We start from the raw sequence: 1,112,585 nt of genomic DNA, 5'->3' as shown, positions 1-1,112,585 counted from the left end.
AGGCATACTATATCTTCAGTATAGAGAGTTTATACATTTCAGGTTTACGTTTCCTTTCCTTGTTGCTTCTCCTTATTAACTCAAAAGGAAAAAAATCATTGAGAAAAAGTATTTAATATGATCAAAGTTAATATGATCAAAGAGTGATGAGGAAAGACAGTCTTGTAATAAATGCCCTGATTACCCCCTAGACATAGACAAATCATTTAATATTCTTTGTGATACCTGTAAGTCCTTTACTTCCAACTTTTCAGGGCCAGGAGCTACCTTACTTTCCAGGTCCTCTGCACAGAACACAACTGATTAAAGCAGGGCATGCAGTAAGACAAATACTGAGTAAAGCCTGCAAACGAGGACAAAATTTGACCAAGGGTCTTCAGTACATTAGCCTTATCTTAGTTACTGTATATAAAGGCTCAAATCAGAATGAAGTTCAGCATCAACAAGAAAGCATCAATTACATAAAACCATATTTTCCACAAACCTGGGACTTAGTGACATATTTACGTATGATATTAAAGGCAGGATACTACTAACTGACCATGCAAATTCCAGCATATCCCCACAACTGGTATGTTGGAATAGCACCTCGATGTCCAGCTACTGTGAAAAGTATTTGCATAGCATGCTGGGATGGATTAAAAAGGAAGGAAGGAGGAGGAGGGAGCTAACTGACTGGCCTACCACAGCTTCTCCATCACTTTCCTATCCCTATTTGGAGGGAACAGGAGCTTTCCAAATATCTGCATGCAGGAGAGGCTGTGGGTCTGAAGCCTACGTCAGCAATCTGTGCTGTCACCCCCTGCCCTGCCAGACACACACTGCCTGGTGGGAACCGACTTGTCGTAGGACCTGCTGAGTTTGTTATTTGCACTGCAGTGTTTAACACTGCTGCAAGGAAACCCAGGAGATGTTAAGCAGAGCTGTTCCTTCCCTGTCAAAATGTGTAAACATGAACAAATATGGGGTCTGTCTGGAGAACATCAAAGTCAGGTAACACTTAGCCCAGTGCAACACCCCATAGCTGTGGGGAGACCGAAGTGTGAAAGAGTTTTTGTTTTACATAGCTGCTGTGAAACGTCATGTAGCCCGGGGTTAGAGCATGTGTTGGCTGGGTTTCCACACCACAAACCTACGTCGTCCTTCTAGCTGCCTGAGGCCAGATTGTTTCAACCTTTGGGTTACTTTAGTGTCCTTCTGTCCTACCTTTCTTGAAACATCACACCCCCTGCATGGCAGATGCTGCTAATCGAGCGCCCCTGCCTTGATGTATATTCTGGCTTCATAAAGAATGAAGGGATCGTTTCTTCAATGTCACAGTTTGATGTTGTGCACAGAAGAGAGACAAATGAAGTGGACACACAATTCTACCAGGCTGTGGGGGTATACACGCAGAAACAGCTGCTGCTGTCTCAGCCCCAGACGCTTCAGCCTCCAAACACACCAGCAGACTTACACTTTCCACATCTCATAGCCCCACTTTGAACTGCAGACGTGAAATTATGGGGCAGATCTTAATTGTTATGTGAATAATCAGATGGACAAGTCATGTCTTTACAGACTGTTTATACAAGGAAGGTCTACAAGAAAAAACTGCTTGGATTTATACTTTATAAGGCTATGACATCCTATAGTCCAAATATGCTTATTTGTATTCAGGGCCAGATCTGTACTCTGATACAGCACAGCTGATTTTGGTGAAGTCATGCTGAGTAACAAGCTGGCCCTCTCTCATTAGTTCATCATTTTGATGTGCCCTTGCTATTTTAAAAGACCTGCCTGGGGTTTCCCACACCAGATATGACCTCCAGGCTGCCCTTTCTCTGTGATGACACAATAATCTCTAATCGCAAGCCCTAGAGAAAATTTTGTAAGAACATTATGCACCATTCTTGATCAATCTTCCCCTTACCTAGCTCAGGTTCAAAAGAGCTGGCTAGCGATTCAGCTGAAAAAAAATCAGCTAGAAGACTATACAGTTTTGTTATTATAACAGAAAACCTGAATCCACATACCACATCTTTCCTCCAGATGGGGAATTCCTTCTCCACAAAACTCTCTTTAAAGTGTTGATTAGCAGTTACTTTATAAGAGAAAGGAAAAACTGCTTTCCTTTAATCCTTTCTAGAAATAAGTTTGGGTTTTGTTTTTTTGGGGTTGTTGTTTTTTTTTTTCACAGCAATGGTGAGCTGCTGCATCTAGCAGGTATATCTGGAAACCAGTAATATTATTAATTCCCTACAGAAGTCCAGACCCCCTCTGACAGAAGACTCAGGCTCTCTGCAAATCCCAGAGGTCCTCAATGGGCAGGGTGGACAGAGCAATCACTTTGACAAATTTTTCCAAAGTGCTGTTGGAACAACAGGATCTCCTCCCGCTTCATCCCAGCAATGTAATAAAATAAGTGTGTGTTTCCTTTCCTGCTCACTCTTCCAGGAATGAGGAATGCTTTCATCAGGACACAGAGATGAAGGCTCTCCTTGCACCTTTTGTGTATATTTCACTGGAGAAGTTAGACCACCAAAATAAACCCAATGAGTGACAAGTAATGGTCTGTAATTGTGCTTGTACAAAGCCCACTTACCTACCTAAACTCCAGCATTTTCTTCTACATCCATTGCCAATTGGCCCCTCCATAGGATGTGCATTGTCACACAGCCAGTGTCACAGAGTCACCATTGACAAGTGAATGGAAGTCACATGTGAAAAACACTTTCTTAAATAAAAGAGCTGTAAGGGTGTAAGGGGAAGGGTTGTATATTCAGTAGCATTCTCACTCTAGGAGAAAATCTGCAAAAAATTCAGCTGAGGACTGGGGTAAGCTGTTTATCCTATTATTTCACTTCATTACCTTTGGCCAAGGCTTGAGGGCCAGAGCCAATAAAGGATTTTGATACTCACAACCTAAGTGGAGGCCCTGCTTCAGGTGTCTCGTCTCCCCCCCCTTCTCCCTCCCCAAAAGCTATAAAGTCTCGTTTTACCACTAGAAATTACAAAGGAGGTGAAATCAGTTAGGAAAATTAATTCCAGAAGATTTGTTTCTCTAATTGAAACAGATTTCTGTGTGGAGACCTTCGAGAAAACCACGTTCAGAGCAGGAATGGGTGGGGACTTCAAAGATACTGTTCAGATGAAAGATAGAATAAAAATGTTTTAAAGCAGATCCATTGCCACAGAGACCCAAGACTCAGAGTACAGCCTATGTGTGAAAATAAAAAAAAACCAAACCAACAACTTCTGTGAGAGTTTCTGAGCCTTCAGACCAAGATTTTGTTTCAAAATGTACCCATATGTTTACCAGGTGCTTGTTAGAAAAATACTGAAATTTAAATCCTGGATTAAAAGACAAACTGGCACCAGAAAATGTACATGGAAAACATAGGTAAGAACTCAAAACCAGTATACCCAGAACTTATAGCATCTGCTAAGGGAAAAAAAATCTCCGCCCCATACCTCATAGACTTAATTTGAATGATGAAGAGAATCAGTGGCTGGTGATACACCAAGTGGCCATCCTCAAAAGGGTGATGTAAAATGATTTAGGAAGCAGACTAGTTATAGGTGAAAATGTCTTTATGATACGCCAAACCCTGCCATGTGACATGTTGAATGTCAGGTAAGTGCCCGTAGTTACCCTTACTGAAAAAAACACTGCAGTCAAAAATCTTCAAATTCATGGATGTCAAATGAATTTTAAAGTTCAGCATATTCTTTAATAGTTTTGCTGAATCAGGGCCTGTATCACATAGCTATAGCAGGTGTAGAGATACAAGCGTAATGACTAACTGTAAACCATTTGAAATTATTGGTGACAAAGGATAAATATGAGTAAAAAATGCATTACTAAAGGTTCTCATATAATCTTAAGGTGAAGGTCATCTTCAATGGATCATAGTAATTTTTACTGTCATCCCGTGCCTGTGAATTCTCTGACACTGAAGAACATTTGGTTATTCTCACTCTATTTTTGCGTATTAAAAAAATGCTGAAGTTACACAAACAAATCTCTTTCCTTGCATAGGAAGAGAATTAAACATCACATTACAAACTGAAGAGAAGATGCTCAGTTACACTAATGTCTGCTTGAGCTGCCTGCCCTGGAAGGACAGCGAGTGAAATGAATGACTTAAAGCCTCCTTATAGCACCAGCTTTGTATGAACAGGCTTTATTACAAACTAGAACCACCACTTCAATCTTGTTTCGTACCTTACCCTTCCAAAGACATAGACACAGTTCACAACTGCACTGTTTACAAAACAATTTATTCCACCGCTGCAGATAAACCTACTAAGCAAGCAGAGCTGCTCAGCTGGGTCTACACCACTACAGCTAACAGCAAGGAAAGTCATGTTTGTCACCACATGGACACGTGTGTGCCACTGGTTTCTCAATTACTCCTCTGCCTAACAGGCTGGCACGCAGAGGGGAAAGGGAGGTTTGCTGCAGCGGGTTTGGAAGTAAGCTACTGCCTATCCATTCTGCGCGAAGGAAGAGATGGGGGCTCCAGCCTTGAAGAAGAAAAAAAAGTCACAAAACCTACTGCGAGTGACTTCGTTTGCTTTTACCCTCCTGTCGGAACACCTGCGCCGTACGGCCGGCTGACGCAGCATGGTGTGTGCTAGCAAACCACAGGCCTCCTCCACCTGCAACCCAGGTGGGTGGGTCAGAAGCGAGCAAAGCCGCAGCTATGACAGCCCAGCACGGGACCCGAGCTGGTACATCCCTCTCAGCACCACCTGGGCTGGCAATGCCATTTGAACAGGCACAGAGCTCCTTAACCAGAGCCGGCACGCGTCTGCCAGCTTAGAGCTCCTGCTGTACCCCTACGTGAGTGTCTGTTCCCATCTGCCCAGACGTTGTATGGCTTACCTTAATCCAGTTTGGAAGCAGATGAGCTGAAACTTCATGAAGGCACTCAGAAGAATCTCCATAGGAGGATTTACTGCAAAAAAAGCAGGAGAATGAACTTTAATGGCAGTCGTTATCGCCTGATAGAAAAGTCTTGAGCTAGTCTCTTCTCTGCTGCAACAACAAGTTAGTAATAAACTCCCTTTTCTCCGTGCTGCCTCCGCAGCTCTAGACTAGGTCACACTGCAAAACTACTTTCAGTAAATCCTTACTTCAAGCTAATGAAGCCCCAGCTACATTAAACTTTCTTTTCTTTTATTATTTTTTTTTTTCCGCTCAACACAGCAAATTCCACTCCCCTACAGATCCATGACCTAATTCAGTCTCAAAGGATCCAGTAGAAGCACACAGAGAAAAACCAACGAACAATGTGGAATTATGGCACTGTGTCTTTCACACAGGACTTAAACCATTTCATTCCTGATATGTTATTGTTACTCCCGACAGCTCTCTGCGTGTGATTTGTGGCACGCGGCAATGACACAGGGCATGATTGTGGCAAATGTTGCAGCAACAACTTAACTAATTCCAGTTAAGAGTGATCGAGACAACTTGACATTTGCAGAGAGCAGGATTAAGTTGCCTTTGTGTGATGCTCCAGAAGGCTTAGGAGTTCTTGACAACTGCTTGGAAAAGAGTGACTTTTTTTGTTTCCTAGGAACAGATTCTTAAGGAATAAAGTGTGTTATCTGCTTGTATGGAAACCAGACAGAAATGTCGCTGACATCACAGAATTCAGGATGAAGGAGAGGGCAGTAATGGGAAGCAGATGCAAACATTTTATGATTCAGGAGGCCAATCCAGACTAACAAAGTGGGTACACATTGGGCTGGAAAGGAAGCGGGAACATCTCCCAAAAATATTCTGCTGACTCGACTTCATGTCTGCTGGTGGTACTCATGAAATCCTCAATGGTTTAACGAGAGCTGTGGCAACAGCGGCCTTCAGGCTTCATGGAGATGACTGCACTTTGTGGTGGGACACAAAGCTGCCTCTCTGCACTGCTTTCTACTAAAAACCTACCTCATTAAAATTTTTCAGCTTGTGTAGCTGATTCAATTTCTTGATTTGGAAGACAGAACAGACTCTGAATGAAAAGTTGTTGTTCATATGTATTTTAGGAATCCCTTTCCTGCACTACCTATTTGCCTGGTAGCTTCCAAGAGTGTAGCCTGACTGTGTTCCTCCTGAAAGAAGGCAACATACTGCCTTCGCTAAAGGTATGAGACACAGGAAAACCAAGGTCTAGATATTTTGAAATAGAATGTTGACAGAAATTGGGCATCAGCCTCAAAAGCCTTTTTACCTTTGTTATTATTGACAATTTGTCCAGTAAAACTCCCTTGATATCTAAGGCCTTGTTTCCCCACTTCACAGAACAGCTCATTTAGGTCATGTACTGGGAAGGGCTCTTCCTAACCATGGGCTGCTTTGCCACTTTTCCACTGATGCGGAACAATCCCTCTAAAGCCAGTTTGCAGAGAAGAATCAGTCACTGAGTCGACAAAGCAAGGGTGGACATTGCTGACGTACTTTATATTAAACAGTGATTGAAATAAATTCAAATAAATAAAAAAAGAATTGGACAATTCTATCAAATGAAATAGAATCTCATCTGCTTAAGGAGTTACCGACTCACAAAGCCATCAGCACACATAATCCCTCTGTATTACATGCAAAATACACCAATTCAAATTGCCAAAGGAATACGAGCAGCAGACTAAACATTGATGAAAAATAATTTTCCACCTTGTATTGTTTTTTTGCTGATTCATTTGATAAGAAGTAACGCTGCGGAGGCTGTAACTACCAACTTTAATAATGTCTCACAGCCTCAAGCTCAGCACTCATGGCCTGAGGACCCCACCACTGCACCTAAGTGAAAGGCTGTGGAGAAGTGTTACCTTTCCAGTAACAGTTGTTATACTAACAAACTCTGAAGAAAGAAGCATAAGAGATAACACTAAGCTGATAGAAAATAGGCGTGTCAAACTGGGCCAGTGTGTCCTGAATTTTCCACATCCTTCCCCCCTTTTTTCCATCTGACTTCCCACTTAAAACCTAAAAGTTCTTCCAAGTGTTTACTGCACATTTGGCATACTTTATATATAGGTTAATATATTCTTGCAATAATAATAAAAACAATAAAACAGTAAAAGACACTAACTACCATAATCAATTCCCTAGTAGATCTGGAGTAAGTGGAACACGTCACAGCCCTCAGAGCCAAACCACACTGACAGATACTGAGGCAGAGAGAAGCACTCTGATTCTTAATTAGCTAAAAGTTTCAGCCAGATGATTTCATCTGATAATTTTAATAATTTCTGAACACACAAATTCTGTTTCATCTACAATTTCTCTACTAAAATCGTTTTATAGATCATGGAGACAAACCAAATAGATTACCAAAGAAATTATATGGGGTAGCATTGAAATAACAATACAGCCTTACAGAATTCATTTACATTTTTCAAGTGTAGCGACATATTTCACAGGGTAAGTACCATGAAACAGCTTGTGAACCCTACAGAAAAGATCTTTCTGTTGAACTGTTTTTCTGCCTGCAAAGCAAGGAACCTTGTGAGAAAGCACGTCCAAGAGGGCTGTGCCAGACCACCTACCGACCTGTTTAACACATGCCAGGAGCTGCAGGATGCCAAGTGGGCCAGTGGGTTTCTCTCCCCAGATGAACTGTTTGTGTCCCAGCAAGGGCAACAAGTTCAGCTTCAAGACAAAGGACCATTTCAGTTCTCCTGCTTTCCCGTTCCACTTTTGTGTCTGCCTATGAGTCTCCGTTGTTAAAAGCGAATGATTAATTGGGCACTGGGGAGCTGTCAGTGTTATCATTTTTTTTAACCACTGGACTTTTCTCAACTCAAATGTTAAACACTTTAAGATAATTGGGGATTTTTCCTGAAATTTTAAGGTTCTAAGGACATGGTTTGGTTTGAGCGTTTGTTGTTGGGGTTTTAAAATATATATATTATTTTGCTTTCGTTTGTTTTTTTAGAGATTCTTTATCAGAATGTATAGTTGACAAAGGACATTAAAAGACAGTGAGCCCTTGCTATGTATTAATAAGACAGTTACAGCCAAGCCCAGCTCCTTAACTACAGCATAATCCAAAACTAATTCTTTTCAATTCTGCAGAGAAGTAGCAAAACTAGGTACTGCAGCACAAATTAGAGTAACAGTAGTGCTGCTGCAATCTCTGCTGGGCAATTTACACCACCGAGGGGCGGTTTTGTCACTGAAAGAACCATCAAGACCTTGGGTGTTTGGACATGGCCTCTCCTTCTGGGACAGGTGGGCACAAACTTCAGCGCCTGAAGACTGCTCGTTCCCAAACTTCTACATGTTGCTAAAAGCAAATCAAGACCCAGGTCAGCCCCATGCACCTTTTCCACCCACTATGGCACAAGGGAGCTTCAAACAGGCTCAAAGTGTAAGTATGTGCTGTGGTAAAAAATAAATCTTTACTGCACACTCCTTCAAGTCTGCCTTATAAACTATAAGCTCTTCGGGATAGAAATAGATGCCTCTTGTACACATGGCCTGTGTTTGGAAGTGCCAATGGAATTCATCATTGCTATGGGGAACAGAGCCTTTTCAAATGTCCCTTTAGCCCTAAGCCAGAAACAGTAAAGTACAACCAAAAGCACAGAAGTGAAGTTCTCTGCCTACAGAAATCAATGAGAATTTTGTCCTTGATTTCACTGGAGCCAGGCTTTCATCCAATGTATTTGTACTTTAGGTTTCCCGTGGTGAATAAATAGAAATGAAAAGCTAGACTCTTGGCACCAGTGTTATGAGTCAGACAATCAAGTATGTGCACTGTGCGTTTCTTCAGAAGAATCGGGCTTTTAGGGCACCGGTGTCTAGATATACAGCCCTGTGAAAGGGGTAAGCTAGACAGCACGACTGCTTTAGCGGGAGCAGCCACCTCCTGCATGTTTTCTCTTGCAGACAGGGAGCCAGCAGGGTTATCAGTCTCACAGAAGTTGTACAGATAGAGTTGCTCTGGGAAGCATCCAGGGTGGTTTGGTATGCTGGGGAGAGAGGGCTATGAAAAGAATATTATCAAAGCTGGGACAGCCCTTGTCAAAAGCTATGATGTAAACACAACAAACAGTCCATGAAATGAGACTTCACTATTTTATAACCCAAAGCCAACGTGGTATTTGGTCCCAAGTGAGATTCCGCTCCCCACCCCCCCCCACCCCCCCCATAACTCAGCTGAGAGATTCTCTCCTTTGTAGGTATATACACCACTGTGCTGAAAAAGAGTAAAAAGTATTTCCACAACAATTTTCACAATTGCTAATAATTATCATGCTTTATAAACATGTGTTTGTCACATCAGAATTACTGTTCATATTCATTAACTCTGAGTTGTTTGATCCTACATTGTAATTTTCCATTAGGAACATCTGACTGGGAAAAAAAAGTAAAAATCAAAGATGAAGTGAGGCTACTATTAAAAAAATCTCTCTTAAAAGCTTTTACGATGCTCCTTTTGTTGTTTGGTGTGCCCTTTATCTGTTAACATAGTGGAGAAATTACAGCATTCCCATTTTGTATAAACATCTGTGGTTTGGGGTTGGATTTTTTTTCTTTTCTAATAAACACACCCACAACACACAACATGCTTTTACCTGTATATACCTGCACATGTGCACTAACCATCCCAGTTCCCAAAGTCACTGGCCATTTCGGAAAAAAACCAGGAGTAAGTGAAAAAAATCATAAACAATGTGCAGAGCTAGCACATTTCTAGGGTCTGTAAAACCAGAAACATTCTCCTATTAATTGCCTTTTATAGCTTATATCTTCTCGCAGGCAAAATAACACTTGTCTGCTTTGTAAAACGGGTGAAGGAAATATACCATTAAGAACAGCTTATACCAGTAGCCAAGAGTTCTAATGGCCAGGTTTTTCTTTTTTCTCTTTCTCTCTGTTTTTTGGGTTTGGTTGGTTTTTTTGGTTTGTGGGGGTTTTTTGTTTGTTTGTTTGTTTTTAAATAAATCACACACTGAAAGTCTAGCTTACTGCAAAATTACAGGTCTGTGGCATGCAGTTCTCTTTGCCATGTGTCTTTGAAGGTTGCCAGTCACCTGGGAGCATTTCCTTACTCACTGCCCTGCCTCCACGAGGTGCAGCTACAAAAGCTGTTACCGTGCTGCACGCACAAGTGCATCGTGCTCAGCACAGCTCACACATACCAAGGGGAGGGCTGGAGGGGCAAGAGCTGCACCAGCCTATTACAGGTGTCACCAGGAAATCCCGTACGAAGCAATGTGATGTGCTGCTTTAAGATCCCTTAAGGAGGATAAGTCAAAATCCCAGAGCTTTTCCTTCTTTAGGTCATCCCTATCTCCATCTCCTTTTTCCCCTTCTCTGCAGGGAGGTTGGGTCTCTGGCGCAGAGACTTTCCACGTCTGCAGTTGCTCATATTCGCTTGTTGTGGTTTCTTAGGAGCATTCCTGAACTGTGAACTCGTTGATTCTTCCAGATGAGAGCAGGGAAGCCAGTCCAAGTGCCTGGTATTCCCCCCTCGATGGGGACAGACAGAGTTCAGTTGGTTTGCACGTGGAGCCTGAATTCCAGAGAAGGGCTGAAGCTAGAAGCAGCTGCTGATACTATCACAACAGGACGCTAACTGCCCATTTTCATGTAAAGACATCATCACTTCAGAGCTCTCTGCTAACAATCCCAGCAGCTGGTTTTCTGGCTTTGTTGATGCAGATACCCCAGAATGAGATATATGGGTGCCTGTGCCCTTTTCCTTCCTCCAGACTCCTTTTAATATCCATTCAGTCATGTTCACTGTTTTCTCCTTAGTCCAAATGATGATTTCAAGCAGCTCAGTCAGATGCATGCATGGCTTTTTGATGGAAAGGTAGGCATATACACAGAAAGATGTTCTCTAACCAGCTTAAGGACTGAATAGTGTGGATACCAGGGCAGCTCGGGGACTGGTGATCCACTGACAGGCCATCAGTTTCAGCTCATTATTCACTTCGGATATGTGGACATGGTACCCAGCAGACAAGCAGGCGTTTGTGAACCTGAAGATCAGTTGAAGACAGCCACAAGCCCCTTGTAATGTAGCATGGCAGAGCTTTTGCAGGTACATACTTTTGACCAAGTTAATGAGGTCTGCGGACATGTGGCATGTGCTAGTTCAGGCACAGAGTCCTACGTACTTGTGTGTCTTTTGGTCAGTTCAGTGCATGTGGTAAAAAACTCATGTTTGCCTGCAGAAAGACAATGTAGGCATAACCTTAAATACTCTCCAAAACTGCAACCCAGGTCCTCGTTTTTCCTTAGGCTGTCTTGATAATTTTAAGGTTGCCATTGTTTGTTTTGAAATTGCTATGGTGATTACCTAGGCAGGTGTCTGATTCAGATGATCTATTTTAAAATTATTAGCCCAAGGTAATATTATATTCCCAGCTAGAATTAGTAAGTGTTTGCAAAATGTGCTTACCAAGCTTCCAGCTGTACGGTACCTCCTGCGCTTCGCACAGACCTCCCAGGCTCTCAGGGAAGGGCAGCAGCTGCCGAGGCTACGGGCAGCGGTGGCTGTTCTGATCACGGTGCTGATGCTGAGGCATCGGTTCTTCCTGAAGAGAGTTTGGTTAAATGTTAGGAGACTAAGAACCATACCCCTCCTCAACAGAGAACGGGAAGAAAACACGAGGGAAAACTTATGGGCTGAGATAAAGACAGGGAGATCACTTACCAACTACTACCAGAGGAAAACAGACATTTTGTGGGTTTGGGTTTTTTTGTTTGTTTTTAAAGTAAATTAATGTATTGCCAAGTTAAAATAGGTTTGGAAAACGAGAAACAAATTAAAGCCACCTTTCACCCTCCCCCGTCTTCACAGGCTGAATTTTACTCCCGGTTCCTGTGCTCCCCCTCATCCCCAAGCAGTGCATGGACACAGGGGACAGAGGGATATGGTCAGTCCATAACAGCTCCTCCCTGATGTGTGTCCCTCCTGACACTATTCACTTGTTCCAGTGTGGGTCCTCCATGGGCCACAGCTCCTGTCAGGAGATACGAGCCTGCTCCGGCGTGGGGTCCCCCCGGGGGCTGCAGCATGGAGCTGCTTAGCCATGGTCCTCTCCATGGGCTGCAGGGCACCACCTGCTCCCCCGCCTCCTTCACTGACCTGAGTGCTCACGGGGCTGCTTCCTCACACCGTTTTCCCTCACCCTCATTGCCTGTGTGGCATTTTGCCCCTTTTTGAAACATATTTTTCCCAGAGGCACCCGCAGTTATACCTGGCATGCCCAGCTGTGCCCTGCAGTGGGGATGCAGGAGCCGGCAGTCTGGCAACGGCAGCCCTGGCCTCTCCTCACAGAAGCCCCTACCTCCTCGCTATCAAAGCCTTGCCACCAGCACCCCATACACACGTTTATACACTTTTTTCCAAAATGGGATGCTGTTTTGTGGGGTTTTTTTAATAGATTCTTTGGCCCTAAAGCACAACTTCTCTGTGCAAACAGAGATGCCTGTGAAGCTTCCTCGTTAAAATGGTGGTGGACGACGTCCACACTGCGGATCAGACAATCGAGCAGCACATCCAGTCTGATCTAGGTTTCAGCCCAAATCTGGCTTTTGCCAAAGTTTGTAGCCAGCAGCCTCTATTCCATAATAACGCCAACTCCCTGCTCTGACGCACAGGAAATTAGGACGTGCCGATTCCTGCGGGAGCCTACGGACACCTTACAACATCCCATCCTGAAGGACGATGAATAACGCCGCGTTCATCCTGCACTCATCCTGCACAGGGAGCAGGCTGCAGCACTGCCAGCCCTCCCGCCAGCAGCCGGTGAGTCAGCATGCTGGGACGCCCCGCGCTGCCGTTCAGGCAGCACATGCTAACGCAAGTTTGACTACTATTTAAGGTCATTCTGAGCTTCTGCGTGGCCCTAGGCCAAATCATATTTGCAGGGTTTTAGCCAGCTCCTCCTCTGCAATGTTCCCCTCAGATGCAGGAGGCAGCCGTTTCCCCTGCATGTCCCCAGTGTCCTGGGCTGGGGTGGCCGCCGCCGCCTGCGCCACCTCCACACAGCGCTTCTGGGGCGACACGAACACCTCGCTCCCAGGAACACAGCTGGAGCTTCACTTTCTGGACCATGAAGTCAGGGAAATCACTCACAACTGCAGCTGGGGCTCCAGTCAGTCCATAAATGGGGAGCCTTTGGGCCTCGTTACGAGGTTTCGTTTAGCATTTCAACAATTGTTTTTATGTGACTATGCATCCGGTACAGAGTTTGTGGCACATGGTTTTCGGAATAGCACAGTCTCCTGTGCCTCCATAAATCACACAGGCTTTCTGAGTAATCCTGCCCGGGTGAATATACTCACTCTGACCCAGAGACACTGCCCAGATGCACACGATCAAGGTTTTCACTTAAGGTCAGACAAGAATGCCTCACTTCATTGCAGTGAAGCACATTTGAAGACACGGGGGGACCTTCCCCACCCTCCTTTTATGAGGGTAGAGGTAGATTGAAGTTCAGCGTCACCCTTGGTCATGCCTTTCTTGCTGAGCACACTTTGTATTTGTCATCAGCTCAGTGATGTCCCAATTGCTAACAGAAATAAATACTACTGTGAAAAAGAACAACAAACCCAACCCAACTACAACTTGAAATATTTAAAGATTGCTATAGGAACAGCAGAAAACCTTAGCTGAGAGAGACATTACCAGCATAGGGTTCAGCTTTGCTTAACCTTCATTTATTATTCTTCTTCCATATATAGAGACTTCACTCCAGAAATGAAGGCTTTAGACATTAAGGCACTAGCTAAAGACATGTGTTCAACACCTTCTCCGCCACCAGAAATCCCATGTGATTTCAGGCGACACACAGTCCTTTCATGCCACTCTTCCTCACCTGGAAAACCCCAACATCCTACTTCACAGCGGGTGTCACAAAGCAAAATGTTTTCAAGATTAGGAGATGCTGCTTTAAGATCAAACCCAATTGCTTTGGGAGCAAGAAAAGCAGGCAAACGTCTGAGCAAGCTGAAAAATATCACTTTAAATTCCACTTCTGTCTCATTTATATTTTTTCAGTTCTATTTATGCCAACACTTCATTTATCCCTAATCTATTAATGTCTCTAGCTGCAGCTGAGGTGAGAACCTTCACATTTAGAATAAAAATCTTCAAAGAACAAGGTAAATAAAGACAGGTTCTTGATCCTATGCCCAGCCATTCGCGATTACTGAGAAATGCAAACACTTAATTAATTGTCACAATAACAAAAGAGATCTCTCATAAGGTTTTGGAGGAAGAAGCCAGTATATCGAACAGCAGAACGTTAATATATTAAAAAATCAATAGGAGAGAGGTGGAGTCTGAAGAAAAGCCAGTGTTTAATTCTGGGCTGAAATGAGATGCTTATTTCCAGAATGGAGATAACACCCCAGAGCAGCTGCTAAGGAAGACTGTATCCAAGCCTTTAAGCCAGGCGGGGGGACGTCTTTGAGGCAGCTCAAAGCACTCTCTAAGTCCAGCTGCTGATTCAGACACACAAGCTAGAGAAAGCAACATCTAGGTTGTGAGAAGTACTAAAGCTTAGCTGTGAAAGGGCTGCCAGCTTCATTAGCATTGTCATGGATGAACATAAACTAGCAGCAATTTAATTATTCTTGGTTTTAGGAGTAAAAATTAAGATTCAGAGATTTGGGGTAAACCAGGGCAAGCTGGCAGCTGAGTGAGAGCATAAAGAATAACTTCAGTAGGTATGCTATAGGTTTACATGCTCAGAGGGACAGCGGGGTAACCAAGGTCCTACAGCTGATCTTCCTCTCCTGCCTGGAAATGTAAGATCAGGTTCTCTTGGATGTGCAAAGTCAGCTTTCTCAAGATTACGTGGTTGCATTTGTTGTAAGAGTAGAAGAATAATCTATCCTACTTTAACCATACCGAGATCCTAAGAAATATAATCCAGTAGACATTTTTAATTCTTATTTCAAACGCAAGTGAGTGTGAGAAGTTTTGCCCTTGGTGTCATCCAAGACAGAGCAGGTAAAAAAGGAACAGAAAAGTTACCCTATCATGAAGCCTCCTTTTTTATGCTCCTCCTCGTAACTAGAAAAGGATAGCGCAATTTCTTTAAGTTTTTTTGTCTGGACGCCTCCTCAGAAACATCAAAGCAACAATAAAAGCTGGCGTATATCAATATGCTAGCTGAATTTTTATGAGGGTTATTTCTTAATAAGATGTCAATTCATTTGTAAATTAAGAACATGGTTTGTTGTGCAATGTCCTTTTATGCCACTCCAACATCAAACACAGGAAACTAAACAGCAGCTTGCTTACTAAGAAGAGGAGAGCCTCTTCAATTCTGAAGAAAGTTGTTTTGTCTAAGGGTCAGGGTTTTTTTTTACCCCAGCATATGACAAGTGTGCCAAGAACATAAAAATAAAACACACACAATACGTACTTCAGAAAAATAAAAAGCTAAGGTTTGATCTGAATTTAGGATACCTATAAAGAGGTGATTCTTTTTAAGCTATTTATGGTACTCAAACTAGTTCCACACTCACCAATCAGAAACGCTACTGTCCTGGTTTCAGCTGGGATACAGTTAATTTTCTTCCTAGTAGCTAGTACAGTGCTGTGGTTTGGATTTCGGATGAGAACAGTTGACACCATGCTGAAGTTTTAGTTGTTGCTGAGCAGTGCTTACACTAAGTGAAAGAATTTTCAGCTTCTTATGCTGCCCCTGTTAGCAAGGATTCCGGGGGGTGCACAAGCAGCTGGGAGGGGACATAGGTGAGACAGCTGACCCAAACTGGCCAGAGGGATATTCCATACCTTACAACATCATGCTGAACAATAAAACTGGGGGGAGTTGGCTGGGGAGGGGGGTGGCAACCCACTGCTCAGGGACTGACTGGGCATTGGTCAGCAGGTGGTGAGCAACTGCATCGTGCATCACTTGGTTTATGTATTCCATTATTATTATTTTCCCTTCCTTTATCTCAACCCACAAGTTCTACCTTTTTTCCAATTCTCTCCCCCATCCCACTGTGGGGGAGTGGGCAAGTAGCTGTGTGGTGTTTAACAGCCTACCAGGTTAATCTCCAACACCTATGCAAAAAAAGCAAAGCTGCACAGAATTATTTTTTAATCTCTTTACTGTGGAAGTAAATGTGCAACAACTAGATCAGGCACTTTCCCCAGTGTTAGCCACAAATCCTTATTTCATTGAGAAAACGGCATTGTCTTTCAAGTAGCAACAGTGACTTACTCAAAATTTGTTACTGGTTTTCCCTCTGTCAGTACTGGGCCTGAGGAACACACATAGCTGCAAGGCTGAGCTGCAGGAGAACTGGAAAAACAACTCAAAGATGCAAGCAAGATATAACATAAAGGTTTATAATGAGGTGTGTACAGCTAGCTGCCTTCAGTAGTCAGATGCGCTGTACCCAGTAACTTTTAACGTAAAGCATAAGACTACAAGTTGCGTAACAGGGCGCAGGCAAAACATCTTGAGGGACAGTGAAAACTATCGTGCTGTGATACTCGGTGTAATTAGGCAGAACAAACTACTGGAAGAAATGGAGTGAAGAGATGTAGGAAAACATGCATTTCAGGAAACAGAAAGGCAAAGTGATCTTTATTACTCATAAATTAAACTCTGAGCCCAAGTGGTATAGACGCATGCCCATGAAGCCACATTTCTGTTCTCACAAAAATGGAAAAAATTACTTCCAGTGAAGTTTTAATTTAAAAGGGCTAGTTATCAAAGTCACTTTTGTGATGATTAAGCAAAGGCTGCCCCTACCGTGACTTGCAGTGCAGCTTTTCAGGACCCTGAGGTCTGTCTGGTGTCGGCTCATGCCTATACAATGGCTCCATTTGAACTCAAAGGCAGAACTCATCTCCCTCCTTACTCATTACTGATACCGTTCAGAGCTTGTAGCTACATCCATAGCGATCATAAATAACACGCTTGTTTTAGTATGAGGGGAACAATCTTATAACTCTTTTCATATAAGGTTTTTATTTTTTTTCCGCATGTTTTTAGAAGGGATAACACCACTTCATCTTTCCCTGTATTGTCCCATGTGGTTGCTTAACCTTCTCCAAATCTTGCTTCTACACAAGAAAGTGCAGGGATGCTCTGGCATGCCTACACACCATACCCTCTTCTCCTAGATGGAATGTTCTTGGTTATTAAAGCAAATAAAGTCTTGCCTTAATCTTTTCCATTGTTAGTAAATTAGATACATGTAACTTTCCAGCAAGGGATGCACACTCCATCTCAATCTTAATTGGATCCATACATTCAAAAAGAGCATCTTTCACTCCAAATGGTGCTTCAGACCTGATTTTTTTTTTTTTTACTTCTAGAAGAATCCTGCTCCTTCTGATTTTTCTTCTCCTTACAGCCTACTTTTTCCTTGTTCACTTGCTTTTTTTAAGATTGTATTCTAGAAGCAAAATTCTGGGCAGAAAAAACTCAGCTTATTTTTCACTTCCTTTATGTGAGATACTTGAGAATTTTCTCTATTTCATAATAAATGTCGATAAAACCCACAATACTGTTGCAACATTCACAAATTATTCTGCGAAATACCTCAAGACTTACAAATATTTAAAACAAATCAGTCCGAAGTTATTCTCTGAAATATTCTTCTAGCGCAGATGATGGCTTTGGCCCATTCTTCTGTATAAAGCATACAAAAATGATTTGCAGCAGCAATATATGTCACTGGAAATGTCTCAGAGTCCTACTCAGCTCTAAAGTCAGGCCAGCATGAAGATGCTTAACACATTACAGCAACAGGGCTAAACCGAGTCGGTGCTGCATCTGTGTAGGAGAGCAGGCTGCCTGTGGCAGTGAGGACACGGATGTCACTGACACAAACCTCTGGTAGTGCAAGTGGAACACTGGAAGGATGGTAAATCATGTCTGCCGTCCGCTTTCAAACCATTAATATTTTTATAATACAGATGAAAATGAAGCATGAGCTTTTGTGTTCCGGTAGCTAAATGAGAGATGAGAACTACCACTGCGCTCAGTGCAGTGAATCGCAGGCTGTTATCAAGATACTGACTCAGGCAACAAGCACTAGTCCCATATTCACAATATGTCCCATGCTCACATGTGCTCTGTAGCATGTTCTTGAACTTGCAGCAACATCAGAGCATTTCATTACAAAAGCTGACTGGAAAAAAAAAAAATCAAAACCATTTTATAGAGAAGGTAAAACTTCAAAGGTTGTTTTTTTTTTTCATGCCACATCAGGATAAAATAAAAACATTTTCATTCTATTCAGATACCAAAGTATAAACCCCCAAGAAATACTTGAGAAATTAGCGTCCATTCTACTCCCAAGAATTGTGCTAAAGTAGGCTCAAGTCACTGCTCAAAGTGTCAGATTCCAGGAAAGCATCTGAATCTGCAAGACAGCAAATCTTTCTTATCAGACCTGCATCACTTCAAGATAAGTAACTGAACACAGGGTTTGGTGACCTGGTCACCCTCCTAAATGGGACTGAGTTACCACAATCCACCTTTGCAAAAAGGATGACTTGAAGCTGACTTCCACTGCCCAGCCTGAGGCTTCCCCTGATTTTCACCATCATTTCCAGTTAGGGAGAGACAACTCTTCCAGATAAGTTTAATCAGAACTGCTCCATTTCCAAGAACAGCTTTGGAAACCTACCGAGTTTTTAATGTATTCCCAAGCAGCCACTCAGCCTTTTTCTGTTCGTAAAATGACTCTCTGCATGCCGCTGAGCAGGCAGCTTGTCAAGGGACTCCTGACAGCACTTGCAGCTTGACTGAGAAACCGACCACCGGCCCTTCCTGCAAACACCGTCAGCATTGGATGTCTGGGAATGTTTGAAGACATTGCTGCTAATAGAAATAAACTGTCATGCAAAACAAACCACTTGGAAAATCCCATTTCAGGAGGCTGGAGAAGAACTGTGGCCCTTTTCCCATCTAAAGATTAATAGAAGCCCTGTTTTCCTTATGATTTCCCTTTTTTATTTTGTTTTGGGTTTTTTTTGTTTGTTTGCTTGGGTTTTTAGAGGTGGTTTGGTGTTGGGGTGTTTGGTGGGGGTTTTTTTGCTCGTTTGTTTTTAAAATACCTTTATAAGAATCAAGAACCAGCTACTGGAATACAGCTGCAGAGAGGGCAGCGGTCACACCAGCAATGCAGATCAGCCTGTCCAGCAAACCTCACCACGTGGAGGAATCTAGTTTCAGGAGGCCAAAAAGTAATTATTGCAAGCTTCACATCTGAAGACTATCAAGCTCCTTTTATTATTTCAGGTTTATTTTATTTTAGTGTCTTGAAAAGAACCAAGCCTCCTTTGTCACGTAATAAATACATAAAATGGATTAAAGTCTTTGTGAAACAGTTCATTACCAAAATAAAAAGAAATCAACAAGCAATCAAAAACCATTTTTACAGCAACTTCCCTTGGGAATTTAGTGCTCTTAATTCTCATTTAACATTCATCATATTTTTTTCTTCAGTGTTGGGGAAGGAAATAAGAGTCTTGTCTTGTATTCAAGAGCAAAGTTGCTCTGAATGTCTAAACCAGCTATGAACTCTGTCACAGGATAAGAACAAAATGAAACAAATCTGATATTTTCCATTAAAAGAAGAAACTTGAAACCACAGTATTCTTCACTCCCTGCATTTACAGTATCTCCCCAGGAAGGTCTGCCATCTGTTTTGATCTGTAAACCAGCAAGTTGAGACTGTAGTAGTTTGCACTATAGTAGAAGAAATGAATGTTTCTGTGCATAGTCATCTGCTGCAAAACAAACTGCTAAAAACATACACGGATGCATACCCACCCCTTGGGCTTCACCACACAAGCAACAAGAAGAGGGGAACTCAGCAAGGATAAGCTCTGCCATTAATGCTTCTGTCGGCAAACACCGGGAGGCACAGATGTTATTAGGGAAGGTTCATGTTTGAGGCTTTCATCCTTATCACAAGAGCTGCTAAGCCCTACCTAGGTGCCTTTAACAGATGACTTATCTAGAAGATCCACTGCTTTAGTGCAGCAAGTTGCAGAATACCCTGGCAGATATAATCTCTTCCCAAATGCCACTCATCACTAATGCTGCTAGGTTTCGGCTACTTTTCACGACAGCCTGCGATGACAATCACCAGCACAACTTCGCTTTGCCCACTGCGCTTACAGAGCCTCCCCCCCAAGGAAAACCACAAACTCACTGCCTTCCCAAAAACTTCACTAACTTTTCTCAAAAGGACATGGCAGCTACATTTTGAAGACTTCTGAGGAAGAGAGGAGGACTGCATGACCACAAGGTATAAATTATTATTTCTCAGTTATTTCCTCATTACAGTTAATCAAGACCCTGGGGTACAGGCTCCAAGGCAGGCAATGTTGCAGGTGATGATTGATTTCAGGAGAACCAACTGTAGCTCTGGATTTGGGTGGGGGGTAAACTGGGGCAGCAGAGCTGGCAGGAGCTCACATAGCCCTCAGCACTCTCTCCTCTTTAGCTGATCGCTTACAATAAGAAAGCAGCAACTAACCCAAGCATGTAAGTACAGCTTTCGAGGAAAACAGCTCCCAACCTACAGCTCACTCGCCCTCTGAGCAGACAGGCAAGAAACCACAGCTTTCATACTAAATGCGAAAATCTAAGTATTGCTAAATAGGAGATTTTTTTTGCTAGAAAACTGAGGAGGTAATTAACTTTACAGTGTCTTCTACTTTCTTGCGACAGATGGTGAAACCCTTTAGTTGTCTGGTTCTCAATTTGCTCCATAACTCTGATGATAAAGCTATGGCCAGGCAGCAGCTCCCTATTTGCCTTGTTCTGCCTCCTGAGCTGGGGATGAAACAATCTAAGAAAAGCTAAGAAATCCAGCCAGGGGGACCAGAGCTTTGCTGTCACCTGCTTCCCAGCACAGTGCTCTGGAACTCTGAAACCAGGGAGCTTCTCTTCAGCCTTGCTGTGCCACACTGGCTTTTTGCTACAACTACAATTCCCAGCAAATGTGTTTAGGCTTTCTAACTCTTTGTCACAGCTGGATGTTAAACAATTTCCACCACCTCCCTTAAGGAAAATTTAGTCAGGAGTTTCTGGAAGTGCTCAGCATTGTGGTACCCATAATCAGTTTGTACACAGCGCACCATTTCAACTGTGAAGTTACTTTCCCAAGGAACACTCTGAGGTGTTTGCTTTAACAACAGCAATCCCTGCAAAAGCTATCAGCTATCTGCAGTGATCCTGCTCCCTCCTGAAATATTTTTCTGTTAAAGACATTACTGTCTCACAGGAAATCATTACCTTCCATGCATGCTCTACCTACCTCATACTTTTCAGTCACATTGCTATCAAAAGCAAAACTCAAAATTATGCCTAAGCTGGGATGATCATTACCTGTTTGTATAGGCAAAGTACCCTATTCATGTCCTGACCACACAGAGACACCGCCTTTGGCATAGGCTGGAAAATGCAAACACACTAGAACTGCCTTGTTTCTTTTAAAAATAGCATTTAATAAAGGGCTCCTTCATTTCAGGCAACTACATAGGAAATCAGAGCATTCTGTGACCCATTCCTTTGGATTACCTGCTAACATCTCCATTTCATTCAGAAAGCTGCTCTGGGTTTGGGCAGTAAGGAATGAAATTCCCCCCCCCCGCCCCCCCTTCCCAGCAGGAAAATAAATAGTTAGTGGTATCCAAAGCTTAACCAAAGGAAGCCACAAAGGAAGCCTGCGAGCACGTATGGGACACTGAGCAGCTCCCTGTGCAGCCAGCCTTTGCTTCCCCTCCTCACCTCTGTCACTTTTTGGCAGGGGAGGGTCAGAGAAGATCCTCAGCCACAGCTCCATGTCAGTAAAAGCATCACAGCCTGTAACAGACTCCATTACGTTTCCTATGCGGAACAAGGCAGGGGAGATTCTAAGAACCAGACTAAACTTCAGATATGGGTCCAAAACCTTTCTATGAATGTTCATGCACCCAGACATGCAAATATTATTTAGTCATATGTACTTGTCAGTATATACCAAGGTTACTATTTTTGTAAGAAGGAAGATGGCAAATGACTCGGATTTTTTGCTTTCAACCTTTTGCCCAGAATTTTACAGCTAGACTGCAGAAGTGGGAAATGCAAGTGCATTGCCAACCTTATAATATATGTGTAGCAAACCTTGTTTTAAAACCTTGCCTTAGAGTTGAAGTAGGTCACATCTGCATGGGCTGAGGCAGGTTTTGACTTACTATGAGTGGGTCGGACAATGGTTTTACCAGGACACAGAGCCCAAGTTGCCATGCCCTGCCTCTCTGTTGACATGAATCTGAACTGGCTCATGTCAGGCTTCCTTGGAGCACAGGAATTTCAAATAAGGTTTGTCTGCACTGTCATCGACAATGTGCCCTGGACTCCACACAGCCTGTAGAGAATCTTTTTACCCTTTGCTGTTTAGGTTGTGACAAGCAATATTACTCCTTTGTAAAGGAGAAGCATTCTCAGGAAGGCTAGGCAGAGGAAGAGGAGGAAGGAAGAGACTAGGGCAGGGAGAAACCAGAAGAGACATGAGCTTTATTGAGAAGCAAAACGTACAAGGAGACTGAGATCTGGGTCTGATGCAAGACTCCATAAGAACATGCATAGTCTGAAAATCAAACTGGAGAGCTGTTTCTGACAGGCCTGATTCTAGATGGTAGCATCTTAATGGACAGGCTGGCACCTTGCAGGGGCATCTAGCAAAGGTGAAAAATACAGATAACCTGACACAGAGGGTTACTGGAGGGTCTTTTAGGGAAGAGAAAACATTCTGGACCATAGAAGGAAAGAGAAAAATTTCAGGAGTGAGAGCTGAGATGTTATAAACAGACACTAGTAAGACAGCGTGGCAGAGTCACCACTGCTCACAAAGACAGAAAAAATGATTCAAGAGGTGAGGCACAGAGATGGCATAAAGGCCAATGGCAAATCTTTACTCTTAAATCTGTTCTTAGGTAATCTACATGTTAAAAAGCCTCAAAGGGGAAAAAGCAGTGCAATGTAAAGTGGGATACCGCATTAACCTTTTAGCATTTCCATTAATTCTTGCCTTCCTCTCTTTTGGCATGTTGGTACGGCCGGGCTTCAGGAGACCTGGCCCTTTTCTCCTTACAACATCACAACTCCCATCAACATCTGTAAATTAACCGTGCATCTGCCAAGCAAATGTAAACTTTTGTGGATAAAACACTTTGATGACAATACCAGTAACCAACTTGTAATTTGAAACACTTCATCCCATCCACTGTAACATAAGTCAGTCTGCAAGATTATGCCAGCTCTTGAAGATAGCACAATTCAAAGTAGCCTGAGGACAGATATGGAAAGGGAGGATAAACCAGATTCTTTAAAATTCTACACTAGAGAAGAAACACCACGAACAGCTGCCCCACCTTCATTGAGTACTAAAGCAAAGACTGTTTCTGCCACTTTGCTGTCTCTGCAAATCTCTTTCACTAATAAAATCCCTTCCCAAAGCGCTGCTGGCCTCAGCTGAAATATGTTTATTTATTTTTTCCTAGCTATACAGATTTAGAGCAAGGCGGAGAAGCATCATTTCACTACTCAGCTCATGTAAGACAAGCCCCCTTTTCAATCTCCTCCATCAAGGAAAATCGATCTCCACTAAATTAAAAAAAAACAGTAAAGCTCATTGATACCTGCCCCTACAGTCTCTAGGAAGCACAATAGGAACTGGAAATGAAAAAGTTTCTTATAAAAATCACAATCAACAATATTAATTTTTGTGTGGCAACACCAGCGGCTCATTGATTGAAAGAAACATTTGCTCTCACACAGAACACGTTTTGCATCCTTTGTATCTATCACTGTAAAACAGAAAAAAGCCCCTACTGGTAAACTCTCATCACCTCCTTACCTTTAGCACTCCCTCCCCTCGTGTTTATGTCGTTTGTGCTTTCTTTCCACCTCCCTTCTTGGCACCTTAGGGCAGTCACCTAACTTTCCTGTCGGTTTTGCAGCTTTAAGTCAGAAGTTTTGGATCCTTATAGGAATGAGGAGACACATGCCCAGTAATGACTATGAGGCAGCGCTTTTAATAACAAGAGTCAAAAAGCAGCCCTTCTTGTGAGGCAGATATAATTTACTGCATTTTGTGGAAACAGAGGCACACAGGGGTTAGATGTCTTGCCCTGGGCTTCAGTGAGTCATTCTAAAGCCAAAGGCTGGACTGGGAGCCCAGAGATGTTGCTCCTTTACCCTAATCCATTACCCGCTTTTCCTCTGCAGGATTTATTTCCTCTTTCATGACTGATGACTCAGTTGCTGTATAAGAGGGGCATTATATACTACTTCGTGATGAGGGGCTAATTCCTCCTTGACACATGCTGTTCAGTATAACATGACACAGTGTTACTGAGATAATCAGTCCATTGTCTCAGTATGTTAATTGAGACAAATGGTGTAATGAGTCATGTTTAGGTGTCTGCTTCAATGTTTCCTCTTTGTTTTCTGCTCCTGAGATTAATGCCTTCATTCCTTGGAGGTGATTGCTGATGTTCCCCCTTTCTGAGTGCTGCTGCTGGGATACTGTGTCTGCTTGTGTTATCTCATTTGCAAAATATTCTGCTTATTCAGATTTGCTATTTTTAGAGTCTTTGGAGAATTCTTTTTCCATGTTAACTGATTTTGAGGTTAAAAGCAAACAAGAAGAACAGAATCAAAGCAACAACTCCCCTTCCGCCCCCCTCTTTACACTTGAATCAGAAATGTGAACCCATCATCTATAAGAGTCGCCATTTGGGATTGTGTTTAAATGATTTTATTAGCTGAATATTAGTTCGGTTGTGAGTGGCATTTCTGTCTGAGCTTTCAATATGGGAGCTAGTGACCTTCACTCGCAGGACCATAGATGCAGGAAGAGAGGGCAAAGAGTGGTACCCAATTTCTTTACATCAGTGCCTGGTCTTTGGTATTTGCTGTGTTCATGTTTTCACCTTTGCAGGGGAGTCAGTTCCCCACAACCAGCTGCTTGAAAAAACACCATCTAAACCCTTCCTCCAGAGAGGAAACTCACTGCTCAAGGCTGAAAACACAGGCAGTTGAACCGTGAGCTAAAATCCTAAGCCAAGATTGTGACACTTCCTCACTAATGGATGGCTGAAACTTGGGTTCCACCATTTTATTTCTTGTTTAAATCCCAGTAGGTTGCAATCAAAGAACAGCAAAAGGATTTCCTTGGATCTCTTTAGCTATCCTTGTCCCGTTTCTCTGAGTGCTCGTCTGGCAGAGCACTACAAAGGCAGTCAGAGGGCACTGTGACTGTTACCCCATGTGTGGGACCAGTGGTCATCCTTTCACTTGCATTCACTGCAGACCCATTTAAACACTCTTTGCAAGCAGCCACATGCTTTTGCCCGTACGTGAGGCTGGCTTTACCTGCTTCAGGCTAATAGTCATATGAGCCCTTTTACACATCCCTCCAAGCCCCAGGCTTGTTGCCACATCAGCATGGCTGCACAGCTTCTAGACAGAGGCCAATTCATACATAGGTGGCTTAAGTAGGAGCTTAAATACATTCATAAAGCCACAGAGCCAGGGGTTCTGCATTTCTTCAGACAGATCTATTCCTCTGTTTCAAAACCTCACCAAGTGGGAGAAAGGAAATAGCCTTTATATAGAGCCCTGCAATTTTCCTCTTTAAGGGCTATATAATCCTACATATCATCTGAAAGCATTCAGCAGACTTGGCTGAATTAAGTAGTTGCATGTTTTCCCTCAGCTTGCAATCAGTGGTTACAGGTGAACAACTAGTACTCTCAAATCAAAATGTTGTGTAGTGATAACAGAGTAAGCTAAACATAATATTAAAGCTACAAGATTTTTAACATAGTGAAAGGCTTTGAAAGAATGCCTCATTCAGTGGAAATTAAAATCTTCCCTAAGACATCCACTGTGAATTAAGGCAAAGTGTGGACAGAAAAAACCCCAAACTATCTCACTGTACTGTATGTATCACTAGCTGCACTGTAACCATCCATGGTCATAACTCAGCATCAGTAAATTACTGCGTAACAGGCGTGGTCACAAGGGAGTTTATCAAATGTTGTTTAAGGATTTAACAAAAGGGCATAAGCCTGTGTATAGACAACACTCAAACAGGGCTAGCAAAGTCAATACCATGGAACTTATTGCTAAAGGCAGTAGCGAAAATAGTGAAAAATTGGCTCTTTTGACAACTTCTAAAAAAAATATTATGCTAGCTTTTGCAAGGTCACACATCTCATCAGAAACATCCAGGTTTCTATCAACTCATTTGCAGCTGGGCTTTCTGCAGGGGGGGCTAAAATGCAGTAGGATGCCATTGACCACACACAGGGCAGCAAATACGTTCTTATAGGTTACAGAGGCCGCTGAGGTACAAATGAAATAGCTTTATAAGAAGCAAAACATAGCTGTGTGCTTTGCACTCTCAGCTGAGACAGGTTAGAGGAAGACGGCACCAGCTGGGAGCATCCTCATGCATTTGGATATGAACAGCAGTTAATGATGAGGTAGCACATAAGCAGTGGATCCATTTTTACACAACTCTATTCATCAGGATTGTATGGAGGTGTTAAAAGCTAGATGTAGTGACAAATCTTGGTCCCAAGATAGAGCTTTAACTCTCTAGCAAAGTGCCACCCCTCCTCTCCCCATCATGAGGTAGAATACACCCGATGTAGATAAAGAGACAAGCTGCCTCTTGGGTGTCTCTGAGCTGCCCCCAAGCACATGGTTTCAGTTATGCCCTCCATAATTGACTAGATTCCAGACTTGTTTGGATTTTGTTCCCAGCCTGGAAATACAACACATAAAAACAATAGAATCACATTCAAAACAAGTTCTGATGAAGAAGTTTGTTTCCTGGTAAGTGGTTCAAGTACCACCAAAATATTTGGCTGCCACTGCAAAGAAATGTGTTCCCCTCCATGCTGGGCTAGCCAAAATTGAAAGACAGCTTTACGGGTTCTTTCCAGATGTTTAAATAAGGACTTGTCAGAAAGTTCCGTCTGAAACAACAAGAAAACGCTGTTTTTTTTCCCCCTCCCCATTACAGCTATCTGTAATTTCCATCTGACTGTTCAAGGCTGGTCCTCTGTCAGGAACATAAATACCCAAGGGAAGCTCTAAATATCCAGATATTACAAAGATATTTTATGTCCAAGAGTATTTTTCAGCTGATGTTCTTCTATAAAACCAGGCTGTTAGCTGCATAAACCACCCACCTCTATTTCAGTTTTGTCCCTACTGCTATACATCTCTTACTGCACTACACTGCAAAGCTGAATTATGGCAACACACCAAATTCTGAGCCTTGTTGTAGCTAGGGAAGAGTAAGCACTAGAATAATTGAACTTGAATTTTATAACAAGTAAGTTAAAGGTAACACCTGCTGTTTGACATCTGGAGTTTAATCAGCAGGAATTAGGAAAAAGCTAGGCACCCTATTACCCACTCCTTCCTTCAGCCGTCCTGTCATGCTGAATGGGCTACAGTGTGCACAACAAGCAGAGCTTTGCTACAGTGTATTCAAATTAAATTTGCAAACCCTTGAGGAGAGACCAAAAATATATCATTCCTACGCGCACAAATATTCTTCTTTACAGCGTTTTGGCCAAGTATGGCCATTTAAAGCCTTTCCTTGTTGCTGCAAAAACAAACACAATTCCTGTTTATTATTTGAAGAACTATCAAATTACATGTTACTCAAATTCTCACTGGATTTATCTGACCCTGCACAATGGCTTTTAAAAAAAAAAAAAAATCCAGATAAAACCAATTATACCAAAGGATTCAAAGGGAAGAGATAGAATGCAAGCTAGACAGATGAAAAAAGAGTTTCCAAGCCAAGGTCAACATTATTTTGAGAAATGCAGAAGTCTGAGCTGTTTCTCTTAACTGCTGCCCACCACTCTTGCCTGCTCCCCTGCCCATCACAGATTTCCTGTTGCAGCCTCACCAGTACTATAAAACATCTGCAAGGACCAGTCAACCTCCCAGTCGAGACCTATACTTATGAGAGAGGGAATTTGTTCTCTTTGAAGCCCTCCAGATCCCCTCCTCTGCCCCTTTTTTTTTTCCTTTGTCAGTTTTCAATGCAAAAACAGTTTTCAAAAAACAAAGGGTTTAGTGAATGATTTAACAAACTCTGCATTACGTAAAAACTAAACTGTGTCATACACTTAATTCAAACACCTAGAATGGATCTTTTCAATGGGCTTTAAGAGAAGAGGAAAGAAGAGGAAAAAATACACTTAATTCAAACACCTGGAATGGATCTTTTCAATGGGCTTTAAGAGAAGAGGAAAGAGGAGGGAAAAAAACCCCAAACCCAGGTAAGAGTTGTTTTAAAGACAGCAAAACTCTACTGCAGATTTCCAGAAAATCCATGGGGAAGTATATTCCCTAGAGGAAGATGAATGAATGGGGATTACACATTACACAAAAAATTTTATGGGGTGGGGTGGGGGAGGTGGAAGAAAAGGTGTTGGGTAAGAGTGACAGAAGGAAATGGTAGGAATTCAGGAAGGAAAGCAAAGCGCCAGTGAAGAAGAGATCTCTCCTGTCAGGGGCTCTGAAGAGCAGATGCAGCAATTCTTGCCTTGTGGATGCAGTGCAGCGTTTGGTAATTGGACGCTGTTGGAGGGGGTTTGCACAGTGAGCTCTTTATAGTGATTTCTTTAATAGTCTCCTATTCTTCCTGGGGCTGCTTGCAGAGGCTGGAAGGGAGGCAGAAGGCAGGGTAAGACTGGAGAGATTATTTCAGAGGGCTGAAAGACAGAAGGGAATAACAGCAAAATGTATTTCCCCATGGGCTGCAGTGGCAAAAACATACACCAGAGGTTTGAGAGCTTGGAAAGCTGAAGTGGAGGATTTAAATTCAAGGCGAGATAACATTTTCTTTTAGGAGCTCAGACTATTTACATTCCAGTGGTAGTTGTGAATGGGCCTGGATAACCCGCTGACCCAAGCACCCCTCCATCTTCTTGGGCTGACAGGCATAGCCTGTGCCAGGCAGGAGACTGAGTTTTCCTTTGGTTTCTGGTCCACTGTCACCTCTGTCCTGAGAAAAGCTGTATGCAGGTAAATCACTCTGCCAGCATCTGCAAAGAACACACTATCTCTCCTAGCACTTAAAAGCCCAGTTTCCCAAAATGTAACTGTTGGTTCTACACTGGTTCAATTCCTTTCTTTTTTTCCTTCCAGAGCTTATTTCAGTGAAACTGGAAAATAAGAGAAGCCTAAGGGCTCTATTGGATGTGTTCACCTTTAAAGAGGATTTGATAGAAATGGATAAACCTGCCACAGACTTCTGGGAGTTTGTTCAAGAAACTACACCCACCCCTTACTGTGTTTAGGTTTTGCAGCTGTTCAGATCCCATTATTTTCATCTTTGATAAATTCTGTAAGACATTTTGATAGCAACAGCTAAACTCTGAGTTTCTTTACTCCTTTTAAGGCACTGATGCTCTCTGATGCCTTCTCCCAACATACTGTCCCAAAATAAAGAAAAACATTCAGAACAACCGAAAGAATTTCAAAACAGATGCATTGTTCCCACACCCATCCCTTGCATCACCAATAAATCACCATAAACAGATTTTTTTATTATTATTATTATTATTGCAGGATATCAGTCAGCCCCTCCTGGAGATGCAAACAGAAGGATAACTCTAGCAGAGCATAACTACGTGTCACACCTCCAAAAAGGAGTTTCACTGATTTTAAAAACCTCCCATTTCCAAACACCAGCAGAGGACATGCACACAAACACGCAACCTGTGATAGGGAAAACACTTTGCTGGCTTCCTCTGGTCTTTGTTCAGTCTTGTGCTTGTGACAATTACCTCTTAGTTTGGATAATGACAACAGTTGCAAGTGCATATTCTTGCATCAACCTGTACTGCAGCTGCTTATAAACGTGGACTGGGGATTCAGCTATGTGCTGATACGTCCCGGTACCGTACCATGCCAGCCAGGTGTGCAGTGCCATGACCCCAGCTCTCACATACAGCCAGTTGCCTGGTCTGTCAATCTACCAGGCTGTGCCACGTGGCACACTCAAACCTGAGAGCAACTGTACCTAAGGGTGTACCAAAATCCGTGCAGATTGTCTGGTACTGTGGCTCCTGAGAAGAAAACGTGCACCATCAGGTATGTGCTGTGCTCAGGTGGGTCAAGCACTGGGCCAACAGCAGTTTCATGGTCTGCAGTAAGGAAGCATCCTGCTAAAGCCAGAGTTGCATCCTTTCATGTCAAGTCCCAATTTCTTACAAAAATGCCACCTTTGACTTTCTCCCATTTGGACACCACCTGCCTTTAATTATTCTTTCCTTTCTGCAAGTAAAAAATGTCAAGCTGTATTCCTAGTGAACACCAGAGCTACTGAAAACTTATGATCCCAGGATTTAGTCAGCTTCAACAGAAAGTACTAGCTGAGGGGAAAAAACCACAAATATCCCCAAAGACATAATAATGTGTGTTCCCTTTTTACATTTGTACATAGCCAGGTCAAGGGGAAGCAAACACACAGGGCCAGCAGTCAGGGCTCAACACCCTTCTCTGTCCAGTTTCCTCACGCCTGTGTTTAAGCTGGTCATTGTAACCCAGCAGGAACACCTCCATACTCACCTGTCCAACTAATCTTCCCACTTGGAAATCTTCCATGTTCCAGCAAGAAGAAATTGTGTTCCTCCACTTAAGTTACAGCCCGATAATAGATAATACCTCCTGCTTGGGTGCAGGAGATACGGGTCTGAATCTTTTCAGGAAAAAGAAAACCAAGCCAGAATCTTACAACTAACTGAATGCCCCAGCTGAATGTCGGCCTACAGAAAAGGTAGGATCACCACCTTTATGTGTCTCTGTTTTTCTTTACTTAGGCCCCAAGCACAACAAATATTTACAGGTTTTTTGTTTTGGTTTTTTTTAAGGGATGGTTTCAATCCAGAGAGATTTCATGCAGCTAGGTATCTGAATCTGGGCAAAGAATACATAGGCAAACAACTGCTCAGACAAGGCATCTATTAATCCATCCTGTTCCCAATTAAATCATCTTGGTTTTTCTTCTACTTCCAACCCAGTTTCTTTCTCCACACCCTTCTCCCAGTTTCCTGATTTCCTCTCATTCTTCCAGCTTCCTCCCAAGGAGCTGGGCCAGGCCACTGCGGCTGGCAGCAATGGGCTATACCCTCCCTTTGATGCGACTTGTGTCTTGTTAACAACTCGGGGTACCCTCATGGATCTACTGGACTCCTGCAAAACCTTGACCTGCTGGCTTCCCTGAGGCACTGGAGAATTTAAGGAGCAGAAACCTCTCATTTCACTAAACATCACAGTATTATTATTTTTCTTTTTTACAGGGACTGATGTCAGCTTGAACATGTGGCAATTGGAAAGACAACATTTGTACTCTGGGAACAGCAAAAGCTGTTTCCTTTGCTTTGTAATTAGATCTTCAAGTTGGCCTGACCCATGTGCTGCATGAAAAGGCTTATTCTTCTTTGCCTCAGTCACTCCAGTCAGGAAAAGAGGCTGTCAAATTACTCTCAAAGGTATCCTTAAGCCTGTTTTGTGGCATAAACCCCCAAAATTATCAACAAGTGGATCACATATCATTGAAAGTAGTCCAGCAGTGTTAGATGCTGGCTGTGGATGCCATGAGAATGGGCATACCTTCTGCAGCTCTGGAATGGGAATGCTATGAGACATTTTGAATCCAAAATTACCTGCCCCTTCACTGATAGGGTCAAAGTCATTCTCAAAAAGTAAGATAGTTCTAATTCTTCTTACATGTCCACCTAGAAGCATCAGTTCCCTTTACCCTCTATGTCCTAGCTGTCCAGCAACCTGTTGAGGCAAAACAAACACATCAGGGGGGCTGTGGGTGTCTCAGCGTCTCCTGCACAAAGTGTGGATATAGGTGCTAACCCCCTTTATGCGCTACAATGAAGAGTGTCACAGGAGGACATCACTAACAGGAGATGAGTACTTTCTAAGGTTTTGTCTCATTTTACAAAAAAGAAAAAAAGCCTGTAAGCTCCAGCCTGAAAAAACTTTCTTAATTGCAAGTTTTCTGTGAAATAGAGAAAAAACACTGCACAAGCCCATTCTCTCATTTTGTAAAAATAAATCTCCGTATGACATCCACATGGACTACATTTCCTCCTGGGCCATTCTTCCCCCACTGGGAACTAAAGCAGATTTCTAAAATTCTCCCAGCAGGAAACATTCTGTGATGTCTCTACTCCACCACAGCACCATCGCATCAGAAACCGTACAGTCCTTATGTCAAATTTCATTCTAACAAAGTTTATTCATGGGCCATCTAATTTTCATAGCAGAAGGAAATCCTTGAAAGCAACCCTGCGTTCAATTTCCTCATTAGCAAATTCAGTTTGAGATCACCCTCTTTCCCCCTTAATAAATTGTTTATAATGTCCTGGCCAGAAGTGTGTTTTGAGTTTTGGTTTTCTTGGGGTTTTGTGTTTTGGTTTTGTGTTTTATTTTTTACCTTCAGTTGTGGCAATGTAATTCTTCATTAGACTGGACTTTAAACTAGGTCTGTGAAGTGATCTGCAATTAACTAACCTAATATATGTGCCAGTGCATAAATCCATACCGCTTCTGTTTGTAACCCCCCCTATCCTACCCACCCCCACCCCCCTGCATTGCTTTGCTGACCTAGTTTAGAAAACCTCTGCTCCCAAAAATTTATTCAGTACAAGTGAGGACAAATTTAGCAGGGTGACAGTGTGTGAACCTGGGAACTTTCATCATGACCTTTCCTATGAGAAGAAACAGCAAATCATTAATTTCAAAGTATCTTTAAGTTCTGAGTCACTTCAAGAGGTTTCATGTGGATATATCATGCCCTGGCTTGTGGGCACACAAAATAAGTAATTATTTATTCCTTATTAAGAAGGCACAGAAATAAGAATCAGTGCTTCATCTCCCCTGGGAGGAAAGGCTGAGAGAGCTGGGCCTTCTAACCTGAAGAAGAGAAGGTTGAGAGGTATCGGTGTCAAGAGGATGGGACCAGACTCTTTGCAGTGGTACCCAGTGACAGGACAAGGGGCAACAGGCACAGACTGAAACACTGCAAGATCCATCTGAATATGAGAAAAAACCCTCTTCACTGTGAGCATGAGGAACACTGGAGCAGGCTGCCCAGAGAGGCTGTGGGGACTCCTTCTCTGGAGACATTCAAACCCCACCTGGATATGACTGTGCAACCTGCTCTAACAGGGGCTTGGACTGGAGGGTCTCCAGAGGTCTCTTACATCCCCCAAGGATTCTGTAATTGTGCTTTGACTAATTAGCAGAATAATTTCAAGAAATGCAACAATTCATCCAAGCTCAGAGTACAAAATGCTGAGTTTTCCCTAAAAATAACGTGTCTGCTTGTCCTCGTTTCAGCTTAATTAATAGAGTTAGTTTTCTTCTTAGTAGCTGGTGCAGGGCTGTGTTTTGGATTTGATGGGGGAATAATGTTGATAACACACTGATGTTTTTAGCTGTTGCCGGGTAATGTTTATACTAAGTCAAGGACTTCTCATTTTCTCAGGCCTTGCTAGCAAGAATGCTGGAGGGGTCACAAGAAACTGGGAGGGGACACAGCAAGGACAGCTGACCCAAACTAGTCAAACAGGTATTCCAATACCATGGGGCATCGTTCTCAGTATATAAGTATTCCTATTGACAACATTGTGTGTGTGCACACATGCATCACTTATCTTTTCTCCATTCCCTATGGATTTCATTCCTCTCCCCTTCTACCTCCTTCGCATTATAGTTGTTGTTAATACTATTATTGTTTTTATTTTATCTTCTTTCAATTACTAAATTGCCCTTATGTCAACCCTCAAGTTTCACATGCCTTCCCAATTCTCCTCCCTGTCCCCAGGCAGGGGGGAGTGAAGGAGCAGCTGGGTGGTGCTTGGGTACCAGCTGGGGTTAAACCACAAGGTTGCTTTCCTCAGAAAACTTGAAACTTCAATTAGAGCATGGAAAAGTTTCAACTGAAATTCTTAATTTTAAAGGTCTACCTCAAAAAATATGGGTCTTCCTAGAGAAGTATTTGCAGTGTTTTTCAATTATTTGAGAAAAAACTTCTGCTGGAAAATCTGACTACTGCCAGTAGTTACACAATGTCTCATTAGAAAAGTGCCACATCTGCCATCCATAGTGCCTTAGAACCATGATCTTGTTTCTGCCTAGAAAAAGTCATTGTGACAGATGTGGCAGCAATGTATGCACAAAAAAACCCACAGAAAACATACCAACTTTAGATAGATCAAGAGATGTAACAGCAGCACTTGTTAACGATGCACAGAAGTATCTCTGAGACACCTTTTTCCTTTTCCGAAAAAAAATAATAGCACAAGAACTCAAGGGAACACCTCCCAGCCACCATACTATGGGCTTAAGACAATAGCTAATTTTATCTGCACCATTCATATCTTTAGTTGATTTCATCTGAAGTAAAATAAAACTTAACACACCCAAGCTTGTTGCCCTGTATCACAATAAATTGATATGCATTGTACAGCACCGGCTGAGTAACAGGATTTAGATCAGAAGCCAGGAACCTTGCTCCAAAGAAACAGGCAAAACATCAGTAGTCAAACAGCATGACTTAAGGTTTGGGTTTCATTTTGTATTTAAAAAACTTCATGCAACTATTTAGCTTGCTTCAGATCTATGGAAACCAGAGGCCGGTCAGCAGGAGAACATCAAAATGTTAAGCACCGATTTCAACTCACTTCCAGCAGCTGAGGGTTTAGTGAAGAACGTTCCCTTGCCCCCAGCTTATCCTGGGGTACCAATTCCCTTGGCTCAGTATGGTGAGACTACAGTGAAACTGAGCATAGCTTCAGAAAGTAGCCATAAGCACTCTAAGAACCAGAGCAAATTAGCACAAGCGAAGGGAGGGCGGTTACCAAAGCAATCATTGCAGTTGTTCTCTTCTGACTTAGGGTGGCAAGAGAACGGGGCTGTTGTGCCACAGCCTGCAGCTTCACACGATATCAAGGGAAAAGATTAGCTCATCTTTCAGTGACAGACAGGAGCTTGGCCTGTGTTTTTTCACAAACATCACCTTTCCCAAGGGAGAGAGAATTTGCACCCTTGTCTGTCTCAAGCATAAAGTGTCAGTTATCAAATGCAAACCCGCCGCCTTCCAGTCAGCACTTCTCCAGAATGACAAGCAGCTGGAGGGAAACAGCACAATAACCCATTGAGTATGAGAAAGGGAAAGCTTTTTGCCACAGGGCAGCGTTACAGGTCTTTCTGAAGCTTAAGGAAAGGTAATTAGAGGTCTTGTAATAATCTATTCCCATCACATCCTGGCTGTAATGGAAAAAGGACTTCCACAGCTCTTCTAAGAAATTTAACATACTGCTGGAGACTCTCTTTACTTTAAACATATGGCATTTTCAGTGTAGTCTCCAATCATGAATACTGTGTGAAATACTTACAGTACTGGATGACCTTTCCAGTACAATGGCTTTGCAGTTTTTGTATTTCAAAACCACATAAAAGCTTACTCAGTTTAATGCCTTTTGCCATCAGAAAGCTGAACAGCTCTCAGCCAAGTCAAACTTCGAGTAGAAGACAAGTGAAGAACGTTTGCCTGCACTCGTGGTGGAGAATTAAACATTGCAAATGCAATCACAACTATTTTGGTAAAGGTACTGACAAAACAAAGAAGCAAGCCTGGCTTAGAAACTCAGCCTGCATCCATTGGAGTAAGCATCTAAAATACAGTTGCAAATGGATGCGAAAAATGAAGAAAAGCCAGTACTCCCTCAAAAATCCCTGCCACAACTGAAGTTTGTTAAAGGTATCATAAAAGGAAAAGTCCTAAAATAGGAAGATATCAAACACAGTGGGAAATGCAGTTTTCCTATGATAGAAACCCTTTAAAAAAGAAGTGACAAATTGATGAGTGCAACAAATCTAAGGAAAAACATTTTGGAGAAATGGCTTATAGCATGCTGAAAGTGCTTGGCATCTGCCAGGTACAACAGGTGTGGGGGCAAAGACTGATGTGTTTCCTTAAATATGAAGAAAAAGGAAGAGGAACAAACAAAAGAACAAATGAATGAAAGAAGAAGAAGAAGAAAAAAAGACAGAAAACCCAGAGCTAGTAGCTTTTAATGTTTCCTGGAGAAGTAGTAGCCAGTACCGTTGAAATGACGGATACCTCTCAAGAGCTTTTAAACACATTGAAAGTGATTACCTCTTCCCGGGAACTCAAAGGCTAAGCAGACAAGGTAGGTAAAGAAAGGGGTGGAAATAGGAATAATTATCAAGAATTTGTAGATGGGGAACAAAGGGACTAAGTTACTTGTCACACAATAGCTTGTGTTCCAAATACCTAATCCCACAGGCTAAGCAACACAGACCACCCTTTCCCTTGACAGTGTATTTTTAATTGCACACAATCTAAAGGAAAGGAACACTCTATAACCAAGTAGTATTAATCCTCCTAATTAACTGGAGCGGATGGAAAGCAGTTAAGAAAACAAGTGAGAGTGAAAGGAAACCAGCCTGAATAACACCAGAAATAAACACTATACTCTTTGCTAAATATGACACTTCCATCAGTCAGAGCCCCCAGGGGAGTGCAGTGCTGGAGACAGATTGGTATTTTTCGAGGGACATTAAAAGTCTGAGGAGCATTTGAAGCAGTTCAGTATATAATGGCACCAAGAGCCCCACCAGAGCAGGGTACAGCCAGCAGGAGGTCTGGATTGTATCCCTTCAGCTCCCACTGCCTGTAGTAATTTCAGGCTATTTACTTGATTTAGCATCTTCAGTAGAAATGACCAAATTTGAAAGCTTACCTTAAAATAAGCACTTAAACTAAAGAGATTAAAAATCAGTAACCACTTTGCAAGTGCTTTGCCCTTTGCTTCTGCATCCCAGTTTGTAAATAAAGAGAATGGAAACCACCATCTTCATAAAGTGGTCAGGCATCTCTGATGGCATAAGCAGCAGTGGGATGCTGTCTCGTAATTAAGATACTTTGAGAACTCCCTTATTAGTGTACTTTCAGTTCAGCAGCTGTACTGGCAAGTCACAGGCATGTTACAAATCGGTTCTGAGGGGATTTCCTCATCTTGAATGGGAATAAGTATTTTAGCAAGCATGCTCTGTTGATAGTCTTTGTGACTCTTCCTCTGCAACTAGCAAAGCTTTTGGTATTTCCTCCTGGTAATAAGGATTCATTCTGACTTAGCAACAATTTTAGTCTGATTTTCAATGTTTGTTAAGCTCACATCTTCAGGTCATGTACTTAGTCTTCACTGCATAGCTACCAGATTTTCTGTTCTCGTGTTTTCTGGTTTTTTTATCTCCCTCCTTTCTTTCAAACTTTTTCAAAAGCTTTACTTTTTCACATTTACCCTTTTCCTGTGATGCTTCTTGACCTCTACAACACCTTTCCCCCCACACCATTTGGGCTCTGCACTTAGTGATTGACGATGGCTCTACTGTTGCCAGTTGCATTCCAAAATGATTTATTTTACTGATTCTCTCTCTCTCCTTTGTTTATGATAAATATTCCTTTTAGTTTTAACATTTTGACCATGAATAAATTCCTAGTCTCCTCCAGAGCAGAGTCCTTGAGCTCAGCCACACTTCATTCCCCACTCCCCTTAGTGTATCCGTCCCTGTTCTTTTAAAACTGGTTCAGACCTACTTTTGCTTCATTATATTCTCAATCACTGAGAAAATGAAGTTGGTTGGAAACTTTTCTGCAGAAGGCATAAAAGCCTTTAAAGCCCTCCATTCCCAAATTCAAACAATGGAATAAGAAAAGCCCTGTTGCTTCAAGACTGTATAGGCAGCAATTCACAAATTACAACAGTGTATGAAGGTCAGTAATGCAGCCAGTCCTCCTCAGCTGGAATTCCTGACACACAGAAGCTATTGTCTGTCAGAAATGAGCAGATGAGAGTTACTGAGGATTTCTTCCTCTTTCTGAGTAAGCAAGGTCAAACGCGACCTCCAAGAAAACCCCCAAGTCAGCAAAACAAAAAAATAATTGTGTTCTTCCAGGCCAAATATGGCCATAAGGAAAGAAGGAAAAGGTCTTTTGACCATGGAAAGAGAGAGTTGTCAAAGATTACTTGTATTTTATTGTGATGCTGTTTCAGCACAACTGTATACACTGCATTTCTAGAGAGAAAAAAAAAAGCAACAGTAATTGCCAAAGAATTTAAGTTGAACAAACAAAATACCAATCAACTTCCCAAAACAGACTTCCATAAACTTTGTTTGATGCTCTGAACTTTTAGTGAGAAAAAGCAGAAAAGAAAATCTTCTCAACTAAGCATTCTTGAAGACAGGCTTTTGAGTCCAGTGCTCAAAATGCAGAGTATATTAAATCACAATACTTCATTTAATCTCAGTGACTTGGTTTCACAGGTACCTCAAGTTTTCTTTCAGAATGTGTAGTTTTATATTTGAAATCGAGTTATAACATGAACTTTCAAAGTAATGTTTTGAGACAAGTGTTTTCTAAACAGAAGTTACATTACTATCTTCGGCTTTCCCCTTCTGAACAGATAAACAGGAAGATTCTGTGCTCATTACAACAACTCAGCACTGACATGAGGGGCTGAGATGGTCAGAAAACACACTTTTATACACTAAAAGTCGTCCAGTAGCTGAAAAGCTAGTGGAATTGTGTGATACTGGCGTTGCTACTGAAAACACCCACAGCTTTCAATTATTAGTATTTAGTTTGATTTATTTTTTCTTAAATGCTGTTATAAAAACTTCATCTTTGAGAGATGTGGGATGAATTTTTATTTTTCTTACAGAAAGTCAATTTAATCAGTGAGGCATAAAAAGATCAAATTGCAGTACAGCATTAGCAAAAATTTAAATAGCATCTTTCTAGCATAATGCCATTTCAGAAAGTAGTACTGTGTTCCTCCCAGGAGGGCTGACATTTAAATATTTATAGGATCAAATGCTAATGACAGAAGATTTTCTCGACCTTCTCTTCCTGCAAAGAAAGGATACAGCTCTATCATACCTTTCCTAGTACTTTAACTGTGCTTTCTTTCCAGTCACAACATAACCAAGGATTTCTCCCATTGTCTTTTGTTGTGTTTGAGGCCAGGCTTAGCGGCTTGATCAGATTGTGGGCAGGGGCCTTATCCATACCCTCAGTGCAGGTTCCATCCAGAACTGGATGTGATTCTATGCAATAAAAGAAATTAACGAAGCAACAATGTTCTAATAGTTTATTATTTTAGCCTTCCAATGGCTCTACTAGATCACATTGTTACTGAAATCGTAAGATTTTCACAACGTCGTGTCAGTTAAGCCAGTTTTGCAGTGATTTAACACAACTGGATCTGAACACACCAGGGAGAATAATGATTGTTCAAACATCAAACATGAGCCCAAAGCGGTTGTAGATACACCAACTACAGAATAAATCCTTTCATTATAAAACACTAGAATGGCAATTTAAACAGAAAATGCAATTTTTAGGATGTCATCTTCCAAACTTCCTGGGTTTTTCTGAGAAAAAAATCTTATCCTAAAATTGAGACAAGTTCAGACTTATGTATTGCACGTATTCAACTGGCAAGACACAGAAAATGTTAAGCTAACAATTCTCTGCTGGAAAAGCTTTGGATTATCACTACAGGAAAGAAAAGTTCACCACATAGGGGAGTTGTTGTCGTTTAAAGTAATTATCTCCAATGAACTAGCATGATTTGAAGTCTTAGTGCATGTTGAATAAACAGCATCTTACAAAATGAAGCTTTGTCTACATAGAACAGTTAAAGTGATAAAAAACACCCATGTCAATGCATTAACTTTTTCTTTCCCTGCAGGAGGGGCACAGAAACAGTTAGCTTCCTGCTGATACTAATAAAACATCGATTTTAATGGTCTTCATTCTTCTTCAAAACATTGATTTCACACACTGATTTTTACTTTTCTCCACTTGTCTCTGTAGGAAGTAGGAATCTACTACTATTAAAGTCCTCTGATATAACTACATTAGGTATGGTAAAAAGGACATCAAGCATTCTGCAGGAACCAGTGGATAGATAGAGCAAGCAGGTAAAACACTGTTTCCCCTCTCTGATCACATCTGATCCTTGATTTCTTCACCGAGGTCTTCACCAGCATGATGCTGCTAAGCTTCCCTCCAAAGCAACAACAAGCAAAGCTGGAAGTTCTTAAGCACTTTTTTACCATTCAAAGCAGCAAATTAAACCCCTAAATACCTCCAGGGCCCTGGACCTGCATTCAGAGAGAGGCACTCAGCAACACCTTATTCAACTGAGACCCCTACTCCCTGTAGGTTAACTGGAGCTTTTACAGGTCAAGTCACAGCTATATATAGAAAAACTTACTAATTTATTGCCCTTGAGCAGTGTAGTCTTACAAGGCTCTAAGTATGTTTCTCATTAGAAGTGACATTTGAATTTCAGGGGGTGGTGGATGATGTTGTTTTGTTTCACATTTTATTTTTACAGCCATTTCTAATTAGCTGTTTATTAAATTGATTTTAGTGTTTGATGTATTCTGTATTTAAGCAGGACAGAATGTGTTGCACCTTAGGTGTCATTTCATGTAACACCATCTGAAAGAGATTCACATATCCCCTATACACTGTTGAGTCTAAACACAAACAAAACATATTAATCAATGACAGAGGCAAAAGAACTCAACAGAAACAAACTGGGCTGCATTATGGAGTAAGTGATTGCTACATGATACCCTGCACATAGACTATGAACTTCTCTTTGTCCTGGCAAAACTCATAAGTAGACTTTTATCATGACAAAGAGTCAGAGGGTTTCAAATGATTAAAGGCAAGAACAAATCACATCTTTCTCCCTCCCCTAAAAAGACTGATGTAAAGCAACTTGGGATTTGTCTACATTAAAAGCTTCATATAAAATAATTGTAAAAATACCTGACAGCATTTGTCAAACGCTGTCCTTTGAATAGTTTGACATATCTATTAAAACCTCTCCCAATTAGTATTCCATTCAGCATTAGTAAACGGTAAGTGTCAAGCAGTCACATTATAGTCCCAGCTGATGCATCTGAAAAAGAATCTAATGCAAAATTCCAGCAGGCTTCAGACGTAGTTTTAAAATGCTTTCCTTAGAGCCTAGCTCTTTATTTGCTGACAGATGCTTTTGTAGACCTGCTAACTTTTGAAGCCAGCAAACAGTAATCACCCAGGCAGAGGTTGCATCAGCAGAATAAGCACAGCAACAATGAATAAGACTCCGCATTTTAAATGAAACTTGAGCAAATTTGCCAATATCAACAGGTACCACACAATTGTTTCTTGGAGATTCATCTACTTGTGTAAGCTGTCCCAGTTCTCTCTGGCAAAAAGGAAAAGCTGCTTTCAAATTTCACCTACATCAGCACCAACGAGGACTAACACCACAAAAACAGAATTAGTTCCAGTTTATATCAAGATTACTGAGGCTGAAGCCCTTGAAATTTTAATTTTCCAGCCAGTGAAATGAAGACAGTAAATAATACTTGCCTACCATAAAAGGGAATTGGGCTGACACGTTAACATTTGCTCAGTGTTCAAAAAGTTTAGCTCAAATAATTCACATATTCAAATCTGCCGCAAGTTCATCCTGTACCTAATGCCAGTGATGTCAATCAACTTACACCAAAGATGTTTGGTCAACCTTTTTTTGCTTCAGGTGCACTGTATTTTCTGCTGCTGTGGCCAAATGCAACACAAATGGCTTCTCTGGCACGTGGCTAGACAGACATGGGTCTTCTTACCTGGCAGCAAAGCCTGATGCCAGTGCACCGCTCAGAGGTCTGAATGTATCCTCATATGTGAAAAACAAGAAACCACACAGAACCCAAGCTAAATTTTGTTTCCCTTCCTACTTGCCAGCCTCCAGGAGCAAAGAATTTTTGCTTCAGGCTTTTTAATTAGAGCTTCCCTTCTACAGCTGCACTGTGTTAGCACTGGACCTGTTACTTGGCTTGCAACACACCTGTAAAGCCAAGAACCATAGACATGGAACACAGAAATGTGTCAGACTAGACAAGGCGAAAAAGATGTTTGCTGGTGAGACTTGGATCAAAGACAAAAGAGTTCAGCTGTATTCTTCATTGTCAATACATATAAGCACTTTCAACAGAAGTGCAGAAAGGAATGGAAATTCCTGTACTGTTTTGGAGGTGTGCTTCATTGGCTGATCTATCAAATTATTAAGAGTTAAGAGGTTTGCAGATGCAACAGTAACAGGGAACAGTCAATAGAAATATAGTATCTATCATCAATAGGTTGCCAGTTGAAACTAATATCCATATTTACTTTCTTTCTTTATCAAGTGAGAAAACAGGCCTAGTGTTTTATTGTAGTTTTATGAAGAAAGTGACATGTGTTGAGTATTAACATTAACAAAAGAGAGCCAAACCCTTGTAATTTTGAAACAGTGTCCTGGAATGCAAGAGAAAATTTAGATGTATAATCAAGATGCATTTTCACAGCAAGTATTTCCCATTTTCTGCCAAAGAGGACAAAGGAAACAGCATATTTAATGAAAAATAAGCTGAAGCCCACAATCTCAGTGCAAAAAAGGGAAATAGACAATACCTAGAAGTGAATTACAACCTTTTGGCTAAGTTGTCATGCAGAAGAGGCCACACACGAAGCAACCCCACAGAAGCTGGGGCTGCAGTGCTGCAGGAAGTGGCTGCATTGAAGGAGGAAGGCGTGGAGGAGGGCTGGAACTTCTCACCGAGACAAAAGTACTGAATGCCAAGCTGTCTCTGCAGCTGGGCCTGGTGAATTACAAAATGCAACAATACATGATCCTATCTGTAGTACCAGGCACCTGATTGGGAAGCATATGAAAAGAAAGTAATGGATAATTAGCATAATTAACAGTAGAATTATGACAAACTTTAGCTGACTGTCAAGATGCCCCTTGTTTAATGGTAGGCACTTGCTTCCTCAACTCTCAGACATGTCTGCATTTCAACCCAGGTGCTTATTCTTTACCCAAGGTCACTGAGCAGTAGAATTTTACTACAAAATGCTACAAGGATTAATTTGAAAAGCACACTGAAGTTCCTCCACCCCCAACCAAAACAGTTTTACATATCCCAGTCCTTTCCCCCCAACCCCCTACAAAAGCCCATTATTTTTCCCGTTCAAAGCAAGGGCTTCAAAGAAATGGCTGGACTCACAGATACAAAGAATATTCAGAGTTATAATGTGGGGTTTATGCTATAGAGCCCGTATTTTTGAAACAAGGAGTTTTAATTTCTTATGGGCCAATTCAGAAATCAGCCAGCACATACTGAGTTTGGAGCACCCTCAAATCACTCCACAGCTGCCTACACACAGTTCTTCAAAACAGGTAGTGTGGCCTAGTTTAATTCAGTAGAAGACAAGCTTGGCATGTCAGTCCATGCATATATTAACCTCCTATACTTTATAAGCTGTCCCCACAGGTTAGCGTTTTTGAAATGGGATGTTATACCCTGAAGAATGCCCATCCTTCCACCTAACCCCTTTTCCCACAAACTGCACAAGAGTCCAAAATAAATCATCAACGCACAATTCTTACACAGGAGCTTCCGGTGCAAAAATGCTGACAAGGACAACGATTCACCTGAAGAAATGAGAACCAGGCTTCGCCAGCCACGCAAGAGCTTCATGCTGAGACTGACTGCACCATCTGTAAATCCCACCAAGGGCACGGAGAACTGAGCTACGTTTGTGGAAGCTGCTAGAAAGCTTGCCAAGGGCAGAGGCGGGTGGGCTGCGCCAGCGGAAAGGTGACGCTGGGGCGCGGAGGCCCCTGCCCCGGGACGGCCCCGGCCGGGCGCTGTCCGCCACCGCGGTGCTGAAGCGGGGCCGAGCGCCCCGGGGCCACCCGCCGCCACCCCTGCGCAGAGCGGCGCGAAGCGAGGGCTCCCCCCGGTTCCCCTGCCGCGCACAGGGGCCTCCTGAGTTACCAGAGCCGGGCTCCATTCGCTTGCCACGTGCTTAAAAGAAGGATGGTCCAAGACGCACTTTCCCACAAAGGAAGCCACTGAGATGAAACAAGATGTGGGGTTTTTTTGAAGTCATATCTAGGAAAGAAATCCTGTGGAACATCACCAGAAGTAGAAAACTGCACATCAGAAACTTTGCCTCTATCCCCAACTACCTACTACATCTGAAACTCCCGTTTTGTCCCAGTTCTGCTCCTTTTTTTGAGAGCAGAGAACCAATCACATCGCCAGAATGTTCATACTTTAGGGATGAAAATGATGTGTGTCAGCTTCATCAGGTGGCAGTGGAGATGAAGCTTTAAGGGCCATTATAAGCATCAGTAAAGGAATGAAACAATCTTATCTTTAGACGACTTAACATGAGAGAAGCAGAAAATACAGTCAGTCCATGTTTTCAGCTACAGTTCATAGTAAAACACTAGTAGAAGTAGTTATGAGTATGCAACCAAATTTACCAAGTCTTAATGCATCTCATCCCAACCATCTAGAGTTAACTGGAAAAAAAGCATTTTTATCAATTGGCCTAAAACCTTAAGGTATTTTCATTCCATGTTAGGACAAATACTTCAAGTTTTACTCTACAGCTGGAACATCTGTTGGACTAAACATGAGCAAAACTCAAAAATAAAGGATGGAAAAATCAGATCAAACTAGATATACAATGCAGTTTTAAAATGTATTTACATTCACTACAGTGAAAGCACCAAGAGGCTGATCAAGCACAAACACATTGACACTACAGCAATTGTAGTTTAAGAAAAAGATTCATTAAAACTGTTCACAGAAAATTCACATCTGCTAACAGTGATAAAAATAGCAACAAAAGAAAAGCTTGTTCTTAATTCTTTTACTGTTTGCCAGCCAAACCCTCTGTAGTTAAAATAACTTCTCTGAACTCTGCTTTTAAGCTGGATTGTATATATTCTTATATCACAAGTACTAAGAAAAGCCTGGTTTTGCTGTAATTTAACTTAACCAGTTGAGTGTAGATACTAGCCTATGCACACTGCTAATATCTTTCTCTTGCTTGTGGACTCTTCTGCTGAGAACAGCTTTGACTATGGCATCATCACATAGGTCTATCAACAGAACAGCATCCCCTTCTCTCTTTTTTTTTCCTGTTTCTCATGGCTTTTGGGCACCACTTCCAGGAGGTTTCAATGCAATAAGTAGATTTTAAAGGACAGCAACTCCTTGAGAGACTTAAACCACTGAAATTGCAATCTCTGAAGAAACAGCATAGGTGTTCTAATTATTTGTTAGACTCTGAAGAGAGCAGAGCTTGATCTCCTGCTGTGGTAACCACACATTAAGAACTGTGGTGAAGACATCTGTTATCTGACAGGCTATATTTGCACCTACTTTCAGTAAATTATTTCTCAGGCAATTTTTTCTTCTCATTACTTTACTACCTGAACACTTGTCTCCACAGAATTAATCCTTGCAATGCCATGAAAAAAGGGTAATAAAATTTCCCAGAAAGAGGTGTTTTCAAGAAATGTTTCAAGGAAGCAGAAGTTCCTTAAGAAATACCATTGAAACAGACTCTTCTCTATGTCCAAGAATTTTTTTTTCTTGTTTTTTTCTTTTACCATTTTGTAAAGCAAAGGCTTCTCAAATGCAAAACAGTATTTTTAGTCATATATATATATATTTTCAGATCAGGAAGAATAAATTACAAGTGATAATGGCACATATGACATGTTAGTGATGCAGCCTATTTTTAAATCTATAAAGAGGTTTTATTATGTGAACCTTAGGATTAGAATCAGGGTCCCAGATATAATGAGGATAGCTCTTAAGAAGAGCAATCAAATTCACTAGATCCCAGACAATCCCATACACTTTGAACGTTTGAGAATTTTTGCAGCAAAGGACAGAGCTGTACATAGTGCTAGACAATAATTTCTGTTCAGGCTTGGAAGTCAGAACTGTAAATGCTGTGAAGAAAAAAGTCCTATTGAAGATGCTGTGGTACATGGAGTCGACAGGATGATTTTTATCCCAATGTGCCACTGACTTGACCAACATTTTATGTCACGTAATTTCACCTCTGTACTTTAGTCTCCCATTAGTAAAACAGAAATTAGACATTTCATTAAGAATATAGTCTTAAGACCTGCAGATTTTGCTGTAGTCTTACATTATTGTCCCCATTATTGCACTTTATTATCTCTCATTTGACCCTGTGTACAAGTAAGACACTGTAACAGACTGAACACGAACAAGCTACTTTCCATGTGGTTAAGCAGGTTACTTCAGACCATCTTCAGCAGTGCATCTGTCTGCGCCCCAAAATGTTTCCTTGAGAAAAAACTTCAGAGCTCGCTCATGTTCAAATCGGCACTTTTTCCTCTCTTAAAGGGTCACTAGAGGCACTTGCTGCTACTGGCTGAATCTGGTTTTCTGCATTGCAATGGGTGGGATGTCCCAAATTACAAGTCTTTTCCACAAAGAAATCCTATACTTTCAGATTTTTTTTCCTGTGCGTCTTTACTTTGCTTCATAACACTAATAGTAGCTACCTCCTTGTACACCACCAAAATAGTTTCTATACTGTTCTTTTATTAAGCTTTTCAATAACTTGGGTATTACCCTGTCCCTAAACATATATCTGTTTAATTTCTCTAAATGACCAACCCCTTCGTCCTCCTGTTGGATCATTTTTCCACAATACTTTAATTACTCAGATAATCTGGCAAACAAACTTCCTAGACTATATCCTGGGTGTGCTATACCACAGCAAGAGAAAAGCTGGAAAGCCAACAATAATAATTGTTTTTCCACAGGAAAGATATCAACTGGAATGAAACCAGTTCTTTCCTGATAAACATCACTAGCTTCTCACCCAGAAGTGAGGAGTTCCATGGCACTTTAACTACACTACTGCAAATCACTCAATTTACTTTATTCCAAGTTAGTTTTGACTGAGATAATTAATCCTTTAAAGATTACATTTGTGGTCATATCCACATACTCTCTAGGAACTCACACATACAAAGTGCTTGTGGCTTCCTTTAAATAAGCATCCTCAGCGTAACTCCTAACTCTGGCAGTATCTACACTGCCAAGGCAGCAAAAGCTGCATTTGCCAAACTTGCTATAAAACAGCTATACAACACTGCCTGTTAAAAACTACCATCAACTTGATGTCGCCTGCTTTTCCAGGCCTTTAAAGCTTAAGGACATCTCAAGAAGTAGCTACCTAAGGAAGCTGCTGGTAGAAAAACCTGTAAATAACTATTCCTGGTGGGTTTGGTGTTTGGTTTTTGTTTCGGTGGTGTGGGGTTTTTTTATTGTTTGTTGTTTGGTTTTGTTTTGGGTTGGGTTTTTTTGTTGTTGTTTTGTTTGGGTTTTTTGTTATTTTGGGAGGGGGGTGTTGTTGTTGCTTTTTTTGTTATTGTTTTCCCATGAGAAAAAAAACCTGTGGCATCTTAAGACCCCACAGCATCTAACTCCAAGCTAAGAACTTGCACTTTTATGACTCCCCTTGGAAACTGCAATCTATATTTATCACACAAAACCAGTTTGCCTAAACTACACAGGACTTCAAAAAGCCAGTCTCTCCCCATTGTAAAAACACCTGTTCTTTCATGAGCTCTTCCCCCCACCTTACGTCCCCCTCCCAAACTTCTACTTTTATCTCCCTACCTCAAGCCGTTCACAAGACATCTCTGTACAGTCAATATTTGGCATTCATTTTTCTGCTAAACCTAATGGTGCTGGGAAGCCAGAAGTGAGCCACAGCTCCCAGAAGCCAGTTATTGATGACTTTCATCCCAGCTTTTTGGAAATGCATCTCGCTAGGACACTGTAATTAAAGATCCATTATGGTCACCAGGCTTGATGCCCTTCATATGTACATCAATTTAAGCCACAAAAGTCCACAGGAGAGGAAATTAGAAGTGGAAACAGTCATGGCTAGTAAATAATACCTAGCAAGTTTCATGCAGGGCTTTCAGCTACGCTGTAAATTCCTTACAGTTTAAAAACTCATTATCATTTGGTACAATGGCAGGTTATCCTGAATAAGAATAAGTTCTGAAACACTAAATAAAAATCAATGGGACATACACAGAATTAGGAAAATGCATTTTTATTGTTTATTATAACTTTTACTATTTGAGTTATTAGTTATTAGAGGAGACTAATTTTAACATCTATAAAAAGGAATCCTGTGCAGTTTTGCATTAGCTGACTGCTCACAGACAAAGAGAATCAATAACTCTGTAATCCTGATCTTGCAAGACTGCAAAGTGGAGTTCAGCAATGCTGAGCTCCTGTGGTTTATGTTTAAATTGCTAAAGCTTGCTATCTCTGCATTTCATAGCTCATTGACTTCTGTGACAGAAGACTGCATATCTGTACTTCCTTTTCTACAGTAGACTATCTACTTTCCACACACCTTCTGATGAAAAGCAGGCTCCAAGCCACTTCCATAAAGCAGGAAGGAAAATAGATACATCTGACTTCTAAATATCTAAAATTCTTAGACATACACTTACTGGATGGTGTATCTCTATGATTCACTGGTTTGAGTAGGCTGTATCTATATGATAACATAGAACAGGGCCATCACTTGGCCTATCAAAATTTAATGCTATAACTACAGAGACAAAATAGACAAATTTCTTTAATCCCTGTATATTTTCAAGGTGAAATTCTAGCCCAAAGTCACAAGCAAAGATTCTGAATAAATTTCAATAGAATTTCATCCTTTTAATCTCAACATCTTACAGATATATGAAAGATTTCTTTATAGCAATTCAACATATTTCAATGTCATTCACTCTACAGATAAGAGAATCCCATGGAGCATTAGGAGATTAATAAAGCTAGAGTACACTGCTCCTCCATCCATGACTATATAAAATGTATAGAAGTTTCCACTCCAAAGCCTGGCTAACTTTTAAATCCAGTGAAAACAGACATCAATCAATGGGTCCTACACATGTCACTTTTTCAGTAATGCTCAGTAGAGAATACTACTTCTCTAAAGTGCTTTAGCATGCAAGAGAGCGCCAGTGAACTGACTGAAGTGAGTTCCATATGTTAAGCACATCCTTCAACAAAATAGAGACTCCAAATGACCCTGTAATTTATGCAGTGGGAAATAAAAGGAGAGAACGACAACCGATACAATGAGGCTCTCTCCTAAAAGATAGGGCTTATCCACAGCCTACTTAAATCAGTGGGAATCTTTCCCTCAATTTGAAGAGGTTTTGGGCCAGATACCATAAAGAAAAGTCTTACAGCTGGACCAAAATACAGAGACCATGGGGAAAAATATTAAATCTAAAACAACCACTGCTTAAAAACCAGAAGCACGGATCCTCCCCAGATGTCACTGAAATACCTGGTACAGTTTCCTGCATTTAAAAGGCCCTCAAATCAACACTGTGTGCCAAGAAATAAAACAGAACTAGACCATATATTTCTCTGGAAACCCAGGCCAAGGTGCTTTGCCAATGTCTAAGTACTGGAGGTACTCTTAAGGAGTACATAAACTATCGCTAAAATGGACTGGCTCTCAAATCCATCTGCACATTGCCTATCAGACATTATCAATACAATCGTTCAAACTTGCACCATAAACACTGTCAGAATACATATATACAATAACCCACCCACTTGTGTTATTTCAGTATCAAATACCTTTTTACTCTGAGGTCTTAGTCTTCTGGTCAGCCCTTGCAAATGCCTGTATGGACCTGTGGAGGAAGACCTGAATGTGTCCTGCCACAGCAATCTTTGTTATAGAACAAAATTTTGTGTGTTTAAATACATTAGCTGGAATGGAAATTAGGGTCCTGTTTAGCTTTACAAATATGTGTATCTCTGCTTTAAAAAGCTGTGCATATCAATGTTTAAAATAAAAAATAAAAATTAAGTGAGCCTCAGCAATTCCCTCCAAAAGAGTTGAAGTCAGGTGAAATAGAAACCTGAAATCAGCTCGCCAATTCAAATATTTTGGAGAGAATTCTAAGCTTCTAGATTTCCAGCAGCTGAAGCTATCAGATGTCCAGAACTTCCATGCAAACAGCCTCGCTCTGTATGACATTCACATCTGGCACATCCCACACACTTACTTCGGTCCTGTGCAGGCACAGATAGATTCTCCCAAGTCATCAGCATGTGCGTTAACATGTAGCCCATTCCTTCAAGCTAAAGTTTGCCAGCATACAAATTTTCACAGAGTTGAAAAGTTTTTCTGTGAAAAGACAGAAGATTAGAGTTCTAATTCAGCAAGACTTTTAAACATGTATCTAATTTAAGTATGGCAAGTAATTCAACTGAAAGGCTGAAAACTGGGAATGTGCAAATGTGCTTTCCTTAATTACATCCAAAAAGTAGACCAGCACTGGCTGAATAGTAGACCCAAAGGTGATTAATAGTACCAGAAAGAAAAATGTCAGTCTCAAATTATCTTAATCGCTCTGTAGTTTTGTTTTGAACACGGTTTCTAGTTTACCTCTAACAGTAAGACAATTTTGAACTCCTAAAAATATAAAGTCTATCTGAATCTTAAAAATTTATTTACATAAAGAAATCCTTGTGTTAAAATACTTTTGCAGTGTTTGAGAGGTCCATGAGTCTACTTACATTAAACGTAGTTTAAACATACAAATAGAGGGATACGACCTCTAGACAGAACAAAGACAAAGGATTTTTTTTTGCTGGTTTTCCATTTTAAAAACTTCAGTCTGTAGCCACACTGAGTTAGCTGATGAGTTGCTTAAAAAACAGAGTCATAAGAATAAACATGTTATTTTAAGGGAAAAATCCGGTATAATTAGTTTATTCAATACATACCAGCTTCCTCTGATCATTTACTGCTGGGGATAGTGGTAACATCTGCTATGAAACCAATTATTTTACAGGAAGGGTAATCTTAAAGATAAAAGCATAGACAGCATCCATTAATGAACTAAAACAAATCATGACTTTATGATCAGAAGTACTCTGTGGTACTACTGTAATTTGTAATAGTATTCCTGAAAAATAATGCAATTAGCTCCAAAAAGATACATGATAATTAATTTTACCTTTTATCTTAAGTATATAGTAGCAAAAGCACATAGAAAGCTCTGCTTTCTACAGCTCCAAAGCCAAGGTGAAAGTCCACTGCAATAAACTACACCACCAGGTCTGGGATTTTTAACTACGTTAAAGTCGAGACATCATGGAATCCAGTTGGAGCCATTCCAGACTCTCTGCTCCATCACTCAGCCTCTAATCAGAACCAGTTGAGGGGAACCTGACTGCACAGCTCTGACTCAAACCCTTGGCATGCACAGAATAAATAGAAAGTAGCAAATTATTAATTTCAAAACCTACCCTTTCACAGAGGTGATACCTTAACAAATACAAGGAGATTTCAGAAGGATATATGCATGTAAATTCCCCTGTTGCTAAGGAAAGGAGACATTATATATGCAGTACGGAAAGCTCCAGGGCACAGCACACCTATTTCTTTCCCCACCTTCCCCTCCCTCTTTCTTTCTACTAATTGTCTAACTATGTATGTCTGAAGCAAGAGTTTGTCACAGTTTTCCATGCAATAAGCCAAGCTCAGTAGCTACACACATGAAATACCTGGGGTATTATTAAAGCAAAACTTGCATGCAAGAACACAGAAATTCAAAACCTGAAACTAATATTTGGACATAGGTCTTGTCTACCATGCATCAAAAGAGGAGCTTCCTTTTAATTGTATGTTTTTCCTCCTCCTCAGTCATATTCACTGCAGTATGCTCAAAACTTAAGCTGGACAGTGGGCTGTCTGCAAATTTGGTGCAGAACTTCTGCACCCACAGCAGGGCACGAAGTGCCTTAATTACTCATGTACGACAGACAGAAGGTGTTCTCCAGACCTGGCTGTCCTGAACTGGCTCTGGGCTGGTAACAAAGCAGAGAGATGTACTTTGAAATTAAATCAGTTCCCTGATGGAAATGAAAAATGTACAGCTTCGCACAGAATGCCTCCATTCCTCCTACCCCCAGCAGTGACTTTTGTAGTAAATTACTCAGATCACAACAGAGTCAGATCCAAAGCAAATTTTGAACTCCACTTCCTTTTCTCACAATCCTCCCTACCGGGAAATACAACTTCCCAGCAAACACCTACATGCTGCTGCACTGTGTCCAACACCTGTAGATCTTCACAGCAGCACATGTTCTTCCTTAGTGACCTGATGTTCTACTCTTCCCTTGGCAGAGCTTCCAAGGGACACTGCTCACCTGCTTACAGGTTGGTATTAGCAGAGTGGTTACCTCCAGTTGATCAGACAGACTGTAAATACACATACAAATACAAGCATATGCTGCTTCGGAGTTGTACACTCTCAGGTATCTGGGGTTAGCAGCAGGGGAAGTCACTTCATGCTCCTTGTCCCCAAAGGAGGGAACCTAGCTGAAAAATCATAAGAATGGAGAGGAAAATAAATTCTCACCATCTCAACTAATTACATGAAACTGAATTCCAAGACTTCAGAAAAAGAAATGAAGTTTCCAGAATCGTGGGACTTAAAACCAGATATTGAGAGCTGACAGTGCTGCGAATACCTCTGGTATTTCTTTGTTTCTACAAAGCACTGCGCTTGATCTAGGTGCCTGACATGGAAACCTTTAAATCATTATGAATTCTGTTGCTATGGCATTACATACATACGTAGGTATACACACTTATGTCCTTCAAAGTACTTATTTGTCTAGCAGGCTGGAAAATACAGGACAATGGGGGAATCTTTCTGGATGAGTCACTACAGGAGCTGCTTAGAACCTTCCAGGGCGGTCTGGGTATTCTTCTGGCTTTTAATGTATTTGAGAAAGGACTGTAAGGTTTGGTGTAACCTTAATGATTCTTTTTTCCCTTGGCAGCTTTCCACCTTTGTGAGGTAAAGACTGAGGTCTGTGAGAGCAGTAGGGGAAGAAGGATTAGTAAGTTATTTTCAATAACTCCCTAACCTCCTCCATTTCTTCCCCTCTTGGTTCTCATCATATCTTTCCCCACCGTTCCTCACAATGCACTTTAATTATTTTATTGTTGCCAGACAGAACCACAAAATCCCCGTTGACTAGTCTTCCACAATAAAAAAACAAACACACACACATATAAATACATACACACACTCTCTAATAACCCCTTCAAATCTAGACCTTAGAGTGATTTAAGACACTCTAAATATAGTACAGGCTGTGGCTGAAAACCTCATGAGTTTTATTTTTTTCCAGTCTAGGAAATAAAACTTTCATCAGCCTGAAACTCCAGTTGTAATAAAACAAGGAAGTGCCTTTCACTTAATGTTACCACTAATGCCTCAGGTTGTTCTGAGCACCCAAGGTACAGCACACGCACTTACGGATGAAAACTTCAAAGGAGAACCACAGCTTTGTAAGCAGGAGGGAATCCGCAGAGCTTTTGAGCCTCCTGAAGACAGTTTTGCATGAAGATGCTGGGCTGTTAACCATGACAGCAAGGACAAAGACATCCCATTCCAGCTGCCTGTAAAAGGCAGGACATCTGCCCTGGCTGAGGGATGACCAGAGAAAGCAGGAGCAAAATAACTGTTGATTCTACTAGATCTCAAGCTGCCAGTTCTCTAAGAATATGTAAGGGTAGACTCTCAAACTAACAACAGGTATTATTAAGAACCATATTGAACAGGAACTCTGTTGACCCAGCTCAGGCCGGTTTTAGCCTGATGAATTGCCTTCAGTAGGTCACCGAGGTTTCCTGTAGATTCTGCCTTTCTTGTCTAGGCTATGAGTACATTGTGACAGGGACTGTCTCATTATGTTGTTCTCAAAACACCTGTAAAAGCGGAGACTATCACATGGGGTTGACAAAACAGCTGAAAAAAATCAGAAGCATAAATGATTGGGCTGTTCCTCTATTTACCTCTTACCAACTTTTCTAAGCAAGAGAAAGTACATCCAGCTGATTCATGGATCTGTGCTTGGGGAAGAGCTCCTAAGGAACAGAAAGGACCTTTAGGCTACTGAAAACTCAGAAGCTATTAACTGAAATCTTGAGGGTTGGCTGAGTTTAAGGTGACTATCAAAGAAAAATTAGGCTTTCAGCACAAGAACAGTGCACAAAGTGAACAGCAAGTGACATTTTAACCTCCTGAATGCACCCTGTATCTTAATTTTCATGGTTTCTCTGTCTTGCAGTATTGTAGCTGATCCTGAAGGGCCACATATAACTCGTCTTCTACACTAAACTAGAACAGAGGACAAGTGTGGACCCAAAATCCTCCTCTAAAGCACTGTAAAGGAGATAAAATCCCTAGGGCATTAAGCCCTGATTAGCATCATGTGAGATTTAGCAAAGCAATAGGCAGAAACAGCAAAAGAGAAATGTACCAATACTTGCTCCCTCAGTTGAGGGGTGGAAGCAAGCAGCTTTTGCAATAGCTTTGAGGCAGCCAACATTCAAAACCTAGTCTAAGTACCACCACTTCCCCAGTAGCGCTCTCACCCGTAAAGCAATACAGACAAGCTACGCAACTCACTAGCCTGTAGCTGGCTACTGCAATCAACAAGTTTCCATTTCTAGCAGTGGCTTGCCATCAGGCCAAAATGAAGGCAAGGATGTATTCCCCTGCTGCTGAAGGTTTTGTCTGCCTGTTCCTTAACCCCACTGCTGTGAACTCTGTACTTCCCTCCCTACCTACCCCCCCCTCTTCAGTGTTTAATTTCTGTTTCAGCCTAATTGCTAGCTTGGGTGCGTGTGTTTGCTTTTGCTTTGATTTCTTGCCAAGCTGTGTCTGAAAACGTAGAGGGGTGACGGAACTGTTTAAAAACATATTAAAAGCTATTAAAAATCATTGCTTTTGCATGTTACATGGGTTGTTTCATCCTATTAAATTAAGCTAATGTTCTTTGTCCAGTGTTCTCCCTCACCTTGCCTCCCCACCTCTCCTCCCACCATGCCACTATAATATCCAGGTGTTATTATTTGATGGGATTCTGCTCGAGATCAGTCCATCTAAGTTTGTTAAAAGGAAAAAAAAAAACACAAACCAAAAAACCCACCCAACCACCAAGAAAGTCTCATTTCCCCCATGAAATACAAGAGGTTTACAGTGCAAAAGGATAAAGTATTTTTACCCAGTTGACACTCTTATAGAGCAAATCCCCATATCCAAAGTTAGGCAAGAACAAACTACTTGTAAGCTCCAGCTGATAAATACACCTGGATCAGCCCCAATTAAGGGGACACTTGCACTCAAACTAGTTCTGAGACATCATAACCAACAGATTACACCTCTGTTGAAAGGGCCAGGGCTTTTCCTGCACATTTCCTGAAAAAAACCTTCTTTCTCCTTAGTTTAGGATTCTTCAGCATCCAAGGTAGGGTTGCATAGGAATCCACTTTATTAACTCATTTTCTGCCCTGTAGCTTGTTACAGTTTCTGCTGTGGTTTTTGCATTTGGTTACTGGAGTCCTTGGTCACCAGAAGGCTGAGTGTAGCAGCAGAATGGACTTCAGGAGATGAGAACAATCCTCTTCAATCTTAAACTAGTCAGAGCACAGCAACTGAAATCATTGGGGCACTATCACACAGTGAGGTCACTGGCACAGATAGTGCAAAACAGCATGTCTTTGGGGATGAAATCTCATGTCCCAGCTTTGGCACGTGCCATTCATGTGAGTGTGCATCACTGGAGGGCACAGCCACATATTACATGAAGATTCTTCCATTCTTGGGAGCAGAGGTTTGTTTCTTCTCAGCACAGCAAAAGCTAAAGACTCAAGACAAACTCATAGCCACAAAGCAAACCAATTATGAAAGGCCAGTGACTAGAGGTCACCCTTCTGCTGACTCTCCTAGAATACAGTTTCTTCTCATTTTGCATGCATCAGGTTTGATGTTTCAAATCTCAGGCTTTTAGATATAAATGAAGGAACAGCAAGAGAATTTTGCCAAATTTTTCATATAAGTAATGATCAGAGAAAACCTGCATAGGAAAAGGAAATCCACAGGATTTACAAAACAAGTTCCAGTTTCTTATTGATTTATAGGAACAGTAAAGAAAGTGAAAATAGCAAGAAGATAGAAGGAAAGGTGAAGCTTTAGGCATAATGCTACATCTGCTGTTATGACAGATGCATGACTGTGGCAAAGTACAAACCTAAAGTTTTGCTAGAAGAGTAAAACTGTCCTGTACAGAAGATAGTGGTAGCCCCAGGACTAGCCTGATGCTGTTATGCATACTCAGAAAGTAAGCAAAGGCCACATCATCTTCTTCTGTAACCTTCTCTTTATAGTATCATATTTATATTTAAATAACACAAACAGAGCAGAAAACAGTCCCAAAATACACACTCCACTTTATATAGTGCTACCACTAGAGAGATGAAAGAGCAAGCCATTTCAAAGTTATTAGTCATGTAAGGCTATAACACTGTTTAAACACTACAGAAGTGAAAGTGCACCAAAAGGAAGCTAGTGGACTTGTTTTAAAAAGCCTGCTATCCCTAAACAAGGTCCCTCTTCCTCATTTTTCACCCCAAAAGAAAAAAAAAACCACAACAAAACCCCAAACAAACCCAGGCTAGTTTCCAAGATGTGCACTCTGAGCAAACAACTGGCTGTGAACACATGAGGGTACTGGTGGATTATCGGAATGATTCGATCCTTGTTGCGCTGAACACTCAGTACCAGGCAGGAACAGTTTGCATCTACCGTGCGTCAGCATATACAGAAATCTGCACTGAACAGAAAAGGTGAATTCTGCAAGACTAGTTTCTCAGAGCTCTGGATCTCCATAAATCCTTTACTGGGCATCACGGTTGATGCTAAATACTGGTTTGTTTCAAACAAGTAGAACTGAAGCTCCATCCCCCAGAGCTGCTATTAGGACAAGCTGTCTGGTTCTGAAAAGATGGCAAAGCACAAAAAGAGGGATCTCTGTGTTACATGGTCATGTTAAATGCCCCTCAGTCAGACCAAGTAACATGAGGGAAACTGCGGGGAAAGTTTCTGAAACTATCCCACACAGGGCTTTCCAACAGACAGCATCAAACCCATGTCTGTCCTGTTCCCTACTCTCCTATAACTATGATCCACAATTCCAACCTGAAATATTAAAACTGCTTTAAGGCGAATTTGAATCCATCTATTTATGCATACACACAAAATCTAGTCTTACATTTCCTAGATTCATTACCTTTGCAAATACTTCCCGTAACTTTCTCAGACTGGTATGCTGGGCCTAACTTCAGCCCATCTCACCTCACAGGCATTACAGGGCACAGTGATCTACATTTAAAAAGAAGAGTTGCAGCAAGAAAGGAAAGTGAGAGGAATGGAGAGAAAGCAGTTCTGCGTAACAAAATAATGCAAATGAACCATCACCCCATGATCATGCAAGCATGATCGGTTCATAGGAATACATAAGTATAGTCCAGTAATTATTACAACTCACAGGAGGTCAAAGCACAAAAAAGGGAAGCAGGCATACCCAGGTTACTTGTTAGGGTACTGTGAGATTTACTGTGCAGCCTGATGCAAGGAAAGTGCAAAGTAGGTCAACTTGCCATCATTGTGAGGCCACTCAGTCTCTTCTATGCCTTTGCAGTGCTGTTTCAGCACTTTCTTACAATACTTTTACTAGCTAGATCTCCCTTCTGCTTTAACAGCACACATTGCTAGTAATAAACACTTATTGTCTCTGTAGATCAGCATTTCCCTGGGGCAAGTACACTGCTTGATTTACATGACTTGAATATTCACCTCCTCAGCAGAACCACCAAGGCCAAAGCACCTCTTCCTTTACGCACACACAACCGCTTACTGTGAAGCGGAATACAGTATTAAAAGACAAATTCTTGCATGATGCTAGCGCCTCCATGAAAAGTTCACAATTTAAAGTACTATTGCTGAAACATAGTCATGAAATTTTAAAACGCTTGGGAAAAGAGACTCAAAGCAGTAATAACCTACTATGTAAGGCAGGCAAATGGAGAGTAACAAGAGTACATTAAGGCAACTATTTAGCCATGTGCCTTTAAATCACTACACAATACAGCTTGAATGCAGACCAAGTTCTCTGTTCCCCTGTTGTTAGGGCAGTAGCTGTTTAGCAGCCGTAGGTATTTTTCCACAACAATTCAGAGCAGTAGGAAATAGCCAAGCTCCTCAGAAGAAATTCTTCACTTACTCTACTAAATTTTACAAAGAAATATTGCACAGATACATTCTTGCCATACCCTGTCCTTCCCAAGCCCAGACATGCAGCAAACAGTAAGACTTGTGAACTGAATCCCAAAGCAGAATTCTTCCTCAGATCCTCCCTTTGAAATAAACCCCTTCTCTAATAGCATTAACTCTGGGGTTCTTCCAATTACTGCATGCTGGTACCTTTATGAAGAAAAGCTACTGAGTGTTAAATGACTTTTAAGCTACTACAAGGTAAAAGCTTACAAGAACTGACAGCTAAACATTAAGCCAGAAAAAAGGTAAGTTTAAAGGAAGGCACAGTTTCTTAGCAGAGATGGTGAATGACTTTTGGAACACAACATCCAAACAAGTGGTAGCATCATTCCCTCAATGCTCCAGGAGATGAGGTCAGCACCTCTCCCTCAATATCTGGAGATCAGTGGCTTCAGAAGAAATGCTTTAATTAAAAAAAAGTTACAAGGTTCCATACAGAAATAACAGGGAAATGTATATAGCCTGCAACACGTGCCATCTCTCTGACCTCTTACAAGAGCTCCCTGTAGCTTAAGCCGTGTCAAGCCTTTCTCCTGTCTTCCTTTCAAGCTCAGGCATTTGCTTGTGGAAAAAACAGCCCTGACAAGAACAGTGTAGAGTCACTCAGCGTAGAGTCCTGACTTTGCTAATTTGAACAAACATGAGTCTGGCCAAACTAAAGAACTATTCCTTACTGCTCAGTGGCAATTATGGTTTTCCTGAGGATTTGGTCAGCTTTGGAAGGCCAGACTATGCATTAGTCCACCTCCTCTGGCTTGGTAGCCAATTTATGCTTTCTTAATCATCACTATACTCTCCACGGGCAGCTTCCAAAGCCACCCAGTTGTCCAATGACATTTCTCTTGCCAGCCATGACTTAATGACAGCCTTCTCGGTGGCATTTCCATTTCAATGGCAATCAGTAATTCTCATACTTGCCTTGCCGACTTCCAGCTGCGCAGTTTTGTGCACACTCTGCCCATCAGTTTGGATCAGAAGTCCATACCCGCCTATCATTTCCAGCACACCCACAAATAGCAAGCAAGTTTCCAGAGAAATCAGAAGGACAGGCAAGTTCACCACTCAGCTTTGAAGTTGAAGAGGAGCAGTAAGGCTGAATTATAATAGTACAGTTTGTTTGTTTATGTAGCATTCTTTTGTCCAGCCTCCTAAAACCCCATAATGAAAAAAAAACCATTTCCTTGGACAAAATTTAGATGTTACACAGAGATGGCTGCCTAAACATGACTTCAGATGTTAAAATTATCTTGAGTTGTTCTGAGTGAGCATCCTACGGTAACAAAGAAACACTGCCTTTGAAAAGAGCTGTTTAATTGCAGTGTGCTTAGAGTACTGGTCAAGCCTTCTTGACTTGACTATATGCTTATAATTTGAATGGTCAGCCAATACAGCCAGCCTTAAAAAGAATTAATTGTGTGTCTCACATTTGTGCTCACGTGAGTGCAAAGACATCATTAGGAAAGAGCTAGGCTACAGGATACATCTCTTGATTTAAATATGCATGCTTCATGATGTGCTGTTGTACATGGGAAGTTATGATAGATCATGATGTTAGTGTCGTCACTGCTTTACTGGATGACAACACAGACACCATGACAGTCTCTCAAAGAGAAGAGTACCTCTGTTGGGGACAGCAGGTAGGATTTCCCTGTTAGCCATCAGCTATGGATCTAGAGAATCCTTTTGGATTCTCTGCTAATACCTGGGGCTCAGCCACAATACCATCAGCACATCACTGCAGAGAACAGGATTGCCTTATATGTACTACTCAGAAGTCAAACTAGCACCTTGAACTGAAGAAGTCTGCACAAGAGCTTTCTTCCTTTGTCACATAGGACACAGATTCCTTCTGTAAGTATATTTACAATATCCAGCAGCACAAGCCAAATACATTCTCATGACAGCTAGAAAAGACTTAAAACCAAGTTCATTAGGTTTTCAGGCTTGTCTCACTTGGTAATTTTTAAACACCGTCTACATAACCTGACACATGATATTGCCAGTAGAACTCTACAGTCCTTACGATGTTTGCTTTAGTAACTAAAGCCTGACCAAAGTGGCTATCGTTATTTGCCACTTAGAGCTCCAGGGCAACTGCTTTCTAGCCAACATACCTCTTTCAATATTTGAGGTGACTCCATTGTGCCTTATTGACACCTCAATTCTCCCAAAGCATGCCAAGCATCCCAACAAGCCTTACGGAGTTGCACCAGTGCCCATAATATGGGCATGGAAAGGAGAAGGCAGGATTAATTCCACACAATTTAGAATAGCCGATTCTGTTCAGAGTGTTATACTTTGAGGACTGTACAACAGCCAAATTTCTTCCCAGTGACATAGGAAAGTGGGCTTAGTTTCAGTTGCATGGATCCACCTTTCTCTTTCAAGCAAATTAGAGAGTTAAGATTTAGTACATTGTGCTGGTCCCTCCATTTGATATACTTCTATTAATAACTTTATTTACTTTTCTTTCTCAAAAAGTCTTCAACCTCAAATACTACCAATGACATTAACAGTCATCTTGAGTTACTTCCCTGGTGAGCAACAGAATGTAAAGTTCACAAGGAAGTGAACTTTCAGTTTTGGTCATCTACACCTTTGAGAACTAAAGGATTAATTATAACATATTTTCTTCTTCCAAATAGAGGGAAGGGAAGAATTATCCTAAATGTAGGTGTTTTGCTCTGTAGGAACTCAACTAGATGGATACTTTAAACGTCAATTCATAAGCCAACATAGGTTATAGAGAAATAGTTCAAAGCCGCACAAACCGAGAGGCTACTCAGGTGTCCACAGTTTCTTGCAAAGCGTCATCATGAAAGACTGCACGCTGCTCAAAGTGCAATGAACTGAAAAACTGGCTGCAGGTCCATAGCAGAGTAAAGCTAGTTCCTGATACAAATTAACATAGTGGATCAGTACAAGAACACAGGAGAAAAACATCAACGCAAAGAGCAGCAGCTGACTGGACAACACCTCCGTCACGGTGAAATGCTGTTCCACCAGTGAAAAAGGTTGGTCAGAAAAGTAAAGACATGAAAGTATTTCTTTTGGGGACTGATATTTTCTTACATAAATCTATGAAAGTTAGTTTCAGGAAGTTTTACTTCCATTTTTACTTCTTAAATTTTCTACTCCTATATACCCTCCCCCTCCCACCTTCTCTTTGCTTTCCCTCCTACATCACACATTTTCTTCTTTGCTAGTAAAATAAACAAGAAAAGACAGAGTAGCTTACAAGTTTGCCAAGCTTTCCAACACTCAAGTTTCATGACAGTATAAAATGAAAGAGAATATTTTTCAATATAAAAATCCCTAGAGAAGCCCTTTCCTAAGTCCAGGATCAGCAGTCCTTATTGTGCCAAGCAAGGTAACAAGGGGCATACAGCAGGCACTCCCTTCAGCTACCCGTATTACTGGCTCTGTCTCCAAAGAAGGGGATGCAACTTTTCCTTACACATACAAGTAAGCCTGCTAGGGCAGAAGACTGAGCCAACAGACAGCGTAAGTGGAAAGAATCGGACCTTGGAGAAGGCCACTAGCAGGGTTATATGCAAGAAGGCAATAAAGAACTAGATTTATGAACTCCTTTGCTGATGTGCTTCACGAACAGCAACTACGTGCTGCTTCCAACCCTCAGGACAGGCTGTACCGTGCTCTTCTCCACACCACTCCGTATGTTATACCCAAGGCTGCACAAGTATCCTGGAGACTTTGAGTGCATTGCTGGAGGGAGGAAGGGGGAGGGCAAGATGACTTATGAATAGAGCTATTCACCATATGCCATGGTGGGCATTCTTTTCATCTTGAAACAGCATCCAGGCTCTCCAACACTAACCACAGATGGAGACTCTGCCAAAAGAGATGCTGAGAGAGGGGAAAAAAATTCCTGGTTGATTTCTATTTAATCAAAGTAAGCTACTGCCAAGGCTCACACCATATAGGGACTTAAGATGCCTCTATGTTTTGAATAGTAGATGTTGCTGTTGATAACTAGACCTGGATTATTTTTTTCCATGCAAAAATAAGAGCAGCCCAGGCCAACCAGAGCCGTTTGTATATTAATGCCAAGCTGTGGGAGTAGCTGTGGGCAATTTTATTTTTTTTTTCTTCAAAACATCAATCTGTTCTACTGTTTTTGAGAGCTGAAGCCAAACGAGGCAGTACACTAAAGTCAGGTTGCCTAAAATTTAAAGGGTAATAATCCCAGAAGTATTTCCTAAAAGCCTGAGATGTTTATCAAGAGCAGTTTGATCCCAAAGGATTTTCATTTTAGTTCAGGAGGAAGCCATAAAAAGTTAAATGATTTGTACAACTCAAACACTTCACCAAGCCATCAAGAACCAGGGAAGCAGATTTGCCTAGGCACGCAGCTCCTTTACTTCTTTCATATCTGAGCAACATTCCTGAAAAACATCTTCCTCCTCTTGAGTGGTCTCTATTCTCTCCAGAAATCCTGCATTTCTCACAGAAATCAAATTCTTTTGAATGTTCAAGACCCAAAAGTTCAGCTGCCAGTGTCATGCTAACAACTGTGCTACTATGGGTAAAAGCTCAGATGGACTTCATCAAGACCTTTGTGGACTGTAAGACATCTGCTGCTTAGTGTAAGCTACACTACCACAAGAATGAAATCTAATACATTATTTTAGGGGAATGTTTTATAATTAGGCTGTTTCAAGGGGATATACAAACAGTGCCAAAATGCCAAATACTCTTTTCTATGTATCTCATATGTAAAAGCCTATTGCAGAGCTGGGAGTTACTGCCACACCCAGTGAGCACCTCAACTGTGGCTTGTGTAGAAAGATCTTGCCCTAGAATGCTACAACTATATTTTGCAACTGTCAGACTGTTAAAAAAGGAGATAGATGCTTCAAATGGAAATTTGTTTAGCTCAGGTTAGAATAAGTGATTGGAGTGTAGTCTAACCAGTTTTACCCCTGTTGCCTAGTTACTGTGTTGAATTACAGCAAGTTCATACCTGAAGTAAATCATACCTACTGGCAATAAACAAGGATCCATGTCTAATAATCGAAAAATGCCATGTCTGCACACCAGAGTGGTTCATACAAGAATGTCAAGTTTATTTGCAGAAAACCATGCAGAACCTCTTTTTGAGCATTCAGTATATACTTTATAGCATCCAGAATAATTTCTGAAAGCCTAGACATTTACGGGTCTGTAACAAGTTGAGCAGTTTATAGAAACCTAGTCCTTTAGTGCCAAGCTCTTTTAAGCAGCCCAGCTTACCAGTGATGTTCTTTAGAAGATTTTAAAGAGTTTGAGAGCAGATGTTAATATTGAAAACAAACAGATGCGCCTTCAGCAACTCCATGATTTCAGCTGTATTGTCCCCACTTCACTTCTGGTCATGATTCAACAGCAAAACATGGAAGCAGAACTCCAGAGAAGCAACTTCAATTTCAGCTATATTTCTGCATCAGTAAGGAACTTAAGCTTGGAAAGCAGAAACATATACATAACAAGCAGAAAATCCATGCTATAGCCCCTACTGAATGCAATCAGGAGCCAGGGATATAGCATTTGAAGGAACTGGCAAAGATCTACAGGACTGGAAGATGCACAATTTCCATCCCTAGATGAGAGATTTATTATAACACAGGCTTCTGGCAAGGAACTAGAGACCATATCAAACTTACCTCTTTAGAGAAAAAAGCCTTAAGGGGAAAAAAACCTCAAGAAGGCTTAACAATGAGGATACTAGCATATAGGAAATTACAAAACAAGCAGACACGTGCTCCTACTCTGGAGGTTTGTCCGATGGCAATCAGCCTCCAGCACAGAAGCTAGAGGTTGTTCTGCAACTCTGATCTGAGGAGTTACTCTGTGCACCAAGCTGATACCTCTGCTTCTGCGCTGCAGGGCAGGCAGCTTTAATTAGCACAGTCCAGATGTACACAGGCCTCTGATTAGATGGTTCATGACCCAGAACACAAACAGCTTTAACAAAGTACTAATTCCACTTCAAAAGGCAAGCCTTTTATTGAATTTATACAAGCCTTGAGGCTAGAATTACCATCTAAATATTACTGGCCTTAAAAAGGAGAAAGTGAAGAAGGGAGGAGATAGAAACATGGATAAATTGTAGTCAGGAGTGCTGGCACCAGATATATGCATTACCTGACCTGGTGGTTGGGACAGTGAAGCAGCTGGGGAAGTAATACAGAACTGATATATAACCTTGTTTCAGCTTCACAAGAAGTGCAGTGTTGCAGTACTTCAGGCAGATTGTAGCCTTGAAAACCAAGAGTGAGGCTTTGGAACAATTTAAGACAAACAATGATGCAGCTGAGAAAATGCCTTCACTGGGCCTTTAGCTCCCCAGCTGAAAGACAGCAAATGTGCAGGTGAAGTTCAGAGAGGAAAAGCCCAAGGCAGCATACCTTACCAGGCTTATTAGCTTGGGTTTCATCCTACAACTCTTTGCCCTTTTTGTTGTCAGGGTCAGATGAGCAGAGATATCTAGCTAGGAGGCAGCAGGGTCAACAACTGTTTAGCATTGATGGGAGCACCTAGATCTCCCTTCCCTACTCTGCCACTGACCTGATATACTGAGATAGAACAAGATAAGTATTAGTCTTTATATCATATATTAATCCCTATAAATACTTAAATCCAGATAATGGAAGGGACCGCCAGCAAAGTCTTTCAAAAAATCCCTCATATCCTTGCTGGCTGTTGGCCAACATGCCTCTGTACCTCACCCTCAGGAAGCCAGTTTCCTCCCAGCCGTGCCATGCTCCGAGCCAGCCAGACCAGCTTTGACCCCAAAGCCATCCAATTGTAGTGCAGGGCTAAACCTGAGACAGCAAACTAGCAACTCTGCCTCAGACACAAGCAGAGAAATCAGCCTGTCCTAATGTCCCAGGCAGGCAGAATAGCCAAGATGTGTCAGGAAGACTGTGACAAGTAAGAGCAATCTTTTATCCTGGGGACAGAAAGACTACTGCAGGGAGAGTGAAGGATCATATAAAAGCAGACACTGTCAAATGACTCCTGGCTCTACTGAGTATATAATTTTAATATTAGCTTTCTTGGGTATTTGACCATGCCCTTAGTTGCCTAGGTAGATGGCAATTACAGAGATCATCTGTCCATAAAAACATTTCTTCCCAATACTGCTTAGACCTGTTTGCCTTGTAAGGTAAAGGAAAACAGAAGAAAAGAGTTGTTAAATGGAACAGATCAATCGCACTTAGAAGTTTCTGAATTGCCTGTATGGAAATTCTAGCCTTCAGGAATGGTATGGATAACAAGTCAATAGAAGAGAGCTGGTGATGAGACTGCTTTTGCAGGGCTTTGGCACACAGGAGGAAAAAAAAAAAATATCTCCAAATTCCATCCATATATAGAAGGAACTTCCTTACCTAGTCCTCTCCAAGAGAATGATCACATGGACTGCTGGTAAATGCACTTTCTTTTCTTTCCTACTCCTGTCTTACTTTATTCCTACCATGCTTTAAATAAAAACTTCTTGCCACCTTAAATTCCTAGTATACATTTCTGCTTTGCCTTCCTTTTCATGCAAGAGCCCTGACAACTACAGCGTCATGTCCACAATATGTTCAGTGATCTTTCTGCCAAGACTGTTAATTAGTCCGTCCATTACCCTGCCTCAGCAAGTTGCATCTCACATATCAGCTTTGTTTTCTTACTACTAGACCTGAACCAAAATTGGCCCAACACAGAGATTATCCATAGTTCCATTTGTGTTAATCCTTTACACAGTCTCTATTAACATAGGGTTTACAAACTACAGTATTGAATGTGTTGCAACTATTAAATGCTCTTACCAGTTACACCAGCAGAAAACTGAGGCAGAGAATAAGCTGCATATCCACAAACCCATAGGAAATACACATAAAATAATGACTCGTTTTCAAGTCATTCAAGTCCCATGCAACAGTTACACTTCCTCTAAGTTCACATGTTACCATATAAAGTACTCTAAGACTGCTCAGGTGCATAAAATCAATTACAACCGCTGTTGATAGAAGACCCCCAAAATATATCATACTCTTCATTTGCTTAAACAGTGCTGAACAATGTAAAAACTCCTGTCAATAAGGCACCAAGCAACTTTTCCTACTGACAGTCTCACTGTTCCTGTATCAAGATGGTGAGCAATCTGCACAGCCTGCTCCCAGCGTGGGTGCTCACATCCACCACATCAGTAAAACAGACACGGAGAAGGATTGCCCAGGGTGGACACTGCACAATTTTAGTTGCTTGCATCCAATTACAAGAAATCTGCAGGGGCCAGAAACAAGCCATTTTCTTTCAAGACATTATCATGCTGTGCATCTGAATAACAAGCAAGCAACATGCCATGGTCTGAAATAACTCATGGAGCTGGCTGACTAGAAAAATAAGTTTTCTAAAAAAACCCTATATAAAACCACATGCCTTTGTCAGACTCTTACTGGTGGTAAGTCTACATCTCCCAGGACTTTTTTTTATGAAAACAAAAGCAAATATAATGCTGGCAAGAATCCCACACAGCTTGTATCTGTCCAAATCATCAGCTATGTTCTTGATTTAGCTGCAATTGAGACAGCCAACTTCAACATACTGAACAAGGCTGAGTTGTTTGAAAGATGCTCTGAAAGCAAAGGGAGAGAAAGGCAAACCATTCAGGAGCAAGAGCAGTGTGGTCAGGCAAGGCTCCTAGGACCTCTGTGTAAAGAGTGTTTGGTGTCTTCAGTGCTCATAGATCCTAAACAACTTGGGAAGGTGGGGAAGAGAACAGAACTTTTCCTGTAGAGCTGGGGATTTTTTATTTTATTTTATTTTTAATTTTGGAACAAAACCAGCATTTATCTTTTTATTTGTCCTTGAAACTGTGCAAGACCTCTGATCAATAGCATCTCCTTGTTTTGTCTCCTTTAGCACCGTCAAATGCTGTCTTTTCTGCACAAAACTTTGCTTATTTCTACAAAAGTGTGCAAGGGGCTCACATGCCCCTAAGAGCATGGGAAAAGAGGTGGCATGAAAATCTAAAGTACTTGAAACAAGTAAGCAAGCCACCAACAGAAGAAAGTGGAGGTGGGTGCTACATGTGGATGCAATTCATTCACCAAAGCTCAGACCTCACTTTCTGTGAAGAAGTGTGAAGTTCACATTAGAACTGTCAAAAAATAACTACATATTTTGCATTTGAAAGACACCAGAAAAAAAAAATTGTTGTGAACGTATTTTACTTCTAGATTACACCAATATATATACACTTACACTGCATGATGTTTATGGGTCTAACGTTAGCGTTGCTTATGAAAAAATGGTACCATTGCAAAGCATAAGGGAGAAATAACATTTGCAGTCACACAGCTGACCAATAAAACAGTCTCAAAAGATGAAAAAAGTGTTCAATAATTTTTTAGAAGGCTAAAGCAGACAACTGTTTCCATAAAGACCAACAACTAAAAAGCTGCCCTAATGTGCAGTAGCTATCACGACAGTCAGGCTTCTAGACTTCACAGCTGCTTATTGTAAAATCCAAAGCAAAGCCTTGACTGATAGGATCACACAGGACTCTGTCTCAAAGGCATGCAATAACCATAGCTCCACAGCACATATCAGCTCCTGTGGCCAGAAAAGTCACTTCAACATACATCCCATTTCCAGAGGGCAGCTCAACTTTCCAGCAGACATGCTCCAAGAGAGTCGGACTACTCAAGAGATTTGCATGGAGTTTGCTTAATGCACTATGAACTGGCAGACCACAGTCACTAGTCACTGAAAACCCACCATCTTTTTTTGTACTCTTAAGAGCCCTGGGACATACGGTGACCAAGGTATTACAAGGAAGTGGACTTCAACATTTGGACTACTGTTTTCTGCTGTTGTATAATTTTCTCTGCTTCTGCCTAAGCACTGCCAGCCATCCCCGACCAAGCTACTGAACTGTGAATTCCTAAACAAAAGAGCATAAGCATAGATCACCCCCACAATGGCAAGAGATGCACAGATGATGAGAAATGATGGCTGTAACTACCCAGGCTCTGCAGAGGAGTTTCCAGCACTCATCACAAAATGAAAAATATTAAAATACTCATTATGGTTTCTCTGAAGGCATTAGGGACTAGCCATGTAATCGAACACAGACATTCCTAGATTATATCTCGCTGCTTTCTTTTCAGTGTTCAGTTTTAGTTTACAGCATAGAAGTAACATAAAACCAACAACTGAATTAAATTTAGGACCTGGAGAAGAGTTTCAGCCATTCTAAAAAAGCTTTTAACAGGGAAGATGTTCATTTTAAGAAAAGCTTCTTAAGTTGTTCTTAATATTTATTGCTTTTTAGTAACAGGACTAGGAAAAGGAACAAGGGGCATGATTTCAACACAGAGAATACTTAGTGAAGCTGGAATCTGGAAGTGCTCGCAAAACCCAGTTTAAAAAACAAAACAAAGAACCTCAAAAGCAAACCAAAACACTTGAGAGCACATTGGAACCAGAAGAAAAAAGTGCCTGATGAGACATGCTCTTTTCTCTGTCAGGATTTTGGGCCATTTGCTGAAATGATGCAATGGTACACCTAACACTATCAACTATTTCAGACCTGTAACTGAGGCAGGCTCTTACTTTGCAGTTCCCCCTGCCCCCAGCACCATCTTGAAGCTGTGGGCTCTGTTTCAGCTCAACAGCCAGAGCACAAATGAAGCCAAGCTTATAAAAAATGAAAGATTTGATATCTCTGCAGCTGTGTTAGTCACGTTGACCTATGACAAGCTATTAGACCTCAGATGTACGTCACAAAATTCATGTGCAAGCATCTGTCTGCTTCCTCCCTGCCCATTTGACAGACTCCACTGTCCAGCTGTGCTGCAATGCTGCCCTTCTCTGAGAACAATCTGCTCACAAACCTGGCTGCACTGCTGCTTTCTGCTTCGTGATTTCAAGGAAAATCAGTATTTACTGTTAGGGTAGACACTAATGTACCATTTTTATCTATATGTTCTAACTCCTAAGTATCAATCCCTTTGCAGATCTGAGATAGCAACAGCCGTCCAACAGAAGCAACAGCCTTCGGGAATTCTTATATCTAAGTTCTACCAGCCAGTGTAGCCCAAAACACTGGGAACAACCTATTCAAGCATATAATTTGTTCTAAGATAGCTCTACAAAAGGTTAAAGCCTGACCTTCACCCTATTCATTCCTACCCTTAGTTCCTTTAGTTTTCAAAATCCATTAAACACTTCAATGAAGATATACAAGTATATTAATCATCTTTATAGCACCTGCCAACAAACAGTTCCTGTAGGTCATGAAAAACAGTCAAAATACACTGCTTCCACTGGATCCAGATCAAGTTTCTACTGATTTCAGTACAGCTAGGAGCTAACAGGACATCTGCAAGTCTGAGGACTGCTGCCAAAACAAAATTCTGCCTATTCGCCCTTGTTCTTGTAGATGCTTCAGTATTACAGCTTGCTTTAGTCAATGAACAGAATTGGAAGCCATCATTGAGTACCACCATACAAACAAGACCCATACAAAAACCACACATGAACCATCTGAGCAGGGCTGAAATAATTGTCCAGCACAAAGATCTTTCCTACCCAACCTGCTTTCAAACTGTAGCAACAACCTCATCCAGCAAGAAAATTTGGAAACAAGTCCTGGCACAATATCTTACAGAGTTTTCAAAACAACTTGCTTTGTTTGAAAGATCCTCAGTCAGCCCAAACAAAGTAACTGGAATCAACAACTTCTTTGGGGAAACTCCTGAGTCAGCAAGAAAGATTGAATTGGGTGAGGGCTTCCTGATTCAATACCTGGGTGCATTCAGAAAAGAAGCATTTTTCAAGGGAAGTGGCTTGCAAGAGATGACTGATCAAATATTATCAAGTCAACTGAATAAGCAGAGGCAGAAGGCTCGTACAACAGGGACTTCTGGGCAAGTAGAAGTGAGAGGTTAGCTACAAAAACCCCTCCACCATGCTCACAAGTGAGGCCATGAGCACCTAAGAAAAAATAAAAGGCAAACCGATATAGTATTTCCCCACAAAAGTCTCCCAATTTCAAACTGTTTCACCTCCAGTAAGTCCCCAGATTTGATGCTGTTTGTTATATCGTAAGGCAGCTGCACAGCCTGTTTTTTCCACCCTATACCTAACCTAGCTATTGAATCTCCTGGTCTCACACTGGTGCTGGATTACTTGACTTCTGTTCTGGAAACAGGCTGTTCAGAATTGGAATAATCTTTGTAAACATTTTACTTTCTACAGACCTACATTTCTTCTCACTCCCACAGCTTCTCAGAATCTTCTAGAATTGCATGCTAGTCTACCCCTGCTATGAGGTTATTACCCTTCATACCATAAATTGCATGCTTTAAGAGTCTTGTTTTCTTGAGGCTTTCCACCTAAACCCCAACTAAATAAGATTAAACAGCTTGGTTTTGCCTTTAATTGATGTTTACTTCCTGTTGGTGCACACACATCAGTATTTCCTTAAATTGTTCAGAGCAGTAGGAAGCATTACTAATTCTAACTGACATGAAGCAGTGCATTTATTTATACTAAGGCACACACACGTCACTCATTTTCAGTTCTTTTCAAAAAAAGGAATCAAAATAGGTCCATTGACTAAACAAACTGTCCAGTAGCATAAATATTTTGCCTCAAGTGCTTCAAAATGTTTGATTGTGAGACAAGAGGCAGCAGTTATTGCCTTCCACAGCCTTCACCAGGAACAAGACATGTGGTTCTACAGATGTGGTGCTCTTTCTTTCAGAGCCTAGAGATATTCCACTTGCTCAGAGGATGGCTCTCTGTTGCTTCCCAGCCCAGGCATCACCAACCACATCAGTTAGCAGGCACAGAAAAGACACTTCTAAAGTGTGCCCATACTGAGACATGTCAGGTTCTTTGATCTCTAAGGATCAATTTCCCGAATGCATTTTTGCCCTTTCTCAAAATTTACACACCAAGAAAATACACTAAAGACTTAAAAGAAGCCTTGCCCATTTTAGTACACCTCTTCTCCCTGAACATACACTACTGATCAGAAACTACATATACCTTTCTCAAAACCAGACAAATTTTAGTAAGGTCTGTTGGAAAGGACTTCAAGCTGTCTACCCCCTTTAATAGCCAGGCAATTTCGTCTATGTATGTGATAACCCAAACCTTTGAGCTGTATCTGCTAGTTTTGAGTAGATATTTTACAAATATAGTCCATTTTGCTTGGAGACACACACAGAGGCTTGATTTTTAATGAGGATGCATCTAGACAGTGTGAATTAGCCTGTACATTTGGGTTACACCAGTAGTGATGTACACTGGCAAATAACCAATAAACTAATTCTGTAGTGCCAATCCTGCCTCTTCAGATGGCACAGCATCAACCTGGACTGTCTGCTCATCACTAGTTCAGGAGAACTGATCATTGTTTTCCTTGGCATTGAAGTTTTCCAGTAAACTCTCATTGCTTATTTTTGCCACAGTCTTCAAAGACTTATTACTCTAGAACTATACAGTTTGAAGTCAGAGAAGGAAAAACAAGTATATTTTTAGCTTCAGTTTGCATCAATTCACTCCCCTTTTCCTTGTTTTCAGCTCAAATATGTACTTTAAACACACACTGCCAACGTTTCCTGGAGTATCAGTACTTGCAATTAAAAACACACCCTGACTTAAGCTCCCACGTATGAATCTCACCAAAGTACACACCTATGTGTCTTTGATGCCAAGGCTCCCCCCATTCACAATCAAGGAATGTGATTGAATTTGAGGATATGAAACTTTTTTCACAGTTGTTTCACCACATAACAAATACACATGAGAGTTTCCAATTGAATAGTTGAGAGACATGGGCAAGAAATTTAATCCAGGTAGGCAAGTTGCATATTCTTTCCTGGGTGCCAGACTGCATCCCTGTTCCTCCTGGTTGGTGTTCTCCCTCAGCCCAGCTGGACCTGTTGAGCATATCCATACATAAAAAATTCCTACATGAGAGTTAGAAAGCAAAATCGTCACTCTTCATACGATTGGCTGAGAACTGGTTATTTCAAGGCTTCCATATGAAATTCTTTAGAAATATGAAGTAATGAGTAAGTAAGTCTTGATCCAGATGGGATGTAGAGAGTCTGGCTGCACATGTATACCTGTCAAGGTCTTTAATGCTTCGAACTACAGGCAACTCCATGCCTGGTTTTAGTGTAATACTTTATATAATTTTAAGGTTTTCTAAGATCATGGAAGCTTCTGTGGAAATATACTTCTTTGACACAACTAATCAGAGTATCTGAGGGCTAGATCCCAAGCCGATTTACCAGCTTGGCTCCCTTTAACCCATCAGACCTTTGCATTGCACCACTTCCTAGTGAGTAGCTCCAGATTGCAACAAGAGGGATGTAACCAAACTTTCTGCCCCAGCTCTGGTAATGACCACCTGAGTTACACCAGTTGTCCTCAGATTCAGGTGCTGCTGCTGAAGTATTTCTGTAGCAACACATGGTCTTACTTCTAAAAAAATCAGCTGTGAAAAATTAAAGGATGATTTTTCAGAAGCTTGAGACACCCAGGAAAAATTAAATCAATTCATAAGCAATTGTAATATAGTTACTGGTGTCCTGCTCACATTTGACTTGCTCACTAGTGGCTGTGTCCTTTGGAAACTGAAGGACTCGGGGCACGTGCTGAGAATGTTACCAGTTCTAAGCCAATCCCATTTACACACTACCACAGCATCCTTGACTAAATTCAGGAGGGTGAGAAACACAGCTCTTCAGACACCCTTCCATGCTGTTACAGCTATTCCCACTTTTCCCTCAGCAAGATGATGGGGATGAATTATTTGCTACATGCTATGCACTCTGGGGTCAGAGCATTGGGACGTTTTAACAGTCCTACTAAGAGTTCCTGAAAGCTGTAACAACAGCTAATGGATCTGCCAGACACAACTGCTAAAAAATATCATCAGGCTGCCTAATGGAAACTCCAGCCCTCCTCTCCCTGTTGTTTCACACATATAAGTATAATTTCACTCATGTTAAATATAAAAATGCTGCCCCTCCATTCACATTTGATTCACTGCCAGATCTCCAGTGCTATTTCCAGGGCAATAAATTAAGCATTGATCAAGTTATGTTTACATTACCTCCTAAGGAAACATGGGTGTGAAAAACCAATAACAAAATATGGAGTGAAGTGTCTAAAAGTTATGCCTCCCCTTGGCCTGGAACAATGTATATAAAGCATTGCTTTGGGCATTGTTCCACTAGATGTAGGATAAGCTTGTTGTTATTGTGGCTAACCATACTGATATGTATGAAATACCTGACTTGAACCTTCCACCCCATACCTAACTCAAGCCAGTTCTCTTGTTATTGAAGCCCAGATACATTCCCTCCATCCATTCCAGGCTGGGACCAGAAATGTTGACACACCAAAAGCCCATTCTCTGCGGTGCTCACCCAAACCATATGGCTATACAGCAGATTCAACAAAATGGAAAACCAGGCTGCCCGAAAAAAGGTGCCCTTGCATTTCCTTTATAACAAATCTCTGCTCCAAAAGGCTTTTCAATGCTAGTTTTATATATTCATATTTCAGTATGCAAAAAGAATAGTAAAAGGATGAAAAAGTCCCTGAATCCACTGGTGAACCGATACTAGCACAGCCTCCTCCCACAGCTATAGTCTCCATCACACACCAAGAACCTAATTCATTGGTACTTCTCTTGCATTTAAGATTTTCCATTAAAGGAGACCTCAAGAACCTCAAGTTTTAAGCAGATGCACTACCAGCATAACTCAAATTCCCAGTATAGCCATGTCAATCATGAAATCTTGCAATCCAGACTCCAGATTCTCAGGTGCTCCCAGGGTCACATCCTTTCATTAAACTTGTTGCTTCAGATTTTGACTTGAGATCTGCGAAGGACAGCCTTTCTCTCATTTTCCCCTTCCCCCTGACTTTTGCTTACCATTTAGCTGAAACATTACAGCTGAAGTAAGAACTGTCACTCACAACAGAAGCCTAGCAAGCAGCTCTTAAAGCCTTACCATAGATTCCAAAAAGCTTGAATACTACCACTGGTTAAACCCCAAATCTCAGTTTAAATCTCAGTTTTGTACTGCACAAATCTAATCCAAACTTGGGAATTTTTATCTGTAGGAAGACTGGAAAGCTTTGAGGGCTCTGCCTGTTGCTAAAATCAGGCCAGCCTAGGGTAGATAACACCTTCACTGAAGGACAGTTTCTCCATCTCAAGGAGGGAAGAAAACACCAGCTGAACAGACAAAAAGAGGAAGATGTCTTTCAGAAGTTGCCTTTGCCACATGCAAGAACTCTGATGTCTTGTCTTTTGTGATTACTGTCCATCCAAAAATCATGCCAGGTTAGATACTTGGAAAAAACAAGTCTTTCAACACTCACTAATCCAGAGTTTATATTTCAAAACTTTTTTCCACTAACAAACTTTGATTACTTGCCATGGGTGGAGCCCAGTGAGTACTTCCTGATGAGCAGCACATGCCCTTGTTCTTCGCAGTACTACCGTGAGCAGTGAGCAGTAGAAGCAGCAACTGTTAGCACATTTACAGATCTGTACAAGCATCATACCAGATGGAAATTACCTCATCCATGCCAGTAAAAACTGGAGACTCAACATGTGCTGGGGCACTTTATTCCTACACTAGAATCTTCTTTCCAAAAAGCAGAGAGAGCACACAGGAGTGTTGTTGACTTAAAAACAGAGTCAAGGGGAGGCCCAGATGGCTGAGGCATTCCACAAGTCTTGTGTATATGCAGGACTGCATCACAGTTGTAAAGCATAAGGTGATACGAATATCAAACAAATGACTCTTTAATTTACTATGAAAAGCCAAGCATACTGAAGAGAAGTAGCACCAGCCCTTTCAACAGGGAAACATGTATTCACATCATCAATCTTGGCCTTGCTAAGAGCACACGGCAAGGATGGAGAACAGCCCTCTCCTTCACCAGATAGCATGTTCTCACACTCGTTTTTCTAAAGCTCTATTTACCCACTACACAATCTCACCAGATAGCCTCAGCTTTCACCAAAATCCAGGCAACCTTTCGTAGCACGGGAGGCAAAGTACACAGACTTTGCTTAATGCTTAATGAAGAGCTGACCTTATGGCTGGGTATTCAACAGCAACTGTAAAACAAAACGTGCACTCTACACTTCCGCAGAAATTCCTATGAGGCCAGCAAGGTCATTTACATAGTTTTAATCTTGCATGACAACAAAACACTTGAGTTTTCTAAATATTCACATAGATGTTGCTGGATTCTGAACTATAACTGATGCTAGCCTGAAAACAAACAGAAAATGAGCATTTTAAGGCAGGAGTTTAGTGGTCAAAGATATGCAAGCTAGAACAGTGCCTTATAGGCTAGACTGAATTACAAAAGCATTTCTCTCCTAATAAGGATTCTGTCATATAGTCTATGAAAACGTTCCAATATGGAAAGCCTGCTAGGGGCAGCAGGTAGAAGCTGCAGTCTAATTTGCTGCTGTATTTTATAGGGCCAATAAAAAAAATATTGAGGCTACCACCTCCTGCAGCCAGTTGCCACTGCAGTCCATGCCAGATATCCATTCCTGGAAACCCACCCTGGGCCAATTGCAAGCATAGCTGTTTCTCAAAGCATTGTGACAAAACCCAGAATCAATTCTCGATAGGACTAAGTGAAACAAAGGCAGTCAACAACTCCAAACTTCATCCCTTGAACTTGACACGTACTGAAATAAGGTGTGCCTTGCTGTTACTGACTTTCCATCTATGTCTTTCCACTAACAATTGGCTCAAACTCCCAATTCCAAAGCCAGCCAAAAATCTGGAAGATTATCAGACAAATCTAGATTTGATAGGCAGTGTCTTACTGGCAAAGCAAACGTTTTGAGAAGTTATCATCCCACTGTCAAATACATTGAATATGTTGATGGCAGCACTGGCGAAAAACCCTAAAGAACATCACCACAAAGCTCCCAAGGACAGATCACTAGAAAATACGGCCACTCAGTTGCATGAGACCTTTAGACTGGAACAATGGAATGTATTCAGACCTGAGGATAAAACTGATTAAAACATTAAGCCATTGAGAAAAAAGCACCTCCAGTCCATATTCATATTTACATATGTGAAAGATGCACACATCTAAGCTACCTGAAACTTAACTGTTTTGTAACTTAATCGCAGTTTCAGAATCAATGGGGTTAGGGAAACTTGTATTGATTCTGGATCAACAGTTAGTATTTAAAAACCTCCCTAATTGTGCTATGGCATAATCCTACACAAAGCCTTCACGAATCATGCAGCTAGAAAACCTAAGTAAATCAGCTGCTGCACTTATGCTTCATATTTCCACCAGGCCATCTTGGGTGAAGTCGTATGTTCTTTGAGACATGGGGGTGAGTACCTGATGAATGCTGGCAAATGCTCCCTCAGCTAAACAGCTGCTCTTGAGTAAGTTGTGTGGCAGCTCAGTGAATCACAGGCAAAAGGTAATCTCACAGCTGCACATCGTCATTTGTGCACATGGTTGTGGGAGAATATAGATGTGCCATAGGAAAAGGAGACAAAGCAGAGACGTAAAAAAAATTAAGAAAAGGTGTCAGATTGGAGAGCTGGGATGCACAGTGATTAGACCTTACTAATTTTTCTGGAATAAACTTTAAAAGATTCTGCGAAGTTCTGAGTTGGGAAGTTTCTTCAGTTCCTTTGGGCAGGCAAATTGCAGAAGCATCTCACATGAACAAGCACATATGCAAGACTTCTTGTAAGTCCAGTGACTGATCATCACCCGACTGACCCCTGGCAGTTTGGCTGTTAGATGTAGTTGGAAGCAGCTTGTTATTAGTATACCCATAAAGAACCGAGTGGGTTTACTGTCAGCATCAGTCTTTCAGCTTCCATTAAATAAATAAGCCTCAAAACAGATCTTCTGTTGGAGGACCACTTTAGGCTTTTCCTTGCCTCATGCACATATGCAAGCCCTGTCACCTGGAATGATTCCAGCAGCATACATGTATCCCTAACTCTCTAGCAGCAGGAACCTCTCAACAGAGAGAGATGATAGGAAACCTATTCTCAGTATCTTTCACTTCTGCATTCCAGCCAGCAGCATTGAGTGTCCTAGAGCATTCCACTGAGGACAGCATGGGCAAGCACTGTTACTTGGATAAGAATGAGAAACCACAGCCTGAAAAACAATCGTTTCTACTTTCTTATGTTTATATTTTTTAAAAAATCAGTTGCATATGGGCTTTGTTGTGCCAAAATCTCCACCAACATAATGAAAGAAACCAAGTAAATACCATTCAAAACAAGAGGCCTCCTACACACTGCATTAGCAATACAGGTCCCAAAAGAACACACTGTGCTTCTCCTGGAAGGAGTTATAAACCACCACATACACACCTCTTTCTAATAGAAATTTGGATTTTCCAAGGCACACTGGTGAGCTGTGCACACCCTTTCATATAAAATCTTATAGTTAGTCTAGCTCCTTATCACATCTGTGGCACTACTCAACATCATATTTGGCTGAATACATTCATTGAAAATGAACTTATCAAAGTTGTGGGTTTTGCCACTGTTGCCAGGTTAAAATATCTTTGCTCTTGCTGCCCACCCCCAGATAACAAGGACAGTTTATGTTCAAAACAAAGAAAACCTATCCAGTCACTCCAACAAAAACAGATGAATAAAATGTGTAGATTTTATCAGCTCTGATAGTTCAAATCTACCTGTTAAAATAAGCAAAACTGAATGCACCAAAACAGCTTGCATTTTCAAATTTAAACAGAGTAATCTAAAGTGCAACGATAGTAAAATATTATGACTTGTAAATACTGGGCATTGTGCAAATAACACAGGTGGACAAAGCATCACAGTACACAAGCATTCACAGGAGACTGAAGTCAAAAAGTCTAGTGTTAAGAAATGCCTGAATTTAAGATGGGCTTTGTTTGCAAGCTTCACAAGAACCTCACACAAGCATTCAAATGAATAACAGCTTCTTAAACACTGGAGTTCTCCTTTGAAATTTGAACAATTTAAGCTCAACAAGTGTTGTTTCCAAACTAAAACCCCACCAAAACAAAAAGACCCCAAACACAGAGACAAAGCCTTTTCCTCTGTTGATGTCATTTGCAACGACAGTGAAGTAGTTCGGTGACAATAAGCTAGACAGATAGCCCTTCTCTAAAGATTTTGATGGAAGGCATCAATTTGTAGGAATATAAATAAAAAGCAAGAAACTTTAGAACCAGCTCTATATAAGGAGGCCTATTAACCCCATTAATAATCTTTATTTATCTGTTTTCATAAAAAATCCAGACATTCAAAAACATCCTCATCTTTCCAGGGAGGATGACAGGAATAATCTAACTTTATATACTCAGCACATGTTATTTAGAAAGTAATATATACAAGCCACTATACCTAAGCTCAGCATGAATTAAGAAAAATATTAACTTGGTCCTATGTTAGTTTAATAGAACTATATTAGACTAAATCTTGCTTTCATTGTATAGAATTTTAAGTAGACATGAGGTAAGACAATGCAGCCACAATGAACAAGAAGCAAAATTTTAGTTAATGGGGAAAATGATACACTAATGCGCTTGGTGCTTCAGCTGCCATCAAAGAGGAAATCCTGGTGTAATTAGTAATCCCCCAACAGGTAGGCTGCAGGCACCTACTCCCTACATTTGTGCTTCATTCCTGTCCTGAGGTACTTTATGTGTTGTAGGGAAACCAAGCTTTCAATGCTCGGGAAGCATTTCTTCCCTATTTGACTTACGAACCTCTCACTCCAGACCTCATTCCCACTCTGTAAGAGATCTAGCAAGGAAGCAGGCACATGCTGGAGTAGCTGTAGAAATGTAATGGCTAGATGCAACACCAATTCTGGGAGTGCAAGTCTGAAGCCACATTCTCAGCTGCTGTCAGTCAGCACACAGAGCCTGGGACTCAAGGCCACAGCCGGTGTGTTATCAAAGAAGTTTTCTTCAATTTGTGCTGTCCAAACCAAATCAGGTCAATAACATAAATTTCCTATTGCTGATGTGATTCCCCCCCTCTCCCCCCCCCCCCCCCCTTTTTTTTTTAAGCAGTTCCTTCTAGTCTGCAGTTGCTCTCTTGCCTGAGTGCAAGGTACATCATGAGATGTAGAAGAAATACCCAAAGCCAGTTCTCTTTGTGAAACAGATTGTCAACTGCCTGTGGTCTATTAATTTCAAGGCCTAAGTTAATAGAACAGTTTCTGGTTTGGTTACATCTATTTACAGAACACTACACATGCGGGAATATTAATTTTACTCTTGCAGTCTGAGTAACTGTAATAATGCAAAAAACCATTTTATTTCAGTGCATTTACAGCACAGATGCTGTAGTCTGTCACCTTGACTACAAGCTGTCATTTAACACTTACGCAGAATGCTACCAGGCAGAACATTTTGCATCTACTTTATCCTTCCTTTACAGTGTTGTAAAAGTGCTTTGACGATCCTGCCCTCCCCTGAAATATTTCCATTACTCTTTTCAGTGCTTAACACTCACAGTAGTAATCCTCACAGCAGAGAACATCACTCTTTGAACTGAAAACAAACACCATTCAGAGCAAAAGACCCATCACAACACGAATGTGCAAGACTGATTGGCAACTGCTGTGGCACTGAAGGTTTAGGGCTAATACAAAGACCAGAAAGGAGATATTTATGCTTAGGGGAAAGCACATTCTCAGGCTGTTTCCCCACTGAGACTACAGCAAAGCAGACAACCCCCCTACTTCTGTCGAATAAAAAGACTCTAGAAAAATGAACTCATGCAGACAGCACACAGCAGTTGATCTTCCTCTCTAAAGTTCAGTGTGCACTAAACATTGTGATACATACATCATTACAGGACCCATTCAGACCACGATTCATGACACCAAGATTTTGAAGTTAAAAAACCTAGCTGTTTTACATTTGGCTGCCTTCTAAAATAGTACCCAGGATGGGGTGGAAAGGAAGACATGGCTCACAGATGCTTGCTCTGCAGACTCTTGAAGTTTTGCCTGCAACACTTAAGTGCCTATCCTACCAACTTCTAGTTGATGTTCTAAATGCAGTAGAGTGACTTCTGGAAGTTAACTGCTCAACTTCGGTGCTGGCTTACCTCAGGTTTGATTAAACTCCATAAGAATGAGCATTGTATTTTATTTTATTGCATGTATACCTTTAAGTGAAGTCCAATATAGAATTAATTTTATGCAACAGGAAACTGTAAAAATATAGAATCCAAAGCTGCAAGCTTTTACTCTGCTACTGCCATAGCTGGGAACGCTTCCAACAGAATGACACCTTCTGGAAAACTCATAATTAAAAAGGTGACCTTAAGTGATAATTTCTGAGAAAATGCACAAGAGTGCTAACCTGAACATACTTGATGATGGACTACCAAAAGAAAGCAGACAGCCTATTATGCTTTCTGCCAATTCTTCAGAAAGCCCAAAAAAGTGAAATGTGTTAAATAGTTAGAAAGAGAGTTTTGACACAAAAATCAGGGAGTTGCTTATATGCTAAAAATAGTGCAGCTGAAAGCTAATGGACTATTTTACTATGCAACCAGTTCAAATTCATGCCTAAGGAAAGCGGTCACACTTTACCTGCTGGATTAATCCATCGTGTTTAAGGTCAGCAGAAAGACAGTCAAACAGGCTCTGGAAAGACGCTTTGAAAAAACTTCACTAATAGTTTCTTTATTAGTTAATAGTCCTATGGCTTTAGAGGACAAGACACTGCTGAGTCACAGTCAGATGCACTATTGTACTTAATTTTGCACACAACAGCAGCAAATCACCTGCCTGATGAAATATGCCACAGCACAACCAGCTCTGGCAAAACTGTTGACTACTTAAGAATAACTATAACCTGGTGATTCACACTGTGTACCTAAACAGGTTGTGAGAAAGGCATAAATACCTCCACGCATCCTGCACAGCACACAAGCTTGGAACAGGATTATGACTCCAGATGCACCTTCGCGTCGTTTTGATCAAGAGAGGCAAACAGACAGAACTGAAAGTTCCAAGTTTTTACCATAAGAAATATGTATTTTGCTCCTGGTGAAAGCTGGCATACATTTGTAACCACCTTCTTTCTTTGTAGGAGGAGAGGATTTCTTTTGAAGGGAAGAATGACAAATTCAAACTACATCTTAGTACAGTACATCACACATACATCCCTTTACTCTACAATGCTACTGACAGATACACTTGACCCTTTAACCAAGCTAACGGTAGTTTGGTACAAGCTCCAAAGGAGATAAAGGCCTTATCTGAGTTATAACTAACCCAAAAATTAAAGTTAGCACAGGATTCCTTCTCCCCAAGCCTAGAATCATTATACAAAACATTAGCTTCCAGATTTTAACACACACCCCTACCACCTTGTTCTGGTTATAAACAATACACTGGTATAACTAGGAAAGTATCAGAATGAGAATTTATCAGCATCTTAATTCTAGAAAGGTTAACAACTAATTGATACTCCAAACGTATTTTATCCAAGACAATCAAACATAGGAAGTAGCAGGCACAGAAAACAGAAATAAAAAGGAATAAAATAAAAGAGTCTTAACATAAACAAAGGCAATAAGGAGACTTGCTGGGGCAAAGGCAGAATGCAGAAACTTACACTAATAATTATTATCTAGACATGACTGATTAATCCAATCCTATCTTGTAAGAGAAAAATACTTCCCCATATGTCATCTTCAGCACACGCTACTTAAATGTTTGCAATAAATTTAGACATGGCATTGCATTCCATCAATAGTATTCTCAGATCACTAAAGGCAAGGAAAGGACAGAAATGTTCAATTTATATTATTAGCTGGAAAGACATTTGAACAACTCTGACAGATCAGTGATAAATTACTATTATCTGGCTGCATATTCCCACCTACTGTCTCATGTAATACAGAAAGAATGAAAAAGAATACAGGCAGAAAGGAGCAGCACATAAAAACAACTCTCTCAAGTCTCCAGAGAGGAAAAATAAAATGCCTTAAGAGTGGTTTTGCATGGGCAGTAGTCACATTAAATGCACTGTTACACCACCATGGTGGATGCTGTAAGGTTTATACAGTTTCAAAATATCAGAAGACTAAAGATATCACCTTAGACAAGAAGTCCCTGGACACATCAACAAAGCACAGATTTCCTTCACTTTGTCAGGGAGCAGCAAGCGTTGTTAGTAACTGACCACAGAGCAGAGTCAGAAGCAAAAGGAGACAGAGACAGATCTGGTAACAAGGCTACAGCACAGGAGCAAGATCCATCCAAGATACAGAGCCAAAGACAGGACTGGAGACAAGCTACAGACATACGCTACAAATTACCCTGCCAGGAGATGAGCAACCTACCTCTATACATCCAAAGTCCATTGGGGAGGTAGAGCTAGAAGAAGGGCTGGCAATACACGTACCTATAATACAGCTCTAGGAGATGAGAAGGTCCAGGCCTAAGATTAAATGGTTTTTCTAGGCCCTGGTCAGAGTGTTGGTAGCGGCCCCAGGTGAAGCTGATCAGGGTTATTAAGACCAAGCAATAGGCTCAGGGCCCTGACACACTCATCACAGCTCAGCCACTATTTTTATTCCTCTAGATTTTGTTTCTGCACACCCTAAAGACATACACAGACAACATGGTTTAACATTAACACAGATATTTTGAATACACACAAGTGATCTAAGGTACCTCTGATTGCAACCTCACTTTATTTTTGAACTTTAATCTTCAAGTACAAGTCTGTGCATAGTTAGCCCACACCACCACCACCAAATCACAGCAGTCCAGAGTTAACATCGTTATGCTACTTGCCACTCCTGCTTCCTTTTAATCCTTTCCTCACAGAAAGGGAGGGAAAAAAAAAAAAAGAAAAAAAAAGTCACTCATGACAGCGCAACTGTTTCTGCAGGAGAAAGCAGACAAGAGGCCTGTCTCAGTACTCCATACTGAAGCAGAAGAACTTCTTCTTTCCTCTCAGCTAGCAATAATTTCTAGTCCGAAAGCCATTCCACAGCTCCAGGCTACTAAGAACTCAGCACAAAACATATGGACATGCTTTTACAAGATACAGGCTAAAACAAGCCACTGTCATCACCTGCAGCTAGCCAAATTCATAATCACCATATTAGCCTACAGGAAGAGAGTACCATACTATAGTTTTTCTTAGACTTAGGCAGTAAGCCTTCTTGCCACAAACCACCAGGCAGCATTTCTACTCCCTTTTAAGCTAAGCCTGATCCGCTACTATCAAAATGAAAAGCAAAAAAACCCTAACAGGCCTCATATCATTGACCAAGTCCAATCAGCCTTTTAATGAGCTTGGTACGCCTTTCCTCAGACAAACAAACAAAAGGTGGGGTTTGTCTAGTAGAAGAGACAAGGTGGCTAGAGTACCTAGAAAGGGTTGAGGCTTTAGATCTTCACCTGTGAAGTTGCCGTATCCTCTGTTAATGTAATGAAGGGTCTGATGACTGCAAGGCTTTTCAGGGAAAACTGTCTTACCCTAGGTGTTGTATAGATACATAACTGGGGAACTTTGTCAGTGTATTGAAAACAGTCTTAAAGAAACACATAAATAGCAAGCAGGACTATAAGCAAATTAAAACTTACCAAATAGAATCTGTGCGACAGTCTCACTAATAAAATCAAAGCAAAAGATCAAAACAATATTTCTTAGCTCCTACATGAGTGGGAAAGGCTGTCACAAGTTTGCACATGGAAAAACCTGCCTATCTCACAAGTTGTATGTAAATGGAATCACAGACATGCAGAGTTAATGCACTTACTTTTTAGATTCCTTACCAGTGTCAGTCTCTGACATCTGCTGGAGCAGTGTTTCAGATACTAGAATTTCTCAAAAGAAAAACAAAAGAGGAAAAAACATGCATGAGTTTAATGTACTGCTACTGTGAAGCTTCCAAAAATCGTAAGGCCGTTTAAAAGCAAAAGGCTGCTTGCTTTCTATTTTGGTAACTCCGCCTTTCAGATGCACTCAGTCATTACATTTGATTTTTCTTCCAGATGGACACAGGTTGGGGAAGTGCAGATTCATGGTAATGGTGGCTGAAGTGCTCAGATCACTTGTCAAGTCCTGGAGCTGAGGCACTACAAAAACCTCCAAATCCTGGGTTGTTCACATTTGTAGCACAGCTGTTGGCAGAAAAAACTCATTAGGGCTGGGAGAACACTAATGATTGACTGGCTTCACCTGACCGCAGCTGCGGCAGGGCTGTATTTAAGCCCAGGTGGAGGCACTGAGTCCTTTTTAGGCTGTGCATGGGGTTGTCTTTGGTATTGTTAGGGTTTTGTGTGGTATGCTGCTTTGGCCCTCTAGATCCTGCACTGTGGACTCACCTGGATGGACCTTAAACTTGTCTCATGGCTGTGAGCTCCCCTGCTGCTGTGTGCTTGGCTGTGCCCCCTGGGCTGGCCCTGCTGCCTTGGGCAGGTACGGTGGGGTGGGTGCTGCTGGCTGAGGTCTCTGCCCTGGTGTCCTGCTCAGCTGTTGTTCTGCAGGCTCAAACCACCCTGAGCTGGGCACCCTGGGGCATGGCCCTTCCCCTCCCCAGGGCTTGGGGCTCCTGAGGGCTACCTGGCCCCACTGTGGGCAGTGGGATCCCTGAGCTGGGTGCCCTAGGGCCTGGCCCTTCCTCCTTAGGGCTCTGGCCCTACCGTGGGCAGTGGGAGCCCTGAGCTGGGCACCCTGGGGCCTGGCCTTTCCCCTCCCCAGGGCTCTGGGCTCCTGAGGGCTGCCTGGCCCCACCGTGGGCGGTGGGATGCCCTGCCCAGCACCCAATGCTGCTGTCCTGGCTCTCCCCTGAGGCAGCCCCTAATGCCCCACAGCTCTCCAGCTCAGGTCTCTGGGTGGTCGGTGCCTACCCTCTGGTGGGGGCACCAACAAGCCTTCACAGCCCTGGCTACCCATGCTGGGGTGCCAGGCCCCACCCTGGCCCAGCAGTGCTGCAGAGAGCAGGCCTCCACCTCTGCCCCAGGTTGAGCTTGCTCGGCAGCCTCTGTCCCCTTCCCTTGCCGCATCTACCAGGAGGGACATTTTGTGGGCTGCTCAGCATTGCCAGCTCTAGGTGAAGGGGCTGTGCCCTGTGCTGGGGCCGGTGGCAGCAGGGAGGCTCCTGAGCAGGCAGGGAGCACAGGCGTTTTCTTTGTGGGTAATAACAGGAATCTCCATGCTCCTAAATCACTGTGTCCTACATCTGTGCTCTCCAGAGGAGAGGCTAAAACAGGCTGGAATCAGCAGAGATGCAAAAGATGGGGTGGAATGACTTTCTCAGTATGGCCTAGCTGAGGAAAGGAGTGAAGTGTCAGCTTGGCTTCTTTTGAATTGAAGCTCAAAGGCAGAGAAAGATAAGAAAAATAAACAGTCTTTGTGCTTTCATCCCACCAGCTGAAGAAAATTCACTTTGCATCAATCTATAACTGTTCTTTTGGACTTGTGTCTTTGTTTCTTTTAGGTGTTTACTCTTTTGAATGCAAAAAAAGAAAAAATGACTTAAAGCATTGCTTTTGAGTCAATATATATTCATTTTTCAAACCAGAAGATATAGAAAATGCAATTTAGAAAACAAAACAAATTAGGGTAAAACCATCACTTGGTAGCATTTTGATCTTTTTAAAGTGTTTTTTCCCGAATTATTCTGGCCAAAACTACCTGTTAAATTCAAGGTGCATTTGCAAAGAGCTTCAGCATCCCCTGAAAATCCTTTTCTTTTTTTACTCTTGGTCCTCTCATTTAACCAACTTCGAAGAGCAAATACTTATTCCAGCTCAACCACTGCTAATGGAAATTTTAAACACTCTCAAAGCATTTTCCTTCTAAATCACTAATTGGAAGGGAAGGCAGTAAAACTATTGAATTTATGACTAGCAAAAGATAGCAAGAAAAATTTTCTTGTTATCTGAAAAAGCATTCATCTGAACTATGAAAATGTCATTTATACTGGAAGCCTCTCCATGCTGCAACTGTGTCAAAATAATTATTACTCTGTTTTTTCCCTTGCTAGTTGGGGGGACCCTTTATGGTGTTGCCAAGTGTCCTTGTCCTAGCCAGACATAAACCCTGCGCTGTTTTTCTTGCAGAAGGATTTCCTGTAACTCTTCCCTCTGTCCTTCATAGGTTTTTAAGTATGGACTGTGTGGCAGAATGGGTGTGACATGTTATTACTAAACCACTAAATAAGCAGTCAAACTTCTGGACACGTGGTGTGAACAGCATTCTAAAGTTCATAATTTAACTTATTTTTTTCTTCTACCGACTGAATTTATCTAAGTTCACAGCTCTCATGATTTATCATGCATTGAATATTTGAGTTTTGCCTTCCAGCTCTGGTTGTTGGAGTATGGTATTTGAACACAAACATCTTCTTCCCTGATTTTAGGCATTATAACAGTGAGGATGCAAATCCTACAATTTCGGAAGCTAAAAAAAAAAAAATCTAGTGACTTAAGACAGTCTTGTGATTATTTGTTTTAATGCTTGGGCAAAGCAACACTGACTCACTGTAGCTATGTCTAATATCTCCTAACACCACAGACGAGGTTATAGCCTGGCCAAGATTTCTACTTAAAGTTCCAGCTGTTTATGAGGTATTTGTTGGGGGGGAAGTATGTGGCAATAATTGTGTTTCTTCTAACTGAAAAATGGTTGAAGGGATTTGCCTACAAATTCCTTAAAATAAGTGATCAAATCCAAGTGTGGACAGGAACAGAACACCACTAATTCACAGTAAAAATAATATTTAGGACTAAAATATTTCTGTACCTTCAACTGTGGATGTAGTTCCCCCGTGTATCCTGGGGGTAGCCTATGGAAACAGGGGTGATACTAGCTTTTCATCACAAAGGTGCCTCTGTGGATGATCTGTTAAATTTACTGTTCTCTAATTGTAGACTATCAATATTCTTGAGAATTTTCATTTCCACTTTACTTGGAACATTAAGACCAAGGGTAAAGATCTAAGAAAAGAACATGCATTATAGTTTTTGCAGATTTGGGGCACACCACTTATGCTATTTGCATAACACTTTCAGATAGGTCTTAGCAAGGCTTTTATGCAAATTGAACTGCCTGACTCCTGTGACTTAAAGACTGACCCCAGATCATATCTGGCATTGGATTCTGCAGAATACCCTCTTGAATCGGTGGCTGGACCTTAAAAGGTGAAGCCTAGAAATACTTGCTAGGTTCTGTCTCATCTGGCTCTATATCACATGTCCCTGTTCTAAAAACCCATCTGTCTACATGGTTGTCTTGGTACTGATTGGGGAAGATCAGGAGTAAAGTAAAAAGTAAAAAAACAAAAACAAAACCCCAAAACCCAACAAACTTACAGGAGTAAGCTGTAAAATTTCACGAGGTCCAAATGTCTCAGTTTCCTTCTCCTTCAGCTCAGGATTAGGTTTTAGCTTGCTCATTCCCCTTAAATCACATAAAGCATTTAGTACAGTAGAGAAAGTAAGATAAGCATACTCATTGTAATCATTAAAAAAGTTGCATCTCAACAATTTTTTTAACTCTCCCAAATATGTTAATGGATATTTTTGCAAAATTTGGTGAGGTATCTGAAATTTGCTCTAGGTTTGCTCATTTGTGCCTTTGCATGTTCATTTATACTAGCTGTGTATCTTGCAGAAGCTGTGCATCTCACCTCAGCCCAAATTAGGTTCTCTACGAACTCTTAAGCCCTGAACTGCAGATATTTGGCACATAAGATAGGTATAACCTAAGTTTGTTGTCTAGAACCTAGGTATTTAGTCAAAGTGGAATGTCTGGCTTGAATTACAGTCAATGAAGGATCAAGCACTTTAAAAGTTATCTATTACATTGAACTTGCAGGGCTACTTTGTGTAGGCAGTGAGGATCTCCTTATTGGGTAGAGGGGGCATTCAGATAACCATGGAGTGAATAATAAAGCAGATTTCTGCCATAGCTTATCCAACAATAAGAAATAATTGGGAGGCGCACAGTGATTTACATTTCCCTTTCCAAATGTACACATACAGATAAACCCCCCTTTAAGGATCAGTGTTTGATACCACAAAAATTCATGTTTCACTCTATGAAGACTGTTGGATGTGCGTCTTCAGTGTACATCTGGGTTTAAGAATCCCAGTGTGCAAATAAAGCAGCTTGGCTTGACAGACTAGCAGGCAGAAAGCCCACAGCATGTTTATAGCAACAGTTTTTTGGCTTGCATTTATCTGAAGGGTCCCACTTTTGGTTTAATTGCATGCTGTATAAATCACATATTTAAAACTGGAGAGTTCTCCTAATGCAGAACACTTTCAAGAGTGCTGCAGTTTCTAGAGAAAGAGCATTAGCCAGCCAGGGCAGACTGAGAAAAACAAACCTGAGCAATAACATAGACCTATGTGCAGGCAAAATTTGTGTCAGGTCCTGTTGGCTGCAGAAAAGGCCCAGAACTAAAAATTTTGGAGACCCTCAAGGAAATGTAAATGCTGATTAAATCTTTAATTTCTGGAGGTGCATTTCTAGCCTATAAGGTGTGCTGTCCTAGGAGCTCTAACAGCTTTTTTTACAGCTGAAGTGATTTCAGGGCTACTGCGAGCTACAGATGCTCTTACCTGAGGCTATCTTATCTCTGCATGTGATTCCTATGTCAGAAACGTGCATGCATGCACAGATGGCCTGCATATGTCCTACAAATTTTATATTTCAGGGACACATTTAAATGACTGTGAATGTTTTAAGGATCTGATATAGAGCAGACCGCAGAGGGAAATAAAGAGGAACCTCAAATTCTTGTATTTTGGAAGATGAAAGGCAGAATACAGTAGTATGGGGGGAAGTACACCAGGGTACCTTCACAAGGCTTGCTCTCCTTAGAGCTTCCATCTCGGCATTCACATCACAGGCTTGATGTGACTCCATGAATCCAAGCAGCTCTCTTCCCCAGAAGGTACGCTTTAAAGGCATCTTTTCTCCTGCCTCTTCCAAAATCTCTTTCCCAACTACTTTAAGCTCTGAAGGTGATATGGATAAATCCTTATCCCTAGGGCTTTCTCTAGCCTCTTGTTCCCTGGTATGCAGTGTTTTATTATCCATACATGGAAAGTGTAACTTTAGCTGAACCAAAGCACATAAGCTGGATCCAGATCCAAATGCTGGGCTCCCCTGGTGTTACCCGGCTCCCCTTGCCATGAGCACCTCTGGCAGTGGGTAGGATCCCTGTGTGTATTGGGGTGTGCAAGGCTTGAGTGGGGAGCTGCTGCAGGAGGATGGGTGGGTGTGATGATGGGCAGATTTTTTGTGCAAAGCTCACAGAGGAGAACACTACAGAGCCCCTTATTCCATGCTTTGTCCATGTGCAGAGATGCTCTGCACCACTGTTGCTATACCGTGGAGTGTGTGGGGAATTCCTGCAGGGGTTCCCCTGGGGCTGCTAGGGTGCAGGCTGTGACTTGCTTAGGTGCTGCCTCGGGGCTGGGCTAGTCTTACATTAGCCTCCTTGGGACTGAACTACTGTTTTCTCCGGGAGGAGGAAAAAGCAGAGCAGGCTCCCCTGGATGGGGTGCAGAGGGAGTTTTCATATGTGTCTTGTTGTATGATTGTGCTTGGAATGTTTCTCTATCCCAAAGACATGATTTTCCTTCACCTGACTTTCAATAGCACACAGTATAATGGAGCTCCCCCTGTATCTATGATGCACACCTAAAAGTAATAAATGGTCATGGTGATGCTGTAGAAGAAAAGGGGAGGTGAGAGCTGTTACCTTCTAATGGAAGTTGCTGCTGCTGCTTTTATTTTTATGGAAATGGCATCCCATTTGGAACCGATGAATCCCCTCATAACTCCATCAAATATTGTACAGTAGCCAGTCCTCTTTATTACTGTGCTGCTTCAGCATTTCATTATTGACAATTTTTTCTATTGTATGTTACAAATATGCATAGAAATAACTCATAATCCGATTAATTTTCTGCTGCCTGATACCCACTTACTTTTTCCCATGCATAAGAAAGTGCAAATGGGTGTGAAATACTACTTTATCAGTGTATAAGTTTCTGTAAGATGTAATTAGATAATCCAGGTGTAAATGAATCTGATTTTTTTCTTGCACAATACAGTTGTATATTGACTACCTCCAACATAAAATGTAAATTGCCGGTATAGGGGGAAATTAGGCAAAGTGCTATACAAAACTGTTACCTGCCAAGCTCAGGCACAAGGACTGAAAGTCAAATCATGACATTTTGCCTGACCTATCTTTTAGCTCAGAAAAGGCTGAAATGCAACATGTCACTTTGAAAAGTTGAAGGGGGGGGGGGGGAGGAGAGGAGAAAGTCTGTTGCTAAACTAGGCTGGGCGTTTTGTTCAGCAGCTTAAGCAAACAGAGGCACAGGGAGTAAAAGCATAGCACTTTGAGTGACCTAGCCCTGGCTTGGGGCTATGAACAGGAGCCCAGTAAAACTGGCATTGATTATGCTTAGGAGAAAACCTTGGAAAGGACTTCTATGGTCAGGGTGCAGGCACAGAAAAGGCGGGGGGGGGGGAAGGTGACTCAACTAGCTACTTTGAAGTCAAGTTTCACTCTGACTCAGAAAAGGAACTGAAAATAGTTCTTGCAGTTTTAGTTAATATATCAATGTTTTGGAAACAGTGAATGGAAATTTAGAAATCAGGAGCAGTGCACAAGGAGCTCAGAAAACTTAGACTAATGGAGGTAGAGGTTTAGGCTGTCAGTTAAGGTGAATGACTAGATCACCACAGGCTGCATAACTGTTTACATTAATCCTTATCTGTATATGACATTCCTCCTGGAGTGTGCATGCACAATACACTCCACTGAACAATCATAGTCATTAAAAAAAATGTTATGTTAAAAAGCATAGAAAATTGGATCTAAGCCTGTGAATGACGCCTCTGTAAATGGCTTCAAGAGAAGAAAAGCAGAACTTGATGTGAAAAGTATGTTTTTCTGTCCTGTCTTCCTTCTCTTTCATGGTGCAAGCTCAGTATAATTGATGTGATGCTCAGATGTAACAGGGCTTGCTCTCCGATGTGCTTGTGGAGCAGGATGGCAGCCATGTGGTAATGTCATCCAATCTGACCCATCTTTCTCATGTAAATAGATAAGTCTCTGCTGTAAAATTATGCCTACAATTTCCTCACCCCTAAACAAGGTTTTGTTTTCCATTTTCTAATCTTCAGCTGCCTCCTCGGAGGAAATAAGTTTTATTTTCAGAAGGGAAATAGGAAGTAATGGAAGGAAACCTATTTTGTGGTCAAAGTGGAGGAGTCGTTAGCATTTTGTTTCTTCTCTGGAATCTGGTGATATTGGATTTAGATGTCCATAGAGATATTTGACCTTGTAGCTTTTCTGGATTACTTAAATCTCATACAAGTGAGTGAAAAAACAGATGATCATATCACTTGCCCTATGCTTGTTTCATGTTCCTTTCTATTTGGGTCTCATCTCTTTGTCACTCACTCTCATCCAACTTGCTAATTAATCCTGATGTTATGTTGTGCATAATTTCTTGCCTCCCTTACCCACCCACCCCCATTTTAGCAAATAAAATCTGTCATGCCTGCTCTCATTATCTAATTTTTAAAGAGAAGAGCAATCAGGAAAGACTAATTGCACTGTCAAACCAGCAGAAGTGGGGAGGGGGGGGAAAGTGATAAGAGGACAAACATGCTTCCAAAAATGAAAGGTTGACTTAGGCTTCATCTACTGTTGACTTCAAAGAATTTAAACTCTGAGCTGGGCTCTGGTTAAAGAAGTTTTGACTCAATGCTAAGAATGTGCAAACATATTCAGATAAGATAAGCACCCTGAGCTTTCACTTCACAATCCTGAGTTTAAGTTGTATTGGAATAAGAAGTACCATAAGCAAACATCCTCCTGATATTGTAGCTGTTCTGAGGCTTTATTTGTCCCATTGTTTCCAGACTTCAGATCTCCTATATCCTGGGCTTCTTGCTTCCTGGTGGACAGGACTTCATGAATGGCAATGCACTTGAGGAGAGATGAAGAGCAATTGGAGGAATGCTAGAGGAGAAAAACAAGAATGATCAAAGGTTTAAAAACAACCATGACCTTTGGTGTATGACTAAAAGAATGGGGTTTATGAAATGTTGAGAGGAGAACTGAAAGAGGCGTAATGTTCTTTAAATACATCAAAGTTAGCTAATAAAGATTAAAATGTTCTCAATGTGCAGTATAAATAAGAATAGTAGTGAAAGATTTAAATCCCAGAAAAAGATTTTAGGGAATATGTTGTAAAAGATGTTCTAAAGAGACAGAGGCACTGAATTGCCTAGGGGTGTGTGGAATTGCTGTCACTAGAGAGTTGTAAGAACAGAAGAGTCCAACATTTCTTGGAAATGAGGTTAATTAATGCCAGTACCAAATCTGTAGGGGACAAAATCAGATTCTTTTAAATCAGTGGGATATTATGAAGAACATCCTTGTGTGGGTTTCCTTTCCAGTATCCCCCTCTTAAACAGAAGAATGTACTATAATAAAATCATTTTTAACAGCAAAAAGCCCTTTAAAATATTGTATTCCATTTTTTTGCAGAGATGGTGCTTAGTGTGCTTTTCAGCTTATGGTGAAAATTGAATTTGTTTTTTGCCTCCTGAAATAGATGTTGGCCTTACATCCCAAAGGGAAGCATATGAGTGTTTTCTTTCCAGTTCTCTTCATCCTTTAGATCAGTATTAGAATCTAAACAAGTCCTGTGTGTTTTTTCATGCTGGTGAATAAACCCCAGTGTTTTACTGAAGAGACACAAACTAGAGCTTTATCCTATCACATGCTGGTCATCTTCATGCAGCAAATACAACCTCAGGCCTCAAGAGGGACTTTGAGTATACATGTAGCTCCAATGGCAGATATTTTGGTCTCACAGGATAAGCTACCGACAAAGTTCCACCAAAATATTGGTTTGGAATGTTCTGAAGCCCTCCAGAACAGAGAGAAAAGGAAGGAGAGCTCCTTTCCCTTCCTCAATGTGTAACTGGCTATTAGCCTGACAGTAGCTCTGGCTAAAAATACCAGTGACAGGCTTAGGAAGAATAGACTTTGGGAGCACTGTGGACTGGGCTGCAGCAGCATCAGCCCTGTCTGCTGCACCTGAAATGCACGGAGGCGGCTATGGCCTCCCTTGAGCTGCAGAAGTGTTAGGGCTGTAAATCTTAGGCTGGTGGGTTGCAGGGCTGAGCTGTCTGACAGGCAAGCTCTGAGAATGGGCTTGGGCCCAAACTGCATGTGTAGTGTGAGCAGAGTTGTTAAGCGTTCTGGGTCATAAAAAAGGATTATGGTCACGACTGGTTGATGATTTTATGCAAAACACTGGTTTGTATCCTTTGATTGCTTTTCAATCCTTCTGAGCTGAGGTTTACTGATGTATTTGAAACTGTCATTTGGCAGCCCTCTGCCTCAGGAGCCGCTTGCTTTAGTGAAGTTACTAGTTTGTTCGTGTTCACAAAATCAGAGACTTATTGAGTTGTTCTCCTAAGTTCTTTAAAGCAAGGAAGAATATTTTTTAAAGTATTCATTATGAACAAGACTAGAGAGAGCAAGCTTAGTTGTGCAGCACTGGGAATATATTAAAAAAGGCATGAGCCCAAATAGCAATCTTCCTTTAATGTTTAATGTTCTCTCTGATGAGGACACTGTTTCTGAATCCTTGTCCTGAGACTGTTTAGGACACACCCCACACTTGTGTTGGGACAAGCCAGTGGGGTGTTTATGCTTGCCCTAGGCAACAGTTCAGCAAAGGAGATGTTTTCACCTATCCAAGAGTAAGGTTGGTGAGCAGCTGGGAGGATGCTGTTATAACTTGGCTTTCTGACAGCTCCTCATGTATCTGGAAAGCCCAGATGCAGTTTATTTGTTGCATGTCACTGTGGTAGAAGTCTGGCTACTGACTCTAGCTGCAATGTAAATAAATGATATATGCCTGACCAGTGTTTGTGTCATGAAGTATTAACTATTTGGCCCTAGCTGGCTAGGAGTTGAAATCTGGTTCTCTTCATTAACTCTTTAGTGAGAACAAAGTGCTCATGGAGAAAAATATATTGAATGTTTAGAATCTACTCAACTAAGAGAAAACAAATTCTCTGCATGAGCATGGTAAAGACACTTTAGAAAAGCAAGGGTTGTTTATGCGTGGTCTTGATGAGGCACTTAGCTTCCACTAGAGTCCTTCTGGGGAATGCTGGAGCCCAGAGGGGTATATGGATCCAAATTTTACAAATCATCTTAGTTTCTGGGATGGGCAAGAGCAAGACTGTGAAACTAAACATTTCTGACCTTTACAGAAAAGAAGCAATTGAAATCTAGCTGTGGAAACTGTAGCATCTGAAACTCAGCCCTTCTTTTAGTGAAACCTTTCCAAAGTGTTGAAGTTTGTTTTATTGAAAGTTTCAAAGCCACACTGGCTGCTGGATCATAGGCCTTGAGATATTGCAGTCCAAATGTGAAAGATGACTGGTGCATTTCCTGCAAAAATGATTTTGATTTTTATTCAGCTGGTGAATATGAAATTGCTTCAGTCTGGAGAGTTGGGAAGAAGGCAGTGCGGTAAAATGAACATAGACATTGACTGATATGGTGCTGTTGAAGGAACTAGGAAAATGGTCTTTCAAGGTCACGTCTAGTCTCTGGCTCTGTCAGGCATTCATATCATAAAGGCATTCGTAAATGCATCAAGATGGATTTTCAAATCAAGACTGCCTCCCACTATTTCTGTGAGGAGGCTGCTTCAAAACCTTAGCTATGATGATTAAAATCCTCCTTATTTCCAACTTTAGCGTGTTATTGTCCAGTTTACGGCCATTTATTAATGAAAGCTTTGAGCAAGGCTGCTGAACTTCATTTCATCAAGATTAAGTTCTTGTTCCAGCAGCCTTTTTTACCTAGCTCTGACCTTTCCTAACATTTATACTCAGGAATGCCACTCCAGATATTATGCCACCATGTTACATTGCTGAATGACACACTAGGGAATGGGATTAGTACAAAAACAAGCCCCTTCCCTCTGCCTTTTGATCTGAAACAATTTTTTAACCCTTTAAGTTTTCTTAAAATTTAAATTTCCTATTCCTCATTTATTTTATTCATGTTTTCCTCATCTGTTTGTGGTCTATTCCAGACTGTCCTTTCTGGAACATGAAACATCCCTATAAACATTCTTTTAGCTCTTGTTTTTCCAGACCAAACTCCCTGTAGTTCTGTTTGCACCTTATTCTGGATAAATCTCCAGAGTCCTCTGGGATGGGTAAATGCCTTTCCACTGTAAAATGGTCTCCAGCTCAGCAAAGATTTTTTTTTGGATTGGAAATATCACTAGAAGGGACAAATTTTTTTCAAGGAGTCTTTAACAAAATCCAGCAGATTTTTTTTCCAAGCTGCGTGTTTCATCAACTGGAATATTCCTTTGGCACCAAAGGTACGATTTTGTGATGTTCTCTGCCAGTATCTTGGCTTTTGGGAAATTCTAGAATTTCACTGTCATCCATTACTTCTAGAGCCCTTTCACTCTGTTAAATCAAGCTGGAGTGGTTTAATTTCCTCTAGGCCAGAGGGAGAATTGCATTATTGCCTCTAGTTTCAAATCTTATTTGTAATCCCCAGAATATCCTATAGATACTTTGTAGCTTCTCTAGATAAAGTGTTTACTTTTTGATGATTTTTTTTTTCAAGAAACATACATACTTTTTTAGTTTTTCTCCAAAGTATTCCTTCCAGTATTTAATTATTCATGCTAAGGTGGACAACGTGCTTCTGGTGTGGGCGTTTATTAACGAAGACATATTATTAACAGGGAGAAATTCCAAACATCAGAATACTTCTATATGGCAGAAGATCCCTTTGTTTTTCCCTGAACTTTGAACCTACTGAGAAGAAACAGAATACAATCTCTACTCATGGAATGGCCATGAGAACAGGGAGGCTTATTCTCTGTCTTATTGCATCACATTGCAGAAGAAGTCTCTCTATACCACCACATCTGTCCCCTCCTTGTGGGCCTGCATGCAGGGAAGCTCTGCTCTGTGCCAGAGGAGGAATTGTCCTTGGGAAAGGAACAGGGGAGAATGGTCTGTCTCCATCTGCCCCCTCAGCCCACTGCCATCATATAGAGGAGGTATAGGCAGGGACCAGAGGGGCAGGCAGGACCTGATCAGACATATTTATAGAATCATAGAATCATTTAGGTTGGAAAAGGTCTTTAAGATCATCAGGTCCAACCATTAACCCAGCACTGCCAAGCCCACCTCTAAACTATGTCCCCAAGCACCCATATCTATGCATTTTTTTAAACATCTCCAGGGATGGTGATTCTACCACCTCTGTGGGCAGCCTGTTCCAATGCTTGATCACCCTTTCAGTGAAGAAATTTTTTCCTAATATCCTATCTAAACCTCCCCTGGCATGACTTAAGGGTGTTTCCTCTTGTCCTATCGCTTGTTATCTGGGAGAAAAGGCAAACCCCCACCCATCTACAGCCTCTTTTCAGGTAGTTGTAGAGCAATAAGGTTCCCCCTGAGTCTCCTTTTCTCCAGACTAAACATCCCTAGTTCCCTCAGCTGCTCCTTGTGATACTTGTGTTCCCTCCCTTTCCCCAACTCTGTTGCCTTTCTCTGGACACACTGCAGCATCTCAATGTATTTTCTGAAGTGTGAGCCCCTAAACTGAACACTATTTGAGATGCAGCCTCACCAGTGTTGAGTACAGTGGGACAATCACTGACCTTGTCCTGCTGGCTACACTATTTCAGATACAAACCAGGATATCATTGGCCTTGTTAGCCACCTGGGCACACTGCTGGCTCATGTTCGACTGGTGGTCAACCAGCACCCTCATATCTTTTTCCTCCAGGCAACTTTCCAGCCACTCCTCCCCAGGACTGCAGCGTTGCACGGGGTTGTTGTGACCCAAGTTCAGGACCCAACACTGAGCCCTGTTGAACTTCATACAAATGGCCTCAGAACTTTGGCTCAGCCTGCCCAGCTCCCTCTTCAGCCTCCAGCAGGTTGACACTCCCCCCTGTGCCCAACTTGGTGTTGTCTACAAACTTACTAATGGTGCATTTGATGCCTTCATCTAGATCATCATCTAGATGTGTGACTGGCCACCAGTGGGATGTCACTCCATTCCCCACTGCTGCTGGGTCTCGGCTGGCCAGCCAGCCAGCTTTGAACCCAGCACAGAGTGCGCCCATCCCAGCCACGAGCTGCCAGTTTCTCCAGGAGGGTGCTGTGGGAGGTGGAGTCAAAGGCTTGAGTATGGTCCAGGTAGACAACAGCCGCAGCCTTTTCCTCACCCACTAAATGGGTCATCTGGTCATAGAAGGAGACCAGGTTTGCCAGGCAGGACTTGCCTTTCATAAACCCCATGCTGGCTGGCTGTCCTGCATGATGGCACTCAGGATGATCTGCTCTGTAACCTGCCCCAGCACCAAGGTCAGTCTGACAGGGCTGTAGTCTCCCAGATCCTTCTTCCTGCCCTTCCTGTAAATGGGCATCACATTGGCTAACCTCTAGTCCTCTGGGACCTTCCCAGTTAGCCAGGACTGTTGATAAATGATAGCGAGTGGCTTGGCATGCTCCTCCACCAGCTCCCTCCTTACCCCCGGGTGGATCCCATCTGGCCCCATAGATTGACTTCTGCATGTTATGATGCTGTAGCATTCCTAGCACCTGGTTGGTATGACACACAGCCAGAATCCCAGTACTGCTGAGGCATCTTTGTATGACTGTTACTATATAGCCTGTGCACTGGGGTTACGGAACTCAGAGTTCAAAATACGCATGAAGGCTCACAAGCAATCATCCTTGGGAGCCCCTTGGCTGCTGGCTGAACAATGTTCTCTCGTTGCTTAGTCTCTGCTGTAAGCTTTGAGGACATACTGTCCCACTTGCTCTGATTCTGGCCTGAGTTGGTTTGTGCAAATATTAACGTTGGCTTTCCCCTTTCTCAGCCTGCCTCCTCATATGGTAAGAGACCACATTTATGAATAATGTGACAAGCATTTCTTTTGGTGGGGTTGGAAAATGCAGCTTTCCTAGAGTTAGATCCGGAATTGGCAAGAGTTGCTGCTGCCACTCAGTTTTTGGACTTAGCAGAAGAAGCAGCAACCTCTTTTCATTAGCAAGCATCTGGGGCAGAGAAAAGGCTGCTGTAAGTCGATGGGCACTAGAGAACTGCGTTTGAGAGTATTTCAAGTCACAAGGCGCTCGTGCTGCAAAACGAGGGGTTCCCTCTGTGGGAAGACCGACTGCTCTGCTGCTCTTGAGCTGTGTGTGGTTCAGGCAGCCCCAGGGGGCTCCTCAGAGATGGCTAAATGACATGGCTAACTGTGGGAGGAAACACATAAGCAGGAGTCCCCTCCTAAATTTGCTTGTTAAAATCCGTTTGTGGCTATTCTGATGAGAGGGAACTACCTCGGCTATACCAGTTAATAACTGCTGGTAAAATGGAAACATGGTTGATTAATAAGAAAAAAGGTCAAAAAGCATATGAGTATTGTATTCAGGATTATGGAGCAAATCTTGACATATCAAACTAAATCTAATTGCAGCCATCTTTTTACAGGCTGGTTGGAACTTATTGAAAATAAAATTAAAGCAGCTTTGATCTTGGTCCAAACTTAAAGCTGAAATACTGAAATAGCATGGAAAGACATTTTTCTTATAGTAATTTCTGACCACACAAAAATAAGAAAGTACTACAAATCTTTCAAGAAAGCCTGACTTTATGAGATTTCCAGCATCATTTCCAGATTAAACAGATTTAGCTCAATGTTCAAGCTTCTTTAGGCTCATCCGAACCAAACACATTTTCTAAGATTTATGTCAGTCTGGGCTTTACTCCTTATATGAATCTTAAAGCAGATTTTTTAAAACTCTATTTATGGGTATATTTAGGGGAACTGTGCAAATGCTTTAGCCTGAATCTCAAAAGCCTGGATTATGCTTCAGCAGCAAACCTGGGATCACTGACCAGACGCTGAGTCTAAGAAACTTGGGATAAAGTGCCATAGAAAGGGGGTCCAGCTTGGATTTTAATTATGACTTAGTTTAGAGAAGAGAGGATATTGAGGAATGGGATGCTGCTGTATGATTTCTTGCTGTCTCACAGACTACTTTGATTTTTAAGATGGCTGTGTGACTTCTAAAAGCTATTTAGGTATCCAGTGGCTGTTGATTTTTATCAGAGGTAAAGGAAAACCTGGTGAGGGTTAGATCATTACTTTCTGAGCCAATGTCAATAATGATTTTATGATAATGCCTGAGCTGGAACTCTGTTTTGCAGAGTGTAGCTGCTGACGATGCTGGGACCATCCTACAAGTGTCTGCAGTCTGTGTTATTGCTTCTCTGCCCAGAGACATAAGTAGCTTATTTCAGACTCCAGCTGGTTAAAAAGGTTGTGACGTGGTCTAGTGTGTAGGAATAAGGTTAAGGGAACTGGAGACTGAATAAGATCTCACCTCTCTGCTTCAGGTCTGCCTGCAGCACAGATGGTTGGTCACTTTGGTATGCTAGAGTAGTGTTAAAGATTGTGATGTGCTTCCTTACCACTAGGATTAGTAGGACCATTTAAGGAGTTTTAGATTGTTCTGAAGAAAAAGCTATTGAATTGTGGACAGTTGTTAAAGGGAGATTTTTTTCATCTATTTGAGTATCAGTGGTATGCAGCATCAGAATCATGTTTCATCTAAGAAACCAAAATACTGTTACTTTTGATGTCTGTTGCACTTTTATGTATCTAAGCTCTGTCCAGGTTAATTTGGACATAAATACAGAGGTCACACTATGTAAAGGCTGCATTTAGCCCCCTGAGTGCCATGTTCGGCATCCATTTTGTTCTAAAAGCAACTTTCTGGATTGTAACAAAGGAGATGACTCCTGAACTTTATCTGTTTTCATTCATGATACTCTTGTAAAGAGCAGATGAAGCTGGACAGGATGTGTTTCATTCATTTTGCAGGGAAAAAGGTAAAATAACTGAAAGTCTCTAACAGTTTAAAACACCAAATTCTTGCAAAAATGGAATTGTCCTAATTTAGGTAAAAAAAGGCTTTCACCATAGTGCCCATGTTTCTGAAAGCAATAATGTTTACCAGATTGGTATTTTTGGCTTTTGTTTATCATTAAAAAATAAAATAAGGTTTATAAAGGAGATTTGGCAAAGATGTTACCAGTAACAAAATCTGATCACTTCAGATATTTTTAGTTTAATGAGTTCCATGCTTCTTTCAGAAAGATCTTTGGACTCCCAATGGGGAAGATGTTTACAGCTCTGGACCTTCAAGATTTTAACTTGATTATTTGCAGGCAACATAGTCTGTCTACTTATGTAACTGAACAACAGTTGTGTAATCACCACTGTTAAGTGAAAAGTCACATGATTTGGGTTTTGTTTAAACTCAGCTGGTTCTTGTTTCTTAATGGATTGCCATTCTCTTGTACGCACCCTCAAGGAGAGTGAATTTGATAATTGGAAACAGCATTTCATCTTTGTCTTTTCATGTTTTATAACTTTCCTATGGCTTTCAAAACCTCCCAGACTGCCAGGGAAATAGCTTCCAGTATTAGTTATCCGGACTTATTACATATTTCTGCATGGAACTGGTCTGGCATTAATGGTTCAACAAGAGTTTTCCTAGTGAGCATGTTTGCCCTTCTGCATGAGCAGCTTCCCACAAACCAGTTTGCAGGCTTCAGCTTTTAATGGGCTGCAGAGACTTGGACCACTCTCAAGAACATGGTGGATGTATCACAGGGGACTGGGAGGATGGAGGGTCAGGGACAGCAGTCACAAGCAAATGTACATGTGTGTGTATGATAGAAAATAGATTTCTTGAAGAAAAAAAACCTGAATGAGGTTCCTGGAGAGCTGGGAATGCAATAGTTCCCACAACAGGATCAGAGTATTTGAACTGAGTGCATGGTTAAGCATTGACCCTGCAGAATTTTAATGCCCATCTTTTGTGCCATAGCAGTTCCTATATTCTTACACTATTCTTTCAAACTGCAGGTCTTCTGGCAATAAAATAACAGAAAAAAACCCATCTGTTTTGTCCAGGGTAAGAAATGTTGTTGAACAAAATAACTATATCTCCTGTAGTGTTCCATTTGATGACTCTTCATAGTTGTGGTAAAAATCATTGGGAGATAAATTGCAAGTGGCAATAAATACAAAAAGGTTAATGAAATATGTGATTTCTGGCTCATATGTTGGAAGGGAAAAAACATAAGAGGTTTTGGTGTTTGGAATTCATGAGTATTTCTGTTATCTACCTGTGTCTCCTTTTTTCTTTTGCTCCTAGCTCTAAGATTCTCTTCTTCCTTTCCTGTTTCTTTATCATCCTCTTTTTTTTACTACTTCCACCGTACTGCCTGTGGCCTGGGAGAGCTCCTTTGCCCCACGCTCCAACTCCCCTGTTCAAGTGCCCTCGAGTTGTCTTGGGTTTTCTGCTCAGTCTTATACTTCTAGTGGTCTTTCTGGCAGATCTATTAGAATGTATTTAAGATTTGTTTTCTCTTCAGGACATGTTAAACTATATGAGGAGAGCTGAATAAGTATAGAAAACTGTTTTCATATGACAGTGGTGCTACAGTAGCTGCCCTGGGAGGTCTGTTGATAGTAAATGGCAGTTGAGGTGATCTACTAGTACAGGCTTTGTCTCATGTAAGATATGATGCCCTGTTTGAACAATCTGAAACTTCTGAGCATGGCTGTCTTCCTAGAGACAGGTTTAGCTTGGAAAGGATAAGTGTCATGGCATCTCTGTATGGTAGAGCTACTGCACCCCACAAACAGACCCTTACCTTCACTACAAGACTAGAACTGCAAATGTTTTCCATAGTTCTCCTGCCATTCTCTGTGTGGCTGTTACATTTCGTTGAGTGATGACAATGGCTACGTGCATGAGCAAGATGTCTATTCTTCAACCTCTGCTATAAGCTGATTTTGATTTTCCTTAATACAAAGCAGGCAGAGGACAATGGATCATATTGTGCTTGATTAAGTTTTCTGAGCAAATGGCTTAAGGTCCCCTGTGCACCATCTTAGCCAGGGTTACTTCACTATAACCACAAGAGAAAGCTGAATCAGCCAGCAGATTGAGCCACAGGTAGTGTCTGAATCCAGCTGTTGTTGGGAAACGAGTTTTTCCCTTCTTCCCAAGTCTTTTCCTGTAGCACAGTGTCCACTGGGATGGCGGTGGAGGCAGTATTACATTACAAGGACATGTGTCTTATTCTCTGACAGTCTTCCATGACTTCATAATTTACAGTGTAATAAGGCGAAAATCATGTTGCAGTTACTCCTCGTTGGAGTGGGCAACACAGCTGCTGCCTTGGGAGGCAGGACATCATCTCTGATTTCAGAAGCCATTATGAAAAGAAATAGAGGATTATTGAATATGGTTTATGTGGAAAGAAGCAAAGTCGCTACCAAAATGAGGGAAAGAAATCTATACGTGTAAAAACGCTAAACACAAACTGCTGTTTGGTTTGTATGTTTGAGAGAGACTTTATCCCTCTATTCTTTGCTTCTAATGCCTGAGGAATAGTATTTAATGAATGGGACAGACAGGGTCAAGCTGAGACATGGATTAAATTCCTTACCTCTATAAACAAAAACACATTTCTTGCTGAACTTTGCATGATAAGAGGGAAGAGACGGGGACAGGAATTTAAGATTGCATTCTGCTTACAAAAAAAGGGAAGGAAAATGTTCACAAAGGTGGTAATATTTGCAGGCATTTCTGCCTTTGGGCACTACTGTAACTGATATGTATTTGCACTATTACACTTGGCTTGTAGTGTATGCACAGCGCAGAAACAGTGCAGAGGGGATTATCGATGGATCTAACTGCTTCCCCTTGGATGTAGCCAAACTGCCAGTCACAAGGCAGACCCTGTCAAATACAGTAGCACATGCAAAGGGGGGACGTGATGGGAAGCTGCTCTGGAGGCACAGGATGAGAGAAGTGGTGGGAAGAGCAGCATGTGGTTGATGACAATGGTGACAAGGTGTGGCATTTGGTCACTTACATAGCTGGAGCTGAGACGAGATCTCAGATTTGGCGTACCAATTACTCTTGACAGACAGAGTGGTGCCTCTGGAAATAAAAGGGCAAAGAATCAGCAACCTCAGGCTCAACAGAAGCCCAAAAGTTGGTGTTTTAATGTTTGTGGATCTGCTGGCTCCTCCTGGTCAATCAGCCTTGATGTTTTGTGGTTCCCCATGGCGTCAGCTGTTCAGGGGACTGAAGATAATGCAGTGCTTTGGTGTACCTTTGCTGTACAAACTTATGTTATATGACAGCATATAGTCATGCATCTTCACACATAGATCTGTGCCAAATGTTCCAGTATACAATACACATATACTGGGGAGCTAATGTAAGAGAAATCTTTCTATTATCAGACAGAACCAGCAGCTTAAATTGTACTTGGTGACTGAGAGCCAAGGTGTTCAGATTTGATTGGTGCCGGTATGTAGCCTATATCCTAACCCACACGCTTGACAGCTATTTTGATCAGACTTGGGGGCATGGAAAATAGCTATATTTTTAATGTTTAATAGTCTGCACACAGAATCATTCTGCACCTAGGTAATTTTCTTCTTTTTAAACCTTGACTAACCTCTGAATAGAGACCTATTTCCCATCCCACTGGGGGAAGTTAGAAGGGCTCCCTGAGAACTGTGGAGTCTGAGCCACCTCAAGATTTCCTCAGTGCAGGGAGCTTTCCACTATGGAGCTTGCTTGGCTGCTCTGTTCTCTCCAGATATATTCCAGCTGCTTCCCACTTCTCAGCTGATGCAGGATCTTGATATTTCCATTGTTAGTTACAAGAAGCCAGCAAATCCATATCCCTTTTGCCTCCTCTTTACTCACACACACATGACTGACAGGAAAATAAGCACTAATATGTCATCTTTAAAACAAGAGGGGGGACATGGTTTCCCTATGAAGTAGTGGAAACACTGACATCATGTTTGGAACAGCTTTTTTCCCCTTTCCCCTTCTAATTGCATGGAGTTTTTAAAGCCACAGAATAAAATCTCCTCTGGAGCAGAAGAAAGCTCCCCAGAAGCTGCTGTTTGTCTGGGCTTGGTATGACTCATGCTGCTCCTTTTGCAGTTCATTGACAAATTACTAGAACCAGGACCTGGGAACTTCAGTGGCAAAGGGAGAAGGCAAGAAGTGCAAGTCAACTGGTGAAAGATAATGAGGAGGAAATATCATTTATGGAAAGTTCAGCAACTGGTTCCTTATTTCTGTATTATATTCTTTTTCTTTTCACTTTAAAGGAAATGGCTCCTATAGCAGGAATGACATCAGATGTTGCCATTGATGTGGGTTTGCCAGTTACTTATTATGTTAACCTTTTATCACAGCATGGTGCAAGTGCACAGTTCCAGATAAGACCACAGATGTGAAGGCAGAGGAGGAAAACAGTAGGGGGTGGAAAAAACATCGTTTATAGTCAGGCATCAGTCCTTTGTGTCTGCAATGAGAAGCAGCTCTTTGACAGCTGTTTCAGCTGACCTGAAATAGCATTGAGAGGTTTGTCCTCTGTAGCACTGTGTCCACACAGCAGCATGTGCTGACTTTCATGGGTTTAGAGTTCCATATCTTGACAAAGCAGAGGATGCTCCATCAGGCCTGGAGACAAGTCAGGTACAAGACTGTGTCAGGTCTCTCCACTAAACGTTTTTCTTGCTGCAGTACAGTTTGGCTGTGATAGCAGCTGGTTCTCACCTCTGCAGAGCTCCTCACAGATCCCCAAAGGGCCCCTAATTCTTCATTGGGGAGAATTTCACCTTGTGCCAACAGAGGCAAGGGAAGGAGAGAAACAAAAGAGACTGCAAGTAATGCAAGGAAGTGATCTTCCTAATTTCTTTTCTTTCCTCTCTCTCTGCCTCCACTTGATACAAAATGAGAGTGAAATACAGCAAAGAACAAATAAATAGATCAAGGTATGATGTCTGATCATTCAGTCTGAGGGAAGCCCAAAAGTTGCAAAAGAAGTCTGAGCTCAGCAAAGAAGAAAATAGGACGGTCTTCAGAAGACTAAATCCAGCTGACTTTGCTTTGTGTTTGTGTTGCCTGTTCTGAAATACTTGCACTTGCAAGTAATACTTGAATTTTCACTGTTCTGAAATACTTGCAGACAGCATGTTTTACACTTAGCAGTAACAAGGCTAAACCTAAGATGGTTAGTGTTAGGGATTTGATGTTACACTATCCCAGTCTACCCAATCCCAGTCAAGCTTCCAGCAGTGGCTAGAAGCTGTTCTGCAAGAAGAGCTGGCTGCTGATGGATGGTTCAGTAACACACCTGGCATGCTCTGAGTACCATGAATACACCATTGGTACATCTGTACTGCTAAATAAAGGAGGTCTAGGAGATGAGGGAGGGCAAGCAAGCAAGGACTCTTGGTTGTCTGTGCTGCTTTGTTAAGTCTCTTTTGGACTCTGTTTTGGACCACTTCAGCAAGCTTTAAGATAAGTCTGCTTTACAGAGGGCTGGCAGTAGGCAGCGTGGGTATGAGCCAGTAAGCAACATTTCATGTTAGAACTGGGTTTTAGTTCCTGGTCCACTCTATTCAGCAGAATAAATACAGTCTCTGGAGTAACTTAAAATCCATTGGCTTGGTTGACACAGGCTTTTTTCTGTTTTCCTAATTTCATCCCCACTTCCTTAGTGCATACACTAGAAGGTGCAGCACAAGACAAGACTGAGTCCCTTTTAATCCAAGCTGGCAGTTCATGTTGCTACTCATTTCATCTGTTATCTTAGGACTATCAGAATAACTACATCTGATAAAAGTTTGGACACATTTTCAAGGTAGAGTTGGACTGCTCTGAATTTAAATGGACTTGTCGCAAGAGCAGTAGTGATCTGCTTTCCAAAGAAACTAGAGTTACTCAGGAACCTTTGTTCTTATTTTTAGATCTCAGACATCTAGGGGTGTCAAAACTCAGTGTTTGAAGTTCAGAGTTTGCCACCTCTCAGATGTGCTGTTGTTACATTATTATGGGAGAAGTTCTCTAAAGTGGACCAGGGAAGTGATCATACTTAAAATAAAAGCTATTAAAAATGCTCTTAACCCAGATAATTTCATTTATTTTCTTTAAAACACGTTATTGCCACAACCTAACTGTTAGTGCAACAATTGGGAGGAAGAGAAATATGCACAGCTTGCAGGTCTAAGAGCTCTAACCTCTCAAAACATTGTTGATGCTGTAGAAGATGAGCATATGCATCTTGAACATTTGCGCAAAGGTACAAAATATTTCTTTTGGTGCTTTAGCCTTGCTAAGTAACTTACACTGTAATCAGAAAGGAGTAGAGCATGTAAGGGCGGTGCCATGACTGTAGTTAAACATCCTACAGAAAAACACCCTTGATAAGCTTTGGTCAGCGTGCTTTAGTCCCATTAGTGTTACTTTATAACTTAGATATTACACATGTCAGAATCATGCAGTGAACAAATCCCTTTGTTTTGGACAAAACAGCTAGGAGACATATAAGCAGTACACAGTTTTAATCCCTGTATCCAATATATCCAAAGTTTGGGGTTGTTTTTCTTTGAGTTGATGAAATGGAAATTCAAACGTTACTTTGACAGTGCCATAGGAAAGTCTAAAGTGAGGGACTGTAAATAAGAGTTTGAGCTGACATTTGGAAGTTAGGGGAAGGAATGAAGTGAGGCAGCCAGCATGAATGCTCACTTGAATCTTGAGGGAAAACTTAACATTTAGAAGACTTTTTTTTTTTCTACTGATACTGTAATTTGTAAAGCCACATCTGAAGGCCATTTGTTTTTTTACTCAGGATATCAGTTCAAAACACACTCTTACTTAACACAGAACTACTTGCCATCCTTTCTTACCCCGTCTCTCCATCTGCTCCTTGTCTTTGAATTCATTGCTGTAATTCCTGAATACAGGTTGGAAATGAAGCTATTTACCAGACTAGAAAGATGAAAAGATCTGGTAACAAAGCTTGACGTGCCAAACTTGGTGTCTGCAGTTAGGAGCATTCTTCATCGCTTTTTTGTGCACTAGCCTGGAGTTTTTAATTAAATCTGATAGAACGGTCACTCACAGCAGCCCTGTTGTGCTAGGTAGTATCACGTATCCAGAAACAGTGTGGGCAGTTGCTCTGCTTTTTAGGGCAGCACCTTGAATAGCCTCTGCAGAAGATGTTTTCTATAAGAACCTGTAAAGCAAAGCACTCTGAGGTGAAGGAGACACAGGATGCATGCCTGAGAAAACTCACTAGGACTGGAAAGTGGGAGAGTTGCCCGAAGATCTTTTCCTTTGCATTCCCTTTCACTGTAGTATTATAAACAATCATTAATATTTTTAGGCTTGGTAGTTCTGGGAGATATTATCCTCATTTTGTGCATAAGATCTTGGATGATCCGTCTGTCTAGAGAGGTACTGTTTTATGCTGGGAAACATTTGATCAAGCCAGGCTAACAAAGAAGTGCCTTTGGGAAGTTAGTAAAGCTGGCAGCCAAATAAAAGGCAATATTTCATCATGTGTCTTTCGAAAATCGCCCTGCTTTTGGGGTCTTTGTGCTCTTTCATCTTTGTGTTCCAGAGCACTGTGTGTGAGCCCTGCTTAGTGCTCGCTCCGGGTTGCTTCAGATTGCTATGACAAACTAGCTGTGTGCTCTTGCTTATTTACTACATCCTTGTTCAGTTCTTCACTTCTTTTAATTCCTGTTATACTGAGCCCATTTTCAATGGAAAATGACATTTTTATGGTCAAAGCTTTATAAGCTACTGCTGCTTCTGTAGTCATGAAGCCAGTGTGATTGCAGTTGTAGGACATGCCAGCTGGGAGATTCAACTGCAGCATGAATGGACAAATGTAATTAACTTAACTGCAATCCACTTAGGTAGTGGTATCCAAGCTAAAAAGCTGTAACAGTGACAGCCGTAACATCTTACCTGGTACCCCAGATAAATATTCAACAGCTGAAATCTGTTTCACTGGGATTTATTTGCAGTATGTCTCTGTGCTGTTTTCACGCTTGGTAGACATAACCCCCAGAACAGCCCAGGCTTCCTTGCAGACCAGCATCTTGAACAGCCTTGGAAGATGATGTTGACTATGGTCTAGCTGGCAACATCTTCAACAAGTTCCAAAGGATCTGTAACCTGCTTAAACAATGACTAAAATACTGTGTTCATTAGCTCTATTGCAACATATCCTCTCCACTGGGAATAGGTTCATCTATCAGAGCTGGAAAGGAAGCTGGTGATTTGTATCTGGTATAGGATATTCGGAGCATGCCTTCTGCTGCCAGTCTTCCCCTTCTATTGGTGAATGCAAATACATTTAACTTTCAAGCAAAATTTTAGCTCTAAGGAAAAGGCAATGTAAGAAATTCTACTGACATGAATGGAGACAGGATTTCAAGGGCGCATCTGCTTTGTCTGTGATCTGAGTTGCTCTCTCCAAACTGCAGGGTGTTTTGAAGTGCCATAAATATAAGAAATATCCAACAAAAAACTCCTGTATGTGGAATAATGCAAATCCTGGATGCTGGCTAATTCAAAAGGGATATGCAAATTCTTGTGCATTTAATGGAGAGCTATGACTATTTATTTAGTGTACTGTACTGGGAAGTTCTGAGGATCTTGACAAAGTTTGTTGTTATTAAAAAGTACTTTTTGGAACTCAACCTCACACACGTCACCACAGCTAACTATGGCATGGGTGTTCTCTCATATGAAAATCAGTATCTTTCCAGAATCCAAAAGACTAACAAGATGAAATCAAGTTATGTCACCAGTGAGCCTCATTCTGTTCATCTGCCTTTGGGAAACATCAAAAGCTCATGAACTTAGCCTGGAGATTATAGACTTTCCTGTATCATACTCATAGACATAGTTACAGCTCAAGTGTATTAACCAACTCAACAAACATCTGTTGTGTGATGGTCTCTCATCCTTTTGTCTCTTTCTTCTGAAGTCAATTTTCACAATTTTCAGAGAACAACCCCCAAATTGTAGTCCTTTTAGTATTGTATGGCTTGAAATAACTGTTTTCGAAGTGAAAATGCAGTAACAGCAAAACAGAATAGCAATGGGCAAAGCGCCCATTCCTTCTATCTTTTCCTGTTAAATATTTCCTTCCTATTCTAGTTCATGCATTGAGTAGCAAAACTTACTTGTAGAACATTCTTCCTTTTCCATCCATGGCTGCCTATGGAGCTGTGCTAGGAACCAGAGAAGGGGACTGATCACGTTGAATCAGTCTGCCTTGCAGCACAGGCATAACCACAGTTATTCTGAAATGTCCAAGATGGGAAAGAAGAACAAATAATTGATGTTGCCACTGGCTGCTCTTTCTCTCTTTAAACTATTTTCTTGTTTGGGATCACGAGAAAGCTATTTTCATGATATTCCATGGAGAGAAACAGCCTTCTGGCTACAGCTTGCGACCAGTGTACGCTTGAAGCACAAACCCATTGTCCTCGTGCTAGTGCAAGTTTTGCACATTCAGAACTGCATGGATTTCACTTCAGCTGGCCACGTGCCCATGAAAACTATTCACTGCCAGCACAGGCAGATTTATATTTAAGGGCTGACTTTCTGCCTAAAAGGCAAGGATTTAAAATCCTTCTGTTACCAACTGTTTGTTAAAATACTTGTGATCTGAGGGCTTTAAGAAGAGTTGTATCTTTGTATCTGAAGGAATTGTTTGCGCCAGTGTCTGTTGTAGGTCATGGGCTAAATTCATTCATGGAGTAGCCTGACTGAACTCAAGTCATACCAGGAATAAGCTATCTTGTTTCTGACTGTTGCTAGATGAATGAAAGATTAGAGGCATGTGGATGTTAATGCAACATAAGTTTGAGTGCAACTTTGCACCCTACCAACTTCCCTGTGATCATTCTAAACGTACCTCAGTACTTCAGGCTACACTATAGCATGAATCTGTGAGGGTACCAGCAACAATTATCACCACAGCCCAGCAGAACAACCTACAAGTACTGTTCATTTGTCCTCATTTAGTGTAAGCAACAAAGAATCTGGCATCAGAATGAGTATGCCTGGCTCTGTGTTCTGTCTAGGTCACAGCCCAGACATACCCAGCCTGTGGAGACCCACATGGTTCCCATCTGCACGGTCAGGCTGGTGAGCAAAGCTGATGCTCGTCACGCTGTGGGCTGCTGCGCAGGGATCTCTGCAGGCTGATTCACCGTCTGCAGGCAATCTGCGGTTGAGTAATTGTATCTGCTGCCACCTGCCTTTTTGGCTGAAGTTGGTCTGGGAGTACTTGAAGTATATTCACGTGTCCTTTAGGGAAGATCTTTAACATTAAAATAAACAGATGTCTTGGTGGTTTCTGATATAAGTATTCTTTCCTGTGAACTAATACTACTGGTATTAGGGGGGTTCATATCTATTCAAAGTTATTTTATTCCCCTCTCCTCCTTTCATCCCACATATGTACTAGTTTTCTAGCATCTTACACATTTCACATGTGTAAAGAACGTTGTTGTTGTGGCTCTTGTCAGTGTGTTAAGCTGCTCATAATGGGATTTCAGGGTCATCATGTGAGTCTGGGATGCATCTGCATGGGGATATGCTGGTCGTATGTCTCTATTAAGAACTCTGTTGACAGCTATAGGCTGTTGGACTTTCTGAGTGCATTTTTAGGCATGGACATATCCCAACAACATAAATATAAGGTTAGATTCTAAGCTGCTATGAAACAGAGGTATCAGAAACTGTACCTTGCAGGCATTCTAGGCAAGAAACTTGCAGGTGGGCAGAGTCTTCCCTTCTGAGTAGTTGTTTAAATAGAGGAAGAAATTAGGGATGGGGTAAGAACAGAGAGATGAACTAGGAAAGCGGTGAGAACAATCTGTGACTACGCTCTCCCTAAATTCTCGTAGTCCCAGCTGAAAATTGGATGAAGGTCTGCTTTTTCTGCGATTAGGACACTGTTTGAACAAGCCTTTCTAGGAAGCGCCATGAGGTTGTGACGCAGGAGCTGGACACATGGACAAAATCTTTTCTATTGATTTGGGGTCCTGAAAACCTTGTCATACTACCAGACTGTAGATTCAGAGTACAGCCTGTAGGAGTGTAAGCTCCTGGATTTTGGGCCTATTCTTCCTTGCTAAACAAATTATTGGCAGCTTGCTCATCCAGATGCCAAAGGACACAGGCTGGCTACATTCACACAGGTACAGCTGGGTTTTCTGTTGTGTGTGACTCTTAACACATAGTTATTACTTTTTGCATGCCTTTTTTTTGTTGTTTTGTTTTTGTTTTCAGTTCCAGATGCTGGAAGTGGTGCAAAAGCTGTGTTGTAGCCCATCAAAACAGTGTTGTCATAGTACGAACATAAAGATGCTGCACACCATGGGTTGTGCTATGAACACATACTGGGAATTCCTGAGGGTGCAAAGTCTTCTGGAGCAGAGTCAGGTAAGGAAACCAGCCTGGTGCATGCTAACAAGCTCTGGAACTTGTGTTTCCCAGAACTGAGTCTGGGTGTTGCCCCGAAGGCTGCTAGTTGGCACAGAACACAATTGTGCATGGGAGACAGCTAACGGATGCGTGGTATTGACCACAAACACCAGTGCCTGAGCCGCTGGACTTCCCCTGTTCCGTGTAGCAGTATAGCCACAACCTGTGCAGCTACAGGGGAATTTCCTGAAGCTGGAGTTATGCTGTGCATCAGGGTGCACTCTGGGTGTATGAGCTAAAGACAAACGCTGGCTATCTAAATGGCATAGTGCAGTGACACACAAAGATACTTGCCCTGAGCTCGGTAAGAGTTTCCAAGCTAGTATATCATTCCACTTGTGTTGCTTTCCTTTCCTTTCCCAAGGCTGACTGACATGGCTGTGCTAAGCTGGCCAGTACATTCTGCTTGGGAAGGATGCATTGTATTGTAAAGAAAAATCCACTCGTTAGTCAGCACTGTGCTAAATTCTTTCTCTCTTGTACTTTCTGAAAATGTCTCTGTGTATTTTGCTGCAGCCTTTCTCTAGGGACTCACCTTATTCTCATCTCTCTCCAGCCATATTTCTCCCTACACTGTTCTGCTTTCCAGTACATGCTTCCAGTCACCATTTTCTCAAATTTGCCAGCCCTGATCTCTGCTCATAGCCAGCCCACCCACTTACAAATGCAGCTGCCTTTTGGAGTATCTGCGGTCCTCACTGAGTGGCTTCCTTGCAGACAGTCCTCTGGGGAACACCAGTAAGCCTCTCAAAATGTTGGGAGGAATATCGAATTCTCTTGCTCTCCGTTATGAAATAGCCCCCTACTAGAAGCAGAAATAAACATTACTCTTACAGGCAATGTATTCATTATTTGTGCCTTCCAGGGGTTCCTTCTACTGATACTTGCCTCTGGGACACATAAATCATTAGTTTAACTTGATATGTGTGTTTTCTAGTCTTCTGTTTTCAGGGCAGTGAATATGTTGGCATCCATCCAGTCAACCTCCCCATAAGCAGCAGTTATTTTGTTACAGCTCTCTTGAATGTAGTGTCTGTACATTTGTTCACATATTAGATTATGGTAATGTTAAAAAGAATATTTAACCTTGTTTCAGTCAGGACTTAGAAGAATAGTCTGATTTATCTGCTTCACGGGTGGTACTTCAAGCAGTTAATTAACCAAAGCATAAACATTATTACCTTGACTGTCTCTTTGTGTCTGCCAATAATGTTTAATGTTTCAAATTGAAATTGGCCAGAGAAATGGAAGAATGTGCTCAGTGGCTTATTGTCCTCTAATAGGAAATTCCACTGGTTCACAAATTCATACTGGTCCTGATCCTCTGTCTTCTTGCACTACTTTTAAGCCAGAAATTAATGTGCTGCGTGTTGCAGAACCAGAAACGGGCACCAGCAGTACCAAAAGCTTCCACAGTGGTATCACAGGTCAGTGCAGGCAGTCTGCATTTCCTGGGGCAGTGGAACATTGCCAGGTTTATACCTTAATAGAAAATCTTTTTCTAGTCCTAAACGTGACAATCCTGGCCATCTGACCAAAACTATAGCTGATATGTAAAAAAAAAAAAAAAAAAAGGTAAAGACGTATTACCAACCTGGACAACTGTTCTACTCTGACTAGCTGGAAACAGCCAGAAATAGGACATCTGAGATTTAGCAGAAGGAAACAGAACTGTGGTGAGCTGCTAGGTGTTTGGAGCACGCAGAGGGCATGCTTCCTCCCAGACTCCTAGAGGCAAGCAGCAGCAGCCTGTCAGCATGGGATGGAATTCACTGTCACAACGAACATCGTAACAGTAAATCAGGACAACATTTATCAAAATTGTGTGATTTTTTCCTCATAGGTTTCCTTGTGTCAGCTCTGTAGATAGGCAGTACCTTTTCCTTATAGTGAAGGGCAAGTGTTTGTGAGAGAGTCCTTCTCACACAGTCATAATGTGAAGTTGAGAACTAATGATGTAATGGGAATTGAACTGAACTGGAACTCTGATCTGTAAGTTTCCTTTAAAATTCATCTTGTGAAAGAGTAGTCCCCATGAGTCTTATTCCAGATTTAACCCTTCAGAAAAAAGCTTGGGGATGCAGATTTCTGCCTGCGTGACTTGATGCAATAAATCCAAGTGGCTAGGTGTCTACCTTTGATTGTTTAGCCTCAGGGTGGGACTGCACATTTGCCTGCCTTTAAAAATTCCCCTTGATCTTGTACAGCTGAGGAGCCCTCACTCTTCTGACAAGGTTGCTTCACATCTTTACAAAAGGCAGCCTTGCCAGCATAGCTCTCAGAAGTTTCAGTGGTCAGTAACCATGTTTTAATGTGGATAATCAAAAGGTCAAACTCCATTTCTTATAATCCCTAAAACTGGACTACTTAGAAATGAGTAGGAGATATTCCATTCCACCAGAACAAAGAAAACAGCTGAAGTAGACACTTGCTAGACTGCAACCCAAGAGCACAGTGTTAAATTGCTGGTTCAGACAGGGACTTCTTGTGTGACCCTGGCTAAGCAGCTTCAGGACGGGAATGTCCTTTGTGATTATTCACCAAGTAGGATAATGCTTCTGTCCTTGATGAAAGTGCTTTGGGAAGAGAAATATGGTGGTTTGGGGGCAGGTGGATTACCTTTTGCTCCTGGAATCCGGCAGTGAAAGAACTATTATTTGTTCAAAATAACCATAAAAAGCAGTGAAGTTCACTGTGGAAAGGAAAAGTTTTGCTGTAACAATCGTAAGCCTCCTAAGTGACAGGCAGTATGCCAGTCTGGTCAGAAAGACATAGCGATGATTGTATCTAGACAGTACAGTAAGCACCATTCGGTGTACTTCTGAAGAACCTTCAAAAAAACTTTGTTAGATTTGATATGTTGAGCATGGGCCCAAACCCAAGGCATCTGTACAACTGCTGACTTCTTTATTTGGCATCCTTCTGGTGTCTGACTGCAGAGGCCAGGCTCCCAGAAGTAAACTGGGTGCCTTGGCTCATGCTCATCTCATCCATGAGATTTCTGTCTCCTAGTCTTAGCTCACTTGCAGTCTCTCAGTGTGTTCAAAAGGATGGGAGAATAAAAGGGAGACACAGCGGGGGGAGGAAATCCGTTTCAATTTAGAAACCATCTGGGCACCACAAATGCTATCAGAAAAAGATCTCAAGTAAGATCCAGGAAAAGGGATTCTTCACACTCAAGTAAACAGTTCAATATCCATTTGGAACATGTCATTTTAACTGAAGAGACTCTTGGCTTGCTCTGCACTTAAAGCTTGCCAAGGCCATGGGTGAAAGGGCAGCTTGGGAAAAAGATTGTTTGAGTTTGCTTGCTAACAGCACTTCAGAAATAATGGGTTGTGAATGATGCATAAGGTTGGACAAGGCCTGTGAACCATCCGTCATCTCGTACGTGGAGTCTTTCTGTGTGCAAGGTCAGATTAACATGGAGCCAAGATGAAATTGTAAAAGTGCTGAATACGCCTTAGTGTCCCTAAAAAACTTCTCTGGGTTAACTAAGTGCTCTTTTGAAGGCACCTAAAAGTCTGACTGGGATTTGAGTCATAACAAAAGAACTGGCCTGTGGTAGAAGCACTTATAAACCATCATGTATCTTCAGGTACTGCAGAATAAATTTTCTTAGAGTTTGTGGACAAAAGTCAGCTTTGAAAGGGCAGAAAACCACCCCACCTGCAAATCTTTAAAGTTTAAGTATAGTACTTCACTACAGGGTTTTTTTCAATCTTCTTTTGTAGGCTTTCAAGTATAAACCCATCATGTTAAATGAATCTAGAACAGCACTTGACATTTTAAAAGGCTGATTGACCTAAGTTGCTGGGGCTTTTTCAGACTGCAAGTTCATAAAATGAATTAGCATTTGCACTCTTCATTCTGATTTTCAACAGGAAAAGCATGTGATGTATTTAATGTTTTCAACAGACAGCAAGAAGACATCAGGGCAGAAAGACAGGGCACCACTTCCCATTAATTTCTGGAAAACAGAGGAATAACGAGACATGTCTTTTCCAGCAGCAAAGCTCATTGAAGACATTTCAAATTGCATACTGCCGTTTATATGCCTTTGGTAGCACTGAGACAACTGTCCACACATAGTTTTGAACAAGATTGCTGAAGTGATCTCATCCAAAAATAACTTTTGTTTAAGGAGTTTGAGCCAGGTCAGTGTGTGCCTTCGGAAGGCATCGTGCAGACCCAAAGGGAATGGGACAGGTGGTGGCAGCAGCCAGCAGTCTGGGTGGACATGAGACCTTCCTAAACTGTCCAGAAAAAAACACATCATCAGGCAACACTATAACTTTTTGATTCTTAGGCTACTCTGAGCAAGTGATTTCTCAGAAACTTGTCGTAACACAGTGGACTTCATTTTGTGTTTGCAATGGTGACATCTTCATTTTCCTTATTCAGAGAACTTCTACCTTTAACAGTGACATAGGTTGGAGGGGTATGTTCAGCTAGATCTCCAGTGTAAAATCTAAGGACGAGATTATGATTTCTTTATACATGTTCAGTAGTACTTGATTAACCATTAAACCTTCCCCTTGAAAAGAAGAAATATGTTCATGGAGTTCTACATCATGAAGGACAAGTATCAGCTTGTCCCAGATGGTGGAGGATCACTAGGAGCCAGTATCTTCAGACAATCTGCTTTGTGAGCCCTGGTTACAAATGTCCTGTCTTTGTGGTTTTCCTTTTGTTTTAGGAAACAGCTTTAGAATATCTAAATGTTCATTTTGGAGTTTTTAAGATTACAAATGTTAATGAAATATTTTACTCCAGATGGAAATCCAAAAGTGAATTACAGCGTGGGTAACATCCTAGATGAAAGTTATCTGGGAAAACAGAACAACATAGTGGGAATACTCACTGGTTAAGAATGCTGCTGCTGTCATCTCACATAATTTGTTAATGTTTGGTGTCCTCAAAAAGGCATAAGGGAAATAGGCCCCTAAATTCCATGAGGATTCACTGGGACTTGGTTACACTACTTCCATGGGCTGTTTTTGTAAACAAACCCCATTACAGTCACCTTTGCTCTTCAGCACATATGCATGGCCGTCTCCTGTCACTGCTGAGGAGATGTGATCCTGTGCAGATGTGGATACTTCTGCTTTGGCATACAGTGAAAGCTTGTTGTATTGCATTTTACATATGAACTGCATGGTAACATGCTATCAATATACTAACCCCCCAAGAACTTCAAGTTATTTCTCACGTAAGCTGAGAAAAGCTGCACTGTGGTGCTCCTTTCACATTACTGAACCTTGCTTACTTTATTCCACTGCCCTGCACAACAGAGATGCTGTAGCAAAAGCAGGCAGGCTGCCTCAGAGTCACTGACCAAGGGAAAGAGCAACTCAGGAATGCTCCAGCTGATACTCAGCAGGCTCCATGACCTGTCCTATTCTTCAACAAAAATACTTAAAGGTATGGGGCCTGGTTGCCTCACAGGCTGCAAGCAGCCCAGCAGCTTGCGGCTGTGTTCCAGTGACCAGCTTTGACCTGAGCCCAGGGAGCAAAGCGTGATGGTGTCAGCCCTCCAGCACTGCAGTTATTCCCTGTGGAGATCAGCTAGCATCTACTCTTGGCCTGTTTCAGCTCTCAATGCAACATCCATCTACAGGAAAGAAAGCTGAGAAATAAAGAGGAAGAAATAAGTCTGTGAATTATGAGGGTGAGAGCCCTGAGGGCACTAATAGCCTTAATGGCCCTGACCAGCCTCACCTGAGGCCTCTACTCTGCCCATGGGCTCAGGAGGTGGTTTAAGCTCAGATCTGAGACTTTGCTCCTAGTTTAAGTTATGCTGTAGGATGTCTGGTCTCTAGCTCAGCCTTGCTGAACTACGGACCTCATTGATCTGGACCCTGATCCATGAATCATCCAATCTGTGTTGTCATTATGGCCCTTCCTGCACTGTGTGGACCGTGTTTGCCATCACTGAACCGAACCCTGACTTGTACCTGCTCCTGGCTTGGCCTTGAACCTAATTGATCACTATGAATTTGTCTAGTGCTTGGGACTCTTGGGTGAACCTGTCCATCACCCCTTGGTCTGTCCTGCTCACCTTGCTCCTGCTCAAAGGCTCCTGCTTACTGGGCCCAGGATCACCCCGGCTTCCCCATCCCTTTGGAAGTAGCTGACACTGCTGTGTCCTGACAGAGGGGACTATGAAAACATTTGGATATCTATGCCAGCAAGCCCATGAGCTTGTTGGCCATGAACTTATGAAAGTGTCTCCATTACGAGTTTGCTTGCAGAAGCAGGAAGCCAGCCTTGATGACGCAGGTGATTCCTCCCAGTTGCATGCTGCTAAAATGCACAGGAACAGGATGCAGATGTATTGAAGGTAAATTCTGAATGACCTTGGATATCCTAAAGAAATGCCCAATGAAATGAGAGGACTGGCTATATTGCACTTACCACTGTGAAACACACCTTTATAAGTGTGTGTTTGATAAATTCTTCTTGTGAGATTATGGGGTACTTGGGAATAACTCTGCTGGTTTGCTTAGAAAGTAAAAACTCTGGAGAGTGGATCAGTGGGAGCTGTTTTTACTGTTAGCCTTATTCATGTTCCTAAGCTGATTAAATGAGGCTTTGGATAATGTGTGTCATGTCTCAACACTGTCAGGATGAAGTGTTTCATGAGTTTCAGGAGCCAGAACAGACTTCTAGTTACATCATAAGAACTCTGGTTACACTTTAAAGGCAGCTTACCTCTTCCTCTTGCTAGTTGTTTCTGCCAGCTTAAGTAATTTCTGTGGGTAGGTACTGTGGCCCAGGTTCCAGAAGGGGCTGGGGAATGCAGAATTAAGTCCTGCTATTCTGTATATATATACTGCATGGAAAGGTTTTGATGGTTCAGAACTGAGAAGGAGTTGGAGGGAGGGGGAAGCTCAGAGCAGGGAGCTATTGCCCCCAATAAGTCAGGGAACACTGGGGACAGGCTGTGTTGTACATCTCATTCCCTTTCTATCTTGAAAGTCTTTTCCAGTGAAAGTGAGCTGGTTTTCTTTTTTGTCTTGCTCTCTTCTTAAATGAAAGCATCCTCAGACTAAACAGTGCAATCCAGATCTGATTTCCTTCTCCAGCCACAAAGGCAACAGCTGATCCTCACCCGCTCATTTGTGTAATCGAAGAACAGTGAATGTTGTCTGCAAAGTGGAGCACCTTCAAGCAGAAGGAAAGTAAAACTTCCTTGCCCCTTCCCTGTGCTGTAGCCTGCTATTTCAGGCACTGTCCTAAGGAGCAAGAGCTCTGATTTCCAGGCTGCTAAAGTGGAGAAATGAATTTGGGAATGGAACTGAAAGTCACTGAGTTTTCTCCTTTCAGTACAGAACAGATCAACTTTTCATTATTTAGCATGCAGAAAGGAATGGAATAAACAGTAGATTAGAAACTAAAAAACCAAGATGTGTTGCCTTTCCCAAAAAAAGAATGATTATTTTAGATAAGGCACTTGGCAGAAAGATCATGCATGGTCTAATCTCGGAAGCATGTCATTATTTAGCCTCAGTTATCTCCCAAATACTGTTTAAATATTCTAGCCTCCTAGTAAATTCAGAATAAAGACCAATTAGCCTGATGCTGAAGGTCACTTTATGATACGTCATTGGCCTGTATGTGAGTCACAGGCTTTTCTGTGAAAGAAATCCATTTCTGCTAAACAGATTTTTATACAGAACGGATTTTTTTTGCCAGACTGGAGTGGTTTTCAAAATCACAACCAAAATAAAAAGAAAAATCCTGGAATTATGGGCTTATGCCCATTTCTGTATGATATCTTGCACTTAATTAATGTGGACATGTATCTACCTAGAAAATGGAGCAAAACCCAGCTGCTCATTTCAAATAGGCCACCAAAGAATTGTTGGCTCATGTCAACATTCATATGTTTTTTGCCTGTAACAAATTCGCTGAGAACATGCCTCGTTATGTCAATAATTCTGTTTTAATCTGTGTACAGAGGTCTCTAGTTGGACAGGGAGTTTCTTATAAGGCCAGATTGAGATATTCCTATTTTTTATGAAAAAGTTGGGGTCTGTTTTTTCTGCATATTACTTGCAGTGAAAAGAGACTTTTGGATTCCTTTGACCCAGTAGTGTATCACGTGCCCTTTGTGTTTGCCTTGTGAGAGGACAAGTAAATTCAAAACTCACTTCTGATTTCTTGAGGAGTGATTCTCTGCTTAAACCGGCTTAAGTTAGTGATTTCACCAGGATTATTCCTGATTTATCCTAGTGTTTTTGAGGGGAGAATCAAGATGGTTGATATTTACCTAGCTAAATAGAAACACGTGGGGGGAGAAGAGGGAGGCATGAATATACGCTTACAGAAATGTGGAAACCAACACTATTCTATACTTGTGAACAGACTACATAGCACTTACCTTTCAGTGCATCAAAACTCTTCTCAGTCACAACAAATAAGTCTAAAATGAGATTATAATACTTTCCTATTTTTGAAATCTTTTATCCAAGAAATACAAAGCTGAAGGAATTCTTTGCTGGAAGATTCGTAAACCCTAGAGTGGTTTGCATTGTGTGTATTTCCCCAAAATAATTTTCATATGAGTAATGGAATGCTTCACAAAATCCTCTGTTTGCCTTTGGGGATGTTCCAAAAGTCTTCCAGAAAGTCTAAAGTTTCAGGGCTTTTCTGGGATTATTTGACTTCAACTGGAACGTGCCTTACTTTACTCCAGACAGAAGAGAAATGAAGTCAGCATGTTTCTCCAGAAGCTGAGCCTATGTATATAAACACAGCCCTTCCACTGGTAACTTGTTGTTGTAGAATACTGTAAGCATGTGTTTGTGTACAAGAGAGGCCCCTTTGTCACTCAGATTAGCAAATCTTTATCATGATATGGAAAAAATTAATAAAGCCAAAGGAAACAAATTTATAGAGTAAAGAATTTTTTGCCTAAAGGGAGGTGGTTCACTGGCCAGTTGTTTTCCTGCAAACAAGTATGTCCTTGTCAGAGCTGGGTTACAAAATGGAAAAACAGTGGAAAGGGGAAAAATATGTGGGAGGACTAGCATACAATAGAAAATTTCAAAGATCATGAAGTCTAGAACGATGTATGTGACAGTTGAGGAAAATATGTCCTTGACTGCCAAGAGCCAGCTAGGAAACGGACTTCCATGGGAAGTGGCATGAGTCCAGCGTCATTAAGAAATGTGACAAAATTATTGTTTTACAAAACTCTTCCTCCATAACAAGATGACATTAGTAATGAGGCTCAATGAACCAGCAGGAAGAAGGGGATGTGTTTTTATGTAAAACAGAATGTTGTAGAGGAAAAGTTTTCCTTTGAGAAAAACACATCAGCAAGGGATGTAAATATCTAAAGAGGGGTTTTTTTTCAGCTGTAACCTGCCAAAATATTCATGAAGTATTTAGCCAGAAAATCTTAATACCTTTCAATTAAAAATGAATACTCTTCAAGATGAAAGCAGCTGAAATTCTTTTAAACAAATCTTATTTTTCCATTGAAAAACTGTAAGCAACACTACATACAAAAATGACATTTGTACTTGTTCACTGCACCAAGAATTGAAACCCATCAAGCAGACATTAAAACTTAGTAAGTGATCAACACAAGCAGGGAAATACCAAAGGTAACTATTAGCTCCCCAGTACAAATGTACGTGGCCCTACCTAATTCACTGAAGAGCTCTCCAGTGTTACACAGATTGCTTGAATGGTGCAGAAGGAAACATCTTAAAAATCCTTAAGCAGAGGAGTAGCTGGGACAAATTATAAAAGCTTAATAAAAAGTCTTTTCAGTCATGTATTAAAGAAATGGCAATTAAAACCTTCTGAATCAGATGGAAGTCTCTTTTTGAAATCTTGCTACTGCAGGATTCCCTGGTCTCAAGAAAAATGGGGAAAGGAAATAAAGATAGGAAGAAAAAAAAATATCTCCTCTTTCTTTAGCAATTGATTATGTTGCAAGACAAGTTTTGGAAGCCTAGTCCTGTTTCACCTTTTATCCCAAAATAAATGTAAAAGGATTTCAAAGCTTCAGTCCTCCTATCTGCACTGTACCTACTCTTTTTTTTTCTTTTTTTTTTTTTTTCTTTTATCTTACAATAAACTACCTGATAAGCTTCTGCCTTCCTAGCTTTGGTGGTTATGAAGGTCACTGTAAAGATATCTATTGTAATCTTACAGTTATCTGGAAATCTAAGCATGTCAGATTTTCCAGGTGCTTGTAGCAGTGGCTTGGCATGCACGCAGTAACTGAGCAAATCAAGCATCATTTTCCCCCTCCCAGACTATCATATACGGGGAAGGCTTACAAACACAGTAAGACTTAAAGTACTTTAGGATTACCTTTGTGGTGTACTGCATTTCACCTATATGGGTATTTAGCTACTACAAGCTGTGTTATACATTCTTCAAGGTTCTTTGTTATGCTTAAAACTTTGAAAGACCTGTGATGCCAGAAAGCAGTAAACTCATACTGGTTCCTAACATGGTAGCTCTTCATTTGGCAGGCTAATTGTTAACAGGTGGCGATGAACTACAATCAGAGTGTAAGGGTTTGATTATTCATTTCAAGAAGACTAAGGGGACCTTAGATCTTTTGGCATTTTGCAGATTATATACCAACTGGCTGATACGGGGAAGGGCTTAGATATCATGCAGGGTCAATGCCAATTGCTTAATGCACAGCTGTAGCTGAGCTGTATGTCCATTCACAAAGCCAGTATGCAAGCAGACCTCATTGCAAATTCATATATGTTTCAGGGACAAACAGACATATGAAAGATGCCTTTGAAAGAAAACCTAAAATAGCATTAAGAAGGTCTCATTTGAAAATATGTTACTGTATTATGGCTCCTGATCAGCACATCCCTTGATTCCACTCTGATGAGGGTGACATTTTCTGGTCTGGGTCATTTGCACAAACCAGGAATAGCCCAGCCTGCAGTAAAGGCTAAGGGATAGGAAATCACCAAGAGCCAAATACTGCTCTTCGGCAGCAGGAGCACTCCCAGTGACAGGGATGGTAAGGGCATACTGCAGCAGGGACAGAGCGAGCCTGCTTTCTACAGAAACCTTCAGCTGCAGCCTGGGAAAATTTCACTGGTCCTGGCTTTTTTCTTGAATGGCTGTATCTTGATGCATTTTCTTCTTAGACATACTGGTTTTCTCGAGATGAAACTAAAGATAAAAGGAAAAACAAATCTAACTAACTTGTTTATCTTACTGAATTGATTGCATAGTCTGGCACAAGTAAGGGTTTACTGTAGGTTATTTTGCCAAGTTAAAAATCCGCTTTCTAGATGCACCATGTTTCCAGTGCCTTTCAGAAGGGTTTCCTTCCTGCCAGCCTTTTTTTGTGATACTTACTCAGGGGAAGCAGTGTGTTTACCACAGTGATCCAAATTAATGCCTGCATAAATCCACAGAAGTCAGTGAAATTCTGTTGCCAGCAAAGAAAATGGTCTCTTCATTCTTCACAAGGCTTAGAGAAAATTACCTAAAAGTAGAAGAGTGTATGAGAAAGATCAGGATGTGACCACTAAACACAGAGTCCGCTTGACACACTTGCCCATTTTTTTTACTTCCTAAATTTCTTTGTTAGTGCTGGACAAGGGGTAATGGCTTCAAACTGGAAAAGGATGGATTTAGATTAGATATAAGGAAGAAATTCTTTACTGTGAGAGCAGTGGGCCACTGGCACAGGCTGCCCAGAGCAGCTGTGGATGCTCCATCCCTGGCAGTGTCCAAGGCCAGGCTGGACGGGGCTTGGAGCAACCTGGGCTGGTGGAAGGTGTCCCTGCCCATGGCAGGGGGGTTGGAGCTTGATGATCTTTAAGGTCCTTTCCAACCCAAACCATTCTATGATCTACCATATTATTAATCGTGTTGTCTTTCTACATCTTTTGTTCCTTATTGGTTAGTATTTACCTTGTGTGTATATACCTCTCCAAAGGGTGGAAAGATGGGTTTTTCATAGATGTGGTCATTCTTATGATTCTTCTGTTCAAAGTTCAGGATTTGGAGTACTTTAAGACATGCATAAGGTCTGCAGGGATTCTGCAAATGTGCGAGGGGAGAAATATGGCAGCTAAGCTGAATGGACTTTCTGAAAGTTCTTCCAAAACAGTAATGGATATGTCTGAAATGTTGTATTCTGCATTCTCTCACACTAAAAAGTGGGTAGCCTCTGGAACCAGAGAGTAGAAAACTTCACATTGGCAACCACTGTGAAGATCCAATTCCTACTATAGTGAAGTTGCAGCTTCCTTGAAGGTTAGTTTTTTTTAAATTACCGGCAATAGATAGGAAGGTGATGCAGCCCCTAGTTAAAGTTTTACTTACCTTCCCAGATCCCTCTTCTGAACCAAGGCTTTGCACTGTCATCTATCACTTACCTTTAACTAAAATATTTGTTGGTTTCTGAATCGTAGCTGTTTGCAGAGAACCGAGGTTGATTTAGTCATTCAGACAACCAGACATCCTTTCCAAACAGTGCTAACATCTCGCTTTGCCTCCCACCACAGAGGCACTGAGACATGAGCAAATAAAAGTAGGTCACTCATCTGTCACAAGCATGAGAAAATAACTCTGCCAGCATAGAAAATGAATGTGTTTGCATTCGGGTTTTATACTTTATTTTTGCATACAAAGCAACAAATAAATAAATAAAAAAAAACCCTAAAACAATTGGCACAATCTGACCAACAGAGTTCTTGAGCTTCATTTAATGTTTTAATAAGCTTTTCTAACTCTGAGTGAGAGAGTAAGCAAAGATGCATTTTTCCTGGATCTTTAGAGAAAACACAGAGTACTTCCAATGGAAAGTACCAATCTAGGAATTGTTTCCTGGAGTCCACTTAAGAAGACTTGCTTGCACTGACATCATGGAAGTTGACTGGGGATGCAGTGATCTGAGGTCAGAGGGGCTGATTTTGGTAAGGAAGCATTGTGGAATTCTGCTTTTGGAAAGTTAACTGGAACAGGTTAAGTATTAACATCTATTTTTAAATGACAGTGTTACCAGAAACAATCAGAATTATTATGCTTGTCTTCATGCCATTGCCTTCTCTTTTACTGATGGTTATTTCAGATGATGTGCATGAGTCTGAGAAAGGCTAGACTTTAAGTCAAGTGGTTAGTCAAACAAAGTTTACTAAACAGAAAATTGTTTACATGTATTACAAAGGCATGCCAGGAGAACATGCTTTGTGTGGGTATGCGGATTGCATTGGCTCTTAGTTTTGCTACAGATCCATATTTTAGACACTTAAGGGTCCTCAAATTTGATTCAGCTCTTTATAGACTGTGTGACAAGGTGCAAATCTAGATTCCAAATTCACCAGAAAGGGAGGAGAGAAAAAATCCAAATGCAACTGTACGTTAAACTCTTATGTGTCCTGACCACTGAGGTTAGAGTCTCCAGTGTGAGGGAAACGTGGGCTTGACCCTCTCCAGGCTTGGCACGGAGCTGTTTTACACCTTGGAGGTCTCTGAACATTGACTAGAAACAATCACATATTCTGTGCTTCAGAAACATCCATGACTGTACCTTGCCTTGGTTTGTCCTGGATGTAGAGGCTTTCCAAGCTGGTTACCACTCTGAAACCTGAGGAGAGCCATACTGTCTCCTGACCATGCTAATCGGTGACCTACGCTGCAGAGGGGGAGAGGAGGTGGGTGCTGGGGTTATAGAGCTCTGCTGCACCTCCCGCTTTGCCATTTGAATCCTTTTTGAGCATTTGATAATCTGGCTTTCAGAAGGCTGCACATGGAATCTGTGAATATTAGTGAAGAGGAATGACTCAAACCACAGCCTCCTGGCTTAAAAGCCGCTCCGTTGCCCTACTCCCCTGGTTGGCATCTTTATCCTCTTTCCATTATGCCTGAATAATTTTTATTTTTTTTAAGAAAAACTTCTTTTAAAAGCTACAAAGGACAGTTGAGATGCATTTCCTTGTTTTTGTAAAATATTTTAAAGCTAGAAGCTTTAAGAGTTTTCTAGGAGATTTAGCTACATTATAGTTACTATAGCCATTAACCTCAATGGCAAAGTCTCTGCCACCACTTGTATGTTTTGAGTGATTTTTATGTAAGTGTATTTAAAGTTGCAAGGCAAACTTTCTGAAGCTGGAAAAAGTCAGAATCATAGTTCCTGAGTAACCTGGTCTCTTAATATATGTACATTATGGTACAGTTTCAAAAAATATGATTTTTTTTTCCTTATGTGAGTAAATATTTCTCATGATGAGGATAAGTAACTACCCTTCTTATTGTTTAGAGCAGTTGCATGTTTTATTTACTGGATAATATTCAACTCCATTCTGAGTTTTTCTTTTTTTTTTTTTCCTATTGTTCCCATTACCACAGCATTTTAGCGTTTCTGAAACCCTCTTACATTCATTGCCATTATGCTTGGATACAATAGGACTGATGGGGAAATCGGGACACAAGATATAAGCAACCTCTAACTTCTGGTTGCTTATTGAGTGATCTCCAAAGGCTGGGTTTTTTCAGAGCACATTATTTGTTCCCAGCTCCCCTGGAGTTTAGCTGCAGCTGTGAGTACTTAGCACTTCGGCACATCAGGCTCCTGAGGCCCAGGTCAAACCAGGAACACCCAATAAATGGCCACCTGGCTGAAATGACAGCTTAGCCTGGTGGGGTACTCAGCGGCAGAAGCTGATACACAATCTAAATCTGTATCCAATTGCCAATGATATGAGATCATCTCTTCTTTTCCAGCAAATCCTTCCTCATGTAGCATGCGAGTCTTCCTAGAAATGAAGTAGGAGTCTTAAAGTTTCTATTGTTACACAGCGCTAATTCAGTGCAGGACATGTCTGCTTTTTTTTTTTTTTTTTTTTTTCTTTTTACCCACATGAAGTAACTTGGAGTAGGGAGTGGGAGGGATAGTGTGTGGTCATGGCACAGCTAGAAGAAAGTCAGCAGCTTTGCAGGAGGTAACCTCGTTAAGCGTAGGAATCAGACAGATGCATCTTTTCAGTAGGAGTTGCTAAGAGGAAGAGAGGAAAGATGTCTTAAACTTGTATCTGCCCCCTCAATGTTGGCTTTCTTCTGGTGTGTCTTTCTTAAGTATATACTACTCCTTCCTAATTTGTCTGCTTCCTGAGGGGGTGGAAACTCAAGAGGGATATGGAGTGGTTATCTCTGGTATTGATACACAAGGATGTCTGTTATGGGTCCTACTGTCCTGCTCTGTGTTTGCCATGGACTCCAGAGACATCCCTGGCACTTTTCTCTTGCGGCTAATGTTTTGCAGGTTGTATGCTTTTTTTCCCTGTGTTCCTTGAAAAACCTTGACAAGACACCCATTTGCGGTCTTTCCTCACTAGAAGCAATGAGAAATCTTCCTCTTTGGGGCAGGGGTTATCAGTGCTTAGAGATGCAGGGTTCTGGAGACATTTACTAGACCTTTAATTATCTTCCTAGAGAAAGAGAAAAACAAAGGCCAGTGTAAATCAGCTTTTGCAATTCTCTGTTTTCTTGGCTCTGTATACAGCTGGTTCCTACCACCATCCTACATTAGAGATGGAAATGTTTCACTGAGGACACTGAAACCTTCATGTGTCATTGAGAAATTCACAATGACACCCAGCTGTTCAAGTCCAGAAACTTTCTCAGAGGAGGTATTTTTCTTGATAATGAAATAAAAAAAAAAAAAGATATTTTCTATATCATTCCTTCTTGCTCTAGGAAGGATGGCTAGATACATGAACAGTCAGTCAAGGGATTGGTAAAAGGAGGAGAAGCAACTCCCCTTATATTCAAAGGATTATGGATAAGAATGGTCCCTATAAAATTTCTCATAACCTCCTTGACATGCTGTCTATTCTCTCATGGTTTAATATTTTGAGCTAAAAGTAGGACACATAAACTATATGCAGATGAGCTGAGAAGGCTATTTTTGTTGAAGATGGCTTAAAAATATTGTTCCTAACCATCATGCTCAGTTACAACTGTTGTAAGAACTCATATCTGCGGGTTTTGCTTCAAGTATTACTAAGGTATCCCAAACTTTCCCTCTTCTGCAAGGATGTCAGTAGAACAAAGTAAGTCTGATGCTTCTTGAGGAAGGACTGTATGTGCTGAAGGGGTTGTGTTGGTCATCCACTTTAAGAATATTCTCAGAAACTCAATCTAATAGTTGTTTAAGTGTCCACTTACAAGTGGCATATGAATAAGCTTCTTTGAGCTTTCTGTCTTATTCTGAACAAGCAAGCAGCACTATCAGTCATCTCAGTATTCAGTTTGCAGACTTTTGATATCAAAAGAGGCAGAAAGGTCAAAATACTGACTATGGTTCTGTGTCTTGAAATGTCTGATTCCATATATTTAATGCCAGCCACGCTGCTTAACTCTGTGATAATACTCTCATGCTACTTTGTTGTCTGTTCTTTGGATTTTTTTAATTTATTTTTTTTTTTGTTCCTGGGCCTCTAAACCAGTGACTAACTCACTTCTTTCTTTAGTGTTTGGCTGTCCTGCAGGTCTGATTCCTGTCTGGGAAAGCAATGATCAGTCACAATGAATTTAAGAGATAGTGGTGGCCATGTAAAGTTATTGGAAGGAACACACTGGGAGGGTGGGCGAGCAGAGCCTGAAGAGCTCTTCAGGGAACCTGTTTATTGTTGGGTTTACAACTGCCAGGCAATAGGAACCACAATCTGGCGAAACCAGACTGAAAACATTGTGCATCGTTCTAACAATGAAACACTCTGCTTAATAACTTACCAGTTACTGTGGTTGATTGTCTCACTGATAACCTTCAATCAAACACTGCTTTAACTTTAAGATCTGTTTTAACTAAAATAGCAATGAAATTGTGGGCAGGCTAGAGATGGCAATCATTGCCTTCAGCCACATCTGTGGTTCACCGTTTGGTAGGCTCAGACACTCCCTTGTTCAAAGGCAAAGCAGCCATGGTGAATCCAGGGAAGTATTGTGTTGGCTTTGCAGTCAGGTAACCTCAAAGCTTCTGGCATGGACTTGGAGACCAAGAGCTCTGTCTGTTTGCAGAAGGGGTAAGATCACTAGGTAGTAGAAGATTGTCCAGCCCAGGAGGCTCAGTTCTGTGCTAGTCTAGAGGTAACCTCTTCTGCAACAATTAATATAAAATAATACTCTTTTCTGAGACTGTTATTAAGGTGTTTGAGCTGACTTGCACAAGCAGCACAACGTAGACCTTTGGCTTATTCCTGTTTAGCAAACAAATTGTTTCCAAACACATAGTCTGTGCAGTTACCTAGAAATGAAAATTGTGTCTTACTGCTTGTCCCTCCTGCAATCTATTCCTTCCACAAACAGTATGTGTTTGTTGGAGATAATACTGTCCTAGAGAATTTTGACTCCAGAGAGTACTTGAACAAGCACATACTGACTTCCAAATCACAGCCGTGATGTTTGCACAGCTACTTTTATAACCAGGTATTCCAACCACGTTTACATGCAAAACCTTTCTAGTTTGCTTATGCTTATAATGTGATGCTCAAAACATCCAACTCCACAAGTGCTTTGACCCGTGGTGAAACCTGTAACTTCTAGGTGCTGATTCAGTCAAGAAGATGATGTGGTCTGGTAGAATACTTTCTGGTTTCAGCTTAGTAACGCTAATAATACCAATGACTTACTCAAGGCTTTGTTGTGTGTGTTGCATATTTTCATCTCCATCTTTCCATTCAAAATCATACTTTGTGAGAATAGAGGTAGGGTAGACTTAGGGTGAAGATCTAAGTAAATTTCCTACCCTTTGTACCTCTGTGGAATTTTCCTTTGTATCTTTGGGGAAATCGTTTCTGTGTCAGCTTCATTTGTCTTTCATTCCTTCCTTTTCCCTTTCTTTTTGTCTCTGATTTTTTTCTTGTTTACATTGATAGATGTTTAAATATGGGCAGTCAACTGTCACGAGTGTTGCATGCTGCCTACTACAGCAAAGTTCCTGGCTCCTGCTAAACACAGGGAAGGCCCCTGTTCAGCCAGCTGTGGAGTCTACAAAGGCTGAGTCTATAAATTTTGAGCAAGCTGAGTGGGCTAACGTGTCTGATTCCCCAGAGATCTTGGGAGATATTTGCCTTTTGACTACTTGCAAGATTTCTAACCTGTTCAGTTTTCTTCAATACCCAAGGATATCAATAGCTTGAGTAATCAGAATAAAACTGATTTCTAGTCAGAACCAAGTCACAGGGAGATCTTACCCAACATGTTCCTTTGCATAGGAGCTTGAATCCGTTCCATGACTTTGTCAGACAATATTTATGGTCTTCCAACCTCTTCCCCATGGCAGCTGGCTGAAGTTTGAAAGCAATTACAAGTCTGGGCTGATGTTTATCAGTTTGTAGGAGGGAGTAACTAAGTGCTAACATTCAAAAACAATCCACTTTCTCTGCCTGAAAGAGTCTGTTGGGAGAAGACCCTTTTCTCTAGGTCAAATTGTTCATACAGTGTAAGCATCAGAACTAGTTTGGGTGCAGTTCTGAGATGGAAAGAGCTTGTTCTGCCCAACTTCTGTCTCATGTTTTCTTCTTTTAGAGTCTTTCACAGAGAATCCAGATTTCCCCATAAATTTGTATCTAACCTTAGATACACTCTTTTTCTGAAATAGCAATCATAACATTGTGTTCCATGATAAGTGTCCAAATGTCTTTGCCCAAGATGTCCCACCAGCAACGTTCATCCTCCTCACTAGGCAGACAGCAGTATTCCTAAATTTATAACTGGATTTCAAGCTGGTGGGAAGAACAGGATACATTATCATTCCTTCATTTTAGGAGTGTTTGGGTAATGTTTTTGATGGTCATATCTGGGTTTGGATGGCTAAACGAATTGAAAGTAACTTTTATTCTAATAACATTCCCATTTCACTTTTTAAAGTCACTTTTTCTTTCTCCTAGTATTTCTCCTTCACAAGCAGACCCCACTGTACGACAGAAAGGAGCCGTTACTGCTTCACTGTACAGTGATCAACGGCAACAGTGATCAATTCATGCCAGAAATGCCTTGTTTCTGCGAGCCTTGAGATTGAAGCCATCTCCTTTCCAAAGCACAAGCTCTGCTCCTGTACTACCAATGAAACAGCTTTTGTTTCCCTCTCATAGATCTTTATTCTTGAAATCAATATGAAATTAATAACTGAACAATTCTCCGTCCTGTCCTAAATCCCTATGACATCCACTGCTCATTCCTCACAAGTGTTTGAGTGACTTCTGGGATGGAGATGGTCCTAAATTTGGGATCTGCATTCACGATTCGATCCTGGTCCTGACATAATCTTTACTGCCTCTTCCCTACAATATGGGATGATGGCAGCAGAAGAGCTAGTAGGTATCGCTTCTGCTGTGTGCCCTAGTGAATTGGAAATTGCTCCTCTCACTGACATCACTGCATTGTGGTCCTGGGAAAGAAGCTAAGTATGATTGCAGGGTAGGAAAAAAGCACTGAAAGAAAAATTACATTGGTTTGAGGTTAAATCCATGGTTGTAGTCCAAAGATGCCCTAGGACTGACTGTCCTTTCCAACAAGCCATTGAGGGGAACACTCACGCAGAAATCTGGCAGGAATCTTGAGATAGCCTGTGATAATCAGACCGAAAAATAAGGGAGTGGAGCCGATGGAAGCTGGCCTGGAAATATGCAATCTAAAAATAACATATGATTTCAATAAGTTACTTCTCATAGCTGCATTCTTTAAATGCCTGTTTATTTAGTACTATATATACAGTTTGTTCTATGTTCCACATGCTATACATAGCATATCCTGCAGCCTGAAATAATCTGGGGAGGGGGGAAAGAAAAAAAAAAAAAAGCTCCCCAAAGCATTCTACAGATGCAAATGTTCAGTTTAAGGAACTAGCACCAAACCACTAGGCCAGACCAACACGCCTGGAAGTTAGTAAGCACTTTGTGAAGTTTCACGTTATAACCTGCTAGTGCCTCTCTCCTCCCCTGCTATGTCATCTCTTGAGCTTCCCATCTGGACTCCAGAGCACCTCTGGATGCCTGTTTGAACACAACTGAGAAACACCTTTTTCATAGCTTTATTGAGAACTACTGCAGCAGACCTAAAGTGAGGAGCTGGTATTTTATGGTGAAGCTGACAATAACTTCACGCTTTTTTTTTTTTCTAGCCTAAGCAATTTTTCTTGTTGATGACTGATGAATGTATTTAGCATAAAGAGCTACAGTCCCAGAGCACCCAAGGAGGCGAGCAGGGGAATCCTTGTCTGCTCGTGAGCCCAGAACCTGCCCTCTTACAGGTTTTGTTTCTTCCTGCTCATACCCAAGGGCTAACCCCCCCAGTGTGCATTTCAGGTAGGGAACAGCATGGACAAGAGATGATGTCATGTTTTTCAATCCTTCATGGAGCTTTTAAACGGCTGGAAAGTCTGTATGAGTAATGAATTGTTAAGAATGGTTCATGTCAAGAGCTTGCTGGTGCTGCTGCAGGATGTGCCAGTGACTCAAAGAAAAGGCAAATGGCTTATTTCTTTGAGCAAGCAATGACTCATTAACATCTGCCTTGTTCTATTTATACGTGTGAATTCTCTCATTGACTTGCAGATTTTCCTTTCCATTCTCTTTTACAGTAAGACTGTTGCTATTTTAGTCTATTTTAGTCCTTCTGTAGGCAACTTTTTTCCACTGCCCACTTCTACTTCTTCCTTGGGAAGGACTTGCTGCTGAAGTTCCCTTTCACGGGGACTGGGGCTCTCTGAAGCCAGTTTGTCTGGAACCGGTGGTGTTAGGAGATCCTTCAGTGCCAAAGTCCAAAGCATTTCACAGAAAGTTTTTCTTAGAGGCTTATGAAGTGACTTCTGAAAGGGGTAGATCTGAAGTGATTGCGAGCTGCTATATAACCGCTCTCCTGTCTCTCTGGAAGGAGGTTTCCCCATCATTCACCCTTCTCCATGCTGCCAGGGTGGCTAACCCAGCGTGCTGCTGATTTTGTCAGTTTGGTCAGATCTATCTTTAGCTTCAACCTCTGCAGAAATTGGTCGGTTTTCATGTTTCATCAAAACACTCTGAATCAAATTCAAGCCTGTGATCTTTGGTTTGTGTACTTAGCTGTCGGTAGGGTGCCTGTGGATTTCTTTAATGACAGTCTTGGGCACATGCAGTTGTGCTGTGGTGTTCTGCTTCCAAGAAATGCTGTGTGTTGGTGCTGGCAATGTCTCAGAGGTGAGGGTATGCTGACAAGGCAGTGTCCCTCCTCCTCCTCTGGGCTGTTGTGGGCCAAAGTGTGGTGGGCAGCTCTCAGGAACAGCAACTCAGAGCCTGGGCACTGGTGGGGGACATACTCTTTTGGGCAGCTTCAAAATAAGATGGTTCATTTACACTTGTTTAGTGCTAATGCTTGCTATAAAATGGGCAGAAATGGTTTAAACTGAAGCTTTAACTGTCATCTCTCTAATGCATAGGCAATCCCAGACTTTGCATCCCCAGCAATTTCTGGACTCTAAGATCCATCCAGCTAAACTTTTCCAGACTCTTACATTCCTGCCCTCCCTCTTGTCTTGGCTGACTTTGGCCAGGGCCTTTGTGCACTCCCAATTCATTCAATTCAGACCCAAGTCTGAAGCTAGAGCTGTAAGGGTTTTCTTAGGGATGCTTATATTTGTGACCACAACAGGGAAATCGTGACCTCTATTCAAATAATAAGAATTTAAATAATAAGAATTTGTCTATGGTTTTAGACACCACAATATAGTAAAGGCTTGGATAGATGGTGGGCAGGGAATGATTGTGGAGAAATGGAGGGTACAAAAGTTAAACCAGGAGAAGAGCTCAAGCACATCCCCTCCAGCCACTTTTTGATTATTTTCCCAATAACAGTAGAGATTTGTTCGTTTTTTCTCATGTTTTGGGAATCATTAATCAGTCCTGTTCTCTGTCAAAACTGATATTAAAGGCAGCTAGAGTGTCATTGGGGTTTTTGTTTTACTTCAGGAAGTGAAGATTATGGTGATTAGTTCAGGTTTGAACAAAATAATACTGAAACCCAAATAAACTACTTTGAATAGAAACATTTTATCACATTTTAGAAAATTCAAAGAACATTCCTCTGTGAGCTAAGTTTTCCTTTTAACCAGTTGGTGCATGTGACTTCAAAATTACATTTTGAATTGCAATTGGAATTGCATTTCTTGCTGACCAACACAAGTTAAGACGTGACTCTGTTTTCCTCCTGCAGATCACAGTGTGCAGTCATGCTGCCCACTGTTGAAGGATTTCTATAGACGCTTTTTATGAGTGTTGTCTCCCAAGCCAGGAAATGTCCTTGGCTTTTCCCAGAACAGAGGTCTCATTTATTACATGATAAAGCAAAAATGCCACCGGGCAGGAGACCGCATCTGTATCCTGCTGCTGAAGAGCTGCACGTTGAGTTTAAATAGATATAAGTATTGTGCAAATGGGATGTGACTTTTCTGCTTGCTCTGCTTTTTACACCAGCATTATGTAGCAGGGAAAACTGATAACATGAAACACATGGACAATCAAGTGACACTGCTGCTGCATCAGGGGAAGTTCCCAAACCACAGGCTGCAGGGCTGCCTTCTCCTCTCCCTCTCCTTTCTGGATTTTCCCAGGGACACTTTCCTACAGGAGCAGATGAGAGACAGCTTCAGTATCTATGAATCAACAGTCTCTGGTGATCTCATAGCAGATGCATAAAAGTGTAAATTTCAGCATTTTTCAAACCTCAGGTTAGTTCAGATCTAACGAGTATGCTTCTGCCACCCGCAATGGAGTAAGGAAAGAAAATTTTCCATGCAGTCTCCCACAGCCAAGGAGCTCCTTGATGCTTCTGATGCAAAAGACCCCTGTTTGGTGGGAATAATTGCATTATAGTATCACCCATGCTTGTCTTCTAAATAAAGCTTTTGAATCTCTTTGGACTACCTTTAAGTTGAAGGCCAGATACTCTTAAAAATTGATGTAATTTGCTGAATGTCAATAGCTTTGCATCCTCAGCTGTTGTAAGTTAGCACGGCTCCATAAAAGTCAGTGTGCCTGTATTAATTGACATCAGCGGGATTTATGACGCAGAGTTTCTATTTCTGCAGCAGCTTGCTTTCATAGAGATGAGGGGAGAGGCACTTTCGTTGGGTTCACAGGGAAGGAAGCAAAAGGAGATGAGTTTTAAAAGGTCTTTGTGCAAAATAGCTTTTTCAGCTGGTACTTTTTCAGTGAGCTTAACAAAGAGAGACCACAGGATGAAACCGTCGTATGCTGCAGGGCAGGAGTAAGAGAACGGTGTGGTGTAGGCTGTGCTGCTGAGCATGGGATACCCTCTCCCTCCCTGGCTTAGCTTAGCTTTCATGCACATTGAACCTCTACTGCGTGGAGGACCATGTTTTGTGAAGAGCAAGATAACTGCCGTGAAGTGCATAATTTTACACCAGTCTGGGAGACAGAATCTGACCCATAATTTCCAGGGGAAAGGAATAACTCTAGCTATGGTTCACACTGCTGTGATGCTTTCTTTCCTCTTACGTAGTGTTCTAGGCAAATTATAAAATCATTTTAGAGATGTCACTCGGTGATTCAATGCACTTGCAGAAACAGTTGCATCCATAAGAGAGAAATGAGAGTAGGGCACTGCAAAGCCATGTGATCTAAAATGAATATTTTCCAAATGTCATAGAATCATAGAATTGTTTAGGTTGGAAAAGACATGTAAGTTCATCAACTCCAACCGTTAACCCAGCACTGCCAAGTCCACCACTAAACCGTGTCCCTAAGTGCCACATCTACACAACTTTTAAGTACCTCTGGGGATTGTGACTCAACCCCTTCCCTGGGCAGCCTGTTCCAATGCTTGACAACCCTTTGGTGAAGAATTTTTTCCTACTATCATCCTTGATGCAATGCTGTGACTGGCTGTTGTTCAGTGAGACTTTAGCCTAACTATGGTATTTAGTTGTGTCTGCACAGCAGCACTAAGGTCTGTAGGGAAGGAATCCAGGAGCACCAGCTGGCTGCAGGGTGGAGACCTCCATGAAACGCCAGTTATCCCAGCAACACCTGAATGGGAATGTAGAAGCTGCTTGTCAGAGTAATTCTCTTTAGTAAAGCTTGATTAACCTTGTGTTGCTCACCTATATTAACCACACAATGAACATATGTCTGTAGAGATGAGAGTATTTTCCTATTCCTGATTCAAAAAATCTTCTGAAGGATCCTTAAAGGTCACGTGGTGATCTAGAGGCTTCTTCATGGCCTCTGCAGCCTTTGCCTGCCACCACTGTCTGGCAGACTGATGTTCTACTGTGCCAAGCTTGGCCTTGGATGAGGTACGTGTGTCAAAACATTTCTGTTGAATGTGGCAAACTCCTCAGGTGATGTATGTTGCACTGCTGTCTAACGGCACTATCACAGACTTTGTTGCTTGGAAATTTTGATCAGCAGGAACTTTCATTTTTGTTTCTGGATCGTAAATGAGAGCACGTGAGCATCCTTGCCATTCAGCATTGCGTCTCAGCCACCAACCATTCTTGATATCTCACCCTGCTTGCTTCTTATCAGAATGACTACAAACCATTTGCAAAACTGTTAGAAATGCCTGAGAATATTGTGTATGCAGTACATAGGGTTGGTTTGTTTGAGTGGGGTTGTTTTGGGGGACGGGGGAGATGTTTTATTTTTTAGTCTTAAAACTCCTCATTTGCATCTAATGACATATCCACTGGATGCTACCCCTATGGCTGTGGATGCTCCTGCTGTGCTTTGGACCACTTGAGCTGTTGCTCACAGCTGGCTCTGCACTGAGGTGGATCAGGCAGGGATTGCAGGGTCCGTTCTGGTGATCAGCTGCTGGAGCCAGCTATGAGGACCAGATAGTGGTTAGCACTCCAGCAGTTTTCAGGAACGTGGATCCATCCTTTCTGAGCAAGTTTGTGGTAGATATATGCCAGAATCACTCCCTAAAGCCCACTGGTGGTATTGGCACTGTTCACCAACAGCTGAGTTGCAGAGAAGAGTGCTCACAGCTCGAACTTGCTTTGTCTTAGTTTTCCTTGATACCTAAAACATAGCGTTGAAGCAGGACTGAAACATCCCAAACAACTGCCCTTGCTGCATGCATTTTGTGAGTAAAAAGCAAGTTCCTCTCTCCTTGTCCAGCAGTCCCAGTGGTACTGGTGTCTGTCCTGCTCTTCTCATCCTCCTTTACCTGAGATGTCCAAAGAGAGGATATTCCCACTGCAATTCACTTATCTCCGAGGTGGAAGGTGGAATAAACTCTTTGAAACCTTTAGCAGTACACACAATTTGAAGGAATTCATAGAAGCCAGAAATTCCATACAGCCAGGAGCTCACAAAAGTTTAAAGGGATAGAAATATCACGTTAGACTTAACCAACATCCCTGATTTCTGGAGATATTCTGGAGCTTAATTTCTGTAAACTCAAATAAACGTTTGGTCTTAATGACACAGGCAGGCCAAAACCTCAGTTCACAAGACCCTGCAGGCATCAGCTGCAGCCATGTGGATCACTGTTTTTGTTCTGCAGCATGGTTAGAATTTACTTGAAATCTCATGGAAAAAGATACACCTGCTTTTCCTGGATTCCTCTCAATGGCTCAGCACATATGTAAAAATATATCTTCCATCTGCTGACTTCTGGTTGAAGTTTGTTTCTGTTCTTTAAGGTCTCTGTTTCAAACTCACAGAACCAGAGGAAGATCTGCTTCATAATAAGATTTTTAGAAGGTGGTTCTGTGGAAAGAAAGTTAAAGAAATTGCTCAGTTGTTCCCAGCAAGGAATGTTGGATGTAGTCACTTAATCTCACATTGGTATGTATTGCTGTGTTGAAATCAAGACATACTTAAACTTCCAAAGTGAATTAATTTATCTTCTGTTCTAAATTACTTGTTTTGCTTTAGGAAATATGACAACATTATCCAGAAATGTTCTTTTCTGAGTTGATTTGAGGGATGAGTTGCTGGAAGGTACCAAACGTTTATAACTCCAAAGGGAGACAGACGTTTATGAGTGGTAAGAAACTGTAAAAGCTTCAGGTATTGCATACTCCTGAAAGAGAAGGTAGGCATTGGTGATGTGTAAACAGTTTAAACGAAGTTTGTACAGGAAGGATGTGATGGCCAAGGTCTTTGCCTGGTGTAAAGCAATGTTGCTGTACTTTGTGCAAGCTGGTTCAGGACAGCTGAGGGTCTGCTTCAAGGGCAATCAGGGAACAGACTGTGGCAGGTACAGGGATTCGGTCTGGAAAAAACAAGCTCTCTGTTTAAACAAATATTTTGAGAATGTTTTCAAATATTTTTGGAGGAGGCAAAAATGATGCTGGAAAACTTAAGGTCTCTGTTTTATTATTTGCCTTTTTAATTCTTGGGTTTTCCATGTGTCCAAATAGGCTGATTGATTCTCAAAGGTAACCTAAACTATCCTAACTGTAGCAGTGGGAAGAACCTGGGACATCAGATATACCCACAAGAGAATTAAGAAGGCATCATCAATCAAGGCAGTTAATGGCAAATTAAACATGGAAAAAGCATCAAATTAATTTAAAAGTTGTTGCCCCTGATTTTGAGAATATTTTGTACTAGATAGCTTCCCTGGTAAATGTCCAAATATACTTGGACCTAAAGTGTTCCTAGATACTAGCCAAGCTGCCACAGCCTCTTTTAGTTTCCATGATCTGTCTCCTTTGCAGCTAATCTAGCACGTACTCCTTAATTTATTGACAGCTCTGTCACCTTTGGACTACTAGTCTGTGGTTAGCACGTGTGCACGTTTTTAACTCTCAGCAAAGGCACTGGGACTTGATGTAATGCAGGAGGAGACACTTTTAATAAGATGCTTAATTGAGGTCTGTCCCTGTCAAGGCAACATGGAAACAGATGTTAATATTCTTCTGTTCCTTCCTAAAATCCTGAATCATGTCATATTAACCAGGAAACACTTTTTCTTTCAGTGGAAAAAAAAAATTTATTAGAAGACAATTTGTTTAGCTAATTAACTATGAAAACAGAGATAGAACCAAGGAATAAGACTTGGTGGAATCTTTCAAATATGCACCAAATGTATAAACCAGGGGCTTATCTATTAAGTAATCTAAAACAGGCTGGTATCTACAGCTTCCACTCTTCTTTGTGTGGTAGTTTAGTCCAAGGTTAAAGGTAGCTAAGCTTAGTTTAGCTCACCATAGATATTTTTCTGAAGCTTGGCTAGACTCCAAATGTCACATGTAGACAAATCAAGATCTGATAGCCAAGACCATGCCAACTGCTTGATATTATTCTTACTAGATTCATCTGCCCATGTGACTTGCCTGTCACCCTGTCCATGGTTTAAAAAACATTGTATAAACTGCATTTTGTTATATAGTGTTGCTGGAATTCAGGCTATGAAATGTTGCAAGTCACATTGTGTTTGCACATGCTTCAAGTGTCCAGGGGATCTGAAAAACTCATTTAGCTCTTCTCTGTTTGGAAGGTTTTAAAACTCATTTGGCATTTCTGTTTGGAAGGTTTTTAAGTCGCTGTAAACTAAGCATAGGCTGAGAGACATCTCTCCCCTGAGTCTTTCTTTCATTTCTTGCTCAATCTGCCCATCCAGCCGATAAAGTTGTTCACCTCTTCTGAGGTCAAGAGAGATGGTAGACAGGGGTCCTGGGGCTGGTCTGAAATCTGCAGTAGGACTCTCCGTGCAGTAAGAGTAAGTGAAATGATTACGCTTATAACGTGGCCTTCTGCCCAGGAATAACTTTTCAAATCTCTGTATTTAACTCTTGCCATTTTCTAGCAAAATACTACTGAAAAGTCAAGGGGTCTGTGAACAAATGCATTTCATTTCCAGGGTGGAACGGGAACTCAAGGTACAGTTCCCTGGTCTCTGCGGATGGCAAGTCAAAATCCATATTCTCTTCCATTGCTCACAGCTAAGGTTGTATAGAATCTTTTATGTTGAAAAGACCTTTAAGAACATTGAGTCGCACCATTACAGCTCAGCTTAACTCTTACAAGTCTGCTCCCTCCACCTGGGAAGGCACAGGACTGGGAAGGACCAACTGGTCTTTGAGTCTGCGTAAACCACAAAACATCTCCCAAAGCTGTGAAACATGAATCAGAGTTAAAGACTAATAGTCATAACCAGACAGACCATGGCATAGGAGAGAGGACAATGGTGTAAGGTCAAGGGCCTTAATGCTTCAGGGAATTTGTCAGGTAAAACCTCTGTGTTGCCGTAAGACTTGGTTTTGTCTCATGTCACTGAAGAAAGTAAAACAGCCCCACTATTCCCTCCCTAATAACCTGACTTGGAGTAAATAAAAATATCCATCCTGCCTCCAACCCTGGTTGCAAGCTAGATAAAATGGGCATCTCGGGATGTGAATGAGGCCAGCATTAGTGGCGTATCCTCTGTACAGCCTGTCTGTAGGTATTGCTGGTTCCAGCAGGGCAGAGGATGAGTTTTGTATAAAGCAGAAGGGAAGGACTTCCTAGCTATGCTACATTCCTACCAGAAGAACCGAAGCGTGAGGTCCATACTGCGTAAGTCTGATAAACACAGATATCAGCCCCTTATAATACAGCTTATATGTACCTTAAAATATAATACATCTTATATTGAGCTCATGTAGAAGTTGAGGCAGCATCAAATTCAGATCTGGACCTGAAATCCTACTCGGTCTTCAGTGCATTTTTAAATTCCTGTACCACCTGGTGCTTTGGGGCCGGATTTAGGCAGTATTCAAAGGAAAATGGACCAGACATCAGATTCTGGTTCTTGTAAGTCACTCAGCACCTTACCACTGTGACAGCCTACCCTTCAGCTGCCACGTAAGTCTCTCCTTCAGCATAGTGCTTTTGATTCACCCTCCTGGCACTGTAGAAAATGCATTCAAACCTCACTGCAATGATTTGTTTTCCTTCGTTCAGTTTTGTTTCACCGGTTTTATTGGTGCCAAACAGAACCAGCCCTTTGAACACTTTATTTAAAAACCTTTTCATTGTGGCTGCCGGGTGTCCCCTCCAGAGCTGACCACCAAGCACCGCACATGGCCAGGCTTGCCAAAATGCTCTGAGAAACTGCTCTTCCTTGTCCTCACTCCCCATGCTTCCTTTTGTGGTTCCCTATTTAGAGATCTGGATAGAAGAACAGATGGAATAAATCATCTGGTGGTAGCCAAGTGACTGAACCACTTCTGGGAAATGCTACATCTCTTTTTCTCTTGGATTTATATGTGAGATGCCCAGAAGTTGCTGTTGTATCAGGAGTGTCAGGAACAATTTGCTTTGCAAGACACTAAATCTCCGAGTCTGTTCTGCTTCCGGGAAGGCTCCCCAGCAGAGATGCCTGGAGCCGCTCACAGGGAATTTCCAGCCAGCTCTCCACTAAACCAGCATCCATGTTGTTAGAGCATATGGGAATGAGGCCAAAACCACCATCTATATATCACCTCTGCGGATGTGGCATATAAGAAGGGGAAAAGGGGGAGGCACACATTAAATCTTACAAGTACCATTTTGTTTTCCCTTCCTTCTTCTCTTCACCGTCTTCCCCTCTCCTCCTTCTAACCTCCTACTTTTTTTCAGTAGCTGATGGGGGTGGTAAAATTCCAGGGGGCCAAGACAAACTGTTAAACATTGTGATTTCTAATGGTTCCTCTTGAAAATTGCTGACAGATGCTGCTCCTGAGATCAGAACGGCAGAGGCTGCCAGCGTGAGGCTTGGGGCCAGCCATTGATTCCCTTTTTTAATAGTGAAATCTAAATCTATGGTAACTCTCCAGGCAGACTATGTGCCACTTTTCTGAAAGTTTCTCCTTGTCCCCTCATCTTCTTTCTTTAGTCCTATTCCCTTCTCCACTTCCCCAGACTTTACCCTTTACTCTCCATTTCATAATTTTAGTTCGTAACTGTTCTGTGTGTGTGTGTGTCCCCTGCCCCTTTCTTCCTTCCCTGTTTCTTTTTGCCATCTAGCTACTGACTCTATGGATGTTTGCCCAGCTACAACTTAGAAAAAAGAACAGTGCAGGAGTTTGACTGATGCAGCAAGTTTCTTTTCTTTTTGGAACCTCTAATTCACAAGACTGCTTATGTGTGACTCAGAATAATGGAAGGATAGAGCCATTGAGGGAGATGGGCTGGGAGCTCGTTGGGTATTGAGGTCAGTCAGGGTCTTGCAGAAGGAGACAGAGGAAAGCTGCCAGCTTAGGAAAGGAATGTATTCTGATTCCAGCCAGACATGTAGCTGTGTTTGTGCACACTGTGGCTGTTGCATCCATAATGTGCCCCAGTACCTGGCATAGCAGTCTGGGCTTTTTCCTCACGTAATATAGGCTCCCTGTGACAGAATATTCCTGACTGGGAGTTTTGCAAAGGAAGAGATCAGCCACAATTTCAGTTTTGCTGGTAGAACTTGGAAAAGCACTGACCCAGTCCCAAACGTTGCCATGAGTTTAAGAAACAACAGCAAGCCCTAGGATGTATTTGTCCCTGGAGAAGTTAATGAAATTTGGATGGAATTGGAAATAGCTCTTCTCTAAGGCATGAATTTCTGCCAGCAAGCAGGGTTAAGTCTCCACCTTTCTTTTGATATGATTGCTGTGAATGTGGAAGCACTAGAGGTGCAGGGCTGAGTGTCTGGGAACGGGGTCTGCGGTCCTCACTGTCAAGTAAGTACATATGCACGGTCAGGGGACCAGATCTGCTTTCTTCGGTTACTTCTTTGTGAGTGTGCTACAGCCACAACTTGTGCTGTAGAATATTCATATCGGGCATGGAGGAAAACACGTTCCCTAGGAAGATAGTGCAGCACGGAACAGGTTACCAGAGAGGCCATGCCATCGCTGTCCCCAGAGGCTCTCAGCCTTGGCTGTCTTCATCTAGCACTAGCATCAGTCCCATAGCTGACTGGGAGATTGGACTGGAAACTCCAGAAATCTTTTCCAACCACCACTGCTGTGATTCTGTGATGTTCAGATGATAGTTGGTGTGGGCAGGATGTAAACAAAAGTAGGTAGAGCTCTTTCCCTGAAAATATTCACTGAGATACCCAACTGAGGCATATCCCTATTCCAACAACCTAATCATAAATGTAGTGATGTCTCCTCCTTACCTTTTATCTTCGACAGCAGTGTCAGTAGACCTCAAGACAGCATCACAAAGTTGCTTTGAGCCAGAAAGTATGACCCATGCAGAGTTGTGCTGCTTTACCAAGCCTTCCTTTCGCCAGTGTAGCAATCGATACATGGAAGCCATTTGACTGCTTTGCCTGCCTGCAAGGCAATCCAGTACATCCCCTCATGCTTATTCAACAAGCAGAAGTTGGAGACCGAGGTCTACCAGAGATGTGAATCCCTAGCTTCCTGGCTGGCAGCATTGATGGTCACACTTGCGGAGTGTTGTGCTGTCTTATTAGCAGCTGTCATCACCGCTAAGGGAATGCCTCTCACTCTGACCAACAGCCACAGGAGATTAATGTGTGTGTTCCTAGAGGAATTGTTTCTTCTGGCTGCTGATGTGCCACAATTAGCACCTTCATCTCTAAGCTGGTACTTACTTCTTTATTAAAAAAACGATTGCCGAGGATTTCCTTCCAGAGAGTTGGGGGAGTGCCATGTCAGAGAGGCAGTGGTGATGGCTCCGCTGAACAGAGGCACAGCCTGGGAGCTGTGCAGATATTGCATTGCTCATGTCACCACCTCATTAGTGTTGTTGGTTTTTATGGCACCATAAACATTTGGCTGCACCATTTTCCTCCCATTGCAGACAGCAAAACAAGGGAACTATCAGCACCTCTGAGGAGGCACTCAACATGAGGCAGGAGTGAGTTCAGTGCCTATACAAAGGATACCATAAAAGCAGCCCAGAAGTTTGAGCACAGGCATCCATACAATAGACTATGCATCCTCTCCTGAGGCTGGAGGATTATAACCAAGTTTCAAAAGAAAACCTCATCTCTAAAATGGGGATGTACAGCACTAATGTCCTTTTGTCTCGTGGTTCCAAAGCACAGGAGGTAGCCATGCTCTACGGTGTCTCCTGTTGCTGGAGGGCACTGTGAAGTGAGGAAATGCATCATCTTCACAGTTATACCTACACCACCACTACTGTGTAAGGCAAGATTCTTCTGCATTTTTAACAGGGAAAGTGAAAGGTGAAGTAACTATGTATGGGCATCCCCATAACTGGTTAAACAAAGAAATTCAAGGAATTAACTCACTGACCTGCATCCATTTTCACTGCGGTCTTCAAACCCTAGACAGCAAGGGAGAGCCTGCTCGAAGCTGCAGCCATTTCTGAATGATGAGCTATCCCCAGTGCAGCTTGTCCTCTCCCAGCTTCATGGGGACCACGTTCATTCTGTCCCATAATGCAAAAAAACAGGAATGACAGTATATGCTCTAGGTGAGTGTTGGTTGTTCTTCAGTGCTCTGCTTGCCTGTAGCAGGTATGGCTATGGTGCTGTTCTCTACCTTCTGTAGAAGATATAACTGTTTGAGATCACAGTGCAGTCTGTGGCAGTCGCAGATATTTCATTCAAAACCAGAAGGAATTCTGTTGCTTCAACCCACGGGCGCCTAACCACAGATGGGCAGTTAATTCCTAATGTCGGAAACATGATTTGAGTCTTCCAACTCTTAAAATCCAAGTGCTACTCAGAGAGTGAAAATACCAGCCTTGCCTGTAAGAACCAGTGAAAAAGTATTAGTCAAGTCATTTAACTCAGTAAGGAACAGAAGCAAAATAGCACATGTATGCAAAGAAACCCATTACACTGTTTGATATTTCTGGCAAAATACAGTGTATATGTCATTGTGTTTTTCATTGCCGAGTTCGCTTCCCAATCATAGCAAATCAATAATGCTAGAGGAAGTATCTGAGTATATATTTCTATAAATGTCTGAGTTATACTTGCTGTTTACCATTATAGTGTAGTAATACCTAATGCCATCAGAAATTGCAGCTGTTTTAAGCACTGCAGCCACACGTGTCTAACAGCCTTTGTCTTGCCATGCAACCTTAAATGAGACAGCCTTAAGACCTGAGGTGTGCTTGGAACGAGAGAATGAATATCATCCGTTAGCCTTAGATATTAGTTACTTAGTACTTAGATATTAGTACTCTGTCTGCCGGGAATGCCCCTTGTGAGGGCACCAAACTGACTGCATGTTCTGCAGAGAGGTGTTTGTATCTGGCTGTGGGAAATAGGTTATGAATGGGCACAGTTGCCAGAAAGCACTGTATTTCCTACGGTTGCTATACATGATACAAATTTCAGGTTCTCCTCTAAGCTTTAATTCTCTGTGCACAAACAGGAAAATGAAAATATGAAGAGAAAGTATAACACTGAAAATTAAGTGCTTTCATGTCACAAAGATGTAGTAAATATGAAGTCAGTGGAGTTTTTGACATTTCTACTGATCTGGTACTTTGCCAAGAGCTGGGCAGACTTAACGAAGTCCACCTAGGGAGCTCATACAGGAGGAGGAGGAAGATAGTGGTGTCTTTTCTTTGAAGTGTTTAGTTTTCTGCCTGGAAATACTCCCCTGCAGAACCAAGCTGCTGTGGGAGAGAGATGGGGAACAAATAGAGGTCCAGAATACATAAATAACTATGACAGGGCCTCTACGGAGCCAAATGACTTTGCATGTGGGAAGAACTAAGTGGGGTGAAAGGAAAAGCTATAGGTTAAAACCCAGGAGACTGTCTGTGCTAAAAAATGGCTCATTATTAACAACACTTGTCAAAAATCGGTCCCTTCCCCCTCACACAGGATTGAAAACACATTGGCTACTGAAGTGGATAGAGCCAAAATGTTTTCAGTACCTATTATAGAAAATGAATGAGACCCCTGAGCAGGAGATTTCTTTAAAAGAAGGTGGGAAAGGTTTGACTTTTTCTACCCTAACAATCAGCTAATTATCTAGGCAGAAGGTACCAAGCAAGAACTAATCTCTGGTATCTGTTTTCAGCCACACATCAGAGCCACCAATAACTCCAGAAAGAGCTCAGATTCCTGTCATGCACCAAACCGAGAGCTGCACAGAGCTCCCTGATGCTTTGGGTGACAAATGACAAGAGTGAGATCAGCATCTGACTCCTGCTGTCTTCCCTGGCCTGTATTTTCTGCAACTGTAGGAAAGTATAGACCAGTCCGAGGCACTGAGGTGGAGCCGTGAACACGTGCTGATTTGTGTCCAGACAGCCTGCCCGCTGCCCTGCCCTGCGCTCCCCTGGGCTGGTGCTGCCTTCGATGCACTGGGTCAGTTGGAAGGGGAAATGCTGAAATGCAAACCCAAGGAAATGATATTAACGTCACTTATACCCTGATTAGGTCACTGTATGGCTGCGTCTGTCTGGTGCCCTGCAATAAACTGCATTTCTTGTCCTCCTCAGGGGCTTGTTCAGGCACAGTTTAGAGCACTTCTAGGTTACGAGCTTGCCTTTCTTTGCATGGAAACTGAAGTGCAGGAAGGGCTGAGCAGGGTCGGGGCTTGGTCCCGTCACACAGTTAGAGCTTTGCCAGCATTTACACCTAGACCTGGGAGCCAGGAAGCATTCCTGGGTCCTACAGTATTGCCTGGCTTATTAATCATGGCCTCATAAACCTGCTTACATCAAACACCTTCTTAGTTCACACCTGCATCATGGTGAGATTAATAAAAATCAAGAGTAGGGATGTGAGAGGAATTCGTCAGCCTTTTGGATTTCAGAACTGGAGGTGGAACAGTTTATATGAAGCTTGCAGAAATGCAGGCTGTGTGGTCCAGCTTGGCTTTGTTGCTGATGGAATTTTCAATATTGGAAATAACAAAATTCACAATGAAATACTGAAAAATAACATTTATAAAGTAAGAAAAATAAAGCCAGAAAGAAGTTTTAAATAAATAAAAGAGGAAAACTAGATATTTTTTTAAGTAATCACTTTTAATGGCTATCTCATATAAACACTGTGGCTAATAATCTGTACTTAATTTACCAAATATTTTTATCAGTAACCTAAAATCACACCACCATCCTTAGATAGTTATCTTTCTTTTCTAGATGCTATTGTAAAAGTTTCAGAACTACCAAAGGAAGGAGGATGTTTCACAGGTCGTGGTGCCTGGAAAGAGCCTGTTCAAGTCTGGGTTTAACTGGGCATTTCTTAGGTGACCTCAGTAAAGGCACAGATGGTATTTCAGTCTGTAGCTGTGACTGATTTCCATGGAAAGGAGGTGCCTAAATTCCTGGCAAAAGAGCAAGTTACAGGATGATGACTGGCCTCTGCATGCTGTAACGTGAGAGCTATCGGAGGAAGCCTTTGGGGGTTACCTTTCACTTGGGGCTGCAAATCAGCCACACAGAACTTGGTGTCTCTGAGCCCTTTCGTTGGCTATTTCTCCGTTTCCTATTGTCGGCTATTTCTCTGTTTCCTATCGTCAAAATGAAGGTTTCCGTATTTCTTCCTCAGAGGGGAGATGAGTGCCCTTGCATTCATAAGGTTGACCTACATTAAAAAAATACTGGGATATATAAAAAAATGCCAGAACTGTAACACTGAAGTGGGAGTCTGCGTGGCTTATTTTGTGTGACTTGCTGGGAATGGGGTGCTAAAAGCTGAGCCCACAGGTTCACCTGGAAAGAAGAGTGTTCCTTGTTAATTATTAGTATTTTAATAAAGGTTATCAGCGTTTCCCAGTACCTTTTGGAAATGTATGAATAATTCCCTTATATGATGAGAAAACAAAGAAGTTATTCCTTCTGGTTCATATTTTTCTTCTACGTCTTGTTCTGAGTTGCGTTGATAAATGCTTTATGAAACTGGAGTGATGCCCTCAGGCATCAGCCCTGAGTCCCACAGAGGCTCAGGTTTGGGTCATTCAGCTTTTTGCAGATTCCTGGCCCTGAACAGCCCCTGGCAGGGGCAGCAGCCGCAGGTGACCCCAGGCCTTTGGGGGGGCTGTGGAGGTTCCTCACTGGTGGAGCCAGGGAAGGCAAAACCAAGGAATAACTAAACACATAGCTCAAAGGAGCAGAAAGTGAGTGTGGGGTGAAACCACAGTGGGGAAGGTTTGTTTGCCATTTCTGGGGCAAAGCAGCTCAGACTGGAAAAAAGTCAGAGAGGTGCATGGGGTGTGATGGACAACAGTGATGCACTGCATGACACGTGCACAGCAGTAGGCCAGGGTGGGTGAATGGATATTTTCAGATTTAGAGACAGTTTGTGTCTTTCTTGGAGCACAGGTAGAACTTTGAAACAGGTCTAGTTTGCTGAACCACTCAAGAAACTTAAAATCCTGTGATTCTCTGTGCTAGGTGCAGCCAGGAGCTGCTGACCATCTGTGTACAACCCCAGGCAGGGAGGCACCAGTGCGGGCCCAAGTGGCTCTATCACTAGAAATTATATTAGGATCCTGGAGGCTGAGTACGCATTGCTTCTCTAAGCAAAAAGGCATCAAACGCTTGAAGTATCTGAGCAGCCCTGCAGGACACGGGGTGTGCTCTGCCATTCCCACAGGGCCATGCTTTTGCAGGGCAGGTTACTGGCCTCACCAAGGCAAGCAGGAGCATGCACTGTCCTCCGTGGGCATGAGGAAGACAAGGGTTTGTGCTGTCTCTCTGGCTTACCTCTTTGCTGGATTACTTTATTTTTTTCATAAACAGCCTCTCCCCTGTCCAGGTCTCGGCGCATGGCTTTATGGCTGGGACTGAACGGGTGCTGGTCGGTCTGTTCATTCAGAGCTTTAATAATAATCGTCAGTCCACCCAACTCCTTGATAGTACCTCTGGATCTTCTTTTTAGACACAATTCACTCATCCATCAGGATTCTCCCTTTTGTTATTCCTCTTGAAAAATATCCCTCGCGTCCCAGTCTATCCCTGAGCAGGACGTGTTGCAGTGACTGTGGGGATCACGCCGGCTAGTGACTGCAGCACGAAATGCAGCCGTGCACTGACATGGCTTTTTTCCCTATCTTGTTTCTCTTTTTTCCAGTTTTCCCCACTGACGTTTGTGTGTAATTAGAGAAAAGAAAATGAACGAATAAATCATAGGAATTAAAAATGTCTCCAAAGCAGACGGATCCTATTAGCTATACTTCTCAGGCTGCAGTAGTTTTCCAGTGCTTGGGACAAAGTTCTGAGCAGTGAGATTTGCAGACGGGTATTGATGTGGCAATTACACACAGCATGTCAAGTGTCAGAGAAGATACATACCAAGGTAGCCTAGGAGAGAAAGAAAATCTTTCATTTCATCTTCATAGTAGGAATAAATCAACTGGTTTAGACAGATCAATCAAAATAATTATCCCAAGATTGAGAATACAAAAAAACAAAACTGACAAAAGGCTAAGCTCCCTCTTTTTTTTCTGTCCCCATTGCTTTTCATATTCTCTGTAAGGAAAACAGTTCCTCAAGGACCTGTACAATCAGATGTTTGCCAAAGTGCTGGATGCTCTGGGGTGGTTCGCGTGATGTTCCTTAGTCTTTCAGCTGCCAGTTCTCTGAGTCTGTGCCAAATCCTTCGGGCTCACAGTGTTGGGGCAGTTTGGCTTGGACATGGTGCTGGGATGCCCATGCCTAAATGGCACAGTTATATCCTCCTGACAGTGACTGAATTAAAAAAAAAAAAAAAGAAACAGTAATAAGATCCAAAACGTTAAGTGGGAAAACTCCTTAGTTCCTTTCTGTGGTTCTTAAATAAGGAAAATTCTCCTCAAGCAAATAGTCCATAGGTATCTACACTGCAATACAAGGTCACGGTGAAAAACACAGAGGGCTTTTCCAGGGCTGGTGGATGCCCTTTCTCCTTTCACGTGTGCTTGCCAGCATCACTGTTTGCTCCATTGTTTGTTTGGACATCTCAAACCAGCACCTGGGACTTGCTCCACGTTGCACAGCAGCCGGTCTCATGCAAGACAAAACCATTTTTAGCCTCAGCTGGAAGACAAGACCAAGGGCTGAATCAGGAGGAGACAAGTAATTGCAGAGAAACACATCAGGGAATATTGGACATGCCAGAGATTAAAATGTGTTTCAGGAAGCTCCAGAATGATTTAACGAACACACATGACATGACAACTATGGATAGCAGGTTTTCATATAACCTTTCAGGCAAAAATCAGCTGTCAAAAATCTTCAGCACACATTGTAAAATCTTTCACAAAAAACTCACTTTTCTGCCAAGACAAACTTTCTCCCTTTGAAAAGCAGAAACAGTTTTCAAAGAGCCTTTCTCCCATCATTTATTTGTTATGATTGATTTACATGCCACCCAAGATATTATGCCCTTGACTTGTGTTGTATCAGTGGTGACTGGCAGAAAGTGAGAGGCAGGGTGAAGGAGCCAGCCGGGACATCTGTCAGTGTCCCTCTCTGTGAGACAAAGAAAGTTCATGCTGGTGGTTTTGCATGTGGAGCACAGCAGGTCTGAAAGGGTCATTTGGTTCCTCTGTACAGCAGTGGTCTGGAACCTGAAAACAAAGGAAAGCATGTACATGAAACCCTCTCCTTCTAACTCCATTAACTGATCTAATAAAGTATAAATTATATGATTTCTCCCCACAAAATTTGCCTCACTGATGACTTGGGCCATCACTTCTGCTGTAAAACTGTTCTACTGTGAGATGTCGTTCTGGCACTGTAGGAAGCGTGAATACTTGTAAAAAGGTACCGAAGTTATGTGAAGGCTGAAAAAGTGCTTCAGAACAAGAACATAAATTGGTTAAATATGTTTAATAGCTATAAGAAAATATTTAGAGGTGAAGTAAATATGTAAATATATTCCTGGGGAAAAAGAAGTAGAATACTGGGCCATGCTGTGCAGCTCAGTTATCCAGTAGAGTAAGAAGCAGCAGATAGATCTGAAGCTTAATAAATGTGTAAGAAATCTTGTGTTACTGGATGTTTTCATACAAAGCCTTTCTGGAAGAGACATTTTAGGCAAAGACAAACTATTTGATTCTGAATAATTAGGTGAAATGTAATAGCCTGACCCATATGAAATGCTGGAGTAGGTAACCTAGCGATCCCCCGATTGCAATGCCCCGGAGCATCCTTTGTGGCTGCCCACACTATGAAGAGACACCCAATAGCTATGTGATCAGGGAGTGGGAGTGAAGGCAGAGGTTAAGTGACTTGTCTGTGGTCATGCAGTGGAGCAGGAAAGCAAAACCCCTGTCTCCTGACTGCCCTCGGCTCCCCTGTGTGCTGTCCTGCTCTGTCTTTCCAAACCATGTCTTCTCCTCCACGCATCCTGTCAGGACACTAAAAAAAGAAAAAGGCAGCTGGGGAGATTAGCCAGAAGGTCTGAGGTAGTTTCCTGTCCACAGAATGACTTTCCGAGCTGATGGGGCTGTCATCCTACCCTTGTAAAGGTCAGGAATGGAAAATCCTGAGTATTGATGTCCTCAAGCAGATCAGGACAAATCATCTGTGTATTGGTGGCTGGAGGGTTTGGTGGTACCCACCGGTGGGGCAGCCGGGTGTGCACCACCAACAGCTCTCACTGACCCTCTGAGGGCTCCAGGCTCCTGCGGGTTTTGACAGAACGTATGTCAGACCAACACGTGCTGGTTTACAGAGGTAGTGATGTGTCTTTTTTGCCATACAGCCAGTGGGGAAACTGAGGCACAGGGTGGCAATTGACTTTTCCAAGCTGTTACAGCAAGTTCCTAGCAGATCTGCATACGGCAACTTGGTACCTGGCAAATGGGCCGTTTTGTAATATTTTCTACATCTGACCCTGACAGAAGATCTGGGGCTTCCCCAACAGAAAAAAGGAATGAGGCTAAGAACAGAATGGGCCCTTTTATGAGACATCACTGATGGAGGACTTGGGTTTAGTTCCCAAGTCTGTGAATGACTTAAGCCATTTCTATTTTCTTTGCAGCTGTTTCCCATATCTCACAAATGAAAGCTGCCGGATACTCCTGATGGCTAAAGGAAGTGCCAGTGTCAGATAATGTGCAGTAAGAAGTCACCTCAGGATCAATACATCTTTCCCCTCTTTGGCTGGAGGGCACTTTTGTAGCCTTTTCCTTGGTTTAAAGCTAACTGATGCTTACAGTGCTGGGTACTTCAGCTCTCTGGTGGCTCGGTACCTTTGAGGGTGCCCCCACCTCCTGTGGGAGGCTCGGTGGCAGCGTGGGTCAGCCAGCACATCCACAGCTGCCCAGTTCAGGAGCCCTAGGGCCTTCTGCTGATGAAAATGGCTTGTTTGCCCTTGAGAGTGTGTAGGATCCTCTGGCCTCTCATCTCGGGAAAAAAGACTGTTATGGGCATGAAGGTTGGAGTTCAGGGAAGAAGTCATCTTTGCTGCTTGAGTGAAATGAAGACCCAGCAGTAGGAAAGAGTGAGAAATTGGGCCGCTCTGGGAGGCAAAGTCACAGAGTATAAGAATTACTATTATTATTATTAAATTAGAATTTATTATTATTTATTTTTCTCAAAGGAGAGGAAGGAACATTATGTGCTGGACAAGTTATGCACTACTACACAGTTTGTGAGAAGAATGTGGCTCTTGAAAAGCTGCTAACTAGGTTACAGGTGAGGAAGGAGACAAAAAAGATCACAAACCCATGTAAAACGGCTTAGTCAGGCTCAGCTCACCTTCTTACCTCCAAGTGTAACGGTGGCCTGAAATTCAAACCCGTATAAGCCAAAGCACAGATGTCTAAGCACACATGAAGGAGCATAACCCATAGTAATTTGGTGTTTCTTTCCAGGCTTCTCCATACCATGTCACACCATTAGCTCCCAGAGACAGTGTGTTAGGACACAGGTTCTGCCTGACTGGATCTGGAGCATCCCGTGGAGGGATGGGAGGAAGGGACAGTATGGGTGCTGATCCCCTTTGGCATTCCCACAGGTTTGGCCCCATGTTTCCACTCTAGTCCCCCCCAAACGCCCAGTCAAAGCTCAGGCAACGATCGTGGGAAGTGGTGGCACTCAGAGAGTGCAGCTGCGCTGAACTGGTCTGAGGTCCATCCTTTTTTGTGAGTTTTTACAAATGCTGTTGCTGCTTGTGATGGGCAAGGGGCTGAGGACTGCCAGAAGGAGCAGCCCAGCTCCACAGGGTCTTTCTCCTGAATTTATCTAATCAGACCATTAATAGTGAATAGTTTTGACTTTGTGTCCTGCAAAATGACACTCACCAAACAGTTTCTCAAGAGATGCTGCAAAGCCCGACAGGCAGCACTGGAGCTGTTTTTTCTTTTAATTTCTTTTTGTAAACTGACTTGAAGCCAATATCAATATTTATCTGCAACTAGGGAAGTGTTTTGCTGCCAGGAATTTGAATGTTCTGTTTTCCTCTAACTATAAATGGGGCAATTACTAATGAGAATATTTCCAAAATGAAGGAGTGGAACATTAATTTCCCCTTAGCCCCAGTCTCTAGTCATCCCACAAATAACCCTTTACATGTTTTCAAGTCTTATCTGATGATTAAGTTGCAGGTTCCATTACAAACTATGATTTTATTGAGATATTCTGGGTATTGCTATGCCTCAGACTTTCATATCTAGTTCTTTTGTCCACATTAACTCTTGTTGATGGGTACATTTCTTCTGTGTCCTTCACTATATATGATAGAAGAATATTATTTTTTTTAATCACAGATCATAGAAAAAGTCTGAAAGGTACTTTAAGAAATTATTTAGCCAGCCCCATGCCCAAGGCTGCATTGGCTATACCTGAACTGTTGTCTGCAGATAGCAGTCTGACCTGCCTGCACTCAGAAACCCACAACCCTGGCAAGGCTACAGCTTCCTTACACGAATTTTTCAGGGGCTTTACTGTTTCTGTGCATTCCCTACAGTTTCATCAAAACTTCCTCAGCTACACTTTAAACTTGTGACTTATTGTCTTTATCACAATGGACATAGTAAACTTTTTATTCCCTTCCTTTTTGCAATCACCTTCCAGATATTTGAACACTGTTATCATGCCTTTCCTTTGCCTTCTCTTCTCCAGCCTTAAATGCACCAAATCTTTTCAATCTTTCACCGCGGGTCACATTCTCTAGAGCTCTGATCATTCCTCTTGCTTTTCTTTGGACTTCTTCCAACTGATCTTCCAGTCTTTCTTGATGTGTAGTGCTTCGAACCGAATAGCCTGCCAGCTGGAGTCTTGTGGTGTGAGCAGACTGGCAGGTGATCTATCAGCTCACACAAAACAATAAAGGGATATAAAATAGAAGCTGATGACTACATGTCATCAGCTCCTAGTACATCCACTATCTGTTAATGTTTCTACTAAGTTGTGTTGTATACTGGTGTGCCAGCTGACACCCATGAACCAAAGAAGCCTTATGTTGCTTTCCACCTACACTTTGGCCAACTGTGCTGTGATTAATTTTCAATAGTGGGAGGTGAGATGGCTTCCAGACCTGCTCTTTTTAAACCATCTATCATTATTAATCTACTAAGCCAAATAAAAATGTTCTTTGATGGAAAGTTCTCATGGGGAGGAAAAGGTTGGAAGAAAAGCTGGAGAGAATGAGATATTTCATTAATTACCCCATAGCAACTTAGTGGGAGGCTGGATATTTTTCCTAAACTCCCAAGCTGTTTTGTGCACACATCCTCCCCCGCATTTTTTTCTACTTGGTACATTATTTCCATTGCTGTGCAAAACTCATGGTGTTGCCAGTTGCCAAGCTAGGATCTTGCAGATTCTCCCTCACTGTTGAAAACAGGGTCATTTCTATGAATCACTCAGACCGAGAGGAGTTATCACATGCCAAGATACTTGTGATGGATAGACTTTAATGGAAGCTGTGACTTCACATATTTATATGTATAGATCAGCCTCCAGCTGTGGAAGGATTCCCTCTTCTCTATCAGTTCATCTTGGGATGTGATCTCACCACATTATGCTTTCTCATGGAAGACCTCCAAGTAAAGCCCGGATTACTGTGGGAAGCTGTGCTGTAGACTTTGTAGTTGCCCTCTTCCATTTTGGCTTCCAAGCCAGTCTCTTATTGTAAAGTTTGCATGGCATCCATATAAATCACCATGCTCATGGTAGAGGATTGAAGCCAAGTCCCTCAGCACCAGTATCCGAGATCCTTGTAACTGTTGCCCGTAAAGTAGCAATTTAATAGAGCAGTTGCATTTCTCTTCCTAAAACTCAGACCTAACATTGCTAAATTAGTTCCTGATTTGCTATAAAAGTTGCTGTATTAGAAGAAAAGACGGTGCAGCCAGAGCCTAAGTAGGTGATGCCATACCTTTTAACATGCTTCATTAAAGCACGCACACAAATACCTCTTTGCATAATGAGCCCCTAAGATGTGGGGGTGATCCCGTCAAGAATGAGTCTGAAGTTCTCTGTTCTCTGCCCTGGGCTGTCTCAAAGCTGTTGTTGGGTGTGAAGTTGTTCCTTCCCCTTCTCCTTGCCCAGTTTATCAGACATTTTAAAAAGAGGAAAAAGCTGCTATTGTTCAGCATTTAGTTTCTTTAGGATTTCTTGCCTTTAATGTGATTTAAAGGGTAGGCACTGTATTATTGTCTTTGGATATGGGATTTGCACAGTTTAAAGCCCTGCTCCTAAAACAGTATAGATGAAGGCTGGATTATCCAATGTTAATTTTATGGAAAGTCAAACACTAACACTGGATATCTTACAGATTTTATCAATGTGCATTTTTGGATTAACAGCTAATTTAAAAAATCCCTCTGGTGTTCTTATTTATTCAAGTACATTGTGGGCAGGAGGTGAGATTCAAAAATAACCTCTCAATGATTCCATATTGAATTTCTGATTACAGATTGCCAGCATGAGTTCAGCAGTTAAATAGAAATGAAAAATAACTTATTTTTTTAAATTCTCTAAAGATCTAAATTGCTAATGGTAGACATTGCAAAGTGGAAGGAAAAATCATTAATGGTCTACATTCACAAATTAATGTTTTTCCAGTCCTAACAAAAGCTGAAAGAAATGCTGGGCTGTGTATTTTTTGCATTCACTTACTGTGCTCTCGGAGCACATTTCCCTTGTTGGAAGGAGACAGGCTCCTGATCAGCAGTGTGCCCACAGCTTCCAACAGTTCCAGATAACTCTGGCTTCATCTCATGGGCTCATGAACCAAAATTGTGCAGGAGATCTGACATTCAAATCCAGTCCTCAATTCCCTTCACGCTTAAAAGGCAGGAACTCTCAGTTTTGGTTTTGCCATCTCTCACGGCAATTGGTATCTAGCTATTGTTTGGCTCTTTGAAAGTCTTCTCCATCCCAGAATTTTCTCTTATTACTATAGCATCTTTACACCGCCTACTTTGTGGACAACGCATTAGACAAACGAAAACATCTCTGTTCTTCAGTGTATCTCCTAGAAAGGCTGAAAGTTGATGCTTGCTTTGCACAGGAGGTTAATCTATGTATAGCTGGAACAGCCTTGCTTCCTTCGGTTGTAAATACAATATCCTTCCTTGGTCTTAATGCCATGCCTGGCGTATGGCTCAGAACTACAAAGGATAGTTGTTGTATGTTTTGGGAAGCCATAGGCATTTGTTGGCGTTCCCAGGGATTGTCACTAAAGCAGACACATGCTGGGGAAGTTCAGATAATGCTGACTTCTTTACTTGACACAAATTTTGTCTCAAGCCCAGAAACCTTTCTGAACCCACTAGAGGTGATAATGTCACAAAGTTGAAGAAATATTTGAAAACGCACATAGTAAGTTCTCCCACCCCATTGAAGTTGGTGGCAGAAGTTCCTCTGCCATTAACAGGAGCACGAGCAAACCCCGTCAGAGGTGAAGGAGGGCTGCCACCTTCTCAGAAGGGACTTACTGAAAGAGCAACAATAAACAAAACAAGGAATAAGCGTGTGATTCACCCTCTGGGCTCGCCAGCCACTCAGGCCTGAATCACTGCATGTGCAGAGACAGATTAATTGGAAAGCATTTATTAATACTTTAAGAATAGGCTGACCCTTGGCTATGTGCTTATCCTTTATATGATAGATACAACTTTTTGGTGCTATGTAGAAAGGACTTGTTTTATGACTCTTTGTTGTCTTGTAGCAGTACAAATCACAGAACTGCAGACTCTAGCTTCATTTTTGTGGTGCATCTTTCAGCAAGAGTGTCTGGAAATTGAGGAGGCAATGTTATCCCGTTACAGAGTCACACAGCTATGCAAAAGGCAGCATTGTTCCAGTTCTAAGATTGGTCCATGGCAGATGAGTCTGTATTCACCAAGGTATCTTCACAACCCCATGAAAGGCCAGCAGATGACTGCTCTTTCAGCTCATGCTGTGGTTGGCAGAAATGATTACAGAGAAGCAACGCTGCATCAGCCTCAGCCATGTTCCCTGTTAGCTGCTTAGGAATGCAAGTCCTTTAAATCTGTACTCCAAAGCACGCTGAATGCTCCTCTTCTTCTAGGAAAGGTGTTAGAACAATGCATAAACTTCCTTATAGACAGGAACTTTGTATCTTCTTGTTTAGATAAAATTACCTTGAGCATGTTATCACTGTTAACAGTTGAAATAAAATATGCTAGTCCATCTTGCACTGCTGTGCCACTTAGCTTTGAGCTTAGCTCTTCTCTCTTTCCTTGCTGTGAGTAGTCCCATTGCAAAAGAATAGATTGACACCAGCATCAGTCCTATAGCAGGTCAGAGAAGAAATGAGATCCCTTGGTATGCTTCACTGTTGGCAGAGAAAGGGTTAAACCTAAAGATAAACCACATTGCCATGCTTACTGCTTTCTGTCCCTATCATTTTTTGAACTGTCAAGGGTAGGTGAAGGCACATATTTTTTTCTTATTGGTGCTGTTGCATTTAAAACTGTAGAAAGGAAGAGATTTACAGGGCAAGCAAAGCTCCACGTGGAAGCCGGTTCGAAGCAGTTCTAAGAATTGCTTCTAAGCTTTTAAAAACATATTATCTCTTCCCACTCCAAATGATCGATGAAGAAAAAGACAAAACGTTCCCTATCACACAACAATCACTCTCAAACACTGTTTCCTTAACTGTGTTTTGTATTACTGCCGACTCTCCCATTTCCATCTCCTCCACTTGGCACATACTCTCTGGATTTCCAGTGCCTAGGGAATGGTGTTATCATGATCAAGTAAGGAGGAAATTACAAAAATGGTATCCTGTAATATTTCATGCAGGAAGCAAATGCCGCTTTACTGTGAAGTCATCAGGTTTAGTCTATAAATTCCAGTGCATGTCAGAAGTTTAATTCAGTTACTGGATACAGTTTTTAGACTGGCAAGTAGATGTACATGAACTGAAGTGGATCTGATCCCATTGTCAAGAGAACTCCATCTTTATATGTCACAGCTGTCAGAAATTCACATGCCTCCAGAGAGGTATTTCTTTCTTTCACTCCAGGCAGTGGCAGATGTAGTCCTGGTTTGGCTTCTCAGCCCCTATATTGCTAGGGGTCTGGGCCCAGCCGTGCGCAGTACTGGAGGCTGACGATAACCCCTGCTTGTGCAAGGTGTCCTTAGTCTTTTAGTAAATCCTCTTGTTTGTTGAACAGGGAAGTTCCCACTTGCCACTTGGGTGAAGGATGGTAACCAGATGTCTGCAGCCTGGATCTCCGTAAGCAAAGGGATGAGGAGTGAGGGCACCTGTTAGCTTCTGCTGGGATCCCCAGACAGCTCGATCTGAACAGCACATCCAGAGTGAGCACAGCGAGTGCAGAGCAGTGATCTCCCCTTGCATAAAAGCCATGGTTGATCTGACCAGGCACTGTGGGCATTTCCCCAGAATTTCCAGACATACACAGACTGGTCTGAGCCACTGCCCTGCCTGAGCCGTGCGTTGGGGAAAGTCAAGCATCACCATTGCGCCTGGGAAATGCTGAGGCAGAGACAGCGTATGTATCTGGCTGGGCTTTCCCAGGCACAGGGTGACCTTTCAGCTGTTACATTTAAGCCACACATTCAAAGTTCTCCATCTAGGTCTGTCCAGATTTTTCATCCTCTGTAAATAGGCAGTGCTGGTTTCCCTTGGACAGTCTGGCCAGACTGCATTCTCAGTGAGGACAATTAAGTCTGAGGGCAACCACATTTGCTGATATCCCTGATGAGTCAGTCAGTGATTGATGCTGGTACTTGGATCCGTTGCATGCCTATTAGGAAAAAGCTCTGAGTTAATTTCCTCCAGAGAGTCAGACCTAATGACAGACAAAAGCACAGACGCTCTCAAGTGACACCAGGTCAGCATCCCACCAGCCCCACTCCTTCAGATCCATCCTGAATTCACAGTTGTTTGCAGGGAAAAGGCACATTCAGCACCCTGTGTTCTATGCCAGTTGATAGATGAACTCCAGCCCTGCTGCCAAGCTTTACCTAGAAACCTAGAGGCAAAAGGAGAGATGATCTGTTTAATTCTCTGCTAACACAGAAGAGCAGACTTTTCAACAGAGCTTCAAACCTAGTCCAAGCAGTCAGACCCCAGCAGCTCCCATTCGTTACGTTTCATGGGCAGTGTCTGAATTAATCTGAAATCTGACTTCAAAACTACTGAAAGGCCAAAATGACAAATAAGCTCTCTGAAAACCTTTACTCTCTTTGTAGCTAAAATTTGAATTTTGCAGCCTAGCCCTTTCTGATAAGCTCAGAGGTGAATTTGTTTGGGACTGGACTCACTGTGGGGTTAGGGGAGGATTTGAAGGGCTATTACCTTCTGCTGTTGATTTTGCTTCTTTCTCGTGAGGTGACAGAAGAGACAGAATCCCTCTTCCCCAGCCACACTGGAAGCTGGCCCTATCTTTCTTCAAATGCAACCCTATAACTGAAGTCATGTTCTGCTTTTGTAGAAACACAATTTGCTCTCAAAGCTAAGGCAAGCCGGTTCCACTGGCCTGATGGAAGCTGCTCCTCTGTGTAGTTTAAGAGACTAAGCACAAGATTTTTACAATAGGTTTCAGAGTGGATGGCTAAAATAATCTTGGCTGATCTCTGAAATCAATTCCTTTTTATTGACTATTTTGCCATTTTACTGTAGTTCAGAGGACGTTTACCTTCAGGAAGATCTAAGTACATAAAGCACTGTCAAAAGGGGAAGAAGTCCTGCAATTGGTTTTATGCCTCAAGGAAACTATTATTTTAAAAGTCTCTCTACAACCATACTTTTGAGGACCTTCCTATATTTTTGGTGTTAAGGCAAACATTTAGAAGTTGAAGTCAGAAGGGTCTGGACCAGGTTCAAACTGCAGGGAAGTTTTGCAAAGCAAAGCTGAAGATCGTGTGATTTCACAGAGGGAACCTGCAGTGATGTCTTTTATACTCTGGTACTGACACTGATCCAGCCTGTGGTTTAATTTAGAGCTGCTCGAGTTGTTTTCTGTCTTTACGTTATTATCTAGGCTTTCAGGATGATTCTCAGAGGGCCTGAAGCTACGCATCAGACCTGCATGGATCATCTCATATTCTAATTGTCAAATAGTGATTTTGCCATAAAACATGTTTCAGTGGTCCCCAAGCTGTGGTTAAGGCAGGCTGGATTCACAGCTGAGCTTTGGCTGGAGGAGCACCAGCACGGCTGGAGTCATGGTGCTTTCCCTTCTTTTTTGCAATACTTCACTGTCAAGCAAATGTGAATGCGATGGGGTTATGAGAAGCCTGGGCTTGTGTCTCTCCTCTGCCAAAGCAGGGCTCATCTTCGAGCTCTCACAAGTCTGTCCACTAGGCTATACAGTATTTAGGCTTCATCTCTCCAGCTGGGCTAACTCTACCTTCTATCTGGATAGGAAAGTGGAGAACAAGGTGGTGACTGTCCATGCAGGGACTGCCCAGGAAATGAGATATTACTTCCCACCTTCTGCTCCTGGTACCATATAGCAGAAGAGGATCCACAGCAGCCTCAGAGCACCCTCAGTGATGCCATTCCCTCTGGCTCACTGTTTCTGTGTAGTGGTAAGAGACAGGAGCACAAAACCCTCCAGGCACCGGAGGGAGGATTGCCAGGGCTGCACCCACGTGTCTCATATATGCCCGGAAAAGCCGGAGAGATTTCTCCACAAAGGAGAGCTCTTGAACAGGAGAAGCTGCTGTGTATTACTGCTTGGTTTGACACAATTAACAGAAGCCAGTTTAATGCTGTCATCAGTAACAGTGCTGCAAGCTGGCATTGTTCGAAACAGCTCTGGTGAATGTTGCCCCACTCCACAAAGGCATCCCACACTGGGTTCTTTTTCAGCAATGTGAGTGGTAATTCCCTGCCCATTAGCAGCTATTTCTTTCAGAATGCCCTGCTTATCTTTTCAAATAGTGCATTTAAATACATTTCCCATCTGGGAGAGATTTCACAGGGTGAGGGGAAGAGTTTGGGGGAAAGGATGAAGACCTAAGGAAAATAAATGCTGTGGCTCTGAAAAGGGAAGAAGAACAGACTGGGCTGTAGGTTTTATTAACCGTGTATTATATGCTATTATGCACCCCCAAGTGCACATAAAGGTTGTAATAATATTTTTGAGTGTCTCCAGCTCCACTTCTGTGTTTGGTGATGTCACCAGGAGCTTGCAACGGGTTAGAGGCAGAAGAAAGAGGAAAATAGAATCTTATTTCTTATTTTGGATGATGTAGGAAGCAGGGATGTGTAAAAGCAGTTCTTGGCACGGTACTTTTCTTGTAGACATGTTTGAGGTAACCTGAGCTGCGCTCCATGTGTTTCTTATCAGTGGCCTAAAAAGTTGGTTAAATCCATAAAAACCTTGAAACACCACCACGCCTACTCACTCTGGGAGCCAAGGGAGAATTCATTCTACTGCAGTGCCAGCAAAGGAGGGATGCTGTCATGCTTGTCTTATTTTTGTTAACTGCCTGCTTTGAAAGTTGCTTTCTTTAGGAAAGAGCAACCAAGCAAGTGCCAAGGCTTCATTAAGGCTGATAATTAATAGTCAACACCTGACCCAGGTAGTAATTACCACCCCTGTGTTACTTACAGTCTGTCCCATGAGTAGCTGGGTTTTTTATGGGTTTGGTTTGGTTTGGGTTTTTTTGCTTACCTGGACTTTATGGCCTCACATATTCCAAACTTAGCCTTGTCTGGAAGAAATTAGTTCTTTTCACCTCCGCTGCCTTCAGTATTGCAGTGTCAGGAAAGCTGGAGAAACCACTCTGAAGGTTTCCTCCTGAGCAGCACATGCTGTGTGTGCAGGGAAGGGATGCACCCGTGGGATGGCATGGCTCTGAGGGGATGACAACCTGCCATGAAGCTCTGCAGCTGTCCTGGGTCCCTATTGCCTGCCAGTGGCATTCAGAACCCTGTAACAGAACCAGAACATCACAGAACAAACACATCATAAGGGACAGTGCCTGAACTGAAGAAGTGACAGCCTAAATAAGCCATGAGCAGGAGGGGAAGCTGCCCTTGTTGAAGGGAACAGCCTGGCAGGTCAGTGGTGTAGCTACTCACAAAGCTGGCTGCCTGGCTTCCCTCACCATAGATCATTTGGGAGGGTAACCAGAGCAGGCCCTCTGTGAAACCAAGTGGGGACCTTCGCTTCAGCACCCAGCTACATGTGCATGATACATGGATGCCTGCTTTAGTGCTGCACGTGCTCAGAAACATGTAATTTCTGCTGTCACCCTGCAAGGACATGTCTGTGTGGCTAAACACTGCTTCCACTAAGTGGGATGGGATAGAGGAAATTAAAAGTATGTCTGCTAACAGTCAGAGGGAGAACATGATGTTCTCAAAACCATCTTGATTTTGTCTTCTTTTGGTAGAAATGGATTTAACCCACCTCTTAATGCAGAATGCTGCGGCAAAATCAGTGTATTGAGATAGCCTGGGAAAATGCTGCAGCCTCAGCCTGTCTGACTTGTCTCCTGGTGCCTTGCCCTGAGGATGACGAACGGGATGGCCTGTTATCTGTGATGGTCTGTAGCAGAACACTGCTTCCCCTGTCATTGACTCTGCTAATCAGCCACATTCTCCCTCTGTCTCACACGCAGAAATATAGACTTAGACCCAGGCTTTCACCCCATGAGCAAGCAGGGCTCTGTCGTCCCAGCTTTCCTCAAGCTCTTGGCTTTGGGGAAACGAGCGGAGCACAGAGCAATGTGCATTGAAAGCTTGCCACCTCCTGGACACTGTGGAGTACTGTGTCTGCCACAGAAAAAATAACTACAAAAAGGAAACTCCAGCCAGCAACTGGAAGTAGATAGGCAAGTGCTAGTGTATGTGTGTGACCTTTAGGAATGAAAAAGGAAAAAAGGTGGATGGAGAAGGAATGTGAGTTGCGTAGTACAGCACTCTAACCCAGCCTCACAGAGGCTGGAGTGTTCATTTTCTTCTTTTATGTTTATGTTGCTGATCTTGTGAAAATAAAGAATGGTATAGCACATGCAACTATGTGCCAGTATGCCTCCATCATCCATCCATCCATCCATCCATCCATCCATCCATCCATCCATCCATCCATCCATCCATCCATCCATCCATCCATCCATCCATCCATCTTATATCTTCCCTTTTCCAAGTCCCAGCTGCACACCTGCACAGTGCTGGTGATGTGCTGGCACCCTGTCCTCTCCCACTGCAACCTGCGAGCAGCAGAGCCCATACCCCTCTGTGACACGCTCCCCACCAATGTGTCCTTTGCCCAAGAGCACTAAGCTGTGCTAATGTCTGTGAGAAACCGAATCCAGGACTCCTGTGCTGTAAAACAAAGCACAGACACAATCCTATTCCCATTCATAATCCACCACGGTTTGAATTCAGGGCTCAGCAGATGGGAGGCCATGGAAGTCACCCACTACATCTAGCTGTCAGCCACATGCCACACAATTCTCAGCCATGGATTTCATATATGGGTAAAAATGCCCCTGCCCTAATGATCCTAGACTGAGAGCTATGGTTTCACTTTTTAATGAATAGGTACAGTAAAATAAAATCCCATGGTAATAATAATAGGCTCTAACCGTGGGGTTTCAACATGGAACTTCATCTGTGGGCATGCCATGCTAGAGCTAGAGGAGGGTCTCTGCTGCTCAGAGCTTCTTTTCTCTTCACTAGCCCACAGACATGAACAAATCCTTCTCCTACTAACAAATAATATTGCTGGGATGATGGGAGCCTGCCAGTTTTTTACCTGAAAGCAAAGCAAGACAAAATACAAAGTAGAAGATTTTCCTTTTTCTTTATTTATTTTATCTGGTTTTCAGATGAGCCCATCATTTATGAAGGAAGTCTCAGCACAGCTTTACTATGTGCCTGGACAACGAGAGCTCTCCAAATCCCCAGGATCTGAGAGCTCTCCAATCCTACCCTTTCATTGAAATTTCACAACGTGCACCAGTAATTCAACTCTCAACACAGGAAAAAGGCCTGCAAGCAAGCAGGTTTTATTTTTGTAGCTATATCAGATGTCAGTGACACACTGTGTACATGCACTGGATGTTTACAGGTCTGGGGAGCAGTGACATGGCTACCACAGTGTCAGTACCCTCAGCTATACCACATGAAACCCAAGGCTCAGTTTCAATGTCATTGTATTACTAGACGGGAAATCATGGCTATTCTTTCTGTTTTTTATGTTCTTTCAAATAATCTAATTCTTAAAGGTCAGAAGCTTTCAAGGATGTGTGATTAATGCTAGAACTCATTCTGGTGTTAAGGTGATACTATTGATACTAGTAAGAGTAGATTAAGATTTAGGTCAGCTATGTTACTGATGGAGGAGCTATAAATGTGGATTTTATTCCAAAGTAAAGGCCAGAGTTACATACTCTTGCAAGCTTCAAAAAGATTTCTGTTCCCACTGAAGAAAGCAACTGCAATAGAAAGTGATCAACAGATCAAGGAGGTGGTGGGGCTTTTGCCAGCAAGTATTGCTTTTACTTTCTTGCTGCATCCAGCATCTCTCCCAAATACTGGTACCTTGACATTCAGTTAAAAAGCAGTAATAGGCATCATACAGGATGTACAGCATCCCTAGTGTATTATGATTTTATTGCTTTGAACATTACAAATCACTTCTTTTCTGGCCCTGTTAAGCCTGACATGCCTGAAATTCAGTCCAGGTGACTTGTATAAATTCAGTTCCCCCTCTGTCACCCTCCCAGCCCAGTGCAGTGGCAGAAATTGCTTTAGGTATTTGTGTTCACATCCAGGGATGGTACATTTGTCCTCAAGAGCAAAAGGTCAGAAAGATGTTTCATTCCTCTCCTGCCTACAGTGCTGCTGCTTTGCTCTTAACTTTGCACATGTAAAAACCACATCTTGGTGTGCCCAGTGCAAACAAATGACGACCACAAATTGGGCTTTGAGAAACAGAAGACAACTTTTATACAAATAGACCGTCTTTGGGTCCCCAGGGACATGCAATCCCACATCACCTTTGGGATGCAGAAAAAGGTGTCCTTCTGCACCTTCAAGAGCAGCCTGAACCTTTCTGCACCTTCAAGTGCTGCCCGAATCTTGGTGCATTCTTTCCTCCTGCTTTTGCTTGTACATGTCACAGATGTGCTGGGGTCAGCGAGGTGGTGCATTGCACAAGCCGCCAGCAGTGCCTCCTCAGCAGGCTCAGAATTTCCCATCCCTTCCAGAACAGCTTGGCAGCAGCAGAGATTTTCCATCAGCTTCAGAAACAAATGCTGTTACAGCAAAGATGATGACTGCAACAACCATGCAAATAAGTAAAGTCATTTAATCTAGATTGGCATCATCTTAATTACAGCAGTGTGATCAATCTTCTAGACTCTCTTTTAGACTGTACAAATTGCCTACCAAAAACCTACAGAAAGCCTCAGGGCCCATTGGGCAGAGCTCAGCGCCTTCCAAGGAGAGGGAGCTCTAAGGGCAATGTAAAGGTGTGAGGTGGCATTAAGACCATGTGGTGATGTTTGTTTCAGCTTTGCAACAAATTGTTACTTGTATTAATGTTTGTTTCAGCTTTGCAGCAAAATTGTTACTATGTGTTATTATTTGTTTTCACTTTGCAACTATATTGCTACCATGTATTATTGTTTGTTTCAGTATAATCACTACTGAGAGATTGCTAACCAGCCTTGGTCCCGTAATTTCATGCCATGAGGAAAGGAGTTGTCTAAAACTTACGGTCGATGAGGAGACTGTTGTACAGGCAACTAATGAACCAAACACGAACAGACCAGATAAGGGAAGCAAATTGAGGTTCAGTGTTCGGTCAGCTGTAACCATAAGCTCCACTGTTGTTCCTAAGTCACCTTGGAAGACTCAAATACCTGTAAGGAGCATGTGCGGTGCTTAATTAACATAGTACCACATATTGAATTAATACACATTATTTTTCCAAGAAATGTAATGCATAAACGTATGTGTGGACTATATGATCTTGCTTGAATGAAACACGCAGTATGCATGCTAGGTGGAGCAATCCCCTGTGCATCCAGCACAATGATAAAGGAATGCCTGTTCTTAATGCTGCATTGGTGCTAAGGAGTTTTCTTATTCCGATTTTGGTGACAGCATCAGCTTCCAAAACTTGAGTTCCCAGCCAAGAGGGTGATTTGAGCAACCCCCTCCTGGCTGGGGATTCACACTGATCAGCAGGCATGATGCTGCAAGGCTCTGAGACCAGCAGCTGTAAAGGTGCGTGAGCTGGTTACAACTCGTCTGAGGCTCACAGGGTGCCCTGAATTAGAGGTATGCAACTGCTGCTGCTGTACGCTGTGTTACATCAGGTCTAGGTTCCTTATCCTTTTTGAAGTAATCAGGAATTGCATATCTGTCTCCCCATGCTGTTCTCAGTCATCACTAAATTGTTGTCTTGCTAATTACGCACGGGTAGTTGCTGTTATCACTCACCTTTTAGCAGGGTGTGTGAATTAAGATGCAACCTTAGGCAAAAGACTGACAGTTTTTGGGTTTCATCCCACAAAACAAGCTTCAGTCCCAGGATGCAAATGCAAAACATCGTGCAAATGCAGCAGCATAACCACCTGAAGCAACATCAGCCCTCCAACCCATCATTCCACTGTCTGAAGTGGTTTTGCATCCAGGTGTCCCTTTGCTTTGTCAAACCACCACGGCACAAAGCTAACTTCACATCTCACAAAATCAGGACCAGTCCTGAGATACTAGGGCTGGTGGCATTGCTGTCACTGCTGCTGAAACTCCATTGCAGGGGTGACACCAAGGCAAAAGAACAACCTCACCCTACAATGTTGCACAGATGCCTACAGCAAAACTACCACTGCCAGCCAGCATCTGCAAACCAAGAGAGATGTGTGAACCAATATCAGGCCATGGCAGAGCAACCTCCCAATTTGTAGGTCTTCCCTCCTTAGCTAATTGCCTTAATGTGCTCCACCTGATTCCCAGTAAGAGACATGACTATCTGGGTGCTCTGAGCCAGGTGATGTCTGGCATGTTCAAGGCTTTGTATTGCAGGCATTAAAGTCACCATAATGGAAGATTTCTTGGAATTTTCCACGAGCTGCAGAGAAGACTTTACTCTAAATCCTTGTAGTTCCTTTTATGTCTCTTTTCAGAAGACACCCTAAAATTACTAACATTAACCCTGTTCAAAATACTTTGATTCCTAGTGATATTAGCTACTGAATTTTGTGACTTACAGCTAATGCTCTGTACCTGGAATGAATCCCTTCCTTATTCTCAGGATAAGAAAGTAATCTCCAAAGCTTTTTGAATAAACCCGTCCTGTGCAGATTTCAGGCAGAGGCACACAGAAAAGCTCTGGCAGATGTAGTCTGGACAAAACCGCAGACAGAGGCTCTTGTTTGAAATAACATGTAAGTGCTTTTATGGCAGCAGTGGCATATTTGTACTGTCATAATTGTCGCACATTTATCTTTTATCTTCAACTTTCCCTCCACTGTGTCCACACAGCTCTCTCCAAAATCCTACTACCAAGAGCAGCCTCTTTAATTACATCCATTTTCCTCATGGCACATGCCTTGCCTTTACATTTCCACATACAGACCCAGCTCCTCCTTTTATGTTTTGCCCCTCTCTTTAGGCAGGGCCCCCAGACGGGCTGGAGTGACCCACCGAGCCCTGGCATTCAGGTTCCTCTTGTGATAGCAACGAGTCTTGGGGATCTGGTGGTGTCCCACATTGCAGAAGCAGCACAGTTGCCTCCCGTGGCCTTTAGCTAAGATAGAGCTTCTCTTCTTGCACGTCTTCTCCAGCTGCCAGCCTGTGAACACATCTGGTACTTCATCCCCAAACAGGCCAGAGGCACCCAGCACCCCTCCTCAGCCCTGCAGAAAACTTCTCCTCCCTCCTTTTCTTACTGTTACCATGAAAATATAGCCTTGGCCACACTCAGCATGTCCCTGGCCTCCCAGAGCTGTGCTCCCCGAGGCGCCGGGGTGCAGACAGCCTGCAGGGCACCTCCTCAGCCTGACTCAGGGTTAAGGCACCAGGGCTCAGGGCTAGCTGGCTGGCTGGCTGGCTGGCTGGCTGACTGACTGACTGACACCACCACCACCACCGCACACACCCCCCCACCGCCTGTCCCCCTTTAGACCCCGCAATCAGCTCAGCACCAAGGGTGCCGGGCCAGCCGGCTGGAGGGGCGGAGGGGTCCTGGGGGCCACCCCCCACCCCGGTCCCTCCCGGCGGGATGGGGCTGCTGCTTGGGCGCCAGGCTGGGCTGAGAAGGGTCTCTGGGCTGTGGAGGGGGGTCCCGGCGGGCTCAGGGCAAGGCCACGGCTGGGGCGGGGGGCGGGTTAGGCCCCACTAGATGGCGGCAGCTCCTCAAATTTGCGCGGGCGGCGCGGGGAAAGCGGCGGGTGGAAGGGTCCTGCCACCCCCAGGCTGGGCTCCGGGGACAGGCCCCAGCCCTGCTCGGGGGGCTCGGTGCGGTTAGAGCCGCTTGCCGGGGGGGGTCCCTTCAGGGCAGGGGGTGCTTGAAGACCTCGAACGTGCAATTTCTCGGCTAAGCGCTGCAAACCTGCCCTTCCAGCCCAGTGCAGGGGGCACTGCGGCCCAGCCCCCCACACCACGGCAGTACCCGGTGGTGGGCTTGGGGCTGGCCGGACCGATTCCCCCCCCCCCCCCCCAGGTGGCCGTTAGAGGAGCTGAAAGCCCCTAACTAGGCTCAGGTGTGCGTCTGTATGGGCTCTGCCTAGTGGGGGTGGGAGGTGTGTGTGTGTGTGTCTGCTGGGGGCTGGAGCCCCCCGGGGCTTGCAGCACAACCACCTTGAAGCAGCTCTGGCAGCTGTTGCCGGGACCTTTCGCTGTGTTCAAAATCGGTTTTGGGGAGGTCAGCCCGAGCCAAAGCTGGAATGGGAAGTAGCTTGTGGCCTTGGGACAGGGTAATGAACCCCCAGCTGCGCAGGACAGGGGATATTACACCCCAGCACAGGCTGGGTGACTCCTGCCTCCTGCCTTCCATCAAGCACATCCACCCATACAGGCCCAGGAGCCCTTTCCTGGGTGGGGTTGCCCAGCTAATGCAACTGACAGAAATAAGGATATAGGATTTGTGATTTCTATTGAAGTAAGCATACGGTGGTAAGAGGAAAGGGCGTTTTGCAGCCATCTGTGGCCACCGTGAAATCCTCTGCTGTGTAACTCTAAGGTTATTCTTTGTTCTAGTTATGCTATTTGGTAAATAGGAGAACTCGTATCTACAAAATTTATCAGACTTGCCTCCTGTCCTTCCCTGGAGTGACACCTGGTTGTGGACTACGTCCTGACACTGCTTTAAACAAATGCAGCTCACGTATGTGCCTTGTGTTGTGTGAACTTGGATATGCGTGCTGTGTGAAAGCAGTCCTGGCAAAAACCTTTACTCTCTACAGATGTAGCGCAGTTTTCATGCTACTCTATTTATAGACAGGATATAAATGACTTGATGAAGGTCAGGTGAGGAAGCTGTGGCAAAGCTGTGAGGTAAATAAGCACTTGATTCATGGGCAATGGCAAGGAGAGGGAGGACAGTTGTGTTAGCTGAGACATCTTAATTCCCTTTTCACTGCTGTTGCTGTTAGATTAGTCCTCCCCTTTTGCACGCTCATGTGTACCTCTGGTGTGCAGTGCACACACTCTTCTTTCCCAGGCTGCAGAGAGCATCCCTTTCCTATTGCAGCTGTGACACTTTTCATGGGAGCGAGCATTTCTGGGTGTTTGTCTGCTGTGTTGCTTCATGTGCAATGCTGGGAATAGAACAGCCTCCAAATCTTTCAATTTCTGGTTGTTTACAGATTTGCTGGGAAACTTTCAAGAACTGAGCAGTTTTTCCTAATGCTCAATGTTTCAGATTCACTTCTGTAGCTTTGCAGCAGAGTGTGCAGTTACCTGGGCATCTCTAGGCGTTGTATCAGGTGACAGGTACCATGGTTCTGTTACTGTCATTCCAAAAAAAAAAAAAAAAAAAAGGAATACAATTAATCACAGGTCCATTACTGAGAAACTGTGACTTTTGCTGTAACACTTCCCTAGTGTTAAAGGTGGCTGGCTGTGTTTGCAGTAGTCCGCATGCAAGACACCATTACCTGCAAGTAACTTAAAGATGTGCAAGCTTCCATTTGCTTATTTTGGAGCTCACCAGAGGGTATTTCTTCTATGATGCTTATCACACTGCCGAAGTGCTCACCCAACTGTGCTGGTGAGGTTTGTCCATCCAGATTCTGCTTTTCATGGGGCAGTCCTGCAGGACTGGGACAACTATTCACTGGAGTTCATTGTGTTCAATGCCCTTCCCATCTATGCTTCAGTGCAGTTTAATTGGGATGTGAATTTTAACCTTTTTCTGAAGTGCCATTTTCCTCCTGCTTTCCTAATATTGTATATAGAAGTGCTGGTGTCCTCTGGATGCTGTTACTTAGAGCCAGCTCCTTTCCGGAAAGCAAAAGGGAGCTTGTTAAGTCACCTCCATGTTTAATTAATGGTCTAACCTGATGGGATGGACACGCTCCCTTCTGCCCAGCACAGTTCTGTTACTGTGGTGTGTCGCTATGTACACAAATCTGCGCTGTGTCAGTGCTAAAATGGTAACTGTGCTTGATACAGACGTAAATGGGATGAATATTGGTAGCTTATGTGATAAACGCAGTCATGATTCATGTCAAAAATAGAATGTAGTGTGATAAGTGTAATTTTGTACCCTGTGTAAATCTGGGACCTGTATCGCAGCTGTGGTGAGTGGGCGCATGTGCTTCTCCTTTGAGACAATGTGATGGCTTCCCCTTCCCCTGAGGCAATTGCTGCTTGGAAAAGCCCGCTGAAGGAGATAGGGAAAGCCCGCCAGGGAAAGCCTGCCAAAGGAGACAAAGACCTTGAGATTTGAAAAAGCGCGCCAAAGGAGAGCCAATAGGAGGAGAAGGCGTACCCTAACGACCCAGTGGGGAAAGAGCGGGACGAACATCTGGCGAGAGGAGATTGGTCAAGATCTGGGCATAAAAGATCTGCTTTTAGGACTCAGGGGTGCGTGTGGTGGAACTAATTGAGTTCTCCGCGCACCCAGCGCTGTTTTTGCTTATTGTTTCTCAGCCTAAATGGATTGAACCCAAAATAAAATTGTTTTAATTGTTATCGTTTATAACGCTTACATGTAGCTCCTGATTCCCCTTGTGTGTCTGTGCTGTGAAATGTTTGGAGGGCTGAGATAAGGAAGGGAATAGGATAGTGAATTCGAGGCCTTTATTTCCATTTGCTGAAGTCAAATGACTGGAATTAAGTGTGACCTGTCTGAAAGCCAACCTTGTTTCCAAAAAGTGCATGGGGAGCTGAGATCAGAAGACACATTACAAACATTGCAGTAGCATAACTTGAGGCAAGTGCAATCATTTACTTGACTAATGAATCCCCTGGGCTGCTAGCAAGAGAGCAAATCTCTCATTCATCTTCCTAATTTAATAAGCAGAGGGGTTGGCCTTAAGGGTAAATGAAATGCGTAGTGATCCCATGAATGTTTCAGCAAATTGATGTACAATAAGATAAGGGAGATCCAGCAAATGTCTTGCTTTATTCTGAGAGACTGTCATTGGGCTTTAAGGGAAAGGGAGAGAAGCTGGAGCTGATAGCTCTGGGTAGTGCTTTTGACCGCATTTCTCTCCCAGTGTCTCCAATTTGTGCAGGCTGGAATCCAGGATTTCTGTTAGGATATCATCTGGTGAGCTTAGTACAAAAGTAATGCCTGTTGTGCTTGGTGCTGCACATCGGACAGCCATCGGAGACATCCTGGAGCTTGCTGAGCCCTGCAGCAGGTGAAAGGCTGAGCAGGGAATGTGACCTGTCTGCAGCAAATAACCCTCTGCTGTTTCACATGCTTGTGTGTACATACAGTGAGTTGTTGCTCCTTGGAAAGGTTCATGGAAGAGCTGGAGGATGCCCGTACTTGTAGGAACTAATGATGCTCATTCCTGTCTTTCATGCTCTTAATTACTTTAGAGAAGAAATCAATGGTGTGAAACAACAAGATGCCTTGATGGCTGGAACAGTGATTGCTGGTTCTGCCATCACAGCAACTGCTGCATGATCACCCGAGTAAGTGCTATGCATTAAGGAAACCGAGGCAGAGATTAATAGTATTTGCCATAGATAATAAACATTTTGCTATAAAAATAAAAACGGGGTAAGGAAGCTCCTGAGACATGCAACACATTCTGTAGTTTTAAAAAACAACAACAACAAATAAAAACCCCAGAAGGGAATACTTTTTAAACTTCAATTAAACCATGAACCATATAAAGTGACTTTTGGGAGGCTAGCTAAAGTATAAAGAAGTTGAAAATGGTAATGCTTGTTCTTGGCTATTGTTCGAGAGAGGATTTTGGGATTAGATGGTCCATTGCTATTGAAAGTAGTTCATTACTTATGAACTTCCAAGGCCCTTTACGATGAAATACAGAGCAGAAAGCTGAGCTGAATTATCAAAAAATTAGTGGCTTTTTGGCATATTGTGAAATTCAGAGTTCTTGAAATAGAATTGGATGGTCAGATTTTGTGTTAAAGAAGGTAAAATATACAGATATAATGAAGTTCATGTATTGCATTGGAATCTGAAATAACTGCATTTGTGAGCTCTGTCTAATTTGAAGGGATGGAAGCGACTGTAAGTATATGCATTAGTGTAGTTCTGTATTACAGTAAGATTGTTTATAATGGAGTGCTTTTGGATTCTGGCCAGTATTTGCAAGGCTGCTCTTCTGGAGCTTGGTGACTTTAAGAATAACGTGTAGCAAATTGTTCCTTTTAATTGAGGTAGCTAGTTGTCATGCGCTAAAAAAGGCGTTGGCATAATGTGAGCAGTATCGCTCTATTTTAGGGTTCAAGTTGCAGTTCTGAACACACCAAGGACTGAAGACCTTGAAAATCTCAGTATTGCAGCATTTATGCTACCACAAAGCATAATTTTTCACAAACACCAAACTGGTGACTGGACTTATTGTAAACACACACGAGTTCTTTTCACTTGGAAGCCATGCCAAGAGTCAGCTCATGTGTCCTGCTGTTCCCCAGGTGGTCAGCAGCACGGCTACCAAATGCTGCAGAGTTGCACAGTGCCTGCAACTTTGCCACCTATTTGGCGATTACTGTAGATGCCATGTGCAAGATGCTGCTGGGTCAGGGCACAGTTGATTTTGGTGTGTGGATAGCTTGATGTTGTAACAAAGAAAATCTGGCTGAATTGGACTGTTCCTGTTTTGTGTCCTTTGCTGTATTGTAGCTGGATGAGATGCATGTTGTAAGAAACATTTTTATTCATGTGAGAGAAAATGATAACCAGGTGTTTGGGTTTCAGTGAGCTGGGGCAGAGGGGAAGCTTCCAAAGGGGAATATCCTCATTTCCACTGCAACTAAATGAGAGGCTTTACATTAAATGGTCTGTGCTGTCAAGCCTTTTAGTCTGGGAACTAAAAGCTTTAGGTGAACATGTTGTGGTCAGCGCTTCTGCTCTTTCATGGAGCAGATAGTGCTGGGGCATGAAAGGAGCTGGTGCCACTCCCTTTGCTGCTCCCTCACCGGTGAGGTGACTTTGAACTGGTCAGTAAAGGCCAGACCCATCCCCAAATCAGACTTAACACATGAGTCCTGTTGGCATAGGAAGAGGAAAGAGAAGTGTCCTGGTTCTGTAGTTCTAGAGATGTGAAAGGTGGGTGATAAATGCCTCTGTTGGCTAGGAGTCCCCATCGTTTGGAGTACTCCTAAAGTCTTATAGATTGGCTGCTCACTGCTATTTCAGTTTAGCTGCTGTATCTTCGTTCCTTCTTGAGACAGGACTAATTTTATCAAAGGAACAACTTGAAGTGAAGGAAGGAATGTGCTGTGGCTGAGGGACACTTCGTTCCTGCTGGAAAGAGCAGGTCACATAGGTCTGCTCTTGCTCCTGGTTGTAAAGTCTACCGCTCCCCTTCTTTGCAGAGCTCATCAGATGTGTTGAGCTGATGCGCTTTGCTGAACTAACAGAATTATCCCTCTTGGGGTAACCCAGCAGACAAACTAGTTCTGGGTGCAAGTCCCTGGGTAAGGGACTTAAGTCCTTGCCCCTCTCTGCTTGTCTTGCTGTTTGGTGTGTATTTCAAAGCTGCTTGCTGATGTTATTTCAGCCAGACTAAACCTTTGATGCTTTAGCCTGTTTTCACTTGAGAGTAATTTTTGTGCTGGTGTATTAAATAATGATTTTTTTTTTTTGGCTGTACTACTAGCTGTTCCTTCTTTCCTAAGAGTCTGGGTAACATCTAGCTGTGTTAAGATGGGGAGAAGAATTAGTGGAAAGAGTAAGATGATTCAGCCCCTTTGTTCACATCTGCATGCAGTGTCTACACCACACTACAGTTTTGGTGTGAACCTGAGGAGCGTCGAGGTGAGAGACATTAGATTTCCAGTTCCCATTTTGGTGTGCATAGCTCACGCCACACTGGTGCCAGGCTATGAGAAACAAACCCTTCCTGCTGACAGACCCCAAGCCATCGGCAAACCCGTTGCGTGCCCAGTATTGGACTCAGAGTGTCCCATCTCCCAAGCACCTCCCTTGCTCTGTTGGTTCTTTGCATAATTCAGAAGCATCTGATTAGTGTGTTGCGCTGTTGTGTGCGGCTGGTGAGCAAGTGACTCCAGAGAAGCTTGCCTTGAAATGGAGGAGCTGAATGATAGGGATATGCAAGAGCTGTAATACCAGCCAGGGCCTGAATTTGTGTATTCCTGTGTCTCTGAGGGCAGCCGGTGCCAGATGCATCTGAGAGGTGCCAGAAACTCCTTAGTGTGCTTTTTTAAAATGTCAAACTCTTCTGTCTGCTCCACAGAGTGATGAGATCTTTCATGTCTTCAGCTGAGCCTCCATATTAAAAATGGTAGTTCTGTACCTCGTTCCAGAGCTTGCTGGGTTTCACTTGGCCAGAAGTCCAAACCTCTCCTGTACTCCTGCCCCAGGAGGTTTAGCCTTAATACATTTATCTGTGTGTACAAGGAGAAGGGAACATTTCTGTTTTTACAGATGGCGTGGATTCAGGAAATCCAGTCAGCTGGTGTGGATCTGGAAACCATTCTGCCCTTATTAACACCCTCCGATGATATAAACAGAGAATCCCCTAAGCAAGGAGCAGTCTAAATAAAACTTCAGGCCAAACCAGAACATCTAAGGTGTGCCAGATCTTGCCTCAGGGAAAGAGCGAGGATGGGAAGTGCCAGGAAAGAGAAGATCTTAATTTCTAAGAGAACAGCCCTATGATTAAGGAAAATCTGTACTCTTGCCTCGCCCAAAAGGGAGAGAGGGGAGCTGAGGAAGGGATATCCTAGAGAAAAGGCTTTTCTCTGCCACTGCCTTGTCTCTTCTCTTGGAAATGACTGGTGAGATCTAAGCCAGGGATTGTCTTAAGACAGAGGTTGAAGGCCAGAAAGCCTTTATAGCTCTGAGCCTGTTTGCTGTCTGCCTCAGTTTCCTGTCTGTAGTGCAGGAAGAACAACTAAAAATATCCAGCTGCAGAGCAGTATCTGTGCCTGTGCTGGGAGCCCTGAGGTCTTGCTGTATGACATGTCCTTCCTAGTTTCTGGAGGGATATCTGGTGGCTGCAGGTACGTTACATCAGGGCTTGGGGATGTGCCACTTGCCACTGGGGAGGGTGCCACGGCTCAGGATACATCTCTGCTGTGTGCCCTCACCCTGACTTGCATTTGTAGTGGAGAGTGGACTGTGGAGCGAAGTGGTCTCCAGTGGGGTGTTTCAGAGGCTGTTCTGTGTCCTGCCAAATGGACAGGAGCAGTTCTTCCAGGGCTGGTATCTCTGATCAAGACAGAAGTGAAGGGGCTAGAAAAATGCAGTGTGATGCAACTTTGAGAGCTGAAGTAAGGAAAGGGGTTTTCCTCCTTTCTTCTACTGTCTTATCTCTTTCTGCATTCCTATTATCTCTCTTCCCTTTTTGTTTGTGTCTGTTTTTTCCCCTGTAACTCCTCGTGTAAGTAAGAAAGAATTTAATATGCTGAGACAGGAGAGAAGTTGTTCCATGCGTTGCAGATGCACAACATGTCTTCATTAACTCCCCATGACATTCAAAATAGCTAGAGATAAAGACAAACTAAATCTGGGAAGACAAATATAAATACTGTTCCCCCTCCCTTCCTCTCGCCCCTGCACAGTGCACCCCCCCTAGGGCATGCATTCAATTACTGAAGATGAATGGAGCAAAGCAGCGCAGCATTTGGGATGCTCTGACTAGCGCTGCCTGCTGCTGCCATCAGATGGCCCCACACTTCACGGAATGTGCTCCGTGCCCCGGGTCCAGCCCGGGAGATGCTCCATGGTGCCCCCCATCCCTCTTTTCCCTGGTGGGGTGATAGCCTGCAGGCAGTCAGGGCAGGCTAGCAAAGCCCTGAGCAGGCATTGCTGAGTTTCCTACATCTGTGTTGTCTCTTTTTGACCTTTGGAAGGGAAGACCTTGGTGTTTAAGGCTCTAGATGGGGACCAAGGAGTCAGGCTTGCTCTCCTTTGCCCTGCGGTGGAGTTGAGTGGGTGATGTAGCTTCTCCCCTGGGGTGCAGACCCAGGCTGACGGCAGTGGGGAGCAGGAGCACTTGCTGGGGGAGGCTGCGTGTGTGGTTGCTGCTGCTCTCTAGTAAATCTAGATGGCATCATAGGGAGCTTGAGGTTCTGGCTAGCTTTTGTTTTGCTGAGCGTAGGCTGGAGTTGTTGTGTGCCCATGTCCACCCTGGCTTGTCTCCCTGGCACACAGAGGGTTTGTGTCTCGGAGCTGGGCCCGTAAGGAGAGCTGATGTGCTAAGGCAGTGCAGGTGCAGGGGGTCTCATTGTGGAATCCATTTGACATATGTTCCTGTCCTGTAAAATGGCTGTTAGCGCTTTAGGGGTCCTATTCCCCAGTGGTTAATGTGTCTGTATAGGGCTTTGTAACTCATGGACATTTGGACTTGAGGGTTTCTGGGGAGAAGTCTCTCTGCCCTGGGGTTTGCAGCTGGGTACCCGGAATGCCCCAGCTTGCTCTGACTCAAAGGTGCACAAAGAACTGCTCTTTCATGCATCCTTTCCTGCACTCTACCAGACTTCAAACTTTCCTTGTGTGAAAGTCCCTCTGATCTCTTAGAGCTTTTCTGTTGCTGCCGTGCTGCAAGAGTTAGGGTGAGCTCAGATTACTGCGAGCTGGGGTGAACAGCTTCCCAAGGAAGGACTTGCCACCTCTTTCCATTTTAGTCTTTTCAGTTCCCTACCTCTCGGTGCACAGCAGATGATCATCTCGCAAAAGCATTCTGGTGTTTTTTTTTTTTTTTTCCCTGTGTAGTTCAAATTATCCTTTCCTAAGTGCATTACCTTGCATTTGTCTGCACTGAACTTCATCTGACTTCATGCTGCCCATCCACCTAGCTTTGTTAAATGCAATTGAAATTGAGTTTGGGCTGGGGCTAGGCCTGAGGTTGATGTAGCAGAAAACCAGAGTCCTGTGCTTCCAGGGCTAAAGAAATACTGTGAGCTATTGCAGTTGTTGAGTCCTGTTAAATCCAGTTGTGTTCATGTTACAGTGAATTAAGTGAACATCAGAAACGAAAAGGCAGGGCAGAACCTCATCTCTGCTACACCAGGCTTAAAACTAGAAGAACTTGTGTGGATTTGTGTTTCATGCTCCTTTGTCTGAGGTCAGAATCTGTCCCTGGGAAATTGTCTAGAAAACGGCAACTTCTTTCTTTCTCTAGTAGAAGCAGGCTGAGAGAGCGAAACAGGGATTGTTCCCTCGTGTCAGAGGACACAACCCCTGAGGGTTCACTACAGCCCAAGCAGGAATCTGGACACAGTTTTCTCATTAAGAACAGTATCTGCTTCCAAGGACTTAAGCAAGTTCATCTACACCAACAGGCTGGTGAATAGTCTTACAATTTGCTCTGATTGTTTCATTGTTTAAATTACTCCAAGTAACTGGCTAATCATAAGAAGTTAAGCTTTTAATAGGAATAGTGGGGGTAAAGCCACAAACTACTGTTAAAATGAAGCTGCTTCTTGTGAATACAATTATACAGTCCAATAGATTACAATAGTGGGGGGCTGTATTCAGCAACTCAGGCAATACCTTTCCATCCCTTGCCTATTAAAAGGCTTTTGTGGTTTAAGGTGGCATGCTGTTGATAAGGCCCCGGATCTCTGTTTGGAGAAGTGAACTCAATGCTGTTACCTTTAGCTTGCATGCAGGTCAGGTGAGATGTGTACACTTTTTTTTGTGTGCAAGGAGTCCAACAGAAAATGTGAACTCTGTGTTTATTTCCCTGCCGCAGTCAGTGGAGGAAGGCATTTCAAAGGGTGGCCCTCTGTTCCCATGCTTTTCCTTACAGGAACAGCAGCCATAAATCACCTGCTCAAATGCTGTAATCAGCTTGGTGCTATAACTTGGATAGTGGGATGCTGAACCTCCTTTAAACCCCTTCAGTGCAGGATTTTTAAGCCTTGCAGCCCTGCTATGAGGAAGGGGTTGTGTCATCATACTGTATTTACAGAGCAGACACCTGAAACGGGGCAAAGTTCTGGTTTGATCCGCTATCCAGCACCAACAGAGATGAAATAGAGGGAGGCTGTGGGTGATGTGGGTTAGAAGTACTCTGTTTTGCAGCAGCGACCAGCCAAGTTCTGCTGGAGATCTCCCTGCTGTTCCCTGTACTGCCTCACCTTTCCCTTTGTTGGTGCTTTGTGGTTCTGTTCCTCTCTCTCCTCCCTGTGTTCCTTTTAGTGGTTTATTATTGCCTTAGTGGGGTTTTTCCCTCCTTCAGTTCCTGTGACTCACACAATGAACAGCTCCAGCATCCCTGTACATGACTAGCAGCTTCAGGTAAAGTTTAGTGGCAATTAAATGAGATTCTCCTCCCCCACCCCTGCCCCTTTGTTGAATGAATCTAAAAAGGCTTTTATGGGGGGGGATGCAGGGGGGAAATTAAAAGGGTTCATAAAAGTGAATTTTAAGAAAAGCCTAATGAAGGAAATGAACCTCCTGAGAGATCAAAGCTGAACCTGCTGTGCCAGTGCAGAGAGTTAAGGCTTTTTCTTATGTTTCCACTGGCGTGAAAGCACATGCACAAATATTTCTTCCAACAGCTTTAACTCTTGAAGTCCTGTGGGGTTGGCATTAAGGGCCTATTTCTGTTCTGTCCAGTGCTGGGGCTCAACTGTTTCATTAGAAATTCACTTATGTGAAGCTTCTTTTCACTTACGGAGAGGACTGGTCATCCCTATCGGGCCTGACAGTACAGGGATGCCACCTTCTTCTCCAAGAACCAGGCCAGCGCTATGCTTTGCTTTGTGGCACTGCTCCTGCCTCTTGCTACAATGGCTCTATGAGGAAAATTATAGGTCTTTTTTTCAACCTAAATGATTCTGAATGCTGTCCCAAGTAGAAGATTTGAAGGCAATACCCCTCCATTCCCCTGGCTGCCAGCTCTGCCTCGTGAGGAAGATTGTATTTGAAGGGGGAAATGGCCAATCACCTGGTCACAGTAAGTTATGGAAATGTTACGAAGTCTTAAAATTCCATTTTCCTTAAATTAAAAAAATAGGGGGCTCTCAATAGGCTCCAAGGGGGGATGGAAATGTTGACTGAGTTGCATGTAGGGGAAGTTCCATTAATCATGGAAAGCAAGCTGAAGGCTCTTAATTTTAACCAATTTTTGTAGGCCAGACTCCCCATACCCATAATTTTTCCATTACACATGTAATGTCCTTTCTGAAAAGGGCTAGGTTTGTTTAGCATCAATTTTTTTGGTTGTTGTGGATTAAAGACTGGATGGTTCAAATTTGTCAGGGGCTGGCTCTGGTCTCCTCTCCTCATCTCGTCACTTGTCGCCCTTGCACAGGTCCCAAGGCTCTTACTTTTAAAGTGTTTCCATGTGTTTGAGAACAGAATAAAAATGGGGCTGCACAGAGTGCCTTATGCACTCACAGCTTCCCAGAGTGCTAATGAGGAACATATTGGCAGTAAGTGGCTGAGTAGAGCAGTATAGCAGGAACAACAACTTGCACGCAGCCTTATTTATTGCAGGCCTGTTTCTCAGAGAGAGGGAATGTCAACCTGGATTTGGACTTTCACCTAATCTTCTCTGAAAGTACCCAGAGATATTAAGTGGCCACCTACTCAGCTGCTGGACTTCAGTTTAAAAGCAGATCCGAAAGCCTGCATCTACGAAAGCAAATTACTCGCAGGCACAGTGGTGGCTATAGGTCATGGCTGTAAGCCTCTGGCTCAGTGTAAAACCTCTGGGCCTGATGCTTTTGTGTGTAAGCTGAGGTGATTTTGCCATGATTGGAGTGCTGCTAGTGTAGGATGGGTGGCAAGGGCAGGAGGAATAATGGCCTTTTACTAGGAGGTGATATTAAAGCTTCTACAAGAGAGCTAGACAAAGTGTGGTCTTCCCAAAACCTAGCAGAGGAGGGAACGGTGGGCTTGCTCGGGTCTGCATGTCAGAAAACAAACCCTTCTGACTTCCACAGCAGCCTGTTTGTGTGAGGAGGTGGAGAAGAAAACAATGGGGACTGAAGTACAGACTCAGCGATGTGCACCCAGACTCGGGGAGCTTCACAGGCAGGTACATGCCCGGCATCAGAGCCTGATTTTTTGGGTTGGCCTGTTGCCTTTTCATATGGGTAGTGCTGCCTGAATGGATGAGAGGGAGGATTTATTCATGGACCAGCACATGTGTTGCATTGCTCAGTCTCCTTTATCTCTTTGACCTTTTTTGAATACAGTGTTCATAACCCAGTCTGCTGTGGGTGCTCCACTGTAGTGCCCCGTACTCTAGTAATACTCCTTGCTTAATACAGAAAGCAATGAAAAGTGTTCCTGCCTGCTATTAAGTCTCTATTCATGGGAAAAGTTGGAGATGTCTGACAGACTGTCTCCCCTCTGCTATAGGGTGCTTCCAAGAATCTACAGCAGTATTGAATTTGGTCCAATGAACATTGTTACACTTTAAAAAAGCTAGTCATTGAATTATTTTTATAACTAGCTGCCTGTTGAGATTCATGATTATCCATGTGCATTCTAATGACTTGATTAAAATATCTTTGAACCATGCTTTCTCTGCTTTTTCCCATTCTACCCAGATCCAATCAGACAAAGCCATGATGGAGAGCACTTTGCCTTTTACAGCACTGACTGGGTAGCAATTAGCTGACTGTTAAAACAACCTAAAAACAGTGTACAGTTTTGAAGGAGGCTTCTTCAAGGTGAACAGAAGAAATTTTTACAAAGAGTTAATTTCTTTATTAACAGGCTGACCCAGCTGCTTTGATAGTGCAAAATTGACATTGCTCTGATTTACCCTGGCTGAGAACTTCACCCTCTGCATTATATTACACAAATTACTATGAATATTGCAAACTACAGTCTGTCCCTTCCTGCCAAGGGATGAGCTCATGATTCTTCACTTGTGAGGGTTATGATGACCTAACCAGGACCAAAGATGCAAGTTCTTGCAGCTCCTTTTGACGGCTGTTCATAGCAGGAATGGTGACTTCTCTGAAAACCAACACTTTATCAGCAGTGATGTAGGAATGACAATTCCTTTGTTCTTCCTGGAGTTGGAGGAATCTTACTGGCATATGTGTGAGCAAGATGGGGTCAAAAGACAAGTCCTTGAGTGTCTGGTCATGTTATCTGGCTGGCAGAAGGTTATTTCTGATTCTGTGCTTAGTCTGTTTCTTGGTATTGCAAACAACATAGCTTCCCCTGGGGATGGTGGTTCCCATTCTAACTGGGTATGAGTTTTGTCCCGGCATAAACTTGCTTATTTGCTTCTCAGCCTTTTTACTGCTTGTGCAGGGAATGACGGAGCTGAAGCGAAGCCATCGCCTCGCTTATGCTGAAAAACTTTGTAGTGAAGGAGGAAGCTGGCTCAAATTGAAGCAGATGCTATGTGGGAACAATTACCTGAGAGAAACTCTGGGAGGGAGTGGAAGAGATGATGAAACACCTAGGGATTTGGGAGTCAGCTTTCCAAGGAGCAAAGGGGTTAGCAGTTTAGAGTTGGAGCTTGCAGCTGTGGTGAGAATCAGCTTCCCTTTCTCTCTGCTCCTCCTTTTCCCCCCTCTTTCCTCCCCCCTGGCTCAGGGGATGGAGGAGAAGGTGACCTTTGGATCATGAGTCACATTGCCAGCAAAGAGCCCCGGCTGCAACGGTGCTGTGCTCAAAATGCAACTTGCTGAGCTCAGCTGCTGCCTGCAGCCCTGGCCAAGGCAAACAGCCAGCGTGGGGGCTGCAGCAAGGATATCGCTGGTTCCTGACCCAGCAGCTTGTCAGCAGAGGAGATCTCTCCCTGCTAGACAGGGTGTCACTGTCACCAGATCCAAAGCAGCATGAGTGCTACATGGATGTGAACTTAATGCCCTGCGACTCCAGGAGAGCAAGAGCAGGATGGGTGCCCAGAAATCATCCAGCCACGGATTCCCTGGAGTCTCAGGCTTAGCTAGTTCCCCTCCCCTTTCTCTTCTCCTGCAGGCAAGCACTCCTATTCCATCAGCTCATCTGAAAGGGCCAGCTTTGTTTTCAGTTTACCTACACGGCTTCCAGTACTGTTCATAGGGGATTTAACATATATATTAATAGCAGGCTGAGCTGGGAGGACCAGAGGTTGAATAACACTTTCTGGGTTTCTGTGCCTGCCCTGCCAAAAGCCCACTCTTAAAGGCTGTTCCTATTCAATCCAATAACAAAAACGGAGTATGGACAAGTAGTCACTCCTGCGAGACAGCCTGCGCCGTTCGACATGAGTTGCTGCGCAGGGTTAGGCAACATCAGTAGCTCAATGGTGGAAGCAGCAGCCTTTGCCCTTGTAATGGACCTGAAAGTAAAAATAGGGCTAACTTTTAGCAGCTGAAGGCACCCAAGAGGTCCGCTTGCATCTCGGAGCCTTCATCCCAGTTTTGTTTCAGACTCATTGATCCCCTATCCTGTGCCCTGCTCCTTTCTGTGAGCCTGAGGGTAGAAATGCAGCTTGCCAGGGAGCTGTGCTCCTGCCTCTCCTCTGTGTAGTTGACTTCAGGGCCTAGTTTGAGGTTTTGCCGCTGCTACTGAAAGGCCTCCATGGTGCTGGCTGTGGGTAACGATTCCACCTTCTGAGTTATGGAACTCCTGAGCTGGAAAGAGAAAGTTTGAGTGTTAGAGATGGGTGATCTGTGAGAGATGGGCTGTGGCCCAGAGGTTAGATGGACTGAAAGACAAAGAAAAGCATACCAGGAAATTACTGAAACCACTGTTTTTCAGCTTGTGGTTTGTGACCACCTCTAAGGAGTTGCTAAGAAATTTGTAGAGGAACCTGTCATAAGTGTGCAGATCTGCCTTACAGGCGAGAAACCTGCGTTTTAGGAACTTGACTAATAATAAATATTACAAAACCTCACTTCAATAATCTAGGTCTGTAACGTGAATTTTTATGTAGATCTTGTCAAAACTGTCAAGTTTTCAATGAGGAGAGCTTCATCTTGTCTACTAAAAACCCATGTAAAGTGACATGTATATGGTTTGCTACTTACCTGTGTGTTTTTAACACATACTGAGGGTTCAAAGGACTGCACTGTTTCTAAGCCAACATGCAATTTGTCTTGATTCATATGTGCCTTCTGTTCTCCCACTTTAAATCTAAGCCAAGACTACAAAAGCTACATTGGGTACGTGCTGGAGGAGGTTTGAAATACTACTTTACAATAGAGGAGATTACACTCTCATTTTTCTCAGGCTTGATTAACTGGAGCTATCTAAGGCAATCACCTTGGCTCTGGGTGAAATGTGTCCAGTTAGCAGTTTCTGCAGTAAGCACAGAGAGTGCATCAGCAAAGGTTTGAAATGTCTCTTTGTTCCTATTTGTTATTGTTTCACCTGTCTTGAAATGGTAATTGCAAGTGCTTTGATTCATGGATTAGAATGCAATTTAGTTTCAATTGTTGCAGGCCTGTCCTACCCACCCCTGAGCCAGGCTTTGGAAACTTCCCCATCAGCACCCTGCAAATCCAAACCTACCCCCCGTTCCTGCTGCATGAGGAAAAGATGTAGGGAAGGTTATTCCTGTTAAACCAAGGCATTATGGTGATCTTGTGTCCTGCTTCCCCCATACACACCTCCCTTTTTAAAATTTTGCTATTTAGTGTATTTTCTTCAGTTTTTCATCCTCTGGAAAGAATGGGCCAAAACTGGCTTAGGGGGAGCAGTGGTATTACGCTGGTTGCAGCAGCTGAGCATCCTGCTTTCAATTTAGTCTATTGATTTTAGACACTTGTGGATTTTCTGTACCTGAAATATTTCTCATGCTGTAGCAGACCCAGCTTTAACTCAGGCTGAAATTTGCAGTTAAGACAGTGAGCTGTTTAGAAATGTTTTCTTTTCACAGTGATCAGGAGCCGCAAATTAGCGTTACCACTGGTGTTACCAGCAGGAGATACAGTGCTGGGGGTTGTGTATGTGATTGCCAGGGAAAAACTTTTGTATTTAGCTGTTGGACAAGCTTGTGTGTGATACTCTGAAAACAAGCCCCGGTGTTAATCGGAGAGGAACAATTCCAAAGCTGAACACAATAGCAACGAGCCTGGAAGGGACCTCAAGAAATCATGTAATTCAGCCTGCTGCTTCGAGGCAGGATCTGTTCTACCTAGCTTTTTCCTGACGTACCTGCCTAATCTGCTTTTAATTTGCAGTGAGGGACTACTTTAACAGACTGATTGAGGAGATTTCTGTCTTCCTAGTATTTCACCTTAATCTCCCATGGTTCAAATTAGTGTTGTTATTCCTTGTCCTATCAACCAGGAGCAGAGAGAAAAAACTGTTTTGGCTCCCTCTTGCCTAGTTGAAGACTGAGGGGAACTCGTTCATCTTTCCTAGGCAGGACACTCCCTGATTGTTCAGCCTTGTCTCTCAGTCAGCGTTTTCTAGACATCTTATTCTTAGTCATTTCCTCTGAACTTGCTCCAGCCCTGTGTTTTGCTTAAATTGCAGCACCAAACACTGGATGGAGTACCACTACCTGAGGCCCGAGCCAATGCAGGAGGAGAAATATTTGTGTTTTACAGTGTTCCTTTTTATGTTTATAGATGTTTAGCTTTTTTCCCTCCTAGGAAACCCATAAAAGATGCACAGGTCAGCTCTGTCTGGCCAGGCGGATTTGTATCTACCAAGTGATTCTACAAAGTTTCCGTTATTGGGTTCAACAAAAATCTAAGGTCACATACACAAAATAGAGATGCAGGGGATCCATAAAAGCTTGGAATTAGTGATATTCAGTCTTGCAGAAAGAATTAGTTCATAACTTGGACACTCATAGCAGCCCTCAACATATTGCTGCTACAATGCTGTATGCTTTGCTGTAGCCTGCTGCAGGAGAGCTGATTTGAAGGTCAAGTGCTGCAGAGCAATTAGCTTCAAGTCAGTCAAGCCAAAGTAATTCTGACACCTCGGCACAAGAGGGTGCAATAGGTTTGTAATAAAACCTACACATGTAGTGGATTCGTCCTTTCTGCTGCAATGGTGCCAATGGAGAAGTTTTCCTGAGTCTTGTCTCGCAGACCTAACGTACTGTTAATTGGTGGAGTTCGAGTTTGCCTCATTATTTTCAAGTCCTTTTCACTCTGAGTATTTCCATAATTATGGTAATTAAACTTGGTGGGTTTTTAATTATTTTTTTAAAAAATAATCAGAACTGTAGTTGAATTATGAGAGTGCCAAAATGAGCCTGGCAAATCATAATTTTAGTTTGCTGTGTTATAAATCAAAAGCAGACTTGATTTCCCAGCTTGCTGGCTGTTTTGTTAACCAGATCACTCCAGCTCTCCTGAGGCCTCGTATGCCAAGAGCTGTCCCTGAACGAACAATCAGGCTTTATAAATAGCAGCCTTAACAAGAGCGTCACTGCCAGATGCTGCTGAAATAACTTAGGGACTCGTGCACAAAGGAAACTCCCTCATCTGGGGGCAGCTGGGCTCCCATCCATTATCTAGGACATCCCCCTGCTTGTGAAATTTCAGAGAAGCTGTTAGGATGCGTGCAGATGGGGTCACAAGCGCATTCCCATGTTTCTCAGATGCTGGCTTGCCAGCAGCTCCTCCTGATATGCTTTGTGTTTACTACAGGAGTTCAAGATCTAAGTTTGATCTATTGCTTCCACCCATGTCTTGTATAGAAACAGCAGTAACTCCTCTCTGCCTAATTATCTCTAACCAGCGTGTAGCTGTGCTCTCCCATAGCACGACAGTGACTGAGCTGCCTTCTAAGGATCCCTGAATGTTTAGCAACAATTGCAAGGGGTGGTCCAGGCTCCTGTCTTTCCTGAAGAATCAAGTTCTTTTCTCAAAATCCTTACTTGTGACTATTGCCAGTTCTCTTGGCTGGTAACGCCTGCCTTTCTAAGCAATTAAGGTGAGTAGTGAGCAGCATACTCCAGTTTTCAGGTAAACAATGATTTTTTTAATCATTTTAGGATATGTGTGCAAGTCTACAGTAAGGCACTATTTAAGAAATGCTACATACTGAGATCTGTGTCAGAATATAGCCAGAAATTAGTCTTGGCCTTTCAGACTTCTGTGTAAGCTAACAAGGACCCATTGGTACTTGAACGCCTGAGGGTTTCATACGTAGGCAGATGTCTTCTTGAACAAACCATAAAAGACTCTCCAGAGGTGAGGTAGACAAGAAGCCCATAAGCCCTGCCTGCCTTTCCCCCCATAGCGTGCCTTGTTCTGAACACAGCCTGGCCTTTGCTGCTCAGGTTGGCAGACCAGCACGGTTGACATTGCAGAACTGGGACCTGCTCAGGAGTGTGCTTTGCAGGACAAGAGGGAGGAATGACAGAGGTGAACTCTGTAGGGTTGGGCAAGTCATTTGGGGGCAGTGGCAGCTTTTATCTCAGAACCAGAGCATGGCTAAATACTGTTCTGGATCAGTGTTTTCCTCAAGATCTGAGCCTCTTTGCAGTTTCCCATATATGAAGATGTCACCCCTTGCCTGAAGAAGTACTTTGGGTGCAATGACAGTGGACTACATCTAAGTGCTGTGGATGGAAAGGGAGAGCAGCATATTGCTGTGGAAGCCAGTGACTTCATAGTACAAGAGTGTTCTTCCTGAAGTACTCTCTGCCTTGTGCAGGGTCTGCCATAAGCCCTAATGTACAAGCTGAATGTCTTGCTCTGTCTCGCCAAAGGCTGAGAAATACGGGGGTTGGGATGGCAAGGACAACTTAAACTTACATGCTTTCATCTTTGGGCATCTCTGTGTATTAGGAATGTGTTGGTTCACCCCTGTGCTCTGAAAAATAAGCCCTTGTCTTTCCAGAGAACTGCAAATTTTGCAGCTTTTTGCTGGTTTATTTGAATGTATTCCATATTGCGTAAGCTATATAATTTCTATTTCCTGACTATGCCTCTGCTAACTTTAGTTTTCTGATTTCTAGGTAGGGGAAAAAGGGAATCATGGGGGAAGTCATCTCTAAAAAGGGAAGATAACGCTCTTTCACATCTGGAGCAGTGTTTCTCAGTGAAGTCAAACAGTTTGAGGCTACCTGACTCCCAGCATGTGGCATGCTAGGCTTCAGACATTAAAGGCACAGTATATCCCAGCTGCTGATCATATACCACAGGGTATGTAAACACATAACCCCATGGGTGGAAATATTTGGCTAAGGATTTGCAATCTTTAAATACGTGCAATAAGTGCACCCTGTGCTAAGCAGCAGCTTCTGTATGTCTTTGTCTACAGGAAGTTATCAAAAGGCTGAGGAAAATAATTCTCATTTCAGGTTTTTGTCTGAAATGAGTTTTATATGTATGTAGAACATATCTGAAAAAAGTCTAAAGACTGTATGCGTAGCAGTTGGGATCTGCAATCATTTCTGGGAAGATGCTGTCAACAGAAATGCATACATGCTTGCTTAGTCATAACCACTGCAATCTGTGGACTGCTCTGCTGCTCGGACAAACAAGAGCAGAAATGACCAGCTGGGTCACCACAGAGCTCTGAGGGCATCTTGAATTAACAATCAGAACATTCTCTGCCTTAACGTCATGACAGTGTGCATCATTGAAGTCTCCTGAGCGGGTGGTACGTGCGGTGAGGGCTGGATCTGTTCTGAAATGGTGGTGCAGAGCTAGGACCTGGGGACGGGAGTTTCTCTCATCCTGACTGTTATGGAGCCTGTTACATAGGACAAAAATGGAGATGTGAAGTTTTTTTCATTGTGCTTAACACATTTGCTTCCAATGACAGTGATTTCACAGACTGCAGGCCTGGAAGGTCATGGCAGGTGTGATTCAAGTCCTCGTTTCTGTTCTTCATTTTTCCTGGTATTCTCACCCATGCGGTTTGCCTATTTTAATGACCTACTGTTATGCATCTTGTTATGAAGTGAAATTCCTGGGTGTAGTGCACTAAAGAGAAGTATTCCACAGGAGGATCCACAGAGACTAGTATAGGGAGTTGGGAGCTACTAGTATTTCCTAGTAATAATTGCCCGGGGGGGGGGGGGGGGGGGGAAATTAATCCAATGAACTTCGTAGCTGCCAGAGCTTGAATTGGGCATTACTAAACTCATGTGTCTCTGGCCAGCACGTTTGCTCTTAGAAAACGGAGCAGAGCAATTCCTTGATTTAGTCAGGAACAAATGACAGTGCAGCTTGCCTCTCCAAACTCTGGAAGCTTTGCTTGCGTGAGTTTTGCAGGGAATGCGTGCATGTGTGAGTGAGAAATAGGGAGAAATGTGTTGGCAGTTCTTAATTTCTTACCATTAGGAATTGTGTATTTGATGGATGGCATCTAACCCTCCTGACTTTGCTTCAGTCTTCATGTTAGGTTTCTTAACTGGTATTAGCTGAAGAGTTGCTAATTGTGCCTTTTAGTTCTCCAGAACTGCTCTCGTGGTCCAGGAAATGTAATCTCTTTCAAATTCTCCTTGTGTTCTACTTCGTCCTTGTGTGCTCTCCCTTCAGGCTTGCACTGCTCTGTCTTTTTGATTTAGCTGTGATATTAAGCCCATCTAGTTCAGTCTGAGCTGGCACTTTTGTGATGGGAAGCAAACACCTGCGGTCACCTGCATCTATTGGATCCAGTTTCCATCTGTCTTTTGTGTGGAAGTTGATGATGTTTTCACACTATTGCAACTCGGACTGCAGTACAAGATGCTCCTTTACACCTCTCTCACAAACAGCTCATGTGATGCCGTGACCAAATTCAGTGATGGTGCAAATGCAGCTCTGTGAAACCATATGGAGCTAGGCTTCGCCCTGCGAAGCTTGCTGCTCATCGCACTTCGTCAGGGATACAGCCACGCTCATGGCATCCAGGGTGGAACAACTAGCTGCAATCCTTCCCCTCCCGATGAAACAACTCTCTTCGAAGCAAAGCGCTTACGTTAAGCAGAGGTCTTCAGCAAATCCTCTACTACACAATTGTGTGCATACGCTTCAACTCACGCACCCCACACATGCAATGGGTCACTTGGGGTTCTCACTAGGCAGCAGCTGCATTGCCTGCTTTCCTTCATTATGCTGTTCTCGGCGTCAGCAGTTCCTGTGACACTTATTCTTCTGCCACCCACCTTCTGTTTGGATACAGAATTCATCTCATCGGAAAAAGGGAAAACTGGATGACTGAGCTCATCCTAGTTTAGGGCTCTGATTCAATTGCCTATCTGGGCAGCCTGCAGATCGGACTCTTGTCCCTTGCCCCTTTCTGCATCTTAGGAGCAGAAGGGTGGAAGAAGGAATTAATTTATTAATGAATCCCCAAGCTCTGCTTTTAAAGGACAAGAGGACGGAGGTAATAAAAGGGTGTTGCCCAGGTGATGCAAGCTTTGATTAGCTTATGGTGGTTATTTCCTGCTTGCTTCAAGCCATCCAGCTGCTACTTCTACTGCCCTTTAACCTAATCACTAGACTTCCAAAGCTTGACAAAATCCCTGCAGTGTTACTGTACACAGCATTCTTCCAGTATACAAAATATTATTAGCATATGCTAAAAATATACCCTGGGTACTAAAATTATACCATTTTTTCCAGACAATCTTGCTAATTTCTGTAGATTTAGTACATGTCAAGAAGTGATTTGAAGGTCATCTCATTTCCTTATGTTTGTTTAAAAAGAAGTGCCAAAGGCTAACATTTTGGCAAATGCTTACTATGAGTTGTATGCTTTGTAGTTGCTGTGTTGTTTTGTTTTGGGAATTTTTGGATAATGGTGGGTTTCATTTTATGGAAGCAATCAAAATGAAGCTTGATTTGAAAAATAATAGGTATCACAATTTTTCTGCATATAGGTAAATGTAACTCCTGAAAAGGCAAGATGTATTTTGCAAAGTCTTGAACTAATTGGAAAATAAATTTTTTATCAGTTTCTGTCTCTCTGCCTTTTTTAGGCATACAAATTCTGAAATGTCTTTCTAATGGCTTGAATTACCGTTGTGTGACATCTGGCTGCACAGGTGTGGTAGCAAAATAGTTGATTCCTGATGGAAAGAAATGTGCATCTAAGTCATATGAGGGCATTGCTGAAGTACAGACTTTTGCCTTGAACTCCTCTTTACACCCTGTGTTTCTGATGCACAGATGTTCCATCTATCTGAGCAGCTTAGGTAAGAAGGGAGGATTTGCCTTTGTTATTTTGAACAGCAAGAGGAATAATTGGGGAATTGATGAACTTATCACAAACCCTTTGCAAGTGGGGGTGGTGTTGCATAGAAAGGAGGGAGAAAGGTCTCTATTCAATGGAGAAGTTTGCTGCAAACTTCACTGAGCTAACCCTGGCAGTGGAACAAGAACACAGGCAGCAGGCTGGCTGCAATGATAAGGCATTTTTGGATGCATGAGTTTGGTGTATGGTACTAAGCCAAATTCTACTTTCGTAGTGGTTCTGGAATATAACTCCATTTGTCTTAATAGAGATGTATTTTGGATTTACAGTGGTGGTGGAGGGAAGAGGGAAAAGATTATGCATAGAATGGGTGGGTGGTGGGAAAATTATTTTTTTTCCTTCTACCACAGTTCTCAATGAGAAATCATGTAGACAGCAGCTTCTAGACTGCCAATGCAAATTGAGACAAATTAGAGGGTAGATTAACTAATTATTATAATGTCATGGTGGCGATGCTACAGTTCAGGTTGCAGAAGGCATTCCATTATCAGCTTGCTCTTCACAGTTACCTTTTTAATTGGTAATGTATTTGTATATAAATTAAGGCAAGAAAGCCTCTAGCCTTTTGTTTTATTGTCACTAAAGAAATGCTTCAGTGGGTTTTGGACTAGAAGGAAAGAGGGACCCTTTACAATGATCGGAACAGACGGTAATGCCCCACAAGGGGGATATCTGTAAGAATGGAAATTCCTTTTTAGACCTCACAGTGGAATACAAGTTAGATACACATCTGATAAACAGGCTATTTTAAATCTCTGTTTGGGGATATGGGAAAGTGAACTGTGCAGCTGGCAAGCTAAATCTTGTCATGCTTCACTCCTTAGAAATAGACAGTCACCAAACAAAAGGCCTTACTACAGTTATTCTATAATAGCTAATATACATACCTGTATGTATATGTATATCTCCCTTCAGAGTACAGCTGCAGGAAGAAGCTGTGCAAAAAGATAGTTTGCATTTGCAGTGTTTTGGAGGTGACTGAAATTCTCCACATCTTTAAAAGACTTTGGTGCGCTCTTTAGGTGTAAACCGAGTTTCAACTTTTAACAAAAACTAGTCTAAATAAATCTGCTTCCAATGGTCTATTTGAGAGGTGCTACGGCCTCAGAGATAGAATTATTTTTATTTGAAATGTAGAAAATGTGTGCTATAGTTCTGATACTGACCTGTTAATATGGTGGGTCTTCTTACCTGTGTTCCCAGGCTTTATAAATTAAATTAAGGCAGGTAGGATCTTTGGAACCTTACCTGTCTCATTATGGGGATGCAGTGTGTGTGTATGTATAATAATCATCTTGGAATGATTAGGTGGGTTAAATGATTGTAGTGTGGGGAAAGCCTGGGTAGAATGTGACATTTTCCTTCCAGCCAGAACCTCAGTGTTTTATTTGACTTTTCAAAGAGGCTTTGGAGGGGCCTTGTACACCCTGCCTGTCTGCTTGAGAAGAGCTCAGTGGCTTGGGCTGTCTTGGTGACGCACCTTTGGAGCATCAGTTTGGTGAATTACCTTGGGGCAAGAGCACTGGGGGCTTGCTGAATGTAAAACAGATTATAGAAGCTGGAACCTTCATATTTATGTAGAGTTCCTTCTCTCTCTCAGCTCATCACGTTTATTTTCAAGGCACTGGGACCTGGCCATCCGATCAGCTAGGGCATGGGAGGTGGGAATTGTCTTGGTAGCGCAGAGGGCAAAGAACTGATGACTCAGGTGGGCAAATGGCCTGAGGCTGCTTTCAAAATGGACATGTTTTTGCAGTGTCTTGATGAACCGTTGCTTTTCCTCAAGAGACTAGCAAAAAGGCTCTCAGCTCCATACATAGTGTGCTTGCACTTAAAGTAAAAGCACGGAGACCCTTTCCTGCTCCTGGGAGCTTTACATTTACTTCAGTAGGAAGGACTGTTAATTTAAGTATGCAATTGATATATGTCATCCAAATCAAAACATCTTGCATGAATGTGATTAAATGAAATTCCTCAACTACATTTCTTGCCATCTGGAACAACTTTACCATATTTTGTTGTCTCATTGACTTTTCAAAATTTAACTGAAAATGTATTTTCACTTTTTTCTTTTCTTTGGTAATGCTTAGTTTTCATCTCTACTGTACTTCTATAAAAATCTGCAAATCATTTTGGAATAAGCATTAAGGGGGAGGGGAGCTCTTCAAAGTCAGAACACAATCCTGTTGAATACTGGAGGTTTCCACTGCACTGAGATGCCATCACATCCCATCTCCACCTCCGGGGACCTGGTTTCTCTCTGCTTTTAGCCTAGGAGTCCTATCCAACAAACTATCCACAGAGTTAGACGGAGAAGGATGTGTAGCTGATGTGAAGCCCACAGCCTAGGCAGCTGATGCCACTTCAGCCTTAGAAGAGGCAGACTGCCTGTCCCAGGTAAATGCAGTCCCCAAAGAAGCAGGAGACATAAAGCAGCCCCTATTTGGGATCAGAGTTGCACAGCCCTTGCATTGGACCATCCTGTTAGGAGCAGCAGCCTTCCCAAGTCAGTTTCTGTGGAAACTGGGGCCAAACCACTGTATGAATTCAGGAGTAAAATAGAAACAAACTCCTAAATGCGTGGACAACCTCAGACTTGTTAAAGTCTTGCTGCAAACAAGCTATGCGTGAGGTCAAGGCCTAGCTACGCAGAGGTGAAATGCCAAAGCAGGACTTGGGTGGTATAAAGGCAGAGATCGCCATGCTCGTTGCCTCTGTGACCTATTTAAGCATAGAAATACGGAGTTGTTACATGTTGCTGTGTATGTGTTTCAGGAAAAAAAGCCATCAAAAAAATCCTTCAACTGTGCTGAGTGTGGACTGAATTAGATGAAACCAGCTACTCTCCAGGTACACAGCCTGAGATTTTCAAATTTACCTGGATGGTATGGTATTTAATTTCTTTAATGGCATCTTATTATATCTGAATTATTTGAAAATCTGTAATTTTGCATTGTCTCAAGTTGCTTGATGTTTCTTTTTACTCAGTTTTGCTCTGGATTATTTTCAGTAAAAATCATTGCCTTTTCACTCCCAAAACTTGCTTAGTCTTGGGTGCTGGGTGGGTGCACTCTGGAAAGAACAAGTGGAGAGAACCAGCAATCAATCATTTAGCAGATTACAAATACTGAGGGATTCTGTCCTGCAACTTAAGTAGCTACTCATGTACATTTTTGTGATTCACTATTTCTGATGTGAATAACTTACAGAGATAGTAATGAGGGAAGATGAAATAAGGAGAAGTACAAGAACTGAAAAGGAAAAATCCAAAAGTTAGGTTCAACTGGAACTGTTTGCAATTTTCAATGGCAATGGGTTTAGGCAAGTTAAACATTTAAATCGGAGTGAGGAAAGACTGGCTTTGAGTGAGGAAAGAGAGTGCTTTGCATCAAACTTTGGACCTAAGGTAGCCTGATGAACTCATTTGAATTTTAGTGTTGACCTAAAACTGACCCTACTGAAGACAGTAGCAACATCCCCATTCCTATATGCCTGTCCACAGAAAACTGCACCAGTGCTTGTAAGTTCCTGCTGGTGGTAGAGATGCAGAAAACTTCATTATTGTGTAGCAGAGGGAGAAAAAAACCCTTCAATATCTGCATTAACTCCTTTTAACTTTTGGCACTTACTTCACTGACTAGGACACTGTAGTGTCCTACTATAGAGAAGAGGCATACAAGTAGGTAGACACATCCTGGCACTATGGAAGTTCTTTTTGAAGATGTTTTGCCCCTACACTGACAAATGAAGGGGTCTAAGGTGTTGCATGGCTCTGTCTGGTACCTTGGGAAGGATGAATGCGGACCCATGCCAAGGTGGTCAGAAGCTGAAGGGTGGTCTGCCGCTCATCACCATCCTAGATGGGCAATACAGAAGGCATTTCTGCCAGAGACTTAGGTGCTGTCGTCCTGTGAGAAAACATCTCTTGATCACCCCTCAGTCTCTTGACTCCTGAAATTGATACATATAAGGCAAAAAAGTTTTGGAAGTTTTGGCCCACTCTCCTGCTGCTGACCCCAGTGGGAGTAGGGTGAGTACTTCTGACATTCCAACTCTCAAAGTTCAAGCAACTTCCTTTCTTTTCCCTTGAGCCCTCACCACTGATCTGTTGTGAAGAAAATGATGAGAAAATGTTCCTGCATGTGACTACTTGTTAACGGTGGTAGTGCCGGAGCCGTGCTGTCATGTTGTCAGGTTTCAGCTTGCATTTGCAAATTTATCTGTGAGGAAAACTACTCGTGTCCTATAAACTGAAGTTTCTGGGGGAGGGGAACCTCAATCCATCCCACTCCTACCAATTTGATACCAGTACTAGCAAGAGTTGCCCAAAGCCTGGGGAGGGATCACAGGTCAGCAGAAGAGTGCCTGAAGAGCAGCCCAAAGGAACTCCAGCCAGTAAGGCAGCTTCTTCAGGGCCCAACTTAAATGTCTCTGTGAAACCGCATGTAGCATGGGGAAATAAATGAGTTGGAGACGTGTGCTTGCCTGCAGGGCTACGGTCTTACTGGCATCACGGAGATGTGGTGGGATGGCTCCTGTGACTGGACTGTTGGAATGAAAGGATACAGGCTCTTTAGGAAGGATAGGCAGGGGATATGAGCAGGGGGTGTCACCCCCTGTGTCAGCAACCACCTGAAGTGTATGGAGCTCTGCCTGGTGGTGGAAGAGGAGCTGATAGAGAAAGCTTATGGGTCAGGATTAGTGGGAAGGTAGAGACTGTGGGTCCTGGGGGAACCATCTGACATCATTGATCTGGACTTGTGCAAAGCATTTGACACTGTCCCACAGAACATTCTTGTTTTTAAACTGGAGAGATATGGATTTGACAGATAGGCCACTTGATGGATAAGGAATTGGCTGGATGGTTGCACTCAGAGTTGCAGTCAATAGCTTGATGTCCAAGTGGAGACCAGTGATGAGTGGTGTTCCTCAGGGGTCTGTACTGGGACCAGCATTGTTGAACACCTTTGTCAGTGACATGGACAGTGGGATGGAGCACACCCTCAGCAAGTCTCCCAATGACACCAAGCTGTGTGGTGCTGTTGAGGCGCTGGGGGAAGGGATGCCATCCAGAGGGACCCTGACAGGCTTGTGATGGGCCCTTGCAAAGCTCATGACATTCAACCAGGCCAAGTGCAAGGTCCCACACGTGGGCCAGGCCAGTCCCAAGCACAAATACAGGCTGGGTGGAGAACGGACTGAGAGCAGCCCTGAGGAGGACTTGAGGGTGTTGGTTGATGAGAAGCTCTACGTGACCTGCCAATGTGCGTTTGCAGCCCAGAAAGCCAACTGTACCCTGGGCCACATCAAAAGCAGCATGACCAGCAGGGCGGGGGAGGGGATTCTGCCGCTCTACTCTGTTCTGGTGAGACCCCACCTGCAGTGCTGCGTCCAGCTCTGGGGCTTCCAGCATAAGAAGGACATGGACCTGTGGGAGCGAGTCCAGAGGAGGCCATGAAGATGATCGGGGGCTGGAGCAGCTCTCCTGTGAGGACAGGCTGATGGAGTTGGTGTTGTTCAGCCCGGAGAGGAGAAAGCTCCAGTGCGACCTCATAGCTCCTTCCAGTACCTAAAGGGGGTGACAAGAAAGCTGGAGAGGGGCTTTTTACTTTAGTAGTGACTGGACAAGGGGGAAGAACTTTAAACTGACAGAGGTTGGGTTTAGATTAGAGATAAGGAAGAAATTCTTCACTATGGGGGTGGTGGGGCACTGGCAGAGGCTGCCCAGAGCAGCTGTGGATGCCCCATCCCTGGCAGTGTCCAAGGCCAGGCTGGACGGGGCTTGGAGCAACCTGGGCTGGTGGAAGGTGTCCCTGCCCATGGCACAGGGGTTGGAGCTTGATGGTGTTTAAGGTCCCTTCCAACCCAAAGCATTCCGTGATTCTCTGAAATAGAAGTGGCCAAGAATGGTTTAATTAGAAGTTAATTTACTGTTTGAAGTCTCCTGTTTGTGGTAAAGTAGTTGGAGTAAGAATTTTCCTGAAATACTCATCAGGAAGTTTCCTCAGGTTCAGAGCAGCTCTGTGACAGAGTTGTTGGCTTGGAAAGATGGATAAGGTGCAATTGCTTTTCTGATTAAAGCAGGCTGAAGTCTCTGTTCTCAACCATGTCAGTCACTCTCTCACCTCCCCCTAAATCTCTTGCAGAAGTGTTCTTGTACTGAACCAGTGATAAGGAATGGAATGAAGCTAAATTTCAAAATGCTGGGGGGGGGGGGCAGGGGGGTGGGTTTAGTGGGGAAGAATTGTTGTTCTCTAGCCAGTCCTCCTGCTATGTGAGTGGACTGAAGTCTGGGAGACAATAAATCTGGTTAGCACCATGCCCCCCTTCCCTGCTCTCCCCTCCCTCTCCCTGAGATCCTTACTGAAGAACAACATGGAATAGGAAAACATTGTGGAGCGTACAGTACTTGTTTAAAGGCTTTAAAAAAAACCAGGATACTTATTTATGTTCCTAAACTTGGATTTAGGTGGCCAGTGTTAAGCACTCATCTTTGAAAATATTGGCCTCAATGGACAAGCTGCAGGTTGTGTTTTTTAAGCTGCAGACAGATAAGTGGAATTCTGTTTACCTGTCTGGCAGCCTTGCAGAAATAGGATGGGCAAACCACAAAAGGAAAGAGATGTTCCATCACTTGGAGGGTGACATCATTTGCAAGTCAATGAATGATCTCCCATTTAGGAACTTTCATAAATGGCTATTAATGGTTGTTTGGCAGACCCTGCCAAACAGGGTCTGGATTAATGTGGTCCTTGTTCTAGATTTATTTTCCCCTTTTTTAAAGAATGCTCTTATATTCAAATGGAGCAGAGGCAATATTTCTAGTGTGAAGCATAGCATACTGATTTAGGGGTCACAAGTCAGGCGCTGAAATTACCATCCTGTATTGTGGTTTTCTTTATTGAAAAAAGTGTTTTAATCTGAACGGTAAGCGTTCCTTTGAACCTGCAACCTTTCTTAGACCTTCTCATGATTTATTTTTGAAAGACATATGTATGCTTCCACCTGGGCCAAACTGAACTCCTTTATCAAAGTTCCCTGAAAACTTGGGAAGTTCTAGTCCAGAACTGGATTTCAGCTTTGTGGCTTCATCCCTTTGCCAGATAATGTTAGCATTTATAAGCAGCACAAGTAGCTAGAATTTCCCTGTCAGTTCCTATTATAAGATCCTGATTTTAGTTGATTATAACTTTGCCAGATTTGTACTGTGGACCTGATGTTTTCCATACTTGATTTTTTTTTTTTTCCAAAAGTTGCAGTTAATATGGCTCATCTGTCTCATCGCAAGAGAGGGAGCTGGAAAATATACTGTTTTGCTCATATGCTCTTTTTTGAGCTAGCAATTTTAGAACTAGGAATTTGCCTGGTATAAGGAATTAGTTCAGATGTCAGCTTTATCATTTTTTGTGGCAATGATGTTGGCACTGGATGTTGGGGCTTGTACCATGTATGTAGCTGGTGTACAGGCTTATTCACCCAAACATCTAAGGAGGAGACACAAGGCGGGCAGATTCTGGTAGTGTGACAATTGCAGTTTTGGAATATCAAGCTGTTATAATGCTTGACTAAAGAGCTTTAGCCCACCTTATTTGTAGTTTTCACTTCAACTCTGGATTCTAGAAGATTGGTGTAGGAATCGTATATCTTGAAAATTGGGTATAAAACATGAAAGCTGAAAATGGTTTTGTGTTGGTGTTAGCAAATAAAGGGTTTATAGCTGTAATCAGGATTTTGTTTGAAAAAAAGTCAGTGCATTTAAATTCTATTTTGTTTTCATATAGTTTTTGTCTTGGCTGTGTGTTTTGGTGCTAATTGAATCCACTTTACATCTCTGGTAAAAACTTCAGAATAGCACCCTGTTTAGCACAATTCCAAAATGGATTTGGACCATGTTGTGTTCACTTCTGTTTCTAAATTATATTGCTGAATGCAAATGCTTGTGAAAATGCAAAGAAGCAAGGGAAATAAGAAGGAACCAAACTTATCTGAACTTTCAGGAAAAAACTTAAACCCCATTTAACTTAAAATGTGAGTTGACTGCCCAGGTCTGTTTTTATGCATTTGGATAATGTCCCTCTCCTTAATCAGAGCAGAGATCAGCTGCTAGTTTGTTGTATGTAAACTGTGCACAAGGGCTTACATCGAGGGCAAACTTGGGGGAATGATGTTCCTGGTCATAGAGCAATTAAACTAATATGTTCTGGAAGAAGATAGAAGGGAAAAGGGATGTCCTTTGGCTGGCGGTTACCGTTCCAGCTCTGTACATTATACGAAATGCTGGCTTTGCACCATACAGCTTTTCTCTTCCCCTGTCATTCCTCTGCAGCGCTCTTTAAAAGCGAGAATAATTTATCTTAGCATATGTAAGTTTATTTTTTATGTAATTATGTGTACCATCATGTTAACTTTGTGAAAAGGTTGCGCCTATTGTCCTTAGAAAACCAAAGTGATTATCATTGGTTTGTTTTGTTACACAATTGTTTAAATTATAATAAGTTACCATCATTGTTTCTTAAGTCCAGCTGTGTTTATGGATTAAGATCTACTGACTCAAATATTTACAGTGTTCCAAAAATTATGAGAACATGCAGTGCTGGGGGTTTTTCCATATGCTGCTTTGACTGAGAGAGTGCTCCATCACGACTGGAAAAGAAGTCTTGGTCCAGAAGAGTTTTATAAAAGGCTGTCGGGTACCTCTCACATCAGCCTGGGCCAGTGCTGTCTTTCACTGGTGTTGGTGTGTAGAGGCAATTCCAGGTTTCCAAGAGAGACCAGATCTCTGGCAGTGGTAGGTGCTGAATCCTCTGGAAACCGTGACCCCACTGGCTGAGCCCTTGATGTCTACCTAAAGCCAGTGATAATTTCATCGAACCTGCTCCCACTCCAGTTCTAAATCTCGTCTTGATATGGGTTACCTGTTTCTGCCAGTAGATCCATTTAAGCTCTGAACGGGGGCAGCCCCCAGGAAGTCTCTGGACCTTTTCAGAGCAGATTTGTGTCAAATTGGCTAAGGCAGACTAAGAGTGGCATTTGTGTTTGTATTGTCATTATGGGCCAGGTCTTTCTGATGTGAGGAACTGGTGTTTTTCACGGAAGAGCTGTGTTTCTTGCAGGGCAAGAACAAACCCTCATGACTTGAACTCCTACACTGCGGTTCAGGAGCATGGCTCTAGGCAGGGAAACGCTCCATTCATTGAAGCTTGTCGGATTTGAGCATGTGCCTGTAAGCCCGTGTTTAATGCTATGTTTGTGTTCAAATACTTCCTCACGCAGGGTCTGAGTCTGCTGCTACTGAAGCCATAAGCCAATATCAAATGGCAAGGGGATTAGGAGGAAGCTTTCCCCCTTGACTAGCTGTTCTGTAACTGCCTGCTGCAGAGCTGTTGTATTTTTCCTTTGACGCACTGAGTACCGGCTACTGTTGACAGCAAAGTATTAAATCTGTTGGGCCACTAGTCAGTCACCATGACAATCCCTATGCTGCTAAGAGGGGAGAGGAAGGCACGTAAGAGGTCGTTGTACTTTGCTGTAACTAGAGCAGGGTGAGTTTGTCGGAAGAGCTGAATCATCAGATTTGTCCTACACACCTCCAGTACGCCCTGTCCAGGCTGCTGGCGATCACCCTCCGTTCAGATTTTGGCTCTGGGCTCCTACAACTTCTATTGACCGCAACAGACCTCAAGTTATTTTTTGCACTTCCTTTGTATTTTTTGCCTTGGCAGTAATAAACTTATTAGTTAAGTGATAAACTTATAAACTTAAGCCATCATTTTGCTGTCATTCATAAAGCACGAGCTGTTTGAGAGCAAACATTGTGGCAAGCAGGTGAGGTGCGTGTATAGCTTACCAAGGCACTGCCCCAACATCGGTGTGGAGACTGATGAGATTAGAGCATTGTAGACCCTTTCACGGGTTTTCTCAGTCCTAGTACCACATCAGTTCTTAAACAGAAGCAGTCACTTCTAGACAGCCTTTGTCTGTGCCAAGTCTCTTGAACCAGTTCGCATAAGCATGTGCTCTTACCTTTAGGTCTGAAACTAAAAATATCTTCATTAATGTGGTACATGAGCTTTTTTGCTATGTATGTAACTTAATCTCAAGTGTTTTGCCAGACACCGGTCCTTTCCAACTTATTCATGTGACAGTACCTCCATCATGAGCAAACCTGTACAAGCAAAATGCTTTCATAGTGGTGGTGGGCAGACTGTTCTGCGCATGGCCTGGGAATCTCAGCAGACTGGCCCCTGGATTGTGCCCTGTTTGCAGAACCCTGTGCCTTTCCTAGAGCTGTGTTCCTTTTGTTTTCCATGTGTGATTACCCACAAGTCTGTCACTGGATCTCATGACATGAGTGGTGTCCTCCATGCAGTGTGCCCAGGCACACTGCAGGAATAGTCAGCACTCATCCAGTACTGCTTCAGTTGCACAAAACATTTATGAAGGATGTTTGTCTGATTAAAACTAAGATTATGGCAGCTTTTCAGCCAGACTGTTTAAAAAGAGCAAGTCCATTGTTATTTCTAGCATTGGAATAAGATACTGTCCATGTCTTCGTTCTCTAAGTGATCGGGCACATAAGCATGTGTTTAAAGTTAAGGAAGAGTTAAGTCTTGCCCTGAAAGAAGGCTTTGTGGTATTTTGTTTCATTAATAACACTGTAAACCCTGGTTTTTGTGGGTCTGAGGGTTTTTAAAATTCTCATCTCTATTGCACATATTGGAATAAAAGTTATTCCCCTGTGCATTGGAAATATCACTAATGGAGCTACAGAGGCTTTATTTTCCTCTGTATCGTGCTGAGAACTCACCTCATTGTGTCTGCCTAATTATAGAGTGAAATACAATCCTCCGTCTGTCTCTCTTTACTGTTAATTACTGAGTTTGGATAAAAATATTAACCCAAAGTATGAAGTAGTGTAAGTATGAAAGCAGTACGAAGACAAAGCGAGAAAGCCATCTGTTCTCTCCTTTTCTTCCTTCGGCACATGGAGGCATGTTCTATGGCTAAAGCCCACATATGCTTCCTGAGGTGTTTGTTTTGTTTCATTTATATTTGATTTTTTAATCACAAGTTTTTGTGTGTCTGTGTAGGTGTGAATATCTGTATAATGATACAATGGAAGGTGGTTGATAAAGCTGATGTGCTGAACAGCTGTGCTCTACCTGGGGTTTTAAAATATATTGAAATGTCCAAAATGTATTTACCGCCTCTGGGGCTTTATTTTTAGTACATTTTTGGAACTGCAAGATGAAACTGAGTAAAAATAATACCATCAACTGCTTTTAAGGTTGTTCAGTCCTGTTATTAATGGTATCTTGTGTTCAGAGGCTAATAAATTTGCTGAAGCAGTAGTCATTTGGGTAAATGCTATAAGCAGACCGATATTTTTCTGGAATCTTGAGACAGCTGATCTGTTTGACATATGGATAGAGATGAATGTTTTCCCCATATTTAAAACTGTATTTTTATCTGCAGAGGGTTGGAGTACATGAAATAAGTAGAAGGGTCCTGGTGATGGGTCATGAGCTCCGTCCTGCGGATGTAATGAAAATGTGCAGCTTCAGCCTCCTCGTCAGTGCAGGTCTGAAAACCAGCACAGCCCTATAAAGAGGTGTCCATGGAGGCTACTTCACGTGATGGGCATGACTTTCTCTCCTAGCACCAGCGCCATGCCTGTGTGGGTAGTATTTGGGAGCTTTTGCTTCCTGAAATGATGGTTTCCAGCAGAAAAGGCTGTGATGAAATGAGAGAACAGAGGATGGAGAGTTTGGAATAAATAAATGGTGGGGGAAGTTGAAGTGCTGAGGGAGGGGGAGAGGAATACATGAACATTGCTAGTCCTGAGCCTGATCCTGGTGACAGCCACCATGGTCATGTAAGACAAGCGTTTCACAGGGGTAAGCGGGGCTGAAGGTATAAACAGTCCAGTGTTAACACCTCAATGTTTGTCTTCAATCAGTTGCTATATTGTCTTTTTTTTTTTTTCTTTCTGCATATGGTGTTAAATTTAAAGACTGTTCTTGTGAAATCTAGTTCTTTCATCTGGGGTATTACAGAGATAAATATCAGCTTAACACTCCACTAATTATCTAACACACTTTTATTTTGCTGATTAGAGCTGTGAAACTTCTGAAAGTTTGCATCGAATTTGAATTGTTCATTAAATCTCTGTTGGAACTATGGCACAAGTCAAGTCTGAAGGTGACAGATGCAGCAGTTCGGTCATGCTTGCATAAAATTTGTTTGGCTTACCTGGATGATATCAAAGTATGTCTTTATTAAAAATACGGATATTTTTAACCCTGATGAATGTGTGAGAAACTAGCAACTTTAAAAAAATGCTATTTTGGATGATTCATTTAATGCTGAACACTAATGAGCGTTATCATGCCAGCTGTGCACATGAGATAAAAGAGAGAAAAGAAAATAACCTATAAATATCTGTGGTAATTCTTTAAAACTCCTGGTTTTATCGAGTTGTAGTGGATGAACGTTTGACCAGCAGTCACTGTGAACATAAGACAGAAATAGCATTCATAGAAATCTTAGATGATAACACATCACTAGCTTCATTGTATATTTTCCGTTTCATGGTGACTACAGAGGACCAGAGTCCACAAAACAGTCTGTGCTCATACAAAAGGCACCCCTGTATAGCAAATGAACAAAATGTTCTTGGATCGAACTCTGGGTTTTATTTTATTTCTTTTTAGGCCAGAAAAAGTTATTTGAATGCTCCCACAGCTTTCCTCTTCACCTCTTGTACTGTTACATCCTCTGACATCATACTGTGCTTCCAAGGAGAAGTTTATGGTGTCACGAAAAGGGCCTCAGAAGTTCAAGACGCTGTGACACTGAGAGAAAGTGTCTGTATGTTTTCAAACATTATGGAAATTGTAAGCGTTCTTTCCAAAACTGTCAGAAATATATGCTTTGAAAAGATGAATGCCTGTGTGGGATTAACTCCTCATGTTACACATGTACTCTGGAGTGTGTTGTTTTCTCCCACTGGTCTCTGGAGCCCAGTATCTCAAATGGAATCTGACACACCACACCAGATGCTAAATAAGGCCTTTCCAAATGGAGGTGTGTGTTTTCTGTGCTGAATGTAATCTTTCCAGACCTAGTTTGTGTAAGTCTGATGGGAGTTGTCCTGCTGTTTTGGAACAATTCACCTGGCTCGACCACAGCCCATCTTTCTGTGTGTTGGTGCTAACTAATGTGTGTGGATGTGCGCCTGCCCCCCCGCCTCTGCTTCACCCCCAGCCGATAGCTCTTGTTGGTGTAGTTGGTGTAGCTAGCTGGTGTAGATGTGGAGTGTATTTCTAGGAAATGTTATGCAAACCAGTTCCAAAAAAGAGGCAAGCATAGGAAAAATGATATTAATACTATCCCTAAAGCAGATAAAATCCATTTCATATGTTATTCCTCTTCTTTTTAAGAAAGGAGAAGCAAATAATTATAGCAGCTGTTTGTGCTATAACAAACTGGCGCTGTGTGTTCATAGCTAACACTAAACAGCTGATCTGTTGCAGATCCCAAGACTCTTCATAATAAGGTCATGAAAGACAGGGTTTACCTGGATATGAAACAAGAAATGCTCCACTAGCATTGGCACTCACCAACTCGGAGTACAAATGGCAAGTCAAAATGAGCATAACCAGCTGTGACAGGTCTCTGGCTCAGGCAGGAGATGGCCCATACCTCATCTAGAAGGAGGAAGGCCGTGAGATTGCTTAAGCTTGTGCTGTATAAAGTACTGATGTGGTAGATGGCACAATGTTGTCAAGTCCCCTCTTCATGGTTGATGTAAATATTTTGAGAAGGAAGTGCCCTCTTACTCTCCTGTTGAGGTTGGCCAGAATTTCTGGGTTGAGAAAGGAGGAAGATGGATGAATGTGCATTTTTTCTTTTAAATGTTTTTAGGCTAGTAATTAGAGTTCTCATCAAGCTGCACAGAGACCTTTTCTCCAGCCTTTGCCCCCCAGGAACTTCTACATACATGAAAGTTCACTAATCTTCGGGTACAATACAGTGCCTTTGCCACATTCAGCGTGGCACCGCTTGAATCTGTCTTTTGATGATGTTGAACTGTCTGTTACGCTGTCTTGTAGATAAAGTGCTGTTAACATATCATCTTTTAAAGCATGAGACTTCCACATGGCAGTGACAGGTAATATATATTTCTTTCCCTGAAAAAAAATCTTTTCCGTTAGCAATGACTTGCTGATTGCCTATTTATTTTCACAAACCTTCTCATGTCAAAATATTTTGATAAAAGTCTGGCCCATATTAAATAATCAAGAAAATAATTACTACTTCCAATTTCATTTAATTTTTGACTGTCAAATAATCTAACAAGCTTATTTTTAGACCTCAGGAATACATCTTGTAAGGTGCTGCAGTGAGTGAGCAAAGATGGTTTGTACTCAGCGGAGGTTGGGGAGCGGAGGGGAGCGGCTGATTTCAAAGCCTGGCATATGTTAGGATTGAAAGGCAGAGAGTGCAGGGAAGGAAGAAACACTCTGTGTGCAATCTTGACCCAGAAACATTGGGTTAATGATCACAAAGTGGCAGCCAAATTGGTTAATTAGAGAATAAGTGCCTGCTGTTTGCATCTGTCTCATTAAGTCTGAAGAATAAAGCTGCTGAGCAGAGGTACTGCAGGGCTCTGGTTAGCAGGGTGCTGGCTGTGGGGTGGCTGGGGCACTGCTCTGCTGGGATTGTTTCTCGAGTTGTTGAATGTGACCCCTGTGGTTACGGTATGTCTTGTCATACGCTCCACAAGTTGTATATGGGGTCAAGTGTTGAGTTGTAAAGATTTTTTTCTTCTCGGTTTGATAGGCTGGTCTGAAACGTTACTGTAAAACCTCTGCGTTTTAACGTGCAACAGGAATTTCCTGTATTTATGCCATTACTGTTGAAAATGTCGAAGTTGCAGAGAAAAGCTATGCAGAGAGGAAGGGAGTTAAGGTAGGGTGGGGAGAGTGAAATTGCAGGTGAAGGGGTTGATTTTTTTAAAGGAGGATGTGGGCTATTTGAACAAGTCTTTCAAGGCTGTCCCCAAACATCTGCCAAGTATGAAATTCCCCTTTGAACACCACCGTGGCACCGCTGGGACTGGCCGGAGAGTTTGTGTTCACTAGGCAGGATGAGATTTACAGGAACCAAGCCTAAGTGGATGGGACTTGAGAAGCCAAAGGGCTTGGGATTTTTTTTTTTTTGCGTATTTGTTCCGCTTTTGTAATTTCCCTTTTGGAAGATGAAAGCCAGTGAAAGGACAGTGAATCTGCCCCGACAGGTATCTCCTGGCTGCCTTGATGGGTACGGAGGGGGGCAGAAGGACAGAGAAGGCATGAGGTGGTGCTGGTAGAGCAGGGTCAGTCAAGAAAAAAAATTGGGGAGCAGTTGTTGTGTTTTTCCTGCAGTCCTTGCATGCACAGGATGCATGCACAGGTTAGGATTCAGGCAGTTATTAGATATGCAAAAGCCTTGAAAGGTGGCATGGCATGGGGGACTCCAAACCAGCCCTCGGTAACAGTGAACCGAGGAAAAACAGTTCTGCTGCCCGTTAACAGGCAGCTGCAATGTAAGACTATTCTCTTGTGATCTTTTTTTCTTTCGAAGGCTGAGCGTTAACTATGTTTGGAGGCCTGATACGGGTGAAATGATATTCTGCTTTATGAGAAAGATGGTAATTCGGGGCAGTTTCTGGAGCCTACCGAGGCCATTGGGGACCTACTCTCAATGACGGTCTTTCTCCATTGACTTTGAATCAGGTTGTTGCATCCTACAGCTGAAACTTCCAGCCCTCTCACAAGGATTTTGGACACTTAGTCCCCCATGGAAAATTAAAATGAGATTAGAAAAGCTCAGCCTGCTATTCTAAGTGGATTGATTCAAAAGTGGGAACAGGCTTGGGGTTTTGTTAACAATCAATTGAAACTTAATACTGCAATCACTTTCAGCATCCACAGGGAGGGAAGGCAATATCTCTGGAAAAAGACAGTATTGTGTATCACAGAATTGAATATTCTGCATGGAATATTTATTGGAAAATGATTTACATTCCCTTAATTTTCCCCTACAAATGTCTGCCCTTTTCTGGCTGGAATTGTCTTCATAACCACGTCCCCGTTTCTAAAACTGCTAATAGAGCTGATTTAAGTTGTTCATAAAAAATGATTTTCATGAAGAAAAGAATTGTTCTTAAAGTGCATCTGACTAAAATATGCCAAGGTTATTAGCACTTCACATTTTGCAAATGAATTCGTACCTTATTTAAAATTTTAATTGAACATACGTGGCTTGCTTTTTTTAATAACTTTCCTGAAAAGATTATTCTTTTCCTAATAAAAACCTGACTGTGCTCACTACAGAAAAATCTAAGGAAAATTTGAGCTAAATTACCCTTTCCCTCAAAAAAAGATGTTTGAAGAAATAAAGTAGAAAAATAGGTCTCTTTGGGCCTTTGCAAAATGCAAATATCTCTTAATGGGCAGGTTTTGCTTGGCTGTTAACTAGTTGTAGCTGTTCTTGCTTCATTTGGTTTGCATAACCATGGCCTAATTCAAACCTATTTTTTCCTGATGTACCCTTTTGTTACTATTTCTGTGCTAATATTTTGGCATTTACCTATTTCCTCGATAGCTTCATGTCTCGTCTCTGTTCTGCCTGGCCTGCTGGTGCAGCCAGTGGCAGTGGTGGCTGTGCCTGAGCTGGTGCCTGTCCCTGCCATGTGTCTCGCTGCTGGGTCATGAGGTGTTTGTCCCTCTAAGGACAAGGGATGTGGGGAACAGCAGGTAAGGTGCCCGCTCTGTGCCCCCGAGGGGTGGTGTAGGGGCACAAGAAACCTGGGGAGGCGGGACAGGCAGGGGGGTTGCGTGCTGGACCCTTGGGCGGGGAGATGGATGTGGTGGGCACCATGACCAGAGGTACGACACTCTGGGACCTTATCTGTCTAGCTTACAACCTACCTGAAAAAGCTCTTGCATTTTGTCTCCAGCAGCACTGCCAGGATTGATCATACCCTTGTGTTAGCTCTTCTAGCACAGCATTTCTGTCCACCTTTACAGGTGATGGCCAAAGAATTCAGCCTCTGTTAAAAACCAGAAAGATTAAAGCAGGGGAAGTCCAAAGAACTTTGATAGCAAGCATAAGTAGTACTCAGTTTCCAACAAATAGTTGTTCTGGATTTAATTCTTGCCATACATAAACAAGGGCTCCACCAATTATATTTGATATTAGAATTAGTTTGATTTGAAACCAACCAGAACACTTGTATCCTGGCAATAGATCACTTTTATGTTGCATGTGGTTCCATTAGGAGAGATTTGATGTCACTGTCAGGATAAAATTGCTGATTTCAATCTTGTCTGGTTTCCCTCTTTGCACTTTGGCAAGTAGAGAAATATTTTGCTTTTCTGTGTAGTTTTCCATTGAATAACTAGGGCATCTCAGTAGTTTCTTAGGAAAAAGAAAAAAAAAAACCAACCAACTGGCAGCTGCCATCTTAATGGTCTCAAAAGAGTAAAGTGTCTCAAAGATATATTTTTTTTTTCTGTGCTGACTTGCAGCTGCTGTGTTCATTTATTAAAGTGGGAGTCTATGGGATCCAGCCTTTAATTAAATGTATTCTGAAAAGTCTGTTGCATGGGTGCTGGACACTTTATCAGGATGCATGAGACGTCGTCTTTCTGGGATTTAACTCCAGCTCTTTGTGAAACTATTGATAAGGCGATATTGCAGAAAAGGGCAGACTTTCTGCTCTGAGACCTGGGTTCAACTGAAACACAAGTATGATGGGTAAAAGCAGAGCAGAAGGGGCATCTGGAGAAAGGGTGTTGTCATGTCATTAAAATGTGGTCCCAGTTTGGCATCATTCTTTACCAGTACCAGAAACTGCATGTTAAGCAGTCCCTCCTTCCTGTGACATTGTGTGACAATGTCCATTTTGACACTGTTTTATTTATTTTTTTGTCTCCCTCAAATTTGAAAAGGGATATAATGAATGCAAGATCCTAGTTTGTGTGACATTTATGACTACTGCACTATTGTTGGCACGTTGGCCTGTCTATTCTGAATAATCTAAGCTACAGTTCCTGCCCCGTGCAAAAATTAACTGTGCTTCCCACGCAGGGCTTAACCACGTTTTCCCTGACTCAGGCAGGGGGGATCTCTGAGGGTTGGAGGGTACTTCATGGGAGGCAACGTCCTGAGTGAAATATTCTGTTGTTGACAATATTTTTGTTAAAATTCTTCAGACAAATCTATGTGGAATATAATTGGTTTAGATTTACATTTAAAACACAAAACTAAATTGAACTTTGAATTTCTAGTCGCCTTTTAGGCACTGATAGGTTTTGACTCAGGCTTACTGCTTATGTGTCCCATTATTATCGGTGATATGTTAAAACCTTATGGCCAAGTACCATACTCCCTGTGATATATAAATATATAACATATTTGGAGTTCTTTTGCTTTTACTTCTAATCTTTCAGCAACCTTATACTTTCTGACTTCTCTCTGAAACCAAGGATGGACTTTTTTCTTCATCAGGGAATTCTGTTTTCCATCAAAAGGTGTCAGCAGCTCAGACTTCAGGGATACTGTCAAGTAGTGCGAGATTATTGATAATTTTGCAAGAATGACCACACCAAAACACTGTAAATGTTTGCAGATACTCTGAGTCTGTGGCAAGGCTAGGAGTAAGTGCTACATGTCATAAGATACATATGGGAGATTATTTTTTTTTTTTACTTAATAAAAAGTAAAGAAAACTCCAAGTCGCATGAGAAACAATTTTTCAAAATTTTTCTTTTGTTTCTTAAAGCTAAGCATAATGTTGTAAGGTATGGATCTGATAGAGAACCCAAATCTTTGCAAATACTGTGGAAGGCTTTCTTGGGGCTGGGTACCTGGCAGGAGCCCATTTCTTTTCACATAGTTCAGTCAAGTATTCAGATCCTGCAGTACTCATCCGTGTTGCACAGAACCCTTTTTGCAACTGGATGTTGGAAAATATTGCATTATTTCTCAGTGCAGGAGCTCAAGATGTATTTTACACCTGTTCCTCTAATACACCTGTTCTTCCAGGATCCTCACCAAATAGATGTAATTTATACCGACAGAAATGACTTCTGCTGATATTAGTTGATGATTATTCAGTGAGTGAAAAGTGCTAATAAATGTGCTTTTATATGACTGCGTTGAAAAAGCTTTTACTGGCACACATCACAAAAGCTGACCCTGTTCCTTACTTTAACTGACATCGATGGCCAGACTGGCAAGTTTCTTGTGTAGATTTAGGATCAGTGCTGGAATCAAATATCTTCGTGACCTTCACCAGGGCTCCAGCTCTCAATAATTTGGTGGGTCTTTTTTGGAAAGCCAGGACTTAAGCATGGTGTATGTGTGGCGTAGTGTGGTAATCCCCTTGCTGGTGCCAAGCAGGTTGGCTGCAGCTCTCCACCTCTCTGGCAGCAGCTTTGGTGGGCTTGAATTTAGCTCTTGGAAAATGTGCTGGGGAGTGGAAGAAAAGGAGTTTGGCGTTTACGGGGCCTTGAAAACAAAATGCTCTTTTTCACAGGAGGATTTTAGGATTGGTTTGGTGGAGGGAAGCAAGGAGCTTGTTGAGAGTTAAAGGGAATATCTCATTAATGATTTACTAATGAACTGTAAAAGTTCTGACTCTTTATAACTTCTGAGGATGGAAAATGTTTCTTGGAATGCTGCAGCGCCACAAAGGCTGGGGCAGATCCTGGCTGCCTCTGTGTAGGGTCTTTGATACAGTCTGACTTACCTCTTTACTCCAGTCCCTTAGGCCTTAGAAAAGATTAATCACAGTGTGGTGGGAAGCACATGGAAATAGCAAAGAGATGAGAAATGAGAGCGGGAGAGAGGAGGAAAAAGCCCCAACATGAAACACTGTTTTCTTTCTGGTAGGGCTCGGGCAGGAATAAATTGCCAATGATCTCACTTTCAAGCAATGTCAGTTTATTTGTACTGACTCTGAACTGACCATTTAGCAGGGGCTTCTCGCTCGGAGGCCCGACCGGCTTCTCTGCTCTGGCTTAAGAGGGAAGAGCCTTGTAACGATGCAGGTTTTCTGTACAGTGCGACAGTCAGCAGGCATTGCTCTGGGGGGGGCCAGCGCAGCCCGGGGCAGTCGGTGCAGAGGACACTGACTGCAGCCTCTTACCTCTGTCCCTATCCAATGGACTCACCTCAAGGTAATGCTGCTTATATCCAGCCCACAGGTGGGCTGAACATACACTGCTGTGGCTTATATGGAAGAAATGAGGCAGATCAGACCCTAATGAAATAGAGATAATTAACTGAAACTTGATAACTCTGAAATCAAAGTCCCTGGAGTTTTAAACAGCAAGGACTTGGAGGGAGTCCAATAAGGGCCAGGGTATGGTATAGATTTGCCTTTCCTGCAGTTACAATGCTTTCCTCTGTGTTATGTCTCTAGCTTGGAAGAATTTGGTTTTCTGCTGCCAGTTCTTGTGGTCTTTATTTCTCCAGTAATAGCTAAGAACGACATTGAGGTTAAGGATGGATCTCGAAATCAGTGTGCCATGGTTCAGACACCGGTTCTGCCAGTGACTGGTGCAGCCATCAGTAAGGCACCTGATGGCCTCTGGGCTTCGGTTTTCCACCTATGAAATGTGGTTAACAAAGCCTGTCTTCTCTTTGCTGTCGCTACAGCTCTTTGGGATGGGACCATCCATGACCAAGTGCATGTGAAGTACCTTGCAGAACAAGGCTGTTGCTTTGTTCAGACCTGGTGGTGTTTTTTAAGTGAAATATTAAGAATAACACAAGTTATTCCCAGTTGGAGTTAGCTGTGAAATCTCTGTGGCTTCCAGTTTGCGAGCAATCATTGCCAAGTAAGCACAGCACAGAGAGAGGCTGCGACCTCCCCAAAGCCCTGTGTGCACCTTTCCTTGCAATGCCTCTTGCCTGGGAACCACTCAAATACTGTAAATCCTCCTGCACGGGCAGCACTCCCATGTCCTTGTACAGTAAGGGAGAGCAGTGACTGCATGAAGGTGCTGCACATTCACAGCCTTGTCTTGCTAAGAGAAGTTGGAAGGTACCCAAGCATCCATCTAAGCAGTGTTAGCACTTTGTGTTTTCTTGATTTTAAAGCTCAAGTGTTTAGTTAATGTCTGCACAGGTGGTTAAATACAGTGTCTCCCTCTGCCAAGTTACAAATCCAAAGTTTACTGGAAAGAAAAAAAATCATAAAGTCAAAGTTTATTCATGGTTTTTGCAGGTTGTAAATGTAAGGAAATGAGACCACTCATGCAGATGTATGCCTAGCATGACACCTAAAAATGCCACTCAAGAATTATAGACCTTGATACTCAAAGTGGGCAGAAGTCCCCTTTAACATTGTAGTTTGAGACACAGTTTGCATTTTACAAACCACGTTCAGTCAGTGTGACTATATTTTGGAAGTGTTGTTGCAGAAAAGCCACTTAACAGCAAAGCACATGTATTTTAACCCAAGGCCCAGATGTCTTTCTGAAAAAGAGCTGCCATGCAGGGGCTGTGAGGTTGCTGGAAGTGGATTCTGCATGTGGTTCATAACAACCTCAGAAGTGGCACCCCCAGTAACAGTGCAAGCTGTGAGGTACTGAAGCTCAAGTGCCCCCTGGTTTTGTGGCTCTGTCATCTTGACAGTTCTGGGAGGAGCTAAATTACAAACACAAATCTGAATATCCTTTTAGGCAACAGGCAAATTTCCATCTCTTTCTGGATGCAAGAATGGGGATAGTTTACTACGAGTGACCTGTGAATTACCATGTGCATATTCTTTCCCCATCACTGATCATTCTAGGGGAGAGCTTCCTCCTAGGAAAGAAGGACCTAAAAGCTTGCAGGTACAGGGGTCCTGCCCTGTGCTCAGAGAAAGGCTGTTGATGGCTTTTTTTCAGGAGCTGAGCAAGCTCTGGGGTTGCTGGGACTGCAGAGTTGTATCAGGCTGTTGCAGACCCCTTTCACGCAGGTGGCAGGGAAGAGGGCAGCCAGCAGGTACCAGGCAGCCGTGTCCATCTTCCTTTGTTTAGCATCATGGAAAGAGGAACCTGAAGCTGCTGGGGGCAGGTGTGTGTGTGTGTGTCCTCTTAGGCAATGGTCTAAAATCATTTATCTGAAGTGTTGCTGGTATTGCTGTTGACCCACTACTGGTTCTAGTAGCGGGTCACTCCTCTAGTTTTCTAGACAGAAAAACATTGGTTTGGTTTTCTCCTGCATCCTAGTTTTCATGTCACCTTCAGTTTAGGCTGTTATGAAAGGAAGAAAAAATACATTCAGTTTCTGCAAGCTCTATATGTACAGTAACCTTCTTGCAATGTAAATACATTTGTATATTCATGAGTACAGGCAGTGCTGTGCATGGTTGTCAGGCCTTTGAAAATAAGACTTAATTTTGAAATACATGAGGATGTACTGAATGTGAACAGAACCCATTGACAAGCTGAGCTTCTTTGTTGGGGATGGGGGCCTATTATTATTGCTGCTAAATATTTCTTCTGAAGACACAGTGCTCAGTAGCTATGTGCCCTCCCAGCCCCTGAATGCCCAGTGAGGAGCAATGGGCCAGCTCTGGTACACTCAGGTACCAGCCAGGCATATTTCTATGGTCCACCTAGTCTCTGGGACTGTTTTCCCAGTAGACTAGTTAGGAGGCAAGGAGATACCTTCTCTGCCCTGGTGGACTTATCATTTAGATATCAGAATCTACTTGAACCCCAAGGAAATTATGATTAAAACATCCCCCAAGTGACATGTGTTCCTCTTTGCTGCTTCACAGTGGAAAGCTCCAAGGTCTGTTGGTGAGATAGAGCATCCTGCTGAGAAGTCAACTCAAGTTGGCTGGAGATTAAATAACACTTTTAAATGCCTGATACTGTGAAGCTTAAGGAAAAAAAAAAAAATGACATGCAGTGTCACCTAGGGAGTAAACCAAAGCTTTCTGAAGCACATGGAAAGGTTTCCATTGAATCCAGCAGGTATTGGAGCAAGCTGCCAGCATCATGCTGCTGTGACCTCAGGTTACAGCTGTGCCACTGCCACTAAAGGAGGTGGTTCAGGTTTGGAGTTCAGTATCCCAGCGAAGTCAAATGAAAAAGAACGAAAAGGAGTGGGACGGAATGTGGAGCTCGTTTTGGACACTTTCAGTGTATAGACTGGATTTATCACCCATAGCTGAAATGATTTCTCAGTGTTAGACACCTGCCCTTCCCCACGGCCAGCTCATAAATGACATTGCTCTTTAATATAATGGTTTTAAAGGTACAAAGGGTAAGTTGCAGCTGAAGCAATGTTTAATTTGGCTTTTGCGGTTCAGACAGCTAAGGAGCCATGGGCATGTCAGTTTGTATTTCAGCTGCAGTTCTGTCAGGCACCCAAACCCAGCTCGAAGCCTGTACCACTGTGCCCCCATACAGGGCCTCGCGCTTTAGGCAGCCCTGTACTTCAGGGAGCACTTAACATATGAAAGAATTTATTCCTGTTTTGAATTTGAGCAGCACTAGAGTGCATTGTACTTTATTACAATGCTTCTGAATTGCTTTCATAATTTCCCCTGTGCCACCACCCGAATGTAATTCTTCTCCTGTGCATACTCTGCTCTGGTTTAGCACATGGCTGTCTGCTGAAGCTCGCCTGCAGGCTCCTCTGGCGCAGCTGATGCTTTACATTCCCATATCATCTCTCAACCAGTCTGGATGAATTTCAATTCACAGTAGTCCTGCATGGGAACCAAGTGTGATTATGTCCTGTAAGTGAGGAAAAACAAGGTCAAGAGAGATGAACGCTGTGCGTGAAGCCAGTGGCAATCCATGGCAGGAGGAAAAGCTGCAGAGCTGCCAGCTGCCTCCTTCATTTGTGCTACTGGGTTTTGGTTTGGCCCATCGTCATTAACTGGATTAAAGGGAGAAAAATCTTTTGATTGCCTAAAGCTCATGCCCACCCTGGCAGAGGCAATGGGCAGCCTTCAGCACTCACATGTATTCTGGTTTTAATTACACATTTTTTGAGCTTACCAGTTTCCCTTGAGACGTGCATATTCTTCTGTTTGAACCTCTGGAAATGGAGGTTAAATGAGAAGTTGAGTTTTCTCAATATAAGTATCCTTCTGCTTGCTCTTTCTGTGAAAGTGCAGAGTCCTTCAAGGTGTTTAAACAAATCTGTCAGTGAGGTTATTAGTTGCACCTTGGTCCCATGGAAAAGTTGGGATTATTGCATTAGAAAAGTGCTTAGCATACAGAGACCCCATCCTCTGCTGTGATTTGAGGGAAGGAAACTGGATGCAAAGTTCCATCTTAATAAATGTGTCCTCATTTATCGTCACTTACTGTCTGTGGAAAATGAGAGATTGTTTTTCCAAGTGATCCTGCAGCATTAGGAAGACTTCTGCAGCTTTGACTCATTGTGATTATTCCCAAGTGTTGTCATCGATTCTTCCTGTATTTATGTGAAATTGCTGTTAGCCTGTGCTTGGCTTTCCAAGCTGATCACGTTCAGAAGTTCTTTGAATAGGAGAAACCACACATCCCCAACCCTGCTTATGGTATAAAATATGGTTTGCTTCATTTCATTTCATGCTGCTGGGAGATGCCAGACTGAAACTTCTACAGGTCCCAAATCTTCTGGTTTTCTTTGCTGGGCTGTGGTTCATGGTATAGGTCATGTATGTTGGTTATAATTTAGGAGAGGCTGAAAAGAATAGCATTAAATATGTACCATGCTATTCTGTTCTCCGAATGTCTGAACATGCTACGACCTGATTCTCTGTTGGCCCTGCATGTCGTAGTCACATCCATCAAAGTCATCTAATGTGTCACTGAATGGAACCGTGGGTGGTTACACTCACTTTAACATAAATGACTGATGCAGATTCTAGTCCTGCTTTGCAATGTGCTGTGTGGAGTTGTGTAATTTATGCTGCCTACATGCATAAAGTAGAATCAGCCCCACATAGCAGGCACTGATACGAACTATTACAATCCAGAGTCCATACGGTTAAGGATGAACAAGTCAGAGTGCAACTGCTTGTTACTAAAATTGAGACGGGGTGGCTCTGTAGGGCTACATACACAAAGCAGTCAAAAGAGAAGGCTTGTTAACCTATAGCCTCCGACATTCATTCTGCTGACGATGGATAGTTTCCGAAGTTCCCAGTCTCGTAAGATGTAGCAGGATCCCTAAGCACAAGTAGTGTGCTGAGGCAACAGTTGGAGTATTGTGCAGAGCCACACATGAAAGGTGAAGTTTATTTCTGTCAGGTCGGTTTAGTTTGGAGCTTGAGTGTATCTGCCTGTGGCAGCCATAATGTAAGGATGTTAATAATAACTTTCTGTGTGAACTGGGCATAAAAACTCGCTGTATTCTCTTTAGCAAGTAAACGCTCTCTTTTTAAACCAGTGCTTGTAATAAAGGCGCCTTTCTCTGATTCCTTCTCCATCCAGATGTTTCTCAGTTACCAGTGTAGCAGAGAAACATCTTCAGCTGTTAAGGCTACCATCAAAATATTCCCTACACCCCTGTCTTAATGTCATCTTTTCTGTTTTATTCATTCTATTCCAAGTATGTACTGTATTTTTCTTTTTAGAAAAAGAGTGCAGCTACTTCTAAGAAACTTCCTCCCACACTGAATGTCTTTCCCAAGCATGAGAACATTCTACCCTTTCATTTGCTCACCAGACATTGCATGATTTGCAATGGAAACTGGCAAGAACATTTACAATAATAAAAATAAAAATTGTGATCATCTTGGAACTGGAAGATGAGTGCATTTGCTTAGATATGCAGGGGTTTTGAGCACTGTGATTGAAGTCTCCAGGAATGTTAACTGAATTTTAACTTGTCAGTAACAAAACGGTATGTATGGAGTGTGTTAGAGGTCAGAAGAGGGTGAAGAGAGACTGAGCCATGCAGGGTAAATGCATCGCTTAGTGCACACTGAGCAGGTTTTTGGTTACTGCAGTTTTCAGACTTGTGCTTTAATCTTTATTGATTTGAATAGGGGTGCTCATGCAGTAATTAATGAGGCATTAGTTGTCCACAATACTGGAAAAGCTGTGTGTATATTAGCATTACTCCTGCTGATGTGGGATCTGCAATGACTGCTGGGGCTGGAACAGGCAAAAGTGTGTGTGGATCCTTGGACTAGATTATAAATAGCAGGTGGCCAGGAATCAAGTGAAGGGACGTTTGTTTCTGCATGTGTCTGCTTTTCCTATGTGCTTTGTGGGTGAATCCTTGAGATTTTTTAATTTTTTTTTTGGAATGGCGGTTGAGTTTATTTGCCTCAGTTTTTCAGGAACCCCTATCAGACCTTTGCTCTGGCTTTGTACAGCAATTTGTTTCCCTAAGATCTCATGAATTCTGGTTCAAAAGAAGTACACAATTTAGCTCCACTCAAATGAAAAATAAAGGATTCAAAGAAAGTGCTGGAGACAGCCCCAAAATTGAGGACTCCTTTTAAAATAATAATAACAAAAAAGGCTTCATTCCTTTCTGTAACTTTCTGAGGCCACAAGGTTGACCAGGTAACTCCGAATCAATTTTGAGGTGCTGGAAACTTCACTTGAAAAGGTCCTGCATATTGTCCCATGAAAGCAGCATTAGTAGCTGTGTGTGAGACCACTCAGAAACCAGTAGTGACCTGGTCTTTAATGGAATTGGCTTTTGTGTAAACATGCAGCTGAGCGGTACTTGTTCTGCTCTAACTTCTTTAAGGTCACTTTAAGAACAATTCTTGCAGCAGGTTTTTGTTTTGATACTAGGTGAGGATACTGGCAAGTAATCCAAAGAGCAGGTATACCTGAGGTCACTATGCTGAATCAGGCAACAGCACGCAAGTTGTGTGGACTTTTGTCATTCTATGAAGTCACCAGGGACTATTTTGGACCACATGAGTAGCTTTGCTGAGACAAAACAAGTAGAGCTGTGGGTTGTTTGCTGTAGGTAGGTCAAGGTGAATGCCTTCTTGTGAAACAAGCTTTTGTGCAGCTGCCCTTCAGACCTTTCTGTGTAGTGCACAGCATCCTCCGTAAATTGCATAGTCTCCTCCACTTTTGTCTCTAAGTACGTGAAGCTGTCATCTAGCTTGGGCATTCCTCCTGCTGTTTTGTGCTCCTGTGGTGTCTCCTGCCACAGATCTCCTGCCAATGAAGCACTGAGGAGGAAGGATCATACAGCAAAATTTGTCTCTGAATTGAGGCAGAGATCAAAGGGAGTAAAGGTTTTGCTTCACCAGCATTGTCAGACCTTGTTGACACGTCTCACTCAGTCCTCAATCCATAAAGTGAGACTAAAAATCCTCCCTAAATGCTGGCAGAAATGAGAGGGTGATTTCACTATCATTTGTGAGGTATTAAAACCCAGATCCTTGAAGTATTTCAGCATCTTTTTCCTATTTGAGTGTTGCTGAAATGAAGCATCTAAATAAATCAATCTCATGGTTTTGGGCTGGCTTTATTTGTGATTTTTGAGCTTTTTGGTTTGGCAAAACTGTGATAAACTTTTTGGATGGAGGCCACATTTCTCTTTGAAATCTTGTGAAGCAGCACACGAAGCTATGCGACTCTTTCCATGTTTCGCAGTAATAAGGGAGTGATGGACTGGGAGCTACGTGTAGCGGTCCAGCTGTTCCCACACAAATCCTTCATTTGGATGAAAGGAGTCTGTAGCTGTTAAAATGATAGCAGTGAATGGCATCAGAAATACGATAGACAGATGGATGTTAATGTAACAGCTGTAAAAAAAACATATGAGAAAACTGGGATAAAGGCTAATTTATTCTACTTCAGTTGTATTGCATTGTTTTTTTCTGAATGAATTGGGTACTTGGTGATCCAATGGCAACATAATTTCCAATTGTAAAGTGATAATGCACAATTGGTGAAGCTATCAGGTACTGCCAGCTGGAGGATGGGCTGCTGGGATCCTACTGTTGCCCAAATAAGAAGTGGGAAACTTCTTAGTAAGACACAGCTTCAGGCGTGAGTGCCTGTTGAGGTGCAAAAAAATTTATTCTTCCCTTCCCCTTCATGTTTGCCCCATTCTCCCACAGTACCGGGACACTGAACATGCAGAGCTTCAGTTCCTCAAGCCTAAGGGGGAAGATCCAGCCCAAAGCTGTTGAGATGATCGGGACCCTACAGTATGTGACCGAGCAAGGAGGTTGGCTGAGTTTGGCAGAGGGGCTGAAGCAGCTCCCTGCGAGCAATCTACAGTTAGCAAGACGAGGGAGATGTTAGTAGTGCCAGATAATAAAACAAGGGGGCAGTGGCTGTAAAACAGCTATTTGGAAGCTGCAAGACAAATATCAGGAAAATAGTTTTCCCTGGAAAGGAAGGGCAGGCCTGGGACTGGTTGTCTAGACAGGCTGTGGAAGCACCATCCTTGGAGGTTGTTGAGCCTTGGCTGGATGAAGCCGTGGCTGACCTGAGCCAGCGTTGGCAATGGGTCTGTGCTGAGTGGGAGGCTGAGAGGTCTCTCCCAGCCAATATTTCTGTGATAAGAGATATTGGAAGGGAAAAGCTCTATCTGCAAAAACACTTATTTTGAATAGTCAATGTTGGACAAAATTAGTTGAGGGACAGAAATCATGAGGAAGGCATTTCTTAAATATGTGGAAAAAAGAACAACTTAAAAATGTAAAAGAAGAATGAGAAGTTAAGACACTGCATTTTATTTCAGGCTTGGGGAAAAAAGTTCCGCAGCATCCTAACCTATAGCTACCCATACATGTAAAACCATACACCAGTGGATCTCTCAGCTTTTCTTCATTTTGAGACAATTAAGCATAGACTCTGTGGGTTTCTTATTTTCAGCACATTTACTGTATAAACAAAATTTGGTTTATGTTTACTCATTTGGAAAACAGCTAATACTTGGGTGCGTACTGTGAGATTTTTGTTTTGAACTCGCTTCAATATTTTTCCCTGTGTCATAATAGTTGGCTTGTAACAGCAAAGTGTAGTAATCAGCTGATTGTGGCTGAAATCGGAACCCATATACCAGAGGCTGGTTTGGTCTTTTATGTCAGTTATGGTTACTACAAAAATTTGCCTAAACGGTTGAATTTGAATATAGGAGAAAAAATTCTTGAGCAAAACCTAAGAATGCGTACTTGGAAGCCAACAACAGTGATAAAGCTTTTAAATCTTCAGGATTTCCCAGAGATTCCCTCTTCCTGAAAAGTGTGAGCTGGCTCTGAGTTTGTAGAGTCACGAGAGAGATAGGGGGTGAAGGACTGGCCGTGTTCACTCCCACACAACGGCAGTCCTCCTGCTATGTGTGTCTCAAGCAAGCAGATATCCTAGGCAAGACCAATAAATTCTGACCAAGCCTGGTGCTGATGCTGTAAAGGAAAGAGGGGATATTTTTCTGCAGACAGGCTTGCTAAACCCTTATATTGGATCGTCCCAAGCTGCAAAATAGGGAATAGAATTTAAAGGTCCATGTGAAATGGCAGAACTCCTGAGGCCTCGGTGGAGCAAGAATTTCAGCCAGATTTTCAATAACTACTGTCCTTCTCCAATTTTTCTTATAAGAGATCACATCTCTTGAGGGCATGCTTGTCACGCTGGCTGTGGGGAAATTACCTTGAAGGTGTTCTGCCAGAAGCGTAATTCTGGGCTGGTTCCAGTTTGCTTCGCTAATGGGTAAACGGTTGAGTTATCTTGGGAGCTTAGTCACATCAAGATATTGCTCATACCAAGCACTAATTCATTTAGTTGCATAGAAGGCTTTTGAGATGATGGCTTCATCATGAGTCAGTTATTCATTATCACATTCCTCTGACGTTACCCAGCAATATTGGAACTGCCACAAGAAAACAGATGAATGATACAAGATTAGATGGACCTTGTCTCTGATAATGGCTAACGTGTCATGCCTCAGACAGACACAAACAACCAGCACGTTGCATCAGGCTGCTCATGCGAGGGGAGACAGAAGCCGTTCTCAGCCCCTGCCTGCGGTTAGCTTATATATAGAAATGTGAAAGTGACTTTGCAGCTTGATTTTAGTTACTGGCATGGCAAAATTCCTATTCCTAACCATGTCTAATCATTCCTTTTGAAAATCTTGTTAAGGTATTCTCTTCAATTAGCACTTGTTTCAGTGAGCTTCACGGATTAATTAGATGTTGCATTACAAAAATAATTATGCCTTTTAACCATTTTCGGTTATTTACTTCTTTAAATGTTAGTTTTGTGAAGCAGACTGGCTTGGTGCCATAATCATCTGAGCAGAATCTAACACAGATTAATGAACAAACTTGAAAAGCAAGCAGGAAGTCCCCCAGCATTTTGTAATTAAGCAGTTTGATTAAAAACAACTGGAACAACTCTCTACCCTGAGAAACAAAGTGGAACAGCTCTCTGCATTGAGACCTCCGTAACAGCAAATATCAAACCCAGGTCTGAAAGTAATTTAGGTAGCTTAAAATTTTTCTTGGCTACCTCATAGTTTCCTAGGAGAGGCTTTTGAAGAGTGGGCATTTAGGCAGTGCAGATATTATTTCCTAACTTGCTACTTTGCAATCATGGAATGACAAAAGGATACAGCTGACTTTTTTTGAGGAAGGAGCTCAAATGCTTGTGCTGACATGCTTCTGCTGCTCTACAGACACAGCTCATGTAATTCAAAGGAGACGACTTTTTTTTTATAGAGGCTGAGAATTTGTGCTGTCAGCTTTAATGGAATTGCTTCTGCTTTACTGTGATGCCAGTGAGATCTAAACTGGGCCCTCTAAAAGTGCCGGTGGCTGTGAAAAGTTCTGTTACCCATGTTGGACCAAAGGCTTAAAATTGCTGCTGGGGTAAAATTCCAGCACTGATTTTTGGAGGCATTGTGTCGATTTACACCGAGTGACAAGGTGGCTCAAAGTAAAGCTGAGCGTAATAAGTAGTTTGGCTTTGAGTATCCTAGGGTTTCATCACACCGGTTCATGTGCATGTGCGAACAGTACTGTAATTGGTGTGAACAAGGCTAGTCTGAAAAAGCTGATGCTGCAGCTGAAGCACTAGGCAGTGCTAAATGTCGTTCACCTCGCATTAAGGGCAAGTCAGGTAGAGAGAAGAATGCAGACCTCCTTCTCTCCCTGTCCTAGCGTTGCCTGCCTGAGCTACATTTCTGTGGCAATGCGCCTGTCTGAGGCCTCAGACATCAATTTTCTAACCCATTTAGCTCTCTTCTTCACAGGCAGATCTTGTTTAGAATCGATAGCCCCCACTATCAGTCCCATTTAGTGTATATTCATTTATTGGATTTTTAAAATGGAGAGGAAGAAAAGTTAAAAGAAAAAAAAAGTTTTTTTTCATTTGAAGTCTAGAATTTGAAATGCAGACACTTTCTGTGGGCTTTTAGTAATACTACGTTATAAAACACAGTTAAAACCATTTATGCTCCAGCTTGGCTTATAAAATCTGTAAGCAGACTACAAAGATCTCTTCTAACATCTTCCATACCTGAGACACTAAATGCTGCTTGGACCCTTTTAGTCAGTCCTCTTCTCAGGTGCATCTTCTGCAAATTTGAAGCAGGTCATAAAGTCTTTCAGATCTGGCCTCTACCAAGCTGAAACCAATGACATGAAATGAATTCTTGGAGACATCTGACAGTGACCTGTTCCATCGTTCTGCTGCTTCTCTGCAGAAGGGTGGTCACCCCCTGTACTGAAGGCAGCTGAGATGGTACCTGCAGGGGCCAGTGTGCTGCTGGGTTGCCTGGGCTGTAGATTTGTCAGCTGTTTTTGCAGATTTAAAACTAATTTGTTAGCTTTAGCCACAAATTAAGAAACATCCTGTCTTCTAGAGAGCCTGCTTACAATTTGGATGTTTGGAGAAACAAAGTTTAGGGGAAGTTGTGTCCAGAGTGCTGTCCTTATGAGTTGGGCTTTTCCTTCCCATTGCTGCTGTGCTGCACACGACAATAAATGGGAGTGTAAAACTCCTACTCCTTTCAGGAAACGTGACTGAATGAAACATTTCTTTTATTGATAACGAAAGCTATATTTCTTTATCAATAATGAATCCCCCCTGGAAACGGACAGAGGAAGGAGTAACACCAACGTGGTGAAACAGACATGTTTTCACACTGTGTGTTAACAAGAAAGCCTGCGTGGAAAAACTTTGCAGACATTGGGTGACACTACTCTTTGTAACAATGTGCTTTTGTATGAGAAGATCAGACCAGACTGTCCCTAATGTAAACCTGTGTGGACACTCCTCTGTCTTTATAGTCTTATAAAACCACCAGCTTGATGCAGGTTGCATGTTTCCTTTCTCCATATTCTGTATGGAAATATTCTTATATTTTTATATATGTATATTTTTAATAAAAAATATTCTTATATATCTTATAAGGCATATAGATATGCCTTATAAGGCATGTTCTTTTGCCTTATTCAGGATTGTTTGTGCCTTCCTCTTCCTCAGGACTGCAGTGAGGAGAATGTGCTCATTTTCTGTCTGTTCAATTGGCAAAGTGCTTGAGGGAGTTGTGTGGGGATGGGGATGTAACAGCGTGATTTAAGTAGAATGTATTTAGCTTCTTCACATGCATGGAAGTAATTCCTTCTATATGCCATATATGTATATGCCATTGCATATACATACATGAAGTTCGTATTCCATTGCATATACATTCATATGCAGTATATGTATATTGCGGAACAGAGAGCATTTCTGAGCTAATGCCAGCCCGCAGGAAAATGCTTTGTCAGACAAAAGGGTAACCGGGAAACTGATCTCCTCAATAAACCAAACATAAATGGTGTGTATAGCTATGTAACCTGATTTTGGTACTGTTATTCCTGACTTGCCTGAGTATAGAAACAACAGTGGCAGGTCAGCGTATCCTCTCACACCAGGAATGCTGACAAGCTCCATGCTGGAGATCTGGTGAAGCTGGTTTTATTTGAGAAGGTCCAGCAACATGGGAGAGGTTATCTGCAGCAGGTAACTTCATCACATGTGGCACCTTTGCAGCCCTATGTGTCATGTAAGAGGGTTAAAGAAGAAATAATTTTAGTAATGTCGCTGTCTTAAATCTTGGGGGGGGGCAATGCCTGCCTGTCTGCACTGTTCTTATAAAAGGTCCCAAGAAACATGAACACTTAAAGCAGCCCCTGGTACCTAGGTGCAATGCAGTGTCTTCCCCAGGAACCAGGCCAAAATTCTTATTGTAGCATCAATTATCGAAATGGGCCAACACAGCTCTCTTCTCAGCAGCCTTTCTCCTTTTGGCGAGGACGATATTTTCTGGGTCCAGGGAAAAGAGATGCTTCCTCTTTGGCAGAGGCCTCAAACACATCAAGCACCACAGGCAAAAGTCTTTCTGTTGCAAAGCATCCAGCCCACCTGCTGGGCAGGCTTTCCATGATGTTGGAGGCTCCCTCTGCGTCAGATAGTTACAAACCATAACCCAAATGATCAGTTTGAGTTTTGGACTCTTCTTTTTGAGCTAGGTCTTGCTATCTGGGATAGGGAAGTATGGACACAAAAATAAGTTAATTCAAGGTAAGCTAAACTGAGCTTGCAAAATAGGTTCAGTGCAGTTCCTACAAGTTACCTCTTCTGTCCACGTTCAAAGGGACTCTACTTTGAAAGCAAACATGCGTGCAGCATGGCTGTAGTCCAGGTAGCTCAAGTGCTGATAGATCTGCACCTTAGTAGTACAGGCTTCAATGCAAGATGCACAAAGTGAATTTGAGAGGCTTTGTACAAGTGCAGGATTAATCTTTGCAGCTCCTTCTTCGCTGCTTTCAGTACTCAAGCAAACCAGATTCAAGACACCTTGTGTATCTTTGCTCTAACACCTCTCTCTGTCATTATAACAGATATATTTTTGTAGAGACCCACACTTACAATGGTGATTACTGTGAAACAATCACCTTCCCCCCCACCCCCACCCGCTTTTCTAACACATGCCTATCGGTTGTTTGACTGTGAGTTTCTTAGAGCAAGGTTTAATCTACTTAAATTTTTGGAAAGCATCTAGCAAATAATGGATGCAAGTGTGTACAAACAGTGATAAACTTCACCTGTTTTAGACTGCTTTTATTTTAATGTTTTCTACTCAGCATGGGAATCAAACCCAAAAAATGTTAAATTTCCTAAAGCATATATTATCTCCAGGCTCCAGTACAGTGGCCCTGAAGTCATGATTCTCAAACCTCCTGTTACCTGTAAAGCCCTGAGAGAGGTGATGCTGACCAGGAATGTGGAGTTGCCTCTTCTTTGCATCATGTCTTGTGCTTCACTGCTGCTGCTTATGGCTCCCATAGGTTAAGGGTCAATGCATGTGCATGTATGTAAATTCCAAGTCTGCGTTTAGGTGAAGACTTACACTGAAGTTATGCATAAACTGTTCTGGTCGGTATATTTTCCTATACTCTGTTTGTAATCTCACTGTATTCTGCTTGGTTTCTACCTGAGACTAAGACAAACATCCCTGATACTTTGGCCCCAAGCTAGTTGGGTTCCATGGCTCAACATGAATAAAGACTGCAAACCTGCCCTGCTGGTTGGATCCACCTTAAAACGCTCACATGGAAGTTTCATAGCACAACTACAGAATTTGCACCTTTTACTTCTGATGTGATAATGGGTGATATGAATTCTATTTTCCTATTTATCTAGAAAATACACTAATGTGAAGCAAAGAGGTGTGAAAAATATTGTAAGGATGGCCATCGTGAAGTTTTTCCCAAAACAGTAGAGTCTGCATGGACTAGTAATAAGTTCACCTTATTGCTAAGCAGATGAAGCTGCTAAATGTGCAAAGGCTCTACTCTTAAGCATTCCCTTAAGACTGAACAGCCCTTGCTGGGGAGGTTGAAATAATGGTCCATTTAGGCTTTTATTCAGAGTTTGTTTCACCTACCTCTCTCTGCTTGACTGTATCAAAATCCAGGCACTACTGAAATCCTCTGGAGATCTGAATGAAGATCTGAAGACCTGAATCTGAAGCCAGCCAAGAGGCAAAGGGACTCGGGAGAAATCTAGGCAGCCTGAATATGCTCTTTAGTGGCTATTTGCATCTCATATGTTCTTTAGCCAACAGCTTACATCCAAGAATGTAATATCCTCCTCCACTCTTTCCCCTCTTTCTGTCCAGTCCTACAGCCCTGACGTGAACTTTGAGTGATTCCCATCAAAGTCAGCTGGTTTGCTGAGTGAAGTTCAAATCCCCCTTGGCTCCGTGTAGTACAGCTTTAAGTCCTGGTAATAAAAGAGATTGGGGAATCTACAGAGAATTAGCAAACTACAGGCCAACTCCATATCCTGCTCACTGCCTCATCAGCCCTTTTCTGAAGAAAAGGTAACTCGCTGTCCAGCCTTCCCAAGCCCAGCAGAGAGCCCTTAAATAAAGCCTGCTACCTTCCAGCTAAATGTCTGTCTTGAGATCCTCTTCCCTGAAGCCCCAGCCAGTCCTAGAGGGGAGGTTAATGAGGTACTTTCTCAAGACTGACAGTCTTGACAGCCTTCACAGCATCCTTTTGATGCTCTCCTGACAATAGTTTCCAAGGTAGTAAATGATAACTGGACATAAAGCATTCTCTGAGAAATGAAGGCACTGTTTTGCACTTACCAGCTCTAAATGCAGAAAGAGGCAATTTTAAGCGACACACTTATCAGGATCAGCTTGAGCAATGATTCAGACTTCCAAGAAAGATACTACTTAAGTGGTTTTATTGCTTTAAATGGGATTCAAATTCACTTTTTATCAAAGCATCAAGATCCCTAAACATAGGCTTATATCAAGAATATTAGACTCTAACGACTGTAACCTAAGTTGTTCTATTCCTAACTCTAGTATGGAGCTTTTTAAATGAACCTGTTATGTGCTAAATAGAAGAGGGCAAATGTCTCAGAAACACGTTAACTGTTGTCATTGCAGCTCAGGGCACAGGACAACTTTTGAATTGTAGCTGGGTTTTTTCTCCCTGGAAGCCAGGTGCTTTTCGGGTTTGAAATTACTGAATTGTTAATTGTCCTGGTCTGACAACGTGTGTTGATGTGAGAGCATTGGAGATGCACCCAACTAAAGCAGATGAGAAAGCCCTTCTCCCTAACTTCAGGGCCTTGCCAGACAGATTTGAAAAAAAAGCACGGCGTTTTAGGCCTCCTGTATCGATGTGTCTGAACTGCATCACTTATTCTGACCAGCTTGGAGCTGGAGGAGTTGATAGCAATATGAATCAGTGTCTGGATCCAATATCTGTGGCTTAAGATCAGCTCACTGAAATACAGGCATTTCTGAGAGATGTTGTACCAAGGGATGAGAATAGGAAACTGCCAACTCTAATGTAGCTTTCTCTTCTCCCTACTAATTGTTTTAGATAATGAGGGAGACGGAAGCACTCATGATGTTTAAGCCTAGGGGGCTGAATCCCAGCAGGGTTGACTTAGTTATTCATCTTTGCAAAGCAGATAAGCTTGGTGGTGTGCGTAGTAGAAAATTAAGAGAAAAAAAAAAAAGCTTTCCATTATGAAAAAGGACTGCACCTGAACAATGCTTCTAAAAATGCCCTTCCCCTACTCCAACTGAAGGGAAAATATTGTTAGGAAAAATGCACGTATTTGGAATTGCTATTTAAACAGTTTTGACCAAACCGAAATAAAATGCTAATATTCACAGGATAAAAGAATCTACAGAATAATATGGATTTGCTTCCCCCTCCTTGCCTGCTTTGCAGTCCTGCCCCCCCCTCCAGCCTCGCTGCAGAGCTAGCTGTGCCCTGCGTGCACTGCAGTTGGCTCGGGTATAGCTCCCACTTCAGATTTTTAATTTCCTATAGTTGAAGGTGCTGTAGGGGATTATCTTGCATCTCTCATACATGCTGCTTTTATTTACTTTTCTAAAATACTTATCTTTGCTTAACAGACCGGATTTTCTGGCCCTGTGACAAACATGCTTTTGGTGATACACACGGAGCTACTCGTGTGGTGCGGCAGAGGAACATGCTGTATCGTGTAGCTGGATGCCAGGAGCATGTCCAACTATGTGACATGCCTGTGTGATCTGTCATGGTAAGAATGAGCTTTTTTTAGAGTACAGAGGTGTTGTAACAATATTGCCATGTGCAAATAACTCACCGGTGAAATCTGTGCTGCTGTGTGAAAGTGCAGGAGTAACCACACCAGCACCACGAGGTGTGATGGTGCAAGGTCAGCCTGATGATTTGGGTCCTTAACAGCCTCATAGCGATGCTGAGCAGGAATTCCTGTTTGTGAGCAAACTGGAGTAAGGAGCTGTAGAGCAAACGTTGCTGGATTGAGAAGTTACTGCTTGGGGAAGGACGCTGTGCTCTGCCACACAGGCTTGAAGCCGCGTTGTTGTGCGAGGCACTCCCTGGCTTTTGGGGGGCAGAGGCACTGCTGCCCCCTCCTTGCCCGCTGGTATGCTCATGGTTGTGACTCTGTAGCGACTGCAGGGGCTGTGTGTGGGCAGCACCAGGATGGCACCTGGCTGCCAGGGAAAGCTGAGTTCTCCATATCTACGTGGCCGTGCACACCTCTGCAGTGAACTTGTCAAAGCCTGGAGCTTTTTCCTATAACCTGGGGTTTCTTTGGTGTCTTTTCTAGAAGATTTTTTTTTTCAATAGAAAAATAGAAATAGCTTTTATTTTGTCCCAATTTTGTAGTTGTAACTCCATTATGGGAAGGCTATGGGACTTACCTAGCAGCCATCTTCCTCAATGGGATGCTGTAGGTCAGAGGCAAAGCCCTTTTCCCTATATATTTTGCTTCACAAATATTCCATTCTGGTTATATTCCCTTTGCCCCTCAGTGCTGACGTCTCATCCATGTTTATTTTTTTCTCCATTTCCTTTAGGGACTCACAGGAATGTGTCTATTTTCAATGGGGAGAGGCACCATTGTAACAAGTGTCCTGTTTACCCTGTGACTTTTTTTCTGAAAAAGGAAGAATTTTCAAGGAGGAGCAGGAATGTCATTAGGGGAATCCACTTGATCTGTCCCCACAGTTTTCATGTTTTCTTATCCTTGGAGGGGTTCTTACTCTAATCAGAACTGTGGATAGACATAGCTGTTTGTTATTTTTAGCTGCTTTTGAGAGATGCCAAAAATGGTGGTTTCCATTAGTCATTTCCCACATCGACCATATAAAGGCCATGGCAGGGCATGATGCTGCCCTCAGCCTGTTGCCAGTATCCCAAAATCAGGGTGGAGGACTCTCCCTACAGACTGTACATTAAGGGGAATTCCTTTTCATGGGTGAAGGTTCACATTTTTCCTCTGGGGCTGGGGAATCATCCTGTTCCCTCGTCCACAACTGCAACTATGCTAGGCAGCTTCCTCAAGTTTGCCATGCCTGGGGATCCCAGATTTTGATGGGCTTTGCTCAGGCACTGACTGCAGTACTGTATGGCTTGACGCTAGGGGTAGCGTTAGGTTTGGCATACAGAGTGAAAGAACCAGCATGGATGTAACAAGCACAGAGTAAGGCTAATCCAAAATGCGTATCGTTTCCTCTTTTGTCTTCTGTTCTGATTGTTTGCATTTCATAAAACTGTGGTTAGTTATTTCTCTGTTTTCCTTTTCTCTGTTGCTTTTCAGTTTTGCCAGCTGCTTTCATTCTTGCGGCATTCCTGGTACGAGAGGAAGGGTTTGTGAAACTGTTGGGAGTCCAAGTTGGATGAATATTCAAGTGTTTTACTTCTGTGAGCCTAATGATCAGTGCTGTGTCACTGAATCATAAGCTGTATGGAACATCCATCTACGCAATGATTTTCATTTGTTCTCTAAAACACTTAGTATGTTTTAAAGAGATAGTGGTGTTAGTAATAATAAAAAGATATATTAGGTTATGGAAGTGGTCTCTTTAAAGCAGAGAATACACTGATTGTGGTAGAAAGAACACTGTTGCTAAGTGGTAACTTGATATTGTTCTTTGTTCCTGCTATTACTACCTACAGCTTACAGCTTTGGGTGTATTTTTCTTGCTTATTTATTGCTGCTTGATGCCAGGAGGTCTTCAGATGAGTTGCATTACTCATAGCTTAGTAGAATCCTAGGTCTTTTATTTCTTGACACCATCAAAGTTTGTCGGCGCCTAATAGGCAGAAATGCTTGACCGATATCACTTGGTGTCAAAGAACATATGACTTGAACATAATGTGTGTTAGAGACCCTGAAGTAGCTCCAGCTCCAGGCACCCCTGTGCAGAGCGGACCCACTGGTGCCACCACCTCGGTATCCCTGTCTGGTAGCGAGTTTCCGATTCTGTTGTATGAACTTGCATATTTGGAGGTCTGGAGCATTTTTACTCTTTCTCTTTACCTGCTTTAGATGCACAACTTTCCATTTCCAGGATGGCTACCAAGCCCCGCTCTATACTGAAAGATAAGCGCTTGAGGCATCAGGGTAATGTGAAGCTGAAGGCTTTAACAAGTGGCTTCTGTTCTGGTGCACAGTTCTCTGCTATCAGTAGTATCTTTGCAGTGTGTAAGGAATATTTTTTTCTACTAATTGTGCATTCTAAAGAAATTGCAAGGGAATTTTAAGGACGATATAAAACAAACTCACCAAAGGAGTACCATACTTTAATAGATAATAATTGTTAGTGCTGAGGAAAGAAGAAAATTCAATGAGAAATTACTGCAAAGTCCCTGGAGTCAAACGTACAATTCCTCCTCCCCTTACTGCCCACCCAGGCCTTTGTTCCTATTAATTTCACTCTCACGTGCTCTTCCTAGTTCCTTATAATGACGTTATTTACCTGGAACTGTGGCTTGCTTAACAACTCGAAGCCACAGAAGTTGTTGGGTCTGCTATTTTCCAGGCTTTAGCTGAGGCAGAGTGAAAAGTGATACCTCCTGTAGAAGAGAGCGCAGCACCGCACGGAGAGCTGCTCGCAGCCTGTGCGGTGCCAAGTCACCTCCGTGGTGAGCCCAGCATGCCTGCCAGTTCCGCGGGGCTGTGAGTGAGGACATCCAGGGGGAAAAAGTTGGACATGAGCTTTAGCTCAGTGAAAACACTTCAAATTTTCTGGAAGTGCAGAATGGAAGATGTGCAAAATATTTTGTTTTTTAAAAGTCAGCATTGGTTCTGTTAATTTAAGTCTTTCGAGTCTTTTTTCATGTAGTTAACATTTATCACAGAGAGCAAAGACTTCTGGTGTTAATTTTCAGCTGGTAAAAATTAGTGTGTTTCCGTAGATGAATCTGCTCTGATTTACCCCAGCTCAGCATTTGACTTACTACAAATAACACAATTGTGAGGTAGGGATGTAAGGAAGAAATTAGCCAAGCTGCAGTTTGGCAGAAATCACTGAGCTGTTTTCAAGACTCCTGAATGCTGGAGACTAGAATTGGCCAAAACACTCATTACAAACAGTATTAACAACTTAATGCCTTTATAGTTGTTAAGTAGTGCAAAGCAACCCTGCTTTGCTTTCAGAGCGTTTGTTGTTTTGCAGTTAGTGGGAGGCAGCTCGGAGGGTCGTGCTCGGGCTTCGGGCCCCACTCTGGTTTCAAGTCCCACCGCCTGCAGTGTGCTTGCTTGCCCAAGTGACGTGGGGTTGTTTCTGCTCCCCAATTGGGCAACCAAAGAATTTTAAGCATGAGAATAATTAACAACATACTGCCCTGTTATGCTAATGGAAGCTGCAGGTGTTTGACGTTTCTGAAACCCAGACCTCTATAGGACATTAAAATTTATGAATGTTGTAGCTCTGAGGGACTTCTGCCACAGACAAGACCCCCCCGTTGTACTTGGCAGTGTTCAAATGCCGAAGAGATGTCCCCTGCTCCAAAGCATTTACAATCCAAGTAATTTTTTAATTCTATTGTTAAAAATTACAATGCATCGTGCCTTAGAACTGTGTAACACAATGTTCATGAAGCAGAAACAAAGATACGCTGAGAGACACAGTGCCCACTTGAAAATCGTACATCTGTCTGAAACACTCGACCTACTTTGTACAAATGACCTTCAAAGGTGCTGTCACGGATATAGATTTTGAAGGGGTAGGGAAAAAAGATTGCCTTTTTAGTTTGCTCGTGTTCTGTAGCTGAAATCACTTTGCATGCAGTCAGTTTTGCATCTGAGCTCTTCACTTCTCAGCCTCATGATGTCCATTGAAGAAAATTATTAGCAGTGAACTTTCATACACGAAGCATCTTTTAAAGCCTGGCGTTATATAAACTGTGATTCCTGCTCATGTGTGCTGTGTCTGTAAGCACGTAAAATTTGATTATCTTCGTGTTTCCAGAGGAGTATGCAATCTACAACTTCCAATTTATCGCCTTTATTCCCTCTTTATCATTCACTTTGTTTTCTTTATGTTTAGGAGTCATTGTGACAAATAGTTTTACATTTTTTTTTTGTGTCGAGTAGACATGGGGATTTCAAATTCGCCAAAGGAAAAGTGCTGCTTAGTTGCCTTAGAGAAGCTACCTGGGTAAATCACATTCCCATCTACCTCTTTCCTACAAGTCTGATGTATCTAGTTACAGTTTGCACTAAGCTGCTGCTCAAGTGGTACAACCTCAATTTTCCCCTCCCTTGGAGAGAATCAAACGACCCCGAATACATAAGAAAAAGGTAATTTCAGAAACATTTCTTCTCAGATTTTTTGATTAAAAGACAGGCTTAGAAAAAGTGTGTGTGGAAAGACTTACTTGTGGTCATTGCACTCTTCTGTAGCAAAGAAAAAGATCCCCTATTTGTTTCACTTCAAAAAGTTTTTTGGCCTTTGTATTTTTCACAGAGGCAAAGATAATTTTTTTTCTACTGCAGAGTTTTGTACAAAGCTCTGAATGTCTTCCAGAGCTGAGTGTCAGAGACCAGAAAACTGAAGATTGAGACTCTTGAGAGTAACCGGTAGTTGGGAAATGCAAAAGAAATATAGGTGCTCTACTTCATTTAATTAAATGCAATACTTAGAATGAGTGAATTGGCTGCGTGAAATATCTTTTATCTGTCATGTTTTTGTAAAGAGATGAGACAATTTAAAGGTATGCTAATCTTTCCCATTATTCCGAAGCTAAGCTTTCAATAAGAAAAACTGCCTTTCAAACACAAGTGTCATAGTTAACACCTCTTTATAAAAGATAAATGATAATGGAAAGGGAAAACAATTACCACAGTACTTTCAGCCATGAGGAAAGCCCTTGTGGATGGTAGAGGTTCTTAGCTGAAGATCATAACAGACAGTGCATCATAAAACAAACAACCAAGAATGAGGAAAAGCTAAACTTAAAGAAAATTACTTCCTTTTATTTTCATTTCACTTGACTTATTTTCCTGTGGCAGTCAAAATTGATGCTTCTGGTGGAATTAGCATGTCTGTGACACTCTATTTTTTGCTGTCGTAAATGTACTTTTACAAAGAGATTTAAGGATCCGCCGGAGCTCTGAATCACCCTGTGGAGGATCTTATCTTTTTCCCTATTGATTCTCTAAGGCAGAGAAACTTTCTCTGGTCCAGGCTGGTTTGATGACTCCATTGTGCCCTGCTGTGCAGTCTTTGAGCTGAAATTTTCAAGAGACGCAGTGGGGATTCCACATTTTTGGCAAGAATTGGCCATAGAAATACCTTAGACCCATTTGATGTTTCCAGCCTTTATGTCTTTAGTTCTCCGTTATCTCAGCATGCAGCTAGCAATGGCAAGGGTCAATCAGAAGGCCCAGATCCAGCAAAGCACTCAGGCATATGATTGCATTTAAACAGTAAATAGCAGTGGCATCAAATCATATGAATTAGGAAGAGGGATGATGTTGGTCAAAGCAATGAACCCCAGTGCCTCGGATTCAGATGGTGGGTCTGCCAGAGAATCCCTTATGACCTTGGAAAACCCCTAACCCTGCTGTGCATACCTGTTAATCACTCTATTTTCTTTATATCTTTATAGGGAATTAAAAAACAAATATGTGGGGCCCTGAGGTTTATCAAATTAGACATTTCTAACTGCAATAAAGCACATTGGTGTTTGCAAGTGTCTGCAGGCTTCCTCAACTCCTTCAGCATTATGGACAGATTAGTGATGTCTGGAAGTTGGTCTCTATCTGAAAATACAGCGGTTTGGAAGCTGGAGCACGTGTACAGCTGGCACTGCCTCCCCGAGAGAGGTGACGGTGTGGCATGTGGAGTTGCATCTGGAGACCCGCCCTAGGGCCATGCTGAGGACTGGGCTTGTGATATGCACCGAGCCCAGAAGGCTCAGCTGGGGTCAAGGCAGGCGTGGTCCTTGGGAAATAGTGGACCAGCGTTTGATTGAATATGCCTGGCTGCTCAGGTCTCTGTGAGATGGGCAGCGTGGCTCCCAGAGAAGCAGCCTGTGGGCTGCCCGTGGGGGAGTCAAGGACATGCAGGGTACAGGCCAGCTGCTGCTGTGTCTGCCCACCAGCCACAACCACAGCTAGGCTCTGCCTCCATCCTTAAGCTCCTGCAAAAATCCTACCTTGATTTTGTGCAGACTGAGAGGTACAGTACAAATCAAGTAACAGACTATGCAAATTCGTAAACAGTTGTGATTTCCCCTGGTATTTTCTCAGTGCAATTAGATGGAGTGACTGGAAGGAAGGAATATTGCTCAGTACTCATACGCATGTGAGATCTGACCAATAATACATTCTTAAGATAATACTTTCTTATCTCATGCATATGCTGGGAAGATTGATTAGTCTTTGCCTGTAATGTGCTGGGAAATGGGGAAGCATTATTTGCCATAAATGCTAAGTACTACTCTTACTGAGGCATCTGTGACTCAGTTCCTTAGTATTAAATAAATAAAAGCCTATGTCATTAATAACAGCAAAATAAATGTATAAGGGCTTACTCAACTACAAATCTGTAATTGACAAATTTGAATTGACAAAGCTTAAGTAAGTAAAAGCGTGAGCTGGAAAAGATCCTCAAACATCAGAACAGGCCTGAGATGCAATGCCGAGGACTTTTAGCTTTGTATCTTAATGTATGTTTTTCCTCCTATATCTTTGCAGGCCGGATTAGTACCTTGGATTTTATCTGGCCTCCTATCTAAACACGGGGATCTCCAAACCACATGTGAACATTAAGGCTTTCCAAGGATCCCATTCTGCAGTAGGTATCTGCAGAAGCTTGTATGCCATGTCATGTACAGAGCTTAAATTTGGAGCAATGTTGCGCTGAAACCCTTCCCAGCGTCATTAACCTGGAGAGTGAATGGGATGGGTTCAGAAGGTAGATGATTTTATTAAGGTCGTGAATCTTTAGCGAACACAAAGAAATGCTCCCGGGAGCGTTTCTTAGGTGGGGAAGGCTGATGAAGCTGCTCTACAAAAATCGTCTTTGTGGAACTCCTCTCTCTAAAGAGGTTGAGATTTGTAAAGAGCTGGGTGGTGAAACTTCTTTGCAGATCCTGTGCCTGTCAGGAAATGTCTTGTCCTCTGAGATACTGAGCAGCTTGAAAGGGCTTATATCCCTGCGGTCACTCTAAAACACGCATCCAGCAGGCAGTGTGTACTGCTTTCTGTTGGCTTCATGGAGTTTAACACTTCTCTGCCTCACGGTTTGTGTCCTTTACTACGATATCAAATGGTTAAGATCTAGCAGATTGGTTTTTCTATTTTAATTCCATAGATGGAATGATGAACAGCAGGTTCTACACACTCTCTCTCATGATTTTTTCAAGTGAAGAGATAAGCTCAGCATCTTAATGTGGTATTGATCTGAGCCCTCTGGAATTTGAATTTTGCTTGACTTTGTAAAGTTTGCATAGGTAGGATATCTGAACATCAGATACCTGTCAAGCTAGAGACTGGCCTGTTTGATCTGGCTAACTCATAATTAATTGAGCTGTTAATGTGAGTATTTGATAAGAACACCTGGGGGTGTTTGGCACAAAAGGTGCTGGAGATGTGGAGCTTGACAGATGGATGCTCTCCAGATTTAAATCAGGTAGGTCTTAAACAATGATTTATAGCTGGGGAGAGTGGAATGTAAAGTGATGTGATATTTTCCAAGTGAAGCAGTCTAGTCTTTCTTAAGATCAGGATACAGGATGGAAATGATCTGAGCTGTATGTTAACAGCCTTAATTTCAGCTGGAACAGACTTTTCTATTGTGCTTTTTGTGCTGAGAGTCTCCCTAAACACTTTGCCATGACAAACTGCATAATAGTTCAGTTTATGGAGGCAACAAATAGAGCAGTAATAATGCACGTACCTCAGTACTGATTTAGGGGTACACTTTGACTTGCTAGCAAACTTCACACCCTGGGAAAACTGCCTGCAAAGCCACAAAGCTTTCATTTCCAGTGATAGGTAGAGAGAATATGAAGAGCTTTTATTCTTCCTAAGTTACATCTACAGAGATCATCAATCAGGCACTGGTAGGATTTTTGAGGCAGCTGTAGCAATGTGTGCTGCAGCACACGCGTGTGTTAACCAGGCAGGTTTGCAGCACTTCTTTTCTGGGACGTAACAAGTGGGGTGGGAGAAAGAGGGTCAGTTTGTGCTTAAGGGGTGTGTATTGCTGGTGAGACTAAAGTGTGCCAGGGTTGGAAGTGACTGGCATGGTGTGTTTGCCTGGTTGCCTCCTTATTCTCTGCCCATGAAGCAGCTTTCCAACTGTAAATGCTGATTCGGTCACTGCATACTTCTGTGGGCGTCAGCACCCAGCACAGGAGCAGACCCACGTAGTGCTGTGCTAGCACACGGTTCCTTCTTCCTTCGACGTCTGGACTTGCTGTTGCTGGTTCCTTGCCATGCTGGGCTGTTCCAGCCTAATTTGGCAGAAGTCAGAGCAGACTGGCCCTTGAACCTGAGCTTGTACTTTAGGAAAAGAAAGAACAACTGACAACCTCCCCATCGACTGTCTTACTATGTGGGTGGAGGGGAATATACAGCAATAACTTATTATCTTTTTATTACATCATTCCCAAAAATTTTTAACCTCAGTTGTACTAAGATTGTACCCGGAGTTGATTGGAACACCTGTTTTAACACATTCTTGGCTTGTTTTGCTCCTCAGACTGGAAAATTCCTCTGGGGAATGAACGCATTGCTGGAGGAGGAGGGTGTAGGAAACAGAGGTTGTGCAAGGCACACCGAGCACCGCATTCCTTTTCTGCATAGTGTGTTATATATATACATATATATATATATATATATCTCCATGGGAAAGCTTACTGCAGGACAGCATTAAGGACAGAGCTTTACTGTTTGCTTTTGGATCAAACTCATCAAATACTGAGCTACCAGAAATATTCATTTACTCAGTAAACTTTCTCCCTTTGTGTCTGATTGCTGTTGAAGTTAAACCAGTGTCTGCCCATGCAGTTTTGGACTTTGTGCTGCGGCTGTTCAGAGAGGATCTGAACTAACCACTGTGCCATTGTGAAGAACATGTTAAAGTTGAGTTTCTCTGCCAATCTCTTCTCAATTGCTTTTGTTCTGTCTGTATCACCAAACCAAAGGCATCAAATTCCACTATAAAGAGTGTTTTTATTTCACAGGGGGTTCTGTTAAGTGTACTTACTGTCAGAGGCGCTGCTGTATGCTAAGTGACATAAAAAGGGATTTTTTTTTTTTCCTGTATTGAATTGTGTTCATATTCAAGTCATAGCATTTTTTAAATTCATTTCTGTTGCTAAAAGACTGGCTCCCTTTTCTCTTAGGAAAAATACTGTCTCAATAGAAGATGAAATACATCCTAGAAAAACTAGGCTGTGTGTGAGCGAGGGTGTCTGAGTGTTTCTGGTCCAACCCTCCTGCTCGCAGCAGGGCTAAGCCTGAAGCTGGATGGGGTTGCTTAGGGCTGTGTACCATTGGGGTCTGGTTATCTTCAAGGATGGAGATTGCAGTCTCTCTGGACAACTATGTTGCAGTACTTGCTCTTACTGTTATTTCCCCCTGCTTTTCTAACTGGAATTTCTCTTACTGCAACCTGTGTGTTCCCTCTTGCTCATTGTGCACCTTTAAGAAGAGCTTGGCTCCATCATTTCATTGCCCCCCATTAGGTGTTTGAAGACTCTGATAAGGTTCCTTTAGTCCCCAGGTAGAGCAAACTCTGCTTTCCCCACTGCTTTTCATACTTCATGTGCTCTGAATTACGCTCTGTTACCATTCTAGATGTTCTTCTCTGAGCTCAGTCCAGCTCAGCCTCTTGTTACTGACCTTGGTTCTCCCTCCATGGTTATGCCTGAGACCCTTTTCTAGGTTAATATAACTAACTTAAGGCTCTTTTTCTGTTCTTTTATTTTTGCTAAAATCAGTTTCAGCTTGACTTAGATGATTTGAAACTGGCTGTTGCTTCATGCAAATGCTGGGAGTGGAAATAGTGAAGAGTCAAGTACAGAGAAGTATAGAGCATTAAACTATTTACTCCGTAACTCAGTGCAAGCACCACAGTGAAGCAGGCATGAGCTTACAGAAGTACTCTGGTGTTTTGAACCTACCCAAACATATACGCTGTTATGGCTTCCTCGTCAAATTCTCATGCTTAATATCTGAAATATCTTTTAATCTGATCAGATCTGTTCTGTACAGTTGGCAGTTGTCTTTCCTCAGCCCCCAGTGAGGTTGGTAGCCATGTATCCTCGGAGACAATTGGGAAATAATTTAAATTTTGAAATCATCATTCAGGCAAGGGTGGAAAATATTTTTTATTTCCTAAGTAGCTGCGACAGATTTCACATGAGTGATTGCTTTCTTCTTGAAACCCTTTGCTTTTCTCTCTGGCCACTCAGTGTTCAATGATTCCCCTCAAAAAAACTGTCATCATCAGAAGCACAGGCAGCATTGGGGTATGTATATCAGTGTGGCAGGAAGGCAGCTACCTTCTGCCCCGAACACATGGATCTGTTCTTTCACCTTCTTTCATCCAGTAATATCAGTGCTGCAGAATCCTGAAGCTTTTTGTCATTGTTCCTCATCTGCCTCCCACTTTTTGGATATGGTGTTTTGTTGTTTGTTTTTTTCTCAGCTGCTCTCAAGGGTTAATGTCCGGAGCAGCCCAGCTGATGCCAAGCTCAACAGCAGTTCAGGAACTTGCTTTGGGGCATATATGTGGCCACATCCTGATTTGTGCGGGGGCTCAGCTCACCGGGCTCGTCCCCCCTGCCCAGTGTGGTGTGCAAGGCTTTGGGCACAGCCCAGCCAGCCCCACGGCACAGGTGACCCACGGACCCAAGCACGTTAGGTGACTTGGCACGGGAGACCTGTGTGCAGGCACCAGCGGTCCCCGGCAGCTCTGCACGGCAGCCCCACCATGAGCGCACAGCTCGCAGGATCCCACTGAAATCATAGTACAAAACTATTAGACTTGATTTAGAGACCTGAATCAAATTTCTATCTATATAATGTTTGTTGTTTTTTGGTTTGGGTTTTTTTTTTTTTCTGGCTCTGCTTGTAAAGAGTGGTAGAAGGTGGTGTTATATTTGGAAGTGACTTGGGTTGTGCAGAGTTGTCTGGTAGGAGCTGAAATACAACTGTCCCTTATTTCAGCTGGAGACATCTCCATATAAAAGCTTCTTTAACTTGTCACTGTATTGTAAATTTATTTGGGGGGGGGGTTAAGTTTGAAGTCTGCCCAGTGCGTAGTATTGGTGAGAGTGAAATTACATGAATGTGAAATGGAGGAGTTAAAATATTCAAAGGCCACTAAATGAATTAGGTTTCTTTCTCCCACTGAAGGAACTGTTCTCTGTGTTTCTCCCCAGCATTTTATGCCACACATACATTATAACTTCAGCCTAAGGATACATAATGCATTCAGGCACTATTTCCAGTTTCTCCTTTTCTTCAGCCTGCAGGGTCTCGCTTAGCTGAAAATCAATTTGTTATTACATGAATTGCTGCAGGACATAAAGCTATCTATATAACTAGCCCAATTAATTAATATTTTTGCACTACTTTAATCAAACATAATAGCCAGGCAGTTAAATATGGCCACTCATCAGTATTTTCCAATGGAGCTTATTTTTTGGTGATTACATTATTATTGCAATCTATCCTCGTACCATTCCACTACCCTCCTATTGAAATGAAGCGTTCTCAGCAGCGGCAGAGAAATACCGGGCAGTGAGACTAGTGAAGAGGTGATGGAGAGTCTGCTGAAGTCCTTTCAATGAACAAACTAGTCCTCAGTAAACGTGTAGCCCAACAGACGACCCTGAACCCATCTGTGAGCATTTTGGTTCCGTTTGACTGTCCATCTCATTATGGAAAATCACTAGAGCGGTGTCCTGGAGTCACTTTAAAGCTATCTTAAACGTGGTGTGTTCCTTGCAGGGCTGGTGGAGACACCTGCCCCAAGCCCTTCTGTAGGTTGCTTAATTTACTCCGTTTGCTGCACTTTTCAAAAGGGCATGATCCAGATGGAGACTGTGGCAATGCAGAACACCTAAGCCCTCAGGCCTCATTCCATTCCTCCTTGTCTCTTCTCACCCCTGAGATCAGGGATGAGTTTACATAGGCATAAATCTACCGGTACTGTGCAAGCACAGAAATATGAAGAGTTCATTGTACCAAGTCGGTTATTTTCCTGTCCCTGGTGGAGCAGAAGGGCTCAGACATAGTAATGTGTTCCATAAAAATACTGCTTATACCTTTGCTGTGCATTCTCCTGCAAGATAAACCACTGAGTTGGAAAATAGTCTTTGGGAAGTATTCTCTCTTTCATCTCAAGGCAAAGACAGGACGAGGCAAAGTGTCCGACCGGGAGGTGGGTGCTGTCAGTTGCTTGAAACAATGACAAAGCTAATATAGAAACAAGTTCCTGGAGATCATCACAGTAGCAGTTTGCACTTTAGGTACAACTCTTAATGACTGTCCCAAATAAATGAGTGCTTGTTGGATGTGCTGAACCCATAGGTGTGTGTGTACATGTGGCCAGTTGGAGAACCGCAGGAGATCAGGGCTGGAGAGGGCTTTGGTGTAGCCTTTGAGCCTGATAATTCACCAGCTCTTTTAACTCAAGGACTATCTTGACTCCATAAAAAATAAAAAAATAAAAAAAATCTGAAGACTATCTTGACCAGCTTTGCCACAGTTGTTTATTAAGTCAAGCAAACATTAAGCCAAACTGCAAATATTCATGTATTATTCTCTATTTGCATGCAGATGTGAATGTACAGGAGGTTTTTACAATTGCTTTTACCTACAGCTTCCAGCCCTCCTGAGGCAGACAATTTGGATTTGAAGGATTTCTTTGTATTCTTGTAGTCTTACTTTCTCTTTCCTGTCATTTTCTATTTTTATTTTTACCAGTTTAGGAGTACAGAGAGAAGGAAGAGATGGATGCCGTAAGGAAAAAAAGAAAAAAAAAAAAAAAGAGGGAGAAAGAAAGGAGAAGGAACCTGTGCCCAAACTAGTAATTACATAGAAGAGAAAATCCAGTTCAACCAAATCCTCAGTGTGTCCAATGTCTCAACTTCATTTTTGGAAACAGAAAGCAGTTTTGACTTTCAAGAAACGTAGGGTTGGTGTATTGAAACTTTGAATGAAAAAAAATTCTGTTAAGCATAGTGTTTTTGTATACTTAACATATATATACATAATAGAAAGACCCTCTACTGAAAAGTTCTTGAATGAAAAGTAATTTAATGGTGCAGGATTCACCTGCTGCTTCCCCAGCATCACGTGCCACACGGAGGTTCCCCAGTGCACGCATCAATCGCTGGTACTTTGGGTTAGCAAGTCAGATTGTTGTTGCTCCTCTTGCCTGCCACAAAACGCAATTACAGATCTTGCATTAATTAAAAAAGTGACCTTTTTACTTTCTCCAGAAGTACCGTCACTGTACAAACACAGCCTGAGAGATACTTCTTTTCCTCTCCCAGCAAAGATTGCATAAGGATTGCTAGCACGTGGATCCAGTGCGTGGTGTGCGGCAGCCAAATAATCATGGATTTAAGAGTCCCTCAGCACTCATTCACACGCCAGACCGTAACTGCTCTGATTTTCCCCTTTCAGCAGCTGCAATACCCAGGCACAATGGGGTGAGTTAAGGTTAAGGATGTCGTTTCAGCTTTAACTTGGAATGTCCTAGCTTTGATGGCCCCAAGCCAAATCCTTAACATTATTTTAATGTCATTTTTCTTCTTCGTTTTATGTTTGCATACATTGAAAAACAGAGCAGGGGTTACTTATGTCACAGCTGTGCATACTTTCTAAGGCCAATGGATAAATACAGGCTTTATACTCCAAGAGGAAATTTTTTGTAGGACCCAAAATACAAGTTGGTTGAGAGTTTGGTTGCTGGATGAGATTGGCAGCTGATGCAAAGAGCTGTGTCTCCCTTGATTTTGAAGGAATTCGGCTGATTTATCTCTGCCGAGGATCTGGCCCTCTGTTCTTCTCTAAGCTCAGAACTTTTTTCTGGCTACTTGACATATATTTTTGTTTGTATAGAATTATCTGTCTTTTCCCACCCATTTCCTACTTCCTGTCTTTCCAGATTTAGGGTTTAATTTTGCACAGACTGAATCTATTTATCTGATTTTTTTTTTTCCTAAAGAAAAATATTTATTTATTTTTAAGCCAAGCAAGTGCTATGTATTTTGCATTGGTACCCAAGTGGCTTGGTTGAAATCTCGGCTGAGTGAAGTTTTTCAATTTGTTTACTGGAGTCTTCCCCAGCAACTTGACTGAGTCTTCCTTTTCTGATCAGGATTAATGATGTGCTAAAAGGTGTTTTAGTCTGTTTTTCTGGTATCGAAGCATTGAGCCAGTATCTATAATACGAAGTGTCAAAGTACAAAAATGTTTTAGGAGAACCTTTCAAACATAATTCTTAGCTAAATAGTAGAGAAAAGTATTGTTTTGTTTTCTTTGGGATTTTATTTTTTGTTATTTTCTTTGTAACAGAATGGAGATTTTTAAGATCAATGTCTATTTTTTTTTCTTGGTTTCCTTGTTTTTATCCTGGGTAAAAGTTTCAACTTTATTTTCCTTACAACCAGAAAGGATTTGAAAATAGGGACACCACTGTTTCTGCCAGAACAGCCTGGGATTTTAGTGGACGAAGGTCGCAGGCACCCAACAACTACAACTTTAACTGTATTCATGAAGCTGTAATGGCAAAAGTAAATGATAGCAATCCTAGTTGAGACTACTGCGTTGTGTACCGCGGTCAAAATTCAGAGAGATCAGTGGAAGGTTTTCCACTGACCTTAATAAGCTTTGGGTCAAGCCTTAGACTTGCAAGATGAAATTTATTTCTCTGGCATCCCTCTATACGCTGCAAAACCACCTCACAGGCTTAGAAGCTCAGCAACAGCACATTTCCCCCCTGTACTGCGACTTGCTCTGCTTTCCTGCAGATCCCTCTGGAGCAGCAGAAGGTTTGAACGCGATGCTCATTTACAGATGCACAGCGTGGGTTCCACCCTGGAGCTCCTGCGTGTGGCTCCTCTCCTCCAGGGCCGGAGGGAGATGAAACATTCATGGCCCTCTGGCCCCCGAGTGCTGCTAGCTCCAGAAGTGGATATTTTTTAATGCAGTCACGCTATCCCTGCCATGCACAGACTTTTCAGGTGAGCACTAATGCTCAACCCGAAGACATAACTGCGGCATTTATGGTCAATGTAATACTGATTTGACTCTCCCGGCAGATGGATTTCAAAAGCGTTCTCCTTCGTGGCGGCGCTAGTGCAGCAGTTGCTCTGTTCCTAGGGGACAAAAATGTTGCGTACTTGGTTCTTTAGAAATCTGTATTATTAAAAATACATATTCTGTATTTCTGAAAGTAAGAAAGGGAGGAGGAGAGCACAAAGCAGCAAGAGGGAGAAAAGTCCTATTCTGAGCACCGGGAGGGTTTATTCCTTTTGGATGTTTTGTTCACAACGAATTCTTCCCGAGCCAAGAGCGCCGAGCCGAGGGAAGTGTGCAGCCCTGCCTGCGTGCTGCTACCCCTGTGATGCTGACTGCTAATGCCAAACCCTGCGTTTGTCTGAGTAGAGGGGGTATGTGAGGTAAAGCTTCAAGGGGCAGTTTATTGCTTTGCTGGAAAAAGGCAGAAAGATATTTTTAATCCTGTCAAACTGTATGCCTTTTGTCTTTTTTAAAATTTTTTTTATTTATTATTATTTTATTTCCCTGCTGCATCTTGCCTGAACCAGCAGCCGTGGGGCTGAAGCGTCCCCAGGAGCCAGCGCAGTGTGGGGGGGCTTGCGGGGCAGCTCAGCCTGCCCTTGGCTGGTTAAGCCCATCCTATTTTCACGGCACCAGAGGGTGTTGGCAGTTAAATGTTTGCGTTCCCCTTTGGAGCTGCGCCCAGCTTTGGCGAGCAGTTGCCCTGTGGAAGGGCAGGGAGTCGGTGGGGTGGGTGTGCTGATTAGCCACTGGTGTGCAAGAGCAGTTGAGTCCTGCCGCCTTCCTTCTCGGGTGCTCCTGGGTCTCTGTGAGCCGAGCAGCGATCAGGGCCGTAGCTTTATCTTCATGTGCTTTAGTAAAATGCACCAAAACTTACAAACCATTTTGAGTGCTGAGCTGTGTGCTGAGAGCTGTGCAGGTTTCACGTGCAATGTGAAACTTTATTCTGGGGGATGCTAAAGCTTGCTCTGGGAGCAGACTGAAGCATCCTTGCTTTTTAATATATGTGTTTATGATGTATGGTGCTTCTCTTCACCACCCAGTAATTTCTGTCTTGTGTAACAGTCACAGCTTTCATTGTCCTGACCCACCAAATAACTTCAGGGGTGTGAGAGAGCTGGGCATAGACTCTTGTCATTTCTACACATACATGCACATTTGTGCCTGGCCTTGAAGCTTAATTCTTATCTCTTGTGCACCCACTTCTGCAGATATTTCAGGGTTTTTCAGCAGTGCTTGCAGGCTGTGCGTGGATCTCCATGTTGCAATTGCAACAAAAAACAAGGAGGAGTCAGAGCAGGCAAAAGCAAACCAATCCAAAATCAGCACCGTGAAACCTTCATGAAGTTTTGCACTTCAATTTCCATGAGTTAAAGCTGCAATTCTTGTTCCCAATAGAAGCATTCAAAAGTGTCAACAATTTTCCACAAAATAAAAAGTGTGTTTGGAAAAGCATTTTCCCTATCAGAAAACTGTGTAATCTGAATAATAACTTCAGCCATCTCTAGTATGATACAAACTTCACTCTGCAATAAACTATAGTAACCCAAGCATGCTGGGGACTAAAAATTGTTATTCTTCTCTGAGAATACTGTATGTTTCTGGAAAAACAAACAGAAACCTGTTATACAGGTGCAGGCAACACGGACAGTATCTTTGTACAACTCCGCAGCAGGGGTGTTCATAATCTACCTTGCAGGATGCAAATTGTTAATCTTTTTTAGAGCCTTGCTCTTTAGCCTGCATAAAAAACCCCAACATTGTTGATGTGAGAATTAAATAAAAAAGCCATCGTTGATGTGAGAATGCTGCTTTTGAATAGTGGGATCCAGCACCAGAATTTGTGTCATTGCATCCTAATTTAGGAGGTGACTTTCGCTGTTAGAACTGACTGACTTTTTCCATGGCACATGGTTTGTGCGGGTGGGAAAGAGTATGTTACAAACATCATCTGGTGAAATTATTGCTTCTCTTAGGCAAAAGAAATTCACCCTAATTTACTGAATCCCACAGCAATTCTTTTTCTGAAACTGCCATGCTTGTGATGGACACAATTTTAGCTGTTAGTAGAAATTGAAACTATGTCCAAATGCTTGAAGCTATAACTGTGAAAGGAAAACTAAGAGCATGAATTACTACTTGGCTTAAACTAATATCCTTTAGCAGAGAACAGTCATGGAGTTGCATTTTCTGTGGGATGGACAAGTTCGACTCAGGTACCTTACGGAACAAAGGTATTTGTGGGAGATGGCGGCACAGAAGTGAATCTTGTCCTCATGTGAACTAAAAAGTACCATCCCAAATCAATCCCTAGTCTCGTTCTTAACTTAAGGAAGCAAGACCAGGGGCATACTGCAGATACATCAAACAGGGTCATTTCAAATGTAAGTTGTTTCAGTTGCAGCCCTCAGAGGCTGCTGAACTGTACCAGGAGTTAAGTCCAAGCTTGAACAAATACTGGGGAATAATAATAAGAATATTTCTAAACGCGAAGAAGTGTTATTATTCTCTTCAGTGGTAGCAAACAGATAGTATACTTACTGTGGCAATACTTTTTTGAGTTGGTTTGTTTTTTTGTAGTGGTGGAAAGTACCAATGATATGCTAAACTAGTCAAGTAAACTGTTTTTTGCAAAATGAGATCTGGTTAGATTGATGGCTATGGAGGGAATATTTGGCCTGATGACTAAATAAATCACACCAGCAAAATTTGCTGTCATTGTAGCCCTGATCAAAACCTCAAAATTTTCCAAGAAGGGAAGCAGATGGACTCACCCAGCGTTCCATCCATTTGCATCAGCAACTGAAATGTATCAGAGTCAGAAGTTCCATGGATAGAGAAATAACTTTTTTTTTTTTTTTTTTTTTTTTTTTTGACTAACAATAAAGTCATTCAGCTGAAGTGGAGACAAGTCATATCTGATATCATATTTTTATATCTTTTTTGCTTATTGTAATTTATTTTCTTCAGATTGATATTGCACAGAGAAATATGATGCATTGTTCTGAAATTAAATTTGAATCTGTATCAAGGCAATTTAATCCCACTTGGAGCTGGTGGATAAAGGAGCGAGCGTAACCTTCAATAATTCCTTTTCTCAGAGTTGGCTTTTTCTCATGCACAACAATTTAAACCAAAATCACTTTCTCTAATGAGAGACTATAAATTACTACTTTAATGAGACGCATGAAGTTTGAAGAGTTGAATTCCCATGTTCTTCTTATCTGTAAGCCTGGGTACCTCAAGGGAAGGGGAAAGATCCATAGTGCTGAATTTCTGTGTTATAACATTGTTCAGTATTAAGATGATTATTACAGTATCATTAAATCCCAGATGGGAATCTGGACTTCAGTACACTGAGTATTGTTTCCATCTAATGTGCGAGTCTTAAAATCCTCAGAATTGAAACAACAATTGGGAGGGGAACTTGGATCAGCCTAAAACCAAAGAGCAATGTGGTGACATAGTTTCTCACAGTTCCTCCTATGCTGTTCCTACAAGTGCACCGCTTTGTGTTGCAGCAACTTACTTCTTCATATAGATATTGACATCTGCATTCTCTCTTGCAAAAAAAAAATGCTATTTGGAAAGGATTCCTTACTTCCTTAGATAACTAGCAGGTTGTAACATGGCATAAAGAAGCAAGGATCAAAACCCAAAAGTGATCCTTGTGAAGTCAGTTCCCCAGATCTGTAGGACAGATCGTGGTAGCTCCACAAATTGAATCTCAAGGTATCAGGAAGTTGTGCTTTGATTTACAAATTGATAGAAGCGGAGACACCGGCACAGCCATCGGTCTGTTATCCTCATGGTTAAGTGTCCATAACGCCAAATCCAACCCTACTTTTCCCCATTGAGATGTCTGTGTGTGCTTCCAGGGGTCAGCAGGGCTGGTACGTGGTCCCCAAGGGCGGCGAATGCTCGGTGCCCGTGTGTAAGGGTCGAACGGGAGTCGCTGGCAGGGAGCATCTAGTCTGTGTGGCCGTAGGCTTCACATTGTAGCTGCTAACTTCTGCCTCTCGTGGGGTCACCGACAGCTTCTCTTCTCTTGACCTGACCTTGCAGCACATGACCAGGAGAGCTGGAGGGAAGAACCGTTTGCAGCATCAGCACCGTGCTGACTGCGCCATGTCCCCCATGGCTCCCCCAGTCTGTCAGGCTGGCTCCCCACTGGGCGGCTGGCTGGGAGGGCAGCACTCCCTTCGGAGGCTTTTGGAGGTCAGCTCAGACAGGTCCTGGTCAGGAACGCAGAGGTTGTGGGTAACGGCATGTAGCCACGCTACAGTCAGCACCAGTGAGACACGTACAGCATTTGACCAGAAGGTCATTCCCCAGGGAAATCTTTGAAGAAAGGCCGTATAGCACTTGTGGTGAAAGAAGCTTCTGCATCTATAAGGAACCACTATTTATGCATGATTATGTATTTATATAGATGTTTGTTTATTAAATGCATAGCACTCGATATATTGATCATGCAAATGCGGTACTGGCAAGCCCAATGTATTCTTTGCTGATGTTCTTCAATTGTAAGTAACGTCATAAGAGTGGGGAGTATGATTGCTGGGCTATTCTTCTTTCTTAAAGAAAGGCAGTCTGTTTCATTTATTCTCCATAAACTGCGTGGCTGCCGGTATGATAGCAATACAATTTAAGGTATTAGCATATTTATAAACCAGTGTGTGTTCTAGCAAACCATTTCTAGTTGGAGTCAAAACTATTACTGGTCCTTTGCGTCTGCCAAGACCAGCCCAAGGCAGAGCTGTCTCAGCAGACTTTATGTATGTGTCGTCTTTTCAGAAGATGTGTTCCTTGCGACATGGACTTTCATTTATTAGGTATTTATACAGCACTTGGTATCATGAAAACCGTGATCCAAATGATTTCTAGCACTTGGGCAAAAGAAACATTATGCAATAACACTCATTGTCCCTTGTTGCCTTTTCAGACACTTCAAAACTTAAGCAGGCTACATTCTTAAAAGAGGGCTAATTAAGTAGAGTTGTTCTGCACAGAGAACCAGTCTTTCTCAAATGCTTTCAAAACCATAAAACGATCCGTGAGTAGCCAACAAAAAGTATGTTAACAATGGCCAAATCAAACAGTGATTCAGAATTTGAATTTAAGGTCATAAAACCCCTGTGTGCATTAATCAATGAGCTCTGGTATGAATATTAATAGCAGCTGGGAGCTGTTGAATAGATGTTTTAGTTTAATTTTAAGCATTAATTAAACATTTATTAAAACTTAACTCTATAATAAATACTTTATAGCGAAAAAGCTATAATAAGGGCTAGGCTGGATGAAAGTATGGGCTATTAGTGCCTGTTCTTTTGAGTTAGATGTATCACCAGTAAGACTCAGATTGGTGTGAAAATACGATTTATGAAACCTTATTTGCAATATCTCAAAGAGCTATATATCTTGCAGTAAGGTCCTTGCAATACCAGACTTCAGATATTTGTGAGAAGGTTAAATTTTCAAACTACTGCTGCTACAGTTATCTAAATGATTCCTGCACTAAGGTTATATCAGGATATTTTCTTTCTGTCCTAACCCAGCTCTCAAGAAATTCTTTGTGGACAAGATCTGGTGCATGAGATAAATGGTAGCTGCTCGGAATAGATGGCTTAATGGCTAATTTTGTTCTCGCCTTTAAATCTGTGAAAAATCCAAAAGAAATACCAGAAAATGTGAGTCAAACATGTCAAATAATGTTGTTTACATTTGTGAATGTGCTGAAAATACAATTTTAGCTGGTTTTGCAGACACTGAACATTTCTTCTCTCTGCAGAAATATAAGCGTAAACTCTTCTTTACTTGGCACATCAGTGTTTCTACAGATCATAATTTCTTTCTATTTCTCCCTTTTGTTGTTACTGTAAATAATTTTACATGATTATGGTATAACACTGATACATCAGAAAGAGGGACAAAAGCTAGTTAGATAAACTTGGGGAATGGATAGAAATCACCCATGAAGTTAAAATTAACCTGTGGAAACAAAACCGTGTTTTAAGTGAGCAGTAGAAAATACTGCTCAGGGGGCTGGGAGCCCTGGAGCACTTCTCGGTGCATCTCTGAATTGCTAGACCATTACAGATGTCCAGATAGCTGTATTTGTAATACCTGACAAAATGGGGTTCCAATTTTAAATTGAGTCTCTGGTTATTTGCCTGATAAAAGCAATGGATATATTAATGTTAAGTGGGAAGGAATGGTACATGTCAGCAGACATCAAATGCCCTTTTCTAGTAATTGCACTTATTGAGGATAATGATCAGACAAAATTACCTAATATTGGTTTTTTTCCTGAATTCCTGTGCCATTCACTGACACGTTGTAGGGTTCTTTCAGTTGTGTTTCCTAATGAGCTGTGAGAATGCACAGGGTGCAAGCGATTCTTAGTTGACCCTGTTGGCCTGAATTCACGTTAGCTGGCGACGCTGTAGAGGTCAGTCCTCTGTTTTATTTCAGGAACTGCTCAATAACAGTTGTAGTCATTCACTGCTGTGAAAAGATGATTTAGTGTTTCAGACAAAAACACCTTGTCCTTAAAATGCACTGGATGCCTCTTCTTGGACAGTATGTGATTCCAGAGTTCCAAGGCTGGCTTTAAGAAGCAAGGGAATTTTACATGAGGGGTTACACACGCAAAAGACCTTGTGCATCTTGAAAATCTCAGCTCAAACATCTGCTGGCCTACATATATAGCCAGGAGAAAATGTGTTTTCTTTTGCCTAGCTTGCATATGAGCCTGAACCACGGCCAGTGGAGAACTTGGATAGAAGTTTGCAGAATGAACTATGCACAGGATGGATGATGGGAGCAGGAGTTACTGAGTAGCAAGACAGTCTTCCTTCCTTCCATCATATTTGATGCTATATTGACAGCACATGGTGCTATTGTTTAGGAGACATCTGATGGTAGGAGTTACCTTGGCAATCTGTAAAATCAAAATTCTACCCTTGGGTTGCGTAAACGTCTTTACAAGTGTCAAAGGCTTAGTCCTAGTTTACTGGCTGAATTCCAGAAGGCAGAAGCCTTATTTGTACCATGCCTTCTTTTTGCAATTTCCAATAGATATGATAGACTTGATCTATTCTGCTGTACCTGAGGAGCTGCTATGCTCGACCTTCACAGCAACCACATTTTGATGGCAGGCAAAGTGCTAAGTATGTTCCATTGGGGTCCTTCCAGATAGCAATGCCATGCAAATTTATTCTTTACATTAGATTTATTTATATCCCAGTTGACATGATAGTAGAGGAGAAGTAGATCCTCAGGACATGTAAATTAGTGAATGCCCATCTCTTTCTGCCAAGAATCTGTCCAGAATGTCTTCGGTCATACCGTTCAAGTCGTAATCAGACAGGGGCATATCTCAGTCTTCCAAGGTCTCTTTGTCAAGCACTTGGTTCTTCATTTAAACCACCTTCTGAGTCCAGAAAAAGTTTTCTTTGCTGGATCAAGAGATAGTTACCTTTAAAATTCCCCATTCTTGTCCAGCTGCCCTTCCATGTTGTTGCTAATCCCTGTGCTACTGCAGTGTGCTATTCTGTCAAGCACAGAGGGTGTTCTGTTGGGTGGAGGCTGAGACATCCTCGTGTCAGGAGACAGACAGCCTGGCAGCATCCTGCAGTGAAGCTGGTTGTCCTCCTCGCCAGGCAGAAATAGGAGAAATCACATTGTCAAGGGAAGGCTGCCTGCGCTTCCCTGTTTAGTGCAGATCTCCAGTACTGCAGCAAAGCCCACAAAACATGCAGTCCCCGAAAATCCTTTTAAGAGTCTTTTATTGACTCTTTTTTACTATTTGAATATTTTTTTGAATATTTTTACTATTTGAATATTTACACTATTTGAATAACTTAATGCAAATAAAAAATGTGTGAGAACTGAAAGGTCATGTAGGCTGCAAAACTGAGCATCTGAAACTTATGAAGAGCTCTTCTTCTCCATAAAGAGACAGAAATGGTTTGGCAAATTTTCAATAAAAATATTAATATCTTCATGGACAGGAATAATCTGGATTTTTCCAAATTTCTCATGAGAAAGGCTCTGTTTTTTATAGATATTATTTTATCCAACAACAAAGAATTCTAAATTATATAACTATTATTAAGCTAAATTTAGAGAAAGAAACATCAAGTAAAAATTATCTAAAGCAAAACAGGATATCTTTAATGTTTAAAAAGAGAGCATTCCACTTTACTCAAACTGTTTTTTCTCCCTTTCCTCATTAGTTTTTTGCTCCATACAAACTTTCTGCAATTTCAACTTTCTTTTGTCTGGTTTGGGCAGGAGGGTGGGGTGGGAGGCGAGGGAGGACCTTCAGAATCCTGAAAATCTTTGCCACCCAGAGCTAATGGTGAGAGAACCCACTGAAGGTACTCCAGAAAGTCTAGTCTACCTTTACATTAAGACAGAGGGAATTAACTTCCCTTTACCCCTGCTGCTGGTTCACAGTCTGCATTTCTCACAGCTGCTATTTTATGTGCATTTTAGCTAGATGAAGTACCATTACAATTAGTTCTTAAGACTTCCTGTGGAAGTTCCTTCATTCTGAGGTCAGAAAAGTTTTGCTCTGCTGAAAAGTTTCTGAGGAAGGGGGAGCCGGCAAAGTAGGGAGCTTGTTAGCAAGGCTGGTCTATACTTTGGATTGATTTTGTTTTCTCTAATGGGTTGATCATAACAGTTGCACTCTAATTTTTGTACAGGGTTGTGCACATTTCAGGCAATGTAAATATATACATTGGCATGCTTATTAGCTCTGCTGTTTACGTTACGGATATTTGATAGTGTATAATAAAACCAAGTGGTCCTGTATACCATTTGTCATGCTGAGCTTGGACTCATCTCTTGGTACTCCCACTCCACCCTTTCCAGCTTCATTATATTCCAAATGCTCCTCCTTGCTTGGAGCAAAATCAATCCTCGTTTTGCATTGGGTGGAAGAGGAGAAATGTGTGCTGGGATTTTTCTCAATGCACAGAGCTGCGTGCAGACTTCATACTCGCTTAAACGATAAGCATGGGGCTTCCCTGAGGGGGAACATTGTAAGACAGCTGAGGTCATGGTCACAGCCTCAGCCCCCATGTATTAAACTGCAGAAAGAAGTGGAAATATGAGAGGGCCCTTTCCACTTATCAGAGCAGCATACTACTGTGAATGCTGCTTCCCTGAGCCGCCATACGCTGCAGGCAAAATAGTAAGTCCCTGCAGCTCTAAGAAGTTATTTTTGTTTAATCATTTCTTCATTTCAAAACACCATTTCCCCCTCGGTAGCCCAGGCTGTGTTTCCCTTGCTGAGGGACTGGCTCGTGGCACTGGCTAAATGCATCAGGCCTGTGTTGGAGTGGTGGTAGAGGATGTATTTTTCTAAATGAGGATAAAGGTCACTAGGTGAGATGGAGAGAATGGTATTTATACCCACAGGACCTCAGAGAGGTTAAAAAAGCGTGGCTTTCAAATTCCACTGGGAGTTAGGTGCTGATTTACTTGTAGAACTTGCTAAAGTGAGATGCCAGCAGTGAAGCACAGGTAGGAGAAGCCCCAGTATACATATTAGAGGGTTACATGGTCCCCAGACTCTGTCCTGTCTTGCAGGAGTACATGTTCCATAGCTTATGCCAATCAGGAGGAAAACCTGCCCCAGACACCTTCTCCCTGCCCTGATGCTCCCAGTGTGGGTAGGTTATTGGGCTGTACATTTTTCTTAGGGGTGTCCTTTGCAACCCTTGCCCCCTTCTCTTCCCACAAAGACCAATGGCTCAGGCAAACCCTCAGAGTTTCACTCTGAAGGTCTTGAAATTACCCAGCATTGCCAAAAGAAAGGATTTGCTGACAGTCAGAATCCTATTGGCAAACCTAGGTGGATTTATGATCTTGGGTGGAAACCAATTTGAACTATTTTACATGAATCTGATCCCTCTCCTGAGCCAGGCAAAACTTCATGATTCTGGCTGATATTTCACACTCGGCTTTTGAGCACTTCTGTTCACATTTGAGCTGAAGATAAAACTCTGGACCTGTGATTCTGAGCAACCCAAAACTTCAAGCCCGTGCAAATAGATACAACTCTGTTCCCTGCTTCCTGAGGTCTCTACCTGTAGGTGGAATTTTTTGATGTCTCTTGCTTGGTTGCCTTTTCCCCAAAGGAGCACATCAGGAGTTACAGATATGCTCCAGGATATAGGCTGAGTGACATGTTTAAAGCATGTGTCACAGTCTTGTGTTACTATGACAATTGTTACAATTATTTAAAGCATTGCAATATTATCTCCCTTCTCCTCTCAGCTCCTTCCACCATTTACACCCCCACAAACCCAATGCTATTTGGGCAAGAGCAGTTTTGGGTATTCTGGGTTCGGTTTTGGCGTCTGCTCCAGATCCTCTGTGTGACCATGGAAAAGTACTTCAGAGTTGCCTACGTGCAGGCAGGCATAAGGGTTAAGTGGGTGCAGTCGAGTCCCCTGCAGACTTTCTGCATGTTGCAGCCACTGTTTGTAAACAGGAATACACATAATAGGTTGAGAAATCAGCTCCAAAACAACAGGCATTGTTTGTGTGCTGAGTAACTCTAGTGATCAATTAGGATCTGGAAAAAAAACATGTTGTGTCCAGATGAATGTAAAACCAGAGCCTCCCCTGCCAAAAACTCCCAACTGATACCTTTGGAAGTTCTGGAAAGTTTAGTTAACTTCTTCCCCCATATTTGATTTAACTTATGAGAGTATTTTTCTTTTTATTTCAGCAAACTAATGAGAAATGTTATAAAAATAATGAAATACCAAGTGAATGCTGGCTAGTTGCACCTCTCGCTGCATCATGACAGGAATGTGGCAGGGTTGTGTTCACACTGGTCAGAGCTGAGCCCAGGGAGCTGCGCTACTTGTGTTTACATCGGGCAAAGATGGGCTGAGGCTTGGTGTCAGGATACAGAGATGGATGGGCTGGTGTCAGGAGCCATTGGAGTAAGTGTTTCTCTACCATGCTGTCAGGTTCTGCGCTGTGCGTGTTGTGAAGGTGTCTGAGGTGGGCAGGGGAGTGTTAGAGGATGTATAGAGGACAACATACAGCATGTCCCCTTATTGGCAGGAGATACTTGTGGCCTCACTTACTAAGGTGTTGAGAACCACAAACCTGCAGTGATGTCTATCAGTGTAATGTGAGCACGCTGGTGCCTCGTAGTTATCTGGGCACTGATGGAAATCAGGCATTGGTGCTCCTGGCTGGGTCCAGAAGATGGGCAGATCAGCTGTGGAAAAGATACAGGTTCATACAAGCCACTTCCCTAATATTACAGGGAGCAGAGATGAAACATCTCTTAAAATTTCGTCCCTATCTGTAACATCTGTGGGCATCAGGGCTTTGCCCCTACCTTGCCCCCACATTGCTGAATACCACAGTTGTCTTCAGCCCGAGTTATACCTAGGGCAGCTCTTTCTGAAGCTGCACCGGTGACTTCAGAGCCACTCAAGGTCAGTGACCACGCAAGGACAGCAGCAGCATTGTTTGTGACCTGAGGAAAGTGCTTCAGTTGCTAAATGGATTTGATTTGAGTTTGTTTTTTATCATCCTGAAAACCCACTGCTCAAACAATTGTAATTCTTCTGATGTCTTTCTGGAAAACATTTGGCTTGTTTGGCAGTGCAGTGTTGTGTAAATAAATATGTACCAAGCATCAAAGTCAAGGAGGGAGGGTGAGTTCTCAAATAATTATGTAAATAAATCCACATAGTGTGCTCTGATACTGGCTACCACGTGCATTTATATTAATCAGTACAGACATTACTGACAAGTGAATGTATTCTGATTCATTCTCCTTAAGTTTTCAACATTAATGCTTCATTTTGCTCCTTATTTCCCTGTAAGGGATGCAGGGGGCTGCCAAGGCTGTCTTATTTCAGCATCCCCTTCAGGTGTCTCTGGGAGGCTGAGACCAATCAAACTTTGCATAAATAAGAGTACTCAGCATGAGAGAGTTTAGAAGTTTGATCCAGCACTTAAAAAAACACATTGGGAAAAAAATAAATACACTTATCTGCTGGAATGGCATTTATTTGTCGATCTCATCTTGACCTCTTTGGGGAGGCTAAAGGACATTCAGTGACTGTAAAGTGCAGACTTTTGTATATATCCCCAGATGAACTTTTTCGATACTCCATTGACAACATCTGTAACTCAGCCAACTCGAGTGGCTCTCCATTTCTCTTTATCCAAAGAACTCGTTTGTTTGTCCAGGATTTGGCACCCATGCTTAATCACAGAGTAAGTGAGAAAAAGCAGTTGCTCTTACTGCGCCTGGGATATTTTCCCACTGAAGTATTAAGCCATTGAAGTATACTGTGAGAAGATGGGAAATCAGGCAGCTTGGTGGTAACACAGACTACCTAAAGATCAGATCCTCGTTCAGGGTTCCACCAAACCTGGGGCTGCTGGCTGGCTATCCCTGTCCCTAAGGAAAAAGAAGATATGAGTAATGTGGCAGGAGGTAAAGATGATCAGGAATAAGGTGTGAGGGTTCTCTTAGAAAGCAGGGAAATAATGAAAATAGCAGTTGGAAGTGGTATTTTCTGTTTGTGAAGTTTGAGTTATGTGGCAATCAGCCCACTTGTTAAAGTCATAAGGGTGGGAACGAGGAGTGGGAGGTAGACAAATAAAGGATTGTTACCATCTTCTAATTCAGAGTCCCAGAACACTGGAACTTACCTCATGACTGGGGCACAAAATCATGGTAAATGAAAAAGAGCTGAGGTGTCTTACTGTTTTTTAATTCTTAAAGAGGTGACATGTTGCTTTCTTGGAGAGGCACATCGCTTCAGCACCAGAAGGGGCGAATGCCTGGGCAATGGCAGAGAAAGCAAATCCATGGGGCAGAGGGCTGCTCTGGGACCACGGGTGTTTCTAACACACTAGCTAGAATTTACCCAGCTTTTCTGTTTATCTTGGCAGCATTGTGGCAGGTTCCAGGTAATGTGTGATTGCTGATTACATTATAGCTAGTGAGATTATTTGCATTAGAGTACAGCAAGTGTAATAAGCCCTTGAACTAGAACAGTAGCGTAGATCCTCATGTTTCAGTTTTTAATTGATGCAGAATAGCTCGAGAAAGGCTGTGCATTATTTTCAATTCTTGGTGTGAGAATATCATACAGATTCATTTTATTCACGCTCTTGACTTTTCTCATTGCTGCGGATGGGGATCTATGTTCCCATTGTATCCTGAAGGTGAGCAAATGAGCACTGCATGCATTGTTAAAATTCACTACACCTCCAGTTGTTAAGATGCTGTGAGAGGAGCATTGGTAAATTGATTAATTAGATCGATTACTTAAGATTTTTTTTGCCCTCTCTCTGTGCTTTGCACAGTTTGCATCAAATACCAGTGTTCAAAATAGCACTGCCTGAGTTAGAGGTATGAATGATTACTGCTCTGGCTAGGTATCTCCTCTGGCCAAAACAGTCCACATTGTCAATTTGAAGTTATCTGTTCGATGCGCTCTGCCTAACAAACGGCTTTGGCAAACGTTGTGTTTGTACACAGTATATTGGTAAGCTAAAGTACATGAGTGTTCACAGAATCTGCTCTTACTTGCTGCTTGACACTATTTTTCTACTCCTACTCCTAGCCGTATTTTATTAAGTGCGTATTATGTAAATAAATATGTTTATTGATAGATTACATGCTTTTTACAAAGACTGGAAAGGCAAAATGAGTGTGTTGGTGAAAAATCACAGCAAAACTTAAAAAAAAAATAGCTTTCAGGAAAGCAAGGTAACTGGAATAGACTAAGAATTGGGAGAAAAGATCTCCTGAGAGGCTGAGCTAAGGGAAAGGTGACTTAAGGAAAGCCAGGAGACCCTTAGGGAGTCTTAAGGCCACGAGTTCAAGCTATCCCATTCGGGAAGTATAGTGGGGGACTTAATTGGTTTATCATGATCTCATCGTTGACCTCAAATGCAAGAAAGAAACGTGCAGTAAGAGGAAACTAGGTCAGGCTCCCAGAATGAGAACAGGAGTGTAGCGGGAGTATAGATAGACAAAATCAGAAAGGCCAAAGAACTAAATAAAGATATAATGTTTAAGAGCCATTGGCAGTAACTAGATGTCATTTGGTATCACTGTTACAAGAGGCTGTTCAGCTATACAATAGGGAAAGAAAGCTTTGACATATCAGCACTGAAGATAATTGTTTAATGTTTTTTCTTCATATGAAGTTTAACACTAATTAGATGATTTCTGTAATTAGGACTAGTTATAAAGCAGTAAGGTCCCAACCTAGATATTTGAAAATGGGTTAGGGCCAATGTGGATAATTTCTGTGTTTTCAAATTGGTTGGGATTGTGAATTTAATTTTAGAATACTTTTTTCAAAAAAAAAAAAAGAAAAAAAGATGGTATTTCAGTGCTGCAAGTGGGGTTAACTTGTTAAGGAGAGAATGGGAAGCCTGCGAAAAGACAAGCACAGTGAACATCCTTAAAAAAAGAAAAAGGAGCCTAGAGACCCACCAACTTAACATTGGTTTCTGGAAAAGTGCATGAACAAGTAATCCAACAACCTTTTTTAAACACTTGCAAGGTAACAGGGATAAGAATAACATGCCAAAAATCTCATCACAGCCATCTAACATCCTCATGCAGCATGGCAATAAGTCTTGCGGACAGAGAAGCAGCAGCAGAGTTATGTATTCAGATTTCAGATAGGTCTTTGGCAGCATCTCACTGACATCATAAGTAAGTTACAGAAACAGTGTCTTAGTCCATGTATGATCTTAATTACTTTCAGGAGGGCTTTTGTCTCTTTATTGATTAGAGTGGTGATCTAGAAGGCTTACCCTAGGCTTTACCTCCTGGACTTTTACTTAAAGGCTTCAGTAAGTGTATAAAGTCAGTTGGGACAAATCAAAGCCCGTGTTCAGTGCTGTCGCTTAGAGAAGTCTATTGGCTCCACGGAGTCTCCAGCAGAACCATGAATAGAGATTTCTTCATACTCAGTCCTGTGGGTACATGTTAAATGCTCCTGAAGGAGAGAGGGACCCCCTCTCTCTAGGTGATTTGTGCTTGCCTTGCTGAGCATGGGTGGAGAAAGGCACCTTGGTAGAGCAGGTGTGTATGTGTTAACCATAAGTAGTTCATACCAGCTTCTTCCCAGGTGCAAAGAGCTCCACGGGATACAGGGAGTAGGGAATGAAACCACTGCTGGGTTAGGGAGCTGGGGTGACACGGAGGTGGGAGCGCCTCCATCTAGCTTCTGAACATGCCCTGACTTGCACTGTTGATGGATTTAACCTTGTACTACCTCTTGTGCCCCAGCAGCCCAGAGCAATAGCCTGGTTGGTAAGTTTTAAAATCAGGCCTAATTGCAAACCAGGCCCAGTGGCCGAAGGACGAGAGTATTATGAATGCCAAATATTTGTGAGAAGCCAGCTTGTCCCAGGGAGGGACAGCTGCTCCTAATTTGCCTGAGAGAATCATATTTTAAAGCTTAAAAATACAATAATTTTTGTGCATAGCAGGGCAGCTACTCCCTACCCAGAAGGGTTTAGTATTTGTGTGCCTTGGCCTGCCAGCTGTGAGATGGGAAGAATACTTGTCTGCTCAAAAGGCGACTTTGAGACTAAATTATTTCAAAATACATCTTTGAAGCCTTCAGAAGAAGACGGCTGAATTGCCCTAGAGATTTTAGATACTGGACCCTGTGACAGGTTAACAGTGTCCAACTTCAATTAAGCCGGGTCTTGCAGTCCAGAGGGAGCTCAGTGCATCTCCCAGCATAACACAAGAAGGTAAAGGTAGTGGATGTCCGATATGGTGTTGGATTGTAAGTGCTATTGATAAAGGCACACGTTCCTAAAGAATGAATCTGTCTTGCGAGATGAGGGAGGAGGGAAGAGTCCAACTGGGCTGTTGCTGGCACAGCCAGCATCCAGGAGGGTTGGGAAGGACTGGAGCTGGGGCTTTTTGTTTGTAGCATGCAGCTACAAGCTCTGGCTGTAATTGCTGCTTTTACAAATGGGATATCTTCTCTCAGCACCAGTCTTTGTCAGGTGGCTGGTTCTACCTGGGATAAATTTTGCTTTGCCTGGGGAAGTCATTGTGACTGCTGTTCTTGAAAGGGGTTGTAAATCCTTGGTGGGACGGAGCCCTGCTGGTGCAAGAAGTGACTAATGGGCAAGTTGGAAAGCAGTACCTGCACATGCCCATGGTTATCAGGCAGTTGCTGCATGCTTGCAGCAGATGTCAATGCTATGGGTTGGGAGCGCTGTTTATGCCTTGGCTGCACGCTCTGGCTCTGTGCTTCAGCTGCTGCTGCTTCTCTAAAGGTCTTGTGTGAAAGGATTACAGGACATAAGAGACAAGGGTTCAGAAAAAAACCTGCATCCCTGTCCCAGGGAGACCATCTACCCACCTGCCTCCTGACAGCAGGTAGGGAGAGGATGTAATGAAATTAGCCATCACTGGACCAATGTAATAAGCTTCTTGTCCATATGCAAACATGAATTTGGGTCACTGAAACCCATACAGATCAAACACTAACTTCAAGAAAATGCAGGCATCTACAGATGACTTTTGCCCTCCTACATCATGTGTTTCTGTTGCAGAAGTAGTACTTCCACCTCTGGTCAAACTGACCTAGAATTTTGTTTTAAACGTTGGAACATGTATTTTAAATGTTCTCATTGTTTATAGCCACAAGGTGGCATTGCAGATTAAAGGGAAAACCTCTCTTGTTCAGTGAGATGTGAGGGAGGTGGGAGACTTGGGGAAAAAATTTGTACAGCCACCCTGAAAGTCTTCCTAGGTCTTGGAAATGCAAGGAAGACTTTTCCTTTCAACTCACAGGTCTCCAGTTTTGATAGAAATGAGCATGATGTTTGCTGTATTATGGTCATGAAGAATTTCAACTGATTCAGCATCTGCAAATATGTTTGAGCTGTTCAGAGCTGCTACTTTGCTCTCCTCCTGCCTTTGGGATATGATGTAGCTGTGAGAAAGGTGATGGTGTCACCATGTTTCAGTTTGTGTGTTGAAATCCTGAAGAAAACTATTTATTTCTTCCCCTTCCTACCCTTGCCCCCACCCCCACCCCCACCCCCCCCACTCCCCACCCCCCCATTCACCTTTCCCTTGGTTTCTGTGCAGACTCAAACCTGGGTGAAATTTGGGCTCTCTGAAAGTGTGGCAAGCTGTAGCAAGTGAAGCTAAACCCTCAAACCAAGGTTTGAGCCTAAACAATGTCTGAAGGGCTATATATTTGTTTACTTATAAAGAAGAAGGTGAATTGAGCATGTTGTAGCTGGATCTTCTCTGTACTTCCCAGGTTTTACTGTGATTCAGGGCTCAGCCTTTTACATTAAGGGTAACGAGACTTGGAGCAGGATGCTCATAGGTGTTTGTTTCACTGTTGAGCCTGGCCAAAATAACAAGGCATTTAGGAGATTTGAGTAAATCCTTTGGAAGCCTATTTTGCACCAAAAAAAGTTGATACCAAATCTCTTACTCTGGAAGTACTGACTACTTCAGATCAGAATGTGCTTCATGGGTTTATTTTCTTGTGGGTTTTTGTTGGTTTTTTTTATTTTTATTTTTTTGTTTTTTTATGCTGAGCCCTTGTCCCAGGGAGTGTGTCATTGTTGTGTGTGAGTACAGCTGTAATACAGTGAAGGGACCTGATATTTGCTCAGTCCCCGCTACGCTGCCGTAATATAGCTGCTGCATTGCTGATGGCTCCTTTCTAGTCCTAACTATTCTTATCAGTGCTTGTTGCCTTCATCTGTGTATGCTTTCCATGTAAACCAGGAAAAGTAGCTCTGCTGGAAGATGGATCTTCCCAGCAGTGGAAACAAGTGCTAAATTGGAGTGGGGGAGCACCAGGCCAGCAAAGGAAAATCTTACCTGTTTTGGAAAGAAAGCAAAAATAGTTTTATTTTTACCTCTGCTTTGGAGAAGGAATGAGAAGCGTATTAAATAAATAAATAAAAAAGCTAAGTTTTGCTCAAAAACCACTGGAAGTGTTTGTTATGAATTTTGCAGATAAATGGAAGATAATTGACAGTGTTTTTCACCAGGCAAGAGAAATATCCTTGTTCTAACTTTTCTGAGAAGGAGGAAAACAGTGAAAATTCTTCATCAACATTAATGTGTGCATGACAGCGGAGAAAAACATCATGCAGTTTTGCTTGGACAACTTTCACCTGGTTGAGAAAGCCAGGGCATACAAATACTTACAGATCCACAGATGTAGATATATTTATATACAAGCACATATGTATAGGAGTTTCTTGATATATTGGACATGTCTGATTCCTTTTGTGACCAGCTTTTTTCAGAACCACTTCTGAAAAATATTCCTAGTATTTTCAGCCATGTTTGCTTTGCTAATTGTCCATAAATTTATCCTAGTTTTCACTGTGTGTCTGCCTTGAGGTTACTGCGCTGAGTGGGGAGGCTTTTGCACAAAGCAGCTGTCCCCAAGCTGTGAAACTGGTTTCCTCCACAGTCCAAAAGACCATGGTGAGCTGGCCACAAAAGTGTCCAAAAATGTTGTTGCTCTAGGTAGCGTGGGAAACACTGATCTTGCTCCAGTTCCTTGTTCTTACAGCTAACTTTGCCCAAAATACTCATCTGTCTTTTGTCTCACCAGGGGCAGTGGTGCTCGGCAGCACAGGCTGGGCAGGTTATAGTCCTGCTTGAGCAGACACTGTCTCTTGCTATGTGTAAGGCATGGTCAGACTTGGACTGGAATATAAACATCAAGTATTTATTAAATATTGTGAATATTCTGTCCCTGACGTGTAAATAAGCAGTTGGCATTTCAATTTATGGGATGATTGACTGTGATAGAAATACGTAAGGCTAATGAGAGCATCCAATTATGTTTGGATAATTTAAAAAGGGGTTTATGCATCCTTCTGGGTGCTATGTACTTCTGGGTGTAAGCCAACTTCTAAACGATAGGGGTTAGGATGAGGCTAGCAAGAAACCTCCTCTTACCAAGGTTATTTCATAACTGCCTACTGCAGAGTTTCGTATTTACCACTGGAGCAGCTGGTGCTGGCTCAACTCACCTGTCAGGCAGGGTGCCGAAAGAGATGTATTACTGGACTGACCCGAATAGTGAATCCAATGTTCTTGGCATTTTTTTAGTCTCCCGACCTGAAGGGAGAAGTGAAGCTTTTGAAAAAGAAAAGTTCTACATAAAAAGTTCTGTGCAGTGCACATTTCCGGATGAATGTTCAAGCCAGCATTACTTAATGCTGAAATCAAAGCTTTGGGGATTCGTGGGCATTTCCAAGGCTGCTGTGATACCACAACCCCTGTGTCTAACCTCCTGCTTAAAACGGGACTTTTATTCACCTTGAAATTCTTTTTTTTGCTCTTCAATCTGCTCCGCTCTGGAAGGAGAGTGGGGAAGGAGCGATATGATTTAGCAGGATGTCTGGAGATGAGCAGATGCAAGTCCAAGTCCCCTGGAATCGAGACTTTCATTACAGTGATGGCTGTTCTTATTCCAGGGGAGCTAGTCAAAGAATCTGGGACAATACAAAGGTTTTCTGGGGAAAAGATGCTGTTTAAACTACCATCTGTGGGTAACTGTTAGCAGCATGCATCACAGCAGAAAAACCAAAATTTGCTCCGTCCTGGAAAACACTGTATGAACGTATTTGGTGGATGTAATCTAGTGAAGATGGGGTCTCTTACGCATTTTGCTGCTGACTGATAAGCACCTCGGGGCAGCCTCAGCCTTGCTGCTTCCTCAATGAATGCGCTGTTAATGGGAAAGTTGTACTTCTGCTCAAGGGGCTTGCTGAATGACACGCGGTCTAGCGTGGAGGTGCAGAGGTTCAGACACATATTCTGGTATAGAAAGAAATCACTAACTAGATTTCTTTTTCCTTTCTTCCTTCCTTCTTCTATTTCCAAGAAGGAACTTTGCTATTTTCCTCCACTCCCCAACCCAGTAAACTGTATGGTGCTGTCAGGGCATTCACGTACCGTGGCAAGTACTTGAATTCAGGTGCTTTCTGTAAACCAGACAGGTCTTCAGCCTGCACAAATTTGATTGTAATCACTCAGCCACTGCTGCTTAGTTTGAGTTAGGGGGCAGTAAGAAATATCTCTCTGCTTTTGCTGAAACAAATGGACCTCTGAAAAATATCTTTGACAAATCAGTATTTTCTTTAAAATATTTCTAGTGTGTTTTGCTGAGTTCAAATGTTAAGGCCTTCATCTGGAATGGCATTGAGTTTGAAAGATTTAATTTGGTCTTGAAATCTATAACCTGCTGACACACTACAAAGATCTGAGATGGCTGCCAACACCTAAGCACGTTTTCAAAGCGCAAACAGTGGCTTTAGTCATGGTTAAGTTGCATGAATCAGGCTGCTCTTCCTTGGACAGTCCTTCTGAAGAGGAATTTTTCAAAAATTTCTCCATATTATGCATCTGCAGTTCATGCTTTTGTACAGGAACAATTTTTACATGCGCACCAGACCTCAGAAGCTCTCAGGACATTTTCTAGAGCCTGGGCTGCTGTACAGAGGTGTGTGTGCTTACTCTGGTCTGTCCTTGTTCCTCTGGTTATCCTGTGCACGCCTCCCACTGATCCACCACCCTTGCCAGGGGGGATGAGAAGGCAGCCGAGCCTTACATGCACAGCAAAAAGCCCACAAGTATTTTGAAGGTGAGTGCTGAGGAGAATCGAGTCGATGGGAAGAAGTTTATACTATTGCTATTTTTGTTCTACCTGCTGTGTACATGTAGAGGAATATACTCTCATCAACTGTCAAGTTAGCAATTTCTGTTCTCAGTGGATTCGCTTCAAGGTTAAAGGCAGAGCAACTACTGCCCTTGATTTCCTTAGCATGAAACCAGTGGCAAAGGCCCTGACAATGTCATTTTGAGAAGAAAGTTTCATTTCCATGGCTTAAAATGACACCAAGAATTATGGGCATCTGTGCCCAAGGGATGCTGTTGGTGTTTCAGAGGTCTCTATTCATGCACTCTCTTCTCCCTGTCGCACCTGCGCTGGCTGCTTCTGCCCAGTTCATGCTCGATCACTTTGGTGAGCAGAACACATTGTTCTTAACACTCATCTCTCATCCGTTCTGTGTGAGATTCAGTTAGCTAAAAAGGCTTTATTCCCATTTGTTCTTGTGGAAATTAGGGCAGAACCAGAGCAGATCCAGATTGCCTGCGCACACACGGGGCTGTGAGAACATCTGGGGATGGGGTTGAGTGGAGCATGTGTAGGCAGCCCTCTTTGGGCAGTAGCAGGCTCAGTTCAGGAACCTTGAAGTTAAGGGTTGGGGTTAATATTTATGTTTAATGGAAAAGCCTTAGGGGAAGGAAATTTTTTTTATCTATTTTGACCAAAGAAGTAAAGATGTCAATTTTTCCATGGAAAAGAATTATTCCCATTTTAAATCTTCTTCCCCCAGTGCATTTAAGTCTTGGAATGAAATGGAAACAAGTTTGAGGGCACCTGACTGGTCCTTAAAAATCTGAACAGGAGCTGACAGCACAGGAATTTTGGGGTGATAACTGAGCGCTGAACTAGAGGCTACGAGCAATTACTCCTGAGAGCAGAAGTTGGTATCTGTACTAAGGTGTGGGCGCAGGAGCATAACATCTGTTCTTTGATTTTTATCTTGGTTTTGATTGTATCGTTTAAGAATTATGATTAGGAAACAAAATAACTCTTCTCATGTAATTAACTGAACAATTGCATTAGTTTAATATCACCAATTTGGTTTGTATTTTGTACTTCACTCCTTTAGAGTGCCTTTCTGTGGAGACTTTGGGCTCCCTTCCTCTTTCCTCTTTCCTTGCTCTTTTCATTGCTCTGTTGCTCATGGCTCATCTGGGACAGGCAGAACCGTGATGTTCTTTGTAGTCTCATAGCCCAGCAGGAGATTTTTCTGTGAGCTAGTCATTACCACAGACCTTGACGACTCCAAATAACCCTATTTGTAATCCAGTGATGTTGCATTCTCATAACTTCCTAGGCCACAAGGCACCCAGATCCATCCCTGAGCTGATGGCTGCCAGGTCAGTGGCTGTTGTTAGATAGCTGAGTTTGCCCTCGCGGCTCTGCCCATAGGAACACAGAATTGTTCATACCTATGACTAGCTCTTGTGGTTGAGCAGGGCTCTTTCTAGTGCATTGGCCATTCCAGAAGATGGTTTTCTCTTCTGTCTCTCCCTTCCCACTGACCTTCCCCACCATTTGTCCTTGACTAAATATGTAGTGCTGCACACGAAAGGAAGGAATTTAGAAGTGTGTGAAGTACTTGCAATTAAATGTCACGCAAGCCACTTGTGGTTTTGTTGCTCCAAATTCAGCTCATATAAATGGAAAGGATTACAAAATGAGGGAACAACTTGGTTCAACCTGGAGTATTAAACAAAATATGTTTTCCTACGGTAGCACCTTGGAGTATGTGATGCATTTTACCAAATGAAGAAGACTGTGTGGAAACCAAGTCAGGGGCTCAGGCGAGGTATAATTGTCACAGGACTAAGAATGCTGGCTAGTGTTGCTTCATGAGCCTTACTAGTTCTGGTGCTTGAAATAGTTGCTGCTTGCTTTGGCTTGCGCTGCGGCAGAGAAGGGAATGTTTTCCATGCCCGCTGTGACAGGACAAGGAGGAATGAAGGTAGGAGTCGGAAGTGAGGTCATGGCTCAGGCTCACTAACGGGAAATTAGGTAAAGGAGAGACGGGAACTGCTCATTTTGAGCCTTCAGTGAGCCAAAACTTTGGGGGCTCTCAGGTCTGTAAGATTTTTTTCCCTTGCTGGACCACGTAGCAAATGAGATATCCCCACATTAGATTTTATCACCCACCATTCCTAGGGAGACTGCTATAGTGTCTCACTGAACTCACTCAGATCTTTGACATTCCTGTGATCAGGAGATCAATTTAATCTCCCGATTAGGAAATTTTCCACTGGTTTTAACTAAGAATCGTTCTGTCCTGGTAGAACTGCTCCACTTTTTTTTTTTTTTTTTTTTTTTTTTTTTTTTTTTGGTGAGCCAAAAGGCCACAGCAAACCTGATACAGTCTTGTCATCTTCTGCACACCGAGCTCTGCAAGCTTTGGTAGCAATATCAGATGCAGCAAGGACGTGTGCCTTTTCCAGGAAATCTAAGGAGAGTTATTTGCTCTCTGTATCAGCAATGCCATTGCTTTTCCCAGTCAACTACTGCCAGCTGTGGAAGTCACGTTCCCTCCTGCCAGCCGTTCATTGTGCTTTTGCAGTAGGAAGAGGGGGGATGGAAGAAGGGGGATCTTAATTGAAAAAATAGGCCTAGGGCTTCAGGGACATAACAAAGTCAGTGGGAGTGTGTGAACAGCAATTTATTTTGTCAGTTCAAGTTACAGTCACTCTGACATGTGAAAATTGCAAATGCCAGTTTCTCAATGTGTCACTGTGACACACAGCATCCCAAATAAATAATGAAACTCTGGACTTGGTTTGCAGAGATTTGGAAAGCCTAAAGAAATGGGATATAAAAATTGGAGGATAAACTGACAGAGGTTTCTTTGACATAAGGGGCATGATCTTAGCTCAGCCTTTCTCAAGATTATCTTCATACCTTCCATTGCTTTCACAGAGCTTTCCTATCATCACTGTAGTCTTCATATAGTTTATGGCCTTCCTAGCATCTTCGGGCTTTGAAAATGGAGCTGTTTTCATGAAGAATGAAGCAGTCTTTTTCTCTTTAAACTGTAAAGGATTGGAAGGAGTGTGGCTGAAGTGTTGATCTGAGCCTGAGTAGACCTCCAAGGGGACTCATTAAGGCTAGGATCCAATTAGGAAATTGCCTGTTACCCTGGCTGCTTAGAAGCCTTCTAAATATTTGGGTTCTATTTTCTGTTCTTCACCTGTGAAATGAGAGCAATTGTGATATTTACATCTCCTGTCTTTTCTGACATAGTTTAGTTTAGATCTTTTAGGAAGGAGCTCTCCTTCCTATGTATTTCTGTAGCACTTAATATAATTTGGCTCAGCCTTTATTATGGTATATAGACATTCTAACAAATACCTTGTTTTGTGCAAATGAAGTAGTTGCATAAGTAGTCTCACCAATTAATATTTCGTCCTTGTGCTTACAGAAGTAGACAAATAGCCGTTACTGATCAGGTGACCAAGTTAGAAAAACGAAGGTTTATTAAAAGTTCAGTCAGAAAGAAACTGTCCTGCAGAGGCCCTTGGCAGGAACTTGAGTGGCAGCAAAGACATTCATTGCCCTTAAAAGAGAAGTCCTTAACACCATGGCAAAGCTATGAGACATTTTCTTTCCAGTTTCCCCAGATAAATCTGGGTTAGGAGTCGACAGGGTGGTCAGACAGAATAGGTGACTTCTAAGAAAAAATCCTGAATAACTAGATTTGTTATATCTAAGAAGAAATGAGTGACAGAGGATGTAAGTCTAAAATGCATAAAAGGCCTATGCATGCAAGAAGAAACATGTTACCTTTGGAGAAGAAGAGCAGCACGAGAAGCTGTAACCACAAATTACAAGACAGTCTGTGTCCAGAAGCTGAAGAAAGTATCAACAAGGCCAGTGAAGATGAGAGCTTGTGCATTATCTGTAGCAGGTAGTCCTAGCAAGCTGGGGGTGGAAGGGAGTTCGAGATGCTGTGTACCCAACCCTTGCTCTAAACCAACATCTAAAAGATAAGTGCTGATATTTTCGCTCAGTGTTTCAGGAAGCTGAAAGTCAATGCAGACCAGAAGGTTTATCTGGTTTCATGACTTTGGAAGAGCTGTTAAGCTGACACTTCTTACCAGTAGGTAGACTGTGCCCAGGAGTGTTTCATTAGTGTAAGAGGATCCCCCATTTGTAGAACAGTACATCACCTTCTGCTGTACTGCTATCTTTTTTTCATGTAAACTTAAAGATAGGGGATGGATTCTCAGGAACTGAAAGCCAAACTGTCCTTCTCATACAGCCAGGGCCAAAAGTAATTGTGGTCACATGTGGCTAAAGACAGAGATGTGGGATGAGCCAGAGAGGGATCAGCCTCTCACGGCAGATGAGCAAACGCAGTTTATACGCTTTCCAGGACATGGTTAAATCTGCAGTTCTTTTCCATGGAAAAGCATCCCTTGACTTTGCATCAATGTCCCAAGGGGAAGTCCTGCCTTGCTCACACTTCGAGAGGACCTTTTCTGCTTCCTTAGGAGCTACAGAAATTGCTTGAATTAGGCCGTAAGGAAATCTTAGCCATTTGACTGCATGTTCTTCATCCACGACCGCCCTGGTGTCACACTCTTCTGAGTACATCCCTAGATGGACAGACTTCGGGAGAGCTGATGCAGTTACTTGACAGACCACTTAACATGATATTAGCTCTGTGCTTGTCTCTACTCTTAAAACATGCGTCATTGTACACTGTAATTATAAGGAGAGCTAACTGGCAAGGAAGGATGATTGCATCATTAAGGCACTGGAACAGGAATAACTTAATTCTGCTGTTAACTCTTCATGTCACCCTGGCTATGACACTGCAGATCAGTTTTCTCATCTGAAAGGAATTTTTTTCCTACATTATTAATCTCATTTTATTGTATTGCATGATGTTGCTTCATCTACATAATATTTTGAAGGGACAGACATGAGGAAATTGTGTCTATGGCATGTGTGATGAGGATCAAATTCAAACTGGAATTTGAACTAAAACTATAGGTGTCCTACTATAAGAATTTTAATATCAATAATAATAATATTTATAATATAAACATTTACAAAGAGTTTGGAAGATTAATCATAACAGAAATAGCTAAAAGAAAAGTCTATAGTATATTATAGAACCTGGTTAATTCTTTGTGTCAATTTGCAACCCTGACATCGCTCACCAAGTATTCTGGCAAGCTCGTAGCTCTTTCAAAAAAAGATTTAACAGCCAAGTTACAGCACTGACATCTCATGTTGCTTTTAGTTTATTATTATTGCAAAATGCACTACTGAACACTTACTAGCGCATCATGAAATAAAATGCTGTGGAATTACAAATGAATTTTGCTTGTAAGAGGAATGAGTCTGTGATTTAGAATCTGATATCAGTAACACTGATGCTTTTATGATCAAGATGAATGCAATGACAGGAATGTCCGTTGGTTTTGTTTGTGTTTCGTTTTTTTTTTTTTTTTTAATTTGGAAGTTTTTGCACAATTTTGAAAGGGTAAATTTTTGGTGAGATTCTTTGTAATCTTTCTTCTTCCCAAGGAGTTCAGCCAGCTATGAAATAAAAGTGGTTTTGTTTGGTGGGGTTTTTTTTCTCCCTGGCTTGCTTCTTTTTCCTCCTCTACATCAAACAATTTTTATGAAATCAACACTTTTCTACCTCTGCTCCTACCTCCCACACCCTTTTTCATGTGCAAAATTCCACAGTCCCCTGGGGCTCTGTTGCCCATTGATGCTGTTGGAAAGAAGCTCCTTTGTCCATAGAAGCCGTTTTTTTGTGCTGTGCTCCCTGTGCCTCCATTTGTGTGTCTGTGTCACACTATAAACCCATGCCAAACTATCACAGCTGAAGAGCAAAGTCATGACTTCCAAATTCATAGTGCAAAGCAATAGGGATGTTTGGGGTTTTTTCTTCAATATTTCAGACACAGCTTTTGTCACAATGGGTCATTCTTCTGTCTAGTCAGTGTGCCTTTCCTGGCAGGGACCAGTTCTAGGTGCAAGAACTGCTGCGGTGGGCAGTAATGGATTAAATACATCCACTGTGAAAGAATCTTCCTTAATTGCATTAGTTTGAGGTTTATTTTATGTCCTGATATGTGGCGTTGAGCCAAAGAGACCACAATACACCTTCCTTTCCAAGGTCCGAGTGCCGAAAAGTATCCCTTTACAAGAAGGGTGCTTAAGTGCTTTTCTGAATCAAAGCCTGAGTCAGTGCTTTAATGTACTCTGTTCATGCTTGGAAATGGCTTATATTCCTCTGAGCAAATTTCCTTTAAAGAAGCTAAGCCTACTACAGTGTCTGAAGAATTCAATGTCACACTGAAAACTTATCCCCCAGATCTGTGTCCAAAGAGATCCTGCTTAATGGATGCTACCTATTACTTACTGCCATACAGCATTCTTCTTTCAAGCACTGAAACAGTCTGTTCTCTCTCCAGGCAATGTGTCAAATTTTCGTCTGGTTGCCTATGGTGTTTTCCATTTATATTCAAGGTTCTAGAGAAGGTCACTTCAGTGCAGCATCAATAGCACCTCCGTACCCATGATCTCATACATATATTTGAGGCTGGCTCTAAGGCAAGAGTATGGCAGGACTCAGACTGCCCACTGGAAAGTTTAGGCAGCCATCTCTTGTAGAAGAGTGATTTAGGGATATGTTCTCTTCACCGCTGCTGCTTTCAGCACAGTGGACCACATTGTCCTTTCAGAAAGTCCGAAGCAGGTGCCTGACCTGCCTGGAAATGCTTTATTGTGGTTCGTTTCCAGCCTTACTGCTGGTTCCTTTCTGACTATTGCAGTCCTCGAGGAAGATTCATCCCTCGGTCTTGCTGGGCTATTTTAAGGCAGTGCTTCTAAGTATCCATGTGAGCCCATATGCTTCAATTAGCTTTTGTCTGGCCTGAGCTGTTTTTGTTATCACCCTCTTTTTGCTGATAAAGCAGGAACATTTTTAGAGGTGATTTTCCCCCCGCCCCTGCAGGAGCCCTAGGATGGATGGGAATGAACTTTGTCAGGTGCTTAGAGTAAAAGGAATTGTCAGGATACCTGGCTCCCTGTCGGTCCTGACAAATCACTCGGGGCCCTTGTGTCTCAGGTTGCTCGATCTGCAAAGCAAGGCTAATATTTATTTCCATTATATATATTAATAGCACTTAGTAACTTTGAACAAGGTCAGGACTCCACTGCATTACATACTGTGCTAAGACACGCATATATTAGTCCCTGTCTCATGCCTCCTGTAAAGAAGTGATGTAAGAATGCAGTGCCTGAGAGATGCAAGAAATGAGCCATAATGCATAATGTATCCTGAGGTTCTGCCCTGTCACTCTGGCTCATCTGATGAAGTGCATTATGGGCGGGAGATAACTGGAGCTGGCCTTTCATAACTTGATTATCTTATTTCAGTGTTAATAACCATGATAAGCCTCCATGACTAAAGGGAGATGATGTCTGAAAAACCTCTGCAAAGTTCCGGTGACGTGAACTGGGAAGAGTAAAGCAGCAGTGCCAAAGCACGTGTACCTCCAACAAAGCTGACCTGTGTCTTCTCTAAATGTAAGCCTCTCAATTTCATCACTGCCTTAGGTACTGGAGTCACTCTTTAGATGATCCCACGGTGCTTCAAGCTCAGGCCAACGACTCTCTGAATTAATAGATTAGCAGACAACGGCTCTGTGAACCTAGAGCGAGAATTAACAAATAGGCTGTCCCCAACCACCATTAATGCATCCCAGATTTAGGGCTGCCTGACAAGCAATGTTCTGCCATTGCCACCATGACTTTGTTCTATACTTTAAACTTGGAAGCCGTGGTTAAAATAAAGAATAGTTTGGAACCTCTGGTTGTTAAATCACTGCAAGCTCCTATTGTGGATGTACAGTGACACCACAGTTGCTAAAGTATATAAAAGTGCTTTACAGGGCTAAGTTATTCTGTTGGGACCCACACTGTGTTCGTTCCTTTGAAGACAGGATGAGGGACATTTGTGTGCTGAAATGACGTGTTGGGGCAGCATTGCTGAGGTTACTGAGATGTGAGTTCGAGTCTGTGGTGGGATATGATTTTTTTTTTTTTGACTCCTTCTATAAATGGGCAATATTGATAAATGATGCTTCCTCCCCATATCATCATGCTCATATATTCTGGTTTCATACTTGGAAGCAATAGTTAAAGTTCAATGTAAGCACAAAGGCAACTGGGTGTGGTGTTGATCATGTAACTTTGTTGGTCACAAACAGATTGTGCTCGGTCCATGGTTGGACTACAGTGGAGTGGGTGCTTGTCTTTGAAATATTAAAGCAGGAGCTGCTAGCACTTGAAGAATGAGCAAAGTTTCCTCCAGCAAAACTGTAGTAAATTGCCATCCTCTGCAAGGCACAGAGATGGACCTGCAAAGCCAGCTCAGCAACAGGGCTAAAGCTTTGTGTTCATAGGGCTGCAGCGAGGCTGGTGATGTACCAATACAGCCGTCAACAGAACACTGTATACTTAACCGCAATGGTTGTAATGGAGCGAAACCAGGGTGCACAAGCTCTGAGAGCGGAGTGAATCTGAGATTAGCAATGCTGTATGGAGAGTTCGATCTTGATCTTGTAGGAAAAGATACATAAAATAATTTCTGAAATGAAAGCCCAGTTGTGAGATGGTAATCAGCTGCTGAACTGCAATGTTCTGAAGGTTTGTTTAATGCAGAATTAGTCAGAAATCTTTAAAATAAGTTGTGATTAAAATATCCTTTTAGCTTTCTGTTTATATCTGGTTTTATAATATCCCACTTTATAAAGTTTGAAAGTGAGGTACAAGTTTAGTGAAAGCAATGAATAGAGCTTGAGAGGTGCTGGCTCTTCATGCCTTGCAGTCATGCAGGGCAGTACTTGGGGGGGAAAAAAGGAAAATGATCCAGAGTCTTCATTCCAAGAAAGAGTCTAGACATTAAGCCACTGCATAAAAAGCTATTGGAAATTCAAGGATTTCCTTACAAGTGCTTGCATCTTTCTTTCCTGGCTTCTTCTGGAAATCGCAAAGAGGTCCATTGACTTCTCTGAGATTCACAGTACCACATAAATTAGATGGAAAGACTCCATGGGAACTGGGCCAAAGGAAAAGACAGTTCTTAAATATATTATCTGTGTCACTCTTCTCCTTTGTATGTTTCTCTCCACAGCAACTCTTCCTCTGTACTTAGTGAAATATGCTTTGAAGTAAGTTGATTTGCTACAAAAGTAAGATAAACTGCCAAAAAATAGTTAAGTTTTCATTCTCCGTTCTATATGAAAGCACGTACGACAGTACTGGTAAATACGTGAGTCATGTTACTTCCAGTGTTGATGCAGAGGGCTCAAAGGTCACCTCAAATTCTCTTGCCCATCTCTCATTAAGTGAGGAGGTGACAACAGTACCAAGCAAGCAGCAAAGCAAGCAGAAGGTCCTGTAGGGCGGTTTGAATACTGGGCCTTTTTTAGAACTAGTAGTTTTTTGAGTAAAGAAACTCATGGAATTAAGCCACAGCTGTGCAGCTGGTACCCTCAAAGAGTCCTTTGGAGCAGCGAGTAGGCTGGTCTCAAGTGAGGTGGCCGTGGTGGGTAGCAAGCAGGGGCTGTCCATGCCTGATAGAAATGTCTCTGGAAAGGTAATTTTTTCTATCAACTGCTTCAGGGTTTAGGGGTGTCAAATGTGGCTGTCTTCTGATTGTTAGAGTTGGCCAGCTTCCAACTGCTTTTTAAAGTTACTTATTTTTATAAATGTTGCATTTATCAGGGCGGATTAGCCAAGTCTATTGCCTTCAGTGCTTTGGCACAGGCTGTCAGAAATTATTTTTGCAATGCTCTGCCCTGGACAAAATGCATTTACTTTTCAAACTCTGCTCTCACTTCCATGTAATAAGCTATTGAGAGTTTCACTTACAGTCAGACATTCAGTGGAGTTCTTATCTGCAGCTTTGTTGTGCATCGGATTTGTGTTTGTTGAACTCAAAGAGAAAGGACTACTTCCCCCTAATGGCTTCTGGCTACCAGTAAATGGTGGCTATTCCGCAAGGAGGTATAAAGCACAGTAGGATGTTTTCAGAGAGGTAATAAATCTGCTGGGATTGTCACAAGGAGTGCCAACATCATTTGAGAGTGAAGAACTTGTGGCATTTCCTTTGATCCATCTCGAGCATCATCTCCACAGAGGCTTGAATACATGGGCCAAATGCTCTGCCCAGCAGATCGATCATTTTCCAGCACCAAAGGGCTGGGCCCACCCTCTGTGGATTGTTTAGGGTAATACCATGCTTTATTTCTGCAACCGGTGTTCTAGGGGAACTAAAAAATGGGCCCTTTTCTTGGGCAAGATGATTGACCTCCGATAGTACCTTCAGGGCTGTGAAGTTTTTAATGGAACATAGTCACTGTAATGTTGCTCAAGGTAGGGAAGAATTTAATCTGAAGTAAAGGCTCATAGTTTAAGAGATTGGAAATTGAATATCCTCTTGATGCCATTATCTCCAGGAAAAAGTTCACTGATTTTCTCTTGCATGACTTGGACTAACCTTTACATTCATACGTACCTTTAAAGTAAACGCGACTACTCGCTTCAGAAAGGTTTCTCACTTGTGCGCATTAGTTTGTTCATTCTCATAATAATTCCACTTGCCTCCCCTGTGGATGAATGTCACCGCAACCTCTGTGCTTCCATACTAAAACCTGATCTCGTCACTCACTTCAAAGATGCAATTCAGTGCCAAATACCTCACCTTCATCCATCTCAATCTAAACTCAGCAAAATGACCTCTCAAAAAGTACTCTACAGAGGCACTCTTTAATCAACATCTGTTTAGAGCTTTCCCTGTTAACTTCACATAGGCAGATTGTTTTCCATAATTAGACACAGATAGGCTTTGATATAACCAGCTGACATATAGAATACATATTCATTTCTCCCTCTGACTTCTTGAAGGATCTGAGTAATGCAGAAGAAACACCTAGTGCATTTAATACTAGTCTCAAGAGCTGCAGACTTGTCTAAGAGAGTCACTGAAGCACTTCAGGTAAAGCTCTCATCCCTTGTTAAAATGAGAGGCTTAGGGCAGTGTGACGCTCTTGATGAACTAAGAGGCTGTATTTAGATAAGAAATGGAGAGGAACTTGGAGCTCGTGTCCCATTGCTAGACAGCCTATAAGGGTCAGGAACGTTCTTTAGGGACAAGAAAATGACGACGTTAATAGAGCTATCGCCGCAAAGAGTTTATGGTTTTGTAATTATAGCCCTGAACAGGTACTTGGGGCTCACTGATGCTCGCTGCTGTGGACTGTGCTCGATCTGGATTGTCTTAGGCCATTTGTAGAGACTCTAGTTCAGATAAACACTTAAACATATGCTTGAAGTTATTCATATGTAAAATACGCCTTAAGCTCTTTGGGCTAAACATGACCTTGATCTCTTGGTGCTGCAGTTCCCCAGTGAAAAATAGAAATACGATAACAGCTTTATCAGTCTGAAAACTCCCAGCAGTCCCATGCTACTATTTCTCATGTAACATAACAAAACGTATCTATAAACGTGATAGTATTTACTGGCTTGATTCTGCCCTTTCCCTTCAGTGAAATTAAATAACAACTGACTCCAGAGGCAGGCTGATTGATTTCAGTGAAACTAATGCTACTACTCAACAAGAGCAAAGGCAGAAGTAGCGGAGTCAGGCACCGAGCAGGTTTTGTTATTCCCCTGTTACTGCCACAGAGCTCTGGTTATTTTGAGAAAGCCTGTTCGTATTTTCTGTTTTGCTGTCTCCTCCTGATCTTTTCTTGTCGCATTTTCTCAGCTTTGTAGAATAGTCTCAAAATTTATCAATTGACTGTCAGCTTTGAAATCTCCTACTTCTGGAATTTTCAGGTTCCTCAAGCGAGCATTTAGAGCCACTATATCTCCAAACCATCTGTTATTACTGGGGGGAAAACTCCCCTCCTTTAAAAGCTGACTTTCAGAAGCCTTTAGTAATTGCAGCCCCAGCAGAAATTATTGAGAACTAATAGTAGTCTGAAATGTTTTAGAAAGCCAAGGCATGGAAGGGTTCCTTTGCATTCTGCTGCCTCCAGCCCCAAAATTTTCTACTCTTTCTCAACGTGTTATTGTTGAAGGTATCAAAGTTTGGAGGTGATTAGAACTCGGCAGTTAGCTTGGTCTTTAGCATATTGTTTTCAAACATTTCCAACAGAAGTAAATGCTTAAATCCCATTAAATTGGACTGTAAATGCCTTAGGTTTCTTTACAAATCCTTCTGGTAGGCATCAGATATCAAACAGACAAAACAAAAAAATTAAGCTGAAGCCAGGGTATTTTTCTTTCCCTATGGGGAAAAGGGCATCCATTATGCAATGAATCTTTTGTAATGGTTTGGTGGCTTTGACAAAATCCATTTTATTTCATTGTCCTTTTACTTTACATAATGTCCATAAAATGGCAAAACAGAAGATGTTATTGCTGATCAGAACAATTAGTATAAAGCTCTTGAGTAGAATAACATTGCAAGAAAAGCAATCTTTTGGGCCAGAGCAACTTTCTCAGGAACTGCATGAAGAACTATGACTTGTCTCGTAGTTCCCCAAAGCAGTTTTCATCTGTTGTCTTCATATCGGGGGAAAAAATAAAAAAAAAAGAGAAGGAAAGAGCAGCTGGCTTAGTTCCCCTCACGTCGTAATACCCAGCACATTGCAAGATACCAGAATAAATGTTACAAGATGGGTAAAGCTTAATTTTACCATGATCCCAGGGGATGCTGGAAACTCTAGTAAAATGAGATTCTATGAAATTGAAACAAATAAGTGGGGTTTTTTTAACATTAGGCTGGGGAAGACCTGAAACAGGATCTGTTTGGGAGACCCTGCTCTCATACGGACACCTCTGGATTGCAGAGGGGAGTTTCAGCCAGGTGTAGGGGTGTACCCACACATATAAAGTTACAAGGAAACTTAAAGATCTTTTAGAGAAAACTATTAAACCTATAGTTCCTATAATCCAGGTTTACTTTGTAGTGCACAAGCCTTCCACAGGTAAATCCCTGTGGTGCAGAGGACATGTTTAAGAAGGTTGGCTAAGCCAATGCCCCAGTTCCCATTGATTTTTACTGCGAGTCCGACTCCTGCTTTTCTTTGATTATTGGCCCCTGGTTTACAATGAATATGACCACCCTGCTTTCCTGTGAACCCTGTTGTGTTCGCTTGTGGGCTCTTCTCTTCTGCTATGGAACCCTCTTGGTTGGCTTTGAGGAGCTGTGCCCAAAGCCCAGGGACGAGGGTGATGGGAGGGAGTGAGGAGCTTTGGCTGGCTTAATGGCAAAAACTCAAGGAGCGTAGTCAGGAGATGCTGAAATTCTTACAGGAGGCCTTGCAATTAGAATACAGTTCTGTAGATGGTTATTTCATTGGAGAGCAGTCCTTCATTAACACAGAGCCTCCAGAGCAGACTTTCCCATCTCTTTCTTCCCGTCCCTCCCCTCATGTATATGTCTATGCACATTAATCAAATCACTCTTCTGTTCCGTCCATGAGTTCAACAGGGGGACTGACTTTCTTGCCAGCTTATGCATAAGTTAAAGCCAAGGTATTTGATGTGTGAGAGCCGGCGGAGCTGCGGCACTCTGCAGTGAGCAGGTCTCGGTCCCTGAAGGCTCCCTCCCTCTCGCCATCCCTGATCCTTCATTTCCTCTGATGTCATCACTCCAATTTAAACAGAGGGGCCAGGCTAAACCGGCAGAAATATCTGTTTGGTTTTAACCTCTGGCGAGTGTTGGGCTTGTTCGGACATGTCCAGGGCGTTTAACGAAGTGGGAGTTCCTCCAGCAGACACAGAGCCTTGCTGCCCCCCTCTCTGGCACAAAGCTTTTTGGCGTAAGTTCCCTCTTCTGAAACCTCCGTATTTACACAGGCGCCGTGGCTGTGGCTTGCCCAGGGTCCAGCTGCTGATACTTATCTCCCATTTTTGGAAATAAAAGGTTGAAATCAAAAGCTACAGGAGAGTGCTTCTGCTTGTCATGCAGTTCCGTGTTCCCCCCAGCTGGCTCCACGTTAGCCTGTTTGCAGCCAAGTGGGGTCTCCCAAATATGCATCCAGCAGCCTGGCACAGGATAACAGCCTGAACAAGGCAGCGAAGGTGTTTGGAAAGCGGTGGCTGCCAGCCATGCCAGAGCAGGCCACCTCTCCCCCTCCAAAATCTTTGCATGCGACCATTTGAATACTGCATCTAAAGGGTTTTTTTTCCTGACGATCACACTTGCTGTTCAGGGACGCTACAGTCAGCACACATGTCCAAACGTTTTATAGGAGCAGTACAGAAGCTCAGGGGATACAGAAGGACCTGAACGGTATCCAGTGAGCTCTCCAGTACAAAAGGACAGTGTGAAATTAGCAAATATTTTTCATTAATATTTCTTATTAATATTAATAATTAATTAATATTAATATTAATAAATTAAGAGTAGAAACAGCAATAACTCTTCTAGGCCTGTAACTTATTTTATTTTTTTTTAAGAAGTGCTTCACCAACTTTCACTGAGTCTCTAACCTTTAATTTCTAAGTTTTTTGTGTTTCAACTTGGGATGGAGAACAGTAATTAGTCTTATTGGAGGTATAACTGTTAGAAGTTGGAATTTCTTGAAAACGTGGAGTTTTAACCAAAAATAGAGGGCTTTTGTCCAGAACAGGAACACCCTTAAATGAGAATGCTAATCTTCCAGATAAAAAAGAAATCCTATTTTCAAGTAATACACTGGAAAAACTGCATAGTATTTTAATGAAATTAAATCACAATGAAATGCAGAAGAACTAAATAGGTTGGCTGTCTAGTATAGCTGCTAATCTGTCTCATGTTCAGTGATCTGTTTCACTCTGTCTAATCACAATCCATCCTGCATATGTTGTTCCAGCATGACTACATCCCACAATATTTTGTAGCGTTAATTGAATGCAGCCCGAAATTCAAAGAAAAGGGGAACAGTTAAGATGTACATGCAAGCGATAAATGTATCGCTTTCAGGTAGAGCTTGGAAATAGATAAAAAGCCGCAGATCTATCAGGGAACTTTCTCAGAGCTCCTGTAAGATAATTCAATAGCTCCTGTTGGTGCACAGAGGATTTCAGTGATTCCAGGTGCTCTGTAATTTGGTTTCTGTATCTGGGGCGTTCCAGTTAATAAACAGGAGATGGAAGATGTTCCAACACCCTCCTATGGGCAAGCAAAGTCCAGTGGTCAGATTTCTTTTGTGCTGATAGGATGCAGCTTATCTGAAGCTTCTATATTAGCAATACTGCCTTGGAAATTAGCAGCATCTCCATTGCCTCCACTCCAGTAACATTCATTTACACCAGTTAAGAGATCAGGTTCAGACCTCCAAAGAGAGCTAGGCACCTAACCTTCTTTGAAAATCTAAGATTTTCTCCTAGGTGTTCTTCAGATCTTTTGTAATTGCCTGACTCTATTTCTCAAATGCCAACTTTTTTTTTTTTTTCTTGGCCTCCTCTGCCCCAGCCTCATCCTTTTTCCTTTCTCGATGCCTCTAACCACTTCTGAACCCATTTCTCTGATCGGAGTATATTTTGGTCCGAGTTTGGGAAGAAATTCTTTTTGATCAGCCTGTATCAGAAACACTTGGCCCTGTGCTACCAGTCCGCTCTGGTATTATCATTCTTAGCCAGGTTTATTCGAATTTGCACATAAGCCTGTCTTAAGCAGGAAATGGGGCAGAAGCAAGCCTTCTGTTTCCATCCAGGCACAGTGTTCAGAAGTCCTCAGTTCAGATTTCATCCATTTCTAATTAAAAGCTCATCAAACCTCATAAAACCCGCAGGGTTTCCAAGGATTTCTTGCTAATGGCTGCACTTGAAAAAAAAAAAAAAAGTACTTTGAGTTATTTTTCTTTCGAAGTGCACTATGTACTTTTGTCATCATCTTCCTTTTCTCTCTGTGACATCTGTGGACAAAATGTATTTGGAGATGATTTGGTCATTTAGAAGAGAAATTATATATCGAGCACATTAGCATATAAATTCGCTTTTCAAAATGCTTTTGATCATCAGCTCGTACACAGAGGCACAAGCATGCACGCATGGTCTTGTGTATTCCAGTTACACGATAAACTTTCTTAAAATAAAGCAGAAGCTTTTGCATATGTATTTATATTATTTAAACTTCTGTTAAATTCTAAAAGAATGTTGTAGTCTCTTTTTTTTTTTTTCTTTAAATGGCTCTGGGTTATTTTTGAAGTCAAAAGTTAGGCATAAACTCATTTGCTCACGGTATCTGAGTTTCTTGATAGCACAGATCCTCCTCTTGCATTATTTTATCCCACATAAATCAGTCCCTGAGTCAAACCCCCTTAAAAACATAAATACAAACATTAAAACAGCAAGTGTTAGGCTGGTTAGTCCATTACTTTAAAAGGAAGGAGAGAAAATAACGAATGATAAAGAGAATTAAGTATTCAATGACTTTTTTGGTTGCTTTTCCAAAGAAAAAAAAAAGGTTGATCGTGGTTCTGTATTAATGTAGTAAGTTTTAACAAGGGGATCATCTAAAACAGCAGAAGGCTATGCTGGCTAAAACGTAGATAATTTAGATGTTCTGTAATTCAGCAGGACCTGATGAAATCTGCCCTGGAGTACTTCAGGATCTAGCTGAAACTATCCCAGAGTGATTAGAGATTATCTTTCAGAGTTCACAGATGACCAAGGTAGAGCCAGAGGCCCAGGGAAGGGTAAACATAAGGTCTATTTTTAAATAGGGGGAGAATGAGGACCAGGGGGATTATGGAACAGTAAAACTAACTTCAATACCCAAGAAGTTTCTAGAATTAGCTGTTACAAGCACTCAGAGAATAAGAAGTTAATAAGAAACAGCAAATATGGATTTGTCAAGAGCAAATCATGTCAAACCGGTACAATTTCTTTGCAGAGTGGATGAACTAGTAAGTAAAACCTGAGAAGTGGATATGGTGGTGGTTGATTTTTAGTAAGGCTTTGAACACTCATTTGTGGCATCGTCATAGTCAAAGCAGAGGTACGTGCTCAGTTTCATCTTGCCACGCTGTGGGGGCACAGCTAGTTGTAAATTAAGGTTCAAAACCTAGTTGTAGATAGTTTCCCGTCAAGATTGGGGGGGAGGTGAGGGCATGTCAGGTGGGGTACCCCAAGGGTCTGCCCTGGGTCAGGAAGTGCTCAGCACTTTGGTGACCGTCTTGCATGATGATATGAAGTGCATACCAGTACAATCTTCTGAGGTCATGTTGGGTGGGAACACAGCGTTTTGGAAAGCAGAAGCAAAACTTGGAATTATTTTCATACCTGGTTATATGAAATGAGCAACTTGGAATGTGATAAAACCAAATCATAATGGTTAATGAAATAAATGCAAGTACAGAATAAAATGCAGAACAGAGGATAATTTGCAAGTGAAGCAGTATTAAAAATTTAAGACAATTGAGGATGCAGAGTGCTAGAAAATCTTAAACTGAATTTGATATAACACCATAAAACTGCTTCAGAAAAGACAGCTTATACAATGGAGAGTTTTAGTGGGACTTGTGGGTAAAAGACAAGGGGTAAATTTTGCTTTTCAGGCAACCTTCGTACAGCCTTGGCTGCGTTCCACTTCGGTTGTGCAGTTCAAGAAAAATCTTGACAAATTGGAGAGGGACTAAAGGAGAGCCGTAGGAATGATAAGAGGTTTGGAAAACGCAACCTATGAGGAAAGATTGAAAGAATTGGATTTGTTTAGTCTAGAGAAGGGAAGACTGACAGGACGTGATAACATTCCTCCAATATGTAAAACATTGCTAGAAAGAGAATCGTGATGAATTGTTCTTCATAGCAGCAATGAGTAGGAGAAAAATAATTGGTGTAATTTGTAGCAGAAAAGGTTTAGTTTAGATACTAGAAAAGCATTCTAGCTTCATGGATATTTCAGTACTAAAATAGGCTTTGTGAGAAGGTTCCTGGATCTGCTTCCTTGGAGGTCTTTAAAAGTAAGTTACTCCTCTGTCAGGGATGGTCTAGGAATATTTGGTGTTGTCTTCTGCATTCAGAAACAGGCTAGACTGCAGCTTTGGGTAACTTCTGACTCTTACATCTCTGTAATTGTAAGTGCATTTCAAGATTAGACTGAATAAAATATTAGCAACTGGCAGGTAGATGGAGTGTTGATCGTTTGTCTACCGTGTTTTTCAGAGCCATGATGCTGGTGATAAATCTGAGTTCTTACAATCATGAACAATTTTATTCATCCAACACTTGTGCAAGGTAAGTGACTGTTACGCTTCTTACAGTAGGTGAGAACAAGGTAGAGTGAGTAGTTCCATCAAGGTTATTCTGTGTTATGTCAGCTAACCGGTATATATAACCAGGCCAGGTGCCCTTTCAGCTAAAATATCCTTCAGGTGGTGTGAGAAGTGTTGTGCCCGTCTCATCTCTTGTTATTTGGACAGCAGACAACTGGGAATAACTGTTCAATATGATTGTAGCCTTCCTCAGCAGCTGCGTTGTGGTTCTCATACGTTTCTCAGCCTTTGTTTTACTTTTGTTCTTTATTGTGCTGTGATTAGTAATTAACGTGCCTAGGTTTTTAAATGGCTGAGTTTGTTATTTGACTGTGAGACAACTGATCGAGTGGGAGCAGTTCAGTGATACATACGCAGCTTTCCATCCCAAGCTCACCACTAGCCAGTGAACCTCCTGGGCGCCCAGTCCTCTCATTTGAACTCACTGATGACTTTTTGATACAAAAGGCAAAGGAGGCAGGGTTTTTTCAAAATGCCTGAGATGTCCAGACACTTAGAGCTTCCTGAGACTGATGAACACCTCATTGCTGAAACAAGGATAACTTAGGATGTAATCTTGTTTTCCCCCTTTTTTTCTAGACTTGTGAATAGAAGAATATAAATGTTACTGTATGCCATTAATTTTTCATGCATGAATCCAGAAATGTAAAAGGGACCTAAAAAGGGGTTTGAGTAAATGAAAGCGGCCTCTGGAGAGGCCAAATACCTAAAACCATTTGCATTTGAAATTTCATGTTGCTGCTTAGGAAAAAAACAAAGACCAAAGCACGCCGCTGGCCTTTCCACCTGCAGAGCTTTGTTGCGTTTCCCCAGTCCGGGTCTGGGCTGGCTCCGTGGGGAGGCTCTGCCCAGTGAGGTCCTGCTGAGCAGGGGCTGGCGGTGCAGTCCCCCATTATCCCGCTCTGAACTGCCTTTCCCCGGGGATCTCGTGGCCTCTGTGAAGCTCAGCTTGTGCAGTTAGGGGAAACGGAGACACAGCAAAGCTACCATCCCCACTAAATACCCACGGTCATTTGGGCACAGCAGTGCGAGGTACGCTGGGTACCTGTGGACTGGAGGTTAAGTTAATTTTTGTGAAGTGACCACCCTAACGACAAGTTGAGAGGAGAAGAGGAGGTTGGCAGCTTTTCTGCCTTCACAGCATCCTGTCTTCCCTTACACGATGTTGCTTTGTGTGTCTCAGCAGCAGGAAGCAATTGTCCAAGTAACAAGAGCTAAGTCCTGACCACTGACGTGTGTGTTTAGCCCTGGGATTGCCGTTTTTCATGTCTTGGGAGTTAAGATGCAGAATTAGGTAGCCTGATGGTAGGTTTGAGGGAAGTTGCACAGTGTAGCTGGCTGCCCCAGCACATGACCCTCACTAGGGCTGGACCAGTGTGATCCAGATGGGATGTTTTCCAGCTGCACCGACCAGTTCCCAAATTCCAGTTTTAAACCTGGGACCAAACAAAGTGATATCCAGAAGGTTTCTTGTTCGGGGCGTGTGTGTGTTCATGTGTGTTGTTTTGCTACACAGCTGCAACATCCCAGAATAAACTACCCTAACTAAAGAAAGAGACCTTATGGACCAGGGAGACCTCTGTGTATCTGAATCGGTGCTTACAAACAGCAAGCCTCTACAACCCCGCATTCACACTTTGCCTGGGGAACACAAAAGGTTAAAAGCCAAAGCCGTGTGTTACTTTCCTGCAGTGAATTTACTTCTTTTTCTGATAAAGATAGCAGGGGAGGTGTTCCCCTTCCCCACACACACCTTTTTTTTTTTTTTCCCCTTTTCTCCTTGCTGATCCCTTCTTCTCACCCTGCACACACCATTTCTTCTGCACCACATATTATAAGTGGGGGAGATTTCTTGAACCAGGGGCCTCCTGCTTAATGCACTAAGGATTCAGTCAGGCCAAAAATGCCTGTAGCATATGGGGAAGGAAAGGGCCAGCAGTGAGCGAGCTTGGACAGATGTGCAAGAAGAGGGAGTGTGGCGTTAGTGGGGGTGGAGAAAGCTCTCCCCCCGAGCCGTGTCAGGGAGGGGGGGCACTCGGGAGAAACAGACCCTTTTTAGGACCCCAGCAATCAGGGAGAGCCCCTGAGGCATTTTTGGCCAGGAGGTTGTGCACGCGCGCGCGCGCACACACACACACACACACACACACACACACACACGGAACAGTTCAGCAGCAGTCCAATCCCCAGTGACATGGAGCTTTTTCTTAATTCAGAGCATATTTCAGGCTTCAGTTTAAGGGGGGTGGGGGGGTGCACAACAACACCAAAAACCAACCCATAAACCATAAAGAATCTATTGAAACAATTGTAAGGGGAAAAAATAGAATGTGGCTGCAGCTGAAGTTGCTAGGGAGGAGATGTAGGGGAGAGATGAAAAATAAAAGAAACAATTACCATTTTCCTTGCTGGCCTCAGATCCGCCTGGAAAAGTACAGACCTGTGCAGGCACTTCCCCAAAACCCCAAGTGGTATCCCCCTGAGAAACGCCGCTGCTCTCGGGTGAGCTGCTGCTTAAGCTGGGCTCCCTGAGGGATGCAGCTTTGCTCATTCACTCCTACTCGCCTGGCAGCACCTCCTGCACGTCTCGGTGCTGGTTTTCAAACAGAAGCTTAAAGCCAGGTGATCGGTCATTTGTCTTGTTGTTTGTTCTTACTGAGCCTCATCATTTGGGGATCTCAAAGCACATGGGAAGCAAGAGGCTCACAAGCTTTCCGCTGAAGTGAGGCCATTGGTGAGGCTCCACAGGTGCAGAAACAGCCTCTTCAAAGCACTCAGGTGACTTTTAAAGGGTGCCAGGCAGGGCCAGGAAAGGCACCTACACACCCCCACCCCTTCCACATAGAATCTCCCTACAGGGTAATCTTGCCTGGCAACAATATTTTGTTTTGTTTGCAATTAGGAATTATATGCCTGGACATTGGCATCCTATCCAAAGAGCAATTGACTCAGCCCCTGCCCCAAATACCGTCCAGTCGTTGCTCTCAGGGACAATTATCCTCTAAAGGCAATTTAGGCGCACAAGATTCTTAGTACAGCTTCTTCATGACTGCCAAGGACCTGCAGTGCAGGATGCGTCTCCTCAGTTAACATCTGTTTTTTTGACCAAATTGCCTCAGTTTCTGCATGGGCCCACAGCTGATATAAAATGCTGAGAAATTATGACTATTTTTGTTGTTTGGGTGTTCAGATTTATTTATTTATTTTTTTAAAACCTGCAGTTTATTTTAGCATACTGAGCTGGATTTACTTACAGTTGTACCCAAACAATTATGATGTTAATGACTCGCAACTTACCCCAGTGCAGGAAGGTGCAAAAACAGGGGAGGCGTGTGTGTGGCTCGTGAGGGGAGCTTTGGCATCAGACCAACAGGAGCAATCAGCATTTGGAGGGAAAAGATGCATGTGCATGTTAGGACACAACATCTGGTCCTAGGGCCACATGTTTGAGTGCTGGCCTGGAGTCTGCTGCCACAAGAGTGTGATGCTGCTTCTGCGCCGTCCTTCTGCGTGCAGCGTGGGCCCCTGTGCAAGGGGGTCTGGGGCAAACAAGGTGTCTGTGTGGGAAGTTTAGGCACGCTGGCCCAGATCTTGAGTCCTTTCTCTCTGTCCAATAAGTCAAGAGGAAAGGAAGCAGGCAAACAAAGTCCAATTTTGGAAGGGAACTGGGCATCTAAGATATTTGTCGCTCCTTTTTTTAAATGTCTCTTATGCACTTAAAAGCTTAAAGGACGGTGTAAGTGCTTCTTTGCTGCTGTCTGGGCTCTAATTCCAATGCAAACCAGGGAGAAGTCAGTAAGAGTTGGGTGCCTGGAAATTTCCCTCCTTTTGAGGACTTGAGGTGGCAGGTGGAGTAATGCTGGTGTGCCTTTGACAGCAAAGCAGCACTTTGTCACGCAACATTCACTGTCTCCTCAGCCCTACAGCCCCATTCCAAGGAGTTGCTGTTATGGTTGTTTCTGACCGTATTTTACTGCTTTGCTGTTCTGGGTCTCCAGTGTTCCCCAGGATTGTCGAGGCGGACAGGAAGACTTTGAACTAAAAGCAGTAGCAGCAATTTCCTTGGCTTTAGTGGCAGCCTTTGGGGAATCTAACATTGGTTGTTTTGTCTACAGTTAAACTTTGGATCTGATGGCCCTGACTGAGGAATCCAGGTTCAGCTTTGCATCACCTAAGGCAATAAAATGCCTGGCAGGCTTGAAGACTAATTATGGAGATTAAAAGGAGACAATGTGGCTTGCTGCCTTTTCAGGGGATGCAAGACATGCAACCTCAAAGTAAAACGCCATTTATTGTCAGAGCCTGTCAAGTGAATTTGGAAAGCTTGAATGCAGGGCAGAAAGCGACCAAAGTACAAGGATGGAGAATCTCTTTTCCTTGTCCCTTACTCGATATTATAGAATGAGTTGTTAATTTTTATACTCTTCATTTCCTCACACCTTTGGGCATATTAAGCTTCTTTGTGTAAATTCCCTTTGGATCAAATCTGGGTTACCTGCCAGACCTACTCAGTTTAGATTTGACTCTGTGATGTGTTTGTAGTAGTATGCTGAACTCTGACTCCGGTTTTGCTTCAGCCCTACCTTCTACTCATGCACAGAAATCCTGATATAAGGTGAGCAGGACTGCAGGCTGAATCCATCTGGGCGATGCTGCTGCATGGAAAAGACAAACATGTGCTGCAGGTAGGGGTCAGGCAGCGCTTGGGTGGCAAAAGACAAATTCTAAGTCTGCCAGCATCTTTAAGTGCCATCGCCTCACGCCAATGTTACTGTGCGGTGCAGCCATCCTCACCTGAGTTGCTCTATGTGACCGAACTGTTGAGGAGACCACGTTGTAAGGAAATGGTGCTTCTCTCTGTCTGTCAGCAGCTTGTTCTCCAAACCCATGTCTCCTTCGATGGGAATAAAAGCTGAGCACATCGCTGCTGCCGGCCCAGCGCCTCAGCTCTCGGAGGCTGTGGTCACAGTGCTCTCCACAAGATAGCTCCCTTTTCTTGGCCAAGTATCTATGTGGGTAACTCCATACTTCCTTGCTAAGGAGTTTTATTTTGACTTGCATCTGTTCCTTGTGTGATACAAAGTTTTACTTTGTCTTGACTAGCACTTGCAGCCCCTCTGCCTCCCCCGTTGTGGTAAAAGCCTGAGTTTGGAAAGTGAGAGCTCCTGGGAAGGTGTTGCAGAACGCTACCTTTTCCCCAGTGCTCTTAATTTTCATCCATTGTCAGGGAAGGGGATGGTGACTAGACTAAATAGGCCCAAAGGAATTTAGAAAATGCAAAAGGAATTAAAAAGCCAATGCTTTCGCAGGTTAAGGGATGAATCTGGGATCCTCTGGGTATCCAGATCTCTGTATATACTGGTGAAATCAAAGAACTGTAAGTTCAAGTGAGTGTTTACAGGCTCCCAAATCAAGTTAATTTATGACACGATTAATATGTTTTTTAAAATGTTTGCTGTACTCAAGTAGTGACAATGCTTTATTTGGTCAGTAAAATTCCATCCTGCCTGCAGTATGCAAAGACCTGAATGTCACAAGGATGTTCTGTGTCTAAGGAAAAATATTAACTCTCATTTTAAACAGATACTATCAATTCTTCTCCTTTTTTTTTTTTTTTTTTTTTTTTAATAGAAACTTAAACCTGTCACTGAAACCACCAATAGGACTTCTCAATTCTCACCAACATTAAGGGCTATTTCTATGTTTTCTGGTTTCCATCCATTCTTCCTCTTTTCCTTTTTTTCTCCCCCTTTTTGTTTCTTTACCCTTTTTCTTCAGCATAACAAGATTGGAAATTAGTGCTGGCTTGAGGCCATGGCTGCATCTATGAGGCCATTTAAAGTTATTGCTCTCTACTCCCTCTGGGCCAGTAGGAAGTTCAGCTGTGATCACAGAGAAGAAAACCACCCTAAAATGCTAGAAATAATAATAATAAAAAAAAATCAGAAGAGTATGGAGTTGCTTTTATGCACTCCAAGTTTTGGGTGATAAGAATTGTGAAAGTAGCTAGAAATATTGAAAAGCAGCTTTTAATGCTGAGATTGCTCTGTTGAGATTTGTGGTCATGGCCAGGAGGGAGAGTCTGTTCTATTTTGGACTGAGTTTGGGCTTCTGGCTTCTGACTTTTACACAGGTATAATCAGGAATAGTCCTACTGAAGCTGGTGGGGCTCAGCTGCTGTGCAGTTGGAGCAAGGGTAAGTTCTGAGCATCCAGGCAGGTGGGAGAGGGTTTGAAGCTTTGTTCCCATTCTCGTTCTGAATTTTGCAAATCATCTTATGCAGGAACCTGACCTGAAGCAAGCCTTTTATTGTATCAGTGTGGCTTGGACTAGGATCTGGGAAGGTGGACGTAAGGTTGGTTTACATGGGCTACAATTTTAGTGCCAGAACCTGCTGCCTTAGAAAATACCCTCTCTTGCAAGCAGAAGACTGTTTGGCTGCAAACAGGGAGCTGAAGATGAACTGGCCTGTATACGTGTTCACACAGATAACTGCTTTGTACGTACAAGTTGATGGCTTCTCAGGCAGTTTGTGCACACATCTGAAATCATCTGCCTTGGTCTAGTGGGGAAGAAAGAAGCACATCCTGGCCTAAATGAGTCAATGGGCACCCCTAAGCCATCAAGCCATCATCCTCTTTTTTTTTTTTTTTTTTTTTTTTTTGTGAACTTGAATGACCTGGTCCTGTGAAATCTATTCCCACAAGCTTTCTTTCCACTTTTGTACAGCAGTAGCTGCTGAGCAGTATCTGGGGTAGTTCCTCTTGGGATATGAGTGGAGTTTTTGTCTTTGCAGATGGAAGAAATTTTCTAGGAGGGAAAGAAGGGATGCCTCAAGTACATTTACTTTCAGTGAAAAGGTGAAGGAGTTTTCAGAGCCTCTGTATGAAGAGGGAGGGATATTTAATGGATTTAGACATTCTCCCAGCACCAAATACACAACCTATGTCCCAGATCCATGAAATAAGTTGAGGGCAGGGAAATGATGAAACTTTTAAATAAATTAGCACCAGAATGCCTTGGATCCTCCTGATGTTTTCAGACTCATATTAGCTCTGGATTTTTATTCTTTGAAAATTTCAACTTTCCAGGCAACTGTGAAATGATTAAATCCTGGATTTAATTAATTAAATTAAGTCACTGCTGGAGCTAAGGTCCTGCTGTCTATTGCCTGCCTGAAAGGGTCTGCAGCTGAAAAGCAGCTCAGGACAATATGCGATGATTTGGTATTCATACATGAAGTTGATGTTCCTCCTTGCCTTACACTCCCCCCACCCCCCCACGACCCCTCCAAATTTACAGTCAATAGAGGTGAGGCAAAGAGAGTATTACATCATGTCCTTGGTTAGTAGCAAATCTAGGATGCAATACTTTAAGACCTCTTATCCTACAGCTCAATTTAATGCCATACCAATTTCTCAGACTATTTGAAATTAATGCAGACCCTCTCTTCACTGGACAGAGATTTCAGTATAAATTTTAAAGTTTAGGAGAATTCTTTACATTTCCACCCTTGGGTTTCCTATTTCTCCCATGGTTGTCGGTTGGCAGATCCCATGTAAGAAACTCCTTGCATTTCTATTTGTCATGAAGGGTTAAAAAATAAATAGCAGCATGTGTTCTGGGGTGCCAAACTTTTTCTTCTGCTCAGTCTCCTTTTGATTTAAAAGCTTTGTTTATCTCTCTGTAAAGTCACTGGCAGGCCATAAAGAGATATATTGCCTTGGTTCAGACAGCACAGACTCTGCTCCTGGGAAAGCAATGGGCTGTGAAGTTGAGGGTGTGTGTGTGTGGGCCTGCTCATAATTCAGGAAGGGTTCTCTTTTGGGAAGCTCCCAACAGACGCTGCCTGCAGCCGCTTGCGGCTCCTTGTAGGAGAAGCGTGCATGTATCCAGGAGGGTTGGTCAGGCTCACTGCTTTTGATGTTGTCATAAAGCCATCACTCTAAAGCCTGGAATTGCAAGACTATTGAACTCAGTCATAATAGAGCGGATAAAGTACTCCCGATGGTATTAAATAATAATAATAATAATAATAATAATAATTAATAATAATAAACGATGATGATTATGATAACAATGATAATAATAATAATAATTTTTTTAATAGAGAAATAATGTCATGTCGGAGCCCAGTTTGCTCGGGCACTCCCTGTTTAGCCGACATTGAGTAGTGAGATTCAACCTCAGTATCGCTGCTTTGCTTCACACCCAGCACGGCCCGTTGAACTGTGGGTGCATGCTGCTTTGCAGGAGCCGGGCTCGGTTGTGTGTCTCCGACCAGTATGTTCCCTCTGCACATCCCCAGCTGCTCCCATGGGTGCTCCTGCTAGCACGGGGGAGCAGTGCTTTTCAGTGGGATGGAAGGCAGGGCGTTTTAAAAGAGGTGGAATAGGTGAATTCCATCTGCCTGGCATTTAGACAGCAGAAACTACTTATTTAGTTGAGCAGAGGACGCCAGGGTTTAATCTTCAATGGAATTGACTCGTAATGTCCTTTTTACTTATTACCAGAGGAGGAATCTACTGAAAAAGAGGGCAGAGCACCAAATGCAGCTGAACAGCTGCCAACAGAAAGGTTATTGATTCCCTGTAAAAGGAGATAGGAAGCTGCCTCTTCCCTCTTTTAACAGCAAGCCATGCTTTGTGGGAATCCCCTTCCTGGAATCACAGATTTCCAAAGATGTGAGTCTCCAGAAAGGAAGCTGGGAAGCAGCAGATCCCTCTCTCGGAGGATTTTCTCCACATGGAGGATTGGCATGAGAATGGCAGATCATTTCAATCCCACTGCCTTTCTCGATACATGAAGTGACACATGGCCAAGAGGAGGCCCCTGAAGATTAATGCTTTCCACAAATTCAGTTTATCTTTGGAAACTCTACCAACATACGCAGAACATGGGCCCTCAGCCTGCCACCTCCGCGGCCCTGGCAGGCTGTGCCCACCCTGCTTGTCCTTGCAGCTGATGCGAAAGGGGTTCCAGACTCACTGTGTCTGCTGCAGCTCTGGGTCACTGGACTGAAAAGGCTGTTCATCACAGCCTCTCTGAAAGCTTGTTTGTCTAGGGAGAAATCATTAGTACCTTTTTTACAGTAAGGATAAATCTGAGAATTGCCTGAAAATCTGCAGGAAATTACTTTTCAAGTGACCGATGATATGACCTCTAATTTCCTAATGATCTAGAAAGAGTTCAAGCCCAAGTGCTTGTATATGCAGAATGCCAAATTTGTATATACAAAGCATCATAATTACTGTCATGGAGACTTACAGCGCTTTACAAATCATCAATAATCATAATAATAATATTTACCATAACTCTTTCTGGCAGATTAATTGCAATTCTCTTTGACCATCTTCGAACTACTTTTCTTACAGCCTCTTTCCCATTGGCATGAAAATGAAGTACGCAAACCATAATTTATTGACATAAAAGGTGGCTTTATTTGCATGTGTTTATTGGAGACAAAACCAGATATTTGCTATTGAAGTGAAAGCATAAGCATCAATGAATCAGCAGATCTTTTAAGACAGTGCTGCATATCTCTCCATTTCAGTATGGCATTACCAGGTGATGTGCTCTTAGGTGTTTGTGGCAGGCAGGGGGGATTCTTACAACTCCATTAAGGTATTGTTTGCAGTATTAAGTACATGGAAGACATACGTAGTCATTTGCATTAGAATCTTTTAGGTCTTTTGTGCTTGTTTTGGGGTGGAATATCCAGAGATGATAAATGTAAAGTTTAGGCTACACTGACTGATGTATAATTGATGGACTGAGGTGATAGAAATTTCTCATTCTTCTAAATACCATCAAGATTATGAGTTTTGGAGAAAGGAAAAAGTAAGAAAATGTTTTCCCATTTCCTCTGCTTTCTTACTCCTCAGTATACAGAGTTTGCAAGCAGTTTCAGGTGGCCTAGAAAATAAATATCAGTATGCAATAGCATTTTTTACTTGAAATTTTGTATGTTCATATATTTTCTCATATTTCCTTATATGTTTATAAGATAATAATCTTTATATACTATTTTATTGCAGCAGCTTTATGAAGTTTCCTGCCATTTTTTGACAGCATGTACTATTCCTGCCAATGCCATGGGTATTGTTTCTCTTTTATGAATTATTCTATCTAACTTTGGTTTTACCCATTAGTAGAAATCTGATATTAATAAACCTTTATCCTATGGCAGATTCATTAATTTGAAAGGGCAGTTAAATTATTGCTTACACTATTTGACATTGTTCTGTTACTTATTAAAAAAAAAACAAAAACAACAACACAACTCAGGCAGTATTAACAGTTTGTATCTTAGTTTCATGCTTCTCTTTGTTTATTTATCAAAAGCACATTTTGGATCTAAAATGGTCATTCCACTTGCTGTGGTAGCACAGCTGTAGGGTAGAAGAAATCATCTGTTTAATTGTTTACAGGAATACTACCCACTGGTTGATGGTTTAAAAAAGTCTGGCTCTAAGACGTACCAACCACTCACATCTCTGGTTGAACTCACCGGGAGCTGCGAGTAGCGTGCGTGAGTCGAAGTTGCAAAAACATGTAACCTCATATCAAAATACTGCTTCAAATGTATTATCATAGGATTATAGAATCATAGAATGGTTTGGGTTGGAAGAGATCTTAAAGATTATACAGTAATTTAATAATTTGTCAGATCAACACAAGCTTTAACTGCATTCAGTGTTGCCGCATCAGCCTCCCTGCTGAGGTACAACAACCAGGATGTTAGGAAAACTTACACAATGCGACAGAGAGACATCTCAGACACCCCTAACCTCAGCTCTGTCTCATCAAACTTTCATCTCTGGGAGACAATTACAAAAGCTCATGTGTTTTAATGCAAAATGTTGGACTATTAGTGCCTGCTGACATGGAGAAAAATGGTAATAGTATTTCTCTCCCACCTGCCTGTCCTTCAATTTAATTTTATAGCTGGTGTTCCATAATTTTTTTAAGTTTCCAAAAAAAGACTTGAAGATTTTTTTTCTAAAAGAAAGTGCCAAGCAAGCTAAATGTGGAAGTTGCTGCCAATTCTGCCTTTAATACTTTTAAAACAAATACAGATTTACAGGCATACTCATACCAAGGCTGTGTGCCAAAGGCCATCAGAACTAAATACACGTTTTAGAATATATACCTATAAAGTGGGTCTGATGATTTACATAATTTGATGCCTGGAGACAGAACACATTTACATTATATTTTTAATCTATTTCTAATTTGTGTGATGTTCCTTGGTCTCATCTGTTGGTTCCCCATGCCGTGTGTCCAGTAATAGATGGCGTGTGTTTGTGTGGGACACAATGGCTCACTTAACAAGGGCTGTTCTGTCTTTGTTCATATATTCTTTGTTTAGTGTAATTCCAGAGAGATAATTACCCATGAACGCGTTCTCCTTTCTCAAGTAAATGAAAGGGTTTCCCATACGGTACATCGTCCTGAGACCACAAGGAGTTTTCTGAGAATCTGCAACCATTCAGGTACCAGGAGACTCCCAGCTTAGCTGTAACCTCTGAGGTCCTTCCTATTTTTATACCAACACCTATGTCATCAATCCCATTACAGAAAAATTCCTCTAATCTGAAAACCCTGCTGGTGGAAAACCTGTCCTCATCCGATGAAAAGTAAGAGGTACCATGGGGATGTTTTTGTTGTTAGTGAATCAGATCTGGTAGGAGTTGTTTCTTTTTCTTATGCCACACCTCCAGCCCCCTCCATGCCGTTCAGCCAATTGCTTTGGCTGGAACAGCCGCTGGAAGGGTGATGTACAGTAATTGCTTCATTGTGCTGCCTTAGGAGGAAAGGAAAATAGCTATTACTGTGAGCAAGTGTTTCTGGTGTGTGTTCTTCCTCCCCTCCCCCCCCCCCCCCCCCCCCCCCGCCCCTTGCTGCTGTGTGTTTTGCTTATGAAATGTATCCTATGCCAAAACTGGGTTTTTTTGAGACTTTCTGTTGTTCAGGTGAAAGGTTGAGAATGGGCATCTGTTGGTAATGCAGCTGCTGATAAAGGGAGAAAACGTTGGTTTAGAGATATACTCTTCATTTATAAAAAGGGAGTGAAACTATTACTGATTAATTTCCACCCTGATCTCTTTATGGAAGGTAACAAATCAGCATAGTTTTATTCCTGGAAAGCATGCCGAGGCTAGGCTTTATGCCTATGTACTTTCATCTCATCTTCAGTTACATAAAAGTTAATGGAGATTTGACTTTTTAAATTACTGTACTTACTTGTTTACCCATTTGGCTAGAGATGTAAATATGGAATTTAATGGTCAGTCGGTGGCTGAGATCAAGCTCTCTAAATTCAGGGTACTGCCTGCGTTCTTCCATAAGGCTATTCTGAGAAAAACGAATGAAAAAAGCCCAGCTCCAGTAAACTGAGATCAGACCCATTACTGGAGATACCTAGAAATTTATGACTGGAAAAGGTATTTGGTTGTGACCTGATGGTCTCTTGCTGCTAAGGCTCCAAGATTAGGAAGAAGTGATTTCATTGCTATACGAAAGCTGCTGCCCTCATGCCTGGATTTTTTTTTTTTTTTTTTTCATTGAGAAGCTGAACATGGTATTCAGGACTTTAGAGGAAAAAAGGCCTTCTGACATCCACGCAAAACCTTATCACTGCCAGCTCCTCATCTTCAAAGACCCCTGACTAAAGTTCTGTGTGACTATGTCCACTTAATTCCTCACCTAAGAGAAAAAAGTAGAGTTCAGAAGTTCAGGGAACACTGTTGCTAACCACATGCTTGTGGCTGGCTGGGCTGCGGGGTGAAGAGTTAGGTTGAATCACCCAGTGTTTTGGACTGGTCACAGTCATGTAATGTCTTCTTTCAAGGCAATGAATAGCCAAAAAGGTGGAAGGCTTCACGTGCTGCTGGTGGGACCTGAGCACTCTTGGAAACGTAGCCCTAGGTGTCACCTTGGGAGCTGTTTGATGTGAAGTATCTGGGAGTCTCATCCCAAGTTCTGGGAATGTTTAGCCTAAGATTGTGCATTCACAGCCTTGACAGACTCATATATAATGTGCACAGCATCCCCCTTTCCTCCCAACCTGTGTAACTGTTAATAGTAGTAGTCTCCTATAAAGCTTAAAGTACATAAAGCATTTAAAGCTTATAACACTTAAGGATTGCTACGGTAGCAGGAGAATCAAGCTAATGAAAGGATTGGGTGGGTGCCCTGAATTAATACAACCATAATCTAATCCATTTTAACTTCTTTTTTGCTGCATGTGAAACCTTTCTCCCTCCTCCAGCAGCACACTTAGGGCCCAATTCACAAGCTCGTGGCAGATGATGGGAAGGTTCCCGCACAGTGGGCTGAGAGGTTTTGAGCAGGAGGCCCTTGGGAAGGGCAGAGCAGCAATCATAGAGACGGCAGAGCTCTTCTTTGGAGGGCAGCAGGAGGTCTAGGAAAGGGGGCTTTGGAATTTGAAGAGCGAGTAGGAGAATTGGAGCCAAGATGTGTAGATAAAGCAGTGAGTTTTGAAAGAGGCTCTCTGCTGTACTTTGAAATTAATTTTTTTTTCCTTAAAAATTTCCATAGTACAGAGCTTACTTAGACCCAGAGACTGTCTTACAGGCTGCTCCTTGGCATTTTATGATCATTTGGCATTTTACCCTCCCTCCTTTGCCCTTGCCATTACCTGGAGAAATTGTGTTTGGAGAATACTTCTTGTAGTTGTAACTCTAGGTGCAGGAAAAATGTATTTGATTGTGCTGTCTACTTTTGTTCTTTGTTTTCTCTCCATCTCCCATCAGTTTTGTTTGTTTCAGCCAAAAAGGAAGGATTATTAAGTGCTCTGTAGATCATCCCTTGGAAGCTTGGAGGGTGGGGAGGGAGCTCAGGTCCTGCAAGCAGTCAGGGTGAGGAGCTGGAGGGGAAAGCAGTGATTTTGAGAGTGAGCAAGGCATTGTGGATTGTTCTGACAGATTTTGTTGAACTGTGTTACTGCATTACTGAGTCTAGGAAAACATTACAGCACGTGTCCATGTAACAGCCAGTTCATGCTTCTAGCCTTTTCACATTCTTCTCAAAAGCTATGTACAACACTGTTTGCTATGTATGTACTTTGACAGCCCTTTCTATCTACTAGAGAGCTATGGGAATTACAACAATAATGATATGATAATCTAATAAAGGACTATCAAATTATTTTTCTTAAACCTGAATCCCTGCATGCTATGCTAGGGTTTCAGTAGCTTCTGAGTGCTCATAAGCTAAGGGATGGGCCTGTTCTAAGATGTGGAAAATTCAGTGAAAAACAAGGCATTAAAGAAAGTAATAGCTGGACACGATTGAATGAGGAGCACTGTTCTTCATGGACCTGTCCTGAACTCGTGCCCCAGCACAGTTTGAGGACGGGTGTTGTGCTTGGAGTAAACCTAAAACCAAAGCTGAAGCCACTTGCGCTCATTAAAAGAACCCATGGCAGCTTTTACTGTGCTGGATGAGCAACACCTTGCCCTGGTCAGACATTTATTTGAGTGAATCTTTTCTATGTGTTGGTTGCAGCTATTTATAACACCTTATTTAGGAGGCACTCTCCATCTCTTTCTTTCTTCATTGAGTCCATGAAGGAAGAGTGCATCTAAATTAAGTTTCTTTTCTTACTTGCCTTCTGGAAGTATGTTTTTTTCCCCTCACTAAGTATATAAGAAGTCTGGAGATGCTAGTTGCATAATGTAGGCTAAGATAGGTATCTAAAAGTAAGTGGTGCTTATGTCCCCATTCTCTAAGCATGTCCTGCATCCACATTCAGATAAGATATGCCTCGACCCTTTCTCCTAAATTCCTATGTCATTGAAGCATTTCCAAGGCATCTGCACACCTATCATGGTGCCAAGTGCTTCTGTGAATACCCAGATGTGTATGGGGGTAGTAAAATCTATTTTATCTGAAGGGACTTGCAAGCAGCAAAATACTGCCTTGAAGAGAGAAATGTCTGCAAGGATTTGTGCATACTAAAGGATGAGTAAGTATAAGCAGTTGAGGAAAATCATGGTTGCCCCCCAGGTAATACAGCTAGCAACCACTACTTGTAGATGTAGGGCTGAATTAAAGGTCAGAAGAGTGAATGCTGAGTTGTGCTGACCAGAGCTCCTGCTCCCAGCAAGGTGAGATCTGAATGGTGGGTTCTGTGGGGATGGAGGCGTTTCTCTGCAAGGACACTACAGGCATACAGCTATATGCAGTTTCTCCGTTGCCAGGCTCCATCTGCTCCAACCTGGATTCTGCTGTGAGGTGCACATGACAGATAGCTTTGACACCTCTTGGAGGGCTCTGTGTGCTGCCTTGAGTGCTGGTTCTTCTGCTGTTAGCCAACCTGCAGAGCTGTGGTGCTCATATACACGTCTGCCCACTCTGCGGGGTTGAAAGGCAAGTGGTCCAGTCCTTTAGGTCTGGGATGCAAACAGTGAATACCTACAATTAGCATGTGCTTTATTAATAATCCTTTGCATAATCCTACAGGTAATGCAGAGGCCTGACTCGGTGTCTACAGGGGATAGGAAACCACAGCTCTCAAAAGGGCAGTGTCAGGATTCATGGAATAGTCACCATAAAAATACCGTGTGGTATGGTGAAATACGCCCGTACCAGGCTGAAACCTGCTCATGTTCTTAGAGGAAGAGCCATGTCGTAGAGCCTTCCCTTAAAGTATCTTCAGGCAAAGCAAATCAGATCCTACCCCTGAGGAGCAGCTGCAGGGTCAGGCTTGTACTCTCCAAGCCATTTCAGGATGCATGGCGGAGCAAAGCTGGTCAGCCTGCAAATGTAATTATTTGTTTATTTACACAGAAACTCCCTTCTGTTCCCTGCAGAGCCCTGAAGCCAGAGCTTCATCAGGGAGAGTGCGTGCTGCTTCGGGCAGGAAGCATGGCACGGGGGGCACCTGACCTGGTTGAAAGACAGCTCCTCTGACTCATCAGCTGAAAGCAAAATGAGCTGTATGTATTTAAAGCAAAGCTCTATTTTAAAAATTAATGATCTGCAAGGGAGAGAGGAGAAACTGCTTCTCTGTAATGCAGAAAAAGGCCCTGATGACCGCAGCCTGGGTCCCTTTCCAGATGATGTCATCATCAGTCTAAATAATAAATTTTTAACGATGTGGAAAAAAAAAAAAAAAAGAGGAGGAAATAAAAAAAGAGGGGGACTGTTTCAATGAGGAGTAAAAGTAGCTGGTGGCAACAGGGTCTAAGGAAAATATATGGTTGGGTGAGGTTTCTGCCCTGTGTAATTAGATTATCCCAAGTGTAGGAGTGTGCTGCAAAAGGCACATTGAAATGCCAGTAATTGACTGCTCCGTGTCTTCCCCTGCCACATGCCCATGCAGAGTGGAAAGTTGGGGTACTTGGGATATACAAGGCAGAGGGGCATTCTATAAATGGGGTTGCTAATAATAGGCAGTTAAGATTAGAAGGGAAAGTATTGGCTCTCATCAACCCAGACTAGGGGATATTTTCCCCTCATAAATAACAGGCCACAAGAAATCTATTCAAACAGATTTGTGTTTGTTGACAAATGTATGCAATGTATTACCAATGGAGTACTCACACTGGCTCTTTAATGCAACTGGAATTACTATCAACACATTCATTTTTAAATGCACTTAGTTTTGTTTCGCAGTACCCCCCCTGGAAATCCGCTGCCCATTGCTGTGAGCGTGTTGTGCAGGTGAGGAGGGCTCGGGGAGAGCCGGGCAGGCATCAGCGGTGTGGCTTTGCCAGGGGCTGTGGCACCAGCATGGACTGATTGATTTTGTTCTTTCACTTCATGCTGGCTCCCCATAGTGGGGAGTCCTCAGACCTTTTCTGTGAGATTCCAGCCAGAGTTTTCACCAAAAAAAACCCCAACCCAAAACTTACCTAATAGTGGAATTGTGCAGGATGCTAGGATGTATCTGATGTCATTTTAAGCTGACCCAACTTCCAGATCCTGTTCAGGGCTGGAGCTCCAGGGCGCTATGTATTCTTGTAGAGATCACCCTCTCCATGAAGAACTTATGAGCTAAGGAGACAAGACGGCAGCTATTCCGACCTGGCAGGCAAGGGGGCTCAGTTGTCCAAAAGCAACAAAAAATTCATGTCAAAGCTATGGGCCAAAACTGCATTTCTTGAATCTCGGTCTTGTATTTTGCCAGCTAAATGTCTTAACCCAAACCAAAGTTTTCATGGACCTCGGCTATCTGAGCGTCGGGCCCTGAAAGGAAAAGATGTGTGTCATGAGGTTGGGGGGGTTGTAATGGGAGATTTCAATGGTTTTAATACCCAAATCTGCACTTTCTCTTCAACTGTAAGGGACAGATTTATGTCATGTTTTGTCCTGGGCTGATCCTAATACCCTTGTCGTGAGACAGATTTACTGTAGTTGTCAAGACTGATTTGCTGTAGAAGTCAATACCTCAGCCAGCCAGTGCCTTAAGGAAAAAAGACCTGGGTGTTTAATGCCATAAATATTTCATTCTTGCTCTGCCATACAAACCTTGCATGGCCTTTCAAAAACAACTTACTTCTATTATGCCCCAGTTTCTCATGAGTTAAATGGGGATAACAACACTTCTGAGAGTCAGTGCATAAGGCTGATGAAATAAGGAGACTTCTGAACACGATGGAAAAAAAAATGTCTTTTCTCTGCTAGGCCCTATTATCCTGTTTAAATGAATTCTTTCCTTTTTTTTGCTGTTTTCATTGCTTCTTAAATAGTCCCTTTAATTTCCTTTCAGTTTTGTTCTGGTACGCAAAGGCACACCTATTAGACACTCTTCAGCTTTGTGGGTAATTTGGTGCCTCTCTTGTGTTGCTGCTGCCGTTCCCTTAGCGAGGGCAAAAGACACCCTGGAAAGTTTGGAGGGTGCCATTCACAGGGCCCGGCAGAGATGCTGAAGTTAGCAAATTTGACATGGGTCTTTCTACAGCTGGCTGGTGGTAATGCAGAGGAAGATGCCAAAAATTCAGTCTTGACTGTCGAGTACTTCTGTCTGCCCTGGGTCTCCTGTGAGAAGCGCGGGCACTGCTGCACGCACAGCTGGGCTTGCTTTCCTGCTGGCCAGGCAGGAGGGCACCAAGCAGGACTTAGAGCCTCAGGTCACTGAAATGTCCTTTGTATTCCCACGTTTCTTCCACCACTGTGAAGGATATGTGCTTTGGGGTTTATGCTGGCCTAAAGACAATCTCATCTGTCTGAGTCTGCTACAATTTAAAACACAACTGGCGTTTCCCTGCTCTAATACGGACACTTACGGGCTCTTTGTTACTATTAGCTTGCCCAGTTTGCTGTGGGTGGGCAGTGTGTTAAATGCTGGCTCAGCTTGTGTCTTTTTGTTTCGATAGAGCTGGGTGCCCTATCAGTGAGGAGCGTATGGGGTAAACATGTCTCTTTTTGTACAGGGCAGCTGAGTCAGTTAATGAAAAAGATGAGCAATTTGGATAGAAAAAGGACATCGAGATGGCAGTGGAAACTGACAGTATGAGCTGACCCTGTTTGGTGGAAAGAAATAATGCTGGTGGGAGGACTGGAGTCACCTCACCATTCCTTGTGTGTTGCACTGGCTGCAGTGGAGGATTTTTGCCAGCACACTGGATGCAGAGCTGGGAGAAAAAGTGAACAAGTTGCCAGGGTCTGTCTGGATGGGAAGCGTGAGCCATCACACTGGCTATTTGGCAGTCGAGGAACCCATCTGCAGAAACCAGGCCCTCTCTGAAATGTGAGTTACACCGTTTCTCAAAACTGTATGTAGCAAGAAATGACTGGGAGGCCAATGATTCATTTTGGGTTAATGTAAAGGTACCAGAGGGGCTAATATAAAGGAAGAAAATTGATACTGGCTTTGCAGTGTTAGTGGTGAAGAAATGTGTACAAATGTTTCCCAGGGAAAGAGTGGACAATCTGATGCAATATTAAAAACAAAATATACCTACCCAACAACAAACAAACAGCCAGGGGGATAATAGGGGCTGGTAACAATGTTTGAATATCTGTAAATCAGTGCAGATTGCACAGGTATTCGCTTACTGCTACACATTTCATTGCAGCTGAAAGGAAAGGGCCCTTGTGAGATGGTAGAAATTGTATGAGAAAACTTTGCTTGAATTGTAGCACTGTGATTATCGTGTTAAATAGACTTTGGTGTGTATCCATGGGAGCTACACGAGGGACAGATTTGACCCTTTGGGATGAATACTCTGGGGAAATTAAATCTAGCTATAAAAGCTATATATAGTTGAAAAGGCTATGGTAACATTTAATACAGTATGAGCCATGCTTTATTCTTTACAGAAACCCATATCTGTAAAAAAGCAATTAGAAGTACTTCCCTGAAAAAGGGCAATTGAACGCAGTGAATGAACTGCAGGAATTGTGTAGTTTCCAGAAAATGGTGGTAGTGAAACATTTGTGGGATCCATAAAGTCACCATAAATTCCTAACTGAATATGGATTCACTCTCCAACTCTAAAACCACAAGATTTATTTCCTGCTGGCAGGGGAGGTGAAGCTCGCAGAGCTAGATCTGCCTGGAGCGTGCCAGCAGGTGGTGAAAGCACCGGTATCTTCCCAAGTGTGTAATGTTCCCAACATCACCGTGATTGGGCAAGTCCTTTCAAGACGGGAAGACAGGACTGGATTTTTTTCTTGTTGAAGATTTGTCTGTGCTTTCAACACAAGTAATTGTTTATGGGTTGGAAGGTTTTACTGGTGCGCAGCATGTTCTGTTGGAAAGGGATAAGGTAGTGGGTACACTGCTGGTTTCAATTGGGAAGATCCAATTTTGGCTCAAGCGTTGACTTTGAAGTGACCCGAGCTCTGTCTGTGTGGTGGGGATGCTCACTGGCGATTCACATGTTTTGCGGTACAAACTTAAACAGTATGGTAAAGGTTGCTTTTTTTCCTTTACGTGAAATTTTCTTTGTCCCCCAGACTGTGGACATTTCATGGACAGGTGCTTTCAGGAAGAGGCATTGCTGTGGACGATTTTGTGTTTTTTCCCCTCTCTGCTCATTCACATTATCTATTCCTCTGGGTCCTGGTTCCAGTGCAGCTCATTTCAGAATTCCTGCTTTTATACTGTGCTGGGCTTCTACTGCTGAGCCTCAGAAGGATACCAGCTCTGGCAACCGAATTTTAGTCGTGGACTGCCTGCAATAGTGATGGGAATATGTATATTAACGTGGATTTGGGGTGGGAAAACTGGAGGATAAGTCACAATTTCAGGTAGGATGAAGTAAGACAGGGAAATATGGACTAAAAGTCGCTGCACTGAAATGGAGAGATCTGTGGCTGCAGAAATTTGTAATTGCGTCTTGTCAGAGGTGAATGGCTATGTCTCTTGCTGAAGTCATCTGCATAGTTGGGTAAATGTGATTGCATTGATTTAGCATGTCTTCATGAGTTTTTTGCAACCACAGGAGCTAGAAATATCTTTTGTTGTTGTTGGGTTTTTTTTAATGAAAGCTGACGTTCTGGAGCACAAGTCAGCAGGAAGCGGGGGTAAGTTTATTGGCTGTTTTGGTGGGGCCTGGAGAGTAATTCTGCCTTTCTCCTGCCTTTTGTCTATTCAGACTGTAAATTCATTGAAGCAAGGACTGCTTTCTACTGTGTGTCTTTACAGCACTTGCTGCAATGGATCTGTGCTCTCAGCTAAATCCCCTAAGGCTTAACAAAATATAAATTAGGATAATGGTATAATAAGTTAAATGTTAAATGGTCGTGAGGGGTGGTTTATTTACATGAATTATCACCTTTAAAAAAAACCTAAACAAAACAGTCTTCTGAAATCCTGGTGGGAGTTTTAGCTTTGTGGCAAAAACTGTGCATTCTGCAGTGTTGAGAGGATGGGGTAGTCATATGGTGGTTGTGCCCCTTTTTAATGGAGAGGACACAGTTCTTATACCCGATAGCACTTTCCAGTACCTAAAGGGGGTGACAAGAAAGCTGGAGAGGGGCTTTTTACAAGGACCTGTAGTGACTGGACAAGGGGGAAGAGCTTTAAACTGACAGAGGGTGAATTTAGATTAGAGATAAGGAAGAAATTCTTCACTCCGGGCGTGGTGGGGCACTGGGACAGGCTTCCAGGAGAAGCTGTGGATGCCCCATCCCTGGCAGTGTTCAAGGCCAGGCTCGATGGGGCTTGGAGCAACCTGGGCTAGTGGAAGGTGTGCCTGTCCATGGTGATGGGATTGGACCTCGATGATCTTTAAGGTCCCTTCGAACACATGCCATTCTGTAGCTTTATAATGGTTTCAGACTTCCTGCACCCGAAGCTGTTCTGAGTTTGCTGTTAGCAGTGGGAAATTACTCCCTGCATTTCCTTGCTACAGACCTCAGTGATTGCTTTGGGTTGCACAGTGTTTTGGGCAGAGTTTTGACATCCAGGAATATATCCTGGAAAGATAAAATAATTGCTCCCTCCTTCATCTCCTGCTCAGAGGGATCTTCAATGCATTCTCTGTCTGTCTTGTTAAAGGAGAATGCAATGCTAAGGTGCTCAGGTGTGACAGAGTGGAAGAGTGCAACAGAGCTGCAGCAAGCCTGATGTGGAGTCATGCTGGTGTAGGATCTGTGCCTTTCCTTTATATGAGTGTAAATAAGGCCACAGATGGTAAGACCTTGGGATCCAGGCTGTTGGGCATGTGTAGGAGCTCAGAAAAAAGATGTAGAGTTGGTGAGATTCCTAAGAAATCCAGAGCAGATTTGCTCATCTATGTTCTATGAGAAATCTTAATCCTGCTCAGCAGTCCACCAAGTCCAAGCCCTCGCCAGGAGCTTATTCTCCTGCTTGCAAACCCACAGCCGGTCGTCTATGTCCTTGTTGGTGTTTTGTTTAGGGCAGTGCTAGGACCTGTGGGTTGATCCATAGTTCAAGCTAGTGGAGAACTGGTGGCTAGCTCTTGCTCTTAACGTAGTTAAGATCACCAGCAGCAAAACTTTGTGTTGCTGAGGTATTGGAAGTCCTCATGAATGTTAGTGGCCAGTCTGTCTGCCAGAGTTGCACTGGCTACCTGTGTTTTCAGGTCAGCTGGAGACACCATGTTCTAGGCTTTGTAGTGGGAAGCAGCCCTGAAGTTTGCAAATTTTACTACCACAAAACAGCTCTATTTGCAGGTTGCTCAGTGCAGCTCTGCGACACACATCCCATATCTCTACTCCTTGATAGTTCCTGGAGGCCAGAATACCCTGGCTGCATTTTAGCACTGTTTGATTCAAAAATTTATATACCTGCCTCTCTGAAGCACCCACTTCTGTGATAGATCGCCCCTGGTTTTCCACTTCCAGAGCAGACAGCACAGCTCAGACACACCAGAGAGCCTCACTCCAAACATAGACCAGCATAAGGGAGCAAACTGAGGCCAGTGGTCTGTCAGCAGATAGTCCAGCTTGGGAGGAGACAAACCCAGGATTTGCTGTCAGCTTCATGCCAGTGACAGCACCGCAACGTTACTTGCTATAGATTAATGTGGGAGAAGGTCCTTGCTGACAACCCCTGCAAAACAGTTCAGCTTCAAGTGGAATTACAGTGGTCCTTTTAGATAAGTATATTTTTGCCAGCTGGTCCCCCAACAGCACTCCCAGCGGTGGCGAAAGCCGAAACTATTACTGTAAATACAAAAGGGAAGACATACTTGGCATCCCTTTACATTAGAGCTGGCTCAGAAGAATGTCTGCGTAGCTGTTCCATTGCCAAGATGGATTTTAGTCGGATAGTACACATTGCAAAGGAACCAGAGCACACACTGAGATCTGTTGGTTTTTTTTTTTTAACAATAGTTTATTTGTGTTTCAAAGGGATAGTTACAGGAATCCAGATCAATATGCTTGTCCAGAACTGTGCCTTCCTATTTTAGGGCCTGGATGAATAGGAGGTTACTCGAGTTCACATGCATATTGAGGGATCGGTGCCTGCGGTAATGCAGCCTCCCAGGCTTGTTACTTTTCCTTTTTGAAAGTGAACGTGAAAGAGCTGCAAGACTGAAGTTGCCATTGTTCTGGTTCCTGGAGTTTTATTTTTTTGCATCGAAATCCATGTGGCGTTGCATGTTGTGAGGCTCTTTATGAACAGTGAGGTCGTGTCTCAACTGGAGGTCGTAGAGCTGAACACTCCCCATCCAAGGTGTTTAAATAGGCTTCAGCTGAACCATTGTAGATGCATGTCCTGAGAACATGTTACGGTTTGGACCGAATCAAACACTTCTGAAAGGGAAGGAAGATTGTCCGTTGCAGTTAAGTGTAATGATTTTTTATAAATGGAAATTTTGTACAAAAGTACAACTTTGCTTTGATTAAAATATGCTCAGCGTTTCCCAATACTAGGTTTTGAAACCATCTGTGTATTTTCATGGTTTCAGCACTCTGTTCCATTTGTTGGGACAAGAAAAATGGTTGGCTTATGGAATTGGTTGTGTGGGACCAAAAAAATGAAGTCTGGTTGGTTCTGTTTCTGAGATCTTTTGAAATGCTGTTTCAGATAATGAGTTGTAAGTGCTTGAGAATTAGACCTGTAATTGCTTCGAAAATCTTGGTTTCTGACCAGTTTTTTCTCTACTGATCTTGATAATATTTTTAGGGACACAGGCAAAACGGGAGTTTGAGGAGACACGGGTGCTTAGATGCTCAGGATAAGAGCAAGATGTTTTCCTGTATAGAATCAAGACCTGATTTATAGCAAGCAATAGTTCTCTGGCAGTTTTAAGCAAGCATGTACCACTGCTGCACCTGGGGTTTTGAAAGCAAAATTGCATCCATTATTTGAGCATATATGGTATCTAGCTGATGATGAATTATGCTGCTCATGCTCTGAATGGTGCCACTGCATTTTTTGTGAAGTGTAGACTCAACAAAGTATATCAGCAGACAGAGCCCATTTCTTCTGAATTTCAACCTATGACAACTTTCTCAACACACACTGGTCTACGTTGATCCAAGGGGCTATCTTGATGGGTGTGTTCCAATGCAGCAGTGCTTCAGAGTTCAAATCCCGGTGTCATCTGGCACATTTCTGATGTCTCTGGCTTTAGTGATGACATCCTGTTACATGAAGAATTTTGGCTGGTGCATGGTGTTCTCCTTTCAACTGTTTTGCATAGCTGAGGAAGACACCATGCTGACTGAGTCAGTGTAGCTTGCAGCAGTGTGTCTGGTCTTTTCTGTGAAAAGGTCTTTAGTTTTGCCTTACTTCTTTGCACTTTTTTCTCCTTCTGCCATGTGTCTGTGCATTGCCCTGCCTGAAAGGTGGGGCAGTCACTGGTGGTGGCACTGTTGCAGGAGCAGTAAGCACCGTGGCAGTCCCAGTGAAGGGCAAGAGGATGGAGTTATGGTTCAGCAGGGATTTCACAGCCCTTGTAATTGCATTAGAAGGTGGATGATTGGGAAGGTTATGAAAAGGATGTGGATTATCTTCTGTTTGCTGCTGGTTTTGTTGGTTTGTTTTCATCTGAGCCGATGGGATGGGGGAAGTAGGGAAGACTCTTCCTAGACACACCAGCACTATGAGGGGAAGAAATCGTTTTACAGGCTTTAAAGAAGCAAGGCAAGATTTCCAGAAATGCATGAATTAGGAACCAGGCATAATTGTAGGGGACATTTTGAAAGCAGAGCTCTTCCCAGGTCCAGGTCCCTTTAAGAAGAAACCTTTAGTGTGTTTTTGGCCCTGCAGAATTAGGGGACTTGTCTAACATTGCTGTGAGGAGAGGGACAATGAGAGCACAGTCCAGAAGATGCTTGCACAATCCTTCCTGGCCCTGGCTAGGGCTTCAACTCCCTTGCTGTCCTGAGCACAGTAGAAAACTGCACACTGACACTGCCTTGCAGATAACTGGCTGGGAAAGGATTTCTTCAGGGCTTATGCTGTACCTCCACCCACACTTGCAGTCCCAGAGTCACCAAAGAAAGTTTAAAAATATTCTGCCAAAAGTTTGCTCAGTTACATTTTAGTTTGGGGGGGGTTTAGGTCTTTTTGTATTTAACCCCTCTTTTGATTTCTGGTTTTTTTGGGTGTCAGTGTGTGTGTCCCTGTCTTCCCTTTAAAATGTTTCCCTTCTGGGGAATGACCCTTAGGATTTGGATGTGTAAGAGACTTGTACACAGACTGTCTTAGCAGTAGTCGCCTTGCAAGTACTCCCATGCAATGCTTTTCTCTGTGTACGTTTGTAATCTGGGAGTTTTATTTAGCACTTTTTGATGGGAATCAAATCGGGGTTGGATTTCAACATCTCTTGAAGACAGGGAATGCATGGCACAGACTGCATTGCAGGAAAAAATATCCCCAGCATGTCATGTGCTTGCTCACTCCCCGTTCTTTGCTTTGTTCCTAGTGTTCCTCGAGCTGAGGGACCAACCTCTATTTGTCTGTTCAGGAGTAAAGTCCCTGAACCAGAGGGGTGACTAAAAGCTAGAGGAGTTCTTGTTTTGGTGTAACAAGGGAGAGCTGTTCGCTTCTGCATTTTTGTGCTTTGCACAACTTTTGGAAGAAACAGTGGGCTTCCATGTTTATCATACCTGCAGCATGCTGTGATATCCCTGCGTGTAGTCTGCCTGGGCTTCTGGCTGAGGAGTGGGCGAGAAGGCAAAGCACAGCTTCAGGCTCTGCCCAAGTCACTTAATCAACCCCTCACCTTCAGGGGCTGAGGAACATGCTTGGGACATGCTTCCAGCCCTTGTTGGCTCTCAGATGTCCAGGATCATGGTCCATCTCAGCAATGGTTCCCCCACACACACATCCCCCCACCCCCACCCCCGCCCCTGCCCTGGGTGGTGGAAGTACAGTAACTTTGATGTATAGCCAGAGGTTCCTGTAGAAAGTTTGTAACCTGTCCATTTATCAAGATTTTCAACGTGTGCATGGCTGGAGATGGATGAAAGTAAGAGATTTATTCCTTTAGGAGGTGGGTTAATCCTGTTTCAGCAGTTCCTGGGTGGGGGTGGGTAGCAGGAGAGAGAGAACAGTTTCTGTACGTTGAAGGCAGCATGCTGCGAGGTGCATTTGGATGAGTTTCACCTCAGCACAAACACTGCATCGCCTTGGCTTCCTTAGCAGGATTGCTCTTCAACATCCCAAGAGAACCTCCAAACAAATTACCAATTACATTTTCTGCTTTAATTAAACAGAAAGGTGGGCATATGCTCCAGCTTCACCGTGAGCCACAGTGTTAAATAATCTCTTGAATGATTACAGACCCAGCAAACTGGGGCACTGCTTGCTGCTTTTCTTCACATATCAGTGACTTGACTCACCAGTTCCCCTGCGAGTGGTGAGTTCAGTGTCCTCCTAACCTGCCCCAGAGAGGTTTTGAGACATGGGGATCTATGAAAAGCCTTGAGCATCTGTTGAAATCAGAGGGAGCCCAGAGGGACCCCCATGCCATTAAGGGCTGGCTGAGAAATGCTCAGAATGCTACAGCATCTGGGCCCTGTGTGTAGGACCTGATATTAAAGCTAAGAGTGTAGCCAAAATTTGTGCCACAGAGGGAAGCATCGGCAACATGGCAGGAGCCCAAAGGTTGTGCTTCATTTGCGTGTGTATTTGCATAATTGCAAATGCATGAGATGCACATTAATAATCACTCTTGCTTCTTTATCATTCTCAATAAGTACAGAGAAAATTTCTTGCTCTTGGAGTTCATCAGCAATAAAAACCTGCAGTGTCCTCTTTCTGTAATTGCAGGGAATTAGGGACACCTTGGGAGGGACATGTTTTATTCGTTCTGTTGGATGTGTCTGTCCTTAAATCCGTAGTCCATAAAATTTAACTCTGGACTAGTTCTGGGCAAGAGAAATTAACAGTGAAGGGAAAAGTACCTTGAAATTTTTATACTAGTGGGGGTATTTTGAGAAGCCTTGAAAAGCTGGCACCTGGATCCTGTGGAATTTCAGTGGACGTTCTACTGCTGCTTGCTCTGTTCAAAGCCTCAGCAAAACCCTATGGGGCATGACCAAGGATGAATGTGATTCTTTTTTTTTTTTTGTGTGTGTGTGTGTGTTCTGTGTAAGGGCTTAGTGGGACTTGACTTAGAGTGGCATGTTGGATGGAGCTGATTGCTTTAAATGTATAGTCTGACACTGTGCCTGCCACAAAGACTTTATTTGTCAAGTAGGCAGAATATTAAAAGGATTGGAAGAGGGAATGCAGGGTCAGAGGGTTTTGCATATCAGAAAAAGCTCTTCTTTACCAGCTTGTCTTTTTTTAACCTTATCAACTAAACTTCTCTCATTCTCAGGCTTGTGTTTACGGCTGTTCCGACACCACTTTTCTAACATTATAATGTGATGTCATTAACTGCTGTAAACCACATTGGTTTTAGGATGCAGAGTGATTTCTTCAAGTGATTAAATGATGCAGATGTCTGTTGCAGGAGGGACGTAAATGTGATGGCCTTGACTTGATGGACCAGTGCTGTGTTCCAGCCTGGAAAGTCTGGGCTTTGCTCATGTACTTCTACAATGTTTTTGTTACAGTTGGCCTGAAAATAAGAGCTCAATTCAACAGAAAACATTTTTTTACTTTCTATTGTTTGTTCTCATTTTTTTCCAGATTTAAAACTATTAACATTTTTCAGGATGGGGGAGGTGGAAGTCTATGTTTACATCCATCTGAAACCATCACTGTCCAGTGGCTTGGAATGAGATAATTCAAATTCAGAGTCCTTCTTTTCTTTATTTGGGCCTTGAGTCAAATCTAGGTGGGTACCTTAATCATGTTAGAGGGCATTCTGGAATGGATTCTTGAATCAAATTTTGGTCTTCTTTCAAAACAATACCGTAACTGAAACTTATCACTACAGCATTTGGTTCCACAAATATTTTTTTTTAATAAAAACACATAAATAGCAATAGGGATTAGTGCTATTGTTCCTTTATGTCCTCTTCTGTATGTCCTGTAATTATGGAATATTACCTTAATTGGTAAAGACAGGATAGGTTATATATTTGCTGCTGCAGCATCTCAGCCTGCTGTCTCTCTTGGGATATTGGCTCCAGAGCTTTCTCAGTGAAAAGGGAAATCTTCATTAATTTGTCCTAGGCAGCAACAGCCTGCAAAGAGGGGGATAAGCTACTTACAAGCCTTGTTCTGCATGATGGGGGGTGGGGGTGGGGGGGGTGGGGTGGGGATGATTTTGCAACAAGCAATGCCAGGTTTTCAGGCACCTGCTTTGCCTCAGCAGGATGAATGTGATGCTGGTGAATGTCTGTTCCACTGTACAGTTTCTCAGGGATCTGGGAAACTGCTGACTTTTTGCATAATTGTCTTTACACTTCCATTTAGGATACCTTCAAATGTTTCTTAACTTAACACATAGGAGACTAAGCAGGCATTGATTGGTTTCTCTAAAGCAGAGATCTCATGTTTTTCTTCAACGGGTTTTCACTTTACCCTTCAAATAATGTTTGTGCCCTCAGAGTCATTGTGGCTTCCGTGCTTGCTTTGAAACTGTATTGATCATGTAATTAAAGTGTCTTACGACCGCCTCAGGAATCTAGCAAGATTGAGACCTAGGCTTTCTTGGCTGCTTTCAGAAACCTCAATCTGTCCTTCATTTTAATCTTAACTCCCAGCATGATTCTTGCAGTTACTTACAGATCCTGCAGCCTGTGCTCCTCAGAGTTTCCAACCGTGCAGAATTCAGTCAACTAGAAGATTTAGATGGATCTCAGTTCTGCACTGTGTTAATTCCAGTCTGGCATTGCAACCGTCTCATTTTAGTGGTAGTAGGCTTCTGTCCACAGGCCCCAAGGAAGACAAGGGGAATCGCTGTGCAAACACATAGAGGCACATTCCCTTCGCCTTTGCCAACTTCCAGCAAAACAATGGGAATGATTCTAGTACTTTTTATTTAAAATTATACACCTGATAGAAAGATTAATGCAATAATCATGATTTGCTGTTGAAAACCATCATTGGTTTATTCTGTTAGCTGTGCATAACACCAAAGATGCTTGCACAAAAAAACTGCTTTGGAAAGCTATCTGGTTGATTGACGATATTAAGTTAGTGCTACAAAGTAAGCCAATAAAATAGAAGCAAGGCTGTCAACCATTCAATCTCTTTTCATCTCTGCAGTATATTTCACTGCTGCTACTTCAAAGCCCTTCACAAATTCATCAATACTTTTCAAAGCTGGTTGGGATAGATAGCACAATTCCAGATGCAGCTGAATTATTTTGGGAAAGAAAGGGTTTAAAAAAGTTGTTTTAAGGAATTAAGTACACACTAGTAACAAGAGGAGGCAAGTCAAAAGTGAATGTGAGTACACTCTGAGAGAGCTTCCCAGCTGAGGAATATAATGCACAAGGCCTATTGGCCAGAAGTTTTTCTCCAAGATTTCCAGAGTCCAGCATTACCTATAATCTTCCAGTCTCTTGCTGATCCAAAAACCAATTTTTCAACTCAATTTCAGCTGAAATTAGAAACCCATGTAGAGATCTCAGACTGGTGAAAAAAGCCTGTTACCATGCATGCCAGAGATCATTCCTGCTGCCACATTCTGGACCAAGTGCAATTTCTTCTAATAAAAACATTTCTGGCAAAGCTGTACATTAAGAGTTAGTGTAATCGAATCTGGATGTGAGGAAAGCATGCAAACTTGCTTCCAAGTCAGCAAGAGTTAGGCAGGATTTAATCCTCCATGTATTTTTATTATGATATAAAAAGCTGTTATATTGGTATTTTTAATACATTTATCAAAAGGAAACTGCAAATCCAAAGTCACTTCCAAATTTCCCACTGATATAGGAATGAGTAGCTGAGACAATTCTGAAGTGAACTAAGGCAATGGGGTTTTGTAATATGGGTTTAGCTGCCAGTAGACCAGCACTTAGATTTGACTTTTAACCAGTTCACGCTAGACCTATGCAAATGTTTTTCCTGAACATTTGCTGTAGCACGAAGCTGGGTTGTTTTTTTTTTTGGATTGGGGTCCTGTTTGGTTGGTTGGTTGGTTTTGGTTGTTGGGTTTTTTTCCTGTTTGCTCTGCTTGTGCAAAATTTTCTGTTGGCTTTTCACGAATGTCTTAGCAACCCATAGGATCTCCTGGGATGACCAAGCAAGTCACCAGCCATGTACCAGCAGCTCCCACCACAGCCAGCACCACTTACTTAGAAGCCTAAGAATAGGAGGCGGCAGACATTTCTATTAAACCCTCTTTTTTAAAAAGAGCTTGGCTCTCATTTACTTGTCTAAATAAGGTCCAGATTTTCAGAAGAACTCAATAGATTGCGTGCTGAACACTTGTGAAAATAGAGTCTACATTTCACATCTACTCTGGGGCTCAAGGCTTTCAGAAAGCTGGCCTCAAATTTCTTGTTCTTGGACAAACAACGAATGTTTGGGGATACCTTGGGCTTGATTCTGCCTTCCTTGCCCTGGGGTTTCCAGTGGAGTGATGCCATCCAGTGTGAGTGTCCGGGCTGGTGTGACATCCTGCGGGATGCTAGAGGAGGAAGTGGTAAGGGGCCTCTGATATGGGAGATGGGCATTTTATTCCCTGTTCCACCACAGATGGCCTTCAGGGTCTTTGGCTGGGATTTTGAGGCTTCTTAATAGATATTTGAGGGTCAAAAGGAAGCAATTCAGCTTTTGAGTCCTAAAAATAAGATACTTTGAAAGAACCTGATTTTGAGACTTACCTCTGCTCTTTAATGTCTATCCCAAATTAGGTGGCGAGAGTGGAGGCACTCATAGTCATTGCTCAGGGTTTCCTTCCCAGTTGGTATGCTTGACTTCTTGGTTGGTTTGTTTGCTTTTTAAAATTCTTGCCTCCTAGGGATTTGTGAGGACAAATGCATTAATGTTATAAAAAGTGTTTGGGAACTAAGTTAATAGAGACAATGTTAATCCCATGTACCAATTCTGAAGCCCAATTTAGAGCAGCCTAGGGGCATCTCGCCATCTTTTTATTCCTTCTCAGTACCAATTACTTTTGGATGCTAAACAACCTGTCCTGAAGCCTGACTGTACTCCATCCATCTTTCATCCTTAAAACCCCTAAAACTACACAGCAAATATATTACATAAACCATACCGGGATCATTTTACTCATCTTTAGAAAGCAGCCTTTGTGGGTTTGGAAAGTGTGAGAACAGCAGTGTTATGCAGGAAGCATTATTTTTAATCAGGATGCTTTCATCTACACAGTGAAAGTCCCTTGCCAAAAGCTCTCTCATCTCTGACCCCTTATGCAGTGATATAATGTAGTTCCTCCTGGTGCATGATAGATGCTGAGGTCAGCCTTGCCATGTAGTCTGAATTACTGATATTAAAGAGGATAATTGGCGTTTCTACCACCTGGTACAGTTAATAAGACAGCATCCAGATCAACTGTCTAGAGCGCTGTAAAATAATCATAAGGAGAATACAGTTCTTTAATAGCAATAAAAGTATAATAAGGTCCTCTAAATAGAGTAACTAAAGTTGAACGAACCCAATATTAAAACACTATTTATTATTAGATTTTTTTAAAGTCCATAACAAGGAGATCCTTTGGCGCACAAGTACAAAATCAAATTTAACAAGCGAGTTAAATAAGCAATTAGGACTGGGGATTTTAAACTTCTTTCCAGTCTTGACTGCTCTAATTTAGCACAAGTGGAAATCTGCATTGTTTATTGCAAACCCTCCCTGGTGATGGCCAGACCTAAACAGTGGCGTTATCAGAAAGGCTGGCATTTTTAGTAAAGATTGAAGACCTGATTCTCATGGAGGGTCAGATTCCCTGAAGTGACCTGTTCTTACACAACGGCCCTGTGTCTGAATGCTCACCCAGGATGCTGGAGACCCAGATTTCTCTTCTGTCTGGGAGAATTCAGACTGAAGTCTCCTTTTCAGAGAGATCTCTGCCCAGGGAGCTGGTTGCTCTGCACTGGGTGCGTTTTCCAGCACTGCAGTTAGTTTTACTGGGCTCATAATAAGAATGCAGGAGTCACTGGATAAGGAGGGGGGTGGGGGGGGTGGAATCTGAGGCCTTGTAAAAAGCGCCTTTGCCAGTGGTAGGAGACCTGAGTTCCAGCCGTAACTCCAAGGTTGTTTAAGCGTTTTTCATGGAACAGCTGAGCAAGCAAAGAAGCAAAACTGGAGGAGCTTGGGGAGTTTAAAGGAACTGAGTGAGGTGCCTTTAGGGTTGACGGAAGTTTTTAGGTTGCCATTTTGAGCATAGGAATCTCAATTAGGAGTCTAAATCTGAAGATCCAAGTCCTATTTTGGCCTCATCCTGATGCACTCTCAAAAAAAAATAAATTACCTTTGTCTTAAAAAATGTGTATACACCAAGCAACAGGCATATTTTCTGTTGGATGAACCCTCCCAGGAAACCATAGTATCTTTCTAGCTCAGCCACTGGGATTTTACTGGCAAATTGCACATCAATGTGTGAGGTCCTCAGATGCTGTATGTTGGAGCATGGATCTCCATGACTGATACTGCTGGTATTCACATTTGCACCACTGCCATTTGAAGAATCTGGTCAATTATGGCCATAAAGAACACAAACTATCCTATCTGCTTTTCTAACTGATGAATCTGTTGTGGACGTCCTTAAAATAAGGTGGGATTTTTAAGCCATTCAAGTGTTGTTACAAGAGAGATTTTGCAAAGCTGGACTGGTGTGCTGCCATCCCTGGCAATTCTTTGTTGATAATGGACTCCATCACCTTTAAAGTCTCTGTTTCTGTAATTATTGGAAATGTCATGGATGGTAACTGACCAGCAAAGTAAAGACAACCAACTGTTTTGGAGGACTACAGTGTTTCAGCCACATTTTGCTTTGCCGTTTTCATACAGTATCTGTCTTGCTCAGGAGCTTGTCCTGGTTTAACTCTCTGCTCAACAGCAGCAGAGCAGCGGCACTGGCCCTGCAGTCAGCACTAGACATGTCCCTTTTCATTCTCCTTTGTATGACTGAATATTTCCCTTTAGCTATTTCATTCTTTACAAAGAAACTTTTTATCTGTAGCCACATGTGCAAAACTCTCAAATGGGCTGTTTCAAATCTAGTCAAGGTCATTGAAAAAAGATATTTTTAAAGTGGCTAGGGCTCTTAAAAGTCCTTTTGGATTCCCCAGAAGCAAAAAAGCAGCATTTACCCTGTAAGCCTTATAGATCAAGGACTTTAGTATCTTTCAACATCCTAAAGCCCGTGCAGACTTTAAACTGGTATTCCCAACTCATTTGCCAAAAGAAGAGGAGGAAAATGAAATGAACTGAAAGCTTTTGCCTTAAGGTCTGGTGCAATGGGCCTTCTGAAGTCTGGAGTCGGAATTGTTTCAATCTATGTAAATATCGGGAAATTAAATTCCATATGTCCCATGCCAGATGCTCCCAGCTGCTGCTGCTGTGTGGGGAACGGTAAGTAGACAGTTTAGCCTTGTCAGGCAGGGAGGGGGGAAAAAAATAATAGAAAGGGTGGGAGGGGGCAGATTGTCATTTTGAGGTCAGGAGGGTAATGTGCACAAGTGCCTATGCCAGTGAGCTGACAAGCCAAATCGCTGGGCAGTTGTAAGTGCCATGTGAGGCTAAAAACTGGAAGACCCCAGTGAGAGAGTCACAGGCCTTGGCATGAGAGCTTGACTTTAATGTACATTGTTTATTTCAAAGCATACAGAAATTGCATGCATATGGGAAACAGTCAGGTTTGGGCAATGAGTGGCTTGAGTGGGTAAACCCTGCTTTATTGTAGCCTGGGAAAAACAGCCCAGAGCAGGGAAAGGTCCCTCGCCAAACCGACCAGCCGTGGCCAGTGCCTGCACAGGCCACTTGCCACCAGCCCCTGTGCTTGTCTGTGCCCCACCATCGGCCCTGGTACTCAGCCCGGCTCCAGCCTTTCAGCCGGGCCTTATTTATGCCTTACAGCAGGCTCGCACGTTTATTTAATAGGTTTGTTATTTATATCACGAGCCTCTCGCCGTGGAAGGGAAAGAAGCAGAGCAACGCAACCACAATTTTAAATGACCTGTTCTTAAAAAAGCACACACGCCCTAATGAAACTAGAGATTCAGGAATCCTCGTGGAAACTCCAGCTACCTAAAAATAGGCAGTGCCCCTCTCGCGTCCGCATGGATCCCTCGCCGTGCTCCTGGCCCTCAGTGCAGCCATGCGGCGGCCCAGCTGGAGGTGGGTGGAAGTGCCGCCAGCCTGGCCTGGAGCAGCCCTCTGCCTGGGCCAGCCCACACGTGGGCGGCTGCTTCTGCCTCCCTCCTTTTTATTTTCTTTTTTAACGTGGTGACAAGTGGAATGGTCTCCAAAAAAGAGCGGTCTTGTGGCTTGCCCTGACATCGCTGCAGATGTTCAGTAAACATGAGGCGAGCCGGGGCGCAGGAGGGAGCGGGCGAGGAGGGCTGAGAGGTTACTCAGCATTTACTGTCTGAGAAGGTGAGAGTTACTGTGGAAAAACCCTGAAGCTTTATTGTTCTAACCTTTATTTAAATATAGAATCTATAACCTGTTTTTCCAGAGAATTTAAAATAGTGGTTTTTCTGCTTGCAACTACCCTGTCCAACTTCTGAGGTATCACATACTTATGCATTATTTTATGGAGCTGACAGAGGGGGAGTCTAGGGGGAAAAAATAGCTGAAATCGTCAACAGCAGCATGTGGAATAAACCCGTGAATGTGCATGTGCCTCAGGAGGAAGGTTGGCTGCTGCAAGCCTGCCAAAGCTTGTGCTTGCTTTTACAATAGCCCCCATCCTCCTCCCGTGGCTCCCCGGCATGGGGGGCTCAGGCCCTGGGGCTGCCAACAAAAAACACTGTTTCCCCACGCAGCGCCCGTGAGAAGGGCTCAGGGCAGCCGCCCTCGCCCCCGCTGTCCCGCCTTGAAAGAATTATTTGTAAACTTTGCCAGCAGAGGCATATCATTAGAAGTGATATTTTCTAGTGGCACGCCTGGAAAAAGAAGCGTGTGTACATGTGGGAAGAGGGTATCAAATGAGCATGGTGGTTTCCCTGGTGCTGCCGGAGCTGCTCAGTCTGGTGTAGTTGTACGCTTTGTGGCGGGCTTGCCGGCTTTCGGGGTGCAGGGCCTCCCCGCTGCTGCCCCATCCAACGCAGGCAGCAGCATCTGGGTTTCTTGTATGTCAGAGGAATCCCTTACACTGTCCGTTCCTGCTCCCCGTTCATTTCCTTTTAGCGTGTTTTAATACTTTGCTGAAGACTTTGGCCATATGGTTAGAGGCAGGGCAGCCGTGAGGAAACACCTCCCTTATTCTCAAAAGGCAGACCCGCCCGCATCTGTGGGGTAGCATTTACTCCCAAAGCTGGGCTTTTAAAGTCACAAATACTCATATTGCAGTAGTATCTTGAAGTCCTTGTGGAAATCAGGGCCTGGGGTAGGTCCTGCTGTTCTGACCTTCAGGTCTATGCTGGTGAGACAGATGAACCACGTGCAGGGAGGTTGGTGCGTCTCGTTGAGGGTCATGGCAAAGCCCGATGGTGGTGCTGGGCCAGCTTTGCTGCCAAACGTGGTGCCCGGAGGCTGCTCAGTGAGCTTGCACACTCAGTGTGTGTCTGTGTGGCTGTTTCTGCCCCATTCTCCCACGGTCAAGTGCTTTGTTCTGTAAAAGGCTGGCATTTTTCCTCTTGTAAGAGTGTATTTTAGGGCCTTAAACTGCATCAAAGCAATGAAGGTGTGCAGGTGGGTATACCAGCGGACTCTCAATGCATGCACTTACCACTCATGTATCTGTTTCCCCGGTGCTTCCCTCATGTCATAGGACTTAGTTCTTAATTTTCTGCATTTTTTGAAAGGTTAGCATTTTGAATTATCTTATGCCTGACCAAAAGTTGCCCATCTGTCTCCCAGTCATGAAAAATGAGGCTGTAGAACTCAAAACCTGAAAATCATGGCTGACAGGGCCAGGAAATATAAAATAAATGTAAGTTATCAAAAACTGTTAACCAAGGCAAAATGAATTGAAGACAGTGTGTGGGTGTGCTTCTGTCACATCAGAGTGGGATTCAGAAAGGTGAAGTATGTTTGTGGGGAAACATTTCATTGTTTTTGTTCGAAAAAGAGAAAGGAAATGTTTTACATCAAGTTGGTTATCTCAAGGTGCAACTGTAGTATACACAGAGCATAAAGGAAAAGTTTTCTTTCAAGAGTTTGAGATCTGTATGTCAGTTCTTCACAGGCAGGGTTTTTTTTGTAGCTAGCTAGGTGTATATGAAAGCGATGTTCCTCCCTGTCTGCCTGGTGTTTTACACGGTAACAGTTCTCTTAAGTGTAAAATTGCAAAGAAAATTTTCATTTTCTTTTCTTTTTCTTTCCACCCAGGTAAGGTAAAATCACCAATCTTTTGCCAGTCCATTTAATGGACCAAGTGTAGGCAGAGGGTGTTCACGTTTACTATTAATTCACAACTTGTATTACGTAGTATGACACTAAAATCTCTTTGATGCTCTCAGAATAAACTTTCAAACTGTTTCAAATAAAGACCATGTCAGCGTGTTAATCACTGGCTCAACGAATATGTTCTGATACAATTCCTTAGATCAGTCATGATTTACTATGAAAATATACAGAAGTGCTAAGAGTATTGTGTGCAGTGTCATGGACACATACAAATAACAAATAAAAGGAGAGTGCTAAGGTTCTAAACTGAACAGAAAGTGCAGAGATAGGAATAAGTTTGAAAAATTTTTTGAAAGTATCTGCCCCTGTGTTCCCTCTACTGCTGTTCCATATGGCATCTAAGGTATTCACGGGAAAAAGTGACTTTTTGGGGGAGTCCTTGTGTGAACATAAATTGCTCATAACATAGGTGTCTTTCTGACCAATGTCTCTAAATATGTGGAATGCTAATTGATTTTTTTCCTCAACTTCTAAAATCACATGGTATTTAGGTTTCCTTTGAAGTCCTTAGTGAAAGTTCAGGTTGGTTTTTATTTGCCATAACTTATTTACCTACTTTTAACTGTGAAAAAAAGGCACTTCTACCATGATGTCAGGGGGCCAGCCTTCCTCTCTGCTCCCCTCCCACAGTGTGACCATTATATCAACATATGGCAAACATTTCTCCTATTCTGTGTTTACTCCCAGCAGTAAAAATTCAGTAAAAAGCCAAGGGCCTTCCACAGAGAGAGGAAAACTCAGCTACAACCTTCAGGACAGGAAAAGCAAATACACTTTTAACAAGAAAGTTATTGGGACATTGCTAAATATTTCCAAGAAATAAAATAACAAAGGAGCTTGTATCCAAGAGGAGTCACATATCTTAAGAAAGTATAAGCATCATGGAAAAAAGTCCTGAAGGATTATTATTGAAACATTAGCTGAAATTAAAAGCACGTTTATGCAGCCAAAGGAGTTTTTGGGCTTTAATTCATTAGCTCAGGTTTCATCTACCAGGATTCCGCCCCCGGCACGTGTAATAAGATTAGTTCATTAATCGTTGAGTCCTTGGGAATTAACATACTGGAGGTGCTTTTCTCCCCCTCTGAAAAGTCCCCCTGGATATATAAACACAGCAGCGATTTTGTTGAATGTGGGATCAGAGTTACTCGTGCCAGGTTTGGCTTGATGAGAGTGACTGAATCCTATAAACAAGTGAACAGTGGGAGAAATGTATTAAGAAAAAAAACCAACTTGTTTTGTCTTTTAGAGTTGTACTGCAATGTTTGGCTGATTGCATACGGAAATCTAGTGTATTAGCTCTTTTAAAAGAATTTTAATAAGAAAGAGAAAAAGGAAATATAGAGTGGGTTGTTTTACAGGATAATTACCTTGGGATCCCTGGTCCCTACCTGCCATCCCAGTAGAAAAGTGAGGATGAAAGGTCAGAAAGGGACCCAAGCAGCAGCTGGGCAAGCGTGCACATCCTTGGGGCCAGGCTTGGGCAGAGCAATGGAGAAATGTTTCTGCCTCCTGGAGTTATGTTTTTTGTACATCTGTGGAAGGGACAGAAGCACTGTCCTGGGGCAACACTGGCCTTACTCACAAGGCAGGACAGACAGTCTAGTTGCTCATGCAGCAGTGTCTGATGGTAGGTGGAGGGGAGTACATAGTCAGCAATGTGGGAGAAGGATTTTGGGACTCTCTTCTTTCCTCCCTTCAGTCAGAGCCTAAACAGGGTCAAGGCAAGATGTGGCCCAATCCTTTCCATTGACCGAATGGGAAAGAACCACCTTTGTTAATAAGGTCTTTTAAAAATCACTTCGGTCATGCTCCCATTTATATTGTGCCATGTTGTCATGCAATTTAAGCAGATTAAAAACACATTTAACAAAGTGCAAGGAAGGAAATGCCCTGATCTCAAGTGGCAAGGGTCAGAAGTGACATGAATGATTAGGTGCGTTATTGGGTATTTTGATACACTGTTGCTTAGTTCTGAGGTTCTTTAAGGATGTTGAAGCAGGGAACGTAAGACATGAGGCTCTGGACTCATGGGAATTTTACCTGCCAGAGGATATTCGGATTTCCTTTTCTTGTAATTTCTGAATCCATTTTTTCTTCTCTCTGCAATCACATACAAGCTATTTTGTAACAGAGGCATATTTCTCTTTTGGAGCTATAGGAAAACATTTCTGACATTGGCAAAGGAGACCAGGGAGGGATGATTTATGAGCAGAAGACTAAAAGGAGCTAAATATGGCTGCTTGGTTTAAAATTACTAAGTAGGTATTATGATAACTATCTTCAAATACATAAATACTAGAGAGAAACAGAAACGTCTGGTTTGAGCCAACAGAGGCAAACCTGTAGGCAGTGGAAGGAAAATAAGAAAAATTCAGGCTGAAAATCAAGACAGAATTCCTAGTAGTGAGACCTCTCTAAAAATCTCAAGGTACAACAATGCTCCAGTTGTAATAATGTCATAAAAGTGTCCCAGTGCTACAAATATTGTAAAGAGTGCTGGGGATTTCCCATTTATTATGCCCAGGTGGGATTAAATAACCCCAGCAAAGGAAGGCTTGATTCAGTCATTAGCCCCTGCAAGAATCTGGAAGGAGTGCGGGAGCAAATAGGGTAAACCTCTCAGTGCCAATAAGTGGAGGGAGACGATGACCAAAGGAAAGGTAAATGTGAAATTATCCCATTTGGGCTCAAAGTGCAATCTGAATGGTGAATGCTCTTAATGAAAGCATGGCTGCTTTAGTAACCCAATACCTCCATTACTATTTTAGGCTGTAATTGTAGCTAATAGAAGGAAATGGATTTATATTTTGCTAGAATGCATTATTTATCAGTAAGAGTTTTAGGATTCATACAATGTTGTGGTGAAAACTGCTTGATAAAGAGAGCTTAAATAGACTGAGTCAGCTACACTGTATGCACTGGGTTTTTTGGGTGTAAATGCCTAAGTCCAGAACAAAGCAAAAAAAGAATAGTTCTGTATTGACATGGCCAGATGAGACTTTGTAGAGTAAATCCAGCAAGAAATCCAAGGTGAGTGTGTAACATCACTGTGGGTTATAGAGCCTGTAAAGAAGGAAGAGGGGGAGCAGAGAGAGAGCAGAATCTCCCGAATGTTCCTAAATCAAAGGGCAAATATGTAAGGAAGGACTGAAAAAAACCAGCAGTTGTAGGGCCCCTTTCCAGATCTGCTGAGCTCATGACCAAGCCTTCCCAAGATCATAAGGATCCAGCGGACATCTAATATCCTGGAGCAAAATCCTGTACCTATTTCCTTAAAAGAGAAACTGTCACCACAGGATAAACTGCTGCAATCCCAACAAGTTGAATCCTGTTGGATTTTAATACTGTACCACCCCATTGCCAGAGAGGGAGCACTATGGGGCTACAAAAATAATGGAGTAACATAGGAAAGAAATGTAATAAACCTGGTTATCAGGAAATGTTTACAAGTGAAGGGCACTGGGATATGAAACGGTCACGGCAGCACAACAGGGAATCCCATTGTCAGGGCTTTTTTAAAGCAATCTGGATAAAACCCTAGAAAACGTCTTTGAAGACAAACCTGTGCTGGCAGGGAAACGAGCTGGGTGATCTAACTGGACTTCTCCACCTCCAGCTCTGGTGATGGGAGCACAGCCTCCCTGAAGGAAAGCTGAAGCCCTGCTGCCTGAATCACTTCAGCGCCTGGGTTGGATCCGTGGCCCCTTACGCTCATGACGGGTGGTTCAGAGCTCTGCCGACACGGGTGGGACTACTGTGTCGGTAATCCTTCCCTGTGTAAGACGACGTTGCACAACCTGGCCCTTCCATTAGGAAGTGAGCCATCCTAATGAACAATTAACCATGCACATCCTTGATGCAATTTCTACACAATCATTGTTATTCTATCATCTGTACTTACGTTTTTGTGGCTGCTGCTTCTTTCAAAAACCAAAGGAAAACAAAGTGAGCTATTTTATATTTTGGTTTTCTTAGTAATGTATGATTAATGGGGTAAATCTTGGAGTCCCTACTCAAGGGATTTTCACTTTGTGTTAACCAGGCCTTCTGTTTATTCATGTTTTGTAACAGAAATAAAAAGTATTTCCTTCTAGCCCAAGACACCTAATCAGGATTAGGCCTGGAGCAGAATAGTTTGCATTCTTGCATTCCAGGAGTACCTTGATGTGGAGTTACCTTTTGTCAACTGTAGATTGAATATTAAATTATGCTACCCTTTTGGGGGGGGTTTGGTTGGGTTTGGGGTGGGGGGTTTTTTTGTTGTTTTGTTTGTTTTTTAATTTTTTTAAAGGTATTTTAGGGCCTATCTAATCAACTCACCCTGAGGACAGTTATTCTCTGCATCACATCTCATGGCTGTGGGTCTTCTTACAAGTTCATTAGCTGAAAGCTGACTGTTGTCAAGTAGAATTTAGTTTGTGAAGCTGTGTCTCTGTGGGATTGAGGCGTTGGGTGCCACTCGTTGCTGAGGGAGCTGGGCAGCGCCTGCTCATGACTGGCACACAGGGTTATGTGTTTGTCCTACGCTGAGCTCAGACTAGCAACTCGTGCTTGGTTTATGCAGTATCTGCGGCACTGGAGTCACCGTATCTCCTCCTACCTGTTGGCACTGCCTCCAGCTCTGCAGACCAATGAGCACCATGATGTTTACAAGAAGCTGTGATTTATGTGCGAAACCAAAGCTCTTTTGAAACAGCATCTAATTTACAGTTGCTTGAAATAACAGTCTTGTCCTTCCATCTCCAGTGGGTGAAGATGAGTGACTTGGAGGGAGATAGATGTCAAATCAAGGCGGAGTGTGTCCTGGATGCTTCCCAGTCAGCGCCTCATTATCAACGCTAAGCTGAATTGTAGAGCTTTTCTGCAATTACACTAATAAGCAGCTTTATTTAAATGTAATTGCTTTAACTGAAAAATCCTAATGCAGGTTTTTTTGTTCTGTCTGATGTTTGGAAAAGTCTCCATAGCTTTTAGTCACCTATTTTGAATTTTTAAAAGGTTTATGTTTAGTTACGGTACAGACGTATTATTACATATCGAGGTCTTAGTCATTCTGTTCTGCTCTTGCATCCTGGTGTGCTTATTCACTTTGGTTTATCTGAATAGGGAGGGAGGGAACCTGGAGGGGGTGGAAAGGGTACACACATTGAAGGAGAGGTCCCACTTACATTTAGAAACAGTTGGTCTTTACTTTTTTTTTTTAAGATTATTTTTATTTCATTCACTTACTCTAGGTAGTGTTACAATTGTGAAAGAATGAGAAGGACAGAAAGCCACTATTTTTTCCTAAGACAGCTTTCTGAGCTGTACACTGTATTGGAGAATCCCATTGAGTTGTAACATCAGATCTCAACTCTCTGAATAACTTTTATATTTACGGTGCATTATTTGTTTTTATTTTTATACAAGGGATTACTTGTTCCTGTATTATTATTATTTTTTCCTCTTGCGTTACTGTTCCTGTAACATACTCAGAAAGCTGGGTTGTTACAGTAGTGCTTGGCAGACCTTACTAGGAACTGAGAAAAACTTCCAATCCCTTGACCTTTCATTTTCCAAAATTAAAATTTGCAGCAGAAGTGTGGACGTTAGGCTTATCGCCTAAATATCCAAGCTGGTGCTGCTGGGTTTGGGCTGCAGTGAACCTCGTTATTCTCTGCTCCTTCACTTTTACTCCCCACCCTTCCTGTTTGAGCTGTGGTCTGTTCAGCCACGCAAGAGATGTTGAATCAGAACTCCTGAACCTCCTCTCGACCCCGTGCAGGACTCTACAACATGAGTCACTTCACCAGTCAGCGAAGTTTGGCCTCATTTCACCTGAATATCGGACAGATGACATCACTGGGCTCTTGGCGGGACAGCTGTGGTCTCTGGGTCTTCCTGGCCTGGTGAGAGAAGGGGTAAGATGACATGGAGGTGACGCTGCTCAGCAGAAACTGCCCTAGCATTGTCCCTGAGGCAGCCTGTGTGCCTCCCTGTGACTTTGTCTTCAGGCAGTGGCAAAATTAGTAAGTGTAAAAAGGAGGATTATTAAACAAAATTAATGTGGCAGAAGAACTGCTTAAGTCTATTATGTGGAGGAAAAGCATTGGCCAGGTAGAAGGACAGGGCATAGGAAAATGGGGAAGGACACATCTGTAAATTAATATAAAGAAAGGAAGCAAATTTCCTTTCGGCTTGTCCTGAGCACAGCTCTGTATTTGCTTGTTGTTGCTTTTACCAACAGGGAAGTCAGCCTTTTAAATCTCTCCCCGGCTGCGCAGGTGGCAGTGTAAGTAGCATAAAACAGAACTTGTCAAATCCAGGAATCTGGCTTGTGGAGAGCAAATCCCAGAAAGAGGGAAAAAAAACCCTCAAGCCCAAAACAAAACAAAAACACGATACCTAAACCAGACTTCCACTTCTGGGATCAGATCAAAACAACAAAAAACCCAGAAAGATTAAACTAAGCTAAACTCAAATTAGCTTTTTTTGTGTTGCATGTTTCTCGAGGCAAAAGAGTTTATTTTGGAATTAAAGCGCACACACAAAACACAGCCTTTGACTGGACATTCGACGTGCTAATAGTTTGCAGAGGAGTTCGGGGAAGTTGACTCTAAAAAACAGATGGGTGTCGAGAGGCACCGTTGAGGTCTCCACATTCCTCTCCACATATCAACATGAGGTTGTTGTGCTGAGATGGTCAGAAACTATGCAGCTGTTTGATTCCTCTGCTTAAACAGCCCTGCACACATACAGCCGCCTAACACCCTGTAGGGCCCTATATACCGTATAGAGCAGCCTCTGCCAGGGACCAGTCCTGCTGCAAACATGGGGAGGGGGTGGAGGAGAGGGAGGGCACTTTAGGGGGTTGGAGACCTGCTTAGGGGAAGGGCTCTCTCTGGGTGGCTCTTTCGAAGTGTGTCTGCCTCTGTCATTTCATGTGGCTGTGGGACTGTTGTGTGAGAATTCTCCCAAAAGTTTTCTCTTGTAGTGCTGGTTGGTAGCATTTTGTAATGTTTTGTCAAGCCATCTCTTGGCCACAAATAATTAGTGCAGAGGTGGCATGAAATTGAAAAATGAATTATGAAAATATTTGCTTTTTAACTTTCAGTAATAGCTCTGGTGTCGTGTTTGGGAATAGTTTCTGTTTTATTCCAGCTGGGTTGAAGTTTTTGTAGTTTTCTGAATCATTCACCTTTTCAGGTGAGAGAAGAGCATTTCTTTATGCAAGGGGTGTCCCCACAAGTCCAGCCCCTACATGTCCTTAGCGAATGGGGAAAACATGGGATGCCATGATAGGAAAGGGTCACTGTGAACCCCCTGTGCACTGGTCCCCTGAGGGTGCTGCTGTGTTCTTAGCACAATGGGGGCTTATGAGCCTGCAACAAGTTCATGTGAAATGATGCTTCCAGGAAGCAGTGAAGCCAATGGTAAAACATTTGGAAACCACTGCCCAAGTGACCTCTTCTACAGTGGCAGAGGGTGCAACCTTCCCTGTTACTCTGAGGACTGGCAAGGAACGGAGATACTACCAGTCTTTGTTTTCTATTTGATTTACTTATTTTTAAGGCTGCAGTCTTGGCAATAGGAAAATGCCAATGACTATTTGTGCAAGAGCTGCTAAGCTCCCTTCCATAGCACCACTGGGCTGTCTGCCCTGAGAAGGGCATTTCTTTTGAGGTCGTCATCTAAGGACCAAAGATTGTTCTGTTCAGATGAGGGACAGTCTCTCCTCCAAGGTTGCTTGGCTGGAAGCAGTGTACAGAAGAGCTTCCCAGTCTGGCTGACTGGGGGAGCTGGGATGTGATGAATGTGAATGCAAGGGCACTATGGAGAGTAGCAAGAGTGGCTGAGGTGGAGAACTGGCTTGTCTTTTGTTCTGCTTCTACTGGCCTACCTCCAAGCTCCATCTTTACCCCGTAATATCACCAAAGATAGAATTCTGGTCCATTTGGGGAAGACACAGGTAGGATTACAGGGCTCTCTGGGAGCAACTGAGGGCAGCCATGAGGCCTCTGACACCACTTCCTAGTTGCCTGCAGCAGCAAACCTCCTTTCTGCTCCACCTTCTCCAGGTCTAGGGAGTGCCTGGGCAGATGCCTGTGCTGGCTGGCAGCTAGAAGGAAGGTAAGAAGCAGTGGGTGAATGGTGGGTTGCTTGAAGATGAGTTTCTGAGAGGAAGAGCAGGTTAGAGTCCAAGGACAAGGTGTCAGAGTAGCACGATGCTTGAGAAAAGGATAGCCCGGTTTTCCTTAGTTTGTTTTAACATTTGACCTTTTGGTGAAGGAGTCCAGTCAGTTCAATTTCTTCCAGCATAAAGAAAAGACACTGAGTTTATTTTGTGACCAGCAGCAGAAGGTTGTATTTTTGGACCGGGGATGTATACTGAGGGAACTTATTAATTAGCTTTCCTAATATTCTGAATATTAGTTGCTGCTACTGCTTTATGATTCTGGCTTCATGTGAACAGTGTTTATGCTAGCACTCTGCTTTGATGGCATTGGACGTCTTTCCCAACAGCAACTCCGAAGGAAGGGTAAAACAAGATAAATAGAAGAACCTGACTTTGCTATGGCCTCATGTGCCCTTGACTGTCTTTGCAGTCAGTTGAGGAGTGATGTGGGGTTTCCCTGGCACCAAATCTTTGTGATTTTATACAGAGTTTGAGGCAAGAGGGGGAAAACTACTTGGTTGGTTTTGTTTGTGGTTTTTGTTTTGTTTTGTTTTGTTTTGTTTTTGTTTGTTTCTTTTTCTAAAGGTCTAACTCTTGAAAGAAGAGTAAGAATGAAAAGAGTTGTTAGTAACTACAGTGGGGATTATTAAGCTCACTTTTGCAGATGAGTGGTAACTGCACGGTTAGATCCTTTATAAACCATGGCTGGGATAATATGCAAATTTGAATTCGAACCAGTGGTTTACAGGTTTGGTGTTTTTTCTCCATGCTTGTGCTACTTGCTAGGGACTTGGCCATGAGAAGGGCTGTATTTATTGACTGTTATGTCCAGTCCCAATGAAAACAGGAAATCCTTAGGAATCACAAGAAATCCATCCAAATCTCATCCATTAAATGAGAATCAAGATAGTGAGAAAAGAAACTGCTGAGTCTTCCTGATAGCACATTGATGCTGGAGAGGTGGTCCCTGAAACAGCCAGAAGCTGATAGAAACTGGTGGACTTGAAGCTTGAAATTGGTGTTAGTAGGGCTAGGTGTAAGGATGAAATGTTTCTTTCTCCTTTATGTATCTGTTTACAATCAAACTATCTCCATGTGCCATATTGTGGCATCAGGTTTTTTAATTCCTCATTGATTTGAGGGAGGATTTCTATTTAAAAATCAGTGGCTCAGCGTGGCTTGTGAGGAACAGGGAAGGAAAGCCCGTTTTGTGTTTGTGTAACATTTACTAGAATTGGTTAAACAGACACACATCAAAATAAATGCTGTAACCTTTCAATAATGTTTAGTCTCCCTGAGAATGAACACACTGGAAGTATGTGTGTTAAGTATACACCACTAATAGTCTCTGTGACATTTGGGCTGGCTCCACAGGGGAGATGAAGGGCATGCACTGAAAATGGTATCAAAAGGGAAAAATAATCACCTCAAGTCACAGAAATAAAATTTACCAGAAGTTGCAGGAATAAAAATAGGTTATTTGGGTTCCCTTGATTTAATTTGATCTCTGTGATGTTGCCATCGGAGGACGCAACTTAGGTCCTTTCATAGCCCAGGCTTCCTCTCTGAAGTTGTGGCAGGAATAGGTCCAGAAATTCCTGGAGAAGCATTATAGATGATGGATAATTTTGATGTAGTTACTGCTAATACTTAAAGGCAGTATTGTTTTTTTCTTAAATTCTGGCTCTTTCTGTTGGTCTCTGTTGGTTTTGAATGTTATAACCATAAGCATAAATAGCTAAGGACAAATTCCTGATAAGGTGGACTTTGTCCACAACTGATTCATCATGTCAAAGCAAACTGAGAGTCTGCCCGTGGAAGCAATCTGCTTCTGGAAGCATTGAATGGTGAATGATCACAGTCCTCTGCCCTAAAACGAATGACAGCAGATTGGTGAGGATGGCCTAGATGTCAATTACGTAATTCCATGAAGGAAAAGCAATTTTGATGGAGAAGATGATAAAGTCAGTGAAAAGTTCTGCTAACATCAATGGCCTTGAATACAGACTTGGAAAAGCATAAACAGGATTTTTTTTTTTTTTTCTTGTTTCCTTTTCTTTCAAGCAACATGCTTTACCAGATCACTGTTATCTGTAACACCCCTGCCCAATGATTTGTTTGTTGTTTGGGGTTTTTTTTATGAGCTCAGTAGCACTAACTATGTAAGTTTATTTCCATTAAGATCGAAGCTGAAGAAGAACATGACTTAACTGAAACTCTGAGCTGTATCAAGTTTTGCTTAGGCTCCAGAAAGCTTGGTTATTCCCTTTTTATTAACTTTTCTTGTCTACTTTTATCTCTCAATGATAAGAATGGTTATTATTTCTGGACCATTGAGCTAAGACTATTTAAATTGTTTATTGGTGTATAAAGGCTGATGTGATTTCTGTGGTGGATCATATTATCCTACAATAAACAGTTAGATAAAGTGAGATGGGATGCTTCAACCTGGTGGATTAATGGTGAGTTTTAACAGAACAAGAGTTCCTTGTGATGTCCTGAAGGCCCCTGAGTTCACCCAAACCTGGCCATGGCTGCCTTTTAAGGCTTTGGACAGTCTCTAAAGATAAGTCACTAAGGATGGCTGCAGAGCATGCAAATCTGTATTTACAGTGGATGTACATTTAGTTTTGAGAAAAACTGTTTTTCCTATGGTGCACTGCCCAGCTCTGGGGTGCAGTTTGGGTGAATGTACTTGTCATGAGTTTATGTAACTCCACCGCATAAACTGTGTCCATCTTGCATTAGCCACAAGGTTTGATTTGACTTTTTTTCTGTGGCTGTTAACATAAACTGAACTGACAGAGAGGTGCTGCAGGAAAAAGCTTAGGGCTTTTGGAATACCCCTGGTAACAGGAGGACTGGGGAGTCAAATGCAGATCTATTAATTTTGTATCACCTTTGCGTCAGCCGTGGCCTTGGGGAATGTTCCAGGGTAGACTGGAATAAGCTGACTTGGGAGCAAATCGGGGCATGGCTCAGACAGACCTACATTTGGCTGTGGCTCTGCCGACAGTTTAAACTGGTTTTCCAAAAGATTTTATCATCCGTGTGACTCAGCATCATTAAACTTGAAAGCAATAACCAAATTGGTGATCAGAAAGAGAATTTGGGGACCATCACTCAAAGTTTGATCGCCCATAATAAGTCACAGTGGCATTTGGATGACTCATGTTCTTGCAAGTCTCAAAGCCAGTTTCTTTAAACACAGAAGGGGTTTGGATAAGCTTCTGAACCGGACCCAACCTTCCAATGGTTTGAGGTTCACCCATTACTATTTTCTGTCTAACTTAGGCAAAGGCTTAAATTTAGAAAAAGAACTTAGTGAGTAAACATTAAGCACTTTGTTTAAATATTAAGTATTAAAGTTGCAGGTTGGCTTTTTCACTTGAGCATGGAAATATGTAACCTAATTTGCAGAGGTGTGGAAGCCAAATCAATTTTGGGACTGGAGTGAGCTCAGCTCATTGCGCTTACGATGTGTGTGCTGCTTAGAGCTATAACCAAAACGTTTGCAATTTCACTCTTTGTCCTGAAATAGTCAGTATTTGGGATAAAAGAGAAATTCTTTGCAATTACAATATTCCAATGGTAGGGAATGGAACTGATAAGGTCTGACTACATATAAGAGGACAAAACCCCAATTCTGTGAAGGCTTTTGTGTGTAAACAAAACTTGGCATCCTGGGAGTAGCTGCATGAAACAGCAATCATAAGGTATATATTAATAATGTACATATGTCTTTACAGGCCTGGGGATGTAGATATTGTCCCTTTGAGAGCCAAACCAGAATGAAATAGAAGTATAGAATTCGCCACTGTGATGTTTGTTTGGGGCAATTTTGGAAAACAAGGAACTCTTGCATAAAAGTTTTCTCCTTGTTGAGGCTTGTGGTTTATCCTCCTCCCCCTCCAACAATAGTTTCTCAAGGGCAACCTAAGAATTGTTGAGTAAAAGTCATTTATCTAGTATGGTGTTCCCTAGGATTGCTTTTCAGTCTGGCTGCCACAAAGATTTGATGCTGGAAACTGCCCCAATTCATTGTAGAAGCAAGGTTATTAATACAGAGCTTGAATGTGGATGTTTGAAGGCAGTTGGCTGGAGAAAGAAAAGGCTTTGTCCACTATGAAGAAATAATAGCCTGGTTTACTTTGTTACCTCCTTGCTTGCCATATTGGTATCCAAAGAGCAGTAACATTTCTACAACTGGAAAGAGCAATGACAGCAAAATGAAAAATTCTCCTCATTTATTTAAAGCAGCATCCAGATCTACCTGCTTTGGTTTGGTTTGCTGCTTTTTTTACATGTTTGCTCCATGCACTGTGTAGATTTAGTAGGATTTGCCAAAGCAGACCTTCCAATGCTGCCGGCAGGAGAAAATCTGACAGTGCAGTGTGTGAAGTCAAGAGGGCTTTTCTAGCTCAATGAATTTTCCAGAGGTGCCCTTTCTACCTTGCAACCTCAGCAAAGCACTTTCCCCCAATTTGTCACATCTCCTGCAGTATGATATTCTTCCTACTAGTGCATAGATCTTTCAGAATGCGGGAATGTCCATGAGAGCTGAATGGAGAGTGACGTTTTGAGTCAGGGGCTTGGTTAGCTTTAGTACCATGTATCATTAGGGTGCTGTAACTGAGTTGTCATTCGAATATATCTTGGGTTGTGGGTGTCTGAACACCCAGGTAGTTTCAGCTCTGTATGAGTCAGAAGCAAACAAGCAAATCTCTGATGTTTGGCTGGCTTCGGTTGCTACACATTTAGGCAGTTTCAGCCAAAGAGTATTTTCTGTGTCTTTGTCGGTTCTCAGCTGCAGGCATTTCTCAAGGCCTGGACTTCAAGACTGGTTTGAGGCTGTGGGTATTTGCTTGCTTGTTGTGGAAGGCACCTGCGTAAAAGCTGTCATTTCCCAGATCAGAGTGAGCCTCGTAGACTCCCACTCCCTGTTAACTGCACCTTAAGCCTGAGGTCCCAAGGCTCCCTTAATAATCCAAAGCAGGCAGAGAAGATGAAATTAGGCTCCTGCTGGTTTTTCTGCAGGGTGATTCATTATAGCCTGCTCTCTGGCTATAAAGGGAGCCCAAGAAGGTTAACCTGATAAAGCCATGGATCACCTGTGGGAATGCCCACCACCATCACATGTGCAGCAAAGCCTTGCAGCCACTCTTCAGCGTTCAGGGTGGCAGCGCAAGGTGCAGGAACCAGAGCCGGTGGTTGGGAGGGAGTGGTACGTGCTCTGCAGCTGTCTGGACTGTACCTATTATGTGGATAAGCAATCAGCTCCTGTCTCCAGGGCTGTCAATCTGGAACCTTTCACCAGCACTAAATTCACTTTAGAAAAATAAAATAGAGAGACAGAGAGATTAGTCAGACTTCTAAAATGCTTCAAGAAACTTTAATGTTATTATCTAAGCAGAAAGATATCCAGCAATTCCTCAGCTATTTAACATAGTAGGCAGTTGCTGACAAACGACGTTATCGAGCATACACTTTTGAGTGAGGAAGAGTGATACGATCTTGCTTAAATTGTATTTTAACAAACATGCCTATCTAACAATTAAGCTGGAGCAATTTTACTCTAATAGATGCTTTTGCTGCTTAATATAGAAATTTACATGTTCATTTGTAGCCCCCAGAGATCACACAGCTGCCAGACTCCCAGCTGCCACCACCCTGTTCCTCCCCCTGTGGCTTGCTCTCAGCTTTGGCTACAAGCACTTGATCTAACGAAGCACTTTAAAATACAAATCCCACTGTTTTCTTGGCCGTGGAGCTGAGCTCACTGGGCTGTATTTGAAAATGGCTGTCTGCCAGCCAGACACCCTTACTCACCTAAGCTAATTTTACTCCATCTGATGGCAAAATTAGTCATTCCCCTCCCTCCTTATCAAAATTCTCCTGCATTGTAAGCAATGCAATGAAAGCCTGAAAGGGGCAATCCTCTGTGCACTTGGCCGCTCACCCTGTCCCTCCTCCTGTGTCGTGGCACGAGGGCTGTCCTGCCCGGGATCAGGGCTGTGGCAGCGGTGGACAGTTCGGGGCAGGATGGGCACCAGAAGAAGCAGCAGTTGAAACCCTGCCATCTGATTCACAAGGCATTTCCCAGATAAGGATTTTACAGTGGGAGGTGGCAACAGGCAAACTGGGCGCTGGCAGCATTTTTCCATTCTCCAGTTACTCTGTAGTTCAGCTTGGGACAGACACGAGCCTGAAGTAATACGCTGTGTGCTATTTCAAGGAAAGGGAGCCCGTGTCCTTCAGGCTAGCCCTCAGAAATTTCAGTAGATAAGAAATCCCACTATGACTGTTTCTTGCAGTCTCAGATGACAGAAATAGGCAATGCTTTCTTTTAACTCTGCCAGTGAAATGTAATTGTTTCATCTAAAATCCCAGAAGCAAGGTGCCCACAGCTCAGCATTTTATGTGCACACACACTTAGAGCATTGATCTAGCAGAAGGTGGCAGGTAGAAATGAATGCATGGCTAGCAAATGGAGAGTTGTTAGGGGAATGTGAAATCAGATGCCTGTGGACTACAATGCCAAAAGCCACATCGTGATGCAGGTACATGGCTTCTTTTTCCTCTGGGGTAAGGAGTGGAAGGCTCTGGTTTACCTTCATGTTGTTTTGTCACATGCATGAAGGATCTCCTGGTCCAGGTGCTGCCTTTTGCCCCCTGGACACACTTGGAGGCAGAATACTCAACTAGATGGAGACTGGATCTGATCATGAGGTTATTATTATGCAGAAACCAGAAAAATTATATCCCTTAAAGTAACTTGTCCAGCAACAAGAAAAAAGCCCAAACTTCTCTATGAAGTGATTTGGCATGAATAATTCTGTAAGCTATAGGCAAAGGGGCATACTCTCCAGTATAAATCTATTTGTTTTCTAAGGATTTCGCCTAGAACTTTATTCTCTGACTCGCATACCATTGTGACAGTTTTGTAAAACATTGTCAAGAATAATTCATTCTGATTATCTTGTATTATGATCAGCTGTCCATATCATAACAAGGAGTGTCCAAAAAAGTTATTTCCTCTCCCTCGATGAGTGATAAACCTCATACCAAAGGTGCCTGCGAGGGTTGGAAGGCCAGAGAATCTGTTCCATTTGTTTTTCCATTTGAAAAAAAAATCCCCACACTTCTATTCAACCATAATCAAGGAGGGACGCAACACCACTCCACTTAGCAAACAAACTTCTAAGTGCACTTGCTGGAAAAAATTATAGTTTGTTCCTGAAAAAATAGACTGAGTGTACTGATAGCATAGCACAATCTGACTTGTGCTTCCTGCGTGGCAAAGGGAATGAGCATCCTCCCTAAGCCTAGAGCTGACCTCTCTTCTGCAAGGTGGCAGGTGCCTTTATTGATAAAGAGGCCCAATTAGAATCAGGACGATAGAGCCGTACAATGAATTTGAGAGATTCCTCCCCTCCCAGAGGGAAGAAATGCATGTTCTGAAATACCTTGTGGAAGGTAATACGTTACCCCTGGAAGCAGTGATCCCTGGACTGCTCTAAGGACAGGCAAAACACCCCACTGAAGTATTTTCAGTGAACACCTTTTCCCCACTCTCCTGCGAGCTTTCCAGAAATGAACCAAAATGCTCTTGCAGAGAACTGTCCCATCTAACCAAGCGCTGCAAATGGAGGTCAGCATTGGACAGCTAACTACCAGAAGGTACCTCAAACCAACAATTTAGCCAAATACAGAGGTGTTAATGCAGGCAACAGTGACTGCATGGTCGAGGAGGATGTCTCTGGAGAGCATCTTCCAAACCACACCCAGAAAGGGAAAGCAGACTCTCAGATAACCAGCCTTGGAAATATTTTCCTCTGCCTAATGTGTGTCCAAAAACTCCTGGAAAGAGACTCCTGCAGATCTTGCATAGAACAGATTTCAGCCTGCAGAAAAGCTCTGCTGACATTTGTTGCATGGCCTCTTGTCACTGCCACCTTGTGAAGTGCCTTTTCCTCAAGATGTGGAGGGCATCAGATTAGGCAAAATTTTTTTATGTAGCTCAAAATAAAGCATTGAATGTAAGCCTTCAGTACTTTAAAAGTAAATGGAGGTAGATTTGGACTTAAAACTTCACATGGAGTGAAAACTTGAATACCATAATTTTGAAAAGTTGGAACTGAAACACTTGGACTCTTTCAAAAGCTTTTGTTTTCTGTTCTTTTTCATCTCTTTTGGCCAAAGCTATTAGCTTAATTTTATATAGCTTCAACAGAAATTGTGAATGATCCAGAATTTCTCTTACAGCTTAAAAAACCCAACAAAATCAAAACAACCTCCCAAACCTACCTTAAAACAAATGCCCTCAGGTGTAGCTGCTTCTGGGAATAGGCCATGTAACTGCCAAGGTTATGATTTTCTAGTGCTTTTAGTATAAAACTGGACTTTTTTTCAGTTACTCATGTAGGCTGAAATTTTTCCTGCTGGTTCATCTCTTAAAATGTTTGAGCCAAAGTAGTCTTCTCTTTCCAGGAACAAATTGGGAGGAAATTATTTTGTATTACCCATTAAAAAAACCCAAACAAACTCACAGCTCTTTCAATGTGAAACTCTCGAACCTCTACACAAAAAGACTTGACATTTGTTAATAGGACGTGGGGGCCTCACTCTGCTGATGTGCATTTTTCTGGTCATAAATTTGCAGCTAATTCTGTCTCCAACTGTGCGTGTTGCTTGGTTTTGGAGCCCCTGCTCCCAAGCTATCAGTGTATGGTAGAGGAAAAGCCCACCGTCAGTGCTCACATGCCAAAAATAGAGCTTCACTTGCTCTCCACCCCAGTTCATTCCTGGAGTAAGGATCTATGTACTGAGTGAGGCAGACCAAAGTGGCATGGGATAAAGGAGCATGTGATCGTAGTGTTGGGAACATTGTTGTAGTGTGCGTGCACATGGGGAACAAATATTGATTGCACATTCAAGCATAATTCAGGGATTTCCTAATCACTGAAATCTTGACTCTGCAACCTTATGAATTTTCTTCCATCTGTGGTGGTGTAATTCATTGCTGTAATTGCAACAGAAGGCAGGAGTTTTTTTAAACCATGATAAGGCAAAAAACTGAAATAGTAAAAAATTGAGAGTCTTGTGATCTATGATGTTATACACTGTGAAGAGTCAGGTTTTGATATGAATATACATTTGGTGTTACCTGGCTATAAAATGCAGTTTTCCTAATCAATGTTATAAAACTCCCTGCTTATTTTTTTATATAGCTCACAATTCACTACTTTCTCCTGGGTAGTGACCAGGTAGTAGGCACTTGTCACTGTAGTAGCTTTTACAGCTCTGCCATGGCAGCTTCATATGGATGCATCATCATCATCCATAGCCTGTCTACACTGAGTTGAGACAGAACACAAATGATAGGAAGGTATAATCCTGTCTGTCTTGCAGGCTGCAAGCTAAGGATAGGGGATACGAGCTTGGAGAAAGGAAATGCAACTTTTCTCCCAAAACTTTGGCTTAACTCAATGTACATTGTGAGCCCAGTGTTTCAGTGGAGATTCAAGTTACCTTTTCAGAAAGCCTCAGCTTCTATAGACCAATGCAGTTCCTGGCTTCACAGCACCAGGTATGCCAAAATGTCATGTCAGAGGCTGTTTTGATGGCATCATAGTTCAAACAGATGCAAGATGTAAATCCTAGGAAAGGTTTTCTGCCCTCCTTTGAATTTTGAAGAATTTTGGAGAGCCTAGAGCAGAGGTAGCAAAACATCTGAATTTTTTGAGAGAGTCCTTCAGAACCAAACCTCTGAACTTTTGAGGGATCGTAAGTGATTTAAGGAAAATGTCAGAGTTTACCTTATTTGATATTGGGATAAGCAAACTGGAGAAAACTAGAGAATGAAGGTAGGGAACAATCCCTCCCTCTCCAGTGTTGGAAAGAAATATTCCTGCTCTAAATTATGTCTACCCATCATAATTACCTTTAAATAGCTTTATAAGTTGTGCAGAAAGGGTCTGCCTTTTAACTTTGCATAGCAATTACCTAGAAGTGGTGTATTGATTAAAGATTATACTTTTTACTTATTGTTAATCGACTGTTGGTTTTGTGGCCTATGCTATTCCAAAGCCTTCTAGGTAGACACTATACGGGATAGTAGAGCAAATGGGGAAATGAGTGTCTGTATACTTTTAATAGCTGAAGGAAATATAACTAATGTTAAAAGCAAAACCAGAGCTGTTCACAGAGTGCTAGCAGGGCAGTGACATTAATGTGACATGCTGAACCCTGCTCAGTAGCTGTGGGAATGCAGGTTCTAAGCTTTGGTCCACGCTCAGGATCCTAGCAGTTGGAGAGGCAGCACAGGTAGGAAAAGAGGCCTTGGTGAGAGACAGCGTAAGGGCACGTCTAGGTACACGTGTACCTGCCCTGCTTCACTATGTGCTCTGGTACTGTAGCACGATCCTTTGAACTCTTTGTATTGCTGGTAGCTATTTGGTGGTTTAGTGGCAGATTCTTTGGCTGTATTATTTTTCAAGGAACAGAAGCCGTATATCAGGTGACATAAAGTTATGAGCCTGTGCTACTACAGATTTTGCTGGTCATCATGTGTTTCTCTTGTATGAAAGTTTTTGAGAATCATCACATAGAGGTAGGAGAAACTTGGGCCAGCATTACCCACCTTCTGATACAGGGTGTAGAGCTTTGCTAATTCTCCCTACTGCTCATGGAGTATGTTACAACTGCAGAGAATAATGGTATAAAACTAGCATTATTATTTTCAGAAGACTTTTTTTCACTCAATGCAATCAATTGACTTTATAATTGAGGCTGCCTGTGACATCCTATTAATCTAGTAATGGTATAACTCTGTAACACTCTATTTGAAATGTCAGCATTAGGGAGGGAAAGTGAGCTGGATAGCTGGAAAATGTACTCATTCCTAATACAATTATTAGTACTTTTAAATAACTTGTTCAAAATGAAGGAGTAAGTTGCTGACTGCACGTTCAAAGTTTTTTCCCCACCTTGGGATCCATTTTCATCCCTCGTGTGGAAGAAGGGAAGCCAAAGCAATGACATAGCTTCTGCCTTTAGCCCTTGCTAGAAAAACATCCTGTTACACCTAATATCCTCCACAGCAATCACTTCATTGGCCACAACCCAGAGAACCTTCCCAGTAATGCCAGAGTCTCCTGCATAACAATAACAGACATTGGTGACAGCCACTTGCAAGGTGTGGCTCTGACTCATGCTTCGTGTTTGCGCCACTTCCTCCTGCACGCCCACCCCGAAACATGTCTGTGGAGTGCGGCCCCACGGTGCCTTTGTCCACTTGGTCCTGCAGCCAAGCCCAGGGCCCGTTCCAGCGTGGCCAGCTGCTCCTGAGGCTGCTCCTGTGCTCTTTTCTTTTTCAGTTTCTTGAATCCCTTTTGGAGGCCTTGATATACCCTCCATAATCTCTGGCTGAAAAACTAGATTGATGCCCCTCAAAGGTGTCCTAATGGGCAGCAAAGGTGTGACTGGATGTCTCTGTGTCGCAGGGCAAAGTGAGTGGTTGGGAGCGTTGCATTCACTCCGTTTTGTGTGAGGACTGGTAGCCAACGTGATGGATTCAGCAGGAGCTGCCCTGCGTGCTCTCCCTTCCCCTGTCTCCTTTGGGTGCTGCTCTGAAAACCTGGGGACAGAGTACTTCTAATATGTTAATTATTTTTTTAATCGGTTAAAAAGCACAGGAGGAAAGCAGTAATGGTAGACTGTTGGGATACTTTTCAAACCGTGTTTTATTCCCTTAGTCAACTATAATGGGACTGCAGGAGGCTTTATGATGAGCTGTAAAAACTCACTGCTGAGTGTGGTGGTTTAATGGTCACAGGCATGTTCAAAAACGAATATAGTTTATTTTTATGTAGCATCCTTTAAAAAAAAAAAAAAGTAAAAAAAATATTTTACAGGGAGGATGTAAAATGATCAGTGAATGCTTCCAGGAGCTGGATGCTGCTTTGGACAGGGAAAGGGTGAAGTGGTATGTAAAGAAGGACAGGTACCATTTACAAGCAGGAAGGGTGAGGGGAGAGAATGGAATGTGAGACTAATGGGAGAAAGAAGACAAATGTGGAGGAGTTGGAGAGTATGAGAGGGGAAGGATGCAATTTATAGAAAGGGAAAGAAGAGGGGAGGTGAATGTTACATTGGGGCTAGATGCAGATGAACAGGTTTTGGCAGGATGACAGAGTTGATGGGTTTAGTGGGAGGCAGCTGCTGAGAGGGGCGAGGACTGTCAGAGGAGGGATGTTGGCTGGGCGAGACGTTTGTCTAGCTGAATTGGTGGCTTTCCGTGCTTCTCCTGGAGGTGATGTGTACCCTAGTATATGATTTCTGGGAATTTAAGGGAACACAGTTCTAATATTAAGTTCATTGGTCATGCCACTAATTTCTGGACAGAAGCACTCTTTCCAAAGATGTTCTCTGTAAGGGATTTGCAGGGAAAGAAAGATTGCTAAGCAGAAACACCCTCAGGTAGACCAAGCATCCAAACTCCTCTCTCACTGATTAAAGTATCCAAAGTTATCACTCTCAAAGATAGTCCTTTGTGGTTTTAATCCTAAGTGATTATATGGCAACATGCCCTCTGATGACAAACCTCAAAGAAAGGCAAGAACCCATCTGAGTGAACAGATTTTCTTGTATTCAGGGTAAACTGAGAAAGTAGCTCCTGTAGTCCCATTGAGCACTCAGACTACCAATACCCAGGCACAAAGGCCTGGCTTGTAGCAGGATTAGAAGGGCATAAAGAGACATGGTACCTCCAGGGTGGCACCTCCTGCTCTTCCTATTGAGGAAGGATTATCCCAACATCATTTTAAAGTCAGCATCCAACAACCAACCTGAAATACAGTACCAGAGTATTTCAGTTGCAGCCTGTGTCTACTCCTGTTAGAAGCTCATTGCTAAACCTTGATAGTGCTTTCCCTATTTCAAAGACCTCTCAGGCCTTTAAGAGATGTAAAGAGAGGGACGTCTGGTGCCACTGGCAAATTGAAACAAGAAATAATTTCCCTCCCCCTGAAGAATGCAAGTGAATGAATTTTATGGAGATGAAGCACTTGGTTTAAAAAAAAAAAAAAATGCACACCCACACACACCCAACAAACAAACAAACAAATCCCCAAACAAAACCCAGGATGTCTCACGAGTGGAGAAGGGAACAGTGAGAGAACATACCAAAGAGCCTGAATGCTGAAGAGCTCTTATTCCTCACTCTGAAGAAGTAGCATAGATTTAATGGTCTCAGGAGGAGGGATAAGGAAGCTACAAGCAACAGAAGTAATTATAGTAAACTGTTGTCATGGTTTAACCCCAGCTGACAACTAAGCCCCTCACAGCTGCTCACTCACTCCTCCCCAGTGGGATAGGGCAAAGAATCAGAACAGTAAAAGTGAGAAAGCTCAGGGGTTGAGATAAAGGCAGTTTAATAGGTAAAGCGAAAGTCATGCTTACAAGAAAGCGAAGCCAGGGACCCCCCCGCTCCCCACGGCAGGCAGGGGCGCAGCCACCCCCAGGGCGGCAGGGCTCCAGCACGCCTGGCGGGCACTGGGGAAGGCAAACGCCACCATCCCAGCGCCCCCCCCTTCCTTCTGCCCCCCGCTTCCCATGCCGAGCATGGCACCGCATGGCACGGCATAGCCCTCGGGGCAGGGGGGGTGGCTGTCCCGGCCGTGTCCCCCCCAGCCCCTTGTGCCCCCCAGCCTGCTCGCTGTGGGGTGGGGGGAGGGGCAGAGATGCCCCTGGCTCCCAGAGCTCTGCTGGGCAGGAACTAAACCATCCCTCTGTTATCAGCACTGTTTCCAGCATAAATCCAAAACAGCCCCATACTAGCTACTGTGAAGAAAATTAACTCTATCCCAGGCAAAACCAGCACAACTGTGCAGAAACTTAGTATTTCAGAATGGGGTTATGTCTTGACCATTTGTCAGTGAATAAACTTGGCTTCTGCTTTGGATCTTCCCAATCAGAGCTTCCTGCAGAGTGAAATTCTTGAAAACCCAAGTTTTCCTTAGGGTGCTGCAGGTTCCCCCCCAGTTCACTCACTTCCTCCAGGGAACCTCGTGCGGGGGCAGCCAGGAAGAGCCTGATGGACCATGGACCAGGGGTGCTCTTCGTGCGAGCCTTGGATGTTGAGCTGTAGTACAGCAATGGAAATGCCACTGTGGATTTCTATTCAGTGCCTTTTTGCCTGAGATGAACCACTGGAAAAAAAAAATAATATTCAGAAGTACTCTATTCCTCTGACCTGCTTCTTACCCGGGTATGTGCGTGCTGCCTACTGTAGACATTAAGGCTGTAAAAGCTTATTGTCAAATCAATTCTGCTCTTACTGAGACCAGAGAGATCAGGAGTGTGCCTTGAAAGACTTTAAATCTTGCCCCTCCCTGATGATTTGCAAAGTTTAATTTCTGTAATGGGCTCTGGTGGCAGAGGCATTCACTGTTTTTCCAACAGGAATTGCTGAATGTATGAATGACTCATTCTGTAGGCGGGAGATATAATGGCAGCCTTCGATATCCTGATCTAAGGGTGGGGAGGTTGTGTGGGAGGGGAGGAATGGGGTACACTTTAAGTTAAATTATCCACCTTGCTGCTCCTTCATCAGGCAGCCCCTCCTTCTCTCAAAGTCCCATCCTGGCCCAGTATCAGGATAATGCTGGAAGAGGGAAAGGGAAGGCTGAGGGACCTCCTGTGGGAGATGAAGCTTATAATATATGCATTTGCCTGGAAATGCCATAAGAAATTAATATTACAGAAACAGTGGGACTGCATTAATATTTTAATATTAAATGAATATTTAATTTGAAAGCTTTGATTTGAAAGTGAATGAGACAGCCATGACATGAACAGTTGTGCTGTTCCTGTTAAGAAATGTTAATGATTTATTGACAATGTCGGTAGCAATAACTTTACACTGTTTCAGTTACATAATGCCTTTGAAATATTGGTAAAGTGATTATTGAGAACAAAAAGCAGGCTGGCTTCAGCAGCCCTTTTGGGAAGGACTAATGTTACAGAAAAGTGTGATTTCCTCCAGAAAAAGGATCCCACTCGGGCCCCCAGAGCCAGGCTGGCTGAGGCATTGGGCGGCTGCCCTCTCCCCAGCATCAGCGTCCTACACCAGTTTCAGCCGTCTCTCTCGCCTGAGGTGCCCCAAGCCAGCACGTTGCCCTGGCAGTGGCTCCTGAAGAGTAAAGATGAACCTGGAGGGGCTGAGAGCTTCCCAGCCAGCTTCCCACAGCGACTCCTGCCACGGACCTCAGCGCCTTTTAGAGCTGAAAATGGCTTGTTCCAGGGTGTCTTATGGCTTTTCTGGCTGAAGATGACTCAGGGGTATCTATTAATTTTCATGCATTCAGTAATCTTAAACATCAAAAACATCTTAATTGCTTAAGCAGGTTTATTTTGTAAAATTTAAACAGTTGTTGAAGCTATACCTGTAGTTTCTGGGAGCTCTCTTATGGTTTTACTCTGGGTTGTGAAGGCAGTGAGGGAACAGAGGAAAGCAAACGGCTCTGTTGCCTCATGAGCATCCTGAGTTTAATCCTAAATTGCAGCTGAAGCTGGATGTCCTTGGCTGAATGTGGCTCCAGTGAACCAGAACTAGATGCCTACAGCGTGTAGGTACCGGTTCTGAGGACTCTTTGCCTATAGTTTTTAAAACCCCTCAAAAACTCTTAGAAAAAGCTCTCTTCTGCTGAATAAATAGGGATGTGGAATATTTTTGTGACATGGTCTGTTACCCATTAGCTCAGAACAAGGAAAATTCATCTAAAAAATAATTAAAGAGACACTTTGGCATGGTGTCTTGAAAGCTGTACCATGGTGTAGGTTCCCAATTCCAGAAATGTGTTTCTTCTTAAGGCCAATCTTTGCACAAAATTAAGAGAAAAATGAAACCTAAATTCACAATGTGACCCAATCTAAACAAACAAAGAGTGTTTTTCTTCCTTTCCCTAGCCCCCCTTTCCCCCCTCTCCTCTCTCTCACTTAGTTTCATGCCATTGTTATAATCAGCCTTAGTAAGTTAGTGGAATGAGGAAACAAAAACCCAATATAGGATGCGGTTTAAAGTACTGGTTCTTGAGTCTGATAATCTTTCTCATTTTCCAACTGCATTTTTCTGATGGCAGTCTTGGTGAATTTAGTGTTGGCAAAACATAGAACGGAGGCTTGAACATGTATAATGAGTGTCAGCACATGTTTTTGTCTGCTGGCCCAGTCCCTCTGATATCCCTTCGTACTTTCAGGTGGATTCTAGGTGAGGTTTTGAGGGATGAAGGCTCATGATGTCCTCCAAAAAATCAGGTCGTAGAAGGCAATCAAAAAGGGTCAGGTCGACTCGATAATCCTGGCCATACTTGACAAGGCTGGAAAAAGAACAGCTCGACTCGATAATCCTGGCCATACTTGACAAGGCTGGAAAAAGAACAGCTATCATTGCAACCTGGTACAAAGTTAGCAGTTAAACACGTAAACATCAACTGCTATGTAAATCCTTCACTTCCATTGATGTAATTCAAAATGTAGGCACCAACATACCTGTCTAGCTCTTGTTTTTGACTGATTTGCCCCAACCTATGCAATGGGGCTCATCACCCCAGTCACCTTTAGTGGGAAAGCTGCCTGCATTCCCCACGAAGTAATTGCTGTAAATTCCACATACAGCTTTTCCTATTAAAGTTGGCAATACATTATTTGCCACAAAGCATGTACTGTTTTGGAGCACATGACATTTTAAGGGCTGAAACATTATGAATACTCCTAAGAAAGCTGATTTCATTTGTGAACAAAAACCCTCCCTATTTTTCATAGTAACTGTTCGGTAAACTATTCTGACAACAACTGAAGTCTGATCAAATTAAAATCAGTCCATCGGGTTTTTTTAGTGATGAACTGAACTGAAAAGATTTTGGTATCCTAGAAAGAGTTGCTAACCTTTCTGGGCAGGTCCTATAGCATTTAATAGCAAAGGGTACCTTCTTGTATAATATTGTGAACCATGGAATTTAGTGAGATTTGTATTGTGTTATAGAAATGTACTTTAGAGAATTAATTTTGAAGTCTGTGGGTTCAAATGTTTTCTAAAAATAGTATTGACTATATAGAGGGCTTTGTGCTTCTATGCCTATTTAGTTTTGGAGAATGTTTTCATGTATTATTTTGTGCACTTTTCTTTTTCCTTGTTCTTTTTTTAAAGCATTGGCAGCAAAGGAATGAAAGGAGGCTATTTTTTGCTACAGGATAAATTTTGATATTTCAATTCCAGTTTTTGCCTCCTGAGGAATTTTCTGTTTTCTTGAGATTCTTAACCAGGTCATTCACGTACTCACCAGTTTAATTACCTTCCTTAGCAGTGTATCTGAGCTGCCATTTCAACAATCCCAGGCCATTTAGTATGTGGCCAATTCTGTGCACAGATGTACTTGTGCAGTTTTAAAACTAGCATACGTGAAATACCCTCCAACGCAAACAAGATTATAGTTTTCTCAGATCTAGTTCTCTGCAGCTTTTATACCTGTCCATATGATGTTTTCTGTTTTTTCTATACTAGTGGGCAAAAAGGGTTTAACACTCAATAGCGAGCTGTACTGCATCAGAGATCCGCTGCATTTCACTGGAGAACCGGGTATCACCTCAAAGAGCAAAGGGAATTTTTGGAAATCCTGTTAAATGCATTAACAATGAGCTGGGGATATAGTCAAAACCCTGCTTAGACATTTCGATTGAGAGTTGCCATACAAGTATAGCCAGTGGTGGGTCTTGGTTGAAAATGTATTTATACATTAAGGCAGAGAGAGATGGATTTCACTAGTTTAAACGCAGCTTTAGTGCAGACAAAAGCAATAGGGGGTGGCGGGGAAAGCACAGGCTGCCACCACTCTCACATATGGCAATTGTTTCCTATAATGCTTGCTATGTTGTATTTATTTCATGCAGTGACATATCACAGAAAGCCAATGATGCCAAATTCTTAACAAAAAAAATACCAACCCACCCCAACCTGCAGCATTTAGTGAGTGCTGTCCTCCAATTTATTTGTGCTTGGTTGTTGGTTTTCTTTTTCCTCCTGGTTTTCATCTGTCTGGTTTCTATTTCCACTCTTTCTGTTCTTTCCCTCTTCGTTTTGTTTTGTCTTGTTTTGTCTTTTTACTATATTTGAGGAATCTCAGTTTCATGGAGAAGCCTGGAAGGTATGAGTGGAATGTTTTGATTTAATAGATCCTTGCCTGAACTTTCTTTTGACAAATCAATTAATATCTGTGGATTCTGGGGGCAGAGTATTGGGGGGCACAGGAAGAAGAATAGCCAGCATGCAAGGTGGGTGGAAGGATGGGGAAAGTTGACAGTGGGGCTGGGATGAGGAAGGGAGGTCTCTGGAGCTTGCTTCAGGTGCAAGAGCATGAGAAAAAGTTATGAGATTTTTCGAATTCTGAAGCTAAGTGCATGACTGAAAAGACTAGATCTGTCTTCCAGGCAGGCAGGTAATTGCCTTGCTCTGCGATGCCAGATCCTGCCTTTTTCTGAACTTCAGGGTGAAGGTATAATCCACAGCTGGGCAGAGGGTGGCTCAGATGCCGGGTGCATTGTGTTTGCACTGACATGGCCTCCTGCCCCAGCCTGGGGCAGAAGTTAGCCTTTGTCTGTTGATTTATGGGTGAGCTCAAGAACCCAGGTCCAGGTGAGGATCAAGATGCCTGTTGCAGCTCGGGAGCATTTGAATCAAGGACTTGGGCTCTGCGTGCTGTAAAGACAGGACAAAGTGCTAATTGCAGAGCCGCTGCTGAAGGCTGTGACGGCCTGGCTGGGAGGGTTCCCCGCTTGGCTCTGTACCTTGTGTGCATGGGACTCTGCAGCTGTGTTTTTCAAATGCCATTCAAATGAAAGCAGAAAGGGGAAATCCCATTTCACTGGAAACAGCTCTCAAATGCAGAGAGAAGCTTTTCCTCTGAATTCTGTCTTTTGGCTTTCCTGCTGCAGAATGACACAGAATGTCTTTCTCTTGATCAATTTGTTTATCGTTTCCTTGATTATCCTCTTCAAAAGCAAGACAAGACAGGTTTCTTTTGTTAATCCTGTTAGTACTGGCATCGGAGCAGAAATTGAGTTTAGGAAAAATATTTGGGTATGTTAAACTTTCTTGTAGATGATGTCTGTGAATCCCGAAACATGGCCTGCTAGGTTTGAATTTTCTAGATTATTCCTGAGCCATGTATTTCCATCTGTTTCTCTGAGTCCTGCTCCTCGCCTCTTCCCATGCATACTTACGTGCCAGCATCAGACTTTTTCAGAGCAGCTTCTGTGGCTCTTCTGATACAGTACCACAGTGTGCTGGCTACACTTTGGGGGAGCTGAGAGAGCAGCAAGCAAAGCCCTCTTCTGCATCCCGATCTCCTGGACACACCTCTCCTGCAGTGGTCAATGCCACCTTGCCCAAGGGAGCCCCCCCCCCGGCATGTGGGGCTGGCAAGCCGCCCGCTGCTTCTGCTGCCTTCCTCCTTCAGGACAGCTGATAATGACCTCTCTCTCTTTAAAGTTTTAAAAGTTATGTATGGCTAAAGGAAGATGTCAGAGCAGAGCACTGGAAGACTAATGACCTCCCATGTATCTTCTGCACAGGTACCCAACTAGCAAGGGCCCCATGTGCCTTTCCAAGGGCCCTCTCCCCTCTCTGCACGCATGCAAGCTATTTATCTTGTGGGGAAAACATTACTATGCCTAAGAGGATAGTTTAGGCTCCAGAGCTCACCCAGTCCTTGACCTCTGGGCTGAGACTTGCGGTGGGGCAGTGACTAATTAACAGCAACTGCAGTGGTGTATTTTGTCTTGTGGATGCATGCCCCTTTGGGTGGAACATATCTGCTAAGGTACCATACATTTACAAAGGCAGGGGGTTCCGGTGTAAGAAGCAAGCCCCCATCTTTTCTTTTTTTTTTAGAGTTATTTGACCGTCAGGTGCTGTCTGATAACTCTCTGGTTCAGTGAAATAGTCTTTCCTTCTCTGCCATTACCCTCCTGATTTGATCTTGGTTGTTCTGGGGGCCTGAGGACCCTGTGCATCCCAGAAATCTATTTGAGGTGGCCCCAGCAGATGTCAGGGTGGGCTTGTGGGTCCTATCATGGAGACAGCTCTCTTGAGTTGCAGACTGCAGCAAAGCAGCCCAAACAAACCAAAAATGCTCAGGGGTGAATAAAGCAATGGCCCTGTGCAGTCTTCTTCCTGCAGGTCATAAGCCAACTAGCAGTATCTGCAAATCCCTAGATGATGCAAATCACAAGGAGTTTTTCCCTTCCTGGTCAGTTGACTGCTTCTCTTGTTCCCCTTTTCTTCCTAGCCAGGTCCAACTGTCCTTCCACAGCATTTGACCCAACCCCAGAAATACTGGAGCGCATTACAACATTTGGGTGAGATGGTTTGGGAATGACATAATACATCTCACATTCTGGAAAATCAGGGTACCTCCTCCTGCACTTTCCTGGGTTTTACCTGTTTTTTCAAGAGCAGCATTTGGTATCCCCTCCTCATGGCCCCTCAGAAATTCCTCATTGGGCAAACAGTGCAGAAGTGATAAAAACAGTGTTCTACAGTTCTGGGTCTCACCATCCTGGATTTCATCTGAGGTTCTTAAATCTCTGGGTGAACAGGCTTTTAAAATAGACATTAGATTAACCTCCTTAAATGAGAAGGGAAAGTGAGGCAAAGAGTTTTTTGTTCTTGTAGGGGTTTTAAACGCATGCAAGAGGGGCAGGGGGCTTGAAGTAGGGCTTCAGATATAGGGGCAATGCCAGGAGGGCTGGGGAGGGCGCTGGGAGCTCGCTCTTGCCAAGGATCCACAGGGGATGCCCCAGTGATGTGGGCTGCCTGGGTATGGTGCTGTGGGCACTTGCTGATACCCAGGAGGTCCGTCCTCCTCTCAGTATCTTTTGCTTTAGGCTGTGATTTTGCTGCCCCCATCAGTCTGCTGATTTAGGAACCTGCCTCCTTTGCCTGCGTGGTGCTCTCCCGCCTCAGGATGTGGCCCTGCAGCAGAAAGGTAAAGGGCCTGGTCCCAAAGTCATCCCACCTGACCCACTGGGGCTGCTCACAGAAGCTGTGTGCATCCTCACGTGTGTGTCTTGGATCCCAGGCATATGGCCTTGGAGTGGTGACTGGGTACCACGTAGGTGAGGTCTGTGGTTGTTCTCCTCTTCATGCCTGAGCAAGGATTTCATCTAGGCAGACCATCCCAAACACTCAGAATTACAGTATACAGTCCAAATTAAAATGGACCCACTGAATTAATTGGCATTTACATGGTTTAATTGAAGAGGAAGAATGCCTCATTGCTTACATCATCTACCGTGTCTTTTTGCTCTCACCACAGTGTTGTAGGATAGAGATTATTGACCCACCCCCAAGAATGTATTTCAAGAATGTGGTGGAAAAAACACAAAGAATATGTAACTTTTCTGGAAATACGATATTTCATGAGGGAAATTTGAAGGATAAAGTAACCGAATTCCAGGCAAACAGGCATCAGTATTGTTAGGAAATACAGCTCTCTGCAGGGCAAAAAAGAGTGGTATGCCAGGTTTAAATAGGAATTTATAGCCATTGACTGCAAATTACCTTATAAAATTACTGATACATTCATAAAGTCATCAAGTACATGTTTAGTCTTGATTGTCATTTATTGCACCTTTTAATTGTTCAGTAAACTTTTCTCGATTAGATGGTATATACAAATTGACATAAAGCTGTTTTATTGATGTAAATTAACATAGTGTGTATTTTACATACGGGATGTATGGGACAACTGGGGGGCCAGGAGCAGAAGAGTCTTTTACCCACTAATAAAGGCAATGTAGTGCTGGTGTTCTGATTTCTACTTGGGCTTGCATAGTTGTATGGAATCATGCATGTGCAGGCAATAGTTATAACGAACCCTTAAAATCAGGATTGTTCTTAGTATGGAGTGTGACATTAATGGTAGCACATAGAGTTTTAATCATTTGTCCTTTTTAAAATAGGAGGAGGAAGAACAGATAAAGAAAACAGTTTAAAAACTGGTGAATTTATACTGAGTCCAAAGTAGATCTTCAGTTCAATCTTTCCCAAGACAGAACATTTGACCTTTTTTTTATTGTTGGTTTTTCATTTGTTAGCATTTCTGCGTTTTCTTGAGCTCATGAGAAGCTGTAGCCACATTCTACCTAACGCAAACCCTGTCTAACTGTCATGACACCAAGCAAGTGGCTTTATCTATCTCCTAAAAGGTGCTGGACTTCACAGGATTCGCAACCTGGAATGCCCAAATCCCTTTTTCTTTGAAGCTATTCTTAGCTCTTTGGGTTTCATTCCTTGCTATTCTGTGGAGGCAGCGTGATTCCTATCATACCATTCTTGATTGCATAAAATATTCCCTGAATCCAACACGTTGCATTAAAATCTGGTGTCTGGGCCCTGCTCGATTCTCAACAGAGTAGCTGTTGGGTTGTGTTTCAGCACTCCTCAACCTAAGCCAAGTTCAGAGAGACCTGGCTGGGGTATCTGCGCGGGGTAAAACCCATGCGAACGTCTGCTGTGCTGGACGGAGTTTTGCACAGTGAGGACAAATATGTACAAATACTTGACTAAAGTAGCAGGGCCTCAATTCGGCTGTAACCGGCAGACTTTTCAGCTCGACTTTCAAGAAACATTGTTTTTAATTGACCTTCATGTGAGTAATTTGAAGAGCCAACACTGCTTTTCACAAGGAGAGTTTCAAGCAGTAGAACCTCCCATCGTATGTAAAATTAGTAATTTTACTATAGCATGAGTGATTAAACCTGATCCCCAGGGAGCCAAAAATAATGCTGTGTGACTTCCTTGCCTAATTAACACAGAACAAATGTGAAAATGTGTACATTACAGTAAATTGTGTGCTAATTGGCCTTAGAGAAATACTAAATATGAAGAAGAAATGGGCATATAATTTCTAACATATTTGAGAGGTTTTGCAGTCTGTTCACAAATAGGAGAAAAAAAAAGTCAAAATTTGACAAAACCATTATTTGTTATGATTTATTCACTCAGTTCTAGTCTTGAACCTGGGAGTTATTGGCAGCTTCAGCTGAGATTCCTGCTGAGTATTTCTACTTATAATGACTGCATACAGCATTTAGCTCAATGCTATTTTTTTGGCATGATATCATAAATATCTATTTTAATTCTTGTCTCTGTATGTGTATCTAGGGTTTGGTGCTTTTTTCCTTTTCCTTGTGAAAATACCTCTAGATGGAGGACAATATCCTGCTCCCTTTACTTAGGAGAATACTCCACTCGAGTTCAACAGTAGGATTATTCTCCTTGGGTAGAAGTCCCCCTGCCAGAAGGCCCGTACATCACTTAAGTACTGGCTTAAGCAGAGAATAAATGTCCATCTGTGCAGGGTAGAATTTCATCTGTTGTCAGGGAACTTAGAGCTGACCCACAGGCTTAAGGAATCCCAGATTTACTCACTATTCCTAAAACCACATCTCTTCCACTCTGTTCTTTATCGCTCAGGACTCAAGAGTTTGGGTATCACACTTTCTTTATGTTTTTACTATGTCTTAGAAATAAAACTGATCGAACATGTAACTCATGCACTGGAGGTAAATTCCATCTTTTCATATTTTCTTCTGCCTTCCATGAATACAGAAGGCTGAGCTTTGGCCTTTTTGTAACAAGAGTACCCCAGAATTTGTGACTGGAGCTACAGTCGGATACATTGAAGTGTTGCGTTTGGTCACAGTGAGACTTTGCTGGTGATACTGTATGAAATAGAAGGTCAAAGACATTCAAAGTGAAATGGTGTAGTGCCATTAAACTGAAATGTTTCAATAACTTTAATGATTTCAGCCAATCATAACGTCCCTAAGAAACATGATTTCACAGAATTAGCTTTTCCCACTGAAAAAACTGGAACCTGCACTACGTTAAAGAGCCTGTTCTTCCAGACTTGGTATGGGCAAAGTTCCTGAGGACATGGAGGGAGTTGTCAGGTGGAGAAAGCAGTGCCCCCAGCAGCTCCACTCTTCCTGGTTTAGCTCTTATTTGAAGCTGGAAAAGTTCACTTCTAATTTTTGAATTATTTTTTTTGATTTTTCACTCTCCTCTGTGTGTAGCAGTACTCTGATCTTAAATTGTTTCTGCCAAGCAGGTGCACATGCATAAATATCTTTTTTTGCATCCCTCGGAGCTCTTTGGGATGTTTATGGGAGTGTGTACCATGGTATAGTTTGTTTCCTAGCTAATAATTTCCTCTTGGTTGTTGAGAAAGCTTAATTGCCTTGAGTTCTTCTATTACAAATTTTGTAGATGTTGCCAGTATTTTGTGTCTGCCTTGTAAGCAGAGCTGTTGCATAGGGAAGGTCTGTATGGTTGGAGAGGGGCTCGTCAGCTGTTGAATTCTGGTGAGACTTTATGGATATGTCCAGCATCCCTGAAAATTCCAGTTGTACATTCTTGAGTGTTTGTAAATTAGTTAGAAACTGAAAACAACTATCTCTCAAAAACCTTTCAAGCATGCAGCAACTCTTCCTCACTGAAAAATTTACTTTCATTAATTGTATCATGTATATTTTAAGTGCAAATAGTCATAACAAGCACGTACTAATACAGTAACCTGCAAAAGCAGAAAGCTTACAGTCCCAGGAAAACACTCTTGTGTGATTGCTGTTAAAAGTTTATAGGAAAGTCAGGTGTGACACTCATTGGTTTCGAGATGAAGAGGATGTTGTGGGTTACTGGGTTTGTGATTGAATTCAGTGTGATTTAACTTGGTTTTGCTGCACTTCTGAGTGGATTAGTGGCCCGTAGATTCAGAGTGTGCTACTGCTAAGTCATTTCCACTTATTAAGTACTTAGAAAAATCCTTTTTGTTGCCATCAGGGGGAGCTTTTGAGATCTTTCAAGAGTGAAAAAAAAATATTATAAAAAAAAAAAAAAAGGAAAGGAGAAAAAAAAGAAACGTCCCAGCTCAGAAACAGAGATCTACAAACCAGCAAGCAGCCAGAACCTTACCTGTGGCTACAACTAAGCCAAGGAAGCCAGGGGAGCTGAATTGCTTAGACCAAAAAATTAGCAATATTGAGAGAGGATTTTTTTACTCGATCCACCAATAAAATTAATAATCTTTTTATTTATTATTATTATTTTTAAAAAAACCAGGAGTTTTTGGAGCATTCAAAAGCCAAATCCTGCTCTGTTGCTACAGCTTCTGGAAGGCAAATGCTCTTCAAAAAGCTTCTCTCCTTTTAGCTCCTGATGATTCGATGGGGACCTTTGATGCAACATTTGGATTAGCTGCACACAACTGCACTGAGGGGGACCACAAAAGGGGGAGCCTGGCTGATTGCATAACTTTAAAAAAATAATAAGAGGAAAAGAAAGAATTAGGAAAAGAGAGAGAGAGTGAAAAAGAGAGAAAGAAAGAAAGAAAGCAATTAAAAAAAAATATCTGAGACTCAAGTTTCAAGACTCTTTATGTGCTGCAGAGGAGCATAAGGTTTACCAGCAAAGTGCAACGGGGAGTCTGAGAGGAGAAATAGCTTTCTCTTTTGCCAAGAAAAAAAAATAGGAATGTGTGCTTTGGACTGGACTGGGAAAGAAAGCTGGGGAGATTGCAAAAAGGAGGGTGCAGGATTTTTGTCACATTGATCCATTCATCTCGATTGTCTTCTTTAAAAAATAAATAAGAGGGGGGAAAGTGATAGGAGGAAAGAGGAAGAGAGGAAAAGAAGGGGGGAAAAAGAAAACAGCAAAAGTGTTTGAACCTCTGGAGCTATCTGTTCCTTCAAGCTGATTGATTAGTCATGATCCCTGCAGTTTTAATGGGAATCATTCAATTGGGAAGGTGGAGCACCCTAGAGTAGATTAGCATATTCTTGTTTACTCATCTTCTGAGGGGCTTTTTCTCTTTTCTTTCATTTTGTGGAGAAGAAGGGAGGGGGGGAGGTTGGGGGGAAGGAGGGGGTTGTGGCTTATGTTATAAAGGAGGCCAAAAAAATAAATAGATTAGAGCATCATTTGGGGGGAGGGAAATCAGTGGGTCTGAGTCTTGGAGAAAGCTGGGGGGGTTGTTTTGTTTTTTTGTTTTGGTGTGTGTGTGTGTGTGTGAGAGTGTGTGTGTGTTTTTTTTAAAAAGAAAAAAAAAATAAAGGGAAGAAAATCCAGCAGAGAAAAGAAGAGGGAGAGGAATTCCAGCTGTGGAGGAATAGAGGAGAAGAAGACAGATAGAGGAGGAAGAACAGAAAAATACATTGCCACCAAGAAGGAGTTTTGATTTATTTTATTTTTATTTGTTTTAAGGGGGAAAAAAAAATCTATAAGCAGGAAAAAGAAAGAAAGAAAAAGAAAAAAAGAAAAGAAAAAGCAACTGAGAAGGGTTATAAAAAGAGCAAATACCAAGAAGGGTGAACAAGAGAAGAAAGTCAAGGCAAGGAGGAGCCCAAAGCTGGCAGATCGGGAGGATTTGCAGGGGAGAAGGGGGGGGAAGATTGGAAATGCAGCTCTGGAGTTTGCTGCTGCCTCTTGCGCTTCTCTGTACAGCCCTAGCCAGTGGACCCGAATGTGGGATGGACGAGCGCTCCCGCAGGGCGAGGAGGGACACCAGGCACAGCCGCCAGCTCCGCTACACGGCCCCGGGCACCTGTGCCACCAGGTTAGCCCGAGGAAGGCGCTCCACTGCTGGGCTGGAGCCTGGGCATGTCCCCCGCAGGAGGCAACAGCGGGAGGTAAAGGACGAAGAGGAGTCCCTTACCCCGAGCAGGGCGCTCTATTTCAGTGGACAAGGTGATCAGCTGCGGCTGAAGGCAGATATTGAGCTGCCCCGAGATGCCTTCACTTTGCAAGTGTGGCTGAAAGCTGAAGGAGGACAGAGATCTCCGGCTGTCATTGCAGGTAGGTAGTTGGTCGTGCCTGTGGCTGCAGCATCCCTTTTACGTTTCGGGAGCCAGCAGAGCAGCCAGCTGTAGGCGTGCGTGTGTATAGTTTACGTGTGTGTACATTTAAATCTGCGTGTGTGCCTTGCAACGTACATCTGTGTGCGAGTGCATGTGTAAACACGCTCGGGTGCGTTTATCGTATATATATTTGGTGAAATACCGGAGCTCAGCAAACTGTCTGAAAGTAGATGCTCGCAGAAAAAGTTATGTAAACTTTTGCATAGGGAAATGGCAGTATCCTGGGTAGTTTCTTTATTTCTGTGTGTACAGATCAAGATGCAGATAGGAGAGAGAGCTCTTATGGTGGGTTTTCACCTAATTTTCAGGTTGGGAAAGTGTAAACAGAGCATTTGAAAGTAGCTTGATGTATGTATGAAAAGAAATGTATGTGTCTGGTGTGTGGCTGCAAAGAAACACATATCTAAGATCCTTATAAGATTTCCTTAGTTTTATTAGCTTTTTAGTGTACTTCACTGTTACCTTTTTAGATGCAACGTTAGCATGTGGTTTCCAAAAAGCTATAAAGGAACTTTTGGCTATTGTGAAACCTCAAATGAATCAAATGAGTTTATAAAGTTCCCAACCCCTCGACACTCAGCTAGGGCTGGGACTAGCACTGCAGCTAGAGGATGTGTTGAGTATTTTTGTCTCCACTTAGAAATGGCAAGTGTAACACAAATGATTGTAAGGTCAAATAGCCCTATAAAATCATTTAGTACTCAAAGCAGCTACCAGTCTAAGCTGTCTGAGCTGAACAATAATGAGGAATATTGCACTTTTCTTATTTAAATTTTATGAGCCCATCGTGAATTTGGGTTCTTTCCCCCTGCATTCGCTCCCTCTCCCCCTCCCTCCCACCACCTCCCACCCTCCTCCCCCCTTAGTGATAAAGTGCAGTGAAGTTGTCGTGAAATCGGATACTTTTCGGAGGGTTACAAACCCTTATAAATGTCGCCACATCCATCTTTGCTCTGAAGGAAGTCATAGAAAATGGAAATGTCCTTTAAAAAAAACAGAAAACAAGCCAGAAAGACAAGGGGGGGGGGGGGGGGGGGGGTGCGCTGGGGGGGGGGGGGGGGGGGGGAGGAGGACATGTTTTACAGTTCTTTTGGCAAGGAGATTCCCTGAAAGTACAAAGTTTCCATGTCCTAGGAGATGCCTTAAAGAGACAGGGAGGATTCCCCCTTTCCCTTTAACTGGAGTCCCTTCCTACCAGGAGGCAGCGGGTGCTGGTGCCGGTGGCACCGTGGCTGCCCAGTGCCAGCCCAGCTTACCCCTGCCCTGCCACCCTCCCTGCGACGCTGGGCTCCATTGCTGCCCCAGCCCTGACCTGCACTACTCTGGGCTCGCCAGAAAGTTGCTTTGTCCTAAGGAAAAGAAAAACTAAGATGAACTCAGCAGTGCTTTTCCTTAACTTCCCCCAATCCCAGTTGCTCTGCTCGTTTGCAAGGAGGGGGACGTGGTGTGTGCCTGATGCCGGGGTGGGCAGGAGGTGCTGGGCATGGGCTGGTCCCTTCTGCCCTCGGGAGGGCAGGCAGATGAGCAATTTCATAGGTGAAGTGGATTATTACTTGCATTATTTCCTCTGACTTTCTCATGCTCCGCTCTCCTGGTTCCCAGTCTTCACTGAAACCCCGGGGCACAAAGTGTTTCCCTTTCAAGTTAGGAAAAGCGGCATTTGGGTTTACACAGATCTAATCAGTGTGTTTTCTAATGTGTTTAATCCAACACCTAAGCCCCCATGTCCGCCTTTGGTGCAAGTATCTCTAATTCATACAATAGGGAACCTAGACAAAAACACACAAAGATCATTTGTAGTAAAATACTTTAATTGGATGGGGGAGGTTGAGTTGTTGCCTGTATAAAACACTTGACCCATTTTATGCATGGAAATAACATTCCACTGTGAAAAATGAAAAGAAATGCCCCAGTTTTACACCACAGAGCTTGCAGCTCAGCTCAGGAGGACTTTGTGATTTTTATTTTATTTTTAAGCTCCCCCTACCCCCCTCGCATGCACTCTTGAAGAGAAGCCAGGTTTGGCTCTGTGTGTAAACACCTGGAAGAGGTCCAAGAGGAACTCACTTGGAGTATCCTCCACACACCACAGCCTCCCAGACCTGCAGCGAGCTTAGGGAGAGATTATGCTTCCCTCAATGAGGAAATCAAGGGTTCTGGCTGCCAAAACTCTTGGCTTTCTCATTTTCACTGTTTTGGGATGTGACAGACTCAGGAGCCTGGTTCTGCTGTTGAAGTTGCCTCTGTAGGACCCCACTGAAACCAAGAGCCCTTCTGGGTGTTTGGAGGGGGGGGTGGGGGGGGGTGGGGGGCAGGGACTGGGTGAAATTTGCTGACAGTGCCAAAAGTAAGTTTCTCCCCAACTTCTACCTCAGTTGCAAAGTGGGAAACTGTGTGATTGCACAGATCTGAAGAAGAGGGCAGAACTGACTGGAAGACATCTCTTGTTTGGGGGTCCTCCTTCTATCTTCTTCTACTTTCTACACCCTACCCTCTGACTGTGTTGACTGCTCCCCTTCCATCCCTCCTTCCTGGCATATAAGTAGTCACTACAAGTCATACAGCAGCCATATGTGTGCCTATAGGGGAAGCCTGTTGTTTTTGATAAAAATCTTATGTGGGACCCAAGTTGTTATCAGCTTCTGTGCCTGAGCCCTGCTATAACGGAGCTCTTCTGCTAATCCAGGCTACAGGAGTTTCTGTCTGGAGCCAACTCTCCTTACGTCACCCTCTGCTGCAGTATTCAATTTGTTTTCATAAATGGCTAATTTTACAGTGCTGTTAAGTGGGTTCGTCATTGTGCCGGGCCATGCCCTGTCTCTGATGATAGGCAGTCCTTGGTGCCAGGCTCTGCCAATTTTCACGCTGGCTGGCAGTGATGTTATTGCTGCCCTGTTTGACTTCTCTGATATCTGTTCTGGCATTTGTCAGGGAAGGCTGTTGGGAAACTAGAAGTCTGACCCATTGATCTGTGTTACGCAAAAGCTCGGAAGCCTTTTCGGAGCTGGGCTGTGCTTCCTTTGTGCGGCTCCTGCGGTGCAGCTCTCCAGCGGAGGCAGCTAGCAGCTCCTGCATACTTGCCTCCCTCCCTGGGCCACATAGTTCTTGGACAAACACTCCTTGGATGTGCATACCTACCACACAGCACAGTACATCCCTCTTATAAACACACACATGTGCACATGGTATTAATCATGCAAGTTTGCGCACTTTCCCCTGTACAGCCTTTGAATGCACATCTAGTTGTGAAGGAAGGAGTTAAGGTCCAGACTGTACTCAAGTTAGGTAATGCACATGCCATGCAAAATCAGAGGCTTCAAAGCACAGTTGACCTTGCTTCTGTTGTAATCAAAGATATTTCAGTCCTCCTGTGGAAATGCAACTCCATCCTAAGAAACAGGATCCTCCTGAGTCCCTGTCAGTGTGTTTTCTGGTATATGGCTCAGCAATGGGATAGCTCATGCTTTCATGGGAATGTGATGTTGACTCTTTGCTGGCTGGGAGCTGAGAGGAGCAGGATGAATGATTGGCAGTGGGAGCCGGAGTAAGAAGGCGTGCCTGCTCTGAAGAGTGAAAGTTATTTGTGTTTTGTTTTGGTGTGGGTTTTTTTTCTTCCCCCTTCTCAGTTTCATTCTCCTCTGTCTCTCTATTCCTCTGCCTGCCAACAGAGAGCATGATCCCAACTTAATAAAGCTTCATATGTAAGGGAGTGCCTGTGTTTTCCCAGCTTCAGTCCTTGATGAACATAAAACTGCAGTAGAATCCAAAGGGAAAGAAATGCCAAAATCAGCAGAGTGAAGCTCACTTAAAGCCACAGCTCTTGCATGTGAGAGACTGAGAAACATCTGTGTTGGGACCCAATAATTGGGCAATTATAAAGATATGTAATTGACACTGCATACGTCTGTTCCCTTCACAGGGTTTAAGAATATATGTTTACTTTTGGGGGTTAATTTGGTTCCCTTCTGAACTTTTGGAGCCTGATATTGATTTAATGCACTTCAGGTAGAATCGGTGAGGTAAGTCCTGTCCCTGGAGCTGATCCTTATAGCTGATGTGTTGGGAACTTGAGGATGTTTTCAATAGAGAGTTTACTCTGAGTTTCATTGGCATTAAAGTGATATGTAGATAGATAATGACACATTCTCTCATCTTCAACAGCCTGTTGTCTTTTAATTTCACTAATTTTCTTGTTTTGTTCTGTAATGAAGTATTAGAATTAAGGACTATAGAGTAAGTCAAATGTAAAGCTTGTAGTTCTGTCATTTAATTAGCACTGGCATGTGCCAGGTCCCAGGGTGATGGGCATGAAGGGCAGAGTGGAATAACAGCTGGACCACAATGACAGGAGCTTGAACACCTGCCCAGATGCTCCTTCAGGGTGAGAAGCCTCCAATACACCACTGCTGAAGCCTACAGGTAGGATGTACTGTGTGGTTTTGGCTTCCCTGTAGATGCGTTCAAATGATTAGCCACTTTGTGACTACGGATCTGGATAAGGAAGAGTCAGAAACTGGAAAAGAAAAAGATTGGGTTTTTTTCCCCGTAAGATGTGCAAATTTAATGACTCTTGTTTCATTGACCAGCTACACACTAGAGTCAGGACAGCAAAATCAGAAGAAAGTTTTCTGTTTGGTGTTTACGTTTTTTTCTTTTCCTTTAAGCACTTACAAGTAGGCTGCTCTAATTAATAAAATGGTAATAAAAGGGAGAGGGAAATTTGACTCTCTGTGTGTGAAGGTTGTAAATTTAGATTCCAAAATGATGCATGGCTGTCTCCTGTAGGCACGGAGATGTGTCCCAGGCTTGCCCCAGCTCTCCGAGCTCCATTTCGGCCTGATTTATTTCAAGCCAGCCTGTTTCAGTTAGAATAACTCACATGAGGCACAGAGCAAGCTGAGGGGATGGTGTTTGGAGAGAGAGGGGGAGCAGAGCTCTCCTCAGGGGTTCATGGAGACGTCTAGAGAAGCACAGAGCAGAGCAGTGGTGGGCAGATCTCAGTGGTGGGGTCAAAAGAAGCCCTTGGAAAGCCTTCACACCCTGAGACATCGCAGAAAGACAGACCTGATTGGTGATTCAGATGCCTGAATGTTATTGCATCAGGTTGAAGCTGCTCTCTGGGTCTCCGTGTCACCCTCCCATGCAGAGCCAGGGGAGTGCTGCAGACGGCCGAGGGGACACCAAGGCCACAGCCACACCAAATGGAGGTGCAGGTGCCCAGCATCACCCTAGCTACATGTGACATAGTGAGAGATGCGCTTAAATCCCAAATCCCAGAGGTCTCACTGAGCACTGAAGCAGCTGGGAGGGGGGATGCTGGCTCCCCAGGGACCCTAACTCAGACCCTCCCACGAAGGAAGCTGCCACTCACCTTTCTCATGAAGATCAGGCCAGGTCTCCATTTCCAAAGCGGGCCCAGGAGTTTGCTGATGCTGCTCCACGAGCTTCACATGTTCATCAGCCTTCGCCAAGGAGAGGAGAGATCTTTGGCCGGGTGCACTGAACAGCAAAGAGCCCAAGGGTGGCAGGTACGTGCCAGGGGCTGGACCCTTGGAGTGCTGCAGGGGCATCCAGCTGCTGGGGCAGGGATTTTTGGTGGAGAAATGCCTTCTTCGGAGTCCAAGTCTGGCTCTGTCAGGACATAGGTGCCAAGCTCCTCAGGTCTGGCACAAGAAAGGTGCAGTCATGACACCTGCTTGAGCAGCTTTAACACAAAAATACTGCAGGATCGATGGGTTTTAGGTGCTGTCAAGACCATGGGATTAACCAAGCGCTTTCACCTTGGATTTTCATTGCTCATGCTGGCCTGAGCTAGAAAAAAAGATCCAAAATATAGTGTCTTTTTTCAAAAAGATATATTGAAAAAACAAAAATAAACTGGGGTCAGATGAAATGTTCCTATATAATAGTTTTGCTTCCAATTTTAGCCGTTGTTTTTTCATCTCTTCTTTTCTTTTCTCTGATAGAAATTATAGGAGCAGGAGCAGAGAAAGGACCACCTGGGTTGCCAAATTCAGTCCCCTGCAGTGTCAGGGATATAACAGCAGATAATTAGTCCAAACATTCAGAGAATATCCACTCTGTAGGTTCTGATATAGCACAGGCCACAGAAAATTTCCCAGTGCTCTACTATAAACCAAAGATCTTTAGCTAAGACCAAGAGTCACCGCTATAATGTAAGACAGGAAAAGAGAAGGACAGATTGACAACATCTTAAGTACCTGAGATCCAAAGCGTTTTTTTAGAAAACTGTTAAGTATGAGAAAGAAAAACATTTGCTGGTAAAAGATATGAGCTTTCTTATTTTCAGAAAGTTAAAAAAGAATCAGGTGTTTTGAGAGTTATGAAACTTCTATTGAAATTTGAAGTTAGAATATTTGCCAGAACTGATCCTTTCCCACAGATAGTCTGTTTTGATTAATTTCCCTTTTTCCTGAGAAAAATATTTTATCAAACATATCCCACCCTTCTCTGGTCTTGGTCTGTGTGGCAGTTCCTACATCCCATCATAGTAAGAATGAACATGTTCACTTTATTACATTTTTACTTCTTCAAATCTTGTATTCCAGGTTATCCTGAAAAGGCATCAGAAAAGCCTTGGTTGATCAAAAGTCTCCGCATTTTTCTCTCAGCTATAACAGTTAGTCTAATATCATCTCTTTCTTCATTTAAGCTCCTCTCTCAGTGCTACCAAATTTTTAATTTAATATAGACCTTAAAGGATCAGTTTATGTTATTCTTTCTATTTTAAATATGCAAGATAAGTTGGGCTTTTCTATTTCCTAGGTTCTGGGTGTTTGCTTCATGCACTGTTCTGGACACAGAACAATTGACTGTGCTTTCCTTTTTGTTTGTTTATTTTCCCAAAAATGAGACTTTTAGAAATTACAGGGTACTTTTCTTCCGACCTTACGCTTACACTGTCTTGTGGGCATTTCCCTACCTTGGGGTAGCTGACACCTGAATATGATTCTTAGTTTTATTTCAGGTTTCTGCGGAGAAGAAATGCTTGATTGTTCTTCTCCTGATTTTTGCTTGTCCCTACATTTCTCTCCATTTTTCTCTGGTGTGAGAAGCATGCACATATGCACACAATTTCCAAAGCACCTTTGATTTTTTCCCAGATCAATAGAGCATTTAAACTCCAATGATCAAGGAAGAGCAGCTTGTTTATTTCCCCACATATTCTGACACAAGTGGCAGATCTTGTAATCTGCTTTGATTTGATGTTAGTGCCTGTTATAAAGTTTACTCTCTCCAAAGCCATCCATGAAGTTAAAGTACTCTTACTCTAAATGTAAGCAGAGCAGAACTCCAAAAGGTGAGTTAAAAGGAGAACAAGAGTAAATATCTTGTTCCGGAATTTTGCTTTCTGCTGTCCTTGTTCATGGTGATCAGAACAATTTGCTTAGTTGGGGATTGTTCAATATCCATAAGGCTGCCGGCATCAGGTGAGGGTGCAGTATATATCACAGTTAAAACTGAATAAATACAAATACAAATCAGATTATCCCTTGGTGAGAATGGGGCTGGATTCATAAAGTTAGATTTACACAAGCATCATGGATTTGATCCTAAACATGTTCAGGATCATAGGAAAAATACCATTGATTTTGGCTGATCCTGACTTAGGGTCTGATTTCAGAAAGTCTTCTGCATCCCTCCTCTACAGCCTGGACCCTTCCATAGTACTTTTTTTTGCTGCCCCTTCTTGCTTTGGATACAAGAGGGGGGAAAAAAAACCCAACAAAACCCAACAAAACAAAATGAAGGCCTTACGTCAGAGAAATTGGCCAGGGGAAGGGGACGTTTATTTTAGTTGTTTTTGGTATACTCCAAATCCCATTCTGGCCTCCATCTCTTTCAACCTTTCTCTTCTTTTTGGTTTTTTTTTTCCCAGTGTTAAAAAGAGCACTTATTCAAAACACACTGTCCAGTTTTCTGTTTTGCTGGGTGATGTAAGTGTGTAACTTTCCCATCCAATCTCTCCACCCTCTCTTATCACCATCATAGGCTCAGTTCTTTCTCTATTATCTGGTGTCCTTGATTCCCCTGTCTTTCCCTTCTTCCTGCTCTGCACAGTTGCTGGTTTCCTCCTCCCTAGCACACGCGTGCCGTGGGTGACCCTACACACTCTGTAGTTTTCATTTTCTTCTGCCGCAGGAGGGTGGCATCCCTTCCTTGCAGCCCAAGGGTGGGCACCAGGTTGGTCGCTTCAGCCAGCTTGTGTTGGAAGAGCTGTGGGAACAGAGGGTAAGCAGGCCATGTGTTTGTGTGCTTAGTCAGGCATATGCTCATGCACATTTTCCGGGAATTATTGATATTGTTCTGTTTAATATCCATCCTAGCAGTACACAGACAAGGAGCGAGCAGTTCTCACAAAAGAGGGAGTGAGGGTGAAGTAAAACTGAGAAGCATCTGGGATTGGCCTGGTGAAGTAGCATCTGAGACACATGATACCAGCTCATGAAAACAAAAGAACTGCTGTGTTAGAGAAGAAAACACTCTGTTCTTTGCTGATCAGCTCCTGGGGTCTGGTAGGCTTTCCTTGAGTCTTCCCTTCGAGTGATACTTGAGGCTCCTTTACGTCTTCTCCTTTCTCCCCTTGTTGTGTTTTTCCTCCTTTTCCTTATCTAATTTATTGCCTCTTTATTTGCTTTAAATCACTTTCCCATATGGATTTCTCTCTTCTGACCCATCTTCCCCTCGCTCATCTGATTCCCAGGAGTCCTCTGTTGTCATGGAATTGGGAGAAGAGCAGCCCTGTTCCTGACACCGAGCATCAGCTGCAGGCTCCTTTCCTCCTTCATTTTCTTTCTCGTCTAGTCTCTGCTCTTAGTGTTGGAAGCATATTCACACAGATCATCCATTGGATTGAGGAAACAGATCTTATCACCGTTATTTTGTTTGTTTTATTTAAGACAGGGAAAAAAAAAGGAAAGGAAAGGCCTTCAATGTTACGAGTGTTACTGAGTTTTGAATGTAGGGTTTTTTATCCTGTACTGATGTATTCTAGTACTGTTAGTTTCCTTTACCACTGCAGTAAGACTGATTTTGTGGTCCCAATAACTGCCTCAAAGCATTCTGCTGATGGTGGTGATGAGATTCTTAGGCATGACAGAACATTACCCTTACAATCAGGGAAACTGAGGAAAGGAGGGATGCTCTGATTTGTCCAAGATGTGGTAGGGTGGTGGTGACAGAGCTAGAAACAGAACCCAGCTTGGCCTTTTCTCAAACTTTTTTTTTTTTTTTTAAAGGGGCAATGACAGTTATTCCTTAGCCTAGGTTGTTCTCCATGTGAAGCCAACACACCCTAATTCCTGCAGGATGATCCTTGTAGCTGCTGAGGGTTCTTTGTTTGCTGTGCTGAGCTGATGGTGGTGACAAAATCGTTTTACCTGGTACTGCATTGTTGAAACCACTGGCAACACGGGGAGTGGGTGAGGAAGGCGGTTGGTGTTTGTGACATGAGGTCTTTGGAGATGGCAGAAAATCAGATTTTCTGGAATTACTATGTCTGAACAGACATGCTGGTGATGTTTGAATCAGCATGAATTACTGTATTTCTCAAATGGAACAGTTTATGCAGCCCATAATGGGAGAGAAAAGCAAACATCACCGAGACCCTTAGTTCAGAGTACTCTAAATTGGAATGCTTTGATATTTTTGATACTTCTACACATTGATTAATATATTGACTTGCTGAAACAGCTTGTGAAATGTGTAAGTTGCTCTTCCTAGGAAATGCTGCAAATCTGTCTCTGGATATCTTGGGTTATTAATTAAGGGTGAGAGCAACCTGTTTATCCCCTAGTTAAACATGGACCAGGTGAGAAGTTGCTGAAGGGGCTTTGCACACAGTGTGTTAGTGCCACAGACTGTTTTGGGGAGGGATCATAATCTAGTGCACACCCTCATGGCTAAACAACCAGTGTTTCTCTCGGGAGTGTCAACAGGGAGGCTGTACATCATGCAGTCCATGCGTTTTTTTTTCTGAATTCAGTAGCATCTGTGCCTGTAAAGTCTGAGGTGCTGAGCTTGCATTACTACTGTCTTACATTGCATCTGTCTTGTGGATAAACAGAGCAGCCTCTCTGAGGTCAAAACAGCGCCTTTCACCAGTGATAATTTAATGGGAATTATTTTCAGCATAAACTAGACAAGCATTGGAAGCCTCCTGTGCTGTAGCTCATGAATGGAGATGTTCAGGGAGAAAAGGAGTACTGGGAGAAAAAGCAAATGTTAACTAAATGCATTACGCACATGATTTTGAAACATGTACTTGGCAGAGGGAAGGGTGGGAAGTACAAGCCAGATTCTGCTGTTGAGCACACCAATGTAAACCTAGAGTAACTCCGTTGGAGAGGAAATCAGGGGGACTGCTCCAGACCGATGAACGTGTAGAATCTGGGGCAGAGACAGCGCATGCAATGGGGAAAATGAACAAGCTGAGAAGTGAATGTCATGGAGAACAACCTCCAACCACCGTCACCGCTGTTGATAGTTTAATTTGGGTGTGTAATGGTTATGGTGATGCAGTGGGAAACATTTGTACAGTGTGGGGTTGTTTATACTTTTTGGAGCATTTTCTGCATATACCTATCGTAATCCCTGTGGACTGTGAAATTAGGCGATACACCAGTTTTACAGTGTTTGTGTTTCCAGCAACAAACACTTCTGAACTCTACTCTCCAGTCTTGTGGCCCTAAACTCCTTCACCTCCTCCCATACGGTCCCATCTCCAGCAATAATATCCCCTCCTCTGTTTATAAACAAACACCCTCAGAGGAAGTTCACAGGAAGCAATGTTACTTAATGAAAATCAACGATATGCTCAGGTCCATGCTGTGGGCTGGAGCCAGCAGGGTTGCTGGATGTTTCCTACTCTGCATCTGCTTGTAAGAGTTTCTTTGATGAGATGTTTGCCTGTCTAACTATGTGTCTTTCTCTTCCCTTCGTCATGGAAAATATGAAAAAAGAGGGAGTAAAATTATAAAATCAGCATGGACAGTATTTGGGAACCCAAGCAGGGAGGCTAGCATCAATGAACTTGTAGAATTTCTTCTTAATATATCCACTGATTTTGTCTATTTATGTTTTTTTAAACACTGAAATCTAGATTCTGGCTCCTGGCAAAACTCTTGCTCTTGAGTTGCACAAAGGCTGTAAAAGGACTAAAACAGCCCAAAGGATAATTGTCCTACTGTAGTCTGAGCAGAAGGCTGATATATCTGGTGTTGCACATCTCTCTCACAGAACTACCAGCTTAAGGAGGTAGGAGTGAGCTAGACTCAAGTAAGTAGATAACACAGGACTACACCATGACATAGTCACCATGAGCTTGGAGCAAGGGACAGATCTCCATGTGCTGTCAGCTGGAAAATGCAAAATGCTTTAACTTGCTCCAGAGGTCCCCCAAACCCCTTGCAGCACAGGGGGAACCCAAGAAGAAATCCATTTTCTTGTGACTGCCCCTGGGTTGTGCCTTTAGTACTACACCTTGGTGGCCTTAGACAGGAGGTGAGGGAATTATGTGTTTGTTTCCTTCCAGGAGAAACTGGGATCCTCTAAAAAGCCTTTCTGCCTACTCAAAATGTGTGGGAGAATCACCAGATAAAGTAAAGTTCTGGGAATGAGGGAAGCAGCACTGGTCAGGACTGTGGTTCCTCACTTGTGCAGAGGTGTAGTATTAATGCAGTGCTCATGTCACTGTCCAGGCTCCCCCATTTCCATAAGCAGTGTCTTGGGAGGAATAAGGGTGTTTTTACAGACATAATAGATGTGAAAGCTGTAGTCCCACTTTTAGATGTAAGAGCCTTGAAGTTTTAGATGTGTTACCAAAGGTGTCTGCTGCTGGCAGAACCTCCATACCTTAAACTGTGATGGTTTAAAATAGCCTTATCTGTTGCTTTTTGTTGAAAAAGCAGTTTCTCTTATTGTACAAATATTTTGTCTTATCTATAAGACTGTTCCAGTGTGGTCTCTCCACCTCCCACCCCAATGGGGGGGAAGACAATCAGAAGTGAACATTTTGTATTCCAGCATCAACAGAGTTTATCAGTGGTTGCACAATCACTTTGCCTGTGAAGAGATTAAATAAAGAATTGGGGCAGGGTGGTGGTGGAAATGGACCTGATTTATATTGGTGAGTATCCTCCAAGAATTCCAGGATAACTATCAACAGTTTCTCCTAGGAGGAAAGTTGAGCGAATCATTCTTGCCCTTTGAAGAGCTCTGAATTAATGAAGAGCAGAGTATCTTCTGCTCTTTGTGCTGGGAAAGACCAGAATTCCCCGAAGTCCCCTTGCTAGAGATGGCTTAATCAAACAGACTGTTTACATTCTATGTCTCACCAGAGGCAATGCTCAAACGGGGGTGGTCTTCAGCTATACGCTGTAATACTAGGGGTTTATTTTTTTTTTGTTTGTTTTAAACGTCAGCATAGCACCAGTTTTACTGGGAAATGGCTGTATCCAAACACCTGCAGGCTCCATGGAACAGGCCAGAAAGGGAAGCAACAGCAGCTGAATCACACAGAGGCAATATGGTACCGCCAGAGGTCTGTGTTCCTTCTCCAAAGCTTTCTAAAGGGTTGGAGTTTGGCATCAAAGGTGGGCCAGGAGCACTCATACTCATGGAGGAAGGCACCTGGCAGCATTAGGAGGCTGAGCACTGGACTAGACTTTTCCCTCTGCTTCAAGTGCTGATGGCAGAGGTAGAGAAGCAATGGCCTTTCTGCCCCAGCCATGTGTTTTGTCTTACACTGTGAAGGCCAAAGTGTTTTGGCAAACAAGAAAGCACTAAATGAAATGGGAGCTATCTATTTCATAAGAGAGAGGGAAGAAGGAAACAAGATTAGGATAGCTCTTCCTACCATCCTACCATCTCCTGCCTCTCCCTTCCCTCAGAAGGAACGTCTCTTACACCTACATCAAGAAAACAACACTATTGCACATCTGTATGTCTGAAATTGACTATAAACCTTGAGTCAGGATCTAAACTTGTGTTCTGATACTTTTTTTTTAAAAAAAAATACTTTGGTATCTTCTGGAAGTGATGTATTTCCGCTCCCCATGCACAGGATCTTCTGTGCATCATTGAGGATGATGCACGTAAGTAGGCAATGTGGCCAACATTCTTCCAAACCCAAGCAATCCAACCAGCTGTTCTACAGGGATGTTATTTATTGAGAACTGTCAATGTGTTCAACACATGGTGTCCTTTGCACTAACAAACTCGCAGCTTGGCTTTTATGGGGTTTCTCTGACACTTGTCAAACACTGGTGACAGGGCAAGCTTGATGAGGCACTGGTTTTTACATGAAAATTATTATAGAAGGGCATTGCAACAAGATGTTCTGTAAGGAAAGGAGAGACGGAGACTAGTTGGCAGGAAGGAAAACAGAGGCAGTTGCAAAGGGTAGAGGTTTCTTTTTGGCTGGTGGTTTTGGGAAGAGAGTAGAGATTTCCTTCAGTGATAAATTAGAAGCTTTGGAGAAAGAAAGGGTGTTTGTTTCAGCAGTGATGAAACCGCTGTGTGAGAGAAGCCAGCTCCCTCTTCTGCCAGTTCAGGCTGCTTATTTTGTGGTGTAGTGGTTGGAGGTGCACAGGTTGTTCTGGGGTTTTAGTTGTTACTTTACAACTGCTCTGAGGTGTCTCCAGCTCTGTCCTCATCTGTGAAGGTGGGATAATGGTTCTCAGCAGCTGTCAGATAGGTGCTTTTTGTAAGGATGAGGTAATATCATCAGAGCAGTACTTCGATCATGTATGATGCTGTAAATTGTAAATGCCACTCCATTGTACCAAAAAGAAGGAATGCTCATCCCAGAAGTCCCATTGCCCAGGGTTGTGCTAGGTCCCTGCAGTGCTTCACTGCTATGAAGAGAAGACTGAGATTGTGGAATGCCAAAGAGACAAAACGACAGAGGCATATCTTGCCAATCTCCTCCTTATCTATTTGTCCCATCTTTTTTCTCTTGACTTGTGTAAGCTCGTATTCATGAGTATCACAGGTATTTATTTTCCCCTACTGAAAAACAGAGCTGTTGTCTGAACAGTGTGACTCTGGCCACATTCCCTCCTATTCAGCACAATTTAGTCTTGGCTTTTTACTAGTTAATATTTTCTGTCAACAACCTGCAAGAAAACACAAAATCAGTCCTGATAAAATTTGCAGATGTTGCAGAGTTCAGGGAGTGGTAAACAATGACAAAAACAGGACTCTCATTTGGGTGTTTTCAAAAATTGAGAACATGCAAACAGCATGCATTAGAATAAAGCCAAATGTGAAGTCATACATATAGAAAGACAGGCGGCAAGTCATACATAATAGATGGGTGGTGGGGGAAGGGTCTTTCACCTGGATCTGCATGTGTAGGAGTAACTGCCTGTTGGAATAGAGAAAGCGTGTAAATGTGAGCTGCCAATGTGTTGCTGTGGCCAAAGGTTTAGAGTCATCATTGGCTATGTAAACAAGGAAGCATTGAACAGGACTGGGGAGGTTGTGTTATCCTTGTCCTGACACTGGAGTAGCTGCTCCTGAAGTACTTTTCCTGGTTCTGGTGTCTACAGTTTCAGAAGGATGTTGTGTGACAGAGGGTTTGGAGGGAAAAAAATGAGCCATGACAATAATTATATGATTTGTAACAAGTCTTAAAGTATTTGCCTCAAGAAGATTAAGAGGTCACTTGATCATCATGATCTTTAAATATATGTTTGGGGAATATTAATCTGATAATTGGAGATTGGAAATATAATAATGGAGGATATGAGTAAATCCAGTGGATGCACATGGAGACTAAGCAACTTCAGAACAGTGAGAAAATATGGTATTTTAGCCTTGAGAGTAGTCAATCACTGAAAAAAACTTTTTGGTTAGAACAATGGGATACCTGGCACCAGAAATTTCACAGTAAAATTCAGTGTTTTTCCAAATTGCAAGGTCTTTAAAGAGAAGTCAATTCTGTTGTCACCCATGTGAGTGTCTCGAGTTCTTCTAACGTCAGATCATTCTGGGGTTTTCAGCTATAACTGCAAAAATAATTGAATCCCACTGTAACACACAGGTAGCACTAGGATGCTAATTTCAAATCTTCTGTTTTTCCAGTATTTCTATGGATTCTCCTTGACACTGGGAGGATATTCTAATCACCATATTTCCAGCTCTTTGTAGGGTTTCCTCAGGATCACTCTAGTTGAATTGTCAGGATCATTTTCATATGATGTTAATCTTGGTTAGATTTTGTCACCTTTAACCAGAACAGTGTGCTGAGCAATGCCTTGACTTTTCTCCTTCAAAACAGTCCAGTGTGCTAGTCTGAAAACTATCAGAAAAACAGGACTAAAATCTTTTCTCATTGAAGGTAGTTGACTTCAATGAAGCCAAGAATTTAGCTGTAAAATACAAACTTTGGGGAGCAGAATCATGGTTTCCCTCTGGAAGCTGGAGCATTGACACTGTCAGAAGTGTGAAGCTAACACAGCAGACATCCCTTAAAAACAAAGAAGTGAGTAAAACGAACTAAGCCTGGGGTGACTTTTGCTTGTCACCTTCTTGCTGGGTGGTCTGTCTCACAGTCTCAGGGTAGAACAGCGGTCCAGAAGGGTATGCAGGCTATATGCTGAAATTACCTATTCCTGTGACTTTGGCTGAGTTGCAAACAAAAAATATAGACCAAAGACCTGTTGAAGGTAATGAGTGTTCTGAGACAGGGTTTCAGTTCATTTGACCCACCCCCAGCTGGAGACCATTCCTCAAAATTCAAATTTAAGCCAAGTGCTCAAAATGCCCCAGTTTACTCCCTCAAACCCATGTGCACAAGTATATATAGGCCTATGCACAGAGAAAGCAGTACGTGTACATACTACTTTGCTAGTCTTCATTTCTTTGGTTCCAAATTTAACCAGAAGTGGAAGGGCTGAAATAACATATGAAAGGCTGGACATACGATACTTCCTGCTGCTCAGCTAAACACAAGAATTGCCAAAAATCTTCCAAGGTAGCTTGTTTCTTTTACATTTTTCTCCCAGATCTGCAGACTTGAGAAGGTCAATTACTTTTGAGAAGCATTTGACTTTGGCAATGCTTATGGAAAGCAAAGTAGAATTATGACCTTTTGGAGGTTTGCCCATCGTTGTCCCATCTTGTCCTTTAAGAACTAAAGGCTGAATTTTCAGCTACAGCCTTCAGTTTAACAGGTGTGAATTTGTTTCCGTACACTTCTAAGACATTGTGAGTGTCTGTCTGAGGATTTTCTTTTAGATGTCTATTTATTTGTGCTCACAGATCAAGTGATCACTGGTATTTGTAGAGCAGAAATACAGGCTCAGGTATTTCCAGAAGGAAAATCATAGCAAAACAAATGAAATTGGATTCAAACTGAGCAGAAAAATAGAGCTCTAAAATTATATACTTAGGTTAGTATGTGGTGACTACAGCCTATCTGGAATGCATACTCTAATAGTTATATCATGTTAGAGCAGCAGGTTTTTGCAGCAGGATGTTTCCTAGAAAGCAGAAATATCTCTGTGGTTTGTGTATGGGTTTGGAACTTGCATGCAAGTATGGAGCGGGGAATTTGAGGCATGAAATAGTCATGATTAGAGAAGGCCCGGCTCCCTTTCAAAAGCGACAGCAGAGAACAGGCACAATCAGCTGTGTTCTGCCTGCTGCTGTGGCATGCTGTTCTACGCACCGCATCGGAGACTTTTAAGGTTGGTTTTAAGGTTGGTAAATTCCTCAGTTGTTTCCATTAGTACAGGAAAGATGCAGTCATATGGGAAAGCCAGATGCAATAATATATTTGAGTCTGGATAAGATCTAAGATATTTTTACAATAAGATATTTAATTCTCACAGAAGCAAAGACCTTGCATGGTATAAATCAGTGTAAAGGTGCTGGAACTACTCAGTTTTGCACTCACAAAATATCTGCCCAAGAATGTTCTCAAAATCCAATTAAATAACTAGAACTGTTTCATGTGGAAATGCCCCTCAATTACAAAGACAAGTCTAAGCTATCATGATGTGATTTTTACAGTGTCCTCCCAGGGTGCCTTAGTTTGCATTCATGGAATTTTTTGTTTTTGTTTTGGTTTTGTAATAATGTGGATGTTGGCCATCTGTCTGATCCTGGAAAGGTTGTAAGGTTGTCCCCGCTCCCCAGGTCCTCTTCCCACTCCCTCATTGATCATAATGTTTGATTTAGGTGCCACTAGATTTCCTTCTTTGTTCTCTAGCCCTAACCTCCTCCCCACAAACACACGTGCATTGTGCAATGGTGTAAAAGCTCTTCTCTCTGCAGCTGGGAGCAGTAACTGCTCAGCTGGTTCCATGCTGCTGTAAAGGTCAGAGACAAGGGAATTCTAAAAGGCAAAACAAGCCGTGTTGTTGTCCCCCCTTCAATCCTGGCTGTGTATTTTGATGAGCATCACAAGCAGTCTCATACTAGACCTCCACTTCTCACCCCTCTGTCTTTCTGGCCATCGAGGGGGTTCCGTAGGGCAGCGCGTTGGGCATTTTTCCAGCACGACTACAGGCTTGGCCACTGCTACAGCTGATTGACTTGCAGTGCTTGTCAGGCACAAAGCACATTTTGAAAGGAAATGCCATATTGAACTCCTAGTGAGCTGATGGGTATTGTGTATGGTCATCTGATGGCACAGATGTGCCCCTAATAATCCTTCCAGGAGAGCGTTTCCTCCTGGGATGCTCTGGCCATCTGATCTGCTCTGAGGTATGCTGACCTGTCTTGACCCAGTTTATGATCAATTCTCTGTGCTGTTTTCTAAAAGGAGCCCAGAAATACCACTTTATCATTTAGATTGCCCGGAAGTTATGGGACTTACGTGTCTGTTCCTTCCATAGAAGATACTCTCTGTGTTTGCTCTCAAGCATTAACTCTTACAAAAGGAAGGAAAGTCACTCTGTGTTAGCATGCACAAGAGTAGATTTCTCTGTAGAGCTTTGATAGCTAATCAGTATTTGGCTAATAGCTCAGGGAGGAGGAGATGACGTGGAAACAGAGGTGACGTTTGTTCTACCAAGCATGTTGCTGGGAACATCCATCTGTGTGTGCAGGGTGACCCTTCTGCCGGTGTGCTGTTGTGTTTACGTCCTTTTTTGTATGTTCATGTGTTGTTCCAGTTTTGTGTGTTGTGCACGTGTCAGTGAAAGATGGATTTTCACGCATGTGTCTCGATCCGTATCTCTGTGTTTTGCAAGATCTGCTTTTGAAGTGAGAATGATGTTAATGCTGGATTTCTCTAAAGGTGAATGCACTGCCTCAGCTACAATAGGATGGTTAATTCGTAACCTGGTTCTGCTGATCAGTTAGCATAGATAAGCTTGGCAGTTGAGAGGTGTGTTAAGGCCCTTTTGAGCCAAATCAACAAACTTATGGAGGGCTTTCCATTCCCTATATTTGAAGGACATCTGGGTCTTCATAAACACTAAACTCTGCTTTGTTGTCAGGGAGCCACACTAGAGTGTGTACAACTGGCAGCCACCACCCTGAATTCTTGCCCAAATCAAGCCTGATGCAAAGCCTCCCATGTTTACGGCACACACTAGTGATTCTCTGAAGGAACATGCTGATGGCTGCAGAGTTTATGACTTGAAGTAGTATCCAAATGAAGCCTGCCTGTACTATCTTAATACTGTCCCTATATCTGCATGTGTTATCATCATCCCTAAAAACATGGACACATACTGGTTTTCCAAGCTTCAACCAAATATATTCAGTTGTTTCAGAGAACAAGGCAGGAGAAATAAATTGTTTCATAGATATTATAAAATCCTTACCCTTGTTCTCTGGAATGTTCCCATGGTCCCAGACTTTATAGCAGGGACTGCAGTTTGACCCTTGTAAAGGATGTGCTTTTTGCTATCCATCTAAAAGCCCGCCTAAACCTAGTTATTAGATCATAAACAGCCACAGTTTGTTAACCAAGTACCAGTCTCCACTGGTTCTGCAGCTTTATTGTGAAATGCTTAAAAAGATCTAGATAAGCCAACCTTCCCACTAATACTTGTTTACACTGATACTGTATACGAAGGAGCCCTTGCGAGAGCAATACCCGGTCCAAGAATGACCCTGTTACAATATGGCAAGGACTGAAGCTCGCTTCTCTGTGCCATCTGGTTATGCAGTGTTGTGTGTTCACTTACACCTCAAAATCCTCACAATCTAATAATTTCTCACTAACCCCAGCCTACCAGATCTGTTTGCAGTAAGCTCTTATATACTCTTAGCGGGTATATTCTCACAATAGGTCAGTGAAGTGTCACTAATATGATTGTCCATGCCAGCGGCTGCTCTGTTGCAGCCTACATGATTTTGTTATCAGAAGGGAAGGATTTATGTAATGTTCATAACTAACCAGCCACTACAAATTCATGTTTTGCTGTTTTATCCCTTGTTGTCTCCCTGTTTTCAGGCTTCAAGGTATCTCATTGAGCATATGAGTGACTGGGAATTTGAGAAACAGTACAGAATATATGCTTAATTTAATGCTAAATGGCAAGGATATAAAGATTTTGATATTTTAAAGAGCCTTAGGCCAAATTCTCAATGTTACAAAGCATAGCTGTATTAAACTCCACATTTCTACATGAAGATCTTGTCTTTCACGGCAAAACAAAAAGAACTCCATCCTTCTGTCTCAGATCTGAATCCTATCGCATAGCTTGTAAACGATACTATCTGGTGTGAATTCAGCTAGATTGATAGCAGCAGCAGCAAACATCCCCTTTTTGCTCGCTTAAGTAGTACATTGCCACCTGAGCAAGTCTCAGGTGGTTTGCTTGAGCCACTCCTCGTCTCAGGGGGCGACCTCAGGAGGACTCTTAGCTGTGTTGGAAATGGTATAGACAGAGATGTTGCCTTAAGTACTCTGGACTTTGAATTATTTAACTATTGTAGAAGGAAGTGGGGGTTGCAGGAAGCATGGCAAAGGAAAGGAGAGATTATTTCTCCCCTCTATATTGGGTTCAACATCATACCATGAAATACCCAGTGCAGAACTCAAGAACTGCTCCAGTGGATCTTCACTGACTTATCCAATTGCATGGAACATGGGGATACTTAACCCAAATCTGTCGGTTTTAATTATTTTCCTCTGGACAGATAAAAGCTTTCTATAGGTTCCTGTAGAATATTTGCTCTTTCAAGCGTTCCTCTGTGCTTTGATACTAAACGATTAAAGCATGCTAAAGAAAAAAACAGCCCCAACCTTTAGCTCCCTGTTCTTGGGCCCCCTGACTGCAGCTTTGATTGTTGACCTAAATTCCCCTTTCATAACTGAGTCCTGTCACCTCTGGTTGGAGTCTCCCAGCAAAACAGGCACAGCCAACTTTCAGAAGTGCAGGGCACTGTTTTCTGTTCTGCCTTGCACGGCTGTGACGGGCTCCGCAGCACACCTGATGTGTTCAAAGTCAAACTGACCTCCTTCTTCCCCTTCCCCCAGCCTCTTGGCTGCTGGAAAGGAAAGCATAACAAGTCTTTTTTTTTTTTTTTTTTTTTTTTGCTACCCGTTGCTCAGCAAAGTGGGGAAGATTGCTGTAAGCAAGATGCAAGAAACAGCACTGAAGTGAGGGAGGAAGGCCTGGAGTCTGTTATTGATAATATTAAAGTGGATTACAGCAGCTTGCATGGGCGACTTCGGCCTCTCCTCTTTCAAACTCTGCCCACAGAGTGCTACTTATGGCTCCAGCAGCCACAGCCTCTAGCTGTCAGTTCCCGTTTCTCTGTGGCTGCTGCTGATAAACATCTGCTCCAATCTCGGCATCACAAGCTTGGTTACAGCAATGCCTCGTGTCCTCACCCAGGACTTTCTTCCAGGAGTTCAGCCGCTGATACTACTGTGCTCGTGCTGCCAAATCCTGTCCAGCGCGCAGGGCCCCTGTGAAGATGTGGCTCTTTTTAAGTCCCCAGCAAAGTTCTGAAAACAAACTGGGTTATAAATCATGCAGTGGCCTTGGTTAGGGCCTCCTGGAGGAGGTCAGATGGACAGTTGTGTGCTGGACCAGCTGTGGGTCAGTAGCCAGAGAACTGAGATTTCACTTGTAAAAAAAAAGGAGAGACTCTATTTCTGGTTTTCCATGTTTGGCTTTTGGCTTTAAGCCTTTGGATTTTAATTTTCTAGCTTTCCCCACTCTTTTGATGCCTAGGAATTTACTTTTCCTATATGGGACAAACATGGGACTGGAAGGAGCCTCGTGGGCCATTGAAGTCTGTCTCTGACCAAGCATACAGGAATGTGGCATCTTGCTCTGTTCGTGCACCACTCCAAAGTTGTCTGCAAAGTGACTCATTCCTTTGTGGGGAAGGAAGGTTACCAGTGCCTCTTACTGGAAAGCTGAACTAGCTCCTTGGGCTTCAGGAACACGAGCTTTAGAAGGGAAAAACCCATCCAGACTAGGGAGTTAGAGGGGCTGTCAGTATTCTTCTCAGCTTTAGCTCCATCCCTTTCTAGCAACTCAGGGCAAGCAGAAGTGAGGAAAACTGTTTGCTGCTGTATGAAACGTGTACATATTTTTTTAATCTAATTGCTGTGGGGAAAACAAACATCAGTTTTATTTCGCACCATTTCTTGGCTCAGAAACTGCAGGCGTTTTTGCCAAATTGTGGTTTTTCAGTCATTGGCTTGAGTCTCATTTACCATGAGGCCTCTTTACACCACTTTTGGTTTGTAAAGGGATATTAAGTAGCTAAAAATGTCCCTTACCACATTATTGTAAAGAATTCTCAGTGTAAATGAGACTCTAAACTCTGTATGTTTTTCATGTAAATGTTGGTTGTGGTCACAGCTGAATTTTGAAATTCGGAGTGTCAACCATTGTGAGGGGTGATTTTGCTCAAAACCAGCCTTGCTTGGGGTAAAAGAGGCCTCCTCTTGTTTAAAATGTTCTTAATTATGTCTAAGAAATAACTCATGGCTATGGAACCTTTTACTAAATTGAAATAAATTGTGAAAACATCAAATTATTCAGTTTTCAGAAGTTCTGGCAATTATTTCACATGTCCCTCTTCCAATGGCTTTACCCTTATTAGTTGTCACAGAAGAAGTAATAAATTCTTTTATTATGACATCCAAAGTCCCAGCTGAAATTAGTTTCATTGTGCTGGGGACAAAACGGAAAAGTGACACTCCCATAGCCGGAGGGTTCTTAGTCTAAAGCCAAAGTGAGTGAAGGATTGGGAAAGTAAGTACCGCGTACAAGCAAAAGAAGGTCATAAATAAGCAGTGCAACTTGCAAGTTATAGGGAGTGTGGGTTTCTTATCCCTTTTCTTACTCTTTCCTTTCTCTTAAGAATAAAACAACTTGTGCTGCTGAAGGGATTCTGTTCAATCCATCTTTTCATCAAGAGTTGGATATCTATAATAGTAAAAGTTTGAGAAAAGAATACTGTGTGTGGCGTATGGATTCAGTAGTGACCTTTGCCCTAAACTAGCAAATGTAAGGAACTGGAATAGTAGACTGTTTTAGTTGAGCAGCTTTCATACTGGCGTGTTCCGTGGTGTCCCTATTGTCACTCGTTTTTTTTTCTTGTTCTGCCCTCCTTTGGCTCCCTGTAAATCTTGAATTGATGGCAGCTGTTTGAGCCAAACTCAAGACACGTTGCATCACATCAGGGTTTAAATGCTCAAAGGCAAGGGAGGATTGCTACTATTTTGTAGTATTCCTCCAGCAGCTCCATCTGTTCAGCTGAGGTCAATCACTAGCATCATGCAGCACTTCAGAGAGAGAGGAAGATGTTCTTTAAAGCTGGCTAGGAAACTGAATTTCCATTCCACGATTTATCAGTTCTTTGAGCGAATATTTCCAGCCCTGGTCAGTACAAAAAGCCAAAAACCTTGACCTTAAAGACTGCATGGTGGACTTCCCCAGAGCTGGAGAACCCAGAAGCCTGTGCCAGGATTTCCAGCCATCCATCCAACAGCAGGGATCTTGGATGCCTTAAGAAACAGGTGGAGCAGCTATTGTGTGTGCAGCTGCCCTGTCATCTGCAGGCCTGGAGAATTCAGTCGGCAAAGGTGGCAGGAGATGGTGGGGAACATGGCTGGGATGGGTTGACCTTCTGTGCTTGCAGTCAGAGCAGCTGAAGCTGTCCCCAGGCTTCTCCTGGCACGTTAAGGACCCGCAGCTTCTCAGAGAGGTTTGTTGGGACTAGCCCATTTCTGCATCACTTCTTCTGCTCTCGTTGTGTTGGCATTTCTTGGCAGGCAAGGGCTCTCTTACAAAATGTCTGACCAGCTCTAATGGTTTTATTACAATAAGTTGAGATTTTTATAGCTTTTTTTTTTTCTTTTAATGACTTATTTGGAAGAGGGACTTGCCTTGCCAGCTGTCTTCTTGTTCATTGCAGTATTATCCACCCAATATTGTTGGACAATACTTTCTTTTGAGATTCATAAAAATGCAGATTTTTATGGGTTCTCATACATCTGAAAATGAATGCTTTGTAAAAGTATTTATCCCATAAAGAAAAATTTAAAAATGCTTAAAAAACAGATTCCAGAAGGTCATTGGTAGCTTTGGCTTTCATATCACAAATTTCTCGGGTAAACATCCATCCCAGCAAATGTCTTTTTTTTTTTTTGTTTTTTCCCTGGCATATTTGTTTTTTCCTTGCCTGGTTCTCCTCCTCTCCTTTCTTGTGATCAGAAGTAGCAGTATAAACTAGAAGCTGGTCTCGAAAAGGTTTTGAACCGAGTGCACCCTACAGATGAATAAACACATTACCTTCCGAACCCTGGGATCTCTCTTCCAAAGGAAACAGGAAAAGGGGGAGCTCAGAGTCCTTAGCAAAATACCAGTGTGCAGAAAAAAGGCCTGTTTAAATTTTTTTTTTTACTTTCCCATCAGAAGATTTTTTTTTTTTACAGAGGTAGGAGCAGGAGAGGGGAAGGGTGTGAGGAGAGGGGGGAAGGTGGGTGCTGGGAGAGGGGAGGAAAAATACAGTGAATGCTCCTGTAACCTTTGCTCTGTTGATACTAGACAAGACTGCACTGTTAATGAGTGATTGTTAACAGATGGCTGTTGAGCAACTTAGTCAGAAGCAGAAGATGTTATTTGGTTGTAGTGCTGGGAGGGTTAGGGTGCAGGGGTGAGGTAAGGGGATATTTAGTCTTTTCATGAGGACTCTACTGTCAGAGATTTATGATTTTCTTGTAGGCTTTTGGAAGTGCGGGCTTGGGGGAAGGATTGTTTTCTATATGCTGATAGTAGAAAAGCCGTGTGGTGCTGAAGGCTCTAACGATTAGTTTTTCATTTGAGGGGTGCCCCTGCAGCCCTTGGCCTTTGAGAACTGAAAGATGGAAATGTCTTTACCTTGCCAAACCTCATGACCCAGACTGAGAAGGAGTGGGCTCTTCCCACCACACAGAGCTGTCTGAAGACTGGCTGGGAGCGGTTTAGGTGTGATCCACGCTTTGCCTGTGGGAGACATCATTAGTGTGTATTCCCTGCAGTGCACCAAATTGTTAATAAGTGCGTGTGAGAGGGGGCAGGAATCTTTTTGAGTGTGCGAGTCCATTTGTGCATGTTTCTTGCCCTTTTCTGGTGGGATATATACCTTGTTCAGCACATCCAGCATACCAACATATGCCATGTCCTCACCAGTTTTTAACAGGTATGGATTTGAAGGTAGCCTGGACACATCCTGTTCACTCTCTGTAGGATGTGGGTGCTGGAACCTATCAAGATTATTGCAGCTGCTGAGTGTTTCTCAGACTGTGCAGTACTTAGATTTTATACTTCATCTTTCTCTGGACATTTTGAGATACAGTGTTCAGGGGTATGAATATGAGTGAGACCAACAAGGATTGCTTCTCAAGAGTTGTTCTTATATTCAGCCAACGATGTATGGCTTGGGTGAAGGTAAGAACCAAATGCTCAGTACAACATTTTGCTAATAGGAAGTTGCAAAAGATTTTCGGTCTTTGGTCAGGAAAGGGACATTAGGACATTAGGACACGCCACTGGCAAATCTTGACCTTTAATAGCAAGTTTTAAGATAACCTCCCACAATCATGCACTAGATGATTTAATGTCTTTCTTGTACACGTAACTTTCTAACGTATGTAGGTGAGTGTGTATATATGTGTATAGATATATATTAATGTAATTTAAAGACTATTTTCTTTATTCTGTCATACTTATTTATTCATATTTCTTTTCTGGGGGCACATAGGACTATATGACAAATGTTCTTACACCTCCCGTGACCGAGGATGGGTCCTGGGGATTAACACCGTCAGTGACCAGGGGAATAGAGACCCCCGCTATTTCTTCTCTCTGAAGACGGACCGTGCTCGCAAAGTAACCACCATTGCAGCACATCGCAGCTACCTCCCCAACCAGTGGGTGCATCTGGCTGCCACGTATGATGGGCACCTGATGAAACTCTATGTGAATGGTGCCCAGGTGGCCACAAGTGGAGAGCAAGTGGGCAGCATCTTCAGTCTTCTGACCTTGAAGTGCAAGGTGCTCATGGTTGGAGGAAATGCCCTGAACCAGAACTATCGGGGTTACGTAGAGCACTTCAGCCTCTGGAGGACAGCCAGGTCTCAGAAGGAGATCTTGCTGGACATGGGCCAGGCAATTCACAGACAAGACACGCCTCTACCTCAGCTAGTTCTTCAAGACAGTTTACTGAATGTGAAAAACACCTGGTCTCCCATGAAGGATGGCAGCAGCCCTCAGAGCAAGTTCAGCTATCATCATGGCTATTTGCTGGATACCAGCCTAGACCCTCCTCTCTGCGGACAGACAGTCTGTGACAACACGGATGTAATCGCCAGCTACAACAAGCTCCCCAGCTTCCGCCGCAACAAAATTGTTCGCTACCGTGTGGTAAATCTCTATGACGACAAGCACCAGAACCCCACCGTCAGCTGGCAGCAGATTGAGTTCCAGCATCAGCATTTAAATGAAGCTTTCAGCCGCTACAATATCACCTGGGAGCTGGAGGTGCTGGAGGTAAAGAACTCTTCCCTTCGACACCGACTCATCCTGGCCAACTGTGATATCAGCAAGATCGGGGACGAGAACTGTGATCCTGAGTGCAACCACACCTTGACTGGGTACGATGGCGGAGACTGCCGACACATACGCCACACACTCTTCAACAAGAAGAAGCAGAATGGTGTGTGTGACATGGATTGTAATTACGAGAGGTACAACTTTGATGGCGGGGAATGCTGTAACCCAGAGATAACAGAAGTCACCAAGACGTGCTTTGACCCCTATTCTCCTTACAGGTAGGCAATTTCTTAAACAAGCTTGTTATGATTGTATTAATGCATACCTGTCTAGTTATTGATCAGCCTTCTGGCTGTTGAGCCCTTGTGTTGTTGCCATTATGGGCTTTGGAGTTTGTAATTAATTTATTTTGTCCTTAGTATTTGGCTCATGTTACAGTTACCCAGATGCAATCTCAGTAATGGCCTCAACAGCCTCATACCATTGAATTGGTATTCTCCATCTAGGCTAATAAAGACCAAAGTGGCCAACTTTGGGAGACCCATTAGTTGTTGGTAATGAGCAGTGTATTGTAGCATTGCACAGTTTTTATTCTAACCACAGAGTCTTAGGAGTGGGGATTGGATGTCATAGAAACTCATACGTATTTGGAGAGAGAACCACCCTTCAGGCATGGAACAGAACATAAACACTCTTAGGCAGACTTTAATTCTGTAGGAATTCTTTGAAGGTAGGTAGGTTATTCTATATGCTTAATGCTATGAGCTTTCTGTAAGCACTGCTGCAGACGGGCAGCTGAGTCCGTGGGTTATGAGCAGGGAGGTGGGTACCAGGTTCCTGGAAGTGCTGTTGTACACATTGGGTGCATAATTTAACTCTTCTGCACCCCTTCATACATATATATATATATATATATATAAAAATGGGGCTGAAGCCATTTATTGCAAATGGCAGAGAAACCTTCTGTGGGTGGATGAGAGTTTACAAAATCCTGAGATCCTCAGCTAAAGGCTTCCTTGTGTTGTAGTGTGAAGAGTGGCACCCTTGAATAACTTGCATCACTGGAGTACCATATACCTGCAATTACTTCAGTTTGGTTTTGGTCATCTTCAGATGCGCGTTAGTATGTTTAAGTAAAAGGTGTTCCCTGTGAATGAGTTTGAAATATAAACACACAGAAGATGAAGGTTAAAGCTGAAATTCTGTTGTCTGTATCCCATGTTACAGTTTTTTTAGGGCAGTTCATGGAGTCATGGGGGAAAACCTCTAGATGGTCAGAACACCCTGTGTTGTCAACACTAAGGTTCAGGTTAAGAAGGAAACTATGAGCTGTTCTGGAGTCCCTTCCATTATAGCAATTTAGGCTATATTTGTAACTTCCTTAGTAGAGAGAAGTTTTTAAACAAAATTATCAGCTCTACTGGAGCTTTAAATACACATAATTAAGCTGCAAAGAAATGCTTCCTTTCCATTTTTTTTTAAACTCCAGTGAGGTTGTTTTTGAAAAAATCCTTATAGCTCAGCTTGACTTCAGCCAGTTACCAGTGAACAAACCTCAAATGAGAAAATACTTTAAATACTGGTGATTGAAAATATCGAAAGGAATAATACCAATCTTTTAATAATGTTCAACTGGAGAGGAACACAACTAAGCAAATATCATCAAAGGCATAATGCAAATTGGATTGTTTTAACACCGTAGTTCTGAGAACTCGAGGTGTTAGTTATAACAGCTATGACAATTTTTAGAAAAATACTTTATTTTTAATCTGATAGTACCCTTTTATCACTTGTTCTGTGACCAACATAATACCCATACAAAATGAAACAAGAATAGCCTTGTAAATTTTAGCTGACAGATTTAAGCTTGTGCCTTAATGTTGTTCTGATGTACAGAGATGTTTCTATTTCAAATAAAGTCTTTTTGCTGCACAGATTGTACTTGCACAAACCCGAGCAATAAATTTACTTCTAAAATCTGAAGTTACCTCAACACAGCAGAGTTGCTTTTCCTATGTCGTTGTGTGTTCCTATTGGAGACAACCACCTTTCTGAACCTGTCTGAAAGATTTGTATTTCACCGCATTGAGCTCACAAATCTTCTATATGTTCATTGAGGTGGTTCCAGAAGGAGCAGCCCCTCCTCTTGACTGACACGCTGAAGTCAGTGAGGGAGGCCTGAAGGTCTTCTTCCACAGTGTAGAGCCTGAGAATATCCATGGATCCTCCAAATATTTTTTCGCAACAGTTAGCTTTTGTTTATTTGTCTTTGCACAGACATTGTAAGGCGGCATTTATCATTGGCAATGAAACCAAGAAGGGAGTAGAAGACACTCCATCTCTCTGGAGCCTTTATTTGGTGGCTGATGTGCTTAGGCTAAGCTCATGCCCACCACTATGATGGGTGTTTGCACTCAGTGTGGCAAAATAGAGCAATTAGCTCTGTGGACTTATTAATGAGCTTTGTAAAGCTGAACACTGAGTATTTAGGCTAACAAATACAGGTTTAGGACAGTGGCTTTGGCAGCAAAGCCTTCATTGACTAAAAGGCTGAAGATTCAAACCCTATGTTTGGCTTTGGTATTGCCCTCAGCATTGTCCCCTGAGAGAGGTTTCCATGCCAGCTAGTGACTCAGTCAAAATCTGTGACTCAGTTGGCACCATCTGGGCCCATTTTGCATCACCAGCCCCTCTTGTCATCACTTTCATTGGCAAAGAGTCCTCAGTCCTCTCTAGTGCAGGCCTTGCACCACATCAATGAAGACATCTCCACAGCCACCGACAACTCACATCTAATTCCAGGTATTTCCTCTGCCAAAGTTCAGTTTAACAATAGTAGAAGAAAAGGAAAAGAGCCTTCAGTCTGGTGAGGAAAGGAGGGGGAAAAAGATGCAGTGGGATCAATAAAAAGTTTCCTGAGCTTTGGGCTGTAAAGACTTCACAGTCTTCCTTAGTACTGGGGGGGCCTTCAGATGCTACTGGCTTTTGTTCCTCTGCATCCTTAGTGTCAGCAGTTGTAGCCAGCTGTTCACCATGCAGAGTTTATTCCTGAAATACTTTAGTCCTTTGGAACCAACCAAAAAATTCTAATGCTTGATTAATGTTCTTATAAACAGGAACCCTCTTCAGTGCCTCTTCGTCCCTAAAAAAGATGTATCCATTTCCAGTCACTCCCCTTCTTCTGACTGTCTCAGTCCCAGTCTACCAGGCCTGGGACTGTCCATCCTGGGACAAAGTTACTATGAGTCTTGTCACAAAAAGCTCTGTGGATGCTTCTCGGCTAAGTGCAACCACAGATGAGATATCACTGAAACAATTTCAAGACACCTCAGATCTGATTTATAAATTTCTTGTGATCCTTTTGGCACCTTGGGCAAAGTGCTCCAGTACTTTGATGGTGTCCTTCAGCCACCTTTGTGGTGCAGCTATGGGGATCTTAGAGCTGCTCCCAACAGCCGAACTGGTTTTGCTGGTTTTTGGTTTATTTCCAACCTCTCTTTCTCTTCTGGAACCTCCTCAAAAATATTTTTCTCCAAAGAGCTGAGATTCTGTGCCATAGTCAGGTAACAAGGATGGTGGAGCATGAAGATTTAAGTACAGTGACATATCCATAAAGAAGTTTGCCAGAGGGACAGTTCAGAGGGACAGCACTGATAGATGGGAACTCTGCTCTTAGAGCTGCTCAGCAGAAAAGCTGTAAACATTGTCGTACCATCTCTCCTCTTTTTTAGTAGCCTACAGGGAAAAAACAAAAGACTGGTTATCATTAGCCACACAGCAGGCTTTATCCAAGAATATGTGCCTCACTTCTTTTTATTAATTTTTTGAGTGGGACAAAATTTATTTAGTCCCTGCACAAGATTTGCAATTATTGTGCAGCTTTTCTTTATTTCTGCAATTCTGGGAAATTAGAACATGCTAAGGTCATACAGTCTGTCCCAATATAAAGGGAAGAAGCAAGGATAACCACTCTTGCCAGAAAGACACATTCCTTGTGTTATTTGGGATACTGTTGGTTACAAAATAGGGAGGACTTTGAGCTCATGACACCTACCATGGCTCCTTTTCAAAAAACTTGAAACAAACAGCAAGGGATCATAGGAAATCATGCTCTGTATGTGCCATTTGATGTGGCAAATTCTTGCACCATCCTATGGTTAACTGAGCTGTTGCTTTTATGTAATATTGGGCTTGCACATCAGGCTTCACCACAGGATCGCATGGACAGATAAGAAAGCATTCCCGTTGATGCTGCCTTAGGAAAAGGCTGATGAAATTCCTGAAACAGTAAAGACTACTGGAGTGTCTTCAAACACCCTCGATTCATACAATCTACTGTGAATACTTGCTGGAAATCCCCTCAGAATAACTGACCCTGGGGACTGGCTTTCTCAACATCCACATGTGTGCTCTGAAGGCTCCCACAACCCTTCAGTTCTGCCTAAACAAGAGGCAGGGATGAGCTGTACAACTCCAGAGCCTCTTTGCAGCACCTGCCTGCAGGCTCGGGGTGACACCGAAGCAAAGAACTGAGGCCCAGTGCCCTGCTGATCCAACCCTTTTCTATGGCCTTTTTCAACATTCGTGCAGTTCAGCACAGCTTAGCGTTGCATCGCATCAGTTCACTCAAGATTAAGGGCATCAGCACATTCCAGGCACGTGTAAATTGGACTCTGAATACACATTTGAACAATCTGTAGGAATCTCCATAGTGGTTTCAAAAAGCAATGGGTACGGCAGAGCCTTGTATGAAAAGCACACTGTGCTAGACCATACAGACCCCAGCAGTACCAGCTGGAGGTGGCTAATTCACAGCCAAGTCAGCCCTGTCGAGGTAACCGAGCTGTGGCTACACTTCAGGGCTCCTTCATGGAGTTTCAAATCAGATCAGCCTCTGATCGTTTTTTTTTCCTTCTTTTCCACTGGAAAACTTTTCATGAGGCTTCTTTGCAAAATATGGTCAACTTGCTCTGGAGGAGGGAGGCATACTTAATGTCCTTTTCTAGGAGCTAGAAGAGTTATAAGAAATATTCCTTGATTCTCAATAAAGGACTAATTTCCACTTAATCCTAAACACTAAAAAGAACAGAAGAAATTCATCAAAGCTCTTCGATTCAGGAAGTTTGAGAACTTAATCCCCTGCCTCAAAGAGATCATTGTGCAACTCTTGACATCAAGGATTCCTGCATTCTCACAGGTATCAGACAGACATATAGCAAATGCCTGATTTTTTGTCAAGGGGTTTGACATTAGATGTCCAGTTCTCTAATTTCCAGCCCCAGGGCTGTTTAGAAGGTGGAGAGGTAACATTCTAAAGGACAGAGATGCTGTGGTAGTTGTCACCGAAAAGCCAAGTCCCAAAAGGAAACCCTCTATTCTCTCTGTTTATTCTGTCCTTTATTCCAGATGTCAGGGATGTTAATCGGCTGCGAGGGGATGCATCTGCCCCCATGCTAGCAACTGACATCTATAAGTCTACTATTGAATTCTGATATAGACAGGGCTTCAGTACTAAAGAAACTATTTCTACATATATGATCGCACACCCTCAAAACAGTAGGAGTTTGCTTGATTTAGCTTGACCCACAGTCATCTTTTCCAACAGTTTTTCAGAGAAACATTTTTTCCCCAAGACTCATAGGACTCATGGCTTCATTCATGGACATTATCCATTATGTAAAAAGATCACTGTCTGGTCAAACTGCAGGATGCTTGGAATGAAGACAGCCTATAAAATCTATGGAGTAAACTATCAGAGATCATTAAGAATCCTTGTGGGAGACAATAGATTAAAGTATCATTATACTCTCCAGTGCTAATGCAGACCCATTTGGCTCTGGGGCCCACATGGAAGATTTGCAAGTGCAGAGTCTGTGGATTTGGCAAGGACTGAATTTACCCCTTGATGCTCTGCAGCACTGCATCCTCTAGGACCAGCTGCCCCACTGACACTCTCCAGCAGCCCCTTACCAGCCTCTGTTTCAGCAAACAAGGTGGAGCTCATCCCCTCCCATGTTCTGGAAAGTAGCAGTGTATGTAAGCTGTTTTATTCCCTTTGCTGATCAATTTAGATTATACTGTCTCACACACAGGCCTACAATTTGATCACGTCCAACATGCCTATTTCAAGTGCTGTGGGGCTTTGCATTAATCACTGTTTTTCTCCCATATCCATTTGTGCACAACCTCTCTTCACCAGTGGGTGTGAGGTGCCCTTTGCGTTTTTAATTAGCGGCAGCTGAAACCTTCTGTAAATTCAGGAGGTTGCACCTTTCAAACAGAGAAAGATGCAAAGCATGGGCTATTTCTGTGGCAAGCTTAGCCAGGTGCAATACTTACATTTACAATTCCTGTTCTGTCTTTCAAACTTATTTTTTGGTAGGAATTTAAGTCCAGTTCTTGCAGGCAATAGCTACCTTTTGAGGAAATACAGAGCAGCCACCTCTGCCATGCTCCATTTACAGCATCCATGAACATGATTCATCTGACTGCCTCTCACGTGGATTGCTGGACTTGGGCAAAGAGAACTTCAGTTGGGGTTTTTTTTGCCTAATGATCCCTTCACTATTGCTGCCAGTGGGAACGTACATAAATCTTTCAGAAGAGATGATGCTGACTTGTGCTATGTCCTGGGGGAGTCTGCTTTCTGCAGCCACACTTCAAATCCTCAGCATTACTGGGGCATTCACATAGTGGGTTCACAAGGTTCAGGAGAAGGGGTGAGAAGGATAAGGTGAATTTTCTTTATTCAGTCTCAGCTGAAAATGTTGATGTGAGCAGGGGCATGAATACTGGCCTAGCAGCTCTGCCTTTGCCCGGTATCTGTGAACTTAATGCCAGGGGAGAAAGCCAACCCCAAAATGTGATTACTCAGAAAATAGCAGTTTCTATAAGTAGTTTATATTTTTGTAGAAAGATACCTTTATGCCACAGAGGACTTTCCTGCAACCTCAGAAGATGGAGGATGGATTGATGGATGGATGGAAAGGCTGGGGAAAGAGATACAAGTTTTGACCAGAAGAAACAGATAGTAGTAGTAGAATCACAGAATGGTTTGATTTGGATATGATCTTAAAGACCATCAAGCTCCAAACCCCCTGCCATGGGCAGGGACGTTTTCTACTAGACCAGGTTGCTCCAAGCCCCGTCCAGCCCGGCCTTGGACACTGCCAGGGATGGGGCATCCACAGCTGCTCTGGGCAGCCTCTGCCAGTGCCCCACCACCCCCATAGCGAAGAATTTCTTCCTTATCTCTAATCTAAACCCAACCTCTGTCAGTTTAAAGTTCTTCCCCCTTGTCCAGTCACTACTAAAGTAAAAAGCCCCTCTCCAGCTTTCTTGTCACCCCCTTTAGGTACTGGAAGGAGCTATGAGGTCGCACTGGAGCTTTCTCCTCTCCGGGCTGAACAACACCAACTCTCTCAGCCTGTCCTCACAGGAGAGCTGCTCCAGCCCCCGATCATCTTCATGGCCTCCTCTGGACTCGCTCCCACAGGTCCATGTCCTTCTTATGCTGGAAGCCCCAGAGCTGGACGCAGCACTGCAGGTGGGGTCTCACCAGAACAGAGTAGAGCGGCAGAATCCCCTCCCCCGCCCTGCTGGTCACGCTGCTTTTGATGTGGCCCAGGGTACAGTTGGCTTTCTGGGCTGCAAACGCACATTGGCAGGTCACGTGGAGCTTCTTATCAACCAACACCCTCAAGTCCTCCTCAGGGCTGCTCTCAGTCCGTTCTCCACCCAGCCTGTATTTGTGCTTGGGACTGGCCTGGCCCACGTGTGGGACCTTGCACTTGGCCTGGTTGAATGTCATGAGCTTTGCAAGGGCCCATCACAAGCCTGTCAGGGTCCCTCTGGATGGCATCCCTTCCCCCAGCGCCTCAACAGCACCACACAGCTTGGTGTCATTGGGAGACTTGCTGAGGGTGTGCTCCATCCCACTGTCCATGTCACTGAAAAAAGTGTTAGTGTGCCACTGCTATGTTTTTCAGAGCAATGATGATCTTGGTGTAGCTAGGAGAGCTGAAGCTTACAAGCAAGGCAGGTTTGAGCAGTGGGGTGGGGGGGTGGGGATGTCTTTTCTTAAGGCAATTAATCATGCTAGGAGAAAAACATTATAAAAGAAAGAAGGGTTTACAAGCTTGAAAACTTGTCCTTTTTTCTCCCTAGATTAATCACTTGATCTGGGTAAAAAAAAAAATAAATATTTCTCCCAAGCAATCATTCCTTGCGATTTTTTTGTAGTCTTTCTTTTTTTAGTTTGTTGGCCTGTTGGGGGATTTCTGAGGTATGAGGAGTGTATGTCAGGGGATTTGCGTGTGTATGTATGTTTAAATTTGATAGCTGAAACAGAGTGAGGAGAGGATTAACTAAATGGAAAGGTGATGGAAAAAAGGAAGGTCTTGTAAAAGGTTGAAGGAGAAAGGATGTAGAGGTAGATCTGTAAGCAGCAGCATGAAGCACAGTCTGTCTATTGGCCCTTGTTTGAACTTCTTTGGCACTAGTTCCTGATGTTTTAAGTCCCTGTCTGCCTCCTCCCTATTCTGTCTTCCTTCCTTCCCTAAGGCAGATCATTCCTCCAGTATAGGCTCTCTTCTCTGCCCAGTTCGGGGACAGAGGTGGACATCTCGGTTTATCTTCTCTTAACTGCAGCAAGAAGAATCAACTGTCCCTCAAACACCCCAGGATCAGGACAGTATGGAGCTGTCCCATTGCTTTTGCCCCTGTCCACCACTAAGATATGCTTGTGCATAGTGACTGCTGAGGCCAATTTCAAAGTATATGCAATGTCTTGTCCATTAGCTATATGTTAAGACACCTCCTGAAATGGTGATAGAGTCCTAAAACTTTCTCTGTGTCCATGTGTGAGAAAGATGAAGCGTTTAGGTGATCAGAGGGGCTACAGAGAGCTGCTGGTAATAACTTCCTTAGAGCTATGAGGAAATACAATGATGCAGAGCCTCACAACAGACCTTTTTGGGATTACTGAGTTATGCTGGAACCGCTTCAATATTTGTAACATGTCCATAAAAGCTGTGTTGTAAAAAAGCATGATGCTGATAGCCGTAGTCATTTTTCATCCATTAGAGCCAGATTCATTGAGAAGTAAGCTGGATATATCTCCACCCCACAACACGGTAGAGTGTTTAGACCAGGAATACAAACCACTACTGTCAAAAGCAGTTCTGTGTTTGCTTGATGGCAGCCCTGGCTGAGGCAGAGTTACAGGACCCACATGCAGTGGAGGAAGATTAGTGCTCTGCTGTGGTCAATGAAATCCTGTCCTTCAGTTTTGTTCAGAGTAGATTTGCAATTTTGAAGTTTCTCAGGGTAACTCAACTGAAACTACCCAGTTTGCACATAATTTCAGCAATCCAAATTAACATAAATTTGCAAGAAGGTGTTTTCAGGTTCATTAGTAACATGTGGCTACACCATCGGAGGGCTTGTTCTCAGCTTCCAACAGAATCAGGGTGAGCTGCACTGAGGAAACTTCTTGGAGTACTTAAATGGTTGGAGTATGAAACTCTAATAAACCAAAAAGCCAGGAAATTTGGAGTGAAGGCTGAAACTCCATACCTAGTGCACCCTACTGGGTCTTTGTATTTCAGAACACGTTATGTTTGTTCGCTGAAATATCTCCAGTATGGAGCTCTTTAGGGTGGAGTTTCACCTTTAACTCTAAATTTCCTGGCATGTGTGAGTTTGAAGTACACGCTTAACTTTTCCCCAGTGCTGTTTTTCATTTTTAATTTCCTTTTTCTTTTAAAGGAGGGACCCTGCTAGAGGGACCCCTGCTAAAAAGGGACCTCACTGAAACCAGAATTGGAGGTTTTGGCCTAATTTGGTCTTTCTGAAATTTTTCAGGAGAACTAGGTTGAGCAATTTTTTTCTACAGTTTTTTTAAAGACTTTTGCGGCCAATCCACTCCAGTGAAAGAGATTGATAAAATCTGCACCCCGCAGACCAATTATTTTAGAAGGTACCCAGATGTCTGAGTAGATGTAACAAACCTTGGAAACACAGAGCATCTCATATAAATTCTAGTTAAAGATCTGGTCATGGCCATCAATATGCGTGAGCTGTTTGGTGTTAAATGTATTATTTCCATTAATTCAGTAATTGCAGAAGCAGCCGGTGTTTGCTGTTGACATTTGTTGGGTTACATCAGTGATGGTAAAATAGTGGAAACAGCAGTGGTTTGGAATGACAGCAGTGGCAATTACCTGCAATGCTTTTAAAAATAATTTTGGCCCTAGATGTTGAAAAGATGTGTCATCACTGATTTGTGTGAGGGCAGCTTCAGCAGGGTTGAATTACAAGACTTTGGAGAATAAAATTCTTTCTGCTGCCTCAAAATGCAAGTTTTGAGCTATATTGCCAGTAGATAATATGGAATAAATTTGCTTCTCGTGCTATAACCTTGTCGTGTCGATAAATTGAGGACTTCAGTGAGGTAGTTAGTTTCCCCAGTACAAGACTGTTGGTTTTTCAAGTCATTCCCATCAGCTTCACAAGGAGAATTTATCTTAGTGAAATGTCCCTGGGGGAATTGGGAAAGTGCTGAAGTTTGTGGCATTGGCTTTGTAAGTGCCTGCAGCCTTAGACCAGGTGTGCGCTAAGTGTGGAGAGCCAGCTCCTGGTTTCCAGAGGCATTGAGGCTCCCCCACCATTTCCCTGCCAACCCTTGCGATGGCTGTGGCATTGCACACTTTGCATGGAAGCCCCAGAAACTCAGCAGTCCTTGAGGATTTTCAGTAACTTTAGTTCATGCAAATGAAAATTCAAAGTGATATCTGGGGAGGATTCCTGCTGCCTGGAGCCAGGTACTTTGTCACCCTCTGTGCTGGGACTGGTACCCTGCACTGCTGAGAGGATGAGGAACTCCCTGTGTCCTCTGCTAAGCTGAATATTTCTCATTCTAACACATGAAAGCACTTTGTCACTTTACCGGGAGACAATATTCCTCTCTCCTTTCACCCTTTCCAGTATGGCCCCATCAACATCTTTGTGTTGGATTTCCAGCCTTGACTTTGTGATACAGATCACAGCTGGTTGGTTTGAATTTCCCCTGAGTTACCCAGGATGCTGCTGAAAGCACAGGAAGAGCAGAAATGCTTTAATCAGTTAAATCAATCAAACTAAAAAGTAGACAAGACCTTAAAATTTACCCCACGACCTTTGATACTCGCTGTGATGACGTCTTTGTCCTATTTCTTTAAGTGCAAGATTTTATTGGGACTTGGCAGAAGGGTGGAGTGAGGAAGACACGGGAGGGGGGTTTGCTGAGTTAAAAAAGGAAAATGTCAGTGAGAAAATGGAAATACCCTGATGTTTCTCCAGCCTAGCGCCGGAGTCGGCCTCTCTCTCCTTCTGTTGCAGGGAAGGGGCTCCTTTTCCGTTCGCTTGACTATGGCCTTATTTAATCGGTTTGCCCTGACATGGAGCCAAGAAAGGGCTTTGCTGTGTGATGCCGGGTCCTGCGTGCATTCAGGCATCCACAGCTGTTCCCTAGCAAGGGTTGGCTTTTGACTACTGAGGTATTTTTTTATAGCCACAGAGGGCAACTATTAATAGATGAGATTTACCAAAACACAGAGCTACGCAGCATGGTGTGGAGGGGAAGAGGGAAACCTGTGTGATTTATGCCAGGAAAATTCCATGTTGAAATTATAGTGAAAGACACAGTAAAAATGAGTATGCCAAGAGGGGGATTTAGTCTGTTATTCAGGCCATGCCAGCCTTTGTCTTACATTAAGGATCTGCCCCATTGCAAGAAGTACGTTGCTAAATTATTTCTTGAGCATTTAAACAACACAAATTATACAAAGGATAAAGATAAGGTGCATAGGCACAAAATACCAGCTTTTCTGAGATGTGATTAGACTCTGAAAGAAATACCAGAAGGAAGCAGAGGCATTCCTGACCCTGAAGACATTTCAGTTTGATCAGACATGGGATTAGGTGTAAAATGTGAAGAATTCCACATTATGTGGTAGGAATGAGCTGATCAGGAGTTTGCCTCTTTGTTTATTGATTCATTGCTAATTTCTGTGATATGATGTAATGAGACTTGTGCCCTTCTCAGACTTGCAAATTATATTAATGTATCAAAGATGACAGGTTAGGGAGCATTGAGCAGGAAAGAGTGAGGGTGTCAATTTAAGCTTCTTTTGTAGTCAGAGCTCAGATACTGGTTAAATAACATAAAATCCATCTTATATCAATTAATAGGCTCATTACTGTAATCATCTACACATCTTTTTCTGTACCTTCCAAAGACACAAAAGGGAATTATGTTCCCAAGACAAGACCATTGACTATCGGTACCATGTGGGTATCAAAATCCCCTTTACACTTTGAAAAGCTTTGCCTTAAGTTGTTTTGTGTTTCCTTGAGTCATTTATTGGTATTGTTTAATTAAGAATGAGACAGGGAAGATTAACTGGTGAAAAAATCTAAATTAATAAAGAAATATGATACACTCCTTTAGAGAACCTGGGTAAACGTCAAAAAGACCAGAGCTTAGTTTGCTTCATGTGAGCACCAGAGCGTATGGAAATGTTTTCAAACTGTCTGAACTGCTTAGGTTTGCAGAACTGGTCTAGAACAATTACAAAACAGCATTTTTCTGTGATCTTCTGATGTCCCCGAGTTTGATGATGCTTTATTTCTGTCTTCAATCCCAGGAAGAGCAAATGGAGACAAACATAGTCATGCCTGAGAAATACTAAGAATTACATAAATGTATATTATTCAAAATACCTGAATATGTTTGGGCTTGGCATTTCTGGTTCAGGGTTTTTATTTTGCCTTCACGTTTGGCTTGCTTTCTGTTAAGGACTAATTCTGCAAGTTGCTGATTCCTCCCCTGATGTGTAGGCTCAATGTTATTGCACTAAGTGCTGAGGATAAGCATTGGCTATTTGTAGTTGTTGTTGTTAGTTCCTTAGGGGAACAGTCATGCCATCTGCTCACAGCAGGTATAGACACACAGCATAGGTGTGATTTAGAGAATTAAATCTTAAAGTCTTTATAATTGCTGGAGAAAAGGTAGGTGCTTCCACGAGGATGCAGAGCACCTAGGTTAGAGGCTGGAAATAGGTATGTAAATGCCATACACAATTTACATCAGGCTTCCCCGTCACTGCACTCCTTAACAGTCATTCAATCTTTTCTATTTTTACATATATAATGTTGTCCCAAACGTATGTTATGCTTTCTGTCTGGACTAAGTCACATATCCCAAGCTCTTTGAAGTCCGCAGAAAGACTGAACTCCCAAAGACTTTGGTCTTTGGCTTGGATCTCTACATCCACAGCACAAGTGAGGTTGAGAGCCTTCCTGAGACGAAGGGCAACAGCTAGGAGGAAAGCTCCTACAGAACAACACTGTGCTAGAGTAAGTAAAAGAAATGTTTTGGGTAAGGAGTGATGGCATCAGTTCACAGCATTATGAAAATTACTTCCCTTTTGCCTCCAGCCTTTTACCACGACTGTGTCAGTGCCAAAACCCAGAACTCACTCACTAATTCTTCCAGAATTGATCGGTCATGATAAACTTCCAAACACAGAGTAAAATGCTTCCGTCAGACACATCAGAGTGTTTGTCCCAGTTTGCCTGAAGAAATCGGTGCCATTTAATTTCCCCCCTGCCCCCCACTGGATTCAGAAAAGGGCTAGGAGTTCCTGGCTTCCCCCTTATTCACTCAGAATTCCTCTAATGGTTTTACTTCTGGGCATAGATTTATTCATGTGGGGTTTTTGTCTTCAAAACATCTTATTTTGTCTTAAAAATGCAGGCTCAAACCTTTAGCTATCCTCATCTTGATCAGACACAAAGTTTGTTGTTGTTTTTTTTATCCACCTGGGAAGAATACCTGAAGCATTTCCAGGTTTTGATCTAGAAAACCATCGGGAGGAGATAGTCCAAAAGGTGCTTCCAGGATGGCTGCTCCCCCGCAGCTGAGCGAGGCGGGATGTCAGGTTTTGCAAAGTTCTTGAGATGTACTTGAGCTGGCAGCAGAGGAGTTGTGGAAGTGAGGGAATTCATAACACCCCCCTCTGTCTTTGACAGGGAGCTGCAAGACGTTTCACGCTAACATATGCTTTATAAATGCGGGTTTGTATAATTCTGGGTCTGTGTGTGGGAAACAGTGGACAAAAATGACAACCTGCAATTTTTGCTGGGTCCTTCGCAAAGCTAGTTTTGTAGTCATCAGGATCTTAAGTTCTCTAGTAGTTGTTAGTGACATGTTATCAATAAATTGCTGCAGCAAACCAGGGCGACAGTTGATGTGTGGTTGTGAGATGCAACTAGAGTGACAGAGGGTGCAAATGTTTGGGGAAATTAAACTGTGTGGCCTGTCTATAGCAGTTGTCCTCATGGTAAAAGTCGGTCAAGAAATTTGCTTACTGTAAAGGAAAATTAGAGTTTTCCCTGTCTTGCGTCTTGACAATGGAGAACAGATCTTTGCATTCTCACAGCCCTTTGCTAGAGGTCTGTGTTTGATTCAAGTGGATCCACAGGCTTGTGGTGCCAAAAGAGGCAATTTCTGCACTCCTGTCTGAAGGCCAAATATATGGGTATGATTTCCTATAGTTTACTGTTACATGCTGGATCAGTATTGTACGTTTCATAAGCTGCCAGTCCAATTTTGTAGGGTCTTGGGAAATGTGTCCTCTGGGGAATGCTTACAATCAGCCTTATGTTTTGGGCTGATAGTGCCTGTTTTCTGGTTACATGCGTTAGCAGATCCGTATGTGAGGCAACCTAAATGTCCTTCCATCCGACTAACAGCCTGGACATTAGATGTCCCTGCTGCCCACTGTTTTATCACGGGGTAGAGGATCTTCTGCTTGATATATCTCTCAGCTCAACCAACGCCTACTCCCAGAAGCACACACGTACAACGGTGTTTGCTTTACCTTGTGTCTATGCAGAAGCTGCAGGTCCTGCGTAGGTTAAAAAACCAGGAAGGCTGAAAGTTCTTGAGTGTTTGACAAAGCCATGTTTACATCTCTCCTCCTGCTGCTTAACTCTGGCTCAACAAAGAGAATCAAGGGACAGGATTTTGATGTCAGGGAGTTAATTATGTCAGCAGTATCTGTTACAGCCATTGCTTCCATGTTTCATCTCCCAATGGTAGTCACTTGACAAAGTCCTGATCTACTAAATCCTCTCTCCTGCTCTTTCTTTTCCTTTGTTTCTGTCTTCTTAGTGAACAGGAATAGAAATTAAAAAAAACCAATAATAATTTGGATTTAGAAAATAAACTGTCCACAATATTTTCTTTCTGCAGCTCTGGACTATTTTCATTGCAGCTGTGTTGGTGTTTCTACCAGATCACCTGGCAATTTACTGTGGATTCTGGGAACTTCAAAGCTAAATGTTCTTATATGAAATTTCTGTTGCAGCGGCTGACATTTTCTGTTTCCTTGTAATCTCTTCGTTGTTGGGAAAGAACAGAAGTAACCAGCTTTCATAGATCTTACAATATTTATTAGCTCTTTGAATCAGACTATTCAGTTGTTGGGGTTTTTTTTGTTGTTTTTGTTTTTTCTTAAAAAACATGTTCAGGACTTCAGTGTTGAAGATAAACACTAGCATGATCCATCAGTACCCCCTGAAAAAAACAGAAAATAAAAAGAGCTAAATATTAGTCCTTTGCTGTAACAGGGAGAAAAAAAAAATTCATGAACTTTGAAAACGTGAGGCTTTTAGTGCCAGAGCACAGGTTTTTCTTGGTTTTCCTGAACTGAAGTCTCCATCACCAGACTCTGTTCTTTGTGATCTCACTTTGGTGTCTCCTACCCTTTCCTGCATAAGATGAAATATGAGGAAATGTCAGCCAGTCTCGTTTGAATCAGGTTTTCATTTCTTTCTCAGAAAAGAGGAAAATTGGGATTATCCTAACCATAAGCCACTGATGATCTGCCCACTGCAGCAGGACCAACTTCATGCACAACCCTGCCAGGAGGTTAAGAAATGAGATTTGGAAGTCCATGAGTTATAAAAACAAAAACAGAAAAGAAGCGGCATCTCCAAAGCAAAAGTGATTGTTTTGCAAGATGCATATTTGGACTGGTTATTTTGGCCCATCAGCTCCAGAAGTATCTGTAATAAACATGCTAGGTCCTTTGTGGTTTTATATGATTATTTTTTTTTTCTGATGTCGGCCTGATTCCAAGTTGCTCTTCATTTCAATAGCAACGTATATCTCACTTTGTGGCACGGGGTTTATGTGTAGGGAGGATTAGCGTCAAAAAGTGAGATGAAAGGAGCAAAGAATTTGATCTTGTTCTTTTTTCATCCTGGATTTTTTACAGTGTGTTAATTAGAGAAGATGATAAAGGACCAGCCCCTTAAAGTCCCAGCTGCCCACCCCCACCCTAGCAGGGACGATGCCACGTGTCACCCTCCTGCAGGAGCTGTAACTGCAGCCTAACTGTGAGCCCCCCAAGGCCACAGTGCTCCCTACCCTGACCTGTGTTCAACTTCCTAAAGATCCCAAATACTCCCACAGTAAGTGACCCACCGGAGTCCACCCAGGAAGGACCCTGACCCATCCTGTCTGCCCGCAGTTGCCTACTGCAAGGGCGGGTGGTGCAGGTAGATGGAGCTCAGGACAGAGCAGTATCCACGCAGTAGTAACCCCATGATTTCCTCAGACTCTGAAGAGGGGACACAAAGCATTTCCCAGTGCTCCAGAGGTGCCAGGACCTGGGTTACTCCGGCCGTGACACCCAAGGGTCACGCCAGCAAGGCACTTGTTTGGGCAGGCTGCAGATGTGACCTCAAGTACGACCCCACAGCCACAAGGATGGAGATGAGAAAGACAGGCTGGAGTTAATATTAGTAGTGGAAGTTGTTAGACAACTTTAATATAAAGAGTTGCTAGGAGCTACTTCTATAATTAAAGAAAATTCTGTATCAAAGCCTCAGGTTTCCTCTTGATCTCTAACTTCCAGTCTGATTAACAGAGGATCTACCTAACTCTTGACCTGATTCAAGGGAGTGATGACAAGCTGCATTCCTGGTCTCTCTGGTGCTTTTCATAAAAAAAAAAAAAAATCAGGTTTGTTCTGGTGACTGAAACCAAAATGTCCTTTACTTGAACTATTGTGCAGTGTGCTATGCACGTATCTGTTGGTTGTTCTTGGAAGCTTTGGGATGCGAGGTGTTATGTAAATGCCAAATATTATTAGACCGGTGGCTGCTCACTCGTTGAAAGCAGAGTCCTGATTCCACCAGAAAATCTGTTTATGAAGTAAATGTGCTACATCGTCTTCAGGAACAGTGAAGCCGAGGGATGCAGGAAGGACCAGCTTATTTTAGGGAGCTTTGACTTTCCATCTGCTGAGCACTGGACCTTTAGGACTTTTTTGGAGACTGTAAAATATGAGTAAAAGGTTGTAAAATATGAGTGAAGCCTTATAAAATGTGATTAGTGGCCACCAGCAGAAAACTTAAAGGATCAGCAACACAAACCACTGCTTATTTAAAAGAAAGATGATCCATATTATCACAGAATGTAGGCTCAAGAGATCGAGTTTCTAATCTTTGCTGTCACAGTGAATGATTTTGTTACTTTGGACAAATTATTGTATTTATCTACCTCAGTTTTCCCGTTCAGAAGACAAGGAAAATTATTCCATTTACCTATTTCATGGCTTCTTCAGTGATGGTAAAATTCCTTGAGGGGAGGCCTGACACAAGGATTCCTGCGCCACGTTAGTGTCGCTTAAGCCCGTGGACGGGGTTTGGAGCGGTGCAGAGGGCTTGTGTTGGGGCTTTGACCAGAGTGGAATTTCTCTCTTCATGTTCAGGAAGTACTTTGAGGCCCAGAGGGGAAGCGTCGTGGAAGTGCCAAGCAGTTTAACTGATGGTTAAAATAGCCTAAAATAGAGATACCTTCCCATACTGATTTATATTCTTACATATACGTGAATGTGGTTTGTTGCTGGCAAAATGGGTTTTCATAAAGTGGCAAATCTGTTTTAACAGAACAGGTTCCTGAAAACATCCTTACACCACTTCTTTCTTTATCGTTTGACTTTTCTCCTTGTTACAATGGTTCAGCGTGTAGAGTCTGGAAAAACATCAGGGTAACCAGGGCAGAGGGAATATCAGTTGGAGATGAGGGATGGATAAGAGACAAATTACAGTATGTTTCTCATGGGTCATTTGGCTCTAGTCTTGAAAAGGAGAGAAAAAAAAATCCTGAAGTAGTAAAAGAAAGTAAAAGAGACAATCAAAACAAATAAACCTGCCAGTGGTGCTGATTTCAAAGGTCTGTGAAATGTGCATATATACTTCATAATGCTTTGCTATTTTAAAGAGATGCGTCTTGAAATGTTCCATGCTTTAATCCTACTCACTGTCTCAGAAGTTAATTGTACAGTAAGATCACAATTTCCATTGCCAAGGCTTTTCCTTTGTTTTCTTTTTTTCTTCCTGCAAGTTGGCCAGCCAGCATATCTTTTTCTCGTTTTCTGTGTAGTTGGTTAGCTTAATTATTTTTTATGGTCATGCAAGGAAAAAGGGCTTTTCAGTTCTTGCTACGCAAGTGAACTCAAATGTTGTTCTGCTCTCGAACGTAGACTCTGCAAAGGAAGAAGGCTCAGTGGTCACATATTTCTGGTCTATAGCACTGCAACTTTTTATAAACCTATAGATTTATAACCTTTTTATAAATCTATAAAAAGATTATATAAAGGTTGGGTCTCTACTATAAGAAGTGGGCAAAAAAGCCTGGGAGGATAAAGGGAGAGAGGAAACAAATAATTTTGTGTACATTACAGCCACCCTAAATTTTTGCCCAGAGCTCAGACAGAACATGTTTGACATTTGAAAATTTTTGCATCATCTTTTTCCCCATTCTTTATCCCTGAGCCTCTACTCGTCCTTATCCTGGCCAGAACCAGCAGCAAAAGTGCCGGGGAAAAAAATAAAATAAAATAATCTGTTTTCACTGTATTTCTGAATCTCAGCCCAGGTTTGTGAAGGATTTGGCAAGGATTTACAAATCTTTGAGAGAATCTGTGTGGAGATCTGAGGAAACCCGCCTCCCTTCTTAAAAAAGCAAGTTGTGTTGGCCAGAAATTGGGCAAAAATTGGTTGTTTCAACTGAGGTTTCCTTTGAGATTTTGGATTTGAACCTGAAGCTGTACTTTGGGATTCAGATTTTGCTCTGACTAACTCTAGATGTACACTGGAGCAACTGCATCACAGTGAGTACTGAGACTTGTGTGCAGCCCAGGGAGAACAGAAGTTGGCTCAAACTAGAAGCTTACATGAACCAAACCAAAAGAGGACCCAGAGCTAGGTTTGGAGTAGCCCAGCCAGCAGGTTTATTCCAATCTGTTGCTCAGCCCATGAAGTAGATACTGCATTTGCAACATCCAGAATTTATCTATAGGTAATTGCATAAAATAAAGCTGTATCATCTATTAGAGGTCCTTTATGAGAAAGTCAGATAGGACTGAGCAGGGGTGTGCCATTAGGGTTCTATAGATGATAATACTGATTTTTAGAACTTAGTAGCAAATAATTTCCTTTATGTATGGAGTGGTGGTTTTTTGGTGGTTTGTGTTTTTTTTTCCTTGCAGTTCTATATATAGTGCAAAATGTTATAGTAGAAATGTGCTTAGTTCTAGGACTATCCAGCTGGAAAGCCAGCATTTCAAAGCAAATGAAAGGAAACTGATGACTTGACAATTGTAAGAGTTCCTTACTGTAGACCAAGGAGCTGCTTTTGGTCTCTGTTGCAGAATAAAGAAAACCTAGACCCAAAGGTTTTCCCATGTTTTGCACAGTAAAACTCTTATTTTCTTTCTACATATTTTAATATATTTTTTTTAATAGGGTGAGTAAAGCCTTGAGTCACTAGCATAATCGTAGAAAAAAATCAATTTGGAAAAAAGGGCACCCTAGGATCAATGAACACCCGGACTTTTGTAACACATGGGCTTTTATTTTTTAATATGTGTTGCTTAGGGTTAGTCTTAACCATAGGACCTGCCACTGATGTAAAAGAACCTTGTCCAGCTTCAGCCAGCTAACCTGAATGCATTAGCAGTGTCACAGGGAACGATGCAAAGTTAAACACAGGCTACCAAGCCTACCCAAACCAAGCTGGGTTTATATTTGAACAATTATCCTAACTGTCTTTTCTTGGATCCTTATCTTTCTTTTTTTTCTTTTTTTTTCTTTTTTTCTTTTTTTTCCAAAACACTCCTCCATCCTTGCAACAGGAGACCAGATTTGGGGGCTGCAGAGGACATTTTGCTGCAGCAGATAAACCAGAATTCTTTAAAAGCTGCCAAGTCTGCGTGTGCTGACAGTGTTTGCAATTTATGCTTGTGGACATGACCTACTGACTGCATGGTTTGGATGCGGTCGGAATTACAGTTACACATTTGGATTTCAGTGTGAACACAGGCAGAGACCTGAATCTAAATGGGGACCTGAAGCCTTTCACTTGTAATATTCTGGCTCCGCTCTATTTCAGGCTCTGTCCCAATTGCTGAAAGATTTATACCTTTATCAATAAATTATCGTGACTTTTACTACACTTACACCACTGTCTTAAATTAACACTAAACTAAATGTAGATGAGGCACGCTTCCTGCTTCACAAGATTTATGGCAATCCATCTGAAATGAGGAGCAAAATTAAATTTGCCAGTTAAGTCAGATCTTTAACATCAAGTCAGACAAAAATTTTATTGTAAGTCCACTGCTAAAGGGGGTTTATAGGTTGGCTTTTTGATTCAGGTTTTTGACAGACCTGTAGCACTTTAGGCAAAAAAAAAAAAAAAAAAAAAAAAAAGAAATATTTGTAGGTCTGAAATCTCTACTGTGTATTTTCTGTCAGGTTGGAGGTGATAGACAGGACAAACGTAGCAGTTACATGGCACTGATAAGCTCTCAGCTGGAGGACTGTGTCCTCTTTTGATGACCTGCCTTTGAGAAAGATGTGCAGAGCGCAGATGAGAGCACAGATGAGAGCATCAGAAATGACCAGAGGTCTTAAAAAAATATAACCAGTGGGGACAGGCTGAAGGAATAAGGTGGTTTTAGCCTAAAAATGAGGTGGCTTACAGGAGATATAATAATCTTTCAAGTAAGTAATGGGCTTGGTGAAACAGAAGGGAATCATCTAATCTCCCTGTCTGTGAGGAATGGTACAAATAGTCACGCACATCTGCCGCAGCAAAAAAGACTCAGGTAGACATTCAGAGAAACTTCCTGACTGTAAATGTATTGAGCCATGGGCTGCAGGCTGCTGGGGCAGCAGCAGACGTCTTTGTCGTCTGTGGTATGAGCTAGATAAAAATTCCCTTGGTGTGACATACAGAGATGCCCCTGCTCTGGGGTGGAGGGCTAGCAGCAATGGTCTCTGGACATCCTTTCCAGGCTTGTTTTTCTGTGACTCTGTGACAGAAGGCAAAAGGCAGCTTATACACCGGTATCAACACTGCGTCTCCAGAAGGAGAGTCCCGTGTCTAACCCCCCAAGACTGAGAAATCACAGAGAGAAAAGGTAAATTACAGAGAGAAAGGTAAATTATGCCCTTCTGTCAAAGGGCCCCGTTTTAAAGTCAGGTTTCAGTGCTGTTGATGTCACGGCTCTTGCCACTGTCTTCAGAAAGAACATCATGTATCTCAAACCATCCTTGCTGTTGGCTGCAGATATTGAAAATCTCTAGGTAGACTCTGCACCCTAAAATGTTGGGCCCCCTGTGTTGCTTGAACAAACGGGACAGACAGTTGGTAAGTGTGCAGATACCAACTGGTGTGGTCTTTGCTGCTCTAACGAGTTATTGTCAATCCTGGGGCCAAGATCAGAGCTGGTGGGACCAAGGGAACGCCACCGAGAGCTATCAGCCACACCACGCTGGGAACCACACCTGGATCTGCCCCAGGCTGCTGGTGAGCGTTGCCAGGGCTGTCCAGAAAGGCTTTCTCTTTGTCTGCTAAACTGTATGCCATGGTTTAAGCTGGGCTGACAGCTGTTTTGAGAGCATCATATGAAAGTTGCAACAAGGAGTCTTGGGAAGGAGCATGATGTACTGGGTCCCTGTGATTCCAGCAGGTTTACTCTGTCCTGCCATACGCTGAAACCACTAAGTAAGTGATGGGATGTTTTATGTCAAGAGAAAAAATGAAGAATTTTACAGCTGACTTCCCAATTCAGAAGATGCTGGCATTTGGGGGGTTTTGTGGGCTTTTTTTGTTTGTTATTTTTAATTATGAAATGCAATGCCTTTTATTGCTAACAAACTCATCAGGCAGATGGAGACCATACTCCATAGTGAGCAGACAGCAAAGTTCCTACTCTGTGTTTGGGTGCGGTCTTGCGAGTAATCCCTTAAGTACCCTGTTTGTTTCCTTGCTGTAAAGCAACACTTGTCTTTGAAGGAAAAAAAAACCCACCAAAACAGTCAGATAGAGAGTAACTTAGTGCAAACAGTAGAAAACATTTCCTAACTATAAGGGCTGGAAGGCTTTGCGTTCCTTGCAAAAAACACCCATGAGTGCAAGAGGCTGCACCCCAGACACATTAGGGAAACACAGGAAAGCCACTCTCTGACCTGGAAGAAAATGGGGGAGAAGAATTTCCAACCCAGTTAGAAAACTGGTCGACTCTAGTCACAAAGGCCAAATTTAATGCGATTAGACCTGATATCAACTGAGTTTCAAAGCCATTGTCATCAACTGAGTTTCAAAGCCATTGTCAAATGTGTTTGTAGCTACGTGGCAGAGATTTGTGGCTGTTTTTGGCTTTGGCGCTGAGGGCCAGAAGGGAGCTCCTTGCAGTGGTCATGGTGGGCAGGTGGGGCTGCTGGGGGCGGGGGGGGGGGGGGTGGTGGGGGTGGTGCACCTCACCGCCCAGGGGCGAGTCCTGCTGCCATAGCCCAAATGGACAGGAAATGGGCAGGAGAGATGAGACAGGCATGGGGATAATGGCTCGGGTGACTGATGGGGCAGGCTGTGTGCCGGGTAGGGCAGTCGCAAGACAATGCTGGATGAGCTAAAGACTCCATTAGACTGAAACTGGAGCACTGGACGGGATACATATTACTGATTGAGGTCTGGGGCTTACTGGATAAGGGTGAGCTGCTGTACAGTATGGTTTCAGAGGGCTATTTACACTGCAGTGGAGGAAAAAAGCAAGCTGAAGCTGTGCATTGGAGAAATAAGTCGATGAAAAGATCTGGGTGGGAATGTGCACATTGCCTGATATGATTTGGTGTCCCAAATGGCCTTAAACAGCCCATAGAATTTCTATGTCTAAAACAGATTCCAGCAAAGGAGACCTTTTATGATGCACTAATAGGCTCACTAGGCTTTCTTGAGCAAGGCATGCTTACAGCATCGTATGTTTTTTCCATTACAGGAATTACACGTGTTTTGTTGTGCTTTGGGTTTTGTTTTGTTTTCCACATAGACTTGCCCTGACAGTTCCCTCATTCAGGTTTATATTGGAGGTACCATCTCGAGCCAATGAATTTTATGAAATATGTTGCTGGCACTCACGGAGAGATGCATAAAGGAAATATTCTAATGACAGTTGGAAAGGCTTTGATCCTTTTCCAAGACTGCACTCATGTCTTTGAAATGCAAGTTTGGCAGTGCTGGAAAGGCTGGGCTCTTTGGCTCCCTTTGGCACAAGCCCATGTGACAGTCATTATGTCCTCTATCAGGGGACCCACATAACCTTGAGAAGTGTAAGCAATGCTCACAGATTGCATTGGGTCAGATAGTCTGGGCTGATAACAAAGCAGCCGCGGCAGCAGGGGGGAGTCAGCCCAGTCCAAGGCAATAACTGAAAACTATTTTGACCTGGTAACTGTTGGGTCTGCTGCCTGCGGCTACGTAGTTGGACATGAACTGCAAAAGTAGTTAATTTATGCCTCCTTGAGTGTAGGAATGTGGTGATGATGGATAGGGATGGGAGGTTATTAGAAACATGGGGAGGAAGGAGAGGATGGAATTCCAGCTCATGTTTTTATCTCTTACACACACACACACGCACGCTGGTTCCTTTGCATACATACTCTTGGCTGTCTTGCATGTGTGCACAGTCCAAACCCTTGCTTACACACACCTCTGTTCATGCACGCACATGCAGGCGCATGTTCACACGCTTACAAGGGATTTGCCTAAGCTAAATGCTTGAACATGTTTTTGTGTTGAGGATTGCTGACTGCTTTTACAAAAGGGTTTGCATTTACTTCCTCCCAAGCACTATCTGTTTACACCTACTCCTGTGCAAACCTTTTGCTGAAAATCCTCTTAGCATTCTGCTCTTATACCGTTCAAATATATTCTGCTCATTCTCAGACTTTCCTTGGCTAGCAGAGTAGTGGTCAGAGAAATAATATCAAACCAAGTCCAATTGACTTAGTATGGTGGATTTACGTAAGACATGAGTTCAGTCTCGGTGATGCACTGACATCACTGGCCAATTAGTTAAATGCTGTCTGCTCTGGATGTTGTCTGCAGTAATAATCCATGTACAGAACAGCCCTAGATGTTGAAGCACATAGCCTGTGTGCAAGTGAGAGAGTGATTGTGGCCACACACTGAGGATGTAAATGGGGATTGAACTGTGTAAACAATAAGCAAAGAGACAGCTGAAAATAAAGAAATATTTGTTTAGATTATTTGAAACCATAAGAGAGAAGCGGGGATAAAAATGGTAATTTCCAGAGGGGAGTGTGATTATATCCTACAGGGATTTGCATAGGCCATAAAGCATCTGCATCCAGAGTCAACAACTGCAGTCTCAACACAGACAGGCGGCCTTTCCTTCCCACTGTGATACAAAACACACAAGCATTTTTCCACTTAAAGGTACGCAATGCTTCTGTTTCTGTCCTTTTCTCTCTTGCACGAAGTATCACATTGCTGCCGCATTCTCCCTTATGCTTTTGCTCACTATCTTTTACTGATGCTGCCATATGTGCAGACATACACATTGTCCCCTTCATACGCATGCATCCTCCATCCCATATTCCCCTGATGGGCTTACACTTTTATGTGGAAGTGCACATTAACTGTCACGCAACTGTGAACTATTGCTCGTGGACATGTATGTGTCTGTGTTTGGAAAAGATGTTTTCAAAGGCACAAAGAAGATCCTAGAAATAGGTTGCGCACAGCCTCAGAACATTGTGCAGATACATGCAGAACAAGCTTGAGGAGCTAAGGGGAAGATCTGTGTATTTTCCATAGATGCGTTGGGAACACTGGAGAGATGAGAAATGTGTAAAGGGTCACAGTGCTGACCTGTCCTTCAGGATGTCATCCACATTTGATTGGAAGATAAACACTGTATGGAATGGAAACATACCCTTCCACTGGTGTCCCCAAAGAGCACGTCTTCCTCGATGAGTCAGCGAGGGCCTGGGGACACCCAGCCATGAACTATTTTGGAGGCAATGACTTAAGCAAGTGGCAGGGGAAGCTACTGTGGAAATATGAATGTGTTTTCCATTGGGGAGTCCTCCAGGGAAGGACAGAAAGATCTTGGTGCTGAGCCAGTTCCCCTATTTTTTCTTCATCCTTCTGGGAACAAAAGCCTTGCAAAGTATGCAAGGAACCGTACTTGCTGAATGTGAGCACGTTTGGTTTGTGAGAGCTACGTGAGCCCCACACACCCATACACATAAGGAAAAGGGGGACTTTAGGAAGCAGGACTCAATCTGCTCAAGACCATCACGGCGTCCTTTCCTTACAAGCTACTCAACCATGCTTGACTCAGAGTCAACTCTCTGTTGTTTCCACCTGTCAAGTGAAGGTAGTAGAACTTTGCCGTGTTTTAGATCTGGTTTTAGTACAACACTTGATATCGAAAGACAATTTGAGCTAGAAACAGCGAACCAACGGGTTTACTCTTATGCTTCACTTTCTCCAGCTTTGCTCTGAGTTAGAACATCACAGTGCCACTGAAAGCAATGTGACAGCATGGTACGCACTTCGGCAGGTAGCTCCCGTATTCCAGTATTGACAAAGCCTGCTTCTTTAAAGGACTGGAAAAAGTACTTCCAATGGCCAGCAAGCTTAAGGGATTGGCTTTGCTTGCCTGCAAGCAGGTTGCTCTGTAATCTCCAGACATCCCAAAAGCTAAGAAGAAATGCTGCTCACCTGAGGGGGTGACCTAAGGAGCCTTAGGAATTTATGTCATGATATGGTACCACTCCTGCAGAGATCTCTTGCAAGGGGACCTCTTGGCACAACTTTGCTTGCTGAAAATAGCAATTCCCAAACGCCCACCCTATGTCAGGGTCGGATCGTGGGCATCTTGGCACAATACTGCCACCGCTGCTAAAGGAGTAACTTGGTGAGCTGGTGTTAGATGTTGCGCCAGCCTGAAGATGTGAAACTTGTTATTGTGAAGGAAAATTAGAGGTAACAATAATAAACAGCTTAGAGGAAATGTGTAAGATAACGGCTGATATAAAAAGATTTACTGACCATAATACATGCTTAATTACATTCATAATAAATAGATTCCTGTACTTACCTTAGGAATGTGGACAGCTTTATGTATTTAGCTTGGATTTTGTGGCCTTAGTTAATCAATGGCCTGAAGTCCTTAGATGAGATTCACTCTGTGAATGTGATGTAATTGAAGTTTGGGAGTGCGTTATTAAAATATTTCAGGTGACTGATACGCAGGATATTATAAGATCTTTTCCTGGATTGCAGCACTTCTTCAATACTTTGTTGCTTTTTCTGTCACCTTTTGGAAAAAATGCTTTTCTTTTTCTACAGAGCATACTTAGATGTCAATGAACTGAAGAACATACTCAAGCTGGATGGATCCACACACCTCAACATCTTCTTTGCCAATTCCTCCGAGGAAGAGCTGGCTGGAGTGGCAACTTGGCCCTGGGACAAGGAAGCCTTGATGCATCTAGGTGAGCAATAGAGATGTTTCTTCTTTGTAAAGCTTTCTTTTGAGGCGTGAAGAAGGAAAGATAAATATGCGTTAAGCTCTGTTCTGATTTCTTATCATTCTTCTAATATATAGTCAGGGGAAAAAAAGTATTTCACGATTCCCAGATACTGGCTCACAACCAGGAAAATATTAGGTTATAAACCCAAAGCATATTATGGTATTTGTAGATGATGTCAAGCTGAAAGAATTTCACCTTTTAAGTGAAGCTACTTTACAGGGCATTCACTCCATGGGAGCACTTTGCAAAGAAGATTGGGGGATAGGTGCAGGGATGCTAGACAGAAGTGAATTTTTAACCTTAGCCTGTTAGGTTCTAATCCTTAGTACATTACTTAGTAAGTGTTCAATTAGTTTTCCTTACAGACTTCAGTTAAAATTGTTGCTGTTTTTCTCTACCAATGTGCAAAAGAGCAAACCGCTGAGAGATTGTATTTCTAATGTTCATTTGAGTGGAACTGGAAAGAGTTCACTACCCTGCAGATTGCCCTGCATGTTTCATAACTAGGCTGCTGAGTATGGCTGCTGGAACGCAGGGATCCAGACAAAGCTGTGCAAACTCCCAAATGACTCATTGCCCTGACACCTGCCATGCCACCGGACCTGTGTTCCTTGTGAAATGTCAGATGAACCTCAAAAGGTTCAGAAGGCACCCACTGAGTCTGTGTGTACTCCTAACTGCACAAACCTCCCGCAGGCTGCAAACCCGATCAGGTCATCTTACAAGAGCAGGGATTCTCACAAGTTTTCCAGATATTTCTCCAGCTTGTCCAGGCCTTCCTAGGCTGGAAGTGAAATCCAGTTTCAGCCAAGTTCAGTCTTTGTGAAAGACTGTTTCAGCTAGGTTTTATATTACCCAGCCCCATATTGAGCAGAACAAAAAAGTTGTGGCAAATGTAAACCTAGATGAGGAGAGCAAAATATGGTGTTTATTATTCTGAAGTGTACTATGAGAGCTGAGCTACAGCTTGAGCCATCAGTAAGGGAGGCTTTTCCATGTTCAAAAATACATTACCTCAAAACATAGATGTTAACATCTCTTTATAGTCACCTGTCTCCGTAGCTGAGAGAGGCTCTGTGGTCAAACTAAGCAGCTGGAACTGGCTGCCCTACTTTAGTAGAAGTTTTATTACAACATCCAGCTCTGCAGCTGCTCTGGAAGAAGTGTGAGCAAACTTCCCTTCCCAAGGACCAGCAGTGACACACATCCAGTCTCCTGCCAAGCTAGGCTGGAAGTGAAGCCACTTCCACTCTGACTTGCCTCCAGCTCCATGTCCACGGGCTCCTGCTGGGAGCACCCAAACCAGAAGATGCTGTGAATGCCTGCCAGCGAGCATCCACCATGGCACATCTTCTGGTAAAACCAAAGCTAGATATCAATCCCATCCTCAGCCAGCACCCATGCCAATGTGATTCCTCTCACTTTGTAGTACCAGAGCTCCAGCACTAACCCCACAGTAACCGTTTGCTTCTGATTGTGCAACAGTATAGCTCGCTGGTGGGAAACATTAGCCCTAATGCCACTGCTGGAGTGAAACAAAGCTGCAGTAGAGCTGATCCTTCCCTAAATGAGTATTTTCACAGCTTCCCTTGGTGTTGCCATGGGAGGGAGCAGAGAACAAGGAGAGAGCTCCAGAGTGCCAAGAAGAACCTTCTGCAAGAAGGCTGGGGCTCGCCCAAAGTCCTGAGGAGTTCTTCTGTCACTTCGTTAAGCTAATTGTCAACATCATGCCTGAGCAAAACAATTTAAATTCAGCTGTATTGACAGAATTCATTGACCAAAAAAAGATCTCACGAGAAAAAAAGATGTTAGCCAACAGTTTAAAGTTGACTTGCAGTGCAAAAAGTAAAAATAAATAAATAATGGTCATAATTTCCTGTCATAATAGCCCTCCCAGACCTGTGCTTGGTCTGTAAGAATTCATCTTTAATCTTTTTTACTCTCTTCTATAAATCCAATATGTACTTAATAAAAAATATGAAATATGTCCTGTGGTGCAGATCTAAAGGCTGGGATAGAGATTGTCTGCGTGAGGGAGTTTATCTTTTCTGTAAAACTGCAATTGATTTAGATTCTTGACAGCTGTGAAAAATATAAATTTTCAACAAAGGCAAAAATAAAATCTCCCTCTCCAGCTGCCTCAGGGCTGTCCAGTGCCAGAACCATTTACCCAGCCTGTATTTTGAAGGCACATCCTGCTGAGGAATTCCACCAGTACTCTTGCCATTGGAAAACAAACTCTGGAATTATTTTTGGGAAAACAACCCCTACAAAACATACCAGGGTACTCTCTGCATGTAAATGGCTCCACCTGAGTAGAGCCCAAGCACCAGAGGAATCAGAGCACGTATTGTATAAAGGCGGAGAGAGGGATAGAGGGAACATAGGGGCCGCAGTGGCTGTGTACTGGTGGGTCTGTATGCAATTAATTGGGATTGTGGAGAACTAGTGTAAGGAACAGTTTAGTGCTGTGAAAAGGATGTGCAGATGCTACATGTGGTGTAATAGGCAGGGTGTTGCAGTGCAATTGATTTTATTCATTCTTTTGTGTTTGTATTTAGATTTTTAGTCCTTTTTTTTTAATACTATGTATGTATGTACACATGCCTGTGTGACTTTTCTTCACTGTGTTGTGTGTTGTCACACATGCCCCATGCACAAAGGGAAAATCTTTTCTCTATTGATCTTTATCCATGTGTCCGTGCAGGACATCCAAAGTGGCCCTTCCTCTCTCTTCAGCATTGATAAGATTTCAGCTGGAATACTGTATTGTGTTTGGACAATGTGTTTGGAGGAAGACGTGAGACAACGGGGAAAACCAAAGGGGAAGGACAGCCAGGGAGCTCCAGAAGAAGGATTGCACTAGAAGGAAAGGTTGAATGGATTCCAGTTATTCAGGCTGAAGGAAAGGATCCTGAAGTGGGGATGATGACAATCTAATAAAAGCTGATGAAAGCGGAGGAGCATCTTCTGCTCTTCCTATCCGTGTGAGGCAGGACTGAAGTCGTGAACTTAAATTGCCAAAAAAATCAGGTCAGATCAGATGTGAGTTAAATCCTTGCAGCTGTAAGGATACTGAGTGCTGAAATTGATTGCTGGGGCAGTCATGTCATCAGGGGTTGTAAAGGAAGAGATGTTAGGCAAATACGTGTGAGGGATTGTATAGACCTAATTGGTCTTATATTGTTTGAGAGTGAAATTTAGATGACTTAAGATCTTTTCGGTCTTATTTTTCACTAATTCCCGGGTTATTGCAACCAAGTCTCCAGGCAGATGAGAAGAAAGAGTCCACAGTGTGTCAGAATCTGATGATCTCATCTTCCCTGCACTACTGATAGTCACTGATAAAATTCCTCCTGCCGAAACATTTTTCTCCTCATCGTCACTAAATTATTGGTGTACCATACCTGAGATTTATTTTTCCACGATATCTTTTTTACAAAGCAGTCTCACAAACAGTTTTAAATAAAAGGCTTGGAAAAGTTGAGATCAACAAGCTAAATAAAGATGATATGAAACATATCATAAATCCAAAGGTACATCTAACTGAGCTAAAAATATAATTCTTATGATTAATTCAATATACTGTAAAGCCTCACTAATTTACTATTTGCTTATCTACACATTCTGTAATTCATACAACAAAAAAAATCACCATTAGTTTTCTTTGAGCACATTTAACAACCATGCAGTTCTTTTAGAACTATCACATTCCAGGATTTCATATTTTTTGACACATTAGACTTATGCATATTCATTAGTGGACTGTGCAGTTCAGATCAAACTAGGCTTGTCTGGGTATATGAACAGAGTGTGTTTCTGACAGTTTCTTCAAAGCTGTCTGTATGATCAGAGCACACCCTGCAAAAACTGTTCCAGCCTTGGATGTATTCTGATTTCTTTGTCCAGCTATTAGTTTGCAATTACTGGTGCAACCTACTGCAGTTTTTAGGGTGTTTCAGAAATTAAGAGGCTTCTCTTATGACTTTACCCTGTGGAATACAGAGAGTGCTCCAGGTATGTTTTGTTTGACTCTTGGTATCAGATACATTGCTTACACTCATCTAGGCAGAATCACTCTCTTTAAGCACGTTAAATTATTTGAAATCGCTTAGCATGAAGTAATTGCAGGTAGGATTTTTCTCTAAGTTAACAAACAAGGAAAACTGAACATATTCAGTTGAAAGACTGACTGTCACTGGTTTTTGGTTTAAGGTGTTGGGCTTTGTCCCACGATTCCTCATCCTTACAGCCCCAGATGAAAGGTGAGATGAAACCTTGCTGTGCAGTTTCTCTGAGCCAGCAATGTGCCTGATGGTGCAAAAAGCAGTCTATGCTATAGAGAATCCGATGAACTGCCAGTGGATCTGCTCTTTGGATTGCCTTCCTTTCCCTTTCTCTTGCTCCTCCAAGGAAGACAAGGCAAACATAGAAGCTATTCTGTTTTCCCCTCGCAGGTGGCATTGTGCTGAATCCTTCCTTCTATGGCATCCCTGGCCACACACACACAATGATCCATGAGATCGGGCACAGCCTGGGGCTCTATCACGTCTTCCGGGGAATCTCAGAGATCCTCTCCTGCAGCGACCCGTGCATGGAAACGGAGCCCTCCTTTGAGACCGGGGACCTCTGCAGTGACACCAACCCTGCTCCTAAGCACAAGCTCTGTGGAGATCCTGGACCTGGCAATGACACGTGCGGTTTTCACAGTTTCCTAAACACACCATTCAGTAACTTCATGAGCTACGCAGGTACTTGGGTTTCCTTGGTTTGCTGGTGGGGTCTGTGGTTGGGCAAGAACAAGGAACAGCACTACTAACTCTGATTCCTACAGTCCATCTCATGCAGGGCTTTATGCTGACATGTGTGTCCATTGGTCTAGGATCAGGCTTGATGAGGGAACAAACCTGATGGCCTCTTCCACTTATCCTGTTATGTTTACCCAGCTTCCCCAACTTTACATAGTTTCATGGGAAGACCAGGCAGAAGGTTTGGGGGAAGGAGGTAATTAAATAAACATTAAGAAAAGAGCTTCTAAAGGCTCTACAGAAAATTTGACACCCTTTTTCCCTGGGATCTGGATGCCTGATCTATGAGGTCTTCTTTGAAAACCCAAATTCAGAGATTGTTTACCTTCTCCCAAGGAGATATTGAATGTCAGATGATTATTGGTACTACCAAGGCTGTAGGATACACCTGTGCTAGGTAGACATCTAATGAGACACTGCTCATCCCTCCGGGTGTCTGTTCAAATACCATGTTTATTGTTTGATTTGGAGCCGCTGTGGTTCAGCTAAAATCACTCACATTTGTTTTTCATCATTAGAGTGTGAATACTAGTATAGTACCTGGATCAGGATTGCTTTTCTGGTCAAAGACTACCAGTGTGCTGTGCTGATTTGTGCTGGGACTATAGGCTAAAGAACTAAAGGCTCCATATCAGTGCCATAAAATCACCCCTCCAAGAGGAACAAGCTGCTTAAGCAAAAGCCTTATCTTGTAGTTTTAACTCTGCAGACTTCTGTAGGCACAACTGTGTTGTTCAGGGGTGCCGGTTCATGGCATTCAGCCTCAGTCTAGCATAATGCAAAGAGGGCATGAGCTCCTGTGACCCTTGCCTGTCAGATGGGGGTGGGGTACGGTCCTTGCTGCACCCCTGGAAGCTCAAGGGGAGTTGAAGGATTCTCTGTTATTTCCCAGAAAGAACAGGGAATACCTTGGGTCATATTTCCCCTTATTTTGGGTCACATCTAGCCCTGATGAAGGTCTGTGACACTGAGCTGACAGCATCAACAACATTTTAAAGGTGACCAATACACTTCTAGCCACTGAAGGGCACCTTTATACTCCAGGCGAAAACACAGATTGCCCACTCAAAAGGTCATAGGAGTGCTTATTCTGTAATAAAACTGTAGAGAAGCAAAGTGTTTAATGCCATCTGGGGCACAGATTGAAATGATTTATAACAGAAATGCTTTTATGCCCTTCATGGCACTAGCTAAAAGTGATGCTTAGTTTTCTCTTTATTTTTCTATTTGTTTAGAGGGTGTTTTCAGGGACAAGCATACACTCACTGAGTCAGTTCCTCAGCATGTTGTGCACTTCTGTGCATGCGGTAGGGCAGAGTCTTACTGCCTGATACAGCCTCCTGGTAACATCACATGGATAAGTCAGTGCCAGTCCAGATGACAATATCCCTCCACCAAATCTGCTCATGTCCGTGTGATGAGAGGTGGAGCATGCTTGTTTCCGAATGCTGAGGTCTTTTCTTCCAGCCAGACCTTGCCTTGCCAACTCTCTCGAGATCTTAAAGAGAGAGGCAGACCACAGAGATACCTATCTGCTCTGGGGAGCTACCTACCTGCTGGTGTTCCGAGCAGAAACCTTTTTTTTTTTTTTTTTTTCTTGAAAAATGAAGTGAAGCGACATGATGGGTATCTCTAGAGCTCATGCATGAATCTGTTTGCTTTTCAGTTGTTGCCAGTGGAATAAAAATATAGCAGGATATCAAATTGCTATAGAAATACCTTTGAAACGACTAGGTTGAGGTCATACAGCTGTAGACATTGCCTTTCTTTCCTTTCTGTTTTGCTGCTTGTATACAGCTTGGTTGTGTTGTGTTTATCTGTCTGTCTCTAACATCCATCTGTTCAGTTACCCCCAGCTCTGCAGCAAAGCACTGACTTAAGGAGTAACTGTTCTTTCCCTGAAATCACAAGTTACGATGTCCAGAAGATCAAGGAGTGTGAGAAACTGGACTTGTAAATTATTTTTACAAGTCCAAATAGCCATGGTGTTCCCAAATAAAAAGATAAGTTAGTTGTTTAGATGACTCTTCATGAAATCAGCAGTAGTTCTGCCTCTGAATTCTGTTGGAATAATCATCCCAGCAACATCTCTTGAATTTTCAAGTTACTGCTTCATCTGAGGATCTTGAAACTTTTTTGAAATCAAGTGATCAAGTGAGATCCCTTTCCCCCTTGCCTCCCCTCCCTTCCCCTCCCCCAGGACACAGCCTGTGCTGATGTTCAAACAGATTGAGAATGCAGGTCATCTTTCTCCTGTGCCATTGTCTCACTGCTTTGTCCTATATATATTTTATTGTTCCTTTATGATGGCTATTAAGGGCCTTTGTCTCCTTCTGTGCTTCCGTGAAGAATATTTATGGCTTGTACAGCATGCTTAGGGATAGACCATCGATAATTATTGAGGAAATCCAGAGATGTCATATTAAAGCAGCTTTTTGCATACCCACAGGGATTTGTAGATATTTTCAAGCTGCTGGTGTCTGTCTATCTGCTGTGCGTGTTTGATGAGAGGAGGTTCGCTGCTCAGTGGAATTAGGAGAGACACGGGAGAACATGTGAACTGACATGTCCTCGCTGTGGTAGGGCTGCATTCAGGGCTGTAGTCTGAGCAGGATCCCGACTGGAGCTGTCTCCTTTTGCTTGCATCTCTGGGAAGATGTGGTAAGGTTTTAAATTAGCCAGCAAAGTCACACTTCTCTTTGGAACAAATTCATATTTTTTTGTTCCCCTTGAGTTCCACAGGGCATGGACTTGAAGACATCTGAGCATCTAGTAACACTATTACAATATTGAACTGCCAACTTACACGCATGCAAGCAACTCTCTGAAAAGCCTTTGTGACCTGCATCTTCCCAGAAAAGTGTGTTACTTGACCTGTGCAAAACTGTCATTGTTTTTCGTATCACAGCAGCGTGCAGAGGTCCCATCTGGGACTGAGCTTTACTGGGCTAGGAACTCTGCCGGCACAGGGGAAACAACGCTCCGTGTTTTTGAGAGCTTTCCATCTGATGGGAAGAGTACCAGAAAACTGGTTAAAGAGCTAGCATTGTGTTATTCAGCACAGTGTTTCTGGGTGACTTTGCACAACATATTTATTCCTTCTGTGATCTGCACAATAGAGAAATAGTAATTTTCTACTTGTGTTCAGAGGACACTAGATGTGTTCTTGTTGCCAAATCATGTTTGGGAGAAACAGATGAAATGAGAAATTGATATTTATGGGAAATTATCCAGCAAAATTATTTCTCCATTTTGAATGAAAAACAAATTTGAAACATCAAAAACATTTATGAAAAGTTCAGAAAGGGGGAGATTTAAAATAGAAATAAAGTTGGTTTATTGCACCAAAAATTTACATTTTAAAGTAATTATTTTTTAAATTGATCTTTCAGAGCATTTTTATTTGTTCATCAGAAAATTTAAGGACTTTAAAAAATTATGTATTTTTAAAATTCTGTGTCCTTTTAATCTAAGGAATCTGTCAAACTCTATTGCACACAGTTTGCATGAATTTCAGGCAATCCTTTATGCTAATGCTAGCTGTTCTTTGCCCTTTTATCCTCTCTCAGAGATAATCTTTTAGACATTAAATTCTTTTAAGCCCAGAGGTCCACTGGTAGCCCCAACTGTGACCAGAAGGTGCTGCACTGGGGCTTTCTGCTTCTTCGCCTCCATGTGTCTCTGTCTCACCTAGGGATGATCTCTAGGTGCTTCATATATATCCCGGACAAGAGGGAGGGAAGGTTTATTTATTTATTTATTCCTTTTTAACGTTTGTTTCCTTTCACCTGCCTCCACGAGTGATGATGGCACTAATTTGTTCACAGGTTATTAACTTCCGAGTGCTGCGAGAACCCAGCCCAGCCCTTGCAAGGAGCTGCTGTTCACCGGGTTGTAATTCTCTTGCTCCTGCCTGATCTCCCACGTGGTTGATGTGGTTTCTGTTGTAATTTCAGACGATGACTGCACGGACTCCTTCACACCCAACCAAGTGGCCAGGATGCACTGCTACTTGGACCTCGTCTATCAGAGCTGGCAGCCCGCAAAGAAACCGGCTCCTATTGCAATTGCCCCCCAGATCGTGTCTCGGACCTCCACCTCTGTCACGCTGGAGTGGTTTCCACCCATTGATGGCCACTTCTTTGAAAGGTGATCACGCGCTGCTCTGTACTCCCGCACTGAACTGAATGGAGAGGGGAGAAATAGGGGGACAGCCTGGGGCCCCACTCGCGGAGCGCAGCTTTATCATGTGCTGTGCTCGGTCTGGATTAAGGGTCTTTTCTAAATTGGTTCATACTGAGGAGGTTATTGATCTGTTTTCTGCTCTTCCTTTCTCAGCCTGTAGCACTCAGCTGAGGGCCATTGATTTGCCATGTAAAGGGCAAATCTTTTTCCATATGTTATGGGAGTAATTTTCAATCAACAATTCTGGCCCTGTGATTCCTGCTGTTATTGCTGCTCACAAATACCTGTGGGCTTCAGTTCTGCTGGCACATTCCCCCCTCCTCCTTTTGCATGTTTCCTTTGCAAGGACAAAGTGAATCTTGTTTCTACTCCCGTGACAACACTGAGCTGATGGGCAATGGAGACTCCCAGGGCAAGGAGGTGGCAGGGCCGGGGAGAGGAACAAATGCTGCCTCCTTCCTTGAGCTGCAGGTCTGAGATGGGAATTGAGCAAGACAGAGCCAAGGACCTAAACCCCTGAATATCATGTGAGCGTCATCTTACTGCACCCTGTGTAGAGCATGTAGGTCAGAGTGTGTGTGTGTGTTTGTGTCTGACAGGCACGCAGTGATGTGGTACCCGTAACGACAGATGAACTGAGTGCAGGGCTCGGGACGGGAGTCACACCGCCTTGCAGTTCATAGCCGGTGCAGCTCTACCCCAGCATGACCTGAGCAACTGGGTACTTCATCTAAATAGTCTGATGCAGCTCTTGGATGAGCCGCAGGAGCTATGGGAGTCCTAGCACAGAACTTCCTAAATGGTTGATTCTCACAGTACCATTAACTCACCTTCCCTATTTGCATCTCTTCTCCAGTTTTTGCTTTGTTATTTTATAGGGAACAAACTTCGAGTGTCCTTCAGGACTGTAGCAGTACGTATCGCAGGAGGCTGAATTTACAAGCATATTAGCACCCAAAGAGCTGTCTCAGCAGTGCTGCTTTGTTCAGCGAGAGCACCTTGAAAGCCACTGCCTCCATGAGGGGTGAAACTCCTTCCAGCACAGCTAGTGCACAATGGCCATTTCAGTGGCCAGCCTGCACTTTATCTGAAGAGACAGATAGCTGGTATTTTCTGCCCAGATGAGATTTTCCACCTTTATTGCAAATTAATATGAGGAGGGCAATCAAATCATATTGGGAGTTGATAAAGAGGGGTCTCGTGCTCTGAAAAGTGTTTGCTTTAATTACAATTTTGTAACTGAATCCTTTTATTCCCTGTGTGTGAAAAGGATTTACGTGAAGTTCTGAAAATTAATTCAGGATTTTTTAGCCCATAATCATTTTTAGGTAAATTAAGTTTCTCCAATTTAATTTAGATTTCAGGAGATACTTATTATGTGTTAAATAAATACCATCTGCCTCTTAAAACACATTTATACAGCACTAATTGTTATGTAACCAAATATGTCTTTATTACATATTTCTTATAACTCAATCAATATGTTCTTAATAACCTCTAGTTAGTTGCTTCTTAAATAACATACAGTGGATAGCGTGGTAAATCTACAATTTCATAACAGAGTTATCATATGTTAAATAAATAGCAATTTTCTAGGAAAAAGAAGTCCTTTGGGTTTTCAAATCTGTGTACTCAGTATTACTGAAGAGATTTAAAGAGACAGCCCCAAGTACTTTGAGTCCAACTCCTTGTTAAAATGAGATTCCCAGTGCTAATAGATACAGAAATGTTGCTGTGACCATGTGAAAATGTTACTGAGAGAGATAAGTGATCCTGTCTAAAACATGCCCACATTTCTGATATATTAATCAAAACAAGGATGATAGTAGTATTATAGTGACTAATACTGGAAAAGCTCATGTGCTGAACTTCCAGCACCGATGTGCCCAGCACTGCTCGGTTAGAGCTGCATGCCTATATCAATTTGTAAAATTGGGTCACTGTGCAAGACAAGTAGGCGGTAAAATTGGCCGAGTATAATCTTATCTGTGTGTGGGAATACTGTAAATCTTTGCAGATATTTTTACACAAAGTGCACACCATGGCCCAAATTTTACTTGCCTCACTTGAATGAATAAACTCATTCACTTCAATGGGACTATTCATGTAAAAAACAGAAGACTGATACTCAACTGCTGAGTGCCTTGGGCCTGGTTTCTAATGCACAGAGGCCCCTTCCATGCTGTTTTGACAGTGTAGAACTGCCTTAAAAGGCTGAATGGCTCTGGCTACATTAGCAAGTATTGTGGCCCAATATAAGTAGATCTCCAGCGCAAAACAGTTGTTAATGAAAACCTGACGTCAACACTGTAGGGGTTTCGGGGGGTTGTTTCAGCCTGGCCCCATCAGCAGTTGTAGCACATCAGGTGTGGTCCTGGAGCACATGTCCACTCTGGATTCAGGCAGAAATGGGTCCAGCATCCGTGCACTAGGGCTGCTTTAAGCAGGGAAGATGAAGATTTTTCCTTCAAAACCTCGTTCCTCATCCAAATGACAATGCTACTGTAGGCACTCAGTGTAACTCAAGTTCCTTTTATGCCCCTTTTATTCTCTAGAGCTGTGCATAGGCAGTGACCTCTGCTTAGTGAAAGTTAAGAAAGGAAAATTTAGCCTTGTGTTTAAAAATGTAACACTGTATGTATGGGTGAGATCCTGACAGGTCTGCGGTTGAAGGGACATGAAGCATGGAAGTACAAGTCCATGTGCCTTTTCCCTGCTTAGATGCAGCTTTGTCACAGCTGCCACATATTAGGTGCTTTTCTCTTAGGGCCTTGGTTTTAGGAATTACATCATTAATTACATGGATTTGGGGACAGACAGTAATGCTAACTCATAGTTTTTGTAAATTTGGGGTTGGCTATCCTGTGTCCTCACACCTTGGCAAGATGTGCACAGGAGCTGTGTGCGGAGTGCTGTGCTTTTCTTCCTGATATAGCATCCTTACTTATTTAGTGTGTTCAACTGGTGTCCACTATATGACTCTAGAGAGTCATTTACCTGCACATTTGCCAGCATGTGTTTGACCCTAAGCTTCACCAGCTGGTTGAGCTTCTAAACATCTCTAACAATCAAATATATCAAGAACCAGCATTTCTTCTTGTAGCTACTACACACAGGATTGGAATGCCATTCTCCATCCTCCCATTAAATAAAAGCATGAAAAATGTCACATGTGCATATAATAATATTTAATAATAAAATAATAATAGAGGCAACAAAACAAGTGAAAACAAGGGAGAAAAAGAAAACCCTATTCATTTCCTGACCGCATCTATTAGATGCGTTCATCTGCTGTCGCTAAGCATCCATTCATGCGCCTCCTGTTTGATATGCGTAGGCAGGATGTAAACAGTTATTGTAATAGGGCTCTGCAGAAAATTCTGCTTGGACAGAAAAGTTTGAATGCATCTGGTCTTCCAAGTTTTCATTGAGGTGACTGCATTCATTTCCATGAATCTGATTCTATCTCATTCTTAGCAAGCAAACATTTTGGTCAGTATGGTGTCCCAGATCTAGATGGCTGGGCTTGATAATCACTTGCTTAAACCTTGCTGGGAAGTTTCAGTGCCTTAGAGGGGGAAAGCATCAATTCTGAATTTCAAGTAAGCAGATACAATTTAGTCTGAAAACAGGCAGTCTTTACTGAAAGGAATGATAGTTTTTTACTGGGTTTGAGTTCCCCACTGAACTGGTGCTGGCCCTGAAGAGAATTGTCTGTTTTTCACTAGTAATCTTCAGATTTTGAATCCACTACACTGAAATATCATGCTGTAGGAATGAATTCCTCCTGCGCTCTGAACTTCATAAACTGGAATTTCCCCAGTATTTGGCTTATTAGAAAACAGAGAAGTCTAGATTTTCCATCACCCTGCACTTTGGGGAGTCATGTGCACCAGTGTACAAGTTGTCAGATATGCTATTGTTAACTAATTAATAGTGTTTTGAACCAATTTACGCTCATTTTGTCTTGATGTCAGTGGCTGCATAAGGTGTAAGGATCTGGTTTAGAATTTCATAAGCCTGTAAATGTGATGCCATAATTAGTTTTGACATTCATGGCTGTTTGTAGGATTTGTGTGCAAGCGTCTGCAGACCAAAAACTTTAACCCAGGAGTCATCCCCTGTGTAACTCCTTTCAGCCAGTGGAGTTACATCAGGGTTGAGTTTGGCTCCCAAACTGGAAAAGTAAAAAGAGAAAGTTTGCTCATAGCCTTTCCCACATGATGCTCCTTGTGATTTCTCTTACCTCCAAGTCCTTGCTGGTAAAAGGAAATGTTTGTCCATAAGCCTACAGTTTTTTCCACCATGGCAGCCTGTGATGAAATTGTATAGCTGCTAATTTGAGTAAAAAGCAGTCCTAATTGTGGAAACTTGGCTTTCAAAGCCCTGTCTTCATCCAGGACCAAGTGCTAATGCAGGAGTCTCTTTGTAGAGAAACTGAGAGATTACTATTGCAGGGACTTCTATCCTGATTGTTGGTGGCTGCGTCTGAAAAACAACTGCACAATAATAATCCTACGTTTTGATTTCTCAGTACCTTTTATTCTGGATTCTTGAATACTTTTGCATATATTATTTAGACAAGCCGAGTTAGACACTTAAAGCACTGCTGAATAGACAGCTAAGAAATGAAGCAGGGAGACAGTGTCATACCAATAGTGCAGGTGGGTGAAGTGAGACAGGGAGAGAAGGTATTCGCAACATGCCCAAATTTGTTCATTACCGGTGCTACAGATCGTGCAAGGAAGAGGAGGGCACCTTTGCCTCCCTCTTCTTTATTCTACCTCATTGCCACATTTTATTCTTCAGATGTTTTCAGCAGGTGCATCCCTTTCTGCACTGTCTGCAAGCTCTGTCATTTACCATCTCTTTGTAGGGTGGCTGTGGGCCATATTGAAATGGATATGAGTTTTACCACCGGTTCCATTCCAAGCCCACCCTGTTGACAATCTCTGCTTCCGCCTAATTAAGCCAACAGAAAGTTGACTTTCAGATCGATCCCTGTCAACAAATAGGAGATGCAAAGCTGTGGAGCAGCTGAGCGTGTCATCCGTACCACCGATGGGAAAGGAGATCACACAGCCTGGGAGGGCTGCAAGAGTAGATTTACAGTCCTGGTGTCCTCACTGAGGATCTAGAATAACTTCTGCCTGAGGATCACAGTGCCCTTCGTAAAGCAGTGCTGAAATAAATTGCACAATGGGAGATGGTTAGAATTTGCATAGCTGATTATAATAATTGATGACTCAATCCATACTTACTTGGATAGCTTAGAGAGTACACTGTGTGCTACGCGCAGTTTGTTTGCTGAAAACTTCCATCCTTTCCTAGGTGCCTTTAATCATTAAGGTAATTAATTTTTTTCCTTTTGAGTGGGCAGTGTTCCTTGAAGCAGAACAATGAATTCTGCATAATAAACAACTTACTGGGATGAATAACTACACATTATGGGTCATACATGGTTCCAAATTTTATGAACTTGAGGAACGTAGGGCTGAACTGTGTGAGTTGCATCCTCAGGTGATATAAATCAGCTTAATGATATGGAAGATATTAGAGTTACTCAGATCTACATCAGCTTAAACCCAGAGCTTGTGAGTGTATTAGCAAAAATGTTTGTGAATCGGTGTTTGACTGGGTTTTCCTGTTCAACCGCTTCTGCTCATAGTACTTTATTGACTGTAGCTGGTACTGGAAGTGATGTGCAGGTGAAGTAACATTAGTGTTGGGCAGTGAAGTGCCGTTCTGAAAGCCATGTCATGCCATCTGATGGCGTGGAGCCATAAGATGTTCCAGTTCAAAGAGCCATCCACTGGTATCAAAGCTGCCAGGTGTTGAATCCGGTTTCCCTTGCATAAAGGATTAAGGGCATGTTCTTTTCTGTATGTTCAGAACCCACCCCTTTGCCAGGCTGGTGAGCTGGGCTGTGAGGTACCTCCAAAAGTGGCTCCTTGCATACTTAGCAAAGCTGTGCTTCACAGAGCAGCTCTGTCTGATGTTCTCAGAGCTTGGGACTTCACTCTCTCCTCTAATCACCAGTAAGCCCAAGGCCTACAGATACTACAAGTTCAAGCAATAAATCCATGGTGGGAGCAAAAATAGATCTGAAATCTCCTGAGGCCAATTTTTCTGCTCTAACCACTAAGCAACACGTATTTTCTTTTGTCAGGGTTTGATCCAGTTGTAGTGCAGGGGAGGAAGGGAAAAAAAAAAGATATAGCTGAGTGTGATTTCACAGGTTCCTGTCATTTCACGTTGGATGGCGGACTCACAGATGCCGTCTACACAGGCTGTTAGCCCAAACCTACAGAAGGTCAACGTCAGAAAACACTCTTGTCAGTGCCTTGAGAAAAGAGGGTTAAGTGAAACTGAATTCAAAGTCTTATTGCTTTTAATATAGTTGAATAAGCAGCTCATTCAGCTGTTACTAAGTTGGTGTGTTTTCCTGTTTTCCTGGCCTCCTAGAGAAGTGGGATCAGCATGTGATCTGTGTGCAGAAGGAAGAGTCCTGGTGCAATACGCCTTCAGCGCCTCTTCTCCGATGCCCTGCGATCCCTCTGGGCACTGGAGCCCACGGGAAGCAGAAGGTGAGTCACAGGGCTGGGGACAAAGACATGGTGAGGGACAAGATGGGCCAAAGCAAAAAAAGAGCCACAAAACCAGTGGGACAATCCGGGAGTGACTGATCATACCTGTTTGTAGCAGATCAAGTACACTGTGCCCTGAAGTAATGCCACTGGCTGAAATACCTGTGTTTTGGTCCCCGTGTCCTGACCCTGCCCATGAATTAAATGAATTCCAGAGGCTGAACCTGAATTTTAGAAAGCAGCAGAGTGCCAAGAAATGCTGATCATTCACATCTGCCAGATGAATTCCTCAGGGGAGCTGTTTACTCCTTCTACTCCAACTCCAAAAGTGAATAATTGCTTGGTTTTTATTTGGGCCTGATTTCTGCTGCCTTCCCTTCCATTCAATAGTAATGGGCTGCTCCAGCAGACAGGCTGAGAGGAGATGGCCCTCTGGGCAAGTACTCTGCAGCATGAAGGCAGGTGTCTACGTCAAGCCCTGTCTACTTCAGGTGTCATTCTTACCGTTTCTCTTAGAGCATGTTGGAGGGGGAACGGTCTGCAGGGCTGGTTGTACAGTGCCATTAGATCTCCATCATTAATCCTCCTCCATATGTACCTTCCATGATGTAAGTAGGTGGATGTGGTAGAGCCAGTGTGTAAGATTATACCAGGCAGAGGTCAGTAATCACAAATTACGGTTTGGGACAAGTAGAATATTATCTCAATCTGTCCATCACAAGCTGTTCCTCTGGGAGCAGCACACTCTGGGCCCAGACTTCACTGTAAACACACAGATGAGCTCAGTGAACTCAAAAGGCCAGTCCCTGGATTTTGCAAACTCATTATGCCTATACCTCCTTACATTAAGGGCTTCTGTGTCCTGCAGCTAAAGCACATGGCAGTTGCTCTACGAGGAAGATTATTTGTAAGCTAATACGGTGATATATGCAGTGCTGGAACCCTGGAGCCCTCCCTAGTCCTAAGGTCAGCAGATGTGGCAAGCTTGTGGTGGGCAGATTGAAATAATAATCTGCTCTTTCCAAAAGAAAGCTGCCTGATGGGACAAGACGTGTGAGTGAGTACGTCCTACCCTATGCACCCATCTCCCACGATGGGTGCCCAACAGAGATTATGGTTCACACCAACTCAACCCCCAGAACGGACATCCAAGGGCCAAGGCTGCTGGGCAGCACGGGAGCGAGCCTGCCCCTTGGGTGGATGTTGCTCAAGAGCTCTGTCCGAGGAAGCAGTGCTCCGGCTACAAGTGTGACTGGATTATCAAGTAAACAGGATTAGCTAAATTTGGATGGCTTGCAGTAGTAGTGCAGGGTGGAAGGTGGAATTTCGACTTAGCCAAGGATTACAAGACTTTGAAACCTGGTTGCATTTGGAACAAAACCTGAAACTTTTGAATTTGTCCATGAAGGAAAATTAAAAACAAAAAGTGTTTGAGGCCTGCCAAAATGTTTTGTTTAGCTCATATAATTCCTCTTTCATGAACTTTGGTTAAGTTATGACATTTGAAAATAACCCCTTTTAGTATATAATACAGGGCAAAAGCAACGTTTAATATCAGAATTAAAAGTGTTTCAAAGTCCAAAAATGTCAAAACACAGTGTTCCAATATTGTTAGAACTTTCTTCCCACTTTCTTTTTCAGAGTAAAATTTTGGCCAAATAAACGCAATTTTGCAAAGTGTTTTGATTTTGAGAGAACTACATATTCCATTGAGATACGCTGTTCCATCAAAATTTCTCCAACGAGCTCTGATTTGAAAACTTCTAGATCTCACACGTCTTGCCAGCGGCATCATTCCTAGAGAAACTAAGCTACTCTAAGATTTATTACTCAGCTGCATTTTGCATTTAATTTCCTCTTCTTACAGTGTGTGCCTGCATGTTCTTAACTATGAAGGGTGCAGTCTGATCCTTATCTGTCTCATTCAATTGCTGTTGTGCCGTTTGCTCTGGAAAGAAAATTTGGGAATCCTATCCTCTTACTATGTTAATGTGTTGTCTCCACTTTAGGGTAGAAATATACCAAGTGTATGGTATTTGTTGCTCTGTAATTTTCTGTCATCACTACCACACTCCCTGACATTCAGGATCTCTGCCTATTTGCACTTGGTCTGAGTTACAAATAGCACAGTTAGATCATTGTCTGGCTTCTTTAATTGTCTATCTGTGAGTACTCAAGCATGCAAGCTTTAAATTCACTTTCTGCAAGCGTTCATGTGTGTAAATCTCCAACTGCTTGAATGTTCATGGAAAGTGAATACAAAAGAGGCATAAGCATGGCCAAAATGAACTCATTTTAAAATTTGAGACGGCAGTCATGGAAAATGTTTCGTAGTACTCATCCAGCTTCTTACCAGAAAACCACATTTCTCACGTGTCTCTGAAGCAGCTCAGAACCTGGTTGGTCTGATTTCATTTTCCTGAAGTCTCACAGCATTGTTAACGTTGCACAGTTGCCCCAGGTAGCTGCCACCAGCTGTGCTCTGGAACACGTGTGAGCCGTGCCCATTGCAAAACTCTGCCGTGGGGACTGTCCCCTTCCTGGGTCCCTGCTTGTGCCCCAGCATGGTGGAGTCCAATCCCCTGGGCTGAGATATTTTGTGATTTTTTCTCAGAGCCAGTTGTGCCCCTTGTGTGAGGGGTTGTTTGCTGCTTGGCAGTGGTTGTGGGAACACACTGGAGATCAGGCAGTTCTGATTTACTCTTTGCCTTCACCATAGAGCAAGAAAGCTCTAACCTACCTGGATTCTCACCAGCAACACCAGCTAGATAAACAAACCTTACATCACCTTCACAACTCGGTCAAAGGAGTATTTTATGTATGAAAGGTGATTTTGGCTCAAACCCAAGTAGGTACCTTTGCTTACTGTGCAATATATGCATATATCAGTCAATTCCAACTGCCTGGCTCACTATTGACGAAGAGAAGTGTGAGAATATAATAAAAAATTTTGCTGCCTTAGGCTTCTCTAGTTTGCTGCCTTTCCCAGTGGCCAATATGTCACTCAAGAGCGATTCATTCTGTATTTGCAAGTGGAATTGTCTCAGCTGGACATTAGAGTCCCACTGGATGGTTCCTCTGTCTTGACCATCTAAGAAATGTGGCAAGTGATTCATAGCTGTGACAGTCACTGCATCCTGAGAGGCTGCTGATCCCAGCTGGCCACCCCAAACAAGAGTGTCAAGTCTCCGTCCATGTGCTGGGGCAACAGAGGGGCATTCATCCCAACCGCTTCACTTAACAGCGTGATGAAGGCTTGTGTTGACCCATCGGGCTGTGGTGGTGGCCAATGTTTTTGGGGAAGCCTCCCTCCCAGCCTGCCATTCCTGTTCTCTGACCAGGAGATGAGATTAGGCTTATCCTCACAAGCCTCACATTCACATTTTCTGTTAGGCAAGACGTGATGTTGTGTGAGATGTTCAGTGGCCCATCTCACTGACGACCTCATAAGCCTAAGGATTTTCAGAACCTGAGTTTACAGGGGCAGAATAGCTACTACACCATTCCTTTTTATATACAAATATTTGTAATTTGTGTAGTATATACCCATCTGTAGAAATCTAGAGTTACATGGAGTAAGGTTTCTGTCCTCTTCCACAATTAAATTAATGTTTCTTACCCAGGTCTAAGTGTTTGATGATATTTAAGAAAGGATCTCTTTAACCCAGTTTCGTTGAGGTTTTTAGTCTATGAATGACTACAGTCAAGATCACATTTTGGGGTAATGATATGCATTAAACTCCCTGGAGGCTGGGTCCAGTTCATGTAACTCCAGGATTCACACTCTGATCTACCAAAACATGTAGGTTTATTCTCTATTTAAGTCTTACAGAAGCCTTGAACTGGCAGAGGTGAATTTGCAGGGACTCAAGGGGAGCCCACTTTTGAAAACATTACTGAGCTGTGAGTCATTAATCAAGTCCATTTTCCTATCTGTGAGATGGCAGTGATAAGATTCACAGATCTTTCCAAAGCCCTCTGAGATACCAGGGTTAAAACCCACCTTCTCAGGGCTGCAGTCAGGAGCTTCCTGTATGTCCCAGCCAGGCACATGAGGACGGCAGTGAATGCTGTGAGATAACGTGAGCTGAAGGGGGTATTTGCTCTGCAAAATGATTATACACAGCACTTGCGAGCTTGCCAGGGGGAAAAAAAATTGAGCGTGTTAAATGGAACTCTGGCTTTCTTCAAAATATCTCTCTGCCGTGGTCTCTCCAGATGCTCAGGTTAGTGGCATTCCCACTGCTCTGTGGCATGCAGGCAGGAGAGGAGGGCTATGGCATGTGTGCGGGTGAGGGAGAAGCATTAGAAGTTGTGCATCTGCAGGACGATTGCGTTGGATGGCGGGGAGGGACTGCCTGAGATACCAGGAAACCTATTCTGCATCTGGGTTCATTTGGTATGAGCAGGAGAATTCCCTTGACAAGAGAGGCACATTTCTAACACTTCATTGGATCACAGACAATAAGAATAACCTTCACACGTTGCCCTTTTCTCTTTAAATTAGTAGTGATGTCCTGTTTGTTCATGTTTGCCCAGTACTTTATCTTCCTTTCTTCCTTGGTTGCAAACAGCTGTGCTCTTTTTTTTTTTTTTTTCTCTGCCCTCTCCATTTTCTCTCCTCTCGTTACCTTTCTTTATCTCTACTTTTCCCTTCCTTCTTTTCTGTACTTTGCCTTTTCCCTGGGCTGCTTGCTCCCTTTTCGTGTGATTATTTGTGAAAGAAGAGGGAATTTATAGCTCTCACTGGATTCTGTTACCAACTGTTCCACCCATCTGACCTCTCTGGATCTTGCAGTCCATGACTCTGTGCCAAATTGTAATGTTACCATAGTATTTGGGAACCCAGCAAGCATTGTGGCTTTCATTAGTTTTTAGTAGTACCTCCCATGTAGTTGAACATAGCCAACGGTGAGAAACGTAAAAGTACAAGTGCCTGTTGTTTCATCACAGCGAGCCCAAAGCTACAGCTCAGACCTGTGCTCCACGTGCCTCCAAAAAAAAGGGTTTTGCACAGCGTGCTAGATTAGCCTGTAAATGGCATAGGAGTCGCCCCTCAACAGCACAGTGCAACAGCTTCTTGGAATCAACAAAAGCTCATTTCTTGTCTTTGTTAAAGAGTGGAAGGTTGTACTTCAGAGTGAGAGGCAAGGGAATAAGTAGGGGCGCTGAGGTGAACTGAAGGCAAAGTGACTCTGTTTATCAGGTAAATTACCAAGTGGAAGGAGTAGAAAATATCATTGTTTGGCACAGGGGAAGGCACTAGAAATAGGAAATGCAGGGCAGATGCCCTGGCAGTGTGTGTTGTGTGGTGTCCAGTCCAGCTAGGCACTTAAACTGGTTTTGCATTTCTCACCTGGCCAGGAGACGTTGGCATTATAATTGTCCTCTCTGTGCTGGCCATGCCTGTTCTGCTCAAGTAAATAATTAGTTTCCTGGACAGATAAGCTCTTCTGTCACCAGTTTGTCTTTCAAGACTGATACTAATGATAACCCATGTTTTCTAAATTCTTTTGCTCCCTGTCTTTGCTTCCTTCTTTCTTTCCAGGGCACCCAGATGTTGAGCAGCCCTGTAAATCCAGTGTCAGAACTTGGAGTCCCAACTCAGCAGTCAACCAACACACAGTGCCCCCAGCCTGTCCTGAGCCTCAGGGCTGCTACCTGCAGCTGGAGTTTCGTTATCCCCTGACTCCAGAGTCCCTCACAGTCTGGGTGACATTTGTTTCCCCGGACTGGGACTCCAGTGGAGCGGTGAATGACATCAAGCTGCTCACCATCAGTGGGAAGAACATTTCTCTCGGGCCGCAGAACGTCTTCTGCGATATCCCATTGACCATAAAGCTGGATGCAGGACAAGTGGGTGAGGAGGTGTATGGGATCCAGATCTACACTCTGGATGAGCACCTGGAAATTGATGCTGCCATGCTGAGCTCTGTCCCCCACAGCATGCTGTGTGTAGACTGCAAACCCATCCAGTACAAAGTGGTTCGGGAGCCTCCTTTCCAGTCTGGATCTCCAGTTGTCATCTCAAACCTCAGCAGAAGATTTGTCGACACGTAAGTACTGCTTTCCGCTTTCCAGAGAGCCGAAGAACAATAACCTGTAATGTCCAGTATTAAAATTGATTTTTAGTATTTTGAACTAGATAGATGTAACAAGTATCACCAAGAGAGGATATTCTAATAGTTTCCCTGTGGAACAAGGACCATCACACTCAGGTGAAATAGCCTGAGATTTCACAAATGATTGTGAGAAATGTCAGGGCTAGTTGTGCAGAGATGCGAAATTCAGGCTTTCCTTAACCCAGAAGGATATGCAAACTCCCTAAGCTATGATAAGTTAAATGTTTAAGATAACCTAAATGAGGACCTCTGGAGTAACATGGTCATCGTTTCCTTAAATATAATTTGAAAGTAATATTTTGATGGAGGAGATAGATGGCTCTCAGTGCTGGAGCACCAATTAATTGTTCGAGAATGCGTGCAAAAAAATAGTATGTTCAGGTATATAAACGTATTTCAACCACTTTCATTTCCTTCTTTCATATGTCACTGAAACAAATTGTGTTGGAGTGAGATTGTTCTAACATAGTAAACATGCCAATGCACTAGTTTGTTGTAGAGACTGAGTTTCATCCCAGGTGCACTTATGCTCATCTGTCAAGGAATGCCTGACTGTTGAGGAAATATTCTTAAAAAAACCTACAAAAGATCCATGATCCACCCATAGGTATTCCAAAGCAGCAAGAAAAACATCTTTTACATAGCATGATTCCCTAGAAAAGATTCACTCATCTGTGGGAATAACATGAAGCTCTTTTGAAAAATGAACACCAGATAAAAGGAAACCTGCTAAGAAAACTGCACTCTAATTTAGAAAAGATGATCTAATTAGTACAGCTAATATCAAGGAAGCATACATCATTATGGTCTTCTAAAGCATGTTTAAATATAATAAAAATGATTAATTAACAATTCAGTAATCATGAGCTACCATCCCTTTCATGGCCCAATTATACAGCTCAGAAGATGCAAATTGTCCCTACAGATTTAAAAATTCAAGGTAACTAACAGCAATGAATATAAAAGCAAAAACCCAGGACATCACTGAGTTTACTCATGTGCTGAAAGTTAAGCATGTGCTTAAGTGCTTTCTTGGGTTGTAGCCTTATTCCAACACTTAGCATGAAATGAATATTGGCATATTGGAAACATGGAAAAGGGTGAATTTTCCCAAGGTTTTGCTGTGAAAGCATCTTTGCCTGAAACCTGGCCCACTCTCATTGGAAAATGGGACTGGTTTGGTTTGAAATATTTGCATACCTTAGCACAAGTTCCCACAGAATCAGGTCCAGTTTCGAGTTCATAACAGAGTGTGAAAGAAAAAAAAAAGAAAAAAAAATAGCCCAAAACATAACTTGTATTCTGAGTTCTATTTCCTTGTCTTTTATTATGATTTTGTGGGTCACTTCCAGCTTACAGCTAGAAGAAGTGAAAGAGTAATTAAATCAGTAGACAAGGATTAATGACGATTTTCCTGCATGTCATGGAATAAATCACAGGGGTAACGTTACTGTACCTGTTTGTATGTCTCACCTAGTTACACAGCCAGCTAAAAAACACAAAATCTGTTAGTCTTCTGGGCTCTACCTGTGACCAGGAGGCAGAAATGGATGCTCCTGGCGGCTGGCACAGCCAGCCACCCCGCCAGATCCCAAACAAACCCTGTAGCCTAGCTGGCCTCAGGTCACCTGTGTCTTTCCAGGGACTTCAGGGACAATCCTGCCAGTGATCTTCCATGAGACACTTGGACAGTGTAGCCTTTAGTTACTGGGCGAGGAGTCTTAAATACTTGTAGTTGGTTTTGATTGAAGACTTCCGCATGTGTTTGAAATTTTGAAAAGTGAGATGATTTGTTTATCCTCGTACGTACGCAGCATTGATCCATACCCTCTGGTGATGGGGTCACACAGATCCGTTGGCTGACGCTCTGTGTCCAGGCTGCTGCTGGGCCATACCTTGACACATGACAAATTCATTGAAACTGCATGGAGCTGCGGTTACGTGGTAGAGGCAAAAGCAAGATGAATTAGCACCTTGTGCAAAGAATAGCCACGGTCCTTATACGCCCTAAGCAGGAAGGGATGAAGATGCTTGGAAGTCGGGGACAGAGGTGCTGGGCTGTGCTCCTGCGTGGGTATGTTTGTGTGGAGGTAGATGCAGCCTGTTCGCATCTGCCTGCTTGTCTCATCCTGTACAGCTGGAATTCAGCATATCTGTGCAACCAGACTTTGCAGCCCCTTTATCTCTCCGTAAGCCCAAGCCAGTTACCCCTTTATGCTTTTGTGTGTTTTCCATATTAAATAAAATAACCCCCCCCACACGTGTTCTATGGAAGGTTATTTTGAAGGCAGTCGCATATCTTTACTCTTGCCTCCTCTGACCTTGATCTTCACTGTCTTTTTTTCTCCCAAAGAAAATATTTGCTTGCACTGTTATCTGTGAGCAAGACCCTTTCCCCAGGTGTGGCAATACTGAAAGAAAAATTAATTTCTCCTACCTTTTTCCCTTCAAAGAGAGGGAACTTCTCTTTAAGCTGAGAGGAGAGACAGCCTTTAATGGATAGCCCTTGCCTAGTCAGCACTGAGTGCTCCACAGAGGAGAGTAAATAACTAGAACAGTGGAAACCTTCTATTAAGAAATGCAAAATTATGCCAGACCTTCTGTTCTCAAGCTGGATTTTAATCTCAGCTCTTGGCTCAAGCTGAAGCTAACAATCTTTTCTAAGGGACAGGACCTTTTCCTTGGCCCTTACAGAAACCAGGCAAGATACACTCAATTCCACTGAGTATGAACAGCCAGAACTGCTGGTATCTGTGACACAAAATGAGAGTCAGAGCCTAGGAAGACAGCAGAAAGCTAAATAAATCAGTGGGGAAAAAAAAAAAAAGAGGTCAGGCCAGGTGCAGCACAGAACTGCTGAGTCTTCACACCACAGCGAGTGATAAGGAAGGAGCCTCATCTGCAAGTCTCAAAGTCTCAGCTCACAATTTAATCCAAAGTGTGGGTTGTGCTCATGCATAGAGGGTTGCACTCTGGCTGTTCTCTAGAAATAATGTGCAAGATAGTCACAATAGTGAATGTAGTAATTGCTTTGCCCTCGCTTTGCCCTCACTGTAGCACTTTTATGCTCACATCATTGCAGTTGGGATGTAATCATTGCTCTTGCATTTGTTTGTAGCAACCACTGGTTTTTTAAGAGCTCAGTGACAAGTGAGTGCCTATAACGAGATGTTCTCCTGAGGATGTCACAGGCAGTTAGGTGCCAGTCCCACTGGGACAGTCTGGGCTGAGCAGCCCGTGTTCCCCATTGCACTCTCAGAAGCCAAAGCTGCAAGCAGTGAGCAGCCGGGTGTGCTGGCAAGATCCGTGCTCTCCCCTCCAGCAGGCCAAGCTGAAAGACACCAAGATTAGTTTTGGAAAGTTGTCAGAATAACTGGAAAAGTTTCTAAGAATTGGAAATTTTCCCAACTTTTCTGCCACAGACTTCGTAGGAAACCTCAAAATGTGGTGGACGGTGACGGATCAGGTCATCTGTGTGGTGTAGTTTTTAGGCTTTTTTCAAGACAAAGGCTTTGACTGAAATAACCTTAGAAAGAATCCCAGCATGAAGCCCTGGTACGAGTTTTGGTTTTGCAGAGTTGAGTGTCATTGAGAAGCAAGTGTGCTGTCCTGTGATACATTCCTCTGAGCCATTCCTACACTGACTAGAGCTTTAGTACCTAAGTGACACCTAGAGATACTGCATTCGTACTTGAAAAAGAAAGAAAAGACACAGAGAGAGAAACTTGCATTTCCTCACATTAGGGAATATGCTTTTCTTCCGTGTTTGCCTATTTTACACCTACATTCTATGGCTAAACCTTTTCTGTTGCTTGATAATAGCTGGAGGGGACTGGTCATCATCTGAAGTAAATACAGTATTTTAAAATATTTTGTTAGAATCAGGAGTTCCATTCAGTGCTAAGCTTGTAAACTCCATGTCATTCACTGTGTTGTAACTCCTCACCTAAGACAGTGGAGTGTGGCTGTCACTCAGGCTCCGGGGCGTGATTGCAGAACGACTGAGAAATTACCCTCATCAAGACCACAGGTAGCTGGAGGGCTGCTGTCACATGGGTCCTCAGCATTGCACTTCAGCATTGTACTATACGCAAAATAATTGTTTCAAAATTTGCGTTCTTGATGCATTTGCCATTTGTTACTGGTTACCATTACTGTTAATCAGAAGGGCGTATGATCAGTGACTTGTTGGTAACTCTAGGCGATGAGTGGTTGAAGGAGTTCTATGAACTGAAAACAGTTCTTTAGTCTGAAGGTTCCTACAAATGTGAACAAGCAGAGAGGCTGGAGAATCAGCAGTGACTATTCAGAATGAGTAATAATTCATTACAGCCAATTATTGGTGTGCCTTTTAGCCCCTGGACTCAATAGGAAGACTGCATGAATATCACAGTGATGATATGTAAACCCGAGTCCCTGCCGAATACAACACTAAACTTTCATGGTGACATCTATCCTTATTATGGCATTCTTTCCTTCATCTTGAAGATCTATTCCTCTATTTTCTGAAGGTCTACCAGCCAGAGGAATGTATGATCTAAAGCAGCTGAAATGAATTGCCAGATCCATCTGTCATGAAGATAATTAAGACCATATTTCCACCCAAACGAGATACAGATCACTGGGTGGATGTTCTCCCAACACCAAAAAGCTGAAGCCCATATTATCACCATCTTCTGCTTACCCCTCCTCCGCAGTTACTATGCCAAACCTCTCTTGATATGCCAGGAAATACTGGGGAGTATCTAAGATAGGGCTGAAATGTTAAGAAAGCACTTTATATGCCCAGATTTATCTGCAAGAGCTGCTAGGTTGTCCGTGTGATATCGGCATGCTACACATCTGGATTCCCAACAGGCTTTAGAACTGTATATGGTATTCCAGATGTCCTTGTGCACGAATACTTAACCAGCTACCCTGGAAATGCTTTGCCTTGATGCGTGCAAGGACCTTGTATACTTTTTTTGTGGATACATCCCACTCATGGTTCATAGTTGTCTTGAAATTGAATAAATAACAACCAACTGCTTCTTCCCGTCTCACCTGCAATGAAGAGCTCCCAGTGTATTCTGAGTTTCTTGATCCTAACATGCATAATATTGTCTTATACCACCATATGCACCATTTTGAGACACCCAGTCCTGTAAATTAGTCATTTCTACATTATAACTCCATCCTTCTCTGCCTTGACTGAGCCTATTTGCCAGTTCTGTGTTGTCTGCAGATACTTGGACTTTTGAGGTTCAGATCTTTATTTGCGGGAAATGCTTATTAGTTAACCTCAAAGGGATAACTGAAAGGCAAATTTCCATTTTCATTCAAATTTCTCTTTCAATCCAACCTGTTCCAGCTACTAGAGTTAAGACCAGGACAGTGTCATCTCTTGTTGAGTCCCTAAGTATTTGATGCCTGCTCTCACAGCTAGCAGTACCAGAGACATGCCATTATTAAAAGCATTTGTTCTTTAGTCTGCATCTAGTTTTCTTTTCCATAACTGCACAATTCTTCATATTATTTCTCTCTAGTAATATATTAGAGATCCCTATCTGTATCCATATGAAAGTCTACAGCTCATCTCCAGTAAAAACACTTTTTCCAAGCTTCAACAGGAACAAATTTATTCACACTTTCTTGCTCATTCCTATAAGCTTCCCTAAGATTAGTTTGCAGTGCTGCATGGACTGAGCTATTCTGAGCATTCCCAGGAAGCAAACACCCTTCTGTCCCACCAGGTTTCCCTTATCCCTATAATTTCCAGTTTCAGGTGCAACACTAGCACTGCTAGTTTTCGTTTAGCTCTTCATCCACCGTCCTTGCATTAAGGAGTCACTGTTTCAGTTGTTGCTCTCTGACCCTAGTTTCCCAGCTGGATTAGCAGCCGTGCTGTCACTGTCTGAAAGCCTCCGTGTGTCAGTGAAGAGCTCGGAGTGTATCGGAGCTGCCTGTGGTCAGTTTTGGCAAAGTTGTGAAGTTTAATACTCAGCTGGTGTAGAAGAGTGTAGCAGTCCCGGAGCTTAGCGGAGGTGCTGGCAGTCTGCTAGCCAGCATCATCTGTCTTGGTGCCTCTCCCAGGCCCTGTCTAGCCTTGGCTGCCTTGGCAGCTCCTTCCTTGTGCAGCCAGTATTGATTGCCCTGTTTCTGCTTAATGAACCTGGAAATTTCTTGTGGTGAAAGAACAGAAAAGGATGGGACAATTGCCTGTCCCACGTGTTCCCTTCCAACACTGGGAAACTGGTAACAGCTTCATCTACGCTGATGGAGGTGAAATGCTGGTAGGAAGGAGACTCCTCCATCCAGCAGCATCTTCACTGACAACATACTCCTGGGAAATTATTTCCTTTCCCAAACCATGTGACCTCACCTCTGGCTTGCATGGCAGCAGGGAGCTGGGACTGGGCAGGGGTGACTGATTCTGCTCCCTATGCCAGACAGCAGCGTGTACACCTGCTCTGCACCGAGGGCTTGGCAAGCCGTTGAGAGGAAGCTCCTTTTCCATCTACTGTTTCTGCATCCTTCCTTCACATATGTTCTGCTGCTGAATACTGAGGTAGCGGTTGTTATTATTTATAGCTGCCAGTAGTGTGCCGGGCATTTTACAGAAGAAATACACCAGGTGCCTTCTTTCAGAGAGCTCACGATTAAATGTTAGAGGCTAGCAGTGCTACTGCTCTCGGGGATTATACATCTCCACTTGGCTGATGTGACTTGACAGCTGGAAGCCACACTCTGGTGGCTTTCCTTCTTTCTTGCTTTCTTCATTAAAGGTGCCAGGTTATCTTTGTGAAAGAATAAAATCTGCTTCCTGACCCCACACACAGAACAGATAGAGCAGTTTTCTCCCTTACCACCCTCTGCCAAATTGCCTTAACCCTGCCCTGGAGAAGAGAAAGAACAATTTGACGGTCTGTGCCAATTCAGTAGGCAGCTTTTCCGCTAAGCCTGTGCAAAGATGCCATTTGGTGCCAGCTGTAGTGATAGATTTGTGATTCTTCGCTGTTGCGGTTTCTTATGTAACGCTGTAACTATAGCTGGCACTCGACAAAATCCGTAGCTCCTGTTCTGGCTCGGCCGCACATGATGCAAGAATAAGGTAGTAAGGGTGGGTTGATATCTTTATGGGTTTGTGATCCTGAAACAGGGCAGTCCAGAGGAATTTTTCAGCCTGGGTCTATCTTTGAAGGGTGAGATTGCTCTGAATGACCCATAGCTGCCTCTCGCAAAGAAATGACTTGAGAGCATGGGAAGAGCCAGGAAAGAGGGACTGCCCCATTTGAGGAATGACGCTTGGCCTCGGGATCAGCTCTGCTCCAGCCAAAGGCTCCACAGGGACTGCTGCCACTTTCGATTCACATCTCCACTGTACCTCTTGGATGATATTTGCCTGATCTGTAGAGAGATCAGACCCATAGACTACAACTTAGCCATATGCAAATGTCCCTGAAAAAGCAAACATTCACGGCTGTCCTATTATTAACCAAATAATACTATTAGAAACTGATATATTTAATCACTCCCAGCCAGGGTGGAATTTGAACTCACGACCTAGAAGTAGTAGCAGAGTTTTCAGCTGCAGGGGAAAAAAAAAAAAAAAAAAAAAAAAAGAAAAAAAAAAAAAGAAGGTCAAACAGGACTTTTCCTGCTGGGCAAAATAATTTATTGCAGGTGAAACAGTCTCAGATATGTGGTAAATTAGTCTGTGCATTATCTCATGGATAATAATTTCTCTCTGATGTTTGCCTTCTTGTGTGCATCTTTATTTTGGGCTCTAAATAAGATAAGAAGCACCAGAAATCTCCCAGGAATAACAAATGCATTTTCTTTGCTTGATTGAGGAAAGAAATATTGGACAGACATGTGTTATGCAACAATTTAAAAATAACTCTCTTGTAAAACTTGGAGTGAGCCTCAAATACCGCAGAAGAAGCAGAAATGTGTTACCTACCTTTTTATCAGCAGTGTCAGCCAGTACAGCTTTTTTCAGCTACTTTTACTGAACTATTGGCCTGATCATTTCCTGGGCATTTTATTTTAATATATTTTCCTAGGAAATGAATTCCAAGTCTCTGTTAAATTTGGAGTGGAACTGCACTCAAAGAGGCAAGGATTTGGAAACAACGCTGCAGTGAGACTAAAATACCTGTGCTGTCCTTAATACCTCATTGGATACAGCGACAGACAAGACAGAAGCCTTTTAGGTGTATCATCGCATGGCATGGCATGAACTGAGCACACTGCGGGCCCAAGGCACCCATCGTGTGGTTGCTTCACCCAAACTTCATCTTAGCCTTTCTGGCCAGGAGCTTCTTCAATGCATGGTGACACTGGGCATCTGCCTGCTGCTGCCCCCATTCCAGCATTTTCCTGGAGCTTTTCGTGACAGGAGGGGCAAGCTGGAAGTAGAGCTCATTCTTCACTGAAAATTGTACCCCAGAGAGGGTGCCTGGAATTGGACACCCCAAATTATCAACCAGTACTAAAAATACTGGCCCTGAGAGCTCAGGGCAGTAAAGCAGCTCATTTATTCACAGTGGTACAGATTTTTTTTAAATGTAAGACCAGTTGCGGATGTAATGACAATAGGGGAAATTAGCTCATGATGGGATTTTAGAAAGAGGCTAGTGGAAATATGTTCAGTAATGTTCGGTTATTAAACCATTAAAGATGCCACTGGAGACCAGCTAGTAGGATTTCTCATAATCTGAAGTGGTTTAAGGCAAAACACAGAGCCCCTAAGGAGGGAAATGACAAACTGTTCCTTTGGAATAGTCACCTCATCTCCTCGCCCATCTCTGTGGGCTCTGCTGTGCGGCTTGTGTGACAGCACATACGTCTCGCTCATGCGTAGGCACGTGTACCTATAGGCTCCCTCCCTCCTTGTGAGGAGCAGTGCCCCAGCCCCCACGCCCTTACCCTCCCAGCTGGGGTTTCCTTGAGGAGGGGTGGTAGAGGTGAAACCAGAGAAAACTGCAAACATCTGTGTTCACTTGGGGCCCAATCTAAGCCCCACTGAAAATGCACATAATAACTCCCCCTGGCTTCAGGAGCCTTTGGATCAGGCTCTGTGAGTGTCTGCTCCCATGGCTCTGTTTACCATTTTGGTGGGATTACGTGGAAATGGGAGGGTATTAAGTTCTGAAAATCAGGTCTTGGCTCAGGCCTGTTGAAAGTAAATCCTAGAGGTCAGGTCTGGATTCAGAGAAGCTGAAAAACATTATTTTGCCAAGCTGATAGCCCTAAATTGGGAAGATGCTTCTGCCCACAGGGAGAGCTGAACCTGGCAAACTGGCCCGGGGCTGAGGGTGGCAGTAGACGGGCTCCCAGCCCCAGCAATGAACTGTCGCCATCCAAAAGCTGAGGGGCAGTTGTTGGGGTCCCAGACCCTTGTGCAGGGTGCACACCAGGCACTTCTGCGGTGTGGTCTGAACCAGCGCTGGAGCCTGCAGGGCTGCTGCTGCTGGTGGTCCTGCATGGAAAAGCCGTGGCACAACTGGGATGTCGATAACATTGTGAGTAATCAGGCAGTGCTCATTGAGAGGCACGATGCAACAGGCAGGGGGTTGCCAGTGATGATGACGGCCTTTAAAGCCATTCACCTGTCCTAACCTGCCCGCCGCTTGTGTTACTGTTTTCTCCCTGCCACGCTGGTGCATGGGAGCACTGTTCTCGGGTGGTGGATACTGGCACCAGTCCCTAGAAATCAATAGGGAAGTGCTGGTTTCCACCAGTCGGAAATTGGGCCTTCTGCATGTCGTGTCCCGGATCTTTCCTTCCACGGTCAGAACAGAACAGCCTTCCCTCCCATGGTGGCTGCATCTGAGCTTCGTGTTGAGAAGCGCTCCCATCTCAGCTTAAGCTCAGAGCGCAGCCGTGAAGAAGCAAACACAACAGATTTCCCCCCTCCTTCCCTGCTTCTAATAGCAACCAGGTGCTCTGACACTTAACCTGTGTGCTGCCGTGAAATTGCTTGTCTAGTGCAAACACCCATGTGAGGCCCTGGGCCTCCAGGATTTCCTTTATCCCAGGATTTGTAACCTAATCTCATTTAGATCCCCCATTTATATCATCCACCTTAAAAATTCATAGGTTTTGTTGTTGTTGTTTAAACATGAATAGAAAATTGCCTTTTAACGTGTAATTTTTTTTTTCTTTTGAGAAAAACCCAGGAAATATCTTTAAGGCCTTGGCTGCAAACTTAGTTTTTTATTAAATATGCTACTGTGTTTTAAATTGGTACCAGGCAAATACTTGGACGATTATATCAAAGTCTGCTGGACTTAATCAGTTACATATATATCTATATGCTTGCTACTTAAAAAACTTACAGTTCTCGCACGAAGGACAGAAGAAAATGATCACTGTAAAAAACCAAATGTGTTTGAGGTCCTAAGCAGGACCTGGCTTTCAGAGCGAGGTGCTACAGACCAGCACGTAGTCCTGTGCCAGGGCATCTTGTGCAGGCAGGGAGCTGGTCTGAGCAGCAGATGCACATGTTTGCAGCTCAGAGGAAGAGGTGAGCAGCTGAGCTGCAGTGATTTAAGCCTGGACTGTTTTGCTCAGGTCTCCTAAAGTTGCTTGAGTTTTACACCGGCGTAAGTGAGAGCAGAGCTGTAAACTAATGGCTTGTTTTGATTTTGTGGTGATTGTGAGAGTTGGTGATGACTTTGGTTCTTAGAAGTATTTAATGGAGCAAAGGATTTTTTCCTTTTCCTAACAGGCTGGTCCCTCAACCCTTGCCTTCAATCTTAAATAGGCGTGGTCTCCATGGTATCATGTAAGTGGATAAAGTGGTTGGTTTAGGCATTAGTAGAAATACCTTTCTGATAGAGTCAGAAGGAAAAGTTGAGTTTGGACACTGTCTTGATGCCACTGCTTTGTACGATGAGACTCAGGGCTTCAGACAGTAGAGACACCTGATGGTACAACACATACCTCACCAAGTATTCAACTGAGATTGCCTGTTCAGGTCGTTGGTAGCTCTGTCTTTCTTCCTCAGAAATACCCAGTCCAGGTTTAAGCTGGGTTTGGGAGCAGAAATCCACCGTACCATCCCCACTCTCCCATCCAGCCCATGAGCATTCATTTAGTACTTCAACCACCCTCTTCTGATTTGCTTGTAAACAAAACATAAACAATGTGCTGGAGGGCACAGAGCAAACCCACCACCCCTGTTGGAACCTGTCTCATCATGGATAGAGAGAAAAGCCTCTCCAAGGCTACTTCCTTGGCATTTATGTCTTCTGAGTCAGCTCAGTGTCTGAGAGAGAGGCAGGAGACTTGTTTTGAGGCCTTTGCACCTGCCATGTCACTGGGCTTATCCAAACAGCAAGAGATCGGATCACAGCTGAAAAAACAGCCCGTCGCAAGAGCTCAGGATTTTTGACATCCTTCTTTTGTTTACAGCATCCCACCCCTCCTTTCTCCCAACTGCAGAGCCAGGCAGGAATTCTCTTTATTATCTTCTGCCGTGCTTCTCATGCCATTTTTATTAAAAGAAGGAAAGGCAAGGCAAGGGGGAGCGTGTGTGAGAGAGGAGATAAAAGAAGAAAACAGTCATATTTGTTGTACAGTCAATGGCAATGCAGGAAAAAGAATGGGACCTGGGGAGCAGATCTGTTTGCGTTGTCCTAAACCAACCCCATCCCCTGGGTTAGTCTTTATCAGCTACTTTTGGAGCACCTGAGGCTGGGGGAGCCTGCAGACACTGCAGTGGTACTGCTAAGGGGTAAAATGCAGCACAGCATAATGACCGACTCTTAAGTAGCAATGAAGAGAGTGGTGTTAGCTCCTCCTAGAAACACCAAGCCCTGGTTCAGTGTCTAGGACTGGGAGGCTCTAAGCAAGTCTGAGAAGTGTCGTGCTTCTTCACTGAGTTAGTGGCTATTTGGGGTAATCCAAGACCTCAGTAAATGACGCTGGGTGTTCTGGCAGCTGCGAGCAGCTGATGGGGAGGAATTGGACAGCTCCAGGTGGCGGAGGACAGGACAGGAGGTGGCATAGACCTTCAGCTTTTTCGTGCGGTTGTATTCAAGTGCACCTCAAGCAGCTGATCCAAACCGTTGCAACAAGGGAAGATGTGGGGTCACTGCTGTTTGCCACCAGCAGATTTCCTGTTTTGCTCAGCAAGGCTTCCTTGTGATTGAAGAAGAGCAAAGGTGACAGTGTTGGAGGGCAGCGGGGATGGTGCTGGCAGACCGGAGCTTGTTCTGGCCTGCAGAGAGCTGTCCAGGAAATGCTGTTGTTTAGCTCAAGAGTTTGGTGGCTGTTCAAAGTCAAAGATGGGTCCTTGGTGAGGATGCTTGAGGTGTGGAATTTGCCTCTTTCACATGACACTGCCTGCAATAACCATAGTTTAACTGGGGATGCCTAAGACTTTGTTGTCCTGTCCTTAAGCAACAGGAATGCTGTCTGCTTTCATTGCTTTCTGGCCATTTATGTTTTCATAGGGCAGAAGCTGGGATCAGTCTTAAGTATATTTTCAATTTTGTTGGAAACAAGTCTTTGCTGTATAAAAACCCTCCCTGCTGTGATATGTAGTTGGAAAAACATATATGCCATTGTAGTAGGGAGAGAGGCATGGGATGTTTGCTTTCCCTCGGTGCTTTCATTGCATCTCAAGTGGGTCCTGTGTCCTCAGACGCTGAAGCCCTGCAGTGGGCACAGAGCAGATGGGGCTGGGGCACTGTCGGCCCTTGCAGGTCTGCTGGCACTCCAGGGCAAGCGTGTTGCTTTTATAAATTCAATGATCTTTTAAACTCACCTTGATCTGAGTAGAAAACAACTTCCAGAGGTGTAATTTTTTCCTGTAAGTTTTACAGGAACACCCAAACTAAAAGCAGAGATCTCTTGCCTGGGGAACACAGCAAGGTTAACTCAACTGCCCAGCCTCCCCAGTAAAAACAGGAAAAGAATTAGAGGGTTTTATATTCCTGACCCTGCATCCGTCACTTGCCACAGCAGACAGGAAAGTTGCCCTCATGGTATTTCACACGGCACATCCTAATTCCCCCTCTAAGCAGAGGGCTTGAGTCATTGCTTTTTAATAAGACTGCCTCCCCACGGGCGGAAGCTGCAGCGATCAATGTGGCTTACTCAGTTCTCGAAAAGGTCATTAAAAGACCATAGATATAAATTTAAAAGAGTGTTTGTTCACATCCTTAATGTTAAAGATGTTCTTCTCTCTCCCTTTCTTAAGTAGCATTGTACAAAGCTGCCGTGCATCGGACCTGCCTGACAGCAGAGTGGAAAGAGCAAGTTATCACTGCCGGGGTGCCATCAGCTTCGAGAGAAGGCAGGAGAGAAAATAAATGGTCAAAAACCACACTTGTATCACACTTGGAGCAGAGCTTACCTTACTGACATCTCCAGATATAGTCTGTAATATCGACCCTGGTGCCCTATAACTATATGGGAGAGAATGAATTCTTTTTTTGGTTTTTTCCCCTGCTTTGTTCCTGCATTCCTTCCTCCCTCCCTCACTATCGTACTGGATTACTGCCCAAAGTATTGCACATATCATCCCTTTAGCAGCTATATTTTTCCGAAATGTGGGTACTGTGAAGGAATGCTAAAACTCTCAGTTGCTGCCAATATGATGCATTTAACAGTTCAGGAGGGTATAAGTATCTCAGGTTCCAGTTGTGGAGACATGAAATGCCACATCCAGCTCAGTCAGGTTTTAACACTAGTTGCATCAGGCCAGAGTGAGCTGAAAGTGCTTGTGCCTTGATCTTTGCGCTCCTAACGTGGCTTTCTGGTGCTTCCATCCAGGCGTGCCTCCACCTATGGCTGCGTGATGCTGGATGGCACCCCTGGGGCAGGCGTGCTCCCATTGCTGACCTCCTCTGGGCACAGCTGCTTTGTTGGTGCTGCCCTGGGTGGGACAGCCAGGCGCTCATCTGCTGTCCTCAGCCAAGGGGAAGGTTGTGAAGCTCCATGTTGCTCTGGACTGGGCTGTCCGAAAGGGGAGCTGGGGGAAGAGTGGCCTCACAGCTCCAGTGGGGGTCTGGAGAGGTGGCTCCCCATCCTGCTGTTGCAGGGACCATATGTTTCCAAACATTTGTCTTCCCCTTCTCTATATTCTAACCAGGGACAAGGATATTACCCTCATAGTTCATGGGGTATCGTGAGCATAAATAGTTCAATAGCGATTTTGTACCCAAACTGTGTAGAAGTAAGGGAGACCAGGCTGTGCAAATACCTAAATGTATCTGTAAGGAGTCAGATATTTTGTTCAGCTTCTTTTTTGGAGAAGAAATGGATTTTTTTTTATTATTATTTTTATCACTAAACTATAAGAATCATTTGCCTTTCATGACATATCATTACACCAGAACTTTCTATTTTTGAACAGCAGGCTGTAGTTGGAAATCTCCCCTCCTTACACAGGTGACAGGATTAGACCAAAGCCCATTGCCACAAAGCTATCAGTCACTCTTCTCTGATGCCCACAAGGTCCTCTCTCCATACTGTTTTTTATTCACAATCCATATAATTAAATATGCTAGAGTTCTCCCCACCTAATAATTTTCATTTGCAGTTTTCTGTCTTATTCACCCCATACATGTTCATCTCCAATCACCTAATAATTCATAAACACCATCTTCTCTCCCATGCTTAATTTAGTTCTATGTCTTCTTCCATTATGCTCTGCCAACATCCCACCCTGTACATAAACAAATGTGAACTTTTCCTGTTTTCCGTTTGCTTACATGTATACACAGGCATACACAAACACTCCCACATACTAAACCACGCTCGCAGAGGCACACTTTCTGCTGTTAGCCGCATGCCTGCCCATCACTTATGGGTATCGGTGGAAATCACACCAAAATTCAGTATCTGAAAACTACTGGTTTACACTCATGCGTGTGATCTCAGTGCATCAGGAAGCAGCATGGGTTTATTTTGTAGCTGTTACAGCTGCCTGATCTATTCATTTGCTAAGTCTTTTCAAAGAATTGAAGCTTTTTTGTGGTTAGCAGATTCCCAGTGACAAAATCCACATTTATGCAAGTATACTTATTAATCTTAACTACTTTATGAACAGTTTTGAGAAAGAACTTGAGAAATAACTGCTCTTTAATAATCAAAGCTTGCCATTGCTTTGATTTTATCAGTATATATCAAAAACTTCCCATCTTAATAAGTGGATTTATCTGGGAGTGAAGTCTAGAGGAAACCCTCAGTATTATACATCGATGTGTGTTCGGCCACTGAAGTTTCTTCCTGTAATTTTTTTTTTCTTTGTTCTTTTAAACAGAGCCCAAGGGCAGAAGTTTGAAATTCTTCATTTTGAATAAACACTCTTACCAGTACCTGGGTAGATGTCTCCTCAATCTGTAGGTGAATTAAGAAACTGTTTGTGTGCTACCTGAACACTCAAATTTAGCTAATAGGAGCTATAGACTGTTGCTGACAGGAATAAGGTGAAAAAGCAACGAGAAAGCCATTGTGTTGTGTTTTCATTCCACTGAATTTCACTCCCCATTTCACTCCCATGTGCACTAACAAAGAATCAAATCCCAGTGCCATTCTCGTGCAATTCACTCAGTGGCAGTTACTTTGCAGGCATACTATCCATGAGAAACAGCTTTGTTATAAAATATAGTGTGTGATATTGGGGTTTAAGTCATGCTTGTTAATTTAATGAATGTTGTTAGGAGATACTTATTTCACAGTCTTGAAGATTTCAGTAACTACAGTCCATTGATATCTACTTCAATAGTTTTGTTGCTCTGTATGGTAGATATATCTCTTCATAGTACACACCTCATTAATAGATGCTTTTTTACCAAGTTCCTGTGACAAAAGGACATGTATATTACTGTCAGTAATTGGGGCAATATGAGCATAGTAAGGAGAAGATGGGCATGGGTTAGGAAAGAGCTGGGTTGTATTATGGGCTTTGCAATTAGCTTGATTGATGATTTCAAGAAAATCATTTTGCCTTTGCCACTCTGAGGCTTTACAAATCAGCACAACGAGGATAATGGTAATGAGTTTTTTTGTGGAACGTTTTGACTTCTGTTAATGTAAAAGACATTGTAAAAGAGCTAAATGTTTATATTAGGCTTATATTATTTCTATATTGCATATAAAAATGATTCCTCATTTTACAGATGCACAGAATTTATGTAATTATGGTTTTGCATAAATATGTAACAGTTTGCTAATTCCTTCTTTCTATTTTTTTTTTTTTTTTTTTTAGTTTATTTCAATGCTAATACCATGATCCAGTGCTGTGGTGTGAATCCTATTTTGTGTGCTCTCGTGGATAGGATGAAACCTTCTTTTTAACTACTGTTTTAATACTCATATGCAAAGTGGATAACTTATTTATCCATCATTGAAACATCCCCAGTCTAATTTTGTCTTTAATTCAATAGACAAATCCCCACTGGCTCCAGCAGCAGTTGGATCAAGCTCAGGGCTGCTCAGAAAGCAATGAGTGTTTACAGGGAACTTGAAGTTCCTTAAATGAACTGTGTCATAAACTTGCAGGTAACAGTCACTGACGTGGAGAGATGAGAGCAGAAGTGTCCAAGGCTGGACACAGTGAAGCACAGGGCTGGTTTCTCAAATGCTGCACAACTATCGACCATCAGTAAAGCTGTTACTGTTTGGTGAGGCTCGATACCCTGCCAGGGTGTCAGTGCTGTGCCATCTCTGCAGTGGGTATAGATGTAAGCAGCAACACACCGAGTTGCATGATTTTCATCAGCACATACTTTAACTTTCAAATATCCAAGAGTTGCACTTATTGCAGAACTGTGCACAAATCAAGCACGAACATAGGTAACACTGTTGGGCTCACAGGAAAAAGGCACCCAACCGAAAATTAATCCCACCAAAAAGAGGCAGGAATATTCTGAGAACCTGATGGAACTAAAATTTGCCTTTTGGGCAGCCAACTTCCATTTCAGTACCTCCTTCTCTGCCCTGTGTTACTGCCTTGGTTGTACTGATCACTTCATATTTCCTTTTGTCTTGCAGGGAACTGAGTGACAGGACTACATACACATACCAGGTTGTCATTGTTTCCGGGACGGAAGAAAGCGAGCCTTCCCCCGCGCTTGTGTATATCTCTGGAAGTGGATACTGTGGAGACGGGATTATCCAAATGTAAGTCTGGAGTGAGCAAACAGATAAATCTGGTCACATGTACACGGCCAGAACCTGAGACTAGAAAGGAATTGATGACCTCGGATGTCTTCTTAGTTTAGGCCGGCTCTCATCTGTAGATAATGACTCATGTGCTTGATGATTACCAGGATGATGACATTTAATTGGAACTTAGACCCTGCTATCCTGGCACCAGTAGATACAGACAGAGATAAGATAATGGAGTCCAGACAGCAGGATCGATACAAAAGTACGCTATATGCTGTTTATGCTGTTTGTTAGTGTATCTGTATCTTTATACATGTATATGACATTTCCTATGAGGAGCTGAAGTAAGTGCTGGAAAAATTCTCACAGCCTTTGATGCTCTCCTCACACGTGAAGTCCCATGTGTCTGGCAGCTGGTGGACAGGGTAAAACCCTGCCACATGTTGGGCCAGGTTCTTGGTGCAGCCTCTCATTTGACTGACCACTGGAGCTGGGATGTATTTGGAGGTGATAGATTTGGCCTCTGAAGGAGAGTGCTGGGAACTGCATGTTCTCAATCAGCAGCTCCCTCTCGCCAGCTGCCAGTCCCCAGATCCCCTGAAAACATAAAACAATTGTTCATGACTATTGTTAAGGTTTATTCTTTTACTATGTTGGTCCTTAAGGCTACCTGCTTCAAAGCTTCCTGGCATTAGGTAATGTAATTATTTAAACTATGAAAGTAACAACAAGCAAGTGTTTAATTCAGCCAGTATTATTTGCTTGAAATAATGCTGACCGGCAATCGTGTAGTACAGCTCTGTCAAATGATATACCTGGCAGCAAGGATTTGCAGGATGAGGCCCAACAGGCAGGGAAATCAAAGAGAACAATCAAATTACATGAATCCAGGGCAGTGTTGGAGAGAGAGGTGGAGAAAGACAGATTAATTTTGCTTTCCATAACTTTTCTCCTACTGTTATGTTTGCACATTCCTCAAACATCACTTGTGGCTTTGCAGCAAGCACTGAACAATAGCTGAGCTGCCTCAGGAGCAAGCAGGAACCAGGCTGTGTCACAGCTTGGTTGGTTGTGGCCCCACTGGCAGCTGCGGTAGCCCCTTTCTCATCTGGTTCACACTCTTCTCCCCACATGCTGCTGCAACCATGCGGGTGGGCACAAGGCAGGAAGGACCCCATCCCCGACACCGACTGCCCTCCTCCAAGTGCTGTCACCTGGAATAGCCCAGCACCCAGCTTTATGCCTCGTTATTCCCATGCTGGGGTCACAGGCTGGCCCTTCCAGATTTAATACAAAGAGTTTCAGAGATTCCTGTTCTCTTTTTCCCCACCTGCTGAGTTGCAGCCACATGAGCTATGAAGGAAGTTGCTCACATCCTCATCAGAGAACAGCAAGTGGTATCCACATGTGCAGGAGAGAAGTGGCCAGGCAGGCCTGTGAATGAGGAATGATGAAAGTCAGGGCTGGAGGAGAAAGGGAGAGGTATTTTAAGGGTCGGCACACAAAGCCGCTCTACTGGATTTCAGGGCTTTGGGGTTCTGCAGGGGGGGTGCAGCAATCGTCGGGGATGATGCCATTTGCCATCTAACTCCTTTTTGCATGTGTGTGCCCTGCCTACAGAGACTTGGGGGAAGAATGCGATGATATGAATAAGATCAATGGTGATGGCTGCTCCCTATTCTGCCTGCAGGAGTTATCCTTTAATTGCATTGGTAAGTCTGGCTCAGAGCCCTTCCACTCATGGTGGGCAACAACTCTATGCAGAGTGCAAGGAAAAAATAAACAGTATTTTCAGCATTTCTAGCTGAAGAATTGTCATGGAAGAGAGAAAAAACGGTGGAATTTGTAGGTTTGAAAGGCGAACATATCTTCCCAGCTTCTGGTCATTTGGATGGGAAATTGGTTCTGCTGGCTTTGAAACAGCCCAGGACTTAAGGCTAAGTCAGCCATTGTGGGACTGATCCAAAGCCCATTGAAGTCAGTGGGTGGTTTTCCAGGGCCTTCAATAGGCTTTAGATCTGGCTACGTGAGAAGACATGAACTGATTTTTTCTGGTAAACAGGAGGAGGAGCGAAAGGGGAAGGGACTGAGACCAGAAGCAAGTCCAGCTGAGGTCACACCTCCTTTGAGTTGCAAATCAATATCTGAGGATCAAAGGTCTAGCTAATCCCCTTTTTCAGAGGTGAAAACTACTTAATCAGATTTCATTTGCAAGCCTGGTTTGCTCTGATTAGCAAAACCTGTAAGCACAATGGCCGGAAGATGCTCGAGCTATCAGGGATAGCAGGGCTGCAGTTGTGAGCTTTACATATTTATTAAACTCTCTAGGAATGCTGGGGGCAGAGAAGGGAAATGGAGACCCATTTACACCGCACCTTCGGTGGGGCAGCCCTGTGCTGCAGGAGGGATTGTGTTTCCCAGCCAGGGCTCAACGAGGTCTGGGGAAGGAGGAAACACGCAGAGCTTCTGAAACCAAAGTTAAGGTTTATAAAGGGCTTTTCTCAAGGCATTTTATGAGATTCCTTATCTGGACTGACCAAGCAAATACCTGTCTAGTGATCCCATGCCTTCAGCTCAGGGCATCAGTTCTAAGCAGATAATATAATGTTGGCAAGACTGAAATTTGCTCTTTTTGGCAATCTGATGATTAAATCTTCTGCCTGGAACAACATATGAAGGACCTCACAGGCATCGTGTTTCCCTTGGGTGGTAAGCTGGGGGCTGCTTGTCTCGTAATAACGGCTACATTTTTACTTCGGCATCCCACACCGGCAGACTTGAGGCCCAATTCGGTGATGTACTTATTTACATATGTAAATAGCTCTATTGAAATCTGGGCATATTTATGGTCACCGTTAATTGTGACTATTGGTGGTCTGGAAGTTACGTTTGTGTTTCAAATAACTTGCTGCATTCAAGCCTCAAGCACTGAAAGATATTAGTCATAATATTTTGATAGCGAGATAAACACTTGCACAAATGTTTTGGGCTCTCCGAAGTCAGGCACAGTGCGAGGCTGGTTCCAGCAAGGGTTCAGGTTGGAGCTGAATGGTTACATCTGTATCACCCTGTTCAGCAGCAGGTCTGAGTTCCTTGCTCCAGGGCTGTACTTGGACCACATCTCAGTGTTAACGCTGAGATGTGACCCAGGTTATCCCCTTCTCCCCTGTGTATGTTGGTTCTCAAGGCAACTGGGTTGTGTGGGCTGGGGAGGAGCAGCACCGTGTTCCAGGGGAGTCCATGTGCTGGGGCAGGAGCGGGGTGTCCCAAGCCTTGGGCATACAGTGGTGTCCTGCAGCTCAGCGCCGCAGCCTGCTTTATACCTATGTACATCTTCATCTCCAGGACCTGCAATAGGGGTGGTTAAGAATGTGGAAAAAACCTGTCTGACAGCAATATGATTAGAAAATGAAGCAACTAAACCAGACACACAGATTTTTTCTACATCATTACAGAGGCAGCGATTTTTCAGATTTGCTTGTGTGGAAAAGGAAAGGGGAATTCCAGAGGTAAAAAGCTGTGTGTTTGTCGTGGGTTTGTTGTGGTTTTGCACTGATTGCAAAAGCAAATGAAATCAAATTGTGTGTTTAATACTGAATATGAGGACTCAGGTGAATCACACCAGCTGAATCAATGGAAAGGTGTCTGGACACAGACCTTACAAATGTTTCGTTGTGTGACTTTACAAGTGCATGTGTGTGGTGATGGCCTCAGCATGCAAGTAGGGTCTGTGAGGGTAGACCAGCTGCTATTGCTTTTGGGCAAACACTGCCTTCATCCAGTCCCTGGGAAAGGTTCAGGGAAAAATTCAGGACCTGCAGAACAGGTCCTATTGGCTTTTACAGCTGCTGGGTGACCATGGATGAGGACATCAAGAGCTAGGGAGAAACTGCTGGCTCATCTTTCAGACAGATGAACAATGCTGATTTGTATTCTGCTTTAACATAACAAGCATTAAAATCTCACCAGAAAACATAAAGGTGTTGAGGAAGCAAGTGGCAGTACATATTGCATAATAAATAATTAAAAAGAGCAGAAATTCAGCTAAACAAAAGTCATCTTTGAGACTGGCGGGGTGTTTTCTTGGAAAATACAGAAAGCTTGGGTCCCTGTTTGAGGAGCACAGAAAAATAAGTGTAATTTATTTCCGTGTTTACAAGGCTAACACATGTTATAATCCTGTAGGACAACAAGTAATTATTTCAGACAGTGTTATTTTTGCAGTGATGTTCTTGTTGCATTATGTAGCTCTTTAGAGCCCCGGGAATCACTCCCCTTCACCAAAGAATTCACTGAGCCTCAAACACATGTTCAGAGGCTTTGCTGAATTGGGGGCCTCAGGGTTTGATCTTGCAAATGCTTCCTTCCAGGCATGTTTCTGAACTACCACAAGGCATTCTTCAGACTTCAGCAAATCTAACCACAACAGTGAATGCAATGCTTGTCACAGATTGTCTGCAGGATTGGGTCCCACACGGCTGAGAATAATCACTCAACATTCTGTTTGCAAAGGCAGGGCTGAAGGGGTATGGTCGGGGGCGGTCCATAGCAGGACGTTTGATAGCAAAGCCCAAGTGGATTTCTTCTTTCCAAAGCAGAGACCATGCAAGTCACCTCACTTGGTAGAAAATAAATACAATGGAGCCCGCAAACACCATCAAGCTTTAGATTTAGAGCCATGAATCAGAACAGTTTGGGTTTGAAGGAGTCTCTGGAGACCTCTGGCCCAAGGACAGCCAACTTCAAAGTCAGATCCAGCTTCAAAGTTGGAGCATGTTGCTCAGGGCCACGTCCAGCTGCATTCTGGAGATCTCCAAGGATGGAGGCAGCCTTCTTGCAGGTGTCCCTATGCCTCTCTTGGTCCCTTTGCCTTTTAGGATCGTGAAGTTTATGTTTGGTTTTTTTTTCAATTGGTCCAACTTTCCTTTGAATAAATGGCACAAGGCTCTCAAGACACTTTGCACTAGTGCCTGTAATAAAATTAGACTCCCTCCTCCCCCCCTCGGTTTTGTTTTCCCTCCTCCTTTCCTCTCTAATCAGATAACAGTGGATCAATCTGCTCTGCCACGGGAGGAGGGGCACGGGGGATGGAAGGAGGGAGGCAGGGAAGGAAACTGTGTGGTCTTACTGTCAGGCTGTCCTGGCCTTCTCTGAACACAAAGCCGAGTAACAGAAAACAGATAAGATTAATAGCGTTTTCTTCCTGCAACATGCTGAAGAGTGACAGTGAGATTAATTAATTAATTAATTAAAGCATCTGGCAGTACTCCTTTTTTAAGTTCTGCAGTACACTCACCCTTCCCCATCCTGAAATCTATCATCTCTTCTTCCCCGCTCCCCGCCCCCCCACCCCCCCACCCCCCCGCCTTTGTGTAACAGATTTTGCACATTTTATCTGCTCCGCACAGAATTTGGTTCCACGGGGAAAGTTTTACTTTGCCTTTCGATTTGTAAGAGACAAGCAAATCACCGTCATGTCCGCTGTGACTGATGCAGCCCTCTCCTACCTCTTGGCTGCTTTGCTTTCACCTTGCTTTTGATTACTCCTGGGATAACCGATTTTTGCGATTACTGTGGATCTCAGCCAAGTTCAAGCCGATGCGTCCTGTGTAAAACAGGCCTTGGTTGTAAGAGTTATGATTTACAGTTGTGGGAACTCAAAGCTTTTTAGCACTTGATCCATTCCCACTGGACTGTTGAGAAATGGGTGTCTAACAGGCAGCTGAGCACCTTGTCCTTGGTGTGCACTCTCCCACACACCAACATTGTACACATGCATCTAGATATATGTGTGGATGCTGAAAAAGAGTGCTGCTTTCATTTGCATTCCTTTTGTTGAGTGTGATGTGCATTATGCATTGATTTAGCTCACCAGTGCTGAAGAAAGAGAAGGATATAATAAAAAAGATGCGGAGATCAATAAAAAAGAAGGGAGGGGGAGAGAAAGTAATATGAAAAGAGATGAGTAAAGGCTGATAGACACATTGAAACACAGCTGGGAAGTAGCTTCAGAACTTCTATCTACCCTTAAGTTTGCCTGGTAATTTATGGGGTTTTCAGTTGCGTCTTATTGGTGTTATTATTGCTACACTTTATCTCCTTTGCTTATAAGGGACTCTTTGCTAAAACCTTTTTACAGCAAAGCAGGGCAGAGCTTCTGCCAACTTCCACATGTGAGCAGTCCCCCTGAAGAATGCGAATGTTTCAGGTTAGACATATGTCTCCATGGTTTGTTGGATCAGGGCCTCAGGGATGTAAAATACAAAGAAAAGGCACAGAGTAGAGGAAAAGAGAAAAACATATTTAGCTCTTGAATTTACCACCGATTTCTGGCATGCTTGAAGCATAGTCGCCAGTGGTTGTTCAGAGGAAAGTATGATTTTAATTTGACAATGATCCTGAAACACCTTTCCTTTCACTCCTGCTTGGCCTCAAATTTTTTTTTTTGCTACCTTACAAATCTGGATCTGTCAGAGGCCTCTCCCTCCAGCTGTGAGCCTTACCTTTGTGGGAGCTCTATCCTTTACCTCTCCCATTATCCATAAATTAAGCATAGCACTTTCCCCTAATCTTATTGTTTGGTGGGCTGCATTGCATTCAGGGAAATGATTAATATTCATGAGCTTGCTATCTCTGTTTGGTGCATAATCCTCTAGGGAAATTGCAGTGTTAAATGAGTGACACAAACCTAATTTTATATGTCTTTTCTTTCCTTTCTTTCTTTTTCCTTTTTTTCCCCTTTTTGACAGAGAAGTAATGTGCTTAAAATAAATTGATGGATGACCATCCATATTCATTGTGGGCATGCTTTGAGAGCACTGCCGCACTCCCATCCTCTCCCCCTCCCTCCCTCATACCCCTGCACAGGAACACGGCTTTGACTGCCGAAACCGTGGCCCCACACAGCAGCTAATGGTGATTTTGCCTTCTTTCACCAAGATTAAATAGGCCTTGGCTGACCCTGCTGAGGGCTTTCAGTAGAACAACAGCATGGGAGAAACCCAGCCACCTTGCAAGAGAAACTCAGCATCTCACAGGGCATCAATAAGACTAAAGCCTTGACCAAGGAGCTTGGGAAAGAGCATTGCTGTCAATAAAGAAACTGAGGTTCTATAGAAGAATTTCATAGCAAACAGCAATGAATTTACTGACCAGGGCTATTCAGATGATGTTTGTGTGAATCCTTCAGCTTAAGGCAAATTCTTTGAAGCTGACTGTTTCCTGCATCTCATGGGAGTGTGGCTACATGTTCTAAAATGTCCAAGCACTCATTTGACAAGTTAGTAATCACAGCATTGTCATAAAGTCTCCTAAAGTGATTTTCAGACTGTTGTCATTAATAGTGCAATCTTAGCAGGGCCAGCTGAGCCACAGAGCAGAGAGAGCAGGCATCTCAGGCAGCAAAATACAAAGGACAGATGTTTTTTTGTGGGGGAGAATGTGGGCTGCAGTGGTATTTGCCTGCATTTTTCCCTAGGCCAGTGACTCCAGCCCAGCTCAATCCAGCTTTGGTTTTTAGGACACAGCTACAACCAGAGCCCGACAGAAGAATTTCTCCTTTGCTTGTTGCATGCCTCACGCATTACTGTCCATGGATCAGAGAGGCTTCCACGGCTGGTTGTACTTCCCTCCTTAGAGCATCCTCCGTGACTCAACGGCAACTTGCTGTGCTTACAGGGAGATGCTGAGCACAAGACCTGCCTTTGCAGTAACATCCAGTCACACACACAGACAAGCAGTCTGTTTGCCTCGATGAATGGCACCACTGCGTTTTTTCTCTTGGGCTCCTTCCCAGCCTCCCAGGCAAGTGGGCCAGGCGTGGAGGAGGGCCACGCTGGCCAGCCTTCTCGTGGTCGTGGCGCTTGCTGCCTTGTGTGATAGAAGCCTCAAGATTTTCAGTCAAACAGGCCACACTGGCTCCTGTTGGCTAGCCACAGAGCAGATAATGTCTTACTACCACTGCCAGAGATGGAAATATCCTTTCGCTTAAGTGACAAAGGCTCGTGTTCTTGGAGGTGAAATATCAAATTTTAGTGCCGGGCTCTACAAGGGAGTTGTAATTGTATCTGTCTGCAGCGCGCAGATCAATTGCATAATTATTGTGCTCCAACCGCTATATCATACCGATGAGCCGAGTCATGCCAGACAAAGGACAAGCCCAGGAATGTATTTCCACAAAGCAGCTGAATTACCAGGGAGCCACGATCCGCAGATGCATTATGCCTGCCTGCTCGGTTCAGGAGATGCTCAGACACAATTGTCATATTGTACAGAAAAAGCCTCCTGCGAGGCCCCTGGATGCACCACAGTAGATTGCAACACCCACATCGCCTTCATTTCCAAGGTGTCTGGTTTATTTCATTGAAGAAAAATGTCACATTTTATTGATATGCAACTTTATTCGGAAAGGCCTGCCCAAGCTCTGTGTAATGGTTTTCCTTTTTTCAAATCAGAACATCCAGGAAGGAATATAACTCTCGAATATTTTACTGTAGCAGGAAATATCTCTGTTTCTGGCTTATTCAATATTAAAGAAGAGATTAGCAGATATCCTGGAAGCAGGCCATGCTATTCACTCTCTTCCCACTGAAGCCAAAGGTGAAACTCCCATAGAAATAAATGGAGCAGGTTCTGCGATCACTCAGCAGCCGGCTTCATGTGATCTTCAGTGGAATTATTTCTCCTTTTGTGACAGAAACCTCTGGATACGTTTCTTCTCCTCTGTGAACATAAACACCAGCGCTGAAGATGCCGATCAAGTGACACGGTGGTAAAATCCTGCTTCTGCAGAAACTGCTGACACCGGCGAGCCTGTGATGTGGCCCTTGCTGTGTCTAAAAAGGCCTGCACACCTCTGCACAGACCCTTCAGGGGTTAAAATGTGAAGCTCGCTCTGTTCCAAGAATTTGTTACTCTGAAACAATGCTACTGCATTTTTGTGTGTGTGTCTGTGTGTCCCTTTTTTTTTTTTTTTTTTTTTTTTCGGACAAATAGTTATGTGGCATGAGGCTTGTTATAGTTGGAAACAGCCCTAAGTAAACAGCTGAGCTTAAAAATACTCCTTTTTTTTGTCTGGCCTTTTTAAAAAAATAGTAGTTATTGCACAAAAGAAGACTATGCTGATGCCAATCACTGCGCTCCAGCGGAAAACAGGAAGCCGCCCCGAGTGTCTGTCCCCAGCCCTTTGACTATACGGCTTGGACATTAAAAGCCTTGTCAGAGGATGTGCCCTGTGCTATGAATTGGATCTCTTTATCTTTTTTTTTTTTTTTTTTTTTTTTTTTTTAATGAGGTGGAAGGCTGCCTATCACAGATAAGTGTATATCCTGCATGTCTGCTTCCTGATCTGTGCCAGACTTCACTCATTTTGTGGGCGACGTGCTAGCCTTGCTTTGAACAGGTACCTGTGCTGGGGGGTTACCTGCTGAGCCACAGTGGGTCTGACTGGCATTCCCGGGCACTCCCTAAATTCTCTGCCTTACCTTGTGCATCCTTTCATTTCTGAACCCCGGAGGAGGGGGGTGTGTTTCAATACAGAAGGCTGCCTTTTGCACAGTGCTCGGGCAGCTTAAAAGGCAAGGAGAAGTGGAGTTTGCATCATTTTCTGGTGCGACACACAAGACCCCCAAGATCATTCTTGATCCTGAAGCCCAGCTGCACCAGTAAGCAGGCCAGGTCTTGCCAGTCTGTCTCTCTCAGATATCCCCCTTCTCCAGGCTGATGGCTGCCACAGAGGTTCCCAGGTGTCACAGAAGTCTTTGCTGAACCACAGACGGCCTTTTCCCAAAGCAAGGGCAAGAGAAGGACTTTGGTTTGGCCCCAATGATTTTGTGCCTTCGGTAAGAACTTTGTCAGGGAAAAGGAGCTCTGGCTGCCTGAATGAACACACATTCCCCGAGTTCAGATCAGGATCCTTCAGCATCTGTTGTCAGTCCCCAAGAGACATTGTCTCCTGCTGCCAGGTGCTACGCCTGCAGACATTTTACTGTTCTAGATTTAAGCTGGTTTTCCAGGCAACCGTTTTTTAATTTTTTGAAGTCAGTTTTCCTTGAGGACAAACCAGATTTCCGTCATGTTCCTTCCTCTATCTCTCCTTCAAATCAGATTCAGCCTTGAAGTGAGAAGTCCACAGTGTTGATGAGCATCGTCCATGACGCAGGGCATACGTGACCAATACATCACCATGTCCTTCACCAGCTCTTGGGAACCTACAGACCTCTGTGGAGACAAGAATTTTCTTGTATTACCAAGGCCCTGGGTACTTTTCGTGTCGCAGTAGTTGAGAAAAGAACAGAAAAGACATTTTGCACCATTATGGAAATAAAGATGTTAGCTACTGCTCCCTAGAAATATACCATTCCTGACACTGCCCTCCCCAGCTTTGAGTCTGTAGGACTCTATGGATTTAACTGAGCTGTGTTCACACCACTGTGGAAAGGGAAGCAGCCTGTTAGTTTTTATTCTGTGAGGGCAATCGTAGGAAGAAACAATCTGGTCGTTCTTCACTTTGCTTATGAAAATGTAAAGCCCAGCATGCAACCTATCTAGCATCCAGGACCACAGTGAGGATCAGGAGTCAGAGCTGGTGCTCTATCCCTGTGGAGGGAAGAGCCTCTACTGCTTGTGGGCAGCACACCCAGTGATGCACCACATGCAGCTGTGGTCAGTTGATGCCCTCATCACTCTGCTCACCGATACCTGGGAAGGATTTAAAGAAGCACACACACACACCCCCACACCCCCACACCCCGCCCTTTGCCATCGCTCAGAGGTATGGACCTCCTGGGCAGGAAAGGTCTTCCCTCTTCTCACCAGCGCTCCCCTCAAAGACTGACACTGCACGCTTTGGGATGGCATGTCAATAGTGGGACTTACAGATCTTCCTTAAAAGAAATCTAGAGCTGCAAAGCCACTTTCCCCCATCATTTCCCAAAGCACACAAAGCAAGCGGGTTCCTGATCTCTCGAGGGCCCGGCTGTGGTGGAGGGCAGGGCACAGCGGTGCTCCAGGACCAGCACAGCTGAAGGGCTTGTGACAGTGCAGTTCAGTAAGACTTTGTTAATCATTTAGGCAGTCTCCATTTAATTCAGACATCTCAGTCTCTCCATTCGGTTCCTCCCTCGGGTTTTGCAGACTCCGAGAAGACAGATTTATTGGGGTCTTAAGCATAATCAGGAACAAATTAGCCTCTGTTAGGATCACACACTGGCCTGGATCACAGCTATTCAAGGGCTGCCTTCCCATCCATGTGAATATGAATTAAGTCATCGGACTGGAGTAGGTCTTGAGTATTCTTTTATCCCAAACACATGATCTTATCAGAAGCCCATTACGTTTATCATCGCATTAGGAGGGAACATTTGGAGCCAGTGCAGGAGTACGTTGCTATATAAATGTTGTGCTTACTTCAGTGCCTGTTGTGGAAATAAGTCAGAGCTTCAGGAAGGCCAGGGAAACACTGGCTGAACGCATGTGCCTAAAATTAGGCTGTGAGCTTCTGGGTATGTGTTTGAATCAGTGGGGTGGCTGCTTTGGGGATGTGTAAAGAGAGTGTACGTGTGTTTGTGTCAATGCTTCTGTCAGCGTGGGTGTGGAGCAGGAGGTGCTTGGGTGCCGGTGTCTCACTGTAAGTGTGTATCTGACTGCATATGTTTATCAGCTGAAGGTTAAGTCGTTTTAATATGGTAGGTATTTTCTTTTTTTTTTTTTTTCTTTCCTTTTTTACAGAAATAAGCCCCTTTTCATAAAATGGCCAAGAATCTCTTTTCCCAAAAATACATATTTTCATATGTTTGGGATTTGTTTTTGAGGATTTCGATTGCTGACCACAGTCTTTCCAGAGCTGAATATTTCTCAGTGATTTCTGCTGAGACTCTCACTCAAACTGGGACATAGTGCTCTGAGGAGGGTGAGCTGATAGCTTTATCCTACTGCTCCTGGGTCCACCTGGCCTACGCTTTGCTACGTCTCTGCAGAGAGAGGAGCAGAACAAGAGATGCAGAAGGATAAGGTGAGGGAACTGAGAGTTTGCCTCCATGGCTGTCACAGTGACATCCCAGCTCTGCCCCTTCCGTGAGCTGGCCAGACACAGAGCGTGTGTCTCCCAGGGGTGCATGAGCCATGGTGTAGCACTGTGCCAGCAATAATAAGCTGTGCAGAGAAACAAGGTATGTTACAGGGATGTCCAGACTGAGGTGTCAGGGCACGTATGGTTCATGAGCTGTTCAAGCACACATTCCTAGCTGGGCCAATATCAGATGAGAAGTAACAGAGCCCTGCTGGCATTAAGGCTATTGGGCAATCCAGCTGTGGGAGGAGGCAAGGCAGCTGGGCTGCTGGGGCCAGCACTGCTGGGTTGCCTTAGGGCCCATCTGCACATCCACCCGAGCCCCCTCCCACCGTGGGCTAATGGGGCACCCCAGGGAGCCATTGTCATCTTTTGCCTGTGAAGCACTCTCCCGAAAGCTCCTCCTCTGAGCTCTTCGAGGTGTGTGGTATATGTTTGGTGGCTCCCAGCCATATGAAGATTTTAAGATGTGACATGTAGGGTCAAGAAGTTTGGCCACCCCAGAAATATTCACTCTGACGCAGGGCTGCACTCCTACAGCTGAACGGCTTCCAGCTTAAGCTGGCTCCTTTTCGCCCGCTCGGAGCACTAGCCCAGCAGATACAGTTCCCCACACTCACCCACGTACACAAGTTGTCCTCAGGGGTTGCGATGAAATGAAACCATAATGATATTGTTCCCTGATAGACTTCTCCATTCTTTCAAACTCACCGTCTCTCAAGGACCTGGAATTTTGCATGGGAGATTGGGAGGAAGGGAGGGAAAAAGGAGTGAAAGTCATTAAATAATTGAATTGCAATAAACTGATTTTTTCTGGCTCATGATGGTATTTCACTGTGTAAACTAGGAGGAAAAATAAACAGGGGATTTAGTAGTTTGGAAGTAGCTCAAAATTGAGCAGCCGTTGGATTTTCTGACACCTAGCTTGAGATAGTACAATGCTACCAACAGGACTCTCCTTAGGGATCGTTTCCATCAGTCCAGCTAGCAGCTCTGGCTAATTTCCTACCGTTTTTTCAGCGGGCTTATTTGCCAGACAAAAATACAACAGGCTGTCAGAACTGAATACCTCTGGGGACTGGCAATGATAATACAATACAAAATAGGATACCAACAGGTCAAAGGTTTCCATTTCACAGAGTACTCTAATGACTGAAAGTCATTATTGCTATGCAGTCTGTTTGAAAAGAGTAGATGGATCGCAGTTCAGTTTTTAATGGGCCAGTGTTACAGAAACAACCTCAAAAATTTGGCATCTTTGTTGGCAGTCTCATTAGAGAAGCCACAGAATAAATGGACAAGGGTAATAAAGTCTCCTGCTGCTTTTGATCCTTTCAGGTCAAATCTGAGTCATGTTGGTTGAAGCCATGTGTGTATGTGGCAAGCTTACCCTCACACTATGTATACTGTATCTGCTCTCTGGATAAACAGATCTGTTTGGCCCTTTGGTCACTACAACTGTGAACTTGGCAGTTTTCACCATCCCTAAATTCACAGTTGCTGCTGTTGTTGTTTTGCAGATACCTTTTAAAAACAAAAAGGGAAACAGTGTAGACCAGACCCTCTGTTGGCGGTTTTCCATCCAAGTTGGTGGAATTATGCCAACACCCACATTGTCTCTCTATGTATAATTTTCTATCTCTGCTTTCTTCTGTCTCCATCCTTTTAAATGGAGATAGATGAAAATAAGCAGAAACCCCCCTTACATTAGGAAAAAACTTGAGGGAATCACCCAATACAGAACTCAACTATTGTTGCTTGGCATTTTTAAAATCACCTTGCTGTTACTTAGAAGGGAGCAATGCTTTCACTTCCCAATGACCTGGTCCAGCAGATACACGACCACTGATGAATCAGGTCCTAGCAACTTGATTGCAGCCATGTGTAGCCAGTCTTTTGTGATTTCTTTTCTCTGCTTTCTTCTGGCAGATGAACCCAGCAGGTGCTATTTCCACGATGGTGATGGAGTATGTGAGGAATTTGAGCAAATGACCAGCATCAAAGACTGTGGTGTTTATACTCCCAAAGGCTTCCTCGACCAGTGGGCTTCCAATGTCTCAGTCTCACATCACAGTGACCAGCAGTGTCCAGGATGGGTGGTCATTGGTCAGCCGGCAGCAACCCAGGTAAGGAAAGCATACTCCCTTTCTTGTCCTGGAAAGTGAAATCCAGCAAGGAGCAACATTCATGAGTGTAGGTAGACAGTGCATAGCTAGACAGTCAGCTTTCATTTGTGATGTTGCCCCTGCCTGTTAACTTGCTGCTTCACCGAGGAAGGCCCCTGAGAGAAGTTTCCCTTTTTCTGAGCCTGATTAGCAGTGATGAGTTGAAATTCAGCTCCAGTCATCCAGCTAAAATCTGGCTGAAGTTGTGGCCGGCTCAGTTCCATAGGCTGTGTAGGAGTCACCTCGACTAACTAGCATCACCTAAAAGAGCAGACAGACTCTGCAAGCTAGCACAGGGTACTATCTCATGGCGATGAGTTCTGAAGGCTAATGCCGAATAATACAAAAGAATGTTCTTTCTTTTTTAATAGTTTTGTGTTTTCTGTCTCCCAGTTTCATAAAAGCACCCTATTGTTCTATTCTGAGAAAGGTCCCGTCCATTCCCAAAGCCATTCATTAGCTTCAACCCCCTTCTTACATGTCTCCTTTGTAACATAAATAGCTTCAGTTACCATAACTTTACCTTTTGTCTCCCTCAGAGAATTAGATCCAAATGAGTTCAAAAAGACATTAGATAAACGCCTGGAAAACAGAGCTGTACACGATGCAGATGCAACAGTCCAGATGCAACTTGACTCAGGAAAGCCCACATTGCTTATTATTGGTGGTTTAGAGGGTACAGCAGGGAAAAAAGCATCATAAGTAAGAGCTGCTTTGTATATTCCTCCTTCAGCATCCATTGCTGTCACTGGCTAGAGACAGAGCAGTAGATTAGGTGGACTTCTGGTTTGACGCAGCAAAGTTGTTCCTACAGTCGAATTATCTGGGGGATGTCTTGAGTAGGCAGTGCAGGGAGGAATGCCGTGTCACAGATATGACAAGCAGATTTTGCCGTGAATAGTAAACGCTAAGCATTTCCAGTTGGCTTGCAAGGGAAAACATCTTTATGCAAGAGACTTGGCCTCGTTCACATTGCACAAGTCTGTAACAAATTAATGACCAGGTCAGTTTTAAATGCACAAAGCGTGGTTAGCTGGCATAGTACCAAGACAGAATCCTGAGCCCAGTATTGCCTTTTTGTCATGGTCTCATTTATTATTTTGCGCCGTAAAAGGAACTTTCCCCTGGACCCCTACCAGTGCCTTCATAATTTCTTTCTCATTCGAGCTCCCTGTATCGTAGTACAGCCCAAAGCCCACTGTCTGCATTTCAGGTGCTGCTTTATGTGTACATCCCCCAGCACTCTGTCCCTGTGCAGCCACTATGGAGAGCTGCCCTGATTTTCTCCTAATGCACTGGTGGAAACACAGCCATGCCGTGCAGTAGGTAACATATGGTCCTGCAGTGGAAAAAACACCACCACGCGCACACACAACAGAAAGCCCTGCTGTGTAGCCACAACTCAGGCATGTTTGTTGTACCCAGATGAGATGAAGTTGTCACAGCCTTGTAAAAAAAGAAAAAAAAAAAAAAAAAAAAAAGGAAAAGGCAAAAAAAAGCTGTTGTATTTATAGGGAGAGCACTAGCATATCACACACTAGCAGAGTGAATGGGAACATGCCTCCTGTTATTGCCTGGCCCCTGGGGAGATAACAGTGTGCTATTTACTTCTAGCAAAAGGAATTTTTGCTTTAGCTCAGCTGGTCCTATTACACCAGTTTGAGTGCATGGGGTTCATTGACCTTTTTAATTGTATATGTTGAGAAAGTCTTTGTTTTCCCCAGGAACAAGACAGCCTCATCAGCTTGTGAAAGCACCTGACTTGTCACTCCGGAGAGGTTAGGTGGGGCAGCAGGTCATCAGTCTGTTAGCTAGCAGAGATGAAAATTAACCTAAGTTCTTCTCTAATCACTGCATGTAATGATCAGTGGTGTGTAAACATGTTTGGCTTCATTATCTGCACAAGCATTGAACCTTAGGGAGTTTTTGTATTGATGAAAGGAGCACCTTTCCTCACCCAGATATCTTTCAGAGTGGGTTGTGTGCTTGCTGGGCTTGTGCAAACTTTTCATGTTGTTGCTGGGTAGTTTCCTGATTAATCAGAGTGGTATTTGTGTTGGCTTCTCATCAAGAATGCCATGAAAGATATGTTTGAGTGCAGTGCACAGCAATATACAGCATACATAAACTGCCGGTTTGTAGCCATCCCCATTTCTCATAATTGCCCTGGTGCTCTCAAGGTGCTTTAAAGCATTTTAAGCCTGTCCTTCATGATTTAAAATGTTTCTCATCCTTACTAACACCCGTTTCTCTGCATGACTCTCATAGTTTTGCCTAGGCTGTTTCTAGGAGCAGCATCATGGGTTGGTTTCTTACTGTGGTGCTTCTCAGCAGCATCTGCTTGCGCGCACTTGTTTTCTGTTGGAAGATCGTTTCTGAGCACAAGCAGGAGAACACTTCCTTATTATTGTAGGGTTGCTTTTGCAAACTGACCACCCCACACCTGTTTGCCCAGTTAACCTAAGACATTGCCCCTTTCTGCAGAGTTGGTTGTTCCTTAGAAGTAGAGAAGAAGCCGCCGGTGCTTGCTTACTATTTTGAGAGGGATCTTACCTGCCAGTGCCTTACTTGGTATGAGGCTGCTCAACAGCAACATACTAAGGGAGGGGGGGAAAAAAAGTTCACAGTATAAGATTTGTTTTGAACAACAAAATGCTTACAAAAAATGACACAGTCTTGGCAAAGAGATACACATTTGAAAAATGGAAAGGTCAAACAGCCCACCCCCACACCCACACCCCTTTAAACAATCCCTCCTTCTGCAGAAGCAAGGCTGATAGACAGCCACTTCTACTTTCCTGGCAGCCACTCTTCAGTGCTGATTAAGAAATATTCTCGGTACTGACAGCATCATATTTAGAGCCAAAGAGGACCAGTCAGCAACATTGCACCAGCACAGAAATGCAAGCACTGATGCAGGGTATTTTTACAGTTTGACTTCTAATCTGGCATCCTCCGCAGATCTTGAAGCAGATGCAGCTCCGTACCTGTTGTCAGCTGCAGGAGGAATTCAGCAATAAGGGCTTTGCACACTCTTGGGCTGCTCTTTTCCCTACCGCTCTTGCTGTGAGTTTGTAAACAGCCTCTCCTTGCCATCCACTGTGTGTGAAATATTATCAGTGCTGATGTACTGGTTGTGTGGGGTTTTCTACAGCACTGTTTATTTCTCAGGGCCTTTCTTGTGCTAAAGATTATTGATGCTAGCATTAAGTCATCAGCTAGTGTATGCTGGCAAAGACTACAAACAGGCAGTAGCACTGGGCAGATTTATACTAGCTGAAGGACAGATCTGGTAGGCATAAACAGACAGACAAAGGGTGCTTCAGCCGATCTGTTTTGTGAATAGCTGTGATTTTTTTCTGTATTGGAAGTCCCCAGGGACTTATTTCTCTGACTGGTTTGTACTTAGCTAGGGTCAACCTTCTCGTTACCAGCCGGAGGGGGTAGGGCACGGCCTCCTGGCACCAAGGTAGGCACACCTGGGCTTGACAAGACATGAATTCAAAAAGCCAACTCATGGCCTTCCCAGACAAGCCCTGTTGTATTGTCACTGGTGAAGTTGTGTCAGTGAGGAGTGCTAAGCAGGAACGTGCAGGTTACTGTAAAAGTTTGCCTGTCTTGTAGGGTTCAAGAAACCAGGGTCTTGCAACAGCCTTAGCCAGCTCAGTCGCCATGCCTCATTGCACACCAACTTTGTTCTGCCACAGTTTACACTCGGTGGGCGCATTAGCTCATATGTTAGTCCCTCCTATGGTAAGTTGTACTGAGCAGGAAGGATTTAGGTATTTTGAAGTGTGTTTTCTATATAGATGTGCCTTTGGAGGAGGCTTCTCACAGGACGGTTTCATAAGGGTTGCTCCATGGCTTGGGTGAGAGGAGCAGAGGCAGGTGTGTGCAGACCAGCCACAGGCGGCTGGAGATGCCATTTCTCCTTTCTTGCCAGTAGCACTCCTGCTTCTGGAGAACCCATTCATCTGCAGTTTCCCTTTGGGCCTTTATTATAGTGATAAGGGACTAAGGAATTTTTAGGTGGCTTATTGCTGACTTCGTTACTCCTGTCCCAGCAATGTGTGCTCAAGACATGGGAAGTTGGTGTGTGCATTGCTCATGTAGAGGGCCAGTCCCCCAGGAATTATGTCTTTCATGCACTTCCTCCCAGTTGTGCAGAAATTGTTTAGGCCAAGTAACCACTTATATATATAAAAGAGGGGTTTTTTTCCTCCCTACGCTATTGTTTGAGTTTGCTTTGCCCCTGTATGGAAAAAGCCACACAGCTCAGGCACAGTTAACCAAACGGGGACTCTTTCCTGAGGCTGCTGGGCACAGACAGATCCTGGGATTCGTTTTCTTTCCCGGACTGATGAACACACCCTGTTCTCCTCTGGGTACCCCACAGGGGCTGCTATGGAGTAAGATGTTGTGGAAGAGGATTCTTATTACATCTTTCCCACAAACAGGCCCCCTCCTGCCCCTATTACAGTTCCCACAGTTGCACTCATCCAGACCCACTGCAACAAACTTATTCTTCCACCAGCAGCAGGAAGATGTCTAGAATTGCAGTATGTCTGAAATTGCCCACAAAAGGAGAACACAGGAGGACAAAAATATTCTGAATGCTAGGAAAAATAACATGGTAGAGCGAGGGCTCCAAGTCTGGTAAAAAAATACCATAAGAAAATTAACGAGAAAGATGATGAAGTTTTCTGCCACACAGTTTTATTCTGTCTAATAAATACAACACTGAAGATAATTCCCCAAAGAACCAGCAAAGCCAGCAAATAGAGTAATCTTGAACAGGAGTGGGAAGAGAGGAAACCTGCAACTTTTAATGGAGAAGCCATTCCTTTCCTTTGGGGTGCTCTTGCTGAGAAGAGGGAGGGTGTCTGTCTGTCGACTCTGCAAGTGGCTCTTTTTGAACTTCCCAATTCACAGCCAAGTCCTGTTGCTTTTCAACGGTAAGAGTTTTGCTGTGGTTGGAGGGATAAAAAAATCTCCATTTTTAATAAGATGATTTGCTTTGCAAATGTCTTTGTTATTTATAGCCAGGCCAGGCTTTGAACCACTAATCTCTGGAGGATGAGGGCAGAATCTCACTAAGAAAAACCATTAATGGAGGAACCATGAGTGATCAGAGACCAGTTCTGGAAAAAGATGAACTAGACAATGTGCACAGGCTGTTGCAAGAGGAATGTAGGTTTGCTGTACACATCTGAGCTCCTTTCCAGTACTGGCTGATCCACCAAAAAGCTTCAGCTTAGCTTACAGTGTCTCCAAGTCTAAAGTTAGTTCAAGGGGGTCCAAAGCTTTGTCTTTATTTCAGCCTTCCCCCAGATACTTCAGACCAGTCAATTTGGTCTTTTGCCTGAAGGCTGGAGAGTTACATCACGAGCCTGGCCCTGACCATCAGGCAAATTCAAGCTGGAATGCTCCTCCCTTGGCTTAAATGATGATATTTTACTTTTTTTTTTCAATGTGCAGGGGTTAATTAAGCCTTATCACAGCCACACTGCTCACTTTCTATTCCATTTAATAGAGGTGGAAACCAGAGCACAGAAAGGTAAAGCTACTGTTTGAGGATTAAACCTCAGTATCCTTCAGAGATGTTGCAGGCATTGGGCATTATTGAGCCTAGCCCCACCACCACCACCCAGGACGAGGAAGTTCAGGATGTCTTGAAAGGGAGATGTTCCTATCTTGGATAAAAAGAAAATTGTTCAGGGCCTGCTGAGAGTTGCTGTTGGGGAGCAGAGACCTGCAAGGGGTTTGTGGTCATTTTAGCTCTGTCAGCCACCTCATGTCTTCCCATTTGTGAATTAATCAGTCTTTATCTTAGCACAGTTTGGCTGTTCATTCCCAGTACAAAAAGACTAGAAAACTGTCCACCCAACTCCTCACTTTAATGGCTAGAAACCTTGTTTCCAACTTGTCTTGCTGGGAAAGCTGGATTTTGCAACCTCTCTGCTAAAGGCACTCTACTGGTCCCTCCTTACATGTTTTCATGGCTGCTTTGCCTCGTTGGAGTAGGTGGTCCACGCGAGGGGTCCACATCAAGGTGAGGAATGCTACAAAGATGTGTGCTAACATCAGTGCCATGGCTCCTGCTCAGGAGTCATCTCAGTATTCTGGGGAGGTCTCTAAAGCAAAATAAAATGAGAGATGGGATGTCTAGGTAGGCTGACTTGGAAAAGGCTCAGTTGCGGAGAGATGGCTGAGAAAGAGCATTTACCCTTAAAGTCAGTTGAGAGCTGGCTGGAGAAGAGGGGATGCTGCCCATCACCTGGCTGCCTTCTCCCTGCTAGGACAGACAGTGATTCCCTCCCTCTCACCCCTCCATCCCTACGTCTTCTAGTGTTCCCCTGCTCCTGGCAGTAGGAAACCAGCAGACCCCATGGCTGATGTCGTAGCCTCTGGCTGATTTTTGTAAGGGGAGGACAGAGAGAACACAATGAGATGTCAGAGGAGATTCCAAGAAATTTTGCCAAACACTCAAGGGATATTTTTTTTTTCTTTCCACTCCCCCCCCCCCCCCCCCTTAGTTTTGAGAATAATTTTTCAAGAGCACATATGCAAGTCATCTAAGGGAAACAGAACAGTGAGTACCAGGGGCTGGTACACTGTGTTCCCTTTGTGTACTGTAGAGAAAATAGATAAAAGAAACAAAGGATGATGCAGAGAGCAAAGCAGCCATCAGTACTCTCAGAGAGGTTCAATCTGACCTTTTCAGAGATGAAGGTCAAACCAAAAATCCTCAGGTGCTGGAAACTGGTCCTGTCTTCCTAGGACCAGGAGACATTTACCACTAATGAAATGAGAGCAGAATTCCATGCTGTTTGTTGTTGCTAGAAGCAAGAAGAAAGGCAAGAAAAGAATATTGTCTTGGATAATAATGAGGATTATGTGCTTCTTTAGGAAGTAACTTACCATTTTATGATCATATCTACTGTACACCCAGCCACCCACCCAGATTACATGCAGTAATAGAAAACAGCTTGGACCCCCCCCAAGCATCAGCGAGCTGGAAAGCCGGACCCCACAACCGCGGCGGTGCTCGTTAGCATGCACTCTTCTGAAAGGAGACCCCCCTCCTCGGCCCTTGCCCCTCAACCTGCCAGTCTCTCTGTCTGCTGTTGCTGCTCACAAGCCTTTAGATGCAGAGCATGTCCAGCCGTAAGCGTGGGATAGCTCTCCTGCATCCCATCCGGGTTGTTTGTCTTGGGTCCCTCTCCATTCAGAGCAGAATGATTTTGCATAAATGCATCGACACGTCTGCTTTGTTCATGCATGAAGGGTTCTCGGCATTTCTCATCCTGCCCCCACCCCAGCCATCTTCTCCCTACCCCCCTGGCATGTAGCTTCACCAGCTTTTGCATGATTTCCCTGTGCAACAGCAAATAAACCTGCCTGAAGCATTACCAGTCGATCAAGTGCAGTTAAAAATATCCAGCTGATTATTTTGGATAAAATTAAAACAAGTGATCGGAAGGAGGGGATGGAAAAGGGTTGCAAGAGTGAAGCTGTAGTGGCCTTTTACTATGTAATTTCATTTCATGTTCTTCACAAGAAAACATGTAAAATATGTAAACAGAGCTCTCCAGGATTGCAATGTAGCTACATAGCCACAGATAGACAGGCAGGCAGGGTGCTATTCTTCAGCAGAACGGAATGCCATCCCCAAAACCACACGATCATTTCTTTAAGCTGAAAGTAAACTTTCTCATGCCAGGAGTGGAGAATTTGTTTTTTTTTATTTTAAATGAAGGATTGTCTGCTCTACTTATTCCAAGTACCGTAGGCATTTTAGCCCACATTGTCACAAGAGACCTCATATTTTGAATGCCAATGAATTTTAGGGTGTTCATCTTGAGATGTCTCTAAAAGGCATGGTTTTTGGTGGATGGATGGGGAGGATACCCAGTACTGTCCACAGGTCTCTCGAGTCAATCCCTCTGTCCCTACCTGCAAATAAGTATCTGCTTTAAAAGGAAAAAAAATTAAAAACCAAACAAAAACCCCACAAACCAAACAACAAAACTGAGGACCATTTGGATAAACTCCTGAGCGGCTGTAAATCTCTCCTGAATCATGCTGCCTTAGTTGGAGCTGTAACTGTTGAGGTACCCCAAATCCGTGCTCATTTTTGGAAATACTGCCTGCAAAGTTAGAGGATTGCTGTTTCCTCTGAGGTAATTTTGGTGGTAAGTCTGATAAGAAGACATGATTCACGCGTCTGGTAAGCGGGCCCAGCTCCCCCTGCTACCAGCAGGAGCCTCCCCCGGGCCTGGGTTTCCACCGTAGCCTCAGGGTCTGGCTGCAAACTGCAATTCGTGCCAGGAAATGGTTATTTGCATGTTCAGTGCTATTATCTGCCTGCGCATGTACCTACCCACTGGGAGAAGCCCTCACTTCAGGAGAACATCAAGTTCTGCTTAGCCATTTTGGTCATTGGGCCAAAATCCTTACACTTGGCACTTTGGCCAGAGGATCTTATTTTCCCATTTTTTGGTAATTAACCCTTGCATCATTGCTCTCAGAGAAGACAAGTCTCTTTTCAGGGAGAAGCTGAAGCACAGGGTAGAGATGACCTTCCCTCCACCTTTCTCCAGCCAAATACCTTTCAAAAACCTGCTCTTCCAGCGGAGCAGATCTGTTCCTGGTGCACAGCACTGTGCACTCAGGCCCTTCCCGGCTGGAAAGAAAAGGCGCACTGTGTGGAAATGTAACTGTTTCCCAGGGTCTGTTTCTGGTGGGAAAGACTGAGCCTCAGCAGTTGTGAGTTCCTCCATCCCATCCTCCTGGAGCCTGCTCCTGGAGGGCAGTGAGGCTGAAGGAGCCATGAGCTTCCTCTTATAGATGATCTTCATACTTGAATCCCCCAGTAACTTCTTTTGGGAGCAGGTGGGAGTTTCTGTGAGCTCCCCTGCTAACCTGGGGCTTCACGAATGAAATGCTCCAAGTGGTCTTTTGGCTTAATTTGTTGGAGGTCGAGGTTTATCAGAGCAACAAGGGCTGTTCTGAGGTTAGAGGGAAGTGACAGGCTTCCCCAGACACTTGCAACCAAACCTTGACTTGGGTGGAGATGAGCATGGGCTGGAGGAAGCAACTGGCTGCTGTTCTGTGGACTTTCTCTGGCTGGTCAACTCCTTCAGAGGAATTAGTTTGCATGACAGTGGTTTCGTCACTGCAGCTTCAGTGGGAAAAGCCCGGTGAAGCAGGGGGGGACCTTCTGATTTGCATGGCACAAGCCGTGCCTTCAGGTATTAAGAAAAAGAAGCTACAAGGTTTAACCTTCACACACGCTGGTGTAGGGCCAGGTGGTTGGATAGGGCACCGAAAGGCTTCACCTCCCGAGGTGTAACTGCAGGCAGCTCCCCAGATGGCACATGGTAGCTCCACTCCCCCCGCTGCACTCCCTGGGAGCCCTGCTACAGCCTTCCCTCTTGCTGTTAAATTCAGGGCCTCTTCCCAATGTATCATCTCCCTGGATGTATCCAATTAGGGCCTGTTGACAGCCCAGAGCAGACTTATACCCTTAGGATTAGAGGCATGTGTATGTCTTCATATAGGGAAGGACAACAACTGGGTGGCTGGCTGGCTCGCTGGGAGTGCGGTGTGGGAAGCCGAGCAGCTTGGAGAGGGAAAAGGAGCCAGGGAGAGAGAGATTTGCACCCCCAGTTATCCTTGCATGTGGAAACACTGTGTGATGAGGGTTGCGTGTGGTTTACACAGCATGTTTACATGGTCCATAACCCTAAACAAAGCTGAAAAGCATGACTTTAACTCTGGAAATAAAAGTGCTGGAAACCCCTGTTTTTCTGCACATGAGAAAGTTTTGTTCTTTAAACACACAGATGTTTTTAAATGAAAAATCACTCTTTTGACCTTTCCTGAATGTGATCATGTGGTCAGAGCTGACATTAACCACTGCACGGCTGTTTGCTTCAGCCGCAGGCAAAGCTTAGCGAGCAATCTTCAGAGCTCGTGGTAGCACCTGTGTTGTTTCATCTCTCTTGGAAGCTGCTCCTGTGCCCCGTGTGGACTCGGGGTGGTTCAGGGGACGTGGGGTTAGGTAGGGGGCTAGTTAGGGTCTACTCCTACCATGCTGGAAAAAAAACCCACATTGTTGTTTTTTCCTGCTTTTAGCTGGAAATGTGTAGCTTAATATTCCCCACCAGTTTGTCTCTCTTCCTATCAAAAATGTTGCCCAAGTATTTCTAAGCAACCCTGTCCACCTCAGCCAGTGTGTTATCCTGATGGAGCTCTTCATCGAGCTGAAGTTCTTTAGGGATTTGTCATTGTTGCTTTTGGGCTTTCTTTAACTAGCTGTGTGCTTTCTTCATCCAAGCAAATTTATAGGACCAGTTTTGGAAAGGAAGGAGAGGATGTTACCAAGTAGATTGTAATAAGATCAATCCTGCTTTTCCTCACAGGGGTGCCAAACCAGCAAAACTACAATGAATCCAGTGAGTCAGATCTGCTAATATAAATATAAAAATAAAAATACATTTAAGATCCTTCTAAAGTGTGGTGAACATTCTGCCTTTGACAGTTTGATTTTCTGATGCCAGCTGCTCTCAAATGAAACACTCCAGTCAAAGAAATAAAAAAAGAGGAAAAAAAAAAGTTTTTCTCTATTCTACTCATCAGTGGTAAAAGCTTATGGGATGGGATTGTTTTCCTTTGCCGCAGCACCTCCCCGGCCAGCCTTGGCCCGGATTGTGTGTGAGCTTTGCTGGAGTGGACCTAGCTGGTTCAAGTTAGAGACAGGCAGTTTGGGAACCCAAGTGTGCAGCCAACAATAATGTTCTGGCTACTGTATTTGTTTAACCTTGCTCTCCAGTGGATGGATATACAGTCTGTTAAAGCACTTATCAGTCTATAATACCTTCACACTTTTGCGAGCAGAACTGTGGAAGTCATAGGCAGGAGCTTTTGCTGCAGATTGAAAATGTCTTTTAGCTTAAATGAGGCTGATGTTTGCAAAACTGAAGGTATAAGGTCTTGTTTGGGTGCTGTTTCTTTATGCTATCTGCCTAGCAGGTTGCATTTGGCTGCTCTTTCTGCTGGTAGATGTATTTGTGAATTTGAACATAATAGCAGAATGCAATTCAGCGCTGAGTCTAAGAATTATGCCTTGTAGGTGAGATCCCGGCAGTGCTGGGGTGGAAGATGCTGTTGTTTGAGAGCAGCTTCTTTATGTCCTACTGCTGTGTTGAAGAAATAGCAAATGTCTGATGTGAATAAACAGGAGCACATGGCAAATTGCTCAGCTACACTTTCATGTGCTTCACATGAGCCTGCATTCCACGCTGCTGTGCACTTGGAGTTATCACTTGATTTTGCATCTTTTCAGTGTGTGTTCCTGAACGGCGAATAAAGCAGGGGCAAGGAAGTTGCACTCAGGAGCTCCAAACACTGGTGTTTACTTGTGGGCTTGTATCAAAGTTGACTTGGTTATTAAATCCCATTAGTGCAATTAGTTCTTCTTTTTCTCACATTTTTTCTGTAGTTTCTGTCCCAGGCTCAAATGATGTCTTTGGGGTGATCCTTTGAACCATGCAAAAATCATCTGGTTAGGGTTTTGTTGTAGAATCAAAAATCTATGTTGTTTTTTCCACAGGTCCAGCTAGCATCCTAGTTATTTTGATTACACCTGGCTGGATGTCAAAGCCAATGTGGGTTTGGGATAGGGCCAGTTAGAACTGATTTACAGTTTTTTCAGGTATATCATGTGAAGTTTATGGTTTTATGTGATTTTGATTTGAACTCATCGGTTTTAAATGAAGCTTGCTTTGAATCTGGAGATAACAGAAATTCAAAGGAAAGCTCAAAGAATGCAGGTCTGCATGATTTAAAAATGGAAATATATTGTTCATACAGACTCTTTGGAAGTGGAATAACTGCATTTTTTGAGAAAGTTAAAGTTAATAACACATGTTGAATACACATGCAATCTGGGCCATCACCTAATGGAAACCCCTGTAGCTCCCATTACTTTCCTGCAACTAAACCAGCTTATATGACAAAACAAAACAGCCCTTGCATCTCCCACTCATTTCTGAATCACAGCCCTGTGCTACATCCAAAACTCTATCCAAGGAAATTTCCCTTTGGAAATGAACACCATCATTTTTATTGTAAAGTAGAGGAATTTATCATCGTGTCACATTGCAAACAAACTATTGATGCTGTGCCATATCAGCTGCAGTATTTTCAGACACATAAAGGTCACTTTCCAATGACTAAACAATTCAGCTGGAAATTGGGGCTCTGTGCTGAGAAAGCTGTAGTAACATGCTGATCGAATACTAAATCTGCAAGATCCAGAGACCATCAGCTGCTCCAGGTTGAAAGGGGAGGTGGCTGTGCTGAGGCTGGACATAGCAACCCAGCAACGGGGCTTTATTTCATCTTGCAGGAGATGTAATCTCCTTCCCAACCCCACAGCCAAATCCTGTTCTTCATTACACAGGTAAAACTGACAGATGAGATTTCCTCTTACTTCTGAGCCAACCAAATCTGGGAGTAATATAGCATCAGTGCGTTACCCCAGGAGTTTTATCAGCTTCCAGTTGATCAAACTTTTCTGTTGATCACCTGCCTGCATGCCTTTGTCCTGGAGCAGGACATGCTGCAGTTTTTCATCTTTTGCCATCAGACCTTGAAGTACCCCAATGAAAACAGGCAAAAGCAGACAAAGAGCATGAAACTTAGGAAAGCTGTGTATCAGACGCAGAGGACAAGGAGAGGTAGGAGCTGCAGTTTGTGAGCATCAGAAGTAAGGGAAAATTGCTGCTGGAGAAGAAGCAGCAGACTAGAAGGTAAGAAGGCTGTTGAAAGAGGGAGTACACAGCTTTCTCTCATCATCTGATGCTTATAATCTAGGCTGCTGAATCTTGGATTTGGTTTGGGCTTTTTTATTTTATTTTTTACAACAACAGGGTATTTTAAACTCATTGTTAGTGCACATAAAAACATAATATATGTACCAGTTTGGAAAAAGTAACTTTGAATGCTTTCCTTAAGTCTTAGAGGCCAACCTGAAATGACCCGATGATGACTTTCATAGTTGGGCAGACAACCGTTGACTCAGATCTTCTGATGAGACAAATCCAGAACACTAATAAAAGAGACTAATCCTAAAGCGTTTCTGACCAGAACCTAGAAGAAAACCCAGAGCAAAATTCCTGATGTCCCTTGAGTAAGCCTATGTCTATAATTTCCATCTGAGCTCTGTGGGCTCCTGAGGTTTGCAATGGTCATAGGAATTGGCTGATTTTTGAGGTGTTTGTTTAAGCCCAAATGGTGGCCTTTTTAATGGTTTGGTGCTCACTAATGCAGGCAATTTAATTTTTCTGGAACTCCAACCCAATTCCCAGCCTAAATGAGAAGAACAGTGCAACAGCTTTCAGAACAGATTGGAGGTCTGTGCTGCAGTCGGCAAACTGGGTGGTGTCCATGTGGCAGTCAAGCTGCCTTATAATATTGGGCAATAAACAAGCAGGAACCTTTCTGGTATTTAGCAACTGCACCATAGTATCTCATCCTTAGTAAGATTAACCTTAGGTCTGCAAAAACAATAGCATATTTAAGAATAAAAGGTCTGGGTGACTGCCAGCCACCTTGTCTGGCAATGGAGAGAGAAAGTTTTCATCTGTAAGGGATGTGTTAAAATGCTGCTCGTGTCATGGTTGGGATTCTCTGGCATGTGTTGAGTTAAATATAAATAACATTCTGCAGAGCAGTCAGCTAAAAATTGTAAATTAATTAGGTTTCAGTATTATGGTTGAAAACTGTTCTTTATCTGGATCTTCAAACAACAGAATAGGTTCTGTTGTGCCTCCACAGGTTCCGTTTCAGTCCATGAGTTTTTCTGTGGACTTGTACAACTTCACTTAGGATGTTGTGTGCTCCCCAAATAGACGGGGCTGTGGCTTTTACCAGCAGATCCTGTTCCTGATTGTTCTGTGGCTGCTGTTTTGCAAATGGGACACGGTATAGCCTGTTTCCCAGGAAGCTGTAGCGATCTGCCTGGGTGCAGAAGGGGCAGCAGCATGGTCCCCAGTAGGAAGGAGGGAGGGAGAGGCAGAAGCTGCGTGTGTGGGGACAATAGCCCCTCACCCTTCTCCCCCAGGAGGAGGTTGCTCCCTGCTGCCTGATGGAGAAGTGCTGGTGACAGCCCTTCACAGCCGTACGTAGCTTGAAGACATAGTCTGGAGGAAGCCCCACCATGGGACAGCAGATGGGATTTGGGGAGCAGACAGATCTGTGCGCTGGAGATTTGCTGTGTTTACAGCCGCCTGTGGGCATGCAGACAGGCATGTCCACTCCAGCCGCGGCGTCAGCCGTATGCCAGCACTGAGTAGGGCAGCATCCTAGTTTAAATAGCAGCTTTGCCTGTCAGCATTTAGAATTATTTTGATGTTACAGCGTGAGAGATGAGAACCACCAGTGTATGGAAAGCCTGTGGTGTCTGGCTGTGCTTGCTCAATGGGGAGGACAGAGTGGGATGGCATCTGTCTGTATTTAACCCACTCCTGGGGGAAGGTATATACTTCGTGCATGTATGTGCTAGTTTGTCCTTTCTCTTTGCAACATCTGAGCACCTTTACATGGCTAATGGCTTTTAAGCTCCAGATACCTGTGTGACGTGGGGGAATATCATCCTTGTCTTACAGACGAGGGTCTCGGGCCTGGAGAAGCCAAGTGCTGCCCAGAAGGTTGTAACGGGACCAGGCACCAGGCACGCCCAGGCTGAGGCCTGCTCCAGTGCCCAGCCTGTGGGATCAGTGACCCTTAACCTGTCGTTTGTCTGCAAGAGGAGCCCATCGGCACAACCTAACGTTGCCTGCAGCCATGGGTTGGATGGGGATCGTTCACCAGGGTGCCTCCCAACATTTGCTCTTCAGCAAATTCTTCCATACTGCTTTGAAGGAAAACGGTATGAGGAGATGGAGTTGATTGCAGCAGTAGATGCGTTTTAGATGTGGCAATGAACTAAGTGCTCCCGATATATCACTTTTCCCTGTCTGCTGACACGTTCCTCGGTCCCATTAAGAGAAGGAAAACAGGAGAGGCGGTTTGAAGAACATGTTGTCCCTGTGATTGACAAGAGGTTGTATAAATCAGTCAAAGGGAATCCTCCAGGCATTCCCTCTTGTGGGAAGATCCCACAGTGCTCTCTGGCCTTGTTCATTCTGTCTCTCGATGTTTGTGTACAAAATGTGTGGGTGGGAGACAAGCTGGATTAGAACCTCCAAGAGGAACAGACATCAGCAATTTTAATTGAAAGCAGCTTCCTAGGGAGGGGTATGACATGGGCTTCCAGTAAGTAGACACAAATAGTCCCCGCATACTTTGGAGCAGATACTAAACTCCTGTGGATTGCAATTGCTGTGTGGATCTGAGAACCTGGATAAGCCCCAGTGAGTGAAGTTTTTGAGTCCTGCATGATGCTGTCATTCTTCAAAGAAAATACTTGAGTGTTTGGTAACACCCTGAAATGTAAAGTACATCTATCCCTTCCCTCCGCAGCTGTCAGGTGCTTTAGCTGTTGTTTTGCATCACTGTAGCTAACGAGGATGTTAGGAAATAATTTATGTCTCATAAGCGTGAATTCCTGTGAATTTGTAGCCATGAGGAGAGATGATGCTCTGTCTTCCAGGCCATTGGAACTTGCAGCTTACAAGTGGTGGTACTGCAGCAGTAAGTGCCTTCACGCTGATGCTATCTTCTAGGGATTTAGAGGTGTGACAGACTCTCCCAGCAAATGGTTCCCAGGCTTTGCAGTTGTGGTGTAGCACTCAATAACAGGCTACAATCAAAAAGGAGATGTATTTACTGTGTGCATTAAAGCCTATTGAGGTGGTGGAGTCTGTAGGTGATAGGGGCTGTTTATCTAATCAGATTGTTATTACAAAACCCTAAAGAACTTTTTTGCCATTAGCTAAGTTTACTAGACAGCAGCTAGTGTAGAAAAAGCTCTTATGGCCACTCTGAATGTCGCGTCTGTTAGACTTTTCCCACACTTCCTGATTATACTCTTCTCCTGAAAGAACTTTTTTCCCCAGTACCACTTTGAAGCACTTGTCTGAGTAGCGATGGATCAGCCTCAGCAGGAGGAAGCTTATCTAACCTGTTCAAACCAGGGCAGTCCACTGAGCCTGCACACCTCAGCTCCACGTGTCTCAGACACAGGCTCTTTATGCAATATTAAGGTTTTTGCTAATATTCTCAGGCAGAAGTAGAAATGCACACAAATCAAACAAGGCATTTAAAAGCTATCAGAGATTTTCAACCCACCTCAACAGGGGTTTATTTTGAGTTTGATTCAAACTTTTGGTGAAGGTCTAGGTGAATTCTTAATACAGGTTTTCACTCATCCATTAAGTGGCACTTAAAATGCATCAAACATCAGTACTTTTGTTTCTTTCAGCCACCTTCTTGGACTAATAGAGGAGGAGATACAAGAGTAAGAACAAAATCATATAAAAGTAAGGAGACCTTTGTTCATGTCAAAGGGCTCTCTGACCATATAAATTGCAGATGTGACTACGATAAATTCCCTAGCTGGAGAGGTATTAAAATAAAAACCATGCTCCCAACAAGAGACAGGCTGCTGAAAATGCAAGGGAGAATTGCGAAATGGTACATGTCGAATTGCTGGCCTGGATTTCAAATGCCAAAGATAGTTTATGTAAAGCCTTGCTCTGCTGTAAAATGTAACACTATCTACTGGCTAGCCTCAATGAAGCTTGGTCCCAGTTGTTTAAAAAAAAAAAAAAACCAACTAAAAATCTTCCAGCCCATTAAAGCTGATTTATGTTTTGCCCATAGATTCCTCTGTGCTGGATCTTGAGGGACTCAGATGATGGAGGTGATTACCTCACTTTTAGCCAATCTGCTGTCTCATTCCCAGGCATCCCAGGCTCTCTTTGCATCGCCCAGACCTTGCCTGCTGACACCAAGAGGGCAGTTCCATGCAGAATTACCAAGTGGGCATAGGATTTTGAATGGTTAAAACCACCTCTGTTAATTCTCTTGTTTCACTTCAGGGGTTTGGTTTTGTTTTAATAATCGGGGAAATTGCTTATGGGAACAGCTTTACTGACAGCACGTCACCACCTGATTGCTCAGTTCAGACTCTGGTCTTGGAAAGAAATCCAATACTCTCCCCAAGAGTACATAGCTCCAGTTAGCACCTAGCACAGGTGGTCTGTGTGACCAGTCCTAGACTCTCCTGTGGCTCACACAACTGATGGAGGTGGTTTGACCTCCTGGGTTACAATCATAACTCCATTGCCACTATACTGTATGACCCCCGGGAATTCCCTCTATCCCTGTGATTCTGGTAATGACAGTCACTAAGTTCATGAAAGCTTTGGGAATCTTAATAGGTACCCGTCAGATGTTCTGAGAGCCTCAGCTGGAGGCATCCTTCTAAAGCAGTTGTAGCCTCTTGCATGGTGGGCATTTCTCATGTTTGCTGGGGGGATAAAGGCTATGGTCATGCATGTTTCTTTTTAGAAGCAGCTTTACTGAACAGTGCGTCTACCGTTTCTTGTAGCTTCATTTTCACATCTTACACACTGATGGCACTGCAAGGCTTTCTGGTACTTAGATTCTGGCATTTTTTCCTTTGAGCTTTTCATCCATGCTAGCACTTGGAATGCATTTACTCGTTCCTTAGTGGAAAGAGCAGTTTGCTTATACTCTCACTGCTGTCTGCCATGGAAGGTGCTGTAGGTGTAAGGAGAAGGTGATTCAACTTGCAGGAACTAGTTAACAAAACAAGAAACTAGTTTGCTTAAATTGGGTTGTAGAGACAGGACTTTCCTGGCTACACTTACTTCCAAGTTTACATGGCCATCTGTGGCTTCCCTGGGGTTTCAGTAACGTGCAGGTTTAAATAGGGCATTGCTTGAGTATGTGGAAAGCATCTGCAGACCCTCTGTGCTGTGAGTTGGTACGTTCAGAAGCGATCATCACTTTGACTCCAGTGGGAAGAGTCGTGGTCCATTTGGGTGGGTGCAAAGTTCTGAATGCTGTCAGAGACCTTGTGCCAAATTAAGAGGAAACTGTTGGCTGCCATCCAGCTGCTGTGAGTCTTCAGCTCCTTTTCATGTTTCAGTTTTTCTTATTGAGGTGGAAGACCTGGAAACGTAACTTTTGAATAATCTCATGGTATTTAGAAACGTCATTGTTGTGTATTATTTTATTCTAGCAGTGCACCTGGACTTTTTTCCCCGCTTTAAACAGTCATAATGCTTCCTTACTGTCATCTGCATCTGTTTTGGCATGTGTTTTTTCTCCTGCAGATGTGTCGAACTAAGGTGATTGACTTGAACGATGGAGTCTCTCAGTACGCCTGGTATCCCTGCACGGCCAACTTCCAGTACTCCCACATGACACAGACCATTTTCTGGCTGAAGGTAGGCAGCACACACGTCACTCAGAAGTCTGCTCTCTGCCTGTCTGTAGAAAGTTTCCTCAACAAGCAAAATACCGTGGGACAGCCTTCCCAGGGCCAAGCTGCTCCTTTCTTTGAAGTATGTTTAGTGCAAAATAGCAAAACAAAGTCTGAGCACTGTCTAGAGAGCCAGTCGTGAAGTGCCCTCCTGGGACGAGGCTATTGAATTTCTGAGGGTACAGCCTCCAGCTGCAGGGCTCTTTGACTGGAGTTTATCTAGTTTGTGTAAGAGAGGTTGGAAGAGAAGACTTCTGTGTGACCTGGGGTGGGAATTGTTATTTTAACAGTCCTGGACTGACTCTTGGGTTTCTTTAAAGCCCACCATGGTTCTCCACCTCAACCTTTGCGGGGCTTTTGTTTTCCCAGGCTTATTTTTCCCAGCCTATGGTAGCTGCAGCAGTCCTAGTTCACTTGGTCACTGATGGGACCTATTACCTGGATCAGAAGCAGGAGACCATTGGTGTGCAGCTGTTTGACACTAAAGAGCAAAGCCATGATCTTGGTAAGACTGTATTTTATTAAACTTCCTCTTTATTGCTTGCTTAATTTGTTGGTACCCCCATTCACAAACTGAACAATACTCCTGCTTGGTTTTTCAAGGATCAGATGAAAAAAAAAAGTGCTTGCTTAATGCTCTAGGACCTGAGTTTACTAGAGTGTGTTGAAAATGAGGCATCATTTTATACAAATGTTTTTCCATTCCTTTTCACTCTGTGTTTCGAAGTGGTTAGTTCCTCTTTAGTCATTAAATAAGCACTATTTCAATGTTTCACACACATCACCCCCCTGGAGAGACATTAACAGTGATACAGATAACTGCTGATAGCAGGGAGTGAGGGACCTGCCCCAGCTGCTGCATTCACCAGGTGTAGTCGGCTGGATCTCTAGTCCTGCTTGCAGGGAGGTTTCCATGGCTGTTTAATGGCCAACATTTTTCATGCAAAGCATTTCAGGTTTGATGAAGGTCTAATACCAGGGCTCTTGCAAACTCCTTGCATGGCCTCAGGCAGATGTGCCTGGCAGAGGCTGTGGACCTGCTAGTTGTGCTGAGGTGCCAGGGTGGACCATACCCTGGGCACAGGTACCTGAACCTGGCAATGTTGTGTCTGGTGCATTGATCCTGGCTGCGTTTAAGCTCCAGGACCAAGAGGCTTACCCTAGCTCCCAACTCCACATCAGGGTACGGCTTGCATAATCCCTTTTGAGCTGTCCCCTGCCCTTTTTTGCACTAGCCATGTCACCTCAAGAGCAGTTTTTATGGAAAGCATAACCCTGCTTCCCCAGCTTTCTGTTTTACCATAACTTTGCAATTTTGACAAGCTGAAACTCAAATGAACTTCCTGCTAGTGATGAGAAAGAAAAAGGACACACGCAACTGACAGGTGTTAGGTACCTATCCAGGGTAATATATAATTTGGTGGGGTGTGGAGGAAAAAAAAAGAAAATATATGTGGTGTCTGCTGTCCGAGAACAATCCAAAATTCATAGCAAGTTGTGCAGGTTGAGTCAAAATAGCTCCCAGTTTGCCAGAGCCCCTGGATTAATTTTATCCTCCTCCTTTTGCAAAACAGTGGCACATAGCTCTTTCCCTCTGAGAAATAAATGATGGAGACAAAAGCATGCCAACAAACACTTAATGCAACATTTCATGGAGACAGACAGATTGTGAGAGAAAGAGAACCAGAAAGAGGAGCAAAGAGGAAACTGAGGGTTAGGTTTTGAAATCCTCGATGAAGTTGCAACATGAATTTGGCATGGCTCAAACTGATGCCTGGAGATCTTCACAGCTAAAATGCTGCCTTCATCATTTCCAGAAGAGGCTGGCCTGGAGCAGAGAGGTGTAGGTGGGCTACCCCACAGTTCTCACTTTGGCAGAGCTCCTCGTCACTCTTCTGTCTGAGATCTGGGTGGGACATTAAGTCTTTGTCCAGGATATTGTATTTGATGTGTTTTAATTATCACTGTGGCAAGCTAGTAACTGCAGCTGAGATGCAAACTTTGGCATGCACTGGGTGCAGGACTGACTGCAGACGGTCAGTCGGCCTTAAGCAACAGCTGGTGGCAAGTATGTCCAGAAGGAAGTAGCAATAATTTAAAGCTTGATCGGTCCTCAGTGTGCTAGACGCTCCCATGAGCAAAACACAGTCTATCCAGAAGTGCAGTTTTCCACCTTGATCAAAGCAAATTTTTTCCATGTGAACTCCCAGAAAATAATGAGAAGCTTCTTTTGAGTCTCAGTAGGAGATGGAGAGGTTGGGACACCAAACACCTCGGTGCTGCTAGCTCAGAGCCATTGCAGACACTGGGGTTCAGCTGCCAGGTACTTTGCAAGAGCTGTTGAGCATTGAATAGGTGGATACAGAGCATGGGGACAGCTCTAGCTCCGCTGCCATGGGCGCATGTACTGTCTTGAGTGGCTTTTTGCTAATGAAGGCAGGTTAGTTAAATGAACCTGACCCATTCAGTCCCCGTTTAACTTGTCGGAGTCAGAAAGCACAAGCAACTGCAGCGCAGCTCTGAGGGTCTGTTTTGTTGTGGACACCACCTGAGTGTGAGGAATGAAATTGAAGTGAATAAACAGCCTCATACCATAAGGTCTTTCTTGGCTTTCCATCAGAGAAGGCAGAAACTTCCAAGGAATTTGGGAACCCGGGATTTTGAGTATTAACTGCACCTGTTTGTAAGTGAGAAACGTGCACCGTTCCACAAGGAGCTGATATCAAAAGACCTGTGGGAGGCAAGTAGACAGGGAGGTTATTTCAGGGTCAGGTAAAGACCAAAACAAAAAGACTTTTGCTTTTTTATTTTATGGGTTTTTTTTATTATTACAGGAAGATATTTTTTTTTAATTGGAGGGTGGGAGATAGATGTTTAAAGAGAGTGGTCAGAAGTCTGTCTTAATTCACAGGAAATCACTTTCTAAGGAGAAAAATGAAAACTTTTTTATTCCTTCACTTTTGAGTCAAGAAACCTGAACTGGGAAAAAAAAAATAATAATAATAATAGAAATCCCTGAGCCAGTTAAACATGCAAATATAATTTATTTTATTTCCAAATTTGTAAGTCTCAAAAGGTAGCCAAAGAGCCTGGGCCAAAGCCGTTGCTGGGGGAGCTCCAGTGAAGCGAATGGAGCTGGAGCCAAGCTGATCCTCGGAGTGATGCCACGGAGCCGCGGAGGCAGGGCTTTGCTGGCAGCCAGCAGGCCGTGAATCTCAATTAATGAATTTGAGGCCAGCTGACAGCTGTCTGTCCTTTGAGTTGCCCCTGAGATGGATTTGGCCCATTTGAATTCAATTTGCCTGTACCTGAAGGTGGAAATTTATTCCCAACTATCCCTGAGTACCTTCTCTGCTGAAGAAAAGGGATTAAGAAGTCTCCTTGTCATCTCTGGTGCTTCTGTGCACCTCGCTCTCTGGAGAGACTTATTTTCCCAAGGCACAATTATTTTCTTCTCATAAAAGAGGACCTGTAATACCCTCAGTGGGTCCATCACCCTTGTTTCTGTCTCCAGGAAGATCTTCACCTTTTTTTATCAAAGAACAAGATACCCTAAACCTGAAAACCATTAATAAAAAAATCAAAACTGGGCACATTTAGTGTAGAGCTCATGCAAAAAAAAGTTTTATGCTGAGTGCTAATGACATGCACAGCTACAAACAAGCCACTGGTGTGCTGGCCACGGTGCACAAAGCCACCCAGCCTGCCAGCACCATTTGATGCACGGTATAAAGGGTCCAACTGTCCTCTCAGACTGGTTTTACAATAGCGCGACTCCGCTTCCTCCGTGATGGTTGCTCCTGATTTAACAGAGCACAATAGGAACGTAGCTGTGGTCTAAAGAAACCGCTCTGAGAGCCTGCCGTGCTTGTGGAGAGAATGGCAGCCTTTCTTCAGCTGTCTGGAGGGATATACTTCTCTGTTAAGCTCTCCGGAGCGATTTGGGAAGCCCCTCCAGGCAGCTTACCATAACTTTTCAGCTCTATAGGACCGCTCCTATGGGTGAAATGCTTCTGAAGGGCCCACTGCTTCGGGAAGTGATTGTGTTAAGTCTGACCCTTCCTCTGATCTTGTCTCTCCTCTGGCAGGTGTCCACGTCCTGAGCTGCAGGAACAATCCCCTGATTATCCCCGTCATCCATGACCTCAGTCACCCTTTTTATCACACCCAGGCTGTCCTCATTAGCTTCAGCTCCCAGTTTGTGGCCATCTCCGGGGTGGCCCTGCGTTCCTTCCACAACTTCGACCCCATCACCATCAGCAGCTGCCAGCGAGGACAGACCTACAGCCCAGCGGAGCAGAGGTGAGCCTGTCAGCTTGCTTCCTTCTGCCTCGCCACCCACCGCCCCCCGTGCCGCCCGCCTGCGCCGGGGGTTAAGAGGAGGCAGGAGGGACACGGCAGCTGAACCCTGCTGACCCTTTTGTGTCGCTGCTAAAAAACCGGCAGTGTTCTCATTGATCAGGATGGATGAGACATTTAACCTGCATGGGATACTGTTAGCGAATTATTTCCTCTTCCTTTCTCCTCCCTCCATTATCCCAAACTTGGAATTGGAGCCAGTTAACTCTTCGTACATTCCCCAGTACGGCATCGTTTTCACCACTCACACACCGGCTCCAATCTAAACCGCTTTGTGCTGCTGAAGTGCTACAGGGACCTCCCATGGAAGCAGCCGTGCGGAGACAAAGTGATGCTTGTGCCCTGGCGGGGCCGGATCCTGCGAGGTGCTCAGGCCCGTGCGGCGGGTGCTTGGCTGCCGGCATTCGTGGTGTTTTTATGGCTGGGTAAGGGCCCTGAGTACCTCTCTGGATCTGGCCCATGCTCTGAAAAGCTCTGTGGGACCCCCCAGGATGAAAGGTTTATGGCTACCGTTTTATTCTTGTTGTTATTACAGACACATCAATAGATCACCACCAACCCCTCTCAGTCTCTGCTTTACAGCATCCCACAGAGATTGTGACCTTTCCTGGCCTCTGGTGCGGCAGCTTCATGGATCCTTTCAGCGAGGCAGTGAAAAGAAGAGGGGAGAATTTAGCAAAACCCCTGAAAGAATATTTTTTTTTTCCCTTTGTGAATTCAAAGTGTGAGCAGTCATCATGCTGTAGCGGCAGCAATAGTAAAACAAGTTGCATATCCCAGTAAACCTCTGCTCAGCCTCCCAAGCAAGCTGTCAGGTTTTTTGATAATGTTCTGGCTTGGTTTTAGGACCTGCTTTTATTCCAGGAAAGGCAGGAGGGTGAGAAGGGGGAGAAGGAAGGGAAAATAAAATTAAATTAAAAAAAAATAAAAAAAAGGAGTATATCTATAGCTAAATCAATCCAGTCAGTGGGTTCTGACCTAGATTCAAGGAGTCTGATCATTCTATGCAATAGGTTGTATAAATTCAGAGGCCCAAAGGCAGCAGGATCAAGTTTCCGAGGAGAAGTCTAGTTGTGGAAGTTTGGCCAAATCCCAGTGCAGGACTGGGAGAGGCAAAGGGTGAGAGAGACCCACTGGAAGGAGATGGCGAGAAGCAACAGGGAGCTCAAGAGGGCTGTGGCGCAGGACCACATTCTTCCCTCTCAAGTTTTCAGTAGGAATTGAACCATTTGTTCACTTATGAAATTAGAAGTGCTCTCTGTTTAGAAAGTTATTTCCTTAATAAAAAATTCATTCCCCTTAGGCAAAGCTTCAGTAAGCTTCTGCAGCCCGGCAAACTAACCTTTAGAAATCTCTTGAAGAAGAATCACCCGCCGTTTGCCTCTTCTTTTTCTTCTTGGGTTTTTTTTTTTTGTTGGTTTGGGTTTTTTGTAGGTTGTGTTTTTTTTTTTGCATTGTTTTGTTTTCATGATGCACTGAACCATCTTAGCCCCTTGCTCTCAAAAACCCCGTCAGAGCCTCGCTCGTTCAAAGGAATGGCTTAGGTTTTGCAGGTTACAACGCTGGATTGATCATAAAGTTTCCCATGTCAGTCAAGGAACTAGAAACTCCATGAAATAAAGCCCTGGTCCAAAGCTGATTGAAATCAGTGGGATTTTTTCCACTGGTGACAGTGCTGTAGTGGGGAGTCTCCTGTCTGCCTTGTGGTGGGATAGTTTGGGTGCCCATATGTGCTTCCTTCTGTACAAGTATCTCTGAGCATTTGAGGTGTCCAAGACGCAGCGAAAGCTGTGCATTAGGTCCTGCAGCAGGAAATAGGTGACGCCTTTGCTGTCCCCTGCCATCTTTTTCCTTTGTTATTTTACTCAATCCAGGAAGAATATAGAAAGATGGATTTAAAAAAATGTATTCTTAACCAGATCAGAAGCGGGATGTAGGTTTTCTGCCTCCCATGCTCACGGTCTTCCTACCAGACTCCCTTGGAGTGACAGCCCCACACTGCCTGCCCTTCCCTTCTCCCCTTTCCCCACAGTTGCATTTGCCTAATACAATGTTAAAATATTTATTTATTTTTTAAAGGAACTTTCCTTCCTTATGTGTAAGCATCAATTTTAACCACTTTCATTCTCCTTAGGTCAACATGGATATTTTTGCCTGCTCTTTGGCTTCTTTTTGCAAGAGATATTATTTCTCTCTCTTCGAGGAGAATTATTTTGGTTGGAGAGGATTTATAGCCAGATACAGACACTTCTAGGCAAGGGTGCAGATTTTAAATACGTAAGGGAAAAGAAATATATCGGCCCTTGAAAATTAACAGAGCATTTATTTTGAGGGTGAATGGATCACTCCCATGGGTTAGTGACAACTTAATAACTGAAAATAAAGCATGTACTCACTCTTTTTTCTTAAAACACGTATTAAAGTTAGTATTTTAGAAGAGAAAAAGGAGCTTAAATGGAAAAGTCCCATTGAACTTTATAGGTAGTTGTCAGCCATCGTTACCTCTTTTGAAAATCCATTCCATCCTTCTGAAGACATTTATAGAGAGGTTGAAAAAAAAATATTCTGTACTTTCCAGTTGTTTTTTCTGCTGCAGTTGACCACAGGCTCGGTTTTGTTTTTAGCAAAAGTTTACCTCACTGCTGGAGATGTGCTGTAAAAACAACACGCTTTATTTTCACATTGCATCCTTAGACCAGACATAATTGCTCAGTTAGTTTTTCTTCTGTGCTTTATAGCTCAAATTATTATACTTTTATTATTTCCTATTTAGCCTGGTGGAGCAGACAGTGAAATAGGGAGGCAGAGGCAGAGGTAGAACTGCCCACCCTGCATCACTCCGGCAACAAGCAAGCATGGTGCCTTGGGGCTGCCTTCAACGGCGGTTCCTCAGAAATCAGGGTTTTGTCCTTTTTGCCAGGTGCAAGCATTAGCTGAGGGCCTCCTATCCCTGGCAAGGCAGTTCTTGTGAAGTGCCGCTGTCCCTCGGTGGCATTTCCCTGCCATGTTCACCAGACCTGTCCCCTCCTCCATCCCGCCTGGTGCCCTTTGCTCCTCTCCTGGAAACTGCAGGCAGCGGGTGTGAAAACCCAGGTAGATACCCCAATTCAGCTGTCAGAATTGTGGATTTTAGGAGTTTCCAGCTTTCTAATCCCCCATTAACTCTGTGTTTGTAACGAAGCTAAGCCTGCACACCGCCGGAGCAGGCTCTGGCTGCCCGCAGCTCCCTGTTGTGCATGCCCCACGTCGCCAGCTCCCTGCACTCTCTAGCTAGTGTAGCAAAGAGATTTTCCTTTCTTTCATTTGGTTAAAGCTTGGCGTGAACTCAGCGTTACGGCTGCAAAATTGCTTCTGCAGGGGAGATTTTGGGCTTACCTTCCTCCATCAGTGTGCACAGCTGGGTGTTTGACAGCTGGGGGGGACCAGCACTGGAGACCAAGACTCACTCCTGGCCAATGTGCCATCGCCTGCCCTGGCCCTGGCCTCCGTGGGGGGCCATCCTCCTCCTCCGGGCTTCACCCTCTGCTGCCCTAAGCCAGCCCGGGGAGACGCAGCCCACTCCAGCTCTTCTCTTTGTCTTGCTCTCTCCTGCTGTCAGCTTCCCCAACAAGAAATGATGAAGATAAATCTTCAGCAGCGGAACAAATGCAACCGGCCTTTATAACTCTGGTTCTTTTTTCCCCCTTTTTATAAGGGTGGGGGGGAAGGGTTTCCTCTTTTTTTTTTTCTGGTGTGATTTAATGCAGCTTTCTCTTTCACGATTCAGCCGTCTTTCCCCTGCCCTGCGTTCTGTCATTAAAAGCAATCTCTGTCAGCTTGCTTCTGGTGAAATTAATGAATTTCTCGCAGAACTGTTAATCATAGAAGCTTTGGTCCGTGACATGTGTTATAATTCAGTGGGTTTTTAACCTTCGCCCCATTTTGGTAATTGGCAAACGGCATCATTTGGCTTTTATTAAAGTGGAAGGCGATGCATTTTCTTTGTTTGTCTGGACAGACTCTGGCAGGGAGACCTGCAGGGCTGCTGACGCCCAGGCACACGGTCCCGCTTCCAGGCTGGTAGGGAGGGCGAAGGAGCTTGGAGGCCTTTATCAGTTGAGTACGGACTCCCCCAGGCAGGAATCCCTCCCACAACGGGATGCCAACAGGCTCAAGGCAGAGCCAGTCCCCAGGGAGAACATCTCCCTGCCAGTGGTGGGGACGGTGGTCTGCACCAGGGAATGTGGCTAGAATATATATACGCTTGGATTAGAGAGAGAGAACCTGTTCTTGCCTTTGGAGGGATCTCTACAGAGGAGAAGACAAACCCACCATAAGGGTAAATCTGTTAGAAAAACCATCAGCAGCTACGCATGTGTGAGCTGTACATGTGGTGGTGTAGAACAAAACCAAAGTGTGCTTCAGATCTGCAATCCAGGCTGGCCTGGGCTGTGGAGAAGGAAGTTTTTCCTACGTACAATAGGTAATGGTGTGGCTTTTCTCATAATGAGTGTATACCCTGAGCTTTTATGCTCACTTATGCATATATATGTGCCAGAGCTATCATGAAGGAAACAAATAATTAGGGCATTATACTATGATGAGTTCTTGGAAAAGTGCTTGACCCCAGGGTTAGGAAAAGAAAGTTTGGCTGCTGTAAGCTTTTCGAAAGAGGAAGTCCTGGATTGTTTTTATGTGAGGAGGGAAGAGTTCCACTTAATTGTTATAATTCTCTATAAACATGTTAAAATACAAATGTTTCTAGGATTGTGTCACTAAGACCCCAATTTAGCAAAGCCCTTAGCTATTTGCTTACATCCCCCTGTAGTCAAATCTATCAGTGGGACTTAACTGTGCTTTTGAAGTTAAGCACATATTTAAGTGCCTTGCTGAATTGGGGCCAATATTGGCACAGAGAAATAAAGATTTAGAGGTTAATGACTGAGCTTATTTAGATTAGGGATGGGCAGAATGGATTTGAATAAAGGAAGAACTGGCTCAGAATGTCAGCCTACATATGAAGCTAACTCAGTTCAGGGCTTTTCACATCACTGAAATGGTCTGCCTTGATGGGTGTTTTTAACATGCCGCAGGCAGAGGAATGTGTGCAAGAAACCCACAGATCCTTGCACTCACCTTGGAGCTTGAGTGTTGCTTTGGGAAATCACACACCACCAGGGCAAGAACAGGAACAGGTGAATCCTGAAGTAGACCCAGTAAAATAAACACTGTCAGGAAATATCTGAGGCACTGACACTTGTTCGTTACATGTACGTCAGAAAATCATTAGAGTGGTCTGTGGGTGCCTTGCAAAGCTTTGGTCCAGACCAACTCACATTCCCAGGTGCATTCAGAGAGTTAGGATAGACCAGGGATGATTTGCAATAGGTAGTTTTGGATGAAGTCACCCAATTTGGATTGCAGGACAACGGGATAAACTGCCCTATGACAGGAATCAACACGAGTTAAAGTACAAGTGATTTCAGTCTCAGATCCTCTATATTGTTTCTTTCCTGAGGAATGCATAGTTTCTGGAGCCTGTGATGATTAACCACTGTTAAATGGCAGGACCCACAGTTCTGCAATATGGATGTGATGGGTCCTTTGTCTCAACTTCCTACTTGGAGATATTAATTTCTCCTTCTTAATTCTGCCTTTGCAGAACTCAATTCAGGATTGTGACTTCAAAATTCATTGGGATTTACGGCTGACAGTAGCTGATACCAAATTGGAACCAGTAGCTAGAGAACCAGAAATATTTAAATTGGAAACATTTGGTGGCAGTGGTTGGTTTTTTACAAAAAGTGAATGGCTGTATTGTTTGTCACTGAAGTCATTCATATAGAGTTACAGACAGAGCGAGCTGCCCAGATGATCTGCTAACTGAGGCATAATCTGGAGCCTGGAGGGGGGGGCTAAAAATGTTCCCTGGCCATTTAAGAAGACCACAAGGGGACTTGTAAACAGAAAGAAGAACATCACAATAAGTGTTTCTTAATGCCTTTGTCTGTGGCATTTCAGTTCTGTAGGACTTTTAAGCCCAGGCTTGCTCATCTGGTGCCCTGATATGAACTCAAGAAACCAAATTCTTTTTCCCCTTTACATTGATGGAAATGAAAAGCAATGCCACTGATTGCAGTGACGTTGCTCCAGATTTCCCTTTGTGCAAATTGCAAAGGTTTTCTTAGGCTCATCCTTCCCTCTGAAGCTGCTCAAGGCTGAACTCAGTGCTACATAGATGTGTTGCACATTGATTCACATAAGTATTAAATTAAATAGGTCTGCTATTATTTTGTTTTTCCAACTTTAGCGCACAAAGGTTTTCAGATTTTGCGGGAGTTTTGCAATGGGCAGTCAAGGTTCGCAATACGCACTTCTGAGAATGGCTTGGCAGTAGTGCTTGCTTTTTTCCTCAATGAGTCAACTTCCTCATTTCCGAAGCCCTGGCACGGGAGCAACTCGTTTTGCAGTCTCACCGCCTGAGAAACGGAGGGGAGCAAAGTGACAGTTAGCTATCATGGGTAGATGTAGCTGGGACATGTAGGGAGGGTTCAACAAGATGTCATCCATCATTTATGCTCTCACTCAACATCCATGTTCAGATGTTCTTGCTAACGCCACTGGGTGACTTAGCTAGCAGTGCTGCGGGTTAACAGTAAGGTACCGCTCTTCTTGAGAAGCCACAGCACGTGAGGCTGCCGGGGCTCTGCTGCCCTGGGTGATTCATGTTGGGCATTGACACGACGTTGCATGTGGCTGTTCTCCTCACCTCATTTCTCTGGAAGAGAAGACCACCTGGGCACGAGGATATGCTGTCCACTTGCTCTTCCACCATCGCATCCACAGCCTTGTTGACTGGTGGAAAGTGAAATTGATGGCAGTTCAAATTTGTATGTCAGGCTGTGAGTTGCAGTGACTGGAAAACATATGTGAAACCCTTGGTATGCGGGGTGGGATCCTGCTGAAAGCAGAATCACTCCACGTAGGTCAGCTCTGGCAAAGGATCACCCGTTCTGCAGAAGCAGTGAGTGTCACTGTTGTAGTGCTGATAGACAGGGCGCTGTTTGTTGCATAGAAGGGGATCGGGTTGGCCAAGACAGAAGTGGAACTCTCCTTCCTCAGTCCTATCAGCGGCGATACTTTGTGCAGAATGAGGAAATAAGATCTTTCTGCATGTAGAAATTGTTTATGGCTCATCGCACTCCAGGGAAGGGCTGCCACTGAACACGCAACCTTAAATTACAAGCAGCGGGCGCTTCCCCTATAGCACTAGTCGAGGGCAGAGAAATGAGTTGTGGAGGTACATAATAGGATCATAGAATCATAGAATCATTTTGTCGTCTGATCTGATCTAGAGCTCAGTAGAGACATGTACAGATGTGCTTCTCTATCAGTAACATGGGGATAACAATACCAGCACAAGTATCTCACAGGGTTGTCACGAAAATTAATTAGATAATGTCTGCTCAATGCCTTGAACACAGCAAAATACCATGTACATGCTAAGTCCTGTGCTTACTAAGGTGGATGCGATTTTTGTGGCTGTTAACCCTTTCTCTGGGAGAGGGGAATAACTTGCATGTAATCCATTTCAAAATATGTGTATTGGTGCATTGCTTTCCCCTTTTTATGTAACTGTCTGTTTTAGGTTCTTCCCTACCCACATAGATGGTGAAATAAGTCAAGGTTTTCCCTCCTCAGAATTAATTACACTGTATTTAATTTAAATTCATTTAAATTTTCAGCAGAGGCATATTATCTTGTAGGAATCCTTAACCTCAGAAATTTTGTCTCTAATCCAGCAAAAAATATTTGCATGTAGAATCATAGTACAATTTGGGTTGAAAGCAACCTTTAAAGGTCATCTGGTCCAGCCCCCGCCCCCTGCAATAAGCAGGGGCACCTTCCATTAGATCAGGTTGCTCAGAGCCCTGTCCAACCTGACCTTGAATGTTTCAGGGGTGGGGCATCTACCACCTCTCTGGGCAACCTGTTCTGTGTTTCACTGCCCGCATTGTAAAAAATTTCTTCCTTATATCTAGTCTAAATCTACCCTCCTGCTTCAAGACTCTCAGCATTTTCATTGCCCTTTAGCTGAGGGACTGCCCCATACTCACATTCGAACGTTTGCTATAATGTTTGACTGAGGTCATCAGAGATGGTGAAAGATTTTGTGTCAACCAGACATCTCTGTGTATACAAAAATAAAACAAACCCCTCTTTTTACAAGTTGTGCTAAATGTTACAATAATTTACTGTAGGGAGAGCAGACAGTTTCTGTCCAGGGAAACATTTTATGGATGGCAGGACAGCAACTGGAGAGATCTGAAATGACAGCATGCTGCTGAGCTTGATAAGAGCTTATCAACACAGCTACACAGCTGATGTTTGGTGTTCCTTGTGAAGTGGAATAAAATGAATGTGTTGATTTCAATCACATTATTCACTCGAGTTTCTCAAAGATAAGAATGTCTATCACAAAAACCCCTCCTCACACGTACACACATGCACGCTTATCACTAGCAATATCGGACACTCCTGAATTCAGCAGAGATTTTAAATTGGATGGGATGTAAGGACTGCTCTTGGAGGGAGAGTGCTTTTGTGGGATGAATAGATGGATGCACATTGGTACAGGAGTAGAAAAGCTACAGCGCAGGTGAATGTTGCAGAACGGAAAGTAATTCTGCAGAATTGGCAGGCTCTTCCCTTTTGCCACAAGACCTGTACTTCGCTTTCAATGTCATTGCCATTACCACTGTCCCTGTCCTTTGAAAGACATAATTAGACAGCGTGCTCATTGGTGAGGAGCCCTTTGCCACACTGGGTTCACTCTGTGGTCTGTGTACCGGCTGCCTGACAAGTGACGAGTTTGCCAGTCAGACGCGCTTGCTTTTGTGGAATGAATGATTAAATAATGAAAGCATCGCTTCTTGTCTCCCACCTAGCTGTGTCCACTACTCCTGCGAAGCCACCGACTGCCAGAAGCTGGAGATCGAGAATGCACTGCTGAACTGCACCGGTGGCGGGTGGTACAACGGTGACCAGTGCAACGTGAGCTGCAGGACAGGCTACATTTTGCAAGTCCAGCGAGATGATGATCTCAGCAAAAGCCAGGTTTGTTCTGCTGGTTTTGTATGACCTGCAAGACAGAGATGAGCAAACAGATGTGGTGAAATTGAGAAATAACCCAGTCTAACCCCCAAAATCTCAGCTCAGCCTTGGAACAAGGCTTTATTCAAACACTTCTGATCAGAATAGGAGCCATCTGACTCTGTAGGAAGAGGCACTGACAGTGAGCAAAGCTCAGATGTTCCCCAAATTCAGGAGTTTTCAACCCAAAAGGTTTAAATATGTGTTCAGCCCTTCTTTGTCCTCACTGTTTGGCTCTACTCACCCAAACAGTGTTTCTTAGGCTGGTTTTTGGAGGTGTGGTGGTTGGGGTTTTTTGCACAACTTGTTTCTGGGCAAAATATCTCATTTTTATTCCTTGGGTTGAGGCTAATGATGTCTTAACTCCTTTGTAGTGTTTCAGTCCATCTCCTCCACACCCTGACACTGCAGAAGTGCATGGGATCACAGGTGTGGAAAAAGCACCTAAACTTTTTTGCTTCCACACAAATCACCAAAAACCTTCCCCCATGCACCAGGGAGTGCTCCCCATCTTCTCTAAGCCATGCATTAATAATCCCGTTCCACAACAGCAACACGTCTTGATGCAGTGATTGGGGTATTGAGGGAAACTATCAATTTCTTTAAACATTAAAAAAATGCAGGTCCTTTGTGGTGGGGGAGGTGGATGTGCAGCATCCAGCCTTGGCATGCCTCTAGGAGCAGGGTGCATGGGATATGTGGGTGCAGGGCAGACACCCCAGTTTGTGCTCTTCTCTCTAATGCTGCCGGATCCCGTGAGTGCCACATGGGGGTGGTTTCCCCGTTGGCACCTTCTTGTGTGTGGTTGGGGCAGCGCACGCATCTGGGGCCGGGGAGGGCTGGGGGCAGGCAGCCACGCGCAGCAGCCTGGCTGTATTTGTGAAATACCATGTTCTTCATACGCTCGCAAAGTGGGGAGACAGAGTGGAGGTGAATGAGTCAGCCCTTTCAACTCAATTACAAAACAAATACAGGACCCTGTGAGCTGGGCCTCTTCCATCCTAATTGGCATCAGCACCAGAACCCCAGCTCCAGCTGAGCATTTTTACAGAACAGAAAACAAGTTCTCAAATGAGCCTGAATGGCTGAACCAGGAAATAGTTGGAAGGGATCTGTACGTTGAGCACACAAGAATCCCAAACCAAATAAAACAGCCTAAACATGGTTCACCAGCACTGTGATATTTAAACGCAAGAAGTACCTTTTGGGGAAGCTCAGCCAACTGTATATGGTTTTGCTGGGAGAGGTTTGGTTTCAGAGCCTTGATCAGACTCATATGACGGGAGCAGAGGATTTTAGCACCCCTCGCTAACGTGATTCACTGCCTATTACAACACGCTTCCACTCGCACTGGTCTGCGATTGCACTTCATTGTCTTTTTTCCACCGATACAAACCCTGAGGCCAGGGCTTGCTTTTGCTCAGCGCTGTGCGTTCACAGGGAAGGAGTGGAACATCTTAAAGGTATCCATGTTCAGCTAAGCACATTAAACACAGGCTTTAAAAGTTTATTCGTGTGTTTTGGAGATCCGTTAAAAAGGATTGGGCAGTTTCTTTCACTGTGTCATCTTGTTTTATTTCTTTGTGCCACGTACTTCAATCCAGAACTTGTGGAATGTGTAGGTAAGAAATGGATTATCTGAGAATGTCCAGAATCCATGGTTTGGGTTCCTCGTATTGTGTTGTACTGAATTGCACTTGGCTCCTTCCACAATTGCTTCCCAGCTTCAGCCCCTCTTCAGGTCACAAGTATTTGGAGATGAGATAGGGCCATGTGGCTTGTTATCTACGGTCAGAGGGACTCTCTTCATGATCAAGAAACCTTGCACGGAGCTGTTGGATGTTTCACCACTGTCATTTAATTGGATATTTAGCTTATTTGATGGATTTGAGGGCCCAGAGCTATTTTTCTCATTTAACTGACAGTGTGGGGGGACTACACGAGGAAGGGGAGGAAGGAAAGCAGCTTTGCGCATGCTGTTTCACACTCTCAGGTATGAACGAGGCTGAGGTGAGGTACAAAGTCTCGAAGAGCAAACTGAACATTGGTGGCCCATGACCACTGTGTGCTGCTGCTGATGGACAGACCAGTGAAACCATCCTGGTTTAGCATCTGAATCATATTTGTCTTCCCTATTTCACTGAAAGACAGAAAAAAAGGGTGAACAGAGAATTAAAAGAGAAATTTTCAAAAGCACCTCAGAGATGTAGGGGCACAAGTCACATTTCAAATCAATCTTTTATATCTGAGGGGTCTTTGAAAATCTTCTTAACAGTTTCTGCACTTTCTGGCCTCTGTGTCTTCTGAAGCCACCATTTTAATCAGTCTTAAGGCAAAAAAATCATTCATCTCTGCTCTCTGAGAAGCTCCCATTCCCAATTTCTGTTAAAACTCCATAAAATCACCAAACCCTAAAAACCATCAACACTATGTGCAATAGAAACTGTTTGCTGTTTGAAAATTAAAAAAAGCTGAGCTGTTTACAGACTCATAGGCTCTCTCTCATCCTCACTGAGGGACTTCAGCAACAAAACCAGAAAAGGGCTCACATAGTGATGGAGCAAAACCCTTTGTGTCTCTTTTTCAGAAAGAAGATCTCTGGATGTTTTCATTTCCCCCCTATTTCTTCCCACCCTCCTGACAACTCCATCGCTCTCTCTTCTCTTCTCTTCTCTTCTCTTCTCTTCTCTTCTCTTCTCTTCTCTTCTCTTCTCTTCTCTTCTCTTCTCTTCTCTTCTCTTCTCTTCTCTTCTCTTCTCTTCTCTTCTCTTCTCTTCTCTTCTCTTCTCTTCTCTCCCTTTTCTCCCTTTGTCTTTCACTGTTTTCCTCCCCCTTGCCCTTTGCTGAAAGCCCCACTCATTCAGTTACTTGTTGTCATCTCTCCTTGAAGCTACCACCACTGCTGCTCTGGTCAAGAGGTGTTATTTAAAACCCAGCAGCTCCCTAATGTTGTGCAAAGGCGTCATCAATCATGCCAGGAAAAGAAAGCGCGGCTCATGTGGGTTCAATTAGAGGCACAGTAGTGGGCAGAAGTGGAAGAATACTTAGAGGGGAGGGCACAGCTGTTCATTTTTAAGGAGAGGAAACTTCACACTTGAAGCATCGCTTGAAGAAGGAGCCGGCTGGGATCTTGGGCAGCAGGAAGGAGACATGAATTCTCCCAGGCTGTTAAAAGTCCCAAGGAACAAATCTTTCTGGCACCATATTTAACTTTGCATCATCTTCACTGTACTGCACACTGTATTTTTGGAGGCTCTTTTTTTTCCCTTTTTTTTTTTTTTTTTTCCTTCTTGCTTGCCCTCCCTCCTTGCGTAAGCCTCCTTTGGAAGGCAGGACATGAAGGGAAGCAGTTGCTGTGATGCCCGTCAGAGCAGCACAGAGTGCCCAAAGTGACAGCTAATAAACCAGAGGAGAAAGCCAAGTGCTTGGTACAGGCTGCTGTGAGCTGGGTGACCTTGTCAGATCAGACAGGTGAAACAGGCACGTGTCTGCTTAGGCTTCGGGTGGAAGATCTGCAAAGGCAGATGCAGATGCTGCCGCTAAGATCCAGTGCCAGGTCCGATGGCAGCACTGCTGAGGCTGTTGACTGGAAATACGCCCGAGGTGCAGCACGGTGCTGGGGAGAGATGGGCTCCTGCTCAGCAGGCTGGAGTCCTGTCCCAGGGCACTGCAACGATCCCACCTTCAGGTGGGATGTTGCAAGAGGGAGAAGCTGAAAGCTGGTGGGTGCCATCTGCCATCGTTTCTGTGGTAGGGCTGACCTCCGTGCTTTCTGTCAAAGCCACTAGTCTTTGTTTGCCTCCATTGCAGGGAACGGTCTCTGTTATGTTCTGCTGCAGAAACGCATGTGCTCCTATTGCTTGAAGTGATGACATGATAGACATGCTCTAAAATGTGCCATTATTATGTCTGACCTTGAAAACCTCAGCTTCCATCATACAAAGTGTGGAACAAATTACCGGGAAAAGCTGAGAATACAGGGTCTTGCCCACATGGGTGCAGATTCTCTGGGTGGGAATGGCCTTGCCAGTGTGCCAGGAAGAGGAAAAGCCATATGGGTCTGGAAGGAGGTGACTCTTCCAGATTTGGTTACTGTTTTTGTTGGGAAAGACCATGGGGAAAACCCTAGGGGATGAAAACATGGAGAGACTCTTTCTTTTTTTATTTTTTTTTATTCCCCCCCCCCCCCCCCCCCCCCCCCATCAAGGTCTAGAACAGGGGCAGAAATAAAGTGCAGTGGAGGTAGAGCTGTGATGAGGGATCCCTTCCTGGGAAAGATGACCCCAGGCACACTGCATTTCCAGCTGGCTGTAGTGTCCTGCAGCTTTCTGCTAGCAAAGACCACGGCTGCAGCTGAAATACTCTCACAAGTGTTGGGCTGGGCAAAACGTTCTTGCCCATTTTCTGTAAGGTGCTGTCATGCACAGATATTGCTTCTCTTTAAAACTGCGTGTTACATTCTGGATTCTGAATTTGCACTGTTTATTTGGTGTACATCAGAGGTAGATCTGATGTACAACCCTGTCATTAGAGAAACTCCCTTGTGCACCATGCTGTGTCTCAGCAGTCACTATCAGCAAGCAGGAGCAATCATTTATTCCTAAACTAGATCACACCACCATTAACAACTGAATTCTTGGAGGTGAATCTTCTATCACTGATAGATTTTCCCTGTGCTCAGCATGGATCCAACATCCAACAAGACACAGTGCAAGACCCATGTCTTTTCCATAACGTTTGGATAGCCCCTGACATCAATAGCTTGGTTTTATGTTTTAAGCTCCTGCTGTTCGAGGTGCCCAGCAGCCACGGTGCTGGAGTGTTATTTGATGATAGCATCAGTTAAGGGAAATGGAGGCTTTGCTGAATGCTGGAGCAGCCCAGTCCAGAGTGCAAATGTGGTGGTGATGCTGCTGTATGTATGTGTTATAAAGACATGGAAATATGCCGTATCATCCCTTCTCCTGTGGCCATCACACTGTAACTTCCTGGAAGCACATGCATCTTCAAGTCATCAACTGTCTACAGTATAGATATACCTTTTAATGGTGCAGATATTCTGTTAAGCCACAAAGGCAGAATAAATGGCCACTGGGGAGCAAAATGATTGAGAATGAGAACAGAGTGTCACTTCACCTGAGAGCTCCAAGAATCCCAGAATGTGCTACTCTGAATTTGTAGAAAAGACTTTTTTTTTTTTTTTCCATCAGCAGTGCTCCCTGTTTAAACAAACTCCATGGTCTAGAAAAGGGGTTTTGTGCCCACTTGGGAAGTGTCCAGTTTCTCAGCTCTGGGACTGCTTTTACCATTCTGAACGCAACCATATATCAAAGGGAGACAGGTCTGAACTTCTGTTGAAACCATTAGGGTGTTTTTGCAAAAAGGGAATCCAGGTCCCTTTGATGTGTGCTAGAAAAATTCCCCTTCCCTTTATAAACCCAGATCAATGGTCAGCAGTGCAAATCTCCTGTGAGCGTACCAGCCCTGAATAAAATATTCCCTGGAGGCAGAGGAGTGCTGCTGTATGGCTTGGTCAGATTCCTCGCCGCTATCTTCCCCTTCTCGTGTTTGGGTTTCTCACATTTCTTTTTCTTCTGTCCCTCTCTTTATTCTTTATTCTGGTATGGAGGGAAGACTCCTACTTTCAGATTCTTCACTTCCAGTTTGTAATATTTTTCCCTTTTTCATTAGAAAGTGGACATGTTGTTTATTCTGTTCTTTTTTGCCAACATCTGTTTGTCCTTCAGTCACCCAGTGAATTCTTCACCTTAGCTATGGATGGGCGGCTCCATTACCTACCCCCCCCCCCCCTTATTTTTTTTTTTCCCCTTTCCCTGGCACTTCAGGACTTGAATCTGCTCCATTGCTTGGACTGTTCCTCAAACCCATGGAAGTGTAGCTTCTGTGTGGCTATGATGGTAGAGTGACTTTAGGGAAGTCAGACTGTATTTGACCTCTCAAGTGCCAGGTGAACATACAGGGGGGACATGCTTGGCTCTGTCCATTGCAGACTCCTCCAGCAAAAAGTCTGTCCTCAGGCGTGCATGTCCCCAGCACCGGGACAGTGGGGCCCTGATTTCATTTGTAACCTTGGGGCACTGTGATGGTAAAGCCATTACAGCAGCTTTCCGTGTCTGAAGACAATGCTGACATGGCCCGGGCTACCTCCCGTGGTACCCCAGCCCTACGGGGACTGACACCTTGGGAGAGCCTCGGGTGGGAGTCCCAGATGGGTTCAGGTCAGGCTGGCTTTTCTTTCAGACCCAAGGATGAGTCCCACTGCTCAGCAGTGCATGGGCGTCCCCTTGGAGTGGCTGTGTCACAGAAAGGTGGCAGGATGGGGGACAGCTGGCAGCTCCCACAGCTCAGATTGCAGGCTCCTTTCTGATGGCAGGGCAGGGCAGTGGGCTTCCCGGTGGGCTCAGGGCGATGCAGGCAGGAGTCAGGTTGTTGGTAGTGCTCCACTCTTCACATTGAAGCACTTTGGTGTCTCACCCCAGAGGTGACAGAAATAGACGCTGGTTCTCTGACACTGTTTCTTGTGGGGCCTTGGTGGCTTTAGGAGCTGCTGTCCAAATGATGATGGTAGTGGTCAGGCCCAGTTTTGCTTAACTTGTGAGCCAAAATAAGGGCTGTTGTTGGGCTTGAAATGATGTTGATCTCTCCCTTGCCGGCTGTGGTGACTGTAGGCATGTATCTTTTTCCAGATGGAGGCCAGCATCACCATGACTTGCATGGATGGGAAGTGGAACAAGCAGGTGACCTGCGAGCCCGTGGACTGTGGCATCCCAGACCAGTACCATGTCTACCCTGCCACCTTCAACTGCAGTGAGGGGACCACCTTTGGCAAGAAATGCTCCTTCACGTGCCGCCCGCCCGCTCTTCTGAAAGGTATCAGAGGGTGTGCAGTGACCTGGGGATAGCTGCATGGCTAACACAGACTGCTCCTAGGAATATATGTTACTGGCGCTGGTTTTTAGAATTATTCATGATATTTTAAGTATGAAGAATTATGAGACTCTATGGGAAAGTTTATTTATATTAGAAGTTAAGTTCCTTTGCATCTGTCTATTACCTTCCTTTGACCTTTCCTTGATCACGGCCAACCAGGCAGTAACGACAGTGAATATTGCTTCCATGCAAACAAAACATGGAAAAGTCATGGGGATAAATCAAATTGAACTCTCTCATCTTCTTTCCCATGCCTTTTCTGTTTTCTGTGTCTCCCTTCTATGCCTTCTCCCTGTACTTGGAAAGGCAGAAGATGGAAATGTCCCGTGTCCCAGTGGCACAGTCCCCCATCACTGTTTTTCCTAATCCACCCATAACCTCTCCCCTTTTCCACACTCGTCTTGCTCTATCTCTGACCTTTCTCTCCTCTTCTTGTTTGGGACACTCTACTTTTTTTTTTTTTTTTTCTTAAAAATAACACATTCTGCTGCCTTTTTTCCTTTTCTCCCCCATGTTCTTCCCTGCTGCTTTTCTGCTAGTATCCCCATCATCTTAGCACCATCAACTCCTCTGCTTGCTGGCATATTACCCTTTTTGATCTGGTCCTCAGGAAACAAAAAAAGATATCATTGCTAATTTGAAGGAACATTAGAGCCAAATTAACTTGTCATCTTGCAAGTGGACAACTGCTGTTGTCAACTCAAGTACAAATGCTGTATAAGCTTTTTCTGTACACACGGTATCACCTTTTCTGCTAGGATTCAGTGCAGACCCCAGAAAAGGCTTGGGAAGTATTCTTCATTTTAGTGAAAGGATATGTTGATTTCTTTTATAACCAAATTTATAACTCCAATTTAGGAGGATAACTGCAAGCAGCAAACACACAGTGGAAGTTAAGACTTTAAGTTAAGACTCAAAAGGAAGGTTTTATCAAAGAACTCCCTATTTTTCTTCATATACTCAGAGGGTCATCTTCAACACGAGATGTTTTTTCATTGAAAGTGCCTGGAATTTTTTTGAGGGGGCGATGAAAATAGCGGTGCTCATTATTAGGACCAACAAGAGCTTCAGCTGATGACTCCGGCAGGGGCAGCTGGAGGGATGATAACCATCCCCCGTGGCGGGGGGGCAGCTGTGGTGCAGTATCACTTCACTTTTGCCCAGAAACTCTGTGAGCTGTGAGGTAAAGGCACCATTTGGTGTACAGCCACTGGTGATGACTAATAGATGTTGCCACTAAGCTTCTGGAGAGCAGCGTTCGAATGACTCATGCCTAATTCAATCACTGACGTCATGACAGCCACTGTTGGTCATGTCACAGCTTATCACTTTGCAGTGGCAAGTATGATATCACCGCGGCTGGTGTGCAGGGCTGTGGGTGAGTCAGAGCAGAGGAACAGGCTGGGGCACTGGAGCAGAGCTCCCCTCCCACTGCAATCCCACTGCAATCCCACTGCAATCCCTCTTGCAACCATCTGCAGCCGGCGAGGGGAGAGAAAGCCGAAAGCCGGGGCTGATTTACTGCAGCTTCTCTTATCTGTGCGGGTAGGGCAGGAGGGCTTTTCCACATACCTTCCTGAGCCCTCCAGAGCCTTTTGTTTTCTTCTTCTTTGAATTCCAGCCTCATGTCCCAGCTCTCTTCCTTCCCCCTCAGAGAGATGCCATTGCTTTGGGGTTAGGAGTTTGTCAGTATTATTTCGGATAACGCCGAAGTTGGCTTAGCGTTGAAAATATGCCTTGTGGGTTGAGAAGAGTTCCTGCAGCAATGCTCGGGGATTTCAATCGAGTATTAGGGATTTTTGAAGGGTTAGTGGCTCATAGCTGTGCTTTGTTTCTTAGGAAAAGCTTATGCCTTTTCAACATACAGTATAAAATAACAAAGAATGTAAAATACACTGAGACTAGGCTACTTTTAGCTTAACCTTCTGAAGTCAAGTAGGTCATAGCAGAGGCAAATAGATCTATTGTACCTTTTACCTTTGAGGTGCTGGCCAAGAAAGCTTCCTAAGGAAAATGAGTCTCTAATGAGTGTTATGAATCGTATTTATCACAGTAGTCCCCAAGGACTGAGAGTCCCCAGCTGAGAATGGCTCCTCATTGTGTTGGAGTAGTGAGTCTAAAACTAACAGATGCTGCTCCGAAAGGCTCAAAATTGAAATAAAAAGGACAAATTCAGGGAAGAGATATAACACAGAAGCAGAATGAAGAATGTAATGACAACAAACCCTCTGTTAATGCCATGACTTTGGAGAGGAGAGGGTGATGTATGAAGCAAGCTTCCTTTCAGAGAAGAACAAAATAAGGAAGAGAAATACAAAAGATTGCAAAGCCAGTGTGGTTTCCACTATGCTACAGCATTTCCTGAAATAAGCACTGTCTGCCTGTCACCTGAAAACAGAGTTCTTAATGATTTAATGGCATCATCTAGAAAGAGAAAATGCATAGGACATACACAGCTGAATTTGTCAAACCAACCGAGGTGGCTTTTGATATATTATGCGTGTAACTATATTTTGAAAAAAAAAAAAAAATATATAGTGCTGCTGAATGTTGTTGACTTTGCTCACTGTTCTTCTCAGGAAACAACAGCAACTTGACCTGCATGGAGGATGGGCTGTGGTCCTTTCCGGAGGCCCTGTGTGAGCTGATGTGTCGAGCACCCTCCATCGTCCCTAATGCAGATCTCCAGACTACTCGTTGCCGAGAAGATAAGCACAAAGTGGGCTCGTTTTGCAAGTACAAGTGCAAACCAGGTTACCATGTCCCTGGATCCTCCAGAAAAGCAAGAAAGTACGTGAAAGAGTAAAGCCATGTAGTCAGCATGATTCAGAGAGCCACGAGTTAAATGATTCTGGGAGAGGGATGGGCTGTTTAGAATATCAGGAATATCACTGAACAATTTCTTCACACAGATAGTTGTGCAGTTTCAAGGGGATTTAGGCACCTAGTTCACTTACGCTTCTTTGCAAATCCTAACCAGTGCTCAGAAAACAGACCTTACCTTAGAAATACCCCTTTGATATGCAGCCTGGGGAGTCCCCTTTGAAACTCTGTGGGAAAGGGTTAGTGCTATCATATACTCCTGACTCTGCACAAACCCACTTCAGACCAACCACAGCACAAAAATCTGGGAAGCAGAGTTTTTGAGAGATGTGTCCAAGGCCAAAAGAGGAGTTTAGGCTGGGCAACTCAATGTTGGCTTTGCAAATAATCATTATTTTTGCTCAGAGACTTCATGACGCAGATTCACAACTTGATCCCTAACTGCTAAAAGCTCAAGCACACCCATCCCCTTCAACCTGCTAGCAGAGCTCAGAGGCTTTAAAGGCTCTTAGCTGACTCAGCCACTCAATAAATGGTCTTTTTTTTTTCTGCACAAAAAGGCGAGCCTTTAAGATCCAGTGCACGCAAGACGGCACGTGGCTGCCAGGCGCTTGCGTGCCTGTTACCTGCGACCCTCCGCCTTCCAAGTTTCACGGGCTCTACCAGTGCTCAAACGGCTTCCAGTTCAACAGTGAGTGCCGGATCAAGTGTGAAGATGATGACAATCAGTCGGTGAGTCTCTCTTATCTAAATTATCTCAGCCCACACAATCATGCGTTTAGCATATGTTCCCTAAGGACCCTGATTTTAGAGGGGCCAAGTACCTTTGAGCTCTTCTGAGACCAGAGGCACAGAAATGGAGACGGGAAATACATAATTAGAGGGGGAGTGCTGCAAAGAGCCTGGAAATATTATTTTTATGATAGTAGTAATGCTGTTAACTATTACCTGTGGCCGTGACTGACTTACTGTTTCTGGACAGTAAGTGGCTGAAAAAATTGCCTCATTGGCTCTATGATGTACCTAGAAAATACCAAGTAATGAATGAAAGTAAATAGGATATGAGTTACCCTCACCCTGGTTGTTCATTCTGGTTTACCTTGCTTTCCTCTCCAATTCTTTTTCTCATTATCATTATGTCTATGTGTGCCATATGATAATTGAACTTTATAGGGATTGCCACTATTCAGGTGAACTGTCTCTAAACTGTCATGTTTCTCTGGCAGTGAAGTTGTCATTTGGCATCAGGGGTCAGATCCTCATCTGGCATAAATCAGCATGTTGCCTTTGACTTCCTAGGAGCTTTGTTCACTGACACGAGAAGGTCTGGCCTTTAATATCACGTTTGAAATGCTTAGTGTTCCTCGCCAGAGGTAATTATAGTTTGTGAGATCAGTGACTTCTCCCAGAAGTGCTGCTGCTGCTTAGTACACTTGGGAAGAGAAAGTGGGAGTTGTAGAAGCTGCTGCTACCACACGCACTGCAGAGAGCAGGGAGTGCCATGTCAAAGGCCTTTAACTTAATTCCACGTTCTGAGGACACATTAAAAAGAGACCAACCCTGCCCTAGGACCAGTGATCGGAAAGGCACCTCTGATACCTGCTCCAGATGTTAAAAGCCCATTGCTGCTCCTATTCCCTGCCAGGCTGGCCTGCCTCTTCACGGGGAAAACAGGCAGAGCCCTGGGGTTTTGCATCAAGGCACCTGGAAAAGTTCGACTTGTATAGCTTACATGAGGTTTTGAGCCTTGTGAAATGAGAGGTTGCGCATGTGGGTGCAGTTGGAGTGGGAGCTCTGGGATATGCCGTCAGTGGCTTTGTGCATCTACCACCAGCTCAGAATGGTCAGTGTGGCTGAAGACATGTCCTACTGCTGCCAGCGCAGGGAAACCAGGGCCACTGGGGTTATGAAAATGGTGTAACAGGCTTGTGTTTTGCTTTTAAATGAGCTGGATGTGAAGAGGAGCAAGCAGTGGAGTCAGGGTTACAGCAATAATGAAGTGAGCTCTGGAAAATGAGAGATACGGCTATGTCTCTGTTCACTGTAAGGAAAAGTGTAGTGACTGTTCAGCTGCGAAAGCACCTTGAGCAAAGGACATCTTGAGAAAGGGATTTGCAGAGAAAGGTATTTCCAGATATCCCAGAAAATAGACTACAGAAAAAGAGGGAGGACTCCTGGCACAAGCCAGAACCACTTGAGAGGTGTTAATTATTTAAGGATTAAACCCCACTAAGTCTCTCTCAGCTATATAAGGTGATAATGCACGTTGCATCCAAGCAAGAAACCCAGCAGGGATTTTCACAAGAGATTTTGCAGGTCAGGGAATGATGGACAGTATGTTACTATAGCAATGGATATCCTGGGATCTCTGAGTATGTTGCAGAAACTATACAATAGGACCCTCAAGCACAGCCAGCTCCAGGAACATAAATCAGGTTTCATGGCTCACCTTTAAAAAACATGCTTGAACCCTGGCATGCAAATTGCACTGGAAGTGCACCACGCTTGCTAAAACAGCAAATTGTGTTCAATTATCACTTAGTGATTTCTTCCTGAATTTGTCACCATGCTGAAAGATCATTACTCAGCTGTACATATGGCATCTCTTAATCACCAGGAACATAATGGTCATTTAAGCAGGTACCTCCCCTAGCACACAGAGCAAGGGTCTTCCATTTCTGAATATTGTGCACAAATCATATGAACAGTCAGATCTAAATTAATCAGTCTCTGCCAAACTGGCCCTTAGGTGAGAGTCACCAAGCTGGATCACACCCTGAGTCCATCTGGTCCATTATCTTTTCATATGATTTTCTTATTACTTCTGGCAATGGCCAGATGTCTAGAGAAGGGGAAGCAGGTCCCATGCAGTAGTCTGCCAATAAGACCACTTTGCATCTCACTAAATGTTGTGTTCATCAGCAACGCTGAGCAGAAAAGGCATTAGGACGTTAAGGACAAGACTGACACCAAAGGCTGCTCAGTCTTCCATGCCGGTACCAGGGGCCTGCGCAGATCCATGTGGGTTGTGGGGAAGAGCTCCTAAGAAAAGTTCAGCAGCCCTGCTGGGATTCCAGCATGGACAGCACACTAAAGGGCCCCCGAAGATACCCACCACAATCTCCAAGAGCAGGGTGGGCTGATTGCAGGAAACATGCTTGGCACATCAAACAGGCGAGGAGAAGCAGAGATCCTTCATGGTTCTCCCACCCAGCAAGGACCCCACGGGAGGTTTGGAGCCCAGCCACACCAGACGTCCTCCTGTTGAATGTCCCACATTACCCCATGGCAGTTAGGCTCACAGATCCTGCAGAACAGCTTGCGCAGAAATCCCCAATGCCACAAGGGTAGATCTGACAAAAGATTGCCTGTGCACTCCTTTGTTGTTTCTAAAGAGCATGATATTTCCCCTTGGACTTCGGTATTCATTCTTCAGTATCATACAGAGAATGTTTTCTATAAGAGAAATGTCATATTCTATTCCTTGCCCATTCCCACACCAGAGGATTTTTTTTTCTCCTTTCCACCTGCCTCTGCATGGCTGTCTCAGCCCCTTCGCTTGCTGTCATTCAAGGCAGCCAAGCTCTAAAGAGCACGTTCTGCCCTGCTAAGCATCCCTGCTTGTGTCCCGCTTTCCTTCCTCCTTCAGATGGCCATTGGGGATTCTTTCTGTTTTGAGACAAAGATGGTGCAACTAGTTAGAAAATGGGCAGAGGGGAAAGGTTGTCTGCATTCAACGTAATGTCTCAACAACAGCAAAGAAGGCAAATGGGGAGAATGCACCTTTATCACACCTGGAGTGGGTCTATATTAAGGCAGAGACCTGCAAGGCCCTTGTAAAGACATTGCGTTGCACAGAAGGGGCATGTATGTGTGTTTGTATGCAATGCAGGGTTTTTTTATTATTATTCTTTGGAAGAAAACTCCTCCTTGCCCCCAGGGCTGGCAGTCCCAACCTGGGGCTCTTCCAGCTCCAGCAGAACTTTGCTCCCAGCTCAGCTCTGCCCACTTCTCACTTCTCACCTTGGCCTTGCTGCTGGTTTTGTGACCATTCTCCTTATCTCCTTCTCTCATTCCCAGGGCCGTGGAAGCAACGTGATTCACTGCCGGAAGGATGGCACCTGGAGCGGCTCCTTTCATCTCTGCAGAGAAATGCAGGGCCAGTGCACACTGCCCACACAGCTCAACAGCCACCTGAAGCTGCAGTGTGCCGGCGGCTACGGCATAGGTCTGTGAGCACCAGTCCGGGTGCAGCTCAGAGGGGAGCAGCAAGACGGGAGGTGGGGATGAGGGTGGGAAAGAGAAGGGAGGAAGGAAGGAGCCTGCAGTCCTTGAAGTCACCTTCTCCTGTGGACCTCTTTGCCTGAGTGGGAGGCTGCTGCAGGAGGCTTTTCGGGGAACTGCTTTTAAGAAACATGAACCTTTGAGAGGCCAGGCATCATATAACATGCTCTGATTGCCTGCTCCTTGCAGCGCTTCCAGTTTCATCATGTCCCTTCTTGGCCAGCTGGTTTTAATGGGCAGCCAGCACACCAGACTACACCAGAGACACATCCAGTCCTCAAAACGCAGGGAGAGATTGTACCTGCGTTTGCTCTTACACCTTTGTAAGGTCCCCCTCCTTCAACCACACGCACACACGCACAGCCCAGAGGCTGAAAGTCAGGAAGCTGGCAGGGAAGCACAGCGCCAGGATAATTCAGGTCTCTCTAGAAAGAATATGAGATCAGCTGAGTTTCCCCTTTGGTATGATGGTTGTTTAGGAGCTGTTGTAACGGTATGGTTTTCCCCCTGGTCATTCCGCCAGGGGTGATGACTTCCTGTGCTCAGCCCCGCTTTGTATCACCCAGGCAGAGGGAGGGACAGACTGCACACTGAATTCTACACACTGTGTTGTATTTTCAGCCCCTGTTTTTGAGGTCTCCCTGCTCTAAGGGCTGCAACGGGAGCTGCACTGGCTGCAACCCTCACAGACCCACGAGGCCCCTTCCTGCAGCTCCAGCCCCTGCCAGCCCCCTCCTCCCTCCCCCTGTCCCTTTGAACTTGGAGACATTTCCTCGTTGCACGGCTCCCTCATTATATCGCAGCCATGCAAGGGACCACAAGCCTCCTTGTGTTCCCTCCCTGGGGAGGTGAACACAACCTGGATGAGATCACCACTCTGTAATGATGCCAATTACAGATCATATATCAAAACAAATCCGACCCACTCCTTTCCGTAAGTGTAAATAGCGTGGCAGAGCGCGGGAGAGCGAGTGGCGAGCAGACTGTGGCGACTCAATGTGGCGAGGCATTTTACCCTTGAGACGAGGTTACCTCCTGGGGCCGGCCAGGTTTTTGCAAGGAAAGAAGTACCGATTCCTGGTTTGGAGGGGAGCATCTCAGTACTGGAAGCAGGAGGGTCTGCAGCTGCCCACGCAGGGGACGCCTGCCAACCCTTAGTGCTTTCCCAGCCCTGCTGGGGCAGCTGTCAGCAGGTACCAATCCCAGATGCAAGATCTAGTGGGTTTGATCCTGGGATGGGACCACACAGCCATCAAGGAGGTGAACAATTAATGGGCTGGATCCTGCTTGGGAGCGTGGTTGTCACTGGAGAGAGAGGAATAGCTCAGTGAGGGCACAGCGGCCGTTGGCTTTTATCCTCAGCAGATGGAGACATACCACACACTTTGTTAGGCTCACCCAGCACCGCCTTTTGGGATCAGATTGTTGGGGTTTTCTTCTCTTCTTTGTGTTTTTGGAAGACTGATCGATGTCCTTCCAAGAAGGTGCTCCTCCCCTGCCACCCAGTTGCAATGGGGCTGGTGTCAGTGGGCCTAATCCAGTGGGTCCCTGGAGCCACTGCCACGTGTGCTGGGAAAGCAAAACAAACCCCAAGTTCTCCCCATCCTGCTGGCTCAACGTCCCAGGTCTGCTCTGCTCCTGCTGCCTCCTCCATGTGGGAGTACATGAGAAGGCAGAAGCAGGTGGGGAAAATAATAGCATCCAGTTGTGGTCACTATGAATCCCACACACCTTCGGTAATTCCTCAGACACCTAATCTGCCCTTCCAGGCTGAGGTGTGTGTTGAGCCAAAGGTTCAGCTCTCCAAACCAGTGCAGAGATTAATTCCTCCCCCAGCGCTGATTGGAGTGCAGAAATCCTAATGACATGTTTGCAGCAGCTGTGCCATTCAAGACTGATTTTCCAGGGGGGAAATGGTAATGGTCCAACGCACTAGGGCTTACGGTTGTGTCACCACAGGGCTCTGGGATATTGCTGCAGAGTATCGCAGCATGTTTTAATAAAGAAAGGACAGGATTCCCACTGGGCATGACAGTTAATCAGAGAAAAAGCAGGTTTATGTGTGAACAAAGCCATCATTACCTTTCTGCATACTTCTTATTGACTGTGGGACTTAGGTGATAGCTTGTCTGCAATATCATTAGGCTTGGTCACCCTCTGAAAGATTATTATTGAAGTTCTGTAAATGTGACAGATCAAACGGTAGGTTTTTGTCATGTCATAGGTGAGATGAGTTTGACAGCCTCTGCTTAATCAGTCCCATTGCTTGAAAGAGCAGTTGAAATAGGAAAACCTTCGTGTTTTCTTGATGATCTGAAAGCACAAAATCTGACCCCCTTCTTGGAGTTAATAGCCAGAGAAATACCTAGATATGCAGCTCATACAAAAAGACCCTGGAATATCTGCCACCCCCACGATCTCCTGCTGAGATGCAGGGTTGTACTCAGCATTTCATGTGTGTCTAGAAGATATGTGATAGTTATGGTTGACTGCTAATTGCAATTTAGGAAAAATGAGCCCTAATCCTGTCCTTCAGCTGGAAGGATGCTGAAAGGGTCAGAAGCTGCTTGCTTTATCCTTTAGCTTTATCCTCTCCCATGTTTTGTGCAGGCACGGAGTGTACCACCTCATGTCTGGATCACAGTCACGAGCCCATCCTCCTGCGTGTGAACGAGACTGTGCAAGACATCCAGCACTGGATGAACCCTCAAAGAGTGAAGGTCAGTGCCTGCCAGTTTCCCTCACTATATCCTGCTGCATGTTCAAGTGCGGTGAGTGAACAGCGCTGCCTGTGGTTCATGCGGGGAGGGGAATACACGGAGAATTCTGCCTTTTCAAAAAGAATGCCTGATGTTTGTTGTGTCTTTGTGTATTGTTCTGGTAATGCGGTGGCTTCCTCTCCAAGTTGCTTTCTCTCTGTGATTTCCCAGTGAAAGTCGGTTCAAGGTAAAGGTCCCAAATCGGTGCGCTCAGATCCACCCAGCACCTACAGTGGGTGTGATCTGGAAACAGGATTCACTACACAGGAAGGTGTGATGGACAGTGAGAGAAAGGGCACTGGCCAGGTTTTATTTTCTTCCTCCTGTTCAGTACTTTGCATTCTTTGGTGGCAGGGCTGGATTTTTCGGCACTGCTTTGGGATGACAAAAGCAGCTGATACAGAGGGTATTTCATTTCCCAAACCAGCAGAGCTGGCTGAGTCCTCCCCCCGCCCCTTCGCCCGCATGCAAGAGATGCCTGCTCAGCACAGCCCCTTCCAGAGGTCACCACTTCTTCCTCCTGCTTCTGCAAACACGCAGGCAGCATTAACTGCTCCTGGTGCTCTGTCCTGTGTGTCCTCCAACACCCGCCGGCATCTGTCTGCCCCGATGGGCACATGCACACCCATGCACAGCGCCCGGCACACATGCTCAGCCCTGCACATGCAGGCCACTTGCAGCAAAGAGCTGCTTGGTTTCATGCCTACACTTGGATACCAGCGGGACACGCTCATCTACCCCATTCTGAAAACCCTCGCGTCATCTACACAAATGTGCCCTCTTGCCTAGAAATGCGTGTAACCAGGTGCTTGTGCCTACGCAGTATTTCTGCAGGTGCAGATGTTTATCTGGACATGCTTAAGTGCATGTCGGAAGACGCTGGCACATCACGTGTCACCAGGGTGCAGGTTGCTGGTGGTGCTTGAGCAAACACTGTCAGCTTTTACATACTTGGCCCTGGCTTTGCAGCAGTCTGTTTTACACACTTGAACTCCATTTAGGAGGAGAACAAGCAGCCAGCATGTCCTGAGCAGCTTTGACAGTCTATTTGCTTCTCTACATGCCTAAATATGTACTCAAGGTTTGGGATTTTTGAAATCTAGCCTTGGCTGTGGATAGAGAGCCACTCCAAAAATCTCCACCACTTTGTACTTCCCTACTTCACACAGAGCAATAGAATAAATCCTGGAAAGGGGTGGGGAACCTAAATCCAGAGATTACAACAAGCTTGCAGTGTCCTTCCCAGCTTCCCATGTACTCCAGACACCGAGATTATATTACTGCTAAGCCTAGGCTTTGCCAAGTTTCTGGCATGGAACATAAAGAAAACCCCTATCTCTGTATTAGGGGCAATTTCTCACTGGCCCTTTCCCGAGTGCTAGACTTTAAAGTGGTTTTGTAATTCATGGTGAAATAAAGTGACAGCTTCCCTCCCGTTCTCTGCTGTGCTCCTTCGTTTATTGATGCGGGTACGCAGAGGGAGCTGTAACGAGTTTTATACCTGCAGGTCTCTGGAGGGCTCATTAGGCAGCAGGGAAAACATATAGTAGTAAAGGGATGAGGGGAGCGAAGGGTGGAGGAGAAATCATGTTTCCAAAAGTACTGTGGTAAATCGGACCTTTTTTGCCCTCATGGTGAGGATCTTGCAAGAGTTTTAGGCTGTGAGCAGATACAAGTTCAACCCCACAAACACTTTCTAATTAGAGGGTGAGATTTGGGCTTGAAAACTTGTGTTGGGCGATGGAGGGGAGCCTTTAGGAGATGAGTGGTGTGATGCTGAAACACGCTGGAGATTTTTTTGGTAGTTACAAAACATCCATTTTATTCAACTCTCCAGATAAAAGGACGTCGCCCATGGGGAGTGGTGCCTCGTGGGGTGCCACTGGGGGAAATGCTGCTGCTGGTGGGACTGGGGAGACCCTGGAGAGATGGGGCTGGGATGCCTAAAGGGAAGGTCCCCATGGCAATGTGCTCTGTATCATTAATAATACCTGTCTCTGTTTATGGTCAGTGGCAGCTTGCTGTTGTGCCATACAAGGAACAGGAGCAGCTGGTTGCATTTATGCAGCAAGTCTTTGTGGATCTCAGAAGGACTTGAATGATGCAAAGGAAACAGTTACTTAATTTCAGGCACAAGTAATGTACAAATGAGTGTAGTACGAGCAAATAAAGGCGGGACTGACCTGTGGAGCTTACCTTTGAGAGGACAGGCACAGATAAGACACAGGGAGAGCTGACAAGGAAAAAAAAAAAATATATATATATATATGTGTGTAGCTGTTCAAGCAATAGCTGTTATGGAAGCAAAGTGGCAAGAAGGAACCATCCCTTCTCTGGGGGTTGTTTAGAGTAGAGCTGTACAAATCACTTGATTTTTCGGTTCACTCAAAGTTCTGTCAAATTAAAAAAAAAATGTTTTCCCCTAATCAAAGCGACTCTTTTGTTGTTGTGATTTTTGGTGAACCAAAAAAATTGGAGAAAAAAACATGCTGGTTTGATCATAACGTAACATTTCATTTCCAAGGATTTTTTTTAAACTTTTTGTTTAATGCAAATGAAGAACTAGAAATTAAATGTCCTCTCAAAGGAACAACAACAGATATTTAATTTCAAGCAATGTGTAAATATTACTGTGTTTTTCAGAATTGGTTTAGGCTGAGTTGTTTTGTTGGGTCTGAAACAGTTTGCCGAAATCAGTGTAAGTTGGCAGTGTCTTCCAAATTGGTATTTTCAGCGGGGGCGGGGGGAAGGGAAACCAAACTGAAATCTTCTGTGCATCTGCTGTTCTGCAGTGGGCCGTGTTTGGAGCAACCATTGCTGCTCCTCTGATTTCCCACTTACTGTGCGTGCACAACGGGCAGCGAGCTGTTGAAGACACCTATAGATAGAGCTGCCAAGTTCGACTATGCAGGCAGTGGAGAGAAAAAAGTGAAACATCCCAGAAAGACAGCTTGACAGCTCTTTCTCATTGACTGCAGAGAAACAGGACAGACACCTAATTTCTTAGGTTGTCTGAATTTTGGGTTCTTGCCTTTGTGCTGAGCAGGAACAGGCCAAACACTGTGCAAGTGTGTGCATGCCTGGGGTAGCCTTCGAAGGGTTGGTGTGCCCGACTCTGCCTACCAGCGGGGCTGAGTGTGGCTATGCCCCCCCCGCATGCCTGGGACACTGCCCGACTGCTGGCGATGTGCTTTGCCATATGCACCGCAAGCCCTGGGATTTTGGATGTCCAGAAGTCATTAATGGGGATTCTCCTTAAATACTCCTGGATTCATTTTAGCTTTGCAGCTTCTCTCTTTCCTTCCCCTCTCCCCTTTCTGGGAGTGTTGGGCTCATTTTTCAGACAGGGAAACTGAGTCACAGAGCGGTGAGATGACTTCTTGTGGTGCAGTAGCTCAGCACCCTGGCAGGCAGGAGTTCCCACCCCGTCTGTAGCTACAGGAGGAAACAGCCACCAAGCCCAGTGTCTTTCCTCTCTCGGCAGCAGTGGCCAATCCCCTCACCACCACCACATTAAGCCCATGGTTAATTGTTTTGTTCTTTTAGTGCCTGAGGAGTGAGTTAGCTGAGACCAGTAGATGCCAGTCCCTGGGCTTTAGCCCTGGGGGACACTTGACCCGTCTAAGGTGGAGGAGAGCTCTCCACTGGCCTCTCTTGGGGAAACTTAATCCCCTCTGCAGCCTGCAAATGGTTGACATCATTGTGTTAGTTCCACCATGGGAGGGAAGTGCTGTGACCGGAGGCACTAGGTCTTCCCTCACAAGGAGAAAATGACAGCTGGATTTGCTTTCTTGGCTCTTTGTTACCTACTGTGGGAGCGCATCCCAGCTTCCTCTCCGTTCGCAGCAGATGGAGTCACAGCCACCAAACCGCAGATGTGGCTGGATGGCGTTTCTGAGATGGGGACAGGACCAAAGTCAATACACCCAGCTGCACAGCGTGGCCCACACGGGAGGGCAGCTGTGCTGCAGAAGCCAATGCACAAGGGGAGGTGGGACCATGAGGGCAGCATATGTCACCACAGCGGCTTGGAGCACGTGGCAGCACGGGGCAGGGTTGGGGCTTGCAGAGGCAGCAGCCGGATGGGCTTTATCTGCCATGCACCGCCTGGCACGTGTTGCATGTAGTCCTTCCATCCACCTCCTACTGCATCCCTTGTTGGCCCTGTGAGTCCACCTTCCTTTCTGTGGGCACTGATGCCATCAGACCCTGGTCATGCCTGCAGTAGTGCTGCCTATACCCTTCCTTGCTTGCTTTTTACACATTTGTTTATCTCAGTTGCCCCATGCAGCACCCCATGGCACCTATGTGCGTGTTTGCAGGGATGATGCCCAGCAACCCAAATCATCTCTGATTTCTCAGTCTTCCAGTTCAGTCTCTCCCTCTACCCACATCCCCCCTCCCATCCCATTGCACCACATATACCACAGCAGCAGCCTGAGGGTACAAGCAGGCTGGGCTGTGGGAATCTGGGGCTTGAAAAACCAGCAAGAGGAGCCAGGACCATGGCTGGGGGCCCTTCCCTGAGCACACCCCGCTTCCAGCTCCATGAATGTTAGCAAGATTGAATCCAGCTGGAGCACCTCTAATGGTCTCCACTAGCAAAATATCACCCAAGGAGAGGGCAAAGTAACTGGGACTAAGCTGTGGGCAGGTACCACTCCAGAGCAATGGGAATGTCCCACTGACCCAGTGATTAATCTAGCACAAGGTCAGCGGGCTTTCCTACACTATGGAAAGCGACTCAGGGCTGCACTCCCTTTCCCTGGAGGATGTCCAGCCCTGGGGATTGAGGATGACCCTAAGTGAGAGCTCCAACCAGAGTGTTGTCCAAGCAGAGCCTTCACCTTCCATCCATTCCTCTAAGGGAGGGTGCTGGAGTTTTAATACTGGGAGGTCAGGAAAGTAGTCGGCACATCTTCTGCAAGGGATTGCTCTCACTTGGAAACCTCCTTTCTTAGGAGCCTGTTATGGGGCTCTTTGGCTCCTTTTGTAAGCTCCACATGCCATGCTCACACACATTCACTCATATCGAGAGGTTTTGTAAATATTGGTGCTTCTTACCAGGGGAATGTGAGACGCTCTTTGTAAGTGCACTTCTACTCATTGTCTGGCTGGCCTTGGATACAGGAGGCAAATGCCTGGGGTTTTCTGCTTTGCTTTAATCCTTGGGTTCAAATGCTCTTGAACTGCTTCCTTTACTCTCCCCCTCCCAGTCTGTTGACTGGCCTTGTTTATTTTGAAACCTAGAAAAGTTTCCTTTCTTCTTCCTCTGAAGTGCAATAAACAGAAGGGGGTGGGGGGAATTATCTCACCATTTGTGGCAGGCAACAGCCTGGAAATCTCCAGCTGCCTGTCAAGAGCACACTGGGGGAATGTCTGACACTGCAGGGCCCCGGCACCTTGCAGCCTCCCTCCCGGGGATAAACAACGTCCTCCCCCCTCGCCCAGCCGCTCCCCCGCTCACACAGACGGGCCCTGTTGCGAGGCAGGTGGGGCAAGCCGGGCTTGACTAATAGCGGAAAATCCGAGAGCATCGGAAAGATAAACAGCCCAAGTCAGATAGTATAAAAGTCCTTTTTCTAGCACACGCCAGGTAAGCCTCAAATGACAGAAACTGTAAAAACAGGCTGAGGTTCCCCTGCAGATGGATTAAATTAGCCCTCAAATAAACAGGGGAAGGGATGGCTTGTGCGTCAGGTCTTCCCAAATGTTAATCCCTTCCTTCCCCAGGCCTCCATCCAACCCTGACCCCTGTCTTTGGGTGAGTGCCTATGTGTTCATTTCGCCCAGCTGGACATTGTAGTGCTCCATCCATGGGCGATAACCCAAAATGACTATTGTGCCTGATGTCCTGGTGAAGGATGGGAGTCCGAGCTCCTAGACCTCCATGGTATTGAACCACCATCTCCACTGACCGGCCAAACTTTTCATCCACTCCTAAAATCTAAGCTTCCACATGTACAGGTAAACAGTGGCTGCCCTGCGTGTGTCATCGTTGAGTAGGCTGGTCATCATTTTTGCCCAAAACTAAGGCAAAATCTAGAAAATCTATAAACAGAGTTGGTACAGATATTATTGAAAAGCTCATAAAATGCAGCAGATGATGCTGGGTTATAGCGAAGGTATGTAGTGGGAGGTGCTTTTATTTAAGATGGTGCCAAAAATGTATCTGAAAGTCCACCTTTAGCTGTTTGCATCTTCTAGAAGTACAGGTACAACGAGTAGTGAAAGAGAGCAATGCTTTGCAGCACCAAAGAAATCCCTAAATGGATTCCTAAAATGTCTCCCCCCTACCCAAAAGCAAGAGAGTGGACCTGTGCCTTTGCCTTTCCCTGCCACGTTCCCCCACCATGAGTGAAATATTGGACATGACATTTTAGGAGAACCTTAAATATTATTTTAATCTCAAATGTTCTGTTATTGCAAGTGTCAAGTCCAACACTTCTTGTAAATACCTGGAGGACAGCCAGGTCCTGAGAACACAAGAGGTGTTAGGAACTGAACTTCATTGGTTAAGTACAGGAGAGCCATAGGAGCCAGCATGCTGACTTTCTGTACACTGATTTCTTTGTCTTAACCTGTTGGTTTTTGGTTGGTGTTTTTTTTTTTTTTTTTCTTTCCTCCAGAGCGTTGTCTGCACGGCGGGACTCAAGTGGTACCCTCACCCTTCCCTGATTCATTGTGTCAAAGGCTGTGAGGTGAGCGCTCGCATTAGCTCCGGTGGTCCGTGCTTGCTCTCCTAAATGTTATGGTAACAGTCACTGCAGTCATGTAGGCTGTAAATGCTGTTTTCCAAGTGGGGCAAACAGACTTTTGCCCTCACGATCCTGTCTACCAGGCTGTGATCACTTGCATCAGTTCTTACACTCAGTGGTGAAGTTGGTGGTTTTCCTAGAGCTGATGGTTGAGTGATACTCACAGGACTGAAAGATCAAGTAGCTCAACAACATTGGTGGCCCGTCAGCGTTTCTGAGGATCTGGGAATTTCTGGGCAGCTGCAAATACCTTCAGTTGTTTTTCCTTGATTTTGACGTCTTATTAGAGGGCTAATTCTTTCCAAGGCCAGGTAGGTTTTGGGCATTGGAGTGTGCAGGTAAACTCTAAGAAGGCCAGAGGCAGGAATGATACTACCGGGTGAACAGCACAGCTGGACAGTGAGCAAATCACACATCCCTCCACTGTGCACTTCCATCAGAACTAGAAAAAAAATCAGAAAAGTGCAGTGACATTTCAGCTGTGATATTTTTTACAGTCTTGTATATTATTTGAAAACAGCAACTACTTTGAAGGATGTTGTTTCTGCTGGCAACAGTGTTTGAAAAGTCTGAAAAGTCTGAAGATGCTTCCAGTGGTTAAACGGGGCAGGAGATCTCTGGGTCATGGTGCTCATGCAGTTTCCTTCCATGCCTTGAGTATCTTACTCATGTCAAGGAGTCAATCCTTGTGGTACCTCTGTAAGGCTGAGAAGCTTCATGGCCATTTTAAAAATGGGGTAGCTCACAGGCAGAGGGATAGATGGCTGCTTTGGTTACATGGACAGGCGGTGGAAGAGCTGTGTCTCGACCCCACATCTCCTGCACTGGTTGTGCTCTCAGCAACCCAGTCTTACAAGCGCATTGAAGCTATTTGCCTGAAGAGGCAGAACATGGCACAGAAATCCCAAATCTGACACGGAACTCTAGACCACATTGCTGTGCGACATGATTTGTCTTCAAGTAAAAGACAGGTTTCCTTCGCATACAAATGTTGGGCCCAAGAGGGTAATAACTCTTCAACAATGTAATAGTTTCTGTCTAGTTGTTTCCTAAATGAAAAGCATTCTGCTGTCAGTGCTTTGAATGTCATAAGCCATCTCACGCATTGCAGTCATGCAGGCTGGCTAGGCGCCCCTATTCTCCAAAGAGCTAAAATAACATCCAGCAACCATTAAGAAATGCCATTCAGGTGCTGATGCACCATTGGGTATCCATTCTCCTGCTGTTTAAGGATAGTTGTTACTGAGGCAAACTTTGCAATGATGTAATAATTTACCAGAAGCCATTATTACTGACATGCTTTTTCTCAGCATTTTCTTCCCTTCCATCACTGTTAATTGCCAGACCCCTCTGCATCAATAGGAACTTTCTTCTTTTCATCATTCATCCAGCAGTGTCACCGCATCGCAATCTATCATCTTGGAAGGCTTTGCCCAGACAATTGATAATGGCCTGTAGCATCATTTTTAGAGCATGATTCTTCCAGGATCCACGAATGGGCCAGAGCTTGTTCTCTGGCATTAAGGTTTCAGAAGAAATGCCATCTTCACCAAGCCTTTTCACACGACTAGGGAAACGGGGATTAATAAGCAAGTAAGTCAATATTACTGGGCCATTAAGCTGACACAACCCCTCATGTATTACTATCCCTAGAATTAGGGAGGGTTCCCAAAAGAGGGCTGTAAGCAGGGCGTTATTTCACCCCGGGTGAGCGCGGTGGCACCAGCGTGGTGCTGCAATGTGATTTTTTGTCGCTCCCTAGTGGCAGGAACAGAGGTCTCCTAGTCAGCCCCGTACTCCGCCGCAGCTACCGTAGGTGTTTCAGTGGGAAAATAGTCCCTCTGGACTACCTGCATAGTCCTCCAAAAACACAGGAGCACTAAGATATGCATGAAGGCCTATAGAGACCTCACCCTCCACAGCCAGGCCTCTAAGGTCTCCCAGATGAGGATTTTGGTACCAAAGCAGAACAGATGCTCATTGTCCCGTTCTTCTCCTCCAAAGGACTGATTTGCCTACTCTGCCAGTGCTAATGAAAGGCAAACTCTCCTACAGGTTTCTTCTACTGATTTTCCAGTATTCATAGGTGTAGGTTACAGGCATAGGCATGAAAATTTAAGTCAAGCCTTTCCTGACCAGCAGACACAGCCAGGCAATACAAGGGAAACGTGGAGAAGGCTACAAGATGTCCTGGGAGGCTGGGCAAAGTTCACGTTTTTGAATATGACCAGGTTGGCATAAAAATACCTCTTCTTCTACTATATAAATCATTTCTTCTTAACTCTTAGCATATTCATTAATCGAATTGGAAGGGAGTTTGCAAGTCAAAGTCTTCGCCTATATGAATAAGTCATTCTCTGTGGAAGTCAGTGGAGCTAAGCCAGTTTACAGGGATAGGCGCCTCACCCTGTAACTCTGATTTCCTTGTCAGCATTTGTGGTATTTGCATGTAGCTAAACGAGTGAACACGATGAGTCAGTCACCTCCTAGTAGTCCTACTGTGGTGTGATATTGCCATCACTGCCTGCCTTTCCTGCACCCTGATAGAAATAGGTAAATTTGCAAAACACCAGCAGTAAAAGCGTGTATTTGCACCACTCCATAGGGTCCATTTCAATACTGATGAGCATGGCCAAGGGTCTGCCTGGGGAGAGCACATCAAGCTCTTACGGCTGATTCTTCAGGTATCTATCATCAGGGAGACTCTGGTACTGCAATTGCTGCAAAATCCTCCCAGGAAACATCCACAAACCTCTCCACCCTCACTTCAATGATGCTTTCTTGTAAGAAAGTCCCCAGCGTGTTTTTCTCAGTGCAGAACAAATGAATTTTCCAAAGAGCAGATAAAATGGGAATGGCTCCATGAGCCCATGTGTGTAAGAAGTGTTACAGAGATATGATTCTGCTCTCTGCTGAACATCCATTTTTCTGAGCTTTCATTGCTGCCTGGGATTCTCATACTGGGCACGGATCTTTTTTAGCATCAAGCACAGTTTTCACTTCCAAGAAAGAATTCTCTATTTGCTGACCAAGAGGGTTCCAATATGCAATGAAAAAACAGACATCAAGTCTTTTCTTCAGTTTCGTGATTATTATTCAGGTCCTGTGCAGCACATAGACTAGTGACCACATTTTCTTTTTCAAGGTGATTTATGAATTTCACTTAATAGCTTTCCACAACATCCCTCTGAATAATTGCCATTATCCCAGCTCTGAGCTGTGGAGTGGAGGAAGATTATGTGCCATAGCCAAGGTCACGTGCAGTCACTGGTGGTCGGAGAACAAGAGCATGTGGTCCCTGTGCTGAGCTCAGACCACTTCCATTTCTCTTTGTGGTATGTTTTGTGCCCTCATTGCTGACACATGTTGCATAGTTTGGAGAACCGTGGTGGAAAGTACAGCTATTAAAAGCAAGCCAGTTTTGCTGCTATACATAACCTTCTTCTTATCCCACATAGTTTTGGAAGGTTAGCTTAAAATTATCAAAAGGTGCCACAATTTTAGATGCCTTGATGCTGTCTCTGGGACTAGATAAATTAATATTCCTGAAGCATCATCTTATGTGGGATGTGAAAAGCCAACAAGGGCTCATTTCCCTTCCATCTAGTGTCCTTTTTTTTTTTTTTTTTTTATACCCGCTTTGAAGGGAGAGGGGAATAATTATCTCTTGCTTTTCGGGGCAGCTAGTAATGTTACAAACTATATGGCTGCTTCAAGCCTTCATGTTTTCCTTCCGACATACAGTTACAGGTTGTGTCCATGTCCACGCTCTCAGTCTTTTTTCTGCTTTTTTCTTTTTCAGCCTTTTATGGGGGACAACTACTGTGACTCCATCAACAACCGAGCCTTCTGCAACTATGATGGTGGGGACTGCTGTGCCTCAACAGTCAAGACCAAAAAGGTAGGGATGCCCCTTTCTCTTTTCACTGGGAATTCCTTGCTGAGTGCTCCTTTGCACCTGAATTTTTTTTTTTTTTTTTTGGCTGGAATAAGAAAGGTCCAAGATCTCAGAAAGACCTTCAGTCCAGGCATCAGCTCACCATAGGCACCGAGTTCTTGTGGGTTCATTTTGAAGTTCTCTCTAGGTATACATGTGCATTTCTCATCATAACCCATCTTACACCTGTGCAAGGCAGGTTCTTAAATAAACTGGTCAGAGACATTTATTCATTCTTATTGTAAATAAACTCTGGCTTCTCTATAGGCAAAGGCTGGCTCCCTCCAAAACCCTGGGTCACGTTCATTAGCAAAGCTGCATCTACTGCTCAGGAGACCTTCACCCAGAAACACCGAGAAGGGTATATTTGCCCATCCTGATGCCCACCCTCAATGCTCAAAAGGGAAACTAAAGGTTAGGAGTCATTAGGAAAAGAACAGAGAGAAAAATGAAAGCTTCATTGTAGGTGTGTACTTTGATCTGTGAGTACCTGCATGCGTGTGTCAGTGGGACAGAGACCATAGGCATGGTTAGTGGCAGAGATTTATAAAAACGTTATTTAACAGGAGGATGCTTGGGAAAATAAACCCCACTGTTTCTTATCACACAGCAATAAGGGGATGAAATGGTAATTATGTGGAAGCAGGATCCAAACAAATGAAAGAGGGTGCTTATTCACACAGTGTCTATTTGAATGATAGGATGCATTGCCACAAAGTGTTTTTAAGAACAAAAATATATTTGAAGTCCAAAAGAGAATAAACATATCGGTGAAGGTTAGCTCTATCAGTGGCTATTAAACACTGTGATCTGGATGCAATTTGTGCCTCAGGAATATCTAAACCATTGACTGCTTGAGCCTGGGGAAGGATCCTTCCACACATCTCCCTGTTTTATGATGCTTTAACACCCATTTCTGGCCACGGTTAGGGACAGTGACTGGAGCAACGGTTTGAAGCACTACATTTCATGTGTTTCTAACCTGGATAGATTTTGAACTTGTTTCCCAAAGAAATGAAAGGAAATTTTAGCCTCTGACATGTGAGATTTTTACGTTGTCTTCAAGATTTGAGTGTAGATCTGAATGAAAATCCAGCTATGTTAAGTATTTGATGTATCTCAATAAATAACAACATTTGAGGGAGCTTGGGCTTAGCATATGACATCATCCATATCACCCATCTGAGAAAGAAGGTCCTTTCTACCGCAGCTGAGGTACCAGTCCAGTCCTTTCTAAGACAGTTTTGGCTGGAGGCTCTTTTCCTTGGTTCAGCCAAAGATCTCTTACCAGTACAGCACCGTAGGTTGTCTCTGGCCCATCTGGGAACACTGGCGAAGGGAAGTGGACAGGTCTCGGCAAGCGGAAAGAGTTTATTTCTCCATGGGGGGAAAGGTAGTTTTCCTAAATGTGCTTTTTTGGGGGCAAATTTCCCCCCATATTGCTGTGTTTCTTTGCCAGTGGCTCTGCAAGCCAATGTGCTGGGAGGGAAGCATGGGCAGGTGAGCTTCTGCTCCCCAAAGGTGGAGTAGGGCATGGGGAGCCCCTCCGGGGCTCTCTGCTGAAACAGCCACTGCAGAGACAAGCAGGGTGAGAGGCAGCAGCTTGTCTTCAGTGTCATCTTCAAGAAGAGATTGCCATCTCTGGCTGATTTTCCACCTCCTTGGGAGGAGCAGCCCAGGGGCAAGCACAGCTTGCTCACTGACCTCACAGGCCCACCAGCTGGGAGGGCAGAACTGGAAGTGCCCAGTAGCTCAGCATGGCATTGGTCTTTACAACAGCCTGCCTGGGAAATTCATCTTGCTGCCTCCAGGCTTGAGAGCAGAGGATGAAAAATCCCAAGAGGTGCCAGAGGAGTGGAAGTGAGGTGACTGGGAGGGGACTGACCCAAACCAGCCCCATCAAGACAGGAGCTAAGGGCAAAAAGCATTGGTGGGTTGGGGATGGGAAGGACAAGGGATGTGAGTGCCAAATGGAGGGGGAGAGGGAGAAGATTAAAGTTTGGGAGCAGAATTTATTGCTGGGCAGGGAGTTGAGACAGAGTGGGATCTGCACAGAGTTGTGAGCACTTACCAGCCAGGCGAGTCACGCTCAAAGTATCTGCCGCTTCGCTGCCACCCAGAAATGAAGTGACCACCCAAGAGGGGGAAAGCACTTTGTAGCCCAGTTGGTTACTGGTTTCTGTGCTAAAACTGCCTGATGCAAAGGGCAAGTGGTTCAGAGCCAGGCAGCTGGTCATGAGTCTGATGCACTTCCCCCGTGGAGAGGGAGATTTTATAGCTTTTTGGAAATAAGTCTGCTTCTACCGACTTCTCTGGGAGCTGTATCTTTGTGACTGGGGGAATTCGGTTTGCCCTGCTTTGTACTTTAGAAACACCCATCCTAGAGATCACGTAGTCTGAGGACTGACCTGTGTTGCCCATTGCTTCCTCGGCACACACTCAGCTTCTAAAAAGTTCTCCTCTCTCCCAAAACACCAACAACATCCCAGGAGCTGAACAAGGCACTCGGGAGGAGTGAGAAAACCACCTTCTCCTGGACCTTCCATGCCAAAAGCAAGAGGCTAAGTCCCAGTTTATTACATTTATAGGGTAAAGGGGGGAATAATAACCCAGCCGGCAGGGCTGCAGGGTCAAAGCCAAGGAGGCGGCAGGCACCACCTCTCTGCCTGCAAAGCGGCCGCCGACACCTACGGCAGCAGCCGTGGGGCCACAGGTCTCAGCTCTGCGAGTTATTTTCCCGTCTGAGGCCTTTGACTGAGACCAGATTTCAGGCAAGGCTGTTCAAATACAGCCCTCCCTTTGAAGAGGTTTATGAGTGGAGCGTTACAGGAGATATTCCAAAGGGAAAAACAATGAAAGGTGAGAGAAAAGGGAGCTGAATAAAAATACTCCGCATACCAAATCCTTCCAGCACAGTTTGCCACCTACTTAAAAAGGCACATTTTTAAAATACACATTGGGTGTAAAAGCCAAAAACCTGGAGGAGACACAGGGAGGGGCAAGTCCAGCTCTGTTAATTCCAATACCAGATGAGGATGTATTTTCATACGGTTGGAGAAAGAGCGAGACACATGAAAGAGACTGCTTTGCTCCTTTTCTTTCAGGGTTACATACTATGTGGCAGATGTGTCAGTCTTTTAAAGCCCCTGCAAGTTTGCCCATAAATGTCTAACATTTATGCAACACCTGTTTTTCTCCCAAAATGTCACAGGACATTTTACAAGCTTTAGATTTATCATCTTTTCACCATTGCAGCCACTGCTGAGGTGACACATGGTTCACATTTAACAGAACATAGCAACTCCTCACATTATTTTAGGAAAGGGCTGAAGATTAACATTGCATCATGTGAAGATTCAGGAGTTAACAGTCAAGTAAGAGCTGGCTTCAGGTCTTTAATGGCCACGAACTGTCAAGACAAGTTTTACTGCAATCCCACTACCCTCCCAAATGCACTTTCAGCTGCACGCAATGCTGTGAACCGGGCTGCGTGAAAGCAAAATTATTCAACCCATGTTCACTTTAATTCTGAGCCTTCTTACTTAATGTGAGATTTTGCACGCTTCTGTTTTGTTGCCCTGCAAATGCACAAGAGATTTCCATGCAGTGGTCACTTAGGCTGTGTTTTCCCTTTGCATTTGAGTATTAGCAGCAAATGACCTTGTGCATTTCTGCAGAGAGAGGGGAACAGAGCAGGGTGACTTATCTGACCAACCACTGACTAATCAGCGCTGCTGCTTAGATAGGAAATAATGAGTATTTGCCCTGCTCTGTTCACAGTCAGGCTAGAGAGCTTAAAAGAAATCATTAAAGGCCTCTTTTGAATGCTACAAATGACAACAAATAAATTCAGTCATATTCTGGGCATAAATTTGAGGCAACTGCAGTCAGCAAGCGAGAAAAAGAGACATTCATCAGCTTAATTATTTGTTGTGCGCTAATTGATCAGCGTCCCCTGGCAGCGGGCAAGCAGCCAGGGCTGGCACAGGGTGCAGTGTCCCCCAGGGAAGCGGGGACGCACATCCTGTGGCGCCTGGCGGTGCAGCCCCAGGCAGGTGGGGAGCAGGGGGCGGCGGGGTTTGCACGCGGGGCAGAGGATGGGGGGCCCTGTGTGTGACCCGGGAGCAGCTTTGAGAGACAGGAAGGCCATTGCCAGCCAACCTCCAAGGGAGGGAAAGCTTCTGTTGTGTGTCTGGAGGGGATAAAGTCTTCCGTGAAGGACAAAGCAAAATCCCATCTCCTTTTAATCTTCCTGCCCTCCTGACCCAGCACAGGTTGCCAGCTCCCTTCTGCCTGGCTGCTGTAGGAAGCTGCTTCTTGCTTTGTATCCTGCCGTAGATAAAAGAAGATACTTTTTTTTAAAAAAAAAACATTAAATACGTGACACTTGCTAAAGTGAGAAAAATAAATAACCTGGGCTTAACTGGCTGCCTCGGGGCTGGCGGCTGCCTGCGAGGAACCCCTGGGGTGTGCGGCATGGCGGGGTGGGAGGCGATAGCTGTATCCCGAGTCGTTTCAGGAAATCTCTCCAGTCGCTGTTCTCCTTCACTTCTTTTCTCTTCCCCTTCCCTTTTCCAAGTTTTCCCTGGACAAGGCTGTCTAGAAAGGCCTTGCAGAAATCAGAAATGTCTCTCTTTAGGCTCTGCTTATGTACTTTGTTCAAGTCTCAGATCGCAGATTTGCTTAGTAGAAGATCCTTCAGTCTGGTCCCTGCAGATTTCACTACACAGAATGTGCCGTTTTAAAATTCCTCTAACTTAAACCATTTGAAAGGGCAAACTTTCATCTGTCTCTCCTCTCTGCTTTTCCCTTTTGTCGCATAAAGGGTAAACCTACAGCTCCCATGAGAAAAACCTGTCTCACTCAGTTATCACTCAGGTTTTCCCTTAACCACTTTGCCCCGTAGCACTTAGAAAAGAAAAAGAAGAATCGTCCTGCCCCTTCAGCCTCTTGACATTTCTGTCCGACACCTTGGAGAGGAAAACCAGCAAGTGCCTCAGCGGAAAACAAATGAGGACTTGCGGTAGATAGAGGACCGTGTGGGATTCATCCAAAGCTTTGCTTATCTAAGAGATAGGCAAGTTATCAAAAACTCTTCAGAGACTTTATGGCCGAGAATTCAAGGCCTAAAGAAAGGAGCTTTGAACTGAGGGACTGCTGCTGGCTCCAGCAGGGATTTCCAGAGACTGTCCCTGTCTCCCCAGAAAGGAGGGTCTGCTGCACTCCTACCCCTAAGACAACAGAAATAACTACTTCTTAGCATTTTGGAGAAATAAGTGCCTTCTCCCTGCTCTCTAACTGTGACGCAAACCTGTCTTGGGGCATCTCAGACCTTGCTCCGATGGCAGAACATGGGTTTGAGGCAGTGCGTGCAATTAGCAACCTAAGTGACCACCTCGGCTGAGGAAACTCGGCTTATCCGGAAGCATTGGTGTTCCTGCCATGCTGCTGCTCCCAACGACTTGAGTGTCCCCAGCTGGGTGTGTTTGTCAGCTCTATAATTAGCTGGTGAGATAGGATGAATGGTGGGTGACACGGAGGAAGGAAGGATACAATGTGGGGTGTTGCTTCATGCCCCTGGAAGCGGCTGAGTGCCGCTGCGTGCTCCAAGTGTGCTGGTTCGTCCAGGTGTGAGGGTGAACTTGCTCACCCATGAGCTGTTGGTCCCAGCACCGGTGGCTAGCTGTTTGCTGTGTGAGGAGCCTTTTCAGTCATGGTTGGTTGGGATGGGAACTTATTTTGGGGCTCAGAGCTTGGTTTCATAATTGTTTAGGGAGGCTTTTCAGGCAGTGATAAATTAGAAGCAGTGATGGTAGCAGCACGTCGTCTGTCCTGAGAGAACGTTCTTGGCTTCAAGGGACATGGGGCTTCCCACAACATACAGCATTCCCAGGGGACGTGCTAGCAGAGGGTGTTTGCTTTGCTATCCGACCTCACTTCATTAGCAAGTGTTACAAAAACCAGCGAACAAACCTTCCCTGCTCCACCGCCAGCTATTTGGCTTCTGGGTGGTCTGGCTCCTATTAAATCTTTGGTGATTATTTAGACTAATTACATTCATGTTTGCACAATCAGTAGCACGAGGGTAGGAAGCACAGCTGATTGCTGAGCAACTGAGCTCCGTGTGGTTTGGCACATGGGCTCGCTGTCTCCGCTCAGCGGGCAGGCGGTGTTGTGGGGATCCGTGCAGGCAGGGCTTTCCCGGGGATCCCTGCTGGCTTTGGGCCATCCTTCTTCCACCAGATCTGGTGAGGCTGCTCCTGATTTACACCCGATGGAGAGAGAGAGGAGCGTCTGTTGGGTTCAGCTGAGCTACGTCTTGTTACACCACATTTGCTGGCTTTGGTGGGGGAAAGCCAGGTTTATGGCAGGGCAGTTAACAAAAATTCAAGCCTTTCAAACTCTATGTGCTGCATGGAGAGGAGGTTTCCTATGAGCTTCATCTTTGCCTTTCCCAGGCCCTCTGGAGCGGTGCCCTAGGTGTGAACCTGCATACCAGCGCCCAGAGTTAAAAGGGAGCTTGTTAATTTTGTTCTGTTATCTCAAAACAGCCCTGGTGGCCTAAATGCCGAAAACCACTGAGAAGACCCTTACAAGATGCATTTTTGTCCCACAAGGGCCTTGTCAGGGAACAAAATACTCCCCGGCATCTGAGCTGCAAGGGTCTCAGGAGGCGCGGGGCTGTGACACTCAGCACAACCTGCCACGCTTATCTCGACACGCCGCGCTCGCCCGCAGAAGCTCTGTCTGCAGTGGGGCCTTCCTATTTCCAGTTAGGCCCATCTGGGAGATTTCGCAAACACTTCAGGGCTGAAATCTAACAACAGGCTGTTTCCCAACACTTTGCAGCCCTCCTCCCCTGCTTCCCCTACTGCCTCCAACCCAGGCCCTTCCCTGGGCCTGATTCTGCCTGTCCTGGTGCTGATGTGAGACAGCTCCAAGTGTGCTGAGTGGGAGGTACAGCCCAGTCAACCTGACACAGCCCATGTGAGGGGTGAGCTCCCACCCTTTGCAGAACTCTTTCCCATCCCTCCCTGTACCTGTCTGGGATTTCTCCTGTCAACATTCCCACCAGTTCCCTACAGGCTGGCCTTTCTTAGCAGGGATCTGTCTTGGGATGTCACCAGCCTCTTCAGATAGGTGCTGCATAATGAGGATTTGTGGCCTCTCACTCATTTCTTGACCTGGCTTCTGGTTCTGCATTGCTCTGTTGTACTGTTGTCTTTGTTCCCATAGTCAGGAGCATGGTGTCAAGGACAAACGCAGCCCTGTTTCCAAGTGGGAGTTTGGATTTTATCCAAGATCTCATCACCTGGCATGGGAGAGGATGCTTAGGGCTCCCATACCTTTGTGGAGAATGGAAGTATGGGTTCATAACGCTGTGCAGCATGGGTGGTGAGTTGGTTGAGGTGTAAGTGTCCCATATCTCCTGTGCAATATGCGCCCGATGCCCGTGCTAGCCTCCTGCCTAGCACAGAACCCTACACCTGCTGCAAATGCTCCTTTAGGTTCAGAGCAGTGTATGTCATGCAGTGCATGTTCCTGGGGTGACGAACATTGGTTAGGTTGTGTCTGTTTTCTCTTGAAGATAGACAGGTCTGTGGTCCAGCGTGGTTCAGGTGTGACCCACATTCCCCTCGGTGCTATCAGTCCATGCCATGGCTCTGTTCTGGATTGTCTCCAGGAGATGTGTGTGTGTGTGACGTGTGTGTAGGTGTACGGAGCTGTGTTCTTCAGTTGTGCCTTTTTCAACCTACTTCAGTTAGTCTGGGAAGACAATATCCTGCACTACATCAAAAGACCAAGCCAGGCTCTGAGCTTAATTTTTAGCTTTTTCTCCCTGCCCTCCTACATATTAGCCAGTCTTTCTACAAGGGAAGACAGATGTAGGTGAAACACAGAACTTGGTGAGTGGAAGGAAGAAAAGCCAATTCTTTAGTACTGGCTTTACAATGGGTATATCTGGAAATTTCAGGACAGGTCATATATTCTGTTAATTAGTTGGGCTTTCACAGACCTATTTAAAAAGAAAAAAAGCAGTTAATCTTGGAGTATGTATATCTGGGCTCCACACTTAAATGGGCTATCGTTCAAAAAAGGTTCAGCATTTATTACTTCTAGCACATCCAGCAGCTTTATTCATGGCTCTGCGCTCCAGAAGGCTGCCACTGCATGCGCCCAAGGCAATAGGCGGTCCTTCTTCTAAGGAGTCTTATGGTTTCTGTGAGTTGGGTACTTGTGACAATCCTAGAAGATGCTGTTTGGGGACTAGATTCCCTAAATACCTGTGGAAGTCAGGTCCCTGGGGAATTCAGTTGTTGTAGGTGTTGTTTAAAGTGGAAACCCTGTATTACTGCTAAGCATTTGCAGAATTTTGTCTGGTCTAATGTGACTGTGAATGTGCTCATTACCCATAGAAATCTCTGCCTTTTCACATAATAGAAAACGCATCTCTGGAGCTCACTGCCATAAGAAAAAACAATTCATCTATCTGGACAATAGCACTGTAAAAATTGAATTGCATGAGAAAACTCTGTAAGGGACATAAAGTGAATAAGGCTAATCTGATCAGGAAGAAACCCTCTTACACTCAGGCTACCCACTGCTATGAAGTTCTGCTGAGCCATGAAACTGCTCTCGGGGCCATGGCTCTGTCCCAGGGAGGCTTCTGTTCTTCTGTCCATGACCACTCTTAGGAGACCAGAGGGTTTCTAGAGGACAACATGCAGCAAGACGTTTCTTTTCTAGTGGCCCCATCTCACCAGAAATTGGCCACAATATAGGAGCTCTCTGGTCTCTTACGTGCACATTTGGATCAGGTTGCTCCAGTGCTGAGCACACGCTTACAGTGACCTGTTAGAAAGCAAAGGGGAAAAGCGGGACTCAGAGAAATGGGAGGAGTGGGACTGAAGAAGGTAGATCACTGCAAGGCAGCCTCAGACTCGTGCCAGTTTGGGTTTCTAAGGCCACTGTTTCAGCACAGCCCCCGGAGTAGGTTAAGGGAACGTGAACTGGTAGTTTGGAGACACAGTTGTGCAGGGCTTCCACTCCTGGCTCTGGTGTTCCTGCCAGTGAAATGGCAGCATCGCTGGGATCTTCATGCCTGCGACACATTTTGCTGTCCCACTTACATGGACAACAGCAGAGGCCAAGTGTAGTAAGATGTCACGGCTGTTTTCAGAAACGCCAGAGTTGGCTGTGTGGTTGTCCTGTGTTCAGCGCAAAACGTGCACCCACCTTCCCCGTGAGCCTGCCTCTCCCTTGAATGCAGGGGCCACTGCGTCACCTTTGTTAGACTCTCACAGACAAACGCAGTGAATCCAGGCCAGGGAGAGGAAAGAGTCTGATCAAGACAAATGAAAGAATCAGGTTCCCAGGTCTCGCCTCCAACTAGTAGCTTCGTTGTATGACAGGGAGGATTTTTTAAGTCAAAATCATTGCCAAATGCAGATTGAACTGAATGGTTCAGGATAAAAAAATAAAAATAGGGGAAAACTCCAGACAAATGTTTTGTTTGAGCATTTTCTAAGTGAAATAAGTTTTTATTTCAAGACATAACTTTTGCTGTGAAATAGTCTTTTTCATTTGGATGTCTTGGAGAGAAAGGTCAAACCTGAACTGTGGCAGATAACCTAAACCAAAATGTTTACTGCTACACTGAACAGAAAAAGACAATTTTTTTTCATGTCTCTTTTCTTTTTGCCTTTCCAGTATTTTAATTTAGTCATTAAACAATCCCTCCTCAGCCTCCTCCCCAAACCTCATTGTTTTCAGACTTCTCTATTTCCTATCTAAGAATATTCATAACACTGTGATATGAGACTGTCCTGCTCTGGCTGGCTTCTGTTGGATCAAGTGACCATTAAGCTCCTATTGTTTTCTGCAGTTTATAAACTTTAGTTTCCAATTATTTGATTTAATTTGTTTTTAACTTGTTGGACTTTCTCTTCTCTTTGCAACCTCCGCATTTGGACAACTGTAGATCCAGATTATTCACTGGTTGGTTATTTAGCTCGTAAGTCCCCCAGGGCATGGCTTGATGAAGAGTCATCACCTTATTCTACCTGGAGGGCCAGGTCTTCTGGGAAAGAAGGCAAAAGCAAGGGGAGGAGGCTCTCTAAATCCTGATTTGGTGATGAGCGTTGGCTATTTAATGCCTCTGTCAGCATGTCCCTGCCTTAGGCTCCCCAGTTGTGAAATGAAGATCCACACCCCTCAATCCCATCCTTATGTGCGTCAGGAGAAAGGCACGTTAGAGATGGACATGCAGGGACACGTATGGAAGGTCTAGGTGGAAATGACAGCTATGTGTTCACGCACAGTGCTTGGTCCACATTCCTAGATGTGCTGTTGATGATGCCTAGGGAACAGGCAGAGCCAGGCTTCATAGCCTGGAGAAACGTGTTCATGAAAGAGAGATCAAACGTGGCAGCAAAGCCAAGGGGAGCAGCTGGAGCGCACGCGTGCAGCCCTCGCAGGGAACATTTGAACAGGTTGTGGCACTGTCTTGGAAGTTGTGTAGAGGGGAATGAAGTCATTTGCTCTGTCTGTGCAGATGGGAGAAATTCTTGGGAATTCACTTCAGGGCAAGCGAGACAGTGTCCCACTGCCCCCCCCCCTCCCCCTCCTCCCCCTTTTCTTTATGTAAACACTGTGATGCAATAGTCCAAAAATCAACTTCCACTAGCCAGGCACTGCAGGCTATTGTTTCAGCTCCTTCCTACGCTTCTCCAGAGAGATCATGGACAGATGACGGATCATGCACGCAGTCTCTCACTTGCATACCTTTGCCATTCCTCAGTGCCCATTAGCTGCATCTCTTGACCTTAAACACCACAGGTATTTAGAGAAGTCTCTGCTGGACTGCAGCTTCACTGACTTGCTACATACTGCTTGGTTCAGTTCCTGACGAAATGAAGCCAAGAACATTTATAGTTAATACACCAATGGACATAGGCAGAGCAGCAGCACCCAAGCCATAGGGCCCTACTGCAGGATGATACCCTACAGAGGGGGCATTATGGCCCAGGGGTAGGGTTCACCGAAACCCCCAAGCTGGGGGTGGGTAGGACCCAGTAGCATTTGGTGATCATTTGAGTTGGTCATGTGAGATAAGGGTTTTGTAACTTTGCTGTCATGTAGTGTTTGCAGCCTTTGGGGTAAGGATAGCTTTTCAGAAGAGGCTGGCAGTGTAATGGGATGCCAGCATCTTGGTAAGTACCCCAAAAAGCCCCAGGGTTGCCTGAGAAGTACACGTCTCCCCAGCCAGCTGTGTTCATGTGCTTGATGTGAACTCAAAAGAGTATCTCCTGACCAGTAACTACATGAGTTGAACAGGTTCTTCTTTACAGTTTTCACAGCCTTTCTTATGGACAGGTAGCTCACCTGAGTCCTTGGTGCACCACCAGCTCAACATTACAATAAATCACTGTAAAAACAGGACATAGATGAAAACTGCAGCTAATCTCTGACTATGTCACTACAGAGATCTTGTTTGTTCTCCTGGATGCTGTAGGTGTGTTCCCTCCTTCATGTCTTTGTGTCTTTGGTTTCCTTCCCCAGGTTACTCCTTTCCCTATGTCCTGTGACCTACAAGGAGAGTGTGCTTGCCGGGACCCCAACGCCCAAGAGCACAATCAGAAAGACCTCCGTGGCTTCAGTCTTGGGTAATGCCAAGTGACGTGGAATGGAGGACCACACTGCTCAAGGCAGGCTAGGAGAGACACCACATCCCTTTTGGTATAGTTTTTAACATTTAGCTGCTCAACTGGATGGCATTTCTGCACCAGGGACCCTTAGAATTCAACCAGTCTGCCTTTAATTTTTGTCCAAGGAGAACTCAAAGTAGGGGTTTATGTATTAACTATATCTTAAATAGTGATGACGAGAAACAACCAACCAAGAGTCGAGAAGACTTTCATGTATCAAAACAGCATGTTATGCCCACCTAATTTGAACAGTTCATATCTAGATGCAAGGCGAGAAACAAGCTATTTATGTACACATATTTATAGAAATAAGTAGAGAAAGAGAGAAAGAGTGAGAGATTACATTCAACGCAAAAACACTTTCCCCTCCCCAGCACTCACAACTCAGATCGTTCACGGAAGAGGCTGTGCTCTTGGAGGACTCCAAGCTGAGCCTTTTCTGATGCTGAATGCCAAGGTATTGCATGCTCGGGGCACTGAGGTTGGGGGGGGATCTCCACAGGGCTGTGCCTCTTGGCAAGTGACTTGCCAGATGCCCAGCCAGCTCGAGACATGGGATGAGTCTGCTCCTCACAGGAACGCTACTTCCAGCCAGGGAGCTCAGCAGACTGAAGTGGCCTTTCTGTACAGCTCCTCCTTCTCCCCTTGCCCTCAAAAAGCCAACAAAAAGTCCCCTTGTAGCCTACATGCAAGCTGCAGGGCTGCTGGGATGTTTCTGTGTGGAGATGGGCAGGTGGTCCCATGGTGGAGCCAGGGAGTGGGGAGTCTAAGGACTGGCATCAAGGAATGTGGATGATTGCTTCTGAGGAGCAGAAAGGGTAACTTGCGCCTGCACTTGTCATTTGAGCATGTCTGCTGCTGCTACTCCTGCTGCTATGTCCCATACAACTAGTTTCCTTACCGTGTCAGGACAGGGTGAAAAACAACCCCATGCAACCAAACAGTCTGCCTTAAAGCTTACCTACAGCCTGCCTTTCAAACCCTCTGGTCTCTTCCTCAGCATTGGGGCAAGAAAACAGGACACCAGCCAGCCAAAGGAATCTGCTTTCTCGTTTCCACCCAGCCAAGTGGTTCTCTGGACCTTCTCCACCCTCCTTTGACAGTGGTCTATATCTAACAGCCACTTCATGCTCCTGTTTTCTCAGGAGAGGGGAAGAGGAGGAGGAGGCACATGCTATGGGGAAAGGACTGCAGGAGACAGTATTAGAATTTTGGCTATATTTATCAGTATTAAGCTTCCAGGCCAGTGGGTCAGACACTTTTGATAGATCAGGAGCTTAGCTGCTTGTAATCTTCCAGAAGGAAGGGCATTAGCTGCAGCAGACCTCACAATTCTCTGTCATATAGCTCCATCCTCCTGTTTCAGCCCAGAGGGGAACATGTTGTACCAGACCCCTGGGGACTCATTTCATTGTAAGGTTCATCATGATGAGTCACTGAGATGCCCAGGACATCTACTGCTGCCACTGCTGCTACAGCCCATCCCACGGAAGTCCCAGAGAACTTTCCAGTGTGGCTTGGGCTTTCCTCCTGCTGCTTCAGGGTCCTGCTAGGAAGAACACACATTCAAGAGAGCATCCTTCCAAATGTTAAGTCTTTCTGTTCCTTGGGTCTCTCCTGACATGTACAATCTACAGGTAAAGACAGGTTGGAAAGATTATTTTCCTACTTCTGCTTGATTGAACATATAGGCGCTGGAGCAAGGCAGAAGGGTAAGGAGAGGGGTCATTTAGGTCATGCAGACAAATGTAAAAGTGGGTAGGAGAACTAGAAATGGAAAACTGACAGAGCTGTAAGGCGCAAGGAGCCAGGCTCTTGTCACCCACTGTTGGGGTTGTTTCTGTTGGAATTAACCAGAGATGAATCTTGAAAACTAACATGTAGAGGCCTGGAGAGATGATTCTCATAAGAAGGTGAGGAGCTCTGTTTTATGAAGCTCCTAGTTATTCTTGGAGAAGTCCTGGCCATGGGAGCTGTGCAGATGGCTCTACCCCACCGGGCCGGGGTGGGGTGGGGTGGTGGGGATGCGTGTAGAGGACAGGGAGGCACAGTGGGATCAGGGCTCCTTCCATGGAGTCAGTAGAACGTCCTCCAGTGTAGAGACCAGTGGCAAAACTGGGCCTGGGCAAAACTTCTGCTTTTGCCCCTTGCCATCTAATTAATAATGGAAGTAAATAACTGTGAAAAGGTTGTTTCCTTCTGGTCCCTTCATCCTCCCCTTTTCTGTTGGCAGTTTGTTCATGTGCCAACCAGCCCATCAGAAGAGTCGACAACCTCAAAAGCCTTTCAGATTGCCAGCGCATCATGTCCTCGATGCCTGAGCTATTTTGGCATGACCTCCCTGCTCCACCCCACCTGGGTTTCACCCTCGCAGGGAGCCTCAGTTCAGGTCCTGTGTGCATCCTGATGGCAGCTCAGTTTGCAAGATCCCCTTCTCAGTTACGCAGCTCTGCATGGAGGAGATTTTTCATCTGCTTTTCCCACCTAGGACATTACCCAGGAGAGGCAGGTCTGTACAAGCATTATTGCCACTTGCTGCTGTGGGCTCCCAGGAGCTCAGAGCCCACTGAGCTCCTCTGCCTAGCCACCACCAGCCTCTGCTCGCCGAGTCCGAGTCCTTCTCGCCTCAAGGGTGACAGTGGCCTCTTGCCAGCCCAGCCTCACACCTCAGCTTCACTCCTGCAGTCCAGGGGTAATCCAGTTCCCTTTCCAACAGGCAGGCTTTCCATGCTGATTATTTTTTTCTAGCTGCCATGCTGGCACTGTCCATCTCATCCAATGGAGCTGATGGAACCAAGAGCAGAAGAAGTTCTGTTCTGTGTTGTGTCAAATTCAATAGCTTTTTTTTGTTTCCATTGGGAAAAGATTGCATTGGGGCAAAGCTTTGCCCTCTGCATTTCAGGTGCTGTACCATGCACCTGGCGGATGCGCAGAGGGGAGCTGTGGGGCATGGACACCTGCTCAGCTGTTATTCCCCTGTGCTCCAACCCTGCGGCAAGGCCAGCTGGATGGCCTTGTAGCTTCTACCACTTTAAGGGCCTTGAATGTCCAGTGGAGTACCTAGGAAAGACTCTCCATGCCTGTGATGGCCATTGGGTGGGAGTGAGAGGGACATTATCCACCATCTCCACCCACCAAACTAGTGGTGTAGGACAACATCAAATAAGTTTGGGGGAACGGGAGAGGGTGCTTATGCTGATGAAATTTAGCTGCTCATGAAGTCCAGGTCACATCAGTGCCAAGATCTCTGTCACAGACAAGGAGCCAAGGCTGCACCCTACCTGGGCCACCAGCCAGCCTCTTGGCTATGGGTGGTGTCCACAGCCAGCAGGGGAGAAAGCTGGAGCAGAAAGCGGTGAACGGTGCATGGTGGGGTGGGAAACTCCTATCAGCTGCTACCCCTTTCCCTCCCCACCCTCTCACACAGGGGCTGAGCTGGTGTCCTCCTGCTTTTCTTGCATCTTCCACTGTCCCCCCCCCTAGGCTGAGAAAGGAGGATGGCACCAGAGGACTCTTGGAGTCGGGTTCCAGCTACCTCCCTTCCGGTTTTGGTTTCACTTGGTTGTAACTGTCGGTTTGTTCTAGGTTTTACCTGTGTTCAAGAAAAAGAAAAAAAAAAGGGAAAAAAAAAAAGGAGAGAAAAAAAGAAAGCCCAATAGCCAACAAAAGTTTCTTGCTGCAACTGATTCAAGTGGGGAAAAAAATAACAAGTAAAGCTTTACAGAGAGGAAGAAAAGAGAAAAAAAAAAAAGAAAAAAAAAAAGAAAGGAGAAAAGAAAACCCGCATAATCCAAATTCAAGAAGAGCAAAGCCTATTTTTGTGTGTTCAAAAAGAAAACACTGATTCTGCCAGCTGAGTAGAGAGCTAGATACTTAATTGTAGATTTCCCTAGAAGTACCGTGAGGTTTTATAACATTGTCTGGTTTTGTTTTCCTTGTGCTTTGTGATAAGTCCAGGAACTAAGGCTAAGGTATTTTTTCCCCTGGCATACTGTTGTTTGTGGGGGGAGGGGGGGGTGGAGGTTTTTGGGTTTTTTTCCAGATTATTTTTTTAATTGTGTGTTTGTGCTTATTTTTACGTTATCCAACTGTACATACGCATTTAACCAGTATTTCACTGTGCTCTAATTACTGCACTCAGAAGCACTGCACAGTCTGAATCCCGAAGAGCTGCGAGACTGGGAGTGAGAGGGGGAAGGAGAAAGCTGCTACATGAGCAGACAGGTGATTCCCATCAGTGGGAAGTGGGGTGCCGACCATCCCCTTCCCACACTCCAGCCCATTATTTCCATTCAAGGCCAAGCTAGAAGACAGGAGGGTATAGGATTAAGCCAGCCGACGCTGGGATGCTCGAAGGGTTTTCAGAGCTGGTGATCTGGCTGTTGAACTTTTCTGGATGCCATGGAAATTCCCAGCCTTTGGGCAGTGGTTTGCCCTTGCCTGCCCAATCCCTGGATGCCCCAGTGAGAGTTAATGGGCAGGTTTGTAATCACTGGGAGAGGACCATATACCAGGCTTAGATACACTCTTGGTATCTTTGTGGTTGTGGGCCCCATTTTGGTCTCAGTGGTGCAACTGAGCTGATCTGTCTTGCGTTTCTTCCATGTCATGTCATCCCATCCTCTGGGGAAAGCCACCTCCCTGCCGGGGACACAGGATCACCCCTGCCTCCAGCTGACCGCATGTGTTGGGCACACAGGAGCCCTGGGGACAGTCCCCTTGCCACTGGAGGACCTTGACCACTGAGTTAAGTGGGAGTGTGACCAAAACATCAGCAGGAGCAGGTCCAGGTGGCCCAGGATGTATTTCTTTGGAGCTACGGTCAATTTGGGTGACAGGGATTTGGTGCTGGGCTGCTCCTGCCACCTGGGGAACCGGTGTTCCAAACCCTGGTCATTTCAGCGGGAGCAAAGTGAGGCTTGACGTTTTGTTTCTGTCTTAGTTTGGCAAACTGAATTTTCCCCTTTCCACCTGATCTACATATCCAAGATTCATCAAGAGTAATAACTGCTTCATCTGAGGCCAGAAATAAGAGCTTGGGTTGGCTTCAGGTGTCAGATGAAGAGTCTTGGTGCTACTTGTTGGTGGCATTAGTCCTGTTAGGTCAAGATACGGAGCTAATGAGTCCAAGCTGTCTTTGGTTCCCATTTTGGTTTGGTTTAGTCTTTTGGTTTTCCCTTCATTTGGTGAGGCCACAATTCAGCCACCAGTTTCCATCTTCTGAGTGCAAAGAACCAGGGCTTTAACGAAACATTTCACCAGCAATTAAAGAGGGAATTGGAACCATTGCGGAGTTTGCATTGTACGGCCTCTGTAATTACTTACCTGTCTGCAGATGATCGGCTGAATTTTGCTCCCATCAAGTCAACAGAGGGTTTTGTTGTTGTTGTTGACTTCACTGGGAGCAGGATTGAGCCATACTATATATATAAATATATATATAAATATATATATGATATATATATAATATTATATGTGTAATATTATATATATATATCAGTGTAATATTTACAAATAAAACTGTGATCTCGTCTAGAGAAAAATGTATTCATATTACCAACTGCTCTTCCATATTTATGTATCATATTGTATCTTTTTATTATTGTTATAATTATTATGATTATTAGGGTTATTATTATTATTATTATTATGGAATCTTTCTTGGCACCTTTTGGAAGCCACGTCAACCAATACTCCAATGAAGTGCTGAGGATCTATTTTCACAAAAATTCTACTGGTCTACTGTATAAAAGAGAAAAGAAAAAAAAAAAAAAAGAAACAAGCAAAATACAGTTCAACCCTTAATTCTGTACCTCACGCCTGTACGTTTGCTGCTCCAATTTCGGGTTTTATTTTGCGTTCGTTTGTTTTTAACGGATCTAATTTAAGTCTCCAAGCAATATATAAAGATGTAAATAGTAAAGCTTATTTATTAAGATTGTCATCTTTTTTAATTTATATTTACACAATTGTTCATCTAATTTATTTTTTTTTTCAATACAGTTTTTAACAGTTGACCTTTTTTTGGTTCATGATGTTTTTTAAATCATTTTCACAGAATTTCTTTATACAGGTTTTTCTCTTTCTTTTAATAAGCAACAACTTCCTCTGGTCTTTCAAAAACAGGTCATGTTTCACTCAAAAAAAAGTTACGTCAGATTCATCAGAAATATTTTGCCATTGTTGATTCCTATACCCTAAAGTTCTATATTATATAAATATATAATACCTTGTATGCTTAAATATTTAACTATGTGATTTTGTATATATCTTCATACACATGCTCACACACATATGAGGGTTAATGTCCCCAGATGTTGGGAGAACAGAGAATCGGAAACACAAACAATATAAGCTTGTATTAAAGAGTTCTGAACTGGACCGCTTGCTCTTGCCACGTCTCCTTTGCTTTCAGTTGAGCCAGCCCCAAGCATCAACAGGTACCTCGGGGAGGTGGTGAGTGTGGCTGTGGCTCCCACATCTGGCTGCACAGCTGCATGGGCCACCCTGTCCACAGCTCCCGCTGAGGTCCAGCACTTTGGTTTTGGGCAGGGGTTTTGAAAACCGTGGTGTTCCGATGCGTCCTGATGGGAGAGGGTGCAGCAGGTGGAGGGAAGCAGTGCCAGCCAGAGCAGCGTGTCAGCCCAAGAGCCCATTTCACCTCCAGTGGGTTTGGTTCTGCCAAGGTGGCTCAGGTCCTGCTTCACCTGGGGGTGCCTGGTGTAGGTTTTGGTGTGAGATGCTTGAAAATGTAAAGGTTGGATGCTTTTAATTTTACAAAGAACTTTTTTTTTTCTTTTTTAAGTTGTCCATGGTCTCTGCTCACCCCCACATCACATGCAGAAAGAACATGGTCATCCAGAAAATGAGTCCCAGTGGGAATTTTCCTTGACTTATGGGTATTACCTAGGAAGGAAGGAAGGCTGCAAGCTATGTGCAGCTACAGATCCAAACATCCCAATGCACAAAGCCTTTGGACACACAAGAAAACATACAGATAAAGATAAGGCAGTCTCCAGTGGTCACTAGATAGCTGGGCTTGCAGTCCCCCCACGCCAGACCACAGCCTTGTAAGGTATGCGCAGAGTGCACACGCACGGCTGGTGCTGATAAAGCCACACAGAGAGACACACAGACACGGACACAGACACAGACTCTCTCTCTCAGCCAGTCCTGGTCCTGGCCCCTCCTCAGAGCTGGCTCACCTGCAATGAAGGTGCAAGTCTTTCTGTGAGGCTCTGCAACCCAGAGACAGCGGTTCGGTCGGTGCAGTGGTGGACACATCTCAGTTGCACGCCCACAGGCAGGCAGAGGTCCAAGAAGACTGGGGTGAACTCCAACCACAGAGCTGTTGGTTGTTGCCAGTGTGTGAAATAGCCTGAATTGGACTAAGAAGCTTTCGGTCCTTCAACACCAAAAGTGTGGCTTTTCGCTGCTACGTCAGGTGGCTGTGGAGAGGAGGGTGGGCTGGAGGAGCTGCAGCTCCAGCAGAGCCTGCAGCGGCCCAGGGCTCAACCCTGCACATCTCAGGCAGCCCACCTGCCCCCAGCCAAGGGCAGCTTCCCTGGGCAGTGATGTTAACTATCATTAATGGGCACGTCCTTTGGCCCTGTTATGGCCCACCAACTCTGCAGATTCTTCCTCCCTTGAAGGCTTTGCCTCCCCTTGCTCCCAGCCACACTGGTCCTGCCACGTTGCCCCGCTTTGCCAATGGTACCCCCGCACCGTTACCGCTCTAGCAGGACCCCTACACCAGGGCCATGGTGTGGGACCCAGCTCAGACCCTGCTGTGGCAGGCAAGGAAGGGACTTTATGCTGCTGTACTGAGAATATGTATTGATTCAGCTTGCAAACCTGAACTGATTCAGCATCAACATCTCCAGACCTTGAGGATGAGCATGCAGTCAGGATAGGTACCATTTAACCCTGGCAGTTACTGACCTCCGATCCTAAAGAGAGCATTTCTAACCCAGTTAACTCCCAAACTCATTGATGATTTAACTCCCCAGGAAAGCCCCGGTAAGACGCAGAGGCTGGGAGCATAAGCAGAGGACAAGGAGGGGTTGCATGGGGGAAGGAGTGTTAAACGCCAGCTATGCTTATATTACACATTTCCCTTTGCAGCTGCTTTAGGCAGCGCTGGGCTACAGTGCCAGCTAGCTCTGCTTGCCATCCTGACATAGTTACAGTACTGGCTGCTACCACCTTGGCCCTTATAAAGCTGTGGCAGTAATACCATAGTGCATAAACAGCCTGTGGACTGAACCATAAATGAATTCCATACCACTCAATCTATGGGACATTTGGGGGCAATAGATTGGGATGAGAATAAATTAATTGTTGTTGGTTTTTTTTACACTAGCATAAATGAGTCAGTAAAAAAATGTTTTGCATTTTATGCAATATGTTGAGCAGGGGGAGAGAGAGACAAAAAGAGCATGAGTAAGAGCACATCTCGCTTTCTATACCATCCTTGTCTATGGTCAATGCATTATTAATAGGGTATAAGCAGATCACAAACAGCCCTATCAATAGAACACACTGTAGATAAAAAGGTCCATAAACAATGTATTAAATGGTTTGTGTCTATAGCAATAAACAAATCAATTGTTTCTGTGTTGAACTATCTATTAAGCATTAATAAGGACCTTAAGACGGGAGCAAGCCATAAAGGCAGTGAGCAGCGGGCAGCTCGTTGCTGCTGGGCTGCACTGGCTGCGCTGTGCTCAGCTCTGCTCCTCCCGCACCGCCACAACCACCCCAGTGCCAGCAATTGAAACGCACAGTCAAAACAACAGCTTCTCTGCCCAGTTTACATGTCTGCCTGGAAATCAATCACTAAAGAGAGGGAGAGGGAAAAAAAAAATAAAAATCAATACATGCAGCGAGCAAGGTCCTAAGCCACTGCCCTGCGAGATGGCAACAGGGCTCGGGGCCACCAGCAAACATTAAATCCAGCTGCACCCCAGCAAGGAAGGCAGCTTTCATACCTCAGCCCCGTAGCAATGACGCCAGTCACCTTGCTGTGTGGTGACCAGCCCAGGAAACCTCATGACACACTCAAAGTCACCCAGACTGGGCCACCAGCCTCTCCAAGAGACCCACGTGCTGAAGTGACTGCAAGGGACTTGTGGCAGCAGATGCGGTTCCCGTTGGCTGCTTTAAATCAAAAGGAGCTGACTGCATTAATTATATAAGAAAGCTGCGGAAATTGCTCTAAATTCATACGGCAAAGTCCTCTCCCAGCTGAAAGCCACAGCTTCTCAAACAAGTATGGCATTGGTAATTGTGGTAATGGGAAAATGAAGCTGTTAGCAACTTTGAACAATTTGGAAAAAAAGACACAGGCTTAAAAAAAGCTTCCACAGAAAGACCGGAATATAAAGGAAACTACACACATAACAGAAAACTACTTTCCATGCAAGCAAGGGCATCTGAAGAGTGAATCACCAGTCAGGTGTGTACGCTGGCAGGTGCGTGCCCATATGCTCTCCTGCTTACACACACACACAGAGGCACACAAACCCAGCAAACAGTTTCTGGCCCAGCACTGTCGTTCCCTGGGCTTGTTCAGCCTGCTTCCTCACCTTTCCAATTTTGAAGGCACACACCTGGGAGGTGAAGAAAACTGAGCAGCTCCCAGACCAGCATTCTGCTTTTTGCTGCTCATTAACTACCACAGCACTGCGATGGCCCCAAATTTCCCCTCTGCCCTGAATTTGAATAACCACTGCCCACATCATTCAAATCAACAACTGGCCGAAGTTCACTGATAAAATGTAGCCAAAGGGCCAGCGTCTCAAATCTGTTTTAAGTACAAGTGAGGCAACAGTGTGTCAAAATAGTTTTAAAGGTCTTGAGAATTTCTTGGCTGACTGCTCTTGGGACTGGGGAGGGTCATTAGTGGTTAAACCCAGATTTTATGAAATTATTATTTTTTTCTCAGATAAAAAGTTATTCACAACTTTCTGATTGTTTTACTTAGGATGAATGAAGAACTAGCCCAAACAGCAGCATGACCACTTCTAGCCACCCTCCTGCCCTGCTCGTAAGATATTATCTGTCAGTTTACCCATTTATAACTCACTCTCCCACTCATATACTGTTTAAAAACGCTTAAGAGCCCATATATAAGCTCACTGCTGTTCCTCTTTATAATCATCCAGCCCACAGAGATGAACCAACTAATGCTTCAGGTTTGTTGGCATTTTTGATGAAAGAGTTGAAATATGGGCATGGTCCTGGCTGAACAAAGCCCAGCTCTGTCTTTGGGCACTCACCTTGTAGCACAGATGTGCTCAAAATCATCAGGTTCTTTTCAAAATGTCACCCTAATAACATGGTCTTTCCTGAGCCCTGGCGCCTCTGTGTTTCCATAAGGCATGAAGGCTCCATGCTACAGTGGCTGCTAAATGGGCTTGGGGAGACAGGAGGGTGGGCAGGAGCAGGGGAGGGAAAGGGAATCCTTTCTAGTGCAGACTTCATTAATAGTGCAATACTCAAACTTTCCACCCAAGCATTTAAAGACTGCGGACCCGCACAGCACTATATGAATTGCCAAAGCTGAAGCACACCGTGCAAACTCCAAGTGTTCCTGAAGCCTTTGCAGCTCCTGGTGCCCTCGGAGCACAGCCTTGCTCGCCCCAGCCCAGCACTGTGAATGGCACTTGCAAGGCCAGTGTTGCCCAGGGCATGTCCCCTCACCACGGTGGGAATATGCGCTAGGGTCCCTCCTGGATTAACGTCATGGCCACCAACACTGGGGGAGGCAGACAGGCCAAGTGTGCATAAAAAAAAAAATAAAATAAAAAAAACACACAAAAAAAATCAGAAATCTTTTTTGCTTTGTGTCTCGCAGTGCACAATTAATTAATGTTAGTGATGCTCAGCTTTTGGAGAGCTAATCCCACCTCTGGCCCAAGAGGTACAATGTGCGGTTTACATCTTCCCAACAGAAAAAAACCCATGAGCTCGCAGGCCACTGAGGCACCCTTCACATCGCAGAGCATTGTCGTGATAAGCATCAGTGTTACTGCCGGGCTTTGTCCAGCCCAGCCCCACCCCCCCACCCCCCCCCCACTGGGAGGACTGGGGCTGCCCATGCTCTGGCACTCCCTTTGTTTCTTCCTCAGCCTTGCCAGAGCCTGCCTCATCCAACCAAGAATTAAAAAGGAAAAAAAAAAAAATTAAAAGAGGAAAAGCAGAAACCAAACATATAAATAAAGGAGCAAATGCAGCACTTGATTCTGGAGGCCTCTGCCGTGGGAAGAAGCTGTCCCAAAGCGGTGTGTCATCAGCAGCACAGCAACCCAAACAATCAGCCCCTCTGTGCACCGTGCCAGCTGCTGCCCGGCCTGGGACAAGGGGGGACAAGGGCGGTGGGGAACAATGGCCATGGGGACAATGGGGATTGTTCAGGGCTGCTCTGCTCCCCAGGAGGGACAGCCCACAAAGCCCTGGGAGGGGACCTGGGGCTGTCACCAGCTCTGAGCTGCCAAACAGGCAGCAGATTTAGGGTGTCCTTACGAAGGGCATGTGTCTGCTGGGATGGTCACGGAATGCTGAAAGTGGCAGAGCGTGTATTTGTTAAAAGGAGGAGTGTGAACACACCTACAGAGAAGAGTGAGCAGCCTCTGCAGAGGAACCACCTCTTGGTGCTGAGCTGGAGTTTATTGGGTGCTGGGGAGTGCATGGATGGTGCGAGTAGGGCTATGCTGTGCAGGGAGCAGCGGCCACCCTGCACTCACGCACAACTGCTCTACTGAGCCGTTACCTGCACATGCACTCACTGCAGAGGCACACAGAGGAGGTTGCTCCTTTTGACCTGAACTCATCCTAAAGCTGGTGACTCCATCCAGGGGCCACTGATGCCAGGTTCCCTGCTTCATGCTATCATGCAAATAATTTCAGCTTTGCAAATAGATGTAGGCAGTTTGTCTATCAAAACTGGAGGACGACACCTTTTTGCACCTCTCCCCACTCACTTTTCACGTTTCATGGACCCCTTGGTGCTGTCCCCACCCAGCACAGCATTGGCCCCTGGGCTGCCATAGCCTGGCCCATGGCACAGCGAAGCTGGGGTGCAGACTGGCAAGAGGAACCAGCTCCTGTGACAGCAGCAAGTTGCTTTGGAGCCAGGATCCCTTTTCCCGAAGGATTCCCAGAGGAATGGGGGTGGGGGTGGGGGGGTGTGTGTGAGTGTGCGCACACACACACGGGGCACAGGTCCACCTGCCAGCATTGCCAGGCTGTGACTACAACTGTTTATCTTGAAAGGCAGAGGGTTACATTCTCCAAAGTTTCCAGGGAGAACATACAGACCCTTCCTTTCAGCTGCGTGCTGGAGGATGTGTAACCTCGACGAATTCCTCGGTTTTGTTTGGCTTGGGTACACCGTGCCGGGTAGCATCACCAGCCAGAGGCACTTCTGGCTTTGATCTGAGAGCTAGGTGCGCTTCTCAACAGGTTAATAGTTGTCAAACTCCACAGCCTTCCTGCCCGAGAGTCTAGACTCTTCCACCTGCTCTGTACATATTAACACAGGCTTACACACAACTCCCTCTGTATACGTACCCGTATGCAACAGCCAGCCTCACCAAGGATGTGAAGTGAAGCTCTTCAGCAGCCTTCCAAGGTAAGCAGCAAGAATTAAGCCCCTGGTCTCTGCAGCAGACACAGCTGCAGCGCGGAGCCAGGGGGACAGCCAGCCTGTCCTTGTGCTGCCCCTGTTTTGTTCCCAGCAGAAGTCTGGGCTACCAGAGCTCTCCTTTCCATCACCGTCTGCAGCAGAACAGCCCCATGCTACGGGCTTTGCCCCTTCCCCTGTGGCCTGCCAAGGGAGACTACTGGGGTGGGAATCCCAGGTGCAAAAAATACCGCTGTGGAGGAGCTCACTGTATCAGGTTGGAAAAAAAAGAGCGCTGAAGGGCATCTAGCCAGCCACCCCATATTTTGGCTGGCATCTCCTATTCCTAATGCTTAGCACCACACTCATGACGGTCAGGAATCGCACGAGTAGCATTAGCCCCATCACACCTATGAGTGCCTCCAGTCCCGTCAGCGGTGTTACAGAAAACACAAGCAATTTGTCCATCGGGTCAGTCAACACCAGCCCTCACCTGCAGCGAAACCGCAGAGCTGCTCCCCATGGCAGCACACACTGCCCAGGGCTTTCAGGAGAAACGGATCATCACCGAGCAAAACCAAACAAAACCCAAATAAACCACCATGTTTGTAAAACGCAGGGAAAGGCAGGGCTGCAGGCCAAAGCCTTGAGAACACAAGATGGCTTCAGAGCACCTGGAGGTGCACACAGCACTAGCAGCAACACGCCGGCAGGCTGGGACCAGCTGGGCTCAGTGCGGCTGCTGCTGGCCCTGGCAGCCCTGCTGTGTGCCGTGTCCCACCGAGCATCCAGGGTCCTGTCCTGCGGGGCAATGGAGCTGCTGCCTGCTCCGCAGCTGCCAGGAGGGAAGGATCAGTGCCGGTCAATCTGTATCAGCGGCTCCAAAAAGAGGTTTAGGGTTTTTTTCCTCCAGCAGCGCATATGCCACGTCACGGCATATCATGGACTGAGTGGCTCGGCGTAACACCGTGCTGCCAGGACGCCTGCACATTTGCACTTCAAGGGTTTTGCTGTGTTTTGTTTTGCACAATAGCAAAGCTGAACAAATATCACTTCACCTCCTCTCACACCAGTGTCTCTTGTTTTGGGAGGTGCAAGATCTGCGAGCTCTGGCCATTCTGCAGCTCATAGAACTGGCTGCTGCACAGGGTGCTGGATATGGGTGCTGAGAGCCACACCAGGGCTTGACACCTCCAGCCAAGCAAATAGGAAGTCTACGTTCTTCTGCAGCAAGTCACAGTCATCTCCACAAGCAAAGTCGATGGCCACCAGCCACCTCCGGAGGGCAAAAGGACAGGTAACAGGCAGCAGCAGGGTGGAGGCTGAGAGGCTTTAACACACGTGGCATCATGGTCCCTCCACGGCTCTTGTGCTCAGTGCTCTACAAGCCTCACTGACACAGTGGCCACAGCCCAGCTCCATCACTGTCCTCCTCCTCTCCATCAGAAAAAGGGATTTACCTGAAACATTATGACCTCAGGCAACCTGCAATGCCCTGGCACTTGATCCACAGGCTGCTCCATAAAGGCAAAGTCTTCTGTGAACTCCAGCAGGACTTTGACCCCTCCCGAAGTGCAACGTCAGTTGGCTCAAGACAAATGGAGAGATGTAACCAAGGAGACGGAGGGAAAAGCAGTTTAGGAGAAATGATCAGAATTATTTGCATGGGTGCAAATCAGGCAAACAGGTCCGGCTCAAGAAGAAAAAGGTCTGTGGCTGAACCTCCTCCACATCAAATCCTGCACGTTTGTTTGGTTTCAAAACACTTCCATTTTGAAACTCACCTCCTGCTTGTTTGCTTTCATGTTAAAGGGTTAATTAACCTAAAAAACTAAACAAAACTATTTGCTTTAAGCTGACTGAACTGATTCATTCAACGTTTGTTCTTTTGCTGTAAAAAGAAAAAGCAATAGCTCTGAGCTGAGCTGATTTGGGATTTTTTTTCCCCTTCTCACCCTCCCGCACTTTCTGGTTTGGCTACCAGACTGAGAAATCCATTACCCACAGGGATCCCAGGCCAGCCTAAGCCACATCTGACAGTAAAAGAAACCAGATTCTCCATGTCTTTTTAGCTCCTGGCTTGCTTCTTGGGGCTTTCCCACACGCCTTCAGCTCCCACCAGGGCTGGTGGGCAAGCTGGGTGTTGGGGAGGGAGAGGACCCTACGCAGAGAGGCTGCACTTTCCCCTCCTCTCCACGAGTCCAGCTCTTGAGGTCAGCACTGTTTTTGAGACACAGCCCCTCAGCTCAGCCAAACCCCGGCATGGGGACAGCATCGGTGATGCCATCTCTGGTCCTGAAACCCTACAAATACCCAAGCAGCTGTGAGACGGTGTCAGGAAGAAACACCAAAGAGACAGCAAAGTGGACTTAATATGAATCTTTAATGCGCAGAACAAGCTGCCGGGAGCCTTGCAAACAAAGGCTGCGCACGGAGCCGGTCCGTCGACTCGGAGTGGTACAAAAGCCCAGCTTGCCTGCAGCATCCCGGCACCTGCCTGGCATCCCCCTCCGGGATGGGACCTTCGCTGGCGGCGCGGTGTCACCGGCCACCTGCGCCACCTTCTTCTGCTGTCCTGGGCCACCATGGCACCGGGGCCCCTTGCCCCACAGCTCCTGCCCCACGGCAGGACAGGCAGGGCGGGGGTCACCCTGTGCCCAGCAGCTCCCCTCTGCCTGGCCCTGGCCTCAAGCAGGTATCACCTGCTCCCAGGATTTTGGAGCATGTAGTCCAGGAAATTCAGTAAGAAAAGATTAAAAAGGAGAGGCTTTTATGCTGAGTCAATTTAGGTAATTTCTTTTTTTTTTTTTCCTCTTGAAAAATTAAAAAAAAAGGAAAACAAATTAAAGTCCAACTCGCTGATTGCTTGTTTCTCTGCCATCTGCGTGAGAAAGTCCTGTTTGGTCTTGCTTGTCCCCTTCCACCCCCTCTGAACACCACCCGACCCCTAACCCCACCAGCCACTCAGCACATCACAAGTCCTCGACTCCTCGGAGTCCCTTTGCCTCCCACAGCTCCAGGCCCGCACCTTCCCTCACCGCCCCTTGGACTCCCCGTACGTGTTGCGCAGCATGGAGACCATCTTCTCCTCGCACGTTACTTTGGTGTCCTTTAGGATGCTGTACCAGACCATGCCAGGTGGCCGGACTTCTTCGCTGCGGCAGAACAAGTAGGGCATGGTCTCGGTGCGGCTCTGGATGTAGGCACTGCGTAGCAAGGTCGAGCAGTGGCTGCTGACCTTCTCCAGCCTCCTCAGGATCAGGTGTGCCTTCCTGGAGGGGACAAACAGAGACAGAGACAGAGCAGTGCAGGCAATGCACAGAGGAGACCAGGAGCCAGGACTTCTGGCTTTCACCACCAACTCTGTCTTGTGGCAAGAACAGACAAGACCCATTGTCTAAGACATTGCCTTTCCTGTTTCAAGCAGAGAGAAGCTCTGTTTTACCCAAAAGTTCTGGGTATATCTACTGTTTCACAGCACCAAGTCAACAGGGCTGAAGGGACCTCAGGTCTAACCCACTAAATCAGCTTGAGTGCCCTGGGGACACTGTCTGCCCCTGGCTGGCTGGTCACCACCACCACCCCCCCCCCAATGTGCTGGCCCCCATGCACCTTGGTGAGACCCCCAGCACCTTACTGCTCCCAACTGATGAGCCCAGCCCTCCCTTTCCTGTTTTCCCAAGTCTCTAGGAGGCAAATGGCCCAAAAGGACTGACACTAGACTAGCGAGGATAAAAAGCACAACATATTTAAGACAAAACAAAATAAACCCATAAGAAACCAAGAATCCCCTTGTGGGAGTCTGCAAAGTGCTAAATCAAACAAAGGGAGGGGAAGAGGGTTTACATCAGTGGTCTGAAAGTCTCAAGATCACAGATTATTTCCTCTCTCTCTGGTGCCACAGGAAAGCTCTGGATTTGGGGCTAGGGGATTTCGCAGTTCCTCTGCAGGAATGTAAATTCCCGATAATGATATGTCAGGGGCAGCACTGTCAGTCAGTGAGACATAAACATGGGGATTAGTTGATTATGAGAGCTGTGCGGTGCTGCAGCTCGGGCTGTGAGCTGCCAGCCGGGGGGAGCGCCAGGAGCCCGATGCAGCCGCACACCACAGGCACCCGGGGACGGGATGCAGGGAAGGGCTGGCCAGAGTCACCCCAGCGCCAGGGCAGAGACAGGGGCAGGAGGCAAGAGGGCACCCCAGCATCCCCAGCCAGCTATGGATCTCTCCTTCTGGGGCAGGAAGCTGGGATGAAAGGCTGTGGGAAACCACACCACTGGTCCCCCAGAGCTGCGCTTGGAAAACTTTGCTGCTCCCCGCCAGGGGTGATGGGCTCAGGTCCCCAGGGGCAATGGGCTCAGGTTCAGCTTTCCAGGGGAAGGGACGAGCAAAGGCCTTTCCTGGACAACACTACATAGTAGCCATATATTGATTTAATCTATAAAGATGAGCCTGACTAGGCAATTTGAGCCTCGTTAACTACACACACTCACATATATAATAATGATATCATGGGCTGAGCTGTGCCCAGCTCTGACAGTACCTCTACTCAGGCTACTCTCCACAGCAGCCACCTGACCTTCTACAGCATCTGGTGCTCCCACTGAGCGTCAAGACCTGACACACTGCCAAGAACAGGTCCTTCACAACTGGAAATCTGCCTCCAAGAAGTTATGAAATTCTACGATGGCATTAGATGCTTTCAGTAACAGCTGATTGATTAAAGCTCAGCACAGCAGCAAACCAAAGCCTGCAGTGACTGTCACTACGGTTAACAAACGTCAGCAAATCACAGTCTGTGGTGCTGGAAGGGACCAAAAGTCATCATCTGTGCCACTTCCTTCCTGGGATCAACCTGCCTTGATGAATATCTGTCTAACCTGTTCTTAGAGCTAAGAGCTGGTGATCTTTCTAGTGCTCACCCATCCTAACGCTGAGAAATTGTTTCTTAACATCTGTGCTGATTCTCCCTTTTTGGTTTTTTTTTTTCCCAGGGAAGGCTGAGCAAGCACAGGGCCCACACTCAGCTCATAAGATGGACTTTTATGTGAGCTGACAGTGCTCAGGAGGAGAGTATTTAAGCCAGAATACCCTTTGCCTCTAAAAAGATGACTATCACCTCTCTAAGGCCATAAATCCATGGTCACCTTATTTATGGTAAATCATCTCTACTGCCAAAAGGGGGTATTGGCCCTTCCCCAGCCCAGCTCCTTGTGTTTGTGCAAGCATCTGTGGACCTCAATGCTGTGCCATCATGGAGAAGTTGTCCATCCAAAGGCCAACCAAGCAACCCATGGATTTTCCCCAGACTGGTTTCCACTCCAGCTCACCACAAGGCCTTTCCCAGCCATAGCATAGGGAGTGACAATGAGTGGCCATGACCAGCCCTTGAGGGAAACCCCAGTGGTGGATATCCACAGCTTGGCCCAAACAACACAAGGAGCGGACTCCCCAGCATGCGACTACTTGTGTCTGCTGGCCAAGCTCTTCTCCTCTCCTCCCCTCTCATCATTCACCTTTCTCCTACCCTCCATAGGTCTTTTTCTACCTCATTTCCCTTGGCCTCCTCTACCTTCCCATTTTCATTACTTCCATGATCTTCCGGATTCTGCTAAAAATCACTATGTTGTCCTTGCTTCCTAACATGTACTCAGGTCTCTTAACCAGGCAAACATTCCTATGTGTGAGGAGCAGCTCAATGTTAGCAAGAAGTCCAGAGGTCAAACCATCCAGACCTGCTGATGTGTCCCGTGCTGGAGGCTGGGCTCCTCGTGGAGCTGGTCTCCATACGTCCACTGCCTCTGCAGTTGCATTCAGCGCAATTGGTCCCAGGAAAGATGTTTAAGGGTGGGATGCAGCACATGATGGGTTGGCCCTATGAGGATGCTGAAAACACACTACACTGTGGTCAAGGAGGAGACAGGGTGATGGGGATGGAGGGAATCGGGCCCCTTGCTTTCCATCCAGTGCTGACGCCCCCATTTTGATGGGATTCACTGCTCTGAGTCACTTATTTTAGTGGGGTAATGAAGTCATGTGTAAATGTTAGATTTAGCTTTCGGCTGTCAGCTGTTCCCTCTTAAACAAAATAAGGAGAAAGCGAGACAGAGCGGGGCAAGGGGAGGGGTGAGAAAAAGAGAGAGGCTTTCTGGTGAAGGCTGGGTAATAAATTACGGGAGCAGTTCTTGGGCTGCCAATTTAACACCATAAATCAAGCCCTGGGTATTACCCAAGTGCTCCTTGCGGAGGACTGTCAGGTCAGAATGACCACCTTTTCAAATAATGGAAATGAAATCTTCCTAAATGCTGACCAACCTCATCCCTGCCAGAAACAGTGATTTATTGCCTTATTAAAGGGCAGGAATTGGGAGAGGACATTGGGGGAGTGAGCAAGGAGGGGAGTCACTCTCATGGCTGCCTGTGGCCAGACCCCAAGCTCTCAGACCCCAAAAGGGATGAAGCAGCCCCCTTCCCCCTCATCCCACAGCCCAGCCAGGCGGTGCCCCCATGCTGGTATGAGCCAGTGGTGCCCTCACACCTGCCACACGCCTTCTGCAGGGGCTGTCGCTTTAAGCTGATGCCAGCCAAGGACTGATTCTGGTCTTCCCTATGTGATGGATTTAGGAGGTCACAGCTGCAGTCATAAATGATGAAGAGGGGGATTTAAAAGTAGTGATGACTCTACGTGGCTGCATCCCTCTGTGGTGCCTCATGGCATGGTGGGGGAGAGGAAAGCGGAGGGGGGTGGGTGTCTACTGCTGGGCACTTTCCAAAGGCTCATGCTTGAAGCAGTGGTCCCACTGCAAGGGAGTGCAGCGCAGTGATTGCACAGGAGACAGGGCGCCCAGGTCGCTGGTTGCCAGTGCCAGCTGTGCAAGGATGTGCCCAAGAGCAGGAGACGTGTTACTCCTGCTCTGCCCAGCCTCAGGGGTGCTCCCACAGGGACATTCATCCCCCAGCTGCACAGCGGACAGCTATCACCCACCTTGATGGCTGGTGAGGGATGAAAACATATCCAGAGCCAGTAAAACCCTGCCCTATCTCACCTAGGAGGAAGGTACTAAAAGAGAATGAACCAGCATGAAGAAGCAAAGAAGAAATGATACCTGAGCTGGAGGGAAGGATGTGTTTACTGGGACGGCTGCAGGGAGAGGGTGGCTGTCTGGCTGCTGTTTTCCCATATGGGGTGATTTTGTCATAAATTCAGATTTTTACACTCTACTGAGAACTGACCTGGGTCTGTCAGACCCTCTTGTGAGAGGACGAGTCCAGGACTTGATGGCCTCTTATCACAGCCTCCCATCGGTACATTGCATTCCCCCTCGGTACCAGAAGGCAGCTGCTCTGGGGATGCACTTTGTCTCCTGCAGCCGTCCCGGCCGCCTGCCTGAGCGACTTGCTCGAGCAACGGAGAGGCTGGAAGTCCTGGCCTGATGCCACATCCTGACCCTGTTGTTGCTGGTGGCCACAAGTAGAGGCACGGAAGGAAGATAGTAACTAATTATTTGTCGTCCCCCCCCCCCCCGGCTCCAAACAGCCAGGCCCTGTTTGCAGTGGTCATAAGAATTGCCCTGAAAACACAGTAAAAGCAAATACTAGAGAAATCTTCCCGTTGCTGTGTCAGGAAGCGCTCTGGCTGCACAGATCTGAATGCACAGTAGCATTAAACATTCACTGGTTTAGACAGATTCTTCGGTTTTGTTGGAACAAATTAACTCCGTGAGATTCATTTGGTGTCTGTAAGAGGAACGGGGGGAGCAGGAAAGGGGTTGTTGTTGCTAAAGGAGACCAGCAGGATGAGGCAAGCCAGGTGCCAAGATGCTGCTGACCACAGAAAGTCCTGGTTTAGGGCCACCTATGAGCTAAGTTTTTAATGTCTCCTTAATGTAAACGGTCTGGTTGGGACATCTGGCTATCAGTGTGTCTTCTTGCAAGCAGCTGTTTGCAGTAACCTGTGGCTTTCATGGAAACTGGGCTCACGAGGACTCCAGTGTGATGTATTTATTACACGGAGGCAATCAACTTCCCTCTTGTCGCTCAGTTTTATGAGCGAACATTTACTGTGAAGCTGAGGCTCATCTGATAAACATTTCAAGGTACGAAAATGAATGTTCCCCTGGGAAGGAGAACAGTCTATCAAGTAAAATTGTGTTACGAGATGGTCTCCCCTGGCAAATCCTCACTCGCCTCCTGCTACGTCAGTGCCACTGTTTCTGTCCAAGCTCCCTGAGAAGCAAGGCTGGACAGCAGAGCTCTGCCCCTATCAAGAGCCTGGCACCAGCTGCTGCAGCGTCCATAGATGCTTCCCCTTGGCTTCAAATCACATATTTCTCAAGCACAGAACAGGGGCACAGGAGCACTGCTAGGAGCTCATCTGGCTCGGTGAGCAAGACAGACAGCAGCTAAATCGACCACTGGCTCCAGATGTAGCTTGGTACAGTCGGGCAACACAGGCAATTTAAATGTCACCTTGCAAACTGTGGGCTTGATGCAGGTATCAGGTTAGATAGCATCCTTCAGGAAGTGTGTTGGATCTCAAGTAACAGAAGAAATGAGGATGTGTTAGAAGAGATTGATGGTTCCCAGGGATTTAGAGAGAAAGGAACAATTGAAAAGGACAAACAAGTCTGCAGTTTCATCAAAGGAGGAGGACAGCAGTGGGAAGGATGAGCATGGCTAATGAACTACCAAAGAAACTATGACCAAGGTCATCTCTGGAGGAAGGCAAGCCGCAGGCTAGCTGGATTCATGTCCAGGAGGGGTGTAAACCATTGTGAGGAACTGTCTTGCTGGTATTATGGACAGATCCTCAGCTGCATCCAACAAGCAGATGGGAACAGTGGGGAGAGAAGGAAAACCTTTTCCAGTTATTCATGTACTGCAGGATGCCATTCCTTCACCTTCCTCTGCTCCAGCTTCTCAGAGATCAACATGTTAGAGGAGGACGCTGGATGAACCGTGTCTCTGAAAGCTTCAGAGCAGGTCAAGGCTATTCGAATCCTGTAAGAGATCTCAAGATGTCCAGAGAGATATGGCTACTTGTGAGCACTTCTCGAGGAGTGTTTCCCAAGGGGCTGGGTGGCAGTCTGGCCTATGCTGGGACACTGCCAGGACGCCGCCAGCTCCCTGGATGAACGTAGTTCATGTATCTGCGATCTCTTAGTGCCTTACCACCCCTCTCACTGTGCACCAGGGGCCTGCAGATGCAGTCCCTCTGGAAACGTTGCCCTTTACAGTCCCAGAAACAATCCCCTCCCAGCCCTTCTCAGAGGATGAAATGTAAAGTAAGGAGAAAATACTTTCAGCATAAAGCTATATATAGGTAACAGATGAGGTGCTGTGTGCTTGCTGGCATCCTCACATGGTGTCAGGGGCACCACAGAACTGAAATTTAGGAGGACCTTTCCATTGCCTACATCAGCAAGCTGAATTATTCTTCTGGGAGAGAAGGAAGGTGGAAAAAGGAATTTTGGAAATATTTACGGTTTGTACAGCAACCATATACCACTGTTAGAATAAATACATGTCAAGTCAGGTAGATAGAGAAATAAATAGAAGGAAGTGTCCATGAAACATACTATTTAGAAGACCCAAGTTTACTGCATATAGATTGCTCAATCACTGACCCCTCTGATGGTATCAACTAGTCAATCTACAGAAAAAGTAATAATCTGTTCACCACCACCTCAGCTCTGTCCTTCCATGGGCTCAGAACTGTTTTCTCATACAAATAATCCCGCTGCAGCAGGGTGTTTGCATGGCCACACATGTCCCCAGCCACACAAGGACCTAGCAGGTGCCCAAAGCCAAGCCTGGGGCGAGTAGTCCTCTCCTCAACTGTCCACAGGGAATATTGTCTAGGTGTGGAGGAAGCTAGTCCAAATGCAGGATGGCAGAACGGATCTCTCCTGGGTGTAGAATCCACCCTACTATGGGGGAGGCTGGTCCTGGAGGTCACACCATGTTCCTTGATACCAGTGGGCTCCACCAAAAACTGCCCAAGAGGGATTCTGCTCCCCATTACCCAGGTATTTGTCACGCACCAATACTACCCTAGAGGGATGGATTTGCTCTGCATTCCTCAGACACCTCCAAGGTATACAGCTGCCTCTGTACTGCAGCTCTTGATACCTAATGCTTGTCACTCTGCACACCACTCAACACACACCTGCTGCATTTGCGCTTCATCATCACCGTTTCCAGCCATCCACCCTGCAATGACTCAGGGCATCTCTGAACCCTAGGGCAGCCATGGTCTCACCTACCATGGGCTCTACAGCTGAAGAGGATGAGTGCTGGTCCCGGTTTACACTCCATCCCAGGCCTAATTTACACCCTTTCCCCCCACCCCACCAACTTTTCCAAAAGAGCCAGCTCATCTGCAGTATCACCCGCCCGGTTCAGGCTGGTTGCTAATGGTCCCACGAACATTCATCCAAGGGCCACCAAGCTGCCAAGTGGCCCATAAGCATTCATCCACAGACCACGCAGGACCTGGTGGTCCTATTGGGTGGGAGGACATTTTGGTGAACACCACAAGGGGACTTCTCTCAACTATGAGGAGAAGGAAATGAGGGTCACATCAACAGTGGCCAAGCAGAGGGGTGCTCCCGGCAGTGGGGCAGGGGAGAACGCCGGGAAGGGACAGGTACCTGGGCCCCAGCTCATCCTCACTGCGCCACACGAAGTCTCCAAACTTCTCATAGTGGGAGTTGTAGTGGTGCTGGACTCGGAAGAGCATGGAAGCGGAGACCTCCATCAGCGTGTTATAGGCTGTCTGCTGCTCTTTCCCACTGGTGTAGCCATTGTAGAGGTTGTAGATTTTGTCAGCTATCTCTGGAAAGGATCAGGAGGGAGGGATTAATGAACAGACAGACAGTACTACGGAGGAGGAGGAGGAGTGAAGCCCCTGGCAGGAGGGGTGGGCATCTGATGACTGCCAGTCCCCTGGGACTGCAGCAGGGTTTGGTGACCTGGGGAGCATTTTGCATTCCCTCTGGCTAAACCAACAGTGAATGCCCTGCATGAGCAGAGCGGGCCCAAAGACTCCAGCAGTACTCCATGAAGGAACGGGAGAAGGAGAGAAGGGCTGCCAGCACAGGCAGACACAGCCTTGTCCTCCCAGGTAGGGCAGGCAAGCTTTGCCCACACTCACCAAACAAAAAGCCATTGCACAGCTAAGATGCTGAAGGGTAGGAAGAATACAAAAATATTGATAATAAGATGGTACTTCAGCCAGAAATACAGCACATCATCACTGCATGTATCTACTGGGCAGCTCAGATGTATTAAACAAGAGGGTGCACTGATGCAGAAAAAAGATCTTTTTGGAGATGAAGAATGCACAAAACTCCATTTCCTTCCCTTTCTTTAGTCTCTCCTTAGCTCATTTTTCCTGGAAATGCTTATCAGTAACATGGAGCAAAACATTAATAAAAACTTTCCTTTGTGTGCTTTTCAAAACAGAAAGAAAGCAAGAAAGAAAACAGGTAACCTGCCTTGCACTTAGAAGAATCTTTTGAAATTTGAAAGCAGCCAAGCACTCAGGGCATAGAAACAAATCGGATTGGTTTCAAAACTGGAAAATGCAAACGTGCAGAAGTGGCTAAGCTTTATGGTATTTCTGTTTCAGAATGGAACCAGCTGCCACCAGCACCCTTTTAAACACCCAGAGCTGACAGCATCTAGCACCGCTCGCTTTTGCAGGAAGAGATCGCTGCTTCTCCAGGGGACATGCCAAACACATGTTACTGGCCCCCATGGCCGTGTGCAGGGAAGGATGCCATGGCACTGCGTGGCACAGGACCACAGGAGCTGCCCAGCCGAGGGGACTTTGCTACTGGACACTCTTGTTTGTCACCCCTTCCCAGAGGAATGTCCCTGTGCCCTTGGGTGAACTTACGGGAGCCCTTCACACTGGGAGAGGAGGGACTTGAGGGGCTTGCAGGAGTACAATGAATAGAGGAAAAGCAAAATCAGCAGGAAATGTCTTCTGTTGTGGAAGATGAGGTGCCTGAACACTGACCTTCTGCCTTGCTGTCGTCTACCAGTGGGCAGGCTGTCCTCAGGGTGACCGTGCTCAGCTCCGAGTGTCTCCCTCGTGTATCCACCGCATAGAGGGTAAATCTGGAAGGCAGGAAGGAAAAGGAAAATAATGCCTTTATCCCTCAGTCCCACACTGCCAGGTTGTTATGGGAACTGGCCTTCACAAGAGCAAGCAAAAATGTGGTCCAGGCTCCTATCAGTCGGTTTTGGCATCTCCAGAAGACATGAGATGAACTTGGCCTTAGAAGAGGAGATGACCCGGGGAAAGGAGCCAGGGCTGGGCGACAGGCACAGCATCCCCATGCAGCATCTGTGGACCTGCATCCCCTCTCCCCCTGCCATCCCTGGGAGCCCTGCAGGGCTGCACCCTGTAGCTGCCTGACTGCAAAGACTTGGAAACATCTCTGGGGTTGCTTTGCCATGCGCTGATGCAAACATCAGAACACTGTGGCATTTGCAAGCTGGGCTCCTCTCCCGCCCTCCTGAGAGCCAAGCAGTAATTCCTGCCATAAGTGGGCTCTGTGCTGACAAGTGACAGCTCGTACACATCCTGTGAACGGCCCTTGAGGTTGTTTTCTCCTTCATTTCCTCACCAGGGTGGGGTTGGTAAAAGGGTGGGAATGATAATTTCACACTTGAAGCTAATGGAGAGCATCTGACAGTAAAATATGGCTTTTGTGCTGAATGAAGCATTGAATAAACAGGCTGTGGCTGCATGGGATGTCCTGGGATGCTGAGCTCAGAGTCCTGGTCAGAGTATCAAAGCTCCAAACTGAGAATGCTTCTTCGCAGCAGGGGCTACAATCTTCCGTCCACTCTCCCAAAAGGCATCAGTTCATATTTATTCGCTCTGAGCCAGGCACGGAAACTCAAGCTGGCTTTGACAAAGTGCAGGAGCTGCCTTGAACCCCTTGGAGGTCTGAGATGCCTGGTGGTGGGGTACCCAGATCCCAAGAAATAACACAGCCCCGCTCCTTATCCTGAGGTAAAAGCAAGCAGCTCTTGCGAGTGAGTGCAAGGAGTACCATAAAAGCAGCTGAAGCTTAAATGGGATTGAGACCCTGAGGTATGTTTACTTAAGGAATGGTCCTAACTCCTTAGCATCCTTAATGGGAACAGAAGCAATGCCTCCCTTTTCCTCACCCCACACACGAGCACCGCCAGCTCCCCCCTCCTCCCCACTGGCCCTGAGCACCCCAGATGCAGCCGATAAGAGCTGACATTTGCACGGTAGCAATTCCCAGCACAGGACATACTCTCTCTGAGCAATTAGCATTAACAATACTTGCAGTCTGACAGGATGCCAGCAGACTGCCAAGGAACCCGCTTCTGCGTAGGGACAACTCCCATTGTCACAAAGCTGGGGCATGCAGGGGACACGCATGCTGAGCTCACTCACGGAGCCGTTATTTAATTCTTTGGCATGACATCATTTTCCTTAATTTGCAAGGAACGTTGCTCAGAGTGGGAGCATCTCAGGAAGGACATCCACACCGTGCAACTTCACAAGTACCACACACAGGCTGTTCTTCCGCTATAATTAAGGGACAGCAACAGAGCAACAGGGTAATATTGAATTCAGGGCAGGAGTCTAACTTCAGGGCTTTGCATCCCATCCCAGAGGTGACACCGTCCCTGCTCCTCCCTTCAACAGACGAGGGGTTCAAGGTGACTAAGGAGTCTCTTGCTGCGAGCAGGTAAGCTATGTGTCTCTGCAGCTTGGCAGCATGAAACCCTCTTTCCAGGTCCAGAAAGCAACAGCAACAGGGGCACCCACTGTTGGGTGGGGGGACCTCAGCCCCAGCAAGACAAGGAAAGCTGCAGTGGGAGAGCTGGGCAGACCCCAGGAGTCCTGCCGCCCGTCCAGGTGCTCAGCAGTGGGCAATGGTCTTCTCACTCATCAGCACAAGCACAACAAGCAGTAAGAGAGCTGGAAGTACAGGCTACTGCCATGAGCTGATCTCCATCCCCATTCTGGGGTCACTGGCTTAGCTACAGTGGCCATGCTTTTCTTTTTTAAATGGGTGAGCACAGCTAATGTGTAACCTCTGCTCTGCCCATAGCAGCTCAGTCAGTAAGGCTCCATTAGCTCTGAGGCAATCAGTGCCAGAGCACTTTCCTAGAAAAACAGAAGACTTTTATCACATTGCTATTGTAATGTTCGTTCAGCAATTAGTGCCCACATCACATATTCCATCACCAGCCGGGTCAAGAGGACTGGCTGGGTGTTAAAGCACATGCACCCACCCCTTTGGGTGATGTTCAAGACCTGCGTTAGCCCTCTGGCTGCACTTTTCCCCTCTGCCCAGAACACACAGAAACAAAGTCACTCGGCTGCCAAGAGCAAGAGCATCTGTACCGGGCAGGCCTGGGTTAAAAAACACATATCAACAAACAAGCCCTTCATTTCACCATTTTTTCAGATGATATAAGGATAAAAAAACCCAAAATGTAAATGACAAAACATCAGAATCAAAGTGATTTTGATGTAGTCAAAAGTTATTTTCTGAGAAGAAAAGTAATTGCTTTACTTCACCTGAAACCCGTCCCCTTTCAAGAACCGTAGAGGAAAGGATTGAATTTCCATTCATCCTGAATGAGACATTTTGGAATCAGCACCAGTAAATCCAGCTCTGGTGGAGGCTGGCAGCCCCGGCCACACGCAGCCCTCTGCACCGCTCTAACTCCTTCCAGCAAGTCATCTCAGAAGGTCTGAACATCAATTACGGTCCAAAAATCACCCTGAAGCACAGCAGTGCTAATAGCTCTGTTTTATCAATGGTAAACAGAGACATACGGGGTGAAGCATCGTGCCCTGGAGAGGCTCAGTGACATGAATGATTTGGAAACTCGGGAGATGGTGGCTTCCAATCTTCTTCTCAAACCACTTGACCACACAGCCTCTCTGCGGCAAAACACTTTTACAGCCAGTTAATGGCACTGCGCAGAGTGCTGGGGTTTATTTTTTTCTTTTATTCCCGGAAACAGACAATTAAGAGGAGAGAGTGCAAAGATGTGTGGCTAGTGTAAACCCGGCATTAATGGTCAGATCTTGCTTGCTACACCTGAGCGAAACATCTCTGAGCATCTGAGCATCCGGCAGATGCAAGCAAGGAGCTGCTGGCAGGGACAAGACCAGCCTGGGACCCAACAGGGCACCAAGAGGGTGGCTGGCAGGAGGAGAGGGACCACCGCTACACAGGAGGGATGGGGATGTCTGCACAGCAAATAAGGGGAAAACCAAAGTGAGCACGACTGAGGGAGGGAGCTCTGCAGGGCATGTGGTGGGCTGGAGTCCAGCTCTGCAATGCTACGTGGAGATTGTCCTGCCATACTTACATCTACGTACAGTGCTTTGGGCCAAGGATGAAAACAGGCAGCATCCTCATGGATGATGAGGAGCTGCACCTAATTATGCCAACCCTGGTAATTTGTTAAAAAAAAAAAAAAATGAAATAAAAAAAAAAAAAAGGAGGCCAAAGAGTGGTTCTGACTGCTTTGCCCGAGGCAGAGGATCTCTGGGGTAAAGTCAAAGCCAGAAACAAAAAGGTCCCAGACCCACACTCGGTGCATGAAACCATATCAGAAAACCTGGAATGCCATATGGTAGCTGTGATCTGGCAAAGCCTCCTTCATAACCTGGAGGTGTTTTGTTTAGCAATAAACTTTCCTCACAATGTTTTCTCATGTTCTCCCTGTGCTTTCCAAAGGAGCTTGGGGCTACCTGCTACCGTCTCACAGCTGATCCTCTTTTTCACCCGTGCCTTCAGTAAGATTATATACAACATTTGATATTCTAGAAATACTAATATATATATTTGCCCAAAGAGCTTCCAAAGAGCATTTCACCACTCAAAGCACATATGCTCTTCGCAGAGATCAGCTCCTCCATGCCTGGAAACGCCACCACCTCTGCCGCAAAACCCAGCATATAGGGTCCTATAAAGTAATGCCGCTTCAATGTTTACTACAAAATCCAAACCTATTGGGACCCAAAGGAACTTTTAGAGAGAGATAGAAAGCAATTAACATGTGGCCTCATGAAATGTCAACACCTTCCTCATAGATACCCCACCCAACGTTGGCTGGAGCCTGGATTTTATCACTAGGCTCAAGATGCTTCTTGAAGAAGGAAGAGAAAGTGGAGGGGCGTGTTAAAGCTTCGGTTCCTGGAATCTAACGACTGTGGAAGATAGTCAATTGTGTTAAAAAAAAAAAAAAGAAAAAAAAAAAAAAAGGAAAAAAAATATCTATCCCTTCTCAATTGAAAGAAAAAGAACCCCAAACACAAAATTCTAAAGGCATGAAATTGTAAGGCTGACGATGAACCCCCAGAACATGTTATTTATTTATAGACAACAATGTCAGCTCATGTTTTTTTTAACTTCCTCTCATGATGCTCATGATGTTTGAGTGCTTTACTCATGATCCTTATTTGTGGGAAGGGAGATAAGGACTTCTGCATCTGACCTTCCTCAGCTCAGCAGCTGATTTCTCTATATCCTACAGAGATACCACAGGCATTTCTGTTCTGCCTTGTGCACTGCTCTTCCAGAAGCCTCTGGGCTCATGCAGCTGCTGAATGACGTGCTGTACCACAAATGGGCTGTAGAGAAAAGGCTCCAAGAAGGAGTCCAACAAGCACTCCTGCAGCTGCCAAACACCCCGCTAAGTGACCGTGTGCCTATGAGTAGCTGGCTGCACCCAACAGCAGTGGCTGTTGTGGCAAACCCGGGCTGTGCTGAGGAGACCCCTGCACCGTGTAAATGGGGGACAGGGCAGAGACGCTGCTCCAGAGTGCAGCGTCTTGCAGAAATGCGGTCTCACGATTTCCAAAGTGGTGCAAGCTGCTCTCGTCAGTAGGGCTTGAGAGCTTGGCTGATAGGCCTGGGCTGGGCACTCTGCTCCTGTGGCCACGAGACTGTCCTGCTGCTAGCTCCTGGAGCTTGGTGCAGGGCCGAGCTGTCCGGGGTCACACATGTGGCACAACGGATGCTCTCGCCCCTGGCAGCGTGGTGCCACCACCATGATGCTGAGCACAAAACCACAAATCCTGACCTGTCTGAGGTTGCATCACCTTGGTGTTATGTGCAAGCCCTGGCATCACCCTCTGGTTGGTCACAGCTTGTCCGTGCCTTCTGCACAGCCCAGGGTCTGTGGGCTCGCACGCAACCAGCGCCACGCTGCTGAGGCTGGTCCAGCATGCTGACACACAAACATCACACCCCTGCTTTGCCAGCCCTTCTCACCTCCTGTTCCAGCTGAAAAACAATTTGGAGGCCTCTGTTTAAAAGCTCTCAATGGACCAGCTCTTGGCAATCCCTGCCTCCCCACTCCCCGGTGATTTCAACACGGGGACTGGGCACGAGGAACCCGGGCCCGCAAGGCTTGGGCTGTGCCCGGACTCAGGCACGGGCAGAGCGGAGCTGCCAGGAATGCTGCAACAAACACACATGGGTGTAAACACACTCCTCACACCCAGCACTGCACACCCTCATGCTCAGGAGACCCACAGTGTCCTCTCCCAGTCCTCCAGGGCCTTCAGCTCCCAGACACCAAGGTGAGGGGCTCGCTGAGAGCATGTGAGTGTTTCTTTGTGCCGATACAGCAGAGCATCAGTGTGGTGAGCAGCAACAAACCTTCATCTCAGCATCTACTGGCTACTAAAACCATCAATAAATTTACACAAAGAGTTTCCCTGAAAGACTATTTTGCAAGTTGGGAGAGCCATGGGGTGCTGTGGGTGTTCTACCCCCAGCTGCATGCCACAAGGTGTGCATGATCCATGGGGCCACTGGGCACCCACATACCCCTGTCCCCCCTCCATGGGCTCATACATCTCCTGCTGAGCCTCCCAGCCATTTTCATTGAAGGCTATGGAGCAGAAGCGGGGCTCGCCTGCCAGCAGCAGTCTGGGCAAGCACAGAAAGGGGGTGGGGGTGTTTAGTGCAAGCATTCCCAATTCAGAAACCATTACAATTTAAAAAGAAATAAAATCAAATAAAAAGCAGCCTGTCCACACAAGCCACAGGAATGCAGCTTAGCTTACTGGCGACTCTGTGATTTGGCATAATTAAGAAAGGTAAATGAAAACAACCCCCCCCAGTCTCTGCAGCAAATGCCAAGCAGACAATAAGCAGGGAGTGGTTTTTGAAAGGAGAGGACTTCTTGGTCTATTTGTTGGGCCCTGACTTTGGGCTGATCACTAAAGTCATGCCTGTGCCCATGGTGCCAGATAGCAAGCTGGGCTGGTACCCTGGGACAGGACTGGGCACACTGCATGGATGGGACTGACCATGCTGCATCCCTACCAGAGGCTCTGCTGGAGGCCTGGGATGTGGGCTGAGCTTTACAGGGCAGTGGATGTCCTTCTGCTGCCTCTCCAGGGCTGGAACTGTCACAAGCATTACAGCAATCAGATGCTCCTGTTAGGGCATTTGAATCCTGGCGGGAATGTGGAGCAGGGCTGGGGGGAAGGGGCTTGCTGTGACCTCAGGCTGTGCCATCACAGAGGGGGCAGCTCACCCTGGAAAAGGAGTTTCTGAGCAGCTCGGTGCCAGCTGCACGCTGGGGAGAGGCACCGAGGGAGCCACCACCAACCTGCTACCACCACCCACAAATTGCTGCTTATCTATCATACCTCTTCTGCAAAAGGACCATCTCCTTTTCTGCATTGCCATTATTGCTGGCTCTGCCTTCCTGCAGAAACTATACTGCAATAAGGAAGCAGTGGATAGTGCCATCTTGAAAAAACCCCATCTTTTAGAAAGCTCTCCTCACAGCTCTACCACCCAAGAAAAGTACCTTTTATAACTGGGCTTCTTTTAACCATCTGTGACAACAGACCTTGCTCCCATCAGCATGATGGAGGAACAGGTTAGCAGCAACGCTGGTACCACACCAGAGCATTGAAGCTTTGCTGTTACACGAATACATGAGGCTGTCAGTAAACTGTTCTCACAATTCACACCTTTTTTTCCAGGACAGCAAGTGCTGCGAGACTAATCGTTATCCTTCAACAGATGCCTCTCAACAATACCAGACCACAGTTGTCAGATGGAGGGAAATAAATGTACCTGCCACAACATGCCTCAGGTGTCTGATGCCTTTTGGAAGCATATAAAGCAGTGCCCATCAAATACTCCTGGCAGGAGGAAGAACACAGGCTGCTCTGCACAGTAAGAGGCTGCTTGTTCAAGAAGACCTCTGGAAAAGGGCAGAGGAGACCTGATCTCTGAGATGGTGAGGACAGGTGGAGCAGCTGTGGGGCTGGGAACAGGGTTGCACAGCCGTGGGTCCATCTCTGCTCTGTGGCAACCCTGGAAATGTCACCCAGGGTTATCTGCACTGCAAGTTTACTTTGAGTTGCAGCTGATGCCATGTCCATACTCAAAACCACTGACTTGAGACTGTGGTACTTAGGGGAGCTACCAGGGAGGAGAGCAGGTCTACTTAATGCATTACAGGAGTGCAGCACAGGACAGTGCCACTTTGGTGTCACGGCATCCCCCCACCGCACTCACAGAAGTGTTCTGCGGCACCCACTGCACGTACCACAAACCGCAGAGCTGCCACGCACTGCTGCTTGATGAGAGACGCAGAAACTAAAGCAGTATCAGATGCCTTCTTATCTGGCACCTGGATTTATCTGAGGCAGCAGCTGAGTGGCACTGAGGAGGTGACAAGAGGGAGTAGAGGCTCACAGGAGACTGCCGAGCATGTCTACATGCAAGGTCGACCCCCAGGTAGCACAAACAAGGTACCTTGGTGACAGTCTATCAGTTCAAGAGCTGACAACAGGAAAATACCGCTCCGTGACTTTGGGCACTGAAACGCTGTCTTCCCTCGGCACTGGGTCAGCATACTATGCTGCTCCAGGTTTCCTAGGTTTGTCCTCTGTCTCTCAGCTACAAAGCCACGGAGATTCAAAACCTGCAGCGGGGAAGGTGCGAGCACCGATCCCCCCGCTCCCACGGCAGACACTGCATGCCTGAGCCAAGCTACAACGCAAATTCGCTCAGCTCTCGCTCCTTACAGCACTTCATCAATCTCTTTGTGTTTCAGATCCCTGTCAAACAAGATCCAAAAAAAAAAAAAAAAAAAAAAAAGGATGAAGGGGAAAGAAATAAAATTAATTTTAAACCTTTTTTTAAATAAAGATCATTTCTTGCTACTGCCTGGATCCATTGCCTTCCCACTAGAGATATCCCCGGCAGGATGCTCACCTTCCCAGCTTCAGCTGCAGCGTCTCAATTTCCCAAGATTTCCCTCGAAACCCTGTCAATAAACCCCACCGGAGCAGCGATTCCCAGTACCACCATGGATGTGAAAGAGGGCCTTGATACACAGGCCACCATCTGTTCCCTAGAGCCCTGCTCCTGAATGATACCTGTGTTGGAGGGCCAAGATCCCACAAGGAACCCCTTTGCCAGACGGACACCTTGCAAGCGGCAGTGCCAAGATTGCCTCAGGTGAAAAAGTGTTTCACTGGAAATGAGGGAAAAATGCCAGCCGGTTTCAGCAGGGCCATGGTTTCACCCAGAAGGTGCAGCACGGTCACTGTAGCCCTCCTGGCTGCTGCATCCTTCACTGTCCCAGGGCTGGAGCACCAGCAGTGCCCCCTGCCACCCCCCCGCCATTTTCTCTGTCTTACAGACTTCCTCCTTTGTCACCCCTGCCCCTTGCAACCACTGGCAAGGAGCAGATAATTACTGCCTCACCCTCAATAAGGTTTCTATTTCCCCCGTGCATGGCTCACACTCAGAATACATCCTTTCAGGAGCAGCTTTACGCCACTGATTAGCAGAGCAAGCTTCTCTGTAGAGAGGGGCCGCTGCACTGCACAAAGCTTCAGCTGGAGACAAGACGTGGATGAGAGAACAGCTCCTTGGCACGGCAGCAGGACAGCACACCCAAAAAAAGCTGCCCTGACATGAGATAGCATTAACATTGCAACCCTGGGGCTTTAGCTCCTAGGGGTGCTCCGAGGAGCAAGAAGTCTCTTATTAGCTTGAAGATGCCCAGTAGACCCTCCGGGGTGTCCCACAGGGATGGTCCCTGAACCCTGAGGACAGGACAACGGCAGAAAAAGCAGGCTCACTCTGGAATTACCAGCTTTGGGCAAAACGGATAGAGGGTGTCTGAGGTCCGTATTTCTTGGCAGTTGTGGCCTTGCTTTCGTCCTGCTGGCTGCGAGGATGAAGATTCGCAGATGTGCTTATAAAGGCAATGCAGCAAAAATTGGCCCAGCTCTTTGCAGTCTCCACTGCCTGTCTCAGGGCTTGAGGCAAGTTGTTTCCCCCCTGCCTGGCAAGGCCAGAAAAAGGCCCAGGTTACCCAGGATGTGAATTCCAATGTCCCTCGGTGGGGTGAAGAACCAGAAGGAGGTGGTGCTGAGCCACTACGGGCTGCTGCTTTTGTCTCAGTGAAGCAAAAGCAGCCCGTATCAGTCTGTCGAGTGCCAGTGTCCCTGTTCTGCTGGGACTCACCAGGAGATCCCAAACAAAGCCTTTGGACAAAGGTCAAATGAGTTGCCTTTGACTCCCCGTGCTGCTGGAACAATTCCCCCCACGCCATGGCTCAGATTGACGCCTGAGGCTGCAAACCACAGGGGCTCATCCTGCTCCGGCTGCAGAGAGTCAGCAAGAGCTGGTGATGGATCAAGCTGTCCTGGGCACAGCACAGCCAAGGAGGGCTTTCCCCAGGCTCTGCATCCCACATGTTCCTCGGGTCCTGCTGCAGCCTTCACACGGGCACTGCAATGACCATCAATCCCTCTAGCTCTCCACAACCCCCCCACCGCTCCCAGGGCCAGGGTATCCCCAGGCAGCACCTGCATCCTCTTTCCCTCCCGCTGTAATACCTTCTGCTCCCCGCTTTGGCCCAGGACAACCCTGCCACTCTTCCCAAAGCCACAGTCCAGCCCACCCCACCCCCCGTTCCCCGAAGCCTCCAGCCCCAGCTTCATGAAGGTTATGTGTTGTGGGGTAGATCATTACTCCATTACTCCGAGGTTTGGCTTGTCTTCTTCACAGGGATCTATGGTAAGTGGCTTTCAGCCTCATCTAAAAGCATTAGTCCTGCATGCTGGGTGGGTGTCCCAGGAGAGATGCATCACTTCAGTACTTGGGCTGCTCCTAGGATGGCTGCCGTCCTCCTCCGTGAAGAGACAGCAGGGCTCAGGGAGGCTGCGGCTGCAGGAGACGAGAAGGCTGCTCAGAAGAAGGGAGGGAATAAATCAAACTCTTCCTCCAGTTGTGCCAGGGAGAAAGGAGAGACAAGCGAGGCCCTGGACCCCCTGCAGTGAGCTCCACAATGGAAATGTTCACAGCTAACCATACCAGCCGCTCAACCTACCAACACTCTGCCAGGCTTGGCCATCGCCGGCCCTGGGGAGATGGGGGGAGAGGAAGGTTGTGACCCTTGGCAAATTGGGAAACGCCTGCCCCTCCCAACCTCACAGTCACTCTAAACAAGAACCAGACACTCCACAGTTCGCTACCCCAGGACATCCCCTTGGTAGGGCTTGTTCTCATCCTCCTGGGGGCTTGGCTTCCATCTGGGCTGCTGGTTGAAATCCAGCCCAGGCTGGTAGTGACTTCAAAAGCCAGTGTCATCTGCAGAGTAGTGGGTGGTCCACGTCAAGCGAGTCGATGGCTGACTGTTCTTATATAAGCCACCACAATAGGGCCTCCTGCTCAACAGCCTCAGAAGAAAGGCAAAGGGCTGGCTGCCTCGACCACAGGGAGCGGAGCCCATCCTCAGCCCCGAGGGTGGTCCCACTGGTGCAGGACGAGTCACCTTAGTAGGCTGGCATGGGGGGGTGGTTGTGCATCCCTACTAACAGAGGCTGTCGATCTATCTACCTCTGTTGGGTTTGTCCTCAGCACCATTGGCCAGCCTCAGCTTCACCCTCCGCACAAAGCACAACAATAACCGCACACAAGGGAATGGCTTGGAGGAGGGGATCTCCTCTGCTAGCTGTGCTTGCAGCATCCCAGGCAGGATCCAAATGTGCCAGCCTCCGAGAGGCACCCACACCCTGTGCCGGGCTGCAAGAGCAGCAAGGGCAGCCAATGGGTCCCTGCAACAGCCCCACAATGCTGGCACAGGGATGGCATGGGGGGAGGATGGTGGCAAGGCAGGGATGCTGCGTGCCCGCAAGCCCCAGCAGAAGGACGCAAGCCAGGTCTGCTGTCGCTGCTGCCCGCTGGCCTCTTGCCCCATGCCCCGAGGCCCCCGAATCGAGGGGGGACAGGGCCAGGGGCTGGCAGTGGGCAGGAGGTTCTCACAGCTCTGGCAGGCAGAAAGGGAGGGCGGAGGGTAGGACAAGGCGGGGGGGCTCCGAAACAAATAATAAAAACAAAATCCCAGTAAGCACGTTAGAATTCGTTTGAAGTACAGAGGAGCTTTCAGGCAGGGTTATGTACATCTCCCAGCCCGGCGTGATTTACACATTCCTTGCAAGCAAAGGAATCTTCCCTGATTTGAAGTAAAACAGATGTTTTGTGTTTTTCTCCACTACGCGCCCCCCACCCCCCGTCCTCCCCAACTCCCAGTCTCCCCACCCCCTTGTAATAATTTCTTTATTGAAATGATGGCTATACAGCCAACCAGCCAGGAGCGAGAGCCCTGCTACCCTCAGCGAGCCTCTGCCAGGACTGCAGACCCACTGCCCCACATTTCGGGAGGGTGCCTCGCCATTGCGGTGGCCATGCTTGCAAGCATCCAGAGGTGCGGAGCCAGCTCCGCTCTCCTGCAAATGCTGCTCTGGGGTCATCGCTCCCTGCAGGTTTCTTCCCTTGCTTTTCCCTCTGCATGGAAGGATTGCAACTCCTCCTCTGCAGCTAGAGCTAGGACATGGACCCTCCATCCCTGCTCCACCAGCCCAGGTCCAGGAAACTTTCTAACCTCTACTGTCAGTCCAAGGCTGTGTTTAATGGTGGGACTTGCTCTGGATCCTACACCTTAGCAACACACCTCACCCTGGCTGGGCTCTGTCCCAGCAGTGTCGATCGAGAAGGGCAGTCTGGCCGATGCCCATGGACTGGCAGCAGCTGCATTGCTTGCATATCCCAAGTGGAACAACCCAGCACAGGGGATGGCGTTAGGCAGGCAGGCTGGAGCTGGGACTTTCTCTTGGTTTGAGGACTATGTGACCTCAGCCAAGTGACTTTACCCGTATTTTTGTCCCATGTTTTTCATACAGGAAAGTCATTTGGGGAAGGAGCTTCCTTTTCCCAGAGAAGTGCACAGCACAGAGCAAAGCAGGGGCTTCTGAATGCTGGTTGATGCTGCAAACTACTGGCACAGCCATGCCCTTGAGTTTACACTCAGAATAATAACTCACGGCCAGTAGCAAATCCATCTGGCTCCCCCCATCTTTCTTTTCTTTCTCTTTTCTTCTTCTAAACCCTGTTGTTATTTCTCAGTACTTCGTTGGTGGCAGGGTGGGAAGTTTTTTTGTAACACATTCTCGTACCACTGGGACTCACTCCCCATTCCCGTCTGGTACAAGAGATTGCACAAGAGAGAGAAACAAACGGGGATGAGGAAATGCATGTTTATGAGAGGCAGCACTGTCATCGTGAGCAAGGGACCCCCCGCAAGAGCCAGCCTGGGAGCCAGTGGAGAGTTTCCATTCCCTCCTAACACTCCATTCATGCCTTGTTTCATACCTCCCTGGAGGCTCCGCGACTGGCCACGCTCCCACAGCACGGTGCAGGACTCACACCCTCCATGTGCTGCCTTCCGCGATACTTGTTTGTTGGGTGGAAGGAGAGAGATGTTGTTGTCTCATAAAGATAATGAATTGAGAAAGAGCAGCGCCCTGCGCTGTTGCATGTGCTGCTTGTTTTCCTGCTGGGGTTTTCCCTCCTGCATTGCCCAACACCCTCCGTGCTGTGCACCTCGCCTGTGCCTGCTCCCCTCTCACACACACACACCCCTGCTGCTCATCCTTGCAGGGCTCTTCGTTAACACCCACCATGGAGGCTTGCATGGGCCTTCCCTGCTCGGTGTGCTGCGGTCGCTGTGATGAGCATCCTCCTGACCTGATCGGGAACCCTCCGTATAATCCAAACCACATTGCTGCCTGATCAGATACAGTCACCGGTAAATAACCTTGACTGCAGTGGTCTGGAAGAGCGAGGGATCCTATATCACTGCTATTAATGATTTAGGATCGTACATTGTTTGCAGATGACACAGAGAAGGTCTCATCCCTTGCTGCTCCCTGCCCAGGCACCTTCCCCACAATGGTCCCTGCCCCACCTCACTTCAGAAGGCTCTAAGTTAAAGTCACTGGGGTGACACCTACCCCTACCCCACGCTGGTGTGCATGCAAGGAACGGCGATGGCTGATCTCTGCACTCCCTTTTGCACGACAGAGCTCCCAGAGATGGGGCTGGGGTCCTCCTACAAACAGGTGGGGTATTAATAAAACCAAAAGCAATCGCCCATGCACACATACTACAACCCACCTGGGTCCCTCTCCCTTCTGCTCCTGCAGCCCCCTGCCTCCCCCCACTTTTTTTCACACACCTCAATTTCATTATCTCTCATCTTGAGCTGCCTGTTACGTGCTTTTTGCCAACATAAATATTTAATCCTGGTGCATTGCAAGAAAGGCCCTCATGGAGTTAATACTTCAACTCATGTTTCCACTTGGAAAACAATTCAGCGTGTGGCTGTGCAGCAGGTACAAGCCAGGGACAGAGCCAAAAGCCGGAGGTGGCCTGCAAGAGCTTGAGAGCCCATGTGGGGTGATGCGGGTGGGCTTCACACCGCGGGCTGGGCTGCATGGGGGCAGCTGTGCTGGAGCAGCGAGCGGGCAGGTTTGGCCAGGCAATGGAAGTGCCACAGGGACGTCACTGCCTGTGGAGCACGCTGTGGGGTACGCTGCCAAGCAGAACTCGGGGTGCGGCACTTTGCTGGGCTCCAGAAGTATTTAGGTTACTCCTTTCTCCACAGTGCTTTTGGTTGCAAAGACACTGAGGCTATTTCCATAACTGCGGGGGGGTGGGAGATGCTCAGGAGGGAAGAGAACGCTATGCCAGGGGCTGGCCCGCTGCAGAGGCAGCTCTGGTTGCTGCTGCCGCGCACTGCCCTGCAGCTGCCCTAGCAGAAATCAGGAGAAGAAAAGGTGGAAGAAAAGCTGCTGGGGGCACAACAGCTCAGACCTGAGGCAAGGTAAGCACCCAAGCCCACGTGACTGAGCTAGCGGGGCACCCAGTCAGTGGCCCCAGGTGTCTGGGCAGGCATCTCCCTGAATCGGGGCTCCCTTCGCACCCCCTCCTGCCAGGGCAGCAAGGCTCGGCGCCTGGCTCCACCAGCACAGCTAGTGAAGACGGGCCCCTGCCCCACCACCCCCTCCACCCACCACCCCCTGAACAAAAAGAAACCCTCAGACCCTACTTCTTTTTTAGAAACATTTAAATTATGACATAAGCTTTGGCTCCAAGGGTTTTCAGTGAAAGCCAGGGTATTTTCTTTCCTCTTTTCATAACAAAAACCATATTGCTGCATAATCAGATTTATCTCATTCCTGATGAGGGAAGTGAGCGTGTGTGCGTGAGGTGACCAGGAGTGATGAGGGCATGTGCGCTGGCAGCAATCACTCTAAAGGTACTCAGGGCAAATATCATACCCTTGGCAGTACGAGTTGGCATCAGACTGGGGAGACCAAGCAGAGACCAAGTGGGCCTTAGCTCCAGCAGGGACCACCTCCCCATGGCAAGTCTCACCTCCCCATGCAGATGCCACCTCCTCAACCAAGTAGCTACTTCTTGGCTTTCTCTCCCATTTTATTACGCTCTTCTCCTCACTACAGGAAACCTAGCAAAGGGGCTAGCTCAGTTCTAACACATCTGCTTTACAGCTGGGAAAATTCAGGAAGAAGCGGTTACTTTGAGGTTACTTGCTAACCTTGAATGTCTCCATTTTACACTGACCTACCCTGGTGCAAATTCAGCTGAAGCCAATGGGAGCTGTGGCTCTGCCAGCAAAGCCTGGAAGATGATGGTCCCAAAATGGAGATGTATGAATTCACTGGCTACTTTTGCAAACACAGGTTCTGCAGCAGGGCCTTGGCCATCTAAGTAGCTGGCCAAGCAACCAAGCCAGTTACTTCAGCCATAACCTAACCTGAGACAGGCAACGAGGGCTGCAAACCTGTGAAGTTGAGAGATTTCTAGCCTCAGCCCATACAACCGCAAAAGGCCCCCAAACGTGGGCACTCCTGACAAGTCCGCTTCCAAGCAAGAGAGTGAAGCAGCAGCAGCCGAGGTGGAGCAGTTGCAGCCATGCCCTACCACACTCCTGCTCCATCAGCAGAACCCAAGGCTGCCTGAAATCTAGGGGAGCAACATCTCCATCAACCACAACAGGGCCTGGGCCAGACCCCATAACCGAAGATGCGACCAGCACGGAAAAATCCAGATGCGCTCAATATCCACCAACTAGGAAAATACAAGCAAATTTCTTTTGCAGAGGGGAAAAAAACCCCACCCCCCAAGGAATAAGTTCAAGGTCACTTGAGATCTACTGGAAAGCAACTGACTTCAGCAATGGCCTGTGCAGGGGGGGTCCAGCACCCACACAGCCTCCCCAGGACAAACAGCCTTGCTCCGTGACCCGGACGGGGAGAAGGGGTGGCGGAGCTGTAGAGGTCACTGTGTGCTGATAAACTCCAGTGCAGCACAACCAGGAGGTGGGTGCTCACAGATGTAATGTTCTGTGCAGGTCCAAAGATTAAAAAAGATTTTTTTTTTTTTAAATACGCACCCAAAAATAACTAAAGGAAAATTAAGATAAAGTGCTCTCTGGGGAGACAAGGCTGGTGAGGGACTCTGTGCTGTTTAACAACAAGAAAAGGATGGTGTGGGATGTGCTGCAGGTGTTATTTAGAAAACTGAAACAAAACAAAGAAAGTTTAACTAGTTTTATGGACTTGCAGGCCATACATAAGATATATACACATTGCTGGTCTGAGCTGGGACAGATCTGGTAGGTAATGGCATCCAAACTTTGCCTCTAGAGTGTGGAGGAGAAGATGGGCAGGTAGGATTAGCTCATGACTTATCTTTTTATTTAGATAAGCATCATCTTTTGGGCCAAATATCTCCAGCTTTTGGGACCTGGGGTCCCATCCAGAGTCTGCGTGAGCTGATTTACTCCACAGGCTGTGGGTATGGCTCCAGGTTCAGATAAGACCTGTGGGTGCACCAGTATCTGAACACCTGGGCACCAGAGCAGCTTGTCACATCCTTCCTGGGGTCTATTTATGGATGCAGCTGTTTCGGCCTCTCCTTAAGGCTATAATTAGCCCATTAAAAACCTAAGTTGTCTGCAGTTATCAGGCTGAGCTGCTACTGGGTGCAGGGAGGCAGTCAAAGGAGAAGGCAGGAACTTCCCACCCAAACATCGAAGTGTTTACTAGTGACACATGAACCCACACGTGGCAAATCCAACCATCGTTTTGCAGGCAGAGTCTGCCTGGGGTGTACCAGAGCTATCCAGCCACAAAACAGTGCACAGTGAAGGGACAATCACCCTAACAGAGACCTGAGCAGGGAAACAACACCAGCACCATACTACAGAAAGTACCAGCTCCAATCCTGCTGCAGAGCAGCCCTGCTAGCCCAGGCCTGCACCCTGTCTGACACCCCCTTGCTCTCCTCGTAGCTTGGCAGAGCGACCCTAAAGCCACAGGACTGCCAAGCGAACGCGGCCATGCTGTGTCTGGCTCAGGCTGGCTCACAGGCAGTCTGCTTGGATCCTTCTGCATCACGCTTGCCCATAATTTAAATTCCAGGATCAGCATGGGCAGAGCTTGTTTTGGGCTGTGTGCACCCCAGCAAGACTGCAAGCAGGGCTCGGATCTGCAGAAGTGATGTAACACTGCCTCTTGGTGTCAAAGCCCTGGTGCTGCCCCCCACAAGGAGCGAGCATCGCTCCTGGAGGTGCAGCAGCAGGAGCTTCATCGGCACTTCGGAACAGAGGGGAAACTCCAGCTGGCAAAGGGGCATCACCTGCTGTCTCCAGGGCTGTGCAAAAATGTCATTTTGCCACCAGGTTGGTTTTGCTGGGAAAAAAAACCCCACCACCAACACACTGAGAATAGGAACAAGAGAGAGGGGAGGTGTGAGACATAAAGCCAGCCAGCAGCACTTTTGAGGGAGTGCCTCGGGTTCCTTGATGTGCACTCTCAGGTACCTGGGTCCCCAACGGCAGGCAGAAATTAGGAAGAGGAAACTGCATTTTTATGCAGGAGGTATTGCTTAATCCCCTGACCAAAAAAGCAATTCTCTTAAGTGCTTTCCTGAAGTGGGGCTTATGTGAAGTGTAACGAAGGGCAGCTCTTGACTCTGCTCAGCTCCAGCCCACTGAACAAACTTCAGGCATGTCACATAACCTCTCCCTGCCTCAGTTCCCCTTGCTAGGACATGGCCAACAAGAACAAAAGCACTTGCCCTTCTCCTGACCTATTCCTTCCCTACAAGATAAAAGAAACGTCCATGCCAAGCAGTGAATTCCTTGTGTCCTGGAAGGGGAGAGGGTTCAAACCTTGCTGTAAGAATGAAACCAACTTGGCCCCCAGCTTTCCAGCCTTCAGGAAAAAAGTGTTCTATACCACGGAGAACTGATGAACAAAGCCAATGACTCCAACGCAGTAGCACAATGCATAGCTTAGAGGCAAATCAAAGCCAGCAACGCCTGTGCGTTGATATTTATATTGCATCTCTTGTACTTGCTCTCCCATTAGGCAATGAGATAAGACTTGGACAGATGTATGTTAGTGGCATTAGATTTCTACACACTCAGAAATAAGAATACTCTCCAAGTCCGTAACTGTAAAGGGCTGCCGACAGGGGATGGGTGACAGGGAAAAGGTGGAATTGCAAAGGTCCATTTGTCTACCAACAAATGAAGAGGCCAAGCTCCTCCTCTCCACCCCGTTACCATTTCCAAGACGAATCCTATATTTGCACATTCCCCCAGCTGCAATACCCTACACAACGACCTGTCCATGCCTCCTCCTCCCTCCCCCGCTGCCAGCCTTCCTGCAGCCACCCCCAGAGAAGCAATACGAATGGGCCTGGACCCAGCCAGGTTTGGAGTTTGGATGCCGGGAGGTTTTAGGCCAAAACCAAGAATGTTGTATCAATCCAGATGTCCTGAGGAAGGGATGGGGAGGAGCCAAATGTGGGAGGCAACAAAGGCTGTTCTGTTTCTCTTTGTGGCATGGGGTACGAGCAGAAGCAGAGAATTTGTGGAGGATAACCTGATCTTTCCAGCGAAAAGGACGGAGATGTTCATACACTTGGCAGACACTAGCGTCATGGTTTAACCAGGACAATTAGGGAAGAAGGTTCCATAAGGTCAGTAGAAAGGTGCATCCTGACTCCAGATGTGTCCCAGGTGGCTGAATACTGGTGGCAGAGAGAGATCAGAAGGATTGAGGCACAAACCAAACTTTTAGAAGGGCGATGGCCAACGGATGCTGCAGCAGCACCTGGAAGCCCTGATCTCATTCACCCAGGCTGGGCTGTATGCAGAGATAGCGAAACAGAGCTTAAACCCTGTGCCTATGAAGGGGACAGGCAAACAGATGAGGATGAAAGTGAGACAAAGTGATCTGGTTAAATCACCCAGCAGAGCAAATGGCAAAGTTGGGGAAAGCCTCCAGCACTTTGACTGGCCCTGAAGAAAGCATGAATGTCTTCCTTACAGCTTTTTTATGTGTACCCTCCTAACACTGGAAACTTCAACGGGAACTAACCTTCTTCCATGCATGGGACTTCATTAATATCAGCAGTAAGAGAGATTGTCTCCTCCTTGTGCTGAACCCCTGGCCTCCGTGTACAGCCCATCCTTCCTGGCACCAACCCACCTCCACTGCAGTGATCCGTGCGCAGCCCAGGCGGGGCCAGACAGTTTGGTGCTGGGCTTCCTTCAGCAAAAATGACCACACATCTGATTCTGAAGCAACCCTAAACTGCTGAGGGAGGACAAGCCTGCATTTAGAGCACAGGGACTCAGCAAACACTTGTTCAACTGCTGACTTGCCTTGTTTGAGCTTCCGCAAGCCAGGAGTGCCTGAGAAGAAACTACAGCCATACACCACTCAGCTTCAGGAAGCTGGAGAGCATGTGGAATAGAAGAGGTGGATTCAATGAAGCAGCACAGCTCCTGTGCACACAGGGGACTCAGCCAAGGGCTGTAACAGATGTGTTTTAACCCATGCCACTGAGCTATTTGGGATCTGTCTCCGATTGCTCCAGTGCTCACTCACGTGTCTTTCTGATGGAAAACCAACAATAACAATTAGTATCATATAAGGAACAGAGGACTGCTGCCAGCATTAGCACACTCTTGAGCACCAAGGGTTTCCATTCCACTTTTTATCCCAGCTATGCACAAGGCAGAGGTCAGTCAACATTAATCAGCCTTGCTCTGGGCCAGCTCCTCCAGCACATTCAGCCTGCTGAATTGCAATTACTGTCTCTCTGTGCTATGATGCGTTCTCCCTACTCAACACCTTTGCTGCTTGTCTTAAGCTGGCCGAAATAAAAGGACGCTGTCAGCCAGCACGTGATGACAGAGGCTAAGCTTGGCCATGCTGGCGATGGCCTCCAGACCCTACAGGGGATGATGCTGTCTGGGCAGGGCTTGGTGGGTCTTGGCTGCAGGTGAAAGCCTTGTGTTGTTACTCTAAGGTCTAACTGAATCCCCTTCCATCTGATGGCAGTGTCCCATCTCCATCCCCTGGGAAGGGGTTTCCACCCTTCCAACACTCCCGAAACTTGCTCTCCCAGAGCCTTTGGGTTGGTTCAGGATCACCCTGGGCAAGCCCTATCAGAGCCAACAAAGGGAATGCAAAGTCGAGGCTCCTTCTTAGCACGTGAACACACTCCAAGGAAAGGCTTTGGAAGGGATCCTGATGACTTCCATATTATTTCCAGTAAATTTTGTGCTGATTCTTGGCACAAACACCGGAAATGAATAGGCTAGGTCAGGAATGTAAATAAAGTGAAACATTGGGATTTAATCTAATCTATAATTATAGTATCTGTGGCGCAGGGAAGGAGTTGGTGTGTTTGCACTGCAGCTCCACTGAGGAGCTGGAGGGGGTTTTCATTTCGCTTTCCAAAATTTCCCTTTTTTGGCTGAGGGATACTTGGTGTCTCCCCAAGTATCTGAAATGAACGTGCTGGGCTGGCAAAACCACTTTCCAGTGGCTGATCAGGTACAGCTCAGTGAAGAGGCATCCCCAGGCACTCAAGGAACGACAGGGTGAGAAGCTGAGATGGATGAGCTGGACCGAAGGCTCAGGGAGGCTGTGGGAAGCACAAGGGAAGCTCCTACCTCCACAGTGACGAGATCAGTTGGGTTTGTAGGATGCTGAGCTATGTAAGGGCCATGAGTAATGAAAGCTTAGTCCTTCCAGGCTGAGTTTGACCTCTGAGACAAGCGAGAGCCCTTCCTCTTGACTGGTGTTTGGTGCATCACAAGTTGCCTGTCACAGCACAGTGCTCCCAAGCTCCCAAACCATCAGTCTGACTGGTGTTAACCACTGTCCGGGCTGGCTGGTCCATGCAAAATGAGTACTAAACAGACACACAGGCATCTCTCCCTCTGCCTTCCTCACCCATCCTCTTCCAGTTCAACCCGGGAGGACACTTGACAGACTGCTTTCTAGCCAACCTCAGGGGAGAACAAACACCTCTCCTGCAACACATTTTGAAAGAATTATAAGACTTTGGGGTTTTAACAGCTTAAACCAAACTTGACAGTCTTCAAGGACCACCCTCAGTGTCCCTGTGTGTGTGAACATCAGCAGCAGGGATCCCCACACATGGGCACCCATGTCTGACAGACCAGCAGGACTCTCCACGCGCGTACCGGAGCCTACAGAGCACACACATCTTTGCTGACATGAGCTACTTTCCCTTCGAAAACCCTCCGTGCAGGGACACCTCAACCCCAAGGCACTACAGGCAAAGGGAAGAAAAGGGCTGACAGGCAACATACTTTTGTCAGACCGAAATTGCAAAGGACGAAGAAATTATTTCTTCTTTTGTTAGCTTATGTTTTGAAATTACAGAAGTCTCAAAAGCAAAGGAATCAATCTGACTTTGTTTATTTGTTTGCTTGTAGAGCATATTTTGGTTTTGACTTTCATACTTAAGCCCAGCTTTGATCTCAGGCTGGTAATACTCCAACTGAACGGTCAATGGCAGAGTGGAATTGCCTAGGTACTGGAGAAGAAAAGAGACAGAATGTCTGACACATTTACAGAGCAGAAGAGACTTCCACAATCTCACAGTTCTCTCTCGGTTTATGTGATACCCTCAGACTACTGAACAAGCATAAGCATCAGTGCTGCAGACTCTGTGTGCTCACCTAACAGCCTAGAGAAAAGCACAGGTCCCTGTTGAGTGGCTTAAATCAGGATTCTACGCAGGCCAGAGCCTTCCAAGATAGCTATTTTTCCACGGCAACAAATGAAACAAGCAGAAGAAATTCAATTTATGAAATGACCCTGTTCCCATGTTTCTGTTGTTGTTACATCTGCACGGGCTCAGAACAGAGTGTTAGCCTCACATTTCACTGTTCTGGCTTTCTTCATGCTGTGTTGCAACTGTATGGACATCTGAACAGAGGGATATTTGATGCGTGTGCCGATGAATCTGAGAACGCTCAGATGCCAAGTAAACACGTGCTGGTTAGGACGCAGGTTGGAGCAAACGTGTGTGTGTCGGATATGCATGCATCCACGGCAGTGCATGCAAACACATTGAGCAGTAGGTGTACCAGTGCATGCAGGTGTGCTGGGCGTGCAGCAGCCAGCGCTAAGAAGGGTGTGCTGTAGTGTGTGTGCATGCACACTTTTTTGGATGCCCAGGAGCGTGGGTCTATGCCCCACGGGTGCCAACACAAACATGTGTCCATACATGTGTGCTTAAGTGTGCACAGCCCTGGGAACAGCGTGCCAAGCCCTGCTGAGCATTAGCTGTGGGATGGAGCCAACACTGTGCGTCACCCCAGGGCCTGTCCCCACAGACGGATGAGGTCCAAAGCTCCTTGATGCCAGGGGACTGCTGCCTGCTGGCTGCCTGCAGCCACGGCTCCCCACAAAAACCTACTGTCCCTCACCCAAGGGCACCCACAGAGAGTCGGAGCTGCCCAGAGCACCCCCAGAACACGGGGCATGGCTGACTGCTTACCCCCTCCGTGGCCATGTGCCTCACAACTGCGAAGCAGAAGCCTGGCCCTGACGGAAGAGATGACAAGACTCTGGACAAAGCCTTCTGCCGTCCACCCAAGGCTCTCCCAGCCCTATGCAGACACCAGGAATTAGATAACAGAGCCCCTAAAGCGATGGGTGAGTGCAATTATCCCTGCCCAGCAGATGGGGAAGATGATTTGGCAGCCCAGGCTGCCCAAGAGCCAGACCTTCTGGCTCCCAGCTCCATGCACTCACCTCAGCAGCAGCCCCCACATCAAACCCAGCGGCTCTTCCCTCCCCCGGTGCCCCTAGCAGCCGTAAGCCGAACGGCTGAGAGCTCACAACCAGCTGATTTTATGGGCGGTGGGTTATTAGCAAGCTCTGCGGTTGCTCCAGCCTCTCCCTGGCACCTTTTCAGAGCAGCAGAGCTCCCAGAGATATTAATAATTGTATTTATGCGTTATATATATATATATTTAACAAGAAAAACATTTACAATTATTAAATGGCAAGAGGTATCACTTGGAGCCCACTCCTGGAGGCAGCCCTGCTCAAGAGATGTGTGATAAAGGCTGCTCCTTCTTCGGAGGCTGTCAAGATACTTAACCGGGGGGTGGTGAAGAGGAAGGCAAAGGGAAAGTATTAATCAAGGTCTTAAAAAGTTCTCACTGACAGACCATTTGCCAGCTCTCACTTTAAATGCTTTTGTGGTCCTATAAAAAGTTTCATTACTCACTACAAAATGTGTTTTAATTATTACAGTCTCTCTGACATTAAGCCCTGGGTGTTTCTTTCTCGTGTACTCTGTATCTGCTCTGTCTCCTTGCCTTATTTCTCAATTTTTTTCTCTCTTACTGTCCTGACTCCTGATATCCCCCTCAAGACAGAGGATGCCCTCGCTAACACAAGCCAAGTTGAAAAGCCCAGACCTCCTCCAAATGATAATGAAGGGGAAGTTAATATTCAGATTCTGAAATTATCCCTTTGCTTTGGACACTAATTACTCCACGTGATTCAAACAGACAATCCAATCCCACGTGCTCAAAGAACATCTCAGAAGAGGCAAGAGAACACCAGCACAGGCACGGCCAGCCACCCCTGCAGGGGGAACTGGGGGGCTGGCAGATGGACGTGGTGCCTCGCTGATCTGTGGTATGTGTCCTACCGACATAAACAGCAACTTATATAAACACTACCTATCGCACTTTAAATATCTGGCTATTTCAATCCACCAGGCATTTAGCAACTTGCTTCAATCTGATGATATTAGCACAGTTCATCCGTGACAGACGACCCTATCCACCCGGCATGGACCGGGAAGCTCAGGATGCTGAAAATGTGAGTTATTCCAGTGGAGTCTCCCACAGACTCCCAGTGCCTCCACCACTGTACTGGCAAACACTGGTTTTCAATTTTCACCAGCTGAGCAGAACATCCTACACAACAGAAAGAGTCTCCTTGTTTGCCCGGTGTCTGCTGTAACATCGGGCTGACCGAACAGATCAGTAACAATCAAATAATAGCATCGGAAAAGCCTCCTTGCCTCCAGACCCTCCCCACATGCCTCTCCTTACTTGTACAGACCATCTGGTTCCAGGCACTTGAAAATGACTGAGTAGAGGCTGGTTTCAGGGACATCTCCATGGCTCCTACCCGCTGCCACACAGGATGTTGCAAGGCCAGAAAGCAAATCATCCGCAAAGCTCAAGGATTCTCCTGGAGAGCAAAGAGATGAGCAAGACCAAAACATCAATACAGGTGCAAAATTACTGCTGACTATTTAAAAAACACTGTAGGAACAGCTCTACACAGGACAGGCAATCAACAAACTCTAGCTGTGGCTGGTAGGAATGGCCCCAAGTCTCCGTGGAGAATATAGTCTATGGACAAAGCAAGTAGCAAACACAACTGGGCCACCAGCTGTTGTCACAGCAAAATGTGTTTCTGCTATGTTAGATTATCAGGAAAGAAGACATTTTCAGAGCTTGGATAGAATTGCTCTCAATGTGCTCGAGGTGCGTGCATGTATGTTTTGTTTTGGTTTTTTTTTTTATTATTTTTATTCAGTGAATATCAGTAGCTTTGTTGAGGTGCACTCTGCCATCTCCTGGAGCTCTGACTGGAGCTCCTTCAGCTGTGCTGAAGAACACTCGACCCTTTACAAGCACTGAAATGAAAAAAAATACTGATTAAAAATGCTGAAAAACTTTCAATTTTTTTGGGGGGTGGTGGTGGTGGTGTGTGTCTTCTAGTTTATAAAGCTTATTAAACCTGAAAACACTCCATTTATTAATCTTTCCGGGCATGATTATCTACTGCCATGCAACCTGTCTCCTTGCAGTGGGCAGGAATGCTCATTGCATTCAATTCCCATTTTACATCAATGTAACTGAAAGCCCAAGGTACCAAGCTGTAAAAAAAACAGAGCAGCTGCCCTGGTTGTGCCCCCATTCCCACTGATGGGAATCAAAGGGCTGCTGCAGCTGATAGAGTTGTGCTGGGATAAGCAAACCTGGACCCACAGATTGCTCTGCCGGCTACCTTGTGCATGTGTAAATGTCAAGACACCACAGCAGAGGGAGGAGGAGAATTCCCTTCTCAGCACTTTATTTTTCTAAAAGCAAAAGTGACTGATGGCTACTGAAATGAAGCACAAGTCTAGGTTCTTGGTATAGACCGTAAGAAAGAACCCAGTGGTATGAGCAGCCCAGAATGTCTCACTGTGCAGCCAGATTACCCAGGTAAAAGAAAAAAAATTCCTCCTCCCTAGCCCCCCCAACTCACATTTGCGTCTTGTCTCAAAATACACAACTCAGTAACAAATGTCCCCCTTGGCTAGAGAAAAGAGCAGCAATAAATACTTTTCCTCCCTAAAGGAATCCAAGCCTTAATTATTCATTTTAATGCTCCCAGCACAACTCGTTCTTTCCAAACTTTTTTCAGGCAGCTCTGTCACTGGTCTCTGCAACTTAACCCAGTTCCCAGCCCCGGGTCCGTACCAGTGCACAAGCCAACTCCACGGGCATGTTGGGTTGGCAGCAGGAAAATCCCTGCTTGGAAGTCATGAGCGCTGAGTGGCTTTGAGCAAGCCCCTTAGCTCTAGATTTACGGTTTAAACGAACACACCAACCCTATTGCTCATTTCCAAACGCATCACATGATGCTCTGGGTTGTCATGGATCAGCCCTGCCTAGGTTGTGGGGTGCACTGCTGTCCCCCCGCATGGGGGAAACTAAGCTCTTGGGGTCTGCCAACGTGGGTTAAGCCAAACCCCTTGCAATAAAATCCCTGCAGGGGGAGGGTGCTTTGTGTTCAATCCTGAGCCTCTGGGGAACTTTCCTGTCTTGTTGGCCTTGCTACAATCAAACAAGAGCAAGGAGGTCGTTATGAAAATAGCAAAACAGATGCTAGCAAAGGTGCTGAAACCACAGCCCACAGACCGAGAGTCTTTCTGCACCTGTGTAAGCTGCAGTGAGGTCGCTGGTGGTGCCAGACTGCATGGACCATAGAGCAAAGATGGGGTGGGGTAAGGGACACACCAACTACCCCAGGCTGTCAAACGGCAGTGAACAGCGAGTTGTTTCTGTGCCATCCCCTGGGTGAGGCACAGCACACGGCAGCTTTATTTGTTCATCTTGCACACAGGAAGTCAGAGAGACTGTTCAGTCTGCAATGCTCTGAGAGCAGCTGAAATGAAATGTCCTTCTCTAGGACCAGGAAACAACTTTTTTCCCTAGACTAGGATGTTGTCAGTGGAATGCAGCTAAGGCAACAGGTGCACTTGCTGGCATTGCAAGAGGCCGATGGACCACTAATGCTGCCCTACCACGGAAAAGTGCCTTGGGATGTTGTAGCAACAGAGGAATACTGACCTAACTGCACAAGGTGAGAGCTCACTGCGTAGTGCTGCTCATCTGTGCTTAAGAACAAGGCATGGGGAAAGCAGGAGAGAAGGCTTCACAGGGAAATAACAAAAAGTGCAAGTTTACCATACAAGCAGAGCCGTAAAAAGGCAAAGCAGAGACACATGACTCTGAATACATCAACAGGGCAGGCACTCAGATGGAAAAGAAATATTTAGGCTAATGGACAGTAATGGCAAGAGAAAGTAAATTGGGTATGAACAAACGGTCTACTCTTGAGAAGGGCAAATAACCTAACTATCTTTTTAAAAGGAGTTTGATCACTTTATAAAAGGGATTATATGGATAAGTAGCTTGTGATGGAAAGCAAAGGGGCTTCTCTTTCCTGTCTGAACCTGTGTTCTCGCACACCCTGCCAGCAAATATCAAGAAGGATTTCAGCCTCCCAAAGCAGCCCTGAAGCACAAACCTTCTAGATTGCTGTAGTATCTTTGCTCGCATTATTAAATTTCAGAAAGAATCCAAAGGTTCTCTTCAGAGTAAATGATAGCTAAGTAGATCATCTCTGTGGAGTAGGAGATATTTTATTGACCAGACAGCCATCTGTGTCCTTCATTAATAGTAATAAATAATTGATGTCATGCTAAATAAAGCAATAAGCTGTTACAGATATCAAGGACAAATGACCAGATCCTGTGAGGATGCCTCACCTGTGTTCACTTCTCAGTAGTAAAAAAATCCAGACCGGAGCTCAACATGACCATGCTAAGTGCTGTGTACAGAGCAAAAGACGCTACTTGCTGCACACTGATTACAGGTAACGGAGCAATTGTGCTCAGCAATGGGATGCTGATCCTCCTACCTGTACGCCAAATCCCTGCAAGACTCTTTTTCCCCCTCGTTTCCACACAACCGCCTTCCCGGGACTGGTCTGGCCCAAACCGTTCGGTTCCCCAGGCAGCTTCTGCAAATTGGTCTCTGCTCTACTAATGACCGCCAGGGAGATGCAGCTCCCTCCAGGTGGCATTTTCCTTCCCTCTCCAGGGCAACCGCTCCCTACCACCTCATCCTCTCCCACAGACACAGCTGTGGAGTTGGGAAAACCTCCTCTTTTTAGTTTTTATAAACATGTATCTTATACTGATCCTGGTGTTGCAGTGAGTCAGAGCTCTCCCTAAACCAGAGGAAAATAACAGCATGCTTGGAGCTTGCCAAGGCGTTAGCCCCATTTTGTGAACATCGCAAACTTCTGGCAACAGCAAAGTATATAGGTCACCCCACCGGTGATGGCTTTGGGATGGCCACCTGGGAACTCAACTTGAGGGGTGGGAAAGCCCCAACTCAGCTGCTTCTCTGCAAGGCTGAGCTGGTAATCTGCTCTTGAGCGAGCACATTTCTAGTAGCAGGAAGCTCAAACAGGCAGGAATGGGGACCGAGGAACAAAAATGGATGGGAGCAGACTCAGACCGCTCGCTCGCAGCATTCAACAGTCTTAGTCTGCCTCAGTCCTTCTACCGCGACCTGTGCCAGCGCCCAGCAGTTGCGGGCGGCAGGCAGGATGAATCACCTATCAACCATCCCACCGAAGACAACAACAGTTACAGTGTTGAATTCAACCAGTCTAAACAAGAGAGCGAGGCCAGGAGGCTCCGGGAGGTTAGAGGAGCACAAGGAAGCTCTGGGACCCTCACCAGCATTCCCCCACCTTCAGCCCATGTCCCTGTGCTGAGAGCAGTACAGACAAAACCCAGGCGGCGCAAACCATGGTGGAAATGAAGATGAGAGGAGACCTCCCTGCTGTGATTCACCTTTGAGATTCCTAGAAAGAGCACAAAGGGCAAAGCAGGAAGGCACCACCATCTCTGTCTTGACAGCTTCTTTACTAGACTGGATGAAACCAACCCTGCAACATTACCAGCCACTTTCTTCTGTTTGTCGTTTTCTCCCTCCGTCTTTCTCCCTTTTGCTTTTTTTCAACCTGTTTTCAATTTACTCTTGTGGCATCTCTGACTGTGACCTCATTCTGGTACTTAAGGCGAGGGGGGGTGGTGCGTGGGGGGGTGAAGAGAGAGAGTGTCCTTTAGAAAAGAAATGAAAGAAATCATATTTTATTTAGCTTGGTTGGTTTTGAAGCTTTAGCAGAAGAAAGATTAACCTTTTCTGCCTAACTTAATGAAAACAAGGAGAAAGCCTGTATGGATAAATAAATATCTGTGTGGGTACGGAGCAGGCACGATCGTGTTACAGCCCCGGTGGAGCTGTAATGGGGAACAGGCGCGTTCCTGCACAGCGGCTCCCAATTCCCGATCCATTTTCAAGGAAAGAAAAACAGAGTAGAATGTCAGAGGCCCAAGTGGGCATACATGAGGGAGCCCGGGGAAGGCAGATGGGGCCCAGCGAGGACCTCAATCCCCGGCAGTGACCTCCGGAGCAATGCCAGTAAAGCAGATGGAAAAAGAGACCTTAGTCCACTTTGCTCTTGCCAGGTTTTGGTTCCTGAAATGAGGAAACAAATGGCATGCTCAGCCCTCCAGGTTTGTCACCTTTTGGGGGTCCTCATTCCATCTTCCTCCAGGGCTCTGCCTCTGGGGAGGGGAGGTTCAGAGGAGGGCTGTGAGCAGAAGGCTTGGGCTGGGATTTTGGATGGGTAGATGGGCAGCACAGGCTTGCAGGGTGGTTCCTCCACAACGAGGTTGTATCTGGGTTTAACGTGCTTTGGATCTGGTGCTTAGTGGGGGAAGGCAGCGAAAGGTGGTTTGTCCTGAAGACGATGGGCTGATTTAAATTACTGTAACATAACTTTAGGCGACGGAGCTGTTCCGATTTACATCAGCAGATGGTCTGTCTTGCTGCCTAGATCATTAAAAGCAAACTGTCCCTACTGATCCTGGTGGAAGGATGTCAAAACCTCCTTCCCTACATGGCTTGCCAGATTATAAAAGAAATAAAAAGGCCTAGTCATTACTAAAAAATCTTCTGTCCACATTCTGGGAGCATCCATGCATGCCAGCCTCTCACGTTAGATGGGAGCCTAAGCCCCGTGCCCAAAAAGCCTGCAGCCTCTGAAATAATTTCTTTCTCGTGACTTTTCTCAAAGACACATCCATTGGGAATCCCTCTGGCTGGGTACGGGTTGTCTAGGCTAAAACAGAAAAGCCAGTGAATGTGCTCTGCAACTTTGGGCACAGTTCCTGGCTCACTTGCCAACTTGTACAAAGGTGCAGATTGCAGTACTTCTGCGAACGACTTCACCTTGCCTAAGTTATGAATTCTAAGGGAATTTGCTTCCTCTGTCTGTATGCTACTAGACACATTAATAATGACGAAGAGATCTCCTCTGGGCTTCCCTGTTCCCTGCTGCTGGTGGAAGACCGCATTTGTAGATCGCTAAAACTAAAGGAGCAATGCTTTAGCTGAGCTAAGAGCAAAAGTTGCATTCCAGTGCCACCAAAGTCCCTCAAATGGCTTTGCTGGTGCTCTCCAGGGCTAGAACTTGCTGTATACAGAGTGACCACGTGGAACTGAAGGATGGGCTTTCTTGCACTGTTCTTATCAAGACAGGCAGTCAAACAAAAGGAAATGGTCTTAATTTGGATGAGCTACAATGTTCTAAAAACATGGTGCACAAGGCTAATCATGAGCGAACTCTTTCAGGGTCACCAGCAGGACTCCTTCACCTGAACTCTCCACAGACTGCTTATCACAGTTCTTTCACAGTCAGTATCTAAGATCTCAGAAAAACTGCTTCAACTCATATAAAAACACATCACCTCCTCCATCTCCCCCAAGGCAGTATGCTGCTGGAGGAAAGTGAGAATTAATGCATTTCATTCTGTGCTACGAGCCCTCCAGTATTTCTCAAGGTTCACTGGGTTGCTAAGGGTCAACCACAGCCAGACACAAGCTGACTCTGCTGTGCTTGGAGCCATCTAGGCATGAGCCAGTTCCAATCTCAAAGCCACGTATTCACATTAGCATGGTGGAGAGTCCAAGTGAATTTGTCTATTCCCTTGAAGGTTTTTTTGGGCTCTGCAGCATGTTAAAATAGTTACTTGCTTTCAAGGCAAAGCGGGAACCTATTTGTGCTGGGAGTTGTGCAGACACAAAGCAAAGACATGAGCTTTGTCCTCAGATACTTCTTGTCTGGCAGAAGATTTTGTCCATCGCCACAAGTCTAGTTCTCGCTCTCATCACCACAGGTCTAGTCCCCACCCTCATTATTGCTTTCCTTTCATTTGTAGCTTCTTTTAAATTAGAGATTTTTAAACAACACACCAGTGATCCAGACCATGTGGTGGTCCCCAAGGCCAGCAGTCAGCAGTCTGTAGCAGATCCAGGGGCTGCACAGAGCCTTATGTTCACCAGAAATCCCACCAGCCCTGCTACAGCCCCAAAGCACTCTTCTACAGCATAAACTGGTATGTCAGGTAGTTCTGAGATGGCAACAAAACCTGTATCATAACCTCTTTCCTCTTAAACGCACAAATCTACTCTTGCAGTTCCTAGGAGAACGAGCTACTGTCTGAAAATGACTCCCAAATTTTGGATGTAAAGATGGCACCAAGGACCTGGGCTCCATCAGTCCAGAGTACTGGGATGTTTCATCTTCTGCTGGGATTAAGAGAACTAAACCTGAAGGGGAACAACTTCCACCGTGAGACATGTCAGAGAAAAAATCCTGGGATCCTTCCTTAAAAAAAAAAAAAAAAAAAATCAATGACAAGGTGACTCTGGCCAGTCCAAGCGGGCTCTAGTGATGTACCCACAATGCTTGACTTACAGTAGCACACGAGCCTCCTAAGCTGCCCAGTACATGGTCTACGAAGAAAGCAGGGGAGACCTGCCAAACAGCTGGGTCGGGTCCTTCATTTCCAGCTCTGCTGAGCAGTCTCTCATTTATTTTCAGCTCTTTATGACCAGATACTCCAGTGGTTTAACGACCCACAAAACTCCACTCGCTGACTTGCACCCACTGCAGATCAAGCCTTACACACACATGCAAATATCAGGCTAGCAGGAGTGGGGAAGAATATTTCCTAGAAAGTAACTCAGTATGCAATTAAATGCTAAAACCACATTTATCTTGGGCGATTTATCGAATCAAATTAATGTAAACCTATGCTGAAAAACCATCATCCGGTTTGTGCTTCACTTCTTCCTTGCACTTACAGGGAAAGTGTTTTTTGGCTTCTTAGATCCAGCCAGTATCTTCTATATTGCCACTGCTGCCTGACCCTGATCCCCGTCCCTTCTTACATTTCATGGCTCAGTGCTGGAAAGTTGGACCAAACCACTGCCTTTAGTAGCAACCAGTTTAAAAAATATATTATTTTTTTTTGTCCCATTTATTTTTAATAGAGGTAACGTGCATAGATGCTGATGAATTAGTGATAAGACTTTGGACCAGTATATTCCAAAAGGCTCAGCACACACAACTGCAAACAAATCTGCAGCCTGTTAGCCAACAAACGCTTAGAAAAAATTAGTCCTGATGGAGACACCCACATGGAAGCAGACCTCTTATTTGGCCTAAATATGCAATTTTGGACATTTGAGAATGTGGGGGCAGATCCTCAGTTCATAAAATCTCCTGTAGCTCCCTTGAAGTCAATGGAACAATAACAATTTACACTAGCTGAGTCGCTGCATCCTGGCTGTGAGCTATTTGGAGCAACTACACCGTAATGATTATTACAGATATTTCAGATCACTTGTCTAAGACAGATAGGAGAATACCACTGCATAAGAAAACAGAGCTGGTTTGCTATGCTTTCCAAAGAATTATTGACCCATATCTTGCAAACATTTACACATGTTTAGCTTTATTCATGTGAGTTCCATTACACTCGTGTGCCAGATAAACTAATGTACATGCTTTGCAGGACCAAGGTTAAAACGAGTGCAAACACAACGAGTTCTAAATGTTTTTGTAGATATGTTCAGTTACCTCAGATTCAGACAGGCATGTCATTTGACTATGCCTCTTTTTATAACTCACCATTTATACAATCAGGTATCACGAGAGAAGCCAAATATGATAAAGCAGCAATGATCTGACCAAACTCAGAAAGCTAGAAAAAACCCCACTCAGTCAAGTCTAACTTATGCAAGAGTTGACATCAGCTCTTGAACAAGGAATTACCTGGGTTACTAGAGTATATTCACAACAGCTTGCTTAACACAGCTAACGAATCATTAACTTATTGATTTCCTCATAATGAAGTTAACGTTTTTCTTTACCATTTTCATAGAACCACAGAATGGTTTGGGTTGGAAGGGACCTTAGAGACCACCTAGTTCCACCCCCTCTGCTGTGAGCAGGGACACAATTTTGATTCATTAAAAGACACAAATCAGTGAAGAGGAGAAAGAGCTGGGAATCTCTTGGCCATGAGGAGTCTACTTCAGCATCCACCATCATATCAGCAATCACTGTCTTGTCCCCTGAGATGACAAGGTGAGACAGGATCTCCCACATCACTGCACAATCCCATTGCACACAAGAACAGAATACAATTTCTAATTTGTAAATTGAGCTGATTTTTTTTTTTTCCTTGAGGACAAAACATGTGTCAACAAGGTTCGACGCCCAGAGACTTCAATGCATTTCGGAAAGGCCACTAATATATCTGACGATGTGGCAGCATTTAAGTCCCTCAGCCAAGACACAAGCTCTGTTACAATATATATACCTGCGTCACGGCAGGCAAAGAAGCATGGATGCAAAGAAAGGAAATTGCTTTTTCAAGATAGCAGGCAAAAGGCAAATTTGAGGCTGTAATCCAGAGCCCCAGCCCAGATCTCTAAGCACTAATAGCTGGCTTTAATTTCTGAAAGACTATTAAAACTGTTTTTTACAAACTCCAGGCACTGAGGATACCTGCCATACACACACAGCAGGATGCTGGCATGGAAGAGCCTTCTGCTCTGAATTTTAAGTCACGTTTCCCAGAAACCAAGAGAAATCAATCCTGGCATCCACAGGAAAGGGGAGTTGTTAATAGCCAGGACAGCTCTGATGGACAACGTCCCCTGGGAACCCATCTCACCAAAGGCCCTCTATGGTGGGAACAGTTGTTTGACTCCTAGATGTCCTTGGCAAAGCAAGGTATCTGGGCACCTTTCCCACCCCCAGGATCACCGATCAGTCTAGAATAGTTAGTTGAAGACACGTCATCACCAGCGACTGTGCAACATCTGACCACTCAGACGACAAAAGACAGATTCCCAGAACGAACAGAGCAGGATTAAGCCAAGTGGTAAATGGATTCCAGGGCTGTTCCAGGATCCGTGCTGACGAGGGAAGCCAGTGCCAGGTAGCCAGACTGGAGCTCATATAGTAAGGTTATCACTTCCCTCTTTTCTTCAAATCCATAAATAGAACCCAAACATTGTTTGGGCCATGCCAGAGAGATAAGGTGAGTCTCTTCCACCCCTTGCAAAGCCTGGAACAGAAGCCCCACTACTCCCTATCCTAAGCATCAAGCGTAGGATGTTGACATTTAGCAGTAGGAAAAATTACCCAAACAATGAACTCTCTCAGGTTTCTCTTCTCCCCTCCCTTCCCCCAATCTCCTGGAAAATGTTCATAAAGTGGAAAAAAAAAACCCAAAACCAAAACAAAACACCAAAACCAACCCAAACCCCAACAACCAAAACCCAACCTTCCTAAGGCTGTGGAAATAACATGTAGAGAACAGTGAGTCAGGCTCTGCTGCACAAGGGTCACCAGTCCTGAAGGCAGAGATGATTCACCAAGCCAGCAAGAACTAGAAGGTAGAAGAGAACGAAAAGAGGGCACAGAAAAAAAGTTGTGTCAAAGAAGTGAAAGAAATAAGAAACTAAACTGTTCCGGGTTGCATGCACCCTGTTTTTTATCAAACATCACTGCTAGAACTGACCCAGCATGACTCACTTGACAGTGGCGAGATTTATTCCTTTAGTGCTTTGTCCAGACTTTCTTTATGAGAAGGCGGCAAAAAGGCTGTAAGACACCAATCCACCTCCATACCCTGCTCCTCCCTCTCTTCTTCCCCTCCCTGAGATGCTCAGCAGAGCCTCACCTCCCTGCTGCTGCTGCTTCGACCACTCCTTTCCCACACCCATCCCCTTTAAATTCAGCAGCATTATGGCACTCTGTTTTCCCTATAAAAGATGCCTTCAATGAGATGAGAAAAGCAGGGCCTGCTTAGGAGCACGGCGTGCCGTGGGGAGGCCCTCCTGGATGCCACTGGCACAGAAAACACATTGTCACAAGAGGTGAAGAGGAGGATGAGACTCAGGTGCCTGGGGAGAGTTCTGCCTGCCAGAATGCTCTCCTGCTATTCCTCCATTCATCTTTCCTCCTTGGCTGTCCCCCCGCTCCTTTTATCTAATAACCATAAAAATTCAAACACAAAAAACTTGCCCTGAAAAAATCCTAAGTAAAAAAAAAAAAAAAATAAAATAAATCCTCCCTCTGAAGTTCACAATGAGAGCTGTAAAACTTTTTGCTTGGAAAATTCTCCCGGTCAGTTTTTCCTACTGTTTAATCCCCGCTTTGAGTTACACAGAATGAGTAAACACATTTTATAAGGTTCTAATTCATACCTAACCCATACAGTTTATAGCTTAACATAGTAAAATATACACACACACACACACAGAGAAATGCACTTTTTATACTCCTATATATATACCCACTCACACACATATGTATAAAACAGCCTTGGTCCCACTCCTGCGAGCCTCCCAGCAGCAGGTCTGATTGCTCCGGCATGTGCTCTGCTCTGAAAGCCGCCTGGCGTGCTTAGGTGTGAGTTAGCTGTCCTGGGGAGTAGTTTCCACTCCAGATTCCTGCAAACTCCTTTGTAATAAATAATTAGCCAGTCTCGTTAAAGGAACGGCGGGATCCGCTGCTCCATCCTTGGAGGACTAAGGAACACCACCACGTGGTATCCCAGGAACAATTTTTGTCCGCTTTCTGCCCAGCGAACACCTGGAGCCAAGCCCCACAGAGGGAGGCAGCCGCAGCTGGGCTGGAGGAGCTGCGGGGAGCTCGGCTCCATGCAGCCATGGCCAGGCACTGGGCAAGGATGCACCCGGCTGAAAGGCAGCTCTCTGCTGGCAGCGATCAGAGACAACCTGAAGGCGGGCACCCAGAAGATGGCCTATGGTGTGAACGCCACCAGTTGTTGCTCTGGAGGAAGGTAGGCAGCCTTCACACCCAACTCCTGCACATAGCTGTGGGTTAGGGTCAGTCCCGATGGGACATGGCAAATGTCTTGCCCTGTGCCAGCCTCTGCACTGAGCTGATGGAGAGGTGGTTCCTCCTCAGCAGTGAAACTGCATCCTTAACCTTTGCTTGGGATCACGGAGGCCAGTTGCAATGAGTTGTGGATGGAATTATGGGCAAAGAGCTACCTGAACCCCAGTCTCCCACACCAGCTGTTTCAGAACCAACCTTCGCGCCGCCCTGGAGGCAGAGCTGGCTGCTCACCCAGTTAGATCTCAGCTCTGCTGCAGGTCCTTCTGCTTCTTCAGCCTTTTAACCCAGTTTGGGCAGGGGAGACTGAGTCCTCTTGACCAACAGTTAAACAGTTAGCTAATTCCACCCAGGAAAAATCCACTGCCTGACACAGAGCTTGTGAACAACAGCAAACCCCAGCAGCCCACAGGCAGGTCCACTCTACCACTTCTGATGGGCACCTGTGCACCCCCCGGTACTCCCAAGCACCCCCAGGGTGAACAGCTGTGCACATCAGCCCCAAAACCCTGCAACAACACTCCCAAATTCTGCACAGCAGGAACCTCCTAAACACTTTGAGCTGCCTGTCAGTGGCTTTGAACTTGGCTGTAACCTGAAGGCAGAAGATCTTTACAACTATGGACTAAGGAATTACCTCTACTATTGCTCTGAAGAAGCTTTTGCGTTTTGGGTGTTCCTGCTTGTTTTCTCCAGCAGCTTGCTGTTAAATTAAACTCAGTACCTTCTACAGCCCCATACTTCTGTCACAGAGAATTACTAGAAGTGATTAAAGTATTGTTTCTGCTGTACCTCTGCAAGGCCACACCAAGAGATCATTTCCTCAGAGGAAAGAGCAGAGACACAGAGAGCTGTGTCAGCGACAAAGCCGAAGCCTCTGCTGATACAAGCCACAGCAGCTCCGCTGACACCAGTGGGAATGAAGCAATTTGCACCAGCTGAGAGCCTGGCTCTAGATCATGCTTGGTGCAGTGCAGTTCCTCTGAGCAGGAAGACATGACCACAACAGAAACACCCACAAAACATCCCAGACACTGGATTTTGTAGTTCCCCAGAACAGCTTTTTTGCAGCATTTACTTTACAGGATCCCCTGCCCCAAACCCCATGTATTCCCCTGATGGGCTTTTCCCTCCCAGAGGGCATCCAACCAACCAGCAGAGAAATCAGAGTGACAATTAACTTATTGTCATTTCCTGACTCACTGTCATACCTCCCATCATCTTGTTTTTCCTTGTCCCTGCTTGTTTACCCCAGCCCCAACCCCTCTTCTATTCAGAAACCAAAGAAAAAGCAGGAATAAACACCCCCCCAAAAAAAAAGGCCAGGGTCCACTGGACACCTGCACTGCAACACCATAACTGCCTGGTCTTGATCTCCTCAATTTTGCCTTCTTGTCCCCCAGCACAGACCCAGCTCAAGCTGGAAGCCAAATCCCAGCAAGCAAAAATGAGTTGACCTTGGAAAGTTTTTGTGGTTTTGGTTTTTTGTTGGTTTTTTTTGTTTGTTTTTTTGTGTTGTTTTTTTTTAAAGTCAGGGTGGCCCTGCAACCAAGTCCTCGAGCAGCCTTGCACAAACGCCACCTCCTAGATGGGAGTTTGTCTCCAAAGACCTTGTTCCAGGTCTCTGCTAGCAACCACGGCTACGGCTGCCTACCCACATGCCCCAGGGAGCTAGCATCATTACCATCCCTCCTTTTCTCTCTCTCTATTCCTTCTGCCTGTTGCTGCTGTTAAAACCAAGGTTTCAATTTTTCAAGTGCAAAGATTGGCCTGAAGACTCAGTCTCTTTTTTTTCTGGGAACTTTCTGGATAAAACAGTCCCTCCAAGGGTGCAGAAAAGCGTTCTGGGTCATCAAGGTGAAATTGTGGGCATCATCCAAGGCCACCCTGGCCAGCTCTGCGATAACTTGTCACTTGAAGGCACAGACAAAAGCCATCGCTCAAGCTAGCGGTTTGAAGTTGCTTCCAGCCACACACAAAGTGAGATGTGGGCTCCAGACCCCATAACGCTATTTTCATTTTCCTCCTCCTCCAAGAAAATAAACCAAATGTTTGTTTCCTGAATGCTCTGGTCTGAGAAAGGGCAAAACTTTCCTGAGGGAGCCAGGTGGCTGGAAAGGGAAGGCAGAGGCAAATATTTGCCGAATTTGTCAATGAGCTCTTATTCCATTTTTCTTATTAATATTTATTTAGACATAATGTGAGGGAAACCTGCTCAGACCACAGCAATGCGGGAGATGCCACTGTTATTCTCCTTGTGCCAGCTGCTGGCAGGGAGGGAGGACAGAAGGAAAAACAGAGACAAAGAGAGTGTGTCAGGGAGTTCACAAGCAATTTAGAGAAAGTCATGGGCTTTCGTCTTGACTTAGCAGAAGATTGGATGCCTTGAGAACGTCAGTGCATCTGTGGACCACGTGATGGGTCAAAGAGGTTGAATAGCTCAGCATTCCTTGCTGATATTCAAGGCACAGGTGTAGGTTGGAGAGATATTTTTTTTTTCCCCTTTTAAAGGAAGGAATCATTAAAGACATGGAGACAAGGAGAATAAACTGCAACCCCAGGTTTAGTAAATTGTGTAAGACGAGCCTGATTTATTTCTTCAATGAGACAGTTCATTCCCTAGACATGAGAAGCATGATACAATCTAATTTATCTAGGTATCAAGAGGCACCATGACACATCATGGGTAATTATTAGGAAAGCTTGAAAAGATGGGAATTAGCAGAAGAATTACACAGCAGCTAAGGAACTAAGTAATGGACAAATGAAAATGGGTATGCTGGAAAGAGAGTGATGGGAACTGAGTTATAACTAGCAGAGTTCCTCAATGTAATCAATCTTATTTCTCACTGGAAATACAGCAGTGATTTTAGTACCGATGAAGTGGAATGCATTATTACCACACAGGAGATCAGAGGATCAGTCAAAAGAAATTAAAAGATCTTGAGGACTATAGTAATACAAGTAGAATGAATTTCAATGCTTAAAAATGCAAACTAACTTAAAGACAGACATTAAAATAGTTCTTTTGTTAGCAGGAACTTCTGCAGATAGAAACAAAGGAGGAAAAGGAGAAATGCATGGACGCACTGGCTGGTCACAGCAAGACCACACGTTGCCACTGGAAGAGAGCTGGAGAAAAGGAAAGGACATTCTTGGATCAGCTTAGAAAGGGTCTTCCAGTTGAAGTAAAGAAGCACCAAATCCCCTGATAGCAAAAGGCTGAACGTGGTGGCCCACCACCTGCCTTGCTGTTAGCAAGTCTCAGAAAGTCTGCAGTCCAACCTCTTCACCGTGGGGCCCACTGCAACGCCAAGGCATGGCTGCTTGGGCCTTTATCCAGTTTAATTTTGAAAATCTCCAGGGCCTTCTCCAAGAGCCACATAGCTGGTGTACAAATAACCACTGCTTGGCAGCAGAAATCCCACTGGGCTATGGGATCCAGGAGGAAAGACCTGGGTGCGTTTCTGCAGGGCTCCAAAGCCCCAGTGCTGCTGGCCCCCCAGACTGGTTGGGAGGTACAGGATGGTGAGCGTGTCCCCTGTTGCCCTCCACTGGATAGAAGGAGACTGTCGCACTGCTGTGTCACGTCTGGGGACAGCACATCCTAAAAGCATCTCCTCTTTCAGCTGGGGTAATAGTCTGTGCTCTGGGAACAGAGCAGCTGAACACTAGCTCTGTTTTTGCTCTGACTGTGTCTCATGTAGCAACAGCTGGGGGATATAGGTTTGCTCAAACCACAGCCAGACGATTGGAAATAAAAACAATATTCATATATTAATTAACATCTGGTTATTTGTCCAATTACATGATACAATGTGCATGAGTTCTTTGTTCCTTTCATATTTTATGCACTGAAAGAAAACTAAACAAATGTTGCAAAAGCAAAAAAACCAAACACTACCCAACTTTGTACTTATAACACTTACTGACACATCAGTTTAATTAACATGTAAAGGAGAACATGACTAAACAATGACGACAAAGATAGTGGCGACACAGAACTGGAATTAGCATCCAGCCTGATCCAACCTGGCCATTTTTCATTAAACTGAGCTTCACTTTACGCATATTCTTAAAAAAAAAAAAGTAATAATTTGTTAAACTGAGCAGTTCGGGGCTTGATTTAGCAAATTACTACTTAACCATTTTCAAAAGCCACTTTTAATGAAAACCGGCCCTAAAAATTTCAGCCGGACTGTAAAGCACCATCCCAAAGGAAATGAGCTGATGTCATCCTGCCTGCGCAACGCGTCTGACAGCGCCTGGTGTTCTCTGCCACACTTTGGGGACGGAAATAAAAAAGAAGGAGGGGGAAGGAAAGCCAGATTAATTAAGAAGAGTCATCACTTGGGTTGTCTGGCGGTAACACGTTAGCCAGCGCGTGTGGCGGTCCCCACGCGGCAGGCAGGGGTGAGTGGCAGGATGCTCTGTGACGGGAACAGTGTGCATCTGCATGAGGATGCTGGCGGGTGGGCAGGGAAAAGAAAAGCCGAAGGCTTGGCACTTGGTTCCAGGTTACATTTGGGTTTTTTGAGACAGGAGCATTGAGCGGGGAGGCAGAGGGGAGAGTAGAGTCCCTCCTCCCACCCCATCACAGGTCACCTGAAAGAAATAAACACCCAGCACATGCTGCCCCACTGAGAAATCCAGAGGCTCTTACATGGTTAGCCACTTTCTCAAAAAGGCTGCAGGCTTCGTTAAAAACACAACCACCATCCCACCAGGCTCACAAACTCCTTTCTCAATCCAACAGCAAGATCAGAGTAAGAGGAGCGTTGGGGCTGGCGGAGGTGGAAGGTCACTGGGTATTGGGAAGCAGCTGCCACAGAAGCAGGGCTCCCTGGCGCTCACCCCCCAGTGCCCACCCTGCTCTGACACCAGGCCAAAACATGGCTCTGTGTGATGTCGACACTACAGATGGAACATAAAGCAACTGCTCAACTTTTGGGTGGACTGGCGGTGCCCATGCTGGAAGCCTCTTGCCAGCACAGCAGATACGTATGGGTGCAACTGGGATATGAGCACCCATCTGTGATACGGGCTCTGAAGGGTTAACCCCACCTGCCAGCAGCTGGTGTCACCCCCAGTTTGCTAAGAGGGCCCAGAGGCAGAGGATGCCTCTCCTCACTCAGGTTACCTGTCCTCCCTGCAGAGCACCCGACCACAGGAGGTGCGACCAGCTCTTCTGCTCATTCACTGCAGCATCTCTGTGAAGGTGACTGGGCAGGGTCCCACCGGGAACAGTGATTTTCTGGTTAGCATGTGGACTCCCATAACCCAGAATAGAATAGATGTTTCTATCCCTTACTGCATCTCTACATGAGGCCAGACCCATGCTCAGTTACTCAAGAAGAGGACACGAATGCAAACACCCCCACAGACACAAGCAGAGCAGGTAGCATGGCCCCAGCATGCTGGGTTTGCACTTTCCGTATGCTCAGCTTCTACAACACTGCCAAACTTTAACTGTTTGGGTTGAAATTTTCCACACTGGGTATCTGCCTCAGGCTGAATTTTTTTTGGAAAGTTTCAGATAAAACAAGTCCAGCCAATTCCAACAAGGCAGTTTGCAAAAAAATATAGTTTTCCTCATGTTAAAAAAAATAATATCAAAAACCCCAAACCAACTTACTACTTCTGTTGTGAAGCCCCAGTGTTCAGAGCAGCAACTCAACATTTGGCAGAGAGGGTTGAACACTGCGTTAACGACACGGCTTTGTCACCCCTGTGGAAGTTTCATTCCACTTGGCAGCACTGCAGGGCCAGCAGCGCTTGGTCTGCACACACTCCGCTGGGAGGTTGGTTGGTTTCTCCGAGTTCCCCAGGATGCTTCAGCCCCTCTCAGCTCCTGCACTGGACCACACCACATACACATCCCTCCCGAAGGGTGGGTGAGCGTGCCCCAGCCGAAAGCAGACCCATAGCTTTTGTCACTACTTATTCAAGGACGGAAAAATATTGCTTAACACTTCCCAACTGTCTGATGCCTGCTGCAGCCCAGCGGAGAGGCAACGTGTGTATTCAGTGCTAATGCAACAGTAATGCCAAAAGGGCAGAGGGCGCACGGGGGCTGCAGGCGATGCTGTGCTGGGTACTGAAGAAGGCTCTGCAGGTGAAGGCACAGAGATATCCCACTGCGTGGAGAAGGGCCTGAATTAAAGGCCTTCACTCATCTCCTGCAGAAATGCACTGGGGAACACCAGAGACTTTTGCGGGGTGGGATTCAGCTCTTATAAAGGAAAAACAGGTAAAAGTCAACAACAAAATCCAGTAACAAAGCAATATAGATGCTTTTTGGCAAATTAGGACCTAATCTGCATGAATAGGCCTCGCTGCTTTGCTTGTTTTAGTGCACTGGGGTTTCTCTTCTATTAATTTTTTTAATTGCAAGTGGTAACCGTAACCACATGCTGTTATTTGCTCGGCAGGTAACCCCACTGGCACAGCACGCAAGCAGAAAGCAGGGCAGCTCTCCGGCTGCCAATAAAATCCCTTTGGCTGGGATTTACCTCCCTTTAGCCCTCTCCAAAGCAGGCATCTAGTTAGGTTCTTCCTTTAGTCAACAGGAAGGTATGGGTATCTCCTGATGGTGATTCCTCACACCTAAACACTGTTAATGAAGACATGAAGAGGGAGTTCCCATAAAGGAAACCTGTGCAGCTCCACCACCCACTGCGGGGGCTTGGGCCATGCAGGTTAAGCAGGTGGTGTTAATATGAGGGATGTGTCCAGGCCTAAGGATACAGCTAAACCATCATGGAAACAACCACTCTCATAGTCAGATTTTTCTACTGTACACACCCATCAAAGAAGCACAACTGAAAGGTGGACATGGGCTGAGCTCCGGAAAGGACGACCATGAGATGCCACCCCACAGGTCCACATTTCCATCCATCCAGTCCAACTACTCTGATCAAAATCGCAGCCAACACAACCCACCAGCACATCTCCTGCAGAGCCACGTGGACATCAGTACATGGGAGCTTGCACCCACAGACTAAGGAGCTCATCGCTCTGGCCAGTGGGCACCAACCAGGCCAGCAGCAATGCCCAAGACAACCCCGACCTCCAGGGCTACGTGCTTTAATTCCACCTTCCCCAAGTGGAAATAACAAGGATCCCCTGCCCCACAGATGGTTGCTAAGGAAAAAAACCACAAGACATGATAAAATACTGGTGGAATAACATCTCAGGTAGAGCAAAAAGTCAGATCTTCATCCACTAAAGCATCCCATATCCTCACTCCAATTCTTAACAGAATCTAGCACCAAGTAGGGCTTACATCTCACTCCCTAAACTGGACTGGGACACTTGGTAGGTAAGAGCTTGTCCTTTATTCTCTGCCTGCTCCATGGTCTTCAAGACTGCTTCAATCTTCCTGGCTACTACCCTCTGATCCTTCACCAGCATCAGAAAATACACCAGGAGGAAGGAACAGAAAGAAACCCGGAGGAGACAACTGTCATGTGAAACTCCAGTATGAATGGCGCAACGGTTGCATGTCAGGGGGCTTGGGAAGGGACGGTGGGAGCTGGCAGGGTGGGTAGTTGCTCAAAGGAAACCACAGAGGACTGCCCAAGCACTTGAAAGATTCCACAAATACCTCCCAGATATGCTGGTGTGGTTACAAAATCCCTGCCTGGATTGGGTGGCAGCATGCCCTTGGGGGGGGGGGGGGCGGGGGGGGGGAATGCAGGGAAGGAAAAAAGACAAGGAAAAAACAAAACCTCGAACAACCATTCATGGGACAGACAGAGGGCTGCAAGTCCTCCGCTTTAACTAGACGCCGCAGGCATTGCTGCCTTGGAATCTGGGCTATGCTTGCGGTCTGTGAGGCGACTTGTCGAAGCCTTTGGTCGCATTAAGCAACATTACATGATAATGCTGCAGCACTTCCAGGCTGAGGGAAAAGGAAAACAAAACAGATGACTCTGGGTGGAAAGGCATTGCTGTAAACCTGGGAGGGAGAAGAACATTCCTTCAGATACTCTTTTTGGCTGGTTGTGTCCTTCCCTCCCACCTCCCACCTCTCTCTCCCTTTCCCCCCCTCCTCCTCTTGGAGAATTGGTGACAGCAAGTTTTTTTACTAATATTTCTGTATTAAATAGAAAGGAAGAGTGTGAAAGGCCATGCAGAGTGGTGGCAGCTAGACAGTGGAATCTGCATCTGAAGGGTGGAGTTCGAGCACTGGAGAGGTGCCGGTTATTTATAGAGTATGAGAGAACACAAAAAATGTCTGGCCCCTTTAAGGCCCCTTAATCCAAACAACCAATGGAAAGGAAAAAAAAAATGAAAAAAAAAAATTTAAAAAAGGGAAGGAAAAAAATGAGGAGAAAAGGCATTGCTGCACCAGACTGCGAAGCATGAAGGAAGGCGGGCTGGTGGGCTGGCATGGTCCTGCCCCGTCCCTCCAGGCAGGTGGCCCATGGTGCAGAGCAGTGTCTGGCCCAGGCAGCGGGACAGAGTCGGGGCGAGGAGCCCTGTGCTCCCCAGGCAGCCCTGAGGCGCAGCTGCCTCGAGGGTGGGACGTGGCAGCTGCTTAAACCATGATACAGCAGTGCTGGACAGGAACTGAAGATGAACATCACGTTCAAGAGACATCAAAAGGGAGAAGCTGCGAGCATGGGGAATACGGGCTGGAAATTCCTTTTCTTTAGTCGGCATTCATGGAGCAAGCAGAGATCTTTGCGTTCTGATCCAAGAATAAAAGTCGATGAGATGTGACCGTTCACCGTCCTTACTCATTTTGGGATGCATAAACTGGAGAGTCATCTTTAAGGCCTTCTCACAGCCTTCTTCTCAACGCAGATGTGGATGCTCTGGGAAGGCCGCTGGTCAGACCCTTGTCACAGCTGGCTTAAGCAGGGTTATTTGGCTCTAGGCCTGAAGACCATCACTTCCAGCCCTTTCCTAGGATTCCAGAGCTGAGTAATGTCTTTCCTCTATGAGATGTCTTTCTTGAAGAGGAGCAAGAGGGACCTTGGTGCAAAGAGGTGCCACACTAACCAGAGCAGTTTTGTGCTCGAAATAAAACTTCTCCTTCCTTCTTTCCAAAAGAAACACATAAGGTTATGCCTATCCTTCCTAAGCAGGCGTAAGGGAATTACGCAGAGGTCCTGGAAGACACTCAGCACTTGGGTGATTTAGTGTACAACAAAGTGGATAAGTCATCAGCTTCGATGAATATACACCTGGAACCAGGGAAACTGAAGACAGACAATTCTGTGGATAGAAAGGGGTCAGTAAAGAGATTCAAGAGCTCGAGCAGATGACAGTGACACTAAATCCTCAGGTCTTTTCACAAGCCCTGCTCTTATTCCCTAGGATCCTGTTGAACCCATGAGCCTTCACTAATAGGTTTCATTCTCCTCTGCCAGTATCAAGTAACAAATGTCAGATCTCATGTGGGAATCACTAACAACATAAAAATAAGATTTACGTGGAAAGATGAACTTCAAAAGAACGGTTACAAAACCCAGAAAGGTTTTGTTTGTACCCAAGCACACACAAATAAAATCAAAGTCAAAACAGTGCTGTTCGGGAGCACGATCACCACCACCCGTGACCTTCTCTCACCGTCACTGCGATTTTGAATGCTGTACACTGGCTACAAATTAATTAGCTGAAACTGAGGAAAATGCTTCCCTGATGTGTAAATAAGAAAAGGCTAAACATGCATGAGATAATCTCAGACTTAGTTTGATCACTTCTAGGTCACACAAACTGCGTGCTAATGCTCCCTCTAGCTCTCTTTTTACCTAAAACAGGAGCTCTAGGGCTCTAGAACTGCTCCCTACCTTCCAGCCTCGTGAGAAGGGCGACAGCATTATAATGTCAAAATCCTCGACTACCAGTTGGTGACGCTGGTTTAGTTTTTCCGGTGACCACAGAAATGCCTAAAACATTGCAGATCTGGAAAAAATGGAGGCATGGAGAGGTGAAGTGACTTGGCCGCAGCAGGGAGAGGTGAATCCTCAAGAGACATAAATCATTACAGCTCTTCTGACGTCAGCACCCCAGGGAGGCTGGACCGGCATCAAGCAGAGCAGTGAGGAAGAGGAGGGCTGCGCCTCTTCCTGCTTGTCACAATGCCATTCCAGAAAACCTTGGACCTCGGCTCTCCTCCTGCTCTGGATTTCAGCCACCAGCTCATCCTGCTCAGAGAATCTGTCAGCACACCTCAACCCTCAAAAACTGGGGCTTGAGCCAAGGCCCTCAAAAGGGAGCAAACGAAGAATGGGAGATGGAGTCCAAAAGCGTCGTTCCGCCCTAAAGGTGAGCCCTTTGGAACAGGCTCCAGTCCCACTTGCTCTGCCTGGGGACCGCCTGCCAGTGGCTGTTTGATATGTGGAGTGAATGAAAACGTTACCCCCACGCGATGATGTTCCAGCACCTTTCAGCACCAACTTGTCTTTTCCTTTATCTTCTTTTGTTTTAAACAGAGACTCTCGGGAAAGCAACTTAGCAGACCAAGCTGCAAAGTGGAGACAGAATAGAATTGTCTTTTTTTTGGCTTCCCATACAAGAATGCAAAGCATTGTCTCTCTGGGAGGAGAATTAAGTATGGGCAAGTGTTTTGGCAAGAGAGCCACAGAGGAGAATGGAAGGCGAGGATGAGGCAAGGGAAGAGGAGGGGAGGGAGAGCTGGGGGTCAGATGGATGGTTTCGTCTTTTATAAATCTTGGATAGGGAAGAGGCACACAGATGGCTTTGTGTTTTAAAATTATTCTAATAAATCAACTCCATAATCACAATCAAAATGCCCTTGTCTCTCTTTTCCCCGCTCTTCCATGGATCACAGCTGAGCAACAAGGCTGGAGCATGCGCCTGGTGAGGGAATGGCAAGGGCTCGAGACAAAACCAGGCTGTGGCAAAAGAGCGAGGGGACACATGTGAGCGAGTGTGCAAACCTGCGTGCACGTGTGACCACAGCTGGGCGTGGGAGACATCACAAGCCCTTGCTATGTCAGCATGCGAGTGAACAAACGACACAAGCAGGGGAAGGAACAAGCACAGGAGGCTTTGCAGTATGCAACGAGCAGGCAATTTTCAGGTCAAGGGTGGGCACGTCCCTGTAGGAGCCTGGACCATTTCTGAGCAGCAATGTGCCCATACACATAGGAAGAATGTTCCAAGAGTGAGAGTGAGCCTGAAGCTATCTGCAGAGAGAGAACTATCCTGATGGTGGGGGAAGGAGTGGGAAAAGGCAGGGTCTCATCTCTCCCAGGCGGGAGCAGACGTGCCGGGGAGGAATGCTGCGTCCCCGTTCCAGTGCTCGGTCTTGGCTGTGAGGAAGGCGCAGCCTCTCCCCCTCCAGCAAGAGCCACTGGGCCTGGATCGCAGGGGGAGCAGAGGCTCTCGCTGTCCGGGTTTTCCATTTGGAGCTCCACGTGGCACGAAATCCCATCGGTTTCCTTGCCAGAGGGAGCCAGGTGGAGAGAACAATAAAAAGCAGAAGGCGCAGGGCGGGGCGGGATGGTCCAGAGCGGATGCAGAGGATGGAATTAATCAGCTGTCCGGGAGGAATATTAGAGCTCTTCGGCTTGTCGTCAACGCCTTCTCCTCCTTCCCAAAGACAGACACAATGAGAGACCAAGGAACATTTCCTATTGTTACAGGGGATTTGTCCATAAGGTCCAGCCCCATGTGGAAGTCATTACCGGCTGGGAGTGGTAGGTATCTCGCACAGAACATGCAGCTAAGATGAGATGGGGGAGGGCAATGGGGAAAAAGTTGAGAGACCAGAGTTGATGTGTCCCTGTCTAATTGATTTAGGCATCTCAAGGGAAACTGTCACCACAGCAGCCTGGCTCCCAGTCCAGGGATCAGTATGGGCTGAGCACAAAGTGTTTTGGTTAATATCACCCCTTGGACAGAGCTGAAGTCCTGAGTGCTCCTGCGAGAAGCCATCAAGGGTAGCTCAGCGCCAACAGGAATGGATCATGGATTTCACTGCTGCTACCGAATGGGGAAGGGAGGGACAGTTACATGAAGGTTTTCTTTTCCCTGCCTCTGACCCTCCCCAGACAGAACACTGAAAAGTGGCTTCAGCAACAGCTGTACAAAGCACGAGGTGACGAGCTGACTCCTGCCCACCTGCACATCCTCCTGCTCCAGCAGAACTTGGCCTTCAGGATCATCCGTGGAAAAACGTAATTATCCGTGGGTGAGAGCCCAGGACTGAGCGATCAGAGTCAACACCTCCATGCTCCCAGGGGAAGGCAGATCCTTCTAGACACGTTAGATCTAAGCTCAATCGTTTCACACTAAATCCTACTTAAGTGAGCAGCACGTCCAGAAGTGATGTCAACATCCCCAGGACAGCTGGAGGAAAGGGGCACCTCAGAAATCAATGGGAAATCCAACATCCTGACTCATTTGCTGCCACTTCTCAGCCTCCCTGCTCCTGGCCTGTTGGGTATGCAACAGGATTGAGTCAAACTGATGTTGCTGCAGGTAGCACAGTCCTGTGTATGACAAAGCTGCCCTCCCCAGGCCCACCAAGTTCACTCGTGACTTTCCCAGCCATGAAGGAGCAGACAGAGGCAAAGTCAGTCATGCATACTGAGGTAAAAAACAATTGCTTGAAGCCTAGTTGGGCCATCTGGTCTGACAGAAGCCACGTAATGCATTGCAAGGAGAAGTGAGAGTGTTGGGGTCCAGGGAACAAGCAACAGTCAACAGGCAGCTCGATGCTACCTGGGGCAGCAGAGCTGTTCGGGAAAGTGTGCCCAGAAGACACCTTTCAGGCTGTGTGCTAAATGCCACCACCTTTAACGCAACACTCTTTCGCCCAGGGATCTCAAGCCACATTGAACAAGCAGCCTTTAGGATCTCGGGAAGAGGAGGTACCATTGTTACCAGGATGACATTGGGAACAGTCACACAGCTCCTTCAAACGCTTGCCTCTTTTGAAGCAGGCTGTCCAAAAACAGTCAACATATAAATACACAAATGGGGAGCGATACCTACACTGAAGGTTGCCCCACCATACCCTAACAACGTTGCCTTCCACCTGGAAGCATGCTCTTTGACATGATTGATTTCTGTCAAGTTTCCACCTGGCCATGGTTATGGCTTGGACAGAGCTATCTGCAGGCTGCAGCTGGATAGAAGAGATGTCCATCTCCAGAAGATGCAATACCCAATCGCATACAATTGCCTTCACAAAACTGTAATATCTAGGTGGAAAGGATTTGAGACAGAATGTAGGGCAGGCACGTAGTCAAGGGGACTATGGGGACACAGTCAGTGGGACAAGCAGTGTCTTCTGGGGTTTTCAGAAGCTTTAACAACATCAGCCACAACTACCACACTTGCAGATGGGCACATGCCACTGCCTCAGACCACACGTCCCCTAACAGCACTGGGGCAGCAGAAGACCACTGCTGTGGGGGCAGACCAGGGAAACAAGGAACCAGCTGCCCTAACGTGTTGTAGGATATCTAGGACTGTGGCCCCCCAAAAGGCTCTTGTGCAGCACAGATTAAGTAGATTTCTCCAGCCTTCTGCCCTTGCTGCATGACCCTCCTGCTCCAGCTCAACACCACCACACCTTATTTCTTGCCTGCATCAAGTTCACTGCACACAGAAGCCCTCCCAAAAACAAGCATAGTGATACAATGCTGCACTGCTCTTTTTTTTTTTAAAGTAAACCAAAATAAAATAAAAATACTTGTTATGCTTCCACAGAAATGATCACCAGGAAGGTCAGGATGCTCAGGTCATTTATCTCCAAGGAACAACTTCTCAGCTGAGCAGGATGTCCCTCCCCACAGAACAGCACTCAGCTGGGTACTTTTGCCAGCATGAACACTGCGGCTTTTTCTTGTAAATGGTGTGAATATTCTCCTCTATTTATGTCCTACAAGAGCTCATTTTTAGCAACATTTCTGCATCATAACACATAGCCTTGGTCCTGCAAAATCCTGACACGGGCACAACTTGGTGTATGCCTGAGATCTCCCTGGTTTCAATGAACTATTCATCGACAGCTTGCTGAAGAGCTTGAAGCTGTACTTATGTTTTATGTATCTGGAAAAATTATTACATAGCAATAGGGTTCAAACAGGAGTCCCCAGATTCATCAGATGTTTGACTCACTTGGTACATGCAGTCTAAAATGGAAACGGGATGGGAAACATAATAAAATGTAATAAAAATGTCTTTAAATGTTTCAGGTTATTGAAAAAAAACCTCTTCATAAGTTCTCTAACTTTTGAAATCACAAACATGTATTCTCACAAAGTTAGACTTAGAAGTAGCTCATATTTAATTTAAAATTGCATTGTTTCAATTATACCTACGAAATACACACATGTACATGTATAAAATACATTATTAGACTACAAAAATATATATTTACATAAAATTAAAATCATACTGAAACTAAATGTATTTGTTTGCCATACGTCTTTGGAGGACATGCCATCCTCATTCCATAATACTAAAGAATACAAAAATAAAAGCTAGATACTGAAGTCATGTAGCACTTTTCTCTTTGATTTTTTTCTTTCTCTTTTTAAACATCAACTGAATTTTTAGGCAATATATTTAACGTCATGTACATGCTCTCCACTGAGGTACCAAAGATGATATGAACACAGTGTGGATTTGTCCTGTCTGGCAGGGGACCCTCCCCCCCCCCCGCTCCACCCAGCCAGGCGAACAGCAGCGAAGGCACAAGAGCTCAGCAGGTTGAAGCAGCCCCAACGCTGCCTCGTAGGCACCAGCGTCATCTCCTATGACAACGACGAGGCAACAGCCAAGAAGGGCAGACACTGAGTCCCCATCACCACCAGCCCACAATGCGGTGGCCTCCCCAGGCTCCTCTTTGCACAAATGCTGCTCGATGCAGCCTGTTCCCAGCACCACCTCTCCCACCTCCCCTCCTGTGCGCTCCCCCCACACACTGAGCTTTCCTTCTCCTTGCCTCTCTCTCTCTTTCACTCTCCCACCACAGCTGGTTAAAATTACGCTGGAATTTTGTTTTTCTGTCAAGTGAATTTGGACCTGGTAAATCCCTCCCAGCCATTCCAGTGGCCTCCCAACGAACATCGAGGCTGCATGTAATACACATGATTTAAGAAAGGTGCTGCTGGAGCTATTTCTGAGCACGTTCACGATACAGGGTTCAGGGCAGCCAAGAGGGGCTCCTGCGGCTTGCAGACACCCGGGGAGGGATGTCAGGCTTTCCACATGAGGAATGGGTAGTGGAAGGAGGAAAGGTCTGAAGGCATGTCGTGTCAGCTGGCGCAGCTCACCTTGCAAGGACGATGAAAAAAAATAATAATAAAACAACTGAAAAATAAGAAAACCACCAGCAAAAGAAACCAAAAACATCTGAGGCTTGGAGAAATCCCAGCCCCTTTGTCCTGGGAGCCCACAGGAGCAAACATGAAAACCCTCCAGTGAGCCAAGCCAACGGGGAGCTGTGGTACAGAAGGAGAAGGACATGTTCTTGGCTGACCTGGGGAAGCTAAGGGCTTGCAAAACCATATAATAATAAATTAAGGCTATGAGCGTGTACCTGCACACATGTGCTCATGCCCAACAGAGTGCAGGAGGCCCCCAAGTGGTGCCTGGGGGGGGGGCACCAGCTCTCAGTGGGGTTTGACCCACCTCTGCCTCCAGCAAGAGCAGGGGAGCTCCATGTATGAGGGGCTGCGGGTGGTGGGACCCAGCCAGGAGACATGCCCAAGCCCAAGAGCCTCACCTGTTCGCCTCCACAGCTTCTGTGGGGAAGGCAAAGGGTCCCGAAATTGGTGCCCCCCACAGTAAAAGCCTTGGACCATCCTCAGTGAACTGCAGGATCTCCCGAGAGAACAGGCTACAGTTAAAGAGCGGGACTGGTTAGGAATACTGGGTCAAAACTAGTTGTCCAGCAAAAATAGTCCTTCTGGTTAAAAATAACAGTTTAGAAACAGGCATACAGGACAAAAGTGAGGGCTGGGGGAAACAAATTGAGACAATCCCTTTGGTAGTGTTGAAACTGCCACATTACAACATTTTTGGAATGGAACAATGCAATTATAGCTTTCAAAGTGACTTTTTTAAAGACTATCACCAATGGTTAAGAATATTAAGTTTTTAAAAGGTCAGGAAGAGAGAAAACTTCTTTTTCACACAACAAAGCCTCTAAATTAACCCAAAGCAGGTTTTATGAGGGGGCAGGGAGGGGGCTGTAAAGGGGCAATTTTATTTAATGGAACATTTCAAATGATTATAGGAGGGGAAGAAGGGAAACTGTTCCCTTTGGTCATAATTAAATACTTGCATATTGTGTATGTATATATACATGGATATGCACCTCTTTTCCCTTCAGACCAAATATCTAGGCCTTCTGCGGCTTTAATTAATACCTAGTCATGCTGGACACGTAGACATGATCCTTGTCCTGGACAATTCCCAATCCCAAAAGAGCAAACCAAAGGATGAATTAGGATCTAAGGGGCAAAGCAACAGCTTAAACTCCCCCACCGGGTCAGCAGCAAACCCGCAAGCAGAATCCAAGGAGCTCTGGGTATCACTCACTGCATTACGCACTTGGCCAAGTACGTGAAGGAAAAGCTATTTATAAGGTGATGACTGAACAGTCGAAGAGCCGTCTACACGGGCTGGGCTGGATGTGAGCATGAAAAAGAGGAGAGAGATTGTGTGTGCACGCGTGCGTGCCCATAGGCACGTCTGTGCCCCCCTCCTGGATGGGGCTAGCAACCAGCACTGAAATTACCAAGAGGAGGTGTAAAGAAAAGAAACAAAATCAAAGACCAGAACTTGGTACTAGTCCGCATTTCTCTCCCCCCACCCTGGCCCCAAACACAGCAATAAAAATGGTAAATTAACTTGAAGGCATTTTTTTTTTACTCTTAGTCTTGTGTAAGCTTCAGATGATATGAGAAGTTTTTATATATAATCTAGATTTATGGCTTTTTTGTTTTTCCATTCAATGCTAGGTTATGAAAGAAAAGGAAGTCATGTTTTGGTCATAAACAGAAAGCACGCAAACAAAAAATAATTTAGATATTAATTTTGCAAACCTGATGCCTGCATTTTTATACTATATATACACACACACGACAAAGATATAGAACTAAATCCCATGCTTATACATCATGTTTATACACTATATCTATGTGTACTTATAGAGAAGCCACTTTTTTTGGTGTTTGAAAACATGCCAGTAAAAAGTCAAAATGTCAGTAAACACAGTGGATGTCGTCACTGTTTTCCCTTTTCAGGTTGGTTTCCCTGGTGTACAAAGGTCAGCTCCAGCTCCAGCATAAATTATTACTGCCTATTTGACTCATAATAACATATCCAAATAATAACCAACACATGCTGGATGCTTTATGGATAAATAATTCCCATGTCAAAGAACCGGCAATTTAACCAGTTTAGATGTAGCAAAACTGGGAGAAAAGTCTCATTGCCCAGGTGGTGTGGTAAGATAAAGCCTGTGCCCAAGGCAGCTCAGAAAGTTTCCTGGACTGAAGTGCTGCTGCCAGCACCTCCACACCTGCCCCTTGCCGGACACAAGGCAGAAGCAGCGCCCAGGGCAGGCTCATTGTGGTCCACTGCTAAAACCCAGCAAACCTGTGGGTGCTGTGGCTCGGCATAGAGCCGTTATGCATGGAGCCAGCTAGGCAGGTGGAGGGGGCGATGCGAGCGGGGCTGGGTGGGATGCTGCCTTCCCTTCGCAGGACAGCGCTGGGCTTTCACGCCTCCCTGCTCTGGCTGAACACGTGGCTGAGGTGCCACCAGCTCCACGATGCCCCGCATTTCTCCCACACGTGACAAGCACAAACCTGAACCGCTCCTAAGAGCCCATCCTCGGCCTCTGCTGGCTCCATCCCTGACATGTAAATAATGACATACCATTTCCATGGCTTTCCAGCCTATTACACTGCTCTTTGGACCTTGCCTCCCATCAGAGCAGAAAACCTGTATCCCTGCGTGACCCTCCTGGTGCAGCCAAAGCAAACCAACGTGCTATATTTGTTTTTCAAGCCCGGGCCAGGAACGATTCCCGTAAGGCTCAGCCTGGCTTAATGGAGCTGTGTCTGTGCTGTGCCTCTAAGCCTACATTTGGCTACAGAGCAGGAGCTGCTTTTTTGCCTGGCTCATGTAGAACACAGCAGTGTTTGCTGAAGGTAACTCCAAAGTGAGAAGCAGCAGAAAGCAATGATGGGGTAGGGGAAGAATTAAAAAAAAAAAAAAGGAGACAAGGGAAAACAAGGAGGGGCAACAGGAGGGTGCTCCTGACTTTCCCAATGTATTGTGGCTGTTCCGAGACAAACTTGGCTGAACAGCAGGTTTCCAGCAAGGAACATAGCAAGAAGACAGCTAGGAGTGCAGCCCATCGTGAGCCATCGCTGGGACCTCCTCACCACGCCTGTCACACTGCCATGCTCACCCACTCCAGCCTCTGCTCAACCGCCGCAGCAGCCGGGACGTTTCCCTTGGCAGAGGCAGCTTCTGCAGTTGTCTGGGGGCAGCTGCACTGCTGGTGACTGGGGGTGCCACGGAAAGCAGCGTGATACCAGGGGGCTGGTGCCGTGACTCGCACCCCACTGCTTCACAACAGCCCTCAGCTCCCTTGTGCAAATGGGGTTGTCCCCGGACCTGCCGCAGCTGCTGAGCTGCTGCCGTGACAAAGCATGGCATGGCACGCACCAAAACCATTGCAGAGCTGCATTGCCTTTCCCCACCAGCCCTTTACCCATAAGTCATGCTCTTGGGCCACAGCTACCCAACCTCCTCCCAGAGGAGCATCCTCAGGACTGCACACAGCATGAAAGATGCAGAAATCAGTTCTGGGTCCTTCATCACTACACGTGTAACTCCAGTCACTTATTTCAATCACTCCAAAGAGTGATGCAAAGATTCTTGCCCTAAGACAGACACATGACATTTTGAGCTTTTTTTTCATTGTAATAAAGCCCTGTCCTCTATGTCTTGTGAAGCCCCTTTCCACACTGTACAGAAACCATCCATGCTTTATTGCTATTTGGTCTGCAATGCAGAGAGTCCTGGATACTACCAGAGCATGACTTGCAGAACCCCGCATACAGACCCTCCCACTATCAGGGCACAGAGGGATTTATTTTTCCAGGAGATGCCTTTTCCCAGCAGAATTTCCTCACCCCCAGCACTCAGGAGAGGAAAAGCCAGTTGAGTGCATGGTCATAGCCTGCACTTAACAGACAGTAAGATACTAATTAGGGAGGTTCATAGAAAGTCTTACTAATTGTATCAGCGAGGTGCAGTTGTCCCGCTACAGTCAAGTCTGTACAGACTCCTGGGCATTTTGCCCTGCAACCTGGCATGCCCAGAGCCCTGTACACCAGAGCAAAGCGAAGGGGTTATACTGGGCTCAGCACACAAAACCCAAGTGTTTGACTGCTGCTGGATGGGAAAAGCTTTGGGAGGATGAGGAAAGCATGGCTGCTGGACCCAAGTGTTCTTAGTGCTGAAATGCATCCAAATCAAAGCAGGAGAAAGGAAAGAGATTGAATCGGCAAAGCTTGGCTTAAGAGCCAGAGCAGAAGCTGAGCTCGCTCTAAGTTTGGATGTATTCAGACTGGGAAAAAAAAATCAACTCCTTAGAAGGAGACTGCCATGAAGTTTGGACACAGAACTAAACTTCTATTGAGTTTGTATCATTTGAATTTCACAGGGTTTTGTTGGGAGTTGTAAACACTGCTGTCTCTGTCCTCTGAGGAAGCACCCATGGCTGCTCACAGGTGGGACCCCAGGGCAGCTGCACCCTCTGCACTGCAGCCCACCCAAAACACAGCCACTTCTGCGCATGGGGGAAGCAGGTAGGCTTCGTATCCAGGACACATGGGAGAGTATCAAAAGCCTTCACACTGTGGTCAGCACTACTCTGCATTCTCCAAACAGGCAGCCTCTGAGCCCAGCTATAACGAGGATGAGACACATCTTCCTCTGAACATCCCCAAAACCACCAAAGAAACATGTCCAGGAAGACTGGGTGCGCCCCCACATCCCAGCCTCCCTCCCTCAGGCAGGAGGGGAGACGAGCACCCCAAGGCCATCTTTCAACTGCAGTGCAGAGGGCTGGTGGGCTCCCGCTCATCCCCACCACGCAGGCAGGGTGGGCAGAGGTCTGAAAAGCTGCTCTGGCACTGCAAGGCTGCTGAGATCCTCCACCCCTGGGCAGCACGGGCAGGGAGGGAAGAGGCACCTGAACTTTTAATGGTAAATGTGAAAGGTTTCTACTAAAACAGAACCTCCACCCAGAGGGTATCAAACGACTCAGCTGTGCATTAAGGAGCCCTTCACCCTGGGGCGGTTCAGGCCAGCCCAGGCACTTAGGATCACAAGTCACCATTTGTGCCAAGGTGGTATTTAAGAGCATTGAGTCAAATTCCTGACCACGGCCACAGCCACCCGTGGGTTGCAGCTCTGAGGGAGCCACGATGCCCACAGCAGCATCTCAGAAACACCACCTCCAGCCAAGAGCCCCCCCACCCCCAGCACCCAGCAAGTGCGGGGGCATCTCCCATGGCCTTGCCATAAACACAGAACATCAGTTTCCAGCCAGGACATTCTGGCATCTCTCCCCAGCATGGTGCTTGGTGAGCTAAAATTCTGTCCCTGCCACCTACACCCTCGCCTGTCCTGCTGCGGGGTCAGGATACAGCTCCCGGGGGGCTGCAGGGCACGGCTGGGGCACCGTGTCAGAGATGCTGCTCTGGCTCTGAAAGCCTGGATGGGCAGGATGGGTAGAGTCCAGCTCCTGCCTTGGGGAGGGAAGGAGGGGGCAATGGTCCCTCACGCCCCTCGGGACCTGCTGGATGGTCAGAGGCAGCCAATGCACCGGTGCCCAGTGGGCACCACGCCATCCTGCCGGCACAGCAAGGCAAGGCAGGGCAGGCAGGGTGTGCACGGTGAATGGCAGGGCTGGGGCTGCCTGTGCAGAGCGACCCAGACGGGGCCCCCTCGGCTTCCCGGCCAAGGCAGGACGGAGCAGCCCAGCTGCTCGGGCTTGGCTTCTCCTTGCATGGCAGCTGCGGGGGAGAGCCAAGCACAAGGAGAGATGGGGAGCGTGTGCGTGCACAGGGGGCTGCAAACGCCCTCCCCTCCTGCCTTCCCTTGGCTCGGGGGAAGAAAAAAAAAAAAAAAGAGGGGGGGTTTTAAGAAATAAGGAATTAGTAATTAGAAGGTGAAATCAGGACATAAAAGAAGCAGAAAATAATCTCAAAGGTTGCTTTTTCTTTTTAAAGGTTTCACCAAGATTTTTGCTTTCCCTGGGGTGTCCTTTGCAAATCAGGCCTCACTGCAAAGGCTATTGGATATGACTCTGACGTCAGCAGGGAAAAGGTCCCCAGACTCTCATTAGAAAGGGGAAGAAAAAAAAATCTATCCTTTTTATTTTTTTCCTCTGACCAATTTAACCTTTTCAGAACAATAAACAGGCTGGTTACAGGACAAAACCAAACAAGCAAAAGGGTTGTGGGCTCCGCTTCCCAGGGATGAGGAAAGGCGTGTGGTGGGCAGATGGCAAGGGCTGGAGCTGGCACTGCAGCCAGGCAGCCCCCCACGCTCCCCATTCCAGCACCGAGGGGCTCCTGGGCAGCAGCACCCTGCCCATGCACAGGATTGTTTTTAACCCTCTGCTAGTCTGGAAACTGAAGCTCATCTCACTACCCGAGCCAGTGTGTTGGCATCAAAAAGAGGTTCTGTGACGATGTGGGATCAGGGGAGGCTGCTTGTATGGGGAGTGAGAGCAACCAGTGGTACCCAAAGGCAGCAAGGAATTTGGTATCTGGCTCTGCTGCCAATGCAGCCCACAGCGCTATGCAAACCAGTGAGCAGGGTGAAACGCTGCTCTGCCTTTCCCCGCACCCATTCCCCAAACATGCAGTACCAAACCGATTTATTGTAGCCCTGTCTAGCTGAAGGGGGTTGACAGGTGAAGTGCTGCAGCAGGGGGTCCCCAGCAGCTCTTCCAAATGCCCCTTGCAGACCTCCTACCCATTTTGGAGGATGCTTGGGAGGTCAAGGTTCTCATGATCCTTGCACATGGGTGCCATATAGGAGTAGCATTTGGTTACCAGCAGCTACACATGCTGGAAAGGGAGCAGCTCCACTGCAGAAGTAGAACACTAGTGTTTAGAGCTCTTGGCTGCCATTTCAGGGAACAACAGAGGTGTGAAAGAGGCCCTAATGGGCCAGGCTAAAACAAGAAGGGTCCCCAGCCATAGAGATTGTGCCCAAGAAATGTAACTTTTAAGATGGTGAAGGGTCACACCTAAAGGAAACAGGCTTTTCCTGAATTATAAGAATGAGGCTTGTCAGCGTGCAGCACATGGGTCAGTGCTGATGAAGCCTGGCCTGCGATACTCAGGATGGGCAGTAACCCAAAGGGAACATCTGCTCTTCACATGGTATTTTGGGTCCAGTTTTCCCAGCCTGGGATGGGCAGGTCTCGACAAGCACATCTGGCAGGGCTGCTCATGAGAACTGGGCTGCTGCCCCACCGGCAGGAAGCAGAGGACAAATTGCTCCGAGGTGGGAAAGAGACACCGCGAGTGGCAGGTTTGGCTGATGGAAGAGGGAGGACCAAAGGGCTAGGTAGCTTCTCCAGCCTCCCTGCTCCAACAGCTGCCTGTGCGGTGCCCTGCTGCTCCTCACCCCATCGGGTGGGCTTAGTCTCCTGGGGATGCTGCACAGCTCCCCTCTCCTTTATGGGTGCCCTTCTGTCCCAAGCAGCCCCTTTCCCTGGGCCTTGTACCATTTCCCATGCTGGCCATGCAACAGGAAGATAACTTTTCACCTGGCATGGCGGGACTGTGCTTTAAACCCTGCCCCGCACATCCTACAGCCACAACACACCCGTCCTGCTCACGGACTCCTTGGCCCTCATCCCACTATAGGGATGCACAGCACTTCTCCCGACTGCAGATGCCAGATCTACGCCAGTGCTAGATACCAGTTGCCCCAGCTAAGCTGTGCTGGCAAGCGAGAGGACAAGAGGTTTGGCCAGATCTCCACCCAGCCACGTCCCTCCAGGGTGGAGAGGGAGGAAGCAAGGAATCCGCTTGCTCCCAGCCTGCCGGCACCGAGCTTGGCTTGCCTACACAGGGGCGTGTGCAGACACAGGGCTCTTCCCTCTCACTTTTCCTTTCCATTTTGCACTTCGCCATCCAAGGCGGCAAACGAGGAGCCCGTCAGCCCAGAAAACTGGGATTGTTTTCCCATCACTCCCCCATCATTAGCACAGTCACATCCATCCCGCGGCACTGCCACCCACACTCAGGCTGGAGCCTCAGCCCTTCCCTGAGGTTTGGCGGGGGTGTGGCTGGGCTGGATGAGCTTTTGGATGGGCTGCAGGGACCTTTCTGGGACGGACAGATGATAATCCCTTTGCGACAGGGCTAACACTTCTGCAGGTTGTGTCCTGGACATTTTCTTAGCTGCTACTGAACACAGGGGAAGGTGAAGCTCAGCAGCCGCAGATAGGGAAAGCAGCATTGTTATTTTGGGGATTAGGATGCAATCCCCTCTAATTGCCTGCCCCTGCCCCAGTTCCTCCTGGCCCAGCCATGGCTCAGGACCTCCTCAAACCCCATGGATTTGTCAAAGGGCATCAAAAGGTGCTGAACCTTGTCAAAGAAGGGGCAGAAAACAACTGGAGGGGTCCCAGCTCCTATCCCTTGCTCAAACTCCAGCCTGCACCTTTGCAGACATTCACACCTCTGCTTCCCCTAGGCTCAGTTCTACCCTTTTGCTTCCCCGCCCTGGTTAAGCCCCCAGACCATCGAGGCCAGTCCAACTCAGACATCACTTTGATTTTACCCCACCAAGGCTCACGGGGGGATGCCCACCCGCCAGCACCAAAAGCAGCTTTGCGCTGCATGGGATAATCCTGGGGGGGTGGTGATAAAGATCTCCTCATCCCCATGGAAATCGAGCCATGTTCTTCACATACCTCCACTAATTCAATTTTACACTGTGTGAATAGACCTGCCAAACATTTATTATTCTTTCTCCTTGAGAAGTTTGCCGTGGAGGGGTACGGTGGGTGGATAGGAGGTCGGGGACACAAGGGAGGGCTGGGCTCCCTCCTGCCTCTCCTAAGCCTGGTCTCTGCAATAAATGGTCATGCTTGGTCCTTTTGAGGCACTTTTCACTAGTCTCCTTTCAACACATGGGGCTGAGGGTGAAGGGGAAGAGAAGTCTGAGGCAAATCTATAATTACTTAGAAATACCTGGGGCAGGAGGCAGTGGATTTTGGGCTCAGGTAAGTAAAGAAGGGCATCTGCAGTTCTGCTAGCATAGCTTAGCCTGGCCTGCAACTTGTCCCACTCTCACTCCCCACTCCTAAGATGCTCCAGTCGGGACTCCCAGCACCCACTGCCCCAGGCGCAGGTCTAAGCCCTCCCCCACATCAGACCCCCCCAGTCTCTCCCTGTGCTGCCCACAGCCTTGCCAGGGGCTCATCCAGGGTCGCACACCAGCACCAGCATGGCTGGTCACCGCAGCCTCCTCCGATCCAAGCCAGGGCAGTGGGGACACCCGGAGCTTTAGCACACACCTCTGCAGCAAGTGCTGGCTGTGTGGCAGGGACCTGGATCAGCAGGCAATGCTCGGGAGCAGTAAAAGGGCTGCAAAAGGTCCTTCTGATGTTCTATAGCTCCTTGTGCTGTGCAACAGCACCTGCAGCTATATTGCTCTGTAAAACCCTGATCGAGCATACAACATCTTACAAAACACGGGGACTGGTTGCAATTGCAATGCACAGTGGAAGAAAACCAAAGAGGTGCTTCTAAACAGGGGTCACCTTTTAAAGTCCATACATGAAAGGACCCATCGAGAGGATAGGCACAGGGAAACTGCCAGCTCAGAGTCCCTCTGAGCAGGCAAGATTTGCAAGTCTGCAAGGAGATTTCCTGAATGGGCAAACAATTGCATAAGCAAAGGGGTTTTCACAGGAGACTTGGTCCGCTGGAGCTCTAGGTCTGGTCCAGCTAGCACAGCTGCCACTGGAAAGCAGATGGGAGGTGGCCCATTGAGCCATCAGAACTGGAAATCTGAGCCTCGAATTGCAGCTTTCCACCTTGCAAGCCCCTCAGACATTGTCTCCTGCACAAGGCGGCAGGCCACCACCTAGAACAAAGATCACGGATTCTGTTTCCAAAGGGAATCTGCCTTTAAGCCCTTCCTCTCAGAAACGTATCCCAGATGAAACGCAGATAAAATGAGTTGAGTTGGTGACCAAAACCAACTGTTCCATAGGACTTGGGAAAAAGTGAACCAAGACACAGAAATTACAAGACACTAAAGTATAATGAGGGTGTGCAAATCTCGAGTTCCCATTCACCAAAAGATGAGGCAGGAGGGGATGAAATTTGGAAACTAATAAGTAAATACAGTTATTAGATACAAGCACACAGAAAAGATGGAATTCAGTACTGCTTGCAAGATTTTAAAAAATACACAAAAAACATGGCAAGGTCTAACATACACAAAGGCTAAAATTGAGGGCATTTAAAATTTAATTACTTCACATATTATTGAAGCTTTGGTGCATTTCATACCTCCAAATGGCAGGACCTACACTAAGTAGCTGTAATATCTACAGACTATCCTGGCTACTTGAAATGCAAATTAACAACATGTTTAAGTCTGATTTAACTTTCACATTCAATAACTCCAGCTTTTTTCCTTCTCTCTGCCCTTTTTTTTTTTCCTAATTTTGTTGTGAGATTACCCACTAGTTTTCTTTTAAACCTTAAATTACTCTTATGCATTCTCTACATTAGTTCCACACTGCAGCTATTTGTTTGGGATTAGTTATACTTACCTAACTCAAGGGGTGCTGGGAGGATTTCTGGGAGTTTGCAAAGGGCTCTGATGGTGGAAAGCACTATCTAAATGCTAAGTATTACGAAGTCAGATGAGCTATTTACTGACCCCGATTGGCAATATCCCCCCCCCCCCTCCAAATTTGACACAGAAATTGAAAGAGCAGAATCCTTTTTTCTGAGAGACAAATAGTGACAGAAGGCCAAGCCAAGGTCCACAAATAAAATAAATCCTAAAACATCACTTAAGGTCAAAAAAGGGCTGGGTTTATTCTCAGTACAAATAAGCACCAAGCAAGGGCAGACCCAGAGCAGGAGGGCTGCAGAAGGTACAAGCACACCTTACCAGATCTCCCTCCCAGCCTTTCCCAGTGCTTCCCCATTGCACAAAGCAAATACCCAAACAGCTCATCTGGCTACAACCTGCAGCCTGGCTCTTAAACAGAGGGATAGACAGAGATCATCTTTACAAAGACAAGTTTTGCTGATGCAATGGGAGCTTTTGCTGGGCAGTAGCGTTCGATCATTTCACTTTGCAGTAGCACCTCAAGGTCCCAAGAGAGATTAGGGTCTTGCTGGGAGGGATTTATACACATACATACGAGCAGACAACTTCTCTTTCAGAGAACTGGACTCTATGACCCTTATGGGTTCCTTCTACCTTGAGATATTCTGTGTAATACTGTCAGCATCATAGTCCCACACTGGCTTCGTGCAGACACAGATGGCAAAAAAAAAAAGCCCAAAGCAATCCAGGTCTTCAACAAATCTACCATGACTGTATTTACTGAGGTGGGAGAGTTAATCAGAGCACAGCCCCTTCCCTTCCTCAGCACAGACACCGCAGCCTGCACCTAGAGCTGAACCTCTCTCAGACAGGGCCAGGAGAATCCAGAGGGAGACGGAGGAATGAGGGAGAGGGGCGTGGGGATGAGGAGAAACCCTGTCTATACACACAGCAGCTTTTGGGGGAGGCTTTGAGCAAACACAATGAGGGGATGGGGACAGTGCAAGGATCCCTTTTTAGAAGCCTGTTATATAGGCAATAAAATTTAAAGTGCTGGGAAGAAACTCAGAGATATTTAAGAGGTCAACAGCAAAGGGAAAAAATGATGGACTAGCACTTTAGGGTCAAATACAGGCTCTGGGCTGGGATTCTTCCCCCAGAAAAGAGCCAGTACAAAGCCCCAAGCCCTCCCGTTCCCAAATCCTCAGCTCCTGGCATGGGCAGAGAGGGAACAGGCACCCAAACTCTGCCAGTGAGAGCCTCTACAGGGAGACACACACACCAGGACAGCCCCATCTCACAGGGCTGAAAAGGAGGATAAAGCCAGACCATTTGGTTTCTTCCCTCACCTTCCAACAGTGGTGATTTTTTCCCATTGTGCTGACATTTGGTCAAGTTGGATTAAGGGATCATGAATCACCAACATCTTGCAGTTGGTGTGGCTGTGACAGTTTTGGTGTTGCTTTGCTTGCCAGAGCAAACAGAGCTTGAACTGCCTCATCGGGGAAGCATTTAGATCCACCGAAAATTGTTTTCCAATATGGGCTGTAGAAAATTATTTTCTAATAATTGAAGATTACTTTCCAGTAAGGCCCAATAAGATCTTCAGACCTGGCTCAAGACTCTGGCTGCTCTTTGCCAGCTGCTTTGGCTAGCCAGCAGAAAGCGGCAGCACCACGCTTTGCAACCCAGATACCTGCAGGGCTCGTGCTCTGTGCCAAAACTGGAGAAACTCTCTCCTAGAAAGCCACAGCTAAAGGTTGTTGTCTCTAGGGATGAACCACTTCCCAAAAATGGGACAAACACTGCAGCTGTGTTACCCAACCTCCCAAGCAGAGAGATGACAAAGATGAGCCGGGTGAGAAACTCTACAATCAAATGCAACTGCACGAGTGACCAAAACACAATACCTCAACTGTATTTTGCACTGTCACCCACAGAAGGTTTGCAGGCTGCTCACTGGAGCTATTAGGGCTCAGCAGTGCAGTGGAGGATCCCAGAGGAGATGCGAAGCTGCTACCTGGCACATGAGACAAGGTGGGGGGAGCCCACTGTGAGAGACACAAAGATGCAAATGCAGGAAAAGATCATCAAAGGGGAAATTTGTGCAGAAAGAAGACAGGACAATGCATTAGGGCGGGGGGTTGGGGACCTGCAGAAGGATGGATCAGAGGAAGATTGTGCAGGTAACCAGAAGGGTACGATAGTGCTTGAGGAAATGGGCAAAAGTGGCAGAGGTCTTTCACCTCTCACATGAGCCATTAGACCATGAGGAGGGTAGGGGGATGGTGTTTGGGATTATCTGGTGAATACTGGAGGTCTGCATCCAAAAGCTAGTGCTTTTTCCCATTTCCTTCTCCAGGTATATCAGTGGGCCTAACCACAAGTATTACCTCCCCTAACAAACCACATTTCACTAAGTATTTCTCCAAAGTAAAATTCAGCAGGAAGAAGAGAGCACAAGCACCGGGAGCACGTCTTCACAGATGCAGCCTCTACCCCACGGCTGGACACTGCCACTGGGCCAGGAAACCTTCATTCATAACCAGCGGAAAAAGAGGAGAAAGCACTCCCCAAGCCCCACGCCTCACCCACCAGAGACCAACTCATCTAAATTGTTCTTTTCCCCAGCCAAAACTACACCAGACTTTGATCTTAACTTTGGTAACAGTTTGAGGGTGATGAACGTAGCTTCTTGACGTAGCTAATGTTTGTGAAAAAAACAAATGAAAAAAGAAATAAATAAGCAAACACCCAGCCGCAGACTGCATTGTCTCACTGTGGTGGATGCTTACAGCGGCTGTGGTGAGGATGACAAACCGGGGTGGCCAGCGGTGCTGCCAGGGCAGCTGGCCAGGGCGCCGTGGGCAGGGCTGTGGGGTCAGCGAGGGGCTGGGTGGGCACCCACCCTGCAGACACCCCCACAGCCTGCAGGCACCCCTCCTAGCCTGTAGTATCACAGCAAACACTGACAGGCTCCTCAGATCTCCAGGTCATCACAGTGGTGCGATGTGCCTGCCTAGGAATTCTTTTAGAAAGGCATGGGGTTAATGGCTGTATTCAGCTCTTAATTCCCTCTGGCAGAGCTAAAGTCCTGTTCTGCCCTCTGCCTGGCTTCCTACCTGACCTCAGGCAGGTCCCTCCATCCGCCCAGACCCTGGGCAAGGAGCTGCCCCAACACACACCATGGCTGGTGCAATGGGGCTGTCAACCCAGTGGGGACAGTCAGCCCCTAACAGACCCATGACACTGGGTGCAAAACTTTTGGGAAGGGCTCTTTTAATTATTCCTGAATCAAGACAAGCTTCCTAACTGGGAAAAGAAAAACTCTTGCTGGAGATGAGCTGCTGAAGCAGTGTTTTGCTTGTAGGAGCAGAGAGAAGGGGTATGCTCCTCACTTCCTCTGCAAGCTTTAAGAGCACGCAGAACACTGTTTGCAAGATAATTTGATGGTCACAGGGGACTGGGTTTTATTCCTGAAATGAAAACTAGCTATTAAACATCACTTAAAGAACAAAATAAAAATAAAACAGCAATTTCTTTTTTTTTATTCTCTCCCTATCATCATCATTAACCTTCTATCTGCATAATATCCCTTTGCCAAGGATCTTCAAATAAGTAATAAAATTTTAGTACTTAAACCTTATCAGTGCTCTGGAAGGGGGTATTCTTCTCATTTCAGAGAGAGGGAAACCAAGGCACAAAGAACTGAAATGACCTGCTCAAAGTCACACTGGAAATTATTAGTCGAGCCAGGAATAGATTCCCCGAGCCCTGAACCCCGGGAGGCAGTGCGCCTGCAGGTACGCTGCTCTTACAGCCCAATTAGCTTTTATGGAAACGTTTAAGGAAACATTTCTTTTCACAGACTCTGCCTGCTAATTTACTCCCAAGCTTTGTCATCCATGAGCAAAAGTGTATTAGTTTTAGGCTGTTGCGGAGCAACTCAGCCCCTTCCCTTGCTTGAGACAAACGTGCTTTCAGCAAGTACAGATCTGACAACACAGAGCACCCCACTACATGCTGGTTAAAAAAGGGCTGGAAGAGGTTTTTCTGTGGGTCCCTGCCTACTAATGAAGTCTGATTGCAGAGACTTTGTCAAAGCAAAGCACTTTGCACAGAGACACAATCACGGGGACCACCAAGGCTCTGGGTGCAGTGGCACGCTTTGCTTTCCAGCACGCTGCCCTGCTTAGGGCTGCTCAGTCGGTGGGGCACAGCTGATTTTCCACCCAGATCCTCAATGCCCCAGGGCCTGCCTTTGCAGGAGCCAGCAGGGAAAGGTAGGCAGGGGCAGAAAGGATGGCATAAGGCGGGCACAGCACAGGGAAAAAGCAGACCAGACCTTTTTTGTTTTCCATCACACTCTGCTGAGAAACAGTTAATAGGTTGCAAGGTTTCCACCCTTCCAGGACAGAGCCTTTTCCTCCCCTTTCGAGTGCCCCCTGCCTTCCTCCTCCAGCGACTGGGAAGCTGTGACTGCTCTACACCGCTGACACCTCGGCTGCTCTGGAAACCCATGAACTGTTTGAGAAAGGTCAGCTGGCAGCCGCTGCATCCAGCATCCCTTCTCCTGCCTTCCCAGCCCAGCTAGCCTTGGGCAGTGCAGGAGCCCCCTCTGTAGGCAAAGACCCACACTTACCAGCATCCCCTGCTTCTTGACATGTTTTTCCAGCAGCACCCCCTTCTTAGTCCACCCCAACCCAAGCCCCCACCATGGGGGTACCAACATGAGGCACTTGGGCCAGGGGAGAGCAGCAGCACAGGGCTCCACGCCAGCCGGGGATGGGGTCTCTGCTCCACTGCTCGTTAATAGCTGGCCCCGTTACACACGACACGAACCGAGGCTGGACATCCAGCAGGACAGCAGATCTGCCATCAAAACAACCGATGTCTTGCCAGCTTGCTGTTGGCAAAATAAAACAAGCACGCCTCTGTACGGCTCTGGGCTTCGGTATGTCTCCTTGGTCCAGAGCTGCCCTCTCTCCAGCCTCTGCGAAGCAGTCACCTACTTTTCTCTGGTCTCTTGCCAAACCCGAGCTCCCCAGTGCTGCACAAGCACTTTCCCAGCCTGTGTTACGGGGGCCTTGGTGCACTCCTTTCCTTCACAGTACAACAGAAGGAAATCATCCACCCCCAGTGCTTCTTCTCCATCCTCTCTCCCGCACCTCCTCATCCCACCACCACACATCATCCAGGCGAGGATCCCCAGCACAGCCACAGCTCCCTCACACCACAGACTTAAACCCAGCTCTCCTTCAAAGCAACTTCATTTGGGCCACTAGCTATGCTCCAAAATCCCCCTCCAGACACTTGCTGGGGCCAGCAGCGAATTAGGGCAGATGAATACCAGACTGGAAGTAACAGAGGCAAAATTCCTGCCTGGATGCAAACAAGCTCTGTCCTTCCCAAAAGAGGAGTCTTTCTGGGGGTGGGAGGTTAGCAGCTGAGTCAATAGCTTCTGGCAGTTGTTATCAGCCACTACTCCTACAAAACAGTTTGACCACAGCTTTTAAGAAAATGTGAATTTGCCCGAGTTTACTGCTCTCTGTCCTCACCAGTTACAGTGCCTCCTCAGAGATGCTCAGCCTGCGCTCACTACATCATTTTTTTTTAATTTTTTTTTTTTTTTTAACACAGCCAGCCCTTCCACATTGCTCCTACTCAGCTGAACATCCAGCGAATTTACCAGCAGCCTCATAAGGATTTGCTAACCTGGAAGAACCACCCCTCATTCTGGATGGTCTCTAATTGGGAGAAACACTTACTCTTACCCACTCCTGGACCCCTTCGTATGAAGCCCCAAGACATGCTGTCACTCACAAACACGTGCCCCATGACAAATGGGGGGGAAGACAAAATTAGAAAGGAAGATTGAGATATGAAGCCAATTCGTAGGCACCCTGAAATAACTTGATTTCTCCAGTGTCCTGGGAGCACTTCTGTCCAAGATGTAACATTACTCATTTTCATTTGGAAAAGTTTCAGCATGTAACAAAAATATCTCAGGCTCAGTAATGAGGCAAGAAATCATGCTTACGTAGCCGAACAAGTAACATCACTCAGCTTTCCTGTCCTTGTGGCAGAAGAAAAATGATTGGAGAATAAATTAATCCTAATAAATGTAGGATTCTGATCAGGCGTACATAACCAGGAGTGCGTCCGCAGGATGAGCAATTGATGAAGTCATTGCTTGAAAGGTGCCTTGATGCAATTAGTCACTTGTGAAACACGCAGCAGAGGAGAAAATCCCGCTCCTTTTGTTAAGGAGCATGAAAATGCTCCATGCGTTGGAGTGATTTATGGGTTACAGTGCAGTAAAATTAGAGTGTGCAGCAATTAGGGTCATTCTCTCAGAGATGAAAGGCTGGGGGGAGATGAGTGAAAGGATGGACAGGATGCAGAAGGGCCAGATGAAGGCAAAATGCCAACACAACATTTCTGTGCTGTTGATTTTTAACAGGGATTATTTCCCCTTTGCACAAATCATTGCTGGGGGAAAGCGGGCTTCACATGTAAAATTGGTGCCGCTGAAGATGAATCAAGTCGTTAATCACCATCATAAGTATCCGTAATTAGAGCTGCCGCAAGTCACAGGAGCAAGAGTCAAAGGCTCTAACAGGATTATGGACAGATCTAGATTGTTTTATGACTAATATTAGCAGATAAAGGGAATCTACCACGTGCTCGAGGAGGCCAGCTGATGAGCATGGGAGGCAGGGAGGAAGGCATTTCCCATCCCCTATTCTGCTACCCGGCTTCCGTGGCCACTGTACCACCTGCCCCCCGCTGTACACACAGAGGGGAGGGCAGAGGTTCACCCCAGCACCCTGCTTCTGGGGTACTCCGGGGGACAAGACCCTTCCTGCAGGCACAGCAGCACCCAGGATACAGGATCAGCCCACGGCTGCAAGCTGACGGGAGCTGGCTGACCCGGCCGTGCCAAAGCAGCATCAGTCCCAGCATGTTCCCAACAAACACACCAGCTGTTTGCAGCTGGAGGACACAGGCAGATGCCGAGCAGCCGACCCTCACGGTGCACAGCTGGGGTGAGCAAGGAGCGCCTGTCCAGCTACCCACTATCCCAGCCTTACCCGGATGAACAGCGTGGATTTCCTGCATCCCTCCCATCACAGGCCATCTCTGGCTCACACGTTCCTTTCCCCAGCCCTGATCCCAACAAGCCCTGCCATGCCTCTCTGCAGCTGCCTGCTTCCAGGACAGGAGGGAGCAGGGAGGTTGGGAGCTGGGGCCAAGCAGAGCAGGCACCAAAAGTCCTCCCGGCCCCCCCAGGAGGGGAACACGCAGCCTCTCTCTAGGTCTAGGGGCCCCAGCACCCAATTTTAAACAGCTATTGCTGCTTCCCTGAGCTTATCCTTGAGGACTGGAAAAGGACTGGGAGCTTTCACAGAAAGCTCCTGAGCTTAAATAAGGAGACAAGGGTCTCATGCCTTTGTCCCCAGAAAGCAGGGTGCCGAGATGGGGCTGTGCTGCCCGACATCATCCTGGGGGTGTCTGGCAGAGGAAGCTACATCAGCTGCAGGACTACAGAAGGACCCGAGCAAAGTCAGGATGCCGAGGGGGAACAGTCCCCACAGGGTCTGGCACACCCCATGACACCCTGGGATGGCCACCTCCCCATCCATGAGAGCTGTGCACTAGGATAGGGCAGACCCAATGGCTTCTTTGATGCCTGAGGGCCACCGTCACTCCTGCGCAGTCCCTGGTCCCTAGCAGGACAGGCATATTCACCTGGGTTTGACACTCTCCATCTACCAAGACGACACCAAGCTTTTTCTAGAGGAACTGGAAACTGAGATCTGAAAATAACCTGCAGCCAAGTGTGAACTTTTGAGGCTTGAGAGCACCAAGCACTGTAAATGTTAGCTGTACATGAACTTAGACCCCTTGCTCTTAACTGGCTCTTCTGGATTTAGAGTCCACACACAATTTTTGGCCGTTACTGCTGAGCCACCTCCATTTTCCCAGGCCACACAATGAAGTTGGTGAGATCTATCAGTTCCCACAGATGATAGCAGAGGATAAAGGAAAGCCAAGCATTATCTGTAGTTGTGCACAAGCTCTCCTCTCACAGCACAGCCATGCTGCTACCACCTGCACTCCTGCCCTCACTGTCCTTGTGAGTGTGCCATGAAGTGGGAGATTGAGAGCATGGTCCCTCAGCATTCCTGACTCCACTGTCAGCCCAAGCAGGAGTTCAGGACCAGCACCAGGGAAACAAAGAGTGAGCTTCATTAAAGCCAGCAAACTGACCTAGCTGCATAGGGCCATAGGTCTCTCTGGAGTGTAAATTCAGGTCTTCTCAGTGGGGGTAATGCTCATATTGGTGAGGCCAGGCCCAAGGACAGCCCAGCCAGGGATGGCAGAATGACTGTATGAGCCTGGCTGCTGTGTAGGCAGAGCCACTGCCACGCTCTGAGCTCCAGTGAGCTATTTCCTATCCCAGTGTCACCCTATTTCATGATGGTGAGTCATCAGACCACCACGAAAAACCTCAGGACCTTGCTTCTGTAGTCATGATCAGAAACTTCCTTTATTAAAAATTAATGACCATCCCCTGTCATCTCACTGTTAATAAAAAGAAAAGAGGGCTGGAAGGAGCGCTGCAGACCAGTGCCTGGAGCCAGGCTCGGATCAGCAGAACTTGTGTCCAGCAACACCGCAGAGCTGCTCCAGGACACAGCATGCAGGAACGGGAGGAGGTATTAACCCCCACACCAAACGGGTCTGTGGCAGAAATGTGGCAGGTTTCCCTTCTCCAGTACCCTTCAGGATGCTGCTTCAGTGCAGCAACCCTAATCAGGACAGCTCCAAAACACTCATTGGGTCACAGGGACAAGCTCATCTCACAGGCTCTGACTGGCCCCAGCCTGACATCCTTCCTCAAATACATCTCTCACATGGGACGGATGAAAGCATGCACTTAAATGCTTACTGGTCTAAGTGATGCCTGCTGGGATCTATCAACCCCTTCTCCACAACTGGCACGACATGGGCTAGCAAGGGAGGAAGATCTTATTTGGTCCAAAAAACACCAGTTCAGAATATGAAGCTTTTTCTATCCCAGGGTTCTCAGAGACATGATGCCCATTTGAAAAGTGATGCTCTTTCCTCTGCAAATCAGCCCCAGGTAAGCACCACCCACCCCTCTGTCCAGCAAAGGAGAGATTGTGGTCCTGTTCCCTAGAAGAGCAGGATTACAGGGGTGGAAAGAGTTCAGAGGCTGTTGCTCCCAGCAAAGACCAAGTCAACCTGATGCTGAGATAAGACCGCTCCTTGACCCCATCACACAGACCCAATCAGTGGGAACCCAGCAGGGAAACCCTGCAGAATATCCACACTATCCCCCATAACCCAAACTAGCCACAGCAGTATTTCCTATTATGTCTCCATAACCTAATCTGACCCCCTCTAGGGTCTCCAGATTAATATCTGAGAAAGCTTCCAAGTCCAATCTCCCAATTACAGGGAGGAAAGGTTTATCCTATCTAAACAGCATGAAATGTAACCTAGACCCAGTTGTCCCCTCACTCCTAAGAGCCAGATCTCAATCCCTAGCAAGCTGAACAAACTGGGAAGGAGTCACTGGGGAGATAAGGAGAGTCTCTCCCTGCTGTTGTATCATATGAAACCTGCAGGAGCAGCAGCTATTTTAATTGGCAAATCCCCTGACTCAAGGTTTAATCCCCCTCTGTTTTCACTTAACTTCCCCCATGTTGCTTCAGTGTGAGGAACAGATGATACACCCCACTTTGAGCCACTGCCCACCACGGGGAGCTCCCATCATCTTTGGGAAGGAGGCAGGGGACTGTGGTCCTCAGGACACACAGCGTACATAGCCCATCTTGGGAGATGCAGGGATGAAGGGCTGGTACCACCATGTGCCATTAACACAGACGTGCCTGAAGAACGGTGTGGGTTAGAGCAGCCCCAGTGCCAGCAGGGCAGAGCAGGCAATGGACAGACCACAGCCCAGAATCACCCCGATGTCCCCAAAGTCCCTCCTGCACCGCGGCTGAGAGGTTTCAAACAGGACAGAGTAGGCTGTCCCAAGGCAGCCTCTGTCCTCCTTGGATCCCTTCTCCATCCATATTTCCTTCCAGAGAAGCACAGAGGGATGCCGTCTAACATTTTGGATTGTATTTCAGCCACCTGAAAAAGCTGAATGCATGGGAAACCGCAACAGCAGCCAGAGGACTGGAAAGCAAATGAGATCCGTCCAGGATCTCATCTCAGGCTTTGGCTAGAATGAGAGGAACATGCAAAATCTCCAGGAAGATTCTAACCTGGCAGGGAATCTCAGCCTGGGTGTCATTCAAAGCCTATCCAAAGGGAAGACCCTGTACTTTGTGCAGCAAGCATACCCAAGTTCCCAACCAGAGCAGGGTTGTGTTGCATCCGTGAATGTCCCACAGCCTAAATTTTCCAAGTAGCTCAGGGCTGCATTGCCAAGCACCAGCTTTGCAAACACAGACTGAGCCTCCCTCCAAATCCCAGCCACAATTTATTGATTAGAAAAGCCTGTCTAGTCAATAAAGGCTTCTATGAAAAAGTTCCACTGAACTACACTCACATGCCATGATCTGTCCACCTGCGTTAGCAGCCTTTGCTTTTGATGTTTTTTGACAAGATGGATTTGTGGCCTTGACTTTTCCAGATCAGGAGAAACTTAATCCTAGAAGATAAAATTACAGACCAGTAAAAGTCTCCATGGCTGGCCTTGTTAACTGCCGTGTAAGAAGTTCAGAGCCTTCCTTGCTAGAAGAGAGCATCTACAGCTGTCCTTTGCCTTGAGAGAGGGAGCTCTGAGCAGACAGCACAAAGCTCTTGGCAAACACTGTGCTCTTAAAGTGCATGACACACTCACGGCACCATCCAGGCTCCTCCGTCCTCCGCAGTCAGCAGGGAAGGGGCAGACAGTCCCAGCTCTCCACCTATTAAGTGATTTGGGGAAAAGCAAAGATAATGCCCAGTTCTGTCCCAAAGGTGTCTGGGCAGATAAAAGTGAAAAAACCTGGAACAACCAGATGGAAATGTGAATTAATGAAATACTTCAGCAACTGGCTCAACCATAACTGAGAGCTGAGAACCCTCCACCTCCCTTCTGCTTTCCAGGATACAAAAATGACACTGGTAGGTGGAAATAACTACAGCTGTCCCAGCGGGAGAGAAATCAGTGCTTCACAGCACTGAGGGATAGCCAAAACTAAGCACTGGCTTGGTGCTATTACACAACATAACCCAGGAAACAGCTTCCAAAAACTTGACCTTTTCTTCAAAGACTTATTTTTGAATCATCTTTCCCTTTTCTAACAAGTGAAGCGGATTCAGCACTCAAGAAGGGCACTCTGGGTGTTGAAAACATCTTTACTGGTGCACTAGATCCAGGAGAGGCAGCAGCAATGACAGCTTCTACACAGCAGCCCTGCCCTGGCCATGCTCCCGCACGCAGGTGTTCCCAGATGAAGTTCTGCTGCATTTTCATTCCCAGCACTTAAGTGAGCTAGTCTTCACCAAGCCGTGGCTGTGATCATCAACCCCCCACCCATGGAGAAACAAGCCGAGATCCACCAGGCAGATCACCAAAGAACAAGCAAGCAGAGACAACCAAGCAGCGAGTTTAACACCGGCAATGGCAGGTCACCAGCTCCTGACCACTGCCAGGTCCTCCTCTACTTCGGTATGATGTTCAAGGAGCACTTTTGAACACAAGTCGAACATGCAGATGCTCCCTGAAAGAGCCACCTATCCCTCCCAGGCTGAGCACTAACCTTCCTGACCACAGCATCACTGCGCTGAGCAGTGGTCTGGTACCATACGTAGGGAGAGCAGAAAAAACTCTCCTGCAACCAGTGGGGACTGTGGTCTCTTTTCCAAGTTTCTGTCCGTGATCCACCAGCTGCAGAGCCTACGTACCCTGGGCCAACTTACAAATGAAAAATAATAAAAAAATGGCATCTCTATTAATACAGGTGTGATAGCTCACTCTCCAGAGCACACTTTGACTCCTCAGGGCTTTAGAGAGGCAGTCAATACCACTCCAGATCATTAGCATCTTTAGCCACAACTGGTTTAAACACTCAGGCTTTAACATCTTCCACACTTCATTGCCATGAATTAAAACTCTGGATGTTCATGTATTTACCCAACTCCTGGCTGGACCTCAAGCTTCTACAGGTTTCTAAGGGCAGCATCAGCTCCTACTACTCCCTCTGGTGCCCAGCCCGTCTGGAAGTCAGAACTCTAAAGATGATTACGGCATGTACTAGGAGTGCAACCTAGTTGTATGGTGATTGCATCAACTCCTTACCGACAGGCACAGGATTTGTTCTGGCCAGATTGTTTTCTCTGTTCGTCCAGCCTATCACTGGCTTTTGCGTGACAGCAGTGGCACAGCTTGCACACAAGAAGGTGTGCTGGAAGTGATGGTTGCCATAGCTATGTCTGTGCAGCCCCGGCCATCCAGACACATCAGAATGATGCTCTGTAGAACAGGGTTAAGTTACAAGATACTCTTTTGCCTCAATTTGGAAAGCAACTTGCAAGCGTACAAAACGCTAAGCCTTCTGGTCTGACCTCTTTCACTTTCTTTTATAGACATAATATGTACTGGAAGACTCCTCTCAGAACAGCATTGCTCCAGAGAAGCCTGTGACACTGGCGCAGTGACACGCACAGATTTTATATAACCCTACCCTCAATTTCTGTACACCATTCTACCCAGTTTATTCTCCAGACACCTCCCCAGCTAACCTGCTAGCTCTTCTCCACACCACAGCCCTGTATTTAGAGGGCCCTGGTATACCAGAGGGGTCCAACCAAGCTGCCAGAATCTGCATTCTCCTGCTCAGAGAGCTACATGATCTTCAAGAAGCTCATTCAGCAGGCTGTGCGCCTGTGCTCCTTTCTTTGAGGATTACAAGCTGTTCTGGATGACAGCTACTTCTTACGAACGTGATCACTGCCTAGCCAAAGAGATCCAGGAACAGCCAGGATCCCTCAAAGTCATGAGAAATAACAAAGCTTGGGAGTCTCTGCTCAGAGCTCACCCGTCTTTCTGGGACATGGCATCTCGTGACCAACAGCAGCACTGCTGTATAAAATCAGATGAGCAGTGTACTTTTCTTGTGCACTTTATTCAGCTAATACCCTACAATAGCCTCAGCTACACTGACTCAGCTGTTGACACATACCAAGGTGTAGGAGCAGTACCACAGAAAGGGAAGGAAACCATGCAGAACAGGGCAGAGGATGATGGGCTGGGAGGCAGATAGATCCTCACAATCCGTTCGTGATCTGCTAGCAGCAACACAGAGCAAGTGGCATGTTGTGGCAGCGTCACATTCACACCGTCACCCTCAACCATAGTGACAGTAAGTGACACTTCATTTCTCTGCACCTTCCCAGTTCTACCCACGTTGATACTGAAGCGCAAGCAGGAGGAGATGGCTTCACGCTCACAGAGCGCAGCTACTGCATGTGCTTTGCTCGGGTACAGGGCTGACCACCCTGGTGGTGGGGAACTACTGGGAGGTGCAGGGTGGTGCCACCATCAGCTCGTGGGTCCTGACAGAGGAGCCGGTGCAGGGCAGGGTACAAAGCTGGGGGCATCCAGGACCTGCACCCCTCTCTGCCCTCGGAGGCGAGTACTATTCGATGCCAAGGGTCTTGTGTTGAGGTTAACTCATTGCCCAGCTCTTGTTCCCTCAGGGAAGGCATTTTATCTCCGTCTTGGGTTTTTTCCCCCCCCTTGTCTGCACAGCAAGGGAGAGCTCACTCCTACCCCAGAGCGTGCAAGGTCTGACTTATCACCAGCAAAGTACTTTGAGATATTCTCACAGCTCACACACTCAAATCGCCACCTCCCCAGGCCCACCCCCATCCTGTGCCAGGGCAGTAGCAGCCACCCCCAAGCCCCCTACAGATGTGTGCTCAGAGACCCAGCAGCAAACAGAGACGTGGGCATGAGGGGAAGAAAACTGCACCAGGGAGAAGAACACTGAGAGAAGGACTGAGGAGATCTCAGAGCTACAAAGCATTGCAGCAGCCACACGGCTACCACCCCAGGAGCAACACAGTCCCCTGCCAAGCCCACAGACCCCCATCCATCACACAGTGAAAGTCTAGCCCCTCGTTCTCCTCCAGCCATCCCCAGCCCTGCCATGTACATGCTACAAACACATTCAAAACGCTTTTTTTACTTTTAAACCTTGCACTTTGCATGCTCACAGCAGCCACCCCAACCTGCACCTGGCCGCGGGTGGGTCTGACCTCCCAAGTGGGCCCCAGAGATGGTCCAGGTGGTTTTAAACCAGGTACAGGTCTGCTCATCCCCACCTGAGGATCTCACCCTTCCTCTTTTGGAAGAGGCCACCCACCTCAGCTCCTCGGTTCCTAACCCTACAACCAGGGCAAGGAGCCTTCTGTCCTTCCACCCATCACGGGCTGGAGGGCGCAGCGCTCCCCATGCAGGACTATCTCAGGATGCAGGGCGCAGCTCAGCCAGGGGACCTGCTGAGCCAGGGCCACCACAACCAGCAACAGCAAAACCCCAGGTCCCCCACCCGGCACAGGCAGGGACACGGCCTGGCTACGGCAACCAGAACCAAGACATAAAAAGCACTTTGCGCCACGGTCATGTTATCCCCTTGTCCCTCCCCCGCATCCCCTTTGGAGCTTCTTAACTTCAGAAACCTTCCTCTAGAGGAGTGTTGGAGTGACAGAAAACATTTTCCAAGCCTAATATCAGTTCCAGATGTTCACAGCCATTTCAGTTTGTACCTCACCCTGTAAAACACATTTCTCCCTCTCCCTCTCTCAAGTGCAGCGCCTGCTTCGTCCATGACATAATGCGCTGGCGGGCTTGGCCATGCACACACACACACATGCTTGCACCCTCTTCGAGAGCCCCATGTTCAAACAAAGAGCATCACTCAACTACAAAGCCGTTGCACACATGGAGTTATGAGTAATTTCCACAAGTTTTAATAAACAGTTTGGGATGTAATTGCTCTCCGTCTTCTCCGCTGGCTCCCGAGTGGAGAGCCGCTCGCTCCCCACGCGCTGGTGTTGAAAGCATGGTTTGTTTCGCACACAAGTTCACCTCCTATTAGCCTCAGATGGTCCAAGGGCTATGTTTTTCTAAGCACCAGTAATAAGCCTCTTTAAAAAGCACATACAGCCAGGGGCAGCTGCCCCATGTGAGCTCCTGGCTCCTCCTGCCCCATGCCGCAGCATCACCACCCCGCACAGAGCCTGGCAGGGAGCAGAGGGGATGCACACCAGACCAGCCTCAAAACTCTCTCCTGACTCTGCTCCAAGAAGAGGAGCAAATATTCTCTGGCTCAAGGGAAAAGCTACATCTTCCAGTTGCAAAGCAAGGAGGCAGTCGAGGAGTTTTGCAATGGGGAGAGACTGGAGGCTTTTGTGGGGGCAGGAGGAAGGCAGGGGCCAGGTACCACCTAGCTTGTCATGGGGCTGAAGAGCCGGTTGGAACAGCTCTAGCCCCAGTCCAGCACCAGAAATTCCAACAAGAAATGGCTAAAACTGCAATAAAACTAAACTTCCCCCTACAAGCACAAATAACCCATACATTTAAACTCAAGAGACCCAAGGGATGAATGGCAGCAGGCTCCAGAGCCCTCCAAACTTGCAGGACCTTCCCAGCCCAATAGTGCCACACTCTGCAAGCACCCATGGTGCACCTCCAGCAATGGCAGCAGCCTGCTCTTACCTGCCAGCAGCCAGGAGACTGATGGGGAAGGAAGACCTGCCAATACCCATCAAAAGCCACCCAAATTTCATATCCTGCACACACCCCTCCCAGGGTTGAATGAATGTTTTTGTGGATGCTGCTTGGATGTAATGGAGATGTGGTGCAGCACGATGGGTGGGCGATGGTGGTGAGGGGACACCCGCGGTAGGATTTTTGGCTGGGTGAAGCATGGTACCAAGCAAAGCCTTAGAGAGATGCAGCAATCAGCATCTCTGTACCTGTGCAAGGTATTTGCAAGAATCAAGTCATCTGGCATTAGAGGCCTGTAGGGTAAGAAAGGAACGAAGGCAGGAATGTTGTTTGGTTATAAACAGCATAGAAAAAAGGGAAAGGTTTAGGATTGGCTTTTCTCTTTAATTGTTAATGGGGTCATTCTGTCCCAAACAGTCCCCCAGAGCAGGGAGAAGGGAGGGCAGCTCCCCACAATGAATTCAATCACCTGTCAAACACATGGCAGTCATAAAAGGAAAATAATAATAATAATCTGTATTTCCTACTCTGGCTGCCAGGCAAAGATCCAGCCACTTCAAAGGAGAAACCCCATGTTTCCCCGGTCTGGCCTCACCTGACTGATGTGTGAGCAATCTGGAATCCCCATCCAAAACAAAGCCCCTCCTTTGGTGGCTTGTTTTCCTTCTCCATTACTGGAGGGTGCCCCTCCAAGATAAAGAACAAGCCTTCTTCCACGCCGGGAAACTAGAAACATAACCCAGGGGCCATGGCCACATCAGGCAGCTCTGGAAGTGGATGCTGGCAAGGTATAGGAGAAAGCTCCTGAGGGACAGGGCTGTTGTACAAGCCAGGAACCAGACCTCCTTCTCACAGGGGTCTCCACAAACAGCCAGGTCCCCCCAGGATATAGGTCTCTGGCTCTCTCCAGCAGGAAAAGTGCAGCTCATGTAGGACAAAATTTTTAAGGGCAAAAACTTCCCTGGGGCTGTGAGGTGGAGCAGTTTGCTCTGTGGCAGTTCATGGGAGCAGAGGGCTTGGCTCAGGGGGTCTTAAATTAGTGAGGAGAAGAAAAAGCCACCACCACAAGCTAAGAAAGCTTCCGACCAAGATCTAACAACTGCCTGCATGCAACTCCCGATCCAGCTCTGAATGATCTTCCTGAGATGGCCTTCCAACAGGGACACACAGACATGTCTCACCAGGATGCCCAGGCAGCAGGGGAGCAGCGAGGTCCCCTGCAGTGCCAGCCCTGTCCCTACCCTCAGCCTGGCTCCTTGTCCTTGCAGCAGCCCGGAACACACATGCTTTGCATAAGCTGACCAGACTCCACCTCAGAACAAATGAGGGTTTTAATCACCCAAAGCAGTAGCAGCTGCAGAGCTTTGCTCCAATGGTGGGTAGAAACCTTATTCCTATGTTTCCTTACCTAGAGACAGCTGAAATTAGATATTGCCAGCACCTGGGGGAAGGAGCCTTCACACAAAGCTAAACCTTTGCTCCGGTCAACAACACTGGCTGCCCCTGACACACAACATGATCTTCTTAAACTACATCCAAAATCCTCAAGCAAAAAACAGTATGAGGTTTTGCCTGGCTTTCCATGCAGCAGTAGCATCACTCAAGGTCTCCAGTGCTATTTTCTGAAATACATCATTGATTCACCCAAATCAAATCCCATCCTTCACATCCCTACACCTTGCCCAGCAGCTCCTGGAGCATGGCTTAAATTGCTGACAAAGCCTTTGCAAAGCACAGGGCACTCAGCCCAAGCCTGAGCTGGGAACCAAACTCCAACTCGGGAGAGTTTCAGGCTCCCCTAGAGAAGTTTTGTGCTGCTTAAATGATCTCCCTTAATACCGTAGACTTAAGTCACTTCAATAGGTGCACAAAGCAACTTAGAAGTGTCCTTTCAAAGGCTGGCAGGTAATGCAGTACTCACTGGAACTGAGCAGTAAAGCCCTCAAGTTGTTGAGGGCTGAACTTCCTCCCACACCCACCATCCTGCAGCATATTTCAGACTAATCAGGTCAAACAGTCACTTCAGTCAGAAACTTCAACTCATGGTTCTCCTACCCAAAAAAGGCAAATAATTTCTTCCTGCCACACTGCATTTTTGCATTTCTCCTTCCACTTAAACACCCGTGTCTGCAGAAGCCTTCAGAAACCTCTCCTGAACAAAGCAGTTTTGATACCTCATACAACACCTTGGCTTTATGCATCATTCTCCACAACAGCAGCAGCTCCCAACCAGGCAGAGCACAGGACACATCACCGCGCACACTTTGCACCAAGGAGAACTTGCCCTCAGCAGTTGCACCCACCTGTGTAGAGGTCCGTGTCTGTGTACTCATCCACCTTCTTGTGCTGCAGAACATAGTCGGACACCTTCGTCCCAATGGCAGGCTGCACGTCCAGCCACTCCAGGGAGACCACGGTGCTGGAGGGCTCCACGTTGGGGGAGAGCCGCAGACTGGGCAGGAGACAGGAAAGAAACCAAATAAGACATCAGCTCTCCTTCTGGGGAGGAACCCCCCTCTACAAGCAGCACAGCCCCAGCTCACGCTTATACACAGGAACGTGCACACAGACCCACAAAGACAGACAGCACAAGGGGAAAGCAGCAGGTAAGTGCAGAACAACTTCCAGTTGAAGATCGGTTAGGTTCAGCCTACTGCAGAACGTGTCCTTACCTCCCAGTGTTCCTGGTAAAGCCCAGGTCATGCAACCACAGGAACCCAAACACTCTATCTAAAGGAACCTTCATCTCCTGGGAGAACTACTAAGCTTCAGCAGCCCCAGAAGGACCCAAGGACTAGCTGCCCAGGAACACAAAAGGAAGAGGAGGATCCAGCTTAACCTTTATGCAACCCAGCTGGGCTGAATCTGCAGGAGGGGGAGGGTCTAGTCTGCATCACCAGTGAGCAAAGGCAAAGGCGGGTGGGAGGGAGCAAAGGGGCAGCTGTGGCTGTGAATTTACCCAGCTGCAAATGGGCAAGCCTCTGATGGGTGTGAGCGACAGCCAAAGCAGGGGCAGCTGTGCAGGAGTCCTGCCCGGGTCAGGGACGATGAGGGTAGGTGTGAAGGCAGAGCAACTTTGTGCTCCTGGCCATGCTGGTGCAAAGGTGTCAGCTCTCTTTGCGCTCAGATAAATGACAATACAAAGTATGGGGCTATGAAGGGTCTGGTTCCAAACATATGAGTGTCTTTGTTGAACTTGGGATGGGAAACAAATCCCCTCCAAGGATATTGGCTCACTAAGAAGGTGTTCTGCTCCTTGTGGCTCACTGGAGCCAGTCTTCCTGCCTTCTCAGCTAATTACCCATCAGTTTGCTCCTGATTTGCTCTTGTTCTGACAAGCCACAATGAATTGCACCGTAATTCCATTTCTTTCAGCATTTGAAATCCCATTCTACAACCCCTGCTAATCAGGTGATGAAAATCTATAAGGAAACCTTCCAGGGCCACAGCCGGAGCCAGGATATCCTAAAGGCATCAGTCACACAGTGAGGAGTGCTAGACTATGGCCCCGGGGCTTGAAGATGAGAGGAAGGAGATGCCCATGGCCTGAGCCTGCAGGAAAGGGGCTGGGGGCTGGGGCCGTGACCTGCGGGAGGGGCTCACACCGATACGTACACAGGTGGAGGGAGAGGGCTGCAGTTCGGGAGTCCATTCTCATCGAAGGCGTTGAGGTCACACCTGCACCAGTCTTCGATAACATCGCCTTTCCCCGAGCACCAGTATGAGCTCATCAGGGCTCCCTTGAAAGCCTGACATGAGAACAAAAAGCATGAACACATGTGCTAAAGACTCGGTGAAATCCGGCCAGTGGCTCGGCCACATGGTGCTGAGCATCAGGGGTGCGGGATCAGGGAACATGGGGGGTCGCCCCAGCTCTGCATGGCCCTGGGCAAGTCCCTTCACCTCCCTGTGCTTTAGCTCTCGCTGCGGAGTGATGCTGGTTCACCCCGGGTGCTGCCTTTGGCATGGGGATGGGGAGGGTCTGCACGATCCTGCAAAAGGGCTCTCCTGTGACGGAGGGCAGCTGCCTGAAGACACACAAACATAAGCCTGTCTGTGACACTGGACAGCATACAGAGCCCCCTCACACTGCTGCTGTGCACAGTGAAACCCTTCCACATGCCCATCCCATAGCTGGTTTTGTCCCTACTAAGAATTAATTCCTTCATCCCCAATAACACAGACCGCTCCCATCCTTCTCATGGGTTCATTATTCATGTAAGCTGCACTCCTGCAAGCAAACTGCTGCTTTATTCATTTGCATAAGGAATACTCAGAAGCAAAAGAGCAGTATCTGGAAGAATACAATCCTGTAAAATACTTGCAGGGTGTTCCCCAGCCGGGCAGCGTCCCCAGCCTGACCAGGAGCCCTCCCGACCGCTCCTAATGGTGCCAATGCATCCCCAGAAAGACACCCATTCATCTGCTGGGGTATGAGACTGAAACACTTTGAATTCCCAAAGCCTTCAAGGTCTCACCTTGTGCTATCTTCCCTGTGCTCGTCCTGCAGCTTGGGGTGCTCGGCGTTGGTCCCCATGCTGCAGGACAGGGCACCCCTTCCTCTGTACCCTGCTGTAGTTTGGACCGCGTGGATTTACCATGGTTTCTCACACCACCCTTTGCCTGTCACACCTAATCAAACCTTCAGCCTGGAAGACAGCATCTCACCCTGCACACACCCGGCCAATATTCAACCCAACGCTGCGCAGCCACACACCCTGCTAGAATAATCGTAACACCAAAACTTCGTCCACCAAAACAAACGTCTTTGTAATGCTTTTGACCTTTTAAAAGGTACATTTCAGGCTTGAAAATCCTTCATGGGTCCTCATGCATGTGCAGCAGCCTCGGTACCAGCCCCTGCACAGCCCAGCTCGAAGCAGCACTATTCCACCCCTTCCAAGCTGCCTGCGGAAGCCTGGCCCGGGTGATACTGCCCGCACTGCCAGGTTACGCCTTAAAGATAAAAACGTGCCCTTTGAGGACAGAGATGGCTCCAGCAGCTGCGGCATTTAGCAGAAAACTCTAGGAAAAGCGCCATCCCGGGGAGGTTTCTGAAAAGAGGAGGTATAAATAGAGCCTGACGTCAGGGCTCCCATTGTCCGGGGTTTTGTCACTCCCCCCAAACACCCCGAGCACCTTTAACAAGGCGCCTCGAGGCTCTCATGTCTGAAACATTTTCTGCTTCCAGGCATTTACAAAATGGGACTGTTCCAGACAAAAAAAAAAAAAAAAAAAAAAAAGGGAAGGAAAAAACATGAGAAAGAGAGAAAATGTGACGTTATTTTACTTGTTGTTTAGAATGTAATTGAAGCACTGGGCTGGAAAGGGCATTGCAAGCAACGAAGAGCAGGGAAGACAGAGAGGAGTGGAAGGGCTGTGCAGGATAGAAACAGAAAATGATGTGCATAGATGGATGAGGAGGCATGTTCTCTCCCTAGGAAGCAGGATAAATATGTATGTTGTAGGTACATGTGTGCACAGACATGCACTGTGGGCAAAGACAGATGTCGGGTGATCCCTGGAAGAGCTGCACTGTCACCCCTCAGCACTGCTCCACTGTCACCCTTCCCCAGCCCTGACAACCGCTGCTCTGCATGCTCCCTCCCTGGCCCCTAACCCAGCTGCTCCCTGCACATCCCCAATGCAGGGAAGAAATCCCACCCACCCCATGCATGCCCTTTAGCCAAATCCAATAGTCAATTCCTTCCTTTTATTTTCTTTTTTCTGCCGGTGAGCGCAAGGCTGGATGAGCAATCCCCTCTGCTCTGCCTGCCCAGCCTCACATACATTTTAATTAGATCCTGCAGGTAGCCAGCCATCATCTGCCTTGTGTCAGCCTTCACACAAACGAGGTTAGCTAATCGATGCGTCCTTCAATTGCACTCATTAATGTGAGCACACCTACGCGCACTAACTGGGTTAGCATGGTCAGCCCCCAGTGCTGGCCACTGCCTCCCTCCAGGACTCACCTTCTCTTGCTTTCCAGTGGGATTTCGAGCCAGAGGTTTCCAGGATTTTGCCCTCGGTGCCAGGGAGTGTGTGTCAGAGAGTGGGGAAGTGGCAAGAGCAAACTGATGACAAGGAAACAGGTAAGATCATGCAGAAGAAGGGATGATGCTCCCCACACAAAGATGTTCACCATCACTTTAAGAGGCCCTAAACCCTCCGTGGGGACAGTCAATTGATCCACAGAAACTACAGGAGAAATGGATGGTCTCTGTGAGCTTTGAGGACTCTGTGGTCCTCCCAGCCCAGAAGCCAGGTACAGCTTTTGCTGTAGCTCACACAGAGCCCACCCTTCCTTCCCTCGGCTCCCCCAGCCTGCCCCAGGCTCCAGCTGCAACGGCAGAGGCTGCTCTCTGGTCCTGGCAGAGATCAGCAGTTGAAGTCACCTTCTCTGCAAAGGTGATAGCTTTAACCAGCCCAGCCCCAAAGGCACACTGCAGGCTCCACCACCCGTGGCAACCACGTGAAAACCTCTCCTTCCCTTTCTCCTTCCGACAGCACAGCCTGGGAGCTATGGGACTGCTCACACAAACCCAGGGGAATGGCAGCTGCCACCCAAACCAGGAGCCCAATGGCAAGGGAAGACCAAGAGTAATGGACAAAGGATGCAGCAAAGGTACCAAGACCCATCCCATGGGCAGCTGCAGCCTTTGGGAGAGCTTCAGGTGGGAATGCACAGGGACTTCCCTGGTCTGGTGGCTAAGGACCACCTTCCCCTCCTGCCTTGGAGTGGGCACCTCCACATCTCGTGTCCTTTCCTGATGCCATGCTTGGAATGTGCAGCAACTGCTCTCCTCCCTGCCAGGAGACAACACGTACAACAAGATGACCATCTCCAACACGATCATCTCCACATCGGATGTTTCACTGTGGTGGTTACACCAAGCTAGCAAGCTGGGGAAACCCAACAGGGTCTTCAAGCATGAAAGGCTCCCCAGGAGCAGCCTTGCCTCCTGGAGACGGTAGAGTGGCCCCTGATGTGCCGTCCTGTGCTTGCCAACCATTCCCCAGGATCTCAACGCCCCTCTGTGCCCTAAGGCAATTTTATCTTTCATTTAAAAGTATCCAAATTGTATTGTTTCCCTGTGAGTCAGCCCATTTAGTTTATGTCCTTCAGTGCCAGAGGGGAAATTTATGAGATGAGAAACTGGCTCAAAACGTTTATTTTCTAGATGACGAGTCATGCCATTAGACATATAGCATTATGAATCATAGGAACAGCATCTAATTTGCTCTTAAAGGTATAATAGGTCTGACTCCCCACACCCATACATTGGATTGATAGCTCCCCCATAGGATGGCTAGTTCATTTGTTTTGACACGAGCAAGACTTACAGGACCATAAAGTCCCATCTTACCATAAGTTAAGCCTATTCATAAAAAAAATATTAGGGAAACGAATGATCAGCTAAGCACATTTATCCTACACTTGATTGCATATGGATCTTTCTCCTGTTGTTATTTGTGCTCAGGGGGAGGCCATTTGGTCCCATTTTATGGCTTAGACACTCTGCAACAGAATATTGAAGAACATTTCCTTTGTCCTCTGTTAGACCTGGCTGATGGAGGGAGAAGCATTAAGTTATTTCTAACCGTAGGTTTTCTGTTGACATCCCCAGAGAGGTAAATTATAGGACATGAAGGAACCTTTCAGATCAGCATTTGCAGGACTCAGCACGCACCACAGGGGCTGGTGTTTCCAGATGGGATCCGGGAAAAGGCACGTGTTGGGTGCTTATTTGTGAATATCTGGTCTTTTCCATGGCTGACAGGGATACAAAAATCTGGCTCAATTGTTTCTTTGAGTCTAGGTTTCTTTGTAGTTGCTATGCACACCTCAGTTTCTCGAAAAATTAAAAAGGAAATACAGGGAGATAAAAATACCAACCACAGATGAGCACGGACAGAGATGCGCCAGAGATAGCGAAGGTGATCTAGAAGCTGGAAGTTTGGTACATTTGGGGTCTTGTACTGGTTTCCCTGGTCTATGCTTGCTTGTTTGTTATTGTTGTTCTCAATGCAGAAGGAAAGCAAGAAGAGTAGAAGCAGGTTGGGTCATGCCAGTGGACACACTCAGTCCCTTGTCCAGGGATAGAGCAGCCAACACAGACATTCTGTCCCTTCCTATTTGTGGGATGGAGATGGTGCCTGCACACCACCACCACCTTCCCTCACGTGCAGGCAGGTGCCAGCAGAGGAGGCAGAGGGCTGCCTGGCGTGGCACAGTCCTGTTCTGCTTACCAGCAAATCCAGTCACCCAGTGCTGCCACCCCATACAGTGCCTGCCACAACAGTGCCATTGCCTGGAGCTCCTGGACACTGCCATGCTCCACGCAGTCTGTAGACAGCAATACTGACTGTTCATCAAGGGAAAGAGTATGCGAGGCAGGCTCCAGCAGGGATTTCACAGGCTGAACAGGATGCCATCATGATGATAAGGGTGGCTGGAGGAAAAGCTTTCCATGCCCTTACAGTCATGCTCAGTGCTGTTCATAGAAGATGAATACTGCTCCTTAGTCTAGACATCTCTAGAAGGAGAGGGGAGAAGGAAAAAAAAAAAAAAAAAAAAAAAAAAAAAAGAAAGAGAGACCAAAAAAGGGAGGAAAACTAAGGATTTCCCAGGCCAGAGACTCTTTCCAGGATCATGCAGTTCACGTCTGAAAGTCTGCTCCAGGTTCACAGCAAAGGAGGATGAAGTTTCCCTACTGCTGTTGGCAGGTGATCTCATCTTGTGCTGCTCACACCCTCCCTGCCTCCGGCTGCCTGTCCATGGGGAGCAGGATCACCAGCACTTCATCCTGGGAAGGCACATCAGCGGTTTGCCGGAAAGGTCAGGGTGCTGGAAGGGACCCAGGGTGGGCAGCATCCTGGTTTGTGTTATTTATGGGATCCAAGGGAGCAGCAGAGGACACGGTAAAACCTGGCAGCAGGGGAAATAAAAGCCTTTGCACTGCAGCGAGAGTCCTGTCCTGGGGAACCGGCTCTGCTTTCACACTTCGGCTACAAAGCTCCCCATTATAACACGGTGGGGCGGTTACAATGCAGCTATTCTTCCCCTGGTAAGGCGAGTCGGATGTGGGCTCAAGCTGCAGCAGGATGCTCAAGTGCGCAAGGAGGAGGACAAGGGCCAATTAGCAGATATTAAAACAAAGCAAAACCAAATAAACCCACCCACACACCCCAGACCAAAACAAAAAAGTTCACCTCAACAATACAAATGCTGTCCCCGTTCGCCCTGGCTCACTTTCAGTTTTGGCAGTGGAAAAACAAATCCCTGGCACTGGCTCTCCACCTTCAGAGGCTGCTCCGGGGAAGCTGTGTAGGCGCAGGGAGGATTGCGGTCCTCCAGCAGCTCTGCCATCGGGTGCTGTATGGGGCCCAGAGTGAGCCCATGGCCTCGCCGACACCTTTTGCCCTGTCTCCACAGCACCCTGCAAAACTTCACCCTCCTGCCGGGCCCAGATGGGCAGGGGACACGAGGAGAACCAGCCCTGAGACACAGGGCTATGGGAAGGGCCCAGATATCCAGCCTTCAGAGTGGGGTTCAAGGGGTACGGCCAAACTCTTCCCCAAGAAAGGAGCCCCAGCTTGGCTTCTCCAGCCTCTGCCTCAATCCCCCTGTCCCTCCTCCTCAGGCTCACGTTTCTCAAAGTCCTGCTCAATCCTAGGACTGATCTCCTCCAGGCACATCTCTGGTCTCTACTGACTGCGGTTTGCTTCCCTAATGGGCTGAACCCGGATGGCAGCATGGACAATGTTCACCCAGCAGAGTCAGGGGCTCCTCTCCAGGCACACTCACAACTTCAAAGCCAGCAGCAGATCTCATGCTGCAGGAGCACAGGGTCTCGAGGCACCAGCACCAGGATCCTGTATTTCTCAGATGTGTTCTTTTCCATCTACCCTGCCCTTTGAGGGCAATGTCAACACCAAACCAGGGGGTCACAGCACCAGTGATACACTTGGCCACTTCAGCTCCTCGCCCAGGGGCTGGGGAGCCCCAATGGTGTGCCCAGTCTGCACAAACCAGGGCTGGCTCAGGTGGGCTGCCCTGACGGACGGATGGCACTGGAGGTACGAGGGATGTGATTCACCCCGTTGTGGGCCCTTTAGACCATCCATCCTGGTAATGCAGGGTTGGTATAAATGTATAGAAGGGCTCCAAGTACACAGCCAGGGCATGGCTCCATCACACTGTGCCTTACAACAACGAATGCAAGACAACCTTGACCCCGAGACCTGAGCAAGGATCACCAACGGAAGACTTCAAAACTGGCTAAACTTTGTACTTCTGCTGAAATACAGCTATTGGAGAAAGTGAGCTGCAAGGGCATGGAGATCAGCTGGGCCCAGGAGGAAAAGAGACACCAGCTTGTGCAGCTCCCTCAGAAATTGCCACCACCACTTTGTCATCATCTGTGCAAGCAGCTAGCCTGCTCTGGGGGGAGGAAGGACACATGCTCCATCCTGCATCTTCAGAGAGAGCTGAGGGTAGGTGGTTTGAAGGATGAAGGATGGGATGGGTGAAAGAAATGCTTTCTCCTCTCTTTGCTCCTGCTTGCCTCCTGGTCCATGATAACTCAGCTGCCCACATGGCTCGAGTGGTCACTGGAGCCGGCACAGCACTCCGCTGGGACACAAGCTCACTGCCTGCAGCTCCCCTGGTCCTCACTCCCAGCACCCTGGCCAAGGCCACCCTGGGGACACTGCAGTGGTCAGCGGTGGCCACGTTCTGCACAGCAATAGATGGCCCCTTGGGGCCAGCAGGTGCTCACAGGCAAGGGGTGGGTAGGAGTGACGGGGAATTTTCCTCCAGCCTCGAGAGCTGCCGTCCCAGCCAGTGAGGCCGCAGGGGCTCTGCAGACCTCCAGCATGCAGGCACTGCTGGCACAAGCACACTGGGGTCCACGCACAGGCAGCGAAGCAGCTCTGGCTGAGAGTGCTGCCAGGGTCCCAGCCACGCGCCAGCTCCTGCGGGGGCTGACGGGGCCGGCAGAGCAGGGACGTGCCCCCCAGCACACCGCTATGCCGCGGCCTGGGTTGCATGTGCTGTGAGGTTGTTGCTGCAGGAAAATGCTGAGATTACTCAATTTTTGAATTAAATCAAGGTCCTAGGGGTCTTCTAAAAATCCAGGCTCCAGGTCCATTTGTCTCCTTAAATACAAACAACAGGGGTTTGAGTTCATTTCCCACCAGGGGTGAGACTGATCTCTCCTGCTCCCCTTCCCCGCACCTCTCTCACCACACCACCCTCTAAGCACTTCTGCAGCTGGCCAAGCTGCTCTGCGGGAGTGGCTTTTGTGTTCATTTTGGGCTTTTTAGGGGGAAAGGAACAGACAACAAACAGGAGGGGAACACACTGCCTGCCCCTTTCCTCCCCACTGCTGGCCATGGCTGCCCTGTGGCTCCAGCCATGCACACATGCATCCCTGTCAAAGGTGCTCCTGAGTGCACCGACTCTTCCAGGTCTCGGTGCCACTCCCCGGGCCAGTGCTGGCAGTGGGAGGGATGGGGGAAGCAGGGCAATCCCAGCTCCTCCCGGTGCCTCTCAGGGTTGGCTGCCTGCAGCCCAGCCAGGAGGCGTGGAGGTTTGCAGAACGTGCAAACGTGGGGTCTTGCTCTCTCAGTCCATGCCTTAGTGGACTCCAGGGCTATGCTGGGCACTAAGAGGTATGTTGTCCATCCCATAGGCTGAGGGCAGGCAGGAATATTCTGATGGTGGAGGAGGAAGGCCATGACAGTCTGGCACTCTCGCTGGGGTGACATGTGGCTCTCCTCTCCTTTGGGTCCAGGATGTTCACTAGAGGGAAAACAGCCAGGGTCACCACGTCTCTCTTCTCTCCCCATCACATGCACCCAACAGCACCCTGCTCTCGAGGTGTCGGGGGCATTTTGCCAGCAGAAAGCCCCACAACAGATAGAAGCTCTTTGCTGTTGGGCCTAGCCAGCTGCTGACACTGGTGGAGGTTTCTTCCACAGTCCTGCAGTGGAGAATCTCCTCCAGCTTCACATGGACATGGCAATGGAGGGACCACTGGTATCCGCACTGCTGCAGAGCACAAGTGACACAGAAGAGAGATGTGGGCAGACGGTGCTGTTCAAACCACAACATAGGTTCCAAGACATCCAGAGATGTCGCTGCCAAGGTCACAGCTTCTTTAGTCCAAATGCTCACAACGCGTTCAAAAGATGTAAAGAGACACAGAGCAATGGAGTTATAACAACAATGGAAAAGTCTAATCCCACCAGCTGACCAGGACCAGTGGACAGAAGGCTCTAGCATTGCTTCTGTTCCAGCAAGCAGTCCTTCACCGGCGAAACCTTCCACCCACAGCCACATCAGCCATGACAGTTATGAAAAAGTCATTCAAAAAAGCCCTTCAAAAGATGCTTGGACTTTCAAACACATCCCTTGAACCTGGGAAACTCCTTGCCCAGCACTGCCAATGTCCCCAGCCAGGCTGCAGCTATCAGTGACCATGCAAGTTCTCTGACCAACGCTGTTAAACCACGGCGGGCAACAAACCCACCTCCTAGCAGGGGCTCAGTGCACAGTTTTCATTGCACACCAGAAGGCAAAGAGGGGCCATCATTAAATGGTAATGCCCTGATACACTGTTCCTCCCTGCTGCTGAAAGTGGGTGTGATGCTTGAGCAGGACAGAGGAGACAGAGCAAACCCCTGCTGATCACACACAGCTGAGAGCTTCCTTAAGCTCACAGCACAAATGCCTCTGGACAAATGCTCCCTGGGCAGCAAAAGGCAAAACCTGACTCCTGGAGCCCTTCCAAATTTCAAGCCCTTGCTTCAAAGCAAGAAGAAAACAGCAGTTCCCAGTGACGTGGAAATAAAGAATTTTCCAACGTATTTCATGTGGGCAAAGCAATATATTTTCACCTAATCTCCCTCTTGGAAATGGTCAGTTTTAGCTGAAATCAAACATGCACGCATACAAAAATCGCAAATCAGCCCAAGGCAGACACCCAGCATGGAAACCTAAACCCCAGCACTTAAAAGTCTGGCAAGGTCATCAGCAACTGAGAACACAGCCTTGTACCGTGCGGTAGTTGTAAATTTTAAAAAGTGCATAACTCACTGCACTGAGGCAGATGAAAAGGCAGACCTACTAAAAAAAACCTATACATACTGAAGTGGCTAAAATGTCTATACCTGTGTCCTGCCTCATCTCTGCTGCTAGGCTTATACAGGATAATTTTCAGCAAACTTTTAGATGTTAGCATGCACCTTTTTAATGACCTTGCTTTCTCTCTGCACACACCTATATGTGTCTACGTGGACATAGATGCAAAGAAAAAGATCATCATTGTTCACAATTATTTTTTTATTACTACAGGGGAATTGGGACCTGCTTGCAGTTTCCATAAGGCCAGCATTTGCTATATTGATTATTACCCACATGAACAGGTAAAAGCAGGCAGGGTAGTGCTCAACTGTGCATGCTGTTCTCGGACATGCAGAACTTGGCTCAGCCCAAGCATCCGCAAACCTTGTTCATGGCACAGGCAAACACCACTCTGCTAGTGCCCGGGGACCCTCCTCCCAGGCCTCCTACTTGATGCTGAAAAAGGATATTTCAACATCCAGACTGTCCATGAGATGCTCCTTACAGCACCCGCCCTTTGGCGGCCCATCCCAGCGCGCAGAACAAGCTAGCAGTTGAAGCCACCAGCCTTCCAGCATGCTCACAGTAGAACAGGGCACACTGCTGGGTCTCGGTGACGAGGTGATGTCCCTGTGGTGGCTGCAGCTTCCCACCACCTCTAGACCCCCTTCCCTTTCATGGTCACTCTCCTTCCCTGCTCACGGGGGAGGGCCATGCCCATGCCCCTGTGGGCATCCCTCATCCCCCAAGCTCACGATGCCACGAGGCACGTGGGCACGTTCTCACACAGGCAATGCTAACCCTACACCAAACCATCCACTCTAGGGCATGGGCACGGCTACCATCAGCTCCATCCCCTCCAGAGAGGTGGCTGCAGCTTTGCCCAGCCCAGGCCACCCTGCCGAGAGCCAGGGCTTGTGCCATGGTGGCAGCGAGCCCCTCTGGCAGCAGTGGATTACAGCCCTCAGGCACCGGGACTCATCTCTGCCCATGGGGCTGAAGGGCAGCAAGGGGAGGAGAGGGAGAGAAATAAATATCCTGCAGGAGAGAGGCTGGTGGAGAGAAGAGGGAGAAGCAAGTTGAGGAGGAAGGGATGGAGGGAGCAGGACAGCAGATCAGATGAAGGTTTAAGAAGTGAGCAAGAAGGGAAAAGGAAAATGCTGGAGCTGATGTGAGACAAGGGATTCATGCTGAAGGAATGGGAATGCATGGAAAAGAGGAGGCACAGGAAGGCAAAACGCCTTGCTGCAGCAAGGATGCGGGTGGCCTTGGATGGGCCGCAGGGACAGGGGCGGTGAGAGGGCCTACCACCAAGAGAAGCCCACAGCCAAAACAACGAGACCCAGTCCAGCTGGCGGTGGGGGGTCAGAGAGGACAGCACGTACCGCCTGCCCCCACCCCAGGACCCTCTGCTGTGGATGGCACAAGGTGACTTGTCCCAGCATACCCTGCTCACTGCCAGCTCCCGCTGTCCCCTTAGCACTGCACTGGCAGCATCCTCCATCCTGCAGCTTCCAGAATCCCTCACCCTCCCACCTCTAACTCTGGCACCACTGACGAAGAGCACCCTGGGGTGAAGGGGGAGCAGACTCAGACACAGCACCCGTGCACAGACAGGGTCCCCGGGGTGCCCCTCCACCTCTGGGTGAACCCGTGGCAGGAGTGGGAGGGACACATTGACACAGGGACACACAGCCCTCTGGAAGATGGCTGGGGCTTCTCTCATTTGGTTGCTTCACTGGGGTTTTGTTTGTTTGCTGGTTTTCCCGGCGCCTCTGTGGAAAGCACAATGCGGGCTGTCCTCCAGCTGCAGCTGATGGGGCCAGCCCTCCGCATGAGCCAGGGGAGTGAGGGAAGGAGGCTGCTGCTGGTGAAACACAGGCTCTAGCTCCCCAGGACAAGGAGGCACCCCAAGCGAGCCTGGCAGGGCTGGCAGCATCAGCAGGGCTGCGGGGGACAGGTGAGGAGGAGGGGGACACCTTGCAGCCAGGGCAAGAGAGGCAGGGTGGCATTTGCCACCTGGGCACAGGGCCAGGAAGAAGAGCTGGTGGTGAGCAGGGTTCATGGAGATCCCCCAGATCCTGCTGGGCTCTGCTTGCTTTCACTGTTACACCCTTCCCCACTGGCTAACCTACCTCTTGTACCCCAAAAGGAACCATCTTCTTGTGGATTGCTGCTGGGAAAGGCATCTTTCTTGCCTGAAGGAAACCACTTTCCCACTGCTCTCCCTGTATCTGCAATGCCTCATCCCAGCACTGCCTGGGACATGCTGATAACAGCAGGTCAATGTCTACACAAGAATTGCCCAGTGGAAAGAGCAGGCATGAATGAGGAAAGGATGCAGGATGAGAAAATAGTGGGAGAAAGGGAGTTTGGGGAAAGAGCTGCAAAGAGAGAGGAACTGAGGTATAGAAATCAGGCATAGCTGCATGGAAGAACCAGAAGGGTTGATAGAGGGGAAAGCGGGAAGAAGAACAAGAAGTAAGCAAGGAAGAAAAGCCCCCATAATGGACTTGGGCACCAGGAAAAGCACGGGGGGCTCTTTTGCCCACGGATATGGGAAGGGGTTGAAGCACCATTCCTGGTGGTCACAGCTCCATGTGCTAGGATTGCTTCCTGACCTGCAGCCCTCTGTGTCCCACCCACAGCTGCTGCACACTGGCTTACTCCAAGCATCTTAATCAAGTGCAGGCTCAGTGCTAGTAAGTGACTTTAGGCAAGTCTGTCATTTCTGGACTTGAGACTGGGGTTAGAGGGCTGCGGAGGGGGGCGGGGGGCAGCAGTGAACCAAGAAAGTGGGAAATCAATCTCCATAGGATTAACACTGAAGATCTCGCAGGAGGCAGAGCCCAGCCCCAGGGAAGGGTGACCTCCAGCTTGGCTGGTCCCTCCTGGAGTAACAGTGACCTCCTGTGGCTGCGGGACTGTCCCGAGGGGCTGGTTATTCCCTTCCTCTACACAGGCGTTTTGCAAAGCCACACTGGAGCCCTGCAGGGCTTTGGCCACCCCTCACACAGCTTCGGCTGAGATCAGAGCCAGGAGTGAAAGCCTGAGGTGATGTCTGGCTCCTAAGACCCCTCCACAGGACACATCCTGCACACCTGTGGCTGCTGGGGTGGACACTGGCAATGACTGTGGCCCCAGCTGCTTATGGCACTGCCTTCACCATACTGAAGGCAGGGAGACACAGGTCTGCCAGGGCTGTAGGTGATGGGGCAGCAGGATCTGCCAGCTCCATCACTGACACCATCCTGAAGCGTTCCCCCCCAAACATGCACATGAAAACACTGTCCTACTCCCAGGAACCCAACATTTATGCAGAGATGGAGGAAGGCAGACTTGAGAGGTGACTAAGGCAGGATCACAGCAGTGGAGCTGGTCCACCACAGCTCACTCACCTCCCTGGTATCGTTGTCCTGGATCAGAGCATACAGAGGCACCACTCGGTTGATCTCCAGCAGAACCGGCATAGGGCTGAGCTGCTCCTTGCCAGGGCGCCGGCACAAATGGCAAGTGGATGGGCAGCGCCCTTTCTCCTCACAGTGAATCTCCACACCTGAGATGAGGTGGTCATCAGAGAGCATCTGTGCTGTCAGCAGGCCAGAGAGATAGGTGATGAAGGGCATGGATTTCAACTCCTTCTTGTTCCCAAGCTCAGTTGTTTCTGGTTTAGAGAGAGGGAAGAAACCAAACAACATTAAATAAATCTCAGCACAGTCCATCTTCCCAAACCCAAACTTTGCAGCACCCAGGATAAATGCAGCTGCTAAAGGTGTGGAGCAGGTGGGAGCAGGAAACCAGAAAGGTCAAGGAGAGAAGGAGAAAAACAGGACTTGCAGGTCAGTGCTTAGGAGTGGGTAGAAAGTGCGAGCATTTCCAGACAAGCACTTCTAGAGTGACAGAACTGACCATGTTCTCCTTCTTCTTTTTTGTAAATTGCATATTCGCTTTCTGCACTTCAAAACAGAACAAAACCACCCAAGTACATTTGCCTGCCAAAAGGACCAGGTCAAAGAGCTGAGTGCCCTCACACCTGTGCCAACACCAGCTCTCCCCGGTCCCTGTGGTCCTTGGCTCTCTGTTTTGGATTACGTTATCCAAGGCACTGAGATGGATGCAAAGGAGGCTGCAAAGAGCGGGACTGTGGGATGAAAAAGATGGATGCAAAGACTACACTGTGGGATGCAGCCCGTGGCAGAGGGGGTAAGCAGGTACAGGAACAAACTCACCACACAGGGAATAGATGGAACAGACGGAGGCATTACCAAACCCAAACTGTCAACATTCTGAGGAAACATTCAGGCCTTTGAAACCCATTGTGAAACTTCCTGGTGGTCTGAACCACAAGGCAATACACCTGGAGAGCCTTACTTTGTCCTGCCTTGGTCCACACACTCACTAAGGACATGGAATGTATCGCACCTGGTGATACCCTGAGCAAAGGAGACAGGACTCCCATCTTTGTCCTGGACACTTCTATTTAAACTCTGTATCCACAGATGCTCCTCTTGGGTTGATCCAAGAGAGAAGGCCCACCTTCCAGAACCTGGTGACAGACCTACAGAAGAAAAGCCTTTATCCATCCTGTGCCCAAATAAGTCTCCCAACACCATGAGCTGGATAGATGGCTGTTACCTCCAGCAACAACTTCTCAGTCCCACGAAGGAGCTGTAGAGGAATGGGGATTGTCTCAATGCCCTCAGCTTGCAGTGACACGCAGCTGATCTGGCAAGGCACTAGTCAATTAGAAACACAAGTAGACACAGTATTCATTCAGGACTCCCAAAGCCCTCCAGGCTAGGGACAGCCCTTCCCTGCTGTCTGGCTCTCAGGGAACACTTCTGTGTGCGGGATCAAAGCTATCACGGGAAGAACGAGCAAATTCCAACCAACCCATCCTTCAGTGGAATAAAAGGCGGGGGGGGGGGGGGGGGGGGGGGGAGTTGATAAGATAAATTAAAACAAGGCTGTGAGGAGATGTCTCAATATCTAGGGACACAACGGTGTACACAGACAGGAAAAATGAGACTTGGAGAGGGTTCTTGGAGAGATTATTTTCTAGAAGAGCAGCTCCAGGCAACTTCAAGCCTTGTAAGGAAAAGCCATGAAGATGGATGGGAGTAATATTTTTTAACAGTGCTACTAAACTACATGTAGAAGAGACTATGACACTTCTGGGCTGCAAAACTTCTTCACCAGAGCTGAAGCAGTGATTTCAGAGATCCTCCACAGGGAAGTAAGTTTTGGAGCCAGGCTTTAACAGAGAACATGAACACAGAGCTGAAGAGAAAGTGGAATCAGTTATCTCATGATTGGCAATAGGATATCAAACCTCCCTTCCTCAGTTATTGGCTTTATTGTTAAGAATTGTAGACCACTAGCATCAAATGTGTGGATGTGTCTTTAACAGAGGCTATGGCTTAGTCTAAGCTTAGCTAAGGCTTGTCTGGAGATGTGGCACACAGTTTCAAGCCTTTCTAAAAGGCCTTCTGAAAATCATTGCTCAAATCACACATACAGGCTTACACCAAAACCTGGAAGACCTGGAGACAGTCCAGGCTGGGTGGGCAGCGTGGTCCAGTTGCTACAGCCCTGGCCTGGGAATGCCTTGGAGGCTCTGTTCCAAGCTATCTGCTCTGTGCTTCTCCCCCCGTGTCACCTGTCCTCCCTGCATTGAAGCACAGGGCATACAATGCACGTGCACACAGTGCTGGTGGGCTCAGGTGCTCTTCAAGTACAAACAAGCAGGAAGGAGAGGGATGAATAAGCAGGAAGAGCAACCTCCCATGGTCCTCCTCAGTTATGGTCTGTGTTTGCAAGGAGCAAGCTGAGGCAAGTAAGGAGCAAAATAAACATCTGAGCAAGAATTTCCCTCTGCAGGAGAATGCTGACCCCAGTCTCCCTGCATTGCCCCGTGCTGAGGGACACCCCCGACTGATGCAGCTGTAAAAGCTGAGATTCACGCGTTTGCATTAGCCGCCCCATTTGGGGATACAGATGAAGCTGTGTGCAGCAGTGCTCCACCAGACACGTCACCATGGGGAAGGAGAGGATACGGCTTCCCCGCAAATAGGGGGCTAGATTTGGAGAGCCATCTTTCAGCACCCACCCTGACGCCACAGCCCCTTTAGCAAGAAAAGAAAATGAACACAAGTTCATCCAACGTATCCTGCACCACCCACCGCCTCCTTTGCCCATCACTCCCAGGAAGGGGCACTGTAGCTGGGGTGGTGGAAGTGGTGGTTTCAAAAGCTCTCCAAGGACTAGGGCATGAAAGCAAGCATTCCTCCTTTCTCCTGAAGGAAACCCAGAGGCAGCAAAGCCATTTCAGGAGCAGCAATCATCAAATGGAGCTGCACAGGGGAAAGCGTAGAGGTCTGCAAATAAAGTAAGGTAGCAAACTGTGTGAGTAGCGCAGCTCCACTTCCATAGCAGCCATGCACTCAGCAACAGAAGATTAACCACGGAGCCTGGTGACTCATGGTAGACTTGTCAGCAGAGCAGACTCCATAGGTAAGGTAGAAATGGCTGTCTGCATTTAATCCTCTTTATAACAGTTGAAGCCCCAGTCACTTTGGGGAAAAGGAATCCTTTACAGATTGGCTTCAGGGGGATGCGAGGGGTTACTGTAACCGAGCTTACTGGTTCAGCGTGCTGGCAAGGGATCCCCGATTTTCTCTTGTACCAAAAAAGCTCTGGGTACAACTCCAAAAGAGGAAAATGAAATAGGACATGGCTCAGCAGAGGGAGACAGGCTTCACTGCCAGATTGCCAGCTCTCATCCAGACAAGCACTTGGAAGTCATCAGCACTGGATAGCAATTCCTGGTAGCTTTTGTGAATGAGCTTTGGGGGCTTATGTACAGTCCTAACAAAATAATCACCCCATTTCTGCTATTAAAACCTGTCTGAGAGTGCCAGCTGCACACCCTGCTTGTAAGCCAGCTCCTCCAGAGCCAGGGAGAGCAGCAAGGAGGAACTGCTGCTCCTCATCTGCTTGCTCAGGAGGTGGAAAGTATCAGCTCCAGGTGCCCCATCCCTAAAAAGCTGGCAATTTTCTTGATGGAGACTGTGCTTCCTGCTCTTCCCACCCACCACTCACAGCATCTCAGACCTGGGAGGTATCTTCCCCCAGAACACACTCCTTTACTCCTGGACCTGCCATTGCAACTGTAGCACAAAGAGAGGAGGGGTCAGGGTCCCTCTATCTCCCGCTCTCCCACCTCTCAGACGAGTTTTGGTTATCTGCACAGCTGCCTGCATGCAAGGAGCGGGTTTGGGGGCCAGCCTGCTCTCCCCACAGCAAACCCGACAGTGAACTGGAGAAACCCTGCGTATTCCTAGAGGCTTGGTCTGGCTTTTATTACCTAGTCACTGTACAGCATTTGTCAGTGCTGAGGCCCAGATGACTGGCTTCTTGAACAAAAATACTGGGAGCCCAACCCTGTTCCTGATGAGGTCAAAGGAATTTTTTGCCATTGGATTGGAGAGAGTGAAAACCAGACCTTGCAACCTACCATTGCAATGCCATCTCCCGCTGCCAGTGAAGCCAACAGAAACGCTCCTGTTGTCTTCACTGCAAGCTGGGTCCCTCCTAGAGGTCCTGTTCTGGCAGGAGGATGAGGTTCTGCTGCAGGGGCTGCAGTGCAGCAGCAGCAAGGATAGAGGGATTCCTTATCAGCCCTTGCATCTGAACATGCTTTCACTAACACTGCTGGCAACTCAGTTGCATCCTGGCAACATCTGTTTGGAAGCACAGCACTGCAGATGTGGTTAGATGCATCACAGCAACTTGTGGGATTTATTAGTTTGTTTTTTTGTCTGAAATATGTATTAAAAAAAAAAAAAAACACAACAAAACAAATAAATAACAGCTTTCCACCAAGCGTCAAGCCTTGTGTAAGAAAAGGAGGATGAGCAGTGCAGAGTGCGCAGAGGTACTGCTTGCCTGTTGGGTGCCTGGCTCTGTGCTCCACCAGGATTAAATAACCCCACAGTACGAGGTGACTGCCTGCACAGCGTGCAGGGGTCCCTGCTCGGGATGCAGCAGTTGCAGATGTGAGGAAAGGCTTACAGCATTACCAGCAGCACCTCCTAGTGCCTGGACAGAAGGGAAGTATGCTAACACCACTACTATAACAAATAACAAAAGCATAATACCTAATTCTTTTGTATTGGGAGTGCTGTTTTGTCTTGAGAGCTCCCAGGAGATGATGGGTTTGCTAGTGGTCCAGCATTTTATACAGCACCTCTTTCAAAAGATCCTAAGTTATTCCAAAACTAGGAATCACTCCACTTACCACAAGAATGCAGCCACATCAGGGGTAGGATGTGGTAGCTCTTCAACAGCAGAAATGCTCAGAACAAGGAGAGGAGAAGCCTCTCCAGCTGAAAGTATAGAGGGAATGTCAGGAAGAGACCCAAGAAGGGATTCCTCCAGGCTCAGCAGTTAACCCCAATGACACCAATGGGCTGCTCAGCTGGGCCTGGTTTAGAACTCAGGTTTTGCATTTCACACAAAGAAGAGGTAATTCTGGTCCACCTTCCCTTCATACCACCCTCCGTCCGGACAGACCTAGTGCCACCACGGGCAGGGCAGTGTGGATTTATGTACACATCCACTGGAACAGGCTGTCTGTTTATTACCTGGTGGAATAATGCCCCATTTGTCAACAAATCCATTGAAAGGGAGGTAGAAAGAAAATCAATAGATGTATTTGGGAATTTCTCTTGCAGTGAGATACTGTCAATGTGGTAACCACCAGGTCTGCGAAGAGCTGGACACTTAACGCTGCCCACTGTTAGTGATGGGAAAACGCTGCTCAGGGCTGTGGGGAAGGTGTGGGTGCAGATGTCGGGGGGAGCCAGCAGCGCTCCTCTCTCACATACGTTCACGGGTGCAAGAAAGGTGGTGCCAGCCCCTGCCGCTGCCCCGGAAAGGCCATACCAGCAGTGGCTTGTGCTGACCCACCAAGCGGCCAGCACCACCTGCACCCCAGGGCTCACACAGCGGCTGGGGAACCACTGCCCCATCTTTCGGGGTACGCCTTTTGGGGAACGCAGCCATCCAGCGGCATGGCCTCCCGGGGGATGCCTGGCTGAAGGCATGCTGGCAGCCCGCTTCGGAGGGACGCAGCACACGGCGCAGACGCCGCGGGCGGGCACGCCGGACCCGCCGAGCCCCCGAGCCGCGGGTGGGCGGCGTGGGGCCGGGCGCGGGGCAGCTGTGGCCGGGCGGTCCGTGAGGCCCTGCTGCCCTCTCGTGGCACCGCGGCACGACGGCTCCGGGCCGGCGATCCCGCCCCTTGCTCGGCCACGGCCACCCCGCAGCCCCCGCGCCGGGACCCCCGGGGCCGCATCGGGAAGAGGAGCCGGACAAGCCCCGTGCGTAACATCCCCGAGCGCCAACACGGGATAATCCTGAACGTGACGGTTTGTGACCCCGTTTCTCCTCCCGTTATGTCCGGAGAGCCCCACGCTGCCAGCTGCCTGCCAGCCTCTGCCCCCCGCCGCTGCAAACCCTGCTCTCCTGCTGATGCTCTGACCGCTGCTCCCAGACAATTAATCCAACTCAATTAAACACAGAACCCTGCAGACTCTCAGTGCCCTAATGCCCAACCTCAGGGAGAGCCAGACAGCTGCACTGGGGTGCCTGTGGCTCAGCCACACACATGACCCCACAGAAGCCCCTCTGCCCTGGGGCTGATCCCCAAGGTACCGGCAGGGAGAATCCGGTTCTCGTCAGACAGGCAGGCTCTGCGGTAACCTCGGCTTCAGATGTGACATTTACAGACTTGCAAGCCTGTGGTAGTAAGAAAAAAAAAAAAAAAAAAAGCCAGGAGAGCTTTTAGAGACCACTGATAAACCTCTATAAAAGGGGACAGCGCAGGCATCATCGATGAGCTCACTTTGTCAAAGGAACCAGCTCTGCAGAGCCCTGCACGGCCCCACTGCCACCCCGCTGCCTGCACTGTCTCCCAGGAAGAACAACCAATGTCCTGCCCTGCTCATCCGACCCCTGGCAGCATCTCAGTCCTTGCCCCCTGCCTCCAAGCCACTACAGCCCGGCAAGGATGGCTCCATGACCCCCAGACTGCAGGGGCGGCTGCGTAAGACCCCTGTAGCAGCAGCTGGCTCCCTCCCTGCTCCCACGCACCCGCATGCCCATTTCCTGTGGGCTGGCTGACATTTACCAAGCCCTGCCAGTTGGATGGCCAGCTAACAGCATGGGGCAGCCCCTCAGGCCAGGGGGCAGCGTGATCAGGGTCTCAGGCTGAACAGCCTCCCCATCCTTCCTCCTCACAGCACAGGCTTCCCATATGCCAACAATTGGGTAACACCATCGGCTCATTGTTACCACCTCTAACCAAATCCAGAGTCCTTTGTTTTCTCCCCAGGATGCATTAAAAGCTTATTTCCTTATCCCTACCGTTATTTTTCCCTCACACTGTTCACTTTCAGGTGTGGGTGGCCTCACAAAATCGGCCAGACCACCCTGGTTCAATGCTTACGTCCACGTTTATTCACTGGAAAATGCACCAGGAGCTGAAAGAGCATTTCCCTAGTGACGCCAGGAAGCAGGGCTGAGCCCCATGTCCCTGCTCTGGGCACAGCAACACCCCCAGGGAACCGCTGGTGATCGAGAGGGTCCCATTCCTGAAGCACGGCATGAAACAGGAGACCGTAAATCTCACTCATTTTCTTTCGCAATCCTGGTCAGGCTTTGCATCTGCTCTCCCTGCCTATGAGTGCATCTGCTGCCCACGTTGCTGATCCCTGCTGGTCCTGATTGCTGCTCAGATGTAGGTCCCTTGCAACTGAACTATTCTATTCTATTCTAAATAAAGCAGAAAAAACACCAAAAACAGAAGGCAGCAAGAATGGCTGCATTATGCCAGTGCTCTCTTTAGTGCTGTTGGTAGCTGCTGGAGCAGGTGAGCAAGCAGCACCAGAAATGTGTTGCAGCTTTCGCTGAAAGGTCTGGGCAGAGCCCTACAGCTGCCGGTGTGGCATCGGCTGTGCCGCTCTCCTACCTGGGCATGCAAGCAGAGAGGCCACACACAGTTTACGGGAAATGGTTAAACCAAGGTCTTGCCTCCTCCGCAGGCAGCAAAGTCCTCTGAGCCTTCAGACCTCCACATCAGCCCTCAAGCAGGGCTGACTGCGAGACACTGCCTGGCTGCTGCTGGGACCAGCAGTGCTGCCGGTGGCACTGGAGCCGTGGCACTGCTCGTGGCGTGGGTGAAGGACATGGTTCCCTGGAACCTGCCTGCCCAGGCCTGGGCTTCTCCCTGCTCCCACTGAGGAAACGCCAGGCCCCGACATTTCTTGATCTGCTGTGCAGCCTCACAAGATTACACTAAAACTGGTTTCTCTGCAATCTGTAAAGCAGTTTCATGATGGCTGAACAAAAACCGAGCTGGAAGGGGGATTCATGTTACTGATGGCCCTTGCACCAGCAAGACCCCAAAAAACACCAGGGCAGAGGAAAGCCACAGTCGGGTGGCTAAAACCCTGCCTCCAGCTACTGCTGCCAGCCAGACTCCCTGCAGTGTGAGAGCACATCTGATGGGTGGAGGGGTCAGAAATAAAAGGCTGAAGGGAGGAGGAGGAGGAAGGAAGAGTTATTCTACAATTAACGACTCCAGTCATTAGCCCTGCGCGGGTGTAATGGAGATGGCAACTTTTACTGCCTCCCAGGCATGAGCAGATGAGTCAAATGACCAGGCAACAGAAGCTCTCCTCTGATCGAAAGCAAAACCTGTAACTGCTCAGTGCCCCACGAACTGGTAATTCCCTGCCTGTGCTGCAGCAGCTGCACTGATCGCTGGCCACCAGTGCAGAATCAGGGCCACCATGGCAAAAGAGTTAATACCAACCGGGACGTGCCAGGAGCAAGCCCTTGCACAAGCAACCACAGCTACTTATCTATTCCCTGATGGTATTTATGCGCATCACCCAATCAACTGATTACATTTGCTATTCTCCACCTAAAAATAGTCCTTTTTGTCCTGGGAGTCCACGGGCTGCTCCAACCAGTTTATGAAATGAACAGAGACAGACAAATTTCCAACGGCTGACGCCAGGCCCGGCGCAGGCCTGGGCCCGCCAGCAGGGAGGGCCTGGCTACTCCCTCAAGTACCGCCTGGCCAGGGGAAGGCCGCAGGACAACCGGCTGGTGGGGAACCCTCGCGTGATAAACCGAGAAAAATAAAGAGAGAAGGCACGTTTCTGTTTCCTCGTTTTTCTTTTAACTTTCCTCGATAGAAACAGCTAGGGCACGGGCGCGGAGGCGGGAGCCCAGCCCACCGGGGGGCTCCCTGTGCAGGCAGCTCCCCGAGACCCGGCATCGCGGGCCCCCCGCCTGCCCCTGCCGGGTACATCGGCCCCCCCGCAGTCTTCCCCGCAGCCTCTCCCCCCGCCCCGCTCTGGCCTCCCCGCAGTCGCTCGCCGCCGCCCCGGCCCCGCCGCCTCCCGCGACTCCAACTCCCGGCATGCTCCGCGGCCCGGTGCATACGTCACGGCGGCGCGGCGGCGCGGGGCATGCCGGGAAGCGGCGCGCGCCCCGGGAGCGGCGGGCAGGTATGGCGCACCCCGGGCCCCGCGGCGGCGGCGCCCCCTGCAGGCGGGGCGGGAGCGCGGGGCGGCGGCAGGCGGGACCCCACACACCCCCACCCCCACCTCCTTCCCACCCCGGGGCGGCCTCGGCGGGCTGGGGAGGGGGGCGGCCGGGCCGGGAAGCCCCCCCTGGCCCCCAGCCGTGCCGTGCCTCCGCGGGTTGGGAGCTCCCCGCCGGTGAGGGCCCCTCGGGGGGCCGCCCCTCCTCAGGCCGCGGCGGGCCTTGCCCGGGCACCGGAGGCCGCGGCGGGCGAGGGGGGAGGGGGCTGCTCCCGCGGGTATGGCGGCGGTTCGTACCGGGCCCGGCGGCCGGTGAAGCCGCGCCCCCCCACCCCCCGGCTCCGGTAGCACAGGGGCTCGGCTCGGTGCGCGGGGGGGGTGCTGCGAGACGGCTGCTGCTGTGGCCGCCGCTGGCGTTGTCACCGGGGCTGCGGGGGGGTCACGGCGCCGGGCTGTGCCGCCTTACCCCGGCACTGCGCTGGCCACCGACCCCAGCGGGCCACCCCGGCGTGGGACTAGCGGTCTCGCCGCACGCACTCACTGAAAACTACAGGTTTGCGAAGAGAAACTACAGCAGGAATTTTTTTTCAATAGAAGGAAACCAAATTCGCATTATTTCCCAATTTTTCTAGCTTGAGCCTCAGCTGAGGCTTTCCCTGCCACCCTGCTCTGCGTCAGGGAACTGCCTTGGGAGGGACTGATGCGCGAGAACAAGGGGCTGTTAAGGAAACTTCCTTTAAGGCACGGCCGAGTGCGAGATAAAGATAAAAAGTGCAGCAGTAAAACTAATTTCACACGACTAAGGCGCATGCTGCTGTTCTGATAACAGGGGGTTACATGAAAAGAATGTCATACAAATCATCTTTATAAAAACCTGACTTAAACCTAAACAAAATCCCTTCCACCATTGTTCTTTAATGAAAATACTTGGTTTAAAGGTAGCTTTTTACATAACTCAGCATCTGGTGTCTGTGCTGCTCCCTCATCCCTCCCTAAGCAAGTCTTCTGATATATTTCCAAGGAAAATAAGAATAATGGATCTGGTATCCTGTGTTTCATTTTTAAAAACCGTTTTAACATACAGACTTTTCATCCCTCAGAAGAAGGTTTCTGCTCTACATGGCAGCGCCCAGGCTTCTGCTTACCCAGCTGAGATATACGCTAAGAATAAAAGGGGAGCACATTCAGCACACACGGCAGCAAGCGTCTGGAGTGTCCCTGCTCCCTGGGTGCTGGGGATGTGATACTCACTGTGCCACCATCGAGCCAAGCATCAGACCCCAGCTTGGTACTTGGAGGTTCTGCTACACCACTGAATACCTGCCTGAAATACGGGCTTTAAAGGACTGTGAACTGCAGCTGATAATTTATTTTTTTTTTCTTTTCTATATGAACATAAAGAACTTTTCTTCGTTGCAGTTGTCATCTTCCACTTGAGCAAATGGGAAACTGAAATACACTGAACCTTTCTGTCTGAAACGTTCCCGAGGATGAAGCAGGCAAACCCAGCAGGGAAGCGAGAATGCTGCACACATGCAGCCATTATTCAGAAAAAGCTGTCTGTTCACATCCTTCTGTGACTGTCTCTTCATTTTAAAGACTAACTACTTCATTCTCCTCCTCTCCCCCTAGAAGAAATGTTTTCTTCCCCACTTCTTTTAATGGCTAAGCAATGCAATAGCAAAGGTATTGAAAGCCAGTCTACTGAATAATAACTTAATGATGTAGCCCTGTGCTGTTCCTTTTGAATGGATGGCTGCTTTAGCAAGAGAGCTGCTGGGATCTGCTCCCTGCTGTGAGGGATGCGAGGATGGAGGAACCTGGATTGAAGCTGAACAGCAACCAGAGTGGTAGAAGACAGAACCAGAATACAAGAATGAGGTTAACACTGCGAGATTGTGAAAAAAGGAGGAATTATATGCAGTTAAGCTAAGTTCAGAAACTAATAGTGACACTTGTAGTACATAGTAATGAATGTTTGGAGTTGTCTGTTAACTCCTTTATTGCTAATACCTGCTAGAACACTGCTGCGTCAAGCGGTGTTTAGTTGGCATGCTGAAGCATGATGCAGCACGGCAGAGGTTAATGGAATACACCGGTGTAAAATGTTCACTATGTTTTCAGTATGTACAGTCTCATTCCCAGAACAAGTGGAAGCTGACACATCATTCCTTCTAGTTTCACTTTCTGGCAAACGTATGAAACCTTGAAAATTTATTTTGGCTATCTAGAAAAGCAGAGTAAAACAACCACATTCATTTCATTCGTATTTGATGTCACATCTGAATGCAGGTCTCCAGAGGTGATATATTAATGTCCTAAAGCATTGCACCATCTGGTTCCTCTTTTGATGCACCGCGTTTTGAATGCTTGGTTTAATCTCCCTGGGTTTCAGTAAATTATGTAAACTTGGAGGCATGGCAGCAGGAGATGGGCACCATGAGGAGATGATTCAGTCATCAATATCTATTGGGCTTCCTTATTGCTGCCATTACACTTCTTTCAGTTCTACTTACAAATTTTGCAAGTGAATAATTCATCGCACTAGGAGCTGCAAGTTAGTTTTGGAATTTGCCCACTCTGAGATTAGCTATGACTAATCCATTCTTTCCAAATGTGGAAAAGCTAACTGGGCTTCTTTTTTTTCAGGGTTGGGTGATAAATCAGAAATAAATTGCATGTATATGTAACTGCTGGTGATGACATAAATCACATTTCCTTTTTTCTTTCTGGACAGAATAGGAGCACCTTGGAATAGATGCGAGTACAAGACTGCACCAGCTAGAGCTGCCTTGGAAAGCCATGGCTGCTGCCCCTCATCTCAACTCAGATGCACTGCGAGAGGTCCTGGAGTGCCCCATTTGCATGGAGTCCTTCACTGAGGAGCACCTGAGACCCAAGCTTTTACACTGTGGGCACACCATCTGCAAACAGTGCTTGGAGAAACTCCTAGCAAACAGCATTAATGGGATACGATGCCCCTTTTGCAGCAAAATCACGCGGATCACAAGCTTAGCTCAGCTGACTGACAATCTTACTGTGCTGAAGATCATAGACACCGCCGGACTGGGGGAGGTGGTGGGTCTGCTCATGTGTAAGGTCTGTGGGAGAAGGTTGCCAAGACACTTTTGCAAGAGCTGTAGCTTGGTTTTATGTGAGCCGTGCAAGGAGACATCACACGTGCCCCAAGGGCATAGAGTCATTGCTATCAAAGAGGCTGCTGAGGAGCGTAGGAGGGAATTTGGTACGAGGCTTGCCAGACTTCGGGAGCTCATGGATGATCTGCAGAAAAGAAAAGCATCTCTGGAGGGTGTTTCAAGAGACCTGCAGTCTAGATACAAAGCAGTTCTGCAAGATTACAGCAAAGAAGAGCGCAAAATCCAGGAAGAACTGGCCAGGTCACGCAAGTTCTTCACCACCTCTTTGTCTGAAGTGGAGAAGGTAAATAATCAGGTAATGGAGGAGCAAGCTTACCTGCTGAACTTAGCAGAAGTGCAGATAATGTCTCGCTGTGACTATTTCCTTGCCAAAATAAAGCAGGGAGATATAGCTCTCTTGGAGGAGGCAGCAGACGAGGAAGAACCAGAACTGACAAACAGTCTCCCAAGGGAGCTGACCCTTCAGGAAGTTGAACTCCTTAAGGTGAGCCACGTGGGACCACTGCAGATCGGGCAGGTGGTGAAGAAACCCCGGACCGTTAACATGGAGGAATCACTTATGGAAACTGCAGCATCCTCATCGGCATCATTTAGGGAGCCTGACTTGGTGCAAGAAGAGGCCAGCTGCACACCGAATTCCTCACCAGCCAAGCCAAGGATGCCTGAAGCAGCCACGAGCATCCAGCAGTGTCACTTCATCAAGAAGATGGGCTCCAAGGGCAGCCTGCCAGGGATGTTTAATCTTCCCGTCAGCCTGCACGTCACCCTGCAAGGTGAGGTACTTGTGGCAGACAGAGGCAATTTCCGAATCCAGGTTTTTACCCGCAAGGGCTTTCTGAAGGAGATTCGCCGGAGCCCTAGTGGAATCGATAGCTTTGTATTGAGTTTCCTTGGAGCAGACTTGCCCAATTTGACTCCCCTTTCTGTCACCATGAACTGCCATGGCCTGATAGGTGTGACTGACAGCTACGATAACTCTGTCAAGGTCTACACCATGGATGGCCATTGCGTGGCCTGTCACCGCAGCCAGCTAAGCAAGCCCTGGGGCATCGCTGCCCTGCCTTCTGGGCAGTTTGTAGTGACCGACGTGGAAGGGGGGAAACTCTGGTGTTTCACAGTTGACCGCGGCGTGGGGGTAGTCAAGTACAGTTGCTTATGTAGTGCAGTGCGCCCAAAGTTTGTCACCTGTGATGCTGAAGGGACAATATACTTTACTCAGGGGCTGGGGCTTAACTTGGAAAACCGGCAGTACGAACACCACTTAGAAGGAGGCTTTTCAATTGGCTCTGTTGGCCCAGATGGGCAGCTGGGACGCCAGATTAGCCACTTCTTCTCTGAGAATGAGGATTTCAGGTGCATTGCTGGGATGTGTGTTGATGCCAGGGGTGACCTCATTGTTGCTGACAGCAGCCGTAAAGAAATCCTGCATTTTCCTAAAGGGGGTGGCTATAATATCTTAATCCGGGAAGGACTCACCTGCCCAGTCGGTATCGCCATTACTCCCAAAGGGCAGCTGCTGGTGCTGGACTGTTGGGATCATTGCATTAAGATCTACAGTTACCATCTGAGAAGATATTCCACTCCTTAAAGGCATGTCTCTAAGCAAAACCTCTTTTGGCAGCAGAGATTCTTCCAGCCGCGTTGCAATCTGATGGGAACCGGCGTCAAGTATTCGGAAAGATTGTGCCATAACCGAACCGTCATGTTTTGTGTTTAGAAACAAAATAGATTATGTGGTGGTGGTCTGCTTATTCTTTTTCTTTTTTTATATAAAATCCATACAATAAAAAAGAACAAGCATGAGGGAAAGGATCCATCCTGCTCGAGTACTTGTTTCCTGCTAAATGACTGGTCACTCCATAAAACCTGTCACCTCTGTGCATCACATCTCCTACACTTCCAGCTTCAACCACTGTATCTTTCTTTGTGCCATGAACGCTGACTTGACTGCTCTTGAGCTTCCCTTAGAGAACCAGAGAGGCAATCCTGTTCTTGCTGTGGTATTTGCAAGGAACTGGGTAGCAGTTGTCTGGGCAACTACTAGATAAAGCAGTTTCCCATTGCAGCACTGCATAAAACGAAATAGCCCTCTTCAGCTGCTCAGAGATGGAGCTTTACTTTCAGACTGATGAGGGAGGGTTTTCTCTCTTCATTTTTCTGGTATTCAGGAGATCGCCCCTGTTGTGCCATTTGTGAACCATGTCTGTGCGATGTGAAGTGAGTACTGTGCAATCATGGGAGACTGAGCTGAGCCAGAAAACTGCCCTCTGATGGCAACAGGGTTTTTATTTCTACTAAGAGTTCTGCTAGGTAGAAGGGGCTAAAAAGAGAGGGGGTTGGAGGAAAAAAAATGAGGGGAACCTATGGTTGATATTTACTGTTGTTTTACTATTAAATGTATCCTGGAAACTGTCTTTGGAAGGTAGGTCTGGTATAGAAAGGTTCGTGGGGAGGGGGTAAGGGCTGGGGAAATAAGACTGGGAGACTGTAGTAAATGAGGTTAGATGCAACATACTGTTTTGTTCACTTGCACTTCACTATTTTGCATTCCAGACCACTGCATTTAGGAATAGGTTTCCACTCATCTGCACTTAGTATGTGCAAGCTACTCGCTGCTGAGAAGGAGTGTGTGTGTGTGTTTGTGGTACTCCTTCGTTTTTATTTTGTTAATACTTGGAAGCGTGTCCATTGGTGCATTGCTGTTTTTTTCCCTTGCACAGCAAAACACTACATTCCTTAGATATGTTTTTTTAATATTTTTTTTTTACGGCACCAGCAGGCACCAGAGTTCATGTTCATCACGGCTTTGGGCCAAATGAAGCACAAAACTGCAGCTGTGTGAACCAAGGCCCCCACAGTGCTACTCTCCTGGCTGATAAATGTGTTCCTCAGTGTGGTGCTGCTCGCCTAGAATAGTTTATTGAAGGAAAGATGCATTTAAATAGGGCACAGTGGTAGCATGTTAATCTGCCACAGATAATAGTTACACTGCAGTGCATTTATTTGTTGCTATCAACAATGTAGTTGCAAATTTGGGGGCACAACAGACCATATAAAAGCTGATTTTATGGTGGCTGCCATGCTAGAGCAAATTGTTTGCTACTTGTGCTACAACATGTATGCAACAGGTGATTTTTTTTTAAACTCCTATATATTTTCCCCTAGTGAAACAGCAAAGTAAAACCGGCTTCCGAGCTGCTGCTGCTCCCGCCAGTTGTTTGGCAGTTACAGGGTTTGCAAAAGAAGCGCTGGGAGCAGATTTTGGTGAGATTTTGGTTTTTTCCCCTCCCTGTTCTGCTTATCCAAGGCACTGAAGAGGGTCAACACAACAAACACCAGCTGTGCGATGGAGGTGCCCCTCCATCAGGGCAACTTTCGGTTTCCCTTGTTATAATGTGCTGGAAAAAGCTTGCGGAGAAGGGAGCAGGAGCCAAGACACTAGCATGGTAGATGGTGCTGAGCGACCTCAAGGGAATGGAACCCCGCTTCCCTCCTGAGCTGCTCTGTGTGTTTGCCAAGGCTACCAACTTGCACGTAATTATTTACATTCTCTGCTTCTCTATTTTTGGGTGGGAGGGGTAGTCGCCTAAGGTGTGTAACAGCAATTTGGGGAACCGATCTCATCTTGCATGTATGTTTTTGGGAGATGATGGCTATTACTGGGCCCTTCTGCAGTTAATTACATTGTAACTCAAGGCATTTTTTCCAGTATTATGGTAATGGCAGTTCCTCTCCTACTGATCTCTTTTTTAACTTTCCTCCTGTTTCTAAGAACTGCTCCAAGCAGTAAGCTACTGTGGACCTGAATAATTGAAGCAATATTATCTATGATAATATGTACCTCTGTCATTTTCTGTTTCGATGGATTTTTTTTTTTTTTTTTTTGCAATAAACATCACACTACTAGCAATAACATTTCCTAGAGTGCTTGAAGGGACATAAAAGCAGGTCCAGTAAACTGAGCAGTTGGTTACCCCAGCCTGTTCCTGGTTACACAGTTCAAACAAAGCGTCTGTCATCTGTTTCTCAGAGATTCAAGAAAAATAACACTATCCTGTGATGCACTGGTGGGCCAGGACACTGCGATCAGCGCCTGCGGGGGTGTGTTGCCTGCAGCTCTTCTTCTAGTCTTGGGTTTCAGTCAGAAAAGTGAAAAAGAAAACCTGCTGTCCCTCGCCCAGGGTATTCACATCCCCTGACAAAACTCAGAAGTGATTGCGAGATGATTTTGCACAGCTGTATTTCTTGCCATGGTGCCCCTACACAATGTTGTGATCATCTGCCAAACGAGATGAAATGGAGTAATTAAGGATTGTGACAAAATAGTTTGGCTTCTGCTCTCTACCTGGAAAAAGAGCTTGTCTGGTTGTACGTATGTGTTTGGTTTTTAAAGATTCTGTAATAAAGGAAAAATTGATCCAATTAAAAGTGCATTGCAAATGGCTCATTTTCTTATTAAGAACACTTCATCTCCTCCCTTTGGTGGCAGATTGGTTTTTACAGCCAGTGGGGATTAGACTTGGGAACACAATGGCTACGAGACCCCTTTTATGCTGTCAGGTTGCAGAGGATAAATCTGAGCTCCTTGGCAGGTCTCATGTAACTTTATCTGACACTTCCCTACCCACCTCATAAACAAATACTAGAATGTCGTACCTTAATTCATGCCGATACTCCCACAAGGGCAATATCTTACTTTTCACTGTAGCTGATACCTGATGTTTTAAAGGTCTGGCCCAAATTCACTGGCATGGAGCGCTCAGTAAGAGGATGTGGAAGCCTGGCTGAAGGCTTCATCACCTGCATCCCTGGCTCATCAAGGGGCTTTCTGGCTCAGCTCTGTCCCTCTGTGGAGGTGACATATTTGCTGGGGCTGGTAGCAGGGCTGCTATTAGGGTTCACCTATTATTCTGGATAATTTTGATAAATGCTACAAAAAATCATGTTAGAAACAGTGTATGTAGGCTGAGCCAGCAGAGAGCTAAGCAGTTCGCCGCTCGGCATTCCAGGGCATCAGTACGTCAGTATGTGCAGGCTCTCCCCCTGCTCCTGCTACCCAGCTGGGTTTGCGGATCTGAGTGAAGGCAGCTCTTTAAACAGCTACGAGTTACTGGTTTATCAAACACAGAACAACTGTCGTGCCGCTGCTGTTAGACCCTCCCTGCCACTTTATGAGAAGTTTGATTTCTTAGGGTAGCGGCAACTGACAGCCAGCGTTTCTTCTAAAGGGATGAGGGAGACAGCCTGTTTCTTAATCAAAGGGGGCAGAACTATAAAAGTAAAAATAAAGCCAGATGCTCCAAGTCTTTTCTATTGTATAGTTTAAGTGATTTTTCTGGGTCATTACTCAGTGCGAGGATTTAAAGTTATTTCATTTTGCACAACTAATTACTCGACTTGCCTGGCAATTTTGGATTACAATGAGCAGTGCATAAGGTCATTTAGCAGACTGAGTCATGGCACATATTTTAGTCTAAACTAAATTTCACGGCAACCAGCTAGATTGTTTTTTCCTCCTCCGAACAAAATGTCAAAATCTGAGGGTTTGAAATAAATATAATGGCATACACCGCAAGCAAGTAAGAGTGTTACAAAGATTAAATAGAGTGGTTGTTTATAGGAACAGATCTCAAGGACAGGGAAATTCTATGCACTTCTGACCGAGCAGGTATAAGGGTAAAGCCATTACCTCCTTTAATAGATGCAGAGCTTGCCTTGTAGCTTTCTTAATGCACCTGATTGCGTCTAGGAAATGAGAACTAGAAGTTCTCGTGGACTAGTTCAATCTTAATTGTGTTATGGCAGTATCAGACCTGAAGGGAGATGAATGAGAACCTCAAGAGACAGAAGGGATCCACAGACCCCACTCAGAAGAATATGAACTGCTATTTTAGCAGAGCTTGAGGTTGTGTCCTTACTATGGCTTGTGTTTTATGAAGAACTTCTGTCTGAACTGCTGAGTTCACAAGAAAGCAGGAAAGCTGTAACCTCTTAAAGGTAAATGCGATCAACAACATATAGTTCAAAAGGAGGAAAGTATTGGGGAGGCTGGTGGGCAGAAAGCCTTCGGGAATGTGATAGGACCTGCCAGAGCACAGCCCCTCCATGGGCTATTTTAGTAAGTGACCTGTTGCTGAGAGGGAACATCTTTCACATCTGTAGCAGCCACTTCCCAAGCTCGGCTTGCTGGCTGCCCAATGTGGCCAGGTAACATCAGCCCAGGAAACTATCCAGAGATCATAGGAAATGCAAGAAAAACAAACATTTCACTTACTGCAGACCTAAAGCAACGTAACGTGGTCAGGTAGTGAAGCCCTCTGAGTCTCCACCACCCATGCATAGCACATCCCGAGCCCATCAGCATCCCTCCCCGCTCCCCAGCTGAGCTTCTCCCAGGTCCTCAAGTGGCAAGGGAGAGGAGCTCCTGCAAGGCTGCGTGCTCCTCCTCCGCAGCACACCACCAGCATGCCATTTCTTTTTCCAACTTTTCCCAGCTGGAGAACAGAAGTCTCCCACGCTGAGGCTCAGCTAGTCTGCACCATGTGAAGGAAACGAGTTGTCACTCAAATGCTTGACAAGAAGAGACCCTCCACATTGCTGCTGATAACGTTTCCATTTTCTCTAGGTGCTGGGGCACTTACAGACTTTTGATCTGCATTTCATGTATCACAGAATCATAGAATGGGTTGGGTGGGAAGGGACCTTAAAGATCATCTAGCCATCTACTATCATAGAGTGAATGAGCAAGCTAGAACAGCTCTTGGGAGAGTCCCACCAGGGCTGTCAGGTCTTGCTGTCAGATTTTGCTGTCACAGCACCTCTTTCCTTTCCCTCACTGAGCTCTCCTCCTCTTCCTCATCTAGCCAGACTGAGGGGCCACAAAGCAACCAGGTCTCTGATACATGTTTATCAGCGAATGAAGCGGTCCCTGGCAGGTGGATATGCTGGATGGAGGGGTCGCTGTCTTTCCTCCTGTACATTCTGTGACTCTTTTTGTGGCAGGGTGACTCCCAGCCTCCACCTCCAGTTTCATTGCTGAGCATGGCAATATACGGTGTGGAATAGACCAGTTTGCATCAGCAGTCCTGTCTGTGTCTCCTCCCAACATCTTGCCCACTCCAGCCTAGGTGCTGTGGAGAGGGAGCCTGGGTGCTGTGCAAGCACTGCTTAGCAGTGGCCAACGTGCTGGGGTGTTATCAGCACTGGCTTAGCCACAAACCCAAAGCACAGCACCACAGGAGCTGCAATGAAGCCAGTTCGCTCCATCCCAGCCAGACCCAGAACATTCTTACACACAACAGGAGGTGGCCAGGAGTGTCACGTTTGTCCCAGCTGCCAAACAAAGATGCTCACATAATTGGTACGAACTTAATGAGGTGCCATCAGTGTTAAATACTGGCTTCGATGGGGGAGAAAACTGATGAGGGCTCCTCTGGTACAGATCAATGGCCAGGTCGATCTCAAGGTCCCTGCTCAGAGTTAAAGCATTGCTTGGCTGCACAGAGCCAGAACTAGCAGCCCAGAAAATGGGCTTTTAATCACTCTGCATGAACTAAAATTGGGGTTTGCTTTGCTCTGCTCACAGGCTAACACTGTTCCTAGGGGGAGAGCCTGGGGGCCGTTTCCATGCCTGCCCTGAAAGGAGCACAGCACTCGTGTGCTGCAGCCCTGCCTCCGTGCCTCCCTGGCTCTCTCACTTGGAGGATTCACTCCTGCAAATCCTTAGGAACAAGGGCAGGCAGCTCTTTTGCCTTGCTTTCCCCAGCACACACCTTATCTGCTTGCAGGAGGAAGGAGAACAGTTTGCCTTTCTAGAGGCAGAGCAGCCTGCACATGCCAGCGGTGCCCGCAGCCCACCCACTCCAGCAGGGCTGGGGGTCCAGGCAGTGAGAAGCCACCAACTTTCTGCTGTCCCTGGCGAGAGCCAGATCCCTTTCTCCTCCATGTGGCTGAAGGAAGCACTCTGCAGACACCGACCTATATCACAGGCTCCTGTGCCGGCAGCGAGCGCGGTGTTTGGGCTGCTCCAGCCCCTGCAGAGAGCCAGCACCTGGCCTGGCGCTTTGCACGAGTCCGGCTGCCAGCGGCGCGGTCGCCTCTTCAAGACCATGTTTTCAATTAGGGCTCGACGCACGGATTGTGCACCTTATTGGCAAAGGCCTCCTCCCGAGGCCTGCCGATTGATTTATGAAGTTGATTAAAATATCAAAACAATTTTGTGTGATGCTGCAAACACGCTGCAGTGTGCATTTTTATCATAGTTGGTGCTGTTCCAATTAGCTCGAGACTCTCCTCTCCCCGTCCTCTTCTGACCTGCTTTGTACGCTAACAAATTACAGTTATCCTGGCCTTACTTTTGTATTTATTAGTGATGATGCATATGTACACTCTCTGAGCAGTTCGGAAACGGGCTGGCTAGCAGCGGGGAGCCCGGCAGGCCAGAGCTGTTTCTGAGCAGAGAAGGCATCCAGAACTGTCTAGCTGGACCTATTTATGCTGATCCTCCTTATGTCACTGGCAAAATGAGGGTAGATCAGTGGAGAAGCTGGGAATAAAATCCATCTACCATAAACAGCAAGCTCTTTCTCTTAGTTAACTGGGGCTTCTCCCGGAGTGAGCGAGCCCTGGGTTTTCCCGTGATGCCTTCTCTGCCCACAGAGCTGATCTCCCCCAGTATCAGCAAGAGCCCTCAACATCCTCAGTGTCCTTTCAAGAGCATTTTCTGGCCATCAAAGAACTAAGTACAACACTGGTCCCCTCTGCAGTGCCGCCAGCCCCAACGTCCAGCCTCACTGACCCCACAGCTACTGAAGCCACAGATGGAGCCACACACAGAGAACAAGGTCAGAGCCAGCACCCAGTGCCCAAATGCTGCACAGCCAGAAACTAAATGTTTATGTCCAGGCATTGCATGCAAAACTCGGGGGGGATCCCCGGGGTCCTGTGAGTGCTTTGGTGCTCTGCTGGTGGTGGGCAAGAGTGCTCTGGATGCCTCTAGCCGGCCAGGGCCGTCCTGTGAGCAGCATGGGGCAGGCACAGCTCCAGGGGTGCTGGTGGGAGCTGGGTGGGGAGCGAGGGTGCTCGCCTCGGCCAGCTACATACCATGCACTAAAAAGGAAATTATTTTGTCAGCAAGGCACTGCTCACCTCAGGCCCTGTGCTACTGCGGGGCTTTGCGGTTGAGCCCTGGGAACCACCGCTGTCCACGGCCAGGAGGAAGGTGGGGGTTCAGAAATGGGAGATATTTCACCACCAGATTAAGTGTTGCCACTGTTCATCTCCCCTCTGGCCCCAGCACCGTGAAACAGCAGCGATGCTTGCGCCAGGCTGAGGCTGCAGTGACTGCCTCTTGTTCCCATGCGGCATCTCCAGAGAAACCCAGTGTCTGCAGTGACAGTGCTGGGGCCATGGAGCCATTCCGGCTCTGCTCCCCACTGACACATTTGCCCAGGGATTGCAGGGAGCGTGCCCAAATGATTAATACCTTGTGAGTATGTAAACAACACACCTCCACCACGCTTTCTGCTGCTAAACAGGGGCATTGCTATGGCAAACTTCATTTATCACTATTTAAAAGCAGAACAAACAAGTACAAGGTGTTGTAAATAACGCTTACAAGACGAGCTGTGCTGGGAAGACAGGAAAAAAAAAAAAAGAGCAGAAAGCAACAGAGGCAGCGGTGGGAGCACACCTCCATCCCATCTGTTGGCTTCCACCAAACGAGGCCACTCTCGGCAGCGCCCATGGGGCACGACACCAGTGCCTTGACAACCTCCATTACCATCAGCCCCACAACGGGCCCTATAAAACACCACAGACCCAGGGAGTATCCCCAGCTCCCTGGAGAAGAGAGATGAATTGGCAAATGGAAGGCTCCAGCGATAAGGGAGTTTTTTATAAACATAACCTAATTGTATTACTTCAAAGTCCTGAAGTTTATTGCCCTGTTTAATGATGTGTCTCGTTATTTATGGTGTAGCACAATGAGTCTGCTATTGATTTAATACACTTCTTTAAAGACCGTCATTGTCACAAGCAATAAAACGAAGCCATTCTGAGGCAGTTCAATTATGTCACATCTCCATCACCTGACCCCAAGCACCCCGGTGTGTGGGGGCCACCACAGCGGGGCTGGGGGCAGCTGGTGAACTGGGTCACCCTGGGGAAGGATGGAGCCAAAGGGCAGGAGCAGGCAGGATGGCTCAGGGGTGCTGCCCACGGACATGTGCCACCATTGCCTGCTGCTGGGCAATTGGTTTGGTACCAGTCTCCTGTATGCGCCTGCCAGCCAGCATGGTGATGGTGTGTGCACAGCAGAGAGGGGATGATGGGTGGAAAACAGCACGAATGATAACCAGCATTTGTGACCCCACCCATTCCCACCGCCCTCCTCACCTTTCTGGTACTGGAGCCAGAGCTGCTGCTGGACCTTCTTACTGGGGAAGTGGATGGTGCAGCTGAATTCGGAGCCATACAGCGCCTCCGCGATGTAGTGGGAGCCAAACTGCTGGATGAAGGAGAGCAGCTCCTCCCGGCTGCTGTCCTTGGTCAGTATCTTCAGGATGTTTGCAAAGCCTGTGGGAAGGAGGCAGGGGATCGTGGGTCAGCCAGGCAGGGCTGCCAGCCACAGCCTGGGGGGAAGGAGGCCCAGAAAATCCCTGCTCAAGATGTACACATCCCCACATGGGTGCAAAATGCAGTTCCTCCTCTCTTGCCTCCATGGTCTTTATGATCCTTTGGAATCCACAACCAGCTATTTGCACTGGGCTGTGGCTCTGGCATCCTGCTATGATTCCTCTCCCTAAGACACTTCTCAAATCATTTCAGAGGGATGTGCACGTGAACATGTGTGTGTGCACCCACGCCCCCACACTCCCCTACATACCCTCGCGCCAGCTCTGGCCCATTTTGCAGGCTGCTGGCACACTGTCAGCGCTCTCCGCAGAGGATGCGCTTGGCCTTTGCTTCGCAGTAGCCATAACCAGAGATGTTCTCCTGGTGTAAGGATTAATTTATTACAGACTGCACTGCAGACCATCCCCAGTGTCAATACCCTGCACAACCGATAACTATTTTTAGGAAAGCTGGAGACAGCCCAGAAGGACACGTGGGGCTGGGCTGATTGCAGCTCCATGGGTGCGCAAGGGCCAGGGCACCTCTTGAACAACGCCCTGCAGTGTCAGTATAGACAGCAGGGACTCCAGCACAGGACAAGGACATGCACCCTCACTGGTCTACAGAGATGAAATATTGTGGAGGCATCGGTGGCATCATTTAGAGCTGGCTGATATCATCATTTTGGTTCAGTGGTGGAACGGAACACATACTGCAAGAAAATACGTCATAACTGTCACCAAAATGAGGTTATCTGGCTGGTTGGTTGGTTGTTTTATTGAAAGAAAAGGTTGGTTTAATAAAAAAGCTAGAAGAATTCATTTTGAGCTGAACCCAAATATTTTTTTCAGCTCTAAGCAGGTTATTTTATTCTGGGGCTCTGCATCTGTCTGCACTAAATCTTTTCTTTCTTCCTTGTTTTTTTCCCTCCATTTAAAAAACAGGTTGATTTTTAAATAAAAAATGCTGTTTTGAAATGAAAAGGCAAAACATTTCAGGTCGTAACAAAATGTTTCAGTGCTTCTGAAACAAAATGTGTAGCTATAAAAATGTGGAAGTGAAATGTTTTGACGTTTGCAGGATCCTCCCGCCCACCCCTTCTTCATCTGCAACTCCCTGCTTTATATGACCCACATTTACAAGCGCTTTGGGTCCTTTTGAAACCACATTTTTTCAAGAACTTACTGGGTTTCATACATACACATATAAACAGCCACCCCCACATGAATCCTCCCAGAAGTCTTGCTTATTAGCCTGATCCTGGCTCTGACCTCAGCTCTTGGTTTGTGCAATTGAGCTGCACAAACACCCTGCCTCAGTTTCCCCCCTGTAAAATGCAGGAAGATCGCTCTGCCTGCCTCTGCAGCAGCACTGACAGCATGAGCTACTGCCCGCGCAGAGCCTGGGGCTGGGAAACGCTGGTGAGATGCTTGGCACGACCATGCCTTGGGGCAGAAGACCACCAGCCACCCACCCATGTGGACACACGTCTCCCTCTTATCAGAAACCCTCACCTGCAGAGAGGGTGATGGAGCTGAGCTTCACCCTGTAGAGGTTGCTCCTGACCCGCCAGTGCTGCACCATGGGGTAGCCCATCGCCTCGTCATACTTGATGTCCCCTGCAAAGGAAGAGCTGATGCTCAGCCCCTGCTGACCCCACAGCCACGCTCTGGGAAATGCCTAATGCTTGCACAGAGCAATGGCTTTGCTACACACCACAGGGGAGAGAAACGGGATGGTAGCAGGGATGGCAACCTCCAGTGGCTGTGCCACGGGGTCCTCAGGCTGCTGGCAGGACCAGCATTGCGAAGGCTGCGGCTGCCTGGAGCTCACAGGGATGGAGATGCTGCCTTGTCATGCCAGGGCAGACTCGCAGAGCCCATATGCTATTTATGCCCCGGACAGACAGGAGGGATGCCATGAAGGAGCCCAAGACCAGCACCTCAGGAGTGCTGATGCCCCTTGGGCACCATGCTGGGATCTAGGGTGGGAGAAAGGGTTCTTGCTCCTGTGCTCGCCCCAGCAGGAGCTGAGCTCAGGGGCAGCTCGTACCAGTGAGAAGCTGGAGGTCAGGAAGGGGCTCCGAAAGGACGCCACGGCACTGCTCCTCCACGGGCAGCGGGATCACCATGAGGCCATCGGCCAGCTGTGGGAAGTCCTTGATGAAGTTATTCTCCCTGCAGAGAGAAAAAGACAACTGCAAAGCAACGATGCAGGCCACGACCAGGCAGGGGGGCTGAGCTGCCCCAGCAGCATGGGGACAGAGGCCGAGGGAGGGCGAGGGACACCTCCAAGCAGGAGACCTTACAGGGGATGAGGTTTGCTGCCCCTGCCACCAGCCACCCCTGGCAGCACAGCCCTCCAAGGTGATGCTTAATGAGCTCCCCAGGGACCATGGCTCCGTTAGTTCTCCAGTAACGTGGGGCTGGTCTCAGCCTGGGGACCCAGCCACTGGTTTTGGCCTGGATTTTCAAAGTGTGCCACTGGAGAGGGGGAAAACAGCAGCAAGGAGAGAGGAATGGCTGCTACACCCCAAAACTGCCCCTTTCCACCACCTGCACCAACTTCCAGTATAAAACCACCAAGCACCAGACCACGCACAGCTGGGGCTTTGCAATCCCAGACAGCAGCATCACCCCCGCGGCTTTGCCCCCAGATGACTGGATCTCCAAAAGGAGTAAAAGGCACATTTACAGACAGACACCCAAAAAAAAAAAAAAAAGCCGGCGCGTGCAGCTCACAGCACGATTTTACCACACCTGGGGGATCTTTTCTAACCTTGGCAGGTATAACATTGTATAATAGGCCCCTAATGAATTGTTTCTAGAACAACGATGCTGGGGAAATTATTTGAAATGGTGAACAGACAGGTCTCTGGGAGACAAACCTCCCCCGGCAAGCGAAATGCCTCGCGCCTGCGCAAAGGAAACGGGAGGGGGGGATTTTAAATATTGATCTTAGAGCCAAAATATAGGCCAGGAGGCTCTGCGTCCTCCAGGTGCAGAGACAAAAGGGCAGCAGAGCAGAAAAAAGGGAGGTTCCTGCAAAATCAGGTCAGCCCCAGGAGCTGGGGGGAGGCTCAGGCTGGCACCGCCCGCCCGAGCGGCGTGTTTTCTGAACAGATCTTCCTTTAAACAGCTGCCGGTTTACCTCAGTTTTACTCCCTGCAGCCCATCCTAGCAGTGATGCTCCATCATCCTATGTTCATTTTGCAAGTGGGGACACCTTGGCCATCTCCAAGGGTCCCATTGTAGCAAGATGCTGAGTTGGTGGAGCACTTCCTTGGGGCTCTTCTGATGCTCCAGGGCCAGGATATGGCCAGTGCAACCTGTACCAGTGGCAAGCAGAAGGCCATATCCCTGTGCATATGGGAGCAGTCCCACGTGGGGATGGCCCCAGCCCCAAGGTGGGCGAGGAGCACTGAGATGAGCCTTCACGCTGCACTCCCCATCTCAAAGCTGCTGGCACCTGATTGCGTCTCGGGAGCTTCACTTTAGGCACAGTTGGAGAAAAAGTGGTTTATTTGTCTGAGAGGAAAAGCCTCCCGCTCACATATGTGCTCGCAAATCTCCTGTCGCTCACACCAGGCGTGGGATCCCCCACGGCTGAGTGGTCCTTTGCTGTTCTGAGCCCTTTGCTGTTTCAGTGATGCAAATGGCAAAGTGCAATTACTGCTGCAGACAGGAGCGGTGTGGGTGGTGGGAAGCAGGGGCTGCAAAATTAGGCAGATCAGTAGGGAATATGGAAAGAATCGTGTTGGTGTCTCTGCTGCTCTGCCTCAGCTGAAAAGGGAGAAAGCTGTCAGTGTTACCAAATCCCAAAGCCCCACAGAAGCGTGATGCTGCACCAGAAAAGCAGGATGCAGCTGCACTGAGCTCACCTGCCACCCCGGAGGACAGGGACCGTCCCCTCCCTGGTGGGTCAGCCCCACACCCTGCACTAGGAGATTAGCTCAAGGGCCAGGCAGGTCACACTGGAGGCCTGCCTGCATCCCATCTCCGAAAGGACCAGGAGGAGATGCTCAGGACAATGACAGTGGCTGGTAGCACCTTCCCAAGGACTCTCACACCGCCTTGCACAAGGGGACAGACTCAGCGATGCCAGAAGAGCCCAGCCCCAGGGCACAGAAACACATGGCACGGCAGACACCAGAAGACTGCGTTAACCCCGTGCCCTGCATCTGAACATGGAGCAGAGAAGATGCAGAAGCAGCGTCTCCTCCATGCAAACCCACCCGGACCATCTCACCAACACCCACCCGTGCCATGAGCTCATGGATCGGCTGTCCCTGGGCACAAGGCCAGCCCACCTGGGTGGCAGGACAGCTGTCGGGGGCTGGTGGTCCATGCACTGGCAGCTCAGGAGGGAGAAGCTGGAGGAGACGCACACTGGTGCCAGGGCAACCTGCACGCAGCAACTGCTGCTCAGAGCTGACGCCTCTGTGAAAAGGTATTTACCAAAAAGCCACGCTCGGTGGTGCCGCTTGCTGTAATGCCATTTGCTTTAACTGCTCCGCAGTCGAAAGGTCAAGGAAAAACAAGGGGCCAGAACGAGTCGAGGCATGGGCATACACACTGGTGGGTGCCCACAACGTGCTCCCGTAACGGGAGGGAGCAGCGGTACAAGGCAGGACTTCAGGAGGGCTTCAATGATGCATTTTTGCTATCAAAGCCTTCCTGGGTCTCCACCCTCCTTCCCCACCTCCAGCCCCTTGCTCCCTGCCTGCCCAAAGCCAGGATGAGCCGAAGCTGCGTGGAGGAAGCACCCGCTGGACACAGGGTCCGGGCATGGCACAGCCCCCCTGTAGAGTCCTTCCAGCTAACACTGCGCCAAGCCCCCGCTGCATCTGGGCAAACTGGGAGGGCAGATGATGGGGATGCCCAAACCCGCTCGTGCCCGGCAGGCGTGGAGGGCAGTGTGCTGCAGAGCCACAGCCGGCAGAGGGCTGCAGCTCCTCTTCCACTGCACCTTACTAATAACCCTGCGGCTCGCAGTGCTGCTCACTGTAGAGGCACAAAAAAAGCCTTTCTGCCAGGCTTCTGTGCTCTCTGGAAGCTCTGATCAAAGCCATTGGGCAATGTGTGCAGGGCAGGGAGACAGACGAGGGGAGGCATGTGACAGCATCCTTGCGCATGTGCTGCTGCACATGCCTCCATCTGGGGCATGGCTGCGCCACCGGCACCTCTGCACGGGTGCAGGACCATGTGCAGGGTTCACAACTGGGGGGCCACGCTGTTTCCAAGAGGCACGGTGATGCCTTCATGACCTCATGGTTCCTACTGATTATGAAGCCAGGTTTATTCTGATGGGATCAGGAGCAAGCCAGGCAAACCTGCCTGATCCCAGCACCTGCTAACCCCACAACATCCTCCCTTGCTCTGCCCCCAGCATCTCCCCAGCACTCACGGAGCAGATGCCAGATACTCACAGGAGCAGAGAGCACGCAGTGCTCTCTGGCATGATGCACACTGAATCCACTTGCTGACTGGCAGCGCTCTGCTGGTGGGCATCTGAACATCTCTCGGGGCATTTTGCAGAAACTAAGTCATTATACAAGGAAGTGCTGTTTCTCCCTCACAGCTCCGGTCCCTAGTAGCATCCAACCTAGGCTACATCCCTGACTCAGGAGGGAGCTGACTTCCAGATAAACGAGTCTTGATGCTGGGAAAAGTCAAATGGCCAAAGGCTTTCCTGAGCTCTTGTACTGGCAAAGTGTGCTGTGAAGGAAAACATTCACCTGGATTAAACTGAGTTCAAGATCCTGGCTTTGGTGGATACTCCATGTAACCTTGGATGAGTCGTAAAATGCACCCGCTGCTGCAGGTGACACAGGTAACAGACAGCAGCTCCCTCCATCTCGAGGTGCTGCTGGGGTAAAGGCGATTAGTGGCTGCTCAGGTACCAGGAGGAGGGCTCACACAGCAAGAGCCTGCTGTGCGGGTGTTCTCCTGTCCTCCTGAAACTAGATACACAAACTAGAGATGTTTTTGGGGAATCTAACCTTAAATAATACACCCAAGGTCATGCAATACAGCCACAGCACGGTGCAGCATAGAGCTGTGTTACTGTGCTTCGCAGTGCTGGTATCATCTCACAGAGCTTCCAAAAAGGACCAACATCCCGCAGCATCTCTGAGCGAAAGGGGGTTTTGGGGGGAGCAGGAGAGGCTGATGCAGGCACTGAGGAGGAGCCAGAGTGCTGTCATCCTTCTGGACGTGGCCACAGTTGCCAGGTCCTGGTCCATGGCACGACTCTGCTAAGCCCTAGAGCACCTTGTCCTCCTGCCAAGGCACTGAAAGCCAGGGCCAAGCGCGCAGTGGGATGGCCCGCAGTAGTGAAAGCTCAGCTGGTGACTCACATTTCTATCATTTTCCTGTTAGCAACACTGTTGGGTGAAGGAGCAGCTTCAGCTCCTTGACTCAGCCAGATGTGGCTTCCTCCCTTCACGCTTCACTCTTGGAGGACACGGCCTCAAGGCCAGATTCTGCTCACCAACCCTTGCAGAAACCCTCCTTGCTCCTGTACAACTCTCACTGCAAATCCAAGCATCAGCTGGCATGGGGCTCCCTGCCTCCACCCGCCTCTGATAGTGGATGCACACCCTGCATCCCAGCAACCGGGCAAACATATTCATGAAGGGGTAAAATATATATATATATATATATATGTATATAAAATGACCCCACAAGTGATTAGCTCATGCCCTGAAGCATGAGATTTAATTACCCTTATCTGAGCTGGCGCAGCTACAAATGTTAATCACATTATCATCCAGCATGCTTATGTTCAGCAAAGTGACTATGTGAGGACTGCGCTTTCTGCTATGCAAGTCTGAGAGGATGCCTTCTTCGGCAAAAATAATTTATTAATCTTAGTCTTCCTGCCCTGCAATGGCTTGGGGAGAACATGATGGATCTGAGGTTATTTTGTGCCAGCTTTTGACCCAACTTTCCCTCAGAGAAGCTTTCCCGCTGGGGTGGCCTGCATCTGACATGGGGACATTCAGAAATACCTTCTTTTTAGCTTGTCATCACCAAAACAAATTTATTTAGAGTCACTGAGAGACAGAAAAGAGGGTGTCCTGTTTCCACAGCCACTTTGAAGAAGGTAAGCATGCTGTAAATCTCCCTCCACATGTCTCCGTGACCTCAGGCACTGGTGAATTACAAAGGCTTAATGCAAACCCTCTGAAGCAGCAGTTACTTACTCCAAATTTACTGGTCATTAATTTTAGTGAGGCCCCACTCCAGTCTAACAAAACAGGATAAAAAAAGGACAGACTGGTCAGGTTTTGCCAGGCCCTGGAGCCCCCATCAGCTCCACAACTTTCAGCCCTAACCACCATTTGCAATGATGCATGGCTGGACCGAGCTGTGGGGAGAGAGAAGACCCATGTCCCCCGGAGAACACCACCGTGTGGCCACAGCTATCAGCCCCATCCCTCCATCAGCCCTGCTGCTGCTGTAGGACCTGTCCCCGCGCTGCCAGTCCCTCCCTGCCGCAGCCCCAGCCTGCCCCACTTCAGCGCCAGCAATAAGCAGCCTGACAATATTCAATAGCTGCCTTACCCCCCTGGTTCAGGGATAATTAGCATTTAAATTGAGGTGGTTTTCGGGAAGGTAAATCATGCCAGCGCTGGGGCTGCAACGCCTGCGGGCATGCACAGATGCTCAGCACCATCCCCTCCACATACCCTCAGACTGAGCCCCAATAGCCACTGTGGGGCTGGGGGTGACTGGGACCCCCCTTCCCACGCCTCCTGCTCCCACTCTAACGCAGGGCTGGGGCTGTGTGGTGGTGCAGTCACCTGCGCCGTGATGGGGAGGTGTTGAAGAGGGCTCAGCCAACACCGGCAGAATGCCGTGGGCTCTGTCTCGGTGGCTCTTTGATCCTGGCACTGGAATATTAATTGTGGCGCTGCACTGACACAGCTGCAGGAGGCCCTCGGTGGCACCACCGGGGCTCCTCTTCCCTCATCAGGCCCAATGTGGGGACACTGAAGCATGGGAGGGGACAGCAAGAGCCACAGAACGGGGCAAAGGGTGGTGGCTATCACCAGGAACTGTGGGTGAGAGCAGGAGATGCCAACCCCACTAGTGCCTGTGCCACCGGGCATGTGGTGCCGTGCAGGGTCCCCAGCCATGGCACAATGATGGTGACAGTCACCAAATGACATATGGGCATGGGACCTCAAGACCTGAGAGAGCAGCGACAGCCAGACAGAAGGATGAGAGCAATGGGAGCAGCGCTGCTGCCCGGGAGCCAGCCAAGGCAGGGAAGGGAATTCCTTCCCGGTGAATAGTTTATTCACTGTAAACCAGGAATTCAGCTGATCCAAAGCTATTTGTCAACTCTGCTTGAACCTGTTGCAGAACCCAAGCAGAGATTTTTTTGGTGGTTGTTTCTTTTTAGTACAAAATAGATGAAAAATAAAGAAATAGATATTTTTAGTACAAAATAGAGTAAGATGAATAGTTGCCACCACTGTGGTGCCACCACCTCCGTCCCTGCCAGGGGGTCCTGCATCTTCCCAGTAGCTAAAGACAAGTCTCAACAGAGACTGTGACCACTTTCCCATTCTCTATTAGTGCACCAGAACATCAAACTCCCTTCACAGTAATCCAAAGCATGTTGCTGGGGGTGTTTTAGTTCAGCTGTTGAACCGATAACTCAGCTTCTGCACTGCTCATGCCCAAGCCTGGGTCAGCAGCAGGACCCTTCCTCTGGACCCGGGCATCATGTGCCCATGCCCACGCCCATCAGCATCATGCTCCACCAATGCTGGACTATTCCAAACTGATTTTCCTGCAGATCATCTCCAAACATCCCCCAAACACTAAAGCCCTCCTCCAGCAGTAATGCCACCACACACCAGGGAAACTCAGCCAGCAGCACCCACCACCATGGCACAGTGAACATCACGTTCACCAACACGGAGAAGAAGTGCATCCTCTCCTGAAGCCATTTCTAAAGGAAACACACAGGAACTTGCTTTGACACAGAGAGGTAGAGAAGCCATGAGCAATGGGAGCAGGGATCTCCCTCCTGCACCCTGGCAAGCCCCGGAGCAGGCAGCGGGGGTAGGACATGCTGCTGGAGGAGTTCCACCACCAGTACATGGTTCTGGCCAGCAGAAACAAGGAAGCTCAGGTGGAGCGTCCATAGCCCAGCACCTGCTCATCACTTATTATTCTCCCCGCCCTGCTTCTCACTATACAGCTATTTATTTATTCCAGTAAAGAGTGTCTCCTGTGGGTGAAATCCTACGGTAGGCTGTGGATCTTTCTTCCACCACAGCGCCTGTTGGGAACAGGCTGAAATGGAGTGCTGAGTAAAAACAAATTTGGAAAGTTACGGTTCCCACAGCAACGCCTGGCGCCTGTGCAGCAGGCAGCGTGCAGGCACGCAGAGCTGGATTTATGCCTTAATTACGGAGTCGGAGCTGCAAGAGGAATCCCAAGCAAAGCTCTAGTTTTTAGTCCCTTAGAGAACTTTGCAAATATATGGATTATTCCTTTTGGGATTGAAATTTCCCATGCTTAACCTAAGCTTAAACATGATTTTCTGCAAGAAGTTTTAAGAAAAGTCAAAAAAACCCCCTATGTTTGAGCGAAAGAGTGACAAAAAATAAGCAGACATGCCCGTGACTGGAGAAAGGGAAAAGAGTGGCAACCTGTCTCTTCTTTGCCTCACAACTTCGCACAAATTGCTCCTGGAAGCCCACACTTGCAGACAGTGAAACCCCAGGGAGTGCGGTGCATGTGAGCTGGGAGACGTGACTTGGTGCAAAAGCTGCCATCGTTAACACTCAAACCCAGGTAAGATCTCCCAGCTGCACCAGGACCAGAGCCCAAAATAGTCCACCAATAATTTCTTCCCTCTGATGGAGCAGGCTGCAAGTTCTTTGCATTTAGTGCTGGAAACCCCATTTGATCATCTGCTTGCTTTGTGAAGCAGCAAAGAAACTGATGAAATACAATCCAGCATATGCCTGACCCAACGTTTTGCATCCTTAAGTTGCTTAACTCCTTACTACTGCCCTGCTCAAGCCACACTGCCTAGGTGCATCACATCTCTTAGGTGCATCATCACCCAGAACAAGCTCTTCCACACGCACCTCTGCTCTTCTCCTCCTTCTGCAGGGGCAAAGCAAATGAGCAAGTAGCCAAAACCTCTCCCTGTGTGGCTCTGGATTAAGTGTTTGGCTGATCTCACCAGTGAGATAGGCAGTGGCTCCACCGCTGCCCACATCAGCAGCCCCGTCCTGAGCCTGCAAGCTGGTGGCAGGGCCAGGAGGACATGTCTGAGCCGTGTGCTATCCCTCCTTGACTGGAAGGTCTGGGAAATGTCCACTAGCTGATGTGGCTGATGAGGCTGATGAGAAATCTGCCTGTTTGCAAAGGGTTGGCACTGATCAGTGTCTGCCAGGAGCATCCGTGTCTTGCTCCTTGTATCTGCTCTTCAAGGTGTCTCCCTCCATTAGCTTCGCCACCACTGACAGCCGAAGGGCCTGACCTTGTCGGCTTCCATAAGCTCAGCCACTTTCAGCTTTTTAACGATTTGGATGGAGAAGATGACAGACGGACCTCCTGGAGCAGCTCACAGAGCTTCTGCCCACCAGGCTATGGCCACCGTGAGATGATCTGGGGACAATTTCTCTGTGGGGATGTTTTTTCTACACCTGAGTAACTCACAGCCAGGCTGGACACCTCTGAATGATTATTTCCGTGATGAGCTGAGTCCAGGCTGCGGGTCCTTTTGTGTGGGTTGTTTGGATACTGTTTGCAGTCATTTCCCAAGTGCTGCTCAAACAGCTCCATGCCTGGTGCTTTCATTAGCTTTATTTGTAGTGAGGCAACAAATGCAAAACTCTCACTGACTTCAGAGGAGCCAGGAGCACACGCTGGGACTTCCCAAGGAGCTGGCGTGAGGCTGGTACCCGACTTGCATCCAGTTCCTACAGCATTTAGGCATGGTGACCTGAAGCCAGTGGCCTCTCTGCACACCAGCAGCCCCTTGAACCAGCAGCTCTCCCAGAGAAACCCACACCCAGCTGCAATGCCCTGGGAAGCAAAAGCACTGCCTTTTAAGTAATATTTGCCTTTCCAATGTAAATGCAGACCCAGGTCTCTGCTCAGCACACACATCCATTCTCTTTAACAACTTAGGATCTTAAGCTTTTTTTTTTTTTTTTCCTCTTTCTCTCTCTCCCTCTCCCCTAAGCTTCATTGTTAACCTTTAAGATGAAGATAAGGTGTAAGAGTTTGGAAAGGAATCAGGAGGGACCTTGGAAATGAACCAGGAGCAGTGTTAATACTGGGCCGCACATCATATCTCTTCGGCTCTTCCTTCCCCCCCAGGGTGATTCGGACTGCTCTTGACTACCACCATGGTATTACAAACTCTAATGAGGTTTGGAAAATAAGAAACCCATGGCAGCGTGGGAGAAACTAATAGAAATTGTTTTGTCTTCTCTCTATTAGTCATTAGAAGCAGAGGAAAAACAGCCACAGGCAGTGGCAGGGCTGCAATATCACCACACATTTCATATGCTGGCACTCTGACAAAGTCATTTCAACGCAGTTAATGCTCCCGCTTCCCCTACATGCAAGGCCTGCCATATGCCAGCACAGGCTCCAGCTGCACCAGCATCCCTGTGCCAGGACTGACCGAGCCCGGGGTGACCCCCGTTGGTACCCAGTGCCCACCCAAGCTGCTCATGCAGGTTGCTTGGCCAGCCCATGGTTCTGCCCAGCAGCAAACCCACCAGCACGGACCATCGCAGTCACTCTGCTCTGCAGAGGCCAGTGTCCCCCAGGGGCCAGGGACAGGCAGGGGAGGCAAAGGCAGCAGCCGGGCAGGGCAGCGCTTGGGGATGTATCTGTAAGCAGCAGCTCCCTGGCACTCTCAGGCAGCCAGAGCATATGCTGAATTAGCTAGGATTTGTGACTGCATCTGCAAAATCGCATTTCTGTGTGCAAAGTTAATTATGGAAGCCACAAAATGATACATGCGGTGAGCTGGGGAGGGGTGATGGCACCTGCAGTGAGCTCCCCCCTCGCCATCCTCCTAGGGAAAGGTGGGCGCTGAGAGCCGAGCCGCACACTGGGGCTCAGTGAGGTGCCTTGGAGCACCTTCCACTTGCTTCCCTCCTCCCAGCTCTGCAGGCCATCATACCCAGGCTGCGCAGCTGCCTGATGACAAGCGGCAGTGCCATCACACCCTCCAGATGTTTTCCAGCTGCCCGTGGGTAGGGTCACAGCTGGTGAGTGGCGCTGTCCCCTGGAAAGCTGGGGTGCAGGCATGCAGGCTGCTCTGCCTGCAGCCGGCTCCTTCGGCTCATGCTGGGGGAGGAAGGAACTGGCACAAACGTCCCCAGCTTTCATCTTAAGTGAACTGTTACTGAAGGCAACAGCCCATGGGAGTCTCCTTCTCGCCCAGCTGCGTTCTGGGCAGGGTGAGAGCATGACAGCAGGGGAGCATTGCTGGGGGACAGGGAAGAGGGCAAGTGATGCTGGGTTGGTCCCCGCCACCCGCTCCTGCATTCCTCTGCACGGAGCCACGGCTCCAGCATCCAAGCAAGGGGACATTGCCCAGAAACTGGGTGCAGTGGAAGATTCAGGAGAACTCCTGGGTTATCTGATGCAGCAGGGGATGGGAGCACAGCTTGCCCATCACTTTTGGTGGACAGTGAGTTCAACTGATGGCCCGAGCCTAAACTTAGCACTTGCCTTCAGGTTTATACAGTTACAAGTTACACTTCAACATGCAGAAGGGCAAATCCTCCATCTCTGGAGAGACCACTTGGGATGGGAAAGAGCAAGACAAGATTTTCTGCTGCATCGAGGACTGCATCCAAGCCCTGCTGCTATCTCAGAGGCAGGTATGGCTCGACAGCTGGCATAGCTGCGGAGCACTCGGATATCTCCATGCTGGTGCCTGCTTGTGACTGCATTGCCTGGAGCAAGGATTCGCATTGCTAAGTCAATGTCAAGCTGATTTAGTCCTTGGATGGGGAATCTCCATCGACCAGCGCAGGCACTAGTGAGGAAGAGCAGTGATGGGCTGGTAAGTGTCAGCCTTGTCCCCAGAGGTGCTGCAGGAGCGGTGCCTGTGGTGCGAGCAGCACTGACCCACGGCCCATGCTAATGGTGACCACCAAAGTGCCCAAAGCGTGATGGAAAAACCCTGCTATCACAGCTTAAAGTTGGGTAATTACAATTAACTGCCTCAAACCCTCCCACCTCACTCTCTTTTCTATTCAGCTGAACATAACCCTCATTTTCATGCATCTCAAGTGGGTGCAGAGGCCCCGTGCCCCAGGAGCGGCTGTACCCGGCGTCAGATGAGGAAAGAAACAGCAATTCCTCTCTGCAAGCCTGTACACCACTCAAAGGCTATAAAGCCAATAAGGAACCCCTGGGATGAAAGGTACTCTATAAATCTGAGCCGTTATTATTACAAAACCAATCTCCACCGCATCTCTTAATAATGCAGATTAACTATGCAATAACACTAGCTGTAATTAGTATCGTAAAAGTCAAAGACGGGAAAGGCTAGGAGGTCAGTGAGTCCATCTCGCAGACTGCTCCCCACAGCATGGGGGAAGGGGGAAACCTCCCGGGTGCCTTGGGAGCTTGGAAAAGCAAAGGCAGGCTTGGCAGTGCCAGGCACAATCAAGGGAGCTGTGACAAGGAGGGGATGGCACAGGAATCACCGCACCTCTGCCGGACCCGGGAGGGGAGCAGAACCCTGCTCTCATTCTGCAAGTGCCTGACGCCAGCTCCGGTCTCTCCTCTCCTGTGCGGGTCCACATCTCCTCTCTCAGACCTTTATGTTTACCTCATGCTTAGGACTTGAGACAAGGATGTCACCATCACCTTTTCCCTGGGTAGACCCTGCAGACCTCACCAAGCCCCCTGAGAGCTGCATGGGGGGACACAGGTGTCCCCTGATGACAGCAGGGCAGGCTCATTGCAGGAGGAGCCTGTGTCCCATGCCAGCTCCCCGAGGGACAAGCACTCCCCCAGACCTCCCATCCCATGAGAAGCTCCCAGGACTAGGAGGCACGACCTTCCCATAGGCACACATACACACCCCTTGCCCAGCAGCGTTCCCGGACTGGGATCCCACTACCTGCTCCCACACTGCCCGGGGACCAGCACTCCTCCTCACTGGCTGACCATCCTGCTGCCTGCTGCCTTCCTCCACCTCCCGATCCCAGAAACCCTGACATCCTCCTCACCTCCACGCTGTGCCCACGTGGCCCCGGCACTTCTCCCCTGCCATGCCAGCTGGCACGGCAGCACGGGCGGTGGGAAGGACAGGAGGGAGGGCTCCCTGCCCGGGCACAGCACTGCTCTGCCCAATTAGCACTGCTGGGTGACAGGCTCTGTTTGCGCTGCGTGATTAGCTGTGGAAATGCAAATCTGAACTTCCTCCGCCGCAGCAGCTAACAAGATAATGAATATTTTCATCAGCTGCAGAGAATACAAACATCTGCACAGACACAAACGCGCTGCCAGGGCCGGGGGGAGCAGGGAGCAGGGGTGTGGGGTGGGGGAGCAGCTCCCCGGCATCCCTTGTTGCAGGGGCAGCAGCTCCACTGCCAGGGTAAGGAAAGCTCTGCCGCCACCAGCTTGTCCCCCAGCCCAGCAGAAGCCAGGGGGTGACAGACCATCAGCTTTGGTGTGTGATGGTACCATGTCCAACAGCAGTGCCTTGGCTCTGGACTGTGCCTGTGCGAGTGGGTTTCGGGTATATACCCGTGGTACCCTCATCTCCCAAGGCACCATGCCAGCTCTGCTCTCTCACTGCCCACCCTCTGCGGCATGAGCTCCCCTTTGAAACATCAACCTACAAGGCCGAAAAGCCTGCTTTCAGGGCATGGGCTGAGGTGAAAGCTTCTTGGCATTTCCTCAGCCTCATAATAAAGGTGGGGAGTTTGGGTGCATTTCCAAACACCCACCTAGTTTTTAACCTGCACACCTTCACGCACTGCCTGGGGCTCAGAAGGAGCTGGGCGAGGAGCCCAAGCCCCAAGTCACAGATGTGCAATCAGTTTTGGGCTCTGCTGGCAGCTTCCACTCCAGCCGTCCCTCCTCCTCCAGGGGCTCAGGCACACGCTGGGGGTGGTGGGGCTCTCACAGGCAGTGACCAAACAGCAAGGACTGACCCCGTGCGAGATTACCCCACTGCCTGTGCAGACAGGAATGAAATGGAGCAGCTCAGAGGTGCATCCAGAGCAGGGATGGGGCAGCAGGAACATGAGGTGGCTGTAACAGCCATGCCGGCATTTGCCAAGGATGTGATGACCTGCTTCTTAAATCCTACCCACACCACGTGCAGAATGAGTCTGAAAACCTCTAGTACTTAAAATACCTCTATTACTAACATCTCAGTGTATTTTAAAAAATATCTTTTTTGCCCTGGACCCCTGCATTGTCTTTAGGATATCGTTGGCAATAGGCTTGCTTTTGTTTTGCTAGAAGAATAAAAAAATGCTGCCAATCCAGTGCAAAAAGCCTGTGGCTGCAGACTGTCAGAAATAACCAACTCAAAGCCGAACGGTTTGTTCTCTTTCTCAGTGGGATGCTGACTTTGAAATGGAGCAGAGCTGATGCACGCAGGATGTAACAGTAACCTAACTGATGGAGTACTGTGCTTATTGCATTAGTCATTTATACACTGGACTGACAAAACCTCAATGCTTAGCCTGGCCAGTGAAGATGCCCTCAAAATACATGGCGTGTGTCTGTATGCAACCAGTTGTGGGCTCAGAAAAGGGCTAGATGGACTCAATAAAGCAGCCAGGATGTCCCTGATGCTAGGCTGAGAGGTGAAAAAAATAGGACTGAGAAAACAGCTCAGATGGGGGCCCTCTGGGGGCTTCACAGCCATCGCATGTGACATGGCCACAAGCAGGCACCAGGACATCCCTGCTCTGCAGGCAGCACCCCTGGCTGGGAGCAGGCAGTGCTCCCACATGGCACGCACCGGGAGCGGGGCAGAACCAGAGCATCACATCCCGCACCTGCTCTGCAGAGCTGCTAAACTGCTAACGACCCCCTCGCCAGCTACTGAGGACCAAGGCCTGAGGCATTAGCCTGGCTTGGAAAGACATCATTGCTTCCAACTAGTATGTCTGAGGCTTCAGAGTTGTGAACAGGTAATAGAATTGCAGCAACAAATAATAAAAAGAGGAATGAAATGGAAGGCAGCCACTGGAAAAGAGATCCATCCGTTATCCCGGCCTGAAGGGTAATAGGTAAACAAGGCGTTGGTGTACTGGCTGGCACTGAGCTCACCAGCACAGGAATAATAAACAGCGCAATTATAACTTCTGTGCTTGGAGGTTTCAAATAAAGGGGAAAAAATACGAAAAAATCAATAGCGTTAATTTAACTGGTTACAGACTTTTCATTTGTGATGCCGCGGGGGAGGCAGGATGTCCTTGTGAGGGCTGGTCTGCGAGTTCCAAGCCGGGTGGCACCAGCAAAGGCCCCCCCAGCCTCTCGCACCCAGAAGTGATGCTGCACCCTCTGAGCACCACCCCAGCCCCTGGCAGCACCCACATCTGGGGGGGCACTGGGTGCAGCTCGCAGGAGGCCTGGCCCAGCACAGTTGGGAGTGATGGGATGGGGACATTTTCCAAAGCAGCCCCCTGGCAGGGTTGGCACTGAGCTGTCAGCTCACCTGCTGTCGCCACCCTGGTTTATTAAGGGCTGAGAAGCAGTGAGAGGAAGGAGTGACAGATTTTAAATTAACTTGCCAAACTCCTCATCAATATTATGACAATTCCCCGCATCAGTTCAGCGACCCGGCACACTGCCTGACAGCACTACCGCAGCTGTGTGGGGGCAGAGCTGGCTGCCAGGCTGGCAATGCTTGGGGCCAGTGGGTGCCCATCCGTCCCTGCAGCACCCGAGCCACCTCGGTAGCACTGGCCGGTGCTCAGCACCACCTCCAACCCACCCTTTACCCTCCCCAAGGCTGTAAAGAAGCAGCAGCCCTGTTTTATAAGTGGAGATGTGAGGAACAGCATCCTCTGAGGGACTGCAGAGGGAAGGGTACTTCCAGTCTGTAGAAGGGTGCTTGGCACAGCACAGCACTGCAGCCCTACATCATCTGGAGACATCCTCCCTGGTTATGGAGAGGGGAAAACACTCGGTGCTCAGCACGTGTTTAGCAGTGAGGGAGCGCTGACACACATCCTCCTTCCTTCCAGCCACTGAACCATTTTGGCTGCTTTTCTGCCCCCACACCCAGAAACTTTCCGGATTCACTGCATCTCCTCTGGGAGGGAATCAAATGAGGACTGTGTGGGTGAGCAAGGTGCTCCCTGTGTCCCAGGGCTATGCCAAGCCGGAGCAAAAGCCGGGATGAGAGACAGAGCTGGAGGTAGGGATGGGAAGGGATAGGTTAGGGCAGATGGCTGCACCCTGGGGAGAGCTCTGCCACGCACTGCTCTGACATTCCATTTGCTATGCAGTAATAATCCAGCAAGTAAAGCTGGCTCCATGGGTAGTAATTTGGGATTTCACCATATTAATGGCATAAAAGCAACAGTCTGAAACTGCAAACGGCTTTTAAACAAAAATTTCTATTCCCTTGTGGCAAAGAGACGGCACAAAACAGATAAGGAACAAACAAACAACCCATTTAGAAAATAATCCCCCAGTGATTTGGGGACGGTGCGGAGTTTGGGCTGTGCCCCACCGTGAGGCAACGGGGAAAAAATTGCTCTAATCTAGTCTTTAGCGAGCTGGATCCACTGCCGAGTCTCCCGGCTAGACCGAGAGGTGTGACTGGAATAGATCAGCTCCAATCCCATCTATTTATTAACACCACACAGCATTTTCCAAAGAGAAGAACCTTTTTTTTAAAAGAAGAGAGGGATGCCCAGAATAAGGCGGCTCTGAATGTGCTTTCGGCTCAGTGGTGGAAGGAGCAAGGAGGGGTTCTGGTGTGTGATGAAAGATCCCTCCTCTGCCCCCCAACAAAGCACCCGCAAGAGACCACGCAGGAGAAGCATCACCAGAGGAGTGCTTTGATTTAACTCCTTGCAATAAAACGGCAGCAGCAGCAATCATGTAGCACACTCCTCTGAGGAGAAACTTTGACACTGCCTTGTCTAACCGGTCAGTCGAGCACCCCAACCACCACAGCGATAATTAGCAGTTATTAAGCCACCTCAGTACAGAAGAAGCTGTCCACATTGCTCCTAACTCACGACGGCTCAACCTGAGCTGCAGGGATGCTGCGGCGCTCACATCCTGGGCTGTGGCTTCACTGTTGCTGATGGATGGGAAGAGAGTCCTTGGCAGCACAGAGGGACATGCGAGCAGGGACAGGCTCTATGCAACACAGCAAGGCATTACACCGGTGCTAGTGTACATATGGAGCATATTCAGTGCACGCAGCGTGAACCATTCTGGCTGCTGCCCCTCCCTGTTGTGAGTACATTGGTCACAGCAGCCAGTGTTTGCTTCCTCCATCCTTCCCTCGGGTGCCAACCATCTCCTCAGTCATGCCACTAAAGTGCTTGGGTGTTGCCTGACTGCCTTGGACAAAATTATGTGGGTTAAAGGGGAAAACCAAAATCTGAAGCAGCATGGACTAGAACTGCTTGCTGGTTTCAGGTCTGGGACCTCCAAGGCTGTGTAGCTCTCCCCACTACCAGCCCAGTCTGCTGCGTGCTCATGTCAAACATCATCCTTACCCTGCATCTTAAAGGTACCTGCTGAACATTCCCATCCTCTCAAGCTGGCCAGACACAGGAAAGCCATCGGTGCTACACCAGTTACATCCCAGTGCTGGGCTAGGCTGCAGCCAGGAGGACCATGCAGCCATCAGAAGCGCAAAGACTCTAATCAGTGCTGGGTGGCAAAGAGACCACCCCAAGCCCAACGGGATGGAAATACTGCTGTAACTGATAGGTGTTGCTCAGGCCACGGTGTGTGAGACAGCTTTTCCCAGCACAAAGGCTTCATCCTAACACCATGCTGACATGCCTGGCAAATTGAGAATATCCTATTTATTAAAGACACTGAAGATGCAGCGACATGGGAAGCAGACACCATTCAAAGGACTGTCACATCTGCATAGCTAAAGGATCCCAGCAGTTATAAATCCCTCTAAAATACTCAGCCCCTTGTTCTGATAGCAGGTTCTTGCTCCTACTTTGCAGAAACAGGCTTTTAATCCCTGGTATTAGGCAGCTTCCTGCTATGTTTCAAATGCACCAAATTAAGGGCTTCTCTAACAGCTGGTGTCTTAATGCTCAGAGAGGTTCTTGAATATCTATGAAAATCAGAGGCAAATTACATCTTTTAGTTAATAATTTCTTCTCCATTAACCTCCTTCTCTTCCCTTGTTAGGAGATGGTGTTTCTGCAGCATAACCCTCCGACACACCGGGCAGCCTGGCCGCAGGGAAAGATGCTGCGCGCAGGGAAGCGAGCCCTTCTCATCACTGCCTAGTGCTTTTGAAGCGAACAGGCTACACTCAAACAGGAAAGGGCAGCCACACTGACCTTCCAGGCTGCTGAAAGCATTTCTGGAGCAAGACATGCTGCCTCCCACCAGGCTCTGAGCTCTGCCGAGCCAGCGCATCACACGCTACAGCCTGCAACACGCGGGCATGCTTTGCAAGTTGCTCTTGTTTCAGAGCTGCTTCCTCCTGCCCCTCACAGCTGTGAGACCTGGGACCAGGCCCCCGCTGATGCTGGGCACTGAAAACTCTGTTTGTGATAGCGAGGTCCTGCAGAGCATCTGGCTCCCACTGCACGCAGCCTCACAGGGAAAAGCTTCCCCGCACTGCACACACCTCGGGCATCGCCCATGCAGCGCAGCAGGAGCGGGCCAGCTGTGGGAAGCAGGATGGGTCACTAAGAGCTGGTTCTTTTAAATCTGAAAAACTGTCAGCCAGAGCTGCCCGGGAGTGCTTTGGGCTCTGACCCCTGGAAGATGCCATCCCCACACCACAGGTGTTTTATCCCAAAAGTGAAGAGGCCGAGGGCAGCCCCAGCAGGAACTGCTCCTGGTCCAGCCTGGGACTGCCCAAACCCATCGTCCCCAGGATGCCCTCAAAGGGCATGACGTGGAGAAGCCACATGGCCCAGGATAAACAAGACCCACAGACAACCTGGCATGCTTTTGGCTGGAATTTAGCCCTGAGGACAGGGAACATGTTTGCTTCCTGGCAGTAACAAAGCAGCCCTTAGACCCCAGCCCTGGCTGAGGCAGGGGAAGGATGGCTATCCACCCTCCCACTTCACAGTGCAAGGAAAGGGCAGGCTACAGACAAGCTGGAAAGGAGATCTAAGCCTCTGCAGAAAGAAGGTTTGGTGCTTAGGGACTCACAGCATGAGCTGGGGCTGGACCTCGTTTGGGGGGAGCCTGTCTGGGTCTGGCATTTCCAGGAGATGGGCTTGGGGAGTGTTTGAAGCCCCCAGACCCACCAGCTCATGAAGAATTTCAGCTCTGCAGCCCTGGCTCTGCTCTGACGGACCCACTGACGCTTGTAACATGGGAGGGAGAGAAAGCAAAGAGGAGCCCACTGGGAAAATTGCCTTCGTGTACTGTCAATTCTCACTTCCAGCAAAGGCTGCAGCTCTGCTGGCTCCAAGCACTCCGCTGGTTGTGGCTTTCTAAGCAGCTTTGTGCTGATGGAGCTCATAATTCATCTGCCAGCAAGAGAGCAGAAGGCCAGAGTTCAGCGCAAATTCATAGCTAGGAAGGCTTTGCGCTCAGCTGGGGAAATAACACCCAGAAAAGCACCGTGGCCAGCAGTGACGAGCACCCACAACTCCAGCTAAAATCAGAGGCAGTGATAAGGTCTCGGTGTCTTAACAGGAAAGAAACCCTCAGTGCACTGGCAGATGCTGGGAAGGAAGATGTCTGGGTAGGCTGTGTGCTGGATCCTCTCCTGACCATGAGCAGTGCTGCTGCTTTGAAACTCATAGGGCCACAATGGTTTACATTCAAAGTATGGCTGTATTCAGAAGAACTGAAGAAAAGTAAGTAAACTCATTTTCCAGCCCTGAATTCAGCAGCTACCAGCAAGCTCTACTCTATAAGCACGGCAAGGTGAAGATCTGGGCACTTCAGACCCTGCTTTCCCCACCCTCATCTGACCCTTGGCACTCACGAAAGACCTGGGATGCAGCTTGCAGACCCCCCCTGCTATCTGCTCCTTGCCCTTTGGTGGGGGTATTTACCTTCTTATCATGGTACATCCACAGCTCCTCCCAGTACTGAAACTGGGCACTGAGTAACACCAGCTCGCACAGGTTGAAAACATGCCAAAAGAAATGCTCTGTCATACTACACGCAGTTAAACAACAGAACTCATTGTCACAGGGTATCGTGGAGATGAAAGACATTAGTGTTCAGGAAGAGACGAGGCAACACCACTGAGAAAAGCCCACTGAAGGCAATTAAACACTTATCTAACTAACACACACTGGCCCAGGAAGGTCCTATGCTGCTGCCTGTGGGAAAGATAAGCAAGTAGGAAAACCACGTGTGTTTGTTGCCCTTTTGCTCTCTTCCCCTAGTGAACATGTCAGAGATGCAGGTTCTGCACCAACGGCCCTTGGTCCCATCTCACCATCCCCATGTTCCCAAAACTAGCAGCAGAACTAGGCCATACCTGAAAGTCATCTGGAACACCTGCCCTTGGTTGACGTGCTGGCTCCTGTTGTTATAGCCGTGAAGCATCTCCCCGAAGAGGGTGTTGTTGAACTTGGCATCCGACTTCAGGCACTTGGGACCCTCGCAGATGTCAGACAGCATCAGGCAGGACTTCCCGTCGGGCGCCAGCTTGTATTCCTCCACGCACCTGCGGAGCACCACAAGCTACATGAGATGGGCCAGGCGCAGAGCATGCCACCCCACGAGCCCTGCCACGGGACGAGCTGCTGCTGAGCCACGCCAAGCATCATCAACTCCTGCAGCGGCTGCCCAGGAAGGCACAGAGGTTGCAGAGCCCACACCCTCTGCAGCTGTTCCCAACATCCACCCTTCCTGCAGCAGCACGACCCTGCCTGCAGCCGGGCTGCCCTGCCTGGGAGCTGCCCCCGTGCCCGAGCCGAGCTGAGCCCACCGTGCAGCCGCTGCTCAACCATCCCCGACAGTCCCTGCCCACCTTGTGCCCTGTGACACTGCTGCCATGCAGGTATAAACATTCCCCAGGCAAGAACAAAGCAAAATCAAGCTCCTGCCCTTTTTTCCACCCAGCAGCGCCCTCCTGCAAGGAAACAGCTCCAGCGTGGCTGCTCTTTTGCTCTTTGGCCCCACTTTCAAGCACACTGTAAGATGCACATGCTCATCTTCAACAGACAGTAAGGGAAACTGATGCAGGCAGCAGGGATGTGATTTAACTACAGACACTAGAGAAATCAGCGGCATCTTTTGCATATGTGCTCATCCTGCCTCCCCTCCCTCTCTTCTCCTTCCTCCAGCCTTTTCCCCGGCACTGCAGCTCCCAGCTGACAAGGAAAGTTCTGTTCCCTGCATTCCCGTTCCTCCCCACGGCCACAGTGCTCTGTTAACAATCCCATCTCCATCCAAGCTTGCTTCCCTCTCCCATTCCTCTACCGCATTTTACTGCTGCAAGCAAAACTCCCACCCGTCTGTTGCACTTTTCCCTGCCTGTTCCCAAAGTGCAGGCCTGCCTTGAAAAGGCATTATGAAAAAACAAAACAAAAACCAAAAAAACAACCAAACCCAGGGAAAGAGTCTTTGCCCTCGGGGATGGAAGGTTGAAATGCCGATTCCCTGCATGGGTGTGGATGGAGACCACGTAATGTCCCAAGGTTTTCTAGACACTCCTCACAAAGGTTGCTAATGTCTATATGGATTCCCAACCCCTTCTGCAGGCAACGTGCTCTGTCTTAGTGACTGAACCACTCTGTACTGCTAAACAGCAATAAAAAAGAAGGGGGGGGCAGGGGGTGGAACATCAAACCAGCAAAAATGGATTAAAAAAAAAGAGAAAGAAGCTGACACAGGCAGAGCTCCCTGGGCTGCTCTTCCCCAGGGAGCAGCAAGCAGCCAGGGCTGTGAGGTCTCTGCTGCACCTGCAACTTTGGGACTTGACGGATGCTCCTCAGAGTTACTGTTGGGAATTTTCTCCCCCTCTTGCTTGTGGGCATTCCCTTCCCAAAAGGGCTCCTTTTCCTCCCTTTCACCCTAACCCTTCGCACCAGGATGTGAAGTAGGTTCCTGCGTGTGCCCAAGAGCATGAACCAGCCACGGGATGCAATCTGCAGAGCCCCCGGCGCCAGGGCTGGGCACGGGATGGGGCAGGCAATGGATGGATGGCTGCAGCTGTGCAGCATAAAGCCAGATAATCACTGAGCTCCTTTTAGAACATACTGCAGCCAGGGAGATTTTCCTGAGAGAAAATGCTAAATTGCGTAGGATTATAGGATCCTGGCCAAAATCATGGATGAAACTCTATTTTAAGAGAGGCATGGGGAGGGGGGGCGGGGGGGGGGGGGGGGGAGGTAGCAATTCTTAAACAAATCCTCCACCTTCCCCCTCCAACACTCAATGTACAGTTTTTGGGTCCCTTCATGGTGAGTCACAGATCAAACTGTACCATCACACAGTGGGGGAGAGGAGGAAGGTGCATCTGCTCAGATGGCTCCTCGCACTCCCGTATGCTTTTGCCTGCAGGCAAACCAGGTGCCTCTATTCCCTGCTGGAAGTCAGCTCCATAAACAGGCTTTTCTTTTTCTTGGGCACCCAGCTCCCTTGCTGGGTGTGCCGGTTTGGGGATGGGTGGCACAGGAGGGTTGGCAGGGATGGAAAAGGGTACAGGTTATTTATCTGCTAGTGAGAGATGCCGGAGCATTGGACAGGACTCACCCACAGAACATGAAGATGGTGCTGGACAACGGGTCGTGGGGCAGAGGAAGGGTCTGCTGGAGACAGAGCTGCTCGCAGCCACCGTTGAAGCCATCTGAGCAGTCAATCCCTTTGGAGTAGTCGTAGCAACCGGTACCATCCTTCATGGGTCGGAGGTCCTCAGGGCACTGCAGCGAGAGATGGGATGTGGGAAGGTCACTGGGGGGTCCTCACCTGCCCTGGAGCCACAGCCCGGTGGGTGCCCTCCCAGGGCACAGCCCACCCAAGAGCCAGTGCCACTGAACTCTGCCTACAACTAAAGGAGATGAGTTCGATTTGAGTGACAGATGGGGCAGCCACAAGGGCCCAGCATCATGTCACACAGCCTTTGGGGAGAGGGCAAGAACCACAGGGCAAGGACCCAGTCTGCTGCAAAAGCCTTCCTCCCCCTCCTCCCTTTGGAGGAGGGTGAAATCCTTGAGGCAGCAAAATTACACAGTGATGAAGCCTCAAGCCAGTGTGGGGTGAAGCATGACAACCCCCTCTGTAACGTACTGGAGGAACCCTCTGCATTTGCTACCTGTTCCTCCGAGACCCAGAGAAAGTGGGTGCAACCCAGAAAATACCATCTCAGTACCTGGGACCAAACCAGAAAGCCATCTCAGTGCTTGGGAGTGACCCAGAATAACCACTTCAACCCATGCCAGGCAGGCCAGCGAGCGTGACCTGGGCATCAGCTCCAAAAGCTGATCCCTCCCACGGGGGGGAGGCAGCTGCGGGCAGGACTGGCCGGCGGTGGAGGCAGGACTGGCAGAAGACAGGACCGCAGCCCAAGCTCATCAGTTTTCCGCAGCCAAGGGAACCGTGCTGCTTCACATAAGCTGGAGATCTGTCTCTGGGTTTTAATTCCAGTTCCTCAGCTGGCTTTCCTTGTCCCAGAAGATAAAAGCCAGCAGGCGGCAAATGCCATCAATAAATTGTCACCCAGATTAAAGTACTCTTCTATTCCACTTGCGTTATTTATCCCTTTTCGCCAAACATGCACGCACACAAACAACAACAAAAAGGCCCAGTCCTTGAGAAAATAAATAAATCTTGCCTAGGAGCAGCTCGCAATTAAAAATGCATTATGGAATTTCTTGAAGATGGGTTAGTCTGGAGATTGTACAGGTAGTGATGAAAGCAGGTTATAAATGGCCTCTGTCAAGCAGAAGAAAGGTTATAAAACCACTATACTTTGTGGTTAAAAACAGAAATCAATTTTCCATGTGAGTAAAATGCTGTACATATTAATAAAAGTTCAGGAGACCCTGGACCCCGTGCTTGCTGACACTGGCAGGGTCCTGACGGGAGATGGGCTGCTTGAGCCTCGCTCACTCTTGGCTACTTAAGAAAGCAAGCTGCCTGCAGGGGACCTCAGAAAGATGCTTTAGGGAGTCCTGGCCAACCCCATCAAGTATGAAAAGTTTCTTTCCACCTCCTAGAAACCCTGTGCCATTTCCCTATGGTAGCAGCCTTAAAGCTGCTTCTGCCCCATCTGCAGCAACCACAACGTCTCAGGCATCTCCATCCCTGGTGCCCCTCAGACACCTCGCTGGCTCCCGTGCCCTCAGCCCTGAAGCTTGGGTGGATCTTCCCAACCTCAGCACCTTCCCTGCAGGTGCCAAGTAAGGTGGGAAAAGGAGGCAAGAGAAGGCTGAGAGGCATATGACTTTTCTAGCCGAAGGATGTTGGCAGTGAAGGGCTCTGGAATAGGATGCTGCCCATCTCTGCAGAGCAGGCAGGGCACAGGCAGCCCCCCAGGGAGGCAGGTGGGGGAACAGTAGCCCTGCCTAGGCACGAAGCTGCAGAGGACATGGGAGCAGGAAGCTTTCTAGCTGCGTATACAGAATAAATATGAAGGAGGAGACGAGAGAGGACACTTGGAACAATCTGTGCTTTTACCACCCAGCTGCCTGGGAAACAGGATCAGGATAAGCGTGTTTGTGAATCCGCAGATACAACACTTATCTCCTGTGGTCTCCTCCGCATCTGCCAGCCCCACTGTAAGAATAAGAGCTGTACAAACTGGCAGAAACACCTCTCCCTAGAGATGGAGGGCTGACTGCAAACAGCATCTTCTGCTCCGTGGCACCTCGTCCACCTCTGGGCTGCTCACCCCGCACCAACCAGGGTGGGATCTGGGGCTCTGCCCAAGCCCCCCCTGAGCTCCCCGGGGACCCTCCAAGGTGCTGAAGGCAACTGGGTGGGAATCCAGGTCTGCAGGAGCTACAGAGTGACAGGGAGAGGGTCAGTCACGGCTGTCCTGGGCTGTCACCCAGAACTCTAACCCTGGCACCGAGCTGTGCGCTGAGCACAGCACCTTCCCCAGCCCGCAGAGGAAGATGATGGCTCTTCCACTGGGACTAGGTTAGTAGGTCACCAAAGCCCCTCCCTCCCTTAGCCCCACTCTGCTTGAGGTCACCTTTGGGATATTCCTCCAGTCTGGGCTTTTCATCGCCACAAGTTTCCTTTCTGTTTGTAATTATGCATCCTCATACCTATTAATTATGGCAGGCAAGTAGCTCAAGCACAAAATTTGTAAAAGAAAGCACCCCCTCCCCTCTGCATCCATCCCCGGCTCGGCATGGAGCCGGCTCTCCAGCCAGCTGTCACGCTGCAGCAAGCAGCTCTCCAGGGACAGAGAGCTTTGGTAGCCAACACACAAACACAGGAGGTGTCCCTGCTTGGTGGCACTGCAGGGGGGACAAAGATGCCAGGGACAGTGAGCTGGGGAACCGGCGAGCTCTGCAGCCAGCGCCAGCCAGCAAAACCAACAGGCAGACGGCAGGAGCAGCGATGCCAGCGCGGAGGTCTTGCAGGGATGAATAGGCAAATGGAGCAACTACTGGGCAAAACTTTATTACAGATCTCCCTGCTCCAGGAGCAGAGGACTTGCAATTGGGATGTCACACCAATGGATCAGAGCAGGGGGGAAACTGAAGCCCATCTGGGTGCAACTCTGTCCACAGTAGTCAGCAATGACCCAGAAAAAAGCCAGCTTGTGCTAATCACAACTCCCTGGGCTGTGCTGAAGAGTCGGTCTGGACTCCCAGGGGAGCTTACAAAACTAGCACTCACTCTGTGTTTGCAGGGCTTTTACAAAGGATCAGTTCTGCTATTGCTGACATTGATTTGTCTGGCTTGGGCAGCAGAGAACCAATAATTATGGTGAGTTTTAATCAATCCCCCATCAATTCAGCTGCAGTTCAATTTGCGATCTGCCTTGGCAGTGACACAGGATGGGGGGCTGTGTCAGAAAATGATTAGAAAATCCATAAGCAACTCAGTCAATAAACCTGTCTGGGCGATCACGGGTGACATCCCTTCCTGACGGGAGGAAAGCTGGCGAGACATGGTGCCCCAGCAGCTCCTGGCCAACCACACCTCTGCACACCCCTCGTCCGGATACAGGATGGATCCTTTTATCCAAGGAAGCAAAGGGATCCTCTATAAACTGTTAGCCAGCAATTCAAAAGAAAAAGCTGGTTTTGGTTTGCTGTGTTAGACCTGCACTGCTTCGGAACCAGCCTCAAACTCCTGGACCATCCATCACCCATGGATCTGACAAGCAAAAATATCTCAAAACTTGGGAAGAGGGTCTGGTGCTTAACCCATGCCACCGAAAGGAAAAGGGAGGTAGGGGGAGACTCCAGCTCATGGTCTGCTCTGAAAAGCCACGGAGAAGCTGTTACCATACAAATGTAATTCCACTGCCTTGCAAATCCACTCCACCTACACAGCAGTGAATTGGTTTCTCTGTGACAACGGCCAGCCCTGAAAATTGCTCTTGGGATTGGAAAAGAAAACGTAAGTTTCTTGTCTTCTTGTGCATTAGAACTGATAATACAGATTGTGCAGGCTAAATGTGACCCACAGCTACAACGCCCCGACCCTGCTGTTACCATTCAGTTTGCGAAGCAGGCACTGCTGGCATCTCGGCGGGGTTTGGCTGATAGCACCATCAGCCACCAGCATGTCCCCCTCCAGCCGTGCCAGGCAGAGCACCCAGGACTGTATTTTTTGTGACTGCAGTCAGCAAATGTACTCCAAGCATGCACAGGGAATGGATATGCTGAATAAGAAAGTGCTATTTTTATCTGGGGTTTTTTTTTTTTTTGGTTTTTGGGGTTTTTTTTGAGAAACAGTCTTTTTTCCCTTTTAAATGACATCTCTGAGATGACATGAAGTGGCAGAGCTGGCAGGACCTGCTGCCACACCGGGGAGACCACCAATGCCAGCCTTGCTGATGTTCCAGGCAGTGGTTTGGAATGAAATGGGACGCCCGCACACACCGCCGGCACAGCATGTGGCATGGCATGGCCTCCAGGACACAGCACAGCTCCTCTGCCCACCACCACAGTCCCCAGCACAGCCTGAGAAAACCCAACGGAGGGAGGATCATCTTCAAGGGGAAAGCAAGCAACATCCACCAAAACCTGCACAAGATCGGGTCTTCGGAAAATAAGCACCTGGATGAGCCCCTGTTCATGTTAGGAAAAAAAAAAGGGGCCTTTGCTCACTTTCTCATTTACAAAGCTCATTAGCAGTGAGACTGGTGAAGGGGGTACTGGAAATAAAATCAGAGCCTCATTACTGACACAGATCCCCCCAGACAAGGGGATGGATACCAGCTCTCCATCTGAACTGCCTACTAGGGTTGCTCAGCTCAGCTCCTCTCTTCCGTTATTAATTTTAATAAAAAAAGAATACTTAATAAAGTGTTTCTGGAGAGAGTAAACTGCCCTTTTTATTATTACATTCTGTTTTCTCAACAGCAGCCTTTTTGTCAGAGACTTCTCCCACACCAAGGTGTCAGAGGTGATGCTCTGAGTGCAGACGAGCCCAGCTCCTCAAAACTGCACAGGGAAGCTGCCACCAACCCCTGGCTCCCAGCTCCATTCCAGGTACCATGCACGCACGTCTGGATGCATCCAGAGGCAAGATCCAGGACCCTGGCCCAGCGCAGCTTCCCCAGGCTGCATCCCCAGCACCTGAGGCTGCAAGAAAGGCCGGTGGCTCAGGGCTGCAGAGGCCCCGAGCGAGATGCCCAAAGCCCTAATGACCCCCTTTATTTAGAGGCATCCTCACTCCTCACCGAGGAACCTCTTCAGGGTGAGACAAAAAGATAACCTGAGGCACTGCTGAGGTACAAGCAATTGCCAGCATTTTAATGAGCTCCGAACTATGCACTGGCATGTATTTTATTTGCTTGTTAAAGCTCAGAAATGATAAAAACACAGTAAACTCCTCTGTGTCTGTATTTATATATATATTCAGACAACTCTGGCTTATTCTGCCTTCGCTTTCTTGGTCCAGAAGGCCCTTGGTGAGCAGCGCTGCTCCGCAGCAGCAGGACCAGAGCCTGGCTGTACACAGCCCAGTCTCCACAGCTGAGATTTATTCCTCCTTTCCTAATATTTTGGCAAAACGGGCAAAAAAGCTGGCTGCTGAAGCACCCATTGGCTCCAGGCAGTCTCTCTCCAGGGCCACCCCTGCCCCTCCTCGGGGCAGCGATGTCCTCGCCGCCACCCCAGCTGCGGCAGACCCATCCCCGACACCCACTGCAGGGGAGCATCATCCCCAGGGGGAAACATTACAACTGTTTTCTGAAATAACAGTCATTATCTTCCCACTCCTTTTGCCCCTCCCTGCTTTCCCCCTGCTTCCTTTTTCCTTTCAAGATCATTAATCATTATTTTAGCCTCAGAAAATCAAACCCATCTGTCTTCCAGGCTCCTGTGCACACACTGCGATAGCTCACACTCCTTGGCTCGGTTGCCCCATGACAGGGGGGGGCTGGGGGCTCCATGGAGAAGACCGAAGCTCTGGGCAACGAGGCGGCATCTCCTCAACTACAGGCACCACACAGCTCTCGCAGGGACTGTCTTGGGCAAGTCACTATGTGTATGTTCACATATCAATTCAAAGTGGGATGGACTTGTTTCAACCAGCTGGTGGGATGCTATGCACACTGATACAAGTGTTCAGAGCTCCTGGAGCAAGGAAATCAAGCTAGTGGAAACCCTACAGCTGCTTTCCTTCCAGGAGTCACCAATAGCCCATTTTGGGATGCACTGGTATCTCCTGCCCATCTGAGAGTTTCCCTTCCTAGCTACAGCAGAGGCTGGCACATCCAAAACCCTTCGGGAGAACAGAAATTCAGCTCCCACCCCACCTGACATGCAGGGTAGAACCCAGCCACAACACTACACGCCAAATCCTTCAAACCAAACGGCTCAACCCAGCTGTGACCACAGCACACAAAGCATCCCAGTCTATGGGAGCACAGAGCGGCAAGGGCTGGCACCCGCCAAGCCCTCCAAGGAACACCACTGAAAAAGCCAACGGTGGAGAGAATGGGGCTTTTATCACCCAGACAACTACCTCTCAGCACAGGCAGAGACCTGAAGCTCACCCTGGTGCTTCCTGAGCTATTCCACTTGCTTTTAACTTTGGCCAGTGCTTGCAGACATGATGCAAACGCCTTTTGCAGCCCTGAAAGCAAAGGCAGGCAGGCAGGGGGCTCCCCACCTGCCCCTCCGCTCCCTGCCACGGCCAGCTACTGACCCCAGGGCCTTTTGCCATCCTTTGCTTCTCTCTCTGTCTCAAATCCCATTTTCATCACAGGTAGTTACCTGGCTTAACGAGATAAATCCAAAACCACAGGCTCCTTGGGAGGGGGGCTTGCTGTTGAGGTTCAGGGGGCTTCTGCTTCCAATCAGAATGTGCATAAGGAGTCATCTTCTGCTTCAAGGAGCCAGCTAAACTTTAAAGGGATTAGAAGATAATAGTTTCCTCCCCATCTCCCGCTTTCGCACGTGCATCTCTAACATAATTAGGTAGGTGCCTCATAAGGCAGGGACGAATGAGTTTTTATCTTTCAATGAACAACTGTCTGTCAGAAAAATGCAGACTTGATGAAGCTTAAGTGCTTTGTGGGATTCCATCAATTACATCTCAAAATTCATTGGGAAATTAGGAGAGCATTTAATTTTGAGAAAGTTGAGATGTTTTGGTTTCCGTCACCTACATGTATTTTTATTTCAGGCTGTACACTGGGATAACGCAATATATAACAAAGCTCCAGATGATAATGTTGAAATTAAACATTTCACCTTCCTTCATAGAAAGGAGATGTTTTGAACAAAATTATTTTGGAATTTTCACATATGTGGGGATTTCTGCACAGCACTTTGGTTTGGGGTGAAATTCCCAAACACCCACTTTCCTCCCCAAGAATATCTTTTCTCAGCATCATCCTCTTCCTTTGGAAGTACCTCTCCAGTCCCCATGGTCCCTGAGCCACCCCTGGGTGTCTGGAAGGAGAACACTGAAGCGGTGGCCACTGCCCTGCTCCTTTCGTTCTAATCCCATTTCTCCTCAAAACAGTTACATTATTAAATTAAGATGTTTCTCTGCCCTGCTTTGCAGCAGCTAAGGAACATCCCATCATTTTGATGTGGAAGAGGGGAAAACAGAAGGATTATTTCCAGACAGGCTGCCCTAAGGCTAATATACCTGTGTGGACCATGCCAAATTTCTCTTCCTTCTCTGTCTAAAAAGGCTGAGACCAACACCACGCCAGTGTCACCATGGGCCACAGCTTCATTAAGAGACACTCTGGTAGAAGCTCTCCCTTCTGCATACTGCTGAGCCAGAGAAACCCCCTCTCCTGCCTGATGCACTGACCCCACAACCATGGAAAGGAACCACTCCCATTGTCCTCGAAGGCAAACAATACTTTTTTCTCTTGCTCAAATTAGAAAGACATCTGCACTAGAGGAGCCTGAGCCCGTAAGCAAGGAGATGGTGACCATCAGCAGGATCTCATGGCTGCGCAGAGCAGCAGCACCCACTGCCTGGGCTTGGTGGGCTCTCCTACCTCTTGCCAACACCTCTTCCAAGGTGGAACAGGTCCTGGAGCACAGCCATGCTGTGAGCCCTTCCACATCCCCCTGCAACATCTTTGGCTTCTGTGGCACAAGTCACTGTCTTCTGACTCAAAAGATGAACTCACCAACACCTGCAGGCATCACAGATGTTGCAGAACCATCAGACCACACCACCTGCACCCACCTGCTGCCATGAAGCTGCTCAAGCAGCAGGGAAACAAGTGGTCTAATTCTGCCACTACGTTAGCATGGGGCCTGAGCTGCCTTCCTCCCAAGCAGCTGGGCAGCTCGTGCCCTCCCGCTTCTCCAGGAGCCCCCCCCCCCAGAGATAAGGCCCCATCCTCAGAGGCATCACAGGGCTCACCTTCACTGCGCACCTGTACCTGCTGCTGCCTCCTGCTGTGGCAATGCCAAGGATGCTCAAGATGCCCTGGAGGGGAACTGACCACCTCCCTACCCAGCTCACATGCTGAGACCAAAGCTCATTTTCCTTAGGGGGAAAAAAACCCACCACCTCATCCCTTTTACTCCTCTGCAGCTGCAATCCTGTCTTGCTGGAGCTCACAAACAGGCACAGCCATAGGGCAGCAAAAGAAGGCAACCCTCCTTCTCCCCAGGCAGATAAGAGGACTGGCATCAGCGAGCAAAGCCAAGCTGAGAGACAGGTGGGGAAACCTGAATTTAAGCCACATTACAGGTGTTTCCTTCAGTCCCTCAGGGCTAATTCACAGGTTTTCATTTCAAATTATAAATCACCAACACATGAGGGTCAAGCACTTTTCTCTCCTTCAGCATCCTCCCTCTGGGCTGAGCAGCTACTGCCGTGCTGGTAGGAGGGATCAGTGACATATATTCCTTTGCTGGCAATATTCTGCCTTATTCCTCCAGCACAGTTTCTCCTGGTTTGCTGTGATCCCTGCAAGATGGTATGAAATGCACGCTGAACTCTACGTGCAGAGCTAGCCCACCAGATTTACACAAGCTTGCTGGGATTTTATTTTCTTGGGAAATGCCTGTGGCTTCCCCAGAGCTGACAGCAATTCTAGGGTGTCACAGGGAAAAGCAATGTGGACACAGGTTTTCTAGAGCTTGGGGATTGTTTTGTTATGGTGCAAGGTAGGGCTCAAAGACAAGGCTCCAGTTTGCAATCCCAAGGTCTTGGCAAGGTTGCAGCTCCTACTTAAAGCTACCCAAATGAAAAAAGGCCTCCGATAAGAAAAGAACTGCAGAAAACCTTTATGCACGAATGCCATCTGCTGGGTACACGTCAAAATAACAGAAAAGCCATGAGACTGCGGGGGGAAGGGGTCCCGTGGGAAGTGTGGGATGGAAGCTGGGTAGATGTCACCCCTCTGTGGGGGGACCCCTCTGCAGAGCCTTTGAGGTCTTCCAGGTGACACCTGGCATGCAGGATTTTAAGTCAAGCGACGTTCTCTTTTCTCCCTCGCCAGCCCAAAGGGACTGTCCTCAGAGAGGCTCCGCCACAAGCTACACACAAACCCGCTCTCCATGTTTTAACCATGTCCGTTTAATGCCAAACAATTAGGTAATGGCAGAGCCCATGCCGCTAAAAAGCCCAAAGACAAATGCATCCCCAGTCCTCGCAGAATTACTGGAAGCTGTATTAAGGGCATGAAGGAACTGGTAACAGATGATGATTATATATAAAAGGAATAAGAAATCTTTGAGATTTGTGCTGTTCCCTGGTTGAGCTGCTAGGCTCCAGCTCTGCTGTGTATTAATTGCTTACAAGCCGGCATGTATATTTTATGCTCGGTACCTGCCTAGAACATTTGTTAGATTTAGCCTTGATTGATGAACCACTGATTATATACTTCTGTGGTCCTCAGCAAATTAATAAACTGTTGACTGGTAAAGATTAACAACATGTCATGATTTGTGAAACAGTGTCCAGAGTAAAGCTGAAGCAAACCTAGTGCTAAAATTAGTACGTGAATGCTCCCTGAACTATATAAAAAGGGGATAGCTTAATTAAATTACATCCCGATATTGCCCATAGCACTTACCAAATTGGCAAATTGAGTTCACAGCAGTTCAGCTTTAAAACTAACTGACATCCCTGCAAATTTGCAGCAAATGGTCCCATCCCTACTCACACTGGAAGCCCAGCTCTCACCCAGCAGACTCCGGGAGCAGAGACGGGATGAGGAGGGGACATACTGTCCAGTGCAGGGACCAGGACAGAAGGTACCTTAAGGTCACGGGCCAGGACTGCGGCAAGCTCTGACACTCAGCTCCCATCGCCTGCAACCCCACTCAGTGCCATGAGCATGACCTGGGGCTGAGGGCAGCGCTGCCTGCCCACCCATTGGCTTTTCCCCAAGCAACGGCCATGGGCCACAGTCAGAAACAGGGGACAGTGTCCTCCAGACCTCTGCTCACACCCCTGCCACTGCCAAAGACCTACAAGCAGGTGATGTGTGTACAACATTACATGGAGCTGGGAGGGATGGTGCACTGTGACTCTGGCGTCAGCCCAGTGGGAAGCAGGAGAGACATGAACCCCAGATGGGATGTAGCAGCCATCTCCAACCTCCCCCCAGGGAGCTCATCTCCGCTGTCCTCAAGCTGCAGCTGGGACTGAGGAGCCGGGGGGCTTCACCCCACAACTGGGAGCTGTGGAGAGAGGCAGAGCCACCTCATGCTCCTGCAGTAGGGAGAAAAAGGGGTGAGGAGCAGAAGGAGAGATGGGCACCTCTACAGCTGTCTCCTGTCCCCATGGGATTCATGGCCTCGGGGAGCCTGGTGTGACACAGGAGGACAGGGGGTCCCATGTGTCACCTTTCACCCATGGTTCTCAGGGAGCGAATGGACCCCAGAAGAACAGCTCCTGCTGCTTCTCCTTTCTCTCCCCGCTGCCTGCTGTACACAGTTTGTTCTCTTTGCATAAAGCCTCACTTAGGCATTACAGAGGCAGGAGGGTATTTTCCCCCAGTGACACAGTTTTCAATTTCTGCCTCTCTGCGCGCCAGCATGGCCAGTGCTAGACCTGTAATTTATTGGCAATTTCTATCTTAATATATCCTGACTTTTAGAAAGAGGCATCCCTTCTCAGCGGCATGGGGCAGAGTCCCAATTGCTTCTGACAGTGTCTGGGATGCACGTTGGCATTCAGGGCAAAATAACACCCCAAAAAAGAGGGACCCCCCCAAAAAAAAAGACTAGAAAGGCAGATGCTCCCTGGGAAAGGGAACAAAAAAACCCCACAAAAAGCAACAATGGGAAAAGAAAGGAGGGAAGGGAGAGGAGCAGCAAGGGGGAGATGGCACCAGGCGCTGCTGGTGACACATCAGGCTGTTGTGTTAAATGGCCTTAACAAGCAACTGGAGAGGGGGATAATGAAAACGCCACCCCCGGGACAGCACCGCTCTAGCCTGACCTTTCCTGGCTGCCGTGTCTAAACATCTTCAATAAATAAAGAGACACTTAAATCCTGCCTCTGCTGAGGTGGGAGGGCTGGGGCGGGGGGGTCTCTGCCTGTGGCAAGAGGGAGGGGAAGGGGCAGAGGGGTTGCAGGGGGCTTTGCAGCAGCAGGCATGTGTTCACTGTGGGCCCCCTCAGGGGTCACCACCTGCTGCTGGGCAGGCAGGGGCTCCTACCACAGACAGACGAGAAGGGTTGCTCCCAGGCTTCCCCCGCTTTCCCAAGGCTCTGCCCCTGTGTCTCTGTGTGTTGTACCAGACTCGCACAAGCTGCTGCACGCAGGGAAATGGGGACTTTGCTGTTGAGGTGAGATGGGTTAGAGGTGGGAGAGGTGCTGAGCTCTGCTGCTCCCACCTGCAACAGCAGCGAAACCCCTCTGTGCATCAATAGCTGGGAACAATACAGAGCCTCTGCCCAAAGCTAACGGTCTAGGGTCTAACAGGTCTTGTGGAGGGGGGAGCAGGGAACTGCAAAACCTGGGACGCAGTAGATTGTTTGGCTAGATGTGAGCACGTGCAGAAACAAATCAGAATTCTGAGGGTGTCAGAGGGGGAGAGGATGGGGAGATGCTTCATCTTTCTCCCATGCTGGCAAGCAGAAGGCAGGAGAAAAAGCGAGACTGTTTTCACCCTGTGCTTTCTTGACAAGCAGGGAAATGACCATCAGCCTTAAGCATTTTTCTTTTGCTCATCTCAGCCCCCAGACTGCTTCCCTCAGGTCCTTAAGGCAGATGTGATTTGCTGTGAAGGGCCCAGGGGTGAAGGGGGAGTCCACCACCAGCACACACATCCCCTTGGCCACATCCCCAGGGAGGCAGCAGCCGACGTCCCCCTCCGGCTTACCCCCGCCCTGCCCCCGACCAGACGCCAGCCCCAGGGGCCAGCAGCCACGGTACCTACCACGCAGCCTGTCGAGTCCACCTTGCGATCCGAAACGCACTTGAAGTTGCGGGTACAGCCACCGTTGTTGCGTGAGCAGTCTCGCACTGGCCCAAAGGAGGAGAGCAAGTCATTGATGGTTTCAAAGTAGGTGGACAGCATCGCTTCTTCCCTTGGAGAGAAAAGGCACCGTTAGGGCCAGCAGGGAGCAGGCAGCACGTGGCATGGGCAGGGCAATCCATGAAGAGAGCTGCCCTGGCAAAATCACAGCGTTTTAATTAGCAAACCTGAGTCAAAGGAAGCTCCCCAAGAAAAGTAAGGCTTTGTGATTATCCTATATATAATAAATCTGCTGCATAACTGACATCCTTGATGGAAATCAACCAGTTAAGGGGTTTCAAAGATACTATCTACCATTTTCAAGCCAACTACCAACTAAGAGATACTTTATTAGTAGCCTGGAGTTGTGTGTGAATCCAACCCTATACTAGACAACAGTGAATCCACAATGAAACTCGTCCTGAACGTTTCACAGCTGGGCCAAGCCTCCCTGAGCACCCACACCTCATTCATCACCGGGGGACGCTGCCAAAGCTGGAAACTTGGCTTCGCGCTTGCTGGGCTATGGATGTGGGGGCTCACCCCTGCTTGGGCCCAGGGGACAGGGGGACCCGGAGCAAGGGACACAGGGGTGGGTGCAGGCACAGCTCTCTGCTGCACTGCTCCAGCCCGTGACAGCTCTGCAAAGCTCCGGGCACGGCTGCGCTGTGACACCCCTCTCTTACGCAAGCAAGAACCATAAATACCAACAAATTCAATGGCCGTGTAAAGCCTTGGGAAGCTCCCAGCCCTGCCTCTCCGAGCTGCGCACACAGCAGATTTTGTCTGTGACAAAGTATTCAGGCACTTCGCTTTCTGCTGGGTTCCTGCAAAGGGAACACAGATGCTTGTCAAGAGCTTAAAGCATCTCCAAGGTATTTTTCATCTTCAAAGCACATTTTATATAGTAACCAATACCTGCAACCTGTCTTGGGTAACAGATCCTGTCACCCACTTACCAACAGGGGAGAGACAAAGTGATTTACCCAAGGTCACAGAACAAGTCACTGATGGCAGCGGACTTGACCTCCACAGGCTATTTATTAGATCTTTATACACAGGGGTCTGCAAATAAACACTGACCCCTCTGACCTTAAAACATCCCCCGAGGCAATGCTGGGAGTCACAGGGTCATTTATTCCCCTTTAGCATCTTCCCTGCTCTCCCACCAGGACCTAAAAAGCCACACAATGAATGAATGCCCAGTTCGAGCCTCCCTTTTTTGGGTTGGTGGTTTTTTGGGGGGGTTGTTTGGGGTTTTTTTGGGTTTTAATTTGAAAACCGTGTGCTTGGCAACGAAAGGATGGTGGAGGAATATTCAGCAGCCCTTGAAGACCACAGCACTGCTGTCTGGAAGCAGCACTGCATTATCTATCAGCAGAGGGCCCCTGCGCACACACATGCAGTCACACGCACAGAGCCCTGCCAACACCAAACGCTCGAAAAAAATCATGAGTCAGGCATAAAAAAAAATAAAAAATGAGATTGGCATAAAAATGATGAGATTTTAAAAATAAATCAATCACTGGGTGATTTTTTCCCCCCCCCTCCCCTAAATTTGCCTTCTGCTTTCTGAGCCTTTAGGGTGTAATGGAGCTTCTCTCTGCAAACTTGAGGGCTAGAAACTACCCAGAGACCAAACCCAAGAAATAAAGCCCTGTGCAGTAGGGCCAGTTTTCCAGGCAATTGCAGGATTCCAGAAGCTGGGACTTTCAACAAGAAAAACACCATAAAACCAGCAAGACTGATAAGTCGGCACATCCCTGCTCAGACAGAGGTGCAGGGCAGCTTCTCTGCTACCGTGGGTCAGGGCAGACGAGTTACCCCAGCACCAGGGTCACTCCATGCCCACCCCAGCATCTCCAGCTGCATCAATGCCCCACGTAGCAAATTCATGTCTGTGCTGCCCATTTTCACCCCCAATTAATGCTTCCCAATTAACTTTTCCCTCTTGGTGATCATGCTTCAAATATTCCCCCCTTTCTTGGCCCATCTCCTAGATTTTCCAGCATATTTGGAGCTGAATCTCCCTCTGTCCTTTCTTGGTCATGTTTCAAATATCAGTAGAGACCCTTTTCTATTAGCACTCTGTTCCCACCAGAATTTGCAGCTCCTCTGAAGTGAGGGAGTGTGAAAGGCAGAATATATTAGATCAGGGCACTTATTTCTGCTGGAGAGATGCGGGGAGGGAAAGGGCATATTATTTACTAACCAAAAACACTGTTTAATAATGTAGGGATAATTATTTATAAAAAAAAAAAAAAAAAGCAACAAACCATGATAACTCCTCCACCACCCACCCAGAAAGCTCAGCCCCATCTGCTCCTCTTGAAGGGTTTCTCATCGTAGGTGGACTGCAAGGAGAACCGTGCCTCTGTCCTCCCTCCTGGGTTTTCCATTTGGCCACCAAACAACCAGAAGCTCCTGCAGCTCCCACGTCACTGGAGGGAGAAGGCGAGGAGCTACAGCTGCCTTGGGTGGTACAAAGGAGACCCTGGGGCTGTATCCTCGGCCGGGGTAGCTCCAGAGAGCCAGAGTCCTGCCGGGAGAAGCCAGCTTGTTATGCTTTTTACTAAAATCTGGAAGCCCAAACTGATCTGCCCTTGGGAGGACAGAGGATGGGAACAGGAACCTGGCTCTCCAAAATAGTGCCTGCATAATGGATGACCCAAAACAAAGCAGGGGCAGGGGCTGATGAGCTGGAATGAGTCATTAAGCTTATTAAAATATTAACCCTGCTGGAAGATGGGGCAGCACAGCCGGAGGGAAGCATTCAAATGTCACCTGCGAGAGGAGCGGGGTGATGGTGCTGCCTGCAGACAGAGGGATGCTGCTCGGCCGGATCGTGTCTGCGTCGGCCACCGTTAGATTAGAGCAGCATCACTCCCATGTGTGCCCTGACAGGGGGATGTCAGCAGATGAGAGGGCTCACGTGATGCTCGGAGTGAGCTGGGATCAAACTTGCTTTTGTTTTTCTCCAGAGGGGCCGGTGGAGGCAGGCTCAGTGCAGGTAGGTGCTGCCAGCCTCAGCAGCTCCTTTTAGTTTTGGGGGGTGAAGAGCAATAATTCATTACTTGCCTCCCGCAGCGACAATGGGACAGACAACACATGGCACGGAGCAGATGACTTTTCACCCACACAGCTCCAGCGGTGACCGCTGCCCATCCCTCCCTGCCCCTGTATGGGACTGCAGCCCCCAGATCCCAGTGCCAGCCCTGGAGAAAAGGCAGTGCCGACAAGGCAGGGGACACCTGAGGAGCGATGGCAGTGTCTGGCCACCACTGCACGGTGCCCACTGGGTCAGCTGTCCCTCCTCACTGCCCGGACATGCCAGATTAGAAGAGCCCTGATGGATGAATCACTTTCCCTGCCGTAAAGAGCTGCCTGTAAAAGAACAGCTTTTTTCTCTTGTTCTCCATCTATCTGTATTGAATTTCACTGAGTAACCCCCAGATCTATTCTGACAAGGCAGGATGGAGGAGATGGGCTCTGCAGTTTGTGCCATGCCCAGAGCACACCTGAGAGCTGGGGGAAGCTGCTGGTGGCCCTGGCCAGACCCAGGCACCAGGGAGCAGGCAGGGCTCAGCACCCGGCATACTGGGAGGATGGGGCAATTCCCCACCACCCTGAAGCAGATGCCATGTCCTGTTGTCCTGTCAAAAAGGGTATTTTGGAGGAAGTGACCTAATTTCTGGTGCCAGATTCTCTCTGCAAGCACATGCATGTCTATGAACACACACATGCTCGCTCTTTAACTCTCCAGACCTCCTAAAGACACACACAGATGCCCAAATGATACACTTATAAATGAAAGGCACTCCCCTCCCTACCAGGGCTCATTGATTATGTACCCAGCACCAGTAAACCCACTTTTCTAACAATTCCTTCAGCATGGTGCCCAGCAGCAGGGCTCCCTACCTGGCTTTGCACAGCTCCTGTGGTACAGACCATGCCACCCATCCTCAACCTCAGCCCCGTGGCACCTCCCATCACTCACACTCGCTTCAATTCCCTTGAAAATACTTTTCTCCATCCTCCCCCTTTGTTGCAGGCCCTCATTAATGAGGCAGATTCAGTGACAAATATTGCTGGGGGTTATTTATTCATGAAATACCAACACCATGCAATTCTCAAAGCCTCCAAAGCACTCTTCTCAGAATAAGCTCCCGAGCTTTGCAGCAGCTCTTCTCTGTAGCTCATTCTGGAAGGGGATTAGCAGGTGTTATCCAACTCAGCTGCCCCTTTTTATTGCCTACTAATGGTTAAAGACTTTGGTGTCTTACAAAGTTAACCATCGCTGGGAAAAAAAAAGAAAGAAAAAGATGCAAGCTGGGGACTAAGCCAGTGCTGCTTTACTATGTGCTCCCTCAACTGCTTGGAGAAGGACTGGGGGGAGATTTGGGGTCCATGAGCTTCTAAAGAGGGCCCACTAGCAGCAAAAGGCATGATGCTGTGTCACCTGCAGCTTCACCCCAAAGGAGGGACCAGTACAGAGCAGGGACCCAAGGCCACCTGGCGCAGCCCAGCCAGGGTGCCTCGTGTCCAGCAGCTGGCACTGCTTCCTACTTCCACTAGCAAGACCCCACTCAACAAGGAACTTCAGGGCTGATGCACTTGCAAACCAGGACAGAGAAATTTCCACCCAGATTCTGCATTTTTCAGCCTGACAGCTGCTTGCCTGAGAAATTTTGACCAGCTAGTCAAAAGGGCTGGTCTCCTTACTGTCGGGAGCCCACCAGAGAGGTGTCTCCCTGCGCAGACTTTGCTCCCTTTTGCCATTATTTGCTCCCCAGCAAATGCTCTCTCTGAGCTCTCACCTTTTCCACTCCTGTGTTCCTCTGCTCCTTTTCTCTTCTCCCTCTTATCTCTTTTTCTCCAGTAAACCCCTACCTTCCTCTGCTAATCTGGATAGCACTGAAATCATTAGTGATGTTGCCAAACTTCCTCGAATTTCAGAGTAAATGGTTCAAAGATATTAATGGGATCGGTGGAAGTGGGACCTGCACGAGCCTTTTTGCTGTGCAAATGGTTCTACCTCTGTTTTGCCTGAAGCCACATGGGTTGGAAACTTCTTTACCAGCCATGAATTGCAAATGCTGGGTGGAACAGCGAGCTGGGAAGGGTAGGATCCCTCAGCTGCAAGCCTGAAATATCAAATTGGAGGGGGAGTTACAGACTGTAGCAGAAACAAAGTTAACCCAGCTCTTCATCCCCGGCTCCCTGCGCTGCAGCGCCTGGGCTTGTTAAGGCTGGGCAGAGCTCAGCGTGTTCACACAATGCCCAGCAAGATTCATCACAGAAATGGGCATGAAGGGTCCGCCTGCCTTATCGGCATGCATACCCAGCTGAGGGGGTACTGCAAAACTCATAATCACATTTTTTATAAAAGCATTACATATAACCGATAAAAAATCAAATTGCACCTGCAAAGCCCAGCATTTAGAAGTGAAGCGTTGGGATTTGATCAGCGTGTGGGGCTGGGACCCTGGCTGCCAGCAGACCACCGGGGACCCCTCGGTACCACCCCCATGGCCCCAGCCCTGCTCTCAGCACTTCGCATTCCCACTCTCCTACTAGGCAGGGCCATCCCTTCCCCTGGGTGTTTCCCCTCCTGGGGACTGAGCACCCAGGACCCCCAGCAACTCACAAATGTTAGTTTATATTCACAGCCCCTCTATACACTGGGTATTTTCTTCATGCTTAAGACACGGAGCCAAGGCAACAAGAGATCAGGATTAAAGGCACTCACCACTGTGGGATGCCCAAATGGAGATGCTTTCAAAGTTATTTTTAGTACTTTCAGCACTTCCCACAGTCACAGTACAATTCCAACTGGGTTTGACTGCACCATCGGCTCAGCTGTTCTGTACAGAGGGCCATCCAGTTAAGCACCCAAATTATGATGAACGAGCAGTAAATGGTCATCTGAGAAAAGTGGTCTCCAATTTAAAAGCAAAAGAATATCTTTCTTCCACAATTTCAACCCTCTTTTAATTCTGCCTGCAACAAGAGACTGTTTTCTCTACAGCCTCTCCTGCACCCACTACACCATTCCCCATGTCTGCAGTGACTGCAGCAACCATCTCCCGCAGCACCGAGCCAAGAGCTATCTCCCAAGCAAGTCCATCTGCACACTGACCAAGCTGGGATGCTCTGGAAAAGTTAATCTCCAGCCCCAACACTGGACAACCTGGGGAGGTGGTGGCAGCTTCTAACTTGGGGACTTCACGATCTGAAACTCTGGCATGCTTGAGCTCCCATCTTCAACCAGCTTTCTCAGCACAGTGCCTGACGATGTGCACGCATGCAGCAAATTTATCATTTTATACAGAAAAAATGAGTTTCTGCCCAGCGCACCCACAGACTCTAATAGTGCTGGGAGGTTTGAAGAAAAACCACCATCTACATCATAAACTGGGAAAAATCATTCTTACTTGAGTGACACTGGAGGAGGCACTCCAGTGGAGCTACACTGACATACCACAGCTGATGAGCTGCTTACTATAAATTTTCTGGGTAGTCTCACTTGTTGTGGTAATACTATAATGAAGACTTGCAAAAATCCTTTCCCAAAAACCTTGAGGTTGAAAAACATGGAAAATTCCCTACCAAGCTTCAATAATTTGCTAGAGATTCAATAAAACCATCGCTCTGCCAGAGTGTTTTGAAGCTCACTTCAGCAACCAGAAGGGCCAGAAATTTAATTACAGCAAAGCAAAGCAAAAACAAACACACCAGAATAAAAGCAAGCTCAGAGAGCCCACCAGACACAGCACATAGTCCAGGGTTTGCTCCAGCCTGCCCACCCTCCTTCCCCACTGCAGCCCCCTTGGTGGCGGCTCTGACGTATGAAGGACCAGGATGTCACCAATGAGATAAATAAGACAGTTTTAATTCTGAGCATTTTACCCCTATTTCAGGGAAGCATCGCTGTTGCAGCTTCAACCCCATGCAAGCCAAAGGCAAATGCAGGCAGTGCTGGCTCAGTCTCCCAGGCAACCTCAGCGCTGGGAGGTTTAAGAAAAAGTGCATGAGCCTTAACAGAGATGATAAAGCATGGTCAGTAAGCATGCTGGAAATTACACGTGCCAGCACCCACTTTGCTGTGACTTTTAATTAATCCCAAATTCAGCGGGTTGCATTCCCTGCATGGTGGCGGTATCATCAGGATGCTCTTGTGCATCAGGCAGCTTGACAGCAAAATGTGGGATGGGATGGTACAGGGCCTTGAAGCACAGCAAGCACCCACACTAAACACCTGGGAACACCCGCTGGGAGGAGAAACAGTACTGCCAATCATCTGACTACCCTGACCACCCTGGCATGTCACAGCAAAAGGGATGGGCACTGCTGTAGGTCTCCACCACATTCTCCATTTATTTAAGATACTGCCTTCCCAGCCATTTTAAAAGTCCCAGCGTTTATTCTCCTGTCTTACATCTTTTAGGAGCCTCGACAGCCACGTCCTAGCAGATCACACGGGCTCAGCCCTGCACACTGCACCAGGCAAATGTCCCCGCTCCTGCCCATTTTCCACCTGCTCCTCATTACCTTCAGCAGGAGCTAGTTCTTCAAGGTGAGGATGTGATTCCCCGTTTCAAAGGTGTCCAGCACCGACAGAACTACCTCCCCCCTTCCATGCAACTGCAGAGGCCAGCTCCCCACGGCTATTGCCACAACTGCTCCTAACACCCCACCTAATGTTCTCAGCTTCAAAGAAATCCATTTCCCTTTGTTGACGATGTCACCAGCCAGAGCCAGACACACCTAATTCAGTTTTATTAACTTTAGTTATTAAGTTATGAAGCATGCAAAGTTATCTGAGCTGAGCCTGACCTCTCCCTTCCCCTCCAAACTTCAGCTGCAAAGGAAAACGTTACAATGTGAAATCTAAAAGTTCAAGAAGTGGCAGCACAGGAAAAGCACAGTTTCAACATCTTAAGAAATTAAATAATGAAAAAAATATAGCATTTAGAGCACCAGGAACAGAAACCTCCAGGCTCAGTGAGAAGCCACCTGGCCCCCCATGCCACTGCAACGACACCTTTTGGTGAGGCATTCTAGGCTGCTCAAATATTAATAATTTTAAAAGTTAATAGTTGTAGAATCTGCTTTTTCAACACAGAATCAGTAGTAGTATAATATATTAATTGAAAGCAATTCACACTAACTGATGAAGTAATATGTTTATCTAGTAAAATGGATCACTATTGGCACAGGGGTTATCAGTAAAGACAGCAATGAATAATTAAAAAACACATAAATGAAAATTATCACATGATTTCTCTATGCTACTTACTATTTTTACTAGCTCAGTTTACCCAGCGATTTGTTCCCTCCCATCCTCTCAAAACATCATTTTCAAAACAGTGAACTTGTAAATACATTTCCAGCTTCAATTTAGAAATAAAAAGCAACCAGAGGGTATTTTTTATGCTCAGAGATAATACTGTGCTAACGAAGAAGGAAAAGATCTGCGCAGAAGGGGAAGGGAGAGACCTCAGGGAGGGCTCGGGGCTCGCCACAGCTTTGAGCCGAGCAGACTTCGCGGATGCCATTGGCAATATCCAAAAATACTTCTAACACCCCTACCAATTAAACACTGACCCCAGGACCCCGGCAGCATGCAAGTGGCGGCCAGGAGTCTCATGGGCTTATTCGGAGGGACAGAGCAAAAAGACACCATGCCATAGGAGGAGAAGAGAGGAGCAGCAGCTGGGGGAGAAATCTGGTTTGATGTTGATTAAAACCCCAGTTCTGACCCCAGAACTGCATGTCATGACCAAGGGCAGGCACCTCGGAGGACAAGGGAGGCCAGCCTGGTGCCAGATCCTCCATGGGGATCACGTTTCTGCAGGAGCTCGGCAGGGAAGCGGCATGGGCTCTGCTATCACCCTGCCTTGCTCCTGTAACCTGCTGCTGAGATGCAACCCAGCCCTGCCACCCAAATCCAGGGCAGCTGCCAAACGCAGCACCCCACAGATAAATTTACAGGGAGCAAAGCCCTCTGTGGGGGATGCCATGTCCAGGCTATCTCCACCTGGATGGTGGGATGTCCACTGGCAAAAGGATCCTGCAGAGCATCGGCTCTGCAATGCAAAGCCAGACCAAGTTTCCAAGGAAAGCCCATGTTAGCAGAGCTGCAGGTATGATGGGCACTGCCAAGCCAGTGAGACGTGGAGGTCCATCAGGCATTCTGTGAACGGGAGCCACTGCCATGCAAAGCAGGTACGCGCAGGTCTGCGCCCACAGAAGAAATATAATAAAGGAAATTACCAAGGTTGCAATGTTGCGTACTCAAAAATTAAGAAAATGTGAGAACTAAGGGCAACCTTAATGCAGCCTCTAGTAATTATACACTTTGATGAAGGTGTTGATTACAAGACCACATACAGGAGGATTATCTGAAGGACCTGTCTCCCCAAATGCCCAGGGTGATGGGGCTGAGCTGCAGCCACATGCCTCTGGATGCCTGAATCCATCCAGAGCTCAGCATACAGGCATCCCCAACCCCCTCACCCCCCCCCCCCCCCAGGTACTTATGAACATGCACAGGCTTCTCAGCACCCTACAAACAACTTCACCTGCAGCTTCTCAGTATCTTGTTTTCCCTTCCCTTCCCTTTCCAGACACATAGCTCCTACTTTATTGTACTCTATTCAGATGCTGTTCTGCATGCACAATTACTCAGCTTCTCATGGGTTGCTTATGCTTTGCTCAACACCAAAAAGCAGCAGTATTTCACAACCAATAAAGCGATTAAGTTCCCAGTCCCCCTGTTATCATCCCCATTTTACAGACAGGGAGCTAAAGCCCAGGCACGATAATGTAAAAAACATCCATTACATTACATGCACCAAATTTGAGACTTTTAGACTTGATTTTTCAGAGTGCTTAGCATTAAATGACACTTCCCCTGCTCAAAGCACAGCTCTCATTGACTTCAGTTGAAGTTTTTACAGCTCCACATTAATGCAGATCATTCCCAGAGCAGGTTCATCAGCTGTGCTGAGAGAGGCAAAGGTGAAAAACTGGGATATGATCATGCCATTAAAGACGGTTCCATAATGCATATGCACAGAGGGGCTGCCTGAAGGCTGCACAGCAAACTGACCCTGGCACCTCCCGGCTCTGGAGTTTTGCAAACTTGATAACGTTTGCTGAAGATGAGCCTAATCAGGGGTTTATTCTGGGCAGGGAGGAAGGGGAAGGTGTTCAGTCTGGAAAAAGAGGACATTTTGCAGCAGCAGCTGCAGGATGCAGCATCGCTCAGCCTTTAGTGTGCAGAGCTCTCCCTGGGGCAGATCCCCACGGCAGGCTCCTACCAGCACGCTCACCGTTCTCTTCCCCTCCTGTGCCAGTATAGCCCATTCCTCACCCCTATACAGCCCGTCCCCCTTCCCCACTAGACTCAAACTCGGTGGTTTTGGCCATTTGCTGTCTGCCTTCCTCACGGCCTCAGCCAGTGTTTCGAAGCAAGGATGCTCAGCCGTGCTCGGGCGTGGAGGATTGCTGCCAACACTTGCTGGTAAAATCAAACAAGACTTCACGCTGTGTGCAGCAATTCAAGTTTTTCAAAAGCACTTTTAAGCTGCCCAAATTAAGGCAATTCTTCACTTGTAAAATAGAGACCCTCCACAAAACTTGCACCTCAATCCTCTGCAACAGTTTTGCCTGGGGGAGAAAGAGAAATCTTAGAAAAACAAGCAATCGAGCAAAAGCCTAGACAGAAGGCCTGGGATCTCTCATCCTAAATTATTAAAGGCTGAAGACATCGTGAGATGGGTCAGGCCACCACAGCACCAAGGCAAGTGATTGCAGCCCTGCCTGGGCTTGCTGAAATAAAACAGAGATTCCCATAGATTCTATGTGGCAGGGTGAAAAATGCCATTAATCTCACTGCTGTGATGAGCTCTGGGCATCTCCTCTCTACCTCATCCGTATCTGCTCCCGACACAGACCTGACCAGACACTGGAGAGGAACTGAGCATCCAGCCACCTTCCCCTTGCTTTGCCCTTCAAAATAATCAGCCATCAGCAAGCCAAGATTTCAGGTCCCTGCTTGTTCACCATCTCAAAGAAATGAGCCTAGGATGAGCTAAAGGATTCTCCCTTTTAAAACAGACATATATTCTAGCCCAACAGAGAGCTTGGCTGTGGCAGTTTTCATCTCTCCACCCTGCTTTCCTGACTGAGAAATAGGGAATTTGCTTGCTGGTGGGAACTTGGAGGGGCCAGAAAGACAGAGGGGAGCTGGAAGGACCCCAGCCCAGGTGCCAGTGCCATTCCCTGCTCCTGTGCCTCAGCCCCGGGGCTTGCACAGCTCCCCCAGGTGCTGCAGCTCATCCCCCAGCTCCACAGATGCAGAGATGTCCTACAATGACCCATGGGGTGCTGGGGACAGACCCAGTAGAGGGTACGGCATGGGGGGGCTGTATCTGCCTTCAGTCACCATGAGCATTTTGCAATGGCAAGCTTGAAAATCCCAGCTTGGGGCTCAGGCTTCAGCATCTGCTGGGGCACAAATGAGTCACTGGGGTTCTCCTTCCCTTTTATAACCTTTGAGGGTATTTTGTGCAAGTTTTCTGTTCTAGTGGGCTCTTCTGGATATGACTTTGTAGCAATCCGTGAGGGTCACCAGGATAAGCTGGACTTTGCAAAGAAACTGGGAGAGGGAGGGGGTTCCTCTTTAGCCTGGTTTGCCTGTGCCCAGGCACCAGGACCAGCCACATCCCAGACTCAAACACTCATTACACAGCAATTGTGGGGTTTTTTTTTCAAGATACATATAACGTGCTTAGATGTGGTGGTGATAAGCACTTTAGAAATGCCAATAGAATTAGATTAGATAAATAGGAAACAGCAGAGGCTGCTGGATCAGATATCCATGCCCTGATTTTTCACAGATGCTCCTATCGATCCGCTGGGAACAAATGGCATCAAGCCTCTAAGAAACTGGGTGCTGGGGATCAGCCATCTCCACTCAGGCAGGGATAAGCGCTGGGACTGCAGATCCCTGCCCTGATGAGATGCTCGCTGCAGGCAGGACAGCCCATGGAGGAGCAAGCCCCTGAAGACCACAGCAGCTCAGCATCCTCATGCAGCTCAAGGGTGACACCAGGCTCTGCAATGAAGCTCCATCCAGCTAAACCCTGACAAAAGCTACACAGATTGGTGACCTTCGTCAACCTGTCTGCATCCCAGGGATCTCCACACCCCACCCACTCCAGCCTGCTCCCTACAGACCTGGGGCGCAGGGCACACTGCTCCAGCCACAGCATGGGTGGGCAGTGTCCCATGGCATGGGCGTGCGTACAGCTGCACGGAGGCAGGGGTAAGAGCCCATAAGAAGCAAAAGTAGAGCTTTCTAGAGAACCAAACCCATGAACTGTATTTTAGAATACCGCACACCGGGGTTGGTTACTAGGGATGCATTTATGCACACATATACATGTATGCATAGTTTTGCTACTATATATAGCACCTTCTATCACCAATGCTCACTGGCTTTCAAAAAGCCCGGTGAATGTCCACAGACAGAGGAACTGAGGCACAACTAGATTATTTACAGCTTATTTCCAGAAGTACTCTTTGAAGTTGCAATCCAATTAATTTTATACCTGGGGAAAGATTTGCATAGGGATTTTCCATCCACATGGACAGATTTTTTGAAAGGACTCAGCTGTTATCTAGGCACCCAATGCAGACTGTGTTTTCCAAGGTGCCCAGCATCCATTAGCAGCTCCTTGAAGTTCAGCCAGGTTTGTCACAAGGGCAGCACCCTCCTTGGTAAGCCCCTGGTCCCCAAGCCCTTCCAAGGACACCACCACCATGGGTTCAGTCTCCAGAGATGACGAGCACCCTGATCTGCTGCTGCCTTTGGTAGGGACACATCTAACCCCTGCCTGGCAATGTGGGCACCTCAGAGCAGATCATTAACTACCACAGAGAAAATGGGGTTTTTTTGCTGATTTAAATCCCTGAACAAGCTCAGCCCAGGATCAGAGAGATGCCACTGCTGGCATGGGGGAAGTGATGGGCATCAGTGGCTGGGGGAAGGCCAGGACCACCCTATGCAGTGGCCACATCTCATTAAATCACCTTGGTTATGACCTATGACTGCACCCACACTGCTAGGAGGGTTTGACTTCCACCTCCCCTGCAAAGATGTGCCACCACAGCAGTGAGGACCACCTGAACAGGCCTCAAAGCAGCCACACGCTGTCCCCAGCTTGTGAACTCCTTGGGCCAGAAGCTGCATTGAGACCTGCACTTGCTGCAGTTCTCTTCAATGCACTTCAGTGAACCTTTCCTGATTTGCGTCTTAAAATACCCCAGCGGAGAGCTGAGCAAGCCTTTCTCCTTCCCCTTTCACACCCCCATCGCAAACCACAACCCCCCGAGAGCCCACAGTACAGTGTCTGAAAATCTCTGATCCAGATGATGGCTGCAAAGCATTGCCCTTCCAACTTTTGAGGAAAAGACAGAGCTTCAAATGCATGTGAGACCCCCAGAGACCAACGTTTCACAAACAAACGGCACCCAGTGGGAGGGAGCGGGCAGCCCTGGCTGCAGCAATGCCTGCCTGTAATGAGCTGACCCGCAGGCTTCCTCCCGGCTCTCCAATTCATGGGGTAAACGCTGTACATTTTTACACTTGCCTGCAGCCATATCGTATAGTGAAGGCTGTCGAGCTGTGTCCAGGGCCAGGTGGGTTCAGAAAAAAAGGATGATCAGCATTTAAAAGAAAAAAGAAAAAAAAAAAAAAAAAGGGAGAAAAATCTGGCACTGAACTCTGTTGCATCCATTTTTGTTCCTCCTGAATCAAATTGGCTGCCATCGAAGCAAACAGCAGCTGAAGAAAACATTGACTTTCTGTTTGGGTCAATAAACAAGATAAATTGAGCAGGGAGTAGAACGTGGAACAGGGAACATCATCATTTACCTGAGGAAGTGAGAGGGTTAAAGGCAGAGAGGCTGAAGCAGGGCACACATCCATCTGTATCTCATGTAAGGGCATCGCACCTCCTCGGAGCTCAGTGCTGGGAGGCAGGAACTGTGCCCGCTTTACTGAGGCTTGGGACTATGCTGTGGGACTGGGGTTGATGTGCTTAAAACAGAAGACCCCAGACCCAAATCCTGAGATAAGATGATGGGGAATGGCGTGCAGCCTGCGCAAGGCTGAGACCTGACTGCTGCTCATCCACCAATGGCCAGACCAAGCCTGCCCCAGGTCTCAGAGATGCCAAGGATGGGCTTCAGCTCACCTGTCCCAAGGCAACCCAAGATATGCACAGGACTGGTCACTTTGGGTCCTTCCAAACTCAGGAAGATCAGGGGGAGATCAGTCCATGCTGGGAGGGCAAGGATTGCAGCAAGAGCTGATCGGTGCCTCCAGAGACTAGATCTCCGTGGATTAGAAAAAGCAGCATCGGGGACTAGCTTAGGTACAGATCTAGGGATGACATAAGCTACTCCTAAGCGCAGTCAAATCGGTCCCATCCTACAGCCCTTGGAACTACTAGCAACAGGTGCCAGAGAGAGAAGGAGCCTGTTACCAGCCTTCATATAGAAGGTCTTGAGCTCACCCATAGCATTAGACAGCTAAACCACCATTTGGCAGAGGTACAAAAAACCTCCACCAGGAAGAACTCCTCGCACTTTGCATTGTCTTAGACACCACAGATTCACCATGAGACACAAACCTGTAAGATGCCAAACTCCCAGCGCCCACAAGAGGATTCGTTGTCCTTGCTGTGCTGTCCCATCCCATCACTCTGCCTCTGGACATTGCAGCTGCCCTAGTTCAGACCTGCCAAGCAGGGCTACTAATGGGGGTGGGGGTGGAAATGCACAGGGCTGAGTCCTCGGTTTGTTCACTAGTCCCAGGCTCAGGTCTCCAAAGGAGGCATCACTTTGGAAGATCTACGTCCTTATTTTATTGAGTTGTTTTTTTATTCACAAGCCTACCCATTCTCAACAATCACCTGACGCACCTCTAAAGACGACACAATGCATTACACCAATGGCAGCACTGTGCTTACATGCAAACATACACTGATTTTGAAGTTTAACTCAGAGCTTCTCTGGCCTCACTCTGATACCAAGCACCCCAGAACAGACATCCTCCCCTTATCTGTAAACCTTTGTGCTACTGCAGGATTAAGTGGAACATAAAGAATATATGCCTCTATTAAAGGCAGAAGAGAGACTACACCTCCTGGCAGATTCTTCCCTGAGTTTCAGCACTAAGTGTCCCACACCAAAGGCATGTAGAAGAGCTGTGCTATGGCAGAGGTTGTAAGAGATGCAGCGGGGGCCCGAGCCTGCAGGCAGTGATGGAGCTGCAGGCAGGTGTGCATGGGACAGGAGCATCCTTCCCCTTGGGCCAGCCAGATCTCAGCCTTCAGGTTCGTTTCAGTTGCCAGTGTCATGGTGAAGGATATTCAGTTTGAACTGCAATTCACAGGAGCGCAGGACATGGATGTCACTATTCCTGCCTGATTAGACCTGTCAAAACCTATCAGGGGGAATTTTGCCTGAGAACCTGCTCTCCAGCTGCACGTTTAGCAAGGGGAGAAAAAAGCAAGGGGGGAAGACAAGAAGAGTATTTGTACACTGCAGCATGACCCCCTCTTCCTCCTGCCCATCACATTTCACTCACTGCCTTTATTTTAGAGTCTATCTTAATTAAGAAGACTAAATGGAAAGGCTTCTATGCTAATCCAAGGTCTGCCCCAAAGGGCTGAGGAGGATGCTCGGAATACAGTTTGCTTCCTCTGAAAGGCACCAGAGAGACATGCAGAGACGTGTCCCTCCGTGGTCCCACCACGAACCCCACAAACCACCACTGCCAGGGCAGGGAGCAATGGGTGAAGATCTTCTGACAGGTGCCAGGAGCATCCATCAGAGCCCGTGGCAGCTGGTGCCTCCAGGTAGGAAGGGGAGCTGTGAGCATCACATGGGCTCTCGGAGGAGGTGGGGGGCAAGGGAAGGCTGATCCCACCCTGACACTGTGCACCCTGCTCCTCTTCATGGCGTGACCTCTCAGCCTGAGTCACCTCACACCACAGCTGCACAGAGCACGATGCCAACTCCATGCTGTGTGCAAGGAGAGATGAGGGTTACCCAAAGCCTCTCAGATAAATGTTCTCCCAAAGCACAGACCAAGACTCCTCTTTGATTACATATACGAGGGCCAAAACACTGATTTTTCAGCCAATAAGCAGCAGCAGAAGCAAGCTTCTGCAAACGTGACCATGGGCAAGAGGCACGATGGAGGTTTGGGGAGGCAGAGCTCACTGGAGAGGCAAACTGGGGGATTTACAAGCAAGAAAACAGTTGGTGGTTTTATTTTTACCATTTCACGCAAACAGGCTTCTCTGTACATATAGGCAGAAAGCAAATCATAGCAGAAAGCCGACTTCACTTGTTTCTTCAAGTTTTTCCCTCGATGGAAGGAGCACTGCAAAGCTGAAACTGCCCGATTGCTGGCCTGAGGGCAATGAACTTGCATTCAGCGTTTGGCTTAATTCACATTAGGAGACTCAAATTTGACTTCAGCAATAGTCACCTCTATCTATCCAATAGGTTTAAAGAAATGAAGTTGACCTCAAAACTCCTGAGGGTCTGCTCTGCCACAGAAGACAAGCAGAGCACATTCCCAGGAATAAAGCCCCGAGCGGGAGATGGCATTTTGGGATCAGCTGCAGACTTGGATGGTGAAATACTGCACAACCGTGGGCAACTGGCAGTATGTGTCAGCGCTCCAGACTCCTCATCTGTGAAACAGGGACAACAACAGCTACCTGCCTCCCACCGTGCCACGCAGTTAATTAATGCTCCTTTGAGTTGTGAAGATTAAAAGCGGCATATAACGGCAAAATAGTGTTTTATTATTATTATGAATGAAGCTTTCACTTATTCCATCAGAGCACACCTTAAAGCAGTGCTGCTGTAGACACTGTGAGTTGTTCCCAGCAGCAGTACTACTGCTGGCATTTGCAGGAGTTTGACTGTAGACTTTCAAATAAGAGCTTTGAGCATGCTGGGGGAGAAGAAAGAGTAAGAAAAAAAAAAAACCCCAAATAAAAATGCCACCGTATTCTGTGCTTCACATCCAGAGACAATGATCCTACCCCTCCTGGGGGCTGAAATAAAACAAACCAGAGACAACAGCATCTCTTCACCTCCCATTCTTGTCTGTGCTTTACCTTCATGGGTTGCCATAGACCTGCATGCATAATGTCGGGACAGATCATACTGCAAGGGCACTTAAACAGCAAACTGAGGTGACATGGCCACTTTAGGAAGGGATTAATATATTGTCTCTACTTGACAGGTGGAAGAAATGTAGCACAAGACACCAACGTTGCCTGCAGCAAGCTGGGGGCAGACCTACGTACTGCCTGCACTACAGGGACAGACCTCTGCTCTGGCAGGGGCAGTGCCAGCTGTGCCCAGCTGTTAGCACTACCCAAACCGCATCCCATCCTCCCAGGCACACTGGCTGAATGGACCACAGGAGCACTCCTCACCCACCCGCCCGGGCAGCTCTCCAGCCCCTGCAAACCCTCCTTATCTTATTTGATGTTGCGAGCATCAATTCTGGTGGAGCAGGTTTGGAGCCTCCAGTTCCACCCCCAACCCCTGAGCTGTGTGCAGGCTCAGTCCCTCTCCTGCCACAGACGGGTTTGAGTGGGTAACACCACACCAGCACATAGCAACGGAAGGTTCAGATCCTGGCTCAAGTGCTTCAGGCAAGTCACCTTTTTGTACCTGCATTATTTAAGAGAGGGCCAACATTATTTCCTTTGCTCCACCTTGCACCTCTTTAGTCTGCATCTCCTGGAGGCAGAAGCCCCTCCTTCAGTGCCTATGCAGCACCTGGCCCTCTGTTCTCCTGACCCCGCAGCCAGCCTCTCCGTGCCCTGGCACTGCAACCCCAGCCCTGCAGAGCCGCTGGTGGTTCGCCATCCCCCCCGGCAGCACCGCTCCACCATGCCCAGCTGAAGGACTCAGACGCATACATCACACAGTGGCCACGCTGCTCCCAATAGGTACCTTTCATGTTTAATACAGAGGCTAGTTTAGTTAATCTATTTTTTAATAATTCATCCCTTCCATCTTAATTTTGGTAGTTGTTGAAAATCCCTGATAAAACATTTAGGGGCTCTTTTACTGAAGCAATGGCATGATTTACCTGATGGAATCCAGTCTTTGATGTCCTCTCTTAATTCTCTCCCTCCCACTGTGCCCCAGTCCTGGTTTATCACTTTGCTGGAGGTAAGAGGTTCTTGTCGAGTTTTTTACTCTGTTTTCTACTCCGTTCCGGTGAGACCCCGCCTGCAGTACTGTGTTTAGCTCTGGAGACCCCAGAATAAGGAGGACATGGACCTGCAGGAGCGAGTCCAGAGGAGACCATGAAGATGATCAGGGGGCTGGAGCAGCTCTCCTGTGAAGACAGGCTGAGAGAGTTGGGGTTGTTCAGCCCGGAGAGGAGAAGGCTCCAGGGTGACTTGAAAGCTCCTTCCAGTACCTAAAGGGGGTGACAAGAAAGCTGGAGAGGGGCTTTTTACAAGGGCCTGTAGTGACTGGACAAGGGGGAACTTTAAATTGTCAGAGGGTGGATTTAGATTAGATATAAGGAAGAAATTCTTCACTTTGGGGGTGCTGGGCCACTGGGACAGGCTGCCTGGAGAAGCTGTGGATGCCCCATCCCTGGCAGTGTTCAAGGCCAGGCTGGACGGGGCTTGGAGCAACCTGGGCTGGTGGAAGGTGTCCCTGCCCATGGCAGAGGGGCTGGAGCTCGATGATCTTTAAGGTCCCTTCCAACACACACCATTTCATTATTTCTATGTAGCACTTAGACGCTTGGTCAGCATTAATAATTCAGCTGTACCACACAGCTTAGATAAATCATGTTGCACACCAGCCTCTTCCTCTTATCCTCTGTCACTGCGCATACCGGCATCGGCCGGCAGTGGTGCAGAGGGACCAGGTGGAGCATCCTGACCAACATGGGTCAGAAGCATGAGCAAATTATCGCAGGTGCCAACTACATTGTTGAACGAACATACACCCTTTTACAACGCTTATATTTCATTCTCTACTGCCGGAATGGAGAAACATGCTGGGGTTTTGCATCCGTAATTGGGGAAGAACAGATGGTGGAGGCACAGTTGGAAGTAATACGGCCATTAAAATAATCTATATGGCTTGTAATTCTCCAACATGTGAGAAAGAGGAGGGCCTGCCTTCACCCGAGTGCCCACCCGGGCTGTAATATGGGTGGCAACATTTTTTTTGCAGTTGTTGGGATATTGGAGTGCTGTGGTGGGTTTGATGGGTTTTACTATTTCCCTTCTCCCAGGATTCTCCTCTTGAAGCAATCTGAGGTGCTAACAGCTGAACCAGAGCTGCTTCCACTGGGTATTTATTTGACTACTGCATGTTGTGCAGGAAACGTTTCCCCCCACCCCCCCCACCCCCCATCACCAAGTTAAAGCAACTGCTAGCTTTATGTCTATCTTAATAATATAAAAAGAGCACGTCCCAAATACTTGAGTCAGGTAGGGGTATCTCTATAACTAAATTAAATTTCAAATGGGGTGTTGGGAGAAAGAATTATGCAAAAACCCTCCCACTGATTCATGAACACTGAAACTTCTCAGGAGGATGCACAGGCTTTGCCATCACCTCTATCAATTACAAATTTCAAGAGCAAGAAAATGTAAAATCTGAGTAAGAAAATTCCCCAGAAAAGCCCAGACCTTTAGACAATATATGGAAACTGATGTCCTTGCTCTGCATGATTTAGGCCATGGTTTCACCGACCTCTACACTGTGCAAACACCCCAACCACCACATTGTTCGGTACCTCTTGATGGGTGAGGGTTTTCCTCTGGGATTTGGTTACTGCTTTGTGTCAGTTTGTTTTTCCACACAGACATATGACAGAAAAGGTCCTACTTCAATACAAAATGGAGAAAACATGTGAAATCTCAAAAAAACCCACATTGTAAGGAGTAATCCTTTCCCACTCAGACCCAGAGGGCAGCCTCCTCATCCTGATTTACAGAGGCGAGAGGGAAAGGGAATTGCAGCAGCATCCCCTGGCCAGAAGCACAGGCACCCCAGGTCCCTCAGGCACAGCGCTTCCCACGAACACCTCCCTGGGCTGGACACAATGATTTTCTCAGACAGAAACCTCTCTGTTGGGCTTAAAATCTTCACTGTGATCACGCAAGCAAGTACCTCTCCAAATCCTTACTCTCCACCCTGAACACATGGGACCCAGCAGGACGTTACCTTGACAGCTGGCTTTGCTTTATGGAGCTGTAAATATATTTTTTAATAGGCTGGCGGCAAGAAAGATGTGTTTTCAGGCTCGACAACATCCAAAATTAACTGCGATTCATTTCAAAAGGGAAGAAGGGGTGGAGGAAGGGGGAATACAAGCCTGAAACCTGCAGAATATAAAAGCCTTGAAAGAAACTGCCAAAAAGCCCCTGCATAGCTGCCTTCTGGCTCTCAGAAAGAGATTAAAAACCTGAGCAGCTTCAGGCTGAAGCAGACGTCACAGAGGCCACCCTGGGCCATGCTCATACTCAGATAAGACTCTTTCTTCTTATTATTATTTTCCCAGAGACAACCCAGCCTTTGCCAACACATAGCTCTGCCCCGTGCCTTGCATCACCCGGCACAACGGGTTCATCTACACCTAGGAGAGGAGATGCGAGATGCCAGTGCCTGGCTTGACTAGGGGTTCCCCACTCCACATGGTCCCTAGGGACCTCAGAGGGATTCTGCCCTGAACATCAGCATCTCATCCTCCTTCGTGTGCCAGAGCATTAAGCCTGAAGTGCCTTCGTTAGCCCCAGTGTTGCTTTCCGACGCCTAATTTGACTAACCCTTTAGTGACTAATTTAATTACCCCGGCCCACAAACTGACAGACAGCTGTTAAAAATGGTTATTGCATTATTAATACGCTCCAGTAATTTCCCATTAAAACTATACTGTTAATAATTTTTTTCCCTGTATTTCTTCCCTCTTAATTAGTCTATTTAAAACTTTGAAGGAATATTCTCTTTATGGTAAATGGGAGCGTTGAGCAAATTACATTTTTGATTGAATACTTCTGTGATAGGCCAGCAAATAAGACCGTTGAGTTGTTAATTATTGTCAGAGTTTCACACGATGCCTGCTAATGAGGCAGTCAATCTTCCCTGCCATTCCTAGAATATTAATGGAGGCCGTTGGTATTGATTTTGTCACCAGGAGAAGGCAGGAACCCTTCCTTCCTGGGTAGCCCCAGGGAGCAGGGGGGCTCTGCAATGGGAGGGGACACGGAGGGGACCAGAGACCTTTGGGATGGGCTGAGCCAAGGAGGGCTTGAAGCTCGGGAAGCTCTTGGGTGTGCCAACAGCAGCTTGCACAGCTCATGGACCCACTGGGGAAGCTGGCACATCCCCACGGGGATGCCCATCAACAGGTGGTGACGCACAGCAGCTGCATCCCAGCAGGACAGGCAGCGGGGGTGTGTCAGATCCTGCCAGACACGCTGGTCCCTGTCCCCTCTCTCTGTGTCTACCTGTTGACTCTGAAGCATATCAGATTCACCCCTTATCTTTCTGTGATAAGAGAATTTGTATTACTTCTGTTAAGGAAAGGGAAATACCTGATCTGTCTGAACTTCAACAGATAACTTGATAGAGTGATGCACGGAAATTATTAGCAAAGCGACCATGGATAAGGATTGACATGAAACTGCAAGATGGCTTAGAGATGGTACAAAAGCAGCCTTTGAGCTGTGCTGGAATATGTGACAGGGAGCTTTCAGTGCCATTTCTCAAGCCCTCTGGGGGCTGATCCTATGTGATATTTGTACTAGTGCTCTCACCAGAGGAGTCTGACAGCCATGTCTGCCAGTGTCAAAGTCACAGGACTTGAATACTTTTCCCACCCAGGCTCCCACAGCCCAGCTCAGAGAGCAAGAACAAGTCCTGTGGGGCCATGCTCAGTGCAACCCCCAGTGCCAAAGCCATGTCCTTGCAAAGAGTGTCTTGGCCAAGCCAGAGGTAACCCTACTAAAAAAAGTCATGATGTTGTAACAGGGGAACTGAGACAGGGGAGGCAGCAGCCACCCAGGAGGTATATGGGTCTATGACTGATGTCCCAGCTGTCCCACTAATGCCACCTCCCCTGCGCAGGCAGGGAGCCACACTTTGCCGAGTGAGAGGTTGCATGTACATACACGCAATTAAAAGATGCCCCACATATCCCTGCTTCAGCCCCCAAAAGCAAGGATGAGCACACACGCCACTTCAGCCATGGAAGCTGTTCAGGTGGCAGAGCCCCCTACACGAGCATGTCCTCCTCTGCCTTCTGCGGCCACATCTCCTGCAAGAAAAAGCAGCTCTTCCCAGAGCAGCACCGCAGGTGAAACCCCCTCGCTGCGAGACACGTGGGGCAGGCAATGCCACGCTGTGTAGAGCTGGCAGGTGGCAGCAGGAGGGACCGCAGCAGCTCCTGGCAGCATCAGAGCTGTGGCAGAGGATGTGGGACTGACTTTGCTGGGACTCTGCGGAACCAAGTCAAAGTGGCTACAAGGATTTCCTAAATAGCTCACCCAGCACTTGGCTCTGGGTTTTATTTCTGCAGGTTTGCTTGGAGGAAATGCCTGCGTGGGCGCCTGACCCAGGGAGCAGCAGGATCAATGCTGCACACAGACTCCGTGCTGGCCCTGCATACCAGCTCAGCCCCCAGTAAACTGCTCGAGCATTCCCAGCCCAAACCTCCCCCAGCCCCGCTCCCACCGGGAAATCAAGGAGAGACCAAGATGAACCTGGCAAAGTTCAAAAAAGCCCATTATAGCAGGCAATGTGCCAACACAGGTCAGACTGTCAGAGATGCCATGGAGGGGCCAGAGCTTTGGGACTTCAGGTACCTGCTGCAGCTACTCCGGGGGAGTTCTGCACAGCCAAACCCACAGGCTCCCCAAAAATGAGCTTTTGGCTATTCTGGGAACACCCTCCATCAGCCTGACCAGGTACCACAGGGAGAGGGGGGTTGGAAAATCTGTGAGGTTGCTCCTAACTCTCTGCATGCCCTGTCACCCACAGATACACAGCTGAAAGGTCACCAACAGACAGGGACAGACGGAGGACAACAGCCTCCGCAGGAACAGCTGCCCACCTGCACTAGAAGCGGTGGTGGGGTGGGGACCACTGTCCCCGCAGCAAAGGGGTGGCAAAGCCACTGCTGCCTCCCCACCTCTGCCTGCAACCTGAGCACACACAGCATTCTCCGAGCAGGCTGCCAAAATACTGGGGAGCCAGATGTTTAGCAGGAAATCTTTTCATGCTCCCTTAAATCCCTGCAAAGCCTCAGCTGATGAATCAAAAAGGCGCACAACAGCTGGGGCTTCTCCTGGCACCACTCATCAGATTTCCATTCAATCCCACCCATTTCTTGCCCCCTTTCAAGGCCGGGCAAGGGGACGGCAGGAACTTCTGCGGCTTCTTTTCCACCCTGGAGCTGGGCAGTGAACGTGCATGGCTGCTCCCCAAGCACAGGCAGTGTCCCCCCACCCAGCCACCCCTGCTGCTCCATCTGCTGCTCACTTGTGCTCGATAGGCAAGCCAGGTGCTATTTTTACTGCAATGAAGTTTTTCATACTAAAAGCTCTTTCATATATTATTATTTTTTTAAAGCAGACTTCAACAAAAGAGGAGGTTTCTGTTCATAATTAATTGCCTGTGATGCAGCATATCCCAGTTTTACTAGGAAAGGGGGAGTATGCAGCTCTCCCCAGGCTCCAAGTGAGATGCCACGAAAAGCCCTACAGGTCAGTGGCCGCCATTCTTGCCTCTCCTTCCCCTCTATCAGTATCATGGATCAGCTATGTCTGGGCACAAATTATGGCTTTTACCCCCATCAAAAATATGTTATCCCAATGCCCCAAGTCAAACTAACACAAACCCAGGAGGGTTCCTTCACCTGGACCCAGCTCCCACCACCCAGGCAGGATGGTGGGCTTGGGTTTGCCTATAGTCAGATCAGGTAGGGATGATCTGCTCCTGCCTTCAGTCCTCAAGAAGCTCCCGTAAGGAAGAGAAGCCGCCAGGTCTTGTAACACACCTAGTGCTGGCTTCTTGGCTCAAATAAGCAGACTTCCATCCACACCCTGCCTTCCCCTGCTCCCCTCTCCCACAGCTCCCTGCAGGAATACGGAACAAGCCACTTATTCAGAAAGGGCAAGGAAGAACTAAGGAGATGGATAGCCTGGAACAGTCCATCCATAATAAATAGTCTTGGCTTGCAGTGGTGCCCGTCCCAACTACTTGGAGCAGGTCTAAGAGGGCTCATTTTAGCTGTCAGTAAAACAACAGTTAATGTTCTTTGGACCCAAACAGAAGCCAATTACCAACTCATAACTAAAATGCCACCATGAAGACTGGCTGTGGGCCAGAGGAGAGAAGGAACTCACAGCTTCCCTGAAGGAAGTCATCACTATGGAGCAAGGGGAGGAAACCAGGTACCACCACTCAATAGCTGCCAAACCTCTACACAGTGACCTCAGGCACGACTGGGCTGTGAACTGGGCTGGCAGCTGCTACTGATGCTTGCAGTCAAGAGGCCGTGCTGCCCAGCCTGCCTGCCCAGCCAGCACGTGGCCACTGCAGGCACTGGCCTGGGAAAGCAGCCTTGGTGCTATCGAGCTTAAAGGTCATGCTTCCAAATAAGGGCAGGCTTTGTGTTAATAAAGGGTTAATGGCAGATTATGGGCTGACAGCATGGGCACATATGAAATAAAAGGGGGGCTGAGGTCAAGAGCCTCATGGTGGGTTAACTCCCTCCATTCCCACAGGATTTTCAAGGCATGCCCCTAAGGAGATAGTGCAGAATAGTTGCTCCACAGCATTTACTCAGGTAGCGGAGCCCTAATGCACATCAGGGACCTGTTACACATATCGATCATGTCTGGTTATAAGCAACGTATTCACCCCTTGGACTCTATCAGTTGAGAAGCCCTTTATTAAACCACCCACAACTTTATCATTAATGCTTTATAAACTGTTCAGTTATGGCCCCAACATGGGTCCAAATCCAGAGGGGACCCACATTTCCGAGCCAACATCTCCAGCTCCAGCCCATCTGTGTTTGATGCATACCGATTAAAGAAAAGAAAAAAGAAAAAAAAAGAAAAAAAAACCACAAACCAACAGGAAATGTGGACTGAACTGAATAAAGAGACTTCTTACTGCAAAAGCTCAGTGCATATTTACACAGTATCTTGCCTTAATTCTCAGCTTCTTCATTTATGTCATTTTAAGCCCTCCACAGTAGCAGGGAAGTATTAGCTGGTGTTTAATTGTGTGTTGCTGGGTTCAGTGCAGCTCCCAATGAGCTGCTGCTGGGAGAGAGCCCCGCTGCAGGGCAGGGATGGACATGGTCAGGCAGTGACAGGGAGACAACCAACGGTAGAGCCACCAGCCAGCCAGGAGGGTGAGCAGCACCAGGGGATGCTACCCCAGCCTGAGCCAGTTACCTTACATATAAGGCAAAGCAACATCGGTCCGCAGGGAGCAACCTTGCTACAGACCTGACCTGGGGCAAACTCTGGCATGCAATGCCCAGACCTCCAATTTGCAGAGGACATGGATACGTTCTCCCCCAAAACCCATCCAGTGGCAGGGACAGCAGACTTCAACATGCCCTAGTGCAGCTGGGGGCTCTTCACGCCCCCCTCATGGCTCCCCTCCAAAGCCTGCTCAATACCAGCCACTTTTGTTTCCTCCAGTGGAGGTGAAACGTGCTAGGTGAATTATACATGGTCCTCACCCTCATCCCTCCTTCCCAGCACTGCCTTCCCTGCCTCCACCCCAGCCACCACCAGCATTGCTCAGCCCTGCTGGAGCCTGGCCCCGAGCGCAACGCAGCCTGCAGCACGGCGCGGCAGCGGGTCCCTAACTGCACCCATCTGCGTTATGATAAAAGGCACTTGGTTGCAGCCAATAGCACCTCATTATATCAAAAACACCGCAGGAAATGTCTAGAGCTGAATTGATTATGGCACAGTAATTCTTCAGGCAGTGAAAGCGGGGCAATTCCCAAGGTGGGATTATTTTTTTGCAAGGCTTCACCTAATTTTCTTGATATTTTTTTTTCCCCTCTGCTTGCTCACCAGCCCTTCTTCCAAACATCTCCAGCTTTACAACTGCTTTTTGATTTAGTCCCTCAAAACAACATTCTGCTTAACACACTCCAGTGTATTGCCCAGGAAAGCATCACCACCCACCAGACCTCCAGGCTTTAAACACATAGCAGCAGGAAAAAGTAGAGAAAGCTTTTGCTTTTCACTCTGTAGCCAGCAGCCCGATTTGGGGAGACCAGAAAAAGAGCTGGCAGGTACTTACAAACATGTAAAATCAGAAAAGGAGAAACTAAGTAAGCAGCTAATGAACTGATGAAGATGGGCAATGATACAAAACCTGGGCAGAGCAGAGACAAAGGGCAGACAATTCGCAGCTGATGCACGGTGCGGTCCAGCGGCAGTCACGCCGGCTGGCAGCAGCAAAGCATGGATGGAGAAGTTTTCTAAGGCAATGGGCAATGCCAGACAGGGCACATCGTTCTCTGCTCTGTGCAATGTTGTCGCTGTCTTTAAACCACATGCTGAGCTTTTTGGTACTTCTGACCTCATTTTGAGCTGCTTATGTTCCTTTCCTGCAGGTCAGGGGGCCAGGGGGAACCTGCAGAGCATCCATCCATGGAATGAGAAGGACCAGCGTGCCACAAGCAAAGTTACTCTGAGCTGCCTGGGAAGTGCTGCACCAACAGCTCCCTTGGCTGCCCCAAGGCAAGCTGGAGGAACAGAGGGCATTTTGTCCTAATAAATCACCCCAAGAACACGTATGACATCCCAGAGCGGAGCAAATCACTTGGGGGCTGCAGTCACGGCGGTGGGGCACTGTACCGAGTCCACTAGAGCTGATGGAAACATCACCCTGGCCTCGCTGCTCAGGAGCAGGAGCTGAAACTAATTAACTTCATTTGTCTTCGGAGAGCGCGGCCGGTTCAGTGGCCATGACTGCAGCTGCCCCCTGCCCGGCCCTGGCTGCCCGCACTGCCGGGTGCAGCAGCCACGGTGCCCGCTGGTCGCTGCCTGCCCTGGGGTGAAAGCTGAACGGGAGCTTTTCCCCTGGGTTTGTCTGCTTTGCACAGAGCTGCCATCCCTCTCCCCTCTACGGCGAGAACAGTCTTCCTCTGCAGCAACGCATGCATCCCCCACCTTCCCTTCAGTAATTAAAAAACACCCATAAAATTAAACCTAGGGCTCCATCTTCTCCAGGAGTCCTTTCCAAGCCTGCAAGGGACAATGTCTTCTCGTGGTGCCTTTAAAGCAGAAGGGCAAAGCTCCCCTGTCGGTGTCCACCTCTGCGCTTGTCACCCCCACCAGGATGGTTTCTCCTCACACGCAGGCTGCAGAGCCTGTCTCAGGCCCTGGCGCACTCCCCGGGAAGTTTTGCCTCAGCTGGATTTTGTTAGTTTTGCCCTCTGGATGAAGCTGATCCAACGGTAGTTACAGGAACGAGAAAGGAGGGTCAGGCCTGGCTCATATCGGGTAAGTTTTGGGGAACTGAAGGCCCATCAGAACTGCTTGGCAGGTGCTGCCAGCTCTTCCCACTAAGCATTAACCTGTTCCCAACGTCACTGGCCCAGCCAGGACCAGAAGCCCCCAGTTGCATAGCTGGGCTGAAGGGCAGCTGTACATCCAGATGGGACTGGGGCCATTGTCCTACCCTGCCCTGAAGCATCTCAGGACCTTAAGGACAAAGTTGTTGATGGCAGCCCTGGGAGAGAGGGCAGGCACTCAGAGCATCCTTCCCCAGGCACCCAGGAAATCCTGTCCCCCCCTGCCACTGTCACTGTTCTCATTCCTTGCTGTCCCTCTCCTGTCTCTGGTGACCCACGAGTGCCATTCCCAGCCCCAGCCCACCAGGCAGGCGGCCACACATTCTCAGCTAGCACTGGGTGAAGGTGATGTGGGTCAGCTTGCTCTGAAATGGGAGAGAGCAGAGCTGCCCCCAGATACTCTGCCCTTGCTGGGGCTCAAGGACCCGCACTACAACCCAGCCCCACAGCACCAGCCTGGCACCGCTGTGCCCATCCCCAGCGACCCGACCCTTCCCAAAAGCCTGCAGCTCCCTCCCCGGCACAGGAGGAGGAAGAGGAGGAGGAGAGCAGAGGTTCCCTGTTCCAAGCCTGGCACAGGTCCCCACTGACCCAGCATCATGCTGTCACACAGCCACCCCTACATGGGCCAGGGGATGAACTGCCTGGTCCCTCTCCCACCTGCAGACCTTCTAGTCCCCTTCACAGACAGGAGATACACACAAAGGCAAAGGGAATAAAACTCAAACGGTGCGGGGGGGTATGGGGGGGTTGGGGGAGGGTGGATGAAGCGGAAATGTTATTCAGGAAAAACAGTACAGACAGGCTGTACAGAGAGGCCACAGGGCTGCACTTTGAACAGGCAGCTACAAAGCATGCTCTGGGTGTTGTTCAACAGAAAGCAAAGGCAGGGACATAAAACCAAATACCACCATCAAACAGGGACAGCAGAACTCCTTTCACTGAAGAAACCCAAGGTCTGATTTTGCTGCTCTGCATCACCCTTTCTGCTAAGCACGCACGTCAGCACAGTGTTTTAGAGCCCCTGCCTCCCTCTCCAAACCCTCTGCACTCACTGCTTGTCTCAGCGCTGGCAGGATCCTGCTCCATCACAGACAGATGCTGCTCCAGGCGCTTGGATGGACGGACACACAGCCACAGCAGCACATCTGGCGTAAAGGGCAGCTACAGAAATGGATGCCAAACCCTACTCTGTGATGGGAGATCCCAGGTACATTAAAGGCAATCATTCAGGGTGTTGAGACAGCATTTGCGTATTTGGCGGTTGTTGGGGTTTTTTTTAATTGTCTCAATAAACATATAAACAAGATCTGTTTGCTTGTTGGGTTGTTTTTCCCTCCTGGGCTCTGCGGCACCATGGACGAGAGGAACAACAATTGCTCAGCTGCCAAACTTGTAGCTGTTGCTGGTGCTCCCTGTGATGGATTTGCCTACAAGCCAGGTCCAAATTTACATCCAATATCCCTAAGGGGTTCAATCATTCTCTGTGAAGTTTTACAGCCCAGCACCACGGTCTCAAAAATGCAGTGGGTTTGCACAAAGGACTGAAGCACAGAAAGAGTGAAACTCAGCATTACTGTAGCAGGAACCGTTAAAAGCCCCTGAGGAGGGAGGGCTGAAATGTCCCTTGGATTCTGGGCATGAAAGATCACCTATGGCTGGTAAAGGACCAGGAAGAGACAGGCTGAGGGCAGTGGGGTCCCTGTACCCTCTCACAGGTGCTGGGTGACCTGCCTTTCAGTTGTGACCTACCCTAGATACTCCCTGGGCAATTTCAGATCAGGTTTCCAGGGTTTTTTCCTCCCTGCCCCTATTTCCCCATCACACCACTCCCGTAATTCCTCTCTCATTTTGCTGCTCACACCCTTCAGTGGCTGCTGCAAGGTTACGTCTCCATTTAGTCACCCCGTAGCCAAGTGAGACATACCTGGCTCATATAACATGCTCTCATAAATCAAAAGTAGGAGGCAGGGAACAGGAAAAATCCCAGTAAGCAGCCAGGACGATGCTAAGTTGACAGATGCAGGGCAAGGGCTGGTGGCTGCCTCTCTGTAAAGCATCTGTCCTTTCTTTCCAGAGGAAGAGGCCAAAGGCTGCCTTTATCCTGGCGTTAAGCTCTGCAAGCTGCTTCTCCACCACTTTATGCGAGATGACAGCGTGTTGGGGTGACAAGCCCAGGCCAGAGTGGCAGGGACGTTATCGGTGGGGATGACGGTGTCTCTGTGATGTGCACAGTAATGAATTACCCTCTCTGCAGAAATGAGTAAGTTGTACCTGGTGATGCAATGATCAATTTGCTCCATCATGTGAAGCCGTCTATTCATCACAGGCACCGACTACCAGCTGCTCGCGGCCACTTTATTGGCACCAGTGGAGCTCTGTAGGCAGCTCCTTGGGTCCCCGCTGAGGAACAGCCTGAAACAGGGGTCTCCCCTCTCCCCCGACCTCCTGGTTGAGGGTCCCTCCAGCACCAAGCATCCAGAAATCACAGCCCACACTGCTCCAGGAGGGCAGGAGAAAGAAAAGGGGGGAAAAAGACCAAGTTCCTATGGCATCTCCTGCACCAAACAGCAAGAAGAGCTGGCAAGTTGCCTTCTGCCTGCTTCTGCTCATACCCCAATGGCATGCTGCACACGGGGACTGGCCTAACCCACCTCCTGAGCCTCAGTGATGCTCACCTGCAGCAGCACCCATTTTCCTGTACTCCTGCAGATAAGGCACAAGGCTGAGGCACAGGGCAGATGAGCTCTTGCTGCTGCTGCAACAGCATGGCCATGGCAAAGCTGTTTCCCCATCTCCTGGCCCAGATTCCCTTCGCTTTTCTCATCCACTTCACTTTTCATCCTCCGCTCCTAGGGAGCCTCACACCGCAGGGCTCAGCACTGTCTTGCAAAATCACAATTGCCCAAATCATGGCAAAACCCCCACAAATCATCACTGCAAACCCCCTGCAAAACACCACTGTTACAAGAGTTTTGACTTTTGTAAGACTGGGGTAGCAGTGGTGTTGCAAGAACATGGCAGGGCTGAGCCAGGGAAAGCCACAGGCAGGGAGCAAAAGCCCAGCTCCCATCCTCAACACAAGACAGGATGCACGCAGGTGCAGAGCTGGGGAGCACTGCTCTGTCACCAAGAGAACTGAAAATAAAATAACAAACAAATAAAAATTAAAAAAAAATAAAAATCCAGTTGATTGTACTTTGGTGAAGAATGCAGAGAGCAAAGGCTCACTTGGGAGCAAAACGAAGATGAATCGACAGCAAGTTCAAGAGAATTCATTTTGCTGCTGAACACTTGTCTCTCCATCAGGACATCTCAAAGGCTTGTCAAGCAAAGGCAAGGCTTTTATTTGTTTCTATGGTTGCCATAACGATAGAGCTATATGTCATGTCAGGCACAGCTGAGGCTTGCACCTCTGATTTATAGCCGCTCACCAGAAATTATCAACTTCTCTGCAGAGTGGGTGGAACGGTGAACCAGGACCACCAGGCATTTGCCAGTGCCATGCTCTGCCCCCCAGGTTGTCTCTCCTTTAGTCTCCCACAGCCAGCTGTGCCTCGAGGGATGCTTTTATTATCCCCCACAGGGATGCTCGGTGCCAATGGTGGTGGGACCCAGGGACTGCAGGTGCGGGTCCTCCCCATGAGCTGCCAGTGGGGCAGAGCAGTGTACGCTGAAACAATTATAGCGATTCCCGGTCCCATGGGACAAGCAGTACCTCCTGAAGGGCCAGAGACAGCAAGGTGTCCAGGGAAGGCTAGTAGAAGGATTAAACACCTAATAGTAATTTGTTTAAAAAAATATGGACTAGTGTGTTTACCACCAGGTTATGGGAGAAGTACAGGTAAGAGGGAAGGATGGGGGCAATGGGGAGAGAGAAACAAAGATGGCTCTTGAAACCAGGTGAGGCAAGGTGGGACCAGGAGGTATTTCTTGTCCTGGCAGGGGAAGCACAGCTGGGGCAGTCCGCCCAGCCTGCCACCTGGCCTCCAGCCAAAGCCAGAGGCTCCCCAACATGGGGAGAGCCCCACAGCACTGCTGGTCAACCTCATATGAACAAAGACATCACTGTTAGCGTGGCTACCACAATCCCAGACATGTGACCGATGTGATCATCGTGTGGATGATGAGATGCTGGGGTTGAGGAAGGGATGCTCAATATGGTTACTGATAAATTATACATATAAGTTTCATTAAGTCTAAGCACCCTCGTGGTTAATTTATGATGCACAGTCCTAAAACCTCCACCACCAAGTTCTGCACGCAAAGTCCTGTCCCCACTCAAGCCCTAGCACACATGGGAGCATCCCCAGCGGGACATTTGTATGCAGACCTTTGGCTTCTGTCTGTAGGAAGATTCTGTGATGACTTGCCTGCAGCAGCTGGAGAAGGCTTGTGCCCTTTGTTCCCACCCACCAAAAGCACCACGTACAGCTTGTTGCACTGCTCAGTGGTGAAGCACACAGAGAACGGCATCCCTCTGGAGCAGCAGCGCAGGGGGTCAGCATTTCTCCAGACAGCTGCTGAAAGGCAGAGCCCCACCTCCCCGCTCCGCAGGCTCAAGCATCTGCTTAAAAACGCAAGGCCATGTTTGAACCTTTAACCCTCTGAGTTGTAAAGACTTCATCACTTGTTTTCTCCAAACCAGGCTTTCTGCAATTTCCCTCCATTAAACTCTTCAAGACAAGCGACCCCGGAGCCAAAAGGTGCCAGACTAATGAAAGGTCTGGAGGAATGCAGCACACTCATTATTAAAGACACAGAAGAAATACAGGACTGAGCTACCACCACAGCGTTCCAGGACAGCAAACAGGGCACTCCAGGTGCTGAGATGTGGCTGTGTTGCAGCTGATGTAATACAGCCCAGGATCTGCCCCCTGGCACAGGACGTGGCTGGCTTCGAGCTCAGGTGCTGCAGGACCCGTTGCAGAGGCTGCCAGCACGGAGGAACAGCAGTGCTCCTGCGGTCCCACAGCCCAGGGGGCAGGTCCCCCAGTGCAGAGGGATGGCTGCGTTTGAACATCTACACAATGGACAGCCCAACACGTGTTCACCTCTGATGGTAGGTCTAACGTTACGGGTCATCATCTGGACATCTGAACCATCAAAACTGCTGCATTACTGCTCCTTTGAGAAGCTACTAACACTTTGCTTTGTCCTTCTGGACTGAGACAAGACATTGCAAGATAAACAGTTCTAAAAGTACTTTTCTCATGTGAAAGCACTCAAGAATCTCAGAGGAGGTTCTTGAAGACAAGGCAACGCAATGCCCGTGAGCACCAAACACAGCAATGTCCCTGCTCACCAACTGCAGTGGACCTGAACAGCCCCAGCTCAGCCCCTCCGCACCATCATGCTCCGTTTGGGCAGTATTACCTTGGATTCCACCCACCCCAGGGTGCTTGGGACTCTGAGCTTGCAGCCTGATCCCTGTTTGAGAAGTGTTTAAGTTCTAATGCAGAAATAATAGATCGCTTTTCGGTTTTCACTGTATCTGTGAAACCTTCCATAATTCAACATCAAATATTTATTATTACGTTTATTGAAGTTTTAATAATTTAGCGTCTCCTGTACGTAAGATACAAGCACCATGAACTCGCCTCCCTTATTCTACCTGGGTCACTCCAATATTTATACCTGGAATTCTCAGTTTGGGATCCAATTACGAGGGAAACGGGCAACAGCCCCCGTGCCAGAAAATCCCCTCCTCCTGCCTGGCATTCATCCACCCCGACCGAGACTCTTCCACAAGGATCAGTACCCAGAGACAATTACTGCACTGGAGCAGAAAGCGAGCTTCCTAGGCTCTGCTTTCACTAAGGTACTTTTAACAAAGATGTGAGAAGGTAAGAAATAAAAAATGTTCTCCCGGCATTTTGGCTTGGAAAATGTTAACATAAAAGCAGACGACCCTTCACCTTCTCAAACAAAAAGCAGTAGTCTTCTGCAGACAAGAAAAACAACGTTCCTAAGAGAGCCAAATTGTGATAGATATGTACCATCAGTCTCTTTGCAGGAAAGGGAACAAACACTAATTAGCAACAAAAACACACTTGGAAGTGAGGACCTCTTGGACGCCAGTCCTGGCTTTGCCATAGGTTTTGTACGCACTTGCTCCAACCATAGCCCTGCCAAGGTGATGGGACAGAAGAATGGAAATCCACCACCTTATTGCTCTGGGAAAAGAAAAGATGGAGGGGCTGTGGGACATGAGGATGCTGCTAGTGCCTAGGAAGGTGAGCCACAACACAGACAACAATTTGCAGGTCAGGAAATTATGTCTTGAGTCAACAGCAGAAGGCAGTGAGATGGAAGGGAGGGAGGGAGGGATCACAGAGTCTCCCTGGCACCCAGCAGTCACATGCTTAATCTTAATTTAATGGGGGAGAGAGGAATACACAATAGATACCTTTAGGAATTAAATCCTTGTAGTTTACAGCCAAGCCCTTGTAAATCAGACAGAGGACAATCACCACCACCACCTGCCTCCAAGGCAGAGGCTGCTGCTCCCTTTCCAGCTGGGGCACAGAAGGTGACCGTTTTGCCTGGCTTCTTTTCCAAAGGATCCCCCTTTGCCTACCCTCAGCCCAGTCTCCCAGAGAACAGCCTCTCCTTCCACCAGGACAACTCTCCTGCAATGCCTTCTTAGGTCCCACTTCTGAACTAGAATAGCACAAGTCCAACGACATGCAGTTAAAAGGCAAGCTAGCCAAAACAGGGGAGCCAGAGAAATATCTGGACATTTACTGAACTTGAGGAAGCGAAAAAAGAACCTCAAATTGTATAATAATTGGACAAGCAATGTGGTCTTTCACCAGGCTCTGAGTTTGGCCCTTCATGAGCACCAGAGCCAAGTATCAAGGGCTGGACAGATGTGATACACGTAGGAGTTTCTGAATAATGACAGCACCTCTGTACTGGTAAATGCATCAATCTAAGCCATGCAGTCTAACGTTAGGTTTAAGCCACTTTAAAATTGCTTTTCCACAGGCTCAGACCAATTTACCTGACTGGATTGGCAGACTTCAGAGCTATATACACAGGCCTGGCCTAGACCGATCAGGATCAAAAAAGCGTGGAAAGCTATCACGTCAGATTTCTTATTGGAAGAAAATTAACCAAACATCATCATAGAAATTACTGCATTCTCAATAACAATTTAAAAGCAGTGTAGTCACTCAAGCATGAGGAAAACGAGAAACCTGCTTCCTACCTGACATCTGCTGGATCTTCCGTCACCAGAACATCTGTCTTGCAGCTGGCGAGAGGATTGATGGAAAGCTCCACGGGGGGCACCACGAAGCTCTTACTGACAGGCAGCCACAAGCCTTGACCCAAACTATAGGTTGATCTGGAACAAGGACAAATATATCATATAGGAACAGAGTATCCACAGTGAATGGTGGTCCTCTGTTTCACCAGACCACTTGGAAGTCAGAGCAGCAGTGGATAAGTTAGCTGTTTAGTCGTGCTGAAAACCAGATGAGAGAGGAGTAAGTAGAGGTGTGACAGGGAGAACATGGGGATGGTCAAGCTCTTCTTTTTAGTCCACGGGAATTTTCTGTGCACACTGTCCTCATTTTGCTGAGCTGTGTCCAGCCAAGGGGACAAAAGGGAAACCCCTCCCTGTCTGCAGAATATGGACAAATCTTTCACGTCTGTCAAAGGCAAACGACAGTCGTGTCCCCCAGCCAGCACAACAAGACAGAGCCAGGACTGACCAAGAGGTAGCATCTGCTGGGATGTCCTCACCGGCTCTTCCCTCCCGAATGTCCAAGTTGAAGACTCCTTTGGCTCACCTGAGTATCTTCTCCGGTGCCTGCTCTCCTGTGACCAAGTCATATCCCCGCTCAAGCGTTGTGTATGGCCACGGCCTGGAGGCAGAGAGGGAAAGAGCAGCTGTGGCACATCGCTCGGCAGGGAAAGCGGCACAGCCCGGTCCTGGGTCTTTGGTGCCATGATGACCAGTGGGGAGGAGAGAGCTGGGCTCCTCACCAGCGTGGGAGCCAGGACAGATCAAACATATCATTGTATCACCACTCACCCTTCGCTGTGTCCCCAGTCGCTGCGCACACACAGGTGGCGATGGACGGGGTCCGGGGCATAGCCTTCATGGCAGCTGCACTCTCCTGAAAGAGAAGAGGGGAAGATGAGACCTCTCTGCCCCAGAGGCATGTCAGCACCTGTGGCATCACCCTCCTCCCCTGCTGCCCATCTCTGCTTGCTCACAGCCATTCCTGGTCCCTGCCAAGGACCTGGAGCACTTTGGACTCTTCTGAAACCTCCAGGAGATGTGGAGGAAGAGATGAGATGATGTGGAAAGCTGCAAGAAACCTGCAAGTCTTCTGGAGGGGGTTACATGACATAGCACCCACAGTAGCCAGGGATGGAATTTCATGCTGCAAAAGGTCTGTCCTTAACCTGTGTTCCTGTGCAGCCCTGCAGCTCTCCAGGCTCAGCAAACCTCTACTCAATGGCCTCCAAGAATGCCTCACATTCCCCAAAGAGACTGCCCACATGGATCCAACCCCTGCCCTGGTCCTGCTGAGTCCTGCCTACACCCCTGGCAGAGGGGCTGCTCTGGGGCCAGTGGTTCCCTCAGCAGGGACCATGACCTCACTTGAGAAGAGCAGCATCTACTCCCATGCACTTCCTGAGTGGGGGGACACCCCAAACCCACCTTGGCCACATCCCCTTCCCACCTGTGCTCCTGCCACCTTGCATGGGGATGGGATAGCAGAGCCTCCTGCAGCCCAGACTCCCACAGGAGGATGCAGAAACCCCCTCTCTCCACGCTCCACAGGCAGCACCCCTGTCGTGTCCCTGTCCCGCAGCACAGGGACTCCGAGCCCTGCTCCCCTCCCTGCTCCCCAGGTGCTGGTTCACCCTGTTACAACTCTTTGACAGCAGGAGAAAATATTTCCTGCACCAGAAACCCAACCGTGCTTGGCCCAAATTGATTCCATGTTTGGTAGAAATACATAACCCAGAGCAAGAAACGGCAAAATCAAAAGATTAATTGGATTTGCACGTGGCGTTACAAGCTGCTGCCAGTGGTTTTCCCCCTCCTCCCCCCACCATGCCTGCCGGTGCAGCAGGCTGAGCTCTAAACACCAGCAGAGGTGGGGACCTGGGGAGGGTGCCTGGGGGGGAGGGTGCCTGGGGGGGAGGGACCCCCAGCACGGCAGTAATGCAGACTGGCAGGTACCTGCGTGCTCATTGGGATCCTAAGCAAGTTCTTAAAATGCCTCGCAGGGATTACAGTAAAGAGCTTTATTGTCAGGAGGGAGCGAGACAAGGGTTCAGCTGCTGAGATTTTTGAGGAAGAGCTGCCTGGAAAGGGGGAGGCAGCAAAAAAAGAAAAGAAGGGGAGAAAAGAGACAGCTAATGATGTGCTAAAATGCAACAGCACCTTCATGAAATATTCACTGCCTTAAACACGTCTAATATTAAAGATTAAATGTCCTGGGATTTGTCCTAGCGACTTCGAAGCACTGATTTATGATCTGTCAAAAGCTGCTAACCTCATGATTCATAACGGGAGCGGCAGGAACATTGCTTCTCCAACGGGAAAGAGTTGGGACAGAGATGGCAGTGCTAGCCCCTGCTCCGGCTCAGCCGTGCCTGCAGGCTGGGGCAGTCTCCTCTCAAGAAAACGTGGGTCCTAATGGCTCCATCAGTGATTTTAAAAAAAGAAAAGTTATTTTTTCCTTGGGTGCTTAGCACGCAAGTTTCCCCAGACATGCCGCAGATCATTAATTCCTGGCACTTATTACATAACAAATATATGCTCTGCAAATGAGAGACATCTCAAAGTGCTTGCAAAGCAGAGCTGGAAGTCTTGAGGAACCTGCTCCTGCTCAGCTCCTGCCACAGAAATTACAGCAAGTAGGGAAAAGCCACCTACAGAGGTTGGCATCAAACGGCCCAAACACCTCCCTCCTTATCAGCGGCTGGAGGTGCCGAGGCAGCGAGCCCTTTTCCCACAGCGCAGGAGATTTTATTTTGTCCGCCAGTTTGTTTACTGCTGCCTTAGTTTGGCGTCGGAAGGAGAAACTCTATCAACCTGCAGAAATATTGATTTTATCGACTCCAGTCCTGGAGTTTCAACAGCTACAGCCGGTGCTCGAGGCTTTATTGGGAGGTTTATTGGGAGGTTTATTTCAGTAAGCGAGAGGGCAAACGGTGGCACTAGCTGCGGAGGAGATCCAGGGTGGCAGAGAGGTGGGACACTGCATAAAGCCACTCAGGGCACAGAGACCATGGGTACCTGCCCCTCACCAGGAGCACTCAGGACCGGCTTTCCACAGATTTTCCAGGGAGGTCTGCAGCCTTTTGGCAGAGTTTTAGCAATCGGATAGGAAGGTTCCCAGCATGGGATCAGCTGAGTGTTGCAGCCTGCATCTTTCTGGGACAGATGCTTTAGGATCTATTTCTGTATCTAGAACCACAAACAGGCAATTAGTGGGGTTTCCAAAAAGCCTCAGCAGAACCCGCTTTTGCTCCCTCTTCATCAGCATCCACCCTCCTTCTTTGGCCCTCTGAGCTACTCGGATATTTTGTCTGTTCCCATCCTCCCTGGGTGTGATGCTGAGCCAAGGGATGCTGCTGAGCAAGCCAGGCTAATCCCCACAGACTGAGAAACACCCGATAAAGACCCCGGAGTGGCAGGACCAGCAGCTCCCGTACCCCTAACTCCTCTTTAGGGTAAGTGCCTTTTCTAAAAAGCAGATTTCAACAGGTTACTAAAATAAACCAAACCGCCAAAAGCCAAAACAACAGTGCCTTTGTTCAGAGCTACTAAATCCCATCTATTTCTGAGACAGGCACAGTTACCTGCCCAGCACTGCTTGGGCTAAGTTAGGATTCAACCTGAGCTTAAAGCCAGAGTCAACCAAAATAACCAGGTTTGACAAATAACCACGCCTGAAGCTGGATGCAGTTCCCTAAGTCCTGCACATGCCTCCGCACAGCATTCGGCTGCTGCTGGAGGACAAATGAATCAGGATCTACAAACTGCTGTGACAAGCATCCTATTTCCACAGCCACCAACCCGCACTCTGCCTGCCCATGGTAAAAACACAGGCATGTGTGGTCCTTCCTCTTCCTTTGGATTCATATATAACCCACAAACTGGGTCGGATAATCCATGGCAAATTTTGAGCTGCTACAGCAAAAGGAAGGATTGCTGCTCGCTCAGTTTCAACGAGAGCAGGTCCTGGTGCTCAGCTCTGGAGGTCCCATGTTATACTTACAGTGTGTTATTAAACAAAATACTGGGAGGGGAGGAAACACCTCTGCCAACACAGAGAGAAGATGCATAAACCAGCAAATGCAATGCTGTAGCTCTAGCAATAAGCTCAGAAAATATATTATTCATGTGATACATGCAGCTACATGGAAGGACAAGGGGAGAGCTGAGGCTGTGGGAATGCAGCAGCACCCACAGCACTGCTCTCCATCCTCCCTTGCTCCCCTCTCCCCACTTACACAAAACCTCATCACAGACTGTGCTGCCATGACTAATGACAGGTGACATAGTCTCCGTGGCAGTTTCTCTTTGGGGAGAGCAAACCCTTGTCTGTAGCAGCAGGACATATCCCCAAACAAAACAGGCATGTCTCACCTGCAGCCTCCCTCCTGCTGTGCCTTCATCCCCACGGAGGCTGGTGGAAGAGACCCCTGGCAGCTCAGCCCGACGTGCCATGCAGAGCCATACACAGCAAGGCAACGGGCTGCTGTGCTGCCAGAAGCGGGGACTCCAGCCCGCAGCAACTGGAGACACAGCCACGCAACTCCAGCCCTCTTTGTCCCCATGATACTGCAGGCATTGCTCTTGCCCTCAGCTGGGCAGGTGAGAGGGATCTGGAGCCTCACCTGGAGGAACGGGGCAAACTAAGGACACATCGACCTAGTTTCCACATGCAGATATGAGCTTCCTCTGTCTGTGTCCGAGCAAAGAGCATCTCACATTGTCCGTGCTTCACGGCAGCTTTAGTGCTGGAGCTGCAGAAGGGCAGGGCTGGAGCAGTCCGCAGCCATCGTTACCACTGTTAGCATCCACGGCTTCTGGCTTGGGGTGGGCCCATGCTGAAGCTCGCTGGTGCCTGAAGGAAACGAATCTAACAGGAGCCACATCAGAGCTCATTGCTTCCAGTGGCACAGGCATGGTGCAGAGCCAACTATGTGGAGGAAAAGAGCCCTCCAGCTCCTGCCGCAGCTTGACCAGCACAGCTAGAGGCTTTAGCTCTCTTTTTTTTTCTATCTAAGCTGAAAGTTGAAGAACTATTCTTCCATTTCATCCACCACACTGCACTGCTGCTTCTTCTGAAAGGGGAACAGGGTCTCGTGCTGCACCCGTACCCTCCCTGGCCCTCCCCACTCTGCCCGGGGAGCAGCAGAGCAGAGCTGTGGGATGAACTGCCAGCGTGCCAGGGTAATCCTGTTAGCCTCATTAGGGCGAGAGGTGATCCACGTCGATAATGCCACAAGATCCCCCTAATCCACCCACCCAGTGCACAGCATGACGTGGAGGCTTCCGGAGTCCCTATGCTCCCAGGGAAGCTGCTGCTCTTATTGACATTTTTATTTAAGGAGTCGGGAGGGCTTTGGCACTCATGGAGCAAGCCTGTGGCTTGTCAGCCTTCTCCTGGCACTGCCAGTGTGTGTGATTCCCTCTCCACAGCAGCACTTCTATCCCTGGTGTTCGCCCTTGTCCCTGAGGGATGCCCTGCTGTGCCAGGGCTATGCCCCAGCTGCAAAGACACCACTGTGGGGACAAGTCCAGACCCCAGTTGAGGTGGCAGCCTGTTCCCAGAGGCTGCAGGGCTATAAGCATGTGCCTTTCAACCTCTGTGAACACTGCATGTACACACGGCCAGCCGCTTCGGGGCTGCCTCTCCCACCTGAAGTGATGCACAGCCTGGTCTCAGCTTTTTGGGTCCCCTCCTACAACCGCAGCAAAGCACCCTCAGATGCCAGCAAGCCAGGAAGCTGCAGCACCACTTGCCCAGCCGCCCTTGGCTCTGCAGCCCAGCTGGGCCATCCCCCATGCAGAGCCCCCATCCCAGCAGCGGGGCGAGCTCCAGCACAGCTGGCTTACCAACACTGCCTCTCGCTTCTCCTCCTTCCACCCATCATGGCACGGGAGGAGAAAGGGTCTGCAAGGGAGGTGGGCGCCAGGCGATAAGCCGAGGCCAAGCATTTTTCAGTAAACAGAGGCGGCCGTTGAGTGCGGTGGCTGCCCGCCCCACCAGCCCTGACTGCACCACTGTTCGCTGCAGGGCCGCGGCACAAAGCCCCTCTCTTCTGGGCGAGTGCAGAGCCATCTCCAGGGTTACCAGACTGATCCGAAGTGGGAGGACTGGAAGGTCCCACCTCCTTCCCTGCTGCAGGGATGCAAAGCCTTCACCCCCATCAGCAGCTTGAGTTGCATGGCCTGAATCCCTTTGCCAGGAGCAAAGGCAGCTGCCAAAAGGCATCCCCCACCCAGTCGCTGCTGTCCCAGCCACCAGCTTGGGTTTTGGCATGGACAATGTCCCCTTGTCACCACTGCCCGCAGTAGGAGCCACTGCCCAGGAGTTCCCATCGAGGCAGGGGGGACATGGGTGCTCCCATGTGGGGTTCATGGGCTGCCTCCTGCCACCGCACGAGACACCCTGTGCTGTCTCCGGCTCTGCTGTTCCCCCATGCGTCCCTCCCAAGGTGAGGGCAATGCCCAGGAGCACTGGCAGCAGCCCTGAGCACCAGCCATCTGTCACAAGCCACCAACAGATCAACACAAGTCACCTCATCCCTCCAATGGCCATGGCCTTCAACCTCCCATAATGAAGCTGTTGAGGCCTCAGAGTTTCATCCATGTCCAGAGGAAGCCCTGCATCGATTTATCCTTTGTGAAAGATTTCTGAGCTCCTGACAGAGAAACAACCTCTTCATCCAGCATCTGCAGGAAGTTTGATGCAGGTGAATCAAACCTTGTGCCCTTCAGCCATCTAAAGTGCATGCTGTGACCCCATGGACATCTCTCTCAGGCCATTCTTCCTCACCATTATGGAGAACCCCAGACCCTCAGCGCAAGAGGAGGCCGCAGCGTTCCCTCTGGGGCATGGCATGGCCCAGTGGTCCTCAGCGCTGTCTCTGAACCACGTGCAATGCTCACTGCCTTGGCCCGTCTCCCTCCCTGCCTACAGCAACCCCCGTGCAGGCAGATCTGACTGCACCCCTGCACCCTACCCTAGAGCTGCAACCACCCATGGGGAGATGCCACAGGCCCCCTAAAGCAGCACCTCTCCTGGCTGCCCAGCCTCCTCCTGGGGGATGATTACCAGGGAAATGCAAACCCTGGGAACTGCACAAGAGATCTCAGCACCAAGTCCTCCTCCAGACAGGAGCTTCCCTGCCTGCAGTCTGGCCTAAATAAAAATAATAAAACACCAAACTACATGCTAGCAGCGCTCCCCGAGCTGGCCTTAAACTGGCTGCCGGGCTTTGAGCGCAGCATCGTGTGGCTGCTCAGGTACCTGAGCCACTGGTGCCCCACTGCAGCTTCCCTGGGAGATGCAGCTCCCAGCAGTGCGATGACAAGAATGACCTCACCAGGGACGGGACAAGACACATGTTTGCACCAGGGTTGGCACCAGGGTTTCCCATAGATAGAGGTGTGCATGAAAGAAAAGTTAAACCCTTGCACCAAAACGCTTCCTTAAAGAGTTTTCTGTGTCCCTGTGAGACAGCAGATGCGGGCCTCTTTTGAGAAACTGATTCGGAGAAAATTAAAACACATATAAGGATGAACAAGGGTCTTAATAGTTCATGAAATTCCCGACTTCAATGAACAAGCACAATGTCTTCAGAGAGCTGCTCCTCAAGCCAGGGTTGGCCCCTGGCCGAGGCTGTGGCTCCTCCAACAACCCCAGCAGCACCAGCTCCCAGCGATGCTCTCTGCAAAGCTTCTCCTCTTGCCCTCGCTATCTGCTGTCCCTGGCCTTTGGGGATGGCACTTTCCAAACCTGAGTCTTTGCTTCATCCTGACAAGAAATGCAATTTCCATAATGCAATTTAACCATGGAAGAAACAGAAAGCGGCTCCTGCCCGGCCAGCCTGGCACAGAGTACGGAGGGAAAATCTGGAGTTAATGTGACAGTTATCCCTCCTCTCCCCCTGCCGCAAGTCATTCTCTTCACCCAGATCCATCACAGCACTTAAGCGAAGTTTAACTTCCAAGGATTGCATCTGGGTTTACGCTCTGCATGGATTTCATTCTCATTCTCATCTGCTCAGCTCCTACGTCACGCCGCCAAGGAAGATCTCCCTGGGCACAGTGTGTGGCTGATGCAAGGAAGAAGCGAGAGTGCCCAAGGGTGGACCAAGGCTGATCCACGGTGCCATGGCTGTCACCTGGGGAGAACACTGCCCACAGCTGACCACGGCAAGGCGAGAAGCCACCTCCTGCAGCATTGGTGGAGCAGGCCAAGCCAGGGAGATGGGCCCAGGAGTGGCTCCGTATAGCAAAACTCATTCCTCTTCCCTCTTCTCCATGGTCTTTAGACAAGCACAGAAATGCCATTACAAGAACATTAGCAGCTACAGGATTAAACAGTCTAATGGCAGAAAATGAGAGTGTAAAGACAGCACAGATAACCTTAACTCAGCCCCCTCGAAGGCATGCATTTTGATTGCTGTTTATGTATAACACTTCAGCCCGAAGCTAAATTAGCTTGGGAGTTAACTGCCTCATGCCCTGCTTGGTGCACGAAGCAAGCTGTGCCGCCACATGAAAAGAAATCATATATTACATGGTTTTTGACCAAGTTATTAAACTCCATACCTTAGAGAGACAGAACCTCATCTTATAAAAGTCTAAGTCAATAAAGACACTAGGATCCTCCAACAGAGAAAATAGCAGAAGTGCACAAGAACAAACAAATATTACTTGATGTGCACAAAACCTGCACAATATTAAATTGAACTATTGGAGAAAATGGCTGCTTTCATAAACACAGATAAACCCTCACCAAGGCTGGTCATCTCCTGATTTACATGCTCAGTTCTGCAACCTCCAAATCTCCTCACCAGGTTGCCTTTAAAAAATGGCTTTGTTTAAAAATTACTTTCATCTGTCTCCTGCCCGCAAGACCCCTGTTCTACCCGGACAGGAGCACCATCTGCGGCTCTGGTGACAAACTAGCCCATTTGGAAGATGATGGAAACCCCTTTTTTTTTTTTTCCTCCTGCCAATTTTCAGAAAAGACCCTTCACTACCACATCTCATTTGGTCCTTACAAGCCTGTGCCTATTGCTTTGGGGGTGTCATAATCGTGGATGCAAAGGAGAGAATTTCAGTGGAGAGGTGCCTGATTTATAAATGGGGGGAAAAAAAATTTCAACACATTTGCACCTGTTAATCAAGGTAGCTATCCATCTCATTTATGCCACTGCTCCAGCAAGCCTGACAGCACAAAATCAGAGGCTGTTTCTTCCAGCATTTGGCCTTAAGGGACCGATTCTCCAGCAGGTCTCTTAAGTGATGCCCACAGAATGTGCAAGTGAATCAGTTTTATGCATACAAAGCAGGTAATTGTGCTCACAAATCAGGATTTGCATATGCTGCTGAAAACGGATGCTCTCATAAACGTTACCGGTGCCGTAAGGGAGGCCAGTGAAAAAGCAAGCACTCCTGAATTGTACACAGAGGTATCCCAGTGCATGGCACAAGTGGTGGCGCAGGCAGCATACTCCACATCTGTCCAAAATACAGAGATCAAGGAGAGCTGACTGCAAGTCCCAGAATTCAACAGACTTTCTGTTCTCTTTTCAAGCAGCACAGTCAGCATCTACCAGGATGGGGTGTTCTGACTGAACCTCTTCAGCTGAGGACAGCATCCCGACCCTGGCAAGGGACTGTCCCATCTGACATGGTGGCTGGGGAAAAGCCACCGTGTCACATCTGCAGGGGGAAGACCCTCAGCAGCCTCCATTTATTTACATATTTGCAGTCATGTCAGACCAACCAGCTTGGCTGTTTCCAAGGCAGGGAGGAAGGAAAAACATGATATTTTCCTCATGTGCAGATGTTGGTGCTCCCTCTGAAAAGCTCTGATGAGCTGGTGCTTTGCAATGCGGGTTTGAAACTCATCAGGGGGCAGCAATCATTTAATTAAAGAGTGAGTCACAAGGCAAAGACACAAGGGAAGGCAAATTAAGGTCAGGCAAGCAAAATATATTTTGGTATATCCTAGTGTTTCAGAGCCTCCGTTTTCACTGTGGATTATTATTCATACTGAAGTGGTACTTGGTGGCTGGATGAATGAGTCAGCACATCGTACGGACAGATCTTACATAAAATGCCAGCCCAGAAGAGGTCTTTGGTGCTGGGAAGGGCTTGAGTCTCACCAGACAGAGCATACATGAGCTGGGGGCTCCTGTCCAAACGTGTGGCAGGAGCCTGTGGTGCTACCACCAGGGGTGAGTCCTGCCCACAGAGGTTTGCCTACACCTCGGAGCAAGGAAGCTTTGGGACAGGGCTGTATCCACACTGCCATGGAGAGCAGCTCCAACGGTAAGACTGAAGACAGATTAGCTACAAATGTGCTGGAGGACCTCAAATGTGGTTTTGCTGCTCTTCACAGGAGAAGCCTTTTAGATTTTCATCCTCTAGATGGTCTGAGGACAAACCTCAGTCCACCCTCCTCATGGATGCTTCACCCAGCACAAGAGGACAGAGGGCAGGGGAAACCCCCAGCACCCATTGCTTGAGATGCTCACAGAGACGATAAAATCCCTGACCTGGGAAGGTTGAAATCTAGACAAGATTTATGTCCCATAGTAAAACCACAGGCCTGCCTTTCTCACGGTGATAAAAACAAATCACCCTTAAAAATAGAACGATGCTAATAAAAATAAATCTAAAAATACATGCAGTGTATCATGGAGCTACAGTCTGCCCCCAGCCCGGCATGGAAACTTCTCACCAGTTAAAGGCTGGTCAACGGTGATGAACTTCAGTGGTGCTGTCCTGGGGTAGGGTGTCACAGAGGTACTTCCAAAATTTTGTTTTCAGTGGGTGGTTACTACGTCTTAGGAAGTTTGGACATCCTAAGAGGATTTTTGATTTAGGCTTTGAAATCCAGCCTGACTGGCCAGTCCTGCTCTCTCTCCCCCGTGGCATGGCGCACCCCATGTTACAAAAACCCAGCACAGCCGCCGAGCCACCTTCCTGTGCAAGGTCCTGTCACCCGCATCAGCTGAGGAGATGGCACCTGCTGGCTGGGGTCACACACACACTTCCCACCCACGCAGACCCCCTGCCTTCATTCACTAGTTGCACGTTCGCTGATTTCTGTGTTTCCAGCCCACTGCAGGCTCCAGGACCCCCATTTATCACCCAGGAGCACACAGGCCAGAAGGAAAGGTGACACTTCTCCTTTGCCCAGCCCCACATCGCACAGTCCCAGCAGGGCAGGTTGTTGCTTCACAGGGGCAGCCTTTGCATGCAAGCAGAACATGCTCAGCAAAACGTCATTTACAGATGAGGAAAGGTGACACACTTCACAGCTCCCTGAGGAAGGGTTGGAGGAGAGATCCAACCTAGGTGACCATCAGGCAGGAGCACTAATGGGAAACTTGGTGCTCTACAGTGGAATGGCCCAAAAAGAAAAGGGACAGAGATGGGGCAAACTGACGAGTAGGTATTTGACACTGGACAGCAAAATAGCACAACTTAGAAGCAGATAAACTCCACGTGCCTGCAGCTGCCACACTGTGCCCATTGTGCCCATCCTCTTTACACTTTACTGATGGGGGTCACCACTGTGTGACCCTGCTGGTACCTCTCGGTCCCCCATGCCTAGCACCAGGCTAAAGCAGAGGTGAGCCAAGCAGGCTCCAGAGACAAACCTTCTCCCTCACATCTCCAAGCTTGTCAAGGTCTTCATGCTTCCTCAGCCTCTCTTACCTGTTTCTTGATCACACAGTTGCTCACAGGCATCGGTGGTCCTCTGTCCACAGAGGTCTCTGACCCAGGGGGATGTGGCATTGATCTGATAGTAGAGGGACAGCTTGGCTGGATTAAGCCAGTCGGAGATGTCCAAGTAGCTCCCCTCGCTCACAACGAAGCTGCTTCCTGGAGGGTAGGAAAAAAGTGTGTCAGTTAAGTGTAAAAATAATAATAAATAAAAAAAGCCAATTGTGTCTTGGCCCAATGACACTCTTCAAGAGCTGCTGTGATGTCAAGATCAACAAAATAATAGTGAGTTCACCAACACCTGGACCCAAAGAATTTCATTTGACCATTCCTGTCCATACAACTGTGCCCTAACAAGTGGTCCGCCAGCTGGAACGCTCCTATGCTCAGACATTCCCATACCCAGCATCACGGGATACTGGATTTGATTCCCAGATCTCTGCAGAAATGTGGACAACTGTAATTACCCTGATCCGTAAGATTGCAGCATCGCTTCCCCAGCTTGTGCAAGTGGTGTCCACAAGACGCCTGGATGCCAGGCTCAGGGCGCGGGTGGGCAGAGCATCGTGGGCTGCTCCCACTTCAGAGCTGTTGTCGAAGGCGAGTGAACTGCCCCAACACACAACTCCTTGTACGACTGGTCTCGTATCAGAGACACTCCCTCACCCTCTCCCTCCTGAGAGTTAGAAGTGAATTCCTGCCAAAAATCTTTTCTTACAAATTCTTATGTTTCTTTACTTTGTGAAATGTATTTTTCCCCATTGGCATCTGGGAATATGCATCATCTAATTAGCCAAATAGATTTTCAGTTCAGCCCAATCATTTCCTTATCTAACATCTGAGGCCCAGCATCGCTTGGGGGATTTTGTAGGCACAGAGGTCCTCATTAACTCTGATCTTCAATTACATTGATTATAAGACTGCCTCCATAATAGTGCTGCACAGATGAGAGGGGAGCCAAAAAAACTCTGCCACTGAGTGGTGTTTTTCAAAAGTTACCCAGGTAAAAGCCTCTAAAACGAGGGGAGAAGAAACCTTCACAGAGCAGTGGGCAAGGGGAACTGCCAGATAGCCCAGGAACCCAGAGCCACCCTTCCATGAAGTGCTAGGACTTGCAAATGTGGGCAAAATTTGCAATCATGTGAAGATAGAAATCTTTCTTAGCGATTACCCAAGGACAGCAAATCTACAGATCCAGGGCATATTTTCAAGAAACTTTAGGGCTTGTATCACTTAGTAAAAGACTTGGACATCATCTTTCTAAGCACTGCATAAGATTTTAGCTCAATGAAAGCCCAGGAGATTAAAATAGCAAGACAAAAAAAACATAGCAGCAACCACCCCGCATGAACCTGCTTGAACGCTAACTCCTAATTTCCTTCTGAAGAGAATCACTGATGCTTCAGCAAGAAGGAGCCCTTCTAAACCTTATCCTCCACCACGTTATCCATGCAAAGGATAAAATAACTAAATCCTGAAGTCAAGCATCCTAGTGAGTAACCCCATTTTCAGGCATCCTGAAGTCTCAGCGTCATACCAATCTGGGCCCTAATTTCACATGATTTTGAGTCTTCTACACTTACACTGTTTATATACCATAAACGTATTCACAGACGCATCTCTACACTCAAAGCCAATGGAGGCTGCCAAACTACTGGCTGTTCAAGCAAATGAAAATTAGACATCCGGGATCCAGCTGCTCTGGAGACACAGCAAGGCAGGAGCCTGCATCACCAAGGCAGCAGGATACATCTCAATCAGACACACGGCAGCAGTAAATTGCTGGGAAAACTCCACAGCACCAGTGGAAAGCATCGAAACGCTGAGCACAAAGTACCTTGGAGCCACGTAATTTTATTTCTAATTATCATTCTTTTCCATGAATATTTAAAGATAGCTTTAAATACCAATAATAACTATTGCTGGTTTATTTTACCAAACAGAAATGCATCAAGAACCCATTGGGAGTGTTTACCATTTACGCATACGTATCTATATAGTAACCTGTCCATCTTGCTTTCTTCCTTGTTTTTGTAGTTCCTAAAAAAGAGTGAGGCTTGGGAGGCACGTAAGCACATTCTGAGGCTCAGCTACAGGCAACTCCCTCTGCACCCAAAGACTGAAGAGTGAAACCACCAGCTCTTGATTAAATCCCTACTTAATGAACCCCACTTCTAGTTAAAATACAGCCAAGCTGAAAGTAACAGAAGCAAATCAGACATAAAATAGTCATGTAATTACTATTCATAATGACAAGAGTGAGTTGAGCTGGCAGAGCATCCTGGCCCAGGAGCTGCTACACGGAGGGGAGGACCTCATGGTCGGGGTGGGCGATGGAGCTCCCCACCAGCCCACCAGGCTGAGCTCCTCCAGGGGGAAGAAGCGCATTCATGACACTGCTGCCAGATTTTCATTTCCTTTGGAAAATCCAGCCTATTTGTTGTTGGGTGTGTAAAAAAGCCCACAATGACTACCTGTTTGTGGAAGTACCTCCTCAATCAACACCAAAATGTGACACCTGGCCAGGAGCCAATAACACCTCTTTCAGCAGAATTTTGGCATCCATGTTAAACCATGATTGGGAAGCTTGAAATCATTTGCAAATTGATAAAGCTTTGCCATATTCTGTATATAAAAAGACCTTCCCAAATACGAAGCAACTTAAAAAAGGAAAAGTCCTGGTGTTTTCAAGATTAATTACTTATTGTGATTTCACTGAGTCTGAGTGAGAAATCATCCTCAATTTCAAAAGTGGTGTGGCAGAGGTGAAAACAACTGAATCTAAAATCCCTGAATTTGAGTTCAGTGTAAAATAGAGGCTGTCTACTTCAGTCTAAGAAACAAAAACCCCAACCAAATTAAAAAAAATAAAGCCACCACCACCCCAAACCTGGGGAAACTAAAGGTTTTAGTTAATCCCCTCCTTCCTAGAAGGGAAGGGACAACTTCCAGCAAGGAAACATCTCACATCTTTGAAGCCGAGTGTGTTGCAGCTCAGCTGGGTAAGATTTCTAGATACATTCACAGACACTCTCATCACCCTCACTCCCATTGAAAATACAAACAAACATACATCCCAACCTTGATCCCTTTGTAGCTTGTCTGGGAAAAAAACAACAGGAAAAGGCATTTTACAAATATTTTGAAAGCTAAAATTCTGAAGATTTCAAAGCCTTTTCACACAGGTTTTCTCTTTATTTTCAAAGAATCCACACACAAGAAACAGTTTTCAAAAGTCACCAATGCACACTTATCAAAACCATCTTGAAAAGCTCAGAAAGGGCAGGTTGAGTATCAAATCCTTTTAGAAACTACCAAGAACAAATATTTTCTAAGCAAAAGCTGTTTCAAATGTCTTTAGCTTGCTGGGAACACCAGCCAGGCTTGTTTTCATCAAGGCGCAGCCTCTCAATGGAGGAAAATCAAGGAGGAGGGAAGGGGGGTGATGGGGAACCCCAGGGGCTCACACTGCCAGGGCAGCAGGGGGTTGACCCCACTCTGAACCACCCTCTGAAAGCCTGCCTTGAGGACCTCAGACCCCACCAAACGACCCCCACATCCAGCCTTAAGCACACCTGCAGTCACTGCCTGTGGACCCTGGGGAGCAGATCTCGGCAGACACTCAGAGAGGCCATCCACCCTGCTGTCCTCTGCTGCCAACCCCATCCCTTCCCAGGTGTCCTCTTAGCCACAAGTTTTGAGCTTTCTGCTAAAAAGCTGGATGAAATCTCCCTTAAACAGAAACATTGAGGTCTCAGGGTAAAGCAATCATCAACCAAACACGGGAATACAGCAACAAAGCAGCACCTCTCCACCCACCACCACCTCCCAGACCCCCCCCCCCCCCCCCCCCAAGCAGGACATGTCCCTCGAGCACTGGTGGCTTTATGGGCCAGTCTATGCTGGAGAGCAACACTGCAGTACCACGGAGAACATCCATACATCGCTACACAACCGCCTCCCAGCTCCACGAGGTCCGGTAGCCCTTCGGGGGACTGATTTGTTTGGGGTTTTGTATGCATGTGTTTCCCCCACCTGCCCTTTCCTTCTCCAACCCTGATCAAAGGCAGCTCAGTTAAGGCAGCATCAAAAGTTCATGTCTCTTATGCTGGGGTCTCCTTCCAAGTTCAGCGAAACTGCTTAAGCTTTGACAAAAGAGGCTAGAAGTTTTGACATTTCAAAAATCATTTTCCAAAACACATAAGGATAAAACAGCTCTGAAGAGATATCTAACAAGGGAAAAGAACAAAGCGCCCAAAAGGCAGCCAAAAGGGTTTGCCTTTTCCTTTCTCTTTTTTTCCAAGGGGAAAGATCAAAAAATATATTTTTTTTAAGAATGTCTGTTTCTTCCTCTCTCCGCTCTTTTTGTCTTCTTTGGTCCATTCACTGTTTCTTGGCCAACGAAATTCCTTTTCATCTAAAATTAGTATTTTTGTTGGAAAGCTACAGGAGGTCACGCTACAGGTTGCTATTAATGTATCCATTGCTATGTTAACATACAATTATAATCCTGTTACAGATATTTTTTTAAACACTAGAGGAAGGATTATCCCTCTTGCTCCATTCTATAGGTACAAAGAACATCCCTATTTGATTTCTTTAGAGGACTGGAGTTTTTTCCTTGTTAAACTTCAAAGAACATTTCCCAAAGAAACAACTCCTCCCCTATCAGTGTTTTCCACTGATCGGCTCTCACTCTCCTGTCCTGGTCCCAGGGAAAGAAAACAACTGCTTCTTAAGTTCTTCAGAAAGTGCAGAAGAAGCAGACAGATGTTGGATGTCCAGGACACACTGACCTAAGCAAGCAAACCAGGCTTGGTGCAGGATTGCACCCACAGACGAAGGTGGTGTTCAGCTTTACCACCCCTCTCCCGCTCAACACAAAACTAGTAATTTTGGAAAACCTGAAAATCTTCAAACTTTTAATTCTGTATTATAATTTGAATCCAAGGATAGGATCACACCAGGTTAAAATCCAATCTACCCATCTCATCTTGTTTTTCAAATGGTTTCTCTCCTGCACAAGATGAAATGCTTAAACAGAAAGCTACAAGAGCAAGTTTCTAGCTAAACAAAAGCCTGGAGACACACCTTTACTTTACGCTTCCATCAGCCCAAGTGCACACAGTTTACACCGTCCACAGGGCTTGGCTTAAGGATGTGTTGTCAGCACAGAAACTGCCTGCGTGGCCGTGGGCTGCTCATGCCAGTGGTCCCCAACCCGCCGACCATCAAACCTGGAGACCCCAGCCCCTTAGGAACACTGTCAGTCCTGCCAGAGCTTTTTCTCTCTGGCAAAGCAGAAGCAAATTAGTGATGCAAATCTGTACGTAATTACAGCTAAGACTAGAAGCGTCTTTCCTGTGGGAGGAGCAGGGTTACAGTTTAAGTGTAAAATTGCACTTTCTTGATAATTCTGACAGACTCTTTCTTTGGGTTTTCTTGGCAGTCAGTCTTGATTTCGCCAGGGCTGAACTGACAAGCAACGCACGCATTTAACTTTATAGAGCAGGTGACGACCTGGCCAACGTTTCCCAAACCCAAGCCAGATGCCATCTCCCCGGCCCTGCCTTGTGGTCAAGCTCACACTGCAATGACATCTCCCATGGCGTTATTAGACAATATAATTGCGCAGGTGTTAGTAACAGCACATCTCTGTCCTATCTGGGCCAGCACTGGCTGAGACGGAGATTAGACTCCTTAATGCTCCGTATCTCCCAACTCCCACACTCAGCCTGGGGCTCTTTCTCAGTGATGCTCTTTAGATACTGGACAAGGGTTTGGGGAAATCCAGCCTACATCTAATCACATCACAAAGTATACGACAGGTAAAGTTATGCTAAGCTTTAAAAAACACAAAGTGTGGGTGAATGGAGATTTTTCAGCTAGCTGCAAGACCAAACATCCTCCCAGGGCAGCAGAAAACACAACCAAGAGGCAGCCAGTGCAAAGTTAATATGCCACGGGGCCGAGGCAAGCTAACACCCACTCGCCAAGAGATTGCAGATCAGCAATGCTACTTGGTGGGAGAAAGATAAAGTGAAGTAGCATGTTCCTAGCTGTGCAGCCTCCAAAAATCCTCACTGCATTGCTGCATCATTGCTGCTGCAGGTATCCCATTAATTCTTTTTGGAAGGCAAGCGTGGCCTAAGCCAGCTTCTCAGGAGGGACCCACCACCATGCTGCAAGCACACAGGGCCTCATCCTGCAGATGCAGGTCAGTGTTTGCATCTCTCCATCTATGGAAAGGAGCAGGGTTAGTTAGTCAAAGACATTGTGCCTTACTGCAGTCTTCCCTCACCATCCCTCTCAAATTAGAGGGTAAACGGTGTTGACAGAAGCTCAGCAGGTGCCGGGAGATGCCGCCTCCCCAGTGGTGGGCACATCCTGCCTCTCTCCGGGTGCAGGAACTCCCAGCTCTGAAGCAGCCCCTGCTGACACCATCCAAATACCAATACCAACTGCCCTGGCTTTACTCCAATGAATTCTGCAAAGGAGAAAGGAAGAGGCATTTGCCTTCCCTTGTGAGCCGAGCTGTCCCGGCAGCCAGGCGCGCTGGCAGCAGGCGCATGGCCAAGGGAGCCAGGCTGGCACCGGGAAGAGCTGAGCGCAGGATCACAAGCCTGTCAAAGGCACGATATAAACATGATGTACTTCAGCCTCCAGAATATTATTAGTTCTTCATGCAAAGAGCATTCGCGCCGTAAAACCGTCTCGGAATCCCTTTGATCCACGCTGATACAGTTTATAAATTGATGTTAATATTTAGAGTTCATGTCTGGTAGCGCTGCAGCCATTTGCTCACACTTTCTTGCCAACCAAACAGGCACAGGAACAGGAGCGAGCTCTAATGCAGACACAGAGGTGACCTGGTGATTAAGAGCTGATAGAATTAAATGCAATTTGTAAAGCTGCCCCAAAACATGGCCACCTTACAAGAAACACGCAGGGTCCAGAGCAGCCAGATGTAGCCTTGAGTCTGCAACAGGAGAGTATTGCTTCTGCCGAAGCCCCGAGCCAGGTTTCTGTACAGCATACCAGGCACCTCTGTGGCAGAATGGCTCCGGGGGGCAGAAAACAGCAAAAGAAAAAACTTGCTTTAAGCCAACGAATTCCCTCTGCTGATTTCAGAGGGGGCTGGGACCAGCTGGAGAACATGGGGGACCCCAGTGGCAGCATCCCTTTGAAAGCTCAGAGAGATACTTTTGAGATCAGATCCCTTCCTCCGTCCTTTTGCTATATACCTGGGGTGCTGCACATGTAAATAAAAGAGCAGCTCCAGATTCTCCTTGCTGTGAAATGGGATGGGGAGGCAGCTGGGCTCCCACCTCCTGCTGCTCATTTCTCTGTGGCTGCACGTGCACATGTGCTGAGCACGTGCGCAGACAAGCACCTGAGGACACAAGCTAACGCCTGGTCACCTCTGAGGGCTGCAGAAGATTGAGCAGGAGATGTCAAAAGCAAACAATTTAAAGCAACATATTTAATTAAATTCAAAATGAGAAGTTGTTGCAAGTCCAACAATTGCAGTCTGCAGAGCTCCAGCAGTCTCTGGGGAAAATTAACACAAGCTGCTAATAGGAACATCCAATTCCACCAGCGTCTTGGAGGAAACAGTGGTGGTGGTAAGGTAGGAAATAATCTTGAGATGAAACAATTAACGATCAGCTGTGTGATAATCACAGAATGTCATCATTCAGACAGGCAGACACAGATGCATGAAGCTTAAAGGAAAAAAAAAAAGCCACAAAGAAGCTTCCTCCATCTCTGCCATCTTGTCAGACCCTCAACCCCACAGCATGGCCTCCAGTGGCAATTCCACTTCCCATCGCTCTCCTGGCTTTGTACGGGGTGCGAAAGGGTTTGCTTTCCTCCCTCCATTGCTTGCAGGGCAGTGTTCATCCTGGGGGAACTGATCCGTGTTTGCAGGAGGGCTGAAGCCCAAGAGGCAGCTCGGAGCAGAGCCCACCGCGAGGACCATGCCTGCGCGCACGGTGCCTCTGCTCGCTGACCTCCATAAACCACCCAGTCTGCAGTTCAGCAAGGTGCCAGGCAGAGGGTTTACCACATCTCCTCTGGGATGTGCCTCAGAAGAGGGGGGAAGGAGGTAGTGAATGCCCTGAGATGTCTTTGAAGTGACAGAAACCTGCTTTATGCCCTTTGCTTTATTTCCACTTATAAACCAAAGCCCTACAAGCCCCTAGCTAAATGTAGCTCGTGCTTCCTTCTGTACGCACCGGAGGCTCTCACCTGCCTCTCCTACTGAAGTACCCAGATACAAACATCCACCCACACCGTATATAACCTCTTTGCAGGCTGTAAAAATGGGAAGCTTTAATTGATACTATATTTCAAACTGTTGTGCAGCAAGGACATGCTCCAGGCTGAGTCCTCTAGGGTATCTTTCTCCAGCCCTGCCTTCCGTGCAAGCCGCTCCCATTGCTGTACCTCTACTTTTTGAATGATTACTTACACGAAAGAAAAAAACCCCAACCCTACTGTTGAATGCATAGAGCTGAGTGGCTCACATATTCATAACAGGTTTTATTACTCAGATAGAGGGACTCTCCTTCCTTTCTTCCCCCTTTGACACTGCTAAAGGGTCCTCTAAATAATGCTTTGCATTTCCATATAGTCATAAAAGCCACTACTATTCTTTCTATAAATCTGAGCCATCTCTGAAATCAGTGATGCCTTCTGCTCAGCAGAGGCAGAGGCTACCCCAAAACATGACACCCTGGAGCAGCAGAAGGGAGAGGACGCTACAACCAGCACACCCTGAGAGAAGGTTTAGAGGCACCGACCTGTCCCACTGAGGCACGAGACCCCAGCCCTCCCTGCCAGCTCCTGCCAGGCTTGCCTGGGTCTGGCTGCCCTGGGAAAGGAAGGCATAGCAGCTGTGCAAACCAGCCAGTAATTGCTCAGAGGGGAGAGGAGCAGGGCAGGTGAACCACATCAAATGAACAAAAGAAAGAAAACGAACCGAGAGAGAGAAATAAGGGCAATAGAGACAGGCTGGTTATTAATACTGCTGCTTGGAACGTATCCTCTCAGCCTTTGCTGCCAGTTGGCTTCTGGTCCCAGTCCTTCCCCTCCCCTTTCCCATCCAGTGACTTCAGTGGGCTTGGGAGCTTCTTTCTCTAACGCTGTTGCTCACTGCAGAGGGGAAAGCTGCTTTCCTCCAAGGCTGGAGGCATTTGGTAGGGCTTTTCCCCCTCCTCCTTTTCCCAGCTTGGCTTTGGCTCCTGGCGCGCTGGAGCTTGCTGGCATCTATTTAAAGTTTCCTTCAAAGATGAGTTTTCATCTGCTAGGAGAGGGATTTCTTTCAGCCTCTGCTTTTGTTTGGCTTTTCCTGCAGAGGTGTTGGGAGCTGCTCCGCTTTAAGATTTTCCTTGGCTACTGGCATCTATTGAAATACCACATTTCAAAAAGGAACGAGAGGGTACCCTTCTTTCACATGGGAGTATCTCCCATGAATGCACCATCCTTGCCTTCTCACAGAGCCTGCCTTATCACTGTGCAAAATACAAAAAAGAACAGCTTCAGGAACCAGACTATTTAAGTGCACGGCAGCATTTACGAGATGTGGTGCATGCCATCAGGTGCCATGTGCGAGGCTGGTTTCAGACTGATCACAGCTCCCAGCCTCGGCCAGGCCAAAGACATCAGCTCTGCCATCGCCTGGCTCACAGGGGGATGCCCACACCAACCCTCCTTTGCACCTAGGCAGAAAAAGATCTAAACCCACCCAGGAGATGGCCAGGGAAAAGAAGTCCCCTGTTTTCCATCAGTGTAAAACTCTGGGTGCCAAGCTGCTGCAAGCACAGCGAGCCACGTTCTTCCTGGGTATCATTAAAATTTCCCAACACAGCTCAGTTCCGCGATGTCTTTAAATTTTTTATAATATTTTGCTGTCAGTTGGGTGCCACCCTGGGATTTGTTGTTATTCAAAAAGAAGGGACAACTTTAAGAGCTTTTCTCTTCCCAGGCAAGGGACTCCGCCATCACATAAAATGATGAGATTTCAGTAAAAGTGATGGCCACTGCAAAACGTCTTGGCTGCTTCTATGTGAAGAATTTGACTGTTTCTCATAAAAAATATTAAAAAAGTTTTCACAGTTTGTAATTATATTTTACAGTTTCATTACAAAGCTCATTTTAATTCTTTTCCAAACCGTTTTCACCAGTCCTCTTGCCACTTTCTCTTCGGAAAAGTCATTAAGTCAGGACTGGAGATCATCCCATTTCCCCCAGTTTCAAGGATATTAATCTGTTTTATTGGTATTTCATTGTCATTTCCATTCGAGTGTTCTCCATATTTGCATAATTTGCATCGCCACCCCCTTCCCGGTGACAAGCACAGGCTCAGCTTTTCACTTTCTTTCTACAGAGCCACATTGCATTTTGTTTTATTTCCTTTTTCAAGGAAACGCTGTCTTCCTGGGCCAGAAGCAGGATGCCGAGGTCCTGTCTCCATCACTGCCTTCCTGGCTGACCTTCAGCAAGTACCAAAACCCACTATGATCTCCCGGTCCAAGTGAGGAACTGGCCAGTGTCCATCTCGAAGGGACACAAGTTAACACTGCGGCAGCCTCATTTCCCAAGTGCAAAACCAGTTTCTGTTCTCCAGCTATTCAGAATAATGATCTGTGAAGACTTCAGGATATTTATGTGCAGCCTGAGTAATCCTTAAAGCCTTTTAGAAACAGGTCAAGGCATAGACAAGTCCCTTGCTTCAAGTTATGCTGTTTTCATGTCTCCCCTCTACTGATGTCCCGTCCCTCCAATCTGAGATCACAAAGTAGACGCTCACCTCCTCTTCCCTTAAGGGATGAAGCTTTGATGGCTGGGATTGCCCACGTACCTGGAGACTGGGCTGTGATTTCCAGTCAGCAGAGCAGAGCAGATGCAGCCTCACCCACCAGCAATGGAGGCATCAGCTTACTGCACACAACAACCGTCTCGTAAGCACCATCGGGTGCAGACATAGAAGTGGGGTTAAGGAGGCAGCGAGGGTCAGTGGTGGGGCTGGGGAGAGCACGAGTTCCATCAGTGTTGCAGTGCAGGTAATGTCCTACAAATGCATGTCACAGCCCAGGAGAAACCACTCCTAGCAGGGCTTAATCTCACTTCAAACACACTGGTGAGTCCCTCCCCGCCACAGGGTGATAGTCTAAGCCCCCCTCCACCACCTCCTACTGCTGCCACGCCACCACACCTCTTTAACCATCTACGTCTCCCCAAAATATTAATCTCCCCCAAGAGCTGCCCTCCATCCCAGCCCCCAAAGTGGGAGGCTGTACAGGAGCTCACCATGCTGGGACACCCCAGCAGGTGGTGATGCACTGGCTCCATGCAGCATGTTTCTGGCAGAGAAAAAGTGCCTCCTCCGCATGCCCCAAGCAGCAAGATGAGTGCAGGAGCTGAGGAATTGGAACCGACTGAATAATGGGTCCCGTCTGCTGGAAGAAAATGAAATTTGCCCTCATGTTACTGAAAACTTGCACTTGACGCTCACTGCACATTATAAAGAAAAGGTCAGTGAAACACAACAAATGCAAGGAGCCCAGTTGGAGAAAACAATAAATAGTGACAGCAGCCCTTGTCTAATTTTTCAAAGCATCTCTGCCTTTGCTCAAACCCTAGCAATTTCACTCTGCACTGCTGCAAGGGGCTGGGATGAGCAGCTTTGCTGCTGCAGGACAGGAGGACATTTGTCTGTGCAGGCTCCCAGGGCTCATCAACAAGTTTAGAGGAAAACAGGAATATCCATCAGACACAAGGAGCAGTAGTAGTAGCAATAATAATAATAACAGTAATAAAGGACACAACTGAGATTTTGGCCTTGAGCTTGCAGATGTGCTTTGCTCCTCTGGGAAGGGGTATCCCTGCAGCTGAATGCAGCCAGGGCAATTCTCAAAAAGAGGAACCCCATGTCCCAAACACACCCAGGTGGGGCAGTGGGGTCCAAGGCCCCAGAGGATCTTACCATCCGCGATGAAGTGCTCAGGTACATGAAGCGTCACCTTGACAGTCAGCGGGCAGGAGAGCTGGGAGCCGCACACCACAGCCAGGACGCAGGAGCTGACTGCAATGAGGGTCAGCGCCGTCTTGTTGACAGGGCTCTTCATCGAACCTGGAAGGCAGAGAGAGGGGTGGGTGGCCACAAGACAAAGCTGTACCAGAGGCTTGCTTGGCCTTCCCCTTCCCTGTGTGGATGCAGGAGAGCCCCAGCCTTGGGGAAGGGCAGGCACTGAAAACAAAAACTCAGCTTGGTAGCACTGGAAGAGCTCCTGAAGTCTGCAAACCCCATCATTCCCATCACACTTTGTTTGGCTGGGTTTTCAACAGTCCTCCTGTTCCACTCATTCAGTTACATCCATCTTGGGGACTATATTTTCCCAGAGGAGGAAGAAAACCTGCTCAGAGCCCTGTACAGGCCCTCACCCTAGGAAGCCCTCCTCCTGCCAGGCTCCCCCAGTGAAGGCACCACCACTTCTTGCCAGCCTTGGTTTATTTGGCAAATCCTGTCAAGTTACAAAGAATAATTAAGCCAAATCTGAGGGCTGCCTGGACTGTGGCATTGTTTGCTTTCACTTAATGCCAAGAGAAATCTACACCTGTAGATGTTATATAGCACCAATGAGCGCTAATCATTTGCACAAATATATATCAATATTCAGTCATCACAAGGGGGCTACACTAAACAACAAAGCGACCTACAGAGCCAGCCACTTCTGACAGGCAGGAGATACTGCAAAACAAGTTTTATTCTGTCAGGCAAAGAAATCTCCCACAAAGCAGCTCTATATTTTCTGACACACAAAAGCCAGCTGCCGAAGCAGGTACCCAGCCCACCCGGTCCCCAGCAGGCACATGTGGGTCACTCTCAAAGTCCCATCCCTCAGCGTGATGGCCACGTGCCTGGTGCCATGGCTAAGGGATGCCAGCACCATGAAATAAGCCCATGAGGCTGGGGAGAAACCCATCACCCCACAGCTCCACTCAGACCTGCACGATTGGCCAGGCTTGGCTAGTGGCTTCTATTTTATTTGGGCTTTTTTTGAAGCATTAGACAAAAGTCAACGAGCCAATGAGAAGCTTGAGCATCTGCATGTCTAGAGAGGCTGTCAGCAGGTACAAACCCACGGGGTAACCTCATGGAGCAGTATAATATTAAGATGACTGAATCACTGTCAACTGCAGTTGGGTGGGAGAGAGCAACCCCTGAACTGCAAGGAAGGGGGTGAAGCTGGGCGATACAGGCTCATCAGAAAAGACCTGGCTGCCCCAAGAGATTCAGATGCCCTTGTTGGACACAGGACAGGAGCATCCACATGTTGAAATAAGACATCCTCCATTGATGTCCGCTGCCCAAGAAGGGAGCAGCCCTGGACCCTGCACCCTGGAGGCAGCACTGCTCGCTCCCTGCCCAGCCTCTCTGGACCTGGGGCTGCCCCACCTTTGCTCCGACTGCACCGCATCCTTTACGGCCACCTAGTCCGACACCTCGCAGCAGTGCTCTGCTGTGCTCAAGGCTAATGACAGACAGCTTGCAGAGCAGCCAGGTCCCTTCTCCAGTGCTTGTCATCCTGAATAAAAACCACCTGGGGAGTATGGCAATGCCAAGGAGAGGGCACAGCCCAGCAATTAACCCCAGGCACCGTGCACTTTATTACAGTGCAGCTGAGATGAGCGAGTTCCTGGCAAACCTGACCGTGTCCCTGCTCAGGATTCAGGTGAGGACACTTACTTATTTTTGGAAGCCAATCCAGCCTCCCCCCTGTTGCTCCCCTGGCCCCTGCCATTTCATCAGCAAAGCGAGATTTAAAAAGCATCAGTCTGAAAATTGAACGGGAAATACATCCAGCAGGTTAGCACTTGCACACCCTGTAATTTGACCGAAGCTGCTGTTAGAAATGCTGGTGCGAGGGCAGGGATCCCACGCTTGGCCCAACCTGTGTTTTCCAGGCAGGGCAGCATGCCCCACCAAAGCATCCCCTACTGCAGGATGGAGCCTGCACAGCGGATGCTCCAACCAGCATCTGCAGGACAGGAGAAGTGGTTGATGCGCTGGAAAACACACCCATCACTACAACCGCCAGGAGTATGCAGATAGATTATTTATGAAGCATCTTTTATTTTCCTTATGCATGCATCATCTAAACAGCCTTCCCACCCCTTTTTCACAGCTTTATTGCCTATCTCGTGTGCCCTTCACCTTGCAATCCCGATTTTTTCTTCCCAATCTGTATTCATATCATCTGCATAAGTTAGCACCTCCTCAGGAGGCAAACTCAGCCTCTCACTGGGCATACTGTGCCTGCACAAACCCTGCGTTGCCTTGAAGTTACTACACGAACACAAAAACGAAAAAGAGGGGCAGGGGAAAAAAAGGGAAAAAGCCTCCATTAGGATAAGTGGACATGGCCAAATATACAATAGACCACAGAACACTGGATTTTACCATTATAAATCACCTTTCAATCCAGGGTCTTAAAGTGCTTTGCAAACATTAAATCGCAAATCCCTTACAAGTTAGACAAGTATTATCCCCTTTTCACAAAGAGCCTGAATCACAGGTACGATGGCAGCTTTCACCATCCTGCTGTGGATGCGAAGCTGCAGGAATTAGAATCTGGGAGCTCCCACCCCCATCAGTCCATGTGGCTGCTTCTTTCCCCATGACTGAGAGGGGCACAGGAGCTTGAAAGAGCAAAAAGCCCATTACAGCTCAATGAGCTTGAGCTTGGCTGTCCAAGGAAAGGGACAATGTGCTACAAGTCTCCTTTAACTACCTTCCCTGCTCCCCTGCCTCCTGCACCCCGCTTGTTTCCACCATGGCGCTAATTATTGACCTCTAGAACCGCCTGACATTGGCTTTGACCAACTGAACCAAAACAACAGGTCTTCTGCTTGAGCAGAAATTGGATTTCCAGCTCAGCTTTTTATTGCTCATGGGCAGTTTGTTGCCAAGTATGAAGGGAGGCTGCTGGAAAAGCAGATCCTTCCCTTGTTCTTTAAATAAAGGGACACAGCTCCTGTTTTCCATCCCATTGCCTGCTCTTCAGACCACTGATGCTCCAGCAGAAGCACTTCTGTGCTGCATTTAAACGCCCATCTGGAGATAAACAGCTTCATGCCAGGCCTCTAAAACCACAAGCAAATGTGTTCTTAGCAAGCCACTGCTAACAAAACCAACCCCAGCGGGTTCACCAGAGCTTCATGCTCCTGTTCAAGAGGTGAGACAAAAATGATCCATCCCACCCTTGGCCCAGGGAGGGGATCCAAACCCAGCTCACTAACACCGGCAGCACCACATAAACCACAACACTGCAAACGAGCTCTGTGTGGCTGAGGCTCACTCTTTCCCTCCACATCATCTCCAGACTTTCAGGGAGGTGTTTACAGTGCAGATTTGCAAACTCAGGTCCAGCAAACAAAGCTGGTATCAACCTGCTTTATGAAGAGGAGGAAGCTTGAGAGGGATTTCAAGACCTCCCTGGATGGCTGATGGGACTCAGGAGCCCCGAGAGCCTCAGTAACCAACACAAGTCTTTGCTTGGATCTTGTGGGGTCCAAAAAACCCAAGAGGCAGATGGGAAGCAGGCATGGCCAAGACCAAACTCACTCCCCAGATTCCTCTGCCCTAATAAATCTTTTATATATTGAAATGACTTCTCTATACCTTTAAACCAATTTCTGTTGTGTTTTGGATGGTTGCAACAGAGTGAGTGGGTGCCCAAGCGCTCAGCCAGTCTGTTCTGGGGGGAAAGTGATGGTCCGGGGGCGGGGGGGGGCGGCGGGGCAGACCCAGGGAGCCTGTGCCTGAGCAGCGGGCAGAGCAGTGAGCAGAGCAGCAGCAAGGACACACAATGGGGATGAAGAATAAGAAGAAATTACTTTCTTTCTGACTGGGGAGAAGTAACTTCTTCCCCCAGCCTGTGAGAGCAAAGGAGAGAAGTAGAAAGGAAAGGCAAACTGCTCCATTTTAGCGCAGATGCTTCCTGCTAATGATCCAATTAACAGCAGCTTAATTTAACTGGAAGACAAGAGAAGCAGCCAGGACTGTGGTCAGAGGGGTTCCTGCCACTACCACCTTTCCCACCCAAGATTATTTTTTTTTTTCTCTCCTTTAACACCCGTGCCAACTAGCCCAGCTCCAGCCTCCTGGAGAAGACAGCGGTCCCCTCCGCAGACAGCTCAGAAACCACTTGCAAAGCGCCACATTCCCCTGAAGAATTTGCACCTGCTGCAAGATGAAGATAAATTCAAAACCACTGGTGTAAACACTCTGCAAACAGCCCCTCCAAATGCACCGTGTCTCCTTTGAAATATCATTTCCTTGTGCAGTTAATTACTCCCTGCTTTGTATACTTTCCTTTGCTCACCTAAAGGACAAGGGGGGAAGGGGGGAGGGGACGATAGCAACAAAACTCTGAGCTCGTTTCTTTTTAATATTGGCATTACTGCCTAAATTTGGGGGGGGGGGGGGGGGAGAGGTATGTTCAGAACACATACGGATTTACGAGCAACACAAATATCCCATGCTCTTGGTAATATGATGTTTCTAAATCAGGCTCATAAATACATGCTTGGGAGATTAGTCTATAAAAAAAATAAACTTTAATTACCCCATCTTTATCAGCACACAGCCCATGGTGTTAGCCATATGTGGGTGTTAAACGGCAAGTGCTTTGCAATCTTCCCCACCCCCCCGGAGATAATAGCATAATACAGAATGTTTCGCGGCTACTCGGATATTAAAATGTATTTCTATCACCCGAGGAAGACGGGGCTGGGGAAACTGGGCGGGAGAACAGCAAGTGCCTGAACTGCTTAGCAACGTGTGGCGCAGCTGCCAGCGCCCGGCCGCCGTGCCGTGCTGCATGCAGAAGCACCCGGCGTGGGGTGAGCAGCACCCACAGCACCCCCGCGGAGCAGCGAGCCCGCTGCAGCCTGCCTCGCATCCCCAGCATCCCTGCGCCGCTCCCCATGCATGCCAATGTTGCTGGCTTGTTAGAGGATTTGGGCGCTCCTAATGATCCTCCCTGATGTTCCAGCAGAGGCTCATTAATACAGTACGACAGCGTTTCCAGGACACCCTCACACACAGAAACATCTCAAGGTGTTTTACAAGTGGGAGATCATGTTGACTCAAATCAAATGCCAATTAAGATGAGCAGTGGTGTTGCAGGCAGCTTTGGCCACGGAGCACCCCTGTGACAAGGAGCAGCACTGCCCATCTCCCCTCCCCTCCCAGCACCAGCCCCACCCCCACCCCCCACATGAGGATGGGCCCTCTTTCTCCAGCACGCCTGACACATGGGATGGGATAGGACGGGATAGGATATCCTCCTTCCATCCAGACACAGCTCTTGTGCACCATGGTCCCCGCAAAGCCTTCATGGACCACCCTGCCCCAGAGCCACTTCCCTCAGAAGGGGATGGATGTTGATGCAATGACCCCCCACAAGCAGCATCTGAGCAGCTGGGTGAGAGCCTGAGCAGGCGTTTCATTATGTGTCCTCTCTACAATGCCTGGTCTCAGCCCCTCCTCGAGCAGGCACCTTCTCCATCGCTGCCTTGAAGAAATCCCAAGTGAAGGTGCTCACATCTACAGTCAGGATCTGGACCAGGGCTTGGGCACGGGGCTGTCTCAGCCTCATCCCCAGAGTCAACAGGATGGGGATCAGCCCCGAAGCAGCAGCTTTGCTCCCCGCATGCTGGGGGAGACCCCAGGGAAGCTCCTCTCACCTCCAAGAAGGCAGAGAGGGTGCACACGAGAAGGGACGGGCGGGGAGGGGAAGCGAAGAGGAAAGACGGCTGCATTGTGCAGCAGAAGAGTGAGATCAGACACTTCTGGATTTATAGAGGATTTGATCTTGCTAAGCACATGCTGAATAAGATTAATACTGATTAATTTTTTTATGAACATTTATGTTTTAATGTTCACATATGGATTACCCATTTATGAATTACCCACTAGCAATTAGCCGAGGTGTCCCCAGGTATGGCAGGGGGGGCTACAGAAGAGGCAGCCCTGAGGCATGGGTCAGGGAGAGGAGTATGCTGGGCGGGGGGGCACAGCCACTGCAGAAGGTTGGGGTCAGGCTGCCGGACCTGATAGCGAGGTGAAGGGCTCTGCGGCTGAGCTCTGGCATGCATCACAGCCTGCAGCACTCGCCCCGGCGAGCTCTCACACTCCTCCAGCAGCCTGAGCCTCGGCTCTTTATGTGCTCCTGGAGTCTTAATGCCTCATGTACTGAATAAATGTATTTACTTCCTATTTATACAGTTGCCAGTGGTGCTCCCCATTTGCTTTAAAACACTGTGTCTGCAGCTTGCAGGGAGACAACACCAGCAAATTTCAATCAGGATTGAGGAGGAAGAGTAAGGGGGGAAGTGGAGGGAAAGGAAAAGCCCTGAAGGCTGGGCAAGGAAGGGGCAGCAGAGGGAAGGGGGGAAACAGAGATGGCCAAGGTGGCACAGGTTGAGATGTTGGTCATTGCTGACCCACCAGCTCCATCACCTCCAGGGTCACCACCTCCAGCCCTGGCCACCACGGGCAGAGTCTCCTGCCCGCACGTCTCAGACCTCCCCCGGCACAGCAAAGGGGGAAGGAAGCATTTGTGCAAACCCAATTTGTTCTCCCGGCACTGTTAGATTTTTTGCATTTCTCTGGGCATGGACAATTAAAATCAATGAAGTCAGTTTTGCTTTCATGTTCTTGGTGCTGAATCGGTTGAGATAAAATCACATTAAAGAAACAGTTACATATTTAAAGGCAGAGATTGCCTGCACTGGAATTTTCTTTCACACAAATCAATGGAAATACTTCTCCTGGAATTAAGGTGTGATCTTTTTTTTGTTTTAAACTCCAAATGAGTCCCAATTTTACAATATACAAACACAAAGGCAAATCTGAGTGGAAGGCTTCAATTTAAGGAGGAGGTAAAGCAATTTTCAATACAGTGTAACGAAAACATTATTCCTACAGGAAAAAGAAGAGAAAAAGAAGTAATCATTATCTATGAAATAGCTCGTGTTGAGTCACAGCCCAGGGAGGACTGTGCTGGGTGAGCGAAGGGCTGGTCAGACAGCTGAATTGATTTCAGAGACTGGGAAAAAGCAGGGATGGAGGCCAGGCTGCCTGGGAGGGCTCAGGACCTGGCAGGAGATGCCTCAGTGCCTGGCAAGCCGCCCATCACTGCTGGACCTCCACCACGCTGCCCACCCAAGCTCTCCCATCGCAGACAGAGCCAGGCTGCTGCCTGGGATCTGGGCTGGGACCTACAAAGCCAGACGCTTTTAAAAAAAAAAACAAAAAAACCACCACCAAAAAACAACCCAAACCCAACCAAAAGCACCGAAACATCTTTCATCTTTTCCCTCCCTCCATTATTTTTGGAATAGATGCAAACTAACCCAACAGGGTGAGACTAAAAATCTCTGCTCTGCAACAGTTCCCTGGGGCTGGGGCACATCCCCTCCGTGCCTCAGTTTCCCCTGATGCCAAGCACCGCACAAGGACGAGCTTCATCAGCACAGTGTGACATCCACCACTCTCTGCCTCCTCCCACTCCTCCTCCTGCTCCATCCAGGAGATAAATCCATCGTGTCAGGCGCGCCAAGCACAGGCACCAAAACTCGTCTTCATTTTCCAGCCAGCAGTAACCCTCGCCTTCCTCCTGCCTGCATCCAGCACCGTGTTTATGTTCCGCTTCCTGGGAAACAAGAGGCTCGTTACCATGCGGAGGGCGACAGCAGAGCGATTAGTGAAATTTGTTACCCACATGCTCTGAACAAAATTAAATTAAAAGTGCTGCTTTGCTGTCAAGATAAGGGCCAAGCCGGAGAGATAATTTTTCACTCTCAAACACTCAATTACTTGCTGAGGCTGTATCAGATACAATCAAAAAATAAATAAATAAATAGAAAGACCCACACTGCCTCCAGGAACAGATGTAAAAGCCGTTATCTCTAGCACAGTCCGACGAAGTTAAACAGCCTGTGGCTGCTGCGGCTCTAGGATGGCTTTAATTGCAGACCCCTCTGCTCTGGCTTTGCAACCACCTTCCCCAGCTTCCCTCTCCCCCAAAGCTCAGTACCCCTGACACAGGCAGGAGCGTGTGTGCAGCCTCACACCTACAGCCACGGGGGACTTACAGGACCAAAGATGCTGCTGGAACAACACCAACACAACTTTGCTGGACAGACAGCATCCAACAAGGATGGAGAGGGGCTCCGCGTGGGTTTTATGTGCTGATGCAGTGCCTGCTCGCTCTGTGAGCAAAATAAGCCATCAGGCAAAAGCACCACGTTTGTTGGCTCGCTGGAAAAACCAGCATCCATGACGGAGCTTTGGAGAGCTGAGAAGGGTTGGAAGTTAACAGCATCCCTCCTCTGCACCACTGCCCTGGGGCACTGCAGTGGTCTGGGCACGGGCTGCAGCCTGCGGGGTGGATGCACTCTGATGCTCTGGGAGGTAAAGAGGAGACTTTTAGCACATAGGTATCTCAGCCCCAGAGATCTGGGGAGTCTAGGTTGCATGGGACCCCAGCTGTCCCCTCTGGGATGCTCCACCCTGGCCTTGCAATGAGCAGCACAGCTCCACATGCCACAACCCAGCTGGGTGTGCGCCAGACACCAGCACTGGCCTGTCCGTGTGTCCCTGCAGCCAGTGGCTCTGTGTCCCCTTCCCAGAGAAGCCCACGCTGCAGGGGCTGGGGCACAGCCGGCTGTACCATGGACTAACCGACCACACAAGCAGGGGATGGGCAGCAGCTGAGCCAGCACAGGGCTGCCAGTGCCTGCAGGGAGGGAGAAGGATCCCCAAGCACATTCAGGCAGCACCGGGCATGGACAGACCTATTATTCCCTCTTACTACTGTAAGCAACCCAAATCAACATGTTTGCTTTATTGCCTTTTGTCTCCTGTTTGATTCCTGACAGCATCTCCCCCAATTTGAAAGCTGCCGGCACAGCGAGCTGAAGCTGGTGCAGACACGGCAGGGTGATTCCCTGAGGAGCACAGCAGGGACGGGGCGACATGCTGCCCACAGCATTCGCTCAGCCCCGGCAGGGCCAGGGGCACCAGCAGAGCACGGAGAACGGTACCCAAATTTCATTCTGCATTTCGTTTAGTTCCCCATGAAATAATAAGTGTCTGCTGCCTCCGGAGACAGGCGAGGATCAAAGCAAAGCTTCCTCATATGTAACAGACTCCGAATACCTAATATTCCCGTATAAAAGGCCTTGTTTTAAACACCAAATACAGAGGCAGATCAAAGCTCAGCTTCTCATTTCTCTAACAGCTCTCAGAAGACTTCACCAGCCAGCAAGGCACACACACGCATGCACACACTTGCTGCTGACACCAATCCAAGGTACATAATTGGACTCTGCTAATTTGTCTAAACCATCACTGCATGCTATGGAAACAGCTGGGTGCCTTGTTCATGGAGACCTCGGCCAAGGATGATCCCAAAACTACACCCTCCCTTCTCTGAGGCGCTGGGGAGCTCTCCTGGGATGGCAGCAGGTTGCTGGGGTGGGAAGGTACCACCTGAAGAAAACTGATGCATGAAAACGGCACAGGATGTTTCCCCTCTCCTCTTTTAACAGGCTGCAACAAAGGTGATGCCCAGAAGGATGAAACAATCCCAGAGCCGAGTGTGGAGGAGCCGGCTCGGGGTGGTCTGGGTGAGGCTGAAGCAGGTACCAGAGCCTGCCTGAAGAGCAGCCACCAGCTGAGGACATTCAACAGGAGATCCCAGCTGGATCAGGGTGCCGGGGGCCCTCCAGCACATCTCAGCCACCATGGTACCAACAGCATCGCTTCGTGCTTGCACCCAGCGCTCCACTATGTATCCAGGTTTCCAGCAACTCTCTGTGCCTGACCTTTCTGCCTGAGCTGGGGGAGCAAGATCAGCCCCAGTCCCAGTGGCTCACCAGCAGCTGCGGGGACCCCTGGCAGGTCCCAGGGCTGCAGACAGCAGCCAGGCTGCAGGAGGGGGCAAGAGGCTCTCCAGATCTCCAAGATGAGTGGGGTCGGGATGTTCAGCCCCTCACAGGGTCTCCGTACGACACCGGCACTTTTCCTGCCTCAGTTTCCCTTAACCCAGGAAGCTGCAACAGCATCTGCTCTGCAGACTGGATGTGATGCTTATTTACTCTTCGTTTAACCCTTAGAGACCTTCTCCTGGAAGAGGTTTTAAAAGAGCAGGAACGTTTCTGTGTTACAGAGCAGCTGTGCCAGGGCCCAAGAAAGCAGACGGAGGTGGGGGAGGCTTGTTCATGCCCCCCCTCCCCACCAGTGAGCCAGCGGGGCTCGTTAAACTCACAGAGACCTTGATGAGCCAGCACAGAGCGTGGCGGCCAGCAGGGAGCCTGGTACGGCCTTTGGAGTTACAATGCCCATTCTTTTATCCACACACACACACTCCCCCCCCACTTTTCCCCCATTTGAGTAGCCATTGGGCAGGCACAGCATGCGACCTGGGGAGTGGGGGGCTGCAACTCAGACCCGGAGCTGAATATGTTTTGCTGGGCAGGAAGCAAACACCACACCAGAGCAAGGGGGATGGAGCAGGAGTGATGCACAATGCAAGCAAGGTTTGTCATGGGCTCTGCCTCCCTGGTTTGGGGTTTTTTTTTTGCTGCTAATATTTTCCTCTTGAACTCAGAGGGGGACCTGACTGAACACATCCCATGCTGCTCAGAAGAAGAGAGGAACTAAGTATCAAAGCTTGATATCACCCGTGATGAGCAGCTGGGGGTGTGGATTAGCATCCCTACAACACTGGCAGGTTACCTCTCACAGAGACCTCAGCGCTGGTGAAATGTGAGGTGACTGACAGCCCTGGAGACAAGAGACATCCATGTACCACAGCTGGCATGCGAAGAGGTTCCCGTGCTTCCCAGTTCTCCCAGGGGAGTGGGAAAAGGGGAGAGCCAGCCCCCACAGCAAGCAGAGCCCTGAACTGCACAAACCTGTAGCAAACAGGTTGCAAGAATATTCTAATTCCCGGAAAATCTTGAGGAAGGGCAAACCAGACATTGCTGGCCCCAGCTGAGGGTCCCTCCCACCTCCATGTGGCCTGACAGCCTTACTCAGGATGAGTAAAAAAATGTCCACTTGTAAAAGCAGGACATGAAGTCCAAATGGCAGCTCCCTTGGGAATGCACTCCAGCCCTGCCATCAGCACTGCCATCCAGAGCAGAAGTCACACTGATCCATCAGAAAGTAGGTGGTGGAGAGCTGGCCTGGGCACAGAGCTGTGGTGAAGAAAAGGGGTGCCTCACTGCAGACGGGTATGAACAGAGCACTTCTGGGCATGAGCCAGCTCCCCAGAGACACTGGTGACCAGTGCTGCTTCTCCCAGCACAAATCCCAGAGATGGGACTGAGCCTAACAACACCAGACAAGGAACCAAGACTCCACAGAAAAGTCTCCTCTGCATGATTTCTTATGTTCTCCCCGCCTCTAACTTCTCTGGAGACTTTCCAAAGACAGGAACACAAAGGGATCCCACAAACCTAGAAGCTGGGAAGATGCACGGCGCAATACACTGGGACCACAGAAGGTGATGCCTCAGCCATCCCTGCCTCTGTACCCAGACTGATCATTCACTTATCCGTGTATTCCAGAACTGAAAACCAGGCATGACGAGGTCTGCTGCTCCTGAGCTACCAGAGCAAGCTCTCACTCACTCAGTATTTACCTATGGGAATGTCCCTCTAATATACCTTGCCAAGGGACTACGAAACCTGCAGTCTTCCTTCTACAGAAGATAAACAAAGCCCATGACTACTTAAACCAGCTGGCTCCAACAAAGCTCAAAGTCAAACCAAAGCTACATGCCACCTAAGTGGAAACTTCCCATCGCATCAGCTGGGATCAACGCCTTGACAGTATCAGTAATTAGACTCAATCCTGCAGAACCTAATCTGAGGAGAGAAACTTGGAGGAATCTCTCTCCTTGGACCTGATATCTATCTCATGGCTCCTGCAATGACACACAACCATGGCGAAATGATACAAGAACATCACTGTAAGAATTAACTGTATCTGACGATGCATCCTTCTCTATTAGAGTTACGATCTCGTCCAATTATGGATCTTTGCCGAACTTGTAATTATGAGTTTAGCACTGTGACTTCCCACTAAGCTATTGCTTTCCTTCCACAAGGGAGAGAAGAGTCAATCAAAGGATAATGGAAAATTCCTTTCAAGGACGCAGCGATGGCAAAACTTAGCTAGACAGGAGGGGAAATACAATGGGGACTTTATGCAAGACAATCCCCTTGGTTAGCCACCACCGAACATGAACAAACCGGGTTCTCGCAGCATCACTCAAACACAGAAACTCAAACATAGATCTAACAGCCAGCTCCGCACAACCGTGCGAGGCAGCTCTTCCTCCCGAATCCCCTTCAAACCCAGTCATCAAAGCTGCACAGGTGAACAACAGCTTATTCAAAGGAAAAAAAAAAGGAATCCTTCCCATTTATCTATTCCTTTATATTTGCCCTACAAGGAAGCTTAAACAAACAACCCAAAGCCAGCTTATATGTCAATAAGAATATCTTTGTACCCAGCATCCAGCACAAGCGTGCTTCGAGAGACTGACAGAGCACTTGACCTCTCAGGGAATGGCGCCAAGGCAGCAGGAACGCAAAGATTTATCTGCTTTTCATCAAAACAGTTTTCTACACCTAGCGCATGCCTCCCCCTTCCCTGGAGGTAACTGAGAAAACCCAGACTTCAGTGATTTTTCTGAAGTACCCAAGGACCTTCACACCCAGCCCAGTATTTCAGAATAACTCATTGAAAAAACTACTGCAGCACTTAGGAAATTTTCCTCCTGCACCAGCAACTTTTCGGGACCATTTCTTTTGTCCCTGTTTGCAACACAACCAATTTCTTCCTTCTCTTGCACACCATTTTCCCCTTAACACAGCTATGTTCGTACTACTACAAGTAACTTTAACTCATGAATTCTATCCCTGCTTTTTCATCAAAAGCTCATTTTAAACTCAGTGAGAATTTCTCATGGTTCTAAAACACATGGAAAAGGAAACAAAAAATTGAATGCCCTGCTCTTTGGCAGGAATAAATGCAATACACCCCTTTGCATATGTGTGTTTATTCCCATGTGCAATCATCAGGCTGATCAGAGGTGTTGAGGTAATTTCACATTCAAATAAACACATTGCAAGCATTTATTGGAATGCCTAATCATTGAAACAAATGGGGCCGCGTTTGCTGTGGTGGGCGCAGGCATCTATCTGGCATGCTGCACTCTGCTGATGCCTGGCTTAATACGGAAAACAAATGGAAGGAGCAGACCCACTGTGGAATTTTTAAATTGCTTCCCAATACAGCTATTTCCTGACAGTGATTTTTCAAATGCAGCAGCAGCAAGGCTCGCCCTTGTCCTCCGTCAAAGCACTTGGTCCGAGGGTCCCAAACAAAAGCCATCCAGAGTGATGTGGCCGGAGGAGATGTGGACGCTAATTTCAAACTGCGAATGATATTTCAGTTTCTCAGTTCTTCTAAGTCACAAAAAAAGTCTGAAGGGACTCCGGTCTACAAATCCCTGCCCCAGACCTCATTTTGAATTTGTTCCTTTTAATTGCCTTTGTGCCAAGAGGAAGGCTGGGAAATTTCTGTCTGATGGGTGCTTTGTATGGGAAATAAAGGGCAGAAAACAGGAGTTTGGAGCAAGGAATTGCCAAGGTGACATCCCTACACAGGCACCAGGACGGTGGTGGACACAGTCACCACCCACCAGTGCAACTTTAGGGAAATGCCAGGGCATGTGTAACGTAACTGATACTAAAAAAGATCAAAGAAACCCAGAACCTCAGCAACAGCACCAGGAAACGCTATTTCTAGCTCCAGCATGGTGCTGCATCACACACACAGCACATCTTGGGATGTCCTTACCACTACAGTCTGGCCTTATCTAGATTATACAGTATCAGACAGCACCACCCATGGAAAGGTGCTCAACCAGTTCTTTCCTTTTAGACCCCAGTGCCTATGTCATTTTGTACCTTTACTTCGTCTCCGGCTCCGATACTGCTCAGTGTAGAAGGTTAGCTGGGTTTCATCGTCCGCCTCTGAGCCAGAGTTTCCTTTGGCACGTCCAAACCCGATGCCACCTGCAAGCAACAGAGAGGAAAAAATCAGCCCTGTCAGCTGGGATACATGGCAGTGAGGAGGAGCTGGAAGCTCCTTGGCAGAGCTGCCGGGTTTGGCCGGCACCCACAGCTCCTGGCCCAGGTGCTCTGTTTGGGGTCATCCGAAGCAACCAAGGACTTTGGCCACACGTGATTTCACTGGTTCCTTATTGCCCTAGTCAAGAATCAAGACCCCATAGTGCCAATTGCAATGTGAATGTAAGCTGCTTTCTATCCCCAGGAATGTATTTTACAAATGTATTGCAATGTACACTTACAGAAAAAAATCTCTGAGTGTAGAAGCTGCTTTCCTCAAGGACAGCTACATGGTGAAGTACAGCAAATTTTAGGTGTTTGCTCCGAAGCAAGCCCAGCAGAGACAATCAGTGCAGGGGGAACACAGCACCTGGGACCCTGCTGCATGGCAAAGCTCCGACTTCTCTCCCTCAGCACCCACTTTGGCCCATCTGCTCCCCCAGCTCACCATGATGGGCAGCAGCACGCGTCCCTGCAGCGGCTGGTACGGCAGCCATGGCAAGGAGCAGGGCTGGCCCGGTTTATCCGGCATCTCCCTCCCCGAGCTGGGGATGGGGTGGGATGCCAGCAGAGCCTGGCTCGCTTCAGCTGCTGCACCCGCCAAGGACTGACGGACGCTTAAAAGCAACCCAGCCTAACTGGCAGAAGCCCTTCAGTCCATGAAGAGTTTAAAGCAAAGAGGCCTATGGGGGCCAACAGTGGCCCTTTAATCTGCCATTAAAATATTTTACTGTTTTTAAAAAATCCTTTATTCTAGGCTGAAGCACAATTTCCTCACTTCTTGGCAGGAGAACAGAAAACGAGTGGTGCCTTCTGCCCTCTGAAATCCTTAATCACCACAACGAGAGGTGGCTGGCAGGAGCCAGAGGGACGCCAGGAGTTCGGCACGTGGCTTCTGCCCCATCCATGTCCCGACCTGGCTGTACAGTGCCCTCGGGGGGGCTCAATGGGGGGCAGGCAGAGGCTGCAGCAGCTCCTTTGCTTGTGACAGCAGCAGGAGGGGTCAGTGCTTGCACACAGCAGCATTTAGTGCTTGGACATGGGGTGTGGGGGTTTTACAGCCTCGCACCCCAAACCATAACCCGTTGTCAGTCCCTCTTCAGCCCCCCACATCACAGCAAACATCCGATGTTGTGATACACCCACACCCAGGGACTGGGTGGTAAAACCAATAAGGCTTATTCACATCAGTGAGGAAAAACTTAATTAACCTGGGCTTCTAATGCTGGCCCTCGGGCAACCAGCCAGGGCTGCGGCTCTGCTGCACATCCCCTTCCATCACCGAAGAGGGGCTACCCTGGGCTCTTCTGCTGCCGGCAGTGCCCAGGTCCAGGCGCCAGACACCAGCTATGGGGGGAGTTCCCCCAAGGGCTCAGCAGAGCCATCTCCCCTGCCCCGGTGAGGGACCTAGCCGCTGCCCGCGCAGGCAGAACATACCACATCCTTCTGCCACCTTCCCATAAGCTAGACCTGGTCCCTTCTGTGAGGCAGATGGCCAGGGGTGGACAGAGGAGGGATCTGGTGCTCTCTCCACTCTTGCACCCCACCGAGGTGACCAGGCAGCCAGAGCAGGCAGCTGGTTCAGGCAGCAGCCACTCCACCAGCCACAGTCCCAGCCCCCTCCGGCCGCTCTGCGTTTGTTTGCCGGCTGCGTCTCCGTGATGGATGGCGCTGACATGTTAAATTACTCAGGCTGGATGTCTTCGGAGAGCTGGTGACAGCGATATTGCATTTTCTGATTACCCAGCACTGCGCAGGATGTATAAATACAGGAGTCGGGAGACCCGGCGCAGGTCCCCAGCCCGCAGCGGAAACGTCTCCTCTGACCCAACATGCAGTGGCAGAGGTCAGCCTGGAAACACGCGTCTGGGGCAGGGAACTGGCTGCAAGGGATGCGCTTCTACCCCTTCGTGATATCAAGGATGCTAGAACGCATCTTGGCAGTGGTTTTGGGGGTCCCAGAGCCCAGCCGAGGCAGTCTGTAGGATGCAGGAGCACTAATCTCAACTGATCCCACTGTGAACCTGATTTCATGTTTAATTGGCCCCAAAATCTTGCTGAAGCATCCCTGTGAGATGCTTGTGCTTGGGACATCACTTTCTGCACCAGCTCCAGTGGCTGGCCTCAGTGGCAGGCTGCTCGCCAGGGCATGAGGCTGAGGATGCTTGTGGCTGGGCCAAGGATGCTCAGGGTGGGGCTGAGGATACTCCCAGCAGAGAGCACCCGCGTGCAGCTGCTGATGGGGGTGCACAGGGAGAGCACCCAATTAAAGCCAAGCAGTCCTGCCTGGTCAGCACCCCTTTTCTCTTTAAAAAGATGGAGAAAAACACCAAATAGCAGAAAAAAAGATCTTAATTGCCACAACCGATTGCAGAGCAGAATAAGATGCTTAAAAGACAGAGGACAGGGAAACAGCAACTTCACAGCGCTGGGTACCTGTAATGTGCCAGCAACTCTCTGCAGCAGCCCCCCCAAGGAGCTACCCTCCCCTTACATCCAGTTTACTCCTGCTCTTTAGATTTGACAAAAACTAAAGCTCTCCTTCCTCACCTGCGCCCCTGAGGTGGGGCAGGAGGCAGAGGTGTGTGCGAGGAGGGGGAGCTCAAGGAAGATGTCTCGTTTCTAATCCTGTTTGCGGATTTACAAGCTCGCTAATCCATTCAAATAGATCGCAGCTCAGCCACGTGCCAGGGCAGGGCGCTCGTTTTTGAGCACGACATTAACTTAGGGGGGAGCAAGGCGGGGTGCCAAGGCAAACACCTCTTGTTATGGTGTAATTAAAGATGGTAATGTTAATGCTAAATGGGGACTAAGGAAATAAAATTCAGGAATTAGAGACTCTGTCATCCCCAAAGACCTTTTGTTAACTAAAGCCATGCATATTTTTTAAAGGTGTGGTTTTGTCATTAAAAAGAGGGGGGGGGAAACCATAATCCTGACATTTTAAATCCCTTCCCCAAAGCCAGGGGATTACAGAGTGTCTCGGAGAAACAACTGTGGATGCAAAACGAATCAAAACTGAGTTAAAATAAAGAAATAAATAGCAGGAGCTACTTGGATAACTCCTGTGTGAGACCAGGTTGACTGCAGATACTTAATCCCTCCAAGCTGCACGTTATAATAGAAGGGGTGGCTCATATTTGTTCCCAGTGGTGCCACCCTGGGTGACACTTGTGTCCGTGCATGCCTCTGCCCCACAGCCACAGCCCCACTGCCAATGCAAAAGGATTTTTCTGCATCACTCCCCTCCAGAAAAAGGGCCAAACCCTGTATACACCACAGCATTAAAGACCTATGACCTCCCTGCTTGACTGGGTTTGATTCACTCCACCTCCACACTCGCTTGCCTCATGCAACACAGTCTCCTGGGTGTTCAAGAAGCCCCTCTGCTGCCAGGCTTCCCAGTAAGAATAAGATGAGGGGACCCCTCCCCAGCACTGCAGCAAGGTCTGAGCACCAGGGGATGGCAGGGTGATGCAATGCTATACAATTAGCTAAAGTGGAAATTTTCAGTTTAATTAATTTACCCCTGAAAAGTGCACCAGTCAACTGAAAACCCAAATGTGGCCAGAGAAAGATAAATTAGATGCAGTTTTAGGAAGGCAAAAAAAAAAAAAAATACACAAATGTTTTCTTTTGAAATGTATCCAGTCAACACAAAAAAAGATAAAGAAGCCCTTTACAAATGAAACGCTCTGCTCTGGTTTGTCACTGCAGCAGGTGTACGCACGCACACACATGGCTTCAGCTGACGAAAATTCTTTCTCCTCATTGATCTTCCCTTTTCCTTCTGCCTATGCCCAAAAACGCGCACCGGGGCAGGTGGTGCAAATACCAAGTGACAGCCCCTCAGCTCCCACCATGGAAAACTGGGATCACACTGATCCCAGATGGCAGCCTTTGCACAGCTGCGAAGGGTTTTATTTTCACCAAGGACCAACTCAAGGAGCTGGATGTGATGCTTCGACTCAGATGAGGCAAAAGCTCCTGGCTGAACCCCAAAACAAGCCTCACCAGTACAATGCAATGCTCCATGGGCACTGCGGGATAGATGGATGGGGCGAGATGGGAGGCAGCCGTGTCTTGGCAAAAGCAGGGACCATGAGCAAGCCCTGCCGAGCCATGGCTCTCCTCCCCAGGGTAACTTTGGGTAACGTATGGCACAGCCAAAACCTTCTAAAACACAGGAAGCTGCAGCCTTGATAAACAGCACATCCCACCTCGGGCAAAAGGCCCCGTTAATGGCTCGTTTATTCTCCAAGCCAGGGTGCTTTTAAAGGCCTGCCCCAGGAGAGGGCACCAGACCCCCTCTCTGCGCGAACCAACCTCCCCCAGGGACACCTCCCAGCCCCCCACCCCAACATCCCACCCAGCTTGTGGGGTGGGCACACAGGGTGGTCCATCGGCCAAACCCACATCCTCGGTTCCTGCACGGCTGCCTCACCCTTCCCAAGGCATCGCTTCCCGGTTCTAGCCCCGTTCTGATACAGCCAGGATGGGATGCTCTGGGTACCAGCCTGGCTGCATTTTGGGAACCAGGAAACCTAGACCCTGCTGAACACAGCATCCTTCCCTCCTGCACTGCCAGCCCTCAGCGGAGATACCCTCCTTCCAGCCCTCCTGCACCTCAGCTTTTATCATCCTCACTCTCCCTCTATTATTTATAAACTCTAAATGCGCTTCACTCGATAAAAGTGTTTTGGGAGAAAGTTTGTATGAAAAAAGCATTAGACAAAATAAAGTTATATGGTACTGTAAATGGAGAGGGTGGTATGGTTTTGTTGTCGGGTTTGGTTTTTTTTTTAAAGTCGATCTCAGTAAAATACGACCTTTCCCAGAGCTGTTAGAAACACTTAGTGCAGAATCAGATTTAATGACAAGCAATAGGCAACAGTTTAAATGCACTTAGTGCAGGGAAGCGAAGCAAGGCAAAGCTTATCCCAGATTTGATTTTGTTGGGCTGGGGCATCAGGCTGTTTGTTTTCTGGTTTGGTTTATCCCGTCCTTCTGTGAGAGCAGCACTTGGAGCCCTTTTGGAGCCTTTCTATAAAGGAGGAAATCCTTTTGCTGTGCGCGATTCCTGCCAGGAGAGCGCTCCAGCTGTAGGGCTCTGATGAGGTTAAGCATTAATTAAATCGAACTGCGAGAAAATAATTACACACATGCATCCGTCAGCCTGACGTGTCACTACCCAGTAACAAAGTTGGATGCAAACTCCATCAGCAGAACTGTCACGCGGCTGTTAGAAGGAAATAAATGCATCCCAAACGGACAATTTCATTAGGGGGAGGAAAAAAAATCCCACGGATTGCAAAAGATTAATGAGGCGAAGGGTTTGTGTTTGCAAATGGATGTAAAATGCAAACATTGTGAGTTGTGATATCATCGTTTAACCTTAATGTTTCATAGCACTCCAACCACTTGCCCGCTGGAGGGACAATTAACTGCGGGCTGTAAAAACAAGACCTCCAGCACAGGAGAGGTGCAGGGAAAGGTGTGCATGTGGCCTCAGCAGCAGCACCCAGCCACAGCTTTCACAAGTGAAAAGAAATTTAAATTCAAAGGAAAAGAGGATGGGATGAGGCTGTGGGGAGTGAGATCTGCACTGGAGACACTGCAACTGGCTTTCTTTTGGGGGCTGCTCTGATGATTGAGACCTTATAATGATTGAGACTGATTTCTAATGATTGAGATCTTAAAATCTTTTTTCTAGGGCATGCCACAGGTGGACACTCTCAAAGTTACATTCCCCTCCTGAAGCCCGTGGGGTACATTATGCCTTGGGCAACTGAGAGCAGACACAGCTCCCCACCATCTCTGATGGCACATGCAGCCATTCGTGGATGAGCTGCTGGGAGGAACAGAGACCCAAGGAAACCACAGTAGGTTGGGCACCAGCACCGTGGGGACCCATTCTGCTCCTGGTGCAGACAAGGGAACCACCACAACAGCACCTTCCCAGCTAACCTGGGCCCTTCCCTTCCAGCCACCCTCTTCACTTCTACCAGAGCTGAGCCCTGCAGCATAGGTGTGCAGCGAGACATCCCCACCTATCCTGCAGCAGCTTTGGGACCATTGCAACCAGCTCAGGACCAGAGCAGCGCAAGGTGCTGGTGCCCAGCTCCTCCCCATCACCTCCCCTCACCCGCATCCTTCCCCCGCCCCACAACTCGGCATTCGAGAGTTTGCCCGGTGTGGGGCTGCACACCCAACACCCCGGCAGACAGCCCCCAGCACAGCACGACGACGGCGAAGATTTATGGGACGCTCTGGCTCCTAGGGGGTCCCATCCCTGCTGGGAGCAGCACAGGAGTCCCGAGGGACATAATTTGATTTGCTTTCTGTAACACGGGTCTGGCTGAGGACTGCCTGTACCGGCAGTCGTGGCAGGGAGAGAGGGAGGGCGACTGCGCTGAGCACCACGAGCGGGTTCCTGAGGCACAGCAGCCAGAGGGGACATTCGGCTCCTCGCCCCAAGTAGGTGTTGGGCACAGGCTGGTCTCCAGCCCTTGTGTTGAGGAGGCACAAGTCTGGGCAGAAACAAAGAGCAAGCAAAGGCTTTCTTGTCCCGGTACACACTGATATTCCCACGGCCAGTGATGGGCAGGGAGATCCTGGGGCTCAGGGGTGATGGGGTGAGGGTGGGGAAGACCTCCCGCTGCCCTGGGGCACACTGGTGCAGATGGGGATTTGCAGGGAGTCAGGGGAGCCCCAGCCCGGGGAGATGGAGGGTGCACGTCCCCAGAGATGGGGTCAAGCTGGGCTGGCTTGGCACCACACTTGGTTCCCATGCAGCCAGAGGCTCTGCCTGCAGCCGTGTCACCTCCTAAGCTTGGCTGCAAGGATTAATTGACTTCCACCATTAGTGACCAAAAGGCCTCTTACCTTCGGCTGTTCAAAAGTGAAACAAAACATACACACATGAAAAAAGAAACCAAACCAAAACCCAAACAAATAAGAAAAAAAAGAGACTGGAGCAGGGAATCGTGAAAACTTCTCTAGGCAGCCACTGTGGACCTCAAAGTACCCACACACATGCACACTAAAATCCAGATATACGTATTTGAATAACTACTAGAAAACAAACCAAATAATTTAAACCAGTTAAAGAGTCAGAACATTTTCTTCACACTAAGTGAATAATTTATGGGCAGAGCTATAATAAAAAAAGCCCTCTCCAGGCCTGTATTGCAGGAAAATGTATCCGGAATAAAAGATTGCATTTCATACTCATAAATAAATGAAAAACAAAACCAACAGTAAACAGAAAGAAAAGTCATTGCTTCCCAGTTCCCAGCACTGCCACAAAGACCCACAGTGCACTGGGCAGACCATGGGTAAGGGACCCTTCTGCCCATCATCCCTGGAGGAACCCTGACACCTCCTCCCCCCCCAGCTGGGGGTCTGGACCCACACCCTCCGCACAGCCTCAGCACTCACCGCTGAAGCCACAGCCACTGCCCTCCTAAGCAGCAACAGCAACACGAGGTGGCAGTTCCCCTTGCTGACAGGCAATACCAGGACCAAATCCTGCTCACAGGGCTGTTCCAGCCAACCTCCTCCTGTTGCTCCGGTGTACCTGGCAACAGCCATCAAGGCTACAAATAATACTCAGGAGCCCCCAGCACGCTTTTGCACGGTACAGCCTTCAAAGCCATGGATGCTGCTCCCACCCTCTGCATGGCCCCTAAAAAAAAAGTCCAAAAAAGCCTAAGCACTGGGAAAGTGGAAAGAAGAGAGGTCCCAGTGATGTGAGTTACAGCCAAAATTAACTTCACCCCTTTCTCTGAAATAAACACTTGCCAAGAAACCGTATTTCCATCCCACAAAACCTCAGTCAGCCGGGCCAGCTGGCAGCAGGGCTTACAGCAGATCTGGATAAATCCTTGGTGGGATATGAGGTGACGCCACTCCCCAGGACCTCCACCAGACCATCCAGAGGATGCCGTGTGGGGTTTGCCCCTCTTTACCTCATCACAGAAAAGCTCTGGGGTCCCCAGACTCAGCAGTGAGGGTGAGGAGCCCCTGCCTTCCTCCCCAGCCAAACCTCTCCAGACATGGCCAAACCCAGGGCACCGGAGGAGCAGCCGGTGACCGTGGCAGCCTACCTCGGGGCCGGCTCCGGCGTTTCCGTCTCCCCACGGACGTGCTGCGCAGCGCGGGCTGGAGCTGCCCGATCTCAATGGGTGTGTTGGTGCGGAAGCTCTCCTTGAACTTCTGCATCAGGGACTCCACCGTCTCCTGCGTCACCTCGGGAGCTGCAACACCGGCAAAGGGACTGTGGTTAAAAGAGGACCAGGCCACCATGTCCCCACTGCCCACACATACAACCCCTTCTCACAGAGGACAGTGTGAGCTGGAGCAGAGTCCTGGGCCAAGACCCTCCAAAGTCACCCATAAGGACCCACTCAGCCCTTGCCAAGTTTTACCAAAGCCACAGAAAATTGTGAGTTTACAGAAATAGCATTTTTTTCATGCTGCTTTCCAGCATTTTGGATTATCTCTTGCCTCTTCCTCCATGTGCACACAGGGCACTTGGAAGCGTCATGCCCTTATCCAAGTCACAGCCTGAAGGGTTCAAACACACAGGAACTCCCCCGGCACTGAGCCGGCTTTGGGTCAGGTTTAACTCTGCCCTGGGAGCTCAGAGTCGAACCCCAGGCTTGGCAGCCTTTTGCAGGGTCGGGTACTCCCCAGCAGGCAAGTCTGGGATTATGGAGCGATGGGCAAGACTGGGGTAGGAGCCAGGCAAATGATGTACAGCCGGGCTGGGCATGTTCTGAGCTGTAGAAGGAATCCTTGGGGTCTTCCAGCAGCTGCACTCACATGCTGGGCAGCAGCACCTGAGCTCAGGAAACAGCTTGCTGCAATATCCCATGGCACATCACAGCTTGCTGATATTTAAGCAACTCCCCTCCTTGCTCTCACACAGCCCCTATCCAGTAATGGAAGAAAAAAAAAAGCACCGAACAAAAACCCAGATTTGTTCTATGAAAGTCACCACCCACACACACAACGGGCAGTGACAGGAAATCATGGAACCACTCACAAAGAGCAAAGGTGAAAATCAGGATCAAAAGGTTTGTTCTTATGTAGGCCACAGAGGTCTCCCAGGTTTAATAAAGAGTTTGGTTGCTGTCAGCTCCTTGAATAAACTCATTAGCAGAACATAACCTCTGTCCTGTCTCCATTTCGAGAGTCACAGAGTCGCTCCGCTTAGCTCCCGCAGCATGCCCGTGCCATGTCTAGAGCTACCGCACATCCCTTTCGGATAAGGGGTAAGTGAGCACCTCGGAGCCCCCCAGCCTGCCAGGAGCTATAGGCTGACACATCAGTCTGCACCTCCCGTGTCCAGAGACACATCACGTCCGTATGGAGCTCCTTGGGCACCCAGTGAGCTCAGGGTGCATAACAGCTGTGGACCACAGGCTCTAACTCCCTTCACAGCACGGTGCAGGGGCCATTTTAGTGCAAAATGAGAAGCTGGCTGGCCATGCAGGGCATGGTATTTGTAATCCTGGCCAAAGATTTAACTTAAATGTGGAGGCTGCAGCAGATGACTCTGCCAGCCAGCCATGCTGCAGGCAGCGCCACACCAGCCCATGAAGCAGCTCCCCCTTCCTTCCCCAAATCCCAAAGGTGATGTCCTTGGCCTCCCAGGGTTGAGAGGCTTTAGACCACCCCAGGGTGCTTTTGTACCCCCACAGGCTGCAGAGAAGGTACTGAAATCTGCTGGGACCACTGGGAGTGGCTGCAGTGCCCATGGGTGCAAGCGCATCGGGAGGGCCTGGGAGCGGATCCATCCACCCAGCGCTGCCGCACCGAGCGATGGAAAGACAAGGATCAAACCTGCTGCCTGCACCCGCACCAAAGGTGGGAATCATTTTGGGAGAGGTCCAGAAAGAGGGTGGCCTAAGGGACCAGCTATGTTACATCTTCCAATTACTCATCACCAGGCTCTCCCAGGCACCACAGATCAAAGGCAGAGCTCCCCCAAAGTCCCCTACACTTAAGGCAGGCACAGCTGGATCCTGCTGTGTCGGATGCCTCAGCAAGCAGTATCGCAAGGTGGTGGGGGGGGGGGGGGAATAAAAAGTCATGAGCAGGGAAAGGTCTCCAAAAAGCATCTAGTCCCACTGCTGATGGCACACATCAACCCCTTCTTGCAGGACTCCATTGAGGCACCAGGGAAGGATGCTGTGGCAGCACCGGTGTGGCTCAGCACCACACCACCATGTTTGCAGGGGGAAGCCTGTCCCCACAGCTCCTTCACCTGGGAGCAAGCATAGCAGGGCCTCCCCATGAAGAGATGGCAAGTTATTTGAACCTCTGGGGCTGTGCAATATAAAACATGTGCAAGTGGAGCAGGGAGCTCAGAAACTGCATGGCTGAGGCTTATTTACTGAAAGAAGGCCAGAAGGAGGGCGCAGAAGGGGAGAAGGAGGGGGACATGACTTCAGCTAGCAATGAAACGCGGTGAGGTCGCAGCTCTCTCATGGTCCCTGCTTGGCTGATGGGAGTAATCACCACTGCAGTGATTGTACCCCACCTGGCCACCACGCTCCTCGGCACATCCATGCAGAAGCATCTGCTCACACGCTTGTCAGCGGAGCAAACCCCAAAAGCAGGGGAGGAGCATTACCCTTTGTGGGAAGAGGGCCCCTGCGGTCACTGGCTATTTGTGATGATGCTACAAACACTCCAGGAATGGGAGCAAAAAGCTGGTGCATCTCACAGCTCTGCACAGTTCATGTGTACCAGCACATCACTGGCTTCTCCATGTGTCTGAGCTCAGTTGTCTGCAGCAGTGGGGAAGGGGGAGTGGGGAAGAAAGAAGAAAAAAAAAAAAAAAAGAAGAAAAAAACCCCAACCCCTGTTGACATGATCATAAGCAAGTGGAGTTCTACACAGCCAGCATAAAGAAAACCCTTGCTCACAAATGAAAGGTAGGTGGGCTTCAACTGAATGAGTATCGGGGATCAAGGATGAAGGGAGGACACTTCATGCACTGCCAACAGTGACAAAAAGGGAAAAAGAAACCAATGCATCATAATGAAATGAGACATGGCACTCGCTGAGGCTGGTGGGACCCTGTTGCCCATAGACATGGTCACCATATCCATAAAAGAGACAGTCCACCAGACTCACGCTTCCCCACAGGAAGCTGTCCCCACCCACCCAGACCGATGCCTCCTCGGCCATCACACAACTGCACAGCAAACACCGGTTTGCCCACACACACCACTGTGCTCTGCACGCACTGACGCATGCCTGGCATTCCCCTTTCCCATGGAGGTTTGAATTGTTCCTAAAAGGATAGGAAGAAGTGCTGCCATGGGGTAGACAGTGCCCTTAATAATTTGCTTTAATTTTTGGTCAGCCTTGAAGTGGTCAGACAGTTGGGACTAGGTGATCCTTCTAGGTCCCTTCCAACTGAACTAGTCTGCCCTGCATACCCCAGCACTGCCCTGCAGGACCTGCCTGGGCTGCATGTGCCAAACATGGGCTCAGCTGGTGGCTCCTGGCCCTGCCGCGCTACCCGCATGCTGCTCCCCTCCCCAGCATGATCGAGCCCCATCACCAGCTCCCAGGCACCAGCTCCTCCCAACAATGGCTGAACACGACACAGTTTTAGAGGTGATGGGACCATTCCCTCCTTGAGCAAAGCTTGTCAAATTGCCCTCTCTCCCATCCCTGGTTTCCAGGAGATAAATCCATCAGGGCTATTAAGCTCACATCTTTGTCACCACGTTGACAGTTTCTCCAGCCTGGCAGAGGTGGCGAGATCCACCCTGAGGTCTGGCACAATGCTATGATCTCAATCTCACCCTGTCCTGTAGTGAGAGCCTGCAGCAGCATAACAACCCCAGGAACAAGCTGATGCAGAGGAAACACGAGGCTCTTCAGCCTCCACAAAATCAGCTCCCATCTCCAGCAGTGATTTGAGGACACAGCTGAAGGTCACCATACCTTTGTAAAGCACATTATGTGTTCCCAACGTTCATCTCCCTCCTATCCACCCCCATACGCTCCTTTGAAAGTGATTTGCTCTCCTTATGGCTCCCCTATGCATTTGCGTGTCTTCCACAGAACAATTCATACCAACAGCCTGCCTTTGTGCCAGCAAAAAGGAAGGAAGAAATTGCAACGGGAAGATATGTTCTTTGGCTTAAAAATTACAACAGCAGCAGCAGCAAAGTCATCAATTGAACAATATAAGCAATGTTTGGGTAAAAATAACATTGCAATAGAGATGGGACGTGGCAGTGCTCGTTCCAGCCCTCGCAGGACTCCCAGCACAGCCAGAAGAAACGTACCTTTCTCAGACTCACAGGCTGGGCATGGAGGGGGCTGTTTTAAGGAGATATCCAAACTAGTATCTCACCAGCTTCAGCAGCCAGGAGAGGTTCTCCAAAACACAGTCCTGGGCTCAGATCAGTACAAGCACCCGCAACTTGGATTTGAGAGATGCACTAGGTGGGTGCTTCCACCATCCCATGACATTACCAAGGGTTCAGCTCAAGGGACACAGAACTGCAAACCCCCACTGTGCAATCTGTTTTCAGCCAGCAAAGCCAGGTGATGGTGGAAGTGTCCCATAGCTCTTGGAAACAAGCCCTCAACTTCGTTACTTTAGGGACTTCAGACATGGCCTTGGAGGACCCCAAGCAGCAGCCGTACCACAGACTGGAGAACTGCCCTCTCCTAAGCCAACACTCCCGCACCCTGCAGAGACCCTACACCCACCCAGTACCTGGCAGCCCCACACCCTGGTGGGGCAGGGCAAGGGCAGCAGCTTCTCCCCAAACCAGGCTCAACACCTCATGCTGCCGTTGGGCGGTTGGGAGAGCTGGACAACCCCATGGCTCAGTTTTTGCAGCTTATTAAAAGAGCGATGAGGCTTAAAGTCTGCAAAGGTGCCAGCTTCCTTGAGTCTCCCAGTCTTTGGTGTTCAGCTTGAAGTTTTGGTCCCTGGAGCCACAACCATCCCTGTCCCCCTTGCACAATATCTGCACTCCTACAGCTGCACGAAGACGACTGGGAAGGCAACAGCAGCTTCTGTTAGATCTTCCCATGCTAGGTATTGAGTAAAACATTTTTTTAAAAATATAGTTTTTTAAGCATCTGGTTTTCCCATCCCTCTCTTTGATTTCTGAGTGTCAGAGGGTAAGTTATCGATTCCTCATCATTACCAGTGGTTAAAATGCTCCCAGAGTTTTGGAGAGAGAAGTAACTTGCAAGGCAGCTCAAGAGCTGCTCGACTGAGCGTGCTGCTTCACTGGAATCAAAGCGTTTCACAAGAACATGTCAAACTCAATCAAGGATTAAATGAAAAAGTTTGGGCACAATTAGAAGTCAAGGCTGGTGGGATTTTTATCTCTTGACCTGTGCACACATTCATAACAGCACCTGTGGCCACGTGCAGGACGCAGCCCCTTCATCTCAGACACCACCCCTTCTCCAAGACTATCTCCTGCCTCTCACCAACTGCTTCCAGTATCTTTCAAATAATCTGCTTTTTCTAGGCACAGGAAAGGGTGCCCTCCTGGGAATCACTGACACCAGCTGTAAAGCTCTAATGCATCATCATGTCCACTACACATCACGTAAATATCAGGTATGTGTAACGCAGTTTAATAACGTTATAATTGTTTCCTCCAAATCAAACTCCCAAATTTCAATAAGCTGCTTTTGATCTTTCTGGATCGATACATTGAAAATTTCTATTCTACAAGGTAATTTCAAGAAATCGACTCTCCGATCCTATTTGGGATGAGCATAAATTTCTCTATACTGGAAGTTTTCCACATGGTGGAAACTCTGTTTTCTCCCCAGCTCTAAATAATGGGTGTTTGTTGCTTTCCGAAGCATGAAATAAGCAACATTGTTTGTTCTGAAACTGGGATGTGGACTGATTTTCAACAGTGCCACCCTGAAGGTACTAAGCTCCAGCAAGCAGAGAGCTTTACTAGCATAAAATTAGGTAATTACAACAACGCTTATGTGATGATGGTGGGAGAGATTTGTACAACAGCTTCACACATATTGGGATGAAAACACAGTTGGGCAGTGATGTCCTGACAACACAGCGTGGAGGACATGGAGGATAGGGCAAAGACATGAGAAACACTAAGAGCTTCACCTCTTCATCTCCTGCAGCCACCAAAGCCTTCTACCACCTCTCCAGCAAGAAAGCCTCTGTCCCCATCAGTCACCTGCTCTCCACCAGCCCATGTCATATGCCATGTGCAAGCACACCACATCCAAGAAACACCAGGAGGCTGCATTATGCAACCAACTCAGGATATGTATTTAAAAAAAAAAATTAAGAATATTTTTTATTTAAAAAAAAGAATATATATGTATACACACAAAGCAGAAATAACCACACATACCCGTGCATCAGGGGACCAAGTACCTCCTGCAACACATACATCTCCAAGCCATCCTTAGGTGAACCCATCAGGGACGCAATATACGTGATGCCACGCGCTTTGCTGGAGCTGGCCCCCAGCCCAGCCTGCCAACGCGGCTGAGGGAGGATCGGGCTCTCTCCGAGAAGCTCTTTTACACAGAAGGGTTTTCAGCTGCAGCAAGAGAGGGATATGGGAACCTGGGAGCATTTTGAAAACAGGCGTGTATTCCATCTCTGCTTTTTCTTTCTTCTCTTTCCTGGCCCTTTTTGTTAAGTTTTAAAATAGAGAATGTATACATTTTTTTAATGTAGGTATTAATACATAGATATTAATATCTAAATAGATTACTACATACATTAAAAAATCTCCCACTATAAAAATAGATTTTTATACGTAAAATTCTGATTTTAATTGCAAATTGGAGGGGGAGGGTAGCAGAAGAAGAGATAAAGTTTTATTTGAGATGTCTCCTTTGAAGGAAACTGAACAAATGTACTTTCCTCCTTCATATATTCATGAGATGACTGCTTCCCTACCCCGTTCTCCACCACCCTCAGCTCCGGGCTCAGAGCCAGCACAGTCCTTATCTGGTACAAGGCAGGGGGAAAAAAAAACCCAACCCTGATAGGATCTGAAGTTTTCAGTAGTTTAACAAATCTGAAAAAAAAAAAATGTCCTCATTGATTTTAATAAAGTGTGGGGTGTGTGACAAGGAAGGGGGGATGCCGGGAGAGGCTGGCATACAGAGTGGGAAGGGGACGGAGATCTGTGCTGACTCAGCATCCCACAATGGGCATGGGGACCCCAGAGAGCACTAGGACACCCTAGAACCCATCTGACAATGCACCCACTCTTTGCTTTTCCTTTTCATTGCAAAGCTTTGCTGCTGTTCCTCCCCCACCCCCTGCCTACAGAGATCTATAGGTGCCCATTTATAGAGAGCAGGAGGTATCATCTGCAACTCCTGTCCTTGCTGCAGCCCCGTGAACTGCTCCTCAAACCAGCAGGACCCAGGGGAATGCCCAGCATGCAAGGAAAGAGCATCTGGAGCCAGAGCCCACAGCAGCACCCTCCCAGCACCAGCTGCCCTGACCCTTCTTCATCCTCTCTCCAGTCACGGCGCTCAATTGCTTCCCAGCTAATTGCCTCCACTCATGTGTGCAAACTAACCGTTTACTGGAAAATGCCACGGAATGTTAATTTCATTCGGAATTGGGTAATTGTGAAGCACTTTCATTTTTTTATTATAGGAAATGAATAAGCATTGTATTAATAGCATCGTTTCCAGCTCCAACCACAATTGTGGCCCCATCGACACAGGCTGTGAATTATTTGTCACCCCACACTTTCCCTGCCTTTCCACCTTCCTCCTTTCCCTTTCCACCTCCACACTCCCAACTTCCATGTTGGTAATTAAAATAATGCAATATAATTACAAACACATCGCAAAAGATAAAACGCTTAACAGCTGCGGTCCAACAGATCCTGCCTCTGCCTCACACCTTTGCATTGTGAGCATCTTTCAAAAGCAGATGGGTCTCTGCGCTCCTTGGGCTACTACCAGCTGGGTTTGACCTTCCCCGGAGCCGTTTCTGACCAGGAAACCTTCAGCATTTCCATGGAGCAAAGATTTTTCTAGCATGCCGCTCCCTGACAAGTACAGGGCATTTAGCTCTTTACCCCATTTCTCTTTCTGCAAGGAGAAGTCTTTGGCCATGGAATGTTGCCCATGAAGCCTGCCCCATCTCCTCCTGCCTCAGCATCAAGAAGGTCCAGGCCACTGGACACTCTGCTTCCCACTTTTTCCACTCTAATAAAACCCTTAACTGACCTTTTTTTTTTATAAGGCATGATAGCTTTTTCACTTAAATGGTGAGCAGAGAGGAGTGGGAAAGATGGGCAGACCCTCAGCAGTAGCTAATGTTCCTCAAGTTATAAAATAATTGAAAAGTTAAATAAGAAGACTCTGGAGGAAGCTTCCCGATTTGGTGCTAATGGGGACACGAAGCAGCCTGGCCTAATGTTGCATGGAGGAGAGACACCAGCTTGAGAGCACAGCGCTAACCTCCCATCCTTCTCTCCACAGCACGTCTCCTACAACTCCACAAATCCAGAGGAAAAACTGCCCCATGGAGTCAGCCAGGGCAGAGACCCACCAAGGGTGGAGAAAGCCCCATCCCTACCTGGCCAGGAACTGCCGCTGGGGGATGAACCTGGAGGCAGCAGTACTTCGGTGTCTATAAAGTGAGTGTGAGCAAGACCCAGCACCCCTAAGGATGGGCAGGGCTCTGGGAACAGCGGTGCCTGGCAAACATGGGTGGGAAATGTGGCATTGTGGCCGCGCTCCAGCCTCAACCACAACCCAACTCCCTGCTCAGCAGCATGGTGCAGAACAGATCTGTCAGCTGGCAATTAATTTTCCTTTGCACAACAGACAGGGTGATGACACCTTTCCATGGTACCAGCAACTCCGTGCCACGTGCCGGGGAGAGCAAGGGAGTGACATCAAGCCAGAGGAGAAAGGCAAACCACCAAAAACTGGTGCTGGCTCAGGAGAAGACCTGGAGCTGAGGGAATACCCAGAGAGCCCACGCTGTCAAAAGGAAACCACTTCCAAGCCACATGGGTGAAGAAGTGAGGCTGAGCACAGCCAGAGCCCACAGGACCCGGTGGGTGAGTCGCAGCAAATGCTGTAACTCAGCGGGGCTGTCAGAAAGGATTGATTTGAAGCACCTTGTTAATAAGTTTCCTCTCTGCTGGTCCTTTGGGTAGGTCATTGCCTAATGATAAATGGGGCTGGAAGGTACCTACAGACCTCGTATCAGCGCAGGTGCCCGGCCTCGATCCGTCTTCCTTAGGAACCAGCTGACAAAACCAACTGTCTCGGCGCCGTAGCCAGGTAAAACACAACCGATAGGAAGAGGGCATGCAAACAGAGCGAAGAGCTGGTGCTGCAGCTGCCCCCTCTGCTCGCCTCCCCATAAAACCCATAAGCCTGGGACAGACCAGCAAGGAGAACACCTTGCACACACAATGCTACTGAAAGCCAAGGTGAAGCAGCACTGAGCATCACGGACTGAGACAAACCCATTGCTCCCATGCAGGCAACAGGATCTGGAGCAGCCTCAGCTCTGAGCCATGCATCCCAGGGCCTGAGAGTGATCTAGAATCTATATATTCCCAGCAGAAATGAGGAACATTGTGGGGTTGTTCTCCTTCATCCCAGACCCCATGCCCTCTTCGCCTGGTCAGCCTGACTTCAGAAACCAGTGGCAGGTTTTTGCTCCATGCTGACACCATGGAAGGACAGCCCCAGGCAGAACTGAAGCTCTCCCAGGTCCTCCGCATTGCACACAAGGCAGCTGCAAGTTGCAACCCAGCACATAAACCAAAGAGAGGGGAGGACACTTGAGATCCCCCAGGGTCTTCCAAGGGGAATAAACAGCCATCATATTTTTTTTTTTTTTAATTTTACATCGGGGGGAAAAAAAATCATCTTGAAGCTAATCCTGGTCAACAACTGGCCTACAACCAGCTACGCCTTAAATAATGTAGTGCTTTATCAAACATTCATAGTGATGCACAAAGTGATGAACAACATGCGCCTGGTGTTTATATAAGTATAGTTCCTGATGGCTTGTTTTCCTTGGACAGCCAAAACTTCACAGCTTATCTTCTGTGAGCTTGTGATTTCGCCTGGATGAAAAGCACTTTGGACATCTGGGGAATCAAGGCTACTGCACACAAAACTGCCACGACATCTCCACCAGGCATCAGCAGCCCCACAAAACCCAACAAAACCCCACATTAAAAGAGCTGCCGCTGACTTGAGGTGCCACAAGTCACTCAGCTGTGACTGGGAAAAGGGATGAGCAAAGGTATTTCTTCTCACATGGCATGTCACGCAGCACCAGGGCAAGACCAGCCCAAGATTCACAAAGTGGCAATAAACCAGTGGGACTTCACAAAACTGCCATCCCTTTGGGATGCGCAACAAAATACTGGTATATTAAACACCCCTTTTCTCTTCCATTCCCTATAGCACCATCAAAAGCCACTTTTCCATCAGCTTTTTCCCTCCTGTCTCATGAAAACATGAGCAGGGTATAGCAGAGAGAGGGGAGAAAGAAAACCACATCAGGAATCCCAGCCTGCCAGCCTTTCCTCAACAGCAACGCTCGCTGGGGGCCAGGAAGAGCCCTGGCTGGGCCGAGATGTTTAAGCATTAATTAGTCATTAAGCACATGCCAGCACAGCACTTCCCTCAGCCCAGGGGACACAGGATCAGGGGAGGCCACCAACCTCTGGGAGCTTCCCCATCCCTGCTGAGCCATTGCTGGAGACAGGAGGGACATGGCCTTTGCCGAGAGCCCTCCTGGGCATGCTCCTATGCACCCATGATGCTGCTGTAGGCCACTTTCTTGGGGGTGTACAGGAGGGGGAGCATGATCCACAGGACCACCGGGCCAGGAAACCATCAATCCCTCCCCCCACATTGGTGAGGACAACACAGATTTGGGATGGAGGCAATCAGTTCAATGTGATGGGATGAGCAAAACAAATGTAAAGTTCCAGCCTGGTAGCTTTCCATTTAGAGCTTGAAAAGCAATTAATATATTAATTATGATTGTGTTTATGCCTCTGGAAAGCAAAGCTTTGCCCTGGCAAGTAAGGACACTTTCAAATCAACATTAAAGTTAGAGCTGGCATTACCATAAAACTAAAGGGAATGACCCATGGCATATCTGTTGTAACATCTGCAGCTGGGGACCCTATTCTCTTCATTAATGCACTCAAATCAGTTGGAATTAAGCATGTTGGACTTAAAAAAAAAAGGTCTAATTTCTCTAATAACTAGACATACTAGTTAAGCATGTGTTTAAATGCTTTCCTGAATTGGGACTCAACTCCTACCCTATTGGGCCTCATTTTTTTTATTATTATTATTTTTTTTTTTTTTTTTTTTTTTTATTATTTCTTCAAAGCTGAAATTTGCAGCCAGGTTTTTCAGCCAGGAATAGTGGACTGCAAAAACACTTTCCACTGGCAGGCTACGTGAATATACATTTTCAAAGGTCTCTGTAAATTACACAAGGAGTTGGCAGAGATTAGAGCTGGGAAAAGCTGATCACGTACAAAGAGGGTCGTGATCCCATCAGGTCACTGGAAAGAAGACAGAGCCCCAAGACACATCAGATGCCAGCCTGACGCACTGTCCCATTTTAGCCTCCAGCCCCAGCAAATGTTAAGCCATCATTTTATTTATTAAAGGCTCAGAAAGCCTCTGGTTAATGCTCAGATTCAGGGTGGCACCACATCTGCCTACCCAAGCAAGCGGCAGCTGCAGACAGCAGCTCAAAGCCCTGGCATGGCCGCATGGGCACCAGGATGGCACACGCCGACATGGCGGGGATCTCCCTGCCGGCAGCCAGCCACAAGCCCGGCCAGGCACCCACCTTCCCCCAGGGACACCGGGCTGTCACCTCAGAGATGGCAACATCAGGTCAGCCACCTCCCTCCTGTTGCCCACGGGCTTTCCCTTCTCCATCACGGAGGGCAACACTGTCACCCTGCCCATCACGAGGGCATCGCCCCCGACGCACATCCTGTCTTCAAATCTCACCTCCAAAATACTGCCGAGCTCACATGCTTGTAATGAACAGCAGCTGTAGGGCACAGCTAAACCACCTGCCCTCCTCGCTCACATCTCAGCCCCCCAAACATCCCTTCCCCCAGCCCTGACACTGACCTCGGGCCAGAGCACTGCCTTACCTCTCTCGTAGAGGAGCCTTCACTGGGTGTGAAGATGATGACTGAGATGTGGCCACCAGAACAGCTGCTCCAGCGTTGGCGGGTGGCATAAGAAGCCCCCCTCCTCATCACCAGGACCATTCCCCTGCCTTTCTGTATTATCTCAAACATAAGCCATTTGTCTCCCCTGGCTCAAACCCTTCTCCCACAGTTCTCCCAGACTGCAGCACATCCCAGACATCATCAGATCAGTCCGGCTGGGAGGCTGCTGGGACCACAACCCCTTACATTAGCAGTTCTCAGTATTTCCTCATGCTGCCCAGTCTGCTCTCTGGCTTGACTCCCCTCTCCAACTCACAGATGAGGACTAGACCATTAAGTGACACGACCAGGGTTACCAAAGCAGCCAGTGGCAGAGCAGAGCTGAACCTACATCTCCAGGTTCACTCGAGGTGCCAGACCATCTTTCAGGCATGCTCAAAAGCCTCTTACTACCACTACAGAGAAAAGCATCCATGGATTAAGTAAGAGAAACTTCAGAGGTTTACCTAAGTTAACACAGCAGGTGAGAAGGAAGTCCAGGAGATATGAATTCAAGATGACAGCACAACCACAACTTTGATATGCCTACGGTATTAATCATTGGTACCATCAGTAATAAGTCCTGTCTCCTGTCTAGACTTGGAGGCCATACCCAGACTGCAGAGTCTGTGAAGCCAGCACAAAGGCTCGCTTGGAAAGTTCTTTTTTTGAACATGAAAGAAACTGAGAAAATAAAGGTAGGTCCTTTGTTGGAGGACTGGAATTGCAGATACTCGATTTTCAATCAAGTCTGACATCTATTTTCTCCTCAGTTTTCACTAGGCAGAAGTTCTGCTTCTCACCAATCTGTAGCAGATTTGGTTTGGCAAAATCTTCTCATTGGGGAACTTGTGGGTAACCCCATATTCAGGCTTGCTGGACTTCTATCTGCCTTCGTTTACTAACCCCACCTTACCTGCACCCAGCAACATCCCATCTGGGGATGCAGCAGTGCCATCTGCGATAGACCGGGGGCCAGACTCCCTCAAGCAGCACTTGATGGACAGAAGCAAAGGGCTCCTGCCACTGTAGGATGAAACTGTCAGTAAAGACGAGAGCCAAGTATATTAAAAGACAAAAGCAAGTTAGGAATTCCTCAGGGGCTGGAGCTCGAGGCCATCTGCTTGGGAAAGGCAGGAGAGCAGAAATCATCAGGAGCATGGACTGGAAACCACCCAGAGAAGCAGGGACAGAGGCACTGAGGACAGTGACACCACCCAAATTTACCCAAATTCCCTTAAATGCAGTATGTTGTGTACACACAGGGACTGGGTTTGGACACGGGAGGTCTCCTGGCAAAGACCAAGACCCCAGAAACTGCACTCCACACCAGCAGACCCCACTTGGCACCACACACACACAGTACAAAAAGGCTGGAGACCTCCTAATTGCCAGAGAGAACCCAAAACCACGAAGAGACAGCACGGCCCCTTTCCACATCAGCACAAAGGGATCCTTTGGGCTAATTAGGACTGTCTGGCTATTGCCTCCTTCCTTGCTCGATTTCATTTTATTATATTAATAATAAAAAAAGGACTACTTTTCTTCTTAAACTGCCTCAGATTTTTCTTCTGTCGAAATTCATCTGGGCTCTGTGCAATGTCACCAGGTCAGTTTGTGCTCCTGCTGCAATTCTAATTTTGTCAGCTTTCCATTTTCTAGGGAGTTGGGGATTTTTCTTTCGCTCTTTCTTTTTTTCCCCCAAGTCAAAAATGATTTTGCATAACAGTAATAATGTTAATGGCCCTGCATAGCGCATCCAGATTACAACTGCAGCTAGGGAGAAATAAACATCTCATCTTTGCCCTGCTGTTTATCTACCCACAGCAGAGCCTGGTATCAGGTCAGAACCTGTAATTTCATTAACTTTATCACTCAGACGCGCTTGTTGCTAGATGTCATTATTCAGCACATTGCTCCCATGTTTTCTTTGTGCTGAGCTTCACTTCAGATGCTCCGGCACTGTGCAGGAGCAGCTCTCCCACCTGCATCACTGCAGAGCACTGCCCGAGACTTGGGAGGAAAGTTTGGCTCTCTGATCTGTGCTCGGCTCGCCTGTCATTCGCAAAACATTTGTGCTGCTCGACCACCCGGGCCGGGACTTCTCTCCCATTTTGCAGAGCTGTATGTAGCAGAGTCATCCACTGCAATTCCCTGCCTGACCTGATACATCCAGAAGCTCCACATGGGGAATAAAAAAATTACACTCTTCCTCATGGAAATGGCAATTGAGCCCAACAGCCACACAGTGCAGGGTGCACAAATCCCCAGTGACAGAAAGCACCCGCCGCCGGCACAACCCAGCACCTGCAAATCAATCACTGCCCGGCACGTGGGGGAAAGCAAGCAGCGCAGGCAGGTGGAGGGTGAGCCGAAATGCTCCATCTTCCTCGGATTTGCCATCCCTGGTAATTACTGTTGGGAAGTGACACTTGAAAGAGCCTCTAGTGACAGCCCCAGTGATGATACTTTTTGGAGCCTGCTGACAAGTCCCAGCTGTCTTATCATAATGTTACGCTGCAAGAGCAGCAAGGAGAGCTGCTCCTTTGGGTGCTGATAGACTCCCTGGGATGTGGGCACAGCTTCTCACCCAGCTCTGGTGTTCATGCTGAAACCTGGTGGCTCCAGCCATGCAGCCGGACACCAGGGGAAAGGCTGATCCTGTCCTCGAGCTAGGGCCAAGCTCCAGCTGGGTTCGCCTTGATGCATCCATCCTCAATGCACCTCTAAAACCATGCCCAAGCAGAACTGATTTCCAGTCCCTGGGGATCTCCAGGTAGGCAGTGTCTGCTCACACCAACTGCAGTTTCTCCACCCCACCTGCTGCATCCCCAGGGGAATCCCAGCTGCATCTGCCGCTCGGGCAGGTCGAAGCGCCTGTGTGCACAGCACATCCACCGCGTCCTGAATCACTGCATTTCCATGCATATGCAGATCAGGTCAGAGTGCAAAGCCCACAGCATTTATATTATCTTTCTAGTCTAGAAATCCTAGATCTGAACTACATCCACCTCATCCTTGACAATCCAGGTTCTGACTAGCTTCAGCAGAGGAGTAACTAGCACATACCATAGGTCGACTCCTGGAGCAAAGCCCATCTGGAAGGAAACACACAGTGAACTGGCATTGTTTGGAAGGATCAGACTAGGCAAGGCACAAACCTGCCTCCATCCAAGCTGCAGAGCCCGGCGGCATCATGTGCTGAACTGGTCGGAGCATTTGTGAACACATCTCACAGCCTAGAGTAGCCCTGGCCCTGCAGGCAGCTTGCAGCCCTGGCTTGGGGGGATTTCTCAGTCAATAAAAGTAGTTCTTTATTGCCAACTCCTGAAGCCCTTGGATAGTTTAATATTCTGCCCTAGATCTTGTTTACTATTATGTTTTGAAGAGGACTGAAATGCAGTTACTGCTGTCTCCCCCACTCACACAACTCTAAATAATTTATAGAAAAGCAAAACAAAGAAGAGAATATGAAAGAATAAAAAAGGTACCTCAGTTACAATATATGAAGGCTTTTATTTGTTCATTCTCATCGAGCAGAGGCTTGGGGAAACATCTCTTAACACCACAGGCTGGTAACAGCCAGCCGTACACAAAGGGGAATGCCAACAGGGATGCTCAGATCAGCACTCAAGGATGGCAGATTGACCCCTGGGCACCTCCGTGTTTGTTAGCAAACCATCACCATCATAATAACCTTGTTTAAAAGAAGAAAGAGTAAAAAGCATTTTAAGGATGGAAGAAACACAACCTCAGCCACCACTTAGGATCATCACAAGTGCAGGGACCTGCTTTCCAGAGACAATGCATCATCTGTGCTCTCCCTGGCTCCGTCACTCAGAGCCGCAGTCTCCTCTGCAGAGCCAAGAAGAGTCTCTGTCCCCATCCCTGTCCTCTAGCTCCGCCACCACGGATGCTCCAACAGGGACCGCTCAGTCTTTACGGGAAGCCCACAGGCTCACGGGAAGAAGGGAGGGATGGTCGAGGTCACCCCAAGAGCCCCTTCCCTGCACAGAGTGAGCTGGAGCATCCCTTCCTCACTCCTTCCAGAGTCACTCGGCAATTAGCACTAATGTACTTTGCTTTTGTTTATTCAAATGTATTTTACTGTTCATTGCAGGTGAACAACATTAAATGGCTTCTAACAACAGCTCAATAAGCAGAGGTGGGTGTTGCAGCTTCTGAGAGACAGACTAAAAATGCAAGCAATCAAGTGTGCATTAGCCAAAACACTCTGGGGAAAGCGCTGCTCTTCTCCATGCAGGAGAAATATCCCTCCGAGTCACACAGTTGTACCCGTGCAGCCTGCCGTCCCTCCATCCCCATGCACAGACCCTGCCCGGCCCCCTCAGGGACGGTTCTCCAAGCGCAGAACAACATGGTTTGGCAGCACGAGTTTTATTTGCAGTTCAGAGAATGAAATAAAGAGCAGCCAGTCTGGACTGCTTTATATAGGCTCTCGCACTGACCACCTCCTAGAGCTCCTGGGTGCCTTCCAGTAGTGCATTAAGAGACACCACCGGAATCTGTCACCCATGGTTTTGTCTCTCGGTCTCTCCCAGCAGAAGCCGTACGGGCTGACACAGATAACGTGCCTCCCCAGCTGCTCAGCTTGCAGGAGCGCTGCGAGCCCTGTCCGTACGCACACCCTCTGCTCCTGCATGCCGCTACAGCCAGCGACAGTGCCATCCCGGACACCGTGACCGCAGAGGACCCTGCCCATCTGTCCTACTGCGCCCAACCTTTGGCTATCCGCTGTGCCCGTTTTGGAATGCTTTACCCAGAGGGACCCCACACACACTATTTTCTTCCTGAGCTGGGCAGAGCTCTGGGGAGGAAGAACCCCAAAAGGACCACAGCTCCCCCAAATCCCAGCCCAGCACACTCAGGGAAGGCACAAAGCATCTGCAGCACCTTGCCTACTCAGGAATGGGGCACGCCAGCCCAGCTCTCGCTGCCCTGCTCCCTGCAGCTGCCAGCAGAAGATTTATACCTCAGAAGAGCGGTGTTGTCCAGTATTACACCTTACAAGCAGCCAGAACCCACACTTATGGAATTATACAGGCTTCTTTCTAATCTGACCTACAGATGCTATATAGCACTCTACCTGCCATACCAAACACTATAGGTGGGAAATGGTTCACATTCGACATCTGCGTCCATCCGTCGGATCCACATGGATTCAGCTCTGTGCTTCTGCCCACAATGAGAATCTTCTAATCTGCCATGTACAGCTCCACACGGGGCTTCTATGTGCTTGTCTCAAATCTACAGCCCTGATGACTTTGTTTGCGGGTGACTACAGGATCGTTTGTCTGATTGCTCAGAGAATAAAGCACAGGGGATGTTTTGCTGCTACGGGAAAGCACTGCTTTATGGAGCAGCTCTCTGAGGAGCATCAAGGCTCAGCAGGCTGGCAGAGCCCCAGCACACCAACACGCTGCCTCGCTAGAACTGATGCCCTACTCAACAGCAAGGCAATGAACATTTCTGCCACCTAGAAAGTACAGACCAGCCTGATTGATACCCATGTGCTAGCACTCACCCACGGCAAGACGTTGGGATGAATCCTAGCATTCCCATCCTGTTGAGAAGAGAGGAGTTCCAGCACTGCTAGAGCAGCAGGGATGCCTCCTCCATGCTGCCCCGTGCACGGTGCTGCACAAGCCCGTGGCAAAAAAAGCATCTCCCCTCCGTGGGGAAATGCCAGCTCTGCTCCCCCAGCCAGGCATCCCCTAATGCACCGGGAGTTTCACAGTGGCCCCTGCCATTGCTAGGACCAGATATACCACCCAGCTCGAAAGCAAAGCCATCAGCTTCCCATCTCATCACACCAGGCAGGCTCATGCTGGGAACAGGAGACTGGTTTTGGAAGAAGATGTTCACAAAGGAGACGGGTCAAATCCTATGCGCCCCCACCTCCACGCAGCTCCCAAGCGCACAGCTCACGCTTCTATGGCACCCAAGCCACCAGCAAAGCACAGTCAGGGAGTGCTGCAAGACATGGGGTCCTGGTCTTCGGGGCTGGCAATGACAGCTGAGAGCTCACAGCTACTGTGCCTCAGTTTCCCCAGTACCATCCAGAGGTGATACCTCCCTCAGGAAGGGCAGCTCTAGAACAAGGTCTGCAAAGAACCTTGTAGACAGCTGAGGAACAAAGCCTGGAGAGCCAAGCACCAGCCACAGGGGCTATATATGGATGAGCAATCCTCTCTAGGTGACACCACACAGGACAGACATGCTGGCAGGAGATGCGGACAGTAAAAGAGACAGAAAAGCCACAAACCTTTCTTTTCGTAGTCAGGCTTCTCCTCCCCGCCCCGGCCCAGGCTCTCCAGCGTCCGCGTCACCTGGCTGCCAAACTCATCCTCCCTGGTGCTGGGTTCTGCCCGTCGCGGTGTCTCCTCCTCCTCCTCATCCTCATAGTCATCCAGGATGGGGGTCTCACGGATGGGCACCCCGATGACCGAGTTGTGGGCCTGGAGGCGCGAGTTGCGGAAGCTCTCACGGGCCTGGGGGCCCAGCAGCACCGAGGGGATATAGTGGATCTCGTGAGTGGCCTCCGTGCTGGCACTCTTCTGCGGGATGCGGCGGCGCTTGTGCCAGCGCCGTTGGGCGTACAGAGCCACCATGAAGACCAAGAGAAGGAGGAGCAGTGCGATCAGCCCGCCCTGCAGAGGAGAGCAAAGGGCATGGGTCAGGAGAGGTACAGGGCACAGGGATGGGTCAGGAGATGCAGAAGGTGTGGTGATGCATCAGGAGATGCTGCAGCCACTGTCCATGGACCCTCTCCTCTTCCACCCTCAGAGCATCCTTTCAGCAACACCCCACGCACACATACAGGTGGATACGTGGGGAAGCCACCTCCAGAACAGGACATCACTGGCAGGTGGAGCAAGGTGTCAGAGGTGGCCTTTAGCCAGGGATGGCACAGTGACACCCCTAGCTCAGCTCTGCCCACCCTCCCAGGGACTTTGTTCTTATCACTCATCCCTTGGGTCCCCCCAGCCATGCTCACCCACACGCAGAGGGGCCTGAGGTGGGTACGCACCCCCTCCCACCCTGCACCGGGACATGACAGAGGTGGCAATCACATCCCACCACTTAAGAGAAAAAACCTCATTAAAACAACCCAGCCACCGACACGGGAGCAGTAAAGCTTCAGCAGACACAACATTTCACACAAACAACGGTGCAACAAATGGCACTGCGCAACTGCCGCTCCCCAGGGCACAGTTAGCCCAGCTCCATCATTTCTGGTTGTGATTTGCCTATGGTTTCAGTGAGACGTCAGCTGCAAACCTGGGGGCACAGCACAGCATATTCTAGACCAAGACCCCTCTCTGCAAAGCTCTCCTCTTCCCCACCTCCAAATTTTATTCAATACAACTCCCAGCTACGTTAGCATTTTTATTTTTTTTTTTAACCAAAATAATAAACTTCCTAAATAGCTCTACACCCATGGAAGTAGCCTCCTCTGCCAGGGGAGCTGGGCTAGGAAGTTCCAAAGGGCGTCAGCCCTGCCTCTGGCTGCTCTGGAGGTTAAATTCCGCCAGTTGCTCAGCTCCATGCAGGCAGGAGCTGTGCACATGCCAGTTACCAGCCTCTTAATCTCCACAGCATCGGAGCAATTTTATCCCATGGCAGACAAGAAAAGCAGGGCATGTAAATCAGGAGCAGCATGAGCAATCGGGGCTTTGCAGCGTGACGTGGAACAGCCAGGGCAGGGCAGGCGTTTCTCTGGCAGAGGGGATGCCACAGCCCAGAACTTTACAAAGCATGCAAAGGCGAAGCAGACACATGCAAATATTTCCTCCGCATTAGATACAAAGCACCGTGCTGTACCCGGAGCGTGGGTCTGACTCGTAAACAATATCAGCTGTAAAGAGGTGGCATCAAAAACTGCAGCTCACAGGATGAGCTACATGGGGGAGAAGCCTCAGAAGGAGGAGAGATGCTTCCCTGGATGCTTCACCCTGGCACCACAACCTCCTGCAGACAGGAGCCCAGCCCAGCCTCTCCCACATCAGGACCACCTCCTCTCCCCACTAATTGCTACAAACAGGAGCAGGCTTGGGGATTCAGGAGGACATTGCTCAGCTTGATTTCTCCAGTTTAGGTAACATGCAGGAAAGGTGTTGTAGTGTCCAGGAGATGCTCAGGGATCTCTGCGAGGGAGAAGGGCAAGGCTAGGTGAGCAGTCTGGGTTCATGCCCTGAAGTACCAGAGCACTTAAAGGATCGGTCCAGTGGGATGAGGACCCTTCGCGGCCTTCCATGCTCACAAGCAAGTAACAGCATGGACACCCCAACCTGGAGGAGCAGACAGGCATCTCCTCAGGTCTGCACAGCACCTGATTCACGGAGACCCCAGAGCATCACAGGAGCTGCCTGGAATGAGCCACCCACACTCCCTGGCATCAAACTGGGGGCATTTCCTTGGAAACCCAGTTCGCAGGAGAAAATACACAGCACACCAGACCCTGTGAAAGGGAGGCCCAGTGACAAGGACACAGCAGGGTCACAAACTTCAACACAACAAACCAGACAGCACAGCCAGCAAAGCAAGGGCTCTGATATTACAGAAGGGTTTCAAAACAACACTGGTGGACAGGACTACTGGGAAAAGCCTTCTCCAAGGCTTCACCATCAAGCACCCAAGCTGCCTGGCTGGATGTCACTTCTGTATGGCTGCTCTCTGCAACTGCAAAGTGGCTGCAGGACAGAACACTCTGTACCCACAGGCACTTGTCCTCCCTTGAAAAGCACAACTGGAGACAACCCAGATGCTCAGAAACAGTCAGGGTGACCAATAAAGCCTTGCCTGAGGAGCTGCTTTGCCATCTGGACCCAAGGAAACGGTCCGGGCACCTGCGGCAGTGCTGGGGCCGTGTATCTGCCTGGCTGGGCTCACCTTGCATCAGCCCCCGTGAAACAGCCCGGAGCAGATAAACCTGTTAGCATATTAAATTAAAGATCTCTCTGCTTAGGAAAAATTACCAAAAGGCATAAAAGCACAGATGTTATTAGTGTGCCATTCCCCCCCCCCAGCTCGGAAACAACAGGGTTGGCTCCAGGAAGCTGAGGGCTCCCAGCCCAGCTCAGCTGTGGCTCCCACATCCTTTGGGGACGAGCCAGAAAGCATTGTTCTGTCAGGTATGGAGACAACGTCCCCCTCTGCCTGGGATAGGCTGGGGGTGCCCATGCCGGCCCCCCGGGGGAGCACTCATGGGCCCACAGCAGCCAGCTCAGTTTTGACATGCTCCTTTTGTCCCTGACCCTGTGCTAGCAGCTGCTTGTTTAACCACGCTGCACATGCCCGGAGAGCTTCCTGGGAAAGGGGAAGGGGGAAAAAAAAAAAAAGAAAAGGGAAAAAAAAAAAAAGTCCAACTTAGGAGGCATTCAAGCCAGCCTCATTTTAATCTATTTTTCATGTTAAATTATCCAACTGAGGGAGCGGGAGAGAGAAAGGGGAAGGAAGGGATAATATGAGAAATGTTTTATTTGACAACGTGTCATTCGGAAACTGATTATTTCTGTCTCCGAGCTTTTTAATATTCCCAAACAATGGCCGAGCCGCGCGGGGATTTGGTATTCTAAGGCTGGATTTATAATACTCTGTTCTGCAGTGATAAGAACACGGGCCTTTAATCCTCTGAGCTGTGAACATGCATATTCTCCCACGTAATGTCCTTCCCGCCATGCTCCTGCGTGCCCTGCGCCGGCCAAGTGGGAGCTGCTGGGCACCAGGGGGTTGCTGAGACCCACAGGAGAGCAGAGGACATGGGAGGAGGTGGAAGAGGAAGAGTGAGAAGAGGGCTGGTCGGGACAACCCATGCGTGTGCAGAACGGCAAAGCTCGTAGCACTGGAGCAAACCTCAGCCGAAGCTGGAGAGCAGCAAGGCTGGGACTTATTTGAAGCACAGAAGGAACACTCATGGAAGAAGCCACCTCAAAGCCCAAGAGACTGGGCGCTCATATAAATGATGAAGGCTGCCAAGCTGCTGACCTGGAGGGTGGTCACTGTTTGGGCATCTATCTGAGATGCTGAGCAATTTCTGAGCAGCAAGAGGATGCACGTGCTTCTTCAAATGCAAGCCACCCCCCTTCCCTACCAAAGCGGTGAAAGACGAGGGACTGCTGCTGCTGCTCATCTGGGGTCTGGACACACTTCCCTGCAACAGGCTCCAGCCTGGTCTCTGAGTCTCAACAGACTCTGCTTGGCCAGTTCTGGTCCCCGTAGCGGGGTGGACATGGCGTGGCTCCCCGTCGGAGCCTCCAGCCCTGCAGCTTTACAGTCAAACACAGCACAACTGCAGCAACACAGCCCAGGCGTTACCAAAGCAAGCCCTGCTGGTCTGTCAGCCGCCACGCCAGAGTGGGCTGAGGTCCCAGGCTGGAGGAGAACATGGTTTAGGCTAGGGAGACCTGTTACACCAAAGCATCCCTTCTCCAGGTCAAAGCAACAGCGGTGCAAAAAAGCCCAACATTCAGCCTGGTGCTGACCTGAACCACTTCTGCTGCCTCCTCTGAACACTGACACCAGGTTTTGCCCTGGGGTAAAAAAATATCCCCATTTCTTTTCCAACTTTGAAGCCGCTACTGCTCCCACATAACATCCAAAACCAGTTATTGTCCCACATTGTGCTGACAACCAGCCCCATTGCTACCTTCCCTGCTGCTGGGTGGAAGAGGGCTCTCGCAGCCCCAGGGCCACCACTCCAAGGACAATCCCCAGGACAGCCGGGCTCTGCCCCACACAAACCCCGCACAAAGCACCCATCGCACCCTATGCGGTCAGAGTGCCGGGACGTCACGCTGCCCTACATCGTCCCAGCAGGTGAACCACAGTACACAAACAGGTCTCAGAAATAACCATGCAACCCTCAGAGCTCTTCACATTGTGTACTACTTCTTTCCTTTTCGGCTGTGAAGGTAATTAAACACTAGAACAATTTACCAAGGGTTGTAATGGATTATCCATCACTGTCATTTTTTTTTTTTTTTTAAAAAATCAAACCTGGATGCTTTTAGAAATGTTATGTTTTATTTCAAGTAAGAAATAAAGGCTTCAGGGGGTCTTTGTGCTGGGAGGGCACTTGAGCACTGGAAGGCACAGCAGATGACCCCACAGTCTCTTCTGGTCTTCCACACTCTCAATTTTTTCTTACTCACATTTCAGCTCTATAACATCCTACCTCTCTTTCAAGCATTTCATCCCCTCCCAGGTCAACCCAGGCACAAAAAGCATCACCAGACCCTGGACACAAGTGGGCAGGTAAGGCACGTCCACCTATTGCCACACCAGAGAGGAAGATGCCACCAGCACAGACCAAACCTCAGACCTCCACAGCTCGGTACACAAACCTCTCCTCGCTCGTTCCTGCCATTGCCAAGGGCTATAATAAGGCAGCGCTCAATAAGTAGGTGTAGCAAACATTTGCATTAGGTTTTACCCATGCTGTAATTTGAGCTAACAGATTTCTAATTGATTTAACTAAAAGCAATGGCCAACAGCAGCACAGAGACCCTATAAATGCCGTTTCACCAGGCAGAGGCTTGGAGCACAGACCCTCCACAGCCACATCCCAGCGCAAACCACAACCAGAAGCGGAGCTGGGATCATCCTTGTTAGCCAATATAGCAGTGTCTGTTAATTGGCAATCAGTCCCCTCGGCTGAACCCTCTGTTGCAGCCAAACTCAAAGACACCCACTGGTGCCCAAGCTGGCCAGTGAGCAGCCCCAGGTCTGTCCATCCTCTCCCTCCTGGCTCTGCCAGTAGGTCCCTTTGCCAGGCCAGACCCTGTGCCAGGACACCCACACCCCAACTGAGCTGTGCTCAGGGTGACTTTGGAAGAAAAATACCACATTTAACATACTGGGTCGCATAGAGTCCGCTTCTTCCCTTCTCAAATCAAACCTCTGCACCACACCAGCTTCTCCCTAGGACTCCTTTGCCTTATTACTGCTCTTTGCTGCACCTCTCGATTTAAACATTTCTTCTGCAAATTTTAATTAACATGCTGTTTGCACCTTCTTTCAGATCATTAACAATGAAAAATAAGGCTGATCTCTGCAGACATCTCTTAGAGTCTTCACTTCCCTGCGCATGGCCATTTATCATGACCTCCTCTGCACCCTGCCGCTTCCTCGCCCTCCTGAAGGACAGGACATAACCACAGATGGCACACAATCCCTCCGGTTTTAAAAGAAAAAGCAGGGCTGGGGAAACGGTGTTACAGCGTGCACTTGCCTAGAGCAGGGATAACACCAGCCTCCAGCTGTCTGCCCCATAACAGGAGAGGTTTGGCTGTCTCCTGCAAAAACCAAGGTTTCTGCACCCACAGCACCTCTGCCTGCCTCTCCATGTCCATACACACTGGCCCATTGCATCAGAGTCTAAAAAGGCAGATGAGGCCCCAGAAATACCAACATCCCTTCAGGCAGAGCAAAGAGACCCTGGATCACTCTGTCCACTAACGCACATGGCACACAAGGGCAAGGAAGGTTATGGGAGCCAACCGAATGCACACAAGGAGGGAGAGGACGGAAAAGAAACAGGGCTTTGGGAAACAGGCTTTGCAAGAAGCAGTCACATCTACAAGAGGAAATCAGGGCTCATGGACAGAAATAGAGCAGTAGCACCTAGAGCTCAGGAAGGCGACGAGTCCTGTCTCAGGAGATGCTCCTGTGGGCACAGACCCAACCAAGCCTGCTCAATCCTTACACAGCCTCGTCGGCAGAAAGGATGTGACAACATAAGCCAGGGATGGAAACACGCTTGCTGCCTTCCTGCATGGATGGCATGACAAGTTGGGAGCTTTGACTTACAGTAAGGATCATTCAAGAAGCAGCATAATAGCAAAAAGCACGATGCTTCCAGGAGAGCCGAGACATCTCAGTCACTGGATGTCACCTTCCCAAAACGTGGAGCAGTGCTGGAATACCTCAGGAATGCAGGGGTCCTGACAACTGCCCCTGCTGAGAGCAGGCAGCTTTTGTCTGGGGATGGGGGGCCCACCCCTGTCTAGCAATCTCAACCACCCCCTGATGGCACGCACCCCTGCACGCTGCAAGGCTCTGTAAATGAGCCCAGGGGCAGGTGAGCACAAGACAGGGAAACTGAGGCAGACCAAGGACAAACAGCAAGCCAGCATGAAGGCTAGTGAGGAAAAGATGACCACCAGGAATGCAATAAAATACAAAACAAAAAAAAAGCCAAAAAAACCAACCAAACAAAAAGACACACACAAAAAAACCCTCATCACACAAAAAAAACAAACAAAACAAAAAAAAAAACCACCCCTCCAAAGAGATCTGGATCCAGTCCTGATCTCAAAACCACTCAACTCCACCTCTCCATAAAAGACAGCAATGACACAGGGCAAATCTACTAAAAAATACAGCATTTTCTCCCTGTATGCTTCAAATCCCCATTCGAGCACTGCTTCACCAAGGTGCTTAACCACACGCTTAACTTTAAATATGTGTTTAATTCCCATTACAGTCCATGAGACTATAGCACACGCCTCAGCGCTTTGCTGAGCAGGGATGGCTGCTTGAATTGTGGCCCGAAGAGAACTGTATTACATCTTTTTTCTCCTCTTTCCACAGCTCTTACAACATTGCTGAGCTCCAGCAATGACGGGGTACTGCCTTCTGCAGTTGTTCTTATCACAAGTGTGTCACCTAATGCTGCCCAGAGCTGACAGCACCTATGTACCACCCTCTCTGAATGGGCTTATAGTGGTGCAAGAGAGTGCAGGATCTGGCCCAGGGGTTTAAAAGGAAGCGTTCCCGCAGGATCACTCCATCAGGCCCGTGCAGATCCATCACACACTCTGCTGTATGTACACGCATGGAGCACCAGTTTAATAGCATATACAGTCCTGCAAATATAACGCACGCAACGAGATGAGAGTTACAGTTGCTGTGGGAACCATAACTTTAAAATCTCTGACTCTTCCACGTTAAAAAAATATAACGTCAGACAAAAAGTCACATTTCCATATAATTTTATTTTTTTTAAGGCGCACTGAATTTTATTTTGCTGTTTCATCCAAGAACAGAAACAAAAAGGAGCGAACCTGCCAATCAGCTTTTCTGCATCGTTCAGACATGCAATGTGATATTCCAGTAAGTGTTTATTTGAATGGTCTCCCAGGCACTGGCTGTATGCAAGCACCAGAAAACACAACCCTCAATCACACTGAACATGCCTACATATCCCAAGCTGCACATCTTGCTGGGATAACAATTCAAAATGACTCCTAATCCATTTTTATGATTAAAAAAGAAAAAAAAAAAGGTATTTATTTGCAGTGAACTGAAAGAGAAGGGCTGGAGGTGATTTTATTAAGCACCTTAAAGCCAGAGCACAGATTGCATAAATTGTGATTTTAATGCACACTAAATGGTTCACCTAAATCGGCTGACCTGCTAACCCAGAGCTTGCCCTCAGAGAGGGAAGATTTTAAAATGCATAAGGTCTCCTGCGCTCACGCTCATGTTTCCCTAATGTGGGCAGTCTGGCTGACCGCAAAGCTGGGACAAAAACAAAAGCTTCCCGCCCCCCGCCCGGAGAAGTTTCAGTTACTGAGCCCACTAGACAGCCCTGCACATGTTCATCCTGCTCAGCTCATTTACACCCAGTTCCTGAATTGCATTTTAACTGTATTCCAAAAGGGGAGGAAAAAATCACGAACAAACAACCTGGCTTTTAAATCAAAAAGGTCACCACATCCACAGCCAGTTTCTCCCAGCGCAGGCAAGGTCTCACAGGCATGGTCCCATTGCAGGGTGAGAGCGCCCAGCGCTGCACCAACACACAAAGCACCTTGTAATTAATCATGGGGCTAAAGGCAAGTCCCTCAGAACCAGCAAGTGCAGAGCTACCACCCATGTGATGTCCCTCTCCGCACCATCTTCACAGCAGAGCCCTGAGCCCCAACCCCCACCACCCACAAGGACCTGGCTCAGGTGAGGAGCATCCCAACATCCAGTCAGACTGCCCTGTGGTTGCATCGCAGCAAGGGCAGCCTCTGACAGGGGAAGGGCAAATGGAAATCCACCCAACATTAAGGAGGACCACCAGAGAGACTGTGTGGCCCTCATACCTTCCAAAATGAAAGAGAAGAGCAATGAGGTCCTCCAAGGCTCAGTTTCTACTTGGGTTCACTGAAATCACCAGTAACAGCAGCTTGACCATGCCTGCTCTGCCTGATGCTAGTGGCGAACACAACCCTACCCCACCCCCCTCCTCCCTCCAGAGCTTCCCGACTGACAGCAGAGACGGTCAGCTGGGGGTTCCTCTTAATGAGACCCCTCCAACAGACCTGCAGATCTGCACTTTGCATGCGTGCACCCCTGGGCAGGGACAGCCGGTCCCATGGGAGCCCCAACCTGCCTCACCCTGCACGCCACTCCTGCTTTGGGGGCTGGCAGTGCTGCCTATGGGAGCATCTTGGAGGTTTTCCAGACTTTCCTGCCCTGAGCTTTGGGTTAAGCTCTGCCCATGCAGGTGCTCCATCCATCAGCAGAGCATCTGCCATGGCAGAGCATCACGCATGATGCCCTTGGCTGTGCCAGCCAAGCCACACCGCACTGTGTTTTTCTGGACCCGCTTTTATCAGGTTCATGCTTCACCCGCTGCCCAGTAGAGGCTACAAACACCTCCACAGCCTCTGCCAGGAAAAAATGCAGAATATTCATTTTAGCATCTGATGAAGAAGCCAACCTGCTGGTCAGATGGCCCCGATGGACAGAGCAGCCCGGTATTAGTCACAGCAAAGGGGGTGCGAAGGTGGCACAATGACAGAGGGATGCAGCTAAACTCACTAATCTAAAAAAAAGGATAAAACTCAGAGGAGCTGCACATCCTTTAGGAGCCTTTGCCCCAGGCTGATTTCACACCCCTGAGTGACCACCCAAACCCCAGCACCTCCACCACCCTGTGTCCCCCCCACCACAAACCTAGCGCGGGTCCTACCTTCACTCCCACCCCCTGTTTACCCACTTTGTTTGGACAGCGAGTGCACAAAAGCATCCCCCAGAGAGTGTGTACACAGCTTACCTCTGCTTATCAGGCAGCAGCTGGGGCCTCTGGCAGTCAAATACCAAATACCGTGCCCTGATCCCCTCCCCGCCGCGCCCCCCCCCCGCCCCTCCCCGCGAAATCACATCCACTGCAGGACACCTGAACTACCCAGCTGCTTCTCACCCCCTCCAAAAACAGGTTTAACAAACACTGAAGCAGGGTCTCAAATTACTAGAATTATTACAAAATCTACCAGCAGAGCATTTGCTAGCAAGTGATGAAATATAATTAAAAGTAAAGAACACTTGTCAGATAAATGAGTAACATGTACTGCTGTTGCAAAAGTACCTTTCTTGTTTTTTCAATAATTGTGTTTATCCACTTCCTCACTAATTTACAAAAAATGCAGTTAATTCTCAGTGGATCTCACAACCATTAGTGCGAATTAATGCTGTTCCCACTGTATATTCTGCATATATTAAAAAAAAATTAATCTAATAAGAGATGCACATCTCCGGATGAAGGAACACGAACACAATTCACATTGTGCCTCCAGCTTCCAAGTGCTGGTGAGTGACACGGTACAGCATCCTTTCTGCTCAATTAACCAGCCAGCTTCTGGGGCCTGCCAAATCTTGGACAGTTGTCCAGAAAAACTGGCAAAGCATGGACAAAAATTCACCACAGCATTAAGGAATAATTAAGGAATAATTCTTGGAGAAGCCCGACACTTCCAAGTGCATTGGTGTGTGCTGCTGCTCTGCACAGGGTGGAGCAAAGACAGGACAGAGCCTGGAAAAGGGGTTTAGAGTTTATTTATGGACATCTCAAAACAATTTATGGAGTGAGGACCTGATGGGAAGGTGCTATTGTGCACCCAGGAATAGAGGAAAAGAGCTCTTTTTGTTGCTGTTGGGTTTTGTTTTTTTCTAAAGGTTTATTACTGAGCCCAGAGCTGGCAGCTGCTCTGGGAACGATCCAGCCTATTGTATCAAAAAAACCAAAACTGCCTTACCATATTTAAAGTGCAAATATTTCAGTGTAATGAACATCTTTCTGAAAAGCAGCAGCACAAACCACTGCTTTCCAGGGGGAGAGGGAGGATATTCAAACACAACAAGGATAAAAGCTCCACGCACATGTCTATGTAGCGTTTGGCACCTCAAGGTACTTTGCAATTCTGGCGTTGTAACTCACACTACAGGAATTGCACACCGCAGCGCCCCGTACTCCAGAGAGGAGCCTCCACTGGTACCTGGGGCATCGCACACCAGAGGAAAAGACAAAAAACCAGACCAAAACAAAACAAAAAGTTGTATCAATTTGCGCATACACAATTTGAAAGAATACACTGCTGCCCCTATGCATTGCAGAGCAGGCAAATCTGAGACTTGGTTTTAAGGAAAAGATCAAAGAGCTCAGCAAGCCCACAAACACCACAGCTATTCCCACAGGGTTAAGAGCCCAGTTATGTACTGCACTTAACCATACACTTAACTCCCATTAACTTCACTGGGACTTTGCACAGAAACAAAATTTCTCAGGTGTTTCAGGGCTTTTTCATCTTCCTGCCCAAGAACGCAGAGTTCCTGTTACCCAGCCCTAGTCTGATGCCTCCAAACAACCTCGGGACTCGGCACAGTGAAAACCAAACCCTGTCCTGCCGTACACCTCCCACACTCATTGCTTATGCACCCGTGGGTCCACAAAAACCTTTTTGTTCCACAGCATGTTGGACCACGCCAAGCCAGCTCGCCAAAACCCTGGAACTCATTCACTCTGCTCTCTTGCTGTATTGATCAAAAGCCGAGAATATAAAAGGATGGGAACACACCAGCTTTGTTTTGCTCACTTGTTTTCAAGTGTGCTTTGAAGGGCACGAGGCCAGCAATCTCCTTGCTGGTAGGCAGAGCCGCAAGCAGGAACTGCAGGCGTCGAGCTGCCAGGCTGGAAGGGGGAAAGCCGAATTCACATCTGCCAAGGGGCCCTTTGCACCCCTGGGGTGCAGCCAGAGCAGCTTCAGCTCTGGAGAGCTCTGCACACAGGGGACAGCCCTCACCTCAAAGCACGTGCAGCTCGAGGCACCTGCAATTCAAGTCCCTCTTTTTTTCTGTGTGGATATAGGACATCAAAGACCACGGGAGCAGAGCAGAGGAGTCAGTGGGAACCAGGGCTCCTACCTCCATCTTTCTGCCATAAAATGCTGCAGGAGGGAGGCACTGAACAGGTGCTAAGATGCTGGCACTTCCAAAAGGCCAGTTACCTGTGCATTTTGAGAAAGGACCAGTGATTTGGGGCAGTCCAGTCCTGCCCTCCCATCCTCAACAGTCTGCATTTAAAGCACCACAATTTGAAAACCTATGACTACTTCTGAGGCCCCCACCACCACCAATATAACCCGCACCCTTGCAAGAGCAGGACTTGAGAAGTGGGGACCTGAAGGGACTCCCTGGGGACCAGCCAATGCATCCCCTTCCGGGGCAGGGCTCGGAGCTCCATCCCTGCTATCCACAGGGACCTTTGCAGAGCCATGAGCTTTCACTTGTGTTCTCACAAAGCGAGAAGCAGTCCTTATTCCCAGCTCTAATTACAGCCGCATTCTTGCAAAGAGGAGACAGACCTTTAATTAAGAGAAGCTGGCACCAGAGCAGGAAGAGGCCAGCAGGCAGCAGCAACGGCCCAGGGGGCTGGGCAGGGTTTGGAGGAGCTGGTGGGCTCACTCAGTGCCACACACACACAAAGGTGCTGGATTTTCTCTCTTTGCATCCTCACAGGCAGGACTGATACTATCCCTTGCATGATATGTCACCAGCTGCCACCCCCCTTCCACCTCTGCTAGGGCTGTAGGGTGCTGCTCAGTCACCCAAATCTGGGGCCACCCAGTGTGGCCATCTCCTGTATAGCTTGCCTGGTGCTGCCACAAAGCCCTGGAGAGACTGGGAGCAGGGTAAGCAGCAGCAGGAGTACAGAGTGGTTTTATTCAGGCACACAGCTCCACAGCCCTGAGCATCACAGACCAGGCATGCCCACTCCGCCTTGGGGACCCTCATCTCCCAACTCCATCCCCCAGCCGCAGCTCTTGCCCACAGAAAGCAGCAAGCATCACAGTGATGCCACCCAAGTGTCACCAAGATGCCCTGCCAAGCTCCCTGGTATGTACCACTCTACATGCTAAAAGGGAACGAGAAAATCTGGGACTTGCATCCCCAGCCAAGCTGTAAGAGAGGATCTGAAGCGTGTTCCAGCAGAGTGCATGCATGGAGAAACAAGAGCTCCTTCCCAGATGGAGCAAGGTTTGGAGGGCACTGCTATTACAACCGGTTCGCTGCAGCCCAGCTGCACCATGCCATGTGGGTCCATGATGGGAAGGCTGCAGCCCCCCCCTCCCCCCCCAACAGCAGCTGAGAAAGCGCCTGTTTGGAAATGGGAAAGAATGCATTTCAATTAAACATGTCTGGTGCTCCAAACGAAACCAATTAATTCTCCCCATCTGAAAGCTGATTAGCCAGGATATCTGGGTAAATGGATAATAGCAGGCTAATAACCCCCTCCTGTCCCTGTGTGCACACCGATGCCACTGTGAGGTTTTTGACATGGTGTTGCCAGCATAATTGCAGCATCTGTGAATAGTCGTGGAGTGAATTCAGCCACCGATGGCAGGTGGCACCGTCCCCAGCAGCAGGCTGGGATGGGGGGCAAGGATGGCTGCTTTGGAGTCAGCCTAACACCCAGCCCTCTGCCACCCACAGCAGCATCAATCGTGGCACGAGCTCCGCGGCACTGGGCCCCCCCATTGCATCCTGTCTCTGCTTGCCCACTGAGGAACACCAGCGGGGGCTTGTTAAGGCTGACAAGAGCCATACAGGCTGGGTGTTCAGCCGATGAGCAGTAATTCATTAATGCAAACAGGCTTCAAATAGGGCTGTGTGTAGGGAAAGCTGCCCCCACAACCTGCAAAACCTCCTTCATCCCCCCAAGGAAAGATCTGTAGGGAAGCCCTGGGCATGGTAGTTTCCAGCTCTCCAGCCCTCCCCTCTCCCCATGTCTGTTATAAGCTGGTGTTTAACTCCACTGTTTAATTGATTTCCTCATCCTTCCCCCTCGACTCCTACCATCTGGGGTGGGCTCCCACCCAGCCTGGCCTGGGGACAGACAGCAGACACGCCAAGGTGCTGGGGTCAGCGGACAGGGGAGAGATCTGCACCTGCACCCCAAAACAGCCTCACCACCCCCGGGGCTGAGCATCCCTCCCTAACCTGGGCATGGGATGGGCAGCTCCTGGCGCCGTGCCAAGGCTCAGCCACCCCTGTGTCAGGGAATTCAAACAGCTGAACCCCAACACAGGGATGGCAGCGAGCAGGAGAGGAGAGGGGAAGGCACGAAGCCATGCCACCCCCTTCTGCGTTCTTTGTTCCCTCCAGTCCCCAAGTCATCCCCACCACAGTCCTGGCCCCACAGCCCGACCCTCCAGGTCCCTGCTGAGAGGCAGCTGCTGGCTGGGGAGCTGGTGGCAGGAATTCTCCAGCTCTGCTCTCTCTTCTTTTCCCTCCTCCCACCCAGTTGGAAAGTGCTGATTAGCTAAAAAACTAATAGGGTATTTTTGGTTACAAGCGATCTCCAAGCCAAGCTGCACGCAGAAAAAAAACAAAGATCTCAATCCCACTGCCATTTTCTAATCAAATTTCCTTTTACTAATTTGACAGGCCTGTTTTGAAAATCTAAATTTAAAGCTAAAATAAAGTTAGATTCCGTAGCTAAATGGGAATCAAGACAAAATATTTCAAATGGAGCTAATAAAGCCCTTCTACCCACACCTTTGGGCTCACAAAGCACCCCTCCGCCCTGATTTGCTGCTCCTGGTGCAGGCAGTGGGTATGAAGCTTTGGTCTCCTTCACCCCACCAAGCACATACACCCCTGAACAGTTTGTTTTTAGCCCACAGGAGGCAGGAAAACCACCTCCCACCCACCTTCAGCTCCATCACAGCTCACCCCAATGCGGTGCCTGTCCTGCTGGCTGGGCTGAGTTCACAAGTGCACATCTAATTAAATTAAGCCCAGCACATACAATGCTCCCATCTTCAGAGGAGGCCTGGCCTCCTGCAGAAGAAAGAGCTTTGCCTGAGGGCAAAGCAGGAACTGGAGATGAAGATACAGCCATATGTTCCCAGAGAAGCTTGCTGGGGTGGCAAGGTGAAGGCGGGTGGGGAAGAGAGGGGAGAGCTCCCGGGTAGAAAGAAGCATCCATTTGAGAGGCAGCACAGGTCTGCATGGGCTCCTCCATCTTTCAAACCCTCCTCTCCTCCAAATAAGAACCACCTCTTGATCCTCAGGCACTCAGCTGACATCCTCAGCATCCTACCTCCTTTCAGGCTTTCACCACAGAAGAGTAATTTCCCACATGACAAAGGAAGGCAAAAAGAACAGAGTCCCTGGTATGTTGTATAGACAGAGCGCTGAAAACTTGGTTCAAACTTTCTGGTCCACACCAGCATGGTCCTTGGGCAAGCCCCCAGCTCAGGGAGCCCAGGACACACACTCAATGTGCAAAACAGCAAGGTGAAGGCAACCTTCCCGTCCACGGCTGGAGAGCAGTTGGATGGGAGACCATCCCATCGTGAAATCACGTGCCACTGCAGCAGAGCGGTACCTGAGGGCACAAGGAAGCTGCTCAGCTTTTTGCTAGCCACCACCCCGAGCGACAGCACCCAGCACCAGGATGCTGTTCACCAAGAGCTTCGCTTGCGGCCAAGGAGGCATGGTCCTCCTCCAAGCCCACCCCAGCCACCCTTGTGGTTTCATGGCCAGGCTCTCCACACCGGTGGGGATCATTCAGGGGTGTGGAGCCAGCCCACACGCCCAAGCCCAGGGTGAGAGGACAGCCAGCACTGCCCAGCCGAACAGAGGAAACCCCGTCCCCAAGGCAGGCAAATGTTTTCCATTAAGGACCTTTCAAAACAAGCTCTTCTCTCCCGGCAGCCTCAGCCAAGGGCTGGAACAAGCTCCAGCACACAAACAGGACCTCAGGATCCCAAATGGGGCCCGAGTCACTACAAGCAGGAAAACAACTTAAGAAAACAAGACCCAGAGCTTGGGGCTCCGCTCAGTCTCCTGCATCCCCATTTAAAGCAGCAGCACACCCTTTCCTCTGCGCTACCAAGCCCTGTTTCCACCACAGCTCCTCTCCCTAATGCATCCCAGCGCACTCCTGAGGACCCGAGCTACCTCCAGCAGGCGCTGGCCATGCGAGAGCAGGCATGCTGGTCCCTTCCCATCCCTCTGAGATGCTCATCCCTCCAGAGAAGAGGCAGAGGTGCCTGCACGCAGCCAGCGCAGGCAGCAGAGGCTGCAGACTGTCACATGCCCCAAAGCTGCTCCTTCCTATTGCCAGATGCAAAACACATATATCATTTTAATGTTCCCAGCGACAGCTCAGGGCTCCCTTTCCAAAGGACACTTGAGATAAAAATCTATGTGATGGCCAAGCAATTGCAGCAGGCAATTTAATGTGATAGACCCAGATAGCACCAGGCAGGGAAAAGTCTCTCCCAAGAGCACCAGGTGAGTAAAGTTACACACTCAGCAACTGTGTCCCTGCCTGGCCCATAAATGCTCACTGTGGGATAAGGCTAATCTGCAAAGCAGGGATTAAATACCCAAAGTGAGTATTTAAAGCATAGGTGCAACCCCAAAGAGGAGGACTGGGGGGGGGTGTGGGGGGGGGGTGGGTAATGTGGGGGGGTGCAGCATTGGGCAGGGCTGCTCTGGGGAGATTTACAGCAGGGCTCAGATCTGCAGCACCATGTGTCCACCACAGGTGGGTCTTGCCAGTGAGGTCTTGAGGTTTAGGGGATCTGAAGGTTTCCCACAACTACTCATTTCCACCTGTGTTTCCCACCTCCTCCTCACACATCTCAGTGATGCTCTTTAACAGTGCAACTGAGCCCAAAGAATCTCCACAGGCAACACAACTCTGCACTGACTTCTGCCATCAACAGTTACCCTGTACCACAAAGCAGCTTCCACCCTTACACTGGAGAGGGGACACATGACACTAGTAGGGACCAAGCGACCCCGCAATACTTGCAAGCTGCAAACTTGCAGGATGAAAACAAAGTCCTACAGCCCAACAAGAGGGTTAAGAACCTGCTCCAGCCTTCAGCTTTCCACTCTTCTGCTTGGTGATCATCCTGCCACGCTGAGAATGCTTTGTGGGCTTCCCCCAAGGCAAGGTGACCCATGCATCAGCAGAATGACATCGAGCATCACCTCTACCCATTGACATTGCAGAGCTCAGTAACCCAATTGCTTCATAGCACCGTATCATTGCCCTGCACACAGCAGTTCTCCCTGCTTTACAGTGACCTGCCGCCACCCACAGCTGCCAGCTCAGGGCAGAAGGGGACAGTAGCTTCTAAAACACCCTCAGCAGAGCCCTTGCTCCTGGCCAGGGCTGCCGGGCATTGTGGTACCAAGCCACCCATCACAAGGACCTTCTTATGCACCAGAGAACCCGTGGAGGGAAGAGTAACAGCACACCTGGGAGGCTGCCTGCAGTCACCCCGTGCCCAACACTTCCAAAGTTCACAGCTTTCTGCTCGCCCAGGCACAGGGAGGGCAGCCAGGGGGTCAAGGCACTGCCCGGCTGCGCAGATGCTGAGTTCAGTTCCCAGCTCCTGCCACAGCTGATTCTGGCCAAAAAAATCATACAAGTCCTGCGCTCCCGTGTCCTTTTGGCAACTCAGGAACAGCCTTGCCCCTGTTTTGTGGGAGTGGGATGAGAATAAATCCATAAATCCAGGAAGAAATTCAGTAGGGTGTACAGGGAACTGTAGAAGAGCAGTTCAGTTACTTATCTAAGACCAGGTGCCCTTGCACAAGCCAGACAGGAGGGTCTGGTTTAAAACAAGATTTTGTCTTTCAGAGATGAAAAAGGAGTCCCAGGGAGTAAAAACCCAGATTGCTGCAGCTCTCAGCCACCCCTGCCCCAGGCACCAACCATCCCAGTCCCTCCAGGGACTGGCTCCTGGAGCAATAGGAATGGATGTGGCTATATGGAGCATGGGCACGTCCCATTTTTCAATGGATAACTTGAAAAGAAAAATAAAAGTGCTTAGACCACTCCTCTTAAAAAGCAGCTGCAGCGGCAGTCCTCCATGTGCACGTGTGTCTGTAACCTCTGACCGAGGAGCCGCAGGCAACACCAGGGCAATGGGAGGACGCCAGCCTGCATTCCCGCTCTATCCCGAGAGCGAGATACTTGAAGCTAAATCCTCAGAGCAAAACATTTACAGGAAAAGGATTTCCATCAATCACTTCAAACCACCTGCTTATTTAAATCAGTCCAAACATTGAGAAAAAGTTACTTGAAATACCAGGCTGTTGCAAGGCTGGGCTGAAGGCAGTGTGCTGGAAGGGAAGCGTGTTTGGTGGGGTTTGTAAGGCTGCTTCTCCCTGGGTCGGCTGCAGTCCAAACCAAATCTGTGTCAGACGGCATAGGCTGGAACAACAGCCTACAGGGAAGTCTTGCAGAACAGGATAGAGAAACATCCATCACCAGTGACAAAGGGTTATTGATCCTGCCTGAGGGCAAAGAGATGGATTTAATGACCTCTCCAAATCCCTTCCACTCCAGAGATCCTATGCAAAAGTAATCCTCATCCTGCAAAACCCTGGAGAAGGGCAGTACCCCCTGGAGTATCCTGACTACTGTCAGTGCCATTAATAGGGTAGGCATGTGTGGAAAGTTTGGGGTAGCGAAAAAGCAACTCCCTCACTCAAAAAACCAAACAAAACAAAACCCACCCTGCAGTCTCAAAACGCCACACCTTCCCAAGCCAAACTGCATCAGCATTAACCTGAAAAACTTGTTTAAGGAAATGACAATAAAAAATTAGCACAGCTACGCTTGTGCAGCCTAGGGCGTGCAGGTGAAACTTCCATTTACACCCATGTCTCATCAACCCCCAAACCCCAGAGACCGAAGGCAGCTTTCCAGGGAGGTTCAGTGCAACAGAAGACATTGACGGGTGCAAAGATAGCCAGGGTCATTTGCTTATCCACTTCATGTTTGAGTTTCCAATATTTGCACTGTCAAGATGTTTTCCAGCATAGATAATCATTTAAAACTGAAACGTCTCGGAACAAAAACATACCATTAGCAATTCCCCCACCAATTAGAAAAGGAAGAAAGACGTTCAAGGCATAATTTAAGTCTGTATAAAACAGAAGAGAGCAAAGAACTAGCTACATATATGAATGTAGTTAAAAAAGAAGTTGTGGTTCCTATTTCTGTACGTTACACCCTTTAGATCCCAACTCAGTAAAAAACATACATACACCTATTTGAAGTTTATATTTCATATATATATACACACACAGAGCCATGCAATATACATGATGTGCTTTTGCTCATACATCAGCTCTGCCTATTTGCCTGTTGAAGTGTCCCGGTGGGACACATAGGCTGCGATGCCGAGGTGCTGACAGGACCCCACGAGCAGCCCACGGCACTAGCCCACGAGCTGCGATGCTGCATCAGTGAGCAGGCATGCAGGAGCTTGCACTGGCTGTGCTACAGAGGTCAGGGAAGCATGTGGGGTGCACACCCAGTGCTGGAAGAAGGATGACCTCCTCCTCCCCAGCAATTTTTAGGGTCTGGCACATTGCAAGCCAGGTGTCCAGCTGCCCTCGCTCGAGGGGACAAGAAGAATAAGGGTGGTTTTCTCTGCTATCTAACAATACGTGAGATTGGCACGCATCCCCTGATGCACTACAGCTTCAAGGCTACATGTTGTGTATTCAGGGCTTATCTCAGCCTCCATCCTCAGCCCCCAGAGACATTCTCCAGGACTGCCACACCGCTGTCAGCCCCACAGAGGCTCATGCAGCATCAGGTCTCTTAGCTGGTGAGAGACCTACTGGGATGCAGGAGCAGCAACTGGGAAGACAACCCACCTCTCAAGAGGAGTTTGTCCCACAGAGAAGGTCAAGTTGTTTCCAAAATCAGACGGGTTGTCACACCCAGCCCTCCAGCTTCTCCACATATTCATCCCTCCCCATGATATACCCCCTCTCCTGCAGCCAGCCCCGTTTCTCCCCCTTGAAATCCATTCTCAAGGTGAGCTCTTGTTTTACTTGTGATCCCCCTCCTAGATGATGGTGATGCTCAAGAACCCTGTTTCACCTCCCTTCTCTGCAGACCCACCCCCCGGCTTCTATACCTCTTCTTTTTTTTGCTCCTCACCCTCCCCCATGTGAACATGGAGTGCTGTGTCCAGTTCTGGAGTCCCCAGTTCAGGACAGACAGGGAATTACTGGAGCGGGTCCAGCAGAGGCTACGGGGATGATGAGGGACTGGAGCATCTCCCTTAAGGGGAAAGGCTGAGAGCACTGCGCCTGCTTAGCCCAGAGAAGAGAAGGCTGAGGAGGGGGGATCTTATCAATGCACACAAATATCTCAAGGGTGAGCAACAGCAGGACAGGGCCAGGCCCTTTGCAGTGATGCCAAGTGACAGGACAAGGGGCAACGGGCACAAACTGCCACACAGGAGGTCCCATCTGACTATGAGGAAGAACTTCACTGTGAGGGTGACCAAGCACTGGCACAGGCTGCCCAGAGAAGCTGTGGTCTCCTTCTCTGCAGACATTCAAAACCCACCTGGACATGACTCTGTGCAACCTGCTCAAGGAAAACCTGCTTTAGCAGGGGGTTGGAGTGGATGATCTCCAGACGTCCCTTCCAACCCTGACTGTTCTGTTATTCTGTTAAACAAGGATGTTCCACAACCTTGCCAAGGGCATTGGGAAGAACCTGAAGGACATCAGAACAACTCCTGAAAAATGACTTAGTGCCCGTAACTGTATCAGCTGCTCTCCTGACCAACATCCCAGTGCTGCTGCTTGTCATCTAAAGGACATGGGAAATCACAAACCAGACAAGGAAAACAAAAGAAGTATCTGCTTGTCCCCAGTTTCTCAGCCCCAGGAACCAGCAGAGTTTGGGGACAGTCACAGCTCCAACCCCGCAGGGTCACCTCACAAAAGGGGGAGCAGGGGGCGAGCAGAACCCCAATAACACAGGGGCTCTCCCTGCCCTGGGAGAGGACCAGCTTTTGGAAGACATATGGTTCTTCTCCATACTTCAAGCAGCGACTCCACCACACTTCCAAATTCCAGATGCCTAAGCGATTTTTGCAGATATTTCCTCTTTCTTTGCAATCATTTGGCTAATAAGATGAGCAGGTTGGGCTCATTTATTTTGGACACTGTTCTTGGGTCATTAGCGGAAAGGCTAATCATTGCATTGGCAGAAAATACCACTTCTGCTTCAGAGCTGGCTGCATAGCACAGGGAGGGGGAGAGAGCGCATGAGTTTGACAGAGCTTTTTTTAAATATATATATATATATATAAAAAACAAGTTACATGCCTCAAGAAGTGGAATTTTCCTCTGCTGTTTCCCAAGGTACCCACCACTAGGATGAAGTGGGCAGACTTCAGCGCCCGAGGCTGCTCTGCAGAGCTCACACTCTCTCCCACACACATGCCACCTCGGAGGGCCCGGAGAAGGAGCAGTGCTCACGGCGGCAGCCCAGCCTCGCTGCCTCCCTCGCTGAGCCACAACAACATGCTTTGGTGATGCTCAGCCCTCCAGAGGATGATCACCTTCCTCACCCTCACGCAGAGCCAGGCAGGATGCCAACAGCCCCAAAGTACACGGCACAGGAGCCCTTTCTGGGCTGGTTTGGGGTTAGGAGAGCATTTCAGATGTGATGCCTACGCTCTGTTTGCAGTACCTGAGCACAAAAAAACTACCTACAGAGACTTGTTGGAGACATTTAAAGAACAATTTGTATTCAGCAGTGAAAGCTGGTGTGCCAGTGGGGGTGCTGAACCGCCGGGCATTGACAGAGCTGAAGCCTGAATTTCCAGGAGAGACAGCAAAGCTGAGCCCTTCCCATTTCTCTCTCTTCAGACAAGAAAACAGAAGTAAAAGACGAAGCCCCAAAGCACTGCTGAGCAAAGCTGCTCCCCGGGCTCGGCTGCTGCAAAATGACCTCTCACCAAGGGCCCTGGGAAAAAATTTGCCCCGCAGATGTCCTGCTAACGCAGGGCGCTGGGACATAGTGCTGCTGCCACCTCCTCCAACTGACCTGGCAAGGGCAGAAATGAGGTGCTGGGGGGGAACACCTGGACATGGCACAGGTTGTCCCCTTCTCTAACAGATATGCAGCCAGCACGCCTCCTGCTCTCCCCTCCATCTGGCCTCAGATGTCCTGGCCACGTGCTGCCAGTAATGCCATGACCTTGGCCACTCTCGGCAGCATCCTTGGGGCAAGCACGGGCTGGGCCTCCCACCTCCCCAGGAGGCTTTCGGCAGCCATCCATCAGCTCTGCGCTTCCCCTCCCACCCTCTCCAGCACCACAACCGAGAGCCCCAACGCACTTGTCAAGCAAGTGCTGCAAAGCCGTTATATGGGGAGGGAGCTGAGCCAGAGGCTGGGGTGGCAAAGGTTGGGAGGAGGGATGCCAGAAATTTGCCTCCCACCTCTCCCCAGGATGCTCCAGCTTCCCTTGAGCCATGTCATGCCGAGAATCTTCCCGGTATCCCCATGGGAATGCCACACTGCGCTCTCCAGGCAAAGCCCCCCCCAGCACCACAGCAAAGCCAGCCGCTCACCGGGGAGCCCAGCAACAAAAGGGGAGCTCAGGCTAGCTCTGTGGGGAGCTCTAACCAGAGAAAGGGAAGAAGAAGATTTGGGAGCTAATTTAGAGCTTGGATTTCCTAAGCCTTTTCAGACATTGAGGCTATTGGCAGGCAGTAGCATAGCCCCTGCCAGTCTCAGTGGCTATACAATGTCCTTCCCTTGGCAAGGGCAGCAGTGGGGAAAAAATAACACACAAAAAACAAGGGACATGTGATGGAGAGCTTGGCTGAAGGCTCCCTCTCCCCTCCGACCTGCATGCCAAGGAGGAAGAGCATAGAAAAAAAAAAAAAGTGAAAATTAGCCATTTAAAAAGGAAAGAAAAAGAACCCCATGGTCCTTATTTTCCTCAGGGAAACATGGCCAAGGCGAGGGCATGGAGCTGTGGCAGGAGGTGAGCAGATGAGACCTGGGGCCATCACTTTGCTCAGCAGCTAGAACAAAGCCATCACCCTCCAGCCAGCACAGCAGAAGCTGGGCTCCCACTGCCTCCTTCGCCAGTAGAAGGCAGCGGCTGCATTTTGCACAGCCCCGCTGCACCCCACGCTGCTGTATGGAGAGCCCCCCAAAGCAGGACCTCCCTGAGGAGGCATCGCACCCACCCCAGTGCCCTCACTCCAGCAAGCCCACAGAGGGAAGCACTGCTGGGTACACTGCTCTGCCAACAGGCTTGAGTGCATAGGGGTGAAGTAGAACGATTTTACCTCAAAATGTCACGACCCAAAAGGGCAGGGCAGTGGGAAGCCTCCTCTCTCCTCCCTGGCACACAAGGCAGCCCCCACGGAGGTGACAGCTCTGCTGAGGACACTGCAGGAGGAAGAAGCTCACCAGCACCCAGAGGGTACAAAGGGTGAAACCCTCTGCGGCCAGAGCATCACAGCCAGGAGCAGCAGCTTCCCAGGGAAGGACAGGATGAGTCCAACGTTTAATTGGCAGATTTTTCAAGGGAGAAGAAAGGAAGATGACTAATCCTGAGAGCAAGGGGACAACCCCAGCCATCCAGCCCAGGAGCAACCCAAGAGCAGCACATGCATACAGACACACATACCCCACCCCATTTGGGTGGCAGCTTTGCCCCCAGCTGAAGGGCAGCATCCGCTGCTGAACAGAGCTTACTCCAAGGAGGGGTGTATAGCCCCACCCAGCCACTGCAGCTGAACGGGTGATGGGAAAGCACCCCAGGGTGGCAAGGGAGCACAGTGAAGAGATCTTATGTCAGCAGAGACACCCAGATGATAGGCTGGTCAGGTAAGGTGTGAGCACTTTAAAAAAGTAGCTGTCAAAGAGATATGCAGCACATGACTTTATCATTGAAGCCACTCTTCACATCGTTGTGCATCACACTGCTAAGCTGAGCACCACGTGCGTTACAGGTTAGCTACCTCACACAACACCTGGAAAGCTCCAGCCAGCCCTGGGAGCAGAGCAGCCTGCTCACATGTACATACTGCTTCAAGATCTGCTCGGTTAGCAAAGCCAGGATCCTGGTATTAGTGGCCTGCGGAGCACAAGCTGCCCAAAGCCAACGTAGGTCACCTCCACGCAGGACTACCTCCTGCCACGTCATACCAGCCACGCAGCCAAGGCCAGCCTGGGTGTACACAGGCAGGGACATAAACCCTCCAAGGGTCTGCAGCTGCCAAGGTCCATGTTTTACCCCAACGCATCTCGGCACACCACCAGGAAACAGCTCCCCCCTCAGCCCCCCCCGGGGGAAGGCTCTTGCCCAGCAGTGGTGTGGGGTGCTGGGGCTGGCAGCTAGGGACAGGTATGAGGTCCAGGGTGAGGTACACAGGGACTGTGGTAGCCAAGTCCAAAGCAGCCAGTATCCTAAGGCAGGAGTAGATTGGTAGAGAAATCCGTTTGTGTCTGTAACTCTGACTAACCCCAGCCACAGCTGTCCCCACGGACTACAGGCAGGCTGTCCAGACGCTCGTGCAACCCCCCCACCCCCCTGACATGGGCTGGGGTGGGGTGGGGTGGAAGAGGAAACACAGCCCAGCAAACAGCCCAGCTCACTCCTCCCTTCCAAGGGCTGAGGGGAAAAGAATCAGGTCACTTCACTCCTCTAGTTTGGCAAGGTTATTCCCCAATTCCCAGGACTAAGCAACAGCTACTAGAACAACCCGGCTGACTCCTCCTCCTCCTCCTCCCCCTTGGCCCCCAGACAGCTGGAGGATGAGCCAGGCTGCATGGCAGAGGCAGTTCAAGTACACGAAGAGGGAGAGGAGAATTGAAAACAGCTCCATACTACAGCTACTGCTGCAGCATTCATCCCAGCACAAGCCATGAGCATCCCAGGTGGATATGGGAAAGGGTGCCCCCAAACCAGTACTGCGTATGCCTCGAGACAAGGTCAAGGTAGCCCTCAAAGAAGGGCCTGAGATCTGTCAGCCCAACCAGCATGCCCAGGCAACTGATTCTCCAGATTTTTGGTGCAAAACAGGATCAGTGACAAGCTGGCCGCGTCACCACAGGCGCCGAGAGCTGTGGGCAATGCAGCAGCAGCCCTTCCTTGCAGGGCATGTAAGGTGGACAGAAAAGCTTTTTGCTAACAGCTTACACGCTTCCCCAACCTAGGAAGGCAACGGGCCACATCCACATGCCCTCCCGTAACATCAGCCTAAGGGCACAAACCTTACTTGATAACTGGATCCTCAGCCACACAGCCAAGAGGCATCCCACAGCTTGTTAGCTGGATGCTGCGGGGTGAGAGGAATCCTTGGCACCAATTCAAGCAATAGGTCAATGTACCTGGAGCTGTTGTCCCATTTCTGTTTATTTCTACAAGCCTTGTAGCAACCATTGCTTTTGTTTGCAGTTTGCAAATGAGCCTCTTCCTTACCTAATCCCACACCACGGATGGCTGGCAGCACATCTCTCCATCCCCACGACACTCTCCCAAACTGGCACCCCCAATATTCATCCCCCAACATCTCCCAGTCCCATGAGGCTGCAGGCAGCTGAAGGACCATTTTTCCAAGGGGGTTGCAGATGTGCCTGAACCCACAGAGTCCTGAAAGGGTGTGGGGGGGACAGTGGCTGAACAGCTATGTATCCCAAGCTCCCACCACAAGCAAGGGTGGTAGGTGAAGCGGCTGCCCTGCCCTTGCCATCCCAAGGATGCATACCGGGATCAGGTCCCCAGTACCCCACTTTGCTGGCACCCCACAGAGCCCTTGCCTGCCTCGCCAAGCTGCATCCTGACACATGAGCTGGTCGGCGAGTTCAAATCATTAATTTCTGTGGCAGAGGGAGCCTGACAGGCCCAGTGCTGGCGTGAATAATGATGGGTCCTATCTCTGGGAAAGGCCAAGCAAAACCTTTATCATAGCGAGAGACTCCCTTTGGGGCATTAACCAGCACCCTCCAAACCAGTCGTTCCCCCCCCCCCCCCCCCCCCCCCCCCCGCAATTTCACGCTGCTGATGGCTGCTGTGCCACTGCAGCTCACAGCACCCACGCAGGGCTGCCTGTCCCCTTTACTTCTGCCTTACCAAAACCCCACCCCACAACGCAGACCTCTGCAGAATGATGCTCCTAAAATGCTCTAATGTTTGCCAAAGCAGCAGCAAATTTCAACACTGGAGCCTTCTCTCTGCTCCCCCCAGCAACTGCTGCCTTTACCACCTTGGTTTGGTGCAATGAGGAACGCCAAGCCCAGGACAGCAGGAGGGCTCAGAAGTGCCTAAGGGGTGGCTGGTGATGAGTTCATAACCAGATATGCCTCTGGGAAGGGAAACTGAGGGTACCTGACATTGCTAAAGCATCATCTGACTTTGGTGCCATTCTCCTGCAGCCAGGTGTCTTTCCTCTCCATCCCCCCACAAAAAAAAGCAAACAAAAAAAACCCCAAAAAGTGGGCTCCTCTGCCCTGAGGAGTAGAAAGAAGACAGCTAGAAGGAAAAACAACCAGTTTCCCTGTTGAATAAAGAACAGTGCAAAGAATAAAGTGCCAAGCACCTGAAAGCTGAGCATTTCCTAGCAGAGCTGGGGCTGATGCTCCCACTTGCTCCTTCTCCAGCCACTGCCATAATGAATCCAGCCCAGCCCTAGGGAGCTCCCACCCAGGGCAAAAGCCCAGCCAGTCCAAGCAGCTCCATTCAAAAATAATTATTTTCCTGCAGTTGTAGATAATTGGATTTTAAAATAAGCACAATTACTCCTCCCCCCCACCCTTTCTTTTCCTTTGCTGCACGTCGTGAACACAAGGCTGCTGCTCGGAGCTGGCAGAGACCTTTTGAAGGCTGAAACAGAGCTCACTCCCTCTTGTCTGGGGGGATGGAGGTGGGGAGGGAGGAGGCGGAGTGGGAGCAGTGACAGGTAAAAATAACCACACTTGGCCCGATGTTGCTCCCAATTAAGCCGGTGGGAATTTTGCCCAACTTCCTACAGCAGCAAGATCCAGACACACATAAAAAGAGTCCTTTGCTATATTAACAGCTTTACGATGATGAGAGAAAAATCACATCTGCATGAGCTTCTTCCCCCTATTTCATCCTGGTGGCTATCTGAGCATCCCTTCCACCAGGGCCAGGCACTGCAGAGGCTGGAGACACTTGGTGGGTGATCAACCAGCCCACACCGCCTTCCCCCCCAGCACTGCATCTCCTCTGGTTTAGGCACAGTTACTCCATGAAGAGCTTGGCAAGGTTTTTCAAGGCATGGTTTATCTGCTTAGACAGTTTCGCATCAGCTGAAAATAAAGCGTAAGTGGTTTTAGGGAGGATATGGAAAGTGTTGAAGAATAGAAACATTTCATTCTGACACTTCCCTGAACAAAAAACGCTCTGCCTTTTCACAGTATAACGTTGCCTTGTGAAACTAAGTCCAATTTATTTTTAAATGGGGGGAAAAAAAAAAAAAAAAAAAGCCCAAACTGAAAGCGAACATCATATTTCTGGGGACAAATACGATATTGCATTTCATCCTGTCTTTAACACTTACTCCCGTCTTTGGGGTTTGCCAACCAAACAAAAATTCAGTCTTTTGTAGTGCTGTATAAAGTAAATATATTTCACAACCACTTTTAAGCTATTTCATATCAGGTTCATCACAGTTCACCTGTACATAAGCCAATGCCCAACACCAACAACGTTTTAACTGATGCAAACCTTTCTAACTTGCATTCAAACAAGAATAACTACGAGAAAAAGCAAGATCTGCAGATAACACAAAGTTTGAAGGAAAAAGGCAGATGTCTCTCTCCTTGTCTGAAGGCCAATCCAGCCTTCACGTCCACAGCCTCTCCCTTGCAGCTACAAGCAGCAGCAAACCCCAGGACCAGGAGCATCACCCATCTCTCTGCATCCCCAGGGTCAGAGCCTGCATTGTACCAGCAGAAAGCTGGAGATGATGCTACTCCTGCAGGGAGGTAAAGAGCGTGCCAGGCATCCCCGGCCATGTCCCACCATATCACAGCCTCCCCGGCAAGGGGACAGCATCCTGCCAACACCCCATCACCCGGCCGAGGAGCACCCCAAAGCAGGCAGGGCGAGGTCTGCAGCCTGAGAAAACACTCCCCATCATAAGCAATTACCTTGGAGCCCTGGCCACCCACTCCCAGCCACCACCGGGCCACCCAGAGCAGTATCAGCAACCACAGGCCCGTTCCCGCATTAACATTTTGTAACAGTTTTAACACCATATGTAGTTTTGAGCCTGGCAGTTGAAAGCGATTAGATCTAGGCTGGTAGCTGCAAAGCATTTCTGTGTCTACGTCAATGTTTCAAAGGTACACATCAAATACTCTCAGCACTTTACACACAGGATTAGCACTGGGCTCCCGCATGGAATTGCTCTCTCCAGGAGCCCAGCAGCTCGGTGAGATTGACCTGTGCAGGACAGGGATGCTCCTTCCTCTCTGACCCCTCTGAAGCCAGAAGCCAAGGCAGAACTACCCCACCGAAGCCTGGCTTTTCCATCTGCTTTGCCCATGCTGAGAGAAAAAGCACTGAGAAAAGGTCAACCTACCAGCTACGCCCCGCGGTGCTGTAGATGCACAAGTATTTCTCCCAGACAGATGGTGGGAAGGGGAAGAACGAGGAGGAGGAAGGAAAGGAACAAGTTCAAGACAAGAATCTGAAATCGGCAAACTCCCTGCGCAGCCCAGTGCACCGCGCAATAAAAATACACGATGCTGTCGCCAGCAGCACAGAGGGATGCGCCACGGGGGTGAAGACAGATGCACCCAGGGCCTTGCTGCATGTCCCACCCTGAGCCACCAGCTAATGCTGCTCCGATGCTCCTCATCCTATTTCTGAAACCTTCCTTCCGTGTCTCTTCTCCATTTCCTCCCCACTCCAGCATCCTCCTTCCAGCTCTAGCACCCCCTGACTATACCAGCCACCTTTCCAACGTGAGTTCTTTTTACCCTCTGTCCTCTTTTCTCAGCATGTCGAGGTTGGGAATTTCCTAAGGGTGCAGATCCCTCCCACACATTCAATGCCATCTGCAAAAAACAAACCCCTCCCAAACACCTCCTATGGCTGCTTTTCCCCCCAGTACCAACTTTGATTGCTCTGGGGATGACACAAGAAAGTTGGTTTGCTGATGAGTTCAGATGAACTAAGAGTATTTATTCAGCCTTGCTTTATCAGAGATGCAAATCAAGCACTCCAGTTACATATTTTAACACAGTGGGGGGGGGGAAAAATCTGCTAGATAGAAAGCTATAAAGTGTCTAATGTATTCACAGTAGCTAAGGTAGAAAACAGAGAGATTAGTGAAAAATTATTAACATAACAGGTGTCACTGTCACAAAAGTGACACTTTAAAGACAAATCCCTCCCAAATGAATTCCCTAAATACAAGAGCACACCGTTAACTACATTTAGTCCCAGTTTTGGATCATCTCTGCAAAGGAGGGGAGCACAGAAGAGGAGGATGGTGAATGAAAGAGGCTGCTTCTCCCAGGCTACAAGAAGTTTGTTAATGGCTCATTATGGTAATGAAACTTGAAGCCAAAGAATGTCCCCACCCTGGGAAAGAGCAGACACCACCAACAGTGTCACCAACTAGCAAGCCCCCCTGCGCTGGTTCACGTGCACATGCATGATTTAATTGCTGTCCCCAAGGTGCTCCAGACAGCACAGGGCAGGTAAAGGTTATTATGGGGAAGTTCAGCTTCCAGCTATGCTGAGCTCCAGTCCCCAGATTAACAGTCTGCAAGCACTCAGCCCCACTGCCTTGGGTCACCAGACCCAGCAAAGGTCCCACCAGCCCCTTTGGCCACCCCAAAGCAGCTTGGGGAAGAGCTTAGGACCACCTTCAGCAGACTGGGGAGGACTGCTGATGGGACACTCCTCCAGACAAGGGGCTACCGGCTTGGTGTTTCACCAGCACAGAGCCTGCACCTCCCATCCACCTCCTGGGGATTTGGGGATGCTTGGTCCATCTACACATGGGGGTGGGCATCTCCTTTTCCTCTCCCCATGTGAGAAGCGGTGACGCGACTCTCAAACAGCAACGTACTGAACCCAGCTCTGAGGTTTTAGGGCTTTGCTTTTTTGCTTTGTTTTTTTTTGTGTGTTTTTTTTTTTTTTTTTTTAAATAAAAACAGCTCATTGGAGATCAATTTAGCTTTTTAATACCTTTCAGATAAGGAAATCTGCTGCAGCAGCAATTCTCTCCCTACCTTAATTAATTCCTAAACATATCACAAGCTGGAAGGGCATGTTTTATGAATCTGGTTGACCTCCTGGTGCAGAAATGATGACACAGATGTTGTGCCTTCTTCACTACATCATTACTCATGTACATCACTTCCCCCCCACCCCCCCCCAATTGAGCTGGCTGACAGAAGCTCCCATGCTGCTATCAGCAAGACACAGTGCAAGGAACCTGAGTAAGGCTCAAGCAACATTCTGTATCCACCAGGGCACCCAGCTATCCCAGAGGACATGGTGCCATGCAAGCTGCAAGCACATGGTCAGGAGGGAATTAAAACCAACGGGAGGTTTTGCATCAGGGAAGACAAAATACATTTGGGTAGGGAAACAGGACACCACTCATGATGGCCAAGCAGAGGGGAATGCCGAAGATGACCGAGCCCGCACATGGATGCGTCCAAAGCCCATGGGACCTGGGGTGATCCCTCAGAAAGCTGTTTGCTAGGAAGGATGGGAACTGTCCCAGCTCTGCAAAGAGCTCAGCCTCCTCTCCCCTCCCATACATGCCAAGATAAGCCCGATTGCACTGGTATAATGTTATATCCATCTGTGGGAAGGAGAGTAACCCCTGCCAGCACAGGCAGTCAGAAAGGCAATTGGGCTTGCACAGCGGTTTGGAGAAGACCTCACCATCCTGTCCAACATGCTGGCTGGATGCTGTGTTTAAGGCAGTCAAAGCACTATGGGGCTCGTTCCACCAGGTACAGCTGTCATCACACCCCAATGTCACGCAGGACAAGCACGATGCCACCCACAGACAACGCTTTGCACAGTCAAGCTGAAAGCCAAGAGCCTAATGTGACACAGGGTCCCCAAGGAAACACAGGCAGAAAAGCATGGGTGGAGGGAGAGTTGTGATATGGGTCACAGATGATGGGAAAAAAAAAAAAAAGGGGGGGGGGGGGAGATGAATGCATTTGTCATCACTCTTGTTGGGTGACAGCAGCTTCAGGTAGGAGACAGCAACAGCTCCTAAAACCTCACTTGCTCTTGGATATTCTATTCCAGCAGTGCTTAAGGAACTAGAAAGCTGCCCCAGCCGGAGACAGCCACAAGAAACGGTGCTCGCCATGATCCACCTGCACAGTACATCAGACCCACAGGACCCCTCCCCAGCTCCACTTCAGAGCAGGATGCTAAATCAGAGTGAAGCATTTAAAAGCACACTTTATACCCAACTCGGAGGCTGACGGAGCACAGCACCAATGGCTGATCATTAGGGAAACATCAGGATGCATAAGAACAAGAAGAAAAAAAGGAAACTTATAAATAAAAGCTAAAAAAATCCTCTGGGAGACCTAGAAACCAAGAGCTAACTTGTCTACTGCCAGTATCAGCCAGCAGAAAGTAGGCAATAAAAGTAAAAAATAATAATATAAAAAAAGCAGCCTGATGAGGTCTGGTCACTGTTTATGCCCGAAACTGATATGCTTCTCTGCAGGGTGATGGTACAACATGAAACAAGGCTTCTGCTTCTTACCATTCTCAAAAAAACCCACCTTATTTCCGTTGGAGCTGGAGCAAAGGCAGTGTGTAGCTCATTTACACCACCCCCCACAGTCCTGGCTCTGATATCCCACAACCAGGGGTTTTACCAGCATCACTCACACAGGCTTCAGGGAGAAAGACCCATCCCCTCACCAGCAGAATGAGATGTGGCTTTGCATCCTCTTCCCAAACGTGCATCCCTGGCACTCGCCGGGCCAGGAGGAGCTTCTGGCTGCAATGGCCCTACCAAAGGCCTGCGAGGTAGGTCAACGCAGAGATAAAACTTGACTGTCCTACCCATACCCACCCCTTCACCTCCCCAGAGCCCAGAAGATAAGTCCCCATCTACAGTGAATGCTGCTGGACATGGTCCCGGCTCTGAATTCACCATGACACAGAGCAATAATTGAACAGGGACACAAGATGGTGAGGAACAACAAAAGAATAAATATCTCTTATGTTTTGTTAAATACAGCAATTTACAAGGCTGGAATAATTAGTGGTTTAAAATGTTTTGACACAAGCAGCCCCAATAATCATGATAAATCATATCAGGCATATGCCCAGATCCTTGAAGTGACAGATGACAAACAGAGCAGTGACAAGACGCTCCGTCACGCAGGGAATCATTGAGTTAATGGAAGAATTATTGCTTCTGAAATCCACTCCAGTCCTATTGTGGGGAACATTCCAATTTATCAAAGCCAAATGAACATTAATTGCTGCAGCCTGGTAAGTTTTCGAGCTGCTGTGACCTTCATTGAATTTTAATCCAAAACAGATAAGATTTACTTCCACACAAGAGGAAACAACACAATTAAACCCAAATGACAGCTAAGATATGGGGAGAAAACACAACAGGAGTAATGACAAAAATATTGATTCCTTTCTACTTGACACTGCGCAAAAAAAAAAAAGGTAAATAAATAAAATCTAGCATTTGCATATTTGTTTTTTCCCTTTCTCCCTTCTTTTCATTTGGGAAACAAATTTCAGATGCTCAAGCCAAGAGGAAAGGGGTGGCAGAGAGTGATGGAGACCGAATTCCCTTTAACTGCAGTAATTAATGTTATGTCTCATTGGGGAGAGATTAAGAAAAAACAGTGAGGAAAGAAAAAAAAAAAAAAAAAGAAATAAAAATAAAGTATTATTTTGCTGTCAAAGATGCCCTTGAGCTTAGGAAGGGAGGTGTGAAGAGGGTTATGGTCACCCAGTGCTTTTGCAGAGGCAGATGGTTGCCCCAGGGCCACAGACGTAGATGGGTCCTTTCCTGCTGCACTGGAAGCAAAGCCACCGCAAACCAGAAAGCCATGCACTGACAGCCAAAATCACTGCGAGGGGGAGTAAAGCCAGGATTTACACCCAGCGGAGCCCCCACGCAGCGCAGAGGGGGTCCTGGCTTTAGAGGCAGAGCAGGAGCTGCCAGCCAAGTCATAAACATTTACAGAAATCCAAAACAACGTTCCCGTCACAGGGAGCTCAGCTTGGAGATGTCTTGCTGCCCGATAAAGCTTTGCCAGAGTACTCCCTAAGCGGGGGATTATCGAGATCCCCCAGGCAAACCTTCCTCAGCTTTCTATAACTCAGCTGGAGGATGAGGAAACAGGTAAAAGTGCGTGTTACAGCCACTTAAAGGAGATGGAAGGAAGCACTTTCCCATGTCTCCTCCTGTCCCCCGTAGCGAGATGCTGGTTGATGATGAACGGGGCACACCGACGCTGAATGCCAAGGCAGCGCTGGGGTGGGCTGAAACTCCTCCTGCGCAGGGAATGGTGTTTTAGCCTATAAAGAACATGCAGGAGACATTGGGCTTTACAGTAGGATGCAGAAGGAAAAGCATTTGAGGGCCGGGAAGGAGGACACGGGGACGTCCAGCTGCATCTCAAGGCAGGAGAAGGGATACAGACACAGGGAGCACAGGGGAGGACAGGAAGGGGGTACCACAGCCCCCCATGCTGTGATCTGGCCAAGCAGGGCACAGCAGGGGAACCCTGCTGCTGAGGAGGCAGGAGGGCTCGAGTGACAGGGGCTCCTGGGATGCGATGTCGCTGGGGCCAGGGAGGAAAGTAACAGCATGGGAAAGCAGCCTGAACAGAGCCTGGGGACTTGGATTAAATATTCCTCCTAAGAAACAAAGATTTTTGCCCCGTGTTACTTTAGCTACAGAACTCCATGTGGTCTTGAAAGGGAAAAAAAAAAAAAACCCTCAATAAAACACACATTTATCCTCTGCTAGTAACTCAAAATTTGGCTCAGGTTCACTCAAAAAGTTAATGAATCTTCTAAAAAAAAAAAAAAACAAAAACAAAACTGGGCAAAGTTTCAAGTCTACGCTGCAGTCCTGACCCAGGGAAGAAACGCACAGGGCTTCTCCTCTCCAGGGACACGAGTGCAGCCCAGACCCCAACCTGAACCCAACATCCCTGTCTGGAATCTCTGCTCTCATTGCAAGTAGTATCAGAGTTGATACAGAAAATGGAATTATGGTTCATTCTGTGCAGGAGGAACTTCTTGCTTTTGCAGAAGGGCAGGAGAGGGTCAGGGCATGAGTCAATCCTCACAACAAAGCCACAGATGCTCCCATGCCATCGGCTTCAGTAAGATGCGGCAAAACCAATCTTAACCACTTAATCAGCACTGGAGTGCAGGAACATTTCTGCTGTGATATGCACAGTGATACCTCCAGCTCCAGCCCACCGGCATTGCTGCTCCTATGCTCTGAGGTGCCGCAAATGAAGGCTACGGGCAGGAATTTCTCAAAGAAAATTTCTCTCTCTGATGCAATCCATTACAATCATCACATTTTTTTATAAAGAACAGCTTCAGCTTCAGCAAGGTCTGAGGACCAAGACTGAATCTCTCCCCACTAAAGCTCACCTGCTTTTCAAGCAATCGCAGGAGTCACCAGGCTCCAGAGCCAGTATTGCCCTGCAGCCACGGGCCACTGCTTTGTGGCTCCGGTTTGCCAACAACAGCCAAGCAATCCCACACTCAGACCAGGGATTGAGCTTTCCGCACCCCAGACCTGCATTCTGCTGTCCTCATTCTTTGCTCTGTCTCTCCATTATTTTTTCAGGTTCATCTTCTAAGTGCACCAGTTTTACGTTCTTGCCCCGGGCCCCAATACTCCATCACACTGACATTTTTAGCAGGACATAAAAACATTCCCTAGCCAACCCAGTAAGCTGAAGTCCCCAATTTGTTTCCCTTCTGCCATCCTGCATCTTATCTTGCCTAACTGCCTTAATGCTAAGCCCTTCTCTGTGCTTACAGGCACCCACTGCCCAACCTATAGCCCCACTAGCAAGGGCTGAGACACTCAAAAAAACAGGTTTAAGTTGTAAAAGCCAACAGCTGCTTGTTCAAATGGAAGAAATAAAGGCTTCTGCAGCCTCTGCTCCTCCTGCCAAAACAAAGGACAGAACCCATGGAGATGACACACTGGTTCCAGGAGATGAATAAATCCACCTTTTGCAGAGGGTTGCTGCGATGGAACCCCCATTCCTATAAAAGATTTTCCTTGGGCAAATAGGTGACACAGGATCTACAAACCTAGCTTTGTTGTTTTTTTTTCTTTTATTGATGGGATCGTTTATCCCAATGGAGGAGTTAAGGGACAATATATTTAGTCCCATTTTACAGATGGGGCTCCAAAGCACAGAGGAATGATGGAACAGATCCAAATACATAGACAACTGCTTCAATAAGGCACTCAAGCACTTAAAAGGCAACAGAGCACATACATGATCTGTTAACAAAAGGTCACGCAACACCCGGGATGGGGATATTCAAAGCAATATGGAACATATTTATTTTTTTTTTTTAACTTTTAAGTCAGGTTTATCCTTTGCAAAAGAAGGATCATGCCTCAGCCCGTATTCACTCAATAGGTAAAACCCAGTTTCAGAAAGAAATGACCAAGTCCATGCCCAAAATCTTGCCTGTGCACATGTCCAAAGGCAAGAGCAAGGAGAAATACTCCGCTAACACCTCACCAGTAGCCAGCAGATGCAGGAGGAATCACAAGCTTCCTTGTCACCCTCCCAACAGCTTCTTCCCTACAGTCTGTTTTATTTAGTTTCATTTTCTTAAAAGAACAACTTTTTTTTTCTTTTTTTCCTGGCCCATTCAAACACATTTCTCCCTCTCTGGAGGCCCAACCAAGAAGGGACACAGACATTTGCAAACCAGGCTCATCACATTGCCCCTTAACACCACCCTCCCACCACGACCTGGCTGCTGTCCCACCCCAGAGAGTCTTCTGTGCCCTCTGATGCCATTGGCAGCTTTAACTCACCATGACTGAGATGTGAAGAATATGCATCTGCTCCTCCACTATCTCCGAAGGCTCCTGGAGTGTGGGGGGGGTGGCTCGGGAGAGCTGCTCGGCACTGCTCATGGAGACGTGGAAGTACAGGGTACCATTCTCCAGCCACTGCTGCTTCCAGTGCACCAGGGAAATGTCAGCCACTGTCCCCGACATCTCTGCAGGGACAAAGCACACAACTTGAGGATCAGTTTTCTCCACGATGCTAAAAGGCAGTATTCTTAGCAGTCCAGGAAATCAGGACTTTGGAGCCCTAGCACTAGTACTGCTTCTGATCTACAGGATGAGCTTGAGCACTGGTTTTTTTGGCCTCTGTCTGCTGTTTCCCCCACATATGAACAGTAATAGTTATCTTCCTTAATAAAAACCAAGGGGTACAAACTGCCTTGGGATTTCTAAACTAGAAAGGCAACAACTGTAAAAATAATATGTTGCACAAGGTTCCTTTAACCTCCTATAGCTCTCCCAGCAAACAGGCTAGAAGAAGCTCCTAGAGATCTGTAGCCAAGCCCAAGGGAGGTTTGCTGCTCGGCACAGGGTGGAGGAAGGATGCTTGGTGCCCAGCAAGCCAAAACACAGGCATTTGTACGTATTCTGCTGGTGTTTACAATGGAAAACTTCATCCAGGTTGCGAGGTAGCACTACAGCTGTGTTTAACAGGGACATCCCCAGCACACACTAATGAGCACTGGCAAGAAGAAATGACCACCGGGCTTGACAAATTCCTCTTGACCTTGGGGTCACATGCCTGTCAGTGGTCTTCTGCAGCCTTCTGTTAGTGTTACATCCCACCCAGTCCTGATTTATAGCATAAGCACCCTGGGAGCCCCGATTACAGCATCCCAGCACAAATATCCACTGTGGCAGCTTCCCCTGACTTAGGGCACCACATCGGACTAATTAGGAGCTTAGACACCCCAGGCACTCTGTAAGCGAAAGCCAGCCGAGATCCACAGCCCCAGCACAGCCAGAGCCAGCAGCTCCAAGCCTCAGCTGCAGCTCGTGCCTTGGCCAGGCAGCAGCAGACACAGGCAGCAGTGCTGACAGCTCCACAGCTGCCCATCAAGTCTTAAACGGATCTCTGCAAAGAATGGATTTGGCAGTTTGGCAGCCGAATCAAAACCGAAAAAAAAAAAAAAATACTAGCATAAAATGAGCCAAAATATTTCTCCTTCCACCACCTCTTTTTTTTGTGTTTGTTTTTCCATCTGAAATATAAGCAATGGGAAGAAAGTCAGGTCCTCTTAGTCACTGGGCCCACAGCTTCGGCAAACACTTGCTTTGTGAGAGACCCAAATTCAGTTCCCTCCTATCTGGGAAGAGCGAGCGGCTATAACAGAGCATGACCTGCTGTTTGCACAGTGTCTGCTCCAGAAAGGCCAACAGCACAAGTTTGGGTTTCCCTGGCACCATGGTGGGAACAGAGACAAGGTCCTCCTTCACAGCCTGGCCACAGAGGGTCAGTGGGGAGGACAGGGCTTGCTCCCCTGCGGGCAAAGCAGCCAGGCAACAGCAAGGGCATTGTGCATTTATTTTCCTGAACCCAGCTGAGCAAAAGCACATCCAGTTCCAGCTTCCAGTGGAGACGAAGCCCAGCTGAGGCTGTCCTGAGGAGTCACCCACAGCTTTCAGAATAAGATGCTTCAAGACACTTGGGTGCTGGCTCACGAGCAGCCATGCAAACTACAAGACCAGGCACTTCCACAGACCCACATCTCAACCCAGCAAAAAAACATGCCAATCCTTAAGGAACAATTTTTCTTACTCCCCAAATCAATACATTTCCCAGCAGCAAGCTCCTGGCTTTCCACCATGAATTAAAATGGAGCCAAGCACCCCCTGCTCACAGAGAAGTCCCCATCACACCCCTGGTCCTGCAGGATCTCCCCTCACTGCACAGCCCTGCTGACAGCAGGGACAAGGTTACACCAGCCAGCTCCCTGATTCAGCACCTCACTAATTACACTACTGACACACCTGAGCCAGCTGCCCTGTCACCTGAAGCTAATTGGAGGGCTGTGCTCATTATCTCTGCCCTCCCAAGCACAGTGCCAGTCATTATCCATATCTCTATGCACATCTGAGCAGTCAAAGAAGAAAAACTAAACAGCTCCTGACCATGAGTGGAATCCATGAAGAGCCCATGCTTGCACTTCGGAGGGAACACGTGAACTCCCTGTCACATCCCTGTCATTGCAATAAGGTTGCTCCTGATAATCCCTTCCCTCCTTTAATAGAAATAGCCATTTGCTGGAGCAAATCAGTAGCAAGAGGTGTTGCTTGCACTCCTTGCCCTGTAAATCAAGCCATCCCCATGGCTCATGCTGCAGGACAGCAGCCTGTGCAAGACCTGGGAATCTAATGAAATTAGCCTCTTTGGAGATGAGAGACACAAGACTAAAGCAGGCAGCTTAAAGTGGTAAAAGAAAGGACAAAATGAGAGGAATATCAGGGCTGTTTAATTGCAGTCATCTTCCTAGCAATACTTCAAGGGTCTGTACTGAAAAGCATCTCCTTGTCTAATTAAAATTGCAGCAAATGCTACTTTTAGGAGTAAAAGCACTAACTCAGCTTTGGGATAGATATCACAAGCTCTTCCGAAGAGGCAAACAGGCCATGGGAGACACAAGCATCGAGACACAGGCCTCTGGCTACGCAAAGCCATCTTAATTCTGTTCAGAGGGACCATCACCCGTAGGAGAGGATGATTTACAGTATCACACACACATCCCTGCAGCAACCCTTTCCAAAAGGGCTCAGGAAAGGGAGGTTATATCACCTAGACCACAGCACAGACTCGATGTGGGTGCTGCCAGGACCCCGCTGCTATGGTTCCCAAAGGCTACCTCACATTACAGAAGCAGGGAAAAAAACCTTCAGAGTCAAACTTTCTCCAATTTTTTTCCCTTGCGCACACATTTTTGCATGGGATGTTTAAAAGGATCACGGAGAACACTTCTGAGGAGTTCTGAGATATAGGCAATTTTTTGGATTTTAGCCTAGACTGAAGATAAGCCTGTTTCATTTTCAAAAGGTCTCTTCCAAAAGTAGAAACTTCAATTTAACATTCATTTCACAATTTTAAGCAAACGCAGCAGCAAGGCAATTTCTGACGAAAGTTGACTTGCCAAGCCTGGATATCATTTACTACACATTTATAAATACCTGTATCCTTTTCATCCCTGAAGCCCGTGTTGCAGGATACCTGACCACTACTACTCCCAGCACTGCTGGGACATCATGAGCCTCCAATCAGATTTGCTGCTCACAAAACAAGAAAAACAAACATAAAAATCCTGCCCTTTTCAAGCCCTGTTAGCTGCTGAACCGTTCGATATCCAAACACGGGGAAGTTTCTTGGCCTCGTGCACTTGACATGAATATTACACTGCCTGCGTTGCACTAGACACGCATTGTCACTCCACTATCTACACAGCAGTTACAGCAGCAATAGCCCGTCCATCAGAAAGGATGCAATAGTCTGCAGCAAGATTGCCTGTTATCAGAGCTTTCAAATACTTTTGGAACAAATCAAGGGCATTTCTGCACCAAAACAGAACGAGATACAGTTAAGGTATTAAATGGGCAGCAATGGAAAAGCATTTGTAGCCTATAGCTATTTAAAATCTTGGCATCTAGCAGATGGGGAATTCTCCACTGGGGCTTAAACACAGATTCATGGGTAAAACACTGAGTAAACCAGCCAAACAGACCACAAAACGTCTGCCACGCCATCTTCCTACCTGCTCACTGCACCCAACAGAGAACAGCAGAGAAGGGATGATGAGGGTCCTCTACACTTGCAGCAGCCAGCCAGGCCCCTTCTCCCCCCAACCAAGAGTTTAGCACTTCTCTGTCCCAGAGCAGAGGACCTGAGGAGCCTGTTCCCCCTGCAACAGGAGCAGAAATGTCTCCCCTGCAGCCTCACCTGGCTGTGGCCCCCAGCTCTTCACACCTGCTCTTCATCTCCCATCACGCAGCTCAGCTGAGCCCAATGACAGCACCTGCTGATGGTCTGCATTGAAGAAAGGGCATACAGAGCACTTTAGCCTTTTCTGCCCTTCCTCAAGCTCTGACTCTCATAAAACTACAATTTCCACATTTTCCTTGGAAATCAAACACACAATCCAAACAAAATGTTTCCGGGGGGTCAGACCCTGACCTGGGCTCATGCCCATCTGAAGGTCATCTGCCCAGGAGAAGGGTGAGGGCAGGGGACAGCAGCAAACACAGCAAGATCCCTTCAGACTGATTATCTAATTCCATTTTTCCCTTCCCTGTTGCTACAATCCTTACATATAAACATTTCATTGAAGTCTTCAACTCGTATTACAATCAAACTTAAAAGCAAAAGGGCCTAAATGCATTTGGTTGGGAACCAAGACGATTCCCATAAAAGCAGATTATGCTGACATGATGAATATAAAATGAAACAGCAGATATTAAAGTTGGAGGATTGTTACTCTATGCCTTCGGGCTCCTGGCCACCCTACCCACCTCCTCCTTCCTCTCCGTTCCCTCCTGCTACGTTTTACTGACAGCAGAGAGCTGGCAGAGATAGCCTTTTCACCTCTGCCTTCTCCAAGGCAGGCTGCCAGGCTCAAAATATTCACTTGGCTCCCCCCTGCCCCCCCCCCGACCTTATGCAATGCTTCAACATTCATCAGTTATGCGGGAGGTTGCAGCCCTGCCTTATCTGTCATGGCGTTTTACAAAGCCTGTTTTATATTTAATTGGCTTGTTCTTGCTAATCTACCATGATTATTGTATTTTTATTTAATTCTTGAAGGTCATTATTAAAATAAGCCATTTTGCTTGTGGCAGTTCATCCCTGCACAGTTCCACACCCCCGGATAACCAAACCCTCCTTGCGCTTCCCCTCCTCTCTGCTCCTCAGTGCTGCTCAGACCCTGGGACCTGCTGGACACTTCTACTATAAGAATCAAACCCTTGGCATGACGGGTGAGAAACCTGTGAGTAATTTCCAGTGCACAGATCCAGGCTCCTCCTGCCTTTTTCCTCCCCACCTGCTTCATCCCAGCAGGACCTGCACCCTGCAGCCAGACTTTCATCAGCTCACCTGCACAACCCATCATCTTAATCTGCTGGCAGAGGAAAAGCTGGAGATAGCAGACTCAGAAACACAATCCTGTCCTCCATAAAAAGCCAACACTGGTAACTGCATCGTCCTCTTCTTGCCCATGCGTCACCCCTAAGCCTGCAACCCCATTTCTCCTGCTATTAGTCCAGGGGCTCTTCTGAGTTAATGTTCTCCAGAGGCACCAACCTCTGTGAAGTGTTAGTTTATAGATTCTTCGGTGCTAGCTACCACTTATGCTAATAAACCAAATTTATGCAGAAAGTCATAAACAGAGAGCTCTCCCCAGTGCCCTTGCCAGCACAGGATTGCTCCCTGCGGAATAGATTATCACGCTCTGTGCAGACTAGCTCCAAAATGACTCTAGTAATGGGGCTTCCCCCATGCTCCCCAGGGGACTATTCTGCAGTCAAACAGGCCCTAACAGTTCTAAGGGTTTGGGTCTTTTGGTGGCAACGTGGTGGGGTTTTTTTATCCCAATCATTAGCACAGGGTTTTTTTGGTTTTGTTTCCCCCCCCCCCCCCCCCCCCTTCCCCTCTGCTCATTTTTTTAACATTTTCCTTGCCTTCTACATCTACTCCCTGCTCCTCTGGCAGTACTCCCCAGGGCAACACACAAACGCAGCTGCAGATCGTAAAAAGTAACAGAGAAGCTCAGAAGTTTAAGAAGGGGGAAAAAAAGATTACAAGCTCCCTCTGATCATCTTTTTTTCAAAGCCTCTGTCTGTGAGGAGCACAGTGCTGCACCTGCAGGGCACTTCAGGGGTGGCTTCAGCACTGTGCATGTCTGCTGGGACACGGTGCATGTCTGGGGGTGGTGCTGCATGGAGGAGGCGTCAGGGAGCTTCGGTCTTGGGGTGGTCCAGGGGGCACACCACCAACATTGTGGGAAGGCTCGGGCTCTCTCTCTGCATCTCATTTGCTCTGCCAGCAGCATCGTTATCTGATGTTGGATGGGAAAAAAGGGATTTACAGTAAAGTAGGTTTGGCTGGTTTTAGGTTTTGCTCAAACTACCTGGAAGAAGAAGAACAAGAAGCCAGACTTTGGGCATGCTCCTGGGACCCGCCACCTCAAAGACTGCATAAATGTGGTAAGAGCTAAAGTGCCACCAATGGGTCCCTGACAATCAGAGCAACACGACTGAAGGTGAGGAAAGATCCCAAGCTCAGCAAGAACCCAAAAGATGAGAAAGCCTCCTCAGTTCTGATGGAGACCCTGCCTCTCCCCATGGCCAGGCTGGAGAGGTACAGGGGCAGAGCATCCCCGCCGTGCTCCCAGGAGAACGGGTGCTCACCAGGGATGGCACAGCCAGCACCACCTCACAGATCATCCACACTGCCAAAGGCAGGTGACAGAGACAGCACTAGCACCACTGCTGCCCTGTCACTGCTGCGAGCAGACGACATGCCTCCATGCAGCCTCAGGACGTCGACCTTCAGACGCAGCTAGCACACAGCCCTGTCCCACGCTGCTGCTATGGCGTCACGGGTACAGAAAGCTGTGACCAGGTGTGGTTCCTATGTTCATGATGCCCTGGCCAACAACCCTTCCCACAGACATTTTAGAAAATGCTGGGAAGGGCTTTGCACAGACTCTGCCCTGTGCAGGAGTGACTCCCAGGCTGAGCTTGCCAATGCTTTTGGCAACAGTGATGAGCCACAAAGCACCTCAGCAACTCTTCCCTCATGAACACCAGCACCACTGGTTTCTTGAAGAGCTGGAAGACTACCATGTACATCTCAGCTTGTGAGCTTGAAGGTTTACACCCATTTACTGGTAAAATGCTCCCTGCAGGCTGCAGTCTGGTAGAAACAAGGTTTGTGGGTATGCCTGCACACACAAAGCAGAGGTACCTGGCATCCCTTCAGCTGATGCTCTTCCCAAGCCCATTCACTTTTGCAGAAAAAGGGATTGTCATCCTGCATGTGGCACAAAGCAGGACACACAGAGCCCATGGTGGCCGAGAGGGATGTAAGGGAATACATGCACTGAGTTGATAAATTCAGCCACCAGCACATGAAATCAGACAGTGAGTCCCAACTCAGGAATGGCTTTCCTTGCTGCCATCACGTTTCATCATCGAGCTATTGAGCCATGCCACTGTACCGGCTGTCCCAAGGGTGGTCCACAGCATCTGCCCAGATTCAGCAGGCACCAATGCCAGCCCTTACATCTCCCTGCCTGACCCTCCGATGGCTTCAGCAATTCTGGGGCAGCTGTTTGCCATGAGCTGGTGTTACACTTGTGGGACCAGTGATGGTACTGGATTTGATCCAGTGAATGTCAGGAACAGTGAACTCAGCCAGGACATTTGGATTCTTCCCCTCCTCCCACCAACCTTATTCATAAACATGGGATTTGTGGGGTTTTTTAAAGACTATTTTAGATAGATGTAATTATTGTGAAATACAGCAAGAGGTCAGCAGACTGCATCATCACACAGATGGTCCATGAGATGAGACAGGGTGAGCACAGTGGACAGCATCAGCCCCTTGCATGGCTCAGCCCCTGGAAACACTTCGAGACAACCCGAGGATTGAGCTGCTCCAATACAGCTCCCACTCCTGGCTCTGGAGCCCTCTGCACCATTCTCCACATCCCTTCGGCCCTTCTAATCACAGGCTTTAGGGTCCCTGTATGCGTCAGTGAGCAGATATCGATCTGCCCGCACTGCTTACAGATCATAATCTGGCTTCACGAACCCTAAAGAAACTCAGCACACGCTCCACATTCTTACAGCTGCTTTGATTGCAATTCAGTCTCTAGTACATTACCCTTATTTCTAATGCCAGGGCTTCAGTGTGGCGCCTCAGGCACTCTAAAATTATTACAGGGCCCTTTTGACTTTCAATTCCCTTCCATTCAATTCCATTTTTATTTGTCAGCAGAGACTCCCATTGACCAGCGGTGGAAGCCAACAGCACGCAGGCAGACAGCGCTACTGCATGTTAAGCCAGTCCTATAGAAATTACTCACACGCAGCTCAACACGACAGGTCATCTCAGTTTGAATGAGAAATGCTGGGTCTGGAAAAGCAGGTGGCAGAGCACTCCTGGGTGCAGCTTTCTCAGAGAGATGGGACAGGCAGGCTCGGAGCAGCACTGGGGGTGCTCAGCCGCAGTCCCTTGACAGTGTCATCCACTTGGCTGATGCAGCCATAATTTAAAAAAAAAAATGGCAAGCAACTTTAAATATCAGAGCCCCTCTTGCGCATCCTGCAGAGGTGGCTTGCAAGAGGGATGGGTGTGAACATGGTACCTTGATGCACAGGTTTTGTTTAGCAGCCCTCTCTCCTACCCTAATGCCCACCCCTGAGGCAAGGCACAGGAGTTTGCTTCGGAGGTGCTTTGGGGTTTTACTGAAAAGCTCAAGTTTTGCCACTTCTCTGGAGCCTCCTGGCTCGCCCAAGAGAGACACAGGGTTCACTTGTGAGAGAGCACCTGAAGGTGTGAGGAAGAAGGAAGAGCTGAGTCTTTCCTCTTGTCACAGGAGAAAGAGCTGCTGGTCCATGAAAGGTGCTGCTGTAGAGATGCGTGAGGAAAGCTGTGAAAGTTTTCTGTTCCCCACTTACTCCAGATCCTCAAAACCAACAAGAGATAGACCTGATAAATAGAGGGGAAAGAAGTGTATCTGAAAGGCACAAGCACCAGTTTTTGATGGTCCAACTATTAATCCCTGTTAAGGAATTCAGTGTCTTTGATGAGGAAGCTTTTCTGCCGGCAATGGGCACACAACACTGCCGGACCTGGCCCATCGCTGTTTTAAGGATGGATTAAATGTGACAGGTTTTTATGAAGACAGTAGGGATGTCCTGCCTCAGAAAATTCAGCTATGAGCAGTGGATCAGCAGCTCAGCTGCATCAGGGCAGTAGCTCTACTCAGCCCTGAGCCCTGCAGGGACCAGGTCTGCCCTGCTCCACCTGCACCCCCTGCCACACAGGACATCTTTCCATCACTGCCCCAGCCCCACACGTGACTCCAGCATGTCTGAAAACCCCAGCTTGGCTCCTGCAGGACCACAAAAAGCCTTAGAGAGTCTGTTAGAGTCTGTTCCCACCTCACATCCAGGGGAACCACCTTTGGAAGCCTTCACTAGGCACTTGGACAATAAAAAAAACCCACCTATTTAATCCTCAAGCCCAGGCACAGCACAGCTAAGGTGAGATGCTGGTGTTTGGAGTGCCGTCACCCACCACTACAGATCACTGCCTGCATGGTGACATGGGAGCTTTGCTTGGAGCCTGAATGGATCTGAAGTGTCTAATGACACAACCAGAGGCTACCGAGCAAGAGCTGCTGTGTGCGATAACCACTCGCTTGATTTTTCACAGCAGCTGAGACAGCCGTGCGGGCAGGCAGGGCACGGGCATGGCACTGCCATCGCCCGCAGCGGCAGCACGCGGTCCCCGAGTAGGCAGCAAATGCTGGCACATGGAGATGGGGCCGGATGGGTTCTGTCAATGTTTTAACCCAAGTTCCACAGCAAAAGAGAGAAGGTGCTCAGCCAGCCCCAGCTTGCCTGCATCCCCCTCCTGCTTTCTTTTCCTTGACACAGGCATTTGCCAGTGAGGCTGGGGTGTGGATGCTTTTTTCCAGGACAGCCAGCAGTACCTCAAACACAGACACCCTGGCAGCAGAGCAGCCCCAGGAGTCATTATGGCTCTAGATAAGGCTCGTGCAAAGACAAAACATTCAATTTTTTTTTAAAACCACCCCTACAGCCTCTTCCCTGTGCAGGTGGCAGTGGCAACTGCGACTTTTCCTTTAACTCCTGAGTTTCAGCAGGAGTTGAGGGCTGGGAGCGGAACAGGGCAGAGGGCTGCCCAGCACAGCAGGGTGGGCAATGAGGGGCAGCGGAGCACTGTCACACAGGCAAAGGCACAGGCCAGCAGCCGCGACCGTGCTTCTCTTTCCTGCAAGCTGTGGCAGAAGGGCAACGTGACCTATCCAGGTGACTTGAAGAGCATTGCAAAGCCAGGCAGACTTCACAACAAAGCAGAGCGCTATGTTCATTTTACAGCATCTGCCGCTCTGCACAGCGTATGCCAGGGAGTGAGTGAACGGTGCTGGCCTCGAGGGGTGAGCATTGCTCAGAGCTTGATTAAAACTAGCCAAGTGCTTTATAACCTCTATGCATTTTTAAATGTCTCTCTTTGGGAAACATACCTCTTAAAATTATAAGGTAGTTTGATAGCTCAGGGCACTGCTCAAACTGTGAAGCAAAGTAATGTTTTTAGAATGGTTCCTCCACAGACCTCCCCTCCCAATAACCTCTTGAGCACTGGGGGGGTCCCAGCAGAAACTCCCCATGTGCTGTGGTGGGATGGGCAGAGGAGGACAAGAAGGACAGAGGAGATCTTGCTGCTTTCTAGAGAGACATACACTAGGACAGTTCCACCTGCTGAGAGGTGGATGCCCTTTCCCAAGGAGAAAGAGCCAGCAGTGTAAAGGAGAGGAGCCGGCTGGGCATTTTCAGGCAAAAAGCAGGTAGTGGATAACTTGAACTCTTCAGCCCATGTGTCACCTGCAACACCAGGTGGGTGCATCCAAAGCCAAGTAGCCCACAAGTTCTGGGCATAGCCTTGCCCAGAAAGGTAAAAATATTAGCTACCAGGAATGAACATCTGCTGGAGCCCGTCCACGTGCATGACAGGGCTCCCACACTAACAAAGTCCCTTCCCTTGCTGTCAAGGCAGACATCCACAGTGGTTATAAAGGATTAAGGATCTCACCTCTTCTCTGGGAGAGGCTTTTGAGTGCTTGCTCCTTGGAAGGCCTCCAGTCCCCCAGAGACAAGGTACCACGCAAGTATCCAGCTTCTGCCTTAGCTTACTCACAAACCCCAGATTCAGCTCTTGCTTATAGAAATGAGTTCTTGCAACCTCACAGAAAACTCACTTCTCTCTAAGGATATTACAGCTTAACCCAGGAGCAACCTTGCATGTTTATCTACCCCAGCACCCAGAGGGATGCCATCGGCCCCGGACACACTGACAGGGTCCCATTGCCCAAGCACAACCAGGTTTCTGCAGCAAAGAAGCACAGCAAGGGCTATCTATGCAAGAGCAGCCTGTTGCTCCCCGAGGATGCCATCCCAGGGTGCCAGACTCCCCCTGAGCAGGACAGACCACCCAGGCTGCCTCAGCCCTGGAGCGAAGGGCTGCAGTGGGAGGCTGCAAGCCATCAGACTGCCAAAAGCAAAAGAGTTTACTGAGACAGAGCTGTGAAAATCCTCACGTCTGTCTGGACTGACTCACACTGAAATGAACTGGACTCTAAGCAGCTGATCTAAGAGCACAGAGAAGTTGCTGGAGGGCTCAGAAAGTGGCATCGTAAGATGAGGAGACATTAAATTCCAAAATAATAAAAGTAACCAAATTTATTGAGGCTTCTCAGAGCCTGTGGGCAAAATAATTTTTCCTCATTTAAAAGTGAGTAAGGCAAAAGAGAAGCTAAGCAATTTGTCAGAGATTAGAAGTGATGAAGTGGCAGAGACCGAAGCCTGGAGCAGCCATGTCCTCACAAACATGATCACCACCCAGCCTGGCGCAAGCAGGGTCCTTTCTCACTCGACCAGGTGTCCTAGCCATGCCTTGCAACAAGTGCTTCGCCTGCTGTAATAAGGGAGCAATCCTGGGTTGCTAGAAAGCCCTGCTGGGGGTAGCCAGGCCATCATAACACCCCCGTCACCATGTGGGGGGTGCCAGCCCTTTCTGAGGGTCGGGGAAATGCCTGTGATGGTGCCAGGGTGTGACAGCACAGGCAGGTCTCCAGCCACTGTGCTTGCCCAGAAGTTCCTCCAGCTCTGGAGGTAGCTTGAGCCCACTGGTGCCACATCTCTCCAAACAGGCAGAGCAGGGCCAGCTTTGCTGTCACTGCAGCCCTAACCCAGCTTTGCACAACCTTTGACAACTCACCATCAACACACACCACCCCAAACGGTCCCACTCCTATCCCAGCCAGGTCACCTAGCATTCCCCATCACTGGAAATGCTTCATGAGGCTCTTCCTGTCCCCCATCCTTCTCTCCCATCACTAACAACAAGCCTATCGCCCCATTCCACCCCTTTGTCCTTATTTTCCCCTTCCCATCAAATTCAGATCTCTTGCCATCCTCTACTCCATGAGGAAAGGCTAATCCATGTCCCCAGTAACAGCAGACCTGGTGCTCCCATCATTAGGTCCAAAACCAACATGGTTTCATGGTTGTATCCCCATTTGCTGTCCTAACAGAGTTCTGGGGAAAGCTGTGCAGCAGCTGCCCAAAACCAGGCCACCTAAACAGATAGAGGCATGGAGCATTTCCACCCCTGATCTGCATACACAAAGGTCATGGGAAAGAGGCAGAGGAGGATGAATCCTTGCAGCCTCACTAGAGGGAAAGAAACTGTTTCTGCAAATAATAATTGATTTCTAAATTTATCCCCTAATTAAATAGGTTCCCTGGATGAATCTGCATGCAAGCTGCAAGGTGATGATTTAGTGCCTGGCTTCCTAGAGGAACGCATCAACACATGTTTGCAAATTGTCTCTCTCCCAGATTCAAAGGCAGGGTGATCACCTCTCCACACCAGCACACCCAGAGCAGACGGGCCCCTCCTGCCACCTGGAGCTTTCAGCAAGCCAAGCCAAGCCAAGCTTTCCTCTGCGCCGGATTTATCAGAGCCGTATGCAGGGGAGAAGGACATATCCACTCGTCCCTGTGCTCCAGCCCACCAGGGCCTCACCTGTGGTCCAGCACAGGGGACCCATCATGACCAGAGCATGCAACTCACACCCTGCCTAAGCCGGCAGCCAGCCAGAGGATTTTTTTGCAGGCAGCAGCTGTAAAACTATGGCAAAACTAGAAATGAGCTGCCTAAACTCAGCACGTAGAAACAGCAAGAATGAGAAACATTATCTCCAAAACATGCACTTGCTTCCTACATCAATTCCACGGCTGTTCCTGTCTAGTCGCTTTGACTTTTTCCTACAGACACCATCAGCTAATAAAACCCCAAGAGACGGATCCTGGGATAAAACCAGGCTACAAGCTCTGCAAAAATTAAACACATTTATCACTCTTCTGTGGAGAGCTCCTTTTGGAAACCAGAGCGCCCTGATACTCTCAGACAAGCATCAAAGGACTTTGGACGTGAGAAGTCCACGTTAACTTGGAAAGGCGATGGTGCCGAGCAGCCCCGCTGCATTAAGGCCCATGCTAATTAGCTCCTGCTGCCCGGGACTGTAAGCATGGGGCCTATAGCCTGTCCATACCCAGTGCTAGCTCAAAGCTCTTCCCTCCCATAAAGAGAGGCACTTACCTGCCTTTCCACACCATCTTCTGCCTGTCAGCAGCAGCAACACCTTTCATCTCCTCCCCATCACTCCCTGCCAACTTTCCACCACCCAAGATCATTTGTGCACCAGCCATACAGGTCTGCCTTCCTTCAGGGCTCCAGCCCTTCACAGTGTTGAGGCTTTGGGATCTACAGATATAGATCATCTCTCCTGATGCCCCACACGCTGGGGTTCCTGCTCCTGGCACATGGTGCTTGCAAGGCTGAGCCATAAATGCAGCCTGGAGATCCTTCATGGTGCCCATCTCTACCACACTGGGCAGACACTGAGAATCCCTCCATTCAACCTTTGACTCTGATACACGCCCCAGAGACATTCATGAATTCAGATATTTATGGATCTACCTGGCCCTGGTGGGGCTTCTGGAAGAGGCGCAGCCTGCATGTCCAAATCGCACCACACTGAAAACAAACGAACATAACAGCTGCTCCTGTGGAGATCTAAGGAGGCTCTCCTGAGGCTTTGAACCTTATCCTGGTCTGTGGTGGGAAAAAAAGACCACTTGGAAGTTTCCCCATGAGGGAGAAGGGAAAATAACCTCTCCATCTATCCCTCCCAGAAACAGTGCAATGAAAGGGTGAAAGACAAGCATCAGGCACAGCCCAGCCAAGACCACGGACATTTACTGTCCCAGGGTGACTATAGCACATGTGGACACCTAGCCGGTCACGTGCTCTTCTTTGAAGAAATGCCAAAAGATGGGATTTTCCCTCCTCCTTCCCCCAGAAAACATTCAAAACTGAAGCTTCTCCATGGTATTTTGGATTTCTGAACGCTTCTCGATGAAAACTGTCTTGTTAAGTGAGTTCTCAATCAAAACATCACTACTGCAGACGGAGCTGGGGCCCTAACCTACTTCTGCACTCAAAAATGAAAAATCCATTAGGTGGCTAAATACTTTAGGAACAGTGTCCCTTCATCTCCCTGCTTTGGTTCTCCGTCTGTAACAAAGCATCATCCTTTATAAATTGCCTCTGAGAGCCTCAGATCTCTTCTAAAAGAAAACAGTATTATTCACAGGATGGGAAAGAGATGCAAGAAAGCTAATTAGTCCTCGTACAGAGGAGTTTGCAATAGACAGCATTTAAATGAAGCCTGATTTTTGGATCACAGGGCTAAAAATTTCGCGTTGCGTCACTGGCTTTCTCTTCCAGAGGTGCCTTTTTTGCTCACCTTGAGCATTTTTAAAGGCAAAGAAAATTCCTTTAGGTACCAAAGCAAATTCATAATCTAGCTCTCCACCACTTACCAACTTGAGCGTATTAAAACTCCGTTAAAAGCAGAGCAAGATGAGTCCTTGAGGCCCTGTTCCCCAAGGATGTGTGCACATAAAGCAAGGAAAATGTGTGGTTATTAGAGTTTAGCTTTATTGTTTTCATAAAACACACTGAAGATTGTGTTTATGATTCTGGAGAAAATAAACCCCTCTCTCCAATTGTTAAAATAATGAACACAAGATACTCCAGTGACTTCTAAACAATCAAACACTTTGGACTTGCACAGCACCCTCTACTCAGATTTTAGAAAAGTCTGTACAAGAATGAAAATAAGCCTGGATGGGTGGGGGATAAATTCAGCATCTCACCTGATAGCCAAAGGAAGCAGAATAGTTTATACAATTACCACATGAGGCCAAGTTACACGGATGGGAAGGGAGCTGTTCAAAACACCACAAAGTTGCTTAAGAGCTGGTTTGGCTCATTTGCCATAACACGCCAGCTTCTGAATGATCAATTCCCATTTGAAAGCCATACTTGAGCATGAGAATCATTTAAACACACTCAAAACCAAACAAAAAAGGAAAATCTCAGCCAGCACCTTCACTCTGGCCCTTGCACAGGTCACTCACAGAGCCTTCTCCCACAGAACGTTCACACCTTCAAAGGGCTTTTGCCTGCCCTATGTCCCTACCACTCCGAAGGGCTTCTGCATCTGGCCACAAGAAGACATTTGTGTCCACCACTGCATCCAGTCAAACAGCATTGCCCAAGGAACCACCCAACAGCCTCCATCACTGCTGCTCCTCTACCTCCAGCCTGGAGGAAGGACAAACCAAAGGGGTTTTCCCCCTCCTTTAAATATTACAACGGCTATGTGAGGTTATGAATTATTGAACGGAGCTGTCTCTTCAGTTTAGCACAATGATGATGGAAAGGAAATGTGGACCACAGAGGAGCCACGTCCTCAGCATGGGAGCAGGACAAGCGAGCCAAGGGGCATGACCAAGTGGGATCCTTAACCAACTGCTTAGTGTCTCTGTCCATCCATCATAGCCTGACACCAGCCTGGCACCACTCACACTGTGGGGATCGAATTCATCTTGGAAGAAGCCAAGGGAAATACATCTTCCACAGCAATGGCCTGGGAAGGGCGGGAAGCTCTTCAGACAGGTGAGCCCCTCCATATCCCTGCACCGCTACTTGAAACCCTGGGCTGAACCAGGACCTGAGACCCTCTTGGCCATGTCCGACAGTTAACCTGGACAGGCTGACCTGGCAGAAGCACGTCTTGTTTGGAGCTCCAGCACAAGGGAACAGGCTGGGGGTAGGGATGGAAAAAGCCAACAAGGACAGAGATACTGAGAATGTGGTGGCAGAGTCTAGCCTTCAGATAGTTTTGCAGACAGTTTCTGGAAGGTATTACTGCCAGCTCTAAACCAACCTATTAGTATAAGCCTTTGGGGCTTGTAATAAAAATCAAGATGTTTTTTTCCCAGAGAGAGGTTAGATGGAAGATGTCTGAAAATTAAAGCAGCAGACTAAAAAAAGATTTCAATTCCATCCCTCCCTTTGCGTACATTTACTCGCAAGCTCCTTGGAGACAGAGGTCAGCTCCGGAGCAGTGGTGCCCCAGCTGCATTCATCTGCAGGACCGGCAGAGCATGCAACAGCACTTTCTGCTTCTCAGACCCACCTTGCTGATTAACTGCATCATTCCAAGAATCCAAAATAAACCAATTTCAAAGAAACACCAGATTTGATACACACAGCCAGATCTTCAAGTTGAGGCAGCACTGAGCGTCCAAACTGACAGTCTCTAAGCATCCTGACCCAGCAATACAGCCTAAAACTGATGAGAATGGAATAGTTTCCAGGGCCCCACTGTTCCCTCACCTGCAAATGTCTTCTGTGGGCCTCCTTCTGAAAAAGGACATAACCAAAACCAACATACTACCCCAAAGAGATTTGAGTTTTATGAACTAAAACCTATCTACTCGGGAAAAGCCAAGAATCAAGTTTTCCTGCAAGAAATTTGCCACCGCGGCTGCCTTTGATCATCACATCACATCACACCCTGTATTGCTACCTGTACTCAAGGTTCAGACCATCATTAAACACCAGAAATAAAACGCAGTGTCTTCCCAGAGAAGCACGCAGGAGCCCAACTAGGTCCTATCCTGCTCTTTGCCTCCACAAAATGCAACTTAATCCCCCACCTGCGATGACTGTTGGGCTGGTCACTACCTGCCTTGTGAATCCTGCCCACTAGCTCTTTTTTTTTCATTCTGGATGTTAATGGAAAGAAATCTCTGGATCCATTTGAAATGAATTATACTCCAGTAATTGCAGCTGCTATAGGGCAGTATTAGGTCAAACTGCCCTTTTTGTGCTGTGTCTCAAACACTAGAAATGATGAATGGGCTCATTTTCAGCAGAGCTGGATGCTCACAGCTCCAGGTGAAGCCCAGGCAAACCGCAGATGCTCACCACTCCGATACCGCATCACTAGTGCCTGCCAAGCTCTTCCATTAATAAAACATCCAAACTCACACTATATAAACACAATTTTGGCTCGCATTGCTTGCTACTTGTTGTCATCATCCCGTAGGTCCTCAGCACACAGCCTCCCGGAGCCATCCCCAAGGCTGTCCTCTCCAGGCTGCATTTGATGGCTTAAGAAATCCATTCCGCCTTCCCCCCAGAAGGACCTTCTCAGCCCAAAACAGAGATCCTCTCCTCCCATGCTAGCTCTGTGTTAATTATTAAGATAGGGTGGGATTGAAGAGACTAATTACCACTGTAAAGTTACTCTCCTGAAGGCTGATAAAGGAAGTAATTAGGATGGACAAGCATGGATTACAGAGCTCTAAATCTCTCTCTCTCTTGTCAAGATAATGCTGCTGCCCAACCTCACAAACGACAAACCGAGTCTGTAGGCAAACACAAAGCAGTCGTGGAGACCAAACAACGGGCTGGACCCTCACAGAACACAGACCCTTTGTGCTGCAGTACAAGGGGATCCCTTCTCCAGCAGCTCCAGCCTGGGACCAGCCTCCAAGATGCAACCCGAAGGACCTCAGCACAGACACCCTGCCCTGGGTTGGGTGAATTCATACTCGCCCCCATGTTTCTTGCCTTCCGTGGTGGGTTAACCTTGGCTGGCTGCCATGCACCCACCAAGCCACTCTCGCACTCCTTCATTGCCAACTCTTCTATCTCCTCCCCCTAAGCAGTGCAAGGGGTATAGGAAATGGGGGCTGCCACGTAACCCCAATGCACCTTCACAGTCAATGAGATGGTGGTATGTTCCTTCAAGTCAGCATACCCAACACCTTCCCGCCTCTGGACACCATGCTTTTGGCCACTCTGCCCTCATCTAGTCTGTTCTCACCTCCCCAGGTATCATCTAAGACAAGGAGCAAACTCAAAGCAGCAGATAGAAGGTGACAGCTATTCCATTGGGCTGTCACAGGACATGCGTCCCCTTGACTTGAGGGCAAGGCTGACATTTCACAGTGTCACAGCAGTGCACGACATCCCTGAGAAAGTGGCTGCTTGAAGCAAAAGCCCAGGGCCTGGGAAATCCCAAGAGAATCAGCCCCGTGCATATGTCCAGCTACCTTCCATCCCATGCCTGTCAGCTTGTTTGTCCATATGGAAGATGTCTCATGGGTAAGATACATCCGCGGCACCTCAGGGGACCTGGATTGAAGCTTGACCTCCACAAGGGCCAGCCTACGTGACCTTGTGCGAGCCATGTTGTGTTTCACGGCTACCAGAATACAGACGCCCGTACGCCACATCCCTGTGCTCTGCAGGCTGCAGACCCCTGCAGTTCTCTGCGTTTTTGCAGTACGCAGCAAAAGTGAGGGTCGAGCTTGGGCAGAGCTGCCAGCACCACCGAAATAAATCTTCATATAGACAGCACAGTGCATGAGAGCGAGCTAACTCACCCGAGCTCCCCAGCAAGCGAGCACAGACCACTTGGCTTGTGCTCTCTTCCAGCTGGAGCAATACCAGCTCCCAGGGTCACGTTCCTACCGCAGCCGTGCACATCTCACATGCATTCCTCATGCATACACACAGATTATTTTCCTATAACAATTTCAGGCACCCTGCACTAGAGCATTTATAACTAATACATATTATAATGTTCCTGTTCACCTGAGACACTCAAAACTTTCCTGCCTCATTTGTCAGATTTTTTTATTTTTATTTTTTTTTAAATACTTCTTCCCCTCAGGCCAGTCAAATCAGTCCAGTTAATTTTAATTTCCATGGACACAGAAAGTCATCTCAAGGTCATTTTTGGGTTATTTTCCAGTTTCAAATCTAGAGGATTTTTCAGGGTTTGCAATTGAGGATCCTGATTATCTGCTACATATTGAAATAAAAAGGAACCAGCTGAGGAAAGACAGTGATGAAGCACCCCATTGACACCCAGGTAATTAAGGAGAAACTAACATGTTTGTTGGCTGAAACAAGGTGGGAAATGATGCAAACCACTTTATACTAGCAAGGAAGAGAGGAGGGAGGAAAGAAAAAGCAGCAGCTAATGGGTTTCCATCAGAAGGGTGTGCTTTGCTCAAGCCAAGACCTTCCCAGGGTATTTGCATTTCAGTGGGAAGGTTGTCCAGGTGCCACACAGAGGCTTTTGTCTCTTCTGATCAGAAAGACAGTGAAAAAAAGAAACCAAATAAATTGCAAAATACAAGCTTTGTGATGCACGAGATAGATCAAGGCAGCCCCATTCTGAAGGGGAAAATAAATAAAAGAATAGTTAAACAAATAAATATATTGTCCTACAGGTTCAGAAGCACTGAAGCCTGGAGGTTTGCCACAGGATAGTCCAGTCTCCTGGTCAGCCTTAAGCATTAAGGTCCAGGAAATTACTCCCCTGGGAAACTGGCGATTCCCAGTGTCAACCCAGCTCACAGCCAGGACTGGACGATGCCGGACGATGCCGGGGCTGCAGCAAGAAACAACTTTCCTGGTGAACTCCAGCATTTGGCTCCCAAAGTGAGCCCAGTGCAGACATGTCAATCTGCACTCCAAATATGTTTATTAAATGTTTTCAATATCGTGGTGGCAGACCAAGAAATGCAATCAAGTCTGAGTCACACATCTTCCCCAAGTCCATGGGGACCGTGGGTACAAGCCTGGTTTTGTTTCTTTCCCAGGGAACAATCAAGATACAGGACTCTAAGCTCAAATCGCTCGCACTCTCCAGGGGCAGGACGGTAATTAGTTTGTGTGCATTGGAGGCATTTTCGCTTTCAAGCCCTGCTCAGGCAACCTGGCAGGAATACTGGAGCTGTTGGGCAGGGAGTGTTCTAGAGAGACCTCATCCTGACGGTGGGTGCTGAGCAGGTACAATGCTGGCCTCAGCCTCTTGAGAACTGGCCTTGTCCCACCAATTATTTGCTATCTAAAAAGCATCTCGCTCCAGGCTGGCGGGTTTTTTTCCCATGGGCAAGCACCTTCCAGAGAGGAGTAGCTAGGAGGCATAGCTTATTTCAGTCTCTGTAAAACCAACCAAATCCTATTATTCTGGATGTGCTTCATCCTGCCCCCCTCAAGGCAGAGCTCATTTGGTCCAAGGCACCACCACCTCCTTAAGCACATGATAGCCTGGAGACACGGGGGGGAGGGCAAACCCACAGCCCCCCAGCACCAGCAGGGCTCAGAGAAGGGTGGGCAACATCAGTGAGGGCAGCACTGGACCACCAGAGCCTTACTCTCAGTTTTAGCTCTGCTCCAAGCTAGACTCAGGCTGCCTCGGAGTGGTTTGAACAGAGTGGTCTAGTGCTACGGAGCCTTCCTTCAACAGCAAGCCCTCTCCCCTGGTCACGCAAGAAGCCTTGGAAACCACAAGACACCCTCAGATGGAGCCACCAGCGAGTACATGGGCAGTGCACAGCATGACCCGCGCGTCTCCAGCTGCTCGGGTCAGGTCTTTGCAAGATGCTAATGCTGTAAGAGCGCAGCTGAAGTCAGTACTGTTTTCCTGCTGACTGTGAAATTGATGAGGGAAAAATAAATTTAAAAAAAAAAATAAAAAAAGGGAATGTGTTGCCATGTACATTTGTCCAGATATAGCACTACCAAAGGCAGATTGGACATCAGGGCACAGCCATGAGATTAAGTCATTTCTCTGTTTGCTGAAAGCATTAAGGAAAAAAAACCTTAAAATGTTTTTCTGTGAACTTAATGTTTCATTTGACAATTAGTTCTGAAATAGCTAATGCTTGAAACAAAGCCAAAAACCCCTGAATTTTAGAAAAAGATCGTTAAATCACTCTTGGGTCAAACCTATTAAAAAAAAAGAAAAAGAAAATGCTTGAGTCAGAAGAATCCTGGCTCTGCATTGGGATCGGGCTTGTCCCTGGGGCACTGCAAAGGAGAACAAGATAGAAACCCACCCAAAATCGGCCGGTGGAATGAATGGCACTGCCCTTGCCCTTCCCGGAGCACAACCTGCATCTCACCGGCGCTCTTCTGCCTGCCACGCTGCTCCGCACGCCCTGCATCGGCATTGACTGGGCAGCATTTGCACACCAAGTCTGGGCGAAGTGAGCTGCTAGTGGCCAGCACCAGCCACACAAGCAGCCCTGTCACGTTTTCAGCATCCCACCCATTAAGCAGTTTATTTTCCGAGTTGATGCACACAAGGACACGGCTGTTTAACATTGGTACAAAGCCCTTTCACCCACGGGCCAGGAGGGATCGGGTGCATGCCCACGCGTGGGGATGAGGGGACGTGGGGGGCTCCCCACTCCTCAGCTGTGGTGATTAGCAATCAAAATTAAACCACAAATTGGTGCCTAGCAAATTCTGAGGAGAGACACAGCTGGTGGAGACACAGCTGGTGGATAATATTAAGAGGAAAAATAAAAAGTTAAGTTGACATCTGAATGCACCTTCTATGTGCTGTCTAACAGGGCTCACCGCTGCCACCCCTGCCCTCCGCCACCCCCAGGCTGAACAGGCAAGGCAAGCTGGGCAGCCCCAGAGCCCAGCAGACAGCCCTCACTGCTGCCAGCCAGCTCCTCGGCCAAGCCAAACACCCCGTTTTGAGCCAGAACGAGCCCCTTCACACCAGTGACCGCAGGAGAAACGATAAAGCTGCTGGTGGCTGCATTCACAACCCCACACAGCCGGCCAGGAGCCAGGGAACCCTCCTCAGGCTTTACCTCACCACCTCCTGCTCCTTCCAAGCTTCCCTTTTGCTAACAGACCTCCAGGCATTCTCTCCTGCTCTGCTTTACTAAGGCAAAGCCACAAAACAACCCTGAACTAAGAGATACAACTTCCACTCGCAGCAAGTCCTAGGGTTGTGCCTCCCTCCCACCTCCTCAGCTCGGAGCAAGGGCTGTGGGAACAGATGTAGCAAGACATGAAAAGTTTAAGAGGCTCCTTGTTTGCATGGAGCTGTGCTGCTGCTGCAGGGAAGAGGGAGAAGTAGGGAGATAAGTACTTGCTTCTGCACACGGTACAGAGAAGGATTAGATACTTACAAATATTTTATCCTAGCTAAAGTAATTGCACCACTTGTTCTTATGAGTCAGAGCTATTTATTTTCATGCTTCAGGGCATCAGTTGATCACACCAGCTGAGGTCAGGCAGAAATCCCCATTGCTCCTCTAAGCATTTTGCATATTGCAGGGAAGTGCGTTAGCACTAGTTACTGCAGCCTGGCACACCCCTCATCCCAGCCCTCTTCGGTCCCCACCGGGTGCAGAGGACATGCCAGCAGGAGCTACTTTTCCACCTTAACCCCCAAGCACAACACAGAAAACAGTCTTTGCTCTCCTCAGTTTATCTTCTGCTAGTGGAGAAGCATATCACATGCTACTGCCCCGGCTGGAGGATGCTGAGGCTGTTGGTACCTTTCGGTACCATAGCCACATCCAGCTGCGTGCCATCCTCCAGACAGCAGCTGGGCAGAGAGACCAGCGGGAAGAGCATCCAAATGAGAAGAGATGGTATCAGTTGCACAGGAGGTGAAAATAAAAACAACTCCTTTTGACCGTGAGCACAAGAGCCAAACTGGGGTCACCAAAGCTCATTTCAGCGGCCAGCAACTGCACGGCCTCTGCCGGGAGCAGACATGGATAACTGCTCATTTCTGAGTGCTTATGGATGCACAGCTCTAATTGTGTTACCACCAAGAGCCCTCCCAAAAACCAACATTTGGCCAATATTAATAAATAAAAACCAGAGAGCATGTGCTTGTAAGGGGCAGAGGAATGCAAGAAAACAGCCACAAGTATTGAACTAGGAAAAAAACACCTCCCCATCCTCCCTCTCAGTGCTAACTAAACAGCTCCAGTAACTCAGAGGCACTTAAAGGTCTTAGAAAGAAACAGCCCTTGATCTCCGAGCACCAAGCATGAAATGAAGCAGCAGAAGCCAATGCTCACCAAATAGAACGTTCCCTTCACACAAACAAGTCAGCTGCTCTTGAAGCAAAATGCATGCATGTGCCAGTGGCCCCTCCAGCAGCAAGCAGGAGGGACCGCAAGGTGCTTCACCATAACCTGATGGTGCACATGCAAACCTGGTCAAAGAGCATCTCATACCATGCATCTAGCACCATGCATCTAGCTTGAAATACCTCCAGGAGCTGCGGCAGCACAGGATCACTCCCCTACCCCCTTCCTTTCATTCTGCTCATTCCCTAACTTCATCCCCAGCTGTCCTCCCAAACAGCATCATTTTACCTCCTCACCCCTGCTCAGATGCTCACCAAAAGCCAGGTATCTTACGTTTCCTCATCTGTGCTTCAGTGGTCCCCATTACTAATTACACTGCTGCGGCAGCAGCTCCATAACTTTAATTATAAGACAATTTCTGTTCTAATCCCTGGGTTTGACTCACTACTGCAGACCCCCTCCTCCCTTCTCTCCCCCATCCTCTCATTCGGTCATTTCAGAAGTGAAGTCATGCAGATAAGGAGGAGTTTGAACAATTAGGTATAACGATAATACCGACATCACTTTCATACAGATGTCTGAATACCGCTTCAAGGGCAGGACTGTAAAACCAGCCAGCTCTATGAAGATTTGCATTTCTTACGGCATCAGAAATGGTATCAGGATCCTTTCGGGAAGCTTGCATTCATTTCCTTTTCAAACAAAACATTTTACGTCCATCGTTTCCAAAGCTCTGGGATACCCTCCCCTCACTGCCGGCATCTCACCTTTAGCAGAGCCCACCACAGAGAAGTGCCAGCAAACTGCACCAGGGATGCAAACTCGCCAGTACCTCCGCAGGCAGAGCATCCCATCAGCATCCTCTGGCTGATAGCCCCTGTGAGGCAGCTGGGGTAGAGGGAGAGCATCAGGAAAGTAAAACCCCCAACTCAGAAGTCAGAAACCTGAGGTGTCACACCCAGATCTTCAGCTCAACTCAATCGACTTTACCTCTCATCCCCCCACCTGTCACCAGGGTTAGTATTTTTTTCCTGACGTGCTTTGTTATTCAGAGATAGAAGATTCTGTAAATGCTGAATTATTATCATCAAATTATAATACTCAGAACATTGTCTCCCTTTGGGATTTATGCTGCAGGAGGAGAGAGCACAGCACAGGCATCTGGAGCTGAAATGTGCCATGTTTAGCTCCCTTAGAGATAGTGGGGATGGATGCTGCTTCAGTCTTTTCTCTCTTCCTCAGCTGTCCTGGAAGAGTCTCTCTCTGACAGGTCTTCTGTTGGAGAGAACTGAACTATATTTGAAAGGTAATTTTGGAGCAAATGGGAACAGAAGTGTCAGAGTCGTCATGACGAGGTTTTTTGGAATTTCCTTCCCATTTCAGGGGAGGGAGGTGGGAGAAATCAAGACATTTTGCATTTCATTGTTTTCGAAATAGGATGGCTCCAGCTGCCACCTCCAGCTTCCCTGGGCTCCCCGCAGGCCCTGGCTGGAGCACTCCACAAAAGTCTCTGAAACAGAGCCAGCCAGCCCCACACATTCGGTTCTGTCTCATTTTCACTTTCAGAAATAAAAATAAAGCAGATTCCAGATGTAATTGCTTACAGCACAGGACAAGGGGGCTCCCTGCTGAGGTTCCTACGGGGGAAACCATCATCCAGCCACTCCCTGGACCAGTGGAATAGGTAGCACTGATAGCCAGCACCTCACAGGCATCCAGCACTGCATCTCAGGGCACACATCTCCCCCCAGAGACACAGAAAAGCCAATCCACACCTCTGGGACTTCTCAAAATTACAGCACACAAGCACAGAGCCAGGAACATCCAGTTCTGGTAGCCATGAGGCTGGGCTCGGCTCTCCCTCCACAAACCCCTGTGCACAGGGCTGCTGCTCTGCAGGAGCATCTCCTGAGAACAGCCTGGAGAGCGACCAGCACCCATCTCCTCATTCCTGCTTATTTTAAACCTTTGATTCAATAGCTTCAAGCCCCTCAAACGTTACCTTTTCAGGAGAAAAAGCAAAGACAGCCAAACCTCTGGAGATGGGCAAAGGCTAATCAATTGCTGAGTGTTGAGAAGAAAGCTGGGAGAACACAATTCCCTGGGAAGTACAGCCGGCAAGCGAAGGAAAATAGCAGCCTGTGCCCAGCTTGGCAGAGCCCTGGTATCACCACCAGCACAGCTGCTCCAATGCCTGCCTGTTTCCATAACTCAGGCCAAGAGCCCCAGAAATCTTCCAAACAAGTAACAGGGGAAAACAAGCACCACAGGAACACAACAGCACAGCAAGAAGCCATCAAGCTCGCGAGCAGGGGGAGCGGAGAGGGAAGGCTCTTGCAAGCAACAGCCTGCGGCTTGGGCTGGGAGGTTTTGCTCCTACTCTGCTACAAAACTTGCCATCAGCTTTTGCCTTAATGCTTGTCTTCCTGTGAAACTTGCCCGGTTCCCACTCCCACAAAAAGTTTTGCACAGCAAAACCCCAGCTAGCACGGACACTGAAATGTTAGCCTCACCCATCCTGCTGGGAAATTGGGCTTCCCGCACCTGCAGAGCCCCACACCAGCATCTCTGCTCCCTGTATGTCAGCCCAGCTCAGGCAGGACATCCCAGAGCCCCCCAGCAGCCTCCCCAAGAGAGGTCTGGGCTCGGCACTCATGGCAGGCTGCTCTCTCCCAGCTCAGGGTGCAGCCTGGCTCCCTTCTCCCAACACACTCCTGCTGTCACATCCACAGCTTCTCCTGGGAATGATGACAGCAGATGATACAAGACCTTGAATTTAATTGCGGGGGGGGGGGGGGGGGGGGGGGGGGATAAAATAAAAAAATGTTCAGAGTGATAAAGAATCTCTTTCATAAGCCACATTTTTTGCATCTCTTCTAGAGAACTTCAGAGTTTGCTTGGGGGTTGGTTTGTGGGTTTGCAGTTCAGGGCCGTATCTTGCACAGAAACAGGCGCACGGCTGGGCAGTCGGTCACCCATGAGCATCCTGCTGGTACAGCACGGGAGGTCTGGCATCGCAACCAGCCACTGCGTAACTGGGGCAAATATCTCACCTTCTCGGATACCTGCTGGACCCTCACTTCCCTATGCCACACACACACCCCTCCTGCTTACCCTGGACATAGTGAAGGAGCAGTTTCAAATCTTCACACACAAGACAGACCACTGACAGATGCTTCATGGAGATGGGAGAATGTTTAGAAATAAAAATCACACACCCTTACAAGCTGTATGGTGCATCCTGCCATTGCACTTGCTGGTTCGCTTGTAGCAGAAAACCCGGCCAGGGTTCTTCCATGCTCTTTGGGGACTGGTTTGCCTATGGACCTTGTGCTACCAGAGAAGAAGGGGCATGGTCATGCAGTGGTCATTAGTAAATGGGTTATCTGGGTATTGCAGAGTACGGTCTTACTGGCGGAGGGAGGAGCAGAGAGGGGAAGAGACACAAGGCTAGCCTTGCTGGAGAGCAAACAGTGATTAAATATTTATAGATTATAATGCATTGATTTGTTAAGTCGGGAAACAGTCCTTTAAGAGTTTGAAGATGCTTTTGAAGGCAATTCTTAATCAGCAACACAGGTGCAGCAAAGAGAAGCTCAACAAGAGGCAGAAACCACTCCAGGGGAAGGTCTTGAAAACAGGACGCTCCCTTCCTTGCCCTACAGGAACCCCTCCGGCTGGGACAGAACCCAGGAGGCTCAAAGTGCCCTACGAAAGATTTATGTCCAACAATAATTAAGTTTCTCCTGTAAAGGATTTATTTTTGGACAGCATTTTTGCAGGAGTAAATTAAATTACACTGCTTAGGGAGAAACAAACTGCAGTATTTCATGCCGGCCAGAAAAGAAACTCCACACCCCTTCCAAAATCTGCACAACCTGACCAAGGAAAGCTGCTGCCCACGTTGGTATCTGCATCACCATCCCTACATCGGCTCATTGCCTTGTTTTGGAAAAAAAACTCAACTTCAAAAGCATAAATAACCAAAAATGCAGGGGTGCCCAGCAAGTGCTGATGCCGGTAAGGTAGCTGGTCATTGCCCCTCTGCAGCGCTCCTCATGGGCATTAAGGTTGCACCTACCCCTGCCTGGGCTGGGACAGACCGTCTGGGTGCCATCATTTGGCCTCTGGAAACATTTCAGTGCCACCAAAACAAAAGGTGCTCAAACAGGCAATGCTCATGAGCAAGCACTGCATGCCTTCACTGGGTTTATGCCAAAACCAGTGCCAAACCAGCCTCCCCCATCCCTCATTTATGACAGTGCAGAGCTGGAAGCAGGACACCTGCCCAGCTGAATCCTAAACCTCCTGCAATTCAGCCATATAAAATAATACTTCAAAATAAAATGGCAGTTTTAATTCTAATTCAGCCAACTGGAGGCTACAAATCGAGTGTTTCCTCCTTACCCCCCTCCCTTCTTCAGTGAAATTATATTTTCTGAAGGGAAAACCATGAGAAAAGTTTTGGATGCTCCTCTCTGGCTGGGAAACATTAAGCAACCCCAGGGCTGCACATACAACATCCTATAGTCCATTGAATCCATTAACTTACTTATCAATATGAGATTAATTATTCCAGTTCAAAGGATATTTGGTTATTTCTTAATGCTCCAACTACCACATTTGAAAGAGCCGAGATGCTCTTGACTTGGCTCACTGGATTAGCTACTTCTCATGGTCACTGCCAGCTGAAGACACAAGCAAATGCCTCCTCTGGGCTCACAAACAAAATGACAAATAAAACCCCATTTCAGGAGCATGTGCTGATGCCTGAGTCAACGAGGTCCTCTCCTGCAACCCCATCCAAGGAGGAGAGGGGCCGCAGTCTAACCTCCACTGATGACTCTAATAGCATGAGCAAGTGCGCCTGGAGTTTGGGTTTCTGTTGACAAATTTTGACAGGAAAGGAAGAGGAGGGGGGACAGAAGAGGGAGGGAATACACAAACAGAAGAATACAAGAAATCGCACACATTTTGTTCCCAAATCCTCCAAACGTGACTCACTTTGCTCTATTGTGACAAACTGAAACGCCTCTGAGGAGTTCATTTCACGTCTCATCCATTCTCTGAATAATGGGAAAATCCCTCTTTGTTTCTCCAAGATATCAGCACGCGCGACGCGCCACATACAGCCGGTTCCATTAGACATAATGGAACGAGATTGTCCCAGAAGTTGTTTTCAATTGCTTGAGTGCATCCTTCATTTAGGGAAACAAGAATATATGAGCTGCTCTACCCCAGCCGATGTGAGGATGCAATCTTCAAGCTGAAGCCAGGGCCATTTTTTTCCTGGCTTTGGCACGGGAAGAGGGCTGGTCCTTCCCCTCCCGAGCTCCAGGACTGGGTTAACCAGGAGGCTTGGCCATCTTCCTGGTGAAGCCCAGGGTCCTGCCAGCATGAAGCCATGTGTGAAACTGGAGATCAAGCTGCCAAATGGCCACGGGTCCCCTCTCCCAATGTTTCAAGCCTGGGTGCTCCTATTAGGCACTGAGGCCTTGGAACGCTCTGCCTCGTGCTGTGCGCCGCCGAGCAAAGATGCTGTGGCATATACCAGCGATGCCTGCACTTCCCTGCCCGCTGACCTGGTTTCCCAGTACATCATGCCATTATGAAGTACATAATGATGACAGTTGTACAGTCAGGGGGCTCAGGAACATGCAGAGACCTCAATGCATAACAAAAAAGCCTGCTTATCTGCCAAGGAAAGCGGATCCCCCAGGAATGCATGTTCTAGCTGGCTGCCTGCAATTTACTTTGACTTCTTGGGACAAAAGAAAGTTTGAAAGCCTCAGAGACAAACCCGCTGCCTTAAAGACACTGTCTCTGATAACAATGTTGTTAGCATTGCTAACATTACTTCTGTATTCAGAAGGAACTGATGGGGCTTAGTGGGGGGGAGAACCACAGATCACAGCAGCCAGGTTTTGAGTTTTGTTTTTTTAATTGACTGCCACCTTGAGATAGTTCCTCTTCCCAACATGAAAAAAAAAAAAAAATCACAACAAAGCAAACAGCGTCTTGAGCCTATCGGATCCTTTTCAGCAAAGCACTGGCTTGAAGCCTCCACACACCGGTGCTGAAAGCAAAGCACGTGCCCGAGCTGCATTACTGAATCAGGACTGATGTTCCCAGAAAAAATTCACAAGAATACTTGCCCTGCACTTACAGGACATGACAGCAATTAGCCCCGGGGCCACCTGCACACTTGGGACTTCAGGCCTTTCAAGTTTTACAAGTTTTAGGTTTTCCCCTTGGAGAAAAGCATGCGATATGAGCACAAGCAGAAGGACAAAACCTGCCACCTGCCCCACAAAGCACAGAACCACTTTCAAGCTGTTCTTTCCCACTAAATATTTTCTTCTCAGATTTACCTCCCCAGCCCCACAGGGAAGGAAAGGAACAACTGACAGCAGCCAGACCGAAGCCAGACCAGCAAGCACCACCAGTGGGTACTGGGGACTGCAGGCAGAGAAGCGAAGCTCTCAGAGGTGGTCCCAGGGCTCTGCCAGGCCAGCATCAGCTCCCTGCTGTCCCCATGTCTAAAAGCTCACCCCAGCCCTATCCTGACCTCCAGACAGATGAGCTCAGGGCCATGCTGCATCATACTTTTTCCCCCTAGCCTTGGCACCCAGCCCTCCCTCTATAGCTTCTCCTGGCTTGATTTCAACAGCAAGAGGTTTTATTATTATGCCTCACTGCCCTAATTCTCTCCGCACTCAATTTTCCATTGACACATTGACCCTCTGCTGCGTTTGCTAGCTCTGGGCAGGCAGCAGGCAGCGCTCGGTCACCTGCCCGCATGAAATGGGAGCTGAGGGGCAGGGAGGCATCCTGCTGGTCCTGCGGACATCTGCATGGACACGGCTCTGCAGGCACCTGCACGGACACAGCCCTGCAGGAGAGAGAAGGCTGGGACGTCTCTGAAGGGAGCAGAAAGACATAGAGACAGAGAAGGTGAACAAAAGGAAAGACAAAGAAAGTGAAAATGATGCAGTGCAAAGAAAATTAAGGGTCAGGGGAAGAGAAAGAAGAGAGCAAAACTAGCAGAAATTTGGCTGATGGGGTATGAAATATGATGCTGACATGCAGTGACAAACAGCGATGTGGCACCAGGACAGGCACCAACAGGGCTGGCATTGCCTCACCCTGGGTGACCTCTCCGGGCTCCAAGTATCACCAGACCCTGCCTGGCTCCTGGTCACCTTCTCCCAGCCCTGCTGGAATATTCAGAAGAGAAGCAGAGAAGATGCAGATGTTCTTGCTCCCAGGACTGCAGAGGCTCATTTCTACTTTGTCTTCTGGTTTCAACTCAGTCAGACAGGCTGGGCAGAGGGAGGTGGTTGCCCCCAGCTCATGCCTGCAGTTTCTCAAAAAATAAAAAAAAAATAATGCATTGCTCCTAGGAAAAGACCCACCCCAAAGCAAGCATTACAGCTTCGAGCACTATGTCCATCTGCCTCAGGCTGCAAGGCAGGCAGGATAGGAGCCTGGTAGCTCCCTCTTTTTGTCTTCAGCCTGAGACCTTCCACCCCTCCACTTGGGAGAGAGATGCACAAGCACAGCATCCCTACCCTGCAGCCCCTGGCCCGGCTGGTGCTGGCTGTCCCCAGAAACCACATCACCTGCTCCTGCCGGACATGCCATCCCAACCCACTCCATCACAAGTCTTATTTGCTTGGGGCATGCAAACACCCACCAAGGAGCAGCCCTGCTGGTGGTGAGAGCGAGGGGATCAGTGCCAGCATGGCCCAGGGGGCTCTGGGGAGGAGGAGAACAGTGCTGGCTCGCAGCTGCCTGCTGAACACAATGCAGAGATGGAGAATGGCCCATGATTACAATTTGAAGGGCTTCTATGCACTGAAAGGGAACTGATTCAATTGTGCTGCAACTCCTGAGAAGCTGTCAGCAATCAAGGCGTTCTCTGCGCTACAATCATCGGAGGCAGGGTGCGAGCGAGAGCAGGAAAAAAGTATAGCTTAAGTGATGGCAAGGTACAGCAGTGCAGCTCATTCCACCACTGTGATTTCCTTCCCCATCAGCACCCATCGCAGGAGGCAGGGTAGATCAGGGAAACCAGAGGGACAGAGGAGATGCTGGTTTGCAAAATGCTGCTCTGGCAAATGCTGGATGACTGAGATCTGCCAAGCCACAGAACTCCAAGACTGGAAGAGTAGGGAATACTGCAGGGAATGAATTTGTGATGCACATTTTGGGAGCACTTGTTCTCGTCAGCCCCCCTGAGCTGCAAATGTCCACAGGCAGTGTGAAGGCAGCCAGCCACCCCACACACCAGCAGCACTTCCATCCCAGGCACCTTCTGCACCCCGACTCCTTTCCCTGGATGCAGGTAACTTGGGCAGAATTTTAGCCCAGCCTCCCCTCCCTACATGCACCCAACAGCAATGGCTCCCACAGCCAAGCCCAGCACTCATCTCTTCATTCTAAAGGAATGCAGAGCTGCCGGCTTTCACCCTACCAATACAACATCCAAGCCATGAAAGCCACGTTTGACACTTTGTTGCAAACCTCAGACTGGGCCCAGAAAACTTTAATGCAGACAAGCTAGAAACAAAAGTCCCTCCAGCCCATGCCCCTCCCCATATGTCCCACTATCCATGGGAAGCGTAAAAACTCACAGGGTGCAGTCGGATGGGAAGGCGATGAAGCAGATGCTGCAGAGCGGGTGGGCATCAGGCCAATTGTCATGCCAACCCCAGTCCGTTCCCAGCATCAGCTGCTGGCAGCCCCCGGGACCCCCGCAGCACCAGCAGGTTGGAGTTGCCCACTGCTGCTTATGCACAAAACTCAATTTGCAGAGCCAGAAAGCAGCCCCAAGAAGATTTCATTTGTGGGGGATGCAAGAGATCGGAGTTCATTTTTAAAAGCCAGCACCATGCCAGAAACACTTCCTTTGCCACAGGCTCCACTCAGCCACTGATCAGATAGCTGAGCCATCGGTGTGCACAGCATTTCCGAGTTTATCCCTTGCCCATGGACAAACTCCTCCAAGATGAAAGCAACCCTGTAAAGCCTCAGCAGGAAGGATGGCACCAGGACATGCGTATTCACCTGCTCATTTACAGACCTCCCTGTTGACCCAGCTGAAGGGGTTTTTCAAGCTTTGCAGAACTACCACTAAAGAAAACACAGATCTCTGAAGCCTGGTTTAAAACACAAAATACATTACATGCATGTTGGTAGGTAGAAGCTGTCCTATTATCCAAGAAGATTATAATTAACTCATTTGCCTATTAAAAGGATACTGTGACAATATTTAAGTTAGAATGCTTTGGTTATTTGCTGAAAATTATGCGGTAGCAATCAAGTGAAAATTTAGGCTGTAATACAGCCATAGCAATATTGCTAGCAATTTGTATAACCAATAACAATTATTTTTAATGTATTAGCCAACATGTTTAAATATGATTTTTTATATACACATACATCTATATATATACACACACACACACACGTGTTGATGGACAACAAGGCCTCAATTTCCCCTCCTCTGAAAACTGAGACCTTTGCAGCATCTATCTTTGTCAGCACAGCATGAGACACACCACTTCAGGAGGGGGCTGTCTCCTGAGGAGCCTGATCCACACCCTGCCAAAGGGATGCAGAAGGCAAAGCCTCCCATCAGCTGATGACAACCTGTACGATCAGAGAAGAAAAAAATCACTGAACCCTACAGGTACAGAGACTATGGATGAGAGGATGGGCGACAACATGATCTTCCCTTCTCTACAAGCCCATCTCAGGGTCAATAGCCCTTCCACCCTGAGATTACCAGGGGAAATGTCCTGGATTCTTTCTTACAAGGCTCCTGTAGCTCTGCTCCTAGGCTTTAACCTCTATTTTTAATATAGAGCCCACCCCACTGTGCAGGGTGCAAGGTTTCTTTTCTTCTAAACACTAAAAAAAAAACACCCTAAGACTCAGCCATTTTTACTTGGCATTGCCCTCAGAAAACGGAAATCTGAGTACTCATTCCTTGCAATCCCAAATTACCCCTGCCAGGCCAGACACTGTGAATAAATCCTTGCTTCTAGAGATACCCTCTCCATTATAAGTGCATGATGAGACCAGCATCCCATTGACCCAAGGACACTGGGAGCACCAGCTGCAACCCCTTTGGTCTGTGTCATTGCCTCCCAGCCGGCAAGCAATCCCAGGAGGGATTAGCACAAGAGCTCAGCGGGATGATGCATTTCCCCAGCTGAGAGCAGCCTTTGGGAGCAGACACCAAAACTCAATTTCCTTCTCTGCTGTGGCATTTAACCTTGCAAAAAGGAGTGAGAGGATGGAGGAGAAGGAGGAGGGATGCAGGGGAGGACAGATGCTTCTGTTCAAAGACATCCCTCCCATATCCTACCCTTCCTGAGAAGTCCGGGAAGAAGCTTGCTTTATTTGTAGGAAGCAGAAAAACAGAGCAATATTACAGCCTGTTGTAGCCTTCCAGCAGTTAGAGTATGGGAGAGAGAAACCAGCTGTTCCCGAAGACGCAGGCAGGCAGGAGAGATCACAGCAATCACACAGCACGACCCCCTGCCCGACAGTGGCCAGCTAATTTCATTTGGGGATTTGTGCTTCATTTTCAGCCTGAATTTATCTAATTGCAGCTTCCAGCTGATGGATACAGTTATGCCTGAGCCTGCAAGGTGGGGGGCTTTGCTATGAAAAGCCTTATTTTCCGAAATACAGAGAGCTGGTCAACCAATGTTATTTTTCCCCAAGCTTTCACACCAGGGAAAGGCCACAGCCATGTGCTTCAAGAATGGGTTTCTTTTACCATACCAGAAAGAAAACAATAACTCCCTAGTGCTGTGCTGTGTACCAGCTTCCCTCCTCCCTGAGCACAGGAGGACTGACCTAAGACTGCTGTCTGCAGGCAGCCAATTCATCCACCGCCCTCCCTGTCTTAGAGCTGTCAGCAGCTCCAGCAAAAAATACCCCCCCGAGTCAAACAAGGCATGAACTATCAGAAAAACTGCATCAGAGGTGTAGGGTCTGGTTTCTCAGAAGTTGTAGCTACTTAAAACAACTTGTGCATCCTGGCTGCCAAGCTAATTTCACGTCCTTCAGATCTGAAAAGGCTTCTTAGCTCAGGTACAGAGCTGTACCAAACACTAACACAATTCCCACAATATCCTCCAAGCCCTGGATGCTTTTCCTAAAAGCTGTGCAAGCAGCAAAACAGTCACAGGTTTTTTTTTTATCGTTGTTATTATTATTATTTTATTTTTTAAAAGCAGAAGACCATGGCTCCAGGACCGCAGAACTACATACCAAACCACAGGAGAGCAGGAACTTCACTAGTCTAATTAGGGGTCAGCCAATAAAGAAGCCAGCAAAGTATAATCTGAACAGGTCGAGGCAATGCAACTTCTTCAAGGCATGCTGGAAAAGAGGCATGCTAAGTAACCTGGCAGTATTATCTGCAAAAGAAAGCCTTTAAAATAGATGAAGGTGATTTAGAGGGTCTAATTTCAGCAGATTTTCAGAGAGCTTATGATAAAAGTGCTTCATAAAAGATTAAGGGAAATAAATGGCTACCCAGTAAGGGGCACAGCTAGGCAGGGATTACAGCTGGCTAGGCAAAAGGAAACAAAGACACTGCTTCCCAAATTGAAAATAGGTTTGCGGGGGCAACTGCGGTAGAGAAACGCTGCAAGAAGCAGAGAGCAAGTTGCAGTTTGCGGAGGATCTTGGGGAGCTTCAGTTTGCTGAGGCTACAGGGGCTAAGCATCTCTGGCTGAATTCGTAACACACTGCAGGAGGTGGACGATTAAATTCTGTTTCCGCAAATAAATGAACACGTTCTGCATGCCAAACTGCTCACCAGAGGAAGGTGGATGTACCGAATAACCACGTTGATCCTGTATTTTAGTTGATTTGACTCTGATACTGCCAACAGAGGAGACTCCAAAGGTGGACAACAAAACTGCATCCCTGTGGCAGGATGCATCAAGAACCCTGGCTGCCGCTGGACTGGGAGAGAAGAGCCAGATGTCCCTCAGCTGGCAGAGACATGGCAAAGGAGACTGTGAAGCCTGATCACATCCCTACGTCTGATAACAGATAGGCAGCACAGTGGTACCCGCAGGGAGCAGGGATGCCTTTTACCAGCTCCAAACACAGTGACTGCATTGTCCCATGGCAGTGGAGATCATGGTGGTAGGGCTGCCCACAGGCATGTAAGAATAAAAAAGCTACTTGGGGAACACCTGAAATTTAGTTATAAAACTGCAACACCTCTCCAGAGAAAGGCATGAGGGCACAGAAGGACATAGACTTCATATTGTTTTCTGAATTTGGCAAAACAGGAGCTCACATGCCAAAATCCTGCCTACCAAACCCTTCATCTCCATCTCCCTCTCCCAGCTGGAGATCCGCCACATCAGCCTTCCTCATCATTCCAAGACCTGCCACCAGCCAGTCCTCCCCTCTGCATGCCAGGAAAGCCCAGGAGAGGTCTGAAATAAGGCATTTCACAGCTTTTCAATGCTTCTCCTCTCTACCTGCTGCCTCAGTAGAGAAAAAGGGCTCATGCTGACTCCAAGGGCTGCTTTCACCAGTTCCTCCCCTGGGAGCTGCCCACAAGGACACCACACATGCTCCTTCTCTAATCAAAACTTTTCTGTACTGTAGAAGGGTTTGAGATAATGACAGGTTTGGCTGGAATGTACCAGATCGAATTTATAGCTGTTATAGCTGTTTAGATTTAATCGACAGGCTCCTGTGCTCGCCACGGGGCTTGCTTGCCTCACTGTATATTAGAGCCTTGTACTCGTTAGTGGCTGCTTTTTGCTTTCGCTGCTCGCTGTACTGCTGTGCTGCTGATCATCCGACACTGCTGGGCCTGTGAACATTTTGGTAACAGCAATGGCGATGTGCCTGGGCTGGCAGATGGCCAGCTATCTGTAGCTGCCTAATATCGAGCAGAGTACCTAAAGGCGGCCTCCAGGAAAGATGGGAAGGGACTCCTTATCAGGGAGTGTAGCGACAGGGTGAGGGGTAGCAGTTTTAAAGTTAAAGAGGGTACATTTGGAGTTGACATTGGGAAGAATTTCTTGATGGTGAGAGTGGCAAGACACTGGCACAGGCTGCCCAGAGCAGCTGTGGATGCCCCATCCCTGGCAGTGTTCAAGGCCAGGCTGGACGGGACTTGGAGCAACCTGGGCTAGTGGAAGGTGTCCCTGCCCATGGCAGGGGGGTTGGAGCTCGATGATATTTAAGGTCCCTTTCAATGCAAAGCATTTCATGATACATTTTTGAGAGGTGTTTGGAGGGGGCTGCCAGCTGATGCAAGCACATTAAATTCAAGAGAAGCTGGTTCAGTGCTCTTCATTAACAGCCCTTCAAGGGCGGGGGGAGGGGGGCTGGGGAGAGAAATGCAATTCCCAAGTCTACGGTAAAGAGAAAAAAAAAAATGTAACCAACAGTTTTCTTCATGCGAAGCTAACACAGAGTAAATCAATCAAACGCTGCTCCCCCATGACAGGGGAGGACGCATCATTGAACAACACTCATCGCTCCCCATTGGTGATTTCTCATCTCACCCGTGCTAGGAAAACCTTACCAAGCAGCAGCCCTGGGGCTGTCACAGGCAACGCAGCCTCCCCGTCCCATCCCACAGGCTTCCAGACATTGCAAAATACCCCAAGTGATGCACTTCGCTAACAACACCACGAGAGACAAATCAGTCCTTGGGCAATTCAAGACCTTGACTTTTTTTTTTCAGGGACCCAGGAGGGTGCCACATTAGCAGCTTCTACGCACCTAACAAGAAGTTGTTCAGCTAAAACTGCTGGAGACATCCAGAGACAGAAAGTGTCCAGCTTCCCAGGGATTTTTCAGTAGGGAGTACTAATGATATCAATCAGAAAGTCAGTTGAGCTTCATACACCCGTTATCTTGTGGCACTTCTTTGTCAGCATCTCTAGCAGCATCTAACAGTAGGAGCACACTTGCAACAAATCCCATGCCAGGCACTTCATTCCTACATACAGAAAAACATAAGGGCTGAGATGCCTCATGCCTCAGCACAGCCATTCAGCCAAGAAGCGACCGTACACATGCTGACAGCCACCTGCACAGCCCTCCTCCACGAGCCCTATGGTCCGTAGGGCACCAGGGGCGTTGTGCCCAAACACCACGAGGCCAGAAGCAATGGTGAAGACCAGGCTATTTGATCTCAGACTGGAGACCAAGCAGGCAAAACTAGTGGTGCCACATCTCCATGCATAAAACAAGCACTTCTTTAACAGCACTTGCAAATAAATGCCCAGGTAACCCCCTCAAATCAGACAAACTGTTGCAGAGACAAGGAAATTTCACCCCACATGCTATCCTTGCTGCAGGCGCATCCCCAAGGCTCCACAGCAGAGGTGCTTCTACAAAAAGCATAGAGGTTATACGGGACAAAAGCGTTAGCATTTAGTCTGAGCATGTACTTGAGAGTCTGCTTTATAGCTAAGAAGCATCACTGGGTACCAGCACAGAGCCCTGTGGTGGGGACTGGGAAGAGTCAGTCACTTAGTGGATCTAACTGGAAGAGGGAGAAAAAGTCAACGCTCCACAGAGGCCCCATCACAGGAGCACCCCAGCAGCGAGTGGGTCACACCGTGACAGCTGATGCCAGCACATCCCCAGCCCATGCTTCGTTCTAACAAAAGCACATGTGACATTCGAAAGGCAACATGCTTGACATCTCCCTGAATCCCCCTCTCAGCCAGAGCCAGTAAACTATGGATCGGTCAAATTTACGCCTCCATGCGTGTCCAGCATCCACTGTCTCTGCAAACAGTGCAAGGGAAAGCCCCTTCAAATGGGATTTCTCCCCACTGAGGGTTTTTCCTCCGGTACAAATCTATTTGAAAAGAAGATAAAGCATTTGCAGTTTGACTGAGGTTTTATTCAGAGAAAGCTCTGGCTCAGAAATAATTGCCGTTTGCTATAATTGGTGAGATGCAGGAAGGGACTAGATACAAGTGGAGTCTGGTGCAATTTTGGGAGATTTGTTACGCTTAGCTCGCTTCTATCAATTTCAGTGGCTCAGACACTTATGACCTGTTGCTCAGCTTATTGTGAAAATGGCTTTTATTTACTGCACTTCCATTAAAAGATGAAATCCATGCATAGGGCTCACAGGGCAGAAAATCACAGTTTACGTCTCGGCTTATCTCCCTTCAGCGGCCTCAGCTCATTTTTGCCCTGGCTTACTCCCAGCTGCTATAAAAAAAGTATTTCTGAGCACTATTTCAAGTAGCCAAGGCCCCTTACAGCCCACAGGGCAAGAGGCACATACAGATTTTAAGGGAGTGCTCAGTGCTGCAGCCACCACATCAGCTGGGACAGGGAGAATGAAGAGACAGGGATGCTGCTGTGCAGGCAGGCTCTGTGGACACCACCGGTCCTTTTGCAGCAAACAGGGACCCTGCTGTGCTAACAACCACCTTCCAAGCCCCAGCTAGTGCTGCTCTGCTGCCAGGCTATCCACTCCCACTGCCTGCAACCTAAGGAGATGGACAAGCCAAGTACAGGCCCACTCTGTGCGCCTGGAGGGCAGGTTCCTGCTCTCCTGGATCTCCAGAGATTCCCCTGATGCAGCACCAAATCCCTGCTCACTGCAGCGCAGGCATCACTGGTACAGAAGCAGCCTCAGCACCTCCTTCTGCACCAGTTCCCTTCCAGTACCGCCCACAGACACCACAGCACTTCACCCTAGAGCTCCAGCAGGTTGCACACCCAGCCTGTGCATCAGCAAGTACAGAGCAAGCAGCGATGGGACATCGGTGCCCTCCTCCCACGCCGGCTCTTGCTTGACATGGCAGACACCACCAGACACGCGAAGCAGTGTCAGGGAGGGAGGATGGGTGTGCAAGCAGCCCGAGCTCTCCTGTCCTCATGAGAGGCCATTGGAACACCAGACACACCATCTCCAAGGGTAGCTGGAGATATCCCTAGCACCATCATGGAGTTGCTAAGGTTACCTCCTCAGCTGCCTAATTAGAGAAGCTGTCACTCTCTTGCAGAGATCAGGAAGACGTGTGTGCACGTGGGGGAGAGGAGGGGAACTTTCAACCATGCAGATCATTTTTAGCTCACTAAAGCAAAGAAAAAACCCCAACTCCTAATAGGACCGACCACATGTTAAAGCCAGCAGACCTGACAGCAGCATCCTGCTCTCCCGCTGCCCAGCTGCTCATCGAGCCGTGGGGAGAGCTGTTGGCTAGAGAAACGCACAGGGCAGCAGCTAACCCAGCTCAGAGAAGCAGCAGATCCTGGTCTGTCAAGTCTACTTCTCACTCCTCCACCCACCCATTTCTTCTACCTCTGGCTTTGCACTTCCACTGGTCTCCTTTCCTCACCCGCTCCGCACCATCAGCCTGCAGGCAGCATAGTGGGAAAGGAGCCGAAAGGGTCTGTCCCTCCCTCCCACCTCCACACAGGAACTTTACACCACCTTGGTAAAGCAAACAGGGAGCCCTCCAGGCTCTTGCAAACAGTGGGTAAGGTGTGCTCGCTCTCTCAAGGTCATTTCATGAGTAAATAGCAAAACCAAGAAGAGAATGCCAGAATGACTGAAACCTCTGTGTTTTCCACCAGATGAATCTGCACGCTCACGTATGCTTCCTCCAACTGCAGTGCAGCAAAGGTCATGGAGGGAAGCTCTTCCCCCTAACCTCCACCACAGCTAAGAGACTGCTTTCACCTGAAACAGGATCCCAAATCCTGTGTACAAGGCCAAGAACCAAGCTGGGAGTGTGGAACAACACACAAGAGATGCACCACCTCAAAAAGGCTCAGGAGAGATTTCGGGAAACACCCAAGCATGGCACGTATGTCCCAGACACGGCAGCCTGCTCTGAGCACCTCCTGCCCACCTCCAAGAGTGGAGGACCCTCCTCCATGATGCAAAGAAGGGACAATCATCCACAGATAACACTCCGATCTGGGAGTGCTGGGCAGAGGGAACCCAGGAGTGTCCCACCCAGTGGCTGGTACCCTTGGGAGAAACCACAAAAAACATCAAGTCTCTGTGGCCAGGCCTTTGAGGAATGGGAGCAGTGTTATTCCTGGATGGCAGCGCTCCTGGGGCGTGACTTTGCTGGTTCAGAAAAGTTTAAGAGCAGCAAGATAAAAAAGCAGATGCAGTCAAAAATGCAAAGAGATCCCTGGAGCTGAAGCGCTTGCCAAGTTTCTCCCTAACGCTTCAAGACACCCACTCATCCTCCCCGAGGGCTTGTCAGACTTACATGGCAAAAAATACACGCTCCGCAACTACCCAAGCCCAAAAGAAAAGACCCTTAAATAAATCTGGAATCCAGGACTGGCAGGAAGACAAAGTTGGGGGTGGAAGAGGAATTTTTGGTGTCTATTTTCTAACGAAGGAACTGCCTGACAGCTCTTCTGCAGCAGACCAGGGCTCATGGCCCTGGAACTCACACAGCTCCCTCAGACATCGCAATAGATTGCTTTTAATTATAAGGCACCTGCTCAGAGGTCCCTGGGTATCTGAGAGAGCGCAATGGAAACTAGACCTTAATGGGAATAAAAAAAAAAAAAAAAAAAAACAAACAAAAAAAACCCACCACCATCAGCACAAGCTGGTGCGTTCAGATGGTTGAAGAAGGGAAAATCCCAAGAAAAGGTGATCAGTGAGTGACCAAGGATGCTGCTTGCCATCCCAGCCAAGAGGAGATGCAGGCACCCAGCAAAGGAGAGGTGTGTTTAGCACTGCTTCACCTGGCACCCTGGACACCTTCTTGTACGCTACAGCTTCATGGAGCGCGGAGCGCGAGAGGCTGCTCTGTGCAGGGGGCAGCGAATGAGCACCTGGGCTGGGCCAAGCGTCCACAGCTTGAACTGGGGAGCTGCAACACTGGGATGGGGATGGGGAGCCAGACACTGAAGAGGCTGTGACAGAGCCCAAGGTGCTGCAAGTCCCCAGACCCACACCAAGCCATTCCCCTCCTAATAACGGTGTTCATGGCCAGCCTTTACCCCCAGCCCAGCTTCCCCGGTGCCTGTGGGTGAGCTGAAACAGTGTGAACCAACAAGCCCTGGGGCCGGCCGAGGAGCAGGGGCAGCCCAGAGTCAGAACCAGAGCCAGCCAGCTCCAGCCTCCCTCTTCAGTCCTCACTGAGAGCGCGCTATTTGGCTAATCATTTATGCAGATGCTTGCTAAACAGCTGTGAAAAATTTGTTTTCACAGACCAACTCCAACTGCAGCAAGCACTGCTGGGGTCAGAAGTGTGGAGGGCATCTCTTGGGCAGCAAGAACAGGACCAGCACGTGTCTATGCTCCATCAGCTCTCCCCAACTCACACCCTCCTCCTCCTGTCCTGCTTGGTCCATCAGCTGCCTGGAGGAAAGCAAGCACCCAACGGGGCAGGGGGCACACACCACTCCTTCTGCCAGGCTGCGCAGGGCTCACCCTGCCCAGCATGCACCAGCAACACCAACAGGAACCACTCACTTCACCACACTGGACACAGGGTCACCTATGTGACGGCCAAAGCCAGCAGCACCTCAAAGTGCCTTCACTGATCTTTGGGGATGGTCATTTTTCATTCTGGCCAGGGAAAGTCTTGTTGAGAACTCTTTCATGCAAACTGTATTTTTCTTTTCTTTTTTTTAAATGTGTCAGTTTAAGATTGTAAAAATACTTTCATCTTCAAAACAGTGTCACAACTCCCCTTCAGCATTTTCATAACAATGCTGCGATTCTGGCTTCAAAACATCTTTCTAAACTTATTGTTCGCACATACACCAAACTTTAAAGCTCAGAACTGAGGGGCTGCAATGAAACTGGAACAAGCCACTCTTTGAATAAAGACAAGTTTTCCTTTTATCTAGTGCTAATTAACAGAAGCATCTCTCCCTCTGCACCAGCCCCTGGTCAGCACTCAGCGTGTCCAGGAGACCTCAAAGGAAAACTTCCCCCTTCCCCCACTGCAGCCGTCTGTGCATGAGACAATTCAGCATCCCCATCAACAGAGGCACTTCCCAGAGGCCAGTGTTACGGAGATGCAGGAGCCCCTCAGGAGCTACTGTGGGACCCTTTCAGCTTGGTCGGGATGTATAGATGGTTATTGTGGCTATGTGCAACCAAGCTGATGGACAAGGTGGATCTCGGTGCCAACCGTGAGACCATTCTCCTGGCCCAACCTTTCCTGCTTACTCGGTTCATGCCAGGAATAAAATCCTCCCTGGACAGCTCCCTAACTGCAGAAATATTTGCATAGAGTTGGAAGAACAAGGGCATGAGAAGCCTGGGGAAATGCTGCACAGCCATTACCAGCCAAATTACAGCTGCAGGTTGTTCCCCAGCCAGGTCCAGAGCACCCATGTCTCACCCGCCCTCCAGCTGCCACAGCCAAGGTGAGAAGCACCATTATAAATAACAGATTTTCTTGAATCTGAATTCTTTCCCCACCCAACAGCAATAGAAGAAGAATATTAACACCTACTGGTTTGCCCTTGGGTGCCTTCAAACTGTTTTGTAGAGTGATCATCAGAACAAGCAGTGATTAAAAACCACAGCCCCACATTCACAGAAAACTCTTTCCTTTTGAACCACAGCAAAAGCATCACCCTCCTTCCCAGCCCAACCTCCTGCCACCAGCAGGGCCCGGGAGCTGCAGAGAGATCATGGGACACGGCACCATTTGGGACACGCTTTGCAGGGAGCTGCTTCAGCTGCGGGCCAGGAAACCATGGACAAATTTGCATCATTCCTGCTGGAGAGAGGCTCTGCAGACCAAGGTCTACTAAACGCTGGGCTTACGTGACTCGGGGATCATCCAAACCAGCAGAGAAGCCTGTCAAGCAGTGGGGAACATGGTTTTGGGGAGGCAATGCAGCTGGGACATGCCACAGGAGAAACACCAGCGGGCTGTTCTGCAAAGGGTAGGCTCTCGCGAGGCTCAGTTTTTCTTCAGCATCCCCTACAAACACCCTGGATCTCGCCCCAGCGCAGGCCCCAGGCTGCCACGCTGGCTCAGCTGGGAGGAGTGCTGCTAACAGGATTTTTTCCTCCCGTTTTGCGTTTAAGTGGCTCATTGCAACACGCTGTAAAACCCTTCATCGGCAAGGAGGGAAAAGGTTTTACAACAGTCTTTAAAGCAAGCCCAGGCAGCAGAGCAAACCTCCCCCAGCACGCACAGTTTTGGGCGGCGCACGTGATTTTGGGCAGTGCACGCACTCCCGGGGAGCAGGAGCCAGCAGCATCCCCGCATCGCATGCTCACGGAGCTCGCATCCTGCTCAAATCCCAGCTCTTGTCCCTGTTCCCGCGTGCCGCTGGGCCATAGCATGTTAAGGAACAGCTTGTCAGCTAAGCAGCAACGGCAGCTGCTACAAAAGCAGAATAAAATTGAGTACAACGAGGAGCAGTGTGTCTGTCGTGCAAACTGCTGCTCCAGCAAGACCCCAAGCTGGCTACGAGCAGCCCCTACAGGCAGCGTCCCCGACCTCCCTCCCCGCTGCCATGCCACCGGGTAACGGATTTTCTCCTCCGACACAGCAGAAGCCAGGAACACAGTAAGGACAACTGTGCTGCTTGTCTGGGAGAGCAAAGAGCAGGAGAGGAAGAAACAGCAAGCGCTGGGATGTGATAAGATGTAAAGCAATGTAACGGAGTTTGTGTCTTCAAGCAGCTCCAGTTTCTTGAATTGTTAAAAGGCAAGGGTGCTGCTAATTAATTAAATACACTTCTAGCCCCTCTGATCGCACTCAGAAAAATTAAAGCGAGAAACACATGGCTGTTGATTCAGGACGAGGCATGCAACTGCAACAACTGCAGTAAGAATGACCACAAACCTTCATCGCCTTTTCAAAGCCGATTGATACTGAAGGCTCTTACTGTCCAGTATCCATGAACTATGCTGGAAACACCACACCCCATTACTGGTGGCCTGAAGGACCAACTCAAAGGGGTCCAGGGAAGGAGGCAAAACTAAAGGAGCTGCAGGTGGCAACACCACACCTGCGCTCCTCAGGGATGAGCATGAGAAGGCTTGGAGCCTCCAAAGCAAGAGCAAATGGATGAAAAGGCTAGCAAGCTTTTGAGGTGTCCCTGCTCCATCCCAGGGAGCCCACATTACAGCCCACAGTAATTCCCATATTCAAATGTGACAAAATAACCTCCTTCGCTGCTGCGTTGTCCCCTCCCTAATCGAGGACCTCTGGCCAGCAGGCACCTCAGCCCTGCCAGCACCACGCACCCTGGATCTCCTGTGCACCAGGATGCATTTAATGGGAACACGTAAAAGCTGCTTTCGATTTTACAGTTTAGGAGCTACACAGGATGGGAAAATACATCCCATAAACAAACTGCTAAACAAAACAGGCTAAGCATGTACCACTCCAAACAAAAATAGACTCGAGCTAACCTCCACTTTTCAAGCATATGCCTCTGATGACAGCTTCGTTTAGAGCCCCTTATCCCACTTTCAGTTTTGAGTTTTAGGCTCTGCCACCATCGACAGCAGGTTCAGATGCCTCCCACGGCCCTCACAGCTCCAGGTAAGCCAAGAGCAGATGCAAATAAACCCAACGGGAGCTGGAGACCAGCAAGGGTGACCGAGGCAGAGGGGGCTGCATTGCCCTTCCCTGCTCCCACTCTGCGGGTGGTGGGAGGCAGCAGCAGCCTAGAGGTTGCCAAAGGCTGCAGGACATGGACACGCCATCAGCTGGCTCAGGAACTGTCTCTGCAGGGACAGAAGGGGACATTGGGTGACAAAAGACTTGCACAGCAAGTATTTCAGGCAGACACTACCAGTCTCCCTACCCAGAGCTGCCCTGGCAGCAGCCCCCATACCCAGCAGCTGAACCCTGCCACCCTGCTTGTGCCCAGAAGCAATTCCTCAAGCACTCAAACTTTCTTATCCCCTTTCTTGGGTCTGCATGGAGGGCACGTTCCCCTGCGAATGCTTTTTCTGCCGAGATCCAAAGCTGTTGAAGCTGCGTGAAAGTAATTCCCACCCACTCCTACTGCCCCAGGAAGAACACTTCTTCGCTGGTTTTGCATAACAAACAGCTACATGCTTTTCCTTTTTCTCCTGAGAAACTCGGGCTTAGAGGAAAACACCCGGTGCAGTGCTAGTCCAAGATCAGACTTCATAAAGTTCCCTCTGCGATGGGGAGGGGGGCGGGGGACACATGCTACCGCAGAGATTAGACTGCAGCCTTTACTGATAACATTCAGTCACCCTGGCAGGCTGCAGCACACTGAGTTTGTAAAGCTCCTCGGGAATCCTTCAAGATGAAAGGTACAGTATGATACGGATGTATTATATCCATGGGCTTTGTTACAGCACACATTTCCTAGCACGGTTTTATTGCTAGAACACAAAGTTCAGCCAAAGCCCAGGGGCTCTTCAGGTGACGAATGCACCCCTACAGCCGCCCTCCGCTCTGCAGGGGTTGAAAAACGCTGGAGCCCCCCGATGTGAACGTGGTAGATGGAGCAGCCAGCACCCTTCCAGCAACAGCGGGCAAGGACATGCCTGCACAGCTAAGGTCAATGTCATCGCTGCTGGATGTGCTTTCAGCCTGCAACATGTTTAACTCCCAAACATGCCTGTCAGGTCCCCAAAATGACACTGCTGTGCTCGGCTTCTCTACGGCATCCCTATTCTTCAGCTGGACCCACTGCAGTGCCTCCTGTCCCAACAGCCATCCTGGGTAAGAGCTGGGAGGCTCCTGTGAGTTGAGTCTACCTTAATCAAGTGGTACCCAGCATTGGCATCCCATGAGAGGCCCTAAGCTGCCCACCTCAAGCACCTCCTCCAGCCAGGAGATGATGGGAGATGTTTGCCAGTGGGTGGCCCTCTGGCTGGGGCATCCCAGGCCACACCGGAGCCTGAACCAGCAGAAGCCCCAGGCACACAGAGACTGAGGTAAACCCCAGCACACTGCCGTGGCTCAGGCCACCTCTCTTGATAAACACCTGTCACTTCCTGGGAGGGAGGGCAGGAAATATTTCCTACTCTTTTTTTGAAGCCTAATTGATGCTTGAAATGCTGCAAATGTGTCTGTGGACCCAGCTTGACCATGGGCTGTCCAGTTTGGATGGCATGGAAGAGAGGGAGGGGAACGTGTATCCACCCTTTGGGTCACCTGCCCATCACCTCGCTCCCGGGCACTTCTCTGTCCAGATTTCCCAAGACATTAGAGGTAGATGAACAAGGAGCACGATGCCAACAAGAACATTTTCAGAGAAGCCTGGAAGGAATTCCCTGGGCTTGTTACAGGGTGGGAAAAAGTGTTTAAACTCCTCTAACTTAAACAGATGAGAGGTACAAAGGACAAGACAGAAGTGTGATAGGGGTAGAAAGAAAAGGGACACATCAGGATGTCCCAACAAGCCGCAGAGCTCTCCGGGGCCACCACCCATGCTGAATCCACCACACAGGTGACTGCTCAGACCCAGCAAACCAAGGTGAAGGGTTCTCCACCTCCCTCCACCCCCACAGAGCAGCCTGTGCAAGGCAGCACTGAGTAACTGAGACTGAGGTGGGAACAATTGGCAGCATCTGCCGTATGTGCCCCTTCACCCCAGGAAGCCCATCTAAGTGGGAAACTTCCCAAGTGAGCAGACCTCACTCTGTGCGTGCCCCTTGAGTAATTAATTAGGTCAGTGGCATCAACTTTTACTCCAGCTCCCATCAGACCCCCAGGTAGCAAGGAGCAATAGGACAGCAAGCATGAATGGAAGTAGAGGCTTTTCAGCCTCAGCACACAGAGCTGGTGCTCCCTGGCCAGGGCAGACAAGCAGCAGGTCCTGGTCCTGGGCTGAAGAAAACATGCTCTGCTCGCCCCTGCTCCCACACACAAACTGTCCTGCGTTTGCCATCACGGCATGCTGCTGATACGGCAGCGGTGCATCAAGAAGCTGATGTTACTGAGCAGTTGGCTAGAGGCAAAAAAAAAAAATTCCTATGCTGTTGCCAACTCCTATTTTCTGTCACTTGATCCCATATTTTAGGGATGTGCTGCACTCCCTGGAACACCAATCGCTTGAGAACCAGAAGGAGCAGCAGGGGAAGGATACGAGCTCTGAACGGCCTTGGGACCAACACAGCTGTGACTGCAGCAGCCGCAGGCACACTCTGCAATGCCAGCTCATGTTAGGTGAGTGCCTTGGCACTCAGCAGCCCTTGGGGCTGGCCAGGGAGCCCAGCTCATGCAGCAGAGCCAGGGCAGGGCTCCAGCCACAGGTGAGGCCACCCCGCTGCCCCACAGAGAGATATAAGAGAGCAGAGAAAGGAAAAAGAACCAAAGCCTCAAAGGTATCAGCACAGCTGAGCTCTTGTGAACATGCTCACGGCCAGCAGCAGGGCTGGGAGCAAACCTGGGGTCCCCAGAGCCTGCACCCCATTATGCAGTCCTGGGGCCACAAGCTTTTGGGAGGGTGGGTGCACATCTGCAGATAGTCCGTGGGGTCTTTGCAGCCAGGGCAGCACCCTTCCATAGGCATATCTCATCAGACTCGGAGAAAGAAAGGTAGCAGGCACCAAAATAACCAGCCTGTCCCCGAAGGCAGGCTGGAGCCAGGCATCCCCTCCGCCGCTCGAGGATGGGGCAAGCACCCAGCCCCGGGGAGCCATGCTCTGCTCCCCCTCTGCTGCAGCTCATTAGTGCAGCTGGCAATACGATTTCTGTTTCATTCTCGTGCACTGGAAGAGCAGATGACGGTGCATGCAAGATGCGAGGCCCAGCGGGTCCCCTCTCCAGCACAGCGGCTCTCCTCTCCCTGCAGAGAGATGCACAGCTAACCTTTCCCAGCTCACCTCCCTGCGTGCAGCTATGCACGCTGGCCTTTGCCTTCCCCTCTAACAGGATCACTCCCATGCACATGGCTGGGAGCAACACCATCAGCTCAGTAATCTTCCTAAATACAGCAGTTACCAGGTGACTGGGAAAAAATCTCTTTTACTGCTGATGCTGCTAATGGAAAATTTCTCCCCTTTTGCTGCTGCTTTCAAAGCAAGTAGCAGTTTCATACAGACTTTGTCTTGCATGGAGATGGGAGAAATGGAAGCACAGAGGGAGGGGTGCAAGACTGGTGAGGAACAGATAATGAGAAACAGAGAACTCATACTTCTGTCTACCTCCTCACCAGCCGCCTCTGCTCCCACAGACAGAGCCCTGGCTCCAAATCTTATCTGCCCCATCTTCTCGCAGGCAGTCACAGCACAACCTCCTCCCGCAAGGAACCCCTCATTCCTCCTTGGACCAGACCACAGCGGGATAAGCACACTGGATGCATTCAAGAGCAGTGCTTCTTGCACAGCATACAGGGAAGATGCCCAAAGGGATCGATGGGCCAAAATCATTTACTCATGATTTTTTTCCCCCCACCTGCCTCCTTCCCAGGAGACAATCAGAAAGCCTCACCCACCCAGCACAGATGCAGGCAGTCAAGATCACTGCTCGTCCCCTCTGCGTGCCATTCTGCTTCTTCAATACCATTAAGTGTCTCCATACTGTCTGGACACTGGAAACCTTAACCACATTAGCTGAGACCCAAGCAGCAGCACAAGCATTCAATTCTTTTAAGTGGCACCATTTCTTAAGCTGGTTACGCACAAGAATCATCTCTGCTCAATGCCGTCACCCACCGCACAGGTAGTGACAGGGCAGGACTGGGGAGCCACAAGGGAAGGCTGCCCGAGGCTCATCATTCCCCATTTCAGCTGGTTGCAGTCGGAGGAGGACACTCCCGACACGAGCTGTACTGTGGGCACTACAGGCGATGAGAGGCTTCAATCAAGACACTTCTATTTTCTTCACTTCTCCTTTCAGTCTCCAACCCCAGCCTACCCCCACACATTGCAAGGCAGTTTGGTGTGACGGTAGGTGTTTCTTAAAGCCACCTGCCATCGCTAACATACACATCGAGGCAGCATAAGATCAATACCCTAATGTTCTCACAAGTGACATCAATCTATTCTCCTCCTGTCTCAGCCAGTCCCATGCCTGAACTCCCGTTACACCAGGAAAGCCCAAGGGCTCAGCCCAATTCACAGCCAGCCAACACCGCACATCAGTGCCGTGTCACTGAGGCAGCACAAAGGCTGGTCCGTCACACAGCCAGGGTTCACACTTTGAGGGCTTAGAAAGGAAAAGACAGCAAGTTTTGGAGGTAACGCCTAACTGTGTGGTGGCACTCTGAGGTCACTCACCTCCCCAGCCCCCACAGAGAAATGCAAGTGCCCCACCTAATTCTGATGAAAAGCACATACTTTTTTTCTTCCAGCAGAAGAGCGATAAAGGTCTCTGGCACACAGACATCATGGAAAAGCCACCACCATCCCATGGGAGGAAGAGGGAGCAGAGGACAGCCCCAGCTGTCAGCCTCTCTGCTACTCGATGGTTCAGCTGCAGTAAACCGGCTCCTCTCTCTATAGTTAATCTTCTGTTGCCACTAGCTGGTCAACACGGGTACTCTTGAAAAGCAGCAGCTCCCCGAGTACAGCCTGCCACTCAGTTACAGACTCCCAGTTTTAACTGGGGTTCTCACCCCAGAAAATACCTGAGATGAAGCAAAAACCCTGCAAGTCCACACCCCACCGTGCTGGACCAGCTACGCTCAACCTTGCCTTTGGGGACGGAAGCAGTCATCTGAGGACAGACCCATTTTCATGGGCACTTCGTGCCTACAGCCTTTTGGGATGTTACAGAGCTCGCCTCTCCTGCAGCAGCCCCAGCGGGCACAGCTCGAGCTCAGGACCCACATCACTGGTACCACCCCACCCCGAGCCGGGCCCTCCTTCCTTCCCCTTCCAACTACAAGAACCCAACGGCCTGGAAAGGTTAAGTAATCACATAGCTTCACACGAGGAGGGGAGAAAATTGCTACCAGAAGGTTCTCCCCTTTCCTACACCCTCCCCAGGCAGCCCAGGCACAGGGGACCTGGCCCTGACCCCATGGCCACACACAGCTGTGGGTGGGCATGAAGGGGAAGGGAAGCAGTCATTGCTCTCAGGTCTATCTCCCCCCCCAGCCCCCATCCCAAGGAGCCCACTGACACATCTTACCTTCACTGTACAGCCTCAATGAGGCTTTTTGGCTCCCTCCACTTGCCTGGTGGGAGATGTGATACTTTAAACCTTGGGAAGAGCCAGACAAAGAAAAATAAACAAAATAAAAAAAAAAATACCAACACTTGATTTCACCCGACCTCTGGCCAGATATGCAGTGCAGCTTGTCAAGTCTACCAGGAGGCAGTTAACAGCAAAGGGAAGTGTTGAAAGCAAACTTTGCTGTTGGCTCTCTGCAGAGACAACCCAGTTTTTAGATGCTGTGCCCTGATGAGTGGAGTCTCACGCCAGGCACAGGCTCTCTCTGCTACCCGCCTGCTGCTGCTGCATCTCACGGGCCAACTCAAAGCAACGAATGGTGCTTCCAAACAGTGGCATCAAAAGGCATCAGTGGCAGCCACGCTCCCTAGGTAACCCTCCAGCTTCTCCACCCTGCTGACAAAAGCAAGGGTGGCAATCCCCTGCTCAATCGCTGTCCCTTATTTCAATGCATTCTTACCCTAAAGAGGAGAAGTTTGAGTTACAAGATGGCTTCAGGAAAAGTTAAGAAAGAAGATAAAAGAAGCAGCGCCGAACTGCTGAGGAGATGGAGGAGCTGCACAGCTTCAAGAAGTGGGGGATAATGAGCAGCCACACGCAAGAGCCACGGTGGAACACTGGCAACGTGGATGCACAAGCACCCTTTCTGCCACCCACCAAAACAAAGCACCTCGTAGCACTGCAGATGCCCGTTAAACAGCATCCATTAAAGCCATTTATGAGAAGTGTATAGTAAACTGTTCTTACGTAAGCCACTACCGGGTAAAAGCAGTGGTGAAAATTTGTCTGCCTCTTTCCTTCTCTCTCCTCTATATATATCTGCTCACACATAGACAGAGCTCATCTAAATTAGCTCGGAAGCTAACTGCCTTCATTCCCTGAATTGCACTTAAAGCAGGCAACGCTGCTCATGGAGCAGCTATTGTACAGAACACATGGCTGCTGACTAAATCAAGATACATACCTTAGAGAGACCTCATTGTACAAGAATAAAGTCAATGATAGGCTGCACCATTCGCCAGCGTAACACTAGAAGAATTAAAGGGGAAGGGGGGGGGGCAGGGGAGGGGGGATACCGCAAAGCATCAGTTGTATCCAAGGTTAAGGAAAGGGCAGGATGCTTTTTCAGGGCAGGAGATGCACAGCAATTCATATGCACTGGTGGCAAAGTTACATTTGTCATTTCCTGCCACCGCTGCGCTTTGATGGGTAATTTTATAGTAATGTAACTGGGTGGTAGGGGGCGAAACGTCCTCCTGGTCTCCAACGCAAGAGAGAAAAAAATAAACCGAGGCGCAGGAAATACAGAAACTGAGAGAGCCGGCTGAAGGGCCGCTGAGCATACCGTTCAGCAGCAGGCCCCTGCCACAACCCGGGAAGGATGCGACGCAGAAGCAAAGTTTCCTGCCTCAGTTGGGAGATGAAGAACCCACTCCCTGCTGGCCACCCACCTGCTCGCAGGGGGCTGCGTGCGGGCCATGTGCATGTGGGCTGCATGTGCCTGGGCCATGTGCACATCTGGGCCGTGTGCACGTCTGGGCTGTATGTGCATATGTGGGCTGCACGTGCCTGGGCCGTGTGCACATCTGGGCTGCGTGCACGTGCCTGGGCCGTGTGCATGTAGGCTGTATGTGCCTGGGCCCTGTGCACGTGCCTGGGCCGCGTGCACATCTGGGCCGTGTGCATGTGGGCTGTATGTGCCCGGGCCATGTGCACATGCCTGGGCTGTGTGCACGTGCCTGGGCCGTGTGCACGTGGGCTGCATGTGCCTGGGCCGTGTGCACGTGCCTGGGCCGTGTGCACGTGGGCTGCATGTGCCTGGGCCGTGTGCACGTGCCTGGGCCGTGTGCACGTGCCTGGGCCGTGTGCACGTGGGCTGCATGTGCCTGGGCCGTGTGCACGTGCCTGGGCCGTGTGCACGTGGGCTGCATGTGCCTGGGCAGTGTGCACATGCCTGGGCCGTGTGCACGTGGGCTGCATGTGCCTGGGCCGTGTGCACGTGCCTGGGCCGTGTGCACGTGGGCTGTATGTGCCTGGGCCGTGTGCACGTGCCTGGGCCGTGTGCACGTGGGCTGCATGTGCCTGGGCCGTGTGCACGTGCCTGGGCCGTGTGCACGTGGGCTGCATGTGCCTGGGCCGTGTGCACGTGCCTGGGCCGTGTGCACGTGGGCTGCATGTGCCTGGGCCGTGTGCACATGCCTGGGCCGTGTGCACATGGGCTATATGTGCCTGGGCCGTGTGCACATCTGGGCCCTATGTGCCTGGGCCCTGTGCACACCTGGGCTGTGTGCACGTCTAGGTTGTATGTGTCTGGACCGTGTGCATATGTGGGCTGCACGTGCCCAGGCCGTGTGCACATCTGGGCTGTGTGCATGTTCCAGGCTGTGTGCATGTGTCCAGGGCATGTGCACATGCCTAGGCCCTATGTGCCCAGGCCGTGTGCATGCCCGCTGTGTGTGCCGGGGCCATGTGCACACGGGCTGCATGTGCTGCGTGTGCCCGGGCCGTGTGCGTGTGTTCTGCGTGTGCCTGGGCCATGTATGTGCCCACTGCGTGTCCCCGGGCTGCGTGCGTGCGCGCTGCGTGTGCCCGGTGCCGGGGCTGCCGGCAGAGCCGGTGCTGCTGGCGGAGCATCTCCGGGCTCCCACCACCCCCTAGCGGGCTCCCGCGCGCCACTCGCGACCCACGGACGGCGCGGATGAGCCCGCTGCTGCTGCTGCTGCTGCAAGCACGCCGTGGGCCAGGGGTCGTCTGCACAGGGATTTCCTAGCGCTGCTCTCTCCCGTCTGTCATGCAGCAGCTCCTGCAGACCAGGCTTCCCTGCAGGCAGGGGTGCAACCCTGCAAGCTCTCACTTTATGCACTTATACTTACTTATGCTTAAATTAATTAGATGTCGTATTGCCAGGGAACAGAAAAAGTTGCTTCCTCCCTAGAAGGAGGAATCCCTTAAAGAAAAGGGACACGGAGCACTGCACATGCTCTGTACCAGCCACCAACTCAGAGCATCTATCCCCTCAGCCTATTTTAACTTGGTCTGCCCTTAAAAAAGAACCAGCAGAAGCTGTGGCGCTCGGGGCATGGGTTAGTGGTGGACTTGGCAGTGTTAGGTTTGCAGTTGGGCTCGATCTTAAAACCTAAATTATTCTATGACTCTAAGTTTCACACTGCTGCAAACAAGGCTCTGGCATCTGCGAGCCTTTAGCTACAGTTCCCCCACCCTCCTTTAGCACAAGAGAGGCACAGGAACCACTCCAGCGCCAGAAGACATATTACACTGGGAGTTGCTGAGCAGGCCCAGGACTACAGACTGCCTACTTAAACACAGGTAAGGTTTTATTTTGTGCTTCCTGGCCTGGAATGACTTTTCAGCCCTGCAGAATGGTGTAGCCTCAATTTATTCTCAACTTTTTTTAATTCACAGTCCATAGTATAAGCACCAGGAGTCAGCTCTGCCTGCTTTATGCTTTGCTTTTTTTTTTTTTTTATAGTTTCAAAAATCCCTCCAGACTGCCAGCCAGGGTGGCTGTCCTGAGGTGTGCTTTAAGAGGTCTTCCTAACCCCTCCTTACGCCACAAAGCCAGAAAGCGGTCTCTGCTAGCAACATCAGCTTGCTCTCAGACATCTAGGAGCCCTCAACACATTTGCAATCAGCAGGACATCAGCTCTTTATGTGCCTTCCTGAGCTCAGGCCCAGAAAGCAACTAAAGGTTTTCGGGAACGTGCATAAATACATATAAACATCAGAAATCACCTAGTGATAAGATTTTGGCAAACAGAAGCCAGCGTTCAAATCACTCCCTGCCCCCAAGTCACCCCGAAGCCATCCCACTGACCTCCTACATGTAACGTGATTTTCACCTCCAAGAGCCCATTACCAGGCGGCAGCAGCTCTCAGGTTCCCAGCGACGAATGAACTTAGAAAAGGATGCAGGGGGGGAAAACCACCACAGAAAACTCCAGCCTTACTTCCTGCCAGCAGAAATCCTCTACACAGCACTCGCCCAGAAAAGAGTTAACTGTGAGCAAGACTCAGTTGCCACACCAGGAGATGGGATGAAATGCAACAAATTTGAAATATCAGAGCATCCACAGCAATTCACGAGCTAGACCTTGGGAAAGGACAAGTGTTTTACCTTCTCTGGAGGCAACGTGCTGATTAATTTCAGGACTGTGATGAAGCTATCCCACCATGGGCAAAGCTTCCATTTATCTTCCAATCTGCCTGACGCCTGTGGGTTCAGGGAAACAGGAGGGGATGTTTCGGGGTCTTTTGTCTATCAAGGGGCAGCAGAAACCCCCAGAGTTTTGCACAAGACATGCTACATATTCAACAGTCATGCATAACCAATATCCCAGGCAAGCAAAAGAGAATTTTTTAGATCAAGACATGGTCTTTTTACTGGCAGTTACTCACAGAAATAGGATTTGCTATACGAGATCATGTCTCTGATCTATCAAGACAAATTCCTCTCCTCCAAATTGAGCTATTACCTAAGCTATACACAGAGGGGTTTCTTTGCTTTCCAATATATTTAGATCAGTGCGCAATTCACACCTGGTCCCTGAAGAAAGTGTACTCTAATCTGAAAATTCAACTCTGTGAACCATGAAACTTCTTGTTACTTTTAATCACTGTAAGGTAAATGTCATTCCTACTAAATCAAAGCTTTGATTTTCCCCTTTTATTACTTGAAATAGAGTACCTGGTTTGTTTGGGATTTTTGCAAGTGACCAACCGTGTCTAAGGAAGCCACACTGCAAAGCCAGAACCCAAGAGGCTCAAGAAGTACCATCAACTTATCCATTACGGGCACTTGCTACAAGAACGCTTCACAGAAGGTAAAAGGACAGGACTGGGAGGCACAGCCAGGCATTTTCCTACCCCGGCACATAGCACCCAGCACAAGGCAGTCGCTTCCACAGGCCAGGGGAAGGGACTTGCGGTGGGTGCCCCAGCCAGCCTGCGGCGGGCACACCTCAGCACGCCAGATGCATGCAGGGCGATGCACTGGAAGCCACAACCAGAGGTGGGTGTCAAGCAGTATCTCGGACCCGACGTTAAGCAGGTACTCAAATTAACCTCCATTCAGGCACCAAAAAGCAGAAAGCTAGTGGATCAAGAAGAGATCAACAAAAAACCTTGGGTGACCCGGCAGAGTAAACACCGCGCTGTTCGTGCGGCATTCCGAACAGTTCCCGTGGAAGATGCCCAGGATGGTTAAGGCACAGAAAAAGATAAAAGTGACAAGAGACGGCTCGGGCACCCCAACTGAGCCAGCAGGATCCGGCATCAAGAAGTACGACAACAGAATTATTTCTAGTCCCATCCCCCTCCCCACAGAAGCTGAGACAGGAGCAAAGTCTGCAGGCGGCTGCCACAGACCCAGGCGCTGGAGTTGTGCGTGAAGCAAGAGCGAGCTTCGGGAATTAAGACGAAGCATTTATAAAATCAGGCTCTGGCTAGAAAAGCAGCCTCTCCTGTTCTCCCAGGCTCGGCGGTACCTCCTCCAGGGCTAAGCGTTCAAGTCGGAGCACAAGAGGCAGCACCCATCACTTTATAGCCTGAGTGGAGCTGCTCTACTCCCAGGGCTTCCAAGAGGGAGCAACCCTCAGGCCCTGCTAAAAAATCCCTCCCCAGCAGAAAAAATAAATACATATATAAACAAACAAACAAACAAACAAAAAAAGCCACCAGGGTGCAGCAAGGGCAGGGTTAGAGAGCTCCAAAACACAACCCAGCAGCCCACGGCGAGGGGAGGCTGAGCAGAAACCCCGGCGCAGCGGGGAGAGCCCGGGGCCGCCCGTCCGCAGCGGGATGCCCCGGGGACAGGGGCAGTGGTGCCTACCGAGGGTGAAGAAGGGCAGCTCGGTGTTGTCCAGGTCGTCCTGCACGGCGACGCGGCCGGGCAGCTCGCTGCGGACGAAGAGCAGCAAGCGGGAGTCGGCGGCGGCGGCGGGCGGCGGGGCTCCGCTCCAGCTGATATCGTTCTCCCGGAGCACCGGCAGCGTGGACACCGTCACCGTCTTCACTCGGCAGGGACCGGGGGTCTCCCGCGACGCCGCCGCGCCGGGCCCGCCGCCCAGCATCACCGGCGGCGGCAGCAGCAGCAGCAGCAGCAGCAGCAGCAGCGGGGGCGGCGCGGCGGCGAGGCGGCGGCGCGGCGGAGCGGCCATGCCGGGCCGGAGCCAGGCGCAGGAGAGCCGCGGCGCGGGGAGGCGAGCGGAGCCGGGCGCACTGAGCCGCCCCAGCCCGCCGCCGCCGCCGCCGCCCGGCCCCGCCTCTCGCCCCGCCCCGCAGCCCCCCGCCCCGTTCCGGGGACCCGCCGCGCCGCCGGACCCGCCGCTGCTCGCGGGGGAGCGCCCGCCCCCGCCCCGGCACCGAGTCCCGCCGCTCCCCGCGGCGGCCTGACCGGCTGCGCACCGGGCCCCGGCCCGCACCCTCCCGCTGCCCCGGGCGCCTCGCCTCCTCTTCCTCGCCAAACCGGGCTCTCTGCCTCGGGAGCGTCGCCTCCTCTTCCTCAGGGAGCCCGGGCTGCTGCCCTGGGCACGTGGCCTCTTCTTCCTCACAAAACCTGGCTCGCTGCGCCAGGAGCATCGCCTCCTCTTCCTCAGAAACCTGGGCTGCTGCCCAGGGAGCATCACCTCTTCCTCCTCACAAACCCAGACTGCTGCCCCAGGAGCATCGCCTCCTCTTCCTCACAAAATCCAGGTTGCTGCCCTGGGCACATAGCCTCTTCTTCCTCACAAAACCTGGCTCTCTGCGCCAGGAGCATTGCCTCCTCTTCCTCCTGAAACCCAGACTGCTGCCCTGCGAGCATCCCCTCTCCCTTCTCACAAAATCCAGCTTGCTGCGCTGGGCACATGGCCTTTTCTTCCTCACAAAACCTGGCTCACTGCACCAGAAGCATAGCCTCCTCTTCCTCCTCAAAAACCCAGACTGCTGCCTTGGGAGCATCGCCTCCTCTTCCTCACAATACCCGGCTTGCTGCCCTGCAAGCATCCTCTCTTCCTTCTCACAAACCCAGCTTGCTGCCCGTGGCACATGGCCTCTTCTTCCTCGCAAAACCTGGCTCTCCCTCCCACCTCTGGCCCCATCTGGCTGCCTGCCTCACACCCGCAGCCCCCCCCCCTTCCCTCAGGCACTTGCCCGGTGCAGCAGCACAGCAAGATGTGCCCATGAGCTCTGGGTAGTTATTACGCTTCCAGAAGGTGCCCAGGGCACGCCAAGACAGCTTGCACTGACGAGCCTGGAGGAGACAAACCAGGGACTTACAGGGAAGATTTTTGACCTCTCCTTTAACAGCCAGTGTTTAAATGGGAGCCAGAGGGATAAATGATGCTGGGGTCTGATCACAGGTCCCTACACCCATCTGTCACACGGGTGGCCGGTGCCACCTGAGGGCTTAAGGACAAACCAGGTGAGCTCCTCGGCCGTGGTTTTGGCTCACGCTCTGCCTTGAGCCGCAACAGAGCCAACTGGCTCTTCCAGCAGGTAGCTGGTATTAGTTTTGGAGGCAAACCCTGTTCGTACAGGCAAAATGGACATGGTTAGCCCCAGAGCCGCGTGAACCCCTGCCCACAGGCAGCATGACTAACGGAGACGAGGAGAGGCAGCCTACGGTAGTTATGAGTCAGTGACTCACAACAATTTCCTAGTGACTGCTAATCTACCTGATTTTATTTGTAGATGTACATATAAAAGAAGATGTCAAAACCCTAACAAAGCACACTTAATGCTCAGGCTTATATTATTTCCACAAGCTAATTAAGATCAATTCATCACATGCCTATTGAGGTAAAACAGCCTTCTGAGATACCTAGGTCATCAAACGTTAAAACCACAATGATGGCAAAGAGCGCAAAACTCAGCAAACAAACAGCATGAGCCCCCGCTCCTGGAGTGGCCACAGCTCCAGCTCACAGCCTGAACAACCTGCAGCCCCCACCCCAAGTGTTGGCGTGAGTACGCTGCCTGTCTCCAACTACAGGAACAGAGAGAAAGCAAAAAGGGCTCACCCGCAAACAGGCAACTAGTTACAAAATGTTTAATGTGGGACCCCAGCTCTGCCTAACTGGGAGGGATGAAATTTCCAGGCACGCTGGGGAAAAAAAAAAAAAAAAGTCAAGCAAAAATGCAATCCTAAATGTCAGCTGTCGGTTAGGAAAACTGTGATGGTAGAAGTTTTTTCTCCTTTCTTTCCCCTCCTTTTTCTCTTTTGCTTTTTTGTTTCTTGGGTTTGTTTTTGTTTTTTTTTTAATAGGGAAAGGACAGATTTTTGGACTGCCTTAGGCTGTTGTCAGTACGTGTACTAATTTCCAGGCATTAGCAGTGTGTGTGCTGATAACTTTTTCATAGTTTTGAAAACTCTCCTAGGCAAAAAGAGCAAAGAAGCAAATCTGCATAGTAGGCAGTATGTCTGAAAAGTGAAGTACATTTTTCATGGTTTTTTTAGAACTGGAAATCCTGAAAAATATCTATTTCTGTTTAAGGCCCCATCCCTGTTATGTACTCTCCCGGTAGCCCCTTGCTGTGTGTGTGTGTCAGAAGCAGAGGCTTCTTTCTGCTGTCGAGTACCAGAGGATTTTGGCAAGGGGTTGTCCTTGGGGTGGGAATGGGATCCAGAGATACCTTCTGCTGTCACAGCTCTGGGCAGCCTGCTTTGGGCTGCAGGGGTTTCTTCTTTAGTTTTGCCCATGGATCCGGCTGGATTGGCACGGAGGACACATGTTTTAAGTGTATCCAGATGTTCTCTGATCTAGCATATGCCACGGAGCATCGAGGTGAATTTTTTTCAGGGTTTAGAGCTGAAAACCCAACGAGCAGGAGACATAAGTTCAAATGCCTGTTGTGCTACTGACTGTCTGACCCTGGGCAAACCCTGAGATACCAGAAAAGAGCTGTGAGGGACCTTGAGGGGTTGTCTTGTCTGCGCCCCTACCCAGAGAACTGAGCAGCTCTCCATACATCATTCAACCCTATTTTGCCTTGCTGTCTGTATCCACAGAGTACTGCTAACTGTCTCCCGAGAAGCACGCTGAGATTTTTGCAAGTCCTCCTGTACAAACGTGGACACAAAGATAAATGGGAATGTTCTGCAGACTGCTGCCTTTCAATGGGTTCATTCAGTTTAGCCTGGATCCTTCCTGATGCAAATCTTTGTTCTCATTTTGGGAAGAAAAGGATTCCACCTGCGTTTTAGTTCCAAAGAATTAGGCTAAACACAAAGTTTCACCATTTGAAAACCACCAATAATCTTCCCAAAGGGAAACACATAGTCCTGGTTTACAACTGAGGTAACAGGTTTCTATTACCCTCCCCAAGCACCGTTAAACGGCAGGGACAAAGTGAAGCACATCACACTAAGAAAGTTTTGCTCACTAGCAAAGTATTCTAGGAACACTTAGAGAAGTTTGCTTAAACTTGCTAAATTTGGGATACTTTAAGTCCATACAAACTGTGGATTTTCAAGCCAATTGCATAACCCAGATTTCTATTTCTAAATGAGGCCCATTTTTAATATCTTTTTCTTATGCTTCATGGATCCAGCCTTTCCTCAGGGAAGTCAGCGACTGCCTGACCATCAATTTCAATAGCATCAGGGCCAAGGAAGCAGTAAAAACTGCCATTCCTAGCAAAAACTCCAGGATGAAAATGGAAATCATCTAAGAAGTGAAAATGCATTAAATTGACAAGACCCATCTGGGTAGGGCGTGATGGGGGGATCTGACGGGTTGTCAGGAGACACCAGCTCCGTTCTCACCTTGGCTGCTGACTGTGCGGTTTTGGGGGCAAATCCCTTCTATTTTCTACCCTTGAGGTTTGTATGCCCTCTTACATACAGAAACTCAAGAAAATAAGTAGTTGTTACCATAATAGATAAAAAGAGATACGGAGAGCTGCAGGAATTGTAGCAGTAAATCCCAAGTGTGGGGTTTTCAGTACAAAAAGCACAGACATTCTCGGCATGAGCTGGGAGTTTCTCTGCTATTGATAGTGGGCTGTTATCAGGTGGAGCAGCCTCTAGAAGCAGAGAGAACATATGTTGTGTGCCATGCGAACCGGGAGCCTTGGCTATGTCTACCTTATGTCTGCATCTGCCTACACTCATACCCAATTTTCACCTGAGTGGATTTTTTTAGCAGGAACTTTGAGAACTCTTCTATTTTTTATTCCCAAGCAGAGAAGCTCAGCCCCAGGGTCACTTTTTTCTGTGTGACTATACCCCAAGTGGGGTTTGGGAAAACCCGTGGTTTTGTGCCTCTGTAGGGAACTTTGTGCAGATGTTTTGCTGGGAAACGCTTAAAATGTCTATACTATCTAAGTTTAAAAAGGATGGGAAGGGAAGGGAAAAAAAATAAAGAGTCATTCTCATTTAAAGGGTCACAGATGAAGCATCCTTCGACTTTCAGTCCTGTGAACTGCCTTTCTGGACACCCAGAACTAATGCATCTTTTATCGGCTGGCACAGAGAAGGAGGTTATTGCAAAGATATCAATAGCGGCTTTCTGAAGTGGTTTTCAATTGGTCCCATTACCAAAGAGATGTACATACAGCAGCAATCATTAAAATGCACTATGTATTTACAATATAGAGAACAATTTATGTCTGTAATGTGTATCACAAATCCTCCTGCTAGCAAGTGGAAGAGAAAGTAAGTCATAGAGCTATGATGTAATCAGAGGCTTATATTTCACCCTGCAAGAGTCACATCAGCATTAATAACTCCACTAAAGAAGTGAAAAGGGTTTTTTTATATATTCTGAAGGAAACACCACAAAATTAATTTTGTTTCTAAGCTGCAGTGTACGAATGCTGGTCCACAGCCATATGGTATCTGACTGTGGTCCACAACCACATGGCTCAAGCTGTGCTTTTGTCAGCTCTCACAAGCAAACCAAGAGACAGGCTGGGTCAGCAATTCAGAAAAATGCCTCCTGGGAGAGCGAGCGAGGGGATGCAGAAAGTGCCCTTTGCAATTCCATAGGTGACATTCTTGCTTCTAGGTTAATAGTGAGCCAACAGACCCCTCACTGTGCACAAAGCTGCAGGAGATGTTGTCTTTCTGAAACAGCATCAAACTAGGAGCTTCCTGACCACTTGCAGATAAGCACCCTGAGGGACGCTCTGCTAGCTTTAGCTTCCCTGCTTTTACAGCCAGGAGCAGCTGAATTTCCTCCTCCCTTCTCAAATACAAGTAGCTGGTTCCTGCCTTTCACCGGATAGCCATGAAACCGTGCTGTGCACTGGGAAAACGCCGCTGGGCTCAGTTTAGAAGGCCCTGGAGCAGTAACAAGGGGCTGCAGATTTGTACAGCTAAAAAAGGCTGTTAAGCATCTTGCGTTGAGGTACAGACTAAACGGTTACATTACAAATAACAGCCTTGACTTAACCAGGTGGGATGGTTGTGGTCAGGCACCTGTCGCTATGGCATCAGGGCATTTTCTAGTTTTCCCCCCCTTGAGTGGTATCATCCTGCACTACCTCCCACTTGATAACTCAGCCTGGAGCGCCCTGGGGTTTTAGCCAGATGTTGCTTGTGTATGGTGTCAGCAGCGTGCTAGGCACATTCAGGACCAAAGCCACACTGCAAAGGGACCTTGCACACCTGAAGGCGAGCCCTTACTCAGGCAGCTGGAGCCAGGCAGGTGCCTTGCCACAAGCCCCCTCCCCAGACATTGCTAGAGGGAGGCATGGGCCAGCCTAGCTAGCCAGTGCTCTTAAGGAGAACCCAGGGACAACTGGAAAGCAGGCAGTTGCTTGAGCCAAAGCCCAGGGAATGAGGCTGTCCCTTCCCCTCCTTCAGTACTGTGCAGCCACTCCATCACTGCCTGCCCTTCATGAGCAGTAACAGCCTCCAGCGTGGCTCCTCTTCTTCCCAAGATGAAAGAAACCTTAAATGCATGTAACTCTTGCACTCTACTTAATTAATCAGCTTTTGCATTACAAGTGAAACTTCTTTGATGCATGAAATATTAAGGAGCACCAAAGGGAGGGGAAGGAGAAGCGAGAGGTATTGTCTTTCACTGCTTCAGAGATGGGTGGGCTGAGGGACGCAGAGGCTAAACTGCAGACAGTGCATCTGCAGCAGATCTGTCTGCCCAGATAGATGCCAGTGAGCAAAGGATTTCCCCTGCACTTCTTGCTTCTCAAGCATATGGTTTTCACTCCGTGTTCAAGCTCTACATGCTCACCAATGTTTGCTCACACAGGCACAGGAAGGGGACAGTGCCCAATTAAACTTTTATGAAAAATAATCTCTGGTTGTTTCATTGTTTTTTTATCTCATGATGGCTGCAAGAAAGTGAGGCAAAATGAGTCTTTGCTGCAAAGAAACAGCTCCATTCTGGAAAACCCAGACGGGCTTTTAGTCAGATGAGGCTCTCCCAAAGGATGCGTGAGTAGTTGTCTGTGTTACGGGTTTGCAAGTGCCATTTCCACACTGAACTGTGAAGGAGAGACAGCAGAAATCCACACATCAGTGTGGATATTACAGCAGCTCTCGATAGTGCACAGTGAGAATTTAGTAACACAGTACCAGGTGTGTGCAACACCAGAGAGCCACGCTGCTCTAGCATCCCCGAACCCTTTTCTCCCAAGCCACCACACCAAGTCACCTTTCAAGAGCCAAAGCAGAACACAGGGTCTCTTCACTTTCCACCCTGCTCCTTCTCAGCTGACGCATTCAAGAGCCAAGCTGGCTTCTGAAAATGCGCCTGTCAGATCAGACCTGCTTGTACAGAACCACCAGTTTCCCCGGAGCATCACGATGGGCCTGGCTGCTGCACAGCCCAAGCCAAGCAGCCAGGTAACAGGCTCTTCGTAAACAAATGGCGATGGTGTAGCCTGCATTCGCTGTATAAAGGGTAATAAATGAATAAATGGGTTAATTATATCCACCACAGAATTTAATTAGACCATCTCTGTTCACTCTGCTTCAGCCAGAATCTCAATTATAAATCTTTATTTTCAAGGTTTTACAGCTTGGACATAAAAATTTGCTCTGGGCTTAAACACGACACACAGGGTCTTCTGTTCAGGGACTGCTCCAGTTTTTTAAGCAATCTTTTTAAAAAAGGTCAGGTTGAGGGACCAGATGGCTCGAGGGGAAGGTAATGAAGATGCAGGGCTTTTCTGAAGGAGGTGGCTGGCTGAAATTGTGGGCAGCTTAACAGAGCTGAGGCATTATTAAAGGCTGCTGGGTGAAAGCACGCCCAACTCTCCCCAGTCCCTGACAGGCAGGAGCCCTCATTGCAAAATGAAACTGGGGCTCCTGCTAATTGGCATCCCCACTCCCCATCAGCAGAGAGCAAGGACTGCAGGGGCTGGGGAGAGGGGTCCCCCCCAGGCAGCCACGGCAGGGCCAGGCAGGGGAAGCTCACACACCTGCATCCAGCACAGGGAATGTGCTCCAGGGCTGTCAGGTGCGTGCTGGCTGCTCCCCCCAGTGCAACCAGAATCACCCCTCTCCTCCTCCTTCTCAAAGGCCTGCTCCCAGGGGAGGAGGAGAGCCGGGTGACCTGGAGTAGCTGAAAACCAGAAACAAATTAGAAACTACTCCACTTTTTAAATTGTTATGATTTTGAGGGTAATTTAGGACCCGCCTTCTGCTTTCTGGAGTTGACAGTATTGAAATCCAGTACTTCTGTCTTGTTAAATGTGCTCTGAAATATTCTGATCATTTTAAAATGTCAATAGTGTTACAGAAAAAAACAGGAAACATGTTTACCAGCAGCAGAAGCATCTACAGTCTCAGGTCACATCCTCATTCAATTTGACATATGTTATTTTTTATTCCCTCATTGAGTTAATTACTTGATTTGCTTTTCCTGCCCTATGCCAAACCCCCACCTCCCTCCGAGTGAAAACAAAGACTGCCAGCAGGGACCAGGTCTCCGCAGCCAACGCCACTGCCAAGGCTCCTCACCCTGCTAGTGAAGGCTGTCACCAGGCAGTCCCCCTGCGTAAGAACTGGTCATCCCATCTATAGCTATGCTCAGCACATATTTTTTAAGAGCACTGCAGGCACCTGTTCATTTTCTACAAGCTTTGGTCACCCTGGCACATCAGTGTGTTTTGCAAAGATTTTTTCCAGCCACATCCCACCCCAGTACTGTTATTCTGCACATAACAATATGTCCTAAATACATTCCCATTTGGTAAACCAGAACAAATCTATTAGGTAAGTCAGATTCCAGTACTGCTGAATACATATTTAACCAGCAGATCACAACAGTTTATTGTCTGGTTAGTGCACCATAGACTTTAACCCTTAGGAAACATTGGCATGCATCAGGCAGCCAAATTACTGCTCAGAAAGCTATGATATATAGCATGAATTACCGGTAATAAAGAAAAAGATATATGGGATGGATTAATCAAATCATAAATTTCTTAAATCTCTATGGCAGTCCATAAATCAATTTTGGCTGTAGGTTTCTGGCCCTTATTCAATGTATAATATAAAGTAGAGATGACCTACGTGTGCAGAGCACTTTTTTGGTGGCCTGTTGGGAAACCCTGGCTAAATATCAGAGCAAACAAACATCTTTTTGAAAAACATTATGTTCATGTATTTCAAGCTGTACCATTGAAAATGTATGCACTTTTTGGAAGGTGAAGGTAAAAGGTGTATGTTTCCACACCAAGAGTTAAACCAGACCCAGAACAGATACTACTGGGCCAGGCTAGACATGGCACAGCTTAGATCAACTTTAGCTTCATGAAACAGAGACAGGCCTTTTCTAAGCACAGGTGACTATCCTACCCAGGTCTAGCAGCTATCCTGATTTTTTAGGTGTTTGCCCCATTTTGTGTGCAAAGCAGCTGAAAACCCCTGGAACAGAATATGCTTCTGGGAGCCCAGCAATCGCCAGCCCCATCACTGCTGAGGTCCAGCTGGATCTGAAAGGGGTCACGTTCCATCCAGGCTGATCCAAAGAAATACATGACTAAGGGGAGCAGAATATCTGGTGTGTGTCCTATCCTTAATTCCACTAAGAACTATCACTTGGAATCATTCCTTTACACCTAAGCCCTCACCCAGCTCAGACTGACTCTTGTTCCTAGGCCACTTAGAAGCACAATACCCCAACTCCTGCACCTATTAACCTTCTGCTGGTTTTATGTGCAGCGAGGAAGCCTCTGATAAGACTTCTTCCACCCCTAACCCTCACACAAGCCCTTGCCTTGGGACCTTTTCTGCCCCAGTCAAAACGGGATTCACAAGCTTGCCATCAGCCAGGCTTCCTGGCCTTTGAACATCTCAGATGTTTTGGTGTGAGGTCTTAGCAAAACAAGAGCGACAACGTGCTCAGTGTGAGCCTGCTCCACAGCGCAAACATCAATATATATTTACCAGAGGGAGCAGCAGGCTTTAGAAGTTCAATTTCTTTTTGGCTGTCCACAAGATACATGAAACAAGGAGATTAAACACCAGGAATAAACACCTATAAATAAAACTGACTATTTAAATCCACCAAAGCCAGGACATTTGTCACGAAATCTCCTGCTCTCCAACACCAGCATAGCAGCACTTCTGATGTTGTTTACAGCTGCACAGGACAACCGAGCATCCACCTTCACTTTGAACCTGGCTGTTGCTCTGCCAGGCTGTGTGCAGCCCTTCAACACTGATTAACAAAGTCTTGCTTTGACCAAGATACTGCAGCTATGGATTGTCGTTCCACCCCACTCCTCGTCCTTTCTTTAAAGGAAAGTGAACACGCCCATTGAAGCCATCTGCTTAGAACCTCTGACAAAGCTTAACCTGAGCCTAAGTGGGAGAGGGTTAAAAAGCCGGAGATGTTCTGGATCTGAAGGCAGGCACAGGGGCCGCAGCAGGGATTTTGCAGGCTGGTGTCTGGCAGCGGATGCCCTCTGTTGGCATCTTTTAGAAATCTGAGGAGCTACGCAAGCTGGTGGCTCAGATCCGTGCAATTCACCCACTGCTTATCCCGTGCCGCGTGGAATAGCCCTTAGCACCGGGTTTAATCTATGAGCACCATGTAAACGGCAGCCCCTGTCCCAGTGCACCCGCTTGCTCGGTCACAAGCAGTGCCCCTGCACACCGAAGGGAATGTTTGCACGTCCTTTGCAGCACGGAGCTGCAGGCTCCTCCTGCCTCGCTCCTGCTCTGGCTGGCAGCTGTACAGAGATGCTCGTGGCTCAGCCAGGGTATATATGGTCCTTTTTGGTGGAAGCAGGGGCAGAGGCTCCGTGGTGCTGGAGCAGCAGCTTTCTGCAGGGATCAGCTCCATCAGCCACTACCAGCAGGAGCATCTGAGCCACAGACAAGCAAGGGGAGAGGAAAACAGTGATGTACAAGCAGGGTCTTGCAGCAAGTGTAAGCACTGGGTTTGCAGACAACTTTGTCCTCTAAACCCCTTCAAGCACTTATGTAAAAAAACCAAAACATACAGCGATCACTTTCACAACTGTTGCTGCAAGCCAACAGGTTGCAAAACTGCTCTTCTGGGACCGAGCGTTCTCCTGCTCCATGCACCTTAGAAAGCAAGGTGAGCCGGTGCCTCCTGATAGACCCCATGGCATGGTAGAGGATGAGCATGGCTGAGAGGTCACGTAGCCAACCTGCTGAGAGCTTGTGGCACTGGGGTGAGCCTTCTCATGCATCTGGAGGTCACAGCAATGCTGCCTGTGAGCCCTCCAAGGTGCTCTGGTCAATGACAGGAGAGGCAGGTGGCACTTCTGGCTCCCACACCCAGGTGCCGTGAGGGCTGGTGTCCCCTTCAAAGCCAGGAACCAAGGGACTTTCACAGCCCCCAGCCCACCCCACTACACCTGAGCCGGGCAGTGGGGCCAGCTGCTGAGAACCCATAGCATCAGGGAGGCAGGTCCAGTATCCATTGAGAAAGTCAGTTGGTGGGGCAGGACACAGAGGAGCAACCTGACCATGAAAAAACCAAAGGCAACCCCACACACAGCCCAAGAAAAAGGCAGGCACTGGGCTTGGGCTTAAATACTGCTCGTGATGGCTGGGGGCAGGTGGGGCTGCTCAGGCTGTTATAGCCTGTTAGTGCTCCTGGCCCTGACACCACCGGAGAGGACACCTGTGTCTCCTTGGCAGATGATTTCCTTAATTCAGTCTCCAGTGAAGAAGGAGACTAATTGTTCCCAAGGTCCAATCGGGGCATGGCCAGGCTTTGGAAGGGTCTGCTGTGGCTTTGTGGCTAGTGCTGGGGCTCTGGGATAGCTCTGTCCTCTGAGTTTGGGGGTCCCACCACGTGACAGGCAGTGTTACTTCTTGGCATTCATCCCAGCAACAGGGGAAGGTTTTTAAGCTGCAGATGCTCAGTATCCCCTTCTCCCAGGTGCAGGAGGAAGGGATGTTTCCAGCTGGTTGGGACTGGAGATGACATCTCCAGTCACTGGGCTTGGCCTCAGGAGCTGCCGCAAGCTAAGAGCAAGCTGCACAAGGAGTGCCCCGTATTTACCGTTGCCTTTCGTGGCAGTGCAAAGGTGTGATGCCACTGTTCACCCGGCCCTCAAAAGATGTCTCAATAAAGAACAAATACAACAATTTTTGTGAATGACTTGTGGCTCTTTTATCACTAAAGAAATCAAAAGCAAACTGAACCGAAGGAGATCGTAAGCAATAAATGATGCTTATTCCAGTTACAGTCTCTGTACTTCTCTCTCAGGAGACTTTGTAACAGAGATTATATATGGCAGGAGTAGATTTACCCTTGGAGGGGATCTAAGTACCTTTTTTCTAAAATGAGTTGTAATCTTGTTTTAATGGTAGATAAAAACAAGGCACAGACATGGCTTCTCTATATGTATGGGGAGAGTCTTGTAAATCCTATTTTGGTATATCAGGGATAATCTAAACAGCTAGTAATAAGAAACATGAATAATCTTAAGTAAACCCTATGAAGCCAGTGCAAATATTTAAGTCAGTTATTCAAAAGAAATCGTAGCAAGATCCGTCTTAAGAAAAGCATATCAAAGAATATCAACATTCTTATAGCTGAATAAAACCACGCTGCCCTGCCCCATGACACAAATTTAACCCGTCTCTCAATTGCAACAGAACATTTCTAACCAATTGGGTGTTTACGGTGAAAGCTCTCCGTATTGTGAATTGTAAGACTCTTTTGATATCCCCTTAAATCAGCTCAAAAATGCAAATAAAAATTTGCAGGGGTATTTTATGGCTTCCTCTCATCTGTGGAAATATGGCTGGGCAGAGACCACTCTGCGGCTGCCCCTTCTCGTGCTTCGCTCTGCTCTTGTCTTGCTCGCACACCGAGCCTGCGGGGACCGCAGAGCAAAGGGCAGGGCAAAACGTGGCTTTCAGCTCAGTTCAGAGTTTTCAGACCCCACCTGATCCCAGCTGCTTTGTGGGAAGGTTAAGATGACATTCAATATAAAACTGACTGCTGTCATCCCTTCGCTGGTGTTGGGGGAAGGACCTGGTAATGTCTTCAGCTCATGAATATGTAATCTGCTGAATGCCTATGCAGTGCACTTCTAATTGCCTTTGTTCTTGCTGTGGGAGATTCTCAGAGCATCTTAAGAGTTGTTCTTGTATTCAGTCAATTTTCTGAGTCATTCTTTTGGTTTCATCAAGGTTTAATAGAGGCAAGAATTCTGTTTCCAGTAAGTCCAAACAATCTTACTTTTATGTATGTAAGTCTTCCAGCTCTCAAAATAGTCTTCTTAATTTAATTAATTCTTAAAGAGTGCCTTTAAACTTGAGCAGTATTTAAAGAACTTATTGTCCTTTTTTCTTAACAAGAAATTTAGTGAGGTGCCTCTTGACAGCTAACTAATTCTGCAATTAATGTAAATACTCTACGCTTCAGCTACTGCTATAGCAGTAACCAACTGCAGCATCATCTGACCTTGCTGTGTTGTACATAAAGCATCTCACCAGTCATGTAGCAAATGCAGCAGGGAGGTTATTTTGTGAACGTCTGTACACAGATGCACAATACTTTCAACTGCACATCTCGAAAAGCTTGTCATTTCAAACGTTTAAGGAATCAACCAAGCTTTACAGCAACAAGAGGAAACATGAGTTGAACAGGAGCAGCTAACATCTTCCAGAGACTGTTTTCCAGTCCCTGGTTTGTTTTTGTTTGAAGTCTTGAAAGTGCTTATAGACAAAATTACTTTCAGTAAGAATAATATATCACTTCTTTTGCCTGATTTAAAGTAGATTTTTTTTTCCTACATAAAAAGAAGCCTGATTTTTATCATATGCCTTATGGATCTGATAACACATTCCTACATTCCTCTTTTTCCTAAATTTTCTGAAAGGTTTGTTTTCTTGCAATAAAACTCATGTCTGTGCTAAGATATTGCCCTGTATGTTTTTTGGGGTTTTTTTTGGTTTTTTTTTTTGTCTTTGCTGAAACACTCTTGTTAGCTGTTGTGTGTTGACCAAATGGTTTCTGGCTTTACAATCTGTCACTAGTATTACATTTACAGCTTGCAATTATGGGCTTCGATTAAATATTTTGCACAAAGCTGCAAGTTCCAATAGCCAAACCTTATATATTTTCCAAAACATGGCAAAAAAGATAAGAGTATTGAGAAGTAAACCAAGACTGAAGTTATAAAAATGGCCTTTAGAGTCTGGATAAATATACACAGAGTTTTATAGCCATGGATGTTATCTCTTCTGATACTGAGGCTTGCCCTTGGGTGACAGAAAGCAGAATCTTTCCTGGATTTCTTTATTTCTTTAAATGAGACTGAAAGTCTCCTTTGGTAAAGCATGTATACAACATGGGCTGATATTCACTGCAAGAAGCATGCTGGATATTTTTAAAATGGCATGTTTTTGATGACTTAGCATATGTTAGGATAGCATACATGAATGGTGCTATAAGCCTTTTTTTTTTTTTTTTTTGGTCAGTATGGCTAATAACCCCATAATTAACGTAGAAACCTCCATACTTTTCTTTTTTTTTCTTTTACAGGTCTTGCCAGAGGTTTCCACCATACCCCAAGGTGAGATCAAGGTCCGCCTCATGCTCGCCAGCCTCGTGGCATGAGAGGAGGTCCCCTCAAGCCATAAAGCCTTTCCTTTCTGCCTTTCACACTGCAGCAGAGATGATTACAAACACCCATGATGGGCTTTGCTGTGGAGTGCAGACAGCTCTGGTCAAGATTTAAGCCGAGTGCAATCTGCCAGGTGATCAGAGATGGTCAATTGTCACCAGGAGGCCAGAGCTTCTTCTCAGGATGAACGGAGGAGCTTGCTGACATCCCTGGCACAACCACGGCTGGGAGGGAAGGAGAGCAGCACGTTGCCCTGTAGCCTCCTTCTCGGCTGTAGCTTGAGCAGAGCAGATGTCAACCAGCCCGGACTCCTTCCCCCTGCCTTGGCCAAGGCACCGGGGCTTGGCAGGCATCCGAGGACACAGACAATAGGAGGCTGACTGTCTGCACACCATTTCGCACTCACTTGACATGAATCACTTTCTGCTGCCTGGCTCTTGGAAGCAGCACGGGGCTGTCTGGCACTGGTCCTGCCAGCAGACCGAGGAGCAGGGGAAGGCTGGGCCCTCTCTCTGCTCCTCTCCTGGGCTTCTGCCCATCTCCCAGCAGCTACTTTCTGCTCCTATTTCTCTGTCAAACGGTGATTCTGCAAAGGGGGAAAAAAATAGTTATTGCCCTCCAGATACTCGTTACAGAGGACCTCCAGGATGGATTAGCTCTGTGCAGACTGCTTGCAGCCAAAGGCTTCTCTGTCCAGAGTTTGGGGGTCCATTTGGGATGGTCCCACAGGACCTTTCCCTGCTATCTGCCGCTCTCTGGTGGACAGGCTGCTTTTGGGCTGGCTGCCAGACTGTTGAGTGCCTTCTCTTGTGCCTCTTCACCTCCTGACGCAGAAAAGCAGGGAGACATGGCAGTCGTGAGTGGTGCTGGAGGATCCCTATCCTTAAAAATAAGAAACAAGACCCCAAAAAGCAGCAGATGAACCCAAGGGCATGGGTTCTTTCTTCTCTACTCAAACCTCCCCATTCTCCCCATCAAGCAGCCAGCAGCAGCATGGATGCTGACAAGGGTGAGGACTCCTTATCCCACCCCAACAGACTACCAGTGTCACCTCCCAGGTCCCGCCTCCTCCTATCGGGCCTACATAGGCAGCAGGAGCCATTTAACAAAAGAAAACCCGTTAAATTAAACATTTTCCCAGCCTGTCTGCTATCCTGTTGCAGTGCAGCAGCAGATGCTGGGGGCCATGCAGGGCAGTTTCCAGTGACGCAGAGCCTGGGTATGTCCTAAGCTTTATTTACACCCACCCACCAATCCTCAGATAAGTCTGGCAATCTTTTCTCTCAGGTCTCCTCTGAGCTGCCCTTCCCAGGTACGGAACATGGCTAAAACTTTCAGTCCCATCCAAGATCCAGGCCTAAAAGGAATTGCCACGAACTTCACCCTCCCAAACTGGCTTTACAGGCCAGCTTTGTGTTACCCAAGCTGATGTTCCACTTTCCTTCTTTTCTAGACTACTTTTTTCCTTGTGAATATTTCTTCCAGCTCTCATCTTTCCTGTTGCTTCCCCCTGATCTCTATCCCATTCTTCCATTTTTTCCCTCCCACGTGGTAACCCATGGAGCTCTGCTGTGGTGTCACCAATCCCTAGGATTAATGTACGTCTCCTGCATCATCTGCCTTCTTACACAACCTGGGAAGACGTTTGCCATTTTTGTACCAGCTTGATATCACTGAGTCATGTTCACTTAGTGGAACAAAATAAACCTTAGATCTTTTTCTGCTGAACTGAAGCCTATCTCACCTGAGCAGTCCATCATCCCTAGGCATATTACTTTCCGGCTGCACCTTCTGAATCTCAACCTTTTTTTTTTTTCAGTTCATTTCTCCAGTTTGTCACAGAGGTGTTAGAAGAAGAGTGTCCTTGACAAATCCATGGCCACTGAGACTCTTCTCCTTGGTACCTCCTAGACACCTGTAAATAACATACTCATCTTTCTGTCAGGATTTTTCATGGACTGAAGTTAAACCAGTGGGTCTGTAGTTCCCCATTTCTGCCCATGTTCCCAATATTTTTAAAAAAGTTAGGCATTTTTTGTCCCTTTCCAATCTTCTGATGTTTCCAGAGATAACCACTAATGACTGAGATTGCCACAACCGGTTCTGCAAGTATCCATGACTTAAATTCACTCGGTTTGGAATAATCTTCCCAGAAGGGTTTTCCTCCTTGCCGGTGTCAGTCAGCAGCTGGCTTATCACCAGGAACAGAAGGGATTATATCCCTTGTAAGCTCTTTATCAGCTTATCTGTGGATGTCCATTATCTGTCTATCACTCTCTGAATCCTCGGGGGTCCTTGCCCTCCATGGTTGTCTTGTAGCACCAAGTTCCACAAGTTAGACCCTTCCTCCCACCTAAATTTCAGTGTTGTCAGAGCCAGATTCTTCTTGCAGCAAATGATGACTGGCATCAGGCACAAGGAGCAACAAGGGAAATTTCGACTAGATATGAGAAAAACTTTCACAACAAAGGTAGTTGAAAAGAGCTTGGATGAAGCTCCGATCCTGGAATTGTTCACAGCTCAATTGGATCAGCCCTGAGCTGCCTGACCCCAGTTAGACCTGCTCTCAGCAGGGCTTGGACCCTTCAAAGGTCCCTTCAGCCTGTGGTTTCCCAGTGCAGCTTTTCCTTCAGCACTGGCTGAGGGTCCCACTACATCCCTCCTTTCTGGTGGGTCCTCCTCAAGGGCTGCCAAGAGGAGGGTCATCTCCTTTCACCTCCTCCTGTACTGGCTGTCATGTACGGCACCTAGTGCCAGGGTGCAGCGACGTGCCTCTTGATTCAGTCCACCAGAAATCCCCCACATTCTGGCTGTCCAGTGTAATGATAAGCTGAAATGGGACAGGCACAAAAATATCCTATGAGGATATTAAGGGATAAACCACCATTCTTTTATTTTTCCTCAGCATTTCCCCAGTGAAGCATAACCAAATAAAATCAGAGTAGAATATCAGCAAACGCCCCCCTCCCCCCAAAAAAAACCCCAACGCTTACTTTCCCACCAGTGAAAGCAGATCTATGTTTAGACAAGGGGGAAAAACTTGGGAGGAAAAACATCAAATCCTTCTTCCCTGAGACCCACCTGTGGTCTCCACGGGATATGCTGCTCCCTGCTTCTACCGTAGACTGAGGCTGCCATGGCTGCCCACATTAACGCCTTTGTGCAGGTAGGAGCGTGTCTGCAGCTGAACCCTTTCCACTACTCTGGTGACATGTTTATAAAACAACTGGGTTTACCCTTGCCTGAGACTCTTTTTGGTTTAGGAACAGGTGGTCATACAGGCTTCACCTCTAGGGACAGGAAAAAAGGAGAAAAGAAGGAAGAGGATCTGGGTAAGTTTGGGCAGAAAATGCCTTCTCCAGTCTCTAAAGCTGGTTAAAATTTAAAGGTCATCCCATTCTGAACCTGAGTTTACTGATAAGCTTGTCCTTTCCAGAACACTCAGTTGCGGGGGTCTCTGGGGGTAGGTGAGGGACCAAGACTCAAATCTGTGCTCTTGATCGACTTGCCCGTCACAGCATCCGTCTCATCGGGGTGGTTTGAGCACCAGGCACTCAATAGCCCTGGATAATCTCCTGCTCTTCTGAGGTCTCTTTCCCCTTGTAGGAGGGCTTAACCATATAACCTTCTTGTCCAGGCTAAACCATCTTATCAGGGTCAGATGTTCTTCAGGAAGGTTTGGTTTTTGAAAAGTTAGCTTTGCTCTAAAAAAAAAAAGGAGGTGGGGGGAGGGTGTCAGAGAGAAAGTGAGAGAGAAAAGAAAAACCTATTCTATTAAAAACTCCAGTCCGGCTGTCGCTGCTGGAAAGGGATCTTACACAATGGAGCCTGCTTTCTCCTGAAGTGAACTGCTTTCAGCTTGCTCGACAATAGATCAAAACCCGAGTAAGAAGCGATTTCTAAGTATCTGAGTATCTTAATGGGAAATTCTCCAGCAATTGCTCATCTACTTTTATCTGCAATTAGATATTAACATTCCAGATCAGAGTATTTTCCGGGTGTAAATGTGAAACAGTGCAAGGTCTTGTCATCTAGTTTTGCAGTTCCATCCCCCCATTCTCTTTTTTCCCCCCCTTATCAGCATGATCAGGGACCTGACTAGGAACACGAGGCAGAGAAATGCCCAGTAAGGGCTGTGAAGCGAGATAGCAAGAGAAGCTTTGCACTCCAGCGCGACTTGCCTGGCCTGTTATTGACAGAGCCTCCAAGATGCTCAAAGATAGCCTTGCTGCATGTTACATTACCTTCAGATTTATTTCGGTGCCACAGAAAAGTGAGGGGGGTGAGGGCAGAGGGAGGGACGACTGAAAATGTTGCTGTGGGTAGAGCGATTATAACCAGAATTTCTTTTTAATGCAAAAATCTTTAGCCCGACAAAGGATCCATCTCTGGGAGAGGTTTTTTCACCATCGAATACCCCACCCCTTTGCATCAGAGCATTGCAAAATGTACTTGGAAGAGCAGCAAGTTCGTTTTAACCGATAGCATTCAGCGCTTTTTACTGTGCTATTCATCCATATGACAAAGCTGAGAGGGGAGCCCATACTTCTTCCTGACTTTTTATTGCTTTTCAGCCCAGTGGGAACCAGCCAACATGAAAAAAAAAAAATTGGTTTAACCGCAAAATATGTTTAAGCTTCTTGCTTTTTTTTTTTTTTTTTTTTTTTTTTTTTGGCATGTCAGGAAAAAGGTGGAGGGGGAGGTGAATACCCAAGGCAAAATAGTCCCAAAATTAAGTCAAAACCCAGCCAAAATGCTAGTGCACGTGAGCCTGATCCTACACGTAAAGGCTGAGGTTTGAAGAGGGAGGTTGGTGACAGCCTTCAAATGCTGGGACCACCGTGGCATCTGACAAGAGAGAAGACAGACTCATTTTGAGGTGACTAAATAGAAGCTGCAAGGAAAGACCATGGTCTGCAAGTAGGGTTAAGGCTTTCCAGGCAGAAAGTTCTGGGACTAGTGCTCGCTCTGGGAAGTGACAACGTGTGCTGGGTCCTCCAGGGTTTTCCATCTGGATCTTCTGAGCAGGCTGGTGTTCTGGGCTGCACTGCCTGCAGCCTTGCTCTTGCTCGACGGGACTCTTTCTCAACTCCAAGAAGTGATTATTTTAAGCTATATTTAAACTTCTAATTTTTCTGAATTAAAAAACATAAAGAACCCTCTGCTTAGAAAAGCTAATGCTCATGCATATATCACACCCGAAAGGGAAAGTTTAAGAAATAAAAGTAAACCAGCATTTGCACGATCCCAGTTGTTTCCTTTTTTTGTTGATTTGAAACTAAACCTGCAGATTGACCCATAACATAAACATTTAATTAACTCTTTGAAAAATTTTACATTTTTATCAAATAATTAAAAAAAAATGCTTTTGATTTGGGAATACTGTTGTGTGAAGAACATGGAGGTTTTCAACTGCTCACAATCAGAACAACATCAAAAGTTTTGCATGACTGCAAAGTCCTTTCTCTGTGCCCCTCTGCCCCTGCCTGCCACCACCTCCAAAAACCCAGCTTTAATGGTGACCACCAGGCACTGAAATCTGCCCCTAAAAGAGATCAACAGAGGCTTTCACAGCAAGCACCTGCTCCCAGGTGCAAACAACACAACTCCCCACCAGCTCTACACCCTGCTACAGAGTCTTTTAAGAGTTTATTTTCTCCTAACCTCTCCTGATAAAGTGATTCTCTCCAGCTGAGCCCAGTCTGGATTCTGCAAGACAAACATATTAACTGTTTCCTCACCGAGGACCTGGACAGGGCCTTCTGGTGTGTGGGTCAGGGTTTGCTAACATGCGTGGGCCTGGTACTGCATTTGCTTCGATGGACTCATGACACTTTGCACTGAAACCCAGCAAAAGATGAAGCTTCTGCCACCTCCAGCTCCTGTGATTTGCAAATTATTGTAAGGCAGGCTAAGGGTGGTAAGATAGAGGATAGAAGTAATTACAAATGCAGATGCAGAAAGAGAGAACAGAACACCTAGAAAGAAAATTGGGTGCCTTTAAAATACAGCAAAGGCTTTATCTGAAAACAGAGCTTAACAATTAGCCACACTTACGTGGCGTACAAAATGCTGGTGCTGTGCCTCAGCCTGAAAGCCTCACCCATGCTGGGCAGCGAAACAGTCTGTCTGTACCCCGGTGTCACAAAGGCTTTGTATTTGATGACAGGGCGGGTGTAAGTGGGGCATTAGGGCACCTTGGTCCTCAGCAAAGGTTAGTTGTCTTCCTCATAGACTTCCTCACTAGCTTCCACACCCCTGCTGAAAGTCCTCCTGCTCCAGCAGCATGGATGCCCCAGCTGGATGGTTTAAAACCAGCCCAGATGAATCCACCACAGCTGTTGTCCTGCCTCTGGGCTGCAGCAGGGACCTGGATGTATGTATCAGCATGCTGGACTGATGGCACAGACTGGGCTTCTCCATGGGCACTTTCCTCTGGTTAGCTGGTTGCTCTTGTCTCTGGAGACTGAATATCAGGCAGACAACAACTGCTGAGCACCTGCTACTCCATGAAGGTGTCGGGGTTTAACGTAGGAAAGGAAGGTCTGTCGGCACCACACAGATTCCTCCTTCCTTGGGAGGTGGATGGACGAGTGTCTAGTCTGTTGAGTCAGCAGCAAAGAAGTGCTCACCCAGTTTAAAGCAAGACCTCTCTGTACTGATCTGATAGACTTGCACAAAGCATGCTAGCTAGTGAGAAGTCAGGTGGGCCCTGGCAGAGAAAAAGGATGAATGTCTTTAGCTGAGAATATCGGAGGGGCTGGGCAGGGGAGCAGATGGTCTGGTCCAGCCTGGCAGTCAGTGAACCAACTCTAGTGCAAAGTCTCACTTTCTGAGTTCCTTTATTTGGCAAAAGTTCAGGTTATCATTCCCTGGAGCTGTCTGCAGAAGTGCTATAGGATTTAATGTGAATGCAGTTGATAGGGTTTTATAGAAAATTAACAGAGTTTATTGAAATCTCATTCTAAAGTCCATAGAGAGCAACAGCAGGGAGTGATTTTCTAACAGTCCCAAGGAGAATTATAGACTTCTTGAAGGCTCTTAGTCCCAAGACCTCCCATCCTGCAGCCTCTTTTCCCTGAGCCTTCCTCCCCCTGAACAGACCTCAAAACAAGAGGTCATTTCCCCAAAAGCTGTTTCAGTTCAGCTGCAGTAATGAGACATTTTCTGGCTTCATTAGACGTGCACAGCTGAAGGTGAGGAGAGAAGAGATGCTCTACATGTTACTCGCAGGCTCCTGCAGCGGTCTTATACTTAGAGACTTACAGAAAGTTTTCATCCTGATTCAGGAAAGCAAAAAATTCATGCTGAGCAATTTCAACCAGGAAGTATTATTTTAATTATTTTTTCTTTCTTAGATCGATGGTCCTCTGTGAGTTGACCTGAGTGCCCTTGAGCTGGAGCTCCTGTTCCCTGTGACCCACAGGAGGACTTCAAATATCCCACTTGTGGATGAGCCACCCTGTGAAGTTATCTCTGGAGGCCCTGAAGGTGACTGCTGAAGGAATTTGGGAGTTCCCATCAAAGGATGGTCTGTTTTTTGCAAAATCCCATCAGCATTTTCCATTGAATTTTTTTAAAAAATTTTTCCCCTCAAGGCTCCCAGCCACTTTTTTGATGCCACACTGGGTGGGTGGGTGTCCAGCCTCCGCAGCCATTCCTGCCCCCACCATGAGCAGGGCTTAGGCTGGGAGCCAACTATTTCCTACGACTCGGTTCCTTTCCCTTGGCAGTCTTTGGTAAGACAAGTTATATGGCAACTGATGCCTACAAAGTGCTAAAAAATTGTCCTGTGGAGTAAAAGGAAGAACAAGACAGCAAGTGTAGAAAAACATTTGGAAACAGCCTTGACACTGAAACCATTTTGAATAATTGAAGAAGTTGTTTTGGAGAAAGACAGGTTATTTCCAAAAGATAACTTTTTAATGGCACGGTGTCCCTTCAGCCATGCTGCTGCCTTCCATTAGCAGCCAGGATGGTTAGGAGAACTCATTCAAGGTCTGCAGCTGAGAGGGAATTATTGATTTGTTTATTTTTTTACAAATGATCATCAAAAAGCATTTGTTTCTTGTTAAACCACCGCTGTGGCAGCAGTGTTTGTGGAGAGGGGGAGCTGTGGTAGTGCCAGTCGTGGACAGGACTGTTCTGTTTCCCATTCCAGAATTGCATAAACCCAATTACAGATGTTACCCTTGATGCATGTATGGAGGAAAGGGCTACTCTGCGTTTCAGTGATGCTGAGTGACTGGGCCTTTTGCTGACAGCCACAAACATTGCCTTCTGTCCAACATTGCTAAAAAACAGGTCAGAGTACAAGCGACATCATCCTGGGGTACTTTTTCTCTGGGCGGGGAGTACCAACTTTCCCTTCCCCAGTTTGGAGAACAACAGTGAATGAAAAGTAAATCGTTCAGAGATGATCTATTTTGGCTCAGAAACCTGCTCAGAAACTTTCTTCCTAATGTCTTTTCCCCGATGCAGGCAGCACTCTTCTAGCCTGCTTCTAATGACCAGCATTAGTTTGCATTAGATGGATTTGTGATGATTTCTTTCTGCCTGGCTGCTAAGCCTGCAAGCAATTCAAATTAAGTTCGGCTCCCCGTGCCCCATCTGGCAATGGCAGCTCCCCCGTTTATGTTTGCTGCCTTCTCAGCTGTTCTCCCTTTCTCACATCCTACGGTGGTTTGATCTGTCTGGATTTTGCAGCCCCACAGTGCTCGGCGGACACCTGCTGGGGCTCACTGCATCCAGCCCCAGCCATCCCGAACAACTTGCTCTTGGGTGCAAGATGGGCACTAGTGGGAGAGGGCCAGTGGGGGGAAGGAGGCTGGTGGGACTGGAGAGGTTCCCTGAGATGGGAGCTGAAGCCCAAACCTTGGCTTCCATCCTTGCTGTCCCCTCTGGCACCTCGTTCATGGTATCACATGACAGAAGGAAAGGGAAGCCGGCGGGCTTTGGGAGCGTGGCAGGCTACGGGGAGGTCTGCCATTCTCCTGGCCAGCACAGCGTCACAGCACCCTTACAGGGTGATGGAAGGTGGAGCCTTCTCTTTAGCTTTGTAGAAAGAAAATACGATAAATAAGGCGAGTCAGAAACTCCTTCCCCTCTCTGCCCTCAGCTCCCACCTGCGGGGGACATTGTTGGAGGTGGAGGGAACCTTTTTGGGATGCCAAAACAGAGGGACAGAAACACAGCAGGGAAAAAATGCAGTTTATCACGTTTACCAAGTGGCTGACTCACATGTTACAATCCTAACTTAGGAACAGCCTGCTCTATTCCAAACACATTTGCTAATAAGAGACAACATGAGGGTTCATCATGACCATCCACCAAGGTATCCTGTCACCACAAGGATCTTAAAACGTGTCAGATAATGCATATTTCAAATCACCCTATCTTTCTCTGCCAGTGGAGACAAGGCCAGAGGGTCTGGGAGAGGAACGGCATCAGTTTTGTGTTCTTCTCAGTGCTTCTTTGGAAATGTTTGGTTTCTGCACCCTTGAAGTGACTCTCACTTGTTGTCAGCTATGTATGATGTCTGAGGACAGCATGGATGGCTGTAAAGACGTGTCACATTACAGCAGTAGTGATTCTTCTTTCTTCCCATTCCCCCTCCTCATCCTCAGCACTGGGCTAATGACACCGCCAGGTACCAAGCAACAGAGAATTGAGCCTGTTGTTTTTACAGTGAAAATGAATGAAAAGTGCCTGCTGGGTCACATAAACCTGTCAAAAGAACAGCCAGGGCTTCCTGTGAGAGGGATAATAGTTAAGAAACCTGAAATTCTGAGAAAAAGGGATTATGAATCATCAGTAATATTTACAGTGCAAGTCCCTATTCCCTATATTTCTAGTTGTTTCTTTCTCCTTTCCAGGGCAATTATTTCCAGGAGCAGAGGAGCAGAGCCCTGAGTGCATCCCCCTGGCAGGTAAACAAGCCAAACCCCAAATGTGGGTCTGACAGAGCTCAGGGACATCTTGCACCCCTGGCCCTGCCACCCCCTCCAAACAAGGTGGGTGACAGCAAACAGGGTGTCTCTTGAGGGGTGGGCAGGGTGTCTCCCCCATGCTCTGCAGTGAAGGTGTATGCTCATGGCTTAGCAATGCATCCTACATCAAGTCATGCGGGTGTATGAAGCCAGCAGAACATCTGGGCAGCTGTGCTCAAGCAGTGCAAGCCTAAATGATATTTAAGCTTTATATTAGGGAGTTATTAGGCCTCAGGTGGTGCACAGACCTACTGGGTCTGTTGCATATGGGGTTAAAGGCTGGCTGAGCACTTGTAGCCATGCACAGGGAGCCCAAAGCAAAGCACTCCCCTTTATGATGCTCATTAGCACTTCTCCCTTGGAGGGATCCTTGCAAAGATGGGGCTGTGTAACTGCCCAGGGAGAGCAGCAGGTCCCTGGATGGGAGGGGACCCTGATGTGGGGAAGGGAATATGCAAAGAGGCGGGAAAAGTAAAGAGTCGTTTTTGCTGGGCAGGTGCCAAGTGAAAATGTAAGAGCAGATCAAACACATCTGGGTTAATGAGAGTACCATTCCCCAGGCCTCACCAAAGTGAGGAGAGCAGGAACAGGCTGGACGGCAGGCGCTGAATGATATTCTGTAATTAACTGGCAAATAGAATATGATATTTGGTGTAATTGCTCGGAATGATGTCTCTCAGCCCAGATACATGCATTACTTGCTGAGTGCTGCATCCCAGCTGCCACAGCAACTTTGCTTCCCTTTGTTTCCCCTTGCCTGTCATTTCTAATCACATCGTTCCCAAATTTGATTGCATCATCTCTGAGCTTTAGTTGCTAGGGTAACACCACAAAGTCATTATATGCATGAGATGAATACGTTACCCCCCTTGCACGACCAGTTATTTGACCATCTCTTTGTGACCCCCAACTCAGATTCCTTTGTCTGTCCCTTCTCAACCAGATCCCATGACATAAAAACTAGTGAGAGGCTCATCACTGATTTCCGTGGAAGCTGGAGTCATACAGGGAACTGTCATTCAAAGGTTAGAGAAAAAGACCCTAACGAATTGAGTAACCCAACATTAGAAGTGGGGCCACCATCAAAACCACGCTGCTTTTTAAAGCACAGGGCTGGAGCGATGACGATTGCACAAAGTACCTATTGCAGACCTTGCCACGGCTGTTCCCTTGCATAAACTCATGGTCTGTGTGGGATTTGTGTAAGCAAGGGGAATATATATGCGTTTATGAGCCCCGCAGTCTGGCTCAGCTGTGTCCAGGTGTGCATTTGCAGACCGCTGTGTCTCTGCAGCAGCGTGAAGCTGTAGCATTTGGGCAGGCAATAGCACAAACGGCCTAACACAACTGTCCTGGCAAAAGTGACGACAGTGATGAAGTCAGCATGGGAAAGGCTTCAACAGGGGCTACCAGAGCGTGCAGCCAGTGCTGGTGCAGTGTGTGTGTGTACTGGTTGGCAGAGCAACCTCCAGCTCCAGCCATACCCTCTTCTTCGCCATTGATCCCTGGGCTAGGAAGATTCAACTGGACTTGTGCATGCCACAGCCAAAAGTTTGCTCTGGGTGTGTAAAGGAGCCTCTGGGCAGTGAAAGCCCACAGCTGGGAGGTCTGCAGGGGCCACAGTGTCCTGATAAAGCTGGGCTGGCCCCTCAGGACGTCCTGGGTGCTGCAGGGTTTAGCATCACCCCCCACCCCAACATTTCAAACACTTGCCTTTCCAGTGCAGGCTGAAGCCCCACTCCCCAGCACTTCCAGTGCATCAGCACACTGCTCTCCACCCACCCCAGCCCATTTGCAGGCTGCCTTCGGGCTCTCCAGTGCCGAGGCTGCAGCAAGGGTCATCCTTGTGGCATCGCCAGCTTTTCTCTTTTCCACCCCACCAGCCCCCCAGTGCCTGCTGGAGCCAGGACGGGTATGCTCCCAGCCCCCAATAGTGCAAGGCAGAGAGATGAAAGATATTGTTTTTCAGGTGGAATAGCTTCCAAAACGGTACATTTGCAGTCAAAGTGCTGTTTGGAATGCATATGAACCACTGCCTGCAGCAATGAGAAACAAAGCCATTAAAGTTTAGATAGCAGTGTTTTTATTTTTAACCAAATGACTCAGTCTCCCCTCTAGCTCTGAGCAGGAGACAGGGAGAGAGCTGGGCATCAGAGTTCAGAAAGCCTTAACCCCACCGGGATCCTGCTGCGGGGAAAGTTCAAGCAGCCTGCTCAGTTTAATTGTGCCTAGGAAAGGTGTTTAAACCGATGTTGCTGCTTTGATAGTGTCTTGGTTGGGTGGAAATTTTGTTTGTTTCCCTGGATTTTAATTTAAACAACAACAACAAAAAATAATTCAGGACACTTACTGCATCTCCCTTTCCTCCCCGCATCCAGGAGGCCTCATGTTGCTTTTTCTTTTCTGCAGCTCTGCCTGGGGGAGGTTGAAGGCCAACCTGTCCCAGTCTGGAAGGTGGGTTTGGGATACTGCAGATTTTCCTTCAAGCTCCCCTGTTAATAAAAACCAGCTGAGGGAAGAAGACGACCCAGGGAACGAGCCTGATGTGTGTGCTGAGTATACGTGGTGTCTGTGTGTATGCACATGGGTGTACTCCCTGCCAGCTCCAGGCAAGGTTGCAGCCTTCTTATTATGCACGTCCAGCGCCCAGGCATGAACTGCATTTCAACAAGACACCTACCTGCTTCTGCACCATGGCCCAGACTATTCCTCTAGCAATTTCTCTCTCCATCCCAGCCTGTTTCCAAGGTTCCTATCCCTGTTGCACCTATAAGATGGTGTATCCAGCTGTTAAAAAATGCTTGTGCTCTTGCCGCCACCCTGGGCTGCTTCTCAGAGAGTGCAGAAGGCTCAGCGCTCCAGCCCCAGCCACTTGAGCACATGCTTAATTTAAAGCTGAGGCCCTTGCGCTGAATCAGGCAGCTTGGCCACTTGCAGGAAAAAAACTCAAATACATGGAAAATTACAAAATTACATTTCTACCTCTATTTATTGGTTTTCCATGCCATATGGAAATTTATGTAAATATACAAATGAGAAACAGGCCCTGGAGCTCTGGTGAGTTCGCCAATGTGCCACCAGCACTCAAAATGTTGGCCATTGTTGACGCTTTAGGAGAACAGAGTGAGAGAAATGAATTCTGGCTCCAAGAGTTGTCCAGAGACATGGCTTCAGTTTTGTTTGTGTTTTTTTTTTAATACAATGCCTACTGTTCTCATGAAAAAACATCCCAGATTCCCCCAGCTGCTCCAGTGAGAGCTGGCTGTGCAGCCCGACCCCAATCAGGCTTGGAAAACCAGGGCTCATCACGTGCGTTTGGCTACGAAGCAAACTCTTTTGCAAGCAAATTACCTTTACCAAATTTTTCAGATGAAGGGTGTAGATTTGCAGACAAGCTGTGCAGAGGCAGGTTGAATCTCACAGTATCCTGAGGAATGTGTCCATTTTGAGCAGCTGATGGAGACCTGGGACTCTTCCACTCCCCACAAGTATAAGACTTAATCCCATATGCTTCTCAAATCGTACCGACACTTTTCTGAAAGCAGAGGTGGTAGCAGGAGGCAGAAGGGAAAGCTTACCAACCCATACATATTATAGCCATCCCTATGGGTTCTTTTAACTTGTGGAGTGATATAACCTGTTCCTTTTTGGATCCCACATCTTGGGAAGTAGGAAACTTCACTGTCAGCTAGGTACCATTATCTGAGCTGGGTGGAGATGGACTGGACCAAAGTTTCACATCCAGAGTGTGAGCTTTTGTGGTTTTTATACATATATATGTGTTTGTCTGTATATATAAAATATATGTGTAAGTGGGTATGTATGTGTCTAATTTATTTATATCCACTTAGTTTTAAAAAGTGCTCCACTTAGAGAGTCACATCTTAATTTCATGTCCCATGTTTTGCTAAGATTCAGCAGTCTTTTTTGTGGGATGGCGATACATTTTATTTTTGTTATTATTTCTTGACAGAGCTTTGGGAGGACAACTGGGATCTGCAGAAGGCAGGGAGAAACCTGTACAAAGTTTTCCTGGGGAAAAAAAAATGCTGCTTCTGTGAATTAAAGCTGGAAAAACCCCTCCCAACTATGCAATTTCCTAGCTTGTTATTAATTATCGGAAGTTCAAGCATTTTCAGCGTAAACATTACCATTTGTGCTTTGAACATGCATAATGCTTTATATGTGCTAAATGTTGTTACTATTTCAAAAGATTTATGTCTTGAGTAAATTATGATTTGGATAATTGCATTCAGTCTACCAAAATCCATCCTGCAGCTTCACTGGAGTGTGGCATCCACCTTCGCTCCCTGGCCTGTGCCGCTTTGGTGTGCTGCGATGTGTGATTGAACATCTGCTTCCTGTCCCCGGCGGGAGCAGGGATGCGTTTCAGTGGAAGGGTCAGGGCTGGTGAGGTAATGCCACTCGATAGAGGTCTGCTCGCAGCAGGAAAAGGCAAGAGTGTCAAGGCCATAGTTGATGGAGTAGCTGGAAAAAAATTTATTTTTCCACGGCACTGACTGCTTTGGAAGTTCAAGAATAGTTTTGTATTGAGCTAGGCAAGAGTTTCAAAAGAAGCCCCAAAGTTTGTGGGCCTGACATCTGGCTCCTTGGCAGCCTCTGTCATGCCTGGACTGGACAGCAAACACACCCTCAGGTTAGTCATTGCTCTCTGGGAAGATAAGGGGAATCTTCTTGCTGGGGTGCAGAGCGGGCTGTGAAGCCGCGCAATGGTGGTGGCTTCCCATGATGTGCTAAACAGAAGCTGAAGTTAACAGGGGAACTGAGACTCCTCATGGTGTTTCTCTTCAAGATACCCATCCCTGCCCATTAAAGTCAGCACTTTGCAGTATAACGTAGATATATCCAAGCTGGTGATGGTTTGCTGGCCCAGACGTTGGCTGGACTCTGGTCCAAGCCTCTCCTGTGTTTCAATGGTGAAGCTCTGTAACAACTGGGGTGGTTAGCAGTTCCTGGTTATGTCGGCACGTAGGCACTGTAGGTGCACTCCAAGGTGTGCTGTCCACTCAGGGTGGCACTGGTGGGAAATGAGCACAAGGCCTTGTGACAGGGGTCCAAAATAGTTCCCTCAACAAGAAGGAGGTAGGTGTGGACCATATCAAGCTCTGAGGCTGAGAAGGCCGAGTTGTTTGGTGGAAACAGGGCCCTTAACCCTTAAAACATTTTGAGCTGCATCTGTAAAGTTACTTTTCACTTGTTTTAGGCTTCTTTCCCTCTGCAATGGGCACTGTCTCTGACAGACAAAGCAATGAACGCCTTCTGGGATGTCTGAAGGATCACCTGAAGTGCCAGCAAAAATGGTGCAGTTGGTGTAAAAACAGACAGAAAAGCTTCCATCAAGAAAGATTTCTTTCTCCAGGGTTATTTCACTTGCGGTATGAGTGGAAACAGCAAGTTCCCACTTCAATCAACAGCTCTTGGGAGGGGTGTGGTGTTCAGCAAATGCTGAGGCACCTTCAGCTTCCCCAGCAGTTTCAGCAGAAACAATGGGTGTTGCTCAGCACGGTGCTGCACCCCCTGAGCTCTCCTCAACAGGGACATTCAAGGAAGGAGAACAACGGGTTTGTCCTTTAATTCTGAGTAGGCTGGGAGCAGAAGCAGGCAAATGGAATTTGATTTTTTTTTTAATTTATTTTTACCATAATCACTTGGGTCCAGAGCTGGAGCTCTAAGAGGAGAATCATGATTCTACTGAAAAAAGCAAGAGAATGGGCCTTCAAGGACTCTCCAGTGGGACAGGACAAACATGAGTCACCAGTCAGAGTAGTGAATAGGAATAATAACATACTTTTGACTAGCATTTGCTAGCATGAATGCAAACTAGAACTAATCTGACAAATCCAGGAGTCATCAGGCCTCCTGTGCTCCAGTTCATCACCAGTATGCCTAACTCAGTAGCTCTGCTGTGGCACATTCCTTGCTCATGTGCAGAGCATGTATAGATCAGTATGTCCTGTATATATTTGGCTTACCAGGCAGGACTTTTTCACAGAGCTAATTCCTTTACAAACAATGGGCATTTTTGCAGGTTCCATTGCCTTTTGGCTTGGTGTGACAGGCACTTAGAATCGGGCTGTCGCTATGTGGAAGTAGTGGCCGCACTGCATTGCACCAAGCATCTGGACAGCACAGATCTGACAGGGGTGACATGTCCAGAGGTGCAGGACTCACTGCACCTGTGCTGTGGAGGTGATCTTTGCATTTGGACTTCTGTTGTCACTACTCCAAGCGAGTGACTAGACAGGAAAACGAAGTCCTCAAATTCACCCCAGATCAAATTCTAAGGTGGAGAAAGAAGACACATCTTACCATTCCCAAATATATGGTAGCCCTAGAATGAGCCTGTCTTGGGGTACAGATTATCTGGCACACCACTGTGTTGATGGATGCTGTTGAAAACCTGTGGAACCAGGAATAAAAAAAGTAAATATGGGTAACAGAACCACAAAGAAACATCCTCTGCTGCGAGCTGGCTTGTTAGTCACTGGAACTGTTTTTCCTGGTAAGTTCAGCAGTTTTTCAGAGTAGGAAACGTGACCTCACTATATACACAGAAATTTGCTATTTTATACCTTACTGCCAGCATGGATCTTAATCAACCAGAAAAACTCAAAATGACAAACAAACAAGAGACAGCTTTGCTATCTGAGGTTCATTAGCTCCTAGCGACCTCTTAAATCTGCAAGAAATCAAAGAGAAATGTTCAGAAAACGGGAGGGCTTTCAAGTCATTTTGCCAGTAATTTCCACCTATTCCCCAGTTCCCCCTCAATAATGAATGGCATTTCTTGATTGTTTTCCCAAGGTTTGCATTTATCTGAGCAAATGTAGACTGGAGCTTTGACCCACAACATATAGGGGATGGGAGGTGGACTCTCCCTGGAAGAATAGCACATACTCTGTGTCTTGCAAGGTTATTTGAAGCTGACTCGTAAGGGCATTGTCATCCTCATCTGGGAGGCTGGAAATGTGAGCAAAGGGCAGTCTATTTCATGCTTGGCACAAACACACACCAGGAAGCCATCAGCACTGTGTGTTGCAGAGGGTTAGATGTAGGAACTAATAGCCAGCACGGACATGGGCTCTGGGATGCATCCAACACTGGGAAAGGAAAGACAGATAAAAGCTGAATGTGGATGACACATTCTTTTGGGTGCTTACACCCTGCCCCTGGGCTATGGGAACCAGCCAGCAGAAAGCAGTGGCTAAGAGCATCACCTCATGGATACAGACAGGCCAGTCACCAGGTCACTTCTCCGTGGCAGGCTCAGCACCAGCCCCTCAGCCGGTGTGAACAGACCTCACTTTTGGTCTACCTGAGGCTGTCCCTTTGCACCTTTACCTGGAGTTTTCTTTCCTGGGTCACTTTGAAATGTTTGGTTTCCTTGCCTATATGGAACAGAAGCAGCAAATGGATCCCTTCATGCAGCAGAGCATCTGTCTTCTCATCAGTCCTCTTCAGCATGAGATCTAGCCGCATTCTCCAGGTAGAATGATGACAAGGACACCATTTCTGGAGTGCAAAAAGAAGGGCTGTTTTAGCTACAGGTAAAACCATTTGAGGCCGTCTTGTGTCTTCTCAGAAAGTTCTGTTCTATTGGGACTACAGCTGAGGAACTACTGACTGTGGATGGAGAACAGAGAAAGGCTGACAAAGCATCAGCAAGAGATAAAACATTCAGAATAGGCAAAGTAAAGGGGCCCTGAGGGCATCTCCGGAAGATGTTTTCTGTGGTTTACTGACTTGTTTTGATGGGAAAAAAAAAAGATTTTTCAAAGACGAGTTACAAGATGTCACACGTGTATTTACAAGATTGTAGTCCTCCCTGACAACCTCTACGAACTCCCTCTATTGAAGAAAGAAGTTGAAGAAATTCTAAGAAGAGAAAGGAAGCTAAAAGATGAAAGCATAGGCTAGAGAATGGAAACTGCCTTTCGTCTTGCCAAAAGGGAGCTTGCAGTGGGACCTGTCCTTTCAGCCTGAACGTAGCCCCTACTGACATCACTGGGAGTTACTGGGACCCAGTAGGACTGGAACCAGTTTCACCCAGGCACTGAGGTCCACTGGCAGCATGGAGGAAGAGGAGTCCAGGGCTGAAGAGCAATGAAGCTAGAAAAGGTCTGCGTTGCATAGGAGCAGCTGGGAAGGATAATTTGCCATCTGTGCTAAGTGGTTTCACCCTAGTGCTGTCGGTCACACCAGAATGCAGAATCGCAGAGAGACCTCATATTTATTGTGGGGAGGGGTGGAGAGGGAAAGGAGAGGGAGAAACCATCTGTGGAAAGGAATCAGGCCAGTATGTAGCTTCGGAGAGTCACATCCAGAGGAGGCTTAGCTAGAAAGCACCTGGCTTGTATCTGGCACCTGTGAGACCATGCACCAGTGATGCTGAGAGCAGCTGTGGAAAGCACATGGCTCAGGCTGTGAAGGGACAGGGTGTACAGGTGGTTGGTGTTGAGGATTTGGGAAGGAGGAGGCATGCTGACTGCACCTTGCTTCTGTAGCTGGACCGTTCGGGTTGTCAGTGTGGGGCTTGCCAACACCGTACCTTCCCTGCTGCTGTGTGGAATGAGCTACCAGTGCAAAAACAGGAGGAGAAGGCTTTGGGGGTCTCGGAGAAGAGGGTAAATTTGCTGAAAGGTGTGTATGAGCTGGAAAGGAAAAGGAATATACTCTAAAGTTGCCTGTAAATTCATATGGGAAGCCCTAATGGTTTTAAATTTTTAGGTCCACCATTCAGTGCCTCTCTTCATTAGCCTCCCAGCCTGGACGACCAGTGAGCAGAGGATCTTCTGAGCAGAGATTAATGCTCTGCAGTGTTGGGGCAGAACCCTTGACAGGATAAGCCACCCTTTTCTCCCAGCTTTCTGACAGTACTGCAGTCCTGTAACAAACCAAAGGGGAAACTAAGAAGTGTTGATAGGCTTCTTTTCTCCTGGACTGTTAATTCAAATCTGGCTCTAGGCCATTAGTGTTTTCACACTATTACCTTCTAATGGCTTCTTGCTCTTGGCTCAGCTCTTACTTGGTAAGTCACAGCTGTGTGCATTGTTAGCTATAGCCTCCCAGTTAGCCTCTTGCTGGGAATCTCAGTCAAGATTATGACTTGTGTCCGTGTTATGAAAATAAGCCGTGTGTAGCAGCTGCTGTCAAATACTGCTCCTTCCAGCGCTCACTCAACAGGTGTTACGAGCTGTTTTCCTACCACCATGGATGGGCTCAGCTGTTTCAACAGAAGGTGCACTTGTAATCCATACCCCCTTGCTGCGCTGTCTGGGTCACACGGAGCTGCTGCTGAACCCGTGACAGCTTTTGCTGAGGGAGATGCATCTTTCAGCTCAGATGCTGGAGGTCTGCAATACATGGGTGCTCCACCCAGAGCTGCAGCTTTGGCTCTGGATTTCACGCCCTGCTAAAGCAGATGAAGTACCTGGCAGACTGCTGTGAAGGGCTGAATGTGGCTGCCCATGCTCTCTGGTCAGATACAGCAGTGTTGCTGAGAAAGACGTCATGACAAAGCTACATTAGGTACCTGTTGTAAAGTTTGACTCCGTTCCATAGTGCAGGAATAGAAGACTTAATACTCTCCAGTCCTTGATTTTTCCACCTCTGACCATGGAGACTGGATTATTTTCTTCCCAAATTTATACTCCAAACAGGTATGGATGCAGGGAAATCCCATGGCCTCTTATACCAGAGGTCAGACTAGGTTGATCCTTTGACCTTAGGATCTGTGTTTCCACAAGAACACATCTCATAGAGCTAGGTAGGGCAGCATGGCCCAATCATTTCTAGGAGCAGCTACATGAGAAAGGGTAAGCATCAATGTTTATACAGCGTACAGTGAGATTCAGGCATGCCTATAGGACAGGCGGATTAGAACTCAGCCCTGCTGTCTCTTCCCTATGCTTATTCCAAAGGTAACACGGGAGTTTTCAGTGCACGGGTCCAGCAGACTGGAGGGAACTGAATTTAAACTTCAAAAACTAAATTGGAAAAAAAAAAAAAAGCCTCCAAGAGTTCCATGGAAAATCAATTACCCAGCATATGAAAGTGATGCTGAGAACACTGCTCCACAAAAAGAGCAAAATTCCCAGCAATTTTCATCTATTCTTCCTGCAATTTCCCTCCCATCCCTTGTGATGTTTTAAAAGAGGGATGACTTTTTTTCTCTAGTTTTAGATACGCTACTTGGGGCTGGAGAGTGGAGAGAGCGAGAGAAAAGACTGTTCCAAAAAATGTAATTAAGGTGATATTACTATGTGAATTACATATTACATTTTGTTTAGACCCATTGTTGTCTGGAATGGCTCTGAAATTGAATTGTACTGCAGATTCCTAACCAATTTTACCCACACTCACTCACTGTCAGGGATTCCATTAGACCTGGGGAAGAGGAAAGTGTGGATAGAGGAAGGGATCCAGCTGGAGAGGAAGGGCTCTGGAAATAATTTCTTCCCATGCAGAAGTTTTCATCAGGCAAACAAAGAACCCACATTGAAAATTACTCTTCACCCCATTGACCCAAAGTGAATCGATGCACGCACCGCTAGCTGGTACTCTGCTGTGGGGACAGTGAGGACATCCTGCCGCCCTCAAACGTAACTCCTCCGCTGAAATGGTCACTTGTGGTGGAGGAGTTCAATGTGTATTTGCCTGCCACAGGCTGGCTGAGGAAGGGAGAGATGCTGTACAGCCATTACAAGCACTGACTTTCCCCTGCTTTCAGTCAATACTGCTCTGAGATGGGTTTCAACCCATGACCGAGGAGCAAATAGATCATCAATCTTGTCTCTCCTCATTTCTATGTCCCTGTGTCCTCCTGGAGCTGCAGTGATGGGCCAAAGGGTAATGGCATCTCCATCGACACTGTGCTTTCCTCTGAGTATGCTCCCAGGTCTCTCAGCTTTGCTCTTTTGGGATATGAGGCTTCACACCCTCTGCCTGCGGCTGCTTGGAAGATGCACGGTGGTGGGAAGGAGAGAGCGTTTGACAGGGCGCTGTAGGGCGTAGGGACACTGGGGTGTGAGCGACTTGGGGGAGTCTGACGAGGGAGAACAAGGGCACGGAGGAGGTGTGAAGAAATAAGGACTAACATCAACCTCTACGTCCTCTCTCCAAGGCAACAGCTTCACAGAGGTAGGGAAAAGAAGGATGAGAGGAACAATTTCTCATGAGGATGAGCATAAAGGGGCTCAAAGGCCAAACCTGCTTGCTATAGCTCCTGTGAGGACACACGTGATGGTCCATGCATGCTTATCAGGGATGGCATGAAGAGCTCAGGGGCACCTCACCATGGTGGTGTTGCCTCCACGAGCTGGCAATCATCGGCAGAGCGCGGGGTGGGGAGGTGGCTGGCACCCCGGTCCTTGGGGACTTCAGCTTGCAGAGGTCAGCGCTTCCGTCTGTCCTCGCAGACCCTTAAGTCTTTTGGTGTAATGGGGTAAAAATACTCCACTGGATGGCACAGGGGTGTAGTAAGTGATTCACTGCGTAGGCAGCAGGACAGATGAAGCCAGGTTTCCTGTGGTGCTGTTGTTTGTGGCCTCTCTGATGTCAAATAATGCTCCTGTCTCTATCCTCTACTTGGCCACCTATTTCCCATACAAGCTGTAGCAACATGATAGCTTTGCATTAACTATACTGTTTAACTGGTTGAAACTGGCATGCAGATTCCAAAGTTATGGGGAAGAAAGGGATGAGAGAGATACATCCCTCTTCCACCCAGCACAGCCACAACAATTCAGAATGTGAAGAAATTGTGAGGTGCTGCTGTGCAAAAGATCCACAGCTGAGAGGTGGGGAAAGGTAGGTAAGAAGGAATAAAGCTAAAGCTGTTGTGCATTAACATTTGTGTCTTGATTCTGTGATTCTTTCTTCCAGTATTCAGGGGTTTGGTTCGTCATTCCCTTTTGCACTGAGGTATTATCCCTTTGCATATTGCACCCTCAGTCCCTCTGCTTTGGTCTTGACATCAGCCGCACCAATGCGTGGTGTGATGAGGGTGCTGCTCATGAAGAGAGAAGTTTGCTGGGTGATCTGTCGTGGTGTGGTCCTGGCAGCTGGCAGATGCGTCCCAGGAGGGCTGTGCCAGGGAGAGGCTTTGGAAGAGCTGCTGTCTGCAAAGTGGGAAAAGGAAAATATTTCTTGCCTCCTCTTTCCTTAAACCATCTCCCATCTGAATAAAGTGGGGGAATTAGAAGGGGATTATCTACTGGCAGGAGAGGTGTAATTCATTTCTGCCACTGTCCGCGTGTCAGGTTCGATTTTAATTTCAGATAATGTCAAAGCCAGATTAAAACCCTATCATCTAGGTAGGAAAAAAGACCCATCCTTCCCACCCATCTCATTCAGCTGCCAGGACAGTGACTGCCACCCCTCCCTCCTCCCCCTTCAAATACACTTGGGTCTTGGCACACTGTTAAAGCTCCTGCATGGGAGGTTGGACCCCCTTCCCCATCTCCTCCCCAGGTCCTGTCCCTGGGCAGCAGAGCCCCCCTATTCTCCATGCGTGATGCCCAGGATGCTTGCATGGTGCCAGGGTGCTTTATGTAGGGACAGGGAAGGGGACCTGGGAGGCACAGAGGTACTGTCTTTCATGGACACTTGGGAAATGAAGTTCCTATACGGGAGAGTGTGAGAAAAGCAGTGAGAGGTGGGGGGTGGCTGGGTCAACCATTAAAGAATATGGTAGAAACCACATTGGTATTGCTCCCGTCATGCCTGGCTGTTCCCCGGTCCCCTTCCTGGGATGCAAGTGGAGCAAGAAAGGGTTAATTTGAGGGGTTTATTCCTGGCTCTTCCAGAGACATAAATTAAGAACACTTAGAATAGCATCATCAAATGGAAAAGACCCCTAAATTAAACACTTATATCTGTACTTGACAGCTAAGGAGAGGCAGTGTGCACAGAGGATGTTTTACCTTTCTTGGATGTCACTGCCTTGGTGGTTTAATGTTATCCCACCCTCATCCTCTCCCATGTGCATGTCGGGCCAGTCAGCTCTGCCAAGCTCCAGCAGCATGCTCTGACTTGCATTCCTGTTAGCTGTGGCTCTTCGGGTCTGCAGATCGATGCTTTGGGGCCTACAAAAATAAAGCCGTTTGGCCAGAGTAAGGATGCTCTTAACTGCTTTGAGATCTTTGGATGGAAGGAGTGGAAGTGCTTGGTTATGTTTTCTTCCCTGAGTGAGTGTAGACACAGGTAATTCCTGCTTCTGCTCATACAACATTTAAAGCAGAGTGCTTCTGACAAACAAGGTGGGAGATGGACTTTATTAAAAATAAAAAAAAAAATCTCTTGAGATCTGATCAGGCACTGATAACTCCTTCTGGGTTTTACTAGCATTTTGTTCTATTTCTCAGTTATTGCGGTGGCGGTGAAAAATGCTGCTCTGATATTGATACAATGGGCCTGCCATGGAGCTGTGTGCATGCAGGTGGCTGCCTGATTTTGATGTTTATCATGACAATTAATGTGCTAGTGGACTTTTTTCATTACAACTGTATTGAATCGGAGACAGAGTCAATCCAACCTACCAGCTGGGTTTTCCCATTGAAAAAAACCATAACTGGTAATACGATTAAAAAGTCATAAAAAGTAAAGGAATGATCCTGATGATCTACATGCCTCTTCATCCCTTTATTTGCTCTCTCCATCCTTCCCCAGCTGAAATTCAGCCCTGCTCAGCAGTTGTTCCCAGCTATGCCACATGTGCCAGCGCAAGCCCCAGCCTGGAGCAAGACGCTGCCTTGGGAGAAGGTGGCCAGCCTCACGCTCCTGGTTTTGGCTCCTGCATCAGTCAGTTCTCTCTACACTTCAGGATGGAGTCTAGGGATGACTGTTCCTGCCTCCTTGAAAATGTGGAGTGGCAGAGAGCTCAGCCCGTATCATAATGCCATCATCTAGGTTTAACAAAACTCAGGTTTTGGAAAATGTAAATCACTTGCATTTTGGTGCATTTTACCATGTCTGCAGTGAGTTGTTAACGTAAAAGCAGCCCTTGGGAAAGGGCCATTTTGCTTTATCAACTCACCAATGTGCACTATGACTTCCACGTCACAGTGTGGCAATGCTGGACAACACCTGGGGAGGAACTCACATGCCCCACATAGCATGAAAAGTCATAAAGCAAAGAGAAGTGATATGAATAAGGTCAAACCTGCATCACCTTGCCCAGCTACTATGAGATCTGCATACCTCACTGCAGGATCCCCCAAAACCTGGAATCCAGAACTTTTTCTGCATTCATCATGCTCTGCCCAGGAGTACCAGCAAAATCATGCCTCTGCTCAGCTCTGCCTTCCCTCGCTGCTACGTATCCTGCAGCAATGCTGGAGGTGTGTTGTTTCAGTACAGAGTTCCAGCCTGCACCACAGGTGGAGGATGTGGATTGTTCCTGCAGAAGATTAAGTCTATGTCTCAGAACTATGCATAAATCCAAGATTTTGGGTATTACAGGGGCTGACGTGTTGGGGAGCCCTAAAGCCTAGGTTTGGAAACAGCTGGTGGTGGCTGTTTGGATGCTTCTCTGTGCTGGAGAGAAGCCGAGTCTGCCTCAGGCTGGCTGGCACTTTCTACATTTCCAGGGACAAGTGGGTCCAGGCTCTCCCTAAACCTTTACAAGGTCTTTGGCACCATACGTGAGCATGCATGCAGACCCCTAAGCACTGCTTCCCTTCATGGCCCGTCAAACCCAGACTTCGTTAACACTTACAGTAAATGAGTAGACACCACAACACATCCAGTGGTGCTGGAATCTGGCTTAGGGCTCCAGAGAACCAGACACATCCCTTCAAACTGGGGGCCTGTGAGACAGCACTGATGGGTGTTTCAGGAATGCCCAGCGATGTCTCAGTCATTGCTGGTCAAATGGCCTGGACGCAGCTTGGTCAAGGAGAAGAGCCTGATGTTAGCTGCGTTAGTCCAGTGATGTGCAAAAAGCTGCCATGAGCCAATACCATATATCTGATTTCTGTTTGCAGAAACCCCTCATATGCCATAAATCTGGCAGCTCTCGGGGAGACAAGACAAAACTAAATAAACCCCCTGCCTTGTTTGCATTTAAACCCCGGCTTGCTTCTCAGATAAAACAGTTCTGTCTCACAGGCAGAGATGATAGGGGGAAACTGAGGCAAGGCCAAGCCCCAGCCTCCACCCCTGCCCTCCATTATCATTAACTCACACAGCTGTGAGAGCAGCAATACACACAGGAGCACTGGGAAATGTTCTTATTGATCGGAAATGAATAATTATCACCCGCTCCCTGTTCCAGGGCCTTGCGGTGAGCGGAAGAGCGGAAGCACTAAGCGGGATTAATAACTACTTTTCATTACTTTTAATGCAAACTATTGATTTTAAAGTGTTGTAGGGTATGACAGTTTATTACAATAAGACAATAAAACAGACTATATGAAATAATTGAGAATAATCTCTTCCCTTTTCCTGCACGACGCGAGGACATTATGTTCTGTGCATGTGGAGACATTTATGGCAAACTCTATCCAGCAATGGCAGCTTAAGCACTCTATAAAACAGCACTTTGGAGCTGGAGTATTATAAATAATAGGCAATAAAACTGGTAAATGGGGCTTTAATTTGATTCCATTATGTCACCGAATGACAGGAAGGAGGGGGCAGAGCAGCAGCGAGGGGATGCGATGCTGAGCTCAGTTTGGGAGCCCTGGATGCGCGGTGGTGGAGCAGACCACAGCGGTGCCAGCGGGTCAGGTTGTGCCAAACCCCAGCCCAGGCATGGGCTCCATCCTGGCAGCTGACAGCCAGGGCGTCCCTGCAGGGCTCCTCACTGCAGCCAGTGCAGGAGATGGCAGCAGGGACACTGCTGTCACAGGACATAAGGCTCCCCGAGGATGGTCAGATCCCCATTGTGCCAGGTACTGCCCAAACGTTTGAGGTACGATCCCAAACCCTCCATGCTGACGCATGATCTCTGACTGCTGGTGCTCTCTTTTTCTATGCTTCCTGCCCAAACTGGCCAGCGTCCCCCTGCCAGCACTGCCCTCCCCAGCTTCGGTGAGCCACGCATCGCGGCAGGAGGCAGCCAGCGCCAGCCCTCCGAGGAGATGGCCACACACCTTTTACTATTTGCAGCAGAAACTCTTGATTAAGAGCCACTGCCTGCCAAGGACCAGGGGTACACCTGATTATCACGGCTCAAATCAAATATACCCCAAAGAGTGCTCAGCCAAAATGACCGCTGTGAAGAGATGGGCTTTATTCCTCAGCATGCTGGAAAATCAATCCAGCGACTCCTCGCTGGGCACTTCATGGGAGGAGGATCTCTGCAAAGCCCCAGAAGAAACTGCTGTGCACCATCGCCACTTCCCAGCAGGGACGCCCATGGCACAGAGGGGTGGTGTTCATGGTGGGGTGGGTGGTGCAGGGGACAAGGGAACAGTAACAGACAACACAGCCTTTGGCTCAGGGCTACCAGCTCCCATCCAAGTGCCGAGAGAAAGCCATTACCAATTGATGGCTTTGCAGGGCCCAGTGATACGTGAAATAAGCTGGGAGTCTCAGCCCAGTGGTTTCTGCTGTAAAGCTGTTTACACTAATTGGGCCCCTCCTCATCAAGGCTGAGGAGTGAATGTACCAAAGACATCAAGGGCCAAATGTAGAGAAGGGGCTGAGGAAACCCTGGAGATGTTTTAAGTGTCATGATGCATGGTTTCCTCCAGCCCATCAGTCCACATAGCCAGCTCTCATCCTGTCCATATACCCTCTGCCCATCCTCACCCCTTACACTACCTAAATACACCTCCCAAGCCCCAGGAAAGAGGGTCAGAGGCTCTGGTACAGGGAAGCACCTGGGCAGAGGCTGGTCCTGATGCATGGATGGGTCTTTTCCCCTCCCTCAGGTCCTGGTCCTACAGACCTCAGAAACAACAGGAAGGTTGCCCCTGGGAGAGAGGAGCTGAAGGCAATTCAGCATATCCCTGTGCCTGGAGTGTGAAACGAGGCTGGTCAGGACCCACATGGACCTTCCATGGCCCAGTGGGATGGTGCTAAATTGCTGTGCACTGGCTCAGTTAATGGGAAATTGGAAAGAACTGCAGAGGAGTGGATGGCCAGGACCTCAAAACCACCGGTGAGGCAGTCACACCTGGCCTGAGCTCACTCGTGCGGGCTTGGCACTGGGGTGCTGCCAGCCCCATGCTGCAGCCCCAAAGATCCTCCAGTGGGAAAGAGCTCCCCCAGAGATGTGCTGTGCAAGCTCCTCTGCTTCTCGCCCCTCCTGTCCCCTTTGCTCCACCAGACAGCACATCTCCCAGACACGTCTGCAGTGGCCCCAGCCCCTCCACACACATCATTATTGCTGTGAAGATTTTTGCCAAGTGGGGAAGAAGAGAGCCAGTGGCACTTCTTCACTTTGTTTTCAGTTCCAAAACCCCAGCTCTTCCCAGATTCTTCTGTAGAGAATGTCAACATCCCTGGGGTTTTTCTAGCCTCTTGCCTAAGCATATAATCAGGCAGGGCTGTTTTTTAGAGAGGGGATTACACACACAATAGAGCAGAAGAGCCCCATCGGAGCTATTCGCAATCTATTAGGGTCTGCACTCTACCCAATATAAGCAGCACAAGGGGAAACACTGAAGTGACTTTGCCACATGTGCTGTGCAGGCAAGAAGGAGGTTTGGGCTGTGGATTTTAATGGGCTTTTCTTTTGGTCCCTGCATTCCTATTGCATCAGGATGTGTATGTCCCACTCCCATGTCCCTGAACACTGATGATATTGGAGCAGCAAGCATCGACTCTGGCAGGAGGGAGAGGCAATACCAACTGCTTCATGCCTGAGACTGGTAGCTTGGCATGGAGATCTGTGCCAGAGGAGACAGACTGCAAAGAGGGCAGGGAGCAAACGTGCTGGGAGAGAAAGAGCTGCTGGTTGTGACCTGTTGTGGGAAAGATCTTGTAGAGAGAGAGGAGAGGTTGAAGATGGGAGAGAGACCTGCCAAAACAGGGGAGAGACACTGCAGCCAGCCCCACCTGCCAGGTACAGGAGCACACAGTTCATTCCTGAAATTGGTCCAGAGAACTGACATCCAAGATTAGTTGGGGTCTGCAGGAAAGGGGAGAAGACAGGACCAGCTAGGAGAAGGGGCAGAGGAGAGCAGGCTGGCTTTTGGGGAGAGATGGAAGGGGTGCAGAGAGCAGATGCGTGATGGTCTGTGTGTGGGGTGTGACTTTTGCCTCCACATCCCCCGGGAACCCTTCTGGGTGGCTGCAGAGGGCTATGGTGAGGATGGGCAACTGGACCTGATCCTGCTGGGTGTGAGGTTGGCTGGCAACATCGCCATGGCAACCAGCAGCATCCCAGGAGGAGGAGGACAATGAGGAAGAGCAGGCCAGCATGCCACACCATGGGTTTGAGTGGGGCAAAGTTTTGCACCAGGAGAGAAAAGAGCAGCATAAGCGTGTGGGGAGCATGGGGATCCTGGGTCCATGGTGCCCACTACCCACTGGCTGCAGAGGGGTCCAGGTCCAGCTCTCCTCCCTTTCACACAGCCCAATGAACAACAACTCCATTTTAGCTTCCATTAGATGTTAACATCTTAATATTGCTAGAAGCAATGCATTTTCCTGCTCCACAGAGATGCCCATGAGAAATAACCATTTGGAGGCATTTGGTCACTGTGAGAGCCTGTGATGAAGAAACTCTCTGCTTTGGGTTATTTCATTTTACTTTTTTTCTTCAGGTACACAAGAAAGTGTTACAGTAGAGATACAGATTTCCTCACACCCTTTTGTCTGCCTGGTAAATCTACCAGCTAAAGTGTTTCAGGAAATAAAGGGTGATATGCTCTGAACACAAACTCCTGCACACGTGCAAGCACATACACATGCACACACACCTATCCATTTCAATGCATGTGGAAATTCGTTTAATCTTTTAATGGAAAAATCTGTATTTAGGCCCAGAAATGGCTTTCCACACCTTTTTGCTAGTGCAGCCCTGATGTTACACCTGGAAGAAATTGCAGTCATCTGTAAATCAAATGGCTAATGAGACGCATTGATTAACGAGGCAGGGCCAGGCACACCCTGTATGGGGCAGGAGGGGGCTAAGTGCAGACCCCAGCATGCAGCAAAGACCCAGACAGTGGCCTGGGTGGACAAGAGGAGTTGTGTAAAATGGATGAGTGGAAGGTGAGGTGAAGAGAGAGGACTTTGCCAGAAGACTCAGCCAGCCTCTCTATCTGAGAAATCAAGCTGTGAAAGCAGTGAGAAGCAGGTGTGAATGGTTTTCCGCCTGTCTCAGGACAGGGCTGGGGATGGAAAGCTGGGCTGGTGCAGAGGAAGGGATATTTCTGCATTCAGTGTCTCTCCCAGCACACTGGCTCCAGGCCACCCAGGCTGAATGCTCACAGTTTGTGCTGAAGCGCTGGAGAACCAAAAGGGCCTGAGGCTGTGCTGGCTGGTCCCCGGCATCTTGCATTTCAAATGCCCTCAAAACGATGGATTTGATGCTTCCCCTTTTATTTATTGCATTTAAAACAGTTTTGCCAAGGGGTAGCTCAAGAGAACAGGCAACTTACTTTCCTGAGGATCCCAGGAGCCAGGCTGTTGCGCAGCTACATGTGAGGCAAAAGACAGGACTCCACCAGCAGCCAACTGTGCAGCCGCCTGCTCTCGCTGCGAGCAGAGAGGGGCCAGGGGAAGGCAGGGGTGAGGTAGGGAGGAACGGTCCATCTACCTCTGACCTGGCTGAGGAGCACGAGGAGGCAGCAAGCGGGGAATCATTTGCTGTGCTTTCCTCCTTACTGCTGGGCAGTTATTATCAACACGACGCAGCTGTAAATGTTCTCTCAGTGGCAGGGACCTGGGAGCTGAGAGCGCAGCTCAGCTGAGTGTGTTATTGGATTATCAACTGATTAGGGCTGTTAAGAGCCCACTCTTGAATAATTAACATGGTGCTTTTTGGCTGCTGTGTATGAGTGGGAGGGGGAAGGAGGCAGAGCAGCCAGCCTGGCTACCGTTGATTCATGAGTGAGCCCTGGATGCTGCCATCAGCAAGCCATGCTCAGCAGGGAGTTGTGATGCCCACCTTCCCCAGCTCCAGGCCATGCAAGCTCTGTGGTGATGGGATGGGGAGCTGCAGGGCTTCATCTTCTTTCCCTGGCACAAGTTTCAGGGTGTAGGGTTTCCTGCCAGAAGGGGTAGGATTTGGACAGTCTTGGCCATGTGGGGAGATGCCCATGCAGCCTGGTGGTGTGCTGATACTTGTGGTGGGCTTGATGCACCATGATCCAGTGCATTGGAGACTATGGCTGGCTGTCCATGGCCTTGGAGAAGGGAGGTCTAGGTCTTGTATGAGGAGATGGAAATGCTGAATCTGTCTACTGAGCATTGAACTAATACAACAGGTGGAGATAATGTGGGGATGTGAATGTCCCACTGCTCACAAAAGGGACTCACTAGGCAGGGTAAAGGGCAGGGACGTTTCTGGTGATATGCCAGAGGTCAAAAGATGAGCAAAAGCTTGCAGTGATGCACTGTAGTGGTACCTTGTTGAGACAAGGCAAGACAGAGGCTCAGGGATGGAGCTGAGTTAGCCAAGATCAGTCTGGGACCATTTTAAGTGAAAACAACATGATGTTCCCTTTCCTCTGCTCTCCTTCATACTGACACACGGCAGCATTTGGGTAACAGACAGACCAACAGCAATGTGCCTGCTGGCCCTTCTCTTTCCTTCCCCCTTATTTCAGTTTTTCAAAGTTAGTTTGCCCGGTTGCAAACTCACAGCTGCCCCTGGAGAAGCTTCCTACAGCCACCTTGCAGCAGGAGTCATGTTGCTCTCCTTTGATGTGTACTTTTGCTTCCTGGAGCTGAGTCCTTCTGTTGGTCTCTAGCCTGGAGAGTGTGATTCACCAGCAACTTCATGGCCGATGTTTTCCCCTTTGCTCATAGCGTTCCTGTCCCCACTAAAATCAATGGCATGACACCTGTATGAGGGGAGAATTTGATATTACAAGGAACGATTAATCACAAGCATAGCAACTGTACCCTGATATTCAGGGGTACTGGCTGATGAGGATGAAGGAGATGCCCCTCTCTCTGTGCCTGCCTCTGAGGAGATCAGTATTCTCCTTGCAGAGACCTGTAGGGGTCACAGTTGGATTTTACAACAGGCTGTGATCCAGTCCCTGGGAAAGGCAATCCCAGCATTACACTGCCCACTTGCTGCTGAACTGTGGGGCAGAAAACCGGCAGAAAGCCAAGTGCCCACTGCCCACAGGCTGCTGCCCCAACCCACCCAGGTGGGCTCCAGCCCTTCTGCAGCTCTCTCTGCCGCTAAGCTCTAGGGGATATTTTCCATGGGATGTATTTCTTGACCTAACAGAATAGTGAAACCAAACATGTTCCAGGCTGCAAAAAGCTGGTCTCAAGTTCATGCACAAAAGCGTGTGAACAACAAAGATTTTAACAAGCGGGTGAGATAAGAGAGAAGAAAGAGGAGAAGCCATGCATTAGATAACATGATTTACACACATACAGTGCAGTCAAGGGAAAGGAGAGTGTCCTGATTAGTAACATGCAACCTGTCAAAGGCGGCTCAGGCTGAAGACTTCTGTGTCCAGGTTTCTTGTTCATGTAGATGTTGGTGGTCCTTCAAGGTTGCTGCAAGGAGGCTTTGCTTCCTGTTTGTCTAACCTGATCTTACTCAAAACTGACAAGTTTTCAAGTACAGACCTTGAAAAGCAAAATCCAAGTCGCAGAACTAGAGGAACTTCAAGATACAGATTTGGGTCTTGGTAGACCTCCAGAGAAGTAAGATGGATGGGGCAGCTCTTGAAACCCTGATTGGGTTTCCTTTGGTATCAGTACTCATCTCTGCAGCTCACTTACAGGGCTGTGCTTGTTTGTCTTGGCTTCCATATTCACTGAAGCCTCCCAGAAAGACAGAAGTCACAGGAGACCTGCAGAACTAAACAGACAGGAGCGTGCTAGAAAAAAAGACCTGTGCCTGGGTAAATTCATACTTCCCATGTGAAAGCAGTTTTCTCTCTAGGGGTTTTATGCCACTATTGCACCAGACAGCCTGATCTTTCTTCCTTTTACTGGGTGACTGAAAGTCTCTTTCAGATGAGCTCGATCCAGCCTCCAGCATGAGAAGAAGCAGAAACAACATCACCCATCTTCATTCTCCAAGGTCCCTTTGACCCACAGACACACCTGGTCACTGTCAGAGTCCCCTCCCCACGTCTGCACTGCACAGAGCCCAGGGAGGCAAAGTAGGATCTGGCTGTGATGCTCAGGAAGATGGACCCTTTCCATTATACGATAATTAAATTTCCTGTAATTATGTTCTTGACAGTGAAATGCAGGCAGTAAATGATCCTAACATTCTGTGCTCCCTCCCTCTTCCCAGGACCCCCCCAGCTGCCCCTCCCCTCTAAATGCTGAATTATTTTACAGTTGATAGTTCCTTAGATTTGCCGACCTTTAAAAGCTGAACACTACATGCCTGTTGAATTTTAATCAATTTATTTTTTTCAACTGGAAATGTCAGACTTCTGTACAGAATTACTTGGTGCCGGCTGATGTGACAAAGACTCAAAGTTCAGCATCTGAAGCCGCGGAGGAGCAGAGAGTTGCGTGCATTAGCACAGATAATTTGCAGGATGTGAAAATGAGAGCAGGAGTGAGGGAGCATATATTTTTCATTAGCTTTGGTTTAGAGGGTTCGGGGACCTGCATTTATTTCATCCAGTGAACTCTGGCCTCATTAAATCCAGACCGTGGCTGGTAATGACTGGAAGTAAGAAGCTGTGGAGGCCACTAAAGGGCAGGAGGTAGATCGTGTTCTTTGCTGGAGCACGGGGTGACCCTCGGTGTACACCGGGACAGTGGGAGAGCAGAAACCTCTGCTGTGCCCCCTCCGTGGTACGGAACACGGCAAAGGAGGTGCCCAAACCATTTGCCAGCCTCCACTGGTCCAGTTCATTAGTGCACGTTACATCACACATTTCACTCCAGAGTCTAGCAAAGGTTTCACCTGCTGTGCTAGCCTTTCCCTGCCTGAGCAAGTTCATTATTAACCTTCTCATTAGCATTGAGCTTGGCTGGCATTACCTGGAAGGATTAAACTTTCCCCAAACGGAGCAATGCCCATCTGCAAAGTTGGGAAGAGGCTTACTTGTAAACGTCGTCCTGCAGACTGGCTCCTGCTGCTGGGGAAGCCCATGGCAGTGAGCATACACCAGTGAGCAACCTTGTTGTCTGTACTGGGATTTTCTGGCTTTCATTGTAATTTTAGCATCACATTTGTGATGTGCTAGGGCAATGCTGGAGGCTGCTCTGCCTCCTTTTTGTGCAGGGAATTTCTCTACCATCATTGGGTGGAACGCTCCACATCAGTCCTGTCCTGCATCACCTACTTCCCCACTATCAGTCGTTTCAGGCATAAGTTATCACCTTCTGGTTTTCTTCTGTCAGCAGCTTCTAGCGTTTCCCTGCAGTGCTGTAGTCTGTTCCAATCCTGGGCCATGACAGCCCTACAAACATGTTTCTGTCCTATTAAAATTTAATTCCTTCTTTGGAATAGAGACTTCTCATCACACACAACCGGATGGATAAATGTTTGCTAAGGTGACAAGGATTGAGTATATTTAATCTTCCTTCCTTCTCTTTAAAAAACTGTACCCGTCGTTGCCTCTTGGCACAGGTACATTAAAATCAATAATGAAGCTTACAAGCGGATCTGTGATAAAATATGGTCTATCCTTCTGCATTGAACTGTAATAAGCAGCTTTTTCAAAACCATGCACGTACCTATGTGCAGCAAAAATAATGTGGTGAGTGTGTGTTGGTTCAAGGAAAGTTCCAGGAGACTTAGTAGGTTGAGGTGCACATCAAACCCAAGTATTCTTTCAGTGGTACAACCTACATGTAGTTAGAGATGCAGCTTTGGGAAACTGGCTGACATAAAGGGTCATGCCTTATGTGTTCTTAGAAGTTCTCTGCAGCTTTGCAGTCCCCTCTCTGAGGGAGGGGTCATGGAACCTTTGGTGTGACACAGCACCACAGATACTTTATTATGCCTTTGTTTCCCTGAAATCAGTTTTAATTGGAAAATGCTCATGGGCTGACATCAGGTCTTCCTGAGGAGGGATGAACCAGGTTAGATGAACTGGGACAATTCAATCAAGCATAGAGATGTAGGACTGAGTCTTGGTGGTGAGGTACACAGGACTGTCATCCAAAGAGAGACCAAGCTATGATTTACACCAGCCTTGCTCTGAACCATGCTGAGGCAAAGACTTGAATCTGCATTTACCATGTCTTAGGTGACTGTGCTGATCATCAGTATATTGACTCATCTGAGGGAGCCTGTTTGTTATGCTCCCCTTCCCAGTTCAGCCCATAAAATTTTGAGATTTCATTTCTACCCTGAGGAGGATGGAAAATTTCTTTTAATTTTTGAGTTTTGCAAGAAAGGGAATCACTCCTGCTGTGTAGATTTTTCATTTAGCTTAGAGGTTCTGCTTCTCAAATCCTCCCATATGAAAAGTCCTCAGAGAAGACAGTGAGCCTATGGAGAGCAGCCCAGCCCAGGATTACTAACTATTCATCGGTATTCCTTTTAATTAAGGCAAATGTTATTATCCTTTTTGCCAAAAGGGAGTGCGAACACATATGCTCCTCCACCCACCCTCTTGGCACCCCCTCCCAATGCAAACTCCCACAACTCACCCTCTGTCACAGCTCGACAGCCCATTACAAATGGCTATGTTTAAGCGAGGTCTTGCTCTTCATTTACAGCCCTCTCCGTCACTCCAATGGGTTCCTTCCCTGGCCTTTCACAGCCTCCCTTTGTTTCAGGTTAAGAAAATGTCAAGCTCATTTGGAAGTTCCTTGCCTCTCCTTGCTTTGCCGCAGCCATTAGTGGTCCTCTGCCTGCCGTAGGAAGCTGACATTTACATCGCAAGCCAGGGAGGAGATAATAGCGGTTAAGTCGGACTTTGCTAATCACCAGTTATGTCCACCCTCAGAAATGAGCTCAGGTGGCCAGAGCTTATTCTCCTCATTTCCTCTGTCTCACATTCTTACATCCCCATCTATCCCTGCCTGGTCCTCCACGGTGCCACCCCATTACCACTTATTTATTGCCTGTGGCTGTGAGGTGTAATTTGATGAAATACAGGTTAAAAAAACAACAACAACAACGACTTATTTTAGAGACAAGATTAGAATTGTCTGAATTTACTCCTCCTTCATACATGATCATCCCTCCCAACTCTCCCCACCCCTTTTGAACCCAGTGGGGAAGATGCTAAAGCCCACTGGCAGAGCGATGAGGGCGGTCCGACTGTGATCAGCCCTGCTCATGTTGGAGATCCTGGAACACACTGGCCTTCAGGGGAGAGGTTAATTCAGTAAAGAAAGCAGGTTCTGTCCGTCGCATTTTTCTAGTCCAAACACGACACCAAACCATAAAAAGGAGTTGGCATTTCCCCTTACTGGTGAGTCTTATACATATGGGGCTGTCTGACAAGGGGATGGATGAGGTGGCATCTGGGAGTCCTGCTCACCCCTAATTTTCTATGATTCTGCAAGGCTGACATTTAAGGATCAGATCAAGACTGGAAACTGTTGCTTCTGTGGGGCTCTACTAATCACAGCCTTCATTCAGATTTGAAAATGAGTTTTGACCAGGGCTATTGATTTCCCTCCTTGCTTTGCTTTTTCAATGTGTATGCATATGTGTGTGTTTGCAATTTTAACCTGAAAGACTGGAAGGCACCACTCCCTCCTCTTCCTGACTTCTATGCACCTCCCCTTTGAAGCCCCGATAAGGGACTTCATTAAAAAAAAGCAAACTGCAGCAGTTAGGAAGTGCAAGGGGAGGAGAAATAAGAAGAACTGATGAGGACAGCAAGTGTTTGAAAGCTGAAGAAGAGGAGGAGCTGTGGCAGATGTTGCCAGCTGTTGCTCAGTGCGTGGGTGTCACATCAGCCCACCCCTACAGAGCAGAACAAACCCACAGATTAAGTCATTGTGCTGTGACCCTGGTGCTGTCCTTTTCTATTTGATCTGATACCTCTCCCCAGGCCTCCTTCTGTCCTGTCCTCACAGGCTTCATCCACCAGTGACAGTTCTGGCTGCCCCGTTCCGTGCTCTGACCCTTACTGCTGTGTGCAATGGCTGTCAGCCAGCTGTGAACAACTGGGAGAGGGGAGCTGGGGAAAGCCATCTTTATTCATATGATTGAAGTCCTCTAAAAACATGAAATCAATCCAGTCTGTGTGTTTTGTATATGGAGAAAAAAAAAAAAAAAAAAAAAAAAAACTACTTGTTTTGTAGCCTCTTTCTTTTTGCTCCTTGAAATTTGCTTGTTTTCCTGGAATGACACTTTATCATCAGAAAGGGAGTGCTGACGTCAAGTCTTCCAGTTCTCCATATTACACTGCTCCCTGCGCAGAGTTGTCTTCTACCAGCCTCCAGAAGGTTTTGTCTGAGGTGTCAGAATTTTCTGAAGCTCCCCCATGCAGAAGCAACTTTCCCCCCTGCCCCCCAGGCCAGCCTATCATGCCAAAAATCACATTAATCCTTCTGATGACTTCCTTCCCCTTCTTCTTCCATTTGACCAAGGAATATTAGTAAGGGTTTAAAAAGGAAATATTTGTATAACCAGAAGTGGAAGGCCAGTTGTCCATCTAACCTTAAATCTAGCCCTCACTGAAATCCGTTATGCCACCTTTATTCTTCTCATCACCTCGTATTTTCCCCCTAGGACCTTCACCTGACTGTATCCCACACTGGCACCTTTTGAGAGTGGACAAGTGGAATGTAATGTAGGAGACTGTTGTCTGTAGGACAGTTGCTTCATTGCGTGCAGCAATCTTTTCTCTTTTTATCTCTGCTGGTTTCTCTGTGACACCTCCGCTCCAATCTTTATTCCCACTCCTGCTCCCAAAAGTCAGAAGAAGAAAGTGAAATCCCCTCAGCCCCTGTAGCTGCAAAGGTGCGACCCTCCCAGCACAAGCTCTCCAGCAACCTTTCTACCACATGCACATTTTTATAGCATATCAATAAGGGGATCTTGAGGCCAAATGGAAATTGAGCAGCTGCTTGAATTGCTTGAGGGGAAAGAAACCCATTCAAGGAGGGGTTTTTATTGTTATTATTATTATTTTAAACATTCAACTGAATGACCCTGTCAAGGGCCTTTCTGTTCTTTTTCTGTTTCTTCAAGGGCTTTCTGTGAGCCCTTCCCAGGAATCCCTGTGTGCTCCAGCTGTGGGACTGGCAGCTCTGCCTTGGAGAAAGCAGAGCACTGCTGCAAGCACCAGTCCTCATCCCTGGGCCCCTCCAGTCCCTCTGGGGTTGTCATCTCCCTCATCTACTGTCCCTCCCAGACCACGTTATAATTTTACAGGGAGGGACAGAAACAAGTGGGTCACCAGCAGGTTTTTTTCTCAGTCCATGCATCACAGAGTAAGCCCATGTAGTATCTGAGTGCTGCTGTGTCTAATATTGGCTTTGCATAATGTGATTAATTGATGGATTTTCAGAGTGTGACTAGCGCTGGACTGGACTTCAGTGCATTTCCATTTTGAAGACTCTACCTCAGCTTCATTTTATTGATCAATACTCCACAGCGAGGAGAAGCCAGCTGCACATCTCTTGCAAAGCCTCATGTGCCATGCCTCATCTTTTTTCCCCTTCTTAGTTCCTTGACCGTTGGCCTCTCCATCAGCAATCAGCCTCTCTGGCCCTGTCATTATCCTTGCTGTAATGATGAAATAATAGCTTGCTGCTTCAGGCTTGCCATCAGGATTGTCCTGAGTGCAGATGGCCTGGTATATTATCCAAGCGAGGGAAAGTGCCAGGGGATGTAGCCACTGACTACAAGAGCATCCGCAGTTTCAGTGGTCCAGCTCAAATGTCCTTCCTCAATGGCACTTTTGCACAGCCTTCTGGGGCAGAGCTGTGAGCAGGCTGGCTTTCAGATGCCGTGCGCAGCTGTAAGAGGGCAGGTCCATTCCCTGCCTCACTACTGCACAAAAAAAGTCACCCTGAATGTATTTATTGAGGTTTTTTTTGATGAGGTGCTAGATCCTCATCAGGAGGCAGTCTTTCTTTGGATTCATGCACTGCCCTTGGAAAAAAGTACTTTTTCTCTCTGTGCATCTGTTTACCTGGCTTAATCTTTTTTTTTTTTTTTTTTTTTTGGGGGGGGGGGGTCTGTTTTATTAGTGCTGACTGCAAACTTTGTAAGCCTGAGGTTGTCTCCTAGAAGTATTTGCACAGCACTTAGCATGAAGAGATATCCAGGTCCTACCTTAGCAGTGCAAGTGTCTGGATGCATTATCAGCTGCAAGAACAGGGCACTACAGGGCATCACACACTACCCTGCATTCTGGATCATGCCTTTCTACAGAGTTCAGTGTCTGAAGGACCTCATTTCCACCTGGTTCCAGGCTCCTAAGAGTTAGCATCAGCTGCAAAATTCAGACTAACTTCCTTGCCCATCTGCCTCTTGTTTGTTTGTTATTTTAATCTTCCTCCCTGGTCCACAGTGTGAAGAGAAAGGGCTGATTGACAGCTTAACTGTTTCAAATCAATAGAAAGAGCACTTGGAGATTAAAGCAATTTAAACAAGGTGTTTATGTGGAGCTAAAACTGCACTTGAAGGAAACCAGCAAAGGAACTGAAGGAAGTGGGTCAGCCACAGGGACACAGGAAAACTGCATGAGCAGAGGTAAGATTACAACAATAGGCTGGGATGGCTTTTTCATCAAAAAGAGATCACTGCTTTCCATAAAGGAGGCCTAATCTCAAAATTGCTTTAGCCTCCGACTGATTGTTCCATCGATTTAAACATGCTGGCCCTGCCCCTCTTTCTGTCCCTGATGCTCTGTAGTCTGTGGTGCATCTCTCCCTCTCTCAGGCTCTGACCCCCTGGTGCTGTACCCCAGCTGTAGAGGCAACCCACCCCTCCCGGAGGAGCGATGCCTTCACCTAAAAGAGGTCCCCTGACTACAATTGGTTTGCTGGGCTGGAGAACAGAGGCAAAGCCCCAGCAGCGTTGTGACTTCTGCCTCTAGCTGATGAAGTACTTCAGGGGCAACTTTGAAGCCATCTCAAAGATCCCATTACATTTTTTAATCAATGCAAAGGCCCTGTCCCCTTGGTAAATTACTTGATCTCCTCCCCTTCCCAGGCTTTTAGGTAATTGCTGTAGATGAGCACTACTGCATATCAAGGATAGCTGAGCTAGGGCTATTGATCAATCCAAATGTGCTGTTGGCATGGTTTAGAAGAGCTTTACTAACCTACCCCAGGGGCAGATCAGGTTTTCAGCCAAATCGAGCGAGTTTCATGTTCTTGCTGTTTTGCATAGCCCTAATGAGGTGGTAATTCAACCCTTCCTTCCCTAGACACCCACAGTGTGATGGCAATAATTTGTCCTGGGACATGCCAATCTTTCTCCAGCGACCATAGAAAAAGTCCAGATAATTGGTTTATACTAAGCGCGTGATTTCTGGCCAGCTGAAGTTAGCGGGGAGGGAACCCACTGAGTCTCCCATGAGGGAACATCACCATGTGAAGGAGATGGGTTATTTCTCCCTAGACCAGCCGAGGACCTAGCCCTGCATGGAGGCAATCCCGCAGAAGGTGTACAGAGAACCTGGTCCAAAGAGCTGGAACCGGACAGAGAGCATGGGTGCATGGGTAAGCTCAGTGTAAAGGACAGGAAAATTTGGTTTGCTTGTAATTACTATATTAAAATCTTCAATAAATCTGCAGGTGTAGATCAGCAAAAAGCCCTGGCCTCCAACCCAGACACAAACACTGACAGCTTTTGAGGTCGCCACAGAAGACAGGAAGTCCTCAGGCCAGCTTTACAGCAACCAGACAGCCATAGAGTAATTCCCGATTTCTACCAGTCTCAGGGAGGTAGTGTCAGGTCCCAATTCTTTAGCAAGGACTTGAGAGCAGAGTGGGTGGTAAATTACTGTTTACTTTCTGTGTCACCAGAAACATGCAGCGGGATTCTGCCTCTCTGGCTTCACAAGAAGAGCATCAAGTAGAAACACCTGCTCCTTTGGTGGAGGAACTGAGCATGTTTCAAAGGCCATCCACAGCAATGATGTGCCCTGTTTCCAAGTGTTTATTATTTTCTTGGTGGTAAGTGTCCAGCTGACATAGGAATTCAGATGGTGCCACCAGAGCTGTCACAGCTCCGTGCAATTAGAGTGTGCCTTACAAAGGCATGCTCCATCTTCCTGGGCGACATGGTACCTGCAGCGATGCTGCATGTTTGGTTCATCAGCTCAGTGTCAACCTTTCAGCTGTCCTGCCCTATGTGCTAGGCAGCGCTTGTTCCAATGCACAGGAGCCAGCAAAGCTCCTGGGCTTTCTAGGAGCATGTATGGGTCCGTGCGTCTTGGTATGGGACATGACCTGGGTAACTGGACCAGGATGCAAGGGTCCAGATTTGTCCTACCACTGATTAGCTTTGCTGCTTTACAAGTCCAGTTGCTGAACTCTGAGGCAGGGATCATCATAATTACTTGCCATAGCATCGATTTGAATATGTTTTACTGAAAGTCCTGCCTGGTGTTTGACCCATGTCTTCTGAAATGGGCATCGTGTTCTGCAGGGAGGGGATGGTGGCCTGTGTGTGAAGGGGCAGGACTTTTGGAGCTGGTTAATTATAAGGAGTTTTGTTTAACTGGAAAGCTGGAGGTCTGAGCAGGGTCTTGGTTGCTATATAGAGTCCAGAGACGCCCAGGCACTGACAGGGATTCACAAGCGGTGAAACACAGCCTTCACACAGCCTGTCACTGGTGGAGGGTGTCCAGCTGAAGCAGTGCCAGCTTGGGCTCCTGCCACACGAGGTCCAGTCCTGCAGCTCCTCTGCACTGTGCAGATGGGGTTTGGCTGGGGACTCTGGGGTGCACACATGCACAGCCTGTGGATTTACACCACCGGATCAATCTGACAAGGGGACCCTGTGACTGCAGATCTGCTCATCCACAGCAGCAGGCACTGTGAGCCAGGAGGAACCGCTATCCAAATCAACCTAGGAGAGCATGAGGCACACTCCTGAAAAGCTGGCTTTGCCCCAAACACCCTGCTTTTAATTTTCTGGCAGGTGTCGGCCATGCAGGTTGCTCAGTGGGCAGGGGAACTTTGCAGGGAGACAGTGAAAATTTGGTATTAATTCAGTATTAGCAAAAGCTTCTACAAACCCACAGCACCACAGCCTCCCGTGGGCTACTTCCTCTGTAATGGGCTGTGGAGCCTGCTATAAATGGGGAGAGAAAAACGTCACGTTTGCAGCTTTTGCTCCCCCTCCCCTGGACACGTGCATTGTAAATCCTGGGTCTGTGCCATTCCTCCCTGCCCACCCCAGAGCTCGTGCACATATATTATCTGCCAGCTGACAGATTCGGCAGTGACAGATTAGTCGAGCTGGAGAAAGGCCATTTGGACCCTGGGATGCTGGTGGCAGAGTCCAACAGCCGGCAGCAGGAGTGCACGGAGCAGAGAGGTGTGTGTTCCTCTTGTAATCTCAGCGGAGCCAGAGAACCCAGGGAAGCAAGAAGGGAAGTTTGAGCCACGGGGCTGGATAAAACACATTTTGCTTCAGGTCCTGAGCTGGCTGCATTTGCCTAAGGTCTTTTTGGTGGCTTGAAGGCTAATCTCCCACCTAAGCCCAGGAAATGCTCTCCAGCCCATTTCCACTAGTTAGCATCCAACTGTGTTTCTCCATGAATACAGACAGGAGGGTGGCACAGCAAGTTTTCAGCCACACAGGGGAAGAAGTAACTCACACTGCACTATTGCAGTACTGTGAGCCTTTTCCCCCACATCCAGCATGCTGGCAAAGGCTTCCACAAGACAGGGAAGCTGTAGAGTGATGCAAGTGTGATTGCACAAGTTGGGAGCAATGTTAGAGATGTGTGAGAGCAAAGCAAGGTCAGCTCTGACACCTGTTGTGCAGGATCATGGATGCATTTGCATTGCCAGCCACTAATCTGTACCAGTTTGCACCAGCTGAGCGCTCGGGCCCTGAGTATTTTGTGCTGATAGCATACAAAATATTTTGTGTTTCACTCTGTTCTGCTTGTAAAAAAGAAAAAGGATTGTATTTGAGGCTATAGGAAGGACATCTTCATCAAACATGCTGAATAAATACTGCCTTATTTATGAGGCTTTAAGTCTCTACCAAATTAGAACCTGACTAAAACATGAATCTATTCACCGGTTCCTCACACAACACAGAAAACAATGCCAATTTAAATCCAGATAAATTTTTGAAGGTAAAGGTAGGTAGAAAAGGTACTGAATTCCCATGTGTGGCTAGTTCTTAGGAATGTGACAAAACTGTCTCCATTTAGCTGCTGGGGAGGAAGGTGCAGAAGAACCATGAACTAAGGGAGATGGAGATACATCACCCAAGAAAGTGTCCTGTTTGCTCACAGTGTGCTTGCCGCATCTATGACACAATGCCTGGACCCAGGATGCCCTTCTATGAGGGCCTTCCTCACCTAAACAAGAAGAGCTATTTGTGTAGCCAGTAGGGGCATGACATCGGGAATCAAAAGTTGTGGTTCTACCTGGGGAAAAAGGAAACTGTGAAAGGAGCTCCAGATTTCCCAGCTCATCTAATCTCATGGATCTGTGAAAATCTAGTGGGTGAAATTACTTGCATGGAGGCTTCTCGCTGCTCCTGGTGTTGTTTGCCTCCATGGAAATACAGTTCCCTCCAGCCTGCTATTAAGAAGCCCAGTGAGTATCGCTTTATGTGGAACTGACTTCCCACGGGAAAAGTGCCATGCTGAATACCCATCACTTTCCTCTCAAACCATGAGGCCCAGGCTCTGAGATGTCAACTACAAAAGAGCCTCTACATGGAGAGGGACTATCAGTCGAAAGGCACCAAGTGCCACCAGAACTGCACTGCCTGCCTTCTTGCCTGCTGCTGGCTGGACCACCAGATGAAGGAGATCTGCGTGTGGGGAATGGTGTGGCTGTTGCACTTCAGGGTGCAGGCAGCAAGTATTTCCTTAAACCAATAAGCAAGTGGGCTCTTAGACGCTGTGAGGAAACAGCATTGTTCAGTAAACTGAATAAGACCATGTTCATTGATGTGCTTCACTGCACTGGTGAACACCTGCATACATTATGGTGGCTGTCAGCAGGCAATTCCAAGGGTAATGGCAATAACCCAGTCTAATATAACCCCAGTAGTGTGAAAGGTGATGGGAGAAGATGGGGAAATTTCTTTCCTAAGGCTGTTCTTTCTCTGCATTCTGAAGTTTGAGATTTCAATTCCCCCATTCACAGGTATAATGACATGCTCTTAATGGCTGTAAAATTACAGAGCTCTTTTTTAACTCCAGCCACAGCATATCACTCTGACCTCCTGCAGCAGTGAATTACATGAACTGACTACACAGTACATCAGGTGTGGTCATTTTTTTTTTCTTTAACCTGTATTAAATTTCCCTAACCATTAATCTAATGGAATAAGAACATAGTTTTCTTATTATGAGATAAGGCAAGAAGAGCAATAAATTCCTTTTCACTATAACACATATAATTCTAAAATATTCCTGCCATTAACATTCCTCCCCAGGCTAAATACCTTCTGAGAATTCTGGCCACATGGGGTAGTCATAGACAAACCCCATTTAGGCCTTCAGTCGCCTTTGCTTCCTTTCAATTTTTCAATCTCAATTAAACATTGACAACTTCCCCAGTGTGAAATGACCCAGAACATACTGTGCTAGAGTCTAAGTATATCCAGGCTAAATTTGGCCAGATCTTTTCCTCAACAGCTGGGAGACATGGGCAGTGGGTCTTTACCTAATGCAGAAAATTCAAATCCCAATTCCCAAAGATCAAATTTCTTTCTGTTCCCTGAAGCAGTAGAGTTGTACTGTGACTGTCTGCTCAACACCCTCATGCCTGGGGAAATATTTGAAAGCCCCTTTGCTAGTATAATTTTGATGATCTAATGTGATCCAATCAGTAAAGATTTACTTTAAGTTGAATAAGTTGTTAGACGATCTTTACAAATCAGTAGCCCAGGTACTATCCTGGATGTTTCACTGCTTTGGAGTATCAAAACCAGAACTCCCAACAGGTTTTAGGAAGCAATAGTCCCCATCCCCTTGTTGGTGACTAACACATTGAAAAGACCATTCCTGGCATAATATTAACCAAGGTGGATCTTTCCTTTTGCTCCTCATCCTCTTACTCAGGTGCTATAATCTTTACTGGTCCCAGACCTCTCATATCCTGCCTCTCGATCTTTTACCCTCTGACCACTGCTCTGCCTTAGATCAGCAAACACCATTATTCAACACAATCAGATCTCAAAAAATAATTTTTGAACTGGCAAAGTCCAGAATGATTACTACAATAATACAACCCTGCAATTATAGAGAATCTCAGAGCGGTCTTAAAAGGTAGGAGAGTATCATTAGCTATGTTTCACAGATGGGAAGCGCAGGGAAGGGAAATGATTTATTTGAAGTCTTACCTCAAGGCAGAGGTAGAGGTAGACAAGGAACCCAGGAGTCCTGACTTCCAGTTCCATTATAGAGTGTAAGTGGAAACCCACGGAGTGCTTACGAGCCTTTCCAGCTACAGGAAACACCAAGGCTGCTCTAGCAGACCTGGCTGCTGGCCAGCTGGAGAAAGAGAGCACATATGGGGTCCAGCTGAAATAAATGCAATCCTCTCATGGGAGTTTCAAACTTAATTGGCTGTTTTATGACCAAGTAAGCTAACAAAAATCTTGGGCCACATCCCTTTCCTGCAGTTGAGCGGGCTGTGAAGTCCAAACTAAGTCCCATAAACACTGCTTGAACCTCCAGAGACTCTCTTTCTGGTTTGTGCTTAGCAAAACCTGTCCCTTCTTGAATGAGATTACCCTTTTTTTTCTTCCTTTTTTTTTTTTTTCCTTTTCTGTGAACTCATCTCAGTGTCATTGACAAGGCAAACCACCAAGATGAGGTTTGTTGGGGCTGCAAACCTTCTGTGAGGGTAAATGCAAACATGTTTTCCCAATGCTCCCCCTGCATACACCTTCCACTTCAGTACAGTCAGCTTCAGCACTGAAATTTAGGCTCCCTGGAGACCTGCGCACCAGGTGGGCTCTGAGAAGCTCCATCAAGAAACCAGCTGTCCCCTAACAGATGTGACCAAGAATGTGACACATGCCCATGGTTTACTTCTCTTTGCCTGTATCTCCTGTTTGCTTTTCAGTATCAACACCACTTGGACTTTGCTTATTAATTTCCTGATTCTCTTTCAGTCTCCCTTTTTCTCCCTCTCCTCTCCTCTCCTGGGCTAAGCCATAACATCGCTTTGCCCAGGCACTTTGGCAAAGGGAGCTGGACAAAAGGAGTAAGGCGGGCTCACGGAATTTGAGCTATTTCTTAGTGGCATAATTACAACCCTTGGGAAGCTGGGTTGAATGCTGAGGTCCGTCACGGAGCAGAGCAGCTGCTCCAGTTCAGGGGGAGGTTGTGGGTACCAGAGTGAATGTCCAACACAGCTGACAATAGAGTCAGGATAAGATCCAGAAAAACAACAGGAAGGATACAGAACATCTCCCTGGAGCCAGTTGCTCCCACAAATGTACGTCAGCCCTTGCTTGACGGGGAGCCCAGTGGCCTGTATTTGCAAAGGTGGTGGAAAAAGGGACAAGGAAGCTCTAATAGTTTCAGAGGAGGCACAAGCCTTCACGATAGAGAGATGTGCAGAGAGGTAGGAGAATACAAACAGAACAGAGGGCTGCATAGCATGGGAAGGAACTACAATACTGACTTAAGGAAAGCAGATATCGACATGCAACACCCTTGGGGATCAGTCTATGCTTCTAGCATAATGATCACTCGAACTCAGGGCTCCTGTCACTAGCTTGGAAGATAACCTTCTGCCATCCTCCCTTATAGTATATCTTAGCTAAAGGCAAGATGTAACCCTGGTAGTGGAGACACTTTGCACTTCCTCTATCCAGTGCTCAGCAAGGAGGTGCTATAGTGCAGCTCCTAGTAGGAAACCCCTGCTGTAGACAGACCTCTGACTGGCAGTGAAGACGTGCCCCTATTCTTTTTCCTTTCACCATTTTCAGGGCTGCAAGTAGCAAATCAAACCTTTTCTAAGCATGGAAATGCAACCTGCAGAGTTTGGTGATAGAAAGGGCAGAGCAGGGCCCTGCTCCCACAGTTTGTTTCTAGTTTGTTTCTCTGAAAATGCCTTGAGTGTTTTATACTTACGCTGTTTTCAAAGGTGGCAGACAAGCCAGTGCTGTTATTCTGCTGAGGAAAAGGAACAGAAACAAAAATAATAACCATGTGCCATCCCTGTGACTTGGAGTCATGGAGGGAGTACAGAATAAAGAAGGACCTGGGAACTGGTCTGCTGCCACCCCATGTGAATTCATAGGACTTTGTAACATCGTGAATATCAAATAAAGCCCCAAGGAGTCTGATGAAACCTGCTACTTCCCCCATCCAACATCCAGACATCACGAAACAAAGCCCTCCCACAAAAACAAAGCCCACAGGTTTGGGCTGTGTTTTTGGAAATGGGTAATCACTTGGTGTTTCTGTTTTTTTCAAGGTCCCTAATCCAAATGCTTTGCACCTCCTGAAATAATACACTGAGAATTTGCTTCATCTGGCAACACAGATACCTACAGCAGTGAGCTATTTTATCTTCCTTTGTAGACAGGGGAGAGAAACAGATACCTCTGGGGTGCAATTCATCCCGTGCTGATGTCTAAAGCAGGTGAAATGAATCATGCCCTTGACATGCCTCTTTCTTCCATGAACTGGAAAGGCAGCCTAGTGTGTTGCAGCCAGACGAACAGCACTATAGACATCCAGAACAAAGAGAAGAGGCTCTCCGGGCATTTCATGGGAGACACTCCAAAATGAAAGCAACAGAAAAGGATTTTTTAGGAACCTTTACCCATCTTTGTACAGATAGTCTGGGCTATTCCCCTCTTCTTTAGCTATTAACCAACACTTGGGGTGCTGGGCACAGAGGACCAGGCTCCCAACACATCACCTTTTCTGCAAGGAGTGGTCATACCTCAAATGGGACCACTTTTGGCTTGGGCTCCAGATCTCCTCCACCCCATCCTCACAGGGACCTTGACAGAGACACTTGGCTGCTCATCCAGTGGCCTCATGATGGAGCCAGCGCAGCATGTGGCCATGGCATCGTGTGCCAGGGGAGCGAGCATACCTTCCAGGGAAGGGGTGTACGCATCCATGCAGCGCACTGTAATTTCTCTAATGGCTTTCTTTGGCTTGATAGATATTGAAGGAAGCTTGTTGCCGGGGCAATTTCCATGGAGAGATAATAAGAGATCATTTTCAAGTGAGCGAAACTTTAATGGCACATTCTGGTAATGAGGCAGCAAGGAGAGTAATGACCGAGACCTCAGAGTGCGAGCACATCATGAGAGAGGGGGGAGAACTCTTAATTCACTGCTCAAGGTAGACATTTGAGGCCTGATCTTTGTTCCCTTGAAGTCAGCCTGGAGTTTTGCTGCTCGCTACAGGAAGATTAAGACCTAAGTGCTGGTAATGGGACTGAATGGCTCCACAGAGATGCTCCAGTGAATTCACTGGGGAAGAAGAAAGACTGGTAGGGCTCAGGCATCAAACGCTCCAACCTTCTCCTTCAGCAGAAGGTAATTTGGAAACAAAGGCAAAGGAGAGCTGGATACTCCTGTGTATAATCCTTGGCTTTTTCTCTGAAACCAATAGGAAATGTTTTATCCTGTGTCTGTTAAGGGACTGTGTTCCTAAATGAGAGGGAAGGGTGTATAACAGAGGGTGAAGGTCCTGTCTGTTTTAGGCTCTGTGATGGGCATCTTCAGAAATCAGGGAGGGTGGTAGCACCAGAGAGTTGGTAGGTAGAGATTAAGGGTCCGTGGACAGGGAAAGTCAATGATAAAGAAATACTAAGAAAAGCCGTCATCCCCTTCAGCTTTCATATCCAAGAAGGAACTATACTTATTCCTCTGGCCAATTGTGTGAGTATAAATATGGAACCCAGCAGCCAGTATAAGCATAAAAGCCACTTCTGAATTAGGACAGTAAACTGTGCCCGTGCTAGACCAGCACAAAGTCACAGAGTGCAAAAGGCCACAGAGAACCTGTGTGGGACCAAAGATACTTAAGGTCTAGGACTGTGTTTTCTAGTCAATTCTGAATCTCAGATAAACCTGGGAAGATTTGACCAGGAATTAAACTACAGAAGAGGCTGTGGGTGTCCTGCCTCCACCTGGAGGCATGAAGCACCTACACGGCTCTCAGTTCCTTGAATGCATCTCTGCAGCTTAGTTTTGGCCCTGCTCTTGAGGAGGGCCCTCAATCAGCTACTTCTTAAGGGCAGCCAAAGGCAGTTGTTGTTTACCACCTCTCAAAAGAAGGAAGGTGAAGGGTCTGCTCTCCTCCAGCCTCGTTAACAGTTGTTTCATTAATCACAGCTTTCCCTTCAAAACCAGACACAATCTGTCCAATTAACATTAAAGGTCTGGCAGTCACTTGCAGTGGGGAACTTTGCAAGCAGCACTTTGACAACCATCACTAATAAGTCTAACATTTTTAAAGCTGCTCACAAACAAAACAGCCCAGTCGCACTTCGTTAATACCATACGCTCCCTGTTTGCATGAGCAGTACAGCCAGCCTCCTTTTTAGTCAATTTTATGATGAATCTTAGCAGAGCCCAGGTCCCAAAATGCTTCTCCCACAGACTTCTGTCTTTGTCCATCACATCCCACCCCCATGCCCCCAGGGTTTACCTAGGCAATTCCTTTCTCGTGTAATACACCCCCAACCAGGCTTTAACACTAGACTACACCTGAGTGAACTGTGCTCCATGGAGCTGTAGGTCAGAATCAGACCATTAAGACATAGGTCCAGCAGAAAAGGTGATTAATAATGTCTTGCAGGGATCATGCCATATGAGCAGAGAATGGTAGAAGTAGGAAGGTGGGGAGAAGTTATCCAGTTAACTACTAGCCTCTTAATCTAACCTTGACTTGAGATTTCAAAGTGAATTTTGAAGGAAAGAACAATTAAATACCCAGAGATAAAGGGGAAATGAGATAAGATGCAACATGGGTTTACGAAATGTAGATTGTGTCAGACGAACATGATAGCTTTGTTTTGATAAGATACCTGATTTTCTAGACAAAGGAAATGCTGCTGATCTCCTTTATCTAGACTTCAGTAAGGTATCTGATAGGTGCCATGTGGGAAATCATTAGTGAAGCTGGAAGAAAGGAGGATTAGTAAACTGTAAGATGAGGTGCAACTCTCTGGATTTTCTCACAGAACAGTTTTGAAACCTATCTTTTCTTCTTCTGGATGATCTCGGAAGTGAAAGCAGGATCCTGAGTCTAAAATTGCCCAGCAACACAGAACTGGAAGTTTTGGCAAGGCAGAGGAGAATGAGAGTACAAGTTTGAAAGAACTCAGTGACCTTGAGAATAAGAATAATTGAAATGAGCTGGAAAACAAAAAGTTTGAGATGACAGGTCACGAATCTGAGGACTTGTGATAGCCTCAGATATAATACAGGAGATGATGAGCTGCAAATGATCAAGGACTGTGTGGTCTAAGCACAGACTGACTGAGATGTCAGGCACAGAGAAGCAAATCCTATTCTTGGATGTATCAGGAGGGATATTTCAGCAAATACAGATAAAAAATGGTGTAATTGACTGTGTGTCTGGCTTCTTAAGGTCACGATGGATAAGCTTAACCTTGTATGAATACAGAGGAAAGCTGAAAGATGATATAGAAGATGGAAAACATCACAGAGAGGAGAGCAGAAGTCTCAGGAGCAGCATGTTTAATTTGATAAAATACAAGTTGACATGGGACAAGTTCCAGAGAGGTAAAGTGTCTCTGTAAACTGATGGGATACAGATCCTGAAGAAACCAGGGCATCAACGCAGTCAGGCCAGCATTAAGAGAAAGGGTTCCCTGCCTGCTGGTGGAAGATACAGGGGTGAGAGAGAAGGTTTTGAGATCTGACCTTTTCCTTTTACACCTGCAATGACAAGAACTGGTCTTGCTAGCCCAGGAGGTCTCTGACATTCATGTGCTCCCAGGCAGGTCACTTCTCCCTTGAGTCTTTCCTGGTATTCCGGACAACTTTCTCATTCCTGATGCTCCTGAAAATCCCTTTATGGTCCTACCAGAGTCAGTAAGTACCTCTGTGTGGGAAACGGAAGTGGTGATTGCAGCACATATAGGAAAATCTCAACTCTAATGCAGCCAGAACAGGTAACAAAATCAAGGAAAACAGGTCAGCCAGAGAGTTAGCGTGATGTAAGAACACCAGCTGTCTGTCCGGGGTCCTGGTGAGCTGCTTGCTATCCTGTGCTATAACATTTTGACTGCTCTGGGTTAACATTTCTAGTTTCTTTCTAACTTGCATCAGCCTATAGGACGATCACCTCTGCATTTTGCTGTCTAAAGATGCCTGAAGAGGGTAAGTTGGCATTTGGAACCAGGCGTACTAATACAATTTACGTGGTGCATGCTTTCCCCTCCTGACTGTTGCTCCTGCATTAGAGCAATTTTAACCAGCATATGCTTTTTTCCTTTGCTTTATATTTGCCCCATTTTCAGGCCTTTTGTGAAACTGGGACAAGTACTTTCTGATGAGCTGACTATAGATTTGAGGAGCTCACTGGGAAGAGTATTTACTGGGTGAGTATGAACTAAGCTTAAATCTAAAGGAACTGTTAATGCCTTGTCTGGCACAGGGCTATCACATGTGAAACAGCTTTGATTATTGCTGCCTGCCATGCTGGGAGGTCAATGTGAGATGAAAGAAGATTGGGAAACAATCAGATTTGAGCAATCAAGGTGATATGCCCCTGGAAAGGGCTGTGAGGGAGAGAGGGGAAGGCTTTGGTGAGCCTGCAGGTTTTCTTCTCAGCTTTGGACTAGCAGCACACATGTTGTAATCGCACGTAGATGCTGGCATGGTGGGGAGAAAGCTGTTTAAGAACATTTTTACAAAGTTTTTTCCCCTGCTGTGATGATCACATTAGCAGGCGCTAGGCATTGGGGAACATGTCAAGCCCTGAGGAAAGAAGAAGCAGGAGCTGTGGATTAGGCAGTCAGTAACTTGTTGCCTTTTAAAAAGTGCTAATTCTCCTGTATTTAAGGAGGTGGTGGGCTGCATCATGCCTTGGACATGGGCTTGGCCCACGTGTGTGCCCTATGTCTTTAACATACATGCAGGAGCAGCTTGTGCTTTTGATACACATGCCTCCCTGTATGCTGGGAACTCTGCTAAATCATAATTGTCACTGTTATTTTTTCTGTCTGCAGCTCCTGGCTCTTTTAACCCAAGTTCCTGTCATACACAGCACAGGAGAGAGGCTGGTGGGCATGATTTGGCTGGGGGGGGTAATGGTTTAGCTGCAAAGGGGCTGGGGACAAGCAGTTAGGGCAGCAAGTGGCACCTTCACTCCTATGCTATATTCTCATGCCTAGACAATTGTCCCAGCTGGTGATGTTTCTGTGTCCACAGAGGGCTCACATGCTCTCCTGGATCCACCCTTGCCATATCTCCTAAAAAATGCCATAATCTGTGTTTGTCAGAGCAAGAAACGGAGGCACAGTGAGTGAAAGTGGTCCAAAGCCAGTGTTTACAATGGTAAAAATCATTCAGAAGCTCTTAGCATTTGGTGTTTCATTCAATACAACATGAGATTTGGGTTGCTGATCCCTGTGTCTGAATGATGGGAGCATCCTTCCCCCACCCCATCAGAGGTATCTCAGCCCAGCAGACAGGCGTGTGCCTGGTGCCTTCTGTGTCACCCACTCCTGCCCCTGCACTTCTCCTTGCCCTGACAGCTCAGGAGCTCTCTCTAGAGCATGTCTGTATGAGGAAGACAGCTCTGCTAAGGCCTGAGTGCTCTTTCAGGTACATATGTAGAGTGTCAGGCTTTATTTGTGTTGGGCTACCAGATTCCTAAGCCTTCTTCCCCTTCCTGAGGGATCGCCGGGTTGGCAGGTTGATAGGAAACCTCTGAGGGTCAGTATTTGTTCTCTCCAGAAAAAGTCAATGCCCAGCACTTTGGGGCAGTAGCACCATGACCTTTTCAAAGCACAGACAGATGGAAGTGGCTCTGTGGAGCCCTGAGACCAGGACAGGAGGGCAGCTGGCAGCCTTTCTAGGAGCCTGTTTTAGTGGCAGAACATACAAGTCTCCCAAACACATACACATTTATGGCCGGCTCCTCAGCTGCTCTGAACTGGTCTACAGCCAGTGACTTCAGTGGTGCTACAGCACTTGAAGCAGCGTTCAGCCAGCCCTCTCTGCCTGCTTGCATGATGCTTCTCTAGTTCCTCCGCACACTGTGGGACCACTTGACCCACTTTCTCATTATGCTCCAAGGGTCTGGCTTTCCTCTCTCTGGTGCTCAGAGACTCTCACCCCTGTGCAAAAGAGGTAAGAGATGGATGTCTGACTTTTCCACCTGGGCCATCCAGTCTTATTATCCACCCTACACACAAGCCAGCCCTGGCACAAGGCTGTAAAGCAGAGGGGGTGGGATTTAGCTACCTGCCTGCTGTTGTGCCATACATGGGAACTACTGCTGGGGAGTATGAAGACAGGTTAGAACTGAACTTGCAGGTGATGCACAGTGCTGCCCCTCTCAAAAAGATGCTTTGCTAACATATTTCCATGGAATGGAGACAAAAGCTAGATTATATTTGCATTTCAGAGCCTTTATACATCTTACTTTGTGTCAGAATAAGAATTACCTCCCCCTTCTATCAGTATTGCAAAAACAGGTTGCAGGTGTATGGCTCAGAAAAAAGAATTCTTTAGTTGAGGATCCTAGCAGCCACATTTCCCTTGTGATTTTTGGATGTCTTGGTTTCAGGATGAGACATGAAAGTCTTTGCTAACTGTCTGAACTCAGTGAAACGCCTGTCTTACCACCCCACACATTTAGAGCGAGAGTCATGCTCAAATGCACAGCAGAATTGGGGCCCAGACCTGGAGCTATTTCAGAGATGAGGAGAATAGATAAAGCAGATCCTATGCCCTCTAGAGAACACAATTGGGTAAAATTATCATAGTGGGCAAATGGGATGAAGCATGGAGTAGGTCTAACTTGTGTGTTATATTCTTGTTAATAACAATATCTAATTAAGGCATCTGGTGACAACTTAATGGGCAGAAAAGGAAAAAATCAAGAAGGCTATATCAAATTTTTCTTTCAACTCCAGCTCTCCAGATTTGAATCAATCTATCATTGGAGGCAGTCTTGTTTGTCTGAGTCTGTCTATAGCTTAGCAGTGTAGAGTTGTAGCTCTGTTGTCTAGGACCTATCCCTTAAAATTAATGCATCGTTCTTATCAAGATGATTGCTTGAAAGTGATATTAACCTTTATGATGTGATGATAGAAGTTGTTGTTTATTTCAAGGGCCCATAAAGATTGATGGGAACTGGAAGTGATGGAAACTGAACTGGGATTTGGCAACACTGATAAGTGGAAATGGAGTTTGTCTTTGATGGGGCTCCTTTTGCCCATTTTTTTTCCACATCTGATTTCATTGTGGAGTTATTATTATTAATATTATTTTTAAAAAAATAAAGTTTTAGAAGGGCCTGAAGTCTTATTTGTATGTTTGTGCAGCATCTCATGCAGTAAGATCCTTACGCCTGCTTAGGCACTTTACATGATCCTAAATAAAAGAATAGGGATTCATCAATAGTAGAGTTTTCTTAGTTATGTGCTGCACATTCCCTTTTCTCCTCCTGCTGCTGACTTGCAGAAGAGACAATCATGTTGTCTGAAACCTCTTGCAGAGGAAAAATCCTTTGGCTTTTAATAGGGAAGACATCAAGGCTGTGTATATCAATATTACAAACCCTGGCCCCTCAGGTTGTGTCTATGCTACAACCCAAAAATATAACACTGGCTTGCACAGAGAGACCAGATTTAACTGTAAACTCCGGGAGGGAAGCAATGTTTCTAGTGCAGTTCAACCACAGCAAATCTTAATCCTCACAAAAGGTTGTATGAGTCCAGCAAGGACACGAGTGTAGCCTTGACTAAATAGTTCTGTGCGAAATAACACTAAGTTGTTTTCAAGCTCTTCTGTATGTGATTGATCTCCTGTAACAGGACATGTGCAATTAACCAGCAGCTTTGCTATTAATAACTATCCCTGAATATGTGGATAAAATGAATTGGTGTCTCTGTGGATTATTGCCTTTCTCCATCTGACACCTCTTTAGCTGAATGACACGGAACAAAAAGGGAATCTTAAGAGTATATAATTGAGTGTGTATTAGGGTTTATGAAGAGATTCCTACAATAACTGTCATGTTCCACCTGACGGAGTAGCTGTTATGTGAACATGCCAAAGTACTACTTTCCTTGCTGTGATCTTTGTTCTCACTTGCTTTCCCTGCATTATCTTAAAAATCTCCTTTAGCTGATGCCACTGAATGCAGCCTGAGTAATGACTTGAGTGCAAAATAAGGACAGGAATAAAGAATGAGGTGAACACTTGCTGTCAGAGGCCTCAAATTGGGCAGCAAGGTGAAAGGAGGCCCACTGTTTCAGAGGCAGATAGCTGCTGCTGCTTCCACCAGTGACAGCTTCTCTGGAAATCAGGACACATCGATTTATATCCTGTTGGAAAGTGAAGGTCCAGGCACCACTGTGCTAGGCACTGTCAAACCTCTGCTCCAAAGGGGACAGCTACATCAGGCAGAGGAAGCACTGGAAAGAAAAGGAACAACAAAAGGAAGACATGGAGGGATGAAGTGACTTGGTTTCTGTGTCACAGTGGGTTGGTGGCAGAGCCAGGAAAGGGGGCTCCTTGTACTGGACCACTGTGTTGGGTATCCCAGATCCTCAGCTGGACAGTTCTTGCAGGGTTGTCCTGTTGTGTGAATGACAGTGTGAGGAAATGGGATTTCTCAGAAATGAAAACCTACCTATAGTCTTAAACACAGTTTTGCCGTGGATGCAGCAAGATGGAAACTGAGCCCTTACATGCCAGTTGTTGGCCTTTGCTGAGGGTGTGCTGGGAGACAAGCGATGCTGGGATAGCATTGTGGTCCTGCTGCCCTTGATACCAAATGACAGCAAATTCTGCAGGGTCAAAGAGACCATCCTGTGCCAGTGGGAGAAGGGCAAGATTTGCTTTCACACTCTTCAAGGCCATGGTGTGTGTCACTGGCTGCTCTGACCTTCTCCAACAGAGCTATTTGCTGCTGTGTGCTACATGTTAACAAAATATCTTGGCTTTGATGAGTTGAAATCCTGTTGGGATTTGGTGGTGTTGGTGTGCTTTCATTAAAGAAAAGGTGCAGCTTACAGTTGATCAGGTTTCCCTGCAGCCTGAGACCAGGGCCAATTAACACAGGTACCAACCCTTCCCCTGGCCCAGCAGTGCTGGTGCAAGACTGGCCGAGGGGATGGCGGTGTTACAGGCAGACTGCTTACAACTGCCCATGGACATGCACTCTCAGATGGTTTACAAAAGGATGCACTGCCTCAGCAGCAGCCGCCAGTTCTGTTATCCTTTCAGATCCAACAGCGCAGAGAAGAGGCTTCCTTTGCATCCCAGCATGCCCTCCCCATCACCAGCCCAGCCCTCTTTCCGTTGCTGCCCTGGATCTTTCCATCCTATTTTCTTTCTCTGGCCTCCCGGTTGTTTTTTTTTTTTCCTCTCCATCTTTCAGTTTGGCTTGTCACACACACACAGAATCACACACTCAATCCTCCCAACGCCACAGACCTGCCAGCAGATCTTGAATGTGGGGCTGAGGAATGTCCTGTCACCTTCTACCCCTCCACATCCCCCCTGCCCTATTCCCCACTGATCTATCGCAAGGCAACCTCAGCCAGAAAGACGGATGCCACAATTACATTCCCCTTTTCAGCAGCTCTTTCCCCTTGCCTCTTCCTGATGGAAATCGTGGGCAAGAAAAATCTATTATTACTCTCCAAATCATATCAAATATTTATCAGGGTAATTCTCTAGTTATCACCACCGATTGCAAGCCTTAGTCACGTAGTAAATCTTGTTAGTGTCATCTCTGGGAACGTGTCTCATCTGTCTCCTCAACTGAGTGCTGCATAAACCAGGTTGCCCCAGGGGAACTTGGCTTATGGGAAAGGCAGTGGAGATGGAGGAGGCGGAGGTGATCAAAGATGGGTACAGACATCCCAAATCCCCATTTTTCCAGGACACGAGATGGGATCTGTTCAAGATGGGGCTATGGGAGAGGAGGCAGGTTGCATGTGGGAAGGGGAGGTCTGTTGGGCCACATGGGCCAATGCCTTTCTGATGTGTCAGGTGCTGTACAGATAAGCTCATTCCTAATCAAAAACTGAAATAGGCCAGGCTCAAAAAAAGAGGTGTATTAATTTCCCCAGGAGGGAGATGAAATGAGTTACTCAGGACCGTATGGGAAGTCAGTGGCAGAGGCCAGAATGGAGCTCAAGGTCTCTGACTGTAAGGCTAGTGGCTTAATTACATGATTATTCCTTTTGGAGCACTGTGGCTGGTTTGAAACAGCCTGCCCTGGGGGTCCTGTAAGTCAGGGCAACCTTGACATCTCTGCTAGCCGTGCCAAGGACTCTCCCCTTCCACCCGCTGTGTAAAGGACTAGCAAATACAGCCACTCTAGCTGGGCTTTTTTTGTTGTTGTTGTTGTTGTTGTTGTTGTTGTTGGCACCAAAATGTTTCCAGATTGTACCTATTTTTAAACTCTTTATTGGGTCAGATCTGGACAGCTTGGAGCCTTCAGCTCTTCCCTTTTTCTACCCCTGTGCACATAACTTATTGCTGCAAAGGGAAGAAATGAGCAGCAAATTTCCTCTGCCAGAACGAATCAATCTGGCACCTGTCATCAGCATCACAGCAGCTATAAAATATTTAATTTCTTAATGATGAATTGGCAGATTGTTTAAAAAAGACAACAAGGAAACAAAGAAAAGGAAACAGACACTCACAATCTGCAGTCACACTCTCTGCCAGGATGAGCCTTTGGAGTCGATAGCAGGAATGTATTTTTCCATCCAAGCGACCTGACAGTGCTGTCTATTAATAAAGCCCTGATAGTTGTTTTGGGGATGTTCCTGCTCAGACAGTCATTGAACCCTTGACTTGCCATTGTAGGGTCCTACCACCGATTCGTGATGAGACTCAGTCTTCAGAGGAGGATTTTTCTTGGAAAACAGCAAAAATCCTTCTCAGTGGCACAGATCTTGCCTCCCTCAAGTGCTGATGCACTGGAATAAATAAGGAAAAAGACTGACCAGGCTAGGTCAAAGTACAAGTGCATCCAGCTCGAGCAGTGACCAACACTGTATGCTTTGGAAAATGTATAGGAATAAGTCATTCATATAGTGCTATTTCTCCAGCAGCCTTGAGCAATCTGCAGCCCAGGAAGATCTTTGTGGTTTCTAGCTCTAACTGGAATTTTCTTCCACAAGCTTGCCTAGTCATTTTTGAAAGTTATGCAAACTTTGAGCATCTACAAAATCTTCACTCAAATAGTCCCATAGTTCTCCTCTGTGAAGCTGTATATCTTATTTTGTTTTCAGCATATCACCTACTAATTTAACTCAGTGTTCCCAGTTCTTGCATTAAGAAGACAGTGAAAAATCATTCTCCCTTCACCTCCCATCCCTTGGACATGTTTGGCTCACAAAACAGGGAGCGACACAGAGATGCCTGAGCTAACGGAGACCAGAATTGGTCAGTCTGCAGTGGACAGTCTGGTTTCACAGGCCATGTCAGCTTGCGTGTGCCCACAGATACCCTCTGCCTCTGGTACCTACAGCTGTGAGCTTGGAGGGGAGCCAGAGTCCTTACCTGTATTACGGTCTGTCTGCAAATGCTTAAGGTGATGCTGGTAGCAGTCACCGGTTCAGGTGATGCAGCTGCAGGGAAAGGAGATGGCACAGAAAGCAATACCCTCTGCTGAAGTTACATGAATTACTTACAGGAATTAAAAACCACACCCCTGTCTCCATGTCAATTTATATTCATTTCTCTTACACATTAGTAAATCCTATAAATACACAGCCAAGCAAACTGCCTGACCAAAGAGTTTATTTTACTGTAGCCTGTTCTGCTGGGCTTTATTGCAAATACAGTGACATTTGGGGTTTTTGTTTGATTAACTTCTAAATAAGTACTGTTGCTGGGACCTTTTCATTACAGGAGAGTCATAAGGTTTCACTAAAGCAAATATAAACTTTTAGCCATCACAGAAAACCCTGAAATCTGGAGTTCTAAAGGCTTGCAAAACCCTCCTAAATGCTGGGGAAACGAAGAGGAAGTGAGCATTTTTCACTTATCACCATTTATTATTTTTAAGTCGGTCTCATGATTTGAAACGGTGACGCTGCTCAGTGGCGTGACCAAACCTACACTGTTCATCTGGGCTGGGGGAGCACGCTGGGAAGTTTGGCAGACGTAAGTGGGTGGCTGGCAGCTTGCATGCGGTGCCTTCGTGCTTCCACCTCTGCCTCTCCTGGCAGCGTGTGGGGAGCATGGGCTCCAGCAGATGCCCATGGTAGAATCGGTCAGGTGTGGTGGGATGGCAGCTGGCAGTGTCCAGTGGATAGCCAAGGTCATGCAGCACCTTAGCTCAATTTACCAGGAGATAATCTGGCAGAGCCCTCGAGTTCTGTCTGCTCTGGTGATTTGTTTTAGCCCTCCTGCAGACATGCTGTGTAAATATGCAAAACAAAAGCTCCCACTTGTACAGAAAGGGCTTAACCTTCTTTCAAGAGGGGTCAGTGCAATTGCGAGCAGTGCCCATCACTGCCGGGGCTGGTAAGTAATGGCAAACTGCTGCTTCAGAGCTCCCCCACTCCCTGCTGGCGTGGGTCTGCTCTGGGGCAAAATAGGGTTTCCCCCACCTCCTGAGCGAAGTCTCAGAAAAACAGAAAGATGTTTCCGTATGCTCCAAAGCACATTGTACTCCTAAGGGCTGGTTGCTTTGGCAAGGGATAAAATGAAATCAAAGGACACTACTTTTGTGTCAGACAGCTCATTTCCCTGTTAACTCTGGATCTCTGTCTTCTGCAGATGGCATTTAAAGAGAGGTTTGCTCCATTGATCCTGTCTAGTATCTCTTTGGAAGTTCTGAATGGAAAACATCCTGCTTATCTCTACTCAAAGATGTTTTTTCTCTGCCTCTGGGCCAAAACACTGCAACAGGTTTGGCCCTTGTGGGACTAGTGGCTGCGGAGCAGAGATGGGGCTCTCTGCTGCTTTTGCAGGCATGGGGAGAACCTGAAAACCAGCCTCTTCCTGCTGTATTACTGGCTGCAAGCTTTTTGAGTATGGGAGGGGTAATTAAGTAGAAAGCAGCAATCCAGAGCTCCTAGCTAGGTGGTAGCTGATTGCAGCACAGTAAGTCTGAAGAGGCATCTCTTTCCCATCTATTAAAATAGACACCACCACCAGCAAAAAAAAATAGGGAAGTGTGACTCAAAGTGGGGGAAGGAAAAGGGATAGGACTGCTTGGTAGCTAGACACCCACATCAGGAGAGCAATCTAAGCAAAACTGCTTGCATCCTACCGTTGTCAACGCAATTTCAAATTAAACATATGCTTAAGGAGGGAAGGGACTGAGAGAATAGTTGGCTGTGGGAAGTTTTTGGCTCACAGTGATAAGGCAGCACATGTTAAGGGTGTCCGTGGGATGGACAGTGTCAGAATCCTCTCTAACACAGTGCTTTTCTATCAAGCTTTAACAGAGAGCATGAAGTTAAATAGATCCTACTTTTCTTCCTTTCCTGTTACCAAAAGTCATCTCTGAACACTGGTCTCAGGGCACCCCTCTGCCCTTGACTCCTTGCCAGGCATGCCTGGCTGCAAACCCTCCTCCAGATGGAGCAGGCTAGAAAAGGTAAGGAAATGAAAAGAGGAAAGAAATGAAAATGTATGAATGCCCCTAATTTTGTTTATGTTTTTGCTGTCATTTACACTGTTATAAAATGAATGTAAAATACTGTGATTCCACTCTAATAACTTTTTTCATCTGTTTACGCTGGCATAAATTTCCTCTGAGTAGAAATTTTTGTCAGAATCTGGTTGGGGCAGGTCCTCTATTTTATTATTTGATTGCAGAGTACCTACCTACTTTCTCCCAAATACCTTTTCTTTTTTTTTTTTTTTTTATTTTTTCATTAAAAAGTAATAACTGAACCTGGCCAGCCAAAGCCCCATATTGCAGTGAAGGCAGTCCAGCTAGAGAGCTGCAGTGTGAGAGGGAACCAGGAATATATTGGGTGCTGAGGTGGGAGCATCACCAAAGCTGGTTATAACACTTTCAGCCTAAATATTTTGGTTCCTTGTAGCTGGATTAAACCCTCAAAGTTTCTGTGAACAAAGCTTTGGCAGAGGAAGGTTGTTGTCTGAGTTTTTCCACAGGAACACTGTGCCCCGCCATCCCACCTCGCCCCTCTGCTTTGCTGCCAGGGGCTGCGGTGGGGCAGCGGTTCATGCCCACACCAGGGAACACCTCACCGAGGCCGTGGTGGGCCACAGCCTGGAAAAGCAGCTTCTCAGGAAAACACCCCCCTGGCCACCAGCTTCTCAGGAAAACACTCCCCTGGCCACCCGCCTCTGTAGGCCTCTTTCATCAGCTCTGGAGATTTCATCCCCCAGCCCAGGGAATGCACGGGAGACAGATGGCAGATGTAGGTGCCACCAGCTTGAGGTAAGGATGGCTCCAGGTGTGGCAGGACTGGGATCTGAACCGCGGTGGTGGCCCTCGCTTGTCCCTGCTGTGGCCGTGGCTTCCCTGGGGTCTGTGCTACCCGCTGAGGGCAGGGAGATGGCGGCGGGCCGGCATGGTATGGGGCTAAAATGGCTGCTGGCCTTGTGGGGGCTGCTCAGGGCCCGGCGCCTCACAGCTGTGACAGGCCTGGGGGCAGCTGCCCTCCGAGGACACAGCAGCCACCGTGTCTAAGGCCACCTGGACGCGAGCTGGGTGGTGGGGAAGGACAAGGCCCCCCACTAGAGCCCTGAAGCGTTAAAGCCACCGCAGGCTGGCCTGCAGCCTGTGGGGACTCGAATGTGAAGCCCTGCCTGGGAAAGGCCCGGGGGCCAGCGGCTGCAGGGGGTGACAGCAGGGTGACGGCAGGGTGACAACAGGTGACAGCAGGGTGACGGCAGGCAGAGCTGGCAGCACCAGGCAGGCCCCCCCGTGCTGTGGCAGGGGTCCCCTCACACATGGCTGCCTGGGCTGGCAGGGCAGGGGATCAGAGCAGGGGCCTGGAGAAGGAGCCCTGGCTCACCCTGAGCGGCTCCTGGGCCTGCCCGCACCGAACACCATTTTCCTCCTTTCCACACAAAAAAGCTCCTTCAGGCCACGGCTACTCAGCAGTTGGTTTCACAGCCTGGAGCCCCAGTGTGGCCAGCCAGCAGTGTGCCCTGTGGTGCACACCCCGGCTGCCATCAGACCGCGACAGTTTCCTCCCCTCTGGTGCTTTTGAAAAACTTTTTTACTTTTTGGTTTTATTTTTATTTTCTTTGTGAGTGCAAGAGCCAGAAACAAGGGACATGAAGCCAGGAGTGCCCTGTGCTGCCATCACATCTCTCCCCGCAGCGCACACTCAGTGTCTGCTTTCCAGCCCCAAGCATGCAGGGCTGCACCTGGCTGCAGCCCCCTTTGAGAGGCACTAGCAGAACAAGCCCTGAAAGGCTTCTCCTTCCATTGCTGTCAGCTGTTTACCTCCTGCTCTGTCCTCCCAGGGGCTTAGTCCTCACTGGGACAGTCTCTGCCTCAGGACATGGTGCAGGCAGGCAGTTGGGGAGAGCTGAGAAGGCTTTGGGCTCCAGCTCCAGAACAGGGGGCACTGGAGGGAAAACTGGGGCCTCATGACATGCACATCTTCCCCTCTGCTTACATCAGGCTGGACCACAAGCTGGGGAGATGTGGGAAAGTGTGTGCATAGCCCAGGGCTGTGAAAGCCATCACTTCTCCTCGAGCCTGACAGTGCATGTGGATCCATCCTCTTCTATCTGCACTGCAGGGCTTCTGCCTTTAATGGCTGGGGTTTCTTGCATTAGCTCACTTTTTGGTTGCTCATTTTTTCCCATGCAATAGCTAATTTTTTTCTTGTGCAATAGGCTAGAGCTTAGTTAGGCTCCAGGGCTTGCCTGCCTCTCTTGATGCTTGTCTGAGCTAAGGGGGAAGAAAGGCCAGAGCTGTGGAGAGCAGGATGAATTGCCAAAGCTTTGGGCTGGAAAGCTAGCATCAGAACAATGGGAGAAAACATGAGGCTGAAGGAGGGTTTCATTTGGAGCTGTGCCTTGGAGGGGACAAGGGGAACGGGAAGAGGCAACAGGCTGTGCAAGGACAGCTTGTGGAGGCACAAGACCCATGCTGACTGCAGAGGAGATGCAAACAGGTCTGGCTCCCAAGAGACATGGCTGCAGCATCCCAAGGTGCCTTTTCACACCAGGGAGCCGGACAACAGCAAGCAAAGGGAATGAGGTGATACGAGCAGCCCCAAGTGCTGCCAGCCGTGTGCCCTGCCCTCCTTATGCTTTGCACAGTGCAGGGCTCCTCTGTCCGCAGCTCTGTTGCTGGATGTCCTCTTCCCAGGTTCCCCAAAGTGGCAGGAGACCATGTTGTGCTTGCCATCACTGACTGGGGCACTTTGCAGCTGTCACCATAGGTGCTGTCAAGGGATCGTGATGCCATTTTCTGGCATTGTTAATGAGCACTCTCTCCCATGGATCCACTTAACAACGTGGCACGGCACCTGCTGACAGGACCTGCCGTGGTTGGAGCAGGGTTTATTAAGCAGCAAGAAGGGCGTGCTGAGAAGTCTCCAGGATGGGGAATTTTCCAGGTGAAACAGAGGGCAAAATCTCTGTTTTCCACTCCATGGCTCCTTTGCTGCGGGATCTTTTGCTGTTCTCCTCTGAGATCTCCATAGCCTTCAACAGCCCTGTATGATATGGGGTTGATTTCAGTCCTGTGCCAAGGATGTCAAGGTAGCTGAAACATTCTGTTCCCCAGACAGCATCAGGGCTGCCCCGCGACCACCTCCCAGAGTGCATGAGGTGGTGGTGGCTGCAGGGCTTCCCACTCCTGGGTGGTCAGTGCCGGGAGCTGGGGCATGTCACCTCCAGGGACACTGAGGTTTTGCTCTCCAGTTCCTCCCCCTCCTTGGCCCCTGAAAGTTTTGTCAGCCAGGAGTGTCTCTGCAGTGCGTACCAAAAGCACATGATGGCACTGCAGGAGCGCAAAACCACCTCAGCCTCCCCTGCAACTCAACTGGATTTTTAACCCCTCCGTGGAGATGAAGCTGTTGCAGGTGCGGTGGCTTTCCAGGGACAAAATGTGGAGGAAGCCTGGGGGATGGTGATGCCCAGTGCTCTGCTGTTCCCAGCTAGGGCAAAGCCTTGAGTCCAAGCTGCTGGCTGCCGCTGCAGGATCGCCCCATCTCCTTGGGACCTGAGACACAAGTACATACAGTGTTGCAACAGGGGCCCGAGTGTGTGTTCCTGAGCTGGCATCTTCCAAAATGCACAGTGGACGCTTTGTGCAGTGGTTCCTCACAGCTGTACGTGGAGGGGTCCCTGGGCATGCCTGAGGCCATTCCCCTCTCTGGATAGGCCCAAACAAACCTTCCCCAAAGCCCAGCGGGGTTTAGCCAGGCAGCAAGACAGGTAGGTCTGGGGCTACTTTGGGCAGTAGCACTGTAAGCCAGTGTGCCCCCAAAGCAACCTTCTGCGTGGACCAGGAGAGCTGCCCATGCCCTGGGCTCACTCAGACTCCACTGCTGCCACGACATCTGGCTTTACCTGATAAGCTCACACAGGCAGAAAGGTGGTCTTCAAATGCACAGCGGTCAGAATCAAGCCCTGGTGCAGGTCTTGTATGATAATATCCTGCTGCCTGGCAGCTGGGTTTTGGAAGAGAGAGAGTAAATTGTTTAGTTTGCTTGTTCCTGAAGTTAGCAATCCTCTAGCCAAAAAAACAGGGAGAGCCATAGAGATGAACAGAAAGACTGCAACAGCATTTCCATATAGCACATGCTTTTTCCTGAAATAATCCCTGCAGGAGAGAAACTGTAAAAATATCTGGATGTGACGATCCTGGCATTTATCTCTTCTTATCTACAAAAAACTGGAGAGTTATAAACCCAGCAAGTTCCATCTAAATTATTGCCAGATCCTGTAGGTATGGAAAACACTGCGAACCCCTTTGTAGAGGTTATCTTGAATTATCTGGTGGACACAAAGTATATGGCTCTGTTTTCCTCCTCCTGTTGTCCCTGTAGGAAAAAGTTCTCTAGGACAGGAGAGAAAGCACAGAATCAGGAGGGGAGAGAGACAAAAATCCTTTTCCAAGAGAGGGTCAGGACAGAGGGGGTCTGGTTATTGCAGCTCTCATCTGTCCCTCTGTATGGAGCACTCATTGCTTGATATCTCCCTGTTGTAAATGCAACTGACTGATTTTTTTTGTTTCTTCTTTTGCACTTGTTTGTTTTAATAAAGATAGATTTTTAAAATTTTTTTTTAAGCCTAAAGCAAAATGTTCCAGTGTCTCCACCCACCCTCCTGGCACTAAGTGCTGATGGTTTATTTCAGTGGTTGTAATTTGATTTCTGCCTCTCCTGCTGGGCTGATGTGAGAGAAACAATATTTAGAGAAGTTGATTTTTAATTTATTGGGATTTTTTTTTTTTTTCTGGAGTAGGGGAGGCAGAGGCTGGGAGTGGTGGGGGAAGAGGGAAAGAGAATCAGCAAAATGCACTCTCATTTTCTAGGCCATCTTTTTTTCAAGTTTGCAATCTCTGATGGGCAAAAATCGCAGTATAGCTCAACTAATCAATTGCTCTCTGAAGAATGGAGAGTGTCTCATCTCTTTAAGTATTTTTGTGTTATTCTTGGCCTGCTGCAGGGACTCATCATAGCTGCTCTATGCCACTGGTTTTAGGTTTGTAGCCTGAACTGTGATAATATACATTTTGCAAGCGGGGAAACTGAGGCATGGAATAATAAATTGGCCCCTTCCCCTTCAGATCACAAGTGCAGCCAAGAACAGTGTATGGCACAGGCACTAAGGGCTGATTTCCAAACCCAGGATATAGCCAGCACATACAACCCAGACCACACCTTCAGCAGCACTCAGCTCCCAATTAAACTTAGACAAAATGAAGTTTTCACTAGTGCTTAGCAGCCAGCCTTTCTTCAGTGAGAATACTGAGCAGCAGATTTTCAGAGTTCAGCTACTCCTCAGCTCTTGTAGTTTCTTAGGGAAAAGCTCCTGCATTTTGCCAAGACGAATGTTTTTTTCATTGCCAATAATCTGACCCTTCATTCCTAGCCATGGAATTAAAAACCTGTTCATTATTTTTTTCTAGTTTTTTAAGTAATAGCATCCTTCTTTTCCCTTTTTTGTTTGACTTTCCTGGCTTCTAGGAACAGGGTTAGTGATTGCTTCTGTGCATATCTGAAGATAATAGCTTTGCTAAATAATTTTTCCTCTTTTAAAATATACATCAGGATTGCCTGCTGCATAGTTTACATTTCCTGCTGTGGAGAAAAATACTTCAATTAAAATGGAAGGGAGAAAAAAAATCACACAGAAAAAGCGCCTCTGTGAAAAGAATCCTAAAAGGCTTGCAAGAAGCAGAAATGGGCAAATGAAGCCCTCCAGCAGCCAGGATGCATTTTATGTATATGCATGTGGGCTTTGGGGACTATTCTGCTAAATTCAAGGAGGGAGGTACTTGTGAAAACCTCAGCTGTGTGAGGAAATCCAGGTACATTTCTTCCAAGAAAAAAAAAACAAAAACAAACCCCAAAACAAAAAACCAAAAAAACCCCTGACTTTTTCTCAAACTGCTTGTCCTCTGCCTGCTCCAGCTCTAGTCTGTGCGCAGAACAACTTGGTTTCAGATCATAGTGTCTTGAGAATAAGAAAGAAGCAAGTTCTTCTACCTACCTTGGCCCCACCTCTTTCCTTCACTTAAGAGCAAAATATTAAATGAACCCGCTGTGGCTGCTGTATTTGATTATGGGACTCCTTGTACCTGCTCTCCCTCCCTGGCTTTAGCTTTCCCCTAGGGAAAGCACAGCAGCAGCAAACAGCAAGAAACTTCTAAATGTGCCAGGCTGATGTTAACTCCAGGGACAGATGAGAGGGATGGGAAGCTGTAAGTACAAAATTGTGGCTCAGACCTGAAGATTTTTCTCCAAGTCTAGTTAGAAACTAAAAAAGTTGCACCTAGTTTTGACCGCAAAGTTTGTCAGAGCAGGAAAAAGGGAGACTCCATTTATAGTTAAGAGTGCAGTGTGAGTCTACAAGACTTGCCTGCAGGAAAAATGGCAAGAGAACCCCTTCCTTGTAGTTTGAAACAAAGGAAGCAGCCTGTGAAGGGCACCTACTCAACCCATTCCCATGCCCACTGTAGTAGGCTTAAATCCAGAAGAGACAAGCTAGCTCTTTCTATGCCCCGCCTTAAGATCTTCCTCAGAAATACTCCCAATAGTCTTCCCCCAAAGCACACCAGGCCATCAGGGCTTCCCATTTAAGACCAGCTCTGATGCACTGCAAGCTGCTGCCCACAGCCGAGGGATCGCTGGAGCTCCTTGGCATGGCTGGGGAAGCAGCAGCTGCCAGCCCCAGGTTTCAGAGGACAGCAGTGCTCCAGCTGGGTGGCACTAAGCAGAAGGGTCCACTTAGATGGATTAATCAGCCTTGCAAAGGTCTTTTTCCAGGCCTGGATATAGGGGGAAGAGGGTGGATTGAGAGTATTGAAGTGTGCTTTCCCCCTGCTAAGCTGTGATTTGTATCTAGCTCGTTGAGTACAATTAGATGATCACCATTAGATGGGTAAGCTGAGCTCTCACTTTCTGTACCATCCCTCTAAGAGAGGAGCATACTACTGTTTTTCACCAGCCTGAACCAGCAATCGTCTCTGAGCTGTGATGCTGTCCTTATATAATTAAGGCTGTCAGCCAAACTCAGGCACCTGAACACTACAAACTCCATGGCCTATGAAGATTGATCACAGGACTTTATTGCTTGGCAGTCAAAGCAGCGCTCTGCGGGCTTTCTTTTCCCTTGTTGGAAGAACAAACTGTGGGGTTGTGAGAAGGAAATATCCCTAGAAAAGCAGTTAGGTGCCTCCAGTGCTTACTGGATATGCTAGCTGTGACCATGGGTCCTGTGCAGGTGGTGGGGTGAGCTGCACTGATCCTGATCTCTGTTTCTGGTTCAAAGCTAGCTTCTGGAGGTCAGGGTATACCTATGCTGGCAGGAAGTGTGAGTGTTTATCTATTGTCTTTACTGGCTGGAGCACACAGCAAAACAGAGAAGGGCTTGACCCAGTGCACCCCCTCTGTGCACGGGGATCTTGTGGGTCAGCAGACAGAGCCTGGGAGCGATCAGCACTGTAGGGATGGAGGCATGGCATCTGGAAGTCTAGACTTGCAGGATGGGCACTCCGCCTGCCTGTCTCTGCAAAAGTGCCAGGCAAAAGTTTCTCAGCCCTGTTTTTGACCAGTATTGTCTCCATAGCAGGGAGATTCTTCTTTGCCTTCTTCCAGTAGAAAAAGCTGGTGATCTAGCTCTGTGTAGGGCCTTGCTGAGCTGGGGCTGTACAGAAAGAGGGGACCCTCCTGGCCACTGTTGTCTTCACTGGAGAGATGCCAAAAATGCAAATTGATGGAAGAGGGAAGGGAGGAGATGTGTTTCCATACATCAGACACATGCAGCCCTAGGTGTCCCCACAGGCTGAGATGGGGAGGCACTGCACTCGCATTTGTCACTAGCAAAGCTGGGCTTCTCCAGAGAGGCTTTAACTGTGCCTGTTTTGGGTGTATTTTTAGAAAATCAAATAATTTTGGATGTCTTTGGGATGTGTGAACAGTAGAAAAGCATCTGAAAGGTGAGTGGTTTCCCAAAGTACATAAATCTTTTTGTTGTTGTGCACAATTGTATAGTGAATTTTCCCTATGCCTACCCAATACGCTGCTTCTACAGCAAGGGCAAATGAGGAATAACTTCTTTCAAAACTGTTAATATTTGCAAATACCCTTGTAAGACCTGCATCCTGTGGTACATGTGAGCAGGGCTCTGGGAGGCTAAAGCAGGGTTAATGTGCTTCTGTGATATACAAATTAAATTCCTCTCTGTGTGTGGGAGGTGTAGCAGTCACCCTCCGATAAATGCTGCTGTGATCTCTGCAGGATTAGGGTCCAGAGGTGGATGTTTACCTATGTTGTGTGTATGTGTGTAGCAGCCCAGAAGTAATCGGCTGAAGAAAGCTTCTGTGCAGTGTGGGTAGGAGGTCCAGGAGAGACCCACTGTTACAGTGCCTGTACAAGTGTATGTAGATGCTTGTGAGCTCCCTCCAAAATAAAAAAAAATTCCAGTTCTAATTTCATACCATCATTGAAAGGCTGGTTGTTAGTCACAGGAAAAGTCACAGCTGCTTAATGACCAAGGTGCAACCACTGTCATTTTATTTAGGTGGGTGCAAATGATGCAGGACTTTTTCCCTTCTGCATCCACAGTCCCAAATTCACTCATGTGGAGCAAGGCACTCGGGGTGAACTGAGTTCATGCGCTGTGTCAGCACAGCACCTTGATCAAGGTGAAGAGCCTATCAAACAAACTATCATGCATGTTACAGAACCGGTTTTGGCTGATCTTTTCTCTGACATGAATCCTTTATTTCAGCCTGGGAAGCAGTCCTGGTCAGGACTGAAGGATTTCTGCTGCATCTACCTCTCTTCTTACTGCTGTGAGCCTTTGCTGTCCTCAGCAAAGACTTTTGTCCTCTGGACTTTGTACCCAAGAACCATGGTGTGGGTTGCAGCTGCATCCTACTGCCTGTCAGTGAGATAACGGATCACTTTGTGCAACAGGAGCTGTTTGATGGCCCTCATGGTCCCCTGTGACATCCCGAGGAGCAGCCACCTGACAGCTATGGAGAGAAAAGAGCCAGGGAGCCTATGCTGTGGATGTGGAACTCCACAGCTCACCCTAGAAGTGGGCATGGCCAGGAGGGCTGTGGGTGGCAGGGAAGGGGAGCCAGGCTTGGGGGCCAGGCCAGCCCCACAGGGAGCATATCGAGGGGCCAAGACCTTGACCAGTTCCAGGAGTGCCACGGTCAGTCACCTCCCTTCTCTGTGCTGTCACCATGTCATTTTACAGATTGATGTGTGTGCTGGAGTGCTGTGAGGCTTGAGCTTGCAAGGAAAGGTCCTTAGCTGCTGGAGAAAAGGCTGCTGCATTTACTAGGGTTCATCACTAGAAGGCCCCGTTTAATTTTGTGTAGCAAGGGGCTGACTTGGAGGCTCCAAAACAGCCACTTGGAGGCTCCAAACTCTGAAACAGGGTCTGCTCGTCTGCAGGTCTGACGGCTGCAGGGGCTGGGGAGGTGCTGTCGGGTGGGAGAGGTCCTGTGAGCTGCACGGTGGGGTGGTCCTAGCTGTGGTGCTGCGGCTGTGTGGCTGCTGCACCTGTGTCAGCCCCTCCCCCTTGCCTTCCGCAGGGCTGTGCGTGCAGAGCCTGTGCTACTCTGTGATGAGCTCACATGAAAGTCACACCGAGTAAGTTACCTTTTCTTCTTCCCTCTTCTGGCCCCAGTGTTACTGTAGTCTGGGTTAGAGGTGGGACACGATTCCTTGTTGTGGAAAGAAGAGGCAATCACCCTCCCAGGATAAAATCTGGGTGAAAATATTCACAATAATGTGAATTCTTGGAAACCTGAAAGACTGCGTTCTGCCTGGCAGTGACTTGTGGGCAGGGCAGACAGAAAAGTAGTGGGACATAGCAGCATCGGTAAGCCTGAAGATGCCTTAGCTAGACTGCAGCAGAGATTCCCTGTGCTGATGGTCATTTCCAGGGTGCCTTGTGGACATCCCACCATGCTGTTCATTGCCTGTCTCAGTCTGGAGGAGTGAATGAGGTTTACCTGACGCCAGTGATTTTCTAAAACTCAAGCTGTGCAAGGTCCTGAACAGCTTGACACTAGCTCTCCATCTGTTTCCACCTAAATTCCTCTGTGTAAAGGAGCCCTTTATGTGCTTGGGGCAGGGAGGGGTGTGTGGGGTGTGTGTGTGCTGGCTGTTCATGGGACTGAAGTGGTCAGGAGCTAGGAGGCAGGACAATATGCCCATGAGCTCAAAACCCCGCATTTGTAGACCTCTTTAAGAGACCTCCTGAACTACCACTGATTCTCAGACCACAGTCTGAAGGTCTTTAGGAAGGGCTAGTAGGAAATGAACCTTGTTTCTTTCACAGGAAGCACCCTGGTGCTTGCCAGAGATGCTTTGTGTGGAGAAAGCCTTTTCTTGGAAGGTTCGTTAGCTATATTTTATTTGTTTGGGGAATTTTGTTGAGAGATGAATCAGTGTGTCAGTGGCTGCTGATAGGTGGAAACTGGCAGCCTGGGGTTTATATGCAGAGAGCAGGAAGGGAAACAGAGCTAAGTTCAGCTAACCAATGCACAGTGGCATCTTGGCACCATTACAAGTGAGTCAACAGGCCAGCAGAATGATGCAATACAGATGGGTGTGTAAAATGTGCTCTGAAGGACAGAGGGGAAAAGATATGCTGTTGAACTGATGAGTGTGCAGTGAGGCTTTTTCATGGGTTTCATGAGCTTTGTCATGAAATGAATGAATAAATGAAATTAGAAACATAATGGGAATTCTGCTTCTCTCTCCTCTTGGGGATAAAAAAAGAAAGGATGAATAAGCGTTCCCCAAACGTGTACAGCAAGAGAAATGGCCAAAAAGGGAGAAGAACTGGGGGGCCAGAACTGGAGAGAAATGAGATTGTGATGTCATTGCTTCTCAGAAGGTGGATTAGAAACAGCAGTAAGGACTGTATTTAAAAGATGTGGGTTATTTCTGGGAAGTACTTCAGGATAGCTCAGTAGCTTTCCAAAGCTCTTCATTATGCAGCCTGCTTCAGCCGCCTTAGTCCTCGTGTCTGATACTGCTGTGACTGCTCCACTCATCCCTAAACTGCTGCCTTTCTTCTGAATCTCTCATGGTAGGTTTGAATCTCACTGGAAGGCTTTCCTGACCAGCAAATCCTTATACTCACTCATGGAAAGACCTTTTAGAAGAGAGCTCGTAAAAGTTCTGTGGTTTCATGAGCTGCCTTTCAGGCTGCAGAGCTCAGGTATTGCAATACTCTCCCCTTGGTGGTGTTGTGTCTTGGACAGACACTGTGCAGCTGGAGAGCCTCCCCTTAGGCAGCAGCCTTGAGTGCTGCAGAGGAGATGGAAATACAGCTGGGCACCAGAGTGCACCAGGGGAAAGCTGAATTTACTGGATGGCCAGTCTTTGGGAAAAGGACATCGGCTGTGATGGTGGTGATGGAGGAAAAGGGCAGAGCTTCAACTCCAGGCTTAGTTTGGGCAGGGAAATCTTGACGATTCTTCCACTTCTTGTCTTCCAGTTCTCTCTGGTTTTACCACATTGCAGCTTCTTCCCCAGCAGGAGATGCCTGAATCCTTTGCCCAGTATGAGGCTGGGCTGGAGATGGGTGTTGCAGAGCAGGCATGTGACGGAAGTGATAGCTGGGTTGAGAGCCTTGGTTTCAGCAGCAACTCAAAGTTCTCTCTCCTAGCACTCAACTTCACAGCCCTCTCTGCCTCTCACTCCCGTCACTGTTCATCTCCCCTCTCAGTAGGTTTCTCTTTCATGCCCTTTCAAGCAGCTGTCATACTGATGAACTTAAGCTGCTAGATTGCAGCTCCCTCCCTTTAACTTCTGTCATACCCTGATCTCTGTTCTCAGTATTGCCCTGTCCCATCTATTTTCTTTTGCTCTAACTCCATCCCAAGTGTGACAGTCCAGGGCTTGGAAAGTTGGGTGCCTCCCTCGGTTCTGCCTGCCCACATTCAGGGAGAACAAAAAGTAGACTGTGGCAGCTGTTGGCAAATGCTTTCATTTGGGCCCTTCTTCTTACCTCTAATTCATTACAGGAATTATTCTGTGGCATCTCATTCTTCCTCTCTACAATACACTGCATACTGTAAGCAGAGGTTCACCCTCCTAGTTACTGGTCTGCTGGGCATCCACACTTGATTTTTCATTTCTTTAGTGTCGTGACCTCTCACTAACTAGAGATCCCTCACAATTTTACTGGTACATTTATGACACTGCATTGTCTTATGGTCACTAAGTTAAGACCAACCTGTCCAGGATACAGCTGGAGTCCTACTGTAGTGCTGCAGCTGTGTGGCTTTGCTCATCTGATGCCACCTGAGTTGTTACCTGGGGACATCAAAAAGGCCCTCAGAGGATACTGATTTAACCTGGTAGAGACATTTGTCAGAGAATGACTTAATCTCTTGCAATCTACTTTTTTGCCAGATTATGGTGCCCAAGGTGCACTGTGGTCAGCAATGGTTACTCCATCCATGGCCAATGCCTTAGGAAAATTGAGTCTCACCATGTTATCATAAGGTACTGAATCCTTACTGAAGCCTCAACAATCAGGCATAGACCAAGAGCAGTAATGTGCTTGTGACTCTTGCCTAGTAAACATAACACCTGGGATGCATCAGCTCAGGTAATCAAACAACTCTCTTGCAGTTCATGGCTCAGCACAGGCCCTGCAGGAGCCAGAATGCGTACTGCTCATTCAGATGCTGTGCTGGGGAGCTAGATAGCCATCTCCAGCTCAGTGGAGTGGCAGGCAATCCCAGTGTTACAGGACTACATGCATTTTTACTCTGACTTGAAAAAGTAATTTAATTTCTCTGTGCCTCACTTCCCTATCTAAAAAATAGTGGTTGTCTGCCACTGCTGTCTGCCTTTTTATTACAAGGGAAGGACTATCTGTGTCTGTGTGAGGTGTCCCGTGCCATGGAACCAGGCTGCCAGGTTGGGCCGTAATGTGTGTTGGTGCCCTCAAGTGAGTTCACACAACCAGTCATGTATTTGACAGCACACAGCTGCCTCCAAGGTTGCAAATAAGTGATACTGAAACTGGACAAATTCTGGCTTCGATTCTCAAATTAAATGATGCTCCAGTAAAAGAGCACAAGAAAGATATAGGTGAGAGAACAATAATCCGTCTCTTGTTCCCTGAATCAGCTCTGCCCAACCCTCTGGAAAACAATGACAATGATGCACTGAGGTGTTTGTCCCATTCAAGCCCCTGGCTTACCTCTGGTTGAGGGAAATATTACTGAAAACAAGGAATAAGGTGAGATGTCTTTGCTTAGTGACATGGTTTAGTGGTGGGCTTGGCAATCCTGGGTTAATGGTTGGACTTTATGATCTCAGAGGTCTTTTCCAACCTAAATGATTCTGTGATTCTAATGAAGGAAGGCTGAAACCAGGTTATTTGCAGTGACATATTCAATAGCTCTGATAATCATGTGTCTTTCAAATATTTAATGAGCCGCATCATGCACCTGAGACTTTATTTTTCACTAATTAGAAAGAGCCCAGTCTCAGCCATGTTGGAGACAGGTATATGGGAAGAAATGTAAAAGACGTGGTGATCCACTGTTCCTCCAAACTCTCATAAGTCCTTCTGAGCACCCAGCCAGAGCGGTAGATTGCAGCTAACTCGGGTTCTTTATCATGGCACTGCCTGGTGTGCATGGGCATGACTCAGGTATCTCTCTGCCTTTCTGCTACAGGTGGGGTTTTGGCACCAGCCCCCCCACCAAGTGGAATGGGAACATCTCTCAGCTACATATTCTCAACTCGTATGTCACCTATGAAGTGACATACAAACTGCTGCAGCTGAACGTGGCAAGTAGGGTATGATACCCCACTGGAGAGCAGACTGACGAGCTGCCTTATACCTTCCTGCTTCAGTGCTGTGCAAGGGGAAGGAAAACCTTTTCATTTGTTGGCTACATTAGTTCCTTCCCCTAGTAAATGCAGTCTTTTCCTGCAGCATGGTGCTTCAGGTTTGGAGCTCTGTTCCTACCCAGAAAAGGAAGACTTTTCCTCACCTGTCACAGCACTGCAGCATTATTCTCATTCCAGCATGCCATTTTACATTACAGTTTCTTTTTAGAGTTACATTTCTGTCCACGGCTCTAGACCTCAGATAACCTGGTTCTCTAGTGACAAACAGCTGTGCCATATAAACCCTTTCATATATGTTCCTGTGCTTTCCCTGTCCGAAGACCATTACTAACAATTAGCTAGTGTAAAATAGCAGGAATTTTGGTTGGCATTCCTTAAAAACCTCTGTTGTTACAGATCTCTGGCCTGAGGCTGGCTGTTATGCCCACTGCTTCTGGAGTGTGGTTTTCCCCTTCACTGCATGATGGAGGATTATTTCATTAATGAATCTAATGATACTTTGTCTTTGGTCCTGACGATCTTCGTGATGGTGCTGTGCAATCTTTAATTAACTTTAAGCCTGCCAGGCACCACTAGGATGTTTATAATCTGCAACAAATAGGGGAGAAGCTTGAAGGCCTGGTGTGGTAAAACAACCTTGTCCAAGGTCATGCACTGACTCTTGGCTGGGTTTGTGATTAGATGCCAAGTCTCCTGACTGCTGCAGCAATGCTATAACAAAAAGTACATTTTGCTGCTAAAATGTTTGGAAAGTGCAAAGTGGGACAATCCAGGCGAGGAGTGTGAAGTGCTCAGTTAGGCGTAGGGGACCAGAGAGCGTGTTCAGCTGCTCGCAAGCATGGTGGCTGTGCTGCTCAGTCACAAGGCTTTTAAGGCAGCGTTCGAGTTTGTACTTGGCCGTGTTAGCTTTACGTGAGCAGAAGGCAGTTTTGTAGCACACAGGCCAGGGACAGGAATTTAATGCGTGGATTAAAAGTGAGGTGTCACATGAGGGCTGCCAGCAGGGAATACACACAAAGAGGCACATGGAAAAGCGATAGATGCAGAGACCTTGTATAGGCTCTATCATGGATGTGGATTTGTTAAAAAGCGTGCTCATTTCTTCCATTCAAAGCTTTTTGATTTCCATGGAGCATTATGTTTTATCAACCCAGAGGTTGTATGTTCATAAGACTTCAGCTTCTGCAGCACCTTTTCATGAGACTTCTTTGAGTTTTGGGAATGCTGTCCATACACCTGTTCTGTTTTTTTCCTCTCCCTCCTGCCATATTGAGTGTGGAAGAAGCTACTTGTCCCAGCTGCAGAGATGTTGCTGGTGTCAGTTTTGTAAAAGTATGAGTTTGAAATCCTAAACAGCTGTTCTCTTTTTTTCCCTTTCCAGAGATATGCTGCCACGGGAATCATTGCTTTGAACTCAGCCCTCCATATATGCCAAGAGGCCAATATTGCAGGCTTTGGTTACCCTGGCAACCATGACAATACTAAGCCAATATATTACTACAATAATGTAAAGAAGAGGTAGCAAATGCCTCCTCTTCAAACTAAGGTGTCCTCCATAGGGAAACATACTGGCACAAAGCTGGGAGTAAAGCAGCTGAAAGGTCTAGTAGCTATTGCTGGTGTTACCCAGAGAAATTCCTGCTGGGACATGCCAGGGAATGTGTTGGCACATGCTTTGTGCTCAGAGAGCAGCACAGGCACAGACCCTGGTGCTTCAGGGTGCCTTTCGTTTGTCCTAGTTTGGTGACAAGGGTCCTGTGCAGTGAAAGTCCTGCAAGGAGCCGCTGGCAAAGTTGGGTTGGGCAGGATCCAGCACATTTTGGGCAGAGTATGGGGCATTGTAAGGAATAATCTATAGCTTTCCCTTTCTTATCCCTGCAGCTCTTTCAGCACAATATCACTGCTGAGAGAAACAGGCTGGTGAAAATTATTGAGTCAGACGTGGTGAGAGAGGGCCATGCTGCTTGCTGTCTCCTCCAGGTAGGACTTGTTGATCCCAGCTGGGCTTTGCCCTTGTTCCAGGTTGCTTTGAGCAGGACTCAGTTTGTCCTATCGTAGGTAGGGTGGGAGACGAATCCCTGAGATTCAGAGCACTTGCCCTTTCCACTGCTGGCCTCTGGTTTCCACTGCTGAGGACGTGGGGTGTTACACAACCCTTCTGCTTGGAGTAATCCCCTCCCTGTGTTGTAATCAGCTAGCCTGTGCTCCTCAGTTCTTTGTAAAAAGCACCAAAATGAGATGCTAAGCTGGTCCTCAGCCCCTGAGGAAGGGAAGGGGTGAAGGTGCAATACCTGCCTTGGGTTTTCAAATTCCTTCCAAAGCAGATTGGGAAGAGTCATACCTGTCACTTTGGAAAAGGGCCAGGTTGAACACTCAGAGGTTTCAGTATCTAATTGCTGGGGAACATTAATGTCTGCAGGAAACCAGGACCATTTTGTTCATTGTTCTGTTTGAGAATAAGTTGCAGTTCTGGCTTCAAGGAGTGGGCACTGTCTTGGGGCAGGGGAATTTCAAGTCAGGACAGTTGAGAATTACCTTGGTAACTGCTGATAACTCATGGCTTTATGACCTCATATAATCCCTTTTTCGTTGCTTTCTACTTTTGTTTCTACAACTCTTTTCTGCTTCAACATTGCTACTTTTCTTTCCTGACTTCACTTCTTGTCTGCTTCCAATTTGTGTAGGCGTTTCGATTTCGCCTCTTATTTTCAATTTTGTTTCTTTTATCTATGAAATTTGTTTCTTTTCTGTATCAAATATCTTCCTACTTTCTTTTCAGTTTTAACTTGAATTCCATTTTGCTTCTTTTCTCTTTTGACTTTGTTTCTTTTCTGTATAACTTTGTTTCTTTTCTGTTTCAATGTCCTTTCTTTCAAATTGCTTTTCAGTATCAACTTTGTTTCAACTTTGTTGTTTTTTTTTTTCTGCATCAACTTTAATCATTGTGTTCCATATCAACATTGTATCTCTTCTGTAACAACTTTCCTTCTTTTCTTCATCAACTTTGGTTCTTTTCTGTTTCAGTTTTCTTTCAACTTTCTGTTCTGTATAAAGTTTGTTTCCTTTCTGTTTCAACTTTGTTTAATTTCTGCTTTGACTTTCTCCAACTCTGCTGTTTTTCTCCATGCACTTTGCAGATTTTCTGCTTCAATGTTGTGTGGACTGCTTTCCTTTTTTTGGTGGACTTTGCCTCTTTTCTGCTTCAACTTTTTTCCAACAATGTTGGATGACAACTCTTTTGCACTTCATATTTGTTTCATTTTTCTTCTTTTCTTTTCAGTCTTGCATCTTATCTGCTTGGGCTTTACCTCTTTTCTGCCTTGACTGTGTCTCTTTTCTGCTTGTGTTTTGTTTGTACTTTCTTTGGGCTTTGTTCTGACTTTGTTGTGGCTTTTTTGGGCTCTGCCTTTTTTCTGTTTCAAGTTTGTTTCAGCTTTGTTTCTTTTCTCTTGCAGTGTCCTTTCAACTTTGCCTTCTGTATCAACTTTGTTTCTTTTCTCTACCAACTTTGTTTCTTTCTGTATCAACTTTATTTATTTTCTTTATCATCTGCCTTTACTGTATCAACCTTCTTTTCTATATCAACTTTCTTTCTTTTCTGTTTCAACTTTACTTCTTTTCTGCATCAATGTTCTTCCAACTGTGCAGCTTTTCTCCATGTACTTTGCAGCTTCTCTCATTGGGATTTCCAGCTTTTCTCGCTGGACTTCCCAGCTTTTCTCGTTGGACTTCCCAGCTTTTCTCCATGGACTTTGCAGGTTTTCCCATGGCCTTTCCAGCTTTACTCATGGACTTTGCAGTTTTACTCATGGACTTTGCAACTTTTCTCCATGGACTTTGCAGCTTTTCTCCATGGACTTTGCAGCTTTTCTCCTTGGGATTTGGAACTTTTTTTCTCAGGATTTGCAGCTTTTCTCCTAAATTTTGCAGATTTTTTCCTTGGGTTTTGCAGATTTTCTCCATATACTTTGCAACTTTTCTCCATGGACTTTGCAACTTTTCTCTGTGGACTTTGCAGCTGTTCTCCTTGAGATTTGCAGCTTTCCTCCTTGGCTTTTGCAGCTTTTGTCCATGGACTTTCCAGCTTTTCTCCATGCACTTTGCAGCTTTTCTGCTTCAATGTTGCGTGGAATTTTTTTTGTTGTTGGGGGGGGGGGGGTTTGGGTTTTTTTTTGGGGGGGGTGTTGTTTTTTTCTGGGTTGTGGTTTTTTTTTTGTGTGTGTTGCAACTTTGTTTCTTTTCTGTATCAACTTTGTTTCAATTTTGCTTCTTTTCTGTTTCTATTTACCTTCTTTTCTTTTTGAACTCTTCTTTGACTTCTACCTCTACCCTGTTGGAATTTTCTTTTTTTCTCTTTGGATTTTGTTTCAACTTTTTCTACTTCTTTTCTTTTTTCTGGATATTTTCTTGTCTCTTCCAGCTTGTTCTGAGCATGGAGCCACCTGCCAAGTTTATTTTGTGTGCTGAAGATTTTTCACATTTTAGAAAGGACATTAAACGCCCACTTCTCTGCTGCTGGCTCATGTCCACATTTTACCTCTGGGTCCACACCTTCTCATGCTCTGCTGCTTTCTACCAGGATGTTGCTATGTCATATTTCCTCTTCTTTACTCCCCTTATTGCTGCTTTCTTCCTGGACTGTTAACATCATGTGTTCAACTCAGCTGTTGACTCTCCAAACTCCTGCCTCTACCGTTAGACAGATCCTGCAGTGCTGGACTTAGAAGGTGATGGCTCCGCTGGTATGAGGAGTTTGTGCAGCCCTTCAGGCAGGTGCTCACTGGGAAGGCTGCTCCTCCTTCATGGCTTGTTGAGGGTGCACTCTCAGAGTCAGGTTGGTATAACTTACATCAGGCTGCATGTATCATACAGCAGCAGCTTTTGGGGTGTGGGAGCATGAGTACAGTGCTCATAACTGCTAACTATTTCCATGGGAAGTGAAACTTCTGCTTTCCCTCCCATTTCCTTCCTCTCTCCCCTTCACTGTGGTCAGGCTTTCAGGGCACATCCTGTGTTACTCGTGTCACTGCTTTTCCTGGGTAACTTCTTATCTAGTAACTCAGCCCTGCCTCCTGAAAGCTTTCAAAAACACCCTGACTCTCAAGATCTGCAAAGTGTTAATGCCCTCCATGTTGCTCTGCTGCTATTCCCTTTTGGCCAGCCTGGTTCTCCTCCATTACAACTGAAATGGGTTTGTCCTGGTTGGTGCAAGCAATTTATGGCCTAAGAAATGCTGACAAAATTCCCTCAAAAGCTGCCTGCCCTGGGAGACTGCTGGAAGAACTGGAGGCCCTGGTCCAGCTCAGTTTGAGAAAGGTCACTTGAACACTGGAAGGGGATGACCTCATCTTGCACATGCAAACATAACCAAACTGAGCTTGAGAGAATTGGGGTGTTTTAATAAATTCCTTTTTACCCACTCCATGTTTCCTCTGTACACAATTAAGTCTTTCTATACAACACATAGTAGCCACGCAGGTTTTGCAGATTCCAAAATTATGGTTTTCCAAATGCATATTTGGATTTTGTTTGACCACTCTTGTGAAATGTATTGCTTTGTAAGTAATGGAAGTGGGCTCTCAGCTATGTGGACAGTTAATATTTTATGCTCTTCTCCTGATAGAGTAAAATGGCACAAAAAATTTTAATATGTAAAACTGATGTACAAAACATGCTATGTACTAACCCCAGGAGAGGGTTTATATTTTCTCTTTAGGTTCTTGTGTATACAAGAACTTTGCCATGGCTTGCAGAAGCTGTGTCTGCACTTTCTGCTGTAGTTGCTGCAACATTTACCTGTTATATAGTGCAAGTCATGGTAGTGAAACCATAAACATGAGGCTCAAGAGTCTTGGCATTGGTCACTGCTGCCTGTGGCAGCACTCCCAGTACTTGCAGCAAGCAGGTCTGCTACATAGCTTTTTGCTCTTATGTTTAAGAGCTGTCTGGTTTCCCCTCAAAACAGGGTTCTGTAATCTTTCCAGGTAACCATGATTCATTAGAGCTGCCTTTTGTTTCAAACTTCCCAGAGTGTTGGAGCAATGTGGTAGGGGCTGAGTATTTAACCATGCTTTGGTGGGGGCACTGAATCAAACTTTCTTGGGTCCAGTTTAAAAATTCTGAGAGCCGCAGTCCTCCATGCCCTACAAACCTTTCATGTTTGATAGCCTGAATAAATCCTTGCCCTACAGCAGACTCATTATTATCAAGAGAACTGGGGGAAGGAGGTGGAATAAGTAGGATAAGGCAAAGCCACAGTAATGCAAAACATATGTAAATTAGGCTACCAGATACCATAATAACGATGTAATGGAGGGGGAAAGAAAAAGAAAATGAGTGCTATTGTTGCTTTAGTAGCAAAAGCTAGCATTGGTTTGAGGTGGTAAATCCACCTTCTCAGGGCTGCAGAAAGGTAATTACATTCCTCTAAGCACAGTGCATTTCATGCTAAGGTCCACAAACATCCTCGCATCTATGGCAAGGGTGAATCCCCGGCTGTGGCCAGCTGGAGGGCAACCATGGTTTGCGTGAGGCAGAAGGGCAGGGAGCTTCTGGGCTGTTTGGTGCCACCCTGCCTGTCTCCAGGGGTCAAGGGAGCTCCACCGTCCCTGACTGCCTGTCCATGAATGCTTGGCAAGTGAGTCTGGTTGTCTCCACCATCTGTGTGAAATCTTTCCAACCATTTAGATTAAACACTGACTTCTGTAAAATGTAGGGCTCCTAACTAACCTGACACAGTCCATATGGAGTAGCTGCCACAGATAGTGTCTATCTTGACACTGATTAATCGCTTCTACCAGTTGTGTATTTGTCCCTGGTTACTTGACACAGTTCTTCCCTAATAGCTTTTGAATAGTTCTGGGGTATTCATATGACCTCTGCTGTGGGGAATAGCCCATCTGATGACACACATTACCTACTTCAGTGTTGGCTTGGCTGCTTTTCATCAAACTAACTTGGACACTAGCTTTTGGGTTGGTTTGGGGTTTTTTTGTTTTTTGGGTTTTTTTTATTTCCTTTCCCCTGTGTACACCGGTATCTGTCCTTTTCTGCATTGGGGAACACCTTAGCTATGCTGGAGTCTGTTTGGGTTAGGTGGCATCTTTTGCAACTGGCTGGGGCTTGGTGTGTGCTATGTGGCATGTAGAGACTGTCTGTGATTCCACCTCCGTGTCCTTACCTGTCACTTACAGTCACAGGCATGACAAGCAATCTGCGTTACTGATGCTCTTTGCTTTGAAACTAGCAGTTTAATGATCTGTAACTAGAGTCAATCATTGTTCAGACAGACAGCGACGCAGCTGTCTAACACCCCCAAACTAAATGCAAAGTTTCTCTCTCAATCTGAACGTTCTTCTCTTCTTCAAAGATACAAGATCCAGTAGCAAAGGCAGTGGGTCTTCTAGGCTGATTTTCCATCAAGAGTGAGATTATCACACCCGCTTTGTGTGGGGAAGCATCACAAGTGAGGGTTATAGGCATCAAGGCACTCTAGGAAGGACATGTTCTGATGACACCAGCTCCTCAGCTCCTTCAGCAGCCTTGGTGCAGGGTACGTGTGGTTCAGTGCTGGCTTGATCAGTCTGCCAGGTCAGCCAGGGCTTGCTGGGTGAGGCGGTGACTCACCAGTGCCATGGTGTAATGTATTTGTGGAATTTGCAGCAAAAGGATCTTAAAGCAATTTCCAGACATTCCCCTCCCCACCCTCACCCCTCATTTTTCCTTGTACTTTATATAAATTGTTTTTCCCAGAAGAATGGCTAGGAAAATTCTATATATTTAGAGTAATTTCCTTTTGCTTTTCCTACCCGCTCAGACAACCTTTCAGACTGGAGTTGCTGGGTATAAGGACTGGCGGTGTCAGCTGAACCTCAAGGACTCGGTAACTGTCTACACAGCCTGAGCTTAGACCCCAGCTGCACTATGACGTGATCTAAGCTTAATTCTCCACCGGTGATTGCTGAGCTGAGTTGTATTAGCTTATATTGTGCTAGTTAGGATGGCACATATGGCCAGTGCTGCAACCCATTTGAGAGCAATACTGGGTCAGCTGGTGTAGGTTACCCCATGCCTGAGCTTCTCAAGTGCTTTTGGAAGCTCTTGCAGTGCTCTCCATCTCTAGCTCCACAAATGTTGTGTTGTGTGTGTGCCAGCATCTCAGGAATGCTCTCTCCCATCTGATCCATGACTCACAACCAAATAGTTGTTACAGATGGTCCTTTCACTTAAAATAAGACCTGGTGTGTTTAAACTTGAAGAACATGGTAAGAAGTATTTCAGTCTCCATTTGCAGATAGACTTGGGGAACTGCTGACTACTGAGGTAGATATATCCTCTCTTCTGGGTAATAGCTGTTGATCTACATGTGATACTGAGTTAGCTGTGACCTTGAAATCACCACAGCTACAAACAGCCCTATCTGTTCTCATGGCTATCACCAGCTGTCTTGTCCAAGAGTTAACTAACTCTTCTTTTTGGCTGGAGTTCATGAATTATTTTAATTTCACGTAAGCAAGTACAAGAGGTTTTGTCAGTCCAGCTACATTGTGGCTGTCTTATGCTATGTAATATCTTGCTTCAGATCACAGAGGTTGAGTATATGCTGTCTGCTGTTGTGTTACTTATCTTATAATAACGTTCAAGAGAACAAAGATCACTCGGGCATGTGTTCTTAGAAATACAGATTCTCTGTAACACCTCCTTTCTAAAAGATCTTTGATGATCCCACCAGTAAATTGCCAGCACAGTGAATCATGTTTCACTTCAGATGTTATTCTTGTCACTTTAAAGGATTCCAAATAATACTTTTGTTTCTTGTGAACAGAAAGAGGCAATTACATAGACATTACGGCTTTCTACAGTCATTGCACATTGTTGTATGCAAGCTGAAGAATATGAAGTTAACCAGCACTGACTTTCTAAACCGGTAGCTGGGCTTGATTTGCCAGCTTGCATGTTTTCTTCTTGCACCCCATCCCTTGCAGATTCTGTAGGATTTGTCCTTGAACAAATTGTGATGTGTATTGTGAAACTGTTGCTTGTGATGGAAGCAGCACATTCTCCGAACGTCCTTTAAGCTGCGCTTTCTACTTGACCCCTGAGCAAGGCTGTTGGACGGATTTTGTGATGCTCCCAAACTTTCCAGCATGTTCAGTGCGTCTCCATTGAAATGGTAATTTCTAGAGCATACTTCAGGCTCATCTCAGCTTTAGATAAAAATTAAATGTGGATTGCTTCATTCTGCATATTGAATACTAAAAGATGCACTCATTTGTCCTCTCTGCAGACACATGATGCTCTGCCAGTTTCCTTAATCCAGGCACAGAAGCAGTCACTTTTGATTCCATCTGTAAAAGGAAATACCTGCAATCATGAGAGGCTTTTTAGAACAGGGATTTTGTAGAACTTGTCCAATTTCAACAAACTTCTTGTCTGCTGACTTAATGGGCACTATCTGGCTGCACATCAGGGTGTCGGTTTTAGCTCCCATTGTGCTGCCTTGTGTTTTTCATTGCAGAGATCATCTGTTATTTTAGGATTTCTCCATCTCAGTGGCCATCTACTGACCTGCCAAAGAAGTCCAGTCCCCACCTGCCATATTTTAAACTTTTCTTTATAAGTGGATTTCTCACTGGACTGATATTGCAGCTTATATTTAATATTAATTTACACAGGCTTTCATCAGTAGTGACTCGCTATTCTGTCTACTTCTAGACTAGTATCCCATCCTCATCTCACATTTTTGCAACTTCTCTGTCTATGTGGTGTTAATAATACCGAGGAACCCTATGGCTGTATCCCCAGTAATGCTTTTTAGTTATCTACAGAAAGACAGGAGTAGATACATGAATGCACTACCATTTATCAGAATAAATGAAGGCAGGGAGCTTTATTAGAAGGCTTACAGCTGATTTAAATTAATATTGCCAACTGCGAGGTTTTACAAAGGCTCTTCCAGAAACAACAGCTGTGTTTGCACTGTAAATTAAGGACAGTATTGAGAGGTACTCACTTTTGTAGCTGGGCATCAAATGCAGATTCAGGCATGACCAGGGCAGATAGCAGCTCTAAGCCCAGCTGGGGTGTTTATGCCTTTCCCAGCTTGCTGCCCCCAGCAACCACCCACCCAAGGAAAAGGTGAGGAGGGGTGTAAGGTCTCGGGCTATGACTGCTCGGTGAATCTCCAATATTTACTCCCTGTGCCTGGCCACGTGCAGCTTGTTCCTGTAATAATTACAATACTGAGGTCCAACCAGATGGATAAAACCCAGATGTATGTTCATAAGAGCTGAGCCATAGATAAACCTGTTGTTACATGGCTCAGGAAAACATCTGCCACAGCAGAGCACTTATCCACTACTTGCCAGTGTGGAGTAGCTGGGAGCTTGGCAGGGATACAAAGGCAGAATCATTTGCTCTATCCAGTGCATTTGAATTATGGGATGTGAAGCATGACCTTCCAGAAATTGGACTGAGGATTTCACCAGTGTTTTCCTTTTTTTTGCCAATTTGACCTGAGCTAAGCTGAGGTGATGAAGGCAATTGACACATTGATACAACCCATATTCCTCTTTAATTTCTAGTCCAAACTATACCTTTCATTACTTCCTTTTTTTTTGCTTTTCTTTTTTTAAAACCTTTTTTTTTTTTTAAGAAAAACAGTTGCAAGAAGAGCAATTCACTCAAAGCATTTCTAGAAAACAGGCGACTAGCAGTTTCACTTCCCTCCTTGTTTTCTGCAATTCTTAGTGACGTGCAGTGAGAAGCAGGAGTGATGAAACACAATGCTTGGCATTTCAGGAAGTTTCTCACTCCAGGTCCTTGAGTGATACTCACGCTGCTTTCTCCTGCATGCCTGGCCTCCTGAAGATGTCCCAGATTACAGCTCTTTCCCTGTGGATGCTCATGGTAGTGCTGCAGCTGGTGCTTGTCCCATCACAGCTGGCAGGCTGCCTCCTCAATCCCTGTTTGGAGGTATGTGATCTCTAAACGAGCACAAAATCCTTCTGTTTCTCTGCTGCAACTTTTCCCTCTGCTTGGGAGGTTTGTGCATCAAGTCTGTTGTGTGTTAGTAGTCTTAGGAAAGCCTATCTTTTTTTCCAAGGCTGTTACCAAGGCAATTGAAGTATTTGAAGTAAATGCTGGTCTCAAAAACATCTGAGAACCAGAACTAGCAGCATGAACCATTTCTTCTTGTTAGCTTTCTCTACCTTTGATGGTTACTGCAGTACAGTTAATCTAATAGATTACATTTCCCTTGGAAGAGATCCAAGCCTTATCTATAATTTCTGCAAAATACAGATTATTGCCTGATTTGTACTGTAGAGTCATTTCACCAGTACTCCAAGTACCTGGCCCCTGCATTTTCCAAACTTTTGCTGACAATTATAACTTTGGTTACAGCTGCCTGTTGTAAGCTGAAAGCTGATCCTGGACATACAATGCATCCCTGTGTTTGTTTTGCTGGCTCTCTCAAAGGTTGCTGCTGGTTCATCCATAGCCTCAAGGAACACTGTCCTGTAGTTTTGCACCTGCTTCAATCAGCAAGAAACGCAGCTCTTCCTGGGGAGTAGGACTGGTTCTATTAGAAGTGGGAAAGATGCTTAGGGTATATAAGATTATTTCCTAAAGCTCAGGGCAGCTCATTTAGAAACTCACTACAAGGCTAGTCATTCTGCTCCTGTTTTCCTGACTAATTTTCTGGCACTTCTTGAAGAGCAGATGTTGACCGTGATTGGATCTGCCACTGTTACAGGTCATCCCTAACAAAACTTTCAGCTGCATGGGACTGAACGTCTCTGGAGTTCCTGCTGAAATCCCAGATACCACCCAGAACTTGGATCTCAGTTTCAATAATCTGAAATCACTGGGGTCAAATTATTTTTCATCAGTCCCTGAACTGCAGCTTCTTGATCTTACAAGGTAATGAGCTCTTTTATGGGGTTACTGGTTAACCTTGCTTCATCAGCTGGGCCACCATGGTTGCTTATTTTGCGGTCTGTTGGTCTTGGCCGTTCATTTTGTTTTACTTGTGTCTTTATCCCTGTGTCTGTCTCTCTGCACATCCCCATGGTCAAGTGATGTGCAGCTTTTAGTCTGGTTACTGAGTGCCCACCTGCTGCACAGAGGTGGGTCTGTCAGCCTGATCGTGTAGGTTGGGATGGGATGTGAGAAGGAAGAGGAAGATGTTTTACTTCTCTCTGAACAAGAAAAATGTCAGATTTTTCACTGTAACAAAAACTTCAAAGTGGAACATCTTGGGTGAGCTGTACTTCTAATCACAGTTTAAAAAAAATGAAGGTACATTCATTTTCTAAAAGGCTGTTTTAAAATATCAACACATTCCCTTTTCCCTTCTCCTCACATATCTGGGGGAGGAGATGGGGGAGGCTTATTAGCAAATTTGAATTGATGTATAATTCCCATTGACTTAAGACAACAGTTTCTCTGGGTAAATTGTTTCACTGAAAAATGTCACTCAGTTCCATCAGTTACAGCTCCAAAGTGTCTGAGTGGCAGAGCAGGTTTGCTGTAAAGCACTGGCTGCATTATAAAACTGATTTTACTTGAATTAATTGCAGAATGGATTTGGGTCTCGAATTCTGGATCTTCCCTTATGAAACCAGTTTTAGGTGGTCACCCTCTTTTTCCTCTCTTCCTTTTCTCCTTTAGAACCAGCATGGCCTGGGGTCTGGTGCCTCTCAGATATCATCAGCAAAAGAATTGTGATCTTTGCCACTGCTGCATCATGCTGGTGCCAGTGGAACTGCCCAATTGTGGCTGAGGTGACAGTGTGAAGGTCTGGGGGGTGCAAGGTGGAAGGACGTGCTTTATCTGTATAGCTCTGCCATAAGTGATGGTCGTTAGGAGGTTACTTTGGCCTTAACAGAAAGCCGCAATTCTTCTTTCCTGCTGCTTGCCTGAATTTTTGACTTTCAGCGTGTCTCAAGGTCTCTTGCTTTGCAACTGAACTTCAGATTTAGAGAGGGAGGAGGAGGTGAGAGAAGGTCTCCTGCTGTGGAAGGGTTCCCTTTGCACATTCAGGAGTGCTGACTGCTCAGCACAGTAAAGCCAAACTGACCCCCAGCGTGAGGTGGAGCCTAAGAATGTTGCACCAGTGCTTGGTGCTGTAGTGTTAGCAGACATGAAAGGGACAGTTTTACATGCACATTTATTCTCTTTTCCTGCCCAACAGATGCCACCTTCATACAATAGAAGATAACTCCTTTAAGGATCTTCAGAAACTTTCCACCTTAATTTTAACTGCCAATTCCCTCCAGTACTTGGGGACAGCAGCCTTCGATGGCTTAACATCTCTGAAAAAACTGGTACTGGTGGAAACCAACATAGCCTCTCTGACTGACCTACCCATCGGACACTTGCATACCCTGCAGGAGCTGAATTTGGGCCACAACAACATTGCTTCATTGAAGCTTCCCAAATATTTCAGCAACCTGACCTCTCTCAGGCATCTGAGCTTTCTTTCTAACAAGATCACATATATCTCCAAAGGAGACCTGGATGCCCTGAAGGAAGTGAACAGGCTCAACCTTACACTGGAGCTTTCCTTGAATAATATAAAACACATACAGCCAGGGTCCTTTGCAAAGATTCACCTTGGTGAGCTGGGACTAAGAGCCTCTTTTGGGAACTTCAGCGTGATGCACACTTCTCTTCAAGGCCTGACTGGTTTACAGGTCAACAGGCTAATTGCTGGAGAATTCAGTGACAGTAAGAAACTGGTAGACTTTCAGAGAGGACTCTTGAGTGGACTGTGTCAGGTACAAATGCAAGAATTTATCTTAGTGTGTGTAAGGGGATTTGAGGATGACACAGACACTCTTTTTAACTGCTTAGGCAACGTCTCCAGTATTCGCTTGGTGAACCTCCAGCTTGAAAAGATGTCAGAGGTTCCTATGTTCTCTCAAGTGAAACAGCTGGAATGCAAGAAATGCAAGTTTCAGGAAGTGCCTGCCACGAAGCTCTCTCTTTTCAAGGAGCTGAGAGTGCTTCGTATTACCAAGAACAAAGACCTCAGTAGCTTCCGACAGAAATTTGAGAGTCTAAGAAACCTGGAGGTGGTAGATTTGAGTGAGAATCACCTCTCCTTCTATCGCTGCTGTTCCCCTCTGTTTCCTGGATGTCCAAATTTGAAATACTTGAACCTAAGTTACAATTCTATCATCAGAATTACTGGAGATTTCACTAATGTGAAGAATTTGTTATATTTGGACCTTCAGCACACAAATCTGTTTGGTCCTGGCTCCTACCCTGTCTTCCTATCCCTTCAGAAACTCATATACCTCGATATTTCCCATACCAGAACTCATGTTAAATCCCAGTGTACCTTTTGTGGCTTGAACTCTTTGAGAGTGCTCAAGATGGCAGGCAACTCCTTTGAGAACAACCAACTGGCCAACAACTTCAAAAACCTAAGTCACCTCCACACCTTGGATATTTCAAGTTGCAAATTAGTACAGGTGGATAAAAATACATTTGATGCCCTCTCTGAACTAAAAGAGCTAAACATCAGCAACAATAAACTACTGAGCTTTGATCCTGTAGTCTACAAGCCGCTGCAAGCGCTCACAGCCCTGGATCTCAGCAACAACCAGCTGAGCGTTCTGGTGGACTCAGCCCTGGGAATCCTGCCTGATAGTCTGGTCCTGTTAGACATCTCTCAAAACCTGTTTGAATGCTCTTGCACAAACCTAAACTTTCTGAAATGGGTAAAGGAAAAGCAGGACCTACTGCAGAACAGGGAATTGATGATATGCCACACACCTGTATATGTGAAGAACATGAGCCTGTCAAGCTTCGATCTGCACTCCTGCCAACTCAAAGCAAGTACAGTGGCATTCTCAGTGATCGCATTGCTCGCTGCAGCAGTGTTCCTCTTCCTGATTTACAAGTACTACTTCCAGCTATACTACTCATTGGTGCTGCTCAGTGGGTGTAAACACACTGCAGAAAGGGGTGACACCTATGATGCATTTGTTATCCACTCCAGCAAAGACCAGGAATGGGTGATGAAAGAGCTGGTGGAACCCTTAGAAGGAGGAACACCTCCCTTCCAGCTTTGCCTTTACTACAGGGATTTCCTACCAGGGGTACCCATTGTCACCAATATCATCCAAGAAGGTTTTTTGAGTAGCAGAAATGTCATTGCAGTCATCTCTACTGACTTTCTGGAAAGTAAGTGGTGTAGCTTTGAGTTTGACATTGCCCAGTCCTGGCAGCTTGTTGAAGGAAAAGCTGGAATTATCATGATTGTACTAGGAGAAGTGAATAAAACCTTGCTGAGGCAGAGGCTGGGGTTGTCCCGATATCTGAGGAGGAACACCTATCTGGAGTGGACAAACAAGGAAATCAGCAGACACATCTTCTGGAGGCAACTGACAGCAGTCCTGTTAGAAGGCAAGAAGTGGAATCATGAGGAGGCAAAGCTCATGTGAAGAAAAAGAGAGATCACTTCTCTCCTGTCTCCCATCATGGCTTGGCTGATGGCTGGTGTTCAGAAGTTGGTACTTCCGTGGCTGTTCAGAGTTGGAGGAAGTAGATGAAGGCACTGCAAAAACAGTACAAAAATACCTGCCTTGCTGGTCACCCTTTCTCAAGGGAACTTGTAAGCTAAGGAGTGTCAGCAGCTGCACACGCCTGAGCCCCGTGTTTGCCTGTAGCTGTCAGCCAAAGCTGGTCCAGCAATCCACACAGGTCAGGTGGGTTGGTGAACTGATGGACAGCTCTTACTGTCGTTTACCTGCCTCTGAAACTGTATTTGGATCCTGAGGTCATTTACCCAGTGGAACTTCAGGCTCTGTTTCTTTGAGGGGACCCCAGGATCTCCAGGGGAGAGCAAAGGTACAGGACTCTTGGGTCTAAAAGTGGTGGGAAACAGAAACAAGATTTGGATCCTGAAAGTCTTGGGTCTGCCTCCTTAGGCACCATGGCTCAGGGAGAAAACCCTGCAGAGGGAAATGGAGTTCCCTACAGCCACAGACCACCTGGCAGCCACTCAGTGCAGCTGAGCAGTTATGTCATCAGTGTGGGGGGAGGTTGTTTTTGGTGGGACATTTCCTTAACATGTTTATTTCAGTTTTCTTTAGACCAAGACAAAATATTGAATCCCCCAAATATTGCCACCACCTGGAACTCTTATTTATATCCAGCTATATTATATAGCATTTGAAAGAGTGGTTTGAGGTCTTTGCGTGAGATCCAAAAATCCGTGGGACCAGAAAGAGCCATAGAAATGCTTAACACCTTTAAAATCAAACTATTTCTTTGCCTCAACTGTTTTGCCTCATGCAGTGTTTCTGGATACACTGTGTGGGACTGCCCTATACGAGCAAGATTCAGTCTGAGCAAAGTGTTTTGATGTTTACAGCCAGCCAGTTCTAGAATAAGCTTTTCTACTCTCTGGACCAGCCTTAGTTCACGGTTGGAAGTTGCTGTAGGAGCCTTCAGCCCATGGGTTGAAATGGGCTTTGGACCTGTTCAGGCTGAGAGTCCCTCTTCCTTCCCACTGTCAGGCTGTGGCAGCCTCTGATCCTGGTGGGCATCTCAACACGTGTGGTCAGCCTTTCCCAGGGTCCAGGTGCTACGTGGAACAGGCCAGTCACTGGGTGGGAGAGTTTTGCCTTTTTTCACCGAGAATGTGCCTGACATTTTGCAGGGAGGAGAGATAGAGGAGAAAAGTCTGGGTTAGCTAAACTAAATGTATCCCAGCGCTGCCCTGAATAAAGGGAAGGAAAGTCTAAATGCCATTGAATCATATTACTGAGCGCACCCATCGATGTGCTGAATATTGAATAGTGCTGGCATATTGCTCTCTATTTATGAAAGGCTTTGGTTAGGATTAATCACTGAATTACTCTAGTTTTAAACTTGCAAATCCTTCTATAATCAATGACGTTCTACAGAGGTAAAACAGAAGCAATTGAGTGGTGAATCAGATCTGATATTTATTCAGAGGAAAGGGCCTGATCCATTTCACTTTTCTAAGCACCAGTCAGCACCATCTCCGTGGAAGCCAGTGGTGAGATCAACATCAGACACTATTTGAAAAAGAGAGCAAGCTAGCGCCAGGGCTTGTTCTGGCAAAAGCTGCATCACAGTTCTCTTGCTGTGTGCTGTGCCAGATAACACTACCAATGCCCCCCACCCCCACCCCCAAGCCCTCTCAAAGGCTTTTTGTGCCCTATGTGATGAAACTTTCATAAAACTAAGCTCAATGCTGCTTTCACTTGCCCAGTGAGTTTGCTTTGCACCTGCCAAGTACTGTTGCAGCAATTTCCAGAGTGCAGTGCTCCTTACCTGTGCTGTGACTGAGGGTCCAGAGTGCTGTGCTGTGCCAGCAGGGCTGCCTCCTCACCTGGGGAGAGCCTGCTGGGGATGGGGGGGGTGGGCGGGAGATGGGGTGCCGTGAACCAGGGCACAGCATTGTGCTCCCTGGGTTGAGGCCAAAGGAGAGCATGAAGGCCAAAGCAAATTTTAGCCTGGATTTCAATAGCTACAAGTTAAATTGGAAAACAAAAGAGGAAAATCAAATTAGGTAGGAGTTCCTGCTCCTGAATCGAGCAGCACTGAACCTGCATTTCTCCCTCACTCTTTCTCTCTGTGGTTCCTCTACAAACAATTGGGTGTATATGTATTTCTGGCACAAAGCAGAGTCCTATGATTCTTGGTTGTGATTATAATAATCAGTTTTTAGAAAGCCTGAAAGTGGTTCTGGGCATTATAGTACGGGTTTAGGACAGTATTGTTTAAAAAGCGAGTGTTTGTTGAATATCAAAGCAACTTTAGGAGAGCTGGGATGATGCTGAGAGGAGGCTCCCACCTGTACAATTTAAAAAGAAACCAGATACTTGTTCTTCTCTTCCTATTCAGAGTCCCCACAGCAAAGATGGATATGTGAGTTGCCCCAGGCCCTCTTACTGCCCAAGAGAAAGCACAAAAACCATCATAGCTTCTGGAAGTGAGAGTGAGATGGTACAATGAGAAAGAGAGTGGAGGCTGGGGTGTTCAGAAAAAAAGGGGGTTTGGAAGACGTTTGTTCTCTGCAAGCCCCAAAGTCACTCTCAGTCCTGCTTCCCTCCATGCGTTTAGAGATTTCACTTGGTCTCAGCAGTAGTTGGTGCTCTGAAAGACACAAGCTGATTTCTTCTATTGCTGAGACCTTCAGAGCAGAACCAGGACTTTCTTTTTTTCCCTGAATGGCCCAGGAGGACAGGCTGCCTGTTGGCATGAACACCCCTTGATAGGACCTGGGTGCCAGGCACAGCCACGTGCCATAAATGTTGACCTGCCCAGCTGTGAGCTCTGTGGGGTGAGTGGCCCCCAGCCCTCCCCTTTGCACAGCCCAGGAGGTCAGTAACCTGCCCTGGCAGTGCCCGTCTTCTATATTCTGTTGTTTATGAGTCTAGGAAGGAAAGGGCTGTATCAACAATTACGTTTTCACCATTTACCTGGCAGAGAAAAAGTAGATTTGTTTTTAGAAGACTCAAAACAACTTTCCTCAATACTATAAAAGGAGAAATCATTGTGCTTCAAACAGAAACACACATTCCTATTTGCCTTTGTTACAGGAAGCAAATTTCCAAAGCAAAACTGAATGTTCTCATCTTCAAACATGCTGGCATGCACTGTTGTTTGAAAATGTTCACTGTGCAGCAGGTAGCTTTGATATTATTTACTCATTTGGGTGAATAAATGAGCAGCCAACCAAACATCTATGCAGGTCCACATTCATCTCTCATGTAAATAGCTGAACCTGTTCCAGTTATTAAAGCATCTGTTTTACCCAGGTCATAAAAACAGATGGAGATGAAGCTCCAAAGGGCTGTTGCATCCAAGTTATTTCACTTCATTTGTAATGGGGATGTGCCCTGATTTCACTAGGTGCTTAATTTGACCCGTGCAAAATGCCAGTATAGACAAAGCTCCGGTCTTACTCACATGACAGAGGGAGAAGTCTTAGAGGCAGGCCATCATGATGTGCTGGCATCATCACCAAGATGCGGTTTGCAGTGAGGGCTCTGAACCGAGCAAGCCCTCATTAGCATGATTGCATTTGTGGTCTCCGCACTGTAGCAGAGACATTATGTAAAAGCTGAAAACTAGAGCCATTCGCATTGATGCCCGCCTGGATCCGGCTGGCCGCAGGCGCAGCATCGCACGGCTGTTCCCTTGGCCTCCCCAGGTATCAGCACAGACTTCCAGTGTCAGTTTAAAGATCAAGAAAACAAGGAAAAGCAGCTGATTTCTCTGGACTGACTGATACTTGACAGGACAGGTTGAAACTTTTTCTAGGAGTGTGTTTGTCCTTTTGGAAATGCTATTTTGTAGGTGGCTTATGTAATTTAATGAGGTAGCGTAGTGAAGCTGTGGAACAGAAATTGTCATAGCAGGGTTTCTGGTTTAGTATTGCATGGGGTTGTAATTTTGGAACAGACATTTTGCATGGAAACTGATTTTTTGCAAAGTTTTGGAGGGGTTGGAAAAAAGGATTTCAAATAAAAGTTAAATTGTTCCACAGCATCATTTAAAAAAACATTGGTTTAGGCTTCTGCTGTTGTTCCTTAGAGTACCTTTTCATTTGAAATGTCTTTCTATTTATATAATCTGAGTAGCCTCCCAAACCAAAACCAAAATGTAAAAATGTTTTCATCTACCCAAATTAAAAAAAAAACAACACCTTTTTTTTTTTTTTTTCATTTTTGTACCATGAGGAACTTTTAACAAAACTTTAAAAAGCAGAAGTTTTAACAAAACAGAAATTCTGCTGCCATGATGGCTCTTACCCTGACCCTCTAAAAGGTAAACCTTCACCTGGCTGTATCACACATGTAATCTGGGCAGTAAAAACACTGAAGAATCTCCACAATGAATTTCACTAAGTGCCTTTTGCAAAACATCTTGAGTAGGTTCAGTCAATCAATACGAACTGCCTGAGACTGAGAGCAATTGAACATGGTAAGAGAGAAGCAATTCCTTAACAAGTTGTTTTTTGCCATCGCAGCTGAGGCTGAGAATTGGGACAAATGACAGCAAAGCATGATTTGCTGAAGAGCTCATCTGCCAGTAGTGTGAACCTTCCTCAGCTTCAAGGTCGTGTAGAGGGCAAAGTCAATAATCCGCCAACCTGGACCTCCCTGTGTTGCTGCAAGCACAGAGAAACATTGCATAATTGAGGACAGTTCTGTTAAAAGCCTTTAAAATCAAGAAAAAAGATTAAAAAGAATAGGAAAGAGATTGGTGCAGGATCTCAGGGAAAGTGGCCACAATTTAGCAGCTGGGTGAATCTCAGCTGCTGGTGGTGACTTGGTCCCAGGGCTGCCCGCACTAACAGCCTAAAGCAACTAGAAGGCAGAAGTTTTCTGATGAGTCTAAAAGTGCTACCTTTTTGCATAATGGTGACAAGAAAAGGTTTTGAAATCAGTACCTCTGAGAAGTTGCTGTTAGATCGGGTTTCTGCATGCTGGTGCCTATTCAGAGAGCAACTAAGGCAGCAGTGGTGTGCTTTCCATCACTCCTGAGAAGAGGGAGGTAATTCTGCTCTTTCAGCAAGTCCTGCTGTGGAGAGCCCCAATTCAGGACATGTGCACTTCTCACCCTGGTGCTTCCTTGCTGGGACACCCTGGGTCACCCTCTCGAAACATCATCCTGAGGCATCCAGAATGAATGATGCTTTGCATGTTCCTCTCCATGTCTTCCCAGCATGGGCAGTTCCTGGGAGCTAGCTCCACTTGGGCTAACGTTACCTACCTGCATTAGTCCTGTTCCTACCCACGTGGAAGAGAAGGACTGAGCAACCATTTAAATATATTTAAATACAGATGAAACTCTGGCCTTGAAGTGTGTTATATACACCTTCATGTATTCATTAGGAGAGCCTTAAAGCCGTTCTACAATGCTCTCTATTACCTCAGTCTGCAAAATCGTGATTTTAGCTATTACTGTCACTGGATGCCCTGTGGCATAATGGCACTTCCCTTCATGTTCCCTTGCATTGCTTTCCCCCGCAGCCTCCCCTTTTAGCAAATGAAATGTCTGCACCTGAAAACACGTCTGTATTTACCAGCTGCCCAAATTACGTCTTTGGGCCACTCCAGCTTTAGCAATGATATTGATATGTCTTCTGTCCTTGCAGTACCCCCGTGGTCCATGCTCCAGAGCAGGTATTGGTTTAAGACCGGAGTCTGAATAGGAAGGATGGAAATGAGCATCGCATGGGTACCAGCACTGTTCTGCAGGTGACACGGTGGAGCTTGGCAGCCCTTGGGGCTCCAGCTGGGGCAGGTGACTGGCATGAAAGTACTTCAGCATCTCTGCAGGACCACAACCCCAGAGGGCAAAAGCAGCCTAGTCCAAGTTTCCCTTTATGCCTGCCAAGGCTACCCAGTATATAGAGGGAGTGAATCAGTACATACAAAAAATCTTCCAGGTCACAATTTGTTATTCTTCACTCTGCTTATAGTCATTCTCAATTACATGACACACATTACAAGAGGGGAGACAGTCCCAAGGCAACAGACATCTCCTCCCCATATCTAACCCATGTACCTAAGCCCTCCCATCAACAGCATATACCTGTCTGACCCCCCTCTCACACAGGGTGTCTATGCTGTGAACTGATGTGCAAAACGTGGGCCCCACTTCCCAAAAGGCTTTAGGCACCCCACAGCACCCTGCTGTACCTCTTCTTCAGCAGCACCCTTTGCTGAACCACAGCTGAGGTGGTGCACCAAGAGGAGCATCAAGGTGCAGGTTGAAAGGGCCACAAAAGTAAAGCCTTGACCACGGCTACAGATCAGATGTGTCGCAGGGAGAGGGCATACGGCCCCCGCGCTCCCCAAATCCTCCCACCAGAGCTGCTCAGAAAACATTCCTTGCTGGTAGTGGGGCAGATCCTCAGCTGAGGGGAAGATCGCCCTGCCCTGGAGCTCCGGCCCCTGTCCCTCCAGCCAGAGGGTTCAAGCCCTGCCGCAGCCCGGTGATAAGAGAGCAAGTGCAGCCTGCCCTGCCTGCAGCTCCTTCCTCCCTTATCGCCACATCTTGAGCACTATGCAAATAACAATAGGGTATTGTCAGGCAAAAGAGATTTAATTGCAGCCTACACTCCCAGAGAGGGGAAGATAGGCTTTTCTCCAGATCTCATCTCCAGTCTATCTTTTCTTCTCCCCCTCTCTCATCCTTTCCCTCTCCTCAAAGGTTCCCTTTTCTCTCTTTCAGATCCCAGCCAGCAGCAAGCGACCAGCCCCAAATGTATGAAAGAAGGGAGGATTGTCCTTTTTTTCCTCATTTTAAAAAAAGTCTTTAAATCCTTTAGAGTGTTGTGTCCCGCAAGAAGGATTAGCAGTAATTCCCCTGCCATCACTTGCTTCAGACGCTCTGACAATTCATTCTCCTGAGATCCCCTAAACTCACTGCTGAATACATTAGGCAGAGGACACGGAGCGGGCTTGAGGAGACTGTTATGCCCTGTCCCCCCTCCCTACAGCCTGGCAGTCCAGTTTAACACATCCACCAAAGGCCCCTGGGTGAGCACTTCTCCGCAGTAACCTGAAACAAACCCAAATTGCCCGATGTGGCAGCGCTGGGATGCTCTGCAGTGGTTCAGCTCCCACGCTGCAGGATTCACAAGGGGATGCCTGGAAGTCGTTCTTTCCTCTCTCACAGGCTCTGTCTCAGTCATGGATCTGCTGGGAGCCTGTGTCCCCACCCCTGCTCCTGGGGTGTAATCTCTCTGTTTTCTTTTCTGATCAGTGTAATCCGCTCAGAAGGGCACCCTGCCATCCCTGCCTGGCTTTGGATGCTGCTGAGCCCCCTTAGATGATAGATGCCCTGTCTCGTTTTCTCTGTTGGTAAAATGGGGATTGCGACCCACACACTGTGATTTACTGGAGTGAATCACTAAGAGGTAGCTGGACCACAGATCAGAGCCCATGAAAACTGTACTTTCTGTTCCTCAACTCCATTTCCCCCATCTTGGGATTCTGAAATCCATCTCTACAGTCTCCCCAGGCCAGCAAATGTGTGTCTGAAGTCAGATCCTTCCAACCCCTTTCCTGTCACTGGTCCTGGCTAGTGGTTGCTTAAGTTTTGCTTTTTTTAAGGGAAATAAGTGCACTGACAGTAGCACAGCAAAAAGCAGTATTTGGCCCCCAGGACCCTCTTTGCAATTCTGCCTTAGCAGTAAAATCCTCCCTGCTGAGGTATTTCTTTCTGCCACTCCTTCATTGATGCTGTTAGTATTAGAATAAGCTGTTAATAAGGAAACTCACAGTCTTCCTGCTTTCTGCTCCTCCTGTGACTGTGGCCCATGCCTTTCTGACCTGCACAGAGTCAGCAAGTTTCAGTTCCCTGCTGCTTGCATGCTCTAGCAGCCCATGGTCTCACCCAGTGCTAAGCTGGGCCAGCCCTGCTCTGCCTTCAGCCAGTTTCCCCCCACCTCTCGCTGCCCCACTGAGAGCAGGTGGGTGACAGGGTTTGCCCCTCAGCCTCAGACAGAAACTGCCTGGGTGGTGTTATTCAGAGCCTTGATGGAAATAAAGGGTGCCTGTTTGCTAAAAATGCCATGGCTGGAAAGCAGCAATGTGCTCTGACAGGGGACATGTCCGCGGAGATCCCCTGAGTGCTGTGGAGGTGCCCTGCCAGCATCCCTGGGGCTGTGAGGGGGAGAGGAGGATGACAAGATGCTGGGATTGGAGCCTGAGTCAAATCTGGGGAGTTGCTTGCCCTCCTTGATAGCTGCTTCTCTTGGAATAAAGGGAATGTTTTATAAAGAACCTTATGAAAGCAAAGTATATCATGATTTCAGTGTGAGTAGACACAGGCAAGATAGGAGCATCCCCTTAGATTTGCCTGCTGGAGGTTATTTACCTCGGGAAGCTGCTGAATAAAAGATACAAAAATACAGCAGAAAGCACTATTATTTGCTCCATTCAAAGCATGATGGGAGGAAAAGAAACATTATAAGGAGTATCTTTGAGTCTTTCCAGCCTGGATTTGTCAGGGACGAGTTTTCACGGAGCACTCTCCGGGTGACCCAGTTTTTGAGATGCAGGCATACACACATGCACACGTTCGCACACACACACACTGAGCCGCAATCCACAACTTTAATAACTGAGTGACATACAAAGGAGATTTTGATGCAAAGTGGAGCTGACAGAGAAGTGGAGGGAAGTATCTGTTTTTTTGCTTTTGTTTTTGCCTTTTTAACATCCAGTGCCACACCAGGATTACAGTCAAGGTGGTTCTAACCTTCAGCAAGGTCTGATGTTGTTGTGGGTTCTGCTTTTAATGACATTTAACAAGAAGCAGTAGCTCAAGGGGAGAGGAAACAAGGGTTTTCTTTTCTTTTCAGGAAGAATTTACTAGGGCTGTCAGGATTAAACACATGAAATGAATGCATATGGGGGTGCAAAGGGGGTTTAATAGCTTTGCTGCCGGTAACCACAGAACAGCTCTGAGACAAGTTTGCCAGCCCTGTCACACATCTGATGAAACATCTGTGTATGTGGAAGTGTGCCTTTGAGGGTAAGTTACCACAAACTGGTCACGCTGTGGTGACTTTGCTGTCATCTATGGTTTTCTGGCTGTGGATATGGTGTGGGTGACATGAAGGTATAGCTGTGTAGTGGTAATATCTGTTTCTGAAAACTTCCCCTCAGGGATGGGTTGGTGGCTGCTCCAGTCCAAGTGGTGAATGTCACTTCTCTCCCCGTGATTTTATCAGACTTTTCTGTAGGATCCCCAGTGAGCAGGCACATATTAACCTGGGTGGATTTGCCAGGACCCCAGGACAGCTGCTGGCTAGAGAGTTGCCCCAGGTTGGGTACCTAACTAACCAGTTCAGGGTTGACCCGGAGTGGGGCCAGGCATCCCTAAAAGCTCACATCCTTCCCTAAGTCATGCCAGGCTGTTGCATTGAGTGCACCCAGGCTGATTGCAGTGGATTTCATGTCCTTAAAGCAAAACGTAGAGACTAGTTGCTTTAATATTGCAGCAAAAGGCTAAAAATGAAACATCCTCATAAAATCTGGGGCTTAGGAAGGAACGATATATTGCAGAGGAAGGAACAACAGAGAAAACAACCAAAGGAGATAAATGCTGAGCCAAAGTGCATCCTTTCTTGAGCTTTCCCTGGATTTGTTCATGGCAGTGAGAGTCCTTGGAGTGGTGTTTTGGGCTTGCACCTCTATTTAGAAAATATCTTTAACTGTAAATAAGCTGGTGATGCCTTGTGTCCCTCCAGGACATTGTAAGTGGCTAGACTCAAACTTCTGAAAACACAGTGATGGGGAAGTCAGCACTAGCACAGACCTACCGCAGCCCTAATTGTATGAGCTGACAGAAGGCAGTGGGCATAGCTCAGCAGAGATAGTGCCAAAGAAAGAGGAAAATTAAAGGAGAAGGTATTATTGTCTGTGCTGTGTGGTGGTGATGCAATTCCCACATGCATTTCAGTCATGTGAACTTTAGCAGATGGTAAACATGTTTGCTGGACTATGTTGGGAGACCTTGTCAGAAATCCCTCCGAGTCTTGAGGCTACCAGTCTGCTCCATTGAAGAGATCCAGATGCTGAGGCTCTGGCAGGGACCTTCTCCTCCTGGGGACTGACAGCTCTTTTGTGAAGGGACCTGGCAGAAAGTGCACAGCCCATGCAGCAGAAGCGTCTGCTGGCACCCTGGCGAGATAGCCAGCTAGAGAAAACCAGACCTCACATGCCACGCAGGTTGTACACCTTGAGCAGGGTAGTGGCAACTTAAGTGTAGAAAATCTGGTGGTTTTGACTAATTTTGAGGAAAGCCATTTGTCTTATGATGTGGTGAATTTTTCATGAGCATGGGGCTGTGGTGGGGAAGAGACAGTCCTCAGTGGGGAGTGCAGAGCCCTGTCAGATGTTTATGTGTTGGGGAAATGCAGCCTTGAGCTCCTGTTTCTGTGCCCAACCTCTGTTCGGATGGGGAGCCCTCTCTCTCCACCCCTCTAGCTGGAGGGGAGGGCACCCACCAGGACAGGGAGCCTCTCCTCCGTGGGTCGAGCTGGCCAAGAGCTCCTTGGCTGCCATCAGAGCTGAGCTCAGAGCAGATGCACCAGGCCACCAGACAGGCTGCTCTCCTCTGGCTTAGTGCGATGGAGTGGTGATAGATGCATGCTTCGATGCTGCTCTTTGCATCTGATATCCAAACACAGCACGGGGAAATGACAGCAATATGTGTCCCCCTGACACCCAGAGAATATAACGATATTGCTGTGAAAATGAGGCTGCTGCCACACAGCTAAACTCTGAACCCTTCCCTCTGTGAAGCAGCTATGATTAGAATCTCATCTCACTCTATATTGCACAGCACCTGTGGAAGAAAATCCCACCCAGCAGCATGTAACTATTTTTAAAGGCCTTTTTCTAACGGGCTGGGAGATGGGACTGGTGAGAATCCTGCTGGTGCCATGGATTTCTTTTAAACCCCTTGCAGAAAAGTATGGAGCTAGACTTGGGGAAAGTATCTCAGAAAAGAGGAAGTGGCAGAATGATTTTGCCAAGTGTGAAGCTTGTGCCAGCTCTTCCCACTGGAAAGCTGAATTTCAGCATCTGCGTCTGTTAATTTTTTTTAGCTTTGCCGTACCTAAATCAGTGAGATACCTCCAGCTGTAGGAAACTTGTTGTGTGAGACTTGAGTGTTTTGAAAGCATGCCCAGACACTTGAAAGGGGTGCAGCGGTCCATTTCATGGGAAAGGTGGGCAGGAGCGTGTCCCAGGGATGCTCTGCTCTCCTCCTCAGAGCTGCGTGTCGGGTCAGTTGCCTGCAGCTTCTGAGCACCACAGAGTAAAGAGGTAGGGAAAACCTCTGCAAATGGGCAGAGAAGACCAAGGGGATAAAAGAGTCATGCCTTTGGGATCTTGGGATGTGGGACACAATAAACCATGAATTTTGGGCTGCCAATGCCAAAATGGCACTGGATACTTTGTAGGTGAATAAATCTACCAACAAGCCCCAGTAGTGCCTGGCAATAGGGCGCATAAGTGCGGATGGCTTGAAGCAAAGCCCCCTTTCCACTTGATATGCTGCTCATGGATGGAGTTTTGTGCTGTACAAACATAATTTGCTCTCCCTCTCCAAATGGAACCAGGGAAGTCTATTACATTTATCTTAATTAAACAAGTCGCTTTGCAAGCAGTGGAACCTACAAAACCTGGTTTCCTACAGTTGTCTCCCATGTGGGTTCTCTGGTGTCTGATAGAGTGGGTGAGCTCATATCACGTCCTGGGAGTGGGATGGGAGGTGGAAGGGTGATGGGAAGAAGTGCTAATTTGAGTATATCCTCCCTTATAAAGCTTGTTACAACATAATTCCTCTGACATGTCTCTTCTTCCATCAAATCTGATTGCAGGCCAGTGGCTTTACGAAACTATTATGCAGTGCCTGTGGCCCAGCTAGCCCCATCAGCTAAGCCTCGTTTCCTTGGGAAACTGTGTAAAAAAAATAAACAGATGGGACCTAAACTGCCTAAAAATTATTTGTCATTATATCCCACAGAGTTTGACCCACATACCTGTGCTTTTCATGGCTCTGTAGCTGTGATTATCATTAACTTGAGAAAAAGGTCCCACTTAGTATGTCCCATTGACCATGCAGTTTGCAGATTGAGGATGCAGCATTAAATAGATGTACCCAGCCACAAAACCACTTCCCATTTTGTATAATACAGGCCAACAGAGATTTGAAAAATGTTCCATTTCTGTATAGAAAGACTATTTTTAAAATTGAACAGTAAGTTAGTCCTCTATTGACTTTCAATTTCCATCCTCTTACATTTCCATAGCAACTCTGGCCATTTATGCATTTATCTTTGTATTTAACTTTCCTCTTTCATACCATTTCAAGTGGACTCAAGTGCTGCAAAAGGGTTAAACCAGTCTTTCAAATATCTCCCTGTTTTAAGCAATTACTTGAAAATACACATATATATTTTAGGCTAAATTGACAAGTTTGTGGTTTAATGAAAACTGTCTCCAGAATATTTGCCCTGAAAAACGCTTCAGGGCGATAACAAGAACAAGTCACAACCTCTCTCCTCTCCCCTCGCCTTCTATTATTACTGTCTTCAAAATTCTCATACAGAATCTAAACTTGCAGCTGCAATAGCTGTGACAGTCAAATGGCTGGATATTGGGTAAGCTTACACTTTGGCAAATCTGGCTTTCTTTTTTTTCTTTTTATTAAAATATTTTCATGTATATTCAGGAACAATGAGAAAGCAAGTGCATTTCACAAATTTTGTGCTTCTGGGTTTGGGATAGAGGTGTGACCGTGACCATCTACAGTGCATGGTTAGAGTTCCCACTGACAAGCTGGAGGGTCTTTGGTGGGATGTAGTAACCTCCTCTGAGACCTTGATGTCTGAGAGGTTGGGTAGGTGCAGTAAGCCAAGTGGGTAGCCTTGGGCACAACGGTGAATCTCCATGCATGACACTGGAGAGCCCCACCACGTAGGCATTGTTGGTTGAGCTCCTTGGAGAGCAGATTAGTCTTGAACTCTTGAGTAATGTCTGCAATGGGCTGTGGGAAGACAGCTTTCAGGTCAGTAATCCTCTTCTAAGTCCACACTTGCGTTTCCTCCCTACAGTTCCATAGTGCTCGTAGCTGGGAAGTCTGGTGGGGCTTTCATCCCAGCAGACAGCAGACTTTCAGTTCACTGTCATGCTGTTCCTCCTTCTAATGTCTTCCCACCTCTCCTCCATCCAGTTGATTACTCCTACCACTTACTGGGGAAGAGTGTCCCCTGTCACCAGGAAAACAATGGGTGACTTAGTTGCAGCACAGAGAAATATGGGACATGTTTCTCTGGAGACATGGTGACACCCCCAAGTGAAGCGCACGGGAGAACATGCTGCTTTGGGGAGGCATTTTCACTGTGTCTGTGTTCACCTTGAGCACTGATAACCCACAGTCACTCTGCAGCAAAAACCTACCTAACTGACCAAGGTGTTTAAGTGCCAAAGGCATTTTTAAATTTTTATTTTAATGGGCCTGGGAGTCTAAATCTCATTGACTTTCAAATTGACTGTGCAGATCAATGCACAATGCCCTGACAAGGCAAGATGGTTTCCTACAAAACATCCTCCTGCACATCAGCTTGTCCACTTTTACAGGGCTCCAACAGCTTGGAATCCATTCTAATCTTCTGCTGGGGGATTTATGATGAGTCCTAGAGCCAGACCTTCAAGATGTTTTGTGCAAAGATGTAAGCAAGCAACTGATGGAAGTGATGAAACTATTTAAGTGCCGAACTCCCACTGAAATCTGTTGCCTAACCTGCTCAGATGCATCTGAAAATCCTATTAAAGCACTTCCCTGCACCTTTAAGCACCTGGACACCTTAGAACTGCATTCTTCCGTCACTTAAGGATGGAAAGCCAGAGGGTTCCAGATGATTTGTGCTCCTAACTGACTTGCTGCTCCTCAAAGAAATCTCTGGTTTTGTCTGCATTGTGCCAATGTCCCATGTCACCTTCCCCTTTCATTCCATCACTAGTGTTGTTCCTCAGTGAAGGACTCTAAACAATTCCTCCCCCTTCCTTACTGTTGACACCTTCCTGAGTGTTTGCAGGTCGTTATTAAATCACCTCTTTACTCATCCTTTATCTGAGCTGTACATAATTAGTTCCTTTAATCTTTCCTCATAGGTCAATCCTTCTAAACCTTTAATCATCTTTATCTCCTTTTCCTGCAGCCCCTCCAATTTGCTGCCACTTTTTTTTTTTTTTTTTCATTTTATTTTGCGTCAAGAAACAGCAAAACCCATGAGTTCCAAATCCTATCCAGACTGACTAAAGGCAGCGTGGGGCTGTGGGTTTCCCTGTGGAATTGCCCCTGTTTGCTTCTGGTACAGCCTGGTGAGCAAAGGTGGTGTTGGAAGGGAGGAAACCGCCTCCTGATACTGCCGATTTGGCTCTGCTAGCAGGCACTGGTTCTCCCTACCCTGTTCTTTGCTGTCACAAAATCTGCATCACTTTCCAGCTGAGTGCTTTGGGTGACAGAAAAAGAAGATTTCCAAGTGTCTTAAGTTCACTGTCCAAGCACAAAGCTGCTTCCTGGCACAACTTGGATGCGTCCAGCTCCTCCTGCTAAGGATGCTCGGGGCTGGCAAGAGGGGAAGGAACAGCTGTCCTGGCAGCTCTGGAATGTGCTGGGGGTGCTGGACTGTGGGGATGGGGGAAGGCAAGAACCAGCACTAATAGCTGGTAGGAAAGAAAGACCCCTTTATTCCTTGCACCAGTGCCAGACAGAGGAAAGATAATGTATCATGTATTTCACCCAAAGGAGCACTTTTTTACCTCATTTTGTGTCCCTACTAGACAAAGTTATCAACACTGCTGTCCTGACAGCCTTTTGCAATGCAGATGAGCTGTAAGAGTCTAGCACTTCTGTCCACATGGGCCACACCGCCAGGCTGTTTCCCTTGGCTGTTAGTCCCCTACTCCAGTGACTTTCCACCTGCAGGAGCTCTGATCTATCTGCTCTTGCCAGGGCAGGTTGCTGCTGGGTTCTCAGCCCTGGTACTGCATCCCAAACACTGACCCACTGCGCCAGCTCCTGCCCAGCTCCATATTGCTGCTCAGAGTAGCATGGAATTTTTTGCTTTGCTCATAAAAATACTATTTCTGTGCTTGATTTTTTTTTTACATTATATTTGCCCTAAGTCCTTCCCTCCAATGATTTGTGAATGATACTGCATTCACCTTCACCATATCTTTGCCCATTAACAGGAGGATGGGGAAAGTGAAGCACTGCAGGAGGGATGGCAGGCAGAGTCCTGGTCCTCCAACCTGCATGTTGGTGGCCCTAGCTCCTGCACTGTCTGAAAGCACATGGAAAAGGCCCCAGAACAAGCTGGCTTTCTAGGGGAGCATGGTGGAGTAGTGGCTACTTGGAGTCTATTTAGGCAGTGCTTTGCTTGGCTGTCTTATCCTAAATGAACATTTACAATTTTCTCACTGGGAACCACAGCTGCTTCTTTCTCCTAAGCAGGCACACCAGGGTGCTCCTTATCATATACTTTGCTGAAAAGCAAAGGCCGCCTTCATCTCCTTTCCTTTTATTTATCGTAATTTGCCTCTGGGTTGGCCTAATTGCAAAACAAAATAAAGCCATGGGAGGGTGGTAGAAATTTTCAGCTCCAACCTGTCTTGTGGTACTCCTGGAACCACAAAAAGCCTAAGCTTGTCCTGCAGCACTGGGAGCTGTGAGTGACCGTGACCAGCCCTGGGGAACAGACCCACTTTACAAGTTGCTGTGTTCTTTTATGCAAAAGCGTGCTGACAAAGCCACTCACAACTTTGATGGTTCTTTGCACAGCAGCAAGGACTAGACGCTCTCTGACAGAGATGGTGAAACCTGCATCTTAAGATACCTGTCATTCTGCAATGAGTTTGCTTTCCCTTTTTCCACCCATGCCAGCAAAACCTTGCAAATGGTGCATGATAGCTGTCCTGCCTCCTCAGAGGATGACTGGAGGGTTGACCTGGTCTGGCATATCACAGGCAAGGTGAGATCTGGCTGGTTATATGAAAAGAAGCCATTTCTGGGCTATGGTATACACATGTGGTTTCCAGTGACAGTTATGCGCTCCAGATACAGTGTGATGTTGAGAGTGAAGGGCTGAGCTGTGGCTCTCAGTGGAACTGGGCTGGTGGAGTTAAACAGTCAAGACTCTTAATGTGCCTAGAGGTATCCACTTGTGCATAATGAGGATGTAAAGCTGCATGTTTATGCAAGTACACCTGGAGATCATGGGGGAGGCTGCTGACAGAGAACTTTTCACTTGACAGGGATGTGAAATACTTGATCAATGTAGCAAGGGTCACCCTGAGCCTCAGCAATGGTTGGGAACAACCTGACCTTAGCAAGGAGATTAGGAGTGGTTGGGGTATTGCCATCCCGTTCCTGTGCCCCTCCCGAAGGCTGACAGCACAATCCAAAGCCCTCAGGGAGCCCGGAGCACCCCCCTTCCCCTGGCACCAGCAGCAGGCAGCCAAGCCTGGCGATGCCTCTATCATACTGTTTCATTAGGGATTTCTGAGCCTGTTCCCTAAAGCTGAACATGCCTGGAAAAAGAAGACCATTTCCAGTCTAGGACCCTTGGAGGGACTCAGGAAGATCAGGTGCACTGCCTGGGGTGCCCTGCACACAGCAGACATGCCACAAGTGCAGGGAAAGCCCCCACAAACGATGCCCCCCAGGCACAGTGCAGGCACTCCGTGCTTGCCGGCTCTTTCAGGAGCCATGCTGTGTCCTCTCCCTGCTTCTGATGCAAGGGGAGATGAGGACTGTCTGTGTCATATCCTTGCAATGACTTTTATGAAGCCCCATACATCCATCTCCTGCTGCCTGGAATTGCCACAACCACTTCTAGCCCCATCTGAGCTCTGATGTTTCCAGATGGGACTATTAGACTCCCTAGGAGTGCAACTGTAAATATCTGCAGAAATGCCACCCGAGCACTGCAGTGTGGGAGCATTGCGAGCACCGGAGCTGCCTTGCTTCCGCTCAGCTGCCTTTATTCATGAAAGGGGCTATGAGTCCCCGAGGGCTCAAAATCAGCAGTGTTGTGCAGCAGCTCTACTATCAAGGCTTGCACTCCACAGCAGGAAAACCAAAGAAGTGGATGCAATTTGTGCATGGCTGGAGTGGGACAGAGCCATCACGCCATCATGTCTCTGCCACTGATGTCTCAAGTGACCATGGTCACCTTACTAGACCCGGCATGCAGATGAGTCCTTGGCGTTTGGGAATGTTTTCTGGAATGCAGACGGCATCCACCACAGAGCCTAGCCTAAATTTCAGTGGAACCTTTGCCATAATGGTAATAATAAGCTTATCGGTGTCTTTTTTTTTTTTTTTTTTTTTTTTTTGCTAATAAACGTAGCATTGTTGTGCTTTTCATGAGATGCTTCTGCATATTTCTGTTCAGAAGAGAAGCATAACTGTGTTGCTTCTTCCACCCAAAATGGATTCTGGTGGCACTGCCAGTGCTGGTTTCTGGAGGCAGCTCACTGAAAATGAATCTGCTTTTTAACCGACAAAACAGCTGTACTGGCTGTTAACTGCCTTCCTGCTCCGCTGAGCAAGTGCGCGCTGTGGTTCCCCTCCTCCCTCGCGCTCCCCTCCCCGCTGCAATGGCTGGCTATTGCAAATAGTTTCTCGGAAAGGGTGAAATCCCAGACTGTAGGCAACTTGGTTGCAAAACTCCCAGTGACTTCAAATCTGAATACTGTGTTGCCAGCATTTAAGGAACCCAGCAGGGAGAGCCAGAAGCAGACGCCTCACTCTGGGAGCCATTTATTTGGAAGCATTCAAATGATCTTGTTATGTTTCACTTGTGGTGCTGTTTCACAGAGCTCCTCCATCACAGCATGCAGACCTCGACACCCTCTCCTTTCCTCCATGCACCATGGCACAAAGTGGGGTGACTATGACCTTGTCTTGACACGCAGACAAGGGCTTCTCCTGGACTGGTAATGGAGCATCCGTGTAGCAAAGGTCACTTTCCAGCAGAGCACATGCTCGTTCCCGTATCACTGCTGCCTCAAGTCACTTTAGGTGCCTGTGACCATTCCTCCAGGAGAGGGATCCTAGACATAGCTGTTACTGAGATGGGAGCCCACATGTGACTGGGGAAAGTCTGTCTTGTCTACTAGGACAGTCAGTCCTGAAGAAAGCTGAGACATGATCACCCCAAATCATGTGAGTGTCCAAGTAGTCTCATGGAATAGGTTGAAGTTTCAGTTTGCTCACAGGGAGGAACACAGAGATGGAGTGGGAATTGCCGTGTTGGAAGCAGTCACTTTCAGGTCTGTTGGAGTCATGACCTTGCAGTGCTGGTCTTAAGGTTGATCCTTTGGGGACACATTTGAAATAAAAAGAGCATTTTCTAATAGTCTAGCCTAGCTGCTCATTCATGCCTTGGTTTTGTTGCTGGTTTGGGGGTTATTTTGTTGTTAGTTTATTTTCTCTGGGTTTAGCTGGTACCAGTTTGGAAGCAAAGGGACCCCTCTTGCAATAAGGGACTAGGTTAAAGAAATCTTCACAGAGAAGCTGTAACCAGCCCCAACTTGGGGCAGGGAGACAGCAAAGTACAAAGTGAAAGGCCAGCTTTTTCTGTGTGCATTGATTCGCCTACCCACAAGAAATTTAGAGACCCAAATGAGGACTCCTTACATGACTTCGCTTACAGGCAATGCTTCCGAAAATAGCCTTTTCCCAAATAAGCTTTCATACAACAGCAGCTTCTGCAGAGCTCCCAGTTCTGTCACCGTGGTGTGGACAGCAAAGCTATGAGGAAAAATACCAGCAGCAGCTCTGGCTCTATAAAAGCAAAAGTCACCAGTGAGTCCCTCAAATCCCTGATGCCTTCAGTGAAGGACAGCAGTGATGACCCTGGGATCTACCCGTCTCCCTGGAACAATTCCCCCTTGCAAATTCTTTCAAATAAATAGCTAAATAGCAAGAAACTCAAAGCCTGGGAGATCTGACAAGCAAGCATTTGTCCCCTTCTTCTGGGTATTGATGTGCAAATAGTGTCTGAGATTTCCAGCCAGGCAGAGTTGTGCTGTTTTCCCTCAGACTCTGGCACAATCCTAATAGAAGAGCTAAAGGGATCTCTGCAGGGAGCCCGCATTTGCACCAGCCCATGTGAACTGCCCCGTATTAGCAACAGACGCCTGAGCTGGGCTGTAAAGCCACACGTCCCTTTCAAAATGTGACTTTGAAAACTCAGGCTCCCTTGACTCTGTGGGCTGAAGTGAGACACTTTCACGCCTTGGAGAAAATGGTTTATAATATATATATATGAGAGAAAAATAAAGGATAACGACTATTATCTCGTCTTTTTTTTTCTTTTTTCTTTTTCCCCTTTTCTTTATTTACCAAAAGTACCTCCAAGGCTAATGGCATTTTCTTTGGCCGCTGGGAGCAGAGAAAGATTGAAGTCTGAAATATGAAAGCTTTTCTCTTGGTTTTTAACAACTTTGGATCAGTCTAGTTAACTCTCAGTCTCAGTTCAAAGCAGAACTAGAAACTGAAAGGCTGGTTCTGTTTTTCTATTAGAAATGAGTAATAAATGATTTCTCATCCCAAAAAGAGACATAGAGGCTTAAAATTCCTTGTCCTGGATGAAAAGTCAAAATCACTAAGACTTTCATGAGCTGACAAAAAATAATAAAAAAAATTGCCTGCAATGCCTCATTTTGATGATATCAAAGTGTTTCATGTGTGACCTCTTTTTCGTTTTTTAAAAAAATGTTTTCATTATAATCAGCTTAAATTTCACAACAAAATGACTTTGAATAAAAACTTAAAACAGGTTGTCTTAGTCTCAATTTTTTTTCCTGATAGAAGGAATTCATCAAATTGGCTCTCTTTCTTCGAAGTATTTGAATTGAGATTAATCAGCCTTTTCCAAACTGTAATAGAAGTCTTAACAAGATATTCCTGCCCAGCTCTTCCTCTTCCAGAAACAGTGAGTTTCTTGGGACAGGCATGCATGATGATGGCGGTGCAGAGGACAGAAATTTGGGGGTGATATTAGACTAGGGTTCAAAAAGGAGAATATAAGTTTTAAAAAGCCATATCCACAGGTGACAAGGATTTCAGCCTTTCCCAAACTTTGAGCACTTGGAGGTCCTAATCGGTCCTAAAACTGAGAGATGGGTGAATTAGTGCTGCTGATCATACAAAACCTGTGGGATTCCCAGGCTGACTGCTCCGGTGATAGCAGGAAATTTATTGTGAATGGCCCTTGACATGTTATTTTGGTCTTCCCTCTCAGGATATAAAAGTCCAGAAACAGCAATATTGCTTAAACGAATAAAATTCCTTTTAGCTTCTGAAAAACTCTGATATTTCTATTTGAGCTGTCTGGATTTTGCCCTTGCATTCAGAAAGCTGGTTTGTGTGGCTCGGGCTGCAGCTACCAACGGAAAATGCCAGTATTTGGAAGAAGGAAGGAGCAGTGTGCTAAACCCTGGTGCTTGAGTGAGGAGTCATTCTGTTCCTGTGCCTTACTCACCTTTTCAACAATGGAAGGTAATGGGGATGTATAGGCAAAATCCTATGTTCAATGTTACAAGGATCATAGAAATTTTTTTGCTTACCAGCTGATTGTATCACCACTTTATTTTTAAGTCTTAAGCACAGAGTGACTTGGCTAGGAGCCACTCCAGGGATTCAGTGCTAGACAGAGAGATGACTTGATGCTCTAATCTTTGCTTTTCTTCTGACCTTAACTTGCTCCATGATCATGGGCTGTTCACGTAATCTCCCTTGGGTATAGGTTCTCCAGGAGCGGAATGAGTATTTAGATGTAGAGGAGAGCTGGAATAAATATCCTTGAAGTTAACCTGTCCAGCCAAATGGTGGCCAAAGATGAATGAAATTTATCACTTCTAAACCAAGCGTCCTCTGGATGTATAGCTTGAACTGCTAGTAGTAACTGACTCATTCCTATATTATTCTCTTCTTCCAAGTTTCAGATGTCCCAGAATTTCCTAGATCTGGTGGATCAGCTTCAGCTTTTCATGATCTTGAGCCCTGGTAAAGTGGACAATTAGGGTGAAAAACTCTTTCCCCAGAGGGCATTTCATCCTGGTGTTTCACCCTGACCATTGCAGGTACTCTTCATCACAGTGTCTGCAAGGGACAGCTGTATCTGGAGTCAGTAAATTCTTTTAGCTCTGGTTGAGTTTGTGGATGATCTAGGCGAAGTGATTTAAGAAAAAAAAAAGGGATGAAAGAACCCCAGAGGATTTGATGGGGAATTAGTTTCCATTTAAGAGAAGAGCTATGCTAGGAATAGTATGGATGCTGGTCTCTGGGGAGGTAAGAAAATAGGAGAGGAAAAAGAAGGATCCTTAAGGAGATGATGCCATAGCTTCAGCTATGGAAAAACGTAATTTCCCAGTATAGACAGATAATAGGGATGAGGATCCAGGGAGCGTGGCAGCTGGGTCTGATGAGATTCAGCCTGGCAAGCTGACACCAGCAAAGGGATCACAAATGCTTTCCCTCTCCTCCTCACCTCCTACTTCTCCAAAGTTTAAAGTTTACCTGTTAATACCCTTATCAGAAGTTTGTGCTGAGAACTCTTATCTGGATTTTACAGGCAGCTTCTGGCACCAGACCAAAATTGAAGGAAAGCATTTCATTCTTCTCCAGTCGTTAAATGAAAGCAACATTATAAGCCAACAATATTATTCTCATTAATGGGAAGGGACTGTTAATGGTGGGAACATATGTGTTTGGCTTTCAAATGAGACTTGCCATCTATCCCTGCTTCTGACCTGGTACAGCTTAGCAGGGCTAAATTGCTTTTTAAAGCTGAACAGAATGAACCTTAATTGAGGCATTAAAAACACGTTCATTTGATCTTCTTGGGACCCACAGCCCTGCCGTTGCTGATGGCTGGCCTGGGCTCCGGCGGGCAGGCGAGAGGAGCGTCCCGCCAGACAAATGTGGTGCTCGAGAGCATCTGGGTTTGCCAGCAGTTTTTCTGTCGTCCCCCCCAGCTCTCCCTATTTTTCTCTTTCAAATGTAATTGAAAGTCATTCTTTTAACTTTATTTATTTATCGGCTTGATACATTTGAAATTGCAGGCTCCTTCATCTCAGCATTCATTTCCTTGCCCTTTAATGTGAACCTGACTCAATTCCCCATCTCCTTCAAAGCCCTTTATTAGTTCTGCGGCATTTCTCCCCCACCCTCCCTTTCCCTAATTTCTCCTTCACCTTCAGCTGTGGTGGAGACGAGCAGCCCAGCAGCTCAGGGCCAGGTTTGGCTGGCGGTGCCTGGCTGTGCTTCACCAAGTCAGCTGTGAAGGTGGTGGCGTTACCCTGAGTCCAGTGTGATGTAGCAGAGGGAAAAGGCACCTCCCAAAACAGCTTTCCCCAGGTCGTCTTGCTGATGGAGTCACCACTGCACTGCATGGTGGAGGAGCCCACCTTCCTTCTCACTTCACAACATCTGTGGGGCTCTCTCCCCCCAGGTTAGTGGGGCAGCTGGTCCCTCTTCCCCTCCTATCGGTTGTAGTGTGCCTTCCTCTAAAAAAGTCTTTTTGTGCCCTTTTTTTCTCTTTGCTAGCAACCCTTCAGTACCTGAACCCACAAGGCTTCTGCCACCAAGGGCAGGCAATTCAGCAGGGGGGGCCAGCATGGGAGCAGACTGCAGTGAATCATTCAAAACAAAACCCAAAAGGTCCTTTATCTCTGACTTGCTTGAGCTGGAAGGAGGATATTCATTTTCTTCTCTTCCAGCTGGGGAAACTGAGGCTTGGAGCAAGGAGGTGATCTGCTCAGCGTAGCTGGGATTATAACCCAGGCATATTTTTCATTAACTACCTCTGCCTCCCACAGCAGGACCCGAGGTCCAGCTATAAAGCACCGAGGGGCTGTTTCTGCAAAGCTCCAAGCTCTGGCCCTGCCTGGCTCTTCCCAGGCACAGAGTCAAAACAGCCTGCAGAGAAAATCAACAATCTGCTTTGGATTTGTCTTGCTGGGAGTTGAGTTATTTTTTTGCCTTGTCACTGAGCTGTGGCGATTACAGAGCTCAGCTGTGGGGCTTGGGGCACAGCGAGGGGACCCAGACACTTGGTAAGCTGTCACCTCACATGGTCAGGGTGAGGCTGGTGCAGAGGAGAGCTGTGATAAGGCAGCTGTGTGATGGGATAGTGTGCCTAAGGCACTGTGAAAGAGCCCATGAACCTCTTCTTGCTGATGAAAACGGCTCCTTTATTTCATTTTGTTTCGTTTTATTGGGTTTTATTTATTTTATTTTATTTATTTTTTTCCCTCCCCCCCAAGCCTCTTTTCATCCCCTTATCTTCACTGGTAGTTAATAGATTAATGCATGTCTCGGGAAGATAAATGCACTTTCAGATCTTCAAAAGGCAAGCCAGCCTCTGAAACCAGTGTTTACACCCTCTTTGGCTGGGGACAAGGCAGACAGGCAGCATGACACGACCTTCGGTTTAGCCGCCAAGGTCAAGCTGCAATGCAAATGCTGGTCCCCAGGAGCAGAGTGGGTATCAGAGCTCCCAGTAGCATGGCTGGACGAGTCTGCCCTGCGGTGTTTGGGTTTACCTCTATGCTTTGCCAGGGCAAAGTCCCTCACCTCTGCCTACTCTCCTTCTTCAGGCATTGAACAGGAGTTTTGGGATGGAGGAGGAAAGAGAATGGGGAAGATGGAGTCAGAGGGAGCACAAGCCAAAACTTTCCAGGATTCAAGACTATGCAGATATTGAGACTTTACTCAGCCCTGGATCCTGAGTAACACACCTGAAATTAACACACCAGTTAGAAAAGAGATGTCCAGCTCCAACGTGCAGCACCACTGCTGTTCCCCACCGAGGGCCAGATCACACCAGTTCCTGCACTCCTTGAACAGCTCAAGTCCCATATAGGTCTGTCTTGGCCATCCCTGAACATCCCATTATGCATTAGAATAGTCACCCAAGGGTCCATAACTGATTCTAGCCTGAGTTCTCCAGGCATGCTTTAGCTATGTGGCTAAACCCCACTCAAAATACTGAATTTTATGGATTACCTGAGTGCCAAGGTGGCTTTGAAATAACCATCCCTGTGTTTGCACTTCGCTCCAGCTCCTTCCCTAGCCCTCAGAAGTCACCGTTTGGCATCCCTGGCTGCTGGCTTGCCTGATGCTGCAGAGAGGAGGGGGGCTGGGGGCAGCAGGTTATGGGGTCAGGAGGAACAGGGCTGGTGTATACAGTGCTTAAGTGGTGGCTCCAGGGTGGGAGAGAATGTAATTCTGTTTGAGCAGTTCACAGGCATTTCGAAGCTCATCCCTGTGAATTAGGGGGCGAGTGGAGTCATTAAACCCTAATCAAAAGCAGCTAATCAGGAATCAGTGGGAGATCTTCCAATTAATCGAGGCTGGAGCTAACGGAGCTGCGGCTCTGGCAGCTGTGGAAGGAGGATGGTAGTAAGGAATTAACAGCAGTGCAACATCTTCTGCCACTGAGACACCCCAAGGGGTCTGTACCAGCTCAGGGGGCACATGATCAGTCTGGGAACCTCAGAGGTATTTAGGGGACCTTGAAAGATACCTTCCTAGCTAGGAGTTGCCTGTGACTTCAGAACTGTACTTTTTGAACCAGCTGTGGCTCTGTGGGAATTCTGCTGACCTACTGCAATGGAGGTCCTACAAGGCTTCTCTGCCTTGTGGAGCAGAAGAGCAGCCTTTGCATACAGTTGTTAGCAGAGATCCATTACTCCACATAGCTTCACATCTGAGAGTCTCCAAATGCTTTATGGATTTCACAGGTGAATATCAGCATCTTGACTTTACAGGGAACTAAGTGACATGCAAGAAGTGCTATGACATCCCAGACATCGCACAGGCTTTGTCTGCAGTCCAGTGAGGATTTAACTGCAGTTAAAATAACAGTTTATGCGTTGGATGCAAAAATCACTTTTTGCTGTGTTGTGGTGCCCTGAAAGAGAAGGCACGCTTGGCTGTTGTTTTCCTCTTCTACTAATTCACATTAATAACTAAGATGACAACCAGTCTCTGTGGTCAGTCACTTCCCACAACCCCTAGGCACTAATCTTCTGATGGGACCATTAAGGGGAGCAGCAATGTTTGCATTGTATGGTCTCCCAAATTCAGCTGTGGCCCCAGTTTCCCACCATACCCTTCTAGACCTGAAGTCTTTCTCCTCAGCATCCCTGAAGTTAGCAGGCAGTTGTACCCCACGAAAGCACAGTGTGTGGCATGGAGAATTAGGGCGTATGAAGTTGCCTGAACCCCTGGACACCTCCTGTGCCATTGAATCATGGGAACACAATGCCACTTTGTGTTTCTTTCTATTTTATGATAAAAAACCTCAAGGATACGGTAGACTCCTCTCACTGTTAAAAGCGTCTGCGGAAGAGCAGAGATATTCTGCTGCTTTTGGAAATTCCCTTGCTTCCCGCTCCAGAGAAACATCTCTCTTCATAAATCTTATTGTACCTATAAAATCCCTTCCTGTTCTTTAGCTTCTGCTTGACTCCCTCTAACGTGGCTGTTACACTATTGCATTCAGGCCGTGCTATAAAAAGAATAAAGTGCATTGTGTTGGATCGAGCACGGCTGTAAATCTTTGCCAGATTGGAGTCGACACAAATTGAATTCTATCATGGCTCTTCTTTGGAGGGTCTGCCGACTACCTTTTAAATTTGCCAGGGATAAGATGCAATTTAGTTTAAGTAACTAAAGTGAAAAGGTGCACAACATTGTTGTAGGGCATTAGCTGCTGAAGTTCAGGTCTGTAGAAGAAGGGGCATTTCTCTGTTCAAAAAACATTACTCAGAAATGCAGATGAATGCAATCAGCAAGCCTGAGTTCACATTTGCAGATACGATCTTAATATTTAAACCCCCTGAGACAGATTTTCTGGAAAACCCATCTCCTCACTTGATAGCAAAGGGACAGCAAAGTCTGGTACAATTCATTGGTGTCTGAAATATTCCTGCTCATCTGCTCACCCCTTTTCATGTGTGTTGTAGGGGGAAGCGGAGTTTGTGAAAGTTTTTCATCTAGCTTGAGATAAAGATTTTTAATCCAGGTCAGCTAAACCAATTCCTGTTTTATAGCATAGCCCCATAAATAAACACATTGGCATAATTGAGGAGGGTGGTAAATCAGGGATGAGGACTGGCTGAGGGCCTCTTGTACCAACTTTGCTGTGGAGATGCTGTGTGAGAAACCTCCTGACGGAGACTGGACCTGGTCTGACATCTTCCAGGCAAACTGTGATGTTGGGTGACACCCCACAGACCTCGTCTGTCCTCCTGCAAGCCTGGAAGGCAGCAAATCTTCAGCCCTGGTGGTAGGGCTGGGGGATTTCCAGGGATCTGAGGACTTCTTAAATGGCATCACTTGCCCTGTGCCCTAGATTGATGCAGGGCTCTTAAAACTAGCGCACCAAGCAGCATGAGGGAGGAGGTCAAGCGTTACCAGGGAACCTAAGTTCTCCCAGGGCTTCTTTTTCTGACTTGGACACATCTTCCTTTCCCTGTATGTTGGTTTCCAGCAGCCAGAGGATGATTTGCCACCCCCTGCAATGTGTGTAGAAATCTTTTGGTTTAAAATCATCCAGGTATTGTCACAAGGATGACACCCCTTGTGACATCTGATGTCACACTCTTCCCTCCCCTGGAAGCTTGTTTCCCCACAAGGTTTTGTTTCCTGATCTACCGCCCTGTCCGTCTGCTGCTCTCATCGTCTCTGTGACTGTGCTGAACTATTGATTTTTGCCTTGCTCATTTTGTAGATTTGGGGACGGGGGAGGGATGCCTCAAGGGAAGGTCAGGATAAATTGGCAATTTGTCTCCGCCTTGGCTTCTGCATCCCTTACTCGAGGTCTCCATTGCATCCTTGTCCTTGTTGCAATTTTTCTGCCAAATGCCATTTTTACCCTCCTCACAGGTCCCAGGAGAGCTGTTATTTATGGCTGGTGGAACAAAACCAAACGACACAAGCTGGTTCCCAGCCTGCAGGAGGATATCCATCAGTGGGGACTTTAGCGAAAGCCTTTTGTTTAATTATGGGATCACTCATGTTCTCTCCAGTCTCTTGCCCCTCCCGGCCTCCCCTTGCATCCTTTCAGTGAGAAGTCCAGGAGGTACTTCATTCTCTGCTGGCGACTGATGGTTTACTGAAATGATTTCTAGATGTTCTCTGTTTATATTCCTACCGATGCAAATCCTTCTCCATTGATCAGAATATTTAATACCTGGGAGGAGAGGGCAAAGGGTCATCCACTTCACAGTCAGTTTGGGAATGATAAATATTGTTATATGAATATTTTTGCAAAAGGACAGACATTGTCCCTGATTTCTCTCTTCTTTCCCTCCTATGTAATCAGCATTTTCTTTTACTAAAAAGCAAAACAAAGACCCTAAGGGTTTCAATGAATGAGCATGAGAATCCTGTTTAGCAAATCCTTCCCTATTTACTCTGTTTCTGCTATGGCACATGCCTCAAAGAGGATTTTTTTTTTCCCCAGAACCCAGGCAGCACTTTCTGGAATGCATCTTGAAGTAGACTGAAATTTGTCCTCTGTGGCTCTGACCCTGGTAAGTCACCTACCAGTGACAATGTGCAGGTGAGAACAGCCTTTGGGTGAGTCCCAAAGACCTTTCTTTCCCTGGCAGACCTTGTTTATTAGGGACTGGTAGTTACGAGGAGGTATTTCTTGTCTGGACTTCTCAGAGCCAGAAAAAGGGACTGTGCTGGATGGAGCAAAGACATTTGGTTTCTCTGAGGGGCTGACATCTCCTAGGAGGTGGTAGGAGGCATCAGGAATGGAGATGTACTTCTTTAGGAGAGGGAAAAGCCTCTGAGTTCAGACTCTACAATAATTCACCTGGCTGTGTATCTGGCCCTGAGCCCCAGGAACCCTTTCCAGCTCTGCTTTACATTTTGTGAATTGTTTCTACAAATGATCAGTTTTTATGGGCATGTCGCAATGTGATGAACGACTGAGGACGATCAGTGAGGATATCTGTCTCCACCAAGGCTCTGCGAGTCAGCTACCCCATGTCTAGCTGCTACTTTTCTGCCTTAAAAGCCTCAATATTCTCCACTCAGCTCACCTTCCTGCTCTTTCCTGGTCTCCAGATCCATTAGTCTGTCTGGGCTGGTACCCATTAAACTGCTGAACATGGGCTACTCCAAGAAATCTTATCAGTGCTGCAGCTATTAAAGGCAGAAATAGTAAGAAATCGAGTCACCGGTGCGGGCAGTCTGGCACTTGGATTAAGAGAGAAGTTTTGTGAGGGCTTGTTGTTTGTGGAGAACCGCAGAAGCTGCTGTGGACAATATTTGATTACTGTGACAGTGGTTATTAATAAATAGTTTGCTAATGTGAAACAGCAGTATTCCTGGATCCAATAGTCTGAGTTTCGTAAGGTTTCCAGTACCAGTGCTCTCTCCACCACTTCCCAAATGCAGAGAGGCTTGTGCAACAGGACAGTAGTGCTACCTTACCCCTGCAGGCGAGGAAGCTGAGGCACGGGGCTTCAACCCATTTGGTACAAGGTCGCTCAGGCAGCCTGTGATACAGGCATTGCCTAAGGCAATAGACCTGCAGATGTGCTAGGGGGATCATCCCTTGACAGAGATGCATTTTGTAGTGGAACAAGTTGGGTTTTTTTCTTGTACAATTTACAACAAGGGCTTTTAGAGTGTTTTTCCTGCTACTGCTAATGGTACTGAAAAAAACTCCGAAGCCCCAAAACCTTGGGATCACTTATTTGTTAATGCCCTGGATGGGATGTGTTACGCTGGGGAGGAGGTTTGGGATGCAATGTCCCACTGCCAGGTATCTACTGGCCTGAGCACGTCAGCTGGGCATGCTAGCTGTCCTACTTCCACCATCAGCACAACTCTCGTTTTAAAGTGTAAATGAGACTTCAGGCAGGAACTAGACGGAGAGGACTTGATTTTGTGTGCCTTAAAAAAATCATGCTGAGCCAACCATGATTAGAAGCATGCTTGTGCAGCTCAGCACAAGCAGAGCCCAGTGAGGTTTCCTGGGCTGAGAGCAATAATTTTATAATTACTAGGTCTGATGGGAAGGCAGGGCGGAATCTGCCTTTTATGTGGAATTTTCACCCCTGTTCAGAAGTTTACACTCAAGACCCAGCTGGATAGTTTTACCCTGGACCTCCTGGTTGTTCTGTGCCACCCTTAGTCCTGTTCTGGTGCAGATTTATCTTAGATGAGATCCCACCTTTTCTTAACTCTATTTCTGTGCTTATTTGTTTGGATGATTTATTAAATTCCTTGGAATGATACTTTTCAGAAGGGGATGTTCTTTTATTTACATTGTGTGAAAGAGAGAATCTTAGCTGATGTCTCTCTGAAGGAAAGAAAAGCAGTTTTACAAATCCCATCTCTACCTCTGGATAAAGTTTGAAGGTTTGCCTGGACAGCTGTCCTAGAAAGCAGCTCTACTACCAACTTCTGCCCCTGGAAAAAAAGTTGCTTTCTCAGTTTAATTTGCTCTCAGTTCAGCAAGCGAACTGTGGAAAACTGGCCAAGAGTTTCATTGGCACATCTAAGTAATAAAAAAATAGAAAAATTAAAAAAGCTGTTCACCCTTTTAACTGATACAGCTCGTGCTGGCCAAACTTTTAAGTGTATACTTGGCCTTTATCTGGGAGTGCTTTAAAAATGCAATAATGGAGTGCTGAAATGAAGATGTTGGACAATAGGTGTGCTCCTTGCTTCAAAAGCTCCCAGGTAAGAATTTGCTCACTGGTGACATCCCATCCATCAGAGATGCCAAAGTTTTGTCACAGTTCCCAGTAGAACAAATTGTCACATAAATCAGAAAAGATGGAGCCAGTCAGGACATGGGATCTGACTGCATTTATTTTAAAACTAGGAGTTGCATGCTGAAATATTCTGGTTTCTGCCTCCTCATGTTAATTTGAAAACAAAATAAGGCAGTTAGTTCTCATTCTGGATGGGAAGAAATCTGTTCAGTGGATTGAAGTGACTGGAGATTTTTCTCCCCCCTATTTGGCATGTGCACATGATTTAGTTATTTCACACTTGGCCTTTGGGAATTATTGGTATAAATACCTTTGCGCCGTGTGGAAATACATAACCCTTGAAGCCTGAAGATACGTTTTTCTGGCCTCCCAGATGGTGTGTGAGTTACCCTGCTCGCTGGCTGGCTTCTTTCACAGTGTATAGCCACAGCCCTAAGAGACTCTTACTGGAAAGGATGCTAATTGCTGTGGCTGTTTATTTTTTTGGTTTTAAGCACATGGATTTTTGGTATTCAGTGTTTTTCTTAAAGCCCTGCGAAGGGGCTGCTTACAGCTAATGGATTGCTTAAATGCCCTCACCTTCAGCCAGAAAAGGAGTTTTGAAAGATGTGCTGAGGGCCGTGGGATCAGATGTGCCCAGAGAACCTGGGACTGAATTTCCAGGTGCTTAAAAACCGCCATTAAAGCAAGTTCTCAGACGTGACCAGTCTGAATCCAGCATGAAAATTAGCTGTTACTTTGGAAGCTTTAATGAAGGCTGGAAACCTGCCTAAAAAGGCTACTGTTTGGTGAGTGGTCCTGGACTTTTAATTGGTGTTCATTCTAGACCTTTTCACTCTTTGGAGAGCTTGCTTTGAATGTGTATGAGATGCTGAAATTTGGAACTTTTCAATGGAACAGGAGTTGTCACATTTTCGGATTCAGAACAGCCAAGAGTTTCATCCAGCCCATTTGTAATCCCTTCATTTAGATGGAATGAAGCATTTCGTTCTGATAAGGTCAAAGCATGAAAATATGAATATATTAAAATACGTGTCAAAATGAAGGTAATCAAAATGAGAACTGGAGCAAACACTGTTGAAATAATTCACTTGGTTTTCCCCCCCCACTATAAATTTCAGGACTGTGGACATATCCTTATGAAATGTTTTCATGGGAAAACTCTATTTTGCTAGTAGATAGCTACCCTGACTAAAATAATAAGATTTTGATCAACTCTTGGAAAAATACAGGCTTTGGGGGGGTGGTGCTTGAGATTCCCTAGCACTGCCATCAATCACATCCCTGCCTCTGGGCTTGCTGGCTGAGGAAGCCCTGGCACTGCTGTTGCTGTTGGTGTGACTCACAGGTCCCTGGTGACCCTTCAGCTGAGGGTTTGTGCTTGGGGCTGCACGGGGGCTGCTTGAGATAGTGAGATTTAATCCATAACTTTCCCCTGACATCTCCATAAAGATCTGCTGGCATCCTTTGTCACCGTCCCCAAAGCTGCGCTTGCTCTTCTTTCCCATTGAGGACAAGGCAGTCGTTCGAGAGGAGGGAATGCAATTGCAAATGAACACCTGAAAATTGATCCAGCCATAATCATCTTATAGTATTTTAATTGTGGGTCTCTGCCTCCTGATTCCACAGCAGTCAATCATTCCCTGTTGAGTCGGCCACCTCTTCTCCTCTCTCTGCTTTGCCCTCCTTGGTTTGAATTCAATCTATATGCATTTCCTTGCAAAACATAAACACTGTGTCCCCTTCCATGTGTGCTCCCTGGCTGCTGTTTCCCAACCACTAGCAGCGTTTCTATGCTGCTGCCGTCTTCCCCTGCCGAGGGGGATCTATAAAACTTGACTCGTAAAGGGAAAGAGATGGGATTTGACTCATGAAGGGAAAGAGATGGTGGATAGGTGAAAAAAAGATGGATGCCCCCCTCCCCAAAAAATAAAGAAATATGGGCAGAAAATGAAAGAGATTTAAAGCAGCTATCAATCGGTCGCTGTTCCAGCTTTAAGAGCTGTTGAAACAACATAATAAAAGGCAATAAACGAGGGATTTATGACCTACCTGCTGGAAATAGCTTGCTGCATCTATTGTGTGGGGTGAACACAGTGTGCAAGGCTGGGGGGGAGCGGCGCCCGCCTGCCCGGCATGCACGCGTGGCAGAGCCGCAGCCCCTTTGCGGGGCCATGCACCTGCCCCTGGCTCCCCCCTCCAGTTTCTCCCCTCCTCTTCACCTCCTCCCCTACCTCTCAGCCCTCTGAACCCCCATATTTATGGGCTTGGCACTTTGTGTCTGAAAGACCCAGTTTTGTTCAGTTTGACTAGAAAGCCCAAGACGATTTGTTGCGATCGATGGCAGCAGGCTGGAATTTTAAGGGCCAGGTATTTTACCACGGGGTCCGGACCCTCGAGCTAAATCTTGAAGGCAGGGAAGGTGAAAACATACAATAGTGCCTACGGCAGCATCGGAAAAGGCTTGTAAACTGCTGGCACATATTTAAATTGCAGGAAAATCACCAGTGGGGGAATAAACATACAAAACCAAAACCAAACCGAGAAGAAAGTCAGGGAATAAACATGGAGATTTCTGATGCCTTCTTCAAGGCTTAAACTGCCCTTTAAAGAGAAGAAACAACCTTCTGTCCTGCCCAAAACCCACAGGGGTTGAAACCGCAGACTTTAGCACAAAGCCACGGTTAGGCAGCACCTGGTGCAGGGCTGGGCTATGTGCTGGCAGTAGCCTTGCGTGGTTTATGGACCACTGACACGGGGGAGCTGCAACGCAGGAGAGTGAGGAGACTAAGCTGCGGGAAGATGGTCCTCTGGGCATGGGGAATGGATGCCTACCCTGAAAACACAATCGCAGGAGAAAGTGTCCCGTCTTTCCCAGTCTTAGATGCCAGAGCAGGGTGTGCTGGGTGTTGCTGGGCTTCATTTTGAAGCCCAGGCAGAAAATCTTCCCTTGAAATGTGTTTTCCCCTCATTCTTCGTCAGAAAGAGTTTTAACCTCCCGCCTGTCACTCCCGCTTTCCGGCCACGAGTTACATGCTTTTGTTTTGCAAAGCGCAGTAAATCTTAATGGTGACATGAGAAGCTCTGGCATATCCGATGCTATTTGTTCTTTTGGAGGAAGGTGGGGAGAAAAGTGAGCAGGCTGAGAGGGGTAAACCAATCCACTTTATAAAAAGAGAGATGCAGCATGGCACAACGCCCTAATCCAATGGAGCCAGTGTGCGCCAGAGAGACAGATCTGGGACAGAGAGAGGAGGGGTGGGGGGGATGCAGTAATCCTGTGTCCCTCTTAAATCCCTAGCATGGAACAAAGCCCTTGTTAAGCAAATAAGGATGAGGGAGTGGTAGCAATAAGCTAAATAAATACACTTAAATTCAGTTGTAATAAAAACTGAGAACATGCGCTGGAGCCATTTCATAAACACTTGGGGACAAGATTGTTCTAATTATAAAAGCCCAATCAGAGGGACCAGCAGGCATGAAACTATGAATTAATTCAGCTGCTTGAATGCCAGTCTGTGTCAAAGAGGCAGCAACTGCCTTCTCCCCTCTGTCCTGAAAGGTTTCAGGTGTTCTTTATTTGGCCGTGTTTGGAAAGGGGCACAAGCACCAGGAGCAGAAATGGCCTCAATGTGTTCACCCCATGATGGGGAGAGCTGCCCTGCCCATCCCTGATAGTCCCAGGGCTTTCCCCCACGTGCTAAGAAGTCTCCTCTTGGTGGCTTTGACGGTGGGGACGTGCAGGAGCTTCTCTGCAGGATCCTTTCCCACATCTCTGCGTGTGGGTATAATAGCCCTGTGCATCTCAGCAGGGGTATGGACTATGTCCAGCCATTCCCCTCCTTTTCACCCCTTCCTCCCTTGAAATAATTCCTGCCTCCAGAAATGCAGTGAAAGGAAAAGAAAAGCTAAATTTTTGAGAGCTGCAGGTTTGAAAAATGTCAGGAAAGGATCCGGACACCTGAAAAGAAAATACAGTGACTGCTTTTCTTTGCAAACTCAAGGGTCAGGTCCTCCCTAAGCCACGTCCCTGTCAGGAAATACTTATGACTGATTAAATAGTAAACCATGGCTTCTCTCAAACTATTGTAAATTTAAGGGCTTTCTAAAACTTCTCTTGGAGGCTCCAAAGGTTAAAAAGTTCCTTCTTCCTAAGAACCATAAAGAAATGGCATGGTGTGAGAGCCCCCTTTTCTCCTCTAATCACAGGGTGCTCAGAAAGATCACCAGAGCTGGCAACAGCCTTTGAAAAGATATTTTGGAAATTTGAGTGGGGACCCATTTCAGACCTGTGGATACCTTAGGCTTGAAGAATGCCCTGCTGATGGCTGTGGAAAGAGGGTCCCCCTTGCTTTCCTGGAGGAACTTCCCACCCCAGGTCAATAGTTCTGCTGCCAGTTTCCACCAGTGTTTCCTCCTCTGCTGCCATCTCGGGGGATTTCCCTCATTTCAATTTTTCACTTCACATGCAAAAAATACAAGCAAACCAAAACCCTACTCCTGTCCCTACCATTTCTCCTAGTTCAACTGCAGCAGACTAATTTTGAGGCAAGAAGCGTGGAGTTAATGGAAATTCTGTGAATTTACAAACAAGCATTCAGAGGGGAGAATGTGCCTATTTATCTCCTAATACAGTGGTTAAAAAAAAGTCTTTCTTTAATTGCGTTTGGAATCTATTCTAACGATTTACCCAGGAGAGTGTTAAGATGTCAAGGCTTTTTCATTAGTAATATATCCCCAAACAAAATCTTTGTTAAGATAGGTTAAGGCAGTAAATAGACCATTAATTTACAGGAACATAATTAGTACCTTGCAGTTATTCATGAAACTAGTAGGATCTCTTTTGTCGTTATTCAATGGCAAGATTTAAAGCAAATATAGAATCAGCAGGTCAAAAAACACAGAGGCCAAAAAGCATCAAAGGTATTGATTAAAGTTTCAACAATAACCTTAACTCTGCCCCAGTACCCAAACCAACATATTTATGCAAACAAAGCACATTCTCCACATAGTAAATAATGAACACAGAAAACAGCATCTAGAGTTTTGAGCAACTCTCAATACATAGCTGCAAAACAACTTGTTTTAACGGCTAGAGACTATAACCCACACAAAAAATTGGAAACAGTATTTAAGGCATTTCCTTTCCTAAGAGATTGTGGATAATATTTAGATTTCTAATGAAATCTTTTATTTATTTTTCTTTATTTAATTGTCACTATTAACTTTGCAACCTTGGCATCATCTTTAGAGGAGCTGAAATAAAATGTTTTGTAGGGTCAAGGTCCTTTACTTCAAGTTCTCAGATTTTTTTTTAAAAAGTTTGGAAACATTTCACAATTCAAAGTTATTTATTACTAATTTTGATTTTAGATTATTAAAATAAATAAAATTGCAGCTGACTTCAGACTAACTGAAAAATTAATTTTATTAAGTTCTTTTATAACTCCTTATTAGAAAGCTTGGTTTCACATGGTCCAGAAATCAAGCTTGAGCCGGTTTTCACTTTTTCATGTGTATTACTGTAACTTGCAAAGCAAAAAGGAATTTTCAGGGGTCAGGAGCTGTACTCATAGGATAGTAAAGCTATAAATCATGGGCATTGCTCAACAGGTAAAATATCAAAATATATTAGACAGCAGTTAATGTTGCAGTTATAAATAATAGTGAATTATCAAACTGAAAAAAAGAAGCAGTAATAAGGTTATTGTGTGCTGGACCAAGAAGATCAAAGTTCAGCTGCATCATGAGATGAATGTATTACTGCTTCCCAGACTAGACCTTGCTGTAGCAGCTAAAGTGGAAGCAGAACAAATAAAGTCGCACTGCAAAGAAAGTAACAAGAGCCATTTTAATTTCTTAAATTAATTTCCCTTACTTGTTTGCTACTCCTAATAATGTTGAGGTGCTGAACAGGTGGGTAGAAATACTGTGTTTTCTTTATGGGAGTTTTGCCAGGTAGTTTCTCTTTTAAATATAAAAGTGTTGTGTGTGTGGTTTGTTTTCTTTTTTTTAATTGGTAAAATGCTTGCTGGAACAATTTCTAGAAAAAGGTCTTAGGAAACTAAATGTTCAAACAAATAGAATAATGTCCCCATTATTTGCTTGAATTGCTCTTCCAATGGCATTTAAAAGGAACCCAAACTTAATCTTCTCTTGTTAAAGCTTGCAGCTCCCCATTTTGCTATTGAATGAAAGACCAAAAGCATGACATAGGAATTGGGGAAACTGAGGCAGGAAGTGATTTCTGATCAGCTGAAGGCTGCAGAAGGAGGCAGCACTGTCACAGCCTGGCACTCCCAGGCCAGGTCCCTGATGGCATCAGTGGTGGCACTTGCCAGTCCCTTTTGCAGCCATGGGAGTGGTGAGAGACCATCTTGGACACCCCTGGGCAGCGTTGGCCGGTGGAGATGCTGGGCTGCAAATTCTGGCACTGCCTCGCCTGCCTTTGTTACCTCTAATCCAGACACGTTGACAGCAGGACAGACTCCTACTGGGACAGTGCTACAGCTTGACCCTGCAGATGGTAAGGATCTCACAAAGTCTCAGTGTCATAAAGCTCTGCTGCAGGGTGGAGAATTTTAATAAGGACAGGAAAAAATAGCGAGAGGCAGGGAGAAAGGGATACATTGCAAAGAACCTGACCTTATTTCCTCAGAGTGTGTGACTAAATCACACAGCTAAAAATAGGTAAGTGATTTGCTTTGATGCTGTAGGATTTTGCTGATACCACTTTTGTTACACATATAAATATAGAGATTTAATATAATATTTCCCTTAGTGCAGTGTCTTCTATTAAGACAGTGCTAAAGTCTCGAGAGCTGCTGTCTCTATCTGCTGCTTTAAGCCGTGAGCTACAAGCAGGGACTCCTTGGCTCTGCAACTCGTGTGCTGTTGGCCTTTGGGAAAATGCAAGAGAAATTTCTTCCAGGAGGAAAGTTTAGTACCAAGCATTGTCCATGCCTGGTTCTCCGACACAGTCACTTCAAAACCAGTGGGAACTTCCCTGCTTATTTGTTATGAGCGACTGCTTTGGGAAGTTTTGGTCCCAGTCTCCTCCGTCTTTATAATGGGGAGGATAAAATCGATCTGCCTCTGGAGGAGGGTCTCAAGCACTACGAGCGGGTGATTGAGGAGGCCGGTGACTGGTGATGCACCCACTGGTTGGTACTGGGGCCAGCAGTGTTTCACAGCTTTGTTAACACCCAGGCCGATGGCACAGAAAGCAGCCCAGAGAGGGTGCAGATGGTACAAAACTGTAGGGAGCGGGTGATAGGCAGGGTGGTGGTGGCACCATTCAGAGGGACCTTGACAGGCTGGAGAAATGGGCCAATGGGAATTCCATAAAGTTAAATAAGGGAGGAATAACCCCTTACGTGGGGAGAAATGACCCCAGGCACCGGCACATGCAGGAGAGCAGCTTTGCAGAGGACATAGGAGTTCTGCTGGGCACCAGGCTGACAATGAGCTACTAATCCACCCTTGTGGCAAAGCAGACAGGCACCTGGGGGCAAAGCATGGCCAGCAGGCAAGGAAGGAGGTCCTAATGCTCTGCCCAGCCCTGGTGAGACACAGCTGGATGGTGGACCTGGAGCAGCCTGCTCGAGCATTAGCTCGATGAAGTGATGGTGCAGAGCCCACCAGTCTCGGCCCTTCGCTGAGTCTATTATTTGGGGATCAGAGAGAAAGCAAAAGCCTGGACTCTGCTGTGGGCTCCTCCGCATGGCTGTAGCTCAGCTCTCCCCATACCTGGATGCTCTTTTTTTCCCTTTTCTGATTGAGCTGAGAGAGTCAGCTTTGCTAGGGGTCAGAGGCCTGAAGTGTACAAATGGAGAGAATTCTTTAATGCTAAACAATCTTTCTATTATAAAACTCCTGTATTTGTTTACTGAGAAGTTTATGCTGAATCAAAACCTCCAGACAGGACTGTCAGTGAGCAGAAGAAAAGAGGTGGGGGTTTATTTAAATTTAGAGCAGAGTGTCTCACCAGTGCCCATTCTGTTTTATTTCTGTCTGTGCTTTCCCTTTCCCTCATTCCCCTCCACTTTTCCTTTTATTTGGTAAACTCTCTGCTTGCCCGCAGAGGTACCAGACTCTCCACCTTCTGGACTCAGCTGTAGATGTGGAGACTGACGGAATGACCACACTCTGAGGACTTTGATTCCTAGGGTCCAGGCATTTCTCTGCTCCTCCAGGCTATCTGGGAAAGTCCAAGAGGATGCTGCTGCTCTCCCATGTCTCCTACTGACTCCTCGCCTTTGGGAAAGAGCAACACATGCTCGTATGAATGGTGCTCCTTGCAGAGAGCTGTGTAAATAAAGGCTCCAGCTGGGGGATGCCAAGAGCTGGCACGGCAGGGACTGCCACTCTGTCAACATAACCCCGCTCCTGACAGGCCTTGTTTTGTTGAAACAATTCCTTGCGATGGACTGAGTTTATCTCTAAGTCACTGGATTTACACCGGAGATCTAAACAGCCTGGTAAATCTGCCACCAAAGCACTGGGGTAGCATTTATCTGAGTGTCCCTTTGTGCGGCTGGGGATTCTCTGTGCACTGCTCAGCCTGGACGTGACTCTCTGCCCGTGCAGCAGGCAGTCTGTTTGGCTCAGGGGGACTCTTAGCAACCATAAAAAGTGTAATTAACCCCCCCTTCCTACTTCAAACTGTCTCATCAGGCTCCCAGGCTAGGCAAACGTTACAGCTGTGAAGAGATGAGCATGCTGTTTTCAGCCTGCAGCTGCAAGCCAGCTACCCGAGGAAAGCCAGTGTTTAAAAATCTGAGCTCTGCCCTCCTCGCTGCCGTCAGCCCCTGCCCGCCGGCCACCGCGTGCTGTCAGATAAGGTGCCTGTTGCACCCCTCGCCTGCTGGCAGCCTCCTCGTGCCCATCCTGGAGGGACAGAGCATCTCGCTGCGGTCCTGGTGCTGAGCAGGTACAAAAGCACTAAATTAATTTTCATAGAGCCTTTTGGTCAAGCAGCTCAAAGCCTTTTAGAGACTTTAATTGAGCCTCGGAGTTAATGAAGCCTCACTAACATGCCTGCTGGATAAAGGAGTGTTTATTGTCCCCTGCTTTACAGAGGTGGTGCAGAAAGCTGGCCAGGTTGCTGTGTGGGTTGGCTTAAGGTTTTTTTCCCCTTCAAAACTAATCATGAAGCACAAAATGGCTTGTCTTATAAAAAGAAATATTTTCAGCAAGTTGTTCTGAATACAGTGGGATTTTTTTCTCCCAGTTTCCTAAAGAAATTGCGATCAAACTTTGGGACTGAAATTAAACTTTTGCCTTCACAGAAATTTGTTAGGCAAACTAAGCTAACTCCTTGAACTCCCCTGAAAGCAGCAGTACCCCAAGAGGGAGGTCCTCTACGTTCAGAGGTTCCTGGGCAGCCTCTCAGAGCTGCCAAGTCAATGCTGCACCAAATAGGAGAACTCAATGACTTCCAAAAACCATGCAGTGAACTGCCAGGTCCCCTGACCCCTACACAGTGCCCACGTCCCAGGCTTGCCCTTCTCCAGCATAGCCAGGGTGTCCAGGGGGCACGTGTGTGTGTGGGCAGATCCTGCAAAGTGCCCCACTGACCGTGGTGAAGACCCCTCCTTCCTCAGCCATCTACATGTAATTTCTTGGTACCTATGGCCAGGACCACACTGTAACTGCCTAGCATGAACCCTGGCCAAATACAAACTTTCTGTGTTTTGCTGCTCCCCGCCAGCCCTTGGAAGACTGAGATGCAGCACGGAGCAGCCAGCCTTCCCGAGCTGTAGCGCTGCTCAGATACGCTGACCTCAAACCATTTCAATCAGCGCCTTTCAAAGGGGCCCTTGTTCTTCGTGGTTAAAGCTCAGAAAGCTTGTTTAAAACTTGCCTTCGCTGTGTTTTTAACTCCGGCTGCTGCAGCGTGACCCTGCACGTGGCGCTCACCGGGGCTGAACACCTCCCTGCGCCCTGCCTGCCGGGCTCCTGCCTCCACCCCTGCCTCTCCCTGGGGTTTTGCTTAAAAATTTCTTCCCTTTGCAGTCCTGCAGCCCTGCTGCCCATGTCTTCTGTGTGCGGGGTAAAGGGAACCCGGGCTGCTCAGCATTTTTCAAGTGGGAGCCTGTGGGATCCTGTATTGAATCAATACACTGGGGAAAGTGGGTAAAAGACCTACCCTGCTGCTTTGTTTTTCCCTGCCTGGTATTGAAGAGTGACCCTTGCCAGCATGCCAGCAGCTCATTTTCTGGTGCAGGCATGAGCAGAAGGCTGTGGTGGGAACGTCACAGGATGGGCTGGTGCCAACCGCGGGCTTTGCAATAAAGTTTAGAGAAGTTTGCAAGCTCCCCTGGCCTAGAAAGTGCGCAGGAATCACAGGGGACGGCCTCTCCACAGAAAAATCCTCGTTCTGCCATGTGGACTCAAAGCCCTACAGAGACACCCGGTCTCCAGCCCTGCATGTGGGGTCCCTGGCCCCTCGTGGCACAGGGAGAGCCCCGCAGACCGTGGTGGGTGTGAAGCCAGTTTCCCCACACCTCAGCAAAGGCTCAGCGGTGCCTTTGGGGACACATTGCGTTAGGATCAGGCGTCCCAGCTCCAGCTGCTCTTCCTGCTGCCGATTTCCTGGAGGATTTCGAGGAAATCCTTTGGATTCATGGAAAAAAAAAATATATGCATAAAATTGATCCGAGTGCCCCAGGAGCAGGCAGGCTGCATCCTGCCCCCCGCACTGCTTGCCTGCGGAGCCGGTGGCGGGGGGAGGGGGCTGCAGCCGGCCCCCAGCCCCCCGATTCAGGCAGCCCCGCGGCGGCAGGTGGCGTCCCAGCTCCACGGGAGGCGGCGCGGGGCGCGCAGCGATGCGCAGCGCAGCGGAGCGGGGGCGCAGCGGGGGCGCAGCGGGCTCTGCTCCCCCGGCCCCTCGCGCTGCAGCCGCCTTTGCCTCGCTGCCAGCCCCGGGGTCTGTCGGCAGCCCCCGCGGGCAGGGGGCGGCCGGGTGTCTGATGCCTTGGGGCAGGCAAAGCTCTTTGGGGTTATTTCAGCGAAATCCACGTCGTGGAAAAGCATCGCTACTCGGTGGGGTGCGCACCCCATCCCCTTCTGAAGTGTAAGAGCACCAAGTGCCCCGGCAGTCACCCACATGTCACCCACCGGCCTCAAACCCGCTGTGGCCGTGCGGGCAGAGTGCCCGGGCATCACAGCCACGCGCTGCCTTCGCCTTTCCCCCCTTTTTCTGGTGCTTTTAAGCACTGTTCAATTTTCAACCTCAGAAAAGCTACAGGGGCTTTGCCAGAACCACTGCAGTAAGAATTGCGCTACAACTAAATATAGAAATGAAATTTTGGATGAAATACAGGCTTGGGTGCATTTTGGCAGAAGTCGCGGTGTTTTCCTCACAGTGCTGGCTCTGTGTGGAGTAGAATATTCCCAGGAATAGATGTGGATGGCACTTGGGGCTGGTGTTTTGAAATGTGTAGGGTAAGTTTGCATCAGCGTGAGAGGAGTTAGCAAGTAGAACAGAGCTGAACTCAGATTTTATGCCCTGTGAAACTCCCAGGGCTTATTTCATTCCAAAGTAGAATAAAACTTTTTTCTTTCCCCGCCCCCCTCCTCTGTAAAAACAGAATAATCTGGAAAGAAATATTTGCATTTAGAATTATTATCATCAGTGTTGAACTGTTTTGGCTTTAGTAGTTGGTAACCTCACTCTCACACTTCCATCTTGACTTTTAGAGTCTTTTACAAGTGATAATGTGGTAAGAGTCCAAAAAAGAAAGCCAAAATAAATGGCAAAGTAGAACTGTAGCAAAGCAATAAAATGTAAGTGGAATTGTCATACTCCCGCAAGCCACTTTGCATTCATTGAATGGCATCGAGTGCCTGAAGAATCTGTGGAGTAACTTTTGACCCAGCTGCACTCAGATTTTCATTTGTGATGGACAGAGCAGCAAGCATATGTAATTTTCAGGTCAGGATGAATTGTAATTTATAATATTACTTATAAACTAAGGTATATTTATATGTAAATATTTGCATATAAACATGTACATTTTTATAGATTAATTTATAGTTCAATAATTTTCAGCTGCTCAGATGCTTACAGTTTAACAGATATAATATCGGAGATATCCTGCTGGTCAGTTGTGGCAGGAGTTTATTTCCTTCAGCCCTTCCCCTAGAAGGCAGCAATACGGTGCAGCGGAGGAGTGGGATGCGGGGACTGCAGGGATGCTCTGAGGATTTGCTGTCTAAAGCAAGGAGTTAGGGGAGCCCCTGCAGCCCTGGCTGCTTCCCTCAGGTACATGGTGTGGCTCCCAGCAGATACAACCATGCCATTAGGCAAATAAGTTGGTCTGAGACATGCAGATAAGGCTGGAAAGGGCTGCCTGAGCCTGCCCAAGGAGCTGTTCTTTGAAGGAGTTTTGAGGCACTGGCACTGCTGGAAGGAGATAGGAAGGACCTTGAAAATTAACCAAATTAAGGCCTTTCCCCTAATCCCAGTAAGCTTAATTTTATTGAGGAAGTTTTTCGTGCCTGAGGACAGTAATAACCATTCCCTGCAAGGTGCAAATGCAGAGGGAGGGGAAGGCAGCTGCCCAGGGGTGAGCTCTGGCAGCCATCACGCTCTCCCCCTCCCATGGCACCCCGACACCAGAGTGGCACACAGTGCACCTCAACTCTCACCATCAGCAGGTGCTTATGAAGTGAGATTGATTAGGGCGGGTGTGCACATGTGAGGAGAAATTGTCTTTGCTACACATGTGCATACCAGCATGCTCCACTTCTGCAGCTGTTTTGGGATTTGGTTCTGCACATCCCTCCACCTCGGTGGGAGTGCACCCTTCCTTCTGATGTAGGTTTGGTGCATCCTTAGTTGTACTGAGTTTGTGCAGGCTTAGCGCTCTTATTTCTTTATTTACCCATTTTAAACTCCAGCTCCTTGGCCAGGCTGGTGGTGCTGCCAAGGGGAGCTTCATCATGTGCTTGTGATTCTGGGGGCTATCCTTGTGAATGCCTTGAGATGCATGAGAAGGAGAGATTTCCTTTTTTACTAAATGCTCTGCTTTTCACCTTAGAATGTTGTTAATTCATAGGGTGGCTGCTGCTGCCAGCTGGTTCCCTCAGGAGGGCTGATGGGGACCTCAGTGCCATCACCAGCAGAGAGCCCACTGACTGCATGAGGACTTCTCTGGGACTGCAGCTCCCTTTTCTCTCCTCATTTCTCTGCTCTCTCTCCTGTACTTCTCATGCTCAGAAAGACTGTGACCCAGCTGAACTTACCAGGGCTTTGATATTGAGAAACATGGAATAGAGCACCTTGCCCATTCCCTGAGTTTCCAATGAGTGGGGAAAATGATCTCAAATTGAATAAAGCTGCCACGGATTCATTTGTTGCAAGCTGCAAATGAGGAGGCAGGATGACGAGGGAGGAGATTAAATCTGGGCTGAGAAGAGAGGTTGGGGTTTGCTGAGCTCCTGTGGCACAAAGAAGACTTCCTGCAGTGACTCAGCCTGCTGACAACTTTTTAGCTTGTGTGCCTTGGTTTCATACTGCCGTGCTTTTCCTAAGCTCTTTCACAGCCAACAGGACTGGTGAAATTTGAGGTTTCTGCTGTTTTTAGTCTGCCTGTGAATTAACTGAGCACTTGTGAAATAAGCTACTGTCTTGTAGTGTATTTTCAGCTCCTCCAGTGTAAGTAACATGGGGCCTGATTAGGAGGAATGGCTGAGAAAGGCTCAGTGTTGCTGTGCTGGTGTGAAATGCAGGCTCCAAGGTCCAAAGCTCAAGGGGGACTCTACCTGACTTGATGACTTTTTGTTGGAAAAGGTTTTGTGTGTCTAGGGTCAAATTTCTGTCAAAGGAGAAGAGAGAAAGAGGGAGCAAAACAGCCGAGAAGCTCTGGAGGGAGATGTTCACCTGGTGCATGAGAGAACCCACTTCAAATTCTTGGTCTTAATTAGAAGAGAAGGGGAAATGAATCTGAATCTTTCATAACTCGGCTTATTCCTCTCTATCACTAGCACACTGGATCAGTAGCATGGGTAACTCTCCTTTAAGAGAAAATAAAAAAGGTGTCATCATACAGCATACTGGAAACAAAAAAATAGTAGTAGTAGTAGTATTATTACTTTATGCATCTCTTACAAGAGAAATAATTAACTTCCAGTTATAGTCCAAGGTCTTTTTCTGGAATAAGATTGGGAATCTCAGGGTCATCCCAGCCTCAGCTCATGATGTTTTGCTGTTCCCCAGAGCCCCTCGCAATGTCTTTCGCCTCAGCCTGGGCTGGAGGCATGGGCAGCTCTGAGCTGCCTACACATTCCCTTTGCTTCCGTGGGAGGTGGAAGCAGCCTCTAACTGTCCTTGACCTACCTCGAGAGGGGGGTTATGAAGCATAATTAGTTTCAAAAAAGCTTTGAGCTCCCAAGAAGAAAAATGCTCAAGAATCATGATTAATCATTATTATTATTTCTATAAATTCCCACTTTAGCTTGGTGGGAAAACAGAGGGTATTTAGCAATGTCTATGAAGGTAAAAAGGATGGAGTGGCCAGACTCTCCCCTTAGCCCATGGGGCTGCAGTCACAGCTGTGGAGTTACACCCGATTAACATCAATGCACGTGGGAAGGGAATCAGACCCCATAGTCGCTTTTCTCTGTACTAATGGATAGTGTTAAATTGCTGCTAGTCTCTCTCCCTGAAGCACGCAGGAGACAGTTCAGTACTCACTGTTCCTCTCTTTTTCCCTTGTGGAGGGGTTGGAAGGTTTAATTCAATCATATTTCTAAATGGAAAATAACAGTGCCATGAAAAAACTGCTCGGATGTCTGTGAAAAGAATTTTGTCTTCAGCGAGTTTTGATCTGGATCCTAACAGAGCAAGACAAAACCCTGTGATTGACACCCTTGTTCTGCGCAAGGTGCCTTGGAGGAAGCTTTCAGAGCAAAAGGTTTCTTTTGCTGGAGGGCGTGTGGAGAAAGTCCAGGTTTCACAGCTTTTTGGGGTTTTTTTGTTTTTATTCCCCCCCCCCCATCCACTGTGTAAGGATGTGAGACCCTCTGAAGTTTTATTTTTCTGGAGAGAGCAGCCCACCTCAGCAGAGAAACAAGGATTTACAAATCAATGCTGTCCTCTGTCCTAACCACTGATTCCCCTCCCAGAAAGATGTTCCTGCCCCAGAGAGGCCTTTCCCCTAAGAGATCCCAAAGCACCCAAAACCCTCTCAGCACCCTATGGGGTGTGTGGGCCTCAAAAATGAAGGCAGGATGAGTCCAAGTGACTCTCCCAAGGTCTGCCAGGAACCCTTTGTGCCTGCCTCCTGGGATGCTCCTCCAGGCACCAGCCTTGTGCAGATGCTGGATGATTTTTATTTTTATTGCCCTGCAAGTCTGCTTGAAATCGCACGCACTTTGACTTTTGCTATAAATCAGAGATGTCTGGTTTCAGTGATGATGACACTTCCCTGGCTCGGTATGTCACACTCGGCTTGCCTGGCCTGGGTGCCGGCTCAGCAGCAGCGCACTTTGCAAAATAGCCCGTCTCTGGCTTGGGTTTCCACCTTGGGATGGTTTTATTCAGTTGCATTCTCTGGCATGGTGGGAGCACTGGAAATCCTGTGACCTTCCTTCTCCCTTGCCACCAAGCACCAGCTCTGAGGGGGAGGAGGGAAGGATGCTCTGCCGGAAGCTCACTCGGTTCATATATCACTGAAGAACTGCTGCCGACAAACAGCGAGATTCATTTTGGTGCCAGCCAACTATAAATTTATTTGCTTGTTAATGCAGCTTCTCCCAGTTCATGTTTTCCCTAACTAGGAGCATCAAAATGTCAACCTGTCCTCAGAGGTATATCAGCCTCCTGAACTGAAGTCAGTAACGAGATTAGAGTCCATGCTGTTCAGAAGTGCCGTCTCTCCCGCATGTGCTCTCTCAGTCACTTGCACTTATTTTTTTATTATCTGGGTTTTTTCTCCCACTGATGTATTTTTTTCCCTTTCTTTCAATTCCTCTCTTCCTCAGTTCTCAATGAAACAAATGTGAGCTGACACACACACCCACAGCATCACCTCGCCTGTCCTCGTTTGTCATCTCTCCCCTGCTTCTTCTGCAGGCTGCCCAGCCAGACAGCATCGGCCGGGGGGCAGGGAGGCTCCTGCTTGGGTCATGCCCCCCCCCCCCCCCCCCCCGAAGATCTCTGACTTCCCCCTGGTGAGCCCTTTCTGTGTGAATGTGAAATAAGATGAAGAGCTGCTTGAAATGGAATAAATATACAAAGTTCAGTAGCTGGGAGAAGGGCAGGTTTGTGGCTGGAGGGAGATGCAGGAGAGGACATCCCCACCCAGCTGGATGCAGTTTGTGGGGCTTGAGGATCGTGAGCACTGGAAGGAGATCTGGATGGAGAGATGTGACCATGCTAGGGCAGAGAAACACAAAACAGGCCCCTGGTCACATGAAACATCTACAAAAATAGAAGAGGAAACCTCAGTGCTGGGGAGATAGCTCCTTTTGATACAAAGAGGTTTGAGAGCAGAGACAGGGGTGAGGGGTGCTCAGGCCACAGTGACAGCCCCCTCTGGCTTGGCAGGTCGGGTGCTTTGGTGGTCAGAAGGGTGCCCACTTAGAGGAATTAAGCTCCTTACTCTGCCCCAACAAAACTGCTCAGTCCCTGCCGCCCGAGGAGGAGTGTCGGCTTCTCATCACACTTCTCTCCTGGGTTTGATTTCAGACCCCTTTTTATTAACGTGTAGTCAGCTGCTGTGGCAGTGACTAGTGTGTGTGATTAATGGCCCCTGAAATATTATCAGGTTTGAAAGGCTGCTTGTTTGAAATTTGCACTAAATATAGTTAGCTGGAGGTTTTTTGCAGCTCGGCAGCCATTTCACACCGCAGTTGCCACAAAGAGATAAAAGGGGTGCAGGTGGAGGTGGGCAGCATGGGAGAAGGTTTCCTACACCAAGGAAAAGAGCTTGCAACTATCTATACTTTAATTTTTGCAATGTTCACTCTTCCTAAACATCTGTAAAGCCACCTTGGATATGTCTGTTGGGACTGATTCACTAAGCAAATAGCAAGCCCAGAGTCCTTGGGAGGGATTGCCTTCTGCAAAAGGTGGGACTGGGGACACACAGGCACTAGTCCCTGAACAGGTGACTCAGAGGGACAGGAAAGGAATGTGGCTAAAAAGTTACTAAATTTTTCTTGAAGTAGGAACATAAACCCCTTCTTTTTCTAAGAATTTATTTTCCTGACCTTTTAATAAAATAAATGACCTTCCAGGATGACGGAATGAGCTTTTTTTTCTCCCTTAAAAATGTAAAAATAACTTGACATTTTTCATGGAAGAAGATGTCTTCCCTCCAGATCTCATTTGGTCTACTACCTGCAAAGCACACTCATACCACTAATTCTTTGCTTTTCTATGCATGAAATTCACCCATGAAATGACAGAATTACGAAATTAACTGTCTTGAGAACTCAGCTTGACTTGGCTCAGTTTAATAAGATGAAGGTACATGGTAGGCACCTATATATATATTTTAAAACTATCTGTGCAGTACAGCTGGGCTCAAACCTGGAGAAACCTTATGTTGCATCTCTTGCTTCTCTAACTCCTCCCTGAGCAGCAGTTCTGATGAAAGAGGACATGTATCACAATAACACCTTTTTGTAACCCCAAATCTCTGGCTTGGAAAAGCAGCACAGCCCAGACATTAGCATATGAGAGCAGGATCCAGCGTTCCCCACCGACTGTGCTCTGAAGATTGATTTTTGGTGTCTGGTCCCCAGGCAATATACTGATGTTACAGCTCCTCACTGTGAGACATCCTGTGGAAGCTGCCGTTGCTGCTGCATTAGGATGTCTGGGCCACTTCTCAGGCTCTGCCAGTGATGTGCATCGTCCTGGACCAGCCTTTAGCATTCCCTCATGCCTTTGTTTGCTCCTGCTCCTCCCTGCCTGTTCAAACTGTAATCTCCACCAGAAAGATGGGGTCTCTGCCCAACACTTGGACAAAGGTGTCCCTTAGTTCCAATCTTGTGTCACCAGGCCACATTTTTACCTCCCTCCTGCATCTCCCAAAGACCCCACTGGCTCCCAGGGGGGTACCCCACCCTGTCCTGCCTCCCTTAAGCATGGCTGGTGTCTTAGGCTGTCACATGCCATCCCCTTCCTAATCCCTTCCTAGCTTTGATAATGCTAAAAGCAATAAAATATGAAGAGATGGCATTGAAGTAACCTTGGCAATGGGATCTCATAAGTTGGTTGGGGATTTTGGCTGCCACCATGACCTTAGGAGCATCGTCTGCCTTTCTTCTAGCTTCTAGCTAGAAACTGGGTAAGAAACAAGAAGAGTCTTCTGTACTGGGGTTTGGAGGGAGGAGGAAAAAGAAAACAGATGCTGTATCTAAGCTGGGATTTCCCTGAGTAAACAAATTATAAAATTACATTAAAGCATCTTTTTAGTTGCATATAAAAGCTAGAAAATGAGCGTCTCCTCCATAATTGCTGCAAAGGGCCTAGAACAGCCATTACTATTTGCAGTTTCATATTTCAATAAACTTTTATTTATTTCCATTTGAGTGGATGTTCTTGTTCATTAATATTTTGAGGGATTCAGAGCACTGTCCAAAACTACTGCTGATTGTCATTAGGGTAAAGCCACATTCCCTCAGTCTATACTGATACTCCTCCCCCCATGCCCGGGGGAAAGCAGCAGGATGACTATAATAAACATTTTCACATACAATTGCTTTAGCTTAAACACAGAATTGACTTTCTGGTAGGTTTTAAGAAAACAAGTGTGGAAGCAAACAAAATGCCTAACTCTTTCCTTAGGACATCATATGAGTTGTACTTTCCTCCCTCTTTTCTGGTGGAAATGATGTCATTTGTGGATGTAGTCGTACCTTCTGTGTTTAAACTGAATCCAAGTTTTGCAACTTCACTAAATTAGGAAATCACTTGCACACCTTGTTCTTAAAGCACAAAGCCAGGAAATGAGAAGGCTACACTGCTCAGTTTTTATATCCAGGGCTGAAATAAGAACTTATTCTTTCAGATTCTTCAGAGGTAAAGAGTTTGGTCTAGCAAGAAATCAGCTCAGTCGGGGGTGTGAGAGAGACTCAGTTTAGATTCCTGCTGTGAATCATGCAGTGGGTATTACCTAGCTTTCCTTATCCTAAAAGATTTCTGGTCCTTCTTCTGAGTTTTCAGCAGTAATTCCACTTTGAGAACATTTACTCTTGAACCTGAAACATGTCCGCAGAAAAATCTCCTTTTAATAAATTTCTTAATAAATAGAAGCAATTACAGACTGGCCTATTTGATGATTCAGGCTGTGCTGTGAAGGGTTGGACCCATGAACTGTACATATCCCTTCAGACTTGTTATGCAAGCAGCATCAAATGCATTTCACATGCAAGAAACTCCCCCTACCCATGCCTTCGGGGACAGTTCCTCTTTGTTTTTTTTAATCATATTACTTCTGGGGTTGTCCTGAATTGGATCTACAGGACTCAGAATATCCCCTCAGAGCCCCAGTGCTGATACAGAATTCTGAAAAAAAATTATTTTGCTAAACTGCCCCGTCACATGGGAGGCACTTTGGTACTGAGAGCATAAATACGTGATCAATTCCCACCAGCCAGCTGAGCTGCAGGAGCCAGCGCTTTGGCTGGTGTCAGCCCGCTGCCACCATGGAGCAGCTCTTGTTACCTCAGCCCACCTTCCCAGAGTTTTGCCCAGCTCGCCTTGTCAATTAAGCTAAAGCATTTCACTTCGCAGGAGAGCAGGATTACCAGCAAGCGACTATGTCTTGCAGGCTCAGTAACTTGATTGCTTCAGAGAATATGCCCTGGTTTGCTAACTTTTGACAGAGGGCTGATTTCTTTTTGTGTGGTGGAGACCTGTTTTTTAGGATTTTGGAGTACAGCTGGCTCAGGAGCAATAGGATGGGAAAGTGCTGAGAGATGGGGCTCCGAGGGGAGCTATTCTGTGTACTTTTCTGGTTTTTTGAGGAGGCTGTACATGACTGCCTGATGGTCTCTCCTGCTTTTGCTGCGAGCTGGCCATGGCAAGGCTGAGGCTTGTTGCCTGCTGCCAGGGAGTGGAGGGGTGCAGGGGGGAGTGGGGGTTGCTGGAATGAGCTTAGTCCATATGTCCACAGGCATCCTGGAGACTGGTGCAATATGGAGCGGTTCAGTGTTTGATGAATGTTGTCATTAGTGCTCGTGGCACTTACGGGCTTCCATTTATCCTGAGCAACAGTGATTTATGTCCAGAGCATATATCCGGGTAAAAAGTATTTTAAAAACTAGGGAAGGGGCTCTCAAAGAGCTTTAGCCTTTTCCCCTCCTCGCCTTTCCCATAAACTAATCATGGTTAAAAATATGCAGGGGTGATACAGTGTGAGGGAGCCTTCCCTCCCCTCCACGGCTGTCCTCACTGCTACAACAGGCAGTGCCTTCACTTGAGAAGACCCTTTATGGCTAAAAACAAAAAGAAAAGAAAAAAAAAATTTTCAACTGTTCCTGACATTTCTCCTTTTCCTCAGCCTGCCTCTTCATCGCTCCACCTCGCCTTGTGTGCTGCTGAGGTTGCATCTTGCAAAGCTGCCCGCTCGTGCCGAGGGGGTGGTGCAGGGCTGTGCTTGCACAGGCACGCAGCCCAGCTGGCGTGGGAGCGAGCTCGGAAACCTCCCTGACACAGCTTGACAGTGGAAAATAGGAAAAAGAGGTGGGGGCCAGGTTTGATTGTTCGGTAAAAAACAGATTTCTGTCCTCCCTAGACCCAATTAGTTTTAGTTGGGCAAAAAAGAAAACCCAAAGCCAATAGTTTCATTATGACATGAGGAAAAGTTGGCTTACCTACTTTTATTATATATGAGTAACATTTTAAAGAGTCAAACTGATAAATGCCAGGCATTCAAAACCAAAGTTTTTATTGAACCCAAGTGGCTTTTTTTCACCCTTTTCTGTTCCATTTTAAGAAAAACAGACCATTTTTGTCCTGATTTGGTTGGAGAAGCTGATCTCAATCTTTCACAGAATGGGAACTCGGCTTTCTGATGAGCTCTGCCTGCGTATGGACTCCCCAGTCAGCAGTTTAATGCCATTCCATTCATTTACACCAGTGTAAATCAGGAGTAATTGTCCTGAAATCAATGTCACCGTGATTGACCAGATTTTCAGAAGAGCTCAGCTCCCAGCTAAACCCCTGTGATACACGGCCAGATGTATTTATTTATTTCATTTAAAGAGCTCCGTGGCTACCTATCCCCAGTGAAATTGGGCTCTGAGTGACAATATTGAATGCTGATTGCAGCTTGACAGAAAACGAGGGAGGGGAGAAAAGCAATATTTGCAAAATGCTTTGAAAAAGAGAGTTTTTTATTATTATTTTTTTCTTTTCCTTTTCAAAGAGTATTCTGTTTTTCTTGGTTAACTTCCATCCTCCTCCCCCTTCCAAGAATGTGTGCGTACTTCCTGCTTTCTATTCCTGATCCTCTCTCCCTGCCTCTGACTGTAAGATTGCATCTCAGCACAAAATGTACATAAGACACCCTATGGACTGGGGAGGCTGCAGAGAAAGGATAACTTCCCCGAAGGAGATGATTGCCCTGTACCTCCACCTAGAGTAACAGCTGACCACACCGGGTGTGAGCCTTTCTCCTTGGCTCAAGGTTGAAGCAAGTCTTGAGCCACATGGTCATACTGCTAGCTTTAAAGGTTTTGAGTTTGTTTTCCTCAAACCAGCCTGTCAGGGGTAGCTCAGTGCCACAGGTGGAGGCTGGGGATGGATGCTGGTAATGACAGGGCTTTGCCCAAATGTGCCATGGCTGGATTCCCCTTTGCAGCTCTGCCATCACACCCAGGTGTTGCCCTTGAAGCCTGTTCATGCCACAGCGGGAAGGAGACCCAAGCTACAAGAAGATGAGCGCACTGGGGCAGCCACCAAAGGGAGATGCAGGGCACCCTGTGTGGGGCACCTGGAGGGCTGCCTGAAGGCAGGAGCCTTCAGTTCAGCCTCCTGCCCACACAGAGCTCTCAGCTGCGAGGTGGCCTTGCTGCGGCCTCACTTGCCCGTGGTGTGGCATTCCCATGCTGGCTGCACAAAGCAGCATCTTGCTAATAGCCTTGCATGTGCCGAAGGGCTGGTTGCAGGCCTGAGGGTCTACCCTGGGTGAGGCATTTATTAATTGCTTCTTCACTAACCTCCTTGCTATTTCCCCCCCTGTCCCTTTTGCTTTGGCTTGTGAGTGAATGGTAAACACCTCTTCGATTCAGGTTTTCTGGGTGGGGATGTGCAGGGAGCGGGGCGGAGGGCAGCATCCTCAGGGAAGGAGGACAACGTGTGTGTGTTGAACCACATGTTCTCATTTTGATTCGCATTCAGTATGAAAGGCAAGCAGAAACCCAATTAGTAACCTCTGAACTAGCCCCATGTTATCTCCAGGAACACATGCCATCTGCCAGCTCCTCCGCCACCCAACAGCCCCCTCCCTCTTCCCAGCTAAATGAAACAGGTGGTAGAGCTGGTTTCTGGGCTGGAGACACCACACAGGGACCAATATTTAATAAAACAAAACATAGTCACCTCCCACCCCGCTAAATCAGCCCCCAGCCCATGGTTATTTGCAGCCTCCTCACTTCCCATCAGTCTTCACACTTTGCTTGCTCATCCTGCAGACCAGCTCGGCTCAGACACTTTCAGCTTCACTGCCCCTGGAAAGGTTCGGAGTAACTCAGAGCACCGATGAGAAGATCTTTCAGCTGCTGAAGGCTGGGATTGACAGGGCTCAGCTCATGCCACGGGCTGCTGGCAGTGCTTTGCTGTCTGCTGTGGTCAAAGGAAGCTGCCCCCAGCTAAAAAGAGGGATGTTTCCAGGGAGAATGCAGCAAAAAACCTTGCAGTTTTGGCATCTAAACTTGCAGGATCTGGGCATTGCTCTGATGAAACCCAGAGGCAAGGGACAGGCAGAGTTGTCACAGATACACTGCTGACATGAACTGGCAAGGGAAGGCTTTTTCTCCAGCGCTGACTTTGCTTTTGGGGTGGACACTGTCACCGGGATGTTTGGATGGCTGATATTTTCTATAGCACAGATCCAGGCAGGGGTTGTAGGTGGCCGTGTGCAGGCATGACACAGCAGAAAAGGAAAAAAGTAGAAACGGCATGACTTGGCTGCAATGACCTGGGTGCTCCCTACCAGTCTCTGGTTGAGCTCCAGGTTTGCATCCCGCTCTCAAACACCCAGGGCATGGACGGAACGGTTGGCGGCATGAGCAGCTCATCCGTCACTGGGAGGAGAGGGTCACCACTGCAGATGCAGTGCTGGAAATGAAAAGGCATGGCTCCCTCCACCAAACTGCCCTGTGGGACAGTGAGAGGGCCAGACATCCCAACTTGTCCCTTTCCATGAATGGCCGAGGTTTGGCCGTGCTGCTTTTTTTCCCCAGCAGCCTGGATAATTGTGTGTTTACAGTCAAATTGACAGATGGGAATTTCAGTGTTTCATGGAGGCAGATGGTATCAGAGGAGGGTGGGAAAAGTCTGGCAAGGAAATGCCAACCGGCTCTCCTTGTGCCAAAGCTGCAACATATGCCTGCCTTATGCAAAGCAACCCCGTTTTCCTCCAGAAAAGTTCAGGGAAGTAGAGCTGTGAATCAATAACCTGGGTCTCCTGTCAAATGCTGCACGTGCCGACAGTCTCTGTCTTTCCCAGCTAGAGAGAAGCCTGTATGTGAACATGGGAAGGGGAATGTAATTTAAAATCTGAACCCTGGCTCAAGCTGTGCATGGGGCCCAGATGGAGTCAGAATAGTGTTGACCCCTTGGTAGATTTGGGATGTTTAATGACAATCCTTGAAGTCTGTTTCATGTCCTCCTCCTTTCTGCTCATGACTCCAGCTATGACGCAAGGACCCAGGTTACCCTGAGGTGTGGGTTTTCCAAGCACATGGCAAGTGGTGGGGAGAAAAAAGGAAAAGTTGCCTCTGTGCAGAACCAGCTTCAGAGCACTGAGGTTTGATTGCTTAAAGGAGAGACAGAGCAGGTTTGCTTTTGAATGTGGTTTGGGGTCACACTTGCCTACCAACATCCTGCTCCCGCACCCTCATTGCTCTCGCTGCAGGGGTTGGGCTGTGTAGAGGAGTCCATGAACATGTCACATTTGTGGCTATAGACTTTACTCAATTTTTAGACCTATAGATCTTCTCCTTTGCTATTCTAGAGGCTGCTACCATCCCCTTTTCTTCCTCCTTTCCTTGCCCCTGTAAAGTTGAAAATCTCTAAGTCCTCTGGGACAGGTACAGGCATAGTTTTCCATTTACTGCTATGCACTAGCTCATGCGAGCGATATCAGCTGAAGTACCAGCATAGCCACTTCTAGGTTACGGTGGGGCTCAGCATCAGGGAAAGGACATTTTGTGCAAAGCACCCTTCGGATTCAAGTTGCTGGGCCCTTCCTGCTATGAAAAAAAGTAGTAAAGAAAGTTGGAAACTTTACTGGGGCCTGGACATCAGCATCAGCTTCTTAAAAACTACAAAGAGAGATTTATTAGCCATGAATGACCAGGACTGGGTTTTAAAGCTCCTCTGAAAGCAGTTTTCTCCTCTGTGGTTGTTGGCACAGTGTTCAGCTTGCTGCAAGACTCCAGGTTTTCAGAATCTTTCCAGGTTTTCAATATTTTTTTCAGAGCCCCTGATATTAAGTTGTCAACAAGGAGTCTGGTAAGTGAGGAGGACTCCACATTTATAAGGAAGAATAGTAGATTTGGGAATTATTAGGCTACTCAAACAGAAGATAAATCATAGAAAGAGGTGGATATTTCTCTATTAGGGGCAGACTGCACTCCCCAGCAGTCGTGGCTGCGTACAGGAGGAATGACGGGAGTAATGCAGTGCCAGGGCTTACAGCCTGATCCTGCTCCATGTGGGGGAAGCAGCATGTGGTGCTGGGCTCCAGCAGCTCCCACCAAGTCCAAGAGAGAGATGGCGTCTCTATGCATTGTGCTGAAGTTTTGCAAAACATGGTATAGTTTAAGCTCACTGCTGAATCCTTCAACAGAGAGTTGAAGGGAGCCTGTTGCAGAAGGAAAATTGAGGTGAATTAATGGATAGCTGCCAGGGAAGAGGAGCCAGTGGTTGGGGTAATGGAGGAGTTAAGCCCTTGCCTCCCCCATGGGACCATTCCCTGTAGGCGCTTTGCTGAGCTGAAAGCCTGGGGTTTATTACCCAGCTTGCAGAATGCAGCTGAGTTTCTGCAGCCCATCGAGGTGGCAGGCATTTGAAACAGAAAGAAAAACGGCCAACCTGAACATGCCCCTTTCCCTCGCAATGTATAATTAATGGCAGTTAAATGAGTCTCCTGTGCTGATGCATCACATGCAGGGAGGAGGCTGAGAGCCATTTGTTACAGATCTGGGCCACCTCTGATGCAAGGTGTGCAGAGGTCCTGGTCCGCTCTGCAGCACCGGCAGCTCAGGGAAGCTTTGGAGGTGGGAGGCAAGGAGAGAGGAGGATGTTGCAGGTTTGCTCTTTCTTTCTTTCCCGCTCACCCATTTTTATTTGGAGGAGTTCACATGGGGGCCCTGGCCCTTGGGCAGAGAGGCAGTTGGTATGCAGGGTACTTGAATGCTGCAAAGATCCACATTTTTTATATATATAGTTTTTATACATATAGTTTTAATACATATATATATAAGCAAACTCTTTACCAGTCCTTCTCAAAAGGTGGTACAAAAATACAGCATAAACCCACAGTGTCTAGCATAAGGCTCACAGTTACAGCAGCAGTTTTTAGAATGTAAAATCCAAGACAAGCTACTGCATGAAGTGGTAAGAAAGTGAAGTATGGTGATCCCTGGGGAGCAGCCGAGTGTCCTTGTCCTGCTTCACATGGGGAAGCAGGTCTTGCAAAGCAATGACAGGCTGACACCTCTTTTCTAAGCTTCTAGTCATAGTTATGGGGTTTTAACAAAGAACATCAAGATCCCCTCTGCAGAGGAAAGCAAAGTTCAGCCCATTCCTGCAGAGCCCCCCTCAGCACAGGAGGGGATGGAGGGGGATACATCACCACAGGCAGCCCAGGGAACAGCGGGTGATGTATCAAAAATGCCGTTATGGCTTCCCATAGAGTATCTCAAACAAATGGATGCAGGCCTCTCTGAGGGACAGCATTCCTACAGCATCACCCAATGCCCACGTTCCTACCCTACAGCAAATTCCCCCTGGCATTTCAGCTGCCCTTAGGCGCTAATCACAGCTTCTGAAACTCAAAGCTGTTCTACAGTGCGATGCTGGCAGTGCAGGCGAGCAGTGTTTATTCCGTGCAGAACGAGCCGGGACTGTGAAGAGCAAGGGAACAGGCGGGAGCAGAAGGGGAGTTGGAGGAGAGCAGGAAACTCTTTAGATCACGCTTGACTTACAGGGCCAGAGTCATCCTTGATGAAACTCTGCTGCAGTTAGTGCAGAATAACGCCCTTGACTGATGGCTGCGTCTCAGCACTGAGGAGATGGCTATTTCCCAGCCAAACAGCTATGGCCCAAGCACATCTCTCTCATCTCTCTTTTGGCATCCATCGCTTACAGCAGTTCCAGTGTGGCCATCATGCTGGGCCATCTGGGAAAGGTGATCACCCAGGAAGAGTGGCATTTGTCCACATTACTTATCAGGACAGCAGTGATCCTGAATTTTCTGGGGATGCCATGTGCATCCCATGCTGGAGCAGTGGCAGTGGGAGGCACAGAAGCACAAGCCCCCGGTGCCAACGGCTGTGAGTGCTAGGGCATGTCCCTGCAGGGTAGCAAGTGCTGCTGCTCAGCTGGTGTGTCCAAAGCCCTCTTTCCCCATGGGCCAGTGATGGATCTCTCAGTCTGATCTGCTGCTATCTGTTCTGTTGTCTGTCCTTTCACCTCTTTTTCACCTCTGGCTTTTTTCCCCCCTCCCTTTATTCTTGTCTTATTGTCCTTATCTAGTAAGGCCCTATTACCTGCTTTTATCTGCCAAAGCGTCTAATCTCTGACAGCACCTGGTGTTTGGCTGGACGTGGACAGAACACATCAGCTCTGGTTTTTTGTATTTTTTATTTTTTTTAATGTAAGATTTAAAACTGCCTTTCGGCTCTTGGGATCCCTCTTGCTCCTTTTTGAACTTTGCAGCGATGCCCTTGCAGCTCTTTTCTTGCAGGAAGAGGGCCATGTGGGAAGGGTGAAGGACCAGGCTGTACATGCGCTGGTCACACTCCCTGTTTCCCTGGATAAGTGTCAGCCCTGAGTCTGGATTAGCTAACCAAGGGGCTCAGGAGCCTGGCTAAGCACGTTATATCTGAAGGGAGGAGGTGGAGAGGGGCAGTGGGTGAATCCTTTCCCTGCGCTGTCTGAAACCAGGATCTCATCCCTGCTACTCAGTGACCTTGGAGAAGGTGCTCACATTTCTCTTTCAGGCTGCCAGTGCTTTAGGAACAAGAACAGTCTCTCGTTACATACGTACATATAAATATATCATTTAGCACAGTGGTGGGCGTCTTTACTGCTATTATAGTAACAACCAGTCTCCCCCCTCCATCTCCATCTGAGAAAAAAGAAGTGCTTCTCTGTCTCTGGGTATGAATAGCAGCATGGGGTTTGCTGCTGGATTTTGATCTGAGAAGGGACTCAGTCTTTGCCTTTTTTCTTTAAAAATGAATTTGGCACTGGTTGCCAATGGCAGGCTAAACCCTGGTGAGTGATGGCAGCTCTCTGTTCATACAGTAGATACCTGCCAAGCACGAGCAGCCCAGGCTATCCTCATGAACTGCCCGCTCAACGTTACTCAGCCTATCTCCCCCTTCAGCAAAGGTACCTCTAATGTATGAGCCAGGAGGAAGGGACCTCCTGCTCTTTTCTTGTGCCACTGTCTCTGGTCCTCCCACCAAGTGGTTCCTCAGTTTCCCTGTGTATAAAATCATATTGATCCATTATCAAGGTTGGTCAGGAGTGAGCTTGCTGCTCTTAGACTGACCTTAGGTCTTCAGAGCTGCACTGCAGGACCCGCGCAACTGCCCTCTCTGTTTCTGACTACACTGGGAACGCAGCACAGTGAGAGCAGGATCGAAAGACGCCAGAGCCCCTGTTCAGGGCTGCAGCTGCAGCAGCTGCCAGGAAGCCAGGCAGGAGTAAATCTGCCACTGGCAGAGGTGAAGGGTGCACGAGAGAAGGACACTACTGTTTCTTCCCCAAAAAGGGAGAAGAAAGGGAAGAGATGGAAAATTTGTTTAGTGACTCCCAGCAGCTGGAAGCAGAGTTCTATGCAGTGTACAGCACAGGAGTTGTAAAAGAGTGTGGAGTGAGGAAAACGCAAAAAGCATCAGAAATCTGTGGGGTGACTGAGTCTGTGAATGGACGGACCAGGAACCCTTTCCCTGGACCGAATTGACTTGCTCTGACAAGGTACAAACACTGCCCTGATGCACATAGGACTAGGAGGTCCATGTGTCAGGAGTGCTGGAAACACCAAAATGCAGGAATGGTGAGCAAAGGTGGGGAAGGAGAAATCCGTGAGCTAAGGAGGTGGGCAGGCAGGCCCTGCTGTGGGGAAAGGTTAAAGTCATATTGATCTGTACAAGGAAAACATATTCTCGCCGCTTCTCATCCTCCTTTCAGATGATCCTGCATCAAATAAAAAGAAGGGCTGTTTTCCAAGCCTGGCTTTAGAGATCTTTCCAATGATATAGCAGATAAACAGCCGTTCGCTGACAGTGAAGGTGCCAAAGTGATTTTTGATGATATAAGCTGGGCTGAGAGGGAGGAGGGAGAGGAGAGGTTGCTGAACATGGTAAAATGCGGAGGAAGGTGACAGGCAGGGCTGAAACCAAGGACACCAGACTGATGCGAGACATGGCAGCTCAGTGCAAGGCAAGCGCTGGGGAGTGCGTGTGGCTGGGAAGGGAATGGTCAATGCCAAGAACTGGATCTGGATTAAGCAGGGTATAGACATCCAGGCTTCTGTGCCTCGGAAAGGTTAGTTATTTGGGAGTTTGCTGAGTAGTCAACAGGCACCCTTAAAAATAACCAGGACCCCAGTGTGTTGCTGTTGGCCTGTTTCCCATCACATATTGGAGGAAGACTGGTTATTTGGCTGGAAGTTCACCCTGGAGGAAGCAAATGTTCATTGTTATTCATCGCTTTCCTTCTTCTCATGCACTTACCATCCAGCCAGAGGGGAAACCAAAGCAGGAGGTGTGTGAGCAGGTGCTCACAGCAACAGACGAAGTTACCAACAGTGCCCACAGCCTGCGGGGACTGGAGTCAGGGTTCCTTTGACAGCAAGGAACAGCTCTAATGTCACTCCAACCCCAGTCTTTGGAAACAGAGGATACTTCCAGTGGGGTCTGAATACGTGGCAGCATCTGTGTCTGTGGCCACAGCAGGCTGCGTGGTGGAAGGTAGCAGCTTTATGCATTGTGGCTCAACACCAAATCCAGCTGCCCATCAGAAATCCAGCTGCATGATGTCCCCAGAAGATGGCTGTCTTTCATGTAACTGTTTTCTAATTGCAGCTCAATTTCAAACAAATAAGGAAAAGCCCCAGAAGAAGGGAAAACTTTCAGCAGAAAGGTGGAAGAAAGCAGAATGATGTCCAAGTGAAGTGCAAGAGCTCAGGCAGGAACAAATAAAGTTTAAAGAACATTTGTGATCCAAGATTTAGGGCCATTGCTAAAGAAATAAAAGTATTCATGAAAGTGCCTCTAAAGAGGCAAAAGGATGCATCTGCTATGCACTTCTGACTCATTCTCTGAGGAAATCCCAGTCCTGTCGAGACTACAGCAGTATTTAGAGATCTGTCCTACAGAGAAAACGAGATCTTTACTCAACTCTGGACCAAGCCAGGATCCTCAGCTGAGCAGGAGTAGACACAGCTTGTTACAAACCTCCTACCACTTGCAGTTTTGAAGTGTTTAATTCCTTCTGTAATATGCATGTGTTGGGTGCAGGGTAAATGGGACAGACACAGAACTGAGTCCCCATCCCCTGACAAGAGGACGAGGCTGTATCTCCTCTCCACTCTCTGCAGGCTGGTTCCCAAGACTGGTGTGGTGGGCAATGAACTCATGAGAAGCACATCGGGAGCAAAGGAGGGGGTTTCTCCAGGGTCCTGGACTCCACCACAAGTCCTGCATTTTCCTAATTCGTTTGGGCAATTCTTTTCTGCATCCCTTGCCTCAGCACTCCCAGCTGTTTGATGGAGCTGAGTGCTTCTCTCCATACAGCACTCTGAGATATTTCCATGAAAGGCTGTGTATAACTGTGAAGTATTATTATTGCACACCTTTTGGAAAGTGCCTTGAGACGTCTTGGAATGATAAGGTGCTATAAGGCGGAGAAGTTGTGCAGAGATAAATTCACTGTGAAATGTGTTTTGCTAGAGACATTTATGTAGCATATCATCTTATCAAGGAACTTTGCCCAAGAAACAAATTCTCATGCCTGTATAAAGAGACTATAATTGAACTGTTGACTCACAGTTATGGGAAAAGACAGAGTGGGGGAAAATTTCCAGGGCCTCTAGGACCCCAAGGAGGAATATAATTAAGAAAGACATAATTGGAAACGTAAAGCGAGCCCATCCACTCAGAGTGAGTGCTGAAACAGCAAGCCGGAATAGCTGGGCTGAGGCTGAATTGCAAAGCAGATGGCTGAGGATTTGTAGGTCAGTAGCTCTTGGATCTGCTGGGCCAAGATGGGGTCGGGGTACCATATGGATGAAGGGCAAAAAAGACAGCATATCTGAGCAAGCCACGCACTTTGCTTACCCAGAAAGGCTCTGATCACTCATAAACAGGACAAACCCTTGTGCAATTTTCTGCATATTCTCAAAAAGACTATGAGTTCCAGGCTTCTTCAGGGACACTGAGCGAGTATAAGCTTTGTTTATTTGAGAACAGACAGCCAAGAAGGAAACAGAGTCCATGAGCAACACTTAATGAACTTTAACTTTGCCCCTGCCCCTGATGTGGGTTAGCCTATGCTTGGTCCTACCAGCTTTTGCAATAGATCTGGTTTATAAACTGGTTTATCTCGTTGATTAGTATCTCTATGAGCTGCTTCTTTTTTTCCTTTCTTTTCTTCTTTTAATTCTTCTTTTTCCCTATCTGTCATTGGGATGAACAAATCTTGAAGGAAATGATCAGGAAGCAGGAGGGAAAACCTTCTTTTTATCTCTAACCCTGATTTCTGGCTCACTGGTCAAGGCATAGCCTTACGATGGAGGAAGCGCCATGCTGAGGACCCTGCTGTAGATTACTTAGGCTGGGTTTCTTGTTGCTACCTAAGCCCCCCAGATCAGGCAGAGGATCAGCAAACCCTCGTGACCAGTTGTAGCTCTCTGCCCTAAGCCAGAAGAGGTGGCAGAGCAGATGTAACTCAACTGCTCAGAAGTGAGCCCATGATCCCATGTTGCTGCACCTGATCTCTGTTTTGCTTAAACTCTACAGACAGTGTCTTCAGAACTTAATTTGATTTTGATTGATTTTTTGAAACTTGAAACACTTCTGAACTAATTTTCAGTAGATTACTCTTGTCAACTCTTAAAGATTTTGTCAGTAAGAATTTGCTGAACAGACACAGTAATTTTGTTTCTCATTTTGGCAGATCACCCCTAAAGAGGAAAGTGGGGAGGAGGGGGTGTTATTATAGCTGCAGTTATTAGAATATACATTGCAAATTACTCTGCTTCTATTTATGGGCCATTTCAGAGCAGTTTCTGATAACAGCCACTAGGAGCTCAAGGCGTATGTGTGTGTGTGTCTGTGCGAAGCTAACTATATAAAGCTTCACAATTTGCTTGTTAAACCACGGCCAGAGTGATTTTTAAATGTGAGGGGAGTCCACATTAGGGGTTGGCATCTGAGCCCCTTCAGAGCTGATGCACCAGCAGACAGGAGTGCAGCTCTCTAGGACTAAGCCCAGCACAAGGGCGAAGGAAGAGAGCTTGTAGCACTGCGTGCAGCACCACTATCTGGGGACTCCTGCAAATGTCATTCTCACTGCTGCTAACCAAGTGTGAAATGCTACCAAGTGACTTAGTTGTTTTCCCCAGCGTGGATGACAACGTGAAAAAGAAGTCAAGGTGAAATGGGACACACAGTCTATAGGGAGCAAGAGAAGTGAGGAGGAGGTTGTTACATGAGACATTTTTTTAACTATAAAAATTGTGGGTGGTATCATATTAAATGAGATAAATTAACATGTTTTTGAGAGGCTGAATTAGTCTTCTGCTGGGTTAGAGAGCTGAGCTGGCTCATTAAACTGTCTAGTGAGCTCCAGAGCTAAGTGAGGGGATGTGCACAGCCAGGACAGAGGCAGGGTGTCCAGGACGGCACAGGAAGGGGTTTATAACCATCCCTCTTTGACATCAGTGAGTTAGTACAGCTCAACCTCCCCTACGCAGCCAGTCCCAAGGAGGAGCAGCAGACATCACCTCACTGAAAGGCAGCCACTTCTGGGGTGGAACCTGACAGCTCTCTACCCAGGAACCAGTGGAACAACCAGGAGATGCAAAGCATTTCACCGCTGTCCCTGACAAGATAATTAGGTTTTCTTTGAGTCTTTTTTTTTTTTTTCCCTCCTTCACCTTCTTTATATATGGATGTTCTCCCTTGTTTATGAACTTAATTGCACAGCAGAGGCAGGCATGAGAAACCTGATAACATCCAGTGACCTCCCTGCCATGGTCTGCATTAGTATGCAGGTGTTTGCTCTGCTGTGGTTGCTGGTGGCTCACAACTCAGTCCTGTGCCCACTGCACGTGGGAGCTGTATCTCTGAGGCTCTCTTAAGATGGTGATATTAAAATCCATCCCTGAGCAGCTAGAGAGGAACAGTGTTAGGGATACAAACCAGCATGCCCATTGTGGGCTGGGGTATGAAAATTGACAGAGGACAGTAACTCGGTGCTGGAAGTCTGGATGGGCGGAAGTGGTGACCGTGTTGCAGCAATCCCCATTTGACGAAGCGCTTAACGAAGGCGGCTTTTCAGGGATGCTTATTCCTCCTGGATGTCTCGATGTAACCTTTGCTTCCTCTAGCCTGTTGCTTTTTGAGCTGGGAAGTTTAACTCTTAACCTTTTGTCTCTGTGCTTTCCAGATTACTCTCACCAGTGGTGTGTCTAGGGGAAAGATTTATATTTAAAAAATGGACAAAATCCCTACAAGCATTAAGCTCAGCTGTTCAGGTTTTTTATGGTCAATGGCATGTTCATCCTGCCTTATTCTCTCCTGCCATTTATTGGTTTGCTTGATTCTCTCTCAGAGAAGGACTTTTCAACTCAGACACTCAAATATGTTGATTGGCTTGGACCACTCATGCAAACTGGAATCTTCATAATGCAATGTCCTTTCCCTAAAGAAAAAACAAAGGATTTTTTTTTCATTTGTGAAATACCAAATGAGATGGGAATGAAGCACGGTGAGGGTCTTCCTACCACGTGGGCTGGATGATCTGCTCAGCACTGCTCTCTTCACTCATCACTTGCATCTCTCATCAATTATCGTAATGGAGCTGGTTGATATTGAAATAAAACTGTTGGGGATTGATAGCAGGATCGCTGAAGAGTGTTCTGTATGAATGATATTTTCCTCATTCAGTGGGCAGGGAGGATAACTTGGGGTGGGGGGAGGCAGGGAAGGATGGGGGCTGGGAAGAGATGCATGCTAAGGTATTTGCTTGATCAGAGAACTTTACAAAATGTCCAAAGTTAACAAGCTACCTCTTGAATCACTAATGTACTTCTGGGACATTTTTTGTGCTAATGGAGTATTCCTCTGAGCAGTTTGCAAGCCCTTTTGTGCAGCTTGTTTTCTCTGTTTCTTGAAAGTTGTCACAACCAGCCAGATCAGATAAATATATGTAGATAGGTTGGACATTTTGACGTGAGTTAGTAAACACAGGTATTTAAGGTGCATCTGTGCTCATGTAGGTTCATTGTATTTTTATTGTGTAAAGGGTGAAAACACTATGCCTGTCTGCAGTAACGGTTGTCACATCCTGCAGTTTGTTGACTCCCTAAATTTTCCCCCAAGGGAGGCATAGACCCTGCGCAGCAGATGTGAGCTCTGTCACAACAGACTCGATCTCTGTAGTTACCACTCATGGATCTGTTAGCAAAATAATGGAGGGCCTCCAAGGATGCACAGACTCCAGACTGAAAACCACTGGACTACGGATTTACAGGCACAGCACTTTCCTGTGGCAGTCTTTTCACAGGGAGGTGAAATCAGGAAAGTCTTGGGCTGAGGGCAGCTCCTAAGCAGTGAAGTCCTGCCTCTCACAGGCATGTCCAGGTGTGCTTTACAGTGGTGGTCCCACAGCTCAGCATAATTTGGACCCTAAAGCTACGGAAAATACAGTTGCTTCCTATATACTGCCTCTCCCCAACAAAGGAAGCTGAAATGTAAGTGGAACATTTTCAGGACAGAAGCTGGAATTTCCTTTTCTCTAAAAACATACTTATCTTTACAGAGCAAGACCAAGATGTTCCCATTAAAAAACCCCAAACATTTGAAAGCTTTTTGTAAATTAAAAAATTAAATATAAGATGTACAGGGCTGTCAGAAACAAAGGCACAAAAGCCTTCCTCAGGCTTTTCCAAGCAGCAACACAAACCTGACTATGACCAGAACATTGGCCTCATTCAGCCTTGCTTTCCAAACTGAGTGCCCAAGCAATACATAGTTTCTGGCTCAACTCTTTCTAACTTTCTTACAAGGCATTGCCTCCTAACTTTTTATCTATTTCATTGGGAAGTCACAACTTAAATACAGTGATGTTGGTCCCTAGAAACCAAGCAGCAGACCCCCTTGTGCTCAGTGCTGTATGAACTGAGACCAGCCCCCTGATCTCAGTTAAACAGTTAAATGCCATTCCTCGACTCCCCACGTGTCTTTGCAGAGCTGAGCTGCCTCACCGCTCTTAGCAGGACCATGGGGTGACACAAGCCTATCTCGCCCATATGAAAAGACAGCCCGTGACCCAAATATCTGTCACAATGTTAGCCCCTTGCCTGCTGCTTATTACCAGGTGCTATTGGCAATGGAAGGAAGGGATTTTGTTTTAAGCACAAGGATATTTTCATCTCTGGCATCGTTATGCTGACCTCACCGGAGCCGGAGCTGCTCTGAATTTGGCCTGGCGTGTGCCACTTTGAAGCTGACGGTTTGCCTGGCCTCCCTCCTGCCTGCTTATCCTGTGTCCCCAGTGAGGGCTCCTCCAGCATATGCTACTTCCCACTGTGACGCTTGCACAATGTAATTATTTGAAGCTGTCTCCTCCAGTGCTTAGTTTTCCATTGTTCTGTCTTCATTTTGCTTCCAAGGGCCTACTTCCTCCCTTTTTTGTTTTGTTTTCTCTTCTCAAGGAATCGGGTGTATACAATGATTCAATCTCGTCCCTAGGCTGCATTTGAAGGATACTGTCTCTTTTCAGAATCCTCAGCTGTGTTTATGCTCCAGGCTCCAAACCTCTCTCTCCCTTTGAAAAAAGGGATCAAATCCTCCCTTTGCCTCCTGCCCCTCAGAGCCACTGGCTCAAGGATGCATTCTTCTAAATAACCATTAACCTCCCCCAAATGTGGGTCACTTTCTATTGTAATGACAGATCTTTCTCTCCATCTTTTCTGCACCCTTTTCTATGTTCGTGCTTGTTACAAACACGCCTGTAGCCAAGCCCTTGTGAGTGTACATTGCTGTTGGGCAAACAGGTTCGCCGTGGGAGGGGAGGTACTTTGTGGACCACAGAAAACAAGAGCAGGCTGATTTGACCACCAGGAAATCTCCAGGTTGCTCCCAAAGTCCTTGTCCGCTGCATTGGAAGAGGAGAGGATGGAGGTCTATAACATCTCCTGGCAGACAACATGTGGCAAAAAGCTGTAGGCTGGCTATCTGTGATTCAAAGGGTGAGATAAATTAAGGGCATCTGGTTCTTTTCAGGCGTGAGGGTAATGGGAAAGGCCCTGCTGTTCGATAATCAGCAGCTCCTGCACACAAAGCTAATTTCTGTTACCCAGATGTGGGTACTTTCGTTGCTGTTCTCCTTCCCTAGCGAAATGTGCTTTGTCCCTGCCCATACAGAGGGTCAGTGATGTGGGGGCCCATTGGGTTCAGCTATTCGGTTTGTCCAAGGACATTTAAAGATACGTACCAGCAAATCTGAGGGTGCCCTGTCCCCTGGCTGACTGGTTGACTGAAGATCTAGGGCATTGCTATGGTTTTCCATGAGGTTCCCCTTTGCATCAGTCCACAGCAAAGAGCGTGACTCCCTCAGGATTGCACCAGAATAAGACGACCCCGTGCCAAATGGTCATTTATTTGAGGTTAAACCAACCCTCAGTCATCTGCATTGGTGGATTTTGGATCAGGCAGTTAACTGATAGCCCAGGAGGTCATCAGGAGCTAAGTGACCTTCCCCTCTGCTCCCTGGGATACCTGCAGGCTCTGGAGCAAACCCGTCCCCTGTGTTCACTCACACGCCGGGTCCCGCTGCTCCTGAGGATGGCAGGCAGCCACCGCGGCACTCAAAGTGAATCTCAGCCCCTTGCATTAATTCTCTCTCACATCTTGAGAGGAGTATGACAGCAGCAAACCCTTGAAGTGAATCCTAGCCCTATATTAATTCACTCCCAGGTCCAGCTCTCTGATCTGTTGTCATCTGAAAGTGATACTAATGCCAGGTTTCCATATCCAGCATCCCGCTGTGCCTCCCGCTGCAGTCAGAGTCATGCTGGGAGAGATCAGCTTCGCTTGAGAAGGGTAAACCAAGTGCTTGATTTCAAACAGCGTCAAATAAGTCAAGAGAGAATATGTGGTGGGGGAAGAGGGAGGGAAGGAAGGAAGGAATGGTTGGGAACACTTTCCCTTGAAAGTGTGAGTAGAGAAGAGTGCAGATGGGCTTATTTCTATCACCTATGTCTGTCCATCTTTGCTACCCACACCTTGGCTTTATTCCTCCGGTTACCACAGTTCTGTCTTGCAAAACCAATTTCCTTGCCCCACTTGAGCCTAACTAGGCTCTTTGCACTGCAAAGACGGTCTAATAACCCCAACATACATGACCAGCCCAGTTCTAAGGAATAAGGATGAGGCCACTGGCTGCAAAGCTTTGTGTGCTGTCAGCTGCCAAGCCAGTTTTGTGCTCAACTGCCCACAGCGCTGCAAGGCACAGGACTTGCCAGGGAGATGTAAGGTCCAGTTCACCATCAAAGCAATGGGCAGTGGACAGGTTGGGGTGGGCTGTCCAGCTCTCTCGCCAGCTGACAGCTTCTGACAGCCAAACCCTCTTCCTCTTCATCATGTACTGCCCATCCAGGCAAGGGGGAGGAAGGTGAATGCTGATTTAATTTGACACTGCAAGAAAAGAATAAAGATACCTCAATACAGACATCATCTTTCCTTCAGAAAGCTCCCTGAATATTTTTCTGCCCAGCAATGCTATAAGATTTTTGTGAAGGTCAGTAAAAATTACTTAAGAAAGCCAAAGAAAAACATTCATAACAAGCAACAGTCACTTCTAAAAAGAACAAGAAGGAGCTTTCAACAGATCCAAAGTGATTTGTAGTAATGCCTGCTTTGGGCTGTTTTATTTCCCCATGTGTTTTATTTATTCTGTATCCGAGATACCTTCAGAAACCTAATTTCCAGAGATTTTTTTCCAGCACTTTTGGAGACTCAAGCTTTTGAAGGGGTCTCAGACTGGGAAATCTTAGAATAATAGCTTCCAAACCCTCTTGTCATTTCTGACAGCACTGGCTGCAGACATCCACCTCACCCCACCGCAGAGGTGAGACACTGAGTCAGGAGCAGGACTTGCAGTCCCAAAGGGTCTGTCAACCAAAGGTGGACGATCTGTGCTGCGCAGTCCTGCAGTGCCTCCCACCCCTTGCTGCATCTTGGAAACTACCACCACGAGCAAGTGGGCAACGTGGCTGTGGGTGAGCACTCCTCATCTGCTTCAGCGCGAGGTCCGAGGGCTCCGTGGGAGCTGTTGGAGGAAGGTTTGGCGTGCGGGGTCTGGGCAGGTTCCTCATGGTCACGGTATGAACGTGCTTTATAATCATCCATCTTTTGGGGGAAAGGGAAACTGCAGGACAGGGACAATAAGAAAACAGTGGGGAGAGAATATCACACATCTCCAGAGTCACTTCTGATGTCTACCTTGCCTAAGACCTCAATTCCTGAAGTGCTCGGGGCTTGAGTCTGCCAGCATCCACACTAGACCATCCCTGCTCCTGGAGGGAAGCTCCTGCAGTCCCCACAGAGGTGATCTGTGGCAGCGGAGCAGTCTGTCCCCGCTCTGTTGGATGTTTGTGGCAGGGTGGCTCTCCCGCTGGCTGCTGCCTTATGCTGTGCCACTTCATGCCCTGATGTTCCTTTTTCTAAATGGTAGGACAGCAGTACTTACCAAGTGCTGGCCCAGAATTTATTTGACTTTAATTTCGCTTTATGACCCCGTGTGCTAATCTCTATTGCACAGATAAAGAGAGGTAACCCAGGCACCATTACCTGTGATGTGGAGAATTTTCTGCAGTTCAATTATAATCTCTTTTTTTCCTCTTGAGCAATAAAATTTCTCTGTCTCTCTCTCCCTTTCTCTTCCTTTACACTTGTTCTCATAATTCTCTCTCTCTTGCTCTCACGATGAGGTTAGGTACTTTTGTGATGTCTTCTTGGCTAGCGTGTTAGTGGAAGTCAAAGCAGTTAGCACCAGAGCAGAAGGTTCAGGAACGTGCATGTGTTGTTTAATGCGTTGTTGGGAGATGCGCAGAGGCGTGGTGCAGGTGAGACAGAAGTGGTGAATGGAATAGATTAGCACATGGAAAGAATGCCGAGTTCTGCACAGACATCTCTTTCTGGATTGCTTTCAACCTTTCTTTCTCTAGAAATGCCAGCATGATGAGTAGCAAAGATGCTGCTGAATTGATGGTTTAATTTGACTTATTTTCCTGTTGCCTTTAGAGGCATTTAAAGGAAGGCATCTGGTTGCAGTCACGCTGCTCCTTTGAAAGTTCGGACTCATTTGTCTGCAACTTCTTTGAAAGGTGAGTAATTCTCAACGCATTTTTCTTGGGCACCACTTACCCCAGCAAAGAGATCTTTCATGTATGCTTGTGACCTTTAGGACAGCAGGGCCCTTGATAGATCTTCAGTGCATGTGTTGGCTTTTTTTGTGTGGTCATTATTTGCAACAGTGAAACAGCTTTGATTTCAAAGTGCAGGCACCAGGAAAAGAAATTTCTCTATTTTTTTTCTTTTTCTTTTTTTTTTTTATAAGGAAGTTTCCTTTTTTGTAGGTTAGTTTGATTTTAATTCAAACCAAAAAAGGACAGAAGATTAAGAACAGCAGGGTTTAAAAAAAAAAAGGGTAGAATTCTAATTAACATAAAAAAGAAATCAAAATTATATAGTCCTGACTTGTGAATTTTATTAATAATAACAGCCACTGCTACAACAGCTCATCATTACTTAGAGTTGCTAACTAAACCTCCTTGAAGTACAGCCTTTCCAAATCTGTATTTATAATGAAAATATGCCCTGCCCATTAGCAAAGATTGGTTGCATCTGGATTCAGTTAGGCAATTGATAGTGCCTGGAGGTGGGGCTAAGCCCCTACCCCAGACCCAGACTCAGTTTATCAGAAGTCAGTTGGAATGGCTGATGCATGATTCAGTTCTGTTACAGGTCTCAGTCAAAAATCCAGTATCTATGTGACTCCGGACTTGTAAGAATACAGTCTGAATCCAAAGGTCCTGTTGCATATGTAAGAAGACAGATGGTGGTTGAGCTTGTCTTCTTCTGGTAAGATGAAATTATTTATCTCTGTGCTATCTCTAATGAAAAAAACATCAGAGGGCAGTCTGAAACACAGGCACTCTGTGGGCGACGGCTCATAGAGACTGGGCTGGTTTTATTTTCCCACAGGTATGGTTATAAATAAAATGCACATGCATTTCTGCAACTGTCCTACAAGCCTGCTTTATAAAGCAGCAACTTCTTAGCATAGACAGTACAAGACACCCACATAGTGATCCCTATCCTCAGGCATTTCATCCAATTTTGTTGTAGGATTAACTTCTTTGCCATGAGATAGGCCTATAGCATTTACTTCTTCAGTGCTACTGTGAGATTTTTCTCAGCACAAGCAGCAAAACAATGACTTGCTGTGTATTCTCAGGGTATTTTAATGATCCTATCTCCATATCTGTTAAAACTTACAATAGAGCAGAGCTCTGAATGGCATATGGTTGTCAGCTGAGAGAAAACCGTGCAACTAGGAAGCAGATCAATGTTGACATTGTGGAGGCACCTCTCGAAAGAATTAATCGAGCCTGATCTTTGCATACCCTCTCAGTATGGATTTTCATTAGACGTGGTGCTGTTTCCACACAGAGAGAGTCCAAGGTGTTCTCCTCAAGGTCAGCCCGCTGGAGTTGATGAACGCTCTATAGACTATGGGCTGCTTTGGGCAGAGACCTTGGCTGTCGGTGCTGCAGGAGCGTGCCCAAGTGGAGCTGGGGCACCTGGGCAGGGTGCTGCAGTACCTACCCCAGGTGTAAAAGTTTAAAAGAGCTATTGAATACGTGGGAAGTGGCTGTCTGGAGTAAGAAGTATTGGGATTTGAACTTGTGAATAAATTCCTAGGAAAAACACATTCCTCATTTAATAAGGGGATAAAAGGAACCATCAAGCCCGTGGTTCAACCTCATTTCAGGTCTGTTAGGTGAACTTGAACTCCAGTGGATGAGCTGAGCTAAGATCTAGGTTGTCTTTATCTCGGCAGTTGGCTAACTCAGACCAGCCACACTGTATCATGACTTGTCACCGTTAATTTTGGCAGCAGCGCAGACAAGTGCAAAGGCAGAGTGTGTCTGCAGCTCCATTGCTCCTAAAGGTAAAATGAAGTCCTTCATTAGTGTTTGTTATTAGTAGCTGTTAGTTGTAGTCGGGCTTAATGATATGTCCACAGTGAAGAGCAGAACAGTTGTATTCCTTAGGCAGAACTTAAAACACCCTAGTAGGAGAATGCATGATGTATCCTATTTCACATATGTTGTATTCCAAGATAATGCCAGAATAGGCATCACGGGTTTGGGATCTAAGAGGTAATCTTATTAATTAACAAAACTAAAGCTATCTAGTAAACAGATTCTGAATTTGTAATAAATAATTAGTCATCACAACAATTTCTTAATGGGCTATTAAGTGACTTAGGGCAGAATTCTCAGCAGCTGACACATAAGTATCTAAAACAAAAACTCTCTTTTCCAAATAAATAATGGTCTAATTAATATTGAAAAGAACAGCCCGCTTTCACTAATTCTTGTGTCTTTAAGAACAGAACAGGCTTATAAAATAGAAACCTATCCAGCATATGAAGATTGCTGCCAGAAACTAATTTTTCAAGAACTGTCATTGAAAATCATTAATTATCTGCAGGTCCCATTTGCTTGGAATCAGTGACAAACTTTGTGAAATTTTGGATGGGTTTAATTAATGCATGAATATGAGATGTAATATGCATCTTGTTTGAACAATTATTGTCCTAGGACAACCCTTGAATTAAAGGACTGGGGGAAAAAATAAAAGTAAACGGGATGCTGCAGGCCTCGGAGCAGAACCCACCTGGGAGGAGCATGTGAGTCGGTGTAGGCTGACACGATTCCACCCTGATCCTACAGCCTGAACCTCATGCCTGGGGAAGCTGCTGTGAGTGCACACACCTCTTCACAGCACAACAGCCTACTGAGGAAACGCTGCAGTTGTACAAGGACAACAGACCATTTCTCTGTTAGACAAGCTGATACTAAAATGCAATGCACGTTTTTTTTAAGCTAATGACACAAGTACCTTACGCTTCCATTTCAAATCTAATCAAGATGCTTGGGGTTTTTCCCCCCTTTTTAATTCAACACAAGCTGCTTCTTCTTTATTTTCCTTTAATATTTTCCCTCCCTCGCCTCTCCCTCGCCTCTCCCTCGCCTCTCCCTCGCCTCTCCCTCGCCTCTCCCTCGCCTCTCCCTCGCCTCTCCCTCGCCTCTCCCTCGCCTCTCCCTCGCCTCTCCCTCGCCTCTCCCTCGCCTCTCCCTCGCCTCTCCCTCGCCTCTCCTCTTCTTTTCATGCTTCACTGACATACACAATTAAAACCCAAACACACTGGACTAGTGAGCAGGACAAGCAGAAAATCCAAGTGTCACTGACCAGGCTGGTTTCACCGTACAGGCTGAATAAACTGTCCAAGGTGCTGTGCCTACAGACAGATCTACAGCGGCGATTTTGTGTTTACAGCTCTCTCCTGATATGGCTACCTGATCTCCCAGATGGGAGATATCTTATTTCTGGCCAGCTCAAGCAGAATTTGGGTCTTCCATGTCACTGGTTTTAACGGGTGGGGTTTCTTATCTCTCTCAAACAAGGCTTATACTGCTGTTCCAAGCAGAATTTTTTCTGTATTTAATAGGCACAAGCTGCACAGTGGAACAGACAGCAAACACTGAGCAGCACTTAGCATTTAGAGAGACAGATCAGGAGGGTGCTGAGTCCATCAGAGTCTGCTTTTACCCTGGCACAGCTATGTTGGTCAGGGAAGCAGCTGCTTTTTAATTCACATGGTTCACAGTGATGTAAAAAAATGTGTTTGGGTGTTTGCCTTTGATTTCACAAGGACCACACTTTCACTCATAATTTCACTCAAAAGAGTAATATTATTCTGCTCCAGTAGGATGCTGGATTCTATTTAACTTTCAGACCTTGTCTTAAGCTGCCACATTTTCATGAATATACTGGCGCCATCTGAATGCTCACGAATAAGGGATAACATGACTATGCATAGCAGATGAGTCAAAAACCCAGAGCTCTTGCTTATGATAATTTTTTTTTGGTTATTATTTTTGCACCCTGCCAGCTGTTGATCTTGCTAATGTGCCGCTTAGCAGCCAAGCTTTGTTCCCTCTTGGTTAATGAACTATGCAAGAAATCACGGGCCAGTGGCTGATTTTAAAGCTAATAGTGACGGTCCATAAAGAAGAAATGTCCTAGACCACTAGATGGGGAGAACTGGCAGTGCTGTTGTCAAAGATGATGGAGAGAAAAAGGTGAGAGAACAGTCTTGTTTCACTGGTGAGGTACTTTACCTCTTAGATATGTGCTGAAGTTAAATCTTAAGAGTTATTGCACATGCTGTGGGACTGGCAAGGATTTGTGGCCTGGTAAAATATACCACTCATTACCCAGAAAACCTTCTGTCCCATTGGAGGTCACCTGCTTTACATGAAAGAGCACAGCCATAGGCACATGGAGCCACTCTCCACACCCTTTTGCAGATGATCCTCAAGCATATAGCTTGCTTAACACGGCTTCAAGTCCAGGCGAGTTGTGTTAGGTTTGGGAACCGCCTTACTAATATCTTGGAGAACGGGCAGTGCGAGCTGCCCTTAGCCCTGCATGCACACGCGCCCATGGCGGGGGGCTTGTGGAGGGTCAGCGTGAGTCTGTCCCGTTGCTGCAGGAGTGCTCGCTGGGGAGGGCTGCCTGGGGACCGGCTATATGGGGGTTTTCCTTGGGCAGGGGGCTACAGCTCTGCAGAGCCGGCGGCAGGCTGCCAGCAGCCTGCCTCATTCACATGCAGGAGCTGAAACCCAGGTTGCTGCCAACTCACTCCTATCGCAGGGGCTTCAGGAAGAGATGCCGTTTCCCCTGAAGCCCCTTCTCAAACATGTTAGCCCTCCGCTTTGTGGAGCCAGCTCTCTCTATCCTCTGTCTCTTGCTTCTTCTTTTGTTGGCTTTGGGATTTCTCCTGGACCTTCCACTCCCCCTTCCAAGCACCTCTTGGTTATTAAAATGCAGCTCAGGATAGTTCACTTTGCCTGGTACATTATCATTCCTCGTTAGAGACCCCTCCAGGGCCTGTGATATGCCTGCACCGACTTTATAATTACAAAGTCAATTTCTAAACAGACATTTGCAAATAAGTCAATTTAAATACCGAGATTTGCAAACAATAATTAAGCAGTAGCTTCTTTTTTAATATCTATATATATAATTAATGCCCATGGGCTTTTTCATTTTACCTTGCGACTGTGTAGCTTGCAATTGTTTGTTGAGCTAAACCATTCTCAGAAAGCAAATCAAATCACTGATGGGCTTTAAAGCTGTTTAAGAAAATGCCCTGCCTCCCCCTACCTCATTTCCCCCCAGCTCCATGAGCCACCTCCCATGCAGTCCCCAGCCCACCTAGCGGCTATAGGGATGCAGCATCAGGTGCCTCACGCAAGAGCAGCTGAGCTGGGGAGCTTTCCCCTTCAGCGTAAGCGTGGTGACCTGATCTGCCAGAAACTATACAAAACCACAACAGGCTGGGGAAGGCTGCGTTGAAGAAGCTGAGCAATAAAAGTAGTCTGCAAGCACAAGGGAAAACACGCTCTGGAGGAGGAGATGGACGTAGTCTACCCGGGGTTTCCTCCAAGGATGTGCAGTGAGAAGGCTCATGCTGTGAGCAGAGTGTTAAGAGAGGAACAAATGGGCCGCATCCCAGGATGGGTCCAGGGCAGGTCCTCACCTTACCTCACCTCACTGCACTGTGGTCTCTGTGCGTGGTCCCGTCCCAGCTCCCCCCGCCCTTGTCTCCCTAGAGAGAGAAGGTATGGCAGGATCCCAGACCCCACCAGCCTGGGATCACCCAAGCACTAACAGCATCGTGGCTTTGAGACCATGGGAAGATGAGGCATGTCTAGCTGAACCTGGACACAGAGCGGTGGAACAGAGAGGGTTGCATTTCTTTTTACAAGGCTCCTTGATTTCCACCCTGATGGCTCTACCTCCTTCAGATGCTCTCTGAGGTGGCTGCAGCACGGTCCCTGTGTCCGCCTTGTTATCCCCAAGGCTATTCCCAACTCTAGCGAAAACTTACACATTCATCTCAATCCTTCTTTCCTTCAAATCTCTTCTGTGTGTCTACATGTTTTTTAATCTATCCAATGACCTCAGTAAGATCTTAACTCCTATCTGACCTTCAGTGATTCCTAGTTTTCCTTTCAGTGTGCTGCTGTTACGTCTGTGGCCAGAACTTCCCTCAGCCACTGACCAGAGGCCCTACTGCAGCCATAACCAGCTCAGATTTTTCACAGCACAGCCCATGCAGGTCCCTCTTCTAAGCCTCTGTCCTCTCATACCACCTGATCCACATTGCCTTCAGCTTCGTTTTGCCACAGATTGTTTTTCATTCCCACTTTTCTTCCAGTCCTCGCAAGAGGAGATTTTTTTGCTTGGTCTTTCCTCCAGCCCACTTGATCCTGTGCTGCAGGTTCCTTTCTGGCTGAGGGATCACTTGCACCTCTGTGCCCCTTCCCAGCAGGAGGACCCCTGACTTGGTAGCATGTGCTGTCTTTGGGTTTGCTTCCCTTACAAACCTCCTGCTTAGCAAGAGCAGCTGTCCACGGAGCAAGACTCAACGTGGCGCTTGACAGACGTGCCTGACCTGCAGCATGCTTCAGCCCTGACATTGCGCATGACTGTTTTGTATCAAATTCAAAATTCTCTGGGTAATAAACAAGGTTTCATCTTCCAGATTTTTCCTTAGCAGAGACACCTGATATTCACGTCACATATGCATATATATGTATTTGGTGTAAACTTCTATCAGCTGCAGACTCTGTGAGGAGAGGCTCCTCACAGCCTGGCCATTTCTTGCCCTGTCCTCTCTAAATTGTCTCAACAGGTATCAGGTGTGTGGCCAGAGCACCAGGTCTACCTGAGCGGTTTTGCGAGAATAAATCTCTACAAGGCCTTGCCTAGAGAATAGTAAGAAAAGGCTGAGTGCAAACTCTTTGCATATGTGTCATGGCACATTAAAGATGGATTGTTTCCTGGTTTGCACTTGTAGTCAGTAATTTCAAAGGACTTACTCATTATTTTCGTGTTGGTTCCATATTTTTGAGCGTGCTCATATCTTAGCTCATCAAACTTTAGCCAGCTGGGGCCAAAAATATCCCTGGCATAATCAGTTCGTTCATCCAAGCCCAAAACCTTCATTTCCCAATTCAAATAGACATTCATGATCAGCGTATTTGAAGGGAACATGGTCCTCAGTATCATCCTGGGTGATATTGCTGAAAGCAGACTTCCTTGCACCCTGGCATTCTGCATTCAATTGCTATAAGTATGAGCAACAATTATACATCCCTTCTTTTCCCTTTTTATGGGTGTGCAAGGACAATAACTTAAAGCGTTTGCTGCTATTCAGCACAAAAACAAATAACAGAACAACTCCGGCTGTGATGCATTTCAGTGGCATAACTTAGACATGCCACCGTTCTATTAAGTTATAAATATCTATCACTTGACAATGCCAGTGCTTTTCAGCAGGGAAAGGAGTATTAAAAAAAAAGAAAAAAAGCTCAAACCCTGAATCGTGGTTGCTATAGCAATTAACAATGGGCGTCCTTCTTCAGGAGCCAGAGATGCTGACGCAGCTAAAACAAATGTTTGTGTATGGCCATAGCGGGGACGGTGACAGATTAGGGAGTGCTGGCCTTGAGCCGCGGTGTAATCCAATTCTAAATAAATCATAAATCTAAGTGCAGACTGGCAAGCTGGAGGGAATACCAATGCGAGGAGGGTGACAGCAGGGTAGTTTCAGTTTCTGTTAGGGGCAGAAGTGAGGAGGGAGTAATAGTGGGATGGGTGTAAAAATCCAGATGGAGAGGATTGTGATCTGGATTTTTTGGGAAAAGGCACGGTTAGCCTGCAGCCCCAAGCTCTCAAGGGTCCCCTGCGGGGTTCCTTCGTGTAGGAGCCCTTCCATGCTCTAAGCACCATGGTTCTCTTCATTTCAGAGCTGAATATAAGCCTTAAAGCTAAAGGAAGAAGATATGTGTTAAGGGAGTTCATAGCTTCCTTTCCATCACTGGATGTGGCCGGTGTAATGCATCACCTCCCACCTTATCCCAGTCTACGCTGTTACCTGAAGGTTTGTGTGTCCTCTGGGTCCAGGCCCTAATGAAATCATGCCAAGATGCCCATGGGAGCTCTTGTTGCCATACAACGCAGGGCAGGTTCGCAAACACTGTGGTTACTATTGGGCTAAAGGAAAACCTTTATCAAAGTGGACTAACAGTGATCTGCTGTCTTCTAACCTCCCCGACACATGGATTCAGCCTTGATGTGGAGTGAAAAATGAAAATGAGGACAGCTCAGTCAACAGCATGTCTCAGAAATTAATGAGCCCCTTTGCCTCCAACACCTGATAATTACATCTTTCAATTAAATGAACTCTCTCCCTGTCCAAGTTCTTATAAATTAACTCAAAGTGATGCATCTTTGTGGGTTGCCAAAGCTTCCTTATGCCAAAATCTGTGCGAGCTTCCAGGGCCCTGCAATGATGGAGAGTCTTAGGTCCCTGATGTAACTAAGGGATTTAGTCCTGGTGTCACAGCAGCTCCACTCCTAGGCTACTGGCACAAGCAGAGTCCATAGCCCTGAGTTCAGCACCTCGTCTCCCTGGCAAATGAGGGAGAACAAAAGACCTTAGAAGATCCCAGGGAGTCAGCTGCCAGTATGGGAACGCCAGGTACAGAAATGTTTCTTAAGTCCTGCCCTTTGCTTGGGCTTCTTACTGCAAAGTATGGGACTGATTTGACTGAAATCACAGCTTTCATGTGGCTGCTTAGAGATAAGAGCTTTCAGCAAGGCAGTGGAGTGATGGACTCGGCTTTCTGGGGCGGTTCATGCCATTATAGACAATTGGTTATAGCAAAAGGCACTTGGGAAAGGAGGCGCCTGTCACTATGCTAAGGCCTATTACCATACTTTGCAATTACAGTTTGGGTACAGAGGTACACTGAGTTATGTGTTCAATTTCTTGATGAGATCACGTGTGGCCAGAGGTAGGGAAGACAGATGAGTTTCCATCTTCTCCTCCACTCAAATGTGTCTTACGATAGTCCTAAGGCTCCCAGTACTACCCTGTTTCATTGCCTTCAGCCTGGAGAAAATCCATGCGTAAAATGTGGGCTTTTGGTCTAATTCAGTGTGCTGCACATACAAACCTTAGTAAGTTAGAGAAGGCATGCTGAGTGTAGAGAGCAGGGGTGCAGACAGAGATCCCACCCCAGCAGCGTGAACGTTACACAACCAGACAACTGTTCCATTCTCTTTCTGTTCTCCCCTTCCCTTAAGTAACCAAGTGCAACCAGTGCAGCCTAAAGCTGGGTTTTTATAAGCCTGCAATAAATCCAACCAGCTTTTCTAAAGCACAGCAGGCAGCTGATGCAATCACATAATTCAGCCCAAACTCATCGGACAATGGCTAGGAATGCTGAGGATGTATTTTCCTCTTAAACCCACACAGGCATGTACTCCCACTTGCACAGACAGTGCGCCATTTCAATTAAGGCAATTAGCAGTGACCAAGGGCAACTGCAGAGCTCCAATTAAACCAGCACAAAGACTAACGTGATCTACAGTGTCATGGAGCAGGTTGGAACATGCATCCTCAACAGCCACTATCTGCCAGATTAAAGGGTTTATACACTCTCTGTTGTCCCCTTCCAGACCTCCTATAATCTCCTCTCCTTCAATAAGCCCAAATGCTAATCTCCAGTCTTTGGATCTCCTCATTAATTTACCCCTTGTCAGGAGCCTCAGGGGAAGATGTTAGCTTTTGTCTTGTCTTTCTGTCCCATTTAAACTGAAGCCTGAAGCCATAGTGCCCTATTCCCCTTCCTCTCCTTAGGGACAGCCTGCGAGTGTGATTTAGGCTTCAGTGACCTTTTCTTAACTGTGGCTGGTGCTGGACTGTGTGTTTGCTGTTTGCACTGGCAGGCAGTGATAGAAAGGACTGGAAACAGACTCAGAAAAGCAGCGAGGGAGGCAACTGGTTCTCAGCTCAGGCACAGTGATTTCCTGCTGGGGTGATCTGGGATGGCTCCAACTCTGGGCAAAGTGTGTGGGGAAGGGGCTGCCTTAAGACCTCCAGCAGAGATCTGTGGCTATCTGGGGGAGAAGGGGTTGCTTTCTGTGAAATCTGGTCTGGATTTCTACACCTGTGAAGAGGGGGAAGCTCCTTTGCCTGCAGAAAGCGCTGAGCTTGAGGTTGCTTTCAGATGGTGATTTAGACTCTGCTAGAAAATGCACACCAGGATGGCATGTATGTTGAACTAGCCCATTTGGTGTTGAGACACAGACTGGAGGTAGGTTTCTAGCCATGGTGTCAGAGCTCTGACTTTGATTAATATCCTTGTCCATTGCCTCAGACCACCTAAATACAGGCAAGGCTTTTCCAGCCCCTTCTCAGTGGCTTGACTCCACCCCATCCATCCTTAGTATCCAGCAGCTCTGTAACACTCTGTAACTGCTTGCAGTCTACAAACCACTTTTATTGGGATTTGTCAACAACAGGACATTGCATCAAAGCAAGGGCAGAGACTGGCACAGATTGCCTCTTTCAGACGGAGATTGGAGCCAGACTGTGGAAGGAGAGACAGCTAATGACAGTGAACCTTTCTGAGGATGGGGGAAGACTGTCATGAGGAGGTAACTGCACCTGGATGTCACAGCCAGTGGTTCAGATCTAGCAGAGACTGGTAACGGGTTGCAGTGATTAGCCTATGGCAGCTGTTCAGCAGCCTGAGCTAAATGGCCAGGTTGGATCCTGAAGCAATCTCACCTGGGCTCCTAGTGGACCCCTACTCATATAGCAAGAGCCACCAGTACATTTAGTGCTAATTGGTGTCCTCGTTAGCAGTGACTGCTGAAAAGCCATGTGTTGAATAGGCCCAAACAGTGAACTCTTTTCCTTAAAGGTGAGTGCTCTAATTAAGGGCTGACAGGTAGTTGGGGTAAGATGTTTGTTACCTGCTTGGAGGATATGCAGGAATTTCAAGGTTAGAACCCAGACACCTGACACATATGCTCTCAAACAGAATGTTCTTCGGTTTGGGTATGGTTGTGAAGGGAAAAAAATCAGAGGGTGGATCTGAGACAGAAAAACATCTTCAATATGTCTTTTGGTGGCTCTTGCACCTTTTGGCTGTGCTTAGTTTTTCCTCACTGTTTTAAATTTTCTTGTGTGTTAGCACTGATGATAAAACCCATGAAATCCCTTTCTTAATTCTTTTACTTTGTCCCAAGTAACACAGACAAAGGGGCTGTCAGAAGCTGCTAGAATGGAAATTAATTTTAAAAACATCATCATTTATCACTTTTATAGTAAAAAAAAAAAAAAAAGAGAAACCACTGAGATTAAAGCAATCGTGACAGAAACTTCCTGCACAAGAATTACCAAAAGGTACTTCCAAAGCGTAATGACATCAAAGTGCTCAAAGAAATTACAGGCAAAAACCCCAAGGCTGCTGCCAGTACAGCACACTGGGGATTTTGCTTGGTGTGGGTTTTGCCTCTCGCAGTTTGAACCACCCAAAAGCCAGGTACTGCCGGGGTGATGGTTATGTGACCTCCCTTTGCAGGCAACTCAGAGAGACAGGCATGTTTTGAGGGCAACCCTCTGTATCAACATGTGGTGTCTGTGTCAGATGGAATGGATAGCCCCTTCCACGGGGGCTGGAAGGGTTGTTCTTACAGAAATGTTTGGATTTGCGACAGTATCAATAATGGTAGCAATAATATTGTTGACAAATGCAGCTATCCCTGGTGGAAATGGGGAACAATGCAAGAGCAACGTGGGTCCAACCTAACAAATGTTGCAAAGCCGCACCAGGGGCTCCAGCTGGGGATGGTTCAAACAAGGTAACCATGAGCAGGGAAGAGCAAACACCGACCAACATAGGTGTGCTGGCTGCAGGGATCAGGAGCAGCCCATGGGTCACTTTGTTCTGCAACAACTGGCCACCCGCAGAGATGAGGCTGTGAGTTGGGGACAGTTTATCTCCAGCTGAGCCAGAAACCTCATTTCACAAGTCTGATCTAGACTGCCACTCCAGAGGAGCTCATTAAATTGGGCATAACAGATCTTCTTCTTCCTTTACTTACTTGCTTACTTTTTTCCCCCTGTGTGGAATGAGTTAAAGGCCCCTCATTCCTCATCCATGCTTTCTATTAGGATCTTATCTCATTCCAGTCCTCCCCCTCCTCTCACACGCTCCTTTCCTCACACACATCTACTTGCTCCCTCCAGGAAGCCAGCTAATTATTTCCTGAATGCCCCCAGTGTTATTTTGCCTTGAGAATCTCTCCTGCTGGGACTTCTCACACGCTTATGATTCTCTGTGTGACAAAAGGTTTCTCAGTTTAGCTTTGAATGGGTATTTCTTTAATTTCTACATTTAGTCCTTTTGCCTCATCATCTGCACTTGGGCTGAGAATAGAAACTTCACTTGACATTATCTAAAACATTATCAATTAAATCCCTTCTTAACTGCCCTTTTTTTTTTCCCTAAGCAGTGTAAGGGTTTGGGTTTTTCTTCTCCTCCTTCCTTCCTGCATACCTTTCATTTGTAGATAAAGCCCTTTGCCCTTCTGCATTAACTTTCCAAACACAACACACTTCTATGCTGTTGGGGTTTTTTGTTTAACACCACTGCGGTGATCAGAGAAGAGCACAGGATTCCAGTTTATTTCACACTTGAAAGTCTGTGCACCCTCTTTGAACTTGTGCAGCCATGGGCATCTTTGCTGTGTGTGATAGAGGTTCTCCACTTGGGCATGGAGATTGTACGGTGCTGAGTCAGCAGCAGAGTAGCTCTGGTTGGCAGATGAGCTTGGGTCCTATGGCTTTAAGTGACCTACAGGCACAGAGTGCACAGTCTGCAAAGAGGCAAACAAACCCAGCCTAGCTGCTCTCCTTCGTACAGAGAAATCAAAGCAGGCGCTTGTCCATGGCCACTGTGCTACAGCAGTTTTGAGCCCAGACTGATGAGAAATGACTCATAAGTTCACCCAAATCTTTTCAGATGGTGTTTCACATGTTCCCTGGGATGCAGGGAATGCATCTAGGGGGCACGTGAAGATGACAAAGAAAAGCAAAGTGTGCTTTCATTGGTACCCAGTAGCCTGCACCTCTACTGCACTAACATCAAGATTACTCCTTTCTACACGTAGCACGGAATATGAAGGGTGTAATGCTCTAAGCCAGACCGAATGTGATCCACTGTAGTGGGGAACCCTTTGACCGACTATCATGTACGCCTGCATGGGCCAGCCAGTCATGGCAGCTACAGCTTCAACACATCCCAGCTTACAGTGAAACCACCCAGCTCATAGTAAAGACCTGGTGGCGGTGGAGGAATGCCAGAGGTAATGCAGAGTGGGTGATTAAGTTTTTAAATGCCTCTTGCAAGGTGTCTCAAAGGAGAAAATGTTGGGGGTGGAAGAGTGACAAAAATACATGGAAACTGGGATTTATTAATTCTTATGGAACAATTTGCCTCTTCTTTTGACTGAAGTTTTTTCCCCCCCTGGAACAGAACCCATGCAGAATTATAGTTCTATGAGTAACAGACATACGGGTCACATCCTTTTGACCCACACATACTTGTCACAACTGGAGGCGTGCCAAGTTAAAAGCATAAGCTACTGAGACTTAACCTAATCATAATAATTCTGCACCAGTTCATAAACTATGAAGCAAACACAGAAACATTAAAATGTACCAGGAATTTATAACTTGGCACGTTTTTTAATATGAACTGCCCCCAACTTGGTGGAACCAAAGGACTGGAGAAAATGCAGGTAAGCAGCTGAAATCCAAACCTGCAGCAACTCCCTGGAAGTGCATCTTTTGGAGATGGCACAAGAAGAAACAGTAATTGGTTGCTGTTTCACCTCTTTCCTTTGTTGGATCAGCTGTTAATTCAAGGCCTGTGGCCATGTCATAACCACTTTTATTGAGCTGTTTTGAAACCAAGTCCCAATGAACCTCTTTGTCATTCAAGCAATGAAGGAGGCTGCCTCCCAGCTCTGCAAAGGCTGCTCAACCTAGCCTCAGAGCACCCTGAAATCTATCAGCACTAATTAGGGCCTACTTAAAGGCTCCCAGCTGCCTACTGGTTTGAAATGCAGAGTGGCATGTGAAAACCCTTATGCTTGGCTCCTGACAGGAGCAAAAGCAAACAACAGGCCCTGCTGTGACCTCCATTTACGAGACTCATTTACTGCACCGAAGGCATCAACTTCTTGGAAATCAAATGGACAAATTAGTTTTGAACCCCTACTGGTTAAGATGGACTTCTCACTGGGACGGCGCTCCTGCTTGGCTGGCTAAATGTTTCCTTAATCTTTGTGTCTGTGGAGTTTCTTCAGGGAGGTTGGGGAGATGAGCTCGCTGCCAGGAAGAAGCCTGGGAGCAGGGAGGTAGTGCACCACAGGCAGCTCTAGCTGCCCCTGATCTCTGACACCAGGTGGGAACCAGCTGTCACGTAACTGAGAAGCATATCGCTATTGTTAACTACTATTAACTGTTTTCTTTAAGTAAAGGCACAATCTTGCGCTCTGACCCATTATCGCACTGCCTTTTTCACCATGACATGAAAGCTCCATCCAGTGATGCTTTAAGTGATGTGCCCCACGTCTCTTCCCATGGTTCATACTCATTTCCATAAACCCAGCTTTGCTGCTGTCTTTGGGGGGAAAAAGGGTCTCTAATTCATCCCTGTTCTCCGCTCCATGGGACTCCAAGACCATCTGTCTATTTTCAGTCAAGTCTACCCAAATTCCCCGCCCAGTGGGCATGAAGCCACCCGAGGATCCTTTCCTCCCAAAGTTCAGCCCAGCCATAATTGCTCCCCATGTAGGCCAGGTATCAGAAAATGCGGGTAGAGAATTGGAACCCTTAGCAAACAAAAATGACAGCATCTTGTCCAGGAATAATAACAAGTTTAATTTGTCACCCATGGGATCTTTTAGTCCTTATGGCAGAAATACCAGCAAAATACTTCTTCCCCATCTGCCCCACTGCCATCCGTTCTTCCCTCTGCAATTCCCTCTTAATCTTCCTGAGACTCAAGTGCCTATCTCATTATGAGATATTTATATTTTCAACTCTACAGGCATATGGTTCTGTAAGCCTTCTCAAGTCTTGCGAGCGGAATCTGAATTTCTTGAAGGCTTCTCTCTTCTCGCCGGTCAGGGCTGAGTCCCAGCACTGGAGGGTAGGAGGTAATGCCCGTCCTCTGGGGCCTCGTGCCTCTCTCTTGGGGACCCCTAATTCACTCAGGGCAGCGTTGATGGGGAGAAGCAGTGAAGACATGAAACTATTTAGTGCAGCCCAACCTTCCCCTTGCTTAACAATAAGTAGGGAAGCCAGTGGCTGGGAAACCCCATGTCTGCCTGAGAAATAAGTGAGCATTTACTGTTAGTAAAGGTAGTCAAATATAGCCATACCTGGAAGGGAATATGGTAAGGAGGCATGCCAAGAAGAGCCAAAAGCTGAAAGATAAACAGAGAGGAAAGGGTTTTTTTTCCTTTCATTGATACCTCAGTGTGAATGTTTGAAACATTACTTGTCTTTAATTCTCACAGCCTTCACAAACAGCACAGCACTGCTCCATCCAGAGATGCTCTGAGGCTGTGCAGCAATGTTGCTCCCAGTTTGTGGCTGAGGTGAGGGAACCTCACCCAGACTGTGGTGTAAATGCATGTAACGCACCAAATTGGTTAGAAACCCAGACTTCTCAGCTGCCTTTTTGTGAGGCCCACAAAGCTGGGAGCAGACCCGTGAACTAGAAGAGCTGGGGATGGCTGGTCAAACCATGACCGTCTGACTCACTCCAAGATGGTTGAGCAGCCCTTGCTGAAGGGACGGTAAGTTGTGAGACTCCTGAGTGCTCTGTCCTCCCAGGATTTGACATCGATGGTGCCTGTGACATGTGGTCACCGTCACAACTAGGAGGACTCCCTGTATCAGATCAAGAACCTGCTGTGTAAGATATTATACAAAGAATGAATAAAACCTGCTCAAATATGAAGACGGTTCATTAAAAAATAGCTCTTTACTAGGTTCATTGTTTCTTCTAACTACTTTGTTTTGGAGGGATCTGAAATCCTCATGTGTTCACATGGATAAGGAAGAGTTACGCGAGTACTGCTTAATATGTATTTAGTGAGTGAAAAAGTAGACTTACTAATTTTCTTTTATATTTAAAAACATCTACTGCTCAGATGGTAGTGGGTCGCATAAAAACAGGCAGAGCCAAGACCCTGGACAAGACAGATTCACGGTGGCATCTTACAGCCAGGGAGCAGAGGGACTGAGGAATGAAACCCACGTCCTTGTACACATTTGCAGTCCTCTACAGGTCCCTACGACGTTCTGCAGGACCTATGTACCTAAATAAAAAACAGACCCTTTGTGGGTCTGAGTGTAAACAAGAAGAGGAGGTTGTGGCAAGGGTAGAAGACCAAGGCAGGTGGTGACCATGCTGGACAGCTGCCACAGCCACCCAGTGGTTCTTCTTCTGGTTTATCCTATGGAAAATGGACGTGACCTGGCTACTGGAGCAGCACAAAGCAGGCACCATTGCTGCAGGCTGCTTTGAAGCAACTCTTCCGGTGAATCCCCACCCTTAGGCGTGGGGACATTTTTCTGATGCATGAGAAAGAATTGTCCTCCACAGACTGCACAGTCCTCAGCCACTGGTGTAGCTAGTTCATTTGGGGTTTACTCTCAAACCTTACTAACCCTTACCTGCAGATCAGAGGGACCTTCTCCTCCACATAGCACAGTACTCTCCTGCTGAGTACAAGGCCAGGTAAGCAAGAAGCCGGTGATGGACATTTCTTTCTTGGCTTTGCTAGCTCTGCTAGTTGAGAATGCCCTGAGAAAAAGCAGGCTTTGCACCAACGGGAGGCCTCATAGCCAAACCACATCTTGGTCCTATCAGGTCTGGATGGTTTGGCAGAGGTCTGGATGGGTGATGTGAAAAAGGCAAGGTCACTATCAGATGGAGTCTAGACCCCTCTCAGGAGCACTCTGAAGGCTTGTTTTTCAGCTGTTGGCAGAAGCGACCTGGAAGGTGGCAATGCTGTTTCCAAGGTTGTACATAGGACAGAAAGAGCTCCGGCTTTGGAGAAGACTATTGCCACTGAGAATCACAGCAAGAAAGCTGATGAGATGAATTGATATCATATCTATGAATAACATCTCTGTAAATATTGCCAGATGCTTTCCATAAACCCTGCTGCCATGGCAGGGAGGTTGGGGATCCAGCTCCCCCGATCACTTCTGTTCCCAGCCTAAGCGCAGAGGCCAAGCCAGACCCTGGGACCCCCATGATCTTCCAGCCGCCCTGTCAGTGCACAAGCAGGACCCTTGTGGTTGCATGTGTGTGGTAGAATTCATAGCTCCAAACAGCAAGCTCTGTTGTGCACACACGATGAATTATGACACAGACCCCAAAGTGCCTCTCACAAGCTGTCCCCTCCTACATTGAGACCTGGCCTAAGCCAGAAGGGAGCACAGGGGAAGCAGATGGCAGCCTGGCAGAGTGATTAAAGCCCTAGGTATCTGTTTTAATGAATTGCCCACCCAGCAGATTAAATACTGCAATAGTCAGTCCTATTCTATGCTGTCAGTAATCTCAGCCTTATTTACGACACCATGGAAATGCCGTGCTCTTCGCTCTGCTGCGCATCATCAGTGCAGGCTGAATTACAAGTTGGGATAGAGAAGAGACCTGTGGATTTTGTCTGTCACCCAGTGTAGGAGTCACTGGGTACCACAGCTTAGGTAAACCACCTTGCAGGAGGATTCAGTGAAGGAAATGGGCAATGGCTGAGCTTCTGACTCATGAAGATGTATGTGTGTCCTGTGCACATTTAGACCTGAAGACAGGTGCAATTTTTATTCACTTTTCTCTGCTTTCACATCTCTCTTGTTCCCCTCTTCCCTTTCACCCCATTTCAATATCTTCAGCTAGCCCTTTCTGTGCGAGAGCTGATTTGGAAGTGAAAAATCAAAGCCTTTCTGTGGTGTCCTGCTTCTCTCTCACTCCTTTGATCTTTACTGGGATATTGGCAGAAGAGCTGATTTGGATTTGTTCTGTTAACAGGACTCCTGTCAGTGTATTTTACATAGTTAGGCAGGCTTAGCAAGCACAAGAGGAACTGTGTGAGTGCTGGTGCCAAACCCTACTACATTCATCACCCATATGGCAGGGGCTACGCCCGAGCTGCAGTGCTTTCTCTGCCTCACTTTTACTTCTCCCAAGACTTCCCAGCTGTGGGGCTGGCAACCATCTCTTCCCAGTCCCTTGCAGGATGCCAGAGAGGAGATGGATGTGTTGCTCTTCTTGGGAGGTGGGCAAGTCCTCCCTGTGCCCTGCTGCTTTTGAGCTTGGGTTAAGGAAGGCAGTCACCTGCTTCCCTCATTCCTGTAGAGCTGCTACTACTGAGATAGGGGCTGGTAGAGCAGGGCATACTACCCTGCAGATCTCTTCCAGAAGAAGTGCACATTCTCCACAGGGCTCCTTCAGCAGGGGCCCTGGTGTTTGTGGGATAAGGAGTCCTGAAGGCACAAGAGCCGCTGAGTCCTGGTTTCCTGAGACTGTCTGGCTTTTGTGTCTAATAAGGTGTAAGCTCCAGCTGAAGCTTTTGGGACTTCTAACAGGGTGCTGCTGGCGAGGAATCTCTGAGCAAGATTCGAGGTATGTGCAATGAGCTTTGAAGGTTTCGCTGAGCCTGAAATCTGGTGAGAAACCTTACCTTAGGGCATCTTGCTGGCAGAACTCAGTGTCTAAAAGCAGAAGCCTCTGAGACTGGAGTGAAAAATAGAGCCAGGATTTTCATCCAGGATTTCCTAGAGAGAAATATGTGCTGTGGAAATATGCACTGTGCTCTGTGAGGTTCACAGAGAGGGAGTGCAGCCTGTCCAGAGTGCCTCGGATTTACTGCACATGCAGAGAGACGAGCACATCAGTCCACATGCACCTGTACTGCCCAGGAGGGTCCAGTGAGCACATCAGGGTTTCTGGCTGGCCCCCAGCCCCATTGAGGCCACAGCATCTCTCTCACTGGGAAAAAACTTAGACAACAGGCTATGCAACCAGATCCTTCCCTGGGGATTATTTTTAAAACAGGCCAACCTTCCCAACTACATGTTTGTCAAATCTAATGCCTTTCTTCAAAAACCCCAGGTGCCAACAAAAGCATCAGGAGTTTTTTTGGCTTGGAGCAAGCACGGGAAAGCTTAGATGGTTTTTCTGAGGCCAGCTGTGCTGTTTTTCCGTTCATTCATAACTGCTGCAAACAGTGAGACCAGTTGGAGAGCACAGGAGGGACCAGTGCCTGGGTCTGTTCCCTGCACATCTGGGGAAAGCCTGGGACAGGTTCCATGCCATGGCTATTTATATGTGCCACCCCTGGTTCTGAACTTTCGTGTGTGTTGGTAATAATATCCCATTACCAAACTGTACTTTCTCTGTGCATCATTTGCATTGTTGAACAGCTGTTAGCCTCTCTGAAGTGCTTGCCTGCCATATTGCATAGATAATAATATCTAATCCATATTAATTATAAATACACAAATTGTCTCCTAAATAAGGCAAAGTTTTGTGAGTAATACAAACCAATGGGTGCCAAGAAACGTTAGTGTTACGCCTGACACCTCATCCTCTGGCTGTCATGCCATGAATAAAGAAGAGCCCACAGCACAAGTTAAGGATGGCATCTGAGCTTTAATAGCCTGCAGCCACTGCCATAAACCCTCCGGCTAGAATTTCATCACATCTCACAAGCTAAACTGCACTGGGTCAATAAGAAACCTCTATGGAGAAATTGCTGCAGGAAGTGGGACTGGATTATTCACTACCTGGCGTGTGTCAGCAGCAGATCTGTGCTGGACTAACCCCACCTTGTGGTGTTGATGGGGTCTGGCTGACCTGTTTTGGAAGAAAACACTGATTTCCATCCTGTTTTGAATTGAAGCCCCCTAAAGCTTTGCCACCCGAAGGTGGAAGTCTAAAATAAGCTCTTGCCGTTGGCTCGCTTTCCTCCGTTGGCTTTCTCAGATCTCTCAGAAAAAGCCTATGGATGCCCCAGCTTCTATGATCCAGGCTGAAAACTTCTGGTATAAAACATAACATCCACTGTCTATCCTATCCATGTGTGGTCATTCATTCCCTTCCACCTTCTTATTGAGGAATTATGTGTTGCTTCTGCTATTTTCCATTTTGACTACTTACTGTCTTCTCCCCAGTCTCCCCTTCACAATTCCACATGGGCACATTTTTTCTTTCCTCCACTCTGTGCTACAGTGCTGTGTAATATAGCTGTCAAAGAGGTCCCGTGTTTCTAGAGGTGGCTGCTTCTCTCTGTAATGGCTGGAAAACTTTCTGGGGCAGCTCATGCTCCTTTTGTATAGCATATGGATGGGACAATATCTGACAAGCAAAAGCAACATAAATGGCAAAAGTCTTAGCTTTTTTTTTTCTGCAGAGTTATAGAGATAGATTTAAGACTCTGTAGTGCTTCCCCTCCAGGCATATTAGTATAAATGCCAATGAGATCTTACCTGCGGGTAAACCAGTATACTTGTAAAGTATCCAGCACAAATGGGGCTCTGATTGAAAAAACAACTTCATTACAATAATACTTAAGCTGGAGGTAGCAATTTTTGTTTTCATGATGGCTAAAAATGACCATGTTTGCCCTTCCCCCTGCAAATTATGATGTCTTTTTCTTAACAGCATTGATTTCCTTTAACATTTCAACCAAAAAAAAAAAGGAGTAATTTGTGGAGAGTCAAGCCACTGAAAGACCCTAATTGTTTGCAATACAGATGATCACAGAACTCAGGGAACATTCTTACAGATTTCGTTTCATTATAGAAGCCCATTCTTACAGATTTCAAGAGGCAGATTATCAGGCAGAAAGAAACCATCAAGGATACTTAGAAAATGTGTAAGATCTAGACAGTTCAGCCAAGATTCGTACCAAAGAACCCCAGACCTGGGGTTGCTCTGTAGATACAAATATTAGCAGTACAGTGCAATCTCATTTTCTCAAAAAGTCATGAGGACAGGGATAATTGCAAACTGTCTCAGACCCTGATGCAGACTGTGGTTAAGTCTGGAGTTTTAAATGACTTTCATGAAAAATTTTACTTAATAAATCCTGACTTTCCCCTTTACCTCCTCCCGCCATGTTCAAGGTACAATGGCATAGAATTCATTTGGGAATGATATGTTTCAGAGAGAGGTGGTGCCTATGCCTCTAAGGCTCTATCCAGAAACCAGATCCATTATGTGACTGCTCTGTGCCTCTCCTTTCCTCCCCCTCAGACCAAAATCACGTAGAGGGAAGCTCAGCAGAGCCTTCCCTGCTGTCCCTGGGCAGCTGAAATGCCTCCCCCGCGAGCCTGCAGCCCGGGCTGGGCTTTGGAGGGGAGCTCAGCAGCGGTGCTGCACGCTGAATGCAAGTAGGGCTGCAGGAAAGCTGTGGGGGCCCATTAATTAGCTCAGAGGGAAATCTATAGCTGGGACTTTGAAAATTAGATCAGGAGGATCACTAGGAAGTAGGTAGTAGGAGACAATCTTACCTCGGAAAAAAAAGAGAAGAAAAAAAGTGCTAGGTGTATTCTGCTGCTGGTTCCTACATTGCATGTGCAGTAACGAACCGGAGAGACTTTCTCTACAACCTCTGCAGGCTGTCCCTGTCCCTCTCGGAGGTGTGTGCATGACTGGAGAGAAAGGGCACAAACCAGCAGGACGGCGGCTGTGCTTGGTGCTCTATTTTTCTCCCTAAAAAAGGAGTTTGACTCCTGTCTGCCTTGTCTGGGGGCCAGTAGAGGGAGACAAGCCTCTGAGCTTAATTCGTCTGTGTTTCCCCCTCTCCAACAAGTTCTCAGGTGCTTTTCTTTTTCTTTTTTTTTTTTTCTTCTGCATTATTGTTATTTGGGTTGAAATATTGCTTTTATGAAAAATAGCTATAAATGACCCTCACCTTGCAGTTACAGAGAAAATTAGATTAAAAATTCTGCAGGGAGATTTGGGTGAGTGAACACATGGCAACAATCCTCCTCTGGCAATAACAGAAGGGGTGAATTGGCCCGGGCAGGGGCTCGGGGTGCTGCAGAGTACGCGCTTTGCTGTCCAAGAAAGCCCCTTCATCACTGCTTAGCAGAAGACGGGTTTTATGGCAGATGCGCAGGCATCAAGTTTCCCAGGATTTGGTGTAAAACTGCAGATTGGATGTGTAAACCACCCGTTTTTCCTGCCTCACTGCAGCTATAGCATAGTTAGAGCAAGAAAGGGGTGCTGTGAAAATTGCCTGGAGCTGGCAATAACTACAAGGCTGGGATAACCCTGGGCAGGGATAGGATGTCCTGGCCCAGTTTCAGTCCAAAGCTATGTGGATTTTTTTCCCCTTTTTTTTTTTTTGTTTTACATTTTCTGTGCTCCCAAAGCCATGGAGGGGTGTGGGTGGGTGGGAAATGCACAGCGCTGTGTGCATGGGCATTGCACTGCAGGGTGCCATGTGGCAGTGACTTGTCTGCAGGGAGGACAGGCAGTGCCAACAGCAGCAGAGCCACTGGCCACTGTCACAGTCACGCAGGCTGAAACTGGCGCTTGCAGAGAGAAGGTGCTTTGCAGCACAGCCAAGCGCTCTCTGTGTGTGGAGGGGGTGCAGAGCTGGCTGTCAGTGCTCAGTATGCCCCAAAGGACCTTCTCTGAGTGTCGGTCAGGGTGGCCACAAGCAGCTGGAAGCCTCTGAGTGCCTGCATGCAGGATGGGCATCCTCCACATGTCCATGCACACATCCCCCTCCTGTATCTCCAGATGAAACTCTTCCAGAGCGTGCGACAGTGGCATCCACAGGCAGCTGTGTGTGTGTGTGCATGTGGAGTCCCTTTGAACTTCTGCTCGTTTGTGTGAGCTGGGGAGTAGCAGCTTTCAGATTGGGTATCACATGTGGATTTTGACTGTGTTGCCTCCAAGTCCTCAGCAGAAATTTGAGCAGATAAGGTTGGGTAGCAGTTGGGAGTCCAACACAACCAGGGACAACAAAGGATGAAAGGAACCAAGCAAATGAAACGAGCTTTTTGAAGTCCTTGCAGAAACAGCCCTTCACAATATTTAGTGAACCTCACGACTCCATCAGAACAAAACTGTCGTCACTGGAGGGAAAAGAGGAGAAGTTGCCCTGAATGAAAATAATTCAGAGAACAGCACAGAGGAAGAGTGAGCGGGAATGCAGGATGGAGAGGACAACATCTTAAAGGAGCTCCGTGCCTGTCACCCACTAAAATCAGCCCACGTTTTCCTATCTCCTTCGAGGGGCGTTAGACCTGGGCCAGCGCCCTGCAGGGGTGGCTGGCTGTGTGCCCTGCGAGCTCAGGGGAGTGGGAATGTGTGGGGCTGGTGGTGCACAGAGCAGCGGGTGGCCGCGCCGTGCCTTAACCATATGCCACTGTAGGGGACAGATTGCAGGGCCAGCCTTCCCTGTGGCTCTGAGAGGTTTTACATTTGTGTAGTTTTGGTCTCTGAGGATGCTGCCCTTAACCTCCTATTTCTGAAGGGGGAACTAGAGGAGAAGAGGTTGCTTGGGAGATCCTGCCAGGAACACACCTCAGCTATAGGCGGGAGGATAAAATCCAGCTTTGGTTTGGCTGTTTCTAAGGGTGCAAGTTTGATGAGCTGAACCTGGGCAAATGCCTGCTTCATCTTTATCTCTTCTTCAGGGGTGTCTGCAGAGCAGCCTGAGGGCTTCTGCTGCCTTCGAACACTGTATTATCAATTACCCTAATTAGAGGTTGGCACCTGCCTGACACCAAGTATTTTTCATTAATTTTTAACTTTTTTCTTGCCAGGCCCTACAGCCAAAGCTCATAGAGCCTTTCCTCTAAAACAGCAAAACGGGGGGGAGGGGGGGGGTGAGCAGAAAGAAGGAAAAAGCAAGCAAGGTTAATGCCAGTTTGATTGGTGGCTGGCTGCAGAGTCTGAAGGTTGTTCTCCATCAGTGCATGCACAGGGAGGACCTGTGTTTGCATGGATGGTATAAAGTATGAAGGAGGTGGTCAGGCTCTCACCTTGTGGATTTAATCACTTCTGTGCCTGGGCACCGCGCAGGGCCTTGGCAGCCACATTTCCCTCCTTCCAGCACGCCGCTTCTCACCTGCTTAATATCACTTTCAGCAAAATACGCAGAATGAGTTAGAAGTAGCACAGATAAGCAGGTAACCATAACATTAAATTTGTTTTCCATAAGCATGTAGACAGCCAGTTTCAATCATGCCAGTGTTTGCAGAGAGTTAAAACAAAAGGGGCAGCAACATTGTCAAAGGAAGCTCATTTTGAAATGGCTGATAATGACAACGAGACTTTCACTTTATCTGTAATCATTTTGGTAGCAGTTATCTTTGTAGTATCTTGCCTCCTCCCACACATTAATGGGTTTATCTGTACAAGCCCACTATGAATGGGAAGGATTATCATCCCTGCTGGCAGATGGGGAGGGAAGGCTCCGGGACTGTGGGATCACACATTGCAACCACAGCCAGGCAGGAAGGGAAGACCTGGGAGCCCTGACTCAACAGCATGACTTAGAGTTTCTCAGTGCTTTCCAGGTCAAAGACTTCTTATTCAGAGCACAACAGTTTCACTGCCTCTCCTCAGCTGCAAACAGGAGTAAAAAATTTACCCGTGATAAGCTTATATACATGCACAGCGAGTATGTGTTTGTGTTTGGGCGGATGTGTTTGTGAGCGTGTTTGCTTGTGTGTGTATGCATTTGGAGAGGCTGATGAAGATTACTCTGGAGCATTAGGTTGTTTTCTCTGCTCTAGATTGTAATCATATTTTCCGCACTTTCGGAGGCCCCTGACTGTTTATCGTGACCCTCCTGGGGGTTATGACGTACAGACTGAGAAACCCGATCCGATCTGTGCATCGCGCGGGGAAGCTGCGTGTAGCTGTTCCTAAAGACCACGGCTGAATGGGCTGCCTTGGAGTAGGAATCAGGAGGCGTTTTTTAACACTTTCTGAGGATATATGAGGCCTCTGCTATGTTGCCACATATGTTGCAGAGTGAAGTCTAAACTTAAGCCCTAGTATCTCGGGAAGCTGCTTGTATTTGCCATGCTGCTGTTGTCTTGAGTACGTGTGATGCAGCCCTGGAAAGACATATAGACCTCTGAATATATCTCTTCAGGAAGAGGTTTTCCACAGAAGCTATCAAACATTCATGACACCTCCATTGTGCTGTAAATCCTTAGCAGGAGTTGATAACAGTGCATGAATTTTTAATGTAACATTTATAAATGGTTATTAAAACTATCCTTAAAGTAAAGTGTCAGTTTATTTTTAATTAACTGTTGGCTATTTAAGCTCCCAATGGCCCCAGGGCAGATCAACAGTCTAACAAGTTAATATTCCAGATTAACCCTTCAGCTGCTGCCTCTTTGCATGAGGAGGATGAAGATGCATACACAGGGATCAACAATATGTGGATATTTTTTTCACTTACTGAAGAAAAATGTCGTAATTTCATGGAATGGGCTTTCTCAGTGCTGGGTTTAAGAAGTTTTAGAAGTGGTGGAGGGATTTATTTTCTGAATATTGAACAGATACAGAGAGATAGCAGAGCTGGTTGATTCTTCTTGGAAATAAAAGAAAAATGTTTGCATGGCCCTGGTGAAAAGAAATTTCCATTGAAGTCAATGAGCTTGGATCAAACATTTCAAATTGCACCAACTGCAATTTCAGGCAACCCATGCAGAAGAGCAGCAACACTGTGTGATTTGTGACTACAGGTTCACTTGCAAATATCGCAATTGACTGTGCAATTTACGATTGGAGGTCATGAATCCTGTGACTGTTTATTTAGCAAAGTGTGCTGTTTGGTTGGTTTCATCCTCAATGGAGGAAACTGATGTCAATTTTTAATTAATTCATATTACATATTTTTTCAACTGATCATTTTTTAAGGTTTCAAATTAAATTATTCTTCAGCATGCAACATACATTTTGCATTTGTTGTTGTCACTGAAATTAGTCATGGTGTGACAGATTTTATGGATATTATCTTTTCTGTAATTGTTGATATTATCCGTGAGAAGGCTCCTGTGGTTATTCTTTGAAATTGAAGGTCAAGGCAATTCAACCCCACAAAGCAGTTTGGTTTCAGTGTTATTAATGTCCAAAAAAGATTCAGTTCATAGCATTTCTGTCACTTAAATGACAAATTTTAGCCCAAGTCTGCCACATAGAGACATTTGTTGTGGCAACAAGAGCTGGCACCAGAGGAGTTTCAGTTGCTGCACTCCAGAATAATGAAGTCCTGGTGCATTTCTTTGCTTCCTTTTTTTGCCCTGCTTAGTTCTACCCAGGGCTCTTTGGGGCAAAAAGCCAAAGGCTTTCTCTAGGTGGGAATTCATGAAGCTGAACTTTGCATTGCTGGTGTCCCTAGGGCTGGCAGCAAAAGGTCGGTGCTTCCAGACAGTGTTTCAGAGCTTGTTTCTCTTGGATTTATCAAGAACTGCACCTGGGTGACACCAGGGTTAGGTCCCAAAAGCTGGAGAGTGTGGATATCCTGTGCTTTGGCTCAGCTTCCAGTACGGTGAAGCCAGGCTCTCCCTTCATCCCCGGTTTCTTTGTAAAGCTCAGTCTCCTGATCATTATTGCTGTCTCTGCCATCTATCACCACCACTAATCCCTGCACGTGCCCTATCGTGGCTCTTGATTGAAGGCTAAGTCTCCCTGGGCAAATAATTGTTATTTACAATTATATTTTATTTTCCTTTCCAGATGCTTTTTTCCCCCTCCTTTCCCAGATGATCAGCCTGTGCATTGGGAAAGCCTGAACTTCAGATCTTTGGAGCATGCAAAGCAACAAGGCATCAAGGCAGCAGAGTGACACAAGCAGCAATATCCTTCAGTAAATGCCGTTCAGTGCAGCAGAGCTTCTTAGCGATTAAAGGAGTCTTGAAAATGTCATTGCCCTGACCAAATGAGATAGTTTGTATCTGCTGTCACCGGAATCAAATCCTCTTTTTTTTTGTAATTAACTTGCGACTGTGGGAAGGTGGGAGCAAGGATGGGGGTTGGGAAGGGAATTTCATGGGTAATCCAGCTGCAGTATGGAAATGATGGTTGGGTAATTGTGCTCTCTAAATGAACTTGACTCAATGGTAGGTGTCAGGTTTTGTTAAGTGCCCTGGGCCAATGGAGACTAATTAGGAATGCATTAAATATTAAAGCTCTCTGACACTGGGGCATTGATGGTGACAGAAGAAAAGAAATCCCATAACCTAATCTGCACCCAACAGGAGTAATTTATGTTCCCTTCTTTTAACAAAGAAAAAGCCAATTATTTGGCCTGCTGGAAAAATGTATTTAAAGGAAAAGTTAATTTAGAGGGGGGAAAAGTAGATATGTAAAAATAATACAGATGCTGTCAACACAGCCTGTGAGTGTCAGTTCCCCTGCAGCTTTGGCTTTGTTGATTGCTTTCATTTATGAACAGGGAGAAAAATTCTCTGTTACGAGGCTGTTGGCTGGATTTGCCATCCCAACAGTGGAGGGCAGGAGCTGAAGATTGTGCTTTCCTTCCTCCATGGCTCAGGACAGGTGGACATCAAAGGATGCTTGGCAGGAGATGTTTGTGGCCATGCAGTGAGGGTTTGGAGGGTTTGTGGCTGTGTGTTGAGGATTTGGGGTGCTGGCATGGTATCCCTGTTCTGTAAGGTGAGTGCTGCAGTGTGCATGCTGCACTGTGGGTGTGCTTATGCAGGGCACTTTTGAGGTGAGACATGCACAAAGCTTTCAAAAATTCTAGCAATTAAACTCTTGTCCTGTCTAACAGAAACCAGCCCTATCAGCTCCACCTCCACACTTCGCTGTATCTACCAGTTTCCAGGGCAATTTTGTCTGACCTTTAGTTAAATGTCCTGCTCTACCAGGCGGCTCATTTCTGCTGGTCTGTCTACTTATGCAATCTAATCAAATCCAGAATGGAATATAATCAGCCTCGTCTTGTAATAGTAACTTGCACAAATATCCGTCTCACTGTCTGCCGTCCTGTCTATACATCTATCTAATCTCATCTGTCAGCCTGATCCTGTAACAGGGTTTTTAACAGTTGCCTGCCATTGCTATGGTGAGATTTGGAAGAAATAGCCAGTCAGATATCCAAATCCCTGGACGCTGGCTGGAGCGATAGGGTGGAAAGAGAAAGGCAGCCATAGGTGTGCGAGCCAGTGTTGTCTGACCTGTGGATGCAGCCGAGCATCCCTCTCCACAGCATGCAGGGTGCCTACTGCACCTGTCCATGCTCACCCCAACACGTATGTATACACAAACACACCTGGCGACTTTCTGTATTCTCTTGTCCTCTTTTTTTCCCCATTTACAACAACAACAACAAGAACAACAACAACAACAAAAAGGCCCATTCATTTATGAAATTACCAGAAGACCATTTTCTAAAGGAACTTGGTTGCCATGGGTTACCAGATGCTTATCTGCCACCGGTGTTATTTTGCTAACTGCAGCCATTACAGGGAGAGGCTAAAGCAGGAAAACTGGCATAGCTGTGAACATCAAAGCACTACCTGCCTGGGTAAGCCTCGCTGCCATCCACGGAATAGCAGGGAGTGGGTTCCCCAAGGGGAGCTGGAAAACAACTTTTCCAGCACCTGGAGTTTCTTGGGCCGTTGGGCTTCAGTGTCTCTGCAGCAGCCAGGGCTTGGAGCAGGCTGGCACTGAATATGAAGTTGGTTGGAAGCTTCCTTTGCATTGGGAACAGCGGGGACTGGGCTGGGGAAGAGAAGGCAGGTGGGATATCTGAGGTGCCCGAAGAAAGAATTTTGGGATTTTTATTCAGCTACTGGGATTACTCTGAAATTGTCAGGGAATGTGGGAAGCAAAAAACGCTATGAGGAGCAATGCTTGTTTGTGACTGTGCTGCACTTTGCCTTCATGTGATGCTTCCAAGCAACACAGGTGAAGAGAGCAGAAATGTCACTGAGGAGTTTTCTGGGAAGAGTATTCCTTTTCAGTGCAGGAAGAGCACTAAAGAAACCAGGCCTCGGGGGCCTGGGGGAGGAGACAGAGAGGACTCAGACAACTGGGGAGCATCTGGAGCCTTATGATAGGCAAATAGTCAGTGCCCTGATGTGCTTCATTTGAGCATCTTCTGCTAGCTCCTTATCCCTGCAGAGCCATGTCCTTAGGGGATCCCTGATGCTGTGTCCCTTGCCTCCCTGCTGGCCTGTATGCCTGCAGTACTGGAGGTGATTGTCATTACAGATCTATTGATTATTCCCATTTCCCCTCATTTCTGTTACAAGCCTACTCTTTGTCCCATGTCTTCAATACTGTGGGTCCCCAAATTCCTTTTTTCTCCATGGTCTATCCCAGCTGTGGGAATTTCTGAGCCCCCTGGGTCCTGCAGCCCTCCTTATCTGCTGCGATTTCAGCCCCTCCATCAACACAGAGAAAGTACTTTGCTACTACAATAATGAGAGAAAAGGAAGCTAAAAACAATACTTTACATTTCAAATAACTCCCGACGCATCCCTTGTCTTTTTCTAACGGAATGACAAGTGACTTTATCTTGAAAGAGAAGGCAGCCTCCTAGAGCTGTCTACATTGTCAGAAAAAATAATTCGTAAATTGTCTGACTACCTCTGTCACTGCTCGACTTTTCCATCCTTTTTCATTTCTCCCTCCCGCTAATGTCCCTTTATGTGCTATTTCCCAAAGTGCTGCACTTACTTTGAATGTTTTCAGCCAAAAGAAAACTCTCTCTCATCTAAAGGTAGGAAGAAAAAAATCCCTGCCCAGAATGAATTAACACACTGCTATTTCTCTCTCTGGTCCCTGCATCTGGACCTTGTATAGGACCTGAATTTTAAAAATAACTAGGTCTTTATGACTTGTTAAAATAATAAAAAAAAAGAATGTTAATGAGAGAGAAAGACACACACAGGCCCTGAAAGGATGATTTGTTCAATGCAAGAATAACTAAAATATTTACTAATGAGAGAGAGAAGAGAAAGTAATTTAAAAGATTTAAAATAGTTGTGTGGGTTTTTCTTTTTTTTTTTATTCATGCTTCCTTTCATTTTCATTACATATTTCAATATTTGCCTACCTTTCCAGCAAAAGATTTACCTCAAGTGCGTACAAATTATCTGGCATTTGGTTAAGGACAATATGTCTAATTATGGGTCTAAAGACCTGAAATATTTTTGACTTAAGCTAAAAGTCAAACTAAAAAAAAAAAGAAAGAGTAAAATTAATAATCCTTTTAAAATTCATTGCCATGATCATTGTTGTACAGAACACCTCAATGCAAAAGATTAAAACAAGGGAAATGTGACAGAAGAAGAAGAGAGAGAAAAAATAGAATTTTCCACATCACACCCTGATTTTGCCCCCACTGAAGACATGGGAAAACTCCTGTTAGGCTGGATTTGGGGTCGGTCTGCCCCACAGCCTTCTGATGCGGGATGGGAAGCCCTAGCGGGGGGAGTGCTGCAGGAAGGCGGCAGCACGAGCCCTCCGGGGTCACTCCTTGGCAGTGTTGGGGTAACCCCGCGGTGCCACCATGCTTTGCCCCTCTGGCTCCCCACCACAGACTCTGCTGCACGAATGTCCCTGGCTCATGCCAACACGTGCTGGGCCAGTACGGATGCAGACTGGCTGCTGGAGTGCTGGAGCCAAGCCCTCCACCCTGGGTTCCTATAACGAGCTTCAAACCATGGTGATAAATAACTATTTACTACTGTACCTCCTAGCTGCTGCTTTTCCTCAACCTGAATAACTAATGAAACTCAATTGAGCATATTAATTATTTTCCCCTGGGGGTGAAGAGAAGGAGGATAAGTAGCAACATCTCCAGAGGGCTGCCTGTGCTCCAGCAATTCGTCTGTGTTTTAGAGGGCAGAGTGACCCATCCTCAGGAAGATGCGAAGGTTGCAGGTGTGCTAATTTCATGAAGAAGAAAGGCATTGCCAAATAAAGAACAGATGGCTCCAGTCACTAGTTATTTATTTCTATAATTAGTTGCAAGCTGTGATCTCAGACCTTAAAGAAATTGTCGATTTCTATGAAATTCCTTCTCGCGTTGGGCCGGGTGGAAGCGTGTGCTGTGCAGGCTGGGCTGTGGCAATGGCAACTTGCTGGCTAGAAGGTACCCAGCCAGGGCACAGGCTGCTTTCAGCTCCTTAAAGAACTACAGCGTGTTAAAAAACATTTCAGGCACTTCCCTTTAGCTGGCAGAGCCCATGTGAACATCAAGCACAGTTTAGTCTTGTTATGTAGGAAAGTGTTCAAGTCTGAGTTGAATTCCGCTCTTATCACCTCGTGTTGCCTTTTCCCCATCACCTTATTTCTCCTCTGGTTATTTCCCCAGCTTGTCCTCTTCTGATCTCACCGTTTCTTCTTCTTTTTTTTCCTTTCTTTCTTTGGCTTCCCTTTTTGTGTGTTATGTCTTGTCAAGGCCACACTCAGGCTCCTTTTAAGCTGGAGTAACATGATCAAGAGCAGTGAGGACTCGCTCTGGCACAGAGGCAGTAGGAGTCAGACCATCCGCGTTTAATGAAGGGTGGTGCAGGCTCTTGCTTTGACAACATGACGTGTGTTATTACAGTCCCTGTTATCTGGCCCAGCAGAACCTGGCTTTGCTAACTCCCAGTCATAGCATTAAGCCTATCTGTTCTCAAAGGTAGGATCAACAGAGCAGGGAGGAATATTTTATTTCCTTCTGAAAGCATCAGGTAGGATAGGTATTTGCCAGCCCACCTAGGCATGTCTAGTCTTTTTTTTTTTTAGATGATAGCTGCTAAACTGGGATTGTTAGTAAATGCAGGCATGCAAGAATCCAGGTATGTAAATCATGCGCTAGATCTGTTATAAATGCACAAAAAGCATCTCATGACAGTATCTTTTAAGGACACAGGATAGTCAATAAATAACGAAAAGAAAGGAAAAGAATTACAGAATGGCTTCATCTATGCAAAACTTGTGCTTTTGACTTAAAAAAAGCATGTTCTTTATTTTTAGTTTGAATAGCTCTATACAGACAAATAGAATGATTTTCCAGCTATTTAACAACATTAACAAAACAACCCCAAACCCCAGACAAACCCAGAAACACACAAACTTAAACCTGAAGAAAATTATCTGCCTCTATGGGAAAGAATCTAATGAAAACCAATCAAATCTCAGCTGGAAGAACACAGAACAGTGGCTTTGGGCATAAATCAGACATGGAATTAATTTTGTGCTTTATTACATGCCTTAAAAATAAAAAGAGGGCACCCTCCACCTGGGAGTGCTGAACAGACTGAAATGATGTCCACAGACTGCCAGCTCCTGAGTTCAGGCAAACAAGGCTGGTTCAAAATCAATATGCATCCTACTGGTGATAAAAATGCCCACAAAAGCACTGATGGTAGCGAAGCCTTTTGCCTTTATCATAGTTCTCAGACAGGGATGTGCCACGGGGAATACCTAAGGGACCAGGTGACAAGGTCTGCAAAGATGGGGGTGTTTGGGGTTTCCCTGGAGTCAATGAGTGCTAAGGCGGCCAGAAGCATTTTGCTGGGTACATCTTAAAAACACAGCATTCCTATAGCTCGTAGATATCACTGTGGTGGGTCAGACTTTTTATCCCACCACCACCAACTTAAGATGGAGATGACAAAACCTCTGTAAAGACAGAGATGGAAGGTGGCTACAGGTGAAATTTCATGCTCATTTTCACTAAGCAGGGTTCTCTTTGTGCTTCTTTTTGTTCTTAAAGTAAACAGTGACAAATCCCTTCTTTGTACCTGCCCAAAGTTGCTTTAAACATTGCTACTATGAGCTGACTGTGATCCACGCATGGGAAAAGAGTCTCACTCTAATTCCTGTTTTTGCTGGCTCTTCACTTGCTGTCATCATAAAAGGTAGCACGGAGTTAAATCTGGAATTTCTACCCTGGGTTTTTATCCTAGCTTATAACAAAAACTTTAAATAGGCATTTATTATGGTTGAGCAAACATAAAAAAAAAAAGCTCCAAAGTGAAAGAACACTTTTTTTTTTGATATTTCCATTGCAATTAGTTCTAATTTTGAAAAATAAAAACTAACAAAAACCAATGAAACACAATATTTTGGTTTGATTTACTGAATTTCCCTGAATTTTTTCAGATCAGTTTAGTATTAAATATCTATTTGTCTTTAGTGATGCTTGCTGGAGTTGTAGAAGTGTCAGCCTGCTGCAAAAATAGGGATACCAGAATTCTTAAGAGCATATCAAAAAATATCCTGGAGTCCTGTAATGAGCCTGATATACCATGAATCAAAAGTGCAAGAGGAATTCCTCTCTAGAGAGCCTAGCTGTTAAAGGAGAATAGGTGTCCAGCTTACCATTTTTTATGAGGCAGTGTTTAGCATGTCAGAAGTAAACTAATGTTTAGCATTTTGTTGCATTGTTTTTAAGAAAAACATTTAGAAAATTGAAGTATTTGAGCCATGGTTCTATTTTTAATTAGTCTTATTATGGTCAGAAGTATATACTACATGTTGATTTTTAAAATAAACAAAAAAAATCAGCAAATGTCAATTTTTCCATTGAGAAACTGCATTTTCCATTGCATAGTTCCAATTCATCCCAATGGGAAGTGCCCGAATAACTCATAACACATAAGGAACTGAAGGGAAAGGAAGGGAAGCCTGAACGCTATTTGGCCAAAGCCCAGAATTAGGCTAGGATTATAAAGATGAGCGTAGAGTTATGCAAACCCTCTTAAGTGAAGACCTAATGATTCACAAATGACATGAAATGCATAGGTTGAGTCATTTGTATCCTACATTCAGACAGCAGGGGATTTGAAAAGTGTAGGAAAAGAATTATTGGCCTAATAAGAAATAGGGCCAAAATCTGTTCTGCTTTACTTCGCATAAATCTGGCAGAACCGCGCAGGAGCAAGGCAACAATCCCAGCCTGGAGTGGGGACAGCAGAGAGCAGCCCCGTGGTGGTGGCTGGGCTCTGATGGGATGGGGGGCTGAGGGTGTGGGGGCTCAGTGCACAGGGAGATGGAGGCTGTTGGGTACCTACCTGGGAAGGGAGCACCGAGTCAGTACAGAAGTGGATTTAAAGGTAAAGTCTCTTCTGAGAGTGCCATTGACTTTGGGAGCTTTTAACTGGGCTTTAAGACACAGATGCTTACATTTTACTCCTAGAAAACAGAGCTATACCATATCCCTACTGCAACGCAGAGGCATGAGGGGCATGGACTACAGACCGTGCATAGGATGGTTTTCTCTCTCTCCTTCTATTAAATTCTCCACATTTTTTAATTTTAAATTCATTTTCTGAAACAAGGAGAAGATGCTGCCTTAGCTTTGTCCTTGTGAATAGCAGACCCTTTTTTGATTGAAGAAATATTTTTATAACTTAAATATGCAGGTTAAAGTAATTTTTTGACAGGTAAAATACTTAGCAGTGGCCTACAGTCAATCTCTCCCCATCTCTGCTCTGCCCTCTAATTTCGCCCTGCTAATATCTCGGTGCTTTTATTTCACCAGGTCAGAGCTGCTCCGGAACTAGATCACCTGCCAGGAGCCAGCACTCTCCAGCTGAGCACAAGCAGTGAAAGCCCAGGCAGGTAAAGGAGGTCTTGGGGAAACTCCTTCAAAGCTGCCTCTTGAGAAATCCAGCCAGGACAGGGCAATGCCAGACATAAGCCACCCACAGCTCCTGAACACTTTCTCCTGCCAGCTTTCCCAAGAGCAAGCTCTGCAAACACCACTGCCATGGGATGTCTTTGAGCCTCATCCCCAAAAAACATCCAAAACACAAAGGGAAAACTGGAAAAGGACACAGCTGTGACTGCTTGTAGGCAAGGCACAGAAGAAACAAAGATATTATTTACTGTGAAAAAACCTTTGTCCCTCAACTAATATTTGGGAGTGTGTGCGTGTGTGTATGTGAAAGGGACCTTGGTCTGAAGCGGCTGGTCCTGTGCCACAGGGAGAATCTGCTCTCGTGGGGTGCAAAGCTGATATGTCACCAATGCCATGAAGCTGGAGCCCTTCAAATTACTTCAGACAAGACCTGAAGATGTGACATCAGCTTTGTCACCTGCTTCATCCAAGACTAAGCAAGTGGAGGTAAGACCAAAGTCATAATTTATCTCACCAGGGAAACCATAAGCTCAGCTACACAAACACCCGACCCCGCTCCATCCTCCTCCCATCCTTCGACAGCAAAGCCACCAGCACTGAAGTTACCGTGTCAGGGCTGGCAGAACAGTTATCTTCTTATCAGGAGGTAAGATGACAACCACAAATACCTTGGCCTGAAAGGCTCCTCTGCCATCGCCAGGGGTGAATATCAACATGCTTGACAAATAATCTAATTTAGGTGGATAACAGAGGACTGGAAAGGGGGATGTATAACTCGGAGCTCCACTCAGTTCCCAACAGGACAGACATTTCTCACATGAATGCAATACTGGTACAGCAAAAACATAAGCACTTTTTTCTCTACTAGCACATCCGATGTGACTGAGACAGGGAGCACACAGGTCAGCAAGCAGGTTCTGTGCAATGGATACATTAATCATTAATGGGGTATTAGTATTTAAAGTCCCCAAATCATCTTCTAACATGTAAAATAATCCCTCCTGCTATGGGTGGTTTGTTTCCTCGAGTAATCCACTCATCCTTTCCTATAATCACAGCCCATATAACTACCACAGGGACTTTTCAGAGTCAACCATATTTTGTTCTGTGATACCTATTAGACAGGGAATTCCCACCCACACCCCCCACACCCCCCTCTATGTTTGTATATTTCCAGCTAAGCTGTGGGGGGCTTTTAGAAATACCATATAACAAGTAACTGCAGTTAGTCACTCCTCCATCCTTCTCCCTCCCTGGAGTATTCAACATCCTTGTGCCTCTTCCAGACACATTTAAAAGAACAATTTTTCTTGTTAAAAGTAAGGCAAGAAGTGTGAGTTTGAGTCTGACAGGTTCAGGGAGAAGCTCGCAATGAGGCAATTAGACAAGGGAAGTGCTGATTAGAAGCACCGTCACCCATAGCAAGGAAAGAAACGAATTTTAAGTAGCAGGAGGAAAAGGGAAGGGGGGATGAAAAATAGATAAAATGAAGCATTTGATAGAGCAGCATGTTGAAATACGAAGTTTATGACTGGCAAGGTCTGAGCCCAGGTGCTAGGGTTGCTTGAACCTTCTCTGGAGGTAGCTGGGCCTGGTTCCCACTGGAGGCAGGAGGCTGCTCTCGGTGGGTCCCTCCAGCTTAACAGCTTCTCATTCCCACACTGCAGTTGCCAGTCACCAGCTTCTCCGAGAGCTCCCCTCTGTAGACCAAACCAAGCCCATTTCTGCAGCCCTGTCCACCCCTCCCTCTTGCAGGAGGAGTGAACTTCTCCACTCGCTGGATGCCTGCGGTCTGAGTGAGCCAACTATGCCCCGTATTCTCAAAGTGGAGATGCTCCTCGGAGAATTGTTGGAAAGTCAAGAAAGAAAGACATTTTATGCAAATCCATTCCATGTCTATTTGACTACCTTGAGCTGGGCAAAAGGAAACCTGTGGCCCTCCTGTCACTGCGACCATCAGCTGCACTGCAAGAGGTCGTCAAAGAGCAGAGATGAGCCACTGAGAAAAGGCAGACTGCTGGGGCATGCAGACAGTGCTGCTCCAGACATGCTAATTTCAAGGAGGGTTTTTTTAAAAGTGTTCTTGTGCACCCTGTAATTCACCTGGAGCTGATAAGGCAGGGGGAGAAGAAAAGAAATAACATAACCCAAATCTTCACTGAATTGCTTTTTTAAATATATATATTCTTGGCTTTTGTCTTTCCAGTAATTTTATACAGCATCCAATAGCTGTAACATAAGCCTGGTGTAACTGTTCCAGGGAACGTACAGAGGACTGTAGACCACCCAGATGAGATAAATGTATAGCTGGATCTGCCTCATAGAGTGGTGACATCAAGCAGTAAAATATTAACAACAACACAGTAATAATAACATTACAAAATGCATTAATCTCTAGGACTGTCACTGCACTGGAGCATCTGGCTACAGCAGACCTCAGCAAAAGCTTGCTCTGGGTACAGGGGACCTCTGCTCTCAGTGTCAGGGAGGTGGCTGTAGCATGGTCTTAGTGATCCATGACGAGGCATTAGGCAAAAGGTACTGGCTCTATGGTAGCATATAAAAGGTTATATACAGTACAAAGCAACACAGTAGTTAACTTACTGTTCTTTGCACAACTACTCATCCTATTGCTATGAATTGTTCCCAGCCTTTGATAACTACCCACCAAGAGCTGAGTGCACCCAACCTGGAAGCTGACCAGCAAGGGGGAATCAGGGGCTTACAACAACACACAGGCAGTAAACAGCAACACACAATGGCTGGTTATGGACACAAAGTGAGAAAGTGCTCTGCCTCTTATGGCATTTAGGTGAATGGACTGTAATTACCCAAATATTTATGGGTTCTCTTTATTGTATGAGTCACCAAGGGCTTGTGAAGGGGCAGACAATTTCCATTTTGTTTAGGGCAGAAATATCCCTGGAGACCAGGTTGATCTATGGAGCTGCCATATCAAACCCTCCTAGGAAAGGAAAAAAAAGATAATGCATTTATTAGTCAGCTCACATTGGACTGCTCTGTGTAGAGAAGGAAAGAACTCAACTGAAAAATGCTTTTAAAACCACAATTCCATAAGCATCTGTCTCATTTCAAGTACGGCTGGGACCTTTCTGTCTCCTGAAAGGGAAGGAGAGGGTGAATTCAAATGATCTGTAGCTCTGGAGTGCTGAAGAGGAAAAAAGTAATTTCCAAATAACATAGCATCCCTGCTGACAGTGACCAGGCACAGATAACCTCCTCTGGGGAGCCAGGCTTTCCTCCAATGCTCAAGTCCTTCCCCACATGACTTGCTCTGTTGTCCCTCTGCTCTCCCCCTGGCCAAGATCAAAGCTGTAAGAAGCAACCAGAAAAGAAACAATCATTGTCAGCCATCAGTCAAATGGAGAAAGAGGAGAAAAGGAGATGGTGGGTAAGTGATGTCAGACTCCATCAATCTCCTTTTTTGTTGCATTTTAGCTAAAGTAACTTTCCCTTAAGTGTCACAGCACTGTCCAAACTAGCTGGCTGCAACAAGGCTTTTACCATCCCACACCAGGTTGACTTCCATAAGTAGCTCCTGCACCTTGCCCCAGCACAGCCACCCATCTCCTACAAGGTTTCAAAAGTTCATCTACTGTCCGTGCTGTTTCTCTGCCTTCAGGCCAATCCACCTGCTTCTTGCTGCTGCATCTGGATTCTTCCTTCTCCCAGCCAGCCAGCCCCTCCCCATCCAGGCCCCCTGCTTCTCCTGGGGCCTCTCCTTATCTCTCCTAGATCCAGGGCACTCTCTCCCCTCCCTTTGCTTCTTCCAGGTCTCTCTTCATCTGCTGCTCCTCTTCCATCCCCCTTAGAGCTATTTAACTCCTTAGCGGGAACCAGCCACAGCTGCACATCATCCTCACCAGCCAACCCACCTCCCCTGAAGCCAGCCCACAGCTGTACACAATCAATGTTAATTAACCTGCCTTCATTCCTCTGTAATTCCTCTACAATTCCGCTACACATAAGTGCCACAGGTTCTGCAGGATCCTTTGTCTGGCACAGCAGGATTGGGATGCTGTGGTGGATCCCAGCATCGGCAGGGCATGGAGGAGAGGGGGCACAGGGAGTGGGAATGCTCCCTTCCACGATGCTATCTGCAGCCCCTGGTAGGATGTGCCCTGGGTGACGCGCAGCCTTCCTGTGCCCTCTGGGGCTGTGTCCACTCCAGACCTCCTGGCTCCTGAGTCTGTAAAGCTGTGAAAAGTAGGGGGATGAGGGAAAAGAGGAGCCCCAGAGAAGGCAGGAGCAGAAACTGCCCTGAAAGTTTCTCTTTGACCTTTGGATCACCACAGCAGCCTAGAGGCTTTGTCCGAAACGGGGCTCTCCAGCAGCACCCAGAGAGGAACGGTCCCTCCTCTGACCTGCGGGTGATGATGGCAGAGAAGAGCAGTCCCGATCACAGAGAAGCTCTCGGTCCATTGCTGAGGGTGTCCCTCAGCGAGGCTGGCTGGAGAGCAGGAGGGGTCTAACCACAGCTGTGACCAAGGCTCGCCATGGCTGGCTCTCCTGCTCAGGAGCATTTCCAGGCCAGTGCTGCGGTCACCCGCTGCCGCCGCCCCCACCCCCGCTGCCCTGGCTGGTGCTGGGCAGGGGCAGGGGAGGAAGGGCAGCGGATGGGGCAGGCCACGGTGCCAACAGGACCTGCACGTGTGAGGCACTACGGGTCTGGCGCTGTTGAATCTGAGGATCAACATGAGAGGGAAATGGAGAATAAAGAGCAGTAAATGAGCTGGATTAGAGGAGCTGTTTTACATAGCCCTTCATTTAATCCTTTGCTTTCCTTTCATTGTTTAATTGGTTTAGTTCTTGTACTTTTAATGCTGCAGGCAGAGAGAGCCAACCTCCTCCTTTCCTTCCCTTGTCCTGCCTTTCCTTTCCTCTCTTTGCATCTCACTATCTAATCCCATTTCTCTCTTTCTCTCTCCATTTCTGTCCCTATCCCTTGTTCTCATTCTCTCCTCCAGCTTCTTTCTCTCTCTCTTCAGGCCCCATATTACTCAAGCAGCTTTTGTTAGCGCTGTCAACTGCATCAGCGTGTAAGTGAAATTGTACTGTAAGTGAAGTTAAAAGTATTTCTATGGTGGGATATTTAATCATTTGAATCCTTGATAGGAGCAGCTCTTTTTATTTTCACTAGCTATAAATCCAGGCTCTATCTAATCTCTGATCTCGACGAGGAGAGAATTAACCAACTGAGTGTGTGACTAGAAAGGAGAAGGCTGGAAAGAAGGGACCACTTTATCTGAGTGTGGAGTGGAGCAGCATAGGAATAAGGCAAGGAGCCGTTCCCAGCTCCCTGCCATTCTTCTCATCGCCTTTCCCCGAGTCTACCTTTGTTCCTCCTCACCAGACACTCCAGCAGATTGAAAATGCCATTTTCCATTTGCAGTTCTTTCTTTTCTGCCTTCAGCAATTAACCCACCCTGTGATGGTGGGGAGGAGATCTGTTTCAGACCACAGAGCCCTGAATCTTAGTCCATCTCCAGTTTGTGCTGGACTGGATCGACTCCAGGTGCGGATGGTAGCTGTGGGCTAAACCCTGCCTCAGGGGAGCCTATGCCAAGTCTGAGATCTCAGAGATTCCTCTGGTCTGCTGCAGGAGCAGCCTATACAGATGGAGGCAGTAATCATTCCTCTTCACCCGGGTCTACTTAGAGCAGATAAGAGTCTCACACAGTGTCATCCCTCCAAACCACAGTGCCAAGTGCCTTTCTTCAGACACACTGTCAGGACTCTGCAGTGGAGCCACCCATCCTACCACTATAGTTTAAATCTCTTTATGTAAGGTGCTGCATGAAGGTATCAAAGTCATGTTTAAGCATCTTTCCTTCTTTAGCCTCTTGTTTCACCT

General features: G+C 46.4%; 5 protein-coding genes and 2 long non-coding RNA genes across 7 annotated transcripts; 5 read left to right on the top strand and 2 right to left on the bottom strand.

Annotated features, from left to right (window-relative positions):
- The first annotated feature begins 111,396 nt into the window (after nucleotides 1-111,396).
- LOC114010473 (uncharacterized) lies at nucleotides 111,397-115,771 on the top strand. Its single transcript, XR_003551893.1, has 3 exons — nucleotides 111,397-111,524; nucleotides 111,622-111,768; nucleotides 115,695-115,771. It is a non-coding gene; the product is annotated as an uncharacterized LOC114010473 (long non-coding RNA).
- Nucleotides 115,772-352,929: 237,158 nt separating this feature from the next.
- Nucleotides 352,930-537,388, top strand: PAPPA (pappalysin 1). The gene is made up of 22 exons (XM_005231279.3): nucleotides 352,930-353,773; nucleotides 379,033-380,101; nucleotides 406,606-406,751; nucleotides 411,248-411,541; nucleotides 415,555-415,747; nucleotides 422,249-422,370; nucleotides 427,919-428,426; nucleotides 445,485-445,613; nucleotides 447,222-447,313; nucleotides 459,598-459,794; nucleotides 478,148-478,261; nucleotides 478,666-478,801; nucleotides 482,385-482,598; nucleotides 491,583-491,751; nucleotides 498,495-498,678; nucleotides 501,318-501,528; nucleotides 502,122-502,293; nucleotides 505,642-505,789; nucleotides 508,456-508,565; nucleotides 515,234-515,305; nucleotides 519,165-519,263; nucleotides 530,862-537,388. Exons 1-22 carry the CDS (start codon nucleotides 353,377-353,379, stop codon nucleotides 530,967-530,969), a joined length of 4,884 nt encoding a protein of 1,627 aa, XP_005231336.1. The 5' UTR covers nucleotides 352,930-353,376; the 3' UTR covers nucleotides 530,970-537,388.
- On the bottom strand, nucleotides 536,663-541,881 carry LOC129784336 (uncharacterized). Its single transcript, XR_008746929.1, has 2 exons — nucleotides 538,213-541,881; nucleotides 536,663-537,913 (listed from the first exon to the last, which is right to left on the bottom strand). It is a non-coding gene; the product is annotated as an uncharacterized LOC129784336 (long non-coding RNA).
- Nucleotides 541,882-546,002: 4,121 nt separating this feature from the next.
- Nucleotides 546,003-900,172, bottom strand: ASTN2 (astrotactin 2). Its single transcript, XM_055802618.1, has 23 exons — nucleotides 899,753-900,172; nucleotides 843,686-843,873; nucleotides 807,777-808,161; nucleotides 789,350-789,499; nucleotides 781,080-781,187; nucleotides 767,005-767,151; nucleotides 755,007-755,174; nucleotides 744,099-744,183; nucleotides 743,854-743,928; nucleotides 743,268-743,405; nucleotides 708,277-708,427; nucleotides 696,021-696,187; nucleotides 693,799-693,987; nucleotides 674,197-674,321; nucleotides 673,659-673,763; nucleotides 671,926-672,105; nucleotides 649,154-649,419; nucleotides 636,242-636,375; nucleotides 634,930-635,078; nucleotides 579,483-579,624; nucleotides 555,658-555,758; nucleotides 554,285-554,468; nucleotides 546,003-546,904 (listed from the first exon to the last, which is right to left on the bottom strand). The coding sequence occupies exons 1-23, from the start codon at nucleotides 900,078-900,080 to the stop codon at nucleotides 546,667-546,669; spliced, it is 3,903 nt and encodes a 1,300-aa protein (XP_055658593.1). The 5' UTR covers nucleotides 900,081-900,172; the 3' UTR covers nucleotides 546,003-546,666.
- On the top strand, nucleotides 658,366-663,342 carry TRIM32 (tripartite motif containing 32). The gene is given in 3 exon segments (XM_027778191.2): nucleotides 658,366-660,253; nucleotides 661,110-661,145; nucleotides 661,147-663,342. Coding segments are annotated over 3 exon segments (2,079 nt in total). The 5' UTR covers nucleotides 658,366-660,182; the 3' UTR covers nucleotides 663,119-663,342.
- Nucleotides 900,173-953,567: 53,395 nt separating the features above from the next.
- On the top strand, nucleotides 953,568-992,451 carry LOC129783141 (CMP-N-acetylneuraminate-beta-galactosamide-alpha-2,3-sialyltransferase 4-like). Its single transcript, XM_055792945.1, is given in 14 exon segments — nucleotides 953,568-953,645; nucleotides 982,483-982,606; nucleotides 983,510-983,567; nucleotides 984,262-984,318; nucleotides 985,022-985,149; nucleotides 985,429-985,492; nucleotides 986,349-986,441; nucleotides 986,995-987,113; nucleotides 987,116-987,186; nucleotides 987,479-987,483; nucleotides 987,629-987,752; nucleotides 989,188-989,352; nucleotides 989,688-989,786; nucleotides 992,386-992,451. Coding segments are annotated over 14 exon segments (1,251 nt in total).
- A 6,137-nt stretch (nucleotides 992,452-998,588) lies between these two features.
- Nucleotides 998,589-1,006,536, top strand: TLR4 (toll like receptor 4). Its single transcript, XM_005231393.3, has 3 exons — nucleotides 998,589-998,780; nucleotides 999,562-999,728; nucleotides 1,001,002-1,006,536. Exons 1-3 carry the CDS (start codon nucleotides 998,658-998,660, stop codon nucleotides 1,003,259-1,003,261), a joined length of 2,550 nt encoding a protein of 849 aa, XP_005231450.2. The 5' UTR covers nucleotides 998,589-998,657; the 3' UTR covers nucleotides 1,003,262-1,006,536.
- The last annotated feature ends 106,049 nt before the right edge of the window (nucleotides 1,006,537-1,112,585 follow it).

Source organism: Falco peregrinus, chromosome 1, assembly GCF_023634155.1.
Source record: "Falco peregrinus isolate bFalPer1 chromosome 1, bFalPer1.pri, whole genome shotgun sequence".
Taxonomy (NCBI): domain Eukaryota; kingdom Metazoa; phylum Chordata; class Aves; order Falconiformes; family Falconidae; genus Falco; species Falco peregrinus.
Note: the sequence above shows the minus strand (reverse complement) of the source record. Positions and strands in the feature narration are given on the sequence as shown.

What these genes read in the sequence shown, in the direction of transcription:
- ASTN2 (XM_055802618.1), bottom strand. Translation starts at nt 900,080, where the DNA reads ATGGCCGCTCCGCCGCGCCGCCGCCTCGCCGCCGCGCCGCCCCCGCTG. An exon ending in GCTGCCCTTCTTCACCCTCG is followed by an intron (nt 843,874 to 899,752) that starts GTAGGCACCACT and finishes TTGTCCCTGCAG; the next exon opens with AGATGTCGGGGACAGTGGCT. An exon ending in ACGCCGGAGCCGGCCCCGAG is followed by an intron (nt 781,188 to 789,349) that starts GTAGGCTGCCAC and finishes TGTTGCTTGCAG; the next exon opens with GTGGCATCGGGTTTGGACGT.
- PAPPA (XM_005231279.3), top strand. Translation starts at nt 353,377, where the DNA reads ATGCAGCTCTGGAGTTTGCTGCTGCCTCTTGCGCTTCTCTGTACAGCC. An exon ending in GACCCCTATTCTCCTTACAG is followed by an intron (nt 380,102 to 406,605) that starts GTAGGCAATTTC and finishes CTTTTTCTACAG; the next exon opens with AGCATACTTAGATGTCAATG. An exon ending in TGAACCCTCAAAGAGTGAAG is followed by an intron (nt 508,566 to 515,233) that starts GTCAGTGCCTGC and finishes TCTTTCCTCCAG; the next exon opens with AGCGTTGTCTGCACGGCGGG.
- TLR4 (XM_005231393.3), top strand. Translation starts at nt 998,658, where the DNA reads ATGCCTGGCCTCCTGAAGATGTCCCAGATTACAGCTCTTTCCCTGTGG. An exon ending in TCCTCAATCCCTGTTTGGAG is followed by an intron (nt 998,781 to 999,561) that starts GTATGTGATCTC and finishes CCACTGTTACAG; the next exon opens with GTCATCCCTAACAAAACTTT. An exon ending in CAGCTTCTTGATCTTACAAG is followed by an intron (nt 999,729 to 1,001,001) that starts GTAATGAGCTCT and finishes CCTGCCCAACAG; the next exon opens with ATGCCACCTTCATACAATAG.